This window comes from Dermochelys coriacea, chromosome 9, assembly GCF_009764565.3.
Source record: "Dermochelys coriacea isolate rDerCor1 chromosome 9, rDerCor1.pri.v4, whole genome shotgun sequence".
NCBI lineage: Eukaryota > Metazoa > Chordata > Testudines > Dermochelyidae > Dermochelys > Dermochelys coriacea.
This window is the reverse complement of record NC_050076.1, coordinates 67,644,733-68,794,199: the sequence shown is the minus strand read 5'-3', so window position 1 is coordinate 68,794,199 and position 1,149,467 is coordinate 67,644,733. Positions and strand designations below refer to the sequence as shown.

The 1,149,467-nt window shown below is 40.0% G+C and overlaps 1 protein-coding gene, 6 long non-coding RNA genes and 2 pseudogenes across 17 annotated transcripts; 6 read left to right on the top strand and 3 right to left on the bottom strand.

The window, feature by feature from the left end:
* The first annotated feature begins 108,651 nt into the window (after window positions 1–108,651).
* Window positions 108,652–108,784, top strand: LOC119861964 (annotated as a pseudogene).
* A 21,605-nt stretch (window positions 108,785–130,389) lies between these two features.
* Window positions 130,390–158,988, top strand: LOC122455720. Its single transcript, XR_006274152.1, has 3 exons — window positions 130,390–130,401; window positions 148,613–148,619; window positions 158,682–158,988. It is a non-coding gene; the product is annotated as an uncharacterized LOC122455720 (long non-coding RNA).
* Window positions 158,989–168,261: 9,273 nt separating this feature from the next.
* Window positions 168,262–168,420, bottom strand: LOC119861966 (annotated as a pseudogene).
* Window positions 168,421–254,350: 85,930 nt separating this feature from the next.
* On the top strand, window positions 254,351–1,089,749 carry DIAPH2 (diaphanous related formin 2). 9 transcript variants are annotated; one of them, XM_038415147.2, is made up of 28 exons: window positions 254,351–254,734; window positions 291,805–291,837; window positions 294,686–294,859; window positions 313,524–313,628; window positions 321,264–321,284; window positions 361,781–361,920; window positions 399,219–399,293; window positions 399,378–399,447; window positions 401,339–401,475; window positions 403,527–403,635; window positions 412,044–412,154; window positions 434,509–434,627; window positions 440,276–440,392; window positions 444,976–445,094; window positions 449,639–449,703; window positions 454,413–454,517; window positions 458,167–458,454; window positions 471,303–471,417; window positions 565,273–565,374; window positions 574,317–574,411; window positions 615,767–615,868; window positions 641,037–641,276; window positions 678,756–678,885; window positions 789,103–789,227; window positions 876,492–876,656; window positions 903,472–903,607; window positions 928,155–928,250; window positions 1,089,517–1,089,749. In XM_038415147.2, the coding sequence occupies exons 1-28, from the start codon at window positions 254,606–254,608 to the stop codon at window positions 1,089,579–1,089,581; spliced, it is 3,288 nt and encodes a 1,095-aa protein (XP_038271075.1). In that variant the 5' UTR covers window positions 254,351–254,605; the 3' UTR covers window positions 1,089,582–1,089,749. The 9 variants fall into 9 exon arrangements, with proteins under 9 accessions (XP_038271075.1, XP_043348624.1, XP_038271074.1 ...); XM_043492689.1 differs by lacking the exon at window positions 1,089,517–1,089,749 and adding an exon at window positions 933,287–933,339; XM_038415146.2 differs by lacking the exon at window positions 1,089,517–1,089,749 and adding an exon at window positions 928,799–929,409.
* Window positions 678,906–689,866, top strand: LOC122455878. The gene is made up of 4 exons (XR_006274383.1): window positions 678,906–682,176; window positions 684,446–684,450; window positions 684,702–688,007; window positions 689,194–689,866. It is a non-coding gene; the product is annotated as an uncharacterized LOC122455878 (long non-coding RNA).
* LOC122455876 lies at window positions 789,236–831,927 on the top strand. Of its 3 annotated transcripts, XR_006274380.1 has the most exons (4): window positions 789,236–790,007; window positions 790,111–790,179; window positions 792,122–792,181; window positions 792,847–793,951. It is a non-coding gene; the product is annotated as an uncharacterized LOC122455876 (long non-coding RNA). The 3 variants fall into 3 exon arrangements; XR_006274381.1 differs by adding an exon at window positions 831,334–831,927 and having other exon boundaries at window positions 789,236–792,181; window positions 792,847–792,934; XR_006274379.1 differs by having other exon boundaries at window positions 789,236–790,179.
* Window positions 799,124–808,308, bottom strand: LOC122455877. The gene is made up of 4 exons (XR_006274382.1): window positions 808,163–808,308; window positions 807,770–807,874; window positions 804,547–804,629; window positions 799,124–800,286 (listed from the first exon to the last, which is right to left on the bottom strand). It is a non-coding gene; the product is annotated as an uncharacterized LOC122455877 (long non-coding RNA).
* Window positions 871,704–892,977, bottom strand: LOC122455879. Its single transcript, XR_006274384.1, has 3 exons — window positions 892,967–892,977; window positions 888,623–888,625; window positions 871,704–872,010 (listed from the first exon to the last, which is right to left on the bottom strand). It is a non-coding gene; the product is annotated as an uncharacterized LOC122455879 (long non-coding RNA).
* An 11,121-nt stretch (window positions 1,089,750–1,100,870) lies between the features above and the next one.
* On the top strand, window positions 1,100,871–1,112,014 carry LOC122455820. The gene is made up of 2 exons (XR_006274310.1): window positions 1,100,871–1,101,307; window positions 1,111,960–1,112,014. It is a non-coding gene; the product is annotated as an uncharacterized LOC122455820 (long non-coding RNA).
* The last annotated feature ends 37,453 nt before the right edge of the window (window positions 1,112,015–1,149,467 follow it).

The following is a 1,149,467-nucleotide window of genomic DNA, read 5'->3' as shown; positions in this document are numbered from 1 at the left end:
ATCTTTATTGGAGCTATCCTGATCCATAGCAGCTAAGAACCTGATCCCTAACTGGCTCTTCGCAGAATACTTCTCTATAGTGATCGTTAAAATTTGATACTGTTGCTTACAATCCACTTGTACTCTGCAAAGTGACTAAACATGGCATGGTATGTTTCCATGTTTTTGTCATGTGCATTTTCATGACTTGAGTCAGCATAGCTCCATCAAACCAGCTGATGATCTCACTGTTGACAAACCCAGGCATTCAGGAGCCATGAATCAGGCCCCCAAAAATCATGAGATAGTCTAGTCATGAGATCTGAAAACTTCTGAGGTTTTTATTTGCCTTCTGGTTTTCAAGCCTTTAACATATCCATTTTCAAGTTTTTCTTCATGCTACAAGGGGCTATACACCTTTAAAAATTAAAACAGAGATTCTCACATATTCCAACAGCTAAGTGTTTATGGAAATACCAACCACCACAAGATGAAGCTTTAAGAGTTGGCTACATATGGCCATGTTCCCCTACATGTCCATGTCCTGTCTCCTTATTTTCTTCTCTATCATTGCTGACATGTGTGCAACATATTTCCTCTTCATATTAAGGCTGTTTCTGTCCCACATTTACTCTGCAATATCAATCAGATACTTAAGAGATGGGTGGCAAATATTGGAGTGTAACTCCACTGGGTGAGTCAAGCAACAGGAACAGACTTTTCAGTATCAAGACAGCTCCTTTAACCAGCAGTACATGGATTCAGGGTGCACTGCAATGAAAAGGTACAAATACATTACAATTAAACAATGTTTAGGCAGAATACTTCTTTATGTCAAGTTAGCCACCGTGGCGGAGGGAGGGGTCACTCCTATAGTTACTTTGATTATTAGCTGTAGTTTTAGTGTTTGTAATTTGGAGGAAACAATTGCCTGTACACAAACTTGGCACTCAATTCCCTCAAGCAGAGAACATTGACAAATTTTAAACGCAAATCAGTTCAGCTATATGGTACAAAATAACCATCTATTGTTTGTACCACATATTGTGTTTCATGAGTAAACCTTTATTAACATTTTAATTTCTATAATATTCATTCACATGTTACTAAGTATCAAAAGAAAAAATTAGCATTTGCAGCATTATTGCCAAGGCAATCTTTGTATCAAGAACATTACTTCAAGTAGCACTATGCAAATATACACGCACAAAATCCTTCTATATTTTTTTCCTGCATCTGTTTCTGAAAAAAATTGATTATATTTGCATGTTTTCAAACAAGTGCTTTAGTAATGCTCTCTTCTCAAATAGGGAATGCATCCACGGAGCCTTTGGGAAGAAAACTTCCACAAGCCAACCAAAGTTAATGAAATTGAGTAACAAGAGAGATTCCAGTTGTTATGCTTATAAGAAGCATATGGAATCTTTTTAAAGGGGATAAGGCAATACGCTGCATTTATTGAAAGTACAATTTAAGCATTAAAATCAGCATATGCTTCCATTCACACATACATACAGACATACATACACACCCTCATATTATATATATATATATATATATATACACACACACACACACTCACACCAAAAGGTTCTGCAGCAGGATCTTATAGTTACCAGTCCTTGGTGTTGCTTGGTCAGTTCCAGTGGCCAGCTGAAACTGCACACGAAGGAGGGGAGCTGGGTCTCTGTTGAATGCACTCGAAGCTCCGATGTTGATGCAGAATGAACCCAAAGCCCCTGGCAATACATCCTTCTTTATAGTAATAAGTTCCCATACAAGTCTGTCAAGGTTCCTTCTCCACTCTGAACTCTAGGATACAGATGTGGGGATCTGCATGAAAGACTCCCTATGCTTATTCTTACCAGCTTAGGTTAAAAACTTCCCCAAGATACAAACTTTGCCTCATTCTTGAACCCTATGCTGCCACCACCAAGCGTTTTAAACAAAGAACTGGGAAAGAGCCCACTTGGAGACGTCTTCCCCCAAAATACCCCTGCCCCCAAGTCCTACACCCCCTTTCCTGGGGAAGGCTTGATAATAATCCTCACCAGTTGGTACAGTGAACACAGACCCAAACCCTTGGATCTTAAGAACAATGAAAAAGCAATCAGGTTCTTAAAAGAAGAATTTTAATTAAAGAAAAGGTAAAAGAATCACCTCTGTAAAATCAGGATGGTAAATACTGTGACGGGGCAAGGCCAGATGGCTATAGAAAAGTAGTGGGAGATAGATATATTAGCTCCAGGCTAAACAAATCCCTGGTACCAGGATAAGTGAAATGGCAACTGCTCCAGATCAATTAAGACACTTGGGGCCAATTAAGAACTTTCCAGAAGGCAGGGAGAATGCTAGTTAGTCAGGTGGATGTGCATGTCAGGAGCTGTGGGAGGAAGTTGTGCTGTTGGAGAAACTGAGTAGTACACACCATATCAAGCACAAGGAAGGAGGCCCTGAGGTAAGGGTGAAGTGGAGCTTGAGGAAGTGAGGGCTGCTTGGGAGAAGTAGCCCAAGGAATTGTACATGTCATGTTTCTAAAAGGTCAGCTACCATAGATGATACTATTAGGGTCCCTTGGCTGGAGCCAGGAGTAGAGGGTGGGCCCGGGCTCCCCCGCCCCCTTTGCCCCTGATTAATCACTGAGACTGGGAGACAACAGAGATTGTGCAAGGAAGGATAACTTCTCCTCACCTCCCTCGCTGGCTTATGATGAAAATGGCTCAGTAGACTGTGACCCTTGTCTCTAGAGAGAGAAGGGTTACGTGGAGGGTCACAGTGAGCCTCTGAGACTAGCGAAATCCGCTAGGAAACATGGGACCCATGGAGGCAAGGACAGAGCTTTGTCACAATACCTTACAAGGTAATCAGATTCAAAACATAGAGAATCTCTCTAGGCAAAACCTTAAGTTACAAAAAGACACAAAAACAGGAATATACATTCCCTCCAGTACAGCTTATTTTACAAGACATTAAACAAAAGAAAATCTAATGCATTTTCTAGCTAGATTAGTTACTAACTTTACAGGAGTTGTAAGGCTTGCATTCCGCATCTGTTCCAGGCAAAAGCATCAGAGACCAAACCCTTTGTTCCTCCCCCCTCCAGATCTGAAAGAATCTTGTCCCCTCAATGGCCACTTTGGATCAGGTGCCAGTGGGGTTACCTTAGCTTCTTAACCCTTTATAGGTGAAAGGATTTTGCCTCTGGCCAGGAGGGATTTTATAGTACTGTATACAGAAAGGTGGTTAGCCTTCCCTTTATATTTATGACAAAGTCTATGGACCTTGCTGTGTCACACTGGAGCAGTTAATCACGAGGTATTCGAGGTTGCTCTTAATCAGCATTATTTTGAGTTGTTACCGGAAGGATCCAGTTTCTTATCTCATCCCTCTGGCTGAACTCCTTATCTTGCCCTTGGGGTGTATGCTTTTGCTTTAGGGTTATCAATCTGCCATCTGGGTGATTCTGATAATAAAGTTGGTGCCTCTCGACTCCTCCACTCCCCTCTCGACCATCCGGCTCATCAGTACTGGCACCTCCTGTCTCTTCTCTGTTAATCATCACATCATACATTCTTCACTCACACACCAAACAATAAATAATTTCAGAGGCAAGAATTACAGCGATAAAACTTCTATCCTTCTAAGAACAATCATTAACACAATCAGCAAAGAATAAGCCCAGAATAATTTCTTTTTACTAATTCAAAGCTAGCAAAATGGAGTATAAAGCAAAATAAGCAAATTGGAATACAATTTACTTGAGACAATTTTTTCCCATTAGGCTTTTGGCCTACACAGTTTCAAGCAATTGCTAAAGCTGGCTGAATTATGCATTGTGAATAAGTCAGACAAATTTAGCTCTTTTTATAGCTAATGAACAACTTGAACCAATCCAGATTTCTGCCTATGCATTCATTCTTCATAACTATGCTGTGAGTATTTTCAAATGATTTTCAGCTTTACAGGTTTGTTTGCTCACTATTATATGGTTTATGATTGGTTATTCAAATCACGTGTTAATTATTTTTACCCTTTTATTGATGACTAAGAATTCTACCATTAAAATAGTTTAAAGGCAAATTATAAGGAAAACTCTGGTTTATGCACAGATACGATAGAAAAACAGTTGCCTGAACAGTAGTGAAAGCCCTAAACTGTTGGTGCAAAGATCAGATCTGCAAACCGAAAAGGGCATAGACATGGCTGAAGCAAGAAACTGAAGTGAAACAACATTTAATTTGCATGACAGAATGTATGTTCTTTTACACAAGATAGGCCCACATGAAAATTCCAGGTCTAGAGGAAAGGGGTCTAACATAGCACACTCTGTCACTGTTATTCAATGTATCATTAACATTAAGGGGTCTTTTATACTGGGGATATTTGAAACTACTTGGGTTCATCAGTGCAATCCCCAATGTAAATGCATTTTCCCTACAATGTAAAATCGGAGTTATGCCAGTGTAGTTTACCCCCATTTCAAACTGGGCAAGCCCCATATTACACCACTGTAATTCATCTACATTAGACATTTGCACCGGTATAATTACAGTAAAACAATGAGGAGCCCTTCTGGCACCTTACAGACTAACAAATTTATTTGGGCAAAAGCTTTCATGGGCTAAAACTCACTTCATCAGATGCATGGCGTGAAAAATACAGTAGGCAGGTATAAATATACAGCACATGAAAATATGTATATGCTAGTGTGATACATGCCATAATGTGCCAGCAATGTCCCTCTGCCATGTACATTGGTCAAACCGGACAGTCTCTATGCAAAAGAATAAATGAACACAAATCAGACATCAAGAATTGTAACATTAAAAAACCAGTAGGAGAGCACTTCAATCTCCCTGGACACTCAATAACAGACTTAAAAGTGGCAATTCTTCACCAAAAACCTTCAGAAACAGACTAAAAAGAAACTGCAGAACTGGAATTAATTTGCAAACTGGACACCATCAAATTAGTCCTGAATAAAGACTGGGAGTGGATGGGTCACTACAAAAAATAATTTTCCCTCTATTGAAACTCACACCGTCTTGTCAACTGTTGGAATGGGCGACATCCACCTTTATTGCATTGGCCTCGTTAGCACTACAAAAGTAATTTTCCCTGTGCTGATATTCACCCCTTCTTTTCAACTGTTGAGAATAGGCCACTTCCACCTTAATTGATTTGGCCTTATTAGTACTGACCCCCCACTTGGTAAGGCAACTCCCATCTTTTCATGTGCTGTGATATATATACTGCTTAGTGTATTTTTCATTCCATGCATCTGATGAAGTGGGTTTTAGTCCACAAAAGCTTATGCCAAATTAAATTTGTTAGTCTCTAAGATGCCACAAGGAATCCTCGTTGTTTTCACTTTTAAGTCTGTTATTGAGAGTCCAGGGATATTTAAGTGCTCTCCTATTGGTTTTTTAATGTTACAATTCTTGATGTCTGATTTGTGTCAATTTATTCTTTTGAATAGAGACTGTCCATTTTGGCCAATGTACATGGCAGAGGGGCATTGCTGGCACGTGATAGGATATATCACACTGGTAGATGTGCAGGTGAACGAGCCCCGATGGTGTGGCTGATGTGGTTAGGTCCTATGATGGAGTCCCTTGAATAGATATGTGGACACAGTTGGCAATGAGGTTTGTTGCAGGGATTGGATCCTAGGTTAGTGTTTCTGTTGTGTGTTGTGTAGTTGCTGGTGAGTATTTGCTTCAGGTTGGGAGGGCTGTCTGTAAGCAAGGACTGGCCTGTCTCCCAATGTCTGAGAGAGTGAGGGATTGTCCTCTATGATAGATTGCAGATCCTTGATGATGGGCTGGAGAGGTTTTAGTTGGGGGCTAAAGGTGATGGCTAGTGATGTTCTCTTACTTTTTTATTGGGCCTATCCTGTAGTAGTTGACTTCTGGATAACCTTCTGGTTCTGTCAATCTGTTCCTTCATTTCCCCAGGTGGGTACTGTAGTTTTAAGAATGCTTGATAGAGATCCTGTAGGTTCGTCTCTGTCTGAGGGACTGGAGCAAATGCAGTTATATCGTAGTGCTTGGCTGTAGAAAATGGATCTTGTGATGTGGTCTGGATGAGAGCTGGAGGCATGTAGCTAAGTATAGTGGTCAGTATGTTTCCAGTATAGGGTGGTGTTTATGTGACCATCACTTATTTGCACTATAGTGTCCAGGAAGTGGATCTCTTGTGTGGACTAGTCCAGGCTGAGGTTGATGGTGAGATGGAAATTGTTGAAATCCCGGCGGAATTCCTCAAGGACTTCCTTCCAATGGGTCCAGATGATGAAAATGCCATCAATGTAGCACAAGTAGAGTGGGGCGCTAGGGTACAAAAGCTGAGGAAGCATTGTTCTAAGTCAGCCATAAAAATGTTGGCATACTGTGGGGTCATGCGGGTACTCATAGCAGTGCCACTGACTTGAAAGTATAAATTGTCCCCAAATCTGAAATAGTTGTGGGCGAGGACAAAATCACAAAGCTCAACCACCAGGTCTGCAGTGACATTATCAGGGATACTGTTCCTGATGGCTTGTAGTCCATCTTTATGTGGAATGTTGGTGTAGGAAGCTTCTACATCCATAGTGGCTAGAATGGTGTTTTCTGGAAGATCACCAATGGACTGTAGTTTCCTTAGGACGTCAGTGGTGTCTCAAAGATAGCTGGGAGTGCTGGGAGTGTAGGGCCTGAGGAAAGAATCCACATAGCCAGACAATTCTGCTGTCAGGGTGACAATGCCTGAGATGATGGGGCTACCTTGATGTAGTTTCATGGATATCCATAGTAGAGACAGTATTATGGACTGGGATGTAGGTGATCTGGCCTAGTAGTCAGAGTGGGAGTCAGGTCTAGTGGGTGGAGAAGGCATCCAGGTTGGGGAATGAAGCTGAAGGTCAGCACCAAAGTAAGCTGTTGAGTCAAAGTCAGGAGTATGGGGACAGGGTCACACCCAGGACTGGGAAATGATGATTGGAAACAACATGTAAAGACAGGAACCAGAGGAGAAGCAAGGATCAGGCACGGAGTAGGACCACCGTAGGAACAGGAAGCAGGGTCCAATGCAGCCACAACAGGAAATCACCTGGCTGCTCAGACAATTTCCAGTGCCTTCTTCTGACTTAAATAATGTGGTTGAACCCAGTGCTTAGTTTGTGCTGGGGCCTAACATAGCTGAGCCCAAGCACCTCAAGGCTTGGCAATTCATAGCCCTGGCCCCTCTGGGCTTGCCATGTCAGTTATGAAAGTAAAAAAATTGCTTGAGCCCCGGCACATCTTTCATTACAAATTAAGCACTGGTTGAACCAATCGGTGCAGTCAAGCAATCTTTCACTCAGGGCTCCAGTGGGTGGTGCCTTGGTTGAGGCTGTAATATTACTAGCTTCTCAGCCAGTCAGACTTGGGCAGACATTGGGTGGAGGCCAGGATGTGATGGCTGTCTGGGATCGCAAAGGCCTGGGTTCAAGCTCTGGTACATTACAGGCAGGCTCTTTGGCTCAGAAATCAAGATCTCAAAAGTTATGGGTCTATTCCAACTTGCTAAGATTTCCCGTTTTCTTGTTAAAATAACACCTGAACCTACTGTCAAAATTTAACCTTAACCATGCATTGTGTGTAATGCAGCTAAGTTAATATGGCAGTAACTAATTATTATTAATTTGAATGCTTGATGCATCATTTAAGTTGCAATGAAGTTGCATTTTATTTTAAAATGATTGCAGAGAAGAGATTTTATAGGGACAGAATACAATCTAATACATTTTCCATTTTTAAGTGCTATAATTCTGTATAATGCAATATGAGACAGTGCTGCAAAAGGGTAATTGTGCATGGGTTTTTTTACCTGGTTTGTTCTCCTGTTCCTTTACTTGTTGTCACATGCCCATCTGTGATACCAAGCCTACATCTTCCTGGGTTTCTTTTTAATACGCAACCACGTAGATGCTTCTGACGTAATAGTTGGCACTTCACAGGTGTATCAACCTCTGTTTAGAACTGAATGAAGCAACTTAGCTCTGCAGTACACAGTTCCATTTTCTAAAAGACTGTAACATTTTCTCCTTACCACCACCATGCAGATGCAAATTCTTTTTCACCTCAGCTTCCAATTTGGCATTAATTTGTTCAGGTCTTGAATCATGTCCTTACCATTGTTACAGAGGAGGCCTGAATGGAGCTTTCAAATTGAAATACAGCTCATAGTAGTCCTCTGTAACACACATTCTGTCCACAGAGCGGATAGGACTTCAAGCAAATAATGCTGTATCTTAATCTAAGCAGAAGATCACTCAGGCACTTCATTCAACCTAATGCACTTTTGTTCTCACACATGGTTTCTCATGATCATCTGGAGGTGCAAGGTCAGAAATTTAGGCATCACTTTTCCTTTTGTTTAACGCTGTACTTCTGCTTTGTCTTTTCATTTCAGAATTAAGACACTCCAGGGTGTAATGAGTTTGTGACTAACAATCATAATGTATTATATAGTTATAGGGATAAAATCCAACTTTGCAACTGATCCTTCAACATTTAGAATCTTATTAAACAGACATTATTTACTTGACCATTCACCACTCTTTTTGGAGTCTTATTGCTTCATTAGAATTGAATTATACTACTGTATGGGAATGTTATGCAATAAAGAACATGGTTATGACCTTTTCCCTTGTTCCTTCTCTGCAATTTCCATTTTCAGATAGCTGTAAGTCACAATGTAATTCTAGAGATCTCTATGTAATTCCCACAACTAGAGTCACTCCAGCTTTGACCTTGGACTATGCACCATGCTGGAGGTATGCAATAACTCAGAAATAAACCGCCAGCCATATTTATTTTGTTTAAATGTCAGAATCTGAATGCATTCAAATCAGTAAACAGCATCCAGAACATAATTTTTAAAAACTAATTCTCCACTCCTCCAATTCTAATACATTGCATAGCCAGGAGACAGAGAAAGTCTGGTATCGAGCATGTTTGTTTTATTTATTTCATCTGATTTCAACGATAATGGTAGGTACGTGTTCCCAAATTATTAATATAGTCCCAAAGGGAAAATAACCTTTTTCCCCATTGTTTGAGGAATTTGAGAAACCTACATGGTTCCTTGCAGTGACAGTTGCTTGCACCCTGATTTTCAGTTCTGCTGATCTACTGTAGAAGTTACTACAAGTATTCAGCACCTTTGAAATTTATGCCACAGATCTTGGATTGCACATCAACTGGAAATCCTCTGGTGTATTAAGTGAGTGCCTGATGATGCTTTTCCACTAAATGCTTACCATTGACTTTACAGAAGCAATTGAAAAGCAGCAGTTATTGACTTCTGCTTAAATCCATATTTAGTATTTCATTATATACTGTTGTAATAAGCCTTGTCACAGCATGCTTTAATACTGGAAAAAGCAGTAATCCATTTTCAGACAAACATCATTTATTTTAATTTATATAACACGACAACATTTCCCTCAGTCATCTAGTAGTTTATGCTTCGCTTCTTGAAGTGAAGAATTATACATGAGTGGTCTTTGTGCTCTGGGCCTCTTCAGACACACAAACTAATCCCTGGAATTGAAGGCAAGACCCATTTCCTGTGGGGGTTCATATAATTCTAGAATTTTATCGTGTTCTCTTAGCTCAGACTGTTGACAGCCCACAGCAGGGATCAGTCTCCATTCCAGCAACTGATCAAAAACAAAGGTTGTCCCAGTGGTGGGGTACCACCAGTGAAAGTCTGGAATGATTCTATCAACGTATCTGAAAAACTCATTTTATGGTATACTATTCTAAAAGTAAAAATAACTGACAGTAGCATATTGTTCTGATTTAATTGAACACAACTGATCATCTTAAAGACACTGATGTTTAGAATTTGCCATGAGGCATTGGATTAGAAATTCAAGTTGAAAGAACAGAGATGATATAATATCAGTTTAGACATAGATGTTATAAAATGCAAAGACTAACTTGCATTGTATGGCATACCTTAAGTAACAACCAGTGCTGGCAAAAATAAACAAGAATGTTAAGTCAAGAGTAGCATTATTATGCAGACATTTATGAACCATTAAGCATATCCACATGAAAGGCAACAGCTTTCTGTTTGCAGGAGATAACCACTTCAAACTCTATACTTAATATATTCAATACAATGAGGACTATGAGAATGTTTGCATGACAAATAGAATGAAATGCAGCATCCAGTTTTCTCAATACAGTATGAATAGATGAAGAATAAATAATGTTTACTATTGGTAGACTCAATAATAAAAGAAAGATTTGAGTAAAAACTTTCTGACAAAAATCAAAATTTGTAACTGCATGATTTGTTTCTACAAACTCCTTTATCTACAGTTTATTTCCAGTATAGGTTCACTAACATGGACTTAAACACTATTGGATCAAATCATCATGCTCCATATCCCATATCTCCCACGGACTATTCTGGCTGTTCTCGCACTCAGTAATGACAGGGTATGATTCCTAGTGCAACAACTGCTGTACCAAATTTTATAATCAACGGACATCCAAAAATTGGATGAGAAAATATCTTGTTTGACCAATTTTTTTAAAGTTGGATTTCACTACACATTTGGATTGTTAACACAGGATGGAATTTATTGATGCATTTATGTGGAATTTATTGATGCATTAATACCAGGGGATCTTGATTCTTAATTGGAGCCTCTAGGTGCTGCTTTAGCAGAAATTACAAGTAATTTTATTATGCTGTGAGCCAATCCCCAAAAATACTATCCCCCAAGGCTAAGAGGACATGTATGACAACTAGTATCCCATGAAAAATGAAGCGCATATGCACTTCATTGTCCAGACAAGGTACACTGAAGATATGAAATAGGGCATGAGAGAATTTGAGCTTTTTAAAAACAAAACAAAAGCCTTAGTTGCTGAAAAGCATTGGGTTCCAATTGATATGTAGGGCTTTATGTCTATGGGAGCTCGTCAGTCTCATTTATTCAGTTATTGGGGTAGAAACCGCTGAGAAAATTGTTAAGAATTCCATGTAAACAGCTGTGTACACACAAGCCATTGCAGTGCACAATATCCACTCGTGTTGTTCATGCAAAATCCAGCTACATCTTCTAGAGAATCACCTACTGTCATCTGATCTATTAACCATTTACATACATCTCATTTATACAGCACTCCTGTATCAATATTTTATCAACATGTTTTGGAGATGGAGTGCATGGTTATTCTTTACTCTATTATCAATATCCATAGGTTGAGAAATGTGTATTAGACAAGTCATTGGTAAAAAGTGCAACTTGACTCATCATTAATAGTCAAAATCCGGAAATTCAGAGGTTAGATGTTGCTCCTCTGCTGAGGGGTAATAGATTTCAGGGCTTTGCATGTCAACTTCCCATAGGAAGAGAAAGCAATGTGGAGTTTGTGTATATGCTTAGTGTAATTTGTTCTATTTATACTATGCACACCTGACCTTGAATAGGAGGTGATTAAACAGCATGTATGCAAGCCTATCTCTCAGGAATCATAGCCCGTTTCCCAAGCAGCAGTCCTGTTTAAGAAGTGACTCTAGTTAGAAAGATTAAGACAGAGATCTCCACTCTTCCTTTCCACGGCTCCCCCCAAAAAGAAACTATATCACAAAAAATAGTGTAACCACTTCTTCTGTTGCTCAGAGCTTCCACACTACAAGAAAAAATTAAGACTAATGGTGTCATCTCCTGCCGTAATATCTTTAAATAATTTGCATAGCCTGAATAGTCCCCCAAATTTTGACTACAGGGGTATGAAACACACATTGTGGTCAGTGTGAGCTGAACAGGCATATTTGAGGGCAAAACTGGACCCCTTGGACAATTAACAGAATGACTAACAATCAGAACATTGGACTACATAGAAATTCCGTAGTACAGAACAGGGCTAGGTATGTGATATGTGCCCATTCTCTGAGCCTGACACCATTCTGCCATTCTGCCTTCCTAACCAATAACTGCCACTGGCCAATTGGAGACAGTGGCGCAAAACTTTGTATTGGCTTCCCTGCATTTTTCTGGTAGCTGCATGCAGAGAGGACATTTCTGGATCCAGAAGAGTCACTGTTGCCATGGAGCAGCAGCAACAGAAGTTGCTGCCATAGCCCAATTCTTTCCCAAACTCTGAGAGTGAGAATCATAGGAGGATGCAGCGAGAGAGAGGAATGGGATGAGAATCTCCCCGAAGGGAGAAAAGGGAAAATGGGGCAATAGGTAAGTAAAAGTCAGAAGAAGGTGAGAACAAGGCCGGTGACTTATCTTGAGGAAAATGCATAGAGGGCTAATTTAGTGAATATGGAGGTTTTCGAAATGCATTTGTTACTAAATCTGTAATTGTCTTTAAATTTGGTATTTAGCTTAATGTTCCAAAACAAGCCTTTTTTCCTCAGATCTTTGAAGCCTTCTTTATACAGCCTGAAAGGCACAATGTCTTTATCATGTCTTATATTTACATTCAGAATACAAATATTTCTCAGTTGTGTTCCCTGCAGCATTACAATAGACAAAAAAGACACATCACTGTGCCTGGAGTAGAGAAACATGGGAAATACTTTTATTATTTGATGTTAATTCAAGTATCAAAGGAAGAGACCTTAGGTTGAATCCAGATATTCATTTCCTCCACAGCAAGCAATGCCAGGTGCACAAGACTCCTGACAAATAACAAAAAAAAAATCATTCAACTTTAGGTCTTTGGTTAAGAAAATTTAAAGAATAGATGGAATGCTTCCAGAAGAGAGTTATCATTCAAATTGGACTGCTGGCTCCTCGCTTCCTGGCAACAGAACTACTTTCAATATTTGATAAGAGCACAGTAAAATGAGGATTATGGATGTGCATTAGTGTGCACAAAGTAAATCTCATTACCATGGAGAAAAGATACATTACCAGGAAAAAATCTGTGCTCACCAAAGAAGGAAATGAAGACCTGAACAAAAGTACTTGAAATAATAGAGAATAAAAACTTTATGAAAGAAAAGATATTTGGTTGCTATAAATTCTGCAACTCTATCTACAGTGGCAAGCAGCTTTTATTTTGATAAAAAATAAGGTAAGGCCAGTGATTTTTGGGAGGTAATCTGAGATAAATGTAGTTGTGTAAGGTGTGCAGAACCTATGACCTTATGCTGTACTAACAATAAATCCAAGAGCCTGGCCCATAGTGACCAGTTTTCAGTAATGAATGAAGATCTAGTATTTAATTTATACAGAAGATGGTTTTGTGTTTATGGGTTTATTTTAGCGTAACGGCCCATGAGACCTGCAAGTGCTCAATTCTTCTAAAAATCAACTTATATTTACATGCCTAAAGAGGATGTGTGTGATGATCTTTGGCACCCTATAGCGAACGCTGACTCACCAGCGCAGCTCCTCCTGTTGGTCGTCCGGGAATTAGCTCTTTTTAGCGTTGGAGTGCTTCCTGCTGGCTGGTATCTCCCCACCGGTCTGCTTCCTCATCTCCACCACCTCTGGACCCCGATGACCCTTATCTTGGGGTGCTGGCCCCACAGCAGTGCCCCCGCACTCTGGGTCTCCCCTCTTAGGGGAACCCCCCTTTCCCTATGCCTTAGTGCCTACTGTCTCAGTGCCTACTACCAGTCATCATCTAGCCCCCTTTCTCTGGGATAAACTACCATCTGTAATGGCCACTCCTCATTGGCAAGGGGGTTGGACCTGCTGCCTTTTTAGCCCAGCTGTCTCTCTGCAGCCCCAGTACCTCCTCAGGCCTTCCAGCCAGGCCTCAGCCTGAGACGTAGCCAGGCCTGAGCTCCCCAGCTCAGTCTGCCCCTTCCCCAGCACTGCTCTGTCGAAGGTACCCTGTCTCCCACAGGAAGCTAGGTCCTTCTCACTCCAGGGCTGGAGTGGTACTCACATGGCTCCTTACTCACAGCCCTCTTATCAGAACCAGCTGTGCCCTGATTGAGATGGCCACAGCTGTTTGATTTACCACAAAGGCAATTGAGCCTTCTGAACCAGTTTCATACCTGACATGAAATTTGTGCTGCAGTGTAATTTTAGAGGCAGTCCACTATGTCAATGTGTGCACCGACAAACCATGACATATATTGTTGAGGATTGCAAAATGGCTCCTGGAGGTCTTCATGCCTTGAACATCATTGACAAGAATGCTATGGCTTGTCTTGACCAGATTGTATATGCCAAATAAATAAAGACCATAGTGAGTTTGGTGTAGTGGGTATGTCAGTCTGACAAGAATTGCTGAGAGAGAGAGAGAGAGTAATGAACCACAACTGGTCCTCTGTGTCACACGTTCCCAATGGAAACGCTGTCAAAACTGGCACACTCCTGAGAAACTTTTCAGTTTTGGCAAAACAGCATTTTCTGATGGAAAAATGTTTCATTGAAAATTTTTCAACCAGCTTTACTTGGAAGGTTTGGTGAGGAGAGGCTGGGAGGAAATAGTCCACTTAATATTGTAAGGAAGAGAGAATACAACTGTATGATTTCATTTTCACTGGAAAAAGAACAGTCCTGTGACAACAGAGAAATTCTGCTAGTCTGTCATTGGATTTCTCTTTGAGACATGTACCTCATTTGTCAGCAGTATGAAGATAAGTTATCTTGATGGCTATAAAATGGATGGCAATTAGAGCAAGGGATTTACTAGGGTGTTCCCAAGGCAAATGAATCACAAGGGATGGAACAAATGGTATAGTCCCTGCTCCCTCTCCTCATGTCAACACTGGCATTGGAGGAGGAAAAAATAATTGAACATGGAATGAGTTTTTATAGTAAGCTAAAACTAGATGCAATAGCTTGGGTAAGTTTAGTAGCAAAAAAATTCTCAACATTGCCTTTTTGCAAGAAATATTAATTCATCTCACCTGTGATCTCTGGTGTCCTACTTGATATTTAAAAATAATAATAAAATATTAAGTGTAAATGCCCAGTGCAGAAGCAATTCAACCATAGTATTATGGGAAAGTCTACCATATTTCTTGGCATAAATTGACCAAAATCTGAAGCAGAATTAACTGACTTTGAAAAGCAAATAAATCTATTGATCCTTTGGATTAAAAAAAATAGAAGTGATAATTTTTTCTAAAGTTATATTTCTTGTGTAACAGTAAAGAAAGCAAACATCCACAGAAAACATCTTATTGCATGGAAAGAGTAAGAGGCTTTCAGTGCAACTTGTAATAAATGTCATTTTCAAACTACTTAAGGAAAAAAGGAGACAAGACAAAAACTGAAAGTCAGCTAAACTAAGCCTCAGTGGAACTACTTATGTGCTTAATATTAATCACATGCTGAAGTGCTGAGCTGGACCAGGACCATAGTTCACATTTGTCATATTTAAAACTTAGGATGGAAACCAATCACAGAACTCTGCTTTGGATCCTAAACTTAACCCATTTTTCGTGGTTCGATCCATGGCTTTGGTTCAAGCAAATCATCCAGGTTATTACTAGGAAGGTAAATTTCTCTGAAAATATACACCGCTTTATGGCTTTAAAAATGCTTCCAAAGATTAGCTTTTGTCCAAATACATGCATGGTACTGTAGTTTAAAGTTCATTTTGCTAAAAGGCATCGGGGTTCAAGTTTCCTTCATATGTCTATAACAATATATCTAGTGTGGCCACTGCTCCCTATATTCATTATACAGGATGCAATTACTTAGCTAATCACGAGTACATTTATAAAAATTATGATGTGCAGAGGAATGAGCCATGCATAGTACAGAAAATTTGCTATAGATAAATATACTAGAACTATGGCTGGTCAAAACTTCTCAGTCAAAACTGTTTTTTAAATAGGGAACTGATTTTTCAACTAAACTAAGTTGTTCATAAAAGGTATCTGCTTTCTATAGAAAACTTTAATTTTTCATAAAAAAACTGGATGCCTGAAAATAAAATATTTTTATTTGGAACTGGTGCCACAGTGTCTGACTTGCTACCCATGTCTCAAGTCAGCTATATGGGCTAGACTACCTAGCCAGGCACTCCCATGGCGCACAAACTCCCCTCTTCAATAGTTGAGACAATGAAGCATTATGGCAGACATAGTCTGACCAAGGAAGCTGACTGCTAGAGGAGAACAAGAGCTTGAGGCACTAGTCCTATAAAGCATTGGAGCAGCATTTTTAAGTCAACATTTTTCTGTATTTAAAATTTCTGTCAAATTCTAAATTTTCCAAAGAAAAACCCATGTTTTTGACCAGCTCTAACTGGAACCTCATTATTCCTCAAATTGAAAACACTGAGTGCTCCATCTTACAAATACTGTGCTTATGCATAAAGTCAAGCAATTTTTTCCCGGTTTTGGAAGAACTCTCCCTCAATTTCTACCATGCTTGGTTCTGAAAGAAAAATGCCACTCATTATTTTCATATAACACGTATGAAGTGTTAAGTGAGCTTACTATATTACAAAATGGCACTAGATCACTCACATGTAGTAATGAGTTTTAAATAAATGATGTATAATAGGAAATGGATCGTAAGCCCTTCACTTTTTGTTTTTGGAAATATCGGAAATTGACTTGCTGATTGGATCAATATCAAAAGAAATCAAAGTTAGAATCAGATTTTTGAATGAACACATATACAACAAAAGTTCTACCTGGAGTTTTGATTTAGCCCAACAGCCTCACACTTGCCAGCATGAACTCCATCTCTAGTATCTAATTATCCATCTCCATTCAAGAAGAAGATATGCTGTGATTTTCAAAGTACATACACCACAAAGAATATAGTAAAGTTGTCTGCAAGCTGTTGTCTTTGTCTTTTAAGTAATTGTAGCATGACTGAAAGATCAAATACTACATCATAAAGGGAACAAATAAATGTGTAACAAAACCAAGGTTAACTTTTGAAAAGAGATGAGCAGGTTGAATTTACACGCAGTATAAAGAGCCACACTACATTCTTCCCTCTATTGATGAATGCATAATTCGTATTCAGACATACAGAGGGTGGAATAGATCTTCTTTGTTTGTGTAGAAATAGGTAGCTGTTCCACAGTTTTCGTTCTAGCTTCTCCATTAAGTGCAATTCTGAAAATAACTCATTCCATCATGTATTTCCTCTATGTTCTCACAATATAAAAATGATGGTGCAAAATAAGTTTCCCTGCTATTTATGGGTTGCACAGAGCATCACAGATGATTCTAAGGAGACGTGGGGAAGTTATTTAAATTTATTGATTTATTATTTTTGCTAAATTTTCCAGTTTTTAACACGAGTTTGGTATGAAATATAAACCCTGCAGTGGTGTGTCCCTTTAAGGCCATGCTGTTCTTTTAAACTCATGAAGCCAGCTAGTGATTCAGTGCAGACCAATCCAGAAGTTTTTGGAGACTGTTGGGGACAACTTCCTGGTACAAGTGCTGGAGGAACCAACTTGGGGTCGCGCTCTTCTTAACTTGCTGCTTACAAACAGGGAAGAATTGGTAGGGGAAGTAGAAGTGGGTGGCAACCTAGGCAGCAGTGACCATGAGATGGTTGAGTTCAGGATGCTGAAGAAAAGAGAGTAGCAAAATACAGACCCTGGACTTCAGAAAAGCAGACTTAGACACCCTTAGGGAACTGATGGGCAGGATCCCCTGGGAGGCTAATATGAGGGGGCAAGTAGTCCAGGAGAGCTGGCTGTATTTTAAAGAAGCCTTATTGAGGGCACAGGAACAAACCATCCTGAAGTGCAGAAAGAATAGCAAACATGGCAGGCGACCAGCTTGGCTTAACAGCTAAATCTTCGGTGAGCTTAAACTCAAAAAGGAAGCTTACAAGAAGTAGAAATTTGGACAGATGTCTAGGGAAGAGTACAAAAATATTGCTAGAGCATGCAGGGGTGTAATCAGGAAGGCCAAAGCACAATTGGAGTTGCAGCTAGCAGGGTTCATCCATGTGAAGGATAACAAGAAGGCTTTCTACAGGTATGTTAGCAACAAGAAGAAGGGTCAGGGAAAGTGTGGGACCCTTATTGAATGGGGGAGGCTACATAGCGACAGATGATGTGGAAAAAGCAGAAGTACTCAATGCTTTTTTTGCATTGGTCTTCACAGACAAGGGCAGCTCACAGACCACTGCACTGGGCAACATAGCATGGGGAGTAGGTGAGCAGACCTCAGTGGTGAAAGAACAGATTAAGGACTATTTAGAAAAGCTGGACATGCACAAGTCCATGGGTCCAGATCTAATGCATCCAAGGGTGCTGAGGGAGTTGGTTGATGTGATTGCAGAGCCATTGGCCATTATTTTTGAAAATTTGTGGCGATCGGGGGAGGTCCTGGGCAACTGGAAAAAGGCAAATATTTTAAAAAGGGAAGAGAGAGAACCTGGGGAACTACAGACTGGTCAGCCTCACTTCAGTCCCTGGAAAAATCATGGAGCAGGTCCTCAAGGAATCCATTTTGAAGCACTTGGAGGAGAGGAAGGCGATCAGGAACAGTCAACATGGATTCAACAAGGGCAAGTCATGCCTGACCAACCTGATTGCCTTCTAGGATGAGATAAATGGCTCTGTGGATACGGGGAAAGCGGTGGATGTGATAAATCTTAACAAAGCTTTTGATATGGTCTCCCACAGTATTCTTGCCAGCAAGTTAAAAAAGTATGGATTGGATGAATGAACTATAAGGTGGATAGAAAGCTGGGTAGATTGTCGGACTCAACGGGTAGTGATCAATGGCTTGATGTCTAGTTGGCAGCCAGTATCAAGTGGAGTGCCCCAGCGGTTGGTCCTGGGGCCGGTTTTGTTCAACATCTTTATTAATGATCTGGATGATGGGATGAATTGCACACTCAAGAAGTTCGCAGATGACATGAAGCTGTGGGGAGAGGTAGATACACTGGACGGTAGGGATAGGGTCTAAGGTGACCTAGACAAACTGGAGGATGGGGCCAAAAGAAATTCGATGTGGTTCAACAAGGACAAGTGCAGAGTTCTGCACTTAGGAAGGAATAATTCCATGCACCGCTACAGGCTGGGGACCGACTGGCTAAGCAGCAGTTCTGCAGAAAAGGACTTGGGGATTACAGTGGACAAGAAACTGGATATGAGTCAGCAGTGTGCCCTTGTTGCCAAGAAAGCCAATGGCATATTGGACAGTATTAGTAGGAGAATTGCCAGCAGATCGAGGGAAGTGATTATTCCCCTCTATTCAGCACTGGTGAGGCCACATCTGGACTATTGCGTCCAATTTTGGTCCCCTCACTACAGAAGGGATGTGGACAAATTGGAGAGAGTCCAGCGGAGGGCAACAAAAATGATTCGGAGGCTGGGGAACATGACTTATGAGGAGAGGCTGAGGGAACTGGGGTTATTTATTCTGCAGAAGAGAAGAGTGAGGGGGGATTTGATAGCAGCCTTCAATTACACTTAAAAAAATAGTGTCTCTGGTCCTACACTGCTACCAACATATGTCTAATATGGTTCTGATGGTGCTACTCAAATAGATTTGCTCTTTTGGAAAGCTGTGCCAGGATACACAAGAGTAGAATGTATTTTAGAGACATTTCAAGAAGCAGCTGGAGATTTCATCATTCAGTGGGAACAGGATACAGCAATCTGCATGAACAGCATCAGTACAATGGCAGTTAATTATAGGCTGGTCACAAGGGTCCCAAATATTGCACCTAATGCCTCATGGCTACACTGTTTCATATGCTGCTAAGCTCTTGTTACTATGAAAAAGTCCTGAAAGCTTGTTCCAGGCTCTTCATGAAATTGTCAAAGGGATGGACTTCATTAAGGGCTGTCCAATGAGTTGGATGTTGCAATTCTCTGTGGTAACATGGGCTCTGTTTTCCATTAATTCCTTTCACCTTCCTTTGAGTTGGCTTTCACAAGTAATATGCTAACCCAGGTCATTGAATTATAAAGCAGAAGAAGGGCAGGTGTTCTTCCATAAGCAGCCACTTCCCCTTCCTGACTTCTTAAAGAATTCATCCAGGGTGGAATGCTTTGCCTCATCACCTCAGGGAGTCTAAATCAACCCAACTCTTGTCTTAAGAGGCAGAATATGATTTTGTCTAACTACAGGATAGTAGCTGCTCACAGACAACTTGAAAATTGGATTTCACACACACAGCAATGCAATTAGGAGTCATTTCCTCACTTCAAACTGAGGAACCAGTCACAAATAATCAGTAACACCTCAGTGGGTGATGGAACTTCAGCCCACATATAGGACTGTTTTTTGCTGACCCACAGAGTGGGGAGAAGAAAAGTGTTGATAAACTGCTCCCTTCGTCCACATTGCTGTTAATTTGGCAGCTCTGACAGGGTCATAGCAACACAGATTGACAGACCCTGCATTTGACTTCCAGCCCTGAAATCAAATTTTGATCATCTCTGAAGAAAGAAGCATGGAAAAATATAAGGCCTCTGCTCTATCTAGGATAGTAGCAATAAGAATGAATCATCACAATTGCTTGTCAATTTAAAATGGCTTAATACTGTTTATGCCCCAAACACTCCTTATGCGAAATTTCTTTCATCAGTTACAAAAAAAAAAAGAAGATCATCCATAGAGTCCCCCAAATCCACGGATAGCCATGGACCATTTTTGCGCATCACAGATCTAATTCAGGTACAAATTTTGTATCCATGCAGGACTCTAGTCATCCAGCACCTTGAACTCTGAGACTATTTCTTACATGGTTTACAACGAATTAGTTCTTCAGAACTTTTTAATGCAGTATTTCCATTATGTTTGTAGTTAAAAATCCATTGGTTCATACTTAATATGGAAGTCTTGAAGGAGAGAAATCACAAAATACTTTAGTCTAATGGGGTCTTGAACTCTGAAACACTAATATAAACTATCACAATACCATATAACTTTAACAATAATATTTTGTGACCTGTTTGTGTTGTTAGGCTTCTAAATCTGCAGAAAATATTTTATGACTTTAAATACCAGTTTCTTGTGAATTGAGGCCATAATTATGTATATTAAAAAGAACCATAGGACTGTAAACTGCTTGTACAATGGTATGATTATACTTCATTAATTTAATTTTTTCCCTAAATGATTTAATTATTGTAAGTGGTCTTACTCTAATCATTAGCTGACAAATGTTTCAAGTGATTCCGGTTGTTCAGTGATTATTGTGAAGTTAGAGAAATGATTTTACAGTATCACATCACTTATTCTTTAAACTACAACTGGAGCTATGTGTGTATGAAACCAGAAATCCAATTGATACCATTTTGGGGTTCATCTCAAATTAGCAAACTTTCCTTCCTTGCATCTATGTTATACCAGCTCCTGATCCCTGCTGACCTATTTGCTGACAGGAAATGATGGTTCTTGAATTTTTAACTCTGCATAACATAGTGGCAAGCCCAAGGGTGGATAGCAGGAGCAGCAAGAAAGCTAAATGTAACATGCACATGCCTGCATTTCCTAGTCTAACGATCCATTCATTTCTTGACAAAGGAGCAGTCATGCGATCCTGATGCCAACTTTGTAGTTGCTGCTCTACACACCCAAGCTGTCTTGTGTGCCAGTATAACTAAATCTGCATGTTTTATTGGGTTACAGCCACTTATACATGCCAGTCATGCTGCAGAAGGAAGTAAATTACAAAAAGCCAATAGAATTGGCTGTTGTGTAGTGAGAAACTGGCTCCACAATAGGATTGTTTTCCTTATTCAGTTATCATCCTTTGGGATTCAGAATTGACGTTCAGTTACAGCCTGAAAGTAGACTACTGAAAGTAAAGAAGAGAATCAGAAACCAGTTAGACACTGAAGCAAAACAACTGTGTTTGAAATGTCGACTGAGATTTTTTTTAACTGTCGTTGAAACCCTCCATCATTAGCTTTCAAGATCATAGGACAGAGGCCATGATCATTGAATGCCACCACGAAAATAACCATTAAACCATTTCCATCATAATGTAGCCACGAGGGAGGTAGGGGGGAAGCTACAGCTACTATACAGCCATCCTGCCTGACTGCTTCAGAACAATCTAATGGAAAAGCCTACCACGCATGGTACCACTATTATCATTAAGCGATGCAGTTTTGTATTCCCTGACACAGAGGCTGCTGAACTAAGAGCAAGCAAAACCACACCCCATAGGAAACATGGCTTTTCCAAATTCTCATTCCATTTATATAAGCCAAACACCAAGACAGCAACTGTACAATCATAAGACAATAATGTAACATTTACACAGTCATACTATGTGGATTTGTAACACTGTTCTGTAGTATGCTGATGATCCACAATACATCCCCTCTATCTCAATTTCTTTTTAATAGGTAGAAGTTCTTATTACTGAATAAAAGTGAGGTCTGTGCTTATATTCGTTTTGATTCACTTGGCTGATCTTTCAGTGAAACTGGGTATGATTCTGGGAAGTAGTGAACACCAGTTCATGCAAGATTCCACATTGCAAGTACTCAAACACCTCAAAGATACCAAGTGGCAGATGCTGAGCAGCTCTCAGGAACACAATTATCTGAAGCAGCACTGACATCTTCCACATAGAATATTTCTCGAGAGAAAGAGACTCTATATATTGACAGACAAGTGTTTATCTAGTGAGCTGTCACATTCCCTACTGGTGTGCAACTCGGATAGAAAAAGGAGGCTTTGATAAAGCTGGCATATCAGGGTTAACTAAGTTTTCTTGGGTTCTGTGGGTTCAAATCTAATGCTTTGTATTATTTAAATACAAGGAGGACTGCTTAATGTGAGGAGTTCTACCAGTGAAAATCAAGACTATACACCAGAGAAAGTGATACACGAGCTATGTAGTAATCCTATAGAACATAGAATAAGTTTTTGTTTAGCACCTTTATGATTAAGTTATTAAAAGCAGTGACAGGTTTCAGAGTAGCAGCCATGTTAGTCTGTATTCGCAAAAAGAAAAGGAGTACTTGTGGCACCCTAGAGGCTAACAAATTTATTTGAGCATAAGCTTTTGTGAGCTACAGCTCACTTCATCGGATGCATCCGATGAAGTGAGCTGTAGCTCACGAAAGCTTATGCTCAAATAAATTTGTTAGTCTCTAAGGTGCCACAAGTACTCCTTTTCTAAAAGCAGTGAGAACACTATTAATCATGAAGGATATACAGTAATAATAATCTGACAAGAGTTCAAGCACTGCATTTTATTATAGGGATTGTTTTATCACAGTAAAGAATGTTGACCAGGTGAACAATATACTTTAAAGGTGAGTAGAGGATTTTCAGAATCCATGTCAACATTACTACAATTAGGAAGAAGGGAAATAAAATTAACTCTTTCATTGAAGAAAACCTTTCTCTAAAAATGCACTGCAGTATGAGCCCAAGTCCTGGAATAGTATCACCCGCACAGAATGCCTTGTTCAGTGGTTCAGATGTATACATCTGACTGCGGTTACAATAAGGTTGTCATGGTTTTATTTGCTTATTTGGAAGCTAGCAGATCTTTCTGGAAATCACTTTTTTTTCTTTAAAAAAAAAGTAAATATTCAAGTAGTATTGTTACTTATTCTTATCTACTTGTTATCCATAAGGCCCAAGTTAAAGCTTCAATAGAGAGTATAAACTCAGACATGATTACTATGCTTGTTTGATATTTACCAGTACTAACTGGAACAGCTGCATGGAAGGTAATTTAAAGGACCACCACTTTAGTCACTGACATGCAATGGAGTTGTGATTCTATACATAGGTTACAAAGTACGTTTTTAGGGCCTAATGTTCCTTCATTTCATATGATGCAGAGGGGGAAATGAAGCCAAGAAGACCCAAAACTCATGTGAGGCAAGCGAGTCTCTGAAGCAAGTTCCCCATCACCTGAATAGACAAAACTTGCTGCATGTGCAGTGTTATATGGGCTATCCAGTTCTAAAGGGTGTAATAGATGACATGCAGAGAATCCCCACTGCACAGCATAGTCCCTCTAGCTCAGGGGTGGGTAGACTACAGCCTGGGGGCTGCATCCGGTCCTCCAGATGTTTTAATCCAGCCCTCGAGCTCCTGCCAAGTAGCGAAGTTCAGGACTTGCCCTGCTCCAGCCGAGGAGCGGGGTCAGGGGCTTGCCCCACTCTGTGCAGCTCCTGGAAGCAGTGGCTTGTCCCCGCTCTGGCTCCTATGCATAGGGGCAGCCAGGGGACTCTGCACGCTGCCCCATCCCAAGCACCACCCCCACAGCTCCCATTGGCCAGGAACTGCAGCCAATGGGAGCTGCAGGGGCAGCACCTGCGGATGGGGCAGCGCGTAGAGCTGCCTGGCTGCGCCTCCACATAGAAGCTGGATGGGGAACATACCGCTGCTTCTGGGAGCTGCTTGAGGTAAGCGCCGCCCAGAGCCTGCACCGCTAACCCTCTCCTGTGCCCAAACCCGTTGCCCCAGTCCTAATCCCCCTCCCACCCTCTGAACCTCTCAGTCCCAGCCCACAGTACCCTCCTGCATCCACAACTCCTCATCCCCAGCTCCACCCCAGAGCCCCCCCCAGCTGGAGCCCTCACCCCCTCCTGCACCTCAACCCCCAATTTTGTGAGCATTCCTGGCCCGCCATACAATTTCCATACCGAGATGTGGACCTCGGGCCAAAACATTTGCCCTAGCTGCTATACAAATGACTGGGAGATTTCTTGGTAGCTTTCTTTATGGCAGTTAATGGGGGTCTAACCATCATTAACAGCCCTCTCTATTCATTGTACTTGTGGAGTGGGATAGGGCACAGATGAGAGAAGACAGCATTCTCTTCCCCCTGCTAGTCAAAAATTTCCTGGCTTTATGGACTCTGGATTTCCTAAATCCCTTTTACCTTGAAGGGAGCAGGGAGAGAATGAACAATAGAAAGACTTTCCATCTGATAATTTATATAAGGAGCCTTCTAGCAATAATTTTGGTTCCTCTTGGCCTGTCAATGAACAGTGTTTCTATGACACGTACAGTATGAAATGTACTAGGAGCGTTGGAAACCTTGACAGTTTCTAAGGGGAAGGGAGAAGGGGCATAAAGGATTAGTAAGGACAAGAGGAGTTAATGAGTTTTGAACTCTAGTTTGTTAACTACTTCCTGGAAAAATGGCTGCCTTCCAGTGACAAGCATAAACTTTGTCAACTGGATGGAGTGACTATACATCTGAACAAGAGTGTCCTGCCAAACATGTAAATACTTGATTATTTTTACTTTTGATTTCTTCAAAGGTTACAGTGTTCACTAATCAAAGAGCCTTCTTCCTGTAATGTGTAAAGTTACCAGGCTGATTATAAATTACAATTCTATAACAATATCTGCTTAGCTTTACAGCTCCACTATGCTTAAAACAAAATATAATACAACGGGTTCCATTTTTATGCAGCATTTGAAAGTAACCTGTCAAATCTTGCTAGTGTGGGACTATTGTTTTGAAGGTTTATATCATCTCCAACCTTCCCCATTATGTTTTGTATTTTTCCTAGGAGATTTATTGTCTTGTCTTTGCCCAGTTTTCCTTTATGATGATTTTAAAATACCAATACCCGAGGTGTTGGTATATGCATTTAACAAAAACATCCCCCTGGCTGCAACAAGCCTGAGACATTTTGCAGCAATTATTTTAAAACAAACATGTTTTCCATGAAGCTGAGAGGTGGAGCTATTAGCTTTGAATACTGCTTAGTTAAAACATTTGTTCTTCCTAAGTTTATCTTTAATTTTAAAACTAACTGAGGCTGTTACAATCATTTAGATGTATTTATAGAGAACAACAGGTTTTCCTATTTTCTATAAGTTCCTTCCTTCCCTCCCACCATGAAAATCATGTTTATATTAATGCCTTGCAAAATACCCATTTTTTTCCACACTTCTTCATGCTTGGAGCAATATGAAATGCAGAAGATATATACATCAAATCAAAGACAGCTTTATGGGGTGGGGAAGAGAGGGAAGCTTTTTAAATCTCTACACATGTCTCAATTTTGTTAAAAAATGTATTAGTGCTTTATTTCAAGTTCCTGTAACAAGCCAGCTGTAGCCTCCTATTCTTCTAATACCTCTCCACTGCTGTCTCTGTACTTGCTATCCATTTGTTTGTTTTTAATGCTAGGTTTGTGAGTTTGTTTGTGGGATCCACATACCTATAGCTATAAGGGACCAGGGCATAGGTGGTCTGGCCTAGCAGTCACAGATTCAAAGATACTAAGGTCAGAAGGGACCATTCTGATCATCTAGTCCGATCTCCTGCACAACGCAGGCCACAGAATCTCACCCACCCACTCCTACGAAAAACCTCACCTATATCTGAGCTATTGAAGTCCTCAAATCATGGTTTAAAGACTTCAAGGAGCAGAGAATCCTCCCTCAAATGACCCATGCCCCATGCTACAGAGGAAGGTGAAAAACCTCCAGGGCCTCTTCCAATCTGCCCTGGAGGAAAATTCCTTCCCAACCCCAAATATGGCAATCAGCAAAACCCTGAGCATATGGGCAAGATTGACCAGCCAGATACTACAGAAAATTCTTTCCTGGGTAACTCAGATCCCATCCATCTAATATCCATCTCAGGGGATTCAGCCTATTTACCCTGAATATTTAAAGATCAATTACTTACCAAAAATCACATTCTCCCATCATACCATCTCCTCCATAAACTTATCGAGTAGAATCTTAAAGCCAGATAGATCTTTTGCCCCCACTGCTTCCCTTGGAAGGCTATTCCAAAACTTCACTCCTCTGATGGTTAGAAACCTTCGTCTAATTTCAAGTCTAAACTTGCTGGTGGCCAGTTTATACCCATTTGTTCTTGTGTCCACATTGGTGCTGAGCTTAAATAATTCCTCTCCCTCTCCTGTATTTATCCCTCTGATATATTTCTAGAGAGCAATCATATCTCCCCTCAACCTTCTTTTAGTTAGGCTAAACAAGCCAAGCTCCTTAAGTCTCCTTTCATAAGACAAGTTTTCCATTCCACGGATCATCCTAGTAGCCCTTCTCTGTACCTGCTCCAGTTTGAATTCATCCTTTTTAAACATGGGGGACCAGAACTGCACACAGTATTCTAGGCGAGGTCTCACCAGTGCCTTGTATAATGGTACTAAAACCTCCTTATCCCTACTGGAAATGCCTCTCCTGATGCATTCCAAAACCGCATTAGCTTTTTTCACAGCCATATCACATTGGCAGCTCATAGTCATCCTATGATCAACCAATATTCCAAGGTCCTTCTCCTCTTCCGTTACTTCTAATTGATGCGTCCCCAACTTATAATTAAAATTCTTATTAATCCCTAAATGCATAACCTTACACTTCTCACTATTAAATTTCATCCTATTACTATTACTCCAGTTTACAAGGTCATCCAGATCCTCCTGTATAATATCCCGATCCTTCTCTGAATTGGCAATACCTCCCAGCTTTGTATCATCTGCAAACTTTATTAGCACACTCCCACTTTTTGTGCCAAGGTCAGTAATAAAAAGATTAAATAAGACTGGTCCCAAAACCGATCCCTGAGGAACTCCACTGGTAACCTCCCTCCAGCCTGACAGTTCGCCTTTCAGTAGGACCCTTGCAGTCTCCCTTTTAACCAATTCCTTATCCACCTTTTGATATTCATGTTGATCCCCATCTTCTCCAATTTAACTAATAATTCCCCATGTGGCACGGTATCAAATACCTTACTGAAATCGAGGTAAATTAGATCCACTGCATTTCCTTTATCTAAATAATCTGTTACTTTTTCAAAAAAAGGAGATTAAGTTGGTTTGGCACGATCTACCTTTTGTAAAACCATGTTCTATTTTGCCCCATTTACCATTGAGTTCAATGTCCTTAACTCATTTCTCCTTCAAAATTTTTTCCAGGACCTTGCATACTACAGATGTCAAACTAACTGGCCTGTAGTTACCTGGATCACTTTTTTTTCCTTTTTTAAAAATAGGAACTATATTAGCAATTCTCCAATCATTTGGTACAACTCCTGAGTTTACAGATTCATTACAAATTCTTGCTAATGGGCTTGCAATTTCAGGTGCCAATTCCTTTAATATTCTTGGATGAAGATTATCTGGGCCCCGATTTAGTCCCATTAAGCTGTTTGAGTTTCGCTTCTACCTCAGATATGGTAATATCTACCTCCATATCCTCCTTCCCATTTGTCATGCTACCATTATCCCCAAGATCCTCTTTAGCCTTATTAAAGACTGAGGCAAAGTATTTGTTTAGATATTGGGCCATGCCTAGATTATCTTTAATCTCCACTCCATCCTCAGTGTTAAGCGGCCCCACTTCTTCTTTCTTAGTTTTCTTCTTATTTATATGGCTATAGAACCTTTTACTATTGGTTTTAATTCCCTTTGCAAGGTCCAACTCTACTCGACTTTTAGCCTGTCTCACTTTATCCCTACTGTTCTGACTTCAATAAGGTAGCTTTCCTTGCTGATCCCTCCCATCTTCCACTCCCTGTATGCTTTCTGCTTCTTCTTAATCACCTCTCTAAGATGCTTGCTCATCCAGCTTGGTCTACAACTCCTTCCTATGAATTTTTTCCCCTTTCTTGGGATACAGGCTTCCGATAGCTTCTGCAGTTTTGATTTAAAGTAATCCCAGGCCTCCTCTACCTTTAGATCCATAAATTATTCAATCCAATCCACTTCCCTAACTAATTTCCTTAATTTTTGAAAGTCAGCACTTTTGAAATAAAAAATCCTAGTTGCAGATTTATTTTTGTTAATCCTTCCATTCAGTTTGAACTGAATTAGTTCATGATCACTTGAGCCAAGATTATCCCCTACAATCATTTCTTCTATGAGGTCCTTGCTACTCACCAAAATTAAATCTAAAATGACATCCCCTCTAGTCGGTTCAGCAACTACTTGATGAAGGAATCCATCAGCTAACGCATCTAGGAAAATCTGAGCCCTATTATTATTACTAGCACTGGTCCTACAGTCTATATCTGGGAAGTTAAAGTCTCCCATGATCACGCAGTTTCCATTAGTATTTACTTTATTAAAGACATTAAAAAGGGCTGTATCCATATCCAAATTAGATCCCGGAGGTCTATAGCACACCCCAAGCACTATCGTAGGAGAGGCTTTACTAGTTTTCTTCCCCAATGTAATTTTTGCCCAGACGGACTCTGTCTTATCCATTGCATCGCTTCTTATTTCTTTACATTCTACCTCATCATTGATATACAATGCTACTCCACCCCCTTTACCTTTGTTTCTGTCTTTCCTAAAGAGCACATACCCTTCAATACCTGTAGTCCAGTCATGACTACTATTCCACCATGTTTCTGTTATCCCTATAATATCTGGTTTCACTTCCTGCACCAGTAGCTCTAGTTCCTCCATTTTGTTACCTAGGCTCCTCGCATTGGTGTACAAACATCTTAATTTTTGCTGTTTGGCCTTGCTCACATTTTGTACCCTATTAGGCACAGTCATTCTACAGCCAGTATAACCTATTAGACTAGTATCCACACTGCCCTTGCTCCTTATGGGCCAGGATCCACATGTCAAGGGAGTCAGAGAGCAGGGACAGAGGAATCACTAGAACCAAGTTCAATAAGCAAGAGTCAGGCCAGAGACAGAGACCAGAAATGAGAGGTAACACCAGGCTGGCGTCAGGATCAGTCAGCCTAAGGTCAGAGACTGGAGATCAGAAGGCGAGGTGAGGTCTGGAATTGCAGCAGGACAGAAGTTTGTGTGGTTGCCTAGATAACTTCCTGGGACACCCTTCAGGGTTAAATAGTGCACTTGGCCAATCAGAGGGCTGCAAGGTACTGTCACTCTACGTCCTTCGGTTGGTACTTCCTGCAGTGTCTACTCTACACAGTGCTCCCTGACTGTAGCTCTGCATGGCTTCCTGGTGATGCTGTAGGAACATCAGCCATCCCAGGCTCTGCATCCTTACAGCAGCTACAAACTACTATATAATGTGTCTGAGGGTACGTCTTCATTACCCGCCAGATTGGCTGGCAGCAATCGATCCAGCGGGGTTAGATTTATCATGTCTAGTCTCGACGTGATAAATCAACCCCCGAGCGCTCTCTCGTCGACTCCTGTACTCCAGTGCTGCGAAAGACCCAAGCAAAGTCGACGGGGGAGAGGCAGCCGTCAACTCACCGTGGTGGAGACTTAGCATGGTGGTGCTAAGCGTGGTGGAGACACCACGGTAAGTCAATCTAAGTACATCGACTTCAGCTACATTATTCACATAGCTGAAGTTCCGTAACTTAGATCAATCCCCACCCAGTATAGACCACGGCTGAGTCAGCAACCCCTGATCAGAAGATATGTGAAACTAAAATAGCTAAGGCCCTGAAGTTCAAAACTGTGTATTGGCAGGGCAGGAACTCCCACAGCATTTGTCCACATAAACTGTCAATGGTATTGTAATCCAATCTTTTGAGGCATTAATTTCCATCTTTAAGCATAGAATTAAGTTTTCTCCAAGTAACTATCTTTTTCTAGTAAAATGTTACTGGCATACAACTTCTGCATTTATACCTCTTAGTTCCATCTTTGAATAGCATAGCTAAGTATTTCTATTATCAGAAAAGGAATTAGGGTTTATATTTGCTATTGCAAGTAATTGCTCACTTATATTCACACATTAATAGGAGTGCAAAACTCAAACAGCTACCTCAGTGAAAGATATTTTTATCCACAAAATTTGTCCAAGCACAAAAGAGTTAAAAAAACAAGCAAACAGTAAGGTAATCATTAAATATCGAAGAGATACAACCTGAAGTCTGGTAACTTCACTGCAATTCAGTAAACAGTCTCATGAACCTGAAGTCTACTACTACACATATATGATTAATGTTCAAAGATTGTCCAGGGGGTAGCTTCAAATAACAGCATCTCAGATTTCAGAAGAATGTTATTAACCTCGAGGACAGGGCGGGAGAATAGGCACTGCAAGAAATACCATCCAAAGGACCTGGAGTGACAGTACCTTGCGGCTCTCTGATTGGCCAAGTGCACTATTTAACCCTGGAGGATGCCCCAGGATGTTGTCTAGGCAACCACACAGATTTCCGGCTTGCTGCAACTCCAGACCTCACCTCATCTTCTGATCTCCAGTCGCTGACCTCCGGCTGACTCTGATCCTGACTCCAGCCTGGTGTTATCTCTGATTTCTAGACTCTGAGTGCGGCCTGACTCTTACCTTGTTTCCTGAGGAATGGAACTGTCTTATTCAGGGACAGAGTAAGAGGCAAATTTGTCCATGAAAGATACAACAATCATTCAAGTACATAGATGGACCTTCAGGCCTTGATCAGATGCAAAGCCACTGAAGGAGTTTTCACTTTTTTTTAAATTAAACAATAAAACAAACAATGATGAAGTTAAGGATTGAAAGATAGCACACCTTGACCAAGTACTTCCCTCACCTTAATCTCCATTTACAAGAACATTTTCAATTATTCCCTTTGCTCTTCCTTTACACAGATAGCTACAGGGACAGGTCTCATCCTGGATCCTGTTTAATCAATTCAGAACTTGTTTCCAGCATTTTGTTTGAACCATTATTTTCATCTGAACATTACACTGCTGATTGACCATTTGCACAAGTACAGGATGTGTATATGAATGTACTGTAGAAATAGAGTATTAGAGCTCCTGTATTGTTTACTGAAACTTACTGAAACAGTCATTAAAAGTCATAGCAACAGGTGCTAAGCATAATTCAAAAGTGTTTTTCTATTCTTAAATTATTTTGCAAGAGTAATTCATTTCAGTATTTCTTTAATGAAAAGCTTGATATAGTTTTCATAGCCCATTTATAAGCTCCATTTATCTGTTTGTTGTTGTTATTTATTTTACTTCATTGGGCAATTCCTTAGCTATGTACATCTGCTCATTCAACCTTAAGTTTCAATGGACAAACATTAAGCAGCATGTAGAATATGATGGAAATGATTAATCAAACACTGCATGGGAGTAAGAATTTGGCATATAGTATTTGGCTTGTGCTCAGATTTTGCATTTTGCCAGAAATAAGAAGCTTTCACTTGTAATGTTTTCAAAGTACAGAGTGCTGTTAAGTTCCTGGTATTGTAAAAAGATGGATGTGCAGAGTCCCATGTATTTTAACAGAGAAATTTTAATGCCTAACACTACACTTCAAGTGACTGCAACTTCCAGGATGAAAGCAAAAGTACTAAAAGATGTACCACAGTGTGCTTACGCAGAGAAAAATGAGCCTGCTGAGTTTTTCCTGACAGCCTCAATGCCCTCATTAAGTCACAAATCTAGCGAAAAGATATAATGTATCTGGCAGTGCCGTCATCTTACTACGCTATCAGTGATGTTTAATGAATTAGCCAACAAGGAATAAAAAAAATTAACTCCACCTAAAAACCAATGTACTCTGTTATAATGTACCATTGTAGGAGTTTCAGGAACGCCAAAATTACTCCTAAACCCAGATGTCCTGGAAGGCATTGTAGGCTTTTTACAACATGCCTGCAGGCTCATCAAAACAACATTGAAATAAAATGTTATCAGCTGGCAGATATGTGGTTGCCTTTGAGCTGTCCCAGCCAGAGTGGGGGATGGGGATTTATGCTTTTGTATTTCAGACAGCTTGATGGTTCACTGTTATCAATGATTCAACAGAATATGAACTACTTTACATGACACAAATGAATGAGACAGAAGCGTCTAATATTTACTTACTGGATGCTTACCATCTGATAGTATCCTCCTATGCACCAGGTCTGTCCTAAATATAAGGCAATGTAGACCTGTTTTCTGTGGCACTAGACACTTGAGGTGATAGCTGGAAAGGGCAGGAGGCACTTGTTATACCTATTGTGAACCTACACAGAGAAGCTCAAAAATCTTACCACTCCACAGGGATGAAGGTAGAGCCTTAAGAATGCCAGCAACACTACAAAAACTGAATGGGGTAATGCAGAACCGTATAGTTCTGTCTTGGGAAAATAGGAACTGCAGCCCTGATCTATATTTCAAAAAGCAAACAAAATCCTTAGTTGCCCATTCCCTCTTTGCCAGAATGCAAACCCAGTATAGGAAGCAAACCAATTCAAAGCAAGGCTTATATTTACATGTGTCAAGCAACAACCACCAGATTTTAATACAGACAAATTCCAGTGAACTAACAGACTAGCTGAATATTCCACATACATTTTAAGAGAATGTGAGAAGCTGACAGATGGGTTAAAGTACAGCTTGGCTTGACTAGAATGGAAAAAAGGCACTAAAGTAGTTCAGGAATCTTATCTTAGAAGAGAGTTGCGATAATAATAATAAAGGTACTGAATATGGATGCTTAACTTTGTGCTAGGAACTACTTTTCAGCAAGAAGGAAGATTTATATGAATGCCTACAATGCAGCTTTTTTAAACTATTTTGAAAATTAAATGGAAAATTAATGAGCCATATTTGCTTAGCAATAGACCACCTCAGAGTGTTTATTAGCTGGCTGTTGGTCATCTTAGGAGACCAGACTGCACCTAGAAGTGTGAATCAAGCAACTTACTTATTCACACACTATCATGGCTTATTATTATAACGATATAGAAAGATAGCATACAGTTGTGACTTGCAAACTTCTTGAAACTTTGCTTTTTTTCCAAAAAGTTTGGTGGGTCCATTAACCTTAAGGACCCTGGAAGCTGGATGGTTCTGATGATTGAAAACGTAACACAAACCTTTCATTTATAGACTAATAGTTTAAAAAAAAAAGCACACTCCGGCTGACAGTGACGGGAAGTTATTACCAAGCAAGGACATTCCACTAACCTATGTGAAACACAATGGTGGTCTCAGCCTAGCACCTAACGTCACAAATTACGCTAATTGACATCCTTTTTGGCAGATTCAAATAGATAAAGGATTAAATAAGCATGGAGAATGAACTAAACTCCACTTATTTTATAGGTAGATAATTCAAGTTTGAGGGCCATCAACCTGAGAACTTCTGCAAACTTTAAATTAAGAAAAAACCTGCAAAACCTAGAGTTGATAACTTATACAAATGCTTAATAATGTTTTTCTAGAAAGTGAGTTTGCTTGACATTCAGCTGCGGCAACAACTGAAGTCAGAAGACCAAGCTCACAAAAAAAGCGCCAATGAGTTATCATTATCTTGCGTCCTTTGGTCTGTAAGAGTGATAAAAATCATGAGGGCAAGTGTCAAGGCTGAATCCCCACTCTGGCACCTCGAGTGCAAGAAGTGGGGGCCCGCAAGGATTTTAAAAATTAATACTTGCCACTTCAGGCTTGTATTAAACTCCCAAGTTACAGCTTCTCTCTGACCTTGGCTTGGTAAACACTGCCACCACCCAAATACAAAAACCCCCTTTGAACCCAGGAAGGAGCACTTGGGAATTCCTCCCTGTGGGGTACTCTCAAGCCCCTTCATCCCTACCCGCCTCTCCCCCACCTCCAGAGAAGAGTTGAGAAAGAAGACAAAGGAAATTAGCTGTGGCTATCAGCTAATCAAACAATATGCACAAACCCGTAAGGACACCAAAAATCCAATCCTGTTCTTAAAAAAGGTAAATTTTATTTAAAAAAGGGGGGGGGGAAATACATCTGGAACTTAGGCTTTTTGCTAGACCTTAAAAGAAACAATTACAAAAATTAAGCACCCAAAATAGCTGTCTTGGGGGTTCAGCTTAAAGGTTACAAGCAAACAAAAGCATCTAGGGTTAGCACAGAAGTAATCCACAAGCCAAAATAAGAAATAAACCTGATAGCATCTAACTAAACATTCCCTATCCAAATTATTTCTTCTAGGTATGAAAGATGAATTTTTATACTTGGTTTAAGCCTTACACAGCATTCCTGCTGCCCTTTATTCCCCTATTTCCCGGAGAGACACACACACACAAACAAAGGGAAGGTTTTTTTCCCCCACATTTTAAAAAGTTCTAGCCCTCCCATTGGCTTTTTTGGTCAGGTGCCCACTCCTTTTTCTTAACCTGGAGAATTTTGTTAACCCTTTACAGGTAAAGCAAGCAGAGAATAGCCACCAAAAGGGATTTTATAACTAACTGGCTCGCTGGGTGTCTATAAAAGGAAATTACCTCCCCCTTCATTTATCACATGCCCCCAAATCACAGAAGGTGCTGGCCAGCCTGGGTTAGGTCAGGTCCACACCGGCTGGAATTTCTTCCTGGAGATTTGGGAAACAGAGTTAATAAGTTACATGCACCTTTAATTTTATTAATAATTACATGAAGAACTAAACAGTACATTTTACATTTTAAGGACTACAATGACTTAGAATGCAGGGACATTTTTACCCACTAATTTTGGGAAACCTTCCCAGGTGAAGTGAGCTGTAGCTCACGAAAGCTTATGTTCAGATAAATTTGTCACAAGGTGACACAAGTCCTCCTTTTCTTCTTCCCAGGAGAGTGCATTAACCACTTTGTTAGAGGCTTCTGAAATGTGTTGTATTTTAAGATTAAAGTTTTGAAGAGCTAAACTTCACTGAAGAAGTTTTTAGTTAGTTTTTTTGACTGCATGAAGCCACTTTAGTGTAGCATGGTTAGTTTGCAGGTGGAACCAATGTCACCAAATATATAGGTGTAGCTTCTCCAGAGCACACACAATGGTGTAACATTTTTTTTTCCTGACACTGACCAGTGGCTTTCCCTCTTAGAAAGTTTTTTGCCGAGAAACACGACAGGATGGAATTGTTGATTTGGTCCTTCCTGCATTAAAACTGCTTTTACACCTCGCTTGGATGCATCTGTGATTATGACTAGCGGGTGGTTGAATTCCTGGGCCCTTAGTACAGGGTTATATGTATGGACCATCTTAAGCTGGTTAAAGGCTGTCTGACACTTCTTAGCCTACTGAATGGCATTTGGCTGTTTTTTCCTGGTTAGGTTTGTTAGTGGGGTGGCAATTTGGCTGTAGTGTGGTACAAATCGTCGGTAATACCCAGCCAAGCCCAAGAAGGATTGGACCTGCTTCTTTGACTTAGGGACAGGCCAATTTTGGATAGCATTTACCTTAGCCTGTAGGGTGTTGATAGTACCTTGACCCACCTGGTGCCCAATGTATGTTACCCTATTTAGGCCTATTTGACACTTTTTGGCCTTGATCCTGCCTCCCTTATGCAGTGGAAGACAGCTTGGAGGTGTTCCAGGTGTTTTGCCCATGAATCTGAGAATATAGCCACATTGTCGAGGTAGGCGACTGCAAATTCCCCAAATTCAGTCAGAAGGTAATCTACCAATTTTTGAAAGGTGCATTTCGCAGTCCAAAAGGGAGAACATTAAATGTATACAGCCCTACGTGGGTGATGAAAGCTGACTTTTCCTTGGCTGGGTCATCTAGCGGCACTTGCCAGCACCCTTTAGATAAGTCTAAAGTGGAGATGATCTGGGCACATCCCACTTTCTCCAATAGCTCATCTGTTCATGGCATTGGATAGTTTTCTGAGCAAGTTACAGCATTTAATTTACCGTAGTTCACACAAAAGCAGATTTCCCCATCTGGTTTGGGAACCAGAACCACTGGAGAGGCCCATGTACTCTCAGAGGTGCAGATTACACCCATCTGTAATATGTCCTTGATCTCCCTCTCTATTGTGGTTTTGGCTTGAGGAGCCATCTGGTAGGCTGGGCTCTAATTGGTTGAGCATCACCTGTGTCAATGGAGTGGTACGCCTGTTCTGTCCATCCTGAGGTGTCTGAAAACATTGGTGCAAAGCTGGTGCACAGCTCCTGGATTTGCTGTCGCTGCTTACGCCCAAGAGTCATGGAAAGGCTCACCTCTTCCATGCCACCATTTCTTTTTCTGCCATAGTAGACTTTTTTAGGCCACTTAGCATCGTTTTTCTCCTGGGCTATAAACTGGAGAATCTTGATTTCTCGGGAATAAACGGGCTTTAGAGAATTAACATGGTATACTTGAAGTTTTAGGGTAGGGTCTGGGAATGCTATGAGGTAATTAACAGCTCCCAGACATTTTCGGACCATAAATGGCCCCTCCCACAATGCTTCCATCTTATTGGCCTGGAGCACTTTCAGGACCATGAGCTGGTCACCTACTCTGAAGGAACGCTTTTTGGCATGTTTATTATACCACACCTTTTTCTCTTGTTAAGCATCCTTTAGGTTTTCTCAAGCCAGGGCTAGAGAGTCCTTGAGGGTGTTTTGCAGGTCGGTTACAAAGTCCAAAATGTTAGTTCCTGGAGAAGATGTAACCCCCTCCCATTGCTGCTTTACCAACTGTAATGGCCCCTTAACTTCATGACCATAAATGAGTTCAAAGGGTGAAAATCCCAAACTGGGATGTGGTACATCCTTGTAGGCAAAGAGCGACTGCTGCAACACTAGGTCCCAATCATTGGAGTGCTCATTCACAAATATACGTATAATGGCCCCCAAAGTCCCATTAAACTTCTCCATTTGGCCATTCGTTTGATGGTAGTAAGGGGTCGCAACCAAGCCATTCACCCCATGAGCTTCCCAAAGACCTTTCATGTCCCTGCCAGGAAGTTAGTTCCCAAATCTGTAAGGATGTCGGAGGGCCAACCTACCCTGGCAAAAACGTCTGTTAAGCCTAGCTCAAGCTTTTAGCCCTGGTGTTGCTTAGAGCTACTGCTTCTGGCCATCAGGTGGAAAAATTCATGAAAGTCAGTTGTCAAGGTTTCTGAACTCTGGAGTACAGATGTGGGGACCCGCATGAAATACCCCCTAAGCTTATATTCTCCCAACTTCAGTTAAAACTTCCCCAAGGCACAAATTTCTCTCCTTATCCTTGGATGGTATTGCTGCCACCACGAAGTGTTTTACACAAAAATTCAGGGAAGGGTCACTTGGAATCCCTATCCCCCCAAAATATCCCCCCAAGCCTCTTCACCCACTTTCCTGGGGAGGCTTGAATAATATACCAACTAATTGGCTAGCAATGTGAGCACAGACCTTTGTCTTCAGGACACTGAAAATCAATCAGGTTCTTAAAAGAAAAACTTTATTTATAAAAAAAAAGTAAAAGAATCACACCTGCAAAATCAGGATGAAAGGTAACTTTACAGGGTAAATAAAAAGATTTAAAACACAGAGGATTCCCCTCTGGCTCCGCTTCACAGTTACAAACACAGGAATAAAACTACCTTTGTAGCACAGGAAAATTCACAAGCTATAAACAAAAGATAACCTAATGCATTTCCTTGCCTTACTTACAATTTCTGTGATTTTAGATGGAAAATTCTAGGTATATTTTCAAGAGATGTTGTACCTGCTTGGCTTCTCTCTCTGTCCAGAGAGGGAACAACAAAGAGAGAGCACAAACAAAACCTTTCCCCCCTTTCCCAGGTTTGAAAGTATCTTCTTTCCTCATTGGTCCTTCTGGTCAGGTGCCAACTAGGTTATTTGACTACTTAACCCCTTACAGGTAAGACAATTCAGAACAGCTGCCAAGGAAGGATTTTATGCTACCCTTCTCTCTATATTTATGACATCAGTATGTACAAATTTTCTCTGGGTGTATTCTTAGGGAAAGGACCCAGAATACCACAACTACACTCTGAAATGGAACCTCAATTATGGGGAGTGGCTGGAGAGGGTCCTTGACCTGGTTCTGGGACTTTCCCACCCTCAAAAGACCAGACATAGGCACACCTCAAAAGACCAGACATAGGTCGAAACGTCCTTACCCATCCCCTCCCAGTGGAAAGACTTCCCCAAATGGTCCTTGGTCCTGTTCACCCCAGCATGGCCACTAGGGTGATTGTGGGCTAAGCTCAAGAGTTTTTTCCTATACTTAGTTGGAACTATCAACTATCTGACTGTAGAGATAGAGGTGGTTAGGGACTATTTAGAAAAGCTGGACGTGCACAAGTCCATGGGGCCGGACGAATTGCATCCGAGAGTGCTGAAGGAATTGGCGGCTGTGATTGCAGAGCCCTTGGCCATTATCTTTGAAAACTCGTAGCGAACGGGGGAAGTCCCGGATGACTGGAAAAAGGCTAATGTAGTGCCCATCTTTAAAAAAGGGAAGAAGGAGGATCCTGGGAACTACAGGCCGGTCAGCCTCACCTCAGTCCCTGGAAAAATCATGGAGCAGGTCCTCAAAGAATCAATCCTGAAGCACTTAGAGGAGAGGAAAGTGATCAGGAACAGTCAGCATGGATTCACCAAGGGAAGGTCATGCCTGACTAATCTAATCGCCTTTTATGATGAGATTACTGGTTCTGTGGATGAAGGGAAAGCAGTGGATGTATTGTTTCTTGACTTTAGCAAAGCTTTTGACACGGTCTCCCACAGCATTCTTGTCAGCAAGTTAAGGAAGTATGGGCTGGATGAATGCACTATAAGGTGGGTAGAAAGCTGGCTAGATTGTCGGGCTCAACGGGTAGTGATCAATGGCTCCATGTCTAGTTGGCAGCCGGTGTCAAGCGGAGTGCCCCAGGGGTCGGTCCTGGGGCCCGTTTTGTTCAATATCTTCATAAATGATCTGGAGGATGGTGTGGATTGCACTCTCAGCAAATTTGCGGATGATACTAAACTGGGAGGAGTGGTAGATACGCTGGAGGGGAGGGATAGGATACAGAAGGACCTAGACAAATTGGAGGATTGGGCCAAAAGAAATCTAATGAGGTTCAATAAGGATAAATGCAGGGTCCTGCACTTAGGATGGAAGAATCCAATGCACCGCTACAGACTAGGGACCGAATGGCTCGGCAGCAGTTCTGCGGAAAAGGACCTAGGGGTGACAGTGGACGAGAAGCTGGATATGAGTCAGCAGTGTGCCCTTGTTGCCAAGAAGGCCAATGGCATTTTGGGTTGTATAAGTAGGGGCATAGCGAGCAGATCGAGGGACGTGATCGTTCCCCTCTATTCGACACTGGTGAGGCCTCATCTGGAGTACTGTGTCCAGTTTTGGGCCCCACACTACAAGAAGGATGTGGATAAATTGGAAAGAGTACAGCGAAGGGCAACAAAAATGATTAGGGGTCTAGAGCACATGACTTATGAGGAGAGGCTGAGGGAGCTGGGATTGTTTAGTCTGCAGAAGAGAAGAATGAGGGGGGATTTGATAGCTGCTTTCAACTACCTGAAAGGGGGTTTCAAAGAGGATGGCTCTAGACTGTTCTCAATGGTAGCAGATGACAGAACGAGGAGTAATGGTCTCAAGTTGCAATGGGGGAGGTTTAGATTGGATATTAGGAAAAACTTTTTCACTAAGAGGGTGGTGAAACACTGGAATGCGTTACCTAGGGAGGTGGTAGAATCTCCTTCCTTAGAGGTTTTTAAGGTCAGGCTTGACAAAGCCCTGGCTGGGATGATTTAACTGGGACTTGGTCCTGCTTTGAGCAGGGGGTTGGACTAGATGACCTTCTGGGGTCCCTTCCAACCCTGATATTCTACGATTCTATGATTCTATGATCTTAGAGGATGCTAGTCCTCCTTGTGCCTACCAGAAAGGGTCTCCTTGTATAAGAGTCCTCCTTTTATAACAAACCTGGACCTATCAGAAGAGCTGAGAGGCGGTGGGTTGCTCCGTGCTGCCATCCAAGCTCCCTTGAGTCTTACAGCCACTTCCTGCTCTGCATGGAACTGCTCCCTTGATGCTGGAGACATTAGTTCCTCCCTGGATTGTGGACTTGGACTTGGTCCCACTGGAAGTGATGCAAGTGATGGGTTGTTTCCATTGACTGTGAACTGCTCTTCACTGATGCACTAGGTGATATTTCAGGCTCCGGTTGAGCCTCTTGCACCAGTTTAGCTGCTGCTGCAGGTGTAGACTCTGTGGTACCCTTTGGTGCTGGTTCCCCGACTCTGGTGGGGTTGCAAGCACGGGCTCTGGTGCTGAATGCTCCACCAGTTTTGATTTTGGGGATGGTTCTGGCTGGGTTTTAGGAATTGGATCTACAACTGCTGCATAGACTGTGGGTTGGGGTCAGGTTCCACCACCTCTGGCTGGGTCCCTGTAGGAGGCTCAGGAATGGAGTTAGGAGTGGAGGCCTGTTTTTCCATCCCCACCCTTTTTGTTAGCTTCACATAGTTGGCTAAGTCTTCTCCCAGTATCATGGGAATGGGATAATTGTCATAGACTGCAAAAGTCCATATTTCTGAATAGCCCTTGTGCTGGACAGGCAACCTCACTGTAGGCAAGTTAAAAGAGTTGGCCTTAAAGGGTTGCACCATCACTTGGGCCTCTTTATAGATGAATTTGGGATCCACCAGGGATTGGTGGATAGCTGACACCTGTGTTCCAGTGTCTCTCTATGCAGTAATCTTCCTCCTGCCCACACTCATAGTTTCCCTTTGCTCTGGGGGTATTTGCAAGACATCTGGGCCTGAAGGCTCTTGATGGGACTCCAGGGTGTTGAGTTGTAGTTGGTTGGTGCTCTTTGGGCAGTTGGCCTTCACATGCCCCAGCTCATTACATTTAAAACATCACCCAGCTGACTGTGGACTGGGGCGAGGCGGGGGGTTGGAGAGTAGGGTGGTGGGGTGAGATGGCTTCTGGGATTTCCTTGTCTGTGTGGAGGGCTCCTCCTTGCAAGGTGGTGCTTTGGCTGACCCCGATGGTGGGGTGTCATCTCGGGTTGCCCCTTCTGGTATCTGCTCCAATTGCGACTAGCTTTTTTCTTCTCTGCCACCTCCACTCATTTGGTTCCAATCTCCCCCGTCTCAATTATGGTTTTGGGCTTTCCATCTAGGATGTACCTTTTTATTTCCTGAGGAACACCCTCTAAGAACTGCTTCATTTGCAGAGACAGATCTTCCCAAGATTTAACACTTGCTCCTGATATCCAGGCATCCCAATTTTTTACAATGTGGTAGGTGTGTTGGGAAAATGCCACGTCTGGTTTCCACCTTAGGGCTCTGAACTGCCGACGGACTTGCTCGGGTGTTAGCTCCATTCTAATGATGGCCTTTTGTTTAAAAAGGTTGTACTCGTTAATGTGTTCTTTAGGCATTTCAGCTGCCACCTCTGCTAAGGGTCCACTGAGCTGCGGCCTCAGCTCCACCTGATCTATAGGGGTGTTGTATACTGGTCTATAGGGCTGTTGTACCCAAGGCAGGCCCTTTCGAAATTTTCTAAGAAGGCCTCTGTATCATTGCCTACCTTGTATGTGGGGAATTTCTTGGAATGGGGAATGGTACCTGGAGAAGGACTGTTAGGGTTACGTGCTGGACACAGCTTAGCCCTTTCCAGCTCTAAGCACTTCAGCTTTAACTCTGCCTTCAAGTGTTTCGCCTCTCTTCTTTCCTCCGCTTCTGACTCCAAGCACTTCGCCTGCATTTATCAAAGCAAGGAAAAAGCAGTTTGTATTTCAGAAAAACAAAGAAAGAATTTTCCACTTTTTGATTGTATTGCTAGAAAGAGGAGAAGAGCAAATTCAAAGCAGTTATTTTCTTGAACTCAAGAAGGCTAAAGATAATGAGGTTTTACTTTATTTTGTCTAGGGTCATGTTTTACCATCCTTATTCAGATTGAGTAACACCTTTCTCCTTCTGTTCTGAGCTTTGCCACTGATGCATTGTTTGGCCTTAGTCAATTAAAGCATCTTTTGTTCACCTTAATTTACCACCTGTGTAATGTGTGTATAGCAGTACTTTCATGGCTTCATTGATTAACAAAGTACATGAAATGCTTTGAGATCTTCATATATAAAGGACTAGGTTTGTACAAAGATTTATATATTATTATTTCTATAGGACTACTTAGAGCATAAAGCAACAACCAACTTGAGTGGAAGTGGTACAATCTGAGCCTTAATATATGTGCCAGGGAAGAGGAAATGCATTTGTTTTAGCAATATAGCCTTTTATATATTGCACGTGTTTTCCATATGGTCTCACGGAATCACCATTTCCTCCTTTGGTTTTGTAATGAGCAGTGTAACCATTAAAAAAAATTAGTTTATGTATGCATTGTTTGTGATATACTTTCTCTTATGTAGTGCTTCACAGCCAACTATCTCAAAGTATTTAGTAATAGTAATTAACTGATCACCCCATTAAGGTAGATATACCAATTATTCAGATGGGTCACAGCAAAAAATACACAGGTTCTACTCAATGGTATAGCTGAGAATAGAAACCAAGTATTATGGATCCTAATCTCCTGCTCTAACCAATTCCTTTTATTTCTCTAAAGAGAGGTTTATGTGTAACTCATTTTACACATACACCATACTCATTGTTGCTGTATACTCAATATGTATGTTATGTACAAAAAGTGTAACTGATGCCTAACTTGCTTATTGCACTCTGTTGCTTCAGAGTCTAAAAAAATACACACACACACAAACACACACACACACCACAATAATAAAATCATGAACTTGCCACTCAAGAGAAACTTTTGCCTATTCCACAAGGCTTTGCTTGATTTCTTTATCTAAATTGTAAAAGACACTTGCAAAAACAAACAAACAAACAAAATGCAGTGTGAAGATAAAAGAAAAGGAGTACTTGTGGCACCTCAGAGACTAACAAATTTATTTGAGCATAAGCTTTCGTGAGCTACAGCTCAATTCATCGGATGCATTTGGTGGAAAATACAGTGGGGAGATTTATATACACACACACAGAGAACATGAAACAATGGGTTTTATCATACACACTGTAAGGAGAGTGATCACTTAAGATGAGCCATCACCAGCAGCTGGGGGGGGGGGAAGGAGGAAAACCTTTCATGGTGACAGGCAAGGTAGGCCATTTCCAGCAGTTAACAAGAACATCTGAGGAACAGTGGGTGGTGGGGAGAAATAACATGGGGAAATAGTTTTACATTGTATAATGAGTCATCCATTCCCAGTCTCTATTCAAGCCTAAGTTAATTGTATCCAGTTTGCAAATTAATTCCAATTCAGCAGTCTCTCGTTGGAGTCTGTTTTTGAAGCTTTTTTGTTGAAGGATAGCCACTCTCAGGTCTGTAATCGAGTGACCGGAAAGATTGAAGTGTTCTCCGACTGGTTTTTGAATGTTATAATTCTTGACGTCTGATTTTTGTCCATTTATCTTTTTATGTAGAGACTGTCCAGTTTGACCAATGTACATGGCAGAGGGGCATTGCTGGCACATGATGGCATATATCACATTGGTAGATGCACAGGTGAACGAGCCTCTGATAGTGTGGCTGATGTGATTAGGCCCTATGATGGTGTCCACTGAATAGATATGTGGACAGAGTTGGTAACGGGCTTTGTTGCAAGGATAGGTTCCTGGGTTAGTGGTTCTGTTGTGTGGTTGCTGGTGAGTATTTGCTTCAGATTGCGGGGCTGTCTGTAAGCAAGGACTGGCCTGTCTCCCAAGATCTGTGAGAGTAATGGGTCATCCTTCAGGATAGGTTGTAGATCCTTGATGATGCGTTGACGTGATATAATAGTTTGTCCTCACCCATAACTGTCAGCATAGTCTGTGTGGTATGTAGATTGTAATGGATTTTTTACCTTCAGTCCTTTTGGTATGATGTCCATCTGTTATGCATTCCTACAACTACAATACCCACCTGCTGAAGTGAAGAAACAGATTGACAGAGCCAGAAGAGTACCCAGAAGTCACCTCCTATAGGACAGGGCCAACAAAGAAAATAACAGAACGCCACTAGCCATCACCTTCAGCCCTCAACTAAAACCTCTCCAACGCATCATCAAGGATCTACAACCTATCCTGAAGGACGACCCATCACTCTCACAGATCTTGGGAGACAGGCCAGTCCTTGCTTACAGACAGCCCCCCAATCTGAAGCAAATACTCACCAGCAGCCACACACCACACAACAGAACCACTAACCCAGGAACCTATCCTTGCAACAAAGCCCGTTGCCAACTCTGTCCACATATCTATTCAGAGGACACCATCATAGGGCCTAATCACATCATCCACACTATCAGAGGCTCATTCACCTGCGCATCTACCAATGTGATATATGCCATCATGTGCCAGCAATGCCCCTCTGCCAGGTACATTGGTCAAACTGGACAGTCTCTAAGTTAAAGGATATATGGACACAAATCAAATGTCAAGAATTATAACATTCAAAAACCAGTTGGAGAACACTTCAATCTCTCTGGTCACTCGATCACAGACCTAAGAGTGGCTATACTTCAACAAAAAAGCTTCAAAAACAGACTCCAAGGAGAGACTGCTGAATTGGAATTAATTTGCAAACTGGATACAATTAACTTAGGCTTGAATAGAGACTGGGAATGGATGAGTCATTACACAAAGTAAAACTATTTCCCCATGTTATTTCTCCCCGCCACCCCACCCCACACTGTTCCTCAGATGTTCTTGTTAACTGCTGGAAATGGCCTACCTTGCTTGTCACCATGAAATGTTTTCCTCCTTTCCCCCCCTGCTGCTGGTGATGGCTCATCTTAAGTGATCACTCTCCTTATAGTGTGTATGATAAAACCCATTGTTTCATGTTCTCTGTGTGTGTGTATATAAATCTCCCCACTGTATTTTCCACCAAATGCATCCGATGAATTGAGCTGTAGCTCACGAAAGCTTATGCTCAAATAAATTTGTTAGTCTCTAAGGTGCCACAAGTACTCCTTTTCTTTTTGCGAATACAGACTAACACGGCTGCTACTCTGAAACCTGTCAGTGTGAAGATAGTGACAAAAATGGGAAATTGGCAACCAAAGCAGTTTTAGGTCTAAGATAAAATTGAAGAGCTTCATTGGGAAAGCACTGATATCCTTCCTTATCAATAAAGTAATCTGTCTTTTTCTAATCTTGTGTCAATTTAACTTCAAAGGATGGTTGTGGCATTTAGTATAGGGAACATGCAAAGGAATTTGCAGAATTTCCAGAGATTCCATTCTCATTTTTTCCAATTAGACTGTTGGAAATTGTGCTCCATAGCTCACCGCTTGGAATGGAGAAAAACAACACGTAACACTAAAGGAAGACATTAAAGCACACAAGTTCTCTGTGTAATCCATATGGATAATTTTATACTAACTTGTGTACCAAAGAGTGCACTGACAGAAATGGAGTCTAGCCCTCCTCTTCCTTGTAATTGGTTTAACTATTATGAGTCTCTATATCCAACATGATTAGATTTTATACTAGTAATTAAAGTTTCCATTTTTAATTTCTAAATAAATATTTATAAGAAAGGAAAAAAATATGAAAATCTGAAACCATTTCAACAATCAATCATTAAGGCAACAATTAATTTCCACCTAAATATCATTTAAAAATCTTCTTGCCTACAAACAAGGCTTAGTGTATGTTACTGCCCAGGACAGAGTCAAGTTAACAGAGGGTCTTATAGTGGAAATGAGACATCCCTGGAATTACATTGGCATGCACGTTCTTCTATAATACCTAACTGTTCTTTTGGATTGTAGTTTTTCTTAGTAAATCTTATTCCAAAGTCAGCTTTCCTTTGTTTTTATCACCTTGATTTTCACTGGTATTATTCTAACTCCCTCCTCCTCCTCTATCATTTTTATATTGCTTTTCCTTTTCAGTCACTCTTATTCTGGAAGATGATTTCCATTTTTTTCCTACTCTTTGTAGTTTTACATCAGTCTGATTACAAAAAAAACCTCTCCCTTAGCGATCTTTCTAGTTTCCATTATAACAAACTCATGTTTATCCTATTAATGTGCTGGTTTCTTATATCAAGACAGGAAATTTCAGAACAGAAGGGAGCTAGAAAACGTATCTAAGTCTATCTCCAACTTTGAAAAAGCATTTGTACAATGTATATTTCTCCAAGCTTTGTATGTTTTATAAAGATAATTTATCCTACTTATCCCTGAAATTGTGTTTGATAGTTTATACCACGTTGTATTAGCCATGTGTGTGTGAAGAAATTCATTTTCAATTCCCTTGTCACCTGACCCTCTTCTTACCTTCACCTGGTGCCCTTAGTTCTTGTATTTGACACAGGCTCTTAAGGCTTGCAGCCTCTGTCCTCTATTCCCTTCAGAGTTTAGCATACTTCAAATAAAGTTCCCTCTTAATCTTCTTTTCTGAAGAACACAGACATAGTGTCTCTTATCTTTTTGAATAAGTAAGACCCTTTAGTCAATGTATCATTCCAGCTGCTCTTTGCTTTACCTTCTCCATTTCTATAATATCCTTTAATAATAAGTTGACCTAAACTGAGTACATTATTCAGAACATGGCCTCACTATTCCCTTATATAGGACTAGAATAATTCCCTTTGACTGATATTCAATACTCTATTCATACATCTGAAGACTGATTGTTTGCTTTTCTTTAAGCTGCTGCTAAGCACTCCTCCAAAAGTTTTACAGCTTTATCTGCCATCAAGCAAGTTCTATCACAAGTATTTTTCAGGTTTCAGAGGAGTAAATCTCCCCCCTGTATTTTCCACTGCATGCATTCGATGAAGTGAGCTGTAGCTCACGAAAGCTTATGCTCAAATAAATTTGTTAGTCTCTAAGGTGCCACAAGTCCTCTCTTTCTTTTTTTAAGTATTTTTCAGTGTATGGCCTAGAAAATATATTTCATTCTCTTCAAGATGTGGAGAGGGGGTTGGGGGTGAATATCATTTCCACTGCAGAGTAGGCTGAGATGGAGTCTTGCCACCTCCAGGTCACACTGTAAGTTTCATCTTTTCCAGCAGCCTTTCAAGAACTGAGTTGTGGAATAGCCTGTGCAATCTGTTCCCAGAGGCAAGCCACCCAAACTAGACTTGTCATAAATAAGTATTACTAATTCCAAGGAGATGAAGTGGACCTCTTGCTTGCTTATTGAGAAAATGTCTGTACCTCAAAATGGCACCCAGATGTTTCTGTGATGGCAAACTTACAATACTAAATGGAAATTTAATTGTTAAGTTAAAACAAAATTCTGTTAATCTAAGAGCAGAAACCTCACTCTACAGGTAAACAGTTTAGTGACCCAAGGTTTGGGGTCCTTTGGTCTTGTTGCTGAGCCTTGCTATTACTATTTGTTGAAGAAAAATCAAGTAAGCTCTTTGTCTTGGTCAGTGGAATGGGTAATTGACAAGAATGGCTAAGACCATATCAACAATCTTGGAGGCTAGGGCAGGGGGGCACTGAGAACATCTGACTCAGACCTGTTAAATTTTAACATAGCCCTGAAAATGTGCATTTTATCTTAATGTCACATCAGAAGTCCTGACTACCCTGTAGTACAGCAGCAGCAATGGCTCCTTCCATCCACTTACCCACATACACTCAGATTTTTAATAAGTTTCCATTACAATTATTGTTTGTACTATGATAGTGGGGACAGTCTCTCCCCCCAAAAGCTTAAAATCTAAATAGACAGACAGTGGGAACAACAGAAGCACCGAGAGGTGAAGTGACTTGCCCAAGGTCATGCACCACATCAGCAGCAGAACCAGAAATAGAATTCATTTCTCCCAACTCCTGGTGGAGTGACCATTAGGTAACAGCTTGCTCAAGAAGGACAGGCAGGGAAAAAAGGGAGGAGGTGTTCCTTATATATTAAAAATGTATACACTTGGACTGAGGTTGAGATAGAAATAAGATACAGACTTGTTGAAAGTCTCTGGGTAAGGATAAAAGGGGTAAGAAACAAGGGTGATGTCACGGTAGGGGCCTCCTACAGACCACCAAACCAGGAAGAAGAGGTGAATGAGGCTTTTTTTAAACAACTAACAAAATCATCCAAAGCACAAGACTTGGTGGTGATGGGGGACTTCAACTACCCTGACATCAGTCAGGAAAATAACAAAGCAGGGCACAGATTATCCAACAAGTTCTTGGAATGTATTGGAGACAATTTTTTATTTCAGAAGGTGGAGAAACAGGGGAGGCTGTTTCTAGATTTATTTTGACAAATCGGGAGGAACTGGTTGAGAATTTGAAAGTGGAAGGCAACTTGGGTGAAAGTGATCATGAAATGGTAGAGTTCATGATTCTAAGGAATGGTAGGAGGAAGAACAGAACAATAAAGTCCATGGATTTCAAGAAGGCATAATTGAGCAAACTCGGGGAGTTGGTTGACAAAATCCCATGGGAAACAAGTCTAAGGGGAAAAATAACTGAAGACAGTTGGCAGTTTTTCGAAGAGACATTATTAAGGGCACAAGAGCAAACTATCACACTGCGTAGGAAAGATAGGAAGTATGGCAAGAGATCACACTGGCTTAACCAGGTGATCTTCATTGACCTAAAACTCAAAAAAGAGTCCTACAAAAAGTGGAAACTCAGTCAAATTACAAAGGATGAATATAAACAAATAACACAAGTATGTAGGGACAAAATTAGAAAAGCCAACACATAAAACTAGATCAAACTAGCTAGGGAAGTGGAAGCCAGTACGTCCCTCGGCCCGCACCGCTTCCAGGAGCTCCCATTGGCCTGGAGCAGTGAACCGCGGCCGCTGGGAGCCGTGATCGGCCTAACTTGTACACACGGCAGGTAAACAAATCGGCCCGGCCTGCCAGGGGCTTTCCTTGCACAAGCGGCAGAACAAGTTTGGGAACCACTGAATTAAGCAATCAATTTGCAAGCACTTAGAAGATAAGGTGATAAATAACAGTCAGTGTGGATTTGTCAAGAACAAATCGTGTCAAACCAACCTGATAGCTTTCTTTGACAGGGTAACAAGCCTTCTGGATAGGGGGAAAAGTGGTGTGGTATGAATTTTGACTTTAGTAAAGCTTTTGATACGGTCTCGCATGATTTTCCCATAAACAAACTAGGGAAATACAACCTAGATGGAGCTACTATAATGTGGGTGCATAACTGGAAAATTGTTCCCAGAGAGCAGTTATCAGTGGTTCACAGTCATGCTGGAAGGGCATAATGAGTGGGCTCCTGCAGGGATCGGTTCTGGGTCCAGTTCTGGTTAACCAATGATTTAGATAATGGCATAGAAAGTACACTTATAAAGTTTGCAGATGATACCAAGCTGAGAGGGATTGCAAGTGCTTTGGACAATAGGATTAAAATTCAAAATGATCTGGACAAACTGGAGAAATGGTCTGAAGTAAATAGGATGAAATTCAATACGGACAAATGCAAAGTACTCCACGTAGGAAGGAACAATCAGTTGCACACATACAAAAGAGGAAATGACTGCCTAAGAAGGAGTACTTTGAAAAGGGATCTCAAGGTTATAGTGAACCACAAACTTAATATGAGTCAACAGTGTAACGCTGTTGAAAAAAAGCAAATATCATTCTGGGATGTATTAGCAGGAGTAAGCAAGACACAAGAAGTAATTCTTCCGCTCTACTCCGTGCTGATTAGGCCTCAGCTGGAGTATTGTGTCCAGTTCTGGATGCCACATTTCAGGAAAGATGTGGACAAATTGAAGGAAGTCCAGAGAACAGCAACAAAAATGATTAAAGGTCTAGAAAACATGACCTATGAGGGAAGATTGAAAACATTGGGTGTGTTTAGCCTGGAGAAAAGAAGACTGAGAAGGGACATGATAACAGTTTCCAAGTACATAAAAGGTTGTTACAAAGAGGAGGGGTGGGGGAAATTTCTTCTTAACCTCTCTGGATAGGACAAGAAGCAATGAGCTTAAATTGAAGCAAGAGCACTTTAGATTGGACATTAGGAAAAACTTCCTAACTGTGAGAGTGGTTAAGCACTAGAATAAATTACCTATGGAGGTTGTGGAATCTCCATCATTGGGGATTTTTAAGAGCAGGTTGGACAAACACCTGTCAGGGATGGTCTCTAGATAATACTTAGTCCTGCCTTGAGTGCTGGGGACTGACTAGATGACCTCTCGAGGTCCCTCCCAGTTCTATGATTCTATGATTTTATGAACATTGCCTTAATGATTATTTCAGTTTGGTTGTGTAAACCTCTCCCCATTTAACAAATGTCTTATCCCTCACTATTGAAGTCTAAACTGGCTGCTGTAGTCTTTATGTCCTACTTACTGTACATCAGAAAACAACTGCTCTAACTATTTATGGCCTCCTCAATACAATTATTTCTAAACTTCTGTATGTCTAAAATCTGATAAACTTGCATTCTGGTCAATTATCGCAAAAGGCAACATATCACTCCATATATATTCAGTACGTTCTGGGCACTTGGATTCTTGGATTCTTGCTTCAGCTTAAATTATCCACTAAGTCTTAATTTTAACTGTTCAGTTAATAAGGGCTTCTCTATGCAGAGATAGTGTGCAACAAGCAAGGGTGTGAAAGTACAATACGATAGCCTGTCACATACTGATTTGCCATATAGACCCTGCAACCACACACTAAACGCTCAATAATTTTGAAACAGCAGTATGCCAAAGAGTACTATGGACCTTCCAGTCTATGACAGCAGGGTGCATGCAGACAGACAGTGCATTCACAGGCCAACTTGCTGCACTCTAAGGGAATGTCTACACTGCAATAAAAAAATCTGCGGCTGGCCCATGCCAGCTGACTCAAGTTCACAGGACTCAAGCTAAGGGGCTGTTTAGTTGTGATGTAGGTGTTTGGGCTCAGACTGAAGCCTGGGTTTTAGGGTCCTGTGACGTGGTAGGGTCCTAGAAGCCAGGCTCAAACCCCAACATCTACATCACAATTAAACAGCCGCTTAGCCTGAGCCTTGTAAACCCAAGTCAACTGGCACAGGCCAGACACAGATGTCTGATTACAGTGTAGACATTCCCTAACTCTATGTAGACAAGCCCTAAAAGCAGAGATGGGCCATGGAAAAAAAACAAATACAGATAATCTACAAGCTTGTAGAAGTTCAAATCCAAATGCCTCCTGTTCACTATCCTTGAAATTTCTTGGTAAATGATTTCTCTCCCCTCACCACCTACACTCCCCCACAATCAGATATGCTTGAGTCATGTTCCTTTCAAAATTAAAAACATAAGACTTGAGAACCTTGGGTTGTTCCCCTCCTTCTGAACGAATGATTATGATGTCCCATGGATAACTTTGCCATAAGTTTAGATAATTTCTTCCTCCCATTTCATCCATTTCACGTAACATTGCAGCACAGTCCAACAGACCATCTATCTTACAATCATTGCCAGCTTCACAACTCTCTCCTCCCAGCAACGATCATCTTTCTCTTCTTCTCATTCTGGATGCACACCCACCAGCCTGCCTTACAACACTGCTCCAAACATCCATTGATGTATTTAACTACCATACCTGAATGGACAGCAGTACACCAAAAAAGACATTTTGTCATATGCAAGTTCTAATCAGAAACACTCTGTGTTGTCTATCGCTCCTTTGTCACATACTGTGGAAACAAGTAGCTCCTTTGCTTACCTAGAGGGCACTAATGTGTAAATTGCTCTGTTTGAATTTGGTTACATCTGTAGAACTCCCTGCTGTTGATTCCAATAGTTCTCATGCTGTTTCTTAGAGATATTTACCCCAAAAACCTAATATTGAGACAATTTCTGCTATAAATTCAAGTTCTGAATCTGCCAGTATTCTCAATGCTCAGGACCCTAACTGCAAATAGCAGCAATATTTATTTAAAAAAACAACCTTAAAGACAGTTTTCTTCTTGATTCTTTTTTTTTTTTTGTATTAACTCGAATATATTTCCATAATAGGCAAAAACTCATTCTTATACAGCCTTCTGAATGGAAAGCAAGAATGATCAGTTTGGCACATGAGGTCCATAGGTAGGAAACATTGTTTTCAGATCTTACGACACTCATCAAGGCTCTGTGGGCACCCTGTAGACTGTGGGTTTGTCTACACTCTTCAGCTTTTAGCGACAAGGCTTTGTCAACACAGTTTTGTCACTAAAAGTCAGCATGTGTGAACGCTCTGTCGGTATTTTGTCAGCACTTTTGCCGACAAAATACTTCCAGCCCCGCAAGCAGCATTAGCTTTGTCAGCAGGAGAGTGCTCCTGACAACAAAGCCATGTTCACACTGCCACTTGACTCGGCAAAACTTTTGTCTTTCGCGGGGGGGGCTTTTTTAAGTTTTGCCAACAACGTCGCAGTATAGACAAGCCCTTAGATAGTCCACATGAGAGATTGTGAAGCATAGGGATTAAGAGAGCAGCAGACACTGTAGGATAACAGAGAGAAGTAGGCCTGGTCTACACTAGAAAATTAGGTCATTGGTCAGGGGTGTTAAAAATACATACCCCTGAGCAGTGTAGGTAAGCCAATTTAAGTCACTGTGTAGATTACACTAGGTTGACAGAAGAATTCTTCCATTGACCTAGCTACCACCTCTCTGGGAGGTAGATTACCTATGCTGACAGGAGAACCCCTCCCATTGGTGTAGGCAGCGTCTACATTTAAGTGCTACAGCAGCGCCACTGTGCCACTGTAGTGTTTTAAGTATAAACAAGCCCACAGATGAAGATTTGTCCACTTTTGAAACATTAGGAAGTTTACATTCAGTCTGAAGGACAAACTTGTTCTGTTTATTTCCCACCAGGATTTTGCACTCATCTTCCTTGACTCCTCAATTTTTGGCATTCCCTTATATATCCCGATTCTCCCAGCACTATTTCTCCTTCCATCACCTGCCTGTCTTATTTGTCCCCCCATATGCCTCCTCCGAATCTCCCCATTTCAAGACACATGAGCACAGCTGTATGCCATTTTATCCACATTCCTCTCAGTCCACTCCTCCACAATTCCCATCCCTCTCTGCAAATGATGCCAGTTAGTAGCAGGTCAGTTTGTATTTATCAGCTTTACATGTACGTTTTAAATGTTACTTCGTGTATATACTTGAGAACAGAACTCTGTCCAAGCATGGTCTATGCCTAGGCTTAGGGAAATGTGAGAAAGGGGAAGGAAAGGGAGAAAACAACCAGTACTGCATCATGCCTCCTGTTGGCAAACTTACCACTTTTTCCATAGCATTTTTAATTAATGTTTTCATACTAGAACAAGTTTCAGAGTGGTAGCCGTGTCAGTCTGTATCAGCAAAAAAACTGAGGAGTACTTGTGAGTACACTTTAGATACTAACAAATTAATTTGGGTATAAGCTTTCATGGGCTAAAGCCCACTTCATTAGATGCATGCAGTGGAAAATACAGTAGGAAGATATATATACACACAGAGAACATGAAAAAATGGGTGTTTCCATACCCACTGTAATGAGACTAATCAATTAAGGTGGGCTATTATCAGCAGAAGGAAAAAAAAACTTTTGTAGTGATAATCAGGATGGCACATTTCCAACAGTTGACAAGAAGGTGTGAGTAACAGTAGGGGAAAAATTTGCATGGGGAAATAGTTTTACTTTGTGTAATGACCCATCCACTCCCAGTCTTTATTCAAGCCTAATTTAATGGTGTTCAGTTTGCAAATTAATTCCAATTCTGCAGTTTCTCATTGGAGTCCGTTTTTGAAGTTTTTTTGTTGGAGAATTGCAACTTTTAGGTCTGAAATTGAGTGACCAGGGAGGTTGCAGTGTTCTCCAACTGGTTTTTGAATGTTATAATTCTTGGCGTCTGATTTGTGTCCATTTAGTCTTTTGCATAGAGATTGTCCGGTTTGGCCAATGTACCTGGCAGAGGGGCATTGCTGGCACATGATGGGATACATCACATTGGTAGATGTGCAGGTGAACGAGCCTCTGATGGTGTAGCTGATGTGATTAGGTCCTATGATAGCGTCCCCTGAATAGATATGTGGACAGAGTTGGCAACGGGCTTTGTTGCAAGGATAGGTTCCTGGGTTAGTGGTTCTGTTGTGTGGTGCGTGGTTGCTGGTGAGTATTTGCTTCAGGTTGGAGAGCTGTCTGTAAGCGAGGACTGGCCTGTCTCCCAAGATCTGTGAGAGTGAGGGATCGTCCTTCAGGATAGGTTGCAGATCCTTGATGATGCACTAGAGAGGGTTTAGTTTGGGGCTAAATGTGACGGCTAGTGGCGTTCTGTTACTTTCTTTGTTGGGACTGTCCTGGAGCAGATGACTTCTGGGTATTCTTCTGGCTCTGTCAATCTGTTTCTTCACTTCAGCAGGTGAGTATTGCAGTTTTAGGAATGCTTGATAGAGATCTTGTAGGTGTTTGTCTCTGTCTGAGGGATTGGAGAACAAGAAACTCAAAGACAATATTGTAATGTGATATTTCTAAAGATAAAGTATCAACTTTTCATTTGTAGCTGTTAGGACTAAATTCTTTAGTAGGTGCTGGCTGCTTTATCCCTGTCTAGAGCAGCACAAAGCACAAGAACAAATCCGCACAGACACACCCCTAGAACCCTGACCTGGGGTATTCTATCTGCTACCCAAGATCCATAAACCTGGAAATCCTGGACACCCCATCATCTCAGGCACTGGCACCCTGACAGCAGGATTGTCTGGCTATGTAGACTCCCTCCTCAGGCCCTACGTTACCAGCACTCCCAGCTATCTTCGAGACACCACTGACTTCCTGAGGAAACTACAATCCATTGGTGACCTTCCTAAAAACACCATCCTAGCCACTATGGATGTAGAAGCCCTCTACACCAACATTCCACACAAAGATGGACTACAAGCCGTCAGGAACAGTATCCCCGATAATATCATGGCTAACCTGGTGGCTGAACGTTGTGACTTTGTCCTCACCCATAACTATTTCACATTTGGGGACAATGTATACCTTCAAATCAGCGGCACTGAGATGGGTACCTGCATGGCCCCACAGTATGCCAACATTTTTATGGCTGACTTAGAACAACACTTCCTCAGCTCTCGTCCCCTAATGCCCCTACTCTACTTGCGCTACATTGATGACATCTTCATCATCTGGACCCATGGAAAAGAAGCCCTTGAGGAATTCCACCATGATTTCAACAATTTCCATCCCACCATCAACCTCAGCCTGGACCAGTCCACACAAGAGATCCACTTCCTGGACACTACGGAGCTAATAAGCGATGGTCACATAAACACCACCCTATAGCGGAAACCTACTGACCGCTAGTCCTACCTACATGCCTCTAGCTTTCATCCAGATCATACCACAAGCTCCATTGTCTACGGCCAAGCTCTACGATATAACCGCATTTGCTCCAACCCCTCAGACAGAGACAAACACCTACAAGATCTCTATCATGCATTCCTACAACTACAATACCCACCTGCTGAAGTGAAGAAGCAGAATGACAGAGCCAGAAGAGTACCCAGAAGTCACCTACTACAGGACAGGCCCAACAAAGAAAATAACAGAACGCCACTAGCCATCACCTTCAGTCCCCAACGAAAACCTCTCCAACACATCATCAAGGATCTACAACCTATCCTGAAGGACGACCCATCACTCTCACAGATCTTGGGAGACAGGCCAGTCCTTGCTTACAGACAGCCCCCCAATCTGAAGCAAATACTCACCAGCAACCACACACCACACAACAGAACCACTAACCCAGGAACCTATCCTTGCAACAAAGCCCGTTGCCAACTCTGTCCACATATCTATTCAGGGGACACCATCATAGGGCCTAATCACATCAGCCACACTATCAGAGGCTCGTTCACCTGCGCATCTACCAATGTGATGTATGCCATCATGTGCCAGCAATGCCCCTCTGCCATGTACATTGGTCAAACTGGACAGTCTCTACGTAAAAGAATAAATGGACACAAATCAGACGTCAAGAATTATAACATTCAAAAACCAGTTGGAGAACACTTCAATCTCTCTGGTCACTCGACAGACAGACCTAAGAGTGGCTATCCTTCAACAAAAAAGCTTCAAAACCAGACTCCAACGAGAGACTGCTGAATTGGAATTAATTTGCAAACTGGATACAATTAACTTAGGCTTGAATAGAGACTGGGAGTGGATGAGTCATTACACAAAGTAAAACTATTTCCCCATGTTATTTCTCCCCCCCCACCCCACCCCACCCTCCACTGTTCCTCAGATGTTCTTGTTAACTGCTGGAAATAGCCTACCTTGCTTGTCACCATGAAAGGTTTTCCTCCCTCCCCCCCCCAGCTGCTGGTGATGGCTCATCTTAAGTGATCACTCTCCTTACAGTGTGTATGATAAAACCCATTGTTTCATGTTCTCTGTGTGTGTGTATATAAATCTCCCCTCTGTATTTTCCACCAAATGCATCCGATGAATTGAGCTGTAGCTCATGAAAGCTTATGCTCAAATAAATTTGTTAGTCTCTAAGGTGCCACAAGTACTCCTTTTCTTTTTTCAAAGCAGTTAAACATTGCTGGCCAGTTATGCCCTTGCTTCTGCTCTTCACATTCCCCTTCACAGCTCATCACCATGCATTTATCCCTCCTCCCACACCTGCTAAGTAGATTTGGTACAGCAGGATGTGTTCAGAGTGGTTTTTAGGGTTAAATGTCATTTTACTATTCTTCATTCTAACTGCAAGTTTCTTCTACAGCAGGGTCTGAAAATAATTTCCTACAGAAAAATTCAAAAGAATTTTCCCATGCCAAAATGTCTGCTATCTCCTATTGTTCCTTGCACAGTTCAGGGCAATTGCACTTGTATTTCCCCTCTATGGTTCAACAAGGGCACCCATATTCAGGCTTCCGGCTTCCTAGCTGTTGCCTTTCTTGGATGGAGACCCATGTCTCTCTCTTTCCAATCTCCAGGCTGAAAGGCACTCTGCTTTCACTGTGTTAATCCCAGCAAAATACAGTCTGTCTAAGCAGGCCTGCTTCACTTCTCAGAAACAGTACATAGTGTAATTGCCACAGGTAGAAATTGCTACATGGCTCTTTCTTAATAAGCACTGTTTATTCTTAAGGTAGAAGTAATATAAAGAAAACATTAAAAGCAATGGAAGAACCTACATGCATGCTAATAAATTTACCAGAATTTACCCCCTCACTCCTACAAGTGTTCTAGTTGGTGATTAGTCTTTCAACCCCCACAAAAGAGTTTTTCCTGTAGTCTCAGTTCATCACAGCTTCAGCTCAAAACAAGCTCCCTCATGGTGCTGTGAGTCACTCATTCATCCAGTTTGGCTCTCTGAAGAGACCATGAATACATAGGTTTCAGAGTAGCAGCCGTGTTAGTCTGTATTCGCAAAAAGAAAAGGAGTACTTGTGGCACCTTAGAGACTAACAAATTTATTAGAGCATAAGCTTTCGTGAGCTGAAGTGAGCTGTAGCTCACGAAAGCTTATGCTCTAATAAATTTGTTAGTCTCTAAGGTGCCACAAGTACTCCTTTTCTTTTCATGAATACATAATCAGCCAGACAATGGGTCCCCTCTCCAGGACAAAGCATTCCAATGGCTGATAATGGGAGGAACTCCATTAGCATACCCCCTCCACTTAGGGCTGTACTGGAAAACTCACTTAAATTCAAAAGTTTACATAATTTCAAAAAGTTCTGTGAAGTTGCTAACATTTCCTAAGGTTTACTTTAGTCACATATCCTTGATAAATCACATATAATCCCCAGAAATAACACAAACAACTGCAGTTTTAATGCAAGGGGCCCCAAAGGCATTGAACTTAATTCCATAAGGTTTATCTTAATTCCATACACTAGGATAGTGCAGGATCTTGTCATATAGGTCATAATGCCCAACAGAAATGAAGCTACCAGGCAGTTCTTTCTAACCATCTGCCACTACCCTTGGTTCACAAGAGAATGAAGCCAAGGTGCCTTAGGGGATGATGATGGCCCCCTACTGTCTATCATATTCTTCAGTGCAGCATTGTTTCACTCCCATTGGGAAGAATAGAAGAAGAGCAGTCTTTTCAAAATAGGGCAGTTGTTTTTGGAATTCTGTCAATGTTTTAAGATCCTGCTGGAAAAGGAACTTTCTACCATTATTTCTAAAAACATTTATTTAAATGTTGTCCATGTAGGATCTTCCAGGGAGCTTTGGGAAGTTTTAATGAGTCTGTATTATGATGTTAAAACCATTCAGGAGAAAAACAAGTGTCCAACACAGAATGCAGAAGTTTCTAAAGGAAATTTTTTTAAAAAGTTTAAGCTTACCCGCTTTTACTTTTATCAGACAGTTCATTCTGTACTCAGAATCAGTGCTGGAAGATTTGAGGGAAAAGATGCTCTATTTTTCATATGTAAAATGGATTAATTAATGACAAAGTTGTTGAATCCCTGCTTTAAGTGCAAAATTAAATGGAACATTAACTGTGGAACCAAAACTGATACTCATATAATATATGTTTGAAAATTTAAGCTTTTATAAATGTTGTAATATATCCTTATGCACTGATAGCATATGGACCCAACAGAAGATCATGTTTGTACTGAAATGTATAAAAAGAAGAGATTTTTATACCTCAATATGTCTGTAGATTCACCAGGAACAGGATCTGAAGGATTTAGATTGATCCTTTGAATTGGTAGATATTTTAAATAGGTTTTAGGTGCTCAACACAAGGAATATACTTCCTTTTTACTGTGAGGAAACAGATTCTTAAAGTGTTCTCAAGGGATATCATTTATGCACATCTCTATCTCTGATCTCCAAAGTAGTGTTTTCAGTTTGTATCTTTTCTCCGTATGAAATCCTTGCTTACAGACAGCCCCCCAATCTGAAGCAAATACTCACCAGCAACCACACACCACACAACAGAACCACTAACCCAGGAACCTATCCTTGCAACAAAGCCCGTTGCCAACTCTGTCCACATATCTATTCAGGGGATACCATCATAGGGCCTAATCACATCAGCCACACTATCAGAGGCTTGTTCACCTGCGCATCTACCAATGTGATATATGCCATCATGTGCCAGCAATGCCCCTCTGCCATGTACATTGGCCAAACTGGACAGTCTCTATGTAAAAGAATGAATGGACACAAATCAGACGTCAAGAATTATAACATTCAAAAACCAAAAAGAAAAGGAGTACTTGTGGCACCTTAGAGACTAACAAATTTATTAGAGCATAAGCTTTCGTGAGCTACAGCTCACTTCATCGGATGCATTTGGTGGAAAAAACAGAGGAGAGATTTATATACACACACACAGAGAACATGAAACAATGGGTTTATCATACACACTGTAAGGAGAGTGATCACTTAAGATAAGCCATCACCCACAGCGGGGGGGGGGGGGGGGGGAAGGAGGAAAACCTTCCATGGTGACAAGCAGGTAGGCTAATTCCAGCAGTTAACAAGAATATAAGAGGAACAGTGGGGGGTGGGGTGGGGGGGAGAAATACCGTGGGGAAATAGTTTTACTTTGTGTAATGATAATGTAATTTGTGTAATATGTTCTCTGTGTGTGTGTATATAAATCTCTCCTCTGTTTTTTCCACCAAATGCATCCGATGAAGTGAGCTGTAGCTCACGAAAGCTTATGCTCTAATAAATTTGTTAGTCTCTAAGGTGCCACAAGTACTCCTTTTCTTTTTGCGAATACAGACTAACACGGCTGCTACTCTGAAACCATTCAAAAACCAGTTGGAGAACACTTCAATCTCTCTGGTCACTCGATCACAGACCTAAGAGTGGCTATACTTCAACAAAAAAGCTTCAAAAACAGACTCCAACGAGAGACTGCTGAATTGGAATTAATTTGCAAACTGGATACAATTAACTTAGGCTTGAATAGAGACTGGGAATGGATGAGTCATTACACAAAGTAAAACTATTTCCCCATGGTATTTCTCCCTCCCACCCCACCCCCCACTGTTCCTCTGATATTCTTGTTAACTGCTGGAATTAGCCTACCTGCTTGTCACCATGAAAGGTTTTCCTCCTTTCCCCCCCCTCCCCCCACTGTTGGTGATGGCTTATCTTAAGTGATCACTCTCCTTACAGTGTGTATGATAAACCCATTGTTTCATGTTCTCTGTGTGTGTGTATATAAATCTCTCCTCTGTTTTTTCCACCAAATGCATCCGATGAAGTGAGCTGTAGCTCACGAAAGCTTATGCTCTAATAAATTTGTTAGTCTCTAAGGTGCCACAAGTACTCCTTTTCTTTTCATCAAGTACCTTAGACTCTCATTTTACTTCTGTAGTTGGGTCTCATTAAAACTCTAAGAAATTATTAGTAATGACAATTAGTTATTGGTGTTAGTTATTAAGTAACTATTAAATTATGCAATTTCTTAAATTTGCATATATTTTTGACCTAAAGCAAATTAGCTACTGTGGCAAGGTATCTCCTTTGCCTCACCAGGCTTGGCATATCCCCCTCTGGCAACCTGAGTAAATAGGTCCAAAGAGTTTTTATTCCTCACTCAGGTTTTATTCTTCAATATTTACAAGATGGGCCTCAGGATAGGCCCAAGGAGCATTCTTCAGCAAAATAAATAAATAAATAAACAAGCTCATATCACAAAGAGGAATACCTCTCCCAGCCCCCTCTTTGGGGTTGCCTTGTTATGCTGGCCTCCTTCCCCGGTCAGTTAGCTTCGTTGCTTCCTCTATAGGGAGGAGAGCAGCCTTCCACCCAGGACAGGAGCAGCCTTTTCTCCCTGCTGCAGCTTGTCTCTCATTTCTCCTCCTCCTCTCTCACCAGAAGAGGGGGGTTTTAAAGGTCACAGGCAACCCTTAATTGGACTTAGGTGTCCCTAGTTAATCTGAGGTAACCTCTTTCCTGCTTATGGGGGAAAAGAGCCTTTACACCTGATACACCTGCCTTCCACCACTCTCTGGTAGCTGTCCAGTCTGACTTTGTCACACTACCATAACCATGTTTGCTGCAATGTGTATAGCATTCCATTGTCTTTGGTGGAAAAAGCTTGTTTCCATCATCTCCATAACCTAGTATAACTTTCGCAAAAAGAAAAGGAGTACCGGTGGCACCTTAGAGACTAACAAATTTATTAGAGCATAAGCTTTCGTGAGCTACAGCTGAAGTGAGCTGTAGCTCACGAAAGCTTATGCTCTAATAAATTTGTTAGTCTCTAAGGTGCCACCGGTACTCCTTTTCTTTTTGCGAATACAGACTAACACGGCTGCTACTCTAAAACTAGTATAACTTTGTCTGACATCTCTATGACTTGCCAAACAGTCACACTGAGGTCCTGATGGATGGATGAAAACATGACCCACATCATGGATTTTGATGCCAAAACAGCAGATGGTGCAAGGTTTTTGTTTCCAGTTTTCATGAAAAGCTATCTTTTTACCATCCTGAACTAATATTCATGGACATAGCCATGACTGCCTAAGTGTAGGCCTCCAGCAGCAGCATTCCCATTTCTTCCTTAAGGACTGCCATGCAGCAATATGGTGCACAAAAGGCAAAAGGACAGTAGCAGAACTTCCTTTAAGGTAAGGTATCTCTCCCCTTGTATGATCAGCAGAGGACATCAGTGCTGGCTTTGCCTTCTGAGCTGGTTATAAACTATAAAAACTAATGGCAAAATTCTACTTTACTTCTAGTATTTCTGAAGCTCAGGTTTCCAAGTTTTATTTCTTGTTTCCCTTGTGGATCACACAGCTGTTGATTATATCATCATTCTGTCATTAAACCACAGAAAGAAACAGTACAATTACACAAAGCAGTTCCATCTAAAGCTTGGTATCGATTCATTACAGAAGGTTTGCAGGATGCTATGGTAAATGCTGAGTAATACATACGTTGTCTCTGGCTTTCATCATAACTTATCGAAGAGCAGTTCTGCGAGTCAACTGCTCTGGAAAAAATTCATAAGTGATGCTCACAGCCATGGACAAGTGAGGTCTACAGTGAGTTTTGTGATTCATTGCCATTAAAAATAAAAATATTCCAGGTTTCATAGCAAGGTGGATTTTTGCAAGATATCCTGCCCAAAACACCTTCACTTGTCCAATGTGCAACTACATTAAAATTATAAAAAATAACCCTGATTAGTCTATCACTGAATGATTTCTTTAGAGTAATGTAATCAGATACTTCAGGGAGCTCCAAAATGCAGACTAGGAGAGCTTTGCAGGGAGGTCTGCTTTATTTTTGGTTGGCTAAAATAATAAAGTATAGCATTTTTTTAAATGATACCCAGTTTATAAGAAGGAAAGGTCCAAGATCCATGCACTTAAACTTTCTTTATGTAGAACTGGAATTCATCTTTCAGGGCTCATTAAAAGAGCTGAATTGTCACCAAAAATAATTCTATGCAAGGATCAGTAATTGACATACCTAGTCAGCTTTCTTCCTCTGCAAATAAAGAAACCTGGCAGGGAAAATAGAGACTTTTTACTCCACCCTGCCCCATAGGCACTTCAATATGATCTATTAAATAGAATTAAGTATTACCATTAGAACTAATTAAATTGCATTTGCATGTGCATCAGTAAGTGGAGTTTATATCTCTAAACAGAGCCATGGTGAATCGGGGCAAGCACCCCAGGCCCTGAGTTTTGGGGGGCTCCATGCTTGGATAAAATCGTGAGGAAGTGGCTGGGGAGATGAGGTGTGCAGGTGAGCAGGCGAATGGGGAGATGAGCGGCAGGTGTGATAGAGGTGAGGAGGCAGGCGGGCAGGTGGACAGTGAGGAGGAGAGCAGCCGTTGGGCGGGCTGGGGAGGTGAGGAGGCAGGTGGGAGAGCAGACAGTGAGGAGGAGAGTGGCAGACAGGCAGGCGGGGGTGGGGTGAGGAGGCGAGCGGTAGCCACTGGCAGCCCCCTTACCAGAACCTTCCCCTCCCCCCTGTGCCTCCTGTCCACCAATCAGCAGCTCTCCCTCCCTCTCAGCACCTCCCATCTGCCGTGGATCAGATGTTTCGCCCACAGCGTCAGGAGGCACTGGAGGGCTGGGGAAGGGCACAGCGCATTCAGGGGAGGGGGCAGAAGTGGTGGGGAAGAGGCGAGGCAGAGCTTGTGCAGAGGCAGAAAGAAGCAGGGCAGGGGTGAGGCCTTGGGGGAAGAGGTGGATTGGGGGCGGGGTCTGGGCGGAGCCAGGGGGAGGACCTGTGGCTGATTAGAAAATCGGTACCTATGTCCCAGGCCTCCCACCCCCAGGGATGGCCCTGTCTCCAAACACATATACAATAGTTTGGCCACAATCATTTTGCACACATTTCAAAACCACATGAATTAATAGTTAAGATACCAGTATATCCTATTCTGTCTGCTTCCTCATGGAATGCAATCTTGTCAGAGGGGATTTGCCTTCACAAAGCTGGTGGAAAGAGCTGGAAGTTGACTCTTTCTCTGTCTCTCCAGTGGGCATGCACCAGGACCCCAACTATGCCATTGATTGGTTGTTTTAAAATAATATATTTTCACAATATATTTCTGTTAAATTTAGTCCTGTCTACCTTAATGTATCTGTGTAAAGGTGACTAGCCCCCGTTAAATCCTGGAATATGATAATTTGGCAACTGTTGCAGCTAGAGTCAGGGAGTGAACCCAAGAACCAAATGGGCCTGGATCCAGTTTATAGGTAAGGACCTACTCATTGCGTTAGTTTGAGTTATTTTTGATTTTACTAATTTCCTTGCTGTTCAAATACAGTTGAAGTCACTCATGAATTAAAAAGGCATTTGGATTTCAGGAGATGTGATTCTGGCAATAGAAAGTATTAAAACTGGTTTTCATTCAGATGATTGCAGTTTTCTCTCCTTTTCAAGACCAACTAGTGGTAGTATTGGTAGTTGTGTTAGACCCAGACATGCTTTACTGCTGCCATCTTCCTTAAGCTTCATTCTCTTAGCCATAATACCAAAGGAAATTTACACAAGTACTCTGTGAACAAGATTCTACTCAAAAATGAGATGACCATATACAATGCTATGCACATATTCACTGTATCACGGCTTGCAAACTGAAGGAACCCCTAACTCTGTTTCCTCCATATCTTCCCAAGTGGCGAATGGAATGCCAGCTCTTCCCCACTTCTCCTCCTCTCAATGCCCATGAAAGTATGTGTAGGGTACAGAACCCCATGATGGATGTCCCCGTGAATATTCTCAGGAAAGCCATGCTGAAGTTAAGTACTCCTTCTCAGCTTCCTGGGCTGTTACTTTGCCTGTGGCAATAGGGACCCCTCAGGAATACCCACTATAGTTTGCTTCCTCTACTCCCCACTACCACTGTGTCCCCTGCCCCATTGCTGATTCTGTAACAATCAATAACAGGAATCTGAGTTAACTCTCTTCATGGGGTTACTGCTTGTCTGACCAGCAGTAGTTGCTGGACTTTCTGCCTTGAATTGCACCCAGACTCAGGAGGATTATGCTCTGGGGAATAGCTGCATCCTTCTCTGCCCATTTGGAAGGCCAATGAATTTCAAAGTGTGCATACCAAAGAATGCCACCATGTGGCCAGCGATCATGTGGGCACCAAAAACTTCAAGGCACAATAAGGAATATGCCAGTGAGGAATATAAACTGAATATCCAGCCGGCCCATCCTATGAACCTAGCCAAAGACTGATCTGGGTGGCACTTGATCTGCAAGGCCACATCCTTCCCTCTCAATCTCCTCCCATTCTGGAACCTGAGATGCATGGTTGGGCTTCCTGGGTCAGATGGTTGGCAGGGAGGAATCCAGTTGAAACACTGCTCTTACTTTTCTTCAGTTTTGAGATTCTGCACAGTGCAGTAGATGTAGCTTGTGGCCTGTAGTGTGAAAGCAGCTTGACCAGGGGCATGCACAAGAGGAGGCAAGCACAGACAAGCCCCCTCGCCACGCCAATATTCATCCCTAAATATATATATTTCTGCTGAACAATTAATTACTTTCTATCACTTTTTGTGCTTTCTATCACTGGCACTCACAAACTTTAAAAAAGGGAAGAAGGAGGATCCTGGGAACTACAGGCCGGTCAGCCTCACCTCAGTCCCTGGAAAAATCATGGAGCAGGTCCTCAAAGAATCAATCCTGAAGCACTTAGAGGAGAGGAAAGTGATCAGGAACAGTCAGCATGGATTCACCAAGGGAAGGTCATGCCTGACTAATCTAATCGCCTTTTATGATGAGATTACTGGTTCTGTGGATGAAGGGAAAGCAGTGGATGTATTGTTTCTTGACTTTAGCAAAGCTTTTGACACGGTCTCCCACAGCATTCTTGTCAGCAAGTTAAGGAAGTATGGGCTGGATGAATGCACTATAAGGTGGGTAGAAAGCTGGCTAGATTGTCGGGCTCAACGGGTAGTGATCAATGGCTCCATGTCTAGTTGGCAGCCGGTGTCAAGCGGAGTGCCCCAGGGGTCGGTCCTGGGGCCCGTTTTGTTCAATATCTTCATAAATGATCTGGAGGATGGTGTGGATTGCACTCTCAGCAAATTTGCGGATGATACTAAACTGGGAGGAGTGGTAGATACGCTGGAGGGGAGGGATAGGATACAGAAGGACCTAGACAAATTGGAAGATTGGGCCAAAAGAAATCTAATGAGGTTCAATAAGGATAAGTGCAGGGTCCTGCACTTAGGATGGAAGAATCCAATGCACCGCTACAGACTAGGGACCGAATGGCTCGGCAGCAGTTCTGCGGAAAAGGACCTAGGGGTGACAGTGGACGAGAAGCTGGATATGAGTCAGCAGTGTGCCCTTGTTGCCAAGAAGGCCAATGGCATTTTGGGATGTATAAGTAGGGGCATAGCGAGCGGATCGAGGGACGTGATCGTTCCCCTCTATTCGACACTGGTGAGGCCTCATCTGGAGTACTGTGTCCAGTTTTGGGCCCCACACTACAAGAAGGATGTGGATAAATTGGAAAGAGTACAGCGAAGGGCAACAAAAATGATTAGGGGTCTAGAGCACATGACTTACGAGGAGAGGCTGAGGGAGCTGGGATTGTTTAGTCTGCAGAAGAGAAGAATGAGGGGGGATTTGATAGCTGCTTTCAACTACCTGAAAGGGGGTTTCAAAGAGGATGGCTCTAGACTGTTCTCAATGGTAGCAGATGACAGAACGAGGAGTAATGGTCTCAAGTTGCAATGGGGGAGGTTTAGATTGGATATTAGGAAAAACTTTTTCACTAAGAGGGTGGTGAAACACTGGAATGCGTTACCTAGGGAGGTGGTAGAATCTCCTTCCTTAGAGGTTTTTAAGGTCAGGCTTGACAAAGCCCTGGCTAGGATGATTTAACTGGGACTTGGTCCTGCTTTGAGCAGGGGGTTGGACTAGATGACCTTCTGGGGTCCCTTCCAACCCTGATATTCTATGATTCTATGATTCTATGAAACTGAAGTAAACATATTTCCTCATAACATGCAGTTATGAGCACGTGCAAACTCAGTTAGGTCGAACATGTACTCCCAAAATGTGAGATTATGGATGTGCGTATACTTATTTTGCGCATGTTCCCCACCATAACGTTAAGTATGCATGCGTATTTGAAGTGGAATAACAGTAGAATTCAGATGTAGTGCTAGAATAGGAAGAAAAATAGCCGTTTTTACATGATGGATATAAGAAAACTCTTTAAAAACATGTTACCAAGATCTGACGTTCAGCCATCTGATTATCAAGAGTCTGAATCTTTCTCAGCTTCCGAAGAAAATCAAGACCTACACACACATTTCAGGGGAAGGTAGTTCTTCAAACTAGCAGCTTCATTGAAAGAATTGAATGATTGAAATGACATTAATTAAAGGAGCTGAAAGCTTCTCTTAAGGTGAGTATTCTAGTAATTCTCATCATGGGCTGCCCTTTTCGTATAATGAAACAGAACTTGTACACGTTGTAAAGCAAGGGCCACATCAATCAGTGCTGAACAGGTACCCCCAACAAATGTTTGGAAATAGATTATGCTTGCTTAATGCAGCATGGCATAAAATACCAGAAGCAACTTCTTGACTTGAATATTCCGGAAAAAAATGACAATGTTTTGTTTCACATGTAGATTGTTTTCATGAAAAACAAGCAAACATGACTCAGATTGGATATCACCTGGCTGTTGCAACTGGAAAAGGGGACCTGATAAAATGCAAGGGCAGGCAAAAACTAGCCAGCAGCTGAACGTATCAGCCATTTTAAACATGAAAAGTTACATGTGGATTTCATGTTAAGCGAAGCAATGCAAGCATGGCACCAAAAAGGGGGGGGGGGGGGAAATGGAAAATGAGGGGGAAAGGGAGTATATTACATATCTGTTAGATCTGTGTCATACATTGGGCAAGCTTGGCTTACCAGTACAGGGACATGATGAACATGCAACTTTGGAGAATAGGGGCCTTTTCTTTTGGAGATAGTTGATTATCTTAATTGCTGGGATCCCTTTATGCAAGAAAGAATGACTCGTGCAGAAAAATGCCACCTACTTATCAAACCATTCTCTAAATGACATGATATCTGCTTTAGCCACTATTATACAGAATAAGATCAGAAATGAATTAGCCACTGCCAGATTTTTCAGTGTGATACTCGACAAAACTCGCAATTTTGCTAGTAGGGAGCCGGTAGCAGTTGAATTTCAGTATGTAAGGGATAGTGACTATGAAATTATTGAGAGGATCGTAAATCTGCAGGATACAGCACATACAACCGCTGAAGAACTTTTTCATATTTTAGAGAATATGCTTATTAAAATGAACCTGTCTCTTTTGACAAGGTAAGAGAACAGTGCTATGATGGGGCAAAAAACATAAGTGGTCATGGATCAGGGTCACAAACTCTTGTGCAGAAAAAAATAACCAATTGCTGTTTACACACATATTGCTATGCAAATTGTCTAAATTTAGTAATGGTTGATACTGTGAGCACCAATACCATTTCAAAGATTTTTTTTGGACTTATTCAGAACCTGGATACATTCATCCATGCTAGCAGTCACCACAGCACCGTCTGTAAAAAATACAGGACACAGACAGAAGGGATGTCAAGTGTCCGTGGCAATGAATATAGTGATCGAGAGACACATCTTCAGGCTCTTCATGAAGTGTGCTGGTATTTATGCTGCCGAGCTTTGCAGGCCATAGATGAACAGTTTTCTGTTATTAGAAAATCAATATTCTGTTATTAGAGAGTCAATATTCAGCAGAATGCCACTAAACCATGTGTATCAGCAGAAGCAAGGGGGCTTATGATACAGGTGGATTTCAAATTCACAATCTTGCATTTCGTATTTTTGAATGTGTTAAACTGTGCACTTTATTCTATCACTTTCTTGCAGCTGGAAAAGATAGATTTTGCCAGTGCAGTAAAAGCAATAGATAGACTTGTTTAAAAGTTTTGCGCAACCTGAGAATGGATAAAAAGTTCCATGAATGCTTCATAAAAGCTGAACATCGGGCTACTGAACTGAATTTGCAAATGCCAACTTACAGAAAAAGGCAACTGGCAAAAACTCTGAATCATTTTATTGGGAGTCACAGAGAATTGTACCTTTTTGAATCTTTAGAAGAGAAATATAAAGTCCATTTCTTTTTCCCTGTACTCAATGACAGCTGATTTAATCAGAAAATTACAGTAATACTCTATGCCATGTCCTATCTCGCAGCAAAAAACCTGAAAACTTAATATACTAAAAGAAAAAGAAGCACTTGTGAAACTGAGAGCATGTCTACACTACTGCGCTAGAGTGACACAATTGCACCTCTTCGCTCTCCCGTCAGTGTAATTACTCCACCTCCATGAGAAGCGGAAGCTATGTAGACGGAAGAGTATCTCCCTCCTCAGAGAACGATGTGGACAGCATTTTAAGTCACTGAAACTTATGTCATTCAAGGGGGTGTTGATTTCATACCCCTGAGTGACGTAAGTTACATCAACTTAAGCAGACCGTATGGCAGACCAGCCCTGAATGAAGAATTTCAGTGCAGAGTTCCTGAAATGCAGTACAAATGATTTCTACGCCACACTGGGCCTGTTTTAAATGTTCAGGGATCAGACAGTGCAATATCTTTTCCAGAACTTATGAAGGTCTGTAAAGAACATGACCTGGAACGCCCAAATCCTGATGTATTTGACCTATTGGTGCTTTTGACATCTCTACCTGTTGCAGTTTAAACTGCAGAAAGACGTTTTAGTGCTAAAAAGCACATCCTTAGTAGACTTTGCAACAGCCTGACAGAAGCTGGTCTTCAGCAACTGTTAATTCTTGCTGTAGAGACTTAACTAACGGTGTTAATGTAAGGGGACTGTTGTCCCCTTACTAAAACTCCATGGGGGTGTTTTAGTTGGTTAACTTCCAGTACCAAAAGAAAGGGAAAGGGCGGATGGGAAATCAGGACCCAGAGACTGACAGTCCCCAGAAATAATGGGGAGACGCCAATGCTCCAGGTCAGCCTGATTGACAGGGGAGCAAGATAATCAGGGAGTCAGGAGGCCAGGGGGGTCCCGTCCTCCATGTGAACCAGAATTGCCTGGGTCAGACAGAGTGGGGCCGAGGTAGGGAGAGAGCAGGGGCCCAAGCTGAGCTTGTGAGAAGAGCTGTGCCAGATCCAGAGGGGCCAGAACAGCAGCCCAGGAAGCAGATCAGTGCTGCGAGCAGAGTAACAGAAGCAGCCCACAGAGCAAACCTGTCCTGGGAGGGGAGCTGCAGCAACCAGAGACAGGGCAGCCAGAGAAGCAGCCAAGGGAGCTGGAGCCAGAGCAGCAGCCATGCTGAGGCAGAGTGGAGCTGGGAGACTGAGTGGTGGAGCTGGAGCTGGGGCTGGAGCAGTCCAGAGCCAGGTGCAGCTGGGGAGAGTGAGGGGGACCCTGGGGAGTGAGCCCAGCGCAGGGAGACACCCCCAGCCAAGACGCCTTGCTGGCCAGACTTGGAGGGGGATTGTAACCCTGATGGGGGCGGGGGCGATGCTGGAAAGAAGGGTCCTGCCACCTTGAGCCTGAGGGTGTGTGGCCACCGCCAGAGCAAGTGTCCAACCCGCGGCATCCCTGCAGCACAGCCAGGGCCTCAGAAGGGGCCTGGGACTTGTGAGGAACAGACTGAACTTCCCTTACATTCCAGAGACACTGGTTGTGATGTCCCCATGCCACAGAGCGGGTTGACATGTTTTCCTTTAACCTTTCCCATTTTTTCCCTATTTTTTAAAATTGATTGCTGTTTAATAGATTGTATTTGCTTTGAATGATCAGTGGGTCAGGGAAGTGTCTAGTGCAGAGAGACCACCCTGGAGTGGGGACACCCTAGCCCCTGCCCTAAGTGACCATGACAATGTTGGGGTCCAGCCCCCCCAGGAATCCTGGGCCAAGCCTTGTTGGGGTTACGAGGATTCTGCCACCCAGGAGAGTGGAAGGGGCGCCCTGGAGGTCAGGCAGGCCTCTGGGTAAAGGAAGTGGGAGTGAGGACTCAGATCCTTTCACTAACCCACTTCGCCGGGGTAATGTATAAGCCAGGAAAGTTCCTCACAATAGCGGAACCATTCCCCCACTTAAATTAACATAGAAGAGGCTATGGATACATTTATTCAGATTGCTCCTTGGTGCATGGATTTTCATTGAAATGGTGAGCATACTGCTGTTTATTTCTATGCACATGATGAATGTGTGTGTTTAATGAGCCCCTGCAAAAGTGATCAAATTGAAAATCCTGTGCATGCTCCTGATCTTGACAGTATTGTACACAATGTGTTTTTGAAATAGTTTGCTTACTTGTTGAACAGGAGTCTTAATTCCATTAGGGTCCCATGGGAAGATTGCTTAGTTACATTTTTTAGTAACTTTAATATAAGCTATCACATAGGATTGGGGCTTTAGCTTTGCAAAATGAAAGCAACAACGATTTTTAAGACAAGTCCTGCTATCCCCTCTGAGTCTCATTTCCACATTATCCTGGGACTTACTGTGGAGGTACAGGATATCAGTGTAAATGTTTAGAAACTTGTTCTCATTCTTTTCGTTTCACAGAGGTAAGACTTGTTTAAAATCTCAGTCATCAGAGTTTAGTTTAATTAAATGCAAACACAAATTAATGAGGATTTCTAAACTAAGATAAATGTAATATATTCTTTTATTTCATTTAAACTCAATTCTATTTTATTATAATATTAAATAGAAATGATTAAACACAATCAAGGAGCATTTTATCACTGTACATCCTCTAAGCCCTCTAAAAGTAGCAGGAATTCCCAGAATCCACATGGCCAAATCTCTTCTCAGTAAAGAGGCAACAAAAAGGAGCTTTGTTATTATGGTCACAAGGAGGACAATTCCACTTAGGGAACAACAGTGAGATTGGCCTGTAACATACAGTCTTTCTGTAGAAACCATATTAAAGGGTGGATATTGTCTTTTACATGGGGATACACAGGAACGCTACCTCAGCATGACCTGCTGGAAGCAATGCACCTGAAGAAGATATACCAGAGTAGAAAGAAAAGGAGTACTTGAGGCACCTTAGAGACTAACAAATTTATTAGAGCATAAGCTTTCGTGAGCTACAGCTCACTTCATCGGATGCATTTGGTGGAAAAAACAGAGGGGAGATTTATATACACACACAGAGAACATGAAACAATGGGTTTATCATACACACTGTAAGGAGAGTGATCACTTAAGATAAGCCATCACCAGCAGCGGGGGGGCGGGGTAAGGAGGAAAACCTTTCATGGTGACAATTACCTTGCTTGTCACCATGAAAGGTTTTCCTCCTTTCCCCCCCCTGCTGCTGGTGATGGCTTATATTAAGTGATCACTCTCCTTACAGTGTGTATGATAAACCCATTGTTTCATGTTCTCTGTGTGTGTGTGTGTGTGTGTGTATAAATCTCTCCTCTGCTTTTTCCACCAAATGCATCCGATGAAGTGAGCTGTAGCTCACGAAAGCTTATGCTCTAATAAATTTGTTAGTCTCTAAGGTGCCACAAGTACTCCTTTTCTTTTTACGAATACAGACTAACACGGCTGCTACTCTGAAACATACCAGAGTAGGATCACAACATCCTTTTACAGGCTGCAGCATGTTCCCCTCCCACAAGCTACCATTAAAAACTGCTCATTGGATTGAAAGTGGGGCTCCATCCTGCTCCTAAGTAATACCACATTTAGGATTCGCTGCATTCAAGGAAGAGGATTTTCAGTGGCCTCTCTACAATGAGAGGGTGACATTAGGCGAGAGGCACATTGTGACTGAGGATCACAAAGGGAAGAATCATTCACCTGTAAATAGGTAATGAAAGTTACCTGTCACTGGGAGAAATCTATCTGTATCATACCCAGCTGCTGATTTTCTAACCACAGCCACCTATGTGGACAGGCAAAATACTCTGACTTGTTTAAATGTTGCGCTGGTGAGCAGGTTCACATTGGCAAGGAGCAATTCCAAAAGAGTGGACAGCGACAGCTCCCCCTCCCACTTCTTCCCATTTACAAGTGAAACGTATGCTAAACACAAACTGATGCTTTGGATTAAGCACTTCCTCTTTATTCCTTTCTGCACTGTTGTTTATGTTAGTGGGTTTCAGATTCATTAAACACAAGCACTAAACTCAAAAAACACATTTTAAACTGCTATCCTGAAGAGCTGCACCCACATTGGATCATCTTTATTGATGGAGATTAAGGAATCACAGAAAAGAAGATTAACTCATACAAACAATGAACTTCTTCTGTTTGTCAATAAAACCTGCCAGTTTGGTTATAATTGCAATGCTAAAGGGTTACAAGATCAAGGAAGATATAGATATTAATCACCTTTGATGCTCCAACACCTGAGAAGAAAAGAGAGCAGAGGAATTTAAAAATGGCTGTCAAAGTACTATGAAACAGTGGGGACAAATGCATTCAGTGATGTGAAAGAGAGCAAGTGCTCCAGTGTAGCTTTTTGGCTGCACTCTGCAGCTTACTTCAGTGCCACTGGCTGATGGATGGGAGACTGAATTTTATGAATGAATGCAACAGTTCCACAATCATTTTCATTTAACAATTCAAATAGAAGCGAAGGAGTCAAGCATGACAGCTTTAATATAGTGTGAAGCATTGCACTTCCCTGCATGAGAGCTGGACATCTTCACAATGATCCAGTGCTGACCACAGAGTGCAAAACAGCAGGAGCATAATTTAGCAGCAATATGCCGGTACGTGACCACATACATACTGAGCTGTCCAAGGAAACATGGAGAAAACAGCTCTGGAATTTGGAGCAACAATCAGACAAGATTTATTCCCTACTCCAGCTGGCTCACCAAAAGCAAATTATCCTAATGCTGTCAAGAAGGTAACAGTGAAAATGAGAATTTAACTGATGGGGGGAACCTGCCTTCTTCCTAATGCTGTCTAAAGATCCTTATATCCTGCAATTTTTAAAAATATATTCTAGACAAAGCTGTCAATGTCACTTATAGTTAAGATTGCTCAATACTTACTAATGCAAGACCCTGTTTTCAATTGCTTGTAAATTGGCCAACTTTAACCTTGCAAGCTGCAATTTTCCTAAGCCAACTCTCTACTGAAGAATTTTGTGAATTTTCAGCAAAAATCTTTCAGCCATTTGAAAACTTTGTTCTGGATATTAAATAATTGCTATCTGTTTTGCAGACTAGCTCAAGTGCTTCCTGTCCACTAAGTAATGCATGAGGCATGTTGACAAAACATTGTTATGTAATTAACAACTATCTAATGTGTACGCACAAAGGGGCAGAATTAAGGTTTCACAGGGACACTTGTTTCTGGTATAGCCTTGCTTTCAAGTGCTTGACTTTTCAACCTTAACATTTTTATAAAGTAGATTTGTTGTTTATATTGTGTTTAAAATGGAAAAATGGAGTTAGCTCCAGCATAATCAAGAATATCCTTAAGTCTTACACACTTCCATCTAACCCAAGACAAGCAGACAACATTTGAAGCAGTTGGCTAATGTAAGCCAGTAAAGGGGCTGGACATGATCCAAGCAAATGTTCTGGTTAAGATTGGTACCTTTATTATGAGGAAATTATTGGACTGGAGGAGAAAAACCACATTTTAAGCAATTGCAGAAACAGTTATGAGAGAAGGAAGACAAGGTAATGGGATTTGACAACATGTTCACTCTGAAGGCAGAGATGGAGAAGAAATGGTAGAATAGATGGGAAGAACCAAGATGTCTGGAGATTGGGAAGGTGCTTATTTGTTTGAAGAAGGAGAGAAAAGTGCTTGCTGAGAGACTGTAGTTGAGGATGTGGAAGAGGGCTGCAGTAAGAAAGAGCAAGTGTCAGTGAATTTAAGTAAGGGAGACATCTGTGGTGAAGACTGGGCTAACAGAGGAAAGGATTGCTGTGGGGACAACTGACACTACCTCCTCAATGTTCTCTTCAAGCACCTTGGCAAGATTCTGGGTTTGAACAAACAGGGGAAAAATGGGGCTAGATAAGATTTTAAGGTGGAGAAGAGATGGTAGGGGTTGTAGGAACAGGATTCAGAACTGTTTGCCAGCAAGATGGCTGACCCGAATGAGAAGAAGGCAAGTTTGCAGTTCAACAAAACCATGTTTTCCCTAGCTTCCTACACTTCTTCCCTGATAAGCACTCAGCAGCATGTTCTAGTAGTTATTGTCACATTATGGTTCCAGTGCTGCTGTGACTGAAGCATATCATTGAGTAAAAAGACACTTAAAAATCAAGCTCCCAGTTGGTACAGGCAACACATGCTCAGTTCTGCTTCCAAAATGAAATGATCATGTCTGTCACTAGTCTGAGATGCCATTACAATTATCAATTCAGTTCCCATGAGGATGCTGTGATGTCACTTCATTTCCACACAAGTAAAACTCTACTCCAAAAGGAAAAACTAAATATAGTACTATTTTGTGCTTTAAAACATTTAAATAATTTATAAAGCACGATTACACAGAAGCTCTATTTGTACTTTGCATAGCTCGTCACAGTGAGGTCAAGAACTGACCAAGGTGGGGTACATATAAATCTCTAGTACATAGATGGAGAAACTGAGGCACAGAGAACTGATCAATGTCACATAAGAAGTGAGTGACAGTTAGGATGAGCATCCAAGTCTGACTCCCAGTCTGGATGCTCTTACTAGTGGACTATGTTGCCTTTGACATACTCACCAGCAATCACACACCACACAACAAAAACACTAACCCAGGAACCTATCCTTGCAACAAAGCCCGTTGCCAACAGTGTCCACATATCTATTCAGGGGACACCATCATACGTCCTAATCACATCAGCCACACTATCAGAGGCTTGTTCACCTGCACATCTACCAATGTGATATATGCCATCATGTGCCAGCAATGCCCCTCTGCCATGTGCATTGGCCAAACCGGACAGTCTCTACATAAAAGACTAAATGGACACAAATCAGACATCAAGAATAACATTCAAAAACCAGTCAGAGAACACTTCAGTCTCTCTGGTCATTCAATTTCAGACCTAAAAGTCGCAATTTTTCAACAAAAAAACTTCAAAAACAGACTCCAACAGAGACTGCTGAATTGGAATTAATTTGCAAACTGTACACCATTAAATTAGGCTTGAAAAAGACTGGGAGTTGATGGGTCATTACACAAAGTAAAACTATTTCTCCATGTTTATTCCCCACCCCCCACTGTTCCTCACACGATCTTGTCAACTGCTGGAAATGGCCCACCTTGATTATGAGTACAAAAGGTTTTTTTTCTCTCCTGCTGATAATAGATCAGCTTAGCTGATCACTCTCGTTACAGTGTGTATTGTAACACTCATTGTTTCATGTTCTCTGTGTATATAAAATCTCCCCACTGTATTTTCCACTGCATTCATCCGATGAAGTGAGCTGTAGCTCACGAAAGCTTATGCTCAAATAAATGTGTTAGTCTCTAAGGTGCCACAAGTACTCCTTTTCTTTTTGCGGATACAGAGTAACACGGCTGCTACTCTGAAACCTGACATTTTTGGTGTTTCCTCCAAGCAAAGCATCAAATAGTGTACCTGAAATTGGTATGATAATTTATAGTGTCACCTTGTTAGCATATGGCAGTGTCAAATCCTTATGACCTGAGAAGGCTAGGTGGGAAGTTAATGCTATTACTTACATTTACGCATCTGACTTCCAACCTTCATTACTGCATTACTTTAACATTCTTGATTAAGGATTCCACTGGAATGTAAGGAAGTACCCAGTACCCTGGGCAACAAGTACATTTTCTGACATATTTTAATCAGTAACAACACAATTGAGGGAGGTAATGAGTTTATCATGTTAAGAAGTGTTCATCACCATAACACCTTGTGATGGCCCTGTAAACATTTGAATGAGATGGTTGCCAGTCTACTTTAGTGCTATTTGTACCTATACATTCCATGCTAAGAAAATTTCCTTCTTTTCTATCCAGTATGTGGCAGAAGAAAAAACATAAAACTCAATGCCCAAAAGAGAGAGAAACCTTTGCTTTGACTCATTAGGCAATCTCCAAACAAGTTGTCAGCTTGTTTCAATAAAAAGGCAAGTTAGCATAGATAATCACTCTTCAGCATCAGAGTTGGTACTTGACCTCTCTTCCTCTGCAACTTCTCGTTCATGATTACAGGGAATGGTAAAATGCTTAAGCAAGTTAAAAATAAAGCTGGCGGAGTACAGTGTCTCCCCCACTAAATCGTACTGTAACTGAGAATTGTGGTAACGCTGGCAAGAAAAAAGGAGTCTGTCTTTTGTGGGACTGCCAACTTCATATGATATTTGAAGTGCTTTTTAATGTACCTGTGGACCCTACATTCAGTCAATGGTAGCTTGAATCAAGTCTCTTCTCTCTCCATTTTCATAAAACATCAGTTGATATGCAATGGATCCCCTTCATTCTGCAGTTTTCCTTAATGAATTAACAAAAGTTAACACTAGGTGGCTGGTGAACTCCTGTACATTGCCTGTAGTGTTTTAAATCCTGGAATGTTACCTGAGTTCCACACTGTTCATTTTAAGCAGTTATAATTTATTAGGAACTCCCTTACGTGACTTGTCTAATGACACCACAGAAAAGGGCTGTACGCATTCCATTTGTAAGATATCTGATAGCAGAATTACTCACCTTCATGTTTGTATCATTTGAAGATAGCCCCATCATCTCACAAAGGTCATCATTTCTCCAAAAGGCTTTTCATTCATCCAAGCACCAGCCAACCCTGACATTTTAGTCACTTTATCTGAACTGTTAAATATTCTATTAAAACTTCCAGTTTTGTCACACAGTAAAAATTACTAGCATCAGCCTCCATAAATACTGATATTAATCATGAACAGAGTAATTCACTGTCATTTTACCTTTCCAAGTTCAAGTCTATATACTGTTCGGACTTTAACAAGAGAGGGTCCAGGGGAAAGTTACCAAGTTTGTTGGAAAGGCAGGGAGTGGAGGAGAGATCAGTCCTATCCCTACCCCTCTCAGACACCAAACACGGAGGGCCAAGAGAGAAAAGAGCAAATGCCTTAATCCATCCTGTTAAAATACAAAACAGCCACTGGGGAGGACAGATGAGCACACATTCTTGGGAGCCTCTGAGAGGAGCTCAGTACTCTGGTCCAGCTTCATCCTCATCAGTTCAGTGAGCAATGAGCCACTGCCCCTAACTCAGCTGTCTGCCATCTTTGCAGGAAACTTTCCATCCCCTTCCCTCCAGCTTCTCAGAAGGAGGTGCACAGTCTTTAATGTTTGTGTGGGGTGTGTTTTATGATTTGTGCTTCATGCAGACATTCAATTCATGTTGCTTACAGAAGAAGTATGATAAGTCTTTTATATAACTTTCATATTTGTGCCCTGGTCTCCATGATCATCCCATCACCCTCTCTAAAAATTGTCATAAATATATTGTCTCAGTGGTTTGTTTTCAATCCCAAGCTGCATTACTTCCTGCAGAAAGAGAGTTTGCTGGCGTGTATGTGGAAATTTCAGGACAGAAGAACATCAATCCACATGATCCAATAAGCATACTATCAATTTGTCCACAACCTCAGGGACTAGAAAAAACATTCATTACTTACTATCTGAAATTTCACTGTGTGTCCATGAACACTCCTAAAGTAGAAAATATTATCTACTATGCATTGAGAATTCCAGTAGCCAAATGATCCATTTGCTTTTAATCTCTTTTTTAATCTTCAGCCATTAAAATATGATTAAGATAGATTCCACTGACCAGGACTTTAAGGTGCTCCTAAAGCAAGGCAATATGCATCACCTAGAGCTGGCTGCCTCTTTCACTTTCAAATTTACTTCTTACGGGAAGCAGATGAATCCTTTATTTGACAGGGATTTGGATAATTTGTCAAGCAAAGGTCTCAATTAACACCACCACAGCATACGTTTCCATGGGCAAAAGAGGACATGAGATATGTATCAAATAATGACTCATTTGGGGAAATCTGAAGCAGTGTGAAATCTGAAGCAAAATTTTAAAATGGTGGAAGTAAATATGTCATTTACACCTAACCTTACCATAATTAATCCATGTAACTGACTCCATAAGCTATCATTTAAGGCAAGAGCTTAATAGAGTCACATCAACTTATTACAACTGGCAATTAAATAAAGTTAGCCTATTTAGTGTAAAAAGAAAATAGGATAAAGGTCATGTTATGCCATTACATTAGGAAGGAAGAAACTTTTGGGAAATTTGTTCAATAATTGTTAGAGTTTCTTGCACCTTCCTATGAAATATTGGTAGTTGAACTGCATTGCCATTTGTCAGACACAGGATACCAAACTAAATAGACTTGATATGATCCAGTATGGCAAAGCCTATGACTGTTTATTTTGTGAGGGAGGGTGAGAGATTAAGATAGAAAAGTCCATTCTGTATTGGCCTGTGGGGAATGAGATTGCTTCAAGAAAGAGCAGCTTTGTGTTTTACCCAAGACACTTCTTTACTTCTTAAAAAAATATTAACTATAGCGGTCTAATGCACCAACACACAAATGGCAGTTTAAAGACTTCTCTTTCTTTATGACAGTGTCTGAAATGGAACTGAAATTTTCCAATGAAATCTACCAGTCAGGTTTTAATTTAACTCCTCCTTCCCTTCAGGATTCCCTGTCACCTGTTATGCATTTTAGGAGAAATTGTCCAGTGTTCACTAGCTTCTCATCATGCTTAAGACAAATATTTAATTGAGCTTTTGGTTTAAACAATCCAAGGTTACACATTACTTCCTTTAATTTGATTTCTTTTCTCTGCTACAAGTAATGTTCTAACCTTATGGTACCTTCATTGTTCAAGGGAACATTACAGAACTTGTTCTTTCCACGGTCAAGCAAGACAGATTTATTCCAATGATTATTTGTCATCACGAATGATGGGCTAGAAAATGAGTCATCACACTACTTGAATTAAGTATCCTAAGTGTCCTTGAACTTGCAACATCTAGTAGCACCAAGTAGTTTATTACAGTTGGTGAATGAATACACTTACTGTTTCCACTCTATGCCACCAAGCACAATAGCCACATCAGGCTTAGCCTCAGTCGATTTCCGCATTTGCTCAACCTAATTGCCACAATATTGGTAATGAGCCACTAGATATCACTAAATATAGTACAGTACTTACTATAAAGAGACATTCTTCTTGACCATTGGATTGCCACTCCATTTTTGCTTTTTGAAGTCCACAAACCTACTTTTAGAAAATATAGCTATGGACAAACACAGAAGTGTTCAAGGAGATCAAGTTGAATTTCACAGTTGGGTGTATTTCAGTAATCAGAATGCTGAGAAGCACTTCATACTCACAGATTTAAGCACTCTCGTTTGATTGTCTCAGGAAACCAAAGATAACAAGAGCAACTTAGCATAATAATTGATGTATCTAAACACATCTATAATTGGAGAAACTGTAAAGGTGCAGGACCAAATGCTTCTACTGATCTGCATTATGTTTCATTACAACTAACAAGTAATGAGATTGACAGTTGAATCATAGTGTGCGTGGATATGCAAATTGGACGTTAGAAACTCAGATCCGTTGACGAGGCACTGTAACTGATGTTCAAAATATCTTCACATATCAGGTATGACATTAGAAGAATGTTAAGGACTGTAACAAAATAAAAGCAACAAAAAAAATCCGTTATATTGAGATGTACCATATGTCCTACCCCACTAAGCACAATGAGGTATATTAAGGAATTCATTCAAGTGGTGGCCCATTTTATCTCTGTGTTGGAAAACATATGATAGATTTATTCCACAACTGAATTTCCTTGTTAAAGAATCTTGCCCTGGATTCTTCCCATGCTAAAAACATATCATTAGTAAATCTCAGCCACATATGATTTTTTCCAAGTTTACTTGATACTCTGATCAATCCGACGGCAACATAGCTGTATAGAGGGCATTATCACTATACTCAGCATTCAAGACAGGTTCCCTATCCCAGTTAATTTACAGTTTGAGGGTACAAAATAGGTCCCTTACCGGAGAGCTATATGGACAGTAACTGTGAATTTTTCAGAATAGGAAGGATAATTTAGTGTGATCATTAATGAAATTCTGATTGATTTAGATTCCCAACACTACCATGTCTGAAAGAAAGGGAGGAGGAACAAAAAGGCAAGAAACTTGCAATACTTGTTGCAAGTGAGGGACCTAGGGCTGAAAAGGGTTTTGAGGGCCAATTGAAAAGTAAAAGTAATATTTAGAAGACCAACCCAGGCCATCTGTCTGGTTATGTGGCATGAGGGCTAGACTATTCATTGTTGCTTTGGGATAGAAAACAGAATAAATCAATCTGGGAATAAGTTTTCCTTCTCTGCAAAGGGTACTAAATTGATATATCATTTGTCAACAAGTTTTTTAAGGAGCCGAAAAGTACTGTTTAAACATTTGATCTGTTCCCATTGTAGGAAGAGTTGCATGCTTTTTTAAAAAAAAAAAACTTTTTCCTCTATATAATAGGTTAGCCCAACTGAATAAAAGCAATGAAAATTCAAGACTATTTCTATTGACTAACCTTGCTCTATCACAAATGCTATCAAACTATTTTATAATGTCAAAGGAATAAAGACACCCATTAAGAAAGTGAAGGTGCTGGTTTCTCAAGCTATAAATTAGAACGGGATGGGAAACTTTTTGCTGACCCCACAAATATTTTGAAGTTTATTTTTTTTTCAACATTGAATCAGGATGCAAATTGAAAATCGTAAAAAATACTAAGAAAAACTTTCATTTTGGAGCAAACTGTTATATTTCAATAATTTTGAAATGTTCAGTTTCTATTTTGCCCCATTTTTAAGAAACTTTTTCTAATTAGCTTAAATATCTAAGCAAAAACCATTTTGAAATGAAAAACAATTTGTCATTTTGAAAATGCTGAAATGTTTTGACAATTTTGAAACTTTTCTTTTCCACATTTTTTCAAATTAGGAAATTTGTCATACCTGACCCTGTTTTGAGAACAGTTTCAGTTGTGATTAATCAGCATTTTAACAAAAATGAGTCTAAAATTCCTAACCACCTCTACTGTAAATACTGTATCAGAAAGATACCAGCCTTTATGCACGTACTTCTTGACAATAACGAGAGAAAGGCAGCTGGGAGACTATGGGCTTTAGCCAGCTGAGTTCACCAGTGCAGGAAGGGATGGAGATAAGGTTCTCTCTCTTCTCTCCCGCCTCCACTTTCCCACATTGCTTTGCTGCTGGAGCTCACAGCCTGGGATACTCACAGCCAGCCTAAAAGCATGCAGACTGCACCCTGAGGGTCTGTGTACTAGACAGTCCTGTAGCCTCCAAACCCTCTTCCCAAGGAGTGAGTGCCCTTTACCGGCAGCAGCCCCCATCTGTTCCCAGCTTCCTGGCTTTATAGGCCCCACCTGTTCCTGCCCAGCTAAACTTGCTTGCAATCAGTTCCCTGCTCCCTGACTCTTCCTCCAGCTGCAGCCCATGGAGTTAAAAAACCTACCTGGCCACCTTAACCCTTTCCAGTCCTCTCTGATGTGGACATCGCATCACAAGAACATGTATTCTATAAATAAATTAGAAGCAAGAGAAAAATGAAGGAAAGCATAGGTCCCTTAACTTAGGGCTGGTCTGCACTATACAGTTAGATCAAAGTAAGGCAGCTTAAGTCAACCTAATTACGTCAGTGTCTACACTACAGCCTTCCTCCCACCAGTGTAAGTACCCAACTACACCAACATAATAACTCCACCTCCACGAGTCCATGTAGTTAGGGTGATGCAGTGTCTGTGTAGACACTGTGTTACTTAGACTCATACACTCATAGATATTAAGGTCAGACCATTATGATCATCTAGTCTGACCTCCTGCACAATGCAGGCCACAGAATCTTACCCACCCACTCCTGCAATAACCCTCTCACCTATCTCTGAACTATTGAAGTCCTCAAATCTGGTTTAAAGACTTGAAGGTGCAGAGAATCCTCCAGCAAGTGACCCATGCACCATGCTACAGAGGAAGGCGAAAAATCCCAGGGCCTCTTCCAGTCTGCCCTGGAGGAAAATTCCTTCCCAACCCCAAATCAGCTGAATCCTGAGCATGTGAGCAAGATTCACCAGTCAGATACCCAGGAAAGAATTCTCTGTAGTAACTCAGATCCCACTTACATCAGCTGTTGGCTGTCTTGTCCCCAGCAGGGAACAGGGATCGGCAGAGCTTCCAGAGGACTAGAAAAAAGGCAAATATAATGCCAATATATAAAAAGGGGAATAAGGATAGCCCAGGGAATTACTGACCAGTCATCTTAACTTCAGTGCCCAGAAAAATAATAGAGCAAATAATTAAGCAATTTGCAGACACCTAGAAGATAATAACGTGAGAAGTAACGATCAGCATGGATTTGTCAAGAACAAATCATGTCAGACCAACCTAATAGCTTTCTTTGACAGGGTAACAAGACTTGTGGATAGGTGAGAAGCAGTAGATGTGGTATATCTTGACTTTCATTTTGATACTGTCTCCCATGACCTTCTCATAAACAAACTAGGGAAATACAACCTAGATGGAGCTACTATAAAAAGTGTATGCATAACTGGTTGAAAAACTATTCCCAGAGAGTAATCACCAGTGGTTCACAGTCAAGCTGGAAGGGTATATCAAATGGGGTTCCACAGGGATCAGTTCTGGGTCTGATTCTGTTCAATATCACTGTCAATTATTTAGATAAAAACATAGGGAGTATATTTATAAATTTTGTGGACGATACCAAGCTGAGAGGGGTTGCAAGTGCTTTAGAAGATAGGATTAAAATTCAAAATGCTCTGGATAAACTGGAGAAAGTCCAGAGAAAAGCAACAAAAATGATTAGAGGCCTAGAAAACATGACCTATGAGGGAAGATTGAAAAAATTGGGTTTGTTTAGTCTGGAGAAGAGAAGACTGAAGAGGGACATGATATCAGTTTTCAAGTACATAAAAGGTTGTTACAAGGAGGAGGGAGAAAAATTGTTCTCCTTAATCTCTGAGGATAGGACAAGAAGCAATTGTCTTAAATTGCAGCAAGGGTGGTTTAGGTTGGATATTAGGAAAAGCTTCCTAACTGTTGTTGAAATGGATCTTTAATGGCCCACAGGTGGGCAAATTGTTACCGGTACCAGTGAAAATTCAGAAACAATATGCTTAATGCACAGTAATTTATTTGAGAAAGAATCACACAAGCAGTAAAGGTTACATAATACACATCTCTCTAATAAGCCTCAATTCCCCAAGCATAAACTCTCAGTAACTATGTTGGCCTTACATTGTATCCTGATTGGCAAACAAAGCAAGTATAGCTACTAGTTCTTTTGGAGCCTTCTTTTACCTTCTCAGGTACTTGGTCTGTCAAATGTCCCTCGCAGCAGTCTCTTGATTACCCCGAGGCCTTCTGTCTCACAGCATCTCTTCAGATGTTCATTGTCGAACTAACTAATTAACTAACTTTGTTTAGCATTTGTACCTTTTGTTCTCTGTCCCAGAAATATGCCCTGTGGGCATTTCATTACTGGTTTTTCTAATTAATATTTTGGAAGGCCGTGCAAAACAGACACAGACCGAAGCTCAAATCAACATTTACCCTCTCATCAATCATTCACTTCAGCTCTTAGTGTGATGCCATCCAAAGGGGTCATTTTGACCAGGGTCAGCCTGTACCAGCTCACCGATCACGTGTTTTTACATTTTTTTGTCCCCCAGCTGATACATTCCAAAGTTCAATGTCAAAACATACATGAAAATAGAGCTTTCATTAACAATCCAAGTGCCATTTCAGCACTTTCAGTAAATTTCCATACTATTCCATGTCTAATCTAAGAGATTCCTGCTCCCAGAATCCTTTAGCTAATTCACACATCGCAACCCACACCAAACTCATGCTTACCACATTCATTCATATCAGTCACATTAATTCAAAATAATTTGACAACAACTGTCAGGGTGGTTAAACACTAGAATAAATTGTCTAGGGAGGTATGGAATTTCCATCATTGGAGATTTTTTAAGAGTAGGTTAGTCCTACCTTGAGTGCAGGCGACTGGACTAGAAGACCTCTTGAGGTCCCTTCCAGTCCTATAATTCTGTGCACTTTGGGTAAGCCCCTATAAAAGCCGTAATGATCATGTGCAACATGGAGTAGAAGTACCCCTGCACACAGCTATTTCTGAACTGGGGCACCAGCCGTATCAGATGTAAGATCGTCCAGGCTTTACTGACCCTCACGTAACTGCATTGGGTATCTTATGTATGTTACTGAGTCTGTTTGACTCAGTTCTAGCCAAAAAGATAATAAAGGTCATCAGTCAGTGTATGATGAACCTAAAAGTTTTGGTTTTCCCCAGAGAAAATCTGAAGAACTGATTGCTCAAACTAGCAGGATAGGCACATACAAAAGAAGAAGTTTGAAGTGTGTTTCTCAATGAAATATACAGGAGTGAACTTTCAATCTACTTTAAGACTCAGGAACAGCTGCATAGCCCCAGGAGTGGGGGATGAAAGGTGGCTTTAAGCCTTATTTCCTCCCTTCCCTTCTCCGCCAATCTACACAAAGCAAACCAAGGACAAACCTGAGGATCTGGCCCATTAGATCTACAAATATATACCTAGGTCAAATTCTGCTTTGATTTACACCCATTCATCCCCATTTAAATCAGGGTTTAATTTAACCCAGTGACTTCAGTGAGTTGATTCACTTTGTAAAAAAAAAAAAAAACAAAAACAAAAAAAAAACAGGAAGTTATGAGATTCAAATTCCAAAAATAGATTATTATTGAAACAGGTGAAACTTCATTTAGCAGTTGGGAACCACTAACATAGTTTAGCACTTTTGATGTAGCTTGTCTATAACCAGAGGCTAGTTAACTACACATCTGTTGGCTTGGGATTCATGTGGTAAAAATATTGCGAGCGTAGCCAATTCAGATTATGACCCCAGATTCCATAAACTTGACTATTTCACTGTGAAAGATCCTGAGGTTCATACTTAAAGGGCTGACCACAATTTGCTGCTAACATAGTAAATTCTCAATTGATGGTGGAATTTAAATATCCAATGGCACTTTTTTTTTTTTTGAAGAGGCTCATAGAAAAAACTGTAAAATCTGCATTTGCTGTTCCATTTAAAAATTTTGGACTGTCTCATGGTATAGTTAAGTAGCATTTGAATACATTATTGCTGTTGCTTTTATCTAACTAATCATGTTATATTTAATCATGTTATATTTAATGTATTTCTTCATATACCAATTTGCAACATCGTAAGAATTCTGCATCACTGGAAATTTTTAAGCAAAATTGGATGCATTTCTAGAAGATATGCTGTAGCTTCAAATCCAATAGCTCTGCCTGAACAAGATTAAATACAGTGAAATCTTATGCCCTGTGTTATACGGGAGGTCAGACTAGACTAACCCAATGGTTTATTATGGCCTTAAAATCTACATCTCTATGAAAGAATAGATGACATTATAGACAGTTAAGTGGTATCTTACATACCCCAAATTCTGAGTCCCTCCTATTTTCTACTAAACATAGGTATAGTGAATAACATGCCAATTCTTACCCAACTCAGTCAAACAGGTATAAAATAATGACACAATATGTAAAGGGTTTACAATTTAGAGATGTGAAATGCTATTAACTTAATTTGTAATCTAATATCTCAGTTAACTAAAATCCTTATGCATCCTAAACTTACAGAAATTGCACTTGGTGAAGGTTGATGCTAATATGCACACTGTGTGAGACTGCAGAATTATAATTTCATCCTTGGAAATTTATATGTAGCTGTGCTACTAAATAAAACCCAGGGATCAGAAGGCAGCTGTTGTGCCTTTGACATTTTTAGTGTTAATTACAGAAAAATCCAGGAAATAGATGTGTATTAACTTCTATATAGATAATGCAGTTTCATCTGTGTCGACTCTTAAGAAATATAGAGAAGATATATGTTAAGATCCCATGCAGTAGGCTCAGTAAATCATTAAATAGATATAATCTATAAAATCTTTATCCTAATGTAGTACTAAGAAAAAATAAAACTTGTGTGTGTTAAATTACTGAACACAACTCATACTGCTCATCCATTTCCCTTTAATTTGGCTTTAGAGCTCCCAAAAGAATAAATGATAAAGATTATATGATTGGCAACTAAAATACACCATTTCATATCTCTCTATATCTGCTTACTATATAACTTACTACCAACTTTAAAACTAGCCTACTGGCTAAGTTTTTACCAGTAGATATTGTGACACAGTCAGGCTGGGCAGCTGTAAGAGGGTGGTCCTGTTGGATTACGGGAAGTGGGTGGGCACAAACCCACCCACAGCTAAAGGACCCTTCCCCAACCTATGGGACACACCTAAGTATGGGGGGGGACAACAGAAAAAATAATGACAGGTGTGAGGGTCAAAATGTGAAAAATAGAGAACCTGAAGGGGACACCAAGCAGAGAACCCCACACAGTGCCCACTGCTCCTTGAAATCGTCAAGGGAGCCAGTGGATGTCACCCAGAAGAACTCTGCTCGGATACATGAGAGGAGAGTGGAACAGAAATAGGCCCCACAGCCACAAAGAACCCTCTCAGCCAACATCCTCTCCCTGGTGTTATAGATGGCCACTTTGGCCATAGCTAAGAGAAAGTTGATGAGGAGGTCGACAACTTTGTGGTGCCATGGACAGGGTGTGCATATATAAGAAGGTGGGGGGAGAAGTGAAGCCAAAAATGCAGGAGGTGGTCCAGGAGGAGCTAGAATAGGGGCTGCAACCTGGCACACTCTAGTTAGGTATGTGCCAGGGTCACCCTCACGCTGCAAAAGGGACAGGCATCAGGAACAAGGGTGAACCATGCCAGGTACACACCCGTGTTCACAGCTCCATGATGGAGCCAACAATTAATATCTCCACCGAGCCATGAGACCAAGGTGCAATATAGACTGGCCCACCAGTGTTCCTCACTCTTATTTAGTGTTTGGACGGGACACGAGGGTGAACAAATAGATCGTATGGAGCACAAGTGCGTGGATATGTGCCCTTAGTGCGGTTCAGAAGCAAACCGGCTGCATGTCACACAGCTGGCTTGGGGTGTTCAGGGAGGACAGTAGGAGGGGCTCCCGGGGCAGAGGTCTGATGAAAACGTCTGGAAGGCCCAGGGCATAGGGTGGGCAGGAAGCACCCTCCCGCAGGATCCACTCAAGGTAAACCTGAGAGATGGACAATAAGGCTGCCCTCACCTCCTGAAGTACACGCCAGGGAGTTTGAAGGGTGGAGACTCCATGCACCGAGCAAGCACCAGGAGATCCACCCAGTCTCTCCAGTCATAGTCCAGGAGGCCTCCAATTTGGTGACCACTGCAAGGACCAACCTCTGGTGCACCCAGGGAGACTCCACAACCTGCACACTCATTAGGGGATTGTGTAGCAGGGGCTCTGCGAGGAGATGTGCCTCCTCACAGCCGCCACCGACCTGGTTGTCAAAACTAGCTTCCTGGCCCGGAGGAGGTCCTGGTAGAACACCAGCAACTCATAGAGGTCTCTCTGAAGACCTCTCAGTTAGAGCTAAAGGAGCTACTGGTGATATCGGAGTCCTCAGAAGCGACACAGGATGGTGTGCACCAGTGTACTTCACACCGGACTACTTGCTCTATAAAGAAGTCTTTGCAGTGCCTGTAGGCAAAAGACATGGACCTGGGTGCACTGGCAAATCAGACCCTGTTCTCCCTCCTCCAGGGGGAGACTCGAGACCCCTGCAGAGACCCAGTACAGTCCTAGTCAAAAGAACTCTAGAACTAATTACTGGGGATGGGCCAGGAAACCCAGGGCAAAGATCAGGGTATTGAGCTGGTGCCAGATCATGGACAGCACTAGTTGAATGAGCACCAGTGCCCTCCCTCGCAGGGAAAGCACAGGAGCAGTCCTCTCCATCTCGGCCACCCTGCCTTCCAAGCCTTTCCAGTTTTCCGGCAGAGAAGGATACGTGGCGGAAAGGTAAATGCTGAGATAGAGCAGCGGACCCACGCTCCACCGAATGGCCTGAAGTAGAGGTGGGAGGGAACTCGTCTGCCACCTGTCCCCGATCACCAGGCCAGAGCGCTTCACCCAGTTGACCCAGGCAAAGCAGGCTGCCGCGTAAATGGCCTGGAAAGCCTCCACCCACACCAGGTTGCCTGGGTCCTGGACCACGAGGAGCACATCATTGGCATACACTCACGGGACCAGCCACAACTCCAGCTCACGGAGCACTGGCCCTGTTAACCTCCCACGGAGGAGACAGAGGAAGGGCTCGATGCCCGGAGTGTACAGCTGGCCTGACAGCAGACAGTCTTGATACACCCCTTGCCCGAAGCAGACCAGATCGGCCAGGGTCCAGTTGAGCTTTACCAAACACTCCGTGGAGGTGTACAACACCTGGAGAAAACCCACAAACTGGGTCCCAAAGCTGAACACCCACAGAGTGCCCAGGTGATACCCGTGTTTCACCCTGTTGAATGCCTTCTCCTGGTCTAGGGACAGGAGGGCAAATGATAGACCATCCCTACACCCGCACTCTAAGAGATCCCGGACCAAATACAAGTTGTCAAAGATGCTACAGCCCAGGACGGTGTAGGTCCGGTTGGGGTGGACCACATCCACCAGCACGGACCTCAGCCGCAGCGAGATGGCCTTTGCTATATCCTTGTAGTCCGTGCTGAGGAGTGAGACAGGATGCCAGTTCTGAAGGTCATGGATGCCCCCTTCTTCAGAAGCAAGGTGAGCATAGCCTGCCTGCATGACAGAGAGAAGACCCTGCTCCCAAAGGACTCGGCCTAGACAGAGAAAAGAACTACATGGTCAGCCCATCCATGCCTGGAGATTTATTAGTGGGCATGAGATGGAGGGTTTCTGAGAGTGAGCGGTAGCTCCAGACGATCCTGGTCGCCTGTGCTAACCATCCCAGAGCACTCAGCAGGCATCGGCGTCAGTCGGATCCTGAGAGAAAAGAATGGCATAGAAGGCCCTGGCTCTTCCATGCATCTCCTCCAGATCCCGTGAGGGGGGGTGCTGTCCTCTTCCAAAAGACAGGTGAGATGCTTCTTATCCCCCTCCTTTTCTACAGGACAGAGAAGAAGCAGGAGTTGCACTCCATCTCCCAAAGGAGACGGATGCAATATCGAACAAACGTGCTCCGAGCCGATGGTCCTCAAGGGCTCAGAGCTCCTTCCTCTTATCCTGGCACACTCCGCAGTGGGATGGAACCCCAGGGCTGGTGGCCAGATGCCTCTCGAGCTCCAAGACCTCCCACTCCAGCTGCTCTATCACCACATCCCTTCTCCAGCTGGTGCCCCAGGACAGAAGACCCAGGTCTTCACCTTCCCTACATCCCACCACTTCTGCACCAAGGGAAAAGTGCACCTCTGCCCTCACCAGGCCAGCCAGAACTCTCGGAAGGATGCCATAAAGCCCACATCCTCCTGCAGACTATTGTCAAAGTGCCAATATGCCAGCCCTGGCCTCTCCGCAGTCAGAGGGGCTGTCATGGCCACCAGATGATGATCTGAAAATGGGGCTGGCCAGATGCTGAAGGAGTGGGCCCATGAAAGATGATGACAAGATAACTAAATGTGATCGAACCAGAAGTGGCACAACCGGTCTGCCTCCATAAGTAAAAGTAGACTAATCATCCATGTGGTGGTCACACCAGATGTCCACCAGGGAATGATCGTCTACCATCTCCCAGATGACATCAGCAGTGGCCAGGCACTGCTTGGTTCCTGAGCAGTCTCGCTTTTCCAGGGTGGTGTTGATGTCCCCGCCCAGTACCAGGTATATGCGAGAATCCAAACAGCCGAGGAAGGTGGACACCTGCCAAAAAAAATGCACCCACTCTGGGCCCAATGTCAGGGAAAAGACATTGACAAGGGTCAATGCCAGCCCTTCCACGCAAGCCCAGAGGTGCAGCAGGCGGCCCAGCACAACTTCAGCAACCCAGTACCTTGGGCCACAGGTTGGGGAGAAGAGGGTGACCATTCCAGCTACATTAACTGTGAAATGCCTAAAATACACCTTGTCTCCCCACTCCAGCTGCCAGCTAGCCTTGGCAGCTTGATCCATATAGGTCTCCTGCAGGAAGTTCACAGACTACCCCCCGGTTCTGAAGCAAGAAGAGCACCTGGTGTGATGGGTTGGACCCCCTTTTCGAGGTACCACCTGATGTAGTGGGGTCCCACTGAGCCCACACGTTCCACCAGCCTGTGGTCCTTCACCCTGTCCTGATGCGCGTGCACACACATACACACGCACATACACACAGAGAGCTGTAGAATCACATAGAGTCTGCAATCAGCTGTGTGTGGGAAGACTCAGTTTGGGGAATTGCCCAGCACTCAGGTGCACACACCTGCTGGAGTGTAAACCCAAAATTATATTCTCTTGCACTGTATAGAGATCTGTACAGCATAAACTCATCAAATTCACTCCCTCCCTCCCTCAATGTGGAGAAAGATATGCAAAGCTTCCCACTCCCCTACCCCCCATTATGAATTGCACTAACTAGGTTTTAGAATAAACAAAAAACAAGTTAATTAACTACAAAAGGTAGATTTTTAAATGGTCATAAGGGTTATCAAACAGAACAAAGCAGATTACTGAGCAAAGAAAAACAAACACGCAAACTAGGCTTAATACATTAAAGAAATTGGCTACGAAAAGTAATTTCTCACTCTAAATGTTGTTGTACGTAGGCTGCAGAGTTTCTTAAAGGTAAACTGCACTGCTTGCAGCTTAAATCTCCAGGTATACCCTTCACAGGCTTACCTTTCTTCCCTGGGCTCAGACCCTGCCCCCCTCCCTCCTTTAGCTTAGTTCCTTTGTTTCTTCAGGTGTTCCAGCAATCTTCCTTCATGGGTGGGGTGGCAGTCGAGAAGAGCCAAGATTAAATGACTTCCCAGTCTTAAATAGAATTCGCATATGTCGGTAATTCTGTTTCTCAGCCCTGATCTACACTACGAGGTTAGGTCACATTTAGCTGTGTTAGGTTGATTTTATAAGCAATGCATCTACACAACCAACACCATTCCATTGACCTAAAGGGCTCTTAAAATCAACTGCTGTATTCCTCCCCAGCGAGGGGAGTAGCGCTAAAATCAACCTTGCTGGGTCGTATTTGGGGTAGTGCAGATGCAATTTGACAGAATTGGCATCCTGGAGCTATCCCAGAGTGCTCCAATGTGACCGCTCTGGACAGCACTTTCAACTCCGATTCACAAGCCAGGTACACAGGAAAAGCCCTGGGAAATTTTGAATTTCATTTCCTGTTTGGTCAGTGTGGTGAAATCAGCAGCACAGGTGACCATGCAGTCCCAGAATCGCAAACAAGCTCCAACATGGACCGAATTGGAGACACTGGATCAGATTGCTGTATGGGGAGAAGAATCTGTGCAGGCTGAACTCTGATAAAAAAAAAAAGAAATGCTAATATATATGCCAAAATCGCACAGGGCATGGTGAAGAGAGGCTACAACAGGGACACACAGCAGTGCCATGTGAAAGTTAAGGAACTCAGGCAAGCCTACCAAAAGACAAAGGAAGCAAACATTCGCTCCAGGTCAGAGCCTCATACATGCCACTTTTATGATGAGCTGCATGGCATTCTAGGGGAGGACCCTACCACTACCCCACCACTGTCTATAGACACCTGCAAGGGGGGAATCTCACGCAACAAGGAGGAGGATTTTGTGGATGAGGAAGAGGAGGAGTAGGAGAATGTACAGCAGGCAAGCGGAGAATCCATTCTCCTCGGCAGCCAGGACCTTTTCATCACCTGGAGCCAATACCCTCTTAAGGCAGGTTCCCGGACCCTGAAGCCGGAGAAGGCACCTCTGGTGAGTGCACATTTGTAACTACAGTACAGGGTTTAAAAGCAATTGTGTTTAATGTTTGATTTGCCCTGAAGAATTGGGATGCATTCGCGGCCAGTACAACTACTGGAAAAGTCTGTTAACATGTCTGGGGATGGAGCGGGAATCCTCCAGGGACATCACCATGAAGCTCTCCTGGAAGTACTCTGAAAGTCTTTGCAGAAGGTTTCTGGGGAGGGCTGCCTTATTTTGCCCTCCACGGTAGGACACTTCACCACGCCAAGCCAGTAGCAAGTAGTCTGGAATCATTGCAGCACAAAGAATGGCAGAGAATGGTCCTGGGTTTTGGTTGCATTCAAGCAACGTTTGGTCATAATCTTTCTGTGTTAGCCTCAGGAGTGTGATATCATTCATGGTTGAAATAGGGGAATTTTTGTAAGGGAACAGTAAAAGGACCCTGTTCATTCTGGGCTGTTTGCGCTTGGCTAAAAGGGATCTTCCTGAGAATAGCCACATGGTGCGGTGGAAGGGGTGAAGGGATCATCCCAGAGAATAGCCACGTGGTGAGGGAGGGGAGGGGTGTGCTGCAGATCCACCCCAAAACTGCAGCCCCTCCTTTTAAATGGCAAAGCCAACCAGCATTGCTTGCTATGGGAAAGGAGGGCGCTGTAGTTTGAAACCATGCCCACATGTTATGAAGGCGGAAAAAGCCAACCCTGCATACGAAAAGGCTTACCATGACTGCCTGGAAACTGAATTCTGTTGCCCAGCCGTGTATGATTTGTCACCATACCGGCAGGCGCTCAATAAAAAAGGTAAAATGCGACCTTGTACCTAAAGCACACGTGCTGTCTGCTGTGAATTGCTTGATTCACTGTGAAAGATCTCCCTTTTGTTCTCAGAAATGTATCATCTTAAATTTTCCTCTCCCTTTTTATCCGCCCACAGGTGCAAATTTTCTATGCTCTCCCTGTCATCTCCGTCCCTGAGGTTATCACAGATTAGAAGGCAAAAAAAAATGCACTCGCAATGACACATTTTCAGAGCTCATGCAATCCTCCCACACTGATAGGGCACAGCTGAATGCATGGGGGAATTCAGTGACACAGGCCAGGAAAGCATTAACTGAGCACGATCAGAAGATGCAGGAGGCAATGCTGAGGCTAACAGAGGAGCAAACCGAAATGATGAGGTGTCTGGTGGAGCAGCAGGAAAGGCAACAAGAGCACAGACCACCGCTGCATCCACTGTATAACCGCCTGCCCTTCTCCCCAAGTTCCATATCCTTCTCACCCAGATGCCCAAGAATGTGGGGGGAGAAAGGCTCCGGGCACCCAGCCACTCCACTACAGAGGATGGCCCAAGCAACAGAAGGCTGTCATTCAAACGGTTTTGATTTGTAGTGTGACTACAATAAGCAATGTGGCCTTGTCCTTCCCTCCTCCACCCACCCAGGCTACCTTGTCAGTTATCTCACTTTTTTTTTAATTAATAAAGAAAGAATGCATGGTTTCAAAACAATAGTGACTTTATTTTCTTTGCCAGCTGTGATCGAAGGTGGGAGGATGGTTGGCTTACAGGGAATTAAAATCAACCAAGGGGGCGGGTCTGCAGCAAGGAGAAACACACACAACTCTCACATCATAGCCTGGCCAGTCATGAAACTGTTTTTCAAAGCCTCTCCGATGCGCAGCGCACCTAGCAGTGCTCTTCTAATCGCTCTGGTGTCTGACTGGTCAAAATTGGCCACCAGGCGATTTGCCTCAACCTCCCACCCTGCCATAAACGTCTCCCTCTTACTCTCACAAATATTATGGAGCACACAGAAAGCAGCAATAACAACGGGAATATTGGTTGCACTGAAGTATAACCTAGTCAGCAAACAGCACCAGCGAGCTTTTAAACGTCCAAAGGCACATTCTACCACCATTCTGCACTTGCTTAGCCTGTAGTTGAACTATTCCCTACTACTGTCCAGGCTGCCTGTGTATGGCTTCATGAGCCATGGGAGCAAAGGATAGGCTGGGTCCCCAAGGATAACTATTGGCATTCAACATCCCCAACAGTAATTTTCTGGTCTGGGAAGTAAGTCCCTTCTTGCAGCTGCTCGAACAGCCCAGAGTTCCTAAAGATGCAAGCATTATGCACCTTTCCCAGCCATCCCATGTTGATGTCGGTGAAACATCCCTTGTGATCCACCAGTGCTTGCAGCACCATTGAGAAGTACCCCTGACCGTTTACGTACTGGTTGGCAAGGTAGTCCGGTGCCAAGATAGGGATATGCATTCCGTCTATTGCCCCACCACAGTTAGGGAACCCCATTGCAGCAAAGCCCTCCACTATGACCTGCACATTTCCCAGAGTCACTACCCTTGTTAGCAGAAGGTCAGTGATTGCATTGGCTACTTCAATCACAGCAGTCCCCACAGTAGATTTGCCCACACCAAATTGATTCCTGACTGACCGGTAGCAGTCAGGCATTGCAAGCTTCCACAGGGCTATCGCCAGTCGCTTCTCAACTGTCAGGGTAGCTCTCATCTTGGTATTCCTGCGCTTCAGGGCGGGGGGAAAGCAACTCACAAAGTTCCAGGAAAGTGGCCTTTCGCATGCAGAAGTTTTGCAGCTTTGGAGACTTGGAATCATCCCATTCTTGCAACACTATGCTGTCTCACCAGTCTGTGCTTGTTTGCCGGGCCCAGAATCGGCATTCCACTGTATCAACTTGCCCCACTGCAGCCATGATGTCCCAATTTCCACATCCCATGCCTTCAGGAATGTCTGTGTCCATGTCCTCCTCACAATCGTCCTCGTGCTGGCATCTCCTAGCCAGGTTCTGCACATACTGCAGGATAACACGCGAGGTGTTTACAATGCTCTCAAGAGCAGCGTTGAGCTGAACAGGCTCCATGCTTGCTGTGCTATGGTGTCTGCACAGGTAACCCAGGAAAAAAGGCACCAAATGATTGTCTGCCGTTGCTTTCACAGAGGGAGGGAGAGAGGGAGAGGAGATTGATGACATGTACCCAAAACCACCCACAACAACGTTTTTGCCCCATCAGGCATTGGGAGCTTAACCCAGAATTCCAATAGGCAGCGGATATTGCAGGGACCATGGGATAGCTACCCACAGTGCACCACTCCGTGAGTCGATGCTAGCCATGGTACTGAAGACACACTCCGCCAACTTAATGCGCTTAGTGGGGACATATACAATTGACTGTATAAAATCGCTTTCTAAAGATTGACTTCTATAAAATCGACCTAATTTTGTAGTGTAGACACTATACCCATAGTGTAGACATACCTGTTGACATACATACATAGTGTAGACATACCTGACATCTTAATGGAAAAACACTAGATGTCCAAGATGGGGTCTAGTACCAGGTGACATGATCACCTGACCCTGCAGTGTCCAAGCAGCATCCCAGGCAACTTCCCAGGAAGGAGGGAGATTAGTATCTTCAAAGGTGCTGAGCCCATGCCTTCCACTTGCCCCGCTTTCCCTAGTCAAGGATCCAGCCCTCCAAGGTGTTAGTGGAGGGCCAGCCAGCAGGGCAATGCTGGGGGCAAAGGCGATGATAGCAAAGTCGGGGAGGTAATGGGGAGCAGTGTGAGGAATGGAAATCTCACCCTGGGGCGGGCCCTCTGCCATGCCCGGCAGTAGCTCTGCTGCCCTCTCCTCTGCGAGCCGCACTGAACTACACACGATGAGGGTGGGGCCCGCCCACTTGTCTGAGTGCAACAGGGGGGCTATCTCTGGGCCCAAGCAGAGGTGGTGGCAGGCGAGGGAGGAGGAGGGATGACTACCTGTGCCAGGCAACCAGGGTCGCCAGCAGTGACAGAGCCAGCACCGTCCCAGGCATCCCTCTGTGCCGGGCCAGGAGGCAGTCCCTCTGGATGTGCCCCATCACCCAGCAGAGATAAAACCTCCTCCCAAAAGTAGTACACTCATTACCAGGCCCAAAAAGGACCCCTTGAATGCCTCTTTGTCACATGCCACTGGCTGCAGTTGAATCTGCAGCTGCGTCAGAACACGAGGACATGATGGAGGACAGGAGAGGGCTGATCACTGACAGGGGCTTCCCCAGGGTAGAAAGGAAAGGGGAAAGGGCAGCATTGGGAAGGAAGACATTGGGACAGAGGTGAAAACCACCTGTACGCCCAGGTCCTCCAAGGGCTCAAGGGGGATGTACACCCCACACACACACACAGCCAGGGGCTTCTCCACTGTCTCCTGGGTGGTGACCTCTGATTCCAGGAAGAAAACCATCTTCCTATACATCTTTGAGGCCACCAGTATGGCCATGGGCCCCACCATCCTTGTCAATGCCCGCACGTTGATCTCAATGTGGGGAGAGGTGGGCACCAGGAGGCACTGGACACTGCTTCCTGGTCAGGGTGGAAAAGGGTCCCTGGCCACCAGAGATGGAACTGGAGGCAGTGACCAGGGTAGATGACAAAGCGGTGGGCAGACAGGCCACAGCCACCTAGGCGTACTCTCTGGGTGGCTGGGGAAGAATGCCTCCAGAGCTGGGGGAAGGAGTGGCAAGGGATGGGCAGCAGGGGCCGTGGCCAACGGCAAGGCTGCAGAAGAGGGGGCAGTCCCAACCACAGGGGGCTTGGCCTTCTGGGCAGGGCTTTTGCTCTTTTTCTTCCCCTGGCCTTTTCTGCCAGCTGTGGGGGCTCTGCCTAGGGCAGAGGAGACAGGAGGCATGGCAGCAATGGAGTCCATACCCATGCCCGCCATTGCCAGTGCCCCAGCGAGGGCGATGGCTAGCGGTCCAGCAGAAGTGATGGAGAGGGCAGCCAGGATAACCCAGGGGGGTCCCACCCACCATTTCTCCTGCCATTCGCAGAGAGGACAGGGGTGAGCACTGGAGGCAGGTGGAGGAAAGGGAGGGGGAAAGGGAAGGGAAAAGGCCAAACATTCCACCCTGCTAGGCTGTAGGCAGGGGAGGAGGTCACCAAGAAGCAATAAGGTGAGACAAGCAGCCAGGTCCAGGAGTGGAGAGTAGTCCCAGACAGTGAGTGGTGGTAGTGGGAAGGAAGACATTGGAATGGCCGGAGGTACACAGACTAGGGGGAGGGCTCTACACCGCTCCCCCCTTTTCCACAACAACAGTAATTACCACCACAGGAGAAGGATGTTATAGTCACTTAGTCTGGCAACAAACCTCCTCCACAATGGTCTACAGTAACTCCAGATGGTCCAAGTTGTGCAGCTCCTCTCCCTTCTCCTCACAAACAGCAAGCTCCTCCACAGCAGCAGCCAGTTAGGAGAGACCCCGCAGTTGGTAACAAAGTCAGTGGTGGAGTCCCTCACTTCCCCTCTGGGGAGCAGGCCAGCAGAGTAAACGAAGCAGCAGCAAAAACCAGGGAGACAACCAGCCGGCGAGGTAGCAGGGAGGGCTCTGGCCCCGGCAAAAGCTGAGGCAAGTGCTCTGGGCCCAGCAGCAGTAACTCCACATCCACAAGAGAGTGGTGGAAGACAGGGATATCAGGTCTAGAATGGTAAAGGCCCTTTTCCCCATAAGCTGAAAAGGACTTACCTCAGGTCAGTTAGGGACACCTGAATCCAATTAAGGGCTGCCTGAGACTTTTAAAAACTCCTCCTTGGGGGCAGGTGTGGAGAAACAAGCTGTTGCAAAGTTACTGACAGTAGGGAGAAGGGCTGCTCCAGGGTGGAAAGCTGCTTTCCTCCCTATAGAAAAAGCTACAAAACAGACTGCCTGTTTAGGGGAAGGACTGGCACCCCAGGGCCAATAACAAGGCTACCCACCCTTCCAGTGAGGATAGGGAAAGATATTCCCCTTGGTTTTCAGTCTTGGTTTCCCTTTTTTTCCCCTTGTGTTGGGCAGAGGGGTACTCTCTCCATCCTGCTCCAGCCTTGTCTGGAGAATACTGGGAAGTAAACCCCCAAGTGGGAGAATAAACATTGTCCAGAGTGGGGGCTGATTACTCTAGGCCCCTACCGCCAGAGCGGTATTATATCTCCGAGTTATATCTCCACGTGGTGCCTTGGCACCAGCAATATTCAGAGCCCAGGGGCCCACCTCACCCCGCCCCCATGCTTCCCCCAAGTGTCCCCCGGCCCCCACTTGCTGCCCCCACGACCTCCCCGGACCCCAGCGCAGAGCATCCCTAGCAGCATCCCTGGCTACCTCTTCTGAGCAGCTCCATGGTGCCTCCCTGCAGCAACTCCTGCCACAGCGTCCTAGTGCCCCACATCTCAACTGCCAGGGCAGGCTGACTGAGCTTGCCCTTCCACCTCAGACCCTTCCCTTTTCTGGCAGGATCCTCCACCAGCATAGGGCCCCCCCCCCGCCCGCAGTCACCGGTCCTGCCCCATGCTGGGCAAAGGGCAGCCCCATCCCTCACCCCCAATGAGGCTACAGTGAGGGGCAGCAGAAAGGGAAGAGGTGCACGCAGCACCCTCCAGCATGCGGGAGGTGAAGGAGATTCCTGGACCTGAGAGGGGCCCTAGGACCACATGCAGTGACCGTGGTGGGGGTGAGTGTGCTGCTCGGGGGGGTGGGAAAGGGCTGGGGGAGTCCTCCTCTCTGGTCCCTGTCCTGGAGCAGCCTGCCTGCACCCCAAACTCATCCCCAGCCCTGCCCCACCCCAGAGCCCACACCCCTAGCCAGAGCTTTCACCCACCCACACACACCCTCAAGCCTCTACCCTAACCCTGAGTCCTCCAACACCCCGAACACTTTATCCCCAGTCCCAGACAGAGCCCTCATCCTCCTGCACCCTAACCCTCTGCCTGAGCCCTGAGCTCCTCCAGCACCTCAAACACCTTATCCCCAGTCCAAGTCAAAGCCCTCATCCCCCTGCACTCCAACCCTCTGCCCCAGGTGTGAGCCCCTCTAACACCCCAAACCCCCCAGCCCTAGACAGAGCCCTTACCCCCCACACTCCTACTCTCACCCTGAGCCCCTCCCACACCCCAGACCCCTCATCTGCAGCCACACCCCAACAGCCCTCACCCCTGTACCCCCTCCCATCCCTAAACTCCCTCCCAGAGCCTGCACCCTGCATCCCAATCCCAATCCCCGCCCCAGCCTAGGGCCTGCACCCCAGACCTCCTCCCCCACCCAAACTCCCTCCCAGAGCCTTGGGCAGAGTTTGGGCAGGGGCAGGTTCTGGGCACCACCAAAAATTATACAAACCTGCCTCTCCTGAGAGCAGGAGGCACTGAGCCTGCTCTTTTGGCCTACTCAGATTACAGCTGACCTTTTCAAATGTAAAATAACTCATTTTGCTTTGTTTCTTCCTCCCCAGAAAAAAACAAATAAAAATACCGTTACCAAATAGCAGTTCAATTCTTCTGAGCTGAATTCAGTGCATTTTGGGTGGGGGAGGAAGACAGAGATTTGATATTATAAACACTTTCTCCCCTCTCTGTATACCTGCCCCCCAAATCCTAGAGCCCATCTTATCCCTGACATGAAGTATAGCTGTTCTGGGGCTGTTTCAGACAGTGGAAGTAGCTCCCTTGCTGATTCAATTGTCCCAGGATCACCAGAACTTTGCATTGTGCTCTGACCCTGGCCCTAACATCCCATTTTGAATATGCATTCATTTGAGGGAATCCCCATCTAACTGTTTAACGCATTTTTAAGTCCCCTCTGTTCCACTGTTTGTCACAAAGACTGGGCGGGGGAAATGAAGGGAAGAACTAACTTTCCCTTTCCTAAAACCTCTTCAAAGTGCAGTTGTAGGGAGTAGTTTCTGCTAGAAATTTTAAATACAGACAGGACAGTGGGGAAAAGAGAGCTACCAATAAACTTTAATACGCAATGCTTGATTTCTCAAGAAAAAATTTCCCATGATCTTGCATAATAAAAGACACTTAATCACTCAGAATCACTCTAGCAACAGCAATTTAAACAGAGTTTTCATTTCTTGTTGGTGTTTACAGAAGCACCAGAACAGCTGCTTTTATTCTAGTATTAGAGATATTAGTATTTGCTGTACATCAGCCTGTGAAGAATCAAGAAATAAAGCTGAGGTCAAGGGAATCTGAATTACTTTTGTATGTTGATGGCATTTTGTTCACTATACAAATTTCTTCCTTCAATTTATCTGTTCAGTCTTTAACAGATCATTTTGGCAGCATCCCTGGATATAAAATTAATTGGTCCAAGACAGCATTATTTCCCATTTCACAGGGTGACTGGCATTTCTATCTTGTTCTGTCTTTAAGATTGCTTTGGATTAGATTAAGTATCCAGAAATATGGTTAACCCCAGGGTTGAAATATTTAGTTCAGAGAAACTTTGATCTCTTAATTATTCACATCAGATTGAACACTGGGAGAAATTGCATTTTGCATTGCTCAGGGAAATTAATCTGGTGAAAGCAGCCCCTGATGCACAATTTGATTATCTTTTGTGTAGTAGTCCCCTTGATGTTCCCAACATCCATTTTGAAAACCAGATGAAGATGTCTGTGTGAAAGTTCTTCAGAACTTATACTATCACAGTCATGAAACCAAGTTAGTCAACTTCAGAAATGTACTATTAGGCCACTACTCTGAGACATGATCCCTTGCTGATTTGGGTTGGGTGGGGTTTTTTTTGTTTTGTTTTTTTAATGATGGGGGAGGGGAGGGTGAAACAGGTCTCAGTGCTAGAACTGGGTAAGACACTTGAAAAAACTTGGTTTCTTGTCTGACCATTTGCACCTCCAAGCTGAGTAAGTTAAGCAGCCACTACCATGAGCCTGCCCTATTAGTGTTTGGACTCTGTCATATTCTAAATTGTATAGAAAAATCTATCTGATCAAGAGGCTGAGAGTAGGGAAATTGACGAAGCCAGGTGGCTAGTCTAATTACAACTAGAGACATATTTGTGACATCTAGGTTTGATTATTTCAATTCATACCTAGGAATAAAGCCACACCCCTAAAAAGCTTCAACTGGTATAAAAACATAACACATGTCACTCAAAGCTGTGCTTCCAGCACTGACTACCCTTTGAATATTTAGTCTGGTTCCCAGACTGCCAAACACATTCAAATATCTCCATTAGACTGGCCCAAGCTATCTGAGAGTGTCTTTCCTTCCACAACATTAAGTTTCATAGATTCATACATACTAAAGGTCAGAAGAGACCATTCTGATCATCTAGTCTGACCTCCTGCACAACGCAGGCCACAGAATCTCACCCACCTACTCCTACGAAAAACCTCACCTATGTCTGAGCTATTGAAGTCCTTGAATTGTGGTTTAAAGACTTCAAGGAGCAGAGAATCCTCCCTCAAATGACCCATGCCCCATGCTACAGAGAAAGGCGAAAAACCTCCAGGGCCTCTTCCAATCTGCCCTGGCGGAAAATTCCTTCCTGACCCCAAATATGGCGATCAGCTAAACCCTGAGCATATGGGCAAGATTCACCAGATACTACAGAAAATTCTTTCCTGGGTAACTCAGATCCCATCCATCTAATATCCATCTCAGGGGATTCAGCCTATTTACCCTGAATATTTAAAGATCAATTAATTACCAAAATCACATTATCCAATCATACCATCTCCTCCATAAACTTATCGAGTAGATAAGTTATTTTTTAACTGGAACATAACCTTATAAGTAAGGGGTTGGAGTTTGAGCAACTAAAATTTTACAGGAACTGGACCTAGAGTGTCAAACTCACTCATTATTGTTACTGACCATGAACCTTATCATAGTCAGAGAAATTCATTACTTTTGCTTGTTTCCCTCAGTAAATTGTTCTCACACAAAAAGTCAAAAGGTAATATATAAGCCAATCAAGCTATTTTTTCTACAGGCTCAAAATCAAAGAAGGTGTGATTGGGAGGCACTCAAAGCACATCAGTGTAAGCTGTGTAAAAGGGAATGATTTGTTGCCATGACTGGTGTATAGAGGACTGTGTTGGAATTGCAAATAATTGTGTTAAGAGCAGGAGGGAGGGGAGCTTCCTAGGCCCTCCATGCAGGCTAGAAGGCTTTGCAGTGAAGTATGCAAGCTCAATCAGTGTGCAGAGAGACAGTCCACCATAAGGTGGCGGTGTGCCCCGCTGTTTTAGGAAGCAGCCCACTTTGTCGCTCTCTGCTTTTGCGTTCTTGTGTGTTATCATTCTGAATTCTAAAAAAATAAGTGTTATGTTGCACCTTCCAGCCCAAGTATTTATGTTTTTATCTAGCTTCTCTTTGTGTATGCCGGAAAAATAACAATGAATCCCAACCTCCAGAGAATTCACTGTTACCAGTTAAGGAGAAAAGTTTACATTTTATGTATTTCATTCCTAAAATTATTTCCTTCTGTGTTTGCCTACCATGTATCAGGAGCTACCACAATCAAATCATGAATTAACTTAACAGTGTTTGGAGAAGAAAGATAATTATTGAAGCTGGCACATAACTATCTTTTACCATATTTTTGAGAATGGCACCTCTGGAGTAGCAATTGAAAGTGCTTCCTCCCCTCTTGTCAGAGGAGCATTGACCCTACCATCCACCCCCAGTATGGAAAACTTGTTGGAATGTTTTCTGAGTGGAGAATTAAGTGCTGTTTTTGAAGTGTTTCTATTTTGCATCATGGTGATGAAGTTCTCCATCTAATTTAGTACTTCAACAGAAGAATACAATGTCCAGCTGTAACTGCAATTTATTCTATACACTACGTGTATAAGTGGTGCTTACTCTGTAGACACTATGTAACAACATATACTGTAAATCATTTCCCTGAATTTACACTTCAGATCCCAAAGAGTGCCTCCAGCACCATGTGTGTGCAGGGAACTACATGTTATTGCTGCTGCTGAAATGTCAACAGCGTCTAATTTCTTCCTTCACGGAAATTTGTCTTTAAAACATAAAATCTTGAGGCCACGACTAAGTTGACACCAGTTTCAAGTAATTACATTTTTTGTAGCTCTTACCATTAGACAGTAGCAAGCAGTTACACGGGCAGCCTATCCTTACCCCATCAAAATTACCACTACAAGTCAAACTGGCGTTGTAAACATTGCAAGGAGGTGTTTCATCTTCATTCTGATTGACACCACAACACATCAGTACCAAATACATTAATTTAACATGTTTGGAAATAAGATTTTCCCATTTGAAAATCCAGACTCAAAATACCCTAAACTTGGATATTAGTTTTATCTTGGCTGTAGTCAGACAGCATATACAATAGCTACAAAGTCTAATCTTTGCAGTTTCAGTAGAGCAAGGGCTATAGCTTGTACAGAAACAAATGACCTTGAAGTATTCTGATCCCCTTTCCTTAGGGCTAGGGCTCAAGATTCCTTGGCTAAAATTAATTAGCAATTTGTGTCAAGAAATCCCAGCTGCAGACATAAAGGGTTTAAAACTCTGTAGATCACTTCAATGCTCAATACTATCTTTAGGCAGAGTAACAAATTTAAGACCACCTAGAAACATCCTCGGTCCAAACACTGGCATTTCCTTGACTATGTTATAGTCAGAACCCGAGACTATACCGATGTCCGTATAACATGAGCTATGAGAGGTACTAATCATTGTTGGACAGATCATCGATTAGTAAGATCATTCATGTACCTGCAGCTCACTCCACCACACCACGAAAATACCCAAAGATTAAGCAAAAGCAGAACAACGTCAAAGCACTTCAGGACCAAGCCAGCTGCAAGACGTTCCAGCAACATCTGTTGGAGAAACTCTCTAGCCTGCCTGACAACATCACTGACATTCAAGAGCACTGGGATCAACTTAAAAACATTATTCCCAATGCATGTGCTGAAACCATAGAATATTCCACTCATTAGCACTGTCATAAATATAAAGGGAAGGGTAACCATCTTTCTGTATACAGTGCTATAAAATCCCTCTTGGCCATAGGCAAAATCCTTTCACCTGTAAAGGGTTAAGAAGCTAAGGTAACCTCGCTGGCACCTGACTCAAAATGGCCAATGAGGGGACAAGATTCTTTCAAATCTGGAGGGGGGGGGAAAGGCTTTTGTCTGTCTGTCGGTGTAATACCTTTGCCAGAAACAGATCAAGGATGCAAGCCTTCCAACTCCTGTAAAGTTAGTAAGTAATCTAGCTAGAAAATGCATTAGATTTGCTTCTGTTTTTTTGGCTTGTGAACTTCACTGTGCTGGAGGGAATGTGTATTCCTGTTTTTGTGTCTTTTTGTAACTTAAGGTTTTGCCTAGAGGGACTCTCTATGTTGTGAATCTGATTACCCTGTTAAATATTTACCATCCTGATTTTACAGAGGTGATTCTTTTACCTTTTCTTTAAATAAAATTCTTCTTCTAAGAACATGATTGATTTTTCATTGTTCTTAAGATCCAAGGGTTTGGGTCTGTGTTCACCTCTACCAATTGATGAGGATATCATTATCAAGCCTTCCCCAGGAAAGGGGGCGTAGGGCTTGGGGGGGATATTTTGGGGGAAGACGTCTCCAAGTGGCCTCTTTCCCTGATCTTTGTTTAAATCGTTTGGTAGTGGCAGCGTATGGTTTTTAACCTAAGCTGGTTCCCAAGGCAAGAAAGAAATCTGTGCCTTGGGGAAGTTTTAACCTAAGCTGGTAAGAATAAGCTTAGGAGGTTTTCATGCAGGTCCCCACATCTGTACCGTAGAGTTCAGAGTGAAGAAGGAACCTTGACAGGCACCAAGATGGTTTGACAAAAACAACGAGGAAATCCTAGCATTAATTCAACAGAAAAGAAATGCATTTTGTAACTGGAAAAATGATTCCTTTAACAAACAAAACAAACAAAAACATGAGGCCTATCACCTGCTGAAAGCCAAAGTCCAAAGGCAGCTACGTGACAACAGAAACAAGTGGTGGCAAAAGAAGGCCTCTGAGATCCAGGGTTTCATAGACCAGGATGACATGAGAGGCTTCTTTCAAGCAATAAACGCTATATATGGGCCAAGCTTCAAAGGCCCAACCCCCTTACATTCTCAGGATAGCTCTACCCTCCTCAAGGACAATACATCCATTAACAACACTGGAAGGAGCACTTTGAGAGCCTACTAAACCACGAATCTATCAAGTTTATTCTACAATGCTCAGCAATGGAACACCTTGCTGATCTCCCATCTTCTGAGAAAGTTCAGCATGCCATCACTCAGACAAAAAAATCACAAGGCACAAGGCCCAGACGACATCCCAGCTGAGGTTTTTAAAGCTGGTGGAACAATGCTCCAGCACAGACTTTGCCAACTCCTTGACAAAACCTGAACCTGCACAGAAATTCAACCTGACTTTAAGAACGCCAACATTGTTACAATATTCAAGAAAGGGGACAAATCTTTGTGCGGGAACTACAGACGTATTGCTCTCCTTCCATCGCAGGGAAGATTCTTTCCTGGATCCTACTAAACTACCCCTTCCCCCTTGCCAAAGAACTCCTCCCAGAATCATAGTGTGGCTTCAGGCCATCCTGAGGCACAACCGACATGATCTTCGTGGCATGACACATTCAGGAGAAGTGCAGAGAGCAACACCAGGAACTGTTCGTGGCATTCATCAACCTAATCAAAGCCTTTGACTCAATCAATCGTGATGCCCTATGGAAGGTTCTGTGTAGGTTTCGCTGTCCACAGAAATTCATCATCAGACTACTCCATGATGGGATGACTGCCACCATTTTGTGCAACGGCTCAGAGATGGAACCATTCACCATTCGCACTGGTGTCAAGCAGGGCTGTGTCATTGTTCCAACACTCTTCTCCATTTACATTGCCATGACTCTGATTCTCATTCGTGACCACCTTCCTGACGGAATCGGGATTGAGTATCGTATGGATGGTCAACTCCTCAATCTTCGATATCTCCAAACAAAATCTAAGATCTCGAGAATTGGCATCACAGACCTTCAGTATGCAGATGACTGTGTCATTCTTGCACGCACAGAGGCCAACCTGCAAAGCACCCTAAATCTTTTCGCAGATGCCTATCACAGCCTGGGTCTCTCTCTCAATATAGAGAAAACCAAGGTACCCTATCAGCCCTCACCTGCACAAACTACTCTTCGTACTTCACAAATCACCATCAGAGGAGAACCCCTGGAAAATGTGGACCATTTTCTGTACCTTGGCAGCCATCTTTCCCAAACAGCCAGCTTTGACACAGAAATTGAATACAGGATCCACTGTGCCAGTGCATCTTTTGGAAGACTACTCAAACGAGTCTTCAGGGATAGGGATCTACAAACAGGTACTAAGATCTTAATTTACAAGGCAGTTGTCATCCTCACCCTTCTATATGAGTGTGAAACCTGTGTAACCTACAGAGGACATCTCAAGTGGCTGGAGTGGTTTCAGCAGCACTCCTCAGGAAGATTCTCAGGATCAGCTGGGAAGACCAATGCCCTAACATCAGCAATATAGAAGCACAAGTCACGAAATACCAACTCCACTGGGCTGTTCCCTGTGTACGTTTGCCTGACACTCGCTTCCCGAAGCGAGTATTCTTCTCTTAGGGTGACCAGATAGTAACTGTGAAAAATCAGGACAGGGGGTGGGTGGTAGTAGGAGCCCTTATAAAAAAAAGCCCCAAATATCAGGTACCTATAATATCAGGACATCTGGTCAACCTATCTTCTCTCAGTTAAATTAGGGAAGAAGGGCTCGAAAAAGTGTTTCAAAGATGTACTGAAAGTATAACTTAAAAAGGGAGGCATCAACCCAACAAACTGGGACGACTTGGCACGGAACAGAACACAGTGGTGCCACACCATACACCAAGCGCCACAGCTCATTTTGAGAACAGATGTGCTCATGAGACAGAGAAGAGACAAAGGAGGAAAGAAAGGGCACAACACTCCAGCCAACAAATATGCCTCCTCCAAGATTACACCTGTCACTTCTGTGGGAAAATCTGCAGGGCAAGAATTGGGCTCCTCGGCCACTTAAAAACTCACCAATGAACCCTCTTGGAAAACATCAACCTCTCATGGAGGGATAGCCAAAGAAAAAAGATGCTGGATTTATGGTGTATTGCAATAATCTATAACTATTAACCCTCTTGTCCTACAACTGCAGAAGTGTTAACACCCCACTTCACTTTGAATGGTCTCTTACAACATGTTCATTCCCATCTTGTTCCACCTTTTATTTAGCTTTGACATTCTGAGTACCTTTGCCAGTCCTGAAGAATGGTTCCGTATAAGCTCAAAAAGCTGGTTTCTTTCACCAGCAGAATTTAATCCAATAAAAGATATTACCTTCCCACCTTGCCTCTCTGATTTTAAGACTGTCAACTAAGACAATGCATAAGAGATAGAACAGAAGAGGTGAATAAAGGGGGATGGGAGAAGCAAGGAAAAATAAGGGTTACATTTAATCTTTTTATAATCAATTCTGATTTTACTGGTTCAGCTTGCTCTGAAATTTGCTGCAGATTTCAGAGCTAAAGTCATGCTTTGCATGCTTCTCCACTAGTTTCCCTTCCTACCTTAGGTTTGTCTGCGTAAGCATTCTGGAGGCATCATCACTGTTGCAACCTGATAGTACAACTGTAGAACACCAGGTTTCAGAGTAGCAGCCGTGTTAGTCTGTATCTGCAAAAAGAAAAGGAGTGCTTGTGGCACCTTAGAAACTAACACATTTATTTGAGCATAAGCTTTCATGAGCTACAGCTCACTTCATCGGATAACAAATTTATTTGACCATAAGCTTTTGTGAGCTACATCCGATGCATCCGATGAAGTGAGCTGTAGCTCACGAAAGCTTATGCTCAAATAAATTTATTAGTCTCTAAGGTGCCACAAGTACTCCTTTTCTTTTTGTAGAACATCACACATCTACACAGCAAGCTTTCTCAGCACTTGCTCTGAGAAAAGCTAAGCATTAGGATGCACTTTCCCATTTAGTGGTCTCTCTTGTCCAACTACTGCACTTTAATGCCATTGGGATTGCCTAGTGTTAACCTGCCTGGGGAGATACTATGATCACGAAGGTGGTTTTCCCAGGGCAATTCATCCATTGCATTGTGGGTATGCTGACCCCTGTGATTTCCCCAAATGTGGGAAACTTGACTGCATAATTTGTTAACTCTCATGGAAGTCAGTGCCAAACGAAGCCAATTTAAGTTAAGAACCTAATTAGGTTGTTTTCCCTTCTAAATGCATGTAAACCTTGTAAACTGGGCTGAAATTCCATTCCTCCCTCCCAGAAAAATACACATTTGGGTCAACTGAAACATTTTACAACTTCATGACAATTCCACAGAATGGTTTTGATGGGGGAGATTCCCATGAAGTCAAAATATTTCATTTTTTTATTTGACTTCTTTCAAAATTTCTTTTTAGTTTTATTTAAATAGCATTTTAAAAACTCAAAAACAAAACAAAATATTTTGACCCCGGGGTTTTTTGTTGTTTTTGTTGTTTTTTTTTTTAAGAACTGTTTGTGAACCAAAAAAAAAATTAAAAAATCAGTTATTCACTCATCAATAGTGGGTTGTTTTTTTTACCCCAGATGTCTACTCCCATTAGGATATTGCTCTACAGTTAACAGGTCAAGTTAGAGATCTAAAACTCCTTGGCGCTGCATGGAAAATATTGCCTCTTGAGTATGGAAGAACAAACCTTTCCTCCTAAACATTGAAGTACAAAGCTTGTTTTTTCCCGAACTTGAAGCCAAAGTATTCTGGAGGAAACCATCTATCAAGCATCCATTGGTCAGATGTTTCCTCTGATGCATGTAACTAACTACCCTTCATTATGTTCATGGCATGCACACAGAGACGTTATATAAAAACAAATTCTGTTCCTGGAAGGTTGCAACGTAACACATCTATATTTTTTTAGAATTCAAAATAATTACACAATAACTCAAAAAAAAAAGAGAGCCACAAAGCAGGCTGCTCCCTAAAACAGAGGCAGAACTCACCCTGCCTTATTTTAGGCTGGCTCTCTGCTCCCCGACTCTGATTTCACACTTCCCTACAAAGCCCTGTAGCCTACAAGCAGGACCAGGAAACCCCTTATAAATTAAGAGGCTGTAATTTTAACAGTTTCTGACACTTTTCACCAGGTTCCCTGTGAGGATGGGGTTGACAACTAAAGCCTTAATCAAAGTAGGAGTAGTGTATTTGTTCAGAAAGAACACAAGTACATTCACTCCAGTGTTTAGAACAAAATCAGTACTCCTGGTTACATTTTTTTCTGACCGTGCATCTTGGTCAAGTCAGAGCTTCTAATTATCTAAAGAACCACTGTTCACTATTAATGCGCCATTTCTGAAAACTGGTAAATTAAGATTTGTTTTGCCAGGTTGATTCTCTACATGCTCTGTACCTAGAGATCCCATTTGCAAGAATCCAGTGTTTTAAGCTTCAAGATCCTCAGAAGAGGAGTCTTCATGAAATTCAAGATTGAAGTTAAGATTCTGTATAGCTCCTTTCATTGCCCTCAGAACCACCACTCTGAAAATTTGGGTAATGGAGAGAATTTTTTATTGCAAACATGCTATAGTATGAAGTAGGCTGAAGGATGAACAGAGGAAGGTATTGTGAAGACTAAAACAAGCCTTAAAAATAGGTTTGCAATTACTCTCACAGTTTTGTTTTTCCTCTCAACATTCTCTACATGCTAGGGCTTTGTGGGGCTTTGTCTGGGGTTAATTTGACTACTAATAGGGTAGTTCATTAGTTACTGTCCTGTAACAAAAGTGGCATGTAGATTCTACATGTGCTGGATTGGCAAGAATTCCTTATAACTTACGTCCTTAACGTTTTTGCTTGCTGTGGCAATTCCACAAAGCCAGTAGGCTTCAAGCAGCTGATGAGAAAAAGCTTGGCTAATTGTAAACATTCTAAATTGGTTTAGAGTTGGGTACATTGGGCAGCAGAATAGACTATTTTTACCACTAATTCCCTTCTTTTCCACTCCTCCCTCCTATTGCACTGCACTCAAAATACAGCAGCTTACGTGGACATTAATGAATGAAAAAGCATGCAAGTTCTATACTTCAGCACATTCAACACTATTGGCTCCATTTTCAAGTGGGAATTTTTAAAGAGAAAAATCCAGATGCCATGCCAGTTTCCATGGGTATGGGCTTAAGGGGCATAGTACCAGGCCTTGAGTTGAATAGTCCTCCAGCCCAGGAGCGGATTTACCATGAAACACACAGTGCCCTGGCACGGGGCTTCCCAACAACAGGGGGCCCCAGGGCCTGGCACTTGGGCAGCTCAGCACCGATGCATCTGCTGCAGGGGGGGCTGCTCCACGGGAAAGGGCTGGGGGGTAGAAGTTGTGGGGAGCAGGGAGGGAGGCTCACCTGCAGCCTCAGGGGAGCAGGCGGGAGGTGCAGGTGGCGGGAGTGCTGCGAACACAGGGCAGCCGCGCAAGCGGCCAGAGAGAAGCAGCACTTTGAAGGGGAAACTGCCACTTCTGTCCAGCTGCTCCAGAGCACACTCTGCTCCTCCTGAGTCCTCCAGCCCATGCTCCCAGGGCCAGATTCAGAAAGGGGGCGGGGCGTTAGGGGCTGGAGCCCAGGGCTCTCAGGCCCATTTAGCCATGGGCTGCAGTCCCTAAAGCCCTTGCATTCCAGCGCTGCCTGGAGGGGAGTGGGAGGCGGCTCTGAGAATCATGGCCAATGGGAGCTGCGGGAGGTAGTGCCTGCAGGGCAAGCACAGGGCGGCGCGGAGCCACCTGAACTCCCTGCACCTTCACCCCCAGCACCAAACTGGAGCTGTCCCAGGTAAGTGCTCTACACCCCAACCCCTGTCCCAGCCCTGAGCCCCTACACCCCAGCCCCCCTCCAGACCCTGCACCCTTACTCCTGCACCCTAACTCCCTCCCAGATCCTGCACTCCCAGCCCTGAGCCCCAGGAGGAGAATGCAGAAAAAAAATGAAAAACGGGGGAGGGAGGAGATAAGAGAGTATGCTCTCCCTGAGCAGGGGGGGCAGGGGGAGTGTCAGCCAAAAATGAAGCTGAGCACAGGGCCCCACTAACTCTAAATCCGCCACTGCTCCAGCTCCATTCCCAAATGCACTAAACCCTTTTCTTCCTGAAAAAGAATATTCTGTTAGCCCCATGTTTTATACTGATCCAACATTTCTCCATTTTCGTTATATAGCATTAACAGAAAAGTCTTATCCTTTAATAAGGCTACCTAGAAAATTGTTACTGTAGTTTCTAGAACAAGCACACAACCAACAAAGTTGGAGGAGTTCTAAATCCATCACCACAAGTATTAATGACAACTGCAGCTTTGCACTCTCTTTCATCTCTCTATCTTGATGTGTTTTTTAACCCCACTACTCAAGGTAGCAAGCTACAGCAAAATCTCACCTTAAGACATAGCCAACAGTCAGAAAGATAATCACAGCCACTTCAATAGGTTCTGGTTTCAAAATTGCTTTTAGCTAAGCCACACCTGAGTAAGAGGATCTTGTTAACATCCTGTGACAGGGTCCTTTTCCAAACAAAGGAAACATGCTTCAAAACCACACAAAATTAACTTAGACAGCAAAGAAACCAACAAGTGATTCTACAGAGCAACATTCAGAATGCCTGTTTCTTCCTTCTCCCCTTAGAAACTTTTGAATGGATCATTACCGCTCTTTGGTGCCCACGCCGTCATTTGAATTTAGATCTTAAGTAACTAATGGCCAGATTTTTAAATGTATTTAGACTTTGGTGCACCAAATGTTGCAAGGCCTTACTGATTTAGAAGCCTAAATTCCATTTTCAAAAGGGATTTAGACACTGAAGAGCCAAAATGCCACTTAACAGTCAGTGGGATATAGACTTCTAAATCCCTTTTGAAAATGAGATTTCGGCGTCTAAATCAGGAAGGCCTTGCAATGCTGAGCACACTAAAGGCTAAACTCCTTCAAAAATCTGGGCCTAAATCAAAGTAAAGAATTCAATAATAACCACAAGCAAGAAGTGACATTACCATTTGTCACTCTTGCACAGCACTTGACATGTAAGACCATTATTATAATTATAAGCCAATAGACAAGTGGTGAATGACTTCACATACCTGGTGTCCACTATCGCAGTCAACGTCTCACTTGAAATGGAACTCACCTTCTGCATCAGAAAAGCCGCCAAAATAATATCTAAACTGAGCGAGAGGGTATGGCAAAACAACAAACTGACAGAACAAAGATGTATGTATCGTGTATGTGTTATCAACATACTTTTGTATGGAGGTGAGACATAGACCTTATACTCTCATCAGGAAAAGAGGCTCAACCGCTTTCATATGTGTTGCCTTGGTTGAATCTGGAGCCTCCTGTGCGGACAGAGTCACCAATACTGAAGTGCTCAAGTAAGCCAGTATACCCAGCATGAAAACACTCCTCAAACAGAGACGCCTCTTCTGACTTCAGCATGTGTGCCAAATGAACGATGGGCACATCCCAAAGAATGTCCTCAACGGTGAATTAGCATCTGCAAAAAGACTCAAAGAATGCCCGAAATTGCATTTCAAGGATGTGTGCAAGTGAGACCTCAAAGAAATGCACATGGATGTGGATAACTGGGAAGATCACACTCAGGAATGCCACCTTTGGAAACAAGGGCTTAACAAAGGTCTCCGGAGTTATGAGAGGAAGCAATCCAGTTTAGCAAAGGAGAAAAGAGCTCGCAGAAAGCAGAGCCCAAAGGGTCAAAACATCACCTTTAAACATGACAGACGCAGCAGAGGTCTTTTTTGTGTGGGTCTCTTCAGCCACAGCTACCATAAAACCAATTGAGTAAATTCTTTACTTCTCGGGGTGCATACCCATGGTCTCTCAAGACTACTAGACAAGGGGTAAAATATTCAAAATCTCCAGGGGATTTAAGCCAAGGGCCAGATTTTTAAGGTATTTAGGCACCTTAAGATGCAGATAGGCACCTACTCAGAATTTCAAAAGCACCTTGATCCATAACTCCCAATGGGTACAAATTCCATACGTAAGCACATTCAGCACAATAGATGCTAGTGGGTGTTAGGCACCTAGAATGCAAAATCCCACTATGCACATCTTTAGGTTCCCAAATACTTTAAAAATCTGGCCCCAAATGATTCATCTACTGTTGGAAATGGAATGTAGGAGCCTTTTAAAATTTTACCATAAGCTCTTTATATTAAAAACGTAACTACAGCCATGACTCTCCACAAACTCAGTGCTACAGTATGGACACCAGCTAGGAAGAAAATGCAAGTTAGCAGATTCACAGGATAGATACACACAACTGTATCATTTGTTCCTGCTGATACACCGCCAATGCACTAGTCATAGCAGCTGATTTACCTAGAGTAGATACAAACTGGATTTCATTAAGTAGATTTCTACATCACATCACTTTTAAGCAACATCTTAGAGTTCATCGTTTATAGTTTATAATTTCAGGGCCTTGCTGGATCAACATCTGTGTGTGCAAAAGATCAAGTAACAACATTGGTCAAGAAAGCTATTTTAGCATCTATACCTGGCCAGAAGGACACAGCTTATCTTTGGGCTGTAGAACATTACCATCATCTACACTTTTGTTGCTTCCAGTAGTGTGGGGGATTGGTTGGTTATTTTTTTCTGAGGGTGGGAGGGAGTATGTTATTTTGTTTTTGTTATAAGTCAATAGGAAATAAAGTTCTTTTCAATGTTCCTTTCTTTTTGTTTCTGTATTAATCAGAAGTGGCGCAGAATGCACAAAAACAGTGCTGTCACAAGTTGTCATTTTTGGATGCTGAAATGAGTTTAAATACTAGATGGCCTTGTTGCTATATTATCCACAAGTAGAAACCCAAATTGGCTTATTTCAGCTAGACACGTGATTTTTCACCTCTACCTTGAAGACCCCAGGAAGGAAGCCCCCCTCCCCACAGACCAACCTGAGATGGACCCAATCCACAGCAGGAACCAGAAGTCTAGGCTGGTAAATTACAGTGGACTCCCCCACACCTTCCTCACCAATATCCCTCTTGCTCTGGTGCTACATGCCTGATTTTAAGATCTAGAGTATTTTAAAAACTGTGCACTGACGTTTTCTCCCTGGATAATATACCATGCATTGTGAGTTTGAGCTGCCGTGCTGAAGCTATGGCATTGTCATGTCCCATCCCCTTTCCAGACTCCTCCAGCTTCCCTCCCTCCTCCATCCAGCATCCACTCTGCTCCACCCTGCAACAGTCATCAAGCAAGACACAGCTATAAATCAATGATGTTATTGATTTCTGTAGAATCACTATTATTTATTGGCTAAACCTAGACCTTAAAAACAGATTATTAATGAAAAATCATTGTGCCCCTGTGTCTGTGTATTTATCACCCAGCCATCAGATAGCAATGTTCCCAGGGCCACATGAACTGGGGGAAAGCAGGAGGCGGTTAGAAAGGACTTGGCTGGGGATGAAACAGTTGTAGAAACTGCGTAGAAACAGTTGTAGAAACTGTCGGTCCTTCATCAGTTGAGACTGAGCTGATCACAACACATCTTCCAGTCTTCTCTTGCTCTGGCCATCCTTCGCCATGCTTGTCCATTTCTCCTTGTAAGGAAATCATCCCACCTCTTTGGAGGCCGACCGTGTGGCCATTTCTGTTCTCGCAGATACCACTCAGATATAGCTGCAGTCCATCTGTTGTCGCTGAGTCGGGCCAGATGTCCCACCCACCACATTTTGCTGAGCCTGCTTTCAACAACAACATCTCACACTCCAGACTACTGCCTAATTATTTCATTGGGGATGTGATCGTGGAGCGAAATGCCCAAAAATGTTCGTTCCATCGCCCTCTATGTGACAGACAGTTGATGTTCTTCAATCTTTGTCAGCAACCATGCTTTCGCTGCCATATAACATCACTGGAAGCACAGTCAAGTTAAAAAGATTTGCACAAGTTGTTTTGCTGATCTTTCCTTGGACGGTGTCCTTAATGTCATTGAATGGGCACCATCCAGCTTTTTTTCTATGCGACAGTTCCCCTTTGTGATCGTGGCACATGTGAACTTCCTGGCCCAAATAAATATATTTATCAACCTCTTGGATCTGCTCTCCTCCAAGAGTTATTTGGGTTCTTGGCAGAACATCTGATCTCATATATTTCATTTTCGACTGGTTCATTTTTAATCCTACTTGACTACTTTTTGCATTCAGTTCTTTAAGCATTCTCTCAAGCTGGGCTATATTTTCTGCTTTCAGCACTATATCATCTGCAAATCTGAGATGGTTTAGCAGCTCGCTGTTGATATTAATCCCGCCTTTCAAGTCTGCTCGTCGAAAAAACCAATTAAAGACAGGCTGTGAATAATTTTGGTGAAACTGTATCTCCTTGTTTCACAGCTTTCTCGATTGGGATTCGGAGGGGAGTATCAAACAGCGATATGTCCGTGCTGCAGCTAGAGTTCACTTCCTTTAGTAGTGTGATATATTTTGCACTGATGCCCTATTCTGAAAGAGCTTCAAGAACAGCATGAGTCTCTATGCTGTCAAACGCCTTCTGGTAGTCCACGAAGGCAATGCACAAAGGGAACTTGTATTTTCTTGAATGCTCTAGTAGTTGGTTTAGAGTGAAGATGTTGTCTATCATGCTGTAATTCCTTCGAAAACCTGCCTGCTCTCTAGGTTGCTGTTCATCCAGGTTTCGCGACAGTCAATTTGTGAACAACTTATTTTAGTGAACAACTTATAGATATGCGAAAGCAGGCAGATTGGGCGATAATTCTTTAGATTTTCTCGATCGCCTTTCTTATGTGGCAAGATGGTATTTCCAACTGGACGGTATCTTCTGGATTTCCAGGTAGCGGCTGAACCTTTGGGAGAGAGCTTTCCAAAGTTCCTGACCTCCCACCTTAAGCACTTCTGCTGTCAGACTGTCCTTGCCTGGAGCCTCCCTCTTTCATTTGATGGACTGCATGACGGACTTCGCTGATGAGAACCAGGAGTATGTGTTCATTGGTTTCTTGAAGTGATGGCATTGGGACGTCTAATACGGGATGCAAACAGCTGGGTATAGAAATCCCTGCAGATTGCCTCCATCTCTGTTTGATCGGTTACTGATTCTCCATCCCTGTTCTTCAAAGCCAATAATGATGACCTGTACAACGCGAGTTCCCATTTGCATTTTTTGAGACTTTTACAATCTCAGCAGCCTTTAGGAGCTTTTCAAAATTTCTCGAAGTCTTCCTTCAACTTCATTTGTATGAGCTTGCAGAGAAGGAAGTACTCAAGCCTGTCACTGCCATTTATTTTCATTTTCCTCCTCTTTGCCAATAAAGTCTTTGTATTCTCCAAGATTCTTCTGCTAGCTCTTCTTGATCTTTCACACTCAGCTGATTTAACACACTGTTTCAGTCTCTTACTGAAGTTCTCATAATCGTCTTTGCAGTCATCCAGGAGGCTCCAAACTTCCCTAGAAATGTTTTTCTTCAGGATTCCCTCGTCGAAAGCTAATGGTTGGTGCCTTCTGTTCACCATACACAGTGCCTTTTTCTCCACCTTCAAAGTGAACGCGAGTCTGGCTCTCAGTAGGCAATGATCGCTACCAATATTGAATGATGGCACTACTGAAATATCCTGCACAATGCATCGTCTATCAATCAGAAAGTAATCGATTTCATTTTTTGTCTTCACGTTTGGTATGATCCAGGTCCATCTTCTGTTGGCCTTCTTTTGGAACCAGGTGTTACCAATAAACATTCTCCTTATTTCTGCCAATATAGCTAGTCGTTCTCCGATACCGTACCTTCCTATAGACTTTTTGCCCTCTCTCCCTCTTCCAACTTTGCATTAAAGTCTCCCATCACAATCATATATGTAGAACTCTGAGCGAGGGTTTTCTCCAGTTCCTGAGCACATCGCAGGCTGTTTTTGTCTTTTCCTCCATGAGATGGTTTATCGATTCCTCCCTCGTCAGTGTTCTGCAGTTATAGGTGCACACTGAGAGAGTTGTCCGGTTTCCTTTTGGCGACCTGGCAACTGAGATTCTCTGCAGCCTCTAGTCATTCGAATGCCTCACTGCCTCTGAAGTGGGGATCGAGGAACGTGCAGAGAACTGAGACTTGGTTTTCCATGTTGTTTTAGCCATTGTTTTCAGCCACCCGCTGGCTGGGCTGTCAGTGGCACGTGTACCTCCTCAACTTAGCTAGCTAACAGCCTTAGAAAGAGGGATTATACTCCCCTCAACAGAGGAAGCAACCCCCTCGCTGAGCTGACAGTCTGACACCTTGATATCTTGGTTAGACCTGCCAGAGAATACACTCCACTACCATCACTGTTGAACAGCCGGGTCACCGCTGCGCCCCTGTCAAGGTTCCTTCCCCACTCTGAACTCTAGAGTACAGATGTGGGGACCTGCATGAAAACCTCCTAAACTTACTTTTACCAGCTTAGGTTAAAACTTCCCCAAGGTACAAACTGTTTTACTCTTTGTCCTTGGACTTCCACTGCCACCAGCAAACGTTTGACTGGGTTTACTGGGAAAGCGTTGTTTGGAAACATCTTTCCCCCCAAAATCCTCACCAAAACCTTGCACCCCCCTGTCTGGGGAAGGCTTGTTAAAAATCCTCACCAATTTGCATAGGTGACCACAGACCCAAACCCTTGGATCTTAAGAACAATGAAAAAAACATTCAGTTTCTTACAAGAAGAATTTTAATATAAGAAAAGGTAAAAAGAATCACCTCTGTAAAATCAGAATGGTAAATACCTTATACGGTAATTAGATTCAAAACATAGAGAATCCCTCTAGGCAAAACCTTAAGTTATAAAAAGACACAAAGACAGGAATATTCATTCTATTCAGCACAGCTTAATTTTTCTCAGCCATTTAAAGAAATCATAATCTAACGCATATCTAGCTAGATTACCTGGGGTATTCTATCTGCTACCCAAGATCCATAAACCTGGAAATCCTGGACGCCCCATCATCTCAGGCATTCACACCCTGACAGCAGGATTGTCTGGCTATGTAGACTCCCTCCTCAGGCCCTTCGTTACCAGCACTCCCAGCTATCTTCGAGACAACACCGATTTCCTGAGGAAACTACAGTCCATTGGTGATCTTCCTAAAAACACCATCCTAGCCACTATGGATGTAGAAGCCCTCTACACCAACATTCCACACAAAGATGGACTACAAGCCATCAGGAACAGTATCCCCGATACTGTCACGGCTAACCTGGTGGCAGAACTTTGTGACTTTGTCCTGACCCATAACTATTTCACATTTGGTGACAATGTATACCTTCAAATCAGCGGCACTCCGATGGGTATCCGCATGGCCCCACAGTATGCCAACATTTTTATGGCTGACTTAGAACAACGCTTCCTCAGCTCTCGTCCCCTAATGCCCCTACTCTACTTGCGCTACATTGATGACATCTTCATCATCTGGACCCATGGAAAAGAAGCTCTTGAGGAATTCCACCATGATTTCAACAATTTCCATCCCACCATCAACCTCAGCCTGGACCAGTCCACACAAGAGATCCACTTCCTGGACACTACGGTGCTAATAAGCGATGGTCACATAAACACCACCCTATAGCGGAAACCTACTGACCGCTATTCCTACCTACATGCCTCTAGCTTTCATCCAGATCATACCACTCGATCCATTGTCTACAGCCAAGCTCTACGATATAACCGCATTTGCTCCAACCCCTCAGACAGAGACAAACACCTACAAGATCTCTATCATGCATTCCTACAACTACAATACCCACCTGCTGAAGTGAAGAAACAGATTGACAGAGCCAGAAGAGTACCCAGAAGTCACCTACTACAGGACAGGCCCAACAAAGAAAACAACAGAACGCCACTAGCCATCACCTTCAGCCCCCAACTAAAACCTTTCCAACACATCATCAAGGATCTACAACCTATCCTGAAGGACGAGCCATCACTCTCTCAGATCTTGGGAGACAGACCAGTCCTTGCTTACAGACAGCCCCCCAATCTGAAGCAAATACTCACCACCAGCCACACACCACACAACAGAACCACTAACCCAGGAACCTATCCTTGCAACAAAGCCCGTTGCCAACTCTGTCCACATATCTATTCAGGGGATACCATCATAGGGCCTAATCACATCAGCCACACTATCAGAGGCTCGTTCACCTGCGCATCTACCAATGTGATATATGCCATCATGTGCCAGCAATGCCCCTCTGCCATGTACATTGGCCAAACTGGACAGTCTCTACGTAAAAGAATGAATGGACACAAATCAGACGTCAAGAATTATAACATTCAAAAACCAGTTGGAGAACACTTCAATCTCTCTGGTCACTCGATCACAGACCTAAGAGTGGCTATACTTCAACAAAAAAGCTTCAAAAACAGACTCCAACGAGAGACTGCTGAATTGGAATTAATTTGCAAACTGGATACAATTAACTTAGGCTTGAATAGAGACTGGGAATGGATGAGTCATTATACAATGTAAAACTATTTCCCCATGGTATTTCTCCCTCCCACCCCACCCCCCACTGTTCCTCTGATATTCTTGTTAACTGCTGGAATTAGCCTACCTGCTTGTCACCATGAAAGGTTTTCCTCCTTCCCCCCCCCCCCCCCCCGCTGTTGGTGATGGCTTATCTTAAGTGATCACTCTCCTTACAGTGTGTATGATAAACCCATTGTTTCATGTTCTGTGTATGTGTATATAAATCTCTCCTCTGTTTTTTCCACCAAATGCATCCGATGAAGTGAGCTGTAGCTCACGAAAGCTTATGCTCTAATAAATTTGTTAGTCTCTAAGGTGCCACAAGTACTCCTTTTCTTTTTGCGAATACAGACTAACACGGCTGCTACTCTGAAACCTGTTTCTAAGTTCTAAGACTCCATTCCTGTTCTGTCCCTGGCAAAAGCATCACACAGAGAGAGACCCTTTGTTTCTCCCCCCCTCCAGCTTTGAAAGTATCTTGTCTCCTCACTGGTCATTTTGGTCAGGTGCCAGCGAGGTTATCCTAGCTTCTTAATCCTTTATAGGTGAAAGGATTTTTCCTCTTGCCAGGAGGGATTTTAAAGGTGTTTACCCTTCCCTTTATATTTATGACACACACACCCCAAATCACAGCTATGGTGAAACGCTGGCTGGAATTTCCTCCTGGATCTCTAGGAAAAAACAGAGTTAATGAGACACATGCACCTCTAAATATACTACCAAGTATATAAAGACTAATAATATTTTCCACATCTCAAGTACAATTTTGATCAGTTGATTCTGGGAAACTTTCATGGGAGAGTGCATCAGCTACTTTGTTAGATGCTCCTGAGATGTGTTGGATGTCAAAATCAAAATCTTGGAGAGCTAAACTCCACCGAATAAGTTTTTTGTTATTTCTCGTGGTGGTATGAAGCCACCAGAGCACAGCATGGTCGGTTTGCTGGTGGAAACGCCATCCCCAAACATATGGGTGTAGCTTTTCCAGAGTGTAGACAATGGCGTAACATTCTTTTTCACTGACTGACGAGTTGCTTTCCCTCTCAGACAGTTTTTTGCTGAGAAACACTACAGGGTGGAATTCTTGATCCGGTCCTTCCTGCATTAAAACTGCTCCCACACCATGCTCGGATGCATCGGTGGTTACTAGGAACGGTTTGTCAAAGTCTGGGTCCCTTAGTACAGGGTCAGACATGAGTGTCGCTTTAAGTTGGTGAAAGGCTTTCTGACACTCTTCGGTCCACTGAACTGCATTTGGCTTTTTCTTTTCGGTTAGGTCTGTCAGTGGGGCAGCGATTTGGCTGTATTGTGGTACAAATTGTCTGTAATAACCGGCCAAGCCTAAGAAGGATTGAACCTGTTTCTTTGACTTTGGGACAGGCCACTTTTGGATAGCATCCACTTTGGCTTGTAGGGGGTTGATAGTTCCTTGACCCACCTGGTGTCCAAGGTAAATCACTCTGTTTAGGACTATTTGACACTTCTTAGCCTTAACAGTTAGTCCTGCCTCCCTTATGTGCTGTAAGACTTTTTGTAGATGTTCCAGGTGTTCTGCCCAGGAATCCGAAAATCTGGCCACATCGTCAAGATAGGCGACTGCATATTCTCCTAATCCGGCTAGAAGACCATCTACAAGTCTTTGAAAGATGACGGGTGCATTCTGCAGTCTGAAAGGGAGTACGTTAAATTCATACAGCCCGACGTGTGGTGAGGGCTGATCTTTCCTTGGCGGATTCATCTAGCGGTACTTGCTAATACCCCTTGGTTAAGTCCAAGGTAGAGATGAACTGGGCCCATCCCAGTTTCTCTAATAGTTCATCTGTGCGTAGCATTGGATAGTTGTCTGGGCGAGTTACAGCATTTAGCTTACGGTAGTCCACGCAAAAACTTATCTCCCCATCTGGTTTGGGAACTAGAACCACTGGAGATGCCCATGCACTGCCAGAGGGGCGGATTACACCCATCTGTAACATATCCTGGATCTCCCGTTCTATGGCAGTTTTAGCTTGAGGAGACACCTGGTAAGGTTGGACTTTAATTGGGTGAGCATTACCTGTGTCAATGGAGTGGTATGCCTGTTCAGTCAGTCCTGGGGTGGCTGAGAAAGTTGGCGCATAGCTAGTGCACAGCTCCTGGATCTGCTGTCGCTGCATATGCCCGAGGGTCATGGAGAGGTTCACCTCTTCCACGCCACCAGCACTTTTCCCTTCATAGTAGACACCTTCAGGCCACTCAGCATCATCTCCTCCCTGAGCTGTAAACTGACAAACTTTTAATTCTCTGGAATAAAAGGGCTTTAGAGAATTAATATGGTATACCTTAGGCTTTCGGTTGGAGGTGGGGAATGCTATGAGGTAATTAACAGCTCCCAGGCGCTCCTGGACCGTGAATGGCCCTTCCCACGATGCTTCCATTTTATGGGTCTGGAGCGCCTTTAAGACCATGACCTGGTCTCTTACTTTGAAGGAAGGCTCTCTGGCATGTTTATCATACCAGGCTTTTTGCTCTTTTTGAGCATCCTGTAGGTTTTCTTTCGCAAGGGCTAGAGAGGTTCGGAGGGTGTTTTGTAGGTTGGTTACAAAGTCCAGAATGTTAGTTCCTGGAGAAGGTGTAAATCCCTCCCATTGCTGCTTCACCAACTGTAATGGCCACTTAGCCTCATGGCCATATACAAGTTCAAATGGTGAAAACCCTAAACTGGGATGTGGTACAGCTCTGTAGGCAAAAAGCAACTGCTGCTACACTAGGTCCCAATCATTGGAGTGCTCATTTACGAATTTACATATCATGGCCCCCAAAGTTCTATTAAACTTCTCCACCATGCCATTTGTTTGATGGGGATAAGGAGTGGCAACCAAGTGATTTACCCCATGAGTTCCCCAAAGGCTTTCCATAGTTCCTGCCAGGAAATTAGTTCCTGCATCTGTGAGGATGTCAGAGGGCCAACCTACCCTGGCAAAAATGTCTGCTAGTGCCTAGCACACACTTTTAGCCCTGGTGTTGCTTAGAGCTACTGCTTACGGCCATCGGGTGGCAAAATCCATGAAAGTCAGTATGTACTGCTTTCCTCCGGGTGTCTTTTTCGGAAAAGGACCCAGAATATCCACAGCTACTCGCTGAAATGAAACTTCAATAACGGGGAGTGACTGGAGAGGGGCTTTGACCTGTTTTGGGGTTTTCGCACTCTTTGGCATTCCTCACAAGACCGGACATAGGTAGAAACATCCTTGCCCATTCCCTCCCAGTGGAATGACCTCCCCAACCAGTCTTTGGTCCTGTTCACCCCAGCATGGCCACTAGGATGATCGTGGGCTAAGCTCAAGAGCTTGACCCGGTACTTAGTTGGAACTACCAACTGTTTCTGAGGATGCCAGAAAGAGTTTCCTTGTATAAAAGTCCTCTTTCTACAACAAACCTGGATTGATTAGAAGAGCTGAGAGGCGGTGGGTTGCTCCGTGCCACCGTCCAAGCTCTCTGGAGGCTTTCATCTACTTCCTGTTCAGCCTGGAACTGTTCTCTTGATGCTAGAGTTCCTCATTGGATTGTGGACCTATGCTTGGTCCCTCTGGAAGCGATGCAGGTGATGGAGCTGTTTCCGTTGATTGTGAACCGCTCTCCGCTGGTGCACTAGGTTGGGGTTCAGGCTCCAGCTGAGCCTCTTCTGTAGGGTTATCAGCTGCTGCCGGTTCAGGTTCGGTGGGGCCCTCTGGTGTTAGGATTGCAAGTACTGGATTCAGTGCTGGCATTGGGTCTGGTGCTGGTTGTTCTTCCGGTTCCGGTTCTGGGACTGGTTCTGTCTGGGTCTCTGGGACTGGATCCACTGCTGCTGTTGCAGACATTGGCCTGGGGTCCGGGTCCATCACCTCTGACCGGGTCCTGGTAGAAGTTTCCAGAACAGCGCTAGGCATGACGGCTGGTTTAGTCTGGCTGCGAGTGACCATTCCCACCCTCTTGGCTGACTTCACATGATTGGCCAAGTCTTCCCCCAACAGCATGGGGATGGGATAATCATCATAGACTGCAAAAGTCCACGTTCCTGACCAGCCCTTGTACTGGACAGGCAACTTGGCTGTAGGCAAATTGAAAGAGTTGAACTTGAAGGGTTGAATAGTCACTTGGATCTCTGGGTTGATTAAATTGGGGTACACTAAGGAAGCATGAATAGCCGACTCTTGTGCTCTGGTGTCCCTCCACGCGGTGACCTTCTTCCTGCCCACACTCATAGTTTCCCTCTGCTCCAAGGATATCTGGGAGGTATCTGGGCCTGAGGACCTCTGGTGTGATTCCGGTGCAATGAACTGTAATCTGTTGGGGTTCTTGGGGCAGTTGGCCTTTACATGCCCCGGCTCGTTACATTTAAAACATCGTCCAGCTGATGGGTCACTGGGGCGAGGTGGGTTGCTGGAAAACGGGGTGGCATGACGATAAGGTGTCTGGAGGGTTCCTTGGGGGATAGGTGGGGCCTTGGGCGGCCCCCGGTAATAGGGTGTGGTCTGAGGTGGTCCCTTCTGGTATCCGCTACAACTGCGACCAGTTTTTTTCTTTTCTACCACCTCCACCCATTTGGCTCCAATCTCCCCTGCCTCAATTACAGTTTTGGGCTTCCCATCTAGGATGTATCTTTCTATTTCCTCAGGAACACCCTCTAAGAACTGTTCCATTTGCATTAGGAAGGGCAAATCTGCTGGAGATTTGATATCCAGGCATCCCAATGTTTCACAATGTGGTAGGCATGTTGGGTAAATGACACATCTGGTTTCCACCTTTGGGCTCTGAACCGCAATGGGAATGCTTGGGTGTTAGCCCCATTCTGACTCTCACCTTGGTTTTAAACAGTTCATACTTGTTCATGTGTTCCTTAGGCATTTCAGCCGCCACCCCAGCTAAGGATCCACTGAGCTGCGGCCTCAGCTCTACCATGTATTGGTCTGTAGAGATGCTGTACCCAAGGCAGGCCCTTTCGAAGTTTTCTAAGAAGGCCTCAGTATCATCACCTGCCTTGTAAGTGGGGAACTTTCTGGGATGGGAAGTGGTACCTGGAGAAGGATTGCTAGGGTTTGTTGGTATGTTCTTCTGAGCCTTTGCCTTCTCCATCTCCAGGGCATGCTTCCTCTCTTTTTCCTTCTCCTCCAGTTCTTTGGCCCTTGCCTCCATTTCTTTGTCCTTGGCCTCCATTGCTCTCCTATGGGCAGCTGCTTGGTGTTGTTCTGCCTCTTTTGCTGCCTCCCTTTCTTTGTCCTTTGCCTCCGTTTCTCTCCTGTGGGCAGCTTCTTGGGCTTTTTCTGCTTCTTTCACTGCCTCCAGTTTGGTTAACTCCAATTTGTGTAGTGGTTTCTGTCATCTTTACCTCTCTGTTTTTAACTAACTTTACATCCGAGGGTTAGAAATAAAACAAACAAAACTTGGCTTGTAAAATTTTGCTATGCTGTAATAGGATACCTATATTCACTGATAGTGATTGTCAGCCTACAGAAAAATCCAAAAAAAAAAAAAAACTCCTAACACCTTTGACTCCAGGCAAATAGGCAGAAAACCCCTCTAGTTGCTCTTAGGAAAAAAAACTCTTCAGGTATGTGAAGACTGGTGAATTTCCCTGCAGGAGGTTAACTATCCTGCCTTTAGGTAGAGAAAACTCCAGCTCACAAAAGACAATTCCCTTTTGTCTCTGCTATGGCCCCAAAGCAAAAAAACTAGCTGCTTTCGCCAAAACCCTACTTTTCAGCAGCCTAAAAGGAAAAAAAAATATTTCCTTTTCACATCTGTGCTTCTGGTTCCAAAAATCTCAAAATGATTTCAAGTTGATCCCACCACTCTGCCACCATGTCAGCCCTTTACAGGTGAAAGGATTTTTCCTCTGACCAGGAGGGATTTTAAAGGTGTTTACCCTTCCCTTTATATTTATGACAGCCACATTGAGGCATCGAGGTAGGATTTGCAGCAGTGTAGAAACTGGTAGGTTTTTTTTCTCTCAAGTTAGTAACAGCTGTCTTTTGTCCCTTGGAAGAGAACACAGTTTCATTGCTTCTCTCACCTCCACCCCACATCTTATCATCCCCTTAAAAACAGGAACCTCAGAGAACAGGAGGGAGAGAGGTTGAGTAGGGGTGGGGGGTGGGATAGGTCCAGGATGGAGGAAGGGGAACAGTTGTAGAACACATTGGTTGACTGAAGAGAAAGTCACAGCAGTCCTTTCTCCCTTGGATGATTACAAAATTTTTACCTACCCAGTGTCTGGCCTCTCCCCACATCAAGCCATTCTGCACAAGCCAGTGGAAATGAAGGTGGGAGAAGCATCCGGTCTGGTGGCTTGATAAACACAGTGAAGTGTCCATGTGCAGCAGACAGGCATGGGACTTGGGGTACCAAATGATGTTGCAGTCTCTCTCTTTCCTTGTCCACTTCTCCACTGTTACGCAGGCACAGGGACAGGATTTTCTGGTGATGCTCAGGCTGTGGTGTGGGACCATGTTTGTGACTTGCATCTCCCTTTGCATGGAAACTTTGTATGCCTATATTCCCAACTAGCAATTTCCAGTCAAATTGCCTTCTAAGCCTTGAAAGCATATTTCAGCAAATATCTGGTGTAGCAGAAACTCCAGCTATGTCTTGAGGTTCTACAACAGTGCCAGTCTGTTTTGTCCACCTTCACAGCCGACCAAACCCCTCCAATTAAGCAATTTGTAGAGGGGTAACCATTAGGAGAAACAACTCTATGGCATAGACTGCTGGATCTCCTCCACAGGACTGGAAAATCACATCTCTTTTCCATACCGTTACCTTTAAACTCCTATGTTCTCCAAATGCTGGCCAGTCTTTAAAGAAGAAATTGTAAATTTATAACATATCCCCAAGAAGCAACTGCCACCCCCTTCCTTGTGACACTATGAATATTTATGTTCTTTTAAAAATTTAGTGCATTTTTCCTATTAGTAGCCTCTGCTCCTTCCTCAGGGGCTGCAAAAGTTGTCTGAGAATCAAGGATTCTAACAGTTCCATTGCTGGAACACTTACACTTTTCAAAATTGTGACCCTTCGACAGCAAAGTTATGTTATGTGGGGGGATTTTTCAGCTTCTTTCAAAGGAAAAAAAGAAACACTATCCTTGTCTTTGCATTGCTAGGACCTTCAGCTTCAGAGAGGAAAACATTCCAGCAGAAGTAAATCTCCAGGAGTGAAGGAACAGTACCCTCTGAGATAGCAAAGGCAGACAGAGAAGGATCCTAGAAGAGATGCTCATAGGGATTGTCAGAAGAAACCAGGAGCATGTTTGAATTCCTCAGGACATAGCAGGATTGGGTTCTTCAGCAGGAAGAGATTTTGATGAAGTGGTTCGTGGAACAGGACACATGGCATAGGGAAAGGGAACATTCCCTAATGGAGAAGCTCCTACAACTGGTGGCCAAACAAGTTTGGAGTCTGCCTTCTGCTGGGGTCCCTGCACCTGTCAATGAACGACCACCATCAGCTGCTCCTCTGGATGCTGTCCAGCATGCTGCTGAGATGGATGACCTTCTTTCAAGAACCACACCAACTGACCGGGGGAGAACCTGACTCCTGGGACAACACTCTCCATGAGTTTCCAAAACTCCTTGCCAAGGTACTCCCTGAGCATCCAGAAGAGGAATGACGAGCTTGCAGGAGTCCTGGAATCCCACCAAATGACAACTGTACAAATGGCATTTGCCACATTGGCATCCAGATATTGCATAGGCAATATCAACAAGATTTCAGCTTACTAAGTGGACACCATGACCATTCTACAGCTACTGTAACTGAATTGCATTTTTCCATTTATGTCAGGGTCTGGTTTCACAAGCCAAGTTAGGAGCAGGTCCACGGGGTCCTGGAAAGCAACAGTTGGCAGAGACACACCATACAGAACAATAGTGTTTCTGGGAAATAAAACCTGTTCTTTCCTTTTCAGGTACAATCCTGATCTGCTCAGCATGCTGGCATCATGAATCTTTCCAGTGTTTCTCATATTTGTATTCATGAATCTGCTTCTGTGATCCACCAAGACTTGTGAACAAGTGAAGAGTGATTGTTTTTTGGTTCACATACACACTTGCCCTCTATTGAGGGGAAAATATTGAGATACGAGAGCCATCAATGGCCCTGGGAAACCTCATCCTCTCAAATCTAGCTACCACACTCTGCTGGGTTTTCTTGCACCAGAAGCAACAGTCAACCAAGATCTGTTCCATGTGAGCTGAATGAATGGTCTTTGACCCTCAGGGTCAGCTGCTTTTGAAATGTCAAAGTTCTGCCCAAATTCCATCCAGGATCTCCCCAATCACCAACTCCACTGCATAACCATTTTCCCCCACAATAAGGAGCAAAAGCAGATCATCATCCCAACATGCCATGTCTTCCACCCACTGTGGCAGGGAATAACAGTAAAGCGTGATGTGATCAGGAACTGCCATCAGCAAATGTGTGTAGGCAGTTGACAGTATCAACACCACACACAGCAAAGTACAGTACTTCCTGGAGTGCCTCACTGTGATTCTCAAAACTCTGGGATACTGCCCTGAAATGGTAACGCTTACCTCACATAAAGCAGCATTACACCCATGTTTAGCACAGTACATGAGGACTCTCAGCATGGGTATGAGAACCATGCACAGGCATATAAACTGTCCAGTAATGGGGTATGCATGCCAGTGCAGAGAGTCAAAAAGTATGCTTGCTGAGGGGTAGTATAGCATTCATGAGCAGAGTAGCAAGGCTAAACAAATCCACTTGAGTTATACTTGTTTGTTTTTTCTGCTCCTGATGCATTCTACCCATTATTTTATATTTAGCTAAGTTACTTCATGGCATATAGATTTGAAACCCTAAAATCCTTTAAAATAACTTTTGCTTGTTTTTAGCTTTCTGCGTAAGGTCAAAGCTGAGGACTGGAAAAGTAGCACAATGGTGACTTCAAAAGAGCGAATAGTGAAATGCCAGCATATGAAGCAGTTTAATCGTGTTGTTTCAAACCACTACTTCTGTGAGGGTTCTAATAAGTCTATTAGTTTAGTGAGCTGGAATTTTGAATGAAAGAAACTTTAAGGATTTCACACACTTTTCTCAGTAAAGCATTAGAGCATTTGTTTTGTAAGCTCCAATATCTCCCAATGACCCTTCATTTAAGAGCCAGGAAAAACAGACTTGAATTTCTGACAAAAAAATTTTAAAAAGGGAAAACTTAAAATTATATATATACAGAGAGAGAGAGAGAGAGAGAGAGAGATGCCAAATTTTCAAATACCTTTTTTCAGGTTACCTTTAACGTGCATCTTTTAGAGAAACTGAGGTGATTAAGTTAATGTTTTGAGCTACTTGCAGTTGCAGCTAGGAAATTAAAGCAGAGATTCACTGAGTTTGGTATTCTGATATTGCAAACAATGCTAATATATCTCTAATAAGCTCACTTTTACCCTTTTAGGACACACTGCAATGTGTGTTCCTTTCTATTGGCTAAGAGGTAGCTGGGTTCTTGAATTCGTGATGGGGCCACAAAGGTGTGGGTTTGCATGTGGGAGGTCGATACTTTCCATTTAATTCAATTTTCCTTAAGTCTGCTGTGAAAATTTCATCAGGCCATTAGTATCTTATAGTGCTTTGTACAGTATGTTAGCAGTTTAAAACAGCTTTATTCCAAGAGACCTTTGAGGAATAGCTCCTGTTAAAATGGTGACATTTCCTTTTTGGATATTAATCATTCCTATGGCAATAGTAAGGCACAAGAAACCAGGACAGACATTGGGCTTGTTTTGCAATACTTCATTAAATTTGGCTGTCCAAACTATGATGAACCTTTCTCAGAACTCAATTAAGTAGTGTTTAATCTAGTAGTTCAAGAGTTTTGTCTCATACAAAGACGTAATTCCAAAGCATTACAGGAAATTTAGATATTTGTTTTTCTTCCTGCTCTTGTGCAGTCATCTTTTTATTATTTTTGGGTGGGAAGGGATGCCATATAAATCATAAGCAACATAACCAGATTTATCATTAAGAGGGAAAGGATTAAGCACATTGGTTGTTAATTTATTCTCCCTTTCTGAAAATTGCTTAATCTGAACATTTCAGTAAAACCTTTTTTTATTGCTGTATTTTTTGTGGCACTCACCAAGCATGTCACGCACTGGTTCAGAGACCTCAAAAGCAGAGATGATTCTTCTCTCTGTAAATAGAAAGTTTCACAATCCTTATCTTCTGAACCTGCTGAACAATATTCCTAATCTGGACAAATTAAGAATGCTCCTAATGCTTCAGGAGCACACACATACAGTACAATAATCCTAAACCTAAACAGCAGAACCATTTTCAAAAGGGTAAGCCATTCATAGAATCATAGAAGATGAGGTATCTTCCAACCCTAAGAGGTCATCTAGTCCAATCCCCTGCTCAAAGCAGAACCAACACCAACTAAATCATCCCAGCCAGGGCTTTGTCACACCAGGCCTTAAAAACCTCTAACGATGAAGATTCCACCAGCTCCTAGGTAATCTATTCCAGTGCTTCACCACCCTCCTAGTGAAATAGTTTTTCCTAATACCCAACCTAGATCTCCCCCACAGCAACTTGAGACCATTGTTCCTTGTTCTGTCATCTGCCACCACTGAGAATAGCCTAGCTTCATCCTCTTTGGAACCCCCATTCAGGTAATTAAAAGCTGCTATCAAATCCCCCCTTACTCTTCTCTTCTGCAGACTAAATAAGCCCAGTTCCCTCAGCCTCTCCTCATAAGTCATGTACCCCAACCCCCTCATCATTTTCATTGCCCTCTGCTGGACTCTCTCCAGTTTATCCACATCCTTTCTATAGTGAGGGGGGCTCAAAACTGGACACAGTACTCCAAATGTGGCTTCACCAGTGCCAAATAGAGGGGAATAATCTAGGGTGACCAGATGTCCCGATTTTATAGGGACAGTCCCGATATTTGGAGCTTTTTCTTATATAGGCTCCTATTACCCCCCACCCCCATCCTGATTTTTCACACTTGCTGTCTGGTCACCCTAGAATAATCACTTCCCTCGATCTGCTGGCAATGCTCCTACTAATGCAGTCCAATATACCGTTAGCCTTCTTGGCAACAAGGGCACACTGCTGAATCATATCCAGCTTCTCATCCACTGTAATCCCCAGGTTCTTTTCTGCAGATCTGCTGCTTAGCCAGTCAGTCCCCAGCCTACAGAGGTGCATGGGATTATTCCATCTTAAGTGCAGGACTCTGCACTTGTCCTTGTTGAACCTCAGAGTTCTTTTGGCCCAATCCTCCAATTTGTCTAGGTCACACTGGACCCTATACCTACCCTCCAGCATATCTACCTCTCCCCATCTTAGTGTCATCCACGAACTTGCTGAGGGTGCAATCCATCCCATCATCCAGATCATTGATAAAGATGTTGAAAAAAACTGGCCCCCAGACCGACTCCTGGGGCACTCCACTTGATACCGGCTGCCAATGAGACATCAAGCCATTGATCACTACCCGTTGAGCCCGATGATCTAGCCAACTTTCTATCCACCTTATAGTCCATTCATCCAATCCATACTTTTTTTTACTTGCTGGCAAGAATATTGTGGGAGACCATATCAAAAGCTTTGCTAAAGTCAAAATATATCACATCCACCTCTTTCCCCATATCCACAGAGCCAGTTATCTCACCATAGAAGGCAATCAGGTTGGTGAGGCATGACTTGCTCTTGGTGAATCCATGTTGACTGTTCCTGATAACCTTCCATTCCTCCAAGTGTTTCAAAATGGATTTCTTGAGGACCTGCTCCATGATTTTTCCAGGTTTCAGAGTAGCAGCCATGTTAGCTGACTAGTCTGAAGTTCCCCTTCTCCTTCTTCCCTTTTTTAAAGATGGGCACTATATTTGCCTTTTTCCAATCATCCGGGACCTCCCCCAGTCACCACGAATTTTCAAATATAATGGCCAATGGCTCCGCAATCACATCAGCCAACTCCCTCAGCACCCTCGGATACATTAGATCTGGACCCATGGATTTGTGCATGTCCAGCTTTTCTAAATAGTCCTTAACCTGTTCTTTCAGCACTGAGGGCTGCTCACCTCCTCCTCATACTGTGCTGCCCAGTGCAGCAGTCTGGGAGCTGACCTTGTCTGTGAAGACCAAGGCAAAAAAATCATTGAGTACTTCAGCTTTTTCCACATCAACAGTCACTAGGTTGCCTTCCCCCATTCAGTAACGGTCCCATTGTTGTCCTCTGCCATCTAGTTTCCCGAACTGAAGGCTACAAGGTTTTTCCAAGGATGATACTTAAAATACTTTGACTACAGTTGAATTTGGACACTAGTTGACTAGAGTGCCTGAAGGTAATATATTTGCATTGCTGTTGTAGCCATATTGGTCCCAGGATATTAAAGAGACCAAGTAGCTGAGGTAAGATCTTTTAATAGATCAACTTCTGTTGGTGAAAGAGACAAGCTTTAGAGCTGCACCAAGCTCTTCTTCAGATCCTGAAGATATCATCTCACCCATCTTATGTACATGGAATATGGTAGTTGTATGCAAGTACTATACATTTATTTGTTAGTGTCATTTCTCATGAAGATAGTATAGTGTACCAACCAGCACTGAAATACATAGCATTTTGTGGTAACTCAGCAAAGTCTGGATGATCAATTGTAATTTATTTACTTCAAACGAAGTTTTCAAGTAAGCCAAGAGTGCACCATTAGTGGGGAGCAGAATTTTTTTAAATACAGCCCATACACACTACCCACACACCCCTATCTTATCTGAAGTCCTACCATCCTGTCATGGTGACCTCTCCCGGCCTACCTGCTCTAGACACCCTCAGTGAGTTCCTGTATCTTGGTCTGGTTTCAGTCTTGTTCCTCCACCTCCACCTTGTGTTCTCTGAGGGTATGCTTACACTGCCATTTGGAGATGTGATTTTAGCATGTGTAGACATAACCAAAATTAGCTGTGATCTAATTAGATCAAATGCTAGTTTGAGTAGCAATAGCAGTGAAGCCACAGCAACATGGTCAGTAGCTGATGGAATATGCACCCAGAGATCTGGAAGGGAAAGGCGAGTGAGATCAAAGCTAGCTCAGCTATTTCTATACATGCTGTAAATGCACCTCCTGACTGCAGTGTAGACATACAAGAGTGTCTTTTTAAACACTGCCTGGTTCTTTGTTCTGTGTTTCACAGGCCTTGCACACAAAATCAGAGCTAACCATTCTATCTTTATCCCTAAACAACTCTGAAGTGTTTGTTGAGAGGGGCTATCTTCAGCCATTCTTCTCCTTCATGACTGTAATTCCACTGAGTTACACCAAGAATCAGATTAACATACGTAAGATAATTAACATACTTGTCATAAAGTGAAAGCACTAAAATGGCTTACACAGGCAGCTGCAGCAGCTATATCACCAATTAATGTTGTCCAAATTCAAGCTTCTTCCTTGAGTTTCCTTTAAGTTTCCAAAGCTTTCACTCCAAACTGTGTATGTAGTGATATAAATCTTACACCTCAAGCTCCATCCTCTGAGAAGGCAGATAAAATATATCCATGAAGGACTTAGAACTTCCCTTCATCTGCACTGACTTGATGACAGATGGCCTTTTTCATCCTCATGGCACTAATGGTATCCGTCAGGTCTGGCTGCAAAGCTGAATAAAAAATCTCTGTTTTTCCTTATATGGTCTTGCTGTCTGACAGCTCATTTGACATGTTCAAAAAAGCAATGCCATGATCAAGATGCAGCATGTTTTTGTCAACCTCGCCTGACTGCCTACTAGCGTAAATACTAGAGACATTTGTAGCTTGAATCTTATATGTGGATGGGCCATAATTAATTTGGGAATATTCATTAGAAAAATAAGATTTCATTGGCACTGTACTAGTAACTAGTCTTCTCTATATTCAAGGCAACAAGTGTGCTTTGGGACAAGACAAGCTCTTTTGAAATCAACTTTGAAATTATAAAAGTCTCACCTGATTCCTGTGTATTTCTAAAGGCACAACTCATTAAACCTCACAACAAGGGGTAATACAAAATATTCACTTATGCCATCCACTCCTGATGTTCAAGTTGAAAAAAAAAAGGCAGAGGCAATGGGCTGCAAAAATAGATGCAGATTACCAGTCAAAGGGAGTAACTGATATTACACAGTAAGCTACCAATTACATTTTAATTTCTTCCTTAAGAAGTAGAGATTCTGAGGGTTTTAGATTCTGGCTAGAATTTTCAAATAAGTTTAGTGGAGTATGGTTCTTGGGAATTAAACACAGAACTCTCTGGGACTCCTTTGATAATCACAACATTCTCGCTTTAACACCTTTAGTTTCAGGCCACTTTGAATGCAGTGGAAACACCTCAACCAACCTTTGGCACATGATGGCACATACCAATATAACTAACCTGTTTCAGTTCAACAACACAAAGTTCTAGGGAGCCTAACAAAATAGTAATAGGGAAAAGAAATGTTTTTCTAAGAAAAGTGTCAAGATCAAGATGAAAACCTTATCTTGTATACTAAAATGATGTTTTTGTCTGTAGTAAAGTACTAAATTTGGTTTATTTAAACTCCCAGAAACTCCACCCTACAGATAACAGCTGTCAATATGCTGGGGGTATACATGAAGTTGCAGGAATGGTTAGGCTAGGTGTATTTCTGTAGAAGGCCTTAGCTGTGTGGAAACGTGTAGCACAATTAAACTTAGCTTGCAAGGTAGAGTCAATAGTGAAGAATAAGAGTACAATAAAAAATAATAATAATGTAGCAGAACCACTCAACCAGAAACAGAAAACTGAATCAGGAGAAAGGAAATGTGAATACAATGAAATCCATAAAGGGGCAGTGAAACTAGATGCTATACTCCTACTGATAGCTGAAAACGCAAAGTGATACTGCCTTTAGAGTAAATAATCCCAGTTTGTCGCAATTTAATTATTTTTGGAGAAGCATTAGAAGATACTAGGATCTCTCAAAAATAATACATGCATAAACTAAATGGAATGTGCTGCAGCACTGTAACTAAGGGCAGAAGTTTGACCAGTGCATTTAGTTTTAACTTATAGTCAGCAGACCTATATTTATATATATATGCGCATGAATGAAGGGTAGGCATTGTTTGCTCCCAGTAAAATATGTAATGTACCACAACTCCCATTTGCTTAGAAGAGAGTCTTGTTCATTTTAGTTGAGCGCTTGTTTGGACATTAAGAGGGGATGCTGGCTGTGGACTTCTAGAGGACTGCCAATGTTTTTCATTTCTCCAAAATACTTATACAATTTCGGACTTTTCAGAGACTGAAGGACGCTGAATTCATGTTTCAAATGCTAATGGAAGCAATACTTCAAACTTGAGCATGCGACTGCTTCAACCATAGTGACGGTCATCTGTTTCAAATGTCTAAAACAGTAGTTGATAGCTGTTGGAATTTGGATTGGATACGTTTTTCTGCTTGTACATCTCTAAATAAAATATGTGATTTTTTTTTACATTAAAATTCCACAACCCTTAAGTATAATGAGATGGGGAATGAGAAATATTCACCCTTGAAAGTATCTAAGTTTATTGCTTAGACACTATAGAAGCTTTTTATTTCTTCAACTCTAGAAAAGATATGTATGATTTTTGAAAAGGATCAATAAGGTAAAGTGTTTCTTCAGGGAAGTCCAGTGACATTAACATATCAAAAATTTCTCCAGCTATGTTCTGTGAATCCCTTGAAGGTTTTCAGAAAGCTGGGTTTCCTTATTTCCCACTCCTACACAGCACTTCAAAAGGCCACCACTGAAAATACATGTCCTATATTAGTTAACCATGTTCATATTTGCTGTAGTTGTCAGCTCATTTGATCATGGGTAATACAGGGTGTGGTTCAATCCTAAATTAACAGAGAGGTGGGCCACAAAACCCATTAAAGTGTGACTCGGAACCTCTCTACTTTAGCCTTTGCACAGTTCAACATCTTGGGAAAAACACAAGCAGCCAAAGGCAACACACCTAGAACTAAAAATCATTTATATCATTTTAAAAAAATACACTCGGGTTTCAATTTATTTTTCCAACTATTGAGTCAAAAGGCTATAAAGAACTAATGAAAGGAAAAAAATCTGAAAAATCCTGAGTAGAGATCTAAAACATTCATGTCTATAATAAACTATTGACAGATTTCTCAATATTCACACATTGTCTCTTCTCTAAAGGCTTGTAGCTTTTTTAAACATTCCTGAAACCTCTATCCTACTGTGTTAATTTTCCATAAAGCCCAATTTCCCTACTCCTACCATACTTTATACATCTCTTTTAAAGAAGCTTCTAGCATCTGCAGCTGTGTCTGGAAGAAACAGATGATCTCATCTTCTGAGAAAATTCACTCATTTCCCAAATTATATTTTTATTTAACACCACACATAACTATAAACTAAGATCACTGCTGTGAGGTATATACATACTGAAAGTTAATCAGTGTATGGTTTTAAAGCCTCAGAATCCTATGAAATCATTTACATGACCTCCATATCAAGCCTTTTGTTACACTTTTAGATGAGTAGGCTTTGCTTCCCAGATTATCAGCAGTGAATAAATTCCTGGAATGTGGACAAACAACATCTATCCTATTCATTGATGATTAAAATCCCTAATCTAAAGGACCCAAATGATGTTTTATTGTGTTTCTATTAAGAGGCAAGCATTGGTAGTTTCACTATGATGAGGTCATGCCACTTGAATTCCACATTTCGAGACTCTGTTATAGCATTCTGAATAATTTAATACTACCTAGATTTTATGCCTCAGAAAAGCTTTAAATGATATAGACCTCTTCCTGGCTCCTCCTCCATAAAGATGAGACTCATATTTAATTCAGAGTTTTATCAGAAGCTTTATTTCCCATTCCCTTAGACTGACATCCTGACTGCTGAATGTCTTGATTCTCATTTACATGGACAAGTAGGAATTGTGCTCAATTTTCAGGTTGTATATGGTTGATGGATGAGGATACACTCCCAGTGCACAGATCAGTAAAAAATATGAATAACCTTGGATGATTTTGAGCAATTTTGTTTATGTAGACTGCACAGGCAATTTCTGAACCTCATCCCAATTATATTGCCTTGAAAGTTCGTCCTAAATCCTCTATGTTGTCTAACCACACCTATATTACATTTTGTTGCAATGGATAAGCATGCTTTTAGAGGGAATCCAGCACAACTGTTCTAGCGATTGTACTAAGCTACAGATATTGTAAAGAACAGTGCCACAGACAGTTTATAGAAGGCCTGGTCAGACAATTAAAAGTGGTCATAACTTGCAAAGTCTTCCATACATTTTCACAAAAATGAAAGTGGTAACCGGAATCTTATGTCCCTTCATACTCAAGAAAATTTAGTGTTCAATTCTCAGTAATTAATGTTCTTGAATATTGAATAATAAAAGTAATTACTTTGTCTCTGGTAATATGCAACAAAATAGGAAATATCTATAATTACAAGAAAGGCTTTATTATGACATTCAAAATGCAAGCCCATAGCTTACGAGTAAAATCTAATTAAAAGTAATGGGGGAGGAGCATACTTCAAACTCTAACACTTTTTTTTATGTGAAGGCTCAAAAGTACAGTTGTCAAACTCAGAATCTGAGTCATGAGAAATTTCAATATTTAAAGATTTGTTGTCATTCAGAATTGGAATGGAACAATATTTTCAAAGTTCCTATGAAATGGAAATTCCCCCAAAAATTCCATTTAAAAAAAATTCTTTTCTGAAAAAATTCAAACTTTCTTTTCAAAATATATTTTATGGTTATACTTATTGTTTATACATTATTTCATACATAGTAGTAATAATGCATAATGTGACATTTCATGTTATAGAGACTAGGTGAGTGAGGTAATGTCTTTTACAACACTGGAAACATGTCATTATGACATAATGCAATGGTTAAAATATTAAGGGCAGCAGCTACTTAGTACAAATGGAAACATCCTATTTTCTTGATCAAACTTCCTTCTGTTTGTGTTAGAATGAAATAGTTTGATATTTTATGCCCTTAAATTTTTTTATAAATAAAAAATAGAATGTCTATTATTATTTCATAATGGCATGCCATATTATGTACAACTTCTAACATGTTATGAAATAACGTACAAATAAAAAAATATTGCAATATTTCCAAAACTTTTTTTTTTAATTTCAGGAGAATTGGTTTTTGTGGGACATTTTCTTCTAAACTGACAGGCTTTCATGAAAAAAAAGAGTTTTAAAGAAATATTTTCCAATGGAAACCTGTTGCAACAAAAATTTTGCCAACCAGCTATACTCAGAAGTGTCTCAAAACATCTTTCTCAGTCCAGAAAACCCAATACTTGTTAATACTATTCCACCTTCTCCTTTATAGGATTTGAATGCTCAGCTTTTAACTCTGTCTTTGCTATCATTATATTTGTATCCATTTACAGCATAGGTCACTTCTTTACTCCATCCTAAGTTAGTGTACTGGTTGTCACTTCTGCAAATGACTTCTCAACAAAAGTTCTATTCTCAAGTTTGACATTTGACAGCCTGTACTAACCTCAGTGGACCCAAGAATCCCTAGCAGCCTTCAAGTATTTATCACAATCTAGTCTGAGTAAATTCATTACCAAGCACTACATCTCAACTATGGGAGTTCAGTAAGCTAGGGTTTGTCACCTCAGTTTTAATTGCCTGCCCCCCCGCCTTTTTTTTTTTTGCCACTTAGCAGGAACTTCCAAGTCTTCAGCAACCTTCTACAAATCACTTCCAATTGAATCCAAAATGTCGAGCTCAGCCCCAGTACCCTTTCTGATGGAAAATATGACCTTTTTTTTTTTCAAGCAAGAAACGCTGAAGTCTGGCTTCTACCGTGAACTCAGTTGCAATATTAAGTATGGAGTAGCTAACAGTACAACATGTTACAATATATTTATTAATCTAGCTGTGCACACATTTGTAATTTGGCAAAGAATTGATGAAGAAAAGCTATGCTGGAAGTGGCTCAGTAGATGGAATAATTCTGACAAAGCACAGTGCATACGGTCACTGGAAAGGTTATGTTTCCTTGGCAGCTATCAAATGCATTGTTAATGTCCCCCAGGAAGTTTTAGTCAATAATGACTCAAGTAATTTAAAGCCTATTTTTAAACTAACTTTTTGGTTAGTTTCATCCTATTTCCAAATTGTATGTTTAATTGATTAATGGGACGTGGCTGAACATTTTTATGAAGGAAGGGTTTTGATCTATAGCTAATTTTTCCTTTACAGATTTAGAACAGCAAACCTGAAGAGACTTAAGCATGTCTTAAAGAGAAGAAACAGCTCACAAGTTGCCTACCCAAAATTGTATGACAGATGCCTGGAAATCAAATTGAATTAAACTGCACACTGTGCTGCTTTATTTTAAATAGTTGCACAACATGAATTCACATATTAAACTGATCATGAAACTTGAAATCCAAGTCATTCCTAAGAGCACTGAAGAGTATTGGGTAAAAATCACAAGCTTTTATATGTCACTTAGGCTTTTAAGTCCCATTGAAAGTTAATAAGGCTTAAACTGTCAAGTCACTTAACATTTTGAGACTTTGACCCATTATACTCATTACAGTAGCATGCAGAAGCTTCAATCCTGTCTGTGCCCCACTAAGTTAAACACTGTATTAAACACTATGAAAGCAGGGTCCCTGCCCTGGTTGAAGGAGGTGGAGAGAACCATGAAGGGCAGAAGACAAAACTAATATAGCTACAATTATTTGTTTTTATTTTTAATTAAATGCCAGTTTCCATTGTTCTCAACCTACCCATTAGTGAGGTGTTTTGTTACTCATCCTTAAGTGTTGTGTTAGAGATTTGAAGGAAAAGACGGTGAAGCAAAAATTTATTTTCATTATTCATATGAAATGTGCAGATGACTATCCCAGCTTTTAACATTTTTACCCCATGATTAGTTCCGTTTTTCTGTTTTGTCCATCCTCCTTGCCTTTTTATGGCGCTGTTATCCACTAGTCACAGGAGGTGCTTATGTTACAGACATCAAACGACCATAATCCCAGAAAGATAGCATCTCTTAGCTCATCACTTGTTAGCCACCCAGTTCCCTATCCGTAATACCATGTCATTGAAGTACTATGGAGATCCAGGATGTATTGGAAATGCTAATGAAAGAGTTAAGTTGGATGGCAGTTCAAGCGATCAAGATAGTTAAGTATAAAACAATACTAGTTCAGCAAAAAAACTCACAACTTGCCTGAGGGAAACTTACCTCACCTTTAAAAACAATCCAACTACACAACCGGCCCTCACTTTCCATTACAATGACCAACAGCCATGTCCTCTGGAGGCCAGTTCAGATCCAAAAGTTGTATTATCTCTGCATCCCATCCCACCCATGCAGCCCAGCCCCTGGGTTAACAAGCTAGCCCAAACTGATAAGAGGATTGCTAAATTTGTTAGGGCACAAAGGGACAGTCAGCATTTGTAATACATTATCCAGTTCCTCTTGAGTACCTTTCATCGTCTCGGGTCTGCATCTGAGGGGGTTTGCGGGTTTTTGTTTGTTTGTTCTTGTTATCAGAAATATTGCAAATCATGGAAAGGTTTGAGGATACTGTCTCTGTCAGTTGGCTGGAAAGTGGCTACTGGGTCATGACAACATTGTGGAATCAGACACTGAACTCTGAAAGGAAAAGGACCAAATAATCAGAATGCTAGACCCCATGAAAAGTAGCTCTGTTTTATTTAGGTGTTTTACTTAAGACATTTTCTCTCTGATACAAGGGATAAAGTTTTAAAAAGCAGCTACAACCTGTTTTCAAAAGCAATTTAGGCACTGAAGAGCTTAAGCCTCAATGTAAGACAATGGGATTTAGACTTTTAAGTGCCTACGTCACTCTTGAAAATGGAACTTAGCTGCTTTTTAGAACTTTACCCAAAACATATATTTCATAAGAAATGGTTGAGAGGGAGGGAGGGTACTGGACAACAGCAATTTTTTAAATAGTAGATTAAGGCACAGGAATCCAGTAAGTATGCAGTCTTTTTCCCACCACAGACCATAGCTGGCTTCCAAAACTAAGCCTACTTCCAATTTTTGTGTTGGGTTTATACTTTAAGCACAGTTGTGAAAGAGCAAAAATAAAGACAAATTTTACTGACATCCAGCATGCCCACTCCTTCTGTGTGTCATTAGTACCTTTTAATAGCAATAAGTTTCCACTGATGACCATCCTGTAGCTTTACAAGCGGAAGTTGGTTTCTCTGACTTCTTTATCAGCTCAAGTCTCAACTAAATTTCAGTGGCAGAACGTATTCCTAATGAAGTTTTAAGAGCCAGAGAAGTTACAATGTTGTTTTCAAATCTTTAGACTAGTAAACAAAGCTTAATCTGATATGTAAATCATAAAGGGGGGCCACAGTTAGAAACCCAAGAGGTTAATTTTAATAATTGACATGAATGTCATTTGAAGTCAGGCAACAGGATTAAATTTCAAGTTAACACAAATTGCACATTCCTCTTAAAATGTTTATGATGTGGCACAGAGGCCCCACTCTGGCAACAAGAAGATTACTGAGAGCCCGTGGACACGGTAGCCCCCATTCCACTAGACCTGCAGCAAATGTCAAAAATGGAGAGGGGAGTTAAAGGGAGGATACCAAGCACAATTCAGGGCTGACCAGCAAGGAGAGAAGCCTGATTGTAGCCCAGAGACGGAGCTAGCTTACCAGCTGGACAAATACCCGCTAGAAAAGATAACCAGACCCTGACTGATCAACAGAAGAACTGACTGCTTGGAGATAAGCTCTGATAGAAGTCCAGGGTTCTACTGAAGGTTTGTCAGATGACCTTCTTTTGAGTTGTGGTTTTTTTTGTTTCCAAAGTTCTTAGGGATCTTACCACCCTAGAGGGTTAGAAATTAAGCGTGCATTGCCCAAAGAGCCAAAGCACTACTACCTCAGCCCTCAGAGACAATGACCTACCCACAGAGAGTTGCCCAGAGGGTCCAAAACAGGCAACCCAGACACAGCACCAGAACTGTCTGGTGAAGGCAGCTGAAAGAAAACAGACAAATGTATTTCAAGTCACATAGGTGCAAAGGGCTGAAATGAAATTACTGGTGTGCTAGAATATGGATAAATTATACTTTTTGCTGTTGATTTCAGCAAACACTAGATCAAGCTTGTAGGTGGGGCAGATTCGTGTTACCATGTTCACTCACAGATTTTCTTTAATAGAAAAACCTATTATAGAGCTCTATGAAGCTGTGCAGACAAAAGTTATGCATGGCCTCTGGAAACCTGAGCGGCATCACATTCTGTGTTGTAGACCAGTGGTCAGACACTTAATTAATGTCCATCACAGCAGAAAAGATGGTTTTCCATTCTGAGTTCTCTCTTAAGCTGCCCTACCACCACAACACAAACAGCACAGAAAATGTATAGAACTGTGCAGCATTCGAGGTTCTGAAAACCACTATGCTGCAGTCAAAGTACTCCAAAAATAGTATGAAAAATGTGAATGATATGCAAGATATATGAGGTACAGTTACCAATGTGGCATAACAGTATTTACCTCCTGTTGTGAATGGACTTAATATTTTTGTGACTTTTTTTAAATGTTGGTAGGATAAGGACGTTGAAGAAAAAAACCTAACCCACCCCAACACAAAAAAAACCCTAACCCATCCCCAGTCTCATTAAGTTACTACTTAATTGCAATTATAACTCTCTTAAGATTTTGTGTCTGAGGACTCCTGAAATGGCAGAAAGTTTTAATTTCAGGAAAAGCCAAACTAGCTACTCTGCTTGCATTACTGCACTGGAAAATTATGGACATGTTTACATAGTGATCAAATAAAAATGGTTGCTCCTCCTTCCCCCCATAAAAAAAAAACACTGTAAGGATTTTCTTATCACTTCCTCTGCCTCCCCTATTTCATGTACAGGCAGAGTTTGTTTTACTCTATTGCAATTGGTTTGAAATATTGCAGTAACATTTGAGAGAATAATGGCAGGGAGCCAAGCAAAATACCATAATGGCAAGAAAGGGTTTCAAACTAACTTATGGACTATACTGACTATTTGTAAATTATGTAGGGACCAGTATGGTAGTTTTGATCTAAAGCAGTCATAAATCCAACAGCAACACCTGATTAATCAACAGGTTTCTCTCCCCTCTACCCCATCATGGGTGGCTACCCCTGTATAATACCAACCCCTCATCTACAGTTCCAGAAGGTTCATTTCTCTCTCTCTCTTCCTTCAATTCTCACTACCATTTTTAATCAGATTGATATACAATTATACTATTTTTATACATTTAATGACTCCTCCTTGTCCTCATGCCACTTATCTTGACCAATTGCCTTAAATTTCCAGGGCTGAAGAGTCTCTGGACACAAGGAGATTTAAGCTGAAATCTATATATCCTCTACTTCTCAAGAGCTTAGCCTCCTCAAAACCTTAGTGTTAATTTGCTATAGATCTCTTTCTACAGCTTCCTGCCACCGTCTATGCAAAACTGGCCTTGAGTACCATTGCCATCTCTGTTTATATTTAACCTTTCATCCATGACTATTACATCTCAATTTAGGTCATGCTCCATCAAAATAGCAGCTTTCCTTTCTTCAGCATCTGTACAAAGCTGATGTTCATCTTCTCACCATAGACATAGTGTGACATTGAACTCAATATGTTTTATGGAAGTATGCTAATGAGTGTGATATAATGTAACTGGAATATGCTTCATGCAAAAGGTCTCTTGTAAGGTATCATTACAAAGCTTATAATCTACTGAGTCTGTTCATCCTGTTTGTTTGCATGTATTATTTCTGTGTCTGGAGTTAGGAGAATAAGATAAACTTGTATTACTAATGTAAACACGTTAAGTGGAAGCCATTAAGGGTACTTCAGAATCAATGAACTGTGAATAGGTTGGGAATGGATGAGTCATTACACAAAGTAAAACTATTTCCCCATGGTATTTCTCCCTCCCACCCCACCCCCCACTGTTCCTCTGATATTCTTGTTAACTGCTGGAATTAGCCTACCTGCTTGTCACCATGAAAGGTTTTCCTCCTTCCCCCCCCTGCTGTTGGTGATGGCTTATCTTAAGTGATCACTCTCCTTACAGTGTGTATGATAAACCCATTGTTTCATGTTCTCTGTGTGTGTGTATATAAATCTCTCCTCTGTTTTTTCCACCAAATGCATCCGATGAAGTGAGCTGTAGCTCACGAAAGCTTATGCTCTAATAAATTTGTTAGTCTCTAAGGTGCCACAAGTACTCCTTTTCTTTTTGCGAATACAGACTAACACGGCTGCTACTCTGAAACCTGTGAATAGGTTTGTTTACCTGCAGGCCTTCCTGTGTAGTTGTCTTCCAGCTACTAGATAATGAAGAAGGATGACTTACAGTGATGTGATCATGTCATGTCATGTCATTTAAACCTGGTGCTTTTCCATTTAGAAGGAGGGATGAGACAAAAGAGACAAAAGACTCCCGCTTTGTGCCAAAGCTATACAAGGGGGTGGAACAGAATAAAAGGGGCTGCCAGTCATGAGAAATCACCTAGTTACCATCTGAGCTGAAACTAACAAGGACTGTACCAGGGGAAAGGATTGGGCCCAGACTAGGAAGGAATCTAGTCTGTGAAAGAAGCTTACTGGAACATCTCTGAGGGTGAGATTTACCTGTATTCAGTTTCTTAATGTGTGTTTTGTTTTATTTTGCTTGGTAACTTACTTTGTTCTGTCTCTTGTTACTTGAAATCATTTAAATCCTACTTTTGATACTTAATAAAATCACTTTTGTTTATTAGTAAACCCAGAGTAAGTGATTAATACCTGGGGGAGCAAACAGCTGTGCATATCTCTCTATCAGTGTTATAGAGGGCAGACAATTCATGAGTTTACCCTGTATAAGTTGTATACAGAGTAAAATGGATTTATTTGGGGTTTGGATCTGATTGGGAACTTGGTGTCTGGGTGCTGGAGATAGGTGACCAGCTGAGCAGTTTTTGGTTTAAGTCTGCAACTTTGGGTGCGTTGACCAGACCTGGGTCTGTGTTGCAGCAGACTAGCATGTCTGGCTCAACAAAGCAGGGTTCTGGAGTCCCAAGCTGGCAGGGAAAACAGGCTCAGAGGTAATCTCAGCACGTCAGGTGACAGTCCCAAGGGGGTTTCTGTGACTGAACCCATCACAGATGGAAACATGATCTTATTACCCTTCCACTCTCTCATTTATCATTTCAGGGTTTATTTCACAATTACTCATCTTGTTATAAGATGTGGTTTTAATCAACTTCTCCACCAGTTGCTTTCCTCCAGCTCCCTAGCCTTCTCTGTTTCTTTGCAGGAAATTGCTTCTGTTTATGCAATTGCCTTCCATACAACACTTGAAAATAAAAGTGTTCATATGCTCCATGCTGTAAGTGACACCAAGTCCTCTTCTATCTGAAGTCTTTCGATCACAGCAACATCTTAAACAATAGCAAAAGAAGAAATATTATGCTCTATAGCTATTTAATTGTGTAGCTTTTGGGATATAGTTTGTATGGAAAACACATACTACATTTTATTTCTACTCAGCAAGTGGTTGCAACAGGGGGGCAAGTTGTAGGACCCTGCATAAGTATGCAGGTCACTTCTATAAATCATCCAGATTTCAGGATCCAACCCTGCAAAATCATTTCTCAATGCTGATTTTAGCAGAAGGATTTGATTTACCCCAACCAGGATGTAGGGTTGATTTCAATGTCTAAGGCAAAGGGCACTAAAAGCTGGAACACAGGATGTGCTAGAGGGAAGAAAAAACTGGGTAGATAAACATGGGGGAGGGGGAGCTAAGGTTGTGTTTAATTTTTTGTTAATTAGCTTTAACTGAAGATGAGCCTCAGGAAGGAAGGAAGTGGAGTATCTGTACTATGTGTATCCTCTGTTCAGAGTACAGTGAAAAGGATACCTGCATACAATGGTTAAATATTTTTAATTAGATAACTATAGTGATAACACAAAATGTGACTGTTCTCAACTATGTTAAAAATATTTCATATCTGAGACAGCCCTCTGCAATGAGGTAATCAAAATAGTAACAAAGGACAAATGTACTCAAGTTGCTATGACAACCTGGACATTTAGATTGCAATTTATGCAAACCGTGTGACTGTATTTACTAATTAACACCATCCAAATATTGTTTTATTCTTATAACCTTCTCCATTTTCTGGTACGAATTTTGCAGGAAGTTGCTATTTTTTCTGGTTACATTCAAAAACTCATTCAAATTACCTTCCTGGCATATGGTAACTGAGAATTACATACAGCAATATTTCATTCAACAAGTCTGTTTTTCATCAAGTTTCTTGAATATGTTTACTAAGAGGTGACTTTCTTAGAAGAAAAGTCCAAGGGGTTTAAAAAACTCAGTGGAATGAAGGTACAAAAGGTACAGGCTCAAAAGGGGCAGGCACTCAGGTTAAGAATTTATAATAAAAGGAAGATCTGAGCTACCAGTAATGCACATGCAAAATTCAATCATACGGAAAAAGGCCAGAGGGCAAGAGGTCCTTCTTTGCTATGGATTTTAAGACCATTGCACACAGGCAGATCTAGAAGGATTTGCCTTTGTGTATATCAAAATGCACATATTATTTAAACATTTAAAATTCTGAATACTAAACAATGTTTTGGCTCAGGTATTAAAACTTGGCTTTATCTGACTGTCACACCACAATTGTACAAAAAGCTAGGCTCTCTATAAAAGTGATCTATGATCAGTAAGGCCACTAGAAGGCAGTCCAGTTATTTTCTTCAGAGAGGTATTTTTTTCTACAAGCTAACGCTTTGTTGTTAAAGAATTTCAGCCAAAAAATAGTTTATGGGGAAAGGAAGCCAATTGGTTTTGTAAGCTATAACGGTTAAAATATTTCTGTGAAATATTCCCCTTGGAAGCCTTAGAAGCAACACTTTTCTACAAAATTGTATGACAGCTGGTATAGCAAGAAAGCATATGCTTTTTTTATATCTCCTAAATAAAAATGACTAATTTGACTTGTTAACACTGATTCTCTGGAGACAAAGCTAAGAGAGTTTCCTGCAGCTTTATCTAGTTCTTATTATACCTTAACTATGCCTGCTTTACATGAGAAATGATTATCCTAGCCATCTGTCTGCCAATACCAGTTAAAGAATTTACAACTGCACTCTACAGCATATTGGCTTTTTGGGAAACAATTTTTCCAGAGATTGTGAGATATGAATGACTCCTTTTCTGAAACTTTTGAGACTACGGAAGTAAACAGATAAGTAGTATGGTGTATTTAGAAGTCATACCTGTAATCATCTGTCTTTGAAATCTAATATGTTAGGTTACTATTTCTATTTTGAAGGGAAACTTTGAATTTAATCTTCAGTGTATCGTGTTTATGACTGCAGGTAAGGTCCCAGAGGACCATATATAGAATCTACTCTTCAAAACACCTAAGAAGCAAAAAGGAGATTAAGAAAGCTAAAGATATGTATAAGAAATAGACAAATACAAATAAGTCTAACAAATTCAGTACTTAAGACACTGGCCAAATCCACAGATTACTTCAAGGACTAGATAGTTAAATATTGGCTGGCCTGGTTGTCACTGTAGCAGAAGGAAGAACAATATCTAATAAACTAGAATCTTTACCAAAATGAAAAACCCCCACATCTCCTGGCCTTCTTTCCACCACTCCTGGCGCCCTCATTTAGATCTGTGCAAATAACTGGTGTCTGTTTGCTGGCAATTGCAAAAAATTGGAAAACTCTGTTTCAGGCTGAACTGAAAATGAAAATTTTCAGAGTTTTTAGCAAATCAAAAAGTAAAAAAAAAAAACCCCTTTTGTATCAAAACATCCCATTCAATATGAATAAAAAACGTTGTCTGTATATTTCCAGCACTTTTAATGGATTTTGCACTTTAAAAAAAATTGAAGGGTATTTAAAATCAGAGTAATTTTGAACTGCAAAATCAAACTGCTGCACTGTAAAAATGTCCAAACGAGGAAGTTTTGCCGAGACAGAGATTTTTTCTTTTTTTTTTTAAACACAACTTTGCAAAACCAAACAAGTTAACAACATGTTTTGTCATCAGCAAATCTGATTTTTTTGCTAAAAAAGTTTTGGCCAAAAACTTTCACCCTGCTCTGCTCTTATTCAGGCAAGTAATGGCAGCTATAAGAGAATATAGTCAGTGGGGATGTCTAGGTTAGCATCCGATGAAGTGAGCTGTACCTCATGAAAGCTTATGCTCAAATAAATTTATTAGTCTTTAAGGTGCCACAAGTACTCCTTTTCTTTTTGTGAATACAGACTAACACGGCTGCTACTCTGAAACCAGTAGATACACTGACATCTCTGCAGTCTGAAGTGAGGTTAGCAGGCAGCGTGCATGACTTCTTCCAGAGCTTAACGTTAAGTAGGGTTAATGAAGTGTGATTTTAGAGGTTATACATTTGGTGGTCAGCACAGAGGTGAAAGCTGTAAAATAACTATCTTGAACTTACTGTTTAGAGGAAACGAAAGCAAGACAACTGTATCCTTTACAGTGAAACAAAAGATGGAAGTCAAAAAAACTAACCTTCAGTGTGATTTCAGGACCGGATGACATGCATAAAAGAGCATTGAATAGACCAATTAGTTGAGCTACTCAAAGAATATAATACATCATTGAATCCAGCTACTTATGCTGAAAGACTGGAGAGTAGCCAACTGTGTGTGCAACTTCTTTTTAAAAGGGAGCTAAAGTTCATATGAGAAATTACAGAATGATCAACCTTGCAAGTAAAACAAATAGGTATTTAAATATATTGCAACAGAAACACCTTGAAAGTTATAAACTTGGTTTTCCTTCTTAATTTTGTAATTGTAAATGTCTGTAGAATACCTGGGAAAATTTAGCAAAACAGCAGACAAAGGAGAAGCAATACATATGCATTTAGATTTTTCAACTAGGATTTTCAAATGAGCCCAAGGGAGTGCAGTGCCCAAATCCCACTGGATAACCGCTGCACATACAAGGTCCTTAGGCTCTTTCAGAATTCTGTCTTAAAAGGTTTTGATTAAGCCACTTAACACAAAAAACTCCTTAGGGAATCTGCTAATCAAGAGTGTTTGCTGAACTCCTGTCATGAATTGAAGAGTGGACACTGAGCTGGGGAAGCATTACATTTACCGTAAAATAAAGTTAAATAAAAAACAGAGACGAATTATTGAATCACTTTTGGCCACAGAGCATCTTTCCGGCTCTCGGGAAAATGGAGAAGAGTTAATTATTTTTTTCTTATACTTTAGAAAAGAAAACAAGGTTTTACTCAGCCAAAGGCATTAGAAAGCCACTAGATACTGTCAAATTAGAGGCCTGTTATTTTTTCATTTTGTACCAATTTCATATAGAAAATACAACATTGTGTGGCTTGCATTTATTTATTTATTATACTTTCCACATACATTTTTCATTAGTAAATTAGATATTTTTCAACTTAAATTTAAGATTTGTCATTTCATATGCTTTAGACACTGGCAGATAGGACTGCAGCTGCTATAACAAGTTATTGGAAACTGGTATCTTTGAAATTAATTATATTTAACCTCTTCTCTTTGAAGTAAAAAAAAAATGTGAGGTATGTAATTGTAGCTAAGACCAGTTGATTGAATGGCAGGAAAAAGCAATTCCTTTTGCTGAGAATTGGTCAATCTATTAAGGTTTTATTTACATACACCCAACACCACTACATCTTTGGTTAGATGTACATACAAAGCTATGCCGCAAGCGTCTATTGTGGATGATAGGGGGCCAAATGAGAATGGATGCAATTAAAACTTAGTCTTTAGCCAAGTGATTGTAGCTTTATGACAGTAGGAACCGCTACTTTATGAAGTAATTGGATTGAGAAGATAATAAATACCAGAGTTAATAAAGCTGAACACCTAAAAAATGACAGCAGATACAGTGCACAAGTTTATTAACTATTCAGTGATAGTGTATCTAACAAGTAGTAACAAGTGTATACAGTGTGCCTGATTTCTTTTCTGTTACAGAAAACTGCATATCACATTTGCTGACATCTCTCTCAGTCTTTTCAAATTTTGGCTGAAGATTTGAAGTCACATTTAGCAGCAGAAAGATGACTTTGGCAGCAGAAAAATGCTTCATCTAACCTGCTATTTTTAAGATCGATATTCATAACAATCAGGGATATACTATTTAATTTTAAACTGTAATTCCTCTACAGCAAACTCGCCCAGCAACAGTAAGACCGAGAGCAATATCAATCACAAGTTGCCACTGGACTTCCCTCTGTTGATGTTGAAGTTCCAAGTAACTTCATTTGTTGCTCTCTTAACCAGTTTACTTAACACCAAGGCTAATGAGCCGCATCATGCCAAGTCCTGCAGCCCTGTCTATGCTGTATGGGGAAATCTCCAAACCTCAGCATGAGAGATTACAATTCCTTGTTCATCCATTTCCTTTTGTTACTGAAGGTAGGCTGATGTTTAACATACCCCAACTCCCAACCTCTAGGCAAGATTGCCTCAGTGGGGGGTGATAAATCAATCAAGCTCCTGATACCCAGGGCAACTGCTCAAAGTTACAATCCATAAATCACGTATGTAACCTAAGCTGATTCAGCAAGTAGACTACCTAGTTATCCATGCAATGTGAAGCCTCATAACTTCTTTATAATCCAGATACATAATGCAGACCCATGAGCACACTCAGTCAAATCCAGGGGAACATGTCTGTGCATAACATACAAACTGAGCAAGAAGGAAAATGACAGATTTGCACACAGCTCAATGACAACCTCTGTCTAACATGCAGTGCTGGTGACAAAGGCCAACAAAAATGTTATGAGGTAGAAGAAATTAACTGGAAGATATTTTAAATGGCATGCCTTCCTCTGTAGCATGGGGCACGGGTCACTTGCTGGAGGATTCTCTGCACCTTGAAGTCTTTAAACCATGATTTGAGGACTTTGATAGCTCAGACACAGGTGAGAGGTTTATTGCAGGAGTGGGTGGGCGAGATTCTGTGGCCTGCATTGTGCAGGAGGTCAGATTAGATGATCATAATGGTCCCTTCTGACCTTAATACCTATGAGTAAATAGATGGTAAGACTAAAAGGGACCATTAGGCCATCTAGTCTGACAGAAGTCACTACATTTCACCCAATTAGCCCTGTATTGAGCCAAATATCTAGTATTGTTCTAAAAAGCATACCTTCTAGAAAGGCATCCAGTCTTGATTTGAAGACATCAAGAGATGGAAACTCTACCACCTCCCTTGGTAGTTTGTTCCAATGGTCAACCACCTTCACTGTTGAATTTGTGCCTTATTTCTAATTCTGATTTTGTAAGGTTTCAGCTTCCAGACATTGGTTCTTACTATGCTTTCTATGCTAGGTTAAAGAGCTTTTTAGTATGTTTTTTCCCTCCCCATCAATATACTTATATACTGTAATGAGGACACTTCTTGATCTTCCTTGTGATCGTCTGAACAGATTGAGTTCCTTCAGTCTCTTCCTCGAAGGCACTCTCTCCAGCTCACAAATCATATTTTTATGGCTCTTTTGTGCACCCTTTCCAGTTTTTCCAACATCCTTTAAAAATGTGAACAAGAGCCTGTTACATGCAATGTGTGTCTCAGCTGGTATGGAAGTTCAAAGTGTCAAAATTTTAAACTTGAAACACATTGGGTTGAAATATAGAAAGTAAAAATTGTATTCTCAGTGTAAGAAAAATCTTATTTCAGATTAAAAGAAACAAAGAGAACCTGAATTACTTTCACCATTACCATTTGTTACTTTAAGTTCACGGTCCATCCTACTCAACTCTTTACTCAGTAGTTTGAAAATTTTCACCATCTTCTTATGCAAATTGTTCCATGTTTCCACCTCTGAACCCTACATCTTGGTTATATGATTTTTGATAGTGCCCTGAAGCAAAAAGTGTATTGTAGGTGATGGTGTCAGGACACAAAGAAGCTATCCCTTGAGAATGGGGGTGTTTCTAGTGGGGTTCTGTAGGGAGCTGTATGAGGACTGAGGCTATTGAACATTTCTATCAAGAATTGAGGTGTCCAGTGCAAAAAACAAGTGCTGATAAATTTGCAGAGGACACAAAGATTGGTGAAATAGTAAACAACAACAAGGAAGGGGAAAATTACAGAGCCATCTGGATGGTTTGGTAAGCTAGGCCTTTTCAAACACAATGTGTTTAATACAGACAATTAGCCTAGAATCATAGAATATTAGGATTGGAAAAGACCTCAGGAGGCCATCTAGTCCAATCCCCTGCTCAAACAGGACCAACACTAACTAAATCACCCCAGCCAGTGTTCTGTCAAGCCGGGCCTTAAAAACCTCTAAGGATGGAGTTTCCACCTCCTCCTTAGGTGACTCATTCCAGTGCTTCACCACCCTCCTAGTGAAATAGTGTTTCTTAATATCCAACCTAGACCTCCCCCACTGCAAATTGCAAATGTAGACATCTATAAACAAGTTGATCTAAACTAATCCAAAGTTAGAACTTTGAGCACTGAAAAAAGTTTGTTTTTCTACTACTTGATTTCAAACAGCACTATAAAAGTCTAAGTACCCAGTTACTACTGGCATTTAATTTCCTCCTTGGCTGAAGACAAGGAAGACATAAGAACATAAAAACAGCCATAATGAGTCAAACCAATGGTCTATCTAGTGGCCAGTGCCAGATATTTCAGAGGCAATGAATAGAATAGATAATCAAGTGATCCATCCCCTGTTGCCCATTCCCAGCTTCTGGAAAACAGAGGCTAGGGACACCATCCCTGTCCATCTTGGCTAATAGCTATTGATGGACCTATCCTCCATGAATTTATCTCATTCTTTTTTGAAGGCTGTTATAGTCTTGGCCTTCACAACATCCTCTGGCAAAGAGTTCCACAGGTTGACTGTGCTTTGTGTGAAGAAATACTTCCTTTGTTTGTTTTAAACCTGCTCCTTATTAATTGCATTTGGTGACCCTTAGTTCTTGTGTTATGAGAAGCAGTAAATAACACTTTCTTATTTACTTTCTCCACACCAGTCACGATTGTATAGACCTCAGTCATATCCCCTCAAGACTCAGCTTGCAAGAAAACCTGCTGTCCAGACTCCAATGGCCAGAATACAAAGTGTGTGTGTGTTTGAAGCTTCAGCTTGAGCTTTCTGTCATTTCATCATCAGTTGCAATACTAACCATACCTTTGTCAGGCACCTCCCAACGAGCTGGACTCAGCAGTCCTGAATCCTGGAATCTGCCACAGTACAAACAGGCACACCAGAGCTCCCTACCGGTTAATCCACTCATCACCATTCATTTGACTTGCTGAGAAACATTCACACAACCACACTGCTAGGAACTCTGTGCCAACTCAAACTGCAGGAGTGTGACGAAGATGTAGAGCAAGGTGGTAAAAAGTAACAATGAGAAAATTGAAATAGCAAAATATAATGAACTAATCCATATTTCTAAGAAATACTCCTGAGGATAGCAAGTCTGCTCCAGCTTCAGGTATCCTGTCAACCATAACATGCTAAGACAGCTCTTTAATCTTATAGCCTATCCATACTAACCTATTGAGGGTCTACAGAGCCCAAAGGAACACAATTTCACATTCCTTTCTATCCGTCTTCCCATGGGCAATATTCAATGTTAATGTGTTAAACAAGCAATTCACGCTCAGTGTAATACAACTAGAGACAAGCTTATTTTTCTTACTACTGTCCTTTCTTGAGGAACTCAGGAGGTTTTGGTCATATTCTGAAAGTCAAATGTTAGAAAGAATCAGGACTTCTTATTCAAAGTGAGATTGTAGCCACAAGCTTGGATACTTAGCTAGATGAATGGATGTAAGTATTTCAGTTCTTTGGTTATCCTAGCATTTATAAGCTCAGACTCACTGACTTTTTTTTTTATCTGTGAGCAGATAAAAAGTTTTGATATACTATAAAAGTTTGCAATTACCATATATTATTGATGTGGAGGTACTCACTCCATCATTAGTAACATTGTGCCCTAGGATCTGCTTGATGCTGACAATGTTACAAATGTAAACTAGGAAAATAACATATTTCACAGTGATATAGTCAAGTCACTTTACCTTAATTTGTTCAGCACAATGAGGCTATTAAATTACCTCATACTACCAAATAAAATCATGTAACAAAAGTGTCATGCCCTGAGCAGACTGCTTAAGGAGAAATTCGCACTCTTTTGGCTGAGTTCTGGTAATCAAATGCCAAGCACAATCTGTAACTTCCCACCTTCCTGACCCTTCCTTGTGAACAGAATTTGAATAGGAGTTCTAGTACAGGCAGCGTCTACTGAATATTGGCTACTTGGCCGTTTGTTAAGTTTCAGTTCCCATATCATGTCAGAAGGCCATCCTTGTATCAGTCTGCTGTTCCTAGGTATTTTGACTGTCTCTACATTCCTAGTTTTATCTACTGTAGACCCAACCCTGCAGTCATTTAGCAACCATAATACCTACTTATGTTAGTTTTGCCTGCAGGAAGCTACAGATTGAGCACCTATATGAGATGAAGTGTTTAACCGTCAGGTTTAAGTGATAGCAGAGTTTCAATTTAAACACAGTTTATTGGAGTAGATAAACAAATAGGTTCTTAATATTGTAGTTTTCTTGAGTGAAATCAATTTCTTTACAGAAGATTATATTTTTAAATTGCATGATGCAATATTTAAGTAACAGAACAAAGGTTTAACAAGAAACATTTTAGGAACCATTATAAAAGAGTAAATATAAATATGCTCCACATATTAGGTCTATGGATACACACAAAACTTCACCAACTGTGTGTGTGCTTAAGTAATCATAACACGTATTAGCAGAGGACAACAAAAGCAGTGGGTAAGTATTGTCTGTGTGATTTACAATTGTTCGTGCAAGCAGGATAGTTTTCCCCTTTTAGAAATATCTGTTATGTAACAAGTGTATAAAGGTTTATCAAGATCTGCCATATTTCCATGTGTATGTAGGAAGTACTTCTATATTGTCCTCTGTCAAATTCCAGGTAATGTAGCTGAGATGTTAATGGCAAGTAGAACTGAGCAACATTTTTCAAACAAAAACTTATTTTGATAGTGAAAAAGTCTAGAGTGGTCAACCAAAGCATTTTGCAAATTCATGTAAGATTTCTGCAAATTTTCATTTCAGTTGAAACAAAAGAGAAGTTTAAGAAATGTCAAACTGTTCAAATGTTACCAAAATCAAACATTTCAGTATTTTAGGATAGAATCAGAAGAGGATTTAGGCACCATTCACAAAGTAGATGGTGGTACCATCTCATAACTTTTAGTCCAGAGGTTAGGGCTCTCACATGGGCTCTGGAGCGGGGACTTGAACCAGGGTCTCTCCCCTTCCAGTTGAGGCTATTCCAGTGTGGATATCTCAAAATCTGCTATTGAAGATATTCCCTCTCTCTCGGGCTCCATGCAAACCTGATTGTTAGTTTATTTCCACGACAAGGGGAATACCTGGGTTCCAGTCCCTGCTCCAGAGCAGGATTTGCACTTGTTTTCCCAAATCCCAGTGAATGCCCTAATTCCGGCTAAAAGTCATAAGGCAAGCAGTAGCACCACTATCTCCTCCCCATTAGTCCTCAAGCACTGGAAAAAAAATGCTGCACTACTACAGTTTGCAACCTTCATTTACCCATTCTCAGTTTGACTCCCCAGTCATGAGGACAACTATTGTCCTCGTGGTAGCATATAGCACATTCTCACATTGTTAGAACAGCCATGTAGGAGAAGTCCTGAATTTTGTAGGATGGACTCTCAGAACAACTAATGATTGCACAGCATGAGGCAACTGTTCTTGAAGATTTAGATAAATCACTGAGCTTGTTTTAATCTACAATCATGCCATATAGGCTAGGTAACAGAAAAATCTTAAGAGGACCTATCCATCTGTTCTTATGTTGACCATAAGGAAACTACAGGGACACATGCATTGTGTACCTTGTTATCACAGGACACTACTAGAGCGGCTTGGATATTTTTCAGATAAAATGGTCTCTTGCCTGCAACAAAATGACATTTTCCTCAAAACCAAAACTTTTTAAGACGAAATTTTTGTAAAAATTGCCCATAAAATATTTCAAAATAAAAAAGTTTCATTTTGAAGATTTGCGAAGCTTGTTTGGAAATTACAAAACTTTATTTTTAATTTTATTTAGGAGGAGCTCCTAATATGCTTTATGATTACTAACGTGTCATAATATAATAGCTGAAATATTCTGTTTTTATTTTTTAAATTTCGAGCAGCTGCAATTTTGTACCTGTTGAAATATCTTATCTATTCTCAAAGTGTTTGTGTTGTGAATTAAACAATTTGACACTAAGTGGAAACTGGTATGATCGCTTAAGAATCAGAGCCTTGGAGTATAATATTCATTAGCTACTCATCTTTAACAGTTTATTTTCCCTCTCCCTCCAATATTGGTTATTTCAAATCTGCGAGTTGCAACCTAAATCCCTTCCAGACTTTTCCTCTGTGGTCATAAGGGAATACAAATAATGGATTATACTGACTGATAAGTATCCTTTGATAGTCCAGACCTAGTCTCATTCCTGCCTATAGCAGTAAAGCAGTTTAGAGTAGCATCATGATATGTTGGAAGAAGATTACTGCATTAAACCCTTCATGCAGCTATATGTCATGATTTCCAGATTATGTGACCTAGGCAAACTACTGGAGGACCTGACTACTGTAGTTTTTTCACAGTTGTGAGGAAGGGAGCTGCAGCCCATAAACTTCAGTTTAACTTATTGGTAGGACCCAACTTAATCTACAGAACAAATTTAAAAACAGGACATCAAGTTTGGCCAGTTTTATCACCACACCTTCATTTTGATACACCTTTTAAAAAATCTGTTGCTCTACAAATACGGGAAGCCATATGAAGACACAGTGAAATGGCAACATACTCTATATTCCATTTTATACAGAAACTGAAAATAGACTTTTTTCCCCCACAGTTTAGTTGTAAACATCCTAATTGCAAAGTGCAAGGCCGTTAAATATAACACATCCAGACAAGTGTGACTTGTGTAGATGTCTTTCCTCTTACACAGGTTTAGGGTTTAAAGTGACAGCTTTTTAAGGTGAGACAAGTAAAGAAGCTTTACTCAGATTCCCAAAACAGAACTACATTAAAATGAAGCTAAGGTTAAGTACATATCAGTATTTTAGAATTCCTTTCACTATGTTCCTGTAAATTATTTTGATCTTAGTACCAAGCAACATAGGCACAGCAAGGTGTTCAGAAGCAAGGTTAAAGTTAAGTGACTGAACATATTCAAATATGGAAATGTACAGTTAGAGCGTTCAAATGGTTCTGCCACATAGTGACATCATGCATTGACCACAATTATAATTAAGACATTTCAGCCAGGGCTGCAAGTTGTATGGGCCCGTGGTGCCCAGGCTCCAGCAATATGCAGGGCCCGGGGACCCAGCTCCACCAATGTTCGGGGATGGGTCTCTCCCGCAGCCCTGCCTGCCGCCCCTGCGCACCTCGCCCAAGTGTCCCCCAGCCCACACTTGCTGCCCCGGCGTGCAGAGCATCCCTGTCTCTCCCCTGCAGCTCCATGCTGCCTCCTGTATCAACTGCCACCATAGGGTCCCAGTGCTCCCCATTCACTACTGCCAGGACAGGCTGACCCTGACCCTGCCCTTCCCCCTCAGACCCATTCATTTTCCCTCCACCAGCACAGGGGGCCCCCATCCACAGTCACTGCTCCTACCCCACGCTGGGCAAGGGGCAGCCCCATCCCCAGTGAAGCTACAGTGAAGCACATGTGATGGCAGTCCCCTCTCCTTCCCACGGCACCCACCACAGGAGAGGTGAGGGGGCTTCCTGTATCTGAGAGGAGCCCTAGGAGCACATGCAGTGACAGTGGTGCAAGGTAAGTGTGGTGCAGGGGTGAAGTGGGGGCCCCTCCGCAGCGCTTGCTGCTGCCTGCAGGAAATCCTCCTCTCTGGCCCTTGCCCCGGGGCAGCCTGTCTGCACCCCAAACTCCTCATTCCCAGCTCTGTCCCACCCCAGAGCCTGCACCCCCCAGCCAGAGAGCTCACCCCCTGCACTCCAACCTTCTGCCCCAGCCCTGAAACCTCCCACATTCCAAACCCCTCATTCCCAGCCCCACCCCACCCCAGAGCCCTCATCCCCACACCCCAACCCTAGCCCTGAGCCCCCTCCCATACCCCACAGCTCTCACCCCTGCACCCCAGCCCTCTGCCTTAGCCCCCTCACAGCCCCAAACCCCTCGTCACCAGCCCCACCCCAGAGCCCTCACATTTTTACATTATTTTAAAAAATATACAGTAACTCCTTGCTTAACATTGTAGCTCTGTTCCTGAAAAATGCTATTTTAAGTGAAATGATGTTAAGTGAATCCAATTTCCCCATAAGAATTAATGTAAATAGGGGGTTAGGTTCCAGGGAATTTTTTTTTGCCAGACAAAAGACTATATTTTATATATGTATACACAGTATAAATTTTAAACAAACAATTTAATACTGTACACAGCAACGATGATTGTGACTCTTGGTTGAGGCGGTGGAGTCAGAGCGTGGGATATTTCCCAGGGAATGCCTTACTGCTAAATGATGAACTAGCACTCGGCTGAGCCCCTAAGGGTTAATGCATTGTTGTTAATGCAGCCTCACACTCTATAAGACAGCACGAATGGGGGGGGAGGGGAGATAAGACAGCATGGTAGAGAGAGACATAGAGACACACCCTGTGTGTGAGAGAGAGACTTTGAGACAGCAGCTGCTGCCAGCAAGCTCCCTCCATTCTGAGCCCTGTCGTGTCCCCGTGTGCTCTGTGGAGATGGGGGGGGGGCAGGAATGGGGGAGGGGGACACCCTGACATCAGCACCCCTCTTCCCCCTCCCCCCTGCACAGCAAGCAGGAGGTTCATGGGAGCAGCTCCAAGGCAGTGGTGGGGAGGGACACCTGAACTGCCTAGCAATTGATAGTCTGCTGGGTGGCAGCCACACAGGGAAATTAGGGGAGCTGATGGGGGGGACTGTCGGCCCAGCCTGGTTCCAAGCCCCCGCCACTAGCACTTCAACGGGCTGCTCTTTCTGCAAGGAGTGGACAAAGCAAGCAGTGGCCAAACAACACTGTATAGCGCAACTTCAAATGAGCATGTTCTCTAATTCAAGGGTTTTCAAACTGTGGTCCATGAGCTCCATTCAGGTGGTTCGCGGATAGTCCCATCTAAGGTGCATGCCTGGGCAGCCGCACATGAGAGAATGAAGCCAGCCATCTAATTAGTGGAGCTGTGCAGGCCTGGCTCCACTAATTAGGCGCCTGGAGAAGATGCACATGTAAGGTGAGGTGGTGGCATTGGGGGGGAATAGGGGGAAGGTAGGAGGGGGCAGTGGTGTGAGAAGAGGGGATGGGGGGAATTTGGGATGTGCAGGGCTATGGCGGCCAGAGAAAAAGGTTCCAGGGCTGCGGCTGCTGGGGAGAGACCCACTTCCGTCCCAGCTTCAGCTCTGTGGCTGTTGTGACAGGGGAGAGACTCCCCCCCGCCCCGTCCGTTCCAGCCCGAGCTCAGAGGCTGCTGCAGTGGGGGAGAAAGGGAGAGAACCCCCCTTCTTCCCAGCTTGGGGGCTGCTGTGGTGGGAGGAGAAGGCACATCCATCGCATTAGAAAGGTTAAGACTACTGATATTAAAATATGAGTTGTATGCTTTTATGTGTAGAACAAAAAAAGTTTATTATTATTAAGGGTTTTTTTTATATAGCACTTTTTTCCAAAGCACTTTACAATAGTTAGCTAACGGTACAAACAACATTTGGAAAGATCATTAAGTGGTCCAAGACCCTCAGCAATTTTCAAGTGGCCGGCGGAAAAAAAAGTTTGAGAGCCACTGCTCTAATTGATCAGCAACGTAACAACAAAACAACGTTAACCGGAACAACTTTAAGTGAGGAGTTACTATATATTGGCTTACAAGGTGGGGGAGGAGGGAACTTGGACCTGTTCTGGGCACCACCAAAAATTATACAACCTGCTGCCCCTGCATTTCAGTATTTGTGAATCAATGCTCTATTAAATTTTTAATGACATGAGACTCTCCCCACACCCATACCATCACTATGGTGCAGAATTAAGGTTGTTTGGGTGCTGGAACTGTACATTTCCATACTTTAAGAATATTTAATTTCCGTTTTAACTTTAATAATTGCTACTGGGTTAATTTCATATTGACGGGAATGCTTTTTACCCTAGACTACGATACATACTCTCAACATTAATTCCACCTTAATGTAGTTTTTGTCTGCCTGTTTCCTTATTTTATTAAAAGGATAATACATTTACACTCAACAAGTAATTCCAGAAAAAAAATATTTTTCATAGTTTGTATCTTTGTAGTATCTATTGAAATCTTTCTTTTATTTTCAAGCCCCAATCCACTGGCTATTTTATTTCACCCTGTGGCAACCCAAAGCAACCAGAGCACAGCAGTCACTTAAACTGTGTTTACAGCTAATGTGCATCTTAAGATCAGCACAAAACACCCAGAGCCTACTCCATAATTCCCCTGTTTCTCCTGCCCCTCATGCTCCTCTGAAGACATGCCCCCTTCCCAAAAAAACTCTTCTACCTTCACAAAGTTTATTCCCCAGCAAAGACACCACTCATTTCTCCCGTCCTTGTTGAATAACTGGTGTAGTCAGGGTTTTTGCTGTCATTTTCCACAACTGATGTTTCCTGAAGAAGAAATTCATGCATCATTCTCTGGCAAAGAATATGAAGTAGAATTTCCCTCTTTCAAAATGGTCACTACCTTCCTTGGTGCTCAGCTGAAGTGGAAACACAATTAAAGGCAAGCTGGTGGCCCCTTACATACTGTCAGAAAGTGCAGAGCAGCAGGTGAGTGGATACAGTGTTTTTCACTGTAGCATCAGTCCCATGGAACCATAGGAGATGGCCATTTTGAAAGAAGAGTTCTTCAAGCAGTTCTCTCAATAAGATCATTCTTCAGTATCTGCTGAAGAAGAAACTTTTGGTTATGATTAACAGGAAACACATGTATAGTCTATATAGAATATGACAGCTAAAATTCTTAACAGACCCATTTTTAAATAATTGAAATTCCTAAATTACTTCAATGATACTCATTCTATCCTGCACAAAGAAGATTACATGCTTTGATTTTGAAAAGTATGTGTTATATTTTTCCATATGCAAGAGGTTGAATCCTTGAGTAAGTACCTAACTCACCTTGGTTTCAGCAACAAATCTGCAGCTGATGCCCCATAATGTTGTAATATGGAATCTAGTTTCACTTTAGCTTGACACTACATGGTATATTTAATCCATTATATAGAATAGTATACAACTGGTTAGTGAGCAAGGAATAGAAGGGAAGGGGGGTGGAAATCATATGGTCCTTCCCATTCACAGACAGAATGATTTATAAAGAGTAAGAATTAGTGGAATGTGTTGGAATCTTTGATGATAGATAATTGGGACACTAATTATTTCCACTGTTTTCTTTAAGCCTACACTTAACAGACATTCTATATGAGGGTTTATATTTATCTTCTCATTAAAAAAAAACTATGCTCTAACTTTTGATTTCACGTAGGTAGTAAACCCAGATTTCAGTGAAGTTGGTGTCTCAAAGCACTATCCATAAAAACAGAACACCACAGTCCCTATATTAAAAAGCACACCATCTAAAAATGAAAAATTGTAACTGACCACTGTTAGGATACAGATATTCAGGCCTGTCTGTAAAGGCCTATACTCTAAGAATTTAGGTGTATTCTTATCACTTGGCTAGTTATAGAGGTATAAAAGAGAATCAAAATCACTGTCTGCCAGCGTAAGGGCCTTCTCTTACTGTGACAGTCTGAGGCCCTGTGCTTAAGCCAAATCTTTGGCTAAGCAGCAGAGGCAGCCATAAGCTGGGAAGCGAACGGTCACATCCTCACATTCCAACCTAGTCACATTGAAATAAGGTGCTATTGGGCTGTTACGAATACAATCCTGTCCTGATCATGCCTATCGCCTCCAGAGAAAGGGAAGTGCCTAGAAGATGTAAACGGAAACTTAGTTTGATAGCATCCTGTCTGGCAAGAACTCACTTATCAATAGCTGGGATGTGAAATCCTTACTTCTGTATTGTTTTGTCATTATAGTTCCCACTTTGCTATTGTTTATTTGCATGGTCTCTGTCTGGTTCTGTGATTGTTTCTGTCTGCTGTATAATTAATTTTGCTGGGTGTAAACTAATTAAGGTGGTGGGTTAAATAATAAATAATTGGTTAAATAATCATGTTACAATATGTTAGGATTGGTTAGTTAAATTTCAGTAAAATGATTGGTTAAGGGATAGCTAAGCAGAACTCAAGTTTTACTATATAGTCTGCAGTCAATCAGGAAGTGAGTGGGTAGGGGGAAGAAATTAGAATCATGTTTAGCTAAAGGCAGGAATGGGAACAGGGACACAGGTAAGGCTCTGTGGTGTCAGAGCTGGGAAGGGGGACACTAAGGAAGGAAATTGGAATCATGCTTGCTGGAAGTTCACCCCAATAAACATCGAATTGTTTGCACCTTTGGACTTCGGGTATTGTTGCTCTCTGTTCATGCGAGAAGGACCAGGGAAGTAAGTGGGTGAAGGAATAAGCCTCCTAACAACAGCATTGAAAAATAGAAGGGTAGAATAACCAATCCCCCACATGCGCACACTCTGAAAATGGTCCTTAGCACTGCGGTATGAACCTCGCACATGTTCCTAAAAAACTGCTTCCCAATGCATAGATAATATAGGTTTCTTAATTTATAGGGAGCGGCATGGTGAGATGTGGGATTTTGTGTGAAGAACTGAGAAACTTGAGTCAAATAAGTGAGTCATTTCACTGCAGTTGTGGTGCGGCCGTTCACTGAGTTCTAGAATTTAAGAACACCTATTTTATAAGCTGTGTCCTGCATTCATAAACCTTCTCTCATACTTATTGATAGCTTAATTAGTCCAGTAGAAAGTAGCAGTTGTGCGAGGTCATGGAGGAAAATCTGTCCAATAATTAGAGCCAAACTCTAGGGCCAGGCTTTTGAGTATCAGGACACAGATCCTGAAAAAGCAGGCCACCAGTGTTCAGTTACAGCTGGTCTAATTTCAGGGGCTTCACAAAAAATCTTAAATGGAAACATGTTAATTGGAAATTTCTTTCCACTCCTCACCCCCCAATTTTTGATGAAAAATTTTAGTTTTGTTTTAAAAAGTTTATGTATTTATTTATTTTCCCCTCTTTCTATTGGAAAGATGGGGAGAGTTTTAGAAATTTTATAATGGTAGAAAAATTAGCTCACTTTTTCAAATAACTTATTTCACACTTCCCCAGTGGAAGGAAGAGACTGGTTTCTCACTTCTTTTACTTCACCTTTGATCTTATTCTTCCAGGGTTGCTATGTTTTGGGGGGGGGGCAGGGAAGGGGAAGGGGGAAGAAGAGACTATGCTCAAAATAACCTCTCCACCGCATCCCACCACAGCCACTGTGTTTTGCAAACCAGGGATAGACCAAAACACTCCTTGCTCTGGTGCAGTTGCGGTTCAGGTGCACAATAAAATGTAATATTTCTCTACAGTGTAACTTGCAACAGAATACACAGTGCATGTTCCAAACCCCTTCTTGAGGATGCATTTGCTGTCACACTACATAGACTGCTTTGTTTACCACCAATACCTTTCTCTTCATAATGAGAACTTTCAGTTGTATAAACTGACAACCATTGCTGCAGAAAATTCTTGCATAGCAAAATGGTTTTCAAATAGGCTGCATTAGATCTGATGGGCTAGATAGGTACTGAAATATTCCTAGCCATTTTCATGATGCTCAGGACACAAAACAAGAAAAGCAAAGCAAATATCTTCTGAGCCAAAGCCTACAACATGCATACCATCTGGGATAGTCTTCATACAAGAATGCTTTGTAAAATATGCAGTATGTCCTTATAATACATGAGACTAAACATTTCAATAATAAGCAGTGAAAATCCATTTATAGTTCAGCAAACAAGTGGATAGCATAGCACAACCCTCTGAAATATTTTTCAAAAGAATTTTAAACACTAACCTGAAGGTTTTTAGATTCTCAACATTACATGTCAATATTCAATTTTTGTTTTATGGCCTCTATTAAAAGCTTACATTATAAAGGGGAAGCACAGTTAGAGTAGAAGTCATCATGACTGCTGGGTTCTACTCTCATCTGTGACACTGACTTCAGTGCCCTTGATCATTTTAAAGGGTCTGAGTACCCACAGCTCATCTTGTGTAGTTACTCAGAACCTTTGCACTAATATCTGTACCCATGTTTTTCCCTGCTATTAAGTAGGGATAGCAATAATTCAGGATTGATTGTTTCCCTCTCTGAAATCCTGTGACTAGTACGAAATGCAAAGTAATTGTTCATGAAGCAATGATGGCATAGATGTATTGCTCTAAGACTCAAACTAGAGCAATGTTTAGACGAGTGCCTCCATTAGAATTGCCGTACAAGACAGAGCCTGATATTTACACTGTCGTATGGGCGTGTCACAAATCTTCTAAAGCTTCCAGTTTAGATGTGGCAGTCAATGAGCTCTACAGCAGATTCAGTAAGCAGTAGCTCACATTAAGCTTCCACAGCTTTTGATGTCTTTTTGTAGACTTAATTATTACACGGTCTTTTAAACCCCATACGGGTAATTCCTATTGATTATTTTGTTGCCTACTGCTGAGAGCAAAGCGGATCCACAGCACATTTCTGTGCTTTTAATCTTTGCAAGCATGCTGCTCATGTCTAACAATGGTTTTGCATTTTTAGGTGAAAGGAAAAACGGACAACCTTTCCAGGAGGGTCCTACATTTGGCACTAAGCTCAGCTGAGGGGATGAACATCGCTTTTCACTGAAAGCTGCAGAATAGTGATTTGAAAGGATCTTTTCTGCAACTATAGTTCCAAGCTCATAATTGCAATACCTGAAAATATTTCCTATAGAATTGGATGTGGTAAAAACCCAAGTAACTTTCAATCCACCAAGAGCTAAGCTGTCTGGGTAAAAATCCCCTTCTCATCCCCCCCACTGAAACTCAACTTTTATACATATCCCTTTGAGTAGAAGTGCACAAGTGGCTCCAACAGCAAGCACACCAGTATTTTCTCATGAATACCCAAGTCACTCCTCGTCCGTACTATACTTAACAGATTAAATTCACAAAGAATATGCAAACTTCATTAAACCTTTCTCTGTTGAAGTTCAATGGTTACTTTTTAGTTGGGAACACATTTGGGTTTATAACTCAGAACGAAGTCTTAAATCATTCTGTTATCTCTTATTTACAAGCTGAATATTGTTTAAGGGAATGTCTCTGTCCCCAACACATCTTTCCGTCACATTTTGACGCCACTGTGAAGCAAGTAATATTTAATTGTATTATTTCCTTATATGACCATAGTTTATTGCCAGGGACACCAGGCAAACAATTCTGATGTCATTGCAGACTCCAATTCAAGGCAAAGTATTTGAGGGAGAAAATGCAGTTATTCAGACTCATCTACTGTTAATTACACCTAAACTGTTCCATTCGTACAGCTATCACAAAGAGCCTAACAAATAACGATGCATGAACTCCCCTGAGAATCAAATATTGTCCCTATTACATGGACAGGAAAGCTGCAAGTTTGAATCATTTGCCCAAGGTCAGTGCTGCAGTAGGAAATAAAGCCTCTGTGTCACCATGCCCACTTTCGGCTGTTATCACTAAAATAGTGAGAACACAGAACAGGATAGCCAATGAAATTCTCCAGTTATACATTCTTATCTTCTGTGAGCTGAACTATACAGTTGTGAAAACTCCTTGACGCTGTCAACTGCATACTGTATCTGACAAGGCAGAAACAGCATCTTCATACACATGTTTTGTCATTCCCTATCAGTATGGTGAGGTTGCTATCTCTCTCTCAGAAACTGTCAGCCCTCAGGAGGAACTGTGATTTAATTAGCTTAGGTTACACTCCAAAAGGCACACAACTTGAACGCAAAATACAACAGAATACTGAGAAGCAAATTGCTGTATCTGCTGAGTGTCTAGATGCTAGTAGGTTTCTTTCAAGGTTCTTTCTTATTTTTAAGGTAATTGGGTGATCTCATTGGACCCATTCCGTTTAAAAATAAGTGTCTAAACTAAGTTTAGTCTGACTTCAGGCGAGCCTGGGGGATACCATGGAGCAGTTTCTGTACCTTCCACATTTAGCAAGACCCTTAAACAAATGCCTAAAAGCAAAGATAATTTTCCTCTCTTCTTACAATCCTGGCATTACAAAATCAGTAGTATTCATAAAAACTATAGGAATGCCTGCTCACAAAATAGCAATAATATTAAGTGATAAGATTACTTCTGCAGAGCGAGGCCATTAAATATAGCACATATTTAAAATTTTTGAATATACTCCTTATTTACCTAAAGGAAAAGGGCTGATGTCTGGATGTCTAGTTAGTCAATATTAACACAAGTGCCTTTATTTATTTTGTGACTTTCTTAGTTACCTGTAATGCTGACTTTCTGCTAATGCAAGCAGGCAAAAAAAAAAAAAACAACCAGTTTTGCAAATACATCAATTTCAAAGTCATTGTTTCAAAAGAGTAACATTTGTTTAAAATGTTCATGAAATATTCTAAAACATATGGAGGGTTCACTTTTGTCCTCCCCTGAGTGCACCCTTTATCACACCACTAAATGCAAGAGAATCAATGATATCCCGGCGTTTTCATCTCTCCTTCTCCCTTAAAGAAAAGGAGTACTTGTGGCACCTTAGAGACTAACAAATTTATTAGAGCATAAGCTTTCGTGAGCTACAGCTCACTTCATCGGATGCATTTGGTGGAAAAAAAAGTTTTTTCCACCAAATGCATCCGATGAAGTGAGCTGTAGCTCACGAAAGCTTATGCTCTAATAAATTTGTTAGTCTCTAAGGTGCCACAAGTACTCCTTTTCTTTTTGCGAATACAGACTAACACGGCTGCTACTCTGAAACCTTCTCCCTTAGCTTTTCAAATGCAACAATGACAGGAAGAAAAAGTGGAAAGAAAAAACTTAAAAAGTGAAAATACCATGGGAAAAAAAGGCAAGGGGAAAAAAACCAAAAAGCAAAATTCCCAGGTTATTCCTTTTCATATGCAAACAGAGACTTTTTGCAAGAGTATGCAGGTGCAAAGAAAAAAATTAATGAAAAATAGATTAAAGAATTTTAATCAGCTCTTATCACAACCAATTAGTCAATGCACAAATCTTGGCAAGAAGTGCATGTTTTCCAGTTCCAAAAACAACAAGTTAGTCTACAGGTGCATAAGAGCAGTTTATGCAGGCCACACTAAGTGGCCATATATGCTGCTTTTGGCCCATGCAGGCAACTCTAGTTAACTAGAGTTAGCCAGGAGGCATTAGAAACAGATTCTCGCAGAGACCTCTGCCCCTTGCTCCCGCTGCTTTTATAAGGCTATCTTCATGGCTGCAAGTGGCAGGAGCCAATTGCCCTTTTTCAGGATGGTCAGCTTCCCTCAGGCATACTGCTACTGAGTTTTTGGAGCCACTCCAGATTATGGCATAGTCTTGGCAGGCTGCCTAAATTTGAAAGCAGAGCCAGGATTACTTTTTTTTTTTTTTTTTTTTAACGGTGGAGGCCATGTCAGCTCCTGGAGCAATCCAGAATCTTGAAGATGCAAAGGTATCAAAGCTAGCTTTGAACCACAGGCACTGGAGGGGGGGCAGGATAAGGGTGAGCAATGGAAGGAGGGGGTGGAGAGGAGCAAGCAGGGGGAAGACTCTGGGGCAGGGGGGAAGAGGCAGCACAGGAACAGGTCCTCATAGAAAGGGGTAGCATGAGGGTGGGCGTTCAGTGGAAAGGGTGGTGCAGGGATGGAGCCTCAGGGCATCATGGCATGGGGGCGGAGCCACCATTCAGGCACCTGTGCCCCCTCCCCACTTTTAGAGCACTTCTGCTGCTCCTGCTTTGAGCATCCCCTCCCCCATCCATTTCCCCTGGGCTGCACTTCCTGGAACATCATTTTTGTCCGGTTCCTGGAGGCACTGCAATACCAGGTCGATGCATGGGGTGGACAGAGCTAGCTCCTATTCCATCCCCCTGTTCCAAAAATCAATTTAATATACAGTCCTTGAATAAAGGACATATCAGATATTAAACTGATAAGATTATAAGGCAGCAACCTCTTTCATCTCATCAAAATTCAGCTTTTCTTCCTCTGGCATTAGGGGGGCCTGGAGGAAATCAGTCCTGTTCTGCAAGTTTAATTCTTAACACTGGTTTATTTACAGGATAGGTTGGCCAGAGAGGTTTCTTTAAACAACAGAAATACATACTCTGATTCCCACTGGAGTACTAACTCTTGTTATGTTGGCTAACAGTTACCAGCCACCTTTTCTAACCCTCTCTGGACCCAGCTATGCTGGAAACCAAGGCCCCGACCCAAATCAGAAATAAACACAATATTTCCCTTACAAAAGAAAAAAAGCCCTATACCTAGAAGAAGCCTTTTTCCTCTTCTGCAGCCTGTTTCTCTTTCCTCCTCTTTCTCATTTGAAGAGAATTTAAGGAAAAAAAGAGAGCACAGGTTGCCCTTAATTGTACTCAGGTGTCCATAATTAACCTGAGGTAACGACTTTCAGTTCATAGGAAAAAGGACTTTAACCATTCTAAGACTGATGTACCTGCATTCAACCACTCTTTTAGGACTGTTAGATCTGATTTTGTTACAATAGCAGTTTAAGTCTACTACAGAACACTACTAGAGCTCCATGAGCTTTGTCTAAAAAAGTTTAACCCAGTTCAATTCATGTTCCCCATATTATCAAAATTAACATTTCTTACCGGTTCCATGGTACTTGTGATAGTCAATAATTACAGATGGCTTCCATTTTTTACTGCCTCCATATGCAATGCACCACTACAAAAAAGCCTCTTGTCTACATGCTAGGTCCTACCTTACAAGTGTACTTTGCCCATTTTCTTCTATTCAGCTTAAACATGTACATGCACTAAACCACTGTCATTGTTATGGTTTTCCATATGGTTTTATACTTTGAAACAAAAAATCGAATTCTAACAATTCACTCATCTTTGAACACAAAATAAAAAGAAAAATATGAGCAAATCTGTACAAAGCTATTTCCCAGAACTCGCTCATCAGTACTCCTGAAATAAACAAGATTTATGAAACAGAATTCTATTTGATGATGGGAGACTTTATGTTTGGGCTACTGTGATTATTTTGGTTTAAGTATATTCTTCAGCCTATGTTTTATTAGGTACAAATGAAGTCACTTTTCAGTCTCATATGACTAGTTTATGGTGGTTTTATTGTAATGCTTTTCTCAAGTATTAGCAATTCTTGCCTTTCAATGGACTGACAAGTAAGCTGAACTGTAGTCAGGGTTACTCAGTTATTAGGGAATAGCAGTCAAACTAGAGAAACCTTCTGTCTACATCCCACATCCAAGGGGTTAATTGAAGAGCTCAAGAAGATTTTGTTTGCCAAGAACTCTGAATCATCATATCAAAGAGATAAGTAGCTGAATTTTCATAACAGAAGCAGAACTTCACCCAGTTATACCATATCCCCTTCCTAAAAGAATAATTTGGCACCTAATGCACTAATCTAACCGGAAATCAGCAGATCACACTATTAAAAAGTAGTTTGTTTATGTATCTGAATATATAGAAGCTCAACAAGAACTTATTGCCAGTTGTGATTCACTTTTAGAGATTCGCCCTATTTCCATTCAATTTTATTTAATGTACATTTAAGAAAATAAAGAATTACATGGTGCTAAAATATTACACACACAGACCAGCTCACATTCCTCTGTACACATCCCTCCTCCAGATGTAAAGCTGCCAAATGCTGAAGGCCCTTCGTTCCCAGCATCATTAGAGGATAATATAACTGATGGCAGCAGGTGCTAGCCTTATGTCACAGTTCGGACTTGCCACCAGGAGTAGTTGTCTCGCTGATGATCACTGGATGCCATCTTTGAACCCAACAATAGAAAAAAAAGAAAGTTAATAAACTGAGTGTGGTAAAACAATTTGTTTGGCATATAAAGACTGAGGTGATGAGAAATTTTCTAGCATGAAAGTGTCTTATCTATGAGACCTGGCACTTCCAAGTTAAGCCCAGTTTATATGTATGTAGCAGATGTTAGTCTACAATTTAAGTATGTTTAGCTAATTACTGTGAAATTGCAGGATGATTTACTGTACAGTTTTAAATTTTTATACTGACATTAGCATTTCTTCTGAGGGCTCCTTGCACGCATCTCATAGAATTGACTACCACCCTATCCCCCCATACACTTATGCTTCCCTGACCTTCTGTTTCTGCCAGTGGGAGAGAATGGTAGAACCACTTTCAGAGCCCCACAACATTGCCTGTCTTTAATACACACTCTTAGGGTCCCTGGCCGTCAGAACAATATAGGGACGGGAACTAGAAAAGTTACGCTCGAGTCCCTCACATGGCATTATGAAACAAGCCACCGGGCTTATTTCGCATTTCAGCACTGCCCTTTCTTTTTCATGTTAACATGTTTTCAGCTCTCATCCTTCCTGCCAATCAGCATATCCAACATCAATAGTTACACAAGGGATCTGACTGAACTTGCAGGACAAAAACATTAAGCTCTGGAATATATTCTTCCAGCTGTGTGTTGCTAGCTGCTTTCACGGCTGTTTCTAGTAATTGCTCTCATGAGACCACTGAATTTAACCATCTTGCAATTAGGCTGTTGCCAAGTTGCTTGCCTTACTTGTTATCCAGAGTATACCATTTGTGACTCACATTTTCAGGGTGATAAGCATATCAGGGACCAAATTCTCATTCTCTCCCACCTCCCATTCCATCCCCTAGAAATTTAAGGCAAGGCCCCTTAAATAATGGTGCTGAATGGCAATGATAGTTACATCTTACATCTGCCTTCTCGTGATGTTGAGACTGAACTCTCATTCAAAATAAAAAATGTCAGCCCTTTTTTGAAGTTCACAAGAAACATAGGAGGATATTACAATACTAGCAGCACACACTGCTTTTTTACAGGAGACATATTAGTGGCAATGTGGACTCACGCTAAGAAAGTGATTGTGCTACAGCATTTCAGGAGCACTGTAATGAGAAATCTGCCTCAAAAGAAATAACTAGTCCCTTTTTCTCTTTGAAGAGTTTATCTGCTTCTGACAAGCACACCATCAAGCAATAAAAAAATAAAAAAAACAAAGAGTACAGCCTGTACTTTAGGAGTTTCTCAGTGTACACAGTAGGCTTTGATAGAACTGCTGTGACATCAGATCAACTTGTAAGCTGGATCAGTTTATAGGACAGAATAACTGCAAAAGCCTGATTTACACAAGAAATACTAGATGGAAGCTTTAATAGGGGATGTCATAAACATCATTAAAACATATACTCCAAGACCTCAGTTCTAAGTTTCACCTTAGGCAGTTATCTGAATTCTGTGTATCCTAGAGCAGTGGTTCTCAAACTAGGGCCGCCGCTTGTTCAGGGAAAGCCTCTGGTGGGCCGGGCCAGTTTGTTTACCTGCTGCATCTGCAGGTTCGGCTGATTGCAGTTCCCACTGACCACGGTTCGCCACTCCAGGCCAATGGGGGCTGCGGGAAGAGGCGCGGGCCAAGGGATGTTCTGGTCGCCCTTCCTGCAGCCCCCATTGGCCTGGGAGCGGCGAACCGTGGCAGGTGGGAGACGCAATCGGCCAAACCTGCGACACGGCAGGCAAAGAAACTGGCCCGGCCAACCAGGGACTTTCCCTGAATAAACAGCGACCCTAGTTTGAGAGCCACTGTCCTGGAGAAGCGAGGATTTGGTTTACTGAAGAGTAGTTTCACAGAGTATTTGACTGCCGGGTAATTACAGTGGCTGTCACTGAACTTTTCAGAGTAGCAGCCGTGTTAGTCTGTATTCGCAAAAAGAAAAGGAGTACTTGTGGCACCTTAGAGACTAACAAATGTATTAGAGCATAAGCTTTCGTGAGCTACAGCTCACTTCATCGGATGCATCCGATGAAGTGAGCTGTAGCTCACGAAAGCTTATGCTCTAATACATTTGTTAGTCTCTAAGGTGCCACAAGTACTCCTTTTCTTTTTGTCACTGAAGTGTCAGCATTTACCAATCATTACCATATGATGCTGAGATTCTGCAGTTATGTTTTGAATTCTAAATGAGATATTAATTACATCAGCCCCATCCCAATGTTAACCAATATTGATTTCTTGATGGCAACCACTGCACATCTGACTGTTCTCAAAGTCGCTTTAGATGATTTAGTTGGCTTTCTGTGTCCACACACGCCATTCAGCTGTTCTCAAGCACAGAAATTTTGGGGGGAAGAAAAGTCAATCTGTGTTGCTATATAAGGTCTTATACATTTGAACTCTATAGTATAGTGTCAGAAAGACTAACAAATTTCAGCTTTCTCATCCATTCCGCCCCCCCCCCCCCTGCCCTGCCCCATGTTTTACCATAATTTACTGTTGGTTTCAATTTAGTTATTGTGATAGTACTCAGTTCCTGACTGATGAATGAGATAACCAGGACTTGATCATTTTTAAGTTAAGTTGCAGTGCTGTTAAAAGAGTGGCATTAATAAAATGGACTAGTTCACACCATAGCATCTCACCCCTTCAACCTACTCTACATATAAGTTTAATATCTCTGAAAAAACTCGAGACTGCAAGAGCCATTGAAATTCCATGTGATATACACCGTGATTATAGTCACTCAGTATGGATACGATTTCTATAGCGATTTGAAAACAGAGTTTATGGTGCCCAATACATCGTCTAAAGTTTAGCAATTTCTACCTACCACTTGCTACTACTACCTCTTAACAGTCTTCTAATGTGCCTTCAGCCCTCATCTCTGGATATATTACATTTTGGACATAGGAAAAATATCTGGGGCCAAATTTTGAGTCCTCTGAGTATAACAGAAGTTGCTGAATACAGAGCACTTGTGAAGATGTGACCACTTTAGGTACCTAAATGAGAGCCATGGGATGCTGCACTCATGAAAATCCAGTCCCTGGTTTCTCCTTGCAGCATGCTTGCCTGTCATTTGACAATAACTCTACCTTTCTGCTAACCTCTGCATCAACACCTGTGTGTTACCTGCCAAACAGTCACTACACTTGTTGAGACCTATCCTTGGTTTTGTTTATATTCCACTAACACCTTCAAGGGCCCAGCCAGGCCAGGGCCCCATTATTCTCAGCTCCATACACACGGAATGTAAGAATCCATTTTCTACATTGCTTATAGTTTAAAAGACAAGTAGTTCGCTTAACTTGTCATTCAACCAGCAATGGAATAGGACCTGAATTTTTCACCCTAATACAGCCTTTTTCTGTATGCAGCCAGAATGATTTGCACACATGATCAGGGGCTAAGCTGTTCCTCCATTATGAAATCATTACCTTGGCCTTCAAACTGCTATTCTGGCTTGAGTTTAAGATATTTTTACATTTCTCCATTCATTAACTTGGGGTATGTTTACACTACGAAATTAGGTCAATTTTATAGAAGTCAATTTTTAGAAATCAATTTTATACAGCCGATTGTGTATGTCCTCACTAAGCATATTAAGTTGGCAGAGTGTGTCCTCAATATCGTGGCTAGCATCGACTTATAGAGTGGTGCACTGTGGATAGCTATCCCACACTTCCTGCAGTCTCCGCTGCCCACTGAAATTCTGGGTTAAGCACCCAATGCCTGATGGGCCAAAAACATTGTCGAGAGTATCGTCAGTTGCCTCTCCCTCCCTCCCTCCGTGAAAGCAATGGCAGACAATCATTTGGTGCCTTTTTTCCTGGGTTACCCGTGCAGACAACATACCACGGCAAGCATGGAGCCCTCTCAGCTCACCACTGCTGTTGTGAGAATTGTAAACACCTCACGCATTATCCTGGAGTATATGAAGAATGGGGCTAAGAGATGCGAGCACAAGGACGATTGTGAGGAGAACATGGACACAGACATTCCTGAAAGCATGGGATGTGCCAATTGGGACATCATGGTGGCAGTGGGGCTGGTTGATAGAATGGAACGCCAATTCTGGGCCCAGCAAACAAGCACGGACTGGTGGGACCGCATAGTATTGCAAGTATGGGATAAGTCACAGTGGCTGTGAAACTTTCGCATGTGAAAGGCCACTTTCCTGGAACTTTGTGAGTTGCTTTCCCCCTGAAGTGCGGGAATACCAAGATGAAAGCTGCCTTGACAGTTGAGAAGCGACTGGCGATAGCCCTGTGGAAGCTTGCAATGCCTGACTGCAATTTGGAGTGGGCAAGTCTACTGTGGGGACTACTGTAATCCAAGTAGCCAATGCAATTACTGACATTCTGCTATCAAAGGTAGTGACTCTGGGAAATGTGCAGGTCATAGTGAAGGGCTTTGCTGCAATAGGGTTCCCTAACTGTGGTGGGGCGGTAGACAGAATGCATATCTCTATCTTGGCACCAGACCACCTTGCCAACCAGTACATAAACTGCAAGGGGTACTTCTCAATGGTGCTGCAATCACTGGTGGATCACAAGGGACATTTCACTGACATCAGTGTGGGATGGCTGGGAAAGGTGTATGACGCTCTCATCTTTAGGAACTCCGGGCTGTTCGAGCAGTTGCAAGAAGGGACTTACTTCCCAGACCAGAAAATTGCCACTGGGGGTGTTGAAATGCTAATAGCTATCCTTGGGGACCCAGCCTACCCCTTGCTCCCATGCCTCATGAAGCCGTACACACGCAGCCTGGACAGTAGTAAGGAGCAGTTCAATTATAGGCTGAGCAAGTGCAGAATGGTGGTAGAATGTGCCTTTGGATGTTTAAAAGCTCGCTGGCGCTCTTTGCTGACTAGGTTAGACCTCAGCACAACCAGTATTCCCATTGTTATTGCTGCTTTCCGTGTGCTCCATAATATCTGTGAGAATAAGAGGGAGATGTTTATGGCAGGGTGGGAAGTTGAGGCAAATCGTCTGGTGACTGATTTGAGCAACCAGACACCAGGGCGATTAGAAGAGCACAGCTAGGTGCTCTGTGCATCAGAGAGGCTTTGAAACCCAGTTTCATGACTGGCCAGTTTACGATGTGACAGTTGTGTGTGTTTCTCCTTGCTGCAAACCCGCCCCCTTTGTTGATTTTAATTCCCTGTAAGCCAAACACCCTCCCCTCTTCGATCACAGCTGCCAAAGGAAATAAAGTCACTATTGTTTTGAAACCATGCATTTTTTCTTATTAATTAGAAAAAAAGTGAGATAACTGACAAGGTAGCCTGGGTGGGGTGGGTGGCGGGAGGAGAGAAGGACAAGGCCACATTGCTTATTGTAGTCACACTACAAATCAAAACTGTTTGAATGACTGCCTTCTGTTGCTTGGCCATCCTCTGTAGTCAAGTGCCTGGGTGCCCAGAGCCTCACCACCCCACATTCTTGGGGATCTGGGTGAGGAGGATATGGAACTTGGGGAGGAGGGCAGGCAGTTATACAATGGATGCAGCAGGGGTCTGTGCTCTTGCTGCCTTTCCTGCTGCTCCACCAGACACCTCATCAGGTCCGTTTGCTCCTCTATTAGCCTCAGCATTGCCTCCTGCATCTTCTGATCATGCTCACTTAATGCTTTCCTGGCCTGTGTCACTGAATGCCCCCATGCATTCAGCTGTGCCCTATCAGTGTGGGAGGATTGCATGAGCTCGGAAAACATGTCATTGCGAGTGCATTTTTTTTGCCTTCTAATCTGCGATAACCTCAGGGACGGAGATGATAGGGGAGCATAGAAACATTTGCACCTGTGGGTGGATAAAAAGGGAGAGGAAAATTTAAGATGATACATTTCTGAGAACAAAAGGGAGACTCTTTCACAGTGAATCAAGCAATTCACAGCAGACAGCACGTGTGCTTTAGGTACAAGGTCGCAGTTTGCCTTTTATACTGAGCGTCTGCTGGTATGGTGCCACATCACAAACGACTGAGCAACAGAATTCGGTCTTCAGGCAGCCATGGTAAACCTTTTGGTACACAGGGTTGGTTTCTTCCGCCTTCATAACATGTGGGCATGGTTTCAAACTACAGCGCCATCCTTTCCCCATAGCAAGCAATGAAAGTTGGGTTTCACATTTAAAAGGAGGGGCTGCGGTTTTCGGGTGGATGTGCAGCACACACCTCCCCTCACCCTGCCGCATGGCAATTCTCTGGGATGATCCCTTTTAGCCAAGCGCAAACAGCCCAGCATGAATAGGGTCCTTTTACTGTTCCCTTACAAAAATTCCCCTATTTCAACCAGGTGACTATGAATGATATCACTCTCCTGAGGCTGACACAGAAAGACCAAATGTTGCTTGAATGTGACCAAAACCCAGGACCATTCTCTGCCATGCTTTGTACTGCAATGATTCCAGACTACTTGCTACTGGCTTGGTGTGGTAAAGTGTCCTACCATGGAGGACGAAATAAGGCAGCCTTCCCCAGAAACCTTCTGCAAAGGCTTTCAGAGTACCTCCAGGAGAGCTTCATGGAGATGTCCCTGGAGGATTCCCGCTCCATCCCCAGACATGTTAACAGACTTTTCTAGTAGTTGTACTGGCCGTGAGTGCGTCCCAATTCTTCAGGGCAAATCAAACATTTAACACTATTGCTTTTAAACCCTGTACTGTAGTTACAAATGTGCACTTACCATAGCTGCCTTCTCTGGCTTCAGGGTCAGGGATCCCGCCTTGGGAAGGTATTGGCTCCAGGGTGATGAAAAGGTCCTAGCTGCCAGGGAGAACGGATTCTCCACTTGCCTGCTGCACATTCTCCTCCTCCTCAAAATCCTCCTCCCTGTTACATGAGACTCCCCCCTTGCAGGTGTCCATGGACAGTGGTGGGTAGTGGTAGGGTCCCCCCCTAGAATGCCATGCAGCTGATCATAGAAGCAGCATGTATGGGGCTCTGACCCAGAATGAACGTTTGCTTCCTTTGTCTTTTGGTAGGCTTGCCTGAGTTCCTTAACTTTCACATGGCACTGCTATGTGTCCCTGTTGTAGCCTCTCTCCACCATGGCCTGTACAATTTTGGCATATATATTAGCATTTCTTCTTTTTGATCGGAGTTCGGCCTGCACAGATTCTTCTTACCATACAGCCATCAGATCCAGTGTCTTCCTTTTGTTTCATTTTAAAATCGACCTAATGCAGCTAAATTCGACCTAACCCCATAGTGTAGACCAGGGCTTGCTTTACAACATAAAACTGATGTACAGTTTACCTTGCATGTAGTGCAAGTTGAATTACTTGCCTCATCCTGAACAGCATGCTGTTGAGGGGGAGGTTTAAAAGTAAATTAACACTACTAAAAATAACCATGATAAAAACCACATTCTTTCCCTGTACTCAGAATGTACTCTATCCTTTTATAGTAAAATATTTTAGCTATGTATTTAAATATTAATTCCCAGTCATGATTTCTGATATAAAAAAAGAGTTTAAGAAAGTGTATTTTAACTGCTTTTTTGGTTTGTGTAATATTGAATATTAATGCTGAATATTGAAGCTTTACTGCCTAGCTACAAAAGAAAGTGTATTCCAAAGGAGAACGAGGCTCAAGTTATCTAAAGTCTGTTATAATGCAGCATTCTCAGCACAAGTACTACCCAAATGTTTCTACAAAACCTTTAACTCAGCCACCTAACTAGCTCACAAGCTTGTTGACTTAGTAAGGTAGAGCCTCTCCACTTTCAAAAGCTTGGGTACATCACTGACACATGTATCTAACTGGCACTAATTTTCCTTTATATATTTATGTTAACACACTCAGCTTGGCCTGTAAATTATGTACTTTACCATAGAATAATAGAAATGTATATCAGAATCACTTCTTGATCAGCTACTTGCTGAGAAGGCACCCGCTTTCACATTACAGTAAAAATAGTTGCAACAACACATAGGTTTACTTCATACATCTTGGTTTCTCCTTTCTTGATCACTGTGGACAACACCATCATCTTGTCTGTCACTCAGACCCTTAACTTGGGCATCACCTTTGACTCAAACTGCTCTCTAGGTACCCACATCTAAGCTATGCCTAAATCTTGCAGATTGCTTCTTCATAACGTTTCTAAGGGATGGCCTTTCCTAACTATTCACACAGCTAACTCTTATGCAGACTGTTCAGAATGCTGATGCAAAGATCAGCTTACTGACCCGTCAACTTGGCCATGTTAACCATCTGCTGGTTCCCCCTTCTCTATCACATCAGACATAAACTACTTGTATTTCTTTATAGGGGCCTGCATAGCCTACCCCAATCCTACCCATAATCTTGCATTTATTATAGGGAGGTTGACTGCTGCCTCCCTTAGACCAGTCTCTATCACCCACTTGTTACATTTTCAAGTATCTTATTGCTTTCTCCATGCTGCCCCTCATGCTCCCATAAAGACCTGCAAAGCCACCTCATTATCCTACTTCATATGCCTCCTCAAAATGCTCCTTTGCTGCGACCCCTACCAATCATCTGACTGCTTATGCCGCTGGTGTGCCGAGACGACCGTCTTTCATGTTGACCAATACTGTCTTATTTTTTCCTTGTACTCCCCATATGTCTGTATCCATCTGTCTCCTGTTTAATATTAAGATTATAAGCTCTTTGGGGCAGGGGCCATCTTTTTGTTCTGTGTTTACACATGCCTAACACAGTGGGGTCCTGATCCATGACTAGGGCTCTATGGTAGTATAAATAATAAACCACAGTATTTAAGCATGCACTTATCATGGTAAAAAATAGAGCCAGCTAAGGACAGCATGCAAAATGACAGCAAGAGTATACAAACTATCACACAATATAATTGCATGGGAAATATGATCAAAGTTGGCAAAAGTCCAAGCCAGCTAGATGATGTGTTTGTCCAATAGTTTTCATTCCTGATTTAAGGAGGAAGGGAATTTATTTTTAGTGTGTGGGAGTGAATGTCTTGAAAAATACTTATTTGTGAACATTTAACTCAAGTGGAGAGTTTAAAGGTTGTTTGTTCCACCAGATAGGATTTTAAATAACTAGCAAAACATTGAAGTGGATAGTGTCAGACTCAAAAGGAAGAAAAAAAAAAACTTTAAACGGAAGGCATCCAAAGATGTTTCCAAACAGTCCCTTGCCCCACAGCTGTCAGTCAGTAAAGTAGGATTGACTGGGAGTTTATGCTGCAGTGGCTGCTCAGTTTCAGGTTAACTCTGTACATTGACCTTTGAGGATTTCTCTCTCTCTCAAGTAAATATTGGCTAGAGACTTAGCTGGGAAGAGGTTTGAACTAGACCAAGAGTTGCATTACTCCCTTGGGACTCTAGAATTTACATTGCCCATGAAAGCAGGTTCAACTAAAACTAATCTGGTGTTTACCCAGCACCCAAGCAGATGTTCACCATATAGGCCTGGAAAACTTGGAACTTTCAGCAATGAATGAAGGATGAGTTGAGTTATTTATCATTAAGAAATGGTTAATATAACAGGTGTAGATCATCATTTAAACATCCCTCATCAAGTCTGATCTTCCATTACTGAAACTTGTTTCCTCTGAAGAATTTAACTAAGACACATGCTTTACTATGTTTATTGCTATTACATGAAGGCAGTGAGACACTCTAAAAGATGATTTTCTGTCCTTAGCTGTCCATATTTCATGTTGACAATTCTGTGCACCTAATAAATAAATGGAAACTAGCCACAGAGACACGGATGCTCCTGGCAATTTCCCATAAAGTAAGATTTTTAGATGTACACACATGGCTGGCTCTATCAGAAGAAATGAATCTTCCTCTTGCTGCTGTGGATATAACTCAGCAAGTAGAGAGGAAAAGAGCTCAAACTTTTTACATTTGTCCAGTACACTTACATGATGGATCAAAGACAAAACACAAAATAGCACTGTTTAAGATTAAGGGAATAGCCTGTGAGTTAAATACAAGTTAAGCTTTTCACTACTTCAAAGAAAGCCTGGCGTAAATGGGTTCTTTGCAACTTGGGCCAAGTTTTTACATTAACACTTTTAACGGTCAAAGTTATGATTACAGGAACCTCTGCTTTGAAAGTAACTGGACAATTCAAGTTACTCTTGATCTCAAGAATTAAGAGGAAAATCAGCTTTCTATCAACTATCACCCAGTGATCTATCTTTCCTCGATTCTATTCTGGGTATAACCCTCCTTACAAAGCCCGGGATACTTTGCTACATATTTCATTTCCCTGATACTTCGATAAAAATATTAGTTTTGTTAATAGTAGAAATAGAGTGGCTTAATAGATAAACACCCACACTTCTCTTCCCTAAAACTAATCACGTTATTTCATCAACCACTCTACAAAACAAACATCAAGAGAAATTAGTGACAACTTGTAACTAGTCTGTGCTGTAAATAAAAGACCCAGTTATTAAGTATTTCATAGATACAAAGCTATAATTAGAGAACCCTGGCCCTTCAGCTCTGTACATAGGCCTCAAACATCCACATTACAAGAAAGCTCCTTTATCTGGGAACAGGCCTTTATTCTCTGTGGGCCAGTCACCAGAGGGCAACATCACATGCACAAATATAGTGTGGTACAAGCTTTCTGCATTTCCCATCATGTGTTTGTATCTTACACAAGCAACTCAAGAAATAAAGAGCTTCCCAAGCAGCTTTTTTAAAGTGAAGTCATGAGCTAAATTATTTGGAACCATTTGCAAGCCGAATCTAGCAAAGAATCATGCCAGCTACTCATTAAGTGAAGTGTATACTGGGAACACATTAAAAATCAGTCATCCATTAAAATCAGTCAGAAGGAGGGATGACAGGCAGATGCTGGCAGGCATTCTCTACAAAAGCCCTTGGAACTCACCCCACCCTTGCTTGGTCTGTCCAAGCCCAGAAATGCTAGTCTTCCAAGAACTCTGCAAGACCCGTTTCTTTCTTCTCTTTATGTTGAGTGTTGATGAGGGTGTATGCTGAAATATGTGTATGCCAGTATTTAAATGTTTTTTATTTTCTCTCTTCATTCTTAGGATATGTTCCTGGTGCACTCTACCAGTGGCTCTTAACTTTTCCAAACTACTGTACCCTTTTCAGGAGTCCGATTTGTCTTGTGTACCCCAAGTTTTATCTCACTTAAAACTACTTGTTACAAAAGCAGACATAAAAATACCAAAGTGTCACAGCACACAATTACTGAAAAATTGCTTACTTTCCCATTTTTATCGTACAATTTATAAAATAAATACATTGGAACATAAATATTGAATTTACATTTCAGTGTACAGTATATAGAGCAGTATAAACAAATCATTGTATGAAATTGTAATTTGTACGAACTTCACTAGTGCTTTTTATGTAGCCTGTTGCAAAACTAGACAAGTACCCCCTGGAAGACCTCTGTGTACCCCTGCACTATATGGATGCATAGAGGATTTTAAATAAATAAATAAATACAATTAAATAAAGAGCTGACAAATTGGCTGCATGAGTTGGTAAAACTTGCTGGGACAATGTTAGCTACTAACATCACAGGACACTTCACAGTGTTGTTTTGCTGGGTTTCATGCAAATATTCTTTGTTTTTTTCAATATCTGGGTTTGTAGCCAGAGATGTTCACTTATAATTTCAGATTCAAATTAAGGTAAAACAAAGTAGCTAAATTATACCAAATTGGGCAATGAAAGCAGGAGACACTTTGAAATTCACAAGATTTCCATTGGTCCATACCTCACTGAATATGTCCTTTTATTAACTCTGTCCTGACCTTGATCTGTGTTTTTGTCTAACAGTGCTCACTTTGTTTATATTGCTCACTAGAAATAAATACCTATCCTGGCTGCTAGGTACCTTTGGCATATTAGAAATGCTTCCTTAGAGATAAACATTCAACACTACCCTAGCATACCTTTATATGACCTTATGACCCTCTCCCATAGTTAATGGTAAAAGATGGGTCTTGCAGCATGTCAAAAAGATAAATACATTCAGGCTTTTTTGGAAGGGGAAGGGAGGGAAATAAACTCCCAATAAACTTGAAACCCAACTGGGTAACCAGTGCAGAGCCTAGAAAAACGATTCTGGCTAAGCACACAATGTACCAGCTGCATTCCACACTGGCCTCCATTTCTAGCTTGATTTAAGGCATGGCTCATATAAAGCACATTGCAGTCATTTCTAACTGACTGAGGCCCGACTACTGTAGCAAGTTTTACCTGTAAAAGAAATGGTCACTATCCAGGTCAGATATAGAAAAAAGGATTCTGCTGCTGCTGCTGTACAACTATACAGCAACAGGCAGAGACTTAATATACCCCTCAACTGCTAATTCTAGTTACAACTGGCAGACACCTTTACAGGGGCAGATACAACACAGGTCCTAACTTCTTACGCATATCCTAATTTACCACCACAAGTTTCTATGCAATTTGAAGTATGGTCATTCCCTGTTGTACACTGCATAATGCTGGGGTCGTTTGCCTTAATGTGCTTCAGACTGGACGAATGAACTAAGACAAATGTCTTGAAGAGACTTGACATCATTTTAGTTTTCCATCCTATAAAATCTTCCACCAAAGTTAATTTGCTCTTCCAACCTGGGGAAACCAGTCATAAAACCCAAATGCAAAGGATGTGTGTTCCACAGCGCTTTTGCACTAATTGGCTGTTACTAGAGACTTAACCATTGCTTTAACATTCAGCTTTAAGAAGAATTCACCCAACTGTATGCATATCACCAGTTTCCCTGGGAAGCTAGTGAACTGAAGGGAAAGCAAAATTAGTAGATGGAACAAGTGTCAGTGCCTTGAGTGTTTTATCTTGAGGGCATGAGAAAATGACTTTATATGACCTAGCATCCTTGCTTGGCTGCATGGAACACAGAGAAGTCTTTCCAACATTCAAATACAACGACATAAAACCTTGTTTGTGCCATTAAGCCATGATTCTTCTGGGAGATTTAATAAGAGTAAGAAAAATCAAAAATAGGGTGCAATAATGCCCTACTTTTTAACCATGGAAGTTTTAGATAAATCTAGAGCCAGCTACACAATCCTGCTGGAAAAAGAAAAAGAATGATGTTGTGATAAAAGCCTCTGTTATCCTAAGTGATTTGATCCAAAATGTGCATTTAAACGGCTTTTCATTTTTTGTTGTACCAATTTTCCAAGTGTTTTCATGGGATATGCTTTGTATCCAAGTTCCACATGAAGGAAAAAAAAGCTGTATTCCATAACACAAGTGGGCAAACATCTTTAAAGGTATTCTTTTCTCTAGTGATGTAGTTAGGAACAATAATGCATTTATTAATTTAGTTTTCTGAATTACTAAAGGTACAAAAACAATACTTAAGTATTACAAGAGTATCTTTATTTCCCAGCTATGGTCAACAGTCTCAAAATTCTTCTCAGGGATTCTTCTTTTTGCCTGGTTAAAAGGAACAGAAACCCACAGTTTTTAAAAAAATGAGTTTGTATTCATCAGAAAAAAAAGATTGTTTTCCTTTTTCAAATATAGATCTAAAGTAGGAACAAACCCAGACACTTGAATTTCTCACATCTAAGAGTGAGAATATTTTCAATAAAACCCTCTGCCTGCTACCAGTAACTCTGGTTCCATAAGTTACTTAACCCCATATTTACATAATTAGTTGTGATTGTATCCACAGTAGTTGATTCAAGAGGCTGCATGACAGCCTCCAGTACGTGATCTGACCCCTCTGTGGTCCAGAACTGTTATAAATGGCAAGCCATAGGAAGTGTGGTGCTTCCCTCATTATTCCTAATTCATGAAAATTTTCTTTTAATGCACTTCTGTGAAATTTTGTCTTTCAGGTGAATGTTTATATAGATTGCAGTGATGATTGCTAGTTAAATATCTTCAGTACCTTCTGTGTATGACATTCTAGCTTATGTAGTTACAATGTTAGCAATGATGATTGATATATATGAGCCATCTCTTTCTAAGATATTCTTCTGAGATCTGAACACATTCAAATTTTCAATATGTACCACACTACTTTGAAGGCAATCGTCTAATACCTTTTGCCTTGAACATCTGTTCTCAGCTTTTTCCTTGATGATGATTATGTACAGCACTAGTAGGAAAAAGAAACGGATCAAGCTTCCAAGGTCAGAATGGTGTGAAATTAGTAAGTCAAACCACTAATGACAATGATCTAGACAATTGATACTGAGAAAGAAAATTATTTGACTAAAGAGGATTTCAGTGTGTACAGCTAGTCCTCTACAGCCACATAGTTCAAAACAATCTACCTTTCTTACCCTTCCTTACACACATTGAAGAGTAAAGCAGACAAACTTATTTTTCTGGCCAGAGGCTTAAACATTCTGCAGGAACTTAATGCTTGTGACTGCCTACATGAAGCTAGCCATTTCAACCCAATTCCAACATATGCTGCTGTGTAGACAGAAGGAAACTTATTTTGCTAACAGACCAAGGTGGTCCTTCTAGAGTACATATATTACACTCAAATCAGAGTTGTACTGAATTTTGAATATTTTCGGTAACAGGCTGCCATGCTAATCCTTTATTCCATATACAGTATGCAGCTACTCCATAATTAAGGCTGTGTTATGTCTGTCATTTTTGGTATTACAGTTGCATGAAGAGACTAAATTCAGGGAAAGGGCTCTGTTGGGTAGGCACTATACTAACTATATTAAAAGCATTCCTTTCCCCATAGTTTTTATGTGGCCAAGAAAGGGATGTAGTACTGTCAATAGTACCTGCCATACTGCAAAAGTTTCTCAAACAGTACTTCTGGGGAATCTACTTCGGGATAGCTTATGTAGCTGTACAGAAGATAACTGCCATAATAGTCAAGCATTGATAATAGACAGCAGCATCCTGTGGTGATCTGACAGATATTAGATCACTCCAACCTTTAACTCTCCTGGAGATCAGCTGAAGTGCCTACATGGCCCAAGTCCTCAAGGTTGTCCCACCTCCCTTAGATAGGACTTCTGCTGTTAATAGTCTCTCACCATCTGTATGATATTTTAACTAGGGACTCCCACAAAGTGTTCTTTAGCATTGGCTAAAGCCCAGATGCCTGTAAAGGAGGGCAGTCAATGACAAAAAACCATGTGGGGTGTTTGCGGGTCTTTTAATTAACAGTTTACAGGTGGGATAAAACAGACTGGGTCAATAGCACAGTTGCCAACTTTCACGCAGTAAATAAGCACCCCGACTTTCACAATAAGCCAAAAATCAAGCTAATCCCATTTCAAAACAAGGAAAAAACTAGCTAATCCCCGAGAACTCCAACATTCTATGTGACTAGATCCTCCCAGCATGCAGTCTGGAACTGTGGTGGGCTCGCTGTGCACCCCTAACTCTCTCCTCCCCTTGCCCCTACTTTTTGATCAAAAAAAAAAAGAAGCAACAAGCTCCAACAAAACAAGCTACAAGCCAAAAACTTGCCAACAAGCAACTCAAAAGCCAATTAAGCCAAAATTTCTGTGTTTTTTCTGTGGGGTTGGTGTGTCTGGTCAATAGCTTGTCAGGGCCATCTCAGGTGTTTATCTATTAATTCAACAGTATTTTGATCACAGGTCTTAGTTTCATAGTCAGGTGTACTCTGATGCACACTATTCCAGAATGTGCTGTTCTTCAGCCTTTAATAATCAGCTAAGCTTGGCACATCATTTCTGGTTCCTAGCTGACACTGTGCAGTGGCAGCAGCCATCTTGTAAAAGTCCTCAATGGGTGGCTTCCCAGAGATGAGGTTCTCAGAATTTTGCAGCCATTTCCATGTTTAACCAGCTACTGACAGACAGTTGCCAGATAAGGATGGAAGAGAGATGGCTACTGCTTGGAGAACAAATGTTTGCAGGCATAGAACAGCTGCCAGGGAGTGCCACAGTTCTTTCCAGACTGCTCCACCCAGCCAGCAGCAGTAGGCAGAGTAGAGCACCTGCTGAAAAGCAAACCGCAAAATCATGACTTTGGAAATACCTGACACTGTGGTAATCTTCTCAGAAGAAACACCTTGTCATTGGTCTTCTCAAGATAAACTGTCCTCTCCATCAGCCTTGTCAACTTACTTGTGAGAACCTGTGTGCCAGCTGTGGGAAAGTGGGACCTCCTTCCCTTTTAATTACATGTAAGCCACTACTTTGTGTCTGTGTAAACAGAGAAAATTGAAAGTAATGTGTGTTATAAATACTGTTGTGTCTTCATCCCTGCCTTAGCAGGAACCATTTGACATTTTTTATGTAGAAACCACTAACACAGCAAGCAGAATCCTCGTCTGATGTAGTTGGAAAAAAACAAACACACATTATGTTCCCTACAATGTCCCCAGGTCTGCTAATCTCCTCCTGCCTGTCCCTTAACTACTCCAACACTCTAAGTAATTGATATATCCAGTGACTTATGCAATCTTTTTTAATTTTCATGGAAACCATCAGCAGCCAAAGAAGATAATGAGACTTAGGTGACCAATCAGTACACTAGCAGTATTAGATTAAAAGTACACCAACAATCCATAGTTTAGACATTGGAATTTGGCCAGAGTGGACTAAATTCATTGGAAATGATTTTTCATAAACAATTTAATAAGTCAAAGAAAGGCTGACATTTGACAAGTAGCTTGCTACTAAAAAGTCTGCCGAGCTCTACTCAATATCTCTATTAAGAGTAATGAAATACCTTTACTGGAGTTACTACTCCATAGTCATGCAGTTAGACTTAGGTGTTAACACAAGTTCTGTAAGGGCTTGTGTATATGGGGAATTCCAAAATAAGAGCACCTTATTCTGAAACAAAAATGTCTATTCGTTAAGTTTCAGAAATAGTAGCCCTAAAGCTGATGGCAACACTCACAAATTATAAAGATTCTTCATTCAACACTAGACCATAGCCATCTGACTGTTACCCAGTTTGTATGTCTCCATATGTGTTTTACGAAGGTCATGATGAATCCAACAACCGTCCAAACTGAATACTGTTATGTGATGTGATCTGGAAGGCACATTAGAATAAGGAGTTAATGCACCAGCTTTAAGTTTCTGGACACCTGGGCTTTAATCGCAGCGTATGTAGGGAGATTTATTACCTATCTACATACATCTCAAACCTCCTCATAACTCTGCTTAGAGAACAAATGGGACTTAGAGAACTCTACTCAACCAGAATTGAGGTAGAATGGTAGAGCTATTGCCAAGTTCGTATTGTATTTGCCTTCTCTCTGGACCTTTCATGAATACTCTGGCTTTGTTTTCAAGTATTTTTACTTCAAGTGAGGTTTCAGTCCTTGTGGTTGGAGAGAGCTCAGGTTATTCACTCCTGTAAAAAGGGAAGGGTGAGGAGGACAGAATATAATCACATTTATCTTTCAACAATTACCAGTGTTACCAGTGTGACATCAAAATAGACAATGCTCAGTCTTCAGCTTTGCCTGTATACTTCAATGTGACTCCGTGGGTCATATCCTGCCACAGTGGGATAGGCTGTCCTGTCACACATTGTTCAATTGAATAATGGAGCTAGAAAGTAAAGCTTTTCATCTGAGGATGCAAACTGAGATGGGTTACATTATGTATTGAGCATTACTGTGATGCATATATGAGTGTATGCAGTACTTTTGCAGGGGAACTGAGAATTGATGTTTATTTCTTACAGTCATCAGCAACTTTATCTTATCCAGTAGTCAGCTTTATCATATTAAAGGGCAGCTACTGTCTTGTGAATTGAGAACAAAGGCTGAGACTTGACTCTATGTAACCTTGGGCAACTCACTTAGCCCCTCTAAAGACATGATGCTTATATACCTTTGTAAGCTTTTTTGAAATGATCAGATAAACAAAACCATCAAGTATGTACTTTTGGTAGCCATTTAAAAAGATGTATGCAACATCTTTTGAGTAGGCTTGAAATCCCTTAGAGTCTGGACTTGAAGGAGTACTTTGATCATGATTATGTACATGCTTTTGTACAGTCCTATTCGGTCCTGTATTAAACACTCGAACAGTGGTTTTCAACCTGTGGTCCACAGACCCCTGAGAGGTTCACAGATTATATATAACATTTCCAAAGAGATCTGCACTCCCATTTGAAATTTTTTAGGGGTCCATAAATGAAAAGAAGGCTGAAAACCACTATTCTAACAGCCTGATCCTGGAAATGCTCTGATGCCAGTAGTAGTTTTGAACTTGCATGTGTAAATGTTAGTAAGATACAAATGCTTTTATAGTATGTGACTACATTATTGCCCTTTTACTAACATTCAGTAGATCCCTACGAACAGCTGACATTATTGCAACTATCTCTGCATTTAGACCTAGCTCTGTCATCTTTGCCTTTGAAGATTTGCTGGATTGAAGACTTGGACTCTAATTCTAGGGTAAAAGCCCTGTTTAAGCCAAAATATTGTTTTTCTTGTCAGCACCTGTGAGTTCATTTTCCCCTCTCCCTAGTTCTCATATGTTCAGAGTAGAAGTAAGATTTATATCAATTAAAGTGACTTGCCTCATTATCAGCCATCCAGCTATTCACAATAATAGCATTAATATGTTTCACATACAGAAGTATACTGTAATGTCCTTAGTAGGTTCTCTCTCTTCTGTATTTAATTACTTGTGTATGCATTTTTGCCTGGCTTCCTCTTTTCACTGCCTCTTCCGCTTTCAAAGCCACAAGAACATAAATCGTGATATTATTCATGAATCGTTATTAGCTGTAATGTCTCTTTTCCTCTCTCAGGAAACTGTGCTGTGGTTAGATGTTGCTGTTACTACTACTGGCATAGGGAGACTCACACTAAGTATTGCTGCAATTAGAGACTTAAGAATAATTTCTCATTATCTAATTGTATAATCAAAAACGGGGAGAAAACATTACAATATTAATTACCAGCTTCTAGGTATGCAAAATGATCTTAGGTTATTTGTACAACAAATGTGTGTCTCAGAGAAAAAAACTCTTCTGCTGTCATTTAAACCTGTGCTACTCTACTGATTTCAATACGATTGCCTGGGTGTAAGTAAGGTCAAGATTCTGGCCATTAGCTTTTAAGAGAAAGGGTTGTTATGTACCAGAAAAAAGCATTCTGTTGTAATTCCTCAATTTCTTATCACTTTCTCGTAAACACGGAATCCCTCAACCTGTCACCTTGTACAGCACACTCCGCACTGGAGTCAAATTTGGGTCAGCTGCAAAGAGGCCCAGATAGACTTTCCAGATTAGTAATCAGCACTTTTAGAAGGCCAGTCAAGTGATGAATTTATGAAAGAAGTCCCTAGCCAAAACATAGGAATAGCTAAATGGGAGGTTGGGAGGGAAGCAGATGAAGTGCAAAATAAATGAAATGTGTCAAGTGATTTTCCAGTTTATAACCACTCATGAGTAACATGAAAAGGAGTACTTGTGGCACCTTAGAGACTAACGAATTTATTAGAGCATAAGCTTCCGTGAGCTACAGCTCACTTCATCAGATGCATTTGGTGGAAAAAACAGAGGGGAGATTGATATACACACACAGAGAACATGAAACAATGGGTTTATCATACACACTGAAAGGAGAGTGATCACTTAAGATAAGCCATCACCAGCAGCAGCGGGGGAAAGGAGGAAAACCTTTCATGGTGACAAGCAAGGTAGGCTATTTCCAGTAGTTAAAAAGAATATCTGAGGAACAGTGGGGGGTGGGCTGGGGTGGGGTGGGAGGGAGAAATAACATGGGGAAATAGTTTTACTTTGTGTAATAACTCATCCATTCCCAATCTCTATTCAAGCCTAAGTTAATTGTATCCAGTTTGCAAATTAATTCCAATTCAGCAGTCACTCCTTGGAGTCTGTTTTTGAAGCTTTTTTGTTGAAGGATAGCCACTCTTAGGTCAGTAATCGAGTGACCAGAGAGATTGAAGTGTTCTCCAACTGGTTTTTGAATGTTATAATTCTTGACGTCTGATTTGTGTCCATTCATTCTTTTACATAGAGACTGTCCAGTTTGGCCAACGTACATGGCAGAGGGGCATTGCTAGCACATGATGGCATATATCACATTGGCAGGTGCGCAGGTGAACGAGCCTCTGATAGTGTGGCTGATGTGATTAGGCCCTATGATGGTATCCCCTGAATAGATATGTGGACAGAGTTGGCAACGGGCTTTGTTGCAAGGATAGGTTCCTGGGTTAGTGGTTCTGTTGTGTGGTGTGTGGTTGCTGGTGAGTATGTGCTTCAGATTGGGGGGCTGTCTGTAAGCAAGGACTGGCCTGTCTCCCAAGATCTGTGAGAGTGATGGGTCGTCCTTCAGGATAGGTTGTAGATCCTTGATGATGCGTTGGAGAGGTTTTAGTTGGGGGCTGAAGGTGATGGCTAGTGGCGTTCTGTTATTTTCTTTGTTGGGCCTGTCCTGTAGTAGGTGACTTCTGGGTACTCTTCTGGCTCTGTCAATCTGTTTCTTCACTTCAGCAGGTGGGTATTGTAGTTTGTAGGAATGCATGATAGAGATCTTGTAGGCGTTTGTCTCTGTCTGAGGGGTTGGAGCAAATGCGGTTATATCGTAGAGCTTGGCTGTAGACAATGAATCGTGTGGTATGATCTGGATGAAAGCTAGAGGCATGTAGGTAGGAATAGCGGTCAGTAGGTTTCCGATATAGGGTGGTGTTTATGTGACCATCGCTTATTAGCACCGTAGTGTCCAGGAAGTGGATCTCTTGTGTGGACTGGTCCAGGCTGAGGTTGATGGTGGGATAGAAATTGTTGAAATCATGGTGGAATTCCTCAAGGGCTTCTTTTCCATGGGTCCAGATGATGAAGATGTCATCAATGTAGCGCAAGTAGAGTAGGGGCATTAGGGGACGAGAGCTGAGGAAGCGTTGTTCTAAGTCAGCCATAAAAATGTTGGCATACTGTGGGGCCATGCAGGTACCCATCGCAGTGCCGCTGATTTGAAGGTATACATTGTCCCCAAATGTGAAATAGTTATGAGTGAGGACAAAGTCACAAAGTGCAGCCACCAGGTTAGCCGTGACATTATCGGGGATACTGTTCCTGACGGCTTGTAGTCCATCTTTGTGTGGAATGTTGGTGTAGAGGGCTTCTACATCCATAGTGGCTAGGATGGTGTTTTTAGGAAGATCACCAATGGACTGTAGTTTCCTCAGGAAGTCATAGATTCATAGATACTAAGGTCAGAAGGGACCATTCTGATCATCTAGTCCGACCTCCTGCACAGCGCAGGCCACAGAATCTCACCCACCCACTCCTATGAAAAACCTCACCCATGTCTGAGCTATTAAAATCCTTAAATCATGGTTCAAAGACTTCAAGGAGCAGAGAAGCCTCCCTCAAGTCAACCATGCCCCATGCTACAGAGGAAGGCGAAAAACCTCCAGGGCCTCTCCAATCTGCCCTGGAGGAAAATTCCTTCCCGACCCCAAATATGGCAATCAGCTAAACCCTGAGCATATGGGCAAGATTCACCAGCCAGATACCCAGGAAAGAATTTTCTATAGTAACTCAGATCCCATCCATCTAATATCCCATCTCAGGGGATTTGGCCTATTTACCCTGAATATTTAAAGATCAATTACTTACCAAAATCCCATTATCCCATCATACCATCTCCTCCATAAACTTATCGAGTAGAATCTTAAAGCCAGATAGATCTTTTGTCCCCACTGCTTCCCTTGGAAGGCTATTCCAAAATTTCACTCCTCTGATGGTTAAAAACCTTTGTCTGATTTCAAGTCTAAACTTCCTGGTGGCCAGTTTATACCCATTTGTTCTTGTGTCCACATTGGTGCTGAGCTTAAATAATTCCTCTCCCTCTCCTGTATTTATCCCTCTGATATATTTATAGAGAGCAATCATATCTCCCCTCAACCTTCTCAGTCAGTGGTGTCTCGAAGATAGCTGGGAGTGCTGGTAACATAGGGCCTGAGGAGGGAGTCTACGTAGCCTAAGACTGGCTATCCTTCAACAAAAAAGCTTCAAAAACAGACTCCAACGAGAGACTGCTGAATTGGAATTAATTTGCAAACTGGATACAATTAACTTAGGCTTGAATAGAGACTGGGAATGGATGAGTCATTACACAAAGTAAAACTATTTCCCCATGGCATTTCTCCCCCCCACTCCACCCCACCCCCCACTGTTCCTCAGATATTCTTGTTAACTGCTGGAAATAGCCTACCTTGCTTGTCACCATGAAAGGTTTTCCTCCTTTCCCCCCCTGCTGCTGGTGATGGCTTATCTTAAGTGATCACTCTCCTTACAGTGTGTATGATAAACCCATTGTTTCATGTTCTCTGTGTGTGTATATAAATCTCCCCTCTGTTTTTTCCACCAAATGCATCCGATGAAGTGAGCTGTAGCTCACGAAAGCTTATGCTCTAATAAATTTGTTAGTCTCTAAGGTGCCACAAGTACTCCTTTTCTTTTTGCGAATACAGACTAACACGGCTGCTACTCTGAAACCTGTCATTATGCAAGGCACTGAATTTAGCCGTATAGAATGGAAATCTGTCAACTTCATGAAAAAACTCGTACAGATACAGACAGACATCATCTTCCTCTCCAAATGCAAACAGATGGACATCATACCGAAAGGACTGAAGGTAAAAAATCCATTACAATCTACATACCACACAGACTATGCTGACAGCTTGTGCCACACACTCTCAAAGAAACTGCGGAACCACCTGATCAACATCCTCTACAGCAAACAGGGAAAGATTAAAAATGAGCTCTCAAAACTGGATACTCTCATAAAGAACCAACCTTCCACACAAACTTCCTCATGGCTGGACTTTACAAAAACTAGACAAGCCATTTACAACACACACTTTGCCTCTCTACAAAAGAAAAAGGACACTAAGCTATCTAAACTACTACATGCCACAAGGGGCCACAACAGTGGTTCCCGTAACCCACCCAGCAATATTGTTAATCTATCCAACTATACTCTCAGCCCAGCAGAAGAATCTATCCTATCTCGGGGCCTCTCCTTTTGCCCCTCCACCCCCACGAACATGATACAGTTCTGTGGTGACCTAGAATCCTATTTTCGACGTCTCCGACTCAAGGAATATTTCCAACACACCTCTGACCAACATATTAACCCACAGAGACCTTCCTACCAACACTACAAAAAGAAGGATTCTGGGTGGACTCCTCCTGAAGGTTGAAACAGCAGCCTGGACTTCTACATAGAGTGCTTCCGCCGACGTGCACGAGCTGAAATTGTGGAAAAGCAGCATTGCTTGCCCCATAACCTCAGCCATGCAGAACACAGTGCCATCCACAGCCTCAGAAACAACTCTGACATCATAATCAAAAAGGCTGACAAAGGAGGTGCTATCGTCATCATGAATAGGTCGGAGTATGAACAAGAGGCTACTAGGCAGCTCTCCAATACCACTTTCTACAAGCCATTACCCTCTGATCCACTGAGAGTTAACAAAAGAAACTACAGCATTTGCTCAAGAAACTCCCTGAAAAAGCACAAGAACAAATCCGCACAGACACACCCCTAGAATCCCGACCTGGGGTATTCTATCTGCTACCCAAGATCCATAAACCTGGAAATCCTGGACGCCCCATCATCTCAGGCATTGGCACCCTGACAGCAGGATTGTCTGGCTATGTAGACTCCCTCCTCAGGCCCTACGTTACCAGCACTCCCAGCTATCTTCGAGACACCACTGACTTCCTGAGGAAACTACAGTCCATTGGTGATCTTCCTAAAAACACCATCCTAGCCACTATGGATGTAGAAGCCCTCTACACCAACATTCCACACAAAGATGGACTACAAGCCGTCAGGAATAGTATCCCCGATAATGTCACGGCTAACCTGGTGGCTGCACTTTGTGACTTTGTCCTCACCCATAACTATTTCAGATTTGGGGACAATGTATACCTTCAAATCAGCGGCACTGCGATGGGTACCCGCATGGCCCCACAGTACGCCAACATTTTTATGGCTGACTTAGAACAACGTTTCCTCAGCTCTCGTCCCCTAATGCCCCTGCTCTACTTGTGCTACATTGACGACATCTTCATCATCTGGACCCATGGAAAAGAAGCCCTTGAGGAATTCCACCATGATTTCAACAATTTCCATCCCACCATCAACCTCAGCCTGGACCAGTCCACACAAGAGATCCACTTCCTGGACACTACGGTGCTAATAAGCGATGGTCACATAAACACCACCCTATATCGGAAACCTACTGACCGCTATTCCTACCTACATGCCTCTAGCTTTCATCCAGATCATACCACATGATTCATTGTCTACAGCCAAGCTCTACGATATAACCGCATTTGCTCCAACCCCTCAGACAGAGACAAACACCTACAAGATCTCTATCATGCATTCCTACAACTACAATACCCACCTGCTGAAGTGAAGAAACAGATTGACAGAGCCAGAAGAGTATCCAGAAGTCACCTACTACAGGACAGGCCCAACAAAGAAAATAACAGAACGCCCCTAGCCATCACCTTCAGCCCCCAACTAAAACCTCTCCAACGCATCATCAAGGATCTACAACCTATCCTGAAGGACGACCCATCACTCTCACAGATCTTGGGAGACAGGCCAGTCCTTGCTTACAGACAGCCCCCCAATCTGAAGCACATACTCACCAGCAACCACACACCGCACAACAGAACCACTAACCCAGGAACCTATCCTTGCAACAAAGCCCGTTGCCAACTCTGTCCACATATCTATTCAGGGGATACCATCATAGGGCCTAATCACATCAGCCACACTATCAGAGGCTCCTTCACCTGCACATCTACCAATGTGATTTATGCCATCATGTGCCAGCAATGCCCCTCTGCCATGTACATTGGCCAAACTGGACAGTCTCTATGTAAAAGAATGAATGGACACAAATCAGACGTCAAGAATTATAACATTCAAAAACCAGTTGGAGAACAGGGGTCTTAGGTTCGATCCTGCCCACTGACGACCATGGTCTGTTGGTGTTACACAAGGATTCAACATTCAGTAGCTTTTGGGGAGGGAGGGATAGCTCAGTGGTTTGAGCATTAGCTTGCTAAACCCAGGGTTGTGAGTTCAATCCCTGAGGGGGCCATTTGGGGCAAAAATTGGGGATTGGTCCTGCTTTGAGCAGGGGGTTGGACTAGATGATCTCCTGAGGTCCCTTCCAACCCTGATATTCTATGATTCTATGAACACTTCAATCTCTCTGGTCACTCGATTACAGACCTAAGAGTGGCTATCCTTCAACAAAAAAGCTTCAAAAACAGACTCCAACGAGAGACTGCTGAATTGGAATTAATTTGCAAACTGGATACAATTAACTTAGGCTTGAATAGAGACTGGGAATGGATGAGTCATTACACAAAGTAAAACTATTTCCCCATGGTATTTCTCCTCCCCACTCCACCCCACCCCCCACTGTTCCTCGGATATTCTTGTTAACTGCTGGAAATAGCCTACCTTGCTTGTCACCATGAAAGGTTTTCCTCCTTTCCCCCCCTGCTGCTGGTGATGGCTTATCTTAAGTGATCACTCTCCTTACAGTGTGTATGATAAACCCATTGTTTCATGTTCTCTGTGTGTGTATATAAATCTCCCCTCTGTTTTTTCCACCAAATGCATCCGATGAAGTGAGCTGTAGCTCACGAAAGCTTATGCTCTAATAAATTTGTTAGTCTCTAAGGTGCCACAAGTACTCCTTTTCTTTTTGCGAATACAGACTAACACGGCTGCTACTCTGAAACCTGTCATGAGTAACATGACTATCAAAGTCAAGCAGATAAAATTTTTAGACTATGCTATCATGTGTTCCTAGGAGTAGTAACACACTCATCCAAAGTCTGTAATGGCACCTGATGGAATGGTATCTCAACGTATATGCATTTACTAAAGTGGACTCACAAGCATCTCTCCTTCTTTAGTTTTCTAATTGGATTGTTTGAGGGAGGGGGGGAAGGGTAATTGAGGAAAGACTAGATTGAGAAAAGATTTTTACATATCTTTCCAAAGGTACCAAGGTTGATGCCTTCAACTTCCCTAATAAAGCCACACATCTTGATCCTGTTCTCAAATTTGGGCCAGATTTCCATCTGGAGTATAAGCCACAATACTATATCCTTTTTCTAGAAGATTTAGTAACTGGGATATCCAATGCTGTATTTAAGATTATGATCCAATTCCCACAACTTTGTTTTCACTTGCGGGGCGGGGGACGGGGAAGAGTGTTAGGACTGAAGCATTACCTTCATAATCTCAGCAATGAAGCAAGTATTTTCAATTGTAAGAAAACCTCTTCATCCATTTAACTTACAAAAATGATTCCAACCATGCATAATGAGTTACCAATTTGGTTAGAATATCATCTTCAAGTAAAAATATTGTGCCTCCATATTAATCCAGCTATGTAGAAAGATGGCTTTCAACAAGCTGCAGCCACCAAGTAGTGAGCTACCCATCTCTCCCCACTCACAGGCAGAACCATCCCACAGACTGGGGCAACCACCGGAGGCCCCTCACTCTGGGACATGGGCTGCAGGGCGGCCTGCGGGGGGGTCAGCAGGAGGCCTGGCGTCACTCGGGGGAAGGGGTGGAATGGGAGCAGAGCAGGGGCGGGAAGAGACGAGTTGGGGTGGGAGCCTGGGGGAAGGGGTGGAGTGGGGGCAGGGCTTTGGCCAAAGGTGGGGGTTGTCCCAGGTCCCTGACCCCCTAAGGGCGGCCATGCTCACAGGTGGTGTATACATTTCGTCCTAGAAACCATTTTGCTCATGGACATATGAATGTCACAAGTTCGTAGCTATTCAACTGTAAGAAAAAAGCAAAAATACCTAGATTTTGGAAAAAATAGAGGCATTACCACAACTCTATGGTACTTGTTCTAACTCTAAAGTTAGTCACTATCCTTTAAAAACACCAAGTACCACTGAAAACTCAGATACCTAACTTTCTTCTACTGAGTACTTAATACACAAGACATTACAATAAATCCTAAAAGAGAGCAAACAAACGTCAAGTTTTAAAATAGATTCACTGCAACTAAAATTGTGTCTGATTGACAGTGTAATTGTTACTAAGATAAACTTTAGTTTATTTAAATGTGTTTCTGAAGTTATATTAATCCTATTCTTTCTGGACTTAAGAGTTACCTTGCATACACTAATCTGTAAAGCAAGTATTCACTTACTAAAACAAGTGCTAGGAACTATAAAGAAATCCAATATGCGATGAACAAATATTGGTTTTAAAAATTGATTACTACTTGCTACAGAATTTAAAGGGTAAGTTTCACAATAAACTTATTTTTTTTAGTCCGATATTTGTGTTTGGCAACAAGCACGCAGGGGCAGAAGTCAAACTTGCCAACAGAGTGATCTTACGAAATTATATAAAATTAGGTTTGCCAATAATAGAGCTGGACATATACTAATGAAAGAACACACTAGGGTTCAGGGGAAACTTTAAAAACCCTTCCAAGAGCTTCTGGACAGCTCTGCTAACAAGAGGAAAGAGGCAGGAAGAAGGCTTAAGAAACAGTGAGAGAGCTGCCAGAAACAAACCCAAGGATTGGAATAGTCAAGACGCTATACTTAACCTACCTTTCCTTGAAGTGTTTCCAAAGCTAAACAAAATCCCAGCAAGACCTTGATTCATGATATAGTTGCAGATGGACCCAGTTTGGCAATTGCCATACCCCCATTTTTGTTGCATGCTGCAAATGTTTAATAGTTTTACACCAATCTTGATTGGCCACCTTGTGTAAGTGGTAACTTCCAACCGTCCCCCTCACCGCTTCCCCCACTACCTGAATGACTGGCTGATGTGTCAACATTTAGACTGAAATTTAGTTTATATATTTCTTTGGCTCTATTTACTAAAATGAAGTTGATAATAGAGCTGCCCAGACAACAAAAAATCCATTTCTCACAAAGATCTGCGGTTTCATCATTTTATTTTGTTCTGCATTGGGACAAAACTGATTTTTTGAAATTTTCATGAAAAACTGGAGTGTATGCCTTCAGAATAACTGATACCACAATAGTTAGGGCACTCAGGTTTAGTTCCTGATTAAATCTGGAGGAGTGGGGACTTGAACCTACATCTCCCCTACCCCAATAAGTGCCCAAACCACTGGCCTGCAGGCTATTTACAATGAAGTCGCCCACTGCCCAATTAAATGTTAGTGAAAACATATGTTTCAACAAAAAGTTTTGGTATGAATTAATCAACATTTTCCAAAAAGAAAATGTTTAATTGATTTCCCACCTCTAGCTGCTAACCGTCCATGAGCCCAGGTCTGCCTGACATGAAATGCTCTCAAGAGCCAATGACACATACTAGCTGGCTCCCCACTTCCTGCTATTTTAGAGTGCAGGATGCTGAATATTTTGGAGATGCTGCTACAGCACTACGGATAATGTTAGAGTCTGTAAAGTACCATGTGCTTTATGCCATGAAGCAAATCAGGAAAGTAATCCAGCAGGAACACAGAAGTACTCTTATCCTCCAAAGAATTTGAGGAGAATTTTCCAGTGCTTATTGTTTCACTGAAACATAAGTAAAAGTGTTTACTCACCTCTAAAAGCCATCCATCACCTCTGATGAGCTGAAGGGCAAGCTAGATGGACTGATGGGGAACTAACAGAAAACATAACTCATATATACTTCACCTTTTTTCCCAAATCCTTTACTTTTCACACAGTAATATAATATTTTAAATTAGAGACCTCCTGGAGTGATTCTGAAATTTTAAACTTCTTTAACATTAATTGCAAAAACAACAAGATATCTGCCATCACCCTTTCTTATGACTACTTGCTTCTTAGTGCTCTGAGCTTTAGATTTTTTAAAGTTTTAACAAAAATGGGGCTTTTAACCTTCAGGTTCCAGATTAGTTGAAATAAGGGAAGCAAGTGCCCTAAAGCAGAAAGAATGATGGGCAAGTGTACAGGTGCTGAAGCACATGAATATGTTATTCATCTTCTTCTACTAGCATTTCCCCCTCAAGCTGAACATCAGCTTGTCAAGTTATTTTGAAGTCAAATAACATGGATCAAGTTTGTCCTTTCCTCCTTATTTGTACTTTAACTGAACAAATTTATCTTGACCCTAGTATGGAAAACTCACTATCCATGAACACCCAAGTCCTGACATAACCCTTATAAAGCCTAAAACTCCTGAAAGCAAGACTACATGCAGTCCAGACTAGAATTGGATATTTTACAACACCGTATTGCTTCATATGTTTTCCGCCCAGACCTCCAAGTGAATTTTCAGTGTCATACAGCAACTTCCAGCCCTATGTAGAAGAGTGAGTCACCAGTCAGTACATACCCTCATGGCTAGGCAACACACAGCAGGCTCTCTAGCATCCCCTGGCCAGGTCACATTCAGTTCCACCCCACCATAAACAGTGACCTCACACCAGGTCTTTGGTCCTTGACTCTGGGACAAGTGCTCCTTATATCTTTGAACTCCAGGTTTTCATAGGTATCACACGCTTGTGTCAGGGGGTTTCACACCACCTTCCTTGGTGGCTGGTAGAAGAACCTAGGCCCTCCCTCTACTCTGTATTCCAGTCTAGGGACCCTGTAGTAGCGAGCAGCTAATATCCGCTTCCTCAGACTTCTTGTCATTTCCTTGGACTACTTTTTACCTTGGTCTTGTCTCTAGGCCCTTTTCCCCAGCATCTTTCAGGACTTTGCAATTTCTCCCTGGCTCTGGTAGAGAGCAATGCTTCACAGGTCTAGTTCTTGCCCTACTATCAAGGGTCACTGAAGAAGTTAGCTCCAACCCTGTGGCTTCTCAGTCTCTCTCCTGGCCTTTTGCCAGAGTACCCTTCTCAGGGGAGACCACCACCAAGGCTTACTCTCCCCGCAGCCTCCTGTCTTCTTCCGGCATGAAGTTATTTTATATTACCCACAGAGCTCCTCCCAGGTGGATCTCACCCCTAACCTAGTGACACGTGTTGTTGCTACCAGGTGACTTAATTGTGCTCTCCAGCTCCCTTTCACTCTTCCGAAGTGTGATGGGGTATATATCACACCCTGATTATTCTTTTCCAGCAATTATTGCAATGTATGGGAAAGGAATGCAATTGGTTATCCCCAACTTTGTTTGAGAAGATCTGAAATATATCCTTGATACCTGTCAGAACTGGTCTTTGATAGTACAGCATACTATAGGGAAAAGTTAAGTTTTCACTAAAGACATTAACAGCACCAGGCTTCAGACACTTTTGCTATCTTGTTCACTCGATAAGGTCGCCTCCCATAAGTGACCGTATTAGTTTGCCAAAGCACAGATCAAGTTTTTGTTACACTCTCAAAGAGATGTCTTAGATTACCACCTTTAAACGCAGCAATGAGACTAAAAATCATTTGTCTTCTAAGGATCAAAATATTTCTGTATGGCCTTCTAGGTTTGCATTAAAAGCTTTTATTAAAATGAAAGAGCCGCATGACTGATCACTGATGAGAAAAGCTATAGCATTATTAGAGCAATAAAAGAGTATTTTTAAGATCCAGTTTTTATGTTAATTTATGCCTCGGGGCATTGATGCCACTAATATTTCTTTTTATGAGCCCAATTATTTAGTGCTGTCAAACCAGAGTTCTGTACAATAGTGAAGTGTTTAACACCTAACAGGCCCCTGTGGCATAAAGGCACAGTAACCTACAAATCAGCAATATAAACTCTTTACAGTTCCAAGCATAGTGTAATTTCATAACCAAATTGTTACACAGAATAGGTTTTTTGAGGGCGGTAATATTGTGTAGGATAATAAACCAGGATATTGTTCCAAGCACAGCACCGAGTAGTATGGAAGAAAGTATGAAGTCCTGAACAGATGACAGAAGGCAAGGAAGGAACATAGGTATAATATGGTGAGGAAGAAGAAGGGAAAGGTATGGGAAAGTTCTGGACAGATTTTAATTCATGTTTCAGCTAGTTATTTCACTTCCAGAAGTTGAACTGAACCGTGTTCTTACCCTGTGTAGTGGCAACAATTAGATGCCACTATACAAATTAACATTTTCATTCTTTTGATTGTAAGTAGATAATAAACTTATCCTGACACAGAACATCTACAAGACAGAAGAAAAATGTGCTTCAGTCAAATAAGCTAGAATACTACTAATTCATTCTTCATTTTAAGCAAGTGTTACAGTATATATTTCTCTTACTGCTGTAATATTAGAAAACATGTATCCCATTATTCAAAGTTTTATCTGCCTTACAATTGGCATTTTCTATTTTTACGAGTGTTATGACTTTCATAGTAGAGCATGTCCACTTGAGTTTCAGAAGACTAGGTTCATGAGTGAGGGTTCATTCTGGATGTTTTGCAAGAGATTCCTCCAAGATCATATCTCAGAAACTTATAAAAAATTACTGAAAGTCAGTCTCAAGTTACTTATTGGAATCATTTCACCTTGGTAAGATACATTTAGATTATATGGAGAGAATGTTAACTTTGTCTCCCTGGTGCTCCATTTGTGACAATCATACAAGTACAGCATTTGAGATTTAGCGGAATTGCATCTTGCAAGTCAATTCTCATCTGTTGTTGATTTTACATATCTGACCAGTTATCAAACCACACAACACTTCCGTTAGCTTCAGCCTGGCCATTGTATAAAGCTGCAATGTTTTGAATAAATCAAGTAGTTAGTCTCTTTTGTAAAGGTTACAGAATATAGAAGGTTATGTGAACAGCAGATGTCTCTAAAAGCAGGTGATAGCTGCTAGTTTTAATACTAAAACCGAGTAATAATTTGGATTTGAAGCATAAGTCTCCATGTTCATCTAAACTAGCTAGCATCTTGAGCCACAGAGTGATTTGAACATGTACACAAAAGGAAAACTAACAAACTTAGTCTAAAAGTTATTCCCCTTTACATTATACATTACAAAGCAAATTTGTTAGATTTTTCTGCTTTCAATCTGTTAACAAGTATGTCTATTTAAGAGTTATTTTAGTTAAATGTTAACATAGGTTATGTTAAATGTTATCCTATATTTGTTAAGAGATTTGGATTCTCAGATGTGAACTTATACCATCAGATGCAGTTTTTCACGTTATTGCAGATACAGTGGGATTTCAAATTTCCTATTTATTCTGTTCTGCAAGGATATCTTTGATTCTCAGTGCTTAAATTCATATTTACTTACATTTTAGAATATCAGATTATTTCAGATGCAACTCAATGATTTAGATTCCAGGCTTTGTAACTGTTGTGGTTAGCCTCTATCCTAGTGGCTAGAAAGATCATAGGTGTTATTCCCAGTCCTCTCTGTGCTTAAGAAAATTCCAGGCACTTAAATACTGGCAAAGTTAAGTAATCAACACTGCAGAACTGCATAGGAATCAATTTTACTACTAGTACGAGTAGGACTTAAAGTTGTTTTACAGGAGAGATTTGAGAGGATTTAATTATGTCTGCTTACATTTAATTGATTACACTGTGTCACCTGCCTCAGTGGATAACAGCCGAGGATGCCAAATTCAGGACAGACTGCTGAGAAATAGGGCAGATTCACCCCAAACTGGTGGTTATTCTATCATTAGATTTTACCAAGCTAGTAACAAAAGCGAACTTCGGCATCACCCCACTAGTTAACAAGAAGTCAAAAATGAAGTCTCCTTAGGCATTCCAGCCCTTGGCTCTCCACTCAGATCCTAGACTTTATGATGAGTGGTTACTGAAAACCAATTTAATCAGTTCTTGATTCTTCCAATCCCAAGGCACCAGCCACTTAGCAAGGTCAATATATAACTCAGATTTTACCCAATAATCACGCAGATAACAATCCTTTAGTAACTAAAAATTAAAGGTTTAATAATAAAAGAAAAGAAGAAGAGAGTTGTAAATAGTTAATAGATCATATACATACAAATGCAGAGTCCTTATACCAGGTGTGAAGCAGTGATGGGATAAACTGCTACCTTGCAAAAGTCTATCTGGAATTACCCAAACAGATTGGGTATTCAAAACTTATTCAAAGCTTCCTTGTTAGAAATCCAGTCCAGAGAAATTAAGCAGGAAATGAAGACAAAATGGAGATGTCTCAGACGCTTCTTTACATTCTCTGCCATGTATAGAATTTTACTGTCCCAAACCAAGGCCACATCCCAGGTGCATGGAAAATTACTGACCCAAGATAGAGTCACGTGAGCATATCATACACCCTTACATGCTTTGATGACTCACAGAGGAGCCATTGCCCATATTCTTTCTAACGTGTCTAATATGTCCTTCTAATGCTTATTGGGCAGGATGAATTTCTTTAATTGTGAGCTGAGTGAACTTAATGGGTCATCAACATAAAGCTGTCTGGCTCTAGTGTAAATTCTATCTGTGGGATGTTACTCAGGAATACAATACATGTTCAAGATACCAATACATAGCCAATATTAATAACGTCAGATAAAAAGATGATACATGCATATAAACAGCATAATCACACTGAGAAAATCATAACTTTTCCATTGACATCTTACATGATATACTTGTACAAGATATGTTGCAATTGTAGAACAGTGTTGAAATCAAGAATGTACATCAAGGAAATCATATGGCATCACATACTGCGTCTGGGGATCCTTACTTCTTGCAAACTGAATTTGTAGTCGAGAGATTTCCTCTCCACACACATACACCTCCAACAAATCACAGAACCTGAAACAAAAATTTCCTAATCTGAATCTAAAACGCACTATTACATAAATGTAGACCAACTCACATATAGTCTATGTTGGAGATCTGATGAGTGCAAACATAAGTGTTAATACTTGCAGTTTTCCCCTTTTTATTTCATTCAATCATTTTCTCCCAACTATAGACATAGAAATTCAAATTAACATTTGTATGTATTTCAGCACTTTGGGTGGAAACAACTTCAGTTTTAAAACACACCGAGGCAGCAAGTGCAACAAATCATTTACACTGATGTCATATTTTATCTGGTTTCTGTCAATGGTAATGGCTCATGTTTAGAATAGTCAATTGAAAAGGTAATTTTATCAGATGTCTCACTTTTAAAACTCCTCTGAAACTGCTGCCTACAACTGATATTAATCACTACTCTGCTAGGCACATGAAATAACCAAACTATCAAGCTATTGCAAGGTATTTGCTGTTCAAGATGGAAAGTAGTTAAAATGAAGCATCCATGCACAGCATCTGTACCTCCCCAAATTTTTGATTGAATTAATTGCCCAGGTATACATTATCATCACAATACTGCAATCTATCAATGCAGTTAGAATTTTATGCAGTCTTCAGAATTTTTGCTGTTATGAATAAACTGTGGTTCTCTATCACCACCCCACTGGTTTAGTTTTTTTAAAAAGGAAGACCTCATTTTGTGGTATGGTAAAGGATTTATTTATTTGTCAAATTTGCGTCGGTATATTATATTTCTTTCAGTCAAATATGCACATTTGTATTCTATTCAGCATAATATGACCTAATGAGTAAAGCTGACTTTACTTCCAGAACACTTGTCTACTATCAAGTGTTTTTTCCCCAAGGAATAACAGACTAGATTACCGAATTTGGTACACCCACACTCCCACTGGCATAGTCCCTGAGAGCTTTATATTCTGACAATTACAAGCAGCAAACAAGCATCTCTTCTTCATTTTCTATTTCAAATCTGCTTTCAAATTAACTCCCCCAATACATTAGGGCACCTTTTCGATAAAACAGTGTACGCACATTGTAGTGTGAAAACCCATACTTCAAATAAATACTTAGGAAAAGCAATTCAATAGTTTTGACTCCAGGAATTAAAGAAAAATTATCCATGAAAAATAATATTGAGATTATAGTTACCAAATGTATATATATATTTGAAGTATTTTAAGGTTTAAATGAAACTTTTTAACACAAGTTAAACTTGGACATGAGAGAACATGTAAAAGATTCTGGTGGCACATCAATCCTAAAAACCTAAATAGTTCAAGTCCAAAAAATATATAATGTCAGTCGTGGAACGGACAACCATTAACAACTTCATATTCTTATGAAGCATGATTCAGACAATATTCTGATGCCTATGAAAAGAAAATCTTGGAAAGATGTTAAAGGTCTGGCCAAGTGTTACTTAAAGGAATTGCTTCTACCCACTGTAATAGTTCTCATATTCAGATGTTAGTAACTTTTCAATCAGTATATGAGTACGAGTCCAAACTATACTTTGAAATATGAAATAATGGTGACCCATCCCACTTAATGCATTTACATGAACCTGGTGGCATATTCAGATTCTGCTAGATAGAGGTTCTAATTTTAAACACTAATCACAGTTGCCAAGTTCACCAATATGAAGCTACTGTAAATGAGGTACTGTCATCTTACCTTGTCTGTAGACAAGATAAACATATGAACACTCCTGGATCATTTATTTCCCTGCAGTAGGGACCAAGACCTAATGATGATCTATTCTAAGTCTTCATTAACCACTTCACTGCTTATTTTAGATGTTTGGATGGGGGTGGGAAGTCAATGAGGTGCAAGTGCAAAATGAGATTGGAATTGGGAGTTGCTGCAGGAAAGGAAATGCAGAGGTAAGAAAGGAGACTAACAGAAAAGTGAGAAAACAACAAGGAATAATGAAGAGCATGCACAGCAGTGGTTTTAGTGGTCGGCATGTTTTCCTTACTCTATGATGCTGAATCTGACAGTTAAGCATTCAGATCACAATTGAAACTAGGTTTGGTTGCTATATATTACTATTTTCTACACTCAAATTTGACTCATCTGAAACCAGATCTTCACTTCCTGGGATCTACTTCACCATATATATGTTAACACTCAAAACTTTCAGTTGCATCATAACTCTAGCATGATTCAGAAGTGAGGATGCTACTTCTTTCAATAGATGAGTCCTGAATATTTTGGATTCCATCTGCTTGTTCCAGTCATCAGGTTATAGTTTGCCTACGTTTTTACACCTAGTTACCTCAAACAACCCACAGCTAGGACAGTGGAAGAGCTAGCTTTTTTTCTCATTAATGCAAGATAGGGTAAGGCATGTTGAGGCAATATCATGTGTAACCAGACCCCAATCCATTGCCCTCATCTATGCCACAGGCAGGAGAGATGAGAGGAGGGGAGCCCCATGCTGCGCAAGTTAAGAGGGCCTATTCCATCACTGTGCAATGTTGTGCTTGAAGCCTGTGCCCAAGCAGCCCATCATGTTACATGGCCCTCACATCACACCATTTCTTAACCCACCTATTGCACTCGAACCTGTAATAGGGGATAACAGCAATCGGCTTAGACAGACACACCCTTCCTATTGGACATCTAGAAAATCATCTACCTATTGTCTGAAGTCCTCCAAGAAAATACCTGATCCCATGACTGGTGATGTATTCTATGCTCTCTAAATAGCGCTGAGGAGGTTTCCTCCATTTATAAATGGTAAGTCACTGTCTATTTCCTTACTGCAGCAATATACTTAAGTTTCCTCGTTCACTTCCTTCCTTATTCAGTTGATCTTGCAAGTCTGGTGATTGATCATTATATCTTTGAAGCACCTCCAACCAGACCAACATAATACCAGGGAAAGGGCAGAAATCTGGCTGCCATTCCTCTTTATCCTAATGGTTAAATCAGCCTCTTTTGCTATGCCTAAATCATTCTCCCCCAAGGAAATAATGATCACCCGCAGATAACAGGAACGATCTGCCATAGAATGAATAAGAAAAGTCAGCTAGTCCCACACCATGTCCCCACTTCCCTGCTATGACAAGAGGGTTGGCCCAATTGTGGAAGTTTCACCCAGGGCCCCTAGGTTTGCTAGATGCCCTTTTCTGGGTCCAGTGAACAATACTATTTCCATATATCCAGATCTCCATAGATAGGGCCTTCCTGCTCAATCCTGAAACAACAGACCATGTACATAATCCAGAAATTTTAGCTTGGAAAATTGTCCCTTGACAGTGGCCAAACGTTGGTTATAAAACACCCCAATTGCCAAAGCGCAATAGATCATATCTCATCAGCTCCTATGACTAACATTGCAGCAAAGATAGCCTCCCCTACTCTAAATGAAAGGGAGCCAAAAATCCTCTGATGACAAACTAAGAAATTCTACTCCTTTCAATGCTGCCGTAAACTGAAACCTGGTTTTAAAAAAAAGCTTATCTTCATGGATGACCAGTGGACCGGACATATCGGCTGAATTGCGATGAATGCTCTTAATTCCTGCCCCAGGCAAAGACCTGCTTCCCCACTCTTATTCACGATGATCTTTGTGCCATGACTGAAATGATCTGTTTTTAACTGATGTAAGTTTCAAAACAAACTTTCCTTGTTCCCACTGTAGGTAACACCTGGCCTGACTTATGCTTTGATCCAGAAAGCAACTCAAAAGGCCAGCAGGAAGGCTACCTTAGCAGCATTGCCACTGCTACAAAAGTTAGGGAGTGTAAGAACTAAATCTCTCCACATCCAGATAATGACCATATTTCTGGAATCTATGCGGGACTCCTTTGAACTTTCTAGTTCAAGCTTTCTAGTAACTTATGAACTACAAAACCTTGCAAGGATGAGTGAATTCCACTGCCTTTGGGGGTCCAGCTGGCTTTTTCTCCCTGGAGAAGGATCCTCACATGCCCCTTCACATTTCCTCTGGAGCTTCCTGACTCCTAGCCACCAATCCCACAGGTTTCAGGCATTTTGGCAGCTGCTGACATAGTGCAGACTAGAGGCTCCAGGCCAGTCTCTGCGTTCATAATCTTTATTGCTTCTCCGAATGCAATATTGGGGTCACCCAGGGGAAAGGGGTCACCCAGGAGAAAGAGGTCACCCCCGCTGCCCAAAGCAAGTGCCTTCCCCTGACTTTGCTATGGCTGCTACCCCACTTACTGCATTTGGCAGGCATTCTGTCATGAAGCTGAGTGTCTGGAAGCATGCTAGCAGCTGGCATTGGAGGCTAGGATGCTGTGCTAAAACAAAACTAAATCCCCACAAGCCAGCAGTGGACAGAAACAAGCTCTGAATGTGGGATCCAGTTCATCTGACCTGTCCCCAGTTGTCCACTGGCAGCAGGAGCAGATGATACACGCTCAGACCTCAGGCCTCATTAAAGCCAACCCACAGCCAATTGGCAGGAGGGCTCCTGCTGGCCATTCCCAAGTCCTGTTCACTCCTCCCCAACCTGAGATGGAGAAAAGAGGGTGGCACTCAAGTTCTCATCAATTCCAGGTCCACTCGTCACAACCCCTGCTTAGCAGATGACCAATGCATACAGAAGTTTATTTACAAATATTGTAAATAGTCTTAGAAATACTATGAATAACTTTTAAAGGAAAACTGCTAGGCAGTAAGTCCATTGGTATTACTTAAACAGACTTCCTCGCTTAATTGTTGTTACATATATTCAAGTATAACATTCTAACATAACATTTAGACATCTACTGTACACACATTCCCCTCTTAACTTTCAGAAATGATTTCTCAGTCTTTATATAGGGTGCATCATCCGGACTTTTCAGAGCTTGAGAACATCTTAGTCCTTTCAAACACTTCAGAAACCTGTCCGCATATAACAGAAGTTAGTCCAGTAAAAGATATTGTTTCACTCACCTTGTCTCAGCAAACAAACAGCCTGGGGAGCTCCACAGCTAGCAGCATTCCAGTCCCTGGGTTAGCAGACTGCTCCTCAGTTGCTGGTGAAACAGAAATCTGTTGCCTTGTATCCAAAGTGGTGCAGTTATTGGGATCAGCATTGAAGGTATCCATTCCTTAGGTCTTGATAAGGGCTGTCACTCTTCAAAGCACTGTCTTTTCCCCATAAAAGCAACTAAGGTCAGATAAGAATTTACAAGCCTTTCAGGCTCTGCCCATTCGCTCTTTAACAGAGATTTTAAAAAGACAGCTTAGAGCAGTTAACTAGCAGCTAAATCTGAGTTCCACAGGATGTACAGCCCCCTAGGGTGTGTCTACACTGCAGCTGGTAGAGAACCTGCATAGAAAGACTCACCCTAGTGCACTAAAAATAGCAGTGTGGATGTTGCAGCACAGGCACAAGCTTGGGCAAAGCACCCAAGCTCAGATCAAGATGGTCAGGCAGGGTTGGACTCAAGTGAGTAGCCCAAGCCACGATGCACAGCACAGCATCCACACTGCTATCTTTAGTGAGTTAATTTGAGCAGAGCCAGTATATGTCTGTCTATCCAGGCTAGGATGATCACTTCCAGTTACAGTGCAGATATATCCCTAGAGGTAACCATTCCTCCCCTTCAAGTTCTTCCTCTATGTCTATCAAACCATGCTGGACCAGATATCCTCATGGAGAGCTTCCCAAGCAAATAATTCAGCAATTATTCACCTGTAACAAAGCAGTACAAATATTGGGACCCCACCCTTACAGCAACACTCTCACACACTCCTATGTTTAACAGTCACTAAATCCATACAGTTGTTTTTAACTCCTATTTAAAATCTTCCCCACCCAAAAGTCCGGTTGGGTCAGCTCTCAGAAGGTAATCGGGTTTGGCCTGTGAAGTGGTTTGCTCACAATTAAAATTTCCTATATAGCTTCAGAAACCACAACTCAGCATGTACAGTAACTGGTCTGATCCCCACAGTTTGGGGGCTCTTCTAGCTGATTTGCCCTGCCCCCTCCTTTTGTGCAGAGATAGAGTGTACCAGCTAAAATTCTTGTCTTCTGCCCCTTGCTTTCTCCCATTCTTTAGATCAAAGTCAAATGTGGTAATATTTATTATGTGGGTCTCCTACACACACATAAGAATTGTAGGCTTCTTTAAAAAGGAATTTTCAGGTACTGGCAGTTATGCACTATGCAGAAATAACACTGTTAGACTTTCAGATCCCTTCTTAATTACTGGCCAAAGAAACCAGTCTGTACTTGTAAGCTGAACAAGTTTGATAGAGAATTCATTGAAAGAATATGGAACCTTCCTGATGCCTTTTTTGACAGTCTTTGTGGAGAATACTGAAGTTACAGTAAGCACGCAGAGAAAAGCAGCAATCTTGATCTACAATTCTACCTAACTGGCTTAATTGAGCAAATGGATCAGAGCAGTCTTAAGTACCTGCCTTCCTCAGTCAAGGTGGAAACTGTCTGTAATTGTAAAGCACCGCAGGCTTTCTGCCTCACTCTATTTAAAGCAATTAATCCTTTCAAGTAATCCTCATTTACCTCAGAGTTATGTAATATGTAGGGAAAGCATTTTTGTTACCTTATTTTTAAGAGCTGCAAATGAAGCTTAACATTGGTTTTTATTTTTTTCTATGAGCACAAAAGAGTCAATCTCGCTAGAGTTTGGTACCCATTCCTTTTTGGGTTCTTCAGCTCTGTTTCCCAAAAGAAAGCTTCCAGCTGGGAGCCTTTTACCTTTGTCTGATCTTTATTACTCATCACAGTCTCATACCTAGGGAGCTGGGTACCTCTGTGGCTTCACCATAGCCCAGGAATTGGTAGATTACTTGTCTTTCCAGGATCTCCAATCTCTATACAAATAATAGTTTTACATTTGATGTACTGATCCTTTGCGTACATCATAGTATGGTTCAGGTTCTGGTAACTGACAATAAGTTACCTTGAAATGCCCAGAAGAACGCCCACTAATATCCTTTTGTACTCAAGTGTTAACATTCATTTTTTCAGCTATGTAAGTTATGGTCTACTATCCATTACCTTATTAAAGTGTTCTTAAGAATAAATAAAGTTTTGATATTGAACAGAAGGTATTGTGGAGAGTTATAATTCCACATTGAACAGCCAACACATTTAAAACATTTTAATTGTGTTACCCTTGCTTATATACAGAGCTTTGTGAAGTCATTAAAAACATGGCAAAACAAGTTGCATGCTTTCTCTAATAACATAAGCCAACTTGTCTTTGTAGGAAAGACAAAGTAGGAACTAACATCTTTTCATTTGTGTTCATCTCTGTATTTGTCCCCAAACCATTCACTGGATTTCAATTTTTTTTTAATTTTTTTTTATCTCCAGTATTTTGTGTCAGCTGAAATGCTTCAGCAAATCAAAGTTAAATAATACAGATCACAGTTGTAATTGTCTCCCATGTTTATACACTGCATATTGTTAAGGCCTCCAGTTTTTAGAAGTTAAATACTATATGGCATTTCTAGGAGGTTTGGAGAAGAGATTTTGCCTAGTTAACTACAATTAGTATTTCCATTCCAAGTTTAATTTATTTGGCCACATAGTTTCATATGCCCGCTTCATCATTTGATCAAGTTTGAACGTTGAGGTTAGTGAAACAAATTCTATCTAGTTATCAGACATAAAAAGCTTTTCTTTATAATTGACATTGAAACAAGTTATTAGCATGCTGGAGTTCTTGCCAAGCCTTTTCATATGCATTAATTATTCAGAATTAATTCTTTGAAAATTCAGAAAGACAATGATTAGTGCCAAGGATGTAATTATTCCACATTACATAATGTTCATAATTTATCATTTATTTACATCAAGTCCTTACTTCTATACACTTCATGCTGAAAATACTTTTTAAAAAAGGAGTAAGATTTCCTTTGTGGTAAAGATGCAAAAATATCACTAAAGTATTAGCATTTATAACATATTTATATCACACACACAGTACATTTCCCAGAAACTATATTACACCTTCCTGTTTTGTTATTTTTTGAGTTTGTTGAAAATTTCACATATTTTTATATCCTTTTTTGTCTTCTCTTTCTAAGCTTATCTTCAGAACAGCAATGAGAGTTGGCTTACTGTGGAAACATTTGACGTTACTCAATCACAAGTATGTAGAACATATTGAACAATTACAGCAGAACCCTGTTTATCCCATCTAATTGGAAATGGGGGCCAGATCGGATAATCAAAAATTCAGATAATCTGGAGAATGGGAAAGTGCAAGGTTGCAGCACCATCTAGCAGCCAGAGGAGAGATCACCCACTTCTGGACCTCTGTGCGCTGTTCGGTTAATATGGAGAGCGGGATAATGGAAAGTCAGATAAACAGGGTTCTATTGTATTCTCTTCTGAGGTTATAGGGGACCAAATTTTGGTGAAATAAGCATCTTCACACTGAAGAATCAGTTTATCAGTGGAAAAAGAAGTCAGTGAGGTGGTAAATTTGCAGATGATACAAAATTCCTCAAGTTACTTAAGTCCGAAGCCAACTATGAAGAGTTACAAAGGGATCTCACTAAACTGGGTGACTGGGCAATAAAATGGCAGATGAAATTCAATGCTGATAAATGCAAAGTAATGCATATTGGAAAAATAATCCCAACTATAAATACAAAATCATGGAGTCTAAATTAGCTGTTACCAACTCAAGAAAGAGATCTAGAAGTCATTGTGGATAGTGTGCAGAAAACAAATGTTCAATGTGCAGTGGAAGTCAAAAAAGCTAACAGAATGTTAGGAACACTTTTCACAAAATGATTACCCCATATCTGACCTCTTAGTACTCGTCCTCAGAGAAAACCTTCACAATACCTTCAAAAGATGTGCCTGGAAGCTTAAATTCATAACTTTGCTAGTCACTAACAATCAAAGACTCTATAAAAACACTGAATGTATGCCTCATTACCACAAACTGTAACCCACAAACCCTCCCTGAGATGTTAACTGCCCACTTCACCTTGAATGGTCTCCTGCAACATGCCTTAACTCTTTTGTTTAACAATTTGTTCCACCTCGCATTTAGCTGTGATGCTCTGAGTACCTGAGACCTGAAGAAGAGCTCTGTGTAAGCTCGAAAACTGGTCTCCCTCATCAACAGAAGTTAGTCCACTAAAAGATATTACCTCACTCACTTTGTCTCTCTCACCTTTAATGTCAACATTTCTATCTTTTTCAAACATGGGTTTTCAGAGGACTTTTGCTCAAAGTTCTATCATCTTGCTTGTAAATTATTAAAAAGTCTTGTTCAAAATGATTGAGTCCATTTAAATTACATGAAGGCTTACAAAAGTTATTGAGGTGCCATAGTGCTGCTATATACCCATTTTAGTCTGCAAAACTCAGAGAACTGCATCATAATCATTTATGCCTTTTTAGCATCATATTCCCTGGTCCTGCAACAAATCATGTGTCTCAGATAAAATGCAACTCAGTGCATCTATCTGTGCCCATCAAAATCATCCCCAAAAGCCCACTGCATGCTGAAATTCTGATGTTTGTAGAAATGCTTTTTAAGATATTAAATCATTTCTAGTAGTCACTGTGCAAATACATACAACACAGTCAAGTACCTGTGAGTTGGGGGGAAACTTGTACAATCTCAGCTACTCAGACTGGAGAAAAACAAATGGACACAAGCCAATGTGCAACAGATGGCACCTTCTAGAGCAGACAAGTCCAATGAGTAATTTTGGAAAATATCACTATGTATCATCCCCTGAAAAGGGAAGTGCAGCAAAAAAGGCGGTTTCCTAGTTTCAACAACTGCGTGGCCGCATTGTTCACAATATGTCCAAACACCACAATGATCAGTTTAGGTCTTCCCACTGACACAGTACCTTCTGCTTTCAGATGTTCAGACTTTTTAGAAGGTACAGATTTAAAATAAAATGATTTTTAGTTAGGGTGTTAGTAAAATGTTAAGAGTCTATACCTGACTGACTGACTTTTGACATTCTGAAGACAAGAAGAAACTGATCAAATTAGCAGACTCCCCATTTGTCTCCCCTTACAGAGATGTTTTTAGTAGTAGGGCAATAGTCACATTTATTTGCTATGCTCATTATGTAAAGTCTCCATGCTGTCACTGCCTGTTCATTTCCTGCTTATCCCAACAGATACATCTTTTACATATTATACCTCATATTATGCTGTTACTTTCACCCCCAATCCTCAAAACCTGACTAAGAAGGATCAACTCTGTTCAGCAACTCCTCACATTAAAAGAACATCCAAAAACAAGAAGTATGTTTCACACTAATAGATTGGTGCAACCTGAAACTATAATATATATATTTATATATATGTATATATGTATATATAATATATATAAAAATATATATATTATAGTGATCATATAATGATCAGTCAGTTATGATATATGATCAGTCAGTTAATTCAAATTTTTCATAGTGACTTAACAAACCTGAAGCATCTTTGTATTTAGGGATAATTCAACAGATTCTTCCTTTGTACCACCCAAGAAACAATTGTGATTTACTAGGACAAGGTATCATCATATTTAATTATTGGACTATTGATTCCAGCATGCCATCCTCACACTGAAAAGAAGGCATTTAAGTTCTTACCATCTGTACAAGACTGGGCCAATTGATAGGAACAAGCTGACGACTCACAGACTGAATGAGAAATGTTATGAATTTTCAGCAAGTAAAATCCTTAACAGAACCTGTCACTATCTTCAGCTCTAATGCTCAAGAAATAATTTAAGGCATTTTATAACAATGCCATTGCCTTGCTTCAGAGATGGTTTGATTTCAGGGATTACAATTGTCTGAGATACATGGGACCATTTGCCTTGCAGAAGCTATTTAGATAGACTTCTCCTTCACAGCACAGAAACTTCATCTTATACAAGCTCCAGACATAGGCTGATTGATCACTGTTGCTGCACTGCTCCATCATTAAAAGAAGTTTGTTCTGACAAATGCTTCATTCAGCAGAAGAGCAGCATTCTAAACAGCAGTGAGAAGTGAGGGAGTGGGAATGGAAGTACTTGAGGGAGAAGGTTTTTTTAGAGACAGAGGGAAGCCCTAAACAAAGAGAGGGAAGGTGTGAGTAAGCACTTCTCCCGACCTACTCTGCATACAGTCCACAACGTTTAAATTCAGACTCAAAATTTCACTATTAAAGAATTGAAACAGCAGCCTTCTTCACAGCCTTGGTTTCTCCTAGGGTTCCTCATTTATGACTGCTCAGACCACCTCCTATACCTCTCTCCTTCAAAGCCACTTCCATCTTAAATCCAGATGGGTTATGAGATGCCTGATCCAATGTGTCTAACATTTTCCCAGCAGGATTGACACCAGCTAAAGAGATAGGCTTTTTCAGGCAAACAATGTTAGAGGGAATAGGGAAATAAGCAGATCAGAAAAAAACTTGAGTTTGTAGTTAATTTCTAGATATAGGAGGAAAGGGAAAATAAGTGAATTATTTTGCCTTTCTTTCATAGAATCATAGAATCATAGAATATCAGGGTTGGAAGGGACCCCAGAAGGTCATCTAGTCCAACCCCCTGCTCAAAGCAGGACCAAGTCCCAGTTAAATCATCCTAGCCAGGGCTTTGTCAAGCCTGACCTTAAAAACCTCTAAGGAAGGAGATTCTACCACCTCCCTAGGTAACGCATTCCAGTGTTTCACCACCCTCTTAGTGAAAAAGTTTTTCCTAATATCCAATCTAAACCTCCCCCATTGCAACTTGAGACCATTACTCCTCGTTCTGTCATCTGCTACCATTGAGAACAGTCTAGAGCCATCCTCTTTGAAACCCCCTTTCAGGTAGTTGAAAGCAGCTATCAAATCCCCCCTCATTCTTCTCTTCTGCAGACTAAACAATCCCAGCTCCCTCAGCCTCTCCTCATAAGTCATGTGCTCTAGACCCCTAATCATTTTTGTTGCCCTTCGCTGTACTCTTTCCAATTTATCCACATCCTTCTTGTAGTGTGGGGCCCAAAACTGGACACAGTACTCCAGATGAGGCCTCACCAGTGTCGAATAGAGGGGAACGATCACGTCCCTCGATCTGCTCGCTATGCCCCTACTTATACATCCCAAAATGCCATTGGCCTTCTTGGCAACAAGGGCACACTGCTGACTCATATCCAGCTTCTCGTCCACTGTCACCCCTAGCTCCTTTTCCGCAGAACTGCTGCCGAGCCATTCGGTCCCTAGTCTGTAGCGGTGCATTGGATTCTTCCATCCTAAGTGCAGGACCCTGCACTTATCCTTATTGAACCTCATTAGATTTCTTTTGGCCCAATCTTCCAATTTGTCTAGGTCCTTCTGTATCCTATCCCTCCCCTCCAGCGTATCTACCACTCCTCCCAGTTTAGTATCATCCGCAAATTTGCTGAGAGTGCAATCCACACCATCCTCCAGATCATTTATGAAGATATTGAACAAAACGGGCCCCAGGACCGACCCCTGGGGCACTCCACTTGACACCGGCTGCCAACTAGACATGGAGCCATTGATCACTACCCGTTGAGCCCGACAATCTAGCCAGCTTTCTACCCACCTTATAGTGCATTCATCCAGCCCATACTTCCTTAACTTGCTGACAAGAATGCTGTGGGAGACCGTGTCAAAAGCTTTGCTAAAGTCAAGAAACAATACATCCACTGCTTTCCCTTCATCCACAGAACCAGTAATCTCATCATAAAAGGCGATTAGATTAGTCAGGCATGACCTTCCCTTGGTGAATCCATGCTGACTGTTCCTGATCACTTTCCTCTCCTCTAAGTGCTTCAGGATTGATTCTTTGAGGACCTGCTCCATGATTTTTCCAGGGACTGAGGTGAGGCTGACCGGCCTGTAGTTCCCAGGATCCTCCTTCTTCCCTTTTTTAAAGATGGGCACTACATTAGCCTTTTTCCAGTCATCCGGGACTTCCCCCGTTCGCCACGAGTTTTCAAAGATAATGGCCAAGGGCTCTGCAATCACAGCCGCCAATTCCCTCAGCACTCTCGGATGCAATTCGTCCGGCCCCATGGACTTGTGCACGTCCAGCTTTTCTAAATAGTCCCTAACCACCTCTATCTCTACAGAGGGCTGGCCATCTCTTCCCCATAGACTTTCAAGACTAATTGCATCATAAAGGGTTCTAATGCCAGTCGAGGAGTCACAAGTAAAGGCTTTACCTTTTTGCAAAAGCCACTTAGTAATGTTACAATGCTATTCCCATAGATAACAATGACAATAATGTGGTCATGTTACACATTGGCCAATGTATATAAAAATATTTAAATGGTTCTCACTTAAATTTTTGTATAGGAGCCAAAAATAAGGACTGTGAAACTATTTTTCTCTGGTGTAGTTCTAAAACCAGTGTTTAACGTAGTGGGAATAAATACACAGGAAGATAACTTGAATGTTTTTAGTACTAGGTAAAGAAAAGATTCTTAACTCATTTGCTAAAGAGTATCCTTGTATGTATGTATTAGCAATATTTATATCAGGCTTCTTTAAAAGTCTGGGATTATGCATTACTATCAATAGTACCATAAATCTGTTAGTCTCTAAGGTACCACAAGTACTCCTTTTCTTTTTGCGAATACAGACTAACACGGCTGCTACTCTGAAACCTATCAATAGTACTGATGCCATGACTTCAGTATTCCTAATAATATTATGTCCAAAACATTCATTATTAGTTATACTTAGATACAAGAGCTAAAGAAAGAGTAAATATAGTATTCATGCATATCAGGATTTCAACACTGCTTTTCTTGAGGTTTCATATAGTTTTGTACATCAAATCCATTCTATCCTGCTTCACTAGCAATACCATCGCTCTTCAAAAGATCCTGATAAAATTTGAAAACTGAGTAATTCTAACAGGTTTAGAAGCTGTGAGTTCTCTTGTGGTTATCTACTGATCTATCTCTGGGCTAATATCTCAATAACTACCAAAACTCTGCGCCAGCTCTTTTCCCATCATTATTTATATTATAGTTTCATTCAGATGCCTTAACCAGGATTGAACTAAGAATGTACATACACATAATAAGGTGTGTGCTTATAAAAACTTACTCTTTAAAGAGAGAAGACTAACGGCTGGAGAAGAAACAAGCAGAGGTGATATGGTTTGCAACACATCACACAGCAAGTTAGTGGCAGAGTCAAGAATACATCTTTGATCTCCTGTGTCCACTGAGTTCTTCCAGTTTCTATGCACAAAATGTCTGAAACTATGACACTAGCATGATGAACCCACAATGGATTTCCAATTAGGCACTGTAGGTATGTGCCTAGGGGTGCCAGCATTCTCGGAGCGCCTAAAAGTTAAAGATGGGTTAAAATTTTCATTTTAATGGAAAACATGGTCAGCTGTAGGCATGGGGGGCACTGATGATGCTGTGCCTTGGGACACATACGGTGTAAATCTGGCCTTGGGTGAAACCAGGACAGTTGTAGGATTAATCACAATCTGTGACATGCTACAAAGTCCTCCAGATAACAGGAAAGGATCCTGCAAAAGATATTCTGGTGAGGAGAGTTAATGCCAGGGATTAGATGCAAGATAGCCCATTTCCTCTTACCACAGGAAATAGCTATCTGATGGGCCTGCCGTTTCCACAAAGAACAAAGAGCCCCAATTATTGAGCTTCCTGTCAGCTGTAAGCAATTTAATCAATGTTATATCTTTGGTACAGGATAGACATTTATCATTTTCAGACACCGGTAACCTGGAGTGTAACTGCATTTGATAATGTACAATCTTCTTATATGGGTTAGCATTATGCTTTTTCCTTCAGTTGTTTTTGCTTCTAGTAACTTGATTTTGATGTTTCCTGCATCCCTTAATAAGTCCTAACCCCCATTGGTTTGAATGGGATTTTTGCCTGTTTAGGTTCATTAAAGATTGCAGCTACTAAGAGTGTTAGTTGGAAGAGGAATGCTTTCTTTTATGGCCATGTATACTGCCTGTTCTCATTTCCTTGCTAAGCTATTTATATAACTCCACAGTAACTTATTTATAACTTCATTAAGCCGCTAAACTTCATATGCAAAGTCTTAGCCAGGGGATTTTGGTTTGGTTTGGTTTTTGTACTATTGTGAAGTAGTTGTAATTTTTTTATGTGTGCAGAATACATTAAGGTTGAAAGGCAGATCTTCTGAAGAACAATCAAGGGACTTTGTCCTTAATTCAAACTTCAGTTATTAAGAGAGGAATCCAATAGCCATTTTCTCTGGTCTAATTTAATATAAGGGGGCTTCTGGAATGCCCAGATCCACAAAGGTACTAAGGCATCTAACCCCAGACTTAGATGTCCAACCCCAGACTTAGGCCCCACTGTGATCCACAAAACTCCTTCCCAACACTGTAGGTGTGTAAGCTCACTCAGTGCCTATGTTTTTAAATTACAAGTTCCCTAGGTACCTCCCTCAAGGCATTCAGATGTTATCTCCCGCTTAAGCCCCAGAGTGATTCATAAACCAAGGGAAGATGATGTTCATCTGCCTAAATCACTTGAGGGGCCCAATCTGGTAGACTTTCTCAAAGGCTGCCTACCAGATCAGGTCCCATTCAAAATCTTGCCACCAGAGAAGATGGTGGTGCTGATGCTCACTTCTAGTCCAGTGGTATAATTTGATACATAGGCTGAGGAAAAGGTAAATATAGCTGTTTGTAAATATTATTTAGCCTGCCCAGTAGTAGGTTATCTACACTCCATCACACTGGAACTGGGACTTTAGATGCTACTAAATTATAGAAACCCATGACATTCAAAATAGCATGAACAATCCTGCAAAGAGATTAAATTTATGACAGGGACATCATCCTCTTCCCCTTTATGTCCAGCCACTTAACAGACATCAACGGATAAATTGTGCAGCCTTCAAGCCCCAAAGATTCACGGCCTCCAAGGTGTTAACACTTCTTCGTACTGTCTGCTGCACTGTGTTAACAAAAGCAGCAATGTCAAACTTCTGAGTTTAAGAGGTCCTACCTCAAAGAGTTATTCGTTCTCTGAAATATTCACACTATTTTTAAAACCTTAGAATTTCTGGTTTACTATAGACTTTTGTGCCCTCGTACAGTAGTTGAGAGATTGTGAGGCTTTTGGAACCTGAGCTTTGCAGATGAAGGGGTATTGCTCTGTGATCCTACATTTATGGAACATTTTTCCTTCTCATTTCAAAAGGAAGTCAGAACTCTCCCCTTTTCACACTTGTTGTGTTCTCAAAATGATAGGGACAGTATTGATTTCAAATGTATACTCTTTATACTTCTGTCCCTTTGCTCATTTTTAATTGAGGGTGGCTAAAGCACTGATTAATATTTGCCTAGGAATAAAATCTTTTTCTATTTGCATCAGCTGCACTAAGATCAGTAAAGGGTATCAAGAGATGGGGTCAAAAAACAGCTCTGAATACTAACTACTTTTAAAAGCAATTTAAAGCCTCATGCATAACTGGGCAGCTGCTCTGTCTATTAGCTTATCAGATGTTCTGGACACTATAAGACAAAAGAGATACACAAGAGATATATATGCTTGTGTGTCTGGAAGTCATTGCTTTTTTGGAAGTTATGTCAGTTGAGTGGAACAAATACATGTCAGATGTTAAGCTGCCATTGCATAAGTTGCTTAGTTTTATTAACAACAGCCATAGATGTCAAGTATCAGGGGACAGCCTTATTAGTCTGTATCCACAAAAACAACAAGGAGTCCGGTGACACCTTAAAGACAAACAGATTTATTTGGGCATAAGCTTTCATGGATAAAAAACCACTTCTTCAGATGCATGGAGTGAAAATTACAGATGCAGGCATTATTACACTGACACATGAAGAGAAGGGAGTTACCTCACAAGTGGAGAACCAGTGCTGACAGGGCCAAATAGATCAGGGTGGATGTAGTCCACTCCCAGTAATAGATGAGGAGGTGTCAATTCCAGGAGAGGCAAAGCTGCTTTTCTAATGAGCCAGCCACTCCCAGTCCCTATTCAGGCCCAAATTAATGGTGTTAAATTTGCAAATGAATTTTAGTTCTGCAGTTTCTCTTTGAAGTTTGTTTCTGAAGTTTTTTTGTTCAAGTATAGCTCCTTTTAAATCGGTCATAGAATGTCCAGGAAGATTGAAGTGTTCTCCTACTGGCTTTTGTATGTTACCATTCCTGATGTCCGATTTGTGTCCATTTATTCTTTCACGTAGGGACTGTCTGGTTTGGCCAATGTACATAGCAGAGCGGCATTGCTAGCACATGATGGCATATATAACATTAGTAGACATGCAGGTAAATGAGCCTCTGATGGTCTGGCTAATGTGGTTCAGTCCTCTGATGGTGTCACTAGAGTAGATATGGGGACAGAAAAGACAACGAAGTTTGCTACAGGGATTGGTTCCTGGGTTTGTGTTTCTGTTATATATGCCATCATGTGCAGGCAATGCCCCTCTGCCATGTACATTGGTCAAGATGGTCAGTGATGCTATCTCATGCTCTGGGTGTCCCTAGGCCTCTGACTGCCAGATGCTGGGATTGGATGACAGGTGATGAATCACTTCATAATTGCTCTGTTCTGTTCATTCCCTTTGAATCATCTGGCATTAGCCACTGTCAGAAGACAGAATACTAAGCTACATGGATCATTGGTCTGACCCAGTATGACCATTCTTATGTTATTATGAGGCATTTCTAGAACAAATAACAGAAATATCCAAAACACAAAACCTGGTAATAGTGGGTGACTAACTTCCCAGCCATCTGCTGGAAAAGTAACATGACAAAACACAAAAACTCTAATAAAGTCTTTGAATGTACTGGGGACAAATGTCTTGTTTCAAAAGATGTAGGAACCTGGGGGACAGACATGTTATACTTGATTCTGTCCAACAGGGGGGAATTGGTTGCAAATTTGAAGGTGGAAAGCAATTTGGGTTGAAATGATCAGGAAATTAAATTACTATAAAGTGGGACAAAACTCGTTGAAACACCATATACAACTGGTAGCTATCAACAGTACACTGTCAATCTGGGGAATCCCTCTAGTGTGGGGGTCTGTTCTGAGTCCGGTAGTAGTCAATATTTTCATTAATGAATGTAACTTGGATAGTGGAGTGCATTGCTTATAAAATTTGCAGATGACAGCAAGCTGAGAGGGTTGCTAACACTTTGGAGAACTTGATTAGAATTCAAAACGACCTTGACAAATTGGAAAATTGGTCTGAAATCAAGATGAAATTCAATAAATACAAGTGCAAAGTACTACACTGAGGAAGGAAAAATTAAATGTACAACTATGAAATGGGAAATAACTGGTTTCGCATTAGTATTGCAGAAAAGGATAGCAAATTGAATATGAGGCAACAATGTGATGCAGTTGCAAAAAAGGCTAATAAAATCAGTGTCAGTGTGGACACTGCATTGATTGCATTGACTGTTGCTGTCTTTCAGAAGCTGTCCCACAATGTCCCACACTGACAGTTAAATCGGTGCAAGCACTCTTGGTGAGAATGTGCACTGCCAACACAAGGAGCACAGTGTGGACATGCAAAAGTGATTTAATTACTGCAGTGGCTGTATGTCAACATACTTTAAGTCAACTTAATATTGTAGTGTAGACTTGCCTTAACACACAGGAGATATAGTTGCCCTGAGTAGTTTCTTTAATAATGGATTTTAATGGTGCAGTTTGAGTAGTTCACAAAGTAGTTATTCTTGAATATATTTTTTGAAAACAATTTCTGTACTGGTGGGTCAACTTTTAAGTCAAACTAACTTGCAACACATAAGGAAAACAGGCAATATCTTGGAGTTCCAATTTAATACAAACTGTCAACCTTCTTAAATATTAATAGCTTTTATAAATGCTGCTTGCTTTAAAATTGGGATCCTCTTTCCTTTTATGGGGTAACCTTCAGAGACGTACCTAATGCATGAGTTTTAACTCATGGATTTTCCTCTGAGTATTTTAACGGGAGGTGGGATCAAGGCTTTACACACTTGAAGAGAGTGGCTAGAGATGTGGGAATGGGAGGTTGTAATATCTCCTTCCATTGACAAGTTCCCTTGAAAGCAGGTTACATTTTAATCTCTCTATCCCTGTTGCTTGCAGACTTGCTTTTTTATCATCTAAGGTCTCCAGCAGCCACTTGAGGCTATATAGTGAGATCACTGGAGCCAATGTGCTGTCACAACATTACACACTCTTTTGAAATTGCAGTTTAAAGAGATTTTTGTCCTGGGCACTAGATTTCTAGAGTAGCTCAGTAAGCTAACTTCTTTCCTCTTCTTTCTGCACTTTCTTGTCTGCAATGAGAATTGCAGAATTTCTTATCTGCAAGAAAGTTGTGGGGTTTTTGGATTACAGACACCTAAATTAAATTTAAGATTATGTTGTGCAATTGACACAACAATTCTCTACTAAGCTTCTACTTCTGTCACAGACTTACCTATCATTTGACAATGTGTCTGTGTGGGTTTTTAGAGGGCTTACATGCAAATATATTTCTAACCTTAGCTATGGAACAACAGTAAGGTGACCATATTTCCCTAAACTGAAAACAGGATACGTGGGGCTGGTCCGAGCCACCTGGTGTCGTCGCTCACCCTTCTCCCATAAATGGGAATGGGTATGGGCTGGGATCTGGGCAGCAAAGCAAGATGTGAGTGTGCGAGTATGTGTACTTTTGGGCTCAGAGCCAGAAGGTGAAGCTATTGGACTAAGATCTGACGAGTGGTACGATACCCCTTTGGGAACTGGGACAGCAGAGGGACAGGAAAGAGGTTCTTGGTAGCAGGAGGGACCAAGGAGAGTCCAGATAGCAGCCCTACGAGGGTGGGGGGAGGCTGTGATGTGGCAGAAGTGGGCGACTGGAAGTGGATGGCGTAGGGAAAGAGGCTGGCTGGGAGGAACTGGTGAGGGCTTCAGGGATTGACCCCGAAGGACAAGGGGTGTGGAGGACATGAGGCCAGAGTAGGGGCTCCGGGAACCACTCTGGGGCAGGAGGGCACGAGGCTGGGCTGGGAAACTCTGGGGATGACTAAGGGGCAGGAGGAATAAGGAATAAGGCTGGGGTAGGGGGCTCCAGGAACCACTCGGTGGGGAGGAGACACGAGGCTGGAGTGGGGTATAGGGAGGATGGGCTGTGCCCTATGCCCTGGCAGATGCAGATGCTACGAGACCCAGCTGGACACTTACCAGCCAGACTCTCTGGTAGGGCCTGGGCACAGCTCCATGGCCCGGCTGGCCCCACCATCTCCATGGAAACCAGAGAAGAGTTTGAATTAGGGCCCACAGCACTGCCCTCTGATTGGGTTGCATAGTGAGCATGTGACACTGCATTGCATAGCCGGGACACATCAGTCAGGCACCTTGCAGCCTCCCGGTGGGGGGGGGGTTACTGCCACGATGTGGAGATGTCCCCCCCACAAACATTGCCGCTCACCCCCCCAAAGTCCCTCTGCACCCCACAGTTTGAAAACTGGGCATTTGTGCTGTTTGCTCATCCAGGACAGTGCTTAAAAAGGGGACTGTCCCAGCCAAAACAGGATGTATAGTCACCTTAAACAACAGTCATCCTATTACAGGGAACAAAGAACAGGAAAAGGACCACTTGAAGTTCCCATTTCCCCAAAATATCTCCCCAAGCCCTTTCACCCCCTTTCCTGGGGAGGCTTGAGAATAAACAAGATGAGCACAAACCCCTTGGATTTTTAAGACCCCAAAACCCCAATCAGATTCTTAAAAATCAGAACTTTTATTAGAAGAACGAAAAAAAGGATAAGAGAACAACTCTGTAAATTCAGAATGGAAGAAAATCTTACAGGCAGTCAGATTCAAAACAGAGAATCCCTCAGGCAAAATCTTAAGTAACAAAAAGACACAAAAACAGGAATACACATTTCCTCCAGCACAGCAAATTTCAGAAGCCAAAACAATGAAAACCTAATGCATTTTCTAGCTAGATTACTTACTAACTTTACAGGAGCTTATGCTCAAATAAATTTGTTAGTCTCTAAGGTGCCACAAGTACTCCTTTTCTTTTTGTGGATACAGACTAACACGGCTGCTACTCTGAAACTTTACAGGAGTTGGAGAGCTTGCATCCTTGATCTGTTCCTGGCAAGACTTTTCCCCCCCTCCAGATTTGAAAGTATCTTGATCCCTCATTGGTCATTTTGGGTCAGGTGCCAGCCAGTTTACCTGAATTTCTTAACCCTTTACAGGTAAAAGGACTTTGCCTCTGGTCAGGAGGGATTTTATAGCACTGTAAGCAGAAAGGTGGTTACCCTTCCCTTTATATTTATGACAGCTCCTATTACCCCCCCACCCTGTCTCAATTTTTCACACTTGCTGTCTGGTCACCCTAGTCTCCTCCTAAAAGAACTTGGCCAAAGTTCCCAACAGTGATGCACAAGGATCCCCTCCCCCTGTTCATTTCCCCATGTTTATTCCCCCCTCCCCCGCACCACCATCACTGTTCCTCACACGTTCTTGTCAACTGCTGGAAATGGCCCACCTTGATTATCACTACAAAAAGTTTTTTTTCTCTCTTGCTGGTAATAGCTCACCTTACCTGATCACTCTCATCACAGTGTGTATGGTAACACCCATTGTTTCATGTTCTCTGTGTATATAAAATCGCCCTACTGTATTTCCATTGCATGCATTTGATGAAGCGAGCTGTAGCTCACGAAAACTTATGCTCAAATACATTTGTTAGTTTCTAAAGTGCCACAAGTACTCCTTTTCTTTTTGCAAAAACAGACTAACATGGCTGCTACTCTGAAACCTATTACAGGGGTTCTCAGACTGCGGGTCGGGACCCCACAGGGGGTCACAAGGTTATTACATGGGGGGTCATGAGCTCCTCCACCCCAAGCCCCACTTTGCCTCAAGCATTTATAATGGTATTAAATATATTAAAAAGTGTTTTAATTTATAGGGGGGGGTCACACTCAGAGGCTTGCTACATGAAAGGGGTCACCAGTATAAAAGTTTGAGAACCACTGTCCTATTATAACACAGTAGTGAACCCTTGAAACTTGTCAATGCAAAAGTTTGGTGTAGTTACTTTTGGTTACCATTGCAACAGACCTTTGGCACAGAAAAAAATTACATCATACACACAAACAATACGATAATCAATTGCATTGACCAATTATTCTTCTGAATTATTTCTGTGATAAAGCTCTGTGAACAATTAATTTTATGATTTACTGCTTGAATTGGGGGAAAAAACACTGAAGAAAAATTTCCTTTATTAACGCTAAATGAGAAGTTTTTGGATTTCTCAGAAAAACAATAAATGAATGCATGTGTGTTGGGTCCAATGAAACATTTTATTTGACCCAGAAAACAATGTTTAATTTTGATTTGAATAGTCTAACTGCATTTTTATTAAAAGCAGAGGCTATTTGGAAATACCATTAACAAAATGGGTGGTGGTTATGCCCTTTTACCAGGGGTCTCAAATATATGGCCCGTGGGCCGCATGCAGCCCATGGAGCTATTTGCTGCAGCCCGCCAAGCTCCCTCCGCCTCCCCCAAGTTATTTCCTACGGTTGCCAAGCTCCCCACCCTCCCCGCCAGCGTGCTGCGTCCTCACGCCTCTGCCTATCTCCAGGCGCTTCCTGCCGCCAAACAGCTGTTTGGCAGTGCTTAGCACTTTCTAGGGGGGAGGAGCGGGGAGAAGTGCTCCCAGGGGAGGAGGCGAAGAAGAGGCAGGGCAGGGGTGGGGATTTGGGGAAGGGGTTGGAATGGGGGTAGGGAAGGGTAAGAGGCGGGCAGGGGCAGGGCCTCATGGAAAGGGAGGAGTGGGGGCGGGGCCGGGGGCAGCGTGGGGGGGGTGTCAGCGATGCAACCCTTGGCCCAATGTACTAGTCCTCCTGTGGCCCTCATGGTAATTTGAGTTTGAGATCCCTGCCTTATACCCTATAGGCCCATGGTTAGAGTGCTCCTTGGGGAGACCTGAGATCAAATCCCTACTCTGCCTTATGTGGAGCAGGGAGTTAAACCTTGATTTTCCACATTGCAGATTAAGTGTCCTAATCACTGGACTATAGCGTATTTTGGAACAAGTTTCTCAGTCTCTCCTGTTGAAGTTGTTCCCCTTTATACAAATAATTCATTGGTCCATTGTTGGCATATCAAAGAAGGCCTGTATTAAAATCACAAGGGAGTTTGATTCCCCATAGTTAAATTCCAGGGTATTACTAATTAAGAGGTCTCTTGTTTTTCTTTTGGGTCTTTTGTTTTTACTGTTTCTCTCCCACTCTGTGTGAGACTTGCAAGATGCTAATTGTGTCTGTCCTCAAAGTGATACTTTGTAACTGCCCTTCGAAACAGTACACAGAGACTCCCACCCTCTGTAGTTTTTATCTGACTTTGTTATGTTTCTGACACCCCGAGAGTTGTTAAAGTCGGGAGAGACAGCAAAATAAATTGTGATTAAAATAGAGATAGAGGATGTATGTGGATGGATGATTGGTTTAGATAATAAATGAATGATCAGGGAAGTGCCAGCCTAAGAATTCAGTATCGATCGGCTGAAGAATGCGCAGAGTGGAGATAACCGGATGACCTCTTGAGGGCAAAACTGGAATCCACCCAACCATCCCAAGGATGAGAAAACTGAAGAACCAGATAAACACCTGATAGCCATCATGGAGCCATCATGACAACAGCATGATGAAGCAATTCCCATAGACAGGCATAGGAACAAATTCCTATAAAAACTGACTCTAAAAACTGAGAACTTTTGAGTCTGGTTCTGCCACCACCCTCCAGGAGCATCGGATGCGCATCTAACAAAGTCTCGGCTCCACCCTCGTGTACAGGCTACCTGGCCAGTACTCTGTCACGAGCAACCTCTAGACTGGTAACTATAACAACTATGCAGAACTTGTATGAATGAATGTATGAAAGGATATGTGGATAAATAAGGAATAGTAGCAATATAGAATTGTATAATCTGATCTTTTTATTATATTTACAATAAATGTGGCATTTTGCCTTATCCCCTTTACAAGATCCTATTGGTCTTATTTTTATGATATAACACCATAGAGAGGAACCTAGGTGTTCTCCATCCTAAGTAAGTCCCCTAACCATCTGGGTATAGAGTCATTTCCATTCATGCTCTCTCTCTAGCCAAATGAATAGTTAAGCACTTATGAAAAGTGTAACAGCTTCAACAAGAAAGATTCTGAGAAAGACCTGACTAAGAGTACCGTATTGCCTTGTGGGTGGGACACTCACTTGCAACTTGGGAAACCTGAATTCACATGCCTAGGTCCACGTCAGCAGAGTGGAGACTTGAACTCAGATTACCTATAATGTAGGTTATTGGTTTGGCCTGTGCACAGCAGGCAGCAGTAGCACTGTGAGCTTCTTCTCATGTGGTTTTGTGAATGGCACCTATGTCCCCTTGTAAATCTAGGCTGAAAGCGCTTCTTTTGGCTGAAACTATGCAGCAAAATGTGTCAAATTCACCAATAGTTTTGTTAACCTGAAACTGCATTTTTCAGCAAATAAACTATTCACAAAATTTCACCTAACTCTATTCTGCGGTAAAATATGAGTTATTTAAGTGCTGTCTCTCAGATGTTGACATTAGGTTTGCTTGGAACATGATTATTTACATGGTGTTATTTAAGTCTCTGTATGAATAAAAACTGCATGTGCTGTGCAAAGTGGAGGGAGAATGTGTTCCATGCAGATGTTAATTCGTTTTATGTAAGAATTAGACTCAGTTTCTATCTAACTGTGACTAGATTTTAGTAATCAAGCTCCTTTATTCCCTTTTCAACTGGAAGGCTATTTAAGTCCAAAAAAGTAGCTCCAATATTCTCCTACTCATGCCACTAAAACTAGATGAGCGCACATCCTGCCTGCTGTGCATCATTTTAAGTGAATTCCTCATTAATTTCCAAACAAGATAAAAGTGTTTAATCCCATGTATTAATATTAATGGGATTATGGGAATGCAATATACTACTGACTCCTTTGTTAATTCCACTATATTTCTAACATTTAATTACAAAATATAGTATATGAAAATGATGACAAAGGCCATTATAACTACCTAAGTCATGCAGCCGTTAAGGTAATGAATAGTCGAATTTTGCAGTGTCATAAATAACAAGGTTACATAAATCCTGATCTCTTGCTTAAGGCTGGTGGGGGAAGTAGTGCATACACAACACACTCCCCAGCTAGCAGAAAGGCAAAGGACAGAAAGTGCTCTACTCAGCAGTAACCTCTTTAAATGCTAGCTAATTTATCAGCACTGCTGACAGTCTATGAAGCAAGTTACCATCAATAGTCTGAGGCTGGAAGAATAGTTTACAAGACATAGTGATACAAGAATGGAATGAGAGGGGAAATATGGGTTGTCGCAGGGCTGTGATAAGGATATTAATCCTTTAAAAAAGAAATTTACAAGTATCCAGAAATATAAATTAAATACACTGGAGGAAATTCATTGGTGCTAGTGCATTTTAATCACCATTATTCTTATAAAGTTACTTAACACTTAGTATGTTTCACCTTAAAGGCTTTGTAAAAACATTTATTGTGAAGTTGTTTTATACTCATTTTAATGAAAAAAAAAAGTGATGGAGAGGTTGTGTCCAAACTTAAGTGAAAATCTTTGTCAAATCTAGGGGTTTTAATAGTCTGACTCAAATTCTTGCTCAACATCTCTCCATCTAGTGGTTTAGGGACAGTTTTTGATGAGTGATAGGAGTAGCCAATTTATCTTCTCTATATATCCGCTCAGGAGGATGTGGAATAGAATTGAAAAGGCAGTAGAATTACAACTGAAATATCCCCACCCCTAGCAAAATACATGCACACAAAAATTGAGTAGTTAATCTGTGGAGCACGTTGCTGAAACACATCACTGAGGCCAAGAGTGTAGTAAGTTTTAAATTGGATCATGACAACATACTGTTACATTAGGTATAAAAAGTCCATAGAGTTTATTTCCCTTCATAAAGCAATCCATTAATGATGTTAGGAAGAAATTTCCTTTGATAGCAGTACTCCATAACTGGTCACTATGTAATTTCTTGCATCTTTCTTTTAGTTATCTGCCTGTGACATTATTGACATAATCTGGGACTGTATAGGTCATTGTTGCAACCAAAGTCCTATAGTGGCACCAAATCTTATATAAAGGGGGTCAAATGAGGTGTCTAAGACAAGGTTATGGTTTGCTGATTATGATTGTGCTGTCTCTATATGTGTATCATTTTTGTAGTTGAAGATATAAATATTGGCTCTATGCTGTCTGTAGTTCAAACTTGTGCTATGCTTCTGGGTGACACCTCAGATAAGTTGGTGTCAGCTCTCCCTAGCCTGCTTGATGGCCCATTAAGGACCATCAGCTATACAATTGACCCATTGAGAGAAGGCAGACACGCCTTGGGACTCAGCAAGGTATGCAGGGACATGCCTATGGGCAGAACTCTGAGATGTTTCCATGCCATGTGATGGACAGCTTGTCTTTGGAACAAAGAAAGGTTTCAGAGTAGCAGCCGTGTTAGTCTGTATTCGCAAAAAGAAAAGGAGTACTTGTGGCACCTTAGAGACTAACAAATTTATTAGAGCATAAGCTTTCGTGAGCTACAGCTCACTTCATCGGAACCGATGAAGTGAGCTGTAGCTCACGAAAGCTTATGCTCTAATAAATTTGTTAGTCTCTAAGGTGCCACAAGTACTCCTTTTCTTTTTGGAACAAAGAAAGAAAGACCACATGGCAAGAGAATATAAAAAGCTGCTGCAGCTCCTCCATCTTGTCTTCAATCCTGCTTCTTACCTCTGGAGGGACTTTGCTACACTGAAGCTTTGAACCAAGGACTGAAAGACCCATCCCAGCTGTGGATGTACTCCAGACACTTGATTTGAACCTGTGGTTTTTCTATCACTGCTGCAAACCTGAACCAAGAACTTTGCCATTACTGTATGTAATTGATTCCATTTAACCAATTCTAGCTCTCATCTATATCTTATTCCTTTTACAAATAAACCTTTAGATTTTAGATTCTAAAGGATTGGCAATAGCGTGATTAGTGGGTAAGATTTGATTCATATATTGACCTGGGTCTGGGGCTTGGTCTTTGGGATCGAGAACCTTTTTTCTTTTACTGGGGTATTGGTTCTCATAACCATTTGTCCCCATAATGAGGGGCACTGGTGGTGATATTGGGAAACTGGAGTGTCTAAGGGAATTGCTTGTGTGACTTGTGGTTAGCCAGTGGGGTAAAACCAAAGTCTTCTCTGTTTGGCTGGTTTGATTTGCCTTGGTGTGCATAGAAACCCCAGCCTTGGGCTGTAACTGCCCTGCTTTAAGCAATTTGTCCTGAATTGGCACTCTCAGTTGGGTCCCGCCAGAACCAGCATCGTTACACTGCCACTGGCCACTATAAGACACTGACAGGTTTCAGAGTAGCAGCACTGCACTAGATGGTCCAATGATCTGATAGGGCAATTCCTATGCTTGTAGCTCATATTAAACATGACCTTTATAGCAATGAAAAACTAGAAATTAAACAAAACTGAACTGTTTACTTGTGCTTTAAGCACATCTAACACTTCACAATTTCGGTTTTGCCCATTATTTGGGCAGCAGCACAAAATACTGTAGCATGAGATGAAGTAATAACTGACATGCAAATAATCAAAATGTTAATTTTCCCTAAACTACTGCCATAAAGGGAAATTACTTGCACAACCTCTATAGAGAGCATAATTAATATTCATGTGTAGATATACTTTTATTTACCAATATAAATGAGTTTACAGTGTACTTTATTCTAAACTACTGCTATAAAATGGAAATCACTTTCATAAATGCTATAAAGAGTATCATTAATAATCAGATGTAGATACAGTTTTAGCTCCAGATAGTGAGTTTATCTAGTAATTTGCACTTAACTACTGCTCTGTATGGAAATTAGTTTCATGAACACTTGAAAGCTTAATTACTAATCAAGCATAGATTCAGCAGCACATTTCCACGTTCACTCTGTATTGTTATACTCCAGAATGACTGCACTCCAAAGAGTGTTTTTTCCAATCCTTTAAAACAAAAGCTTATTACAGAGTTCACTTAAATACTGTTTGCTAAAATATCGACTTCATACAAATGTTACAAAATTTATTAGGATACAGACATTGGTGTTTGTCCATACAAATAATGTGGAAGCTAGTCAATAACATTCCCATTTGTATAAAAAGCAGAAGTATCTGCCAAAGTCATGACTCATAAGCTGCTTGTTGGCTGTATTTAACAGCAGAGGAGCCTACAGTTGATTAGCTCTGCTCAAAGAATAAATAACATATCACTGCAGTCTAAACAAATTACTGACTAGTGTTTCAGGGAACATAGCATAATTCATGTGGACCAAGAAAGACTCCAAAATCCCAACTAACAGAAGAAGTCTTGTTAAGAGATTGAAACTAATGGTTCAGTTATCAAAAGTTTAGAGCAGTTATCAATTATGCACTGTTTATCTTTAAAGTCATGGTCAACTATCTATGGCTAAATTTTTACTTCAGTCTACCCAAGAACAAACAAGTGGCTATGTAATTATATTAATTGGTTCAGTGACTCATCTTCCTTGGATGACTAGCTAATTTTTTGCCTACAAATATTGCAGCAGAGAAGTGGGGATAGTGTGTTTGAGGACATGAGTTTTCATGAAGCATAAACATAAATTACAATGATCAAAGAATTGTGGTTACAACAATTAAACTATTTCTCATGTAATTCTTGACAACTGTCTAGGATATGAAGTGAGACTCCAATAGAAGCAGAATGAAAATACCTACTGGTAACCCCACATTCTGAGTTTGCGCTGCCTGGGCATACCTAAATAGTGAAGATGACCACATGATCCCAGATTACATCCACAACGCAGTCCTGAGTTTGATCAATATAATATAATTGACACTAATGCTATGCTGAGTAACAGTGTTTCCAGCGATGATAAAGACAATGCTCCATAACTTGCCAAGTTCTGAGGTAAGTCATGCACCAAAATAACTGACCTATCCTTACCCTTCTGAGCACGCACAATGCCAGCACTTGGTTTAACTCATCTGTTAGTAGTCTTTTCATAAAAAGAAAAGGAGTACTTGTGGAACCTTAGAGACTAACAAAATTATTTGAGCATAAACTTTCGTGAGCTAGATCATCAAGGACCTTCAACCTATCCTGAAGGACGACCCATCACTCTCACAGATCTTGGGAAACAGGCCAGTCCTTGCTTACAGACAGCCCCCCAATCTGAAGCAAATACTCACCAGCAACCACACACCACACAACAGAACCACTAACCCAGGAACCTATCCTTGCAACAAAGCCCGTTGCCAACTGTGTCCACATAACTATTCAAGGGACACCATCATAGGGCCTAATCACATCAGCCACACTATCAGAGGCTCGTTCACCTGCGCATCTACCAATGTGATATATGCCATCATGTGCCAGCAATGCCCCTCTACCTTGTACATTGGTCAAACTGGACAGTCTCTACGTGAAAGAATAAATGGACACAAATCAGACGTCAAGAATTACAACATTCAAAAACCAATTGGAGAACACTTCAATCTCTCTGGTCACTCGATTACAGACCCGAGGGTGGCTATCCTTCAACAAAAAAACTCAAAAACAGACTCCAAGGAGAGACTGCTGAATTGGAATTAATTTGCAAACTGGATACAATTAACTTAGGCTTGAATAGAGACTGGGAATGGCTGAGTCATTACACAAAGTAAAACTATTTCCCCATGTTATTTCTCCCCCCCACCCAACCCCCCACTGTTCCTCAGATGTTCTTGTTAACTGCTGGAAATAGCCTACCTTGCTTGTCACCATGAAAGGTTTTCCGCCCTCCCCCCCCCCCCCCCCCGCTGCTGGTGATGGCTCATCTTAAGTGATCACTCTCCTTACAGTTTTCAGAGTAGCAGCCGTGTTAGTCTGTATTCGCAAAAAGAAAAGGAGTACTTGTGGCACCTTAGAGACTAACAAATTTATTAGAGCATAAGCTTTCGTGAGCTACAGCTCACTTCATGCATCCGATGAAAATGCATCCGATGAAGTGAGCTGTAGCTCACGAAAGCTTATGCTCTAATAAAATTGTTAGTCTCTAAGGTGCCACAAGTACTCCTTTTCTTTTTGCGAATACAGACTAACACGGCTGCTACTCTGAAACTAGTCTTTTCATGTTCTTTATTACTAATTTTTTTCATACCATAGCATGTGCTTCCACCAAATGGGAAGTAATAGCTCCTAGGGAGCGAATGAATTAAACTAAGCAAAGAATTAATTATTTTTACAAAGAGATTTTTAAACATGAATATTAAATAGTAATCATTTTAATTAGTTGAAAATCTAAGAAGCATTTTGTTTTACAAAAAATTGTAAAGAGAAAGTTATGTGGTAATAGTAGCCTAAATATAAGGTAGAGGAAAACTTTCATACAGAGCAGACAATTTCAGTTCTTAGGATCTCGTCTAACACATCCACCAAATCAGCTGCACAGTTACATCAATACATGCAACTTGCGATTGAGAAGCTGAGCCACCCCTACCTAGGTTAGAACCCAGGTCTAGTTGGCATGACACAATGATGGAATTTTCCATCAGTAGAGGTTAGAACCACTTTGGTGGTCTTCCTTTCTGTTTTAAAGAGTGCTTCTCTATCATAATAAGACAGGGTAATCTGTAAAATGAAGATGCTGCCCCACCGCAATGATAGTGTATTCAAATTGTTTCGGGACATAGTCTGAACATGGTAAAAGGGCTTGAACTGAATTTAGCTGTGAATTATAACTTAAGTATAGGAAGCAAAAACAGAATTAATGGCTAATTTCCAATCCTTAAAGAGGTTAATAGTGAGGTTCCCTACACATAGACTTTATCTTGGGATGTATTTTTTTTTACTATTGACTTAGAAAGGGATGTTCATTTTGAGATGGCTGAATCTTTTAACCATCATTAAGCTTCATCAAGCTATGAAGTAAGGAACTCCTAAAAGAACCCACAGAATTGACTATCAATGATCAGTGAAATTCTGACTAGTGTAAGCTACTAGAATGCAAATAAGAAAGTATTGTTCAGTTATGATGGATCTGATATGTTATCAATTAGTCATAAGCTGCCAGAAAAGAGATCTAGGCTTTTGTGTTTTTTTTGTGGTTAGCTTGGGGAAGGGAGCTCATTGTTCATTAGTAACCAAAATAACCAGACATACTCTAGGTTCTATCATGAAGAGAAAAGATCACTGGATGACAGGGGAACATTATTTCACCCTAAAATACTGTGTTCAGTTTGGGTCACCTATCAAAAAAGGAATAGGAATAGAGAAAGTTTTGGGAACCACACCATAATTATAAGTAAAGCGGTTTCCCTAGGAGCAACTATCACCAAAATATAACTTATATATATAAATTGTGACTCATTTACAGCTGCCTGTAAATAATTTATAAATACTGTATCTTGATCAGGTTATTGTGATGTTTACTGTATGCCTATATTGAGTTAATTCAATAGCAGAATTGTCAGGAAATGCACTCAGGAAAGGGGAGTATACACACCTCTCAGTACAGAATAGCTATATTCATTGAGCCATTTTGTAGGATAGGATATCCTGTTAAATGGATCATTACTCAATTCTGATCTGGTAATTCTTTGTCACAATAAAATTGATAATCTTTTATTTCTCTTCATGAAACTTTGGTCATCTAAGAAATAAGTATTTTAATGGACAGTTCTAGAAATAAAGTGAACCCTGATCGTGCATAACCATATGGGTCTGAGTAGTCCAACTGAAGTTCCATAATTCCATTCCATTCTACCTGGGTTCTTATACCAGGCTTATCACAGTAGCAGCTGAGTGCTTTCCACTAATGCATTAAGCAACATAACTAACATTTGTCATAAGAAAAGGAGTACTTGTGGCACCTTAGAGACTAACAAATTTATTACAGCATAAGCTTTCGTGAGCTACAGCTCACTTCATCGGATTGATGAAGTGAGCTGTAGCTCACGAAAGCTTATGATCTAATAAATTTGTTAGTCTCTAAGGTGCCACAAGTACTCCTTTTCTTTTTGTGAATACAGACTAACATGGCTGCTACTCTGAAACCTAACATTTGTCATGTATTTCTATTCATTTTCTCCCCAGAGGGAGAAGTATGTGCTACGGAGTGTTTTGTTTTGGAATTTAGGGTATGTCTAGACTACAAACCTAAGTCGACCTATATTAGGTTGATTTACAGCTACGGCAGTAATTACTGCGGTGGTACACGTCCACACTACCCTCCTGCTCTGAAATTGACAAAAAAAAGGTGATATAAGGGTCACAGGATCAACACAGACACTGCTTTGCCCTAACTACACCAACTCCATCTCTCATGGAGGTGGAGTTATTATGTCGGTGTAATAGGGCACTTACATTGGTGGGAGGAAGGCTGTAGTGTAGACGCTGACATAATTTGATTGACATAAGCTGCCTTATGTCGATCTAACTGTATAGTGTAGACCAGACCTTACTCTCTCTTGCTCTAACGTATACACCTAGGTATACATTAATGTTTGAGAAGGCAAGATCAAAGAATTATGCCTTGCATTTGGAGCTGAAGGGGGTTAGGTTTAGTAATGGTACCTTGTGCCTGGCAAATTCTTTCCACAGGTTTGGGCCAGCCTCTGAGAAAGCTCTGTCTCCTAAAGCTTGTGTGCTTAAAGTTAAGTATGTTTTGGATTGCAGGATCAGACTGAGGACCAACTTAACAATAGTTCAAATAAATGTTCTTATTTTACCAAGATATACCCTTATCCATTTACAAAGATGCCCAACCTCACATGCAAACAATTTTGAGTACTTAAGCCTGAAGCTTACATTCTTCAAATAACTTTGCTGTGAGCAATATTTAAGGAATTGTTGTCTGACATAGCAAAGAGAAAGCATTCCAATCTGAGAGTAAACAAAATAGAAGAGTAGAGGGGAAGAGATATTTTACTTCTGTGAATTTCATGTAATATTGGTTTGATAAAAATCGGCTCGCAGGTTGCAAAACACTAGATTAGACTTAGTTTCCCATCTGGAAGCTGGACATGCCTATTACTATGGTAGTGACTAATAGCAACTTAAGTAAAACCTGCTAATGCAATGTAGTTACCAATTCAACACAAAGCCATTATATCAAGCAGTCTACCAAAATGACTGATCTATGTAATTAGCTTATTTCATTTAAGAGGAGGTAGGTTAAAATCATTCCTAATTTAATTCCATTGTCCTGAGGAGTTTAACTTTAAAGTTTTGGACTTTACCATTTTATTGACCTGAATCTATATTTACTGAAAATCCCTTTTAAAAAAGTGAACAGTTAAGCATAAAACAAATAACCAAAACACTTTTTAAAAAACTTTCTGGAATGTATCAGATGTGTCAAGTCCTCTCAAATTCCCCTATGAATCTCTAGAATACTAATAAAGATCCCTCACACTGAGACAGGGAAGTAAATAAAGTTGTGAATAAGGGAGAAGACCTATCCTGAGTAAACCTGCCATTCAGGAATATTCCATCACATGGGCTCATTAGAGCAGGCAGACTAGATAGGAGTGAAGACATCTATAAGCACAAAGTGTAAGTGCTTTCTCTAGCTGAAAGAAACCCCATCTTGATTTCTGCATGTTAAGTGAGGGCAAAGGAAAGCTCTGGTGAAATATGTAGGCCTTGAAGCACCCATCTACTTTTAACATTTTTGTTAAACTTTCTTGTACCTTTCTGTAGTATGGCATTTGGCCCCATTTTATGTACCTTTCAGCAGTAAAAGATACAGTCTACTTTCTACACTGAGAGTTTTCATCCTGATTTCTATCAGTGAAACCTATTCAACTCAGACATTTCTGTCACTTTTCATCTCCTGATTTGAACTATGTAATGGTAAAAAGAAAAGGAGTACTTGTGGCACCTTAGAGACTAACAAATATATTTGAGCATAAGCTTTCGTGAGCTACAGCTCACTAGTTTATCTGGTCTGACATCAGATCACACATCCTTCTGTTTCCTTTCCTTTTAGATATTTGGGTTCTTCAATGAGTTGGTGATATTTGTGCTTCTTATCCTCCAATGAATGCCAACAATCTCTTTCAGAATAATCTAATCCAAAACAAAGTAACACCTCTTCCTAGAGTGAATGTTTTTCACTTGATTGCAGGAGAGTAAATGAGAGTAACGGATTTTCTGTTTCCTCAAAAACCCACTCCTGGAAGTCTCTAGAAAAAGAACACTTGCCTATAATAGACCTCAAGCCTCTGCACATGACCTGTCCTAAAATGATTTTTTTTCTAACTCTCTTTAAATATAACTTTTCTTATAATACAACAACACTCTCATCTTTGGTTTAAGACTCTCTCATCTTTGATTTAAGGACTCAGTCATTTATTTTGAGCCTCTACTGATATCATAATTCGGGGAATCTGTCTATGAACAACTTATGAATTGTCTGAAATAATGTGTATATACAAACTTCATTGTAAGGATGCTGAGTCTTCTCTGTTTTTTGTTTGTTTTTGTTCTGTTCTGTTCTGTTTTGTTTTATTTTTTAAAAAACTCTCCATCATGGACTGAAATTCTATGCTCTCTTAATACAGGCATGGGGTAATTAAACCTTGATGGTCTTCTATTCAAATGCAGGCACTCTAGGACAATGAGTTGGCTGGTATCCAGAAGTACCAATCTGCACAGGTGGGCTGGTAACCAAACAACTGATCACCTGATATGGCGTTTGAGGTGGCAAGACAGATTATCTGACATAGGGAATGGAAGTTACAAAAGGAAGGTTCTCTCACCTGCCATTTTAGAGATAGAAAAGAGACCAGAAATAGAAGATAGTATAATGGTGGAATGACAGCACACTCCATGATCCTAGAAGAAACCATGAGGTACAGGAGGGAGGTCCAGGAGTGGTGACTGGAACCCTGAGAGAACACTGACCCAGCTCCCAAAGAATGCTCACAAGTGGTGAGGAAACTTAGGTAGAGGATCAGAGGGGTAGCCATGTTAGTCTGGATCTGTAAAAGCGGCAAAGAGTCCTGTGGCACCTTATAGTCTAACAGATGTATTGGAGCATAAGCTTTCGTGGTGAATACCCACTTTGTCGGATGCATGTAGTGGAAATTTCCAGAGGCAGGTATAAATATGCAAGCAAGAATCAGGCTAGGGATAACGAGGTTAGTTCAATCAGGGAGGATGAGGCCCTCTTCTAGCAGTTGAGGTACACTAGAATCCCTAGCCTGATTCTTGCTTGCATATTTATACCTGCCTCTGGAAATTTCCACTACATGCATCTGATGAAGTGAGTATTCACCGCTTATACTCCAATACATCTGTTAGTCTATAAGGTGCCACCGGACTCTTTGCCACTTAGGTAGAGGATATGTCCTTGAAGGGGTAAATTGTAAACCAGAGTGCCCACCACCTGGGTGATGCCCAGGAAAAGGGTGTATTTAAGCTATTGTAGTGTACTGGTGGTGTCAGCAACAGTTTTGGGGAGCTGGAGTAACTGGGCCATGGGGTCTCCCTTGTATGGAAGATATCAAATGGATGGTCTGTGCTCAGGAAGTGTACTAGAGTGACTAAAGAAAGATAGTGCTGTAGTTTACTCTGAGCAAGGGACGCTGAGGAGCATATTGGTTCAGTGTTGGTATCCAAATACAGAAGCCTGGTGATTGTCCAAGGGGAGCTTGACAACCACACTTTCTCTGATTTATTAGTCTAAACATAAACCCCTACTTAACATTATTTTCTCTACCCTTTTACTGTCTCTCAGACTTTTCCCCTAGAGCACTGAAGAAAAACATAGTACTCCAAATAATTTGCTCCTCTTTGTCTATCTATTATCTGAACCAGGAGCAACTTCTTTATAATCCTGCTGCATTGACCCTCAGTCACATGACCTACAAGCAATTCTTCTATAATCTTGCTATCATATGACTCTGTCATGTCCTTAAAGGGCCAGAACATGGAACAAAGAGAAGCTGGACCCAGGCCAGTCCTTAAAGGGACAGCATGCATGGTAGCATTCCAGCTATCACAGCAACTAAGGGAAATTATACCTGTCTTTGTGACGCCTATCTTTGAAAATAATATCTGTAGCTATGTTTTCCCTTCACCCTACCCCCTCAAAAGGGGGAACTTCTGCTAAAGCTGCTATTTGTTGGGTACATAAAGACAAAAATCTATTTCTGTTGTCTTGCCTTCAAAAGTGTCTTATGAAATAGATCACACTTGAGAATTGAATCACTCATCCTCTTGGGAACTTAGGTTCTCTTCCAAAAGTAAATTTGAGAATATATTGTGCCTGGGAGGAAATATTGTTCTGCAGAGGTGTTGTAATATTTTGGAGCTTTCATTAGTTTTGTCAAAGATACTCTCTCTACATGTCCCTGGGAGATGAATATATCACATAAGAGAGATGTTGCATAACTAACTGCAACATTGCCTTAGTTTTAGTCATTTTGAATGTTAAGGATTCTTACTTTCAGCTCCATGTAATTAATGTGGGAAAAAGATGCCAGCTAAGGGCACATGCCTCCTTGGTAGACATTTATTCACTAGATTATCTTGTATAATAAATTTCAATCTGTCTCCAAAATTCGATCTAGAGCATTAACATTTCTTGAGGGTTTTTCTACTTTTTCATCTGAAGCAACCATCAATTTATTTCCTCTCTTTGTGAACCAACTTTCTTTGTCATGCCACTTGCCAGATCTAACTTCCTGTCATGAATCTTAGAGACTCTCCATGAAAGTCTCGAGAAAATAGAAGCCTGAAGGCAATAAGACCAGTTATGGACACAGTGTGCTAGGAAAGAACTAAAAGTGGCTTCTGTGATTTTTAAATGACTCCATCTTTTCTGACTCGCTGACTGTAAGTTTTTCATCTTGCTGAATTAGTCTGACAGTATCAAGAAGCAAAGAAAGGGCGTCTGGATGTGATGCATTACTGTGTTGTAAAAGCTGCATACAGTATCCATTGAAGACTCATTCTTCTAATTTACGTAAAATTTCCCCTTTCTGTGTGACATTTCCAAATGTAGCTTTTTTGGGGGTGGGGGGAGAGTTTATGCAAAATGGTTCTGACTTTTTGGAGTACAAACATAATTTTTCCATTCCAAAGAAATAGAACTTTTAAAAAATCTCTCAAACTGTTCAGAACCCATTTCAAATTGTTATTGGCTATTTGACCAGAACTGTTAACCAGTGTTTGGGGATATGCAGGATATTTTCTGTTGGGAGAAGTGGCTGAATATGAGTCGGGCATATTCCTGCATGAAATCCTGTTTATTTACAAAAATGTACTAAAAAATCCTGTTTGCCTGCACATTGCAGAAATAAGCAACAGCAGGCAATTTCCTTGATCGCATTGCCTACATCTGCTCCTCCAGTCAGTTCTGTGCCCCAAGGAGCTTTGTTTATCTGTTCCCTCTTCAGGTCACTTTCATGACTACTTCTCTAAGTGTTTGCCACCTTTTTATTGGCTTTCACTTCTACCACACACAGACAATCCAACCCAAAACTCAGCCTGCCTTTACAATCAGGGAAACACCTGTTAACCTATTTGGGTTGTTCAGGCTTTGCAATGTGGCTGACTGGCTTGGGCAGCAGCCTCCAATTGTGACAACTAGCATGTGACAGTCATCTCAGAACCCATAGATGTGAGTTCATAGAGCTGTGGACCCTTACATCAATAAAAATATCTTCAGAAAGAAGGGTGCTTAGCACTTCTATTAGCTTTAAACCAGTGTATAGATCAAAGACCCACTTGATGACAGCTGTAAACACCTTCTAGTGTGATGTGATTTTAAAGAAATGTGCATGCTCCTATAAAAGAGTTCTTCTTTCATTCATCCCCACCAGAATGCTATCAACTGAAAGCTGGGTTGCCATTTTCTAAGCTAGTCCATTTAATGAGTGTCAATTGTCAACACTGTATGACTCTTACTTTCTGAGGTCTCATCACTCCTGTAAGAGATATTTCTTCTTCTGCAGATGGAGTAACTGAAGCACAGATGCTACCAGATTTGGTTATGGGCACATGAGATGTCTGGCGGAAATGGGAACAAATTGCAGCACCAGTATTGCAGAATAGAAAATGCTGCACAATGCAGAAACATCCCTCTCTCTCTCTTACTATGTTCCACAGAAATGAAGAGGAGTGGGAGAATGTATTCCTTTTGGAAAAAACAACATATAAAATTAATGTTCAGACTCAGGATATCTTTTCTGTTTTGCAGACAGATATTTATCTTTACTTTTAGTACATATATGCTGAAAAAATCCAAACCTTAGAGAAAGCATAAGATTAAAAGGGGTAAAAATAGAAACTGTAACAGCCAAATCCTGGAAGTTGCTCAGCTTTTTCAGTGTCCATTAAATTTTAACAGCTTTTGGGATTTGGCTCTAGGTCAGTAAAGGTACTTGAGACCATTATGACAAAATTTAAAAAATGGAATATGCATTACAACATAGTATCTGTGCATGTATCTAATGATGTAGAAAAAACACAAGAGAAAAAGTGTTTAGTTGTGATACTCTCTCCACGTATATAATGAAAAGATTAGATCAACTCCTGTAGAAAAATGTATCTTGTTGAAACAAAAGTTATGTATTGCAAACTAAGAGGCATTGCTGTCCCATATTCAGAGAAGGCAGTCATGTCTTGTTGTAACATAGTGTTACTCAAAATTAGAATATTAACCTAGGCTCTCAATAATACCATCAGTGAAGGGAGGGACATTCTGTGGAAAGCTAAAAGGGAAAGCAGGAAAATTGCTTGTCAAGGACGTTGGAGCAATCCCTACTGTGCACAAGTAATTGCATAATAAATATTAATAGAACCAAATTCTGTATCAAGTAGTACAACAACAGATAAAGGCTTTTGCAAAATTAGTAGGTGGCACAAACAAGGAGATAATTAATTTAGCTGCATCTTTATGCAGGACATGAACTATAAAACATCTTGACCCCATTAATCTTGAAGATCATGAAAACTTGTACATTGTTTTGTCTATCTCTTTTAAATATCTTGGGACCATCTAGTTTAGCTAGTCCATGAAAGCTATGCTTAGTCATTGTATTGCATTGATGGTTCCTCAGTTAAGCTAGAGTGGAAAAAGATGATGACTCAGTAGTCATATTTGCAGGCAGAGTAGAAAATATCCATTTTAATATCTGAATTTCTGAAAGTATAATAGCTCATAATTAGGGAGAACAAACCCACACCAGGCTAGGGCAAGGAAGAGTTAATGGTCCATCCATTTGGGTTTGAATTCACAGCTCCTGCCACAGTACCAAACCTGCAGGGAAGGCCATTCAGTTGGAGCAAAAATGAAGTCTTTAAGGGCTTTTGCATTCGAGGGAAGATGGCAGCTTAGAAATATTGAAGTAAGAAATCTATTTGGAAAATGGCTTGTAGTTAAATCAGTTTTTCTATTTTTATTTTTGTTAATGTAGTTAAGTTTCAGTAGGTAGCTGAATTTCAGTTCTGTATACTTTGTGTATTCTCACTTCCAGCTATTGCTCAATCATGTAGTTAAAGAGAAGCTAGCTTGTAGTTTGTGGAAGTTTTATTATTGTGTGATAGAAAAATCTGCATGTAAACAGTGTAGTTCTCTGGACTGGAGCCAATGTGTATGTTGAATTGGGAGGCATAGGACCCCACCGAACTACAGTCAACTAAATATTTAGCCTTCTGTTGGGTAAACAAAATTTGCAACGAAAAATCCTTTGTAAAAAGAAAAACAAGTTGGAAATTTTTGTTTTTAGAAACAAACAAAAAATCAGTATGTTTCCTTCAGGTCTTTGCTATCCTTTTGCAACAAACTTCTCATAATACTATCACTTTTTAGAAAAGTTGAATGGCTCACAAATATTGACTTATACTACTGACAATCTGATAACCTCATGTGAATTTTCTCTTGCTATGAAAATATGCAAAGGAAAAATTGGGGGAGTGTGGGAAGGAGAGCAGAAATTCAGTCATGATCTAAAATAGAAGGGTAAACGGTCCAAAATATGGTAGTTGCTGGCAAAATGGTGCATCTTCCTCTAACTTTGCATTCAGTGGGTATGCACAATTAATCTTGATTGTGTCAAAGAGTTAGAAATTGCTTGTAGCAAGAAAAGCAACTAATTGGAGGGAGTAATAGAGACATACTAAATAGCTATATCAAGTCCTGGTTTCAAAACACTGGATAAATAACTTCACACTTAAATTGAACTATCCTGCAATTAACACTCCCACTAGAACCCGCATAGAGTATATTCCTTGGTTTACATCCATTTCTTAACAGAGGAAGTGACCCAACAGAGGCTGACATTTTCTTTTAAAGATACTATTTAGGACCCATGGAAAAGAAGCCTTTGAGGAATTCCACCATGATTTCAACAATTTCCATCCCACCATCAACCTCAGCCTGGACCAGTCCACACAAGAGATCCACTTCCGGGACACTACGGTGCTAATAAGCGATGGTCACATAAACACCACCCAATACCAGAAACCTACTGACTGCTATTCTTACCTACATGCCTCCAGCTTTCACCCAGATCACACCACACGATCCATTGTCTACAGCCAAGCTCTACGATACAACCACATTTGCTCCAACCCCTCAGACAGAGACAGACACCTACAAGATCTCTATCAAGCATTCTTACAACTACAATACCCACCTGCTGAAGTGAAGAAGCAGAATGACAGGGCCAGAAGAGTACCCAGAAGTCACCTACTACAGGACAGGCCCAACAAAGAAAATAACAGAATGCCACTAACCATCACCTTCAGCCCCCAACTGAAATCTCTCTAATGCATCATCAAGGATCTACAACCTATCCTGAAGGATGACCCATCACTCTCACAGATCTTGGGAGACAGGCCAGTCCTTGCTTACAGACAGCCCCCCAATCTGAAGCAAATACTCACCAGCAACCACACACCACACAACAGAACCACTAACCCAGGAACCTATCCTTGCAACAAAGCCCGTTGCCAACTCTGTCCATATGTCTATTCAGCGGACACCATCATAGGGCCTAATCACATCAGTCACACTATCAGAGGCTTGTTCACCTGCGCACCTACCAATGTGATATATGCCATCATGTGCCAGCAATGCCCCTCTGCCATGTACATTGGTCAAACTGGACAGTCTCTACGTAAAAGAATAAATGGACACAAATCAAACATCAAGAATTATAACATTCAAAAACCAGTCAGAGAACACTTCAATCTCTCTGGTCACTTGATTACAGACCTAGGAGTGGCTATTCTTCAACAAAAAAGCTTCAAAAACAGACTCCAAGGAGAGACTGCTGAATTGGAATTAATTTGCAAACTGGATACAATTAACTTAGGCTTGAATAGAGACTGGGAGTGGAGGGTCATTACACAAAGTAAAACTATTTCCCCATGTTATTTCCCCACACCCCCACCGTTCCTCAGACCTTCTTGTCAACTGCTGGAAATGGCCCACCTTGATTATCACCACAAAAGGTTTTCTTCCTCCTTCCCCCTCCCCCCTGCTGGTAATAGCTCATCTTAAGTGATCACTCTCCTTACAGTGTGTATGATAAAACACATTGTTTCATGTTCTCTGTGTGTGTATATAACTCTCCCCACTGTATTTTCCACTGAATGCATCCGATGAAGTGAGCTGTAGCTCACAAAAGCTTATGCTCAAATAAATTTGTTAGTCTCTAAGGTGCCACAAGTACTCCTTTTCTTTTTGCAAATACAGACTAACACGGCTGCTACTCTGAAACCTATATTTAGGACTATGATTCTTTGCCCAACTCCAATCCATTGGCAGTTTGTTATGCCTAGCCATAGCAAATAAAATTCAACTGCAAATGTGCTGTGACTTTTCACATGACTTATTACTCCATTCCCACCCCATCTGCAGTATGTAACCTTTTTTTATACAATGGGTTGCATTTGTCAGCTTCCTCTTGCAATTAAGTATAAGAGGGAAATAAGTGGGGACTGACTAAATCAGTGACTCAACAGTTTTGCCATTTTAGCTCAAAACTGACCAATTGAGTGCCTAATCACTGTATGTTATGACTGCTCCCCAGCCACCTCCTAGCTGGCTAAAAGCAAAACAGTAGTTATGACCACAGAAAATAAAGCCCACTGAGTTGGCTGTAAGGAAGCTGCCTGCATTTGTTTCCTTCTTCCCTTTTAGAAATGACCAGGACTACTTATGTGTTTAATGAATTTCTTATAGCTCTAATAGTAAGAATAGCTTTATTTTTATAACTGTTTATTAAGAAGTCTTCAGGAGTTTACAAATCATTAACCCACCGTTACCAGAAATAAAATACTAACCCCTAAGAAAAGTAGCTTGTCACTTAATTTGGACTAGAGAGAGATTATGCAATTTATAATTATCACACTTTTCTATTGGGCAGGGTATTACTATGGTGGAGAAGAAACCTGCTTATGCCATCCAGAGGCATGAACGTTTAGGAGGACTACCTTAACTACCTTAACATTGAGTGAATTCTGTTTTCATTATGGCTAACTTAGTCTAAATAAAAACTAAATAATAAAAACTTGTCAAAATGCAATTTTTGGCAGTTTAGGTCATTTTCTCAAATATTGAATAAAGGGTAACCAAATAGCTAAGTAGCTGTTCATACACAAATACTACTTTATGTCATTTCAGGTTGGCTAATACTTAGGGCATGTCTACACTTACCTCTGGAGTGATCGATCCAGCAGGGGGTCGATTTATCACATCTAGTGAAGACATGATAAATCGACCACCGAGCACTCTCCCATTGACTCCGGTATTCCACCAGAGCGAGAAGCATAGTCGGAGTCCAGGGGGGAGTGTCAGCAGTCAACCTACCACATTGAAGACACCGTGGTAAGTAGATCTAAGTATGTTGACTTCAGCTACGTTATTCAAATAAAGCAAAGATATATTAAGTTCAGACAACCTAATGTACATGCCTTTTCAGCACCCTTTTCCCCAAACTTGAATGTGTGATTTTTCTAGAACTGTACAGAAAAACTGGGGTGCAAAGGAAAAAATATGGGCTATTTGTGGTGATGCTGTTGGCGGGGGGGAAAACAAGAATGCTTGAGGAAGGGGGAACTGGAAGCTGGCATCCCTGGGGTACAGTTATAGTTGCGGTATGCTCTCTGTGGTAGAGGGCTGTTGTGCTAATGCTGAGTAGTTTGTGGATGAAGAAGCAGAGGTTGTTGACAAACTTGATTTTGCATTTCCTGTTAGTGGTTAAGTTAAATATAATGTGTTCTCTTTGCTCCAACAGTACTGTGCAACACAGCAACTTTCTCTCTGCTAAAAGAAAAGGAGTACTTGTGGCACCTTAGAGCCTAACAAATTTATTTGAGCATAAGCTTTTGTGAGCTACAGCTCACTTCATCGGATGCATTCGGTAGAAAATACAGTGGGGAGATTTATATACACACACAGAGAACATGAAACAATGGGTTTTATCATACACACTGTAAGGAAAGTGATCACTTAAGATGAGCCATCACCAGCGGGGGGGGGGAGGGGATGGAAAAGGAGGAAAACCTTTCATGGTGACAAGCAAGGTGGGCCATTTCCAGCAGTTAACAAGAACATCTGAGGAACAGTGTGTGTGGGGGGGAGAAATAACATGGGAAAATAGGTTTAAATGCCTCATTCAGTGAATTCACTGAATGCGTCTGATGAAGTGAGCTGTAGCTCACGAAAGTTTATGCTCAAATAAATTTGTTAGTCCCTAAGGTGCCACAAGTACTCCTTTTCTGTTTGCGAATACAGACTAACAGAGCTGCTACTCTGAAACCTGTCACTACACTACAGTATCTTTCTGTCAAACTTTCCATCTTACTTAGTTCTAAAAAACCTGAATGACTTTCATATATTTACTTCTACTAGTGACAATCACAACCATTCTTACAGATTATAATGCGCATAGTAGGTGACTGTAAACAAAGGATACTTTAAAAGCAGAATGGTGGGGAGCATTGTCTATTGATTTAAGGAGAGCATTAGGAAAAATGTTTTCTTGTGAAGAAATATGTGGGAGTGCCAAGGAGGTGGGAAAATGCTGCAGAATGAAGCTCGCTCAGTTTTTCTTAAGATTATCTGCAGACTTCAACATTTAACAAGTTTTTTCTTGGTTTGAATTTGAAATGTTTGCCTCACAATGATACCGATTGAAGAATGTTTTGATGAAAGGAGGATATTCTGGAGCACGATTAAAAATATTATCAAAAAGGGTGTTGTGTGACCTTTAACACAGATCTTAATCACATTTCAGACAACAATAGTGCATTGTGCACTTCATGCATCCGATGAAGTGAGCTGTAGCTCATGAAAGCTTATGCTCAAATAAATTTGTTAGTCTCTAAGGTGCCACAAGTACTCCTTTTCTTTTTGCGAATACAGACTAACACGGCTGCTACTCTGAAATAGTTCCCTGACCTTCTCCAACTTGTTTTCATGTCAAATCCTTCAAATGAGGCATTTAAACCTCCTTGCCCAAAGCCACTGTCACCAACCTCCCGCACACACCATATGGCCCCTTCTGTTTTCAGAAAGGCATAGCTAGCAGGCAGCAAAGTGGCTTGGCAACTGAAAATTTCTGCCCAAAATCTTGGGATTGTGCATGTGCTTATATAATTTGGGCATGTTTTTGTTTAGCCTAACATTCAGCCTGTTTGCATGCATCCATACCATTATGAAAATGTCATTCTGGGCATGTTAAGAAGTTCTGTCCTACAAAAGATGCTTGGTACATGCGATAAGACTATTCAAAATGCTTTTCTCTGACTTAAACAGAAAAAAAATCGATTATATATAGGTTCTTATATTGGATATAGTATGAGCTAGAACTGGGTGAAAATGTTTTCGTGAATAGTAAATTAACTGAAAAATACACTTCTATATTTAGACGGTTTTTAGAGCACTAAAAATATCTGCAAAAAGAAAAGGAGTACTTGTGGCACCTTAGAGACTAACGAATTTATTTGAGCATAAGCTTTCGTGAGCTACAGCTCCTTTATCGAGTGAGCTGTAGCTCACGAAAGCTTATGCTCAAATAAATTTGTTAGTCTCTAAGGTGCCACAAGTACTCCTTTTCTTTTTGTGAATACAGACTAACATGGCTGCTACTCTGAAACCTAAAAATATTTGTAAACTTGGGCTGAATTTGAGTAGTTTCAGACAAAAAAGGGGAAATAATCCAAATATGTCAAAATGGTTTGGTTTGACCATCTTGAAACTAAATATCTCAACCTTTTGTTTCAAAATATTGTGGTTTGAAATTTAGCTAATTTTTTTTAAAAAGCGAGGGCAAATAACATCCAAAAATGACATTGGAAGAAATGACAATGAAAGAAAACATTGACATTTTTTGTTGAGGGTTGAATGAAACCAAACCAATTTCTTTTTTTGGGGGAGGTGGTGGCAGAATTTGTCAGTTCCTCCCCTAAATAAAAAAAATCAATCATTAATTCAGCTCTAGTAAGAGCATCTTCTCATAGTACATTACATGATGTGATTAACATCTGTCAGGTGTGTTTTTTGTTTTTTTTTTAAACTCATCCTTCCCCTGCATTAGAAATGTGTGCAGTAGAATATCTTGTCTTGTTTTTGGTAGAGATTTTTAAACACAACCTCACTCACACGCACACACACACACACACATACACGTTTGAGAAGACAACTTCAAAGAAATGCACCTTGCACCTGGAATGGAAGCTGAGGTTTGTGATGGTGCTTTGTTCCTGGGGGAGTACATTCCAAAGTCTTAGACCAGCCCCCAAGAAAGTTCTGTCTCTCACAGACTAGCTTTACTCTTATTATAAATAATTCTATAGTGCCAGATAATTTAAAAAGAAATTAAAAACTATACTGGAGTAAACTTTCAGTATCTCTAAACTTGATTTAAGGTTTTTTTCCCCTCCATATAAACAAACTATACTGATAGTAAATTGATGTTTCACTTCATTTAAAAGTTAATTCGCTGAACTGAAATCCGAAATGTACCTTCTTCTAGAGCTTTTATTAGCCTCCCTATGTATGGTGGTTTCATTCAATCCCTTCCTTGGATCTTTATTTATACCTTCTCTGCTGGTCTATATCTTAGGGATATGAATCCAATATAAACATTCAATTGGGCAAGAGAAGGTTTCCGTAATACCACAGGACTAGTTCTGTGGCAAATGTAAAGCCTGTGTGTGGTGAAATGAAGTTCCAGAGCACTTGAAATTGTGTTGGATACATAAAATGCTCCACTCCACAGAATGCTTCAGGAGCACTTAAGATCTGGACATAGGAATTTAGGACAGCTAGGAAGTAATCCCTCTAAACTGGACTCTCGGGTGACTGCACTTTGTGTTTTGTGTTAAGTTATGGGCACCTTGTTACTAAAAATACAGGTTATGTCTTCATTGCACAGTTAACCAAGGCTTTTATTGGATTTTAGCCCAAATGCCTTACCATCCACACAGAAAATCCTCTGATCTGGGGTTGGAGGTGCTTTAAGCCTGGGTTAAGATAGTTGGCTGGGGGTTTGGCTTGTAGTCTGAGCTCTGGTTTAACTCTGAATGAAACCCACCCAATTTGCAGTGGGAATGCAGGAAAAATCTTTCTAGCACTTATAGTCCTGAAATGTCCTTTAAGAATTTCACCCCTCCATCTCCAGAAGGACAGCCAAGTTCTCTCACAATTGACAATATGACTGGAAAGTAGAAGCATTGCCAGCAGATCAAAAGAAGTATTATTTCCCTCTATTCAGCACTGGTGAGGCCACATCTGGAGTATTGCATCCAGTTTTGCACTCCCCCTCCTCCTTCCCCCCCACGAAATGATGTGGACAAATTGGAGAGAATCCAGCGGAGGGCAATGAAAATGATCAGGGGGCTGGGGCACATGACTTACAAGGAGAGGCTGAGGGAACTGGGCTTGTTTAGTCTGCAGAAGAGAAGAGTCGGGGGGATTTGATAGCAGCCTTCAACTACTGAAGGGGGGTTTCAAAGAGGATGGAGCTTGGCTATTCTCAGTGGTGGCGAATGACAGAACAATGAGCAGTGGTCTCAAGTTGCAGTGGGGAAGGTCTAAGTTGGAATTAGGAAAAACTATTTCACTAGGAGGGTGGTGAAGCACTGGAATGGATTACCTAGCAAGGTGATGGAATCTCCATCCTGAGAGGTTTTTAAGGCTCGGCTTCACAAAGCCATGGCTGAGATGATTTAAGTTGGTGTTGGTCTGGCTTTGAGCAGGGGTTTGGACTAGATGACCTCCTGAGGTCTCTTCCAATCCTAATCTTCTCTGATTCTATGAAAGACTCTTTAGACCATCTCAGCAAAGAATCTCCTGGGATATGCCCACAGACACACCCAGATGAGTGCAGAAACACTGAGTGTACAATAAAGAGCGTAGGGTTTTGCTGTGCAAATGCTTGCACTCGGCCTAAACTACCCAGGTTCTGATCGCCTGTGGTTAAGACAAACCTAAATAGACAAACTGTTGAGCAAAAATGGTGTGTGCGGGGAGGAAGGTGACTGACTGACCAAAGAGAAGAGTTGTTGATTTTAATTGTATCTGACAACACTTTTTTAAACTGTCTTCATGCTCCAGTCCAGCCTAATTTGGAAAGTGCTGCTGTTTGCATATTGTTAAAAATGATTGCTGGAAATTATTTCACACTGTTTGCAAACTGGTAATAAAATTCAAAATTCTTTATAAAATTACTAATTCTAAAGTACATGGAGCTTGCCTTGATAACTTAAAGTGGAACAATATCCTTGAAGTAACAGAAGAAAAAGTTACATGAAGTAATACAAAGGGGCTATGCCTAGAATACATGGGATAAATAGGTAGACTTTAGATAAAAATTAGGAGAAATGTCCCATATAAAATAGGTTAGACATGGGGTGTCAGCCTTCAGCCTGGAAATGGCCTGTTTCAGGGCTTGCATGGTATTACCAAATTGTGCAGAATCTGAAACTCCAGTTTTAAGAATGGGATTCTAGCTTTCATGGTTGTGGAAATCTCGCCAGTCACAGTGTAAACTAAGTTTCAGAGTAGCAGCCGTGTTAGTCTGTATTCGCAAAAAGAAAAGGAGTACTTGTGGCACCTTAGAGACTAACAAATTTATTTGAGCATAAGTTTTCGTGAGCTACAGCTCACTTCATTTTTATCTTCCTGAGTCTGCAAACAGCCTGAAAAAATAATCAAGTAAACTTCCCACAGCCTTCTAATCTCATTGGAATGTTACCGCTAAAGCTGAATGATGACACTTTAAAAGTATTTAGTTAAATGGTTAGCAGATAGAAAGGGAAAAGAAGTAAAATTGAAAAGCCTGGGGAAGAGTGGGAATTGTGGGATGCATGACAAGAGTGGTGAGTGTATGTGTGTGAGAGAGAGAGAGAGAATGGGACATAAACAGGAAAGAAGAAAAGGAGTACTTGTGGCACCTTAGAGACTAACAAATTTATTAGAGCATAAGTTTTCGTGAGCTACAGCTCACTTCATCGGATGCTACATTTGTTAGTCTCTAAGGTGCCACAAGTACTCCTTTTCTTTTTGAGAATACAGACTAACAGGGCTGCTACTCTGAAACAGGAAAGAGGGAGAGGTACAGAAAAAGGAGGCTGGCGAAAGAAACACTAAGGGCAGAAATAACAGTAGTCCTAATGTTGAACATATTCTTCTACTGAGTGACGCTAAATCCAGAATTTGCAAAATTAAAATGTTGATATACTACATAAATGCCACATTAAAAATCTGTGTAAGCCTCTCATTGATATCTGTGAGAGGACTAAGTGTGTGTCATACTAAATGTATAGCCAGCTACACTGAGGATAATTAAAACCAGCACTTAGGCTCTATGCAGAAGGAGTTTGAAAATCCCCTATCAGACTGTTCAACAGTCTTATAGGAGAAAAGGTGAAATCCCCACAATTTAAAATGGCAGGTTTCAGAGTAGCAGCCGTGTTAGTCTGTATCCGCAAAAAGAAAAGGAGTACATGTGGCGCTTTAGAGACTAACAAATTTATTTGAGCATAAGCTTTTGTGAGCTACAGCTCACTTCATCTTATGCATTGAGCTTGCTCGTCTCTAAGGTGCCACACATACTCCTTTTCTTTTTACAATTTAAAATGTTTAAGATGGTACTAGAAAATGTTTACCGTAGAGGATGAAGCTAGAACCTGCATTGATTGGAACACATACAGGATGTCTTAAAAGCTAAATATTTGTGCTAATGTCACTTTCCAGTAACTAGGTCAATTTAACATATTTCAAAGGAAATACAGCGTTTTCACTAAGAAGGAAGCATACTGGGGGAGGGGAAGGATTGCCAACTGTACCACTGAATAAGTGCATGCTAGACAGAAAACTTCAGTCAAAATATTTAGGAGAGAAACCTCAGATAAAGGGATGCCCTAATTTTAAACATAACTGAAGAAGTACTTTGAATCGTACTCATAAATTAAAACTCGGGTTTAGGAACCTAATCTACTATTAATTACACACTTATAGCATGATTCTCAGGTTCGACAACAAAGAAAATATTTTACCATTTGAAGTCCAGTGGAGTCAGGTACCCCTGCAGTTTTAGTGTAAATGTTTTGACTGCAAACCCTTGAGAGGAAATAATTGTTTACAGTATACTTCCATAACAAAATGGAACAAGGACATTGAAGTGTAGGGTTAGTTTATTCCGAATTTGTTTATATTTATATTGGGGAGCAATGTTAATTGCTTGTTTCTCTTTAGAACTTTGCAAAAAGAAAAGGAGTACTTGTGGCACCTTAGAGACTAACAAATTTATTAGAGCATAAGCTTTCGTGAGCTACAGCTCACTTCATCGGATGCATTTAGAACTTTGTTGTTTCACTGAAATTAAAGTAATACGGCACTTGAGAACACATGCTAGGTGAGAGGAACTGCTCCTTGACTAGGAAGTCTCCGAAGTTATATGGGGAGGGTATTTAGGCCCTCGATTAAGGCTGGATTCTGGAGCTGAGAGAATTAGATTTATTTTGTCCATGTGTTTCGGGCGGGGGGCGGTGTACCTGATGTCGCCTGGTGTGAGATTGTGGCCGTGGTGTGGTTACACTGGGGAAAGCTGGAAAGCACTTTCCCATCTTGGGAAGCATGCCCTGGCAGAAAAGTCGTTTGCAGCGAAGCAGAGCTGACGCTCCTGGGCTGTCTAAGCGGGGCTGGTGTTTCGCTGTCTCCGGGTGACTCTGGAGCAGCCATCAGCGGCAAAAACGCGGGCTCCCTACGCGCCCTCGGTCAGCAGCTGTGACCCGCACGCTCCGGATCAACTAGACGCCCGCCCCGCGCTGGCGCATCTGTTGCTCGCCGCCCCTCCCCCTCCCGTTCTGCTACGGAACTTCAGGGAAAGGGAGTCTCAGAGCAGCTCGAGGTAAGGGCGGCAGCTTCGCCGTGGCTTCACTTTCGTAAGGGGCATGCGCAGGGAGCTGGTCGCATGCTTACTAGGCCGGCGTTCAGGGTAGCGCGTGCGCAGAAGGCTCTCTCCTCCTGGCCGAGCGGGGGGGGGAGAAGGAGGCGACAGCAGCCGGGAGCCGCCCGTCTGCCCTGCGGCGTGTGAAGCGCCTATGGGGCCCTGAGGAAGCCGCTGGCAGCGCAGAAGGCCGTCGCTCAAGGGCGCGGGGCTGGAGGATGGAGAACCAGGCGGCCCCGGCCCCGGGCGCGGGGGGCGCGGGCGAGGACACCCCGGGCTCCGGCAGGGCGAACCTCAAGCGCAGCGGGCGCGCCGCGGAGGAGGAGAGCAGGAACAAGCCCAAGCTGGTGAGGGAGCGGAGGGCACCGCGGGAGCGGGCACGTGCCGGGCACGGTGGGAAGAGGCTGGAGGGCGTGTGGCGGGGGTGGGAGGCTGGCGTGGGGCAGGAGTCACGCGCCGCGGGTGCGGGTCCAGGTGTCGTGCTGCCGCCGCCCCGGCGGTTGGTCTTCCGGTTTGGGAGCCGGGCGGGTCCTGCGGAGCGGTTTGCGTGTCCCCCAAGCCGTGGGTATTGTGCATGGAAAAGCCCTGCCGGTCTCTGAGACAGCTGTTGCATGCTAACCCTAGCGCCCGGTTGCAACCCGAGAGGAGGCGCGGGGACGGCTCTGGGCTTGTGAGATTGAGCTAATGATGCTGTCTTTAAAATACGGCTCCTTCAGGAACGGTTCCCCCCGCGAGACAAGACCCGTGACTCATAGCAACAAGTACGGGTTTTGCCCAGAATCCGCCTGTAAACCTTGTTTGGGCTGCCTCTTTGCAAGGGGCTCTGAATTCAGCCCTGGTGTGGCAGTTTAAGCGATTTCAAGTGCTCACACCAGGGCTAAACTAAGTAATCACTGGGGTTACCTTTACACTGCTACACCTGTTCTGGGATCAAGAGTCTCGCTACTGATTCTTCGATAATCAACGCACCAAGAAATAGATATAAGCAGTCAATGCACTTCATAAAGTGCCTTCTAAATGTGAAAATAATTAATAATTTTAAAGTCACCATTGGGGTTCAGTGGCTAACCTGAAGACTCAGAATGTATTAAAATTTTCAGCCACTAAGCATTTTTAAGTCTTGTTAATCTTGCACAGTGGAATTTAAGCGGTTTCTTAAAGTAGCTGCGTTTACTTATTTCAGTCATTATCTCTGTGCTTTTGTGTTTCAATTCCCAATGAAGAGATGGAACTGGCACTTATAAAAAGCTAAATTTTACCAGATCCCTACACTGTCAACTAGGAGACTGCTAGATGAATTTACCAATTTGTCTTCTCACTTGTTAGTGATAAGGGGGCTGCACTGCTCAATTCTCCTTATTTTTTTTTAAAAGCATAAACATAAGGCAATATATGTTGAAATTCAATGCCAACAGGTGTTATGGGAGTCCAGAACTAGGAAATAGTGGTTAGCTTCACTAGGAGGGAGAAATTTAAATAAGTTTTAGGAACATTACTTTGTGATGGAGATATGGGTATTTCAGTGTTGCTTGGTCCCTGTAGCTTGTCTAATCTGCATGACTATTCCCAGACTCAGATTTGTGTGGAGAAAATCCCAGGTATTTGCCTGTGGTAGGTACACTTACTTCCATGAAACAAGACATACTTTTTCAGAGGCACCGTTCTCTCATTCTCTTTCACTCCTTTGCCAGTGAGAACCATGTGTTTGTGTTAGGCCCTTTGCACTCAGTGGAACTGCTCAATGCCTGAAATTACTCGGGTTTGCAGGATCAGGTACTAAACCTTGTTCTTATAAAACTAGTAATATAAAAAAATGCATATTGGCTTTCAACTTTTGCAGCTTTGTTTGGGAATTAGCATCCTGTTGTTGCAGGGGTGGTGGTGGGGGTACAGAATGCTTGATTCAGAGTAACAGCTGTGTTAGTCTGTATTCGCACCTTAGAGACTAACAAATTTATTTGAGCATAAGCTTTTGTAAGCTACAGCTCACTTCATTGGATGCTTGATATACACCAAGCTCGGGGGAGTAGTAAAGAGGAAGGGGTGTAGGGTAAAAAGACAACTTGCCACAAGTGGCTGTTGTGGTGGCTCAGAACTTCCAAGGGGACATTAGGCTGCGCTCAGCTGGAGAGTTGCTCCTTACTTTAGATGAGTAAACTTGTTAAATTTTGTTGGTTTAAACTGTAGCTGAGAGGAGCTGCTTGCCTCAGTGGATTCAGTCCCCTGAGCTTCAAATGAGTTGTTTCTCATGCACCTAAGCTTAACTTCCTTATCTTTGTACAGGTAATAAAGGTCAGGGAATATTTCAAACATGGGAGGGGAATTCCACTGTACTTCTACTTATGATTGTTGAGTTGTCTGAAATTAAATTGTGTGTTTTCATGATAGTTTGGTATAGTTGTTTTCTTGGCATAATTGGGTTACTCAGGATCTGCCAAGTTGAGTAAGTTATGCAAGTCATCCCAAACTAATGTCAATAAAGACTCACTGTGCCTCAGCATCTTACAACGTATTTTGTATATGGCGATACTTTATAGAAAAACTGTTTACCTCCACAATGCCATTCTATAAAACTTGAAGTTTGACTTAAATCTGTAAGTCTAGGCTTCTGTATTACAGGACCCTGAGCTCAACAGTACTTTGTTATGAGGGAGAGAAAGTATGCACTGAAGGCAGCAGGGGAAACTCTAAAGGTGATCTGAATAACCTTCCATATAACAACTGTATTAAAGAGTAACATCCCTGCACTTCACAGGCATGGAAGAGAACTGTGTTGCATGTCAAATGCTGGAGTGTGCACTTGGCAATTGTACAAAACTCCTCTTCTTAGCTCTCATCAGAATTTATCATATGTGTCAGGCCAGTGCCACCATCTCCAAGGTTAGTAGAGAGTTTTACCTTTAGGGAAGAATTAAAAGCTTTATGGGAGCTGCTTTCAAAAATTAATTGGGCGTGGATGTTAGACATGGTCCCAGATGAGGTGGACTACCCAGCAACAAATCTGAGGTAATTTAATCTGTGTGACTGACATATCAAACTGCTATGAAATTCACCCTTGGAATTTCACTGTTGTGCATGTAGGTATATTGGTTTATGGCTCTGTTTTGTTTATGTGACTATGATTTAGAGCAGTGGTCTCCAAACTTTTTTGGTTGTGTCTCCCCTTACTTTGTCTATGCTCCCTGGGGGCTGGTAGCCAATGCTACAGGTGGGATTTTGGTCGGGAGCTGGGAGCAGAGCCATGCCGAGAGCGGAGCTGGGGCCACGGCCAGGAGCCAGTGGCTGTGGCCTGAGTGGAACTGGGGGCAGAGCGGGGCTGGGTGGCGCTCCCTTCCCGCTCTTCGTGGAGGCTGACCTGTGCCCCACAGTTGGAGACTGCTGATTTTGAGGCATAGCTGAGTCTAAGCAAGGGTGGTGGATGTTGCTTGTTGATTGGCTACACCACATTGCTGTGAGCATCCCAGTGGTGCTCAGATATGTGTTCACACACTTCTATTCACCACAGTTAGCCATATAAAGTCTGTGGAGTCTATCCAGCTCATCTTTCTAAAGAGGCACAGTCAAATAAAATTGAAGGTCTGACTCTTAGCTAAGCTTGTGAGTTAAAACAACCAAAAAACCCAAACCAAAACAAACCCCAAAACAACAACAAAAAACCCTGTGTGAAACTATTTTGTCTGTAGTTTCCTTGGTTGTATATAGTCAGTTTCCTCTTCATTTGGTTCTCTCAGAAACAGAGAAACTCAGAAAGAATATGCAAATTGACCCCTTAGTTGAAGCAAGGTAGATTACTTGAGTATAACATAATTTCATATGTTGTATTGTGAAACTTAACAATAGAAGCATCCAAGTATACATACATTGGCACTAAAAAAAGGCTTTTCACTTTCTGACCTGTCTACATTTAAAATAGTATAGCTTATTGTTTAAAAATAAGTAGTGTTAAACAGATTTGTTATTCATAATGTTTACTTCACAGTTGAGTAATGCTATGATGCAACTACAAAAATAGGATTTTTTACATCTGGCATCTGGATCATGGTAAAGTACACTCTTTTGAGATAGGTTTCAGAGTAGCAGCCGTGTTAGTCTGTATTCGCAAAAAGAAAAGGAGTACTTGTGGCACCTTAGAGACTAACAAATTTATTAGAGCATAAGCTTCCGATGAAGTGAGCTGTAGCTCACGAAAGCTTATGCTCTAATAAATTTGTTAGTCTCTAAGGTGCCACAAGTACTCCTTTTCTTCTTTTGAGATAAGCAACTATTGACTAAAATATCCAAGGGTGACTGCGGCTATCCAAATGTTTACTGTTTGAATGTGAGTTACAGGCATATTCGAGAGCGCTGTGTCTTGACACAATAAATTATATTATGAAAAAGAAATCTAGATCACTATCTCAATTGACTAACTTCACTTAAACAAGTAGAATTAAAGCCTTTGTAGTGGATGCACAAAGATATTGTCTACAGAGCAAACATAAAACCATACGTCAGCAACAGGATTATAAGCAACTGTAGTTGACGTAGCGCAGGTATGTCTTAACACCGTAAATGTTAACTTACTCAAATGTTTTGACCCTCTCAGCAGGAGCAGTTTAGCACTGGTGCACCTGAGGCCTCTTAGGGGGTGTCTACACAGCGACTAGACATGCATGTCTGGCGCATGCGAGCCGACTTGAGCTCACAGTGCTTGGGGCTGTGGGACCCTGTGGGGCGGGAGGGTCCCAGGGTTTGGGCTCCTGCCTGAGCCTGGAAGTCTACACAGAAATTGAACCACTAGCCAGAGTCGACCAGCACAGGCCAAATATGGGTTTTTCTTTGCTGTATAGACTAAAGCAGACCTGGATGGATTATATTATTGGCCAGTTTCTGACAAAGTTGATTGAAGCTAGGTATGTAGAGCAGCATGAACTGCATGGGCATCAACTAGAAAGATATAATATGTCCTGAAGTGTTGATGTAGGTAGGTTTTTGTAGTATGTATCATTCCAGGAGAAATATTAAAATGGGAGAACATCTGATGCACACGTGACCTTCACTGTAAATCTTCCTGCATGAGTTCATGAAGTTTACTGGTACGTTGTAACTGCTGAGGATTACTTTACTGATGAGACTCAGGCTTTTACTAGCTGGTGACAGACAAGGTACTGGACTACATAATCCAAAAGTTCATACTGGAGTAATTTCACTCATGATTCTCTCTCATCTCTTTAGTCATGTTTTAGTTTCCCTTCCTGTTTACTCCACACTGTTCCTTTGATGAGAGAGTGCTCTCTCTGCATGCTCTCCTGGGTCTTGCTTAACAAGTGGTAGTTCTGTTGTTAGCAAGTATAAGAAGTCTTCAAAGCAGAAATGGATCAGTGTAGGACAGAGGGAGAGGAGCAGAGATGTTAGCGAGTTGCTCTTGAAGATTTTGCAAGAGAAAGTAGTGGGTTGCTAATGGGCGCTTTTTCAGGACATTTTAAGTAGATTGAGCAGTATAAAACAAAATAAACTGTCTCTGATACTGTTTCACAAGGCCTGTAGCCATACCCTTTCAAACTTGGCTCTCTTTTGATGACAAAAGGTGAGCAGGGTTGGATATATATATATGAAAGATACACCTTTTAAGGTAATTCCCCCTTGTCCCTAAGATGTTACATGTAGCAATGGTGGTGGTAGACAAGCAACAATGCCCCAACTTTAGTTCAAGAACTAAGCTGGCATTTAGAGTTAGACGAGATGCACAACCATGGCCCTGGCCACCTGTAGTAATTTAACTTCTTTGTAGTACTCTTCATAAGAGCAAACAGTGAAGTTTCACTGTTTGATTTATGCTGTTGTTCTGCCTACCTAACTTGCTGTGCAGATTCAGTTGGATAACTCTTTCTCCTTGTCCAAAGAGAAATCATTTGACGACTATTTTGTTGCAGCTTAAATGTGAAACCCTGTGTACAGGATCCAGTTAAGCACTACAATCCTGTAGGCAGTATTTAGATGTAGTATAGTGCTTTGAGACTTCATAGATCTTGTTATAACGGTTCATGTTTTCACAGAGCTTGTATAATATCCCATTACTTAATGCATTTATGTATGTTGATAGGAAAGAGTAGCAAATGTAGACAATGGATAGGCTGAAGTGAAAAGGAGACTTGGGTTAAAAGATAAATGTAGAATATTACGTATTAGTAGCTACAACATAAGATATTGAGGACATAAATATTGGTGTTTTGGTGGTGCCTCGGAGCCTCCCCATGGACAAGACTCCTTTATATTCAGCACCGTATTACAGATAACAAAAAGATGGCCCTTGCCTGAAAATACTTGGTTTGTAAGGTAACTTTATGAAATGTACATAGTATGTGACACTTAATTGAGTAAAAATTCAGTGAAGAGTAAAATTTTTCAGTCTTGACTATCATAAGACTGTTGATGGACAAAGTGTAAATCCTCCCACAGAAGTTCTTAATGAGGGGAGAAATCATGAACCTGTTGAGTTTTGTAAAGCATCTTGCATCTAAATCAAAATTTATAGTTCTAAAGCAGTGGCTCTCAACCTTTCCACACTACTGTACCCCTTTCAGGAGTCTGATTTGTCTTGCGTACCCCCAGTTTTCACCCCACTTAAAAACTACTTGCTTAAAAATCAAAAAGTGTCACAGCACATTACTGAAAATTTGCTTATAAAAAAAACAATTGGAATATAAATATTGTACTTAAATGTTAGTGTATATAGAGCAGTATAAACAAGGTATTGTCTGTGTAAAAATTTTACAATACTTGTTTCAAATACTGTAATAAGTGCCATAGCTATTGCCAAATCTTACCATCTTTTCAGTGGGATCTGGTGATCCTTCTATACAGTGACTTTATAATACACTCCTCCTGTTTCTGGTTCCAGCACTCAAATAAAACACCAGACTTGTTTGCTTGGAAAATGTCATGTTCAGTCAGATTGCAAAAGCTGTTAGTGTGCATCCTTTGAAATATTTAACCGTTTTTGAAGGAAAGTTAACACACTCGCTGTACTTGCCTTGCTATTTATCTACTGTAACTAATTTTTCAAAAGAATAGTTTAAACTAACTGCACCTTTTAAAACAATATACTAATAAAACAAACGATCAGCACATTAAAACACTTATTCAGAAGGCTTTGAAGCCTATTTATGGCTGAAACAAGTAGATGCTAGGTGTGTGTTTTCAAACAGTTTCCTAAAGTTTGACATGCAGTTATATTTTTGTTTCTAGTTTGGTATGTGAAAAGCCATTGAGAAATTGGTCAGTCTTTGCAATCTTAGGGGGATCTGATGGTGCAGTGGCAATGATAAAAATGGTGCGAATAGTTGAAACACCAGTGTTTACAACTTGTAAGGAGTATAGCTAATTGTTAAAACTCAATATTTTGAAGCGTGTTGCTATACTTTGACTCAAGCATCATATATCTAGAACCAAAACTACAGTCAAACCTGGCAATCCATCTTCATGGCTTTAACATGCCCATTCACAATGTATAGATGTGTAGCACTGAGACGCACATAATCAGTTAAAACAGACAAAGCTGCACGTGCTCTGTGACTCTGAAAAGGGAATGCTAGTTTTTACTAAGTTACTGAATAGTCTGCTTTTCTCATGTGCAGCTGACAAGTTTTCACTTGATTATTCATCATTATTCTTCAGATTTCCAACCACAAGCTGCTTGACAGTTATAAGATGAGTAAAATGAATGAGTGCTTTCTTGCATGTATTCTATGCAAGTTCTGTTTAAGTTGAGAGTATATCTAGGCATTTTCCTCTTGATGACTTTTCTTCAGACAGCAGATACTCATCATTTGGAGCATGTTTTAGGGAAATCTGGAGAATCTGATTATCTTCAGAATCTTATTTTCCTGTGAAAGTTGGCAATCAAGAAATTTTTTTAGTGTTTGTGTAACAATTGCTAACATTGCAGATAGACTTGTAATCAAACTTTGGATCAACTTAAACTTGTGTACGACATTGGAATCAAATCTTCTGTTCCTGTTTATCTGCATGAAATAAAATAGCAGAATGTGCAAATTTCTTCAGATTCTTTCTTCATTTGCAGTCTTCTAATAAATAGATAAACCTTAACCTTATTTTGCTGCTCAGAAACTTTGTGCAGCTTTAGTGCAGTGGTTGGTTGCTAACCTTTTATGTAACTTGACATTTCAGGAGGTTGCACACACTTTCAGAAAGTTAACCTCCATCCTCTAAAAAATCAGGCCCCTCCGAGAGAGAAATCTTGAGTCGACAACCCCCAATTGCTAGTCAAATTGGATAATCTTGGATAAAATTGGATAATCAACATTAATAGGACACATTGATATATACATTTACTTGGGCTAAATTACATTGCTACACCTTTCACTGGGTTTTTTATTTTCAACTTTAAAAACAATGATACCTTCAGTGCCAAGGAAGGCTTTGAGATGAACAGACGGTTGCAGTGTGTGCAGAAAATGTATGGACTTTTTTTTTTTTATTTTTTTTCCTTCTGTCCTCTTTATCAATTTGTGCATAAGTAATTTTTTTTAGAGGATGGAAAAGTCTGAAGTTGCATTGAATTAGTATTGTGCTTTCACAACTGTAGCGTGAAGGTATTGGGGAACTGTGAAACTATAGGCAACTATAATATTATCACAACATCCAAGTGAATCCACTTAAATCAGCTGTACATGAAAGCTTATGCTCAAATAAATTTGTTAGTCTCTAAGGTGCCACAAGTACTCCTTTTCTTTTTTAAATCAGTTGGTGACTTTGAATAGGGGCCTCAAGGGGTGGGGGAAAGAGAGTTGGTCTTCAAGTTGTATAAGGGAAGCAAAATGAAAAAAGTATAACCCCGTAGTTCATAATATTCTGTTTTTTGGTAACTATTTAAAAAGTGTGTCTTGTTAAATGAGTTGTCCAGCTTTGTGTTTACATTAGGACACGTAGCGAGACAACTGGGAATAGTTATAAAAAAAAAACAAAACCCCAATACTTTAACAAAACCACATTAGTTTCATACATGTTGAATGCAGTTGAGAAATAGGAAGATTTTAAAAGTAGGGCTGTCAAGTGATTAAAAAAAATTAATCACACTGTTAATAATAGAATACCATTTATTTAAATATTTTTGTATGTTCCACATTTTCAAATATATTGATTTCAATTACAACACAGAATACAAGGTGTACAGTGCTCACTTTGTTTTTATTACAAATATTTGCACTGTAAAAAACAAAAGAAATAGTATTTTTCAATTCATGTAATACAAGTACTATAGTGCAATCTCTTTATTCTAAAATGTAGAATTATGTGCAAAAATAACTGCACTGAAAAACAAAATAATGCAAAACTTTAGAGCCTACAAGTCCACTCAGTCCTACTTCTCATGCAGCCACTCTACACTGCCACTTTACAGTGCTGAAACTTTCTTGCTCAGGGGTGTAAAAGAACACCCCATCTGCTCTCCGAGTGCTGCAACTTTCAGCACTGTAAAGTGAAGGCGGGGACATGCATCCATGCTGATGATGGGTTCTTCTCAATAACATCCAAAGCAGTGCAGATGGGCACATGTTCATTTTCATCAACTGAGTCAAATGCCACCAGCTGAAGGTTGATATTCTTTTTTGGTGGTTTGGGCCTGTAGTTTCTGCATTGGAGTGTTGCTCTTTTAAGACTTCTGAAAGCATGCTTCACATCTCATCCCTCTCAGATTTTGGAAGGCACTTCAGATTTTTAAACCTTGTGTTGAGTGCTGTAGCTATCTTTAGAAATCTGACATTGGTACTTTCTTTGCATTTTGTCAGATCTGCAGCGAAAGTGTTCTTAAAATGAACAACATGTGCTGAGTCCTCATCCTAGACTATAAACACATGAAATATATGGCAGAATGTGGGTAAAATAGAGCTGGAGACGTACAGTTCTCCCTAAGGAGTTCAGTCACAAATTTAATTAATGCATTATTGTTTTAACGAGCGTCATCAGCATGGAAGCACATCTCTGGAATGGTGGCCAAAGCATGAAGGGGCCTATGAATGTTTAGCGTATCTGGCACGTAGATACCTTGCAAAGCTGGTGACAAAAGTCCCATGCAAATGTCTGTTCCCACTTTCTGGTGACATTGTAAATAAGAAGTGGGCAGAATTATCTCCTGTAAATGTAAACAAAGTTGTTTGTCTTAGTGATTGGCTGTGCCAGAAGTAGGACTGAGTGTTTTTGTAGGCACTAAAATTTTGCATTATTTTGTTTTTGAGTGCAGTTATGTAACAAAAAAACTCCCTACATTTGTAAGTTGCACTTTCACATAAAGAGATTGCACTACAGTACTTGTATGAAGTGAATTGAAAAATAGTGTTTCTTTTGTTTATCATTTTTACATTGCAAATATTTGTAATAAAAAATATAAAGTGAGTTGTGTATATACTGTATATATAAAGTGAGGTTTGTATTCTGTGTTTTAACTGAAATCAACATATTTGAAAATGACGACGAAAATCCAAAAATATGTAATAAATTTTAATTGGTATTCTGTTTAACAGTGCAACTAAAAGCTTACTCATGCATAACTTAAAGTAGACACACTTCTTTAACACTAAACTTGCTGTCCTGACTGAGAACTTAAATAGAAATACTATACGACATGTGTAAAATTAGGGCTGCCCACTTTATTAAGATAAGTAGCTGCAGTCTCTTCAGGTGGCTTTTATCCTCAAATTTCTTTCTTTGTTAAAATGACGTTGTGATGACTCGCCTGTCTAACAGTAAATGTCTCCAGAGGAGTTTCTATAAACAGTTGCGTAGGTGATACCTCAATTTAAGTCCAGGTTTTAATCAACTCTTTGGATTCTAGCTTTAACCCATGGTAGTTCTGTCTACACTTGGGCTCCTGCAGGAGCTAGCACTTGCTGGAATATAATTTTAAACCCTAGAGTAAAGGACATGGTTTTACAAACTTTGCCTCTCCAGTCTCTCAGTAGAGTGCTCTCAATTAAAACTGCTTAAATATTTTTTAAAATTAAACAAAAATCCAGACAAAGGAAGAAGAGACATGACTTGAGTAAGTTGACTTTTTGGATGAGCTCTAGTCTTAAATGTCTTGGTGGTTGTTAGTATCTTGCAACGTTAAAGATGAGTCTTGGTATTCAGTGAACTTTAACGGATGAGGAAGCGCATTTTATTTTTGTGTGGGAGAGTGAGATTATCATAAATTGTTTTGTGGAACTCTACTCCTTCCACAGTGCTGTAGAAGTATTCTGGGCAAGAGAGCTGGCTTGAGGACCTGTACAGTGGAGGAGGAGAAGAGGCAGAAGTATAAACTGAATTGATAGCTGTGAAACTGAAATTGTCTCCCTCAAATATTGGGATGCCCCTAAGGAGGAGAAAACATGATATTGTGTTGCTTGTTTGTTTTGTTGTTGCTGCAGCAGGCACTGGATGTCTGACTGGCTTTGAAAATGACAATTATGAATGCTTCAGACAAGTATGTGACAATTTGAATATATTTTCATATTTTATTGCTCATTCGTTTCATATGGTAGTTGACTTTCCTGAGATAGCATATGGTACTACAGCAACAATCTATTTCACTTTGCAGCAATATTCAGCAGTGCAAGTGCTCAAAGTACATGAGTAATAAAATCACTGTTCCTTCTATACTTCTTTTCCAGGTTAAGTAGATAAATGAGAATACACAAAAAATTAATGGTTCCAGATGTAACATCTATAGAATGTACAATAGTTTAGTACTTTCCTTGGATTTACACTGAAGATGAAAACTGACCAGCTGCCATCAGTGCATGCTTTCATGGTTACATTTTGTTAGAAAATTTATCTTTTTCAAAGTAAGATGGGAAAATCAGTGACATACTTGTTAGTCTCTGCAGACATGGGTTGATTAGAAAACATGAATATAAAAACTCTGTCTTGCAAGTCTCTTTGGTAAGAGTAAATTAAAAGTGCATCCTGATGGTCTGAAAACCAATTTGAGATGCCTACTTAGTTTACCTTAAGTGAATTTAGTGCTTGTGAAAGGTGCCAGATGGGCAATACTGGAGAGAGGGGAAGCCATCTGTCCATATAATTGGTTTGGCACTGGCATTGGAAGAAAGTTTGCTCTAACTACGGTGATGAAAACTGGGGTGAAAGACTAATTTACTCCATTTCCTTTTGCAGTCCAGGAAATGGATTGAGAACTTGTTATAAAATGGTCCCTAAATAGCCTTTCGATCAATTCCCAGTACTTAAATAAAGGTGAAAATGTAGCCTATACATAACTGAACAATCCAGTTGCCAAATGTCATGTCTTAATTATGGGGCTAGCTGCATCTCTGTCCATGTACCTGTCTCGAAGAAGTTGTGCCTTTGCCCATACTTGTCTTATGGTGGAATTTCATTGTTCTTCTGCTTACATTAAGACTTAAGCACGCGATTCTAAGCTTACCGTGGCATGTGACCATGCAGGTCTGACAATGTTTTTGGTGCTTGCCTCACCTCCCTTCAGACAGTGATTTTCACCAGCGCTCTTAAGTATTTTTATTTAGCAGGTAAATGCAATTTGAGAAAAAACATGAAAACCCTTTATACGTACATTTAATCTCATCTAACTTCAAGGTTGATCATTTAACCAATCTCCAGAATAATTGTTCAAACATTTTAAAGCACTAATTTATTAGAATGATAACAGAGTAAGATGTTATGGTCTTCAGTGGGCCTAGCCTTCAGTATTTAGGTCTAATTTAAAAAGAAATTACTTAACTGAGATATATTAATTCAAATATGAAGGGCTGAGTCGTAAAAAAAACCTTTACTCTTTTTTTTAACCACGTTAATCTAGCATTGAAGTGTGATGGTTATTGAAGACTGAACAACTACAAAAGCAAGAGAAATTAAAAACAATAAAATGTACTAACAATGTCATTTTAAATGGATTTATACTAAGTAGGCAGCCGGCCAACTCTTCATGCAGTTTAATGGCTGTGCATCTTTTCTCTGGGGGAGGAAGTTTAATGAATGTGAACCTTCTCCCCTCCTCCTGTCCCCCCCCCCCCCCCCGCAATCTGTTTGGAGTTATTCTGTACGTTTGTCAGTTTAGATTTGTAAGCTCTTTGGGGAAGGATCCATATCTCAACTTGGTTTACAAGTCACATTAAACACCATGTACATTGATGGCCTAGTACACAAAGGAAGAAATATAAACATACATAAAATGTTTGGTTGGAGTCTTTTTAGAACAATCAAGGTGCTCACCTTTTCCCCAACAGGTGACATTAACTTACAATAAAATGCATGATCAAGACATTTAAGTAGGCGTTTAACAGATGGTACTATGATGCAATCAAAAAGGTAAGCTGATGCCTATATCCTGGCATTCTTGCTGGAATATTTGAAAATATTTATCCAGTCAGTTCACTGGCTTGCCAAGCCGATCTTACTTATGTTGCCTGATTTTAGGAAGTCAATATTATTAACTTGGGTAATATGGGTTATAGGCTTGCCAATTAATTTGATTAGAAGATAAGCTTTTTGTTTCATAATTAGGCTACATAGTGTTTGCAAGGCCTCGGGGGTATGACCAGCACACTTACACTGAGACAAATGTGTAAAGACTTAAAGACTTTTGAGATAAATGGAATAGTACTCAAATAGTAATTGGTAAAATAATTAGTTACAAATGCAATAATATTGTTTTAGAGATACATGTGATATTATGTAGTGTAAAGCTTTTGATTGATAACCTGGTGGTAAGAGACAGAGGACCAGCCTTGCCTCTGGCATGCCAAAAGAGTTCAGATTCAGGTTTTAGTTCCTCAGTTTTTGAGTGGGAGGTGCAGAGCTTAGAAGAAGCTTAAGAGCTATCGAAGCTAACTTAGAGTTTTACTTAACTAATAGACTAGTACACTTAGAAACTTTGGAACTCAGAAGCTTAGCAAAACTGGAACTTAAAACTCAGAAGCTTCCTTGGCATGGTGGGTCACCCCTCTTAGAGCTTGAACACTCAGGCCCTCCTTCTATGTTCAACTTGATTTTCTCATCCACAAAATGTGATTACATGTACTTCATAGGCTAGCATGTTTGTACGTACTGATGACATATTAATGGCATTACATCATTGTTAGATCAGTTATTTTTGTCCTACCCGTTTTTTTTTTCTTGTGGTGGACCTGTTTGAGTTTAAAAAATACGAACTTAAGAAGCTCCCTATGCCAACCCGCTTCCATGCATCCTTTATCTATTTATTTTTAAAGGTCACAGCCATATATGTGTGCTAACTTTGCCTTAGCTCAACATACAGGATGTGTCCTGTAGGTCCCTTGCATTACAGCCAATATTCTTTAATATAAATCCATAAATCTATTGTAATAAAACAAATATTCAAAACTATAAGAATGAGAAATCCGTTAGAAAAAAAATATAGGTAAGCAAGCAGGCTAGCCTTCTGGCTACACTTAAGCTTTAATGCAAGCTGTTAAAAGGGCGTTGTAGGATTTACAGTAACTGAACAGAACCAGTTACGTGATAATTACAAACTAAGATTTTCTTTTGCATCTTGGGCTCTCTAGTCTTCCTTTCCCCTAAAATGTCTACGTAACCACACCTTTTTTTCTTCTAGCAATTTCTTCTTAAGGATAGTTAGCAGACTGTTAGGTTAAGGAGGAGGAGTTCCTTTCCAGGCGGATAGAACCGCTAGGACCAATGGTCATATATGATACAGAAACAACCATGTTAATGGGGCTGATTCATTTAAATCCACAATTTAAATCATCAAGTGAGAAGTGTCAGTGTAAATAATTGATTTTAATCAAGTTTCCATTTATACTCTCCAAAAAAAGTGTTCAATGTGTTCTCATTGGTTTACATAATCATTAAAACATGTCATTTACAACTACACAGTCTTTACACTAGATATGGTGCACTTTTTGCTATCGAGGAAGGAACACAATTGCGGTAGTCATTATTTAAACAATTCTATAGCTTAATATTTTCAGATTCTTAATTGTTCATTTTTAGTACATTAGGAAATGATGAATAATATATTTTTGTTAATGATTTGTCAAGCTGCAGTAGGATGTTAACTGGAATTTAAGTACACAACAGTATATAAAATGTATTTTTATTAAACTAAACTTTAAATGTTTGGGATATACAAACTTCTTGACAAAACGTGTTTCACATTTACAATTAAATGATTTATTAAACAGGCTTTTGGTGTAGTCAGTGATTATTTCAGGGCAGCCTGGGAAAATTTTCTAATGTGCCTAAGTGGAGTAGAAATGTAGGTCTACACTAGAAACACTACATCGGCAGCTGTGATGCTATAGCATGGACTTGTGGTTCAGTGATGTAAGGGGTTCTTCTGTCACTGTGGTAAACCTAATTCTTGGAGAGGCGGTAGCTAAGATAATGGAAGAGTTCTTTCGTAGATTAAGTGCTGTCTATACTGTGGCTCAGGTTAACTTACCTATGTCTTTCAGGTGTGAATTTTTTTATACCCCGAGCGATGTAGCTAGGTTGACTGAGCCCTGGTCTACATTACCGAGTTGGGTCGACATAAGGCAGCTTACATTGACATAACTCTGTAAGCATCTAAACCAGTGGTTCTCAACCTGTTTACCATTTTGGGCTGCATATGCAACTCTCCGTTTTGTGGGCTGCATCCGCACAATATATATATATACACTACATGTATGGCCCTGAGGATGTCACATGGGCTGCAGCTGTGTGCTGATTGGGCCGAAAGTGCCTGGGGGCTGTAATTTGAGAACCACTGATCTACACTAAAATAGGGCTCCTAGTGATAGGGCTCCTCACCTCAATGAGAGGCATAATGCTTAAGTTAATGTAGTTAGGTCGGTTTAATTTCAGTGTAGATACTGCATTACTTATGTGAACTGTTACTGCCTTTCAGAAGCTGTCTCACAATGTTCCATGCTGACAGTTAAATTGGTGTAAGCGCTGCTGGTGAGGAAACGCACTGCTGATCCAAGGAGCGCAGAGTGAACATGCAAAGCAGTTTAATTATTGTGGTGACTGTAGGTTGACGTAACTTAGGTTGACTTAATTTTGTAGTGTAGACTTGCCATAACTATGTTTAGGTGTAAACCAGGTCGTAGTCTCCTGATAATGAGACAAGTCTTCTAAGTTAGTCTGTCATTCAGACTTTAAAAACTAGTAGATCTCATCCCCTCCCTCCTCATTTTTATTCATAGAATGGAAAAGAGAGACAAGTTTTCCTACTTTTCATGAATTAGTCCAGGAAAAAATACTTCCTTCATTTGTATCTGCAGAAGAGGCTATCACTTCAGAGTTAGCACTTAAATAAAGTCTGCTTCCTGATGCTTAGCTAGTGACTTCTACCATTTCAGTGGCATGACTTTGTTTGAAACATCAGGAAATATGTTTTGCTTATATGGTTCATATCCAGTCCTGAAATTTACTATGGTTGGCATTATTTATGGGTGATAATTAGATGCCCATGCCTAATTGCTAAAAAAGATGCTGGTATGGCATCTACCCTGGCAAGAATATGATCATCTTCTTTGCTGCCTGCAATTTAACTTTGTTGTTGGGTGTTTGTTTCTTCTGTGTCTCAAAGTTGTTTCCAAACTTCATTAGCAATATAACAGGAATCTTTCTGCAGTTTGTCCAAAGCTATGGTTATATGCTGAATACACTGAAACCTATCTTGTACATTTCTCTCTACTCCTATGTTGACTACTTAGGCTGTGATAGTTCTATCTTGTCATAATTTTCATCACATTGTGATCAGAATAGGCCAATTCTTAATAAATAGCTGAAATCAGTCAGTGGCTGAATTCAGTTGTACATCTTGGGGGAGAATTAGTTTGGATCCTCCTGGCCTTTTCAGTGAACCTGAAAGCAAAATGACTGTTACTAAAGTATTTTGCAATTTCAGCAGCACTTTCCTTTATTCCTGGAGCGGTACTTGTGTCTCTGGCTAAAAGATCATTAAGTGACCACTGTAATCATATGCTGTAAGTTGTATTAATTATCTTCTAGATTTCTTCATATCTTTGCTACTTTGGCAGCCTTGTCTGTGAGAAATCTACCCACTTGAATGTTTGTTGTCAGTTTGTAATTGCTTATACTGCTTCTGTAAGGGTGTTCCTTGTGTATCGTTTGTTCCCGTAAGATAGACAGCCCCATCTTCTGTTGTCACACAAACACACATTACTAGATCATTGAGTGCATTGCACCACCCATCAAGATACATTTTAAAATACTTCCCGTCAGCATTTTTGCACAGTGTTCAATTTCCTTCTCATACACTGTATTTAGCAATCTTGTATACGAGCAGCTGTACTGGGTCAGACCAATGGTCCATATAGCCCAGTATTCTGTCTTCTGACAGTGGACAGTACCAGATGCTTCAGATGGAATGAATAGGACAGAACAATTTGAGTGATCCATACCCTGTTATCCAGTCCCCGCTTCTGAAGGTTTAGGAATACCTGGAACATGGGGTTGTGTCCCTGACCATTGTGGTTAATAGCCGTTGATAGTCCTGTCCTCCATGAATTTATCTAATGCTTTCTTGAACCAAGGTATACTTTTGGCCTTCCCAACATCTCTTGACAAGTTTTACATGTTGACTGTATATTGTGTGAAGAAGTACTTCCGTTTGTTTTTGTATCGCTGCTTATTAATTTCATTGGGTGACCCAGGTTTGTTTTTTATGTGAAGCAGTAAATAACACTTTCTCCACACCACTTTAAAATAAATAAATAATCTCTATCATGTTCCCCCCTCAGTTGACACTCTTCCAACTAAAAAGTCTCCTCACATGAAAGCTGCTCCATACTGTTAATAGTTTTTTGTTGCCCTTTTCTATACCTTTTCCAATTCTAATGCAGGATATCTCGTTTGAGATGAGTCAACCAGAACTGCATGCAGTATTTAAGGTTTGGGTGTACCCTTGATTGATATTGTGGCATTATATTTTGTTTTGTTATCTATCCATTTCCCAAGTTAGCCTTTTTTGACTGCCACTGAATATTGAGCACTCGTTTCCAGAAAATTGAGTCCAAGATCTTTCTTGAGTGGTAACAGTTAATTTGAACCCCATCATTTTGTTAGGATTACATTTTCAGATGTGCATTACCTGGCTCTTATCAGGATTGAATTTCATCTGCCATTTTGTTGTACAGGTGCCCAATTTTGAGAAAGACCTTGGTAACTCTTCTCAGTCAGTTTTGGACTGAATAAGAATTACTCAAGATGCCTGCGAATTTTGCCACCTCATTGCCTTCCAGGAATGGCTGCCCTGCTTGGTGGAGAGGGCCTGCTTATAATGATTGAACCATGTGAATTTGTTGGTCCTGATTACAAACTCATTGATGACTTTGCTGGATGATGAAGTAAGTCCTTTGGTGCATGTTTTAATTACAGCACTGATGGTGGTACCAGCTGATGAGACTGAAGTTTTGGACATTGCAGATGATGGACATTCATGACCCATTAGGTCTAAGCTGGATTCTGAGACAAAATAGTGGTAATCTCTCAGAATATTATTCAGTGCACTGCCTTAAAAAAATTGTAAATGAAATAATACTCCTGCAGCTGTTTGTACCAGTGTTTAAATTGTATAATCTAAACCCAGTTTTGTAGGGAAAATAATAAATCTTAAGGGTTATCTAAATCTATTTAAACCTTTATTTGTAGCAACAACTTGGAGAGAAAAAAGTTAAAATTCCTAAATGCCTAAACGTTACTTTTTAAACAGGAAATCTTCACCTAGGATGTTTGATTATCATAGAATCATGGGACTGGAAGGAGCCTCGAGAAGCCGTCTAGTCCCGTCTCCTGCACTCATGGCAGGACTAAATATTATCTAGACCATCCCTGACAGGTGTTTGTCCAACCCGCTCTTAAAAATCTCCAATGATGGAGATTTCACAACCTCCCTAGGCAATTTATTCCAGTGCATAACCACCCTGACAAAGTTTTACCTAATGTCCAATCTAAACCTCCCTTGCTGCATTTAAGCACATTGCTTCTTGTCCTGTCCTCAGAGGTTAAGAATAATTTTTCTTCCTCCTCCTTGTAACAACCTTTTATATACTTGAAAACTGTTGTCATGACCCCTCTCAATCTTCTCTTTTCCAGACTAAACAATCCCAATTTTTTGAATCTTCCCCCATAGGTCATGTTTTCTAGACCTTTAATCACTTTTGTTGCTCTCCTCTGGACTTTCTCCAATTTGTCTGCATCTTTCCTGCAATGTGGCTGGATACAGTACTCCAGTTGAGGCCTACTCAGCGCAGAGTAGAGTGGAAGAATTACTTCTCCTGTTTGCTTACAACATTCCTGCTAATACATCCCAGAATGATGTTTGCTTTTTTGCAACAGTGTTACACTGTTAACTCATATTTAGCTTGTGGTTCACTATAACCCTGAGATCCTTTTCCGAAGTGCTCCTTCTTAGGCAGTTATTTCCCATTGTGTATGTGTGCAACAGATTGACTAAGCAGGCAGAGAAGGCTCACCTGGTGAAGTTTCTTTTCATCTGTTTGCCAGGCAGCGAATGTTGACCGCTGTTGACTTCATAGGAAAGTTCCAGTAATACTAAGGCCTTGTCTACACTTACAAAACAGTGGAGGTCTACACGTTAAAATGCTCCTCCTGCAAAAGTAATACCCTACTATGCCAACATAATAAAAGCACATCAATGAGAGGCATAGGCCTTATGTCAGTGTAGTTAGGACAACACGGTTTCAATGTAGACACGTTCCATTGGCTGTTGGGTTGTCATTCTTACCCATTTCATGGCTCTGGAGGTATGAAATTGACAAAAAAGCCAGCTCCTGGACTGTCTGGTCTCCACTCTTAGTAGGCTGCCACCCAAGGCTCTTGGCTTGGGCTGCCACCTGGGCTCCCTACTCCCTATTGGAAGCCTTGCTGCCCTCCAGGGTGCCAGCTCCCGGCCGGGAGCAGGGCAGCCAACTGGACACCTGGCATGGATCTTCCAGCTGAGAGCATGAAGGCGAGAAGCCCCAGGGGGCAGCTGTGGGGAGCTGAGAGCCCTTATCTCAGTCCCTCACGCTGCCCCTCTTCAGTTAATGCAAGTGCTCCTGGTGAGGCCATGCACCACTGATAGAAGGAGGGTAGTGTGGACATCAGCCATTGCAGTATTTAATGTGATGGCTGTAAGTTGACCTAATGTAGGCCATCTTATTGTTCTAGTACCCAGAGCCAGGGAGTTAAACTGTACACACTGTAAACTTGTCTGGCATATGCTTTCTGTTTGGGCTAAAAGGCTGTCAAGGTTTATTTACCCATTCTGGTACTTTGAGTGCAGAAGGTGGGGTCCTGCAAGGATTCTAAAAATTAATACTGGCCCTCCCGGCTTGTATTAAACTCAAAAGCTGTAAACTTGGTTCTGACCTTGGATGGATAGATGCTGCCACCACCCAAACGCAAAAACCCCTTTGAGAACCTAGGAAGGCACACTTGGGAATTTCTTCCTGTGGGGTACCCTCAAGCCCTTTTATCCCCCTCCCTTTGGGGAAGAGCTGAGAAAGAAAACCAAGGAAATCGGCTGTTGCCATTACCTAATTAAACAATGTGTGCACAAACCTCTTGGGACACAAAATCCAATCCTGTTATTTAAAAAGATAAATTTTATTAAAAACAAAAAGAAAGAAAATACATTTGAAACTCATGCTATTGCTAGATTTATAAAACCCACTTACAAAATTTCAGCATCAAGAATAACCTTCTTGAGGTCCAGCTTAAAGGTTACAAGCAAAACAAAAGCATTTGGGGTTAGCACAGAGGAGTCCACAAGCCATAAAGAAATAAACAGAGAGAAACCTAATTGCATCTTCCTAGATAGTTCCTGATCTACTTACGTATCTGGAGTTTTAAATGAGTAATTTCTAGATGATTTTTCGTACCTGGCCCAAGCTCTTACAGCATAGCTTCTCTGTGCCTTCTCTCTGGGAGAACACGCCAGACAGTCAAAGGGGAAGTTTTTCCCCAATTTTAAGAAGTTCTAGCCTTCCCATTGGCTCTTTTGGTGAGATGCCCATTCCCTTCCGTTTACTTATGCAAGGAGACTTTTTAACTCTTTACAGGTAAAGCAAGTAGAGAACAGCTACTAACAGGGGTTTTATAGCTAACTGGCTGGTTGAGTCCATAAAAGGGAGCTTACCTCCCTATTTCATTTATCTCAGAGGTTGTCAAGCACTGTAGTAAAATGTTAATACCCAGACGCAAACATTACATTTAGATGGATCAAAGACTGCATTGATGGACAGAGAGTGGTTGGTTGGGTTCCTTCATGTGTTTCCGTACTGTCACCCACTCACATATCCTCTCTGGTCTTCTGATTTCACCCAAGTATTTGTTTACCAGTCCTTGGTGAGATGTTAATGAGAGGGGATACCTCTGTACATGCTTTGCCTTAGCGAGACTGAGTGGGGGATGAGGTCCAGCCTTTCATCATCTTCACCTCTCTCTAGTTCGAGAATATTGTTCTTTCATGGCACTGAGTGAAGCTTCCCAGCCATTTCTCCTTGAGGAGGGAGAACAACCTTTCTAGGTGGACAGGCTTTGTTAAAAGAAGCAAAACAAGTGACTTGCAAAAGCATATGTGATGTGAATTCTGAATAAAGTCTGGTGAGGAGTGAAGTGTCCTTAATGGGCCATCACCACATAATGTCTGGCTCTAATATAAATTTATAAATAAAATATAAATGTAGGACTACAACACACATATATGATGCCAGTACATAGCCAATATTAAAAACTACAAAAAACAAAATGACACATGTAAAAAAACAGGATAATCATAGTTAGCAAATCGTAACCATTGACGCCTTACATGACACACTTTGGATATGACCTTTTTTATATCCTGAATATTGCCATGGTTAAACTGCAACAAATGTACAATCAGACAGCATCATAGTAGGCTCCCTTTCTCAGAAAGGAAAATTTCTGATCTCCAGAAGGTATGTTCCTTCTGATGGTCCAACAGGCAGCCAGAATAGCCTTTTACTTGCTTTGTAGAGATTTACTTTGGCCCCATTGCATCTGCTTAACTTCTGCCAATTAGGGCATCTCCCAGGGGCTGTGCATCATGATCTAAAAAGTTGCCTAATTAGTGGTGGTTTTTTTTTTGTTTTTTGTTTTTTAAGATAAATTCACAGTTGAGTTGGAAAGTGTTTGCATTCCCACATGCTCTGGAAAATGGCATACTCTGGGGAAGAAGGTTCTGTAATGATGTGAAATAGCAGCTTGTTAAATGTTTGACTACCTGGCTCAAGTACTGCAATTAATAGATTAAGCAGGATACAAGTAGACAGAATATCAGGATTTCCCATATAGCAGAATGGAATTGGCTTGAAGTATATCACTATCACACATGTCCTTTATTCAGAAATGTAAATGGGCCAGACGCTCTGTGGCAAATGCTTTAACATATTTCAGACCTTAAGTTTAACCTTAGCTCTGAATTTCTGGGTTCGTAATGCTTATTTTTGGGATAAAAACTTTTTTTTAAAAAATGTTTTACCCTAAAGCATCTTTGAATTTGGACTCCATCTAAGTATAGCCTTCTTGAGAAACTTCCTTTTTGTCAGCCAACATTTCATATATGGATGCAAAACCCTTCTATCGTATTGATATCTAATAAATTGAGTATAAAAAATATTGTTCCTCTCGGTGGTGCCAGAATTCTGGTGCCTTGTAAATTCCTTTCCTAGTGAAGGATAAATCAGTGACATGAAGTCTAAGTATGTTTGAAATAGTACTTGATGTAATTATGTACACTACAGTCCTGGATCAAGTGGTCACAATCAGAATGCAGACAGTCCCTTCATGGGACAGCCTGGTTCCTGGTACCAATAATGTACAAAATCAGTTTTAGCAGAACGCAAACCCTATTGCTGTTTCTAACAGCTTCATCTAAGTCAGGAGTACTTGTGGCACCTTAGAGACTAACACATTTATTTGAGCATAAGCTTTTGTGAGCTACAGCAGGGTTTCCCAAAGGGGGAGGCTTGGATAATCCCAGGTGGTCTTCCCTGGATGTAGTTTTGTAGGGAATAGCATGGGGGCTTGCTTCCCTTCCCCCCTCCCCCTGCCCCCAAACAGTATATGTTGGCAGAGTGGCAGACTGCAATGGATCCCGCTCAGGGCTGGAGGAGCCCAGCCCTGGAGAGTGATGGGGGTGAAGCGGAACTGGTGGGTGGGAGAGAAGGGGCTGGCCCCGAGGGACAGTGGCTGGAGGAGACTGGAGGGTTTACTGTTTTTCCCGCTCCAAGCTGCTTCACGCTGTAATCCGTGGCAGTCGGGAGTGGGAGGGTGAGTGTGGCTGATCCCAGGACTGGAGCCGTTGGCCAGCTGGGTAGGGGGTGGGCAATGCTTCCTGGAGCTGGCAGGGAGGCTCAGGCAGCAGGGCTTGCCCCTGCTGAGCCAATGGGCCAGCCCCTTCGCCACCCCTTCCTGTGGCCGTGGTGCTCAGAGGGTGTATCTTTAGGGTGAGCCCCTGGAGTCAGAAGCTCCTCCCTGTGCATCCGATCTTGGACACCCAGCCAGAAGCTGCTGCTCTCTGGCTGCTGTTGTCAAGAGGCAGAGTGGGCTGGGCCTGGGGTGAGAGGCCATGGAAAGGAGCTTGGGGTAATGGGGGAGGGAGGAGGCGGGGGGCTAGGGAGGGATGGCTGGGGGATGCAGCGGGGGCCCAGTGGGCCTCAGGGAAAAATTTTTGGAACGCTTGATCTAAATGGAAATTTACATAACTGAAATATCCAGAAAAGCACTTTCAACACTACTTGCTAACAGACACAAGTTGTAAAATTATGTAATGCTGCCAACTGGTGACTGTGCCAAAGGTCGATTTGGGAAGTAAGAGGAAGAATAGCTTCTTACTTCAGAGAAAGTAAATTACCTTTCAGAACATAGCAGCTGTTTCCCACTGCTGTGAATGGGACTGAGGCAAAAGGCTGCCCACAGGAAAGCAGCACTGTGTGCAGTAGGTGAGTGGAGGAGTGACTGTCTTTGTCTACTCAACAAGGTGAAGGAGGTAATATTTTTTTATTGGACCCATTTCTGTTGAAAGAGACAAGCTTTCGAGCTATATAGAACTCTTCTGTCTTTGCCTGTGGTACTCTGTGGCCTCTCTCTCTTGAGAATAGGGAAACATCCATTTTCAAAGATGACAATTGCTCATGAAATTATTTGAAAGCAGTTCTGTTGCTGAAGATGAAGTTAAAAACAATTGCACCAAAAAGACCATTAATTATCACATTGAAATGTACATTGAGCTCATGTTGTCAATGTGCTGACAATATGGGAACTGAAGACTGTGTTGTTCCATATAAGATATTTTGGGCAAAGATTTGACAAACTGCTAAACTTAGAGGACATACTTTTACAAACTAATTTACAAACTGATGGGTTTACTTCTAAAATTACAGAACTCATTTAAAACTTAAACTAAATGCCATAAATCTGTGGAGGATCTACAGGATTTTTAACAAATAATTCTATCCAAGTAAAACTCAGCTCACTCATAACTATGGAGACATGTTCAATGATTTGAGTGCAGAGTGCCCTGAGTGTTAAGTGTTGCATGGATGCAGAGGGCATGAGTTGCAGATTATCTGACAGTGATCCCAGTCAGGATCCTCAGCTAAGGCATAGAAAGGCCTGGTATACCCCTAATAGCTACATTACTCAGAGCTGTGAAAAATGTCTCAGCCTGCTCGGCATAGTTAGGTTCACCTAATCCCCACTGTAATTGCAATTAGGTTGATAGAAGAATTCTTCTATCTACCTAGTTGCTGCCTTTTTAAGAAGTGGTTTACTACCTACATTGATGGAATAATCCCTTCTGTTAATGTAGCATAGATGCTTCCCTACAGCTGTAAAGCTGCAATGCTGTAGCTGTGCTACTGTAGTGCCTGGTGTAGACATATCCTAAGTCTCATTATCTCATGACAAGGCATTCTTAAGAGAGCTTGGATAGTACCAGGGATTGTTATTCTAACTGTGTACTTCACTTGCTCAAGAAATATCTTTCCAGTATTACAGAAAATGTTCCATATTTTGTTTTGTAATGCTAGGACACTAATTTTAAAGTGAGATAAATCTGACCTCTCTCTAGGAAGGGTGTGACAAGCTCTGTAAAACTAAAGAAATAGATTCTTCAAGCCTGTCCTCTGCAGATATTGAGGCAGTGTGATCAAGGTTTTAATATCTTCTTGGATCAGGAGAAGGCATTCGACAGGGTGGATCATGGGTATCTCCTGAGCACTCTGCAAGCGTTTGGCTTCGGACCCCAGTTTGTGGGTTTTCTCTGGGCGCTGTACGCCTCCGCAGAGTGTCTGGTCAGGCTCAACTGGACCCTGACTGAACCGGTCAGCTACGGGCAAGGGGTACAGCAGGGGTGCTCCCTCTCGGGCCAGCTGTACGCTCTGGCGATCGAGCCCTTCCCCTGTCTCCTCCAAAGGAGGTTGACAGGGTTGGTGCTGCGGGAGCTGGAGCTGTGGCTGGTCCTGTCGGCGTACGCTGATGACGTGCTCCTCGTGGTCCAGGACCCGGGTGACTTAGTGCGGATGGAGACTTGCCAGGCCATCTATTCGGCAGCCTCCTCCGCATGGGTCAACTGGGTCAAGAGCTCTGGCTTGGTGGTAGGGGACTGGTGGCAGGCGAGCTTCCTCCCACCTGCGCTTCAGGCCATCCGGTGGAGCATGGGTCCGCTGCTCTATCTCGGTGTTTACCTTTCCACCACGCATCCCTCTCTGCCAGAGAACTGGCAGAATTTAGAGGGTGGGGTGATAGAGCAGCTCCGGAAATGGACAGGACTACTCCGGTGCCTCTCCCTTCGAGGGAGAGCACTGGTGCTTAATCAACTAGTCCTGTCCATGCTCTCGTACTGGCTCAACACCCTGGTCCCGGCCCCGGGTTTCCTGGCCAACCTCCGGACATCGATTCTGGAGTTCTTTTGGTCAGGACTGCACTGGGTCCCTGTAGGGGTTCTCCATCTACCTCTGGAGAAGGGAGGGCAGGGCCTAAAATGTCTGCTCACTCAAGTCCATGTCTTCCGCCTCCAGTTCCTGCAGAGGCTCCTTTATGGTGCAGGTAGTCCAGCGTGGAGCATACTGGCGCATGCCTTCCTGCGCCGCTTCAGAGGGCTCCGATACGACCGGCAGCTCCTTTATTTCCATCCGAGAGATTTTCCGTGAGACCTCTCCGGGCTGCCGGTCTTCTACCAGGACCTCCTCCGGACCTGGAAACTGTTTTCAACGACCAGGTCCGTGGCAGCCACCGAGGGGGCAGATCTCCTCGTGGAGCCTCTGCTACGCAACCCCCAGCTCCGTGTGCAGGTGGCGGAGTCCCGCTTGGTGCGCCAAAGGTTGGTCCTGGCAGAAGTCATAAGAGTTGGAGACCTCCTGGACTATGACCGAGGAGACTGGCTGGATCCCCTGACGCTCGTTCAGCGCATGGGGCTCTCCAGACTTTGTACTTCGCGGTGCATACTTCAGGAGGTGAAGGCCGCTTTGCCGCCCGCTGCTCGGGTTTATCTCGACCAGGTCCTGCATGAGGGCACGCCCCGCCCACCCTCTATCCCAGGCCCGCCAGACCTTTTAATTGGACCCCTGCCCCATGGACCCAACAGACCCCCTCACCCCTTCACTGTAAGCCGGCTGCACGAGATGCAACTGGTCTGCTTTCAAACTGCGCCAAGAAAACATCTCTACACGCTCGTGCTCCACACCCTTCATGCCCGCATCCTCATGTCCCGCCCCGATACAAAACGGCGGGACCTCCTGCCACCTTTGGAGGGTGAGGAGCCCCGGTGGGCCAGCCTATATTCCACCTTAGTCCCGAGGCCTGCCGGGGATGTCAGTTGGTGGCTCCTTCACGGAGCCATGAGCACAGGCGTGTTCTTGGCATGGTTCACCTCAATCCCAGACACCTGCCCCTTTTGCGGCATGAGAGAATCCCTGGCGCACACATACCTGGAGTGTGCCAGGCTGCGGCCCCTATTCCGACTCCTCACCAATATTTTATTACGTTTTTTGGCTGCACTTTTCCCCTCACCTTCTTATTTATGCACTCCCTATCCGTGGCCCCATAAAGTCATGGCATCTCCTGGTCAACCTCCTCCTGGCCCTAGCTAAAATGGCCATCTATAAAACCAGAGTGAGGAGGTTGGCTGATGCAGTCTCCTGTGACTGTGGGGCCTATTTCCGATCCTTGGTCCATTCACGTATCCGGGCAGAGTTCCTTTGGGCGGCGTCCTCTGACTCCCTTGACGCCTTTGAGGATCAGTGGGCGCTATCGGGGGTTCTCTGCTTGGTGTCCCCGTCCAGTTCCCTTGGTTTGACCCTTTGACCACACTCCTGTCCCAGTTATTTCATTAGTTGTCCCCTGGAATTACTTGGTATCTTGGTCCTGTGGATCCCCTTTTTAGGCTCGGGGGGGGGGGGGGGAGATCCTTTAGCAGTGGACGGGTTTCACCTGCCCACTTCCTGGATCCCAATAGGATTAGATCTTGATAGGTTGAAGGTATTGAGTTCAAACCCATAGCCATCAGTTCTGGTTTATTGATCATAAATGTTGTGCTTTGCTTCTTAGAAAGTAGGTGACCCATGTGTCCCATTTCATTCCCAGCTGTTAGCTTTCATGCACAAAACTTGTTCCTAAGATTTTCCTATTGCCATTTGAACCAAGCTATGCACTGACTAGTCCAATAAAACATATTACCTCACCCACCTGGTCTCTATAAAATGGACGTTAGTCAAGTTCTCATCAAAGTATATGCCTAAAATTCCTTTATTTACTATATATTTAGCTGATGATGTTTCACTATGGTCAAACTAATGAGAGTTAGTTGTGGTACTTAAAGCCCTGGAAAGTTCAGCCACAAAAATCTGCCTGAAAAATTTATTGGGGAAACCATCGTTCTTCTGATCGGGAAAACTATTCAGAATAGAAATAAGCAGCAAATTTTTAACATTGGTAATTAACAGTTGGAACAGTTTATCTCGGGGATGTGATGAAAAATCCATCATTTGGTCTTTAAATCAAGATCAGATGTCTTTATAAAAGGCAGTATGTAGCATTACAGCTCAGCCAGGAGTTACAGCCTTGATGCAGGAACTATTTGAAATTCGGTGGCTTGTGGTATGAAGCAAACTAGACAGAACGATAATGGTACGTCTGGCATTAAAATCGGTGCATCAATAGTTTGTCTTGCCAACTTGCAGTCAGGTGGTGTTTGTGTTGGAAGCAATCATGTTATGGGGTGCTTCTGGAATGGTAATGCAAGTCCCTTATGATGAGCCTTATGTACTCAGCTCCCTTTAATGAGCCTTATGTACTCAGATTATGCTAACAGCTTCACTCATGCCCTACACCACTATAAGGGGGGAGTCAATGGAACAGTCCTCTCCTGGACACACCACAATCCTTGGTTAGCTTAAGTAATTTTGTGGATGAATATTGAAGAGAGCTTGTTTTTTCTAGTCTTTGATTTAAATTCGGTGCGTTTCCAATGTAGGAAACTGCTTCAAGGGTCTAATGCTTGATGTTAGGGTGTACCTCTATGTTAAATCAGATTAAGTCAACCATGAAAATTTAATATTTAGAGGATAAGGTTGTACAAAATCAGTTGTATTGTCTAATGGAAGGTAGCTGAAAATTTCAGGCTTAATTTACTATCTTTTTGTACCTGTTAATATATTTATTTCTATCTGCTTGATTTTTCTTGGCTTTTAACACACACTGTATGGAACTGTCTTTATACATGTGTACAATCTTTGTCATTATCATAACACTTCATGCCTTAAAGAAAGTAAAAGTTAAGATCGAGTACTGATGTGGTGTGCATCAAAAAAAAAAAAAAAGTACATGGAATGCCAATTAGTGATTGTACAGAAGCCTTGCCCCATTCACTGTAGGGACTTTCACTAGGCACTTCAATTAGCCATGCCCATATGTGCAGTTGATCTACACTTTTTTCAATATTAGTAAAAATCAAGGCCTTATTTAGTATGGTAGCTATATAAACACAGAATTAATGTTTGAAAAGTAAGGACCAAATATAAGCTTAAACAGTAGTGCACCCAAGTTGAAATTACACTCACATTAGGCTTCAGAGCTACATCAGATTAATGATGAAAAGGATAGTATATAAAATGAGCAGCAACTATTGGAAAAAAAAATCTCATCTGTAAATACCCTAAAATACAAAGGCAGATCTAAGGGTATGGTGCAATGGGCAGCCACTAGTAGTTGCTACTGTGTCATGAGTAATTCTATTTATCTTTACAAATTTAGACTCTTTATGACAATAGTGGGGAGTGTAATAGAAAGCATCTCCACCCGAGTACCAAAACTCCATAAATTGCTTCATATGTTCCAAAAACAGAAGCCATCTTCCTGATTTGGCAGCACAAAGCTGTCTTTAACTAACGCACTGATCAGCTTCTTCATGGTTCTCTTTCATGCTCTTCATACTGTATCTCCATGTGCCTTTAATCTTGTAAACTATTTCAGATAGGGAAACTTCTGTCTGTGCAGTTGGTTGAAGCTGCGTACAGATTGTTGGAATTTCTGGCAGTAAACGTATAAAACACATTAATATGCTTCCATCAGCAAACTTAAATCTAGCAAAGTAGTGGGTTCACGTGTGCCAGAGCTGGCGGATAGCAATCCTTTTTAAGATGAAGTGCATGCTGTTTGTGGCATATATAAATTCAGTACTATGGAAACTTATTTTTACCGCGTAAATTGAAAAAAAAATATTTGTTTGTATCTGTTGATAGATAGTATAGTGGTCATTTTAAAAGAACCAGATGGCCATTTCCCGCCAATCTTTATTTGTTTTATGGTATCACTGACACCACACACCCCGCCCCCCCGATCAGAATTAGGGCTCCATTCTGTGAGACACTGGAAAAACTCCTTTGAAGATAGAGACCCTGAGTGGAACAGTGTGCAATGTTATTGGGTTAATGAGGCAAAAAATGGTATTACCAGTGGTTGCCCCTGAACTGTGCTGGTAACCACTGCTGTGAGAATATGCTCTGGTAGACAACTGCTAAATTAAAATGCTCTCCCCAATCAATGTGTTAAAGACAAGAGGGTGGAGAGAACCTATTTTTAGCTTTTAAAATGGATTATGCCTCTAGTTATACTACAAATAGTAAATTAGGTGATCTGTCTATACAAAACACGGCATGGACACAGGAATTTTTAAAAGGTTCATTAGTTTTCATTCATAATTCTTTAATGCATAATTGATTTAGTCATTGGGATCCCTAATCTATTTCGTAGACTGTCTATTGTTTAATGTGAGGCTTCATTTTTTTAATTTAATTTTTGGAGCCATTATTGAAACTTTTTTTATATTAGAAATACAATTTTTTTTGCCTTAATTATGAAGGAATTATTACTTAAAGGCTACAGTTTGGTAAAGAATACCACAGTAATGCTCATTTGTTGTGGCACTACTCTTGTGATAACTTTTTTTGTATAATTTTTAACAAAATGTGGTTTGTAACCTTAAGCTTCAAGTATTCAGTCTTCATTATTGGTTGCATTAAAAATGTGTTCAGATAACTTGGCTGTAAGAAGTGAATAGCCACTTGTTTTGGACAGTGCCTTATAGCTTTTGTTAAAATATTTGTTTTTTTTGGAAAGGTTTGGTCCATTTTACTGTGTGATGGCAAAGGAAAAAATAAGACTTAATCATTACTGATTTATGACATACTTAAAGGAAATAAACCAAAAATTAGTATGCCCATACCTCTAAAAGACGTTCTCCTCTCCCCCTCCCCCATTGTTGGAGTTTACTCTGAAATCCAGCTTTCCGGATGCATTATGCTTTACTGAATCTTCTATCGCTAGAATTGCTTACAACAGAATATACAAAATTTCACTGGTATCTTTTTCCCATTTAGTTAAATCCTTTTATTGTTTTCCCAAGTAATGACCCTAAATGTTTGGAGAATGTGGCACTGATGCAATTATTAAAACAAAGGGGGGGGCTGTATAGGGGAAAAATACTAAGTGGACAGCCTCGTGAGTGACACTTTAGTTCTGTGGTGATTGTCTCAGACTTGAGAATTTTTCATGGAGGTAAAAATGAAAAGCAATTTCTTGCTAAATATTTACATCATTACACATGAACAAAGAAGCCAGAGGTGTGGAGGTGATGAAGCATAACAAAACAAGATGCGGGGCACAAGGTTGGTAGAGAGTGACCTTTAGCTGAAGTCAGTGGCCTGCCTTTTGAGTGATCCGCTCTCTTGAGTGGCATGTAGACAAGCATGAAGAAAATAGAGCAGAGAAGAAATTGAGAGAAAACACTTGAATATGAGGGGGGAAAAAAGTGCTGTCGACTTGCTTAAACATCCTCGAGATACTCCAGTTGAATAAAGAAACTCCAAAGATCTAGAAAGCAGTTAAAAACTTCTAATTACATGCTGGGATTTCTGGTACCTTTTTAAAATATTGTTTGGTTGATAATAGCCAAAATATCAAGGAAATTTGGTGGTGTTCCCAGTACTGGTCATTTGCCTTCTATGAAAAATGGCTTTCTCAGTAAAATATTAGCTTAACCGTGAGCAGAACCAGTATTACTTGAAAACAAACAAACAATTCCCCCCCGCCTCCCCCAAATGTAGTAAAAAGTAGGATACAACTGTGGGCTTAATAAGGCAAAACTAATGTCAGTTATAACCTATTAAATCTCAGAGATGTTATTGATGTGGTAGAGTGCTACATTAAATTCTATTACAAAATTAATTAGACTAAAACTTGGCACAGAGTGTAAGCAGAGTAATAAGTTACTTGTACTTTTTATGACTGGTAAAGGGGTGCTGCATAGTTCTTTTGGTCTCATTATGGTCCTTATTGGTATGGAAAAGAAGAAAGTGTATTAATACAGATAAAAATTCAGAACCCCGTGAGACCTCCAGGGGACCTAGAGGAGAAGAAAAAATTGGACTGAAGAAAACGAGGAATTATGGCAAAGTAAGCTAATTCTTCAGGAATTATGGCGAAAAATGGGAAACTGTATTATGGGATGTGATAAATGAAGGGAGCTGGGTAGCTCTCATTTATGGACACCCAGCTAGTCAGTAAGCTATAAAATCCCTGTTAGTAGCTGTTTTCTCCTTGCTTTACCTGTAAATGATTAAAAAGTCCATGGGTGAAAGGGAGGGAGTGGGCACCTGACCAAAAGAGCCAATGGGAAGGCAAGAATTCCTTAAAATTGGGGAAAAAAAACCTTCCCCATTGTCGGTCTGTGGTGTTACCCTGGAGAGGAGGGGCAGAGCAGCTATGCTTTTAAGAGCTTGGGCCAGGTGGGAAACATCATCCGATCATACCTAGAAACTACTCATTTGAAACACACAGATGTAAATAGACCAGGAAATGTCTAGGAAGACGCAGATTTATTTCTTTGTGGTTCGTGCATTCCTCTGTGCTAACCCTAATGCTTTTGTTTTGCTTGTAACCTTTAAGCTGGACCTCAAGAAAGTTATTCTTGATTCTTAAATTTTGTATTTGCTTTTTTAAAATCTAGCCATAGCCTAAATTTCCAGATGCATCGTCTTTCTTTTTTTATTCTTAATAAAATTTACCTTTTTTAAGAATAGGATTGAATCTTTGCGTCCTAAGAGGTTTGTGTACATGTTGTTTAATTAGCTGGTGGCAATAGCTGATTTCCTTGGTTTTCTTTCTCTGCTCTTCCCGGGGTGTGTGTGTGTGTATGAGAGAGAGAGCGCACCACAGGAAGAAATTCCCAAATGCGCTTTCCTGGGTTCTCAAAGTGGTTTTGCCCTTGGGTGGTGGCAGCATCTACCCATCCAAGGTCAGAGAAAAGCTGTAACCTTTGGATTTTAATACAAGCTTGGAATTGCCAGTATTAATTTTTAGAATCCTTGCGGGCCCCCCCTCCCCCCCACCTTCTGCACTCGAAGGACCAGAGTGGGGATTCAGCCTTCACATGGGAGGAGGATGCTTTTTATCACTATTGTTTATCACCTTTCTAAGCAAGGTTAGAAAATTGTGAAAGACTTCAGGTACATAAATTGAAGCCCACAAGCTAGCTGCTGTGGAGGCAAAGAAAAGCCAATGCTGTTGAACTTTATTCACAGACTTTAATGACCAAACAGGAGACAGTAATTCAGTATTTAATATTAAACAGAGTTTAAGAATTGGTGTTCAAGGAGAAGGTAATAAACAGTATGTGTGAATCTTGGCTAAAAATTGGGATGGTTAAATAAAAATACAGTAACTCCTCACTTAAAGTCTTCCCGGTTAACATAGTTTCATTATGTTACTGATCAATTAGGGAACATGCTCATTTAAAGTTGTGCAATGCTCCCTTATAACGTTGTTTGGCAGCCGCCTGCTTTGTCCGCTGCTTGCAGAAAGAGCAGCCCTTTGCAGCTAGCTGGTGGGGGCTTGGAACCAGGGTGGACTGGTAGCTCCCCAAGCTCCCTGTGTAGCAGCAGCCCAGGAGACTATCAACTGCGAGCAATTCAGCTGTCCCTCTCCCAACTGCCATGTGCTGCTCCTGCCCTCTGCCTTGGAACTGCTCTCGGGAGCCTCCTCTTGCTGTGTGGGGCTGGCGGTGGGGGGGAAGAGGGAGGCTAATATCGGGGTCTCCCCTTCCCCCTTGCCATTTGCTTACCCTAGCTCCATAAAGCGGGGGAGGGGGAGAGGGGGACATGACAGGGCTTAGGACAGAGGGAGCTTGCATGCAGGAGCTGCTGTCTCAGCTTCCTGATCTAAAAAGGCAGTGTACTTAGAGTACATCTCTCTCCCCCACACATAGGGTGTGTGTCTCTCTCTCTGTCTGCCATGCTGTTTCCCCTCCCTCCATTTGTGAGGCTACATGAACAACTATGTGTTAACCCTTGGGGACTCAGCTGATTACTAGTTCATCATTTAGCAGTAAGGCATTCCCTGGGAAATATCCCATCTTCGTCCACCCTCCAACTTCACCACCTCAACCAAGCTTCACAATCATCATTGCCGTATACAATATTAAACTGTTTAAAACTTGTATTGTGTTTGTATGTGTATATATATATAGTCTTTTGTCTGGTGAAATTTTTTTCCCTGGAACCTGACCCCCGCCCCCCATTTACATTAGTTCTTATGGGAAAATTGGATTTGCTTAACATCATTTTGCTTAATGTCGCATTTTTCAGGAACATAACTACAACGTTAAGCGCGGAGTTACTATATATTTCAAGTTTCTGTTTAGGGTGGTGGAAGGGTTGTTCAGGGTTGATCACACAGATGCTGGAATGAAAGTGGGTTACATGAAGCAATTTTGCTTAAATTTAACTTTTTAAAAAAGAAGTCTTTGAAAAAGGGTGGAATGTATTTGTGCGGAAACACCAGTTAATGCCACATACCTAAGCAGGTTCTGTGGATCAATCATGCACAAATGGAGTGACCTCATGACTCTTCAGATTATGGTTAGTCACGCATTTCAAGCCCAGTGGAAATGGAGCTAAAGGGTAAATGATCGAGCCTTTTTCATGATAAAACATATGAAATATTAAGAATAAATAACTGGTTACTAACAGGCTTACAAGCTGCCATAGACCATGAATTACACTTTGATTTGATAACTTTGGTTTAACCATGCACGTGTTCTGGACTACTAAAATGCATGGAAGCAGATCGATCAATTTTTTATGACTTCAGCTACTAAGGACAACTATTACTGTCACATAAGGCGTTAGAGTTAACCTTTCTAAGGCCAAAGTTGACAAATTTAAAATTAAAGCCCACATTTAGATACCTAAATGGAACTGGCCTCTTTCAGAAGTGCAGAACAATAATTTCCTAGTGGGCACACCTGTGGAAATCAGTTAAAATTAAAACTTTGAGATTGTAGCTTTACTGTTCTGAAATATTTCAAAAATAATAATTGCTAAGTAAAAATATCCCCTTTAAGGTATGAGTTAATGGAAATTTTGGGCTTGTAATTTGAATTTTCAAAATACTAAATGTGTAGTGTAGTATTCACTATTTTTGCTGAGGTATTATTTAAATATCTAAGTGTGAGCTTCGTCCATTCTGAGTTGCAGGGCCAAGAGGAGGGAGAATTGAAAAGTTACTTATAATTGCTCTAAACAACTCACTTTAGTGTTAAGAAACCATTATAAACTTCATGAATAAAATGAATTCCCATTTCAAACTGTTTTTACTGTCATTAGTTAATAAAATTAATTTTTCTAATGTCTTTGAGCAAAGCCACATAAGAATTAAATTCTATGGTTAAAAACAGGTAAATAATTTTAGGTTTTGGGAGGTTTTCCATAGCTTTCTCAGAAGCATTGTACAATTTAAATCTGTAGGTCATATTTGAGAACTTGCAGAATGAAAGCCCTGCCCCCTAGCCTGAAGCACTGGGGACTCCAGCAGGGATTCCCCCATTTTTTGGAATTATGGGCACCTCAGCCTGTTACCTCCTATGTGGGCAGCAGGTCTGTGGTTGCAGGCAAGATTGTGGTGCTGCTGCCAGGTAAGGAAGCATAGGGCTTTGCTGAGGGCCAGCAACAGGCATGTTTTGCAGGGCTGCAGCCAAGAAAGACCTGTCCTGGTGCTTCCTCTCCTGGCTGCAAATCTGCCTGTGGTCTGGTCTCCTTTTCCCCCCCACCCCCCTCAAATGAATAAGCAGCAGGCCTGTTGCCAATATCCAAATACCATTAACGTCAAAGTCAGTTGGATGGTTTGGTTCCTGGCAAAAGTTGCTATAAACATGAAGTTCGTTAATATCAGGTTGCAATTAAGGAGCATCCACTGAAACTCAAGGTGAGCTGTATGAGCCAGTAACGGGGCAGTCTCCAAATACTTGAGTAAAACTTTGGCTGCTACTTTGAGAGTACAGTATATGCAAAACTGGAGAGTGTAAGGGAGCTTGTCTGTCAAACTGGTAAGCCCTGCTGGGAGCATAAGGAGCACAATAGCAAGTGGTAGGACTGGTAACTAAAGGGCTACTTTGTGAGTGGTAGAAGCGTTAACTACACTGGTTGAGCTATCACAAGTGCTGCTGTCTTTGAAGCTCCCCTTAGTTTCCAGAAGCTAATGCTTTATTTTCCACAGTATGCATTACTGATGGCACAATATTTGGTGGCTTCAGAGTTTTAGTCCTTGTCAATTTGATGATTGACCCGGGTATAGAATGTAGGGCAGCGTCAGTGGATGATCTGGCAATAAAGAAAGATGAAATACTCACAATAAAGCAATGTCCACAGCCTTTTGATACCATAGACAGTGAAGGAGTAGTGACTGAGTTGCAAACCATAGCAAGTGGATGATCGGGTAGATTTTGGGTCGCTCCCCTACCCTGGTGAATATTCTCTAAAAGCGTTGTGCAATTTCTCCTCCCAGAGGAAATTTATCAGTTTTTCAGGGCTCCCATCTTGTCAAGGCTCTTGTTCCTAATGTAGGAGAGGCTGTTAACAGTGCAGCGTAACTATGTGGGTTGCAGTGGCGATAGTATGCTGATGATGCACAACTTTTTACTTAGCCATATCTGAGCTAGCTGAAGTTGTAATTCACGCTACTGAGTATCTGCAGGAGACTGATACATGAAAGAAAGCTAGCTGTGTGAGTAAAATATAGTCCCTATAAAATTATATGGCTTTGATTGTCTGGATGTGGAAAGCAACTAGAATAAATGGGAAGGGCTCAGTTTAGATACTCCATCATTGAGATATGGGATCTTTAATGGAGGGACCATACTATAGCTAATTTTCTGCCATGTTGGCAAATAACTATCAATTGATGGTTTTGAATAGCTCATGTAACTCAGTGACATTTTTCTCTAGAACTCTGGAATGGTTCCTGCTCAAACTACCAAAGCCATTATTAACTCATTGGTTCTTAAGTAGTATGTGGTGACAGTTTCCTGAAATATACATTACTTTGTAATATGAGAACAAAATAAAGCTTTTAAAGAAATGAAACATTGACACTGCTAGATGTGTCTAGATTGAGTCTTCTGGCAAAATTGAGAGAAGGGTGCTCCTACTGGAAATAACTTCCTCCACACAAACCTTAAATCATCAAATTTTCAAGTTGTAAAACTAAGTAAACTCGGACTTGGATATAAATTCTTGCACTGGTTACTAGTATCCCAGAAGGAGTTAGATGAAAAGTGTTTAAGTTTGATGCTGTATGGTATGTCGAAATTAATAACTTAACATCCTACAACTCATCTTTCTGGGTGGAGGGAAAGTAGTGCTCTGTAAGGGGTTATAATTGTCTCTCTTGCTAGCTTAAACCCATTAATAAATCTCAATTTGTTTCTATTAAATCAGCTAAAGGAGGATTTTAGTTACTGTTTCCACATTAATGTATAAGAGCTTAATTTTTTCTTTGTTTCACACAAAGGTAACTTGCTTTTTCTTTTTTCTTTGGTTTTTAATAGAACATTCAAATAAAAACTTTGGCAGATGATGTGGTAAGGTCTTCATGGCAACTTTTCTCTACAGTGCATGCTATCTTACTCAAAAGGTTGTGGACAATGTAGCTTGTATTTAAAGGATATTAAATGTTTCACTCATTGGGTTCTACAAATGTTTGCAGTAATTGGGGGTGGTAAAAAAAAAACCTGTAAATTAATTTATAGGTAAAAATACCAATCTGTCGCAGCTATTCTTAAATCCAGTATTTTGAAAGATTGTCACCTATCCACAAATGCTTCATTTAGGTCAAAAATACATTAAGCAAAAGGGGTGCAGCTTAAATAGGGTTACCTGTTTCAAGTTTTGATAAAGTAAGTCTTACAGTACTAACATTCCTTGTTCCCCCTTCTCCATTTCGTGAAAAGTCAAGTGGAATTGAAAACCAAATTTGAGTCTTGAATAAGTTGCAAGTGTTAATTGTAGACATCCAAACTTATAACCTATTGATTTGTTACTTAACAATAAGTAAAACAGTTTAACTTAATCACTTTTATGAAAAAAATTCTACAAAAAATACACCTGTAACCTGATAAAAGCTGCTTAAGCCTGTTGCAAATGGGTGGCGAGTTATATTCTCTCATGGTGCCCCGGGCTCCAGCAATATTCAGGGCCCAGGTGCCCGGCTCCACCACTGCTTGGGGCTGGGTCTCCCCCTGGCCCCACCTGCTGCCCCCCTGCGCTTCCCTCGAGTGTCCTCCGGCCTCCCCTTGTTGTCCCTGTGCACTTCCCTGGGTCCGGGAGCAGAGCGTCCCTGCCTCTCCCCTGCAGCTCCATGCTGCCTCCCGGCATCAACTGCTGCCGCAGGGTCCTAGTGCTCCCCAACCACTAGTGGCAGGGCAGGCTGACCCTGCCCCTGCCCTTCCCCCTCAGACCTTTTCATTTTCCAGCAGGACCCTCCACCAGTACAGCCTTCCCCCCCTCCCCCACCTGTACTCACCACTCCTGCCCCACGCTGGGCAAGGGGCAGCCCTATCGACCACTCCCAGTGAGGCTACAGTGAGGGCAACAGCAGGGGACAAGGCGTATGCAGCCCCCGCCCTGGCACCCACCACAGGGGAGGCGAGGGAGATTCCTGGACCTAAATGGGACCCTAGGAGCACACGCAGTGATAGTGGTGGGGATGAGTGTGCTGCCAGGGGAAGAGGGGGGGCGCTCTCCCCCAGAGCTTGTTGCTGCCAACGGGGAAAGGGCTGGGGGGAGTCCTCCGCCTTTCTGGCCCCAGCTTGCCTGCACCCCAAACTCCTCCCCAGCCCTGCCCCACCCCAACCATTTGCCCTAGCCCTGAGCCTCTCCAATACCCCAATCCCCTCATCTCCAGCCCCAGCCAGAGCCCTCGCCCCCTCCTGCATCTTGAACCCCTCATCTCCAGCCCCAGCCCTGAGCCCCCTCCTGCATCTTGAACCCCTCATCTCCAGCCCTGAGCCCCCTCCTGCATTTTGAACCCCTCATCTCCAGCCCCAGCCCTGAGCCCCCTCCTGCATCTTGAACCCCTCATCTCCAGCCCCAGCCCTGAGCCCCCTCCTACATGCCAAATGCTCATCCCCACCCCTGCACCCCCATACTGCCCCAAACTCCCTCTCAGAGCCTGCACCCCTACTGCACTCCAATCCCCTGCTCCAGCCCAGGGCCTGCACCTCAAACCACCTCCCCCACCCAAACTCCCTCCCGGAGCCTTGGGCAGGTGGGAGGCGGAGCTTAGGGAGTGGAGTTTGGGCAGGGACGGGTTCTGGGCACCACCAAAATTTCTGCAAACCTGCCACCCCTGGTTGCAAATGGACTGTTTTACTGAATTCTCTTCTTAAGGCTGTTCGATTCCATAAAATGTACATCAATAATGAGATTTGTTAAATGGTTTGTTTGCATTGATGTTAAAGCAGACATAACAAGTATTTCATTCTTCAGTTGGTGGTATAAGATAACAGGTTTTCTGACTAACAGCTATCCGGGTAGAATTGTGTATTAATTAATATGGTAACAAACAGCCTTAGAATGAAGGATCACAAGATCACTCTAACTGGTGGAATGATTCTTTCTCCTCTTGTCATAATAAACTAACTGCATGCACTTCTAAAGGGGGGAAAAGGAATACAACCCATTCAATTTTAGTTAAGAACCTTCTTTGCAGATCACATGATATGCTTTTACTAATGTCTGTCAAGTGTATTTAACTGTGAATGGCTGTTTCTATGCAGTAAAAAGATGAACTGATTTGTGACACTACATGCTAATTATAAGAGACTGTACTCAACACCTAATAGAAAAGTCGGTGACAAAACCTTGAGATACTTTTGTATTCTTCTGGAAAATTTCTTTGTGGCAATATTGTGTACACCTGATGAAGCCATGACTATCCCCCAAATTTTGCCGTTACAGCTAGCCTCCAAAAACCTACCACCATTCTTCAGGTAAAAGAGGATTGGTAAATTGTCCTCAAATTTATCAATGTTCATTAGAAGTTGGCTAACTGGACTGTTATCAGTTGATGTGCAGCATACCCTTCTCCCCATTCCAACTATCTTGCAAGATTTTTCAGACCCTAATGTATTGGTGTGTAGGTGAATCTGAGAATGGGAATTAAATGTGGTGATGTAGGCTATACTTCAGTGCCACTACTGTGGATAAAACTTAATTCTGAATGGGGGGAAAAAAATTGTATGAGAACAAGGAGTTTTATGAATTTATAAATAGTACAGTCTCTGATTTTTTGGCCTTGCTACTTAAAATAACCCTTGGTATGTTTATTGCATCATGAGCATGCGATTTGATCGATAAAGATTTATGCTGCTTTCTCATATTGTGCATATATATATAGGAATTTTTAAAATATATCTCTTTTGTTTTCAGCGTGATAGATTAACAAGTTTTAGAAAATCAGCTGTAAAAAAAGAGAAACCTCTCATTCAGCACCCTGATTCTCAAGCCTCTATGAGTGAATTTCCAGTTGCTCAACCATTGTTTGATGAACGTTGTATGAATTTATCAGAAAAAGAAGTTATGGATCTCTTTGAAAAAATGATGGTAAGCAGTTTGCTAAGTTTTTTCTTATATTTTCATGTGTATCAACAGTTTTGAAATGTGAGATGTCAATGAATAGTTCTTCCACCTTACTTTGAGACTTGAAACTTTGGCTGCGGAGCTAGGTTCTATTGTGAAACACCAAGACATACCCTATGCGCTTTAAAAAAGGACAGATGTTTAATTTTATGAGCTACATAATCTGTCAATTGACTGAATAATCAGAAAAGCTTGCCTGAGAGTATGGCATGCTCAAGAGTTGCCTAATTCAGGTCTACAGAGAACAACAAAGGACTTGACAAAAATAGAACAAATTTAAGATTGCTATCCTTGACAGGTTTCAGAGTAACATTCCTTGAAAAATAACTATTTTTAAACAATCTTCAAATAGCACAATTACAGCAATACTAGAAGTTTATTACTGCTTATGTGAATGTTGTGAAAGGATTATGTGATCTCTGAAGAAGACTGAAGGGCTTACTAATACAAAAAGACCTTTTTATATACAAATAACACTACATTTTCTTCAGGGTCTTAAGGTTTCATGTATAAACATTAATGTGTTAGGGCCTATGATAACAGTGACATTTATGGCAAAATTACTACAATCATGCTTCTTCTTCAGTAATGTGGAAACCTGCTCTTAAAAAAGTAAGTGTGTATAGCTTATATACATCAGAGGTAATAGTATGCATACATAATTTGCTGCAAAAGACCATGGTTTTTCTTTGTTTCATAGCTTTTTCTCAGTTCCAATTTAACTCATAGATTCATAGATACTAAGGTCAGAAGGGACCATTCTGATCATCTAGTCCGACCTCCTGCACAGCGCAGGCCACAGAATCTCACCCACCCGCTCCTATGAAAAACCTCACCCATGTCTGAGCTATTGAAGTCCTTAAATCATGGTTCAAAGACTTCAAGGAGCAGAGAAGCCTCCCTCAAGTCAACCATGCCCCATGCTACAGAGGAAGATGAAAAACCTCCAGGGCCTCTCCAATCTGCCCTGGAGGAAAATTCCTTCCCGACCCCAAATATGGCAATCAGCTAAACCCTGAGCATATGGGCAAGATTCACCAGACAGATACCCAGGAAAGAATTTTCTATAGTAACTCAGATCCCATCCATCTAATATCCCATCTCAGGGGATTTGGCCTATTTACCCTGAATATTTAAAGATCAATTACTTACCAAAATCCCATTATCCCATCATACCATCTCCTCCATAAACTTATCGAGTAGAATCTTAAAGCCAGATAGATCTTTTGCCCCCGCTGCTTCCCTTGGAAGGCTATTCCAAAACTTCACTCCTCTGATGGTTAAAAACCTTCGTCTGATTTCAAGTCTAAACTTCCTGGTGGCCAGTTTATACCTATTTGTTCTTGTGTCCACATTGGTGCTGAGCTTAAATAATTCCTCTCCCTCTCCTGTATTTATCCCTCTGATATATTTATAGAGAGCAATCATATCTCCCCTCAACCTTCTTTTAGTTAGGCTAAACAAGCCAAGCTCCTTAAGTCTCCTTTCATAAGACAAGTTTTCCATTCCTCGGATCATCCTAGTAGCCCTTCTCTGTACCTGCTCCAGTTTGAATTCATCCTTTTTAAACATGGGAGACCAGAACTGCACACGGTATTCTAGGTGAGGTCTCACCAGTGCCTTGTATAACGGTACTAAACCCTCCTTATCCCTACTGGAAATGCCTCTCCTGATGCATCCCAAAACCGCATTAGCTTTTTTCACAGCCATATCACATTGGCAGCTCATAGTCATCCTATGATCAACCAATATTCCAAGGTCCTTCTCCTCTTCCGTTACTTCTAATTGATGTGTCCCCAACTTATAATTAAAATTCTTGTTATTAATCCCTAAATGCATAACCTTACACTTCTCACTATTAAATTATCCTATTACTATTACTCCAGTTTACAAGGTCATCCAGATCCTCCTGTATAATATCCTGATCTTTCTCCGAATTGGCAATACCTCCCAGCTTTGTATCATCTGCAAACTTTATTAGCACACTCCCACTTTTTGTGCCAAGGTCAGTAATAAAAAGATTCAATAAGATTGGTCCCAAAACCGATCCCTGAGGAACTCCACTGGTAACCTCCCTCCAACCTGACAGTTCGCCTTTCAGTAGGACCCATTGCAGTCTCCCCTTTAACCAATTCTTATCCACCTTTTGATGTTCATATTGATCCCCATCTTCTCCAATTTAACTAATAATTCCCCATGTGGGACGGTATCAAATGCCTTACTGAAATCTAGGTAAATTAGATCCACTGCATTTCCTTTATCTAAAAAATCTGTTACTTTTTCAAAAAAGGAGATTAGGTTGGTTTGGCACGATCTACCTTTTGTAAAACCATGTTGTATTTTGTCCCATTTACCATTGACTGCAATGTCCTTAACTAATTGCTCCTTCAAAATTTTTTCCAGGACCTTGCATACTACAGATGTCAAACTAACTGGCCTGTAGTTACCCGGATCACTTTTTTTTCCTTTCTTCTTAAAAATAGGAACTATATTAGCAATTCTCCAATCGTTCGGTACTATTCCTGAGTTTACAGATTCATTAAAAATGCTTGCTAATGGGCTTGCAATTTCAGGTGCCAATTCCTTTAATATTCTTGGATGAAGATTATCTGGGCCCCCTGATTTAGTCCCATTAAGCTGTTTCAGTTTCGCTTCTACCTCTGGTATGGTAATATCTATCTCTATATCCTCCTTCCCATTTGTCATGCTACCATTATCCCCAAGGTCCTCTTAAGCCTTATTAAAGACTGAGGCAAAGTATTTGTTTAGATATTGGGCCATGCCTAGATTATCTTTAACCTCCACTCCATCCTCAGTGTTAAGGGGCGCACTTCTTCCTTTTTAGTTTTCTTCTTATTTATATGGCTATAGAACCTTTTACTATTGGTTTTAATTCCCTTTGCAAGGTCCAACTCTACTCGACTTTTAGCCTGTCTCACTTGATCCCTACATGTTCTGACCTCAATTACGTAGCTTTCCTTGCTGATCCCTCCCATCTTCCACTCCCTGTATGCTTTCTGCTTCTTCTTAATCACCTCTCTAAGATGCTTGCTCATCCAGCTTGGTCTACAACTCCTTCCTATGAATTTTTTCCCCTTTCTTGGGATACAGGCTTCTGATAGCTTCTGCAGTTTTGATTTAAAGTAATCCCAGGCCTCCTCTACCTTTAGATCCATAAGTTCTTCAGTCCAATCCACTTCCCTAACTAATTTCCTTAATTTTTGAAAGTCAGCCCTTTTGAAATCAAAAACTCTAGTTGCAGATTTATTTTTGTTAATCCTTCCATTTAGTTTGAACTGAATTAGCTCATGATCACTTGAGCCAAGATTGTCCCCTACAACCATTTCTTCTATGAGGTCCTCGCTACTCACCAAAATTAAATCTAAAATGGCATCCCCTCTAGTTGGTTCAGCAACTACTTGATGAAGGAATCCATCAGCTATCGCATCTAGGAAAATCTGAGCCCTATTATTATTACTAGCACTGGTCCTCCAGTCTATATCTGGGAAGTTAGTCTCCCATGATCACGCAGTTTCCATTAGTATTTACTTTATTAAAGACATTAAAAAGGGCTTTATCCATATCCAAATTAGATCCCGGAGGTTTATAGCACACCCCAAGCACTATCGTAGGAGAGGCTTTACTAGTTTTCTTCCCCAATGTAATTTTTGCCCAGACGGACTCTGTCTTATCCATTGCATCGCTTCTTATTTCTTTACATTCTACCTCATCATTGATATACAATGCTACTCCACCCCCTTTACCTTTGTTTCTGTCTTCCCTAAAGAGCACATACCCTTCAATACCTGTAGTCCAGTCATGACTACTATTCCACCATGTTTCTGTTATCCCTATAATATCTGGTTTCACTTCCTGCACCAGTAGCTCTAGTTCCTCCATTTTGTTACCTAGACTCCTCGCATTGGTGTACAAACATCTTAATTTTTGCTGTTTGGCCTCGCTCACATTTTGTACCCTATTAGGCACAGTCATTCTACATCCAGTATAACCTATTAGACTAGTATCCACACCGCCCTCACTTCTTATATACATTCTCCTACCCACGGCTGTATCCATTCTTACTTCATCTTCTTCCCTCTCAATGCTAAAATCTGGCGTGGAGATTTTCTGGACATCTCCCATCCATCTCCCCCCAATTCCTAGTTTAAAGCTCTCTTTATCAGTTGTGCCAGCCTCGATCCTAGAAGTCTATTTCCTTCCCTACTCAGATGAAGTCCATCCCGAGAGAACTGACCTCTGTCCGTGAATGCCTCCCAGTGGCCATACATCCCAAAGCCCTCCTTATAGCACCACTGCCTAAGCCATCTGTTGACAGTCATAATCTTGTCAGACCTTTGTTGCCCTTCTCTAGGAACAGGAAGGATCCCGCTAAAGATCACCTGAGCCTCAATTTCCTTAAGCGTCTTCCCCAGCCTAGCATAGTCTCCCTTAATACTTTCCAGCGAGAATCTAGCCGTATCATTTGTTCCCACATGAAGGATAATTAGGGGATTCTTTCCCGCTCCCTTTAGGATCCTTTTCAACCTCAGGTCTACATCCCGTATCTTAGCACCCGGAAGACAGCACACCCTTCTATTCTCAGGATCAGCTCTAGTTACAGGCCTGTCTATTCTTCTCAATAAAGAGTCCCCGATCACATAGACCTGCCTTTTCCTGGTGACAGTGCTATTCTCCAGTGTTTCCCCTGTTCTCTCTGGCTGCAAGTTCTTTCCATTCCTATTTTCCCTTACAATCTTCTTCAACCCATCCTGTATCCTCCTGGGGCTCATATTTGGTGTAGTCTCACTTGACTCTTCCCCTTTTTCTATAGGGCTAGCCTCTCTTCTCTTCTTCCTTACCCTTCCACCTTCAGCGACTACCTGCTGAGCCCCTTCTTCATTTTCCAACTCTGCAAACCTGTTCCTAAGCTCTATTTCTCCTTCACTAGCCCGTCTTTTTCTCTGCCTGGTTCTTTGAGTCACATGTTTCCACTGACCACTTTCCTCATCCAGTCTCCCCTCAAAATTCCCCAGCCCTGCTTCCATCCGTGAGTCTGAGCTTTTCCCTTCAGATACCTCATATCTTTGCTCCATCATCTGCTCAAACCCCTTCCTAAACTCAACCAGACTTTCCACCTGCATCTCCAAACCTCGGATTTTTTCCTCCATCAGCTCTATCGGACGGCATTTCATGCAGACAAAACTCTTACCGGTTCCCCCCTCCAGGATCATGTATATACCACAGCTTCCACATCCAGTCATCCTCAATGTGTCTTTCACTGCAGGAGTCACTCCCACAGCTGCCTCTGTATCTGTCACTCCTTCCCACCTAAATCCTGTTAATCTGGGAAACACAAGACACACCAAAAAGACCACCCTCCCCCAGCAAAAGCAAACCCCAAACAAGCACCACAAGCCAAACTCCCCTTTCAAACTCCCACTCAAACTCCCCTCTTTAGAGCTCTGTTTGCTAGCTCCTGTGCCGCTGCAGCTGTCTGTCCAACTCATATTTTCTTGGAGCTACTGTACGACTGTCAATGTACAGTTTCTGTGTGAGTGTTAGATGACTGAGGATTTGTAATGCTTCTGAGCATGTATGTTGAATTAGGCAATCTAATTCCTTTCCTTAGAACTGACTATTCTTTCAGAAAGCTAGCAAGTGGCAGAGTACTATTGGAACAAATAAGTAGCAAAGGGTCTTAATTGTTAATACACTACTGCTTTGATACCTAAATTGGAGGAGAATCTATGTGGGAGGATTTCAGATTTTCCAGATCAATCCAATCGACCCCAGTAAATGAAAATGTGCATGAAAGAATCAGATTTAATGATTTAAATGACTAAGCACTTTGTTCTAAAGAGGCATTGAGAGGAACAGGCTCTTTGTGATGGCTCATTTTGGTGTGCAGATTCAATTAACTGACTTAAACGAGTTGTATTTTAAGAGCTCTCAGTTGAAGTTGAAAACATAAAAAAAAAAACACTAACAGTTTGCTACTACCATGAGTCATGGATAATTATTACCTACTGGAGGCTCTTAATTTGTCAACTGAGCACAAACAAGATCCTAAAATGTGATAACATTTCAAGGGAGCATAATAGAAAGTTAAGATACTTTTTGAGAATATTAAGCAATACTAGCACATAGAAGCTTGAATCCGTAGTATGCCAGTATAGATTAAACAGGAGCAACATATATTCATGTTAGGAAGGTGAAAATATTTTTTTTTAACCTTTGAGTGTATTATCATTCCAAAGTCTAAATAGAGTGTTTGATTTCATCTGAATTTTTATTCAGGTTATTCCCTTTTCAGAAAAGGTTATGCTTACCTTCATGGCATCACGTCTATATAACTGGAGCTGCCATGACTTTGAGTGCCTTCTCCTGTGATCCAAAACACATTCATATCCAGGTGTGAACATAAATTAGGCTTGCTTTATTACAGAGCAATTGTTAATGCAATCAACTATAGACTAAACTAAGTACTTAAAGCATGAATAAGAAAGTAAATCCATTTGTTCATGTCTGAGTATCACTGATGACATAGCAGAATTTTTGGTATCAGTTGCTAACTTTGAGCATTGAGCAACTGACCTTTCAGTGATCTGCCATACATCATCCTTTCATCTCCTTGGCGGCCATCTCCTAGCATGATATCCTCCATCTTTCCTTCCACAATAATTTTTCCAAGGTTATCTCCATCTCTGAGCCTAATGTGACCAAAGTACATACATTTGCATCTGATTTCTAAAATCAGTGTCTGCTTTTCTCTAATAATATAACTTAAGCAACAGGTCAGTTGTGAAATACGTTAGCCATTAATGGCTATTACTCATGGTAATCAGGGATGCAACTCAATGATTTGGGGGTTCCTAGACCTCTGACTTCCAGAAGTTGGGACTTGGTGATGGGAGATGGATCATGCAATAATTGCCCTGTTAGCTTAATTTGCTCTGATGCATCTGCGGGTCCTAGAGCTCAGGCTCCAACCCAGCCTGAAAGTCTACACAGCAGTGGAACAACCCTGTAGCCTAAGCCCAAGTCAGCTGGACAGGCCAGCCACAGGTTTTTTTTTTTTTTTTGCTGTGTAGATTTGTCCTGTAATACCAGGGTACAAAATATATAAGAATGACAAAATAGGTCATGCTGGTGGGGGAATGGTACTATCTGGGGGGCGGGGAGGAAGGGGAAAAACATAGTCAAATATAGTTAAATTTTAAATGAATCAAACAGTACCATAGGATCTCTGGGGATAGATATTCCATGCTTGAATAAGAGTATAGCAGTAGGCATATACTACTGAACACTTGACCAGGGTGGTGATTGTGAAATGCTCGGGGAGATTAGAGAGGCTATAAAAAGAGAAAACTCAATAATAATGAGGGATTTCTATTCCATTATGGACAGCCTCAGGAAGGGATGCAGCGATAAAATTTCTAGGCAACATTAATGACTGCTTCTTGGAGTAGCTAGTCCTGGAAATCAAGGGGAGAGGTAATTCTTGATTTATTTCCAAAGAGGAGCACAAGATGTGGTCCAAGAAGTGAATGTAGCTAAACGGCTCACAATATAATTAAGTTTTACATCCTTGTTGGGGTGGGAAAAGTCTTAAAAGACGCCCACCACAGTAACATTTAACTTGAGAAAGGGGAACTACACAAAAATAAGGAAGCTAGTTAAACAGAAATTAAAAGGAACAGTCACAAGAGTGAAATGCCTAAAAACTGCAGGGAAACTTTTAATAAACAGCATAATAGAAGCTCAAATTAGGTGTATACAACAAACTAAAAGAATAGAAGACTGAAAAATACCACCAGGGCTAAACAGCAGTGTGAAAGACTCGGAGGCAAAAAGGCATCCTTTAAAAATGGGACGTCAGATCCTATGGAGGAAAATTGAAAGGAGCATAAACTCTGGCAAGTCCAAATGTAAAAGTATAATTTGGCAGGCCAAAAAAGAATTTGAAGAGTAACTAGCCAGAGACTCAAAAACTAACAGCAAAAAATTTCACTACATCAGAGCCAAAAGCCTACCAAACAATCGGTGACACCACTGGATGACTGAGGTTCTAAAGGAGTGCTCAAGGTAGATAATGTCATTTTGGAGAAGATAGATAATTCTTTGCATGGGTATTCACTGCGGAGGACTTGAGGGAGATTTCTACACCAAGCCATTCTTTTTAGGTGATGCATCTGGGGAACTGTCCCATATTGAAGGATCAGTAGAGGAGGTTTTGGAACAAATAGATAAAATAAACCGTAATAAGTTGCTGGGACCAGATGATATTCACCCAAGGGTTCTGAAGGAACTCAGATAAGTAATTGCTGAACTAATAGTTTAACCTATAACTTAAATCATTTTCTGTACCAGGTGACTGGAGGAAAGCTTATGTGCCATGGATTTTTAAAAAAAGCTCCAGAGTCAATCTTGGCAATTAAGACTGGTAAGCCCAACTTCAGTACTAGGAAAAGTATAAAGAACAAAATTATCACACATTGATGAAAATATGTTGGGAAAGAGTCAGTTTGGCTCTTGTAAAGGGAAATCATGCCTCACCAATCTATTAGACTTCTTGGAGGGGGTCAACACATCTGGACAAAGGTGGTCCAGAGGATATAGTGTACTTGAACTTTGACAAAGCCTTTGACAAGGTCCCTCACCAAAGGCTCTTAAGCAGAGTCACCAGTGATGGAATCGGAGGGAAGGTCCTCTCATAGATCAATAAATGGTTAAAAGACAGGAAACAAAAGTTAGGAATAAATGGGCAGTTTTCAGAATGGAGAGAGAGAAATAGGGATTTATACTGGGACTAATGCTGTTCAACATGTTCATAAATGATCTGGAAAAAGGGGCAAATAGTCAGGTGGCACATTTACACATGATACAAAATTACTCAAGGTACTTAAGTCAAAAGCTGACTACAAGGAGTTACAAAGGAATCTCACCAAACTTGGTGTCTGAGCAACAAAATTGTAGATGAAATTCAATATAGGTAATTGCAAAGTAATGCACATGGAAAACATAATCCCAATTATACATACAAAATGTTGGGGTCTAAATTAGCTGCTATCCGTCAAAAAGAGATCATGGATAGTTGTCTGAAAACATCTGCTCAATCTGCATCATCAGTCAAAAAGGCAAAGAGTGTTATTAACCATTTAGAAAAGGGAGCGATAAGACTGTAAACATGATAATGCCACTCTATTAAATCCATGGTACTCCCACACCTGGGATGCTGTATGGAGTTCTGGTCACTCTATCTCAAAAAAGATGCATTAGAAATGGACAAAGTACAGGGAAGGGCAACAAATGATTAAGGGTATGGAATGGTTTCCATTTGAGGAGAGATTAAGAAGACTGGGACTAGTGTGATGGGATCCCCCCGGGATGCAGCCTGGGACTGTGCCCCTTGAACTCTCCACAGCCTGGGCTGTCTCTCAAATGCCTTGTTAGTGACAAGCAGCAACCCCCAGGAATATACTGTCTTGCACTGCTCAAGCTGGGCAGTGCAAATTTATTAATTGGTTCACCACTTCAACAATGGAAAGTGGACATACACCAGCCTTTGCAAACCTGCGCGGATTTGCCCCACGCTTCATGCTAAGGATGTATGGATGTGAGGAATCATTTAAAAAAAGGGATAGAGAAAAAGACGGAGAATATTTTAATGCCCTTATATAAGTCCATGGTACGCCAATATCTTGAATACTGCATACAGATGTGGTCCCCGCATCTCAAGAAAGATATACTGGCATTAGAAAAGGTTCAGAAAAGGGCGACTAAAATGATTAGGGGTTTGGAAGGAGTCCCATTTGAGGAGAGATTAAAGATGCTAGGACTTTTCAGCTTGGAAAAGAGGAGACAAAGGGGAGAATATGAGAGAGGTATATAAAATCATGAGTGGTGTGGAGAAAGTGAATAAGGAAAAGATATTTACTTGTTCCCATAATACAAGAACTAGAGGCCACCAAATGAAATTAATGGGCACCAGGTTTAAAACAAATATAAGTGTCAACCTGTGGAACTCCTTGCCTGAGGCGTTTGTGAAGGCTAGGACTATAACAGGGTTTAAAAGAGAACTGGATAAATTCATGGAGGTTAAATCCATTAATGGCTATTAGCCAAGATGGGTAAGGAATGGTGTCCCTAGCCTCTGTTTGTCAGAGGGTGGAAATAGATGGTAGGAGAGAGAGATCACTTGATCATTACCTTTTAGGTTCACTCCCTCTGGGGCACCAGTCATTAGTCACTGTAAGTAGACAGGACATTGGGCTGGATGGACCTTTGGTCTGACCCAGTATGGCCATTCTTATGTTCAAACTCACTGGTAAAGATAAACAAATGTATTGACTATAAAAGGTAGATTTTAAGTGATGGGCAAAAATTCAGAATGGTTACCAAAATAAAATAAAATATATAAGCACGCAGTCTAAACTCTCAACCCTATTAGACTGGGCAACATCTAGATTAACCAGTTTTTCTCACCCCACTAGATACTGCAGTTATTAATATACAGGTTTGTTCCTTAAACCTGAGCCAATTTCCTCTGTTGGAGTCTTGTCATCTTCTCAGTGTCTTAGCGAAGGTGGGGGCAGGAGAAGAGCCCAGTATGTGTTCACTCTGTCTGTTTTATACCCTCATGTGCTTGGGGAGCACAAGTCCAGGCATGTCTGGGGGGCATTGCTGAGTCTCTCCAAGTAATGTTGAGCAATTCTCCTGGTGTGGCCTCATGCAGGTGAGTCATTGCATTGTAGATCTCTTGCTGGACAATGGCTACTGATGGGTTCTTTGACACCTCACCTGGGCATTGGTTACTTTCTCTGCTGTTGCATTTGGGGAGCTAATGTCTGGCTGATTCCTCAACTTACAGTATGTTTTAGTGACTACCATATAACACAATTCTCATAACTTTATATTCATTAATGATACACATATGGATAGAGAAATGACTTTTAGCAGATCATAACCTTTCCCCTGATACCTTACAAGGCATGCTTTATATGTAAGATCACGATTATATGAAATGAGGACTATGGGGGTACAGTACACTCCCAAGGTATAGAATATGACAACTAGAAAAGGAGTACTTGTGGCACCTTAGAGACTAACAAATTTATTAGAGCATAAGCTTTCGTGAGCTACAGCTCACTTCATCGGATGCATTTGGTGGAAAAAACAGAGGAGAGATTTACACACACACACACACACACACACACACACACACACACACACACAGAACATGAAACAATGGGTTTATCATACACACTGTAAGGAGAGTGATCACTTAAGATAAGCCATCACCAGCAGCAGCGGGGGCGGGGGGGAAGGAGGAAAACCTTTCATGGTGACAAGCAAGGTATTTCCAGCAGTTAACAAGAATATCTGAGGAACAGTGGGGGGTGGGGTGGGATGGGGGGGAGAAATAACATGGGGAAATAGTTTTACTTTGTGTAATGACTCATCCATTCCCAGTCTCTATTCAAGCCTAAGTTAATTGTATCCAGTTTGCAAATGAATTCCAGTTCAGCAGTCTCTCGTTGGAGTGTGTTTTTGAAGCTTTTTTGTTGAAGGATAGCCACTCTTAGGTCTGTGATCGAGTGACCAGAGAGGTTGAAGTGTTCTCCAACTGGTTTTTGAATGTTATAATTCTTGACGTCTGATTTGTGTCCATTCATTCTTTTACGTAGAGACTGTCCCGTTTGGCCAATGTACATGGCAGGGGGGCATTGCTGGCGCATGATGGCATGTCACATTGGTAGATGCGCAGGTGAAGGAGCCTCTGATAGTGTGGCTGATGTGATTAGGCCCTATGACAGTATCCCCTGAATAGATATGTGGACAGAGTTGGCAACGGGCTTTGTTGCAAGGATAGGTTCCTGGGTTAGTGGTTCTGTGGTGTTGTGTGTGGTTGCTGGTGAGTATTTGCTTCAGATTGGGGGGCTGTCTGTAAGCAAGGACTGGCCTGTCGCCCAAGATCTGTGAGAGTAATGGGTCGTCCTTCAGGATAGGTTGTAGATCCTTGATGATGCGTTGGAGAGGTTTTAGTTGGGGCTGAAGGTGATGGCGAGTGGCGTTGTGTTATTTTCTTTGTTGGGCCTGTCCTGGAGTAGGTGACTTCTGGGTACTCTTCTGGCTCTGTCAATCTGTTTCTTCACTTCAGCAGGTGGGTATTGTAATTGTAAGAATGCATGATAGAGATCTTGTAGGTGTTCGTCTCTGTCTGAGGGGTTGGAGCAAATGCGGTTATATCGTAGAGCTTGGCTGTAGACAATGGATCGAGTGGTATGATCTGGATGAAAGCTAGAGGCATGTAGGTAGGAATAGCGGTCAGTAGGTTTTCGATATAGGGTGGTGTTTATGTGACCATCGCTTATTAGCACCGTAGTGTCCAGGACATGGATCTCTTGTGTGGACTGGTCCAGGCTAAGGTTGATGGTGGGATGGAAATTGTTGAAATCATGGTGGAATTCCTCAAGAGCTTCTTTTCCATGGGTCCAGATGATGAAGATGTCATCAATGTAGCGCAAGTAGAGTAGGGGCATTAGGGGACGAGAGCCGAGGAAGCGTTGTTCTAAGTCAGCCATAAAAATGTTGGCATACTGTGGGGCCATGCGGGTACCCATCGCAGTGCCGCTGATTTGAAGGTATACATTGTCCCCAAATGTGAAATCGTTATGGGTGAGGACAAAGTCACAAAGTTCAGCCACCAGGTTAGCTGTGACAGTATCGGGGATACTGTTCCTGACGGCTTGTAGCCCATCTTTGTGTGGAATGTTGGTGTAGAGGGCTTCTACATCCATAGTGGCTAGGATGGTGTTTTTAGGAAGATCACCAATGGACTGTAGTTTCTTCATGAAGTCAGTGGTGTCTCGAAGATAGCTGGGAGTGCTGGTGATGAAGGGCCTGAGGAGGGAGTCTACATAGCCAGACAATCCTGCTGTCAGGGTGCCAATGCCTGAGATGATGGGGCGTCCAGGATTTCCAGGTTTATGGATCTTGGGTAGCAGATAGAATAGCCCAGGTCAAGGTTCTAGGGGTGTGTCTGTGCGGATTTGTTCTTGTGCTTTTTCAGGGAGTTTCTTGAGCAAATGCTGTAGTTTCTTTTGGTAACTCTCAGTGGGATCAGAGGGTAATGGCTTGTAGAAAGTGGTGTTGGAGAGCTGCCTAGTAGCCTCTTGTTCATACTCTGACCTATTCATGATGACGACAGCACCTCCTTTGTCAGCCTTTTAAACCTCTCCAACACATCATCAAGGATCTACAACCTATCCTGAAGGACGACCCATTACTCTCACAGAGCTTGTCACCATGAAAGGTTTTCCTCCTCCTCCCTCCCCCCGCCGCTGCTGGTGATGGCTTATCTTAAGTGATCACTCTCCTTACAGTGTGTATGATAAACCCATTGTTTCATGTTCTCTGTGTGTGTGTATATAAATCTCTCCTCTGTTTTTTCCACGAAATGCATCCGATGAAGTGAGCTGTAGCTCACGAAAGCTTATGCTCAAATAAATTTGTTGGTCTTTAAGGTGCCACAAGTACTCCTTTTCTTTTTGCCAATACAGACTAACACGGCTGCTGCTCTGAAATATGACAACTAGTCAGCTTGGAAAAGTGACAGCTAAGGTGGGGTATAATAGAAGTCTATAAAATCATGATGGATGTGAAGAAAGTCAATAGGAAAGTGCTTACCCTTTCACACAACATATGAACTAGAGGGTGTAATGGAATTACTACACAGCAGATTTAAAATAAGGAAAAGGAAGTACTTCTTGACACGATGCACAGTCAATCTTTGGCACTTGCTGACTGGGATTGTTGTGAAGGCCAAAACTATAACTGGATTCATAAAAGTATTAAGTTCACAAAGAATAGGTCCATTAATGGCTATTACTCAGGACAATCAGTGATGCTACCCTATGCTCTGGGTGTCCCTAGGCCTCTGACTGCCAGAATCAGGGATTTGAGGATGGGGATAATTGCCCTGTTGAGTTCATGCCCTCGGAAGCATCTAGCATTAGCCATTGTTGGAAGACAGGATACTGGACCATTGGTCTGATCAAATATGGCCGTTCTTATGTTTTGCAAGTTGGCAAATGATAGATCTAGTCACTACAAAGGACAACGGGTAATATCTGTTCTTCTCTGAGGGCCTCAGTCTGGCCTCCCTGATGAACACCTTCCACTTGAGCTGGCAGTTGACTCTCCTATATGCTTTTCCTCCAATTCTGATAAATTCACAGATGATGCTTCAGTTGAAACTGGGTCAGGCCAAACTCATTGTCCTTGCCCATGCAAGGTGAAGCAGTGTTGGTTTCCCAACCTCCTTGTGCTGTCAGTTCAGCCTCCCGTACACCTTCCTATCCATCCTGACTTGCTCAGGATGGAATCATGGTTGCACCTTGCATCCTGTGCTCAGCTTCTTGCATTTCGGGGTGTGGCTGCTCTGTATTTTAAAGAGGAGGAAGAGCATTGTTCAGTGGCTATTCAGCAGGTTGTATTCAGGAGTAGAAAACTTTCCACCAGAATGGCCTGTTCAGCAAAATGGAAGTGGTTTTGTCCTGTGGAGTTCAGCCAGCTGTGACTTGTATCCAGAACATCTTGGAGTATTTGCTGCTTATTCAGTCATTGAGCCTTATGCTTAGTTCATTGAGGGCGTAACTAGTGGTTATCTCAGCCTTTCATATTCCCATTCATAGAAGATCAGTATTTTTCTAGTGCTATGGTAGTGAGATTCTTAAAAGGAATTTATCTCCATCTGCTGGTGTGGAAAAATGTTCCCTTGTGAGACCTTAACTCAATCTTGGCAGCTTTGATGGGACCTCTGTTCAAGCCTCTTGTATCCTATCCCTTTCCTCTCTTGTGTCAAAAACTACATTCCTCATGACAATAACACATGCAAGTAGAGTGTGAGAGTTGCAGGCTTTGATAGTGGAACTTCCTTACACATGATTCTCCAAGGATAGTGACTTTGTGGATGCACCCAAAATTGGTGTCTAAAGTGTTCTCTGTTTCGTTTGTACCAGACCTATGTCTTTTCCTAAGCCACATTCATACCTGGAGGAGCAGTGCCTTCATATGTTAGATATCGGATGACATCTGTCCTTCTACCTTGGCAGGACTAAACCCTTTTGAGCTTTTACTTCATCTGTTGGTGTCGTATGCAGATTATATAAAGGAACAGGTAATCTTCTCTCAGATCATCTCTAAATGGATAACTTGTTGCATCAAGACAATATCCAAAACAGCTTCAGCTATGCCCCCTAAATGGGTGTGAAACCATTCTGTGAGAGCGCAGGATAAGTCAATGGTGTTTTTGAGTGACATTGTCAATATTGGAGATTCGTGGGGCTGCCATGAAGTCAGCGATATGTAAATTTCTGAACCATTATGCCATTATCACTGCGTCGAGCAGATGCAAACTTAGGGAAGGCAATCCTTGTTCAAATAGACTCTGCTTGTGAGTCACCTAAGTGGAATACATGGCTGCATCTACTCAAAGAACATATGGTTACTTCCTGTAACTGTACTTTTTTTTTTTGAGATGTGATGCAGACTTGTATTCCACTCGATCCCCTCTATTTTGAAGTCTAGTCTCTGAGCATAAGATGCGAAGAAACTCAGGGTAGTCCTGGAATTGCTGCCTCATATAGCTGGGGAAGGGCTAGGGCCATGAGGCGCAAGCACTACTCCCACCGCATGGGTATTAGGCAACATTTTCTGGCTCCAGTGTGCTGGGCATGCACCACACCAGTGGAACTTTGACAGACCGTTAGTTGAGAATACAATAAGAGCTTGCAGCTCTGACAAAGGAGAAATGAATTTGAGGAATCACCTATTTGAACATACTAGGTCTGTTAGTCCAGGGCTTCCTGTGCCTCAGTATAGGAGATTCAGGAGGATAAGAGGTGTCTGGATGGATGGGGAAGCACAGACTAGGCTAGGATGAAGGGATTACCAAGGCTTGGAGGAAGAATGACCTAAGATGAGGAAGCCAGGAGTGCAGTATGTGCAGGGGCTTGATGTTGGATTTGTAAGTTGGTTTCCCTCCCATTTGTCTTAGAGCCAGCCAGACCATCTAGTACCGGTTCTCAGCTTGGATCTTTATTTTAGTAGCTTTTCCATACCCCTTATCCTCAAGCTATTCTACATGGAAACACTTTATATTTTGTGATGGCAGCAAAAAAAAAAAAAAACCACTTTGTTTTTGGTTTGTGCAGTACCAAGTGCAATGTGGTATATGACTAGGGCTCCTAGATGTTACAGTAATACAAATACTATTTTTGGTTCAGAGTTCTGTTTTTATGAATGTTGTGACTCAAAAGGACATTATGATTTCTTAGTTTCTTGTAAGTCTCAAGTTAATGTATTGTGAAGTCAATTATTCTGAGTTTTTAGTCGGCTGAGATCACAATGTGGCCATTACCTCTAAATACAGGATAATCTACCTGGACTTACCAACTGAAATTCTTGAATAATTCACTGATTGATTACAGCAAGTATGGATGCTATCAAACTTCATGTTTGTTCTCCAACTAGTGAGAGTAAATACTAGGAGTAAGTGCAGATCTCGTAGGTTTCAGTTCTAGTCTACTAAATGACAAAAGCTATCTTAGATTTAATTTCTGTATTTTCTGTAACCTTCGTTTTGAAACAAAAACCCTAGTATGTAGTCAGAAGTAGAAACTTGTGCTTTTTTCACATCTCAAGCATGTGTGGTAAGCCTTTTTTATTTTTTATTTTATTTTTATTTTATTTTATTTTATTTTATTTTATTTTATTTTATTTTATTTTATTTTATTTTATTTTTTAGATTGATTGATTGAGACCCCTTCATTAAACTGACATTGGTGTCCTCAAATACACATATGTATTAAGACTTTTTCTCTGGAATCCAGATGTCAGTGCAGTAATAGAATTAGGAATTAGGTTTTTTTTTTCCTTGTAATGATTATAATGGGATATTAAAATGCTGCTTCGGTTTGACAGTAAAAACTTCTGTTAAACAACAAAATGGCCTAGACTACCTGTTCCTGAACAGGAACATAAGCTAACCTCATTAATTTGAATAACTGTGGATTTAACTTGAATGTTAATTCTTCATTAACTAATTTGCCAGTCTTAAGACAGCTTCATGAATGGTTTCTTTTAAGTAACTGAATTAAAATACTTCCTTTGGTTTAATAAAACATAGACAATTTCTGCCATTCTAGTGTACAATTGCAGCGTTAATCAGCTTCAGATGAAGCAACTTATCATTGCAGGGTCTGTGTACTTAATGCACACTAAACTACGTACATTCTTGTGATGCCTAGATGTACGTGTAAAGAAAAACTTAGTGGTGTAAAGTTGAGTTGGCTCTGCCCAATCTACTGGGCACAATTACAAAAACAAGAAAATAAGTTCAACAATCATACTACTTTTACTGTACCCACCTTGCAGCTACCAAAATATTAAACATCAAAAATGGTGAACCAAAATTCCATTTGATGCCGCGAAGGTAGAGTAAAAAAAATAAATAAATAAAATGGACCTCAGGTGATAAACCTGATAACATTGGAGGAGGGCAGAATGAGAACCACCAATAGGAATGGAAATAGTGGATAGCGTTAGAGAAAAAAGATCAAATAATCTGGACAGAAATGTCAAATTGGTTTCTGCTAAGGCAAGCATTAGTGTGGGGTTTGGGGGTTTCTGTCATTGCTTTCTGAGGAGGATTTAAGCCAATGGGCTTCAGGATGGAAAATGTAGTTTAACAAAAGATTTATGTAAATAATACTTTACCTTCTGTAAGGCCTTTATATTCTTTCCTTTTTGTAAACTGAATGCTAATGTGCACGCTAGAATTGAGATTTTTACATATATATTTCCCTAAAGTTTCATAGTTAAAACACTCATCTGCACTGGAAAAGAAGTTCAGCTCTTCATTAACATCCAGATTGTGAGAATGGCACCAACTCATAGCAAGCAAATAGCTAGTGTAAATAAGCACCTTCCAATATCAGAACTTCGACAAGTCAGGGAAACACGAGTATTCTGATGAGACTGTATTCCTCGATCAGGGAATATGGCTTGATCAGTGGGATTGTACTGTCCCTAAATCAGTTAGGGATAATGTGTCAAATGTCTAAAAATCTCGTTAATACTGGAGCAATTTTTTTCAAAGTGACAAGTTTTTATGCCACTAAAATGTTTTTTATAAAAAACATAGCTTTGGACACGGATAATAAAAAATATTTATGCATGTGGTCAACTTAACATCTGAATTGGATCAATTTAGCATCTTACTTTTCTTGTTTCTTTTTACTGGAAACATACTTCTTTGTCAGTTGTGTTGAACATAATGCTCATTGTTGTGGGGTATTATGGAAAATTGTAAAATGAAAATTCATAATGTATAGTTAAAGGTATAGAATAAAAATTAAATATTGAGATAATTCAGAGGACAATGTAAGGGAATAATTGACTGGATTACCACAGATATTTCAAGTAGGTACACAGTAACTCAGTCACTGTTAATTTTCAAATATGAAGCAGTTTTTATTTGTAAAGGGGCATCAGTACTAGTCAAGATAAATGAAAAATGAAATAAATATTATCATGTCATTTTATGTTGTCTGCTCATTTACAGGAAGACATGAACTTAAATGAAGAACGTAAAGCTCCTTTACGAAATAAGGACTTGACCACGAAACGTGAGATGGTTGGCCAGTACATTTCTGCAACTGCTAAATCTGTAAGTTAACTTTTCCAAGATAGACCAGAATAATAAGCTTGGCTTCATGTACTTTATGCTTTTCGAGATGAAATAGTCTGATTGCTGCCTCAGTTTATCCTTAGAAAGCCATTGTGCATAATGCATTTTAAAATGCCATCAATTGTAGATAAATTGTTTGAGGTGTACTACATTTTAATTAATCTGAAACATGACCCTCACTTCACTGTAAACTAGTCAGACTTCAAAATCTACAGCTCTAGGATAATAGGTAGGACTTGATGAAAACATGGAATTGTCAAATTTATAAAGTAATAAAATTGATGTTGGACAAGGTCTCAATTTGTTAAATTAGTTAAGTAGTGTAGCTGGCTTGGTGGGGTACAAGGTGCTCTAGTGCTGGTGAGAATCATTCTGTAGTAAGATGAAATACCACCATTCTTAAGGAGAACCTTACGGAGCTGTCAGTCTTCAGTGTTGAAGAATTTCCATGCTCCTCGCTGTGCTCATAAATACCTATGTAATAGATCCACAAATCACCACTTTGTTATGCCATAAAGGTGATCAGTTACTTACAAGTATATGGTTGCATGCAAAGTCCCTAGAGGGGGAGATTTTTTTTCAGGTAAAATGGCCACAAGTTTATCCATCTCCAGTTTGCCAATAGAAAAGGAGTACTTGTGGCACCTCACTTCATCTGATGAAGTGAGCTGTAGCTCACGAAAGCTTATGCTCAAATAAATTTTAGTCTCTAAGGTGCCACAAGTACTCCTTTTCTTTTTGCGAATACAGACTAACACAGCTGCTACTCTGAAACCTGTCAGTTTTCCAATGTTCAGTTAAGGTTGATTGCAGTGAAAGATGGTAACTTATTCTTGGACATCTGTTTGAGTGGGAGAGATGCAGTACAGTCTCAAATGGTTGAAATCTCATTTATATTTCTTAGTTGTAGTAAAAATTAATACCACTTAATAACGCAGGTTATTAAATAGAATTATAATTCTTTTTATGTTACAAAAGCTTAATACTGATAAATGATTTCCTTTTGATGTATAAAAAGAGGTTACAAAACTATTTTAATGTTATATGAAACATCTGTAGTAATTCCACTGTAAATTACCAATGTGTTTTGCCCTCTCTTGTATTTGCTGTATATTGTACTTTAAGCAAGCTGATTTCTGAATGTTAAACAACGCATTGCAGCACTGCCAGAGCAGAGTAACAGCATTTTTTAAAATTTAGCTTTTGGTATCCAAGAACAGACATATGTTTCAAGTGATAAGTGAAATTTGCCATTAGCATAATTTTCAATAGAATTGGGTGATACATAGAGTTTTACTTGGAAATTCGGACATTTTTTCTCCCATTTTGCATTCAGTTATTTGTAGCAAAATGCTTTGGGAAACGCAAGCTTTATATTCAGTGTAATACCTAAAGGCAGAAATTTTAGTAATTTTATGCAATTAAGTCTGAGTGCAAAATACAGATAACTATACATAGATAATCATGTGTTTTTTATTTTGAAAATGAACTGGAAAATAAGATTTAGTTTCTTCCTAATGATAAGCATAGGACTGAAAGTGAGGTAAGTGACTTGAGCTTCTGAGGTATTTTTTTTTTTTAAAACAGATTTTCATCAGTACACTTACTGTATGAAGTTATGACTTCAAATTTCTTCGCAACACTAGAACTCCATATAACTGAATGAATGAATTTTTGGAAGAAGTTACATGATTATTCTTTTCACTGAATGAGGGGAGTTGATTGGTGTAATGTGTAAATAGAGATATTGAAAGAAAGTCGCATCTGTCTTATCTTTATTAAACCGATAGATATGAAAGCTTAAAGCTTGTCTTTCAAAGAATGAAAAATCCAGAGTGTAAAGCATTACATGTTTCTAAACATACCACAGTCATCTAATACACAAGCTGTAATAACATTCCACTATTATGAAAATGATTTGCTAATATTTTTATGTGAACTAACTTTGGGTTTATTGAGATATTTTTGATTAGGGTGCTTTAAAGCTGCTTTTTCTCCATTTGATGATATTAAAAAATCAAATGTAGGATCAGTCCAAGCAAGAGGAAAACTAATTACATGTTACTAAAACTTCCTTGCTGCAGAAGGAATGGAAAAAGTGGCTACTGGGAATATTTAAAGCAATACTCTTTTCAAAAATATTTTCTGAAAGTGGCTTTTCCCCTAAAGATGTTAAGATGTAATTTAGGAATTTTATAATAAAGCATGGCTAAGGTTGCATGCCTACCGCTTTTGTTTGCATTTTAAGAAACTTTAACCTTACCACAATATGTAATACAGTGTAGAGAGGTGTAGCATAAACTTGGGAGTTAATTTTAAATACAATACTAAGTATAGTTTGTTTTTTTCCAAAAGAACCTTCAGAGAAATCTTCATTTTAAAACGTTGTTCAGCCTTCAGTTTGGATGTTTCATCGATGTCTACAAAGTTTTCCTTTTAAAATATTGTACTCCAGCTCACATGTAGACTTTAAAATAGGTAATTTAGGTGCATGTCAATTGATTTTAGAACTTGAATGGAATTTATAAATAAACCAGAAGTGTAGATGTATGTTCGTAATTTTTTCTCTGTAACATTATTATTCTCATGGCCCTAACTTTTCTTTTGGCTTAAATCTAATGAAAGATTTATGTAGGCAAAATAACTAAACTTAGGAGTTAATGATTTTAATGACGTGACCCTCCTATTAAGTGTCCTTAAGATTCAGCTATGTTTGATAATTGCATCTATGTTTGATGATCTTTCTGTGGCAACTACAGCAGTTGATTAAAAGGAAAAAAAATTCAACAGTTGACTCAAATGCAATGTAATTTTATTAAGTACTATTTTCATCAGTCTGCTTTGTTCACTTGATGGTCATCCTCCGCTGGACGTGCTTCCTTCCCACTTAGTTGACTGCTTCTGTGGATATTATCTCTTGCTGGACATTCCCATGAGTAACTTGGTTTCAATGCAGATGATTTGCCAAGTGGCCAGCCTTCTGCAAGTCAAGTTGATGGGTGACTGTTAGAAGAATTTGGCAGCAAAGGTCACATTCTACGAATTTTAACACTTGCCATTTTTAGATGTTAAATGTAAATCTTCAATTAGACCTTTCTTTCTGTTTTTACTAGTTAATTCTAAATTAGGGTTCCAATGAGCAGGAAAGAGATATTTTCTCTAATGTGGGTTTCTGTGATAAAATCCTAGTGACTTTCATCTTCTGATGTTTTAATAGAAATATAGGCAGGTCATATTAGGAAAATAGGTCCTGTTAGAGGGCTAGGTTAGAGTATTTGGGCATTTGTCCTTAATTTAATGAATTAATTTATTTTTTATTAATTTATACCTCATGTCAAATGGGAAACATTGCTTTGGAGTTTTAGTGGAGGCCTAACTGAAATTGTTTGCAGCTAGCTGAAGTTGCCTGAAGAGCATGTGATCTATGTCATTCAAGCCTTTTGGGAGTCCATATAAGCTGCTGGGCGTTCTCACTACCCCATGTACCAAACAACACTCTCTCTTCAGGTTTGGGATTCTACTGTTTTTCCTTCAGAGCTTCAGCTTAATTTCTTCAAAATAAGACAAGTTCATCATATTGATCATGTCCTTTCCCCCCTGATTAGGGACCTAGCTATTCTATATGAGATTATTCTCTGTAGGCTGTATTCTTGTATCTAGTCAGTTTCTCTCTCTTTGTCCTCTATAGCTTTTACACTTAAGAATTGCACTCTGCAGGCCATCTGTCTGAGCTGTATAATATGGGTCCTTTCTACTCACCCAGCAGCAGCAGTCTAGCTCAGTTGATTTATTTTGTTAGCTTTTATGAGGACCTGGTGATCTTCCTGCTATTGCCTTGATCCCTTGCCAGGCAGCTGATTAATCACAGATAGGACTGGGCCTCATCTCCCTTTCAAGGACCTAACACCCTAATAAGTCACCATTAATCACTAAGGGTTTTTTTTCCCTGGCAAGTAAAGCGTAAATCTGCTTATCTTGCCCTATAGCTTTCATTCAAAACTGGGGTGGGAATTGAAAAAGCCTTTCTACTAGGTACATAAGAATGTCTGTGCTGGGTCAGACCAATGATCAGTCTAGCTCAATATCAGGTCTTGAGACAGTGGCTGATACCGGAACAGGGCAATGGCTGAGTTATCTATCCAGTTCCCAGCTGCTAGCGTTTGGAGGTTTAGGGACACTGAGAGAGCATGGGGTTGCATCCCTGACCATCTTGGCTAATCACCATTTATGGACCTATCCTCCATAAATGTATGTCATTATTTTTGGAACCCAGTTATACTTCTGGCCTTCACAGCATCCCCTGGCAACAAGTTCCACAGGTTTACTGTGTGTTGTGGGAAGATAGGCAGCAGGTTTAAAACAAACAAAAGGAAGTATTTCTTCATGCAATACACTGTCAATCTGTGCAACTCTGCCAGAGGATGTTGTTAAGGCCAAGACTATAACAGGGTACAAAAAACAACTAGATAAATTCATGGAGGAGAGGTACATCAATGGCTATTAGTCAGGATGGGCAGGGATGGTGTTCCTAGCCTCCGTTTGCCAGAAGCTGGAGATGAGTGACAGGGAACGGATCACTTGATGATGATCGTTCCTTGTGGGGCAGGTGGCATTGGCCACGGTTGGAAGACAGAGTACTGGGCTAGATGGTCCTTTGGTCTGACCCAGGAGGGCTGTTCTAACGTTATTATGAAGTACTTGGATATATTTCTTTTAAGTCTACTGCTTAGGTGATTCTTGGTTCTTATGTTATGTGAAGGGGTAAATAACACTTCCTTATTCACTTTTTCTACATCATTTATGATGTGTAGAGATCTCTGTCAGCTCCCCCACTTTGTCATCTTTTCTAAGATGAACATAGTCAGTTTCTTTAATCTCACCTCCAAGTTGTTCCATATCCCTCATTGTTTTTTTGCCTTTCTTTGTACCTTTTCCTATTCCAGCTCATATTTTTTGAGATGAGCCGACCAGCACTGCGTTCAGTATTCCAGGTCTTGGAGTACTATTGATTTATACAGCAGCATGGTGATATTTTCTGTCTTATTTTCTATCCCTTTTCTAATGGTTTCTAACATTCGGATAGCTTTTTTGACTGCCGTTGCATGTTGAGCGGATGTTTTCAGATAACTGTCCACAATGACTCTAAGATCTTTCTTGAGTGATAACAGATACTTAGACCCCATCATTTTTATGTATGGTTAGGATTATATTTTGTAATGTGGATTACTTTGCTCTTATCAGTATTGAATTTCATTTGCCATTTTGTTGCCCAGTCACTCAGTTTTGCCAGATACCTTTGTAACTCTTCAGTCAGCTTTGGAATTAACTGTCTTGAGTAACTTGGTTTTGTCTGCAAACTTTGCCACCTCATTGTTTATCCCCTTTTCCAGATGACTTGTGAACATGTTGAACAGCACCAGTCGACAGTACAGAGACAGGGGCTCCTACTATTACATCTTCACTGTGAAAACTATTTATTCATACCCTTTGTTTCCTATCTTTTAATCAGTTTGTGATTCTTGAGAAGACCTTCGCTCTGGTCCCATGAAGGAGCTTTTGGGGATGGACCTTTTTGAAGGCTTTGTCCAAGTACATTATATCCACTCGATCACGCTTGTTCACATGGGTGTTTGACCACCTTCAAAGAGTTGTAATAGATTAGTGAGGCATGATTTATTTTCACAAAAGCAGTATTGGCACATAGTATTATCTCTGAGGGAATTCTGCGTGAAAAATTAAAAATCTGCACAATATTTTAAAATTCTGCGTATTTTATTTGTCAAAATAACACACAATAATCATGCCAGTTTCATTTATTTTGGTAATTTATTTCAAATACCTGTCAGCATATATGTCTGTAACAATACAGACACAAAAAAATTCTCCCAGGAGTAAAGAGTAAAAGAAACGCCTACAACAACCCAATTCCTGTTTCTCTGCCCCCTCATTCCTAGAATACAGCTGTGCCCCTCCCCCCCCATCCCAGATACCCATACCCCCTACTCCCCAGAGCCCAGGGATCCAGAGAGAGAAACAGCCTTATGCTGGGGCCTGAACTTGTATGGAGTTTTCTGCATGCCACCTCCTTCCTTCAGAGCAAGCTGGGAATTGCAGGTGCTTGGACCCCCCCCTTTCTCCCCCCCTCCGGACAATATCTTCTGTTTGTGAGCTGGACTCTGCTGGGACCAGTGGCCTTTAGTGGTGGCCAGAAGCTCTGCAGCCCATTTCTGTGGGCAGGAGGAAAGGAAATTCTACTCTTAGAACATTCATTTCTGCATCAATTCTGCATTGCACAGTGGCACAGAATTCTCACAGGAGTAATTGTGTACATTTGTCTGATAATTCTGGTCTTTACTGTAGTTTCAACCAATCTGTCTAGTATTGAAGTTTGGCTTACTGGCCTGTAATTGCCAGGATCAAGGCACAGCAGAGAGAAGACAGCCAGATTTGAGTGGTCAGAGGTAATTGCATTCAAGAGATCAAAAATATTTACTGTTGCTCCCTGGTGAGGCTGAAAAGATCTTACCTTGCTTAGTTTACAATAAGACTAAATCTAGAGAAGTTGAGTAAACAGTTTGTCGTTTTAATTCAATTTGCTGTCTATCCATAGTCTTTCAACACTATAGTTGTGTAGTTAACTTGAGGGAGATTTAAGACAAAATCCAGTAATCTGTAAGGGGCAGAACAAAATGGTAAGGCGTTTCTGGACCATACACCCTTGACCACTTGGGTCTCGGTCAATGGGCATAGACAAAGGGTCCTTTCCCAGGAAGTTGGATTGCTTATCATGCTGCAGCTGGTGAGGAGAAAAGTTGGGGTCTGTTGATTCTAAGAGCAAAACCATTTGGTGGTAATGAACCAAGCAGATATACATGTTTTTTTTCTGTGGATTAAGTGTTATGTGCAAATCCAGCTACCTGTTAATCTAGGTGCACACTTCCTATTAAATGCAGTGATGGCACAATGAAAAAGGATGGCTTCTAAAAACACAAATTCTGGATTATATGGTTTTGTCACGGTTGGAAAAACATCCATACTGAATATTTGAACAAAAATGTTATGTGAGGACTTCATGAAAATACTAAAATGAGACTTTCAGCCAGAAGCTACATTAGTGAGCTTATGAAAATTGAATTAAAAAAATGTTCCCTCTTAAATACAGTAAAAGCCCCATTCAGGTAAAAAAACATTTGCTATAATACAAAGGTAAAATGTAAATTAATATGCTATTAAAGGAGTATTCACTTTGTAGTTGAAATCTTCTCTACATCTGTTAAAATGTCTAGTGCCTGATACCTTAACACATTTTTCAGTCTTTTAATACTTGATGTGAAGATATCAAACTAGACTGCTCTTCAGCTGGTAATGAAATATATAAAATATTGGTAATTGAACATGAGTAACCATCTCAACTATTTTTCCACGACAGAATGAGAATATGCTAGTTGTGATGTGTTAATTCTTAGACTTTTTGATAAATTAAGTATTAAGAGTTTAATTATTTACTAATAAACTTTTGACTACTTCTGTGAAATGCTACAGCCTACTAATAACTTTGCTGTGTTTTTTTTTTTTTTCACACTATAACCATTCTTCGCTGACCACTGCATGCAGATAGTTGGAAGTAAAGTTGTGGTGAGTACAAATGTGGTGGTGGTTTTCCTAAGTACATGTTTATATTGTAGAATTTAGGCTTAAAATTGAGTTATTTCATCATATTTTATGCACCTTAACACATGCCAGATGGTGCTTGTTTTATCAGCTTAATAGTTTATGGGAAAAGTTGTAAGAAATTATTAAATTTACTGTAAACTCTCAAGAATCTGATTCAAAGCCTGTTGAATTCATTGGGAGTCTGTTAACAACAGACTTTGAATCAGGCCTTCTATATGCAGTTGAGGCAGGTTTTACTTTTTACAGCAAAAGTAATACTTGATTCATAGTTAAGAAATTCAGTTGGTCTTGAGCTTATTGTGTCTCATGTAGACTTTTGTATTCACCAGTGGCGCATAGTCCAGTACAAACAAATCTGCTTCAGAATATCACTTCGAGCTATGAGAAACTTAGAGTATAGGATCTGGAACCGTAGGTAATCATGGAGACTTCAAGCATGACATGAGGCCTTCCAGGAACTATGGTTTTAATGTTTCTCTGGGAGTGTCTTCTGTTTTGACTTTTGTCAAAACAAGAAGTTCACTTTTGTCACTTTGTGTGTTAACACCTCACTGCTTTGCCAAAAAAGTCATTCTATATCTGAAGTCTGTTGTGACTGGATCTTGCTGTTGCAGAAGGCAGGACAAAACTGCCTTTGAGTTCAATGGCAGAAGGTTTGGGCTTGTGAACAAATGTCACGTACTATGAAACGTGGTATTTGCTCAAGCATTAGTGAGGTCAAAAGTATTGGGGAAGAGAAGAAAGCAAATCTAATGTTGAACTCAAATTTACGTGTAAAATTGAGAAGTAGTGATGACATAATATGGATTTTTGTAGAAAAAGTAAAGTCTGAGATTGAATCGGTGTCATTGACCCTACATGCACAGTCAGCACCTCTATATGGTTTACTAAACAAATACATTATTTTGTTGTGGGAATAGACTCAGGAAGTGAGGATAGTTTTGCAAAAGAGGTTTTTTAAATTTTTTTAAGTATGGTGTAATTAAAAATGTACGTTTTAAATGACAGCCTGGAGTAAGGATATCTCTTGATGTAACCATGGTACAGTATCATTTCAAGAAGACATTAAACCAAACACTCATCTGAAAAGTAATTCAGAAGTCTATTGCAGTGTTTTTTTCTGTTTGAATCACTTCAGTGATTCCTTTGCTGTGTAGTCTTTTGTGTTATGAACCATAAATTTTAATTTTTTTTTATAATGTCTTATAATTGGTTCATCAGCATTTTACATGTTCAAAGCCCATTTGGGATATGTAAGTGTTATAAATGACACGGCTGCTGGTTTGGCTTATTCAGAATAGAAGCTAAAAAGTCTGTCTACTGGCTGTGCTCTTTGGCTTGTAAATAGCGTTATTTCAAATGCTTCTTCGGATGTGATATCAGAGTAGTGATATAGCAGCCTGTGTATTATAAGGGATTTCCATTCTGGGGAAAATGAGTGAAATGGCCAATCCTATTTAATTTTTCTGTTTATACTGTGGAACAGGGATGGGCAAACTGCAGCCCAGCCCTAGCCCGTCAGGGCTTTGGGTTGGGCCTGCGGGATTGCCCTCCCGTAGTGCTGCAGGCCCCGTACTGCTCTCAGAAGCGTCCGGCACCATGTCGCTGGGATCCAGGGGGAGGGCGCACAGGGCTCAGTGCGTTGCCCTTGCCTCCAGGCACTGCCCCCTGCAGCTCACATTGACTGGGAACTGGGAACCATGGCCAATGGGAGCTTCGGGGGAGGTACTTGGAAGCATGGCAAGGGGAGCACATGGTGGCCTGTGCCCCCTACTCCCTCCAGAGGCCACGCAGGGACTTGGATCTTGCCGCTTCCCAGAGCGGAGTGGCTTGGGGCTGGGGCAGGCAGGCAGGGAGCCTGCCTTGGCCCCGGTGTGCGCCGCTGCCACCCCGGAGCCGCTTTGGGAAAGCGGCGCCAGGCCAGAGCCCAAACTCGTCCTGACCCTGCTCCCCAACTCCCTGCCCTGAGCCCCCTGCCTGCACCTCGCACCCCTGCCCTGAGCCCTGTCCTACGCTCTGCACCCCTCTTGCACCCCAACCCCCTTCCCTGAGCCCCCTCATACATCCCACAACCTTCCTCTGCCCCAGTCCCTTGCCCTGAGTCTGTTCCTGCACACCACACTCCCTCCCGCATCCCTGCCCTGGCCCTGCATACAATTTCTCCACCCAGATGTGGCCCTCAGCCCAAAAAGTTTGCCCACCCCTGCTATAGAAACTGGGAAAGGGGACAACACAAACAAATGAATTCACACATGGGAAAGAATCTAAAAGCAGTCCTGAGAGAATATAATTTAAGTAAGGGAAACTGGTAGCATTCCTAATAAAAATGAAGAAAATCCCGAGGATTCTAGGAAGTCGCTTTGAAGATTGTATAACAAATACGTTGAGCCTTGGAAGAGGAGGAGAATTGCTAAAAGACAGCTGTCCCCTGAAGCGCGCAAACCAAACCATTGCACGTTTTTCTTCTCTTGATTGTTTCTTGAAGGTTACAACAATGCACTTTTGTTTAGAGTAAAGTTGTTAAATAATACAATCCTCAGCTCTCTCTTGAACAGGATGTAATCATGCTAGAGTGAGCATCTTTTCACTACTCATGATATCTTTTTGGTGACTTTAAGTTGAGTGACATCTGTGATTACACATGTAACAAACAAACATATCTCTCAAATATCTTTAAATCAAAACGGTGGGCAGATGTGCTGAGTCTTTAGCAGGTGAGTGTACTTCGATATTAATGGAATGGTAATCAGATTTCTAAATATCTATTTGTCCTTGACTATTTTGCTGAGCACATAATTGGTCCATTAATTTTTCCCTAACAGCTCCCCATATTATCAGACTATAAACTTTTTAATGAAATTTTGGTATAAAATAGTTTGGTTCTCAACGCTTTATAAAACCGCTTTCTGCCCCATGTTGGTCACACTCCAACAGGTGATAATGTCAGGAGCTGCCTGGGTGATATTGGATCTGTTAAAAAGCCCATTATTCTCTCATGAAGTAGGAACCTACACATACATATGTAATCTTTTCAGAAAAGATTACAATACAGTAGTGTTAAAATTTGAAGGGCTACAGTTTGTAAGAGAAATCATGCTTTGCTGTACTGAACGATTTCAGCATTTAGGAAATGTTGGTTAGTAGTAAATTTTCTTTTAATATAGGCAATGTCAGATACGAGAGAAAATAATTGAACTAGTATACAAACTTGAGGTTCTGTAATAAACTAATTTTATATTAGGTAGCACATTGTAAACTTTACTGCTTGTCTTGATTTGTATGGCAGTATTTTCTTATACTTTAGTTGTTGAAAGCAGAGTATTATAGCCTTTCCTTTAGAATATTTCATTTTTTTCTATTAATACTGCAATAAAACAGCAAAGCAGGAGGAACTATATGTGCTGCTTGCCTTTTTTGTGTGTGTGTGTATAAGCACGAGTACCAATTTCTTAAAGCATTGCTGTTCATATCATGAATTTAGAAATATAAAACATAGATGTCATGCTGGTGAATTCAACTTACAAGCCATGAGGTAGAACTCTTGAAAAGAGGTTATTAGTTGCAGGTAATTTAAATCTCAGTAGTTACCAAGAAATGGTTTTGGGACTAATATTTTTTTTGAAACCTTCAAAGTTAGTATGATTTTTAGTTGATGGGAATGATCTGTATAAAGAAGTTTTAATGTTTCAGGTGAGGAGATGAAAATGTAAAGAATCGTTTATTGAAACTTATGAAAAAAACCCTTAAATTTATTGACAACTTTTATCTGATGAAAAAGTTAAACTTGAGTAATAAAAAAGGGAAAAATATCCAGCAGATGTGGAGGAAAGCAGATTTGGAGGAAAACCCATTTCCTGCTATAAATGTAAAGGGGGGAAAAAAACTCAGAGCCTGAAGATTTTGACAGTCAACTGAACACACAACTTCCAAGCATGGTGCCACATTGAATTGTACTGTTCTTGAATTTAGGAAGCTTAAAAGTAGCTTTGAAAATACCTGTAACCAACCCTTTGCTTTCAAATGATAATCACTTGAATAAATAAAATCTCTGAAATAATTCAATATGTATTTTAACTTTTGTTTGGATGCTAATCAACTTTCAAAGGTTTTGCCTATCTTATTATTTTTCAGTTTATATATATATATATATATGACTCATTTGTTTTCTCATTGTTTATGTGAGTCCAGTAAAAATGAACAATATTTTTGGAACAAACAGAACTGAAGAAACAAAAATAAAAAAAAAAAAACCCTTGTCCTGCTGTCAGGAATCTAAATGGGTTAAGATCAGATCAGATCTTTGATCAAATATTTTAGACAGAAGTTTAATCAAGAATTAATACAGTAAAATTAATTGAAACTGCTGTTTTTCATAATTGAATTAAAGTTTACCTGTGAAAAAAGTAATGTCTGAAAGAGATAGTATTCTTTACCTTTTTGTTACCTGAGTAATTGGCTGCAGATTGATTTGATAGGGTGTTCTCAGACGATATCAAATAGTTGGAAATAAGACTTCATAGACTTATAGTTTTAAATCTCGAGATGAAGTCACATGCAGTTCAATGGGGAGTGAGTTTGGAAAGATCATAATGACCCCAGTCAATTTTCTGACTTAAGAGTAATTTTAAAGTTGCATAGTAAAGCTATAAGTAACCACACTAAGAGTTGAAAGGTTGGATGAAAATATTCTTGAAAGTTGACAAGACTTCTGTATGGTGTGACAGGGTCAGGCCAGATGGCTACAGGAGCGTAATAGATAGCAGATATATTAGCCCCAGGTTAAGTAGGTCCCTTTTCCCTGGGTAAAGTAATGGGGAAGGTTCCAGAACAATCAGGAACTTTCTGGAAAAAAATTAAGGCAGATAGGCTGATTAGAACACCTGCAGCCAATCAAGAATCTGCCAGAATCAATTAAGACAGGCAGGCAAATCAGGGCATATGGGTTTAAAAAAGGAGCTCACTTCAGTTCGTGGTGTGCATGCGAGGAGCTGGGAGCAAGAGGCGCAAGAAGCTGAGAGTGAGAAGGCATACTACTGGAAAACAGAAAAGTACAAGCAGTATCAGACATCAGGAGGAAGGTCCTGTGGTGAGAATAAAGGTGTTGGGGGGGAGGCAATGGAGAAGTAGCCCGGGGAGTTGTAGCTGTCATGCAGCTGTTACAGGAGCCACTGTAGACAGCTGCAATCCACAGGGCCCTGGGCTGGAACCTAGAGTAGAGGGTGGGCCTGGGTTCCCCTGTCCCTCCAACTCCTGACTTGATACCAGAAGACTTGAACTGGACTGTGGGTTCCACCAGAGGGGAAGGTCTCTGGCCTGTTCCCCGATCCACTAGGTGGATCAGCAGAGGCTGTGGGGATTGTTCTTCTTCCTTTTTCCCATGCTGGCCAGTAATGAGGCTAACTGAGCGAACAGCAGATTGAGCCACAAAAGTGGCCAAACTGAGGGCTGCAATGAACCTCTGAGGCAAGCAAATCTGCCAATAAGCGTAGGACCCATCAAGGCAGAGGAGGAACTTTGTCACAACTGGTGTTAGCAGTGGGATCTGGTGTGCACAGCATGGCAGAAGGAGGGTGTTTGGGGAAAGAAAAATAAAGATGGGGGAGTGGGTTTATTTTTTTTCACCACAATGGAAGACGTGGTGCAGGTACTGATACAAGCCACGGCTGCCCAGCAGGAGGCTACCCATGTTCAGGCAGCCGCCCAACAGGAGTCAGTGTGGCTGCAGTAGAAGACCAGTCGCCTGTTGGTGGACCAGGTTGCTCAATACTATACTATGTTGCGGGAACTGGTAAATCAAGTGAATGCCCTTACGGAGATAAAACCACAGCCATGATGGGATGAGGATCATATGGGTCAACAATTGCCTGCAGAAAATGATGGGGGAGGATGACATAGAGGCCTATCTTCTGGCCTTTGAGAGGACAGCCTTACGGGAGGCCTGGTCTCAAGATCAGTGGTCTGGCATCCTCGCCCCATTCCTGGGTGGGGAGGCCCAGAAGGTCTACTATGATCTGCCTGAAGAAGCTACAGCAGACTACCCCCAGCTGAAAGCAGAGATCCTGGCCAGATCTGGGGTAATGACTGCAGTGTGGGCCCAGCAGTATCACGAGTGGAAGTACCAGGAAAACAAAACCCCGCGGTCCCAATTGTTTGACCTCATCCATCTCGCACGAAAGTGGTTGTGAACTGAGTCCTGGAGTCTGGAGGAGAATACTAGAGGTTCTGGTCATCGACTGGTACATTAGGGGACTAACACCAGATCTTGGCGCATGGAGAAGTAGCCCGGGGAGTTGTAGCTGTCATGTCAAGGGCCAGAACAAACCTTCCACCTATGACGAGGTTGTTGCACTGGTAGAGAGGTGAAGGACGGCAAGGGAGCGGACCCGACCAATTAAGGAAGAGGTACCCGGTTAAACTAGCCCTATGGCTCGGGTGACTGGGCCACCAGGAGAGCCCAGGTGGAAAAAGAGAGGGGCTGAAGGCCCACTGGAAGCCACAAAGAGTTGGAGCACTGAGGGGGAAGAGGATTGTGATTTTTAGAAGGCCCAAACCAAGAGACCGGGGAATGCCTAGGCTCCATACAGATGGTATGCCTGCGGGGAGTGGGGACACATAGCTGCACGGTGTTACACTGCATAGGCTCCTCGGCATTGTAACGTGGGGAACTGGGCAGACCCATGCTCCCTAATCCACCTTGTTGGGGGGGGTCTCACTAACCCCACATAGGTACACTGGACCAGTGAAACTAAATGGGGTAGAGACCATGGCACTAGTTGATTTGGGGAGTGCTATCACGCTTATCTCGGGGAAGCTCGTGAAGCGTAGTCAGCTGCTGCGGGCTGAACGTACGGGGAAAAAGTGCATCCATGGGACAGTTAGTTACTACCCCACCATCCTAGTAAAAACTGAAATCCAGGGGAACACTACAGAGGTAGCAGCAGGTGTAGTCCCTAAACTCCCATACGTAGTGCTCATAGGAAGGGACTTCCCAGGGTTTGGAGACTCTCCAATCCTCCTACTAGGAGTAAGGGGGGAACCCTGAAATTAGTGGGTGCCTCACTCTTCTCTGAAATATCCCCAGATTTGATCTCCACTCCCAGACAGGGTAGAAAGATGAAAAGGGAAAGGAGGACAGCTAAGGCCTTGGGAATCCAAATACTGGCCCAAAGCCAGAGGGTCGCTCTCGTAGGTAGGCGGACCCGAGCAGCTGAATGGGAGGCCACTCAGGAGAGAGAAGCACTCTATCTAACCCCCACCCTAATGCTTCTGAACCAGTAGTGGCAACAGATACTGGCCCCCCTAGAACTCGGGCAGATTAGCCCCGGAGAGGAAATTTTGGACGGGACCAGGCTGAAGACCCAAGGTACGACAACATTAGGAAGGAGGTGATAGAAATAAATTAGGTTCCCATAGAAGGGAAAACCCAGGGACAAGGACCCTACTTCATAATGAAGAAGGATCTCTTATATCGAGTTGCACCAGTACAGGGACAGAAGATACAGAAGATCCTAGTACCTCAAAAATACTAGAATGCTGTATTAAGTCTTGCCCATAGTCCTCTTTTGGGGGGCATTTGCGGGTAGAGAAGACCCTGGCACGGGTCCTACGACGGTTTTTCTGGCCTGGAGTACATGAAGTATGGAGGTACTCTGCGTCCTGCTCAGAGCGTCAGCTGCACAATCCCTGTCCCCACTTGAGGGCACCTTTAGTACCCCTCCGATCATAAAATTCGAGCGAATAGCCATGGACCTCATGGGACCCCTGGAGAAGACAGTGTGGGGCACCAATACATACTTGTTGTTTGGACTATGCTACTAGCTACCCAGAAGCTGTTCCCCTGCGGAACACGGCCTCTAAAATGATAGCCAAAGAGCTGGTGGGGATTTTTGCCCGAGTGAGGCTGGAGATATTAACAGACCAAGGAACCCCGTTTATGTCGAAGCTAATGAAGGATCTCTGTACACTGCTCCATATACATACCCTGAGGACTTTGGTTTATCATCCACAGACCAATGGGCTTGTAGAAAGGTTTAACCGAACCCTCAAGGCTACGATAAGGAAGGTGGTAAGTCAGGATGGGAAGGATTGGGACACCCTACTACCTTACCTTATGTTCACCATCCGGGAGGTACCTCAGGCCTCAACTGGGTTTTTTGAGTTATTATACGGGCGCCACCCCCCGTGGCATACTAGATATCTCCAAAGATATCGGGGAAGAGGAGCCCAATGAGGGGAGAAATATAATTGACCATGTGTTGCAGATGCGAGACCGGATAGCTTGGGTCACCCCTATTGTATGGGAACATTTGGAAAAGGCGCAGGAGGCCCAGCGAATCCATTACAATCGCTAGGCAAAAGTCCGACAGTTTCAACCAGGGGATCGGGTGATGTTGTTGATACCCACGGCAGAAAGCAAGCTTTTGGCCCAATGGCGGGGCCCTATGAGGTGGTTGAATCCATGGGGGAAGTAACCTACAAGGTGCGGCAGCCAGGACACCGAAAACAAGAACCGATTTATCACATTAACCTCTTGAAACCTTGGCAACAGCAAGAGGCATGTGTAGTGGCCCAAGAGGCCCCAATCTGGGGAAATAGCCCGATCTGCTCATGAAGGTTATCTCCTGATCTGATACCGAACCAGAATAAGGAGGTAACTGAGATGATCAGCCGATACCAGGATGTGTTTTCAACCAAACCAGGCCAGACCACCGAAGCGTATCTCCATATTGTCACAGACCCTGGGGCAAAGGTAACTTTAAGGCCCTACCAGGTCCCTTTGGCAAAAAGGGAGGAGATCAAGGCGCAGGTAAAAAGAATGTTGGAACTGGGAGTCATAGAAGAGTCCCACAGTCAATGGTCGAGCCCAGTTTGTGTTGGTGCCCAAATCCGATGGCACCACTAGGTTTTGTAATGACTTTTGCCAGCTAAACGAGATATCCAATTTGATGCATACCCTGTATTGATGAGTTAGTTGACCACCTCGGCAGTGCCTGATTTTTGACCATCATTGATTTAACAAAACAAGTTTTTACTACTGGAAATTCTGCTGAACACTAAGTAATTCTTCATCTCCTAAGGATGGAAAAAACCAGTAACTAATTTGTTTTAAAACAACAATGCATATTTGTTAAACGCTTGCTTCACTATCTTTAAAGAGACTTTTTTTCAGTAAACATTTACTTTGCAAATCCTGAGGTCCACTTCTGAAAAAGGAATATGTCTACTGTTCATATATTTCTTATTTTGGTGAGCTAACAGATGTATTTCTTCCCAGCTTTTTCAAGTTGAATATTACATTTTCTGTTGCATTTTAACACAACCTGGTGATGTGTAACTTTTTTGTCCTAACATCTGTCTCACTATCTTAACAAATTTTTAGCTATCAAAACATGTTATAACTATTGTAATGCACCCTCTATGGGTGGAATGTCAGCTGTGCCATTCTGCATCAGCAATTTTGTATAACAGATTGTGGCAGATCAGAGCATTTCTCCCCCTGAGAATGCAAGGATGTGTTTAGGTAAGCAGAACACAAAAAAGTTTTAAAAACTTGCCAGGACACTTGGTTTGCATGGATTGTGAAAAGTGGGGCTTTGGATTGTAACTTTCATATATTGGGCGAATGAGGGATTGTAGTAGTTTGGCTCTCTAAAATCTTACTTGGGCACTCTTACTGTGTGCTTGGAGGAAAGAGACACCTACTGAACCACGACTACCATCACTTCATGCTTGGGTTGCCAATTTTGGTTGGATGTATTCCTGGAGGTTTCATCACATGACATAATTCTTAGTTAAAGATTAATCTTTAATTCATTGAGACTCCAGGATAACCCTGGAGGATTGGTAACCCTACTTCATGCTGAATCAGGATCTTCCTTTGATTGCTGATAAATGTATAGACCCAGGCCCTGTTTAGCTTCACTTTAAAAAAAAAAAAAAAAAAAAAAAAAATCCATTCTTTCCATATTACCACTGATCAGTTGGCAATGAGTGGTAATATAGGACTGATAATATAGGTAATATAGGACTGTTAAAGCAGGGAAAGTACTTTAATTTTTAAGATGACTATGCTTTTAGGAAGTTTCTTAACACTTCAAAGACTTCTTTCAAGTTCTAATATTCCATTCAGGGGTAGAATATTGATTACGACCTGAGCTGCCCTGGCTAGCTTTCGAGCTTCCAAGATGATGGTGTTGACCTCCTGGAAATGCTAAATAGCTTGGGTCATGGTTACCCAAGAGTCCACCTTAGTTTGTGTCATGGTACTTCAACTGAGATGAGCAGAAGCTCCTAAAGCAGAGCTTCCTTGTAAATGTGTTTGGGGCTGTTGCCAGGGTGTTCAGTTTGAAAGCCCCTTGGCTTTGGATCTTGTTTCACCTAGATTAACCTTCCAGATATGCTGCAGAGGTCTAGCTTTACTTAAAGCATTTGGGTGATATTTGAGGGATTTAAGGTTTTTTTTTTTTTTTTTTTTTTTTTTTTTTTTTTGTTTTTTGTTTTAAAAATTTTTGGTGGTTAGTAATAGTGCAGCTTAGTGTGAGCGGTTTAATTGTCAGAATGATGATGAAACTAAGTTAAACTGTTATGTCACCCAGAGTGTAGAGTAGTTGAATATGGGACATACTCCACAAATCTAAACAAATAAAATAGACTGCAAAACAAGGAGTTTGAATGTAATTAATTTGGCAAATTAACGGCTCCTATTCTGAAACCACTCTTTATTCAGAAAATCACTTCACTCTTTTTAAAATGTTCAGTGATTATTTGTGAGCATTGTATCTTCAAGTTGGAGGATTTGAGTAAACAATGGAATAAGATAAGAAATAAGTCACACCAGGATTGCCTTTGTCATCCCTTGTATCATGCCATATATATTCACGCCAATTAAATAACGAAAGCGTAGAACTTGATAATTTCATTTGGTAGCAAACCCAGTACAACCAAATAGTTAATAACTATGTGGGGGAAAGGGGAATTTTTCATGGAGGTAAACATTTTTAAATTAAGGTAACGAAGTATTTTTGTTGTCTGCACTCGCTGTGACATATGCAGTGAAAACAACCATTCTGAAAGGCAATATGGAAATGAATGAAGCAAAAAATTGTAGCTGAACAGCCTAATATAACATTTTGATGCAAACCAAAAGCCACAACTTAAAACTGATGTACATATGTAATAGTTTTGTATAGGTAAACTAATTGCTGTTTAAATAGTACCAATCAGTAGGCATTCCTGATGCTTTAGATATAAGGAAACAACCATTTTGCTGTGAATGGTGAACAATGACAGGAGGGGGTTTTTTGTTTTGTTTTTGAAGGTTCAAATGGCTGCAACTTTAGTGTACCTTTATATACCGCCTTGAAGCATCTGTCCTGGCTGCTGTGAAGGGATGGCAATTTAATTTCAGAGCTACCACATGAGCCAACTCCTAGGTCACATACAAGTGCTTAGGTTTCCATGAAATCCAAGTGTTTGATGAAATCCAAGTGTTGGCTAATTAGCACAGCTGGTCTTTGATGTCTGGAGTAGCTCCCCCCCTTTAGTTTTATCAGACTGGCAATGTCTGTCATATGTTGCCTGGACCAGCTGCCACAGAGGGTGCTAGCCTCAAACTTAACTGGCATACCAAGCACAGTAGTGTCATCTTGCTACAGGCATCATGTTCCTAACTAATAGTCAAAACTGTTTTTCAGATTTCTTTAGGCTAGCAGGAGCTTTTCAGTTTTGCCTCTTCTATGTTCCTCTCCACTATAGACCTTCTAATTTGAGGTGCTAAAGCCTGATGCTTTTTCTTTTAAATCATTACTCTGACTTTGGGAATACGAAAGATAATTCTGATGCCATTTTATTCTTCGGTTGGTTATCTTTAATGATGTGTAAAGAAGTGGGTAGAAAAGTACACATTTCATATAAAAAGCAGCATATATGTGTAATGTACAGATTATTAGTGTTTTGTTAAAGGTATCCTGTTCCAACATTTCAGTACTTGTTTTTAAATGTGGTATTGTGCATGAAAGAGAATTCACCCTTTCCCCCAAGGTAAGAGCATTGCTTATTTGTCAGGAGGTTGATTTTCATACTTTCCACAACTGGCATGCTGAAGAATCAACATGCCTTGTTTCTAGACACCTATCTTTCATCTTCATACCTATATCAGTTATGCCTATAGCAACTCCATGCTAATGCTCCATGCTTGTGCTCTGCTGACCCAGGGAGTGTGAAAGAGATCCAGACTATCTCATGAACATGCAGTTTTTGCACTACTATATTTTGCATCAGTACCGCAAAATGTCTAGGTCAAGTGCAGCTATTTATTTAAAAACAGAATCATTTCATTTTGACAAGTTATATCCTGTTAAAAGTAGTAAGTATGGCTGATAACGAGAGTTAAAATGAAACAAAAATAGAAATTTCATAATTTCTTTTAAAAGTACGAAAAAGGATTTATAGCAGGGGGTGCAGTCCCTGACACAATACCCAATTCATCCTAAATCCTATTAGATATAAGTCATGGGTGAAATGGGAATATGAAAAATGCTTAACCTATCTTTATTAGTCTGTTAGACAGAGACTGTACAAAGCTAAGGAGCTTTAGGAGCTACATATTAATCAGAACCAGTCTTCTATGATAAACCTATTTCTTGTAACTTATCAAAGCTGTACAGAAGATTAGTCATTCCCCTTGATAGAGGAACATTTTGCATATTGTTCTGGGTTTTGAACACCATAGCTTTAAAAACTGATTAACAGATACTTTAGTTCTAAAATATCTCCTTGAATTATACAGCTTACACAGCTATTTTCCTGTAATGCCATCTCAACAGGGGGGTGGCTTCTTTGCCAAAACCTCTATATCATTATTTTGTTGCATAGAGAATAAGATATTCTAGGGAGCATTACTAGAGGCCAGACAAAAGAATCTTGCAGTATCAAGCAATCATTGAATCATAAAGAAATATATCTTTATCAAATCTTTACTTTAAGCAACAGTTGGTGGATTCCAGCTCCTGTTTAAAGTCATTTTCAATTGCTCAACTCCTTTATCTCGGAGGGAAAAAGAATTAGCTTAAGGGGCTGCATAAGTAGCTTCATGTTAATGCTCATCATTACTAAAGATGTGAGACGTATAACAGGAGTAATCTGGCAAAGCTCATTCTGATGCTTTAGCCTTAAAGAACTTATACATGTTTATGGTAATTCTGATAAAGTACAATGGAACAGGTGTTAAAAGCTTCTTATTGTCATCTGATGGTGATGGGATTCATAGTGCTTTGAAATATTAGAAGTGCTGGGCTGCCCCACTTTGTGCTTCTGGAATTTGGATCCTGAGTTTTCGCTTTGATTCCTGACCTGTTCCTTTGGGAAGGCTTTAAAGTGCCTGGGTGCATAGCCCTGGGTGTGTGGGGAAGGACAGCTCTACTTTCAACTTCATTAAATCCCCTGGGGATACCAGCCATTTGGTTTGTGGTGATTACTACTTAATGGTGTCTAGCTCTTCTCTAATGAAGAGGCGATAACTACGAAATAAAGAATTGTAGAGTGTTGGCGGTTGGAAATAGGACATCGATAAATAAGGGATCCTGAGTTATCGGTCTCTTTCCCCCAAATGAAGTCTTCAGTGTTGAATTATTTTTTTCCAACACAAATGTTAAATGTTAACAGTATAGCTACACAAATGAATAAATATATTTGTCTCTATGATTTGGTATGATCTGTCCTCACTAATTGTAATATGTGAGCCTGCCACAAAAACATGAATGGTGTAATAATATACAGAAGGTAGAATGGAGGAATGAACTTGCACTCAGATGTTTGACTAGTTAGGTAACTTGCAACAACTACCCACTTTCTCCTCATACTTGACTAATTACTCGGATGCTTTAGCACTGGTGCTTTCAAAGTAAGTAAAAAGGACAGGATCTCTGCCATAAAATTGACACCTTAAATTAGACTGAAAACAAAACTATGTCAAGAAATGATCCATGAGATGTATAAAAATGGAAGGGGAGAGTTTCTGCTGGGGAACACGACTCTTCTGCACAAAAAGCTTGTGTGAACTTTAGCTTTTCTGTATTTTTGTTTTTAGTGGTACAATATGGAAAGCTTTGAGAAATTCATGGGACTGTTAATGGTAGGCCTATGCTTAGAGCTAGGGGTGGAAGTGATTTCCAGCTTAAGACGACGTACTAATGCTAGCTCTGGTTGAGCTTGTGTACTAAAAATAGAACATAGCCTCTGCAGTGGGTGTTGCCCCAAGTATGTGCCTGTGGTATTGGATGGGTACATAGTCGGGGTAGCTAACTTCTCCCACTGCTGTTGCTACACTCTATTTTTAGTGCACTAGCTCAGTCACAGCTAGCATGAGTGTTTCTCTTCAGTGCATCCGATGAAGTGACCTGTAGCTCACAAAAGCTTATGCTCAAATAAATTTGTTAGTCTCTAAGGTGCCACAAGTACTCCTTTTCTTTTTGTGAATACAGACTAACATGGCTGCTACTCTGAAACATCTCTTCAAGATGGAAATTTCAACACGAGCTCAAGGTGTAGCCATACTCAAGTGTCTCACTGGACACTCTTACTACTTTGATTTAATTGTTAGCAGTGAAGAGAGAACAGTGTACCTTGTAAAAGAAATCTTGGAAGAAGTGCATAGTACACTGCTGATAATTTGTAAATAGCTAGATATACAAATGAAACAATACTTGGTGCATGAAGTATGCTTGAAAAGTTTTAGAGCAGATATTAGCATCAAATCTTCAGTTCTTTCAGCATGTCCAACTTTGGAGCATGGTGCTAACTTTATTTCTGATTCTGCACCTTTATGGAAGATGGGTTGCTTGTCATTAGTTTGTGAAGAAGAAAATAAAACTGTATTGTTTACAAAGGAGAGACATCTATTTTTCAAATAGGACATTTACTTATTGCCCAGAGGTAGCTGAGAATTTTAAATCATGGCATGTTAGTGTGAAAAAGCTGTTTTTAGAATGGGGTTTAATTTTTTTTCTCATTTAATCTTGTGTACTTGGGTTCATGCTAATTGAGTCACCTGGCTGAGTCTTGAGTTTCTAATCTCCTGTTTTCAGTGCTTCATGTTTGCAGTATTTAGGACCTTAAACTTATTGCTGGCTCAGGATGATTTTTTTCTGCACTTCTGTACAATAGGTTTCAGATAAAATTTCACATCAGGGAAGATAATTCTTGTGACCATTTGTCTGTGGAAAAAGCTTCCTTAGCTGTTCAGGGGCATGCCATGTTAAAAATAGTTAGAGGCAGTGGATTACTGATCAGAAGCAGCCTAATCAGGTACTACAATACCAGAGGAAAGGAGATGTGGCCCACCCAAAGTGCACCCCCTCTCCCCAAAGCTTGTGATATCCAGAACTCTGTGTGGGTGAAAACACCTCTTTCTGACTGATTCAGTGCTCCCTATCTTCCTGAGCCATGTGACCTGGCTATAGAAGAAATTCCAGGGAGGAACCAACCTTGGGGTCAGAGAAACTGAAGCTGTCAATAACAAATGCAGAAGCAGCCTACACAGAGGAGTCATTTGACACCTGAAGTCTGGCTGCTTTCTTCAGTTTAAATTAAGGCCTGTCTCTTTGGTCACTTGACCTTCATGGTCTTTTCTCCTTTGCCCCATCTTCTCTGCTTTCTTCTTCTCCCCTCGCTAATCCACTTCTAACAAAACCTGACCCAAAGGGTCGAAAAGAATTATCCAACTAATGATGTTTGGGTCCATAGTTTGGGTGGCTCTGCTTGTAAGTTGTATTCCTTTCCTTTTCCCTTTGTCTAATTTAGTTAGAGAGCAGTAGTTTGGGACAGGGTTATGGTGGTTATTGTTTCTACTGTGCCTAGCACAATAGCACCCCATTCTTGGTTGACCGTAAGAATAAATTCTATATAATATGTGGTTCATTGCATGGATAGAATTGCCATGTATGTATACGTTCACTTAGTATTTCAAACATGACTAAATATTATTTAGATCCAGGAAACATTCTTAAAATAATGGTACTCCATTTGGTACCTTCAGGATTTAAGATATAAAATGTTATGATTGAAGTTTCAAATATGTCACATTGCCAAGTCAAATATAAAGTTCCTAATGAAGAAAAAATTTATTTTCTGGACCAAAAATATCACCAGCCATAAATTAGACTGAAAACTTACTAGATGTCCCTTATTTATTAGCAGTAAACAGTCTGTTCTGTCATATCCTTGTGCTTTCTCTTTTTATTGTACGCTAAATGCTCCCTCTCTTGCTCAGAAAATTCTAATTGACTTTTTTTTGGAGTGGTGTACTGAGTTTGGGCTTCAGGATTTGGCCCTTGGAAAATGGGACATCTCCCTCCCCCCCCCCCCCCAACCCAGTGCCTCTTAAAGAATTTGCAGTACATTTTCCCACAAGTAATACTTCGAGCTGAGAAATGTAAAATATGCATATGCAATGTACAACAACACAGCATTATTAAAAGTATCACTGTAAATGATGTGAGGAATTCTGTGATCCATTACAAAGTAGAAAAAATATAAGGTTGAAGTGACCAATATAAAATGTGCTAAATACTTGTAAAGCTACGTGTTCTTCAAGTGGCTCTGCGTATTCCCAATAATGGGGTACTGCACCCCCTGGTGGTGCCTAATGGTAGAAGCTCCTACAAGCAATGCTTGCTGTAGTGTGTGTGTGTGTGTGTGTGTGTGGCCCCCTCTCGCCTCGGTGTCTTTGGATATTCTGAGGGCAAAGGTATATAAGAGGGTATATATATCCTCTATTGCTTGAGTCAGACAGAAGTGAATTGCTCTGGTCGTTTGGATCTCCGATTTTCTCCATTTTAGCATCTTGTGGGTTTTAGAGTTATATTTTATACTTTTGTTCTTCGTATAGCTTTAGTTTAGGATAGTTTTCAGTATAGATTTGAAGGACGCTTATATTCATATTGCAATCTAATACAGTCATCAAAAATACCTGCAGTTCATGGTGGAGGGGTGCCATTTCCAATCCAAGATTTTCCCATTTGGCCTCTCAACAGCACTTTTTTCAAAGTTCCTTTCCTTGGTAGCAGCACATCTGAAAAAGTCTTTTTGTTGACCCATATTTGGATGATTGACTGCTGAAAGCTGCTACACCTGAGGTGCTGTTGCAGTACACCATGGTTAGTCTCCTTTGATTCTGGGTCTGCTTCTTAATGTCAAGAAATCAATCTATGCCCATCTCAGAGAATTCCCTTTTTTTTAGGTTCTATACTGGACTCAAACATGAAAAGCTTTTCTTCTGGATGACAGGTTTAAAAAATAGAAGAAATGATTTTTTGCAAATTCAAGCCTGTCAGTACCCAGGAGGTGATCATCTTTCTGGTTCTCATGGGCCTGATGGCAGCTATAGCTTATGTAACCCCCCTTGCTCATCTCAGAATGTGTCCAATGTACCATTAGATGTCTCAAGTTTACACACACAGCTGAGACCGTTTTCGTGTGTTTGTCATCATGCTTCAGGGTATTGTGGCTTCACTGAGGTGGTGGATGAACTGATAAAATGTTCCGAGTTGTTCTGCTCAATCCCCCTTTGCCATTGGTGACGATAACATGAGATTCTTTCAACGAAGGATGGGATGTCCATTTAGCTTACTTCACAATCCAGGGTCACTGGGTTTTGCAAGCAAAGAGCTTTCAATTCAGTGTGGTAGAATTTAGGTCAATTCATTTGGCTCTTGTGTCATTCATATGTAAGGGAAGGTGGGACATTGCAGTTGACAGTAAAACTAATGTGTTAAATGAACAAACAAGGGGGAGCTCACGCATTCCAATCTTGTGCTGAAGCGGTCGGGTTATGAGATAGGTTCATTCTTCATATCTATTTGGTGGCACTGCATTTGGCAGGGGAAAGCAATATGCTAGCAGGTCGTCTCATCGGGGACAGTTCTCAGATTTACAAGTGGTTCCAAAAGGTTCAAGTATCAATATCTTTTCCCATTGGGTCAGCCCAAGGTAGACCTGTTTTGAGACAGAAAATCAGCAAGAAAAGTCTCCCATTCTATTGAAGAGCAGGGAGGAACTGTCAATCCCTGCTCGATGCCTACTTTCCAAAATTCCATTTCAGTTAATTCAGGAGGTGGTGAAGATTAGTCAGGGCAAAAAAGTTGATTGCTCCTGCTTGGCCGAGACAGCAGTGGTTCAGACGGACAATATGTGAGTCTTCCTCTGTCTCCAGATAGGTTGTCACAGCAACAAGGCAGGCTTTATACATACATGTGTACAATTACTTTCTGTAATGGCTATACCAATATCCTTAATACATAAAAAAGGATTTGTTTTACGTTGGAGTGGACCACTGGTGTAAGGTATCCTGTTTCTGAAGTATACAATATTGAACATTTCAGAGGGAAGTGATCATTGCCTTACCCTAAATAGTGTATCTGGCAAAACATGACGTGGTATGTAATGAGAAGATGCTTATTCCTGATGCCAGCTGGTTAGCAATTTATGCCTCATAGTATTAAGGTCAATGATCTAATTAACTTATTGCTAGTTTATCTGCCAACATGCTTGTTTATCTAATGCCCTTTTAGACCTTTTCCAAATTCTTCGCTTCTTTGCTAGCCTGCAACTTGAATGTGGTGCTCTCTAATTTCTTTGGCTTCCTCCTGTTTTATAGCATTAAGACAGAAGGACAAGTTGGTAATGGTTCTTGTATTTCCCTTAATGTCTTGAATAGCTTTTTTTGTAGATACTGCTTTTGTCTGCTACTAAAACTTTGTGTTGTATTGAAAGTAAACTCTGTAGCACTAAATCTCCATAAGCAATTCCAAGAAAAGCAGTGACCATTTCTTTATTTTAGAATAACACACTTCACTGAGCTTAATAGGTTTATTCAGGAACATGCTTAAGATGGCCACACTTGACACTTGAGGTAGCAAATAGAGTACACTTAATATCTGCTTTTTTGTTTTTCTGAGGCTCGGTTGTGAGTATATATGACCTATTCGTTGTTCAAACAGTTAAGCATTCCAAACAGAATTCAAGTGAGCTGAACAGTGTTCTTTTAATACAAAGTTACTGCTATGAGATGACTTCTAAAAGTCTTTGTTTTTGCGCCTCTCTCCTTAATTTTATCCATATTAACAGCAGTGTTTTGTTTAAATATTGATTACATGAAAGAGAATTGTTTCTGTTTACTGGCATGGAAAAAACAGATTTGTGGTTTGATGTTGAGACATTCAGGTCATCCATCACTAGTTTAAAAAAATAGTACTAAAAAATCGGGAATTGGACATCTTTCGTTTTGTGATAAATTGGTAGTTCCGTGATATGCTTTACTAAGATGTTGTATTCTTTGAAAAGAATTCTAACCATGTAATTGGTATTCTCTGTGAATAATTAAAGCCTGCATTAGTAAGATTATGATCATGAAATTGGAATTAATTTCTTATCTGTTTAAAAGTAGATATTTTATGTAAAAAAAAAGTTTCTACATTCTTGAAGTTTTTTTTTTTTGTTTTTGTTTTTGTCGTGAAGACAGGCATTTATAGAAAAGTTTTGTTATAATATATTATAGTGGTGGGCAACCTGCGGCCCGTCAGGGTACTCTGCTGGCAGGCCCCGAGACAGTGTTTACATTGAACGTCCACAGGCATGGTTGCCCGCAGCTCCCAGTGGCCACGGTTTGCATGGGACTGGAGAGCGGTGGCTGCTGGCTGGGAGCCCGGCTCTGAAGACAGAGATGCCACCATCAGCAGTGCAGAAGTAAGGATGAGATGGCATGGCATGGTATGGGTATTGCCGCCACTCCTTCTGCGCTGCTGCTGGCAGGATGCCTCCTTCAGAGCTGAGCGTCTCGCCAACAGTCACCACTCTCTGGCCGCCCAGTTCTGAAGGCAGCGTAGAAGGAAGGGTGACTATTCTGTGGATAAATGTACTTTGGTTCACTTACCTTAAATGTTTAACATTAATGTCACCTAAACTTGCTTACACACTGAAGTAATTCTGTGTGGAGAAGTATTATTTTTCATGCAGTTTGTGCAAACATTTTGTTCAGGTTTATCTAGCAGATTAGGGCGTAAGAAGCAATTACACTTCCAGTTACAAAAAACATTTCAAACTGAAATATTTAAACGTAAATCATACAGTTCTAGACTAGATTTGATTCTCATTTAAGTAGTTGACAAAAACCCACTAAAATCAATTCGTAAAATTATAATTTTTCTTACCAGAAAGTATGATTAAAGCAAACAGGGGCAGCTAAACAGGACTTGCTGAAGTTCTGACAAAGGAGTTTGTAATCGTGTCTCGTACAGAAAAGGTTAGGCAGAGTTTTGCATGTCACTTGAAATGGGTATAATTTACAGTAGAAATACACTTGTACCATATATATATTTATCCTTCACACATTACAAATGTATAGCCGCTTGATTTCAGGTTCCTCTACATATTACCATTATGGAATATTCACGTTTTATTTTTCCTAAAAGCAAACTTGGTTAATTAATCCTACCTGCCACTTCTATATATGCAAGAAATCATTCCTTCTTGCTGAAGAGTGGGAAATCAATAAAAACTTATTTCAGCTGTTGACTCATGACTTTGAATAGGAACCCTCTTCACGACCTTGTCAAAGAAAGACAACCACAATTTAAGTGCTAGTGAATTTTTTGATGATAGTGTTTGAAAATAGTCCTTTCTTTGTACTATATGCATCTGGAACTTTGGCTTTTAAAGTAATACATTAGACAGCATCAATGGTCTTACAAAATGCTGTTTGGGTTTTTTTGCAGTATTGAATGGTTGACATGTAGGTGTTTTGAAGCATAAAGTCTCACTATCTTTCCATTGCTTGAACTTGAACATGTCATGCAAATCTGACAAATTACATATATCCGGCATGGTGGAACTCTCCCTGTGGATGCTCAACCTACACTTGGAGTCCCACATGCTCTTTGCTTGTTGGGTCTGAATAGAGTTTAAGCACGGTCTTGATAACTACAGGCCTCTATATACACACTCGAGGTGCAGACCCTACGTGATAGCTCTCTTGGCAGTGGGAACCCCGCAGTCCAATTGCATAGGCCCTTAAATTTAGCATCTGCTCTCCCAAGCCCCTCCCCCCCATAGCTGTTGCATGCTCTTAAGGATTCCATGAAGCTGTGACTCCTTCAGTTTAGTTTCCCTCTTTGGGGAGTACCTAACAGTGTAAACAAGCTACACACAGATTCTACACAGGGATTTCTAAACATGCACACACTTGACTCGTGTAGAAAACATAAGAGTCTTACAGATCCCTGCAAACAAAATAAACATTGTGCATGCAGAACCTTCCCTCTGGGGTACTGACCACTCCAAGAGCCCTTTTCAGGGTCCCAACAGAGAAAAAGTGAGAGAGAGCTTTACTTTGTCCTTTAATAACTTCCAGTCCCTACTGTCATGTGACCCGCAGCTTCAGTCTCCCTCAGGTGATCCAGATTGCCCATCCGGTGATCCGTTGCTTGGTTATCACCCATCTGAAGTCCAGACTAGAAAAAACTACTTTCTTGCGGCATGACCATCCTTTGGCAACAAAGCCTCTTGGAATTCCAGTGCCAGATACAGGCAAAAAGGCAACAGGAATTGACATTACGTTCTCAGAACCAAAATAATGATCACAAAGCAAAGTGACACATACAGGCACACATACTATGTGGTCTCCTCTATTTGCTGAATACATTTACTATTCACATGTAATGCCCTAGACTTCAAATTCTCTATTTAGGCATCCATAATGCTATGGAATAGAATATACCATCTGTACTTATTATCCCCTTTTAGAAAGTGCTTATTCAGGATTAATCATTCTGAAGTCACTTGTTTTAGTGGCACATTAGGCATTGTGTGTGTATGTATGTGTCATAACAGCAAATATTCTTCTAAACCCCATGTTGTGTAGCATTGCTATCATTTGTTTAGAAATGAGGGTAGGTTTTGCTGGCTTGCATATTTCCCCCTCAAACATACCAAGAATCTCACCCAAAAACAGAACAGCCTTTTCAAAATAAAACAAGGACAGTAAAAGCTTTGTTGTTTGGCATGTTAGGGTAATGGGGGGGAGGGGCGGGGTGCTGGTTAGTCAAATAATTCGGTTAACTAAGTTATACTTTCCAATGGAATACCAATTTTCAAAGAATTGGAATACAATAAAATGAATAGTGTAAAATAGTATACAGGTACTCAGCAATTGGGTAGTAGTACTGCACTGCAGAGTGGTTGCTTTCTTGAAGCACTTAAGTGAATACAGGTAAAGTTTTCTGTATAGTAGGTTATCTTATGACACTATATATTACTATGGGCACTGCATGACATACACCCAGATCACTAAAAATATACTTAACACTAAAACTATACTGAACATAATTTAATCTTTCTTGGTTCAAAAGGCACTTAAGAATCTTGTATCTCAGTGTCGTCATCAACATGAATTATCATTGTAGATGTAAAAGGCATAGGAGATTGGGCTGAATCTGTAATGGCCCTATGACACACCCTAGAAATTGCTTTTTGAATAAATCCCTAATCAGCTTGTTTACTTGTCTTCTGCCTCTTTTGCATAAAAGTAGAGTGCAGAATGTGCAATGGCATAATGTCCTGGGCAGTATACTAGTCTCTGTTACTAGATTGAAGATTTGTATTGCGAGAGATCAGAAATGCTGGATAATAGAGCTCTCTGGTTGATAAAGTACCAGATACCACAGCTTTTACTGTATATTGATAGAGCAATAGAAATGCAGGGCTGGAAGGGAACTCAGGAGGTCATTAGCTCATTCCCCCCACAATGAGGCAGGACCAAGAATACCCAGACCATAGGTTTTTGTCTAATCTTACCTGTTCTTAAAAGCTTCTAGTGACCAGGATTCAACAGCAAAACCTAACCTATTCCTAACCTTGGTCTACTACAAGATAGTTTCCTTAATTTATCACCCAAATCTCCCTTGCTGTAGATAAAACTGATTATTAATGGAGACTATCTCAACAATATTGTTAGCAGTGTTACTAGCATGATTATTTTGATCAGTATAGACTATTTTTTTTATAGATCGTCATGTTGCAAAATGGTGATAAAGATTACCTAGAAGGGCACTATACTATCTAGGTGGGCTAGCTTGGTTCTTAGATGCCAGGCTGATCAGATAAATCATTATGTACAACTGGAAAAAAATTTTTTTGTTGACATGATTACTAAGTTCAGTTTATGAAGTAGCTTTCAGTGGGAGAAATTATTTGGGCATTTTATTAAGTCAAGCTCTGGAAAGAGGAAGTGTGAAGAGGAATAAAAAATATAGCTGCTTATTTCTTTTGATAAGTACAATAGAACCTCAGAGTTACAAACACCTCGGGAACGGAGGTTGTTCGTAACTCTGAAATGTTCATAACTCTAAACAAAACGTTATGGCTGTTCTTTCAAAATTTACAACTGAACATTGACTTAATACAGCTTTGAAATTTCACTATGCAGAAGAAAAATGCTGCTTTCCCTTCATGTTTTTTAGTAGCTTACATTTAACACAGTACTGTACTTTATTTGCTCTTTTTTGGGTCTCTGCTGCTGCCTGATTGTGTACTTCAGGTTCCAAATGAGGTATGTAGTTGACTGGTCAGTTTGTAAGTCTTGGAGTTTCTTACTCTGAGGTTCAAATGTAGTTGTGACCCCAGTATTAAAATAATACTCTAGTTGCTACTGTGCTCTGGATTCTCCCTGTCATACCGTATGAGGAATATCAGCCTTCAAGGGGCCAAAACAGACTTCAGTTCAGAGGTCCAGCACAAGGTATCCTGTACCACTTAAACTTTTCACATACGGTTTAAGAAGTGCATGATATGCAGTCTGCACTAGGATAAAACTCCATCCTAAATTGATGAATATCTTCATCCAGATAGTCAATCCTGTGTATTAGTACAAATGACTGTTACTTGATTTATTTCATCTTAAGTTTACAGAGAAGCAATAACCTAGGTACATATACTAAACACACCTTGTGTTGTCTGAATCAAATTGCAAGGTGCTAACTAAAAGAAACAGAAATCAGAATGAGGTGAAGTGGCATTAAGGCACAATGGAAACAGGTGTAGAACAATGTCTTTGTAGACTCTCTTAAAATGCTTCTGTTTCAGAATATCATCAGAAGTAATCTGATATTCATTTTGTACCCTAAAGCACTTATGAATTTCAGAATAAGAAATAAAGTAGAGATTTTATATGAAGTGCACAGTGGGTGCTCTACCTTGGAAGTACAGTATACGCTAACCTAAACCCTTGCTAAGTGCCATGAATTGCCCTATTTCATTTTATTTTTTTAAGTAATAACGTGTCCTGATTATAATAGCACTCAGTTATTGAGCTGGACTGTTTACATGAGATATCAATGTGTTTACTTGTGTGGTACTCAAATCACAGTTTCCCTCTCTGAGGAAAGAGTGTTGCTTACAGACAGCTTGACAGTAATCTTGAAGAATGATCAAATTACCTTTTCTAATGTTATGCTGCTATATTTCTTGTCAGATTATAACAATATAATTTATATAGCACTAAGTAGCTAGAATGTTAAAATAAATGTATAAAATATTTTTTTAATACAAGCAGAGAGATGAATATTCATATCTAATAATTGCATCAAATATATTGCATATATCTGGCAGGCAGACATCACTTGTGATCCCTTAAACAGGTACCCCTGTACTGCCTTGGTGGTGGTGTAATCTCAGTGGAGTACTCACTTAATGCCAATTTAGGAGTGTCTTGTCAAATTTGGATGGCAAAGGAAAATGACTAAAATGTATCGGTGGGAGGAAGCCTTAGTCTTGTTGCTAAGCCACAGGGCTGTTGCTACGGAAACCTGTCTAGTGTTTTTGGTTTGGCCATAGATAGCCAAGAACACAGAGAAGTTATTGTGCCTTAGTTGACCCGTTTGAAAAATGGCATAATGCTTGGCTAACTCACAGGCATGTTAGGTCAAATTAGTTGGAGATCCACAGATAAAATGATATATAATTTGACTGTGACATTGCTGTTTTCACTAATAATAGTAGAGTTCACTGTAGTTGTTTACTTGATAAAACACCTAAAAGTATGAATAATAAAGAATGGACAACTAAATGTGCCTTGTATTGTCATTAGGTATGGCTGTGTATGGTCTGAAATATTACACAAAGAAAAATGAAATTCTACCTTTCCTGTAGGGAATTAATCATCTGTGCTCTTAGTACTAATGAGAAGAAGACATTAAAGCAGAGATTAATAGGCTTTCAAAGGTGTCAATAGGAAATTTCGCTGTTGGCTGCCATAACACAGCTTGCCACTTTTCTCCTGAAACAGATGTGCTTGACCAGCCAGTGTATCCAGCTTTGTTACAAAGTCATTCAAAATGTAGCTGAAGCCTCCATTATCTTAGCAGAAGATACCCTCACCCTACACATAGGCCTGAAAATGGTGAACCGAGTCACAGGGAGCAGATCCTTTAATATAAGCAAAAGGTACCAGCCACGTCTGTCACCTGCCCACTGAGAAATCTCGTGTGAAAGGTTGGATGCAGGCCTCCACAGCCTAATGGCAGGTTTATCTAAATAATCAATCCATCTCTTGAAATGAGAAGCACCGAAACCCTTTCCTTGGAGTGAGAAGGAAGCAACTATAAAACCAAATGGTTTTGGTTAGTGATATGGTTCCTTTTGGGTGATGGGGTGGGGAATTTACTTTGTTTGATGAATCATGCAATATTCACAAATGCTTGAGGACCACTCCCATGTGTATAAACAGTGTGCATGGGCAGTTTGAGGCATTCAGCCCCTGTTGGAGCTTGGCTCATATCTGACCAGGCAGTTCTATGGGTTGATAACAATTGAAGAGCATGAAGTACTCTTTAGAAGGAATAACAAAGCCTCTCTTCTAAAGAAATAATTCATCAGCTCAGTGTCTAAGTAATCAAACTGTAGGACATAGATCACGAGTATTCAATAGATGCATCCTCTATGAAAATACATATTTGCCATTCTTTGTTTCACTGAGTAGGTTTGCATATATTTTCCTAATTACAGTATTGTCTTCTGAACCTTTTAAAACTGTTTCTTTTGAAAAGCAGATATTTCTTTTTCACTTCTATGGAGTTGTTCTAGTGCAAAGTATTAAATGTGACTCCTTTTTTAAAACGTGTTTTATGTGGTAAATTCTGGTATGTTAAAAAAAATAAGACCATTCAGATGTTACTTTGAAGGAATCTATGTTGATCATGAAATACATACTGTACATTACAAAAAATTATTTTAGCATGCCTCACTAATTGGAACAGCAGAGGAAAGCTGTCCCATAAGACCAGTGACCAAAATACACCAAAAGGAATCTTAAGCCTCAAGAAAGTAAGATGACTTCAGTGACAGTGCAGACCATATCTACCAACATGAGCATGCATGCGCGCATATATATATATAATGAAAGTGTGCGTGTGTATATATAATTCACTACTTTCCAAGCGTATAAAAATACTGTGTGTGTATATATACATATATAATTTAGAATGCCTAGCACATAAATTTGTTAATGCAATATAAATCTCTTCATATGTACACGTTGTACAGCATGGTTGGCATCATCCTCTTAATATTTATGAAAAAAGAAATCATGTGAAAGACAAAATTAGGTTGTGTTTAGAGAGAGTGATCTAACAAAAATGTGTTATCTGAACAGTTAACCATGTCCTTGAAAGGAAGCAACATGGATGTTTTATCTGAGTGCAAAGTAAAAGTGTTCATCAAATGTACTCAATATTAAAATTTCTACCTCAATAGATTCTACCAAGCTCAGTAACATTCTTCCATGCTAAAATGTCCCCCAGGTTGCTAGCTGCAATTAGTGTTGCAAAGCTACCTGAATAGGTCATAGAACTACAGTCAAATGTCCAGCTACTTATTGTGTTGTAACCATGCAAACAAAATTAAAATGAATCAATTTTCACTAGTGTTATATAATTTACTTTTTCTAAGTTGCAGTTGTCAAGGCTGATTCCCCACTCTGGCACTTTGAGAGTAGAAGTTGGGGGCCTGCAAGGATTCTAAAAATTAATTCTGACCACTGCAGGCTGGTATTAAATTTCCAGGGTTACAGCTTTTCTCTGACCTTGGGATGGGTAGACGCTGCCACCACCCAAGTGCAGACACCCCCACTTCCCCTTTTGAGAACCCAGGAAGGAGCATTTGGCAATTCCTTCCTGTGGGATACTCTCAAGCCCTTTCAGCCACCCTCTGGGGAAGAGCTGAGAGAGAAAACAAAGGAAGTCAGCTGTTGCCACCAGCTAATTAAACAACATATGCATAAACCTCTTAGGACACACAAAACCCAATTGTGTTCTTAAAGTAGGTAAATTTTTACCAAAAACAAGAAAGAAAGAAAATACATCTGGAACTTAGGCTTTTTACTAGATCTTAAAAAAATAATTAAGAAAATTAAGCATGAAGATAGCTCTCTTGAGGTTCAGCTTAAAGGTTACAAGCAAAATAAAATGATTTGGGGGTTAGCATAGAGGAGTCCACAAGCTAATAAGAAAAAAAAAAAAAGCTAAACCTAATCACATCTTCCTAGACTTTCCCTGATCTACTTACATATTGGGAGGTTTCAAATAAGTAGTCTTTAGGTATGATCTGATGATTTTTCATATCTGGCTTAAAGCTTCCTAGAGCATAGTTCAGCCCTGTTCCTGCTCTGCATCTCCTCTCTCTGGAGAACAACAACAGAATAAGAAAGGGAAGTTTTTTCCCCAATTTTAAGAAGTTCTAGCCTTCCCATTGACTCTTTTGGTCAGCTGTCCACTCACTTCCCTTTACCTATGCATGCAGTCAGAGTTATTAACCTTTACAGGTAAAGCAAGTAGAGAACAACTACTACAAGAAGGATTCTATAGCTAACTCGCTGGCTGGGTGTCCACAAAAGGGAGCTACCCCCTCCCATTTATCACAGCAGTTTAGTCAAGAATTGCATGGTTTAATTGGATTTTTTCCCCTATGGATTACTGCACATAATCTTTTCCTTCAGTAAAGGAAGGACAATATGATAAAGATAAAGTAATCATTGTGTGGGGAATGGAGACAGTCATCAAAGATGGTAGTACCTGATAGACTGAGCTTGGAAAGAAAGGTTGAAGTAATCAGTGTTTCTCATGTTGAGAGATCAGTTGTGAAGGAGTTGATGATGATTCGTGAAACGCAAGAATCCTTGTTTAGAATCAATGTCAGTAGGCAGACATAAACCAGTATGTGAAATGCCAATGGTGGTCTATCCAGTCTTCCTAACTTCACTAGAACCCGTAGCCTCTAAATGAGTTGAATTGACACTTCTTTGTTAAACCACAGTGTTCTTAGTGAGTGAGTCCAGCTCCTATGTCCTATGTCCAATTTAGGGATAAACAGGGTGAAAGATACTATTAGCACTTCTTTTAGGTTTGGAGGCTCTAGGAGCACACAGAGAACGAAGACAATGCCCACTAACATAGTTACAAGGAAGACATCTTGTTTGTATTATAAGTTTTACTAAGCAGATGATTAAGGTTAATAAGTACAAATGCTGAGAAATTCCATGCAATAGACAATGCTGTATTCATACTCAGGTACCCAAAGAGATCAGAGTCTCGTGGATCTTCAACAGGTGGTCATTGATAGAGCGGTGATGTCTGCTGGAGTCTTCCCAATGGGGTATCCCTTTTTATCCTTTATTATGACCACATGCACCACCTTATCTGTAGGACTGTTCCACCCTCCTCTTCCTTACTTGTACATCCCATGAATTTTGGGGTGCCGTGCTTCTCATATACTGTTCAAAGTTTCCTTTATTCTCATTTATACCTCATTAACATGGACATAAACATGCTCCCATTATAACTTGCGGTAAGAGCAAAACTTGGCATGATGCTACAATCAGATATCTCGCAGTCTAGGCGGTACATTTGCGACATATTTTTCTGAACATCACCTATTGGCACATTGTTTACAGTAAGCTTGTAACTTTACAGGCACCTATACATGTCAAGCCTCCTTAAGACTGAGACCTAGTATGACTGAGCTGAAATCTTACATTCCATAGCATGTAGGCCTTGTATTATAGCCTTATTTTACTTATCTAATACACCCTCATTACACCTAAATACTTGTCAAATCTATACTCTTATAATCCTATCCTACTTGTATCTATGCATATACATACAATTTTAAATCTGGTCATCACACATAGATTATATATGAAAACATATGAGTTACTTACAATGATAGATAACACAATTAAATGATAAAATGAACTAATTGGCTGCAGACCAGAGGAACTTATGAATACGATAGCAATGTAAGAATTCTCTAAATAACCTTCATGCATCATGAAAATACAGCTAAGACCATAGATGAGATAACTAGCTAAATAGGAAACATGAATGCTTTCTTGCTCATATCTGTTCCCATAGCAAGTTCCATTACAGTCTGTTAAAATACAGTTTTATAGAAGAGAAAAGTCTCTTAAAATATAACTTCTACATGACAGAAACTAAATTTAAGTAATTTTTCAAAAGGTGCCAGCACGAATAATAAAGTTCATACAGTACTTTTTATGTCCACCTTTTACTAATATTCAGTATTCTTTCTCATAAAAACTGATGTCAGAAATGCTTTTGTCTCAATGAACAAATTTTTTATTATCTGCTGGATGTCTTGTATATATTAAAAGTATGACACAATATAATGTGATATTGAATCTACATGATGCATTTAGTGATATAACTGTCAAATAGGAAATTCTTAAGTGGAACCCTGTAGTTGAGCTGGAACCATGTCTTGACTTGGAGAAATGCTCCTACTGTTTAATATAAGGCCATTAATATGATGACAAGCAGAAGACATACTTCAAAGAAATATATTGAATTGCATTTGCTGGCATGAGTCCCATAACAAAATATTGTTTGCAAAATTAAATCTCCTGTATTATTTGTTTGAGCTCCTGTAATATGTCCTACAATGTGGGAGTAAGAAGGGAGAAATGGTCATTAACAGAGTTTTTGACAACTGTGTGTGTGTGGGGGGCATTACAAAAAAACATTCTTAAAAATAGCTGTTCATTTATGTATTAAAGTATTATGGCAAAGTATTCTGGAATGGTGGCTGAAACATGAAGGGGCATACGAATGTTTAGCATATCTGGCATGTAAAGACCTTGCAATGCAGGTTACAAAAGTGCAATGCCTTTTCTCACTTTCGGGTGACAAGTGGGCAGCATTATCCCCCATAAATGAAAATAAACTTGTTTGCCTTAGCGATTGGCTGCAGAAGAAGTAGGACTGAGTGGATTTATAGGCTCTAAAGTTTTACATTGTTTTGTTTTTGAATGCAGTTATAAAACGAAAACATGTACATTTGTAAGTTGCACTTTCACAGTGAAGAGATTGCATTTCAGTACTTGTATGAGGTGAAGTGAACACTGTCTACTTAGTATGCTGTGTTGTGTTGTAAGTGAAACAAATACATCTGAAAATGTAGAAAAACATTCAAAATATTTAATAAATTTCAATAGGTATTCTATTGTTTAACAGGGCAAGTAAAACTGTGATTAATCATGATTAATTTTTTAAATCGCATGAGTTAACTGCGATTGACCTCCTTATTTCCACCAATGCTAGTATTCATTTATCTTTGATCCTTATTTCCACCTATTGAAGAAAACCATATATATTTTTTAAAGCAACAGCAACTAATGAAAATATTAAAATCTATAATATGTTGAGGCTTCTGGAAAACATTACCTGAGGGCAGAAGTTTATTTAAATAGTGTGTTTGAAGGAGGTGTCCATCAGCTTAACAATATAGGGGTTCGTGTGTGTGTGCATGCGGGCGTGCTAGTAACAGCACCAGTACCCACTTCTATTTTTATCCATGAACTACAGGCAGATTTGGCCATTCATATATGCATCACCACACACTGATTACTTTGCACCTCTACCAGAAATGCTGGTTAAGGAAATGTTAACCGTAAGGCTCAAAAACTTAACAGCAAACTAAAAATACAAATTGGACTTTTCTTTTTTAAAAAATATATTTTTAAGGCACTGGTGGTTTTTTTTTTTTTTTTTTTGTTTTTTTTTGAGCATGTGAGTTTGTCAACACTGGCACTGGAAGAAAAGTCAGAATGACGTTAAGTCTCTCTTACTGTGCATTTGCTCGTGAGTTTAGAGGGATTTAAGTCTGAGTTTTCAGCATTAGTGATTTCTTGTAGAAAAAATAAAGCTACAGCTTCATGAAGAATTACTTTGTTAGCTACTATGTTAAGCCTTGAAGTACTTTCCAAATGGTACTGGCAATTTTGTAATATGTAGCATAGTTGTCAAGTGCCGCTTTTAGTGTAATCTTTAAATGTATTTTTTGTGTGTGCTGTAAGTTAGTTTTACTTTACCAGAGAAGAGTAGCTATGTTTCTTAGATGATTAACAATAAAAGTTCAATTTTTTTTTTGTAATTAGTACTTTTTGCTTTTTTTTTGTTAATATATAATAATGACAGTTAAAATGTTGAACATTTATGATAACTTGGCTGGGGCTGAGACTTGTGCTCATGTCCAAAGTGATGGTTTTTCTTTGAAAAATAATTAATTAATGTGCAAATCAATAGCTTTGATAGGTAGAAAATACATTTCTTTCAGGAGGGAAAAACTGCCTTCTAAAATATTTTTGGACTGGTCAATTTTTAAGCACTTAATGTATTTGAGAAATGCTAGACCTAATAACTAGCAAAGTGCATGGTTTGTCTACTTGGGAAGTTATTTAAACATTAAATACAACTAATTAATTGTATTTCCATACATTAAACATATTTGAGTAATTACATTAATTGCAATTACATTTTAGGCATTGGATCATGCTTAATAGATTATAAGAGAGGTTGCTTTTTCAATCGGTAGGTGGTAACAACTGTATACATGTTAAATATTGAGAATTCCGCTTCTCTAGGCTTTAAATTGCCTAAAAAAAGAGGTTTTTACCACCTGAGTGACTCTAAACTGTCAGATAAAATAGAACATATAAAATGGTGACTTTTCCACATGCTATTCTCCAGTTACAACTTGGATCTGTATTCATTTTTTCTTTGGCTGTTCCACAGTAAATGCAGAAGTGGTAGCTGCAGTAGATGCAGCTATTCCTTCAAAGATATTTGATGTAACCAAACAGAATTCCTGTAACTGGAGTGATTCGACCAACGTCCAACTTGAATGGGGATTTCAGTTTTAATTAAACAAAGGAATAACTGAAATCTTAGTGACAGGTTTCAGAGTAGCAGCTGTGTTAATGTGTATTTACAAAAAGAAAAGGAGTACTTGTGGCACCTTAGAGACTCTCAAATTTATTTGAACATAAGCTTTCGTGAGCTACAGCTCACTTCATCGGATGCATCACATCAATGAAGTGAACTGTAGCTCACGAAAGCTTCTGCTCAAATAAATTTGAGTCTCTAAGGTGCCACAAGTACTCCTTTTCTTTTTGAAATCTTAGTATAGTCTGTTTTGTATAATAGTTCTAAGCAAAAACAATATCACTGGATATTTAATTTACCAAATTGAACATTAGTTCAGTTTCTCATAATGGGGGGGGGGAGGGGAGAGTGGGTGATAAAGGCACTATAAAGACTGTATTTTGGTCCCTGCAGCACTGAAGATGCAGAGTATTTTACCAGGCACAAATAGTGCACTGTCACATCTTGAGAGAATCCTAATCTCTGGTGCTACTCGGTGAAGCAGTGTCTAACTGAATAAGGCTTACGCTGATGGAAGCATTAAAGATTGTTCCATATCTCAGTAGCATAATGTCTGTGGAGCACTGTTCAAATCCTTGCTGTATAGCGTATGGAGTGGAGAGCATAATGTTGGTTCCTGTTCCCATTTTCAGTGTACATTAGCAGTTTTCTTTATTACACAGTTTACTATTGAACAGAAATAATAATGTTCTTGTGATGCTTGAAGGAATGTTTAAGCGCTAACTGTAAGTATGTGATTACAGTAATGTTCATTGTGCTAGGCACTTCCCATCAACACAGAGTTTATAATCTAAGTATACTGGATTAACCAAGGTGGGGCAGAGAGGTATAACACATAAACAGGTTGAACAATATGATGGTAGTATGTCATGTTAAATTCCACAATCTTTTTGGGGGTGGGGGTTGGAGTTAGTGAGGAGGGGATAAACTAAACATCAGGATAAGACAAGGGAGGGGAAAGGGGATGTTGAAGGGAGAAGGGTAAGGGGGAAAGGGCAGTGGAGGAAGGAGGGAAGAGTATGAAGGGCAGGTGTGAATGGCACTGAGGTATAGAGACTAAGGGAGAGGGCTGGAGAAACAGCAAATGAGCACTGCAGCATTGCACCTTAAGGCTTAAGTCACCCATTTACTGTGACAGACTGCCTACACACCCTCTTGCTTGCAACAGAACCCTACTGTTGCTGCACATGTGCATTTCACTCTGCTTGGAGTGTTAGTTTATCTTGAGCCAGGTTGGAATTCCAAACATAACTATTGATAACTTCTGAAATAATTCTTCCTCAAAGGAGCGGGATTGGAGTGACAGTTGAGGCCCAGGTGTGCTCAAAAACAGTTAAAAGAACCAGATGATTTTGTAAACAACTTTTTTGTGGGGGAGGAAGGTGTGGATTTTTCTTAAGATCTGCTTGCTGAATTGACCCAAAATTTGGACCACTAACCTTATCCCACACGTCTGTGACAATCTGAGCAAATTTTGAGACTGTCTCCGGGTTTTAGAGAAATTAGATTCCCAGTGAGTGAGTGACTCTCAACTATAACTATAGGAGAGCTGCTGCTCTGCTATAATGTATTACTCCTGGGGAAGTTCTGCACCACTGTGCATGCGTAGAATTTGTCTCCCACAGATTTCTTTGCTTTACCGCAGAAAAATGACTTTCTGATGGGGAAGCGAAGGGAAGCCACAAGAGTGGTCATGCAATTCTCCTCAGCAGTATGTTTTGGGTGCCCAGGGCAGCTGACAGAGAGGTAAATCACTGTGGGGTAGGGGGCTCCTACCCTGCGCTGGGTTCAGCTGCTAGTCCTGGCTGGGCTGGATGGAACTTCCTCTTCCCCTGCATGGCATTTGGGGCTGTGTCAGACCCATCCCCAGATTTTTCTCCTGGCTGTAGGAAGCTCTGCAACTCCCCTCCCGCCCACATGCTCTCTGCACCCCATTTGCTCTGCCCCTGTGTATCCAGAACCCCCCGGACAAGCCCCACTCCCCCTGCACCTGGACTACCCCAATGAGCTTCCTACACCCGGATCCCCACTGTCCCGAGCCCCACTCCCCCAGCATCTGGACCCTACCACTGAGCCCCCTGCAATCCTGAGATAAGCTCTATCCCCCCCACACCAGACCCTCCCCCCTGCTGAGCCCCAACCACCTTCACCTGGACCCCCTGCAGAGTCCTATTACTGTTGCACCCAGAACCCCCCACCCCCCAAACAAGCCCTTGTGCATGCAGATCCCCACCACATGCACCTAGATTACCCCACACAGAACCTTCTCAATCCACAACTGAATCTCCCCACATCAAGCCCCTCCATAGTTGGATCGTGCCTTGATGAGCCTGCTTGCCCACACCTGGTGCACTTTGCATGGAGGGGCATGGCCCTGGGGTGTTTCTGGGGCAGGCCTGGTCCTTTGTGCTCTGTAAGGGTTGGTTGCAGCCTCATTGCTGAGTCAATGTCCTGGGGAGAAGCTGCTCAGTGATCTCCCATCTCTATGCAGTCAGTGGTCTGTGCTTCCCAATGCCATGCTGGAGCCTTCACATTGATTTGACAAATAAAATGTGTAGAATTTTAAAATATCGTGTGCAGAATTTTTATTTTTTAGTGCACATTATTTAATTTTTTGGTGCAGAATGCCCTCAGGAGTAAATGTATTTAAAAGGCATGATTGTGTTCAGCCAGTAGAGGAAGATTCTGAGAATTAAGCTATCTTGTACCAGGAAATTTATACCAGGACTCTTAACTTGTAAGAAATTTAACCGTCCACCTGAAAATTTAAAAAGTACGTAAATACTTGTTTGTCTGTGGTCCTTAAAATTCACATTTGGATATCTCTGAAACATTGAAGTAAAAATAACAAGGAGTCTGGTGGCACCTTAAAGACTAACAGATTGATTTAAGTATAAGCTTTTGTGGGTAAAAACCCTGAAGAAGTGAGGTTTTTACCCATGAAAGCTTATGCTCAAATAAATCTGTTAGTCTTTAAGGTGCCACTGGACTCCTTATTGTTTTTGTGGATACAGACTACATGGCTACCCCCTGATTTTTGAAGTAAACTTTCATTAATTGTTTTGATTGCCGGTTGTGAATTGATCCTCAAGTTAATTGTAAGTAAGTCTCCACTTAAGTTAGAGTAAAAATACTTAGGGACAACTTCAGTCAGGATGAGTTTGGCCCATGGTGCTAAATGAAAATGTGTAAAAGATACCCCATCTCAGATTAAAGAAGTTAGTTTGTGTAAGACTGCTTTTTACTTGTGCTAAATTCTGCTACAAGCACTGCGAGCTCAGTATAATAGCTGACCCACAGTTCTCCTCCCCATTCCCACCATTTTGGTACTGCATACATGTTTGTGGGGTGGGGTGGGGAGAGAAAGGAGGGTTAGTCAAGATGCAACAATTCCCTCCTAATCGATTTCAAATTAAGGAATAAAGCTTTTTGTTCCCCTACTTTTCGTACAGTGTGACGCACGCTAATTGCTAGCTTTTGTCTCTGCATTGTGTTTTAAAGATCAAAGGGTATACAAGTAACTTTCATTAATCTCATACAGAGCAGCTAATTAAAATTTGTATTATCCATCCACTTTCTACTTGTTTCCTATGTTCTATATAGAACAGGATTTCATTAATCCACATATTGCAATAAAACTCTTAAATAATTAGAGCTACACTTAAATCACTGTTCATAAATAGGTTTTACAGTACAATGCATATTTTCAGAAGAGGTTTCACTGATTTGACATGTTGATCCTTAAAGTGACTGAAGTTGAGAAGCTGGAATAATTGGGGGGGGGAGAGAGAGAAGACTCCCTTCTTAAATCATTTAAATTTTTAAATCCAGTTTTCCCCTATGCATAGCCCCAAAGAACGTGTTGATAGCTGCAGATAAATATCTTATCAGATAGATGGAAAACTGCTTGGCTGAGTCATTGAAAGTTTTGCATAACAGGGATTATGAAGGCTCCTGGTAGCATCTCCAATGTTAGTGTTCTATTCTAAATGGATTTACAATGGAGCAGAAGTTGCTGGCTTACTCTAAAAACAAGTGTTCAGTGTGGAATTTGTTCTTACTCTGAATTTTCTAACTAGTGTGGTTTTTTTTTGTCTTTTGTTTTTCCTTCCCCTGAACATTTTATTATTAGGAAGTTATTGAAATTGGGCTCTGGATGAAAATTTGGCCATGATACTCCTGCTTCACATCAGTGACTGAAACATGGTTTTTGAAGGCTATTTATATAAAAATCAGAGGTGCATTCTGAAAGATAACATGCAGTCGATACAGTTTTTATACTTAGGGTCCTGTTTTGCAACTATTAACATTATAGCTGAAAGTCTGTCACACACCCAAAGCTCATTGATGAGCTTGTACATGAAATCTTATGCAATACAGAACCTTCTCCAGTAGAAGCTACATTTTTTTTCTCCTTTTTTAATTCTGGTATTGGAGCTTACATTGGAGTTGCACATAGCTGCTTACATAAGAAGTCATAAACAGTTTCACTTGTAATCCTCCCTTTCATTCAAATCCCATCCTCAGTTATGGTAATTAAAAAACAAAAACAAAAAACATGTTTGTTTTGTTGCACTTAGGTTTGCCATATGTAAGAAACCGGACAAAAAAGCAGGGCAATAATCATTCAAATAAAGTCACGTGACATCACATACCTTCTTTAGCACGAGCACAAACTTCACCATTACCGCAGCTACCATACCCCACAGACCAGGCACCAGAGCCTTAACTCTAGAGATCTGTCATCCAAAACAGCTTTTAGCCATCTCTTTTCCACAAAAATAAATAAATAAAAATAAAATAAAAATATCCTAATGTAGCCAAGTACTACATCAATTGTCCATAAGTAACAGGGTTGGAAGGGAAAATAATCACAGGTGCATGCATAACTGATTAGATTGCAGGGGATATTGGGCTGTGGTATACGGTCTTTGGTGCATGTGGTGATAATTTGTGTATTTGTGGGTGTATGAATAGAGAGGCATGTGTTGTTGAGTGGCTTAAATTTTAATTTAGTTACCTTTCTTTTGTCTGTGTGTGTGTGTGTGTGTATTTATTTAATTAAAATATTTATTTTAAAAGAGATTAAAATTGTTAATGTAGTAAAGTCAAGCACGTGTGTTAGGTAATGCATGTGCTGCCTTTTTGGCATTAAGATAGTCTGACATATCTGCCCTATTCCATCAGCAGGATGGAACTTGCTTAAGCAATAAATCAGAGTTGTATAGTGAAGGCAACTCTCTTCTGTAGGATCAGTTGCATTTGTTGCAGATATATTTAGGGAATGAGGCAGGGAACTACAGGAAGAGGCAGGCCCAGTTAAGGTTCTAGAACTGTGAAGAGGCATGAAGGCAGGGATTTGAGTAGTTGGAGATGGTTCGACTTTTGTGTGTCCAGGTCAGAAATAATTTAATATGCCAACTTTGAAGCTGTAATGCTGGTGAAAAACCAAAACTTCTCTTTATTACTTATTTATCTACTTAATTGATTAACTTAACACTTTAGGAGCTTTTTGTAACTGTTACTTGAAACCTGTGCTTGAAAATCTCAGCAAATGGTCAGCAGCTGAAATGAATGTGAAAATTGTGTTTCTGCATGCAGTTCCCATAAAATTGGATAGATAAGCCAAGGAATAAACTGATAAATTTCACTCTTCCCTGAATTTATTTCTTCCAATACTAGCTCAATTTCCATGGAAGATGGGGACTAGAGCCCATGAGCTAAAACTCATCAGAGCTTCCAGTTGCATGGAGACAACCAAATTTCAATTCTTACTACTATTTATGTAATAGTACCAAAGCTATTAGTAACTCCTGGAACCCAAGCTTCTTGATATCTAATCACTAGACAATCATAAAGCTTCAACTCTGCTGAACTTGATATGAAATCAAGAATGTAGGCAAACTGATATGCATCTCCAGTGGTGGATTTGAGGTTAATGGGGCCTTGTGTTCAGCTTCATTTTTGGGGCCCCAAGAAAGAGAATATTCGCTCTTATTTCTCCCATCCCTGTTTTTCATTCTTTTCTCCTTCATCCTCCTCCTATATTACAAGTAATAGGAAGTAAATGAAAATAAAGTGAGGTACCTTAATTGTTTTTGTAGTCTTTTTTTTTTTTTTTTTCTCTCACAGACCACTTGAAAGTTGCTAAGGATCAAGGCAGGCCACTTATATGATCTTTCCAAATATTGTTTGTACTGTTAGCTAACTATTGTAAAGTGCTTTGGATAAGAGCACTTTACTTTTTTTTTTTTAATTATTATATAAAAAAACATTGGGGTGCAGGGTCTGGGCAGGAGTTAGGATGTGGGAGGGGGCTCAGGGTTGGCATGTGGTGTCTGGGAGGGAGTTAAGGTGGAGGAGTGGGCTGGGTGTGGGGTCTGGCCAGGAGTTAGGATGTGGGAGGGGGTTCAAGGTTGGGGTGTGGGGGTTGGGTGTTGGGGTGCAGGGTCTGGCCAGGAGTTAGGGTGTGGGGGAGGGGGCTCCGAGCTGGGCCAGAGCGTTGGGGTATGGAGTGCTTACCTGGGGAAGCTTCTGTTTGATGCGAGGGATGCAGGTGGGGATGGGGGAGTGCAGGAGCTCCCGTTTGGTGCTCAGGGCAGGGGTGGGGATGGGGGGTGCAGGAGTAGGGCAGGGGTGTGGGGGGGCTGGTGTGGGGAGTGCAGGAGTCAGGGCTGAGGTTGTGGCGGGGAGCAGGAGTGAGGGCAGGGGGCTGGGCCGGATGTGTGTGGCCAGCCCACTGCCCTGAGCCGCTCAGGGCTGTGTGTGTGTAGGGGGCGGAGTGGGGAGGAAGAGCTTGGGCATGGGGCAGTCCCAGTCGCGGTCACTGGGTTACCTTACCTGGCTGGCTGGTGGATGTGTCCCTGCCCCGCTGCTGCTCCTGTTCACTGCCAAAGGGAGCTGCAGTGGCAGCAGCACGTGAGAGCTGAGACCTCTTGGCCTACCACTCCCTTTCCCTGGCTTTTTTCCAGGGGCCGCCAGCAGCAGTGCACACCAGGGACTGCACCTGTGCTGCTTGGCGTCCAGAGGAGCAGGGCAGTAGGACAGATGCGGACGCACGCCGCACCAGGGGAACGCACACGCTTCCCCTACAGCATGCCCCCCGCCGGCCGTTCACCTGGCTGCCTGCTGTGGTGCGTGGGGATGCCAGTGCCAGCCTGCAGCATGAGTCCCAGGAGCCAGCAGGAGCCCGGCTCGCCTGCTGGGAGAGCGCACTGCATGTCATGCCTCCAGCGTGGCTCTTAAATGGCTCCCTGCTCTGCCTCACAGCTTCCCCCCTGCCCGGGGTGTGCTGGGCTGCCTGGCCCAGGGGCCCTGTGCCAGGGCACTGTGTTTTTTCAATGTAAATCCGCCTCTGTGCATCTCCCCTCATTTGTAGAAAAAGTCCCCACAATTCTCTCCCAGAAGTGATGTCCTGAGACAATTGTTTTCCTTTCGCCTAGCTTCATTGTGTTACTATAACAGATTACGAAGTGCAGGATGGGTGCAGAAAGCTGTAGAGTTATGCAATATTGATGGGATATCCCTCAGATACCAAACTATGTACCAAGGTTCATCTGCCTGAGAGTTATTTCCTTTCCTTAAATAAGATGTTAGGTGGATTTTCCCATATTTCCATATGATGTGTGGAAATCTATACATTAAAATCTATCTCTTATTTGTATGTTTCATAATGTTAAATATTTTTTTTAAATAGTCAATCCTTGTATAATTTGAGTAAATCCTTTTTTTCTCAGTTTTGGTTACTTTTAAAAATGAGTTACTTTCAAATCCATGGATAAAATCTTAAAATGATGTACACTATTTTCTTCAAACATTATGTCACAGATTAATTTTATCTCCTAGGGAATTTTATTTAAGCCTTAATATATCATGTGCTATACATCACTATTAGCTGCTACTTGGGTGGTAAGTTTTTTAAATTTCTTCTCTGGAGGTTGGAAGAAAATTTTTTATGTGCACCGGTCTTCTTGCTAGCCATACAAGGAATGTTACTGTATACAACCTTGTTTCCCCTTGTAAGTCAGGAGTTTGGATGCAGTACTCTTGCCAGATAGAATGACGATTCTAGATGTGAAATTTCACATCTGTATTTGCTTAAATATATTTGACTAATTAATGTAATTTGGATTCTGCTATGTTAAAATTTCATCTGTTTTTTTTTTCCTTTTACAGGGAGGATTGAAAAATAGCAAGCATGAGTGCACACTATCTTCACAAGAATATGTCCATGAATTGCGATCTGGTATCACAGAAGAAAAACTTCTTAACTGCCTAGAGTCTCTCAGAGTGTCTTTAACCAGCAATCCAGTCAGGTAGGAGATATGTTTTACTTTATAATAACAGAGATGTAATGGTGTTAATTGTACATAATAAACTGCTGTGCCACATGTAGGACCCCTGTGTGAAACATGTTATAAAATCAGTTAATTTCTTGGATTTCAGTACCAAGATTGAAGTCTAAAAGTACTGTGAAAAGATAAATGATCATAATGGTTAAGTGTGTAAACCTTCTATTGAAAGGCATAGGCTTTAAGTTAAGCACTGTTAAGAGGGAAGTGTCTAAAAGCAGAGCAGGAATTCTTACAGTTTCAGACTCTGCTTAACAATGTTTCTTAATGGAAGCTTTAGAAACCAGAAGATTTGCTGCTACTGTTTAAAAAGCACATAGCTTTTGAAATTGCTGAAACAATTGTTTTGGTTGAAGGAAGGGAAATCGTTTGACATCAGGGGTGACTGGTAAATAAAGTTGTTTACCTCTAGTGTCAAATGAGACACTGGTGCGAACAATGAAATCTGCTGACTAGTAAGCTATGAATGGTTTTATGTATATTACCATATGGCACATTTGCTAATAGATGTGCCCCAGCGGATTCAGTATGTCTCCTCCTCTGTGCACAGCTTTAGAGTGAGAATGCACAAAGGATTGACAACTGGGTTGACTTTGAATTTGTATCCATGTTTATGTGAGGAATATTGGCTGACTTTCCATACTCCTTGTGAGGCTGATAACCTGCTGAGTCCCTGAAGCTGTAACATTTGTCCTGGCTGTTCATAATCTTTTTATACAGTCACTAAACATCCCTGAAGGAGCGGGGGGGTATGTGACCAGTGCACACTTTCTAAGATGTACAATAATGGAGCTCCTTTAGCGCTGATGGTGGAATGTCCTGAAATGAAGGAGGGGAGGGGCCATTTGTTTCATCCAATATGCACTTCAGTACCACAGCCGTTCTTTCATAACAAAACTTAATTAGCCCTGGCTCAACACAGCTTTTACTTACCATATTTGAAAAGAAAAAAATCTAATGTGAAATATGCTGTACATGCACAACAACTTGTTTTCAAAGCATCATAAATTGATCAAGTAACCAAAGTTTGCCTGAAAGCTCAAACGTGTTTTCCTAGTGCAGGAGTATTCCCTCACATATTTAAGCTTTATGCTGGCAGCAATTTTCGTATACGTTCTACTAGTCAAAACAAATAAACTACAATACTCATATTTCAAAGTGTGGCAAGTGGTGTTTGTTTATTTATTTATTTTAAGCTTTTCAGATATGTTGTATAAAAGTCTTGAGTAGTATTTTAGGTAATGAATCATTTTGTAATCTTCAATGAGAAAACAAAGTGTAGACTGGAATTTTATTTTTTTTTAATGGTACGTTCCTGACAGGCCAAATCTATCTTTCCTTAACTTTTTTGTTTAACTGTAAATCCCTGTTTTAGAGCCTGTAGTTTTGGAGTAAGGTTAAATAGGTATGTGTGATACAGTGTGCAAGTCTTTAAACACTTGGGTAGGAGCAACCTAAGAAGAGTTAGACCAAAATATCTTCAGTTTCCTGTGCCAGCTGCTACTGAGTTTGTGGGCCAGGAATTCAAGGGATAAGAATCTGAGAAGTAAACTGGAGCTCACAGGCAACCAGGCATAATGACTATATTTTAGGTTTGGTGCAGCCAGGGGCTACAGGAGTTTGGGAGGCTGTACCGTACACAAAAGAAACAGGCTACAGATCAGAGTTAGAAGGAAAAAGTCTGTGTGCAGTTTCTGGTCTCTTTCTGTACAATAGAAATCTATTTTGGCAATATTTCCCCATACCCTCCTCCGCATGAGTGCTGACCAGGTGTTGGGTAAAGAAGAGCCCACTGTGTCCTCTGTGCACCTCTGTAAACAGATTTATTGTAATCTCCTTCTTCGAGTGGTTGCTCATGTGTATTCCACAATAGGTGTGCACCGGTGCTGGAAGTTTTTCCCTTAACAGTACCTGTAGGGGGGAGCCCCCCCCCGCGACCCCTGGAGTGGCGCCTGCCTGGCGTGGTATAAGGGGAGCTGTGCGCTTCCCCCACCTTCAGTTCCTTTTTGCCGTCAGTGAAGGTACATCAGAATTGCTCTGCTCTAGCTTTCCTGTGGCTCGTCCCCAGAACCGTTTGTTCATTCAGCGTTAGTACCTCTAGTTAGTTAGCTGTTTAGTTAGTCAGTGAGCCTGGGCCGGAGCATGGCCACCGCCCTGGGGTTTAAGTCGTGGGGCTCTTGTAGGCATTTTATGCCAAGAAGTGACCCATATGCAGACTGTTTGCACTGCTTATCAGCGAAAGGTGCAAGATTTGCAAGTAGTTTAAGCCTCAAACCAAAAGAGAAAGGGACATTAGGCTTTGGGCCATCCTGATGGAGTCAGCACTGACCCCAACTGCTGCACGCTGCTCCAAACTGGCACCGCGGCATCAGTACGTGGCAATGCTCTGGTGCCATCAACCAGTCAGCACTGCTCCCCACCCACAGGGCATGCCAAGAGGGCCAGGAAGACTTCCTCTTTGCAGCGGCACCGAGGGAGGTTTGGGACAGAGGCTAGGCCCATGTTGGGCAGTCCTCGATCCCCACTGGGCCGCAGGCCTCCGACTCAGGTTGAGTGGAGTAGCCTGGCCCCTTCAGAACAGGACAGTCTGGATGCCATCCACGCCTGAAGCCCTCCAGGTGGCCTGGAACATAATGTCCATGCCAGTGCCTGGAGTGCTGCCAATGTTGGCCCCCGCACTCCAGAGGCAAGCTGCTGCTGGGATCTCTGCTGTCACCTCCGGCCTGGTACCGGTCTCTGTCAAGGGAAGGTTCCTGATGCCGATCAACGCCCAGCGACCGCTCGGGGCAGAGTCCAGGTGGATTGCCCTCGACACTGACCAGAGTGTCTGGCTGGGTTCCGTCCAGCCGGGACTCGCAGCACTGCTTGTCCTCAAGGAACAAATATTGGTGGGACCGTGGCGGGCATCACCATTGGTCCTTGTCTCGGAGAGGGTACTGCAATCGATCATGGCACGGTCGTCGATGCCGTTCCCTCTCAGACTCCCACTGCAAGTCTCCACCAAGACATCACAGCCCTGGGCATCGATCACCAGCGTTTCACCATCGCGGATCCACCTGCCGAGGCCATTCTGGAGCAGCTGTTACCACCGGTACCGGTTCTACGTGTTGAGATCGTGGTCCCGTGGCTGTCGTAGATCCCGGCACTGCCGGTCCTCCCAGTCCAGAGACAACAGCAGATCTTACGCCAGCCCAGTCTCCATTCGTAGCTGTCCTTTGTTGGGCCAGGCCAGCCAATCTGAACAGCCGATCCCGCCGGTGCCACAGCAGGTGCAGTGGCACCGAGGGTCGTGGCTGGCCCAGTGGTACCAGTGGGCACTGTGACCTCTGTTGCAGCCCCTGGTGGGAGCTCGCTCAGTGGCCTGAGCTTCGGAGGCACAGTTGGCCTCCCTCTCCAGACTCCCAAGCAAGGAGGTGGTGGGACGTGTCTCCTCGGCACCGTGCCCAGAATCTGACCAGGTGGTGGACTCTCCGGTGCTGGCCGACACCCAGAGCCTCTTTGCCCCGCCCAGAGGAGGTGACTTATTGCCCATCCCCCTCCGTCCCACAGGAGAATTTCAGAGCCCACCAAGAACTCTTAAAGAAGATGGCAGCAAGTTCCCACCTCCAGGCAGAGGAGATGGAGGAACCCTCAGAATCCCTGTTTAACGTGTTGTCCCCATCGGCACTGGGTAGAGTGGCCTTGCCTCTCCATTAAGAGGTGGCTAAGATTTCATATGTCCCATGACAAACACTGGCCTCGTTGGCCCCCATCTCTAAAAAGGCAGAACGCAAGTACTTTGTACCCGCTAAGGGGCATGAGTACTTGTATACTCACCCGGCAGCCAACTCCCTGGTGGTCGAGTCGGTCAACCACAGGGAATGGCAGGGTCAGCCAGCCCTGATCCCAAAAGAACAAAAACTCTTGGAGACTGGACTCTTTCAGAAGGAAAGTTTTATTGATCTTCAAGCTTCCAGTTACAAGTGGCAAACCATCAGGCTCTCCTGGACCGGTACGAATTCAATCTGGGGGCTACCTACCCAAGTTTGAGGACTCCCTCTAGGAGCGCGATAGAAAGGAGTTCAAGGTGCTAGTGGAGGAAGGGGCAGCTGCCAGTAGGTCATCCCTGCAGGCAGCCTCAGATGCTGCGGACAAGGCCTCACGATCAATGGCCTCCGGTGTTCATGAGACTGGCATCATGGCTCCTGCTCTCTGGGCTGTACAGCGAGTCAGTCTTCCATGCAGGATCTCCCATTTGATGGGAAAGCTCTGTTTGCAGAGGAAACAGATACAAGGTTGCATGGCATGAAAGACCCCCCCACACGACCCTCCAGACTCTGGGCCTCTATGTCCCAGCTCTGGCAAAACCTAAGTTCAAGCCACAGCAGACTTCCACCCAGGCCGCCCTCCCAAAGTACGAGGCCACCAATAAGAAGCAGTGGGACTATAAGAGATGCTCTCAGAGGCAGTGTTGGCCTGCCCCCCAGCCTGGGTCCTCCAAGGGCAAGCAAGTGGGGAAAAGACGTTTTTGATGTGACGCTTGGGGGCACCCCACCAGTCCTCATCAGGGATCCACCCCCAATAAAGCTTCCTTTTTCCAACCGGTTGTGTCCTCCTGGAATGGTCGCAGCTAACCTCGGACCGATGAGTCCTCAACACCATCTCGTGGGGTTACACCCTCCAGTTTACTTCCTCCCCACCCAACCACCCCCTGCCCCCATCCCCCTTGGAGGACCCCTCACACGAAGCTTTACTCAAGCAGTAGGTGGGGTGGCTCGTAGGTCTAGGAGCAGTAGAGGCGGTGCCCGAGGAATTTATGGGCAAGGGGTATTACTCCTGTTGTTTCTTTATCCCAGAGGCCAAAGGGGGGTAAGGCCCATCCTGGACCTCTGAGGTCTGATCCAGGACATGATGAAGCTCAAGTTCCGCATCGTCTCCCTGGCCTCCATCATCCCCTCTCTGGATCCTGGGGACTGGTACGCTGCCCTTAATTTACAGGATGCGTACTTCCACATCCACATATTCAAGGGGCACAGGAGCTTCCTCTGTTTCGTGGTGGGACAGAATCATTACCAATTTGCGGTCCTCCCGTTTGGTCTGTCCACTGCTCCGCAGGGTGTTTACAAAATGCATGTTGGTGGTAGAGGCCTACCTCAGGCGGAGGGGGGTCCAGATATTATCCCTATTGACTTGTCAAGGGCACCTCCTGATCACAGGTGATGGATCACATGGCTCTCTTCCTGTCCACTTGCACCGCCTTGGGCCTGTTGGTAAACAACACCAAGTCCACGTTGGTCCCGGTCCAACACATAGAGTTTATCGGGGTGCTCCTGGACACAGTGTTGGCCAGGGCCTCTCTCCTGTCAGACAGATTTGAGACCCTAAAAGGTCTCATCGACTCGGTCACAAGATTCCTGGTAACAGCCAGGGTTTGCGTACAACTCTTGGGTCACATGTCGGCATTCACATACGTGGTCTGTTACGCCAGGCTCAGGATGAAGCCCCTCCAGCTCTGGTTGGCCTCGAAGTTCTCCCAGGCTACAGACAGGATGGACAAGGTCCTCACCGTGCCGGACTCTGTGACCACCTCCTTACGGTGGTGGTCCGCCCCAAACAACATGCTCCCAGGGGTCCCATTCGGGGATAGGGCTCCATTGTTGGAGCTGGTGTCCCATGTGTTGGACCTGGGTTGGGGGGCCTATGTGGGGAACTTTCAGACCCAAGACCTGACCTTGCATATAAACGTCAAGGAGCACAGGGCGATACGGCTGGCATGTATGACCTTCCGCTTGCACCTGGAGGGCAAGGTAGTCAGGGTCCTCATGAACAACATGGCCTCAATGTTCTATATCAACAGGCAAGGTGGGGCCTGATCCTCTGCCACGAAGCTCTCAGGCTGTGGGACTTCAGGTGGATTTCATGGGCTATACAGAAGGCCTTCCACCTACCGGGTGTGTGAAATGAGAAGGTGAATCGCTTGAGCAGGGACTTTTCCTCTCAACAAGAGTGGTCCCTCCACCTGAAAGTGGCCCACCGGCTCTTCCGAAGGTGGGGAACTCCCCAGGTGGACCTGTTCGCGACTCGCCAGAACTGGCGATGCTCCCGGGGGGGGGCGCTAACTCTGATGCCTTTCTCTTGTCCTGGTCAGGCTGGCTTCTCTGCCTTTCCCCTGTTCCCTCTAATCAGCAAGTCCTTGCAACTGTTCGTTGCCTAAGCTGAGCGCGCAAGGGGCCAGCCGATTTTCCACTCAGCGGCTTTCCAATCAGATCATTTTGTGCATCCGTTCCTCTTATGAGCTGGCGGATGTCCTCCCCCCCCCCCCCCATTGTGAGGGCACGCTTGACTTGGGCTCAGGCCTTGTTGGCTGCCTTCGTGGCCCATGTCCACATCAAGGACGTTTGTAGGGCCGCCATCTGGTCTTTGGTTCACACATTCACCTCGCACTATGCGATTGTCCCCCAAACTAGGGATGATGCCCGGTTCGGCAGGACTGTCCTCTGTCCTGGGAACTTGTGAACTCCTACCCATCTCCAACAGATATCACTTGGAATTCACCTCCAAGAAGAAAAGACAGTTATCTTTTCCGTAACTGGTGTTCTGGTGTTCTTCGAAATATTGCTCATGTCTATTCCACATCCCACCCTCCTTCCCCTCTGGCGGAGTTGTCTGGCAAGAAGGAACTGAGGGTGGGAGCACGCAGCTCCCCTTATACTGCGCCAGGCATGCGCCACTCCAGAGGTCGTGGGGGGCGATCCCCCCCAGGGGTACTGCTGGGGAAAAACTTCTGGCACTGATGCAGGCGGCGAGCACACACACCTAAGGTGGAATAGACATAGAATCATAGAATCATAGAATATCAGGGTTGGAAGGGACCCCAGAAGGTCATCTAGTCCAACCCCCTGCTCAAAGCAGGACCAAGTCCCAGTTAAATCATCCCAGCTAGGGCTTTGTCAAGCCTGACCTTAAAAACCTCTAAGGAAGGAGATTCTACCACCTCCCTAGGTAACGCATTCCAGTGTTTCACCACCCTCTTAGTGAAAAAGTTTTTCCTAATATCCAATCTAAACCTTCCCCATTGCAACTTGAGACCATTACTCCTCGTTCTGTCATCTGCTACCATTGAGAACAGTCTAGAGCCATCCTCTTTGAAACCCCCTTTCAGGTAGTTGAAAGCAGCTATCAAATCCCCCCTCATTCTTCTCTTCTGCAGACTAAACAATCCCAGCTCCCTCAGCCTCTCCTCATAAGTCATGTGCTCTAGACCCCTAATCATTTTCGTTGCCCTTCGTTGTACTCTTTCCAATTTATCCACATCCTTCCTGTAGTGTGGGGCCCAAAACTGGACACAGTACTCCAGATGAGGCCTCACCAGTGTCGAATAGAGGGGAACGATCACGTCCCTCGATCTGCTCGCTATGCCCCTACTTATACAACCCAAAATGCCATTGGCCTTCTTGGCAACAAGGGCACACTGCTGACTCATATCCAGCTTCTCGTCCACTGTCACCCCTAGGTCCTTTTCCGCAGAACTGCTGCCGAGCCATTCGGTCCCTAGTCTGTAGCGGTGCATTGGATTCTTCCATCCTAAGTGCAGGACCCTGCATTTATCCTTATTGAACCTCATTAGATTTCTTTTGGCCCAATCCTCCAATTTGTCTAGGTCCTTCTGTATCCTATCCCTCCCCTCCAGCGTATCTACCACTCCTCCCAGTTTGGTATCATCCGCAAATTTGCTGAGAGTGCAATCCACACCATCCTCCAGATCATTTATGAAGATATTGAACAAAACGGGCCCCAGGACCGACCCCTGGGGCACTCCACTTGACACCGGCTGCCAACTAGACATGGAGCCATTGATCACTACCCGTTGAGCCCGACAATCTAGCCAGCTTTCTACCCACCTTATAGTGCATTCATCCAGCCCATACTTCCTTAACTTGCTGACAAGAATGCTGTGGGAGACCGTGTCAAAAGCTTTGCTAAAGTCAAGAAACAATACATCCACTGCTTTCCCTTCATCCACAGAACCAGTAATCTCATCATAAAAGGCGATTAGATTAGTCAGGCATGACCTTCCCTTGGTGAATCCATGCTGACTGTTCCTGATCACTTTCCTCTCCTCTAAGTGCTTCAGGATTGATTCTTTGAGGACCTGCTCCATGATTTTTCCAGGGACTGAGGTTAGGCTGACCGGCCTGTAGTTCCCAGGATCCTCCTTCTTCCCTTTTTTAAAGATGGGCACTACATTAGCCTTTTTCCAGTCATCCGGGACTTCCCCCGTTCGCCACGAGTTTTCAAAGATAATGGCCAAGGGCTCTGCAATCACAGCCGCCAATTCCTTCAGCACTCTCGGATGCAATTCGTCCGGCCCCATGGACTTGTGCACGTCCAGCTTTTCTAAATAGTCCCTAACCACCTCTATCTCTACAGAGGGCTGGCCATCTCTTCCCCATTTTGTGTTGCCCAGCACAGCAGTCTGGGAGCTGACCTTGTTAGTGAAAACAGAGGCAAAAAAAGCATTGAGTACATTAGCTTTTTCCACATCCTCTGTCACTAGCTTGCCTCCCTCATTCAGTAAGGGGCCCACACTTTCCTTGGCTTTCTTCTTGTTGCCAACATACCTGAAGAAACCCTTCTTGTTACTCTTGACATCTCTTGCTAGCTGCAGCTCCAGGTGCGATTTGGCCCTCCTGATATCTTTCCTACATGCCCGAGCAATATTTTTATACTCTTCCCTGGTCATATGTCCAAGCTTCCACTTCTTGTAAGCTTCTTTTTTATGTTTAAGATCCGCTAGGATTTCACCATTAAGCCAAGCTGGTCGCCTGCCATATTTACTATTCTTTCGAGTCATCGGGATGGTTTGTCCCTGTAACCTCAACAGGGATTCCTTGAAATACAGCCAGCTCTCCTGGACTCCCTTCCCTTTCATGTTAGTCCCCCAGGGGATCCTGGCCATCTGTTCCCTGAGGGAGTCAAAGTCTGCTTTCCTGAAGTCCAGGGTCCGTATCCTGCTGCTTACCTTTCTTCCCTGCGTCAGGATCCTGAACTCAACCAACTCATGGTCACTGCCTCCCAGATTCCCATCCACTTTTGCTTCCCCCACTAATTCTACCCGGTTTGTGAGCAGCAGGTCAAGAAAAGCGCTCCCCCTAGTTGGCTCCCCTAGCACTTGCACCAGGAAATTGTCCCCTACGCTTTCCAAAAACTTCCTGGATTGTCTATGCACCGCTGTATTGCTCTCCCAGCAGATATCAGGAAAATTAAAGTCACCCATGAGAATCAGGGCATGCGATCTAGTAGCTTCCGTGAGTTGCCGGAAGAAAGCCTCATCCACCTCATCCCCCTGGTCCGGTGGTCTATAGCAGACTCCCACCATGACATCACTCTTGTTGCACACACTTCTAAACTTAATCCAGAGACACTCAGGTTTTTCCACAGTTTCGTACCGGAGCTCTGAGCAGTCATACTGCTCCCTTACATACAGTGCTACTCCCCCACCTTTTCTGCCCTGCCTGTCCTTCCTGAACAGTTTATAACCATCCATGACTGTACTCCAGTCATGTGAGTTATCCCACCAAGTCTCTGTTATTCCAATCACGTCATAATTCCTTGACATCACCAGGACCTCCAGTTCTCCCTGCTTGTTTCCAAGGCTTTGTGCATTTGTATATAAGCACTTGAGATAACCTGTTGATCGCCCCTCATTCCCAGTATGAGGCAGGAGCCCTCCCCTCACAGACCTTCCTGCCTGTGCTTCCTCCCGGTATCCCGCTTTCCCACTTACCTCAGGGCTTTGGTCTCCTTCCCCCGGTGAACCTAGTTTAAAGCCCTCCTCACTAGGTTAGCCAGCCTGCTGGCAAAGATGTTCTTCCCTCTCTTCGTAAGATGGAGCCCGTCTCTGCCCAGCACTCCTCCTTCATGGAACACCATCCCATGGTCAAAGAATCCAAAGCCTTCTCTCCGACACCACCTGCGTAGCCATTCGTTGACCTCCACGATTCGACGGTCCCTACCCAGGCCTTTTCCTTCCACGGGGAGGATGGACGAGAACACCACTTGCGCCTCCAACTCCTTTATCCTTCTTCCCAGAGCCACGTAGTCCGCAGTGATCCGCTCAAGGTCATTCTTGGCAGTATCATTGGTGCCCACGTGGAGAAGCAGGAAGGGGTAGCGATCCGAGGGCTTGATGAGTCTCGGCAGTCTCTCCGTCACATCACGAATCTTAGCCCCTGGCAAGCAGCAGACTTCTCGGTTTTCCCGGTCAGGGCGGCAGATAGATGACTCAGTCCCCCGGAGGAGAGAGTCCCCGACCACCACCACCCGCCTTCTCCTCTTGGGAGTGGTGGTCGTGGAACCCCCAACCTCAGGACATGGCATCTCATGCCTCCCAACCAGCGGAGTCTCCTTCCGCTTTCTCCCCCCAGACATATCATCTGGTCCACTCTCCGCATTGGTACCTGTGGAGAGAACATGAAAGCGGTTAGTTACCTGTGTCTGTGTTACTGGAACCCGGACATTCCGCTTACCTCTTCTGGAGGTCACATGTTGCCAAGCTTCTTCACTGGCCTCTTGGCTCCTCTGTGCAACCTGCTCTACATCTTTAGAGCTTTGTGCCCCTAGAAGGCTATCCTGAGTTTGGTCCAGAAAATCCTCAGTCTCTCGTATACAACGCAGGGTCGTTACCTGTTGCTCCAGACCTTCAATCTTCTCTTCCAATATGGAGACCAGCTTGCACTTCGTACAGACAAAGTCGCTTCTGTCCTGTGGAAGAAAGACAAACATGGCACATCCAGTGCAGGTCACAACAGCTGAATTCCCCCCTTCCATATCACCTACCTACTACGGAGCTTCCTCAGAGACGTTGGCAAGATGTAAGCCTCACTGGGCTCACTCCAGGCGAACTCCCAGGCAAACTCCTGCTGTGAGCTGCTCTGCTGTCCCCGCTGCTCCGCTGCTCCGCTGCCGCTCAGCTGGTTCGCGAGGCTCCGGCTATTTTTAAACAGCCAGGCTTCCCTGATGCAAACACACAGACACCCTAATGCCCGCCCCCTGCAGGCTAGCAGCCAATCAGACACTCACTCAGGCTCCCTCCCAGCAAACACACGCTCGGATACTTCCTCAGCAAGCAAACACACACACTCGGATACTTACCAGTCCCAGGCAAACTCCTGCTGTGAGCTGCTCTGCTGTCCCCGCTGCTCCGCTGGTTCGCTGCCGCTCAGCTGGTTCGCGAGGCTCCGGCTATTTTTAAACAGCCAGGCTTCCCTGACGCAAACACACAGACACCCTAATGCCCGCCCCCTGCAGGCTAGCAGCCAATCAGACACTCACTCAGGCTCCCTCCCAGCAAACACACGCTCGGATACTTCCTCAGCAAGCAAACACACACACTCGGATACTTACCAGTCCCAGGCAAACTCCTGCTGTGAGCTGCTCTGCTGTCCCCGCTGCTCCACTGGTTCGCTGCCGCTCAGCTGGTTCGCGAGGCTCCGGCTATTTTTAAACAGCCAGGCTTCCCTGACGCAAACACACAGACACCCTAATGCCCGCCCCCTGCAGGCTAGCAGCCAATCAGACACTCACTCAGGCTCCCTCCCAGCAAACACACGCTCGGATACTTCCTCAGCAAGCAAACACACACACTCGGATACTTACCAGTCCCAGGCAAACTCCTGCTGTGAGCTGCTCTGCTGTCCCCGCTGCTCCGCTGGTTCGCTGCCGCTCAGCTGGTTCGCGAGGCTCCGGCTATTTTTAAACAGCCAGGCTTCCCTGACGCAAACACACAGACACCCTAATGCCCGCCCCCTGCAGGCTAGCAGCCAATCAGACACTCACTCAGGCTCCCTCCCAGCAAACACACGCTCGGATACTTCCTCAGCAAGCAAACACACACACTCGGATACTTACCAGTCCCAGGCAAACTCCTGCTGTGAGCTGCTCTGCTGTCCCCGCTGCTCCGCTGGTTCGCTGCCGCTCAGCTGGTTCGCGAGGCTCCGGCTATTTTTAAACAGCCAGGCTTCCCTGACGCAAACATGAGCAACACATCTTGAACACCAGTTACGGAAAAGTTAACTGTCTCTTCTGGTACTGTGAAAAGTGCCTCTACAATATGCTTCTCTTCCTATGATCAGGTACAGTATAATATATGGGCTGAAAAAATATGAATAAAATGTAAACTATATATACATGTTACTTGAATCAGTACCTTTTAAAAGCTCTTTTTAAATAAGGGGCTTTAAATAAGTTCTCACCTGAAAAAACCTTTCTGATTTACTTTCTTTAACTGCGTTAGAGGTCAGAACCAAGTTCTAAAAGTGTCATGGCTACCTTCATTTTTGAAATGTCACTGAAGAGCCTAAATATTTTTAGTGGGGGTTTGGTGTTTTTCGATAGTGTAAAACTCTTTTTTGTCATATTATCACTCCTTCTGCTTGACTTTTTTTATGCCTTTGGACTGTAAATCTTGTTCCTGGGGGTTTAAAATTCCTGTTCTTCTAGCTAACTTCTATCAGAGGTGGTGGTAGCATATTCTACATAACTCTGAAAACATATAACTTTCCGAGTTGCAGGAAAAAGTGTGCATCAAGTTGAAAACTGCAAAATCTTGCAATAAAGTCAGATAAACTGTGGAGATCAGGAGGAGGTGAAATCCTACTGGAAATAAAAGGAAAACCTTTATTGATTATGAGTTGAACTCATTGAATTCAGCAGTGATGGACATATCTGTAGTGAATACATCTAGTTCATGAAATGAGGATAACCAAGCAGACTTTTTGGAAGTCAATAAGTAATTCTTATATTAAAAATGTGTTTTCTTCAGGGGCTTCTCCTTATAGCATATATTTGGGCTGATCAGTGCCAGCACTTACGCCAGTAATCATAGGCACAAGAACATAAATCACCCAGCAACTCTTGCGGGGCACATGTTGAAGGGCCTGGGAGAGCAGGGTAAATCTTTATTCTTGTATAATTCTGCTGATGTCTCTCTTTTTGTTGCAGTGTGGGGAGGAGGTTGAGAGTGGGTTAAACATTCTTAGTATGGACATTCAGTGATAGTGGGCAACTAAGAAATGTGACAGGTGACTTCACATAATGTTTTTGTTAAATACACAGAGTCACCTGAGCTTGAGACAGTGCTGAGCAGCCACACAGTCATACTATCCTTCTCAAATGATTTAAAAAAAAAAGATTTTTTATTTGGCATAAAATATGATCTCTATAAGTGTCTATAGGTTGATACTCAGCCTTGTTGTCAGTAAATAAATAATTTGGCATAAGGGTGGAGCTGTACTCGGTTGTTGAAAATATGTGGCTAATCCCCATCTGAAGTTTGAGTTATGTCACAATTTAAGGGCTATATCATAACTTGAAGGTATGTCCTGGTTAAGGTCAGCGTGGAGGCATACAAACTCGAGGAAGCATTGTGTCTCAGAAGGGTCCATTCCCCTATGGAGGCCAGGATGTACAGCAGACCTCTGCTTTTGAACCACCCTTGAAGAAGATGAAGTATTCATTCCCTTCTGCAACTGGGTGCTTTGCCATAATTTCTCAGTTACTACCGAAAAGGTAGTGCTGATGGTAGCATTAGCCTTGGAATAGTTGAATTTTGATTTCAAGGCTAAATTTATTACATTGCCTTCAAGGAGTTCCTTGCCCAACTCCTCTGTTGGAGGGCACTATCTTGTCATAATATTTTAATTCTGGGAGGCTGATTTACCTATTCAGTTCTGCTACTGAGGAAGTAAAATCAAAGAAAAAACAATGAAAAACAAAACTTTTGTATTAGATTGGACATCTTGAATCTGAAAGAAGCTTTCTCTGAACATAATAAAGATGTTCCATGAAAACTGGTCAGCAAAACTCTGGGAAATTCAGAGGCATGTCTGTGTACAGTTCGTGCTCTGCTCGTATGTTCCCACTTCGTACTCTTTCTTTTTCACTTTTAATTTTCTCTGTAGTGTGTGTTCAGAGGATAATTTAAATGTTGAAGCTCATCCTCTAATCCTGGAGTCTGCGCAGAGGTGGGGGATTAGGGAAGGGACAGAACAGTTGCCTGGATGAAGAGGCAAATACTTACCTAAAGGTTTTGCCATAGGGATTATTTAGGAGAATTTTAGCACCGTTTTTCATTACTTGAGTGAAGTCAATGTCAGTCTCAACAGGTATCTCTTGAGTTGTATTGTTAAATTGGAATGCAGTCTCTGCATGATAGAATTTGTCTTATGGTGAAATACACCCCTCCTGCATACACCTGAGCTCTAGCAGACCATTCTGTTTCACATGCCTTACATGGATGCTAGGATAATTGCAACCTATGTCCCATCTCCAGCTTGCTGCCCTGATTTCTTCTTCTAGTGGAATTGAGCATGCAGGAGGTCCATTCTCAGACCTGCTCTGCATATAGTTTTTGTATAACTGTTTCGGGTGGGAATACAATTTGTTTGTAAACTGAAATCGTTAAAAGCAGTACTACCCCTAGTCTGAATGCAGTTATACCAGCATAAGCCTTCTTACACCAGTATAACTGCATCCATACTAGGAAATTGCAGTGTTTTAACTATATTGGGTATAATTCAATCAGTACAACTTGTTTGTGTAGACATGGCCATATAGTTTACTGCTGATAGTGTCCTGTACTCTTTATGGCAGTCAGAAGTAGAAAAGGTCACTTCTGCAAGGTTGCGTATATACTAGACATACTGGGGAGATTCAGAGAATTATGCTAATGTAGTGATTTAAAAAAATTAGTTCAGTGAAGGGTGGGTGGCAATAACTCATATTCAGCACTTTTATTGGCAGAGTTTAGAATTTATGGATTTTGTGGGAAATAACTCTAGCAGAATTGGTTTTCAAATTGTTCATTATCCTTTGTCTGCTTATTAACTCATAGAATATTTCCAAGGAAGCAGTAATACCATTGTAACTAATTTGGGCAGGGACTTCTTTTCTGTTGGCTTTCGTGTGAAGCTGCTGAAGGCAAACTTCTGGGCGCTATAACATATAATTTCAAGTATACTTTTTAACATGTTAGTGTAGATGACTGCATTAATGGGGAAGTTAACAATTTACTGACTCTACTATATGCACAAAAGGATGAACAAGAAATAAGTTAATTCAGTGTTTTGTTTATGAAAGTATCAGTTATTCATGATATAAGCCTTTATTAAGCTATCTGTGAATTTCATGCATGTATAGTAGCCTAGCATTTTCAAACAGCTCATATAAAAATATTGTTTACCAAGTTTGCATATCTTTTGCATACAGCCTACTTCAATACTTGTCCTGGAGCTCCATTCATAATTTCTTTCATTTAGGAAATAATTAATAATTTTATCCAAATAAGTAGATGATAGTTGACTAGCACTTGAGAAAATAGGTTAACAACATCGAGTTTATTGTATGCTAAATATTCTCTGTAAATGTGACATCCTTGTGATAACAAAAAACCCAAAATATTTAATAAGATGAAAACTTAAAATATAAAAGTTGTGATTTTGTTGTGCATTTAGTTATTTTCTCTTCCATGTAGTCATTTTGTACTAATAAAATGGAAATAGTATTGGAAATAAATACAATTTGCTAGGTTGCTCATGTGATATGAAATGACCTTCAAATAAACATGCAGCATTTTTATATTTAAGGCCATTATGTACCACGTTGCATAACCTGATCATAAGAAAATGAAATTGACTCTTACAAAAAGCCCAGTGATGACAAACTGAGTATCACGGTGAAGCTGGTACACTGTACAAGTTTGATATAATTTGACACACTAATAATGGAACAAAAATATAAAGAAATGTATCATTTGTATCAAATGTATCATTACTGTAGCATTTGTGCCAGCATACAGCTAATGACATTGCTGTAGCAAGTGCACATTTGGCTTTTTTTTTTTTTTTTCCCCTGGTGCATCATGTCCTCTCAGCGAGAGGCTTTATCAACAAAAGACAACCGGAACTGTGGGTAGGCATTCCAATGTCTCCTGTGCTATCTTGTGTGCTGCTTTGTCGGTCATTTTTGCAGGCGTTATGGGATACCAGCATTCCTCTCATGGAATTGTGGGATCTTGGAGTCAGATTTTCGCTATTCCCTTGGTTCCATCCCATAATCTGCTTTTCCTTGTACTGCTTTTCTATCTCTCCATTATCTTGCTGTCAGGAGCAGAGATGCTTAACAGATAAGTGGAGTTCTTGTCTGTTTTAGTGACAGGGCACCTGATAATTCTATGTTTGCAGAACTTCAGCTACTACAGTGGCCAGTTTGAATTGGAGCAAAACTCATCTAGGTGGTCTCATTTCTGTGGAAAATGACAAAAATTCTCCTCAGTCAGTGGTGAATTAGCTACTGGGCCAATGGGCCTCGGCCAATGCAGGGGGTGGGGGAATGAGTGCCCCTGTGCCTCGACCCACTCTATCTGCCCGCCACTCCTGCTGGGGAGCAGGTTTGGGGCTCAGGCGCTTGACTTGCTGTCCCTGCTCCGAGTAGAGCCTGGGTGGGCAAGCCCCCGCGCCTTGACTACATTTCCCTGGCAGGAGCACAGGTGGGAGGGAACTGTAGGTGGAAGAGGTGGGGTGGGGCCCCCACTTGCTCTGGCCCAGGGGCCCCCACGAAACTCAAATCCACCCCTGTCCTCAGAATGTCTATATTAATTTCTGTGTATTTAATTTCTAATGCCATTTCTCTGGCCAGATAGGTACCTTCTAACTTGGATTTGGGAGCAAGAAATTCAAAGATAGGACAGCTGTGTGACTTTGGGCAAGTTATTTAACCTCTATGTCCGTTTCCCAGAAAAATTGGAATAATACGCTACATCACAAGAGTTTTGTGAGCATTAGATAATGGTTCTGAAGCAGTTGGAAGATATGAAACCCTATATACGTTGTTGTTACTATTAGCGAAGATAACAGTGTAAGTGACATAGTAGGATGATAAAATGTCAGGAGGTGCTGAGATACTATGAAGAGGATTCTGATAAGAGTGTGTGCTCAGGTAAGATCTCAATTATGGATTCCATAATTGGGAACCATATTAAACTGACAAAAAAGTAAATGCACCAATATCTTTTTCAAATGTTTGATTTAGTCACCCCTGGGCCACCACTCATTCTCTGAAACACTTTTAAAAAAAAAAAATCCCTTTATTGCCTTATCACAAGATCTTTCCTAACGGAGGGAAAAAACATTCTATAAAGGAAACGTGTTCTTTTTCTAATCACAGTGTATCTATTGCTTAATTGATCACAGTTCATCAATACGGAGGTAATTGTGATGGCACAAACACTGTATTTGGCGTCCCTGTTACAATCCAGCAAGTAAGGACAGACAGATCAGGAAGCAGACACCTTATTACAGCATGTATAAATGCTCTAGTAATTAGTTGGAGTGGTGAAACAAATGGAGGAGAAAGTAGTGATGATTAACAGTAATTTTTCTTTAAAAGAAAGAAAGTATCAATACTCTGTTTATACAGGAGAAGTGTCAAATGCATGTGTCATGGATAGTTCAAAAAGCATACAAAGATAGAAACACACCAACTCTGAAGCCTCCTTTCCAGTTTGGATTGTCTTCCTAGGGGAGTTATTACCCCCCCCCACGCAAAAAGTGTTTTATTAAAAATGTGTATTCTTTTTAGTCAATTTTATTTATATCCTTAGGTTCTAAATTTTGTATTTGTTGGTTGCAACAGGTTTGGCAAATAAGTTAAGTAAAGAAACATCAGGTGTCAGGTATATTTTGTTTATTTTCACTTAACTTTTCATGAGAACTCTAAACACGCAGAACTCCTTGGTTTTAGGGTTAGTAAGAAAATTGTATTCCCATGGAATATTTTAAAAATAGAAGTTGACTTAAATGTCTGGTTTGCTTAATTGTTTTGTCTGAACTGCACATTTCCTATATTGGTTTAAACTTTATCCATTAAATAAGATAGTGAAAATATCAAGGTTTCAAAGGCATTGCAAACCTACTTAGGTTTTTCATTTAAAGTAGCTGTTGTGCAATGTGTATTTGGCTGTCATATTTGTCCCCAGAGGTTTCATTTATCAAGTGCTTTGGCTTCTTTTGAAATTAATTACGCTATCTTAATGAGGAAAAAAAAGTAGTATTAAATTTGCCATATCATCCTAACAGCTCAATACTCACATAGGTCACCATAAGAATTGTTCCACACTTTAACTTCATTTAGAATACCTACAACCCATCAGAAGTGGAAGAAGGCAAACCAGCGTGGGGAGGAATAAGTGGATATGTGAAGCAAAGACAGCCTGTTTAAAAAAGCAGAACAGATCTAAATTTTGTTTGGTTTACTGTAGCATGGTTCAGGTGCTCAGATGCTAATGTAAATTTGGAGTATCTAGAGCTGGTAGATACTGTGTTGATGGCTTGCTTGGTTGTTACTGATGTTTTTAGTCAGTTTTAGTGAGCATGTTTAAAGTTTAGTGTAAACGTTTGGCTTTTCCTCAATAGCTATACACTGTTAATTTCAAATACATTTAAGAGCAAGAAAATATTAAAAAATTGGAAAAGGGGGGAAAAAAACAAACCCCAAAAGATTTGTCATTTTTATTCGTGGGGACAGAGAACACACAATGGGAGAAAACTACATTAATCTTTAAAACAAAACAAACAAAAATACAGAAACTGTCTCAAACATCCATGGTGAATAATTCATATACTCTTAGCTATGTATTTTTACTTAACTATGATTTTTTAAATCTTTGAAACATTTTGCAGTAATTCTTATGAAAAACTATAAAAACGTGTAGTTTTTGCCAGAACATATTGAAAAGTAGTTCCATGACCTCAAATCAGTACTAAAGTAGAAAGAAACCTTATAATTTTAGCCAGATACAATTGATTTTCAGTGCACAGACAGGCTTTTTTTTTTTTTTAAATTCTAATATAAATGGAGACAATATATAGAAGAGCTTCTTTTAAAGCTGGCATTGTTGCCACTGAACAGCTACATTGTATGAAGTGGGGGAGGAATAAAGAAGAGCAAGTGGAGTCGTATTCTTAGCAAGTGGTAGAGGACATCCCTGCTGCATGCCACCCATCCATTTTAAAGCATGCGGCTGGTAAAGAACCTTCTATACCACTTTCTAGCCAGCTGGTTGCATGAGTATTACAGGGATACTACACCATCTTCTGTATGTGTATTCCCCAATGAAATTTCTCCAAACTGCATGGGTGCTGTTAAACTGATCCACTACAGTAGATTTCAGGGAAAATCTTAAACATTATTCTCATCTTTGCTCGCACTGTTTAATCATTGGTGGGCATGTTTCTCCTTTAGTTGAATGTCCTGACATTGACCATTCGATAGGTTACTACTTCAACAGCATTGTTATTTTTTCTGTACACCCTTCTTGAGAGAGACTCACTTTCCATATGAAAGGATATAATTGATCTTCTCTTTCAATTACATAATCAGAGGATTTGGAAAGCAACTGTAACTGTGATGCTTTTAAAAACTGCTTCAGAGTGTAAGATCCAGTTCAGTTGTGGAAACATCCGCCTGCTGTTAAGTTAGTTTTGCTTGGACTTGGGAAGGATGTCACTATGTGTCGTGCGGGAGGGAGGGTGGGGAGAATGGCACTATATGTGAAAGAAAATGTAGAATCAAATAAAATAAAAATCTTAAATGAATTCACATGTTCCATAGAATCTCTATGGATACCAATTCCATGCTCTAATCAGAATATAACAGTAGGAATCTATTACTGACCACTTGACCAGTATAGTGATAGTGACGATGAAATGCAATCAAAATAAAGAACTCAATACTAGTGCGGGATTTCAGTTATCCCCATATTGACTGGATACATGTCACCTTAGGACAAAATGCAGAGACAAAATTTCTCAATATTTTAAATGACAGCTTCTTGGAGCAGCTGGTACAGGAACCCACAAGGCGAGAGGCAACTCTGGATCTAGTCCTGAGTGGAGCGCAGGATCTGGTCCAAAAAGGTAACTATAACAGGACCGCTTGGAAATAGTGACCACAATACAATAACATTTAACATTCCAGTGGTGGGAAGAACAACTCAACAGCCCAACACTAAGGCATTTAATTTCAGAAAGGGAACTATGCAAAAATGAGGTTAGTTAAACAGAAATTAAAAGTTCAGTGACTAGAGTGAAATCTCTGCAAGCTGCATGGACATTTTTTCAAAGACACCATAATAGAGGCTCAACTTAAATGTATACCCTGAATTAAAAAAGAGGCACTGTGGCTTAACAACCATATTAAAAAAACAGTGAGAGATAAAAAGGCATCTTTTTAAAAGTGGAAGTCAAAACCTAGTGAGGTAAATAGAAAGGAGCATAAACACGGAGAAATTCAATCTAAAAATATAATAAGAGCCAAAAAGGAGTTTGAAGAACAGCTAGCCAAAATCTCAAAAGGTAATAACAAAATGTTTAAGTACATCAGAATCAGGAAGCCTGCTAAACAACCAGTGGGACCCCTGGACGATCGAGATACAAAAGGAGCACTTAAAGACGATAAAGTCATCGCAGAAAAACTAAATGAATTCTTTGCTTCAGTCTTCAAAGCTGAGGATGTTAGACCTGAGCCGTCTTTCGTAGGTGACAAATCTGAGGTGTCACTAGAGGAGGTTTTGGAATTATTTGAGAAACTTAACAGTAACAAGTCACCGGGACCAGATGTCATTCACCCAAGAGTTCTGAAAGAACTACAATGTGAAATTGCGGAACTATTAACTATGGTTTGTATCCCATCCTTTAAATCAGCTACTGTACCCAATGACTGGAAGATAGCTAATGTAACGCCAATATTTAAGAAGGGCTCTAGAGGTGATCCTGGCAATTAGACGGGTAAGTCTAATGTCAGCACCGGGCAAATTAGTTGAAACAATAGTAAAGAATAAAATTGTCAGACACATAGAAGAACATAAATTGTTGCACAAAAGTCAACGTGGTTTCTGTAATGGGAGATCATGTTTTACTAATCTATTTGCGGGGTTCAACAAACATATGGACAAGGGGGATCCAGAGTACTTAGATTTCCAGAAAGCCTTTGACAAGATCCCTCACCAAAGGCTCTTATGTAAATTAAGTTGTCATGGGATAAGAGGGATGATCCTTTCATGGATTGAGAACTGGTTAAAAGATGGGAAAAAAGGGTAGGAATAAATGGTAAATGTTCAGAATGGAGAGGGGTAACTAGTGGTGATCCCCAAGGGCCAGTCCTAAGACCAATCCTATTCAACTTATTCATAAATGATCTGGAGAAAGGGGTAAACAGTAGGTGGCAAAGTTTGCTGATGACACTAAACTGCTCAAGATAGTCAAGACCAAAGCAGACTGTGAAGAACTTCAAAAAGATCTCACAAAACGAAGTGATTGGCAACAAAATGGCAAATGAAATTTAATGTGGATAAATGTAAAGTAATGCACATTGGGGAAAAAAGAAACCCAACTATACATACAATGTGATGGGGGCTAATTTAGCTACAACTAATCAGGAGAAAGATCGTGGAGTCATCATGGATAGTTCTCTGAAGATGTCCACGCAGTGATGGATTCTCCTAAACAAAATAAGTCAATGCAGCTATTTAATTATTATTACCATACTGCTCATTTAGTATTATTCATTGCATTCACTGACACTCAGTACTACTTTAAAGGTAAAATTGTAAAAGGAAGATCTGCCTATTTCAGCTATTTGTTTTTTGTATCACAACTGCATCTAAAATGATAGTACCATAGAGTAACAACTATATTTTTTTGCTCAAACATGAGAATTCAAGAATAGTCCAGAAGGGAATACAGGCAGTCCTCAATAAAGTAGTATGAAATAAAAAAGTTTACCAACCTGAAGATCTTGTATGTTCAGACATGATCCCTTCATCATCTTCAATGCAGCTTCTTCCTGAGAAGCAACACTTTTCATGATGATGTTTCATTTGGGCATCCAGAGCTTGCATTTCTTTGTTGCACTTTTGCATTTTGCACTCATGCCTGTCTTACCCACAGGTAGAGGAACATTATTAAAATATTCCCAAACTGGGTCTCTCTTATAGCCTGCTGCTATTATAAGTTTTCCCTTCTAGTGAGAGAATGGTATGGTCGATCTGAAATCAATGAAGGCTATATTCAGAAAGACCTCAAGACTTCTGGAATATGCTGCTCAAACAGTTTCACTTTTGTTTCTCCTGCCTGTCCCTCCCTTTTTCACATTTATCTCCAGACTTCTTCTCCTTGTCCAGATCTATTCCGCCCCCAACAATCTTCTATTCATTGAACTTTTTGAAGCTTTGCCTTTTTAGAGAGAGGTAAGGGATTAACTCTGTGTACACACGTTTGCAGAGGGATAATAGGGTTGAGGTCTATTATTTCTCTCCTCTCTCTCTCTATTTATTTATTTTTTTATTTAAAACCATTTATGCTGTTACCAAGCATGTTATCTCTGGAGACACAAATTGACAGTTGGAGAAATGCAAAATTAAGCCCCTCTGATGGTATCTTCTAGACTGAGCACTGAGTCCCACTGTGTAGATAGAAAGATTAACCTAAATAATCTATAGAGAAGCTCCTGAAACCCTGTAAAATTGGGTCCTTAATCCATGAACCATTAGAACTCATTTACAAAACTTTCCTTGTACATTACATGAATCGATTGTCCATACCATAGAATTAGAATTTATAATCCCTATTCTACAATGAGATATAATGTATTTTAATTAAAACTATCTTTAAATAGGTTTTCCTCAAAAATCATTTTATAAAAAAAATCTGATTTAAATAAAATCAGTTTTTTTTATTTTTTTTAAACTCATTGATTTTTATTCACCCTACTTTAGAGGGATCATAATTGCTTAAAAAACCAAAAAAACAAAAAAAACCAGTGTTTGAGGTACATAAGCCCACACGAGTAAGACATTTTTAACAGCTTGTTAAGTACAACAGAAAATTTAATTGGCAAGTCATGCTACAGTGGTGAGTTTGCCAGTATAAGGGGGTAACCATGTTAGTAATTTTCACTCCATGCATCTGAAGACGTGGGGTTTTTACCCACGAAAGCTTATTTGCAAATAAATCTTTTAGTCTTTAAGATGCCACCAGACTCCTTGTTGTTTTGTAGTCTGTCAGTGTGGTCATGGCGGGGTCTATATATTTGGAATGTGAAGAATTCTGTTGTTAGTTTCTCCTGTCTATAAAAATAGTGTAATACTAAAAATGGAAGGGAATATAGCTTATAAATTGAAGACAGGAGAAAGTGCACCAGTAAATGTAACACTTGATTTCTTTATCACAAACATCATAAAACTACATTATAGAATATCTCAAAATGGCAAAGGTTGACCGCTCAGATTTTAGAGGTGAAAAAATACATCATAGCGGGAAGCCTGGAGCCCAAAGGCAGCAGGGCTTCTGGTGGGGAGTTTGGCCAGCAGACTGGCTTGAAGCAGGGAGTTCTCCACCTGGTGTGGGGTGACAGCCAAGCTTTGAAAGAGGTCTAGGGTTCATAACAAGGAGCCCACCAGCCTTTCTTGTCTATTTCTTAGCTCCAGCAGGGACTTGTGAAAGACAGCCAACAGCCAATTAAGTAGTGTTTACATGGACACTGCATTGTCCTAACTGAACCAACATAAGCCCTATGCTTATGTCATTATGTTGGTCTAGTAGGGCACTTACCATCGGCAGAACGAGGCTGTAGTGTAGACACTGACATAATTAGGTCGATGTAAGCTGCCTTACGTCGACCTAACTCTGTAGTGTAGAAGCCTGTCAAGTTGAAAACTTTTATACTACCTACTGTAGTAAATAATAAAGAATGACTATAAATCCTCCTTTGATGCATACAAATGGAAGTATGTAGCTTTTAAATATCTGTGTAATAGATTGTTGCCGGTTCTAGAAAAGGAGGTGCGTGAGAGAGATATGTGACAAGATACTAGTCATTCTCTTGCACTGTCAAACAGTTGCTCAGTCTTTCTGCTTTAAGTAACTTAGAGCCTTATATTATTGATGTGTGACACTGTAAAATGTTTTATGGTCTACTTCTGTTTGCGTCATGTAGTTACTATTCCCATTGATTTAAGGGGATGTTTGATTGAGTCTGGAGAGCAATATTTACTCCTTAAATGATAGTTTCTAGTTATTTGGAATGGATGTTGATAATGTTTTGTATGTAAAGTAAACATATAGGTTTTGGAGCCTGCCTAACTTGGTATTTTTACGTTCATGCCAATCTTAGTTTGTTTACTTAGTGTTGTATTCTCAAAAAGTTGGTCTGTCTCCTTTTTTTAATGCAGACTTTAGCTCAACAATTGCATGTGTTGTACCAAACAGTACCTGTTCATACTAAAAACAGAAACAAGATGGTTATTTAATGGCCTTGGATGCTTTTTTACTAATAGACGTTATAACATTTTCTCCACCAGGAAGATCAAGTACAAAAGTAAAACACAAATTACATAAGATTACTGAAGTGCTGCAGCCTCCAAAGATATCAGCAACCACTTCAAGAAAATTTTTTTGAAAAAATACGGAAAATCCACTCAAAATTAGAACAAATTAGCATTGTGCTTTGTAAACCTCTGGTATACCAAGGGGAGCAAATGGGAAATGTGCACTGAGAGAGCCTAGCTGCCTGTCCTAAAAAATTCAGTCCCAAGAATAAATAGTACAGCCATCCTAGCTGCTGAGACTGACTGTATTATGAGGGAAGAAAATAAATTGCTATGACACAGCATTGTGAAAATATAATTAGTACATAGATGAGAACACAATGCTATGACTCTCTCTTTATTGTTAGAAATCACAAACTTCTCACTAGTGCTGCTGTAGCATGAGGAAAGAAGTGCTGCATAATGCCAGTTGGGAGAAGACATGGTTGGCAAGAGTGGCCTGGCTGCTATTTATGGCATTGGAGAGGCCAGCCCAAGCCCACCACTGTTAAGATTTTGGAATACTGTTTAAAAACTGTTTCACAGCTGCTTTCTGGTTTTGCTTCTTTCAGTATATTTTGTTTACTCATTCCCTAAACAAGATGAATAGGCATTAGCAAGAACTAATATTTCCCCCCCACTTTGTTTCATCTGTGTGCTTCTAATTTATCAGCCTGTTATCCTGATCCCATCTTCTCCCAACTTCTGTCCAGTCTCACTCCTATGATTGTTACAACCTTCTACATATAGATTTTGTCACCTCTTTTAGGGGAAGAAGCTTGTCTTTGATCACACCAGCCTGTCCACTACTTAATTCACTTTTCTGCCTCCTCTAGACTTTGCAGCCCAGTCTTCCATTCCTGATTATGTAAATATTGTTTCTTGCCCTACTCACCCCTCAAACCATCTGACACAGGTGTCCTTTTTCCCATCCAATTCAAAAGATTGCCTTTTTCTCCTGACCATGTTCTCATACTTTTGGCGATTAAACAATCCACTTCCGCCACTTTCTGTCCTCCTGTGGGTTCTACCACTATAGGCTCTTCCCGTTCTCCTTCAGTATCACCTTTGGCTCTTCTTCCTCTTTTCCCCATATCTGTTGTCATCTCTGATTTATACTCTTGGACGTCTCCTCTTCTGTTAACTCTCCTCAGTTCATCTGCTCATTTGCTTTCAGCTGCTATCCTCATAGAAATGAGTCCCAGAACTTGCCTTCTGTGCATTCTAATCTCCTCCTGGATGTGCTGGTGTCATTTGAGTTTGTCTCTGGAATAAAGCTTCATAATTTATCTGGGAATCCTCTTGTGCTTCACTAAGCCCTTTTCAGAACACACTAAACTCTGTCTCACGTCTTCCCTGCATATGCCCTCTGTCTTGTGACTTATTCCTTTTCAAGATCTCTTCAGTTAAATAATATTTTTAGTATCTTCACTTCTAAACATCTTGGCTTCCTCTCAGTTATCTCCTATCTTTGTTGCTGAAACCTTTATCTCTGACCTCTTGTCAGCTCTTCTTTTCCACCCTCCAATCTATCGAAAACACAATTGATAGTCATAAATCATTTCTCTTTCCTGTTGCATTGAATTAAGCTTAATAGAAATGAGTCCTTTCATTAGCTTCCTGTCACTGAATCAAATTCCATCCCCTGCATAATCTTAGAGTCTTTGAAATCTTACCACCAGTTCAGTATGTCTCTAGGATGTGTATTCTGCAATGTCAGTCCTCTAAGGCCTTGTTGAACCTAGGTAGCTCTGCAGGGCCATCTAGTGACAGTGGTTCATATGTAGAATTAAACTTTAAAGCCTTCAAATTCTTAAAATGTTGGAAAAAAATTTTTAAACAAAATTCTAGCAGGATAGGAATTAAGTTGCTATTTTACTTGTTAGTCTTTGACTTCAGCAAGTCATGTTACTAGAGTTGCCACCTCCAAGATAGAACCTGGCCAATGACCTCACCAACAATTGAGGTCCTAGTGCTGACCATAGCTGATAACTCGTACGTTTGAGAACCGTTTTTACATACACATAGAATATAAAATGTATATTTGTTACTTTATCAATTTTTCTTACTGTATACTAACATGACATCACTATCCAAAGGTGTGAATTATTGAGCACTCTAGCATGTCTGAAGTGTGTGTGTGGGGAACTCAGTGTTAAATATTTTAACCATCTAGGCTGGTTAAAAACCCTACACGTTACTAAAATACATGTTCAAAGGGTATACACTTTAAGCAGGAAATGAAAAAGTAGCGTGCAGTGAGTTCTTGGGTATGAGTGTTTTTTTTTCTTGAAATCTGTACTATTCACCTATCTACTTACTCTTCACAGATTTAGGTTCCATGGTGCTACTTCATTTATGGTGTAACTGCTAATGTTCAAATACATCTTGACATATAAAACATACCATTCATTTCTTTAATGCATGTTTAACATTTAAAGGATACAGTGGCAAAAGTTGCGTGGGAACATTTTAAAGACACCATAATAGAGGCTCAACTTAAGTGTATAACCCAAATTAAAAAACATAGTAAGAGAACCAAAAAAAGAGCCACTGTGGCTAAACAACAAAGTAAAAAAAGCATTGAGAGGCAAGAAGACATCCTTTAAAAAGTGGAAGTTAAATCATAGTGACAAAAATAGAAAGGAGCATAAACACTGGCAGATTAAATGTAAAAATACAATTAGGAAGGCCAAAAAAGAAATTGAGGAACAGTGATCCAAAGACTCAAAGTAATTTTATTTTTATATATATATATAATATTAGAAGTAGGAACCCTGCTAAACAACCAGTGGGGCCACTGGATGATCGAGGTGCTAAAGGAGCACTCAAGGACAATAAGGCCATTGCAGAGAAACTAAATGAATTCTTTGCATCGGTCTTCACAGCTGAGGATGTGAAGGAGATTCCCAAACCTGAGCCATTCTTTTTAGGTGACAGATCTGAGGAACTGTCCCAGATTTAGGTATCATTAGAAGAGGTTTTGGAACAAATTGATAAATTTAGCAGCAATAAGTCACCAGGATCCGATGGTATTCACCCCCAACTCCTTCACCTTCACTCCCAGATCCCTTAGTAACTTCTGAACTGCCTGCCTTGCAGTATCATTAGTGCCCACATGGATGAGCTGCAGTGGTTGTAGTCAGAGGGCCAGATGATTCTCCTCGTACCTTTCTTGTATATGGGCCTCTGGCAGGGAGCATGTCTCCTGGGATCCCAGGTCAGGCCAGCAGATGGATGTCTCTGACCCGCTTAGAAGGCAGTCACCAATCACTGCCATGCTTTATTTTCTCTTGCAAGTGGTGGCTGCAGTCCTCCAAGCCTTGGGGATAATGGCTTCTTCTCCACCTTTGGGGAAGATTGCCCTTCTCTGGTTGCCAAGGCAGCATTCTGTATTGATCTCTGTGAACAGTGGGTTGGAAGCGGGAAGAACATTGTCTGCTGCCAGAAGTAACTAGCAGCCAGCTTCCTCCCTCTGAAGGAGCCATTTCCTCTTCTCTTTATTGTGCTGCTGCATTTCCTCCGTCTGGATTGCTTTCTCAGCTTTTGGAGGTCTCCAAATGCATGTTTTCAGCGAATTCCTCATGTCACCGAGGCTACCTCTTCCTGTAGCTCTCCCACCTGCTTCTTGAGATTTGCTACTAGTAGACCCGTCACAAAGGATGGTCTCCCAAGCTTAGCTTATATAACAAGGAAATGCCAGCCACAGTATTGGCAAATTCACCTTTAGATCTGGGTAGAGGCATCCCCGATCAGGTTCTCTGTGTAGTCATGGGGGCAGGTGAGGTGGTAGTCAGGAGCAGTGTTAGTACTAGAGACGTGGCCTTTCTGAACCATGATTTTATTTTTACTCCCTCTGAATCAAGCTTAACATTTGAACGTTGAACAGAGGCTTCTCTTGTACTATACTTCTTGAATGGTTCTGTCCTCTTTTGTAGCCTAGTTTATGGCTGTGCCTCTGAATTGCAGAACTGAGACCATATATAACGGTAATGTCATTTTTGTCTTCCTATTTCCAAGCTTTTCAGCTATTTATACCTAGAGTGATGGAGGTTTTTTGGTTAATTGTATGTGCTAGATTTATTCTATTATTCTATACATTTATTTAATCCAAGGTAATTTGGATTGTAATCCTTTAGGGGCAGCACTCTTTTGTTTTTGTCATGGGTGTGTGCTTACCACAATAGGCTCTACCTTAATTAAAACAAGATTGAATTTAGTGATTTAAATTTTTAGTCTTTGGATTTTTAGGTGAGATATGCACCAGAAAGCTGCTGCTTTTTCTTAATTTGATGTCACTTGTTTATGTTCCTGGAAGCTTGAGACCTGTTGAAAAAGTGGAAAGGGAGAAGTTAAAAATAATTTGAAGCCTTTTGAGCTGTGTTGATCTGGCAATAAAAGCCTACACCATGTCCACTGACATATAAAGTACTTTTGGAACAACCTTATTGAATGTTATAAATTGATTTTGATTTAAACATAGGAGTGGCCTATCCATGGTTCTGGGCACTTTTCTGTATATTATAAAAATGCAAGTATAGGAAGACTAATACTAATGAAAATAAATGTAGTTACTTTGCTATAGCAAAGAAGTGGAAAAACAAAACAATCACGGCACAGATTGTAGCATTAAGCATAAATCTTGCTTTCCAAAAGCTCAGAAGTAAAGGTGAATATTGCAAAGGGCTCTTAAGGTCAACAGCTTAAAGCTATTTCAATTCAAGATTGGGACTGAATTCTGAAGCTCAGGCTCCTTGTCAGCAATTCCCTCTCATTCAAAGTGACATATCTTCAGCTTTTACTTGTGGCATTTGTGACAATATATTGTGGGGGGAAAAGATTTCTTAGAAGTACAACGCCAAATTGTTCGTTCTTCAGCAAAGCCAATGTAATCTCAATAAATAATAATAATAATAATACAACACATTTCAATACTACCTTCCGTATAAATGTATTTAAGAGGCTGCTGATTGAAACTTCGCAAACACTGGGTGGGGAATGCAAAGAAACTCTACCTCATTCCCCTACCCAGATTTCTTTGAGGGGGGGAAAATCTGCAGTGGAATTGGGATGAGACTGTTGAATCAATTTCAGTCTAGATGTCTTCCCTTAATTTTGTGCATTTGCTAAGTAAATCATGGTGACTTTATGGAGAGAGAGCCTGGAAAGAGGATGCCGAGGAGCCACTTCATTGATAGTTGAAGATATTTTTGAGCAGTTCTGCCAAGCCACAGATCAGGACTGAACAAAAATATTCTCCTTTCAGGAAGTTTCCCATGTTCTCCTAATGCTGGACCGTTAACACTGGTTCTTCAGTTGAACTGGAGAGGTGCTGTGCTTTCTCGGTTTGCAGGTTGTTAAAAGGCCAAAATTCAGTTGTTCCTGCCAAAATAAATCAAATGCCAGATCAAAAGTGTGACCAGGTAAGGCATAAACAAGCTGGGCTATTCAGTGGTGGTTATTGTGACTTTTGAATCCTGAGCGCTCTGTGAATAGGAGACACAAATGTGGTTTCTAAAAGTCAGAGTACTGTCATTTAATACCAGTTCAGCACTAGTACCAGTCCCCTTTTAGCATCATACTGGGACTTGTACTCTAGGTATATGCTGTATATATTCCTTGTCTGAGTAGGAAGGGGACCTTTTACATTCCCAAGGTGGATGTAAGCAGGAGAACACGTCATCACCCAGTTGACCTCTGGCTGAAGCCTAGTAATAACCAGTTTAGCAGCATAAGCCTAAACAGGGTTCAGTAGTGTATGTGAAGTTGGGGGCTTTGTTACTGAACAGATCATGATTATTAGACAAGCTACGCACAACTTGGAATTGGTCAGCATCAGCTGAAGACTCTCCTACAACATACTATCTTTCTGAGTGATCAAAATTAGAAACCTTGATTTCAGCTTTTGTTATAACCGTGGGCTATGTCTACTGTCAGGGTTCCCTCCCCACTCTGAACTCTAGGGTACAGATGGGGAGACCCGCATGAAAGACCCCTAAGCTTATTCCTACCAGCTTAGCGTAAAACTTCCCCAAGGAACAAACTTGGAAAGCTGCCACCACCAAGTGATTTAACAAAGAATCAGGGAAAGGACCACTTAGAGTTCCTATTCCCCCAAAATATTCCCCCAAGCCTTACATCCCCTTTCCTGGGGGGGCTTGAGAATAATATCCTAACCAATCGGTTACAAAGTAATCCAAATCCCTGGATCTTAGGATCATAGAGAAATCCATCAGGCTCTTAAAAGAAACCACTTTATTAGAAAGAAAAAAGGGAAAAGAAGCACCTCTGAAATTAGAATGGAAGATAATCTCACAGGCAGTCTGATACAAAACATATAGAATCCCTCTAGGCAAAACCTTAAGTTACAAAAAGACACAAAAACAGGAATACACGTTCTCTCCAGCACAGCGAATTTCACAAGTCAAACCAAAAGCAAAATCTAATGCACTTTCTAGCTAGATTATTTACTAACTCTATAGGAGTTGAATTGCTTGCTTTCTTGATCTGTCCCCAGGCAGAGGCATCACACAGACGTACAAAGAAAGCCTTTCTTCCACCTCAGATTTGAAAGTATCTTGTTCCCTATTGGTCAGGTGCTAGCTAGGTTACTTGAGCTTCTTAACCCTTTACAGGTAAGAGGATTTACATCACTGTATACAGAGAGGTGGTTACACTTCCCTTTATATTTATGACATCTACCATAACTAGAGAGCTGGTACCTCTAATCTTTCTTTCCATGATATGCAGGATTTTAAGCAATAACAAAGCATAGTTTTGACACTGATTGTCAATGTAATTGCCAGTAAAACATTTCAGTATTGTAAAATTCTACTAAGTTTTCAAATTAAGATATGTATTGCAGGACTCCATATATATTTATAACACAACAAGCTTATGTCAGATGTTTTGTATTGACAAACTCTCTCTAAGGTAAATTTTCAGTCTAGTGTACTATTTAAACTCTGAACACAAATGATTGTTAATGTGTTATGCAATGAAATGGTCTTTGCTGCCTCTAAATCCATTGTCCTGATCATAGTAATGTGAACATATTTTTCAGCTGCTCATTTTTTCATACTAATACTATGAATTCCTTAGAGAAAATACTTCATTGGAGTGATAATTATATTCCTTTCTGATTTATCATTGTTTGTAACTAGTTGTCATTACCATTCATTGTTGATTTCTGTTCCTTTTAACTATAGAATTCTAACTTGCAAATTTGTGTTTAAAGCTCATGAGCTTTTTTGAGTCAACTTTCTGTGACATTGGTATTTTGCTTTTAAAGTTGTTTTGGGACTGTTAAGTGTCTGAGTTGCCACGTTTACTGATGAATAATTTTCCCATCTTCTGTCAATGAATGAAATTGCTTTTGGGTTGACTGTAAATACCAGGAATAGCGTATGGATTTTTTTGGCTTAATATCAGTCTCAGAACTGGTAAACAACTTCCTTATGCTGTTTAAATAGAAAAGGAATGGTGACAAAAGTTATCAATTGTAGATAGGAAACCTATATGGGAGGCTTTGAAACTTGACAGTCAATCCCTATTTAAGTGAATTTGGTTTAAACAAAGGTTTACAATGGCCTTCCAGGTTTGTTTTCTGCATACTTCTAAGTTTTTTCTTTCTAAAACAGAAAATGAAATAATTGGACAGGATGGAAAATCACAACCAACACATTTAGATACTACTTCACCAGCTACAGATTGTGGCATGGTGGGTTAGGAAAAAGGTTGGAGTTTCCTTCTTGAGATCATTACTTCTAATGGATTTGTCAGCTCTTCAATATTTGAAGATAGTGTCTACTACTTGATTTTTAGCACTAAGTATTTCGCAGGTTTGCTTTTACATTGGACAGTATTTCTCAGGTAAGGACACTTAACTAAGTTATTAACCAAAAGTTTATTAATGGTCCCGGAGTCACAGAAGTATACAATCAAATTTCATTCATTAAATATGGATATAACAGATGTTCTAGGGCAAAAAACACATGCAGTCTTCTAAGCAATTAACATAGATCAGAAAAGCGGCCCAGTAGCTATGCCAAAGACCAGAACAAGATTTCTAGTTGCATAGACTTAGTCATCAATTTTCAATTACCCTCCCTGCCCCAATTGTTCCCCTTCCCCAAATTCCCACCCCAGCCCCGCCTCCTCTCCTGAGCGCGCCTCGTTCCCGCCCTTTCCCTCTCCTTTGCAAAGCTGTTTCACGCACAACCACTGGCAGGGAGCAGGGAGAAGCAGGACCCGGCGGCGCGCTCAGGGGATGAGGTGGAGCAGAGGTAAGCTGCGAGGGTAGCGGCGGCAATTATTTCTGGGCCTACAGGCGGCAAAATCAATCTGCCGCTGACTGGAAGACTCCTTATCAAGTGGTGCTGCTTTCCTTTCCTAGGGAATGTGTGCTTCAATTTCAGCTTTCAGGGGACAAGATACTTTCAAATATTGGGTGGGGGGAGAAAGGATTTGTTTTTCTGTTGTGTGTCTGTCTGTCCTATGTGCTTGCTGGAGACAGATCAAAAGAAGCAGGCACTCCAACTCCATTAGAATTAGTAAGTACTAGCAAGGGAATGTGTTAGCTTATCTTTGTTTTTGTTTTGGCTTGTGTTCTTCTCTGTGCTGAGAGGGAAGGTGTATTCCTGGTTTGCTTTTTAGTAACTTTAAAGTTTTTCCCAGAGGGAAATCCTCTGTGTTCTTGAATCTGGGTACCCTGTAAAATATTTTCCATCCTGATTTTACCGAGATGATTTTTACCTTTCTTTTTTAAATAAAATCTGTCTTTTAAGAACCTGACTGATTTTTCCATTGTTCCAAGACCCAGGGGTTTGGGTCTTTTGATCATTTTGTAACCAGTTGGTTAGGATATTATTCTCAAGCCTCCCCCGGAATGGGGGTGGAAGGGTTTTGGGGGGGGGGGGATTTTCTGGGAAGAGGAAGTCCAAATGGTCTGATTTCCCTGATTCTTTGTCTAAATCATTAGGTGGTGGCAGCATACTGTTCAAGGACAAGGTGGTATTTGTGCCTTGGGAAACTTTTTAACCTAAGCTGGTAAAAATAAGCTTAGGGAGTCTTGCATGTGAGTTCCCACATCTGTACTCCAGAGTTCAGAGTGGGGAGAGAACCCTGACAGTAGCGCAAACTCTTAGCAGGTTTTTCGAAGGGTCTTTTCCGAGACTTGTTCTCCTGCACTTTCAAATATAGCTGAAGGACTATGGGTGGGGGTGGAGTGAGGGGAGAATGGGACAAGGATGAATGAACAGGGAATAATCTTGCCATTGGCATCTAACCCTGCTCCCACTGATTCACTGAGAGACAGAGCCACTACTTTCCTCACCATGCCATGTACTCCTCAGCTCTGTAGAGGGGGGCTACTGGGGGTGCCTGATACTGTGGGACCAAGGTGGTCATGGGGTGCCCAGCACTTACAGAGAGCAGAGGGCAAGAGGGGTGCCCCATGGTAGGGAGTGGTGCCTGGCACTTAGGACGACAGAACCACAAGAACTTAGGGGGCTGATACCACCCTCTTCCCTGGTCTGCGAACACTGTGTGTTAGGGAAATGGAAAGGTGCCCCTTCTTAGCTCCAGAACTCCTGGAGGGCAGGGAGAAGGGGTTCATGTCTTTTGCATGGACATGGTGCCTGGTACTAATGGGGGTGCCCCTGATGAGGGTTTCTCTCATGTGGAAGTGGTATCTGGTACTTATGCGGGGGTCGTAGGCAGAGGGTGCCCCATGAGGAGAGGGTACTTGGCACTCTTGTGGGAGGAGTGGATGTGGCTCTGTGGCCTCACTGAAGGAGAGGGGAAGCAGATGGGAATCAGTACTCACCGGGGCGCAGGCTTCCGCTCTCTTTGGCGTGTGTCAGTTGCTGGGACGAGACTCCCTGCCTGTCTTGCCCTACTGTGCCATCTGCAGCAGCAACCAACTGGTAGTTACCCTCTTGGCTTCCCCTTGGAACAGGTGCGTAGTTCTGCACCACGTGGAGAGGACTCTGTGGGAGGGAAGCTTGGTCCAAGGAGTTACAGCACTTGAAAAATTTGTGTTTAAACTGGTAAAACTAGAACTCTCATTTTTTCCTGGTGGTGTTAGTTTTATTATTAAAAAAAAAAAAGAGAGAGAGAAGAAAAAGCTCTAAAAGGAAGGGTCTTTGCCTACGCTGCATCCTTGGCCATGTCTGATGTGTCATTTAGGGCTAGATTGTCAAAAGTATTGTGCATATACACCTCTATCCCAATATAATGCGGTCCTTGGGAGACAAAAAAAAAAAATCTCACTGTTATAGGTGGGACAGTGTTGTATCGAACTTGCTTTGGCCTCCCCGTTTCTTGTTCCCTGACGGCCCCCTCCAGAGACCCCCATCCCTCATCATCCCCAGGACGCCACCCCCTTGCTCCCTATTCCCTGACTGCTCTTGCCCCGACAGGTACTCAGCGGCAGCAACGGGAAGTGGAGTAACGTGGCCCCAGCCCGCTCCACTCTGCCACCTCCCAGCTGTGGCGCTCCTCTTCCCGCTGCTGGTGAGTGTGGGGAGGTTGGGGAAAGGACGCCTGCCCGTACTCACTGGCAGCGGGAAGCGGAGCGATGTGGCCCTCCCCCCCGGTTTCCTTGCCCTGGCCCCAGCTGTGTCACTGGCAGGGTGGGAGGTTGGGGAAAGGTCCTGCATTTAGCTGTGGGGGGAAGTGGAGCGCTGGGAGCTGGCGGAGCGGAGTGGGCTGGGGCCGGGCTGCTCCACTTCTGCTGCTGCCTGTGAGTGTGGGGGGGATCCCTTCCCCCGACTGACATGGCTGGGGCCAGGGCGAGTGAAGCAGAACAGGCTGCTTCCAGGCCCCCGCTAATCCCCTGGGCCACTCTGGGACTGTGGGGCCCCCCCCAGCTTCTCCCTCCCAGACCCTGGTGTGGGGGGAGCCCCTGACTGCCCCGAGACCCTCTGCCCCTTATCCAACCGCCCGGCCCCCTTAACACGCTGCTTAGAGCAGCATGTTGGAGCTTTACCACATGGTATGTGAACCCACATTATATCGGGTTGCATTATATCGGGGTAGAGGTGTAGTTTACTTTTGTAAGATTTATGGCCAAATTTTTGTAAGAGTTCAGCACCCAATGTGTACAACTATTTTTTAAATCTGGTCACTTAATTTGGTGCCTAAATAGGAGCTGAGCTCTTTGGAAAATCTGATGCCTGTTGTAGGTGCCGAGCCCTTGTGGAAACTCTGTCCTCAGTGACAAGACGGAGGCTATGTCTAAACTGGCAACTGAACGACTAAACTTTTGTCTTTCAGCCGCGTTAAAAACACCTCCCACACCTCAAAGACACAATTTTTGCCGATGGCAAATGCTAGTGTGAACAGCTGTTTGATGGCAGGAGCGCCCTCCTGCTAACGTCGCTAACGCCGCTCATTGAGGGTGGAAGTGTGTTGTTGGCAGGAGAGCCGAAAAACAGTGGCTACACTGCGCACCTTTTAGCGACACAGCTGTAGTGACACATCCCTATTGCTAAAAGCTGTGTAGTGTAGAAATGGCCTGAGATAGGAAGCACAAACCAGTGCAGTTTTTGTCATGGTGTTTTAGAATGATAGAAACGGAGGACTGGAATAAGCGATCATGAGGGGTCATCTAGTCCAGTCCTCTGCACTAAAGCAGGACCTTCCCTTAATCCCCTTCAAGGGGAGAGTCCACAACCATCCTTGGTAACCTGTTCCAGTATTTAACTGTCCTTATGGGTAGAAAGTTTTCCCTAATAGCTATCCTATGTATCTTTTGTTGCACATTAAACTGATCACTTATGGTCCTACCGCTGGTGGACCTGGAGAACAATCGATCAGCATCTTTTATTACAGCACTTAATGGGTCCCCACTCAGTCGTCTTCTCTCAAGGTAAAACTTGCTCAGTATTTTTAATCTTTTCTTTTAAGTCAGGTTTTTAAATGTTGTATCATTTTTGTGGTTCTCCTCTGAACTGCCCTTCAGTTTGTCCCATCTTTCCTAAAGTGCAACTCCCACAGGGGGACACAGTGCTCCAGTTGAGGCCTCACCGGTGTAAAGTAGACCGGGGCAATTACCTCATTTCTTTACATATGACATTCTTGCTACTACACCCAAAAATGATATTAGACTTTTTTGCATTTACATTGTTGGCTCTTACTCAGCTTGTGAACCACAATAATCCCCAGATCCATTTTCAACATTACAGTACTACACCGTACTAGTTACTCTCCATTTTGTAGTTATGCATGTCTTTTCCTTCCTAACAGCAGTATTTTTGTTTTTATCTTTCTTGTATTTCATTTTATTAATTTTTGACCAATTTTCTAATTTGTCAAAGGTTATTTTGAATTCTAATCCTGTTTTCCAAAGTGCTAGAATCCCCTCCCAGTTTAACATCCATCTGCAAATTTTATAAGCATAATGAGTTGGATAATGGAGTGGAGAACAATGAAAATATCGTATAGGACCAGACCCAAGACAGATCCCTGTGGGACCCAACTAGATACATTGTCCAAGTTTGACAGTGAACCACTGATAACTGAACCTGTTGCTGCACCCACCTTATACTAATTTAATCTAAACCACATTTCCCTAGTTTGTTGTGCTGTTAAATATGTGAAGCAATTTCCCAAATGTCAGGACTGAATTTGTATTCTATAACTGGAGAAATTTTATTTGTCAGGCTCAAAGCTAGCCAGAGTCAATGACCCAAATTCAGGGGTTAGATATCAATACTTTAAAACGGATTTGAACTAATGTCTTGGTCATTTATAAAATATATTGGGAACATGGGACAAATCATATTGGAGAGTAGTTGCACAATTGGTCACATGAAATAAGAATGAATAAATTAACATGTATATTTTACTCTTCCCACAGCTGGGTCAACAATTTTGGACATGAAGGTCTTGGGCTTCTGTTGGATGTACTGGAAAGGCTTCTGGACAAGAAACAGTAAGAACCCAAAACATTGGGGTGGGAGATGGAAACTGTTATTAAGTTTTGACCTTAGTTAAATCTGTTGGTTTTTCTTTCAAGGCAAGAAAGTATTGACAAGAAGAATCAGCATAAGCTTATTCAGTGCCTCAAAGCATTTATGAATAATAAGGTAAGAAATGTTTTTTAGTTTTAGGTGCTTTGATCACGCCTGCATGTTTGATAAAGAGCTAAGTGCAATAAAGAAGTTTAACATTATTGCATCTATTAGTGATATTTTCACTTCTTTTGTTTTAGTCATGCTTCTTTGTCAAAAGTGAGAAATTCAGAGTAAATGATATTTAAGTCCTGCATTAGTGAATCGGGGATAAGGATGCAGTACAGACTTGAGTGTCCAGTTAATGTATCTTCAATGAGTTAAAATGTTTGTCACAATTATGTTGAATTGTATTGAATGCACCAGTGGAGGTAGAAGTATAAATTTGCAAGTACCATGGTATGCTATGAACCAAATTTAATTTGCTTGTTAGGGAATTATTCATAATGCTTCTGTAGAATGAAAATAATAATAAAAAAGTTCTCTCCCAATTTTTTCTTCCTAGTATGTGGAGTTTAACAGGAACGTGGTGCCTCAAGGCTATTCTTTTTTTCTAGCCTGTTAAGAGATGGATGAAGGGGGAGGCAGAACTATGATAGGGAGTATTTACAGGGAGTTAAAATTAATGATGCCATTATTTCTAAGATACTGTAATCTTGAAGTAATGGGCAGAGTTGGTTTGTTTTTAAGATATTATGAAGTCTTGGATGTGTGCTCTGTTGGTGTGGAGTAGTAGAAATCAAAATACATAGTTCATGGGATCAGCTTTTTTCTTGGACTAAAATGTTTAATTTTAATATATTAAAAAAAACACCATGAATTTGGGAGTGACAATGAACATTATATTTTTTTCTGTAAGAAATGTCAATGCTACCTTTGTTGAGCAGATTGTAGGGAACTTCGTGATATTCTTTGAACTGTAGAAATAGAAGACCAGAACTATGTGAAAGAGAGTAGAGAAATGTTTAATATTCATAAGACAGATGATATAGTCATTCAACCATTATATTCAGACATGGATGTCCAAATTTAATCACCTAGTTCTGTGCTTAGCAAGACACATGTTTAGGTTTTCAGAGGAGCTGAACTCGCAGCCCCCATTGACCACAAAACAAGTTCTGGATGCTCTGCATCTTGAGGAAAAACAAGTTTTTTTTTTTTTTTTTTTTTTAAACCTGTTTTGAGATTTCACATTCTGGTAAACACAATGATTTAAGCTGTTAATTTTAGATACAGCTTGTTTGTACATGCAGATGAAGTTGGACTACACTCAGATATTGTCTTCAATCACAGACATAAATTATACCTATTACCTCTTAATATGAGGTAATGTATGTGTGTAATTGAAGTTTCTAGTAGTTGCTATTTCCAAACTTAAAAATAGGTACTACATTTAAGGGAATACACTGGAATTATGTTCCCAGATGTTAAAGTGGAATCTAACCAAAGTTTGTTTCAAAGATTCATGTCCATGAAGAGTTTTACTTGTGTGATCTGTTTTTTGAAAGTTGCATTATTAGATGATTTGTGACTTTTAATCTCTCATAACAGACTGCAAAGTATTCCGTTACTGGTGTTCACCTTGGCAGTGCCAAATGTAGCAATTTTATTGTTAATTAGCTTTATTGTCGTTACGTAGCTGAATGTATTGATGAAAGATTGTCATTGGATGTAGATGAGGGGAAAAAAAGTGACGGAACCTCTTTGTTGAGATACCTATTATACTTCAGCATATCTGAATTGGTAAGATTTGTCTTTTTCCGGAAGAAGATTATAGTTTAAAGGATGAATTTGGTCCACAAGCAATAAAGCTGATAGTATGCTGAAGCAAGTTTTCATTTTTTAAGTGAAAATACTTGAAAAAAAATACTATTTATGCCCCATTTGGATACCCAGGCTTCATGAATCTGAGGGGGAGGAATAACCTTTTCATGAAGAACTCATTGTTGTCTCTCTCTTTTTAAAGTACGGATTGCAAAGGATTCTGGGAGATGAAAGAAGTCTTTTGTTACTAGCAAGAGCAATTGATCCAAAGCAACCAAACATGATGACGGAAACAGTAAAAATACTTTCTGCCATTTGTATTGTTGGAGAGGAAAATATGTAAGTAATATGTTGAAGAGATACTTATTGTATGTAGGGCTTTGAGAAAATAATTACCTTGAGTCCCATTCCCTTTCATCTATTCCTGCATTGTTTTGGCATGAGAAGATGATAGCAAATGTTCAGATTAGTTTTACATGTTGTAGGTTATTTTGTTACTATCTACTTTCTTCGGGAGTAGTATAACATGGGGTAAACTCATGGCCGGTTTTAAGTCATTTATCTTAAAAATGTCTTCAGTAACCAGCAACTACATACCACACCACAGAAACACTAACCCAGAAACCAATTCTTGTAGCAAGCCTCATTGCCTACTCTGTCCCCATATCTACTCTAGTGACACCATCAGAGGACCCAGCCACATCAGCCACACCATCAAGGGCTCATTCACCTTCATGTCTACTAATGTTATATATGCCATCATATGCCAGCAATGCCCTTCCGCCATGTACATTGGCCAAACCGGACAGTCCTTATGTAAAAGAATAAATGGACACATCAGACATAAGGAATGGTAACATACAAAAGCCAGTAGGAGAACACTTCAATCTTCCTGGACATTCTATAACAGATTTACAAGTAGCTATACTTGAACAAAAACACTTCGGAAATGGACTTCAAAGAGAAACTGCAGAACTAAAATTCATTTGCAAACTTAACACCATTAATTTGGGCTTGAATAGGGACTGGGAGTGGCTGGCTCATTAGAAAATCAGCTTTGCTTCCCCTGGAATTGACACCTCCTCATCAGTTATTGGGGGTGGACTACATCCACCCTGATCGAATTGGCCCTGTCAACACTGGTTCTACACTTGTGAGGTAACTTCCTTGTCTGCATGTGTCAGTAATGCCTGCATCTGTAATTTTCACTCCATGCATTTGAAGAAGTGGTTTTTTACTCACGAAAGCTTATGTTCAAATAAATCTGTTAGTCTTTAAGGTGCCATCGGACTCCTTGTTGTTTTTGTGGATACAGACTATCACGGCTACCCCCTGATACTTTTCCTCTTCTGTTATACTGTTTTTAGTTGAGGTGAAAAGAAATGCATTACCTACTTAAATGGACAGAATCAATATTTTGATACGTATATTGGAATTATATCCTTCATACTAAAATATTGACACTGACCCCGTTTACTGAGGTGGTCAAAGTGATTTTTGGGTAAAATAGATTTTCAGTCCATGGTTCTTTATAAACGGTATTTGAGTTTATCCGGATCATGACATGTTCGAGCTGTTGAATAGTTTGCTTGTATTGCAATATACAGCATGTCATGTGTTAGTGAAAACCATGGAAAGTCCCTATGTGCTGCAAAACTTAAAATTGCCATGATAGAGACACAGAGTTATTGGCTGGTAAGCCAGTTCTCAGTTCCAGAGAAATTGACAGGCAATGTAAGAATAGAGTAGAAGAACTCCTGCGTACATATGGGTCAAACCATTATGGTTTGTATGGCAGTAAATTATAACTTTTTAACCTGTTAGAATACTTCCAAAAATTAATGAGAGAGTAGATAAAGGTGACCAAATGGATCCAATACTTTGCTCTTAATTTTTAAAATGCCTTTGATAAGGTCCCTTATCCAATAATTATATGGGAAGGGCCTGAGTCTCATAAATAAAAACGTATCTTGGTTTAGATGAATCATAGTGAACAGCTAAATAACAAGCAACATATATACATATCCAATGTTGTTGCTGGCGTCCAGTCAAAAGTGACACTACTACTAAAGTGGCAAAGGATGCAAAATAAGTTTTTCTCTGAACTTGTATGATTGACTTTTAACCAAGAAGACTAATTAAAAAACAAAATAAAACTCTTAACAGATTTCCCAGTTGTTGTGATTGAATTTTCATTTTGAAGTAGCCTAGGCATTCTGAAGTCATTTGAAGCTTTTATTTTAATTCCCAATGTGGAATATCTAATGTACAATTTATTACATTCTTGTGTGGTTTGCAAGTGATTAGATGGATATTGAAAGGGAAAGACTGAAAGTAGGTAAGCTCTGTGGTAAACTGTCTGAATTCCCCCCCCCCCCTCTCTCTCTCAGTCTAGACAAACTTTTAGGAGCTATAACGACTGCATCTGAGAGAAATAACAGAGAACGTTTTTCTCCAGTTGTGGAAGGATTGGAGAACCATGAAGCTTTGCAGTTGCAGGTGGGTTTGCTGTATCTTGAACATGATCTAATTGTCAGATGTCTAAATATAATCAAAAACGGCAACAAAACGAAATCAGCTCAATGGTTTTAGCATCTTTTAATTGTTTTGCTATGTAAATTTGTGCCTTTATATATTTCAATAAAAGAAAAATTTATTGTTGGGGTAATTAGGTAGACAAACTCAGTGGAAATGGTTTTCCAGCAGTTAGAATCTATGAATAGAAAATCAAGAAGACTTCAATTCAGTAGAAATATTTGAAGAGCCTTGCAGACATACAATAATTAATTGGTTATGTTAGACATTGCTTTATTAACATTCTCAGTAATAAAGGCAGTCTTGGAAAATTCTGGGGAATGTTGACCCTAGTATTACTGGCTGTTTTTGGATTTTGACATGGTGCATCTCCTATCTACCAATAGATATGCTGAAAACAATTTTTTGTTTGCATGTTTAAAAATAAAATAACTTCAAAAGAAATTTTAGATGATTAGCTAGAATGAATGCTAGTGGTTCACTTGTGTTTAGAAATATGAGTCTCCTTTTTTATATAGAGAGAGTTAATTGAAGTCAATGGGTATATTGGCGAAGTAAAGACTTCAAGATCTGAGCACCATATAAAGTCAAAGAATATTTTTTGTGTGTGAAATGTGGTTCTAGTTCTTTAATGCTTAGAATAATACTTTTTATATAACACTTCTCATCAGTAGATCTCAAAGCACTTTAAAAAGGAGGTGCAGCTCCTTCTCCCCATATTACAGATGGGGAATCTGAGGCACAGACATGTGAAGTTACTTATCAGGAGGCCAGTGGCTGAGCCAGGAATAGAATCAAGGTCTCCAGAGTGGCTGTCCAATGCCTTATCCAGTATGCCACAGACATAGTTGTATAAACGTTTTCTTTCTTTAGAGATTATAGAAAAAAATTAAGAGGCATTTTAAACCTCTAGACTCTAGTATGGATCAACACACATTACAGATTTGGGGAAAGAAAATCCCAGAACCTTGGACTTGTTCACCTCTTTCATGTACTAATTTAATCTGGAAAAAGGAAAAACAGTTGTGCCCTTTTTACTCTTCATTGTGAATAAATGATGCCTATCTGTCCCTGTCCCTCCCATCTGCTTACTTGTTTCTTACATGAGAAATTCATTTCTTGTTTAAATTTGTAAAATGTTCATCTAGTCATAATTAAGGCTGCGTGTCTGTCATGGAAGTCACTGATTCCATGACTTTCCATGACCTCTGTGACTTCTGCAGCGGTCGGTGTGGTTCCAGGGCTGCTCCGAGCAGCTCAGAGCCAGCTGCATCGGCTGCCATTGGGGCAGTTTGGGTGTTTGAGAGGGCTCAGGGCTGGGGCAGGGAGTTGGGGTGCATGGTGGTGTTTACCTCAGGGGGGCTTCCCGGAAGTGGCAGGTATGTCCTTGCAGCTCCTAGGTGGGGAGTGGCCTGGGGGATCTGAGCACTGCCCCGCCCACAGATACCAGTCCTGCAGTTACTATTGGCTGCAGTTCCCAGACAATGGGAGCTGTGGAGCTGGAGCTCGTGGCGGGAGCAAGTGCGTGGAACCCCTTTGGCCTTACCTCCCCCTAGGAACTGCAGGAACATGCAGAGCTGGGTAGGGAGCCTGCCAACCCCACCATCCCCCCCCGCCACCCCGCAGCACCAGTGGGGGTCCCAGGCTGATTCCCGGACCCCTCCTCCGAATATCAGCAAGGGTCCCAGGGCACATGCCGCTGCCTGCCTCCCTGCCCCCAGCACCCGCTGTGACCCCGGACCACAACCCCAGAGCACTCATGGCCTTCTGGTCCAAGTTTTAGTTAGGGGTAGATAGTACAAGTCATAGACAGGTCACGGGCCGTGAATATTGGTTTACTGCCTGTGACCTGTCCATGACTTTTACTAAAAATACCCATGACTAAAGTGTAGCCTTAGTCATAATTGGAAGGGCGGTGGTAGATCCATAATAGATCATGTATTCCCTGGCCATTCCTTTACTGCTATAGTTGTGTTCATGCTGGCTTGCTGGACACAGTGGTTTAAGTCCATTAGGGGAGAGAGCTTTCCATTAAAAATTATGGTCTACTCTGTTTTTCAAGGACCAACTAGTTCCCTGAACAACCCTCAAGTAACAACTAAATTTTAGAAGTTACAGTGAATTACATGCCTGCCATATGTGAAAAGTCTATTTCCATTTTGCATTACGTGTTTGACGTTCTATTAATCACACTTCTCGCTTTCTTTATCCATAGAAAATACAAATACATTTGTTAGTCTCTAAGGTGCCACAAGTACTCCTTTTCATTTTGCGGATACAGACTAACATAGCTGCTACTCTGAAACCTTTTAGCACTCTGTCACAATTTCTAGGCTAAGTGCACCTCTGACCTCTTCTTGTGTCTACATTTGTACTGCCAGTTAGGTTTCAGGCCTTGAGTACTCCTCTCTCTTACGGTGGAATGGTGTAATTCTCCAATTCTTAGACCAGGCCTTGCACAGTTAGCTCTCAGCATTGGCAAAACAAATCTTGCACCTCCATTGAAGACAGGATGTAGGATCCTTGAAACTAATAGCTTACCCCATTTTCTTTTTATTGCCAAAATGTTTTTTTGGGAGGCTGCTTATTTAGTCGTGTTGCTTTCCTGTTGATTTCTCCAACAGCCCCCTGTTAAGCTAGACAAATAAGTTGGTGCAGCGAAGCCCCAGTATCCCAATGTATGGTGGTTATCTCACTGACCAGGTCACATGCAGTATTGAGAAAATTATAGATCAGTATTTCTAAATTATTACATAGCAGATTCATGTCTGTCACAACTACTGCTTTAGATACTGTGCTAAGTATTATACAGTACCATAAGATGGGTTTTAGGATTAAATATATGTAGAAGCTGAAAGCATTTCATCAACTCCTGATCCCATAGACTTGCAGGATGGTTTTCTACAGGATACCATATTCTTCCACCATTCAACTCCATGTCGAGTTCATCTGCTCAGTGTTAGCCATTGCTAATATAGCTAATTGCTACTTTATATGCAGACTTGCTCTTCGACCCAAGACATGCAATACTGGTTTCGGAATTTTTTCAAGTCTTTGAAATACAGGGCATGGAAATATAAAAACAGCTGGTTCATAGTTCAGCAATTTTGTCTAAAGTGCTGGATTGGGATTTCAGAGCAAATGCCTAAAAAGAAAATAAGATATATGAAAAATATGAAGTGATTTCAGTGCAGCCACTGTTGAAGAGAACAGGCTGGGGTTGTGCTCAAACAGGTTTGAAGAATTTAGCGTCTGTTGTGACTTTTTAGCCTTAACTAAAAGAAAATCCTTGGAATGGGTATCTGGATTGCTCACTTAACAAGAACTTTACCTGACCTCTTACGAATATTCAGAAAGGTGCTAATGGCAAGATGCCTTCAACGTTCCTCCCTGAAAACTATCAAACCACATTTTCGCTGCTTCAGGATTGTCAAGTATACGGTATCATGTACGATGGACATATTCACTGAGTAGAATGAGCCAATTTATAAATAGCAACTTATGTCAAAATGTTTTGTGCCTTTATAGGATGATGAATATGTAGTTAATTTTGGAAAATCTTACCAGTGCTTAGGTGCTATGATGTTTTGAATTTTGATAGTAATCAATAGATTCGTTTGTATTGAACCATCCAAATAAATTAGTAATTAAAAATGACGGTTGAAAGCCAAGAGTTTCCTTAGTTATTTTGAAAGCAGTGTTAGGTATGCAAGTGCCATCTACTTTTGTGATAAAGCTTTTCTTCTGTATATGTATACGCATAACACAGAAGGTCAATGGCATTTGTATAGCTGTGGTATAAACCATTATTGATATTTGTCAGCCCAGTTTGTGATTATGAAGAAAAATACCAGTTTAGTAACTGAATAACCTTTGGCGATGTATAGATTAAAAATCAAAATCTCCGGAGTGGTCCATCTAGTGTATCTGTTGAGAGGGGGATTTTGCTCACATTGTGTGTTAGCTCTGAATCATAACAGAAGGATGAAGTCAAGTCCTATAATATCTTTTGTGAGTAAGATAATGATTGATTGCGTGACCTTTCCACCGAAAGGCTAAGGCCCTATGACAAAGATAACTTTTGTAATCTTTACATAACAGGGTGAATAGCTAGTTCTACAGTAGTAAGAAAGTAAGATTATGATCTTTAAAGGTCAAGGTCATGCTGCAAGGCCATCCTGTTTCCTTGCTGAGTAAAAGAATACTAGCGGCTCTCAAAACCGTAACATTAATTATTGTTGTGTTTTTTTAATAGATTTTGCATATTGATATCCCCGATGATTTTGTTGTTAAAAGAAGTTAAAATATGCATTTTTAAAAGTAATGTAACTTATTTTTACATGAGAAGAATATTAATATGTTCAGAATCATGCAAGAGAATTCATTTAAACATTTTAAGGTCACATGTAAGCAGAATAAAATGTTACATTGACTCTGTTACGTTCATGTATTGGGGGCTTAGTGTCTAATGTGAACTTCGTTATTTTGATTTGTTTCTCCTGGTACCTTAATGTGCATTTAACTTTTTATTAAAATTTAAGACACTGAAATTTTAACATTAATGTATGTGTTAGGACAAATACACAGAATGGAGCATATTCCTCTATTCAGTTGTTCTATCCAGTCCATTTATAGGTATAATTACGCGTAGATATGTACTGTGACGGGGTCGGGCCAGATGGCTATAGGAGAATAATAGAAGGCAGATGTATTAGCCCCAGGTTAAGTAGGTCCCTTTTCCCTGAGTAAGGTAACAGGGAAGGTTCCAGAAGGATCAGGAACCTTCTGGAGACAATTAAGACAGGCTGATTAGAACACCTGCAGCCAATCAAGAAGCTGCTAGAATCAATTAAGGCAGGCTAATCAGGGCACCTGGGTTTTAAAAAGGAACTCACTTCAGTTTGTGGTGTGTGTGTGAGGAGCTGGGAGCAAGAGGCACTAGGAGCTGAGAGTGAGAATGGGGAATGTTGGAGGACTGAGGTGTACAAGCATAATCAGACACCAGGAGGAAGGTCCTATGGTGAGGATAAAGAAGGTGTTGGGAGGAGGCCATGGGGAAATAGCTCAGGGAGTTTCAGCTGTCGCACAGCTGTTTCAGGAGGCACTCTAGACAGCTGCATTTCACAGGGCCCTGGGCTGGAACTTGGAGTAGAGGGCGGGCCTGAGTTCCCCCCCAAATCCTCCCAACTCCTGGTCAGACATGGGAGGAGTCGACCTGGACGGTGGGTTCAGAAAAATGGGCCAAGCTGAGGGCTGCCGTGAAGCTCCAAGGCGAGCAAATCCGCCAAGACCCACCAAGGTAGAGCAGGAACTTTGTCACAGTACTTAAGGCTATGTTCCTGCCAATACTGCCAAACATGAACATAGTGTATGCAGTGGCAAGTGTCCAGATATGCTACAAGGTTTATCTGGTGTCTGGGAGATACTGCCACCATTAGACAGGATGCCCCATGTCAGGCCACCCCCATGCTGCATTGCACTTTTTACTACTGTTACCAAGAGCAACATGCTCACTCTAACGGTTGCTGGCTAGCACTTGCTGCTTAGTCAGCATCTATTCTCATCAGCTACTCATGCCTCATTAGGTTTTGGTTTTCACCCCAGTGGGATAGGTGGATTTCTGTGCCAAAAGCACTTTGTGTGCAATGGCAAGATGCCACCTGGCTGTCCACATTGTATACACCACTGTGTGGGTGCCACTTTATAGCGTCTTTCCCCTCTTCATGCACCTGGACACCCAGGGGCAGTGTTTTATAACTCAGAATTAAAAAAAAAAATTAAAAAATGTATGACTCTTAAAAGCTATTTTTATAAAGACAAAGTGGATGCAAAGTACTATGAATCAAATGTTTTGTTTTGTTTTTCCTTTCTACAACTCAAATGTAGTTAATTTAACTTAAATTTTACTGGGGGGAAAAATGTCCATGGGTTGAAAACCCATGTGCCAAAGTAGAATTTGTGGGGTTGGGAGGGAAAGAAGTTACTTATTGATGTTTTTTTAAATTTGGGAAACACAAAAATCTTCATTTGACTGGAGTCCATTCAGATTGGCGTTTTTACATCCATCTTTTACCATGAAGCTAAATTGTAAAACAGGAAGAAAAGTCTTGCAGCCATCTTTTGCTTGCGCTCTCATGATAACTAAATATTTATGTATATGATCTCTACCTTTATGATGGTTTCGTGGTAGACTATAGGTAAGATAATTCAGTTTAGATATCAGTTTGTCATTTATTGGTGGCCATATCTGAGAACATAAAACCACCTAAATGAAAATTGTTAAATCAGTACTTCCTCTCTACACTTATTCTTTCAATGGTTAACTCTCACAATATCCCCAGGTATGTGTTTTATTATTTATTATAAAAATTTTTATTTTGCCAGCTGGAGAAACTCACCTAGTTTCATTACTTGAATGTTCTGTAATGCATTGTCTATCAAATGATTATCTTCTATCATAGAATATTATCATCCTTGTACTACAGTCAATCATACAGATGTTACAAAGAAGCCGATTTTATAGGTTTTTACCCATTTTTATTGCCTCCTTGATCCAAATATATACACTTGAGCAAAGGTATAACTGCAAGACTCATTAACTTGTTTCTGACAAAAATGTTCTTTACTTGTAAAGTACTAACACAAGCCATTAAGCCAGAATTTCTTCTGGCAGAAACAATCATAGCAGATGGCACCTTTTCTCTCTATTAATTTCCGATTGGACATGTACTTTGGCTTGTTCAGTCATGTCATAGTTGTAACATAACAAGGATCACTCAAGCAAACACAATGATGATGTAGTTATGAGCTTGTACAGTATCCACAGCCTCTACCAACTTTCTACAGCTATATAGAAGGTTGCATTGCTACAACCTTTTCTGTGCTTTTCAGTACAAATTTAACCCATTAAGGTGTTTGATTAAAACTAAATGGTGAAAGTAATTAAAATTGAAAGGGTATTTTTAATCTGTTGCTTATTTTTTTCCCTGGCTACTGTTGATTTTTATGTTGCTTCTGCTTTTACTTGCAGTTAACATCTTTCACCAAACCTGGAATTTCCCAGGAGTCCCCTTGCAGACTTAATGTGTATTAGTATTTTTGGCATTACATTATTGTCTGCCTTTTTAAAAAATAAATCTATTAAAATGCACAGCTGTTCAATTAAACGATAAGTCAGTAGCCTGAGACTTCAGGCATTTTCCAAAATGCTATGCAGGAGTAATGCAAAAGACACCTGGCAATTACCTTTTTGTTGATTATCTTCTAATCTCCAGTTATCACAAAAATACTGGGAAGATGAAGCAAGTCCTCCAGCATGGACGGCATTATCAGAAACAAAACTTGGACCCTTCATTAGCAATATAATTCTTTATAGTCCCCATAGTTCTTAATGTAAGCATATGGAACAATATTTGCTATTGCATGTATCTGTTGGTTAAACAACTATGCTCATTATAATATGAATGAAACATAATGAATCTGCTTATAAACATCAGTGAATTATCTATATATGAAGAACATGTTTAGGGGTAGCCTAAAGTGTTGCAATAGGACCATCACACTTGCTTTTAATAGGATGAATTTTTTGCTCTTCTGAATTTCATTTATAGATGTAAAAATGGCTATCGTATTTAGTTAAAAGTAAATGAAACAAAACACCATATCCAGTGAACAAAATGTTTGTATATTTGGCTACATTATGGATACTGCATGTAGATCAGGAGAAAAGGTAGAGGGTTATTTGTTGTCTTTTTGTGTAAAATTTCATTAAACTTATTTATAGAAGTGTCATTAAATTATAGTAAATGACAAATTTCTTCTAAATTTTAGCAGATATAATTCATATTATGCACTGTAATATTTATATGTGAACCTCTAGTATAAATTGAAATCTTGTTGAAGTGTTCACTAAATACATCACAGAGAGAACTTCTTTCAAAAACAATAGGTATTCACTGGGGAAAAAGCCAAATCTCATTATATTTATCAAGGAATTAATTAAAAATCATACAGGCATGCAAACAAAAAATAAAAACCATGTGAACTTTTCCTCAAAGATTCATGGAAGCATTAAGCTTAAAATCAGATGAACCTTTCAATGATTCAGTGCTGTTCAAATGGCAGTCCATGTACATTTGTTACACTTACAAACAAAATTATTTCAATCATTGTAAAATTATTAGATGATAATGGATTTTAACTGTTCCAGACTGTTGCTGAACAATACGATGAGAAACGTCTTTGTTGTTGTTTGCTATATTGCATTAGTAAGTTTTTAAATATTTAAAGGCAGAAAGGATTTATTTGCTTGTATGTAAACTGTGTGTGTGCGGAGAGAGATGTTTTTAGTAAGTTAATATTTCTAATTACAGGTGGCCTGCATGCAGTTTATAAATGCCCTTGTCACTTCCCCAGAAGATCTTGATTTTAGAATACACTTGAGAAATGAATTCCTACGCTGTGGACTGAAGAAAATATTGCCAGTAAGTTGTTTCCACATGTTCACTACAGAAATTAAAATAATTATTAACCTCAAGACAGTGTTATAAAACAAAAGTAATGCTGTCTGAGGCAGCCAGGTTGAATGTTAATGTTTCATTCAAATCTCAGATAAAGGAAAAGGTGAGTGAGAAATCACACCACCAATAATGACTCATACCACCAATAATGACCCATCCTGTCAAATCCATTTTCATTCTATTTCCTGCCTAATATTTTAGGTATTCTTTACTTGTATTTAGGATCTGGTAATATTTTAGTAGTTCTTAATAATTTTATTCTGAACACAAGAGATTATGCAAAAAAAAAAGCTGTTAAGAGTTGCTTTAGGATTCTTTCTTTCTTGCTTTTGCATATCAGCATAACACAATCAGAAATGAATTGGTCAGTTACTGTGACAGTCCTAACGGACTTAGTTTTTTCATTATGCACCATTTGTCAAATGAACTTCAATATATATAACTTTGAGAGCAGATAGTAATAGATCTGCTTTCCATTTAAAATTATTTCTACAATTCTGTAAAATCCCAGCTCTCCTGCTTGACTTGACCCCTTTCCAATTCTATTAATTTTTTTAAAAATCAGATGACAAAATCAGTAAGCCATTTAAACACTTTCTTTCTTGGAGAGGACAAATATTACAATGCAAATATTCCTAGTATGAAGATGCAAATTGTTTTTAACAGTAGGGCATCATAGCATACATGTGTCTGCTTTCTTGCTGCACTGTTTTCTATAAGTAATGGAATACTGTGTGAAGATGAGATACCTTTATCTAAAAATCCTCTATTTTTTTTTATTATTGTACTTTATGAACTTTAATCTCTTGGTATGCTTCAGCTGGCTCAGGTGTTGCATTACGATGGAGCACAGTACTACTTCACTGTATCAGAAAATGGGAGAGAATGTGTCAGGTGCCCTCTACCACATAAGAATTTCGTTCTATATGGTGTTCCAGAAACTGACAGCCAGGATACATTTGGTTAATGCTGAATATAATCATAAGTACCTTCATTTGGATACATGTGGTCTTGGAATGCTGAATTAGGGTTTGACCCTTACAGCTGCCAGTCGGGAAACAATGGCTACCTTTAAAAAAAAAAAAAAAAAAAAAAAAAAAAGAGGGGCAAACAAAAGTTTTACTCGTTGGGGTGGGAATGAGCCCAGCCATGTGGGTGTTAGGTCTGTCATGCATAGGATTTCTGTTTCTATTACTTTTGGAAGTGGAGCCTGTGCGGTGTTAGTGGATATAGGTGCAGTGTCCTGCTGCTTCTAACATTGTCAGCAGGACTTGATGTAGCTACATTACTGATCCTCTTGCCACAGTGCTAATCAAGTACCTTCATTACTCTGAGCACCAGTAACGGCATGTAGATTTAAAAGTTTTGAGGTTTTGGATCACTGTTCACTTTTCACTCTTGGTTTAATCAAGAACTTTGATCTGCAGCTTCTGTTATCACACTCAAGTTGAAGATATCTCATTTTTATGCCTCTAATTTTTAATTTTTTTTGTTCAGGTGGATAACTGAAGGAGGCCACTCAGTTTTTCTAGTTAAAAAATATTAAATGTACTCCGTTTTTTTGTTCTTTAGCTGCTCCACTGAAGAAGTTTGAGGACATTTTGCTTTTTCTAGCCATACTGTGAAGAGGCTTAAATATATATATATTTTTTTAAATTTTGACAGACAGTTTCCTAATGAATTTTAAAACTGTATCAGCCCCATATAATGATTTCTCATAGTTTCCTCTGCACGTGAGAAATACGCAAATCACGGTGACTGAGTCTTTGAGATGGAAGGGAATAGCTTCTGGCAAAATGAAGGTTATGTCTCTGAACTTAGTTACTATGTCGGTAGTGATGAGTTCAGTAAGACCCTGGGACTTCATACTATCTTTAATAAGAGTAAATGCCTTTGATGGAAGAAGAGGTCAGTACCTTGACCAACTCCTGTCCTACCAGCATTACTTGAATCTTGAGTCTATTATGGCTAGATGCTTTTTTGGTGGCTCATCTCATGCAGATTTGATGCCATTTGCTGAAAGACAGCTTGGTGTCATTGGTATGTTTCTAGTCATGGAGCTTGTGGGGTATCTCTGCTTCTCCAAGATTTCTCGTAGAGTAGGGAAGAAGATAAGAGTACTATAGTGACTGCGTGTTGCAGTCCTATGATCCTGTTGAAGATAAATGATGGAATTCCTTGTTGTAATATCCACTAGCATCTTGTAAGTGCATCAGCTGCACCATGTCATTGACTACCAATGTTGTTGGTAAATGCTAAGTCTTGGATTCTGCATATGTGGTGATACAGTTTGAGTAGGAAATGTAGGAGGGACACAAGGTGGCACAGGAGATTGTCCACATTTAATGTTGCTTTTTCTGAGAACCAGCTGGAATATTGCTTTCTTTGGAGAATTTAGTAAATAGTTCTTTGATGGTGACATTCCATGTTTCGTATACAGTGTGTCTAGTTTCTCTCCACTAGCTTGCTACAAAGTGAGAAAGGATAGTGATAAGTTTAAGAGGTAGTGGTCCAGTCATTCAAGTTTTCAGTGGCTTTGTGTGTGTTTCATGATTATTCCCGTCCAGCTGAAGGCAGGAATCCAAAATCTCAGATGTGGTGACATAAGATTGGAAGGTTCATGTGAACCAAAGAAGCTAAGTAAACAAGCCCAGATGCTCTTACATGCCACCAAGTGAGATCTAGTCTGTTGGATGAAAGTGGTTCAGCAGTGTCTGCTGTATTCAAATACTGTTATTCACAGGAAGGAGAAATATCAAGGAAAAGACTTTGAGGAAGGCTGTTTGACGTTGAAAAGAAATTACTCTTCCGAAGAACTGTGGGCAATGTAATCTCTATATATTTCACCACAGCCATCATGGGGTGGTTAATTGTACACCATGACCTTAGTGGCCAGCATAAGCTTAAATGGGTCAAGGTAGGAACTACACTGCACAAAGCTTTTCTGTCAGAAGTCTTTTGTCACAGACAGTTTCCTTTATGCTGTGTGAATTCTGTCAAAGCTGTGACTTGCAACACTGTTTCCAAGTCCCATGTGTGGCTGAGTTCCAGTACAAGCAGCAATTGATTACTTCCAAAACGTTGGGTGAAGATTTATTTGGGGAACAAGTAGCTGGAGTGGAAGCACTCTTCATCTGGCAAACTAGCAATCTCTATTCAAGCAGGCAGTTGGAGAGAATAGCACTGGGTGAAATTTAATGTCCTGTTGTCCTGAGAGAAATTTAGTGGCCTGTGGTATACAGGAGTTCAGACTAGAAAAATATATTCCTTCTGGCCTTAGAAACATGTATTATTTTATACAAACACCTTCCTTTTACAGAAGGAAGCAGTCTTTTCAGGCCTCTGTGGCAAACAATTACAGCAGAAGTGAGGACCAGTGCCCTACAAGAAGATTTAATAGTTCTGGTGACCCTGAGGAGAATTTGACCAGAGATCTATGACTGCTCCATCTATGTTAATCACCAAACCATTCAAACGGAATGGAATACAGACTTGTTTCCTTTCTATGGCTTTAATGCAGAGGAACCATATGAAGGAAGCAACCTTGGCCCTCATTTGAATTTAAAAGTTTAGTTTGAAAATGGAGACTCTTAAATGCACCTCTAAAGGTGTCTTCCAGGTTTTAGTAGTATCATCTATAAATCTCAAGGAGGCTTAATTTCACTTTGCAGTTGAGCCAACAGAGAGAAAGATCTTTCATTCTTAATATGAATGTTTGTAACAATATAAGATCCCACACTGTAATACTTGCCATAGTCATAATCAAGATGCTTATAGTTCTGTTAGCATCCTTCAGGGAAGGAGAATCCAATAGAAAAACCCACGAAGATGTCATTCCACTCCTCCATCTATCCGTACAAGTTACAGAACTCTTAAAGAAAATCAAATAACTAGGGCTGTCGATTAATAGCAGTTAACTCACACGATTAACTCATAAAAATTAATTGTGATTAATCGCACTGTTAAACAATAGAATACCAATTGAAATTTATTAAATATTTTTGAGTGTTTCCTACATTTTCAAACATATTGTATTCTGTGTTGTAACTGAAATCCAAGTGTACAGTGCTCATTTTATATTTTTTATTGCAAATATTTGCACTGTAAAAAACAAAAGAAATAGTAATTTTCAGTTCACCTAATACAAGTACTGTAGTGCAATCTCTTTATCATGAAAGTGCAACTTACAAATGTAGAATAATGTACCAAAAAAACCTGCATTCAAAAATAAAACAATGTAAAACTTTAGAGCTTAAAAGTCCACTCAGCCATACTTCAGCCAATCGCTCAGACAAACAAGTTGGGTTAAAATTTTCAGGAGATAATGCTGCCTGCTTCTTGTTTACAGTGTCACCCGAAAGTGAGAACAGGCATTCACATGGCACTTTTGTAGCCTGCATTGCAAGGTATTTACCTGTCAGATATGCTAAACCTTAGTATACCCCTTCATTCTTTGGCCACCATTCCAGAGGATATGCTTCCATGCTGCTGATGCTCATTAAAAAAAAAATGTGCTAATTACATTTGTGACTGACCTCCTTTGAGGAGAATTGCATGTCTCTTGTTCTGTTTTACCTGCGTTCTGCCATATATTTCATGTCATAGCAGTCTTGGATGAGGACCCAGCACACGTTCGTTTTAAGAACATTTTCACAGCAGATTTGACAAAATGCAAAGAAGGTACCAATGTGAGATTTCTAAAAATAGCTTCAGCACTTGACCCATGGTTTAATAATCTGAATGCCTTCCAAAATCTGAGAGGGACGAGGTGTTTCAGAAGTCTTTAGAAGAGCAACACTCAGATATGGAAACTACAGAACCTGAACCACCAAAAAAAAAAAAAAATCAATTTGGTGGCATCTCACTTGGATGATGAAAATGAACATGGGTCAGTCTGCTCTGCTTTGGATTGTATCCAGCAGAATCCATCATCAGCATGGACACATGTCCCCTGGAATGGTGGTTAAAGCATGAAGCGACATATGAGTCTTTAGCGCATCTGGCATGTAGATATCTTCTGGTGACAGTTACAAAAGTGTCATGTGAATGCCTGTTCTCACTTTCAGGTGACATTGTAAACAAGGAACAGATAGCATTATCTCCTGCAAATTTTAACCAAACTTATTTCTCTGAGCGATTGGCTGAAGTAGGACTAAGTGGACTTGCAGGCACTAAAATTTCATAGAATAATAGAACTGGAAGGGACCTCAAGAGGTCATCTAGTCCAGTCCCTTGCACTCAGAGCAGGACTAAGTATTATCTAGACCATCCCTCACAGGTGTTTGTCCAACCTGCTCTTAAAAATCCCCAATGATGGAGATTCTACAACTCTCTAGGCAATTTATTCCAGTGCTTAACTACCCTGACAGGAAGTTTTTCCTAATGTCTAACCGAAATTGCCCTTGATGCAATTTAATCTCAGTGCTTCTTGTCCTATCCTCAGAGGTTAAAAAGAAAATTTTTTCTCCCTTGTCCTTGTAACAAGCTTTTATGTACTTGAAAACTATTATGTCCCCTCTCAGTCTTCTCTTTTCCAGCCTAAACAAACCCATTTTTTTCAATCTTCCCTCATAGGTCATGTTTTCTAGACCTTTAATAATTTTTGTTGCTCTTCTCTGGACTTCCTTCAATTTTTCCACATCTTTCCTGAAATGTGGCACCCAGAGCTGGACACAATACTCCAGTTGAGGCCTAATCAGTGGGGAGTAGAGCAGAAGAATTACTTCTCGTGTCTTGATTACAATACTCCTGCTAATACATCCCGGAATGATGTTTGCTTTTTTGCAACAGCATAACACTGTTGACTTGTATTTAGCTTGTGATTCACTATGACTCTCAGATCACTTTCTGCGGTACTCCTTCCTAGACAGTCATTTCCCATTTGTGTGTGTGCGCAACTGATTGTTCCTTCCTAAGTGGAGTACTTTGCATTTGTCCTTATTGAATGTATTCCGATTTACTTCAGACCATTTCTCCAGTTGGTTCAGATCCTTTTGAATTTTAATCCTATGCTCGAAATCACTTGCAACCCCTCCCATCTTGGTATCATCCGCAAACTTTAGAGGAGAATTCTTGTTTTAGTCAGATATTTAGTCCTTCAGAAGTACTCAAAAGAAGTAGGAGCTAAAAATACTGGACTTTTTAGAAGTTATTCATCAGCTATCCTTCAGCTTCACAGAGTGAACTATCAGGCCCTTCTAATATGTTACAATATTCTTACGTGGAGCAATGTTACTCAAAGGAATTTAAATCTTTGTCTGTACAAGATAAATTAATGGCTAAATCTCCTTACAAGCCTCCACTGTTGCTGCTGAATGCTCAAGCTTGATGGCAGCCCACAAATACTATGCAGTGTGCAACATAACTCCAGTTTTGTGGGTTGCCAGTAGAGGTTCAAACTATTCTGGAAGGACCTCCCCTTTGTAGCGAGAATATTGATACAGAGCAGAAAGCAGTCTGCGAGGACAAGTGATTTTGAAAAAATGGAAGCATTTGTCACCCTTGGCTTACCAACATCACCTTTCCCCATAAGAGACTTAAATCTCTCATATCCTTTAGTATCTTGATAGATAAGCTTAGCAACAAACCACATGTTTTTAAGGTTATCACACGTTCATTAGACTATTTTTGCACATCCACCAATTCAATACCATAGAGGTTTTTCTCACCCTTCAGTCAAAAAGTTTGTTAAAGGTCTTCTGAGAGTTTTTCTCTGATAGACAGCCTCCTTCCACCCCCCCACCCCCCCCAAACCTTGGGATCTAATGTTATACCTACCAGTCTGATTGGACCTCCATTTGCACTATTAGCTTCATGCTTGTTACTCCATTGTTATGAAGATGGCCACCACCTTCTTCTTTCCCTTATCCCATCAACTGCAGTTGGGTCATCTTTCAAGCATCTGCCATCATCTATCAGAGACATCTCTAAGATCCAGTTGCTTATCACTTTGATGCAGTCTATCCATCTCTTCCTCTGTTCTGCTTGGGCATCTTTACTACCATCCTCTCCTGCTGTGCTAGCTTCACCAGGTTGCCTCATTTATATCTGCATGTGCCTGAACCAGTGAAGTGGTGCTTCCTGAATTTGGTCAGGCACCTCATGGATTTTGACTTCCATTTTTAATTTTGAAATCTGTCTCTTCATGTAACTCCTCATGGTGTGAAGACATTTTAAGCATCTCTGTATTGAACCTGCAGTCTCTTTATTGCCCATGTTTCTGTATGATACAACATTGTTTTACACAGTTGGGCTTTTAGTCTCAGTGGCGTATGCTTGTCATACACTGCCCCTGAGATGTTGTTTCATGCTTTTCCAGTGCTTCCGTAACTGGATTGTATTTCATGTTCAGTCTTGCCATTTGCCATGACCCCGCAGTCAAGGAACTTGAACTGGTAAGTATGATTTAGTCTTACTCCACTAATGTCTGTGCCCAGGTTCCCTGTGGTACTTCTGTTTACCCACGTGACCTCAGTCTTAGTCGTGCTCATTTCCCAGATCAGTGTAGCTGGTCATACCACTGGTTAACCTTTTCCTTTTGAGGATGCCTTTATTGCTATTTTGTCTGCATATAGCATCATCTTGCCTTTTCCCACTATGTCAGTAGGCAGATACCAGTCTGTCAATATAATAAACAGCACACCTCTGGTGTGGTCTGACTTTCCGTTCAGAGACTTGTCATTCCAAAATGTGTTCAAATCTCTGTTTTGGGTGATATATAGAGGCAGTCACCATAGTTTTTAGATTCTCAGGCATGCCGCGTTTCCTTGGCACTGATGCGACGATCCTTCTGTCCGCTTGATCATATTTCTTTTTAGGCCTATGTAAGCCCAGAAGCTATCTTGTTGGTATCTTTACCGGATTAGACATGGTATCTGTAGTTCCTCATTGTTTCCTAAAACTGAACTGCTCTTGTTCACTGAGGGGTTCCACCATTCTCCTAAGTCTAGGGTCTAGAATATGTTCTAGTATCTTTATACCATGTTAAAATAGTTTTATTCCTCAGTAGTTATTCTTATGTATGGGAACCAGGAGAGACAAGCACCAATTTTCAGAAATTTTCTTGTCTTGCCACATGGCTTTAACCAATTGGCTTATCCATTTTATGCCTCTTTCATCCAAAACTTTCACCAGATTTGCCATCACTTCATCCGGTCCTGCTGCCTTACCATTCTTTATTTCCTAAACTGCATTTCTCTTCTCCTCCATTACATCAAGACTAAGCTCACTTGTTGACAGCTCATTTTAGGCATTCTGAAAGTATTGTTTCCACCTCTCCTTCAGTTGTTCAGGTGTTACTAGCAGTCTCTCCCATCATCATTTACAAATGGCATTACCTTTCAGCAATTCTGTACATCTTTTTGCCAGCCAGCTGTGGGTCATTTAAAAGCTCGACATATGAATTGTTGAGGGCATTCTCTTTGGCCTTCACTACCCGTTTGTTAGCTCATTTAGCTTTTTATATTTATTTTCATTTATGCTCTATGGATGAAGATGGCATTCATCATTGCAATTACATCGGCAAGCAGGGTCTGTGAATTGCAAGCTCTCATGAAGGAACCCTTGTACGTGATTTTTCACAAGGATAAATTCACACTTCACTCACATCCTAAACATCTTCCCAAAATCTCAGATTTTAATTTAAATCAGTCCATTCACTTGTCCATGTTTCCCTCCAGAGACTGATTGAACTAAGGATAAGGCTGTTGCACATACTCTGCATGTCCTCTGATCTCTGTTGCTTTATTTGTCTAGAACAAAGCCATTCAGGCAGTCCCCTAGGCTATTTATTTCTATTGTTAAGAGATCCAAGAGTCAGGCAGTTTCAACTTTGAGGATCTCTAATTGAGTGTCACATTACATAACGCTACATTATGACGGGGCCAATTTAGAATTCCCAGGTCATGTTAGGTCACATTCTTGCAGAGCACAGGCCACGTTTTCAGCCTCTCTTAGGCCTTGTCTACATTACAGGGAAAAGTCTATCTAAGCTATGCAATTTGGGTTACATGAATAGTGTAACCCAAGTCGATGTAGCTTAGACCTACTTAGAGAGGGTTCCAGACTATGCGATGTCAACAGCAGATGCTTGTCCATCGACTCCCCTTACTCTTCTTGATCTGGTGGAGTACAGGAGTTGACGGGAGAGCGATCTGTGGTCGGTTTAGCAGGTCTTCATTAGACACGCTAAATCAACCACCAATGCATCGATCGTCATGCGGCGATCCCCGGTAAGTGTAGACAAGCCCTTAGGGGAATGCCCATAGCTGATAAATGTAGGCCTTCTACTTGGAATAACATGTATAGTTCGACTAGCCATTACTCTTCAGTTCAGGAATCTTTTTCAGCTACCCAAATTTGGAGGGCTGCTTAGCAATCTTCGGTTAGACTTGTGGTATCTCCTCTGTCTATTAGATGGCGCTTGGGAGTCACAAAAGTGGAGCATGTGAACAAGTACTTGAAGAAAAGAGGAAAGTTGCTTGCCTTTAGTAACTGGAGTTCTTCCAGATGTGTTCCACAACCTGATCTCTCTCCTTTACTACTATCAAGTATAATATTCTGATTTGGTAGAGGGGTAGGAACTGAGGATTGCTTGGTTGCCCTGCCTCCTTTATATCCCTGAGGTGCTTCAGGTTATCAGGGAGTTGGTGTGACCAACGGACACTTGCTGGCTAAAGTGTTACTACCTCCAGTGCACAGGGCATACTCACTCTTGGATGTGGGACACATCTCAGAGAATTCCAGTTATGAAGGGTAAGTGACTTCCCTTTACAAAACTAGATAAAAAGTTGCCAGAAACAATAGGATTAATTATTTTAAGAATATCTCAAATCAGCATCATTACTTGAAAACTGTTGTGCTGATTAACTATTTTCTTGCATGATAAGTAACAACAATTCTTATCAACCATTTTTACATAGAAATTATCCAATGGATCACTGAGGGAACAGAAAAATAAGTATCTTTCTCGAACATACAATAGAACTTCCTTTCTATAATTTGATTCAATGTCATCTGAGTGTAGGTAATAGACCATTTTTTTTTTTAGTGAAAAATCTTGCTGTCGCAACACAGTGTAACTTTTTATCTTAAGATCAAAGCTTGGAGTTCTAGGCAGAAAGGACAGATGATTTTGATGCAATTTTTCATGTTTCTTGTTTACTGATCTTGTGATGGATCAAACTTGTTCCTAGCATAGTAAGCTACAGTTATGATATTCAGTTACCTTGAAATAGCTTAATGTATGCCAATGTCATAAGAAAGATATTACCATAAGAGCATTTCTAGGCTAAAACCAGTGTTGAATATGAAGGTGCTTGTTCATACTTCAGTCAAGTTGGATTGATGTGGGTTCATTATTAACTGTTTTCCCACTAAGCTTCTGAAATTAACTCCAGTTTCTGTAGAACTTGATAAAAAGGGATGTCATTAGGACTTAAGCCCCCCATCACTTTTCACCAGACCTGAAAGAGCCCCTTGGACTCCAGATTAAATAATATTTTAACTTTAAAGCATCATTAATTATTCATAGATTCATAGATACTAAGGTCAGAAGGGACCATTCTGATCATCTAGGCCGACCTCCTGCACAGCGCAGGCCACAGAATCTCACCCACCCACTCCTATGAAAAACCTCACCCATGTCTGAGCTATTGAAGTCCTTAAATCATGGTTCAAAGACTTCAAGGAGCAGAGAAGCCTCCCTCAAGTCAACCATGCCCCATGCTACAGAGGAAGGCGAAAAACCTCCAGGGCCTCTCCAATCTGCCCTGGAGGAAAATTCCTTCCCGACCCCAAATATGGCAATCAGCTAAACCCTGAGCATATGGGAAAGATTGACCAGCCAGATACTACAGAAAATTCTTTCCTGGGTAACTCAGATCCCATCCATCTAATATCCCATCTCAGGGGATTAGTCCTATTTACCCTGAATATTTAAAGATCAATTACTTACCAAAATTCCATTATCCCATCATACCATCTCCATAAACTTATCAAGTAGAATCTTGAAACCAGATAGATCTTTTGCCCCCACTGCTTCCCTTGGAAGGCTATTCCAAAACTTCACTCCTCTGATGGTTAAAAACCTTCGTCTGATTTCAAGTCTAAACTTCTTGGTGGCCAGTTTATACCCATTTGTTCTTGTGTCCACATTGGTGCTGAGCTTAAATAATTCCTCTCCCTCTCCTGTATTTATCCCTCTGATATATTTCTAGAGAGCAATCATATCTCCCCTCAACCTTCTTTTAGTTAGGCTAAACAAGCCAAGCTCCTTAAGTCTCCTTTCATAAGACAAGTTTTCCATTCCTCGGATCATCCTAGTAGCCCTTCTCTGTACCTGCTCCAGTTTGAATTCATCCTTTTTAAACATGGGAGACCAGAACTGCACACAGTATTCTAGGTGAGGTCTCACCAGTGCCTTGTATAACGGTACTAAAACCTCCTTATCCCTACTGGAAATGCCTCTCCTGATGCATCCCAAAACCACATTAGCTTTTTTCACAGCCATATCACATTGGTAGGTCATAGTCATCCTATGATCAACCAATATTCCAAGGTCCTTCTCCTCTTCTGTTACTTCTAATTGATGCGTCCCCAACTTATAACTAAAATTCTTGTTGTTAATCCCTAAATGCATAACCTTACACTTCTCACTATTAAATTTCATCTTATTACTATTACTCCAGTTTACAAGGTCATCCAGATCCTCCTGTATAATATCCCGATCCTTCTCCGAATTGGCAATACCTCCCAGCTTTGTATCATCTGCAAACTTTATTAGCACACTCCCACTTTTTGTGCAAGGTCAGTAATAAAAAGATTAAATAAGATTGGTCCCAAAACCGATCCATGAGGAACTCCATTGGTAACCTCCCTCCAACCTGACAGTTTGCCTTTCAGTCGGACCCATTGCAGTCTCCCCTTTAACCAATTCCTTATCCACCTTTTGATGTTCATATTGATCCCCTTCTTCTCCAATTTAACTAATAATTCCCCATATGGCACGGTATCAAATGCCTTACTGAAATCTAGGTAAATTAGATCCACTGCATTTCCTTTATCTAAAAAATCTGTTACTTTTTCAAAAAAGGAGATTAGGTTGGTTTGGCACGATCTACCTTTTGTAAAACCATGTTGTATTTTGTCCCATTTACCATTGACTTCAATGTCCTTAACTAATTTCTCCTTCAAAATTTTTTCCAGGACCTTGCATACTACAGATGTCAAACTAACTGGCCTGTAGTTACCCGGATCACTTTTTTTTCCTTTCTTCTTAAAAATAGGAACTATATTAGCAATTCTCCAATCATTCGGTACTACTCCTGAGTTTACAGATACATTAAAAATTCTTGCTAATGGGCTTGCAATTTCAGGTGCCAATTCCTTTAATATTCTTGGATGAAGATTATCTGGGCCCCCCTGATTTAGTCCCATTAAGCTGTTTCAGTTTCGCTTCTACCTCAGATATGGTAATATCTACCTCTATATCCTCATTCCCATTTGTCATGCTACCATTATCCCCAAGATCCTCTTTAGCCTTATTAAAGACTGAGGCAAAGTATTTGTTTAGATCTTGGGCCATGCCTAGATTATCTTTAACCTCCACTCCATCCTCAGTATTAATCGGCCCCACTTCTTCTTTCTTAGTTTTCTTCTTATTTAAATGGCTATAGAACCTTTTACTATTGGTTTTAATTCCCTTTGCAAGGTCCAACTCTACTCGACTTTTAGCCTGTCTCACTTGATCCCTACATGTTCTGACCTCAATTAGGTAGCTTTACTTGCTGATCCCTCCCATCTTCCACTCCCTGTATGCTTTCTGCTTCTTCTTAATCACCTCTCTAAGATGCTTGCTCATCCAGCTTGGTCTACAACTCCTTCCTATGAATTTTTTCCTCTTTCTTGGGATACAGGCTTCCGATAGCTTCTGCAGCTTCGATTTAAAGTAATCCCAGGCCTCCTCTACCTTTAGATCCATAAGTTTTTCAGTCCAATCCACTTCCCTAACTAATTTCCTTAATTTTTGAAAGTCAGCCCTTTTGAAATCAAAAACTCTAGTTACAGATTTATTTTTGTTAATCCTTCCATTTAGTTTGAACTGAATTAGCTGAATTAGAATGATCACTTGAGCCAAGATTGTCCCCTACAACCATTTCTTCTATGAGGTGCTTGCTACTCAACAAAATTAAATCTGAAATGGCATCCCCTCTAGTCGGTTCAGCAACTACTTGATGAAGGAATCACATCAGCTATCACATCTAGGAAAATGTGAGCCCTATTATTATTACTAGCACTGGTCCTCCAGTCTGTATCTGGGAAGTTAGTCTCCATGATCACGCAGTTTCCATTAGTATTTCCTTTATTAAAGACATTAAAAAGGGCTCTATCCATATCCAAATTAGATCCCAGAGGTCTATAGCACACCCCAAGCACTATCGTAGGAGAGGCTTTACTAGTTTTCTTCCCGAATGTAATTTTTGCCCAGACAGACTCTGTCTTATCCATTGCATCGCTTCTTATTTCTTTACATTCTACCTCATCATTGATATACAATGCTACTCCACCCCCTTTACCTTTGTTTCTGTCTTTCCTAAAGAGCACATACCCTTCAATACCTGTAGTCCAGTAATGACTACTATTCCACCATGTTTCTGTTATCCCTATACTATCTGGTTTCACTTCCTGCACCAGTAGCTCTAGTTCCTCCATTTTGTTTCCTAGTCTCCTCGCATTGGTGTATAAACATCTTAATTTTTGCTGTTTGGCCTCGCTCACATTTTGTACCCTATTAGGCACAGTCATTCTACAGCCAGTATAACCTATTAGACTAGTATCCACACTGCCTTCGCTCCTTATATACATTCTCCTACCCACGGCTGTATTCTTTCTTACTTCGTCTTCTTCCCTCTCAATGCTAAAATCTGGCGTGGAGATTTCCTGGACATCTCCCATCCATCTCCCCCTAATTCCTAGTTTAAAGCTCTCTTTATCAGTTGTGCCAGCCTCGATCCTAGAAGTCTATTTCCTTCCCTACTCAGATGAAGTCCATCCCGAGAGAACTGTCCTCTGTCCGTGAATGCCTCCCAGTGGCCATACATCCCAAAGCCCTCCTTATAGCACCACTGCCTAAGCCATCTGTTGACAGTCATAATCTTGTCAGACCTTTGTTGCCCTTCTCTAGGAACAGGAAGGATCCCGCTAAAGATCACCTGAGCCTCAATTTCCTTAAGCGTCTTCCCCAGCCTAGCATAGTCTCCCTTAATACTTTCCAGCGAGAATCTAGCCGTATCATTTGTTCCCACGTGAAGGATAATTAGGGGATTCTTTCCCACTCCCTTTAGGATCCTTTTCAACCTCAGGTCTACATCCCGTATCTTAGCACCCGGAAGACAGCACACCCTTCTAGTCTCAGGATCAGCTCTAGTTACAGGCCTGTCTATTCTTCTCAATAAAGAGTCCCCGATCACATAGACCTGCCTTTTCCTGGTGACGGTGCTATTCTCCAGTCTTTCCCCTGTTCTCTCTGGCTGCAAGTTCTTTCCATTCCTATTTTCCCTTACAATCTTCTTCAACCCATCCTGTATCCTCCTGGGGCTCATATTTGGTGTAGTCTCCCTTGACTCTTCCGCTTTTCCTATAGGACTAGCCTCTCTTCTCTTCTTCCTTACCCTTCCACCTTCAACAAGTACCTGCTGAGCCCCTTCTTCATTTTCCAACTCTGCAAACCTATTCCTAAGCTCTATTTCTCCTTCACTAGCCCGTCTTTTCCTCTGCCTGGTTCTTTTAGTCACATGTTTCCACTGACCACTTTCCTCACCCAATCTCGCCTCAAAATTCCCCAGCCCTGCTTCCATTTGTGAGTCTGAGCTTTTCCCTTCAGATACCTCATATCTTTTCTCCATCATCTGCTCAAACCCCTTCCTAAACTCAACGAGACTTTCCACCTGCATCTCCAAACCTCTGATCTTTTCCTCCGTCAGCTCTCTCAGACAGCATTTCGTGCAGAAAAAACTCTTACCGGTTCCCCTCTCCAGGATCATGTACATACCACAGCTTCCACATTCAGTCATCCTTAATGTGTCTTCCACTACAGGAGTCACTCCCACAGCTGCCTCTGTATCTGTCATCGCTTTCCCACCTAAATCCTGTTAATCTGGGAAACACAAGCCACACCAAAAAGACCCCCCCCCAGCAAAAGCAAACTCCAAACAAGCACCACAATCTAAACTACCTTTTCAAACTCCCCTGTTTAGAGCTCTGTTTGCTAGCTCCTGTGCCGCTGCAGCTGTCTGTTGGTATACAAATTATGTTGGTATACAAATGTGGAATGACTTTTAATTGAGTAGTTAAGGTTGACCTCTACACTCAGCTGTGATTATATTTGTGGAAAATATCAGGATCAGATGGCATCTTCTGCTGCCAAGTCCTGCACATGCATTTCTCTCTTGTGGAATTTCTTGACTCCACCATTCAGATGTGTGGGAAGTGGGCACGCTTTTAAATCAAGCTTTAATTTATTATCATTGCTTGGACTTCTATTTGTTTTTAGGGATTTGACATTGTATTGCTCCACGGTAAATGTGTCTGATGGTACAAAGGCCACTATATATAAAGCAGATTTGTGGGTAGATTATGACCATAATTTTATTTTACACAATTAACTACAAGTATTACTGGCTTCTCAGCCCTTCCAAGGCAGTTTAATAGTGCATAAGTCCTTCCAAAGGTATTGATGGAGAGCCATAGTAATAAATCAGTCCCCCGCCAATGTCTGTCTTCTGCTTTCATCTCAGTTGAAACATGACATAAACTGGATCTGTTCCCTTGGAAGTTTCTTTCCATTTAGAATAGCTATAATTTTTTTTTCTTTTGACACCACCTGATGAAATGATTCTATTTCCAAAGGAACAATATTGAAATAACTTGTTTCCTGCATTTCTGTGTGTTTATTCCTTTGGACTGATGCTTGAGGCACAAATTAAAGCTCATTCAACCAGAGCTGAGGCAGGGACAGTAGCCAGCCTTGGGTCAAATTTCACCAGCTGAGATTGGCATGGGAGCTTCATGGAGTTCATTGCACGTTCGCCAGGAAGATTATTGCCTTTGAACTGTGTTCAGAAGATATTTTAATTTAGGTTCAGCATCATATATAGACAGTTTCTGAAATTAGAATCTTATGGGTATCTTTGTGCCTATTTATATTATATTTTTTCTGTATCTGGCACTCTGGATTTCTCCGATAAACAGGAAACACCTGCTTATTTTTTAAAATTTGTATTTTCACTAGTTTCTTACTCTTGTTCTTGTAGATTTTATCTTAAGTCTCAGATTTATAAAAATGTCTGAAGCTTTGTTTCTCAAAAGAAGATCTTCATGGAGAATACAGTATTTGTATTGAAAGAAATGAAAACTGCCATGTATAATTTACTGGGAGAAAATCTACCTAGGTCCTTATCCACCAGTTACTCTCCGGGTGCGACCCTTTTTTAAGTTACTGTAGTTACAGTAGGTCAAAAACTGGGGGGGAGGGGGAGTTACAGCGTTCTGCTTATATTAAATAATCCCCTTATGTTGGTCCCAAAGCATAAAATATTGTATGACAATGCTGATACTGAAAAATAGGAATACTATGTGTCACAAGTGCACTTTGAATGTGTACAGCTTAATGTAATTGTAAAACCCAATTAAAATGCACCAGCAGTGTAACAAATGTCCATAGTTTTTGTAACCACACACGTTCCCTTCTTTTTAAAGAAAAACGTAAAGTGTATTTATTTGATTTCTGTGTGGATTTTTAATACGTTAACATCTCCGGGTTTAATTTTTGCAACAGGTATGCAGAAACTATTTACATATGCACTAAGAAATTAATAATTTAATGTAATATATAAATGTTTCCCAACAAAACCCTGAGGATCTATTTTACATATGAGATTTGACAGCTGACTGACAGCTGAAGTGAAATGTGATATTACATTTCATATGCAAAAGAAATTGAGGTCTGGATAAATTTGTAGTTGTGCATTAAGTGGTTTGGGTGTGATAAACTGTGTATTAATGGTGATCTGACAATTTTTATTTTAATTTTTTTCTTGTTATATGGGGATGTTCTGCATTAAGTAGAAGTTAAACCTTAACAATATCAAGTCAATGACTATCTGAAAAGTGCTTTTTTGGGGTAATCTGATATACTACTTCACCAGGGTTAGTTTATGCTTGCCATAATTTTGATTTTAAAATGTGTTGAGCTGAGCAATCAAATTCTCCAAGCAACAGTAGTGTGAAAGTTGTTAGTGTAGACAGGCACTAGCCTCTCCATTTAATAAAATGAGGAATGCCTATGTGAGAGACGATAATAGAGCATTTGTTTCTGGCCTTCAGAGGACCAATGTCCAGTCAAACCTGTAGTATTTGCTTCATACTACACTATATTACCCAAAAATGAAAACACCACTTTGAGATTAAAGGGAATTTATAATTACCAGGCTCAATACCTGCCAGAAATCTAAAAAATTATTTGAAAACAAATGCTAATGAAAATACGATATACCCTATATATTCCCTGGAAGTAAAACTCATGGGAAAAAGTATTGATATCTCAGTACAACATGATAGCCTCACCAAACAACATGGGACAAATACTATTCTCTGAGATGTTTGGGAGGCAATAGATAAAGCAGTGTGTGCAAAGTTAAAACATAATAGGTCAGTGATGATTGAGGCTCAGGAGCCGCAAGTGGCTTTTAATATGTCTCCTGTGGCTCTTTGCAGCACATGATATTAAAACATGGTGTGATTTAATTATTAATCACATGAGTCTGTCTAGATGTCTTGAGAGATCCACAACTATTTTTAATGTTAGTTGTAGTTCAGTATTGTCATGAAATGCTATATAAATATCATTGTTGCCATAAATTATGCAAAAATTACCTCATTGCACGTTAAGCGGTGTAACAGCTGTTATCTGGCCGTTTGGAAAAAGTGTGCGTTCCTTTAAGGGAGAGGGAGCCAGGAAATGACTTTCTGCTGTAGACCAGGTTAGTCTGGGACATAATTAAGAATGACCATACTGGGTGAGACCAAGGATCCATCCAGCCCAGTATCCTTTCTATGGACAGTGGCTAATGCCAGGTGCCCCAGAGGGAGTGAACCTAACAGATAATGATCAAGTGATCTTTCTCCTGCCATCCATCTCCACCCTGTGACAGAGGCTAGGGACACCATTCCTTACCCATCCTGGCTAATAGCCATTAGTGGACTTGACCTCCATGAATTTATTCAGTTCTCTTTTAAACCCTGTTATAGTCCTAGCCCACAACCTCTTCAGGGAAGGAGTTCCACAGGTTTATTGTGCGCTGAGTGAAAAAGAACTTCCTTTTATTTGTTTTAAACCTTCTGCCTATTAATTTCATTAATGGGAACATGTAAATAACTTTTCCTTATTCACTTTCTCCATACCACTCATGATTTTATATACCTCTGTCATATTCTCCCCTTTGTCTCTTCTTTTCCAAGCTGAAAAGTCCTAGCCTCTTTAATCTCTCTTCATATGGGACCCCTTCCAAACCCCTAATCATTTTAGTTGCCCTTTTCAGAACCTTTTCTAATGCCAGCATATCTTTTTTGAGATGAGGGGACCACATCAGTATTAAAGATGTGGGCATACCATGGATTTATACAAGGGCAATAAGATATTCTCAGTCTTATTCTCTATCCCTTTTTTAATGATTCCTAACATTCCATTTGCATTTTTGACTGCCGCTGCACGCTGAGTAGACGTCTTCAGAGAACTATCCACGATGACTCCAAGATCTTTCTCCTGATTAGTTGTAGCTAAATTAGCCCCCATCGTATTGTATGTATAGTTGGGGTTCTTTTTTCCAATGTGCATTACTTTACATTTATCCACATTAAATTTCATTTGCCATTTTGTTGCCAATCACTTCGTTTTGTGAGATCTTTTTGAAGTTCTTCACAGTCTGCTTTGGTCTTGACTATCTTGAGCAGTTTAGTGTCATCAGCAAACTTTGCCACCTACTGTTTACCCCTTTCTCCAGATCATTTATGAATAAGTTGAATAGGATTGGTCTTAGGACTGGCCCTTGGGGATCACCACTAGTTACCCCTCTCCATTCTGAACATTTACCATTTATTCCTACCCTTTTTTCCCATCTTTTAACCAGTTCTCAATCCATGAAAGGATCATCCCTCTTATCCCATGACAACTTAATTTACATAAGAGCCTTTGGTGAGGGATCTTGTCAAAGGCTTTCTGGAAATCTAAGTACTCTGGATCCCCCTTGTCCATATGTTTGTTGAACCCCGCAAATAGATTAGTAAAACATGATCTCCCATTACAGAAACCACGTTGACTTTTGTGCAACAATTTATGTTCTTCTATGTGTCTGACAATTTTATTCTTTACTATTGTTTCAACTAATTTGCCCGGTGCTGACATTAGACTTACCCGTCTGTAATTGCCAGGATCACCTCTAGAGCCCTTCTTAAATATTGGCGTTACATTAGCTATCTTCCAGTCATTGGGTACAGTAGCTGATTTAAAGGATGGGATACAAACCATAGTTAATAGTTCTCCAGTGTGAAATTGTGGTTCTTTCAGAACTCTTGGGTGAATGCCATCTGGTCCTGATGGCTTGTTACTGTTAAGTTTCTCAATTAATTCCAAAACCCCCTCTCGTGACACTTCAACCTGTGACAGTTCCTCAGATTTGTCACCTACAAAAGACAGCTGAGATTTGGGAATCTCCCTAACATCTTAAGCTGTGAAGACTGAAGCAAAGACTTCATTTAGTTTCTCTGCGATGACTTTGTTTTTAAGTGCCCCTTCTGTATCTCGATAGTCCAGGGATCCCACTGGTTGTTTAGCAGGCTTCCTGCTTCTGATGTACTTAAAAAAACATTTGGTTGTTACCTTTTGAGTTTTTGGCTAGCTGTTCTTCAAAACTCCTTTTTGGTTTTTATTACATTTTTACATTGAATTTGGCAGTGTTTATGCTCCTTTCTATTTACCTCACTAGGATTTGACTTCCACTTTTTAAAAGATGCCTTTTTATCTCTCACTGCTTCTTTTATATGGTTAAGCCACGGTGGCTCTTTTTTAATTTTTACTGTATTTTTAAATTTGGAGTCTGCATTTATACCCCAAACTGACCCATTCCCACTGGAAGGCATGGAGGACAGTATAGTTCATGTCAGTGCAGGAATACCCATCTTTTCCATGGACCAGGCAAAGGATTTAAGAGGTATTCCTTTAAAGGAGTGGAAATGGGGAGTTCGGCTGCAATGACTGTTATGGCTGGAAGCCAGCCCCGCCTCTTTATAACGCCTGCCGTGTTAATGCTCATTTGAGAGGGAGGATGGTGTGGTTCCAGCAGCAGGGTGTCCAGGATGTGTAAGGGGGAGGGCTGATGGAAGGCTAGTCAGGTATATGTTGAAATGATTATGAAAATATCTGCACAGTATGCTTTTATCTGCCAGGTACTACCAGACATTTAAGAATAAAGTTGCAGCCTAATTAAACCACAGCCAGCATCTCCTGTCCTCCTTCCAGCATAGACAACATAGAAACAGATAACTGAGCATGTGGACACAATTGATACTATTTTCTCAAATAATAGGCAAGTCCTATTTAAGACCTTAATGTAGTGACTGAAAAGGAAAAAAATTTGAGATTAACAAGTCTTCTCCTTTCATCATGCAAGACTTAGCCTGGTTTGAAGATGGTCATTGCTGTGAGTCAGGTTATGAACCTTGAAAGAATAGTTATGCAATACAATTTTATCGAAATTACGGGATTGGCAGGAGTTTGATAGCATTTCTGAGAATTCCAGTGGTAATTGATAAACCATTATCATAGCAGTATATAATCATAAAAAATTCTTCATTGATGTGAAGAGTTGTCCAGTATTTATTTGAGATATCGGACAAATAAAATTGTGTAACAATTGCAAATGTTATATCTTCAACAAATGAATTAAATATGTATTTTCTGGGAGTGGCTAGGTAGTAATAAAGATAAGCCTGGATAACCATTCTGATCATCTAGGCCGACCTCCTGCACAGCGCAGGCCACAGAATCTCACTCACCCACCCACTCCTATGAAAAACCTCACCTATGTCTGAGCTACTGAAGTCCTTAAATCATGGTTTAAAGACTTCAAGGAGCAGAGAAGCCTCCCTCAAGTCAACCATGCCCCATGCTACAGAGGAAGGCGAAAAACCTCCAGGGCCTCTCCTAATCAAAGCCTTGAACTTCCTATATAATATCCGTGGTAGCAACAGAAGTATCACTAGGTCCAGGTCTCGGTCAGGTCTGTTTCATCTAACTACAGACTCCATATTGCTGACATTTTCCTTTTAGACTCCATGCCTAGTCATCTTACTCTTAGTCAATTTCACCATCTTTGAATATTCCCCATGTGTGATTACTGAATGGCTTTTGAAAACTGCAACTTGAATGGAGACATAGTAACAGACAATCAAGGTGATATATTAATCTCAACAATCTCTAGCTTGGCATGCTGTGAGAATGTTGAGTCACGAAGAAAAAAAGTTACATATTTGTGGTGCATGTGCATTAATGTAATGTACAAAAAAAAATCAATGACTGAGTTTTTAGGTAGTAATTAAACATCAGTTTGAGGGGAAAACTATTGTATGGGCTTCAAGAAGTACCCTGCAGGAAATCAAGCTACATAGTTTTGGAACAGTAAAGCGTAAAACACACGCACAACCCCCGCCTCCCTTTTTTAATGATACTTTTTTGGTAATCCTACAGCAATAAGGTTGTATACAAAAACAAAAATAAAATAAAAAGTTCCTGCCATACTTGGGACTGCTGTTCTTGAATATATCAGTATGTTTTTCTCTATTAATGTTGGTGGTTCTTATCAGTATTTGTCAAACGGACATACACAATTGTCTTAACCACATGCTTCCTTTGGATGTCATGTAATACTGTTTCCTTGCTTGAACTAGTGTGTTAAAAATGAAAGTATTAGCAATTAGTTTACAGTATTGATCTCCTGAAACCTGTAGGTAAAGAAAATCTCCTGTCTAAAACACACATAAGAGTAGAAAGCTAGAAGCAGTATTCTTGCCGTAAAATCTTCCCTTCAGAATCAGACAATGAGCTGTAACCTGTTAAGTTGTGTGGTTTTGTTTTTTTTTTTTTTTAAACAAAGTTGAATTGGTCTTCTGGTCAGTTCTATCTTGTACTAATGTATTTACTGAAGGAAAAAATTCTGCTTAAAAAGGATAAAAAACGTGGTTTTGAAATGTGCCTTTTGAAAACTAGGACCTAAAAGAGAAAGAAAATGAAGAACTAGATATTCAGTTGAAAGTGTTTGATGAAAACAAAGAAGAAGACTTAATTGAATTGTCACATCGTCTCAATGACATCAAAGCTGAAATGGAATATCCTTTTAAAAACTCGCTAATTTATTTTAATTTTTATGTATATTCTCTGTAAATATGTAATAAAATATTTTAGATTAAATAGATTGGTTGGCATGGTTAAATTATGGTCTCTAGGCTCTGTATGTTTCAGGTAGATTTATGTTCAGGTAGCTTTAATTTGAAAAAGTGTTATATAATGTATCAATACACATAAATGCATGTTATCGTATATACTCGATCATAAACTGGTTCGTTTATAAGCCAAGCCCCACAAGATGGATAAGTAAAAATGGAAACTTTTTATGACCCATTCATAAGCCGACCCTGTAATTCAGGGGTCAGCAAACTTTGGCTCCTGGGCTATCAGTATAAGCCGCTGGGCGGGCTGAGATGGTTTACCTTGAGTGTCCGCAGGCACGGCGCTAAACCTAAGTAAACAAAGTGTCCCGGCATGCCAGCTGCTTACCCCGATGGGCCGGTACAGCAACTGGTGGAGAAATTTTTTGGGGGGGAGAAGCTGGGGGTCAGAGGAGTAACCCCTGTGAGCACTCCCCACATGACTCCACCCCTAGTCAGGGATCTCCACACTCATCCCATCCCATCCCATCCCTTCCCTCCTTATTTGTCTCTGGCTGGAGCTGCTCCAGCAGACTCGGCAGCATGGTCTCAGCCTGCTCTGGTGGGCCAGGCCGGGCAGCATGGCATCAGCATGTTCCAGGGTGTTGGGCCGGGCGGCATGGCCGCAGCGTGCTCTGGCAGGCCAGTTGGCATGGCTGTAGCCTGCGAACCCTGGAGCTGCAGCTGCTTCGGAGGCTGGGGAGAGAGCATCGTGGCCAGAAGCTGAGAGATTCTGGCCCCGCCTCTTCCCTTCTGGCTGTGCTGCTTCTCCTTGCTCCCTCTTTTGTGAGGAGGGGCTGTGTCCCACCTCTCCCTCTCTATACCTATTCATAAGTTGACCCCCTTCTCTGATGGTTTCCTTTTTTACTAAAAAAAAATTCGGCTTACGAACAAGTATTTACGGTAGTTTACAAGTTTTGGAGGGAAAGTAATCTTTCTTGAAAAAGGACCTTTCATTAAACCAGTAATTTTGCTGGTAATGATTCTTATAAATTAAGAAAATATACAATTAGGAAAAAATTATGCAATTCAGTTCATGAAGCCAAACGCTTAATTTTTTTGTGGTATTCAAGGGGTGTTTTGTGTACACAATAGGCTACTCTTTTATTAGATAATGAATTCATTTTTATAAAAGCAAAATTCTTTAGTGGGTTTAATAACATGGTATGCACTCCTGAATGTCAGGCATGTCCTTTAACATTTACACACAGATCTTATCTAACTTTCACTGGTATAATATATAATAGACAGGTTGTGATATGGGGACATTCTTAACCTTGCGTTCCAAAGTGCCAACCGTATTCTTGCCCCTTTCTAGCTGATGCCAGTAAACTCATCACATGTGTATGTGCGTAAAGACTCTGGGTGTGATTTTCAACTGCACTTAGGTAAATCAGTTGAAGATATACCTATATAAAACTGGTGTGAAATCAGAAGTAAACATTTAGTTTGCAGCTTTATGGAAAATTTCAGTTTCATTTGGAATGAAAAAAGTTAACTCAAATCCAGAAGTTCTTCTTTGAGTGCTTGTTCACATCCATTCCACATTAGGTGTGTGTGCACTACGTGCACGAGTGTTGGAAACTTTTCTCCTTAGTGGCTCCCATCAGGCTGGCGGGCCTCACGAGCGATATCACTGCGCTGTGTATATATACCCCTGCCGCCCCGACGCCCTCCAGTTCCTTCTTACCGTCCGTGGTGGCATTGGAACAACCTCTCTCTCTCTCTCTCTCTCTCTCTCTCTCTCTCTCTCTCATGTAGGAGAGCAGTCCCTTAGCCTTTAGAGTAGCTGTTATCAGTTAGTTTACATACAGATTGTGGACACTTAAGTCATTAGGTGCTTGGAGGCCAAAGACGCGTCTCGCTTGCCAGATTTTTCATGCCACTCTGAGTGGTCACAGCGTGACAGTTCTGATGGATAACGCTACTGCCATGTTTTATATAAACAAGCAGGGCGGGGCTCATTCCTCGCTACTCTGTCGTGAGGCTCTCCACCTTTGGGACCTTTGCATAGGACGCCTCGAGATGAATTGCATGGACTATCTCCCAGGGGTGCAGAGCTGGCGGACTCCCTCAGCAGGTCATACCGCATGCAGTGCGGACGTTGTGCTTTCGCTCTTCCATAGGTGGGGGTTTACCTGGGTAGATCTGTTTGCCACCAGGGCCAACGCCCAGTGCCTGTGGTTCCACTTGTTCCAGGGCCGCGGCCTGGGCTCACTCGCGGACGCGTTTGCGATCCTATAGAGAGGGGGCTTGATGTATGCCTTCCCCCCACTTCCCTTGGTGCACAAGGTGCGCAGGGACAGGGTGGGGGTGATCCTCATCGCCCCAGCCTGGGCCCGCCAACAGTGGTACACATCGCTCTTAGAGCTATCGGTGGAGGCCCCAGTAGTCCTGTCCGTACACTGGGACCTCATTACCCAGGACAGTGGGCAGCTTCTCCACCCTGACCTGCAGTCACTGCGCCTGATGGCATGGAGGCTTTGTGGCTAAACGCCCTGGAGAACCAGTGCTCCCTTCCTGTGCAGCAGATTCTGCTTGGCAGTAGGAAGCCCTCTACCAGGGCGGCCTACATGGCCAAGTGGAAAAGGTTCTTGTGTTGGTGTGAACTCCGACAGGTGCGGCCCGGCCAGGCCCCGGTGCAGGCCATTCTGGAGTATCTCCTGCACCTCAAGCAGCAAGGGCTAGCCCTGTCCTCACTCAGAGTGCACCTGGCGGCCATCTTCGCCTTCCATCTGGGGGGCTCGGTGTTTTCCCACCCAATTGTGGGATGGTTCCTTAAGGGGTTGGAGAGGGTGTTCCCGTACTCCCCCCCTCCCCCAGTCCCTCCATGGAACGTTAACCTGGTCCTTTCTAAACTCATGGGACCCCCTTTCCAGACCCTCGCTATATGATCTCTTCACCTTTCCTGGAAGGTGGCATTTCTGGTTGCCATTACCTCGGCCCGAAAGGTGTCTGAACTGAGGGCCCTGGCCTCTGATACACCGTACACAGTATTTCACAAGGATAAAGTGCAGCTCCGGCCGTACCCCAAGTTCCTCCCTAAGGTGGTCTCCCAATTCCATCTGGGCCAGGACATTTGTCTGTCAGTGTTCTTCCCGAAACCCTATACGCACCCGAGTCACCTCAGTTTGCACACCCTGGGTGTGCGTCAAGCGCTGGCGTTCTATTTGGAGCGCACCAAGCTCTTTTGCAAATCCATGCAGCTGTTTGTGGCTGTAGTGGAGAGGATAAAAGGCCTCCCATTGTCGGTGCAGCGGATTTCGTCTACAAGCTACATCCCGGGCATGCTATGAGCTCGCAGGTGTTCCGGCCCTGGTGCTCACGGCCCACTCGACCAGGGCACAGGTGACTTCCACGGCGTTCCTGTCACAGGTCCCGATCCAGGAGATCTGCAGAGCAGCCACCTGGTCCTCGGTGCACACCTTCACGACCCACTATGCGGTCAACCAGCAGGCCAGAGAGGACACGGCAGTTGGCAGAGCGGTCCTCCGAGCAGTTGTTCCGTGATTCCTACCATCCTCCAGAGGTAAGCTTGTACTTCACCTAATGTAGAATGGACGTGAAGAAGCACTTGAAGAAACGGTAACTTACTTTCTCGTAACTGTTCTTCGAGATGTGGTGTTCATGTCCATTCCACCTCCTACCCCTCTGTTGGAATCACCGGCAAGAAGGAACTGTGGGGGGTCGGGCCGGCAGGGGTATATACGAATGGCGCAGTGGTGCCACTTGGGAAGGCCCGCCAGCCTGCCAGGAGCTGCTAAGGGAAAAAGTTTCCAACGTTCCAATTAGCGTGCACACCTAATCTGGAATGGACGTAAACAACATTTACTTACAACAATGTAAGTAACTGTTTTTTACCAGCAATTCCTAGGCCTAATTACTGCCATGCCAAGCTGCTTCATACATAGTTCTAAAAATGAAGCTTGACCCCCAACACTAATGTGACAAATATCTGAGCAAGTTCCTCCACCCCCTCCATTCCTTCTCTAAACATGGGAAATGGGATATTGGCTTACTTACCTCATTTACGATTAGAGATGCTGTCTGCTACAGAGGCAGCCACACGCATCTGTATAACTCCAACATTCAGGCTAACAAAGCTGAGCATTGGATATCACTATCTGGCCCTAAATAAGGGAAGTGCTCCCAGTTATTTCCCTATTCATGCCCATAGAAATTAACCCACAGAAGTCACCATGTCATGAGGCTTCCATTGTCGACAAACATTGATGTGAGCTCATACCCCCATATTTCAAATACAATTTAATGGCAAACATGTACCATAGTGTCATTAAATTCCAGCTTTGAACTTTGCTTGTATTTCAGTCCTACTGTTTATACAGATCCAAATGTTCACATGGGAGTCTGAATTATGTATTGTAAATAAAAAAAGAAAAAATAGCTAATTGACTGACTGAGAGAGACCTGCAACTAAACAACCTTTCTTACTTGTGTTGTCCTTAATTGTGAGTCTAAGTCCCATCTTAGCCCCCCCCGGACTTGCTGGTTAGCTTGAGTGTACCAATTGCAGAACTAGTCATGGCAGCATTGATTGAAAATAAATGGTCACGGTCGGTCCAGTGCCAAACAGAAACAAATCCATCCTGTGTACCATAATTCTGTTACACCTTTCCAACATGTGCCAGACGGGATTGGTATGGTGAACTGGCACCCCTTGAATTACTGTGGTGTTCTTTAGAATCTCAGCCCTTTTTTAAGCTGTTAAGATGGCGAAGAAAACTTCACAAATGTATAATGAGTGTAACCAATGCCAGGAAGACTACTTGAGTCTGCAGAAAGCTGAGAAGAATGCCTTCAAGATGTGAACTGTCCCATTCATTTTAGTGGATATTAACTTAGTAACAGCTTTGTTATCAGTTAAATCTTTCACGTTGTCATACCTGTACATTAACTAGTATTTTGTTAGTCAACTTTCAGGCCCACCACGAGATGAAAAGTTGATAGAAACAAATCTCTAGATTCCTTGGATATAATGAGTAGACAAAATAAGTATAATATTCCCAAACAGACATGAAACATGTAATCAATATTTATAATATATGTAATCTAATTTTGTTCCACTCTCTTAAATTAAAATGCCAAATTAATTTGTTGTATGAATTAATCACAGAACCTCAACTCTTAATGATTTCAGAATGTTTGCACCATTATTTATCTTGGTTCATGTAAAAGTATAATGTGTTAATAGGTGAGAAAATGGAAAATACCTCGGGCCCTGGTCCTGTAACAAATAGTACAGGTATATTGCTGAGCCTGTATGCAGCTCATTGAGTTCATTTGGGCTGTATGTGGGCCTATCAGTCCCCATGAACACTGAGTTGAAGGATTAGAGTCTTATTTGGCAGATCTTGTGATGAGCACAGTAAAATAATTTTGGTTAGTTGTAGCTGGAAAAAAAGGAAATGTTTTAATGAGGGGGATTGTTTAGAAGGCAATAGAATTTAATTAGAACAATGCAAGTGAATTCCTTACAATATGAACATGTTCATTTCAGTCATTTGGCGTTTCCTTAACAATCTTTGCACTGATATGAATGAAGTATACCATCTGCTTTATAACATGCTGAAGGACACAGCTTCTGCAAACTATTTCCTCTCAATATTGCAACACTTACTACTGGTCAGGAATGATTATTACGTCAGGTAAGAGTCAGCTCTAGCTGTTCTTTTTTGCTTTTAATATCAGGTGTCCAAGTTGTAAGGTAATGCAAGCTGAAATATTAACACAGTGGATCTCAAACATATGGTTATTTTATAATCTAGGGTGAACTGCTGAACACAAGTTGTCTTTGTACACTTATTTAAAGGGAAGAGTTTCATTATAGTAGACAAAAGGATGGTTTTATTTTTGAGTTCCTTGTGGTTTTTCTTCTTCTGTATCTCTTAACTCATTGAATTTATCCTCACTTTTCTAGCTACAGGGCAGAAAGGTTCTTGTCTTCAGAAAAACTACAATACGTGTTTGTTCATGGTTTTTATTTCAAAACATCTCCATTCCCTTTCAACTGTATATTGTGTCCTTAGAGTGTAAGGTGTTATTACTTATGTCAAGTGCCTAGCATAATACTGAATCAGGCAGGAGAATTGGTGTTTTCATATTGTTAAATCATACAACTACAAGTAAATGTCAGTTATTCCAGGTAACGGGCTTTTCTAGTTTGTAGAGAAAATACAGGGAATTAGTTGGAAGGGATGAGAAAGAGATAAGTTATTGGAAGAGGTTTTTTTTATATTTCCCTATACTATTTTTCTTTTGACTAGTGTGACAGCTCCATTTTGTTTTCTTTTTGCAGTATTTCCTTCAGTTAGACTTGAGATGATTTTTCTGGTTCAACAAAATGGAGTGTGAACTTGAGGTGTAACATTTGTTGCTGATAAACAAGTTTAAATTTTTAAATACAGGGTTTGTCAGCACAGAGAGATTAGAGAACTGTGTGTGCTCACAGTACAGTTCCTGAGAAATGAACATGTTGTAACTGATCAAATACTTGTACTATTGCTAATAAAGGCTGATAACCAGTCACAGCAAATGGTGATCCTTAAAAACTTATTAGTTTTACCGTAGATGATGATAGTGTAATAAATATAAAGGGAAGGGTAACCACCTTTCTGTATACAGTGCTATAAAATCTCTCCTGGCCAGAGGTAAAACCCTTTCACCTGTAAAGAGTTAAGAAGCTAAGGTAACCTCGCTGGCACTTGACCCAAAATGACCAATGAGGGGATGCTTTCAAATCTGGAGGGGCAGGGGGAGGCTTTTGTCTCTCTGTGATGTACCTTTGCTAGGAACAGATCAAGATACATGCCCTTCAACTCCTGTAAAGTTAGTAAGTAATCTAGCTAGAAAATGTGTTAGGTTTTCTTTGTTTTGGCTTGTAAATTCGTTGTGCTGGAGGGAATGTGTATTCCTGTTTTTGTGTCTTTTTGTAATTTAAGGTTTTGCCTAAAGGTTTTGAATCTGATTATCCTGAAAAGTATTTACCATCCTGGTTTTACAGAGGTGATACTTTTACCTTTTCTATAAATAAAATTCTTCTTTTAAGAACCTGATGGATTTTTAATTGTTTTTAAGATCCAAGGGTTTGAGTCTGTGTTCACCTCTACCAATTGGTGAGGATTATCATCAAGCCTTCCCCAGGAAAGGGGGTGTAGGGTTTGGGGGCATATTTTTTGCGAATAGGACTCAAAGTAGTCCTTTCCCTGTCCTTTGTCTAAATCACTTGGTAGTGGCAGCATACTGTTCAAGGACGAGGCAAAGTTTGTACCTTGGGGAAGTTTTTAACCTAAGCTGGTAAAAATGAGCGTAGGGGGACTTTCATGCAGGTCCCCACATCTGTACCCTAGAGTTCAGAGTGGGGAGGGAACCCTGGCAGTTAGTAATCTGCATTTTCAAAATTATGAGCCCGTTTCCAGTTGCTCATAAATTTTGCAAAACTTCCACTGTTCAAGCTGAAATTTTCTAAATAGCAAAACTATTTAGCTACTTCTGGGAATCAGGTTAGGGGAAAAAAATAGGTTGTTTTGGAAACCAATGTTAAAACCAAACAAACCAAAAGGAACAATGTTTCTTTGAGAAGCTTTAATGTGTTTTTAATTTGGAAGAGAGTTGTGGCCCTTGGGACAGGAACAGACTCTTTGCTGTCCCCATGAAAATCCTTTTAGAATAGGCCAAGTTATCAGATTCTGGAGGTAGCCACTTGCATGTGCTCCATCGCTCTTTGCTGGAGGCTTGCTGTTAAAATCACTAACATTCCATCTTTGCTGAGTATGCTCCAATCCTAGGGAGTTTCTACATGCCAGCTAGATTGATCATGCTCCCAAGCCCTGCTCAGCTTCCTATTTGGAGGGCACAGAGCAAGACCTCCAGACAGGACATAGAGTGAAAGCAGCAGTGCTGTTTCCTTTAGATTTGAGGAAGGTGTGCCTGGCTGGGATCCAGAAGGATACCTTCCACTGACTGGTGTCAATGATTGTGTTCACTTCAGAAGCCCCTATTTTTGAGCAAGACCTCATATCCCCTTAACTAGGGCACAGGCACATATATTCCCCCTATTTAAAGATAGGTTGACTTAGAGGTTGCATACAGTCACATCTGGTGGAACTGCAATAGAACTTGGTCTACAATATGACTGTCCCAGGTCTAATCCTTTTAGCCACACTGCCTTGCAGGTGGAATTTACCAAACATGTATGCCTAGCTATGCTAAAGTTGTATAGTTACTTAGGTGTAACTACTGAACCTGAACTTGGGTTCAGAATCTGCTCATGACCCACACAGAGTTGCATATGGTTCCACAAGGTGTTTTAAATACTGGGAAATTATACAGAAAAAAAAACCTGTTAAAAAAAACCAAAGCATTAAAGTCGATCACTCAAATTAGAAAATAGCAGAATTAAGATCGCTTCTTTAATCTTAATTTGACCTTCTTGAGCATATGCATTAGTCTTGAATTGCATTATGAAGTGGTTGTTTTTTCTCAGCTAGGCTGAAAAAGTTCTATTTCATTGTAATCCTACTAATAATTTACAGGTTAAATTCAAATTATTCAAGGACTGTCAGTCTAAAACAACTGCAGTAATTTTCCCCTAAATGCCCTAAATTTTAAACAATAGTTTGATGGCAATAGTTTAATGTACAGAGTATAACTAATATGAACTTAATGTCATAGGACACTTGAAATTCAAATCAGATTTTTAATTCAGTATGAGTAGCATGTGGGGGGGCATGACCATGTTTCAGATAATCGAGGTTGGATAACTGAGGTTGTACTAAGAAAAGGAGTACTTGTGGCACCTTAGAGACTAACAAATTTATTTGAGCATAAGCTTTCGTGAGCTACCTTCATCGATGAAGTGAGCTGTAGCTCACGAAAGCTTATGCTCAAATAAATTTGTTAGTCTCTAAGGTGCCACAAGTACTCCTTTTCTTTTTGCGAATACAGACTAACACGGCTGCTACTCTGAAACCTGAGGTTGTACTGTATCTGGAACAACTCTAACAACACTTAAGTAGTGAAGGGCTGACTATCTTAGAAATGTTAGTGTAATGGGCATATGTTACAATGGTTCTATTAGGTCCATTAGAATGGCTATTAAGTTTAATTTAAAATGGTGTTTTTAAACATATGGCTCATAAATACATGGTTACAAGAAAAAAAGAAAATAAAGCTGCTAATACTTAAGAAGTAAGTCTGTCCTCCAAACAGAATTTAGAAATTCCACGAGTAAAGAAGCAGTACACTGCTGCATATGGTGTATAGATGAGGGAAGAGAAGTGAAACACTGCAAATCTCCACATTCAGCTGGTGTCATATTGAAACAACTCACTCTTATTAGCGTAAGGAAATAAGACATGTACACAATGAGAGTTGAGAACATAAGAATGTACATACAGGGTCAGACCAAAGGTTCCTCTAGCCCAGTATCCTGTCTCCCGACTGTGGCCAATGCCAGGTGCTTCGGAGTAGCTGTAGACTGGTCAGTTGTTTTGGTTGCCTAAACGTGGATTGAGGGAGCCAAACTCCATTTTTTAAAATCTTGTCTAAACTTGTATTGAAAAATAATTTTAAGAAATAAAAGTGCTTTGGTCAGAAATCACATATAATCAGTTTTCTTGGATTCAGAAATACAAGTTCTAAAAAGGTAATGTCCAAACATAAACCTTGAAAATCTTTTCAAATTTAACTTCTCTTTTGACCTATATTTTTGTCAGTCTGAAAAAATGTGTTCTTGTACAGCTACTACAGATTGAGTCAGTATATAGGTCCATCCTTCATTTGGAGTCACTTAAACGGTGTGTGGATTTCAAATAATTTGTTTGTTTTTAGCTCCTTAATGTGACATCATATCTTAGACTTCTTTAAGGAATTGAAGTAGTTTAAAAATTAACCCCATAAAATTACTTAATACCCAATCTTTTTCATATTTGGTAGCTGACAACATTTTTAGATTAGTATTTAGAAATGTTAGAAATAAGCATTAGGGGTGGGTGTGGATTTTTATTTCATATTTCATTTTTCATTCATATTTCATTCTCTTTATGAGAATGACGGTAACAATTGAATAGACAATGTTTAAACACTGCCTTTTATTTTCAGTCTTGTCTTCTGTTGAATTTATAATTCAGGTATTAGAAGTTATAATTAACTTTTTTTCTCTGTTCCATAAATTATATGCACTGTTTCTATTATATTAAAACTACATTGATGTGTACTCTTCTATCATCAGAACTCAGTATTACAAGATAATAGAAGAATGCATTTCACAGATAGTACTGCACTGCAGTGGTATCGACCCGGATTTTAAATGTAGAGGAAGATTGGATGTAGATTTTACCCACCTTATTGGTATGTAAAGTAACTTGTCTCCTTTGGTTTCTTTGTATTTTAGAAAAATAAATATTTTTATTGGTAAGTGTTCTCTTCATACTCCAAAAACAGAACTCCGTAACTTTTAATATGTGGTTTTGGGAATGAACTCAAATTTTCTAGAAGTTGAGAGCTCCACTGTATAGCTTGTAATCCTATTCTTCTAGAACAGCAAAATATTTTACAATGAAAGTATATTACATAGACTGCTCAAGTAGATATGCCTGGAAAGTTAACTATGTTTTATTGAGAACAATGGTCAAAGCGCCACCTAGATTATAATTAGGACTGGCTGGAAAATAGAAAATCTGTTTTGTGAAAATTTTTGAGGTTTTGGCGTTTGTTTTCATTCTGCATCAGTAAGAAACCAAGATGTTTCAACAGTTTTCACAAGAAAAGAAATAAAGAAAAAACAAACAAACAAAAAACCCTCAATCATGATGGGGATAGAGCTCACTCAAGAATAGCTGCTAATCCAGTTGTTAGGACACTCACCTGGATGTGGGAGACTCACGATTGTCCTTATTCTCCCTGATTGGGAGCAGGGACTTGAATCTGGGTCTACCAGATTCCAAGTGCATGTCCTAACCACCAGGCTAATAGCTATTCTGGGATGCATTCCCCAAATTGATACTGTTCCACTTAGTATCAATAACTAGTTAAATATTTATTGATCCAGGGAGACTGACTTGATTGCAGGGCTGTGTGGCATGTGTGCAATTGCTGCTACTTATCAGGAACTGAAACGGAGACCAGGACAACAATCTCACCTGCGTTCTCCATATACACCTGGTGACATCCAGATGGAATGGAGGTAAAGGAACTAGCCTGACTAGAATCCAAAATGCAGAAGGGTGAGGAATTTGGCATGGGGGACAGGAGCTGGGTATAGAATAGGATAGAAAACAGGTTGGAAGGAAAAAGGGTAAAAAGGAGTCGCATTTGAGGCACGTAGGGGTGAAAGGGTGTGTAACCACTAGAGAACACTCCCCTTTAGAACCTGGAATTAAATCCAGGATTCTTGAGTGTCAGCACTCCTGTGTGACCTAGCAAATAATTGTAAAAAGCAATGGCAAAATGTCTGTCTCCTTTCAGTGGTAGGTGCTCATGGAAGATGTGAACTACTACTGGTGTCAGTTACTCTGTCAGCTCAAATGGCAGACACCTGTGCTTTTGCTTTAAGGGTTCGAAACATGATTGTGACCTGTGTGGGCATCTTGATGGTTCCACATGATGGACTTTGTCTTTCAGTTTACTTTTAAAAACCTTTGAAATTTAATAAAAGTTTAAAGAATATTTTTAAGGTTGCCAAGTCAAGCACTCAAATTAGAAAATGTCAGAATAAAGGTTCCCTGTGCTATTTAATTTGCCCCTCCTCTGTGTGTGCATTATGATTAGGCTGGGCAGAAATCAATTTTTATTTTTTGATAATTTTGACAGGTAGTAATGATTATTTTGAACCTTTTTTTTTTTTAAGAGTTTTATGGATTCAAATTTTCAGTTTCACAGGAAATTGAGGGAAGGGGGCTTAGACCATGTGCGGCAGTCAGACAATTATGTAATGACAATAGATATTGAGATTCAATCTGTTAAAGCATTGTAACTGTTAAAACACAAATTGGCAAAGTAAACAAAGTAAATATCTTTAAGTCAAACTCTAAGTTCTCAAGCAATATTTTTCTTTTTTTGCCTACTTGTAAATTTTGATTATTATCAATAGAAATATTTTTTTTCATTGGTTTGTGTGTATGGTGACATCAACTTTACCAATAAAAATCTAATCCTCCCAAGACTAGTTATGACAGTGTTCAGTTGACCACATTTGATTTGCATTGTTCACATTAGCATAAAAATGAACACACTTTTGTTATATTATGTAAGAATAGTTCCAAACTTCAGATTTTAAATTCACAAATCAGTAGTGGAGTTGAAATGTACATGTAATGGAATGTTGTTCATGTGCCCCATATGAAGTTTCTAAGTTGGTTATACCAGCAATGGGCCTAATCATACTTCAAGTATCTGCCATAATCACTGTGGGTGCTTCACTTCAGATGCGCCTGTGCCCTTGATTAGAGATTTTTGGTAGCAGTGCCCTTTCAGCTTGCATATGCTGCCAGCACGCTTCAGCACGAGGATTATATGGGGCTGCATGGGCAAACTGCCCTCAGTTCTTTCTCAGCTGCCTTCAAACTGAGACAGAGTCTGTGTTCTTGTCCTCTCTCGTACTTCAGCAATTGGTTAGTTAGTTAGCCTATAGTTAGTTGCCTGACAGTGTTTATAGTTGTTGGAACAGTTGTTCCCTTTGTTTTTTTCCGGTCTCCTTTCTTCTACTACTACTAATAAAGTAGACTTAGATATAGTTAGTTAAGAGCTTCACATTCTGCATTTATTTTTCATTAATTTACTTGGGAATGTCAGCCTCCCTGGGATTCTCATGCCTTGAGGCTATTTCTGTCAATGACAGGCATTCCCAGTGCCTCCGCTGTTTGGGTGATGCTCATGTCCCCAGTAAGTGGAGCACATGCTTGGGCTGACTGGGCACTACCAAAAATCTCGATCAAAAGGGCAGAACACAAGTGTACCTAAGGTGGAGCACCCACAGGGACACACTTCTTGAAGAACTCTTGTTGTAACTGGAGTTCTCACAAAGTAGAGCCCTGGATTCATGTGCTACTATTCTGTGGTGAAAAATGCACAGAACGGGAAAACATGCATTCAAAAATATAGTTGTTAACACTTGCAAAGTTAGTCCTGTCATTTTGAGAAAGGTGATATGCAGTGCAGAAGGTGATAGGGAGTGTTGTCTTTGAGCAAAACTATGGACAGCTCTCTTCCACCTGACTGCTCTATTTTCCCTAGCGCCTGCACCCTATTGCAGGGTTGTCAGAAGTTCTGTTAGAGCAGATTACTGTGCAGAAATTTACTAGTTCTCAGAAACCAAAACCCTTGTTTTCCTCCTCCCACTTTCTCCAAAGCCATGGAGCCTCAACTGTATGTTGTGGAAGAATGCAACAGACTTGCTGCTCTTTTTTTCATTGTGCAGTGGAGAACCTGTGACCCATGGGGAGCCAATATTTCCTCACTCTTAACATCAACAGATGCTAGAAATTAATCTGAATGGAAATAACCTGTAGACTTAAATATTTAAGAGGCTAGACAGGGGATATGGGAAGCTACTTAAAAGTGGTTTTCTTCCCACTGTGATCATCTATAGAGTCACAACCTAAATAAACTTTCTTGTAACTATATGAAATATTTTTTTTCTGTTTATCAGTAAGTTGAGCTAGCAAATGAGTGCTAGGCACTTTACAGAAAAATAATCAAAGGTGACAGTTTTCCTCTTGTATCTCTTGTAGTTTTAAAATCTATTCAGCGTAGCTAATGCACTTACTTGATTTTTTCTGTTGACCTACTGAATTAAAAATCAAACTTTCATTTTGAACCTGAAGCAGTTACACTATTCGCAAATATGAGAACGTTGGTTCCTCAGTCATGTAATTAAAAAGTACATGATTTTTAAGAACCTCTCATATTTTGGGAGTCTGTTTACCAGTGCTATGTGGGGGGAGGGGGGATTATTTTGTTATACTATATCTTAATTTGAGAAATAATTCTCCTTTCTAATACTAGAAAGTAAGGAAGTTTGAGGGATTTTTTTTAAATAAAACAATAATTTTTAAAATTAAATCAAGGGAAAGATTTAATTGGAAATTAACATTAAGCCATAATGGAGGTAGGCAGTGGGCTTTGTGGAAAGGCACTGGATCAGGACTCGGGACCCTGGCTTGCTGGGTGACTATAGGCAAGTCACTTCACCTCCCCGTGCCTCAGCTTCTGTGTCTGTAAAATGGGGATAATGATAGTGATTTGCTTTGTATAGTGGTTTGAGATCTACTGAAAAGTATTATGCAACAGCTAGGGATTAATCATAAAATATCTGTTGTAATTTGCTTTTTAAAGCCTTCAAGGTAATCTTTACTTAAAAGAACATAACACGTAACTCTCATATGTTAAAGGGGTGTTCTCAAGCCTAATTCCAGAAAGGGATGGCTGTACTAATGTTGAAAACTTGATTAAAGGGGAGAATTACCATATTGATTTACATTTTAAATCAAATGAAAATGAGAAGGGCAAAAAATACCTTGTATAAAATCTAGTGTGTTAAAGACTGAGTGAGAAAAAGAACAAAGCCTGTGGCCCATGCTGTACTTTATATCAGAATGTTACAACTTAAGTAACTATTGGAAAGTAAATGCACTTTTCTGAGCAACAGGTAAAACATTTAGAATTAACATCATATTTCTAAGAAATTTTATAGCTCTGGGTCTATTCAAGAGGCATAGGGAAAGGAGGAAGGGTTCAAGGAAGATTTAGTCCTCTGGAAGACTAAAAATGCTGAGGTGAAACTGTGGAATTTGGTTCTATAGCAATTCATTGCACTTTGAAAATATGTGTATTTGTTTATTACTTAGTAGCACTTACTGTCTTAACCAATTTTGTCTTGGTAATTGTCCTTTTAGATGCATGTGTGGACAAAGCAAAAGTAGAAGAAAGTGAACAAAAAGCAGCAGAATTTTCCAAAAAGGTAAGATCATAAATCATTATCATTTAAGATACAGACAACTGGAAATCTCAGATTAAAACATGCATCAAAAACCTTTTCCCACCTTTCAGCTTAGATAGAGAAACTGATTTGCTGTTGTGATCAATATTTGGCGCATTACTACATAAGTTGTATCCTTATTGCAGAAGTGACTTGATATATCAAGTCTACTGTTCTTAGCTGCTAGTGTACATTAGCTTCAGACAACGATAGGAAAAAAAATCTTGTATTCTAGATCTTATCCTGTACTTGTTTTTTCTTGGGAGTATTGTCAAGTATATTATCTGTGTATACAGAAAGAATAGAGATGGGTAATTGTTATTCAGCATGTGTTGTTTATTTCAAATATGTAATATATACTATACTTCGATATAAGTAGTGGAAAAGATTGCCTTGCTTTATTTCCTTCTGCTCTTGTTTAATGTACTAGAAGGTTCCTTGGAGTTTTGAGAGGTGTTTAAGTGGATATACTAATTTTAGTCTTCAGTTAGTTCCCTTGGTATAAAGGAAATGATGGAACTTTCAATCTTATTTCTCATGAAAGTTAGACTGTGATTAGCTGAAGCTCTTTTCTCTCTTTTCCCTTCCCTTAGTCTTTCTGGATTAAATACAATGGAGTTCTTTCTGGAGAATGAACCTCTCAGATGAACATGAGTTGCACTAAATTCAGATAATTTTTTCAGGTTTTCCTGTAGTTAACTCTCTTCAGAATACAAAGAGTCTAGCGATTAATTCGTTGCTCTCTCTTAAGGATGTGTCTAGATCCATATCTTTCTACTTCAGCAAGGTAAAGTTAAATCAATTTCAGTAGGAAACTGACTACAACTTAGTATCCTTTACTGATATTGACTGTGTGGATGGTCAGTACATATCTTTATAATGGCAACAAAATGCCTACATTCCTTCAGTAGTAATAAACAGCCAGGAGAGCATTCCAGTTCAGTCCTCAAAGTAGTCTTACACTGTTATCTCAAAAAGAAAAGGAGTACTTGTGGCACCTTAGAGACTAACAAATTTATTAGAGCATAAGCTTTCGTGAGCTACAGCTCACTTCATCGGATGCATTTGGTGGAAAAAACAGAGGAGAGATTTATATACACACACACAGAGAACATGAAACAATGGGTTTATCATACACACTGTAAGGAGAGTGATCACTTAAGATAAGCCATCACCAACAGCAGGGGGGGGAAAAGGAGGAAAACCTTTCATGGTGACAAGCAGGTAGGCTAATTCCAGCAGTTAACAAGAATATCAGAGGAACAGTGGGGGGTGGGGTGGGAGGGAGAAATACCATGGGGAAATAGTTTTACTTTGTGTAATGACTCATCCATTCCCAGTCTCTATTCAAGCCTAAGTTAATTGTATCCAGTTTGCAAATTAATTCCAATTCAGCAGTCTCTCGTTGGAGTCTGTTTTTGAAGCTTTTTTGTTGAAGTATAGCCACTCTTAGGTCTGTGATCGAGTGACCAGAGAGATTGAAGTGTTCTCCAACTGGTTTTTGAATGTTATAATTCTTGACGTCTGATTTGTGTCCAACCCCTCAGACAGAGACAAACACCTACAAGATCTCTATCATGCATTCCTACAACTACAGTACCCACCTGCTGAAGTGAAGAAACAGATTGACAGAGCCAGAAGAGTACCCAGAAGTCACCTACTACAGGACAGGCCCAACAAAGAAAACAACAGAACGCCACTAGCCATCACCTTCAGCCCCCAACTAAAACCCCTCCAACGCATCATCAAGGATCTACAACCTATCCTGAAGGACGAGCCATCGCTCTCTCAGATCTTGGGAGACAGACCAGTCCTTGCTTACAGACAGCCCCCCAATCTGAAGCAAATACTCACCAGCAACCACACACCACACAACAGAACCACTAACCCAGGAACCTATCCTTGCAACAAAGCCCGTTGCCAACTCTGTCCACATATCTATTCAGGGGATACCATCATAGGGCCTAATCACATCAGCCACACTATCAGAGGCTCGTTCACCTGCGCATCTACCAATGTGATATATGCCATCATGTGCCAGCAATGCCCCTCTGCCATGTACATTGGCCAAACTGGACAGTCTCTACGTAAAAGAATGAATGGACACAAATCAGACGTCAAGAATTATAACATTCAAAAACCAGTTGGAGAACACTTCAATCTCTCTGGTCACTCGATCACAGACCTAAGAGTGGCTATACTTCAACAAAAAAGCTTCAAAAACAGACTCCAACGAGAGACTGCTGAATTGGAATTAATTTGCAAACTGGATACAATTAACTTAGGCTTGAATAGAGACTGGGAATGGATGAGTCATTACACAAAGTAAAACTATTTCCCCATGGTATTTCTCCCTCCCACCCCACCCCCCACTGTTCCTCTGATATTCTTGTTAACTGCTGGAATTAGCCTACCTGCTTGTCACCATGAAAGGTTTTCCTCCTTTTCCCCCCCCTGCTGTTGGTGATGGCTTATCTTAAGTGATCACTCTCCTTACAGTGTGTATGATAAACCCATTGTTTCATGTTCTCTGTGTGTGTGTATATAAATCTCTCCTCTGTTTTTTCCACCAAATGCATCCGATGAAGTGAGCTGTAGCTCACGAAAGCTTATGCTCTAATAAATTTGTTAGTCTCTAAGGTGCCACAAGTACTCCTTTTCTTTTTGCGAATACAGACTAACACGGCTGCTACTCTGAAAACTGTTATCTCAGAACAAGTATTTCTTAAATGTTAATCTCTGTGATTTAATATATTTTTAAAGATCTTAATTAAGTTATAAAAAAGACCTAATAGAAATGATTTTGTCCTTCTTTTCATTATTAGGAGTAGATTATCAGGCCATAAAATTATTTCCATGTAAAGCATTTCACTAGGGTGGGTTGGTTGGTTGTCTTTAGAACATTTAGTAGTCCTTTTAGTAATTTGCTTTCTCAGAGTTGGTACCAATGTCTTTGTTTTGCCACATGACATTCCACTTTCAGAGTATCCTTTGAATAACTGAGAAGCTGCTTCTCTTACATCAAACACTGATAACAAATGCATTATGATTGCTCTATAAAGTTTCCAGCCATCATGTCTTTCTGGGTCCTGTGAGAAAATACTAAGTGCTGGACGTAAAATAGACCAGAGCAACGTTGATAGATGGACCTGGCCTCAGAATCCTTCTAATTTGAAATGCAACATATTCTGGAATGTATTGGACACATGAACTTAAAACTGAAGCGGAGTCTTGGGTCTTCTCATTCACTTATCAGTGCTCTTAATATTACTTAAATATTGAGTTAAAACACAGCAGTATTGGTGTCGGAACCCTCAAAGTAACAAATGATTTGGATGCTTGTCTGTGCACAGCATTTCTTTACTACTATTTGAGAGTTGTAGAATGTTTTCCTGAGCTATGTCTTTCCATTCTCCTTTTTAAAGGAGAAAGCTTTACAGAATTGCTCCTAAGGAATTTTGATGATCATTTAAAAAAGTTTACTAAAGGAAGCCAAAATAAAAACTTCCATTAGAGTAGAAATAGTTTCAGTACCAAATTTAGAAAATGGTAATATTTCAGACTGGGCTTTACATGCATCCTGGCATGTCGGGGCCAAAAATCATGTCCATCTGGAACATGACCTGTATTAAATTTTGGGGGAAACATTACATCATGAACTGCAGACCAGTATCTTCACTATATATTAACTGTGTATTCAGCAAAAGTGTGCTAATGCTTGGACATAGTTGCAAATCTGCAAAGTGGCCTCGTATGTCAGATTAGACATGGAAGAATTTATTGAAGATCTCCATTTCTTTTTTCTTTGTATTCAGATGTCCTGAATCTCCTGAGATGTAGGTCTGTCTTTATTTATCTTGAGAACCCAACTCTTCTAACATACATGCAGCTCTACACCATTTACTTCTGTCAATGAGTTTTAAGTTTTATAAATATAAAAGTATAGGACTGCAAGTCACTCCTTTTAAACTATGCCATCTGCAGCAGTGATTGCAGTTTGAAGCAATATTCTTAATCTTCAACAATGAGAAACTATACTTACCTTCAGATATATTATTTTAATTCTAACCTATAATGTGTTTTGTTTCTGCTGTGGGGCAAATTAAAGTGACCATCCAAGTGCACCTTGTAGTAATTTAATATTTGCATTAACACAAAATGTGGTCATAGATTCTAGGAGCATTACGTTGTGTATGTGAGAACAACAGTCAGATTGCTTTTTTTAAAAAAAAGAAAAACAAAAACTTCATGGAACGTAAGTCCCCCTTAGAATTGTTACACCTGTTGATAAGCAGGATTGGTTACCCATAGGCCATATTTAACATGATTTGTAATGACATTCCAGAATACTCAAGTTACTTTTAATATTTCAGCTTCATGTCATTTCAGAGGCAACCAAAGTATTCAAAAGGTGTTAAAAAAGTTACAACTTGGAAAGTGCTGGGGGAAAAATTGCTTTTCTGAAATTTATAGCGGGAATTTGTTGTGTAGCTGGATCTATACACATTGTTGTGAATTCTTAATGACCAGAAGAATTGTGTTTTCTGTAGTTTTCCAATCGGTCATGCAATATAATGAGCCGCAAATGCTTCTGTTGCTCTACTCACACTATTGTTTAAAGCCTTTCTGAAACTACAATATTTAGTGTGAGCATAGATGGATGAATGAGTTTATGATGGTAATCATTGCAGTTTGATGAAGAATTCACGGCTCGACAGGAGGCACAGGCTGAACTTCAGAAACGAGAGGAGAAAATCAAAGAGCTTGAAACAGAAATCCAGCAGCTACGAACCCAGGTAATGAAATGAAATATAGACTTTGTCATGTCACAGTAGAAAATTATAGTTAGAATGAAAGAAAAATTACCACCAAGAGAACTGTCTTCTGACAATTCGAAAATTTCTTTTCAATAATTCAGATTGATTTTAAAAGTAGAGTACACAGTGTGTTACTTGACAAATGTGTATGAGTTGGTTCTACAAGAGCATGCAGGATAGAGTCAGACTTCAAGGCCAGGAGGGATTGTTGTGCTCATATAGTCTGACCCCCTGCACATTGCAGACCATGGAACCTCACCCACCAACTCCTGTAATAGACCCACAACCTCCGACTGAGTTACTGAAGTCCTCAAATCAAGATTTAAAGATTTCAAGTTATAGAGAATCCATCGTTTACAGTTGTTTAAACCTGCAGGTGACCTATTCCAAATGCTGTAGAGGAAAGCAAAAAAAGCCCCAGGATGTCTACCAATCTGACCTAGGGGAAAATTCCTTCCCGACCCCAGATATGGCAATCAGATGGTCTCTGAGCATGTTGGCAAGATTAATTAAAATAATATATTTTCTCAAATGCAAGTGTATGAAAAACCTGTCATAGCTGGCTTGCTTATTGAGGCTAAAATGTCATGAGGTTTTGAGAAATTTGAACTCATGACAATTTTTTTCTTCCAATTATATCAAAAAAAATCACTAATTTAAATTTTAATATAAACTTTAATATGTATTTTACAGAAGTTCCTACCGTGGTTCTGAAATCTCGCATTTCATGGTTGTCAAATGTATGAATAATCTATGATAAAACTATTTTGTGAATGCTAAAATGTAGATTCTAGCTGAGATTTCCCCACCCCCCTGTGAGTGAATAAGCACACTTTTCCATGGGACATTATATCAAGCAGACCTTCCTGTTGGATCAGAAAATTAAAACAAAAAACAGATGTACACAAACTAATCATGGTGGGTGATTTGATCAGTTTATCTTGCAATATATTTCATTTATTTTTAACCTTGATTTTGGTTTGTTTACTTATTTAATGACACAAAGTTAAATTTACATTCTACATGCATTTCGTTTGGTGGTTGTGCTCTGTCAGATTGCAAATGCATGTTGACTTGGATTTCCATGTTTGGTTCCTTCTAGTGTGTAGTATTAAGTATATTCTTCGTGGATTCCCTGTACTTAATCAGCCTTAAATGATAACTTGAGGGTGCTTCTTGTTTCAGATTGTAAACTCGCTGTGGTATAAAACTAAATTCATAGTCACTCACTGAGATATGAGTAATGGTATATCATCTCTGGGATTAGATGCGATCCGACTAATTGGGACAATACCCTTTAGGTAAAATTAATGCTGTTAGTCTGTACTAATATTCTGCTATACAGTAACTTGAGGTTTTCACTGACAATATATTTTGTATGTCATAAAGATAACATTTTTATCGCTTGCTGGATGATAGTTTATATTTAGTTATAATCTGGAATAATTCCTTTTATTTACTAAACAGATGATTGAGTCATTTAAACTTAATTTACCTAGTCTTGGTTCTGCAGAAATGTTATGGATCCATTTCTGTACACCAAAGGCATGTTTTATACATTGGAACATGTTTTTTCATTTGTAACTTTAGAGTGGAATTTTGAAAAGCAGAATGTAATTACCCAAATTGAATATAGACAACATAATTGGTTGAACTTCTCTTCCTTTTCACAAGTGTCATGGGACCTTTAATCACAGATAGTGGTCAAGATCTCTGTGCTATGTTTCTTCTGAAAGAAAATACTTATTACAGTATATTCATACACAGCACATATATCATCTTGTCAGAATTAAAGTATACATACTTTTATTCTTGTATTAGTATGTGTCATAACTTGATTTATTATGTTCATGGAACCATAAAAGTAGTATATTTGCAATAAGTCAAGTTAACAGAGAAGATTTCATGCTAAAGCATAGTATTACACAGATTTCATTCATAGACCTGCCTCACAAATTGCCACATCAAATCTTGATTAAAGCAAATGGTTTGCTCTACAGATAAGAGTCTCACTCAGGTGCTGATAATCCTGAGTACATTTTTTCTGTCATTTCAATTTTATTGCATGTATACATGGCTTTCCAAATATTGACATATTAGACTTTAGGTTTCAGGAGAATCAACTGTGATCATCAGTATTGCACAGAAATGTTTTATGCAGTGCTTAAAAACCAGAGTTCAAGATAAAACTTTGCTTGCACCTTAACACATGCTAGATCAGATGAAAACATTACATTACTGATAACTTACGGATCAGAATTTTAGTACAGAACCACTTCCTGGATTACTAGCATTTTAAAAATATCTGAGTGGATACTCTAATCACTTGCAGATGTTTAGAGTGTTAAAATACTTGACATCTCACTAGAGAGTGTAAACTCAGCAAGATAATCCACAGTTGCTTACATTAAAGAAGGGGAAATATGTCTGAAATGAAATCTCACCACTTTGTGTTATCTTCTTAATCCTGGGATGGGGGCAAGTGCTTTCCACACGACTGGTGACACTTGTGATTCTTCAGCTTCTTGTTGCCTTGAGTGCTGGGGATGGACTAGATAACGTCTCGAGGTCCCTTCCAGTTCTATGAACTCTTCTGAGCACATGGTGCATTCAGTTTATATACCCTAGTTTCAGGGCTTGTAGGAGAGGGCCACCCTCTTATTCCTATTGGACACATGTCAAGTGAGTGTTTAGTTTTTATCTTTGTTTCTTGCTAATTCCATTGGTATCCAGTGGATGATGGCATATAACAAGTTTCTTCAATAGTTTTCTTATTGGAGACTTTAAAGTTTGATTCATTTCAAGGACTGCATTTCATTATTTGCCACTATTGACAATTGGGATCCCCTCCTTTTAAACAATTTCTCTTAATATCCCAAAGTTATACCCACTATGAAAAAGTTGGGGAATAGTGGTCTGTTGGTAACCATGTGTTTCTGAATTTTAAGTTTGACACTCCTACTGACTTGCTACCTGATCCTGGACAAATGCAAAATTGGAGGGGAAAAAATGCCTAAGGATTAAGAGGCACATTTTAAATGGGAATGTGGTGCCTTTGTCTTTGAAAATCTCCCCTTACCTGGTTAGTGTTAGTAAATATTAATGTTGATTTTTGCTTATTTGGCATCCTCGAATGCCTAGATTCTCTGATTTAGGAGGGAAATATTTATGTAATCATGATGATTGTGAAGATGCTAAGATACTCATTTAAATGTTAGCTACAAGGACTGTTTCACTGCAAGCAAGCTGTAGTGGTGTAATATGCAGCAACTGTTAAGTTAGCTAACCTAGCATTTTTATTGATATAGCAGAAGCCAATTAATGTCATTATTTGCCAATGATTCATGCAAAACCCTGGTAAGTGTAGGGAGAAAATAAGATGATCTTAGACACCAGTAGGGCTGTGAAATGTTTATACTTTAAAGTACAACCTGTAAAAATTACTTGTCCTAAATACGGTCGGTTTTAAAAACATTTTTTTTCTGAGTACTTGTAGATATCTGAGAAATGCTGTGTTTATTGAAGTAGAGAGAGAGATGACATAGAAATAGACTAGTCAGTTAAAGTCATTTATCAAAGCTTTTTTGCAAAATTAAAAAAAAATAACTTCATCCTGCTTAAATTTCAGAGTCCATTACTTCCAACTGGTCAGCCTACATCAGGGTCTCCTCCTCTACTACCACCACCACCACCACCTCCCTTACCTGGTGGAATCCCACCTCCCCCTCCCCCTCCTCCTCCTTTGCCTGGAGGAAGTGTACCTCCGCCACCGCCTCTGTTTGGTGGCCCTCCACTACCACCGCCTCTCGGGGGCATACCACCTCCTCTAGGAGCTCCGGCATCCCTGCCTTATGGAATGAAGGAGAAGAAAAAGTATCAACCTGAGGTCTCTATGAAGAGAATCAACTGGTCAAAGGTACCTAAGTATTTTTCTCCTTATTGGGGGAAAAAAACATCTTTGAGAGGAAAAAAAGGGTGAAATTTGTGGAGACAATACAAAAAACTCCCACCAACAACAAACCCTCTGAGAATTCCATCTGTTCATGCTGTGACCAGGGGTTAGAACAAGACTGTCTGTGGGAAGCATGGTTTGGGGATGATGCAGTTTTGGGCAAGTGGATTGTAGCTCCAGCACATTGTGGGTTAATCCTTCCCTTTTCCAGATGATAGTGTAAATACTTGGTTGCTTTGGCTGTGTGCTGTTTTCCAGGGTTTGTCTTTTAATAATCTGACAGCATAAGTAGCTTTAAATCATTCATCTTTTTAAAAAGTTTTCTTGGGAGTTTTTTTTTTTTGAAATTTAAAATAAACAACCTTTAATATTTAATATGAGAAGAAACCGCCTTTAATATTTTTTGTGTCAATGATATATACAAGTTTATATTATCATTATTTTCTATCTCAAGGACAGGTTTTTTAAACAATCTCACTTCAGGGAATCTGTCATGGGGTGTAGTTGCCCTGTAGTGGCATCCTGTCTTTCCATCCTCCCCGTTGGTTGAGTGTGGTGTGGCTGGCCTTCCCTACCTCAGTTTCCCTCCTGAGGTTACTCTCCTCAGTTTTCCAGACACCAGCCTGTCCTGTTACTGGGGCCAGGTTCTAAACCTCTTTCGGGATAGCAAAACTACAAGTAAAATGTCCCAAACAAACAAAAGAGTGGTTCTGCTCTTCAAGGCTTCTGTTCAGCCTGTCCTTTGGGCCTTGTTCCCAGCCCCTTACTGAGCTACTTTGAAAGTCCTCTCTCTGCTCTGATACAGCGCACTTGGCCCTCAGGTTTGTTCCCCTGGCTTATCGTTCTCAGCCCCTTGCTGGATCTGTGCTTTTGTCTTTCCCTGTTTTGGTTCAGAGCCCTGTTTCTGGGCTTTCCACAGGAGCCTATGCAGTCCCTATGGGTTCCTGCTCCAGATGGACCTCATTCAGTCCATTTGTAAGGTCCAGATGTCCTTTAATCTATCACCTTACCCTCCTTAGTCCTGATACTTCAGGTTGGGAAGCAGATAACTAAATAAGATACAGGTGTGACTGGCCCCATCTCTCTTAAAGGGGCGAGTCACCCTGTAACAGTATAATTTTAAAATCAACTTCTTGTCATTTAAGTGGAAACTTCATGAATGCTCTGTGGCTTTATTATGCGTTAAGATATGTGTTGTTAAAGCAAATTAACAGAGTTGTATTCTATTTTTAGGTTGCTTATATGTTTGTGCCACACGTTGTGAATGTGGTGGAATACTTGGCTAAAATTTGATTTTCATAACTTTTTATTGTGTTGCCTGTGGTCAGTTGCACAGAAGACCCTTTAACAACACCTGTCCCATATCTGTCCTGGTGAAACATAAACCATTTCTCTTAAAAAAAAAAACAAAAAAAAAAACAAAAAAAAACATTTACCTTACTTCTGTCAGTTGCAAAGTTTATCAAATATGTTTTAAAAGCCAGCGTGTTAGAAAACATCTGTTCTTTGTTTGCGGAGCCACCAAAATTGCAATGGACGCCTACTATTGCGGGATCTGCAATTTCTGTGATATTGCAAATTAAGTAGGGCCTTCAGTATAATACAAATCACTTCAATTTTAGATATAGTTATAATGTTTACATAAATAAAATCTTTTGTATTTTGTTTGGATGGTAGACCATGTAAGAACAACTTGTTCATTTTATCTACACATTAAATCATTACCTAATAACGTAGATATGTAACTAACCTTCATTATAAGTATAATCAAGAAGAGGAAGTAAGAAACAAACAAACAGGGAAAGAATGGTTGTGTAAACCTTTTAGAGCAGATGTGATCGATTCTGTGGACTTCTAAGAAAACAATGCTTGAATGCTTTTAGCATACTTGTTAGGTCTACAGAGTGCTTAGAGACAGGTTTCAGAGTAGCAGCCATCTTGGCCTGTATTCGCAAAAAGAAAAGGAGTACTTGTGGCACCTTAGAGACTAACAAATTTATTTGAGCATAAGCTTTCGTGAACTACAGCTCACTTCATCAGACAGCTGCAGCGGCACAGGAGCTAGCAAACAGAGCTCTAAACGGGAGTTTGAGTGGGAGTTCTGTTGGAGGAGAAGGTAGTTGTACTTGGTTTTGTATTTTTAGTATTTGTATTTGTGTGTGTGTGTGTGTGTGTGTGTGTGTAGGGGTTTTGTGCTGGGAAAGCAGCTGAGCCTGATTAGGGGGTGGGGCTTTGTGCTGAGAGAGCAGCTGAGCCCTGCCTAGGGGGTGGGGCTTCTGACTAGGGGCCCTATAAAGGTAGCCAGCCAGGCAGGCAGCGGCACAGACAGCTGCAGCGGCACAGGAGCTAGCAAACAGAGCTCTAAAGAGGGGAGTTTGAGTGGGAGTTTGGCTTGTGGTGCTTGTTTGGGGTTTGCTTTTGCTGGGGGGTTGTGGTCTTTTTGGTGTGGCTTGTGTTTCCCAGATTAACAGGATTTAGGTGGGAAGGAGATGACAGATACAGAGGCAGCTGTGGGAGTGACGCCTGCAGTGAAAGACACATTGAGGATGACTGGATGTGGAAGCTGTGGTATGTACATGATCCTGGAGGGGGGAACCGATAAGAGTTTTGTCTGCATGAAATGCTGTCCGATAGAGCTGATGGATGAAAAGATCCGAGGTTTGGAGATGCAGGTGGAAAGTCTGGTTGAGTTTAGGAAGGGGTTTGAGCAGATGATGGAGCAAAGATATGAGGTATCTGAAGGAAAAAGCTCAGACTCACGGATGGAAGCAGGGCTGGGGAATTTTGAGGGGAGACTGGATGAGGAAAGTGGTCAGTGGAAACATGTGACTCAAAGAACCAGGCAGAGAAAAAGACGGGCTAGTGAAGGAGAAATAGAGCTTAGGAACAGGTTTGCAGAGTTGGAAAATGAAGAAGGGGCTCAGCAGGTAGTCGCTGAAGGTGGAAGGGTAAGGAAGAAGAGAAGAGAGGCTAGCCCTATAGAAAAAGGGGAAGAGTCAAGGGAGACCACACCAAATATGAGCCCCAGGTGGATACAGGATGGGTTGAAGAAGATTGTAAGGGAAAATAAGAATGGAAAGAACTTGCAGCCAGAGAGAACAGGGGAGACACTGGAGAATAGCACTGTCACCAGGAAAAGGCAGGTCTATGTGATCGGGGACTCTTTATTGAGAAGAATAGACAGGCCTGTAACTAGAGCTGATCCTGAGAATAGAAGGGTGTGCTGTCTTCCGGGTGCTAAGATACGGGATGTAGACCTGAGGTTGAAAAGGATCCTAAAGGGAGCGGGAAAGAATCCCCTAATTATCCTTCATGTGGGAACAAATGATACGGCTAGATTCTCGCTGGAAAGTATTAAGGGAGACTATGCTAGGCTGGGGAAGAGGCTTAAGGAAATTGAGGCTCAGGTGATCTTTAGCGGGATCCTTCCTGTTCCTAGAGAAGGGCAACAAAGGTCTGACAAGATTATGACTGTCAACAGATGGCTTAGGCAGTGGTGCTATAAGGAGGGCTTTGGGATGTATGGCCACTGGGAGGCATTCACGGACAGAGGACAGTTCTCTCGGGATGGACTTCATCTGAGTAGGGAAGGAAATAGACTTCTAGGATCGAGGCTGGCACAACTGATAAAGAGAGCTTTAAACTAGGAATTGGGGGGAGATGGATGGGAGATGTCCAGAAAATCTCCACGCCAGATTTTAGCATTGAGAGGGAAGAAGATGAAGTAAGAATGGATACAGCCGTGGGTAGGAGAATGTATATAAGGAGTGAGGGCGGTGTGGATGCTAGTCTAATAGGTTATACTGGATGTAGAATGACTGTGCCTAATAGGGTACAAAATGTGAGCGAGGCCAAACAGCAAAAATTAAGATGTTTGTACACCAATGCGAGGAGTCTAGGTAACAAAATGGAGGAACTAGAGCTACTGGTGCAGGAAGTGAAACCAGATATTATAGGGATAACAGAAACATGGTGGAATAGTAGTCATGACTGGACTACAGGTATTGAAGGGTATGTGCTCTTTAGGAAAGACAGAAACAAAGGTAAAGGGGGTGGAGTAGCATTGTATATCAATGATGAGGTAGAATGTAAAGAAATAAGAAGCGATGCAATGGATAAGACAGAGTCTGTCTGGGCAAAAATTACATTGGGGAAGAAAACTAGTAAAGCCTCTCCTACGATAGTGCTTGGGGTGTGCTATAGACCTCCGGGATCTAATTTGGATATGGATAGAGCCCTTTTTAATGTCTTCAATAAAGTAAATACTAATGGAAACTGCGTGATCATGGGAGACTTTAACTTCCCAGATATAGACTGGAGGACCAGTGCTAGTAATAATAATAGGGCTCAGATTTTCCTAGATGCGATAGCTGATGGATTCCTTCATCAAGTAGTTGCTGAACCGACTAGAGGGCATGCCATTTTAGATTTAATTTTGTTGAGTAGCGAGGACCTCATAGAAGAAATGGTTGTAGGGGACAATCTTGGCTCAAGTGATCATGAGCTAATTCAGTTCAAACTAAATGGAAGGATTAACAAAAATAAATCTGCAACTAGGGTTTTTGATTTCAAAAGGGCTGACTTTCAAAAATTAAGGAAATTAGTTAGGGAAGTGGATTGGACTGAAGAACTTATGGATCTAAAGGTAGAGGAGGCCTGGGATTACTTTAAATCAAAACGGCAGAAGCTATCAGAAGCCTGTATCCCAAGAAAGGGGAAAAAATTCATAGGAAGGAGTTGTAGACCAAGCTGGATGAGCAAGCATCTTAGAGAGGTGATTAAGAAGAAGCAGAAAGCATACAGGGAGTGGAAGATGGGAGGGATCAGCAAGGAAAGCTACCTAATTGAGGTCAGAACATGTAGGGATCAAGTGAGACAGGCTAAAAGTCGAGTAGAGTTGGACCTTGCAAAGGGAATTAAAACCAATAGTAAAAGGTTCTATAGCCATATAAATAAGAAGAAAACTAAAAAGGAAGAAGTGGGGCCGCTTAACACTGAGGATGGAGTGGAGGTTAAAGATAATCTAGGCATGGCCCAATATCTAAACAAATACTTTGCCTCAGTCTTTGATAAGGCTAAAGAGGATCTTGGGGATAATGGTAGCATGACAAATGGGAAGGAGGATATAGAGGTAGATATTACCATATCAGAGGTAGAAGCGAAACTCAAACAGCTTAATGGGACTGAATCAGGGGGCCCAGATAATCTTCATCCAAGAATATTAAAGGAATTGGCACCTGAAATTGCAAGCCCATTAGCAAGAATTTTTAATGAATCTGTAAACTCAGGAATAGTACCGAATGATTGGAGAATTGCTAATATAGTTCCTATTTTTAAGAAAGGAAAAAAAAGTGATCCGGGTAACTACAGGCCAGTTAGTTTGACATCTGTAGTATGCAAGGTCCTGGAAAAAATTTTGAAGGAGAAATTAGTTAAGGACATTGCAGTCAATGGTAAATGGGACAAAATACAACACGGTTTTACAAAAGGTAGATCGTGCCAAACCAACCTAATCTCCTTTTTTGAAAAAGTAACAGACTTTTAGATAAAGGAAATGCAGTGGATCTAATTTACCTAGATTTCAGTAAGGCGTTTGATACCGTGCCACATGGGGAATTATTAGTTAAATTGGAGAAGATGGGGATCAATATGAACATCAAAAGGTGGATAAGGAATTGGTTAAAGGGGAGACTGCAACGGGTCCTACTGAAAGGCGAACTGTCAGGTTGGAGGGAGGTTACCAGTGGAGTTCCTCAGGGATCGGTTTTGGGACCAATCTTATTGAATCTTTTTATTACTGACCTTGGCACAAAAAGTGGGAGTGTGCTAATAAAGTTTGCAGATTATACAAAGCTGGGAGGTATTGCCAATTCGGAGAAGGATCGGGATATTCTACAGGAGGATCTGGATGACCTTGTAAACTGGAGTAATAGTAATAGGATGAAATTTAATAGTGAGAAGTGTAAGGTTATGCATTTAGGGATTAATAACAAGAATTTTAGCTATAAGTTGGGGACGCATCAATTAGAAGTAACGGAAGAGGAGAAGGACCTTGGAGTATTGGTTGATCATAGGATGACTATGAGCTGCCAATGTGATATGGCGGTGAAAAAAGCTAATGCGGTTTTGAGATGCATCAGGAGAGGTATTTCCAGTAGGGATAAGGAGGTTTTAGTACCGTTATACAAGGCACTGGTGAGACCTCACCTAGAATACTGTGTGCAGTTCTGGTCTCCCATGTATAAAAAGGATGAATTCAAACTGGAGCAGGTACAGAAAAGGGCTACTATGATGATCCGAGGAATGGAAAACTTGTCTTATGAAAGGAGACTTAAAGAGCTTGGCTTGTTTAGCCTAACTAAAAGAAGGTTGAGGGGAGATATGATTGCTCTCTAGAAATATATCAGAGGGATAAATACAGGAGAGGGAGAGGAATTATTTAAGCTCAGCACCAATGTGGACACAAGAACAAATGGGTATAAACTGGCCACCAGGAAGTTTAGACTTGAAATCAGACGAAGGTTTTTAACCATCAGAGGAGTGAAGTTTTGGAATAGCCTTCCAAGGGAAGCAGTGGGGGCAAAAGATCTATCTGGCTTTAAGATTCTACTCGATAAGTTTATGGAGGAGATGGTATGATGGGATAATGGGATTTTGGTAAGTAATTGATCTTTAAATATTCAGGGTAAATTGGCCAAATCCCCTGAGATGGGATATTAGATGGATGGGATCTGAGTTACTATAGAAAATTCCTTCCTGGGTATCTGGCTGGTGAATCTTGCCCATATGCTCAGGGTTTAGCTGATTGCCATATTTGGGGTCGGGAAGGAATTTTCCTCCAGGGCAGATTGGAGAGGCCCTGGAGGTTTTTCGCCTTCCTCTGTAGCATGGGGCATGGTTGACTTGAGGGAGGCTTCTCTGCTCCTTGAAGTCTTTGAACCATGATTTAAGGACTTCAATAGCTCAGACATGGGTGAGGTTTTTCATAGGAGTGGGTGGGTGAGATTCTGTGACCTGCGCTGTGCAGGAGGTCGGCCTAGATGATCAGAATGGTCCCTTCTGACCTTAGTATCTATGAATCTATGAAGTGAGCTGTATCTCACGAAAGCTTATGATGAAGTGAGCTGTAGCTCACGAAAGCTTATGCTCAGATAAATTTGTTAGTCTCTAAGGTGCCACAAGTACTCCTTTTCAGAGTGCTTAGAGTATGTTCATAAAATCTCATGTAGTTTTGTTTACTGGGAATGCTGTCATAGGCTCCATAATGATACTCACAAAATTACACCCGTTTCCACACATGGAGTTAATCGGTTGAATGCATGATCTCAAGAATGTTTGAGTACAAAGTAAGATTAACTTTCACTTCACTGGAAATCTGGGATGTTGGGAAATGACATTACTTCCTTCTTCTGAAAGGAGGATCAAATTGGGTCCATTGTAGCACTATCTTCTTCTTGGCAGATAATTGTGAAACTTTCAGGTCTGTGGCAAGTTCCGTTAAGATTTAAAAAACAAAAAGGTCCAGTAGGCGGATATAGCTATATAGTACTTTAGAACTTCTGAGTGGAAATGTATATATATTGTGAATTTATATAATTTACCATGAGAATAAATTTATATTATTTACCATTGTCAGTGTTTTGCCAGAAGACATAGAATGCTTGGAGCTGTTAAAAGAAATTCTGAATTATATGTAGCATTAACAAAATTAAAAAAAGCAGAGTTAAGAAACTGACCTTTAAACTAAAATATTAAAAGCTCTAACTAAAAAGTTAAGCATTCTTTTCAATTTTGTTTTTGTTACTCAGTGACCATCTTGAAATACATTTGGACCTTTCTTACAGTGTTCCTTTTCTTACCCCTTCTGTACTTTTATGTTTAAATAAATTAATGTCTGTGTGAAAGCATAAATGGTTATGTGGTCATTCCCTTTACTACAAGAAGGTGCATTCTGGATTCCTCTTATTCACCACTTTATTCTTCCTCTTTAAGCTTCTTAATTGAGTTAGCTAATATCACTGTTGCAGATAGATCTATTCTCTCAATTTACAGAGTGCCAAATCATCCAGATGTCTTGTTATATTTTACTCGCGGGTTTTTATAATTCGTGGGCTGGCTGTATGAAGTTACTAAAGAGAGTTATGCAACACTTTCCCAGGAGCTCACTAATTTAGCAATGCTCTTATTCCAGGAAATTCAGAATTAAGTTTAGTACTTGAATCCTGTCCCTTCCATGCTGTGCTGTCATTAGACTTCTTTACTTTCCCTCACATCACATGATTGTTTTAATTAAACTTGTACTAGACACAAAAATGAGTTGAATCAAAGATTTGTAGCCTGCATCTGGTAATTTAAAATGCATTTAATCTTAAATTACATTTAATTTAGAAATCCTGATGCCTGTGTTCTCCCAAATGATTACTCCTTTTGCTAATAAAAAATGCACTGTAAACTTGCGTGGTATTGTGTGATTACCACTGTTTGTTTTACTGGGGAGACAATTGCAGTCTGAACTCCACTTTTTGGTGGTAATTAAAGTAAAGTGTCTGAAATTCAGATTATTGCTAAGAACTGGCAGTGATGTCACTGGGGCAAGCAATATAGTTCTCTCCTGCTTCATCTCAGCTATGTGAAATAAAAGCAATAATTCCTGTTGCTGATGCCAAAGTAGTGACTGTGTCAGTGTTTGATAGTCTGTCGTAGAGAACTGGAGAGCTAGATTGCTGCTGTTATAAACTCAGAGAAAATATAGGCGTTTTATGTCCGTATTAAATTCTAAGTATATGGTTTTCAAAACCAGAGGTTTTTCATGAAGTTATCATTAACCAGTTACACAAATTATCTTTTAGAACATCTCTCACTCCTCCTCAATAGCTATTGTTAATGCTAAATGCTATTCTTATAAATATACAAATGTCTAATTTATTTTGGCTGAGCTCTGTCTTATTCATAGCATGAATTCCTGTGGGTAGCCTTTATGCTGTTTAAGAAATGCATTGTATGTTATCTGTTTTTAAGTTGTGGACTTAGCGTTGAGTTGCCCGCTTGTTCTTGTATTATTACAAAGGACAAATAGTGCAGTATTGCCATTTTTTTATACTTCTAAATTATTTTGTGCACCGGTACCAGATAGTTTTCTTTTCTGGTACCAAGTATCAGAGGGGTAATCATGTTAGTCTGTATCCACAAAAACAATGAGTCCGGTGGCACCTTAAAGACTAAGAAATTTATTTGGGCATAAGTTTTCGTGGGTAAAAACCCCACTTCTTCAGATGTATGGAGTGAAAATTACAGATACAGGAATAAATATACATTGGCACATGAAGAGAAGGGAGTTACCTTACAAGTGGAAAACCAGTATTGAAGGCCAATTCAGTCAGGGTGGATGTGATCCATTCCCAATAATTGATGAGGAGTATCAATACCAAGAGAGGGAAAATTGCTTTTGTAGTGAGTCAGCCACTCCCAATCCCCATTCAAGCCCAAATTGATGGTGTTAAAATTGCAAAATAATTGTAGCTTTGCAGTTTCTCTTTGAAGAAGTTTCTTTTCTGGTGTGACAGCTCCTGCATTCCTGTTTCCTTGTTATCATAATCTAGTCAAGCAATTGATTAAGACATGGGGCAGAGCCGTTGGGAAGGCTGAAAGAAAACAAGTGTCAAATTGATATGATGGCTCATCTTAAAGCTATGCATTCAAGGTACAGCTCAGTCCTGAACCAAAACAGAAAATGTCCAAGAAAGACTAATATTTTCTTTTTAAGAGATCTGTGTGAGTAGAGGGCAAACAGATTAAGACTTAAACCAATAGTGCATTTATCTCACTGTTTAGCCTGGCTCAGAGATAGCATTTTGCTGATCATTTTGTCCAGATTATCCAGGCTTCCCCTATAGGCAGCCTAGAATTTTTTTCCAGATACCTACCCCATACAAATTAATTAGACCCTTATTCACACTAATACTGTAGCAGTGCAACATTCTAATTCTAGAAAGTCTTTCAGCATTGCAAATATTACATATAGAATCATGACAGGTTTCAGAGTAGCAGCCGTGTTAGTCTGTATTCGCAAAAAGAAAAGGAGTACTTGTGGCACCTTAGAGACTAACAAATTTATTAGACATAAGCTTTCGTGAGCTTCAGCTCACTTCATCGGATGCATATAGAATCATAGAAATGTAGGGCTATCCAGTCCCCTGTGCTGAGGCAGGACCACTCCTAGACCATCCCTGACAGATTTGTGTAATCTGTTCCTTAAAAGCCTACAATGATGGGGACTCCACAGTCTATCTGGGAAGCTGGTTTCAGTGCTTAATTATCTTTATGGTGAGAGAGCTTTTCCTTTAATATTTGACCTATATCTTCCTTGCAGCAGATTGTTTTTTTTTTTTTTTTTTTTTTGTCCTGCCTTCAGTGGACATAGAGCAGATTAAGCTTTTTGTCCTGTCTTCAGTGGACATTGAGCTAAGTTGGTCACAGTTCTCTTTATCTTTACATGTTTGAAGACTAGCAGTTTCCCACACCCCATCATTCTTCTTTTTTCAAGACTAAACATACCCATATTTTTAAACCATTCCTTATATATCATGTTTTTTAAGCTTTTTATCGTTTTTGTTCTCTGGACTCTGTCCAGTTTGTCCCTATATTGCTTAGTGTGCCATCCAAAAGTTTACTCCATCTGAGTCTTCACCAATACCGAGTAGAGAGGACAGTTACCTCTCTTGTCTTACATATGCCACTCCTGTAAGTACACCCCAGACTTTTAAACTTTTTTGCTATGGGGAGTGCATATTTTTTGTCCAGTAATAGGGAAAAATGGAATTGGTAAATATGTGGGAACCCAGTGGGGTCCGTATGGAGGAAGCCAAGCTAATTTCTAGCACCATTTTATAGCCGATATCCACCCCAAGTTCTTGTTATGGAATGGGGATGGTGATCACATAAAATGAATAGGAATGGGATTTAGAGGAAAGCCTCATTTATGGAAGCTAGGAAAGAAGGGTTCAGAGCTGCTAATGTCTGGTACAGTGGGGAACCAATCCCCTTCCTTTTCTGCCCCCTTTGTGCTTACATGAGGGGAGGATGGCAGCCTTCCCTTACCCCCCCCCTAGTAGTGTGAAAAATTAAGGAAACAATGACTTGCACTGTATAATTAATTGGTGGATACTCCCAGATATTTTAGGTGAATGAAGTTGCAGCCTAATTAAACCACATCCATTGCCTCTTGTCTTTCTTTTGGCATGGTTGGACAAAGGTGCAGCTCTGTTTACTGCAACAAAGTTGTGCTCAATAAAGTCAGCGATGAAATTCCTATCAGTGTCTCCTTACATTTGTCAGTGTATGCACTCAGTAATCAAAATAGAGCGGAACGGAGGACCTGTAGATCCTGTAAACTACCAACTTCTTTTTGCGCGCTTGTTTTTAATCCAAGGGGTAGGTCAAGGGTTGAGAGTTGATAAATTATTTGCCTGGATAGTGGAAAATTCTTGATGCTAGTCACAAAAAAATAAAAAAAGTTATTCGTGTAGCTTCTGTTGTCTGTTCCTAATAGCAAAGTATGAATGCTGAGCTATCCTTTTTTTTTTTTTTTTTTAAATTAACAATGCCTTCAAAGCGGGAGTGACACACTGTAAGGAGGGTTTGAGAAAGCTTTTTGTATTTCTATGGATCTTTATTTTCTGGACAATTTCTAGTTTTGAGGTTCTTTTTTAGCAGTTCCAATGTAATTAATCATCCACTACTGATAGGTACCCAAATCCCTTTGAGAGAAAGTGGGCGGGTTCGGTTGTTTTTGGTGTTTAACATTGAAGAAGTTAAGACAATTCACTTGGAAAAAATATATAAGTATGCTTAAGTGGACAGTTAGGAGGAGTGTTTTAAAAATAAGTTTTGTTGAGATAGTTGATGCTGAAAATAAGCTGTAATTAAATATCATTATGTCCTTTGCTGTTAGGAACAGACAATGGAAGTGCTGCAGATGATTTTTTTAGGGGGGGGAGTGTCAAGAACATACCACTGTCCAGACAAATAATTTATCATGTCTTAACCCTTTAACTACTCCTGAAATTAAAAACAAGCACACAAAAAACATTGGATAATTTATAGTGACTAGGTGAGTGGTGTCACACTGATTTCCCTTCATGAAATCGGAAGATTTATTCATAATTTTTTTTAAAAAAGTGTTAGAATTTAAATGTTTCTTGTTTATAATGTGGAAAATAGTTCAAACACTAGGTAAAAAGACATTGAATTTAAAGGTGAGTTTAAAAAAATTATTTCAAATATATATTGCGTCTCTTAAGGTAAAGGATATCAGTCCGTGAAAATATTAAGCAAGTTTGTATGTAGGCAAGGCCTTATTCTTGTCTTCTGTCCTAGGGCTTGTCTTCACTGTGTCAGTGCACACCAGTTGGGTGTACATTCTAGTCCGCACCAGTGTGTTTCACACTAACTGGCCTGTGTGACCCTGCAGGACTTGACACCCAACTGCTGTTTGCTGACACACTGTGAAGACAAGCCCTTAGTTTGCAATTCTAAGGTGCTTAATACCTTTATTTCCCATTGATTTCAGTGGTGCCCAGCACTTCTGAAAAGCAGACCCCTTGTTCAGGTTCATATAAATGGTGTTAAGTGTCAGGGGTGCGGCATACGTTTGAAAATTGTGACCATTTTTTCACTTGCTGGAATGCTTTTTAAATATCTACTAAGTTTAAACCAAATCCTACATTTGGAAAATCACCCATTGACTGAAAATGAATATTTGAAGTCTGAGTAATCATTAACTTGAAGAATGAATATTTCGCTTTTTATTTCAGATTGAACACCAGGATATATTGGAAAACTGCTTTTGGTTAAAAGTTAGAGAGGATAAATTTGAAAATCCAGATCTGTTTGCAAAACTGGCGCTTACCTTTGGTACACAGATGAAAGGTAAATATACTTGTTCCTTAATTTGAAACTCTCATATGTGTGACTTGGTTTTAATTAATCTCTGTGGTATAAGAAAATATTTTCAATGGAAAAAAATAGTACTGCAATTCATTTTATAGATAGGAAATGTTAAAGATTCAGGTTATAGGCTGTCACCATAGTAACATAAAATAAATATTTAAAACGTATTAAATATTTAAAGTTTTATTAGTTATGTAGAGCATGGATTGCTTTACTGCATTATTGTTGGAGTTAATTTTTTTTTTTTTTTGCATTTAGAAACATTACAATGTACACAATGTTCTCTGAGGGGGTCAAAAAACATGTGGACAAGCAGGATCCAGTGGACATAGTGTACTTAGATTTCCAGAAAGCCTTTGACAAGGTCCCTCACCAAAGGTTCTTACGTAAATTAAGTTGTCATTGGATAAGAGGGAAGATCCTTTTGTGGATCTTGAACTGGTTAAAAGACAGGGAAAAAAGGGTAGGAATAAATGGTAAATGTTCAGAATGGAGAGGGTAACTAATGGTGTTCCCCAAAGGTCAGTCCTAGGACCAATCCTATTCAACTTATTCATAAATGATCTAGAGAAAACGGTAAGCAGTGAGATGGCAGAGTTTCAGATGATACTAAACTGCTCAAGATAATCAAGACCAAAGCAGACTGTGAAGAACTTCAAGAAGATCCCACAAAACGAAGTGTTTGGGCAACAAAATGGCAAATGAAATTTAATGTGGATAAATGTAAAGTAATGCACATTGGAAAAAAGAGCCCCAACTATACATACAATATGATAGGGGCTAATTTTAGCTACAACTAATCAGGAGAAAGTTCTTGGAGTCATGGTGGATAGTTCTCTGAAGATGTCCACGCAGTGTGCAGCGGTAATCAAAAAAGCAAATGGGATGTTAGAAATCATTAAAAAAAAAAAAAAGGGATAGAGAATAAGATTGACAATATTTTATTGCCCTTATGTAAATCCATGGTACGCCCAAATCTTGAATACTGTATACAGATGTGGTCCCCTCATCTCAAAAAAGATATACTGACATTAGAAAAGGTTCAGAAAAGGGCAACTAAAATGATTAGGGGTTTGGAAGGGGTCCCATATGAGGAGAGATTAAAGAGGCTAGGACTTTTCAGCTTGGAAAAGAGGAGACTGGGAGGGGATATGATAGACACATAAAATCATGAGTGGCGTGGAGAAAGTGAATAAGGAAAAGTTATTTACTTGTTCCCCTAATATAAGAAATAGGGGCCACCAAATGAAATTAATGGGCAGCAGGTATAAAACAAATAAAAGAAAGTTCTTCTTCACTCACCGCACAGTCAACCTGTGAAACTCCTTGCCTGAAGAGGTTGTGAAGGCTAGGACTATAACAGGGTTTAAAAGAGAACTGGATAAATTCATGGAGATTAAATCCATTAATGGCTATTAGCCAGGATGGGAGAGGAATAGTGTCCCTAGCCTCTGTTTGTCAGAGGGTGGAGATGGGTGGCAGAGAGAGAATACTTGATCATTATGTGTTAGGTTCACTCCCTCTGGGGCACCTGGCATTGGCCACTGTCGGTAGACAGGATACTGGGCTGGGTGGACCTTTGGTCTGACCCAGTATGATCATTCTTATGTTATATTCACTACTTAGCACATGAATCGTCGTCATTCATTGTTTTCAAAATTGTGATATATTTGCATTTTTTAATACATACCAATATAGGAAATGTTCTAATAGAAACAAGATGTGTTTAAGTTTATTTTTAACTAAGAACTCACTATCCTGAAATTTTGAAAATACTGAGTTCAGCTTTTTATATTGTTGAAATTTTCATGACGTACAATTTTAGAATAATCTGCCAACATTACAAGATCTGTAAAATTAGAGGGAAACTATTATTTATTATTTTATCAGCCATTTAAACAAAACAGAATCTAAGGCATATCTAACTAGATTGCTTACTAACTCTTTACAGGAGTTCTGACCTGCATTCCTGCTCTGGTCCCGGCAAAAGCATCACACAGACAGAGAGGACCTTTTGTCTCCCCCTTCCCCCCCAGCTTTGAAAGTCATGTCTCCTCATTGATCATTTTGGTCAGATGCCAGCGAAGTTGTCTTAGCTTCTTAACTCTTTATACGTGAAAGGGTTTTTCCTCTGGCCAGGAGGGATTTAAAGGTGGTTAGCCTTCCCTTTATATTTATGACAACTAGAAACCGTAATAGGAATGTAGTTAAATAATTACAGTTACAATCATCAATATTAACTGCTTGAAGTAACAGCATCAAATATATAATAACTGTAATGACTAATACAAACTTCTAGGGTTCTCCAGGGGCTTGATGAGATGCAAAAGATGCATAGTTGGTGAAAATTGGTTGGATTTAACCCTGACAAGAGAAGATGTTTTCCAGTAATTGAAGAGATGAAAAGGTGTCAAGTGAGATAATCAATACATTAGTATAATTGTGTGGGTGAAATTAAGTATTGCAGAATCAAAACCGAAATTACAGAATTCAAATTACAAGTTAATTGAAGTGAAGGCTCTTTTTCTAATTTTTTTAGACTGGCAACTATTTTTCTAGGAGAGTTAGTCATTGTATGTTGGATAATTGCAGACACAAGAAAAATATTCTAGGTGGAAAGATGAAAAAGCAAAGACTGGTTACTTCAGCTCTGTTGGTAATACAGACTTTCCCTCTTGATAATTGGAAACAATGAGATGACAGTAGCAGTGGAAAGCATGTTCATGAGTTAAGTTTTGATAGTAGTGAGGAGAAAATGTCTTTGTCATCATAATTGGCACAACATAGACAATTTCTGAATGGAACCTATTTTACAGAGCAAATTTTTTTATTCTCAATACTTTATCTAGATTCTTATAAATGCAGCATGTGCTATGTACCTTGCAGTTCTCAAACTTCAGAACTCAGTTAGCCCTAAAAGGAGGCTCTCATATCGGTATGACAGGTTTTAGTTTATGAAATAAGTGTTTAGTCTCATGTCTTCCATGTCCCTGCTCTTTTTCTGTTGGTCATTGGATCTCAGAATCATTTGTTTCTGACTAAATATTTTCCATATTTTTTCCTTTAAAATTTCTAACAGGAAAGTCTTATTAAGCAATTTTTATTTTAATATTTTGTTTTTATTAGCTAGCAAAAGTATACTTTTATTTTCTGAGACATTTTCATCAATGATGGTGATAAAAGGGAAGAAGTCTGTCTTTTAAAATAAGTTCTTCATGTGAATGTAAGATGGCATTAACAAATCATAAAGGGATTTGTACTTTATGTGCCATGGGAAAAGATATTTCTCTAGAGGCTGTTCTACTTGTTTCACAATAGCAGCCATGTTAGTTTGTATCCGCAAAAAGAAAGGAGTATTTGTGGCACCTTAGAGACTACAAATTTATTTGAGCATAAGCTTTCGTGAGCTACAGCTCACTTCATCGGATGCATTCGGTGGCTGACGAAAAGCTCACGTTGCTCACGAAAGCTTATGCTCAAATAAATTTGTTAGTCTTTAAGGTGCCACAAGTACTCCTTTTCTTTTTTTGTGTTCTACTTGTGAATCTTATGGTGAAAGAGAATGATAGCGAGAACTCCCAAGTTTTCTTGGGGAAGTGGCTTTATTTTTCCAGCCCACGGCACTGGCTGCTGGGCTCTTAGGTCTGTTGTTTACTTCTTGAATTAGAAATTGCTTATCAGCATAAGGTAAAATAAACTGGAAATTTCTGTGTCTGTAGTGAAAGTTGGAAAATTATAGAGGGCCCTTACCAACTATGCATAAAGAAAATTAAACAGAAAGCTGTTCTGGCACAGTCAATGGAGGTTTAATGTACTTTTTAACCATCCCTTTACCAGTATTGTTTTTTATGAGATGCCACCTTCCGGTTGGAGTGACCTGAACACACTTCTTTCAGAGAGCCAAAGTGCTTTATATGTTATCCGTTTTTTCTGTGGAAGTCTAAGAGCTAAGGTATTTGCTCCATATTTAATCTTCGGTGCTGAACAGGCTCCTAAGGGTTAGCGAAGTTGCATGGTGATCTTGACAGTCATATTCTTTCCTTACTTTAGGATTGTTCCTGTATTTTTAACCTTCAAAGTGCTTGCCTCAATGTCTTGATAATAGCTACTGAAAAATTATTTGCAGTTACACCTGAGAAACCCATTTTCAGGATCAAAATGCCTGGCCTTTAAGTGTTCATGTGCTTTACTGTAATGACAGTTTGGATTTTTTTCCAAGTGTTCCTCCCACTGCTTTTGTAGATGTGAAATTGGTCCTCTTTAGGCTTGGCTGATGAGTTAATATTTTCCTATATCTGACAATCTAAGTAAGACGGATTTGCCCAGAAGCATGGAAAATTCAAAACTCAGTCTGCGGAACTCAATGAGATCAGGTAACATGTACAGAGCTCACCATTTTAACAAGTCATTAGTAGTTGCTGCATGGTGTTGGACAATACTGCACCTTTTTTTAATCTTACAGATAATAGGACAAGATTTCAATGGTAAGTATACTTTGACAGTGCTGGTAATGTTTGACAAACGTCAACATTTTAATAGAGGAACAACTTGGCTTAACATTAAACTTTAAGCAACTTGAGTGTAATGTAAATCAACCTTAATTATAGGCCAAATCTTGAAGGGTAAAATTTTCAAAAGTGCCTAAGTGACTTAGGCCCTAACTCGCATTGAAAGTCCATTAGGATTTCAGCTTACATGGAACTGAGGTGCTTTTGAAAGTTTTAACTAAAGTCTCTGTTGACTTGTTACTTGGTCCTTGATCAGACACATCTCCCATTTACTTCATTAAGAGCTTTGCTTGAGTCAGGTATGAGTGAAGAATTGAGGTTTCGTCCTTTATATAAAAATTGAATTTCAGCTACGTATTACTTTACCTATGCAATTGTTAGTGCATTTTTTTCTGTAGTGTGTGTGTGATAAGTAACTAGTTATGGCAAATCCTAGAACACAATGTAACAAATTACTGGGGAGTATGAAATCCATTATAATATAAGTGAGGCAGTTTGGCAATGCTCAAAGTGGATTATTAAAAATGAACGTGAAAGTAAATTAAAAATAATAGTGGCAATGCTACAGTCAGTAACAAAAATATTTTGTTTTTTTCAATTAAAAATAAGGTGGATAGTTGTACAGTATACTTTGCTGTCCATAACAGGGTGCTAAAATTTGTACAAACAGCTCTGGTTTGTGAACAGACAGTTATTGTACTTGTATTGTAATGGTGTATTAAAGAATTATTGTGAACTAATCTTCATAATACTCTCCTGATCATAAAAGGGTAGTACACAGAGTAGTTTGGACTTCAGAAAATCAGCCAGTTTTTTATTATTTTTTGAGAGTTGCTCTTTATATTTTCTCCCCGCCAGAGCTGGGCAGGAAACATTTTTCCACCAAGCAAAAATTGAGATTTCAAATAATTTTCTTTTCTATATCAGAATAAAACTGAGACCCTCTGAATTATTTTGTTGAAAAAAAAATTTGGTGAGGGTGGGGGGAGGAAGGAGACAATCACTTCAATGCAGAATAATCCCACCTGGGCTATTCAAGACCAAGTTTCAAATCCCTGCTCAGTCTGATTCAGACCAGGGACTTGGTCTCAGTTTCCCATATACCAAGTGGGTGCCCTAACCCCCAGGCTATTTGCTATGCTGGCATAAGTCTCTTCCAATGTAAACTTAATTGAAACTGGGAAGTTTCCATGACCAGTTTTAGTTTCAGTGATCTGGCATTTTCTGGAGAAAATCATTTAGTTGGAAAACTCTCAACCAACTCTATTCCACAAAGGCTTTAGTAATGTCTGCAGATGGTTTTGTTTAAATTTGTATTAGGCTTATTGTAAAAGCTAAATATAATTTACAATTTGAAACCAAATTATTTTGCCTTGAGGCTTGCTCTTTTTGAATAATATTCTGCTGATTTTAAACTTCACTTCTGAGTAGCTATAGTATGGTTACCATATACTTACTACCGGTTCTACAGAAACTGCATAAAATAGATTTGTAGGGCCTAACTCAGGAGAAGTGTAGTAGCATAAACAGTTTTTTGGAGTGCAAATTATATTTCATAAGATGTAAGAGACAGATTGGGCATCTAATACTGTGGAGTAGGCCTACACCATAGAAGTAGCAGTATGCAGCTGGTCCCTTAGATGGTGTTTGCAGTTGTAGATGCTCCTCCCAAAAGAACTGCATATTGGCTCACAGAACAGGTTCAGTTCAAGACTTCTGTAAGTGTATCTGGATGTGCTGGCCATGGATGTTTATTTCACCTTCTGAAGCAGTTTTCACCTTCTGCTTCATGTAGACAGGGTTTTATTTCAACCATTGTACACATGCCATGGTTGATTTTGTATGCAGCAGTATGGGATATCTTTTTCTGAATAGTCATCTTTTCCTAAATAAATTTAGTTAATCAGTCTGTGCTGAAGATGTCATTGGCCAGCATCTGTGTTTCTGGCCAGTGGCTGTAATTACACTTTTTACCTAAAAAGAAAAGGAGTACTTGTGGTACCTTAGAGACTAACACATTTATTAGAGCATAAGCTTTCGTGAGCTACAGCTCACTTCATCGGATGCATTTGGAGGAAAAAAAAAGAGGGGAGATTGATATACACACAGAGAGAACATGAAACAATGGGTTTATCATACACACTGTAAGGAGAGTGATCACTTAAGATAAGCCATCACCAGCAGTGGGGGGGGGGGGACGAGGAAAACCTTTCATGGTGACAAACAAGGTAAGCTATTTCAAGCAGTTACCAAGAATATCTGAGGAACAGTGGGGGGTGGGGTGGGGTGCGGGGGAGAAATACCATGGGGAAATAGTTTTACTTTGTGTAATGACTCATCCATTCCCAGTCTCTATTCAAGCCTAAGTTAATTGTATCCAGTTTGCAAATTAATTCCAATTCAGCAGTCTCTTGTTGGAGTCTGTTTTTGAAGCTTTTTTGCTGAAGGATAGCCACTCTTAGGTCTGTAATCGAGTGACCAGAGAGATTGAAGTGTTCTCCAACTGGTTTTTGAATGTTATAATTCTTGACGTCTGATTTGTGTCCATTCATTCTTTTACGTAGAGACTGTCCAGTTTGGCCAATGTACATGGCAGAGGGGCATTGCTGGCACATGATGGCATATATCACATTGGTAGATGCGCAGGTGAAGGAGCCTCTGATAGTGTGGCTGATGTGATTAGGCCCTATGATGGTGTCCCCTGAATAGATATGTGGACAGAGTTGGCAACGGGCTTTGTTGCAAGGATAGGCTCCTGGGTTAGTGGTTCTGTTGTGTGGTTGCTGGTGAGTATTTGCTTCAGATTGGGGGGCTGTCTGTAAGCAAGGACTGGCCTGTCTCCCAAGATCTGTGAGAGTGATGGGTCGTCCTTCAGGATAGGTTGTAGATCCTTGATGATGCGTTGGAGAGGTTTTAGTTGGGGGCTGAAGGTGATGGCTAGTGGCGTTCTGTTATTTTCTTTGTTGAGCCTGTCCTGTAGTAGGTGACTTTTGGGTACTCTTCTGGCTCTGACAATCTGTTTCTTCACTTCAGCAGGTGGGTATTGTAGTTGTAGGAATGCATGATAGAGATCTTGTAGGTGTTTGTCTCTGTCTGAGGGGTTGGAGCAAATGCGGTTATATCGTAGAGCTTGGCTGTAGACAATGGATCGAGTGGTATGATCTGGATGAAAGCTAGAGGCATGTAGGTAGGACTAGCGGTCAGTAGGTTTCCGCTATAGGGTGGTGTTTATGTGACCATCGCTTATTAGCACCGTAGTGTCCAGGAAGTGGATCTCTTGTGTGGACTGGTCCAGGCTGAGGTTGATGGTGGGATGGAAATTGTTGAAATCATGGTGGAATTCCTCAAGAGCTTCTTTTGCATGGGTCCAGATGATGAAGATGTCATCAATGTAGCGCAAGTAGAGTAGGGGCATTAGGGGACCTAGTTTACCTTATTCTGCATCTCTCAAGTTAAACTAGCTTGTGAATTGTATTAGTTTTATGATGAGGTTTTGATATGAAGAATTGCATACCTCTTTGGAGTTTTGAGAATAATGGATTTTTCTGTTCACTGGCAATACTGAAAGATTGAAACAAAATTTAACTGAAAATTAATTTTCTAAACTTTCAGCAAACCACAGTCTGAAATATCTTTTGGGTGTTTTCTGAAACGTTTTGTTAGACTCTATGCAAAACATTTCTATTTGAAGTTAGGCATTTTTTATTGTTTTAAAGCATTTTTAAAACAAAAAATCACAGCTTTCTGTTTCAAAAAATATTTTTTTCAGAATTTTGACACTTTTTTTTTTTCCTGAAAGATTTGGCAAAAATGACACAAATTCACAATGTTTCACTCTGCTGTCGTGCTTTTTCTTTTAGGAATTTTTGCCATTTTGTTCCAAAAGGATAAATTATATATACATTTTATTGTAAAATTTTCTAGTGAAAAGTCTGAGGCCATAACTTTCTTAAAATGCTGCTGATAGGGTGACAAATGGTGAGATTGAAACATATTCAACTTCTCTCTGGAGAAGTGAGGTGAATTACCTGAGTTACTTGGAAAAGCATTATTGCATCATGTATTTGAATATTTACATGAGTATGGGAATAAGATGTAGAAGAACATAAATATTCCTAGTTCTATTCTGACTTATCAACAAATCTCGTGTTAACAGTTCAGCCATTTGTATGTTGAGAATCTGTATTGTGACAATGTCAGGCTTGATGGCTGCAAGTGGGTACTGTTGGGTTAGCACCCACCCATGGCTAAAGGACCCTCCCCCAGTTGATGGGGAGGATCCAGTGACCTTGGGAAATAATTACGGGGGACAACAGAAAAAACAATGGTAGGTGTGAAGATCAGTGGGTCAAAAGTAGGGATCCAGATGGGGATGCAAGTGGGTAGTGGAAGGCAGATTTGTTATCCCTAGAATATTAAAGGCCCTATAATCTGAGAAGGGGTTACCTCAGGTCAATTAGGGACACCTGAATCCAATTGATGGCTGCTTAAGACCGTTTAAAAACCTCTCCTTGGGTTGGGGGTAGAAGGGGGGCGGGAGGAGAAGGAGACAAGCTGCTGCCACCCTAATGGCAGCAGAGAAATAAGCTGCTTCTTCTGCACCCCTTCCCATAGGGGAAATGGCCAAAACTGAGTGTCTGCTAGGGGAAGAACTGACACCCCAGGGAAAACAACAGGACAACAGCTTGCCCCAGTGAGGGAGTAGGAAAAGATATCTGCCTTTGTTTTGTGTTTTGTGAGACTGTTTCCTTTTTGTTTGGTGAAGGATCACCCCTTAGGCTGACCCTGAGGCCTACTTTGAAAATACGGACAAATAAGCACAGGGTCAGGAGGGGGAGACAAATACTGCCCAGAGTGGAGCTGATCCCCCCCCTCTCCCCACATACACACACTTCCAGAGGGGGAAGTGCTAAGTCTGGTGAGACAAAGAAGTGCCACAGTATTTTGAGGACTTCTGGAACTTCACAGAATTGACTTTTCTCTGTTTGCTTAAAGATGTGAAAACCTAACTAAGCATGCTTATTTCATTTACTTAAGTGAATTTATTGGGCCCCTGTGAAGACATTCCTGTCCTGGGGACAGGTAAAATTTTAAGGACTGTGCTCATAGTTCACAGTTAATGCATAGGTATCTTCAAACAAACTGATAACCTATATTTGAGACTTTCTTGACCTCTGAGTGTTCGTATTTCTGTGACGCGTCAGGGCCCTTGTTGAAAAAGCTTCGAATTCTACCCTAGAAGACAGCCATATTGTTGCCCTCTATCTTACTGTTAAGTTAACTGAAAAGTTGCACAGAGTCAAACTAGAAGACCTGACCTGCGAATAGAACACAAGTCACCAATATACTGGACCAGTGGTGGATTAATGATTTTGCCGCCCCTAGGCCTGGAAATAATTGCCCCCCACAGCTCGCCTCTGCTCCGCCTCCTCCCCTGAGCACGCTGCCAGGTCCTGCTTCTCCCTGCTCCCTGCCAGTGCTTGTGCGTGAGGGGAAGGGAGGGAATACGGTGTGCTCAGGAGAGGAGGCGGGGCTGGGGTGGGGATTTGGGAAAGGGGACCAATAGGGACCGGGAGGGGGTGGAGAAGGGGTGGAGTTGGGGCGGGGGCGGGGCAGAGGGTGCAAACCAGCACTGGGGGAAGCAGCCTCTGCTGCTATTATAAATTTGCCATCCCTACAAATTTGCCATCCTAGGCCTAGGCTTTGTTGGCCTAGGTGTTAATACGCTGCTGTGCTGGACCCAAGTGTTATCCACTGAGCCATGCTGTCTTAAAATGGGTGCTCAGAAATGGGTGTGGTTATCCTGTCCTAACCACTATCCGCCAAACACTCTTTCCAGATGACGGAATAGTCCCTAAAGTCTTGATCTTCAACTTTCTATTGCTGTCCAGGAAATAGTTGTATAAACCACTGGCAAGGTGTGTGCTAAGTCCCCTTCTAGTAGCTGGTCCACAGAAGATACCTTACTCCTCTTGGCAAAATGGTAGAGGTCTGTGCTTGGGATCTAAGGGTTCAGGGTACAAACCCTGTCGATAACCTAGCAGATCATTATGATTGCATGTAATGGAATTTGTTTAGTCCTACTTGTTTAAACTGTTTAATTCATTCAGGTAGAGAACTTCCTTCAACACAGGTTTTATAGTTAAAAAGACCATTATTTGTCAATTATACCACATTATGTGACAAAACACAGGTGTTGCACACTTTGGTCTTGTGTCACACAGTTGGATTGCATGTGTGTCATGCTTCGAGATTTGAAGGAGGAAAGGTATGAAGATGTATTCATTTGTATAGTTAGGGTGACCAGATAGCAAATGTGAAAAATCGGGACGGGGGTGGGGTGTAATAGGAGCCTATGTAAGAAAAAGACCCCAAAATCGGGACATCTGGTCACCCTAGCTATAGTATGTAAATTCTAATGCAAGAATGGCTTTGGGTAGGAAGTAGAAAGGTATAATGAGGGGAAGTGAAATTTGTTTGTTACATGGGATTGAAGGGAACATGGAAAAGAAATGCCAAAGTTTTCCCCCTTGTTTCAAGTAGTATGGCCCAGTCTAGAAAGCCCCCTTTCTGAATACTCTATTGGCAATAATTGCTAATGTCCATTTGGCAGAGCAAGTTTTGTTTTTCTGTTTAGATGAATACTTTATCATGACTATCCTTGCATTTGCCACTTAAAGACTGTACTCCTGCAGTGTGCTACTGGACATTGCACTGAGTGCAGCATGTGCCAGGCCACTTAAGTGTTGGTTTCCACTGGGAGTACTTGTGCTGTGGGAGCTGCTCTGGCAACTTGTTTTATTCTGGGTGAAGAATAGTGCTCGATTTGTCCTATTTAGCTGTATGTGGTTTGGATCTCTGAATGACCTCTCTTCTCCTCATGTGATACTGCTGCAGTTGTAATTGATGAACTTGCTGAAGCGTAACTAACAGACTGAAACAAAAGAGATTTTTTTGGTGATGACATGTATCCTTCATTGATCCAGCAGAGTTTGGATTTGGTTAACTTCAGGACACACTGGCCAGGTGGTCATTTTCTGAAATATTTCTGATGGGAATCTGGTTTGCGATTAGTTAAGGTGGGGTTTGAGTAGTGTATTGGTATGACTTTAAATCTGGTTTTAACAGTTCTAATGTACTTGGTGTCTAGTGCAGGGGTCGGCAACCTTTCAGAAGTGGTGTGCCGAGTCTTCATTTATTCACTCTAATTTAAGGTTTCGCATGCCAGTAATACATTTTAACGTTTTTAGAAGGTCTCTTTCTCTACGTCTTTAATATATAACTAAACTATTATTGTATGTAAAGTAAATAAGTTTTTTAAAATGTTTAAGAAGCTTCATTTAAAATTAAATTAAAATGCAGAGCCCCCCCGGACTGGTGGCCAGGACCCGGGCAGTGTGAGTGCCACTGAAAATCAGCTCCTGTGCCACCTTTGGCACGTGTGCCATAGGTTGCCTACCCCTGGTCTAGTGAATGCAACTGAAAGCAGCCTTTAGGGCTCCTCCAGTTCCCCATTGCAGCATGTCTGCCACAAACCACCTTTCTAGTAGTAGAGGATGGTCAACTTAAACACCTAAAAGTTTGCTGGAGATAATGTCACATGGAATAAGTCACTTGCATCTCTTTTCCCTCAGAAAATGGTCTTGCAGAAGAACCAACAACACAGTTGTCACAGAGGGGCTTCTGAAGTATTTGTGAGAGAGAAGATGATTAAGTTTAAATTAACTTCCCTTCCTTCCATCAGATTTAACAAATATTTTACTACTTGCATCCCTCTGCAGGAGATGTGAGAATGGATCATGTGATCCAAATGATTTGGGGGCCCTCAACTTATTCTATGTAATTACAGGATGTCTGAATGCCACTTTGTTAAATGTTATGCCATATTTGCACTAGTCATTTTGCTTGGTTACTATGATCAGCCACCAGAGTACATGCACTTTGCAAATCCCTAGTGTAGATAGGCAAAACTGCTACAAACTGCAGTTTGCACTCTTGAGTTGCCCTAGTTTCAGCCAGGAATAAGATGTCCAGTTCAAATACAGGTCTTAAGTTCTGCTTGTCTATGCTGTGGGTGTATAGGGTGCAGCTGCACAGGTGGCTGGCCACAAATGGCAGAAATCCACAAGGTAGACATTTCTGTCATCTGAGGTAATGTGCAACCAGTGCGCCATCAATCTGTCTCTGGAGTTTGAGGTATATATTAGCTTTAATATTGGAAAAAAGCTTTCAGTGGTGTTCTTTACAGAGCAATTTACAGACACCCTACTCTAATTTAATTACTGAAGTTTATCATCCTTCCATCCTTCTTGCAGAAAGATAAATTGAAAAGGTTGGGTCAATATGACTTAAATTATCTAAAAGTAAAGGTCTTTTTGGTCTCCAGAAAAGTAAACTAAAGTACCTTTTTATGTAAGTTGTAGAAGTTCTGTCTGAATCATGAACATTACAGGGGGCTTGTTGCAGCTCTACTTAGAAAAGTTGCTAATAATGCTGGCAGTCACAATAGGGCTCCATTGCCTGATCTGTCTATGGATCTGCAAACTACAATTCACCTTTAAAAATAATGGAAGACATTTTTGTTCTGGACCAGCGATGATAATAGCTTTAAGGGCATTCTGTCTATTGGAGGTTGAATTTTGTAGCACTTCTGGAAAAATGGGTGGCAGATTCCTGTTGTAAGCGAGTGACAGCAATGCATGAAGCAAATAAATATTGGCAGATGAAAAAGGGAAGTTTCACTCAAAATTTTTATTATTGATATGGGTGTATTTATATTTCCTAGAACCCCACTTCTATAAGGTACTTTGATATGTCTGGCCTTTCAGCATTTGAGGAGTCCCTTTTAAGTTAATGGGGATATTTGCATGCCGACAGTTAAATACTAAATGCTTGAATTATTTTCTGAATCAGGGCTGTGGAGAGAAAACAAGTTTATATCTCTGCAGCTGACTTAATTCTTCAAAATCAGCAACACTTGCAAATTTATCCTGGAGCTCACTATTTTCTGCTTAAAGTCTATATATTGGTCCCTCCTTAATTCTTTTAACCTTCCTTATCTGAGCATAAGCCACCTACATTATTTCTGGAGGCTGATCTCAGTACACTTTCTATAGAGCTAAACCTTTTTTTTATGTCTTGAGGTGTATGTTACTGTACGCATAAGAATTGAGACTAAATCACGTATCAAGAGATCTAATAGTGACTCCGCACAAATTGTGAAACGTGTAAGGTATTGCTATGACTAATTGACTTTTTCAGCATTGGAGCATGGCAGGATTATATTTCTAAAAAGATCTGCTTATTCATACATTATATGCAAAAATAATTCTGATGTCTGCTGGGTTGTAAAGAAATATGCAGTGAACAAATGTATTGAAACAAAAATAGAAATGGGTTTTATAATTGTTCTATAGCTATAGTTATGCAACTTGAAAAATCTACTTAGTACATTTTCTTGTTTAGTAGCTGTTTAAAGATATATAATAAAAGCCACATATCCGAAAAATGTTTTGTAATTTTACATGAACCTAAATTAAATCCAACAAGTTTAAAATAAATGAGCAATTTCTTTTGGTTAATTTCATGTGTGTTCACAGTACTACATGCAGTATGTTCTGTTTTTTCTCATGTAATACATGATCTAAATATCATATACTGAAGAGGATAGCGTGTGAATGAGTAATTTCTACAAAAAAAGTCAAATTGCAGAAGAGGTTAGTCAATTAAATTGTAACCTATTTCTGTATCTTCCTGACGATTGAGAAAATATTTCAAGTGCTGTTAAAAAGGGGGGGCAAGTCTTAATATTCATAGAAGTTGCCAGGTGGACACTGTTACTATTGACCTAGTCTGGATTTGAATCAGAAACCTAGATATAAAAGGCTTGGCCTCCTTTTCAGTCCCACACAACAGTTGCCTGTCTTGGGAGGGGATAGGGGGTTGTTTAAGTTTGTGACATTTTTTTCTAAATTTATTTTTTTGTAACAGACCCAAGAATAATTGGAGTTAATAAATTGTAAACAATTTGGGCCTAGTGTTGCAAGCTTAGTCATGAATAGTCTCACTGGACTCAATAAGATTATTCATTTGAGTAGTGAAACAGTAGGATCTTTTTAATGGATTTATAAATTACAGTGGAGTAAATGTAAAGGGGTGCTGTTGTTTGTTCCTGTTATCAAAAGGAAATCTTTAAATTAACAAACACAGATAAATACGTGAGAGAAAATTGTCATTATCTTTTCTGTGTGATAGCATCCAACAGGTCAGAGTTAAAGAAACTCTTCCAGTTTTTTAAGACACATTTTCTACAAACCTAATTTTCTTACCTATATAGTTATAATAACTTGGATTATGAAAATTAAAAATAAATAAAAAGAGAACCCCATCAGTTTTTAACTTCCTGTTCTTTTTGAATGTCTTTTTCAGGTACATATGCTTTAGCATGTCACATCTCAAGTGTCTGAACAGTGGAACTGAAAATTCCTTGGGGTCCATTTAGATACCTATAGTAACTCACACTCTGGTTTAATGCCTAAAATGGTCTATGGAAATGCATTTTTTTCAGTTCTGAGGTCTCTCTTCATCCGACTGTGTGCTCTTAGTTTTGTTGGCCTCTATACCCTTCTGGCAGAAATTTATTGGTAACTCTCATTCATCTCTGAAGACAGTCTGCCCTATTTATTATTTTTATCAATTTAAAGAGCTCAGGGTTTTGATGCTACTTCAGTCCTTGGCTGTGTGTTAAATCAATAATAGTGTACTCGTTCAACAGATTCCCCAGTGTCCTCCAATTTAGAATTTTTCTTAAGCAAATTTCCATATTCACCTCATTCAAAGATGTCTTCTCTTGCAGTGGATAAATGCATCAGTTACCCCCTCTGCCAATCAAAATAGAGGTTGATGTAAAAGTATATTCTCTAAAAAGGGGAGTGTATAACAAAGAAAAAGGAGTGGACAGTGCCAGCTCCAATTTCCAGTGTCGTATGGTGGTCAAGCCTACTTCATGATCAGAATCCATGAAGTCAAATGTGAGTGAGCGTACATTACGTAAGATACTAATACAGTTCAGTACCATTTCACTTACTTCTACCTTTCATACAAACTGTGTCTCAAAATGAAAGCTAATTTAACTAATGCACATGGAGATGCTTTTAGCTAGCTCTCTGACTCATGTATTCCTCCTGGGCCTCCCTGAATTGTTGTTTAATAATTATATCACAATAGCACATTTTTCTTGGGAATATTTCTGAACCCTTCTGTTTCAGAAGAAGGGCCAGAATTGTCATTAAGACCTATATTCACATCTCACAATAAATCTTGGCATTTGCTTTGATACAGACATTGTAAAGTGAGGTACAGGCAGTTCTTTTGAAAGCTGGCAGGCTGGCTACCAAAAAGACACATACTTGATCACACAGATTTAGTGTCCAATTCCTTGTCTGATATTTTCTCTCTTTTGGAAAGAAAAAAAAGAATCAGAACTAACTTTTGCTAAGACTAAAGTCAATCTGGCAGCTTATGTTCCTCTTTGTTTATTCATCATATGTTTCTTAAAGTGTGCCTCTGTTCTGAAAAGTGCCACTTTTGGAATCTTACTGCTGATCAAATGTGCTCTGAGTCGTATCTGTTGATTTCACGGAGAACACCAGCTTTATGCTACTTCTTTTTTTCCTGTTAGACCTGCAAAGCTAATGAAAGTCACAGAATGAGTTGGTTTCTATTCCTTTTGTGCTCCATAGACATAATTGTTTTCTAATTTCCAACTGTAGAGCCAATCAGTCACATCTGGCAAGACGCACTGAATGTAATTTGTTTGCATAGGTGTTGCTGAAGCCATAATCTGAAGACAATGAGGTTGTATACGTATAACTGTTAACATGATTAAACTTGCTGTAACTTTATTACAAGTGATCTTTTTAATGATAAATTGAGCATATTAGATCTCAAAAATAATTGAGCAAAAAGGAAATAATACAGTACTTACACTGTATAAAATGTTGTTGATACTTAAAGTAAAAGTATGTTTAAAAAGCCTAGTTTAGGTAAATTTTTCTGTGCTGAACTCTAAACTAAATGGTGAATATAGTACTGGCAGGGCTTCAGGAGCCTCCCTTCAATTCCTGTAATACGCTGATAATGAATGAGATTTAGGCATAGATATTTAACTCTATGGATAACAGAGAAAGGAGTGAGTGCTATTTCATCACCATCCTATTTTTTCCCCCTACAATGTTAGCTAAATTCCTTATATTGCAGTCTACCAATATCCCTGTCTTCTCCATAAAACCTCATTATTTACTGTGAGAAGCTAGTCTGTGTGTGTAAAATAAATATTAATGTAAAGGATACAGGACTCCTAAGAGTTTGTAGAATTTGACAAATGCAAGAGAGAACCATTTCCTCCCTCTCTCTAAGAAGTCCGAATGGATTTGATACCAGGTGGTGCTGTTGGGGCAAGGTGTGTTTAAAATATAGCAAGTACCCCCATTCTTGTAAGTCAGCAGCCTTACATGCTCCATGAATGTAGTATTCTTTTAAATCTGTTAAACTGACATATGGAAGTCAAATATGGAGCTTCTTTTGGAGAGTGTTTATTCATCTTTCTGGGATTGTTACAAATTGGTCAGTCTCCCAAGAGTGGAGAAATAATTAATGGAGAAAGCTAGATTAATCGTCGGTAACTGGAGTTTTTGTAGTAATTTGTGACTCTCAGAAATACTTTTTTGCTACCTCTTTATAGTCCTTAGATAGTATTTTGAATCTGTGTAAGGGAACCAAGGAGTATTGGTCCTGTTGATTCCTTAATGCTCTTAGCTAGACTGTTCAGGTCTCCAGGAGGGCATGTAAATGGTGCAACAGTGGTATGATATGCATCAAATAATTTACTTTTTTTTTATTTTGTGCTGAACACTTCAAAATCTGCCTGAGGGAAGCAGATTATAATGCATTCCAGACAGATTCTTTGCCTGGGAAAAGTGTTTGATACCTATTTGGAGGAGTATCACTGAGAAGCAATCAATATAGCCGTTGGGGGGCAATGACTTTTATTGTGTCTCAACTTCTGTGCCACCCCCATGCAACAATAGGTTTTCTACATTGTAGAGCCTGTAAAGGTGAAGGGACAAGCACGATAAGTGTTGCACATGGCACAAGAGAAGATGTAATCAAGAGTGGGTGCTGCTCTGTGCAGGTGGATGAACACTGTCGCATGTAAGCAGGGCAAAGAGGAGAGAAAGGGGCTGAGGGGCTCTTCCCAGCCTGAAATGCTGAAAGACCTTGGACTTGACGAAAGTGTGAGATAAGACTAGTGTCTCAGGACTAGGGTGACCAGATGTCCCGATTTTATAGGGATAGTCCCAATACTTGGGTCTTTTTCTTATATAGGCACCTATTACCCACTACCCCCCATCCTGAGTTTTTGCACTTGCTAACTGGTCACCCTACTCAGGACTTTTGTTGTTTTTTCAAAAATCTGTAACTCTTGAGTATTTTTAAGAACAACGTGACTAATTAAGAAATCCACTTTGCTAAGTCTGCGTTCCTTGCTTTCCTGCCAAGTTGTGCCAGTTTAAAGGAGTTAAACAGGAGGCCCAGAGCATCCACAGCTTCAGTAGAGTAACTTGCGGGAGTTAGGGATGTCTAAGGCACTGATTTGTTTCAGGAATTAGGGTGACTGGACTGTAGTACCCCACATCTCAAGGAATGGCATTAGATGAGTGGTCTGAGCCAAGGAAGTGCCCTATAGACCCAGAACAAGAAACAATATCTCTATCCTACCCAGATCCAGTTGGCTTAGAAGCACGTAGAACCTAGGAATTGGATCCACTCTCAACTGATTGGGGAAAGTCTATCGTGTTACATGAGCAGGTGGTAACACATGGCCCTAACACTTACTGCCTTCTAGGTGGTTTTGGGCCTTGCAGAGGAATGTTCTGATGTATGTCTTTGCAGAGGCAATATATGTGGTAGACTGCAGTTATCTATGAAGTGTCTTCCTTTTCTTTACATTTTCATAATTCTGAGAAATGTTGATGCTGGTAAGAAAATTCTGAACTGTCTTGACCTTATTAATTTTAGTTGTATAGGGCTTAATAAAAGCAACATTAGTGACTTCACAAGCTGTAACATCCTTTATCCTTTTATGCTTTTGAATAATGACCTTGTGAAATGTCAGATTCAGTAGTGTTCTGTTTGAAAAAGAATGGACTGATACTTAATGATTTGTGCTTCATGTATTTAAGCTCTTCAGTGAAGGTCAGTAATTCTATTAGGGCATTTTTTGTCAGTAAAATGTTGACAGAAATTAACTAGGTAGTTAAATTTTAGCTGACAATGTCACTTTTTCTTTTTTTCTTTGAGGAGTTGTCTAATAAGGCCAAATTGTACTTGGTGTTTTTTTAACATTATGAATATCTCATTTATGTGAAGAATTAAAAATGTTGTTTAATTAAAATCTGTGCTAAATAGTAATACAAAATCAGGTCTCTTTGTCATGGATGGATTATCTCGATAGTTTCACCTCATAAAACATTTTATTGTATAATTACTGTATTTGTATTTGATTTTTATTTCATACTTTGTTCTGAGTTGTTGTCCCTGTTCAGTGGAAAAGGTATATGTTTTCTCTTCATTCCTACCTATCCCTCCTCTCTTTCTCTCTTCCCCACCCCAGAGCAAGGTAGGTCACAGTCACAGTTCCTGTGCTGAATGGAGCAAATGGACTATACCTTTCTACTATCTCCAGGTTTTCAAACCACCAAAGAGAGGAGTAAGTAAAGCTGTTTTTCTGCTTGTCCATCTATGCAGTAGCAACTGAAGCTGACTATTGTAGCATAGAGGGAGCAGGATTCAGTGCGTTTACTCCCCCACATGCTGGAGGAGTCAGAGTCCTGGCATAATGCTCTCTCCTTGCCATAGTGTAGTTTTGTGGGTTCTTGTGAAAAAACTCCCGATCTGGCCCTCTGAATATATGCAGAATGTGAAATATACCCAAGTGTATAGCACTCTACAGTGCAAGCCCCTGAACACCCCTTGGAGGATTGGGGGAGAGATGTGGCCAAATAGTGATCTGCTGCACTTATAGTATATCTAGAAATGGATCTGTGTGCTGTCCCTAATAGCCAGCCACTTTAGAAGTGATGCAGGCAATGCTGAAGGAAAGTGTGCTGGAGCTGTCTTTGAGTACAGTAGGATCCTGTTAATCTGACCCTCCATTATCCAGCTCTCCCTGTTAACTGGGTAAGCAGTGTGCACTGGTCCAGAAGGGGGTGATCTCTTCTGTGTCCGCTAGATGGCGATGCAGCATTGCACTTTCCCAGTCTCTGGTTTAACCAGGTTTTTGATTATCCGATCTGGCCCTGGTCCCAATTATATCGGATAAATGGGGTTCTGGTGTAGTTAGACAAAGGGGAGAAATACATGTAGGCCTTCTAGGCTCTGTTCTAGCCTGTAGACCAGAACGAATAGCTGGGGAGGGGTTCTGTTGCCACCATGGCCTGCATTCAGACTAGTAGTTACAGATTTTATCCCATGCAACTCCCTCAGAATTCCCAATGGAATTGTGGCTATGTATTTCATTGAAAGAGAGTAACATACTAGTGGAAGCGGATTTATTTAAGTGTAATAGGTGTTTGTTCTTATTACACCATGGCAGGACAATTTTGTGCACAGAGTTGTAAATTACAACTCTTCTACTTGCATGAAATTAAAATTTATTGCTAGCTGTTCCTGTTAATCAGTTTGAATCTCTGAAGAATTTAGTAAAAATATAGCATTAAATGGTTAACATTAGGTTCATCATTAAGAACCTAATTAGATACCCATCTATCAAGAGGATTCAAGTAAGCAATTTACTTATTGTTATTGCTTTAGTTTACCTCGGGTTTAAAAAAATATTTAGTGCAAATATTTAATATGCTCATAAATTATTTTTATTATGCCTAATTAGCAAATAAGACAGGATGTCTATTTCTGTACAGGTGGTATATGTAAGGGCAGTATTATGTCTTTAATGTGCTTCCTAAAATTGGAAATCTCTCAGTAATCCTTAATACTGTGAATACTGTGTTTTTGTCATGCTACACTGTAATAAAATAGAGAATCTCATGTTTAGAAAACAGACAAGATTCTAAGAGTGTCATCATGGATAAGCAGCTCCAGTATATAGTTCTTCCCAAATAGCATTTGTGTTACTATGTCATAATATTAAATAAGGTTGGCTATTTGTTATCAAACTCAGTGACTTTTTACTATGATTCACAGTCCAATTATAAAGCTTTATAAAACAAGTTAATGTCTTCTCCCTAAAGGTTCATGTTAATTTCTGGCTCTTGTAATTTAGGTTGTGTATTTTGCCAGTCAAGAATCAAAGTGATACTCTGAAGAAATTAATTATGTGTACTGTAGATCTGTAAAGGTAGTAATTAGTACATAATAGTATTTAACTACTGGGATTGTTCTAGTACAGAATACATTACCCATTCAACCTATCTCAAGAAAAAATATAAAATTTGTTTCATCAGTCTGACTTATATCTGCCTTTGTTTATTAGATTTGTAATTCAGCTGTCATTTTGATTTGTTTGTTTTAATGACTGAAACAGGCTTTTAATAGTAATATTATATTTTGCCATTCTGAAATCTATGTTGGGGTGTGTATGTGTGCTAACTTTGAAGAATATTGTATGATTTCTTAGGAGCAAGCTCAGAATCATGAGGTGACTGAAGACACTTTCTAATTAATACGATCTTAAGGCAATAGTTCTTTTTATCACAAGCTTCTTCCCGAGTTTTTAGTGTGACCAAAGAGTTAATTATATGTTGCTGATCATTTTTAAATCAAAATAGGGAGTTTTATCTAACTATTAAAAATGTGCAATTTTAGATAAGATTTTGTTTTAGCTCCAGTTTTGACATTGACTCACTCTGGATCATAGGCAAGTCACTTGAACTTTCTGTGACTCAGTTTCCATATTTGTAAATCAGGAATATTATTGACCTCAAATGGCTGTTAAAGCACTTCAGCATCTTTAGATAAAAGCAGGAGGGGTTAATATTTGTAATATTTGTGGGAGTGTGCTCAATTGGATTGGTTGTTTTGATTTTTTTATTATTTTCATTAGGGATTCATTAGTTGAAATTACAAGTCTTGGTTTAAATTTGAAGTATATATTCAAAATTAAAGTATAAAATTGTAAGTGTTTCACCTAATACTTAGTTAAGACTTATCAGAAGTCTTTTTATGGCAGAACCATGCCTGCAGATAAATATGATATATAAAAGATACATTATCAAGTCTATCATCTCATCTTCATAGCATGAAAACTATGAACATGTAATCTTTGTTTAAAGACCAACTTAACATTTTAATTTAGAAACTTCACTTTTTTTTTAACTTTAGCACTGTAACACTTCTTAAATACAGTCATTCTAATAGTATTGTTCCTGCTTTACTGGAATCATGAGGTATATGTAATACTTTCCTTAGAATAGCTTTCTCAGCAAAGAAATGTGACTACATCTTTGGAGTGCAGTTATTGGCGGATGGCATTATAAAGTAAATGGTTAATAAATCAAACATTGCATTGGGTTAATGGACACCAGTGTCAAAGCTTAAAATTTTTACTTGGATATGCCATGTGTTCATGATAAAAGCAATACAACATAATTTATGGTTTCAGAGTAGCAGCCGTGTTAGTCTGTATTCGCAAAAAGAAAAAGAGTACTTGTGGCACCTTAGAGACTAACAAATTTATTAGAGCATAAGCTTTCGTGAGCTACAGCTCACGTCATCGGATGCATTTGGTGGAAAAAACAGAGGAGAGATTTATATACACACACAGAGAACATGAAACAATGGGTTTATCATACACACTGTAAGGAGAAAAGAAGTACTTGTGGCACCTTAGAGACTAACAAATTTATTAGTTTATTATGCTCTAATAAATTTGTTAGTCTCTAAGGTGCCACAAGTACTCCTTTTCTTTTTGCGAATACAGACTAACAGGGCTGCTACTCTGAAACTGTAAGGAGAGTGATCACTTAAGATAAGCCATCACCAGCAGCGGGGGGGGAAAGGAGGAAAACCTTTCATGGTGACAAGCAAGGTAGGCTAATTCCAGCAGTTAACAAGAATATCAGAGCAACAGTGGGGGTTGGGGTGGGGGGGAGAAATACCATGGGGAAATAGGTTTCAGAGTAGCAGCCGTGTTAGTCTGTATTCGCAAAAAGAAAAGGAGTACTTGTGGCACCTTAGAGACTAACAAATTTATTTGAGCATAAGCTTTCGTGAGCTACAGCTCACTTCATCGGATGCATCCGATGAAGTGAGCTGTAGCTCACGAAAGCTTATGCTCTAATAAATTTGTTAGTCTCTAAGGTGCCACAAGTACTCCTTTTCTTCATGGGGAAATAGTTTTACTTTGTGTAATGACTCATCCATTCCCAGTCTCTATTCAAGGGGATTGGTCCTGCTTTGAGCAGGGAGTTGGACTAGATGACCACCTGAGGTCCCTTCCAACCCTGAGATTCTATGATTCTATCTCCTTATCAGACAGAGCTGCTCAGCGGGCACATCTGCAGAAGCTAAAGAAACAATATAGAGAGGTACTATTGTGAGTGCACTCACAAATTTGATTCATACAAGTTAGATACACCTCTTTTCACTTTCCCTTGGCAGACACACAGTGTGAATGGCGAGTTCGGCCGGGGTGGGGAAAGGGAAGGGCAAGATGGGACAAAGGTTGGGCGTTTTCAGAGGGGAATCTCTACAATAGGGAACACTAAAATAGGGACACTATTCTGAAAACTGTCTGGCACTGTTTGCCATAGGCAGGGATAATAGCAGCTGATATCTCGTTATTGATAAAATAGGATAAAAAGTTCTGCCCCACAATATTAAAATTATTAACCGAAGAGTTGAAAAGACACTGAAATGAAAATAGAAAAGGAGTACTTGTGGCACCTTAGAGACTAACAAATTTATTAGAGCATAAGCTTTCGTGAGCTACAGCTCACTTCATCGGATGCATCCGATGAAGTGAGCTGTAGCTCACGAAAGCTTATGCTCTAATAAATTTGTTAGTCTCTAAGGTGCCACAAGTACTCCTTTTCTTTTTGCGAATACAGACTAACACGGCTGCTACTCTGAAATGAAAATGACTTCTTAAAAACAAAAGGCACCTTAGATGTCCTACCATACAGTTTCAGGAGGAAAATAATATATAGGCCTTGGAATGTGTGGGCTATTTTGAACTGGGGATTCAAAAGTACTATATAAAGTAGCTTTAAAAATAACTGAAACACTAACAAATGGATTGTACTTTGATACAATAGACCACCTTGATAATACTCTTAACCAACCACCATCTTTTGGGCACAGGTTAGTCTTTGTTTTACAATGCTTGTCTCTCTATGTCGGATATAATCCATATCAAATGTTTTAGCTGCTAATGTACAGGTTGGCTTAACTCTGTTTATTTAAGCATTATGTATTTGTTTGAAACATTGGGCTGTTAACACATCCCTTTTCAGTTGAACTGAAAAAAAATCTTCTGCTTGTAGAATAACTTTACTTAGAATGATTTGAAGTTTGCAGAATTGTCAAGACTTTATTATGCCAGGCTTTAGATTTAGCATATTGAGCATATGAAATTTAAACTGAAACAAAAATATGCTTCCGCCCTGTACTGAAAGCAGGGGGGCTGTTGTCCAGGCTTGCCAGAGGAAGACAGTAGTGTTTTATGACAGGGCAGAGAGGGGAACAAGGTCAGAAACTGCTGCAAAAAGGTGGTGTTGGTCAGCTTTGCAGCACTGACTCAACCCCTTGGAATGTAAGGGTGGAAGGCTTTAAAGATGTGAGCCCTGCCATTGGAAACCCCTTTATCCATGCAGCAGGCAAGGCAGCACCCAACCTCCCGCCCCTTGAGGTGTGATTATCAGCTGGGTTTGAACCTGCCGTGGGCATTGTGCTAGTCCATCCTTTTTAGGGGGGTTAGGAATGAATTTTTTCTCACTACCATATTGACTTTGGAGTGGGGTTTTTTCGTCTTCCCCACAGCGGGTATTAGGGAACACCTATTAGGGTGAGTACAAAAGGTGTGGTAGTCTATATGTTGCAACTTATTTGGTAAGTGTGGTACAGATGTTCAGTACACTTCAGGAGTACAGGCATTCCATAGGGAAGGTATCCAGTGACCAGATAAATGGCCTGGTAATGGACTTAAAAAGGAAGTGTTGGTTAAAGGAATGGAACGGCGTGTGGTTTGGAGTTCCTATGGTTGGAACAGCAGGGAGACAACCCTTCTTTCTTATAGCCCACCTTTCCCCTCCTACAAGGCGGGGGGCTAGGGGGAGAGGAGATGGTAAGGTCCCGGCATGGATTGCTGGAAGGACCTAGATGGAAAAAGAGGGGGAGCTGGTGGAAGTCTCCTCCCTGGGTAATTACAGAATAAATGGGGGTTACTTGTACTGTACACTTGTATCTGCTGGGTAGTCCCAGATATCTAATAATAAAGTTGTGGCCTGATTAAATCCATATCAAGTGTCTCCTGTCTTTCTTTCTTTCGGAATAGCTGGACAATAATGATGGCCAAACTTGCACACTTCTGACAGACAACACTTAGTTAAATCCAGGTGACTTATCTGGAGATTTTTAGTGCAGCAGAGAGATGCTGAAATTTTAACACATTAGTAACACATTTGTTGATGGTGGGGGGGGGGGGGGGTCTCCAAAACACTAGTTGCTATAAAACTTCTACAGTTTCTCTACCATGAAAATCTGGGCATTGGTCCTCATGTAAAATATTTTCTTTAGTTAATACTGTCAGTGTCTTCCTAAGTTTTTGGTTTTCCCTGCCAGTGATCTCAGTTGTGCATCACCAGTATGGATGATGGAAGAGTTGTGCCTCCTCAGCATATTAAAATCTTAGCTAAGACTCTGTTTTCTTACAACATAAAGCAGTTAACAAATGGTGAAACCAAAAACTGTTCAGTATCTGTTAGTTACATACACAACCCATTCATACAAAACTTTAAAAACATGGTTAAAAGAAAAGATTTCTACATTCCTTCACATTTTAATTCATATTACCTACAACGTTTTTATAACACTCAATACAGTTTTCGCTTTCACCTCCAGCAGATAAGAAAAAAAACCTTATGCACCCAGCTTCCCAAATGTGTACTCTAATGCAAAACATTAAGTGAGTTCAGCAGTGTTAAGGCAAAATAACTTCTGAAATGCATGAATTGTGTGACCCACTCAGATGTGCCATACTGTTCATAAAATTGATATGAACATATGTGGTCACTTAGTTTTATGTTCAAGTGAACATTTGAAGTTGGGGTGCGTATTGCTTTTGGAATCTATTGGAGCTGGAAATGCCAATTGTCTTGTGTGGTATTGACAGGATTTATTATTGACTTCTGGACCTTACATATATGTGCATGCTTCCCACAACCCTATCCTTTTGCAGTTCCACACCAGTGTGTGCTGCCTCTGTGGTGGCTTTTAATTGCCAATACACAGAATTTTTGCTAACCATATGCATACTTGGCTATTTCTTATCAAACTAGCAGGAGTATAGATAGTAGTCTAGCTGGGGTAGTACAGGTAGTGGCAACAGAGGCATGGCTTAGCCAGGCCAAGTACATATGAGTATGCACTAGGCATAGCTAAGCCATGCCACTGCTGTTGCTTTCCATGCTACCGCGGCTACTGCTATTTATGCTCACTCTAGCTTGATGAGAAATAGTGAGAGTATGTTTATGTGAGCCGTGCAATCACACCTTTAGCTCATAGTATAGACATAGCCTCAGAGAGGCACAGAAGTTTGATTGTTTCAAGCTGCTTCAGGCAGTGTAGGCTTCTTTCTCATCTGGTAACAGAAGCTGGATCAGTGTTCTGGCTCAGTTTAATCACTGTTCTCAATTAGCAGGAGGTGTTAAGCTTGAGATAAAGAAATGGTAGATGTATTAAATAGATTATTGGATTCTTTCATTAGATCTGCCCAAACCACTGATAATATTCCCTGCACGATAGCAGAGTTAGTGTGTGGATAACTGTGTTTAAGAGGATATTTGGCAGATTCTTTAAAGATACCAGTGTTGTGGCAGACAAGCGAAATGTAATAGTGTTAGTGAGGTACCTTTAGAAAAACTAAAGATTTAAATAGATTAATAGGGATTTTTGAAGATGGCTTAGGTAGACTCTTAACTCCCATTCAAGTTCATTCAGAGTTCGGCACCTAACTCCTGTTGGCTCCTTTTGAAAATTCCAGCGTTTAAATAATGAATATTGAGAAGCCATTACGTCAGACGGAAAGTGGCGTGCTAGTTAGAAAACCCACTGAAGATGTTACGAAAACTATTACACGTTATTTTTTTTAAATTCCCATTTAAAATACAAAATAAGTCCTCAAAACCAGGAAGCTGAAATAAATAAATAAATAAATAAAAAGAGATAATTCTGGTAAATACAGCTAGAACATGGACAATACAGTTGAACATAAATAGAAGTGTGTAAAAAAGTCTAGAGGCAATGAAAATAAAATAGATGGTAGACAGTCATTAGATGGAAATAAATGATCATGCACGGAGTATTGGCCTAGAAAGGGAATGAGGAGGTAATTGCAGACTAATGTATTTATGACAGCAGTGAAAAAAAAGAAATAGACTAGTGGAATGAAAAAAAAATGATGATGTTACTGTACAGATCACCTATAAGCATCAACCAGAAAAGAATTGTTTCGGTCACCTTTATAAAAAATACAATTGTATTGTTCCTATTTCTGTAACATTTGAGATATAGCTAAAGATGAGCTTCATATCATTGTGAAATAGTAAAAACTGTAGGGTCACAGTATAGAAATATTGGCAATTATAAAAGAGTTAGAAGAAATTGAACAAGATGTACTTGTTTACGCTGCAAAGAGGCTCAAAATGAAGGCATCATGGAAAAACGTAGAAAGTAAATAGAAAATTTAAATTTAAGTCAATATATTTTATTTAGTTATGAAAATATGAAATGGTAGTGAATAGGCATTTTGCTTACGAAGCCCATGATGAATGAACTAAGAGTTGGGTAGAGGGAAAAATAACATGATTGCTGAAGGGAAATACCTTCCTTGCCCCAATCCTCCTTTATATACTTCCTAAACAAACTACCTGAAGAGGTCAGTCATTACAACCAATCATTCCAAGGCACAGATAGCCTGTGTGACACTTGCTGACACTGCCCTCCTACCTCTGTTACATTTAAGATGTGTAGGCCCAGCAAACTATGACACTTGCGGAAGTGGGCCTAGTTTATAAAGCTAATTTTTATTTTTACTTCATCAAGAGTTCAAGATAATAAATGCTGTTGGCGGGTAGGGAAAATAGGGTTTAGTTAAGTTGCAGACTTTCACCTAAAAAAATAACATAATTCTCTGAGCTACAGTGACTTGGCTCATAGCCTTGGGATGGACTGCAGAGAGAACAAAGGGATTGTTCTTCGTGTTTTTAGGATATAATTGATAACATTTGTTTTGTTTTGAACATTTTACGAAGAAACTGTAGCTTTGTTTTCATAGGTTATCAACTGGGGAGAGCTAAGTAGAGATGCACCAAAAAAATCAGATTGCTGTTGATTGACAATTTGCTTGAAGAATATAATAAAGCAAACACACACACACAAAATTGGGGTGGGGGTAGTCAATCAGGAAAAGTGTAAAAAGAAAACTGCCTGAGAAACATCTTCCACAAAGCAGACTCTTACCTTGAAGTTTTGAAGGAAACCAACTCTTTAGTCTAGTGAAGTTTACTGCAACATCGTACTATCTCATGACTTGATTGCTATACATTTGAATCATACTGAAATATGATGACAAAAGAGGCTATTTTTATCCCCTCCATCATACCTCCTCTTAATGTACAAATTTACAGAAAGTTAAAAACTTCTGGGAATTCCGGCATTTGCTTGGGACAGTTTATTCCCAGACATACCACAGTCAAAATAGTGCTGAATGAAATAGGCCTTTAGTCTGTCAGGAAGTTGGCCCATTATAGCATGAAGCATTGTAATTTTCTTTGGGCCTGTTCCTTAGTTTTTCTTCAAGGGAGAGGTGGATAGGTGCAAGGTTTCATCAATGTTGTACAAAGAAATTTGTCAAATGAACATATTAAAAAAACTAGTCAATCACTTTTTTTTTATAGGCCTACTCTTATGCATCTGTTCTTCCCTCTTCATTTTAGAATGAACTCACCATCCTCTTGCTGAGGATTCAGCATTTCATGGTATAAAATTAATGTGCCAGATCTTGGAATTGGCATTTAGATTGTATTGTATTTAGGGGGATTGATTGTATTTGAGACTAGCCAAAACCAACATTTTTCTCAAGTTGGTGAATCTTGATTATACATGTTGAAGTCTCAGTTCAGGTGGGTTAATTCTGGAATCAAGGGTTGTTTGTTTGTTTTAAATCACTCTAATCAGTAACTCCACATGGAGCAGTTAAAAAAAAATCTTTAAAACGGAACAGAAAAGATGGCATTCTAAGTTTGCAGTGATATTGCTATTAATTTTTGTTTACAACTTCCTTACTATTTTACCAGAAGCCTGTGCTGAGGCAGCTTTCCTGTCAACATGTTGATTAATTTAGCACAGTTTGCTCTCGGATCAGTAGGTGGATCAGCTGACCAAGTGTGATATCGACATTAAGCCTGCCTTTTGATGAACTTCGAAACCACTGGGGGGTGGCTAATTCAAAGAAAAAAAAGATTCTACAAAGTTGTGTGTCTGTAATCTTAAAATAAAATAAAACAGTTGTATCTTGCTATGAGATATGCCATATAAATTGCAGGTTATTACATTACATTGCATATGCTTAATATGCCATATAAATTGCAGGTTATTACATTGTTCTACATACAGTCAAGTTTTGGAAGAGAATTTGCAAATAGAATATCTCATCCTAATTTTTCCTATCTGGCTACAACCAGAAATACCAAAGAACCGAGCTCAGTAATACATAGAGCATAAACTCATGATAAACATTTGTCTTGAATTTATTCCAGACCAGCAGACTTAGAGTTGAAAAAATCATGGAATAACAGTGCATCTTTGAGAATCTCTTTGATTTTTATAGATGAAAGAGATTACTTCAGGACTATTATTACTTTATATTTGTATTTGAGTGTATATCCTTTATTCAGAAGAAAAAATGAAATTTTGCTTATCACTGATTTTTTTATAATAGAAGAAAGTACTAGAGTTAGCTAGTCTATAACTGATATGTCAGTGTATAATTTTATAAATTGCTCTTTTGTCTTAGCAGAACCTTGTTGAGCATCAACTAATTATGGTAGGGAGAATATTGATGAGATCCTTTTAAGACCATGGAGTTAAACAAACATAGATAATAGGTTAGTGAAATTTCAGTTTCGAATTACTGATCGCTAATGCGAAGTAGATACTTAGGCACAGACTATTTTTTGTTTACTTTAAGTATTTTTTTTCTTCTCATTCAAAAGTCCATGTTTAAAAATGCATTAATAGCCTGTTAATCTTCAGTGTTTTTTCTTTTTCTTGTAAAGAAGTTGTGGATTAGGATAGGAATACAGTTAGGTTTCTAATGTTTTAAGTCTTCTGAAAAACATACCACTTGCATTTTGGTGCTCAGCTACTGTAGTCATGGGGTCATATAAATACTGTAAATAAAATTTTATGAATATGATATACACCCCACTAGAAAAACCCCAATTCCATGATGATTCTCCATTGACAACCATTTTTGAGGTTTGTTAGCCCCATTCTTAATCCATTTAGTGTATGTTTTGCTAACATTTGTATATTCCTCTTTTAACAAGGAATATTGAGTAGTCTTATGTCAGATGCCTTACAAAAGTATATTACAACTATACAGTTACCTTTATCAATCAAACTTGTAATTTCATCAAAAGATGTAGGCACCCCTCTCACTGAAGTCTTTAGGGTTCTGTGAACATGAAGGTTCTGGGCTTTAATTCAGTTTACCAATATCTTCCATTATTACAAATCCTTAAGCAAAAAGGAAGATGGCACTTTTCTGGAGACAGAATCGACCTAAAATGTAACATAAATTATTATTTATGTTGATACAGGAACAAAATGTCTAATTCACTCATTACCTCTTGAAGGATGATGTATGTTGCTGCCAGGTTCTGTGTGCATCTAGAATAATTCACAGCCTTAAGTGAAGTGGCACTGAGCATTATATTACAGTATGCCACATTAACACTCAGAACAGGTGCTAATTTCAGGTAACTAAACATCAGAAATACAATGTGTGGGGAGGGAATCATTTTCTTTTTCTGTCCTTTATTACTTTTCTTTTTACCTCCTTTGACAAGGACCCTAGGAAACTGACAGACATGCCTTTGTAATACGCTGTCTTTGGCAACAAAGGGCTAAGCAAGAGATTTCTTAATGTGCCCGGGTTGTGATAACCTCTAGGAATGGTTAACAGAAATAGGGCCATGCTCTATGCTGACAATCAACCGTGAGTCAGTGGGTATAAATCAGTGCAGAATTTGCTAGGAACTTTAATATTAAGCTCTATAAAAATTGAAGGCATCAGCTTTGTTGTGAATGTTCATGTAAAATAGGTCATTGGCAAATATTTGTGAAATTCACATTCCATGTGTATATATGATGATAGTGGGGTCTGTCAGACTTAAATTATGTAGGATGCAATAAAAATAAATAGCAACTCCCCTGCCCCCCATAATTTTTTAATCGTCTGGGTGAACAAAATGTTGGCCTTCACCCCCAGGGTCCATCTTGGGTGGTTTACATCTCTTTGATCAACAGTTGGAAAGCTCATGCTGTCAGCTTCAGAAGAACAGTGTTGAATAGCTTCACAATGATGCTTCATTTGGTGTGTCGGCTAGTGAGTGGAAAGAAGTCACTGAAAAAGATCTGAATGGCCCTAGGTAGAGCAGTGGGGTGTAGACAGGCTCAGGAATTTAGATTTCTTAATTGAGATTTTTATGATCCCCCTTTTGAGGGCTTTACCTCTTTCACCTTCCTTTTTGAACTTCTTTTCTGGTAGGTATTGTATGGTCATTATGCCAGTTGATTGGTTGTGTGTGCGCATGTCTGTAGAGATATATAGACATATACATAACATTTTTTGTTTCTGACTTTTTAGTTAGTATATTTGGAATGATCACGATTGAAATGACTCCTGTGAGTCAGAAGCATTGATGTAGTCTCAATTTTCAGATTATAGTTTTTCATTAATTGCTACAAATTGGTGAATAACAGAATTATTTCTGTGATATATTTTCTATATTTTCATCCTCACTTTTTTCCCCACTATAAACTTCTTGACCAATTATTTTGAATTGAATGTGTTCTCACAATCTGTCTATAATCTGTTTGTAATTATTTATACATACCTAATTAGCTATGGGGTGCACTAGCAAATAAATTTGCATAAGATAATTTTTCTCACTTTTTCCTTCATATGTGAGTACATAGCTAATTCATTCATTTTTACATAAATAGTTGCTCCAGCATGGTACCCTTCCCCAACAGTGGTCATTATAGGTAATTCAGAGGCAGATGTAACACCCCCAAAATGCACAAATGTTATGAATCATCAAAATTAGAGGAAATTTCTTCCTAATCCCAAGCAATCAGAGTGCACTTTATGCCGTGAAACAAGAATTTTGATTCATGTACATTTATTCTATCTAATGTAGCTGGATATTTTCATTCATGTATGTTCATCTGATAAATACTAAACTTTTTGCCTCAGCAATAACATGTGACAATGAGTTTCATAGGTTAATTGTTTTGCATTAAACAACTTTTTATCATTATATATGTATTCTTTTTAATTATATGTTCTTGTATTATGAGAGTCAGTAAGTACAAGTGTCCAGCTGGCTTCTATAACATTAATTATTCTATGGGCTTCTGTTATGGTCTTCCATATTTTTCTCTTCTCTAAGATAATTAGACCCAATATTTTTAATCTGTCTTCATATGGCAGCTTTCCACTCCTCAAACAATTTCTCTTGCTCTTCTGTAGACATTGTCTGTTTTAGTCAGTCTTTTTTTGTATGGGAATGACCAGAATTGAAAATAGCATTTAAAGTGTTAAAGTACAGGGGCTTGCTTCTGCACTGCTACATCAGTGCTTTTTACCACTACTCCCTACTGAAAGGAGTCTTCATTAAGTTGTTTTTTTAAAAGCTAAGTATACATTTTTAAGTCTATGCCATTAATTTAGAACCTATTTTTTGTGTACGATAGTTCAAATTATGCATTCCAGTGTGCATAGCCTTCCACTCCATGCATCCGATGAAGTGAGCTGTAGCTCACGAAAGCTTATGCTCAAATAAATTTGTTAGTAAATGCATCCGATGAAGTGAGCTATAGCTCACGAAAGCTTATGCTCAAATAAACTTGTTAGTCTCTAAAGTGCCACAAGTACTCCTTTTCTTTTTTGCGAATACAGACTAACACAGCTGCTACTCTGAAACCACTCGTACAGAGAATTTCATTTGCCATTGTGTTAAGCAGCCATCTTGATTGGTTAAATCTTCTGGGTGTGAAATAAGGTTTGCTAATCTAAAAATCTTAGAATCGCTCCTTAAACCATTCTTAAAAGACAAATATGAAATAAGATTTTAGAAATCGGTGCAGAAATTTATTCTTGTCAGACCAATTTTAGATTCCTAACAAATGGCCTGATTTTCAGAGATGTTGAAAATCCATGTTGACTTCAGTAGTGGGTACTCAGTACTTCTGAAAATGACTTTGATTTTTTGGGGCCTAACTTCAGGAGTCTAATCTTGAAATTCTCAGTTAAATACAATGTTGGCTACTTTCCAGTAGTCACTTTTAATGGTGATGACATATTTCCTTTGTTCTCAGCTACCTAATAAACCTGTGTGACTGCAGTCTGATCCAAGTGGATTGTTAATTTTATCAGTTTTAACACCACCTCTTTTGGCACCATAATCTATGATTAGTGCCTCATCTTTGTTAACAGAAATAGTAAGTCTGTGTTAGATGTCTGCTCAATGTAATGGCCCTTGACTTGCAATAGACAATATGTAGGTGGGCAGCTGTGCTTTTTACCCCCGCCACTGTTTGTTCCTTTCACCTAAAACTGAATTTAGAAGGATACTTCATTGGCTTGAATAAACTTTTGTATTTTGTTCTGTCTACTGGGGTGTACCAGAATAATATATTTGGACTAGATAGGTATTTCAGTGCTTAGAAATGGAGCTGTCATAAAGGAAAGGTCACACTGTGCACCTGTGACAGAAAATGTATACATCTTTATATTTTGTTTATCACTTACTTTATCTGTATAAACTAATAGCTTAGGCACCATAGCTTCATTGACCGCAACATCATTTTATGGTGGGAACATTTCAATTCAAATAATTTTATATAAAAATAACAAATATTGACAAATCTGTTTTAGCATAGCCCAAAGAAAACAAATTCTGTATATGGAATGTATGTCTAGCCAAGAGACAGAATATTCTTTATTATGTACTTATTTGCCTTTGAGGGGGAGGGAGCCTTTTAAAACTACATTTGTATTATTCCCTGAAGGCCTTATCAATATAGTCATTGCAAATCTTGTAACAATCCATTGTCCTGTAAATAAACATACTATCTTCTTATTAAGAAAAGGAGTACTTGTGGCACCTTAGAGACTAACAAATTTATTAGAGCATAAGCTTTCGTGAGCTACAGCTCACTTCATCGGATGCATCGGATGCATCCGATGAAGTGAGCTGTAGCTCACGAAAGCTTATGCTCTAATAAATTTGTTAGTCTCTAAGGTGCCACAAGTACTCCTTTTCTTTTTGCGAATACAGACTAACACGGCTGCTACTCTGAAACCTATCTTCTTATTGTACCAATTAACTTCAGATAGCTCTAGTTGTAAAGAACACTAATGACATGAACCTGCCATCTACTAGCCAGAATGGCAAAGCTGTAATGAGATTAGTTAGTAGTTTCCTTTTGCTATTGGCTGAGCTAGTAGATGTATTTAGTACAGGATTGTGTGTTTAGAGCCCAAGGTCTCTGCTAAGTAGATCTACTAGCTCAGCAAATAGCAAAAGAAAACTACAAACTCATCTCCACAGCTAATTTTCTTTGTCCTTAAACACCTTTATAGAGGGAGATTTCTCCCAGCATGCCTTTCCCTGGACAGAGCTTCAGAGCACCATCTTTTGTTTTGGCTTCTGGATTCATATCTGATTAAATTTGGCACTCAGATCCACTTTGAACTGCTTCTACAAAGCATCATTGTGTCTATTCTTTCCGCACCAAAACCTCCTGGTTGCTGTGACAGGGAAGGAAAGATGTTTTCTATTATTCTTCCTCTCCCTCGGAGATGCATAGTTTCTGCAAATAATGGTGGCTTTTTCTTTTCCTTACCCCACCCCTTTGCCAGGGCTTTTGAAGAAGGGGTACGTGGGAATTTCAGTTGATAGGTGGTAATGGGTTTAGAGGATACTAACTCCTGTCATGTGAACATGGCTATTTTCCTTCAGAGCCCTGCCAAATTCATATGACTGAGGCCAGGAAATACCTGGTGCTTCGTTTGTATGTTGGACCCTTATTTTATCCATTACTCTACCCCTTAGCGCTCAGTCCTGCAGGATGCTGAGTGAACTTGCCCTCATGCAGCAGAACACTTAAACACATGCTTAACACTAAGTGTGTGTGCAGACCCAGTTAAATCAATGGGGGACACGTGCTTAAATGCTTTTCCTGGGTTGAGCATAGGGTGCTCAGCACTTTGCAGGATAGAAATTCCAGCATCTATTTTTATAATCCTCCTTTGTGAATAACAGAACCTGTGTCAACTCCTGCTCTTAATTTTCCAAAGTAGGTTAATAGTATGAAACACATGATGGTTGACCAGCTTCCTCGCTGCCTTTAAGGTTCTGAAGAGCATTGGTGAACCTGACGAGAACCCTGTTTGTTTCACTTTGCTACTGCTCCAAAAGAATGGAAGCTGGGTCAGCCTGTAGCTAACACATCATTCACTTACATTTGGAAAGTTGGCATTGCAAGTAAAAGGGTTAGAACCTTCTTTTACAATGGATATGGATTCTTCAGATATTGGTGACTTAGGCCCAAACACTCACCACAGAAAGTGTTCATTGACAGCTGGGTGACAGTTTAAATGGATATATGACTCTTACTTAAACTCTGAAGTACCATAGCAATGGAAACACTGGACCCAATTATGCCGTCTAAAATGCAGTAACTTAAATGAGAGTTGTAGGAGTGTACGTCTGTGAGCAGCACTGGCCCTTAAGGTCTAAATGAATATTAATCACAGGTGTGCTGTGCTTGCTGTGATCCAGACATAGTCTTGGGAACAAAGAATCCCTGATGATGAAGTAAATAGAACAACCCAACTATTAACTTACTTGCTTCTGAATTTCAAACTGTAGATGGCTCTCTTGCTCTTCCAGTTGGTTCAGATGGAGTATTGTTCCCTGTATTTTCTTCTCATCCCTGAGATACCCAGGAATGCCAACCAAAAGATATTGCTTTGCAATATAAACTCTCTGCTTTTCATATGAGCTCCTTCTTGATAAACTGCACAATGGCCTAGTTAGTCTTAGCATCTCCATGATTATCAGAGGTGAGAGAAGGGAGTGAAGTAGATCAGCTTACTCGCATCTTCTGGGTATTCTGATGGAGGTTGCTCTTCTTCCATAACAAGATGAGTCAGAGAAGCAAGATGGGGGAAGATCAGAATGTACAAATTCATCAAAACATGTCTTCATCCTTCTTATCACTTGCTCGATGAGGCGAGTCCAGCTATGGGATGCCAGACTCAATTATGGCGAAAGTTGGGCATTGTGTGCTTAACCTCTGGCTTCTGCTTCTGTTATTACTTAGTGTTGTTACCACCTTAGGATCTTGGGTCCCAGAAATTCAAACCACTCAGTTGCCAAGGTGGCAGTGCAAAGCATTTATTTACTTAAAAAAGAGTGATACTCAAAGGAGTGGAATTGTTAAGAATAGCTGATTGGCTAATCAGACCCATAACCTATTACGTACATGTGTTTTGAAGTTGAATTCAAAACAAAATGTCATGCATTCACTTTAAAGTATTATAAAGCATTTATCTAACTTCAAATTGGCAATTGGTTAAAATACATTTGTAGTTGTTTAGTATTCCAAGTGGATGTCTTTGTTATAATTATTTATCACTTTATAATTTTATAAGAAGAAAATCTGTTTTCCCCCTTTTTCATAGTAAATTATCTGCAAATGCTTTTTTCCTTGAATAGTAGACTGGGCTAGAATATCAGGGCTAATAGGGAAGCTGTTTATAGAAGTGGTGCTCTCTGCAATCTTTTATTGTGTTAAAACTATAAGTACTAATAGCAAAAACAATGTCTGTAATCAAGAACACATGCTAACACTTTCATAAAGTAATGAGATTTAACCCTAAATGTTGAGTCCCACTAGATGTGGTTTATAAATACACATGCAATAGTTATACAGAGTAGCATGGCTTCCAAATCGACCTTAAGAATGATATATGTAGTACTGCTGCAGCTGGGCTATTGTTTAGGAGATTCACGAGGCCTCTCGGGAGTTATTTGTATGTTGTTTTTTGTGCAACGTTTTTGTCTGGGAAGCCACAGTGCAAACAGTAGCCATTTGATAGCACCTGCTTCTATTGAAGGAAGCGTGTGAGCTTTTTATTTAGAGAGCATCAGTAGCCATTTCATTCATTGCTTCACAAAGGATTAGGCCTTCCTATGTTCTTTTTTTCATTTGTCCTACAATTACATCTGGACTTAGTTTTTGAAAATAAAACAGCCATCTTCAGAATACAAATGTATTGTATGACATTGACTAATGAAAAATGCTTTGGGCTTTTAAAAATTGAATAGCTTTTAAAATGCAATGCCATATTTCAGATTGGCTTTACTAATACTTACACTAATTTTAATAGTATTATTTCTGAATAAAATAAAATCTTCTGACATCTTCCAGAAGATGTTTCTCTCACATGTTCATACCATTACTTTATATATAACTATTCTTTTTTCTAACCAGTAAGCAATTGCTCTTCAAGCTGGTTCAGTTAATATGACCTGGGTTATGCCTATATGCAGTACATTTTATCACTGTGTATATTCCTAAACCCGTAGAATATGAAATGTATGGGACAGCAAGAAGGGCAAAGATCATGAAGAGAAAACACACACATTTTTGTCTTGAATTCTGCTATTGGCAAAGCTTCATTTTAATTTTGTTTCCTAACTGCTTGCATGTTAGTCTTCAAAGTTGGTAGGAATGTGTACCTTAATACTGTCAGCATGCCAATTATATTCAAGTTTAATTAGCCTTGATGTAGTGTGCATAAAGTTCTTGCATTTTCTTGAATAAGGTTTGAATTCATTTTATGAACAGAAAATGTGTTCTCCTTTTGTAAGATCAGTTTAATAGGAGTGTGGAAATAAATTCTAGGTATTAGTGATTATTACTTTAACGCATTGGCCATGGTAAGTTAACTGTGTCTTGCTTAGATCAGAAGCGAGGAGAGGGACTGTTGATTTACAGTATTTCAGCTCTGTTATCTGAAGATCTCAAAGTGCTTTATATATAAATGCAGTGGTTCTCAATAAGGGATACGTATACCCCTGTGGGAACACAGAGGGATTCTGGGAGTGGAGGAAACTTGAACTCATCTAGATATTTGTCTAGTTTTACAATAGGCTAAATGGCACTAGTGCCAACTAAAATTTCATACAGATAGTAACTTGTTTATATTGTTCTATATACTATACACTGAAATGTAAGTATATTTTTATTTCAATTGATTTATTTTATAATTATATGGTAAAAATGAGAAAGTAAGCAATTTTGAAGTACTAGTGTGCCGTGACACTTTTTTGTATTTTTATGTCTGATTTTGTAAGCAAGTAGTTTTTAAAGTGAGGTGAAACTGGTTTGTCTTGTGGGGTACATTAGTCTGCAAGAGTTGAGAGCCGTTGATGAACTTAAAGGGGGCACACTGCTAGGTCTTGTCTGTGTATTAAAAATGGGTAAAATGAACTGCTACATAAGAACTAGAATAGAACACAAAAGTTGATTACTAGTTAGTTGGTCTAACAAGTAAACTACTTTTCCTGTCGCTATATGTATGGAACCTAGTGCTTTGATCCACTGCCACAATAAGATGGGATGGTGAAGTACTATCTCAGCAGAACAGCCGTAGGGTCATCTACTATAGATTTCTAAAGTTTGTGCTTTGCCCCGAACCAGCTCTGGAGCTCTGACTGCTATATGGAGTGGGAACTAGTCTATGGCTATCCCTGAGCCCAGAGGAACTCTGTCATAGTGAAATAACCTTGTTTGTGCCTATTGCTGTTTTTTGGCATTGCAGTATCGCTCCTTAAAATATTTATGCTTGCTAAATATCTAGCACATGCAACCTTCTGGAAGTTGCATGTACAGGTATGTAAGCAGTATATTCTTCATACTGCAGAGATTTTGTTTTACTTTTCATTTGGAAATTTACCTTTTACTCTCTCAAAATTTTGTTAGCAATTCATTGTTAAAAACAAAATACTACAACAAATTCACTTATTAGATCAATGAAACTTTCCAGAAAGCAAGTGTACAGAACCTTACTTTTTTTGATAATTTATCTACTTACTTATTCCAAGGAAAATTAGTCATGGACTGGTAAATTGATTAAGTATTTTTCAGCAAGCCTGGTGGATAAAATCAAAAGATTGTCTGTAGAGATGATTAAAGAGAGTGTTTATTTTGTGTGTGTGAGCTAGAGTAGCAAAGAATTATATTAGTTTATTTACATATCTAGCATAATATTTTAGTGGTAAAAGTTCAAAAAGCTGCTGTTTGTGAATTCCAATATGAGTACTACCATACTGTTACCATCATTGTAACTTGTTTTTAGCCTGTGCTAGATTACATAATTTGAAATAACATTAGCATGAGGATTACAGTGCAGATTTATTTAAGTATCCTTGGTGTGCTTAACTGAGCATTTGCTTTTTCTATATGTCTGTTCTTCCATATGATGATGAGTCGTATGCTTAGAAGAATGGACATTTTTTTTCAGTGCAAAGTGCAGTTTGCACTTCAAGTTCATAAATTCACAGTTTTAATGTGAATTCTCTTTTCTTGTTAGTGGAAGGTGTGATCACAACTTAATGCATATATAATCAGGGAATAGTTTGCCTTTGCCTGTGCACATGCTCATATTGGCCCCTATTCAGCAAAAGCATTTAAGCATGTGCTTAACTTTAAGCAAGTGAGCAATCCCACTAAAGTCAATGTTAACTTTCCCCCTTTTCAGGTAACCAGAAATTCTGTTCAGTTGAAGGTTTGCCCTCAGAAGTGTCTATGGGGGGTTTAGTATTCTGCCCACTAGTTCCATCTCTGATGATAGGGATTGATGCTAGTGAATGTTCACATAGGTTATTTAATGAGGCATGGCTTTAAGAAACAGAGAGATCATGCTTTGTGTAAATATCTTGGAGTGGGGGTGTGTGAAAGGGGGCAAGTAGCTTCACTGTGTTGGACGCCTATTTAGTATAAAAAAATTACTAAACATATGTTGAGAAAGAAGAAATGGTAGGCCATCTTTTACTAATTGGTTCTCTTACTGCCAATGCAGGGTGCATCTCCCACTGTTTAGCCACAGGAGTTCTTTGGCATACTTCTGGGAAACTCTGATCAAGACAAACCAAAATAATCACAATTATTAGCCATGGCTACTTTATTATTAAGGAAAGGAAAACATTAAGCAACACAAATGACTGAATACAAATGACAAACTGGTTTCTTCTATCACGATCTCTTCTGTCTCTCACTGTGGAGAGATTTTAACAGAGATTACACTCCTAAGGTTTTTAGGGCAACTGGACCTGATGGTTATTAATAAATAACCAGCCACTTCATAGTTGGCAAAGTAGTAATAAATACAAATTTATAAATGATATAAATAGTAAATACAAAGTTTTTAATAAATAACCAGCCTGTTTATAGTTGGCAAAATAAGCAATCTAAACTACATCCTCTGAAGCTGAAGAGAATATTTAAATAAGTTACTTAGAAGAAGCCATTTAAGGATCTGTCTTGAGAGAGGCCAATTAACCAATATTAAGAGTCTAAATCCAATTAAATCCCAGAGTTTCTCTGTTTACCATTGTTTAGCCACATCTTCTCTCCACGAATACAGGTTTAACCAGTTGGTGATTAACAGGAGAAACTGTTAGTCTTTTAAGTTACAACTGTATTTCAATGTGACATCAAAATCATTACAAGAGTTTTAAATCTAATCTCTAGGCACTGTTCTAGTTTAACTTCCTTCTTAGGTTGAAGTCTTTGGGAGGTTTCCTGGGTTGGTTTCTTATTCAGTCTTTGTTTTTCTTACCTTTTTTGTTGCAGGTTGTTTGTAGAGATGGGCATGGTAAGTTATGGAGTGCTTGCTGTCTGAGCAGGGGATGCTCACTTCTTTCTTGCTTGTTTAGATTTGGATTGGTTGCTATAACTCTTTCCTTGGCACCATGCATTTTTGGATTGATTCAATTCTTGAATATACGAAACATGGGACATTTCTTTAATTGCCTTTTGTTCTTCTTCTAGCAGGAAAGAACCAGATAACTTTTAAAGTTAGTTTTAATTCTTTCTTTTTATTCAGTCCATTTTCTGAGGTAACTTTTTACTTTTATTAGTGTTTGACAGGAAATGAAATTTTGTTTTCAGAAAGTCCAGATACTCTTCTTCTTTATAGAAGAGATTAGTTCTTAGAACGGTCTTTTCAATTACTCTTAGAAAGCAGTTAGCCTAAGTTGTTGAATTTACATGACAGTTTTTGAAACAATGATTTTCTTTTTTTCCTGCATAGGGTGTGTGTTTGCTTCCACACTGCCAGTAATTAATTTATTAGTTGCCCATTAATATAAATACTTTCTACTTTAATGGCTTCTTACATTAACAATTAGTCTAGCATCAAGTGACGTTGCTATATTTGTCCATAAAACATCTTACTATTCATATAGCAATGATATCAGGAAGTTGTTGTATGACAGCTTGCGTTTAGAACAAGAACATTGTGGTATACCAGGAGAGGTCAGATTGCACATTTGGGATGTAAAGGGGTGATTATGACCCAAGGACCTCTTGATGCCAACTGGCAAAGAGCACAAGTGCACACAGGAATATGAGATCCCCTGGGTTCACCAAAAGAATGTCATGCATGGTCTCTAATGAAAACCTGTGTCACACTTGTCATAACCATTGTGAGGTGTGTAAAGAACATAGTGAGGTGTTGTGTATATGTGCTGAAAGTCATGTTCTCTGGGCCTTGTAATTAAAGGTAGGCCACTCAAAGGTAGTGTGTCTTGAGACAAACTTCCCCAGCCATGACATGGGAGACGCTTAACCTCCGTGGTGTACAAATGTCCGTTGTGTGTCTTACAATGGAAATCTATTAGCATATGGAAGCCAAATGCTAATAAAGCGCTAGTGGGGACTTTGGAAGGAAATGAACAGGAAGAAATAAATAGTGGAAAGGACCCTGTTTTCAGTTGAAGATCAAAGGTCTGGTATGGTATATTGGAGGGCGCAGAGGCACACTGGTATCCTTCAATCTGTAAAGACAAGCTGACAGTGGGCTTGATCTTATGAAGGGGAATCTGAGCCATCCTGGCTGAAAATACTGGGAAAAGGATTTGGGGTAAACTATCCTGTAGGAGATAGGGGAATGTCTTGTGAGTTAAGCTTAGGTTCTGGAAAGCACATAATGATTTTGTTTTATTTCCAATATTCATAATTTCGTAATTTCTGTCACTTCAATCTCTGTTCCTTTATGCTAAACTTTTATTCTTGTTTTCGCTATGAATATATGTAAGTGCTGTGTGGTAAGTGGAGTGGTGATCCTGAGTTGAATCTAATCTGCTGGTATGTTCTGTTGCTTTGGAAGTAGTGGATCTGAGAGCTCTGTGTGTTCAGTGGATCGGGGCTGAACACACTAGAGGGACTCTCTGAGGACTCAGGGTTTAATTGGTGCCTGTGAAGAGAGAGAGAGGCCCGTGGAAACCTGCAAGTCAGTGCTTGTATTGACAGAGGGTGGTGGAGTCAGGGAGTTGATACATAGCAGGCAGAGGCAAGACTGCCTCAACAATAAGGGCAGATCAGAGTGAGGGTCATCACTACCTTGGGTACCTGTGGGAAGTGTCACAGCAATCAGTTACTACCTTGGTAGAACAAGATACATTAGGAAATCTGCAAGATGTATAGCTTTTGGAAACCCTTTTCTTTGATTAGCTATTTCATTTAAGGCAGTCTGTGTGGCTTAACATTGTGTTCAGATTTGTTGTGACTTGGACAAGAGCTTAAGGTCTATTCTACTTGAGTTCTGCTAGCTTTTGCATCTTGATTTTGTTGTCTCTCTTCAGGTAATTCACCAGAACTCATCTTATGTTCAGTTCACACTTACAAAACAGCTTTCTTTTGATTCAGAACAGATGCCCCACTGCACCAGTCTCATTTTAATTAGTGCTCCTTCACTGTCTTGCTATGGATTGTCACTGCAGGTTAGTCTGCTGCATTGGGAATTTTCAGAAACAGTGTTGCAAAAGATGAAAACTGGCTTACTACTAACTGTTCTCTGCTTGTATTGCACCTGCAGATCCATACTCACCCTCCCTTCCCCCTTTCTTCAGAGTTCAATGCGTTCTCTTGAGGTAAAGAGGAACTGAGATATGGTTAGGATGTAAGATTTAGAATAGTGGTATCAAGCTACTTGTCTGTACACTACCACGGCACTGTTACTGCTTTTATTACCTCTGTTTTCTTATGACTGGACGTGAATAAATAAGGTATGAATTTGCAGAAGGAATACATTGAGGATCTGAAGCAACTGACAAGTAGCCTTTTTTCCCCTTAGGGAGAGAAGAGCATGTGAGTGAGATGTGTTGGAGGCCAGAATTGAGGTAAAAGGAAATGATGCATGACGGGGAAACTGAGCTGTTCCCTGAGCACTTTGTACACATTTGCTCAAAACTTGCAGGACTTGACTGTGATTGTGAGCAGTGAGAGTTAAACACACACAATAATGTTGAAATATAGTTGGACTAAAAAAGTTGATGCACAAGAATTATTACTAAGACAGTTTTTTCCCATGTCATTTGTGTATTGAATAGGCTTGTATTAACCATAAGAGGCACTGCTAAACCACATTTGAGAGTTTTTCCAACTAGGGTTAGTGCACAGAACAAAAACCTTTTTATACCTACATATTTTAAAAGTTCACGTTTCAAATAGTAACTTCAGGAAGGGGCATCATGAGGTGATGGGCTAATTTTGATTCCTTCGGAGCTCCAGAGACAGAGCTTGGAGGCAGAAGGCAGCAGCAGTGTGGGAGAGTGTTCCCTTACAGAATTGCCTTCTTACAGCCTGGGAGGAGAGGGAAGGAACAGCTTCTTATTCTACTCTACTGCATTTCTCCCAAAGCCCTTGATCTTCTCAGTTACACCAAAATTAACTATGACAACAACAAATAGTAATCTTTTTGGTTTCTTGATTTGAAACAACCTAAAGGAATTTGATTTTTTTCAATGCTGAGCGGCAGTGCTGAGCGATCACCTTGTGGAATTCGGGAGCCTTTTTGGTGTATCAAGGAGGGTACCCAAAAACGCTTCTGAAAATCTTGACCTAGTGCTGTAGCCATCACACCTACATATACACCCGTTGATCAAACTATTTCACCTGTCGAATAAGTAGTAATAGAGTTTATTTCTAGTTGGAAAGTGTGGAAATGGTATACTGATGTGATCTAGATTATAGAATGTTCCCTATCCAGCCTGTCCTCATTCATACACATTCCAGCACCCACCTACAACCTGAAAGGGGAGATTGCAGGAAGCTTGATGGATTGAGATCAGAGGAGGATTCACCTTCTTCTCTCTCACTTTTGAATTGCATCTCTTTCCTTTGAAGCTTATCGGGGTCAGCCTCCAACCAACTTGAGCCATATTGGGCTTGTTAGTCTCTGTTAACAGTATGGTGGCTTGTTGGCTTTATGGGTCATCCGAGGCTAAAAACTTTTCATGAGTGAGCCCATGTACCAACCAATAATTCAAGTGCTATTAGACACCCTCTTGCCCCCCATGAAGCCAGCTGTAAACCAGTGCTCTGCAGTGCACATTTTCAATACTGTAGCTGCAAGGTGTATAAATACAATGACTTTTCAAATGCAAACCTTACAGTCTGTCTTCAAGTCCTTAAAAAGTGTCCTTGGTTTAAAAAAAAACAAACAAAAACCCACACAATACAAATAAAAATCTTGCAAAGTAGCAATTAAGGGAACAAAGAGGGGAATATTGGAAGTTGAGATTCCTAAAAGTGGGGAAAAGGAGAAGATGAATAGAGGCAGGGATAAGGTAGTTTGAGTATATTAACTGTGAAATTTCTTGCATTGAAATGTTTGAGTTTGTATGGAAATAGTAAATGTAACTTGGAATTCCCTTACTTTTCTTTTTCTTGGAAACCTCTATCTTCTTGTAAGGATCTATATCCTGTAATGACTGATACATACTTTTGACCTTAACTTAAACCTCAGGGTTTTTAAGAGAATTTAAAAGGTTGAGTCTGAGGGTTTTACTGTGACAATTGCTTATCAAATGACTGTTGCTTAGAAGTTACAGATATCTTTGTAGTGACTACTTTATCCAGAAGCTTTTAAAGTATGGTCCATCAGAATAAAATAGCTGGAACAAAACAAAGTTGATGTTGCAGTGTTCAGGCCAGAGTAAAGAGACTTTTAAAATTAGCACTAGGGCCAGTAGAAATGGTTTTGAAAACTTCTTAATGCTTAATTGAACTGTCCTGGTACTCAAGTGAAAATTCAGGTAAATGCATAAAGAATTATTTAAAATTATTAATATCAAAGGTTTCAGTGATTTAGTGCGAAGATCCCTCCTCCTTAAAAGTTTCTGATTTAAGAACTCTGCTGTACAAGAGAAGAATTTTAACAATGTATGATGTTTGTCTGAGGTTCAAAAAATAGAAAAGTCAAAATCAATGTGGGATTCTCAAGCCTGCATAAGATCTTACCTTGGGACTGTGGAACCTGGATCTGAAGCAAGAGTCAAAATCTTTATCCTCCAGCAGTGTTATTTCATACCATAGGATAGGGAGAAAAAGACCAAAATGAAATCATAGGCATGTCCTGATTTAAAAAATTAATCCGTACCTAAGACCTCTGCTTCTGCTAAGACCTCTGTTACTTTAACATAACCACTTTCTGTTGTTTTGAAGGACTAGATTCTGAATGATACCATTTAGACAGAAGTATGGGTAGTTACTGCAGTTATTACCTCTATTAATTAAAAAGTGAGAATATTAAATAGAGAAAGAAGGGTTGTGAGTAAATGTTGGCTCTAGAGTAGTCTAAGAAGTCTCAGTATAAGCATAAGCATTGTATTTTTCTAGATATGGTGGGTCTCAAAGGTCCCCATTAAAAAGAATAAGGATTGCTACTTCTCAGAACTTGTCAGACACAGGGCATATTACGTGCATGTACTATTGAAGCACTGAGGACACCACTCTAGCTTTGTATAACCTTGTTTATACACTTACAGAGCACATTGACTACTGTAAGCATTATTTCTACAACCGTACCAGAGCTTTCCTTGTAAAGATTTTGTAAGAAATACACACGAGGAAGGAAGCAGAGGCTTTGGATTCTAAAATGTCTAATTCAGTCTCAGTGATACAGTGCTCAAATGAACTATAGCAGATTTAATGAGCGATTTGAGGACAGAGACACATGTACTGGACACACTAGGGAAAGAGATTATGTGTACAGAGTCTAATTAGCATGAAATATGAATACATTCATATAAGTAGTCTTGATCTATGGGACTCTTTTTTATATTATAGAGAATGATTTTTGCATGAGTTTAATGAAGAGAAATTTAGAAGTTGGAATGTACAAAGAATTTTAAAATAGTACTTTAACTTTTTGATTCCAGGAAATCTAAATTCCTGGAGCAAAAAGTATTCATTCTGAACAGGCAAGAAGATGAAACAAAGAGGGAGCTCTATTTTTTTGTAATCCCAAAATAGTCTTTCAGTATATCCTACTTCACATCAGAGATATCCAAGATATCAAAATAGTGGTCGTAAAGGAAAATTCACATAAATTCTTTGAAATCTTGACTGCATCAGACCCGGACAGGATTGTTTTCTCACTCAGTGAGGGAATGCCAGAGCTTGCTAAGGAGCTCTGTCAAACTCCAGACACTATTTAACCCATGTCTAAACCAGGGTAGATGGGGTCTTGGGCGGCCCCCGGTAATAGCGTGTGTTCTGAGGTGGTCCCTTCTGGTATCCGCTCCAACTGCGACCAGTTTTTTTCTTTTCTGCCACCTCCACCCATTTGGCTCCAATCTCCCCTGCCTCGATTACAGTTTTGGGCTTCCCATCTAGGATGTATCTTTCTATTTCCTCAGGAACACCCTCTAAGAACTGTTCCATTTGCATTAGGAAGGGCAAATCTGGTGGAGATTTAACACTTGCTCCTGATATCCAGGCATCCCAGTGTTTCACAATGTGGTAGGCATGTCGGGTAAATGACATGTCTGGTTTCCACCTTAAGGCTCTGAACTGCCGATAGGAATGCTTGGGTGTTAGCCCCATTCTGACTCTCACCTTGGTTTTAAACAGTTCATACTTGTTCATGCGTTCCTTAGGCATTTCAGCCTCCAGCTCAGCTAAGGGGTCCACTGAGCTGCGGTCTCAGCTCTACCATGTATTGGTCTGTAGAGGTGCTGTACCCAAGACAGGCCCTTTCGAAGTTTTTTAAGAAGGCCTCGGTATCATTGCCTGCCTTGTAGATGGGGAACTTTCTGGGATGGGAAGTGGTACCTGGAGAAGGATTGCTAGGGTTTCTTGGTATATTCTGCTGAGCCTTTGCCTTCTCCATCCCGAGTGCATGCTTCCTCTCTTTTTCCTTCTCCTCCTCCACATGCTTCCTCTCTTTTTTCCTTCTCCTCCAGTTCTTTGTCCTTGGCCTCCATTGCTCTCCTGTGGGCAGCTGCTTGGTGGTGTTCTGCCTCTTTTGCTGCCTCCCTTTCTTTGTCCTTTGCTTCCATTTTTCTCCTGTGAGCAGCCTCTCGGTGTCGTTGTGCCTCTTTCTCTGCCTTCATTCTGGTGAACTCCAATTTGTGTAGTGTCTTGGTTTCTGTCATCTTTACCTCTGTTTTTTAATAACTTTACACCCGAGGGTTAGAAATAAAACAAACAAAACTTGGCTTGTAAAATTTTGCTGTGCTGTAATAGGATACCTATATTCTCTGATAGTGATTGTCAGCCTACAGAAAAATCCAAAAAACCCACAAAAACCTAACACCTTTGGCTCCAGGCAAATAGGCAGAAAACCCCTCTAGTTGCTCTTAGGGGAAAAAAACAACTTCAGGTCTGTGAAGACTTGTGAATTTCCCTGCAGGAGGTTAACTATCCTGCCTTTAGAGAGAGAAAACTCCAGGTCACAAAAGACAATTCCCTTTTGTCTCTGCTCTGGCCCCAAAGCAGAGAGAGAGACTCCAACTACTTCCAGTTGGAAACCTGCTTTCCAGCAGCCCAAAGGAAAAAAAAAATCCCTTTTAAAATCTGTTTCTGGTTCAAAAAATCTCAAATTGATCTCAAAATGACTGCTCTGCCACCATGTCAAGGTTCCTTCCCCACTCTGAACTCTAGCGTACAGATGTGGGGACCTGCATGAAAACCTCCTAAACTTACTTTTACCAGCTTAGGTTAAAACTTCCCCAAGGTACAAACTATTTTACCCTTTGCCCTTGGACTTCCACTGGCACCACCAAAAGTTTGACTGGTTACTGGGAAAGCCTTGTTTGGAGACATCTTTTTCCCCCAAAATCCTCACCAAAACCTTGCACCCCCCTGCCTGGGGAAGGCTTGATAAAAATCATCACCAATTTGCATAGGTGAACACAGACCTAAACCCTTGGATTTTAAGAACAATGAAAAAAGCATTCAGTTTCTTACAAGAAGAATTTTAATATAAGGAAAGGTAAAAAGAATCACCTCTGTAAAATCAGGTTGGTAAATACCTTACAGGGTAATTCGATTCAAAACATAGAGAATCTCTCCCTAGCAAAACCTTAAGTTACAAAAAAGACACACAGACAGGAATATCCATTCTATTCAGCACAACTTAATTTTCTCAGCCATTTAAAGAAATCATAATCTAACGCATATCTAGCTAGATTACTTATTAAGTTCTAAGACTCCATTCCTTTTCTGTCCCTGGCAAAAGCATCACACAGACAGGCACAGACCCTTTGTTTCTCCCACCCCACCCTCCAGCTTTGAAAGTATCTTGTCTCCTCATTGGTCATTGTGGTCAGGTGCCAGCGAGGTTATCCTAGCTTCTTAACCCTTTACAGGTGAAAGGGTTTTTCCTCTTGCCAGGAGGGATTTTAAACGTGTTTACCCTTCCCTTTATTTTTATGACATACCTTATCTTGAAGAAGAGGTCTCTGTGATAGACCAGAAGAGAGTGAATAAATATCTGTGCTGCCTCAGATTCAGGATGGTATCCCTTGCCTCCATCATTCTATAGCTTCGGGCTCAAGACAGTTTTATGATTCTCGTTTTCCAAGATACGTATTCCATGTAGCTGGTCATCTTGCCCATTGGCAGCATTTGAGATTCATGGTTGGATCAGATCAAGATACTGTCATTCAGACTCTACAAAGCTTTGAGGATATTTATGAAATGCCCAGTACTGGTAATGGCCCACCTGAAAAAGCAAGGCATTGATGTTTACCATACTTGGATGACTGGCTGATCAGAAGCTGATGACAGTGGGAGATATTAGTGAGCCTGAAGTGTGTTCTTCATGTGCCTGGGCCTCCTAGAGCACTATGAATAATCATCACTGATGCAGTCTCAGAAGATATGAGTTCTCAGCAGCTGTAATGAACGCCACATCAGAACGGACATATTTGACCAAAGTCAACTTGCAGTTTGCATCAGAATATACTATGAAAGAATGGAGTTCTCACAGTGTTAAGTCAAATGTCATTGTCCATGCACATTATACTTGTACAGACTTTACTTGCAGCTGGTCCAACTCTGGCTCAGGTCACTTATGGAGGAAAGTCTGAGTGCCACATCATATCATTGCAGAACTAAGTTAGTGTCTAGATCCAGAAAACTCATAGAAAAGGTACCCTTCTCTGTCTCTTCCCTGCCAAAGATATTGATCACAGATGTATCAGGGACAAGTTGGGGAGCTCATTTTGACCAATTAAAAATTCACATGGGGTTATTCATAAACAACTTAGAGCTCAGAACAACTAGACTGGCCTGTATTTCATTCCTATCTGTTCTTTGAAACTTGGTAGTGCAAATCTTTAGACTGCATGCCAGCTGTGCACTACGTTAACAAATAACGAAGTGCTCACTCTTTGACCCTCTGTCTAGAGAGAGAAGGGGAACTCTGGAACAAATGGAGAGGAATGAAGGCACAATAAACCTTGGTTGTGGGGAGAGTTAGGTGACTCTGGTAGCGGGTAAGGGGAGGCATGCAGAAATTGTGGTGGTGGGAGATGGAAGGGAGTTGGAGGGAGTTCTTGAAATGGAAATGGATAGAAGGTGGCACTCGAGCTGGTAAGGTGGAATGGAGGAATGCCAGGAGCTCCTTGTGTATGCTCTAAGCTCAGCGCACAGAAACTATGAAGTATGTTTTGGGTATTTGTATTTGTTCTGGGAAATCACCAGAATCAAGAGACAAAGCGGTGATCCTTCTCATTGTTCCATGTTGGTTGGGATAGTTGTGGCTGACAGATCTCTTTCAGATATCCATTAACCCTCTAGTCAACCTCCCGGGACTGATCTCACAGCCCCAGGGTCAGAGGCTCAATTCAATCTTGGAGACACTGCAAATGAATTAGAGCTCTTGGCTGGTTGTGTACTGTGGATATAGACTGCTCCCTGCAGGTCCAGGAAATTTTCTTTTTCAGAACAGGAAAATATCTACCAGAAGGAGTTGCTCATCTAAGTGGAAGAGGTTCTTGATACACTTGATCCAGCCCAGTTTTGACCTGGCCCAGGCCTCACTGTAGTCAGAACCGTGACTATTTCTTGCACTTGGAACAGGTCGGCCTTACGTTCAGGTCTAATAAGGTGTTCCTTACAGCAGTCTCAGTTTGCCATCTATCAGAGTTCAGGGCAACTGCATCTGGATTCTTCCTCTATTGTCCACGAAGGGCACCCATTCTTAGGCTTTTAGCTCCCCAGCCTTCATCTCTCTTGGACAGAGGCACACATCTCTTTTTCTTCTGAACAGATGTATTTCCAGTCTGCACAGCCCCTGGTTTACATTGAGAAGTCCCTAGCAAAGTCAGACTGCTTAAGCCGTCCTGCCTTACTTTTCTTCTTAAAGAGACTGAAAAGTGTATTTGCCACTGTTAAGTTACCACACAGCTCTTTCTAAGCAAGCCAGTTTATTTTGAAGGTAAAAGCATTACAGTGAGAACATATTAAACAAAAGAACCTACGTGCAGGCCAATAAGCTTGCCAGAGATCACCCCTACTCCAGCAAGGACTCTGGCAGTTGAACAATCCTTTAGACCACATGAGATTTTTTTCTGATGTTGCATGTTCATAACATCTGGGCTCAGAAGAAGCACCCACATGAATCTGACAGTCGCTCTTTTATCCAGTTTGGGGTCTTTGAAGAGACCACAAATTGGTGATCAAGCAGACAATTGGTCTCTCTCCAAGGCTCAGCTTCAGGATGATGGATCTGGAGATAAGTAATTCCCAGGTATTTCCTAGAATCCCTACTTTGTCTAGCACATTGTTTCAAAGAGTCCTTTGAAGCATGCAACACTACGGTATATCTTAGACATGTCTCCTCCTTAAAGAAGTTATGTATCATTCAGCAATAATAAACATTTGTATTCTTAATACAATGAATGCCTAAAATGCTTAAACTTAATTCAGTAAGGTGTGCCCAGTATATTGCAGTAAATCGTGACATGAGTATGCAGATACCGAACAGGCAAAGGCTATATAGATCCTTCCTAGCACGAGTTCAAGAACAGTACTGAAAAACTTTATGAGAGAAGGATCCTTGTACTGTGAATTGAAATAGAGGTTATGTGAAGATAATACTTTAAAGCTTGTAACAGATTTGTACAGACCCCAAGGATTAATTCCAGTTATATTTCGTGTTGGTATGAATTCAATGGCTAGTTTTTTGGGTGTCATGACTGTGTGTGTTGTAACTTTGGCCTCTGCCTGATACTCTGCAACTAATTAGATCTAAAAGTAGACTTCAATACCTGTTAGAATTGATAACAGGTCAGGTAATTTATAATAGGATTTACATTTTTTCAGGTCTGTTTTCAGACCCACAAGCTGGTGCCAATATCTTTCAACATATCAAAAATAAGATGATGGTAGTTATCAGCCAAAGGATGTCAAGCCTTGGGAGGGAATGTTTCCATTTCTTACCCACAACTGGGAACCTATCCAACTGTATTTATTTAGTTGATTAGAAATGTCCAAAAAACACATTAAACTTAAATTTTCAAAAAGCTGTGGAAAGCAAGATTTCTAATGAAAGACAATTACTTTCTCCACATTTTCTTCTGTTGCTCCTCATTCACCACTTGTATTTTATTTTCCTCTGTTCTTTTTCTCTCTGCTGGGTATTTTTTCATCCTTTAAGTATCTTTCATTTTATTTTCTCCGACCATTTTCTGATATGATCTTTTCTTTCCTTCCTCTATTGTTACCTTTATTAATATTTTGATTTCTCCAGTCCTCCCTGCAGATAGTTTGATTCTCTTAAGACAAGGAGGTCTCAATTTTGGTTCCTATGTAACCAAGAAATGTTGGTGATAAAGTTTTCAAGGATGAACAGGTGACAGTGGAAAAAACAAAAACCTGAGAGTTGCCCTCCAAATTGATGACAGTTGGATGCCCTGAATATCAAAGGCTCCATTCCAGTAAATTGAGTAAACATTGTGGGTTTTTTTTTTTTTTTTTTTGCTGAATTAGGGGTAGATTTGAGTAAGTGTTTGAGAGGGAATGGAAACTTAATTGCTACTAGACTTTGAATGCTGTGTTAAAATTTAGTTTTTTTAGAACTTTTTTTTACTTAGTTTGTCTAATAGGAATGGTGTGTGTGTGTGTGTGTGTGTGTGTGTGTGTGTGTGTGTTTCAAAGCCTTCCTTTCCCTTCCTTTCTTTCGTTAAAAGATGAGATGCTATCAGAGAAGATAACTTCCCTGTTAATGTGGTAAATACATATTTGTGGGTATAGGCTTGAATAAATATTTTTTGTTCTCCAATGTCTTTTTTGGCTAATGATGTGTAGATAGTCTGCTTCTGCTAAGGCATGAGGAAATCCATGTCCATTTCCTCTTTTGTAGCAAAAATTCAAGATAAATGATGATTGGATTTTTATGTGCATGTAAAGATTTCTTCTGACTTTGCTTTGGATAAAAAAAGTCTTATGGTTTCTTGTCTCTCTTCATATAAAAGTTTCCCACTTTTAAAAACACACATAGAATACAAAGATTAAATATGATAGGAAAAATAATCCCAGATACAGTAGAACCTCTGTGTTACGGACACCAGCATTACAAACTGACTGGTCAACCACACATATCGTTTGGAAGTACCCAATCAAGTAGCAGAGACCAAAAAAAACCCCCAAAAAACAAATACAATACAGAACTATGTTAAATGTAAACTACTACTAAAAAAAAAAGGCTAGGTAAGGAAACTATTTCTGTGCTTGTTTCATTTAAATTAAGATGGATAAAATCAGCATTTTTCTTCTGCCTTAATACAGCTTTGAAACTTCACTATGCAATGTTTAGTTGTAAACTTTTGAAAGTTTACATAATGTTTTGCTCAGAGTTACGAACAATCTCCATTCCCATGGTGTTCATAACTCTGAGGTCCTACTGTATCTCACCTTCTACATTGTTGCTTTTCTTGGACTAAAAAATGGATCTGTTTTCTGTAACAGTTACATTATGTACTTTAGTACTGCAACTGGCAATGGAATGTTTAATTGTTTTTTCCTTTTTTTATTGAGGGTAAAAATTACTGACAAAATAGTGTAAATCAAGGAGAGGCCTTTGCATGGAAGAAACTGGAAATAAGGAAAGCTACATGAAACAAATCTGGAAGAACAGCTCAATACATTTTAGGATTTGGGTATTTTGCCATATGAAAATGCTGTGTTTTTTAATGATAAATCAAATAACTGTTGCAGTGAATTTTTAAGGAATACAATAGGCAAAGTGTCATTAAAGTCAGGCAATAACACAAGGTTAAATATCAAGTTGTAGAGAATGGGACCATATTTTGTGAACAATTCTTTGCTTTTTATATGTTGAACAGTATATAACTAAATCTTATAAGTACAAACTAATCACATCTATATATCAAACTAAAAAAAGGTGCTGGTTGTGGTGATGAATTAGTCTTGACTACTTGAGATGAGTGTATGAATTATTAACATAGTGGCTGAGTAAGTCTGTAATTTGATTGAAGTGCAATCTAAAATAAGGCAAAATAAGACTAAATTCGTTTTTTCTTCGTAGTTTTACTTAAGAATTGTGAATCCTGGTCTTGTGTACCTTTATAGAAATTAAAACAAATTATTTACTAATTTATTATTTTAGAGATAAAAAACCAAAAACACAGGACAATTGTGTTGTTTTGTTTTAAATAACCATTATATCTGGTGCACTTTCTGCACATGGTTCTAGATATATATTTTGAGGTCCAAAATTGTTCTGCTTCTTAACTTTAATCAGGAAGATTATTGGGGGAAAAAGGAGGTCACTGCCAAATTTACAATCTTAGTGGTGAAAAGGCATAGAAAATTACTTACTTTTTAATGAAAGATTGTGTTGGCCTTGGTATTTATCATGTCCCAAGGGCTATGAGTGTTTTTGTGGCTTGGAGCTCCAAACGCCAGCTTTGATTAATAATGTATAATTTGTAAGTTTCTAAATATGTCATAAGAGACCTAATTTCTTTCTTTAACTTTTCGTATATATGGAAAACTAAATTAGAGACTCATGGGAAATGCACTTAATTATTTTGAAACAAAACTAGTGGCCAGAGTAGTAAATTGAGATGACTAGTAAGGGTTCAAATCTGTTGCTTGGCAGATGCAACTTTTCACATCCATTATATTGCTTTAACTTTTTCCTTTTCTGCATACATGTTATCACAGTCTAAATTGTTAAACTTTGTGCTAAACAGTTTCAGCACATAATTACCCTTAACTCAATGTAAAATTAAACATCTGCCCCTTTCCCACCTCCATTCACAACATGGTAGAACCTGAAATATGCCACACAACTTTATAAAGATATTTCTTTTAAAGAATCAGACTTCTACACTTCACGTGACTTTGTGGGCGGCGATCAATCCATCAGGGATCGATTTATTGCATCTAGTCTAGAGTGCTCTCCCATTGACTCCTGTACTCCAGCGCCACAAGAGGCGCAGGCAGAGTTGACAGGGGAGCGGCAGCCGTCGACTCACCGTGGTGAAGATGCCATGGTAAGTCAACCTAAGTACGTCTACTTCAGCGACGTTATTCAAGTAGCTGAAGTTGCGTAACTTAGATGGACTTCCCTCCCACCCCCCGTGTAGAACAGGGCTAAGAAGTGGTACAGAGACTCATCTTAAGAGCTGTTGTGCTTTATTTTATTATTGTGTTGATTTCTGTGCCAATATAGGAAGATTGTGCCTTCAGTTCCAGTATGAACCTTTTGCCCCACCAGGAATTAAAATACAGACGTAATTTGTTTTTGGTTGAAACTTGGTGGGTGGTTTTAGGTTAGCGGAAGAGAGTACATGTCAGCTCAAAAAACCTCCTTTTTAAAGATATTTGTTTAGCTTGTATTGAAAATTTTGATACATAATGCAAACATAGGACAGATGAATATTCAGAAAAAAGTGGCCGTCTTACATCCAGTATACAATACTTTTAAGAGCAGTGTAGAGATTGCTATCATGTATGTTTCTTACATAATATACTCTGTGTATATTGACATACTAGATGTTGGCAGCTGTTCAAATTCATTACACTGTCATCTCAGTGGTTGTCAAGGTTTCTTCCCCACTCTGAACTCTAGGGTACAGATGTGGGGACCTGCATGAAAACCCCCTAAGCTTATTTTTACCAGCTTAGGTTGAAACTTCCCCAAGGTACAAACTATTTTACCTTTTGCCCTGGGACTTTATTGCTGGCACCACCAAGCGTCTAACAAATATATAACAGGGAAAGAGCCCACTTGGAAACGTCTTTCCCCCCCCAAATCCTCCCCAAACCCTACATCCCTTTTCCTGGGGAAGGCTTGATAAAAATCCTCACCAATTTGCATGGGTGAACACAGACCCAAACCCTTGGATCTTAAGAACAGTGAAAAAGCAATTAGGTTCTTAAAAGAAGAATTTTAATTAAAAAGTAAAAGAATCACCTCTGTAAAATCAGGATGATAAATACCTTACAGGGTAATCAGATTCAAAACATAGAGAATCCCTCTAGGCAAAACCTTAAATTACAAAAAGACACAAAAACAGGAATATACATTCCATTCAGCACAGCTTATTTTATCAGCCATTTAAACAAAACAGAATGTAACTCATATCTAGCTAGATTACTTACTAAATTCTAAGACTCCATTCCTTTTATGTTCCTGGCAAAAGTCAACACACGGACAAAGAGAAGCTTTGTTTCTCCCCACCCCCCCCCAGCTTTGAAAGTATCTTGTCTCCTCATTGGTCATTTTGGTCAGGTGCCAGTGAGGTTATCCTAGCTTCTTAACCCTTTACAGGTGAAAGGGTTTTTCCTCTGGCCAGGAGGGATTTTAAGTGTTTACCCTTCCCTTTATATTTATGACAGTGGTCAATGACAAACCAAGAATTCAAACAATCAGCATGATGGCTTTAGTACATGCGATGAAAGACCTCTATGGCCAACATCATGCCAGTTGAATTAAGTGAGTCTGAAATATGAGGTCTGGATGGTTTATTGGATGAATCATTGAAACAGATTTAAAATAATCTGAAAGTACTTTTATGGGAAATGATCAGGGAGAAGTAAATTTTATCTCTAGTAATTGGGAGTTACTAATTAACTATACATAATATGACGTATGAGTTAATTTGTTAGTTAGTTAGTTTTGGACAGAGCTGGGGAATAGATTGGACTACTTGTGCCTGGAATGGGCATTACTTTGTTAGAGGGAAAGAAAGTCTGCACACTCTCCATGGTTTAACTCACTACTTTTACTCTTTTAAAGAATAACAACTTTCGGTTTCCTTTTCTTCTAACCTCTCTATTTTTATAAATATAGTCTTAGAAACTACATTAAGAGGTAGAGATATTTACCTAATATATTTAGACCTATTTGCTTGTATGAATTAATATTACGTGTTTTAAAATCAGTGGCCATAATTTAATAGTAAGTATGTGTGTGTAATATGAAAAGTACACTAATCATCTTTTTAATTTGCATTTATATAAAAAAAAGTTAAAACAGTAATTGCCACCCCTCTGAATTATTGACAGAATTTTGGCCAGTGGAGCCATAGACTGTAGATGCAACTTGCTTGTGCCCAAGTGTGTGACTGTCTCCTATAGCCTACTTAGACCTTGGAGAAAGTAGCAAGCCTATTACACTGGCCAGAGAAACACGCAACAAAATGATAGTTCTTGGGGAATGGTAAAGAACTTCAGGTCCTGATTTTAAAAAAAAAAAAAAGATACAGTATTCCTAGACTCCAGACTCCTAGAGTTTAAGGTCAGAAGAGACCATCATGATCATCTAATCTGACCTCCTGCACGTTGCAGGCCACAGAACCTCACCCACCCACTCCTGTGCATGTTCTAGAACACTTTTGGTAGGGGTGTGAACATATGCTGTCATATAGTCCCACTACACCCCTTGCCCTCCCACTGAGGCAGGACCAAGTTTATGCAGATGTTCTTGACAGGCATTTGTCTAACTTGTTAAAAAATTTCCAATGATGGAGATTCTGCATCTTCCCAAGGAACCCCATTCTAGTGCTTAACTATCCTTATAGTTAGAAAACTTTTCCTAATACCAAACCGAATTCACCCTTTCTGCAGACTAATTATTTCTTATGCTACCTGCTGTGGCCATGGAGAAAAAATTTAATACCATGCTCTTCAGTCCTTAATGTATTTGAAGACTGTTATCAGCTTTCGCCTCAGTCTTATTTTCTCAAGACAAAACATCCAGTTTTTTAAACCTTTCCCCATAAGTCAGCTTTTCTTAATTTTTCATAATTTTTGTTGCTCTTCTCTGAACTGCTCTCCAATTTGTCCCCATCTTCTTTAAAATGTGGCACCCAAAACTGGACATAGTACTTGAGCTGAGGCCTCACCAGTACTGAGCAAAATGGGACAGTTATTTACTGTGTCTTACATATAACACTCCTGTTAGTACATCCCAAGATACATGCATCCCTTTTGCAGAGCTGATCCTTTACTGCAGTACTACCATGTAGCCAGTTATTCCCCTTTTGTATTTGTGCATTTCATGTTTTCCTTTCTAAACAAACCTTTCATCTCATTGACTTCATACCAGTTCTCCAATTTATCAATGCCATTCTGAATTCTAATCCTGTCCTCCCAAAGTGCTTGCAACATCTACCATCTTGCTGTCATCTGCGGATTTTCTAAGGTATCTTTTATTCCATTATCCAAGTCATTTATGGAACTGTTGAATAGTTCCAGACCCTGAACAGATCCCTACAAGACCTCACAAGCCCCTCCCAATTTGATAGGAAACTATTGGTATTTACTCTCTGAGTAAATAATATTTTCCTAGTTTGCTTATGCTTATGAGACTGTTGTGTGGGCTGTGTCAAAAGTTTTCCTTAAAATCAAGATGTCTCATCCAATCGTAAGGGACCTGTCCTGTCTCTTTCATGAATTTTCAAAGATAATCACAAACGTTTCCGAGACTGATTTAGCTGGTTCCTTAAGTACCCTAGGGTGAATTTTGTCAGGCTCTGCCAACTTGACTATATCTAACTTACCTAAATATTCCTTAACCTGTTCTTCTCTGCTTTGGCTTGCGTTCCTTCCCTCTTGGTAATATCAGTTGTGCTAAGCATCTGGTCACAATTAAACTTGTTTCTGAAGATTGACACAAACTAGGCATTAAATACCTCTGCTTTCTTGGTATTGTCCATTATTAGCTCTCCTTCCCTGCTGAATAGTGGAGCTACACTTTCCTTTGTTTTTTTTCCTCTGAATGTATTATAGAACCTCTTGTTATTGACTTATGACCTTGGCTAAGTGTAACTAATTCTGTGCCTTAGCCTTTCTGTCTTTGTCTCTATATGCTTGTGCTATTATTCTGTATTCATCCTGGAAAATTTGTCCACGTTTTCACTTGTTATCGGATTCCTTTTTCATTTTCAGGTAATGAAAGAGCTCTCTGTGGAGCCATATTGCCCTCTATTTTTCCTGTCTTTCCTTCACAACAGGATAGTCTGATGTTTTGCTTTTAATACTGTCTGCTTGTAAAAACTGCCAGATTTCCAGAACTCCTTTTCCCCTTAGATTTTTCTTCCCATGGGACCTTACCTATCAGTTCTCTGTGTTTGTTAGTCTGCTTTTTTTTTTAAAGTCTGTTTCCTCATTCTGCTGTTCTCACCCCTTCCTTTCTTTAATATCATGAAATATATTTCATGATCATTCCCACCTTCAGATTCACAATCAATTCCTTCCTGTTAATCTGAATCAAGTCTAAAACTGTACTCCCCTTGGTGTCTTCTTCAGTCTTCTGAAACAAGCATGTCCCCAGTACATTCCAAGAACTTATTAGTGATTTTATTTTGGCACATTACTACTGAGATATCTGTTGGAAAAGTAAAGTCCCCCATTACTACCAGGTCTTGTGTTTGGATATTTCTGTTCGTTCTATAAATGCCTCATCCATCTCCTCTTCCTGATTTGGTGGTTTGTAGTAGACCCCGACCAAGACATCACCCATTCTCCTCCCCTTTGCCTCTTTATCCTCACCTAGAGGCTTTCAACTGGTCTATCTCTCACCTCCTTCTGGACCTCAAAACAAGTGTATATATTTTTGTTGTATAATGCGATGTCTCCTCCCTCTTTCCCTGTCTGTCCTTTCTGAATAAGCTGTTATCCCTCTAATAGTATCCCAGTCATGAGATTTATCCCACCAATTCTCTGTGATACAGATTGTCATAATTTAGCTTGTTTACTAATATTTCCAGTTTTTCCTGTTAATTCCTCATGCCCCTTACATTTTCCAGAAGAGAACTATAGTCAGTTTTACACCTGCGTAGGTGAATAAATGATTTCTCTGGGGCCACTGTCCAATGGGTTTGTGAAACACAGTAGTACCTATTAGACAATAGTACCTATTAGATCCTTATTAAATAAATAGCAATTGAAGGAACGAATCTCCTGAAGATCAATACAACTTGACATTGTTGTTTAAAACCCCCCTAAAACCCTGCAAAGGTTGTGTACAAACCATGACCATACTGTTTGTATTAATGCAATAGTGGCCTCTTAAATGAATCATTATAAAAGAATAAATATCTATCTACATTGACAGGATGTTGATAATTGCTGGTATCCACAATTTTTATTTTGTGCTAAAGGTTGTTCGAAGGCTAAAATATTTGTTAGTTAATTAGAGCTGACTAGGAGTAAAAGATCACATCATTTAGACCATTTTTATTGTTCTGATGGGCAGTTCACAGATACAAATGTAGTCTAAAATATATCTTAATAAAGTGTAGTCAGCTATGTCCTAATTTTGCTACTGGTCATTTGCTCACTAATGTGCATACTTAAAGTAGTCATCTTTTGCAGGTTACCTGATGCAGTCTACTCCACTTAAAATGGACATGGCTGTCTCAGAGAGAGGATTTAAATGAATATAACTTAGCAACCCCAAGCTGCTTATAAGTGATACTTTAATTCTATCATTTTGCTCTGATAGTATTTAACAGTCAGTGTTTCTCCTTTGCTATCATTTCATTTTGCAATTTGATGAATAAGGCTCCCCTGTTGTGTCTTTTTTCCTCCCTTGCCTATCTTGATAGGCATGTAGGTATTAATTGTTCAAACAGTGAATAGTCTGGTTGGGTTTAACTGACCATAAAGAAAAAGGAAGAGATTTTAAGAGCAGTATCCCCTGTCCCTCCCCTAAGGGTGCAAACAGGTACTATTAATAAAAAGCCTAGGTAATGGTTGGTGCACTGATATGGGAGGCTCCACCTGAATTTCTGAAATAAGATTTGAGGTGTTCAGAGGATAAAGAGTAGGTGCAATCGGCACAAAAGGAATGTGTGATTTAATTGTAATAATCATTCTTGTTTTAATAAAAAGCTGTTGTATAGGACGATTACGTTTTAATCCACTGACTTTGGTTATCTGCATATATCAAGCAATTGAATAGTCTGACCTACTGCATATTGCGTTACTAGATCCAAGTGTGTGTGAGAGAGAGAGGGAAATATGTCAACTTTACAACTGTCTGTTTTCTCACTTTCTATCATCTAGCTTGAAAATTATTGTAAGGCCTGCTACTATTGAGAGCTAATGAAAAGCTCATTTAGCTGAAGTAGTAGCTAAAACTTGAATGTTTTCTCTAAATATTCTAAATATTACTCACCATGCCCTATGCACATAGTTGTGAACTATAGTAGCTACAAATTCCTGCTTCTGGGTTGATTTTTACAGCAAATTTTCCCTCCACGTTTCCAGGAGTACATAGTTCTCGACAACTGAACATTAAGTTCTAAATGTTTTGAATTTAAAAAAAAAACAAAAAACAAAAACAAAAAAACCCAAAAAACCCAAATTAAAAAAAAACAAACACCTTTTTTCCAGGAAGGTTTAGATGGGTTTTTTTAAGTTTCAAAAACAATGGTGGGAAACTAGCATTTCTCTTTCCAAGTTCTATAAATAATATCATCACCTTAATCTTCACATGGTTTTTAAAAGCTGCGCAAATCCATAGTGTCCACTAGCAGGCTGTCAAGCATCCTCCCCCTTAAATTAATAAAATTGAAATAAAATAACACTATATATAATTGCTTGAACTGTTCTTGATTTAGAAGGACTTCCTTGTTTTTCAGGAAGTATTTTTTAAAAGAATCTTACCTATTTTCATGCATGTGAATTTGCTTGCACTACTTGGCTTGCAAACAACTTAACACTATTTAGTTTTAAATATTGTAATAAAAAGAAAAGGAGTACTTGTGGCACCTTAGAGACTAACAAATTTATTTGAGCATAAGCTTTCATGAGCTACAGCTCACTTCATCGGATGCATCATGAAAGCTTATGCTCAAATACATTTGTTAGTCTCTAAGGTGCCACAAGTACTCCTTTTCTTTTTGCGAATATAGACTAACACGGCTGCTACTCTGAAACCTGAAATATTTTAATGTTTTTTTTTAAAATGACTATTTCATTAGTATTAGGTAGTATGAAACCTTTCATTTTAATAAAACCTAAATTTCCCCCTAAAATACCAGAACAGTGTCTGCTTAACTTGACCATTAATATGACTTACCCTTTCCTATCTTTAAAATAGAAATCACATTTTTATAACTAGCCCTTGTTTAATACAAGATTTGGATCAGACACACAGAACTAGAATGGAGTGAATTCACTTCTATTGGTACTTGTATGAAAATGTAGCTTTACTTTCCACAGACTCTTCAGCCAGGAGGTGTAGCAATTGAAATATTTTGCATAACAGACCAGCCATATAGTAAGAGAAGAGGTGACTAGAATACCTTGTCATTTACCCAGAGCAGTGATTCTCAAACGTATTTGATAATGCACCCCTTCTTTGTATCTGTAGTGTTTTACGCCCTGCCTCCCGCCACACAAGTACATATATGAATTAAAACAAAACAAAACAAAACATGGAACTCTCACTAAATATTAAAATCAGTAAGGCATTGATTCAAACAGAGCAAAACAGATTCATTGTAATAAGAGCAAAAGCAAAACTGCAATTGTGGTTGATGCTTCAATTAAATGTGCACATTGTGTCATAGCAAACGGATTAATGTACACATGGTGGTGACTTCGAATAATACTATGCAAGATTAACAGAAATCTACCATAATGCACATCTAGGTCCCATATAGAGTCAAATGCACAGCGCCATCTGAGGACCTGATATGTCTGGAGGAATCAGCTTTACTAGTTATTCATTACTGTGGGTAAAATGTGCACAGTAAGTTTTTTCCTGAAGCTTCTCAGCCCCCCTCCCCAGAATACATTCCATGACCAGCACCCAGTTTGAGAAGCTATGACCCAGAGCAAAGCTTGATCAAATTCTGTTTCTTCTGCTACATTTCATTCTAGCCGTTAATTTTTTTTGCTGTCTTTGAGTCTATCTAATTCCAACTTTTGTTAGATTTTTTTAACAGCTTAAATCAGATCTATGTGCATTTTTATTGACTTGTTTTACCAGATCAATTCAGCTTTGACAGTTCAGCAAAGATAATATAAGTGAAACAATTACTGTCTGTAAAATGAAGGAACTCTTGCTTTTTATAGTGGATTTTCATGGTTTTTTTTTAACTGTTCCAATCCAAATTGAAGGAGGACTCACCCAGTTTATACTGAATAAGTAAATTGTAGAAATTTTAGAAGTGTAGCTGGTTTTGGGAAATTTTTTACATAGACAGTCATGTAAAATAGATTTGTTCAGAATTTCTGAATCCTTTTTTTCTGTTGTCCGAGCTTCCTATTTGATTTTATTTTAAGCATTTGAGTTGTTAGAAAGAATTTCGATTTGAAACATGGAATATGCTATTTACATAAATACATAAGTTCTTCAAGATCCAGTAGAGCTTTGCCTAGAACAGTTCAAGTTACCCTGGTAAACCTGAGTTCCAAGAAGTGAAACAGTATTTCACTGGAAAGAGGAGTTGTTAATCAAGGTTAAGCTTCTCAGATGCAGAAAATTTCCTATGTTGTCCATGATATGTTCACGGATTTTAAAGAATGTTATGTTGTAATGCAGGGGTCAGTAACCTTTTAGAAGTGGTGTGCCGAGTCTTCATTTATTCACTTTAAGGTTTTGCGTCCCAATAATACATTTTAACAGTTTTTAGACGGTCTTTCTCTATAAGTTTATATATTATATAACTAAACTATTGTCATATGTAAACAAGGTTTTCAAAATGTTTAAGAAGCTTCATTTAAAATTAAATTAAAATGCTGATCTTACACCACCGGCCCACTCAGCCTGCTGCTGGCCTGGGGTTCCGTTTGTCAGCTCCTGCCATCCTGGGTTCCAGCTGCCGGCCCCACTCAGCCCGCTGCTGGTCTGTGGTCCCGGCCCTGTCCACATAGAGTAGGTACCTACCTTCTCCCTGGTTCTAGCCATTCTCTTCCTCTCTTTCTGCCCTGAAATAAGGGTGGGAGTGCGCTGAGCACAGGGCTGGGAGTGAAGGAGCAGGCTGGGGGTTGGGGTGCAGGGTCTGGCCAGGAGCTAGAATGAGGAAGGGGGCTCAGGGTCGGGGCAGGAGCTTTGGGTATGGAGCTCTTACCTGGACAGCTCCCATTTGGTGCGAGGGGTGCAGGTGGGAATGTGTGTGCGCGTGTGCGCGTGCACAGAAGCTCCCGTTTGGTGCGAGGGGTGGGGATGTGGGGGGTGCAAGAGTCAGGGTGTGGGGTGTATGTGAGGAGGGTGCAGGAGTCAGGGCAGGGGTTGTGGGCGGATGCAGGGGTCAGGGCAAGGTGCTGGGGTGTGTGGGGGGTGCAGGGGTCAGGGCAGAGGACTGGGAGTGTGGGCTGGGGTAGTAGGGGTGCTCCCAGCCCTCTGCCCTGAGTGGCTCACGGCAGGGGGCTGGAGGGGATACGCTGATTCCACTCCCTTCCCCAGGTCCCCGCTCCGCTTTTCCCTCTTCCCCTTTGTAGCAAGGCTCGTCAGCCGATCGGGCCGCAGGGTGGGAGAAGAGGAAGGGCAGGAACCCAGTATGCTGGGGGAAGAGGCGGGGGGAGGGGGAAACTTCCCTGCCCAGCAAGGAAAGAGCCGGGGATGGAGAAGAGCGGGCTGGGCTGGGCAGGATTTTTAATGGCACGCTGCTGTAGACAGCAGCGTGCCCTTAAAAATTGACTCGCGTGCCATCGGTTGCCAACTCCTGTTGTAATGCATTCTTCTCTGATGGTTGGTTGTGTTTATGAACAGTGATTATTACTACTTGTGATTTTGGAATATATTAAGGATTAATTGGTACACAATATGGTGAACTCAGTAGCATCAGTCTGGCATGTACAAAAGCAAGAAATGTGCAGTACTTAAGAGAATGGTGGCAGTAAGATTGTTTCTGCTATAGACAAATTATTATAACACCAAATCAGTGCAATCGCTCTACAATGATTTTTGTGTTTGTATTTAGAGACTTTTAAATAAAAGGGCAAAATGGAGGACAGCATGTCACTCAGTATTTCCCCGCCATCTTTTATCGTGACCTGAACAGCTGTTTTTCCCCTAGAAATGGGCATTGATCTATAACCATCTTTATTTGGTTCCTAGGTACTGTGGAGGTTTCATAAGTAAGGACTAGAGTTCTGGGACTTAAGAGGTGCCTGTCTATTTGTGACATTGTGACAGCTGAGATCGAGGGAGGCATTTATGTTCATGTAGTAGTAGATTTATGGTGACCTAAATATGGGGAAAATATTACGAAATGGAGGGTTGCTTAGAAAATTTATTACTATGTAATGGTGCGTGTGTTTCTAGTGTTATGACATGTCTCTATTCAAAGATGTTTCTTACAGAAACTTAGCCTTAGTCTATTTAGACCACTTACATTTGTAGTTAGATAAATGGAAGAGTTAAATTCCTCAATTTTATTTTGTGACTTTTAAAGGGAGGATCCTTTCTTAGAAGGATGGTTTCATTCTGGGAAGCTTTTGTTAATTACATTCTTCTTAGTTCATACTACTCTCTCTATCCACACACAAACAGCAGATGGATGAAGGCAACGATTTCCGTCACATTTTGCATTGTTATTTTTTCCTCAGAGATTTGAGACCTTGTGTTTATGTTCAATGGGGACATTTTCAAGGATGATACTATTAAAAATAAAATGAAGATGTAGATTGTAAAGAAGGATAATAATCTCTGTATGACACCAGAATGTGATAAATAGTACCAGTATCATTTGTATGTTATTTTAAAGGAATCAAATAATTCGGGTAGGATAAGTATGTATCTTTGTTTAAGGAATCGGAGGCCTCTGCTAAGCTGCTTGCAATTTGCATACCTGCGGAAGACCAAAAAAAAAGTGTTCTATGTATATACAGATGACATCTGCAAATGCCATGTAATCAAAGATAACTTTTTAAAATCCTGATGGCTAATTCCAGTGTATTGCTTAGATGTCACATTTTTATAAACCGTGTACTAATTGCAGCAATTCAGAAGTGAGGAATTGTATTTGTAGACTTTTAAGTTTGACTGACATTAGACGATTCTTAGGCACAGGTGAATACTGCATAATATTTAAGACAGACTAACTCAATGCAATTGGCCAAGATAAGGTTGTTTAACTAAACATAGTTTAGCTTTGTTGCCATGTTCTAGTAAGCAGTATTTGGTTTCCCAAACTGATGATCATATAACATTGTCACAGCCAACTGAATTACATTTTTTTTTTAATTGGAACCTTCCTTTCCACTCCCTGGATAACCACCTGGCTTCCCTCAGTACGAGGCTTCTAGCCTTCTAACCCAGTTGCCAGTTGGTATCCTTCCATACTTAACAAGGTGAAAAAAGGTTAGTGCCTTATGAACCATTCCAAATAATACCTGATGTGGGAGTTTAAAAAAAGAAAAAAAAAGAAAAAAAAAAGAGCTATTTATTGTTGGGAGGAGTAGGGACTGGAGAATGAATGTAGTGCAACAAATAAATGGAATCCACAAAAATCTAGATAACCAAAGTATTTTTTTCTTCGAGTGATTGCTCATGTGTATTCCACAATAGGTATGCATGTTCGCCATGTGCACCGGTGCTGACAGTTTTTCCCCTAGCAGTACCCATAGGGGGAGCACCCCAGTGACCCCTGGAGTGGCGCCTCCATGGTGTGGTATAAGGGGAGCTCCGTGCTCCCGCCACCGTCAGTTTCTTCTTGCCGTCAGCGAAGGTGCATTGGAACTGTTCTGCTCCAGCTTTGCTGTGGCTTGTCCCCAGAGCTTTTCGTTCATTCAGTGCTAGTACCTGTAGTAAGTTAGCTGTTAGTTAGTTCATTTAGTTAGAGTACCCAGGCTGGGGCATGCCTCGCGCCCTGGGTTTTAAGGTGTGCAGCACTTGTAGATGATCTATGCCAAGGAGTGATTCACACACAGACAGTCTACGCTGTTTGGGTGAGACCCATATCAGTGATCGTTGCAAAATCTGCAAGTTGTTTAAACTAAAGAGACATACAGCTCCGGGCCAGTCTCATGAAGTCAGCACTGACCCTGGCTCCGGTGCGCTGCTCCGAGTTGGCACAAGGCACCGTGGCATTGGTGCTCAGTGACTTCCCGGTGCCTTCAACTAGTTGGCACCGCTCCCCGTCTATGGGGCATCAGAAAGCTAAGAAAGTGCACCGAGGTAAATCAGGTGCAGAGACTACACTCATGTCGGGCAGTCCTCGATCCTCTCCGGTCTTTAGGCCTCCGACTTAGGTTGAGCAGAATAGCCCGGCTGCATTTGACTAGGCTTCCCCGGATGTCCGGATGATGTCCATGTCAGGCATGGAGGCCCTGCAGGCAGCCAGAGATGTCATTACTATGCTGGTACCAGGAACGCCGCCAGTGTCTGAGCCCCCGCTCCAGAGGCAAGCCACTGTTGGGTTCTCCACAGTTGCCCCAGCGTGGCACCTGTCTCAGTCGCTGGAGCGTTCCCAACGCTGTTCTCCGCACAGCGATCGTTTGGGACGCAGTCCACGTGGCTCGTCCTCGACTCCCACCAGACTGTCTGGCTGGGTACCATCTGACTGGGACTGCTGGCACCGCTCCATGCCACAGAGCCATTACCGACAGGACTGAGGCAGATGTCGGCAGAGGTCCTCATCTCGCAGCGGTTACCGCAGCCGGTAGTGGCACGGACGTCGTCGCCGTTCCTGCTCAGAATCTCGCTCCAAGTCTCCGCCACGGCACCGTCTCTACAGCCCAGGGTGTAGATCGCCGGCACCCGCGCTGTTGCGGGTCCGCACGTTGGAGCAGATCGCGAAGCAGTCGCTACAGGTGGTATCAGTCCTCTGCATCGAGATCGTGGTCCCGTGAGCGATGCCGCTTCCGGCACCGCTGTTACTCCTGGTCCCTTGACAGTGGCAGGTCGACCAGGTGGTGGACCCTCCTGTGCTGGCGGATACCCAGAGCACTGTACCGAGTTCCTCACCCTCCCCGGATGAGGCGATAGCGGCTCCGCCCCCTCCGTCCTGCAGGAGGACTTTAGGGCCCATCAAGAACTTTTAAAACAGGTGGCATCGAGCCTTCACCTAGAGGCAGAGGAGCTGGAGGAGCCTTCAGACTCCCTGTTTAATATATTTTCATCTTCGGCACCGGTCAGGGTGGTTTTGTCCCTCCATGAGTGTGTGGCAAGGATTTAAAATGCTCTGTGGCAAACGCCGGCTTCCCTGGCTCCCATCTCAAAGGAGACAGAACGCAAGTACTTTGTACCCACCAAGGGGCACGAGTATTTCTAAACCCACCCGACGCCCAACTCCCTGGTTGTCCAGTCGGTCAACCACATGGAGTGGCAGAGCCCACCAGCCCTCACTCCAAAAAATATAGACTCAAGGAGGCTGGACTCTTTTGGCAGAAAGGTTTATTCATCCTCGAGTTTCCAGTTGCAGGTGGCAAACCACCAGGCTCTCCTGGGCAGATACGAATTCAACTTGTCTGGTTAGCTGCCTAAATTCGAGGACTCCTTCCAGGAGCACGATAAAAAAGAGTTCTAAGTGCTGATGGAGGAGGATGCAGCTCTTGCCAGGGTGTCCCTGCAGGTGGCATCAGATGTGGCGGACACTGCAGCTCGATCCATGGCCTTGGTGGTGTCCATGAGAAGGGCGTCATGGCTCTTGTGTTCAGGCTGTCCAGTGAGGCGCAGTCAGTCATGCAGGATCTCCCATTTGACAGCAAGGCTCTATTTGCGGAACAAATGGTTACAAAGCTGCATGGCATGAAGGATTACCGCACGACCCTGCAGACCCTGGGTCTTTATGTTCTGGCTCTGGCCAAAACTAAGTTTAAGCCTCAGCAGGCCCCTGCTCCGGCTGCCCAGGCGGAAAAAGGCACTTTTGATGGGATGCCGGGGGGCACCCTGACAGTTCCTGAATGGGATCCCCCCTCAATAAAGCTTCCCTTCTGCAATCAGTTGTGTGCTTTCCTCCCGGAGTGGTTGCGACTAATCTCGACTGCTGGGTCCTCAATACGGTCTCCTGGGGCTACACCTTGCAATTTGTTTCGCCCCCGTCCAACCATCCACCATCCCCGTTCCTTCTGGGGGATCCTTCGCATGAGCAGGAGGAGGGGCGGCTCCTAGACTTGGGAGTGGTGGAAATGGTCCCCGGGGAATTCAGAGGCAAGGGGTTCTACTCCCGCTATTTCCTTATCCCGAAGGCCAAAGGGGGACTCGGCCCATCCTGGACCTGCGGGATCTGGACAAGCTTATGGTCAAACTCAAGTTCCGCATGGTCTCCTTGACCTTCATCATCGCCTCCCTGGATCTGCAGGACGCTTATTTCCACATCCACATATTCAAGGGGCACGGACGCTTCCTCCGTTTCCTGGTAGGACAGAATCGCTACCAATTTACGGTCCTCCCGTTTGATCTATCCACTGCCCCAAAGGTGCTCACAAAATCTATGTCGGTGGCAGTGGCCTACCTTGGGCGCCGAGGGGTCCAGATCTTTCCCTATCTGGACAATTGGCTGGTCAAGGGCAGCTCCCGGTCACAGGTGCGGGATCATGTGACGCTTCTACTGTCACGTGTGCTACCTTGGGCCTGTTAGTAAACGACACCAAGTCCACGTTAGTCCCAGTCTAGCGCATAGGGTTTATTAGGATGATCCTGAACGCCTCGTCAGCCAAGGCCTCCCTCTCACCGGACAGATTCGAGACCCTGAAGGGGCTCATTGACACAGGCACAAAGTTCCCTGTGACAATGGCCAGAGCATGCCTCCAGCTCCTGTCACATGTCGGCGTGCACGTATGTGGTCCGCCACGCCAGGCTCCAAATGAGGCCCCTCCAGCTTTGGCTGGCCTCGGAGTTGTCCCAGGCCCATGACAGGATGGACAAGGTCCTCACTGTGCCTGATTGCCTCCCTTTGGTGGTGGTCCATCCCAAACAACATGCTCCAAGGGCTCCCTTTCAGAGACAGGGCCCCGTCATTGGAGCTGGTGTCCGATGCGTGGCAACCCCCTCCCCCACCAATGTGGGGACCGTTCAGACCCAAGGGCTGTGGTCAGCCCCGTAGTTATAAATGTCAAGGAACTCAGGGCGGTGTGTATGGCGTGCGTGGCCTTCTGCTCGCACTTACAGGGCAAGATAGTCAGGATCCTCACGGACAATACGGCCACGATGTTCTATATCAACAGGCAAGGCAGGATCCTATCTTCTGCCCTCTGCCACGAAGCCATCAGGTGTGGGACTTCTACATAGCCCACGACATCTCTGAGGGCCTTCTACCTGCCAGGCTCCTGCAACATGCGGGCGGATCGCTTGAGTAGAGACTTCTTCTCCCAACACGAGTGGTCTCTCCACCCAGAAGTGGCTCACCAGCTCTTCTGAGTGTGGGGAACTCCGCAGGTGGACCTGTTCACAACAAGACTGAACCGGCGCTGCCCCCGCTTCTGTTCTGGGGCGGGGGTCTGGGAAAGGGCGCTATCCTCGATGGCTTCCTCCTGTCGTGGTCAGACCAGTTTCTCTATGCCTTCCCCCCGTTCCCTCTCATCAGCAGGGTCCTGGAGAAAGTAAAAATGGACAAGGCACGGGTTTTCCTGATTGCCCTGCCAGCACTGGTACGGGACCCTCATGGGCCTGCCAATGGCTCCCCTGCAGCCATTGCTGCTCTGCCCAGACCTGCTCTCCCAGGACTGAGGTTGCCTCCTCCATCCCAACCTAGCAGCTCTCCACCTCACTATGTGGCTGCTCAATGGCGAGGTGGGGAGGAGTGGATGTGTTTGGAGGGGGTCCAGCATGTACTCCTGGAAAGTAGGCATCCGTCCATATACCGCGCCTACTTGGCGAAGTGGTCCCGGTTCTCCAGATGGGCCGCCAAGCAGGGTGTTTCCCCGGTGTCACCCCGATCCAGTTTATCCTGGACTACCTCCTTCACCTTAGAGCCCAGGCCTGGTGCCCTCATTGGTCAAGGTGCACCTGGCAGCCATATCAGCCTTCCATCTGCCGGTGCAGGGACACATGGTGTTCTCCCATGCTATGACTAAATGATTCCTTAAGGGGTTGGACCATCTTTTTCCATAGGCTAGGCCCTCTGTCCTGCCGTGGGACCCGAACTTGGTTTTATCCCGTCTCATGGGGCCCCTGTTTGAACCTCTGGCCACATGTTCCTGGTCTCACCTCTCGTGGAAGGTGGCCTTCCTGGTTGCTATCATGTAGGCCAGGCGGGTTTCGGAGCTCAGGGCCCTGACCTCCGAACCCCTGTACACAGTTTTTCATAAGGATAAGGTTCAGCTCCGCCCACACCCCGGGTTCCTCCCTAAGCTTGTCTCCGCCTATCACTTGGGCCAGGACATTTTCCTGCCTGTCCTCTGCCCCACGTGTCCAGTGAGGAACGCCGCCTCAACAAGCTTAATGTGCTTAGGACACTGGGCTTCTATCTGGAATGGACTAACACATTCAGGAAGCCTCTCAATTGTTTGTTGCCTCAATTGAACGCATGCAGGGTCAGTCGATTTTCACCCAGCGCCTCTCCCACTGGATCACCTCGTGCATTCCCACCTGTTATGATCTGGCGGGTGTTCGCTTGCCACCAATTGTAAAGGCACACTTGACTCAGGTCCAGGCCTCGTCGGCTGCCTTTGTGGCCCATGTCCCTATCCAGGATATTTGTAGGTCCGCCACTTGGTCTTTGGTTCACACGTTTACCTCGCACTATGCGATTGTCTCCCAAACCAGGGATGACACCGGGTTTGGCAGGGCCATACTCTGTCCTAGGGATCTGTGAACTCCTCCCAGCTCAACAGATATAACTTGGAATTACCTATTGTGGAATACACATGAGCAATCACTTGAAGAAGAGAAGAAGAAAGAGTTACCTTTTCCGTAACTGGTGTTCTTTGAGATGTGTTGCTCATGTCTATTCCGCATCCTGCCCTCCTCCTCCTCTGTCGGAGTTGTCTGGCAAGAAGGGACTGAGGATGGGGGAGCACACAGCTTTCCTTATACTGCGCCATGGAGGCTCCACTCCAAGGGTTGCTGGGGTACTACCCCTATGGGCACTGATAGGTTACCAGAATATTTTCCCCAGTGCAGTATTTGGAATGTAACTTCTCCGTAATGTCCACTTTCCATTCTAATGTTGGTGAATCACATCAAGTATCAAAAATCCTATGTACAACATTGATGGATTTTCATCATGATGATATCAGTGATAATTTTTCTTTGGGCATAGATTTTTATATATACACAAACCTATATAAAATAAATGGCTGTCTGGGTGTTAATTGGAACAATTTCCACTTTAAAATGCATACCATGAAGAAGCATATGTCAAAAATTTGCATATGTATTTCAAGGTTTAACTTTCTTTGCTTGTGGACTTGGAACCAAAATAGGTGTCTTGATTTGTACAGGCAAAATACATTTGTTAATCTTATATCTAATGTTGTTTAAGCTGTTTATGACATTTGTAAAGCACTCATCACCATAATGTTTAGGCAGCTACCAAACTTGTCCAGTTTCCACCAACTGTCTCCCACTTAGGGCTGCCAATTTTGGTTGGATGTATTCCTGGAGATTTCATCACATGACATAATCTTTAAAGATTAATCTTTAATTCCTGGAGACACCAGGCCAATCCTGGTGGGTTGGCAACCCTACTCCCACTGCATATTGAATAGTAATGTTGGAGGGCAGCTCACGGTTGGAACTTCCATGTCCCAGAAGTTGAAGTTGAGGCAGGTTGGGCAGGGGGAGAGGAGAGCATGGAGGAAGATAGGCAGAAAGTGTGAGACTTGTTCCCCTACTTCAGTATGTGGAGAAGAATAGTAAGGAGGAGAAAAGAAGGGAGAAATAGGTGACGAATTTACTTTGTTCCAGATTCTTACGTGACATTTGACAAAGCAGCTATTCTTGTCTGTGAGGATGCTGTTCATAAAAGGGATACAGTTAATTGAAGCATTTGTCTGAATTTTTTTGCTCACTAGTTTTAGTGATATTACATATTACTTTAAAGGTCAACAGGAAATATTGGAGTTTCTTTTCCCCTCAGCATTATACTTTGTGTATTTCCAAGTAATTTCTGTTTAGTCTGTTTTACTATAATCAGCATCCATGCTATTTTGATCCTTTACATGACAATATGAACAAAAGTAAAACAAAGCAGCAACTTAAAAAGGATTTTGTTTTTGTAAAACCACTATAAAATGGCTGGATGAATTGAGGAGCAAATTTAGTATTAAAAACTACATGAGCTAGCACTCGCGCTTGTGCTCAAAACAAACAAACAAACCCCCCACCCCCCCAAAAAACAAAGAACCCAAAACATTAGGTTTCAGGTTGGAACTGTTAACTTAAGCAGGAAATAAACTCCTATATGGAGCAGTTAATGAAACGTTTAACGATTGACAACGATTATTTGAAGACCACAATGTGCCATGATGTTCCATACTACTACTGTGAGTCCCACAATTGATGTTGACTAGATTAAGTAACATTAGTGTTTTTTCTTAGACCCCCTTTCCCCCCTGCCCCCCCCAAAAAATTAATAGTGCAAAAGGCTTTTGGTCTTTTCTTTGAGTGTTATGGTAAATTAGAACACTAACTGTGGACCCTAGATCCTGCATGGTTTTTTTTTTTTTAGTTGTTACCATTATTTGTTGCATTTTATTTTTTTCGCCCCTTCTCTTGATTCTGATACAGCTCACTGATCTTTCTTTCTATATTTATAAAACATTTATAAATTAATGTAATTTCCTTCAACATGATGACATTGGTTAAGCAAAATCAGGTGGCACTGCACATTTGTTTTTTTTGTTTTATTATTTTGTGAACAGACTTTAAACTTAAAATAAAATGCACCTTCAGATCAATTATTCTTTTTATTTTTAATGGGATTTTTGTTTTCTGCAAGCTTTGATACAGTAACTTTTGATTTTAGTGATATCAAAGACTGATAACACACCTGTGACGAACATAGTGTCTTTCTTGATTTCTGTTCTTTCCTTTCCTTTTATAACACCTTGTCAAGGTTGTTAGCTGTTATGAATACCGGGAGGATAGAAATGTAGCAGAGGCACTTTATTTATTTTCACATCAAGAGTGGATAGCTGTACAATTTGCATTTCTACCAGGTGGCATTGGGAGTATGTGGTTAGATCACACAGCTGCTGAATTAATTGGCAAGTGGGTGTGGCTAGCAGATGCTTGGCATACCTGGATTTAAAAGAATTTTCAGGTCCACCTCTAGATGGATGGATAAATAGTTTATATTCTCAATCCTGAGACTAGAAAATCATGACTTTAGATTCTTTTGCACTTTTATTTGTGTTTCCTGGTGCTCGGTCATATTGAATTGTATATAGGTTATGTAAAATTCAGATTTTTATAAATTTGATGGATGTGTTAATTTTAAGCATTTTTTTAAATTAGGCTTGTTGCAAATGGATTAGCAAATGAATACTAAAACAGGTCTGATTTGTTGATTTAAGAATATTTACTTAGTATATTTTGATGTGATGTTGACAAGTAGTTTTAACCGTTCACAAAGCCGTACTTTTTGAATCTCAAAGTCTACTATTAAATAATTGTCTGATTGTGCTTCTTAATTTTCTACAACTATGAACATTTAAATTAGTAAAAATAGGAAAAAAAAATACTGAAACTCACATTGTATAACTGAAAATTTGAATCTATTAAAAAAAAATTAAATCTAAATCACTGGTTTTTAAATACAGTTCTCGAGCGGTATTTTTCTGACTTTGCCTGTGCATGCACTTTGATTTTTTATATATGAAATATTTTTTCTTCTGTTTGTGTACTGTGAAATCGACATTTAACAACTTTTACTGAAAAGAATCAATCTTTCTAAGCCTAATTTTGTGTGTGTCTGTGTGTATGTGTACATATATAGTGTACTACTGGAGCTGTAGTCTTCCTCTCTCTCACTTGTATTCTTTTTTCTTGACATGTAATTTAATTCTTCTGTGTTTATAGGAAAAAAGTTTTATTTATTATGCTTATTTATGAAGTGCTGCTGCAATACAAGACTACTGCAAGTGATCCAGAATCTTCCAGTTAGCACATTAATAAGTAAATGTGATGATATAGAGTATAAAACTGAACTACAACATTGGAAGACAGGTTAGAATGACTTCCTTGCTTCTGATGAGGTTGCACCATTTACGTGTCAGAGCCGAGAGAATTATCTGTCTCTCATAAAATATCTCTGAAGACCAAATGTTTAGATAACCATTTGAAACAATCTAATCTATTCTGTTACCCCCAAAAATACATGATGGGAGATGAGACCTAAGGAGAGAGAGAGAGAAATACTTCTTTTGAAACTGTAGGAGAAACAACGAGGAGTCCTTGTGGCACCTTAGAGACTAACAAATGTATTTGGGCATAAGCTTTCATGGGCTATAACCCACTTCATCAGATGCATCGGACTCATCATTGTTTTTACTGATACAGACTAACACAGCTTCCCCTCTGAAATCTGAAGGAGAAATGTTATTTAAGGCAGAATGTAATGATTTGAATTAGAATATGGCCAGGAACCTGGATCTATTGCCTTTTTTACTACCATATAGGTCTTTAAGGACAGATAGGACATAATTTCATTGCCAAGTGAAAAATGCCAAATAGCTAATACCGCTTCCATGGAGGTTCAGAACTGACTAGGTTATGGGAGGGTCTTTGCTATTCAGTTTATTACACACCAATGCTGAATGTAACACTGGGGAATTCTTCTGAGAGACTGTCTGCTGGTAGCTTTCCTAAAAAAGAGACTCTGATGCCAAGTTGCTTAAATTCCTTGTTTAAAAAGTGGATTTGAGGGGGTAGGGAGAGGAAAGAGATTTAATAAGAAACTAGTCTTACAATTTTCATCCCACTTGTGAATTTTAGTGGAAGGTAACTTATTGAAGTGCTAGGTTTTAGACTGATATTTCTCTACTGTTGGAATGGAAAGGATTTATATGGCTTGATGGTTTTAAACAGTATTTTAACTTTAAGTAGAATAATTCTTTCAAACTTTTAATGCACATAATCCTGAAATTAACAAAGTTTTGAGAGAAAATGAATGACTTGGTATTCTAGTAACCTGATGCAGAAGTGCTTCTACAGTGTTGTACATGTTTGCTTTAGAATGCAAAAGGCATAATAACTTTTATCCAAGCGTGCATTTAACTGCTGCTCTTTATTACCAAGGTTGATCGTAAAAATGAATAGCAAAGTGGAATAATTAGAGGGCAATCTATTTCCTATTCATATTTTTCTTCATAATATGGATACCTTTGAATACATTATTTGTTTGTCTGATTTTTAGTTAAATTGCTTTCTGTGGACATTTAACATTTTAAAAAATATTGCTAAGAGAAAAGTATTGCTAATAAAGTCTGACTCTGCCCAGTTTTTCATTGTTAAATCCTTTGTTTAATAACTGTGGAACATCAGTGCATTTTATATAGTTAAATTTTCATACTTTGTCTCTCTGTGTGCTTTATTTTACCAAGTTCAGTCTCATTCAGAAGGATTATTATGAAAATTAGTTTTCATTTTTAAAGCTATACTGTGTTGTGTTCTCTGCATAACATATAGTATGCTATATATAACATTCAGTAGAGAAAGAGAAATTGTGAATTCTTTCCCTCAGTCACACTAGAATTCTTTGTTAATCATGAAGGTAAAATGATGCACAATATTTCAGTTTTAGAAGTTGTACTTTCCGTATCCTTGAAAGGGCTTTTTGGAGATTTTTCAACCACAATTCAGTAATTACACATACGCTTGGGAAATAGTTGCTGAATTGCATCATGCATTATCTGTAAGGTCCAATGTCTCAATTGATATCCACACTAATTCATCCACTTTCTGTGTGACCAAAAGCTTCCCTTTTCTAATCCCTGTTTTCCCAATACGAGTCCATATGTAATCTGATATTTTTCTGCTGATTTGTCTGAATTAATGTTGTACTGCAGTCAGACATTGTGAGATTTCAGTATGGTGTAAGTATCATACATTAAGATGGTTTTAGAGTTGGAGACTTTTCACGCAAGCCTAAGTGATTAAGAAGTTTAAATTGGTGATCCAGTAGTTGACAATCTTCCCTTACTGTGCCTGCTGTTACAGCCTTCCAGATGACTTGTAAAACAGGTCCTCATCACTTCCACACGACAGGATCTTGTTCAAAGCATATCTGAAATTCCCTGTGATTTTAATCTAAATTGTTATAGTTAATGATGTATACTTTTAAATTGGCACACTATTCTTCTGCTCCACAAATATCCTCTTTCTAAGTGATATCCACTTTTTAGAAGGGGAGTTAGTTTTTTTATGATGGAGTATAATTAATTACTTGAAAGAAGCCATAATTCTATGATCCAGAACTCTGGAGTAGTGTTGTATCCATTAGAAATGCTACCCAAATTGTGGGGGTATAATTACATTGGTAGAACTAGCAGTCAACTAGCAGTCATTGTTAATACTATGGTCTCTACACAGCTAATTCATCCCAGCATGGAATGCTCATCAGGTTAATTTGTTCAGGATAAGCTCCTTGTAAATCGTTTTATAACTGGAGATCTTGTCAACAGAGTAAATATTCTAAAAACTTTAAAAACGATATTGTGATCATAATTACTAATTGTGTTCCAAGAGTGGAGAAAAAGTTGTGTGGAAACTCCCAGAGATGATGAGCTAGTTCAACAATGAAAGGCCCTCAGTCAGTTTTCCTCCTCATGAATTTATTCTTCAGTTTTAGAATACACTGATTTATAATGTGATGGGGAAAGAGAAAAGTTCAATACCTGCTCCTTCCCGCAGACATTGAAAAAAGAAATGGGGCAGGGGCGTGATTTTTCACCCTTACAGTTGAAATATACAATTAAACAACTTGATGGATAATGTGAGTTATTTTATGTAGTTCTTCGAACTAGCTACCTTCAGAGGGTAGTGACAGTCACAGTCTACTGAAACCATCAATTACGTTTTCAAGTTTGGGAACAGGTTTGAGAGGTTTGTTTTACCATTGGCTTTTGCAGAGCTGTTAGCATCAGGTGGCTCGCCTCTCATTTCCACTTGCTGATTGGATGCAAGTTTTAAAAAAGTGCTCATATGAAAAGTCGTGACGAGCACTTTAAGGGTGATCTGTAGCAATTTCCACACTTCTGAATGCAACTGGCAGTGTTTGAAGATGGCTGTATAGATAAAGTGTCTATACTCTTTTTATCTCCTCCATTGATGCACGAATGATTTTGACTTGCAATCTCAAAAGTAGTTTATGTGAACTATAAAAGTGTGAAAAATCTTGGGTTTCTTGAAATCCATGGAATGTGAGCAATCTTTGACTAATGCATACATTCCAATAACTGTAGATTGTCCATAAAATGCCTATTGAACTAGGAAATTAAATAGTCAAAAACCACACAATAAGTCTTTTGAAATCTATCATAGAGACTTGTCTCATCAATATTACTTTTCCCAATAGTACTGGTTGACAGATAATCAACGAGAAACTTGGAAACTTTGAGTTGTTTTGGGGCATTTTAGACAATTCAGCTGTCCTAAAATCCAGTTTAGTACCAATACCAACAGCAAATTCTTTGTGTTTTCCACTGTTTCCCCCCATGCTGCATCAGATCTTGCTGATTCTTGTTCTTTTTGAATTCCTTTGATCAAGTGTGTAGTATGTAGTAAAACAAGTCCACTTTATTGAAGTTGCTCTGGTAATGCATTTGTTACACTAATTATTCTTTTCAAGATAAGCATATACAATAAGAAAGGTGACTTTATCTTAGCTTGGAATCCAGTTGGCTCGGCTAAAACTTTTGAATGATATGTGCTGACTCAGATACAGTGAGAATGGCTTCGTAGTGCAATTTTATCCAATAAAACCACCTGGTAGCTGTCACTTACTCTAGCTGAATAATTTTCTGCTGGAGCGTTCTCTGAGCTTGAACAAATAACTTGTGTCTGGTATTGCTTTTGACCACAAAGTGACACAACACTTGTACAATGATAAAGAATTCTGTAACTTTGGGCATATCTGAGATATTGTTGACTAAAGCAAAGTTTTGCTTATGGGCGTGGCAGTGAATGTACCCACATGGGGAGCCTTCTCTTTTATTCTTGCTTGAACTCCGTTAGTCCACCCATTCATGATGTTTGCACTGTCATAGCATTTTCCCACACAAAACTTCAAGTGGAGTCTCGGTACTGCATACTTTGTCATAGATAAAGTTTGCTAAGGAATCGGTACAAATTTTTCACATCTGATAATTATCAATAGCTCTTTCTTTTACATGAAGGTATTGGATAGTTAGAGTAAGGTGATCCTTCTTAGAAATGTCTTTAATCTCATCAAGGGAAACAGGAGAAAACAATGGTTTCTTGATCTTGAATGTCAGCTGTTGTTGTTCTCTCTCTGTTCACCAGAAACTCAAATTAGATCATTCTGATATTTGTGAGATAAGTAACGACCATTCCAACATTCCCTTTTTGAACATAGGTTTGTATCTGTCTCCGTTATCTCAAGAAACTTAGCAAAGTTTACTTGATTGTCTAAAGCAGTGGTCCCCAACATGGTGCCCGCGGGCACCTTGGCGCCTGCCGGGACATTTATGTGCATCTGCTGTCAGGGCCGGCACTAAGGAGTGAAGAGGAGAGGAGCGCATCCGCTAGAGAACCTGCCACCGAAATGCCGCCGAGAAGTGTCACTGCCTGCCACACTCTTCTGAAGGCATGAATGTACTCTTGGCCACAGAAAGGTTGGGGACGACTGGTCTAATGCTTGACATTCAAGAAAATGTTGCTTGGATGTCAGCTTCTCCTCATCTCCTAAACTTCTTTCAATCTCATTGTTGAAATATTTGAAACAATAGGTCTTTTTTTGTCTAGAATCACAAAAATTTCAATGCAAAAGACAATTATTTGTGGCATACGCTTTCTACATGCTGTTGAAACAGATCACTCATGTCTTTCCACTTTGAAAATCTATAATCAGTAAATGCTCGTTTCCCAGCCTTTTCACCCTTTTGTAAGGAATTACTATCAAAGTGTTGGCAAGCGAAGCAGTAAATTATATCTTCATTAAAAGAGTACTCGATCCATTCGTTGAACTCTGTAGTAGTTCTCTGACAAAGTCGCCCATTTTTTTATCATCAGGATTAAGTAGCTTTAACAGGATGATCACTTTTTGTTTGTAACCCCCTGTGAAGCTTACCTTGGTTTCTGGTGTCTGTGTTAGTAACTCAGGGAGAAGTGACTGTTCCTGGGAGGCAGAGGGGCCAAGGAAAGACTTGGAGTCCCAGTTGCAAGGCAAGTGAGAGGGAGAGAGGACAGAGTCTATTTTGAATTATAGGGACCCCTGTTGGCTCAGGGGTGTTACAGCAGTTATTCCTGGATGGCACATTTTCTCAGAGGATGAGCAGTATCTGAGGAAAGGGGAGGGATTTGAGTTGAAATTTATTGGCAGGAAAAAGTACAGGAAAATAGAGCTAGCCTGACCAATAAGGAAGGTCCTTTGTGAGATGCCTGCTGCTGGGAACACTGTGCGAGTCTGGAGCCAGCCACTGAAAGAGTAGCACTTGCTGTTGGTGAGCTTATAAGTCCCATGCCTGCCTACTGGGTTCCCCTAAGAACTGTCTTCTAGGTATCGGGAAACCGTATCCTAAATGTATTCCTTTCCTGTTTAAGGAAACTCATAGTTTATAGAACTGTTTTGGGAAAACTTCCTGCCCAGTCAGGCTGGGTTAGTCCTTTAGCTCCCTAGATAAACCAGTTACCACCTGGTAAGTACTACACTTGCTGCATGGTTGCCTGCCTGCTGTGATTGCATCTGCCCTCAAGGGTAGGCGATTAAGAGTTGGGATTTTTATGTTAGTTGTTATAAACTGCATTTGATCTCTTTTTGGTGAGGGGGGAGTCTTGGAAACAGAAGAAACCTGATTTCCTGCACGAAGAGAATGCCTGCCAACTGAGATTGTCAGCCCTTTTGCAGTTGCTGAGGAGTTCAGATTCAGATCTGAAATTTAGGATCATTTGTGGAGTTGAGTGCACCATCTTTTAGTTAGACGATGAGGGAAATTGTTTTGGAGATCCTGTTTCCCAAACTGTTCCCAAGAGTGTTTGCTGCTGTTGATAAACATAGAATAAACTTTCTGCGTCCTGTGCAAAAAAGAAGAGGACTACACAGGATTAAACATGAAATGACATTTTAATTGAATTCACTGAGATTTGACAAGAAGTTTCCATAGAATTCTGCTAAATTCTTTGGCAATGCCATTAACTTCTGGCAAAATTCACCCTTTTTCTGTTTGTCACAAAACCAGCATGAACTTAATTGTGAATAAATGAATATGAACAGTTAAGTAATTAAGGGAGGGATAGCTCAGTGGTTTGAGCATTGGCCTGCTAAACCCAGGGTTGAGTTCAATCCTTGAGGGGGCCATTTGGGATCTGGAGCAAAAATTGGGGATTGGTCCTGCTTTGAGCAGGGGGTTGGACTAGATGACCTCCTGAGGTCCCTTCCAACCCCGATATTCTATGATTCTAAGCACATAATATTCTGGAACTTTGAGCTAGTGCAAAAACCCATGGTGTTGTGTTTGCTCCCCTCCCTCCAATTGGTGCCACTGTCCCACTCTACTTAATAGATACAATTCAGAGTTACAACCTTGACATTACTGGGAGTATATCTTTTTTATTTAAAAGAGGTCTTTTCCTTTGACTAGTAAGTGGCTGTTTTGTCTGATAGTTTGGTTGTGTCTACCATCTTTGCTGCAAGACTACAAATTGTATACATGTGAAGTCTACACAGAGTTAAATCCTTGCTTACTTGAAACCTGGTTTGGTTTCTGGCCCCCATGACACAATAATATTTTACCCATTGGTGGAGTTGCTTTTAAACTCCTGAAAGTAAGGACATTTAGAGTTAACTCTCACAAATATGCCAAAGCATACTGTTACAGGGTCGGGCCAGATGGCTACAGGAGAGTGATAGAAGACAGCTGTATTAGCCCCAGGTTAAGTAGGTCCCTTTTCCCTGGGTGAGGTAACAGGGAAGGTTCCAGAACACTCAGGAACTTTCTGGAAACAATTAAGGCAGAAAGAAAAGGAGTACTTGTGGCACCTTAGAGACTAACAAATTTATTTGAGCGTAAGCTCTCGTGAGCTACAGCTGACTTCATCGGATGCATGTAGCTCACGAAAGCTTATGCTCTAATAAATTGGCTAGTCTCTAAGGTGCCACAAGTACGCCTTTGCTTTTTGCGAATACAGATTAACATGGCTGCTACTCTGAAACCTGCAATTAAGGCAGACAGGCTGATTAGAACACCTGCAGCCAATCAAGAAGCTGCTAGAATCAATTAAGGCAGGCTAATCAGGGCACCTGGGTTTAAAAAGGAGCTCACTTCAGTTTGTGGTGTGTGTGTGAAGAGCTGGAAGCAAGAGGCACAAGGAGCTGAGTGTAAGAAGGCATACTGCTGGAGAGCTGAGGAGTACAAGCATTATCAAACACCAGGAGGAAGGTCCTTCGGTGAGGATAAAGAAGGTGTTGGGAGGAGGCCATGGGGAAGTAGCCCAGGGAGTTTTATCTGTCACACAGCTGTTCCAGGAGGCACTCTAGACAGCTGCATTCCACAGGGCCCTGGGCTGGAACACGGAGTAGAGGGCAGGCCCGGATTCCCCGCAAACCTCCCAAATCCTGATCAGACACAGGAGGAGTTGACCTGGACTGTGGGTTCACGAAACTGAGGGCTGCCATGAAACTCCGAGGCGAGCAAATCCACCAATAAGAGCAAGACCCACCAAGGTAGAGGAGGAACTTTCTCACAATACATTATGAAATCAAGGCAGTGCAGCTTTAATAGACTGTAGCTTCTAATACACTGAGTATGGTGCTCTTAATAAACAGATATTCCTCAGTCCAGTTAGTGAGTGGAAACCTGTAATCTGAATCTGAATTCATTCTAGTTCTGGACAGCCATTTCATGTTTCAGTGCAGTTCCTTTTTTTTTTCTTTTTAGTTCCTCTGTAAACATAAGATACATCAGCCACATGATTACTATGCATAATATATCAAGATAATTTTCCTGCATATTATTTAAAGCATAAAAATTGAAATCCAGGATAGAAATGTCATTCTTTTCAATAAGGTTTTATAATATAATAGCATATTTTGTAACTAATGTACTGTAACTTTACTGTCAAAACTGCTGATAGTGATGCTTTTTACGTAAGAAGAACAGACATCTGCATTACTCTTCTTACTCAGTATCTCCTTATGTAAAATAGCTGCACATGGTATGGTTGCCACACAGTGTTCTGTTTAAATTGCACTGTGCAACACTTCTGTTTTTCTAATAGATATTTTTATAACAAAAAGCAGATGACCATACTGGCAAAACTTTAACAGTCAAGATGTTCAGCCATCATTTTGCTGTGGCGGAATACAGGGCCAGGGCATTTTTCAAGTGATTGTCCACATAGATTTCATTCTTGGTGCACATGCATAATGGTGTGCAAGATCTCATTGTCTGGCTATGCCGAAGGAATGACAGGAGACATTAGATATGGTTTTAATCAGGCCGCAACTTTATTATTAGATGTCTGGGACTAACATGCAGTGCAGGTGAAAACCCCCACAATTCAGCGGGGGGGAGAGGGGAGAAGAGTGTTTTCTTCAGCCCACCCCCACCCCATACCTTTCCATTCATATCCCTCCAACAGATCCACTGCCGGGAACCTACAATTCCAGCCAATTCCAAGGGTGCAGGGGGGCTTCCACCCCTTTTCATCCGGTCCCCCAGCAATTCCCTTGCTGGGACCTTACCGACCTTGTAGGAGGGGTTAAGGTGGACTATAATAATGGGGGATTGGTTCCCTGCTGTACCAATCAGAGGAGTCCCCAACTGTCTCCGGCTTGCTCAATTCTTTTCCCAAGCCATTTATCCGTTCTTTTGTGCCTTAATTTATGCAATACCTGCACTGAAGATCCGCTATACTCTTAGAGTTGTGACATACAGCCTACCACCCGTCATGCTATGCATGAACAGAGCCCACCTGAACCTGCTGCGAGGACGGCGAAGAAACATCCACTGCACCTGGCCAATAGGGTGCTAAGGGAAAAATTCTTACCCAGGACCCCCCCTTTCGGGGCGGCTAGCGTAATGCTCACAGCAGATATAGCTAAACATCCGGCATATTTCTGTCCTAAATAGGAAGGGTGGGTGGGTGCTGCTGAGTCAGTTCTGAGTGATGAGGGGAGGGCCCAGGCCCAGGCTGACCTTATTAAACTCAGGTTTCAGAGTAGCAGCCGTGTTAGTCTGTATTTGCAAAAAGAAAAGGAGTACTTGTGGCACCTTAGAGACTAACACATTTATTTGAGCATAAGCTTTCGTGAGCTACAGCTCACTTCATCGGATGCATTTGGTGGAAAAAACAGAGGGGAGATTGATATACACACACAGAGAATATGAAACAATGGGTTTATCATATACACTGTAAGGAGAGTGATCACTTAAGATAAGCCATCACCAGCTGCAGGGGGGGGAAAGGAGGAAAACCTTTCATGGTGACAAGCAAGGTAGGCTATTTCAGCAGTTAACAAGAACATCTGAGGAACAGTGGGGGGTGGGGTGGGGTGGGGGGGAGAAATAACATGGGGAAATAGTTTTACTTTGTATAATGACTCATCCATTCCCAGTCTCTATTCAAGCCTAAGTTAATTGTATCCAGTTTGCAAATTAATTCCAATTCAGCAGTCTCTCGTTGGAGTCTGTTTTTGAAGCTTTTTTGTTGAAGGATAGCCACTCTTAGGTTTGTAATCGAGTGACCGGAGAGATTGAAGTGTTCTCCAACTGGTTTTTGAATGTTATAATTCTTGACGTCTGATTTGTGTCCATTCATTCTTTTACATAGAGACTGTCCAGTTTGACCAATGTACATGGCAGAGGGGCATTGCTGGCACATGATGGCATATATCACATTGGTAGATGCGCAGGTGAACGAGCCTCTGATAGTGTGGCTGATGTGATTAGGCCCTATGATGGTGTCCCCCGAATAGATATGTGGACAGAGTTGGCAACGGGCTTTGTTGCAAGGATAGGTTCCTGGGTTAGTGGTTCTGTTGTGTGGTGTGTGGTTGCTGGTGAGTATTTGCTTCAGACTGGGGGGCTGTCTGTAAGCAAGGACTGGCCTGTCTCCCAAGATCTGAGAGTGATGGGTCGTCCTTCAGGATAGGTTGTAGATCCTTGATGATGCGTTGGAGAGGTTTTAGTTGGGGGCGGGCTGAAGGTGATGGCTAGTGGCGTTGTGTTATTTTCTTGGTTGGGCCTGTCCTGGAGTAGGTGACTTCTGGGTACTCTTCTGGCTCTGTCAATCTGTTTCTTCACTTCAGCAGGTGGGTATTGTAGTTGTAGGAATTCATGATAGAGATCTTGTAGGTGTTTGTCTCTGTCTGAGGGGTTGGAGCAAATGCGGTTATATCGTAGAGCTTGGCTGTAGACAATGAATCGTGTGGTATACTCTGGATGAAAGCTAGAGGCATGTAGGTAGGAATAGCCGTCAGTAGGTTTCCGATATAGGGTGGTGTTTATGTGACCATCGCTTATTAGTACTGCAGTGTCCAGGAAATGGATCTCTTGTGTGGACTGAGGTTGATGGTGGGATGGAAATTGTTGAAATCCTGGTGGAATTCCTCAAGGGCTTCTTTTCCATGGGTCCAGATGATGAAGATGTCATCAATGTCACGCAAGTAGAGTAGGGGCATTAAGGGACGAGAGCTGAGGAAGCATTGTTCTAAGTCAGCCATAAAAACATTGGCATACTGTGGGGCCATGCGGGTACCCATCGCAGTGCCGCTGACTTGAAGGTATACATTGTCCCCAAATGTGAAATAGTTATGTGTGAGGACAAAGTCACAAAGTTCAGCCACCAGGTTAGCTGTGACATTATCAGGGAATACTATTCCTGACGGCTTGTAGCCCATCTTTGTGTGGAATGTTGGTGTAGAGGGCTTCTACATCCATAGTGGCTAGGATGGTGTTTTTAGGAAGATCACCAATGGACTGCAGTTTCCTCAGGAAGTCAGTGGTGCCTCGAAGATAGCTGGGAGTGCTGGTAACATAGGGCCTGAGGAGGGAGTCTACATAGCCAGAGAATCCTGCTGTCAGGGTGCCAATGCCTGAGATGATGGGGCGTCCAGGATTTCCAGGTTTATGGATCTTGGGTAGCAGGCAGAATACCCCAGGTCGGGGTGCCAGGTGCTGGAACTGTATGACGAGATGGATCACTTGATGATCGTTTTGTTCTGTTCATTCCGTTTGAAGCATCTGGCATTGTGCACTGTCAGAAGACAGGATACTGGGCTGGATAGACCATTGGTCTGACCTAGTATGGCTATTTTTGTGTTCTTAAAAGGTAGACTGCAGCTGCATCTTTTAGAAACATCAGACAGACATTTTTTGATCCTAGTAAGCAATTGGAGAGACCTCCACCTAGTCAGTCACACTTCTCTCATGCCCCGGTGATCTCTCATGTCACCCAGAGCTCATAGCACACTCAGAGGTCCCACTCTTTTGCTCTGATGTTGACTCAAAAAGTGGCTGTAAAAATCACCACTTCAAGAACCGGGGTAGATACAAATCTCCCTCCCCTGTGAGGAGATAAAAATCCTCCCCCAATGCTCCAACATTCCAAATCCTCAAGGCAGAGCTACAGAAATTGGCACTTCACATAGTAAACACTGTGCCACCTTCTTCCCTTCCCCTTTAGTAGGACTCAGTCGGCATACCTCTTTTTGGCACTGAGTGTCCTGGTGCCGATAAGTTTGTACCTTCGTGACTGCACTGAGAATGCCTACACTGAGCACATCAGCACTAGCAACTGGACTCATGGGTATGGATGAAAGATAGCACCAAGACTGTTCTCAGCACAGGCTGATTCAGCCGGGGACTGGTACTGGCATCTTTAGCCTTGGACAGATGAAGAGAGGTAATAAGTAACTATAGCCCTTAATAGGCAGAGGACACTGGTCCAAATCACTCCCTCTGAAGAAGCTGAAGAAGATTCTTCTTTCATAGAACAGAGCATATCTGCTAGACTCTGACCCATCTTGACCATGGATAACCCTGGAAATGGGGCAGACAATTTAGCAAGAATCCCTAAGAGGAACTCTCAAGTCTTCTGGGTCTGGCCTCTAGACCAGATGCAAGTTTCGGTACAGTGGTCTATAGGTTGATCTTCAAGTAGGATTCCTTTTTACTCATCTTGAGGCATTGTATACTGCCCGCTAATCACCAAAAGTGGAATTTGTGTATTCTATTGTTCAAAGAAACAACTCTTACTTATCTTACAGAAATTGTTGTTGTTCAAAATGTGTTGTCCAAATGGATCCCACAACCTGCTAATTTTTAATCCTTCCATATTCATTCTTCATTGGTGAAGGAAGTAAGAAGTGGTTGAGGCCACTCTGACCCTTATCCCTTCAACTTCATTGGTTGTGAATGGTCCCAGGGCACACTGAACACTGCTATTCAAAAATCTGATTTTGTGTGCCTGGGGCACATGCACATCAAGAGTGAAATCTGTGTGGACAGTACACCTCCAAGAACCACAATTACTGTAATGTAAGTAACTGTTCTTTTTTAAAAACTATCTTCTTTTATATTGGGATTACAAACACTTATGCATCAATCAATCAAACTGTTATGCTGATGTGGTCTCAACTTTAATGCCATCTTAACATAGTGTTTGTCTGAAAAGTTGAAGGGATGCTCCCTGTGCTGAAAGTTGTTTTAGGCTGCACTCCGAGTCCCTTTTATAAACTCTAAAACAAACTAATTAAAGAAAAAGAGACAATGTCAACTCAAAGGGTAAAATATAAAATCTTATTTAATGCTGTTAGGGCTGCTAAACATATTGTGGTGGTAACATTTAATGGTGTTCTGTAATTGAGTGAATGAACAGGTGTACAAGTATATTAGTTAACATGCAACTGCTAATTTCCAGAAGCCATGTGTGCTTACAGATTTTTGTACCAACTACTAGAGTAACCTCCTTTCCTCCTTTTAATTAGGTCTCTGAACCATTACAACATGTTTGTGTATGTTCCTTGTGATTAGTACCATTAATCTTGTTTCATATATTTTGAACTTCTGGAACATTTTGACTCATGTCATTGTTAAGTCTTCATATGCTAGACAGGTGTAAAATTGAAATATTTCTTTCTGTAGGATACATTAGTTAGTTCACAGCTGTAGGTATCACTGAAGACGTGCTTTACAGCTGTACATGCAGTACATAACATATAAGAATGGAATGGAAAACAATCTCTTACAGCAGGTTGCATCAGCTTTTTTTCCTCCAACTTGGATAAACAAATACATTATTACTCATAAGATAAACATAACACCAAATGAAAACAAAATCTTGATTGCTTTCCAACATGTTTAATTTAGACTCTCTTTTTGTTCTGGAAAGAGTTGTTGCTGGCCTTTCCCGACACCTGAACCTTTTAATTTTCCTTGATTTAAGTCACATTATCTTTCCCTTTCTGGTTGAGGCAGAGTGTGAAGAGAAGCAAAGAATAAAAAAGTGAAATCGTATATGTGTAGACATTGAGACACTGATGTGCAGAAGTTAAGATATGATTCTTTTTGTCTTTTAGTGAATAATTAAGTGAATTAATTTAGTGAATTAATTAAGAAAGGTTCCACTCATCCCAATTTAGGGAAATCTATCTTTAAAGCAGACTAAACAACAACAAAAAAGTATTGTTTTCCATTTAAGATTAATCTCATGCTATCCATTTCATTATGTGTTGTTGTTTTTTTTTTTCTTGAGAACCAAGTATTTTGAATACAGGAGTTTGCCAGTGAAGAATAATTAATGTATAAATCAGCAGTCAACCAAGTAAAACAATGAAACAATGAATGCTTGTTTACTCTAACTTGCTTTTGTTTTAATAACACTCAGAATGAGGCTAATTTCTTAATTACCCTGATTTTCAACATATCTATGAATATTTTGTTTTTGTTGAAATATGTTTTCTGAACAAATGCTTCCCAGTGATGTGCTTCCTCTCCCCCCCCCCGCCCCTTTTGTTCAATTTTTGATTAATAGGTTTCAGGTTAAGTAAAAATTATATTCACTTCCTTCAATGCAGTATCCCTTTTGGGGGAGATATTTGTAAATTACAAAAACAACAGGTAGTATAAAATTATAACACAAATACTGTTTCAGAATGAATTTAGGATTCTAAATAACACAAACATTTAATGTACTGGAAACCCTGAGATAAGGGTCTGACACAGAATTTATAAATCATTTCCTCTTTCTCTTTTAACATATTAATCAGTACTCTATATGACTATGAATAATAAATCAAAATTTGTATAGCAACCTTTTCTCTGACACAAGAAATTTGATTTCAGACTTTAGTGGGGGTGTGTGTGTGTGTGTGTGTGTGTGTGTAAATATATCTCTGCACTGCAACTCATTGAGTCTAAAGACATCTTCCTTCCTAAGTATTTTATTTTAACATTTGTATACACATTTTATATATATTTCAACTATTGTGTTTATGTGCGTACACAAGCACACATGTAAAGATTTCAGTAAAGTAATGGCTGTTGCAGAAAACATTGTCAAAAGATTCACTATGCTCAAACTATGGAAATTGCAAGGCAAAAATAAAATTGCCTTTGTTGAAATGTCTGACCTTGTTCTTGTTTCATTAATTCTGTTTATTTCAGATACATGTTTGTTTACACATTGCATATGTGGTCCACAACAAGTACTGTATTAAGCTGAAGTAAACAATGCATGTTAGTGTAACATCTGACACAGACATTTCTTAATCACAAAGTTAAAAAAAAATAAAAGTAATGTATCCATGATCAAAGTGAAGGTTCCTACATGATTGTATTCATACTTATCAGAGTATATGGATGGGATTTCAAGAGCTTGCTTATTATGTGATCGCTCCTTTTTTCCATCAAAAGGAAGCTAGATATACACTACTTCTCTAATATTATCTTCCATTTATGCAAATGCTGTAGTTTCCATGGGGATGTTGTAAAAAGAACGAAAGAGAAAAGTGGTCCACACTACTGAATGGGAGAGATGTCTGAGAAACTGTATTAGGGCAGAGTCTACACTGTGAAAAAGTTTGATTAATCTCGGAATTTTACTGTCATCCATTTGTAGATTTCTTTAACTTTTAAATTAAATGTGAGATGTCAAGATGCCATGGTAAAGAGTATTCAATAGCATTTAAAATTAAAATTATGCTCATTTGCTTTGCAGTTCAGCTTGAATAGAGAATAATTTGTTTATATTTTCCCCGTTAATTTACATCCTCATTTAAGGTCACTGACATAAATCTATCCTATGTATTTTACTGCGGATGCAAATATGGTTATTCTACTTAAACTCATTTAGCACACACTTACTGGTGTATAATTCAACATATATGTTAAGGTTGCCATGGCAACTTGAGCAACTCTTAATCATTGTAACTAGTAATGAAATATAATTAATTCCCTGAGGGACACATCCTATTAATGCACAATATATTGCTTCAGTGAAGGGAGAGGAGGGGGAGAGAATGCAAAAAGCAATGGCAGCAGAGGACTTTACAATATCCTTACCTCCAGTAGCGCACGCGTGTGTGTGTGTGTGTGTGTGTGTGTGTATACACCTACACACTCATTCAAATAAATGTGTGGTTTTTTTAAACCTACAGATTTCTTTCAAATATAAGGCATGATGGTATAAATAATAGAGATGAATGGAAATACTACCGAGTTGCAATCTCTAGGTTTTTGATTAATGTTTAGCTGTTACTGTATTAATCATTCAATGTTACTTTGTTAATCTTGGTTACATATAGCAGCTAAACAACTTGTCGTGTTGCATGTACCTACTGGGATATAAATTAATAGGGGAGTGCTGAAATCACAAACATTACAAAAGGACAGTTTTACTAAACTAGACTAGGGAAAGGATCATAACCAAGTTTAGTTTATTTATGCTGATATCCACGCATCAGTGCAAAACTAATGAATTTTTAACACAATATTATATACAATATTTGACTTGTAAGAAATAAGAAAATGTAGTGAAAATATGTTGTTTAGTAAAGTAATTACTACTACTTACCTGAGTTGTTTGTTTTAATAATTATTGAAAATTTGGAATGACTGCCTTACCACAGTACTTTTATTAGCCACAGATCTATGCTACTGTGTAAACGTTAAAAGTTGCATGGATATTAACTATTAAATTACTGTCTGAGGAGTAAATATTTATTACTTTCCCAAGAGAGCTCTCCCAACATCACCTGTGCAAAATGTCCAATTCTATATAATAAATAGGAGCAAATGCAGTGGCAGAGTAGACCCTCTGATGACAATTTACAAATATTGATCAAGACGTAGGAAAATGAACGACAAAATCGATTTAAACAGCTGGCAGTAACTTTCTTAATTTAACAATAGATGAGGGGTGCTTTATGCTAACCCCTTCTCTTGCACCATCATTTAATTGGATCTTGTGTGGAGTTACAGGGCTCCAACGATTCAGGGCAGACTCTTTTCAGCCTATCTCTAGGACTCAGCTCACTTCTGAATACTCTAGCCCTCCATCTATGAGGGAGGTAGCCAGGGGAACCTCTGTCTGTGAAAAGTTAAGGTTTACCCTTCTTCCTACAGACAAAAGATTTACCAGCCAAATCCCGGATTTCATTTAACTCTGGGATCTGACCCTTTTTATTTTCACTGGACAATGGCTGCAAATTACGATGAAGAAAACATTTATACATTATCTCTTAATATTAAAATTCTCGTTCTTTTTCCTTTTAATCTAACTGCTCCACAATGTTGCAAGGAATGCGCGCACACACACACACACACAACCAAACCTCCACTCCCCCCGTCCCCCCTACAAAAAAAAAAAATCAAACGTATCATAACACACCCCACCAGATCTTCACCAATTTGGCCCGACTGGAAAAAAATACCTTCCTGATTCTGAAAAGTTAACTATGACATTTTGGAAATGCAGGTCCATATAACTTCACTACAGGAAGGGAAGCAGTGGGAAGTGGGGCAGTTATTGGGACAATATTGTCCCCCAGACACTGGGGAAGACTTTCAATTGAATGGAGAGGGATGTGATAGCCAATAAAAGTCTATTGGTGACTGATAGTTGTAAAATTTAATCCTGCTTTTGATATCATTATGTACTAATTGAATTGTTGATTCTGCAGGTATGAATACTTGAGTAACTTTAAGCATGGGAGTAGGCCATTGCTACTGCGCTCAATGGACCTACTCTGTTGTGTAAAGTTTCTTATGTGTAGAAGTGTTTGCAGGATCAGATCCTAGGTGACAGTTTCTCATTCTTGATTTGTATCCTTCAGTTATGTCTCAGAAGGCATTAAAGTTCTAATCTCAAATGGACAAATATTTCTATCATTTTTAAAGATGACCTGGAAAAGGGTACAAGCTAGGTTGAATAATTTTTTGCAGTTATGTCCTGGTTTTCCTGAAAGTGTTTTGTTTTGTTATTTTTTTTGGGTAGAGGGCTCTTGGAAGAAGTGTGGTGTTTACTCCCATATTACAGTTGAAGGAGGTGAAGTGTTGCATTTTTGATAGAAACCTCGTTTCTTCCAAACGTTCATTGGTCACTGAAAATTACACTGAAAAGTGTAAACAAACAAAGAACAAGTTGTACACAGAACAACTAAATGTGCCTTCTCTTTTCCGTTGCTCAGCTGTCATCCTTGTGTGTTTTTGTGATAAGATAATTTCATTAGTTTGGCATTCATTATTGTCTTCCAGAATAATAAAAATATGAATATCCTAAAGTTGAAAAACAAACAACGAACTTTTACCTTTAAGCATCTTAAAAAGCAAATCTACAAACCCTTTTTTCCCTTTCTGTATTACCTCTAAGGACTTTCAGATATAAAGAAAGCCATGTGTGCATTTGCTTTATAGAATTTAAGATGAATTTAATTGGTACCTGTGAAATTTGCATGAAAAATATTTGTCCAGTTATGCAAAAAAGTGTTCGTATGTATGTGTTTAAAATATAAAGGGTGTGTGTTAATATATATCATTTTATAAGTTCCAAATATAAAACTTTCAATAAGATAAGCAAATGTATTAATCCAAAACCTAGAATATTCAATATATTATAAAAAATAGTTCTGAGTTGATTTTATGCATTACAACAATGGTATTCATAATTTTGATTACATTATTAAAAATGTAAGAGATGCCTACAGTTTTGAGAGTATAGTCATTAGATCTCATAAACAAAACTGGTCTGTGACGAGTTCTTGGAAGGGAAATTCAGGAAGGTACAGGAAATGGTGGTGCTTCAGCAGATAGCTCTCATCTTCTTTGACCTGTATTGAATCACTGGAGAGTTTATTGTTGAATGTGTTGGATTTTGAAATTAAGAAAAACTGAGAAAACAACCAGTTTCTGTGATTTTAGTATTTTTGCAAGAGCAGAAGTATACATCCCAGTGTCCTATCAAATTTCAGTTTGTAAATTCTGTATGGCCCTTCTACTGCTTTATAATTTTGTTTTACTTGCCATTGTGTTTGAGAAGATCTTATTGTGAGCTAACATGCTTCTTTTCCCTTGAACTGAACTGAAGAAAAATTGAGAAGTTATTTTTTTCCCTCTAAGATAGCATTAGTGTCTTAAATAAAGTTGTATCTGTTAAAAATTTAAAATTATTATTGATGAATTAGAAATTCATATGTACACATTTATTTTACAGCTAAAAAGGCAGTAGATGATACAGAAGAAAAGAAAGTAGTTCTGCCAAAGAAACGAGTTAAAGAATTAAGAATCTTGGATGGAAAAACAGCACAGAATCTGTGTAAGTAGTATTAAATCATTTATCCGATAAGCAGAAAAATGAGCTTGCAAACCAGCTTTAACTGGTTGTTGTGTTAATTCCCTTTCCCCCTCTTACCTTGTCATTTTCAGTCTACAAAGCAAAATAATAAAAGGAAATAAACATTTATTTTCCTCATGATGCTGCAGCTGTTCTGCAGAACCCAGTTCCTTATTCATCTGCTTGTTGCTGAGCTCTGGACAAATAACGCATTATATTGTGTGAAACGCAGTGTAGCAAAATGGTTTTGATGATTCCCCAGACTCATGCAGTGGGGAAGTAGGATCACAACTGCATTCTCTCAACAAGCCTGCAGTCACTTCTGAAGCACTTCTGTGGCATAGGTTCTTAGGAGGAAAAAGAGATTCGAAGTAGCTACTTCAAATGACTTTCTCTTCAGGTCTAGGCACATTTCCATCAAAACTCACTCAAGATTTACTGCTCTTTACCATCAGTAAACCCTGTTCTTTAAGTGACTGTATTCCACCGAGGGTTATGCATGCACACAATGCACCCTGATCTTTTGAAAGTAATGCTGTTTGGCAGTCCGCATATGCACCCTGTGCCACCTCACGGTTTTACCCAAGGCAATAAAGGGTGTGGCAGGTTGCCGGTGTCTCCAGTTCCTTCTCACTGCCACATAGTCTGAGTTGGAGTTTCTACTCCAAAAGTTTATAAAAATATCCAGACTGTTCATAGTTTAGATTTATTGTTTGTTCTGTATTTTTTTTGTTCGATTCCCCCTTTTTTTTATAGCAGACTTAGAAATTAGGACGCCACTTAAATGGTGTTTTCTGCCAAACTACTCCCTGCCCCCCAGTACCTGGGATTGGGTACTGGATTATGCCAGAGATGCCGGGGTTCAAAACCTGTACTGCCTGCTCCCGCTCATTTTTCATCAGTGATGAGCACCAGCACTTTTTTGTACTGCTTGGGGAAAACCCATATCATAGCCATGTGCAGTATCTGCCTCTCCTTTCCTGCCCATACTCAAGAGAACCAGACTCTTTACCTCAGGAGGATGCCATGGGACCGGCATCAGATCATGGCTAGGGAACCCCTCCTGTACATCAGCCTGAATAGGTGAAGAATGCTCCCCCTACTGCAGAACCCCCATAGTGTTCCGCCAGTACCAATGCTAATGACTTCACGCCGGGGCATAGCCATGAACTAAGGAAGCGTGCGCATATTAAGCATGGCAGTAAGTTTTCCTCCAAGTCTATGAAGGATTTGGCACTGTCCATGAGTTCTGGTCATATTCCATGTCTCATGAGACCGAGAAATGGATGGTATCAATCACAGATCCTGCCACTCCATCTCCTCCAGCTCCACTGGTGTCCCGGGAACTGTCAGTCTTCAGATAGATGCAGTTCTCTCCAGAAAGGATATCATTGACTCCTGGGAGATTGGGAAGAGCCCTGGGTGCTCATGAGTTGTTTGCACTGAAGGGACTGCCGTCTCCATGAGCCCCGATCTTATCACCAGTTTGAAGGGACCCTTTGACAGCTATGTTCCTGCTGCCTTCTATTCCAGTAATTCCGACAGTACCACCATTTGGTGAGAATTCTGACTCCTTTGATTCAGTCGATACAGATGTCTGACACTGTGTCCATATCTCTCATTCTGGAAGCATGACTATTGGAATGTTCCATTGGCACCATGGTAGTTCCCCACCTTACCATATCCACATAGTTGGTATCTGGCACTGTGATCCCAGGCTATGCAATAGCAGGTCGACTGGGTTGTAGCCCCAATATTCATGCTCTGAAAGATCCCACTAGGTTCAGGAGAATTTCTCCACATGGCCACCACAACCCTCGTCAGGTAGGTGATCTGACAAAGTGTTGGTTGACGCACTGGTTAGCCCGATTTCACCAGTATCCCTCATCTTCTCCAGACGCAGCCACTTCTTCAATCCCCTCCTCTCTGTTGGACAACTATCACAAGTTCCAAGAATTGCTGTGGAGAATAGCCAATGTCCTATAGATCCCCTTAGAGGAGGTACAAGACAGTCAGCACCAGCTGCTTGACATCTTATACAGTTTGATACCATTGAGTGTGGTCCTACCAACCAGTGGTTCCTCCTCCAGTTGGCATGCACTGGTATACCCCCTCCACACATCTGAAAGGGGCTGAGAAGTAATACTGTGTCCCTACCAAAGGGTCAGTGTTCCTGTTCTCTCATTCTCTACGGAACTCATTGGTCATCCAGGTGACTTCAGAGTATTCCAAGCTACAACACTCCCGCTCCACCCTCGTGACTCTGCAATCGCGGACATCTTTGACTGATGAGGAACTCCAGTGAGGGATCTTCTCGCATCCCACAACAACACCAGATGCACCCAATATTGTTAAAGCGGAGAAATCCAAGTCCAGTCTCTATGGGATGCCCTAATCATGAATTGGTCGGACTGCACACGCTATGCTTCCCCTTGCCCCCACCTGGCTCCTCCTATCACGAGTAGTCCACAAGGTCAGATGAGAGAAAGCAGCAACTCCTGATCACCCCCTGCTGGCCTTACCAATTCTGACTTGTCCTCTGAATGTTGAAGCACCTTCCACTCATGCTTTGGCTGTCCCCAGAGCTAATCAACACAACAGCAGACTCAGACACCCCAACTTGCACACCCGTCGATCGATGGCTTGGTTTTTGGATGGCTATATCCACTAGCTCAGGAGTACTCTCTGCCAGTGCAAGGTGTCCTTTGAAGTAGCAGGAAAGACTCCACAAGGTGCTCATATTAAGCCAAATGGATGCATTTCACTTCCTGGGCTACACGACAGGGCCTTGTCCCCAAAGCGATGGGCATCCCACTACCCTTGGGGTATTTCCTCTTTCTGAAGGACTCTGGACTGGCACTCAGTCCCATAAAGCTGGGGGAGTGAAAGCGCTTGAGGCTACCCCACAGGAAGGAATTCCCAAGTGCGCCTTCCTGGGTTATCAAAAGGTTTTTTTTTTTTGTTTGTTTTTTTTTGCATTTGGGTGGTGGCAGCATCTACCCATCCAAGGTCAGAGAGAAGCTGTAGCCTTGGGAGTTTAATACAAGCCTGGAGTGGCCAGTATTAATTTTTAGAATCCTTGTGGGCCCTCACCTTCTGCACTCGAAGTGCCAGAGTGGGGAATCAGCCTTGACACCTCCCAATGGGACCTCGCCTCATTAACAACCACTCCCTTCGAATGTATGGCCTCCTGCTTGCTATTTCTCCTTTCCATGAAAGTTGCTTTCCTCATATCTATTACATCAGCTACTAGGGTTGGGAGACATGGTAGCTAACCCTCCTCCCCCTTCACCACTTTCTATAAAGACAAGGTCTCTTTACGTCTTCACCCTAAGTTCCTACCCAAGGTGGTTTCGCAGTTCCACTTCAGTCAAGTCATACATTTACATACCTTCTTCCCCAAGCCTCACACCTCTAATGGAAAAAGGAGGTCTCACTTGTTAGATGTTTGGAGAGCTTTGGCTTTTCATCTTGATTAGACAAAGCCCTTTCAGAAATCTCCTTGGCTTTTGTAGCCATAGCAGAGAGATTCAAAGGCAAGCCATTTGTACCCAGAGAATCTCCAAGTAGGACTCAGGGTGCATTATGCACTGCTATCAATTATTGGGACAATCCTCCCGAAGAGATTTGGGCCCATTCTACTAGAGCACAAGCATCAACTAAAGCTGCACTCCACAACGTGCCCCTTGCAGACATATGCAAGGTAGCCATGTGGTGTTCGATACACATTTTTTTCCACACACACTGCTCTAGTGCATGATTCTTCCATGGGTGCTTCATTTGGAGCAGCAGTTCTCCATTCCACAGTCTCCTTACACTATCTTCCCACATAGGTAGTACTGGTTACTCACCCTTGGTGGACTACAATAGGGATTATCCCTCAAAGAAGAAAATGAATTTACTTACCTGTAACTGGAGGTTCTTTGAGATGTGTGGTCTCTATCAATATTCCAAACCCACCATACTTTCCCTGTGGATCCCACAGATCTGTGGTAGAGAAAGAACTGGAGATGCCAGTGGCCTGCTGCATCCTTTATCACCTCAGGCTTAACCATGAGGCAGCACAGGATGCTTGTGCGGACTCTCGAATACTAAAAGCTCCAGCTCCCGGCACATGTGCATAACTGTCAGCGGAATACAGGTAGGGGCCATGCATCTCAAAGAACCTCCAGTTACAGGTAAGTAACTTCATTTTCTGTTGCACCCCATCTCTCTCCAGGGAAATTTCTTAGGAGCTGCTGTTTGGGACTCTGTGATAGCATGACTCATGAAAAAGCTTGGACTGGTCTCTCAATAGCTGTGCCCCTCTAGCCATCTAAAGCACATCCCATTTTGACTTATTGCTATTGTACCAGAGAACTAATTCAGACTAATGACTGTGACCTGTCATTTAAAAGAGCACAAGAGCAAGTGAGAGTAGGCAAGCTAGTAATCACAAAATGGATTTCATTTAGATAAGTTCATTTGTACTAATTGTTTAACATTTCATAGTATATATGTACTTCTAAATGTAATGTTGCGTGTCTTGGAAATACAATGAAATCTTAGTAATGCAAGGTCTTACTGCCATTAAACCTTTCTGTGAAGGATGAAATAATTGTTGAGAATTACTTGTATTGTGAATTTGCAAAATTATATAAAGCTAGAGGTATGTACATGGTTGCAGTGATTCATTTAATGTGTGGAATAGGAAATGTTAAAACAAATAAATGAACATTTTAAAATAAAAAGCTTTACCCTTTGAATCTAACACATGGAGAAGCTTTGAAGTATTTCACACATTTGTGTTTGGAAGTCAACCGTTAATATCTGTGCAGGCTGCAAGTCCTATCCTAAACTGGGAAATCTTTAATATTTAAATAGGTTAACAAAAACATTTAGTAATTATCATTTTGTCTGTTCTTTACCATTATTTTCACTAAACAAGCATAATTTACTCTGAAAGCAAGGGCAGATACTTCTGCCCAATACAATTCTGTTAATTTTTGGAATAAAGAATCTATTACTGCCACCTATGATAAGGCTAGTATATGCCTGCCTCATTGTCCACGTGCTTTCAAGAATAGCCTTGCAATCTGACCCTATATAATTCATTCTACTTAATGAGGATTTTTGGAAAGTATTTTAAAAATGTAGCAACAAAATATGTGCAGGCTTACAAAAAAAATGTTAATTAGTACTGCTGAGAAACATGTAGGTTCTCATTTTCCAACTATCATGGGCTAAGAGCTCAGTCAGGCCAAAACTTTGACTTGGTCACCTAAAGTTAGCCATATAACACAGAACCAATTGACCTAAACAGTTGGTCTTATCTCTGTCTCCGCCCCCCCTGCTCCCCATCCCATTGAATTTAGTGGTAGCTAGAGGTGGTCACTACCTGTGAAAACCAAGCTACTTTTATTTCGGTTTTGAGCTTTAAGGTACAGCTGTGGCCTCAGTACTTAGTGGCAGGATGACATTGTGTTGCTCTGCATTGATTCTTAAAGGCAGCTTTGATAAATTCCTTAAGGAGCAAGTCTCCTTCATATTCCCTGGCCAAATGTTGGTCGTGGAGGTGGTGGTGGGGAATTGCACAACCATACCACTATCTGCCTGGCCCATCTACCCACATATGGAATGAAAACACAATGGAAAAGTAACAATGATTCTCCACCTGGGGTGTCTCATACATTCTGTAAGCTTCAGAATGGTAATGCCTGATTGCCTGAATGCTCTAGCTCCCATACTCAGCTGGGCTACTGCTGTTGCTGCCCCAATCCTGAATGAGAGGGAACCATATTCATGTGTCGGGAGCCCCAGCCTTAGCAGTCCCTGTATTAAAACTGTAATAAACTGATATGTTGTGAGGGGACACCCCATCACCATGAATAAAGAGGGGCCCATCCTCCCTGGTCTTATTGCCATGTATGCCCTTGCAGCCTCCACAGGGAAGATCCCAGGCTTGCCACCTTCCTGTAGAATAATGGATTCACTCTCGCCCCCTTGATCCATTTTTGACGACTTCCAGGTGAATATAACCTATCACCTCTTCCAATGTATATACCTCACTTACAAAGACCTGCCAGAAGAATTCTTACAGGATCCAGCTACTATCTCACTGATCTTAAAAGCTCCAAAAAAGGCTGCCACAAATGCCAGCCTGAATAAGGCCATCTCCTGTCCACAGCCTCACATATGGATTTCAGGATCTACATCAGATCCTTAAGTGTGCTAACAGTGATGGAATGACGTGTATCCTCACTGAGGCTGGTGCTTCCAGACCACCCCTCTCTAAACCTTCGAACTAAAACACTGAGGAACAGCTTAGCCTATTGACAGATGTAAGGGCTGATAGGTGAGTAGAGATGGTTGAAGATGCCAGTTGTTGGATTGCTAACAACACCATGCACTGCAGCACATATTTCTCTGCAATGGGCCATATTGGTGACAGGCCTTGGAATTGCACAGAATTTAACTCTGCAATGTTTGCGGAGATACCGATCTCTGCGCTACACTGACAACCATCATATGCCAAGATTCCATAGTTAGTGGTATTTGTTTGGGTTTCTTGTTGGCTCCTTGTGCCAGATCCCAAAATCTGTCCATCAGAATACGAGACAATGCATGTGCTATGCTATTATCAACCCCGGGCACATGCTTGGAAGAGAAATAGATGTTAAAGCTTAAACATGGTAGTACAAACGCCCTTACCAATCACATAACTCTGTGTGATCTGGAGGCCTGGTGATGGATAACGTATACCGGCTATGTTGTCACACCAGAAACATGCCCTTTTATTTGCTAACTCCATTCCCCAAATAACCACTGGAACCAAAACAGGAAAAATTCCAGCAATGTTATATTCTGCACTATCCCTGTTATCATCCAGGTGGAGAACCATTTCTGGATGTACTATCTGCTTTGGTAAAATATCCCAAAACCCATGCCTTCCAAAGCATCTGAATAGATCTTAAAATCAACCTCCATTATTCATTCCTCCCTCCAGAATGACACACCATGAAAATTGCTCAGAAATTGTCCCCATGCCCTGAAATCCTCCTTCGTCTTTCTAATAACTCTTTTAAAATGGTGAGGTCTTTCTATGCTTGCAGTGGTCACCACCAGCCTGGCACAGAATGCCAACCCCAGGGCTACCACCGAGCAGGGAAAGTTGTGACTAGACTGCAGTTCACAGAGAACACCACATGATGCTGTGACGATATTGTCAGATGGGATGGAGAGCCATATCATGGCCAGAGTATTTGTTAGCACAGACATGGCTTGACACAACTGTGCCAAGGCATGGTTAATGTTGAAGTCTACATGGAGCCACTATTGAAAATGATGGCACAGAAACCAACCTCAGAAATTTTGGCCACATTGGGTCTCTGGTAGAAACTGATCTGAAACACTCTTCTCTGACAAGCTGATTTGATACACCTTCAAGTTATTGCAGCTCAGATGGTTGCAACTGTGGTAGCCTATCTACGTCAGGACTACTTGGTGACTTTTAAGTCCAAAATCCATTTGGAAGAGTATAGATTAGCACAGAGACTACACAGTAGTGGGGCTTCCATGAGATATTTCGGCTAACTCATATTAAATTTCTTTGAGAGCCTCAGAGCTGTGTTAGGCTTTAAAAGCATACAGCATGTGCTCCCCTCAGTACTGGCCCTGCTACTACCCCAGTAGAGATGGGGAGGAGGGCCACGTGTCTTTTCCCACATCATGTTTATCCCTTTGGGAAGTGTTGTACTGCTGTTGATGTTGCATTTTTTCAGCAATTGCTCTCACGCAGTGCCATAGAGTACCACATTGGGTCTCTGGTAGAAACTGATCTGAAACACACTTCTCTGACAAGCTGATTTGATACCCCTTCAAGTTAGTGCAGCTCAGATGGTTGCAACTGTGGTAGCCTATCTACGTCAGGACTACTTGGTGACTTTTAAGTCCAAAATCCATTTGGAAGAGTATAGATTAGCACAGAGACCACACAGTAGTGGGGCTTCCATGAGATATTTCGGCTAACTCATATTAAATTTCTTTGAGAGCCTCAGAGCTGTGTTAGGCTTTAAAAGCATACAGCATGTGCTCCCCTTAGTACTGGCCCTGCTACTACCCCAGTAGAGGTGGGGAGGAGGGCCACGTGTCTTTTCCCACATCATGTTTATCCCTTTGGGAAGTGTTGTACTGCTGTTGATGTTGCATTTTTTCAGCAATTGCTCTCACGCAGTGCCATAGAGTACCAGATCCCAATGATGAGTAGCAATCTCAAGTGCACAATTTACACATACATGCGAGTGTTTTTTGTGAAAGGGCAGGATTGAAATCACGAGATTGAAATCTTCTATTCACAGCATACGTCCAGTAGGTACAATAGCAGTGCAAACATTTCACCCTTCATAGAAAATTGCTTCACTGTTTGTGAGGGTGTGTGTTACAGTATGAGAGAGTAGAATCATAGGACAGGAAGAGACCTCAAGGGGTCATAAAGTGACCAGCTAGCAAATATGAAAAATCAGGGCAGGATGTGGGGAGCAATAGGTGCCTAGATTTAAAAAAAAAAAAAAAAAAAAAGCCCCAAATATCAGGACTGTCCATATAAAATCAGGGCATCTAGTCACTCTAGGTCATCTAGTCCAGTTCCCTGCATTTATTTCAGTCTTTAGCCTATCAGTTCAAATCATCAAGGAGGGAAAATATAATTGCCTTCTTATTTTTTAAGAATGTGGATGTTTGTCATTAAAAATTGTCATGAGACAACTGACTTATTTTGCTAAAAACCTTATGTAGTCTTCTATATAAATCCATTTTTTCCTGTAGATAATCTGACCTATAATTAACCTATTTCTGAATGTTTTTTGCATTAAAAATATTACTTAAAATATGATGTTGCTTCATACTTTTGACTTATTTGTTTTTAATAACTTCCTATTTAATTTCAGCAATCTTTCTGGGATCTTTCCGAATGCCTTATGAAGAAATAAAAAATATTATTTTAGAGGTGGATGAAAAGAAGCTGAGTGAATCCTTGATTCAGGTAAGTCGTAATGTCATCTGTTTCAGCAAAACAGTTTTCCTCATAACAATCTCTTCAAAGAAATGAGCTTTAACTCAAGAAGAAGAATAAGGAACGATTCAAAATTGTGCTAAACGCATGCTATAAACTCCTCACTTTATCTTCTTTAATACCTATGCATTGTGTCTCCTCTTTCAGTTTTATTTTTGGATACGAAGAATACAGACAAAGTAATTCTTATATAAAGAAATTGTTGACAAAAGGGTACATTTGTTTGCCATAGTCTGGCTCCTTTTTGTTTTCACGTTAATTTTCTTGTGCATACAGAAAACACTAAGATAATAATGAGTAAATACTCAAACTGGTCATTAAGCTATCTTCTACTGATGACGTGTGGGGATGTCCCCGCATCCCCATTCATGTCTGGGAATACAAGAGCCATGTTGGACATCAGATACATGAATTTAATATGGGGTAATATTTACTGCTTGTTAATTACAATATTTTGCAAGTTCGTGCTTCATCATGATGACATATATATTATATTTTTTTTTGTAGTCAGTGGCAGAGGACATAGTACAATTTTATTATTGACACCTTTTATTTAATATATGCCAGGGTATCGTGCTGCTTCATGCAATTCCCCCTTAAGTCAATGAGTTTTGCCTCCGTGGTGACTGTATTGTCAGGCACCATGTACTTAACAATCAGTCATGTTTCCTTTTGTCACTGTGAACATAAATATTGCCTGCAATCATGAAGTATGGAATTTATTCTCTTCTCTTCTCTCATATACTTGCCTCGTGATAGACGGAAGTAAGTACAGTATCTGATTCTGCAGGCCTCATGGTTACAAAACTACTCGTAACTTGAACTGATTTGATTAGGAGTTGAGGCCTCAATATATTATCAGTGACCAAATACATTTATGCAGAATCCTTCACAAAAGTCCTGGACACTATTATTAGGAGGCTTATGTGATGTACAGCAGAGAAAGCATAAAAATGATACTAATGTATTGCGCAAGACCAGTTACACCATGTGAAATACGTATTGGGAAAACAAGCTGTCAAGGTTCCTTTCCCACTCTGAACTCTAGGGTACAGATATGGGGACCTGCATGAAAGACCCCCTAAGCTCATTCTTACCAGCTTAGGTTAAAAACTTCCCCAGTGTACAAACTTTGCCTTGTCCTTGAACCCTATGCTGCCACCACCAAGCGTGTTAACAAAGAACAGGGAAAGAGCCCACTTGGAGTCCTATTCCCCCCCCAAAAAATATCCCCCCAAGCCCTACACCCCCTTTCCTGGAGAAGGCTTGATAAAAATCCTCACCAATTTGTACAGGTGAACACAGACCCAAACCCTTGGATCTTAAAAACAATGAAAAATCAATCAGGTTCTTAAAAGAAGAATTTTAATTAAAGAAAAGATAAAAGAATCATCTCTGTAAAATCAGGATGGTAAATACCTTAGAGAGTAATCAGATTCAAAACGTAGAGAATCCCTCTAGGCAAAACCTTAAGTTACAAAAAGACACAAAAACAGGAATATACATTCCATTCAGCACATCTTATTTTACCAGCCATGAAACGAAAGGAAATCTAACACATTTCTAGCTAGATTACTTACTAACAAACAGTTGTAAGGCTGCATTCCTGATCTGTTCCCAGCAAAAGCATCACACAGACAGACAGATCCTTTGTTCCCGCCCCCTTCAGCTTTGAAAGTATCTTGTCTCCTCATTGGTCATTTTGGTCAGGTGCCAGCGAGCTTATTTTAGCTTCTTAACCCTTTATAGGTGAAAGGGTTTTGCCTCTGGCCAGAAGGGATTTTATACAGTTACCCTTCCCTTTATGTTTATGACACAAGCTATATAATATAAGTCTGACCTTATTCAAACTCTTCTGAAAAAAATCTTCCATTCGAATCTAATCCTCCAGATAGGTGAGATTGTCATTTTTTACTAATATAACATTTACAGTAATACCAATTGCCCCATTACTTGTGGAGGTTGTTTGTTTAATCATTTAATACATTTTAGATCTTCTAAAAATTTGTATACAAAAACTTAGTTATGCATCTTACATATCACAGGAGTTAAAGCTAAATTGGTATTATATAGTTGTACATATTGAAAATCCTACCTTTCTAATTTATTGTGTTTTAGAAGATATTACTTCCATCTTGTAATTACCAGAAATAATTGGATTATTACTTATATTGAATACAGAGGAAAATTAATACCATGGTGCTAGTTGCTAGAGAAAAAACTCGCTGGGAAAGAGCAGTGTGTTGTCACCAGAGTCCTTTTTTTGTGCAACTTGTTCCCCAGACACTGTCACAGGTCAAATTTGGGAAACTTCAGGGCATGGTGAAAGTCAGGTGTTTGGTTATAATGTCCAGGATTTAAAAAAATAAAAATAAAAAATTGCCATTGCAAAGACTGCAGCTTGCTCTAATGAGTGGGAAGGGCAGCGGTGCATTTTATAATTATCTGGTCATTTTCAGTGTGCAATGTTCTGAGCAGCAGAGAAACTCACCAGCTTCTCTAGTAAGGCTTCATTGAACTGCTTTTCTGAAAGGGACAGTACAGGCGTAGTCAATGCTGAGCTGCAGGGGGTGTTTGTGTGTGTGTGGGGGGGTGGTTCTTGAAAGTGTGGGAAAGAAAAGTCTATCTTTGCTTCTCTTGTCCGCAGAAATGATTTCTTGCCTTTTCTGTGACCTAAGAGCAACCAACTTGATTACTCTCTTCACTTAGAATATAGGCAGTATCCATGAAACTGTTGGAAGATAAATTGTGATTTACCCCTTAAAATAGCTGTGAGCTGCAAAAGAATGGGGAGGTAGGCATAGTGGTGGGAATCCTGAGCGCGTATTAAAGAAAGGAGAAGAGAATGAAAAGCACATTCCTCTTCTCTCTTCCAGGTGACAGGAAAGTCAGATCAGGGCAGAGACCTCTTTTCCTAGAAGTTGGTTAGCTTCTCTGGGAAACCTTTAGCAGAATTTCCCAGCCTGGGATTTAGAGGTGGATCATGCCCTTTGGGATCACAAAGCTAGTTCAGAATGAAGTAGGGCAGAGGAGTTTGAATGTTGTTGAATTGAATTAGTCATGGAAAGCCATATGACTCTGGATCATCTTGGCTTCACGTTATACTTGAGCTGCTGTGTTGAAACTGGACAACTTTTTGAAATCCAGGAGGAGTCTCTAGTATAGCTGGTCAAAAGAGCGAATATACAGTTTGCAAAGATTACCTTTCCTTGGATATGATATATCAATAAATGTATGGCTGATCCAACCACCTTTTGAATTCCAGTGATTGTATGTTGTTTTTACCTTACCCACTGCAAGTGTTATGTTGAATTATTTATTATAATCCTTTTTATATAGTAGCAAATCCATATGGTTGTATTTTGTAATTAATCTTTACCTCAGAGATAGCTTTTAGGAATTGCTTAGAAGTGGAGTAAGATTAAAAAAAAAGACTCTTGTGTAGGGTGCAGAGGGTATGGAGGGTTGTGAGAATTTGATCCGAAGATTAATAAATTATGAAGTTGTAATTTATTGCGTGTTAGAAGAGTTTAGAACTGTTTTATTATGACAAAACAAGAACAATATACTGCATTACAACACTTGTCTGTGGAAAAAGGAATATTTTCAATTGGCTTCAGATTTCTTAAAATCATATTGATCTTTCAGAAATGCTGGCATGTATATGGTGGTCATGCAACAAAAAATTGTGTGTAACTAGCAGTATACATGATAAATCACGGTGAAGTGTTAAGTAAATGGATTTTTGTCAGGTTTTGACTCTCAGCTGTGTAGTAAAATTAGAGGTCTTTCATTTACATGTTTATATGACCTCCTTTACTAAAAATGAGTACATACACCCTTAGGCCTGTTCTTTTCATCAACAGCTATCATATTTACATAAGGCATTGATGAATGCTAAATTATGCTAGCTTCTGAGATGAGTGGAAAAAACTAAATTAACCTTTAACCATTAAACAAAAAAAGAGTGAAAATTTTTGCCAATTCTGTTTCTCCTCTTGTAAATTTGGTACTTTATTGCTTTCAACTCAGCATAATCCTTCATTGCTTATTCTTGTCTAGTAGAGGGAAACTCAAGTGTGTGTGAAGGTACAAATTTAATATTGTTTAATTATCAGAGCTACAGTCAACAGATTGTGTGTTCTAACAATTCCTGAGCTATCCGTCAATGCTGGGTTTGCCAGGTTACAACAGTGTATGTAAATGATGGTGGTCTTAAGAGAGTTTGCCATTTCAGTGCTAAGAACCATCAAACTGTTAAGCTAGAAGTAGTGATCATGTTAAAGCAAAATGTGTGCTGAAGTGTGAGAGCCAGCTCATCCAGATGTAATGGAAAAAAACAAAAACCCAGCACTTGGATAACTATTAAATATAAATGATTCTCTTGATTCTGCCTCTGTTAAACTTGATGGCAAAACTCTGTTTGATGTTGAAGCTTGGGCTCAGTGTTCGGAATGTTTAAGATGAGAATAGCAGCTAACAAGGGAGAGGGGTCCTACAGGCAAGAGTCTCTTTTGCTGTACAACCCTGGTTGATCCCCAGAGCAGGTCCATCTTGAGCACTGAACGAGGCAAGAATCCAACAGCAAAAAATATGTGATCATGTAAGTAGATTGTATCATAATGCATTCACACAAGGGAGCTGAATTAAGATGCATACGTTAACTTACTTCTGGCATTTTCTTATTTTTGAGTGCTTGATTTGACATTGTAGCCATAATAATGATCTTTTAATATACTTTTGTATGCAACTTCCTAGGCTTTAAAAAAAATGAAAAAAAATCCATCATGTGGCATCATATTGACGCCCACAGTAGGGCTGGAAGTTTTAGAGCGATCCCAGATCTCTTTCATTGAGCTAAAAAAGTAACTGACAGTATTCTTTGTGTGCCAGCACTAGAGCGGGATGGGACTTGTAGCCAGTATATTTCACAGATATTTGCTGAGCAAAGGAATGATGAGAGCGAGAAATCCTGGGTTTCATTCCCTTTACAAAGAAATAGCAAATCACTAATTTTGGGTGGAAGGGGGGTAGATTTGGATTTATACCCCCATCCTTTTACATCAGTCTCAATACTTAGTGCAAAAAACCCAAACCAAAATAAAACAAAACCACCACCAAAAAGTAAAACAACCACATATTGGAATAAATCCTGCATGGTAAAGTCCTCCTATTGAGAAGAAAAATACATTCCCCCTTTTGCATATTAGTGCTTAGCTTAATTTCATGCTATAGTCTTCCGTCAGGGCCTGTACTGAAATTCCAGTGAGCTTAATTTTAGCAGAATCAGGCTGTTGTGTCCTTCAACTATGAGCCCAACAAGCAGCCTAGTAGTATGTTTCTAATAGGTTATTAAGTTTAATTATTTGGAAGCTGGTAATGATGTAGAGTGGTAATTTCTGTAGCATATTGTAGAAAAGGATAGATAAATGAAAAAATATAGAAAAACTGAATACATGATGTATTGTTTTACTATCTGCTTTCCTTTTTTTCGCCACTAATCAATGTTTCTTTAATACACCGTTGTTTGTGCATTTTTATTTGGGGTATTGAGTCCATACATATTGGAATACAGGTGCAATTCAGGGCAAATGCGTCTGCATGCCCCCTTTGTGGAACAGTAGGTGTACCTACACTCAGTCGTCTCGCTCCCCTGGCCATCACCTCTCTTGGATGGAGAGATACACTGGGTCAGATGGGACAAAGATGTATCTCCAGGCTGAATAGTTCCTTGCCTTCCCTGTGTTATTCCTAGTAAGAGACTCTGCTTAAGTAGAGTCTAACAGGGTAATTTCCCACAGTTATAAGGTACCACACAGCATTTCCTATGCAAGCCTATTTTATTTTTAAGTAAAAGCACTACACAACAAAAGATACTAAACCAAGTAAAAAACCTACACTAGGCAGTCAATTCATGTGGTTTTAAGCCAGACAGTCTTGCATTTCTAAGGTTTTTCTCCCGCCTAGTACTGAGACAAAACTGGATGTGTTTAGTCCAGTATTGGATGGTGGGCACCATTTTAAATAGTATTCCCTGCCTTCACTGATGTGATGACATGCTCTTCAAAATGGTGGCCTTCTTGCAGCATGACCATGCACACTGCATTCAAGGTCTCGCTGGTGGGGGTGAGCCCCCTTTGTTCCCAGAATTATCAGAAGGTCCACTATTCTGAAGAAGTGTGAGTGGTCACCCTAAGCTACCTGTATGCTAATAAACTTACCAGAAATCTTTCTAACCTAAGATGGATTTTCTTTTTTACACTCTTTCATTATACAAAAGGGAGAAGAGGGAGGGAGTTATGCAAACAATCCAGTAGAGCACTGTTTTTTAATTATTAATTTTTATTTTCCTTTTATATTTCTGGTTAGAAATTTGCAGAAGTTAGTAAGAGTTCAATACATATTTTGTTGTGCTTATGTATTTGTTATAAACTGTCTGAAGTGATGAAAGCTTAGATGGTTGTAAATGTGATCAGTATGGGAAGCATGACATTGATAAGACTACAAAAATCTGTTTACATGCTATTGTTGTTTTCCCTAGAATTTTAAATAAGAACTCAGATTGAGCAACCAACTCTTGATAGAAAACTATCATCTATTAAATTATAGAAGTCACTGTCAAGTATTGTTTCAAGTCCTGCACACTGATTTTATAAAACCAACAATAAGACTTTCTAGTTTTGTCTGTCCTGTCACTGCAACTTGTTTTTATTAGACACAAAATCCTAGGGTCATAGAGGAATTCATTGATATTTACAGCCCGAGATAGAAATTTTTCTATTTCTTTTGTTGAAGTTGGTTTATTTTTTTCTCTATCCTGATATAGTAGACACTGCTCTTTGTGGGGAAAAGTGCCAGCAGCAGGATTAGGTAGCTGATCTGTACTGCACCCTACTAAGTACATGGATGGAGGGGCTTTTTACTACCTCCTTCCTCAGATACCATCTAAGATTCTAATGAGGCAGAGACTATGTCTAGCAATATCCCCAAAACACCAGAAAGGAAATAGACTTCAAGTAATTGACTAGATATAGGACTTAAGTTAATGTTCTTTCTCTGATTTTGAATGGTAATGCATAGCGTGGACTTGGTGTAGTCCATCATAGATTCAAATACTTAAGGAAAATATTTAAACTCAAAGCATTGAGGCTCCTACATTACTCTGCAGTTTGGACATAGTGAGACTGGTTTACAGTGTATTTTCATAGGCACAGTAGTTTGAATTCAGTAAGGTTTCTCTGTGTGCTTTGAAATGTACTTTTTATGTCAATTTGCAGATTTTTAGAGTCGGTGGTTTTTTTGGGTATGCAGTGCTGAGAAGCAGTTTGGGGGTGTGTTGCTGCACCATAACAATTGCACTAACATTAAAAAAAAACAGTTATGCCCTTCTTCAAGCTTAAACTTGCTTCTTTCATCGTGGCCAAAATTCTTATTTAGTGTCACGTTTCATCAGTTGACAAGTGCAAATCCCCAGGCAGGGTTGAGAAGTGAAGCCAGAGTAGTTATGGTCATTTAAATCTGATGTAGCTTGCATCTCTGTTAGTTGTACAGTATATTATATGAGTATGTATGAATGACTTTCTCTCTTATTACTATTGTGGTCCTATTTTTTTGGGGATGATAACATACAAAGGTGGAATAGACAGATACTGAAACTTTTTTAAGAGAATATTCTTAAAACCCAAATTCTCAATAAACTGCTTCAAAATATCCCTGAACATACTGAATCCATTCTCCCGTTCCCCCTTTCGAGACCTTCTCCATAAAGCAACCTACTTCTTTTTCCCCATTTAATAGAGGTGTAAGAAATGGAGAGGGAGGAAGGCGTTGTAAAATAATTTTCTATATATAGTTATTCATGCTACCAGCTGTAGCTGGTCAAGAATCAGAGAAAATCAGAGTGGTACATAAACCAAAATGACATTGAAACTCAAAATTCAATTTATTTGATTGAAAAATGTCTCCCTAAAGTCCTTCAGATAGATGTATTATATCTAAAGTGTTGCTTCAGGACCCCTATAAAAAGAAAATTTGAATGATGAGCAGAATAAAGTCTATCATTCAAGGACTTTTGGACCTTGAGGATAAACACAACATTTTCAAAGAGTTGAATAAGACTTAGCCACTTAAGGCTAAGGATCAACTTTACTGATTGTTGAATCTTAGGCATATTCAGTATCTATTAAAATAAAGTAGTGGTGAATTCATTCTGAAAACAATGGAATTTTTTTTAATAGGCTGAAATGTTCATTTGTAACATGTAAAATAATGGAATATTAATCTATTGGATATTTTATTTCACTATGATGATTTATTGTTTCAATTTTAGTTAATTTGGGCTGACACATTGCATTCCATATAATGTTATAAAATATGATAATGAATGTGAATATAATGTAACTGTAATATGCTTCATGAACAAGGTCTCTTGTAAGGCATCATTACAAATCTTATAATCTACTGAGTATGGTCATCCTATTTGTATAAATGTATCATTCTTGTATATGAAGCTAGAAATATGAAGTGTTACTCTTAACTCCTATTATAACTATGTGAAGTGTGAGCCATTAATGGTGGCTTGGAATCTTGATGGCTCCCATCAACTAGGACAGTTGATTGTAATGGCTCTGTTTACTTGCAAGCTTTCCTGTGAGTCAGGCCAGGAAGAATGAAGTCTTAGGGTGTCTCAGGACATGTGACCATGTTACCTGGTACTGGAATACATCTTAAACCTGGTGCTTTTCCATTTAGAAGGAGGAGTGGGGACCCAGAGAGACACAAGTGCCAAAGCTATATAAGGGGGTGGAACAGAACAAAGTGGGCTGCAGTCATGAGAAATCCCCTACCTACTTGAGCTGGAACAAGGACTGTACCAGGGGAAAATACTGGGACTAGAATGGAGTCTAGTCTGTGAAAGAAGCTTATAGGAACATCTCTGAGGGTGAGATTTTTATCTGCAATCAGTTTCTTAATGCATTAGTCTTAGACTTACGTGTTTCGGTTAATTTTGCTTGGTAACTTACTTTGTTCTGTCTGTTATTACTTGGAACCACTTAAATTCTACTTTTTATATTTAATAAAATCACTTTTTTGCTTATTACTGAACCCAGAATTAGTGACAAATACCTGGGGAGAAAACAGCTGTGCATATCTCTCTATCAGTGTTATAGAGGGCGGACAATTTATAAGATTACGCTGTATAAACTTTATACATAGTAAAATGGATTTATTTGGGGTTTGGATCCCATTGGGAACTGGCTATCTGGGTGCTAGAGACAGGAGCACTTCTTAAGCTGTTTTCTGTTAAGTCTGCAACTTTTGGTGGGGCGTGGTTCAGACCTGGGTCTGTGTTTGCTGCTGGCTAGCATGTCTGGCTCAACCAAACAGGGTTCTGAAGTCCCGAGCTGGCAGGGAAAACGGGCTCAGAGGCAGTTTCAGCACATCATGTTGCAATCCCAAGGGGGTTTCTGTGACGCAACCTATCACGTGTTCAATTAATATAACAGATGCTATCTACCATTCTGTTTTTTGCACCTTTGATGAATAATAAAATTGGTATGTAAATGGTGGAATTGTCATTTTAGCTGAATATGTAATAGATTTGTTAGGTATCTAAAGAGTACTTAACCTCAAATTAAAAATTTGAGTAAAACAAAGCGGTGGTTTAAAAATTTAGTTGTAGGCAAAATTTGGAGATAATGAAAATATATAATTTTGGATAGATTCTTAACTTTCGTGTATGAATTCAAGTGGTTTCCAATTTTTTAAATCTTGTTTTATTTACTTATGTTAAACAGTATGAGAATGGACATGTAATTGCCTATGTACATGAGAGAGATTATATTATATACAGAATAGGTCCTGCAATAATTACAGTTACATCTCCCAGATATTTTTTAATGGAGTTAAGCATGGTCAACTTGGCAATATTTTTTGGAGGGCGAGGGGAAATCAAATTTATTAAAAATGTATCATAAAGAGCAATCCTTAATTTGTGTTGGATATTCACAGATAAAATCAAATGCCTAATTTATTGAAACCTAGTCAATTTTGTTTTTTTTTTTTGAGAATTCATTTGTCTCTTCCCCCATTATGCTTATCATATTTTCTTATATGGAGTGTCATCTTATTCCTTGTCATTATTGAGGCATACTGATTTTTTTCTCTACATTATGTGGTAAGAAAATGCCATTTAGCCATTAAAGTAGAGATAATACTCTATATTTAATGTTTTTAGTTCATATGAAAGGAATCTTAAAGATGGTGCTAGAAACTCTAGACAGTTTATTCAAAGTAGTACTATAGTTTGTGCAGATGACAGTACAAGCTGTGCTTTGTTAATTTGCTAGTATCTTGTAATTTGTACTTGTCCTCTAGTGCATGTATTTGGCTGCTGTGTAGTATGGTTCACATTATTATTTTTTTTAAGCCCTGTCCTTCCATTCCCCTCCTTTGTCTGTCTTTGTGTTCTGTATCTGTCTAATTTAGATGGGAATATTTTTGTGGTGGGGAATTTTAGAGTATTTATTAGTGATAATAAGCCCCAGGCACGTACCTTTCCCAGCAGCAGTGGGATGGACTCGAACTGTTAATAAGGTCTAGAATGGCAAGTCCTATGTCTGTATGCTATTCTAACTTCATGCTTTTAATGCAATTTATTTTAACTAAAACTGTGTAGTTTATTACCTGCAATTGCATTATCACTCTTTTCATGATCCCCAAAACATTGCCAGAAGACTCGTATCTAAAACATTTTGCTCACTACATACAACTCCAAATATGCTGAGCAGCTTTGCAGAAAGACTTCAGAAAAACTGAGAAATCATCTTCTGTACCTTACATATTCCCGAAGGGGCCACTTCAAACAAGAACACAGGCAGGAAGAAAATCATGAAACCTACCTGGAGGTCATGCAAGAAACGCCAGACTGCTATATTTAAAATAAATAAATAAAAAAACCACCAAAACAAAACCAACTCCCCCCCGCCCCCCCAAACATTAAACAAAAATTACAATAACTCCACAAGTCACAGAACACCACCTCTGGAAAAATGACACCAGGACCCTCCACGTGGACAGTACACGACAACCCAAAATCATCAATTTATCAAGACTGCCCGTACCAGAGCTGAATTATCAGGGGACTAAGGGACTGAAATTCTGCCTCATGTCAGAACCCGATGCCATGCAAAATGTTTGGAGAACCAACTCCGACTTAAAGAATTATTTCACAATAATGATGACATGACCCACAACTGTCCACCTACAGTTTTAAGTAAAAAGAATCATCTGACTGGTCAGCCAACTGTGGATGAAATCACACACTTGTTCATTACATGGATTTTTTCAGGAAAAAAAAATAAATTGTGGAATCCTTAACAAAAAAGACATCCGTTACAGTCCCTGAAATCCAACCACTAGATAATGATCAAACCAGCAGACAAAGGGGATACCATCATAATTCTCAAGCCAGGTTGGCTACCTTGAGGACAACTGACAACTCTCTGGCACCATCTACTGTAAAGAACACAAAGAAGACCCATTTCACAATTCACCAAGGAATTTTAGAAGGATCAAATCCTTCCCCAAACTCCAAAAGAAACTCTGCAACTTTATGCCTCATGAACTCATCCCAGGAACCTTCTACATGCTTCCCAACATACGCAAACAAGGGAACCTATGCAGACCCATTATATCTGGCCACAGCACTCTTACTGAAGGGATAATCATAATACATAGAAACTATCTTCAAACCATTTACCACACAAAAGACTGGAGGCAGTGAAAGAGGCAGAAAAAACCCTAGAGGCTGCCCACAGGAGAGAAATGGAGGTAAAGGAAAAAGAATGGAAGCATGCTGAGGAGGAAAAAGAGGCTGTCCCCAGGAGAGAAATGGAGGCAAAGGAAAAAGAGAGGAAACATGCACTGGAGATGGAGAAGGCAAAGGCTCAGCAGAATATACTAACAAACGCTAGCAATCCTTCTCCAGGTACCACTGCCCATCCCAGAAAGTTCCCCAGCTACAAGGCAGGCAATGATACCGAGGCCTTCCTAGAAAACTTCGAAAGGGCCTGCCTTGGGTACAGCATCTCTACAGACCAATACATAGTAGGGCTGAGGCCGCAGCTCAGTGGACCCCTTAGCTGAGCTGGAGGCTGAAATGCCTAAGGAACACATGAACAAGTATGAACTGTTTAAAACCAAGGTGAGAGTCAGAATGGGGCTAACACCTAAGCATTCTCATTGGCGGTTCAGAGCCCAAAGGTGGAAACCAGACGTGTCATTTAACCGACATGCCTACCACATTGTGAAACATTGGGATGCCTGGATATCAGGAGCAAGTATTAAATCTCTAGCAGATTTGCCCTTCCTAATGCAAATGGAACAGTTCTTAGAGGGTGTTCCTGAGGAAATAGAAAGATACATCCTAGATGGGAAGTCCACAAGGCGGGGGTGATTGTAGCCAAATGGATGGAGGTGGCAGAAAAGAAAAAAACTAACAGTAACAGTTGGGGCGAAGGTCAGAAGGGGCAAACCGGAACAAAACGGGTGGAGGGAGGAGAGAGGAACAATCCTGGTCACCCTTGGAGTGGAGACCAGAAAGGAGAACCTCCAACCTCACCCTACAACCGGGGACAGCCCAAGGCCCCTGCTACACACTAAGGAACACTCCAGACATCTTATCCTGCCACACCATTCTCCAGCAACCCAACTCACCCCAGTTACCCGTCAGCTGGGCGATGTTTTAAATGTAAGGAGCCGGGGCATGTAAAGGCCAACTGCCCCAAGAACCCCAAAGGATTACAGTTAATTGCACCGGAATCACACCAGAGGTCCTCAGGCCCAGATGCCTCCCAGATACCCTCGGAGTGGAGGGAAACTGTGAGTGCGGGCGGGAAGCAAGTCACCGCGTGGAGGGACACTGGAGCACAAATGTCGGCTATCCATGCTTCCTTAGTGGACCTCAATCCAAGTGATGATTTAACCCTTCGAGTCAAAATGTTTTGACTTGCCTACAGCCAAGTTGCCTGTCCAGTACAAGGGCTGGTCAGGAATGTGGACTTTTGCAATCTATGATGATTACCCCATCCCCATGCTGTTGGGGGAAGACTTGGTCAATCATGTGAATCTAGCCAAGAGGGTGGGAATGGTCACCCGCAGCCAGGCTAAGCAAGCTGTCACACTGAGCTCTATTCCAGAAACTTCTACCAGGACCCGGTCAGAGGTGATGGAACTGGACCGCATACCAACGTCAGCAACAGCAGTAGCGGATCCAGTCCCAGAGACCCAGACAGAGCCAGTCCCTGAACCAGAACCGGCGGAACAACCAGCACCAGAACGAGTGCCAGCACTAAATGCAGTGCTGGCAACCCCAACACCAGAGGGCCCCACCGAACCTGCACCAGCATCAGCCGATAACCCTACACAACAGGCTCAGTCGGAGCCTGAACCCCAACATAGTGCACTAGCGGAGAGCGGTTCACAGTCAACAGAAACAGCCCCATCACCTGCATTGCTTCCAAGGGACCAAGCCTGGGTCCACAATCCAATGAGGAACTGATGTCTCCAGCATCAAGGGAACAGTTCCAGACTGAACAGGAAGCAGATGAAAACCTCCAGAGAGCTTGGACGGTGGCACGGAGCAACCCACTGCCTCTCAGCTCTTCTAATCGATCCAGGTTTGTTGTAGAAAGAAGAAGGAAACTCTACAAGGAAACTCTTTTTTTGTCATGGACACCAGGAAGACTGGCATCCTCAGAGACAGTTGGTAGTTTCAACTATGTATCGGGTAAAGCTCTTGAGCTTAACCTATGGTCATCCTATTGGCCATGCTGGGGTGAACAGGACCAAAGACCGGTTGGGTAGGTCATTCCAATGGGAGGGAATGGGCAAGAAGGTTTCTACCTATGTCCGGTCTTGTGAGGAATGCCAAAGAGTGCGAAAACCCCAAAACAGGTCAAAGCCCCTCTCCAGTCACTCCCTGTTATTGAAGTTTCATTTCAGTGAGTAGCTGTGGATATTCTAGGTCCCTTTCCGAAAAAGACACCCAGAGGAAAGCAGTACATACTGACTTTCATGGATTTTGCCACCCAATGGCCGGAAGCAGTAGCTCTAAGCAAAACCAGCACTAAAAGTGTGTGCCAGGCACTTACAGACATTTTTGCCAGGGTAGGTTGGCGCTCTGACATCCTCACTGATGCAGGAACTAATTTCCTGGCAGGAACTATGGAAAGCCTTTGGGAAGCTCATGGGATGCCACCCGTTACCATCATCAAACAAATGGCCTGGTGGAGAAGTTTAATGGGACTTTGGGGTGCATGATATTTGTAAATTCGTAAATGAGCACTCCAATGATTGGGACCTAGTGTAGCAGCAGTTGCTCTTTGCCTACAGAGCTGTACCACATCCCAGTTTAGGGTTTTCACCATTTGAACTTGTATATGGCGAGGTTAAGAGGCCATTACAGTTGGTGAAGCAGCAATGGGAGGGGTTTACATCTTCTCCAGGAACTAACATTCTGGACTTTGTAATCAACCTACAAAACATCCTTTGAACCTCTTTAGCCCTTGCGAAAGAAAACCTACAGGATGCTCAAAAAGAACAAAAAGCCTCATATGATAAACATGCCAGAGAACGTTTCTTGAAAGTAGGGGACCAGGTCATGGTCTTAAAGGCGCTCCAGGCCCATAAAATGGAAGCATCGTGGGAAGGGCCATTCACGGTCCAAGAGCACCTGGGAGCTGTTAATTATCTCATAGCATTCCTCATCTCCAACTGAAAGCCTAAGGTATACCATATTAATTCTCTAAGTCCCTTTTATTCCAGAGAATTAAAGGTTTGTCAGTTTACAGCCCAGAGATGAGATGACACTGAGTGGCCTGAAGGTGTCTACTACGAAGGGAAAAGTGCTGGTGGTGTGGAAGAGGTGAACCTCTCCATGACCCGTGGGCATATACAGTGACAGCAGATCAAGTAGCTGTGCACTAGCTATGCACTGATGTTCTCAGCCAACCCAGGACTGACTCAACGGGCATACCATCTATTGACACAGGTAATGCTCACCCAATTAAAGTCCAACCTTACCGGGTATCTCCTCAAGCTAAATCTGCTATAGAAGAGGATATTCAAGATATGCTACAGATGGATGTAATCTGCCTCTCTGGCAGTGCATGGGCATCTCCAGTAGTTCTAGTTCCCAAACCAGATGGGGAGATACATTTTTGCGTGGACTACCGTAAGCTAAATGCTGTAACTCACCCAGAGAACTATCCAAGATGAAGTACTGGAGAAACTGGGACAGGCCCTGTTCATCTCTACCTTGGACTTAACCAAGGAGTACTGGCAGGTACTGCTAGATGAATCCGCCAAGGAAAGGTCAGCCTTCACCACACATGTCGGGCTGTATGAATTTAACGTACTCCCTTTCAGGCTGCGGAAAGCATCCACCACCTTCCAAAGACTTGTAGATGATCTCCTAGCGGGATTTGGAGAATATTCCGTCGCCTACATTGACAGTGTGGCCATATTTTCAGATTCCTGGGCAGAACACCTGGAACATCTTCAAAAAGTCTTCGAGCACATAAGGGAGGCAGGACTAACTGTTAAGGCTAAGAAGTGTCAAACAGACCTAAACAGAGTGTCTTACCTTGGACATCAGGTGGGTCAAGGAACTACCAACCCCCTACAGGCCAAAGTGGATGCTATGCAAAAGTGGCCTGTCCGAAAGTCAAAGAAACAGGTCCAATCATTTCTTAGGCTTGGCCGGATATTACAGACGATTTGTACCGCAATAAAGCCAAATCGCCACCCCACTGACAGACCTAACCAAAAAGAAACAGCCAAATGCTGTTCAGTGGACTGAAGAGTGTCAGAAGGCCTTTAACCAGCTTAAAGCGACACTCATGTCTGACCCTTTGCTAAGGGCCCCAGACTTAGACAAACTGTTCCTAGTAACCACAGATGCATCCGAGTGTGGCGTGGGAGCAGTCTTAATGCTGGAAGGACTGGATCAAGAATTCCATCCTGTAGTGTTTCTTAGCAAGAGGCTGTCTGAGAGAGAAAGCAACTGGTCAGTCAGTGAAAAAGAATGTTACGTCATTGTCTACGCTGTGGAAAAGCTATGCCCATATGTTTGGGGGCGGCATTTCCAACTGCAAACCGACCATGCTGCACTACGGTGGCTTCATACTGCCACGGGAAATAACAAAAAGTGTACTTTGTGGAGTTTAGCTCTCCAAGATTTTGATTTTGACATCCAACACATCTCAGGAACTTCTAACAAAGTGGCTGATGCACTCTCCCATGAAAGTTTCCCAGAATCAACTGGTTAAAATCGTCCTTGAGATGTTGAAAATATTGTTAGTCTTTATATACTTGGTAGTATATTTAGAGGTGCATGTGTCTTATTAACTGTTTTTTCCTAGAGCTTCATGAGGAAATCCCAGCCAGCGTTTCTCCCTAGCTGTGATTTGGGGGTCGTGTCATAAAAATAAAGGGAAGGGTAAACACCTTTAAAATCCCTCCTGGCCAGAGGAAAAACGCTTTCACCTGTAAAGGGTTAAGAAGCTAAGCTAACCTGCTGGCACCTGACCAAAATGATCAATGAGGAGACAAGTTACTTTCAAAGCTGGGGGGGGGGGGCAAAGGGTATTTCTGTCAGTGTGATGCTTTTGCCGGGAACAGATCAGCCTTACAACTGTTTGTTAGTAAGTAATCTAGCTAAAAATGCATTAGTTTTCCTTTCGTTTAATGGCTGGTAAAATAAGATGTGCTGAATGGAATGTATATTCCTGCTTTTGTGTCTTTTTGTAACTTAAGGTTTTGCCTAGAGGGATTCTCTGTTTTGAATCTGATTACCCTGTAAGTTATTTACCATTCTGATTTTACAGAGGTGATTCTTTTACCTTTCCTTTAATTAAAATTGTTCCTTTAAGAACCTGATTGATTTTTCATTGTTCTTAAGATCCAAGGGTTTGGGTCTGTGTTCACCTGTACATATTGGTGCGGATTTTTATCAAGCCTTCCCCAGGAAAGGGGGTATAGGGCTTGGGGGGGATATTTTGGGGGAAGACGTCTCCAACTGGGCTTTTTCCCTGGTCTTTGTGTAAGATGCTTGGTGGTGGCAGCGTACGGTTCAAGGAAAAGGCAATGTTTGTACCTTGGGGAAGTTTTTAACTTAAACTGTTAAGAATAAGCTTGGGGGGTCTTTCATGCAGGTCCACACATCTGTACCGTAGAGTTCAGAGTGGGAAAGGAACCTTGATATACACATATTTCCTTAACCAAGTTTAGCTAACTTGAATTCTTTAATTTTATACTTATCCCACTCACACCATTATTGACACTCTTTTTTCTTGGTTTCTCTGGTAATTTTTCCTCTCCCATACTCATAATTGATGACTCTGGCAGCCTGTTGTTGGCCCTGTCTCCTCTTCGCTCTAAACTCTGTACCTGGGCAACTCTTCCCCAGGAAGAGTATGATCTATATATTTCTGACTCCAAGATCTAACTTTCCACCCCAACTTCCCTCATTAGACCTGCCCGCCTTTGACTACCTCTGTCACTTTTTCTGTAAAGGTATACTGACAACTCAAGCTCAACACATCAAAAACGGAAAAATATTTTTTCTCCAAGATGTTTTCCTTCAACTCTTTTCTTTATTACCATTGACCTCACCCGTATGTTTCGTGTCCCATTGGCTTGTAAACTGAATGTCATTGTTTACTCTTCTTCACACATGGATTCTTTAGTCATGTTGGATCTCCAGCAAATGGCTATCATCAGTCCATAGACTTCAGAGTCCTCAACAAGTCTCTCATACCTCTCTGCTCTTATCTCAGTTTGCTGCTGAGGTTAGACTGTTAATCTCTATTCCCTTCATGTCAGTCTCCTTTGCTTGCCTCCACATATCCTCCTGTATGGTCCCGTATGCCTGAACCAGCTCTTCAGCCACAAATGTTATGCTTTCAATTTCAAACTCCACTTGAAAAACACACTTTTTCAAGGCTGCATATGTACCAGTGACTAAAATCTGCGTGTGTGTGTGTGTGTGTGTGTGTGTGTGTGTGTGTATATATATATATATATATATATATATATATATATATATATATATATATATATATAAATGCACATAAATATAGGTTAAAAAGTAAATTATTTTTTTTTAAAATGTTCATACATACATCGCTACCTATCATTTACCTGGTTCCCCCACACACAACTCTTTTTGTTGTTCGTTACTTTCTCTTGTTCTTGCAAGCTCAATGGCTGTTTTTAGAAGCCTGATGAAATTGGGAAAATACATAAAATCTCTGCAACTTGAACTTTTATTAAAATAAACGTTCATTGAAATTCATCAATTTTTGTACCAGTACGAGACTACATGCCAAAGAATGATTTAATTTTTCTTAATACAGTGTAAAGAGCCGAGCTCTTTACTCAGCTTTAATAAGCAACAGTTTAACAGAATTAATGTGTAGTTCAGAGTCTAAAAAGCTAGCAATTTATTGTATTATATTGAAAGGGTTAAGATGTATTGAACACGTAATAAAATAAAATTCAATTTTATTGACAATGCAGAAAAATAAAACAAATGGGCAGTTAAGCTTTGGTCTGTATTTTAGTTCTTGAAAACCTATGCAACTGAAAGTGTTAAAAGCTGCTTCTAATGAGAAGTATGCATGATCTCAAGTTTTTTCTCCTTGTGTGCAATCACTTACTCTCATTTTCTGCTAATGTAGTTGCAGCTACTTCTAATGGCTTCTCCCCCTTTACATTTTTTATTTTTTTTGGGGGGGGGGGAACTCTTCCTTCACTTATAGCCCTGTAGTCCACATCAGTTTCAGATGAATTACAAAGCTGTAAATGAAAGTGGAATTTGGCCTCAATATTTATCCTGGCTCTGTTACTTAGTTCTTAAATTAGTCAATAAGCTGTCACTTATCTGTGATTGGAATTCTAACTGTTCTGGTAGGAGAGACCTACTGTTAACTAATTTTTTCTCCATTTGTTCAATAACGTGTTCAAGTAAATTGAAAACAAATTCACTTCTGCTCATGAGCTACCATCATAGCAATTTAGAACTAATTGTACAGTATTTTTTCTTGACGAGGATTTTTCCTCCCAAAGAAATCTCTATTGATACAGATTGTATTGAATTGTATTGAAAAGTAACAGTAACACTTAAGTGTGTGGCATACCAAGAATTATTACTTCAACTTTTAGGTTAATGTGTACAACACTTTTTAACAGTTAAAATGAATTGACAAAGTTGGATTCTTTGTTGTGAAAAGTAGACTGAAGTTGCAAGTGAACACTATATAATGTAGATTTTTTTTTTAAAAAAAAGCTACTGAAACAATTTTCTTAAGTTTAATTTCTTGAACAGTGAATGCAAGGCTCTTCCAGACTTATGGAACAAATAAAAGATGGCATAGGTTGAGGATTTGGTGTGAAGGAAAGCTGAACACAGGTTTAGTTAGTGGGAGGTATCGTGTAGGATGAAAGACACCTTCAGACGCTTACTTTACTGGTATTATTCTGTATAGCTCCAATGTGTTAATACTTTTAATAAATGTTTTCTCTAAATTTTTTTCATTGTTGGTTTTCTTCATATCTAAGATCTTGATCTGATTTCCCCTCACACTATATTGTTTACTTTATATCTTACCTCCCTCTCTCCATGTCTTGACTATCCTATTTCCAGCACACTCCCCTTAGGGCCATCTTTAACTAGGAAGGCAAGGATGTTGCTGAGAAGCTAAAAGATTTACTTGTATATATTTTTCACAAGAGGATTTTGGGGAGAAGATGCCTGCCCATTCTGGCATCCAGTAATAAAGATGACATTCCCTCAGAAGAAGAGGTGCTGGAACAAAAGTGCATAGATAGATGTACATCTAAGAGTCCTGAAGGAACTGAGACCTGGTCTACACTGCCAGGGAGGGGGATCAATCTAAGTTACACAGCTTCAGCCACGTGACTAACGTAGCTGAAGTCGATGTACTTAAATCTACTTACCACGGTGTCTTCACTGTGGTAAGTTGATGGCTGATGTTCCCCCGTTGACTCCGCTTCCGCTTCTCACTTCAGTAGAGTACCGGAGTCAACAGGAGAGCGCTCGGTGGTCAATTTATCGATTTAGACTAGATACAATAAATTGACCCCCGCTGGGTCGATCGCTGCCCGTCTATCCGGTGGGTAATGTAGACCAGCCCTTAGTTATAAAATGGCTGAGCTGCTAAAAAGAAATGTGCACTCTCTCATTAAAAATAGGTACTGTTCTAGGGATTGGAGGGTAGTAAATGTTGTACTGTTGGTTAAAAAGCCTATAGAAAGTATATGGGGAATTACAGGCCCATAAGCCATACTACCTGGCAAATTATTTATAAAAATAATTAAAAAATAAAATAATAAAACAACTTGAGGATTTTAAAATTACAGGGTCTAACAAGCATGGTTTCTACAAAGGAAAACTTTGTATCTCTAACCTTACAGTTCTTTGCAAACGTTAATTTGAGTAGCAGAAAAAGGAGAATAGGAGACCTTATCTAGAGTTAAAAGAAAAGGAGTACTTGTGGCACCTTAGAGACTAACAAATTTATTAGAGCATAAGCTTTCGTGAGCTACAGCTCACTTCATCGGATGCATTTGGTGGAAAAAACAGAGGAGAGATTTATATATACACACACACAGAGAACATGAAACAATGGGTTTATCATACACACTGTAAGGAGAGTGATCACTTAAGATAAGCCATCACCAGCAGCAGGGGCGGGAAAGGAGAAAAACCTTTCATGGTGACAAGCAAGGTAGGCTAATTCCAGCAGTTAACAAGAATATCAGAGGAACAGTGGGGGGTGGGGTGGGAGGGAGAAATACCATGGGGAAATAGTTTTACTTTGTGTAATGACTCATCCATTCCCAGTCTCTATTCAAGCCTAAGTTAATTGTATCCAGTTTGCAAATTAATTCCAATTCAGCAGTCTCTCGTTGGAGTCTGTTTTTGAAGCTTTTTTGTTGAAGGATAGCCACTCTAAGATCTGTAATCGAGTGACCGGAGAGATTGAAGTGTTCTCCAACTGGTTTTTGAATGTTATAATTCTTGACGTCTGATTTGTGTCCATTTACTCTTTTACATAGAGACAGTCCAGTTTGGCCAATATACATGGCAGAGGGGCATTGCTGGCACATGATGGCATATATCACATTGGTAGATGCGCAGGTGAACGAGCCTCTGATAGTGTGGCTGATGTGATTAGGCCCTATGATGGTGTCCCCCGAATAGATATGTGGACAGAGTTGGCAACGGGCTTTGTTGCAAGGATAGGTTCCTGGGTTAGTGGTTCTGTTGTGTGGTGTGTGGTTGCTGGTGAGTATTTGCTTCAGATTGGGGGGCTGTCTGTAAGCAAGGACTGGTCTGTCTCCCAAGATCTGTGAGAGTGATGGGTCGTCCTTCAGGATAGGTTGTAGATCCTTGATGATGCGTTGGAGAGGTTTTAGTTGGGGGCTGAAGGTGATGGCTAATGGCGTTCTGTTGTTTTCTTTGTTGGGCCTGTCCTGTAGTAGGTGACTTCTGGGTACTCTTCTGGCTCTGTCAATCTGTTTCTTCACTTCAGCAGGTGGGTATTGTAGTTGTAGGAATGCATGATAGAGATCTTGTAGGTGTTTGTCTCTGTCTGAGGGGTTGGAGCAAATGCGGTTATATCGTAGCACTTGGCTGTAGACAATGGATCGAATGGTATGATCTGGATGAAAGCTAGAGGCATGTAGGTAGGAATAGCGGTCAGTAGGTTTCCGTTATAGGGTGGTGTTTATGTGACCATCGCTTATTAGCAACGTAGTGTCCAGGAAGTGGATCTCTTGTGTGGACTGATCCAGGCTGAGGTTGATGGTGGGATGGAAATTGTTGAAATCATGGTGGAATTCCTCAAGAACTTATTTTCCATGGGTCCAGATGATGAAGATGTCATCAATGTAGCGCAAGTAGAGTAGGGGCATTAGGGGACGAGAGCTGAGGAAGCGTTGTTCTAAGTCAGCCATAAAAATGTTGGAATACTGTGGGGCCATGCGGGTACCCATCGCAGTGCCGCTGATTTGAAGGTATACATTGTCACCAAATGTGAAATAGTTATGGGTGAGGACAAAGTCACAAAGTTCAGCCAACAGGTTGGCTGTGACATTATCGGGGATACTGTTCCTGACAGCTTGTAGCCCATCTTTGTGTGGAATGTTGGTGTAGAGGGCTTCTACATCCATAGTGGCTAGGATGGTGTTTTTAGGAAGATCACCAATGGACTGTAGTTTCCTCAGGAAGTCAGTGGTATCTCGAAGATAGCTGGGAGTGCTGGTAACGAAGGGCCTGAGGAGGGAGTCTACATAGCCAGACAATCCTGCTGTCAGGGTGCCAATGCCTGAGATGATGGGGCGTCCAGGATTTCCAGGTTTATGGATCTTGGGTAGCAGATAGAATACCCCAGGACGGGGTTCCAGGGGTGTGTCTGTGCAGATTTGTTCTTGTGCTTTTTCAGGGAGTTTCTTGAGCAAATGCTGTAGTTTCTTTTGGTAACTCTCAGTGGGATCAGAGGGTAATGGCTTGTAGAAAGTGGTGTTGGAGAGCTGCCTAGTAGCCTCTTCTTCATACTCCGACCTATTCATGATGACGACAGCACCTCCTTTGTCAGCCTTTTTGATTATGATGTCAGAGTTGTTTCTGAGGCTGTGGATGGCCCTGTGTTCTGCATGGCTGAGGTTATGGGGTAAGCAAAAACCAGTTGGAGAACACTTCAATCTCTCTGGTCACTCGATCACAGACCTAAGAGTGGCTATACTTCAACAAAAAAAGCTTCAAAAACAGACTCCAATGAGAGACTGCTGAATTGGAATTAATTTGAAACTGGATACAATTAACTTAGGCTTGAATAGAGACTGGGAATGGATGAGTCATTACACAAAGTAAAACTATTTCCCCATGGTATTTCTCCCTCCCACCCCACCCCCCACTGTTCCTCTGATATTCTTGTTAACTGCTGGAATTAGCCTACCTTGCTTGTCACCATGAAAGGTTTTCCTCCTTTTCCCCCCCCTGCTGCTGGTGATGGCTTATCTTAAGTGATCACTCTCCTTACAGTGTGTATGATAAACCCATTGTTTCATGTTCTCTGTGTGTGTGTATATAAATCTCTCCTCTGTTTTTTCCACCAAATGCATCCGATGAAGTGAGCTGTAGCTCACGAAAGCTTATGCTCAAATAAATTTTAGTCTCTAAGGTGCCACAAGTACTCCTTTTCTTTTTGCGAATACAGACTAACACGGCTGCTTCTCTGAAACCTATCTAGAGTTAGAGAAGGTCTTTGACAGGTCCCTCAGAAGAGACTAGTAAAGAAATTAAGTAGTCATGGAGCAAAGGCAAAGTATTGTCATGGATCAAAAACTGGTTAGGAAATCAAATTGGGAACAAGTAGGATGAAATGGTCAGTTTTTATTATGGCAAAAGGTTAACAGTAGAGGGCCTCAAAATTCAGTACTTGGTTGAGTGTTGTTTAACATATTCACTAATGAACTGTGAAAGGAGTGGTGGTGGTAAGCAGTGACACAGCCAAATTTGCCAATGACACAAACTTATTTAGGTTAGTAAAGACCATAAAGGACTGAGGAATTTTGTAGAAAACTAACCCAGGTTGGTGAATGGGCAGTACAATAGTACGTGATATGTTGATAAATGCTAAGTAATGTGCAATAGAAGGGGGAAAATGCTACTCGTACTTCCTTACAAAATTCTAATGAAACTATCACCTTAAGAAAGCATCTATAGTGCTTACTCCTGGGATAATTCTGCGCCATTGCACATGCACAGAATTCATATCCCCCGCAGATTTCTTTGCTTCCCTGCAGAAAAATGACTTTCTGACTGGGAAGCAAAGGGAAGCCACAAGAGCGGTCTTATGACCCTCCCCAGCAGTATGTTTCAGGTGCCAGGGCAGCAGCAGAGAGGTAAATCAAAGTAGGGTATGGAGCAGGACTGAGAGAGACCCAGATGGGTTGGGGAGGACGGGACTTCCTCTTCCCCTGCATGGCATGTGGGGCTGTGTCAGACCCACCCCCAGATTCTTCTCCCCCCCACAACTGTAGTAAGATTTGTAAAGTGCTCCCCCCCCATGCTTCCTGCACCCACTTCTCCTCAGCTGCACGGGGAGGGATTACTGTACAGGTAGCTGCTCCCCCATCCGCCCAATCCCCATGCAAGTCCAGATGTATGCAAGTCCAGACCCACCTCATACCCAGACCCTCCACTGAGTCTCACCCCCCCAACCTCTGGCGAACCCCACTCCCCCTGTACCTGGACCACCCCAACAAGCCACCCTCATCTGGATCCCCACCCTTACGATTCCCAACCAACTGCACCTGGATCCACCCCCCCACTGAGCCCCACTCCCCCTGCATCTGGACCCCCCCACGAGCTCCCCACTCCCAGACCCTCTGCCGACCTCAATCTTCCTCCCCACACCTAGACCTCCCTCACGGAGCCCCAACCGCATTCACCTGGACCCCCCACAGAGTCCCATTACTGTTGTACCCAGAACCCCTAACAAATCCCTACGCATCCAGAACCTCCCTGCACCAGATCCCCCACTCAGCCACCTGCACCCAGATTGCCCCCCACAGGACTCTTTCAACCCACACCTAGATCTCCCCACACTAAGCCCTTCCACACTTGGATCTTGCCTTGCTGAGCCTGCCTGCCCACACCTGGTGTACCTGGCATGGAGGGACAGAGCCCTGGGGTGTTTCTGGGGCAGGCCCAGTCCTTGTGCTGTGTCTGGGTTGGGTGCAGCTTCATCACTAAGTCTGTGTCCTGGCGGGGTGGAACTGCACGGTGATCTCCCACCTCTGTGCATCCAGTGGCCTCTGCTCTCCAGTGCCATGCTGGAGCTTCCACACTTATTTGACAAATAAAATTTGCAGAATTTCAAAATACTTTGTGCAGAATTTTTAATTTTTTGGCATAGAATACCCTCAGGAGTAAGTACTGTGTGGCGTTATTGGTCACCCTGTCTTGAAAAGGATATTGTAGAATTGGGGCATGGGGGAGTTAGAGAAGGGTGAAGAGTGATTAGAAGCATGCAAACATTCTCATGTAAAGGGAGATGTCTCATGTAAAGAAAAAAAATTGGCGTCTTCAAGAACAAAAGGTCTAGAGAAGGTAGATCAGAAGCGTCATTCTCCCTGTCTCATAACACAGTGACTAGGAGATATTGATTGAAATTAGATGGCACTTGCAAAAGTGATGGATTTTTTGTTTGTTTTTTTTTAAATACAGCACATAATTAGAATGTGGAACTCCTTGCCATAGGATTTTGTTGAGACCATAAACTTAGTATGATTCAGAAAAGGATTGGACATTTATATAATTAGCAAGAATATCCAAAGTTGCTGTAGTTAGTGCTAGCAAATTTTGAGCAACTCTTGGTTCAGGTTTTAAGATCATTTACTAGAGAGGAAGATGAAATCCAATGTGGGCAAGGTGGAAATTATTCCACATCTGTCCACTTCAGGGTACTTGAATCTTCCTCTGAATTGTATTGTGTTGGCCTCTGTCAGATACTGGAGTAAATGGTTCTCGATTCTGAGGGCTTGTCCACTATCAGCCTGATCGATGGGCAGTGATTGATGCAGCAGGGGTCTACTTATGTGTAGTATAGAAGTGATAAATCGACTGCCAGTTGCTCTAGTGTTGACTCTGTTACACCACCTTAAGTAGATCTAAGTACGTTGACTTCAGCTACGTTATTCACGTAGCCGAAGTTGCGTACATTAGATCGATTCTCCCCCCACAGACACACCCATAGTGTAAACCAGCCCTGAGTCAGTAACTGAGGCAGTTTCCATGTTCCTATAGCCTAGTTGTTGTGTGTTGAAATACTTTGCACATATAATAGATCTTTCATCCAGTAATTTCAAAGTGCTTTATGACCATTGCTTACTGGAGCCTGAATGCTTTATTGGATTTTAATAAGCACTTGTACTGCTAATTCTTCATCAGTGGCATTTATTCCAAAACATATGGACCATGTCCTATCGTCTTCATGATTGGATATTTCAAATGGGAACTATTAAAATATTCACAGTGGACAAAATCCAGTCCCTTTCCAATGAACAGTGAGAACAAAATTTCGAAATCCATAGTAAGGTTGAGACTTATTGATTTATATTATAAATAGGGCTGTCAAATGATTAAAAAAATTAATCGCCATGAATCATGCGATTAAAAAAATTGTGATTAGTTGCACTGTTAAACAATAGAATCCCATTTATTTAAATATTTTTGAATGTTTTCTACATTTTCAAACATTGATTCCAATTACAACACAGAATACAAAGTGTACAGTGTTCACTTTATATTTATTTCTGATTACAGATATTTGCACTGTAAAAAACAAAGGAAATAGTATTTTTCAATTCAGCTAATACAAGTACTGTACTGCAATCTCTTCATCATGAAAGTGGAACTTACAATTGTAGAATTATGTACAAAAATAACTGAATTCAAAAATAAAACAATGTAAATCTTTACAGCCTTCTAGTCTACTCAGTCCTATTTCTTGTTCAGCCAATCACTTGACAAACAAGTTTGTTTACATTTGCGGAAGAAAATGTTGCCGGCTTCTTGTTCACAGTGACACCTGAAAGTGAGAATAGGCATTCTCATGGCACTGTTGCAGCCCGGCGTCACAGATATTTACGTGCCAGATGTGCTAAAGATTCATATGTCCCTTCATGCTTCAACCACCGTTCCAAGGGACGTATGCCCATGCCGATGACAGATTCTGCTTGATAAGAATCCAAAGCAGTGAGGACCGATGCATATTCATTTTCATCCTCTGACTCAGATGCCACCAGCAGAAGATTGATTTAGTTTTTTTGGTGGTTCAGCTTCTGTAGTTTCCGCGTTGGAATGTTGCTCTCTTAAGACTTCTGAAAGCATGCTCCACACCTCATCCCTCTCAGTTTTTGGAAGGCACTTCAGATTCTTAAACCTTGGGTCGAGTGCTGTAGCTATCTTTAGAAATCTCACTTTGGTACCTTCTTTATGTTTTGTCAAATCTGCAATGGAAGTGTTCTTAAAATGAACAACATGTGCTGGGTCATCATCTAAGACTATTATGACATGGAATATATGGCATAATGTGGGTAAAATAGAGCTGGAGATGTACAATTCTCCCGCCAAGAGTTCAGTCGCAAATTTAATTAACACATTATTTTTTTAATGAGCATCAGCATGGAAGCATGTCCTCTGGAATGGTGGCTGAAGCATAACGGGCATAGGAATGTTCAGTAAATCTGGCACGTAAATACCTTGCAATGCTGGCTACAAAAGTCCCATGCAGATGCTTGCTCTCACTTTCTGGTGATATTGTAAGTAAGATGTGGGCAGCATTATCTCCCATAAATTTAAACAAACATGTTTGTCTTAGTGATTGTTTGAACAAAACGTAGGATTGAATGGACTTGTAGGCTCTAAAGTGTTGTGTTTTTTTTGAGTGCTGTTATGTAACCAAAAAAATTGACATTTGTAAGTTGCACTTTCACGATGGAGATTGCACTACAGTACTTGTATGAGGTGAATTGAAAAATACTATTTCTTTTATCATTTTACAGTGCATATATTTGTAATAAAAATAATATAAAGTAAGCACTGTACACTTTCTATTCTGTGTTGTAATAGAAATCAATATATGTGAAAATGTAGAAAAAAAATCCAAAATATTTAATGTATTTCAGTTAGTATTCTATTTAAGTGCGATTAATCACGATTAATTTTTAAAATCACGATTAGTTTTTTTGATTTAATTGCCTGAGTTAACTGCGATTAATCGACAGACCTAATTATTAACATGATATTCTCCTCACCTTTCAATCCTCATGGGGGGCAGGAGTAGATAAGTTGTGTTTTATTTAAGATTTTGCAAGTGTGCCCAGTCACAAAAATGTCAACAATAATAATTTTACCCAAATTTAATGTTATTTTGACAAGATACCTGCAAGAGATCTGTTTAAAAAAATATATTGGTAATGTTTTGAAAATTCTTCTAACAGTGTTTTGCTCCATCAAAGCTTCAAAACAACTAATTCTAGACATTGCAAATTAATTTTACTTTAAAATACTTTGGCAAAATCTAGTGCATGGGACAGTGAAAGTTATTTCCTCATGGAACATGCATAGCAGAATGGCACATATGCTCCACTGGCTTTAAAACTTGCCAGTGGAGTTCAAAAGTGGTTTTTTTGTTTGTTTGTTTGTTTGTTTTTTAAGGAAGAAAAGTCTTTTAGCCCTTTCATTTGTGTACTGACAGGGCAGGGATCGGCAACCTTTGGCACGCAGCCCGCCAGGGTAAGCCCCCTAGCAGGCCGGGCTGGTTTGTTTACCTGCTGCGTCTACAGGCTCGGCTGGTCGTGGCTCCCACTGGCTGCGGTTCGCTGCTCCAGGCCAATGTGGGCTACGGGAAGCGGCGTGAGCCGAGGGATGTCTACACTGCAATTAAAAACCTGTATCTGGCCCGTGCCAGCTGACTCTTATTGGCTGGGATTGGGGTAAAAGGTTGTTCAATTGTAGTGGAGAGGTTTAGGATTGGTCTGGAGCCCAGGCTCTAGGACCCTTTGGGATGGGAGGATCTGAGAGCTCAGGCTGCATCCTGAGTCCGAACATCTACATGCAATTAAACAGCTCTTTAGCCTGAGCCCTTAGTTCCAGTCAGCTAGCATGGGTCAGCTGTGGGTTTTTAATGAGTGTAGACATACCTATAGAGGTCACATCATGTCTCTTGCACTTCCCTCTCAGTCTTGGTACAAAATAGAGGAAGCTGCTGTAACTCTTAGAGGATTTTATCCATCTCTGAAATTCTTTAATCTCATTACTGACCAAAACCAGGAGAAAGCCTTACCGATTGTTTTTGTATAATTAGTATATGCTTCTAAAGTTCAGTACCCTTCAGTTCCTATACTCTCAACCCTAACTCCAATATAACAAAAGTCTGGTTTGGTTTTTTGTTTTGTTTTGGTTTTTTTGGTTATCTGAATTTATTTTATTAAGGTGGAACTGTAGCATAATAAGCAGTATGCTCCCAAGAGTGAAATGATTGCTCAGGCTGACCTGTTTCTTGTGACTCAAGGAAGTGTGTGTGGGTTTTATTTTTAATGTCAGTTTTGTTTTGCGATAAAAATATTGAAAAGTTACCAGTCTTCAGTGAATGATTGTCCATCCTGGAGCCAAAGGAATAGTTGTTCTCTCAGTATTGTGAGCTGGCAATCTGTAAGAGGGTTCAGCTTTGTGTTGCCATATAACAAGTGTGATGAAGTCAGGAGTTATTGCAGAGACTGATTAATATATGACCGTGTAAGGCATCAGTCCCCAGTTATGTTAACTTCTATGAATTTGCATATTTTTTTTCAAAATACATTCATATTTTTCTAGTTTATGCTGCTTTATTGGATCATATTATTTGAACAAATTTCTTTCCGAACTGTTACATATATAACTAAAATTAGGATAGTAAAGATTCATTTAATATGTCCATGGAACACTCTTTATCTTGCTCATTTTCACTTTTCTTTGTGTTTGTATGAGACTACCTTCCTTTTTTTTGTTCAGTTATATTTTATTACGGAGGTATTGGTAACAACTATATATTTAAGGTTCCACTGAGACTTGCAGTTGTGATTGGGGTTAATTATCTTTATATAGTACAAATGTACACCAGCATCAATCCTGTGACACTTATACTTATGGTAAAGACTCTCCAACACCTTTCCTCTCCTGGCAGGCAAATTTGACTTTACTCTATTCAGCTGCTTAGGAGTTACAGGCAGTTAGAATAACTCTTCTTTGACATGTAGCTGTGCAGCCTGTTTCTTTCAGATCCTTCTAGCTAAAAAATACCTTGGTTATAACATCCTATGCTTACTATGTAGGTGGAGTTAAACTAAATGTAAGACTTATGGCAGTGTTTTATTAAATACTTTTGTTATTAATTTTGTTTGTCATAACTGTTATTTATGCCAAGGGATGCTGCTGCTGCCTTCATAAAACCACCAGTCTACTACCACTTTCCTTACCCCCTTAGTCTTCTGCAACCCCATTGGGGTTCGACAAAAGGAATCCTTTTCTTAGGGGCCTGGCAAGAATTGCCATATCCAGGTTGCTCTCTGGCATATCCCAGTAAGTCTGCCAGCTGGACAGTATTCCCCGTTAGTACAGGTATATGAAGGGATTCTTAGTTTGCTTTTACAGCAAACCTCTTCCTCTCCCTGCTCTCTCTCTGGTGTTGGGATGTGGCGATAGGGAAGGGGGGACTTGCAGCAAAACTTGTTTAGGAAGCAAAATTGTCTCTCCATTGAGAGGCAATTTCTGTGTCCGACTAGCTTTCCCAGGTCACTTTTTTGGCCTCCCTAGCATTTGGTAATCACTAAAACACCGTGAGCGCCTCATCCTGATTCTCTCCACTGTAGTCAGAATGCTGTCCCCATGTCTTCCATCCATTTTAAAAAAGTAATACCTTTAAGATATAAAAATGTCCAGTTTTAACCTTTATTATCAAACATATAACTTTCAACTAAATATCCTCCTTCAAGAATGTATCAGCATGGCTCCTGTGCTAGGTCTGCATGCTCCATTGCCCACCTTGTGTTCCCATGCAAAAGCATTAAAGGCAGGGCAACCACATTTTCCCCTCAGTTTATTCTTAGAGCATGTGGCAGCGAAAGGGAACCTGGCAAGTGTTTTACCTGCTGGTCATCCTTGTTATTCTGGTGAAGATCTCTCTCTCTCTCATACAATATCTGAAATAAAAGAACTAACAAAAGAAGAAGGAAAAAGGATAGAGGAGATAGTTGTACATACCCCCTTCTATACCCCGTTCAGTGGAGAATCATCATGGTGAACTGTAAGCTTTCAAGGTTTAGGGCTATGCCCAGCCTGCAGCAGAATTATTCCTCTTGTCAACAGGCATAGCCAATGTAAATGTTCTGTTCAAGGAAGTTCTTTTCTGTCTGAGGAAGACGCACCTTTCTGATAAATGTGCAGTGTGTAAATCATTCACACAGAGGACTTTCAAGTCAAGGGAGAAACAGTCCAATTTCATCTGCTCCAGCAGTTTTATGCATTTTCTCCAGCTCAGAGCAGGGAATCCTCCCGACTAGTTTTCACAGATGACTTCAGAGCAAGTGCAGGAGACCCTGCTACAGAGCACTGATCCAGCACAAGCATGACAGGACACAAGTAGGAGGGTACCCAATTTATGTGTCATGGTGGCTCGACATCATTGCACGTGTCCCATAGATAGTTCACTTTGTACAGATCCAGAAAGAGGAAGAGATCAGTCTTTTCAGTGCTTATCACTGCCTAGAACACTGACAATGGGGATAGAGCAGCCAGACTCTTAATTATTTCAAGACAGAGCTGTCCAACCAGCCCCAGTGGCTGATGATTTCATGACGACCTAGGAGAGAGGGCCTGCAGGTCGCATCCGGCCTGCGGGACCGTCCTGCCCAGACCCTGAGCTCCAGGCCGGGGAAGCTAATCCCCGGCCCCTTTCCTGCTGTTCTCCCTCCCCAGCAGTTTCAGTGCACTGCGCCGCAAGCCCTCTGGCCTGCCATTCCTGCCGGGTAGTGTGGCAGCATGGTAAGGGGGCAGGGAGTGGGGGGGTTCCGGGGGGCAGTCAGGGGACAGGGAGGAGGGGACGGTTGAATGGTTGGGGGCTGGATAGACATGGGAGTCCCGGGGGGCCTGTTAAGGCGTGGGGGTGTGGATAGGGGTCTGGGAAGTCAGGGAACAGGGGGTGTTGGATAGGCGTGGGAGTCCCACGGGGCCTGTCAGTGGGCGGGGTCAGGGCAGATGGGACAGGGAGAAGGGGCAGTTGGATAGGGGGTGGGGTTCTGGGAAGGGGTTACTCAGGGGACAAGGAGCAGAGGGCATTGGATGGATTGGGGAAGTCAGTGGGCAGAAAATGGAAGGGGGAGGATAGGGGCTGGGGGCCAGGCTGTTTGGGGAGACACAGCCTTCCCTACCCGGCCCTCCATATAGTTTTGCAACCCTGATGTGGCCCTCCAGCCAAAAAGTTTGCCCACCCCGACCTAGGATCTCCTAATTCATATTTCCAAAGACTCTGGATATTTGGATGGTGGTTGTCTGTGAATAGTCACACAAACTGTGATATCTTGACTGCATCAGTCCCCTGCCAGCATTGATTTCCCCATTAGCCAAGGCAAACTGGAATTGGCCAAAGCCCTTTAGCAAACTCCATCCACTGTTCAGCTGACCTCCAGCATGGCCGAGAAACATTACCAAGAGCCCCAGATAAATTCAGAACACTTCTCTTCCCACCCAGTGCCTCAGGTCATTACTAGTCACAATGGTACAAGAGAAACCTAGTCAGTGAAAGGTACATGTACACCCAGGGACAAAGGACCCCAAAAGTTGAATCTCTTTGGGGGCAAAGCTTATTAATTGGCGTCATTGCAACTATAGGTGGCAAATTATCAAGCATTATTTACCAAGTAAAATGTCCTGGCAAGGAGGAGGTCAACTTACTTTTTGTCCAAGTTGCCTGATGATGGTAGGGAGGAGATAAAGGAAATTATATTCATGGCCAGATGGTTGCCAGAGCAGCCTAGCACATGATTGTAAGGTTGATGGCTGTGACCATGTAATCCTGAGATGAGCCTACCAGAGGCGCAACTCATCAAAGAGATGGAGCTTTTCAGTTTGAAGGCTGACAAAGCACTTCACCCTCTTGAAGAACATGAGGGCCATTCTGAGATCCATTGAGGGACTGACACACCATCCCCTACTGAAAGCCTTACAAGTATCAGCCTTGACCGGGGCAACGGGCTCATGCTGACTCTCAGGGCAGACATAATCAAAATAGTCATGGTGCCAAAGGAGACAATCATCCTCTGCTTCCCTTGTCACCTGGGTCAGCCAGACAGCAAATTTGGTGGTAATGTCAGGAGCCACATCAGAGCTGATCATCACAGCCACAGCTATTACCATATGAACATACCTTGCAGTAGTAGGCCACGTGCTGGCATTCATTTGTGTGAAGCTGCTTGTCAAACTTTGCCTTCAAACTCTCCAGCTCGGGCTAAGGAATGTCTGTTCTTCACTGAAAATGTGATAAGAAACAAAGGTCATACTACCATGTCATGTTACCACAGAAACCTGATCCCCAAACAACATGGGATTACACACGACCATTCTAGAGTCCAGAACCACTGGGGTAGCTTGTACAATATTCCTGCCTGTCCTCCAATGGAATGCTCATCCTTTTGCCTGGAGGACATCAACTTCTGGAAATAGTGTGATGTGATTGGCCCTTTACTTTCCAGGAATCAACAAGAGAGCAGATTTCCTGAGCACATGGTCCCTGTACACATCCTTCATGGAAATGATATTCTATCATTGGGGTACATGGAAGACTACTTTGTCAGAAAGGACAATGCAAAATGTTAAAACTTTTGCTCAAGAGGGTCCATGGTTGCTACTGGATGACTCTCTTACAATGGAACAAAGACTTCGTATACATCTTTCCTCTGATTACCAGGGTTATTTCTGAATTCAAATAACAAAGCTATGATCATTCTGGTATCTCTATAGTGGCTGAGGCAGTTCGGGCTGAAAGATCTGCTTTAGATGTCCATTTAACCTCTGATCCAGCCCCCACACTTTCTGGATGTGATCTCATAACATCACAGCCAGAAACTCCATCTAGCCCTGAAGTCACTGCACCCGACAATGTGGCTGCTATTTGGCTAAGAACAGTGGACAGACTGCTCCTGTCAGGTCCAGGAAATTGCAATATGTCCCTCATTACCCAGGGTCTTGAAAATGTCTGCAGAAAGGGAGGCCCACTCATGTACACTTTGTAAGGTCTTTTGGAGTAAGATTTCCCTCCCATAGATGTAGGCCAAATAGAGTTAAAGTTTTGGTGCTAAATAATACTGGGAAACTGCCATTGAAAAGCTTTAACTTGGAGTTGAAGTGTCTCAGCTGTATTTCCACACCACTCAAATGGTTTAAAAAAACGCACACAAATCTTAAGTTAAAGCAACATGAACATAATAGAGCGTGAATCTTCATTGCCATGCTCAGCCACACCAGCATATGAATTATGTGTCTATCGCATTTCCAATTAAACAATGTCCTTATTCTCATCATACACATACAAGAAATGAAAATCACATTGCAATGGACAGCCTTAACTATAACCTGTTAATCATCCTATTATGAAGAACATGCTATCTCTGTGTATGTGAAAGTGAATATGATGATATTTGTGTGATTTTGTTAGCAATAGAGTTGGTACATTTTTAAATGTTAAATTTTAGCCATTTTTTCATTGCATTCAAATTTTGATATGGAAATACCCCTGAGAATTTCAATGAGCGTGACTGTGCACAATGTTTTTGTTACTTTTGCATTTCCTGTTTTTGATCAGTTTTAGTTAAGGACAATCACATTTAACATCACATTGTCCAGTTGTGATTAACCCTTTGAATCACAGCTATTCAAAGTCATGTTCTAACATAAACTGATTTTCTAATGAATGCATAGGCTTAAGTGTATCTCCTTTTAGCAATGCTTTTACTTTGCAACTTTTCTTGGGACCTCCTGAAAAGCAATATGTACAACTTCTGCAGTATAGCTAAGCAGAAATATACATTCAGATAACTTCAGTTTCTGGTAAATAATCGTTCTTTTTGTCATCTTAATAGCCACAGCATTGGACTCTTACTCTGTGATGTATTTTTTTTTTAATTTAAAATATCACAGTTTGCCAGTGATTCTCTCTGTCTCTCATAGATTAATTAGAATTATCAAGGGAATGTGTATTTGATTGTATTTATTTATTTGGGTTAGTTAATTCTTCTGGGTAGCTGCAAAATAAACAGATTTAAACATATCCACATGTACTGCTACCTTCAGAGGTTTAAGTAATATAACAGGATTATCATTGACATTAGATCAGTATTAAACTTTATGCCTCAGGTGTGGAATGGTATTCTGTGTTAGCATAGTGAGGAATCTGAAGATTATTTCTAGGACTGAATTAAAGACAAAAAGACTATGACTTGTAAAGATGCTTCGCATATTAATGTCTTTCATTCTGTGAGATTATGTTTGAGGTTTTTAGAGATGTGTGATTTACATTGTTGCCAACTTTCATTTTATAACAAGTACTTTTGAAAACCTTTTTTTGTATGTATCAGCATATGCCAACATTTCCCTGTTGTTCTATCTTCAGAACATATATTAGACACATTATATTGATAGGAGAGATTGTCAAAAGAAATCTATTTTTTAAATAATTTATATATGTTATGAGCTTCAGGTATATAATATAATTGGAAATACAGTTTCATCTTCTGTTATATTATGGTTCTGTTCGAGGATGTGACATTAAAATATAACCTTTTATATAGTTTTGTTTTATATATTATTGTTTGATTATTAAGATAGACTCTGCATATTTCTCAGAAAATTACCTCTACTTTCATGAACTCCTTGGGCTTCAGAACTGCAAGAGATGTAACTTCTTCTGAGAAGGAATTATCCATCTAATGTAGGATTAGATGTTCGTTCTCTCTCCCCCTTCCAGGGGTAAAGTATCTTAGTCCTCAGGAACCATATATGATTAATTAGTGTATTTTGGAATGATCTGTTAAACATACTCAATGAATCCCCATTACTGCAATGCAGTTTGTTCTCCAGGCTGCCGGAGCGTTAATTAACTGGAAAGATGTAAAGGGTGCAGGCCTGACATTATTCAAACTTCTCCATGGGGAACATTTCAGATGTCAATAAGAGACTTGAAGAAAAAGACGATGTAGCTCAAAAATTATCTTGTTACCGCTCTCAAAATTTGTATGCAGGCAAAACTGGGAATCAGGATGGTGCAGATTGTCTGGTTGGAGATTAAACTCCAAGCCAGGAGGTCTCTGTACCCGGACTTGTATAGGATGTTTATTCCAGCCCCAAAGGGTAGTCCCATAAAATGAGAGCTATTAATACAATACTCCCATAGCTCCATAAATACCTGTATCTGATGTATGTGCACACGCGCATGGAACCTTCCCAGCTTCCATAGCTCCATAAATACTGGTATTTGTGTGTTTGTGTGCAGGCGTGCATAGCTCCATAAATACCTGTATCTGTGTGTGTGTGTGTGCGCGCGCGCACGTGCACACATGCATAGCTCCGTAAATACCTGTATTTGGGGTGAGTTTTAGTTATCCTGTAGAGGAGCCTTGGCTTTCTGTAGTTGTTGCTGACTCAAAATGATGCAGATATTTTAAATTGAAAATGGGTCTTAATAATAAATGAGCAATTGTGCTGTAGTCTGAATGTATGCAAACAGAGGTATAATAAACAGCAGAAATAATTTTATTATCACACATCTGCTATTTGTTCTAAATGTAATCCCAGCAGGATTACTCTTTTGCTTGTTCAGTCTGTTTGATTCTAACACCATTTTTGCTGTCTGCAGATGGTTTATCATTTTACTTCTAAAGTGCAAATTGAACCAGCAACAAAAAAAGAGAAGATAATTAGTACCAAAGTTTATGTAATTTTCATAAGTAGATGTAGTTAATCATAAATCTGAGTAAAAATAATTTGGAAATGAATACACTTTACTGGGGAATAAAAACATGATTATTACACAAGATAAATAGAAATATAACAATTTTATTTGAAGAGGCTTTTTCTTTTATTAGTACAATAGCAAATTTAACTTTGTACCTCAGTTAATAGCTTTAATATCTTTTAAACAGTTAACTTGGATTGGGGAGGGATGAACACAAAAAAACTTACTGATGATTAGATGAGACTACGTTTGGTTATAGTGTATCTTATTAAAACAGTTCTGGATATTTTAGAAAAGATGTTCAAACAAAAGTAGTAGTGTCTTTCATGGGTATGTGATATTAGTTGCCAGATTGTAGACTTGATCTTAATCTGAGGTAAAGGAGTGAAGAAAATTAATGAAACCTCCTTCATTTGAGCTTCATTGGGCATCCGATCATCTTTCACTAGTCCTTGTAAAATAGTTTTTACAAGGAAAACTGACCACTTCAACCCTTTTTTTTTCCCCCATGATTGCCCCTTCTCCATCACAACTAAACTTTTCATCTTCACCTTTGAAGCTCTATATATCCTTGCCCCTCCTTACTCAACCTTCTCTCTTGTTTTGTTGTTCCCTGTCCTCTTCCTTCAGTCAGTGATCTACTTGTCCCACAAGTGTCTTTCATTCTGCTCTTCACTCAAGGAACACCTTTCCTGAGCTACTCTGCGCTGAAGGATTTAAATGAAGATTCACTTCTGCTATGATGTCTATCCCTGAGTTTAGATAACTAACTTTGCAACTCAAATATAATCGAGAAATAGGTAGCTGTCTTGTTCGTTCTGTGTTCCTGCTGTCACCCTGGACACTCTGCTTGTATGTTGTGTTCCTTTCTCCATCTTTCTTTCTATATATTCCTTTCTATAATGAGATCTCTGTGCATGATTTGTCTGTATAGGACTTAACTCTGCTATATTATTAATACACTGTAATACATTTTATTAGCTGCAGTGGCATTCCAGACCATTTGGAAACATACATGATTAAAAATTTTAAAATTAAATATTATAATAAAATATTCCTAAATTACTTTTTATACATATTTCATAAATAAGTAGACACACAAGTAGCAAAACACAGATTTCTACAACCTTTAGTTTTAAAACAAAAACAAAATTCTTGGTTGGGTAAACTTTAAAAAAAAAAAAAAAAAAAGTTGTGAGCCTGCTTGTTTTCAACACATTTTAACATTATTGCAGTTGAAGCACAGTTAGTTACCTTGTTAATGCATTTGTGACTGTTATAATCAGCTTTGAAACAACAACCACAAGACTTCCCCTGTGGAGAAATAATGTGTGCATGTGTCTGTGTATGAAGCAACTTCAGTGCATTTATGTCTGCTTATTTTGTTCCCTGCAGCTCTTTTTAAATATAGTATTTTCCATGTTACATTGGATTATGCAAGTAAAACAGAAGAACTTGAAATGCATATTTACTAAACTACATTAACTGTGTCAGTGCTTTGTTTTTGAAAAGGGAAATTAATTATGGAGGAGCATTTTGACAGTTGCAACCATTAAAAGACATTGACTGAAAGATTCTGAGACACTTTCAGTTCCCTGAAATGCTGTGTAAATTAAATTCAAGTTGTATCCTCTCTTAAAGGGAAAATGAAAGTAATAATGGGCAAAATGACTTTTCCCCAAAGTCACAAAAGTTAAATTTCTTTGTGCTTCCTTAGATATTTAATTGGTGAGAATTTATTATAGAGAAAAAACAAATAGAGATAATTATTACTTAAGCATCAAATAGAGCAAGCGCTTCATGACAATGTGCCAGGGCAAATTTCCATTTTCACTTTTATTTCATGGGAATGTGTATCTTGATCGATGTGCGCATTCAATTCAAGTGCATTTTTTCCTATGAAAAAATAAGGAAAAGACAAAGATTTGTTCTTCAGAACTGTGAAAACTAGACTGGAACTGGTCACATAATATTATATTTATTTCTATTTTTTTCTTACAGCACTGACACTTTACCAGCTCTGCTTTTAATTCATGTAAGCTTCTAACTGGTATTGAAGGGGTTGTACTATATAATCAATACAAAACTTTCTTAGTATTCTATCCAAACTCAGTGAGTGTGAAGTTTTTCGTCATTTGAGTCACAACTGCCAACTATTCATTCTGTATCTGAAGGTTTTAGGCATTGTGTTCACATGTATAAAACAAATATCTTAGCAAAATAATGTTTTTTGAAAACTATGTACAGTATGCTTTTAGAATCTGTGATTAACAGGTATGTTGCAGATCTTGGAGCTAGAATAAAGAGCAGGTGTGGTATTGTGTCTAGTCTTTGCCAGGGCTTTCCTTAAAAAAGAAATCAAGCGTGTTTCTCCTTAATAAAGTCTATGGACAGAGCCAGCATGAGAAAAAGAAATCATAATGTTAAAAAGAAAAGAAAACATAAGAACACTACTTAATTCTAGATGGCATAGGCACAGTGATGGTTATGCCATTCTAAAATGAGTTTGACTAAATAAACTAGGGTCTTTTGCAGTTTAAACACAATTTATGTACAATATGATGGACTTAATCATGGAGAGCCCAAATCTGTTCTACTACAAGTAGCATGACTCAATGAGTTGATATGAGATGGAAAAGAACATTTAGGTTTTGGTAAGAAAGTAAGGACATTATAGTTCAATACCTTCACTTAACTAACCTTTAAGTGTGCAATTAACATTTAAGGAAAATAAAGTTTGGGGAATGCTGTAGGAAAATTGCCAAAATGTGGAAAGTAGTTAAGTTCTCCGTTCTATGAACAGGAATAATTTTACAACCCACTTCTGGGATACCATAAAGTGAAAGATATGATGCATGAAAGATTGTAGTCTACTGTTACAGTGGTGTCACAGACTCATCTATACCGAAGTTTTCCATTTAAAAACCTTTAGTTGTAGCAGTCTTACAAAATTACAGTAGGCTGAAACATGAGTAGTGAGTTACCAGTCAGAGATACAATTTTTGTAATTTGAATTCCAACATGTATTCAATGATGAAAGTGATTTTTTTAACATAAACATATGGAAATGCATGTCGACAACAGTTTGGGTCAGCAAGCAACTGATGTTGGTTAACCGTGATGGAGACTGTAATAAGTCCTATCAGTTTTAGCAAGGACATTTGACCTGTGTCCACTGCCCAGAGGAGTTTGTACATCAGTAAGATAGTGTAATGTTAGCTTGTGAGAATGGCTTGCATTTAGTTAGGGTATGCATTACTTTTATCCCTTTCTGCTTCGGCTTCCCTTCTGTAGGTCTGGAAAGCAGCCTTAAATGTATTCAGCCTTTTTTTGCAATGTAGTCTATTAGATAGCAGATTCTGGAACTCAGCAAAGGCAGTCCAGGTGGACTAGATTGTATGTATGCTATCTGAAACAGCTTTGTAAAGGTGCAGGGGGGGGGGAAGGGTCCTTAAGCATTCATCACAAGGGATCCTATAAAATCCTTAAGCTACTCTAGAGCTGATTCAGATATTATCTTCTGCCATCAGTGCTCCAGTTTTCTGTCTTCCCAGTTTGTCTACCATAAGTCATTGGTGAACAATGCTGATCTGTGGTGGCAAGGCAAAGGAAAGGACAGCCACTAGGAACTAGTGTATTGATGAGTGTGTACAATAGTAGTACAGATGTTTTATCAGCCTGGCAACATTCTGATCCAGCGGGACACCTGTGTTTAACAGGAAACCTATAAGATCCATGAATCTCTAAGAGCAGATAAGTATATCCTGCTCAATTAAAAAAAAAAAAAAGCTAGTCTTTTCTTCTTACATATGACAAAGAAAAAACTGTGCAAGAATAAATTTTAAATATATTGATTTAACTATAAAATTAGGGATTTCTGTACACCTGTACTACCCAAATTATATTTATTCAAAATAAAGCAATGAAGAGGGGCATGCAAAATAGGCCTGTCCTTTTGCCAGAGTTCAATTGGTCATATGATACATGCAGCATTTTCTTTGTGTATAGTGAGATGAGCTTATGAACCAATTTTAATTCTTGCTTAGCATTATCAGAGGAGAAGAGGTTGAAAAGGTTATGCTTAATAGCTAAAGCCCCAGAGACTTATACAATTTTGGAATGGTTTCCATTTCTGTGTAAATGTCTTTTAAGTGATGACTGCAGACTGCTTTTATGGATAAGGCTCAGAGTTATTTTGGGAAGTAAAATTTTGCTTTGTATGTGGGTGGGAAGGAGATAATACTCCTTATTTATAACTTAATGAGGAAGATAAAACCACAGGGGCAAAAAAAAAAAAAAAAAAGTTGGCAGCCCATGACTTGAATAATACTTGAATGTGTTGGTGCCAGTGGTTCAGAGATCACAGCACTAACTCCTTAACACTGGAAAATCATGATTCCTGTCACAGAGGCTGTTTAGTGGAGATGCTGACATCTGTATAAACCCATCTAACTTACTGATTTATTGTGTTACTTGTATGTTAAGAGATCAATGTTTGCATGCATTGGAAATATCTAAATGGGGAAAAAATAGGGGGTCTCAGAATATTCCCTTAATTACCAAGTCATCTAACAAACTACGAACATCGTATAATATAAAATGTTTAACAAATGCTCATTAAAATCACAACAATTAGCAGAATATGAAGGTAATGTAATATGCGTTTTTATTTCTTTGGTTCCAGAATTTGGTGAAGAATCTTCCTGAACAGAAAGAACTCAGTGCCTTAGCCCAGTTAAAGCATGAATATGATGATCTCTGTGAGCCAGAACAGTTTGGAGTTGTGGTATGTACTAGACTAATATTTAGCCAGGGTTTGTCATTTATAAGATACATTAAAAAGAAAAACATTTAAATAGTGTATTGATTTTTTTTCATTACTGTTAATGCATGTTTTTCAGACTGCACAGATTGTGGACCTCTCTCTCTCTCTCTCATTCATTTATTTAGCACAATATTGTCAAAATCAGGAAATTAAGTTTCTTATGGAATAGAATCCCTACAGGTACTTGACAGAGTCTACTCTATACTATACCACTGAAAGGAACAGTGATGTATAATTAACGGCCACTTTCTATAAAAGTCATTTCTATGACAAATCAAATCTATCTGCTGATTGACAATGGAGTGCTGTTGATAAATAATAGAGCAGAAGAGGTATATTTTAGGACTTCTTAAGGATTCATTTATGCAGAGTCATCAACTGATTTTTTTTTTGCCCATTTGTTGTTTGTACTTAATATCTAAGAGACTGTATTGGCAATTGAAAGAGTTAGCCTGTGTTTTATTTCTTAGTTCAGATATTCCTCCCTCACCTTGCAATAAAATATTAGGCTATTCATGCTCATATATTTGTAACATATATCATTTTGCTACTAAAAGGAGTGGAACTTGAGCAAAGATGCAAGATTTCTTATTAAGAAGAATCAATAAATTTTGAGTTTATAATAAACTTTGTTTATTCAGATAAAGTGTGGACCTGACTGCAAAACCTAGTAAAACCTCTGCATTTGGGAAAATTTCAGATCTGGATCCAAATTCTGCGCTAGATTCTGATGATACTTACGTTGAGTAGCAGCACTTGTCTCCAAAAAGTAGTCGCTAATGGGAGACTAAGTATGACCAAAATAAGAGAATCAAAATGTATCCATTTGTGACCAGGACTCATCTCTAAATCAAATGTTCCAATATAGCATAAGTTGCGTAGTAAAGTCTAAGTTCCAAAAGTACTATCCAGAAGTGTTTTGTAAAAAGTGTGTAGTTCAATTGCTATATATGCAGTAAATCAGATTGTCACAAAAATAACTGCAATTTTGTCTACAGATCATAGTCTCTCCTGGGAAAAAGGTTATAAGCATTAGAACAGGGGTTCTTAAATTTCATTAAACTGCGACCCCTCTTCTGACAATAAAGTTACTACATGACCCCTGGAGGAGGGGCGGGGGCCTGGAGCCCAAGCCCTGCCACCCCAGGTTGTGGGTGAGAGGGGGCTGCAGCCTAAGCACCATTGCCCCAGGTAGGGCTGGAGCTCAGGCTTCAGCTTCAGACCTGAGTCCCGGCAAATCTAATGCTGGCCCTGGCGACCCATTCAAATGGGGTCGCAACCCACTTTGGGGTCCTGACCCACAGTTTGGAAACCGCTGCATTAGAAGTTCAGTTTGGGCACCCACTTTGACTGCACAAAATATAAGTAAATGAGTCCTTACAACATTTCTCAGATGTTGAAGCAAAGGAAAAACATTTGGCCTGATATCTTTTGAATATAGGAACTGGAAAATGAAAGATTTAATGTCTTTTCATATATTTTCTAGCTTTTTAATGAATGGCCTAGTTCTACAATGTCATTCCTTTTGGAGAGACCAATTTATACAGGAGCAACTTCAAAGGTAATCTGGGGAGGGGGGTTCAGGAGGACCCTGTGGTTGGAGGAGAGGAGAAGAGAGGTAAAGGTAACAGAGAATAACACACAACCTCAAGAAAAGGATTAGTTCAGGTTGATTCTGTTGTTGAGGTAGTTTATTCTATTTATCAGTGTCTGAAGGCATACTTTAAAAAAAAATAGATCAATTGTTTTGAGACACACCTTAATATAGCTGAGTAGTTTGCTAGGGTTTTTTTACAGGTTAAAAAAGAAAAGGCCCTGGTTGCTCCTTTTCTGTGCAAAAGTATATAAAAGGGAACTATTTAATGCAAAACCTTTAAGTTCCATTGGCAACACAGAAGAAGTCCTCCAACAGTTTCCATGAAGTCTTCTCTAAGGATCTTCTGTCTCTCCTAAATTATTTTCAGTTTGTAAGCCACACGTTCCACCTTGATATGTTTAATGTGTTAAAGCTCCCATACTTTCACCTCAGGAGGATGTAGGCTCCCTTTGGAGTCACTGTCATTTGTGTGTGTGTTTGTGTGTGTATTGTTTTTTTTTAATCAACCCAGGGTTATCATAGAGGTAGATTCTGTTTAAAATCAGAAACATTCTTCCCTCAGAAGCTGTGTTCTTGAGTCTGTTTTATTCCAGGCCATGCTGGTCCTGGGGTGAGTCATAAATAAGGCTATGTTTTAGTCATGGGTATATTTAGTAAACGTTATGGACAGGTCATGGGCAGTAAATAAAGTTTCATGGCCTCTGACCTGTCCATGACTTGTACTGTATAACCCTAACTAAAACTTGGTCCTGGGGACTGCAGGTGCTCTTCTGGGGCAGGCGGGTGGTGGTGGGCGGCCCAGGACTCATGCTGGTGAGGGGTGGGGGCATGGTTCAGGCAGCGGTGCGTGGCCCGGGACCTCTGCTGGTGCTGGCGGGGTGGGGAGGGTTGGCGGAACTGGCAGGCTCCCTACCCAGCTTCGCGTGTCCCTTCAGCTCCTAGGGGGAGGGAAGGTTGGGGGGATCCGCATGCTGCCCTCGCCAGGAGTTCTGGCTCTGCAGCTGCGGTTCCCGGCTGATGGGAGCTGCAGGGGCAGAGCGCAGAGCTCCCTGGCCCCTCCGCCTAGAAGCTGCATGGACATGCTGGCCGCTTCCAGGGAGAGCCTTCCTCCCCACCCCCTCACTAGGTATTGGAATAACATTAGTTAAAACTATGTTTCGCTTTCCTGGCCAATCAGCAAAATAAAGGGAAAAAATTGTTTGATTTCACTAATAATATTTAGAATTTACATTCGGTGTAGTAACTTTCATTGGTCAAAATGAAAATGGAAAAAAATAATGTTGATATGATCACAAAGGCCACAAAGTGTTTGAAGACTCAGATTACTTTTCAGATCCAGTAGTTGGTTTACCTTTTAAAACCAGATAGGTAGATTAATATTGACACACGCAAGTAAAACTATAAATATGGTACTGAAAATGAAGTTAAATGCATTGCTAGTGTATTAGTGACATGTATATCATGGATCTGAAAAATTGGTTGTAACGTATTAGAGGTTGTATTAATTGATGCAACCTATTTTTAATTACATGCTCTTTTTTGTTATTTTTACATAATAACATGCTATATATTCATCCTGTCTTGGATGATGTTAGTCACGACCTTGACAGATTGCATAAAGATAACATAGCTTTTATATTCTGTATCTTGATACAGTGCATCTTGACTGGTATGAAATTTATTGTTTACAAATTGGACTGGATTGCCAGCATAAATGACAATGTAACACGCAGTATTTTTTGTTCTAAAAAGCAGCAATTAGGTTAGTTCTCAGGCTTACATTTTTTATTAGGTTTGATAATGTCATCAGATATTTAAGTAACCCAATGACAGGCACTGTGATGCTGTCATGCTAAACTGTCCTTCGTGAATTGTTAATGTTCTTGTACTGAGAGGAAAGTTTACTTACTCTTATGGCTACATCCAAGTTAGAAGAGCATCCTAGAGTAACATTATTTTAATTCATAGTTGTCAGTTATTAGTATTTGCTGTTTGTGTATTCATGAGGTGTTTAGCTGCTGTTGTAGTGCGTTTGATGAATGCCATTTCTGCAAAGATGTACTTGGAATAGTTATCTTATTTTGTCATGATGTAATCAGAAAAAAGTTAAGGGTGTTGCTAAGATTATTGACATATAAAGTGATGTTTTGGGTGAGAGGATTTCCCAAACAATATGCCATTGATATAAACGGATACAAATTCAGCTGTTATACTTGGGTCAATCTGGAGCAAATCAATGGGGATTATGGGAGTTGCTGTGAATTTACACCATTGCGAAAGCAGAATTTAGCTTCCGGCTTTTATGAATTGTATGCTGTCTGAAATTTCACTTATTATTTCCAAAAATCATTCTCATGCCCCTTGTTGTTTTTTTTTTTTTTGGTATAACAGTGTGGTCAGTTTACCTTTGACTCAATCTATCAACAGTTCATTCAGATAATCTTAACTGTTAGTAATTTCTTGCACATAAAATCCTACTTACCCCTCAGTGCTATTGGAAAAAACTCTACCCACCTCATTCTGGTTGTCTTTACATAGCTGTGTTTCTGCGTTTGTCTCCAGACCTTTAATATCAAGACATTACAGTTAAACTTTCTAGTATCTTTTTCTTCATTAAAATAAAAAAAAAGTCCAAACTTTGTTCTGTTGTTCACCATACATTTTAGTAGTGTAAATACTACTACAATTCTGTTTTCATATCTGTGTGAATCCCAGTGTAGGTGCACAAGATCAAATTCTTTTGACCAAGAGCGTCCATTAGGGCTGTGTATCCTGTTTCTTTATGCTCCCCAATGAGGACATAAAGGGTAGGGTGGCCATGACCCATCCTCATCTCTCACTTATGGCAGCAAATTGGAACCTGTGTCCAATATGATTAGATTCTAACATTTGCAAACTCTTCAAAAAAAAAAAAAAAAAAAAAAAAAAAAAAACCAAAAAAAAACCCAAACCCCCACACCTCCTTGAATCTTCTGAAAACCTTCAGGACAATCCGAAGTTTTGAATAAAGCAGTACCTGAAACTGATTTAAATGGCTGTTTGATCGAGATCTTTGAAGAGAACTCCCTGTACAAGACCACCTCCTGAGAGCTGCAGGCATAAGCTGCACTGGAGCAATCTTTGACACCAAGATGTCCATGGTGCCAGCACAGACTTCGGCACCAAAAGTATCCTACCCATTGGTGGCACCCATGGAGGATGTGTACTCCTCCTTACTATCATCTTTTTCCCAGTGTCTAACAGAATAAGATCTGACAGTGCTGTGGAGACAACCGAGTATAGGCCTGGCTTGATATGACAAGGGTGAGGCCTCATTTCTTGGGAGAAAGAATTAGGAAATTAAATGAATTAGCGAGTTGGAAACAGGATGTCTGTACTAGCTAAGATGGGGGGGAGGGCACACCCAGGGAACCATTTTCAATGGACAAAATAACAATGGCTAAAATAATTCTGGAACGTAAAATGAGGTTGACACCCTAACACCCCCTTATTCACCACTATCATATAATTAGGATATGTTTTGCACAAAGTATCCCTTGTCGGGTATCATTCTAAAAATCTTGATCTGCTAGACATTAATATTTCTTTGGATTGTATGTGCTGTCATCGTATGTGAAGTTATGAAGTTTGGCTCTGCATGTGTTACTGAAACATGTTGTGAGGTTGAAAACACCCACAAGCAGCCTTTCAGGTACAACAGTAAAAAGATCAACGTTAATGGCTTATTGAGGCAATGCGCACAAAGATCACCCCAGGAACTGTGTACAATAGAAACCTCTCAGGGATAGCACTAGACAGAGGGAACTGTTTGACCCAGGTCAGAATAAAAGAGCTTTCCAGCAAGTGGGAAGAAGATATAAAAGCAGGGAATGACATCATGATGGTATCTCACTCTTCCTACAACAACATACCTGTAAACACCTGAGGAACAAAGACTGAACTGGAGGAAGTGATGGTCCCAGGCTAAAGGGATTTCTAGCCTGCGTATGAAAACCTGCGAAACCCAAGCTGCAAAGGAAAGACAACATGGGCCTTAAGAATCTGCCAGCCTGTTTATCACTCAGAGTGAGAATTTGCTAATTCATATCATACCTATCTAATATGTTAAACTCAGTTTGCAGTTGTGTTTATTTACTAGCTAATTTGCTTTGATCTGTTAGCTGTCACTTATAATCACTTAAAATCTATCTTTTGTAGTTATTAAACTTATTTTATGTTTTAATTCAAACAAGTGTGTGTTTGACTGAGGTGTCTGGGGAAAATCTCAGCTTGGTTACCACAAGCGTGCATGGTGCTCTTCACATTGAGGGAGAGATGGACTGGGTATTAAAACCATATACCTAGCCAGATTTGATTAGAGCAGGACAGTACTGCTCTGGGGTCCTAGGATGGGAGGCTGGTGATTAGAGATCCTGCATTTAACTGCAGCTGTGTGTGTCTCCATCAGTGAGAATGCTGGTGAAAGTGCAAGCTTGGAGGACCTTGCAACTTGTCCCAGCCACACAGTGTGAGAGGGGAGCCCAGGCTGGTGGGTCAGAGGGCTCAGTGGTATCCCAGTTCCAGATTACACTTCGGGGGTAAGAGTGAATCATGCATGGACAATGGGGTACAGAGATTGGTTCCTACAATGTGACCAATCCCCCAAACGTGATGCAACATATAGTAGATGCAATGTCATGTGAAGCTGTATATAAAGGAAGAAGTTTGTTCTGTAACTTTGGATGTGTGGTACGCCCGTACTCCTCCACACTCTTTGTGTCTTATTAACTCAGCATAGCTTTGCTGTATGCCAGATTAAGGAACCTGAGTGACAAGACTGGAGCTGGACTGAATTCTTAAGGAACCTAGTTGAAGAGGCCTTGGGGACACCCCAAATTTGAGAACCTCCACAGAGCCCTCTGGCTTATCAAGATTGGCATAGTCCAGTTTGAAATGCACCAGCCATATGCATACAGGATGCCACCTTGGCCCTACTGAAGTATTTGGGTCCACACATTCAGGTGTCAAGGAGCTGATTCTCGTCATTAAGGAAAAGGAAATGGTGTCCCTCCTCAGTGGCTTCCTTGGAATATGAGGAAGAGTGGGACCCAGAAGTGTAGCCACATCATTCTGCTCCCTCACCTACCAAGGACCTCTTATAATGGTCACCAGATGAAATGGTGACCTCATCAATGATTCTGGGAGATTTCAGTGCATTTTGAGAGTTCTTCGTGCAGTTGGATGATAGTGTGGAGGCGCTGAGACTTGAATCATCTTAAAAAAAAATTCCTCCACTCTTTCTGCTGTTCTCCCTGCTAGAATTGTCTTCTCCATAAATGAGGGACTATTCATCTTTGTAAGAGCTTTGTGGCAGACGCTGGCCACTATTGTCAACATTGAGAACATTTACCAGGTGCCCCTTTTGGAGTTTGGCAGTTGGAGTACTTTTATAAGCATCCAAACTTGAATCATTGATTGTCTCAGCTGTCCAAGAAAAAAAAAAAAGCTTAGACAAGAATACACCAAAGAACAAAATGTTTTTAGACCTGTTTGAGAGAAAATCATACTTGTCAGAATCACTCTGATTGCAAATGGCAAACTACCAAGCCCTGCTGACTTTATAACATACGACAAAGAAACACCCTTGTTAATAACTTCTAATCAGAACAAAGAGGAGCCCAAAGACATTAAAAAAAGGCCAGCTGCTGGCAAAAAAAAAAAATTCAATGATTTTTGGACTTTACAGCCAGTAAATGGGAACTGGACTTACAACGCTTGTGGCTATACCGTCCAGTTACTTTCTCCAATCTTTACTAACATCTTTTCCCCTCCTTCAGGGCATTCTCACAAGATCTTGTTGCAAACAGAAGTGACCTGGTTGTTCCATCTAAGAGCCTTGGAGGTGGTCTTCTAGGAACACAGGAGAAGAGGGAGGGTTGCAGCTCCAACCCCTCAGACAGAGACAAACAACTACAAGATCTCTATCAAGAGTTCTTACAACTACAATACCCACCTGCTGAAGTGAAGAAACAGATTGACAGAGCCAGAAGAGTACCCAGAAGTCACCTACTACAGGACAGGCCCAGCAAAGAAAATAACAGAACGCCACTAATCATCACCTTCAGCCCCCAACTAAAACCTCTCCAACGCATCATCAAGGATCTACAACCTATCCTGAAGGACGACCCATCACTCTCACAGATCTTGGGAGACAGGCCAGTCCTTGCTTACAGACAGCCCCCCAATCTGAAGCAAATACTCACCAGCAACCACACAACAAAACGACTATCCCAGGAACTATCCTTGCAACAAAGCCCGTTGCCAACTGTGTTGACATATCTATTCAGAGGACACCATCATAGGGCCTAATCACATCAGCCACACTATCAGAGGCTCGTTCTTCTGCACATCTACCAATGTGATATATGCCATCATGTGCCAGCAGTGCCCCTATGCCATGTATATTGGTCAAACTGGACAGTGTCTACGTAAAAGAATAAATGGACACAAATCAGACGTCAAGAATTATAATATTCAGAAACCAGTTGGAGAACACTTCAATCTCTCTGGTCAATCGATTACAGAGCTAAGAGTGGCAATTCTTCAACAAAAAAACTTCAAAAACAGACTCCAACGAGAGACTGCTGAATTGGAATTAATTTGCAAACTGGATACAATTAATTTAGGCTTGAATAGAGACTGGGAGTGGATGAGTCGTTACACAAAGTAAAACTATTTCCCCATGTTATTTCCCCCCGCCCCACACTCCCCACTACTCCTCAGACGTTCTTGTCAACTGCTGGAAATGGCCCACCTTGATTATCACTACGAAAGGTTTTCTTCCTCTCCCCCCCCTTGCTGGTAATAGCTCATCTTAAGTGATCACTCTCCTTACAGTGTGTCTGATAACACCCATTGTTTCATGTTCTCTGTGTATATAAATCTCCCCACTGTATTTTCCACTGAATGCATCCGATGAAGTGAGCTGTAGCTCACGAAAGCTTATGCTCAAATAAATGTGTTAGTGTCTAAGATGCCACAAAAGGTACTCCTTTTCTTTTTGCGAATACAGACTAACACGGCTGCTACTCTGAAAGCCCCACCTTTATGGCCTTGAGCTGGGTCATGAGGAGGCTCAGGGCTCATATGTGGCCCTGATGGACTCTACTGGTCAAAATAATCAGGTCTCATGCGCACGAGGTTTATGTAAATGTACAGTGTCTCAAAGACCCAAAGTTAGTGTAGGATAGTTGTTTTCTTTATGTTCACTGCTGCACCTTTGTTCTAGAGAATATGTTCAAAGAATGCCAGAGAGAATTAAAAAGGCACAGCACAACAGCTTAGTAGCAAAAATATTTTTTTACTTATAATGTTCCTAGTATTGATTATGCATTGATGTAATGTAATAGTTTATATTTCCGAACACTGAAATTCTGAAACTTCAAATAGGAAATGCATCAAAATGTGTTAAAGTGAAGAATTTTATCATCTGTAATCAGATAGGGAGGTTCCTTTTTAGGGTGTTTTATTTTCCCATTGGATTAGTGACCTGAATGGACAGATTAGACTCCAGGGAGTCTTAGATTAATTATAATTTGAATGCTGTTGTTAGGAAGAACATGTTAAAAAGTAAATACAGGAGGATAGACAAGCTAAAATAAAGATAGGTATACATATTTTTAAAAAAAGAAAAGGAGTACTTGTGGCACCTTAGAGACTAACAAATTTATTAGAGCATAAGCTTTCGTGAGCTACAGCTCACTTCATCGGATGCATTTGGTGGAAAAAACAGAGGAGAGATTTATATACACACACACACAGAGAACATGAAACAATGGGTTTATCATACACACTGTAAGGAGAGTGATCACTTAAGATAAGCCATCACCCACAGCAGGGGGGGGAAAAGGAGGAAAACCTTCCATGGTGACAAGCAGGTAGGCTAATTCCAGCAGTTAACAAGAATATCAGAGGAACAGTGGGGGGTGGGGTGGGAGGGAGAAAGACCATGGGGAAATAGTTTTACTTTGTGTAATGACTCATCCATTCCCAGTCTCTATTCAAGCCTAAGTTAATTGTATCCAGTTTGCAAATTAATTCCAATTCAGCAGTCTCTCGTTGGAGTCTGTTTTTGAAGCTTTTTTGTTGAAGTATAGCCACTCTTAGGTCTGTGATCGAGTGAGCAGAGAGATTGAAGTGTTCTCCAACTGGTTTTTGAATGTTATAATTCTTGACGTCTGATTTGTGTCCATTCATTCTTTTACGTAGAGACTGTCCAGTTTGGCCAATGTACATGGCAGAGGGGCATTGCTGGCACATGATGGCATATATCACATTGGTAGATGCGCAGGTGAACGAGCCTCTGATAGTGTGGCTGATGTGATTAGGCCCTATGATGGTATCCCCTGAATAGATATGTGGACAGAGTTGGCAACGGGCTTTGTTGCAAGGATAGGTTCCTGGGTTAGTGGTTCTGTTGTGTGGTGTGTGGTTGCTGGTGAGTATTTGCTTCAGATTGGGGGGCTGTCTGTAAGCAAGGACTGGTCTGTCTCCCAAGATCTGTGAGAGTGATGGGTCGTCCTTCAGGATAGGTTGTAGATCCTTGATGATGCGTTGGAGAGGTTTTAGTTGGGGGCTGAAGGTGATGGCTAGTGGCGTTCTGTTGTTTTCTTCGTTGGGCCTGTCCTGTAGTAGGTGACTTCTGGGTACTCTTCTGGCTCTGTCAATCTGTTTCTTCACTTCAGCAGGTGGGTACTGTAGTTGTAGGAATGCATGATAGAGATCTTGTAGGTGTTTGTCTCTGTCTGAGGGGTTGGAGCAAATGCGGTTATATCGTAGCGCTTGGCTGTAGACAATGGATCGAGTGGTATGATCTGGATGAAAGCTAGAGGCATGAAGGTAGGAATAGCGGTCAGTAGGTTTCCGATATAGGGTGGTGTTTATGTGACCATCGCTTATTAGCACCGTAGTGTCCAGGAAGTGGATCTCTTGTGTGGACTGGTCCAGGCTGAGGTTGATGGTGGGATGGAAATTGTTGAAATCATGGTGGAATTCCTCAAGAGCTTCTTTTCCATGGGTCCAGATGATGAAGATGTCATCAATGTAGCGCAAGTAGAGTAGGGGCATTAGGGGACGAGAGCTGAGGAAGCGTTGTTCTAAGTCAGCCATAAAAATGTTGGCATACTGTGGGGCCATGTGGGTACCCATCGCAGTGCCGCTGATTTGAAGGTATACATTGTCACCAAATGTGAAATAGTTATGGGTCAGGACAAAGTCACAAAGTTCTGCCACCAGGTTAGCCGTGACAGTATCGGGGATACTGTTCCTGACGGCTTGTAGTCCATCTTTGTGTGGAATGTTGGTGTAGAGGGCTTCTACATCCATAGTGGCTAGGATGGCTATCCTTGCAACAAAGCCCGTTGCCAACTCTGTCCACATATCTATTCAGGGGATACCATCATAGGGCCTAATCACATCAGCCACACTATCAGAGGCTCGTTCACCTGCGCATCTACCAATGTGATATATGCCATCATGTGCCAGCAATGCCCCTCTGCCATGTACATTGGCCAAACTGGACAGTCTCTACGTAAAAGAATGAATGGACACAAATCAGACGTCAAGAATTATAACATTCAAAAACCAGTTGGAGAACACTTCAATCTCTCTGCTCACTCGATCACAGACCTAAGAGTGGCTATACTTCAACAAAAAAGCTTCAAAAACAGACTCCAACGAGAGACTGCTGAATTGGAATTAATTTGCAAACTGGATACAATTAACTTAGGCTTGAATAGAGACTGGGAATGGATGAGTCATTACACAAAGTAAAACTATTTCCCCATGGTATTTCTCCCTCCCACCCCACCCCCCACTGTTCCTCTGATATTCTTGTTAACTGCTGGAATTAGCCTACCTGCTTGTCACCATGGAAGGTTTTCCTCCTTTTCCCCCCCCTGCTGTGGGTGATGGCTTATCTTAAGTGATCACTCTCCTTACAGTGTGTATGATAAACCCATTGTTTCATGTTCTCTGTGTGTGTGTGTATATAAATCTCTCCTCTGTTTTTTCCACCAAATGCATCCGATGAAGTGAGCTGTAGCTCACGAAAGCTTATGCTCTAATAAATTTGTTAGTCTCTAAGGTGCCACAAGTACTCCTTTTCTTTTTGCGAATACAGACTAACACGGCTGCTACTCTGAAACCCATATTTTTAAAAAATCTGTTTCTATATACAAATTAGGTATGTTAATTATCAATAAGGTTTTTATTTACTAATCAATATACCCATCAAACTTAATAAAGGTCAGAATTAAATGTTTAAAATTCATTTAGAAAAGGAATATTTTGTAATTAGGCTACTTATTATAACAGACTAATAAGCTTAATATTAATCTTCTTTGTGAATGGAAATGTGATGCTCCAATTTTCATTTAGATGAAGTATTACGATCATATTCATATATTCATACGATATATATTCAAATTAAGTATCTGGACAGTTTTGAAGTTATATCCCTGGACTAAATAGTTTCACATTTAATAGGAATCAACTTAATGACGTTCAAGTACAATGGGGAAAATATATTTGTTGGCCCAACTCTATTACATATTGAGAAAAAAGTTGTGTCCCTTAATAAGCAGAGCATCATTTTCTCTGGCATGGGTGGCATGCCCCACTAAAAGCGGGAGGGTTGGAGCTAGTCAGCTCTGGTCAATCATCAGACTGTGATACAGCATGGTTAGAGGGCAGCAGGAGAGTGATGGAGGGGAAATATGTAAGCCCCAGGATGATAGCCTTATTCCCTGTAGAGGGAAGAGAGGTTGCTATACATTAGAGCACCTGAAGCAAATTAGGGTACCTGAAGCCAGTCACCTGATAAAAACCCTCTGCTTCAATCAGATGGGGAGGAGTTGAAGCAGAGTGGTTTGGTGTTGGAGCAGAGGAGAGTTTGGAGAAGTGCTGTGGCGGGCTAGAACACCAAGACCCTAGGTAAGGGAAACCTGGCTTGTGCAGAGAGAGGGCAGAAAGCCCCATTAGCTGAAGGACCGGAGAGGGAAGTAGCCCAGGGAAAGGAATCGCTAGTTCAAGTGGTTTGCTGCTATCTCTAGGGCCCCTGGACCCGGAGTAGAGGGCGGGACTGGGTCCCTCCTTCTCCACTCCCCTTCTCTGGGATATTAGTGGGACAGTTGATACCCCAGATGAGGGGCAAGAAACAGCACCCTGACCCCCCCCCCCCAAGAAGAGAAAGCATGGGACCCATCATAGTAGTGCCGGTTATTTGCCACACGTGATGTTGGGGATGGGATTACCGCGCTGTGGACTTAAAACAGGGTTAGCCAAAACCATTCCATCCCTAAAATGGACGACGTGGTCAAGGCCCTAATACAAGCCACCGCGGCCCAGCAGGAGGCGACCCGGGTCCAAACAACTGCCCAAAAGGAGGCGACTTGGGTGCAGCAGGAGACTAGTTGTCTGTTGATGAGTCAGGCTTCCCAGGATTGAGCCTTGTTGCAGGAGCTGATGAACCAGATGAAGGCCCTTATGGAGCTGAACCATAACTGTGATGGGACCCGGACCATACGGGCTAGCCACTGCCTACAGAAAATGACACGGGAGGATGATTCGGAGGAATACCTTCTGGCTTTTGAGAGAGCAGCCCTGCGGGGGGCCTGGCTCCAAGATCAGTGGTCAGGTATCCTCGCCCTGTTCCTGTGTGAGGAGGCCCAGAAGCTCTAATACAATAGGGCGCAGCAGATTACCTCCAGCTGAAGGCAGAGATCCTGGCCAGATCTGGAGTAATGATGGCATTGCAAGCCCAGAGGTTCCATGAGTGGCAGTATACAGAGGACAAGGCACCTTGATCGCAATTGTTTGACCTGATCCACCTGACTCGGAAATGGCTGCACCCTGAGGTCCTCAGTTCTGAGAAAATGATGGATCTCCTGGTGCTGAATCGTATATAAGGGGACTACCACCAGGCCTCTGGGCTTGGGTTGGCCAGAATGACTCCTCCAATTATGAACTTATGAACAGATTGCTGCGACCCCATGCCAAGTATGCCATCTCCTATTTAGACGACATAGTCATCCATAGCCCTGACTGGGAAACAACCTAGGAAAAGTAGAAGCACTGCTAGATGCTGTGCAGAAGGCCGGCCTCGCTGCCAACTCCCTCAAGTGCATGATGGGCTAGCTGAGGCCAGATACCTCAGGTATGTAGTAGGGAGAGGCTTGGTGAAACCCCAGTAGAACAAAGTGGAGGCAATACAGGGGTGGCCTTGACCGGTCCGCAAAAAGCAGGTTTCTAGGGACAGTAGGATGCTATCGGAGATTCATCCCTCTTTTCATCATGAGAGCAGGCCTGTTGATGGACCTGATAAAGTCCCCGAGATAGTAAAGTGGACTGATATGGCGGAAGGAGTATTTGCAGATTTAAGGACAGCCCTTGGCTGTCATCCAGTACTCACAGCCCCAGACTTTGAGACGGAATTCATCCTACAAACAGATGCCTTGGAGGTAGGGCTAGGAGCCGTCCTTTCAGAGATGGTAAGGGAGGAGGAACACCCGATCCTATACCTCAGCTGGAAACTCCTCCCCAGGGAATAAAAGTATGCTGTCATTGAAAAGTAAAATGGGCCATGGAGACTCTCCGTTACTACCTACTGGGGCGGCAATTTACCCTCGTGACAGACCACGCCGTGCTCCAGTGGATGCACTGAAACAAGGAGAACGCAAGAGTGACTAGATGGTTCCTATCCCTGCAACCCTTTCATTTCCAGGTACAGCATAGGGCCAGAAGCCAATATGGCAACGCTGATGGCCTGTTATAACAGCACTGCCTCTCGTCCCAAGTAGCCCAACCCCATGGTGTTGAGCTGGAGGCATCCGGGGGTAGGGTGGATACAGTATGGCCAGAGGGCAGCAGGAGAGTGGTAGAGGGGAGATATGTAAGCCCCAGGATGATGAGAGCCTTATTCCCTGTAGAGAGATTTATTGGAGCACCTGAAGCCAATTAAAGCACCTGAAGCCAGTCACCTTATTAACCCCCCCCCCCCCGCTTGAATCAGAGAGAGGGAGGAGTTGAAGCTGAGTGGTTTGGTATTGGAGCAGAGGAGAGTTTGGAGAAGTGCTGTGGCAGGTTAGAAGACCAAGACCCTAGGTAAAGGGAAACCCATCTTGCGCAGAGAGAGGGCACAGAGCCCCAGAAGCTGAAGGGCTGGAGAGGAAAGTAGCCCAGGGGAAGGAATCACTAGTTCAAGTGGTTTGTTGCTATCCCTAGGGCCCCTGAGCTGGGACCTGTAGTAGAGGGTGGGCCCGGGCAGGGACGGCTCTACAGTTTTAGCCACCCCAACCAGTGAAAAAAACTGCCGCCACTGCCAGCAGAAGGGAGAAGCTGCCGCCGATTTGCCGCTGTGGCTGGCGGAACAGAGAAACGGCCACCAAATTGCCGGGCGGGACAGAGGGCCTGCTGCTGAATTGCCGCCGCGGCAAAAATACTGCCGCCCCTTTCTAACTGCTGCCCCAAGCACCTGGTTGGAACACTGGTGCTTGGAGCCAGCCCTGGGCCCAGGTCCCTCCCTCTCCACTCCCGTTCTCTGGGATAATAGTGGGACAGCTGATAACCCAGATCAGGGCAAGAAATGGCACCCTGAACCCCATCCGCAAGAAGGGAAAGCACGGGACCCATCATAGTGCTGGCAATTTGCCAAAAAGACCTAGCTGGGAAAGTAGTGAGTGATCATAAATAAACAATGATTGGATTAATTGAGAGGTGACTGCAGGAAGAAGCTGAAGGAAGACTCCAGGTGGTCAGCCCTTCCTGTCATGGCTGGATAGAAAGCACCAGCTAGAAGCTTTGTTTGCCTTTTGTGAGTTTGTGGTCATTTTGGACAATGAATGAAGCCAAGAAAGAGGGACTAAAGAGGGACTAAGGTGTGGCTGCTATCTCTCCAGGCTGGTGAGGAAGCAGTGTTTTATACAAAGTACAATGTGCAAATTTAAGATATTTTAACTTTTTAATTGATTCGGGTGTGACTGAATCCAAAGGACTGACACTGGTGTCTCATATATTACTAGTTTAAGGATACTGGTACTACCAAGGTTACTATCTGTTTCTTTTTGTTTTTGTTTGGTAGGGCGCCGGGGAGATTTATCAGAATGTTAAAGTAGCTCTTGGTGTTGAAAGTTAGGCCACATTTTAGGTATGAGGAATATAGTTATAGCACCATAGCTACACTAGCATAACCCTGTAGTGTACAGCAATGGATGGGTTTTTTGTGGCTGCAGGAATAACAGCTCTATGAGTGAAGGTAGCTAGGTTGACAGAAGTATTCTTCAGTGATTTGGCTGCATCTACACTGGGGCTTAGATCAAAATATCTATGGTGCTCAGAGGTGTGGATTTTTATATCCCTAAACTCTGTAGCTATATCAAACTAAATTTTCAGTGTAGATCGGGTTATGTGCACATGGATAGCTACCAGCAATGGTATGTTTCATCCCCTGTATGTGGCCCACCCTTGTCTTGCAGAGCTTTAATGCATCCCATTTATTCCACAGATCCACCTTTCTCCCAGCCCCTGGGAGAGTTGCATTCCTCTCCCATGTGCTCCTGTAGAGTCCCATTGTCCTCTTCATGCTGTTCGTGCAGGCATAATCTGTATATTGTTCCCAGGGTCTCCCATCATCTTACTATTATATATACACACACACACACTCAGCAAACATTGTCCAGCTATGCCAGAAGGTCAGGAGACACTGCATGGGTGGTTTAATTAGGTTGCAACTTCATTCCTAAACATCTGGGAGTATCCAGCAGATAAAAGTGTACAGTTCTGGTGATTCCCTAATTATTTACATATGACTGGGAGAGGGGCTGCTCTCAGCCCTTCCCCTTTATTCATCCTTGTCCCCAGCCAACCCGCTGCTGGGAACCTTTGTCACCAGGGGCAGATTAAGATTTTGTAGGATCCATGGACCAGAGCAAGTGGGGAGCCCTCCACATACCTTCCGCTTACAGTCCCCTCCATCCCTCCACTCCTGCCGGGGAAATGGGGTTGGGACATGGGGGCTTGCCCCGTTCCACCTGGCGCTCCTTCTGGGGAGTGGGGTCAGGTCGCGGGGGCTTCGTCTGCTCTGCCCACCCACCCAGTGCTTTGCCCACCCAGCAAGTACCTGCTCCCACTCCCTGGCTGGAGCACTGGGGGGATGGAATGGAGCAAGCCCCTCCACCTCAACCCTGTGCCCCAGCTGGAACGCTGGGCAGACAGAGTGGTTCGGAGTACTCAGACGCTCTTTTTTTCCGGGGCCCCCAATTGGCTGGGAACCCTGGGCATGGGCCCCATTGGCCAAGTGGCTAATTCGCCACTGTCTTTCACGCTGTCTGGAGTCACTCATGACCATGAGTGCCTCAGAGCACATTGTCAAAAACAGAGCAGACATCCCAAACTGGAGGTGTGTTCTGTAATTAGATTACACCAGTGTAGAACCAAATGTAAATTCCCAAAATGCTACAAGAGCCTTATATTGGAGTCACAGAGAGTTCGCTTAGACTCTCCAGTCTATCTTGCCACCCAGACAACCAGATAGATTTAGTGATAAATGGCCATTTATACCAAAAATCACAAATATTTCAATTACTCCCATTCCCAAGAGACCAGTCATTCACCCACGTCAAGTTGCATTCTAGATCTCATACCAAAGACAACGCTGGTAGCCAATTTTATAGTAAACTAAATATAGTTTAACAACTTTGAAAAAGAAATGAGTTATTGGGAAATTAAAGTGATGTCACAGTCTATAATTTCAAATAGTGGCGGAGTTGTAGTAATCTGTTAGTTTCCCAAAAGTCTCCCAGGGCTACCCAGAATAATTCTGGGATCTCTGTCTTGGGGGGAGGGATAGCTCAATGGTTTGAGCATTGGCCTGTTAAACCGAGGGTTGTAAATTCAATCCTCAAGGGGGCCATTTAGGGATTGGCCCTGCTTTGAGCAGGGGGTTGGACTAGATGATCTCCTGAGGTCCCTTCCAACCCTGATATTCTATGATTCTTGTTGCATTATTCTGCCCTCTTAGAATCCAAACAGTCCAGACACGGATGACTTTTCCCTGAATCCATACTGATAGCTTCTTCTCACAGAAAACAAGCTGACAGGGTCACCACCTATGCTGGCTCTTTCTTTGATGGCTGGAGAGAGAGGAGCACATTTAGAGTCTTTGATTATCACACACAAATACCCCTTTTCTTCAGATGTGCACAAGTTAGCATTTTCCTGCTGAAGTTTTTCATTTGCATTACACAAGGCTTCTTTCTCGGTTGATGGGTTATTTAGTTACAGGGGTATATGCAATGTAAATGTTTGCTATTACATTATAACAGGATACAGATAAGTGAAAACAATGCGTGTAAGTTTAACACCAAATACATTCTTATACATATAACAAATCATTTTGATCTATTCTAATACACAGGTGAATTGGCCTGGAGCTTTGGCATGAGCTGGCACTTGGTCTGCCAGCATCACACCCTTGAATGAGGGTTAAGGGGGACTGTAAAGGAGGTGGGTTGATTCTCTGCCATACCAGTTATAGGTGCCACGAATCCCTGCTCCCTGTCTTCCCTGTTTCTGATCCTGTAAGGAATACCTCCTTTAAATCCTTTACCAATCCATTTTACATGGTCACCATATCCATTCCCTATGGAATACCTGGACATTCACCACAAGGAGGTGTCAGTAATTAGCTGAGCTGGCTCCCCGCCCTCTTCTCCCTCCTAATATCTAGCAGTGGTCCCAGACACCTACTAATGCCTTCTTTGATGTCTGCCAAAAACATGACAGCTCCAAGTCTGACAAATTATCCTACCTGAATAGTTCTGGTGCTGTGGCCACATGAGAATTTGCTGATGCCCCTCTGCTGCCTATAAATATGTCCACCTCCCTTTTACATACATCCTAGCCTCGTCCATCTGAGAGGCTTCACAGTTGTCCGCCACACCCTGCATTGCAACATGTTCGACCTAATAATTTTTACTCCTGGGGAAAAAAAGTTCCAGGATCTGCCAGAAGTCCTCTTACTCGCCTACCATATTCATCTCAAGTGGAGTGTGTGTGTGTGTGTGTGTGTGTGTGTGTGTGTGGTGACAAAATGAGAGAGATTTGGAAGAAATGCTCTTTGCCATTCTTATAAGTGAGAGGTGGGCAAACTACGGCCTGCGGGCCAGATTCGGCCCCTCAGGGCTTTGGATCCGGCCCGCGGGATTGCCGGCCCTGCGCCGCTTCCAGAAGTGGCCAGCACCATGTCCCTGGGAAGGGGGGAGAGAATAGGGGGGCTCCACGCGCTGCCCTTGCCTGTGGGTACCTCCCAAGAAGCTCCCATTGGCTGGGAACAGGGAACTGCGGCCAATGGGAGCTTTGGGGGAGGTTTGACTCTAGGTACCTTCCCCGAAACTCCCATTGCTCGGGAATGAGAAACCATGGCCAATGATAGCTTTGGGGGAGGTATCCACAGGCAAGGACAGTGCACAGAGCCCTCTGTCCCCTCACCTCACTTCCCGAAGCGGCTTGGGGCCAGGGCAGGTAGGTAAGCGGCGCTGGGCCAGAGCCCGAATCCCTCCTGCTCCCCGCCCTCCAACTCCCTGCCCTGAGCCCCCTCCCACACTTCACTCTCCCTGCATCACTGCCCTGAGCCCCTTCCGGAACCCAACCCCCTTCCCTGAGGCCCCTCATACACCCCGCATCCCCTTGCCCCGTGCCCCTTCCTGCACCCCTACTCCTTGCCCCAGCCCTACATTCATGGCCCTGCAAGCAATTTCCCTACCCAGATGTGGCCCTTGGGCCAAAAAGTTTGCTAACCCCTGTTATAGGTAGTGAAATGTAAAGAACATAATACATAAGCAAAAGCATCCCTAACTCTGTGCATCCCTAAGCATCCCTAAGCACTCCCAAACCTTTTGTAACTGCTCTCACTAAAGCCATCACGACATATTTTAGATATAGTATAGATCAACTAAAGAAATGAGCATCTTTTGATGGTATTTTGATAGACAACGACCTCATAACAGTGTAATACAAATTCACAGTGTAATACAATATCATGATCAATGGTCCCACGCTATTTTATGGAATGAATTATAAAAACAAAGAATTCAAGTCAGCTAAAATGCTGCAATGAATCATTCTTGACAAATGTTGCTCATTTCAATCAAACTCATCTCACTATAGTGCTGTTTTGTGATCTGTAGCTTTTAATCATTTTATCTTTGTATGCTATTATTCTTATACACCAAATAATACATATCTTCTAAATAATCCAAGACTGGCTATAGAAATAGTTTTAAAAAAATCTTTGTAATGAATATTTAATTTCCATTATTTCTCAGCTAAAACATGTACTTTTGAAGGAAAGACATTTCAGATACGGCATTTGTGAAATTAGCAATGATTATAGAAAGAATGTGTCCTGAGCTTGTTTGGTGGCTTAGTGTCTGCTTTGGTGATTTAATGTTAAGGTGAAATAAAGTGCAGCCTTGAGACATGGTGGTTATGTCACAGTGGGAATATACTCATTCCTGTTTGATGAGCTGAATTTGTATGGGCCATTTGGAAGCAAGATTTAAAATAAACTATTTAAAAGTACAAAGGATATTTAGAACTTCAGCATAATGAGTTTAAATTAAAAAGGCAGACTTTTAATCTGCATTATATTATCTTTGCAATAGTTTATTAGAAACAGAAAACAAAAAAACACTTTGGACTAGACATGTCCACTATGGATTGTTTCCAATTTTATGTCATTAACATAATTTCTTTAAGAATGTGTGCCTATTATATGTCTATGTCTGCCACTACACCTATGTTTCTTTTGTTTTTCCCCCATGGCTCTTTTATTAGGTGTTCCATGCAAATTTCATCTTAAATTTTTGGACTTTGCATTTTCTTAAATAGGAAGGAAGTTTGATCCTTGTGCATTTTACCAAATTTAAAAATATGGCCCTAGCATACCTTTGCCCACTTTTTTCTATATATGACGGATACTACCCTGTTATAGCTGATGCTATGCTCAGACTCTTGTTCTTGTAATCCATGTTTGTCTCTACTTATTGTTTGTCCCCATCATATTCCCCAAGCAACCTAGCAGACTTTTAGGTGGAAATTAATTTTGTTTGTTCCAGGAACAAAACTCTCCACAGCTGCTACCAAGCTATGGGTAGGAATGCCATGCAGTCATTCAGAAAGAACTTAACGAAAGCACAGCTTCTTAGTGGGCCACTGAAAGGGTGTCATAGTCTCTGGGCCACCAGCTAAGACAGGACATGGAACAAGCTGCCAGTCTGTTGAAACTACTGGCAACAGAAATGTCTGAGGCCAGCTCGTGATATTGAGCAGTCGAGAGAGACTGCTTCCCTTAGGCACTTATATACCTACCTCTGGATCATATGGGTGGGTCCTTGCCTGTGGATTAGCTGGACCTTAGTTGCATGGTATGGAACCCATCACAAGATCCGCTGGTAATTCCTTCTGATGATCAAGCTCTCTGGCTCAGGGATAGCTCATCAGCCTTATGCAGTATTGTTGTATCTGTGTCTTCAGACTCAGGCTACCAGGTAACTGAGGGATGACTCATCAGGTTTAAAGAGGATCTGAGGTAACTCCAGGTTAGGTAGGCTCAGAGGTATCACACAGGTGTAAGAGAGAGTGGGAGGAATTGTTCAGAGGCTTTCTGTGTCGATGCCCCAAGATCCAGACTTTCCATATCCACTTTAAGTAGCAACCAAACCTTCCTTTCAGGTGAAAGAATGTAGTGGAAAGTCGCAGGTTTAAACTTTGAGTTTTATGAGGATGATGACTTCTTCTATGGACTATTCCACAGCAAGGATTTGTATCCTACTATAACAAACATATATTATTGGTAGCAATGTTGTAACCCATATACCTTCTGGATGTAGTGTTCTGCCCTAGTGACATCGAGACCACTTAGAGAGTCATTGTTGAGTCTGCTCTGCAGCCTTAGCTAAATTTGCTTTTAGCTCATGCAGTAGATGCTCATGCTCTAAGCTCCAGAGGTCCCAGGTTCGATCCTGCCCATTGAGGACCAGGGTCTGTTGGCATTATAATGTCATTGAGTACTTAACATTAGGAATTATAATGTATTAATTAAATTCTGCCAGTTATAAATGATCTAAAGTTCTTGCTAACCTCTCAGCATATGATTGTTGGATTACACTCAGAAGCATAACTCTTCTAATAACGTTTTTTTTGTTTTTTTAAATCCTTGCTATTGCTACTCTGGATATTCTTGTTACTCATATAAACGTCCAAAAAGCTGTTGGCCTCAATTTTGTGACAATTAATTCCACATGTTAATGTCTCTAATACAGAGGTCCCCAAACTGAGAGCACTCCCCTCTAGGGGGTGTGGAGATACATCGGGGGAGGGCGGGGAGGCTTGGGCCAGTCCCATGTGGGCAGGGATTGAGTGCCACTCAGCCTCTCAATGCCCCGGGCTCTGCTCCGGTCCCTCCCCCAGCTGCATTCCCAGCTTCTGGCCCTGCACTTGGCCCTGTCCCCAGCCTCAGTGTGGCTCTACTCCTGGCCCTGTACCATGCCCCAGCCTTTGCTGCTGGCTGCAGCTCCGTTCCCAGCCTGGGTGGGAGTGTAGCCACACTTGGCTGCTCTACTCCCAGCTTCAGCCCCCTTACTCCCGGCTGTGTCCCCCCTCAGTCGCAGTCCCGCTCCTGGTCCTGGCTCAGGGGAGGAGGTGGAAGGGGAGCACAGATGGACATTGGGGGGGGAACACAACCCTGAAAAGTTTGGGCACCGCTGCTCTAATATGTCTCACGATTAAGATATCTCTAAAAAAAAATTTTGCAGTAACTCTCTCAATCAGTCAATAGTTATTTAAAACAACTTTTTTATGTGTTTTGCTATTTTAATCACAATTTACGCTAATGTTTTAATAGTCCATTTGGAAGGTAAGAGAAAGTGTTAGATTATTTGTGATGGATAAGAAAGGCAAGAACATTTTTTGGCAGTGAGCCGTAAATCTAGTAAAATTGATCAGGGGGGAACTTAAGTTATTGAATCACTAACGAGTATATTCCTGAAGGTGTAGTGCATGACTGATTCCTTCCTGACTAGCTGCAGTGTTTGGAAGTATTATGAATGATTGCTTTGCAAAATAAACAACTGTAGCTATTGAGAAATATCCAAAGTGTAAAGATGATGGTATCTTAGTTAACTATTTTTTTAAAGAAATGCATCAAAAGGACAACAGACTGAAATCCAAATGTTTAATTGTATACCACTTGTATCCAAGTATTTAGGGGAATAGAAAGAATGGAGCTAGTCTGTGTCCTGGTTGGATATTTCTGTGAAGTTTTTTTGCACAAATCTTAACTCTTGCTTCAAAAGTCTCAAAGTACCAGAATTTTGTGTAACTCTCGTCAGGAGAGTAGGCAACATAATCTGAGGCCAGTTCACAGGGAGTTATATATTTCATCATAGACTAAAGCAGAAAGTTCCGCCCTTCCTCTGCCAATTTTTATCATCATTTGCTGTGATACACTGATTACGTAGCTCTTTCTGGAGCATTTTATGGTGGGGGTAAGTTTGAAAGATCCCAGCAAGAAGAGTACCACCTATTAGATTCTGGGGGCAAATTATTCTTGGTAGTCACTCTTCGATAGTATCAGTGAGGCCCAAATTGTCATGCATAGTTAGTAACTATTAAGACCACAACTCAAGGCAGTATTGCCTACAGTTGTTAGGGGAAATGACAAGTAATCCATATTAGATCTCAGTTTATTAAAAACAAAAAATCCCAATCAAAACAAACACACACACACCTCATATGTAGCACAAGATATCATATCTTGGCTCCAGGGAGAAGGCCCACTTGTGCAACTGAGACCTCAACTGAGAGAAGATATCAGGGAAAAAAAAAAAACCACACACAAATCTGTGAATGTGATGGATATAGCTCTTCTTCAGCTAATACAAAAATCATATACAAATGAGCTGCTGTTCCATCACTGTTCATCTTGCTTCATGATTAATTTACTTTTTTAACTTCTGTTAGTATACATTTTAGACGTTTGAGATTTAGTCTAGGTAAGACAAGAGTATATGACTGTGCCTGACTGACCAGGGCAGATAGTTTCAGTAGAGACTTATGGGGACTGATGAACATTTTGAAGAACTTCCTGTTCAGTTATTAGTCACATTATTGCTGCAGGAAGAAAGAGGGAGAAATTAATTTTCATCTGAAGAGGCAACTTAAGAATAACCCAACCAAGTATTAATTGAAAAAAAATATTAAGGGAATTTTACATTCACATGTGGAATTCTTTGCCCCAAGATTGAAGCCAACAGTTTACTTTTTTTAAATCCTGTATTGGACATTTATGTGGCTAACAAGAATATCCAGAGTAGTTATAGTGAGGATTTTTTTTTAAAATAACTTTTTAGAAGAGTTACGCTTCTGGGCATAAACCAACATGTGAATGTTGGGAGGTTAGCAAGAACTTTTCTTATTGCATGTTATTCCATAATCACCTTTTGCTGTGTGATCCTTGCATATTTTTCTGAACCATTTGGTATTGAAGTCAAGGACAGGATACTTTACTAAGCTAACCACTGGTCTGATGAAAGTATGGCAATATTTATGTTCAATTGGCATGCAAAATTATCTGAATCTAATGGGAGTTTACTAGCTGCAGACTCTTTCTCAGTGTTTGCTTCACATTGTGTTTAAGTGGCTAAATGCTGGTTTTATGTACAGCGTTGGAGTTTTTTATCACAGGAAATAGAACTAATGAGCACTATATAAATAGCTATTGGAAATATACAGTGTAAAACCAAACTTGATGATTAACACAAGAAGCACTGTTGAAGAGAAATCTGTATGCAGTGCTTTAAAATGTGTGCAGTACATAAAAGTGAGCTCGTATGACTTTATTATAACATAATTACTTAACATGAACATTTTAAAAGGTATTTGAAACTTTTTATATACAATATTTCATCTGTGTTATAAAATGCAAGATAATTTTCTAGTGTTGTTTTAAAATGTAACAAGTGCAAAAGTAAGAGGTAGTTTTAGAATGTTAAGTACCATAATAATAGGTAATTTCTTTGGAACTGTGACGTCAATGACAGAATGTTAGTGACAGTGACAGTCTTATTTAATCTGTAGTTTTTAGCATTCCATGTATCTGGTTTTCATCTACTTCACCTTGAGGAAGTATTTTGGCAGAATGCACAAGGCTGGTTGCCAATGATTTTTGCAATTTACCTAAATAAAACTCTTTAATTCTAGAAAATGTTTTATTAATATTAAATAGGTTGCTGCAATTCATTAAACTGAAATTCACATTGTTCTGGGAAAAGCTCTTATATTTGGAGATACACATTACTTGAAACAATGAGAATGCAGTTGTACTGTATGACTTTATGTTGGAAAGAGACAATATTATTTATAAAATTGAAGTACACTGGATGAAAAGCTTTTTGTTCTGTTCGTCTGTATTCTCACTTAGCATTCTTCATCTTGCAGATGAGCTCAGTGAAAATGTTATGGCCTCGCCTCAATGGCATCCTTTTCAAGCTTATGTTTGAGGAACATGTAAACAACATCAGACCTGGCATGATGGCAGTAACACTAGCCTGTGAGGAGTTGAAGAAGAGTGAGAGCTTTAATAGGTGGTTAGAGCTAGTGTTGTTGGTTGGAAACTACATGAATTCCGGCTCAAGAAATGCCCAATCGCTGGGGTTTAACATCAGCTTTCTTTGCAAGGTAAGGTTAAACTATAACAACTTTTATTATTTTATAAGTGCAGAGTTGGGGCCAGATTCTGTGCAATGCTGCTTTAAACAAACAACTGAGAGTGCACCACCATGTGAGAATTCCCAGCTGGTACTCCGCCAATGTAGCCAACTCAATATTACCCCATTTATGATAAGGGGTCTGTGTGCCCAAAGGCTAAAGGAAGGGATATTGCTGGAGATTTCCTGTCTCCTGCTGATCTTTAATCAGTGTAACCACTCCTTGGAGGATGTTACAAAATTATATACATTAGAACAGAGCTAAACCTGTTCTGATACTTACTAGAGGTTTCTTACAAGCTCCAGGGCCCCAAAGATTTAGGTAAAACAAATGCATTGTACAGTTGGTTGGGCTCAGGGATCACTCCAGAATGTTATCTACAAAGGCCTATAGGGGTGGGAGGAATAAAAGCATGGCTGTTATCATCTGGGTATATCACATGTAATCAGTTCTCTGCCAGTTATAGATTTCAAGGCCAGAAAGGACTCTGTAGTATAGCCCATAGAATTTTCCCAAAATAATTCCTAATACTTCGGTTCAAATTCAGTTGTGAGGTTTATTGTGCCAGTGCTGGGTGATACTGCTGACCTATGATACATTGGAGGTCAGGCCAGGGATATGTGTAGACCTGGGGGTATGCAGAAGTCTTTAAGGAGATAATCAAATCATCTAGATCATTGTTTCTCAACCTGGTGGATGCAGCCGCGGGATCACAAGTGGAGGATCAGCATTAGGGGGTGGCAAGCAGGGCAATTGCCCAGGTCCCATGCCACCGGGGGCCACGGAAAGCTAAGTTACATGTCGCCTGGGGCTCAGGCTTCAGACAAAGCTCACAAGTGACAAACAGGCTCAAGTAGCACACTGAAATGTAAGTACAATATTTATATTCCAATTGATTTATTTTATAATTCTATGGTAAAAATGAGAAAGTAAGCAATTTTTCAGTCCTAGTGTGCTGCGACACTTTTGCATTTTTGTCTGATTTTATAAGCAAGTAATTTTAAGTGAGGTGAAATTTGGGGTACACAGGGCAAATCAGACTCCTGAACGGGGTACAATAGTCTGGAAAGGTGGAAACCACTGGGCAAGATGATCTGTGTGGTCCCTTCTGCCTTTAAATTCTGACTCTGTTTTAGAGAAAAATCAGCAGAAATATTAAATAGTTCCAGTGTAAAAAGGGAACATACATCAGTCTTCTTTGAGTGTACCGAAAAATGTTTGATTACAGATGGGTTCCTTATGCTTCAATCTGTAACCATCTTATATTTAACTAAGATTGTGTGACTGAAAAACTGCAGGCACAAAGAAACCTTCAAAAGGTATAGTTTTAATATAATTGAATTTGGTTATGTCCAGAATAAGTACATGCCAGACATAGTTAATCTGAATCACTTTGCAAGATCCAGTTTTATGTTTTAAAACAGGGCAAAAATGGCAAATTATTAAATCACTGATAAATACATGTTTTAAAACTGGTTACCACTTAAATCTTGTATATGCACAGTCATGCAGATGGATGAAGTACGGATTAACCTGGTTTAACTAAGTACATAATATACATTGCAGTAAATTTGGAACATGGGTAATTGGGCACAGGACTCCTGTTACTGTTACCAAGTGTTCCACACCTAGTTTCCTTAGCACTGTTCTGATTTTTTTTCACTTTTTTGCAGTTCTGCTTCCTCCTCACCATCACAAATAAGTAGAAGATGTAATACTTTTAACTTGTAACACTTTTAAGTTTGTTTGGTCTTCTCTGCAGTTCTTGGCTGACAGTTGGCTTATGCATGAAACTATGCTTGCTGTTGCATGCTTTGGCTGCAGCAGTTGAATGCTTTAATATGCATTGGAATGTGTGGCATTTTGCTTACATATGCGAAAACGCTGTAATTGATTTTGGGGAGCGATGTAGCAGAAACAGTATACATTAGGACATGCCAGGCAACACATTGTGGCTCTTATTAAATGGAGGGGTTGTCATGATGCAGAAGAAAAGGATACAACTTTTGCATGACAGGGAGATGCAGAGTGGTTTAAGGGGTGTGGTGCTCATGCAACTGAGGTTGCCATCTACCAAGTCAAGAGCTGCCTCTCTGAGCTTGTGAGGAAGCTGTTGTTTTTGAGGGTGTGTTCTACTCTTGTGGTGACCCTCATGAGAGGATAAGAGAAACTAATTTTGACTAGACTTAAATTCCTCAGATTAGACATCAACAATCAAAGAGTGTGTGTGTGTCTGTGTGTGTGTGTGTGTGTAAGTAAATTGCTTTTCTTACCACCTTATTATTTGTCACCATCATGGCTGTCAAATTTTCCCCAGATCATAGGTGACTCTTGAGCTTTTGGAGGAAAATAATAGGGGGAAGGATTTGATGTACGTGTTTTTATACTACCGCTGTAATGGAACTGTCTCATACCCGCCCCTTCCCCCCTCCCCTGTTAATGTCTTTGGTCAATGCTGCCCCTTTAAAATATTTCCCTGCCTGGTTGAGTGTCAATCAAGGAAGATTTCCTCTTCCATCTTGTCCTTGTTTTAGGATGACAGGTTCAAGCTCGTTCTTAAGCAAACTCATATTATTTAAACCAGGGTCGATACCAAGGGTGAAGTACTTCTTTGAAACAGAGAACAGCCTTCATAATTGCACAGGCAAGTAGGCCTGCAGGTCTTCAGTGTGCATGCAGATATGTTTCAGAGTAGCAGGCGTGTTAGTCTGTATTTGCAAAAAGAAAAGGAGTACTTGTGGCACCTTAGAGACTAACAAATTTATCTGAGCATAAGCTTTCGTGAGCTACAGCTCACTTCATCGGATGCATTTGGTGGAAAGTACAAAGGGGAGATTGATATACACACACAGAGAACATGAAACAATGGGTTTATCATACACACTGTAAGGAGAGTGATCACTTAAGTTAAGCCATCACCAGCAGCAGGGGGGGAAAGGAGGAAAACCTTTCATGGTGACAAGCAAAGTAGGCTATTTCCAGCAGTTAACAAGAATATCTGAGGAACAGTGGGGGGCGGGGTGGGGGGGGGAGAGAAATACCATGGGGAAATAGTTTTACTTTGTGTAATGACTCATCCATTCCCAGTCTCTATTCAAGCCTAAGTTAATTGTATCCAGTTTGCAAATTAATTCCAATTCAGCAGTCTCTCCTTGGAGTCTGTTTTTGAAGCTTTTTTGTTGAAGGATAGCCACCCTGAGGTCTATAATCGAGTGACGGGAGAGATTGAAGTGTTCTCCAACTGGTTTTTGAATGTTATAATTCTTGACGTCTATATATCACATTGGTAGATGCGCAGGTGAACGAGCCTCTGATAGTGTGGCTGATGTGATTAGGCCCTATGATGGTGTCCCCTGAATAGATATGTGGACAGAGTTGACAACGGGCTTTGTTGCAAGGATAGGTTCCTGGGTTAGTGGTTCTGTTGTGTGGTGTGATATATGCCATCATGTGCCAGCAATGCCCCTCTGCCATGTACATTGGTCAAACTGGACAGTCTCTACATAAAAGAGTAAATGGACACAAATCAGACGTCAAGAATTATAACATTCAAAAACCAGTTGGAGAACACTTCAATTTCTCTGCTCACTCGATTACAGACCTGAGGGTGGCTATTCTTCAACAAAAAAGCTTCAAAAACAGACTCCAACGAGAGACTGCTGAATTGGAATTAATTTGCAAACTGGATACAATTAACTTAGGCTTGAATAGAGACTGGGAATGGATGAGTCATTACACAAAGTAAAACTATTTCCCCGTTATTTCTCCCCCCCCTTCCCGCCTCCCACTGTTCCTCAGATATTCTTGTTAACTGCTGGAAATAGCCTACCTTGCTTGTCACCATGAAAGGTTTCCTCCTCCCCCCCCCCCCGCCGCTGCTGGCGATGGCTTATCTTAAGTGATCACTCTCCTTACAGTGTGTATGATAAACCCATTGTTGCATGTTCTCTGTGTGTGTATATAAATCTCCCCTCTGTATTTTCCACCAAATGCATCCGATGAAGTGAGCTGTAGCTCACGAAAGCTTATGCTCATGCAGATATGGAGGCTGCTTTATGGTAAGGAGAGGGTCCTTAGTTAATATTTAACAGGGATGACCAGCATTCTTCCTGTAGGAGTTCTTGTTCTAATGACTTACAGTATTACCTAACAGTGCAAACTGGTTATATGAATATAAACAAGCAACCTCAAGTCTTGAGATCTGTTAATTTTCCAAAGTCTGGATAATGCCAAAGTATGACTTTATCAGATTGTTTTAAAGTTAAAAGCTTTCAGTTCTGAACCTTCCCTCACCCCCCCCCAAAAAAAACAAATTAAAACAGGAATAATTTCAACTTGATTTTTAAAAAAAAAAAAAAAAAGTTTGGCATCTTATTTTTTTCTTTTGTGTGTTATGCTAATTTAGACATCCAGTGTGTCTTGATATGAAGTTGTTAATCTTTTACTATATATTTTTTTAGTTAAAATCTTTTCTCCTGTACTGTACCTTGCTTATTTATGTAAATTGACTCCTTTGGAATAAAAGGGAATAAATAATCTGTAAAAAGATTAAAAGGATTAACATTAATCTCACAGAAGACTTATAGCAACTTCATATGTTTTGCTGATAGCCTTTCTGTCGTCTACCTGTCAAATAAAAGTTTTGCCACACAACACTGATCTGACATCTTTCACTAGAGGTAGACTCAAAGGATTCAGCACAAAGATTTTGCCAACTTCAGGTAAAATAAAAACAATCTGCTGGGAAATACTATCATGTAGTAATAGCAGTTTTAAAGAGAGAGAGAAGACTGAAGGTTTTTAAATCAAATACTGCTTTCACTTTTCAGTAGAATTTTCATCTACTCAGAAATTCATGCTTTAAGCAGGAAACGACTTGTCCTTAATATGTGAGGAAGACTATGCATGCACAGTATTCCTGCACAATGTAGATACAGAAAGGTAATTCTTAGAGTTCAGGTAATATGTTTATGAATAGCTGTCAGCATAAATCTCTCAGATGCTGACATAGCACATGTAAATTGAATAATGTTGTAAATTGTATTCTAATGAATTAAATAACTGTTGAAGCATAGCTAATTACGGTTGCAGCTAAATTCCAGTTACTATATCTGAGGCATAAATTGCTTCTTCTTTTAGTTGGACTGTTCCATACTAAACTTTTTTTTTTTTAGGACTGCTATTTCCATTTAAATTATTTGAACACTAATTTTCTCTTTGGTAGATTTGGAAAGAAAGTAATAAACTGTTCTGTGTAATAATCTAGGTTGTAATAAGGTGTTTACTGTGGTGGTGGATGCAGAGTATGTCAAATGTCCTTTATCGGGTGATGTCAAAAAATAAACTAGTTAGCATACACAGTCATTGGAATAAAAACCCGAGAGATGGCTAAACCAAAAATGTTAATTATACCAAAGGTGTCATTAATGCATAGCTATAAGTATTACTTTCACCGTAGAATATTAATTGAGAGCAGTACATTTTCACTATGTGATACACCAAACTAGCATATGCTTAACTGAAAGAAAATTAATGGAAGTGAAGATGAGTTTTCCGTGAGAGAGTATACTCTATGGATGTCTGTTAGTTATTATAGAAATAACAGATGGTGATGCTAGAGATAAGGGTCATTGTGCCATTTCCATTATATACCCCTTTTTTCAGCACTTTACATCTTAGTCGTTCTAATTTACATTGGGTAAAAAAAAATCATAGAGTAGTCAGACAAAAAATATTTTTCCTTTTAAAATATCGTTGAATTGTGGTGGTGTTAGTAATTTTTGATTCCTTAAGATATTTTTTGACTGAAACTTTTATGTTACCTGTACTTTAGTAATCCTCAGATACTTGATTCTTAGTATTAACTCGGTCTCATTTACTTCCTTTTAAAAATGAGATATTTATGTTTGAGAAATGCCTTTTTGCAGTACTTTAAGTTCATAATTTTGTTTTGTTCCCTAGATAACTTTGTTTTATTGCAAGTTATTAACAGTAATAATGGCTACACTTGGTTTGCTAAAAATCCAGTTTCTGGTAGATAACAATGAAAGTCTCCTAATCAATTTGTACCTAAATTTCACTGATACTGTATCGGTTGATATGGAGGGATTGTAAACACAATACAAAATTAATGGATTTTACTTACACCTCCTCCCCCCCACCCCGCCCCCAGGTGCATGTTTGTAACAGAAGTACTTTTTATCCATAGTGGTTCATGACACAAACTATGCTGCTTTGCCCTCATGGTTCATATAAGACCTATTCTGGGGTGGCTTCTCTCAGATTTTACAGGATACTTCAGTCTTCATGCCCAGTGTCCTTGATCTTCATTTTGATTTTGGCAACCTCTGGGCCAGTTGTTTTTTCCCACTTCATTGTGTATAATACATTTGCATTTCTGTTGTAATGGCTCCAAAGTGATCTAAGAAATTGAACAATGTCAGCTGGTGACTTTTTCTTTTATAAAAACACATTAAATATGATACCTGGCTTTAAATGTAAAATTTAGTTTATCAACCTTATTACAACAGACTAGGCAAGTTCATGTTTTAAGGTTACCAGCCAATATTTGTCTCATGTTGAAATGTAGTTAATTACAACTCAAGACCCCTACAATTCCTAAGCACAATGAGTATGCGCTGGATGTATTTGATTTGTTCAGTGTGTGTGATGCTTGACCTTCATTTTAATTTTTTTTTATTCCAGTTAATAGAATCTTCTTATTCCTAAGACATTCAATAATTCACTCTACTATTAGAAGAATGTGTCTCAAATGAAATACCTCACTAGTCCTTTCTTGTTACATATGAATTTATTAGTTTCATCTGATTTTGTTTTTTCTCCCTATTTCTTGTTTTTATTGTTATGGAAAAACACAACACAGGTAAACTAATATCTATAATCAGTAATCACAAGTTATTATTTTAGTTACTATTAGCCAGTATTATGTGGCCTTCAGTTTTGTTTCATGCCATCCAGAGGTATACAGGAGCCAGCAATTCCATAGAAAGCAACTTAAATATGTGACAGGTTTCAGAGTAGCAGCCGTGTTAGTCTGTATTCGCAAAAAAAAGAGTACTTGTGGCACCTTAGAGACTAACAAATTTATTAGAGCATAAGCTTTCGTGAGCAACAGCTGATGAAGTGAGCTGTAGCTCACGAAAGCTTATGCTCTAATAAATTGGTTAGTCTCTAAGGTGCCACACGTACTCCTTTAAATATGTGAAATACAGAAGCCGGCAATTCCATAGAAAGCAACTTAAATATGTGAAATGTCTTGTGTCACTATGATTTGCTTGGATTCCTTGAGTCTGCTGGTACTTTCCTCCTTTGAGAACTCCAGGGGAATCTTTGCTTTCTCTTTATAAGGAACTTGACCATATTTCACTTTCCGAGTTTCACTGGAAGAAACTGTTAGTCTTTTTTTCAATTGGGTAGAGTGCACATATTATATAATGAGTAAGTTTTAAACTTTATAACTGCTCCATGTAGTTAGTTATTTAAAAACACCTTTTTAAAAAATGGTGGATGATCATCAATGGTATGAGTCACAATCTGTAAATGGCATTTGCATGAGCTCTGTTGCAGGGTTAGATTAGAAGTAGGCTGTGATAATTTACAGCCAATGTAAGAAACACATTTCTTCCATTATTAATTTTTTTTTAAGCACTGCAAGCTGGAAAACTGACAACTTTCACCAGCTTTAAAATAAATAAATACAGAAATGAATATACTTTTTTTACATTTGTTTTCTCAGAGCCTATTTACTTTTGTTTAGATATTATATCATGACACATCAAGATTTAATTATAAATCTCAGTTTATAGTGTAATATATTTTCTACAGAACAATGATTTATTAATTTTATCACCTTTTGGCTATTAGATTTACGTACACATGCACACACACGTTATTAAAATAAATGTTGAGAAAAGAAAGATAATCAAGCAATACTCACAGTAAGTTTGATTTCTTCCTTTTGAAAAATTTCTCTTTAAAATAAGGGCATTTGCACTCTGGATTGGGAGGGGGGAAAGCTATAAAATACTGAGATAGAGGCCCATTTGCTAGCGAATCTATTTAGTGTGTGTGTGTATATAAAAACTGACATGGGCGAGCTACTTCCTATAAAGAGCTATCAGTGTAGTGAATGGAGAACGGGAGGGTGGGAGGGGACAAAGTCCCTTGTTCCAGCTAAGGGGAACATCGACATGCTGGGAGCTAGGCAGTGAATTAGAGTTTTGGCTGTTACCAGCTTTCTGAATAGGGCGCTGATGCCACAAAGTTTGTTTGCATCATACTGATTAATTGTTTTATTAGTCACTACGAAGGTTACACTGGGGAGAGTTTATTTTTAGTACAATTGCAGATATTCCCATTTTCATATGAAGGGATACATTTTGACTGTTGGTTTAACTGGACTTCTGTTTTAATTCCCGTCGTTTGAAAGACGGCCATATAGCGACTGTGCTTTAGGTTAATTTTATTTCTTTTTTTGGTTTATGGATTATACGAAAATAAAAAGAGTTACATGAACTATGCCTGCATTACATAAATATACAGTAGATGTAGACATGTATTGTCCTAAACAAGAAAAAAAGATCTAAAGAAACCTTCCTTTTTTGGTAAAACCGCTGACAGGAAGTGATGAGTCTCTGGTTTGCAAGAAAAGAACAGATGTTGATGAGTCCCCATATATCATAGGTGGCAATAAATAATTTCAATATTGGAACAGATGAAGAAAAATATGGTTCATGGGTATAGCTGTAAGCTTTACTTGGCTCACCACAAAGGCTCTTGCCATAGAGAATTTGAGATCAAATTAACCCAGTTGGTTTAGTATTCTGTCGTCTCGTGTATTCATTTTCTCAGTCTAATCTATGCCTGATTTTATGATTCTCAAAGTATGGGAAAGCTGAAAAGATAAAAAACCTTTAGTGTATATAATTAGTAACTTAGAAAACATTTTTTTTTATTCTCTAAGAGCTCTCATCTGGCGAGACTTTGGCCTTTTGTGAATGGAATTTAGAAAGAATCTAACAGTGTGACCTTTTCACCTAGTTTTTATACTATATTTTCCCCCAATATAGAGATGTTGCCGTGGATCAGCCTTCAGATCTGACAAAAGGCAATGGACACAAATACAAAGCTAGTGGGAAGTGTAGGAAAGCAGGAGGAACCATGCAAGCATATTAAGTTGAAAATGTAGGCTATGTTTAAAAAGGTATGAATGTCTTAATGGTTGGACAGTAATTCAAGCCATCACTTACTAGATAAGCCTCCACACATGGTAAGAGAGTCTGAAGGTAATAGCCTTAGAAAAAATAAATTGTTTTAAAATTTATTCAGCATATTTCTTTAATTATGTAGAAAATTTACCAGACTTACAAAGGGGAATTAGGTGTCGAATGAAAATCATTGTTATCTGATAACCTAACTCTCACTTGTGGTTTGGAAAAACAGTCTGGCAAGTGTGTTAAGTAGTCATGAAGAGAAGAGATGTAGAAGATGGAAGTACAGTGGTTTGGATTGCTTCAGCTGTATATTTCCACTATTTCCAACTGTGGATGTGTAATCTTTGCCATAGGTTTCTAGACCTTCAAACTGTAGGTTTTATTTTTAAACTACAATATTATTTTAAGGTGCATTCCAAAATGGTTTTGTGTATGTGGGCTCAATCATAGCACCATTTTCAATTAGATTTTTACTGGACTACAGGATTTTTGCCAGAAAAGTTTTCCTCTTTCTATCTGAGTTTCTACAGATACTTAATTTGATAGTGAATGTCTCTGGTATGTCTTATTGTCTATTGATTACACAAATATTTTTTTCAGATATTGGCAAGCAATGGAGCTTTTCCTTTTAGTCCACGGTTTGATGATATGCAGTAAAACAAGAAACAGCAGCAATGTTGTAGGGGTTAAGAGTTCAAGTCATTACACTTTTTTTTTTTTAAATTGTGGCATGTGTTGTGTGTAGTAAGTTGTGGTATGTGTTCAACTGAATTAGATGGAAGGTTTATACAGAATGCTAAACAAACGTTAAGAGCTTGATTTCTTTATGCAGGTATAAAACTCTGACTGGTTGAATTTCATGAAGTAGTTACATAATTGACATGTATATGTCTATACAAAGTTCCTTAGATCCCACCTGCAGGTTTCTGAAGGATGGGTTCTCAGAACTTGCTTCCATAAATGTTTTGCATATATTCCATTAGTCTTACCACTTGATTTTATTGGAAAAAAAATCATCGATGTTGTGTGTGTGTGTGTGTGTGTGTGTGTGTATAAACTGAGAAAAATATGGTGTAAATATTCAAAGTAATAGTACAGAATTTAAATTTAAACATTCAGCATGAAGAAACCATACATTTAGAGGTTGGAATATTAAATAGGAGCCGGTTAAATCATGGATAAGAATCTGTGATGTATTATCTAAATGGATATGATTTAGGGAAAGTTAACTGATTTCCCTGTAAGTCTGCTGAGGAAGTTGGATAACTTAGTTAAGTGGGACTTCATGTCTCTATATTGAATAAAGATGAAAAAAAAAAACTTTAGATTTGTCTGTCAGTCTGTTAAAGAGCTGTAAATATAGAACAATGCAGTTTGTGTTTTTGTAAAGTACATATATGTGGTGGGCCAAAATTTCTGTGACTGTATGGACAAATGCATGACTTGCAGTAGGATATAACATACAGATGTATAAAAGAACATTTAGCTTAATGCTGGATAATGACTGGGTATCGTATTTAATAGACAAATCTTGCAATAAAACATCATTCTTCTTCAAGAGCTGTCCCTGTGGGTGCTCCACTCTAGGTGTTGGTGCGGCCCTGCGCCTTCGCTTGGAGATTTTTACAACAGTACTAGTATAGATTGCGCACGCGCAGAGCTCGCCCCCCCATTCTGAGTGTACCTTCATAGTAAGCGAAACAACTTTAAAGACACCGGTGCAGAAGAACTTTTCATTGCAGCAGATTCCTCTCGCAAAGCCCTCACCACACAGAGGAGCTTCAGCACCCCAATTTATGCAGTTAAATGACCTGCTTGTGTCACCCTTTCTGCAGTCACCCTTACTGAATGCCTACTTTTCGCCAAATGCTCAGCCAGGGTCCGAACAGCCTTCCTCCAGTGAGGAGGAAGCTGGTTTCCAGGAGGATTTTTCACCATATGAAGTCTCTCATCCTCAGACCCCAATTAATAGAGGTCATAGAAACAGCACCTTGTCCTACTCTCAGGATCCTGCCCTGTGGTGTGTAAACCTGTGGATGGCACCACCTATGCCCTTCCCACCACAGTGGCAATATTGGGCCCTGTGGGCATCCTATCCTCGAGGTCACACTCGCTATGCTACCTCAACCAGGCCCAACACCAGCCCGGCACCACAAGCTCACAAACCTGCCACTGATGCCAGTTACCAGACAGCACCATCACAAGTGCAGACCCAGGCACGACCTGTCTCTAACCCAGCAGACCCAGTTATGCCTGACGAAGACCTGCTTCCTCCTCCCCCCATCATCTTCAGATGACTTCAAAAATTTAAGACCTTTTCAAAAGAGTGGCCAGTGAATTAAGAATTAATCTGGAGGAGGTTCCTGAACAGCAGCATGAATTAACGGACATCCTGTAGCCGCCGCCTTCTTCCAGGATTGCATTGCCAATCAACCCAGTCCTTCTGGAATCTGCCAAAGCCATCTGGCAGACTCCTGCTGCCAGCTTTACCTACCGGCAAACGAGCGGACCTCAAGTACTTCATCCCTTCCAAGGGCTCTGAATTTCTTTTCACTCATCCAGCACCTAATTCACTGGTAGTTGATGCAGTCAACCAAAAGTACAAGCACCGGTATCTCTGCTCCACCCCAGACAATAAAGAGAGTAAGCATTTAGATCTGCTTGGACATAAAATATACTTATCTTCCACCCTACAATTTTGAATTGCTAATTATACGGCCATTCTGGCAAAATATGATCACAAAAATATGGTTACCCTCGCCACCATAATCCCAGTGCTGGAGCAGGGCAATTGTTTTTTAGCCCTGGACCTACAGGACACCTATTTTCATGTGACAATACATCCAGCCCACAGACGCTTCCTTCATTTCACCCTCAGCTCGACACATATTCAATACAGGGTACTACCGTTCGGCCTATCCGCTGTCCCTCGTGTTTTTCCAAGCTCCTAGATGTAGTTACTGGCCACCTCAGGAAGCAAGGAGTCATAAAATTTCCTTACCTCAAAAATTGTCATAGCAGCACACCTTGATTACTGGACGGGATTAGCATCTCTCTCGTCCAATTGCTTCAACACCATAAAACTACTGGCCACAAAACTTTGCAACAAGTCACTGCTCTAGACTGTCTACGACTATTGGGTCACATGGCCTCCTGGACTTCCGTGGTCAAAAATGCACAACTATACATGAGGTGCTTCCAAGTTTAGTTGGCCACGGTTTACAGACTGAATGTATATGCTCTAAACAAGCTTCTATCCATACCTTTCAGAGTCAAAGACTCTCTCCTACGGTGGACAGTTCCCTCCAACCTCTGCTCTGGAGTCCCCTTTCTTCGGGTTGCTCCATCCCTCATAATGACTACTGATGCATCCCTCACAGGGTGGGGTGCGCACACGTCCCATCATGTAGCCCATCATGTAGCTATGGTCTCCAACCGAAACCTCCCTACACATAAACATCCTAGAACTTCGAGCCATCTGCAACACCTGCCGTCACTTCCTCCCATTGATCCGGAACCAGCATGTACGAATCATGAGAGACAACATTGCCTGCATGTTCTATGTGAACAGACAGAGAGGAGTTCACTCTCACTTGCTTTGCACAGAAGCTATGAAACTCTGGAACTGGTGCCTTGTGAACAATATCTGGATATCAGCCGCCTACCTTCCTGGGGCTATGAAAACCACAGTGGATGAATTAAGCAGACCCTTTCCCTAGGACCACGGGAGACCCTTTCCCTGGGAGATAAACGAAACGATCATCACTAACATATTCCGCATTTGGGGCCACCCAACCATAAACCCTTTGCAGCTGTGAAAAACATGAAATGTCCTGAATTTTGCTTTAGGGTGGGCCTGGGCAAACATTCCCTGGGAGATACATTCATGATATCATGGGACCAGGACTTAGTATATGCATTTCCCCCCGATACCTGTTCTCCACAGAGTTCTGACAAAGATATGAACAGATCGTTCCACGGTAATTCTGATTGCCCCTTGTGGCCTAGACAACTCTGGTTTCTGTTGCTCAACAGAATGTCAATTCCCCCACCAATTACGTTGCCCCTCACTCCAAACCTCCTTTCCCAGCAACACGGCTGATTTCTTCATCCCAACCTGTCCATGCTTCACCGCAAAGCTTTGTTCCTACATGGTTCTCCCAAAACGAACTAGCATGCTCTGACAAAGTTCAAAGAGTGCTTGTACATAGGAGAACACAATCTACTCGCACCACCTATCTCTGAAAGTGGAAGCGATTCACACAATGGTGCTCAACTAAACAACATCCTCCTATTTCTGCACCTCTTCTGCTCATACTTGACTACCTATTAGACTCAAGTACTCGGGCCTTTCTTTCAGCTCCATCAGAGTCCACCTAGCTGCTATTACAACTTTTCATGACAAGATCGAAGATACCTCTGTTTTTGCTCATCCATTCACCAAGCGTTTTCTCAACGGGCTCCAATCCCCATACCCGGACATTAAACCTCCTACCCCTCCGTGGGACCTTCACTTACTATTATCTTGCTTAACTCAACAACCATTCGAGCCCCTAGCTACTTGCTCCCTCTTACACCTTTCTATGAAAACAGCATTCTTAGTGGCAATCACTTCTGTCAGACGGGCAGAAGAAATAGCAGCTCTCATGGCAGACCCACTGTATACCCTATTTTTTAAGGACAAAGTTACCCTTCAGTTACACCCCAAATTTCTTCCAAAGGTCCATTCGTCATTCCACATCAATGAACCGATACACCTACTGACCTTCTTTCCTAAACCACATGTGAACTCTTTTGAATCCACAATGCATATATTAGATGTACGCAGGACTTTATCCTAATATTTGGATAGAACCGAGCCCTTTAGGAATTCTTCTAGACTCTGTCTCCATCATGGAGCGATCCAGAGGGACACCTGTTATGACCCAGAGAGTTTCAAAATGGATTTCTGACTGTATCCGTTTCTGTTACCAAATACGGAAAGTTATGCCTTCAGCAGACATCAGAACTCTCTCCACTAGATCGATGGCTACCTCCGTGACTTTTCTACGCAAAGCTCCCCTGACTGACATCTGTAAAGCAGCCACTTGGTCTTCTGAACACACGTTTTTTAAGCGCTATGCCCTTACTCAGGGCCCCCTCTCGGATACATGATTAGGCAGAGCTGTTTTATCTACTGCATTTCTATCCAATTGGAAGTCCCTACCTCCTTGAGAGACACCCCTTTTAAGTCACGTAGAGTATTCACAGGGACAGCTCTCGAAGAAGAGGAGGAGGTTACTCTCTGTAGTAACTGATGTTCTTGGAGACGAGTGTCCCTGTGGGTGCTCCACTACCCACTCTCCTCCCCTCTTCTTCGGAGTTGGGGTAGCCTCCGTTGTAGAAAAGGAACTGAGGAGACCAGTCGCGCACTCATACTATTAAGGTACTCTCAGAGCGGGGTGGGGGGCAAGCTCTAAGTGTGCGCGACCGGTACGAGTACTACTGTAAAAATCTCCAAGCGAAGGTGCAAGGATGCACCAACACCTAGAGTGGAGCACCCACAGGGACACTCATCTCGAAGAACGTCAGTTACTGCACAGGGTGAGTAACCTCCTCCTATGCATTCTTAAGTATACATTCTTAACATAAATTAATATTCAGGTGTAGTACTCATCAGTTGTTGGAGTTTTTTTCAACGGTAATAAGATTTAGAAAAACTGCAAGAACAGGCCTCCAAGAGGAAGACATCTTCCTACTATAAATTACATTTTGTTGAATTAGAGTCAGTCCCAGTCATGGAGAATCTGGAAAAACATTTTTGATGACAGATTTAGAAGTAAACCCAGAAAAGCATGTATTAAACCTGTCTGGTCGTAGCTACAAAGCTAATGTCTTTACGGTAATTACAAATCCTTAAAAATACATTATCTTTCTGGATGTTATATTTCAATGTGTGGTGTTATTGAAGAAAGCAATGATTTGTAAACAACCCTTGGCAGAGAGCACAGAATTTAATTTTGTTTAAATAAAGGAGACCAGCATTAGAATGCATGTGCTGTAGCAAGACTGGCAAGCAATAGTAGCTGTTTTGATCTATGCACTGGAGTGTTCATGGCTGCTTAAGTATTAACTGTTCTGTGGATATACAAATATGATAGAGAAAGAAGCAATGAGTAGAGAAAAGAAGATAATGCACTTGAATAACTAAAGGTGAAACTTCTGAATATGTTAGTGTGTTTGACAATTCTGCTCCAATAAACCAAGGACTACTCTTTATCATGTTGCACTAAATGTTAACATTTTGCTCGGACAAGAAGACACTTAGGGTTGTGCAAAGTTGCCATGGTAAAAATCTATTTCATTGAAGAGGGGGGGGGGGAAGGAGGGTTATTTTTAGGGTTGCACAAAGTTCAGATTCTGTTGTTGTTCTGCTCTGAATCAGTGGAGTGAGGCACAGCAGGAATCATTCCGTCTGTAACAGAGCTTTCTTAGTCAGTGCTTCCTTAACCTCGGCTGCTTACTGCGTTCACTCTATATGGCAGATGTTAGTTGTTACATTATTGTATATTATAGATGATGCAAAGCCACAGTGTTTGTATCCAGCTCCAGAACACTTCTTAATTTTGGACCAAAACTGTATTGTACATAAAATATCTATAAAACATACTAGTAAACATTTAAGGCAGGATTTTCAAAATTGCCTAAATGGTTTAGGAGTATAAATCTTGTAAATCAGTGGGACCTGTGTTTGTAATTCATAGGTGGATTGAAACTCCCACCCTGAGAAAATGCTAATTTTAAGCAATAAACACATTATAGAGGGGTCTTGAATTTTAATATTTTTAAAAGGCTATTTTGTCAGTTTAAAAAGACAGTCCCACACCTCCAAAGGAACTGTGTCTCTGCTTTGTGAACCAATCCTCAGAAAATGGGGGTTTAATGATCTCTTGCATCAACTACGTTTGAGAGCTCTACTTGTAGGGTCAAAGTGAAGGAAACAACTGCCAATACTCTCCGCTACCTGCCCATTCCATACCATCTCTCCACTCTCATCATTTCACATCTCTTCCTCAATTTTCTTCTACTTTTAGTCTGTATGCTTTTCTGTTTTTATCTTCTGTCCCCTCTTCCACTTATCTGTTCCCTTCTTGCTTTCCTTTCCCCTCTGTTCTTCTCTTCCCCTCATTCTGTTTTTTTATCTACCTTGTGAACTTACAGCTTCCCACCCTGCAAAATTTAAGGTGTGTAAGAGCTTCCTGGATATCTTTCCAGACTGTTGCATCTTGCAATACCTTTAATTAGTGCTACACTTTTTGGTATGCCTGATGTAACATATTTCTGGCAGAGCTGGGGATAGGTGTTGGAGTCGTAGCATTGGTGATGTTGGAACACCATGAATAAAACTTCCCAGCATGTGATTAAGACCTCTTTTGAAGGGTAGGGGAAAGATAGACTTCGAGTAGTGTAGTCTCTTTAGAATTAAGTATTAGAGGGCTTCGTTATAGCTTTGGTACCTAACATCTTTGTAGTATGCGGTGGTATAAAAACAAGTGTGTGTGTGTGTGTGTGTGGGGGGGGGGGGGGGTAGGGAATGAGAGGAAACTGTTATATTTGGCAAGACTGTGGTCCCCCTTAGTCAAATTGGTGAGCAGTTACTCACAAGTAGTACCGTTACATTGATCACTGATATGAGTAAAGAGTTCATAATTGGGTCCCTCCTTAAGTAATAAGCCTGCTTTGTGCACTACATAAAGCATTAATTTGTACTTTATACCAAGTTCCTGAGTCTCTCATATTGATTTTGTTCACACTATAATTAGATTTCTCTTAGGTTCCCCCCCCCAGAAAACTGCAGGCAAGTTTATCATTTTCTTATCTCTCTTTATAAGAAAGCAAATTTTTTTCTTTGAATACTTAAAAAACATTTTAAATGGGAAATCTCATTCTGTTACTACTTTGAGTTTTTCAGTGCAATTTACACATTTCTGCATATAAAGACATACTTAATTGGCAGTTTTGTACTTAATATGTTACCTAAAGATGTCAAATGTATTTTTTTCCTGTCTGCACTATGTATTTTTGTTGAATACAAACTGAAAAGCACATGAGTGACAAGTTAGTTCTGCCAGAGCAATTATGCAGTATTTAAAACAATTCTGAATCTTGACTTATTGTATATTTATTCATATTGCAAATGCAGAAATATAAAGTGCAAAGTACAGTTTCTATTCTAGTTTTAAAAAACATGGGATAAAATATCTTAAGCCACTGGACAGACAATTTTATAACTGCACTGTGGAATCTTTGGAATTAGAGATAAAAACAATCCATGTGGTCATCTAGAGTCCTTAACAGTGCAGAATTGTTTCCTAAAGTATGTTTCTTCATAATAACTTGTCTAGCACACTTCTAGATGACTAAACCCATGGGACATCCACCACTCTCCTTGCAAGAACATTTTTACCATTTAATGTAAGAAGTGCCTGCGTTTCAAATCAGTTATAGATAGATATCTACAAAGAATAAGGGGAAAATTGTGTGTGTGTGTGTGTGTGTGTATGCACACATATGCATGCTGTGGTTAGATGAACAATACAGATGGTTTGTCTTTTCTTTTCTTTTTGAAAACTGAGAAAACTTCTACAGAACTTCACAAAGCAAAATAAGTATAAATCAACACTCCTCCACTGAAGATTACTTTAAGTCTTACCCTTATCAACAGATGGCAATAAAGTGGAATGAAGGAACTAAAGGCCTTTATTGTTAATTCTTTTGAGAAAAAGTCTTAGCCCATAATCAGTTTTCCAACTACCACAACCAGTCAATGCAGACTGTATAAAGCCTAAGGAAGGTGTTGAGCTATCCTGGTCTGGTGGTTATTGATAATGCAGACTTCACACATCTCTTGGTAAGTAGCCTATAAAACCTTTGGTAATTATCCAATAAAACTATCTGACACAACTGACCATCAGTTTTACCTCTTGTAGGCAACTGTTAAAGTCACGTATCTAAAAAGTGGAAGGTTTAGCTGTCATCTCCATTGTCAAGTGATTATTCTTCAGTGGGAATGAGGCATGAGAAATGGGACTCATCCTCTGGCAATATAATTAAACCATACCCACAAACTACTAGTCAACAAACAAAGTATCTGTACTTCAGTGCATACGCCTGTCATCTGTTGATCACTGCCATTCTCTTAAGGGGGAAACAAAAAAAAAGGCATTGCTAGAGGAACATAGTTGAAGACCAGATGGTGAACCTTCCCTGGAGTGCCTAGTCAGGTCTCTGATCTTCAGCTGTTGCCTGTCTCTTTGTAAGGATCCTTGACTCAATCCTTTCTGACTGGGGTTTAAAGGCGTACAGTTCTCCCTCCCTCCACCATACATTGTGATATGCACAGCAAGACAGTATGCCTAACAACCAGCACCTGTGCTTGCTTGCTTTCTGAGGATAATGTCAGTATTTTTACCAGTAATCTCACAGGTTTTACAAAGCAAGCACATTTATTCTTAGGGCAAAGGCATTACAGAGAAAACATTTAAAAAGTTATAAATGACCCTAATGCACAGTAAAAGCTTACAGTTGGTCACCCCTACCTCCAACATCAAGCTCTGGTAGGTGTCAGTCTTTCAGAACCCCCAAGCTACCTTGGATACTAATTCTTGTCAGATTTCAGATCAAGAATAAGACCCATTTGGGATAATCCAGCCTTTTTTTTTTGGGTCTGGTCTCCTATAACAGATTATCACAAATCAATGGCCTTCTTCTCTGTCTGAAGCTTCAAAAGGCTGTGTTTTTGCATAACCAGTGTTGGGAAATTTGCATTTATTAGCTCCTGGTGATTCTAGATTTCTTAGGACCCCCCTCCCACAGTGAACCAGGAACACCATCACCTGTTTTGATCTAAAGGTGGATAAATATTCTATTGCTCATACTGTCGGGTCCCTGTCAATATATTGCTTTTGGGTTTTTTTTTTGTGTTAAACATAAAATACAATATGGTTCCAAAACGTGCTGCATGCAGTTGCAATGTGTGTCACAGTTCCTTTCTCCTGTATTGGGATAACAGTCCTATAGAGAACACTTAGAGACAGAGCGAAACACAGTGTGTTGATGAAGATCGGAATGGTTATGGTAACATCTCCAGTTAATGATAAATGCACCTGACCATCGTGGCTACAACTGAAAATTGATTGGCACTTGAGGCTAACCATATAAGTTCAATAGTAGTAGTGATGGAGTTTGTTTAGTGAGGGTTTGGATGACAATAGATGGTTTGGGGACAGTTATGGTGAGTTTCTCTACTTGATTCATGGCTCCAATATCTAGATGAATAGTATCTTGAGAAGTGGGGAGAGGACGTAGATTCTTGAGCTCTCAGCATGCAGTATTTAAAGGTTAAAACAAAAGGGAAATGTGAGAAATATTTTTGAATAGCATTACCTCAGAAAATGGCACCTTTTTCTTTATTATTGACCCATATATTAATATGTACTTTTGTAAATCTTAAATTACATACAACCCTGATTTAGGATATTAATGCAATAATCTTACTCTGTTTTATTGAATAGAAAAAGGTTTTGATTTGTTAGTGCTTAAATATTGCCCTGTGGTTACACTTAAGTAGTTGTTTCTCTAACCTCCTTCGCCAGGTGCCCATTTTTATTTTATGTATCTATATGTACATAACGGTCACATTTTTCTTCTGTAATGTTCAGGAATTATTCTTCCTTGTTTTTTCAATCATCCTTTTTGGGTAGGGTTGCCAATTTTGTTTGCACATATTCCTGGAGATTTCATCACATGACATAATGTTTAATTGAAGATTAATCTTTAATTCTTCTTCGTGAGGTGTCCCTGTGGGTGCTCCACTCCAGGTGTTGGTGTGTCCCTGTGTCTTCGCTTGGAGATTTTTACAGCAGTACTCGTAGCGGTTGCGGACATGCAGAGCCTGCCCCTGTGCTCTGAGCGTACCTTAATAGTACGCATGTGCGGTCTCCTCAGTTCCTTCTCTGACATCCATGGCCTGAGACAGAGCTCAGCAGACTCACAAGAGACTTTCTCTCCCTTCATTTTTATACCTTCCCTGTTAGTTTGTTTGTTACCAGTAGTACTTAGATACCACTTTTCCTGTCTTTCTCTCTAAAACTAAAAAAATAAAAATTTCTTTGTTCCTGTCAGTAGCAGCTGCTTCTGATATGCCTGGCTCCCCAGGCTTTAAGTGCTGCTCTAACTGCAATGATGCCATCCCTATTGCAGATGGCCATTCAAAATGTATAAAATGTTTGATGGAGTCCCATATCCCCCCAAAATGTGCCCACTGCAGCAAGCTTAAATCCAGGGCATATAGGGACAGGGAGCTGAGATTAAAGCTGCTCCTTCTTCAGAAATCTTTAGGGTCAGCTTCAGACCCAGTTGACGACTCCACAGCTGCCCCGCCTCAAAGAAAGACAAAAAAACTTTAAAAAAAAAACCCAAACAAACAAACCCGGCACCGTCTCTCACCCACAAAGAGTTCTTTGTGGGTAAGACTTCTCCGGGCAGGTCTACAGCCTCCCTCCCTGCGCTTCCCCGGCTGAGCACTTTTGATGTGCCAGGCTCCTACAGCGCCACATGAAACCTTCCTGAGCTGCCGCGGTAGCACAAAGCTCCAGTGACAAGGCTTCAGGCTTCCAGTTGCCTGCCTCTCTCATGGCATCGTTTGGCACCATGACGGAAGCGGTGCTGACACATGTTGATGTGCCTGACAACACCCCCCCCTTCCCCCCAGGAGGCTCTTCTTGCTTTCCCAGCACTGTCTTCCGCTGAGCTGCCTGGCAGTGAAACAATGCTCAGGACACCGGTGCAGAGGAACCTTTCTTCACAGCAGATTCCTCTCACACAGCCCTCACCTCACAGAGGAGCTCCAACACCCAAATTTACACAGTTAAGGGACCTGCTGGTGTCACCGATCCTGCAGTCACCCCGGCTTAATGCCTACTTCTCTCTAAATGCTTAGTCAGGGTCTGGACAGCCTTCCTCCAATGATGAGGAAGCTGGACTTCAGGGGGAGTTTTCAAATCATATCGCATGATTTCATATCAAATCTCCCATCCTCAGATCCCAATCAATAGAGGTCATAGAAAAATTACCTTGTCCTACTCTCAGGATCCTGCCCTGTGGTGTGTAAACCCCTGGATGGCACCACCTATGCCCTTCCCACCACAATGGCAATATTGGACTCCATGGGCATCTTATCCTTGAGACCACACTCGTTATGTCACCACAGCCAGGAGTGACACCTGCCCACCACCACCAGCTGACGAACCTGCCACTGATGCAACAGACCAGGCAGCACCGTCACAACTGAAGGATCAGTCACGACCTGCTCGAACCCAGCAGACCCAGTTGTTAGGCCTGATGAAGCCCGTCTTCCTCTTCCTCCATCATCTTTGGACAACTTCTCAAAATTTTGAGACCTTTTCAAAAGAGTTACAGTGAGTTAAGAATTAGCTTGGAGAAGGCTCCTGAACAGCAGCATGAGTTAACGGACATCCTGCAGCCCTCTTCTTCTAGGATTGCATTACCAATCAACCCAGCCTTTTTGAAACCTGCTAAGACCATCTGGAATACTCCCACTGCAAGCCTATCTACCTGTATGTGAACGGACCACAAGTACTTCATTTCTTCCAAGGGGTCTGAATTCCTTTTCACTCACCCAGTGCCAAACTCTGTGGCAGTAGACACTGTCAACCAAAAGCACAAGCATCAGTTTCCCCACTCCACCCTATCCAACAAGGACAGCAAGCAATTAGATCTGCTCGGACGTAAAATATACGTATCTTCTATGTTACAATTTCGCATTGCTAATTATACTACCTTTCTGGCAAAATATGACCACAAAAATTACAACAAATTCATGGACTTTATTGATGACATTCTGGAAGAAAAGAAACAATAATTTACAGCTCTAGGTTCTGAGGGACAAATCATCTCACGTATCGCTCTTCAAGCAGCCCTTGATGCAGCCAATACTGCAGTAAGATCTACTGCTACAGCAGTTGTCATGTGCCAAGGTTCATAGCTCTTCTCTTCCTTTCCTTGAGAGGTCCAGAGTACCATTTTAAGATCTTCCCTTCAACGGTGACAAACTCTTTGCCTCCATGATGAATGACATACTTCATTCAATGAAGAACTCAAGGGTAACTATCCGGTCCCTAGGATTCAAACCCCTACAACTAGAAGGTGACGATATAGAAATGAACCTTACCAACGCCCACACTACTCCACATACACCCAGCTATTCCATAGGTCACATGAGCAACAAGAAACAGCAATACCAGAGACCCAGATACCAGGATCGCTGCCCCAATTCCTTGGCAGCATCTCAACCCCCTCCAACTAATAAGCAGATTTGAAGCCTTAGTTGGATGTATAGAAAACAGCGTTCCCACTTCAGTGCTTACACCCCATGTCCCTATTTTTGGACACCACCTATGGCCATTCGCCCATCAATGGCAAAACATTACCACTGACAAGTGGGTTATAGAGCTCATCACAGTTGACTATTCCATCCCTTTCATATCCTTGCCTCCTACCCATCCGCCCTCCCCATCCCTCTTCAGGGATCCCTCTCACTAGCAACTGCTCGTCCAAGAAGTACAACACCTTCTTCTATTGGGAGCAGTGGAACTTGTGCCCAAAGAGCACAGAGGGAAAGGGTTTTATTCCCATTATTTCTTAACCGAAAAGAAAACCGTGGGATGGCGACCAGTCCTCGACATCAAGCAGCTCAACAAATTTATTAAAAAAACAAAAGTTGAAAATGGCTATCCTCACCACCATAATCCCAGTGCTGGAGCAGGGTGATTGGTTTTCAGCTCTCAACCTACAGGATGCCTATTTTCATGTGACTATACATTCGGCCCACAGACATTTCCTTCATTTTACCCATGGCTCAACACATTTTTAATACAGGGTGCTACCCTTTGGCCTATCCTGCACCCCCCTTGCGCAGGAGACAAGGGGTCATAATATTTCCTTACCTCAACAATTGTCTTTTCAAAGCCGCAACGCTTGATGAAGCGCTTCGATTCATGCAGCTCACCATCGCTTGCTTCCTATCTCTCGGCCTACAAATAGATTTGTTTTTGTTTGTTATCTCTGAGCACACAGGGATTAGCATCTCTCCTGCCCAACCGCTTCAACACCATGAAACTACTGGCCACAAAACTTGCAACTTTGTCTACGACTATTGGGTCACATGGCCTCCTGGACTTCCGTGGTCAAAAATGCACAACTATACATGAGGTGCTTCCAAGTTTGGTTGGCCATGGTTTACAGACTGAATGTATATGCTCTAAACAAGCTTCTATCCATATCTTTCAGAGTCAAAGACTCTCCTATGGTGGACAGTTCCCTCCAACCTCTGCTCTGGAGTCCCCTTTCTTCGGGTTGCTCCATCCCTCATAATGACTACTGATGCATCCCTCACAGGGTGGGGTGCGCACACGTCCCATCATGTAGCCCATCATGTAGCTATGGTCTCCAACCGAAACCTCCCTACACATAAACATCCTAGAACTTCGAGCCATCTGCAACACCTGCCGTCACTTCCTCCCATTGATCCGGAACCAGCATGTACGAATCATGAGAGACAACATTGCCTGCATGTTCTGTGTGAACAGACAGAGAGGAGTTCACTCTCACTTGCTTTGCACAGAAGCTATGAAACTCTGGAACTGGTGCCTTGCAAACAATATCTCAGCCACCTACCTTCCTGGGGCTATGAATACCACAGCAGATGAATTAAGCAGACCCTTTCCCTGGGACCACGAATGGGAGATAAACGAAACGATCATCACTAACATATTCCGCATTTGGGGCCACCCAACCATAAACCCTTTGCAGCTGTGAAAAACATGAAATGTCCTGAATTTTGCTTTAGGGTGGGCCTGGGCAAACATTCCCTGGGAGATACATTCATGATATCATGGGACCAGGACTTAGTATATGCATTTCCCCCCGATACCTGTTCTCCACAGAGTTCTGACAAAGATATGAACAGATCGTTCCACGGTAATTCTGATTGCCCCTTGTGGCCTAGACAACTCTGGTTTCTGTTGCTCAACAGAATGTCAATTCCCCCACCAATTACGTTGCCCCTCACTCCAAACCTCCTTTCCCAGCAACACGGCTGATTTCTTCATCCCAACCTGTCCATGCTTCACCGCAAAGCTTTGTTCCTACATGGTTCTCCCAAAACGAACTAGCATGCTCTGACAAAGTTCAAAGAGTGCTTGTACATAGGAGAACACAATCTACTCGCACCACCTATCTCTGAAAGTGGAAGCGATTCACACAATGGTGCTCAACTAAACAACATCCTCCTACTTCTGCACCTCTTCTGCTCATACTTGACTACCTATTAGACTCAAGCACTCGGTCCTTTCTTTCAGCTCCATCAAAGTCCACCTAGCTGCTATTACAACTTTTCATGACAAGATCGAAGATACCTCTGTTTTTGCTCATCCAATCACCAAGCATTTTCTCAACGGGCTCCAATCCCTATACCCGGACATTAAACCTCCTACCCCTCCGTGGGACCTTCACTTACTATTATCTTGCTTAACTCAACAACCATTCAAGCCCCTAGCTACTTTCTCCCTCTTGCACCTCTCTATGAAAACAGCATTCTTAGTGGCAATCACTTCCGCCAGATGGGCATGAGAAATAGCAGCTCTCATGGCAGACCCACCTTATACGCTGTTTTTGAAGGACAAGGTTACCCTCCGACTACACTCCAAGTTTCTTCCAAAGGTGCTTTCATCATTCCGTATCAACGAGCCAAAACACCTACCAACTTTTTTCTTAAACCACATGCAAACTCTTTTGAATCCACAATGCATACATTAGATGTACGCAGGACTTTGTCCTTCTATTTGGATTGAACCAAGCCCTTTAGGAACTCTTCTAGACACTTTGCCTCCATTGTGGAGTGCTCCAAAGGTTCAACTATTTCTACCGAGAGACTTTCAAAATGGATTTCTGACTGTATCCGATTCTGTTACCAGATACAGAAAGTTACGCCTCCAGTAGACATCAGAACTCACTCCACTAGATCGATGGCTGGCTCCGTGGCTTTTCTATGCAAAGTTCCCCTGACTGACATCTGTAAAGCAGCCACTTGGTCTTCTGAACACACATTTGTTAAGCACTATGTCCTTACTCAAGGCCCCATCTCGGATACACGATTAGGCAGAGCTGTTTTATCTACTGCATTTCTATCCAATTGGAAGTCCCTAACTCATCGAGATACACCCCCTTTTAAATCATCTAGAGTGGAGCAGCACAGGGACAGCTCTCGAAGAAGAGAAGGAGGTTACTCACCCTGTGCAGTAACAGATGTTCTTGGAGACGAATGTCCTTGTGGGTGCTCCGCTTGTCCTTGTGGGGTAGCCTCCGTTGCAGAGAAGGAACTGAGGAGACCAGTTGCGCACGCGTACTATTAAGGTATGCTCAGACTTGGGGGGGACGGGGCGGGGCAAGCTCTGCACGTGCACGACTGATATGAGTACTGCTGTAAAAATCTGAGTGAAGGTGTAGGGACTCACCAACATCTAGAGTGGAGCACCCACAGGGACTCACCTCGAAGAATGTCAGTTACTGCACAGGGTGAGTAACTGCCTCTTTCTTCAGACTCCAGGACAATCCGGGAGGGTTGGCAACCATAATTTTGGTCCCTGATTTTATTATATTTGTCATCTAATCCAAAACAATGCACACAATCATAACTAGTTTTGTACAAGTTTAAACTGCTGGAGATTTGACTGAGAAGGCTAGGGGGCTCTCATCCTGCAAACACTTAGGCATGTGCATATCTTTAGTAATGCAAGTAGTTCCATAGAGTCAGTGAAATTAGTCATGGAAATAAATTTATACATACAAATAGTTGCAGAATTGAAGGCCTACATTATTTAAGAGTTAGTTTAAAGGTAAACTACAAAGCTTCAACAATATCTCTCCTAAACTCAGAAATAGCTTTTGGTGTGTTTTTTTAATCCTTTCCTACCTCTACAGAAAAATTCTATGTAACTCGTATGTAACTCGTCCTCAGGCAGTTGTCTGTAATTGTAAATGGTGTTAACTCTTCTCTTTTGTCTACAGCTCTTGCATAGACTCTTCATTACAAATTTTGCAAGAATTTAGATTTCTGTAAAAGCAGCTAAAAATTAGGAAAACCAAGCCTTAACAGCCTCTACTGGGGCCACTGCTACATAGTAGGAAGAGAAAAAAATAGAATCTTCTTCAAAGAGGTGCACGTCATCACCAGAGTAGTAGTACTTTGTGTCTTGGAGAGCAGGAAGAGAAGTTACCAGCGTATCTAGCCGGTAGGGAAGAAATCAAGATGCAGGGAAGCATTAGGAGGGGAGGAGTGGGGAATGTGATGGAGAAAGAAATGAAGAGCAAACTTTTCAATTTGTTTTGAATATCATAGGAGTTTGCTCTGCATTTCCTTCTCTCTGTCACATTTCCTCCTCTTCCCCTGCAAATGATGCCCTGCCTGAAAGGCTGGGTTAACCTGCCTCCTTATATATCAGGAGAGCTACAGGCCTAATTGGAAATAAAGCCCAGCTGGGGGAGAGCAGGGCTTGTTTCCCTAAAGAATTGGGTAAGCCTCTGTAGAGGAAAAACAAAAAATGGAGGAGAGGATATGGGGAGTTACCTCTGTCTCTGAGAAGCAGCCTGAAGGAAGGCTTGAGAATGAGGAAGGAGATAAGAGTAGAAATGCTTTCCTGGGGCAAGCTGGAGGAGAAGCTGTAATGATGCTGTTCTGGTGGGTCCCAGTTGAGAGTGTCAATTCAGGACAAATTGCTTAATGCAGGGCAGTTACAGCCCAAGGCTGGGGTTCCTTTGCTGTTAAGGCACACAAAACCAGCCAAACAGAGAGGACTTCGGTTTTACCCCACTGGCTAACCACAAGTCACACAAGCAATTCCCTTAGATACTCCAGTTTCCCAGTATCACCTCCAATGCTACTTGTTATGGGAATGAATAGTTATGAAAACCTACACCCCAGTAAAAGAAAAAAAGGTTCTCTTGATCCCAAAGGACCAAACCCCAGACCTAGGTCAATATACAAATCAGATCTTACCCACAAATCACGCTGTTTCCGGTTCTCTAGAATCTGAAATTTAAAGGTTTATTTATAAAAGGAAAAAGATATAGATGAGAGCTAGAATTGGTTAAATGGAATCAATTACATTCAGTAATAGCAAAGTTCTTGGTTCAGACTTGTAGCAGTGTTAGAATAAACTGCAGATTCAAATCAAGTCTCTGGAGTTCATCCACAGCTGGGATGAAGCTTCAGTGTAGCAAAGTTCCTCCAGAGGTATGAAGCCAGATTGAAGACAAGGTGGAGATGAGGCAGCTGCCTTTTATAGTCTCCTCCAGGTGTAAGAACACCTCTTTGTTTTTACTGTGGAAAATTACCACAAAATGGACTTTGGAGTCACATGACTACAGATGGTAGCCATTGCCCATATGCTATATTGATTGTCTTCAGGAAGACTTCTTCTGTGGATTGGAGTCTCCCAAGGTCTATTGTCAGTTAAGTGCTTCTTGACTGGGCACTTAACTTTAAATTCCTTTTTCAAGAATCTGACCAAATGCTTTACTAAGGCTACTTTAGAATTAAAACACATTGATATACAAGTACATAGCCAATATTCAGCACTTCAGCTACAAAAAATGATACACACACACAGATAGCATAATCATAATTAGCAAATCATGACCTTTTCCATAGACACCTTACATGACAACCTTTGTACAATATTTGCTGCAAATATATAACTGTGGTTGCACCAATGATCTGTACAGTTGCTGATTACGTCAGTAATGTCACACAAGCTGAATGTATGAGGAGTAGTGGGCCTGTCCCTGAATTGTTGTGTGGCTTGAGGAACAGAAGGACAGTCTAAAGCACCAGAGGCATGCTTCTGACAAGATGGTTGCCAGCTGTGAGACCATTTGGGTTGAAGGTGTGGCTGTGCTTTTATTTATGTTGGATTTTTGGTAAAAGATTCTGAGGCCACAGAAGGGGCTGAACACTGTATAGTCGTCTGGCTAGAGGGTAAAGTCACTCTTATGTTCAGCAAAGTCCAAAAGAATGTGGGGGAAACTGATATAAAAGGTGCTTCAATGATGCATCCAACCAGAAGGCGGCATGTTGAGTTGACAACTTTGCTACAAGTTGTGTAGAAAAAATTCTATATAACACATTTGTTTTCATCCCTATTCAATTGATAGTCTCTCTCGCCATCCTCCACCCCCACCCACCTGTCCCTATCGGGCATTTAGGATAGAGATGTTTTAAGTTACTTGACTTTTAGAACGTTATTTTTCTCTTCTGTTAAATCCTATGACAGCTCTCGGTTTACTAAAGACATTTCAGAAAGCTCATTTTACATAAACATTTACATAAACACTGATAGTAGAAGTGGCATGCAAACCATGTACTTATCTCCCAGTCTCCCATATTTATGGAGTTGGATGAAGAATGGACATTTAGTAGCAAAGAATATTTGAAAAACTAAGTTAATTTAAAGAGATCCAGCCAACTAGAAATCTAGTCAATTAAATATATAGATATAGATCTGCGTGAGTGTGAATACACACTCTCTCTCTCTCTCTCTCTCTCTCTCTCTCTTTCTGGTGCTGAACTTGCCGTTTTGGGTATTTTTGAAATCATAGTTCCGTAATGTTTTTTTTTTTTTACCTCCCCCTTGCTGATATGTAGAAGACCCACATAAATGTATGGGAAAGTGACTGACCATCTAGGGGAAACAATGAAACTTACTATTCATAAGTGCTGTCAAAGACACAAAGTAAGAATATCTTGGGCTTCGGATAGTTTATCTTCAGTCTTTCAGTTAGAGTATTTTTAGATATCATTTGTAACAATGGTAGGTAAAAAATTTTCAGAATGAAGTTAGCTTTTCAAGTTTACATTTACTTCAATCTATATGCTCCTAAATAGCCAAACTAAAAAGCAGATCCTCTAAAGCTTTCTACAAATGGCTGTGGCATGATGTATGGCTTCAAAACTCAACCAGAATGTTACACATAAAGGAAGATTTATCTCTTTCTGAGGCATATACCTGAAAATTGGAAAGTTCAGAAACTAGATGACTGGTATGTCCATGCCACAAGTTTTATGTTCTGTATGTATAAGATTTTAAATCATTTAAATCATTGACGTTTTTAACAATGTATTTATTACTATTGATTTTCCAATTTTATGCTTTGCCGTTCAACTGAAAGTTGTTCTTAATAAATTCCTATTGAGCATTGTGTTGCTCTATTGAAATGTATCAATTATACTATGCACACAGAGATCTCTCTCATAAATCTGAGCAAATTTAGAAAAAAAAATCACTGTATTATGAAAAATAACTTTGTCATAAAAATCAGTTATCCATATTTAAACTTGATAGCACTTAACCAGCAACTTCTTCTTTAGCTATAAATGAACTGGGAAAAACTGAACCAAACTAGAACTGCATTAAATTAGTAAAGTGCATTGCAAGCCCTGTATACACAAGGCTGCTGTGTTAAGATTTTAATACTCTTGCACCATTTCATAAAGTTATTAAAGATGAGGGAGATAGCATTGATTTTATTACACTCGGAGATCAGTTACTTACTGGCCAAATTAAAATTACAATTAAAATTGCAATATGTTATATTAATTGGTGGTATATTAGCAGTTCTGATAGTGTAGTATTATCACTTCCGTTCTTCAATTATTTTATAATTTAATTATTCAGACTGACACATTTGCATAACTTTAAAAAAATATTTCCAAACTGTAAAACTGTATTTAGTTAAATGCATATTGAACTTAGTCTCACTTTTATTTCTTTCAATTAAATACATTTGAAACAACACTTACATTGTAAGCATTTCTGCCAAATTGCATGCTAATGAGGGAGAAAGAGAGACTGGAATGACCAATCCTGATGGTGTTTGAGCATGAAGCAGAGTGGATTTGAATAGGATTCTTGCTTACTGCCTGGTGTCTAGGTATGGAGCTGTTTGGAAAACAAGGACCTTATGTAAATGAATCTTCCCCTCTCCTGCGCACACAATGAAGGCTTCCAGGATTTCTCTTTATCCCTGGATTTTGCCCCTGGGGGGCAGTATGTGATATTTTTATCATGAAATAATGAAAGACTTAGGAAATTGCATACAAAGAAGTACATTAAAAGATAATGTTATGGCTGCAAGATAGAAAATGCCTGAATTAAAGCTAAATGTGTTACCTTAATTTGATCTCCTTGGGAATACAATTTATTACAGGTTTAATTACACGATCATATATTATTTATTCTACAAGATTTCTGTGCTCTATTTAGTGCATAGTCTAATGATGACTAAAGTAGAAGGTTTCAAGAACAGAAAGGATGTTTTCTTGTGTTAAAGACACTGAGCTGGAACACAACAGAGGCATGTTCTATTCTTGGCTTTGCCACAGACCACCTATGAGACAGTGGGCAACACTATTGTAATGCACCTATGCAACAAGGATAAAATAAAGTTGCCAGGGCAACCTTAGTTCTGGCTTTCACTTGCTTTTGAGTGTTTGACTTAGGAACCTTCACTTTCTGTTAAGTCAGTTTTGCATGCAATTTCCTACATCTCTCGAAAAAGGAATTAAAAAACAAACCCCAAAACTATAATTACCCCTATGTGGGCTATCAGCAGAGTTGGAAACCAAAATGTTTAGGCTAAAGATGTAATTGGTAGCAGGTACTGTGGTTTTACTCTCTGTAGATGATGAAGTTTAAGGCCAGAAGGGACTGCCAGATTATCTAGTCTGACCTCCTGTATATCACAGGCCCCCAACACCACCCGCACACTAAACCCAACTACTAAAATTAGACTAAAGTATTACAGCCCACAGGTGACTAGGCTATTTAGAGAACAGGAGACACTGAGGAGCTCCAGTGCCCAAAGTAGAGTTGCCAACTTTCTACTCTCAAAAAATCGAACACATTTGCCCTGCCCCACCCCTCCTCTGAGGCCCCGCCCTCCATTTACTCAATCCCCTCCTCCCTCTGTTGCTCGCTTTCCCCACCTTCACTGACTCTCTCATTTTCACCTGGCTGGCTCAGGGGTTTGGGGTGTGGGAGGGGATGAGGGCTCCAGCTTGGGGTGCAGGCTCTGGGGTGGGGCTGGGGATGAGGGGTTTGGGATGCAGGAGGGTTTCCGGGCTGGGATCAAGTGGTGCGGAGGGCAGGAGGGGCATCAGGGCTGTGGCAGGGGGTTGGGGCACAGGAAGGGTCAGGGGTGCAGGCTCTGGGCGGCTCTTACCTCAGGCGGCTCCTGGAAGCAGCAGCGTGTCCCCTCTCCGTCTCCTAGGCGGACGGGCTACAGTTCCCGGCCAATGGGAGCTGCAGAACCAGTGCTTGGTGCAGGTGCAGCATGTGGAACCCTCTGGCTGCCCCTACACATAGGAGCCAAATGGGGGACGTGCCGCTGCTTTCGGGGGCTTCACAGAGCAAGAGCAGGCAGGGAGCCTGCCTTAGCCTCACAGTGCTGCCGACCAGACTTTTAATGGCCCTGTCAGCAGTGGTGACGGAACCACCAGGGTCCCTTTTCAACTGGACATTTTGGCCATAAACTGGACAACTGGCAACCCTAGCACAGAAGCAGCCCTTATAAGGGATGCAACACACTTTGCCAGTTTTGTGCTCAGCTTTTTTTATGCAGCATCAGTATTTTGAGAATTGGCTATCCTGATTTTCCTTCCTGGCTATGGAAGGGAGTGTTTTTTAATGTTTAAAGATAGCACAGCCTTGCACATGCTTTCAGAAAGGGAAAGGAGTAATTAGGGGGCTCCCCTTTATGAAGTGCAGCATACCACCATTATCCTGTTTGATGAGCAAATTCTGCCAGCTAATGCTTTGTCTACTACTCATCTGTTTTCTCCCATGTTCCCATTTTGCATCTCTTGCGTTTCCAGAAATGTTTGGAGTCAAAACCTGGAGGACACTAATGAGGGCTCTGATAGTGAAGGGACGGTTCTTACTCCCGCCAACTCCACTGCATGGCCACATAAGCCCTAGGAACAATTTGGCCCTAATAATGTGTTACTAAAGTGTGCGTTCATATGTTTGGTTTTGGTTTTTTTTTTACTTCCCTTGAAATAAGATCAACTTTACTGACTATATTTCAATAGGTATTTGTTCTAATGTTAATGTATTGTAAATCTGCCTCGAAGTAGTTCTCTACAGTGAGAAGTGAAAAGAGAATGAGAAAAAAGTAATCTTCTCTTCTGCCACTATTTTCCTTGTCTGTCATCTTTAAAAAAATCAATATTATATTTCAGAATTAGTTTTTATCTTATAGCCCAAATAAGACATTTCTCAGTTTGAGAAGACAGAGACTAAATCTCAGCTGTCCATGGTTTTTCAACAAATACCCAGATGCTCACAAAAACACTTATATTGATTCTTGAAAAAAGAAAAGGAGTACTTGTGGCATCTTAGAGACTAACAAATTTAGTAGAGCATAAGCTTTCGTGAGCTACAGCTCACTGCATCGGAATGCATCCGATGAAGTGAGCTGTAGCTCACGAAAGCTTATGCTCAGATAAATTTGTTAATCTCTAAGGTGCCACAAGTACTCCTTTTCTTTTTGCGAATACAGACTAACATGGCTGCTACTCTAAAACCATTGATTCTTGACTTACACAGTCTTTTCTCCATTCATGGGCCACTTAACATAATGCGGCATATATGTATGGCTCATTTTTAAAACATATTTGTTCATCTAAAACTTGCACCCTGGCGAGCCCTACCTTATTCAGTGTGCAGTTCATCACTGTGCAAAAGGCCATCCCAAGATTGTGGAATGTCAGGGAGTGGACTTAATTTGTGATTAGGACTTGTATCTTTATTGTTTGCAATGATTTAATTTCACCCTCAGAGCACTCGTAGTATGTCCAAAGAATCAGGCATGCTCATTCTGTGTTTGTGTGTGTATGCGGCCAGGTGCATGGCACGCAACCTGTGTTAAATCTGAATCTTGGTAGGAGTACCAAAAGTAAGTGTTGTGAATCTCAAAGCATGATAACATGGCCAAATCAAAACCAGTTTTTACTGGAACATTCAAAAAGTATCTATCATCCATGATGATCTGTTCCCAGCCAAATTCCTACTTTGACTTTAAAACCATATATTACTAACATTGCACTAGAGCAGTGGGATGTGGAGGTCATAGATTTTATTTTATTTAAACTCAACTCAAAAATGGCTGTACTATTTGTTTCAGATCGGGGTCAAAAATCACTCTCTGACAAAGACAAGACTGAAAATTTCAGCCAAAGAGATTAAAAATTCTGAGAGACTGAAAACAGACATTAGAATGGAAACTATTAGGAAACTTCATGTTACTAATGTCCCAGTCATACTGATAATTACTTGTTTAGAAAATGCTTGATTGTCACTGAATGTAAAGGACTGGTTTTTGTCTTTTGCTTGCCTGTTGCTGGTAACCAGTCGGATTACCTGTAGTTAAGGCTATGGTTTAGTTATGGAGGTTGTGGAAGTCATAGAATCAGTGACTTCCAGCGATCTCCCGGACTTCAGCCTGCGGTGGTTGGGTGCTGCAGGGTCCCTACAGCTTGCAGGGAGAGGGAGCTATGGGGTACCCCCAGTGTCTCTGGCAGCCCCCCAGAGCACCAAGCTGCCATGGGTGGTGGGGTACCCCATAGCTCCCGGTTGCCATGGGTGGTGGGGGAACCCCGAGCGCCCAGCTCCTAGCGCTCCGTGTGGCGGGGGTACCCAGCAGCAGCGAGGAACCCCCGGAGCTGCAGATGGCAGGGGTACCCCGCAGCCCCCAGCTGCTGCAGGCAGGTCCTAGCCCCTGCATAGCTGCCCCTCGTCAGGCAGTATGAGGATCTACACATCCCTATTTTGTTAGGGATATTTTTAGTAAAAGTCACGGACAGGTCATGGCTTCCATGACTTTTTCTTTTTTCCCGTAACCTGTCTTTGACTTTTACTAAATATCCAAGACAAAATCTTAACTGTACCTCTGAAGCATAAAACATAACACTAAAGATAATGGAGACAATGGCATAAATGTACCCATTGTGGAACATCTGTCAGTCAAGTTCCACTGGGGATTAATTCAGCCTAGTTAGATGTTTTTCCTATGTAGGACTTCAGGACTGAGTTTCATTTTCTTTTATTTTGTGGGTCTTAACTTGTTAAATAATAACAATTATAACAAAACCCACCTGAAAATATTTGTTTGATATGTTCTTAGCTCTATATCCTAACTGTTATAAATACCTTGAAGAACGTGCGTTAAATAAACATATTATTTAGTGAGCCCATTATACAGTGGAAAAGGCAAAGATTAACTTCATTAAATCAGTCTTCTCACTGTTTCCATCTGAGCAGCAGGAGTGCCTAGACAAGTATATTTCACTGCATGCTTTCTCTTTTGTTGTCATTGACAATCCTTAAACTATATTTGGTCACCCCAATAACACTTAACAGAATTCAGTTGATCAGCTTTGTGACGCACAGTACCGTTTAAGATTTTTAACGGTATGAGAATATACTAAGGTGTTTAATGACAGGTTTCAGAGTAGCTACCGTGTTAGTCTGTATTCGCTGTAGCTCACGAAAGCTTATGTTCAAATAAATTTGTTAGTCTCTAAGGTGCCACAAGTACTTCTTCTCTTAAGGTGTTTAAGTAGTCCAGTAAAATACCATACAGACTTAGTATAGTATTTTTATTCGTGCCACAGAACATAGCTCTGAAGAGAAGATAAATTGTTGGCCATTTGAATTAACTCAATTTTACCTACTCTGTGATGTTGCAACACAGAAAAATAAACCTTTCTTTTCTTGTTAAATCCTTTGAAGAAATAATTCAACTTAGTTTACTTTTTAAATTTAGTGGCTAAGGAACTGAATTTAGGTGGTGGTGGTTTTTTTTTCTTTTTTTTTTTTAAAGAAATTGGGTGGGGGGGTACTTTTGTGGAGATCGCACAGTAATACATTAAGACCTGATTTATACTGCGTACCATTACTGAACATTTTTTGGTCTTTAGTAACCAAATCAGTATGAATTAAATTGCTTTCTAATTGCCTAAATATCCTATATTTTTAAAAGCCTGTTTATGGAGTGTACTCATTCTTAACAGGGTAAATCCTTAAAGCTGAAAGGCCTGCGTTAAAATGAATATCAGTGGGGCAAGCCTGTCATCTGAGGATTATAGAATTATAACTTCTAACAATTTACAGAATGAGACAACAAACTGGAGATTTTGTGCACATATTTATGTATTCTTTTAAAATAAATCCTTGATTTCATTTGCAGGATATGCTGTAGCTTAGTCTGTATTAGACAAAGCACTAGATGTCAAGGTGGGTTAAAAAGCATTTACAAATTCATCTGTGATAGTAATGCTCATCTATGAAAAAGTCTCTGAAAGTAATTATGTGCATTCTGTATCTGCATTATTCTGTGCTGTTAGTATCCTTGCAAGCAAGTAATAATTACATCCTCTACATCGGCCAAATCTAAAATGAATACACACAAACACTTTTGAATTATACCTGCGTGGGTGGGATACGAAGAGACGAGGTAGGTGACACAATCTTTCATTGGACCAACTTCTGGTGGTGAGAGACACAAACTTTCAAGCTTACACAGAGCTCTTATTCAGGTCTGAGAAGTGTACTTAGTGTGTCACAACTAAATAGAAGGTGGAACAGACGGTGTAGCATAAGTATTTGTAGTTGTATGTAGTGGTCAGAGGGTTATAGATTGTGAGACTTCTGGATGATTTGTTTTGTTTTGTTGCATTTTTAGAGGAAGTAGATGCCACTGTTACATTTTGCTTCCCTTTTCTTCACATTGTGGAGTTAACCAAATTTTGCCATCTGAAATAGAATCCTTCATTGTTGGGTGGGATACAGAAACTCTGAGCTGAGACTCAAATGCGTCATCTGATGATTCCCTTTGATCCATAGGGTTCTTCATTAGACATCCAAACACATAGACATGGGAATTAGCATGGGGGTTGGCCCCAAAATCAGTGGTTATCTGGAAATTTGTCAGAACCCATGTATCTTAACAGTTCCACAACTTTCTCATGATTCTTGCTGTCCATAAGTTTCTTTCAATGGGGGGGGGGGGGTGATTCAGACCATGCAAGGAGCCCCTATGTGGTTGGTGGTGGAACAGTGCAATGGAGAGAGTCCATGTCCCCATTTGTTCTCATTGAGTCTGAAGAATCCCCAGTAAACTCTTGTAGAGACATTTCCATGGGAGAGCAGAAAGCATGATGAGATATTGACACTGACACTACTCCCTCTCTCATTCTCCTGCTAGCCAGCCAGTCTGGATCTCCTGGGCTTTTCACCTCTCTTTTTGAAGAAGAGGGTGGGGGCATTGGGAGGGGGCCGTTTAGTTCTTAATTTCAAATGTTCTGTGAAAGACCAACCAAATAGGTTATGAAACACTAATATAATTCCACCTTGATTGATTGATTTTTAAATATATATTGGATTTTGCTTAAATGAGTAATTGGTATTTATGATGGGAAGAAGCTCCATTAACCTCTCCCTTGAGAGCTTAAAAAAGCAAACATAGATTAGCGGGCACTGTATCCCAGAATACATGCAGCAGAGGTTGGAATTGATTTAGAAAGATGAATTGAATAACTTGTTGTTCAATTTCTAACAATATTTTAAGTTGGAATTGATTTAGAAAGATGAATTGAATAACTTGTTGTTCAATTTCTAACAATATTTTAACTTCTAGACTAACAATGTTTCAACATTCAGTCCACCCCTTAGTGTGGACCATCTCTGCACTTCATACTGAGCATAACTGACACTGAAACAGATGTGCAGAACCACGCATCTCTGTATTCTAAAAAAAATAAAATAAAGATTTATGGAGTTTGGATTTTTCAAATATTTCAGATATTTTATATGATTAACATTGTTTTAGAAACCACACTAAGGTTAATTTAAAAAGAAATGATTTTGAGGATCATAGCAATTTTTAATTTCATTCACAAATTGGAAATGTAGATAACTTTCACTAAAATCTGTAATTAAGTGAATTAAAATAAATCTGAAAGTAGATTTAAGAAAAGAGTTTCATAAAGCTAAATAATACATTCTTTCCTTATGTCTTTACTCTGCTGTCATCTTTGCAGATTAGAGATACTAAATCATCAAATCAAAAAACAACACTCTTGCATTTTCTGGCTGAAATCTGTGAAGAGAATTATCAGGACATCTTAAAATTCACAGATGAACTGGAACACGTTGAGAGTGCAAGCAAAGGTAAGCATGTAGATAATATATCTAGAGTAGTTTTTATCTGTATTGGTACGGAATGCTCTCAGAACATTTAATTTTAGATTGTAGAATTATGTAACCTCTAAGCATAAATAATCCTCATGGATTTTTCTTCTTCTAGTTGTTTATTGACCTGGGAAAAGGTACAGGGAGTGGTTGCTTTGAAGTGGAGTGAGGTAACACAGCACATTACAGTGAAGTACTTTGAACTTCACACAAGGAGTTTTATAAAATCAGCATCCCGATAATGTTCAGCTCCCCATTAATGGTTTTAAAGACCTGCTTTATTGTTCATATATATAATCACAACATATACAATAATATAGTCAAATCTCCTTAAATCATTATTATCTAATTCAAATTGCAAGGAAACCAAGTCCTCAGAAGTATAAAAATTCCTTAAATTAGTAGTCATTGGACATTTTGAAGGATTTTTCCAGGACTGTTTGGATATATGATAAGTGGGGGTTTGAAACCAAAATGCGGTTTTACTGGTCAGGTCTTTACCCATGTATTCATTCACATTGTCAGGTTTGTAGTGTCTTGTGTTTTTTATTCAGACAAATACTGCCTACGTTTTTGAATACTAATTTTATTGATCAACAAGTAACAGCAAAACACTTCAGTCTCTGTTCAGAGGTAACTACTGTAAGTGGTGTTACACATTTACAGATATTTGTTCCATATTACAAGCCTGTGATTGTTGATGCTATAATCAAAGAAACAATAGACTTAGTACAGAGTAATTTTTTTCTTGTATTTTGCATTGTTCAGAATTATCAAATGAATAAGAAACTGCTTCAAAAAGGTACCAGAATAAAAAAAGGTTGAGGTTATGCTCTCTATAATTTTCCCAGTAAAACAGATAAAAATAGAGCCACTTGTCATTCATACAATTTATTTAATTAAAAAACAATTTCTACTGGAACTAAATAAAAAAAGCTCATATTTAGTCCAGTGTCTTTAAACAGTTTATCTTTACAAAACCTAAATGTTAGGTCACTTGACTGGTTTTTAAATGGCAAAGTCTTCCTGAAAGATATCTTTCACCCTTTAAATACTGGGTTAAATTCAGAGGTGCTGTAATCAGTGGAAGTTTGCTTGAGAAAAAAATGAGTCAGGAACTCAGAGCTTGACCCTTACTGAATCTGTCTTGTATGTTAATACCCAACATTATCATAATTTAACATGAAAACTATACCAACTGTTAATTAAGGAGCATTTAAAACTGTAACCTGCCACTGTGAAGCCCAATTTTGCAAACCTTTCTGCATTTATGTAATGTAACTCATATCTGTCGGTGCTGGTAAGAGTGGACCATAATGTTTTGCTAAAAACAAATATTCAAGAAATCTTCACGAGGCCAAGTCTCAATGAATGTCATTTAAGATTTTAAGTTACTTTTGGAAATTTTACCCTTTATCCCAATTTTTGGCACAGAATAAAAGCCACCTCTAATTCTTTTTCACACAGTAGGTATTATACTGCCATCACTTAATATTATTTTAAAGTTGCTTACAGTGGTATCACAAGTTTGATCTGCTTAAAGTGTGGAGAATGAATGAGTTTTTTTTTTTCTTATTTCAAATATCAGTGTGGTAAATGTGGGTAAACAGTGATGTATTAATGGTGACAATTTGTGAGCATATATCTTTCTAGGCACAGTACTTCTACACAAAATTAAAGATCCCAATTCAAATACTGATGTCACAGTCATAGGGTCAGCTGTGCTTTAGGCCTTTTTTAGTTCCTGTCAAGTACACAGGTTTTGCTACTCTCCCCCCTTACTGCCTTACAGTGGTAGCCTGGATCTTTGGGCTGCAGCTTTTCTGTTTACCAGCTATGTTAACCCAACAGGCCCAACTCTCTTCACAGTGGTGTTCTGGCACCACTGCAGCACTGTGCTACACACACACTAGCTCGAGGGCAGAGTTAGCGGGCTGATTATAGTGACTCAAAAACAGCATCTTCAAACAAAGTATGATTTATTCGTGGAAAGATACACAGTATGCAGAGTAAAGGTACACAACCAATAAAGGTTTATGCTCATATTTCTCTTTGCCTAAACCTTAATCTTTCCTTGCAAGCTTTGGTACATTCTGTTCAGTGCAACTACCTCCATCTCAGGGCTGGTGATAGAGATCCTGTTTGCTGCAGTTTCTGTGTATCTTCCTCAGTGTGTCTCTGTCAGCCCCTAAGACAGCCGCTGACAACCCACTCAAGTTCCCCACCCCATCCCCTCACGCTTCTTATCTAGACCAGCATCATTACGATTTTAGTAACTGCTTGGATCCAAGGTTTCTGGAAAGAGAACTTGCCAGCCTGGTTGGAGTCAGGGAGGGTCATTCCCTAATTTATAGCTTCTGTATTGTTTCCTTAAGGTTCCTTGGTATCCTCTATACTCTACCTTATCTTTGCCAATATTTTGTTCCCTTCCTAACAGCCTTTTGTGATTGAACTCCTTGCAGTCAGGCAGAATAATAGCAAACTGGTAAAGTGAAGTGCCTAAAATATTTATTAAAAAAATACACATAATTCCCTCATTTGCCACAATAAGCAAAATAAAGCTAAACATAAAACAGTTTACCATGCCAAAAGTCCTCTGAAGTGTAAATGATCTGATCAAGTACACTCACAATAATAGTGCTTCTTCCATCTTTATTCTGTTCTTTTGTTTACTTAAATTGGGTCTTGCACTGGTTAGTCTCAACATGTCCCTCCTCTCCTCCACAGTAAAATTATTTGTTCTTGCATGCATGTGTTAAATTTCAAGAAAAAAATATTTCCTTTGTCTGTATGTTCACATTGTCATATTAATAATTTGCTTCCTTTCATTGTTATGGATGTGTGAACTTTGATTCTTTCTTATATCTTATTAGTGCTGCCTGTTAACTCTTAGTTAACTTAGAGTTTTATTATTGGCCATTCTGTCACTTTTTAATATTTTTTGCCCTTAATTCTTGGCTGTTCAATTTATCATACAAAGCTTCTTTAAAACCTGCATGAAACCAGATTTGCAGTCTCACTTTAAGTACAATCTCTACTGCACTTGGAAATTGCCAAGTAGTTATTGATATCCATAGATTTCCAGTACCGATCTTGCCATGCAATCACTGTATATGTTCTGCACTTAAAGGAAATAAGTAGTTAGTGAGTGTCAAGAGTTTGTTAAAGAGATGTATTTTTTTTTATTCCCCCCTTTTGTTTTGGAAACAACTTCCCGAGTTCTTTCTGGAGATATCATATTTGTGCTGATTTTTGTTTGTTTCTAAATATGTGGCTGTTTATGTAAGAACTTGGCAACAGGTTTCTCCAAATATGTCACGTGTAAACCCCAAATTGTTAAATTTTCATTAGTGATTGTGTCTTACAAAAGTCTTAGCATTTTGTAAAGTATTGAAGGGTTATTATAAAAAAAAATGTACCCTGGCCCTAAATATTAGTTTCTGGTTTAAGTATTTAACTAAACATGAGTTAGATCAGGAGAGAACTTGATCCTTTACTCTATCTTACGCATTTGAGAAAACCCCACCGAACAAATAATACATGAAATGGGCATGGTCAAATAGTATAAATTCCCAATTTGATTTACTTTAAAATTACTATATTCTGATAATGAAAATTACTTTTTGAGAAATTATATATATATACACACACAACGGAGTCAATAGCAACATCATCTATACGCCCGTATATAATTTGGCTGTGCTGCTGCACAATCTGCCTGCCATAATTCTGTTAATCCATCCACCAAAAATGTTAAAAGTTAATTAAATCTTTACAACATTAGTGGTTCTCATGACAAACAATGTGGAGATGTGAAATAATGTTGGCTTGATTTGCATAAGAAATACTGTTTTCAATAAGAAATAAAAATTAAAAGCTGAAAACTTAGATGACCCTGTATTTTAAAAGCCCCTTTTGTTTTATTGCCACTCACTGTGACCTTTATAATGGATTTGGTCTATCTGTCTCTTTAGCTATTTATTATATGTATTATAGTTAAACTTAATATACTTCACAAAAATTAATTTAGAGCTAATACAATGTCTGGTTTGAGAGCCCTGATTGTGTAAGTTTTCCAATACCACTGTATTCAAATATATTAACCCTGGCCCATATGGACCATCCTTAGGGCTTTTATCGATTATAGAGTGATTCATTCTCCATATTTCATATAAACCTTGACATCTAATGACTATACTGGAAGAATTCCAGTTATTCACAAGTCGGTTGTGGGCATGTGTTAGGAAATGTAGTGGAACCCAAAATTCACTAATTAATAAATGTACATAGGGACACAGGAATTACCATACTGGATCAGAACTGGTCTGTTTGGTCTATGATCTTGTCTCTGACCATGGCCAGCACTCGATGCTTTAGAGGGCCGCCACCTCCCCCCCTCACACTCACTCACACTCTCTCTCTCTCACTCACTTTAGAACTCATCTTAATCTTTAATAGCTAAAGATTGGCTAAAACCAGGGGTTCTCAAAATGGGGGTCGGGACCCCTTAGGGGGTCATGAGGTTATTACGTGGGGGGATCGCGAGCTGTCAGCCTCCACTCCAAACCCCGCTTTGCCTCCAGTATTTATAATGGTGTTAAATATGTAAAAAAGTGTTTTTAATTCATAAGGTGGGGTCACACTCAGAGGATTGCTATGTGAAAGGGGTCACCAGTACAAAAGTTTGAGAGCCACTGGCTTATACCTTGCAGCATGAGGGTCAATATTCCTTCCAGAATTTGTTAGCATTAACTATAGAAACTCTGGATATTCTTGTTATCCAATCGCTTATTGAATTTTGCTAAACTTTTGGTCCCAACACCATTCTGCTTCCCATGGTAATGAATTTCATAGTCGTGTTTTATGAAAATATATTTCCTTGTATCAGTTTTTAAATTGCCACCTTTTCTATTCATTAAATGTCCCCTTGTTTTTGCATTATGGGACACGGAGATCAGAATTTCTTGATCTACCTTCTCTATTTATTCTATATTTTATTCATTATTAATTCATTCATTATTTTATCATATCCTCTGTTATTTGAGTCCTAAACAATCACTATCTTTTTTTCTTTCCATATGAGAGTTTATACTCCTAATAATTCTGGCCACTTTAATTTTGCAATACAATATGTCAAGTATTCTTAAACAGTTATCTTAGTCTTACAGAATCAAAAGCTCGTGTCATTGTGAGTTTTGAATTAAATACTTTTTGGCCATTCGGATATTTTAACTGACATCTGCCAAAGGCAATGTCTCCTGTATACTAAACTTTTAGAATCCATAATAAATATGTTCCATACTCTTGGAAGATCAGGAATTTGTCGTAAAAATTAGTCACAGTAAATAGCAATATCATGAAAACTGCCTAATGGGTTGTATTCATATTGCTTCAGAGGAAATATTGCATACATTTCTTTACTTCAGTAGTGTGCAAGCTAATAGCCCAGAAAGCTTCCAACTAAACTTGTCACTGTCCATATTAACTCTCCTATTAAAGAAAACACACACACTCACTCACTTTCCACAATCCTGGATAGGCAAAGTGATTTATAAACAAATACAGTAGGCAGTGTTCTACGTACTAACACAACCTAGCCAGTAGAATCATAGAATATCAGGGTTAGAAGGGACCTCTGGAGGTCATCTAGTCCAACCCTCTGCTCAAAGCAGGACCAATCCCCAACTAAATCAGCCCAGCCAGGGCTTTGTCAAGCCTGATCTTAAAAACCTCAAAGGAAGGAGATTCCACCACCTCCCTAGGTAACGCATTCCAGTGCTTCACCACCCTCCTAGTGAAAAAGTTGTTAAGGAAGGTGGCTAAGGGAGTCTTATCTATAACCAGTAGCACATTTAATATGCTGTATATGCATTTCACTTACTAATATTAGTCATGTTATGTAACAATTACACATTAGATTGACTAAGAATAGCCACCTCTTTCAAAATTCATTGTGTTTGATGCAAAAACATATTTTATTCATAAATGATCATTTTGTTTTCTTCCTTCTGCATGTGCCTATATTGAGACAACAATTTTCTGTGAGGAGTTCTGCTTAAAACTCTTGGCCCAGTGTATCCCTCCTTGATCTGTTCGGTACTAAGTGTGGTTTAGAAGAAAAAAATATGGTTACAGTGTATAGTGTATTTTAGTTAAGTACATTTGATTATGTGTTTAGTGCTAGTTGTTGGAAAAGTAGAAGAACTACAGCTTTTGTCTGTTTGAGAAAGCTAATTAAGGGCATACTGGGAAGAGCACCCACTCTGTGAGGTTCAAACAATATGTTTGTGCATCAGTTTCTGTTCAGCTTTCATCTTCATGTATACATCACACCTCTGCACAGCACTGATCCCCTGAGGTGCACAAATGCAGATGAAATAGAAGCAAGAACAGGTCCATGATTCATCTTCGTCTGCATACCATGCACAGTCTGTGGGCACAATAATATGAAAAAGTGAAAGAGAAGACTTTCTGTAGTCAGGGTGGTGGGACAACATTTTTGGAAGGTGATGGGTACTAACGGTATTTCAACATTATTAAAACTGTTCTCTCAAATTTGTGAAACAATGTTATTCTGATTTTTATTTATTTTTTTTAAGTATGAAAGTCACAAACAAATGCTTATAAAAGACTTTTTTGAAAAGGTGCTTGAAAAATTCCACGTCCACTGGAATTCTCTTGTTTCTTCCAGTAGCTCCTGAAACCTTCTGATGTTTCTTGATTGTTCTTATCATCCTATGGTGATTTATCTGCATTCTCTCATATCCCACTGACAGTGTTTCAGATCATTATTGAAATACAGCTTCTTATCCTGTGCCTGCATTCCTTAGGACAGGATCTATGTCAGTGTACTCGAGGGTCAACAAGCACAGGTAGTTTATAATGCTTTTTGCCCAGTATGTTCCGAGTTTTGTGGACAAAATTTTAACTTCTTACCAATTGCCTGTGGTGATTTTTGAGGGGATTTCCTTAAGGTATTGGCAGAGGACATGAAAAGGCTTTTTTGATGTACAGTAGAACCTCAGAGTTCTTAATGATAGCGGTTCTTAATGATAACATCATTTTCTCAAGCTTGGACATCTTGAGAGGTCACTCTTGGCATATTCTATTTAAAATATGGTTATATAGGGCTCTGCTGGGCTCCTCAGGCTTGTCTCCTTCTAACTAGGGTTTGGATATATCCATTGTGGTACTTTGTGGGGTTAACTGGAGTGTGTGGGGTTAATCGCTATCACCTACTTATAGCGTGAAGGAGTCTTGTCTTTGCCCGCTGGGGGTACTTCTCCCGGAGCTACTGGCTGCAGGCGACACAAGCTCTGGGTTACTATAAGCCCCTCTCTCACCCTCTGCAGGCTAGCAATTTACACACCCTACTTTGTTACACTTGAGTGCCCAATCCCTTTTCTTCTGGTTACCTGCAATGCATGCCAATCCACTGTTTCCCTGGAAGCACCACACCCTAGTTTACCAGCCTCCCTTCAATTCAGCACTCTTTGACACAAGCACTTGATTGTGTCTGTAGTAAAAACCAAATACAAGTATATTTAACACAGCTTAAGATAAAGATCCAAAATAGTTGAAGGTGAAAGGATTGGAAAACAAAGTTACAGATAAAAGAAAAAAATATAAAAATCAATCTATAGCCTGGACTTATTGACAAATTCCTTCCCAGTCCAGTACAGAGCTCACCCAAAGGTCAATCCTTAGAGCATATGTCCAGTCCAGACAACATTCTGTGAGATGCTCGTGCTGATAGACCATCACCTCCATAATGGATACTGCTGTCCCCTTTTTTCTTCTCTTAGACAGTCCAAGACTTTTGTCTCATTTTATAATAAGAGCATTAGATTAACTTCAGCTGAGCCCTGAATAGCGTCTCCTATTCAGAGAGTTTCCTTGGGGTTCTTTTATCTTCATAAATACTCAGGCTTGCATGGTATGTAATGCAATATAATGATGGCTAACTGAGTTTTCATAGAGCTTTGAACAATAGCTTTAGGAATCTTGATGAAGAACCAAGAACACCCAGTGGTAATAATTAAAAAGTTAACATTGTTAACTATTACACTTTTGACAAATAATGTGAAAAAAGCGAGGAGAGAAATAACCTTCTTAAGGCATGTACAATTTACTGTGAAGGATAGTTCAGAGCATTGCCATGAATGGGTGGCATTTAGTAGATATTACCACTTTTCTGATACTATAGTTAGAATTTGATACTATAGTATTTCTGATTTCTGTAGTAAAGAACAGAATTATTAGAGACATAGATGAACATGATATGTTGGGAAGAGTCAAAACTGCTTTTGTAAAGGGAAACCCTGTCTCATCAACCTATTAGAATTCTTTGGGAGAGGAGGGTCAGCAAACACTGGACAAGGGTGATCGAGTGGATATAGTTTACTTGGACTTTCTGAAAGCTTTTGACAGTGTCCCTCATCAAAGACTTTTAAGCAAAGTAAAGCAAAGTCATGGGATTAGAGGGGCGGTCCTCTCATGGATCAGTGATCAGTTAAAAGATAAGAATAAACCTTTTTCACAGTTGAGAGAAGTAAATAGTGAATAGATTAAGAACACATAGCTTAACAACAAGAAGATTAAGACTAGCATAAGAACACAGGAATATGTAATAAATTAAAGGACAGTACATTTAGGACAAATAAATGAACTACTAATTACACTGTGTATAGTAAATCTTTGCAGTTGTCTGCCACAGGAGGTAATTCAGACCCATGCTGTAGCTGGATTTTCAAAAGGATAGGATAATTCCATGACCACTAAAACATGTAGCCATGCAAGGTGAGACAACGGGGGTTGTCAAATCTCAGAACATATACTGATTATCTGCCAGGAACAGGGATTGATGATTTGCATTTTATGAATTTTGAGATTGGGAAGCTTTTCAGATTTTGCATCAGGGATGTGAAGCCCAAAGCTTGTGCAGCACAAAGCTTAGAGGACCTCTATGCAAATCTAGCTTTCTAAAATATTTGTAATGTTGTTGTAATGTTATGTTTAATTGTCCAATCACAAGAATAAAAATTACCACATTTACAGTAATAGATACTATATGTTATAAATATTAGAGTAGATATAGATGTGTATTGTTTTAGAAAGAGAATTAATAATTAATCTAGCGCTGAAATTGAGCTGCCTCTGGAATGGAACACCACGGTCATTCTATTCCACCAGTATTATACAACTGTTTTTAGGAGGGGAAACTACACAGTAAAATTTTAAGTATGAAGAATTTAATTACCGGAAATCAAATTTTTCTGTTACACTTGGTTAAAAATAAAATACTTGTGAAACGACTTAAGCTATTCTAGTAACCACAAATGTTTCAGACTTCATCTAACGTGATATCTTTAGCAGCATAGCGCTACCTAACTTTCTAATTACTGACTGAGGGAAGAATGCTACCTATAAAAGAAACTCATCTGAGGTAACATCTGGGAATTCCTTGGAGGAATCACATTCTGCTTCTAACCAGGCCTGAGCTTTGCTTTACTTATATCTGAAGAGATCATAGCCTAAGATGGAGTGGCTGCAAACTATTTCTGCATAAAAGCAAAATGATCTATTTAATATTTGTACTTGGTAGTTTATAGAAATATAAATGTACCTTAGATAATGGATTACCAATTTACTAGCCAACAATAGGTCACTTGCTTTGCAGAGGAGTTTTCTATATGTGTGCTGCTCTAAAATGGTGGCATTTCAAACAATTTCCTTTGATCTGATTGTGTAACCTTATATATGTGTGTTGAAGTATAAAAAATAGATTATTAATTTTGGTGAATTTTAGACCTTGTAAAAGTGAAGTACTGATTGAATTTTTTATGTGTATTTGGGACAGGCACTGAGCTAAATATAAAAAGTGTATTAACCCCCCCCCCCCCGCAATGTACCCAGTTTTTTGGTAATTCTAGAACTGTCATTTGTTCCAGAAGTTGTCACTGGTATTCTGAGATTAATAAGAACTGAGACCAGACTGTCTTCAGGTGAATGGAATCTTTCTATTGTGACCTATTTCACCAATGAAGAATAAATATTTTTAATCCTTTTTAAAAATTAAAAAAGTGAGACTTGGTTCTTTGTCACCCAGAAGATATCTTATCAGAATTTTCTTACCCTGTTGACTATGCTTATCTCCTCCCCTCCCCCCCAACAAAAAACAAAACAAAAAACCTCACTTTGCTCACCCTCGCAGTTGTATAATTAAGGAACAACATTTCTTACCATGAATAGTTAGTTTATTTTTCTGAACCAACTAATGGTGTGGAGAGTCCTATTAGCAAGGGATGTCAATTATGATTCTAGCGGCATACTCAAAATTGCTTCTGTAGAGGTGAAATGATTCCTCTCTCCCAGGCCCCTTTCTTGTTCTGGCATGAGTATGGAAAGGGTAAAATTAACTCTTGCCCAGAAGAGCTTATGCCAACACTATATGTCACTTAATTTCCATAGAGGGAGTTGTTCAAAACAACCCTGTGTATCGTTTTTACCCCATAGGAGGGATTTGGACTCATTCCAAATACACCATCATTGAAGTAGTTTTGAGGCTGGCCAGGCTAGAAGAATGACCATGTAAAAAGTTGGGGTATCAGTTTAGAGCATTTTTTTTTAACTTGGCTTTGTTTCAAATTAGACCATAACCAAAGTTTTCAAAATTTCCCTCAGAGCCTTGCCTGTGATTTGATGCAAGTTCATTAAACACAAGATGTTTTGTGTGACTCTGCATTTTCTGATTAAACAGAATTTTGTAGGACCAATTCTGACCAGCTCTATAGGGCCATGAGATTCATGACTGTATGGATACAGTGTCTCAAAACCCCTGAATTGGGGCAGTAAATCTGTAGGCTGGAGTATCTAGGAGAAGGCTGCATAGCAACCCCATTACCAAGCAGAGCTGAAATGCAGCTCTGTGCACAAAGATTGATGGTTTGGGATTCGTGTAGATAGGACAAGATGATTAATTTCACCTTTAATTAATAATGAAAAAAATCTAACAGTGTGTTGTGTGTGGCAGCCACATATATATTAGCTACATGATGATAGCCTCTGACTGCTATCAGTTTTACAATTATGATGACCTATAATGCATTGGCATTATAAACATTTTTGAGAAAAACTCCAAAATATCTCTTACAACCTTTTTTAATTAGTTAAACTGTAGAATAAAATAACAGTTAAATGATGGCGTTATTGGACAATTAAACCATTGATAACTACCTTAAATTAATCTTTCTCTTTTGCACTAATATCTAAAATTATCACCTCAAAAGAAGTATACATTGAGGGATGTCTTTTCAGAGTTAGCCTTTAAAGCATGGCAATTACCTTCTAAAATAATTAGTAATTTATCTCATTATTGTTGTTGTTGTTCAGAATCTACAATCTTCCCATGTACTTCCTTGCATGTAACGAAGGAAATTCTTTGGTCATTGCAAATGCATGTGTTATCTAACTACAAATGCTTAGTCATCTAAGTCCCCATGTTTCAATCAACTCCAGATGATTGACCTCTGTACCCGACCTCAGTGAGGCTTCATGTGGGTACAGGGATTTTCTCCACACAACATTTGCTGTGGCATCAAGGCTTAAAGTGATTTTGGTTTTTAAGGGCTGTCTTGTGTGTGGTTTTCATATTTGTATGTATGTGTACAGGTATATGCTAAAATAATGTGTGGCTGGTGGCATTTATTCATGTTCTGTTGTTTGTGATGTATAAAGAGCATACTCCAGGTTGCCATTTTTAGTAGGAAGAGATTTCACTATTCACCATAATTGATTGCCTTTTTAATTCCTGTATTATCAGGATATTTGTGATGGCCTTTTGTAGAGGTACACCGTTGTCTGTAGTAATATGTGTTTTGTGTGTTTTTATATCTAAGCAGATCCATTGATAGCCACAAACTTCCTGGGAACTACAAGTGTAGACAGTACTCTCACTTTCATTCTACCTAGTAAAAGTATTAGCCCTCTGGTCATCTTTTCCATTTGGCAATTCCTTATCAAAACCTCAATTTCTATTCATATACAGTATATTTAGGGTTGAATTTTAAGATTAAAACAAGTGTTTCGCTGTAGTTTATTATCTTTTATGTTGTAAATGTTTTTGATACACCCGTGTAATTTATTTTCTAGAGATTAATTTTAAAAATTAATCTATCTTTTCTTTATAAAAATTCTCTTTACAAAGCTTTACTGGTTTACTAGACATGTTTGATAAATCCTGTATTGGTTTTCTCCTGTGGCTAACACTTTTACTTGCAGCTTTGAGGATTTTTACAGTTTGATTTAAAACCTCTAGTGTTTTATAGGTCGGCTTGAGGGATTAAACCAAAAAGGGTTAGTAAAGATTAATTAAAACCATTGCATCTGATAGAAAAAAGCATATTAATGGATGTGAAGTCACCATTAATCTGAAGGTTTTGCATAAATCTGAAATGGGTTTCACTTCAGTTAAATTTGTTCCATTCTACAAGATAAAAGCTGGTTAAGTTTGCTATAAACAGCATAAATTATTGTAAATTTTCATGACCAAAACACATTTGAGCTGTTCTATACTTTGACTTGCAAAGCAGATTTTTTTTTTTTGGCAGAATGAATGGTATTTATACAACTTGCTTCAGCAATTGCCTGCTGTAATTTTTGTTTAAACATAATTGGTCATCTGTTCCATCATGTGTGACTTTTCATTGTCCCAGTCTAGTTAGCATGATTTGTGTGCAGGAGGATACCTTTGCACTCTCCCCAAAAATCCTGGCTATGGTGTGATCTTTTTGTAATTTAATGGGCTTTTTTTTGTTTGTTTTTATCATTTAGTGAGATTCTGAGTTATAGAATGACTTCAAATATAAAATCATTCGGATCACTCATGTATGACGAATGTATACATACATACATGTATCACACATGTACTAATTAGAGGAATGGAACTTATACTTGTGTGAATTTCAAATAAGAGCTAAGGGATCATCTTTTTGATGATGTAAAACAGCAGTAGTAGTCATGGCCTAATACTTTAGATTTGTCCTTGCTGTTTTTAGATGGTAACCATGCCACAGATTGAGCTACACATAAAACCTAACTGCATAAAAATATGTATAGGATTTCCTATGTTTGGCTTTCTTCCTTGCTAATCACAAGTGGATGTGGTATATTTTTCTCTGTCCTAAGCAAAATAAAAGAAATAAGGCTCAACTGTTTTAATAGCACAGAAATAATTTTCATTCAGAAGAGAGAAATCAAGATTAGGAAAAAAAATAAACAGAATTCACTTATTTAAAGACTAAATTAACAATAAAACATGAGTTGAACAGAAATTAGATTTTTAATATGAAAAAGGTCAGCAGGATTAGGAGAGCAAGTCATGCATTTCCTAAAATCTCCAGTAATCTGCTGTTAGCTGGTAGCAAAATTCTTGATCTTTTTAAAGTTGGAAAACCTACCTCAAGATTTTTGAAAAACAAAAACAAATTAAAAAGCAGTTTTATGCACCTTTTCTGGGAAATATAAACAGGAGTCAAAGTAACTAATCACTGAGAGATTATTGAATATGTGGTGTTTGAGCAGGAAACCGGACTTCATAGAAACATATGCATATCATTTTGCATTTTTTGGAGACAAGATATGTCACGTGGTAAGAAATTATAGGCCAGTGACAAGCTGGATGCTTTTCCTGTTCAGTTCCAGAAATGGACAATTAAGTTTTTGAAAAGATAGTTTTTTGTACTAAAAAAATATTTTAGAGCCAGATGGCTTGCATCATACACACTTTCAACTTTAACTCTTTATTTAACTTTCTATTTCTTAAAATGAACATCAAAAATTTAAATTATGTTGGTGTATGAGGACTACAGCAAGGAGCCTTGATCTGGATGAACCTAGATCTTTGGGGATGTCATAGTGAGATTTCTCTGCTGTGGCTTTGAACAAATCTATTGGAAATGTAGAGGGGTGAATGTTATGTCTGTTGGGATATGAGAGTAGTAAATGGTGCAGAGCGCTTTATCTTCATATAAAACTTTGAGCATTTAAAATGTAGATTCAAATTTTTAAATGTTTTAAAGCTTAATGTGAAAAAAATAGATTCATGCTCCTCCTCCTCCACATCTGCTGTTCCTTTTTCCTTTTAGCTGCTTCCAAGTTCTCTCTCTTGCCCCTGTGCCATGTCCTCGCTGTAACCCGTTCCAAGATCAGACCCCGTATTCTCATCCACTCCACTACCCTCATTCCATTATCCCCTTACTATGTTCCTTCCTAAACTCCTTTTCCTTCACATTTTCTCCTTCTTAATATTTGTAAGTTATCGTAAGGTAAAAACACAGTGAAGACCAGACACTTCAGTTTTAAAACCCTCTTTGGAGGGTTTAAAAACCCCTTCAGAGGGCTGTTTACCTTGTGGTTTACTTGGCAATGAAGCGAATGTGCCTGGTCTTCACGTTTACCTAAGGGTGTATCATGCAAGGTAGTTTTCATGAGGTCACTTTCTAGCAGTGAAGACAAGTCCTGATTTACACAAGAGACTTACAGATCTATGGAAAAAACACGCCTGAATGCAGTTTCCTCCGGGAGAGTCCTCACCAGTGATTGGCGCCTTTTGGTCAGAGTCCTTTGGCAGGAGGTGGGCATTGGGTTTGGAGCGGCAAGTAGGTCGTTCCACTCCTCCTGCTCCACTTTCTGCTTCTGGTCATGATCTGCCTCATTGCTCGGAAAGCATGTCTGTCTTTTTTTCCCCTTCTTTCTTTTTAAGAAAGTCTGTAACACCTCTCCTTCCCCTGGGGGTTGACAGAGAGTCATTACAAGTTAGTGGCTCTGCCAGTATCTATCATTGTGCCACAAGGATAGAGCTGCTGAAGACACCTTGATGGCCTGGTTACACGTATCGAGACATAGTACATTTGCTACATTCAAGGACCTTGCTAACAAATTGATGTTCTAATTAACAAGAAATGTTAAAAATCTTAAATAGTATTATGCAAAACAAAAAATTTCGCAAGTTTACATGGACAGATTCTCTAAACTGTCAAAATATACAGATGAGTTAATTTGGATTAATGGGCGCTAACTACTTCTGCCAAGAGAAGGCAAATAGTTTTGTTTTCTGCATCTCCAAGTGTATTTCTCTTTTGGCATGTTAGATTCCAGGAAAACTTTTACCTTTCTGAAATGGTCATAATGGAAGAATTCTAAACATTTCTAGTGAAAACCTAAAGGTATATTAAGTAATAAATGGATTTCTTGGTTTGGTGAGTATCGTGATGAATCGGGTGTTTGGCGACTAAATCTTGACCTGAAGTCTATGTAACTCTTTTGGTGCAAGGGCAGTCTCTTGTCTCTTGTGCATGGACAGCACCTAGCAGAATGGGTCCTGACCAATAATTGGAATTCTTAGGCATTATTGCAATACAAATAACAATAATAATGTTTTCTGTAGCTCAGTGACAACTTTACAATAGGTTATCTGTTCCCCTTTAGCTTTTTGTTTAGCAAAAGGACAAAATGATTTTATTTATTTATTTATTTATCTTATTATTTTACGTTTATGATGATTTTCTTGTCAAGACTTAATGGTAAGCATTTGATAGTCATAGTTCTTTGATTGTCTTTGAATAGTAGAAAAGTGAGAAACTGCATACCACAACGTATGTCTCAATGGAACATTCTGAATAACTGAAGAGTAATCAAGGATACATTGTCAAGGTAGTGATGCTATGAATTCCTGGAGTAAACGTTAGTGGTCTTCATTGCATCTTTGTTTATAAATGTGAGCAAAGCAGTGCTATGGTAGGTTATTCATAAATTTATGATTTCACAGTATTGGAATCAAAGTGCAGATGCCTGATCCCCAGCAGTTCTCAAACTGTGGGTCAGGACCCCAAAGTGCTTCAGCCCTGGGTGTCTGGACTCAGGTTACAGGCCCACGGCCTGGGGCCAATGCCCTTGGGCTTCCGCTTTGCCTCCCCCCCTGCCAGCCCAGGCTCGGGCTGGCTCAGGCTTCAGTCCCCCATCCTGGGGTCACATAGTCATTTTTATTCTCCAAAGGGGGTCGCGGTGCAATGAAGTTTGAGAATCCCTGAGATAAACTAATCAAGATCTATGACTTTAAATTTAACCTTCCTTAGGAAAAACTCATTTTCTGTAGGCTAACTGGTTTCCAGTGAAATCTGTTTTTTTACAGCTTACAATAAAAACTACAGCACATGCATACAAGTTTAGTGGGTTTTGTTTTGTTTGTAGTATCAAAAGAAATAATGTTCATATTTCTATTTTGATTTCCCTATTGTCTTTATTTATATTGTTGTTGAAATGCAAAAAAATGACACATCCAATGAAGAAAAAAACACTGTTCAGAAATGCAGTTCTTGCAAAGTTATTACTTAGACTGTGTAGAAAATGACTGCACTACAACTAAACGGGGGCAGAATTTGTCTGGGCTTACCCAAAGAAGGGCAGCTCTGCTTTGTGGTTGCGGGGGAGAAGAAGAAGGTCAGAAACTGCTGTAAAAGGTGCTTGCTGGTCAGCATTGCAGCAGTGACTCAACCCCATCCCCACGAACGTGCATAAAGGCACAAAACCTGAGTGGGGCAAGTCTCTAAGCATGGATTTGCCTGCACTGTACACTTGATCTGCTGGGTAGTCCCAGACATCTATATAATAAAGTTGTGGCATGATTAAACCCCATAATAAGTCTCCTGTCCTTCTTGCAGTATACCCAGACAATGAGGGAAGTTTATCTTTTTCCTATGAGGATTTAGAGTGTATTTCTTCACACACACATATCTTCCATCTTCTCCCCTCCCTGTGTTTTCAATTAGTAAATATCTGAATTTGTGTCTCTTTGGTTGTGATGCTTTAGGGTTCAACCCAGACCAGTAAGAGGTTGTCACCTCCTGCTCTGCAACTTTTTGGGTACCTTAAATGCTATGCTGCTGTGGCTCAGCAGCTAGCCACACAAGTATTCAGATCACAGCCTGGCTTTCACCAGCCAGTTACTTTTTGCAGAATGACCCCAAAGCCCTCCCAGTCCCAAATTTTGCCAAAACTATTTACTGATGTGACAATAGGCTGAGGTTCCAGAATTGAGAGTTAATGCATTACTCTCTCAGGCCCAGCAAGTGAGAGTTTTGCAACTGCTAAGCTGTGTGACAAACTTCCTGACGCAACAGCTTATCTGCCTTGCTAGCAAACTCTTCAAGAGATGTCTGTCTGCAGTGTCCACCCCTCTCCTGGAACACTCACAGAAATTATTCAGTTTTATTGCTCCTTTAAAGAGGCAATACGCTGTAGCTCATTAATTTAGTTGCTCTTATTTTAATCATAACCTTAAATTGGTTTACAGTAAAAGTAAAGCAAGTGTATTTAACAAAAGGACATAGCATTAAGTGATACCAAGTATAAGGAATAAAGATAAAAAGGGTTACAAGCAAACAAAAGTAAAAATATATTTCTCAGACTAAAATTTAATTTCTGCCATTTATAATCTTTGTCTCAGCAGATTTCTCATCTAAATTCAGTTCCGAGAGACTTCAATCCCCTTTGGTTGAAGGATCTAACATTCTGTGATTTCTTGATCTCTGAACCCTTTAATCTACAAGTAATGGATAACTCTGGCGTTCTCTCCCCTTTCTTTTTTAGTCCAGTAAACCTTTGAAATTTATTCTTTGAAAAGTAAGCCTGGCCCAAGCTTCTCTCTCAGCAAATGTTTTTAACGGAGGCTATCTGTGCCAATCCTGCAAAGACATGCTGTTTAGTACTGTATTATGTTCCAAAGACTTATGTGGGGCTACTCATGATAGTAAGCGCTGCAGCTGTTAATTCCAAATTGGGCTATTAGAGTGAATTTCACTATGTGCTGAGTTACAGCACAAGGTCTAAGTCTTCAAAACAGTGCTTAATTGTGACTTAAGTGGTTCACACACCTAATGCTGGTACTCTGCACAGACATGAATTTCACCCTTTAACTATTCTAACTGTGATAATCCAGCCCCAAAGTACTTGCATACAAAGTGTATTTTTACTCAGCTAAGCAAAGAAAGTCCACATCTTGTTCTTTGTCACAATTTCTGGAAAATTATTATCTATCTTACCTATAATTTTATATGATCTAAAATGCATAGTATCTTCATAAGACTTTTGTAGAATAGCTGAATCTCTTTCTCAGGTATTTCTAAGCTGGGTTGCACATTGTTTTTCAGAATTGTATATGTAATACATTTTAACAAAGGAAAAAGAAGACTGTATCAAATTCTTCTGCTTCCTATGCAGTTACTTTCTATCTCAAAACATGAGTACTTGGAACTATGTCATTACTAGTATCCATCATTGGAGTTATGGCAATTTATACCAGCTGAAGATCTGCCCTTTAAGGACATTGTAAATTGGAGGGTATTTTAAACTTCAGGAAAGCATGCAATTCTTAAGATATTTATTCAAGTATAAATGTTATGATTGCAGTGTGCTGTTTTGTTTGTTTTTGCATACTATGAAAATAAGGATATATGGATAGTACTAAGGTTGAGTTGTTAAATAATTTAAAAAACTGCTTTGATCATCATGTTTGGATAGTGCACTGCATTATGTAATACAATGTAGTGTAGTAGGAGGAATTTTCATGGCAATTGCTTAACTACTACAGAAAATACCTGGCTCATTACTGTTAATGAGAACACTGTAAAAAATTTTATTGAATTTGCAAACATTTTTTCCTTGCTCTATTACCATTTTAACAGTATGCAGAACACAAAAGTGTGAAGGTATAAGGAAGTTGTGCAATTACTTTGTACATGAGTGCTGGAACAATTTTTATAGTGGGGGTGCTGAGAGCCAGTGAACCAAACTATAAACCCTGTATATGATGGAAACCACTTCAAGCCAGGGGGAGCAGCAGCACCCCAAGTTCCAGCTCCTATAACTTTTTATGATTGATCTTTTGCCATCTCACTCAACATGCAAAATAATTATCCTGGTTTGCGATACAGATACACTTAACTGTGTTTCTAGTGAGTTAGTTTTGTTTAATAAGCTATTGGGAGACTATGGTGGTTCAAGGGCACAGTGGTTTTCTGCTTCTTTAAACTACAGATTTTTTAACCTACTCTCAAAAACAGCTATGAAATTTGTAGAGTCTTAAATATCCACACTATTAAAAAAATCTTACGTCAGACCCACTGGACTAAATTTAATTTTGGCATAATTCAATTGACGTTATCAAAATCTTGGTCCTTGGAAGTTATATTGTCATAGCTACATAGGTCAGGGTGTGTGTGGTTCTCCAAGCACTTTTACAAATAATTCTTAAGGCAAACTTTGTCATGTTGCTCTTTGAAACCAGAGAGTCTTCTGTGTTAGGGATTTGAAACACTTTAAAGTAGATCCAGTTCTTGCCACAGATTTTTTCCCCATCTTGAGAAGGGGTCTACGATTATACTCTTCGTTACTGTAACATGCATTACTGCAAATTCCTACCTTCTTTTACAGTCCTGGGCTTTTGGAGAGGACTGAAAGGCAGGGAGAGTCTGTGTTTCTTAAGGGAGCACTGTTATATGGTCTGCTTCAAGCTTTATTTATTTCATTAATTTTGTGTGGGCTCTGTATGTAAAATTAACACCTAGTACTTGGAATAGCTAAATGTCTATATTAACATGTAATATGGGTAGAGATTGTGGTTTTTGTGTTTGTGTAAAAATTATAATGATTAAACATGTTGCATAGCTGTAGTAAAGATACGCTGTTTTGAAGTAAATATATAGAATCAAATATTCTAGCTCTTCCTTGTCATGCAAGACATTCAGCATTCATTGCATCCTTGCATAAAATGAAGGGCAAGAATCTATGGAAGAATGTGATATGAAGCCTATGCGAAATGTTCTGTGTGATATGGACCTGAGCTGCTTAACTGTCAGGACATTTTGGTAGGGGGAGCTGGAGTAACATGGCTTGTACACATATACGCTGCTCCAATGGCCCAAACCCACATATAAGAAGCAACAGCATGGTGCATGAACTCCTTCTTCCCAAACTTCTGGAGTAGTAGCACAGTGTCCCCATACCTATTAAGGCAGGTTACATCTTGAGGATTCCATTCCTTAAGCTCCACACCAGTTTCGCTGAGTGTTGATTTAGACAGACTATTTCTATACAATGATTTGGTACTTTCTTACAAAATGATGAATGCTTGAGAGAGATCTTGTCAGGGGCTATTGAAAGGTAGAGAAGGTTATTAGGCTAAGATGCTTGTTTTGAGAAGTTGTGGGTATCTGTGTACAGTGGCAGCTTGGGAAATCAGCTATATTATTTGCCCTCCAGTACCCTACCCCTCCGCAGCTTACAGTTATTCACTTTTCCAGTCAAGTAAATCTTTACATTGAAAAGGAATGGTGTTACTAATTTGTAATTCTCAAATCTTTGTTGGGAAAAGCATCCTTGTGTTACAGGAATAACATTTAATTTTCAAAAAAAGAAAAGGAGTACTTGTGGCATCTTAGAGACTAACTAACAAATTTATTTGAGCATAAGCTTTCATGAGCTACAGCTGTAGCTCATGAGTAGCTCATGAAACCTTATGCTCAAATAAATTTGTTAGTCTCTAAGGTGCTACAAGTACTCCTTTTCTTTTTGGGAATACAGACTAACACGGCTGCTACTCTGAAACCTGACATTTAATTTTCACTGTGGGGTCTTCTGAGATTTTTACAGCTGTCAGTTAAAATTGTCTAAGCAGACACAGGGGTTACTAAGGTATTTCCACCTCTCTTTCTAAAAATGTACGAATGTAATATACTTATTTCAAAACACTTAGATCTGCACATATAACACATTAAACTTTTACTTTTTTGTATTTGTTTGGCCATGGGAGATAGAGTTCAGTTCATTATTGATTTAAAAGTAGTTATGTATGGGATGTTTGTCTCACGGGTAATAATTTGGAGGCCTCAGCCTATTCCTAGTGGATAACTATTCCCATTAAAAATAAAATAAAATAAAATTCAAATAATAAACATCCCCTTGCTAGCGGAAGTAAAGTCAAAAAAAAAAAAGCAAAGGATTTAATTTTCATTGAGACCAAATTTTCCTATTACACCCAGAAGTAATCCTTCCATTCAAAGGGGGTGAGGGCGCATATTGATGGTACAGTGTAAGGAAGCTATTGTTCATGCTGCACTTATTTGTGGATAAGTAGAAAAGAGTTCATTTTTCTGGGTTGTCATTATGTCAACTTTCATTAGAGCAGGTAGTCAGCGATTTAAAATGCTCCATATTTTTGTTTACTTACTCTGGTTGTCTCACTGACATCTACTGTTGTAAATTGTGGCAGCTCTGTTTTAAGTCATTGAAGCTGTAACGACTGCCTATTGTGCTGATCAATATTGTCTCATTGTTTCCTTGTACTCTCTCTCTAAATCTGTCTGTATCTCTGTTGTGTTTTGTCTTATGCTTAGATTGTAAAGTCCTTTTGGATAGGGACCATCTTTTTGACCTGTGTTTGTACAGTACCTAACACAATGAGGTCCTGGTCTGTGAATGGAGCTCCTTGGCACTCTGATTAAATAAAAAAAAAAACTAATAATCATCTAACCTTTTTATACCGGCAGAAAATTTGGACCATATTAACCAACGTAAGTTCCCCCTTTGTGACATAATACAAAATCTGATTGAGTCTTGTGATATTTCAGGGTGGATGGTGAAAGTCTGAGAAGATCAGGCGTTTTGTTTTTGTTTTTGTTTTTGTTTTGTTTTAAATTGTCCCCTCAAAGGGGAAAAAATAACCTTAAGAATACAAAGATATTAAAGTTCTTGAAAAACCCCATTTCACCATTAAGGACGCTAATGATATACACTATATACTATATGAATCTTTGAATATGATTGGAACCAATGAGGGATGTTTTCACATGCTTATTGTGTGTACTTATTTAGTCTTCAACTAAAAATTTCCAGGTACTTATTTTGATAGGGCAATTTCCTGCAATATCTTTCAAAGATCTTATTTGAATTAAACTTATGCATTATTCTGGGATGGGATAGCATGTAGCCCCTCTAAGGACAAGATGTGACAGACCTGATACTTGGGACTTCAGAGGACTATAATGAAGATGTGACAGACAACTATGGAGTTTTGGGATAAGTAAAATCCTGGGAAAATTTCCCAACTCTGGTTATGCAAAACCCTAACCTTTTGAAGCTACACCTTGAGGAGAGGGTCATTGTCTCCTTGTTACAGAAGGCCAACATCAAAGACCCATGCTATATAATAACACAGCTGATTGCCCAGCCTTTTGATCTGGTTCTGGAGCTAAGATGGGTAAACTTGTAACCCTCTGGGAAAACTCAGTTTGGGGTTTTGAAGGTCTAAAACCCACCAGAGCTCTAAGTTGGGAGTAGGGGGTAATTTCTAGTAATCTTTTTAACATGGTGTAGTTTTTTATTATGTTAATGTTTTTTCTGCAGTGCTTTGAGCTTAAGAGTAAATTAATTTGCTTAGAAGGAATTGTGGAGTAAATAACTGTGAGAAACATGCCGGTAACAGTCATCAGAGATCATCCGATGAAGTGAGCTGTAGCTCACGAAAGCTTATGCTCAAATAAATTTTGTTAGTCTCTAAGGTGCCACACGTACTCCTTTTCTTTTAGTCATCAGAGAGAAAGCAAAGCGCAGGCGCTGGGCCTGATTAGTCTGGCTTGCTGGAGATATAACAGTGTAAGGTAGGGAGCTCTGCAGTCTTAAAAATCCCTCGTCAGGAGGATTTTTGATGGCTGGAAACCAGCAGCCTAAAGTGGGTGCCCTTGGTGGAACATAGATCGGCAATACTGGTGCAGTTGCCATGAAACTGTTGCATTTAGTATTGTAGGTTTCAGAGTAGCAGCCGTGTTAGTCTGTATTCGCAAAAAGAAAAGGAGTACTTGTGGCACCTTATAGACTAACAAATGCATCCGATGAAGTGAGCTGTAGCTCACGAAAGCTTATGCTCTAATAAATTTGTTAGTCTCTAAGGTGCCACAAGTACTCCTTTTCTATTTAGTATTGTATAATGAATTATATTCACTTGATTATTTCTGAACTCATATACATTCATTTTTCTTTTTAATTGTGTGTGTATAGTGAAGGCAAAGTTATTATAACCACTTAGAATTAACACTTTTGCAGAAGTGATAGTCTTGCAAAACAGGAAATGAGAATTGAATCTATGGCTGTCTGCATTCAGTAGTTAATTGTGTAGACAGCTACACTGCATCTCATTCCCACTATGCAGGTGAAAAGCAGTGGCTGTGAATTTAGTACTGGTAGAATTATGCAATCCTTTGCAAATATAAATTAAATAATAATTATAACCCTTGTGGATTATATATTCTTATCACATTTTGTCAGCTGGCAAAACTGAGACAGAGAGAGGTTAAATCACTAGCTCAAGGCCACACAGAAAAGGAGCACTAGAGCACATATTAAACATCAGAGTACTAGGACAGACAACACACCTCATATAACCATGACAAATCTTTAAAGACTAAGAGATTCTTGATAAGAATTCTGAAACATTAGGAGAAGTGCTAATTCTAGCTTTAATACTGGTGGGAGTTCAGCATCCCAGTTCTAGAATTCAGGCTGAGGAGAAAAAGCCACTGTAGGAGAAAATATGCTACTTAAGCCTATTCAGATGTAGTCGGATAGGTACAGTTACAGTAGAAAATAACCACTCATTTGGACACACTGATTCTTATAAATACTAATATTAATTCTAAGTCCATAGCTGGCAGCTGTAATTCCAGTTTTAGCAATGGGCAGGAATGCTTTCAAAACAAAACAAAACTCCCCCGCACCTTTTACTTCAAAAGTCCTCCTTTAGCTTTGCCTGTAGATCAAGAATGGCAGCTGAAAATAATCTCAGTTCTACACTTACACCATCTATAATGTATTGATTCTGGGACAGTGTGGAGGGAGAGGGATTGTGATCCCTTAATACCAATGAGGCATGTTTTGCTTGTGGTAACTAAGGAATTCAGGTGTAGAGAGGCTAATAAACATTGCCAGTAGCAATCTAGAAACTTCACCACCATGTTTATGCTCAAATCTGAATGTTTGTGTTTAAGTAACAAAAGACGTATCCAAAATGTAAGCTCCAATTGTGAATATGGATGAAGGTTAACAATCCTCTGGATGAAGTGAGACTTACTCTGAGAGAGGTTCTTTTTGAAAGAGAGTTTTGTCCTATATAGCTGAAGCAGATTCCTAGGAACAGGAAAAGTGTTTGCTGACTCCTTTATGGAATTTAACTGGGAAGACCCAGATGTCCATCCTGATAAAGACAGGTCTATGAAAGGAGTCATAGGACCTTTTCCAAAAGAGATCAGTCAAGGACCAACTGGGATGAGGAGAAAGAGTTCAGATAGGAGAAGCATTGCATTGAGAAGTTGCTAGTAACAAGCTACTGTTGTTAAACAACTAGGATTTCTGGGTTTGGATTGGGTTATGGTGACTCTTTAGACCAGGGGTCTCAAAGTCTCAGCCCGGGGGCCATCTATGGTCTGAGAACCTCCCCAGTGCGGCCCATGGAAACTTTTTAAAGAAGTTCTTTCATCCGGCACTCATGGCTGCTGGCTGGGGGAGAAGAGGTGGGAGAGTGGGCAGGAGAGATTCACATGCCCCTTCCCACAATGTTGCTCCATCCTGCTGCTCCTGGGACCTTCCCAAGGGTTGCACTTGGCAATGTGTCATTCACCTCGGGCGCTCCGCTCCCTGCAAGCGATTCCCTATCCCTGCTGTTACCGGTGGAGTGACCCAGGCAGCCACACTGTTGGTTGTCTACTACAGGAGCCGAACCCTGCAGCTCCCATTGGCTGGGGGAGAGGGACAGAGATACCATCACTAGTTGCTGGGCAGAGTCAGCCATGGAGGCAGCATCACTAGTCGCCGGGCAGAGTCAGCCAGGGCGGCATGAGGCCAAGGGAGTGAGGGAAAAGGGTGGGAAACCGTCTGGGAGGTGGTGTGAACACCATCTTCAGTGACCTTATTGGCCCGCTGGGAGGATTTGAGGACTGCCATTGGCCCAAAGGTAAATTGAGTTTGAGACCCCTGCTTTAGACCAGTGGTGTCACCTCCAACTATAAGTTAAAAAACCTCAAGAGACCATCATCAGAACTGGAGCAGAATCTTTGACCTGCTCAAGCAGCGCATGCACTTTTGCATGAGTAGGAATCAAACGAGTATTCCACTTACCATAATCCAGTACACTGTCTCAGAGTGACCAGTACTTCATGTTTCAGAGAGAGGTGCCAGAAATCCCAAAGTTGACAATTATGAAATAGCTTTCCCATAATGGATTTTTCTTTTTAATTCTGCTAGATAGGTTAATGCTGAAAACACAAGAGTGCATGGCTTTCTCTCTCTCTCTTTTTTCCCCCTAAATCAGATCTAAAGTAATTGTTAATGCTCTCATTAGCTATATAAAAGTCTAATCTTACTGTGAATCATTTAATAATCCTCGTCTTAACATCTAGCAGCAATACATTCCACGGGCTTCTTATGTATTGTATGTCCTTCTATCAATTTTAAACGTGCTGCCTTTCAAACAATTTCAGTCTGTCCTTGAATTGTGAGGTTAAACAAAAAATTCTCATTTAACTTGTCTATGCCATTGTTTGTTACATGTTCCCTCTAAACAGTCCCAACTCTCTTCAGTCTTTCTTCATACAGAAGTCTCTCCATGACTATAATAATTTTGTGTTTCCCCGCTCTTTTTCTGCGGCATGTTTTAGATAAGGTAACTAGAACAGGACACAATATTCCAGTACTCCTCTGTGGGAGTACCACAGATGTGTGCAGAAGTGGCAAACTTCACCCATAGAGAATGGGGATTTAGGGAGCTATAGCATGGATGTTTTACAACAGCACTGTTATTGTTGGGACAATATTTTACTGTTCTGCTCTTCCTCCACTCCCTCTGTATAGGATCTCTGAGGCATGTATTAGAGTAGGTAACCTTAATTGACCTGTTCTCGCTGGTTCATGTGTATGTAAAACGTATTTATTAGTTTGAGAGAGTAATAACCCTTCTAGTAGAAAGATTTAGCTTTGTTTTGAATCTATAGTTTTGTTGATTAATTTTGCTGTGTATAGCTGTTTTATTGACTGTTTACTGTCCTGCTGTACTCATATTAAACACTCCACACAATGTTAGTGGAAAAAAGAAAAGTCAAATAAAGAACTTCTACAAATAAAAGTTCAGCTATCAATCAAAAATAGAAGAAGAAATACATTTAAGAAAATGTGTTAGAAATGTAGTTTTACAGAGATCTAGATACCTTATATGCCAGGAATTTTAATGATATGATGCACACATTTCTAAGGAGCCTCTCAGCATGGTATCACTAACACTGATCATTTTGAAAAAATCCTGACTTAAAGGCTTGTGATGGAAGGAGCAAGGAGACTCTCCTCAACCAAAACAATACTTATTGAGATATATATATATATATATATATATATTAAAAAAAGCACGGCAGAAGACAATAAGCGAAAAGCAAAATAAAGAGGCGAGTCTTTATACTTCCTTACATGTAGGAGGTAAAATTTGGACTCGTTTAGATTTCAGAGATCGCCAAAGAGAGCAAACTCCACAACCAAGGGCCATACACAGGAAATGCCTTATCCTTATCAATGTAAATAAAGGTCTGGAAATCCATATTTAAATGTTGCTGTTTAGCACACATTAGTATGCCCATAAATAAAAATAGCTCTGTTTATGGTGACACCACCAATTTGATCATCTCTTAAGCATGAGAAATCCTTTTACTTTACCCCATCACCATTGATGAGCTATACCAAGATAACTGTCACATACACACTAAGTGAATGTGATTTAAAAAAATAATTAATACACTTACATTTACTCAGCAATGAGTTTTCTAAAAGGCAAAACAAAATAAAAAATACCCAGAGTATTCCTTATTTTTTGCTACACACAATGCCTGAAAAAGGAGTTTTCCACACTACCAATTAACAATTCCTGCTCTAAATGAAATCAATGGAAGTGTTGCCATTTAACATCAGTATGCAATAGATTAGACCCTAAATGGCAGTATTTCAATTTTTTTTAAAAGTATAGATGGCATTGCAGAGTATTAAAGGCTAAAACAATGAACTTCTGCCCTCAGGTGCATGTGTGCAAGTGAATGCATCATTTGGCCCTCTAGGATTTAGAGGAACAGAAGGGCAGAAAAATGCGTTTAAAAATATTTTTCTAAAACGCTTTTTATAATTCAAAGAGATTTAAATGATTTTCTAGATTCACGGAGAAGGGCTGCAGGGTCCATTGGTTTATGAATTCTATGCCTAGTTACCACCCTGAAATAATTTTAACAGCTGAGTAATGAACCCCCTGAAAAGAGGGTTTAATAACAAGAATTCTTGCAAGTTTAACTAGAAGAGCTTGAATGGCATCACTATAATAATATCCTTTGTTGTTGTTGTTGTCTAAATCATAAAAAGTGAGAGCCAAAAGCGATGAGTAGCTCAGTATATTTAAGCTGTTTTCTCCACATTCCAAATCTTTATTACTTTTTTTATTCCTTTCAAACTAATGCCTGATAACTTTTCAGAGAGTTATATTTTACACAAAAACACAGTATATATTAATCTCTCTAAGGACTCCTTACAAAACAGGATTCCCCCCCGGACTCCCTTCAGCTTGTGAAACTGCTGATGAAACTTCCATGAAATAAATGTTATTTTTGTATGACCATGTTTTGCATTTTCTAGATCCCTGGGAATGGACTTGTTCAATGAATTAGGAGAAATAATGAGAGTCCCAGTGAATTCTGATTAGAAAGCCTGTAGAATTGAATCTGCATTAAAATTGTCAGTATAAAACTAAAGAGAATAATATTGTTCCACAACAGTTTAATTAGCACTTGAGTTTTTCTGAACTTCTGAGTGTTTTTTTTTCCCTTTCGATGAAAATCATAACGAAACAGAGGGAACAGAAGAACACTTGAATTTAAAAAGCCCCAGCATAAGCAACAGTGACAGCACCACATTTTTCTTTTTTTTCATGAAGATATTACAATGCTCAGCCACTCAGAGTGAGTGAGGCACACAGCAGTGCATCGGAGTGGTCGGCAATGAGCGCGGCAGTGAAGAATAAAGCCAACAAACAGTGAAATTACTTTGTCTGCTTAGATGTTTCCCTCCAGTTAAGGTTGTGTGTGTATATATTTGCAATCCCATTATCTGAAGGAAAATTGGTTGAAACCAATTTAGTTAAACAAAAGTCAACTTGGAGTTGAATCCTCCATGCTTCTTGAAAAAAGTATTGCCATCTTTACAAGGTTCAAAGTTTAAAAATAAGAGAGATTAAGCCATATACCTGGATTCAGTGAAAGTACTATGGTTTAAGACTGGTAGCTTTACCTGGAAAAATGAAATTCTGAAGGGAATAATTTCTAAGGTTCTTTTCTTTACCTTTCTTTGCTTTACTTGTGTTTCTGTGTGTGTGTGTGTGTGTGTGTGTGTGTGTGTGTGTGTATTTAAAGTTATTAAAAATACTTAGGTTGGAAGAAGTGTTGAACTACTATGGAATCCACCATGAACAGCACTTTGCAGACCTAACTAACCTGTTCAGTATCCATGGTGATAAACACTATGGGAGGGAGGGAGAGGGGGAAATAGAGAAAGGAAGAGACAGTTGGCTTTCCATTTCCAGTTTTCAAAACAAATAAAACTTTCTGAAGAGAAAGCTGATAGATACATTTAACACTTATATTGTCCTTTAATATTTCCCATTATTAGTCTGATACATAGACCAACATCATGTAAGTATGCATATAAATAAAGAACTTATTGGTAGATGAATAGGGGATGGGAGGAATGAAAGATCAAAACTATTTATTTTGTAGCTTTTCCTCTCCTCAAGGGAGGAATAATGCTTTTTAGTAATATATATTGTAGAAATACTTCAGTATCACCCAAAGAAAAAAATGTTTCAGATAAAGACAGGACTTATTATATTTACTGCTTGCTTCATTAAAATCAGTTGCTGCATTTTGAAGGTGGGAGAAGTTTTATATCAGCTTTACAAACCTGTCAAAGATTAATAGCCCAGGCTGAAAAATCCACTAACTTTCTCCTTACCATGATCACAGAACTTTTTAAAGTCTGATTTACATAGATATTTTATGGGGTGTGTGTGTGTGTTCTAACTCTGATCTTTATAAGAGGATGTATGGCCTGATTTTCACAAGAGGTGAACAAATGTGGGTCTGATGTAAATCAATTGAGGTTTGGGTGTTCATTACTTTTGAAAGCCACGTTATAAGATTAGTGCTTTATGATCAAAGTAGGAGAAGCAAGGAAAATGAAAACATGGGGGTAGGGAAAAAAACCCCAACAAACCAAGTTCAAAGGTGTAGATAAGAATTTTCAGCCAGTTGTTTTCTGTATAAATTACTGCTACTAGATTTAATAAACCCAACAGCCAATACCCTTAACTCCACCCTCAAACAAATAACCATGAATTTCCCAACTTCCCAGTGGTACTGACTGAATATACTGCTACAATACGGAAGTCAACTTGGAGTTGAATCCTCCAGGCTTCTTGAAAAATGTATTGCCATTTTTTACCATTTTAATTTCTCCATACATGATCCTGGTCCTCTCTTCAACAACCAAAGCCTAATCTCTGCCTCGGCTCATGCCTCCGCTCCTCCCTGCCCCATTGGATGCTTCCCCAAATCCCTGCTCTTGCCCCACCTTCTCCCCCAAGCGCGCTGCGTTCCCCGCCCTCCCTACCAGGCTTGCTGCGCTAAACAGCTGTTTCACGGAGCAAGCGCTGGGAGGGAGCGGGGAGAAGCAGGACCCAGCGGTGTGCTCAGGGGAGGGGGAGGAGGCGGAGGCAGAGGTGAACTGGGATGGGGTGGTGAGCTGCTGGTGGGATTTTTCCCCATGGGTGCTCCAGCTTTGGTAGACGTTTAAAGTTTAACATTTACAACTAAAAGTTTTCTGTAGTAAAACAGATAAGAAAATCTGTTCAAGTTTTCTTTATTTATAAAATCAACGCATAAACCGCCAAACACAGAATATATTGTAATCGTGTATTAGTTTGAATTGACAAGACATTTCTACAGGCATAAAATTGTGTGTGGGGAAAAAAAATGTAAATACAAGTTAATTCAAATACTTCCATTCAAAAAAATCTATGCCCTACACATTAATATGCATATATATATGGTGAGAGATTGTCCAATCTGTTACACCAGTTTTATGTTGGTATGACAGCACTGAAATCAGTGGCATTACACCATCAAAACTGGTGTAATGGAGTGGGGAACCAGGCCCTTACCGTTTAAAATGTGTGTTGAATACAACACACACAGACTACCCTTTTCCAATATTCAGTTTCATGATCAGCTCTTGTCTTCTTTTACACAGAATTCTGGTATGTAAGTTTTCTGATGAACTTCAGGGATGTGGATGTGCACAAATATATTATTAAGAAAGGTATAGTTATATTAAAAAGAATGCTAAGATTTCAGGTATACAAGCCATGAGCTTGAGGGGAAGACGTAGTCAAATTCTTTTTTTTAATTTAAATGAGAATTCATTTTTTTTCCTTCTTGCTAGTTGGTTGTAACTATTCTTAACATTTTGAAAATATATTTTTTTTATCAATTTTGAACTTTTTACCATTTTGCAGACAGTTTTCTCTGTATGTGCCTTGTGGAAGTATAAGTAAACATAGCTCAGCTCTTTTTACTTCTGTTTGTGTTCTAAGAAATTGAATGTCAAGAGGGCTCTTAGACTAGAATTTCCAATTAAGTTGCGCTCCTTTTGCTGGTTGGCTGCTTGACTGGCTGTCTGTGCAAGCAGAAGAGCCTATAGTAGTATAGATCAGAAGTGGGCAAACTACAGCCCGTGGGACCATCCTGCCCAACCCCTGAGCTCCTGGCTGGGGAGGCTAGCTTCCGGCCCCTCCCCTGCTGTCACCCCTCCCCCCGCAGCCAAGCTGGCGGCACAGCTGGTTCCATCCTGGCGGTGTGGCTTCCAGTCCTGCCTCTGAGTGGCATGGTAAGCGGGTGGGGAGGCTGGATAAGGGGCAGAGGGTCCTGGGGGGCAGTCAGGGGACAAGGAGCAGGGGGTGGTTGGATGGGGCAGAGGGTCCTCGGGGGTGGTGGTCAGGGGATGGGGAGCAGGGTGGGGTGATTAGGCGTGGGTGTCCCTGGGGGCCTGTCAGGGGGCAGGGGTGTGGATAGGGGACAGCGAGCAGGGTGTTGGATAGGGGGTGGGGTCCTGGGGGGACGGTTAGGGGCAGAGGGTCCTGCGAGGGGACAGTCAGGGGACAGGTAGTGAGGGGCGGGGGTTGGATGAGGGTGGGGTCCCGGGAGAGGGCAGTCGGGAAAAGGAGCAGGGAGCGGCGGGGCTGAGGGGGGGATTGGGTGGGTCAGGGGTTCTGAGGGGGGTGGATAGGGGGCGGGAGACCAGGCTGTTTGGGGGGCACAGCCTTCCCTACCCGGTGCTCCATACAGTTTTGAAGCCCCCCATGTGGCCCTCAAGCCAAAAACTTTGCCCACCACTTGTATAGATTATATATAAACAAGGTAACAGTTTGCATCTAAGTTACTTAGTAGCGTCCCTTTAAGCTTTTCAGTTGCAGGACTATGAAAATAACTGCTAAATTAAAGTTTGAGTTGCTGTAACCTATGGATTATATTTTAGGGCCCCATGTTCATCCTTTTGTTGTTCAAGCACAAATGATTAGTGGCAAAAGGAATAATGTATGGTGTAAATAAGGTTCTTGTTGTGCTATTTGTTGTGCTAATAGCACAATGCACTTTATATACTATTACTACGGATAAAGTAAATATAATACAATAGATATGGCCAAAGTTCTTGGAAAGTCCAAAAACAAAATTATTTTTTGGTGTTTGCATGTAGAAACTTCTTGTTGCCCAGCTAATAGTGGGAGTTGTTGGTTTGGTTAATTGTTTTGATAAATCTTTCCTTTTAAAGCTTCTAGTAATTTTCAGTAATTATTTGGGCCAGGAAGTCAACATGCGCCACAATCAGAAAGGCGATGTTATATGGCAGCGAAACATGGCCGCTGATGAACATCAACTGCCTGTCACACAGATGGCGATGGAACGAACATTTTGGGGCATTTCGCTCCTCGATCACATCCCCAATGAAATAATTAGGCAGCAGTCTGGAGTGGGAGACGTTGCTGTTGAAAGCAGGCTCAGCAAAATGCGGAGGGCGGGATATGTGGCCCGACTCAGTGACAACAGATAGACCGCAGCTCTATCCGAGTGGTATCTGTGAGAACAGAAACGGCCATGCGGTCGGCCTCCAAAGAGGTGGGATGATTTCCTAACAAGGAGATATGGACAAGCATGGCGAAGGATGGCCAGAACGAGAGAAGATTGGAAGACGTGTTGTGATCGTCTGAGTCTCAACTGATGAAGAACTAACAGTCTATGCAGTAATTTTCAGCTTGCCAGTGGTTTTTTTTTTAAAAAAAAAAAAAGGCTGTCTACATATTGTTCATTTCAGTTGTATTACCTTAATCCAACTTGGATCTGGATAGAATGATGCGAGTTACTGGAGGGAGGTGTGTTTCAGGTTAAAAACAGCTGCTGAATAAAATTGCATTGAGGCTTTACTTAGATTTGTTTGTATTATATCATGTTGTTTGAGCCATATGAACACTATGGCAAAGAGTATTATGCACTCTGGATCTTAATTTTATTGAAAAGCTTACAAAGTAGAGCAAGTTTCTTAAAACATAGGGGTTTTTTTTTAAGTTTTCCTTGCTGTCTTCACTATATGGTATCATAATCTGGAGTCTGTAAATCTGATCAAAATAATTACAATATTTCAGTCCTTACTGCAAGAAGTTCAGACATGATTTTTAAATTCTAGGCAGTCTGTAATGATGGATGATTTTAAAATGTTTCATACAGGTGCATTTTGATCTATATCTGCATACTGCTGCCCTGGTTCATCCAAAAGTGTTTATTGATTTCTGGAGGAGTTTTTTGGGAATTTAGGTTGAGAGAGTAAGGAACCTAGTGAATGTTTAAAAAAAAAAAAAGAAATAAAACCCCTGAATTAAAATGACTGCAGTACTTCATTGGGTTTGTTTGTTTTTTGTTTTGTTTTGTTTTTGGTGCTATAGAATTAAGTAATAGTCCTAAATGAGTCAAAAAGAAAAGGAAGACTTGTGACACCTTTAGAGACTAACAAATTTATTTGAGCATAAGGTTTTGTGAGCTACAGCTCTCCATCAGCTGCATTCAGTGGAAAATACAGTGGGGAGATTTATATACACACACAGAGAACATGAAACAATGGGTGTTACCATACATACTGTAAGGAGAGTGATCAGGTGAGGTGAGCTATTACCAGCATGGGGGGAACCTTTTGTAGTGATAATCAAGGTGGGCCATTTCCAGCAGTTGACAAGAAAGTCTGAGGAACAGCAGGGTTAGGCGGGGGGGGGGGGGGCGGGGAATAAACATGGGGAAATAGTCTTACTTTGTGTAATAACCCATCCACTCCCAGTCTTTATTCAAGCCTAAGATAATTGTATCCAGTTTGCAAATTAATTCCAATTCAGCAGTCTCTTGTTGGAGTCTGGTTTTGAAGTTTTTTTGTTGAAGAATTGCCACTTTTAGGTCTAATCAAGTGACCAAAGAGATTGAAATGTTCTCCGACTGGTTTTTGAATGTTATAATTTTTGATGTCTGATTTCTGTCCATTTATTCTTTTACATAGAGACTGTCCAATTTGGCCAACGTACATGGCAGAGGTGTATTGCTGGCACATGATGGCATATATCACATTGGTAGATATGCAGGTGAACAAGCCTCTGATAGTGTGGCTGATGTGATTAGGCCCTCTGGTGTCCCCTGAATAGATATGTGGACAGAGTTGACAACGGGCTTTGTTGCAAGGATAGGTTCCTGGGTTAGTGGTTCTGTTGTGTGGTGTGTGGTTGCTGGTGAGTATTTGCTTCAGGTTGGGGGCTGTCTGTAATCAAGGACTGGCCTGTCTCCCACGATCTGTGAGAGTGATGGGTCGTCCTTCAGGATAGGTTGTACATCCTTGATGATGCGTTGGTGAGGTTTTAGTTGGGGGCTAAAGGTGATGGCTAGTGGCGTTCTGTCGTTATCTTTGTTGGGCCTGTCCTGTAGTAGGTAACTTCTTCTGGCTCTGTCAATCTGTTTCTTCACTTCAGCAGGTGGGTATTGTAGTTGTAGGAATGCTTGATAGAGATCTTGTAGGTGTTTGTCTCTGTCTGAGGGGTTGGAGCAAATGCAGTTGTATCATAGAGCTTGGCTGTAGACAATGGATTGTGTGGTGTGGTCTGGATGAAAGCTGGAGGCATGTAGGTAGGCATAGCGGTCAATAGATTTCCGTTTCGGGGGTGTTGATGTGACTGAGGTTGATGGTGGGATGGAAATGTTGAAATCATGGTGGAATTACTCAAGGGCTTCTTTTCCATGGGTCCAGATGATGAAGATGTCATCAATGTAGCGTAAGTAGAGTAGGGGCATTAGGGGAAAAGAGCTGAGGAAGCATCGTTCGAACATAAACATAAAAATGTTGGCACACTGTGGGGCCATGCAGTACCCATAGCAGTGCCGCTGATTTGAAGGTATACATTGTCCCCATCAGGGACAGTATCCCCGATAATGTTACGGCAAATCTGGTGGCTGAACTTTGACTTTACCAAAAAGAAACTACACCATTTGCTCAAGAAACTCCCTGAAAAAGCACAAGAACAAATCCGCACAGACACACCCCTGGAACCCCGACCAGGGATATTCTATCTGCTACCCAAGATCCATAAACCTAGAAATCCTGGACGCCCCATCATCTCAGGCATTGGCACCCTGACGGCAGGATTTCTGGCTATGTAGACTCCCTCCTCAGGCCCTTCACTACCAGCACACCCAGCTATCTTCGAGACACCACTGACTTACTGAGGAAACTACAATCCATCGGTGATCTTCCTGAAAACACCATCCTAGCCACTATGGATGTCGAAGCCCCCTACACCAACATTCCACACAAAGATGGACTACAAGCCGTCAAGAACAATATCTCCGATAATGTCACGGCAAACCTGGTGCCTGAACTTTGTGACTTTGTCCTCACCCATAACTATTTCACATTTGGGGACAATGTCCCTGCAGATTTGACAAAATGCAAAGAAAGTACCATTGTGAGATTTTTAAGGATAGCTACAGCACTCGACCCAATGTTTAAGAATCTGAAGTGCCTTCCAAAATCTTAGAAGGATGAGGTGTGGAGCATGCTTTTAGAAATCTTAAAAGAGCAACACTCTGATGTGGAAACTACAGAACCCGAATCAGAAAAAAATATCAACCTTCTGCTGGGGGCATCTGACTTGGATGATGAAAATAAATATGTGTCGGTCCGCACTGCTTTGGATTTTTATAGAGCAAAACCCATCATCAGCATGAACGTGTGGTTGTTGAAGCATGAAGGGACATGAATCTTTAGCACATCTGGCATGTAAATATCTTGTGATACTGGCTACAACAGTGCCACATGTATGCCTGTTCTCACTTTCAGGTGACATTGTAAACAAGAAGCTGGCAGCATTATCTCATGCAAATGTAAACAAACTTGTTTGAGTGATTGGCTGACCAAGAAGTAGGACTGAGTGGACTCATAGGCTCTTAAGTTTTCCATTGTTTTATTTTTAATGCAGTTATTTTGTACATAATTTTACATTTGTTATTTCAACTTTCATGATAGATTGCACTACAGTACCTATATTAGGTGAATTGAAAAATACTTTTTTTGTTTTTTACAGTGCACATATTTGTAATAAAAATAAAGTGAGCAACTGTACACTATATTTGAAAATGTAGAAAATATCCAAAATATTTAAATAAAACATATTCTGTAATTGTTTAATAGTATAATTAATTGCACAATTAATCACGATTATTTTTAATCACGTGATTAATTGCACAGTTAATCACGATTATTTTTAATCACTTGACAGCCATAGCTTTATTACTTTAAAATTTTAGCCTTTATGTTGCATTAGCATAGTTCTTTGGTTTTAATAGATATCCCTTTTTAATATAACTTTTTTTTTTTTGGCTGAGGCTAAACATGAAGAAGGATTGTGCATTAATAATGCATGAGATATAACAAGGAAGATATTTATTCCTTTTTAACGAATCTCAGCTGGAATGGCAGAGGCTTTTTTATGGTTTGTGGGTGAGAAACACTAATTCTTTCTAACCAAAAAATGAATTTCCTTTAAGTTGCCTTAGGTAAATTTAAGATTGTCAGTTCCTAGCCAAAGCAGTGAATTGAATTTATAAGTGTGACTCCCTTTCCTAATAGTTTGCTTGAGGATTTTAGACAAATTCACTTTACTTGTCAGATAATGCTTGCTACTTATCTTCTCATTCTAGGGGAAAAAATACTCTTTATCTATACTTGGCTGTTCTCTCTTTTCCTCCCTGCTAATGGTTTTGTATGTTCAGGTCTGAAAAAAATGGTTTTCTTATACTTGTAACAGTATCTCTGCCTTTCACATTATACATTATAAATAGTTTATTTCTGTTTTATGGAGACTCTGACATACCAGAAGTATATTGAAGACCCAGTATACTCTGTGATAAACTGGAAACTTGGCTAAACTATGTAGCAAAAAAGAAAAGGAGTACTTGTGGCACCTTAGCGACTAACAAATTTATTTGAGCATTTTAGTTAGTCTCTAAGGTGCCAGAAGTACTCCTTTTCTTTTCTGAGAATACAGACTAACACGGCTGCTACTCTGAAACCTGTAAACTATGTAGGAAGCCCTCCTAGATTTTGCAGTAGAGTAGAAATTCTCGCAGCTCAGGTAAACTCAGAAATTGACATTTTTACTAAACTGAATTTGAAAATTCATAACACTGTCAAAGCAGAATATTTTTTCAGTGAGTTTATTCATCTAAATTAAATTAATTTTATTTTGTCACTATTTGTATGAAGAAAAAGAGCACTTGTGGCACCTTAGAGACTAACAAATTTGTTAGTCTCTAAGGTGCCACAAGTGCTCCTTTTCTTTTTGCGAATGCAGACTAATACGGCTGCTACTTTGAAACCTGTCACTATTTGTATTGACAGCCTACAAATGTGCTGTGGAAGTTGTCAGGAGGAAAATGTGGAGTGTTCGGCTTCTGCTTGGGACAGGTGATTCTGTTGGTGCTAGACAAACCATGGGAGATGATTTGACATTTAAATTGTTATTGTTAGGGTTGTGGGGTTTTTGTTTGTTTGTTTGACATTACACTCCATTGGGATGAGCAGCTCAATCTTCCATTGGTTGATATTAAAGACTTAATTGGTTACACCTGATTTATTTTCTTAAATCTTTCCTCATAGTCATATGTTGTCATTCTAACTGAAATCTTAGGTGCAGAAGAACATTGTTGTTATACCCATAATCCATAAAAAATTCTTGATCCTATCTATATAGAAATACAATTGGTGATGTTAAGATACTGTTTTCAAGAACCAGTCCTACAAATGGCTTTAGTTTAGATAGTACAATTGTGCTGGCTCTGATGGCTGGATCATATATTTTTAAATAAGGTGTTGAAAAACATGCTTCAAATGTTAGTGTTGACAGCCATTTCAAACAGTGATACCCCAGCCATTGTGTTGCACATTTTCAACATTATGTTCTTGAAAATAGTTAACCTGGCACATTTTGTAGTATACACGGGGCGTTATTTATACAATAGGAATACACAGTCCATTATTACAAAAATGAGTCATTATGGTGCTGCGTAGAGACTTCATAGTTAAACTTAGGTTTCAGAGTAGCAGCCGTGTTAGTCTGTATTCGCAAAAAGAAAAGGAGTATTTGTGGCACCTTAGAGACTAACAAATTTATTGGAGCATAAGCTTTCGTGAGCTACAGCTCACTTCATCGGATGCATTTGGTGGAAAAAACAGAGGAGAGATTTATATACACACACACACACACAGAGAACATGAAACAATGGGTTTATCATACACACTGTAAGGAGAGTGATCACTTAAGATAAGCCATCACCAGCAGCGGGGGGGGGGAGGAGGAAAACCTTTCATGGTGACAAGCAAGGTAGGCTAATTCCAGCAGTTAACAAGAATATCAGAGGAACAGTGGGGGGTGGGGTGGGAGGGAGAAATACCATGGGAAAATAGTTTTACTTTGTGTAATGACTCATCCATTCCCAGTCTCTATTCAAGCCTAAGTTAATTGTATCCAGTTTGCAAATTAATTCCAATTCAGCAGTCTCTCGTTGGAGTCTGTTTTTGAAGCTTTTTTGTTGAAGTATAGCCACACTTAGGTCTTTGATCGAGTGACCAGAGAGATTGAAGTGTTCTCCAACTGGTTTTTGAATGTTATAATTCTTGACGTCTGATTTATGTCCATTCATTCTTTTACATAGAGACTGTCCAGTTTGGCCAATGTACATGGCAGAGGGGCATTGCTGGCACATGATGGCATATATCACATTGGTAGATGCGCAGGTGAACGAGCCTCTGATAGTGTGGCTGATGTGATTAGACCCTATGATGGTATCCCCTGAATAGATATGTGGACAGAGTTGGCAACGGGCTTTGTTGCAAGGATAGGTTCCTGGGTTAGTGGTTCTGTTGTGTGGTGTGTGGTTGCTGGTGAGTATTTGCTTCAGATTGGGGGGCTGTCTGTAAGCAAGGACTGGTCTGTCTCCCAAGATCTGTGAGAGTGATGGGTCGTCCTTCAGGATAGGTTGTAGATCCTTGATGATGCGTTGGAGAGGTTTTAGTTGGGGGCTGAAGGTGATGGCTAGTGGCGTTCGGTTGTTTTCTTTGTTGGGCCTGTCCTGTAGTAGATGACTTCTGGGTACTCTTCTGGCTCTGTCAATCTGTTTCTTCACTTCAGCAGGTGGGTATTGTAGTTGTAGGAATGCATGATAGAGATCTTGTAGGTGTTTGTCTCTGTCTGAGGGGTTGGAGCAAATGCGGTTATATCGTAGCGCTTGGCTGTAGACAATGGATCGAGTGGTATGATCTGGATGAAAGCTAGAGGCATGTAGGTAGGAATAGCGGTCAGTAGGTTTCCGATATAGGGTGGTGTTTATGTGACCATCGCTTATTAGCACCGTAGTGTCCAGGAAGTGGATCTCTTGTGTGGACTGGTCCAGGCTGAGGTTGATGGTGGGATGGAAATTGTTGAAATCATGGTGGAATTCCTCAAGAGCTTCTTTTCCATGGGTCCAGATGATGATGATGTCATCAATGTAGCGCAAGTAGAGTAGGGGCATTAGGGGACGAGAGCTGAGGAAGTGTTGTTCTAAGTCAGCCATAAAAATGTTGGCATACTGTGGGGCCATGTGGGTACCCATCGCAGTGCCGCTGATTTGAAGGTATACATTGTCCCCAAATGTGAAATAGTTATGGGTGAGGACAAAGTCACAAAGTTCAGCCACCAGGTTAGCCGTGATAGTATCGGGGATACTGTTCCTGACGGCTTGTAGTCCATCTTTGTGTGGAATGTTGGTGTAGAGGGCTTCTACATCCATAGTGGCTAGGACAGGCCCAACAAAGAAAACAGATTATTTAAATATTAATTTAAAAATTTAAAAATTAAATATATAAATTTAACAAATTTATTAGAGCATAAGCTTTCGTGAGCTACAGCTCACTTCATCGGATGCATTTTCGTATTTCCCCATGGTATTTCTCCCCCCCCCCCCTTCCTCTGATATTCTTGTTAACTGCTGGAATTAGCCTACCTTGCTTGTCACCATGAAAGGTTTACCTCCTTCCCCCCCCCCCCCCCCCCCCCCCCCGCTGCTGGTGATGGCTTATCTTAAGTAATCACTCTCCTTACAGTGTGTATGATAAACCCATTGTTTCATGTTCTCTGTGTGTGTGTGTGTGTATATAAATCTCTCCTCTGTTTTTTCCACCAAATGCATCCGATGAAGTGAACTGTAGCTCACGAAAGCTTATGCTCTAATAAATTTGTTAGTCTCTAAGGTGCCACAAGTACTCCTTTTCTTTTATAGTTAAACTTGTAAACCTTTAAAAGCCTGGCCCCCTCCTTTTGGTTTTTAGCATTTATTCCTTTAATCTAGTCAAATTTCCTTACCATTTACCTAGCACTATCCAATTTGTTGCTGCATTTTTTTCATTTCCATTTTCCCCTGTCCCCTGGTGGTTGTTTGTTTTAAATAGGAAAGTGGTAGTTTTGTTCATTTTCTAGGCAATGGCATTTCCCCCCCCCTTCTCTAAATCCAACCCAGAGCAGCACAATAGGGAAAACTTCCTTTACATTTATTTTGTGGCTCACCAAGTAAGATTTCCCCAGCAGTAAATGGAGAATAAATATTGTTTAAGATGGCAGAGCTAAGCTCAGTGATGGGGCAGTAACTATTTCCAGGCTCTCTGGTGTACTCTAAATATCTTTAAAGGGAAAACATCTTTTAAAACATATCAGTACAGTGTTTTAATTGGCTAACTTTCATTTGATTTTTAAAAATATCTATAACATTATTTTTAAATGGTAGCATAAGAATGGCCATACTGGATCAGACCAAAGGTCCATCCAGCCCAGTATCCTGTCTACCAACAGTGGCCAATGCCAGGTGCCCCAGAGGGAGTGAACCTAACAGGTAATGATTAAGTGATCTCTCTCTCCTGCCATCCATCTCCACTCTCCACAAATAGAGGCTAGGGACACCATTCCTTTCCCATCCTGGCTAATAGCCATTAATGGACTTAACCTCCATGAATTTATCCAGTTATCTTAAATCCTGTTATAGTCCTAGCCTTTACGACCTCCTCAGGCAAGGAGTTCCACAGGTTGACTGTGCACTGAGTGAAGAAGAACTTTCTTTTATTTGTTTTAAACCTTCTGCCCATTAATTTCATTTGGTGGCCCCTAGTTCTTATATTATGGGAACAAGTAAATACATTTTCTTTATTCACTTTCTCCACACCACTCATGACTTTATATAACTATCATATCCCCCCTTAGTCTCCTCTTTTCCAAGCTGAAAAGTCCTAGCCTTTTTAATCTCTCTTCATATGGGACCCCTTCCAAGCCCCTAATCATTTTAGTTGCCTTTTTCTGAACCTTTTCTAATGCCAGTATATCTTTTTGAGATGAGGGGACCACATCTGTACTCGAGATATGGGCGTACCCTGGATTTTTATAAGGGCAAAAAGATATTCTCACTCTTATTCTCTATCCCTTTTTTAATGATTCCTAACATCCCGTTTGCTTTTTTGACTGCCACTGCACACTGCGTGGACGTCTTTCAGAGAACTATGCATGATGACTCCAACATCTTTCTCCTGATTAATTGTACCTAAATTAGCCCCCATCGTATTGTATGTATAATTGGGGCTCTTTTTTCCAATGTGCATTACTTTACATTTATCCACATTAAATTCATTTGCCATTTTGTTGCCCAATCACTTCATTTTGTGATATCTTTTTGAACTTCTTCACAGTCTGCTTTGGTTTTGACTATCTTGAGTAGTTTATCATCTGCAAACTTTGCCACCTCGCTGTTTACCCCTTTCTCCAGATCATTTATGAATAAGTTGAATAGGATTGGTCTTAGGACTGGCCCTTGGGGATCACCATTAGTTACTCCTCTCCATTCTGAAAATTAACCATTTATTCCTACCCTTTGTTCCCTGTCTTTTAACCGGTTCTCAATCTATGAAAGGATCATCCCTCTTGTCCCATGAAAACTTAATTTACATAAGAGCCTTTGGTGAGGGACCTTGCCAAAGGCTTTCTGGAAATCTAAATACACTATGTCCACTGGCTCCCTCTTGTCCACATGTTTGTTGACCTCCTCAAAGATCTCTAATAGATTAAGATATGATCTCCCTTTACAGAAACCATGTTGATGTTTGTGCAACAATTTATATTCTCCTATGTGTCTGACAATTTTATTCTTTACTATTCTTTCAACTGATTTGCCCAGTACTGATGATAGATTTACCGGTCTGTAATTGCAAGGATCATCTCTAGAGCCCTTCTTAAATATTGACGTTACATTATTTATCTTCCAGTCATTGGATACAGTAGCTGATTTAAAGGAAGGATACAAACCATAGTTAATAGTTCCGCAGTTTCACATTGGAGTTTTCAGAACTCTTGGGTGAATGATATCTGGTCCCAGTGACTTGTTACTTTTAAATTTCTCAATTAGTTCCAAAACCTCCTCTAGTGACGCTTCAATCTGTGACAATTCCTCAAATTTGTCACCTACAAAAGACGGCTCAGGTTTGGGAATCTCCCTAACATCCTCAGCCTCGAAGACTGAAGCAAAGAATTAATTTAGTTTATCTGCGATGACTTTATCGTCTTTAAGTGCTCCTTTTGTATCTCGATCGTCCAGGGGCTCCAGTGGTTGTTTCGCAGGCTTCCTGCTTCTGATGTACTTGTTACCTTTTGAATTTTTGGCTACCTGTTCTTCAAACTCCTTTTTGGCTTTCCTTATTACATTTAATTTGGCAGTGTTTACGTTCCTTTCTATTTACCTCACTAGGATTTGGCATCCACTTTTTAAAAGATGCCTTTTTATCTCACACTACTTCTTTTACATGGTTGTGAAGCCATGGTGGCTCTTTTTTAGTTTAGTTATCTATCTGTTTACAAACTTAATTTTATCTGAGAGTATGGTAGAAAAACAAAACAGGGAAAGAGAAAAATTGTGGGAGTGAATATCATTGTCATGATATACTATTATATAGTTAAATAAAGCAAAATCAGTAACTTTGAAATGGAGTATCATATAAATGTCTGTGAAAAGTGCTTTATCTTAGACATACCCTATAGTTCAAATGGCATTGGATATCGCTACCGAAAAAAAGAACATAATGAGATATGCATGTTTCTAGCTGTACGTCACACTATTGCTTATTAATGCAATACCTACCAATCAAGTGATTCTATGATTTATACTGACTCATTATACAATGTTTGTTTATGGTAGTATTCAGATGAGCAAAACAATTGAGAATAGTTAATCAACAAGGAAAGTGGCTTCAAGCAACCTAATGATTTTTTTTTTGAAATTCCTGGAAAAGAGAAGCCATAATCATCTCTAAAATGTATGTTAAGGTAAATAATGTTTCAGAACATACATGCAGAGTGTTTGGGTATTGAACTTGAAGTAATACATAGATGCAGACAGAGAATACAGAGAGCAATTGCAATAATATCTTGCATTAATACAACATGGGAAGGGGGAAATGTAGGGAGCATTTCCTCCATTTTATGCCCCACTTAAAAGACAGTTATAAAGATTGCTTCCTTCGTATGTACCATTGGTGAGGAGTGGAATGTTTCACTACCTTAGAGGACAGTGTAACTTGTGCACTGACCCTTTTGTATCAGAGAATTCATTTAGGGATTTACATGTGTGAGGTACAAATTCCTTCTGGAGCTCCTCTTGTGGTGTTGTGCCTTTAAACACATCTACAAATGGATAAGCTATAAGCAGGCAGAGTGCCAAATGTTTCATCTGGTATGTCTTCCTCATGCTATGAATAATCAAGTAAAATACTAATGTAAATTCCAAAATATTAGATTATTTTTGCAGAACTTTTAGGTAATCATTTAGTGCTAGCATAAAAGTGAGATCTCTAAAAAGATAAACAGGCCATACTTAAAGGTTGATTCCAGATAATTTTCACTTCTTCAGCACCTTCCATTGGAGTACATCAAAGCATTTTACTGGTACTAATAAATTGAGCTGCACTACTGCTCCATTAATTAGTTTATTATTTCAGAAGGGGTAACTGAAACAGAGAGGCTAAAGGTGACCTGTAAAGGACATAAAAATGGCATGGTTCTTCTCCCCTCCCCTTTATAATGTATATGAATAAGTCCTGAAAATATTTCCCCTCACTTTAAATCTTGGAAAATTAAAAGTAAACAATATCAAGTTTTATCTTTTCTGCTTTTGCTGGAGTAATGTAATGAGATTTTTCTTGGACTTTAATAGTTGAGTCTGAATGTTTCACAAACAGATGTTTTCTCTCTGCATTTGTTAGGCATTGAGTTAAAGATATTTCAAAAGCAAGAAAAGAAACATATTTTTAATAGTTTGAATAGAAGCCTCTTCCCCTTTAAGCTTCCTTGGTATTGCACTTGATGTTGTTGTTCTACTTGCTGTACCATTATTATTTATATTACCTTTTAAGAAAAAATGTGTAGGCTAGACCCGGAATTCTAATTTGTAGAAAGAAGAGGGGAAAAGGTTACTTTAAGACTTCCTTATACATTAAAAAAAGAAATAAAATAAGGTACAGCCCTTTTTTCCTCCTTGTCAGGAGACTTGTCTGAGGACATATGGAAAGTCAATGTTAGAGCCAAGAAAATATTACACATCTCCAACTCTCTGAATATTTACAAAATGCCTTTAAATACTATGCCTAAGAAATGTAGCATCATTTTTCTCCTCAAGAACAGCAAATGCTGGCTTTTCTTTTCGTACATGATGCTAGCTAAGAATAGTAATGTGTTGATGGCCGACTGACAAATGACATTATTTGTAACACTGATGTCAGGGCACTGGCCCAAGTGACTACTAATTAACATCCTTGGATTAAAATGCTGCTCCTTTGGCATTAGAATTGTCAGTTTATTTTGATATTTCCACCAGTGATTTCCACAGTATCCAAGTGATGCAGCCAAGGAATTGGAGACAACTGCTTATGATTAGGACAGCCAGTTGTTAGAGGCTTCTCTAGATAGTGCATTGTAAGCATTTGACAGGATTGAGAAGATTAGATCCATATGAACTAAAAATAATCTTAGACTGTAATTAAGGTATGCTTAAAGGGTAGCTACTTTTGGGGGTGCATAATGCAGATGTATATTACCTGACAAAATGTTCTGGTTGGGGCTTATTTGGAAACCATTCTTCTACTATATAGAGAAGACTTGGTTCAACCATCCATCACCGAACTATTCCGAAAATGTCACAGTCTGCACTGCAAACAGCAAGTTTGTGCATATTCTTTTGCTGATTTACAAATAGCTTTCTTATCCCTGTAGCTATGAATGGATAAAAGTTAGTTGCTCATGTGATTACATTCTTCTGTCATACTGCAGTGAAACATTCTTTGTGAATCCTTGCTGTTTGTTGCATAGGAGTACTTCAGGGTATGGCTAGTGCAAAACTGTAATGCACAATGAAGAGTTACAAACCAAGGCTACCTACTGTGGTGGCTGGTGCTCTGTGTGCCCTAGGTAGCATGGTCCATCTAGAGGGGTTGTCTTGATAGCTAGTGCGTACATTGCATGTAGCACGACATTCTAGCCAGAAGTTGCTTTATGCTGTGCTTTTTGAGATCAACACCAAAATGTGCCCAAAGACAATGACAACACTACTCCAGTACTCAGTCTCCATCTTCCTTAATTAAAGGGTGCACATTGAGGAGGAGAAATTAGAAGATTGACATTAGAGAGGATGTAGGGGCAGAAAGAGAGATGGAATCTCTGATTAACATCTGAATGACTGCAAGAGTGTTGGTTGAGGAGGGAAATGTAAATAACATTTATCTGCACCAGATTAGCAAAATTTTGCCCAGTGTGTGTAAATAACTGATTGGACGCTACATAAAGTCTAGGATACATTAATATAATTCATGACATGAAGCACAGCGTAGTTGCTACTGTTTATATTGCATATAAATGTTTTAAGCCACTACAGTGTGGAGGAGATGGGAGTATGGAGAAAGAGAGTGAATTAGAATCAAGCGGCCTCATTCTCAGAGCACCCACAGCTCTCTCACACTTAGTAAGAGCTGTTGATTCTCACCATCTTTGAAAATTAGGCCACATTTATTAAGTGCCTAACTATGGATTTTGGTGCATAATTTCAGGTGGCCAAGTTTGAAGATGTTAGTCTATTGAAAGCCACATTGACATTACCCCAGAAATTCATTTTTTCCTTATGAAAAGAGCTTCATTTTTCTGGGGAATTAACATGTCATGTAAGAATCAGCTATTCGGTTTCCTGGAGATAAACATTCAATGATGTTTATTTCACTTCTTTTGGGAAAAAATACTGTTAATTCCCTATGCATAAGTTGATCATATTAAAGGATCTAATATCCTGATGCTAATTAGGAAAAATGTGCATACATATGCAATCCTTGTGCATGGTACAATCCTGAGATCACAGGTCAAACTCGAAGAGAGCAGATTCCATATTTAATGTTCATGGTCTGAAATGTAACATCAGGACTTCATTCTCTCCTCAATCCACAGTGGATCTCTCTCTGATATCAGTGGGAGATTTGCACAGAGATCAAGGGGAGAACACAGCCTACATATAGTAACTAGATGTTTGTGAATTATTTAATAAATACCTTATTTTCCTATTCAGTAAGGAAATCTGCTCCTGTTAGTCATCTGCTGATTCTGCCTTTTGTTTTTCTTTCTTTCCTATCTTCCTCTCACTCTTCTCTTTTCTTGCATATATCTTGTTTTCCCTTCTGCTTTTCTTTCCCTGAAACAACTGCTAATCTGTTTACACTCTGTTCATGTTTGGAAAGTAAACTTGCAGCCATGAAGGCTAGAAATTTCATTTTTAAATGAAAGCTTAGATTCTGCTCCATCTGTCTGTCTTGTAGGCTGCATAAATAGATCCAGTGGGGTGGATTTGGCACACGAGCAGCATATTTGACACCATGCATGAAAACTTGAGCAGCTTAGTGCAGGAACTGTCGTTGAATTTCACACACAGTGGGCAGTGCCACAAAATAATGTTTAGATGGTTCTCTTCAATTCAGGGACTGTCTTGTGTGTTTGCACAGTGTCTAGCACAGTGGGGTCCTGATCCATGATCAGAGTCTCTAGGCATTACTTCAGTATAAATAACAGTAATAATATATTTAAAATAAGAACATCTTGAATGTGGATTGTGGATGTGAATTTCTGATGATGGATTTTCTTAACAAAGATCAGTATTGTACGAAATAATGTGATAGTTTATCGTATTGTAGCAGATTTTGAAAACATTATTTTAAAAATGGAACTGAGGTGCTGGAGACAGATTTCTTTTAATACTGTTTCTGTGACAGACGACTTTAAAGCTGGATATTACTGATTATTGTGAAATGCAAATGGTGCTATTTTGTTTTACAGCTATCATTAAAAAAAGTCTTGTATTCATTAAGATAAATATGTATGTGCTGCATGGGCAACAAAATTGAGAGAGAGAGAATGGAATTGTGTACAATAAAAGTTCAACCCAGCAGAAATTAGTGAATGTATCTTTTCACTCACAGGGCAAAAAAAGTTACTGTTCTCAGATATTTTTCTGCATGTGTAAAATTTTAAAATGCCTTGATTTAACATTTAATTTAGTGGTCCATATTGTGGTCTAATCAATTAGGTAATTTGAATAGAAAATGGAAATGTCCAAAATTGTTAAACTTTGAGTGGCAACTGTGAATAAGTGACTTGAGTCAAGGTAATCTCAGAGATTTCTTTTATTCAAGGATGCATTTACAAATAAAGTATTACTGTTTCACGTATTAGAACACCATTTTAATATATATATTTGATTATAATATAGTGTCTAGTAAGGTATTTGTCTTCAAGGAAGTATAATTTACTTGTGTCTTCAGCTCTATGATCACGTTAGTAACTTTCAATCACACATGTACAGATGCAAATTGTATTTTATTTATTTTTCCTGTACTTGCTTTTTTTCCTCTGAAAGTTTCCTTTCTCTTTTAATGCATGTGGGCAATATAGCTATATAAATTGGAGCAAATTGATTTTAAGGGAGCAAGGAATGTTCTTCCATGTTCCTATTACACCTCTAACTCGATATAACAAAACACAAATTTGGATATAACGCAAATTGCACTGTTCTGTTGAAAACCTACTTCAGAGAGATGGAGAACTAGAAAAACATTTCTGTTTTGATTAAACATTTTGTGGGTTGATTAAGATTATACAGAAGCAATTTGAGTTAAATTGGTACCTATCTATTTACAAACAATGGGTAAAGGAAGACGTACAGCCAGGAAAATGTACATTCAGATTCTAAAACTCTATGCCTATTCTTCTTCATTGTGCCCCACTGAAGGTATTGTAAAGATCTCTGAAAAGTGTATAATCTTCTTTGGTACATGTCCTCCAGTAAAATATGTAGTCAGAAGGGAATGCGTCATGACAGGTTACCACTTTAGTTCTGAATTTTCTGTGTCTTAATGGTGGTTTATTGTTCATATAATTGTCTTCACAACTGAGTGTTGGATACATTAGAAGAGAAAACAGGAACTTGTTGTTTGCTACATTTTGATTCTTCACTGGAAAAATACCAAAGACGCTGTGGTGCTAGGCATAGCATATAAACCTCTTGAGAATGATAGCTCTTGTGTGTTTTTGCATCAGAGCTAAAAAGAGAATGAAAGCCACTAATGAAGTGGAAGCCTAATATTTTCGTTGAGCTTCTGTGACTGAATGTAGGAGTCTCAACTATTAAGGAAAGAGAGAGAGAATGTTCAGAAAAAGCTAATCAGTATGTTTCTGGAATTGCACTGGGATGGGGGAAATCAGGGAGCCAAGGAAGCATAATACCACTATTATAGTAAATGCTACCTGCTAACTTCCTCTATCATAGTTCCCCTTATCTTAACGTGTATCTATCAGCTTCAGAAATAGTCTGTCAAGACAAGTATTGCACTTACAGCTTAAAGAACAATCTTCTAATTTATAACTCACATTAAAAGTGTCAGCTTTTTTCTTTTTAATTTTTGCCAATGTGAGTGTTCCAAACGATGCTGTGCCTGAGCAGTACATGCTTGCCTTCATTATACAGTTAAATTAGGTTGTCAACCTGCTTTTAATTATTGGTTTGTCTCTTGCTTTAGTAAAGTAAATTAAAGGTGCATTTGCTTGACAGAAAGCTATGGCCTTGTATTTTTCTTGTGTTTTCACTAAGTTGTCCTACTTACAAGCAGTATCATTTAATAAAGTGATTGATTGCATTCCATTTGGCCGCCTTTACTGTACTGCTGGAGTGGTCATTTACTTAGCTACTTGTGTTGTACTGGCACAAAGTGAATGGAATAGGCATTGGCTTGATTAATTTAATAGTCCTTTGTTGTGCAGTATGTTGTAATTACAAACCTTTAAAGGTTTAATTTGAAGGAAGGTGCTGGGTTTTCACAAGTGTATAATTTGACATTAAACAATCTGGTTATAGCAGTTTATAAAAATTCCCTATTTTGACGGCAGATTGTAAGGATGTAGTTAATGTCCTTTAGCACCCCCAAAAAATCCTAAAGTACAAGATTGTTAAGCTTTTACTTTTCCATGCTTAAAAAAAATAAAGAAATAAGTGTTTCAGTGTAATAGACTAATCTACTTTATTAGACTGTTACCACTTATCAGTAGGCTTACAATGAAATTTATGTTGCAGTATGTTGTTTTATTCCATTATGGATAGGTAGAGTTTAATCCTACAACCTTGATTGTGAATCTTCTAATTGAAAAAGCAAAGCAAATGAAGGGCTAGATTTACAAAACAGAGGAAGAGATGGTATTGTCGCCCCTCATTAGTCAATAGCCCAGTAGTTAGGGCACTCATCTGGGATGTGGGAGACTGTGACAGTTCTCAAGGCACCCAAACCTGAGTCATCTTGTTACCCCCTGTCTCCAGCAAAAGGGAGACTTGCTTGTGGTAACTGTTTATTTCCCTAATATCACCAGCCTTCAGCCATTCAAGCACTCTCCTTTGGGTTATGCCAGCCCTAACTTTGCCTTGTAAATTAACAAAAGGTTAACCCCAAGATCCTTTGAATTGTTCTCCTGTGATATCCAGACTCTGAGTACTCGCAGAAATTCCAGATCCTTTTCACACAGTGGTGCCATGTACCCCACTTTAAATCGTTGCTCCTGTAAACCACACAGCACTTGTGAGTGCTAATTATAAAACAAAAATAGGTTTATTTAAGACGGAATAAAGATTTAACTAGAGATGAGAGTGCAGTGGCAGTAAATGGTTATAACAGAACCATAAAATGTGAACTTGGGTCTGCACTTATCAATAGTTACTCTATAAAGTAGTTTTTCCCCACAAAGTCCAGTCTGCTGCAGAGCTGGCTGGTTTCACAAGAACCGGGATTTAAATGTTCATGAAAGCCCCATGCTCCTGAAGGGGTTTCCTCAGTGAATGAATACAGAGTGCATATACATACACTTTGTTATATTGAAACAGTGTTTTGTCCCATCTTTATAGCCAGGGCAATCTCCTCCTGGCTCTTACGTTCATTTTCACCTCCAAATGGTTTTGATCATTTGCAGTTGTCTTTGATTATTTTCTATAGACTGTTCTGGATTGTGGTCAATGTAGACAACAGAACCTTGCATAACCTCGTCAGCTGACTAGGGAGGGGTTACAGCTCCCATTTGATTGAATGGGTTATCACCAAGACACATTACACCTGGTCACTATTTTTTATTCAAAGTCCATAAAGCATATTTTCACTATAAATACATGTCTGTATATATGTCTTGCAATGATGGACTCTTTACAAATTATGACCTTTCTGTAAATACCTTGCATGTAACTCTATGAAAAAATATCCTGTAAGACGTGTTTGGTGCAGTGAGTTTGTCAGGTCTGTAGTGAGAGTTGTTTGCAAGGAACAGGGAACCCTTTGAAAAGGAACCTCTGAATATGTCAATACAGCATTGTAAGCCTGCGGTTAATGGGACTCATGTCAGGAAACCCTGGGCTTGAGTGTTTACACTGCATTTTTACCTTAGGTTAAGGATTTTCTGTCCAGTGCTCAAACCTAGCGCTCTGGTGTCCACACTGCAGTGCATAGACCTGAGTCAAAGTAACCCTATCCTGGAGTGCCTAGTTTATCCACGCCCAGTGTTGACAGTCTATTCTTAGAAATGTGTTGCACTGTGGGAAAACTCTACTGCTCACCCTGTTTCCTAACTGTGACTGTGTTATTGATGGGACTCAGGTGCCCAAAAGGAGTACATGAGTACATAAACTGCATGATTAGCTCCTTTGGTGGCTGTCTCAGTTGAATGACTGCAGTTTGAGAAGGCTTTATACTGAACTACCATCTAATCTGCAAATTGGGTTCTCCACCTCTAGGCTGAGTCACATTGGCAGGAAAATGCCCATGTGCACCTGTACTGAGGATAATTAGCACATCAGTTTCCAGGGCTGTCAAACTATTACAATGAAACTTTGCAATTCTTAACTTTTAAATGGGATGTTCAGTGAGGGGTTTTTGTTTGTTTGGCTTTTTTATTTATTTAATTTTGTCTTTTTTTTTTTTCAGAGGAAAAACGCGCGCGCGCACACACACACGCGCGCCCTGGTTGCTGCTGACTGTGGAGCAGTGAAGTGCCTCCCCAGGGTTTGGGGGTGCAGTGTGCAGCAGCACCTCGCTGGGATTCCTTATCCCTGCCACACCCCAGGAGGCAGGGATAAGGGATCCCTAGGAGGCTATGGGAAAGTTTTGGGGCTGGCTCCCACTCACTGCCTTCACAGTGCATGCTACCCAGGCACCTCCACGCACACAACCCCAGGGAGGGCAATGGGGACAAGAGAGTGGAGCAGGGACCAAGCGGATGCCCTGTAGGGAGGGGGAGCAGCCAGGATATTGGGGGATCATCTCTCCCCAAGCCATGCTGAGCTGGGAGCTCTGACACTTACCTTCCCCGCAGGGCAGCTGCGTAGTCCCCACTGTGCTCTTTGACCCTTGCTCCCGGGGTCCTCTTCCCATCTTGGGCTTGCATGTGCTCTCTTTGCAAAAAAGCTTCCTCTAGTCTGTCTCCAATGATAACCCTGCAGGCTGTGTGATAGTGTGCTTGAAGACTGGTATTCAGCAGACAATAAGTTAACACTGATCTGAACTGCTGCCGTTTGCAAAGGGAGGTGTCACTTCCATTTGCATTAGATTGCACTACAGACTGTTGGCAGAAAGAGGACGAGGACTAAGGAACTCTGGGATACATCTGGAGGACTTCTCGACCCAAGCCAAGCTCGGGCTGTGTGCACACAAAAAAGCCATAGGGCTCGGACCCTACATCCCAGCTTATCCCCGGCTCAGATCCTCCAATCCTGCAGGGTCCTGGGATCCTAAACTCAAGCTCTAGGTTAACACAACTGATGTGTAGACAGAAGGGTGGTTGGGCTTGAGCCCAGGCTTGCATTTTTGTGTAGATGTACCCTCTGTGTCACAAAGACCCGGGCTGAATCCCTGTTCTGGCGCAAGGACTTGAACCCAGGTCTCTCACATCAGAGGAGAGTGTCCTAGCCACCAAGCTATAGGGTATTCTGGGGTGGGTTCCTCACTTCCTTATGGTAATAGACTCAAAGGTCCAATCTATTTCACTTAACAAAGAGAAGGTGGAGGAGTGTCTTGATTACAGTCTATAATTATATTTAAGAATGGGCTCTTCAATCTAGCACAGAAAGACATGTTACAGTCCAATGGCTGAAAGTTGAAACTAGACAAATTCAGATGGGAAATAAGGCATAAATTTATAACCGAGAAATTTAACCACTGGAACAATTTGCCAGCGGTCATGGTGGATTCTCCATCTTGGACCATTTTTAAATCAAGACTGGATGTATTTCCAACAGATCTGCTCTATGAATTATTTTGGGGAAGTTCTATGGCCTATGTTATCCAGGAGGTGAGACAAGATGAGACAATAGCCCATTCTGGCCTTGGAATCTGTGGATCTCTCCTTTTGAAGGCATTCCACCTTATGTAAATAAATATTAAATATTCATTGGATCAGTGAGAGCGAACATGACTACAGATTGGTGGTTAGTTCACTCACCTGGGAGGAGTGGAGACTATGGGTATATCTATACGGCAGCAGGGAGTGAGCCTCCCAGCCCAGATAGACAGATTTGTGGTAGTACCCTAAAAAGAGCCTTGTGGCTGTTACAACACTGGCTGAAGCTCAGATTATCTGAGCTCATATCCATTCTACCCCGTGGTCCGAGTTTGAGTAGCTAGCCTGCATGTCTGCCAGTGCTGCAACATCTACACATGTATTTTTAGCGTACTAGCTAGTGTGAGCCCCGCTACCACAAACCAGCCTACTAATGATGGGAAACTCAGTCCCAGCTGCAGTAGAGACATGCCCCAATTTTCTAGTTGAAGGAACATGTTGTTATTTATACAAAGTGGAACAGATGAGATTAAGAGATACCCATCACAGAATACCCTTTAGGGTGGTTATGACAATCACCTACATTGTGGGAGACCCATGTTCAAATTCTTGCTCTGAATAAGCATGTCCTGGAAGAGTGCCCTAACTACTGGGTATAAAGTCAGTACTGCCACCACCTGCTCCTCGAGAATGGTGGCTGAGTCCTCTTGTGGATCTATCAACTTCACCCCTCTCCTCCTCCCCCCAAAAAAAACAAAAATGCCAAACAACTATTTGGTGAATTCAGCTTGAATTCACAAATAAGCTTCAGGTAACCTGAAGCTGCATGGTAAACAAATCAGCAATTATCGACTACCACCAAGCATTTATTTTACTCTTATCAACTCAGACATCAGCATCCAGTTACGTTAATCATGGCTACCTATTTTCTGTTCAACCACAGTGTATGTGCTTTCCCTTACTACTTTATAAATATAACATCTTAGAAAATCTTAGCTCACTGGTGTAGCTTAAGAAATCAACATCACAGTAATATAAATCCTGATCCCACGTGATAGCGCATGTGTTTTTTTTGGCTTCATGTTATTCAACAAGACCTTTAAAAAATACATTGATCTGCTGTCCTTATCACCCCTTCTAATCATCTTAATTACGTGTTGTAGCTATTGATGATAACTCTAACTTCTATGCCAAAATATAATTGTACACCATGAAAAGCTTCTCAAAAGCAACACCTCCTAGTTAAGGGAGTATTGTAGTATTGATGAAGTAGTATAAGGATCTACCCAAAGGAATAACAAATTTAGAATATTTACAGGAGATTGGAGCCTGTCCATTATGGGACATTATATAGCTGTAAACTGCTTGCAGTGTTCACTTGAAACATCTCATCCTATTAGCAAATGATGATCCTTCTGGAAAAGGATTATGTAAATTCTGTTGACTTATTGGGGGTATATGGATATAGGGAATGTGGCTGTTGGATGAAAGAGAACCTAAGGTGTGGATTAAGCAGTCCTAAGGTACGATTCTTGGCAACAGCTAAGCCTGAGGAGAATGCTGAACAAAAGATACCCCAGGAGAGGGGTGAGTTTTTATTGATATGCAGTTTGCAGGCTTTATTATGTTAGGTACAAACACACGAATACACAGTAAATCTTGTAAAAATATTATTATGGTTCAGTTGTTGGACCAGAAATGTAAGTAAGAAAGAAGTGTGTCTCTGGACAAAATCCAGGTGGAAGATTGAGCTGAAGGAGTTATTTCTGCCTGCATGAATGTTTAGAACCTACTCTAAACATGACCATAAACTCTTCCTTATCCCATATGGAAGCAAGCATCAACATCTGTTGTGCAACAGGCTACCTGAAGAACTAGCTCAACAGGTGACTTTTAGCTGTTCCATACTTATTTATCCTAAAGACCACATTGAGTGCAGTTCCAACATTCTGAATGAAATCACAGTTCCCAGGACAAGTCTTTAGCTGTCTCCCATTTTGTTAGCAGTTTTACTGCCCCATAAGTTCCTATGACTCTCAGCCGCCTCATACTGGTTTATTCCAGTTTAGAGACTTTGGTAGCTGAACTGGCCAAAATAAACAGTGTGACTGAAGTTGCAACATTCCTATTTTCTCCCAGCCATTCCTTGTTATTTCTTTGTTTTATGAGACCAACAAAACAGTGACACAGCTGTGATTCTTTGGCTCTTTACTAATGCCCCTGCATTTAGATGTCCTACCTCATATCCATCTTTTTTCAAGATTTGTTTAAACCAATGTTTCCCAGTCTTGAAAATCCCCCTGCCCTCCATCCCCCTCCACCCACATTTCAAGAAAAAGAAACTAAATGCACAAGACCTTTGCCCCTACCCCCTGCTACTCAACAATCTGTTGTTTAAGGTCAATCTGTATTAACGTATACATCTTCCACACACCCCATCTTGTCTTTGGCACCCTCCTCACCAGTTTGGAAGATGGTGGTACCCAAGGGAGACAGTGTGACCTAGTGGACAGAGCACTGGATTGAGACCTTGGTTCTATTTCCAGCTCCATCACTGGTCTGCAGCATGACCTTGGGGAAGTCACTTCACCTCCCTTTTCCTCAGTTTTTGCATCTCTAATGAGATCTAATGATGAAAAGTGCTATATTTTATTATATTATATTATTATTTTATTTATTAATGTATTAATTATATCTTCGTACAATATTTCCTTTCTGTTCTTACATGCTTGGATGAGCAGTGAAATAGGTAATGATATTGAAATTTGAAATATCATTGACAGCTGACTGAGCACCCATTGAAGTGAATGGGGCAGGTCTCACCAGAGACCTATCCTTTTAGGCATTCTGTGAACATATGCAGATCTCTGTACTGGGTTACACTTCATATTTTGAAGGTTTTCTTCATAACCGTAATAGCCAGAGACCTCTGAAGAATCTGTAAGTGAGATGTGTGAGCCCCTAGGGGCCTACCAATTTCACATTCCATTTTGGTCAATTTCATAGTCATAGGATTTTAAAAATGGTAAAATGGTGTTGTAACTGTAGGAGTCCTGACCCAAAAGGAGGTGGTGAGGATGGGGGTCATAAGGTTATTGTAGAGGGGTTGTGGTATTGCCACCCTTATTTCTGTGCTGCTGCTGGTGGCAGTACTGCCTTCAGGGCTGAGTGGCTGGAGAGCGGTAGATGTTGGCCAGGAGCCCAGCTTTGAAGGCAGTGCTGCTACCAGCAGTAGCGCAGAAGTAAGGATGGCATGGTATGGTATTGCCATCCTTACTTCTCTGCTGTTGCCTTCAGAGCTGGGCCTTCAGCTAGCAGCTGCCACTCTGTGTGCCCAGCTCTGAAGGGAACAATGCAGAAGTAAGGGTGGCATGGTATAGCATTGTCACCCTTACTTCTGTGCTGCTACTGGCAGGGTGCTGCCTTCAGAGCTGGGTTCCTGGCCAACAGCTCTGGCAGTGCAGAAGTAAGGTTGGCAATACCGTGACACCCCCCCATAACCTTGCAGCTCCCCCAATACCCGTTTTTGTATTGGGACCCCAAGTTTGAGAAATGCTGGTCTTCCCCATGAAATCTGTATAGTAGAGGAGTAGAAGTACACAAAAGACCACATTTCATGGGGGAGACCAGATTTCATGGTCCCTGACATGTTTTTTGTGGCTGTGAATAACCATAACCACATACTTTCTATTTGGGAAACACTGATTTTTAGCCACTTTAGCACAAGCTATGGCAAAAATGAATCGTAATGAGCAGTATACAATATCTGCTACCTTGAGAATATAATTGATTTATCCTTTTGTCATTTCCATCACAAAATATATTTATACACTTCATAGGGTTTTTTGTGTGGTTTTTTTTTTATTTTCTATTACTATTGGTAGCTGATAAAAGATTCATACTGGTGTAGACGTATTAATGATTTTTTTTATTTCTTTGTATTCTGCAGTCACACACTTGAGCAGGGAAGACGTATGCACCCAAATATAGTATATTACTACTATACAAGTAGATTTCTTTTTGCCATATATAATAATATTGTGAGAAACAAAACAACAAGTGGTTTAAGTACTTAAGTGTACAGGCTTTAGGAATGTGCTTTAGGTAAGATGATAATTTTATATTATAGCACAGTTCATAATAAAATGCTTTAGATGCATCATCTATCATTGTCTTATGTATTTGTTCATTTGCAAGTGTAAAGATTTAAAATATTCTTGAGAGGAGTTAGTGTAATCCGATTTTCTCATCATCATCATCCTACTCCCAACCAAATGAAAAAGTCCCTAAATATTGAAGTGGGTGAAACTGTTCTTTGTACAAAGAAAAGCTGCAGTGTTTTCCACCCCATACAGTTTAAATTGCTGAAGAAGATTTTACCAAACCTGGCACATTGGTGGAAATGAAATAGATTATGCTTTCTGGCATGTTAAATTTAGTGCCTGCATCTATGAGTGTTCTTTCCATAATAGCATCTGAACGTTGGTATTTTGCATCATATTCAAAAGCTAACATCATACTGTACAGCGACTTCCATCGTTCTTTCAGGTTTCAGAGTTGTAGCCGTGTTAGTCTGAATCAGCAAAAACAATGAGGAGTACTTGTGGCACCTTAGAGACTAACAAATTTATTTGGTTTATAAGAGTGGGTTTTAGCCCACGAAAGCTTATGCCCAAATAAATTTGTTAGTCTCTAAGGTGCCACAAGTACTCCTTGCATAATGACAGGTTTCAGAGTAGCAGCCGTGTTAGTCTGTATTCGCAAAAAGAAAAGGAGTACTTGTGGCACCTTAGAGACTAACAAATTTATTAGAGCATAAGCTTTCGTGAGCTACAGCTCACTTCATCGGATGCATTTGGTGGAAAAAACAGAGGAGAGATTTATATACACACACACAGAGAACATGAAACAATGGGTTTATCATACACACTGTAAGGAGAGTGATCACTTAAGATAAGCCATCACCCACAGCAGGGGGGGGAAAGGAGGAAAACCTTCCATGGTGACAAGCAGGTAGGCTAATTCCAGCAGTTAACAAGAATATCAGAGGAACAGTGGGGGGTGGGGGGGGGGGGGAGAAATACCATGGGGAAATAGTTTTACTTTGTGAAATGACTCATCCATTTCCCAGTCTCTATTCAAGCCTAAGTTAATTGTATCCAGTTTGCAAATTAATTCCAATTCAGCAGTCTCTCGTTGGAGTCTGTTTTTGAAGCTTTTTTGTTGAAGTATAGCCACTCTTAGGTCTGTGATCGAGTGACCAGAGAGATTGAAGTGTTCTCCAACTGGTTTTTGAATGTTATAATTCTTGACGTCTGATTTGTGTCCATTCATTCTTTTACGTAGAGACTGTCCAGTTTGGCCAATGTACATGGCAGAGGGGCATTGCTGGCACATGATGGCATATATCACATTGGTAGATGCGCAGGTGAACGAGCCTCTGATAGTGTGGCTGATGTGATTAGGCCCTATGATGGTATCCCCTGAATAGATATGTGGACAGAGTTGGCAACGGGCTCAAAAACCAGTTGGAGAACACTTCAATCTCTCTGGTCACTCGATCACAGACCTAAGAGTGGCTATACTTCAACAAAAAAGCTTCAAAAACAGACTCCAACGAGAGACTGCTGAATTGAATTAATTTGCAAACTGGATACAATTAACTTAGGCTTGAATAGAGACTGGGAATGGATGAGTCATTACACAAAGTAAAACCCTATTTCCCCATCGGTATTTCTCCCCCCCACCACCACCCCCCACTGTTCCTCTGATATTCTGTTAACTGCTGGTCATTTAGCCTACTCTGCTTGTCACCCTGGAAGTTTTCCTCCCTGTTTTCCCCCCCCTGCTGTGGGTGATGGCTTATCTTAAGTGATCACTCTCCTTACAGGTGTGTTATGATAAACCATTGGTTTCATAGGTTTCAGAGTAGCAGCCGTGTTAGTCTGTATTCGCAAAAAAGAAAAGGAGTACTTGTGGCACCTTAGAGGACTAACAAATTTATTAGAGCATCAAGATTTCGTGAGATACACGCTCACTTCCTCGGATGCATTTGGTGGAAAAAACCGAGAGAGACTTTAATATTACACACAACACCAGAGAACATGAACAATGGGTTTATCATACCACCACTGTACGGAGCGTGATCCCTTAAGATAAGCCATCACCAACAGCAGGGGGGGAAGGAGGAAAACCTTTCATGGTGACAAGCAGGTAGGCTAATTCCAGCAGTTAACAAGAATATCAGAGGAACAGTGGGGGGTGGGGTGGGAGGGAGAAATACCATGGGGAAATAGTTTTACTTTGTGTAATGACTCATCCATTCCCAGTCTCTATTCAAGCCTAAGTTAATTGTATCCAGTTTGCAAATTAATTCCAATTCAGCAGTCTCTCGTTGGAGTCTGTTTTTGAAGCTTTTTTGTTGAAGTATAGCCACTCTTAGGTCTGTGATCGAGTGACCAGAGAGATTGAAGTGTTCTCCAACTGGTTTTTGAATGTTATAATTCTTGACGTCTGATTTGTGTCCATTCATTCTTTTACGTAGAGACTGTCCAGTTTGGCCAATGTACATGCAGAGGGGCATGCTGGCACATGATGGCATATATCACATTGGTAGATGCACAGGTGAACGAGCCTCTGATGGTGTGGCTGATGTGATTAGGCCCTATGATGGTATCCCCTGAATAGCTATGTGGACAGAGTTGGCAACGGGCTTTGTTGCAAGGATAGGTCCTGGGTTAGTGGTTCTGTTGTGTGGTGTGGGGGTTGCTGGTGAGTATTTGCTTCAGATTGGGGGGCTGTCTGTAAGCAAGGACTGGTCTGTCTCCCAAGATCTGAGAGAGCGATGGCTCGTCCTTCAGGATAGGTTGTAGATCCTTGATGATGCGTTGGAGGGGTTTTAGTTGGGGGCTGAAGGTGATGGCTAGTGGCGTTCTGTTGTTTTCTTTGTTGGGCCTGTCCTGTAGTAGGTGACTTCTGGGTACTCTTCTGGCTCTGTCAATCTGTTTCTTCACTTCAGCAGGTGGGTACTGTAGTTGTAGGAATGCATGATAGAGATCTTGTAGGTGTTTGTCTCTGTCTGAGGGGTTTGGAGCAAATGCGGTTATATCGTAGCGCTTGGCTGTAGACAATGGATCGAGTGGTATGATCTGGATGAAAGCTAGAGGCATGTAGGTAGGAATAGCGGTCAGTAGGTTTCCCGATATAGGGTGGTGTTTATGTGACCATCGCTTATTAGCACCGTAGTGTCCAGGAAGTGGATCTCTTGTGTGGACTGGTCCAGGCTGAGGTTGATGGTGGGATGGAAATTGTTGAAATCATGGTGGAATTCCTCAAGAGCTTCTTTTCCATGGGTCCAGATGATGAAGATGTCATCAATGTAGCGCAAGTAGAGTAGGGGCATTAGGGGACGAGAGCTGAGGAAGCGTTGTTCTAAGTCAGCCATAAAAATGTGGCATACTGTGGGGCCATGCGGGTACCCATCGCAGTGCCGCTGATTTGAAGGTATACATTGTCACCAAATGTGAAATAGTTATGGGTCAGGACAAAGTCACAAAGTTCTGCCACCAGGTTAGCCGTGACAGTATCGGGGATACTGTTCCTGACGGCTTGTAGTCCATCTTTGTGTGGAATGTTGGTGTAGAGGGCTTCTACATCCATAGTGGCTAGGATGGTGTTTTTAGGAAGATCACCAATGGACTGTAGTTTCCTCAGGAAATCGGTGGTGTCTCGAAGATAGCTGGGAGTGCTGGTAACGAAGGGCCTGAGGAGGGAGTCTACATAGCCAGACAATCCTGCTGTCAGGGTGCCAATGCCTGAGATGATGGGGCGTCCAGGATTTCCAGGTTTATGGATCTTGGGTAGCAGATAGAATACCCCAGGTCCTGGCTCCAGGGGTGTGTCTGTGCGGATTTGTTCTTGTGCTTTTTCAGGGAGTTTCTTGAGCAAATGCTGTAGTTTCTTTTGGTAACTCTCAGTGGGATCAGAGGGTAATGGCTTGTAGAAAGTGGTGTTGGAGAGCTGCCTAGTAGCCTCTTGTTCATACTCTGACCTATTCATGATGACGACAGCACCTCCTTTGTCAGCCTTTTTGATTATGATGTCAGAGTTGTTTCTGAGGCTGTGGATGGCACTGTGTTCTGCATGGCTGAGGTTATGGGGTAAGCGATGCTGCTTTTCCACAATTTCAGCTCGTGCACGTCGGCGGAAGCAGTCTATGTAGAAATCCAGGCTGCTGTTTCGACCTTCAGGAGGAGTCCACCTAGAATCCTTCTTTTTGTAGTGTTGGCAGGAAGGTCTCTGTGGGTTAATATGTTGGTCAGAGGTGTGTTGGAAATATTCCTTGAGTCTGAGACGTCGAAAATAGGATTCTAGGGTCACCACAGAACTGTATCATGTTCGTGGGGGTGGAGGGGCAAAAGGAGAGGCCCCGAGATAGGACAGATTCTTCCGCTGGGCTAAGAGTATAGTTGGATAGATTAACAATATTGCTGGGTGGGTTACGGGAAACCATTGTTGTGGCCCCTTGTGGCATATAGTAGTTTAGATAGCTTAGTGTCCTTTTTCTTTTGTAGAGAATCAAAGTGTGTTTTGTAAATGGCTTGTCTAGTTTTTGTAAAGTCCAGCCACGAGGAAGTTTGTGTGGAAGGTTGGTTCTTTATGAGAGTATCCAGTTTTGAGAGCTCATTCTTAATCTTTCCCTGTTTGCTGTAGAGGATGTTGATCAGGTGGTTCCGCAGTTTCCTTGAGAGTGTGTGGCACAAGCTGTCAGCATAGTCTGTGTGGTATGTAGATTGTAATGGATTTTTTTACCTTCAGTCCTTTCGGTATGATGTCCATCTGTTTGCATTTGGAGAGGAAGATGATGTCTGTCCTGTATCTGTGCGAGTTTTTTCATGAAGTTGACAGATTTCCACTCTATACGGCTAAATTCAGTGCCTTGCATAATCACAGGTTTCAGAGTAGCAGCCGTGTTAGTCTGTATTCGCAAAAGAAAAGGAGTACTTGTGGCACCTTAGAGACTAACAAATTTATTAGAGCATAAGCTTCGTGAGCTACAGCTCACTTCATCGGATGCATTTGGTGGAAAAAACAGAGGAGAGATTTATATACACACACCACAGAGAACATGAAACAATGGGTTATCATACACACTGTAAGGAGAGTGATCACTTAAGATAAGCCATCACCACAGCAGGGGGGGAAGGAGGAAAACCTTTCATGGTGACAAGCAGGTAGGCTAATTCCAGCAGTTAACAAGAATATCAGAGGAACAGTGGGGGGTGGGGTGGGAGGGAGAAATACCATGGGGAAATAGTTTTACTTTGTGTAATGACTCATCCATTCCCAGTCTCTATTCAAGCCTAAGTTAATTGTATCCAGTTGAGGCTCGTTCACCTGTGCATCTACCAATGTGATATATGCCATCATGTGCCAGCAATGCCCCTCTGCCATGTACATTGGCCAAACTGGACAGTCTCTACGTAAAAGAATGAATGGACACAAATCAGACGTCAAGAATTATAACATTCAAAAACCAGTTGGAGAACACTTCAATCTCTCTGGTCACTCGATCACAGACCTAAGAGTGGCTATACTTCAACAAAAAAGCTTCAAAAACAGACTCCAACGAGAGACTGCTGAATTGGAATTAATTTGCAAACTGGATACAATTAACTTAGGCTTGAATAGAGACTGGGAATGGATGAGTCATTACACAAAGTAAAACTATTTCCCCCATGGTATTTCTCCCTCCCACCCCACCCCCCACTGTTCCTCTGATATTCTTGTTAACTGCTGGAATTAGCCTACCTGCTTGTCACCATGAAAGGTTTTCCTCCTTCCCCCCCTGCTGTTGGTGATGGCTTATCTTAAGTGATCACTCTCCTTACAGTGTGTATGATAAACCCATTGTTTCATGTTCTCTGTGTGTGTGTGTATATAAATCTCTCCTCTGTTTTTTCCACCAAATGCATCCGATGAAGTGAGCTGTAGCTCACGAAAGCTTATGCTCTAATAAATTTGTTAGTCTCTAAGGTGCCACAAGTACTCCTTTTCTTTTTGCGAATACAGACTAACACGGCTGCTACTCTGAAACCTGTGATTATGCAAGGCACTGAATTTAGCCGTATAGAGTGGAAATCTGTCAACTTCATGAAAAAACTCGCACAGATACAGACAGACATCATCTTCCTCTCCAAATGCAAACAGATGGACATCATACCGAAAGGACTGAAGGTAAAAAATCCATTACAATCTACATACCACACAGACTATGCTGACAGCTTGTGCCACACACTCTCAAGGAAACTGCGGAACCACCTGATCAACATCCTCTACAGCAAACAGGGAAAGATTAAGAATGAGCTCTCAAAACTGGATACTCTCATAAAGAACCAACCTTCCACACAAACTTCCTCGTGGCTGGACTTTACAAAAACTAGACAAGCCATTTACAAAAACACACTTTGATTCTCTACAAAAGAAAAAGGACACTAAGCTATCTAAACTACTATATGCCACAAGGGGCCACAACAATGGTTCCCGTAACCCACCCAGCAATATTGTTAATCTATCCAACTATACTCTTAGCCCAGCGGAAGAATCTGTCCTATCTCGGGGCCTCTCCTTTTGCCCCTCCACCCCCACGAACATGATACAGTTCTGTGGTGACCTAGAATCCTATTTTCGACGTCTCAGACTCAAGGAATATTTCCAACACACCCTGACCAACATATTAACCCACAGAGACCTTCCTGCCAACACTACAAAAAGAAGGATTCTAGGTGGACTCCTCCTGAAGGTCGAAACAGCAGCCTGGATTTCTACATAGACTGCTTCCGCCGACGTGCACGAGCTGAAATTGTGGAAAAGCAGCATCGCTTACCCCATAACCTCAGCCATGCAGAACACAGTGCCATCCACAGCCTCAGAAACAACTCTGACATCATAATCAAAAAGGCTGACAAAGGAGGTGCTGTCGTCATCATGAATAGGTCAGAGTATGAACAAGAGGCTACTAGGCAGCTCTCCAACACCACTTTCTACAAGCCATTACCCTCTGATCCCACTGAGAGTTACCAAAAGAAACTACAGCATTTGCTCAAGAAACTCCCTGAAAAAGCACAAGAACAAATCCGCACAGACACACCCCTGGAGCCAGGACCTGGGGTATTCTATCTGCTACCCAAGATCCATAAACCTGGAAATCCTGGACGCCCCATCATCTCAGGCATTGGCACCCTGACAGCAGGATTGTCTGGCTATGTAGACTCCCTCCTCAGGCCCTTCGTTACCAGCACTCCCAGCTATCTTCGAGACACCACCGATTTCCTGAGGAAACTACAGTCCATTGGTGATCTTCCTAAAAACACCATCCTAGCCACTATGGATGTAGAAGCCCTCTACACCAACATTCCACACAAAGATGGACTACAAGCCGTCAGGAACAGTATCCCCGATACTGTCACGGCTAACCTGGTGGCAGAACTTTGTGACTTTGTCCTGACCCATAACTATTTCACATTTGGTGACAATGTATACCTTCAAATCAGCGGCACTGCGATGGGTACCCGCATGGCCCCACAGTATGCCAACATTTTTATGGCTGACTTAGAACAACGCTTCCTCAGCTCTCGTTCCCTAATGCCCCTACTCTACTTGCGCTACATTGATGACATCTTCATCATCTGGACCCATGGAAAAGAAGCTCTTGAGGAATTCCACCATGATTTCAACAATTTCCATCCCACCATCAACCTCAGCCTGGACCAGTCCACACAAGAGATCCACTTCCTGGACACTACGGTGCTAATAAGCGATGGTCACATAAACACCACCCTATATCGGAAACCTACTGACCGCTATTCCTACCTACATGCCTCTAGCTTTCATCCAGATCATACCACTCGATCCATTGTCTACAGCCAAGCGCTACGATATAACCGCATTTGCTCCAACCCCTCAGACAGAGACAAACACCTACAAGATCTCTATCATGCATTCCTACAACTACAGTACCCACCTGCTGAAGTGAAGAAACAGATTGACAGAGCCAGAAGAGTACCCAGAAGTCACCTACTACAGGACAGGCCCAACAAAGAAAACAACAGAACGCCACTAGCCATCACCTTCAGCCCCCAACTAAAACCCCTCCAACGCATCATCAAGGATCTACAACCTATCCTGAAGGACGAGCCATCGCTCTCTCAGATCTTGGGAGACAGACCAGTCCTTGCTTACAGACAGCCCCCCAATCTGAAGCAAATACTCACCAGCAACCACACACCACACAACAGAACCACTACCCAGGAACCTATCCTTGCAACAAAGCCCGTTGCCAACTCTGTCCACATATCTATTCAGGGGATACCATCATAGGGCCTAATCACATCAGCCACACCATCAGAGGCTCGTTCACCTGTGCATCTACCAATGTGATATATGCCATCATGTGCCAGCAATGCCCCTCTGCCATGTACATTGGCCAAACTGGACAGTCTCTACGTAAAAGAATGAATGGACACAAATCAGACGTCAAGAATTATAACATTCAAAAACCAGTTGGAGAACACTTCAATCTCTCTGGTCACTCGATCACAGACCTAAGAGTGGCTATACTTCAACAAAAAAGCTTCAAAAACAGACTCCAACGAGAGACTGCTGAATTGGAATTAATTGCAAACTGGATACAATTAACTTAGGCTTGAATAGAGACTGGGAATGGATGAGTCATTACACAAGTAAAACTATTCCCCATAGTATTTCTCCCTCCCACCCCACCCCCCACTGTTCCTCTGATATTCTTGTTAACTGCTGGAATTAGCCTACCTGCTTGTCACCATGAAAGGTTTTCCTCCTTCCCCCCTGCTGTTGGTGATGGCTTATCTTAAGTGATCACTCTCCTTACAGTGTGTATGATAAACCCATTGTTTCATGTTCTCTGTGTGTGTGTGTATATAAATCTCTCCTCTGTTTTTTCCACCAAATGCATCCGATGAAGTGAGCTGTAGCTCACGAAAGCTTATGCTCTAATAAATTTGTTAGTCTCTAAGGTGCCACAAGTACTCCTTTTCTTTTTGCCATTGTTTCATGTTCTCTGTGTGTGTGTATATAAATCTCTCCTCTGTTTTTTTCCACCAAATGCATCCGATGAAGTGAGCTGTAGCTCACGAAAGCTTATGCTCTAATAAATTTTAGTCTCTAAGGTGCCACAAGTACTCCTTTTCTTTTTACAAGTACTCCTTGTTGTTTTTATCATTCTTTCAGTTTCCACAACTTGTAATGTTGAAATTTCTGAAACTACCTTAATGCCCTTGTGAATACCTTAAACACAAGAACATTAGGCAGGGCCAGATTCAAGAATTTTGGGGCACTGTGCACTCCAACAATTGCCCCACTCCCCACCTTCCATAACTTGGGGATGGGAGGTAGGTAGGAAGTCCTTGGGATTGGAAAGTGAGCCCATGCTGCAACTCACCCCGCAGCAGCGCCTGTCCTTCAGGGCTGCCCCAGCTCCTCCCTCCGGCCCATTGACTGGCCACAGTATTCAGGCTGTGCAATTTCCCACTCCATCCCTTCCTAGACCTGGGTTGGAGGTTTTTTTATTTGCTGGAGGAGGAGCTTTGTAGTCTCTCCCCCCCCCCCAAGTTGGGGGCCCTGTGCAAGTGCACCTAGTGCAGTCCACATTGGATATTCCAGGCCTGGCATTAGGTAACTACATTTTTTGAGTAACGCTTATAAACAATGTACATGCATAACCACATTGACAGCTGCTCATGCCCCATTCAGATCAGCAATTCATGGTGTCTTTTCCCTCACACACACACACCCCATCAAAATGTCTGTTACTGTTCTGCCGTCTTAATTAGGGGACAGTGGAGAAGAAAGTTGGGGAGAATTTCAGTCTATGAAAGCAAATTTTCATTCATATTTTGTTGTTGGCAAATTCCAAAATAGAATTGCTAAGATACAGCAAACAAACAGCTTTTGATATAGATTGATTGGTCTAATATTCTTGAGGACTAAATTTTATTATATATGACTTTATGGAATCTAGACTGTGCTCAGCACAACTGTTTTGCAGTGTTATCATTAACTAATCTTTATACTGAGATCTTTAAAAAGATGTCAAATATTTAAGCGATATTAAAGGATAAAAATGCTTTATTAAGAGACCCTTGAATCTTTAGCTATACTTAATAGAAATCACATTGTTTCACTAATTTCTCTGTTTGTAATCCACGTTGCACAATGGGGTGCAGGTTCATGAATGGGAGTTCTAGGTACTATGACAATACAAATAATAATAATTAATAATCAACATAGCAATATTTGGTAGTTATCACTTTACTTTGGTCTCTCTCTTTCTCTCTCTCTCTTGTTAAAAGCTGTCATGAGACAGCTAATTCGTGAGTCAGCTGAGAAACACAGTTTGGTATGAAAGAAATACATTTGATATCATCCCTGCTAAATTATAGATCTATTTCATACAGTATTGAATTTTTATCACCTAAACAAGTCCTGAGATCCTGAGTCAGCTGCAAAATGCAGTAGTTCTGCTTGGCTTTGCAATGTGTTTCTGGTTTTCATTAAGGTAGTTATAAAGAGGTACTATATTCCACTATAAAATATACAATGGATGGTATATCTGTGCTTCAGTGGTACTCTGTGTTATGTGCAACATGCTGAATGATGTTACAAATCAGGCTGCTGTCACTGGATACAGTTGTGTTCATATTTGAAGTATGGAATGTACAATATAATGTTCAGTGATTGTGATCTTACTGTAACACCGATCGACCCCAGTCATTGGCGGGCGGGATCAAGCCTGGGACCTCGAGCTTAGTGCATGAGCCTCTACTGCATGAGCTAAAAACCAACTGCTTGTTAGCTAAGGCTGTAGAACAGACTCCGTCTCTCTCTCTAAGTGGTCTCAGTGCCACTAAATGGGACAGAACACCACACCCAGGAGGTGTGTGCATTATATTAGCTTCTTGTGTAACTATGATAATTGTTTCTTACCCAAAAAGAAAAGGAGTACTTGTGGCACCTTAGAGACTAACAAATTTATTAGAGCATAAGCTTTCGTGAGCTACAGCTCACTTCACGAAAGCTTATGCTCTAATAAATTTGTTAGTCTCTAAGGTGCCACAAGTACTCCTTTTCTTTTTGAGAATACAGACTAACACGGCTGCTACTCTGAAACCTGTTTCTTACCCATATCTCTCACTCATCTGAAGAGCAAATGGCCAGCTAGCTTGCTGTCTTGTACTGGCTGGGTAATGGATTAGGTGGCCTGTTTGTTTATCTTCAATTTTTTTCTTTATACATTCATTTTAAACATATAATTAACAGAATAAATAAGTTCTTTTTCATCTCAGCTACTTTTCATTTTCAGTCACTAAAAGCAATATTATTTATAATGGTAAAATAGTTTTTGTGCATTATGAATTTTAATATAACACATGAGCAACTATTGACAATTTCTTCATATTTAAACTAAGTCTAAATTATTTCTTTGTTTATAGCTTAATATTAAAGTAATGAATGTGGGTCAGAGAGCAAAATATTCTTTTTTTTAAAGAGACCTGTTCTGACAGTTGTACAAATCGTGTAAATTATTTTGTTTTTGTTTCCCATTCTTTGTTTTTTTTTCTTGTTTTCCAGTCCTGACTGTCTTCTAATTTGTGTGAAATGTTAGGTGATCTAAAGGCTATTCAGAATTTTGAAGCAAGCCAATTATGTCTGCATCACTTAGATGGCTTTATAGCAATGAGCTATGGTGAGAGTGTCAGGTTTATGTGAATCATCTGAAGAACATTTCTTTCTCTGAAAAGACAATGGAGATTATTGTATATGGTATGAATGTTGAGTATCTCACTGCAGTATAAGGATCATAGGATGGAGCTGGAGGGCAATCTAGGTGGCCTTGATGTGCTTCTGTTCAGCTAGGAAATACAAGATTGAGGCAGCTAAACCAACTCACGTAGCAATAGAAGTCTAAACCAGTTTTCAACTCCCTTAATCCCTTGGGCTAATAGAGTTCTTTAAAAACAGAGTTAGGAGGAAACACCAATGTGAAAACGCTGTATAACAGCCCCTTCTCCTTCTCTTGAATGCTGGCTTTAAATGATTCTGAAAGGTTGTCTACGATTCTTTACACCTCTGGGAGTATGGTTCTCACTTCAGCAAATTGAAAAGACCAGAAAGCTGTTACCTTTCAAAAAGCATAGAAATTCTGAAACCATGAGAGAAGTAGCACATTGGAAGCTTGCCCGTATATATACGTGTTTTTCTTTCTCTGTGTATAGTGTGCGGTTGTATAAATACACAGAAACATACGTGTGTATGTGTATATATATAAATTTATTGTAATGTGTATGTAGTATATATACACATAGTATGTGTTCCTCTACACAGGGACGGAGACAAATCACAATAGCAGAATGACTCTGTAGGGAGTGGGTTTTAGCCACAGAGAAGGGGTGCAGAGAAAATGGAGACGGAGCTGGTTGGTTGCAGAGAAGAGCACTTCAATGGCAGGTGAAAGTATCCGGTATCCTCTGTAAAAAAGAAAAGGAGTACTTGTGGCACCTTAGAGACTAACGAATTTATTTGAGGCACCTTAGAGACTAACAAATTTATTTGAGCATAAGCTTTCGTGAAACTTATGCTCAATAAATTTGTTAGTCTCTAAGGTGCCACGAGTACTCCTTTTCTTTTTGTGAATACAGACTAACACGGCTGCTACTCTGAAACCTGTCATTATGCAAGGCACTGAATTTAGCCGTATGGAGTGGAAATCTATCAACTTCATGAAAAAACTCGTGCATCTGATGAAGTGAGCTGTAGCTCACAAATCTTATGCTCAAATAAATTTTTTAGTCTCTAAGGTGCCACAAGTACTCCTTTTCTTTTTGTGAATACAGACTAACACGGCTGCTACTCTAAAATTTATTTGAGCATAAGGTTTCATGAGGTACAGCTCACTTAATCAGATGCATGCAGTAGAAAATACAGTGTGCAGAAGAGTTGCAGCAGACAGGTCTCAAGCTCCTGCCGAAGTGGGGGTTGGAGGTGAGGGTGTGCAATGTTTAAAGTCAAAATGCAGTAGTGTCTGAAAGACGGACTATAGCCATAAGCAGTACGAAGTTCCATTTTTCTAACAAGGTGGTTCTGAAATGAGCTATCACCAAATTGTCATTATTTTATTTTAAAATACAAGAAACAGAATTCATACCTGTAGAGTAGATTTACGCATGAACAACACATGATCATGGATATTTTATTTCCAAAATAGAAGACCTGACATGTCTCCTTAATAAGCAATTCCAGCTCATTTATTCAGTCATAAAACAAATTAGAAGGATTTTTTTCAGTTCACTGTTGTATTAAAGAATGAACTTTTTTTTGTAGATTTTGTAGTATTGCAGATTTCATCATGGTATGATGTAAATCTATTAAAAAGCAGGGTGCTTAAAAAATCTGTCTCAACTACAGTGTGGTTATTACTGTCTCTTTACTAATCTTTCATGAAATTTACTGAAGTGATGTTGCTTTTACTTTTAGCCTAGCTACCCAGGACATATAATGATAAAATTTCTATCTTGTGAAGGACTTTCACTCAGAGATCATTGAGAAAAATGTACCTATTCAACTCTATATTGTTTTTTGAGTGAACCTTGGTCTTGTGAAAGAGACATTTTGAGAGCCATGCATATGGAAACTTCTATTAATCTACAGATTAGAGGTAAAGCATGATGGAACAGTGTAAACATATTTCCCTATTAAAGTGTCTCAACTGTTTTGGAGGGATCACCAGGTGTAACACAGATACCATGGTTAGGTCTCTGTGCCCTCTTACTCTATCCATCCCCCTACTAATGCTGCTAACAAAGATGACTATTGCCTTGATCAGTTGTGATCTCATTTTGTGGGTTTTGGTGGGTTTTCCCCCCCTGTATGAGTAGGTTTTCTGGGGCTAGACTGAGGTATAGACTATCAACATTTTGTCTTTTTGTCATACTTATTTGGCAGGTTTGAATTTTGGACTTGTTGGTGAATAATTCTGTGTCTCATTGGTCCATTTGGCTAACCAGTTCTGCATACAACACTTTCTTTTAATAAATCATAAATATACATTTAAATCAATTTTATATTTTTGAAAAAGGAACTAGGTTTTCAAATTGTCAAAATACCTGAATTTGAGGATGGAAGAAAGCTGCTAGTAAGCATAAATTCCTTTTCAACATAAAGTCCATGAAAGTGTGTGTTGTTGAGGATGGGTTCCCCCATGTAAGTTTTAAATAAAGACTTAGGTCCCATGTAGATTGTGATTTTTCCTTCACTGTTCATACCACTAAACATAGAATGTGTCAGTTTCTTCAGTAGCAATTTTACATGAAAGCATGTTGGTGTTCATTTGCAATTATACAAACCTATGCAAGTCTGGTGTTAGCAAATATCCAGTGAAAGTGTGTGGCAAATATGTCAAGATAAAAGTAGTTGAAATGCTATTTAATTGTATCAAAATATATTTAGCTTTAATAAAACCACACAGATCAAGAAATTAGGATTCTGTCACACTTCTAAATCAGCCCTGAGCCAAAATATTGTGCCTCTTTTTGAAAGACATAAGGTTATAGCTAAATAGTGAGCTAAGTTAATTGTCTCTGTAACCTAGTCCCAGCCTAGAACATGTGTATGGTTCCTTAATTCTTGGACCATTCCCAGGATGTAATTTTCCAGTATGTAATAGGCAAGGAGACCTATTCTGTGAAACCACTGTAAATGATGGTCTTAAGTACAATTATTTTCACATATTTCTATTTCACTTACATTAACACATTGACTTGGTTTTAGGAGATTAGGTGTTAATGTGTCTCCGTGAGCTCAAGAAAGGCTAAGATTGATGCTTATAGTACATGTTTTGCCACTGTTTGTAATGTCTTGTCCTTCAGACCAAGTGGGCAGTGGTTTCATTTCACTACATCATACGCTAATGATACACCCTTTTCAATGCAATTTGTCACAAGTTTTTGGTGCATGATATTTAAGTGAAATCTCCCTATCCTACTCTGCAATCACCATAATTTGTGTGAAATTAAAAAAAAATCATAGTTCTTGTCATGGGTTGTTCTTTGTTTTGTTTTTCTTTTAATTCAGGCTTTTCCTGTTTCTAGATTTTGAAAGTATTGTATCTGCCTTGTTACAGTTTTCCAGTTTAGGTTTTTGTTTGCTTGTTTTTTTGTTTTAATCTGTACGTATTTTCGAAATCTGTATAAAAATACTATATTATTCAGATAGCAATAAGACAATGATACATGAAATTAGCCTTAGCCTTTGTAAGATGTGTAAGCATTTGTGGTGTCAAGAAGACTAGAAGCTCGTTCTGGGTCATGATTGAGATCATGAGTTTCCAAGGTTCAACAGTTTCTATTCCACAGGGTGCCATTTTGTCCCAGATGATTGATAAAAGTCTCCTGCCTTATTCTGCATAGATTATAAAAAGGCTATCACTATCAAGAGCTTCCACAGATACCCGCTTCATTAAACATGATCCCAGATTGTCAGTTAATTTATTTCTTAGATTGAATGTTTCATTAAACTCTGATGAGGCTAGGAGCTGCTCAGAGTTGGACTTGTTATGAAGCACTCTTATCTTAAAATTGTGCTCTGTCCCTGCTGACAAAGTGAACAGACAGAACAGTGAAATCAATGCATAGTTCATTTTATCTTTGACAAACTGAAATATTGTTTTGCTGCAGTAGTCCCATGGGGTCGAGAGATTAAAATCTCTCACACAGTGGATCAGCATAAAAAAGTATCTGTGTTTTACAAAGCCCTTTGTGTTTTTGTTTGCTTTTTGCTTTGTTTTCCATTTCTCCTTTCTACCTACAGAAGTAATTATTGTTTTTTTAGCTTTGGGGGATAACCCATAACTGCTTAACTTAATAGTACTATAATCAGTAGTACTTGCCATCCTATTTTTAAGCTACATTTTTCTTTGTACTCAATGTATTGGGTAAGAAATCATGTAAAAACACCAAAGTCTGATGTATTTAATATCTTGGTTTTAGAAAGGCTTAAAAAGCAAATGAAGTGGTAAAGAGAGTTCAAAAGACAATCTATTACTTGATTCTGCCTTTTTGAAATTACAGTTAAAAGCACTAGTTGTCGTATTTTTCAGTAGCAGTTTTTGTATTGGTGCATTTTGACAACAAGAAATCTAGATTCTAAAAGCTTTAAAGAAAAATAATTAAAAATCAGACAGATATGGCCTTTCTCCTTTGTTTCCCAGATGTGGCTTGCAGTGGTAAAAATGGTGCATATTATCATTGTCAAAATAATAAGATGGCTTTTATAATACTACTTAGAATTTACACAAATGAAATGACTGATGTATAATATTGACAGGAGATGATTTTTCTGGAAGAAAAAATGAACTTGGGTCAGGTATTGAAAATGAGTCACTTTTGTCAACAAGTTAACAAAAAAGGATGAGTAATAAAATTAGGTGGGGATGTTAGTTCAGTCGCTGATGGCTTCTCTACACAGATATACTTAGGAAAGTTGAGACAAATCAACTCAAGTTGTGAAGTAAGCCTGATCTATGCTTAAAATTTAGGTTAATTTAGCTCAGGGGTGTGAGAACCCCACACCCCTGTCACCATAGCTGTGCTGACCTAACCCGGAGTATAGACATAGCTAGTCCACAGAAGAAACGTGTTGACGTAGCTATCGTCACTCTGGGAGTTGGTGTTCTGAGAGTGACAGAAGAGCCCCTTCCATCTCTGGAGGCTGTCTATACCTTGCAGTTATGCCAGCGTAGCTATGGTATCGTACCTTTGCCCTTATAGTCCCCATAGTGTAGATGTGGCCTTAAGTGTGTTAAAACTCAGTGTGTATGTTCTCATTCAGAAGTAAATTGACATTAGTTGACTGTAGTTTAATCTTCCTCCAAGGAGGATATAATATAAAAATCCTAGGAGCTGTTGTAGATCAATTAAAAGTCCAGAAGAGCTCATCTGGAATATAAAACCTGAAGCCATGCCCTATGCTTGTACACTTCAACTCTGCTATTAGTGATTCTGCTAAAGCAACAAATACCTTTACCAGAATCTCAGGTGGATGAGTTTGTCTGGTTTCACTTTGATTAAGGCTTGAAAACATCTGTAGGTCAACCAGCTGTAATATTTTCTATGGAGTTACATAGATATCATGCTTACTACTGACCTTATATGTGGATATTAGTTATAATCTCACTCAAGTCTGACCTTTTCATGAGTTGAATGAATAAATCTAAAAAGTTCCCAGTTTTTATAAAGTTTACCTTTTCCAAAAACCTTGGTGTTTGCCTCAAGGCAGGAAGGAATATGATGTACTATTTCTGCTGAGGGCACACCTGTTTGCTTCAGTTTGGCACTGGGATATACAAGAATAATTACAGGATATTAAATGGAAATATGTTAAACAGCAGCAGTTTTTCAGAATCCAAACTTTAGTAGTGCAGATCAAATTTGCATTCCTACAAACTGAGGGGTTTTTTTTGTTTTGTTTTGTTTTTTTCCCCTGAGCTGTTCATCAAGCTCTTTTAAGAAGACTTCTATTTTTTACTTTCCCTAAGGGTTAAGAAGTAAATTACCATTAAAATATTCTCAGTGCATGGAGTTAGTCTCAATACCATCCAGACTTACAACTAAGCTAATTCACTCATTTTACATCAATTTGCCTTTACTTATCAAAGCCATCTAAATACTGTTATTAGCTCTCATACTTCAGAATCTTTGCTTTGCATCAACTAATATGGCACTCAGGCATGACAAACTTTGCTTTTCATTAAAAACAGGAAAGTTTACAGAGCTTTTGAATTTTTATTGTGTAAAAGAAAATGTATCTAGTCAGAATGTCTACATTCACCCTCTGTTAGAAAAAAATTCTTGGTCTGATGTGATTTTTCTTAGACAAAATTATTAGCATGTCCCTGGATTCAATGACAAACTTGCTAATAATGGGACTGTATTGCAGTGGATATAGTGTGTAACGGAATGCTCAGGCTGGCTTACTTTCAAACACTTTCCCACTCTGGCTGGCACTTGACATTAACATGAAATTAACTGTTTCTAGCATTTATGAAGATTAAAGTAGCCTGCTAAACATTTATTGAACCTTTGTTCACACATACTCTGAATCACTGTTTTCTTCAAATTAAATAAGTGATAAGGATTTCTAATGACAAGGGAAGAAATAATATAGGTAGAATAGTCAAAAGAGGGGAAAAAAGAGATCACCTTCCAAGTTGAAATGATACCATGCATCATGTTAAGTGACTGCAGATCTCTATTTGTAATAAATAATAAACAAAATCATCATTTCATTAGTTACAAATTTAATTATGTATGATGAACAGAGCATTGACTTTTTGCGATAGTCTCTGTATAAAGGGAATACTAATCAAACAAGATGATTATACCATTACTCCCTATCATGGAAAACCATGTGCCATTGCCCCCTCCCCTTCCCCCCCCCACATATAACAAAACTTACTTACAGATATTTACTCTTCTTTAAAAGACCTTAGCCTGGGAGAGATTTTGTTTTTGGAACAGAACTTAATCTCTCCGCCTCATAAATACCATCAGTTATAGGTAGACTTGGAAGGATTAGATTTTTATTGATAAATGTCAGTAATTGTTGATCTCACCATACATACAGAAACTGATGAAAAAAATTTCCCTCTACGATAATCAAAATTTATAGAGTAAGAAAAATTCTGCTTGAGCACTTACTAGAGTTTGATTTAAAGTTATTTACTGTGTATGTTTTGACACCTTATGTTGATGGCCTCATAATTTTGTTCAACTGTGAAAATATAAATAAAAAAAATAAAAATGGTTAATTAAAGCCTCATAATTTTACATATCTGTGAAATTTAAATCAATCAATAATAATCTTAAAAAATTCTAGTTATAAAAATAGAAAATTGAATTCTGCCAAGCCTAGTTATACGACTCCAAACACAGACACATGCATGCAAGACACTGTAGTTTACTCAACCTGAGGACACAAAAGGTGCATGTATCTCAACCGCCCAGCCTTCTCATATTGCTAAATGGGAGGGTGATCCCCACTATTCTGGAACAGGAAGCCTTGGTTGGTCACAATATGGAAGAAGATTGAGAACTAATTTAATAAAGCTGTCTGGAGTTAGATATGTTTTTGTCATATAATCATATAAGTTAGAGATAGAAAACATCACTATTTACACTAAGCTTGGGGGAGAGGTAGATATGCTGGAGGGTAGGGATAGGGTCCAGAATGACCTAGACAAACTGGAGGATTGGGCCAAAATAAATCCGATGGGGTTCAACAAGGACAAGTGCAGAGACCTGCACTTAGGAAGGAAGAATCCCATGTACCGCGACAGGCTGGAAACCAACTAGCTAAGCAGCTGTTCTGCAGAAAAGGACCTGGGGGTTACAGTGGACGAGAAGCTGGATATGAGTCAGCAGTGTGCCCTCGTTGCCAAGAAAGGCCAACAGCATATTGGGCTGTATTAGTAGGAGCATTGCCAGCAGATCAAGGGAAGTGATTATTCCCCTCTATTCAGCATTGGTGAAGCCACACCTGGAGTATTGTGTCCAGTTTTGATCCCCCCACTACAAAAGGGATGTGGACAAATTGTAGAGAGTCCAGCGGAGGGCAAAAATATGATTATGGGGCTGGGGCACATGACTACTTACGAGGAGAGGCTGAGGGAACTGGGGTTATTTAGTCTGCAGAAGAGAAGAGTGAGGGGGATTTGATAGCAGTCTTCAAATAGCTGATGCGGGGTTTCAAAGAGGATAGAGCTAGGCTGTTCTCAGTGGTGGCAGATGACAGAACAAGAAGCAATGGTCTCAAGTTGCAGTGGGGGAGGTCTAGGTTGGATATTAGGAAAAACTATTTCACTAGGAGGGTAGTGAAGCACTGGAATGGGTTACCTAGGGAGGTGGTGGAATCTCCATCCTTAGAGGTTTTAGACCCAGCTTGACAAAGCCTTGGCTGGGATGATTTAGTTGGTGTTAGTCCTGCTTTGAGCAGGGGTTTGGACTAGATGACCTCCTGAGGTCTCTTCCAACCCTAATCGTCTATGATTCTGTGACCATTTAGGTGTGTACGTTAGTGATTTGTCTGGTACAATTTCAATAATTCAAGTAGTGGGGCTTCTTTCATCTGTTTTGGGGGTCTATTCCATGGTTTATCTGATTTCACTATTCAGATTTTCTTTTCTTTTTTTCATCTTATTTTTCAATATGGTTTTTATTCTTGAATATTGGCTGTATTTTTTTTAAATTGAACACAGTTACTGGCTATTGATAATGTACTCTAATATTTCTCATTGGATATGTTTTTACTAAGTTTTATGGTTATAATATGTTACAATAGAAAAAGCAATATAGTTAGTGCTATTGTTTCAATATAAAGTTGAACTTATGGAAATATCAGCCTTTTTTTTAAAAGTAAGTTTCTAGACATCATGGGTTGCAGAGAAAAGCTTGCAAACATGACCCAAGTACACATTAAAAGCTCAGATACCAGAAAGAAAAGACAAAGACCTGTGAAAACTTTGAGAACTCATTGTCCAGGGGTGTGGTGGGGTCAGGGATCTGGGTGCCCCCCCGTTCCCGCACAGCAGGATGGTCTCTCTCTCTCAGATGGCTTCCTACTTCCATTGAAAAAAGAAAAGGAGTACTTGTGGCACCTTAGAGACTAAAAAATTTATTAGAGCATAAGCTTTCCTGAGCTACAGCTCACTTCATCGGATGCATTTGGTGGAAAAAACAGAGGGGAGATTTATATACACACACAGAGAACATGAAACAATGGGTTTATCATACACACTGTAAGGAGAGTGATCACTTAAGATAAGCCATCACCAGCAGCAGGCAGCGGGGGGGTGAAGGAGGAAAACCTTTCATGGTGACAAGCAAGGTAGGCTAATTCCAGCAGTTAACAAGAATATCTGAGCAACAGTGGGGGGTGGGGTTGGGGGGAGAAATAACATGGGGAAATAGTATTACTATTTATATATACTATACTATTTATACATATATATAAATAGTAATACTATAGTATAGGTTTATGACCTTCCACATATTCCAGGCACTCACAAGAATAAATAAGTCACTAAACAATCATCTGTTTAAAAAGTAAGGTAGTTATGAATTATTTGTGCATGTATGACATAAAGAAGAGAAAATTATATTGTGACAAGAATACTTAATCTTTGTAATCAACAGTGCCAATAAGTGAAGTACTAAAATAATGCATAGGTATTTCTGCTGTTGTCTCCATGAAGTTATTTTTCAGTAAGAAAATATTAATATCAGTATATGACCACTCTGTTTCCAATGTGTTTGGCTATTTATAGCACAGTTTTTCCTCCTAGTGTTCATCATTGTGTTTGATTCATTAATGAAGTAGCTGATGGCTGTGGGATCTTTTGGGAAAAATCCTTTGTTCTATGATCAGTCTTGAGAAAAATAGAGATCATTAAGCAAGTGTGGGTTAGTAGTATGTGGCAAGTGTGACTTTATATTTCACATGATCTTTTCACTGAATTGTTGTCTTGCTGCTGTGAGGCCAAAGAAAACTACTGAAAATTACACTAAACTATGTGAGAATTCTTGCAGACAGCAGGAATTCTGCAGAGGCTTTCCCGGCTTCTTCCTCTGTTATGAACGTACCACTTACCATGTTAAATATGTAAACAGTAGAAGAACTACAACACAGTTTACATGGAGTAAAACAACCGAAGAAATGGAGGAAGTGCACAAAATGAACAGACAACACAACCAAATAAAAATAACAATGAAAAACCAGAAAAAAATTGGAGTCAACAAACAAGACAGAATATGCTGTAACAGAACCATGACTAAGACCCAAAACTTCAATCTTCACAATGTTATAAATAAAAGAGGGTTCATGGGAAGAAATTTTCTACATGTACCATTTGAAAATAAAAATGTGTATGTTAAGAGAGACAAGAGTGTGACAATATCTGCTTCTTCTGCCATGTGATTGGCTTACTCCCTGTACGGGTGGTGGTTAATTAGAAATTAAAGATGAGGAAATTGTCCTTTGAGCACAGTAAGCTATCTTCTAGAGCCACACACTTAATTCATTTAGGGTGGCTGTCACCATCGTTTCCTGATAGCAACTCTCCACGATATGGGGCCGAATTGTTACAGCTCTTGGTTGTAATGCAAGAAACTGAAAGATTCTTGCTAGTGTTGTTTCATTTAAATTTTTGACCATGGCAGTTGGAAAGTGTTTAGCACAATCCATGTTATTCCTCCTTTCATTTTTGTCTTGTGCTGCAGCTTCCTTTTTATTGCTGCTTCTTTCTGTGTCAGTTCTCAATACTTTGCTTTATCATCTTCCTCTCCATCTCTCCCACTCTGTTTTTGGAAATTAACAAGATGTGGTCCTTCAGTGTGTGTATGTCAGGCTAGTTTGTCCATCAGTTAGGCCTGCCTGCTATGTACCCACATGTGTATAATATGATCTTATATATAAAATATAGTAAAAATTAAGCACCAGGTTTTAAAAATCAACATTTTTTTTGTGGGGAAGCAACTCCACTCCCAGTCTTAGTAAAGTGTGTTTGTTAGGTGTGCCAGCCCACTCTCAGTTGTTACTAGTCTTCATTCTCTAACATTGTCATTTCCTTGGGGCACTCTCTACAAAAGGCATGAGGAAATAAAAATGCAAGATGAAAGAAACGTGCATTGTCTTGAGAGAGAGAGAGAGAGAGAGAGAGAGAGAAGCAGTTTGGCTTTGTTTTGCAATGATCACAAAATTTAGTTTGGATTTTAAAGGAGAAAAAGAGATATATAGCCCATTCCTCTTCTCTGCTAAAAATATGATTCTGTGCAACTGCATGGGTCACTAGATAGTGGGGAAAAATAAAGCCTTTGACCTGTAGGTAGCCAGTTCTAATCTATTTGAGGTTAATAGTAATGGAAAGCTCTTAGCTTTTCTTGGTGATTTGATGGTTATGTTAAACAACCTGGAGGTCTGAGTTTGGTTCCTTGAAGACAGGTGTCTACTTTGCAAAAATCATTTTCACAGTTGGCACCATTCTTTGCAGACTTTGTATAGAAACCAGGTATTGAAGGGACATTTAGACTGAATGTTTGTGGAGCCTTAGCATTTATCCCTCAAGAACAAGGTTGAGGCATATTATCAGGGGGGCTAAACTTATTTGGCTGCTATCCATTCCTTCTCTGTGGGTAGAGAATAAGTTAGTAGCTTTAACCACTAATTTTGAATCACATGTTCTTTCACATCAGCATGTGGTACATAATTCTAAGACTATTAAATGCTGATGTAAGCATTATAAATAAATATAAAGAGGAGGAAGTAATTGTTAACTGTATCAAAGAATATTCATACATCCTTGAGCTGAAGACTTATTGTAACACAGAAGACAGAATGTTTACATTTCAGCATTAATTTTTTTCATTTAATTCACCAATGATTAAATTAATAGTCTGAAAAAAATCATTGAAAATTACAGAGCACGTAAAAAATTACAAAGGACACAATAAAACTGAAAATAGCGGTCTTGGTAGCTTGGTAGTAAAATCACTGTTGTGATTGTGTGTAGTGGGGAGGTGGTTTCAGGCGCAGATGGGAAAAAGCATACACTTTTTTCATCCTTTCATTGAAGAACGAACACTGGATGTAGGATACACATGTTCTTTGTCAAGGCACATTTGTAATGCAGAGGAATTATTCCTCCCTGACAAAACCCAACTGGATTCTCAGTATACCATTGTTCAAGGAATTATTTCCTCTTCTGTGGGTGTTCAGAGAAGTACCATTCAGGCCTTATTCTTTGACTTCTTTTTTCTCTCTCTTACTCTCAGATCAGGAAGTCAAGGTGCATTTATACCTTTCAGTCATCCAGGATTCAGAAAAAGTTCACTCTGATAACGTTTCTCATTTTTGAAGTGAATCATTATCAGGAGGCAGTGAATTTCAAATAGAAAAAAAGACAATTGCTGTCTTTTTTCGTAGTATTCAGTCCAGGTCTTGAAGGTCATAAATAATGCAATACCTTTGGGGAAAGTTGTCTATGTACACGTAAGTTCTGTGTTTCCATTTGCTCCATTAGCAGACCTATAACAAAACTACATTGTGAAGGTTTCAGAGTGTAGTATGACCAAAGCTTCCCTCCTCCTTCTCCACACACACGCGCATACACACACACACATGCGTGTACTCCAGAAAGACCCCCGATGATCCCAGGTTGTATGTGTATATAGATGGATACTCTACTTCACTAAAAGAAAAGAAGTACTTGTGGCACCTTATAGACTAACAAATTTATTTGAGCATAAGCTTTTGTGAGCTACAGCTCACTTCATTGGATGCATTTAGTGGAAAATACAGTGTGGGGATGATTTATATAAACAGAGAACATGAAATAATGGGTGTTATCATACACACTGTAAGGAGAGTGATCACTTAACATGAGCTATTAGCAGCGGGGGGGGGGGAGAGGAGGGACAAAACCTTTTAGTGATAATCAAGGTAGGCCATTTCCAGCAGTTGACAAGAACGTCTGAGGAACACTGTGTGTTTGTGTGTGGGGGGGGGAATAACATGGGGAAATAGTTTTCCTTTGTATAATGACCCATCCACTCCCAGTCTCTATTCAAGCCTAAATTAATTGTATCCAGTTTGCAAATTAATTCCAATTCAGCAATCTCTTGTTGGAGTCTGTTTTTGAAGTTTTTTTGTTGAAGAATAGCCACTCTTAGGTCTGTAATCGAGTGACCAGAGAGATTGCAGTGTTCTCCGACTGGTTTTTGAATGTTATAATTCTTGACGTCTGATTTGTGTCCATTTATTCTTTTACGTAGAGACTGTCCAGTTTGACCAATGTACATGGCAGAGGGGCATTGCTGGCACATGATGGCATATATCACATTGGTAGATGCGCAGGTGAATGAGCCTCTGATAGTGTGGCTGATGTGATTAGGCCCTATGATGGTGTCCCCTGAATAGATATGTGGACACAGTTGACAACGGGCTTTGTTGCAAGGATAGGTTCCTAGGTTAGTGGTTCTGTTGTGTGGTTGCTGGTGAGTATTTGCTTCAGGTTGGGGGGCTGTCTGTAAGCAAGGACTGGCCTGTCTCCCATGATCTGTGAGAGTGATGGGTCATCTTTCAGGATAGGTTGTAGATCCTTGATGATGCATTGGAGAGGTTTTAGTTGGGGGCTGAAGGTGATGACTAGTGGCATTCTGTTGTTTTCTTTGTTGGGCCTGTAGTAGGTGACTTCTGGATACTCTTCTGGCTCTGACAGTCTGTTTCTTCACTTCAGCAGGTGGGTATTGTAGTTGTAAGAATTCTTGATAGAGATCTTGTAGGTGTTTGTCTCTGTCTACTTCACTAGACAGACTTGGATTGGCAGTGCCTATAGTGTAAGGATATATGTTAGTTCTGATGCTCTCTCCAAGGTATTGTGCCTTATTTATGCTATTCCAAATGAATTTAGCGCCTTGCTTTTTGCAAACCTAGGCCAAAGAAAAGGAGTACTCGTGGCACCTTAGAGACTAACAAATTTATTAGAGCATAAGCCCTCGCGAGCCACAGCTCAAGGTTCTAAGCTTTAGAGTTTCTAAGCAAACCTTCCAAATGTGAACAGATTGAGTGTTGTCTTCCCAAGCCTGAAAACAGAGAGACTAAAAGAATGGGTACAATTTTGCTATCACTTACACGGAAGTAACTCTGGAATAATTTAGATGAAGTCCTAGAAGTTATTCTAGAATTCTCTTCAGTGTGAGAGCAGAGTGTGACCCAGTAGTTTTAAGAGGTGTGACTTGTTTACTTCAATGGGATATTAACGGAGGCTTAGTGATGATTTAAACGTCAACATTGTTGATCATGTCCCTTCCAATCATTTGAGCAGAAACTCTCTGAAAGTGCAGCTACAGTTATTGCTGGATGCAGTGGTGGATACTGGCACAAGGGTCAGCTGGTTACTGTTAAGTCACTCTGAAGATGGGATCTAAGTTAAACCTAATCCCAAAATATCTCATCACTTCTTTTCTTTCTCCCCATAAGATAGAAGAAAATAGGAACTTCTCTCTGTGTCTCGTTCCCAAAGCATCAGCTGCCTCCTAAGAGTTAAATACTTAAGCAGCCTCTCAAGCTTTCCTGGGTGTTTACAAAACAAACAAACCACCCACCATTGGTCCAAAAACCAGTTGCCAAAACTTCTAGCTTTTTTTCCCTTTCCAAACATTCCCATGTGATTATGCAATGTCAGCAGAAATGTTTGTTATACAAAATTAATGAATAATGCATTGATTATACTTTGATATTTAATTCAGTATAAACAGTTCAAGGGGTTTTTTTAACTTGAAGCTGCCACTTTGCTGCAGAATTTGATAGTGCTATAGAAAAAAGGAGTTGCTGTGAAATTACGTCCATTTTGCTTCAGATTATGTTGGCCATTGTGCAAGCATGTGGAGCAAGGGGATCCAGTGGATTTAGCGTTCTTAGATTTTCAGAAAGCCTTTGACAAGGCTCTTACACTCTTGTGATGGGATAAGAGGGAAGGTGCTCTCATGGATTGGTAACTGGTTAAAAGATAGGAAACAAAGGGTAGGAATAAATGGTCAGTTCTCAGAATGGAGAGAGGTAAATAGTGGTGTCCCCCAGGAGTCTGTACTGGGCCCAGTCCTATTCAACATATTCATAAATGATCTGGAAAAAGGGGTAAACAGTGAGGTGGCAAAATTTGCAGATGATACAAAACTACTCAAGATAGTTAAGTCCCAGGCAGACTGCAAAGAGCTACAAAAGGATCTCTCAAAACTGGGTGACTGGGCAACAAAATGGCAGATTAAATGTAATGTTCATAAATGCAAAGTAATGCACATTGGAAAGCATAATCCCAACTATACATAACAAATGATGGGGTCTAAATTAGCTGTTACCACTCAAGAAAGAAATCTTGGAGTCATTGTGGATAGTTCTCTGAAAACATCCACTCAATGTGCAGGTTTCATAGTAGCAGCTGTGTTAGTCTGTATTCGCAAAAAGAAAAGGAGTACTTGTGGCACCTTAGAGACTAACAAATTTATTAGAGCATAAGCTTTCGTGAGCTACAGCTCACTTCATCGGACTCAATGTGCAGAGGCAGTCGAAAAAGCGAACAGAATGCTGTGAATAATTAAGAAAGGGATAGATAATAGGACAGAAAATATCATATTGCCTCTATAGAAATCCATGGTACGCCCACATTTTGAATACTGTGTGCAGATGTGTTCGCCCCATCTCAAAAAAAAATATTGGAATTGGAAACATTTCAGAAAAGGGCAACAAAAATGATTAGGGGTATGGAACGGCTTCTGTATGAGGAGAGATTAATAAGACTGGGACTTTTCAGCTTGAAAAGAGACGGCTCAGGGGAGATACGACTGAGTCTATAAAATCTTGACTGGTGTAGAGAAACTCCTTCTCATAACACAAGAACTAGGGATAACCAAATGAAATTAATAGACAGCGGGTTTAAAACAAACAAAAGGAAGTATTTCTTCACACAACGCACTGTCAACCTGTGGCACTCCTTGCCAGAGGATGTTATGAAGGCCACGACCATAACAGTGTTCAAAAAAGAACTAGATAAATTCATGGAGGATAGGTCCATCAATGGCTATTAGCCAGGATTTGCAGGAATGGTGTCCCTAGTCTCTGTTTGCCAGAAGCTGGGAATGAGCAACAGGGGATGGATCACTTGATGATTACCTGTTTAATTCATTCCCTCTGGGGCACCTGGCATTGGCCACTTTCGGAAGACGGGATACTGGGCTAGATGGACCTTTGGTCTGATCCAGTAGGGCTGTTCTTATGTATGTTGTTAATATAAAATTACACAGAACACACACATGTTGCTGCATCTCTTCCCCCCTTCCTTTGTTATTGCCTGATTGTAATCTTTGTGGTAGAGACCTTATTGTTTTGTTTGTAAAGTGCAGTAAACTATTCCTCTGGAAATGTTCTTGCGTGGCTTACAGCTAGTGGCAGTATAATAATGATACTGTGAATAATGAAAGCACACTTCCTCTTAATATTCTCCTTCTCTGCTGACCCAAACTTTTCTCAAATCCTGGTTGGTAGTGTGCTAGAGTACTGTCCTATCTCTCAGGCCACTGATCTGACTGATCGAGGAATGACAGAAGTTAGAGGTGGAGAGGACCTATCAGATCATCCTGTCCATCTTCTTGCAAATACATATCTCACGGCCTGAATGTAGATATAAAGCAACATGTTTGTTTAATCATTTGGTGCAGGGATTTTTATAGAAAGCTCATTCTTAGTAGAATTGCTTCTAAGAAGAAATAGACATACTAGTAGCTGGGCATTTTATGAAGTCGTCCAGAATCAGTCTTTCTCTAACAGTCATGTTGTTGTCATAAATGTATGAACTACTCTAATTCAGCAAATTTGAACATGGCCTGTTCACCTGTGTATGTTTCTATGTGTTTGGGGGATTCTCTCAAAAAGTAAGGGTTAAAATATTAAAAATTAGCAGTTTCTGTTTGTTCTAGCATTTTGATAAATATTTTTCAAGAAAGAAAACGGTCTACTTTTTGTTGTAATTTTACTGTATGTCTTTAAACTAAAGTTCTGTTCCCGTAAAAACAAACAAAAAACATCCCCCACACTCCTCCCCAAAAAAAAGATTGTGTTGTTCAGTTGCTGCATGCAAAGAATCTTCAGAGGATGTACAGAGTCAGTTAATTTGATGTTTCCAGCCATCTGGCTCTGTTACTTAAGGATATTACGAGGAAATATATGATGGGGTATTATGAAAGTTTTATTGGCAGGCTTTGGAGGTAGCCACATAACTCACAAATAGAGAAGCCACAAGTGATTAATGCACATAATCTCCAGTGAGTGGCAGCAAAACTTTTTTATGCCACACCAGACCACCATTCATTTGGTAGAGGTAGCATGTTTTGCAGAAAAAAGGCATGTTTTATATTTTAAAATGATCTTTACGTATTTGTATTTGAAATGTTTTTAATCTCTTTCTGGCTAAATCAAGCTACCATAAATCCAGCTGTCCAGGCCACACAGAGAAAAAAATAACTGATCAATTTCAGAAACCTCTAAAAATAACCTACAATAAAGTTTTCTCTTTTATATTGTAAATTTACTTTTATATCTCCTATCTGCTGTACCAAGGGTAGCAACAGGACTCCTGGAATGTGGGATTTGGGGTTTTGCTCATGATGTAAAACTACAATTTCCGTCCTTTATGGGCTGTGAAATGTCAGAACTTACCTAAGATTGTTCCAGACTCATCTGTTTAAAAAAAACAAAACACACACTGTAATTCTGAGAGGAAATTCCATATTGGGAGGAAGAGAAACTTTGTATGGCTATTTGTGTATTTGGGTGAGAGACAGTTACTAGATATCAGAAAAAATTCCAGCATTTCTCCTGTCTCGTTCTCCCCTCCCCATGTTTCTATCATGGTAATCTCAAAACCATAGTACTGTCAGAGAAGAGAGAGATTCTTTGACCATGGGAAATTTTCTCAATATGGAAGATGACGTTACTTTTCCTAGTAGTGGATCATATTCATCAGGCTACTATATTACTCGTGACATCATGGAAGCTGGGAATTTTTTGATAGATGCATTTTAGAATAGGACTGCACTGTTTCATTTGGTCTTCCTGTGTGTATTTCAGCAGGATCTGTTGGACTCAGTGCAAAAGAGCCAGCACCCTATTTAGCATGGGTTTGTTACTGTCTTGCTAGTGATATGCATGTGGTGGCGTGGCATCTTGTATAACCCTTTAAGGGACAATCTGGAGTTGGCAGCCAACAGAGCCTGGGTGAGCCTTGAGTCTGCTTTCTCTCTGAGGGCTATGAACACTATATTGCCAGCAGTTACAAGTTATCAACACAGCTCTTCCTCATCAAGCATATTCCTCATCAAGCATAACAAGTATTACAGAGAAAACATACAAAAACATTAAATGTTCATGTATGCATGTTGAAAGTTTACCAAGTCTTTCCAACCCTTCTGCAAGGATTGGGAGCCTTCTCTTGGATAGAAGGTTCTGTTTGTTTGCTTGTTCAGGAAGAAGAACCTCAAGTCCATTAAAATTCAGGCTGTTTTTATTTAAAAGTCCTTTCTTTGTCCGTTTATCACTGGAGATCCAGTTTGTACTAATATATATGAGCCTCCCCAGGCAGAGATATGTCCCTGGGGTGTGAGGTGGAGGATTAAACTTTCCGATTTGCCTTAATGTTTTTAGTTCCTGTAGGAGCTGTGATGTAGAACACAGTCAGATATGAACCATTCACTTAAAACAATGGACCCCAAAGATACTGAGATTACAATATCTGTCACACTATATAGCAAAAAGAAAAGGAAAGGATGTGTGTATATATAAATCTCCCCTCTGTATTTTCCACCAAATGCATCCGATGAAGTGAGCTGTAGCTCACGAAAGCTTATGCTCAAATAAATTTTTTAGTCTCTAAGGTGCCACAAGTACTCCTTTTCTTTTTGCGAATACAGACTAACACGGCTGCTACTCTGAAAACTATATAGCAAACTAATTATGTGTCAAAGTTCAGCTGAGCTCACCTAGTTGCCTACTGATTGGGCTCTGTGCTGACTTGTGGAAGATCCATGTGAAGTATAGGCTCTGGTTGATGCTTGCAGTAGCTTAGGAGTACTGTGGAGACAGGTGGCCTATCTGCTTGTGTAGTAAAGTTGAGGATTCCCCACATACAGTGGCCCTCTAGCTTATGCTCTGGGAGGTAGTCCCACCCAGTTCTCCTTGGATAGAAATATGGTGTCCACAACATTTGGGAAAATTCATATCACTACAAAGTATTGTGATATGAATCCCTTTTTTGTCAGTCTTGCTAGTTATTAATGACTAATGTAGGTAAAATTATAAGATTTATTTTAAAAAAATTGCATGTCACTCACTAGCAGTTCAAATGATATCTTTACACTTGAATTAACCCCAAGGCAAGATTGAGATCATTAGTACATATCTAACTATAATTTAGTTCAAAGATTTAGCACATTAAGGAAAGGATCAGATTAGAAAGGATTTGAATAGTTTGGACTGAACAATGAAGGGATATCTGTAAAATGCAGTCTGGTTCTAATGATGCTACTATTACTTTATAATTGTGTGCAAGCAGAGTAAGCCACTTTACCTCCATATTTCCTTTTTCTTTAGCGAAGTTGAAATTGCTACTGTGATTTTCTGCCCCCCAGTCCACACCACTCTGGTCATGTCCCATAATTAAGTTTTAAATCACAACAGTCTACACTATCATAAGGAAGAAGTTACACATTCCATTCACAAATGTTTGTGTGCTGTTATCACAATTAAGCAGTCTGTATTTAACCACAGCCTACAGTATCTCCTGTGAAGAATCCGGTGTTGCTGGTGTGGTGCACAATAGCAGCACATACTATATACTTGGATTACATATCAGTTAATAGTATCAGATAAACTGCTTTTTGAGTATATATATATCAGCTTTGGGCAGTTACGTTACAGAATCTTTGTCAGCAACCATAACACGGGCTTAATTTGTCTGCTTTTGCAAAGTGACTATGGGTGAATTCTTTGATGATTTTTAATATTTTTGCCCACATGGGGGGGGGGGGGGGAATGTGAATGGCAGGAGCTACAGGCAAAATTGGAATCTTTCGGACAGGTAGTAATAGTTTTATTGGATCTTTAACTTTAAGACAAGTTGTCACTGTTCTGGAAGCTGTGAAAGTAGGGAAGGAAGCAGCTGCCCTGAGCTGTCATTGGCCCTTCCCCTTTTCAGTGTTCAAATGCCAAGCATCCTATTCCAAAATCTGCAGACCCATGCAGACTACTACATGGGTAGCCACCAAAGCTTCACAGGACAGTTTAGTTCTCCCTGCAGCTATAACAATTTCTGCACTAAGAGTGAGGCGATGTCAGATTTTTAGGGAGAGGATAACCAGTTACCAGACCCACATTAATTTTATATTTGCCAAGGGTAACATAACACCTGCTTCTAGAACCAACCGCAGAGAGAGGATTTTTAGCACTTGTCCTTACTTAGGATAAAACATTTATTGTAAATAAATGAGTAAGCTTTCACTTAGCCATTAAAATGGACTATACTATTGAAATGGGTTGTTGATCCATAATCTTTTTTCTCATTAACTTAACATCTGTTTAATTTCCTTTTCTCATTCTGGGTTATGCTATGGTATTAAAATGGGACTGGGATTGAGAATTCAATCAATGAAAAATATTGGCAAATTTCCTTGTTTTTTGTTTCTATTTGTTTTTACACAGTTAGGACACTGAGGCCTGATGTACACAACACAGTTATTCAGGCATAGCTGTGTCAGCCAAGAGTATAAAAACAATCACCCCCCCTAGTTGACACAGCTAAAATGACAACAGAAAAACAACAAAACAGTGTCTGTCCGTCTGTCTGTCTCTCTCTCTCGCGCACACACACAACTGAAGAGTTATTCTGTCGATTTAGCTAATGTCTCTTGGGAAGGAGATATTGCTCTGCCAGCAGAAGGATGTCTCCTGTCTGCATATGCAGCATCTATACTAGGGGGCTACACTGACATTAGACACTGTAGTCTAGATATGGCTTAAGTAAATAGTAATAATAATGTTCTATTAGAAAGAAGGGCTCTTAAAACAGTGATTTGGTAGTAGGTTACAGTTGGTTTTCAGAAAAATAATTCTGTGGATACTCTGTTAATCTCCTAAGGATTTCTATCTATTGTATATATCCATTGTACTTGATATAAAAAAACACTTGTGAATAAAACCAAATGGTTTGGTTATTAGATGAAGTTGGGAATGCTTTTAAGCTGTTCTATTTTAATAGATTTCAGTGTTAGCAATTATCATTTGTGACGGGGCAAGGCCAGATGGCTATGGAAGAGTAGTCTTATTGGGATCTGGGAAGTGGGCGGGCAAAGCCCGTCCACCGCTAAAGGATCCCCCCCATCCTAAAAGGGGGATCCACAGGACCTAGATACCAAAAAAATTCTGGGGGACAACTAATGAAATAACAGGGACAGGAGTGCGGTCAAAGGGTCAAACGAAGGGAACCAGATGGGGACACCGAGCAAAGAACCCCGGACAGCACCCTCCTCAAAGGCGTCAAGGGAGTCAGAGGACGCCGCCCAGAGGAACTCTGCACAGATACGTGAAGGGACCGAGGATCGGAAATAGGCCCCACAGTCACAGGAGACTCCATCGGCCAACCTCCTCACTCTGGTTTTGTAGATGGCCATTTTAGCTAGGGCCAGGAGGAGGTTGGCCAGGAGATCCCGTAACTTTGTGGGGCCACGGATAGGGAGTGCATAAATGAGAAGATGAGGGGAGAAGTGTAACCAAAAACGTAATAAAATATTGGTGAGGAGCCGGAAGAGGGACTGCAGCCTGGCACACTCCAGGTATACATGTGCCAGGGTATCCCTCACGCCGCAAAAGGGGCAGGTGTCTGGGATTGAAGTGAACCGCGCCAAGTACACGCCCGTGCTCACGTCTCTGTGAAGGAGCCACCAACTGACATCCCCGGCGGGCCTTGGGACTAAGGTGGAAAACAGGCTGGCCCACCGGGGCTCCTCATTCTTCAAAGGTGGCAGGAGATCCCGCCATTTTGTATCGGGGCGGGACACGAGGGTGCGGGCGTGAAGGGTGTGGAGCACGAGCGTGTAGAGATGTTTTCTTGGTGCGGTTTGAAAGCAGACCGGCTGCATCTCGTGCAGCCGGCTTCCGGTGAAGGGGTCGGTTGGGTCCACGGGGCAGGGGTCCAATTAAAAGGTCTGGCGGGCCTGGGGTAAGGGGTGGGCGGGGCGTGCCCTCGTGCAGGACCCGGTCGAGATGAACCCGAGCAACGGGCAGCAAAGCGGCCTTCACCTCCTGAAGTATGCGCCGGGGAGTACAAGGTCTGGAAAGCCCCATGCGCTTAGCGAGCGTCAGGGGATCCAGCCAGTCTCCCCGGTCATAGTCCAGGAGGTCTCCGACTCTTGTGACCTCTGCCAGGACCAACCTCTGGCGCACCAAGCGGGACTCCACCACCTGCATACGGAGCTGGGGGTTGTGTAGCAGGGGCTCTGCGAGGAGATCTGCCCCCTCGCTGGCCGCCACGGATCTAGTCATTGAAAAGAGTTTCCACGTCCAGAGGAGGTCCTGGTAGAAGACCGGCAGCCCGGAGAGGTCTCGCGGAAGTCCTCTTGGATGGAGATAAAGGAGCTGCCGGTGGTATCGGAGCCCTCGGAAGCGGCGCAGAAAGGCATGCGCCAGTATGCTCCACGTCGGACTACCTGCACCATAAAGGAGCCTCTGCAGGGTCTGGAGGCGGAAGACATGGACTTGAGTGAGCAGACATTTTAGGCCCTGCCCTCCCTTCTCCAGAGGTAGATGGAGAACCCCTGCAGGGACCCAGTGCAGTCCTGACCAAAAGAACTCCAGAATCGATGTCTGGAGGTTGGCCAGGAAAGCCGGGGCCGGGACTAGAGTGTTGAGCCGGTACCAGAGCATGGACAGGACTAGTTGATTAAGCACTAGCGCTCTCCCTCGAAGGGAGAGGCACCGGAGTAGTCCTGTCCATTTCCGGAGCCGCTCTATCACCTCGCCCTCTAAATTCTGCCAGTTCTCCGGCGGAGGGGGATGCGTGGCAGAAAGGTAAATGCCCAGATATTGCAGTGGACCCGTGCTCCACCGGATGGCCTGAAGCGCGGGTGGGAGGGAGCTCGCCTGCCACCAGTCCCCTACCACCAAGCCAGAGCTCTTGACCCAATTGACCCGCGCGGAGGAGGCTGCCGAATAGATGGCCTGGCAAGCCTACACCCGCGCCAAGTCACCCAGGTCCTGGACCACGAGGAGCACGTCATCAGCGTACGCCGACAGGACCAGCCACAGCTCCAGCTCCCGCAGCACCAACCCTGTCAACCTCCTTTGGAGGAGACAGAGGAAGGGCTCGATCGCCAGAGCATACAGCTGGCCCGAGAGGGGGCACCCCTGCCATACTCCTCGCCCGAAGCTGACCGGTCCGGTCAGGGTCCAGTTGAGCCTGACTAAACACTCTGCGGAGGCGTACAGCACCCGGAGAAAACTCACAAACCTGGGTCCGAAGCCAAACGCTTGCAGAGTGCTCAGGAGATACCCGTGATCCACCCTGTCGAATGCCTTCTCCTGATCTAAGGACAGGAGGGCGAATGACAGACCATCCCTACACCCAAGTTCCAATAGGTCCCGGACCAGATATAGGTTGTTGAAGATGCTGTGGCCCGGGACGGTGTAGGTCTGGTCTGGGTGGACCACGTCCGCCAGCACGGACCCTAGGCGCAGCGAGATGGCTTTTGCCACGACTTTGTAGTCCGTGCTGAGGAGCGAGGCGGGACGCCAATTTCGTAAATCGCGGAGGTCCCCCTTCTTCAGCAATAAGGCCAGCACGGCTCTCTTGCACAAAAGAGGGAGGACCCCGCTCTGCAAAGACTCGGCCCAGACGGTGACTAGGTCTGGGCTGAGGACGTCCCAGAAGACGCAGTAGAACTCCACGGTCAGCCCGTCCGTGCTCGGAGATTTTTTGGTGGGCATGCGACGGAGGGCTTCCGAGAACACGGCCAGAGTGAGAGGCAGCTCTAGCCAGTCTCTGTCGCCCCCGCTGTCCTTCGGGAGCTCCTCCCAGAGCTCTCTGCAAGCATTAGGATCCGTTGGATCCAGGGAGAAAAGGCTTGTGTAGAAGGCTTTCGCCCTCCTGCACATCTCCACCGGATCCATGAGGGGGGTAACATCTTCTGCCAGTAGGCAGATGACATGTTGTTTAGCCCCCCCTCTTTTTCTCCAGGGCGTAGGAGAAGCGGGAGCCGCGATCCATCTCCCGAAGGAGACGGATGCGGGATCGAACAAAGGCACCCCGGGCCCGATGGTCCTCGAGGGTCCGGAGCTCCTCCCGCTTCTCCCAGCACGCTCCACAGAGGGGTGGATCCTCGGGGCTGGCAGCCAGACGCCTCTCCAGCTCTACGAACTCCCGTTCCAACTGCTCTATCGCCGCATTCCTCGGTCGGCTGGCGCCCCGGGTGTAGTCACGGCAAAAGAGCCGGGCGCGCACCTTCCCTAGGTCCCACCACTGCCACGCCGAGGGAAAGGCACGCCGCTGCCCTCCCCAGGCCAGCCAGAACTCCCGGAAGGACACCACGAAGCCCGCATCCTCCAGCAAGGTGTTGTTAAAATGCCAATAGGCCGGCTCTGGCCTCTCCGCGCAGAGGGAGGCTGTCACGGTGGCTATATGATGGTCAGAAAATGGGGCCGGCCGGATGCTGGAGGACTGGGCTCGTGAAAGATGAAACCGTGATAAATAAATGTGGTCCAACCGGGAGTGGCGCGACCGATGGGCCTCCACCCGGACAAAGGTGAACGTGGAAGTGTCATCCGGGTGGTGGTCGCGCCAGACGTCCACCAGGGAGTGGTGTTCAACTATCTCCTGGAGGACGGCGACGGCGGCCGGGCTCTGCTTGGTCCCCGAGCGGTCCTGCTCTTTGAGGGTGATGTTAAAGTCCACTCCCAGGACCAGGCACTCATGAGGATCCAAGGTGCTGAGGAAGGCGGAAGCCTGCTGATAGAATTTCAGCCGCTCCGGGCTCGCTGCTGGGGCATAGATGTTGACGAGGTTGACTACCAGCCCCTCCATGCGGACCCGGAGGTGCAGCAGGCGGCCTGGCACAGCCTCGGCGACCCCCAGCACCTCGGGCCGTAGGTCGGGGGAGAACAGGCTCGCCACTCTAGCCGTACGAACTGTGAGGTGGCTAAAGTAGACCTTGTCCCCCGAATCCAGCCACCAGCTGTCTTCAGCGGTCGGATCCGTATGGGTCTCCTGCAGGAAAACCACAGAGTTACCTCCCCGCCCGAAGGAAGGAGAGCACCTGGGACCTGCGGAGACGCATCCTACAGCCGCGGGTGTTCAATGTTGCGATGGTAAAAGGTGCCATGAGGAGGGCTGGGGGGGATCCTCGCCGGCAGGGACGCTCGTGGCTCCTGGCGGGCCGCGCAGCAGTCCGTGACCCACCCCGTAGGTGAGTAAGGAGTCACGGAAGAGGCGGACCCACTGGTAGGCCGTGGCGCCCTGCCTCCCGGTCCTTTTACCCTCCCCCATGAGGGCTCTTGCGGCCCGGAGGATTTGATTAAAGTCCCCCCATCGCTGGAGGGCAAGCTGGACTTTGTTGCAGGAGCCACGGACGTCTTCTAGGAACTCGCGCAACTCCTCTCGCAGCGCATGGGGGGCTGGGGTAACGGTATCCTGATTACTCCCCGACGGGGCCCTTGGTACAGCCCCATGGCCCACCGAGATGGGCAGACAGGGTGCGGACTCCCGCGAGGGCTCCTGATAAGTTGGCTTAAATGCTGGGGCGATAGGGGGCGGCGGAGGGAAGATAGCAGCCCCTGGTAGGTCGGGACGGGGAAACACAAAGGCCGCTCCCTGGGGGTCATCTGTTGGCAAGGGGAAGGAGACAGCCCAGGGGTGGCAATAACATCTCGGGAGGTGGACGGGATAGGGACAGGGGCAGGGGTAGAGAGTCTGGGCGGGGAGAGGGCGCTCAGTGAGGCCGGGCACAAGCTCTCCGGTGGATTTGGCAGCCACGGCATCAGGAGGTGCACTCTCTTCTGTAGGGCCCTCTCCCAGGAAGGAGGTCGAATGCTCCTCACCAACCAGGGGTGCCCCTGGTGGCTCAGGTTCCAGCTGCGTGGCACTGGCCGTCGCCTCAACAGGCTCGGCGGCTCTCAGGGGGGTGCCCTCTGCAGCTGGGTTGATGGAGGAGTCCAGGGGCTCCTCGGAAGTGGGAGCAGAAGCAACGGTTAGGTGGAGGGAACATGGGGAAAGGGGGACTGGAGTGAAGTCGCCCATATCGAGGCCCGCTGGCATAGGATCGTCCTCCCCCTGGGTGACCGGGGTCAGACCCAGGGCCTCGATCTCCTCATATATAGACGGGAAATCGTTTTCCGCTACCCTGGGATTCTCCCCGCCGGCACCTGACGCGACAATTGCTTCGGGGCACACTGGGGTTTCAGATGGTGCCTCGGGGGTCTTGGAGGGGGAGGGACTCCCGTGGAGGGGAGATACTGCCTTCCAGTACTGCCACGTCTTCCCCAGCCGGCTCTGGTGGATGGAACACACCCATGGGGAGAGCGGAAGGCTCGGCATCAGTGCCCCCCTTCCTGGTCTTCCAGGGGGCCTCCGCGTCAGAGGGGAGGAGCGGAGCTCGAGCCTTCCGCTTGCCCCACTTCCCTTGGACTAGGGCCCAGCCCTCCATGGCATCATCTGGGGGCTGGCTAGCAGGGGTTGTGTCAGGGGGCAGAAGCGATGGCTCAGGGACTCAAGGGAGTAACGGTGGAGTAGCAGAAGGGAGGGAAGATTCCCCTTGGGGCGGGCCCTCTCCCATGCCCGGCGGTGTCCCTGCCGCACCCTCCTCCACAGGCCCTGCCAGATTGCAAACAGTGGGGGCGGGGCTCTCCCACTCCTCTGGGCATAGTTGGGGAGGTGCCCCTTGGGCCCGAGCGGGAGCAATGGTGGACTGGGAAGGAGGAGGGGTGGTTTCGGGCGCCGGGCAGCCAGGGGCGCCGGGCCTCAGGGATCCCGGATGCCCCTCCTTGCCGGGCCAAGGGGCAGTCACTCCAGACGTGCCCCATCGCCCGGCAGAGGTAGCACTGGGCTTCCCCCGTGGAATAATGCACCCGGTAATGTGCCCCCTGGTAGGGGACTAGGAAGGACCCCTCCAGTGCCTCTCCGTCACGCGCCGTTGGCGGCAGTTGAAGCTGCACTTGCCGGCGGAACGAGAGGACGTGACGGAGGGCGGGGTCTTTGCAGCCCAACGGGAGAGGGCTGATGACAGAGATGGGCTTCCCCAGGGTAGAGAGGGCGGGTAACAGGGCGGCATTGGGGAGAAAGGGAGAGACGGAGGTCAGGACCAGGCGGACGCCCAGGTCCTCTAGCGGCTCTAAGAGGACGAACACGCCCCCAACTGCCAGACCCTGCTCCACCGCCTCTTGGGTGGCGGCCTCCGATGTTAAGAAGAAGTCGACCTTGCCATACATTTTGGAGGCCGCCACAATGGCCATGGGCCCCACCACCCTTGCCAACGCCCGCACATAGGTCTCCACGTGGGGCGAGGTGAGCACCAGGAGGCAACGGACGCCGTGCTTCCTGGTCATGGTGGGAAAGGGGCCACGGCCGCTATAGATGGTAGCGGAGGGGGTGGGCTGGAGAAATGACGTAGTGGGAGGCGGGGGGGCTGCCGCCACGTGGGCGTATGCTCTGGGGGCCGGGGGAGGGACACCTGCAGAGCTGGTGGAGGGAACAGCGGGGAGGGGCGCCCCAGCTGGAGATGGGGCCGGGGCATTGGGGGCAGCCCCTGCCATGGAGGGCCTGGTCTTTATAGCGGGGCCCTTCCCCTTCTTCCCCTGGCCCTTCCCGCCAGCTGGGGAGACTCCCCCCGAATCTGAGGGGGTGAGAGACGTGGCAGCAGTGGAGGTCACCCCGGTGCCCGTCGCTGCTGGTGCCCCAGCGGGGGTGATGGCAGATGGTTCGGCAGCGGAGGTAGAAGCTTGGGGAGGTGACAGAGGAGTAGACGGGGGAAGGGGAGCTCGGGTTGCTGGAGGGGTCCCACCCGTCTCATCCCCCGCCATCATGAGCAAGGAGGAAAGGGAGGACACCAAAAGGAGGAGGGGAGAGGGGAAGCAGGTCGACCACTGCTCCCAGCTAGGCTGCAGGCAGGGGAGGAGGTCGCCAAAAGGGGTGGGCTGGACGGGGGGCAATCAGGGGTTAGGGGTCAATCACCGACACAAGGTGGAATTCCGGCTCCTCTTCGTGCACTGGGGAGGGGGGGATACAAAAACATTGGGGGTGTAGTGAAGAGGGTAGTAACTGAAATGGGGAATTGCACAAGCGCATGGGAGGGGGCATGTGCACACGGAGCGAGGGGCTAAGCGGTCTGGAGGTAGAACAGGGAAACCAAGGGGCTAGTTTCACAGGCTGGGGCGGGGCAAACAAACAAAGGCTGCAGAAGGAAATGGGCGGGGCAGGCAAACAAACTGAAGCTAGTAAGGGGGTCTGGGACAAAAGGGAGGGCAAAGCTACAAGCGGCAAATGGGGCAGGTAGTAAAGGGCAAAGCTGGGGGGTAGGCAGTCCGGGGGGGCACATGCACCCACGTGCACTTGCACAAGTCTTTTTAAGCTGGCTGCTGCTTCTGGCCCAAAGGGTGGAAATAGGGCGTGGTAAGCCAAGCAAGCAGCTGAGTCCAGAGGCAGGAGCTGAGGCAGATGGTATACAGCCAGTGGGGGTGGTGGAGGGGGCAGCGGTGGTGTTAGTAGTGGTGGGGATTGGGGGGGACACACAGATGGATCGGGGGCAGCTCCACGCCACACCCCCTGTGTCCCTACAAGCACAGTCAAGACCCCCACCACAAGAGCACTGTTTGAAAATTACTCAGTCTTAGGGCCCCCTCCACGGTGGTGGTGCAGAGTCTCTAGGTGTTCCCCACTGGTAGATGATCCTCTTCTTCTCCTCCTCGGGCTTCAGCAGCTCCAGGCAGCGGCCTCTGCAGCAGCAGCAGCTCTAGGAACTCCAGGTGGTAGTCCAGGCAGGCAGAATGGACCCCTCTCAGGTGGTGGTGGTGGTGGTGGTATCCACAACAGCAGTGGCTGGGGTCCCTCACTCCTCCTCTTTGGGGAGTGGGCTAGCAGCCCCTCCACTCCGGGGCTGCAGTTGGAGCAGTAGTAGCACCCAAGAGTGGGGGGTCCAGCAGCCAAGTAGCAGAGAATGGGGGGTGTCTGGCCCAGCCAGGGAAGCAGCTGGAGCAGCAGGGAGAGCTCAGGGCCCAGCAGCAGGAGTAGCAGCTTCCCACCTCCCTTCAAGCTAGAAGGCTATGGGAGAGCAGTGGGAGGGAGAGAGATTTTCTCCAGGCTAAACAAATCCCTGGTACCAGGATAAATTAAATGGCAGCTGCTCCAGGTCAGTTAAGACACCTGGGGCCAATTAAGAACTTTCCAGAAGGCAGGGAGAAGGCTAGGTTGATTGGGATACCTGAAGCCAATCAGGGGCTGGCTGAAACTAGTTGAAAGCCTCTCAGTCAGTCAGGTGGGTGTGCATGTCAGGAGCTGTGGAAAGAAGTTGCGCAGTTGGAGAGGCTGAGTAGTACACACCATATCAGGTACAAGGAAGGAGGCCCTGAGGTAAAGGTGAAGTGGAGCTTGAGGAAGTGAGGGCTGCTGTGGGAGAAGTAGCCCAGGGAATTGTACATGTCATGTTTCTAAAAGGTCAGCTACCATAGCTGATACTATTAGGGTCCCTGGGCTGGAGCCCGGATAGAGGGTGGGCCCGGACTCCCTCCCCCCCCCACCTTTGCCCCAATTAATGACTGAGACTGGGAGACAACAGAGAGTGAGCAAGGAAGGATAACTTCTCCTCACCTTCCTCACTGGCTCATGAAAATGGCTCAGTAGACTGTGACCCTTGTCTCTAGAGAGAGAAGGGTTACGTGGAGGGTCACAGTGAGCCTCTGAGGCTAGCGAAATCCGCCAGGAAACGCGGGACCGACGGAGGCAAGGACAGAGCTCTGTCACACGTTGATCTTGGCTTAATAGTTTATGGTTTTTCACATCAGCTTATTTGTTGGTATAGTATCAAATACTAGGGTTATTTTAAATAAATATTGTCAGAAACTAATGCAATCAACTCTATTGTTGGTTTACATTTAAAAAATCACATTCACCACCCGAATCAGAATTACAGTATCGTAATTTGAAAGAGAAATAGAAAGTAAATGTAATAAAATGTCACTAAAGATGTAGGTGTTTGTTAAGATGCATGATGTAGAACTTAGGAGATCTATCTTTTTTGTTCCTAATATACTTCAAAATTTTCTCTTTATTGTCCTTAACTCTACCAGTCATAAATTTTTTTCCCTTGTGTCCCTTTGCTTGCCTTATCGTTTTTCTACAATTCCTAGCTTCTAGTTTGTATTCATTACTATCTACTTCCTCTTTCTTCCATTTGTTATGCATTAGAGAGAGGGAGGGAGAGAGGGTGCGTGCTGCCTTCACATACTCTCTAAACAAGTTGGGTTTTTAACCAATGCAACCTTCTTCCTTGATTGTGGTTTTTGGGAATCTTGTAAAGTGTTCTTTAACAATTCCTAATTATCATTTAAATTTGTTCTGATTAATTTTTTCCTCCCAGCTGATTTAGCATAATTGTTTTCATCTTTGTGATATTGGCCCTTTTAAAGCCCGCTTAAAGCTGTGTTCCTTGATGATTAGAAACCCTAATTTTGACATCCTATATTGAGAATTCCAGTGTCAGGAGGTTAATATATGGAAATGATCATAATTGGAAATGATGCACTACCTAATGCCCAAGCATTGGGACAAATATGTAGATATTTCAATAGGAATTGGGATGTTGATTTTGTATTTGTTGGATGCTGTTTGTGATTACATTTTTAAACACACTCCTTAAAAATTACGTAGATTTATGGTGAGTTTGCAGATCCACTAATAGAATTTAACTAATATATGCATAAAAATAACATTTTGAAAACTTTTTTTAGTTTAATCAGCATTTACCTTGACCATATTAGTCAATATATTGTTGCTTATTTCAGCTCATATTTTTATTAGGCAGCAATAGTATACTAGTGGAGAAAATAAAATTTGCTGTTTGCAGGTAGGCACATAGGAAGTCCTTGTTATTTTGATAACAGCATTTGTTTTTATTTTATGAATAAAATCTTAAAATTAGAATGTGTTCAGATAGACACTTTAAATGATCCTAATGATTAATAAATTAAAAAAACATTAAACAAATATGAAAGAAAACAGATTTATCTTGGTAAAACTGAGTTTTCCTTCAATATGCAGGGTAGATAATGTACTACAGAACTTGGAGCTTGTGAAATCAAGGAGTGATACGGTGTACGCAAAATCTGACTGGCAGACTGAAAGAAGAACTAAAGTTGTTTTTTTTTCTTTGCAAGTGGCCACTTTGGGGAGGAAGCAGTGACAGAATACTGGTTCAGTACTCACATATTTATGGCAAGGGCCACCTGTTCAAAGAAGTTGCATTTTGCTGCATGTACACAGTATTGTGCCTCTTTATTATTAACAAGCTTACTGACCCAAAACCTCCAAAGACTCTTACCAAATGTCCATGACCCATTATAAAGCCAATGAAAACATCATCTTATTTGTCATCTTTCATAATACTTAAGTAGTAAATCCTTCACAATAATTTACTGATGAGTGAAAACAAGGAAAATGTGCATGTGCAGCATTATATATGTAAATATACATTTAACATGTATTAATTTAAAATAAGGACTCGAATGTCCTTCCTAAACAGCAAGGGGTGGGTGGGTGCAAGTACATATTTACGCACATAATGAGAGAGCACGCACACGGGAGCTGAACTCCGATGAGACAGTGTTTTGTCAGAAAATGCCAGTTCATTGCATCTGAAATATTTCATGAAAAAGTATTGGATTTGACAAGGGCACTGTCCCTGTTACTTGGCAGACTTGTGAGGACCCCACGGTTTCAGGGTCCAGCTCTGAGGCAGATTACTGAATTTCTTAATGACATTCTCATTAAAAGTTCTTTCTGGGAAATGCTGTTTTGTTTTCATTAGCAGAACTATCTGAATTAATAATGAATAAGTTCACTTGGAAGTTATTTACATAAAGTACTGTTCTCATGTCACTGCCACAGACAGCTTCTCCTATTAGGGGTGAGAGAGAGCATCCTGCGACTGAATTTGTAGAGTGTTCAGTTTAATGCAACACTACATGCCATGTGATAGCCTGCTAGAAATCCAGCCCAGCACGCAAGCTAGTACAGCACCATTGTGGATGCAGTTACATTGGTCTTGCATAGATAGGGTTTTGCTCTGGGGATGCTCCACCCATGTTAGCCCAGACTAACTGCATTGAAGATATGCTCACAAAGATTGGGGAATGACCTTCTTGGCTACTGATGCTTTGAGAGCATTCAGAATCACCAAGCAATCAATAAGTACCTAAGGGTTGCTTACTTCATAAACAAAAGGCAGACATACTCCCCCACATAAAAGGAGAAGATCTCACCTCTGACATTTCTTTCTGTTTTTAAAAATGTCATTGAATGATGCTGGTTTGGCTTGTCAAGGGACATTTTACAGATTATCTAGAAAATAGTCTTTTGTCCTGTGTGTCAAAAACTAAAATACTTCAGAGTAGCAGCCATGTTAGTCTGTATTCGCAAAAAGAAAAGGAGTACTTGTGGCACCTTAGAGACTAATAAATTTATTAGAGCATAAGCTTTCATGAACTACAGCTCACTTCATCGGATGCATTTGGTGGAAAAAACAGAGGGGGATTGATATACACACACAGAGAACATGAAACAATGGGTTTATTATACACACTGTAAGGAGAGTGATCACTTAAGATAAGTCATCACCAGCAGCGGGGGGGCGGGGAAGGGGGAAAACCCTTCATGGTGACAAGCAAGGTAGACTAATTCCAGCAGTTATCTTCATCATCTGGACCTATGGAAAAGAAGCCCTTGAGGAATTCCACCATGATTTCAACAATTTCCATCCCACCATCAACCTCAGCCTGGACCAGTCCACACAAGAGATCCACTTCCTGGACACTACGGTGCTAATAAGCGATGGTCACATAAACACCACCCTATATCGGAAACCTACTGACCGCTATTCCTACCTACGTGCCTCTAGCTTTCATCCAGATCATAGCACATGCTCCATTGTCTACAGCCAAGCTCTACGATATAACCGCATTTGCTCCAACCCCTCAGACAGAGACAAACACCTACAAGATCTCTATCATGCATTCCTACAACTACAATACCCACCTGCTGAAGTGAAGAAACAGATTGACAGAGCCAGAAGAGTACCCAGAAGTCACCTACTACAGGACAGGCCCAACAAAGAAAATAACAGAACGCCACTAGCCATCACCTTCAACCCCCAACTAAATCCTCTCCAACGCATCATCAAGGATCTACAACTTATCCTGAAGGATGACCCATCACTCTCACAGATCTTGGGAGACAGGCCAGTCCTTGCTTACAGACAGCCCCCCCCCCCCCCCATCTGAAGCAAATACTCACCAGCAACCACACAACAGAATCACCAACCCAGGAACCTATCCTTGCAACAAAGCCCGTTGCCAACTCTGTCCACATATCTATTCAGGGGATACCATCATAGGGCCTAATCTCATCAGTCACACTATCAGAGGCTCGTTCACCTGCGCATCTACCAATGTGATATATGCCATCATGTGCCAGCAATGCCCCTCTGCCATGTACATTGGTCAGACTGGACAGTCTCTACGTAAAAGAATGAATGGACACAAATCAGATGTCAAGAATTATAACATTCAAAAACCAGTTGGAGAACACTTCAATCTCTCTGGTCACTCGATCACAGACCTAAGAGTGGCTATCCTTCAACAAAAAAGCTTCAAAAACAGACTCCAACGAGAGACTGCTGAATTGGAATTAATTTGCAAACTGGATACAATTAACTTAGGCTTGAATAGAGACTGGGAATGGATGAGTCATTACACAAAGTAAAAGTATTTCCCCATGTTATTTCTCCCCCCCACCCCACCCCATCCCCCACTGTTCCTCAGATATTCTTGTTAACTGCTGGAAATAGCCTACCTTGCTTGTCACCATGAAAGGTTTTCCTCCCCTTCCCCCCCCCCCCCCCGCTGGAGATGGCTTATCTTAAGTGATCACTCTCCTTACAGTGTGTATGATAAACCCATTGTTTCATGTTCTCTGTGTGTGTTTATCAATCTCCCCTCTGTTTTTTCCACCAAATGCATCCGATGAAGTGAGCTGTAACTCACGAAAGCTTATGCTCTAATAAATTTGTTAGTCTCTAAGATGCCACAAGTACTCCGTTTTCTTTTTTTAAAATACTTTAGTAAACGTAAAGAGTAAGTCTTTGCCCTTGTACTTTTATCTTAGTTAAAACATTTAGTTGAATAACGCAAGTGCTTTTGAATTTCGCTGTTACCTCTATCCATGAGCTGAGGCTTAAAATGTTGTCAGTTGAAGAAACAAAATTCAATTTGTTAGGATCTTAGGTATCAAAATATAACGTTTTATCAAAAGAACGCAGTTTCCATGCTTATGTGCTCGTAAGATACAAGTTTCTACAAACCTCTGGCAGTGTTTCCACTGTTTGCCGGTATTTTTAGAAATATCCATTCATTTGATTGTGACTTTTTCTTTAAATTCTAGCTGCTTGGAAGCTGTGATGATGTCATTGATTCATTTACAAACACTTCCAAGGAAATCAGTCTGCCTTTGGGATTTTGTGCAGAACCTACACATGCTAATTCAAATATGTTGTATTCTATTTCCACCCATAATTAGCGGTGCTGTTAATGAAAGTTAGGCACTTATCAATGGAGGAGTACAACTCTTTCATGTATAATGCATCCCTCAGACTTCCTGTCTAAAGATCCATTAGTACTGATGATCATCTTGGCCTCAGACTTGAATCTGAATTGTTTTCTGAATTTTGTTTTTTAAAACCACTGAAAATTCTTCCCTTGTTCTGTATAACCTCCTAATGTTTTGGGGCCTATCTGACCCCAATGTGTGCAAAAATGTAAATGCAAATTGTCATGCCAAATCTGTGCTGCTTAAATATTCTAAAACTATGATGCAGTTCAGTCTTTCCTCAGTGGTTCTATCATCCTACCTGTTGTGGTTTCTGTGTAGTGGTTAAAAAAATCATTAAAAAGGTAATGGAGTCAGTTAGACCCTTCAATGTCCATGGTAAAAATGAAATATTACACTTATTAGATCTTTGGAGTCTCCTGGACCCCAAACACGTATCAAAATCTAAATAAAACATGAGAGGCAAACCACTGCCTCTTCTTTCTTTACATATTCTCAAACTATGATGAGAACAATCTGTTATAATTGATTTAATCCGAATACCAGTTGTGGCTTTAGTGTAGTAAAAAAAAGTCATTCCAATTTTATTGGGGTCAGTTTGACCCCCCACTTTAATTATGAAGGTATTTTAGCATCAGATTGTTTTAATTTTGAGGCAGCAGTTATGATATGATTATATTAATATTTCAGAATTGTTATTATCTTCATCATTTCAGTGGTTTTTGTTTTTCAAAAAAAATGCACCAAAAGAGTCTGGAGCAGTTTTTGAGACCCCAGATAGCATTTGCCACATGTATCATCACAATTGTCCAGCTAGTTGAGTTTCTTCTAACATAATACTCTCAACTTGATTTTCTGGGAAGCCTACACTTGCTTGGAAGGGTTTTTAGGGAAGCCACAGTTGTCAGATCCATTTTCTGGCAAACACTCATTGTTATGTAGAAAAGACTCTTGTTTGCTGGGAAAAAGTCTCACTGTTTCATTGCACATGCACGTGTCTGAATGAATATATTGTTTGAATTTTGTTGAATTGCACATGGCATCAAAAATCTCTGAGTAAGAGATGAATATTTCTCAGGGACGTAGATACAGAAATGGTGAAACTACTGTGTAAAAAGAATGACAAGTACTTGTGGCACCATAGAGACTAACAAATTGATTTGGGCATAAGCTTTTGTGGGCTAAAACCCACTTCATCAGATGCATGGAGTGGAAAAAACAGTGGGCAGGTATAAATACACAGTACATGAAAAGATTAGTTTTTGTAGTGACCCATCCACTCCCAGTCTTTATTTGTCCAGTTTGCAAATTAATTCCAGTTCTTCAGTTTGTCGTTGGAGAAGTTTTTTTGAAGTTTTTTGTTGTTGAAGAATTGCCGCTTTTAAGTCCTGTTATTGAGTATCCAGGGAGATTGAAGTGTTCTCCGAATGGTTTGTGAATGTTATAATTCTTGACACCTGATTTGTATCCATTTATTCTCTTGTATAGAGACTGTCCAGTTTGGCCAATGTACATGGCAGAGGGGCATTGCTGGCACATGATGGCATTTATCACATTGGTAGATGTGCAGGTGAACAAGCCCTGATGGTGTGGCTGACTGCTATGATGGAGTCCCTTGAATAGATATGCAGACATAGTTGGCAACTACAAGTACTGCGTAGTGTGCTTCTGAATCCAGGGAAGTTTTAACTTGTTCTTAGTTCACATAAAGTCACTTTTAAATGCATCCCGTGTGGGTTCCCCCCCCTCCAATTTCAACATACTAAGATTTCCAAGACCCAGTAAGGAAGTAGTTGGGTGATTTTTCATCTAATATGAGGATTAATTAAGCACAGAAACTTGTTATACTTTTTTGTTGTTAATTGGTTTTGTCTTGATATTCTTAAATTTCAAATACAAAGGAAAAGGACTATTTATGCTAGGCAATTATGCACTTAAATATTTTCAGAGTGTTGAATGCAGTTAAACTTTGTTTTCTGTTATGGTGCCAGTTTATTTACCAGCTCCTTTTTTCTTTACCAACAAAATAACCATTTCCATCTTTCTAATTTATTTTTCAGTTCCAGCACATTTTTACTTCTGTGCTGTTTTCTCTGTATCCAAATATATCATGTTGCTGATAAAACCTATTACTGTTGTAATTCAAACAAGTTCTTCACTTACAACACAAATATCACTGTTTCTCTTCAGGCTCACCAAAAATTAATAAACTAATAAACTATTTGCATTGGGTGCAAAGGTCAGCCTGCATGGGTCATGTTTGCAAGACCTGGGCCTTACTTCGTTGGCTGTGCTATTGCATCTTCTGCTCATCTAGTATCTCACTCTCCCCCCTCAATTAAAATAATCAATAAAAGAAGATAGATGTAGTATATTGGAATTTGATACTTATGACTTTGTTGACACTTTAAATTGGCAGTAAGTACACTAAGTTCCATGAAGTTACACCAATGTGAAATGGGTTCAGATGAGAACAGAGTCAGTTTAACAGATTTTTGCTGTGTGTAGTGGATTTACATCTGCATCATTTTTTTCGCTATCTATGCCTCCACTGTGTGTGTGTGTGTGTGTGTGACTTTCCTATCTTTTAGTTTAAAACCTTTTGATTTATTGTTTTTTTAATTGCACCGTTTTATTTTAAGTACAAAAATAAAAGGAAAAAGATAAATCTATTCATAGTAAGTGTTCTGGGTGAGTCACTTGTGAAACGGCAAAACTTACCAATTTAATAAAAAAATGAAAACCTGTGAAAAGGTGTCTAGTGTATTACACCTATAGATCAACTGAGTACCCTTATTAAAAGAACTCTGGAAGCACAATCAGATAAACTGCAGGAAAGAACTACATAACTGTAGTTTTAAATGTCTTGGTACTGCATCTTGTATACGGTGATATGGTATAAGACATAAAATATTCAACAAAGACACCTAGTAATCAATCAGTAGATATCTGCCTTAGAGTGAGACTACTCATCTATAAAGCTGTCTCCATTGTCATTAAAAGCCTGCTAGTTTGTGTCAAAGACATTTCCTGTCAAATAAAAGCGGCAAAATTCTAGACACTCAGAAAGTAATGCTGAGGAAGGATCTGGCTGTGAAACAGCACACTAATATTAAAGGGCTAACCTTGGAAAATATGCTATTGTGATTTCTTGTCCAACCTCAGGGACTGATTTTTGTGAGCTCCACAGCAATATGTGGTGCACATCAGATGGCAGAATATGGTTCAAAAATGCATATTTTACTTGTAGAGATAGCACATACATATTTGTATTAAAGCAAACCTAACTGTTTTGTATGATCAGAGAGGGAATTAAAGGAGGAAGTCAGTACTTCAGGATTTTTTAAATACAAATAGCAACCTGCTTTGTCAGTATTTTCTTCCTATATTGAATACATTTGGGTTTGCTAAGAGCATTCTCCCTTATAACCCTGCTTCACCTTCCATGTTTGTCCTCCCGCTGATACAATGGAAATAATTGTGATGTGGAATGTTCTAACCATATCAAATGGGGGGATGAGGGAGAATGTGAAGGAGACACCTCTTGTGGAATCACATCTCTTCAGTTAACAGATCTTCTAAAATAAATTACCAAAAAAAAAAAAAGTTGAATTGGTTAAAGTTTAAAAAAAAATTTCTAAGCTTCCTCAGTATGAAAGTATCTCTTAACAGTTGTCCCTGCCAGTTTCTGGGCATCCTTAATTCCCAGTGAAGACAATAGTAGTTGAAGCTCATTTCACAGGATTAGTCCCTAAGAAAAGCAACAAGTGCCAAGATATTGGTGGTGTGTTTTTTGTTGGTTTGGTTTGGTTTTTAAACAAGACAAATCTTCTTTAAACTCCTCCAATGAAAGATCAGTTACTGGCCTGCCACCTCAAAAAAAAAAAAGTGATACTCAACTGTGCGTGTTGAACATCAATTAATTTCTTAAATTCCTATATTTGGTGTTTGATTCTTTCACCACCCCCTTTTCTCTCTTTCCCCCTACAATATCTGACATTTCTATGTATATTTTCTGGCAATTTCTCTACTCTGAGTTATGAAAGGACTCATTCATTGTAGCAAGAGTACTTTGCTATCACAGTAGTATCATTCTACTGCTGAAATTCTGCCAAGAATTTGATTTTGCATATTCCATTCTAAAAGCAATACAGCTGTGAAAGATTTAAAATTGCCAGCTAATACTGTAGTTCTGTCCTTTTTTTTTTTTTTTCTTTTCTTTCTCTGTTGGGGACAGGGTGGATTTGATTTAAATTGATTTCAAACATGATTTAAATCACTAGTCTGGAAGACTCAGTTTAATCATGGATTTTCATAAAAGTGCATTCTTGTTGGTTGTTATAACCTTAATATATATTCTTCACAACTCAGAGATAGATGTAGGCTTCATTTTTAGAAAGTACACACTATATACATTTTTAAAGTGATTTGTTTTGAAAACTTTTCAGATTAGTTTTACAGCTATATCAGAAGATGAATGATTGTTTGGTTATTTCATTTACCAAAGGTAATTGAAGCAGATATTTATGAAGTCATTGGGAGGTAAACAATCTCCAATTCATATAGGAATTAATGATTAATATTTGAAGGATTTTCTTGCCATTCTGTATTAGGAGAACATCACCAGACAGATATTTTAAATATTTTTATTTAACTAAAACAACAAAGTTATGTATTCTGGATTTTTTCTTCAACAGCAAACATATAATATTTTAACAAAACAAGCAGAGGAATTTTTAAATTTAGTTAAACATTCAAGTTTTTAAAATAAGTTTGTTTTTGTTAACATTGTATTTAACTAAAATAATTACATGAAATTAAAAAAAAAATTAAATCGACTATGCCAGCCAGGTCAACATGAGAAACTTAAAATATTGGCTTCTGCTGCTAACTCAGTCGTCTTCAACTTCATTTTCGTGTTTGTTCATAATCTGAAAAAGAAAAACAAGCTTTCCTGCTTTTTCAGGTCCCAAATGATTTCTCAGTTTGGAATAAATTAGTCCAAAGGAAGAAAATATTCTTTCTACACCGACAGAAGAAGCTCCTGCTGTTAAAAGTGAGATTATCACTTCAACAGTCTCTAAATCCAAGTGCTTAAGTGACTTCCACCAGTTCACTAGTGTGACTTTCTTTAAAATATCATCAGCAAATATATTTCTTGAATGGTTCTTATTCCCAAACTGGGTCTCTTTTATGGCCTGCTGTCATTATAGGTTTTCCCTTCTAGTATGGTAGATCTCAAATCAATGGAAGACTACACTCAGAAAGACCTCAACACTTCGGGAATATGCTGCTCAAACAGTTTCACTTTTGTTTCTACTGCCCGTCCCTCCCTTCTCACATTTATCTCCAGACTACTTCTCCTTCTATTCTGCCCACAGCAGTCTTCTATTCATTGAACTTTTTTGAAACTTTGCACTTTTAGAGAGAGGTAAGGGATTGACTCTGTGTACACAAATCTGCAGAGGGACAATAGGGTTGTGGTCTGTTATTTCTCACCTCTCTATATTATTTATTTATTTATTTATTTTAAAACATTTTTGCTGTTAACAAGCATATTATCTCTGGAGACACAAATCCACTGTTTGAGAACTGCAAAACTAAGCATCTCTGATGTTCTCTTCTAGACTGAGCACTGAGTCTCATTTGGTAGATAGAAAGATTAACGTAAATAATCTATACAGAAGCCCCATGAGATTGGGTCCCTAATCCATGAACTATTGGAACTCATTTACAAAACTGTCTTTAAACATTACATGAATCTATTGTCTTATACCATAGAATTAGAATTTATAATCCCTATTCATGATGAGATATCTTTGAGCTATAATGTATCTTAATTAAAACTATCTTTAGATATGCTTTTTGAGGAAAAAACTTTTATAAAAATCTGATTTAAATTAAAAAAATTGTTGTTTTTTATTTCATTTTTTTTAAATCATTTATTTTTATTCACCCAGGTTGAGGAATGTGCTTTATTTCACATGGAAGCATATTACAACCCACAGTTTAGAAGCCCTGGTGCTACAACTACTCTACTTAGTGTCATAGCCATCCAAATTAGGAAAAAGTTAGTTTTTTAGATCATTGTCAGATGATATTCTTCATAGATGCTGGTAGGAGTAGGAAAGTATAGAGCATATAGCAAGTGAAAGGTAGAAAAGAATCCTGTAAGAACCAGGCTGGAGAAGGTGTAAAATGAATATGCAATACTAGCATATTTTTAATAGGGTACTTGAGATAAGTCTTCTAGAAGGACAGGAAAAAAGGTGCAAAGAATTTCAAGGATAATAAAACCATAATTAATACAGTGTTTGAGGGTACATTGAGATATTACAGAATATTTTATTTTAAAAATAATATATTGCTGTTTCACCATATGTTCTTATTGTATTTGTGTAAAGTGTCAATAGCTCCTAGTATCCAAATCTTTGTCTGTAGGTGTTAAAGTATTGAGGGCTTCCACAGATGTTGGTTTACAGAAATCAGTGTATTTCAATAAAAAGAAAAATATTTGATCTTTTCTATAATTTTCCCTTAAATCATTTATATAGCCAAGTACATGCATTAATAAGATAAAATCTCTTTGAACCTTAGTTTCTCTTTAATCTTCAAATTAGATTTAAAAGAATGAAATATTAGAATTTCCATCAATAAATTTAAATAGAAATAGATCCATTTGAACTAATGGCTGAATAAAATGGTGACATTCCCACATTTAACATGATGATTTGGTATATTATGTTACACATTCTCACTTATTTTATGAAGGGTAGAATTTTTATGAGCAGTAATTCAGAAAAATGAGAACCTGCTTAGTGGAATTATTCTCTTTACCTCAAGAATACTTCTACCGACATTGCTTTTCTTTAACATTTTTTCTTTAAATCAGAATTCCAGAAGTTTTTCTAATTCATTGTCATATTTTTTTTCTAAGTTTCAGCTCAAAATCTCAAGAGCAACCTTGATTCAATGGAACTTCAGATCCAGCATCTAGAAAATGACATAACGATGTTCCCTAAATCAGAAGATGCACATGATAAATTTGTGGAAAAGATGACCATATCCTTTTTGCACTTCTGGTTTGATAATCTTAGGTTTTTTGTCTGTCTTATTAAATATTTACAATATTTAAAAGTAACAGTTAGAAGTGTCTGTTGTTTCATGTTTATTGTTTTGCACAGGGAAGAGCATATCAGAAAATTTGGAGTGTTTCTTCTCTGTGGCTAGCTTGTAGCATTTATAATCAGACTTAAAAAGAAAGATGACACCACTCAAGGCTTCCTACTGAAGGAGCTGAATACCCAGGATCCTGTCATAAACTGGAGAGAGTATATCTTCATATGATCCAAGAACAAACTTTTAGATAGTGGTTGCATCACTTCAGGCTGAAAGAATATGGAAAGAAGGGTAGAAAATGGAAAATATTTAGTGAGAAGTTTTGGCAGCAAAATTTTGGTTCATCCAGAAAACTTTAGTTTAAAGTATTAGAAGTTGCTGATAGTCATTGTCTGTTTTGATTTTTTTGAAAATTTAGGAGAAAAGTGCCAGCTCTGGTAAGTCTGATTAAATAGTCTGAACTGAAGATTGACTTATCATTTTATCTCTCTAGGGAATAAATACTGTGAATTCTTTATCTAAAAGTAACTAAAATCGACAGCTGTATGTCCATCACTGTCTCAAGATTTAACTTCTGGTTGTTCCACCCTTCTGCTCTTTCAAAAATTTTCACTTATGAAAACTTTTGATCAAGAGTAAAAAAATGTAAGTGCAAGAAGCTGACTATCAAATTTATGTGGAACTGACTACATTTCCACTGTGCTTAAAGGAAATTTTAAGTCAGTAATTTAATATAGAAATCCACATATTTCTTTAAATGAGAAAATGTTTAATGTGTTTGCGCCTGTTCCTGACTCATGAGGTTTGTATATGTATTTATTTACAGAAGCTTGAGGGGCCGATAGAATGTAGCATGAGTATTCAACTTCCTCCATAGGAGAGGCAGTACACTTAGGTATGTTTGCCAGGGGGCTCACCTTAATGCATCTGGGGAAATCTGTTGAGCATTATCAGTGGACTAATGTAAAGGGGAGCGATCCTGCCAACTGGCATACTATCTGTAAGGGAGTTAGAGAAAAGTCATTGTTCAGCCATGCTGGAAGAAGGATAGGAGACACTGGATTTAATTAGGCCACTACTTTATCCTTAAATATCTTGGAATACCCAGCAGATAAAACAATACAGTACAAGTAACTGCATAATCATTTCAATATATTCCCGAGGGGCTTCTGGCAGCCCTCCCCCTTACTCATCGTGCTGCTGGGACTTCACCATCCCCCCTCTTGAATGAAGGTTTGGAGGGAGGGGAGTTTGGCTCCCTGCCATACCAGTGGTAGGAGTCCTAAGCCCCCCTCCTCCCACCCTCTGGTTTCCACTCTTAAAGAATACATCCTTTAAATCCTTTACCAATCTATTTTCTCTGATTGGTGCTGCATCCCTTCCCTACAGAATACCTGCACTGGACATCTGCCCCACATTTACATAATGAGTTTCAACGTTATAGCCTAACTCCCATTTCAAGTTTGCTCCAACAAAGCCCCCAAACCTGCTGAAGGGAAGGCAAAAAAAACCCCAGAAACCCCACTTACCACCATCTTGTGGTAAGGAAAAAATTCCTCCCCAGTCCCCCGAGAAAAAAGCAGCTAGCACAGTGCTGCCCACAGCTGATCCTTACAGAACACAGTATTTCACTACATTCATGGGTTGAAGGATTGGTGCTGCTCCACTTGGTCCAAGTAAAAGACTTTTCATGCACCAGCATGGACCTATATAATCCCTCGCCCCTTTTCTGGTCACCTACAGTGGGGACCTGGTTTGAAGCTGCACCAGTCATTTCCTGGCTCAATAGCCCTTAAAGCAAGTGGTACACACTTTTTCCAACAAGCCAGATTACAGCCCACACTGCGATGAGGTCCAGTGAGAGAGTGTCTGTCTTCCCTACATGGACCTGTTTGTTAACAGTTTCTGGCTGGACCACAGGAAAGTAGTTCAGGGCTAATTTATATCAAAAACTTTCCTCTTGCTTTATGCATTCCCTTCCATCCCATTTGCTTCAGGGTTTCATAAGAAAACAGTCCTGAATATGGCCAGAATAATCTGTGTTCCCAGAATATTTTGCATAACAGTTCTAAAGCTCCATCCTCCTATTTCATCTACTCTCCCAGGCTCCCTTCCTTAAGCACAATCCAATCTGCTCATTCAGTCAACTTGTTTTGTGAACAGAGCATCTTTCAGGAGCTAGATCCACATTTAGTTTTGTTCACACTTGAGGAAAAAAAGAGTACCTTCTCTGCCTATTATAGGGAATCACTTCCAGTGTTTTAAGTCCTATTCTAAAGGCTTTGGACAAAGAGCTCACCCCTGGGTTCCTCAGGGTGCCGGTTGCAGTTGTAGCTGCACTTAGGATGTCAGAGTTTTCACGTAAATTCTAATCTTAGTTTCTCATTTCCTAGCAGCTTCTTGCATTTGACCACCTGTCAGATCCCCATGACCTATTATTTAGGGCTCCTCTCTTTTATTTGGGATGGTTTTCTTGATTTTGAGGGTTTTCTTGATTTTCAAGGTGGTTGAAGGAGTTTCCTTCACCATCCTCAAGTTCAATATGTGGGGGAGAGCCAGTCAGATCTAATCCATTTGCAATGGTGAGATTTAGGCTGGAAAGAGTGTAATTTCTTACCTAGTAATTCCATTGATACACATGAGTTAAACCATTGCAGGACCATCCCTTCAGTTCTCTGAGAAAATGTTGATGCTCTTGTTCTGTATGTATGTTTATAGTGCAGATCAGTTACTTAAATCTTTGAAATAGCTCACATACGGTAAGTATGAGTGACAATGGTGGCTGGATGATATGAAAATGCTAAAATTCTGTTGCTTCCTTCCTGATTTTTTTAAAGAAATGGGACTCCTTCATCTGACTGCATTGGTAGAACCAGACTGCACAGAGGAATTAAAAGGTAAGAAAAATTTCATTTTAATAGATCGCTGCTAACTTTTTCATGCTGCCCAAAATTCTGGGGCCTGACCAGTTTTCTATGGAAATTAAGGCTGGAGCTGTGAAACTGAACTAACGAAACTGCTTCACTTCATTGCACATGACCACACCTCTGATATGACAGCGAGATGCCATCCTTGGCTCTTGGTAATTAAAAGAGGCATGTTAGGCAGGTGTAGATGCCTGACTGCTTTATCATACTGTAACATTGAACAAATTTGATGACTTGACAAAATAGATATGGCTGTAAGAAAAAAAATTGTTTCTGTCTAAGGATTTTTGTTTTCATAATTAATTGATGACTTGATAAATGGTTGATTTTTATTTTTAGAAAGGCAGTTCCAATAAATTAAATTGTAGTACATGATCAAAATTGCTATTTCTTATCACCATTAAATATACCCTTTTATTTTATACTCAAATACTTTTTTTTTAGACTCAGGAACAACACTGCTGCTTAAAAGAGAAAAAAAGGTCTTTCTGCTTCCCTTGTGTGTTTCTTCTATTTATTTCTGTCAGCCCAGTGTAGAATTGTTTGGTTGCTGATGACACACAGTGAAATTAGAAAACTGTGGAATTTCAGGGAGAGTGAGCTCAATGTGCTTTATAACTGCTTGCACTTTTCAGAAAAGGGATGACAAAAATGTCAGAACATTAATCATTCTCAGCAGAAGGAGCTCTGGGATGCACTTCCATGTATACATCGTAATTAAAGGTATTGTTTCCCTTTCCCTGTACACCAATAAATAGAGGCTACTCAGTATCAATTGTAGCTGGAGCTGTCTTCAGTGAATATTAAATAAATATTGCATGATGCCGTACTAAGATAAGAGGTCAGTTAATAGAGCACCCTATTCCCAACAGTGAAGCAAATGTTATGATGAGAAAATATTGACCCAGTTTTCATGTGCTTTAAAAAAAGAGAGAGAGGGAGAGAGGAAGAGAAGAAGAGAAGAGAAGTAAGGTATTGATTAGGCTTTAACTGATCAAGAATGAATGTAAAGCTTACTTACAAAATTGAAATATGTATTCTTGCTTTTCTTGTTCCCCCTTTAAACTATTTAATTTGTAATTTAATATAACCTGTTTTTTTCTCTCTTTCTCTGTATGTTATGACTTCAGTGAGTAGTATTTCATGTACTGTAATCTGTAACTATCAGAGCGATTATCTCATAAAGTTGCATTCATATTTACACAAAGATACGGAATAAGAGAGCAGTGATACAGTATTCAACAAATTGTTCAAAGCAAAAACATTGCCAAGAATTTTATTCAGATAAACATGGTAGGCTGATTAAAACGTTAAATTAAAACTTTTTAATTTTAATGTATGTAGTTATTTTGTCTGTAGTCTAACTTTATATAAAATTTGAACAGTTATTTTAACACATTTTATTGACTAAAAATGTGAGGAATCATGGGGTCATATCTATCTGAATAGCAGATTTAGTGGAGAAGTTGCTGCAACTAAATGAAAAGAGAGCCTTTGATAGTAAAATTAGATTTGGTTTTATTTTAGATTTTCTTTAGAACCCTGCACAGACTTGTTTTTAGATTGGTTTTCCTAGAAAAATCAATGCAGCTCCATGTTCAGGAGGATATATATTTTCCCTGTATAATTGTTCAGAAATTTCAGTTTAAAATGATAATAAAAGCACTCCAGGCAGTATAATTGTCAAGGTTCCTTCCCCACTCTGAACTCTAGAGTACAGATCTGGGGATCTGCATGAAAGACCCCTAAGCTTATTCTTACCAGCTTTGGTTAAAAACTTCCCCAAGGTACAAACTTTGCCTTGTCCTTGAACCCTACGCTGCCACCACCAACCGTGTTAACAAAGAACAGGAAAAGAGCCCACTTGGAGACGTCTTCCCCCAAAATATCCCCCCAAGCTTTACACCCCCTTTCCTGGAGAAGGCTTGATAAAAATCCTCACCAATTTGTACAGGTGAACACAAACCCAAACCCTTGGATCTTAAGAACAATGAAAAAGCAATCAGGTTCTTAGAAGAAGAATTTTAATTAAAGAAAAGGTAAAAGAATCACCTCTGTAAAATCAGGATGGTAAATACCTTACAGGGTAATCGGATTCAAAACATAGAGAATCCCTGGAAGCTAAACCTTAAGTTACAAAAAGACACAGAAACAGGAATATACATTCCATTCAGCACAGCTTATTTTACCAGCCATTTAACAAAAGGAAATCTAATGCATTTCTAGCTAGATTACTTACTAACTTAACAGAAGTTCTGAAGAGCATTCCTGTTCTGGTCCCGGCAAAAGCATCACACAGACAGACAGACCATTTGTTCCCCCACCCCACCCCCCTCCAGCTTTGAAAGTATCTTGTCTCCTCATTGGTCATTTTGGGTCAGGTGCCAGCGAGGTTATCTTAGCTTCTTAACCCTTTACAGGTGAAAGGGTTTTGCCTCTGGTCAGGAGGGATTTTATAGCACGGTATACAGAAAGGTGGTTAACCTTCCCTTTATTTTTATGACAGTAATTTTAGGGGTTTATTACCTTTCTCAAGTGGTTAATCATTGTTCTTTTGCCTTAATATGCATAGCAGACAGTATTGTTAGAAATAATGAGGTCTGAGTTGGATCTGTAATGGTTATAAGGAGTAGAAGCAGACAGACTCTAAGCTATTACTACTTCCACCTTGAGCAGTTTAGATTTCTAGATTTTAAGGCCAGAAAGGGACTATTATGAACATCTAGTCTGTTCTCCTGCATAGTACATGCCAAAGAATGTCAACCAATCAATTCAGCATCAAATCCATAACTTCTGTTTGAGCAATAGCATATCTTTTTGAAAAGTCTTGATTAAAAGGTGTCAAGTAATGGAGAATCCACCATGTCCCTGGGTAATTTGTTCTAAGGATTAATTACCTTCGCTGTTAAAAAATTGAATCTTATTTCTAGTCTGAATTTGTCTAACTTCAGCTTCCAGCCATAGGATCTCATTATGCCTTTTTCTGCTAGAATAAAGATCTGTGTGCTGTCAGAAATGACTTCCCCATGTTGATACCTGTAGACCATGATGAAGTCTCCTTCTAACCTTCTCTTGGATAAACTACATAGATTAAATTTCTGTAGTCTGTACTGTGTTTTCTCGGTCTTGAATCATTTTTGTAACTCTTTTTTGAACCTTTCCAATATGTCAACATTCTTTTTGAAGTGTGGAGTTTAGAACTCAACACATTATCCCAGTAATCACTAATGCCATGTACAGAGGCCTAATACCACAGCTCTACTTGTACTTGATATTCCTGTGTTTATACATCTGAGGGTCTCATTTGCCCTATTAGTTACAGCATCATATTCAGTTAGCTACCATGACCTTAAGTCTTTTTCAGAGTCACCGCTTTCCAAGATACAGTCCCATCTTATAAGTGAGACCTCCAGTTTTTGGTCTTAGATTTATGGAACTTCTTTTCCTTTCTTTTTCCCAGAGAGTCCTTTGCTTAACATAATGTTTATAGAAACCAAATACTGCGCCATTTATTAGCAGCCTGCTATCATATAGCTACTATATAGCTCACATCTCCTCAAGCAGGGAGAAGGCTGCAGCCATTGCACAGTCCCTCTGGCCTTCTTCATTTTTGATAGTTAATCTTCCCAACATTTTGAGAGCCAAGTATTGCTTGCTACAATATCTCCATATGCAATAATGGATCAAATTCAAGGTCCTTCACTGATTAACTGGGCCCTCAATGAGATGGTCTAGGCTACTCTCATAGATTGACACTTCCCCTTGCTCTCATTTTACAAGCATGACAGCTTTATTTATCATGAACCAATGAACTGCCCACAGTATAAATGAAACTAGTGGGATCCAGGCATACAGCATTTCTAGCATTGAGAACACAAATGTAGAATTCCTCCTGAGAGAGATTAGAGCTACTGATATCACCACCTTCAGGAATCCTTTCAAGACATCTCTTTGCAATATAATTCCCATAATTACAAGCTTCCTCTGGCAATATTAATAAAAACTAGATCTGTAATCACTTGTAGGCAGGACAGAGACAACTGAAAGGCAGCACCAAAACTTTGTGATTTGTGTATGTGACAATGTTTTTTGTCTAATGTTCAGTTAATACTGTGACAGATGCAGTATCGGTGACTAAAAATATAGAAACCACCCACAGATAAAACAAGAAAGTCTTCATTTATTTAAAAATACGTAAATTAAAAGAGAGCCGCATTCTCTATACATCTCATTAGGTTCATTACTTACAATATAACTAGATTTTTTAAGAAATAAAATTCTCTTCTCATTAGTGCATACCACATACACTGTTATATACTACATATCACCACATACAATTCTTCAAAAGTATAAAAAATGTGGCATAATGACTTAAATGCATGAACCTTTCAACTCAAATCCTAGCAAGTAGGTTGTCAGTGCAAATGAGGTTGATTATTTCAACCGAGTCTTCATTTGTGTACATCACAAAACCACCACACAGTATCAAAATGTACTGTCTCCACTCAAGATAGGTCCACAGCTGAAGCAACTACCACTAAGTTAGTTGTAAGTCAGGACAGAGGTGCAGTAACACAGCTGTTAGGAGGCAGTTAGGTACTTCTATGACCCCCATTTCTAAAGTTGTTTATTTTAAACTTGAATTTCTGATATGGAGGCACCCCTTAGTACCTGGAGGTGGATGGGATAACTGAAATAGCTCCAATTCTAGGTGTTTTTTATAAGTTAATGACAAAAGGATTATACATGAGCTTTTAGTTTATAGTATTTATCCAAAGATCTTTCCAGTAGCAGTCTACAAAAGTGACATTTTAAAATATTTTGATTGAAAAGCACAGTTCTGATCTAAAATGTGTATTTGGGAAAATCGCTGCTAGTTATCCAGAGAGAAACATTCTCTTTATAGCGCCCAATGAAAAGAGAATTTCTTATTGACGTTCATATGGGTTGTGTGAGTCTAATTGCCTGTGAACAAAACTGAAAAATACCCTGCAACAGATCTTCAGTGGAAAGGTTGAAAATCTTCATAATTATAGAATTTTTTTCAGACCTATAGTTCTAAAACCTAGTTCTCTCATTTTAAAAAAATGAAACAAATAGCTTTTAGAATTCCCTTAAGTAGGGAGCAAAATTCTAATGGAAGTTTAAAAGTAGCTACTCACTGTTACCATGTACACTTCAAAGTTCTGTGGCGATTAACACTGCAACAGAAAAGAGTGGCTTGTAGACGTAACACTGGTGTCTTGTTATTCTGGTATAAATCCAGTGGTTTGGTTTTGTTTGTTTTTTTAAAGAGAGAGAGAGGAGAGAGACCCACTCAATATGTTTCATATGTTATTCCTTTAGTGTTGGGCTTTGATTTAAAATGCTGGTATTGAGACCTTTCTCTTGACAAATTCTGCTTACATCTAGAAAGCAGAGATACAGCCTCCAAGAAGCCTATGTATTAGGATCTGTTACATCAGGGAATTAAGTCTTTTTCAGAGAGGTTTGCCAGTGCATGGAAGGAAAGTGATACAGGATTGATGCATTTTAAATTTAGCCTAGGAGATCACAGAATATGAGCTGTCCTTTGTAAGAGTTACTTAAGAAATTGATACTCAATTAAATAAATTAGTCAAACAATGCTGTTAAGTGTTCTCTTGCCATTAGTCACAATGAAAAGTAGGTTTCAGAGTAGCAGCTGTGTTAGTCTGTATTCGCAAAAAGAAAAGGAGTACTTGTGGCACCTTAGAGACTAACAAATTTATTAGAGCATAAGCTTTCGTGAGCTACAGCTCACTTCATCGGATGCATTTGGTGGGAAAAAAAAAAAAAACTTTTTTTCTCACCAAATGCATCTGATGAAGTGAGCTGTAGCTCACGAAAGCTTATACTCTAATAAATTTGTTAGTCTCTAAGGTGCCACAAGTACTCCTTTTCTTTTTAATGAAAAGTAGGACTTTCTTGCCATGCCAGTATAGGGAAAACTAAACAAGTAATGCTACTAATGTCACATATTGTCGATATTGCATGGAAATTAAAAAGAATTTAACATCAACCGGGGTTGAAAATTGCCATTTTTCCTAAAAGGGGAAAGTAATGTGGGCCAAATTCTGCCCTCTGTGAAGCCCCATACAAGTGCATTAAAGTCAGTGACTCCTGTGATCTCTTGATTTCAGTGGATTTTATAGGATTTAAATGATGGTAGAATTTGGCCCAGAATAAGGAATGCCACCTTTGAAAAAATTTCGAAGTTGTTGAAACTATCCTAAAGAAATGATGAACACTGTCACCACACTATAATTAGTATTTATTAGGAGTGTTGGTAGTGCAGCATTTAAGGAGGATGTTCTTTTTGATACTGTGGTTCTGGGCTAAGCATTAATTTTGTATCTTTTTTTTTTTTTTTTTTATAATAGCTTAGTATGAGTTCAGTTCTCTGTACTGAATAAAATGTTCTATTTAGTTTGGATGCCTCTTGAGAATAACTTATATAAAAGTCGATTAATAGAAAGTAATTATATTGTTTTCCAAATTTCTGTGGTATGTAATGAGGCTGGAGGAAAGTTTGACCCCTTTAACTAAGGTCAACAGGCAAATACAGAAAAATCAGCCTGCATATGCTGCTGAAACTTTATTATGTCATAATATTTCACTGCTATGGAAAAGCTTGCAATAAAACTCATATTAATTTTGTAATATAGTCTTTCCATGTTCTCATTTTTTTCTCTTGTTTATCCTGCTTTTGAAGTTTCTAACGGCAGGGAAAGGAAGTTGACCAGGTTTATAGAAAGGAAGTCTTGTTCACAGCTCCTTAGCCTCTTTGCTTCCTGGTAGGTGAAGACTTGATGACTGTCTTTCTCACAGGATGGGAGAAGAGGGAAATAAAAAGTTACTCATTGGTCATTCTGTTTGCTGTATGTCCCTCTTCTTCCATTCTGAGAGAAAGACAGTCATCAAGTCTTGATCACATATCATTGAAAATTCTTTCTTGACATCTTCCCACCGAAACAGATAACAGGAAAGGAAAACATTTAATAGCAACAACGAAAAATATGGCATTACTATTAGGACTTTGCCAATATGTTTCTTGGCCCTATCTCCTCAGGCTAGCTATTTAATTTCATTATCCTAATCCTATAAGAGAGGAGCAGAGCAGGTGGAGATTGGATGTAAATTTAATTAGCTCTGAAGTTCTTGCTACTCTCATGCTTCACCTCTGGTTAGATTAATTTAGTTGTTCTGCTCTGCTGATTAGGTGACTGGAGTAACAAAAGAGGATATAGGTAGGGAATCACAGATTGGGAAGTGTAGCAGCCAGGAGTTAGGAGTGTGGTTGGGTGAGAATGAGAAGCAACCAGGAGACCTGGTGGGGACAAAGATATGCTGTTAGAGGGAGTCAGTCACGGAACAGGGGGGGGGTTGAAGAAAGAAAAACAAACAAAAAGCTCAAGTATGAATGAATGAGAATGAAGAAACCAAACAAGACAGATTAAATAGGAAAGTGCAGGAGAGGGAAAGATGTGTGTGACAGGAAAAAGACTCAAAACACAATAGAGGAAACAGTATGGACAAAAGAAGTGACCAATGCCAGAGAAGCTTATGACAAGTGTGCTTAGGAGAAGGGTAGGAGATGTGATGTGGGAAAGGGCATATTTGGTACGATGAGGGGATACACAGAGAAGCACAAGGCTTTAGCATCCTTCCCAACATATTTTGATATTGTCTTTCTATATTTTCTAGTAATCTGATATGGCCAGGACAGCGCGGGGTGGAGGGAATAGTTACAGAATTCATTTGTAACTCGATATAAATGACAAAGTGTGCAATAAAAAACTATACTGAAAGATACCAATCATAAAAATTCTTCTTTTTCGACTGAAGTCCCTTTGTGTATTCCACATGTGGGATACACATGCACACCATGCACCTGAGCCTGGAATTTTTTGCAAGCAATGTACATTGACCCACACATGTGCCATAGCTGTCCACATGCTTTCAACTGAGGGCCATTGCCTCTCTAGTTGCTTCTTATCACCACATGGTCTATGTCGGAATCTTTTATGTCCTCAGCTCCTTTTACTGCATCATTCCTGTAAGAATTGTACATAATAAGTTTTTAGTAGTTTTAAATAGTATAGTGTAGCATAGATTATTAGATAGCTTTTTTGTTTTCCACCATCTGGGGACTTTTTCCCTGAGATGCCTGGGAAATGTCCAGGGGCCCTGCATTCAAAAACTGTGTTTTCTGCCCTTATTCCTTTTCTGTGGGTGACCAATATCAACACTGTCTGGGTGAGGCTACCGTTTCTGCCAAGTGCAGCATCTTCCACTTCTTCCACCCCTCTGAACTCATGGGGATCAGGAACTGAAACTCAGAAAACAGCTCATGAAGAAGACAATGGAAGCCCCAATCAGGCCTGGGCCCCCCAGACATCAGCCTTGAAAAGTGGACAGCACCCCTCAAAGCACAATCTTGGGAACAGAGGCTAATTCTGTTAAGCCTAAAGAGAAGGCTTTGCAGTGCAGTAAGAAGCACTCTCATAGACATAAGGACAAATTATCTATGTGTACAGCACTCCCCAAAAGAAGGGAAGAGTCAGCACACCCGGGTACTAAAGTCTAAGGCTGACTAAATTTTCGCAGATCCGATGTGAAACACCAACACCAGTTCCAGTGGTGAAGATGTGAGAAAGACAGCTCCTATGGGTACTTGCATCCACTTTGGGAACCAGGGCAGTACCCATAGTGACACCAGTGGACTCTACTTGTGCTTTGGGAATGTGAGACGTGTCTTCCCACAAGACATTTTTGCTCTTCCCATCCGCATTGACTGCTCTTATTGGGTCTGTCTATATTCCAGTAGGTTGTAACACCGGAGGAAGAGTCTATCAGAGATGAAGTCATTCCCCCATTGCACCCACTTGCCTCAAAAGACAACCATTGGTACCATCAGTACTACTGGTTATCAGAGATCTATCTGCCTTCTCTTCTGATGAGCTGGAGGCACCGCAGGATTCTGCGACACTCAGGAAAGGTGACCTCAGACATAAGCCCTAGAAAGTCAGGGATTCCAGCCAGACATGACTGGCCAATGGACAGGCGGTACCCTATGCCGTGGGCTTCCCTCTGCTGGTGGATCCAACATATTGGCAATATTGGAAACGGTGAGAGCTCTGTGCCAGACCGCCCCTGATCCGCGCATTCATTCTACTTGCCATTGCCCAGCCATATACAACTGGCCCTGTTGGAGTATTCAGAGGAAGAAGGTGAACTGGTTGTGATGGTTCTCACAGTTTTGGGAGCAATCTCGTCACTCAAGGAGGTGGTCACTCCATCTTTTTCATGTCTGCCAGATTACTTTAAATAATGCCAAGAGCTCATGCACAAGGAAGTGGCAGAGCTAAAAATCGAGCTGGAGGAAAAGTTGCCCTCTCCATCAACAACCCAGCAAAGGTGGTATTTGGCACACGCCTGCTTGTTGTGCTTCTGCCCCTGAGATGGCCAAGAAGTGCTACTTTGTCCCATCCTAGAGGAGGAAAATTCTTGCATCTCATCCTTTGCCAAACTCTGCCAAACTCCCTGGTAGTGCAGGCAACTACAGAGCAGTCCAAGGAACAGAACCCAAAGGCTACTCCATCTGATAAGGGACACAAGAGGCTTGATCTGAGAAGAAAGGTTGCTCTTCCCCCTCCCTGTAGTTCAGGATCTCTAATTATTAGGCTCTCTGGGCCAAATAAGATTCCATCCGTTCTAGAGTTTAAGGACAAGCTCCCTAAAGAGGATAGAACCTGCTTCCATGCCTTGTGGATGAGGGCACATTGGTGGCCGAAACTTCACTCCAAGCCATAGCTCTGGCTATTGGGAGATGGCTGTGGCCATTTTCATGAGGAGACTCTTGTGGTTGCAAACCTCAGGTTTCCCTAGAGAGGTGCAGAGTACCATCCAAGATCTACCCTTTGATACTATCAATACATTCCATGAGACAATGGAGGAGTTTCTCCACTCCTCAAAGACTTAATAACAACTCTTCGTTTGCTGGACATTTATACCTTGTCCCCAAGAAGAAGCATTGTAGACAGGGATATAGAGGAAGATCACCACCTCAGTCCTTTTATCATCAACATCCTGAGGAGCCACCACACGAGAGAGGGTGTACAGACCCAGGAACCCAGCCTCTGCAACATTCATTCATACTGTAATCCCCAAGTGAAGTTTATTTTCATGAGGCTGTTGAGACCCACATACCTTTATTGGTGCCTTTTCATTCCCCTAATCAGATGTTTGGAGGCTGTCTTATCCAATTTGTCAAAGAAAGGAGGGCCCTAACTACAGACAAATGAATATTAGAGGTTTTGACAGCTATCTGAGTTTCTGACAACTCCTTCCTGCGAATCCCCTTCCCAATTTGTATTCAGGGACCACTCTCATGAGGAGATTTTATGACAGGCAGTGAACTTGCTGATCCTCAGAGGAGCCATAGAAAAGGTTCCAACTCAGCACTCTAGGGATTCTATTCTCCTTATTTTTTGATCCCCAGATGGAGGCCAATTCTCAAGCTATGTCAGTTAAACAAGTTTATCAAAAAATTAAAATTCTGCATGATATCCTTGGCATCAATAATTCCCTCATTAGAGTGAGGCACATGGTTTGTGCCTCTTGACATGAAAGATGCATATTTTCATATAGATATCCATCCAGCCCACAGGAGTTTCCTCAGGTTCCTCTTCAACCAAGACCATTACCAATTCAGAGGCCTTCCCTTTGGTCTGGCCACAGCACCCAGGGTGTTTACAGATTTTTTTTTTTTCTTCAGTGGTGTCTATTGCATGACGAGACAACTGGCTTCTCCTAGAAATACCTGCAAGGCGTTTCATAGGGCAACTCAGGTTCTGTTCAGCCTTTTACCTTCCCTAGGTTACTGCGTCAATAACAAAAAAAATCCACGTTGACCCCCACTAGGGTGTGTGATATGAGATCGACTGCAGCAACAGCAGCATATCTACCTCTCAAAAGGTTTCAGGCCATAAGCGTAATCATACGCCAGGTCACTATCAGAGCCAGGATGTCAGTGAGAACTTGCCTTTCCCTCCTTGGCAGCTATGTTGGTGGGAGAAGCTCTCCTGCTGACATAGCGCTGTCCACACCAGCCCTTTTGTTAATGTAACTTATGTCACGGGGGGGGAGGGGGGGCGTTCACACTCCTGAGTGACAAAAGTTGTACTGACAAAAGTGGTAGAGTAGACAAGCCCTTAGATAAACAAGCAAGGGGGAATAACCTCTCTCTCTTTGTGTTTAGAAGCAGTCACCCTCTGGAATTGGTGTATCAAATATCACATAACCCTATCAGCAGCATACTTACCAAAATTGTCTAGCAGATACTTTTGCACTAATCACAAGAGGGAGATTAATGATTCAGTTCTCACCGACATCTTCATTTAGTGAGAATTGCCAGCCTTTCTCCTTAAAAGCAAACAGGAAGCTTCCTTTGTACTGTACCAGAGAAGCTCTGGGCAGATTGGGAGATACTCTCCTGATGTTGTGAAAGGTTGCCTGGGATATGCTTTCTCTCCAGTTCCTTTGATAGTACAGGTTCAATGGAAGATTTGCCAAGACAGAGCTTGACTCATCCTCATCGCACCCAACTGATTGAGGCTGTTCTGCTTCACAGATCTGCAGAAGATCTCAGTGCAACCATCCATGAACATCCCCACTTGCCGGACCTTCTGAAGCAACACAGGAGCATGGATTCAAATTCCAATTCGGGACCGCTGCAAATAAGAGCCTGGTTTTTGGAGGGCATCGGAGATAGAGTGCTCATGTTCCAACAGGATGCAAATTATAAAAGATTCTACAAGAAGATGTTTCTCAGTTAAATGGAAGTGTATCTCCACTTGGGCTCATCAACACAATTTGTCTCTGGACTCCACTGGAATCCCTGATATCTTGCATTATCTATGTACCCTTAAGTCTTTAGGTCTTGTATTCAGTTCCCTGCAGCTACATTTAGCAGCAATCAGCACTTTGCATCCTCCAGTGGATAACCATACCATCTTCACGCATCCTGTCCCAACTAGATGTTTGAAGGGGATTCTGAGATCCTTTTTGTTTGTGATGGTGATTGCACCTCAGTGGGACCTTTATTTTGTTCTATGGTATCTAAGACTCCCTTTTGAGCTGCTGGCCAAAGGCTCTATTACTCATCTGTCCATGAAGCTATAATGTTGGCCAGAAGAATCAGTGAACTGGCAGTGCTTAAAGTGGGCCCGCCATACAAAGGTCTGACTATACTTCCTCCCCAGATTCATACCCAAGGTAGCTTCTGAGTTTCATGAGTCAGGTCATCCGCTTACCTGTATTTTTTCCTAAACCACATGCCTCAGAAGAGGAAAGAAGACTGCATTTTCTGGACATCAGGAAGGCTTTGGCCTTTTATCTGCCAAGAATAAAAATTTTTAGACTCCTAAATTGTTTTTCTATGAGAGTGATCAAGAGTTCAACTTATGTTGGTGCAGAGACTTCTGAACTGGATCTCGGATTATATTATCCTTTGTTACCAACAATGTGGCATCCCCACATTGATCTACAGAGCATGTGTGGGCCAAACAGTACTGCTTGCAAAAAAATTCCAGACTTAGATATGTGCACATCCATATCCCATGCGTGGAATATAGATAGGCGTCACACATCTCAAAGAACCTCCAATTATGGATAAATAACCACCATTAACATACACTTTTTTCTATGCATTACTTGATACAGAATTTCCTATTAATGTATTGTGCCATATCTATCATATGTGGGAGTAGCTGACAAAGCACCAAGGTAATTGAACTCTACCAGGGCTGTGCTAAAGTTCCTCCACACTCCCATGTGACTGGCTAAAATAACATGTATTTAAAATGCAGATAAATTATGAAAGACAGATTGAGATTTCATTGTCAAATATAGAGTGGGAGTATCATTCTGTTTGGGCATTGCCTTTTATCATGTGCTGGAGAGCATAGCAGTTCTCCACATACAATCCCATATTTTATTTAATATATCTGATCAATCTCTGATTTTGTAAATTATAATTTCTAGATTCTATTTTATAATTGTGGACGTTTTGTCTTTGTTGAAGTAGTACATTGCTATTCATGATTCTGCCACTAAAAGAATCTGCTGTGAAACATGTCCAATATATTGCCTAGATGCTATGGAGATAGTTTCTTTAGAAATGGTTAAAAATAACTATGTAATAACAAATAATGCAAATATTAATTTTATGGCTCGGAGAGATCATTTCCAAGGCCATGCAGAACTCCAGCTGGTATAGAAATCAATTACAGATTATTGTTTTAAAATATTGTAAATATGCCAATCCGAGAACATTCAGAATAGCATTGTTTTCTAAAGCAATATTGTCGCACAAAGAAATTACTGTAGGGTTTCTTAATAGTTCAGTAATAACCTTTCTGAAATCCTCTTAATTCTCATCTCCTGCTTGGTTAAATAGGAGACGTTTATAATTTATACACCAGATGTACTTTAAAACATAACTAGACAAAAAATATAGAGATAATACAGAAGTGGAACACAAAGTAGTTCCAGATCTACAAAAAAGCCATATGTGCATTTAAAACATATATATATAAAAGGATGGCATTCCAGTTTTTTTAAATGCTGTAAACTACTGTGAACAGTGGGTAACTGGGTATTTTAAATCAAGATGAAGACAAATCATTCAAATTAATTTATTTGTTGATCAATTAAATATAAGAATCTATAAAATTGTAATAGCTTGTGGTGCCCTGATTTTTATACATTTATATGTATATTTTGCTTTTTGTTTATGCTAATGTAGTTGCAAATTGAATTCCTTACGAAAATGAAACTTCAGCTAGAAGTGTTACAGGTCATGTGACAGTGCCTAAGAACACAGATATAAACCTCATTTGTTACAGAAGAAAAAGATAAAGAAAATATTGATATCTTTTTCCGTCTTTCTCTTCTCATTTTTCAATCAACCCAACCAAATCCCTTAAAGTTCTATCTTGCCTATGGATGTTTTTCTTTATATATGTTATAAAATGGGTTAGAAGAACTCTCATATTCAGAATGTCAGAGAACGATTCCATCTTTTAATAAGAGACAACAGATGTCAGACCTCACTAATTAACCCCATTTTGCTCCCCTAATCAGTGAGCCCATGGTAAAGGTTTTTTCCCATGTCATTTTAATTTGTGTATTACCTCATTTAAAAATAAAAAAGCACTGAAGTTGCTTGGAACTGGAGGACACAAAAACATTTAGTTGCATATAAAAGTAGCACATTTTATTTCAGTATCAGTTCAGTCACAGTATATCTGCTTTTGAAATGCAATTGTGGTATGATGATCCTCTGAAAAGACAATTGTTTGTGTGTGTATATGTTATATGTGTATATGAATGTACATGATGAATTATAGGTAACAAACAATAATGTTGAAGTTGAGTGTTCCATCTTACACTGGTATGTGAAAAATGGCAATAAGCTAATTGCCAGTTGAGCCCCACATAAAACATATGTTTAACAGTAGTTGTTTAAGACCATTTGTTAAAGTTGGTATTTTTCCATAACCATGTTCTAGCATGATATAGTGTGTTTTGTTGACAGGCTTGGGGCCAGGACTTAATCCTGTTACAACCATATTCAAAACCATCTACTTGTCTAGACTTCCAGGTAGGGTAAAAACACAGAATAAGAGCCTCATCTTTGCTCCAGCCTCTTCATGTTGCTGTAATTTAAGCCACCTTGTCTGCCTAAGTTACACTGGGGCTCTCTCCAGCCCCTGGACAGCCCAGTATCAGGATGGCATAAAGCCACCTTAGCCCCTTGCTTCCTTTGGTGGCAAGTTCTGTGCTGCAGCTCTTGGCGGCACAGCATTGAATCTCATCCATCTCTCCCTGTAACCACACAAGTTACAGACATGGGTAGGCAAAACGTTTTTAAAAATATGTTGTAACTGCAGTGTAGATGCGGCTTTAGTCTAGAATTTGGAGCTTGAGAGAGAACGGTATGTAATGCCACAAAGAAAAAGCCAAGTCTCTGGTAACAATGCAGTATTGAGATTCCCTGAAAACTCCATGCACAAATAAATAAAATAAAATACCCATCTCATGATGAGTGAATAGGAAGCAGAGTATATGAGGACATAAGTGATAGATAAAAGATTCCAGACAGTAACAGAAACTGAAAGAGTTGCAATCCAGGAAATCAATATGCTTAAAATAGTTCCTGAGACACAGCACATACCTGCTTGAAAAGCTGTTTGTCAGGAAGAACCACCACAGTGATTCAGTGAATTTAAAATTATTCAAGTTTAGAAAAAGTAAACGACACTGCTAACCCACATTCTTTGGGTGAAGCATGTCTGAGAGGAGATCCTATTGTCCAATAGGAGGCACGTGGAAATAAGCTGGGGAGAGAGGAAAAGCAATGGAAAGTTTTGGTGATGTGAGATAAATTCTCACATTTCTTCCAAGAAAAGAAAGACTGTCAGTTTGAGATCTAATCAATTTAAATAGAAGTGTCATGTTCTGTATTACACCCACCCGTTCCTCAAGTCCCCTGCCAATTTTTATAGTTTTATAAACACATTCCTCCTCACCCCTCTGCCTTACTGTTGCTTGAGGAAGACCTTCAATAGGGGGACCTGACTAACTATACAAGGGAAACAATGAAACTGGCAATATAGAAAGCATAGAGTAAACCATGACACTTCAGAATAAACTGTAATTTTTAAGTTGGTGTCGTCTTAAAGCTTTTAAATAGTCCAAAAGGAACATACTAGAGCAGTGTAACAGGGTCCTCTGCCTGCCCCTCTTCCTGGGGCCTGCTGACTGCCCCAATAAAGCTCAGAGAAGTTTCCTGTTATGCAGTATCTGTAGCTTTATTCACACACACTGTTCTCCCATCACCAGTATTGAGCTATTTACAAGGCTTACGGGGTTAGTTCCCTCTTTGGCTAGCAGTCAGCCTGCAGCCAGGAGACTGTCCAATCTCCTGGCAGCCCCCCTTCATACTGGCTCCCAGCCCTTATAACTGCTGGCTTGTCAGGCCCACAGGTGGAGCCAGTCGCCAGGCCAGGCATCATGCCTGTAACACCAGCCCCAATCTATTTCTCTTGATTGGAGCTGGCTGAGCAGGGGCTAATTAGGTGCTTTTGCAGCAGTTACAAGCAGTAATCATAGAAATGTAGGGCTGGTAAGGACCCCAAGAAGCCATTAAGTCCAGCCCCTTACATTGAGGCAGGACCAAGTAAATCTAGACCATCCCTGACAAGTGTTTATCCAATCTCCTCTTAAAAATTTCCTTTGAGGGGATTTTGCAGCCTCCCTGGAAAGTCCATTCCAGAGATTAACTGTATAGGATAGATTTATCTAACCTAAACCTCCCTTGCTGCAGATTCAGCCCATTACTTCTTATCCTATCTTCAGTGAACATGGAGAACAATTGATCAGTGTCCTTTTTATAACAGGTTTCATAGTAGCAGCCGTGTTAGTCTGTATTCGCAAAAAGAAAAGGAGTACTTGTGGCACCTTAGAGGCTAACAAATTTATTAGAGCATAAGCTTTCGTGAGCTACAGCAGACTGGGAATGGATGAGTCATTACACAAAGTAAAACTATTTCCCCATGTCATTTCTCCCCCCCACCCCTCCCCCCACTGTTCCTCAGATATTCTTGTTAACTGCTGGAAATAGCCTACTTTGCTTGTCACCATGAAAGGTTTTCCTCCTTCCCCCCACCTGCTGCTGGTGATGGCTTATCTTAAATGATCACTCTCCTTACAGTGTGTATGAAAAACCCATTGTTTCATGTTCTCTGTGTGTGTATATCAATCTCCCCTCTGTTTTTCCACCAAATGCATCCAATGAAGTGAGCTGTAGCTCACGAAAGCTTATGCTCTAATAAATTTGTTAGTCTCTAAGGTGCCACAAGTACGCCTTTTCTTTTTATAACAGTCCTTAACATATTTGAAGACTGATCAGGTCCCTCCTCAGTCTTCTTTTCTCAAGACTAAACATAACCATATTTTTTTTATTCTTTTCTTATAGGTCAGGTTTTCTAAACCTTTTATCTTTTTTGTTGCTCTCCTCTGGACTCTTTCCAGTTTATCCATATCTTTCCTGAAGTGTGTGGTGCCCAGAACTGCAGACAGTATCCAGCTGAAACCTCACCAATACTAAGTAGAACAGGACATTTATCTCCCATTGCTTACATGCAACACTCCTTTTAATACATCCCAGAATGATATTAGCCTTTTTAGCAACTTCATCACATTGTTGACTCGTATTTTGAATTTGAATCCTGTTCTCCCAAGATACTTGGGAGACACCCCTTCCTGGATTAGTGTCATCTGCAAATTTTGTACGCATACTTTTTATTCCATAATCCAAGTCAATAATGAATATATAGAATGGTACCAGACCCAGGACTGGTTCCTGTAGAACCTCAATAAGTACACCCTCCCAGTTGGGCAGTGAACCCTTGATAACTATTCTTCCAACCACTTGTGCCTTCACCTTATAGTAATTGCATCTAGACCACATGTTCCTAGTTTGCTAGAATGTCATGTAGTACTGTCAAAAGCAAGATATATATCTCATCTACTACTTGCCACCACCACCACTATCCCATAGTTCAGTTACCCTGTCAAAGAAGAACATTGGGTTGGTTTGGTATGATTTGTACATGACAAATTCATGTTGGCTATTCCTTATAACCACCTTATCCTTTAGGTCAGTGGTTTTCAAACATTTTTTCTGGTAACCCAGTTGAAGAAAATTGTTGCGACCCAGTGGAGCTGGGGCAGAGGGTTGAGATGCGGGTGTGAGGCCGGAGATGAGGGTTTGGGGGTTCCGGGTTTTGGTGGGCTATGGGCTGTGGCAAGGGGTTTGGGTGCAGGAGGAGGTCAAGGCTCCAGGCTGGGGGAGCAGGCTCTGGGGTGGGGTTGGGGATGAGCGGCTTGGGGTGCAGGAGGAGGCTCCAAGTTTGGGGGGGGCTCAGGTCTGGGGCAGGGGATTGGGGTGTGGGAGGGGGTTAGGGCTCTGGGCTGGGGTCAGGGATGAGAGGTTTGGAGTGCAGGAAGGGGCTCCCAGTTTGGGAGGGGCTCAGGGCTGGGGCATAGGATTGGGGTGCAGGCTTACCTCCGGTGGCTCCCAGTCAGCGGCACAGAGTGGGTGCTAAGGCAGGCCTTAGCCGGGCAGCACCGCCGACGGGACTTTTAACAGCGGTGCTGACCAGAGCCACCATGACCCAGTGCCTGACATGCCGTGACCCAGTACTAGGTTGTGACCCGCAGTTTGAAAACCACTGCTTTAGGTGCTTACAAACTCATTGTTTAGTAATTATTCCAGCATCTTTCCAGGTAAATTAGGCTGACTTGTCTATAATTCCTCAGGTCTTCTTTGTTCCTGCTTTTAAAGATAGGTACTATGTTTGCCCTTCTCAAGTCCTCTGGAACCTTACCAGTCCTCCATGAGTTCTCAAAGATAATTGCTAATGATTGCAAGATTGTGTCAGCTAGTTCCTTAAGTAACCTGGCCCTGCTGACTTGAATACATCTAACTTATCTAAATGTTCTTTAACCTGTTCTTTCTCTGTTTGGGCTTGCTCCTTCCCTCTTATTATTTAATATTAGTTGTATTGAGTATCTGGTAACCATTAACTTTTTCAGTGAAGAGTGAATCAAAATAAGCATTAAATACTTCAGTTTTCTTGATATAATAAGTTATTAGCTCTCCTTTGCTGCTAAATAGAGGACCTCCACTTTTCTTCACCTTTCTCTTGCTCCTAATGTGAACCTCTTCCTATTGCCTTTTATGTCCCTGGATAGGTGTAACTCATTTTGTGCCTTAGCCTTTCTAATTTTGTCCCTAAATTCTTGTGCTATTTGTAGTCCTGGTTTGATGTGAGTAATTTGATTTGAGGGAAGCTTCACTTCTTGGGAGAGAGAATTAGGGAGGTAAATGGGTCAGCTGGCTGGAAAAGAATGTCTGTACTAGCTAAGATAAGGGGGAACCACTAAGAAACCATTTCCAATTGGAAAAAGAATAATACATAAGATAAGTTGTGGACATAAAGGTGTACATGAACAGTGCGTGAACTGAGCATGCTCTACAGATACTGGTTTCTACAAAACGTGATGCAATGAATAGTAAATGCCAGGTAATGTGTAAATGTATATAAAGGAAGACATTACTGTGTAACTTTGATGTGTGGTATAAGAACATTTATACAAAGTCAGACTAAAGGTCCATCTAGCCCAGTATCCTGTCTTCCGACAGTGGCCAGTGCGAGGTGCCCCAGAAAGAATGAACTGAACAGGTAATCATCAAGTGATCCATCCCCTGTCACTCATTCCCAGCTTCTGGCAAACAGAGGCTAGGAACACCATTCCTGCCCATCCTGGCTAATAGCCATTGATGGACCTATCCTCCATGAATTTATCTCATTCTTTTTTTAACCCTGTTATAGTCTTGGCATTCACAACATCCTCTGGCAAAGAGTTCCACAGACGGCATTGTGTGAAGAAATACTTCCTTTTGTTTGCTTTAAACCTTCTGCCTATTAATTTCATTTGGTGACCCCTAGTTCTTGTGTTTTGAGAAGGAGTAAATAACACTTCCTTATTTACTTTCTCCACACCAGTCATGATTTTATAGACCTCTGTCATATCCCCCATTAATCATCTCTTTTCCAAGCTGAAAAGTCCCAGTCTTACTAATCTCTCCTCATAGGGCAACTGTTCCATACACCTAATCATTTTTTTTATCCCTTTCCAAATCCAATATATCTTTTTTGAGACAAGGTGACCACATCTGCACACAGTATTCAACATGTGGATGCATCATGGATTTATACAGAGGCAATATATTTTCTGTCCTATTATCTATCCCTTTCTTAATGATGCCCAACATTCTGTTAGCTTTTTTGACTGCCGCTGCACATTGAGTGGATGTTTTCAGAGAACTATCCACAATGACTCCAGTATCTCTTTCTTGAGTGGTAACAGCTAATTTAGACCCCATCATTTGATATGTATAGTTGGGATTATGTTTTCCAGTGTGCATTACTTTGAATTTATCAACACTGAATTTCATCTGCCATTTTGTTGTCCCAGTCACCCAGTTTTGAGAGCTCCTTTTGTAGCTCTTCACAGTCTGCCTGGGTCTTAGCTATCTTGAGTACTTTTGTATCATCTGCAAATTTTGCCACCTCACTGTTTACCCCTTTTTCTAGATCATTTATGAATATGTTGAATAGGACTGGTCCCAAAACAGACCCCTAGGGGACACCACTATTTACCTCTCTCCATTCTGAAAACTGACCATTTATTCCTACTTTTTTTTCCTATCTTTTAACCAGTTACCAATCCATGAGAGCACCTTCTCTCATCCTAAGACTGCTTATTTTGCTTTTGGTGAGGGATCTTGTCAAAGACTTTCTGAAAAATCTAAAAAAGAAAAGGAGTACTTGTTGCACCGTAGGGACTAACAAATTTATTTGAGCATAAGCTTACATGAGCTACAGCTCACTTCCTCGGATGCATTCGATGGAAAATACAGTGGGGAGATTCCACCGAATGCATCCGATGAAGTGAGCTGTAGCTCACGAAAACGTATGCTCAAAAAATTTGTTAGTCTCTAAGGTGCCACAAGTACTCCTTTTCTTTTTGCGAACACAGACTAACACGGCTGCTACTCTGAAACCTGAAAAATCTAAGTACTCTATATCCACTGGATCCCCCTTGTCCACATGTTCATTAACCTCCTCGATTCTAGTAGATTGGTGAGGCATGATTTACCTTTACAAAAACCATGTTGATTCTTCCCCAATAAATTATGTTCATCTATGTGTCTGACAGTTTTGTTCTTTACTATAGTTTCAACCAGTTTGCCCGGCACTGAAATCAGGCTTACCGGCCTGTGATTGCCAGGATCACCTCTGGAGCCCCTTTTAAAAATTGGTGTCACATTAGCTATCCTCCAATCATTTGCTACAGAATCTGATTAAAATGATAGCTTACAGACTACTGTTAATAGTTCTGCAATTTCACATTTGAGTTCCTTCAGAACTCTTTGATAAATTCTATCTGGTCCTGGTGACTTATTACTGTTTAGTTTATCAGTTTGTTCCACAACCTCCTCTAATGACACCTCAGTTTGGGACAGTTCCTCAGATTTGTCACCTAAAAAGAAGGCTTAGGTTTGGGAATCTCCCTCACATCCTCAGCCTTGAAGACTTGCAAAACTCCCGTTAGCTAGCTCCTCTGGTATGCATTGTGTCCACCCCTTGCACTTAATCATAATCAATTCAAGTGTAGTTTGATTATATGCCAATAAAGACACCTCAGTGTCAAGTTTGGAGGCTAGCTGATTTCTTAGAAACCAGGTGAATAAGGTCTCAGAAGGTGCCCCAGTATACGGATAAGTGGATAAGGTTTCAAAAGGTATACCAACATACTGGTGCCATGATTCGGATGCACTCATCTGGAGCAGGTAACATATATATCACTTAATGTGAGGATCACAATATAGCATTAAGGGAAATGACATTGGAAATGTTAAAGGAATTAAATGAAGAAATTAGTACCATGCTGGAGAAGTAGGTTAAATCTAAAGATGGACTCCCCAGAGAAGTATTAGGGGGAAACTGGGACCAGGTGAAAAAGGAACTCCAGAGAGTGGGGGAGGGAAAGAATGCTTCGAGAGCACAGCAGAGGTCTGTTGAAGGACTCTTAAATTTTCAAAAAATAGAACCCATTGGCCTCCATGGAAAAAGTAGTATCTAGTTGTTGTGCCCCCCCTCCCTCGGACTCTCCCAAGCAGAGAGAGCCCAAATCAAGGGAGCAGTTTCTCAAGGATTATTTTTGATTGCTAAAACATCACAACAAAATGTGCAACCTTGAGAGGTGAATATAAAAACAATAAAAAGCAAATAAAAGTTGTAGGAGAGGAAACAAACTAAATGGAAAAAATTCCTGGAAGTTCAGGGAGAAACCAACGTCTGTTAACTATTTGTGAAAATTCAAAGTAAAAAGCAGTCATCCATCAAGGACTGTATTTGGAGAGTACAGCTTTGCAGGCAAAGTATACTAAGTTAAGAAATAAGTGAAAATAAATAGCTTAAACCTACCGAAAGGATTCGGCTGAAAAATGTCACTTTGGGATAAAAGCAAGCAATTTAAGCGGAGGGGAAAAAAGATCTTAAAAGCAGCTTTTGCACATATTAACACTGCAGATTTCAGCAGGAATTAACAGCTGAGGGCTATGGAAATGTTTAACAGTGAAAGTGTTAAAAAGAATGTTCAAGTATCAAAGAAGAGAATGACAGGTTTCAGAGTAGCAGCCGTGTTAGTCTGTATTCGCAAAAAGAAAAGGAGTACTTGTGGCACCTTAGAGACTAACAAATTTATTAGAGCATAAGCTTTCGTGAGTTACAGCTCACTTCATCAGATGCTTGCTTTGATAATGAAACAGAGTTATGTCAGCATATCTCAGTGCTTTAACACCCGTGAAACCCTCAGGAAAAAAAAATCAAATTATGCAAAGGGGAAGTCAGGTGATAACTACCACCACTACATGCTTCCCCCACTCCCCCACTTTGCAGCCATTCTAAGAGAAATGGACCCTTCCCAATGTATGTGTCTGCACAAGATCAATTGTGCTGGCTTATGCAGGCAGAGTAACAATCTGATTTGAATTACTGGACTATGAATAATTTAGTCAAAATCACTAAAAAGAAAATAGGGATTTTTGTATGGTTTAGCTGTTTCCAGGTATACTAATGGATGTAACCTGTGTACAGTTGTGTAGAAAAATAATTAAAACAACAAATTGCTAAAAGGGGGTGTGGGAAGAGGGGGAGGAGATGACACCTAGTAAGTTGAAAAAGAACTACTGCCTGTCCAAAAAAAAAAAAAAAAAGTAAGGTGTATCAATCTTTTACTAAAGCCTCAAATAACAAAGATGCAAAACACAAGGGAGTGAAAACAGCAGTAAAACAAAATGTTGCTAAAATACATCAGATATTAGGCCAAAAAAGTCATCTTGCCTGTAAATAACTTATTTAAAGGTTAAATATAAAAATAAAATTTGCAGTTTAGAAATATAAGCAACTTAAATGTCATCTGCTCATAACTTAAATTTAAAAAAAAAATTTTTAAGCACTCCTTCCGTTGGCAGATTTACCGTACATTTTGGTAATTCTCATGTAATGACTGACTGAAACTAGTAACTACTGACAGTCTGATGAGAGTCTTGTCTTGTGAATTATCCAGCAAAACTTCTCTACCAAAAAGTTTCTCACAAACTTTGGGTTCTTATTCAAATCAAATCTTCAAACACTTTGTTTTCTACCCCTCACTTGTTTATGTAGATCTCCACTGCCGTGTCACACATTTACTTTTTTATTTAAACAGTTTTAATCAAAAGTTGTAAAAAAGCTGCATCAAGCTTTTCAAATCAAAATTAAATGAAGCCACTATGGGTTACTGTGTTGGAAGGAACTCTGTTGCCTGCAGGCATTTTAGATATTAAACTTCTAAAAACAACCAACCAACCAAACAAACAAACAAACAAACAAAAAAACCCTAGCAAACAATGTAATTTTTTTTATTGTATGTTCAGACCATTGAATTACAAGTTTCTAAAATTGTGGTAATTTCATTGATTTGTGCTGCTTTGCTCTGTGTGCCTGCATGTGTGTGTGTTGCAACTAAACTCACTTTTAATCTTGGACAATTAAGCACCCAAGTTATGAAATGAGAAAGTAACATCTGAGAGATTGATTTTTGATTTTCTAACAATAGATTTTCTTCATATTTTTACTGATATAAGATCAGCATCATGCCCAGAATGCACAATATTAACTGTACACACTTACACGTTGTGATACGTTATTTAATTATAAAGCTATATGCTATTTCTCAAATAATGCAATATAAGTTTTCTCTATAATGCTGGATAATCCCTGATAGGCTGTCCCTGATAGTTTTGTTCCAAGAATGAGCATAAAGGATGGAGTAAACAAATACTGTTTTTTGAATCCTTGCTCTACTGCTTGTTTAATATTAACATTGGCCAAGACTCTTCATCTCTCCTCTGCAGTTTTCCATCTGTATAATAGGGATAATGATTATTATTTCCTGTTTAGAGCTGTCAAGAGGATTAATTAATAAAGAGGTGACCTGTAAAGGGGGAAAATAAGACTTCTGTTTTTACTTTTTTATAATTCATAATGAGGCATGAAAGTTTGAGAGTGTTGAGAGGTAGGGGGATGGTAATCGTTTCCTTTTTCCCCAAGAAATATTATGAACATCTTCCCTCATTTTTCTGGAGTACTCTTTTGAGAATTGGAGTGGAAGGTTTCTCTGACTACAGTAGAAAGGTCAAGGGTGTTAGAATATTTAACAGAGACATTTTTCTCTCAAGTGTTTGCCTGAGTTTGAATTAAATAAGTGTCATCATAAATCAGCAAAAACAAAGTTTAAACACTGACAACAACAAAAAACAAAAGAACAACAAAAACATTTCTTGCTCATATGTTTTTGCTTCTGTCAAGTCTCCTTGTTTTTTGTGATGTCATATTCCCCCTATTTCTGTATTCCTCCAGCAGAAATAGAGAATTCAAGAACTGATATGTCTAGTGTGTTTTATTTTGGGAGTGGAGGTATCAAGAAAAATATGTTTTGGTCTTTAATCCACCCATACACATAAACACCTTTTCATTTCTCTGCAGGTCATTTTTTAATGTTTTTCATCAAGCAATAGGTATTAAGTATAAGTACTATTTGTGCTGTGTGATCCTAGTTTTATGTTTAATTCTGATTTTTCTTGTCTTTGTGCGTGTAAGTTTGACAGTAAATTAAAATATTTTAAAATATTGTGTTTAAATAATTGAACATTTGACATTGAGTAGGCTTCAAGTACTATAGATTGTGTTCTTGCTGGATTGTACATTGCAATTTATTGGAACATAAATGAAGTAATAGTGGGGAAATTTGAGGAGGAGGAGAATAACTTATGAATGAGAGCAGACCAGGAGAAATTTACCAAATTCTCTTATTTAACATAATTCTACATTTTTTGTACAACATTTTATTCAAAGTGCCACAAGATGGTGTGTAACCAGCTTCTAGAGCCATTTTTAAAGTATAATATATTTTTAAACAAATATAGGTGTTACAAATGAAATTGATTTTTTGTTTTGCCTCTAAAATAAAATATCTTGATTTCGGTGCATTTGGCAGAAATTTTGGAAGAATTCATTTGGCCAAAACAATGTACATTGGAAAATCAGAGATTAAATTTAAAGTACAACACGTGTTTATTACGGTGTAAGATCCTATGGCATAATAAAGAGTTGGCTGTTTGGAGGTTGAAATGTACAGCTAATTTTCCAGAGTAAGCTTTTAAAATGTTACTTATCAATCCAGCAAGTGATGTGGGTCACTGGACTAGGTGAACCACTGGTCTGCCCCAGTTTGGCAGTTATGTTCTTATGAAAAATGCACATGTAAAATAATTGATTATGCTACACAGGAAACTGACACTAGGACTCTTCCTAGAGTTGAGTTGTAACATAAATTAACTAGTCAATTATTGACTGTTCCATTTGACTTTGTATGCCTTAAGAATCTGAAAAGATTTCAGTGTTGTCAGAAACAAGTACTGTCCAGGGATTTTAATGGGTTCATCAGCTGGGTCCTAGTTAGAACTTTCAGTAAATGTTGCTCAGCTGTGCCATCTACCATGTATGCCTTCTGCATAGCATTTTAATCCAGTAAAGTTTCTTTTTATTAACCTGTTTATGCAGTATTTAAAATCTGCATATGAACACCTGATCCCTGCAGTAACCAGAGCCTTTATCATTTATATCTGTGAATAATGACAGCCCGAAGAAAATAGGGTATGTTCTTCATTCTGTTAGTGAACAGTAAGTTTCTTTAACTCGTACAAACACTTAATTTGGACTCCGAAGAATTGTTTCTGAAAGCTAAGTTAAGGTGTAACAGTAAAAGGTAAATGTGCTTTGTGCACTCTTTATGTAGTTTTGGCAAGGTACTATAACTAAGGGCAAGTCTACACACAAAATTGCACTGGTTTAATTTAAAGTGTTTAAACCAGTTTATTTCAACTGATGTAACTTTGTGTGTGGACACTCAAATAGGTTTTTAACCTGGCTAGTACCAATTTAGCTAGTGCGACAAGTAAACAGACATGAGCCAGATTTAAACTGATATGAGCATCTATACACAAAGTTACACTGTTTTTTAGCAAATCGCTATAAAAAATGATGTGGATTATATTGATAAAACTTTGCACATAAACCAGGTTTTAAGGTGTTTCACATAGTATAAACAGTACATGCAAAGTGAACGTCAAGGTCAAATTCCTCAATTTCTGTTCAGTTTTTTTTAATTACCAGCCTTAATTATCTTAAAGTATGAACAAATTGTTGGCTAAATTGAAGTGATTTTTAGCATTTTGGGAATCATCTCAAATTGTTTGAAGAAAAGATATTCTATCACTAGCAGCAAATATGTAACTATATAATATTTTTAAAGTAGAATAAGTATTTAAGAATACATATATGTGTGTGTGTGTGTGTGTGTATATATACTTTTAACTTTTTTTCATTGTACAATTTGATATTTTTATTTTCTTTTTTTTTAATACATTAAATGGAGTGCTAGGATAAACTTAGTAAATTCTACAACATAATATGTGCATAGAATTGGCATATTGTTTGATTGCAGTAAAGTGGTTAAAATATATGCATTGGGCCATATATTCAGGGTCATTGTTCTTAACTGTATAATTTTGCATCCACAATCCATTGGGTCCAAACTTTTGCACCCGCAAATATGCAGAGCCTACCATTACAGTAGAATAAAGACAATGGATTTCAAGAAGGTAGATTTAGCATACTCAGAGAATTGGGAAGTAAGATGCCTTGGGGAAACAAGTGTAAGTGAAAATGGAATTCAGGAGAGTTGACAGTTTTTTTAAAAGAAACATTATTAAGGGCACAAGAGCAAACTATCCTAATGCCATACCAAAGATAAATAGTATGTTAAGAGAATACCTGGCTTAACAAGGAGATGTTAGAGTCATATAAAAAGTTGAGATGGGTCAAATTACAAGTGTGGATATGAAAAAACAATGCAAGCATGTAGGGACAAAATTAAAAAGGCCAAGGCAAAAAATGAGATTAAACTAGCTAGGGATATAAAGTGAAACATGAAAAGATATTAAAAATACATGAGAAGCAAGAGGAAGACCAAGAATAGGATAGGTCCATTACTCAATGGGAGGCAGAGGGGAAGAGACGACAGCAGAAAACATAGCAATGGGTAAAGTGCTAACTGTCTTTTTTGTTTCTATTTTCACCAAAAAAGTTAGTCGTGATTGTGTAAATGAGTGGGAGTGGATCTGTTACTAAAATAGGAAAAGAACAAAGTTAAGAATTACTTAGACAAGTTAGGTGTCTTCAGGTTGGCAAGGCCTGATGAAATAACTATAGAATACTTAAGGAACTGGCTAAAGATATCTGTGAGCCATTAGCAGTTATCTTTGAGAAGTCATGGAGGATGGGAGAGATGCCCGAGGACTGGAAAAGGGCAAATATAGTACCTATCTATGAAAAGGAGAATAAGGACTACCCAGGAATTATAGACAAGTCATCTTAACTTCGGTATCCGGAAAGTTAATGGAGCAAACAATCAATTTGTAAGCACCCAGAAGATTATAAAGTGACAAGTAACAGTCAGCATGGATTTGTCAAGAACAAAATATGTCAGACCAATTTACAATCCTTCTTTGACAGGGTAACAAGCTTTGTGGATAGCAGGGAAGCAGTAGATGTGATATAGCTCAACTGTAGTAAGGCTTTTGATATCGTGTCACATGAACATCTCATAAACAAATGAGAGAAATATATCCTAGACAACCCTCCTCTAAGGTGGGTGCACAACTAGTTGGAAAACCACGCTCAGAGAGTAGTTATCAATGTTTCATAATCAAGCTAAAAGGGCTTATTGAATGTGGTCTTGCAGGGATCCGTCCTGCGTTCGGTTCTGTTAAATATCTTCATAAATGATTTGGATAATGGCATACAGAGTAAACTTATAATTACAGATGATACCAAGCTGGAGGAGTTGCATGCACTTTGGAGGACAGGATTAGAACTCAAAATGATCTTGACAAACTGGAGAAATGGTCTGAAATAAATAGGATGAAATTCAAAATGAGGACAAATTCCAAGTATTGCACTTAGGAAGGAATAATCAATTGCACAAATACAAAATGGGAAATGACTGCCTAGGAAGGAGTACTGAAGAAAGGGGTTTTATAATGTATCACAAACTAAATATGAGTAAATAATGTAATATTCTTGCAAAAAAAGCAAACATCATTCTGGGATGTATTAGCAGGAGTAATGTGAGCAAGACACAAGAAGTGATTCTTCCACTCTATTCAGCACTGATAAGGCCTCAGCTGGAGGATAGTGTCCAGTTCTGGGCACCACACTTTGGGGAAAGACAAGGACAAATGAGAGAAAGGAGAGCAACAAAAGTGATTAAAGGTCTAGAAAGCATGACCTAGAAGGAAACATTGAAAAAAATGGTTTTTTTTTAGTCTGGAGAAGAGAAGGCAAAGGGGGCGTATTATAAGTCTTCAAGTATGTAAATGGTTGTTATAAAGAAGAGAGTGATACATTGTTCTCCTTAACCACCAAGGACAGGACAAGAAGTAATGGGCTTAAAATACAGGAAGGGAGATTTAGGTTAGATAATAGGTAAAACTTCCAAACTGTAAGGGTAGTTAAGCACAGGACTATATTATGTAGGGAGGTTGTGGAATCCCTGTCACTGGAGGTTTTTAAGAACAGGTTATACAAACACTTGTCAGGAATGGTCTCAATAATACTTAGTCCTGCCTCAGTCCAGGGGACTGGACTATATGACCTATCAAGGTCCCTTCCAGTCCTACATTTCTCTGATTCTATGATTTGAACACCTGATTTAAGAATGCAGTCAACTGCTTAGATGTGTAAGTGGTCGAACACACACCATAAATTGTAGCTATAACAATGTAAGACAAGTCAAGGTTCATTTAAAATAAAAGATTGCCGTTAGTTAGTGTATTTTTAAAACTAAGAACAAACCCCATTTTTATATTTTCTAAAAGGCTGGGTTTTAAAACCCTTCTCTCCAAACACTCACATTTTTCCCCTCCCCAATTTTTGCTCCAAAACTGTCCCCTGCTTTTGAAGATTTAGGGCATGATCCAACAGAAACAGTGGCAAAATTACACTGTCAACAGTCAATCCTTCTGTCACTTTTCTTTCCACGCCTGTATTCCAATTCTAGTGAGCACTGTCTTTTCATCTTACAGTTGCAGAATGCTTTTATTTTCTGTGTAGAGAGATAATGGGAGCCCTTTAGTTTAACAGTGGATAACTACTGTGACCTTTACAAAAGAATATTCTCTGTAATTCTTGTTCTGATGGTAGTTGAGTACTGCCACACCCACCAATCCCCCCGTCCACAGAATTGGAATACAGATATTAGTCTACCCTTACAAATTGTTCTTTATTATTATTATAATTTGTTTGTTTGTTTTGTGAGAAAGGGACTAACCTCTAAGGTTCTGGAATTGCCATATCCCCTTGCATTGGCAAGTATAACCCTACCCTTCACAGCACAAAACTAATGTGCATATTGTTCCCGTCCAGTAAGCCATCCCTCTGTGACAGGGGTGGGCAAACTTTTTAGACCTAGGGCCACATCTGATACAGAAATTATATGGAGTGCAGGGTAGGGGAGGCTGGGGAAGGCTATGCCTCCCAAAACAGAAAGGTATGGCCTGGCCCCGCCCCCATTCCTGCCCCCCAGAACTCCCACCCTCATCCAACCCCTCCTGCTCCCCACCCCTGGCTGTCCCCGGGATTCCTGCATCCTATCCAAACACCCCTGTCCCCTGACCATCCCCCCGGGACGACAATCCCCTATCCAACCCTCCCTGCTCTTCCCGTCCCATGTTACCTGTGGGGTGGGGGAAAGGGGGGCTCGGTCCTTTCTGTGTGCGTTTCCCCTTCTCGTTTGGCTGCTCTCCCTGGCAGTCGAGCAGGCTTTGCTCCCTGTCTGGGCTTGGCTGCTGGGGATGGGCCAAGCATGCTGGAGGTGGAGGGAAGCCCTGGCTTGCTCTGCCTCTGTCCCCGGCAGCAGGGCCCAGGCTCCTTGACCGCCTCCCCCTGGGGCACCAGGCCTAGTGGCACAATAGCCGTGCCACCTGGCCGGAGCTGCAGCCATGCTGCCCAGGTGCTGGGGGAACTGTGACTGCTCGGGAGAGAAGGGAGCAGAAGGGGAGGGGCCAGAGGCTAGCCTCTGCCTCACTCACCGCGCTGCTTGCTCCTCTGCAAGCCTGTCCTGATCCCGCTCCCTGGCAGGAGCCCGGGAGCCAGACATGGCCTGCTGGCCGTAGTTTGCCCCCCTCTTCTCTATGATCAGATAGGAGAAAAATCCATTGAAATTAGCACATCAAGGTCTTCATTTTTCCTTTATCCTCTGCCTCAGTTTTTTGGATATGTGTTCCATAGAGGATGTGTTGGGAACATAGTTGGAAGTGATGGTCAGTCTCTTCTGTACATTAAACATCACTCCTGGTTTAGTAGTTTAGGGAAGCAGGGCCCTTAGGAGTATAGCATGGAGCCCGTTGAGTACTGCAGATGCACTGGGCCTCTGATTAATGTCCCAGTCATTGGCATGTGTCGGAAGATATGTGATATTGCGCTATGAATCTCAAGATACCTGTATGTGTGTTTAGTTCTTATCTCCCTGTCTGTTACGTGGAGTTGTGTGAGTGAACTGCACTCTCCAGTCTTTCCTCCCAACAGACGGGCAAGCTGAAGCTCATGAAGTTTCCTGGCCTCTGTCCATTTCCCCCCCCAAAAAGAAATATAATCCTTACCTAGGTATTTCCTCCTCTTATATGCAGAAATCATAGAACCAAGATTGAGAATCTGCTGTGACTGCACACCATCAAATAACAAGAATTTCTTATCAGTAGTATTGTGTTAGCTGTTTAACTTGTTACATTCTACATAGTTTTCAGTGAAGCAGTGAAGGTAACTTGGTAACAAAACAAGTCAGACATATCTGAAATTTTGAATGTTATGTTTTTATCCTAATTTGAATTAATCTTAATTAAATACTAATTCACTGCGTTCTTGTTTCGTTTCTTATTAACATCCCACTTTGCTTTTCATTTTTCTCTTTGTTACTATCCCTATAGTTTTTTTCCTCATTTCTGTTCATTGCTTGAGTTCATGTTCCTTGATTAAAGGAAGGAAAGCCTTTATGAACGAAATGCAATAGATGTACACCAACAGAGAGAGTTATCAGTAGGGCACTGGTGCTCTGCTTCACCAAGTATATGAAAAAATTAAATTTGTGTGGATGCGATGCCTGCCTTATGAACGACAAACTGCCTTAAGGGCATAAACAAAGGATAGTGATAAATAGGAATACATTTAGCAGGGTAATGTGTTTAACGGGGTGCTTCGGGGGTTGATGTAAGGTCCAGGTCAGAAGGGACCATTCTGATCATCTAGTCCGACCTCCTGCACAACGCAGGCCACAGAATCTCACCCACTCACTCCTATGAAAAACCTCACCTGTGTCTGAGCTATTGAAGTCCTCAAATCATGGTTTAAAGACTTCAAGGAGCAGAGAATCCTCCAGCAGTGACCCATGCCAAGTGACCTGTGCCCCATGCTACAGAGGAAGGCGAAAAACCTCCAGGGCCTCTTCCAATCTGCCCTGGAGGAAAATTCCTTCCCGACCCCAAATATGGCGATCACCTAAACCCTGAACATATGGGCAAGATTCACCAGCCAGATACTACAGAAAATTCTTTCCTGGGTAACTCAGTCACACTCTTACAGATTTGTTTATGGGTAGTCAGAAGAATGTTTACAATTGTTTAAAAATCATAAATTAAAGCTCACCTGTTATTCACTGTAGGCTGTGAAGTGGCATCTTCATGTGCTGGCCCAGCTGCGGGTGGGAAGGGCATGTGTGGGTGGGTAGAAGGTGGAGTTGGAAGGGAATGTGCAGGGACATATGCCATGTTGAATGTAAAGTAGACCAGAAAGTACATTGGGGATATGGAATATGGATTTGGGTGAGTGTATGTGGGAACATAGGAATCTGGGGGAAGCAGGATTTGAGGTATAGAGGAAGAGCAATCACAAACTGGCAGGGCATGGAGAGGAAATGTAGGTATTGCCAGAAAGAGTTGGTGGTGCATGCAGGGAGAGAGGCTACAGGGAAAGGCAGGGAGATGAATGTGGGGCTTATAGGGAGAAGGGGAGTATAGGGTTTAGCAGGAAGGTAGAGTGGTCTATCAATTAGCAGGTAGGCAGGTATGGGGATCAGGGAAGGAGGGTATGGGGGAAGATGGGGAGATGGATGTGGGGCATGCAGGGATGAGTGGTAGGGAGGAAAGGCAGTCATTTATCAAGGTTGAATTTTAAGATCTCCTACTTATGCAATATTGTAGGGCTTACTTTTCAGTGAGGATAAGAGTTTTTGTGTTAATCCTGTTAGTATATGTCTATCCAAGACCCACATTGATGTAACGTTCAGTGGAATTATATTTGTTCTCTGTGCATTTAATTACTACACATTTAATAAACTACACAGAAATGTACATCCAACAATACCTTCCCAGTAAGCGAACAAAATCAGAGGTCAAAGTGAAGGGTAGGTGAGTGATATAGTTTTGGGTTGGTGGTTTACTTTTTTTGTTTATTTTTTTGGTGAGACTATGAGATACACCACATGAGGGAGCCCCTTTCTATTTGTTAATGCAGACTGCATCTGGAAAAGTGCTTCATTTCTGGTATTTCTGTACAAGAAAGATACAGGAAAATTTAAATAAATTCATATAAGAAAAAGATGACATTATCACACTGGTAGATGTGCAGGTGAACGAGCTCCTGATGGCGTGGCTAATGTGATTAGGCCCTATGATGGTGTTCCCTGAATAGATATGTGGACACAGTTGGCAACAACAAACCCTGTTGTCACATATTTATTCAGGGAACACCATCATAGGGCCTAATCACATTATCCACGCCATCAGGACCTCGTTCACTTGCACATCTACCAATGTGATATGTGCCAGCAATGCCCCTCTGCCATGTACATTGGCCAAACTGGACAGTCTCTACGTAAAATAATAAATGGACACAAATCAGACATCACGAATTATAACATTCAAAAACCAGTCAGAGAACACTTCAGTCTCTCTAGTCACTCCATTACAGACCTAAAAGTCGCGATTCTTCAACAAAAAAAACTTCAAAAACAGACTCCAACGAGAGACTGCTGAATTGGAATTAATTTGAAAACTGGATACCATTAACTTCGGCTTGAATAAAGACTAGGTGTGGATGTGTCATTACAAAAAGTAAAACTATTTCCCCATGTTTATTTCCCCCCCTACTGTTCCTCACACATTCTTGTCAACTGCTGGAAATGGCCCATCTTGATTATCACTACAAAAGATTTTTTTTTCCCTCTCCTGCTGGTAATAGCTCACCTTAACTCTCGTTATAGTGTGCATGATAACACCCATTGTTTCATGTTCTGTGTGTGTGTGTGTGCGTGTGCGCGCATATATATATATATATATATATAATATCTCTTCCTACTGTATTTTCCACTGCATGGATCCGAAGAAGTGGGTTTTAGCCCAAAAAGCTTATGATCAAATAAATTTGTTCGTCTCTAAGGTGCCACAAATACTCTTGTTCTTTTTGTGGATACAGACTAACATGGCTACTACTCTGAAACCTACACTTGTTCTGTCTCTTCTTATTTCCTAAACAATACAAAGCTGACAAATTGCAACATTTCTCATTCTTTCAATCAGCTCCTTTTGATTTAATTAGCGGATTCTGCATGATACAGTGCGGATTTTACTTTTTTAATAGTTTGACAAGGAGATTGCAACAAACAAGGCAATTGGAAGCCTGCTAGGGTTCCAGGAGCTTCATAAATATGCAATGTGCTTCTCTTTATTTCCCCTGGCCCCTAAAGAAGAGAGATGCTGAATAAAATTAAAACCACGAGAACTTTAGAGTTATTACTAATTTAAAATGAGCACTGGCCATTTTACAGGTTTATCTAGATTTGAAGTCAAAGAAGTAAAATTAATGAGTGATATAATATTCATTTTATAATACTGTATTGCTTCTTTTTACTATTTACTGCTTACCTTTAAACTAAATATCTTTAGGTAAAACTAGTTTCCCTCTTGGATTATTCTTTCTCATTTAACAGCTTTATTGAGTTTTATGTTCTAGCTCACTATGCAGATAAAGCATTTTTTGTAGTAAAATGTAGTTTTCATGAGAATGAACATTAGTGTAATGTTACATTCAGATACCTGTTGTATCTCTCTGCAATCATGTAGTCATAACTTTGTCAAAAAATCCTTTCTTGGGTTGAAACTTTGTTTGTTTTTCCTGTCAGGGTGGAATTGTTTTAGTATTTGTATTTATTTATTTTAAAAATTTTAGGAAAATACCTGCAGTGCTTTGAGTTCTGGGACAGTGGGATACATTATCTTCAGCTTAATTTAAAAAAAAAGGAATTATTTTTAGTCCCAGTATATCAAAAAAGGATGAAAATGAAATTAATCTGCAAACTAATCCTTTGGCTCCACAAGGAAGTGTGCTAAATTTGGAGGGTAAACAACAAGTGACTCTCAAACTGCTTCATTGCATGTTCATTCATGGCATCTAGGATTTTAGTGGAGTCTTATGAAAACTACATATGCTGTTTATCTGGTTTGACCAGGCACCGGGCTGTTAATGGAACAGTTTGCACAAAGGAGATTGTGGAAACTATGGTTGAGTGGTTAAGGTGCTAACATGAAATTTGGGAGACACTGGATATGTTCCCAGCTCTACTGTAGGTTTCCTGTGTGAATCTGGGAAAGTCACTGTCTTCGTGCTTCAGTTTTCCATCTCTAAAGTGGTATCCCTATCTCGTAAGGTGGTTGTTAGGTGCTCCAATATTATAGTGGTGGGGGCATGTAAGTATGAAAGATAGTGTAGTAAGTTTCTAGCTAAAACATGTACTAAACCTATTTAATTAAACTCCAATAACAAACAGGATAGGAGAAAATAATGTTTTGTTTTGTTTTCTTATGGGAAGGTAGAATAGTCATAACGTAAATTGATAGTACTATTAAAGGTGAACTTTAAAGAGAAAAACTTGTTTTTTTTCTGCTTCTCTGATGTGTAAAGGTATTCTGAATTCTTTCTTCACAACTCCACTCTTGGTTTTTGTTGTTGTTGTTTTCTCTTTTGTTTTGTTAGCATGGTCCATTACAAATAGAGGAAACTCAGAATCTTGTGTTTTTAGTTTCATTACTCTTTCAAGCATTGAGAAATGGGAGGGTGACAAACCAGAAGAGAAGAAACGTGGGAATTTCACCCCTTTTATTCCAAGTGAGGTGAAAACTCCAAAAATGAATAGGTACAATTTAAATTATTAACCAAATATTGGTCAATTAACCAAAGACAGTTTTCTTTTCTTTTATAGTTTAAAAAATGCATTAAATGCAGAGAGGGGGGATGGTCTTGTGTTTAAGGCACTGGACCTGGGCCTAGGAGACGTGGATTCAGATCCTGACTCTGTTACAGCCTTTCTCTGCTTCTGTGTAAGGCCCTGATCCTTATACACATGGTTAGCCATAAGCACATGCATAAGTTGTTGAAGGATGGGGCCTAAATTTGTGAGAATTTTTAATTTCTCCCACGTTTTGTCTGTCCTGTGTATTTAGATTGTAAATTCTGGGGCAGGGGCAGCCTCTCAGCTATTGTGTAGAACAATAGGTTCCTAATCTGGGAAAATATTTATTCTATGTAATAAACTGTTAAGGTTACAGTCTTAAGTACTGAAAGTCAGGAATGGAAAAAAGTTCTCAGCCATACTGCACACACTGTATAGTATGATAAGCATTTAACAGGACAATTAGTTAGAGAATATTGTTTAGTCACATCAGGTTGGTCGCATTGTGCCTATCGGAATCTTAACATTTTCATACTCTGACTCTTGTGCATTTGAATATGTGGGCACTAAATTATCAATACATTATGGTGGTACTTTGCATTAAATATATTTGTTACTTTCTGCATGAATTCTCTTTATATACTACATGTGCTCTCCTGACCTAGGCATTCATTTTTCATACTTGGTTTCAGATGTACTAAACCTTGAAATCTTATATACTTCAAAAACTAATTCTAGAACTTTAAGAACGGATAAGAATAAGGGACTTACTAATGTTTCTGCTTTTAAAAGAACCTTGGAAAGGGATTAGAAGTGAACCCCATAGAAGTGTATTTCTCTCGTGGAAGTGTCTATCAGGTCTCCTGATTCAGCTCGTTAAAGTAGGGTACACCTGACAACTCAGTTAAATCCCAGCTAATTAAATCCAAACGAAGCAGGGAGACTGCATGAGCAAAAGAGGAGCTAAAATGGTTGCAATTTATATGAAAGATTTAGGGCAAACAAAGTTGTTAATGTTATAAGCTACTTTGTATCACTGTACATTTCCAAGCTAATATAACTTGTCCAGTAGTCGCAAAAAGAAAAGGAGTACTTGTGGCACCTTAGAGACTAACAAATTTATTAGAGCATAAGCTTTCGTGCATCCGATGAAGTGAGCTGTAGCTCACGAAAGCTTATGCTCTAATAAATTTGTTAGTCTCTAAGGTGCCACAAGTACTCCTTTTCTTTTTGCGAATACAGACTAACACGGCTGCTACTCTGAAACTTGTCCAGTAGTGGCAACCTTATAACGTGTTGTTCAGTTTGGTGCCAGACTTCTACTTTTTATTGTTCATAGCACATCCTGTGACAGTGCCTTAGTTATTTGAAATGATCATGTTTAATTAATACGAAAATAATATACAAAATGAGTTTTACAAAATCATAACATAAATATTTAATTTCTTTGCAATACCTGCATTTCAATTGTTTTCTTTAACTTTTCTTTATTCATCTAAACAGATTTTACCTAGTTACTCTCCGGGGAAGGTACTCTAGAGATTCATTACTCTTACAATATTTTCTGTTTGATGTATTCTTGACTATCATGTCTTTTGTGTTGCTTCCTAATTTGTGTATCAATAGTGATTACCGTTAATTGTGGTGACCACTAAAAGTGAGTGAAATTTGAATTTCAAAGCTGTATAAAACAAGTTTGCTTCTTAGTATTGTGTCAAAGAATCTAAATCAAAGTATTTTTAAATGAGAATTATAATAAAACAAGATGAGTATCCTTTGTAACAGGTGTTATATAAACCTTGATTAAAATTCATAGTTAAAAATATAGTCAATTGTCTTCTGATCTTTAAACATTTGATTTCTGGTGAACTTGAAAGACTGGCGTAGACAGGCATGCAAGCAGAGCTTCTCCAATTTATGAGTATATAAATGGTATAGAAAAATAATTTAATATCAGCAATACAAGCAGCATTATGAAATGTTGAAAAGGAAAGCTGCAAACTGCCTTTACATTTTTTATATCAAGCTGGCTTAATATTTATTTTTCTCCAAAGATTGTTTTTTTTAAATATACTTCTTATAATTAAGCAAACACTTCAAAGATTTTGACATATTTTAAGATGTCAAGACTAACACACGCACATTTTCTAAACATGAGGTTCGTTTTCTTATATATTGAAGAGGACGGAAAATTTGAATAGCATCACAGAAAGGCACCTAAAGTTTCATTCAAATTAATTGTGGCGTACTGTGTAAGTATTTAGAGACAGGAAGATGTCAAATACTTATGCCACCTGGAATTAAAATGCCATAAGGATGGTACTATGTATAGTTTGAGTTACAAAATAAATATATTATTTTCCACAGGAATTTAAATATATTCCATACCTCTAGATTTATTATTATTTACTTTCTTATTATTACAATATGTTTCATTAAATCCCTTGGGAGCAGAATTTGCTTAAATCTTATACCCGTCAAAATTAAGCAAATAAATTATTCTATGAAATCTATAAAATATTTATTCTGAATTTATGAATTCAGAAACATCTTTACTCTTGGAATGGGTGGCAACAATATTATTCCAAAAATAAATTAAATCCAAGTTCTAAAATTGATCTTTATCCTCTGACTTCCCTGTGATAATAGCAAGAAGGTCATCAACCTTTTAAATTAAAACATTTCATACTGATTCAAACGTGCATACTCTAGATACTGAAGTTATATTTCATTGTTTAAACTGAACATGTTTAAACTCTTAAGGCTCTTTTTCCATCTCTTTTCATTACCTATGAGTGACATAAAGTATGACTGGTATTTTGTCTCGTCATCTTTTAATATTCCTCATTGTGTCCTATCATGAACTGAGAATGAAGACAGACAACTTGGGTTTGAACAGAATTTTGGTCGCTTTTTAGGCCCCGGGTCCTCTTACTGCCTCTGGTGACGTATCACACACGGAGGGGTCTGCTTCCCCTAGTCATCAGGCTAAATGTTCTCAGACTACTTTAAATCTCCCCTCTTTTCATGTCCCTGAAAACATATACATGAGAGCATTGTACTGCAGGTCTGGAGAAAATTGAAGAACATTGGGGGAAGAGTGAAAAGGACTGCCAATATATTGTACCCTTAATGGCTATGTTTACTTAGTTATCAATTAGACGGCTGTAGTCCTGTTCTTTTCCATTGCTCTGTTCCAAAACATATGTGGCCAAAGTGGGTGGAAATGACCATCTATCACACTACTCTTATTAACTTTGTGAGCTTGACATATCCGTTACTCTTTAAAAGTGTGGCACACTTTTCATTCCTGTGGGAACCATGAAAACCCCTTCAGACCAGCTTTACAGCTTCTATTGGTGATTTGTACTGTCAGAGGAGCACACATGCATATGGTTACTTTAAAAAGTTATAAAGTTCCGTTTCCTGTTAAAAAATGGAGCATTGTATGTTTTCAACTAGGCATTTGCAATAGAAAACAAATCTTCAGAAATGATCTGTTGGGATTTCTTCTTCAGATGGAGTAATTCAGAAGCCCTTATTTATCTGCCCCTGCCTAGAGACTCCATGAAGATATGAAGCACTGAACTGCATTTCTTGATCAACAGAGATACAAGTCAGAAAGACGGCACCGGAGATTTGCTGATATACAGTTCTATCACTTAAATAACAGACTACTTTATATTTATGTAGGGGGAAAGGGCCCAGCAGATTGTCTTCAGTAATTATTCTGTAATTTCCTTTGAAATTTGACCTCATGAAAGTGATAGATTAATATAATTGCCTAGAGCCAGGAATATTATGGATAGACACTGAAGCTTCCCAAACAGCTCTCCCAGTTTATATTAAGATGAAAATAATTTTGCTTTTCTCCTGCTTCCCCTGCAAATCAGACAGGACTTGCCTTCATTAGAAAATTAGGTATTGTTTGAATACATCATTCAGATTTTGTGTTAAATGTGTCTTTCCAGTTTGTGAAGATAGGGACTGTCATAAAGGGAAGGGTAACCACCTTTCTGCTTACAGTGCTATAAAATCCCTCTTGGACAGAGGCAAAGTCCTTTTACCTGTAAAGGGTTAAGAAGTTCAGGTAACCTGGCTGGCACCTGACCCAAAATGACCAATGAGGGGACAAGATATTGGAGGAGGGTGGGGGAAAGGCTTTTGTCTGTCTGTGTGATAACTTTGCCGGGAACAGATCAAGATTGTAAGCCCTGCAACTCCTGTAAAGTTAGTAAGTAATCTAGCTAGAAAATGTGTTAGGTTTTCTTTGTTTTGGCTTGTGAAATTCGCTGTGCTGGAGGAAATGTGCATTCCTGTTTTTGTGTTTCTTTTGTAACTTAAGGTTTTGCCTAGAGGGATTCTCTGTTTGAATCTGACTGCCTGTAAGATTATCTTCTATTCTCATCTTACAGAGTTGTTCTCTTATCTTTTTTTGTTCTTGTAATAAAGTTCTGTTTTTTAAGAATCTGATTGGGCTTTTTGGGTCTTAAAAATCCAAGGCTGGTTTGTGCTTATCTTGATTATTCTCAAGCCTCTCCAGGAAAGGGGGTGTAAGGGCTTGGGGGGATATTTTGGGGAAATAGGAACTCCAAGTAGTCCTTTCCCAGATTGTTTGTTAAATCACTTGGTGGTGGCAGCGTTTACCTGATCCAAGGGCAAAGACTTTATGCCTTGGGGAAGTTTTAACCTAAAAATAAGCTTGGGGGTCTTTCATGTGGGTCCCACATCTGTACCCTAGAGTTCAGAGTGGGGAAGGAGCCCTGAAAAGGACAAATTCTGTTTAACATTGTTTCAGACTGTTCTGGTTAACCTTGTGATTCTGGCAGGGTTTAAAAACAAATGATTGTCAGAATGTTTACAAAGCAATCCCTGTCTATATAGGCTGCACATTTGTGTTAAATATTTTTAATTAACATTATTCCTGAAGTTCTCATACTACATAATTTTCTAGGTTTCAGAATAACAGCCGAGTTAGTCTGTATTTGCAAAAAGAAAAGGAGTACTTGTGGCACCTTAGAGACTAACAAATTTATTTGAGCATAAGCTTTCATGAGCTACAGCTCACTTCATCGGATGCATTTGGTGGAAAATACAGTGGGGAGATTTATATACACACACAGAGAGCGTGAAACAATGGGTTTTATCATACACACTGTAAGGAGAGTGATCACTTAAGATGATCCATCACCAGCAGCGGCGGGGGAAAAGGAGGAAAACCTTTCATGGTGACAAGCAAGGTAGACCATTTCCAGCAGTTAACAAGAACATCTGAGGAACAGTGGGAGATGGGGTGGGGTGGGGGGGAGAAATAACATGGGGAAATAGTTTTACTTTGTGTAATGACTCATCCATTCCCAGTCTCTATTCAAGCCTAAGTTAATTGTATCCAGTTTGCAAATTAATTCCAATTCAGCAGTCTCTCGTTGGAGTCTGTTTTTCAAGTTTTTTTGTTGAAGGATAGCCACCCTGAGGTCTATAATCGAGTGACCGGAGAGATTGAAGTGTTCTCCAACTGGTTTTTGAATGTTATAATTCTTGATGTCTGATTTGTATCCATGTATTCTTTTATGTAGAGACTGTCCAGTCTGACCAATGTACATGGCAGAGGGGCATTGCTGGCACATGATGGCATATATCACATTGGTAGATGCGCAGGTGAAAGAGCCTCTGATAGTGTGGCTGATGTGATTAGACCCTATGATGGTGTCCCCTGAATAGATATGTGGACAGAGTTGGCAACGGGCTTTGTTGCAAGGATAGGTTCCTGGGTTGGTGGTTCTGTTGTGTGGTGTGTGGTTGCTGGTGAGTATTTGCTTCAGATTGGGGGGCTGTCTGTAAGCAAGGACTGGCCTGTCTCCCAAGATCTGTGAGAGTGATGGGTCATCCTTCAGGATAGGTTGTAGATCCTTGATGATGCGTTGGAGAGGTTTTAGTTGGGGGCTGAAGGTGATGGCTAGTGGCGTTGTGTTATTTTCTTGGTTGGGCCTGTCCTGTAGTAGGTGACTTCTTGGTACTCTTCTGGCCCTGTCATTCTGCTTCTTCACTTCAGCAGGTGGGTATTGTAGTTGTACGAATGCATGATAGAGATCTTGTAGGTGTTTGTCTTTGTCTGAGGGGTTGGAGCAAATGCGGTTATATCGTAGAGCTTGGCTGTAGACAATGGATCGTGTGGTATGATCTGAATGAAAGCTAGAGGCGTGTAGGTAGGAATAGCGGTCAGTATGTTTCCGATATAGGGTGGTGTTTATGTGACCATCGCTTATTAGCACCGTAGTGTCCAGGAAGTAGATCTCTTGTGTGGACTGGTTCAGGCTGAGGTTGATGGTGGGATGGAAATTGTTGAAATCATGCTGGAATTCCTCAAGGGCTTCTTTTGCATGGGTCCAGATGATGAAGATATCATCAATGTAGCACAAGTAGAGTAGGGGCATTAGGGGACGAGAGCCGAGGAAGCGTTGTTTTAAGTCAGCCATAAAAATGTTGGCATACTGTGGGGCCATGCGGGTACCCATGGCAGTGCCGCTGATTTGAAGGTATACATTGTCCCCAAATGTGAAATAGTTATGGGTGAGGACAAAGTCACAAAGTTCAGCCACCAGGTTAGCCGTGACACTATCGGGGATACTGTTCCTGATGGCTTGTAGTCCATCTTTGTATGGAATGTTGGTGTAGAGGGCTTCTACATCCATAGTGGCCAGGATGGTGTTTTTAGAAAGCTCACCGATGGATTGTAGTTTCCTCAGGAAGTCAGTGGTGTCTCGAAGATAGCTGGGAGTGCTGGTAACGTAGGGCCTGAGGCGGGAATCTACATAGCCGGACAATCCTGCTATCAGGGTGCCAGTGCCTGAGATGATGGGGCATCCAGGATTTCCAGGTTTATGGATCTTGGGTAACAGATAGAATACCCCAGGTCGGGGTTCTAGGGGTGAGTCTGTGCGGATTTGTTTTTGTGCTTTTTCAGGGAGTTTCTTGAGCAAATGGTGTAGTTTCTTTTGGTAACCCTCAGTGGGATCAGAGGGTAATGGCTTGTAGAAAGTGGGGTTGAAGAGCTGCCTAGTAGCCTCTTGTTCATGTTCCGACCTATTCATGATGGCGACAGCATCTCCTTTGTCAGCCTTTTTGATTATGATGTCAGAGTTGTTTCTGAGGCTGTGGATGGCATTGTGTTCTGCACGGCTGAGGTTATGGGGAAAGTGATGCTGCTTTTACACAATTTCAGCCCGTGCACGTCGGCGGAAGCACTCTATGTAGAAGTCCAGTCTGCTGTTTCGACCTTCAGTAGGAGTCCACCCAGAATCCTTCTTTTTGTAGTGTTAGTAGGAATATGTGGGCTAATATGTTGGTCAGAGGTGTGTTGGAAATATTCCTTGAGTCGGAGTCATCGAAAATAGGATTCTGGGTCACCACAGAACTGTATCATGTTTGTGGGGGTGGAGGGGCAAAAGGAGAGGCCCCAAGATAGGACAGATTCTTCTGCTGGGTTAATAGGGCCTAATCACATCAGCCACACTATCAGAGGCTTGTTCACCTGCGCATCTACCAATGTAATATATGCCATCATGTGCCAGTAATGCCCCTCTGCATGTACATTGGTCAGACTGGACAGTCTCTATGTAAAAGAATAAATGGACACAAATCAGACGTCAAGAATTATAACATTCAAAAACCAGTTGGAGAACACTTCAATCTCTCTGGTCACTCGACAGACAGACCTAAGAGTGGCTATCCTTCAACAAAAAAGCTTCAAAACCAGACTCCAACGAGAGACTGCTGAATTGGAATTAATTTGCAAACTGGATACAATTAACTTAGGCTTGAATAGAGACTGGGAATGGATGAGTCATTACACAAAGTAAAACTATTTCCCCATGTTATTTCTCCCCCCACCCCACCCTCCACTGTTCCTCAGATGTTCTTGTTAACTGCTGGAAATGGCCTACCTTGCTTGTCACCATGGAAGGTTTTCCTCCTTCCCCTCCCCTCCCGCTACTGGTGATGGCTCATCTTAAGTGATCACTCTCCTTACAGTGTGTATGATAAAACCCATTGTTTCATGCTCTCTGTGTGTGTAGATAAATCTCCCCACTTTATTTTCCACCAAATGCATCCGATGAAGTGAGCTGTAGCTCACAAAAGCTTATGCTCAAAGAAATTTGTTAGTCTCTAAGGTGCCTACCACTACTCCTTATAATTTTCTAGTGAAGAACAAACCTTTCGTGCACCTCTAACCTGACTCGCTGCTGAATTGTTAGAAAGTTATCTAGTTTTATTATATAGACAAACATCCAATAATATTTTTTTGCAGTCACAAAGAACTTTTCACTTATATGATAGTGCATTTCATCAAAGCTTTCCGCCAGGACATGATTTTGTATGAACAGACACCGTATTTTGTCTAATCAAAGACCTATAGAGGAAAAGTGTTATGTAAGAGCAAAATACTGTAATGTATTCTCTTTCAAATGCTTCTATCACTGTAGTATCTAGCTATTGTGTCATCTTTCAATGATGGGTTATCATTTTGGTTTCCTTATTAGCATAACTGGATTACAGTAAGAGTTCAGTATGAAAAAATGACTTTTCAAATCAAAAAGTATTGAAAGTGGTTTTATGTCAATTTAACAATAAATGACATGCAGACAATTTAAATTAACTGATCAAAATAACTGGTATTCCCTTCTTTAAGTGAAAATTATAACTAATTGTCCATCTAATTGTCTGTCCTTCCAACTGTCTGTCTATCTTTAGGCCAGATTTGGCAGAGTTTATACAGACCAAATCAGCTTCTGCATCTAAAATTCCTCACTAATCATAACAGTTCTTCTTTTTTATCCACTTTTAAAATGCCAAAGGATTGAGTGATGGTAGAATTGAGAAGATTTACAGACTGTGGCTTTTTGCTCTGCTCTGCAGTTTCTAAGAAGGTCAGCATGTTAGTAATAATTTCCTGTTTCTATCGCTGGTCACTAACATTATTTATTATAGAGCCGTAACATCCATCTTCATTATGTATCTAAAACAATATTACAATGAACATAAAATTATTGTTGATAGCTGCCGACACTGATGTTTGTTCTATTTGTGCTTTCTTTTAAATCTTACTGTCTGAATGAACTGTTAATAATTGCTGTACTTGAGACAGCTGAATTTCTTCTGTGTTTCCCACAACCCTTTGGGCAGAGCCAAAACATTCCAGTGAAGATTTCTGCATTATTATGCAGAACGGACAGGTTTTCTGCAGGAAGAAATAACTACATAGATGTCTTCATTACAACTCAGATTAATGAGTGTATGCTATATGAGCCTTGTACTAAATGCTCTCTATAGCTATATAGATATACCAAATGTATATAGATATATATAGATATACCAGATGCCTTCCACTGCAGCATAGATCACTTGCAGGATTAAAGTAGTGTAAGTGTGAATTCTCCGGGTGTAATGCGTCCGATGAAGTGAACTGTAGCTCACGAAAGCTTATGCTCTAATAAATTTGTTAGTCTCTAAGGTGCCACAAGTACTCCTTTTCTTTTTGTGAATTCTCTGTAACTTGAAATCTTTAAACCATAATTTGAGGACTTCAGTAACTCAGTCACAGGATGGGGTCTATTTCAGGACTGGGTATATGAGTTTCTGTGGCCTGCAACATTCAGAAGGTCAGATTAGATGATCACAACGATCCCTTCTGACCTTAAAGTCTATGAGTATAAGTCTATCAAGATGTAGAGGTACATACAATAAATAGGTTACACGGTAATTAGATATGAGAATGCAACTACATAAAACCTACATTTCTGAAGGTCATTCCTTTGGTATTTGGGTAGAAGAGTTTATAGTTAGTTGTCTGTATGCGAGTTAGAGGACCACTATGTATTTAAAAATACTTAATTTGTAAAAAATCTGTTCTAGCAAGTTCTAAACGCAGTCTTCAAGGTGCAATGTGCCATTTGATCTTGTTTCTATTTATATTTTATAGTAGCACCTTTATTGAAACAGCACTATGGCTCATGTAAGTGTCAGCTAATATTTATTTAGGAAACTAGCATAATAGGCATCCATGCTCTTGTCAACATGTCTATGTATATTCCATTTAATGTTAGTAGGAATTGTGTACCCTGAGAACAAAATGTGCTTCACTCTATAAACATGATGCAGCAATAGGGATAGCCTGCTGTGCTGATCATTGCTGTGTGCTGTTGCAGCTGAAGAATGTGAAGTGATTACATTCTGTCTCATGGTTTGTGTTGGAGGTCCTTTGCATCACTCCAAAGTACATTTTTTGTGAAGTCAATAAAAGAGTGAGTAGGTGTAAGTACGGATCAGAAAATAAACAAAAAACAACGCAAATTGTACCAGATGAAAAAATTGGAAAAATAGTCATTTTACAATATGCATTATATTCTTTCTAAATAAGTAGATGTATAGATTCCAAGGCCAGAAGTCCCATTAGGATCATCTAGTCTGATATCCCGCATAACACAGGCCATAGAACTTCCCCAAAATAAATCCTAGTGCAGATCTTTTAGAAAGACAGCCAATCTTGATTTTAAAATCCATAGTGATGGGGAATCCACCATGATCCTTGGTGAATTGTTGCAATGGTTAATTACCCTCCCTGTTGAAAGTGTACATCATATTTCTGGTCTGAATTTGTCTAGCTTCAGTTTCCAGCCACTGGATTAAGAACATAAGAACGGCTATACTGGGTCAGACCAAAGGTCCATCAAGCCCAGTATCCTGTCCTCTGACAGTGGCCAATGGCAGGTATCCCAAAGGGAATGAACAGACAAGTTATCATCAAGTGATCCATGCCATGTCATCCAATCCCAGCTTCTGGCAAACAGAGGCTAGGAACACCATTCCTGTCCATCCTGGCTAATAGCCATTGATGGACCTATCCTCCATGAATTTATCTCATTCTTTTTTTAACCCTGTTATAGTCTTGGCCTTCACAACATCCTCTGGCAAAGAGTTCCACAGACGGCATTGTGTAAAGAAATACTTCCTCTTTTTTTTGTTTTAAAACCTGCTGCCTATTAATTTAATTTGGTTACCCCTAGTTCTTGTGTTATGAGAAGGAGTAAATAATACTTCCTTATTTACTTTCTCCACACCAGTCATGATTTTATAGACCTCTATCATATGCCCCATTAATTGTCTCTTTTCCAAGCTGAAAAGTCCCAGTCTTATTAATCTTTCCTCACAGGGCAACTGTTCCGTACACCTAATCATTTTTGTTGCCTTTTTTTATCCTTTTCCAATTCCAATATATCTTTTTTGAGACGGGGTGACCACATCTGCACACAGTATTCAACATGTGGGCGTACCGTGGATTTATACAGAGGCAACATGATATTTTCTGTCCTATTATCTATCCCTTTCTTAATGATGCCCAACATTCTGTTAGCTTTTTTGACTGCTGCTGCACATTGAGTGGATGTTTTCAGAGAATTGTCCACAATGACTCCAAGATCTCTTTCTTGAGTGGTAAGAGCTAATTTAGACCTCATCATTTGATACGTATGGTTGGGATTATGTTTTCCAATGTACATTACTTTGCATTTATCAACATTGAATTTCATCTGCCATTTTGTTGTCCCAGTCACCCAGTTTTGAGAGATCCTTTTGTAGCTCTTCGCAGTCTGCCTGGGTCTTAACTATCTTGAGTAGTTTTGTATCATCTGCAAATTTTGCTATCTCACTGTTTATCCCTTTTTCTGGATCATTTAAGCAGTTACCAATCCATGAGAGCACGTTCCCTCTTTTCCCATGACTGCTTATTTTGCTTTTGGTGAGGGACCTTGCCAAAGGTCTAAAATCTAAGTACTTGAAAATCTAAGTACACTATATCCAATGGATCCCCCTTGTCCACATGCTTGTTGACCCCCTCGAAGAATTCTAGTAGATTGGTGAGGCATGATTTCCCCATACAAAAAACATGTTGACTGTTTCCCAACCAATGATGTTCATTTATGTGTCTGACAATTTTATTCTTTACGATAGTTTCAACTAATTTTCCTGGTACTGAAGTGAGGCTTACTGGCCTGTAGTTGCCCTTTTTAGTGGGTCACCTCTGGAGCCCTTTTTAAAAATTGGCATCACGTTAGCTATCCTCCAGTCATTTGGTACAGAAGCTGATTTAAATGATAGGTTACAGATGCCAGTTAGTAGTCCTGCAATTTCACATTTGAGTTCCTTCAGAACTCTTGGGTGAATACTATCAGGTCCTGGAGACTTATTACTGTTTAGTTTATCAATTTGTTCCAAAACTTCTTCTAATGACACCTCAATTTGGGACAGTTCCTCAGTCATGTCACCCAAAAAGAATGTCTCGGGTTTGGGAATCTCCCTCACATCCGCTGCAGTAAAAAATTAATTTAGTTTCTCTGCAATGGCCTTATCATCTTTGAGTGCTCCTTTAGCATCTCGATCATCCAGTGGTCCCCCTGGTTGTTTAGCAGGCTTTCTGCTTCTGATGTACGTATAAAAAAATTTCTATTACTTTTGGAGTTTTTGGCTAGCTGTTCTTCAAATTCTTTTTTGGTCTTTCTAATTATTTTTTTACGCTTCATTTGCCAGAGTTTATGCTCTTTTCTATTTTCCTCATTTCCTCTATCTTCCACTTTTTAAAGGATGCCTTTTTCCTCTCACTGCTTATTTTATTTTGTTGTTTAACCATGGTGGCTGTTTTGTGGTTCTCTTATGATGTTTTTTAAATTGAGGTATACATTTAAGTTGAGCCTTTATTATGGTGTCTTTAAAAAGTTTCCACGCAGCTTGCAGGGATTTTACTTTTGGTACTGTACCTTTTAATTTGTTTCACTAATCTTCTCATTTTTTGTGTGGTTCCCCTTTCTGAAATTAAATGCTACAGTGTTGGGCTGTTTTGGAGTTTTCCCCACCACAGGGATGTTAAATTTAATTATATTATGGTCACTATTACCAAGCGGTCCAGTTATATTCACTTCTTGGACCTGATCCTGTGCTCCACTTAGGACTAAATCAAGAATTCCCTCTCCTCTTGTGGGTTCCAGGATCAGCTGCTCCAAGAAGCAGTCACTTACATGACCCTTGGGGTAAGTTTGTTGTCTGTAGTGTTTGTGGTGTGCTTGCTGCTTGACTGAAATATACCATGTGGTCTGTTTGTTTGGGAGACCTCGTGCTGACCATGTGTGCTGTGTACCATGTGTGTGCTGAGCCTATATTTGATACATGTAAGTTCTTATAGACTATAATCAAGTCACCCCTTTACCTGCTCTTTGTAAAGCTTAAATAGATTGAGTTCCTTGAGTCTGTCATGCCTTATCATGTTTTTTATATTTAAATCTTTCTCGTGGGAGTTCTCTGAACCTTTTCCAGTTAATCAACATCCTTCTTGAACTGTGGACACCAGACCTGGACACAGGTATTCCATCCCCAGTCACATGAGTATGAACATAGAGGAAAAATAACTTTTCTTCTTCTACTAGATATTCCCCTGTCTCTACATCCAAGAATCTCATTAGCCCTTTTGGCCCAGTATCTCACTGAGAGCTTATGTTCTGTTGATTATCTACCATTATCTACAAATCTTTTTCAGAGTCTCTGCTTCCCAGGATAGAGTCCCCCATCCTGTAAATATGGCCTACATTCTTTGTTCCTAGATGTATACATTTTACATTTAGCTAGATTTAGTTTGCTTGCGCCCAGCATATCAAGTGCATCAGTGACCTGTCCTCTTGATTACTTACCAGTCCCACAATTTTGTCATCTGCAAACTTTCAGTGATCATTTCATGTTTTCTTCTATCTCATTGATAAACTTGTTAAATGTTAATGTTAAATTGTTGCATAGTCTGTGAAACTAAGTGTAGTAATCAAAGACCTAGCTTTCTTTAGTGAAGAAACTTATTTTAATAATTAAAAACTTTTCATGCATTGGAACCATTAACTTTTCAGCAATGTTATTTTGTCCTGAAATGTGGACATATATCGTCTGTTGCAGTGGGAATTGCAGCCATTCTTTCCTAGTGTACTGTACTTCTGTTCTGCAACTGTTCTAATGCCCTGGTTTTGCCTTATACATACTTGAAGGAAAAAACTCCAACTTAGTCAAAATACAGCATATATGCATTCAAAATTTCAAATGTTTGAAGTTTATTAATGTGTTATCTTTCAGCCTGCATTTGGTATGTAGCTGGACTATATGCTAAGTTCAAAAGGTTAAAAAGTCATCCATTTAAAAGATGGGCAGTTTATTTAAGAAGAGAATAATAAGAAACATGTCTTGTCCGTTTTAGGGTCAAACAGAATACAATTCAAAGTAAACGGTACAAATCAGGGCTTACTTCAGCCTTCATGGACATAGAGGGCCAGCTGTCTCTGTTGTAACTATTTTCCTTGGTACAGTGGGGAGAGTTTATATACACAGAGAACATGAAACAATGTGTGTTACCATACACACTGTAACGAGAGTGATCAGGTAAGGTGAGACATCAAGAATTATAACATTCAAAAACCAGTCGGAGAACACTTCAACCTCCCTGGTCACTCGATTACAGACCTAAAAGTCATGATTCTTCAACAAAAAACTTCAAAAACAGACTCCAACGAGAGACTGCTGAATTGGAATTAATTTGAAAACTGGACACCATTAACTTAGCCTTGAATATAGACTGGGAGTGGATGTGTCATTACACAAAGTAAAACTATTTCCCCATGTTTATTGCCCCCCCACACTCTGTTCCTCACATGTTCTCGTCAACTGCTTGAAATTGCCCACCTTGATTATCACGACAAAAGGTTTTTTCTCTCCTGCTGGTAATAGCTCACTTTACCTGATCACTCTTGTTACAGTGTGTATGGTAACACCCATTGTTTCATGTTCTCTGTGTATATAAAATCTCCCCACTGTATTTTCCACTGCATGCATCTGATGAAGTGAGCTGTAGCTCATGAAAGCTTATGGTCAAATAAATTTTTTAGGTTTCAGAGTAGCAGCCGTGTTAGTCTGTATTCGCAAAAAGAAAAGGAGTACTTGTGGCACCTTAGAGACTAACAAATTTATTAGAGCATAAGCTTTCGTGAGCTACAGCTCACTTCATCGGATGCATTTGGTGGGAAAAAAAAAAAAAAAGGTTTTGTTTTTTTTTCCACCAAATGCATCCGATGAAGTGAGCTGTAGCTCACGAAAGCTTATGCTCTAATAAATTTGTTAGTCTCTAAGGTGCCACAAGTACTCCTTTTCTTTTTGCGGATACAGACTAACATGGCAGCTACTCTGAAACCTATCAGAATGTAAAGACACTCCCATGCAAGTTTCCTAGAATGTTGTATCTCTTTTGAAAAAGATATCCAGAGAAAGCAGTTATCTCAGATTTGTGGACTTAAAACACAGCATCAGAAAATCCCGAAAGGGAGAATACTTATTGTATGCATCTCCAAAATGCTGCCCGTTTCACAAAATTGGGTTGGATTTTTGATGTGTGTGTTGACAGTGCAATCATACTGTTGCTATTATTAAAGCTTATTGTTGCTGTTTCTTTTCTAATACAAAATGTTGTAACACACTGATGCTATCTTTTTAGAAGTATCATTCTATGTGTTGCCATAGATATACAAGAGCACAAAGTGACTGCTTTTCTAGCAACAGTGGGAGAAAAAAAATTGCAATATGTGGATTAGTCTAATTTTGAACTATTGTTAATTAGACCAATTACAGGCCCTGTATCACTTGTGTGATAAGGAGCGCCTGGCACAGGGAGCATGGCCAAGATGCCCCAATGCCCTCATGATCCCCAACTCCATAGGGCTATTTGCAAATAGTGAAAGTGGCTGCTCTAATTTGTGTTGCTGATCAGTTCAGTATCAGAGCTTGAGTCTAACAGCTTGATTGTAGCTGAGGATCTGGGCAATCTGATGTGTACCTGGTATTTCCCTTTTATAATTTACACATAAGAACAGTTGCACATATAGTAATGTGGATGCAAGTCACATCTAAAGATGTAGTGGAATTTCCTAGATTAAACACAACTTTAAATGATTAACCAGTCTTTTTCTCTGTATATTGGTAAAATAGAAATGTACAGTGTAAAGCAAAAAAAGTAGAATTAATGTACATTAGTAAATGTAATCTGCTTGCTAATGTTATCGTGAATTGTCACATATCCACTGTATTTAGGAAAATTCAGTCTTGATGTATGCTGCTTTGCTTTGCATGCAGGGAAAGGAATTAGTTTGTGCCTTTGTTTAGTGTGTTCAGAAATGCAATGAAAGGCAATCATGTTTTTTAAAAGTTTAATTTCTGATTCTGTGTATTTATATAAAACGTGAACATATTTTATTTCTCCATCTATTTCACCATAAACTCAAAGGCATAGTTGTGGCCTAGGGTGAATTGGTCCCATAATATGGTGCCCACAGTTCATAAGGTAAGTGCTGCATTGCTGGCACAAAACAAAGGGAACAAGTCATGATGGGTGGAAAATTGCAACTGCAACCGTGGAGACAAGGTTTGAAAATCAAGTCCAAGGTGGTGTGATGATATAGTAATAAATAATAATCATAATGATCAGCAGATAACATTTTCATTTTAACCTTTTTGAAGGAGAAATACTGAATGACATGTATGTCTAACTTAATTATAGTATTTCTCCCTTCCTTTTTTTGCTAGTCAGATTCTGCCCAATGTCTGTGCTGGTGTGGCTCTCTGACCATAGTGTTTTGGACACAGTATGAAAAAATTTCTCTTATCCATACGTTATATATACAATGGATATAATTTATTCGTGAACTTTAGCGGGGATGAATTGGACTCAGCAAGTTTCAAGGGAGTTTCACATAACCAGTTTAAAAAAATACACATTTTTCTATAGATTCCTTTCTACTCAACTTTGGGGTGGACTGGAGTGAATTTAGGCCCTAGTGTGAAAGTTTCTTTTTATGGACACAACAGTGTGCATACATAACTTGCTAGACATGGAACTTAGATATTTAACTCCTGCTATAATTCTATTTAATTTACTGATTCCCAGTTTTGTTTGGCTATCATTAAGTTGGTTCACTATAAATGCAAACTCTAAAGAATGAGGGAGATTCAATATGAAAATCTGTTTCTTTCTCAGCATTTTAAGTTGGCTTCTGTGGCCCAGCTATACCGTCTGCAAGGATAAGCCCTTAAAAGGTGTTACACAGATGAATTTGGCCTATTGTAATTTTGTTCTAAAAGTAATTATGTTGTTTTTAATGTCATTTACATATAAATTGGGACAAAACATAAAAACCCCTGTTTTTCTTCAAGTTAAAATGCATCTGTAAATCAGTTGTATTTTAAAACACATAATTAAGTTGAGGTAGGTAATCTACAACTAGAAGAGAGATCTTTTTTCAGAAAGTCAACTTGCTATTGGAAAACTGCGAATAGTTGAGATTTGCAGTCTTTTAGATCTCACTACTCTAGAGTGAGTTTTTACTTTTGAGAAATTCTTAAATTGTTTTTAAAATTGGCATGATTCATAGAAACAGCAGCAAAATTGTTATGCGGCAGACTGGATCGAATTCCTTTCCTGATCAATTGTGTAGCGTTTAGCACAATTGACAGCGGTTGGTTAGTTAGTTTAATATATTTTCTCTTCCTATTTGGCATTGGGGAGGAAATGAAAGTTCCCAACAGTGAAAAGCAAACTGGGAGCTCTCCAATATGGGACAGCTGTAATTCTGCACCTGGTTCAAATGTTGAACTGTTTATCTGTAGAACTAAGACTTCTGTGGGCTGTTGCTATGTTCGGGACGTACTACCTTTATTGTAATTTTATATGCTCGGCATTGGATTTAAGTACTGGAGGCCTGTAAAGCAAGAGTGAAAGAGTTATTTCTTCAAAAGAAATTTGACTTACTTTTGGTTAAAGATGTGTCTTAACTTCCAACCTAAGCTTCATATCCACTCCATCGTGTAAAGAAGAAAAGAAAACTTAGAGAAGTTCTTTAGCACTTGAAAAATGTCTTATTAGCATTCTTTACTGCTTCCAGGCTTTTTTCGTGTGGTCAGTGTTAACGTTGTGGGTTTTTTTGGTTTTTTTTTAGTTGTGGCTAGACTTATATAGACTTTATTTTATTTATTTATTTATTTATTTATATTGCACTTATGCAGTAATGAATAAGAAGTTATGGTTAATTTTTGTTCAGATAAAAACAGATTTTAATTTGTACATTAAATGAAATTCCTTCTTCATTTTGTTTACTTGACTAAAACTAAACTTTGAAATAATTTGATGAATTTGGATTTTCTATTTTTGTTTAATGTATTACAAAGTAAGTTGTGCACATGATGTAGTTTCACATGTTGCTGCTTTTGACCATTCAAAACAATGACTGCTGTGTTATGAAGTGTGCTTGTTGCTTAGGGTTGTTTGAACTGTCGACATTTTCTAATGGTGTTTGTAATGTTGAATGTATAGTTTGGGGAGCATCTTATGGAAAAAGTACTTTGGGGCTTCTAGCTCCAACCACATAGTCCAGTCATGTTGCAGATTTGGTCATATCAAATGAACTGTCCTAGCAATTATATTAGTTAATTAATTAGGGCCTAATTCTGCTCATGTTTGCCATTAATTGGAAGCAATATCTTCCTTGCACCCTTTTTTGTAAAAACTACTTATTTCCCTCTCTAGCATTCTTTATTACCTTTTGCTTCTGCACTTTGACCCATTCCATTTACTTTCCTGTCTGCTATTCTCCCCTTTTAATTTTTTTCTTTCTTTAGCCCCTATGCTGCTCTTCTGCTTCTTGACTTTAATTTTTTGTTTCTTTCCTAACTGCTGCTTCCTCTTTAAAAAAAAAAACAGGGATTTGGTGGAGGTCATACTAGGTTGGGGTCGGGGGGGGGAGGGTTGGCACATTAAGGTATATTTTATTATTTATATTGGCAAAGGTGTATTGAGTAGGCTACAGTCTTTGCCGTCATGGTGTTTGCCACTAGCTAGTAATCATATATATTAAAAGTGTGCATGCATGTATTTTCAATTTCATGAGTAGAAAAAGGCACAACATAAAAAAGTGTAATGGCTCAATTGTTTCTGTGCAAATATAGGCAGTATATAAGGCATCTGCAACCAAGTTGGAATAGTTCCACCATGGCTCATTGGTGGTGATAGAATCTAATATCTCTGCAACTCAGTTGGTAGCAGTAGTAGTCTGTTATGGTCTATGTGGATCAGCTGGAGGCTGTATATTTTTCCAGTATTCTTTTCTGGCCCAGAGTAGAGGAGGAAGATATGTAGCCTGCTTACTCTTTCCCTTGGTCTGCCCAGTCTTCATTGTGGGAGCTGCAGTGTGTCCCTCAGGAGAACAAGACAATAGTGAAATGGAGACAGCTGAATCTTCCCTCTTGAAACACTTTTTTGTGGAAGCGGGTGGAAACGATGCATGTGAATCTCTGCAAAGTGAATCTTGAGTGGATAATCTTAGTCAAAGTCTGCATGTTCCATGGGTACAATCTTCTTGGTCAGATCACTATTATCTTGTCCTGGAGGATATACTGTATCTCCCACAATGAAGACTGTGCAAACCAAGGGAAAGAGTGAGCAGGCTACATATCTACATGATTGGACATAATGAGACCCTATACCTGGATGAAACTTAGTATTTAGAGGAAGCATGCATAAACATGTGAAAATGCAGAGTTGCTCTGCTAGTCATGTTTGGAAAGCATTTATAGTTAGTGTATGGTTTTCTTTAGATTTTCCACACTTGAGTTATGGCGTGGATCTTATCAATTGAGAATGTATACAGTTGCAAACTTGTATGTGAAAAGAAAAAAAAAAGCAAGCAAGTGCAAAGTACCATGTTCATAATAAATTTGAGCATAAGTGGGGCATGGGAAACAATATAACTGACCATACAACATGGTCAAAATAGTTAGGAAAGGCATATTTATAAATAAAGTAAATTTAGTCATTTGTTAGTCTCTAAGGTGCCACAAGTACTCCTTTTCTTTTAGTCATCTCAATGTCAGCAATAAAGATTATACCAATAACAAATGGCAAACACAACTTTTTAAGGGAAAATATGTTTTCAACAACAAAGAAAAATAAAAAACTTCAGAGATTTTTCTGTTTACTGTAATGCGTGGGTGCACACACACACACATACAATGGTGGAAAGTGCAGAAACTTGGATGATTTGAAATATTGTCTTTGTAAGTTAGCTAAATGTCCTGTAATGCAAAAATTGCAATGAAATGTACTGTGATGGGGCAAGGCCAGATGGCTACAGTAAAATAGTGGGGGACAGATATATTAGCCACAGGCTAAACAAATCCCTGTTACCAGGATAAGTAAGTAGCAGCTGCTCCAGGTCAATTAAGACACTTGGGGCCAATTAAGATCTTTCCAGAAGGCAGGGAAGACAACTAGGTTGATTGGGACACCTGAAGCCAGTCAGGGGCTGGCTGAAACTAGTTAAAAGCCTCCCAGTTAGTCAGGTGGGTGCATGTGTCAGGAGCTGTAGGAGGAAGCTGTGCTGTTGGATAAACTGAGCAGTACAAACCAAAACAGGCAGAAGGAAGGAGGCCCTGAGGTAAGGGTGAAGGAGATATTTAGGAAGTAGGGGGCTGCTGTGAGGAAGTGGCCCAGGGAATTGTACATGTCCTGTTTCCAAAAGGTCAGCTACCGTAGCTGATACTATTAGGGTCCCAGGGTCCCCCCCCCCCCGAATTACTGTAATAGTGAGACTGGGAGACAACAGAGACTGTGCAAGGGAGAGTAGCCTCTCCTCACCTCCTTTGCTGACTTATGATGAAAATGGCTCAGTAGTTGTCTCTAGAGAGAGAAGGGCTATGTGGAGGGTCACAGTGAGCCTCTGAGGCTAGCGAAATCCGCCAGGAAGCGCGGAACCCACGGAGATGAGGACAGAGCTTCATCACAGTATGTAGTGCAGAAAATAGTGAAATAACCTGCATAATTCATTGGTATGCCAATGATATTCCTCACAGTACAGGACCAGTTTTGAGATAATGCTACTGTACTTTTCCAGAAGAATTGTTATGTAGCCATCTCCATTCACTTACCTGCAGATTCCAGTCAGTCCCACTTCAGATATTTAGGTGGATGTGATCAGTCACATGAAGTGTGAGATTTGACACATGGAACAGGCTTAAATACAATATAATAAATAAAACATGGATCAACATGAATAAGTCTTGATAAGAAATTTAGTTGCACATGATTGTGATTTTCCCTTCATCTTAAGATAATGTTAAAGGTGTTAAAAGTATCCTGACACCTCTGCACTAAATAAAGCTTCAATTGTAAACATAGTTCTGTGGTTGATGATGGCCAATCATATGATAACCCATCAGACAGAAGGTAAATAATGAAGGAGGAATAATTTTCCCCCTTAACTTTAAAATACTCGTAAGAACCAGTGACTTTATTTGCAATTACTTTAAAGTAGTGTCTTTCTTTCTGCTTGTCATGGCATCACTTTATGGACTGTTACCTTTGAGATGGAGAATTGCTCTTCAAGAGAATTTTAAATAGCATTGCAAAGAGGCATAACAACGTTACCAACAAAGGTTACTAGCCAAGAAAACACTGTGGGGAGAGCTGCTTTTTGGAAAATATTGTATCAAGGGTGTTGTATTTCTTAGAAATGTTATTTAAAATCCTTTCAGAGACCAGCCTCCCGGTTTTAAAAAAATATTTAAGTTGATGATCATATTGCAGTTTGTGGGTGTGGACTTTTGTTGTTTGTCATGCCTCCAGGCGGAATTCTCACATGTGGATTCCTTACTTGCCACATCTGATGTCTCTTGTAAAGAACTGATGTCAGATATCATGGAATTATACTGTCCAGCTTGTTCTGATCAAAATACTGCCTCAGTGACATTTTGGAAAGCACTTGTGCTAATTTCAGGCTGCAGAATGCCAGAAGTACATAAATTATGCCATTCATCTTTGTCTGAAAAAATGTAATACTAAAATTGTTAGACAGTTGTTACTGTAACAGGCTGGGTGTGTTTGCCTGAAGTATCCCACCCTCTTAGCAGGTTTTAATCCTTTTGGAGAAAAGGCTAAATGGATTAGGCTGACTCACCAAGGCAGGTTTCTCATTATCTTATCCAGATATGAGAGAGAGAGAGGTGGGTATCTACAGAGAGGAGGTGGTGATAAGTCCTGAGAGAGGTATCCCAACATTACGCAAATTGGGCTGAAAGCTGGAGCAGAGCTCTATGTTGCTAATTTCTTTGTCAATAAAACTAAACCGCAGGCTGATGCTGAATTTTATTTTCACTACCCAGCTTGTGGACAATATGTGGGCACCCGTTTACAGTTTCTTGTGAGCAAGACAAATTTCCCATTTGGATTTGTCCTGTATTTGTTTTTGGTGATCATATGCACTCTGTGAATAAAAACCCCCAAGAAGCTAATGAAAATGGGAGAGTAATGTTTGTGTTGGTATATCTTTAAAAAGCCACATACAGACTAAGCCATGATAGGGAAAAATAATGTTAGGGACGTCCATTCAGGGCTTCTGGGGAAGATGAAGTCAAGTTGAGACAAAATATGAATTGTTTGCTGCTGTGGTAGGGTAGATGTGCATGAACAGAATAGTATGGTGAACATCTTCAGGGTGTATTTTTTTCTAAACAAGGTGTGAGCAGCCAGCCTTTGTTCAAATTATCATCAAAGATAAGATCATCATGATAAGAAGAAGGGACACTTGAGGAGCACAATGTAAGCAGGCCAACAGTATTGCCCAAATCCATATGTTGTAGAAAAATTGACAGACTAACCTCCAATGTTCATACAAGAGCAGATAATATTTCCATGCTGTATATAGAAGCAAACAGTAAAATAGTCTCCAGAATTGTCAAAATATGCATGGGAACATAAAACTGGTAAATGAGCCAGCTTTGCAGAATAGCTTTCAAAGCATTTCATAATGCAGCCACTGGCACAGCCAAAACCCACGTGGGAGCTCACAGTGAATTGCAGCCTGTCCAGAAGCCTCTACAAAGTAAATATCAAATAAAATTCATCTGATAGTCTGAGAAACAGGCCAAGATTCATTTTAATTTGAAAAACTTGATATCAATCACCAGTGAGGGGGGGAGACTTGAAAATTATAAAATATTACATTAAAATTTTTGATAAAGTTTCCTAGATTCAGAATTAATTGGAAAGGGGAAAAATGAAAACTCTGATTTTAGCAAAACATGGCCACCCAAGTCAATATTTTTTTCACAATTTACAATGTAAGAAAAGCAAAAAGAATATAGATCAATAGAAAAGGTTCTTCCAATAGAAGAAATGCTAATGTATAGGTAATAGGGCTTGTTTTTTTCTAGAAATGAAGTTTGTTCTTTCTTTAACTGCCACTGTTCAGATATATTTTCCAGCACAATAGTGTTTTAGCTTTTTTTTTTTTTTTGATAGAAATGAAAGTGGTTCTGATACACAGCAGTATTGAAAAAAAATACTTGATTTGGTCTTTTTCATATATGAAATCTTACAACCTGCTGAAAGATTTTTTTTCCCAAAGGAGCATTTGATTTTTTTATCAACTTAATACCAGTTATAATTGGTGTTAGTTTTCATGATGAATTATTGAAAAGATAGGGCAGACTTGTTTGTGCGCATGTGCACATATATATGCAAGGAGATTCAACATACTGAATTATTTAGTGTGACGGGGATCCCAGGGGAGCTGCACTGAGTTAGGGTGAACTGCAAACGGTGTTTAGGGTGTTATTAAGTTAGGGTGAACTGCAAAGAATGGGGCAGACAATCCCCAAAGCTGGTGGATATTCCAATACTTAGATTTACCAAAACAGCACAAAACAGCTTCTATAATACCTTTCTGGTTACCCAGAAACCAACAACACAGTTCCCTTAAAGCAACCCAGTCTCTTGCCTCCACCCAGACACCCAAGTCAAATATGATGAGGACTGCTGAAAATCTTATTCATCATATAAGAAAGTTCTACCAATCCCAAAGGGTCGGACATGTTACCTTCCAGGTTAATGAACATTCCAGATCTTACCCAAATACACGCTTACAGCCAATTTTTATCAACTAAATTAAAATTTATTAGAAAAGAGAGTGAATATTGGTTAAAAAATCAATATACATACAGACCTGAGTAGGGTTCTGAGATCAGGTTCATAGTAGGGATGGTGAGTTTTGTAGTTGCAGAGAGTTCTTTCAGAATTAGTCCATAGGTTTTAGTCCAATATCCATATTCAGGGTGATCCAGATAGGACTGGAGATCTCAGTCTTATGACTTAAGCTTCCTCTTCATGAAGCATCAAGCAGATCTGAGGTAAAAAGGATCAGGACTCAAGGGGTTTTTATACAGTTCCAAGCCGTCTTTTGACAGTTCGGAGTCCTTAGGCAAACAATAGGCAATCATAGAGACTTTGAAGTAGACCTATTTCCTAAGCATCACCGTTAATTAGCTACAGGGATTAACATAAGGTAATTTATCCATTAAGCAGTTTATCACAAACTTTAAAGATGCATATAGACAATGACACTATTTCACCCAAGATTAATATTCCCTTTTGATCTCTGAATCTATTGCTATAATGACAGACAGGAACTGCCTGTTTACATGGCTAACATCTAACAAGATATAAGTAAACACACACAACTAGTATCACCTCCAATTTTATTTAGTTGGGGATTGGTCCTGCTTTGAGCAAGGGGTTGGACTAGATGACCACCTGAGGTCCCTTCCAACCCTGATATTCTATGATTCTCTAACAATACAGATTTGCATTTCAAAGTTCTAGCCTATCTAACATGGAACGGCCCTAATTACCATTCACATACTTTGCTAACATGTCTAAAGGTTGACTCTGGGTCATTTAGCCTGCAAGCCACTTAACCCTTCCTATTGACACCTTACTTGACTCACTTTATATAAGATTCATTGCAATTATATAACAGTGGTAGCAACAATGATTTGCATGGTCATATTCTAATCAGATAACGTCACAATGCTCCAAATCGTCCCTTTCACACTTTTGGGGAAAAAAGATTGCTGTAAATATGATGCGGCCATCAGTCTGTTTATGGTAAGGAGTACAGTCTCACGGAGTTCTGACACTTACCCGGCCCAGTTCCCCTAATAATGTTGAGTTGCAGCACCTAGATACACCTCTACCTTGATATAACACAATCCTATATAACACAAATTCAGATACAACACAGTAAAGCATTTCCTCTCCTCCCCCATCCCTCCCAGGCTTGCACAAGCCTGGGAGGGAGGGGGGAGAAGCAGAGCAGCGGCACGCTCCGGGGAGGAGGCAGAGCGGAGGTGAGCTGGGGCAGGACGGGGTGCATGGAGGGCTGTAGCAAGTAACTGAGGGGGGTGGAGGGTGCAGAGGAACTGCTCCCTGCCCCAGCTCACCTCCGATCTGCCTCCTCCGCTGAGAGCGCTGCCACTCCGCTTCTTCCTCCTCCCTCCCTCCCAGGCTTGCCGTGCCAAACAGCTGATTCGTGGCATGCCTGGGAGGGAAAGAGGGATGGGGGAGAAGTGGAGCGGCGGCAGCATGCTCAGGGGAGGAGACAGAGCGGAGGTGAGTGTGGGCGGGGCGGGGAGCTACTCAATTTTTCTCCATGGGTGTTCCAGCCCCGAAGTCGGTGCCTATGGCAGCGGCGTGTTAAGGGGGCCGGGGCCAGGGGGGTTGGATAAGGAGCAGAGGGTCTTGGGGGATGTCGGGACTGGGAGTAGGGTGGATTGGATGGGTAGGGGGTTCTGAGGGGTCAATCGGGGCAGGAAGTAGGTGGGGGTCAGATAGGGGGCGGGGCCAGGCTGTTTTGGGAGGCATAGCCTTCCCTACCCGGTCCTCCATAGCAAGTTTGGTATAACGTGGTTTCACCTATAACGCGGTAACATTTTTTGGCTCCCGAGGACCACGTTATATTGGGGTAGAAGTGTATTGGGAAAAGGGAAAACTAGGATCAAGGAGAGTTCCTTGCATATTCTCTCAAGTTGAGAGGCAATACCTGAATCCCTTTGGGAGTCTGACTCACTAAATAATGACAGGTTTCAGAGTAGCAGCCGTGTTAGTCTGTATCCGCAAAAAGAAAAGGAGTACTTGTGGCACCTTAGAGACTAACAAATTTATTAGAGCATAAGCTTTCGTGAGCTGTAGCTTATGCTGAAAGCTTATGCTCTAATAAATTTGTTAGTCTCTAAGGTGCCACAAGTACTCCTTTTCTTTTTGACTCACTAAAGGGAGCTGTGGTGCCTTATTGATGAGAGTGCAGTCTTTACGAAAACAAGGCTTCTAGCGAGAACGTCTCAAGACTTCTCCCTTAGGCAGAGTGAGAAATCAAGCATCAGTACTGAACACTGTTGTAGAATTTGATTCCAATCCAGCAGCTATCAGGACTCACACTAGCGTGCCAAAAATAGCTATGTGGATGTTATCACCAGTAGAGGTTCAGACTAGTCACCTGAGCTCAGACCCAGGGGACTGTGGGAGGATAAGGGGAGCTCTGGTGGCTAGCATGAGCCTCCACCAGGCTGCAGCATCCACACAGCTGAGTTTAGCACTCGAGTGCAAGCCCTTCTAATGCAAGTCTGTCTGCTTAGGCTGGGAGCCTCACTCCCAGCTGCAGCGTAGACATACCCCTGGAACCTCTACCCCACAATACTGACAATATTGTTCTATTAGTCATGTTACAGTAGCAGAATTCATGCTGAAACAATCAGGATCAGCGTATGGGCAGTTTATCATGTTATGTACTATTCTGTGGAGTGCATATGACGTAGGGCAGAGCAAAGGAATAGATGTCTTTTTTTAGTTAATTCACACCCAATACAAACCAACATAGGTTGCCAGTGTTTGTCCCCTGGGAGCTGCATGGAGTATAGCCACTTTTCTCTTTTTTCCCACACACCATAATGTACGGTGAAGAAGAGCATATGACATCTTTGAGTGTGTATTCAGACATGTCAAACCCATGAAAAAAAATCAGAAATTGGGCTTGTTTTTGCTTAATTGGTTTATGAGCTCTTCGTTGGCTAGTTTTTTGCTTGTTGTAGCCTGTTGCTTCTTTTTTTTTTTTTTTTGGTCAGCTGCCGGCAAGGGGGGTGGGGGCAAGCAGGGTAACGGGTGGGAGAGAATCAGGGTGCACAGTGCGCCCGCCACAGTCCCAGACTGCACGCCAGGGAGATCTAGTCACATAGAGCTTTGGGATTCTTAGGGACTGGCTTGTTTTGGCCTTGCTTTGACATGGGATTCGCTTGTTTTTTGACGCAATGTGAAAGTTGGGGTGTTTATTTACCATGTGAAAGTTAATAATATGTGTTGTACATGTGCATGTGAAAGTGGCGTATATATGCATGTCTGTATCTGAATACATGTATACACTACCCATATGCTCCTAGAGCACCACTGTTAAAAGTTTCTCTCTACTAACATTTTTCAGTGCTCTTCTGCACTAATAAAGTAGGATTTGGCAATATTCAGGCCAACTGGTCGGGAATGCATGGTTTATTCCTCCTGTTGAACAATTTTTTTTTTCATACTATGTTTATAAACATATTTGTTTTATGGTTGACAAGGATATCGGTCCTTCCTCATGAGTTTTCCAGGTATCTGATTGCTGGCCATTTATGTGCAGTATTGTTAATCAGTGTGCAGATACACAAATGCTTTCTACAGTTGGTGGATTTACATTCAGGAGATGTTGACTGTTCAGTGAGTATGCATGCATCTTTGCTTGTGCCTAAGAGCACAAATGTTTCCCACAATCAGCATCTGCAATTTAAGTCAGTTTCACTGCAGCAAGACTGATTTTTCCCAAGCTCAAACTTCTTTCCTCTTCATTCATTTGCATCCTGGATTCATTCAAACGGATTCTTTATCAGAAAAGGAATCAAGTGTAGGTTATTTCCATAAAATAGATGTAAGGTATTTCAGAATAATTGTTTATTATGAGATATAGTTCCTTTAGGAATTTTAATGCACAACATCTTAGCCCAGTGAAAATAAGGAACATTTGTATCCTAAAATGTAGCTCTGCCCAACTATAGTTGAGCTCTTTGTTTAAAGACATAACATTGATTTTTAATGGTTAGAATCTGATGAGTAGAGTAATAATCTCTCTCTTCACTGGGATTTTAGAACAACCATAAAAAGTTAATAGGAAAAATTTGTTTGAAATGTAATCTACATAGTTTTTTTCCATTTCTGCATCATCGTGACCTTGATGAGCTGTCTTTCACATAGCTACTTTGTGGTATGCATGTCCCTTTTTAAAACCTGCAGAGCCACACTGCTTAATTAAGACTATAATTAGGTGTTTTCATTAAGTGGTTATTCATTAATGAAGTTGGTGGACCCAGTAGGTCATTACATATATTTGAACTTTATGATTACTTTTAAAAAATAGATACCATTCAATGGATGGAAATGAATAAAGGGATTATGATAATACAAACAGACATACAACAAAAATATTGGAATTTGACCATTTGTATGTTGACATGTTTTCAAACCTTTAATTGCCATGGTATTTAAAGTCTCATCATAGAGGCCAAGGATCAGATGGCACAGAGACTTAATTACCTACACATTCTTAGAAAGTTGTCCTCCAAAATATAGAGGCACGTCGGTTGATCAAATGACATGTCTTGTTCCTTGTCCTTGCTGTTACATGGATGTGTGAAGAAGGGTGTTGCTACCCAAGCTAAATCTGTGGTAAGAAATAAAGATATGAATCTAGCACGTCTCTCAAACACTAACAGTATGTTAAATACATTTTATTAAAAAAACACTCCCCCCTTCTCCTTGCAATTTCATGTCATTATTCTCCTCCCATTATCATCCAGAGCTTACACAATAGCTTGCTTTAGAAATAAAACAGCATCTTTTATTATGAAAACTTGTTTTCTAAATAAGTTCTCGTTGCTTCTTTTTATAAAAAAAAAAAAACAGGGAAAGCCCCACACAATAGGATGTACATGCAGTTTAAGAATGTGTGAGAGCTGAAACATTGTGTATAGTGCTGCAGTTTGGAGTTAGTTTTTACAGTTAATTTACAAACATTTAAACATGAATGCTTATAATGGATACCCCAACAGATCTGTTAGGACTTCTGTGCTGGTGGCTGCCTCTGTAATTGTTCATCTACGTTTTTGACCATCAAAATAAATGATGAACAGGATGAATAAAATAACGACATTTCATATGGTTTCCATGTGTGCTTGATTTTTAAGTATGCGCTGAAGTTTGTTCCACAGAAGTTAAATATAAGGCCTCTATAACAATCTCAAGTATTGGCTAGTCCTTACTATGTTCAGTACTGTTAGTAAATCTTTTAGAAGGGAGAATTGAGTGTACTTTTTCGAATGTCCTTATCAATGCTCCGCTTCAGGTGCACTTTCAAATGGAGATTTTCATTAGCAGTGTCTGTTCAGCCCTTGCATGCACTGTTAATATCTTGGCGCCCCTCACTGAGGCTATTTCACGCTGCGTGGGTGACCCACCTTCAGTTCCTTCTCAGCTACCTTGGCCAGAGATGCAGCTTCATGTATGTGCATTTCATGTGCCTCTGATACTTGCTGACTTTGGTCTAGCTTAGTGTATTTGAGTTTTTAGTTAGTGAGTATGTTTAGTTATTTGGAAGACTATTTTATTTCTTCCTGGGAGGTCCTCCCTGAGAGGTGCATGCCCAGTTCACCAGAGTTAAAACACTGCCTCACGTGTAGCGAGGTCCTAAGAGGAGGAGCTCCATCTCAAAAAGATCTTGCTCTCTGAGCAAGAGAACAATTTCAGAGACTTCAAATTGAGAAATGGTACTGCAGAAGCAAAGCACTCCTCTGGTACCAGAGTCAGATGGGAAAATCTCATAGCTCTTTTAAAAGTAAGCATGGCTCTGAAAAGGCCCTGGTACTTTCTGGCAGAGATGGTCAGAGCAAACACAGAAGACCAGTGTGGTTTGACTTAGCCCCTCTCCTGGAACCCCTATAGGGTTCTTCGGTATCATGTAAGAGACAGCCTCCGTCTATGTCAGTGCCTTCTGTGAAGTACTCAGAACCCTCAGTTGTGTCCCGCAGTGACAGGCATACCATTCTATCTGTCATACCATATAACTCCACTAGGTGCCACAACTCCACTCAGTACCTCAAGACTTTAAGTATCCGAAGGACTTATTGGTGACTGCTGAGTCAGTCTCCATTGCTTGCAAATACCCAGCATCTCTAGGTACTGAGAAACACTCAATCTCAACCCCCTTATACATCTCCAGTACTGTCTGATTCACCTCACTTTTTGGGCATAGCTACCCCATTAGAGGAAGAAGAGGTCAGTGATGGAGACTTTTCTTCAGTATTATTAATCTTTGTCCAGGATTCTACTATGTACCCATTTACAAACCCACCTTTCTTGAAGAGACTGGGAGGATTTCTGAGGAGCTCATCATTCTTGGTGGGAACAACCCTGGATGTCACCCTTTCCCTCAGATGGTTCTCAATAGCCATAATGGAACCCCTAGGTAGCTTATCACCAGCTGTTCTCCAGGACCCTGCCCCTCTCCCATTGAGATGATAGGGAGACTCAGGCTTCTCCTTCCTGGCACATCACTCAACTGGAGGATACATCTGAGGATCAGGAGGCTAGAGCAGACAAATAAGCTGCCCCGCAGACCACCATCTTGTCCTCCTCACCGGATGAGGCGATAATGTCTTCTTTATCACCAGTGATTTTTGGCAATTTCAAGACCTCATTAAATAGGTGGCAAACTCTCTGTAGATACCTCTCATGGAGGCAAAAGAAGCACTACACGAACTGTTTGATATTCTCCACTCTGTAACATCTTCCTATCAGTGAGGCTCTGCTGGAACGTGCAAAAACCGCTTGGCAAACCGTAATACCTATGTGTAAGAGAGATGATTAAAAAACATTATGTTCCCATCAAGAACTCTGAGTTCCTATTTTCCCACACTGCACCCAGCTGTCTGGTAGTTGATTCAGAGAGTGAATGGAGTAAAAATAAGTAAGTCTGATGTAAGTCCACTCTGTGCGAAAGAGATCAGAAGCATCTGGATCTTCTAGAGGGAAAAAAATCTTTCTCATCTGCAGCTTTATAATTCCACATCACAAATTACCAGGCACTAATAGCCAAATATAACTTTACAAATTGTGTAAAACTGGTTCTTTTATTGAACCCTTTTCTCAAGACCAAAGGGAACAATTTCAGGGTACCATTGCTGCAGGACAGTTACTGGCCAGGAGGCTTTGGAAGCTGCAAATACCACAGCCCATTCCATCTCCACAGCAGTGATGATGCACAGGGCATCCTGGCTCTGATTGTCAGATTTCCCCAGAGAAGGCCAGAATATAATAGAGGATCTCCTATTTGATGGACTGAAGTTTTGTGGAGAATACTAAGTCATTACATTCTCCTAAAGACTTCAGGGTCATATGTTCATTATGCATCTGCACTCCTGGAAGCAAAAGAAAGTTCAGTAGACTGCAAATGGCCCCAAATTCTTTGGGTTTCAGGGACCAATGGAACTTCAAGAAAGAGACATATGCTCCAAAGAGAGGTTTCAGAGAAGTAGTCTGTATTCGCAAAAAGAAAAGGAATACTTGTGGCACCTTAGAGACTAACAAATTTATTTGAGCATAAGCTTTCGTGAGCTACAGCTCACTTCATCGGCTTCACCAAAGAGAGAGATTCTAACCCACCCAACACAATTTCACAGCCAACTTCGTCTTTGAAGCACCATTTTTGATTAGAAGTTGGCTGTTTGCCTGACTCTTCCATTTCTGATAAGCATGGGAGTGTATCACCTCGGACAAGTGGATGCTGAGAATAATATCAGTGGGCTACCCGTTTTATTTTACCTCCCTTCCTTCTCATCATTCCTCTTCCTTGGCCCTTTCCAGGGACCCCTTTCAAGAGCTCTTACTAAGACAGGAAATAAACTCCCTTCTTTGTATCAGAGTGATAGAGCCAGTTTCCACTTAGTATAAGGGACAGGACTTCTATGACTTCCTTGTGCCAAAAAAAAACCTTCAGTCAGAAATAGTCTTCAACTTCTAGGTCACTTGGCATCTTGCACTTTTGTCACAGAACATGTGAGGTTACACCTTCACAGTTTCCAGGGATGGCTCGGATCAGTTTACTTGCCAAACAGACACAGCCTAGACAAACCAGTGTCAGTTCTTCAATAGGTAAAACCCTCACTAAACTAGTGGAAGCACATAGCTGCGGGAATTCCCTCCCTTCAACCAATGCCAATGTTAACTGTAACCACGGATGCATCTCCGCTAATATGCTCTCATGGTTCAGGGCAGATGATTACCCCAAGAAACCACTCTCCACCACAACCAACTGGAGTTCCTCCATTGGCCGTTTCCTCCAACCCCTCTGATCCTCAGAGTGGTGAACAAAATCAGACAGGACAAGGGCAGAGTTATCATAATAGTCCCGATGTGGTTGAAGCGAGTGTGGTATTCTTACCCATTTCACCCAGCTCTTTTGTCCATCGATAAATCTTCTAACCACTCCTCAGTTTTTCTCCTAGGATGCTGGTCAGCTGCTGCATCCTAATTCAAGAATTCTCTACCTCATGGCTCCCTGATGGTCCACTTGGGTAAAATTAGCCTGTTCTACAGGAGTATAACAGATATTACTTCATAGTAGGAAAGAGTCTATCAGAAATACTTAATTTCAAAAGTGAAGACTTGGTCACTGGTGCAAACTCCAGAAAGTAGTTCCTGAATCTGCCTTGCTTCTCCTTGTTGTGAATTACCTGCTAGAGCTGCTAAAAAAAAAAAAAATGGGGGGGATATTGTTAGTTATCTCAAGGTTCATTTGGCTGCTTTAACAGCTTTTAATTTCACAATTGAGGTGTTCTTGCTGTTTGCTCACTCTACAACTGTAAGGTTCATGAAAGGATTGGAAAATATTTTGATCCCAGTTTGGGATCTTAATTCAGTTCTTACAAGTCATATGAAACCTTCTTTTGAACTGACTGTGACCTGGTCCTTACTGAATTTGTCTGTGAATAAAGCCTTCTTAGTGCCTGTTATATCCGCCCATCAATGCTGAGAAATTGGGTCCTTAATGGCAAACCCTCCTTTCATGATATTCTACCAGAACGGCCACACCCCAAGTTCCGTCCTAAAGTGTCATCTGAGTTTCATCTGAATCAGATAATTTACCTACCAGTTTTCTTTCCAAAACCACCTAATTCCAATTAGATAGGACTAAATTATTTCAAAAATCTCCCACAGTAACTCCTCGCTTAAAGTCGTCCCGGTTCATGTTGTTACATTGCTGATCAGTTAGGGAACATGCTCGTTTAAAGTTGCGCAATTCTCCCTTATAACGTTGCTTGGCAGCTGCCTGCTTTGTCCACTGCTTGCAGAAACAGCAGCTCGTTGGAGCTAGCTGATGGGGGCTTGGAACCGGAAGCCCGCCATCAGCTCCCTGCTCCCCTAAGTTCCCTGTGCAGCTGCCGCCCAGCAGGCTACCAATTGCCAGGCAATTCAGCTGTCCCTCCCCTCACTGCCATGTGCTGCTCCTGCCCTCTGCCTTGGAGCCTCCTGCTTGCTGAGCAAGTGGAGGAGGAGAACAGGGGTGCTAATGTCAGGGTGTTTCCCTCCACCCCACTCCTACTTCTGTACCCCTTCTCCACAGAGCAGGGGGGAAGGGGATGATAGATGACAGGGCTCAGGAGCTTGCTGGCAGCAGCTGCTGTCTCAACTTGCTGACCTACTTAAAAAGGCATTGTACTTAGAGTGGGGTCAGTATACTTAAAGGGGCAATGTGCACCTCCACACACACACACACACAGAGTCTCTGTCTCTCCCTGCCATGCTGTCTCCCCTCCCTCCATTCCTACTGCCTTGTAGATCGTGAGGCTACATTAACAACAATGTGTTAAACCTTGAGGGCTCAGCCATCATTTAGCAGTCTGACTTCACCTCAACCAAGCTTCACAATCATCTTTGCTGTGTACGGTATTAAATTATTTGTTTAAATTGTATCCTGTGTATATGTGTGTGTGTATCTATCTATCAAATATAGTCTCTTGTCTGGTGAAAAAAAATTCCCTGGAACCTAACCCCTCCCCTATTTACATTAATTCTTATGGGGAAATTGGATTCACTTAATATTGTTTCGCTTATAGTAGCATTTTTCATGAACATAACTACATTAAATGAGGAGTTACTGTACTCTCTTTGGTTAATATGTAGACCGATCTAAAGGTTCTGCTGTTTTTACCCAAAGGTTATTGAAATGGATTTTTGGTTGTATTATTGCTTCTTACAGTGCTGCCAGCATTGCACCTTCTTCTGGTGGGCCTGCTCATTTTGAAAGATCACAATTGACAGCTATGGCTCTACTTAAAAATGTCCCAGTTTCTGAGATCTGCAGAACTGGTACATGGTTCTCAGTACAGTGCTTTTCCAAGCATTATGACCTAGTCGATGCCTCTAGATCTGATGTGACAGTTGGCAAAGCAGTCTTCTCAGTTCTGGACTTGATTCCAAAGCTCCCTCATCATTATGGCCGATACTGCTTGGGAATCACCTGAAGTGGAGCTTAGGGACACGACTTAGAGAATTTATTCACTGTGAAGGGTGTTCACCCCACACAGGAGTAGAAGGAGTTAATGGAGACCTCATGGGTCTGCCACACCCCAGAAAGAAGCAGTGGCCTAGAGAGGTGGCACAGAGAGCAGCCAATCAGGGCCCAGTGGACTATTACAAAAGGAGCTGCAGGGCACAGCAGGGTCAGTTGCTGCAGGGAGCCCAAGGAGTGAGGACTGCGTTCCTAGCAGGCTATAACAAGGGTACCACTTTGGCCAAAGATGTTGCTGGCTGGGACTAGGGAAACAAGAGGGAGCTCCTGGCTGGCTGCTGGGACTTGCTGACAGAATGCCTTGAGAACCGGTAGACAAAGGTGCTGGGGCCATGGGGAAGTGGCCCACAGAATTGAAGCAACATTGAACGAAGTTAAGGAGATGCAGCAAGAGGCTGCCATCTACGGGGTCCCTGGGTTGGGACCAAGAGTAGTGGGTGGGTGTGGTTCCATTCTATTCGCCACTGGGAAGTGGCTTGAGAGGAGGACAGTGAACCCCACACCCTGGAAGGAGGAAATGCATATGATGACATGACTAGAGAGCCAACTCAGGAAAAAGATGTGTTTTTGGAGTGACACAGGTCTGCAAGCAGAGACGACGACAAGAGGAGCACCACCAAAAGAGGGTGCACTGGCTGGCAGGCCTAATCCCCAGGACAACCAGCAGGAGGTGCCACCATGGGGAGTGAAATCTGTCACACTCACCCTGTGCAATGCCTGAAGTTCTTGGAGATGTGTCCCCCTATGGATACTCCACTACCTTCCCTCCTTCCCCTCTGCTTTTGAGTTTCCTCCTGAGTGGAGAAGAAACTATGGGTGGCTTGCCCACACAGCCTGATGTAGCCTTGGAGCAGGAAACGAGCATATTGACAGTTCATGTGTGGGCCAGATGGACGCTGCTGAGGAAAATCTCTGATTGAAGGCATGTGGGGTGCACCTGAAGTGGAGTGAGCAACCATGGGGGACATATCTTGAAGAACTACAGTTACTGCAGAGGGTGAGTGTAAATCCTCTCTTTAAAAATGAATAGTTGAGAGTTTCCCTTGAGGACAGGAGCTGGTTTTCTCAGTTGGTCTTTGAGTGTAGAGTACTTTACTTTTCTCATGCTTTCTGGGAGCAGGGCTCAAACTGAGCTTCTTTTATATTTTGAAGTGGTGAAGTCTTTTTTGTGCATTAAGCTGTAGTGGTGCACCAAAGGTGATTTTACTCTATAGTGTATATACAGTGCAAAAGTAGTTCCATTACTTGCATGGATAAACTGCTATCAACAACTCATTTTAAACCAGAACACAAAACAGAGATGGCATATTAACTTCAAGATGTGCAAAGTGGCAGATCTATTTAAACCAAGAAAAAATTATTTATATTGGAAACTGCAGTTATGTCACAATTTAGAAATTATCCTTTGTTATGATGCAGAATAAAACTTTCTGAAAAACAGATTTTTTTTCTGCACCTAGAGACAACACAACTGGTTAATCCATTACAGTTTTGGAGGCATAAACTTTGTAATGTGATCAAATATAAAAATTCCATGCTGAGTTCAGATTTTGATGATCAGCAGGTGGTATTGATAAGTTCATGGTAATCCTTTAGTGGACCTACTAGACCCATACATTTTGCAGGGGGAAAGAGTCTTAACACTTGAATAGCAAAAGTGTTGCTGGTCATGTTTAAAATTAATTACATGATGCACAAAAGGGGCTTTGTATAGCAGTTGGTTTTCAGTAATATTCATTCTTCTCTAAAATCTAAATAGTTCATTATATGTTCTTTTTCTGGCTTTCTCTCTATTTGTTTTATTGTCACTAATTATTCTGCTTACATGTTGTAGCTCATATTAGTAAAAGAGAACCTGTGAAACCATAAAAATATTTAAATAGCTGCAAAGGAGTGATATAAAAACTCCAGAGCAAAGCTACTAGGAGTTCAGGCTGAAACTCTAATCTAACATTGTGCACTGTCACACTTCTGAAACTTTTGTAATACTATATCATTACAAAATAGATCAAAAAGTAATGAATTTTTAGCTTGCCTTTTTGTTTCTGCGATTGTGATTTTCATGAGCCAAACATTCACAGCTCTTGTTGAAGTCAATGAGAGATGTGGGGACTCGGAACTTCTGGAAATCAGGCCTTACATTTATGTACATTACAAAAATTGCTCCCCAATAAACGTTCTATATTCTCTAGTTCAGCTGAAAACAGACTTCTACAATCAAATTGGAAAGCTTTGAAAAACAGACTTTATCTTGGAAATGTTGATAGTGTGCTATAATTAAACTTCATTATCTGAGATTTTGAATGTCCTGAGAGAGGGTACCATTGTCGATACAATGAGGATATCATTCAATTAAGAGTATAGAATACCTAATTGAATAATAGGTTTAGCTATTACAAACTATGAAATCATTGCATAAAAATGACAGAGGCAGGTAGATAAATAGTGACCTGCATATTTTCTCTCTTGCAGCCTTTAGCATTAAGGCAGAAAATGATGGGGTGCTTCATCATTACATTGTTATATAGTTCATAGACGTATTTTGCTCAACCTTCACCTGATTATGATTTAGCAATCTACAGGTATAAAGAAAACTATTTCCTCACTCTGTTCCTAAGCTATACAATTTTAAAGTATATTTTAGAAATAGCCAGTGGGTCATCAGATATTCAAACCCGGCAACAACTCTCAAAGCTGTTTCATTATTAGGTTTCCTTAGGGAAAATGAAGTGTAATGACACACTTATTTTCCAGCATGGGGGGTAGTCACTTTTGAGTTGTATAGCATTGTTTGTCATCAAACAGTGATAATGAAACAAATTGACAAAACGCCGCCAAATGCAAAGTGGGGAGCTTAATATTTTTCACTTACTAACAGCACTGACATTGTATATGCTTCCTTTCCTAACTTGGCAGGGGAGGGGCAGGAGGAACGATGCCCAACCAGTCCCTGTACTGAGTTGTTTTCTTTATTTCCCCTCACCACAAAGCAGACGTTTGAGCAAGTACAGGTCTTTAGTAGATCCATAAAGGCAGGTTTGCACAAAATCGCGAGAAACCCTCTGAAGATTTATAACAAAAAGTAGTATTTTCCATATTTAATAATGGTTCCATGTTTTCGTACGACAATTCCAAAATATGTTTAAGGCGTATATATTCTGTACCATGACAAGCCTTGAAACAGCAAGTACATTCTGAACATAATGAATGGGAAAATAGTGAATAAAAAATCAGAATTCTTCATTTTTGCCAGTGCTGCTTAGGAATCCCACACTGACTGTTGCTTACCTCTTCATCTCAGTGCCAGTTTATTTACTCCGGTTAGCTCTTTGATTCTTTGTTTCCCAGGCAATAGAGCAAGAAGCTTGCCACAGCAGATATTTTAGGAGCAGGATGTCTTGCACCTTACTTCCTCACAGACCTCAGTTTACCTCCACAATGGTGCCTTGCTTTTCACTGAGAATTGCATAGTCATCTGTAGTATAATGCCTCCTGCCCACATCTGTTAAGATGCACGTATTCATATCTTCTTATAACCACAAACTTCAAAAAAACAAGTGTGAAAAGGAAAATCTCCCAATGGAATATGTCTCTAACTTCATTCTTTTATTTCAGAGTCTCCTATAACAAGTTGCTGTGAGGAGCTATCAGAGTAACTTTGTTTTTAATTGTTATTGCAGGGGTGGGGTCTTCCGGGGCCTCTGCTGGGCTTCTTTTTCCCCTTCTCCTATTGCATTGGCTGGTCAGAGGGGGAAGGAAAGATGCTAGTACTCTGATCTCTGTTCGTTGCACCACTTCACACTCCCAGCCAATGTGACCAAAATTCTGATTGATCTTTCCATCCCACCTCTAATCTGTGGTGGAGAGAGGCAGATTACCAGATTTTTGTTTTGCTTAATTGCTGAGACAGATCTAGGGCATTGCAAATAGTCTTATGTTTAGGTTTGAAATTGGTGAGATTCCGGATATCTTCAGGAAGGTAGTTCTGTGAACACGGATAGGCTACTGGGAAAACTCTGTCTCCAGTTCTTGCCAATCTTTTACTTGCTTTGATTATCCCTATCATTCTTTCAAATATGCAGTTTCAGGGTTACTGAAGATGTGGCAGCTCAGACCCAAATTGCAGAGAGATTTAGAAAGCTAGGAACATGATCTTGAACTTGAAGTAAGCCTCCCCTCAAAGCTGGACCTTCAATTTTTGTTCTTTGAGCTTGACTTCCCTATCCCCATTTCTGATTTATGTATTATATGAAAGAAACCAGTAGATCCCAAGGCAGCAGAGGTGATTTTCCTACCACAGGCATATAGAGATTCAAAATCACACTTTGTGCTCACTGGTTGATAACTATTTTCTTATGTTTGACATTGTGCAATAGTGCGGCATGTATATCCATCAGTTGCTTAATTTAGTGAGCTTCTTCGGGCCTTTGGTAAAATGCCAGCAAATGGTAGTCATTTTGTAGCTTTCCAAGTATAAAGCTCATTGACCAAATGACTGAATGTTTCTTTTCACCAAATATTACTAGTTTTATAGAATGACATATTCTTAATACTGAGGATTCCTCACCACACTTTCCAACACATACTCTTCTTAAATTTAATTTGTTCCTCGCAACTCCTTATATATAAGGCTAAGATTTTGTCATAGATATTTTTAGTAAAAATCGTGGACGTGTCCTGGGCAATAAATAAAAATTCACAGAAGCCATGACCTGTCTGTGACTTTTGCTGCTGCAGCTCCATGGTTTCCCCTGCCTCCGTGGTGGCTGGGAGCTGTGGGGTTCCCCCGCGGAAGCTGGAAGTTCGCAGGGACCCCTCTTCCCATGGTGGCAGGGAGCTGCAGAGTGACCATATTTCCCAAAGAGAAAATGGGACACTCCCAGTCACTTGGCCGAGGTGACCCTCCCGCCGCCTGCCGCCTCCTGTTGCCTGTCATTGGAACCCTTGGAAGGGCCCCCTCAGGAGTCTGTCACCTGTCGCTGGAACCTTGCAGGGAGCCCCCATCACTGCTGTCGCCTGTCTCTGGAATCCTTCCAGAGTCCCGCAGCCCCTGGAGCTGAAGCAGAGAATGTCATGGCGGTCTCTGGAAGTCACAGATTCCGTGACTTCAGTGACCTCCGTGACATAAACGTAGCCTTACTTATATATCTTTCTATGTCTAAACACTGACTTGTTTGCCTGCATGTTGGTCTTCCATGTCCAAGTAAGAAGAGAATCAGACAGTACTTTTAATATGGCAGCTCAACTGATTAAAAATGAGCAGTTTCTCCAGAGGGAAAGCACTAATGTAGCAGGCACATGACATTTTAAAGTAAAAGGTCCTAGTCAGCTGAATAATCTGTTAATGGAAGCTCCACTTGCCTACCTCTTAGGGCTTTGAGAGAGAACATTCTTCTTGTATGGCTTGTTTAACTAAATGCTTATATTTGAGGTTACTTTAGAGTAATTTGCGGAGAAGTCATGCAATGAGTAATACTATATTATCTAATAACATGCATTGTTTTTTTTCATTTCAATTACTGAACCTTTTATTTTACTTTCTGTCTGAAGGTTAAGTGTAGTTGAAAATTAGAAGGAAACAGATGGCTTTTTAAATCATCTCTTTTATTGTTGTTGTTGTTTGTTATTATTCTAGACTAAAATAATGCCACTTCAAACATTCTAATTTGGTGCTCAAAAATTCTCAAACTCTGATTTAAAATCAGTTGCTATCTGTAGTAAGATGAAAATGAGAAAAGGAGGGGTATATAAAATGCATATACTAAGCTCTTTTTCTGTGACCTAATAAAATAAAGTTTTCAAAGCTTTACTGTGGATAATGTATGGAATGTTACATAGATGGTGATCAGATACTGTTGTGTTATTAGCTTGGTGGAGTATTTTCTAGCCTAAGAAATGAAACCACTAATGAAACAAATACCCTTTTTCCCCACATGCCCCAAAATAGAAATCATGTTCCTGTGGAACATGGGGAATTTGTCTAGAAACCTAGCAAAATCAAGGCTGAAAATTAAGCAGAGACCGCAGCAAAGACAGCAAAACATCCATCAGCGGGGTAACGGTGTTAGTCTGTATCCACAAAAACAATGAGGAGTCTGGTGGCACCTTAAAGACTAACAGATTTATTTGGGCATAAGCTTTTGTATGTAAAAAAATCCACTTCATGGACCCATAACATTCATGGAAGTAGTCATTTTACAGTTTGCTTAGAGCTGTAAAAGTCCTTAGCCCAGATGTTTAAAGAGGTAGCTAGGTATGCCACTTCTCTGACATGATACTAAACATGATGTTGCAGTTGTAGGTAGGTGTATTTAACATCCTTAAACCTTACTGGAACCAGACAAAATGGATGACTGGTTGTCGTTAGTTATCATCCTTGCGCTTAAGGAGACGGCGTATAAACCCTACAAGGGTCCTCTACAACAGAGCAATAACTCAAGTTTCCATTGCTGTCTTCCTACAGGAACACTATGCTTAATGCTCATGCATATTTCTAGAAAGAAGATGCTTAACCTCAGTCAGTGTTCTATCATGGAAAAGTAGCATAGAGTGGAAAAGGGCACCACCCAAAAGAATTTGTGGTATAGACAAGCAGAGACACTTGCAAATAAAATTCCCTTCACTTGTTGCTAGACCAATCATCTTCAAAATATATAATCTTAACAGTCAATTAGGCAAAACTTGAAAGTCAATGGCAAAAGGCAGTACATTGAAGTCAATGGCAAAACTTCCATTGACTTCAGTGGAGTCAGGTTTTAACCTCAAGGCTGTATTAGGAAAAAGAGTTTGTTGAGTTACCATAACAATACTGTTATCTATAGCTTTGTATTTTCAGATTTTGCATCTCAGTTCCTTATTCTTCAGATGATGCATGCAAGTTCACTTTTTTGGTGATAACATTTTTTTATTGGTTTGAAGTATTTTGGGGTAATTTATGCTTGTTGCTAATAAAACACTAATTTTTGAGGGAATATAACAATGTATGTAACTTTGTAGTTCCTCACATCTTTAATATGTTGCTTTATTTTATGTAAGGTGATAAGTTAATTCATGGTAAAAATATGCCCTTGAAATTCCATTACAGCAACACAATGGCCAAAACATAGAGTGAGTGCTGTAGTTCCACTGCACACTTTTGGGTAGGCAGATTAAAAAAAAAAAAAAAAAAGGCCATGAATGGGAACTCATTCTTGTGCAAAGAGTCAAACTTCATGGCAGGCGGTTCCATGGACCATGGCTGCTACTGAAGCCCAAGGGCGGCTGTTGTTGCTGCAGAAGTGTCCCTTTTCCTGCCCACTGCATTGGAGGAAGAAGAATTCCATTCCCACATTACTCACATAGCTTATTTTCTTAAGGGGAGAATAGACGGAACTTGTAAAATTGTGTAGGTTAACGTATATTTTGTTTCCAAGAGAAGTTTGCTGAGTAGGTTGTTCAGGACAGTGGCTCGCAAACACTAATGTGTGTATCAGCAAAGGTAATTCAGGCTTTAATAAGAAATTCTCTAGGCTGTGTGAAACCCTCAATCCAGGAATGTGCCATTGCTGCCCACAAATGTGCTAGGCCCCGATGCATCAGAAATGACAGCCTCTTATTCATTTGTATATATCCTAATTTTCAGTGGAGACAGAACTACTCCAAACCATGGTCCTATGTAAAATGAGAAAAAAGAAAAGCAGTACTTGTGGCACCTTAGAGACTAACAAATTTATTAGAGCATAAGCTTTCGTGAGCTACAGCTCACTTCATCGGATGCATTTGGTGGAAAAAACAGAGGAGAGATTTATATACACACACAGAGAACATGAAACAATGGGTTTATCATACACACTGTAAGGAGAGTGATCACTTAAGATAAGCCATCACCAGCAGCAGGGGAGGGAAAGGAGGAAAACCTTTCATGGTGACAAGCAAGGTAGGCTAATTCCAGCAGTTAACAAGAATATCAGAGGAACAGTGGGGGGTGGGGGGGAGAAATACCATCGGGAAATAGTTTTACTTTGTGTAATGACTCATCCATTCCCAGTCTCTATTCAAGCCTAAGTTAATTGTATCCAGTTTGCAAATTAATTCCAATTCAGTAGTCTCTCGTTGGAGTCTGTTTTTGAAGCTTTTTTGTTGAAGGATAGCCACTCTTAGGTCTGTAATCGAGTGACCAGAGAGATTGAAGTGTTCTCCGACTGGTTTTTGAATGTTATAATTCTTGACGTCTGATTTGTGTCCATTCATTCTTTTACATAGAGACTGTCCAGTTTGGCCAATGTACATGGCAGAGGGGCATTGCTGGTACATGATGGCATATATCACATTGGTAGATGCGCAGGTGAAGTCACCTACTGCAGGACAGGCCCAACAAAGAAAATAACAGAACGCCACTAGCCATCACCTTCAGGCCCCAACTAAAACCTCTCCAACGCATCATCAAGGATCTACAACCTATCCTGAAGGACGACCCATCACTCTCACAGATCTTGGGAGACAGGCCAGTCCTTGCTTACAGACACCCCCCAATCTGAAGCAAATACTCACCAGCAACCACACACCACACAACAGAACCACTAACCCAGGAACAAAGAAAAGGAGTACTTGTGGCACCTTAGAGACTAACAAATTTATTATAGCATAAGCTTTCGTGAGCTACAGCTCACTTCATCGAAATGCATCCGATGAAGTGAGCTGTAGCTCACGAAAGCTTATGCTATAATAAATTTGTTAGTCTCTAAGGTGCCACAAGTACTCCTTTTCTTTTTGCGAATACAGACTAACACGGCTGCTACTTTGTAACCCAGGAACCTATCCTTGCAACAAAGCCCGTTGCCAACTCTGTCCACATATCTATTCAGGGGATACCATCATAGGGCCTAATCACATCAGCCACACTATCAGAGGCTCCTTCACCTGCGCATCTACCAATGTGATATATGCCATCATGTGCCAGCAATGCCCCTCTGCCATGTACATTGGCCAAACTGGACAGTCTCTACGTAAAAGAATGAATGGACACAAATCAGACGTCAAGAATTATAACATTCAAAAACCAGTTGGAGAACATTTCAATCTCTCTGGTCACTCGATTACAGACCTAAGAGTGGCTATCCTTCAGCAAAAAAGCTTCAAAAACAGACTCCAATGAGAGACTGCTGAATTGGAATTAATTTGCAAACTGGATACAATTAACTCTAGGCTTGATTAGAGACTGGGAATGGATGAGTCATTACACAAAGTAAAACTATTTCCCCATGTTATTTCTCCCCCCCACCCCACCCCCCACTGTTCCTCTAATATTCTTCGAACAGGGAAGAGCCCAGCGCCGAATCCCCGTCCCGCAGTGGGGCGCGGGAAATGTGGCGTACAGAAGACCCACTCCCCGGTGCCGCTCTCGGGGGCCCAAGTCCTTCTGATCGAGGCACAGCCTGTGGACGGTGTGAGGCCGGTAGCGGCCCCCGGCGCGCCGGGACCAGGTCTTCTTGGAGTCGGGTTGCTTGGGAATGCAGCCCAAAGCTGGTGGTAAACTCCATCTAAGGTTAAATACTGGCACGAGACCGATAGTCAACAAGTACCGTAAGGGAAAGTTGAAAAGAACTTTGAAGAGAGAGTCTAATATTCTTGTTAACTGCTGGAATTAGCCTACCTTGCTTCAGAGTTGCAGCCGAGTTAGTCTGTATTCGCAAAAAGAAAAGGAGTACTTGTGGCACCTTAGAGACTAACAAATTTATTAGAGCATAAGCTTTCGTGAGCTACAGCTCACTTCATCGGATGCATTTGGTGGAAAAAACAGAGGAGAGATTTATATACACACACACACACAGAGAACATGAAACAATGGGTTTATCATACACACTGTAAGGAGAGTGATCACTTAAGATAAGCCATCACCAGCAGCAGGTGGGGGGAAGGAGGAAAACCTTTCATGGTGACAAGCAAGGTAGGCCAATTCCATATCATATTCTGGAAATATCATATTCTTGTTAGCTGCTGGAATTAGCCTACCTTGCTTGTCACCATGAAAGGTTTTCCTCCTTTCCCCCCGCTGCTGCTGGTGATGGCTTATCTTAAGTGATCACTCTCCTTACAGTGTGTATGATAAACCCATTGTTTCATGTTCTCTGTGTGTGTATATAAATCTCTCCTCTGTTTTTTCCACCAAATGCATCCGATGAAGTGAGCTGTAGCTCACGAAAGCTTATGCTCTAATAAATTGGTTAGTCTCTAAGGTGCCACAAGTACTCCTTTTTTTTTGCGAATACAGACTAACACGGCTGCTACTCTGAAGCAAGGTAGGCTAATTCCAGCAGTTAACAAGAATATTAGAGGAACAGTGGGGGGTGGGGTGGAGGGGAGAAATAACATGGGGAAATAGTTTTACTTTGTGTAATGACTCATCCATTCCCAGTCTCTATTCAAGCCTAAGTTAATTGTATCCAGTTTGCAAATTAATTCCAATTCAGCAGTCTCTCGTTGGAGTCTGTTTTTGAAGCTTTTTGTTGAAGGATAGCCACTCTTAGGTCTGTAATCGAGTGACCAGAGAGATTGAAGTGTTCTCCGACTGGTTTTTGAATGTTATAATTCTTGACGTCTGATTTGTGTCCATTCATTCTTTTACGTAGAGACTGTCCAGTTTGGCCAATGTACATGGCAGAGGGGCATTGCTGGCACATGATGGCATATATCACATTGGTAGATGCGCAGGTGAAGGAGCCTCTGATAGTGTGGCTGATGTGATTAGGCCCTATGATGGTATCCCCTGAATAGATATGTGGACAGAGTTGGCAACGGGCTTTGTTGCAAGGATAGGTTCCTGGGTTAGTGGTTCTGTTGTGTGGTGTGTGGTTGCTGGTGAGTATTTGCTTCAGATTGGGGGGCTGTCTCTAAGCAAGGACTGGCCTGTCTCCCAAGATCTGTGAGAGTGATGGGTCGTCCTTCAGGATAGGTTGTCACCTTGCTTGTCACCATGAAAGGTTTTCCTCCTTTCCCTCCCCTGCTGCTGGTGATGGCTTATCTTAAGTGATCACTCTCCTTACAGTGTGTATGATAAACCCATTGTTTCATGTTCTCTGTGTGTGTATATAAATCTCTCCTCTGTTTTTTCCACCAAATGCATCCGATGAAGTGAGCTGTAGCTCACGAAAGCTTATGCTCTAGTAAATTTGTTAGTCTCTAAGGTGCCACAAGTACTGCTTTTCTTTTTGTGAATACAGACTAACACGGCTGCTACTCTGAAATCTGTAAAATGAGTTTGTAACCATCCAAGCTCCACTGTGGGTAGATTGTGGACAACTGAATTGGAAAGCAGTAGGCATTGCTGATATACATGTACCTAAAAAATGCTCACAACCTCTAGTTTAGGGTTAGCATGGAAGTTTTTCCTATTTTTAAATTGTGATTAGTTTACACTACATTAAGATGTACCTTTTCCCCTATCTTACTGATTATATTTTTTTATGTCAATGGATGTTAGAAGCTAGCAGGTAAAAACATTATCTAGCACTCCACAAAACACAAAGAGCAACCTGAACATTTCAAGACCTTATAAAGAAAATCTTGGGTAGTTTAAGTTGTCTTAGTCATTTTTTCCTGATAAAAATTATACATAAATGTATAGGCAGGGCACGGTGGAACGTAAGCACCAGAAGCAAAAAACTCACCATAGATATCCCATTTGCTTCTTCGATGTTTTGTTTTTTATGCCCAGATTTCTGTTGTAAATGAACTTTGTGAGTATGTCTCATCACCTTGTAATCTAACCAATTTTCCTCTCTTTTTTGCTTTGTTTTGTTTTGTAGATAATAGTGATTTTATTTTTGGTTTGTTTTGATAAGGAAACGTGCATTCTAGCATTTTGATATACTGCTTATACCTCTAAAATATCTTGTCAGTGATGGAAAAAGAGGTTATGTTTCTGTTTGTACATTTGTGGAATTATTTTCTTCTGTAATACTTTATATACTGCATAACACTCAGGATTTTGAAGATTAAAAATGTAGAAATTCCCAGGATTAGACCAAAAGAGTGTAGGTGCTCCAAATTGGACACAGTTTATCAATAAATCCAGTACTTATTTCAAACCTGTGAGTGTCGTACTCATTAAGTTGTAGCAGTAATGTACAGACGGCAGGAAAACATATCTTTGATGTACCAGCAAGCTTTGTAGGGAATAAACCTTCCTTGGTTATTTCCCCTCATTCCAAAAAATATTTGCATATGATTTACAGTAAAATTTGTCTTAAAAGCCACGGAAAGTCTTCAAAGAAATATGAAACAGAATTGATATGTTTGAGATGATTTGGAAAAATAGGTTGCCTAGAAAGAGGTGGTCTCTCTTGCATGGACTTCTCCATGTTGTTCTTAGAATACTTTATTTAAGTTTGATTCCCTCACTTAGTCACAAACAAGGAAAATTCAATCAAAATATTAGAACTGTTTTCGATAGAGCATCTTTACACTTTGGTATTGCATTGCATAAGACTTCTAAGATTGCATAGGCTTTTGAGGTATCACCCATACCTAAGTATAATGGAAATGTTAAGAATAGAATTTCAGCCTGGATTCTCTTACCGTTATTTATGGGTGTCACAACTTGATTACTTCTCTGTCGGATTGTTTGGTTTGTGGATTGGTTGTTTTTTTGTTTTGTTTTGTTTTACGTACAGCACAGCAATTTCATCAACTGAAGTTCTGGATCAGAGGAACTTGTTTAACCATGGGCTAACAGTTTTAAATGTAGTGTGTGCCTGATCTTAAAACAAACAACAAAAGAGAGAAGTGTATTGAAGCTGTTAATAACCTTTGAAACAATGGGGGAACTCTCTCAATTCTTCCCTTAATAACGTGTGTTAACAGTTAAATATTCTCAGATATGTTTTTCTGAAGAGAGATTATTTTGTGTTTACATATAAAATGACTTCCTTTCATGTGAAGTGATAGTTGTACCAAATTTCTAATGAAAACTATTGCGAAGGTCAAGTGGATCGCTACTTGATTTCTAGCCCCTCTTCAGTTATTAATAAGTATATGCAGCATACTTGAGCGTACAACAGACTTGTGACATTTTAAACGACGGGCAGATACTGTGCATTCTTGAGTCCTATATACATCCCTACCATTTCATTCCTAATCTGCTTTTGAGGAGAGATTGACAATTTACATTTCATGTTTAATTCTTTGTTGTTTATATCACTCATGTTTTCTACCACATCCAGGGACAGTGTGTGTGTTTGTTTTTTGAATCTCTAACTTCAAATGAATGAGAGTGTCTTATTGACAGCTTAAGGGTTAATTTAAAGTATCAATTTTCACTAGCTATTTTTATGTTCATTGTTGTAAATATTGCCCATTTCAAGTAGTGATTCTCAAATGCGGTCCAGCAAGCCACTTCTGCCACAGTTGTAAAGCATCTAGTCTTTCTTTAGGCAGTAATGCTTGTCTTGTTATGCTTGATGCTTCCTGCTAGTCCAGAACTCTTAGGAGTTCAAGAAGTTTTTTTTTAAATCAATTAATCTTTAAAAGAAAAAAAAGTGAAAAATCCTTACCTCTCTGCACCCTAAATTGCTACTTTGTCTTTAATTTGGGGGTATTTGGTATAAATTCATCAATGTTCAAAATAGGAGCTATATTAAACACATAGAAGGATGTAATCAAACTGCAAAGTGAGAGATTAGTTCCATAGGTGGATATGGGCAATTAGATGCAATTCAGTGCAAATGGATATAAAATCCTACACCCATGGAGAGCACATAAACATTATAGAGGAAAAATGGGGCTCAGGAGTCATTGCATTATGGCAGGATTGTTTCATCTTGTCTTTAATACTGTCTGGTATTACTTTTTTCAGGTAACTAAGCAGGAGGATTTTCACCATTAAATGAGAGGCCATAACAAGGGGAAGTTTGCAAACCAATGATGAAATGTTCCTGACTACATATAATTCTCCCCCACCCCCATAAAATCAGTAAATATCAGGTTGGATTATAGAGCAATATTGATTAAATGAGAATATATTTTAACTTTTGTGTTATTTTGTTGTTTGCTTTAACACTGAGATGGTTATATTTACATGATCTTCCTTAACACAAACTTACAGCTTTGCTAAGAGTGCCCGAGACCAGTATGAAAAGTTGTCCAACATACATAACAACATGACCAAGTTATATGAGAATTTGGGAGAGTACTTTATCTTTGATCCCAAAGCAACAACTATAGAGGAATTTTTTGGTGATCTGAGCAACTTCCGAACTATGTTCTTGGTAAGTAAAGACTAACAAAACAGTGATACAACATTATTGTTTTTTGCTTCAATCTTTTCAGTGTTGTTTTTCCCCCAAGTGCTCATTGATAAAATAGACTGTGTGTTTTGATCCTATAACAGAGAATGACAGGTAAATCGACAGTTTAGAAACAGATTGAATTATTTTCTCATCGAGAGCTATTGATTTGCAGTCCCTTGTTCCAACCTGTTAGTTCACAATTCTTATAAAATCACATTTGGATTGATTGTTATTTAGGTATGCATATAAAATGTTCTTCTCCCTGTTTAAAAAACAAACTGAGGAAGAAAAAAAACACCCACATTTTACACATGCGCAAAAAAACTACATGAAATTGGGCAGGTCCATGTTTGAAAAATATTAAAATAAAAAACTTGTATGGTTGTCACTGGTGATGCCAAAGTTTGCATCATTCTGAAATCTAGAGACTAAGCTTTTTAGTAGAATATTGCAGTTTAGCAGACAAGAAGCTAGAAACTTTCAAAATAAGCTTTGTATCTCTGATTAAAGGAATCCCCCAAATCTCCTTTGGGTCCTAAATTGTATTATTACCAGCCAGCCAATGTTTCTGACTTGTAATTTTTTTTTTTTTTAAGAAATTTTGTTTTTTCAAAATAACATGTAAGTAGAGAAGCAGGTAGGGAGAAGAGATGGACAGAACATCACACTGTGCCTCCAGGGAATAATCAAATTGCCTTGACTTATCAGTACTACTTAGCCATTTACCACACAGCTAAAGCAAATAGATCCATATTGCCAGAAACAAGCTTTAATTCTTTAATTATCAGGATTTGCTGTATAGTAGATGCAAACTGCTCTTAAAGCATAACTTTATTACATAACTTAATTTTTTTAAACTTTAACTACAGCACATTTTAATTATTTGTAGAATATTTAATTATTTAATATTTAATTATTTGTAGAATAATACAGAATAAGTTAAAATTGTTCATTTTCCTAAGTCATTTATGCAATGCTACTATAATAAGACATTACCACTAGCACATCAGTATAAAGATTGGTCATGGACAACAGCAAGTGTAATGAGATATATCCGTGCATCTATTTTTCCTGAAATCCCATGCTAAAATTTTCAAATGTGGCAGCTTAAATTTGGGCAACTGAAATAAGTAATTCTACCCAAATAATACAATAGCTAGGGAAAAATTAGCTGATCTGTCGATTGTATTCAGATGAACAAGATTAAGCATTATGGCCAAAATCTGTCCTCAGATGTGTGTATGTAACTCCCATGAAAGTATATAGGACTTCACTGGATATTTGCCCTTGCATTTCCTAGAAGTCACATTACAGTGGGAAATCCCATTTTTATTTTGTTTAAACCCTACTACTTAATCTTCCTTCAGACTTGCTGGATATTTAGACATAGAATATCTTTTTACTCTTCAGTGCTTAGCGGTGAATTTCTGGAAAATACATTATAACTGGTTTGGACTTTTATTCTTCAGATGTTTTAAACCAAGTGGCTAGTTTTACAAAAGCATGTGGCTTTTGAGGGGACTCTACCACTAGTGGGAAGAAAAATTTGTGATATTTGTGTTTTCAGTTGGGAGAAGAGAGAACTTAAATAAGATATTCTAAGCTCTGCCAAGAATAAAAATGTAAAAAATTGTGACCTTTCCAACTGAACTGAATATATAAAAAGAACTATTCTATAGCTTCACTAATCCTGGAGGAGCTGAAAATGTCATTAATTCATGTATAAAATGTGGTTCTTCTCTGAAGAGTAATTCTGTAAGAATCTTATTTTAGGGTTCCATGTTTTTCTCACTGATATCAAAGGTGTTCATTTTGCAAGAAAAAAGATATCTCAAATATAACCCCTATAAACTCCCCCCGTGATCATAGAGTTGAGCTGGGGTCTTTCCTTCTCAGTCATCATTTCTAATAATAAAGACTCGGCAAGCCTCAGACTTGGCCTTCATTTACACTCGTGCTATCTCACTTCTCAAATTATGAATCCTCCTGCCTCCCCCCATAACACCTGTGGGAAACATATTTTCTTCAGTAATTTTGCATGGATGTAACTGATTTGATGATGTTGATAATAAATGGAATAGAGTCCAGCTCACTCCATCTTGGCAACACTGGCTGTAAAATGCTAATATGGTAAGAAGCAATAATAAAAGGCACTTTTGTTCCTGAAATCAGCAGATCTGTCTGTAAATGTACCCATGTGCAGGAAGCAGATCTATTTAGTGTAAAGGTGCATTTGTACACATCCATTTTTCAGAGTAATATGGCACTTTATAAAAAGAAATGACTGCAAAACTTTTGTGTCTTTAGTTGTTAATTTTTATCCAGTACATTTTTTCTTTTCCTGTTTTGCCAGTCTGCATTAACTTAACACCATTACTAATAATGTTGCATTTATTAATGAATAATTAAAATACAGTATATGTGTATTATAACTACTGTAAACAAATTTGAGAACAAGCAAAAAAAGTTACATTTATATCTAAGGAAAGAGAGAGACTACATAACTCATGACAAAGGTGTAAAATGAAGGGAAAGACCTCATTTTTTTTAAAAAAGACATAGTGAGTGATCATTTCTGTGTGGAAGTCACTTTAAAAGGGAATAATGAAGAGTGAAGAGACAAAAATACCAACTGAAAATAAGTATTTGTTTCATTCAGGTTAATGACAAAGCTACTATTGACTTGATTGCGGGCTGAATTTCACCCCTAGTGCCACATCATGCATTCTCTGCTCACCCAAAACTCCCATTGATTCTAAATGCAGGATTTAGCTTATTTTAGAACAGCATTTTAGATATTTTGTAGTCTTAACCACATAGAAAATATGTATTCTGTCTTGTTATTGAAATAAGTGTATATTATTTTTATTACAAATATTTGCACTGTAAAAATGATAAAAGAAATAGTATTTGTCAATTCATCTCATTCAAGTACTGAAGTGCAATCTTTGTCGTAAAAGTGCAACTTACAAATGTAGATATATTTTGTTTTATAACTCAAAAACAAAACAATATAAAACTTCAGAGCCTACAAGTCCACTCAGTCCTACTTCTTGTTCAGCCAGTCACTAAGACAAACAGTTTGTATACGTTTATAGGAGATAATGCTGCTCTCTTCTTATTTACAATGTCACCAGAAAGTGAGAACAGGCGTTCACGTGGCACTTTTGTAGCCAGCATTGCAAGGTATTTACATGCCAGATTTACTGAACATTCGTATGCCCCTTCATGCTTCGGCCACCATTCCAAAAGACATGCTTCCATGCTGATGATGCTCGTTAAAAAAAAAATGTGTTAATTACATTTGTGACTGAACTCCTTGGGGGAGAATTGTATGTCTCTGTTTCACCCACATTCTGCCATATATTTCATGTTATAGCAGTCTCATGGTGACCCAGCACATGTTGGTCATTTTAAGAAAACTTTCCCTGCAGATTTCACAAAACGCAAAGAAGGTAACAATGTGAGAGTTCTAAAGATAACTACAGCACCACCTGATTCAAGGTTTAAGAATCTGAAGTGCCTTCCAAAATCTCAGAGGGACGAGGTATGGAGCATGCTTTCAGAAATCTTAAAAAAGCAACACTCCATTGCAGAAACTACAGAACCCTAAAAAAAGAAACTCAACCTTCTGCTGGTGGCATCTTACCCAGATAATGAAAATGAACATGCATCGCTTTGCAGTGCTTTGGATTGTTATTGAGCAGAACCCGTCATCAGCATGGATGCATGTTCCCTGGAATGGTGGTTGAAGCTGAAGCGATATATGAATCTTTAGTGCATCTGGCTTGTAAATATCTTGCAACGCTGGCTACAAAGTGCCATGGGAACGCCTGTTCTCACTTTCAGGTGACATTGCAAACAAGAAGCAGGCAGCATTATCTCCTGCAAATGTAAACAAACTTGTTTGTATGAGCATTTTGCTGAACAAGAAGTAGGACTGAGTGGACTTGCAGGCTCTAAAATTTTACATTGGTTTATTTTTGAATGCAGTTTTTGTACATAATTCTGCATTTGTAAGTTCACGACAGAGATTGCACTATAGTACTTGTATTCAGTAAATTGAAAAACATGATTTCTTTTATTTTTTTTACAGTGCAAATACTTGTAATCAAAAATAAATATAAAGTGAGCACTGTACACTTTCTATTCTGTGACATAATTTAAATCAATATATTTGAAAATATAGAAAACATCCAAAAATATTTAAACGGTATTCTATTATTATTTAACAGTGTGGTTAATTTTTTTAATCTCTTGACAGCCCTATTTATTTATTTTATCCCAATTTCAGTATAATTCTTTGATTGATGTTATATACATTTGTATAATTCACACATTTGCAAATGTTTCTCCTTGAATACAAAAAATAAAAACTGTGCAGACTATTTTAATCACTTACATTGTCAGACATTTTATACTTGCTCTATATGCGTATGTTCCCTTTAAACATGATTCTGCCCTAAAATTTGTGCACACAAATCTTTGTGAGTATTTCTAAGGCACTATTTGACCTTAACAATTTACCATAAATATAAACCTCACCTGTTTCATAATTTTATTAAATGTCCAGTGTAAAAACCAACAGTATTATATTAGAATACTAAAGTCACATTTTATGGATTTTTCCTTTAAATATAATAATAAATAAAGTGAATAATAAATAAAAACTAAAGCAATACCTACAGGCCAACCAAGAACAGGACACTTTTGTGCTGGGCACTATACGAACATGAAGTAATAGACAATACCTGCCCCAGTGAGCTTAGGGCACTATTTTTAAAGGGAATTAGACACCTAATGGGAGTTAAGTGCATATTCTATGTAAAAATCTGGTCCTTTAAGGATTGTCTAGAAAGACGTTTAGTCTGTAGCAAATTGGGGTAAAGTTTCCATCTGGATGCTGTTGCTTTGCACTAACAGTTCCTTAGTGTACTTTTATCTACCCTGCTTTGAAATGGAAGTAGATTGAAGTGTACTAAGGAACTGTAGTGTGGGGCATGGGTCTCTTGAAGCTTTAAACTAGAGTAAATGGTGGATTCTCTGTACCTTGAAGTCTTTAAATCATTATTTGAGACTTCATTAATACAACCAGAGGTTAGGGATCCAGTACAGGAGTGAGTAGGGGAGGTTCTGTGGCCTACAATGTGAAGGAGTTCAGACTAGATCAGGGATCGCCAACATTTGGCACGCGCCCCACCAGGAAAAGCTGCTGGTGGGCCTGGACAGTTTGTTTATCTGCAGCGTCCGCAGTTCGGCCAATCGCAGCTCCCACTGGCCATGGATCACCATCCCAGGTCGATGTCGGCTGCAGGAAGCAGCGCGAGCCAAGGGATGTGCTGGCCACCTTCCCGCAGCCCCGTTGGCCAGAGCCCCGCTGCCAGTGGGAGCTGCAATTGGCCGAACCTGCAGAAGCTGCAGGTAAACAAATTGTCCCAGCCCGTCAGCTGATTTCCCTGGTGGGTCGCATGCCAAAGGTTGCCGATCCCTGGACTAGATGATCATGATGATCCCTTCTGACTTTAAAGTCTACGAGTCTATAAACTGTGTGTAGCAGCAGAGTCCAGATGGACGCTTAGTGTGCAGCATGCTAATACAGGATAGATTTACACCCCAATTTGCTGAAAACTGTGTATGTCTCTGTAGACAAGCCCTAAGTCTAAAGAGAGAAGAGAGATGAAGATTAGGGAGGAAAGGATGTAACACAAGCAAAATTAACATTGATAGTTAACTAACATCATGTTAGTTTCATGATTTTTTGGGGTGTGGGGCTTGGAGAGCTTCTTGTTTAAATCCTTTGGTGGGATTGTATTGGAAGAGAATTAGCTAAATGGAAAGAAAAAGAAAAAGAGAGGGGACGTAAAAGGGAGGGAGGATAGGGCAAATGAGAGAAGGCAAGGACGGGAGCATGGAGAGAGGTGGAGCAAGGCTGATGTGAAGAGACTGGATGGAAGGGAGTTGAAGTAAACAGCCAATCTGCACAGGAGAGAGAATCACAGAAATGCATGGCTGGAAGGGACCTCAAGGTCATCTAGTCCGTCCCCCGTGCTGAGGCAGGATTAAGAATACCTAAACCATCTCTGACAGGCATTTGTGTAACCTTTTCTTAAAAACCTGTAATGACAGCAATTTCACCACTCCCTTAATATCCTGTTTTAATTCTTAACTATTTTTATAGTTAGATTTTTTTTCCTGATATCTACCCTAAATCTCCCTGGCTGCAAACCTAGCTGATTTCTTCTTGTCCTACCCTCATTGTGCATGGAGAACAATTGATCACCATCCTCTTTATAACAATATTTTACATATTTGAAGTCTGTTACTATTCCCCCTCAGCTTTCTCCTCTAGACTAAACATACCCAGTTCTTTCAACGTTTCCTTATGTGTAATACTTTCTAAACCTCTTTTGTTGTTGTTGTTGTTCTTGGTTTCCTCTGGGTTCTTTCCAGGTTATTCACATCTTTCCTAAAGTAAAGAGTCTGAAACTGGACACGGTACAACATCTGAGGCTTCACTAGTGCATGTCAAGCAAAAAATTAGTTCTTGTCCCTTACATGCAATACTTCTGTTAGTACATCCCAGAATGACATTTGTTCTTTTTTGCAACAGCATAATGTTGTTGACTTATATTCAATTCGTGTCCCTCCCCACTCTGAACTCTAGGATACAGATGTGGGGACCTGCATGAAAGAACCCCTAAACTTATTTCTACTATCTTAGGTTAAAAACTTCCCCAAGGCACAAATCCTTCCTTGTCCTTGATGGGTAATGCTGCCACCACCAAGTAAGTAAGACAGAGATTCGGGAAAAAGACCACTTGGAGTTCCTGTTCCCTAAAATATCCCCCCAAACCCTTTCACCCCCTTTCCTGGGGAGGCTTGAAAATAATATACCAACCAAATAGGTAAACCAGATTCTTAAAAAACAGAACTTTATTATAAAGAAAAAAAGTAAAAGAAGCACCTCTGTAAAATCAGGATGGAAGGTAACTTTACAGGGTAATTAGATTCAAAACACAGAAGATTCCCCTCTAGGCAAAACTTTAAAGTTACAAGAAACTGTGATAAACCTCACTCTAAGCATAGGGAAAATTCACAACCTAAAAACAAAAGATAATCTAATGCACCTTGCCTTACTTACTTACTTTTTTTGCAATATTGAGACTCATTTTAGGATGATTTTAGGAGGAGGAGTTTTCTGACCTGATGCTTCTCTGCTTCCCCAGAGAACACACACAACAAAAAACTCAAACAAAGCCTTTCTTCCCTCCCCCAGATTTGAAAGTATCTTCTTTCCCATTGGTCCTTTTTGTCAGGGTCTAACCAGTTTATGTGAGCTTCTTAACCCCTTACAGGTAAGGAGGAATTCTAGGCTACCCTTAGCTGTATGGTTATGACAATTTGTGATCCATTATAGTACCTAGATCCTTTTCTGCTGGACTGCTGCCTAGGCAGTTATTCCCCATTTCGTAGTTGTGCATTTGATTTGTTGAATTTATTGAATTTCATCATCTTGATTTCTGATCAATTCTCCAATTTATCAAGATCATTTTGAATTGTAATCTTGTCCTCCAAAGTGCATGTAACCTCTCCCAGCTTTGTGTCATCTCCTCTCCATTATTCAAGTTGTTATAAGAACAGTCAGGGTCAAAACTGTACAAAGCAATCTGATGATATCAGTGACAGACAACCCTGGCTTAAACTGTACACAGCACTCTGATGTCATCATCGGTGTCAGACAACTGCTGCTTAAACTGCTTTTTCATCTGCTCCTGCCAGTTCAAGTCTCTGGCTGCCTCCTGTCTTCAGTTTCTTCCCTTCTTTTCTCAAGACCATATATGGGGAGTTAAAGGAAGTTGCTTCATGGATCCTATTGCCCCCAGAAAAGGGAGAAGGGTTCTCCAGAGTTCTGGATCTGCAAGGCACTTCAATTTGTAGATATATTGCACAACATGTCCTGCTAGTGTTCTCTGTTTGTTTAGAGATCTGGATATCTATATCTTTTCTTAAACACTCAAAAATATATATATTTATATGTAGACTTTGTTGCAGTGTGGGGGGAGGGTAGTGAATTGAGAATTTACTTTAAATCAAAGTTTCCCAGACTCATCTCAGATTTATAAACTTCAGATTGCACCATTAATCTTTCACTTTTAAGTGAAGTGTCATTTGGCTAAAGGATAAAGCTATGGAAATACCAAAACCCCATGCCTCAACTCCAATGCATCCAAAGCCGCAATCAGCACACAGTGGCATGGCACTGGTGCAGACAGTGACTAACTCTTCGACCCCCTCACTGCGCACTCAGTGCACACACCAGCACAGCTTATGGTGCTGACATATACACCACGGTTCCCAGTACTGACTATCATGCAGCCTCCAGTATAGATGATACCACAGCAGTTCCTATGGCACAAAGAACTCTTAATCCAGTTCTACACGTGACTCTCCCATTCTCTTCACCGACGTGTCCCGGCACATTCGGCACAGAGTCTTCTTACAACTCCATCACGTTCTGCTCCACCTTTTTTGAGCGATGAGGAGGAGGATGAAGAAGGGAAAATAGACTCCCCTCGAAAATCTCCTGCCCACCATGAGACATCCAAAATGGGATCCCCTCAGGGGGTGTATTATACTGATCCCAGACATTCACAATGGTACAGCCAACCCTGGGGCTCACCTATGTCCCTTTCACCCCAATGAGCATACTGGAATCTGTGGGCGACATACCCCACACAACAGGGATTGCCTACAACATCCAGACTAAGTACACACCAATTACCTGCACCTTTGGTACCTGGATCTTTGGAACCAGCAGGGTAAGGAGATGAAGAGGAGGAAGAACCCTGAGACCAGGGCACTATATACTCACCCGTCGTCATCCTCCCCAGATGACACCGTCATGCTGCCTCCTCCCCCTAATATCAGGGCTGATTTCAGACAATTCCAGGAACTATTTAAAAGGGTGGCGAGTTCTCTGGACATCTCTGTGGAAGAGGTAAAGATTCAGGGGTCAAAGTAACTTAAAGGACTTACCGGTACACCAGAGTCCTGAGCGGGGGGGCAGGGCCTCAACCGGAAGAGGCAGGGCCTTTAAATCCCCAGGCCCTTTAAATCTGCTCAGGACTCCGGCGTACCGGCCCCCCCAGGCCTGCGATTTAAAGGGCCTGGGGTTCCCGGCCCTTTAAATTGCCGCCAGAGCCCTGCTGCCAGAGCCCCGGTGCTCAGGCTGCGATGTAAAGCCCCAGGCCCTTTAAATCGCCACCCCAGGGCTTTAAATCACCGGCCTGGGGAATCCGGTAGAGTCAGACTGGACCAGCTTACTTTCACCTCTGTCCAGGGGACAAAGCACAAACTAGTGGACATTTGGAATCCATCCTCTTCTTCCTAAATCTATTTACCTATGAACTATACTATAATGGAACCTGTCAAAACTATTTGGCAGATCTCTGCAACTGCTCCTCCAACCCGCAAGAGGTCTGACAAAAAATATTTTGTGCCAGCCTAGGACACAGAGTTTCTCTTCTCCCATCCAACACCCAATTCACTGATGGTCAACACAGACCATGAATGTGGCAGACAACAGCAGCCCAAGAAAACACCTTATGATAAGGACTGGAAAAGGCTCGATCTTTTTGGGCACCAGGCTTACATCTTTGGATAGCCAATTCTGAGGCCTTTCTGGCAAAATATGATTACAATAATTACACAAAGTTTTTTTCCAAATGTATTGACTTTATTTATGAAGTTATAAAAGAAGAATTGACAGCAATTGTATCAGAGGGACAGCTCATCTCTAGAACAACTCTCCAAGCTGCACTGGACTCTATGGATACAGCTGCAAAATCAGTGGCGACCGCAGTGGTGATGAGAAGGGCCTCGTGGCTCCATCTCTCCGACTTCCTTAGGGAAATGCAATCCACGGTCAAAGACTGACAATTCTCTCCATATGCTCAAAGATTCACAGGCAACACTCTGATCTCTAGATCCAAGAAAAGACAGTGGAGTTACTATGCCCCTCAACGCTACCGCCACGCTACATATTCACAACAACAATGGCAGTATGAGTTACAGGATCGCAAATAGAGGCTATCAAGGAGAGGACAGCCTACTCCTCCAGCAGCTGCATTGCAGCCATCGACAGGGGGACAACAAATTTGAAGCCTTGGTCGAGGGCCGAACAACCCCATGCCTTTTTGTGCTGAAGATGTCTTCTCTTTCCCGACCATTCAGAGATTGCCTAGTTCCATTTTATCCAATCTGGAAAACCATCACATCCACCAGATGCATGCTAGAGATGCATACAAACTAGTTACACCATCTGTTTTCTTTTCAAACCCCCTACCCACACTCCCTCCCTGTCTCTCTTCAGGGATCCCTCTCACAAACATCTACTGTGTCGGGAGATTATCCACCTCATACATCTAGGAGCAGTAGAACTCGTTCCAACAAGACACAAATGGAGGGTATTTTATTTCCACTATTTTCTCACAAAGAAAAAGTCGGGCAGGTGGAGACCATACTCGATCAGGACCATGAGTGAGAGCTCAACAACAACTACGCAACTACACATATTCCAAGAGTGGGGTTTCCCAACAATAGACCTCTCTGCAACTGTGCGAAATACCAAATGCCCCAGGTTTTGCTCCATGGCAGGTCTTAGTACACATTCTCTAGGCGAAGTCTTTCTCATCGAGTGGAATGCTCTCCTCTTATATGCCTTCCCTCCTACCCTCCTCCTGGCTCAAGTGATCCACAAGATCAGACAGGGCAGAGCCACAGTAATCCTAATAGCCCCCACATGGCCCTGACAAATCTAGTATCCTTACCTTCTCCCCCTGGCAGTGCATCCACCACACATGCTCCCAGTTCTGCCTCATCCGCTGTCCCAGGGTGCAGGTCACATCCTGCATCCGTATCCTCAAAGATTCCACCTGAGAAAATGGCTCCTCCATGGCTCAAGGGATCTGAGTTGACCTGCTCAGAAGATGTACAAAACATATTATTAAATAGTAGTAGAGCAACTACCTGCCACACAGATCTACACAAGTGCCAGCAATTCAGTGCCTGGTGCCAACAAAAACAGATGGTATCCATTTCAGCCTCCTTACCCTTAATATTAGACTACTTCTTAGATCTTAAAATGGCAGGCCTTTCCATGAGTTCAATAAGAGTATACGTCTCCGCTATCACGGCATTTCACCACAAAGTGGATCAACTCTGTCTTTGCTCGCCCACTCACCAAACATTTCCTCAAAGGCCTCACCAACATGTACCCAGAACTACCTGATCCTACTACACCATGGGACCTCAGCCTAGTCCTTCAGGCCCTCACCAGTTCCCCATTCGAACTCATGGCTACATGCTCAATATTATACGAAGGTGGCATTTCTAGTGACAATTACATCTGTCAGCAGTGTAGGAGAGTTGTGTGCTCTCATGGCAGATCCCCTCATACGCTATCTATTTTAAAAGATAAAGTATCCCTGAGAACGCACCCCAAGTTTTTACCAAAAGTCATCTCAGCCTTCCATCTGAACCAATCCATTCACCTACTGACATGCTATCCCAAGCCTCTTAAGTCCACACTTCATATTCTCGATGTATGGCAGGCAATGGCTTTTTGCATAGACAGAACAAGACCATTTTGTAAATCACCCAAACTGTATGTTTCCATCACTAAACACTCCAAAGGGAGTGCCATATCCAAACAGAGGCTCTCCAAGCGGATATCTGCTTGCATAAAACAATGCTGTCATCAATGTGACCGACAACCTCCTATGGGGATTCGCACACTTCCACCAGAGCCCTATCAACCTCCATTGCTTTCCTTAACAACGTACCCATCATGGACATCTGTAGCGCTACAAACTGGACCTCAGCCCATATCTTTACACAGCATTATGCATTAGAGCAACAGGCAACATCTGATGCTTCTTTTGGACTCACTGTCTTCTGCCATGACTTCAACTCCAAAGTCCCCTCCTTCTACCGGAGGGCACTGCTTTGAAGTCACCTAAAGGGGAGCACTCACAAGGACAGCACTCAGAGAATAGAAAGTTACTCACCTTGTGCAGTAACATAGGTTCTTCAAGATGTGTCCCTCTGTGGGTGCTCCACTTCGAGATGTGTCCCTCTGTGGGTCCTCCTCCCTTCTACTTCGGAGTTTATCGCTTAGTCTCTCCAATAGAGAAGAAATAAAGGTGGGATTAGTCGCACAGCACAAGTTAACTGCCTGAAGTGGTGCAAGATGGGGGCTGAAAGTGCTAACAGGCATTCTCATGGCACTTTTGTAGATGGCATTGCAAGGTATTTAAGTGCCAGATATGCTAAACATTTGTATGCTCCTTCATGCTTCAGCCACCATTTCAGAGGACATGCTTCCATGCTGATGACGATTGTTTAAAAAAAGTTCATTATTTAAATTTGTGACTGAACTCCTTGGGGGAGAATTGTATGTCTCCTTCTCTGTTTTACCCGCAATCTGCCATATATTTCATGTAACAGCAGTCTCGGATTATGACCTAGCACATGTTGTTTGATTTACCAACACTGTCACTGCAGATTTGACAAAATGCAAAGATTTGCAAAGTGTGAGATTTCTAAAAATAGCCTCCACACTTGACCCAAGGTTTAAGAATCTGAAGTACCATCCAAAATCTGAGAGGGATGAGGTATGGAGCATGCTTTCAGAAGTCTTAAAAGAGCAACACTCAGATGCGAAAACTACAGAACCCAAACCACCACTTCTGCTGGTGGCATCTGACTCGGATGAAAATGAACATGCATCGGTCCACGTTACTTTGGATCTTTATCAAGCAGAACCCATCATCAGCATGGATGCATATCCACGGGAATGGTGCTTGAAGCATGAAGGGACATATGAATCTTTAGCGCATCTGGCACATAAATATCCTGCGATGCTGGTTACAACAGTGCCGTGCAAACATTAAATGCTCTCACTTTCAGGTGACATTGTAAACAAGAAGCAGGCAGCATTATCTCCTGCAAATGTAAACAAACTTGTTTGTCTGAGCGATTTGCTGGAGTATGACTGAGCGGACTTGTAGGCTCTAGAGTTTTACATTGTTTTATTTTTGAATGCAGTGATTTTTTTTGTTCAAAATTCGACGTTTGTAAGTTCAACTTTCATGATAAAGAGATTGCATTACAGTACCTGTATTAGATGAATTGAAAATACAATTTCTTTTGTTTTTTACAATGCAAATATTGTAATAAAAAGTAAATATAAAAGCACTCTACACTTTGTATTCTGTGTTGTAATTGAAATCAATATAATGAAAATGTAGAAAAATCCAAAAATATTTAAATAAATGGTATTCTGTTATTTAACAGTGCGATTAATCGTGATTATTTTTTTTAATCGCTTGACAGCCCTAAACGAGACTATATACAGATCTACTGGAAAGGGTAAAACCCCTCATGTTCCAGGACATAAGCCGAACAATAAACAATGCAGTTGATGTAACAGGGCCTCCTTGATCCCACATCTGTCTCGGTCTACAAACCATGCAGAGACCCTCGTGCTGGTTCAACACCCTGTGCAGTTTGTTTATTATTGAGTCCCACTACCTTCACAGAATACCTAGCGTCTTTACAAGCAGGGGGAGAGCAATCTCTCTCTCTCTTACTGCCTGCTTTCCCCCTTTTCATTTCTTTCCTGTGTCTATTTGTGGGCTCTGGCTAATGGCTTAATTAGCCTTTTTGCCCTACCCCACCCACAAATTAGGCACAGGTCTGCCTCGGAAGCTCCAATCTGCTATGAACAGAGAACTGGCTCAGGGTTTCCTACCTAGCGCTCTGTTACAGTTGGGAAGAAACTGCCTGATAAGTTATTACATAAGTTATATAAGTTATTACATAATTGTCCACCTACAGGGTTTTTTTTCTCCCTTTCTGCTACAATATCTTTCTCTGTCAGAAACAGGATACTGCAGTAAATAGACTAGTGATCTTTGGTATAGCCAGTTGTATGTTTCTGTGTTCTGGTTCACAGCCACTGATAACTCCCTTCTAACTTTACAGTATTCCAGGGTTTCATGGCTCATTTAGTAAGTTTCCAAGCTGGCTAAACAAATAGCCCATCAGGATGTTCTTAAGGATGGAGTGAAAAGAAAAGTCAAAATTAAATGAAGTTAAAGATATGTTCTAAATGCCTCCTGTGAACATTCCATATAAATATCGAGTGACTGACTTCAACATAATTTACACAAAAATAACACAACTGAAGTCAAGTTACTTTAATGTTACTAAGATATTTAGTCTCACGGGCAAACTCATGTTGTTCTCTTCAGAGAAGTGTAGAGTGAATGGTTTCAATGAGTACTTAAAAAAGAATAATTAGATTATTAGTTTCTGAGTGAAAAATAGTCACCAACCCTTGTTTGCTATTTTAAGCAGATTATGGTTACTTTGGGTCAGAAGCAAATGTACATATTTTTTCTTCTCTAATTGTTATCTTCATCAAAAGTTAAACATATATTGCTGAGAACAGAAAAATAATATTTAATAGGAATTTAGAATAAAACTAGTTTAAACAAGATATATGTGTCAATTAGTTTTAATAAGACATAAGCTTCCACAGTGCATTTAAAAAGGGCCTAAATGGATAAATTAATCTTTAACAACATTTTGGGGATGTTGCTTTTTTTGTCTCATCTAAAAATGAATGTGTCCAAAAAAATGACTTCTTTTCCTAGTGGGATTTGTTCTAGGTTTTCAGAAGTTATGACAATAAATGACAAGATATCACAGAGCTTTTTAAAATCCCAAGCAGTCAATGTTAGGCCAAAAACTAACTTTCATTGTCGTGATCAAAGCATATCAGTGACTGCAAAATAAGAGAAAATTCCCTTGAGTCTTGCAGTTCATCTTCACATATGATTTTTTCAGCAAAATGTTCCCTATGAATAAGTTATTATTGCATTATCCCTTAGCATCAGGAAGAAAGAAAGTTATAAGGGAGGCAATATGTGATGGTGCAGTGGCTGACCTTTCTCAGTTGCTTTGTGAACAGCTACAGATATTGATTACTATCAAAATGTTTTCCATGCTTTGGAAAAGGGCACTTAGCCCAACAAGCCTGCCTTGTTTGTTTCTTTGTTTTTCTCTTCTCCCCTGATTTCCAACTTTATTTTTGAATCACTTCTCCTCCTCCACATACCAAGTTGCCATTAAAATGTCTAATTGTTTCTCTTACATAGTTTTTACCACTACATGATTAGCTTTGTGCTTTAAAGGTAGTGATGTGATGATTTTTGGTGATGTGATGATTATAACAGCAGAAAATACACTGTAGAGTTAGTCATAAGGGCCTTCAGTCAAGGGACTGCTTTAAATCTGGAAGGCTGTCAGCCATATGACTGCAACTAGTCAAATACAATTGACAGCAATCCTGGCTAGTAATCTAGTCAACTATAGATTTCAGAGTAGCAGCCGTGTTAGTCTGTATTCGCAAAAAGAAAAGGAGTACTTGTGTACTAGAGACTAAGGTGCCACAAGTACTCCTTTTCTTTTTGTTCCCTATAGGTCATGATGGTACACTAAGCTATTATGGTTCCATCTAGAGATGCAGGAACTAGAAAGAGAACCGTCCATTATTCTGATTTACAAAAGCTATGCCTGCACCTCCTTCTCCTTATCTTTTTTTTTTTTTTTCTGTCCTTGCTGGAAGCATAGAGCAGGCAGGTCAGTCATCTTTACCAGGCCTTCCCTTTTCTGATTCTTCTGCATGGAAGAAGGAAGAAAATAATAAATCGAGGAGGCAAAACAGCCTTTACCTCAGGATGCTCAGGACCACCCTTCCATCCCTGCATCCCTTTTGGTCTCTCCTTCGCTTGCAGTCTCTCTTGGATTAGACTGGTTCCCTGTCCTCACAATGGCTGTGTTGGCAATTCTACGTAAACAGGACTAAATGATTAGAGAGTAGTTCTGTTGAGTAAGACGGTGCCATTTTTACACAGATGTTTTACAGAAGAGACATTAATTTCTTGTATCATTGATTTAGTCTTTTCTCTAATGAGGGTAAACTCAATCTCCTTTATTCTTGGTTTATAACTGAATCATAGATCAGGGTAAGTACCATTGGGCAGGTACACTGCCTTTTATGCTCTGTTTAGTGCAGCTTGGGGTACTTAACAAATGTTAATAGTGATTCAGGTTGTTAAGCAAGATACCATTTTACTCCATTTTACTATGGATCCTTACTTTAGCCAACCAAATTCTTATCAAATGCTCTGTGACATTGTCTTGGACATGCAGGAAGAAACAGAGGACGTGATTCAATTAGGTCACAACTTGATTAACTTGACTTATCTGAGAACTACCAGCAATAATTCATACGGTGCAGGTCATGATTCCTTTCTTAATTGTTTCCATTTGGTAGAGAGCTGCCATTAGATCCCCACTCCTCCAACCAGGTCCCAGGCTATTGCTGGGACTCTTCCACCCTCCCTTCTTATGAAGGTTAAGAGGTTGAGGAAGGGCGGTTGTCTCCTCACTGTGCCAAATATTAAGAGCCCCAACTCCACTCCCCAGCATCTTTAGGGGATGCCTTTCCCTAAGTCTACTTTAAATTCTGCTTTATCAGGGAACAGGACATTGATGTGTGGAACAAGTACCTGCAATGGATACCTGCTCGGTCATGACAGTTTGAACCTAACCTCCTGATCTACATCTCTGGGTCCCTGAGCTGCTGTGGAAAAGGCAAAAAAAAAACCACACCACCGTGGCCACTTCGGTGCTGAGGGAAAAATTCCTTCCCAGTTCTCAGAAAGGTCACTAGCGCAATGCCAATAGCAAAAATCCCAGCCTGTATTAATCCAACAGGTAGAAAGGTGGGAGCTGTAAATTCAGGCATGAGAGGAGGCTCAGGGTGGAGGAACAGGGCTTTTGTGACCTACCCCAGAGGCACAGGACCAGTGGCTTGCTGTGGCTCAACAAGCACCCAGCTGATGCCTTCCCCCACTTCCTGCCACCTCCTCTCAACCCCTGAGGAAGGGGAGGAAAGACCCACAACTCTTTTTTTCTCATCATTTCAGGCAAAATCACCTTTGAGGTTGAGTGGGTTGCATTCTAAATACCTAACATTCGTTTTGTTTTAATTTGTCGTTCTTGGCATTTCCTTAACTAATTCACTGAAATTCTTTAAGAAAAACTCTTCTCTTACGAAGATGTGATGGCTGTTTTCAGTCAAATTAACTCTTCAAGGTATTCCTTCAGAAACCCCCACAAAACTGTATTGTATCTTATTTACCTAGGCATTTAGAGAAGGACTCCCCAAATAAGGAGGGTGACTCACAAGATTTATTATCTGCAGGCTCTGCCTTTTATGCAGATACATTTACAAGCACATATTGACAGGTCTAAAACTAATATTTGAAAACAGAATGTCTGCCAGAAAAAAAGTTGGACTCAATTGGAAAAGGTGATCACAAGTATTTAATGGCCTGGCTGTCACAAGTTACAGATAAGCTTTTTTCTTATTCTTTTTCCACATGAGCAAATTATGTCTGATAGTTTGTGTCTCAACAATAACTCTGCTTTCCTGAACCCAAGTATCCCTGCTTGTGCTTGAGTAAGAGATGGTCTTTAAATTAGATTGTGAAGACATGAAGCACAGTTTATAGTCCAAAGTGAGTAAACATTTAAGCATATATGGGCAGTTTATCAGTTGATAGTGTAGATGAATGGGTTCCTGTAAAAGAAAAAAACAAACTCAGCTGTAGTTTTGTATCAACAATGACCATTGATTGTCAATCAGTCAGCATATGGAGGATGCACTTTGAGGTTACTCAGTGGTACAAAAGCTGTTCTTTGTGCTCCAGCAAAATGTAAAGCATGATTAACTGTTAATGAATTGACAGCCAGCATTAGCCCACACGTATCCCAAGTGTTTCTAGATTTCATAAAGCTAGTTGTCTCTTGTCCACTTTAAAATGGAGAGAACTGAGCATTTGTTTTACTTCCTTCACAAGAAAAATGTTTTTTTCACCATGGTAGTTTTCAGTGTGTTTTAGCACGAATGCCATTTCAGTTAACCTTGTAATCCTTCCTTCCAGTTTGTTGCATTTGCTTGCTATACATTGCTTAAATGAAATTGCAAGCTGTTCAGCACAGAGACCATTTCTTCCTGGATTATTTACCAGACCCTCTATGAATGGGTACAATTCTCAGTGGGTCCATAATAATAATTAATAATAAATGATGGTCTGTGTTTGTACATTGTCTAGCACAACGGAGTCCTGATCCATGACTGGGGATCCCAGGTGCTATGGTAATACTACTATGGTATGGTAATACCACAGCTACTAATAGATTCATAGATTATAAAGCCTGAAGGGACTATGTGATCAGCTAGTCTGACCTCCTGCACAATACAGACCATAGAACTTCCATGAATTTATTCTTGTTTACATTGGAGCATATTTATTTTAGAAAAACATCCAATCTTAATCTTAAAATTGTCAATGATGGAAAGGCTACCACAGCCCTGGGTAAATTGTTCCAATGATTAATTAACCTCATTTCCAGTCAGATTTATCGCGCTTCGACACCGAGCCCCCACATTTTGTCATACCTGTGTCTGCTAGATTGAAGAGTCCATTTTGGTTCCCCATGTAGGAACTTATAACATGTTCTCAAGTCATCCCTTTACCTTAGTAAACAAAGTTGACCAAACTGAAATCTTATTGTATGTCTTGAATGCCTGGCAAATTGAATAAATAAATTGAGACCAAACTGAGATGTAGAGATCTGCCCACCAGCTTACTATGGTATGGTTAAATATCCGTATTCAGAATGCTTAGAAAGTAACGGGTCCATGGAATAGTCTTAAAGATGCCTGTACAGGGGTAGCAGAAAGGTATGGAAAAATAAACAGTAGAAGTTCCAAATTTTTGCTGGCAAAGCCTTAGGCTAAGAAGGACTCATTCAACATAAAATTTGGATCCAAAGATCTTCTGAATGGAATCCCATTATGAGGTCTTTCAATGTACTTATTAATCAAAGTGGCTCCTGCTGGGTTCATATCGAGAGACAAAGCAATTTTATGATTCTGCACACCACCTAAACTACATAGCTCTACACCAGTGACTAAACATGTACAGTGGTAGAGTAAGCCCAAATAGACACTGGATTTAATCTTACCTAATAGCTCCCACCTGGCTCCTTGTCCCTACCAGTCCCGTGTTCATACTTACAGTGCTGTGTACTAGATCCTTTCTACACTTAAGTACATGAAGTACTAAAAGAACATGGAGCTAAAAAGTGATAAAGATTGTAACACAGCTGATCATAACTGAAATACAATGGAAAATTAATCTGACCAATGTTATGCTACATTAAAAACATCATCATGAAATTATAAAAAGGAACATTGCAGTCTCCACACCAGTACCTTCAGACCTTTTATCAATTCCCTTCTGAATGGAGGCTGCTATATCATCCTTTACTCTCTGCAGCGTTACCTAGGCATTAATTAACTTACATCAATCCTGCACAATCTTCTTTGCAACTCTTGGCAGGTCTCGCATTCTCCATTAACTCTCCCAAAGGTTTTTCAACGGAGAACTTTCTTCCTGGGAGTAATTTTTAATGCACAATATCAAGGTCAGAGTGTGCCAAGGTTTCTGAGTCTTTGCACTTGAGCTGCTCACTCTAGAGAATGATCTTACAGTATTATTTTACCTTGATTTTAAATGAATACAGTGCTGGCAAGCTCTGTTAAGTTCTCTCTACACATGCAGAGCGAACATGCAATGATCAAAGCTTTTGCATACTGCTCTACCAATGAGCTTCCACCCTGACCCAGAAGGACCACTTTCTGAGATGAGAGAGTAGTTCAGTAGCTACAGTCCTTTCAGGCTGTGCTGAGATTTTATGCTATGGATCTCTGTCCAGTAGAATCTAAACTAAGGCCACCAATTCATTTCATTAACATCAGAGAATAGCTACTTTTGATCACTACATTCAGAGGCCAGATTTAAAACAGCTACCTGAGTGCCTCTGTATTCCTTTATTTTTCTCCATTTTTTATTTGTTTTATTTGTATTCACCTGGCTTGATCGTTGTGGCTGAGTATTGTATTGTGACAAAAAAACTAAATAAATGAAATTATAACAACTAATGGTTAATTAGAAAACTTCATGAAAGTTGCATATCTTTAGCTTAAAGTGGAAAAGAACTAAAAATCTGTGTGTAGCCAGTTTCTGTCATTTTGCTTTTAATGATGTGTACATTTTGTTGAAGTGTAACTACTCATTTCAAATCTTCCGTTAATTATCTGAATGATGGCTTTCCATGTCAATTATGAAGTCAAGATTTTGATTTTTATCAAATATTTTAAATATTTGGGTGGAAGTAGCAATTAAGACTGTAGTCTAAAATCTATTCTCCTAAAATCTATTTTTTCAAATGTACAGCACATAAATGTATTATATAAAGTTAAAGGACATACAGCATGGTTGGCTTTTTGTTACTAGCCCTGATCTTTAACCACTCTCATCTCATTACACATGGAAAACCACTGTTGCATTAATCTACTATATTGTCATCTTCAGAAGTTATGCTGTGGTGTTAAGATGGTTAGCAAAGCCCATCTCCCCACTGAATATACCACAGTAGCAGTGTTTGCCAGGAGTCATAATCTCTAATGAGATCACTCAGAAGTTCCATTTCAGACATGATGCCTCTGATGCATGAACCACAAGATTAAATCACGAGTGCAATCATGATTTTTACTCTTATTGTTTCATATTCACCCACTGGAAATCACAAGGTTTGCCTGCTACTTTTTATACTACCTTGGTTCGTCATGTTTCAGGGTTCCTTTCCTTTGTTATTAGGTTAACATTTTATTTGAGTTTGTCATTCATCCTAAAGAGGTAATGGAATACTCAGATATTTAATGAGAAAAAAAACATTTAGTATGGCAACACTTAAGTGAACAACCTGCTGGACTTAAAAAATCTTTGCAGTCCTGTAGCTTATAGATTCATTTCCAGTTAATCAAAGTTCACTATTCTAATGAGCTGTGACGAGAAAGACGTTTTTTTCTTACAATTTCAGGTTGTGTTTTTTGCAGTTGTAAGGCAAATTTAAAGGAAGGCCTTAGGGATCAGAGCCAGCCTTTATTATCAGTGCATGACTGCTTTGTAACTAACTGCATCTTTAATATCCAAGGAGATTTGCACACTACAATCTATTTCTTTGTTCTTCTTTTTAATAATTTATCTTTGTGATGCTATTCACAACTGTGTTAGTGTGCAAAGATCAGTTTGTCCCTCAAACCTCAAGATATGTACAGCATGTAAGAGATGCATTAATTTTTTATTTGGTTCTTAAGGAAGCTGAGCAGTAAGCTGGCTGTGCTGAAAACAAGAGGCTTACTTCAGTGAATCCTAACAAACACAAGGGGGAACATGTACTCACATTTTTCTTCAACTTGCTTCCTAAACAACAGATAATTTTCCTCAAAGAATGTATTTCTCTGCCCAGAAGGAGTCATTTGTACAATTAAGCTCAAATGAACTTTTCATCTGATCTTCAATGCGGTAGTGAGGAAAAAAAAATATTAACCTGAAAGCTGTCTGGTACTCTACACCAACAAATATACTTAGGATTGTGTTTGTCCATGATATTTAGTCCCCCAAATAGCTCATAATTAAGGTTTTAGCTAAATTCAAGAGGGTCATTTGTTTATAATATTTATACTTTACTGGAAATCTGAAATTAGTGTTCCCATCTGCACTTTTCCTTCCCCAAATATTATGCCAGATTTCAGAGAATACAAAATATGTAGAGAATTAAATATGTTTTCCATCGTTTTTTAATGTCACATTTATCCTGATCATTAAATAGACTCTTTCTCTTAATATCTGGTATAACAAAGATACAGGATTAATATGCCTGGGGAAATAAGTACAGCATTCTTTATGAGAACTTTATATAAAAAAGTGATATTTTCCCTCTAAGTGCTTTTTTCCTTTTTCAATCCTTTAGTCCCCGCTATGGTAGCATCTCACTGTTTTCTAAATTACACAAATATTTTGGCCCCAACAACACTGAAGAGTAAACCTTTGTATGCATTCATGATTCTTTCTGCATGAAAAAGCATTTCCTAACATCTGCTCGAAAGTTGTTCTTTCTGTTATTTTCACTTGTACCTCTTTGTTCTAGCATCCTGGGTAAAAAATGGAAACTTCATTTAAAGATTTTTATGCACTTTAATCAAATCCGCTTTTAACATAATCCCAAAGAAGACAACTGCCACATGAAACATGATCACTGAGCCCGTCTCTTATACCTACCACTTTCCACTGTAAGATGTAATCCTTATTTTTCTTTTATATTACAGTGATCATTTTGCCAAAGAAAAGTGGATGACAAAACCTCCTTGTAGAACAAAATAATTCTGAACCTTTTCATTAAAGACCGAAAATGTATCTCTTTGAATAAAAGTACAATTCATATTGATGAGAGATTTTATATGTACTTATGCATATTTTGAGAGGGAAATATTATATGATGTGCTGCAGGTGCCCACGGCAAGACTTTTATTTGTAACTTTGAATTTTCTTTTGTTTTGCAACACTTAAATGTGATGTGTAACTATTAACTTAATATGTAGTGTTTTGTGTTATAAGAGAAATGCATAGTTGTGTAGTACAACTGGCAATTGGTGGTATATGGTTTGAGTTATTATTGACCTATATTGTAGTAACACAAAAGTATAAAACGTTGCCAGTATTGAAGCAGTTTTTCACCTCTGGTAATTAGGTAACCTGACCTACAATCTGCCCAAAAAAAAGGGCATGGCTCGTGTTCAATACCCAAATAAAAGATAACCTGAAATTGCACCATGGCGTGTCATAAGCTAAGAGCTTTAGCGCAGTAGTATGAAGGAGAATGTAAACAGAATAAAGGCCAGCAGAAGAAAGGAGAAATTAAAAAGTGTGAAGATTTAAAAGTTTTAAAATCTGTTTTGGCCCTTTTATTGTTTCTTTCCCTAGCTGATCTCCTTGTAATCCTCTGCCAGGAAGAAATCTTTGCCATATCCGTGCAATTTTTATCACTGAACTCTAAAAGGCAAATTTTGCCGGTGAAAATTGACTGTCCAGTTTTCAAAACTTATGAACTTCTTCCAAAGCTTATGAAGGCCTTGCAGAAGCCCAAATATAGCATGGCCAGATGAGAAAGATTTGTCCTTTAAACAAAGTCTATTTATACTACAATTGATACCATTTTCTCCTGAGCTGAGGTATATAAGATTCTAACTCAATCTTGAGCACAGGAGACTCCCTCTAACAGTGAACTACAGAAAGGGCAGGTACTAGACATAGTGGAAGTTTGAGGTCCCTTTATTAACTTTCCTCAGGCCAGCATCTGGCATAGCTATTCTGCCAGATGGGAAGATGCCTCTCACAAACAATTTTGCCATTTTCACAATGGCAAAATTTTTCAAAATGAACACAGAAAAATATGAAAAAAATTCATAGGGCTCCTTTTCCCACCCACCTATGGTTAAGCTCTTGGCATGCAGAGTTTTCTATAGATGAATCAGAAGGAGAATGCATGTGTTTTATATATAGCTGGCAAAGATTCATTTAAAGTTAGCCAGAAAGATGGACAGACACAAGTGTGTGCGTCCGCGCGTACGCAGTGTTGGTCCAAGGAGATTAGCTAGACAAGGTGAGGTAATATCTTTTGTTGGACCAACTTCTATTGGTGAAAGAGACACACTTTCAAGCTTACACAGAACTTTTCCTCAGATCTGGGAATGGTACTTAGTGTCACAGCGAAATGCAAGATGAAACAGAAAAAGAGTTAGCAGATGTTGCAAGAGACCATTCTAGGTGAAATGGGTGATTAACATCTCTACAGTCATAGAACAAGGAGGTTGAGTGGGTTACAGATTATTGTAATGAGCCATAAATCCAGTGCCTTAATTAAGTCCATGGTTTTTGGTGTCTACCAGAGTTATGGAATTTAATTTCCCAGGCTCATCTTTCGATGGTGTTGTGCCGTTTCCTCTGAGCATGAGAACTGAGAGGTCAGATATGGAGTGATCGTTTTTTGAAAACTTTTTGCCCACAAATAATAGTGGTGGTTTTATCTTGTATTATTTTTCCGTTTGAGTTCATTCGAGAGCATAGCTATTCTTGTTTCACCCACATAGATGATGTTGGGGCATTTAGTGCACTGGATGAAGTACATCACATGTTATGGCTAGTCTTAGTACTAGGTGTTTTTTCTGGATTGTATTTGTCTGGGTACACCACAAGAAGGATAGGAGATGCTTGTTATGGATTTTAATCAGTCCACAACTTTATTATATAGATGTCTGGTACTATCCAGCAGATAAAGTGAACAGTGCTGGCACATCCATGCTTATTCAAATCAGTGTCAATGGCTACTGGGCTACTAGTTTGTTAATCTGTGCCATTTCTTATTTGTTTTTTTCTTAGGGTTATGGGGATTTACTTTCATTGCAGTTTGTGAAGTTGCAATGAAATGAAGTGTCTGCCAGTTGTGATCAAATGTTCAGAGACAGAACTGTCCAAAAAAAGAAGGGATAAAATATTGTTTTCTTCTCTTTTTTTTCTTTCTCTCAAAATATTGTTGCTTTTTAACAGTGTACTTGGTTCAGTAAATGCCATTTTTAAGGTCTAATTTTCAGAGATGCTCTGAACCTTGAATTCCCTTGACATCAGTGGGAGTTGTAGGTACCTAGCACCTCTGGGGGAAAAACAGGTCATTAGCTACTAAATAGGATGCCATATGGGGTGGGTTCTTTCAGAGTACGTATACATAGGGATAAAAGACCCACAACACGGCCCTGGCTGTCCTGGGTCAGCTGACTGGGATTTCCAGGGCTCTGGCCAGAGGGCTGAAAATGGCTGTGTAAACATCTGGGCTCAGAATGGAGCCAGAGTCTTGGGACCCTTCACGGTCTCAGGCTCCAGCACGAGCCCAAGCATCTACACTATTTTCAGCCTATCAAGCCTGAGTCAATGGATCGGGCCTGCCATGGCTTTTTTTTTTTTTTTTAAATCCGTGTAAACACACCAGAATAGCCCAGTGGCTAGGGCACTCTACTACAATGTGAGAGACCAAAATTCAAATTTCTTCGCCATAGCAGGCGAAGAGGGGAATTGAACCTGGGACTCCCACATTCTAGGTGAGTGCCCTAACCACTGGGCTAAAAGTTTTAAGGGGACTACCAGCCTCATCACCACCACCACCTTCTCCTCCTTATCAAGAGGTTTTGTGACTCCAGCCCAAAATACCAGAATATTACAAAAATATTAAAAACAATGATTTTGATTTAACAGTTGAAGTTATTCAGCAAATTCGACATAAATTCATAAATAATTTTGCTTTAACCAAAACTGCAATTTCCACCAGATAAACTACTAGCCAAAAATATTTAGCCCAGCTCTACCATTAAAAAGATGTCTTCATGAGGTCCTTAAATGTACAGAAAGTAAGCTGAGCCTAAAATGGCCCGGTTATTCCATGTGTAAGGGGCAGCAGGGAACAACGCATCATGATGGGCTCTTTTGACCTTAAATATGTTCCTTCTTCTTTGTAGGTTTGAATTACGTCATTTGCGTGATTTGGGCTGACATAGAGGCTGAAATTTTTAGAATTTAAGAAATTCAGACAGATCGCTTCCCTTAGTGTCAATGCAGGATGTATATCAAAATCACCTATACCAGGGATTCTGAAACTGGGGGGTCGGGATCCCTCAGGGGGTCGCAAGGTTATTACATTGGCTCTCAGCTTCCACCCCAAACCCTGCTTTGCCTCCAGCATCTGTAATGGTGTTAAATATATTTTAAAGTGTTTTTAATTCATAAGAGGGGGTCGTACTCAGAGACTTGCTATGTGAAAGGGGTCACCAGTACAAAAGTTTGAGAACCACTGACCTAGACTGCTTTGAAAATCTCAACCAGATTTTAGAAAGCATAAATTAAACTGCAGTAGAAACCAATAGAACTGTAGTAACTTGTATTTAAAGTGCCCTCACATGGGGGACTTGCCTTTCTTCCAGCTTGCCACTTGCCATCCTCAAGGTTTTTGTCTGAGACAGTCTGATGTAGGTCCATTATCTTGCCTACGTAAGCCCAGAGGATTGCTATAGAATAATTTCATACATTTCATCTCCTCATAGGCGTTACCTGCTGTTCTAGTTGTGAAGAACTATTTCAGTATTTCTAATCATCTTCTCTATCTCTCTCAAATCTATTAGTATTTCATGTTGCACTCTCTTCAAGGGTTGTATAGATAGCTACATGTTCAGGATCATTAAGTACTAACTCTTTTTCCTTTTCCCTTATTGGATACCTGATAAAATAGTAGATTAACACCTCATTTCATTACTGGTCTAGTAGGCACTGTGTATTTCAAAACCTCCCTTTTAAGTGTATCTAATCTAGGTAAAAATCTGCTTCACTTGTGCAAAATATCATCCTTCAGTAATTTTTTAACACAGATGGTTCTTTAATTTCCCACTTCCCCAAGCTGTTATGTTCTGGCTTGATTTGTACCTGATTTTTTTTTCTTACAGAAAAAGAAACAGGAGGTTTTGACTAAATAAAGTTATTTACTCAATGCTATCAAAAGCACATGAATCTCTCTTCAGGAAGGAATAGTGTAGCCCCAGTATGGACAAAGTCTACACACAACCAATTTTTTTTCAATTAAATTACCAGTTCCCAATTTACAGTGCATAAATAATGGAAAAATCCTATTTTCAACACTTCTTATGCAGGAGGCACTGAAGGAAAACAACAAGAGAAGAGAAATGGAGGAGAAGAGCAAAAGAGCCAAGCTGGCAAAAGAGAAAGCTGAACGAGAGAGACTAGAGCGGCAGCAGAAGAAGAAGCAGCTGATTGATATGAACAAAGGTAAGGCAACATTTTCAGTAGAGGAATTTGTAAATGGAACAACAGATATTCTAGTTAAGACTCCTCCAGGTTAGTATGAAAAGTCCTTAATTGCTATGTTGAAAGTGCAGAAACCAAGTTAACTTTTCTAATGTCAATTTTCTATGTTGGTTCGGCATACCTGATATTCATGTTATTCTGCATCTGTCATTCACTATATGCAATGTCTCCTCCAACGCGTTTTGTGGTGAATTATTGACTTGTTTTCATTTGTTGTCGTTAATTGATTTCTTTTTATATGGATTTCCTCCCAAGAAAAAAATTTTCTTGTTTTGTTGTTAATTTTATTCTGTAAACATCTCCATAATCAAGATATTGTGGCAATTAACATCTTTCTTTTTGAGCTTGGAGGCTCCATGTTATAAATGGGATGTTCTCCCAATAGTACTGTTATGAGCTGAAAAATCTGGTTCAGCTGTGAGCCTAAATACAGAGTGACATTTCAGCATGATAAAAAGTAATGTGTTGAGCTTACTGGTTAGTTAGAATGACATTATGTAGTTCATGAGGGCATTCTATGAGAGAGCCCCAGAGGGAGAGGAAGGAGAAATCAATTGGCTCCTAATATCTATTTTTTTGCAAAGTTCCAGAAGACTGCAAAATGCAGGCTTTACTTTCCATCCCTTTGGACCCCATAACTGAGGGGAGAAGACACAAATATGAATTAGATTGAACAAGAGATTACTTTAGACTTCAGTTGCTGTTCTCCTTCTGTGATCATTTTTGTGCTGTTGTGAGACCGAACTAATCCTTCTCAATCATAAAACATATAACAATGCTCAGTATGTGACTACAACTTCTCTTTTCAACCCAGTGAACAAATCTGACAGATTCCCTTCAAGCAAAAGAATAGATTTTTTTTCTTTGACAAATCTTATGTAAGGTGCCAAGTTTTTTACTAGAATGATGTTACAATAAACTTATAATTAGAGTGAATTGAGGTAGCACTAAACTGGAGATCAATCAATTACAGAGAAGGGTTTGAAATAAAAACATTATATTTTAAGTGTGTATATACAGTATTTGTAGTGAAAGGTAGTTTATTCAGGGATGCTTTACACTTCAGAAATATTAGGACAAAACTTTCAAAAGTGATCAATGATTTTGTGAGCCTTTATTTTTGGGTGTCCAGCTGGAGAGGCCTTTGGCCTTATTTCCGGATATGTTGAGCACCCACAGCTCTCACTGAACCACAGTTCAGTTTTGAAATCAGGCCCAAGATATCCTAAAAAATGGAGTTCCCATAATAACTGGCCTTCATTTTCTATGAAAACTGCTTTGCCAATATACTTTTAACACAGTTTGATTAAAATGTCTCCTAGTGAGTTTAACTGGGGACTTCCACACTATAGCAAGCTTGAAAAAAAATATGGCTACAATTTTCAAATGTGACCAGTGACTTTGGGTTCCTCAATTTTTGGTGGCAGAACTTGAGACATCTTAAAAGGGCCAGCATATCAAAGGGTGGGTGCTTGGCGCTCTCTGAAAATGAGGCCACTTTAAAGTGTCTCAAACTGAGCACTCAAAAATTGAGGATCTCCAGGTTACTGGGACTTTTGAAAATGTTAGCTACATAATATTGGGGGTTTTTTTCATGTTTGCTATACTGTGTAAGTCCTTGTCAGTCTTTTAATATAATTAACTTGTCTAGCAATATTCTGTGTTCCCTTTTGCAGTTATTTCATATCTTCTCACTTTTTAGAAAAGAGTGGTCTACTTCTCAGCCTAGATTCTTTTTGCTGCCTTTCCAGTGAAATCATAATTCCAGCACTATGTCTGTGAAATCACATGCTTAATTGCAATGTAAATGGGAAATAAATGGGGCAGGGGTAGGGAAATAAGAACAACCCCAGGGACGGACTAGTCAGCTTAACTTCAGTACCCAGAAAGATAATGAAGCAAATAATTAAGCAATCTATTTACAATTACCTAGAAAATAATAAGTAACAGTCAGCATGGATTTGTAAAGAACAAATCATGTCAAACCAACCTAATAACTTTCTTTGACAGGATAACACGTGTATGTGTTTGTGTATGTGAGGGAGAAAGTGGTAGATGTGGTATATCTTGACTTTTAGTAAGACTTTTGATATTGTATGGGGTCCTGTCAAGCATCAGTTCTGGGTACGGAACTCTTGAATATCTTCATCAATGATTTCAAAATAGTATACAGCAATGGCGGGCAACTTGCGGCCTGTCAAGGTAATCCGCTGGTGGGCCGCCAGACCGTTTGTTTACATTTTCACAGCTGCCCACAGCTCTCAATGTCCACAGTTCACCGTTCCTGGCCAGTGGGAGCTCTGGGAAGCAGCATCCAGCCCGTGCTGCTTCCCACAGCTCCCATTGGCCAGGAATGGCAAATAGCGGCCACTGGGAGCTGCAGGCGGCCATGCAAATGTAAACAAATGGTCTGGCAGCCTACCAGCAGATTACCCTGATGGGCTGCGTGTGGCCCACAGGCCACAGGATGCCCATCACTAGTATAGAGAATACACTTATAAAGTTTGCAGACGATATCAAGCTGGGAAAGATTGCAAGTGCTTTGGAGGATAGGATTAAAATTCAAAATGATCTGGAGAAATGGTCTGAAGTAAATAGGATGATATTCAATAAGGACTAATGCATAGTACTCCACTTAGGAAGAACAATCAGTTGCACACATACAAAATGGGAAATGACTGCCTAGGAAGGAGTACTGCAGAAAGGGATCTGGGGGTCATAGTGAGTCACAAGACAAATATGAATCGACAGTGAAACACTGTTGCAGAAAAAATAAGCATCCTTCTAGGATGTATTAGCAGGAGTTTTGTAAGCAAGACACGAGAACTATTTCTTCCGCTCTACTCTGCACTGATTAGGCCTCAACAGGCATATTCTGTCCAGTTCTGGGTGCCACATTTCAGGAAAGATGTGGACAAATTAGAGAAAGTCCAGAGAAGTGCAACAAAAATAATTAAAGGTCTAGAAAACATGACCTATGAGGGAAGATTAAAAAAAATTAGATCTATTTAGTCTGGAGAATAGAAAAATTATAACAGTTTTCAAGTACATAAAGGTTGTTAGAAGTTTTCTTTTTAGGGGGAAAGGGAAATTCTTAAATAACGTTGTAAAAAAATCAGGAAAAAACTAGGACAACCTACTTTCTGAACATGAATAGATAGATTCCTGGCTAGTTTTCCAGAACATGGATGATTTAACTGGGACTTGGTCCTGCTTTGAGCAGGGGGTTGGACTAGATGACCTTCTGGGGTCCCTTCCAACCCTGATATTCTATGATTCTATGATTCTATGATTCTAACATGTTGTTGCAGTGACCTTTTTCATGAATATGTGAAGTCATCTCACTGGAGAGATTTCATGAAATGTTCTTATATATGTAACTAAAGCCATAAAACCATGGGTGGGAAAATTCATGCATTGTCATTTTGTTTAATGAACAGTATACAAGCCAGATAGTTGGCTGTGTCAACCAGTTGAGATGTGATTTCAGTATTGCACCACCATTATGGAGGTCTATGAAAGTGATTGAAAAGCGAAAATAACATCAGTATGTTGTAAAGGTTTAAAAACTGTAAGAAGAATTTGACTTCATTTTTTTTCATATTTCCTCTTAAGATTGTTACACTAGTACAGAAACTAGTACAGATTGACTCTAGTTGCAATTATTTGTATTTTGATCCCATATGCCCAGTTCTCTCCAGTAATTGAAACAAATTGCAATGGGAAAAAAGCACAAAGAGCCTCATCCAGCTACTGTTGAGGTCAGTGAGATACTCCCATTGACTTCAACAGGGGCTAGATCAAACTCAGAAACTCTGCCAGGCCTCTCGTGCAGTTTCTTCTTGTGGAGGGCAGTCAGTCTTGTTGGCTAGTTGAGATAAGGCGTTTAAAACCCACAGAACTTGATGATCATCAAGGAAATTCTGTTGATTGTAGGGCTTTAGTATAGATTGCCATCCACTTCAATGATGCTGTCCAACTTCACCTTCCCACCTGGCAGCCAGGCTCCCTTAGGAGCTGTGTTCTATGTCTCTGCACATCCTCACTTTGAACAGTGTATGTACAGAGTGGAACCTGTATAGAAATATATTAGGGTCTTGTGGGTAGTGTGGTATAGAATACAATTTCTTCCTTGCTGCTGTATGTAGAGACTAACCAATTTATTTGAGCATAAGCTTTCGTGAACTACAGCTCACTTCATCGGATGCATTTGGTGGAAAAAAAAAAGAGGGGAGATTGATATACACACACAGAGAACATGAAACAATGGGTTTATCATACACACTGTAAGGAAAGGAAAGGAGTACTTGTGGCACCTTAGAGACTAACAAATTTATTAGAGCATAAGCTTTCGTGAGCTACAGCTCACTTCATCGGATGGAAAGTGATCACTTAAGATGACCCATCACCAGCAGCGGGGGGGGGGGAGGAGGAAAACCTTTCATGGTGACAAGCAAGGTAGGCTATTTCCAGCAGTTAACAAGAATATCTGAGAAACAGTGGGGGGTGGGGTGGGGTGGAGAAATAACATGGGGAAATAGTTTTACTTTGTGTAATGACTCATCCATTCCCAGTCTCTATTCAAGCCTAAGATAATTGTATCCAGTTTGCAAATTAATTCCAATTCAGCAGTCTCTCATTGGAGTCTGTTTTTGAAGCTTTTTTGTTGAAGGATAGCCACTCATAGGTCTGTAATCGAGTGACCGGAGAGATTGAAGTGTTCTCCAACTGGTTTTTGAATGTTATAATTCTTGACGTCTGATTTGTGTCCATTCATTCTTTTACGTAGAGACTGTCCAGTTTGGCCAATGTACATGGCAGAGAGGCATTGCTGGCACATGATGACATATGTCACATTGGTAGATGCGCAGGTGAACGAGCCTCTGATAGTGTGGCTGATGTGATTAGGCCCTATGATGGTGTCCCCTGAATAGATAATGGTGTGTGGTTGCTGGTGAGTATTTGCTTCAGATTGGGGGGGCTGTCTGTAAGCAAGGACTGGCCTGTCTCCCAAGATCTGTGAGAGTGATGGGTCATCCTTCAGGATAGGTTGTAGATCCTTGATGATGCGTTGGAGAGGTTTTAGTTGGGGGCTGAAGGTGATGGCTAGTGGCGTTGTGTTATTTTCTTGGTTGGACCTGTCCTGTAAGAGGTGACTTCTGGGTTCTCTTCTGGCTCTGTCAATCTGTTTCTTCACTTCAGCAAGTGGGTATTGTAGTTGAATGCTTCCGCCGCATGAGCTGAAATTGTGGAAAAGCAGCATCGCTTGCCCCATAACCTCAGCCATGCAGAACACAATGCCATCCACAGCCTCAGAAACAACTCTGACATCATAATCAAAAAGGCTGACAAAGGAGGTGCTGTCATCGTCATGAATAGGTCGGAGTATGAACAAGAGGCTACTAGGCAGCTCTCCAACACCACTTTCTACAAGCCATTACCCTCTGATCCCACTGAGAGTTACCAAAAGAAACTACAGCATTTGCTCAAGAAACTCCCTGAAAAAGCACAAGAACAAATCCGCACAGACACACCCCTAGAACCCCGACCTGGGGTATTCTATCTGCTACCCAAGATCCATAAACCTGGAAATCCTGGACGCCCCATCATCTCAGGCATTGGCACCCTGACAGCAGGATTGTCTGGCTATGTAGACTCCCTCCTCAGGCCCTACGTTACCAGCACTCGCAGCTATCTTCGAGACACCACTGACTTCCTGAGGAAAGTACAGTCCATTGGTGATCTTCCTAAAAACACCATCCTGGCCACTGTGGATGTAGAAGCCCTCTACATCAACATTCCACACAAAGATGGGCTACAATCCGTCAGGAACAGTATCCCCGATAATGTCACGGCTCACCTGGTGGCTGAACTTTGTGACTTTGTCCCCATAACTATTTCACATTTGGGGACAATGTATACCTTCAAATCAGCGGCACTGCGATGGGTACCCGCATGGCCCCACAGTATGCCAACATTTTTATGGCTGACTTAGAACAACGCTTCCTCAGCTCTCGTCTCCTAATGCCCCTACTCTACTTGCGCTACATTGATGACATCTTCATCATCTGGACCCATGAAAAAGAAGCCCTTGAGGAATTCCACCATGATTTCAACAATTTCTATCCCACCATCAACCTCAGCCTGGACCAGTCCACACAAGAAATCCACTTCCTGGACACTATGGTGCTAATAAGCGATGGTCACATAAACACCACCCTATATCGGAAACCTACTGACCGCTATTCCTACCTACATGCCTCTAGCTTTCATCCAGATCATACCACATGCTCCATTGTCTACAGCCAAGCTCTACGATATAACCGCATTTGCTCCAACCCCTCTGACAGAGACAAACACCTACAAGATCTCTATCATGCATTCCTACAACTACAATACCCACCTGCTGAAGTGAAGAAACAGATTGACAGAGCCAGAAGAGTACCCAGAAGTCACCTACTCCAGTACAGGCCCAACCAAGAAAATAACAGAACGCCACTAGCCATCACCTTCAGCCCCCAACTAAAACCTCTCCAACGCATCATCAAGGATCTACAACCTATCCTGAAGGACGACCCATCACTCTCACAGATCTTGGGCGACAGGCCAGTCCTTGCTTACAGACAGCCCCCCAATCTGAAGCAAATACTCACCAGCAACCACACACCACACAACAGAACCACCAACCCAGGAACCTATCCTTGCAACAAAGCCCGTTGCCAACTCTATCCATATATCTATTCAGGGGACACCATCATAGGGCCTAATCACATCAGCCACACTATCAGAGGCTCATTCACCTGTGCATCTACCAATGTGATATATGCCATCATGTGCCAGCAATGCCCCTCTGCCATGTACATTGGCCAAACTGGACAGTCTCTACGTAAAAGAATGAATGGACACAAATCAGACGTCAAGAATTATAACATTCAAAAACCAGTTGGAGAACACTTCAATCTCTCTGGTCACTCGATTACAGACTTGAGAGTGGCTATCCTTCAACAAAAAAGCTTCAAAAACAGACTCCAGCGAGAGACTGCTGAATTGGAATTAATTTGCAAACTGGATACAATTAACTTAGGCTTGATTAGAGACTGGGAATGGATGAGTCATTACATAAAGTAAAACTACTTCCCCATGTTATTTCTCCACCCCACCCCACCCCCCACTGTTCCTCAGATATTCTTGTTAACTGCTGGAAATAGCCTACCTTGCTTGTCACCATGAAAGGTTTTCCTCCTCCCCCCTGACCCCCCGCTGCTGGTGATGGCTTATCTTAAGTGATCACTCTCCTTACAGTGTGTATGATAAACCCATTGTTTCATGTTCTCTGTGTGTGTATATCAATCTCCCCTCTTTTTTTTTCCACCAAATGCATCCGATGAAGTGAGCTGTAGCTCACGAAAGCTTATGCTCAAATAAATTGGTTAGTCTCTAAGGTGCCACAAGTACTCCTTTTCTTTATTACTCCTCCAATGGTTAGAAACCTTCATCTAATCCTACCTCTTTTCATCGTATGTTGTGACAGGTGGTTTTGTTCCACGACACACATGATAAAAGGTGTAGCAATCCTTAAAAAAGGCTGTGAATATGTTCACTGGCAAGTTAGGTTCAGATAGCAATAGTCTATCAGTCAAAACTTGGGATCATTTGAGCATTTCCCAAAACTTTAATACAACTAATCATTTATAATTTCTCAAGAGCTTGAAGAGCTTGAAAAATGTGGTTGGAGGGTTCTGGGGAAGAGGAGATACCAAAGCATAAAGTCTGGAATAAAAATATGATGAGATTATTGGGTGGTAAATGCACTTGGGGAATACAGAACAGAAATAACTGAGCCAAAGGGTAAGAAGCTCAAGTTATAAAAAGGTGACAATAAAGACAGCCAATGAGGATCATCCTGGGGTCAATAAACTCATTTTATTTACATTTTAGAAAAATATTTCCTGGAGAAAATAAAATGGTAATGTATAAAAGTGTTTTGTAAAAGAGTTATCAGCACTTACTATGAAAAAACCATGGCACTTCTTCAAAAAGTAGGATTACCAAATTGTTGGCTGAACTGACCAAGTTCCAAGATAATTGCCTATATAATTCCCACATCCTGTCATGTCATTTGGACAAACTATTCTTATCCAAACTGTTATGCAGTAGTGTTGAATATGAGAGCTGTGCTGCATCCCAGAGGTGGACATACTTTTCAGTGTAATTGTTCAGTAAAATGATGCTTATACATACTATACTTGATGGGTGTTAGATAAATAGTAATAAGAATTTCTGAAATAAATAATTTAGTTGGTCAGCTAGCAGCCTCTTTACTGAAGGGTTAGCCAGTAGTCAAAGAACAGGAAGGAGATTTGCACTTTAAATATAGAACTGTCATAAAATGGAAGCTGTATCTGTATGCAACTGAAGGGTGGGAGGAAGAATGGGTTGCTTGTTGAATTTTGTATCAGTGGAATGTTGTTTTTGTAGCTGCAGCATATAGTTTCACAAGTTTGTAGAGATGTTTTTCTCCCAAGGGGCTTTCTACCACAGTATGTTGAGACAGAGACAAATTAATCATGTTGATAAGTTTTGTATCTACTGTACCATGGTGTTAAACAGCTCTGAAGAAATATACTACTGAAACTTTTCAAAACTAGCTCAATTAGAAGTGATTTGAATCAATTAACTTTCATTCTCCATCAGCTAATACCATAATACACCTTACTTTTTAATATTGTTTCTACTAAAACATGCTGAGTTACTAAGGGTTGGAAGGTTCTTTTAGATATTAGCCTAATACAGCACTCCTATACATTGCACGTTATTATTAAAAACATTTACACATTACATTCAATTTAAGAGCAAATTGTGATGATTCAACACCGCATACAGCACTTTTCTTCAAGAGAGTAAGTCCACTAGGTATAACAAAGAACCCTTGTTTAATATCAGAAGTCTACCTGTCTTTTTTTTTTTTCCTCATATGCAGACATCTAATTAAATGAATTGAACCTTTCTTTCATTGATTTAAGTGGAACTTTGTCAGGATCAGATTCTAGTAATCAAATATGCAGCTTCAAATTGCATGTCATTGGTGAGATGTGTAATCTGTTGTGCGAGGAAAGTGATTAAAAAAGAAAATATCTATAAACTAACACTGTGTTTAAGATTGAGTATGTGATGCCTCATCTTTTCAAATTGAAGTAGAAGCAACATGTGATCATTCCTAAAGTTTAAGGCAGTAAAACTAGAGACACGAGGTGGATGAGGTAATATCACTGGTAGCTACAAATTTGTGTTCAGTGTACAGTACATGTCTGCTGCCTGCCACAGTGTGACTTGTCCATTTAAGGAGAGATGGGACCATATATATAGCTTGTGCCATAATAAATTAGCTGCTTCCCGGGCTGAGGGAACAGGACTAAAGTGAGTCATATGATAGCTTAATGGACATTCGGACCTTATAAAAGGGCTGAGGGAGATCAGTCTGGGGTAACAGGCTGGTCTGGGCTGGAAGGCAGTGAGTCAGGGTATGCTGGACAAGGTAATCCAGAAGAACCAGCTTTTGGGGCGCAGAGCAGGGAAGGATGCAAGGAAGAGAGAACAGTAATGTCGAATCATCACAATTTGTTCTTAAATTGAATGTAATGTGTAAATGTTTTTAATAATAATGTGCAATGTATAGGAGTGCTGTATACATTCAATTTAAGAGCAAATTGTGATGATTCGACACCTCATACAGCACTTTTCTTCAAGAGAGTAAGTCCACTAGGTACAACAAAGGAGCTGAGTGTTCTATCCCTGAGCCTTAGAGACTCTCAAAGGTAACCCAGAAAGGGGCTGGAATAGGACCCAGAGAGCAGGCTGAAGAGAAGTCCGCAAAAGGGAGAAAAACGTTTTTGTACTGGGGGCAATTTTTCATTGGACTTTTGCTATGCTGGAAGGAGTTAAATTTTGTTTGTGACTTGGCTGTAGAACTAAGCCACATCTCCAGCACAGTCTGGTGTTTGGAAAGCCAAGGAGACCAACCTCAGGAAGGGAAATTGAGGCAGAGAGTGCAAGCTGATTATTTTTATTTAACTTTATCTTGCAGAAGACCATTCTAAGATATGAGATAAAGGCTGAAAACAATCTAAATAGGTCTGTACTAAAGGAAGTGCCATAATAGCACCCTTGTGCTGCCTAATCATTCATTAGAAACTTATTTTAGTTTAATATTTCAATATTATATTTTTAACCGAAGTGTCAAATGAACAGCTGCTGTTCACCAATATAGCAATTAAATTAGTTGTGTTCTCAGTCAAGTGTATTTACATTCAAGTCAATAGTTCTTGCTGACAGATTTATAGTAACAACTGAGAGCACTCAGCCCAAACAAAGAATATCCAATTAATGGATTTCATAAACCGACATGGAATGTATAGGTTCTTGGCCTATATTTGAATGAGTACAGAGAACCTAAGTCTCAGTGTTCAACAGCAGATTATTATTGCACCACCCATTTGATAGTGTTTGTCAGCATTTTATAGTGTGCAGTGGTGACACATTACATTCTGGGCGTTAACACCTCATTCTACTTCTATTCAGTAACTCTAGGTGTTTAACTCTCCTACAACTGTCTTTCTATTGCAAAAGAATTGAGAGAGATCACTTTTAAGCAGAAAGTGGTCAAGAAAATTAACAGTACACAATTGAAATCAAAAGAGTACTTAAAGAAATTCCACCTTAAGGTAAGGAACAGATTTGAGGTACCGCTAGGGGCAGAGGAAGAGAGAAAGACTGGACCTGAAGAAAAACAGGCAGGGCTCAGAGACAATGTGATTCAGGCAATAGCAGTGACAGTTGGATATCAACATAGAGCAAGAAAAGGATAAGCTGATATGAGGTCTCAGTGAGAACAGAAAAATACTGAAAGGAAAACTCCTGAATGCTAAAACCAAGGAAATATTGGGGAGAAAAGGGGGGGAAAAGGAGTGCAAGAAAGCAAACAAAGACATGAAAAGCAAAGCAAGGAAAGATAAAAGCAGAGATGTTGAAGACCTAGCTGCTGAAGCTTGTGCTGTAATGGGAAACCACAGAGTCATTTACCAAGTGACTAAAACCCTGTGTGGAAATCTCAAAACAGGAAACGGACCAATAAAAAACAAAGATGGAAAAATGCTCACAATTGAGGTAGAACAGAAAAATGGTTAGAGCATTTCAAAGTACTCAGCAATCCCAGACCCACTTCACCAGATTTTGATGAAAAGCGAACCTGATCAACTTGACATTAACATTAACTCAGTTGAGATGGTAGAAGTACAGGCTGAAGTTAAGAAGCTGAAACATAACAGAATGGCAGGCAATGATCAAACTACAACAGAAATGGTAAACACACTTGAAACCAATTAAACTGACAGCTGTTCAATTAAGTTTTGGGAAAAGAGACCCTTCCTGACCAGTGGAAACATGCATTCATTGTCAGAATACCCCAGAAGGATGATCTTACTGACTGACAACTGGAGAGGAGTACTTGTGGCACTGGGTTTTGTTTTGTTTTTGGGGTTTTTTTGCGGATACAGACTAACACAGCTGCTACTCTGAAAACTGGAGAGGAGTTGCACTACTCCCTGTTGTAGGGAGTCTTCTGCAGTGTGATACTATGTAGCAGTGGTTCTCAAACTTTTGTATTGGTGACCCCTTTCACGTAGTAAGCCTCTGAGTGAGACCCCCCCCTATAAATTAAAAACACATTTTTATACATTTAACATCATTATAAATGCTGAAGGCAAAGAAGGGTTTGGGGTGGAGACTGACAGCTTGCGACTTCCCATGTAATAACCTCACAACCCCCTGAGGTGTCCGGACCCCCAGTTTGAGAACTCCTGCGATGAAAGAGGCAATGGATGCAAAGCTTGGAGAAGAATATGTTGAATTCAGACCTAAGAGATCCTCTGTAGATCAAGTATTCACATTAGGTAGCATCATAGAAGTGTATATTTAGATTGTCAAGGTCCCCTCATCATCAATTTCATTGATTTTTCAAAAAGTATTTGGCAGCCTGTACACACATACATTGAGGAATATTCTTCAGTCCTTCAGAATCCCAGCTAAATCTGTCAGCATCTCTAAGGCCACATACAGAAGATGCTAAATGCTCTGTAAGGGTGAACAACCAGACAACAGAGTGATTCACTGTGAACATGGGCATGAAACAGGGCTGCATTTTATCTCTGCTTTTGTTTGGCATTGCCATAGACTACTAGATAATGAAAAAGTGAATTAGAAACAAACACTGGTATATGGGTAGATATCAGATGTCTAGAATACTTAGACTTTACTGATGGTATTGCACTATTGAGCAACACCTCTGAAAAGTTACAACCAAAAACAGGCCACCTTGCAAAAACAGTAGGCCAAACAGGGCTCAATTTAGTTATGCTAAAACGAATATCCTTTCAACCCAGACATCAAACAGTAACTTCATATGACAAGATAAAAATATCAAGAACAAACCACATTTCACTTAGCTGGGCAGCACCATAATGGCTATCTCAAGAAGAAAGTGACATCAAGGATAAGGAAGGACATCTGCAGCTTTTACCAAACTCAGCAATGTATGGAAATCAGATATACAGCACTATACAGAATGAAACTGAGCATTTTAAACACAAACATAATGTCTGTTAATAAGAGCAGGAGATCTACCAAAAAGTAGGAAAACTAAGTGCCTATAAAAGATTCTGAAGTTGGTTGGAAAGACTTTATCACCAATGACAAGATCTGAGATATTACCAACCAGCAGCTTGTTTCCACTAGAATCAGAAGGAAAATCTGGACATAGTTGGGGAATATCCTCCAGATGCCAACTCCTGCATGAAGCTGTCAAGTGGAAACCAAAGGCGCCCAACAGAAACTTTAAGAAAGCTCCTACTCAAATTCTATCACTGGGACTATAATAGCAAATTCAGATTCTTTCGATCTACTGAAGCTGTGATTTTCAATTGAGCTTAAAGGAGTTAGGAACCCAGGTGCCATTGCAATCCAATTTTGTGTGCCTAAATAAATAGCATGCCCTATATAAGAGTATATAATACAAATTCATCGGACTAGTGGGATTAATACTTGTTGTGCAGTGACAATATGTACGTGTACACACACACATATTTGTTTTGGAATGCAGCTATTTTTGACAATATGACTTCGCTATTTTTCCCTTTGTGTCTGTGTAGTTTGTTTCCCAAACTTTAACTTTAGAGCAAAATGTGTTTGTGATAGGGCATGGCTTCTCTCCCATCTTCTCTCAGCAGAAACTGTACAGACTCCAGTGTTCGTGCCTTCACTATATTCTTTTATTTTAAGTTCCCTCCACCAGGTCCACCAACAAACCCTGTGCAACTGTCTATTGATAGTGCCAACCGCACTTTTGACCCTTTGCCCAGGACATGAGGGAAATAGAGGGATCAGCTGAGCTCAACTAGCCCTCGTCCGTGCCCCCCCCCCCATCCTTGGCACTTCCTTCCTGCCTTTTTATCCACCTTGCACTGATGAAGTAATTGATTCCGTAAACCATACAGCCAGCCTGACTGCCTAATTACCCCGATCAGCTTTCTCAAGGGAACTAATTAACATCTGAGTGATCAGAGTGCAGGCTCACCAGTTTGCACCCTGCTTCTCACCGTGGGGTTTCAGAGTAGCAGCCATATTAGTCTGTATTCGCAAAAAGAAAATGCATCCGATGAAGTGAGCTGTAGTTGGAAATTAAAATTGAACCGTGAATTCTGGATTCAGGGTTTCTCTTACTGGGAATCAAGTGTGTGATGAAAGCCAAGTTATATTTAGCAGTGTGTGCCTCCTGTCTGACTTAAATTGTTTAGATCTCATAGTAGGCCGACCCTGAGCTCAGTGTGTGTGTGTCTGTCTTCCCACAATCCCTGGCCAGTCTTAAAAGTGGGATCTCAGAGATCTGTTTTAAGTATTTTCCTACCCTGTTGGAAAATGTGCTCATCATTTGTTCTACATGGAAGACAGCCAACTATAGATAAGCCACCAGATAGTCTGTTTGAACAGCATAGTTTTAGCATTTCTGGGTATTTCTTCATTTCAGCGTTAACATGGATGTTGTCCTCAACATCCCTTCCTGATGAACAGAAAGAATCTAACTCAGGAGCTTGGGTTTTCCTTCTGCCTGGGCTGGCAACCTACCGATTTTGAAGTGACAATGCAAATTAATCAAGCCTGGGTGCTGGTAGTCCTCCAGTCTTATCCCATAATTACACATGCTGCAGTGTGCTTTCATCCCATATTAGCCTACTTTGTTTGTGTGGCACTTCAACAGCATTTGAACAGAGAAATCCTTCTCCTGTGCTGCCAGCGGTCCAGAAATTGACACCAGTCTTTGGTAAAGCCACAGTGTAATATCAGTAAGTCCCAAGAGCCCAGGAAGGACAGACAAGTTTTTTCCCACAATACACTGTAAATGAATCCTTAGACTGGCCTGGATAACTACAAAGAAAATGTATTAGCAGCAGCACAAATGTGGAACAGTGGTTTTGGTGTAATGTAATGCTGCCCCAGGCTATGCACATCAGTTGCTAACATCTTTGGGGATGTAAGACACTTATAGGCTATAAAGTTTCAGTGGCTCCTCACCTAGCAGATAAGCTTTGACCTGGGTCACTGTTTCCTACTATCTCTCACAGGGAGTCAGTATCTGGTCTGTTGGAAATAATGCTATGAGTTTTTAGAATCCAGATAATTCTGTGACCTTGACAGCTTTGGGCCTGCCAGGGGTTTTTCCCCCAGAAGAAATCATAACTTTGAAAGTTCTCCATTTATGCACACCCTACAGTATTCATAATTCAGAAAATAGCTATACAAGTAAAAACCATAGGTACAGATACAATCATTATTGTTTCAGAGTAGCAGCCGTGTTAGTCTGTATTCGGAAAAAGAAAAGGAGTACTTGTGGCACCTTAGAGACTAACAAATTTATTAGAGCATAAGCTTTCGTGAGCTACAGCTCACTTCATCGGATGCATTTGCATCCGATGAAGTGAGCTGTAGCTCACGAAAGCTTATGCTCTAATAAATTTGTTAGTCTCTAAGGTGCCACAAGTACTCCTTTTCTTTTTGCGAATCATTATTGTGTGGTTAAGATTAGGTAGCTGTCACAATTTTACATAATGTTCATCACTATAAAGAGACAAAATGGTTGATGGTTTCATAATGATGGTAGACATCCTCCCACCCCAACAACCCCCCATTTTACAGAGACCTCAGTGGCATTAGCAACTTTAGCAAAATCTACCATTCAGATAAATAGATTTCAAGCTCTGTTTGAGTCTTGACAATAGAGGACAATTAAATTTAGAATAACCTGAATTTCAGACAGTCAGTGTTTGGGAAATCGGGGTTTAATTTTATAGTGAGGGAACTGGCATAACATAGTCTGTTCATTCAGGCTGCCACATTTGATCGTTTTAAAACTGCTGTTGCCTCTGTGTGCTCCTCCTGAGTGAAGCAAGAAAGACCTAGCCAGCACTCTGAATCGGCAGAAATCAATATTAGAAAAAAATCAATCCCACAGCCCAAAAGACAAAATAATTGGTGAAGATCACTTGAACACTCTTGTGGTGCTGTAGTCTCAAAGAAGGATGCCACATTAAAAGACTCATGCATGGAACACGATAGTGTCCTCTGTCAGTATCTTGAAAAATTGTAAGAGGGACCTCGTGGAACTCGCATGTAAACAGAATGAAAATATCCTGTCTTGAATCACGTAAAATATGTTAAAGAAGTCATGTGCAAAAAAGAAACATGAGAGCCCAGTGTGAGTGATAAAAACCTTTCTTTTCCTAAAAAACAGGATAAGTTGTTAAAAAAAAAAAAAAAAAAGTAACCTTTAAAGGAAGATGACTCCATTAATGCTAGAAGGATTCAAGACCTTGGATTATATGATGCTTATACGTAGGTGCCAATCGCAAAACTTTAAAGTTGCTCCAGTTATTTGACTTCTGATCATAACATTTGGAAAGTAATTGAACTTGTATATTACTTTGGGTACAATACTTCTCGTATTGCCTCATTTTCTGTCACTTTAGCAGTTTTGTGGCCCCCATGTTCGAGGTTTGTGTCTATTTGTTACTGAGCATTCCACATTCATTCTTATTTTTCTAAGTTTCATGAAAATCAACCTTGCAAAGTCCATAAATCCATTCAGAATAAGGCACCTGGGACAATGCTGATGCATTTTAGTTTAATACATTCCTGCTAAAATAGACCTTGACTAGTGTGATATTTTCTGAAAATGGAAAATATGTAATTCTAGAAATCTTTTTTATAGCTTGCCAGTACAACTAAGCATAGCTTTGTCATTTTATTAACCTGATCTCAGGCTTATGTAAAGTTATCACAAACAATGAGTTGAAATGTTATTTATCCAAGGCCTTGTCTTGTTTTGTAGACTGACGTGAGATATGGATTCTCTTATCATTCACACTTCCCTAGCCTGTTCTTCTTTTAATTAGAAGTTGAAAATATTCACAGAATTTTACTCTGGTAGAAAATGCTGAGGAAAACTGATTCTCAAGGGCATTTTTACTCTGTACACAAAATGAATTTAGAAAACAAAAATTGAAAACAAGTGCTATCAAGAGAACAAAATTAAAAAACTTCCAAGGAAAAAAACTGACCCTCATACACTATGTTGTGACCAAATATTTAATGATATAATAATTATTTATATTAGTTTATTATACTAAGCCCTTTCTACTAGTGAGCAGTCTGTATATACAGTGACTATGATTACATAAACTAGCAAAAGCTGTGAAACTCTTTAACCCTTTCACTTTTAAAATGCAGCCAGTTTTGGAATGTGGCAGGTATTAAAGCCCACAGCAGTGCAGTATAGGACGAGAAGTGCAGAGGGAAAGTATAGCAGTTTAAAACTCCATGAGCAATGAAGATGGACTGAATGTAATTATCCAAAGTGGAATTTGCCCAGGATGTGGAAGTATGACCTCTAGCTCCTGGAGAACTTCCTTGGGATCTTTAATGACTGTAAGCTGTTCAGGCCTTGCTTTTGTTTTTTATTCTTATTTTGTGTAAATCTTTAGATGCTATGCAAACACGTTGAGACATTTTCCTTGCTTGCCCTAAGAAACTTAGTCAAAGATAGACAAATTATACTACAATAATTCTTGAAAGGAAGGGTATACGGAATACTGGTGAAGAGAAAAACATAGGAAAGATTTAGGAAATAATTAGATTTCAATGAATGACTGGAATAGAGATTTGCTTCCATGGCAAACAAAAAGCATATTTCACACTAAACGAGGAGTTTAGGAACAATAGAAAACAAGGGTTGTAATGAAAACTGTTTTTCCGTCTCAACTGTAGTGGTCACTGCTACTCTGGCTATACTAAATGAAGAAAAAGGTTTTCTTGTATTGATTTGTCAACTGTAATCCACATCCTGATGATATGAGTTTTATAAATGGGAAAGCAAATACCTTTCTATTAAATGTAGATGGGCTTATCTAAGGTTTAGCGTATGAAATTTTTCAGGGAAGAGATAAAAGAACACTGTGGGCGCTAAATCTTAGCTAAGGAACACCTAGTCCCACATTGAGAACAAAATCAAGAAAACATTTTATTCTTCATTTCCATGTTTCCTCACTTTTTGATGAGAACTAGAAATCAATATTTGATAAGATAGATTTCCATTGAAAAGAGAGAATGGATTCATAAATGTGTGAAGGATTGTAGTTGCTCGTGGAAAATGTACTAAATAAACATATTCTTTATCATCCTCAATTTCATCAGCCTTGTGATTTCCACCTTTACAACACATTAATCTAGGTTAATTTAGCAGTATATGGACTATGCTAAAATATATTGCTTTCTAAGTTGTAGAATCCTAGCCTCTACAAATACTTCAGATACATCCACAATATAATGCAAGTGCCACCTGTTCCAATAAATTATTATAAAAAAAGAAGATACTTTAATCCCTTTGCTCTGTCTCTGTGCTGGTTTAAATGTCAGATTCATATGGTTATTCATGTAAGTTTAGAAACCTGGTGTGCTTGATGAGCACAACTTCTGATCTACATTAATTTCTTGCACTGTTCTTATCCAAATTATGATAACCTAGAAATGACTATCACACATGTGGTGGAACAAAATGTTTTGCATCTTTACACCTGCTGTGTTGCATAGCTGTGAACTGGAAAATGCCACATTAGGAAGATATTTAAAATATTGAAACAGTAGATTGGTATGTTTAGCCTTAGTGAGAAGAGCTCAGAGGAGGTAGTTATACATACCGAGAGAGAGATCCCTTAGCAGTAACACAACATTTATATAAAAGTGTTTTAAACATTTAGCCTTTCATTTGTATTTCTGTTGATTTTTACATTTAAAAAAGAAAGATTTAAGTAGTGATATGCAAGAGCAATCTCTTCACTGTTGATATGATCAGTATAAAAGCAAAATTAAATAAACATTATTTTTTTAATTTAAACAGTAAAAAAAATAAAACCAGGATTAAATGTTGTCCTTGATTTCCAGCTACCATTGGTAAGGAGCAAAATATAAGGAACAACAGTCTAAGTTTGAGGACAGATTATCTGGCATTAGGATGGTAATGATTTCTCTATATATTTAAACGCTTCCAGAAAGACATGCTTCCGTTTAGTTTAGTTTAGTTTTGTTTCCATCTGATCTGCTTCACTCGCTGACTTACCATATTATATTAGCTGTAGCTGTAGGTTGCTACATAGTTGGACAACAGTTTAATGGATTCATTGTAATGTTTCAGATCCAGTTGTTATATGAAGAAAATGTAAGATCATCCCTCACGCGCACCATCAGATAGTTTCTTAAAGGATATTTGGTTTGATAAGTATAATGAACAAGCAGCTATGTTCCCTTTATAAGAAAGTATATAACTGTTATATGTTCACGTTTGTAGAAGAAAGTATTAAAAAAGTTTATTCAATGGAAAACTTAAGCCTCCTTTTCCATTATGTGTTCAAGAATCACAGAAATAGACTGCTTTCTATAATGTATGCAACAACTTAAGTTGAGGAAAACAATTGGTTTGGTAACTCATTGGGTTTTTTCTCCCAGCCCAATTCATCCTTTTGTTGCATACTAATCACAAACTTCCTGGAACATTTTTGGTGAATTCTACCCTCTGAAACAATTCTTATCAAGCAAATTCTAGCATCTCAGGTGAAAACTGCTGGTTGAGGTATCTTGAGCATAGCCTCTATTCACAACAGATTTTTCCCAGTTTTGTGATGGACTGTTTAATAACTGGTTTTGGTATCAGTCCTAATGGTTGAGTCAACTGGATGGATTTCTCTTATTCGTGCTGTCTCTGTGCTCCTTCACACTCCTGTCCAACCTCTTTTTTTTTTTTCATTCTGGTCATAGGTTGTGTGCTCTACAAAATCTTTGCTCCAATGTCTGGTTCCTCTCAAATTGTGGCTTAGTTGCTTTGCAGTTCTACCTTCTGTATATGTGTTTGCTTCTGTAATATGCAGCGGAATTTTGTACAAGTTTTAATGGACCTGATATAGGAAGCTATTTACACATGTGCCTTACTTTCAACATGTTGAGTACAATGGGAAAACTCCTATGCTTAAAGTTAGTCATGTACTTAAGTAACTTTACTTCCTGAATCATGGCCTGTAGGTATTTGTTAAAAGTAAAACTGAATTTCCATGAAGATATATGGGCACTAAGGGTTACTCTCTCGATTCCGTAATTTACACTGTCCAGATTAATCTAATCATTTATTTCAGGTTCAAAACTATATCTTTTCTTTTCTTTTTTTCTTTTACTGGATAGGAGCAAATCAGCAAAGATTCATTCCAAAACACTTTCTTCCTTCATGATAGCAGAGAGCTCTATTCACCTCTCTCTGAATGGCTGTCATAATCTTTTCCACAGACTTCTTTTTCAGAGAAACTGTACTTGTCTGGTAGTGCGATTTCTAACTCCACTGATTTTAAGGCTGCAATATTCTTCATTTGGCAAGTAAATCATTAAGTAATGATTCAACAGCTCAGGTGGCTTGGCTGTTGGACCATGTGAGCTGAGTTTCTGAAAGCTCCAGGTAATCCACTCTGCCCTCTGCCAATACCACGCAATACTTTGAGAATTCAGAATTTATTTCATTGTAATAATTGATACCATGTTTGATATATTGGTTAAATATTGAGTCATCATGACTTAATTATGTACTTATATAATACTGCCTACATAACCTGTCTTTGTCAAAATAGTATGTAAAGCCGTGCATTTGAGAACTTTGAATTGCATATTATTTACTGAATAATCAACTCCTACTGCAATACTGATGTGACTACTCAGCTGGCTCTGCCAGTCAGATGACACAAATTTGAGCAGCCTAGAGAAACTAACCGAATGTATCCATTGGAGCAGATTTGTGAGTGGTGGTGTGCTGGATCTATGTGGTTCGAAGGCATTAAAAAAGTTATGACCTATTTCTTGATACCATGCAACAAGCAGGGAGCTATTGGATTATAATGTGGAGTTCTTGTATTGTTTGAGTATAATTAAATACTAGTTACTAATACTGTATATTGCATTTACTGGCAGCTTCAGTTGGTGGATAGCATCTGCCTGCTGGAGGGTTTTATTGATTTTGAAATTGTCACTTCTGTTTGAGGGCATGTGCTGTTTGAATTATAAGACATAATTAATTTCTTCAAAATACAAAATATTTATTCAGTTCACCTGCACTCCATGTAAGCGTAGACATACAACACCTGCTCATTACTAAAATTGATTATTTTTACTAAAAACAAATATGTGATTAAAATATTAGAAATTATTACTGACCAAGTGGACATGCTTTGAGCTGTCTTGGTTTGGGCATAGCAACACTGAAGTACTTCCTTGTGCAAGAAGATCTGTGTCTTTAATATCCCCTTCAGTCTCATGTCTGACTGTACAAAGGCATTTTGACCACAAATGAGATTACACAGACTACAGATGACCCAGTTATTGTAGTTTTGTGTATTATTTACCATAATGCTACATATGTTTGCGCTAACGTTATACTACATGCACGCCCTTTTTTGTAATGGGGCTGTAATGATAAAATAATCAAATGCATATATGTCTTCTGCAGTAAACCTTTTATTTGTATTCTTGAAGTTGGGTTACACATAAAAATAACGGCAGCCAAGTTTTGAAATACATCATTTTTATTAAACTGTGGCTAAAAAAACCTGAATGTAAAATCTGCTAAGAGTAGAGGTGGGCATGAATCAAAACTCCTGTTCTGAACAGCCCCAAGCTTTAGTCTCTAAGGTGCCACAAGTGCTGCTGTTCTTTTTGCGGATACAGACTAACACGGCTGCTACTCTAGAACTTGTGGTGTATATCTAAACTTAGCAGACCAACCTCTGTGCTACTTCAGCATATCTGTAAACAATGACATTTGCAAAGTGATTTTGTCCTTAACACTTGTGGAATAAGACACAGGACAGTGACGTGGTTTAAATAAGGTTGCAACTTTATTAGCTTTAAATAACCAATTAGCATCAGAATGGGACAGATCACTCCCAAGCTACTTAGCAGGTGCAAGTCCTATCCAGTTCAGTTTTCCAGTATTGGATAACTCAACAGTTGTGGGCCCCACAAAGCAATCATTCGGCTGTTAGGGGAACAGACAAAATGTGGCTTTCAGGTGTGAACCATTTCCCTGCTCTAATTATACCAACTCCTCACACTCCCTGCAACAGTTAGGCAATTGCAGGGCAGTATAGACATGCTTTTTATCTTCATTGCCCAGGACCAATCAGGATCCTCACAACAAGTAATCAATGGGATCTAAAAGGCCAGAAAACAGGGACCCCTCAGATTCTAGCTCTTCCCAGCATGATGTTGCAGGGAGAGAAGTTTCACACACATGTTCTCTAATACCCCCTTCCCTCCTGGTTCCAGATCTTCACCAAGAAAGAAATGGTAAACTGAGAAGCTGCTGCCTCATTCCTTAAGGCCAGGTCAAATTCCCACCCCATTAATGTTCTTGCCATTTGGGAAGAAAGAAATGAAATAATTATTTTTGTTTCTTATAAAATACCTGCACTAGATAGTGGTTTTTCAACTTCATTAAACTTGAGATTTTCCTTTTACAAGTTTCTGTGCCTTTGCGGGTGGTGTAGAACAAATTAAATATATTACCAAAGATCTTTTTATTTTTTTACCTGGTACATAAGCAAAAGCTGCTAGGGAGGTCTGAAATTCCATTCTAACCATCCTCATCACTTTTAGATGAAGATCAACCCGAAGTGGAGCTTCCTATCCAATTCCCTGTTAGTCACTTGAGAACTTCTGGTTCAGATAAAATTTAATTAAGATCTGAACCCAACCCAAGGTCTGCTTTTGCAAAACTAAAATGTGATTGACAAAATTCTGAAAAACATAGCCTCTGTAGTCGATGTCTAGTGTTATATAGTTGTTTACTTTGATATTCCGTATTTTTTTTTTGTTTTTAGCTGCCACCTTTAGTCCTAAAGGTAGGACAGTGGCACCCACTGTAAAGTAGTGGAAGTTTGTATAAAGGTATGTGAGATGTTAAAGGTGTTATTAGATTGTTTCTGTACTTTTTTATTTTTATTTTTTTTAACTGGAAACAGTAGATTTTTTTCCAAAATGCATATTGATAACCACTGTGTTTATTAATTTTTGAACATAAGGTCTATAATAGAACAGCTAAATTTACATAAGAAGTGACCATATTCAGTCTGTGTTTGAAACTTGTACTGTATATTTTTGGTTCCATACTTTGATAAGCATGTGAGGCTAAATGTTTGCCATAATAGTTCATTCTCATTTTAATTTCTCTGAAATCTTTCTCTTTTGAACATAAATTCAATGCAGGAAAAACAACTAACAAAATCATGTAAGCAAAAACAACCACTTCCCCTTCACACACATACTTCTGATCTAAGTGGCACAAGGAGTAGTTCCATTGACATCAAGGGTTAAAGATTCACAAGGATAAAATAAGATCAGAATCTGGCCTGCTATTTTAGAGGCTTCTGTAGTTGCTTTTCTGGCTATGCTGCCTTCTGCATCCCGCCACACATAACTTACAAGTTTTCCACACCTACTGAATGCTAAATGTTTTCTATCACTTTGATTTACAATTTCAGTATACCATTTAACTTGCACTAATGTTTGTTGTCTACAAATATGAAAAAAGGACTGTTATGGGATTGGCATATTCTAACTTCGGGTCTGAATGTGGCCCAATTAATCTATATGTAGTAGTGAACCAAATTGAAGAACCATATGTAGCGGAAGAGTGCTATAAAACTAATGAGGGGGTGGGGGAGACAGAGATAATGTATCTTCTGACTGTGTCTTTCAGCATCCTATCATTTCTACATGATTCACAGACTAGAAATATTTACAAAGACACAAATCTCTCATGTAAACTAATTGTCTTCCTACAGTCCAGTGAGGTACTTAATATTCAGTTGTCAACAAAAAGTCCCAGAGATCCTAATAAAAATTCAACATCGCATTACTCTACCTGTTTACTCAGTCTAGTCAGCTTTTGAGATTTAGATCTTAACATATACACATGAACAAAACAAGAGACATGGTTCATTGATGCAGTTACAACTTATGGCAATCCTTGACCTGTTTTTCTTGCATTATTACATGCCACCATGGGCCCTTAATAACAGAACTAATTGAAACATGAAGAAATTTAAACACTCAAATGAATAACATAAAAATAAATTAATCATTTTTAGCCAATCTCCCATAATGCTCCGGGAACCAGGCAATTTAAGGCCTAATGGCTTGCCTCCCTGAATACGAACAAATGGGAGCAAGAAAGAAATGGCATTCTGTGTACTGAGTTCAGATACATGTCTAGCAATGAAGGCGTTTTTTTTATTCCTTCTCAAAGCTACCTGCTTGAAAGACCAAGGAGATCCCATGTGCAATTAGTGGGATTAGTGCAGTATAAATAGAATGAATAAATAAATAAATGGTAAGAAATGTGTTTATTTTATAGATCTCTGAGATAGAAGCAGACTGTTTTAAATGTTTGCAATATTAATACAATTGGTACTTATCCTCAAGTCACTATTTTTTATCAAACCTCTCCACATGCATTTATTCCATTAAATAGGGTCACTAGATTCTTGCTCAGGAATATCTTATAAGGTTCTTAACCATCAAGTAGCAGTCACGGATCAGCATTTATTTATTTGCATACTGAACATGTCATCAATAATACACAGGACAAGGTCTTTAAATTAAATTGAAAGAACAGTGAGGTTGTCATCAGTATTGCTTAATAGAGCATCATAAGCAAACTAGTCAGGAGTCTGTATGAAGTGTTCATTATGTTATACTATATATGAATTTAATTTAGAGGTTTTATGTAAATCTGACGTCAGTTTTGCTTTCTTTTTTTCATGCAATCTCACTTTAATTGCACTGAGATTAATTTTACTTTTTCCCCTGTTCACAGAGGGTGATGAGACAGGAGTGATGGATAATCTGCTCGAGGCCCTGCAGTCAGGGGCAGCCTTCCGGGATCGCAGGAAACGAACACCAAGAATTCAGGGTGAGTAAGACATTTTCTAGTAGATTTCTGGTTATGGAGAGAGGGGAATCTAGTGTTCCAAATAAGGGTATGAGGGGAAAAGTCTTTCCAAGGCTTTTAAGAGCTTTCATTGAAAGTTGGTCTTTCACTTCTAGTGTGAAATCTCAGCAGGTTTATAGCTGTGTGATCACAATTTTAAACTTGGTAACTAATTATCTTCAGATAATTGTACACTCTGCAGAAAACTAGAACAAAGGTTCCCACTGTGTTTAATTTCACATTTTAAAAAATCATTGTTTTTTTAAAAGAGCATATGTGTATTTTATATCATTTAAACCCATCAGTATAATTAAACTATTTGTTGTAATTGGCACTAAGAAAGTCACAGTAACTTCTTACAGTAGTGGAGTGATGCATATGGCCGCTAGCTTTTCTCAGGTTCATGCTTATTGGGCTAGAAGCTGTAACCTTTATGGAGAGTAAAACTCAATTTATTATTAAAGCAGCTTCATTCTGTTGATTTACTAACATTCTGAAGGGATGTTTTTGAATGATTGTCCTCTGTACAGGTATTGGTTTTGAAGTGACTCAAGGAAGAGTGGAGCAAACCCATAACTTTTCAAACACACAAAATATATAAATTATTGTTACTTTGAATCTATCTCTTATTAAAATTTATGGCAACATACATTGTATTTTGTAATTTTCTAGTTTTATCTTGTCTTATAGCAAAAATAGTATTTTAATAAATCAGATTGTTTAAAATGACTTCTTTACGCACGGCAAAATCAAGCTCTTATGAGTCAGATCCATGCGGAGATTTTGGAAAAGAGGTATTAGTGGCAAATTGGGGAATACATCTTACCACTCCATGGTAAAAGAGTAAAATGAGCCCACGCTCACCCCATTAGTTCTGATCCTGCAGTTAGAGCCTATAGACAGACTTCTTGGGACTTACTTTTACATCCATACGTAATATATAACTTTTGGGGCTATCTGAGTGCAAGAATGCATTTTATCTCAAAGGAAGAGGTAGCCAGGAATATTACCACTGTTTTCTTCACATCCTATTCCTGACTGCCCACATAGGGCTTAGGACTTCAAATTACCACTACTGTTCTATTTTGCTCTGAACTATCAGTGCAAAACCATCATTGTCATTTTAGACTCAGCATAGTCTCCATGCAACTGAGTTAATAAGGCACAATGTGCCAACGTCTATCTGGTAGCAGTAAAAGTAATGGAATACAATAGTGATTTATTATTGTTTATAATTTGTCATAAACCTGATCTTAAAAAAAAGAATAAGAGTGAAATACTTGATGCACACACTATTCGCAAACTGTGCTACATTTTCAAAATCATCCATCCATCTGAGCAATATTTCTGTTCTCCCAATTAAAAGAAATAATATGAGCATGCCTGAGTAATTAATTTGTTATTTTTAAAATGGAAACAGGACAAAGTATGTTTCTGTTGTCTTTGATCTGAAAGCTTATAAATACAATGTGGTGCATGTCTGCAGTAAACTTGGTCAGAGTAGGCAATCTTAACGTAGTCTGTCAGATTTTTTTCTTTTTTGCTAACATTGGCTTTCCTTTCGTCTGTGATAGTCATAAGACTAGATGTAGAAATCTTGATTGATTCTGCCATCAGTGGTGAAAATTAATATATTAAATCCTGCCCACAGTAAAGTCTGTTGAACAATCAGGGAATCTTACAACCCGGCTACATAAATGAACACCGAATTTTCATAAGTGCATACTGTATTTTCTAATGGCACAGTGACGGGACAGTGCTTTTAGTTAAGGGTCCATATAAACTCCTCTGTTCAATAGCTCAGAACTTCCTCTAAAATATTCGCCTGTGGCTGAAATTTATGATGCCTCATTATTCTTTTTCTTTCTTAGAAAGTCTGTGTGTCAGATATGAAGCAGACATATAATAATATTATGAGTACTGCTACGTAATAGTTTTATGAACATGGTATGTGACCTGGTCAGTGAGGTCAAGTTATTGTATATTGGGGGTAATGGAATGTTTATTGTATATTTATAATGGCTGAATTCAACTGCTTGTGTATATGAAGGTGACACACTGGCTTCTCAGATAAGAACACTGAAGAGTACACTTATAGAATCATAGAAATGACTAGTTTCAGTCATGCTGTCTTCACTCTAATAAGTTGTTATTTTGGCAAAGCTTGGCACTTGAAAATGAAAAGAATGCTAAAGTGTTAGAGCCCTTCTCGAGGGAAAAGGGGGAAGGGGTGTCACTTGCCAAAAACTGTCTAGGGAGACAGGCTAACACAAAGAGAGATACTCTGTGAAGAGTGTCTAATGATTTGGGCTATTCCAGAGCCATGAAATGGTAAGCCTGAAGGAAAAGCTAAATATGCATACAGTCTGTTGTTGTTTTGAAGTTGTTTTCTCTGAAACACTTTTGTTCCAAATAAATAATACTTTGCTTTAAGGAAGCTGTTTGATTACTGTGTCACTGCCCCAGAGAGAACAGAATGGATATGTGAGATCTACTGAGGTAAATCATGGTTGATAGACAGGGAGGGGATTGCAACTCAGGGCCCAGTCTGAGAGAGTGAGAATTGCATGATTCCACTCTGAGAGACAGGTGACAGCTTGAGACCTAAAGGGGGCGGGGTGCATGTGGAGAGAACAGGAGGGGGATTAGAAATTCAGTTAGCCCAATAACTGGGGAAGTTTGTGCAAAATTGCTTCAGCCACTGTTTTTCAATCAGTCCCGCTCCTGCTATTCACAACCTATCCTGCACTCTCCCACTATTAGGCCAATTCCTCTGCCTTGTTTGAGGAAGTAAGCAAGGGTTTGAAGTTCTCAACCTTCATCCTGGAGACACATATGTGACTATGACTGTAATTTGTGACACAATGGCAGCACAAATTTATTTTTAAAAGATAGGGAGCCCTATTTGAGTGGAGGAGAGAAGTGAAAGCTCGGGAGATATAAAGACTCCCAATTATGGAGAGGTGTGAGAGAAGGATATAGCACTGGTGCAGAGAGATGAGAGCAGAATTTACCCAGCTCACTTCCCCTAACATAGACTCTTCTGTGTAGTTACCCCTCACTCCACCAGCAAACATAATCTTAGAGGTGCTGCTAGCCAATTGTGGGCTCTAAGAAGGAGTATTTTACACACACACACACACACACACAAGCAAGTAGGGGGCCCCCTTGAGCCGCTCAGGGCCCGAAGCAATTGCTTAGTCTGCTTATGCCTAGCACCAACTCCAATCTTGTCTTTAGTCTATCGGCTGTTTATCATTAAGTAGCTGTAGTGCCACTGTGGATGGAATATTGTGGGCTGCACTGTTCAGAAAGGATGTAGAAAAAAATAGGGAAAATACAAAAAGAGAACCAAATCTGGAAGAAATGTTAGAAGAGACAAAGGGAGCTTTTATAGTTTAAAAAGGAGAATATATGAAGATAGATACACGGGGACATCTTCAAGGAGTATAAATGAAGGAAGAGAATTAATCATAGACTCAAAGTTGATAGAACATTGAGCAATGACCTGAAAGGAGGGAAGTGTGGATAATAGGGAAAAGTTCTCAACAGCAAGAGCAATTGGTCAATGGAACAGGTACTCAAGAATAGATTCAGAATAAAATGTTAGTGGAATTGATGTTTCAAGCAGTTCAGCAAAATGCAAAGAATGAAACTGAATGAATCAAGTCTTCCTTTCTGGCATCTACTTTCCATGGTTATATTAGGAGTTTAACAAACTATTTACGCATACAATACTGGTGCAGCTCTGCATATGATGGTAGTCATCAGAAGTGGTTGCCAACTAATAACAGTTCAATAGCCTATGTAAAAGAACAAGCTGATCTTATTTCAGTCCCTAATAAACATTATATCATAAAATCAACTCACTGTTTGGCACCCTTGTCACTCTGTGCAGAAAGGCCAAGAACTGAATTACCCTTTTTCCCTAGAGTAAGTCTTTCCATAACAGTTTTCAGGCACAACAGCATAGCAGTGTGAAGGTGCATGCACTGGAACTGTCCCTACTGTACTTGCTGTATTGATAAAGAAAGTCCTTTATTTATCAAAGTTTTTAAGCTAGTACCTTTCGTGGCCAGTAAATTCACTTCTAGAAAAAGAGAGAGACAGAAAGGAATGGTGAAATTAACCTAAATCATCAGGTTCTTGAATTAAAACCCAATATGGTGTATAAAAGAATAAATAGCAGATGGGAAAGATACAGCACAATTTATTTTCACACATAAAGTAATTACATTGGCCATTCAGTACTCACTTTGAGATATTTCTAAGACAAAATACCATGTTTAGTTTCCAGTATAGCCCTCTTAAAGCTAATGCATTTGTTTCACTGTTCTTAAACTCACACCAGACCAATTCTATCAATTTCTTTGACCTCCAGATCACTTCTTTATAGCAGCCTTCATTTCCTTCTGATCTTCAAATTATCCCATAGATCTTACATAAAAATAATTTCAGTCTATGGTCAAGTATCGTTCAGATGCAGCACATCGACTAGAGATTTTACCCACTTACGAGTGAAGGTTTTTCATTATAAATTCTGTGTTCTGCTTCTGCATGGATTACTTCCCAGACATTAATAGTTTCTCATGTCAGGACCACTGACAATGGTCCTTGGCCTCTGACTCATTTTGCAGCTCCTCGAAGAACTGCTTTCCTATTTCTATATTAGCTCCTGGATCTTTTCAAAACTAATCTCAGAACTTATTTGCTTGATACTGATTTTTAATTTGCTTTCTTATTTCATTTATTAAGGGCAATGAGATTCTCATTTTGGGTGGCTCTACATAAGCACAGTGATTCACTGATTGATTAATCAGATCTAGGTTTGCATTACAAGAAGATAGAAGTTTAGGAATGCAATATACAGTGGAGTTGATGACATTTTTTGTCAACAACTGGAGAACAAATTGACTACAGACCGTTTTATGCCCTATTTATATGCAAAATGGTTCTAAGCAAGAACTGATGTTCTCTATAGAAATTTCAATCACTTCTTCTTGTCCCTTTTCCAACAGAATATAATCAGCTCTCGTGCATATTTCGTCAGCGATGATCTCTGCAGGACAGTGAGATATAGGGTCAATTCCATTTGACTGTTGTAAAGCATGAATTTAGCAGGCTGATTTTTGATATAAGAAATGGTGTAAAGATTAGCATAAGGAAAGAATATTCTGCAAGAAACTTCCTTTTGTGATGCCTATTTTCATGACAGAAATTCAGACATACTATTTGGCAACAAGCCAATATTCCCCTTTGACAAACCTACGGTTTAACAGTGATGGCGTAGATGTACCAATCCTTGCATATATGCCAGAAATATGATGAATAACCACATGTGACTGACATTCTTAGAACATTTGATGGTTCTTCTGACCAGAATCAATAGAGCATTCAACAGAATTTTATAATCCATTTTAATCTTGGTCTCTTGTGAGTCAAAAAAAAAATTCAGCTTTATTAGAAAATAATTAGTTACGACATTTTACATTCATTTTTATACATACATCATATATATAAGTAATATAGCAGGACATAACTGTCCTGGAATATGGCATTTCATCTTGTGGGTCTGAGTACCGTAGGCTGAATAGGTACAGTCCATATCCACAAATAGTTATTTGTTCAAATCAACTCTGTCTTTAAAATTCTCTTGCTTTTAAATCCATTTATTGTTGAGCTATTGCCACCTTTAATTTCATGCTGTGTTAAATTGAGCCAGCCTTGAAAAATTAAAAAATGTGCTCTGGGTATTATTTTGGGTAAATTCTATGGCCTGTGATATACCGGAAGTCAGACTAGATTATCACAATGGTTCTTTCTGGCCTTGGACTTTATGAATCTTTCAATAATAGGCTTTAAGACCTAAATTTTAGAAGATGATTAGTGATTTTGCATGACTCTGTTTTTTAGGGAGCCCCCAATTTGAAATTCCTTACAGGGGCATGGTTTCTCAGGAAGTGTTGAGCAGTACAGACCCTCTAAAAATCAGGAGGTATTAAGGTGTGTAAAATTGGCGTCCAAAAATGAAGGCACCCTAAATCATTAGTCACTTTTTAACATTTAGATCTAGATGTTCATTTTTAATATGATAAGGAAGGGGTCTCTCAAGTGTAGTCAACAAAAAGCTGAACTATATTAGGCTTGGAGGTGTCAATAATCTGATACTGTTAAGGACCTTATGAGATTCACAAACTAGTTTTTTTAATTGCTCCAGCACAGATTAGTTCCTTGAAAGTTATATGGAACAGCTATGCTTCTTTCTTTACAGTAACACTGATCTGTGTGTCAATTTTAGCTAAAACTAAAGATGGGCGTAACCATTTTTATGGGGAGCCTTTGAGTAAGTACAATGCCACCAAATAAGGAGAAACTATTTTACAAATGAAATAATAATAAAATTATTGGAGGACTCTTTTGTTCTGTACCCTTGGCTAGTACATTGTATCCTTTTTGTCCATCATTTGTTTGTAAGTTTATTGGGACAAGGAATAATGTCATCGTTTTTGTTTTCCAGCACCTAGCACAATAGGACCCTTGTCATTATTTGGGTCTTTGGGCAGTAACTCAACAAACAGTTTAATAATAAGCACTTTTACTGGAAGAATATAAAAACAAACATGTTGCATCACAACATCTTTTCATTGTATCATCATGTTGTATCACAGTACCATCAAACCACAAATATGTTTGAACAAGTAACAAGTAAGATTGACATGTCAAAATGAGGACTAACCCTTAAAGTAGTTCAGATTGTAGATGACAAACTCTAGCACCATCTAATATTTGAGTACCTAATTGAAACAGCAATTTAAAAGTAAACACCCTCTCATTTGCCTTGGAAGCCACTCCCTCTCTGTTATAAGAAAAGGAGTACTTGTGGCACCTTAGAGACTAACAAATTTATTTGAGCATAAGCTTTCGTGAGCTACAGCTCACTTCATCGGATGCATTTGGTGGAAAATACAGAGGGGAGATTGATATACACACACAGAGAACATGAAACAATGGGTTTATCATACACACTGTAAGGAGAGTGATCACTTTAGATAAGCCATCACCAGCAGCAGGGGGGGGGGAAGGAGGAAAACCTTTCATGGTGACAAGCAAGGTAGGCTATTTCCAGCAGTTAACAAGAATATCTGAGGAACAGTGGGGGCAGGGTGGGGGGGGAGAAATAACATGGGGAAATAGTTTTACTTTGTGTAATGACTCTTCCATTCCCAGTCTCTATTCAAGCCTAAGTTAATTGTATCCAGTTTGCAAATTAATTCCAATTCAGCAGTCTCTCGTTGGAATCTGTTTTTGAAGTTTTTTTTGTTGAAGAATATCCACCCTCAGGTCTGTAATCGAGTGACCGGAGAGATTGAAGTGTTCTCCAACTGGTTTTTGAATGTTATAATATAATTATGTAACTCTCCAATATATTCAAACAGCTGGAAGACGCTTGTAGATGAGACTTACAACCAATATCTAGATGGGAGCTAGATGGGAAAATTTTACCAACTTTTAAAACTCACTATAAACTTCTAAAGAGAATGTTATTTAGTTTCCTTTTTAGTATTCTGGATGGATTTTGATGTTGGGGGCTTGGAGTTTTCATGAGTGAGGATCTTCTTTAGACAAGAGCTAAGTGAGTGCCTCTGGGGTTTTAGCAGGAGGAAACAAAAAAAAATATTTTATTTTGTTTTAATTTCCTGAGGGAGAAGTAGGGTAGGTCTTGGGATTTCTTAGCTTGCTGTGCTGTTTGGTTGTGTTTGGCTAGCATGTAGCATATAGCTAGCTGTCTGTACTTTCTCTGTGCAGTAAGCAGGAATTTTTCATTTCATACATTATTCATAACTTGCTGCAGTGCTTCCAGAAAGTCAGCATCTATCCTTAACTCAAAGAAAAGAAGAAAGAGGGAAATATATTTTTGCTGTTGTTTTGAAAGTTAGGGCAAAGATTTCATCTTCAAGTGGTCTTGGTAGCAGTATTCCATCCTTAATCAAAAGCAAATAAGAGAGAGAAACATTAATGTTATATTTCTTTCTGTTCTCTGGCAACATTGGACATAGGTTTTATTTCACTGCTGCATCTTGAGCTATTCTGACTGCACATAACATAATTCTTAACAAAAACCAAGTGAAAGAAATATTTTGTAGGTTGTTACTGTTGCAATTGTGGTATATTTCCCTTAAGTACATGATAACAAGCAAACTCAACAACATGATAAAAATACCCCAGCAATATGGTCATTTCACACATTTTCTTTTTCATGCATGTGTTCTGTATCTCAGTGAAGTTTTATATCATAAGCCTGTTGCCAAAACCAATACATAATGAAAATGAAAACAACATGAGAAAGAGAGAGATAATAACTGCAACCGCTAGTCTGTACATAAAAAGTGGATCTTTCATTTGGTGTATTTGCTTCTTATGGTTTTATCAAGAAGATCTAAGATAGAGGCACAAACCTGAACGTGATGGTACTGATATTCTGATCAACTTGATTGATAAAAATATCATTTATCAAAAGAACAACCTCTGAAGAGGCAAATTATCAGTGGTGGCTGCTAACATGTAAAAAACAATTTTACTTCTAAACACCACCAATGGTAATCTTTTCCTTCTTTTTGGTCTTTGAAAGAACTGTGAAAGGACCAAGATGGGCTCCCTAACAAGAGCAAAAACTTTCATAACAGGAACGGGGAAGTACGCTTAACAAATAACAGGAGCTGTCCTGGTGGCAGAGTTGAGTACTAAAGTGTACTGTAAATTCCAAAAGAACTTAAGTTAAGACACAAAGACCAATGTGGAGCCACCCCATCTCAGGGGTTACTCCTAAAGGCATTATGCTCCATGGGTATACAATGACTCCCACAGTACTTGGTTTGTTGGAGCTCATTGGACTTAGCTGGGGTTGAAGGAGAGGATATATCCCTTCCTCTTTCCCATTTACAGGTATGCTGGTCCTTGTGCTTGAGGGAGTGTAGGAAAAGGGCAAAGAGGCTCTTTGTTCTGCCTTTCCACCTTGCATAACCACATCTTGGCTGGCTAATATCTGACCTTAAATCTGAGAGGTACAATCTGGAATTGGAGATACTGATGATGAAAGTTTTAATTGTTAATAAAAGAAGAAAGAATGCATGATTGAGTTTTAAAAGTAAGCTTTACAATGGTAAAGGAAAGTGAAAGTATTTTTTCTGGTTTATAGAAAAGGGCCCTTATTGTTTGTGCTATGTTAATATCTGATAATGCAGAAAGGGGTATTGCATCTGTATTTGGGCCGCAGATGGAATTATCATTATAAATATTTGACATATACCACAAATGCAGCATCAAAGAAGAGAAAGTGGAAAGAGAAAGAAGTTATCCTTCTTGATCATATCAAGGAAGGGGTTTACACATGCAAATAATGGTGGTGCAATTGAGGAAGTTCCTGAAAATGTAACCCAGTAATGTATGTATTAAAATAAATCTATAGTTTTGATATGAAAATGTTACAATATAAGTATAAATGTGTTTGCTTTCAAGGATCAGGAAGTTTGGTTATATTGGGGGGGGGAGTTTGGGATACAATACAAGACCCATTGTACCTGTTTGTGAAGCATAGAATAAACTGCTTTAGTAAGGAAGTGGGGCATTTTAAGAGTGGCCTACAATGACTTTATGTAATGTCCTTCATGGTAGAAAAGTAGGAGTTTTGACTGTCCTGGGTAAAAAGAAGATTCTTCATTGCTGCTACAAATCACAAACAAGACTCCACTAACTAATCACACCTTATGCCATCTAGCATCTTTGCCCAGGGACTTCCCAAGGCCTCCTGGCTACCCTAGAGTATAGATTTGGGTAAGAAATGGCAATGTTGATGAAAGTGAAAGATTTATCTTTTATTTTTTTTAACAATTGTGCAATTGCTACAACCCAGACACCCCAGATATGGATGCTAAGAAGGATGAATGGATTTTGATGTTGATGTTTTGCGTATGGTAGATGGAAAATATGTTAGGGGGTCTCTGTAGCTTTTGTGGCTCCAGACTTAGTTGTCATCCATTTCTAAGTCAGAAGAGTTAAGGGCTTATTACAAATGTTCAGCACTGCAAGATTCAACAGACTGGAAAGATGCAAAGGTTGCCCTTGAAAGATGCAAAGGCCTCTGGTGCCTATGAAGTTTTTATTTTACTTTTTCTTGGACCCAAAGCTATAAGGCCTGTGAAGTACAGATGTAACATATTGTATATTTTCCACTAGACAGAAATGGTTTTTTTTCTTACCTGATGGTATTTTGTGTGTGTGTGTGTGTGTGGTATTTTGAACAAATGGCAAGTATGGCAAAACCAGAACTGTTGACTGGGTTTGTTAGTGGTGTAAAATCTTGTGCACCGTGCCAGTTAGCATTGTAATTTTTCTAGAAGATTATACCGAACAGGACAGTAATAGTTCAAAAGTGACTGAAAAAGAAATAGCACCTTTCTTTGAGATAATTCATTCAGACTTTTGCCCATTCAGATAGCCATAGTAAAAAACTCCAAGGTTTTTTTTTTTTTTTTTTAAGCTTTGGGACGAAAGATTGTTTTTTAACAAAGCTGTTACCAGGAGATTTGACAACAGCCAAATCTCATGTTGGAGTTTTGCCTGAAGAAAGACTTCAGGATTTAGCCCTGTATGGGAATCATTTTCTTAATGATCCTTTTAAACATTAGTGTATGCAGCCTTAAAATACTTAATTTTATTCTATTGTGAGAGAAATTCACTGTAGAAGCATTTGTTTTAAAACTTGAAAAATAACACTATTTATTTTCTCAATGATAGCAACCCTGAGTGGAGATATATTTGATATAGAAATATTTATCTCTCTCTCTCTGTTCATTTATATACACCTAGATAAATGTGTCTGGGTAAAATCCACAGGCAAATAAATAAATTATAGGTTTGGAAAAGTACATCTAGTTTTGTGTATGAAACTGTTGTTTTTTTCCTGTCTCCTGTTTTGCAAATCTTGCAAATGAACAGGTAGATTTTAATATAATACATTATAATTAATTAAACACTGTTTCAATAAAATCTCTTCCTCATCAGGCTGTGAAAATAAAAAAGACTACATTTCATTGCGTTCCTACATATTAATTGATACGTTGAGTTTTCAAATGCACGATAATTAATGACACACACTGCATGCTCTATCTTCTTAAACTTGTTTTATTATTGTACATGACTACAGGATTTAACTGCAAATCTTGTACCTTCACTAGGTTTCTTGTCTTTAGAGGCTATACTCTAAACATTAAAAATTGCATATTTTCAATGTAGTATTGTTTCCTTTTAGAAAAATATTCTTGCTCTTTTACAACTTTACCAATGTCTTGACATGCTAAAACTGAAAAAGGGAATAGCCTCAGGGTACGAGATTATTAGAGAAATCTGATTCTGAAATATTTTCCTTCTAATGTTTGTTTAAGCAAATTTCTTTGCAGACCTAATTGTTCTATCTAGTTTTTTTTCTTACCATTAAACAGCTAAATCTTTTCTATGGAATTAAACTTAAAGTTTCCAGAAATGTTAATAGCTAGTGTCCTTTTTTTTGAGTGTCCTACTTCAGAAATATTGCAGCTGCAATGGCATTATGTGCCATCACTTTTCCACTTTCTCATTGCAGGGGAGTTACAGCTTTAAGGTACATGTATGCTCTTTGTGCTTTAGATCTGAGTGTGGAATATAGTAATAGAATATGTACTGAAGTCTGTGCTGAAACGCAATTTTTGGATAATTTTTGAATACTATACATCAATATCATGTCAGCCTGCAGCACATCAATGAAATGCACACTGGGCATAATTTAAGAATTGTCTTGTGAACTTGATTTATTTGAGGAAACTTGTTATATTGTCATTACCATTTCCATTTTAGCAGTATGCATGAAAGAGAAAAAATTAAAACAAACCTGCCTTATTCAACTTTGACACCTAATTTGAATCTTTTATGCGAGCTATCTGGAAAACTGCCACCACTTGTTAAACTTCAATAGGATAAAATGAAACTGAGACAGTAGAACATTACTGCTTTTTAATGGCTTTAGATAATTTTCAGATTACATAAAGACACTTTTTAATTAAACAAAAATTCAATGCACGCTTTTAAAAAATTACCCAGATCTATGTATTATGTCTGAATCCATCAGAATTCTCCAACCCAGAAAAGAACAGAAATTATATTTTACTGTAAATTTGAAACTTTTGATGATGAGCATCCTGAAGGTTAGAATTAACACAACTTTCACATTTATCCTTCTATTATACCAAATAAAATCATGTTAGACAGTTAGGTTTCTCGATGGCTGCTCTTATTTGTTAAAACACAGTAATATAAAATTTCACACAGCTAGAAGCCAATCCATTTAAAAGAATGTATTGAAAATGGTACTTTTATGAGTAAATTGATTTCTGATATACATGTTTGTTGTCTGAGCTAATAAGAATGTTTATTGTTATTTATATAGCTCTCAAAGTGTGCTAGATGCTTTTTTGACAAACCAGAAGCTAAACCTATCCATAATAGTGTTGTGGAGTCATTTTGCTGCCTTGTTAATCAAACAGAATGACATCACCTGGGCTTTGCATACAAGACAAAAAAATTATTGCAACAGACTACCTACAATTAAATGTCTCCCATGCTTTGAAAATAAATTTCTCAATGTTACTTTCAACAAATATCTGGTCTTCATCTTAGAGATCCTATAGTACTAAGGCACTAGTATCCTTTGATTTTGTTATACTCCACTGACAGTATTTCTGTAATTTGTTTATTTTTTCACAATATGTAGAAACATTTTTCATATCTCATTTTTAGATGGAGGATTTTTGCTTACAATAGAAGAGTCATGGACTAATGAGACTTATTCATATCATTTAAGTACCTCAGAGTTACCCCAAATGTAATGGCAAAAGATAAAGAAGGGATCACAGATAATAAATTTGTCCAGCTTTCTCCACCAAGACATTATTGCAAGTTTTAAGTCTGCTTTTATTGGTAAATATAAATATGGGTTATATAAGAAAAGACCATTTATAATGGCATTCAGATCTATTTTTAGTAATTGCTTTAGTCCAGAGAGCTCCATAAACAGTCCCAAGACAATTTAAAAACAGGTATTTGTTGTATAATCAGTTTTTACTACATATGCATTTTATTTTATGATTTTGGTAGTTAAAGTAATACAACTAAATAATATATCCTAGTAGACTAGCATGTAAACCACAGTCATGGCATGTCGATGTGTTACTTTGCATATGGAATGAATGTCATTTGCAAAGAGAAGGGAATTAAAAAAAACAAAATACTGAAGCAATGTTAACCCCTAAGCTTCCTAAACCAGACTGCCCTCGGTTTTAGCCAAGAACTTCCATTATAAACTGTGGGAGTTACATAGGTATGAAACATTTCACAACTTGGAGTATTTAGGAATATGAATACAGACAAATATACAAAAAGCAGAACTGTGTGAATTAGGATAAGCACAGTGTCCTTACCTGGGTCTCATTGTATCTAGGCATAACTGTATTGATTATCCTCCACTGAAGAATGCTATGTCTTGGTGAAGGGTTGTTTTTTATGTTAATCTCAGATCCTATTGCAACTGATTCGCAAAATACCAGACAATCCAGATATGTATAGACCATATCTGTGCAAGAAGTATTTTCCCAAGTGTGTAAAATCATCATCTTTCTCTGATAAAAAATGCTAATGCTTGTGTGCTGTAATTGGCAGACATAGCAATATATGGCACTGTTAACTCCAAACGTTATATATATTGTTGTGTTGCTTGTACACTTGTATACTGCTTTAAATTAAATTTGTGTTAATTTCCTTCATTTTTTTTAATGCAAGCTAAAGGGTAATACTTGAATCTGTGTAAATGAAAATATGCAATGGAGATTGATATCCTTTCTGAATAATGTCATTCAAAAGTATGGTGCTAAGGATAAATGTTTATTATAAATTACTTCTGAGTTTACATAATTAACCCAAAGTTCAGGTATTAATTACCAGATTTATAAATAGTGAAAAAGAGCTACCTGCCTTTATTAGTATAAATTATAAGAAAATACAGCCTGAAAATATTATCTGTAATGTTATACTGCAAAGTATCTGAATACATTTATAAGCATATTTTAAAAGTTTAAATATCTGCACTATATTTATTCTCTTACTTCCTTAAGAACCAAAGATATAAGTTCTCCTGTTACAATCTACAGATATATTAGTATGTGTCCTTTTGAATTAAATATATAATGTCCATTAATGATAAACATGACACAAGAGTAATGAAAGAACTGTATGGTACCATGGTATCTGCAAAACATCTTATGTAACATAATTGCTTACAATGCCTCAGACATATAGGGTAAGTCCAGGGTACCATGCTAATTACTTCTGGTGTCAAATTTGACTATTATTACTCTTATTTTTAGAGGCCCTTTCGAACTAAGCATATGATTTTGCAGGTTCCTAGGAAAGCTACACAATCCGGCTGTTGTTATGGTCTGAGTTGCCACAGCCAATTATGAAGCTCCTAAAGCTTTGTTTTCAATTCCAAAAGCCTATTTAAATGTTAGGTGTGGTGAAGTAAGCTTTTAGAACTGAAAAATAAGCTTTTATGAGACTCAGAAAAGGATGTGGCAACCTGTCTCTCACAAAGAGTAATCCAAACACTAGCTGCAAGTTAGTATGGTGGGATTTTATATGAGTGGCAAGTACACCATCATTTACATTTTTGGCATCTCAGTGCAACTTAAAACTGTGCTGCTCTGATGAGGAATGTTCATTAGATTTTAAGGGCAAAAGTTTGAAAGGTTGATATCTAAATTGTGTATACAAAGTTAGCATGCACATCCATTGAGTTAACAGAAAACATACCCATTCAGAAATTATTTTTATACATTCAGATACTGATTTTTTTATGCAAAAATGAAGGATATACAAGTTTACCATAGATATCAAATCACATTTTGGAACTGACATGTTTTCGTTAATAATCAGAAACTGAGTTATCTTGAAATGGGTTTAACCCCCCACCACCAACTTGCTGCTTGAAAAATTCCCTTTCTGCAATATTTTTGCATTTCTGTAGTGGCAGCATGCATTTTCCAGGGGATCCCAAAAAAACTGTGCATAAACTAAGGAACTGTTTATGGCACAATGGCCATGACTTTTTTTAATAAACATAATGTAAAGTAATGAAGGAGGAGTATGAACATAGTCTTTGCAGCAAAGTGGATCTCATAGCTGCGCAGCCTGACTTGCAGATCCTAAGATCAAAACTGCTACACAGCCATTATACTGTTCAGCTTATCCTATCTAGACGTGCACATTAGACCACAAGCCACACTATATCCCCCACCATCACCACCTCCCGAGAAGGTTAGGTGCACCACTGAGACACTTCCAGGCAGTCTCTGCCAGTAAGTGTGTCTGTCCCAGCCACACATTGAATCTCACAATTCTTGGAGATAAGTACCTCTTCCTACCTATCGTGTCAGCCTAAGCAGCCAAATATGTTTATTCCCTACAAAGAATGTCTATCCGCACAGTTTTGACATAATATTCTGAGACATGGAAACCTGAATGAGAGTCTACCTAGACTCAAACAGAAAAGAAAATGCAATGCTTAGTCAATGTAACAACAACAACACATTTAGCAACTGAATGCCAATATGATACCTTAAGAATAAGGACAGATAATAGCCCTGAATCACACTCCAGCGGCATGGGTGTGTGGAAAATCCTTGCTATAGGTAGAGAATGTGAATGGTCCATTGTTCCTTCCCTGCTAGCCTAAGCAGGGAGCAGCTCCTGAAGAGAGCGCCTTAGAGCCAAAGGGAATGTCTGTTGGCACAGTCCAATGCAAAACCAGGCTATAATTGGTCAGGAGAGGGAAGTATCCATTGGCATCCATCTAGAGAAACCTCTGGCAAAAAAGTACCAGCTAGCTACCATGCCACTGTCCTGAGAATCTATTTGTAGAGCTAAGGGAAGGGCAGCTGATCTTGTCTCTGAATTATAAACACAATATAAACATAATTTTCTCAGGTGTCTCCCAAATTAGCAGGTCAGCTTTAGTGTTGTTTTTAATAAAAGATGCTTGGCCTTATGGCCAGTTTCAGGAAATAGGTCTCAGAACGCTTCTATTCACATTTAAGTGGGCAACGGTATGTTGTGATTCTCCTTTTATTTTCTTCCAAGCAAATTATTGGTAGGATAAAGATATTTTTAAGTCATAGAAAAAAATAACATCCATAAAATAGATTGATTCACACTGTTCAGATGTCATCTTATGAGATTTAAACATATTGCATAAAGACAATAAATGTCATCCTAAAAGTTTAGCAATCAGCTGGACACGTGTCTATTAAGTTTGATTACAATAATAAACCTGAGTGGTGTTAATTTGTAGAAATGTTAAATTTATTATTGCTTTTATATTACCTGAATAAATGGCTGATTCACTCCTTCCACAAATGTTCATATGACTTGAAAAATATTTTCTGAAGTATAGATACTATATAACATTTTTATATGTAATTCTTCTTATGAAGTATCCATAAAACACTTCACAAAAGAGGCTGAAACAGACAGAGAGGGTCTTCAAAATTAGATCCTGGGCAGTGATTATCATAAAAGTAGAAAAGGAAAAACTGCAGGAAGGTGGACTAGAGCCAAAGACAAAATTTAATAATGGTAAAAATGCAAGTATTATTACAGACTACAGAAGCTACAATGAAGGGAGAATGTAAGGATGCAATAACTTATGAGGAGAAGATAACATTATTCATTTGATTTGAGGAAAGGAATATTAAAAATAAATGGGAGGCAGTTCAAGAGAGAAAACAACTCAAATATCCACACAATGAAAAGAGTCTGGAAGCCAGGAGTATGTGAGTTGGGTACGGCTGTGAATTTAAAAGTCAGAGTAGAACAAGAATCCATGTAAGTTTCAAAAACCAGGAACACAAGATACATAGCTTGATGGAAAGTCAGTAAAGGTTATAGAAAACGAATGTTCTGGTCCTGCTTCCTGGATCAAATGAGCAGTGTGGGCACAAAGTCTGACTGACCTGAGATTTAGAGAGAAGGGATTTAGGAAGATCAGAAAGGGGATTTGCAATACCTGATGGGAAGTAATTAAGGCGTGAATAAGTACTTTTGTAGACATGGTGTCTAAGGGTAAGGATGAATTGTGGTGTTGGATTTACAGGTAGATGGTTGTGTTAAAGCACGGTGAGTTAGAGAATGAGTCAGAAACATGAAAAAAGAAGGATTTTTCATTGGCACGGAGATTATTTTAGTAGAAATTTAAGTTGTACCAAGGAGCAGCAGGAAACTGGTGGTAGAGAATTCAGAGTGTGAAACAAAGGCGTATAGTTTATATTGTGTCAGCTGCATATGTGATTGTCAAGACTGAAGCTATATCATCACATGAGGGGACAGATTCTTAGCTGCATGCATTGAAATTGTCATAGTTCCATTGAACTCGGTTGATCTATGACAATTTAGGCAAGTTAAGCATTTGACTCAAGATATCCAAAAGTAAGAAGGCACATAAAACACACACTTTGGAGCACTTCACAGTGGAAAGAGAAAAAGATGATGTGAAGCCTCTGTTAGAAATGGAAAAGTTGTGGCTGGAGGGACCAGAAAAAACCCACTGTAGGGATATGATTAAACAATCCACCCCAACATTCCTCCCTTTTTTCTTTCTTTTACCATTATTCTTAAAATCCCTAATTCTTTCAAAATAAAGCAAGGTGTCTTGAACTCATTTATAGTCTTTATTACAACCTCTTTCCACAGTAACTTATTCCATATATTTTATACCCTTTTTTCTGGAGAACCTTTGCCCAAGTACCTTACTTTCTCCAGGTGTCTATTTTTAAATTATAGTAGGTCTCATGCATTTTAAACCTCTTACTTCTGAGGGAATGATGTAGCATTGTTGATGACAGCAATTTAGAGTAAAACACTGAATAATCTTGTGAAGACAAGTAGTGATGAAGCTGATAGATTGGGCAAGGGTGAAGATGCTATTAGTCTGTCTTTATGGGCCAGTCTACAATGAAAACTTACATCAGCATAGCTAAGTGTCTTAGGGGTGTGAAAAATCCACACTCTTGAGAGATGTAGCTTGTCAGCCTATCCGCCTGGTGTAGACAGTGCTAGGTCAATGGAAGAATTATTCTGTTGACCTAGCTACCATCTCTCAGGGGGGTGGATTAACTACAGTAGTGATGGGAGAGCCTCATCTGTCACTGTAGTGAGTGTCTACACTGAAGTGCTACATCAGCATAGCTGTAGCGCCACAACTGCATCGCTTCAGCATTTTAAGTGTAGACCATAGGTCTCTTTATCCAAAGATCTCAAAGTGCTTTACAGAACTGTTTATTCGCCTCCATTTTACAGATAAAGAAACAAATGTACAGAGAAGTTAAGGCCTGGGTTAACCCAGGCCTGGGTTTCAGAAGAGCTTAGTACCTGCAGATCCCATTGAAATCAAAGGGAGCTGCATGTTCCCAGCCTATCTGGAAATCCAAGTGCTTTGTAATCTACCCAGGGTCATACAATTGGTCAGTGAATCAGTGGCAGAGTCAGGAGTAGAATCCAAGTGTGTTGGCTCCCAGAACTCTGCTGAATCCACTAGACAATCAGTGCTGTGGATTAATACATTGGGGACAGGACAGAACAACTGATCCTAGAAGTTTCACTGAGGTAGATCTTTTGTTCATGCTGCAGATTGTATTCCGGTTGATTTACAGGCAGTAGAAGAAATGGGAGGGTGTTGCATTGCTGGTGGTTCTAGCGAATAAATTGTGAAGTATAAAGCAGTTTGCTACTTTATTGAGTTTTATTAAGAATACTGAAGTGATATCTGCAGGTTAATTTCCTCTTTCATGCTTGGAGAAGAATGATGTATGATGAGAGCAGCATAAGTAGGGATATGTGTCTACAGTACTCCTAGATTTATTTAAACTGTATTTGTAGATACAGAAATATCTGAAAAGAAAAATGTCGAGAGACTGAAATGTGATAGAATTGTCACTTTTTGTTACCCAGGGATACATTCAAACCATTGGTAGTGCCACCAACATTTCCATGGGGAAAGAATCATAGAATCATAGAATATCAGGGTTGGAAGGGACCTCATCTAGTCCAACCCCTGCTCAAAGCAGGACCAATCCCCAATTTTTGCCCCAGATCCCTAAATCCCTAAACCCCCTAAAGGATTGAATTCACAACCCTGGGTTTAGCAGGCCAATGCTCAAACCACTGAGCTATTCACCAAGATTCACCAGCCAGATGCCCAAGAATTCTCTGTAGTAACTCAGATCCCACCCCATCTAACATCCCATCACAGGCCACTGGACCTATTTACCATGAATAGTTAAAAAATCAATTAATTGCCAAATTCATGTTATCCTATCATACCATCTCCTCCATAAATTTATCGAGCTTAATCTTGAAGCCAGATAAGTCTTTTGCCCCCACTGCTTCCCTTGGAAGGCTGTTCTAGAACTTCACTCCTCCGGTGGTTAGAAACCTTCATCTAATTTCAAGTCTAAACTTCCGGATGGCCAGTTTATATTAATTTGTTCCTGTGTCCACATTGGTACTAAGCTTAAATAATTCCTCTCCCTCCCTGGTATTTATCCCTCTGATATATTTATAGAGAGCAATCATATCTCCCCTCAGCCTTCTTTTGGTTAGGCTAAACAAGCCAAGCTCCTTGAGTCTCCTTTCATAAGACAGGTTTTTAATTCCTCAGATCATTCTCGTAGCCCTTCTCTGTACCTGTTCCAGTTTGAATTCATCCTTCTTAAACATGGGACACCAGAACTGCACACAGTATTCCAGATGAGGTGTCACCGGTGCCTTGTATAACGGTATTAACACCTCCTTATCTCTACTGGAAATACCTCGCCTGATGCATCCTAGGACCACATTAGCTTTTTTCATGGCCATATCACATTGGCGCCTCATAGTAATCCTGTGATCAACCAATAGTCTGAAGTTGTCGTCCTCCTCTGTGACTTCCAAGTGATGCGTCCCCAGTTTATAACAAAACTTCTTGTTATTAATCCCTAAATGCATGACCTTGCACATTTCACTATTAAATTTCATCCTATTACTCTTACTTCAGTTTACAAGGTTATCCAGATCTTCCTGTATGATATCCTGGTCCTTCTCTGAATTGGCAATACCTCCCAGCTTTGGGTCATCCACAAACTTTATTACCACACTCCCACTTTTTGTGCCAACGTCAATAATAAAAAGATTAAATAAGATTTGTCCCAAAACCGATCCTTAGTACTCCACTGGTAACCTCCCTCCAGCCTTGACAGTTCCTTTCAGTATGACCCACTATAGTCTCCCCTTTAATCAATTCCTTATCCATCTTTCACTTTTCATATTGATCCCCATCTTTTCCAATTTAACTAATAATTCCCCATGTGGCACCATATCAGATGCCTTATTGAAATCAAGGTAAATTAGATCCACTGTGTTTCCTTTGTCTAAAGAAGAAGATCAGGTTGGTTTGGCATAATCTACCTTTTGTAAAACCATGTTGTATTTTGTCCCATTTACCATTGACCTCAATGTCCTTAACTACTTTCTCCTTCAAAATTTTTTCCAAGACCTTGCATACTACAGATGTCAAACTAACAGGCCTGTAGTTACCCGATCGTTTTTTTTTCCTTCCTTAAAAATTGGAACTGTGTTAGTAATTCTACAGTCATATGGTACAACCCCTGAGTTTACAGATTGATTAAAAATTCTTGCTAATGGGCTTGTAATTTCATGTTCCAATTCTTTTAATATTCTTGGATAAAGATTATCTGGGCCTCCCGATTTAGTCCCATTAAGCTGTTTGAGTTTCGCTTCTACCTCGGATGTGGTAATATCTACCTTCATATCCTCATTCCCATTTGTCATGCTACCATTATCCGTAAGATCCTTGTTCGCCTCATTAAAGACTGAGGCAAACTATTTGTTTAAATATTGGGCCATGCGTAGATTATCCTTAACCTCCACTCCATCCTCAGTGTGTAGCAGTCCTACTTATTCTTTCTTTGTTTTCTTCTTATTTATATGGCTATAGAACCTTTTACTGTTGATTTTAATTCCCTTTGCAAGGTCCAATTCTACTTGACTTTTAGCCTTTCTCACTTTATCCGTACATGTTTTGACCTCAATAAGGTAGCTTTCCTTTCTGATCCCTCCCATCTTCCACTCCCTGTATGCTTTCTGCTTTTTCCTAATCACCTCTCTGAGATGCTTGCTCATCCAGCTTGGTCTACAACTCCTGCCTATGAATTTTTTCCCCTTTCTTGGGATGCAGGCTTCCGATAGCTTCTGCAGCTTTGACTTGAAGTAATCCCAGGCCTCCTCTGCCTTTAGATCCATAAATTCTTTAGTCCAATCCACTTCCCTAACTAATATTCTTAATTTTTGAAAGTCAGCCCTTTTGAAATCAAAAACCCTAGTCACAGGTCTGTTTTGTTTATCCTTCCATTTAGTTTGAACTGAATTAGCTCATGATCGCACGAACCAAGGTTGTCCCCTACAACCATTTCTTCTATGAGGTCCTCACTACTCACCAAAACCAAATCTTAAAATCGCATCCCCTCTTGTTGGTTCAACAACTACTTGATGAAGAAATCCATCAGCTATCGCATGTAGGAAAATCTGAGCCATTCTTAAATATGGCATCACTTTAACTGTCAATATAGTATTTAAAAGAAAATGAACTTTCCAGGAATCTTTCAGTGGTGCTTCTGCTTGGGTTTTTGATTTACAAAATCATGTAGAATTATTGTTCACAATTGGAAAAAAATTGAGCTAATTAATTTGGCTAAATCCAAACAATACGTGAGTGTAAGAGGATATGTGATAGTAACGTGGATGTGAAATGGTTACTTCTGTGTATGACAGCTTTGTGATAGGCCTGTCAGTTCTGAGAAATGTTAGAGCTTATTGGGGTAAATAAGCTTCCACCTCCCTGGGCAGTTCTTCATGAAACCTAATTTTTTTTGTCTTTCTCTGAGGCAGAAATAGTTGCCGTAGTCTAGGGCTTAAGTTACCTCCCACAGGGCTCCTACAGACAAAAGAAAAAAGTCAAGTGTGGCTTCCTCTGAATGTTCATAGAATCATAGCCTATTAGGGTTGGAAGAGACTTCAGGAGATCGTCGAATCCAATCCCCTGCTCAAAGCAGGATGAACACCAACTAAATCATCCCATCCAGGGCTTTGTCAAGCCAGGCCTTAAAAACCTCTAAGGATGGAGATTCTACCACCTCCCTAGATAACCCATTCCAGTGCTTCACCACCCTCCTAGTGAAATAGTGTTTCCTAATATCCAACCTAGGCCTCCCCCACTGCAACTGGAGACCATTGCTTCTTGTTCTGTCATCTGCCACCACTGAGAACAGAGAATGTTGTTTTGTTTCTTATAATATTTCTTTTTGTGTAGTTGATTGTGGTTTGTGTCTCCTTTGACCTTGTGATGGCAATGCAGTGGTCAAAAGGGAGAGGGGCTGGTGGACCCAACTGCAATAGCTAATTGAATGGCCTATTTTAGAGAAGTCAGCCAAGGATAATTTTTAGGCTGGCCCATTCTCTTTCTTTACCCAGTTATGTCATAGCCAGGTAGGACTTCAGAGAGACATAACTGTCTCGAGGTCATCCCTTTTTGACTTCCCTAATGGCAAGAAACATGGACATAATGCAAGCGTTGCGTGCGCATATATGCACTGCACACTCATCAATTGGGTGGGAGCACTGTCAGGATTCATGGATTTGCTCATTACCTTGAAAATGGGGTGGGAAAATGGCCTGTGCTGCCCAGTAGGATCAGGATTTGGCTCTTCAGCACATTCCTACCTTTTTTTGAACTCTGCCTCCTTTTCTGTCTCTTGGTGTTCACTTTTTTATGGCTCCCTATGCCTCAAGTGAACATAATCTGTTCTTGTTTTTGTTTGTTTGTCCCACTGCCCTTTCTACATTTTCTCTGCAGATGCTACACATGAAAACAGAAAGGATGACAGAAGAGTTTACAGGGTAGCAGTGTGTTCATGAAATACAGTATAAAGTAAAGGAAGTTGTGCTCATTCTCTTTTAAAGGCAGGCCTAAATATGGGGAGCTGTTTATAAATAATTTTGAAAACCTACAGCTAGTGCATTCAAATGGCTCCTAATAGCATAATGGCATGGTCATACCTTTCAGAAATAAAAGGCTCCACTGTTACTTTTTGTCAGAGAAATTGGTCTTGCAAACAAAAGTGAAATCCTTTTTTTTTCTTTTTTAATCATGTAGTGCTGCTTTTATGGAAGCTGTAAACATGTTTATATCCAGTGCTCATTTCTTATATCAATCTCAGTGGTGGTAATGCTAAGATATTAAATAAAATTGTTGAAGCAGCTATATGCAGTGTACATGACAAATAACCGAATCTGCTTTTTGAATTATAATTATTTTGTGTGTGCCTGGTACTTTACTGTAGTCAAGTAAGCATTCACCCCATGCCTCCATTTTAGAGTTTAAGATTAGAGCATTGGGGCAGATGATGGAAGTAGTGCATGTGTGAGTTCAAGTCAACTCATTTTTTGTCCCCTGAAGTAAAAAGAATGTGGTGAAGGAGCAATATAGCAACATTAAATTTAACCAACAAAAGGACAGGGATTTTTAGGCAATATGACATTTTCCTTTTCTAACATGATTTACATTGTGAAGTGTTTATCAATCTTCTTGCTTTTTTTGTTGTCGTTTCCCTCTCTCTCACACACACACACACGCTGTTGGTTAATGTGTTTTGCACTTAGAGGCTCATTATTGGCAATGTAAATGTTTACGTAATGCTCAGCATCTGCACCATAATGTGCTTAAATGAAAACAACATAACCCCAAACCAATCAAACATTAGTAAGACACTTCTCTGAGTTTTTCTTGGGAGGACTGCATTCCATTCATGACCCTTTGCAATCAAACCAGTTTACAAAAGCTTTAACCAATTTACTACTAAGGCCTGGATGCAAACCAATATTACGACCAGTGGGTCTAATTCTGCAAAGATTTTCACCCCTTTCAATACCCTGAAAGTCTTTGTATGGTTTTATCATGACATTACATATCACTTCCAGGATGAGTTCATTTGGATTGCACAAGGAGTAGATCAGGATAGAAATTTTCCCTTGGGTTCTTTTCTGGCTTTTCAGTGCAACCTTGAGCCAGACAAATCAGATTTAAAAAAAATGACTTAGTATTTGATTTGTGGCTAAGCTTTACTACTACAGTAAATAATGGGAGTGATGAAATTCCTTTTGGCTGAGGAGCTTCAAACAGTCACTTTTCTATATGAAAGCAGACCCTGGGAAAAAATCATAATGGTAACATTACATTTTTGATAGATTGAATCTTCAAATATCTAAATCGTAAGTGGACTGAAAAAAGTAGTATCTCTTTTGTTAAAATATAAACTAATAGTCAAGTGTTTCTAGGAAATGAGACTTGATTGTGACACTAATGCTATTTCCATAGCAATTTTTATACTGTTATTCTAATGCAAGGGCCCATTACTGCTGACAAATAGTATTTGGGAGCCATAAAATTGGAGTGTCCGCAACTATCTCAGCTCTGTCAGGAGCAACAACATGAAATTAATATTTTAGGTTTCCATTTGAGTTTGTGAAACATATAATCACAAGCTATCAGTGTCCTGTAGCTGTCTGGAATTGACAAATTCTCAATATACTTTAAAAGTGTGATTCTGTGCTTTCATGCTGAGATCTGAAGTTTTGGTCATGACGACAACTGATTTTAGATGGATTCTTATTTCGACTGGTACAGTTATTTGTAGGTTGTTTTTTTTAATAAAACCACAATTTGAAAGAAGCGAAGATACAGAAGAGGATGTATTCAGTATGAAGAGAATAATGATTCTGTGGAATCTGACTCAATTTCCCTGAAAATTTTTCTTCTTTGTGGTAATTGCAGTGCTACTACATAGTATGATAGTAAAGTAAACATTTACCATTTATGATGGTGCAAATATAGAAAGTCAGATTACAGATTTTTCTTTTCTACATTTATTTTCACCATGTAGTCCATTTTGTTTGATAGTTATAATAATTGTTTGTTAGTCCTGGGGTTTTAAAAACTGTGAGTATCTTTTGCTGATGGCTGAGGTGATGATGATGATGACTTGCCATACATTACCTACTCATTTTTATTCTTGATGTTAATTTTGTTAGTTTTCTCCTGTGAAAACTGTTTCCGCCTCCTCTTTTTACTCCTCATATTCAGTACTCGCCTACCAATGCAGAGACTCTTCTGTGCAAATCCTACCCACCAAAACCACAGAAACTATCTTATATTGGAATTGGAAGACATTTTTCCTGATGCCAAAAGTGATGGCACAATAAAGTGAAACCATTATTAGAATTTCTCAAATATGCATTGACATAGTGATTAACATTGGATGCTTGGCAGAGCACTGCTTTTCCATTAGTATGGCAAAAGTTCCCATCAATTAAATGGTGAAGTATTTGGTAGCATGTGCCAGTCTAGAAATCACAAATTAAGTATAAATATTTGACACCACAACAGATGGTATGGCCTAGATCACATGTAAGGTATCATGTTTTCTTCTGTGACACCTCTTTCTCCACCCACCCCCCATTCACCCAGTCAACTGACTGTAAACTACACGTTTTGCTTACTAAAGGGTAGAGTTCTTGGAACCATTAAGTCATTTTAGTTTCAAAACCACAGCTTTGGCTGAATAGAATTTCTGGCAATTAAACTCACCAATGTGCAACAGACATTTCATAAGCCTGAGTAATGTCCTTGGACTTCTCTACATAACATCTGATCTGGTGTACATTACCTACTATAACTATGATGGTAAAGTAGAGAAATTTGAGAGCACTACAACACACATACCAAAAATCTGACTTTTGTTTCCCGCAGAAAACTTTTAATCCTAAACATTTCATTACCTCTGCTGCTGACCCTTTACATCAACTAATCTTCTAAGTAAGGGACACTGATCTTTCTGATGTGCCTCTATCTTTATGAGGGATATTCCTTTCTCCTTGGTAAGAGGGAAATTGACCTGCAAAGAGGTTGAGACGGTTGAGATGGTGAAGGTCCTGGGCAATCTAAGACCGGAATGACGGGCCTCAACAGCCCAGTATCCCAGCACTCCTATTGAACTTCCCTCCCCCGTCCCCTCTCAGAACCTTACATCATAGTGTAGGTCTTTGAATGAGTGGCTGGGGAGGTGAATTAAATGCAACGAATGGATGAGTGGCTGAGGTCGGTTAGACCAGACCAGAGCAGAGTAGAGGGGAGCAGGACTCGGGCAGTGGGTGGCTGGGATGAGAACCTAGATGTAATCATGTTGCAAATCATTGTTAGTTGATGACCAAATTTGTTTAACGTATTTGTTATCTTTTCTTGTTGAGGCTGGCAATATTTTTTAATGAAACAAGTAATTGTGTGGACATTCCACTATCATGTACTTAAATCAAACTCATAAGAGTCAAAGGCTGATACAATAAAATTTTGTGCAAAGCAAAGTTCCAGAATGACAGGACAGAAGATTAGTCTTCCATAAGACTGGGGTGGGGAAGGTAGAGGTGCTTTGATACTGCAAATGCATCAGCTGTGCATTTTGAGGACAAAAATATTTTATATACCTGCTGTGTCCAATAAGAAGCAAAGCAAGGAAGCAAACACCCTACACTCAACTTTTGTGTTCTTCACAGTAATTGGGTGTGAGCTCTAGCTCTCTCTCTTTCTTCTGCCTTTTCCCCTGCACACCTGAGATTAATCACCACAAACTCCCTTGCTAGGAACCTACTCAAACCAGATGCCATCTATAGGGCCTAATTAATTAATTAACTTCAAGGGTGTGCTGATCAAGCACAGATGGATGGGCCCTATGTTACACATAAGAGCTAGTTATCTTGTGACAGTTCCTTACACCATGAACTTACATTAGTGCAAATGCTTAAGTAAAAGGCAGACATAGTGACAATACTTCAAAACAGCTTTAAAAATAATCAAACCTGGCTACATTCAGAAGTTATTTAAGTACATGGAACATTGTTTGTTATGATCAGACAGCTGAAAAGTTCTTGGAAGCAATGCGAGTTTTTAACCCCCTTCAAGGCTTCTTATGCTACACTGATACATAGAGAGGATCATATCTCTTCCAGCATACTAGCCCTTAGGGTAAAACCCATTATGCCAGAACTTAAGTAAATTGAGATTGATAGATTGAAAGCAGTAACATCATTCTATTTTGGGTGTCTAGCGCAAAATATCTTTCAGATCTGATTGATTTTGCAGTTGTTTTTCTCTGGGTGAAAGTGCTGAAGATTCATTGCATGTAATCTTGCACTGTTAAATTATAAACATGGGAGCACAAAAAAAGAGATTTTGTATCTAGCATGTTGCCAGAATGAGCTCCTCTGAGGAAGCTAAAGTCACTATGGCCCAATGTTTCTCAAATGTGGCCACCAGGGGGCTTTTCTTGTGGCCACAGCCTCCTCGGCTGGGATAAGGGGATGGGGGGAAATATATTGGCCCTCCCCTCCCTGTTGCTCCTGAATGCACCACCTTGGTGTTGATTACTGCTGTTGCCAGCAGGAGTTTGTGCCCTACCACTCTCTGGAGATACCTGGGACACAACCCTGGAGGAACCGGTGGCCAGTGAATTCCCCACTTTCCCAGGGGCAATGGGGCTCAGGCTTTGGGCTTCAGCCCCAAGATTGCAGGGCGACAGGCTCTGGCTGAGGGGCTTTGGACTCCAGCCCCAGGTGCCAGCTGTGTTGTGGCAGGCCCCAGGGCTTTGGGCTCCACCTTCCTGCTGCCTCCCCTGACCAGGGCTTAATTTGTCCACAGGCTAGGCAGGCCTGGATAAGTCTGCTGTGAAAATTGATATTTGTATGTTTATTAATATCACTTTTAACAACAGACTTAGTAGCTAACAATAAGTTACAATGATCTGGATAGGTATATGTGCATATTTCTTTGTTTTTCCTAAAGCTAATTCAATATTGTAGCAAAAAGTGTGAGAGCAGCTACCAGCAAGAATTGTTGGCCGCACTCTGAGGCCACCAAAAATTTGTCCTGAGAACCTCTGACTGTTCCAGAACTTTTGTTGCAGTTGATTTTATGAAGTGTTATTTTTGAACCAGTTATCCACAAGCTATCATTTGATTGTGCACCTTTATCTTGAATAATCAGAAAAATGAATGGAAAGTCTTTACATTCTTGAGGTGTCAAAACTTCTAGCAGCTTAGCAAAGAGCAGTGTTGGTTGAAAATGGTCATAGAAATGTTTGAGTGTATATATGATACGTAAATTTAATATTATCCCTTGAAATTTGCTACTTGCTCCCTGAAAACCACAGACTCCAGATTAGTACTATTAGGAAGATTGAATGGAAGCCAAGTTTGCTGCTTTTCAAACACTAACATCTGTTTTGCAGTGCATAGAAAGAAACATCATAACCATTGCATATAGTTATTTAAATTCACAAGGAAACACATTAATGTTAATTTTGGCATGTACACTGAATACTGACATTTGTATACATTTTCTTCAGGAAAAATGTAAATTATTTCAGATGAGAGTTATGTGCTGATTTTTAAGTGAGGATGTCTCTGGGTTTTTTTCTGTATAAATACCGCATTCACATAAGAGTTCAATTTTTCTTCAGCTGCGAACAGTAGTGTTGACTATTTGATATATGTTCCATTTGTCTGATGTAAAAATTGCAGAAGAAAGTTAATTATGAAAATTTTGAGGCTTTCATCACTTTCAAACTTTAATGAAATTTTAAAATATAGTGAGATGTATATTGTTGCTGTTGGTAATAGTTCAGTGTGTCTTGATACTTATGTCAAGTGCCACTCAGAAAGGTGGTGTCAGGATATAGACAGGAAGAGATTAATGCCATACCATAGGCTAAGAAGCCCACGCCCCCTCACCCGGCATGCTCCAGCTGGAACCACTGTATAAAAGGGAGCAGCTCAGCATAGTCTGAGTTGACCATGGAGGAGAGAGGATGTACATTGATGGCTCCTGCCTGAGAGCTATCAGAGCCCCAAACCGCAGAAGCCAGGCACACCAAGACCCAGGCCACTATCCAGCTGTCTGTGGACACCCACAAGGGAAAGGAGTCTCAGGGAACTTAACCTGCTGACCACCCCGAAGAACTAGAGGACCTGTGGATTATGGAGCAGGAAGATAGGGTGGGAAGTAGCCCAGGGGAACCAGACATTGATCCAGTTGTGGAATTGGGAATGGAATTAGTGTTTCAAAGAGATCTCTGCTGACTCAGTGGCAGATACACTCGTCACTGATAGGGCCCTGGGCTGGCACCTAGTGGAGTAGGGAGGTCCTGGGTTTTCCTACCCAGGCTGCCAACCAACCCCGGTTGGTGGCTCACCCCCTTTTTGGCCACTAAGCCATGCTGTCTGGCACAGAAGGACGGTCCTATTGACTTTGGCCATTAGGTCATGCTGCCCTGAGCAAAAGGGCAGCCCTATTAGCCCTGGACACTTGTCTATGATGCACTGCACAGAAGGGCAGCCCTATTGACTCCAGCAACTAGGTCACGCTGCCCTGCACAGTGCACAGAAGGGCAGCCCTATTGACCCTGGACACTAGGCCATGCTGCCCAGCGTAGAAGGGTAGCCCCATTCACTCTGGCCTCTAAGCTGTACCTCCCTGCGTTGAAGGGCGGTCCTGTTGGCTCCGGCCTCTAGGCCATACTGCCCAGACTCTAAGGACAGGTCACTGACACTGGCCATTGTGCCATATTGTCCTGAGCTATAGGGCTCCCCTAACAGACTTAGGCCACTCAGCCAGGCTGCCCTGAATTTAAGAGCAGCCTCCACCAACCCCCCCTCCCCCTGATTCGAACCATTAGGTTATACCCTCCTGAGAAGAGGTGCAGTTGTTTGGACTTGGTCACAGTGCCAAAACACCCTAAAGAGGTGACAGGGTATACCTACCCTGTGACAGAAGTATTAAGGATTACATTATGGCTTTGTTATTGGTGCTAGTATTGCCATTAAAGGCTGATGCACCAAAAAAGGAGGTTCAGTCATTGAGTATAATAATCTTAAAAGGACACGCAAAAAAAAAACCATTGCTATCACTTATTCAGATGTTTAGGAGAAATGTAGCAAGGAATCAATTCTGAAGCACTTAGAGGAGAGGAAAGTGATCAGGACCAGTCAGCATGGATTCACCAAAGGCAAGTCATGCCTGACTAATCTAATTGCCTTCCATGACTAGATAACTGGTGCTGTGGATGAGGGGAAAGCATTGGACGTGTTATTCCTTGACTTTAGCAAAGCTTTTGATACGGTCTCCCACAGTATTCTTGCCAGCAAGTTAAAGTATGGGCTGGATGAATGGACTATAAGGTGGATAGAAAGCTGCTTAGATCGTCGGGCTCAGTAGTGATAGGGTAGTGATCAATGGCTCCATGTCTAGTTGGAAGCCGGTATCAAGCTGAGTGCCCCAAGGGTCGGTCATGGGGTTGGTTTTGTTCAATATCTTCATTAATGATCTGGAGGATGCACCTTCAGCAAGTTTGTAGATGACCCTAAACCGGGAGGAGTGGTAGATATGCTGGAGAGTAGGGATAGGATACAGAGGAACCTAGACAAATTAGAGGATTGGGCCAAAAGAAATCTGATGAGGTTCAACTAGGACAAGTGCAGAGTCCTGCACTTAAAACGGAAGAATCTCATGCACCGCTACAGACTAGGGACCGAATGGCTTGGCAGCAGTTCTGCAGAAAAGGACCTAGGGGTTACAGTGGATGAGAAGCTGGATATGAGTCAACAGTGTGCCCTTGTTGCCAAGAAGGCTAACAACATTTGGGGCTGTATAAATAGGGGCATTGCCAGCAGATCGAGGGACATGATCATTCCCCTCTATTCGACATTGGTGAGACTTAATGTGTAGTACTGAGTCCAGTTTTGGGCCCCACACTATAAGAAGAATGTGGAAAAATTGGAAAGCGTCCAGCGGAGAGCAACAAAAATGATTAAGGACTGGAACACATGACTTATGAGGAGAGGCTGAGGGAACTGGTCTGCAGAAAAGAAGAATGAGGGGGGATTTGATAGCTGCTTTCAACTGCCTGAAAGGGGGTTCCAGAGAGGATGGATCTAGACTGTTCTCAGGGGTACCAGATGATAGAACAAGGAGTAATGGTCTCAAGTTGCAGTGGGGGAGATTCAGGTTGGATATTAGGAAAAGCTTTTTCTCTAGAAAGGTGATAAAGCACTGGAATGCATTACCTAGGGAGGTGGTGGAATCTCCTTCCTTTGAGGTTTTTAAGGTCAAGCTTGACAAAGCCCTGGCTGGGATGATTTAGATGGGTATTGGTCCTTCTTTGAGTAGGGGGTTGGGCTAGGTGACCTTCTGAGGTCCCTTCCAACCATAATATTCTATGATTCTATAAAAAATATTTCCTATGAATGAAATAATGGCTCTGGGTTCAGTTCAGGAACACCCATTATTATTTTAAACCTTTGGATTTTGTTACAATTTGAAACATTGACACAGGTGTGCATTCACTCATATGCCTGTGTGAAAATATGTAGTTGGCCAAATCATACAGCCCTTGCTTGGTAGGAGTTTTGGTTCAATAAACACAAATTCTGTAGTCCTTCCTGACAGTAGGAGTTTTACCAGAATATGGTATTTGGCCATTTGTTATCTATATAAATATAAGCTTTAAACAAGCAGATCACCCAGTACCCAAAATATGAATACCTTTTGGCCCTTGCAGGAAAGAACCAGGCTCCTGATTACACTTGTGAACAATCTTGGCAGTGTACAGACAAATGAATCTCAAGTGTTCTTCAATTTTCTCTCTCCTTCTTACCCCTCTGTAGTACTTCACTTTCATATTTGACTTGTGCAGATTGCATGTGCAGTTCTGTTATTGCCAGCATATGTCAACAGCAGTGTCAATGAAAGTATCCTGCCCTTCATTCCACAGTCAGACAGTTCTTCCCTACATTAGTCCCAGATCCTGCAAAGTGACATTGCATATATACTCCTTCCATCCAGTGGACAGCAAGGAAGTAATGATGTGTAATTATTATTTTTTCTGTACATTTGCATCTATCTCAGGAAAGGTGTGATCCCATAAGTTGTCTGGTTTGTTTGGTGGTTTTTACTCCGAGGCTTGTAGCTTTCAGTATTACTCACGCATTCTGGATTTTAAAAAAAGACATTTTATTTTTCTTTTGGTGGGAGCTGGAGAGAGAAGGGAAAGGGGAGATGATTGCAATTATAGCTGTTATTTCTAACTTATTAACCTTTTTAATAACTCAGAGGGAGAACTGATAATTCTGTGCTGCAAATACTGTGTCAGTTGTTTCATGAATATTTTTGGACCTGGTCCTGCAGTCTATATATACACAAGTATTCTCACGGAACTCATATTCCTTGTGTGTAAGGGTTGTAGTATCATGCCCTATATCATCACTTTTGCTGTAGTTAAAAGACATGGCAATATTTTAGGGAGGGTTAAGAGACTGGTGAGGTAGACACTGTGACAAGAAATGCATCAATACTGGCTCCTCTAGAGCAGTTAAAACTGATATGACTTGCTATTACAATAGCAGCTAAAAGATGATAATGGTCTTTGAAAATTAAAAAGCTCTAAGGCAGAAATGTCGTACTGTATATCAAGTGTGTGGAGGAATCAATTACAAACGTTGCTTTGCTCTTCCCTTCAAAAGACACAAGTCATGCCATTATATTTATTTTAATGCTTTTATTAGTAAGATAAAATATCTGGGACTGGGTGGCATCAGGAAAACTTTGGTATGAATGTAGACCAGGGTACTTTTTTATTTTTGGCTTTGTGGCCTCTCTTAGACTGACCTGAGGGGACTGTGTGTCTGTTTGACATCTCATTCTAAAGTATATAAAATCATAAAAATAATTTTAAGATCCGTGACAGCGTCATTCATCTCAATAATTGTCATTAGTCCTATCAAAACAAGAAGCACATAATAACAATGCCTTGATAATGTATTTGCCTAGTTTTAAGTAGCAGAAGACACAGATTTACAGAAAGCAAATTCCTTGCAGCCATGCCACAATAGCACTGCAGCTGTATTATAGGCAAGTGTGCTAAATTGGCTAACTGGCTGGCATGAATTATGCTGTTACAAAACTGGTTAATTCATAATTTAGAGAAGGTTGGTTTCAAAGCTACCTTATTGACATGCCTGAAGAAAGTGGATGGAACTAATTAACATTCAGCGTTATATAATAGGAAGAATTAAATAAAGCAGCTTCAATGTTAAACTCAGACCCCTATGAAGATATTCCCTTTAGTTATGGGGATTTTGGAATGATAGACAGGCTAAACCAAAACTCATAATCCTATTAGTCTCCTATACCCATATAATAAGCTTAAAGGGCTGGGGTTGTTTTGGTTTTTGGGTTGGTTTTTTTTTTTAACAGTCTATGATATTGCCTTTTCCCTATAGTTTTTCCTGATAATATATTCTTTATTGTACACATTGAACATCTTGTTGTTTAAAATGTTTGTAAAATGTTGATATATTTTAACCGTAATTATGCTATTGGCTTCTAGGGATTTCAAAGTACATTTTTACTAAAGGTATTCTGTTATGAGGAACATAAATATGATAATTATAACTGAACCTTTACAAGGGTGATATATATGGAAATATCAAACCCATAGGGGTATTATGAACTACAGAGTGCAAACAAGTGATGTTTGAACTGTATTATGTACTCTAGTGCTTCTGTTCCTGCAGAGTTATTATTGTATCTCAGATTACTCACACCTCCTGAAGTAGCTTTCTTCCCCCCACCACTTCTACCCCCACTAAACAATTATTGTGAGAGACAATACACATGTTCTGATGGCTGAAAGAAGATGAAGCTGGTGGTTTAGACTAGTGAATCAATTTTCAGCTGAGCTATGTGGTTTATATGAATTAATTGACCCTTTAAGAGCATTTGTCTGACTATTAAACTTCTCATTCAGTTCAATGAGTTTTGTAATTATCATTTAACTTAAATTTTGCAAAATACTGTTTATATCAATACATTAAGAATGATGTGTGGAATAATTTTTTGGCTGCAAATCGTGACATTATTCACAATTTGAAAGTTTGATGTATACATTATGCTTTCTGTGCTCAGGTTGCAATTTTTATCAATGTCAATCAACTGGAGTGAATTAGCATCTTATTGAACAGGAATAATGCTTATCTATAACAAGTCAAAGAATAAATAGATGATACAAATCTCAACTGTTAATTGCTGACACTTTTGTCCGAAGTTCTATCTGAGTTCTAATTCAAAATGAGTTTACCAATGCCAGCACCAATGTTGTGTGCACCAACCCACACAACAGAAATATCTTGCTTATTTATTCATGTAAAAAACAAAACAAAAAACCCACACCTTTTTGGGCCATATTTTTTCGGGACTTATATGGGGGTCAATCAGGGAAGGAACCTGTCCTTACACTTCACACTAAGAAAATTAGCTTAAAGATCATTTTATCCTTAATTATATAACGTCTAGATTAACATGATATGGTGGGACAAACAAAGCAGGGCTTCCAAAAAGAAAAGATATTCCTCTCTAATCTAGTTGAATTTATTGTGTGTGTCAGCAAAATAGTACATAAAAGAGAACCAAATGATGTAATTTATTAGGACCTTCAAAACAGACTTTTAAGCACACATACTATGTAGTCATGAACAAGAAGTAAAGCATTGAAATAGCTTCAAAACTGGCTATGAATCTGCAAGCAAGGGTAGGAATAAATGGTCAATTTTCATCACGTTTAAATGTGTCTCGGGGGATTCTCTGCAGTTCCTTACCTATTTTAATATATATTTATAATCTGTAAAATGAGATAAACCTGGAGGTGATAAATGTTCAGATAATTCAAAACTATTTAATTTAAGTAAGTGTATAGAAGACTGTGGTTAATTCTGAGGACACTAATAAAACTAGATAAATTGGCAATATGTGGCAGATAAAATTCACTCTGGCAAATGAAAAGTAATGCATGTTGAAAGGAATACTTTTATCTACATATACATGTACTTTTATCTACATATATGTAGATAAAAGTGTGTGTGTGTATTATATATGTATTATATATGTATATATATATATGTATTACTGGGTTCAAAATTAACTTTTTTTACACAGGACAAATAGTATTATTGTGGAGAGCTAAATGCAAATCTGTTCTTGATGGGCAGCCGCAGTCAAAAAATAAACTGGGTTGTATAAAGAACTGAATAAAATACTAGTTGTATTTCAAAAAATATTTATAGCAGCAACAGAAGAGGTTCAGAACTAAACAAGCAAAATTATTTAAAGCCTGGAAAGTTTTCATGTGAAGAGGTTGAAAAGATCAGCACTGTTTAGTTTAGAGAGGGGACAAATAAACAGAGGCTTCATTAAAGGGATACAAAATTATAAATAGTATAAGTAAATAAGACCAGGTTTACATTGCAAACTTTAGTGTAGTATTCTTGGTTAAGTGTGTGATTTTATGGGGGGAGGTTTAAGACATTTCTATACAGGCAAAGCCCTAATGCAATTCAGTTATGTTGGCAAAAAACTGCTTTTCCCAGCATAACTTATTTTGTTTTGGGGAGCTGGTATAAGCTATGCCAGCAGAAGAACTTTTTTGCCTTGGATGTTTGTTTTTACCCTTTCTCATGATACAAAAACAAGCTGACATTTAATTAAATTGAAAGGCAATAAATGTAAAACGGATAATTTTTACACAATGTATAATTAACTTGTGGAACTCACTGCCATAAAATATCATTGAAGCAAAGGGTTTAGTATGATTTTTTTTTAAAAAAAAAGGTTAGACATTTACATGTACTATTAAAATCCTCAGTCACATTAGATCCCAATCACATTCACAGTTACATTAGGTCCCAGTTCAGTAAAGTATCCTTATTTCAGAGGGCTGCTTACATATCTACTTCACTCCCATTGAAGTTAATTGGAATTAGCGTGCTTAAGTACTCTCCTGAATTAGGGCCTTACACAGGATAAAAATGTGGACATAAATCTGTATGCTTCAGGGCATAAGACATTGATCAGGTTAGGCAGAAATTGTGCCTACTAGCAGATTACTGCATAATTGTCCAGCATGAGAAGGTTTGCACCTTCCTTTAAGTATCTGTTATTGGCCATCAGACACAAGTACTGGATTTGAAAGACCACTGGACTGAACTTGAATGGTTATCTTTGTTTAATGGTGTCCTGGACCCTCACTGTTATGCACTAGGATTGTTGAACCCTTGAAAGGGCTAGGTCAAGACCCTGCCATCAGAGCTTCTATAGTGTAATTTCATATCAGTATCTCCATCAAAATTTGCAAAGATGAAACACCGAATTCTCATATTTGTATGTGTTATTGTGTCAACATAATGCCGCTGAGATGCTCGAAGTTTGGAGTAGATGCAGTTCAGAAATTGTTCCCAAAATGAGTTCACATTTCTTCCCACCAACCTTGGATGTTAAGGTGTTCATACTGTGTACGTTTGTCCCTTTTGTGTTCTGTGTATACATCTAGTATAACTACTTAAAACAACTTAGTTCTCTTTGTGTCTCACACACATACACACACTCACATACAAATGTAATTAAAAGAATCCTGTGTCTTCCCAGGTGGTTTAGATAGGATGAGTTTTCTTTATGATATTGGTAGAGGTAGGATGTTGATATATTTATTAATAATAGTAGCAGTGTTAATAGCAACATAAAATAGTTTATTATTTCTGTAATGCCAGAGTTTTGAATGGCATTTGACAGAGATATACAAGAGGACATGGTCTGTCCTCTGAGGAACTTAGATGAAGCTTAGTGCTGTTTAGATTATGTTGTGAAGGATGTTCTCTGGTACGTTTTGTTTTATTTATATTAATCTGTATAAAGAGTTCTTTCTACCTGGCATTTCCAATATTCATAGACAGTATATTTTAGTGAGAGAAGAATTACTAACCTGTAGGTAGGATTCTGTGAGACTAGTATAATCAATATACACACTATCCCATCCTCTCCCACCTCCCCCAGGGAAGATTTATACCATAATTTTAAATTGCTATCTTTAAATCAGAATATAGAATTTACTGTATGATTTAAAAAATTAACTGTCTTTGAATATGTCTTTGGATGCCATGCACTAGATGCCTCACATTCAGGAGTGTGAATCCATTTTACAGCTCAATAGTGCTTTTCGAGAAATTTGCTTATAGGTACTAATTGTCCTTTTGATTAAAGCAATTGCAAAATATTCACATAAAATTGTACAGAAATGGCTGTATGCTTGTAAATCAATGAAGATATTAAGAGAATGGTTTGCCAAGCTTTCGATTTTTTCCCTAGAAAGTAATAATAGAGAAGGTAAAGAAAAAACACTGCACAATTGAAATAGGATAAAATATCAGATTATGTTAAATTTGTTGCATATTTAAGTAAAGAAACTATTGATTGAGCAGATTTCCAAATAATCTTTGGAAAAAAAAATCCAAAAAAATCCCCCAAAATGAACTCAACAGCATTCCTGCAGACTGAAACATCTATTGGAGGAAAGTGAAGGAAAAAAACCACCACATTGATACTGGGAAGACGTGGTACACTGTACAACGACACATATGGCTGAATCTGTAGTAAGAGGCCTATGGGAATGTGTAGCCAACCTTGTCATTTGATATTAAGGCCACACATTTTCAGATGGCACCTGTGTACTTAAATATACACTGAAACATTTATCTTTTGCCATATGGGGGTGGAATGATGTGAATGTGCAGATTTTTTTGCTAGTAAGTTAAAGCTACTCTGAGCAACTTTACTTTTATAATTTATTTCCTGTAGCAGCCTACTTTGTTCTCCAGGATAGCATATGTGTTATTTTTGTCTTTGTCCTGACTCCCACCAAGTTACTTCTGACTGTGCCCACTTTTTTAATGTTTAGAGATCTTTTAGTAATCTTTTATGTAGTTGTTTGTTTGTTTGTTTGTTGGGGTTTTTTTTGCACTGTGGCCCTACCTTAGGAAAATGTCTGTATTAGATCATCTTTCACTGTACTTTTGGCTTGAAGGCAGGCACTAAACTACCTATGAGCCGTTTTTCCTATGTCTGTGTGCTAAATATTAGAGTAACCTTCAGAAGTGCCACCTATGTTATGGAGAAAGCACTCTAGAAACTCCTGTAAATAAATACAATACAAAACCTGAGTATGCCCAAACCATAACCACCTATTTAATACTGTATTACTGATTGTACAATGTACTACTAACATAAACCAGAAACATTATCCCATGCAGCAGGTGCACAGAAGAGCTGCAAATACTGGTTAAGTATAATATGGGTGCAATCGGAGTATTATCAATGCACTGCAGAAGTTATTCTCTCGGGAAAAAGTATGTTTCTGCAGAATGCTGGTAGCCAAGGTATTGCCACAGTGACAAGAACTGTCTTGCTATTGGCAGAAATTTGCAACTATTTGTAAAGCTTTAAATATATCAGTATAAAAAAATATAAATTATATACCACCCTCTGAAAACAGGGTGCATATATGGCCTAAAAGGGACTCAGAAAAGTTCACTGCATATTAGAATACAACTGACTCCTAAAATCTGATTGTCAGAACTTGGAGAACTGAAGTTCAAAAAAGGTATGGTGGCCAGGGGGAGAGTACTAGCAAAGTTTGAGAGAAACAGATTTTTTTTTTTACTAAGAGAAATAGTTCTTCACTGAGCAGTGTGAAGAGCAGGTATGATAGATCCTAATCAGGAAATTACAAAACCTATCTATGAAAGAGCGATAGACTTAGGTCATATTCTGTCTTCAGATGCCTGTGTACAGCTCTCATCAATTTCATTGAGAGCTTCACGCCAGCATCGAAAGACAGAAGTTAGCTGTTATTTAGAAATACAGCTACTGCTTCAGAAATGTTTTCTGGGTTCCATCATCCTATTCAATAAAATAAGATGATGACAAAGTTCCTGAAATTTCTTGTTGAAACACAAGACCTTTGCTCTTGCTTGTGGCTTTGCTTGAAAGGCAATTTAGTAGCGCTCTGGAGAGTCTGTTCCTGGAAAGGAAAAACCTTAAAATACACAGATTAAAAACTTTATTTGTATATCACAAATATGTTGTCAGTATTTTGATTTTTAATGTGTGGAAGTGTTTTGAAATAGCTAAGATATTAAACTTGAAATAATTATCGAACCCAAATTGTCATTGAGATGAGGCTAAACAATGGAGGTTCTCTTTTAAGAAAATTCCAGTCTCCTTAGCTGCAAATAAAATTAACAGATGGTATTCCACAAAGATGACATCAGAAACTGAAATACTGAGAGCACTGGTTTAATTAAGTCAAAATCGGAGAATGAGCTTATCAACTTTAGTGAATATATGTCACTGCATACACTCATATGGTGTGGTAAAGTGACATGACATCATCTTGAGTGATGGTACATGGCACAGGAGGAAAATGGGGACAAGGGACTACAGATGTCTGAAAGGAGTAAATAGCTGCAAGCAAGCAGAATGTGGTCCTCTGTAGTGGAGTAAATCCTGTGCTCCCAACAACCTCCCCCAATCCCATGTCACTCACACACACTTATGGAGTGCCAGGAGAAGAGAGAAGGAACTGAAAGTCATTCTATTTCTCCTTGGTTTTAGTGGAGACTCCCTTTTCTTCTGAAGGGCGGGGGAGCTGAAGGCAGTAGGCTCTTTCTCGTTCTCTCCTTGACCCCTTGAGAGAAAGGGAAAAAAATCTTCCTATAGAGGAAAGGAGGCAGAGGGGTCCTAGATAAGACAATTGTTTTTCTCCTATCAGGTTCCCTCTGTGCTCAGTCTATTGGCAGAAAGGGATTTGGAGCTTCATCTGCCCAGCCAGAAACCAGCTCCTCTTGCTGCTTCTATTTCATATTCTTCTATCTGATGAGTGCTTCTTTCACAAGCCAGGAAAGAGAAGGTGGGTTTTAGGGAAAGCTCATGAGAGGAAAAAAAGGAACAATTATCCCTCTATTTTAGCAAAGAAAGAGAATTTGTGCTCCCCATAAAAACTCTTTACTCTGTGTGTTTGAGAGAGAGAGAGAGAACATGCCCACCTTTTGTCTTACTATGTCAATAAGGAAAAAGAATGAGGAGTACTTGTGGCACTTAGAGACTAACAAATTCATTTGAGCATAAGCTTTCCTGGGCTAAAGCCCACTTTATCAGATGCATGCAATGGAAAATACAGTAGGAATATATATATATATACAGAGAACATAAAAAAGGGGGGTTGCCATACCAACTCTAAAATGGCAACCCCCATTTTTTCATGTTCTCTGTGTGTGTGTGTGTGTGTGTGTGTGTGTGTGTGTGTGTGTAGATATACTTATATATCTTCCTACTGTATTTTCCACTGCATGCATCTGATGAAGTGGGCTTTAGCCCACAAAAGCTTATGCTCAAATACATTTGTTAGTCTCTAAGTGCCACAAGTAATCTCGTTCTTTTTGCTGATACAGACTAACATGGCTACCACTCTGAAATATGTTAATAAGGGGCATTATATGCCAGTTGTTTCTCACGCACATTACCTGTTAGCATCAATAAGAGATCTGTGTGTGAGAGCATCTGGCCCTACATATCAATCTAAATGAAGAAACCCGCTATTTTAAATTGAAGATACATTTAAAAATGAAATATGTCTTTCTATTTTTGTTTTTAAATCACTAAAATATATCGTGATAAATTGCTGTTTTCATGCTTCTAGGAGGGAAAACCTTTGAAATAATGAAGCAAGCTGTTATTTTTTTAATATAAATCCTTAAAGTTTAGAGTTAGGATATATAATATACACTCCAATAATTTAATCTGTTAAAAACATTCAGTAAGAAGTTATTTTAATTGTGGGCTAATTAATTATAGTTTAGTGAGTTGAGCTAAATATAGTGGTTTGTTTTAGAGATACAAATCAGTGGTTTGTCATCTTTTCCAGGCATAATCCTAGTTTCAACATTATCTGACGGTAGTCAGCCCATCAGGCCTGAAGATGTGCTCTGAAGCATCACATCTTTTCACTCATGACTAGTTATTTATCTTATGAAGCATAATTCACAACTGGCATAACGAAAGTGGGCAGGGCTGAAGAAAACATTCCAAAAGGTTCCCTTTATTGTTTTTTTTTCCTTCATTCATATAATAGGCAATTGTCAGTGAATTATAAATGCTGCTGCAACCTGCATCTCCATGTGTGGTTTTATTTCCATGGCAAAAAATAGCACCCAAACATAACAAATTTAATTAATGTAAATTAGTCTCTTCTGGCTGTATATTCAAGAATATGTAAATTTAACCTTGCTCCATAAAAGTAACTCACTGCTAGTAGCTTCTGAGACAAATAAGTCCTGCTATATAACACACTGCATTTTCATAATACTGCATAATGCAAAGGACAGTCTAAGAAACTGCCTTCATAAGACAGGAATTTGCACTTTTTTAACTGAATATGGTTTCCTTAATTCCATTTTAATCAGGGCATCTGTGGATATTGTTTTTATTTGAAAAGAAAGGGATGAGTTGTTTCTAAATGCGTGTTGTTGCTCCGGGCATGCAAAAGAATGAGTTTAAATCAATCAGTTGTTTACAAAAAGACTGTCTTAGTGTCAGTGCCAGTTGATGGATGTTAGGAGTTGAAACCAGGATTTGTGCTCTTCAGTCACTGAGCTGACAGGGGAAGCATGCTTGCTCGGGTGAAACTCTCTGTTTCTCCAAGAAAGAGGGTATCAAGGTGCCCTGTTTAAGGCCATTCTTCCTCCAAGCCATACTGTTGTTCTCAGCCAGAGGGGGGTATTACTCATCACCCATGGAGGGAAACTGAACAGCATAAATAATTAGTATTATTAGTGGTTGCATTGAATAGCACTTTGGATAGATAGAGCCCTGCATGCATACAAAATTTGTGTCCACATCCCATCCACAAAAAAGATCCCCGCATATAAAGCAGATATCTGTGGATTTACAGGGCTCTATGGATAGACATAAGATGAACGTTAAAATTCAGTGTAGAAATGAGGAGATCCATTTTTAATACATACATAATGGTAAGGTAAAACGGTGCTTTAATAAAAGCACCAGAATTGATAATGAGCTTGGTCCAATTCTAGTATCCAGTAGATGTTAATGTCAAAGTTAGAGAATAAAGCCACATTATGTTTTGTGCATGAGTTATAACCTTACTCTCTAAATAATACCAAGTGGACAGAAGCGCACACCAAAACAGCAACTAGAGAACTATATAAATGGAGATTACCTTTCCCTCTTCAGGGATTTTTTTTTCACCTGATGCTTGCGTTGGCTAGCCATGGAGAATGTCCTCCATTCCACAATACTGAGATACTTTATTTGCTACCAGTTCTATTTGCATCATGGATTTTTTTCCTGCATGGAGGAGTCTGCATTTGCATACCTGAACTCCATCTGCTGGCAAAAAGTCAACTATGGAAACTCTTGCTGAGGATCTGAAAGTACAACTGTGCTTTTGCTGTCATAATTTATACCAGCTCCCTAGTGTGAAACAGGCTATACCAACAAAAGCTCAGTTTTACTGTTACAGTTGCATCCACATTAAGAGATTTTGCTGGCACAGCTATTTCAGTCACAAATCACATCCCTGACCAACACAGCTATGCCAGCAAAAGTTGTAGTTTTGACCTGGCTTCAGACTACTTCTGCTTTTCCAGACATATGTCTGCAGAACATTCTGCTAGATAGTCTCCATAGAAATGCTTCTTATTAGGGACAGTGGACACTGCATCACTTGGGGAATCTACTTTACTACTCCTTCATGAGACGATCTATTACAAGGGCCTCTACACCTGCAGACCCTCCACTTCTTACCTGGAAAATTCCAACTTTCAGGCCCTCTTGGGTGATCTCACATACAGAGCAGTCTTCTCCTAATCTTTGTCAAATCTGTCCCAAGCTTGCCTCCAGCAAGCGTGGTACAACTCCAGTTTCAGCACTCTATAGAGCAGGAGTGGACAAACTTTTTGGCCCAAGGGCCACATCGGAGTTGCAAAATGGTATGGAGGGCCAGGTAGGGAAGGCTGTACCTCCCCAAACAGCCTGGCCCCCGCCCCCATCCCCCACCTCCCATGTCCTGCCCCCCTTAGAAACCCCACCCCATCCACCCTCCCCTGCTCCTTGTCCTCCCCCTCCCAGGGACCCCCACCCCTAACCGCCTCCCCCGGGACCCCACCCCCTATCCAACCCTTCCTGCTCTGACTCCCCTGATCCCTATCCACACCCCCGCCCCCTGACAGCCCAAATCTCCGCCCCATCCAACCGCCCCCTGCCCCTGACTGCCCCCCGGGATCTCCTGCCCCTTATCGAACCCACCCACCGCCCTTACCATGCCATTCAGAGCGGCAGGACAGGCTTATTGGAAAGCCTGGGAGTTGGGCGGGCCGGAGCACTGCCTACGCAATGGTGTGGCTGCGGGGGACGGGAGACAGTGGGTAGAGGCCAGGGTCTAGTCTCCCTGGCCAGCAGCTCAGGGGCGGAGCAGAATGATCCCATGGGCCGGATGTGGCCCGCGGGCCGTAGTTTGCCCACCTCTGCTATAGAGGCTCCATGATCTTCCAGTTGCTCCCAGAGGTGTGAACAGTGGAATGACCCACTCATCTAAGCTCTCTCTCACAGAACAGAAAATTATCTGTAGAGTGTTTGGCTTAGGTAGTATATTTATTCATTAGGGGTATTGTCAAATCTTTCTTTTACAGCACAAATTAGGCTTTGATTCAGTACTAAATGAACTGGCAAGAGTTCTGTCTTTCACTCCCCAGCCTTTCATTTTGCACAATCACATGTTTGAATATCATGAGGGGGAGGAAACCAGTACTGAATTTTGAGTAAAGGCCTGAGTCCAATGAAAAGTTAACATATTTATGGTGCTTGTAATGTGGCTGCTGAGTTTTTGTTTGGGGCTAATTTCAACACCTGTTAAACAGAAGACAGTTTCTGAAGCCCTGCTCAGAAGTCAAGTTCTCTCATTTATGCAATATATGCTAAATGTTACTGCTAATGGAAAGGCAGGAATATTGCCTTATTACTGGTGCATAACTGGACTTCATGCTACAGCTGACTGGACAGATTGAGTGCTAACATGAGGTATGGCCTTGCCCAGTTTGGTCATACATCAAACAGTTGAAAACCAGATGGGACATACTAAATCTGTTGCCAGAGTAGTTTATATACCATCCCAGAAAACTAAATAAATAATCCAGGCAGTTTCTAGGTATAGGCCCAGAAGAGGTAGTTCTTGAGAACTATACTCCACCTCTTTCCAGGATAATGTTGTTCCATTCATTTCCATGGCTCATCACTTGTCTTTTCCTGGGTGGTACAATGCTAGGTGCTTGGAGCTAATCTCATATATTGGGGGTTAGTCCCACTCTGCCTAGCTGATCACCTCCCTGTTGTGAGGTGAAGCTGAATGTTGCAGCACAAATTGTGAGCATAGTTTTATATCTGCATAATTCATAACCACAGTCTGTGTACATATTTCATAATGACCATCACGTTCAGAACATGAGTAGCTTTTATAAAATACCTTACTTGACATATTTTATACACAATAACATTGTATACAACCTGTTGATTCAGTTGCTTATTCTTTGGTCAGACCCCCTGTTCTCCCCTTGTGGTGCCTGGATTCTGAGTGTTACAGATGACATATGTGAAAAGTTTCTTGAGATGTAGAATTCCCTGTTTTAAAATCTGAGGTAATCTCTCTTTACATGAAAAGATTACAATACTATGCAGTGTGAGCATGACTGGCAGCCTCTGCTCCAGGGAGAGACAGTATAAAATAACAAATCAGGATTAAAGTGCATTTATTATCAGAACTATATGGGGGAAGCTTGCACAGCGCTTGCTGTATTATGCCTAGCTCTAGTGGTACCATTAGTCTCTTGTGTCAGAACACTAAAATTCACCTGCAATGCAAGAACATGAAAAGAACAGACAGCTGCAGCAGCACAGGAGCCAGCAAACAGAGCTGTAAACAGGGGAGTTTTGAGTGGGAGTTTGTAAGGGGAGTTTGGGAGAAGACTAAGGGAGCCAGGCAAAGGAACAGACAGGCTAGTGAAAGGAGTGAGTGGTGGTCTGGCAGTGTTTTCGTGCTCGTTGGGGGTTTCTTTTGCTGTGGGTGGTGGTGTTTGGGTTTGGTTTGTGTTTCCCAGACTAACGGGACTTAGGTGAGAAGGTGATGACAGACACAGAGGCAGCAGTGGTAGTGACCCAACTAGTGGAAGACACAATGAAGATGACAAGATGTAAAAGTTGCAGCATGTACATCATCCTGGAGGGGGTACCTGAAAAGAGTTTCGTCTGCATGAAGTGCCACCTGATAGAGCTGATGGAAGAAAAGAGCCGAGTATTGGAGATGCAGGTGGAGACTCTGGTTGAGTTTAGAAGGGGTGTTTGAGCGGATGATGGAGCAAAGACATGAGGAGGCCGAAGGGAAAAGCTCAGACTTTCAGATGGAAGCAGAACCCAAGGAACTCTGAAGGGAGACTGCTGGGTGAGGAAAGTGGACAGTGGAAGCATGTGACTAAGAGAACCAGACAGAGGAAAAGATGGGCTAGTGAAAGAGAAACAGAGCTCAGGAACAGGTTTGTGGAGTTGGAAAATGAAGAAGGGGCACAGCAGGTGGTCACTGAAGGTGAGAGGGCAAGGAAGAAGAGAAGAGCAGCTAGTCCTATAGGAAGAGGGCAAGAGTCTATGGAGATAACACCAAATATGAGCCCCAAGAGGATACTGGATGGGTTGCAGAGAATTGCAAGGGACAATAGGAATCGAGAGGACTTGCGGCCAGAGGGAACAGGGGATAGACTGGAGAATCACACCATTATCAGGAAAAGAACAGAAGGGTGTGCTGTCTGCCAGGTGCTAAGATATGGGATGTGGACCTGAGGCTGAAGAGGATCCTAACAGGAGCGGGAAAGAATCCACTGATTGTCCTTCATGTGGGAACAAATGATATGGCTAGATTCTCGCTGGAATGTATCAAGGGAGACTATGCCAGGCTGGGGAAGACGCTGAAGGAAATTGGGGCTCAGGTGATCTTCAGTGGGATTCTGCCTGTTCCTAGGAAGGGCAACAAAGGTGTGACAAGATTATGATGCTCAACAGATGGCTCAGGCACTGGTGTTATAAGGAGGGCTTTGGGGTGTATGGCTACTGGGAAGCATTCATGGACAGAGGACAGTTCTCTCAGGATGGACTTCACCTGAGTAAGGAAGAAAATGGACATCTAGGATGGAGGATGGCACAACTGATCAAGAGAGCTTTAAACTAGGAATCTGGGGGAGATGTTTGGGAGATGTCCAGGTAATCTCCACACCGGATTTTCTCTTTGAGAGGGAAGAAAACGAAGTAAGAGAGGATACAGCCGTGAGTAGGAGAATGGACATCAGTAGGAAGAGTAGTGTACATACCAGTCTAATAGGTGATACTGGTGGTAGAATATCTGTACCTAATTGGGTAAAGAATGTGAGTGAGGCCAAACAGCAAAAATTAAGATGTTTGTACACCAATGCGAGGAGTCTAGGTAACAAAATTGAGGAACTAGAGCTACTGGTGCAGGAAATGAAACCAGATTTTATAGGAATAACAGAAACATGGTGGAATAGTAGTCATGACTGGACTACAGGTATTGAAGGGTATGTGCTCTTTAGGAAAGACAAAAATGAAGGCAAAGGTGGTGGAATAGCATTGTATATCAATGATGAGGTAGACTGTAAAGATATAAGAAGTGATGGAATGGATAAGACAGAGTCTGTCTGGGCAAAAATCTCATTGAGAAAGAAAGCTACTAGAGCCTCCCCTGGGATAGTGCTTGGGATGTGCTGTAGGCCGTCGGGATCCAATTTGGATATGGATAGAGACCTCTTGAATGTTTTTAATGAAGTAAATTCTAACGGGAATTGTGTGATCATGGGAGACTTTAACTTCCCAGATACAGACTGGAGGACAAGTGCTAGTAATAGTAATAGGGCCCAGACTTTCCTGGATGCAATAGCTGATGGATTCCTTCACCAAGTAGAAAAGGAGTACTTGTGGCACCTTAGAGACTAACAAATTTACTAGAGCATAAGCTTTCGTGAGCTACAGCTCACTTCATCGGATGCGTTTATCCGATGAAGTGAGCTGTAGCTCACGAAAGCTTATGCTCTAATAAATTTGTTAGTCTCTAAGGTGCCACAAGTACTCCTTTTCTTTTTGCGAATACAGACTAACACGGCTGCTACTCTTCACCAAGTAGTTGCTGAACCGACAAGATGGGATGCCATTTTAGATATGGTTTTGGTGAGTAGTGAGGACGTCATAGAAGAAATGGTTGTAGGGAACAACCTTGGTTCGCGCGATCATGAGCTAATTCAGTTCAAACTAAATGGAAGGATAAACAAAAACAGATCTGTGACTAGGGTTTTTGATTTCAAAAGGGCTAACTTTAAAAAATTAAGGAAATTAGTTAGGGAAGTAGATTGTACTGAAGGAGTTGTAGACCAAGCTGGATGAGCAAGCATCTCAGAGAGGTGATTAAGAAGAAGCAGAAAGCCTACAAGGAGTGGAAGATGAGAGGGATTAGCAAGGAAGGCTATTTTATTGAGATCAGAACATGTATGGATAAAGTGAGAAAGGCCAGAAGCTGTGTAGAGTTGGACCTTGCAAAGGGAATTAAAACCAATAGTAAAAGGTTCTATTTCCGTATAAATAAGAAGAAAACAAAGAAAGAAGAAGTGGGACCGCTGAACACTGAGGATGGAGTGGAGGTTAAGGATAATCTAGGCATGGCCCAATATCTAAACAAATACTTTGCCTCAGTCTTTAATGAGGCTAATGAGGATCTCAGGGATAATGGTAGGACGACAAATGGGAATGAGGATATGGAGGTATATATTGCCACATCCGAGGTAGAAGCCAAACTTGAACAGCTTAATGGGACTAAATTGGGGGGCCCAGATAATCTTCATCCAAGAATATTAAACGAACTGGCACATGAAATTGCAAGCCCATTTGCAAAAAATTGTAATGAATCTGTAAATTCAGGGGTTGTACTGTATGATTGGAGAAATGCTAACATAGTTCCTATTTTTAAGAAAGGGAAAAAAAATGTGATCCGGGTAACTATAGGCCTGGTAGTTTGACATCTGTAGTATGCAAGATCTTGGGAAAAAAATTTGAAGGAGAAAGTAGTTAAGGACATTGAGGTCAATGGTAATTGGGACAAAATACAACATGGTTTTACAAAAGGTAGATCCTGTCAAACCAACCTGATCTCCTTTTTTGAGAATATAACAGATTTTTTAGACAAAGGAAACGCAGTGGGTCTAATTTATCTCTATTTCAGTAAGTCATTTGGTACGGTTCCACAGGGGGAATCATTAGCTAACTTGGAAAAGATGGGGATTAATATGAAAATTGAAAGATGGATAAGGAACTGGTTAAAGGGGAGACTACAGTGGGTCACACTGAAAGGTCAACTGTCAGGCTGGAGGGAGCTTGCTAGTGGAGTTCCTCAGGGATCAGTTTTGGGACCAATCTTATTTAATCTTTTTATTACTGACCTTGGGACAAAAAGTGGGAATGTGCTAATAAAGTTTGCGGATGACACAAATCTGGGAGGTATTGCCAATACAGAGAAGGACTGGGATATCATACAGGAAGATCTGGATGACCTTGTAAACTGGAGTAATAATAATAGGATGAAATTTAATAGTGAGAAGTGTAAGGTTATGCATTTAGGGATTAATAACAAGAAGTTTTTTTATAAACTGGGAACACATCACTTGGAAGTAACAGAGGAGAAGGACCTCGGAGTATTGGTCGATCACAGGATGACTACGAGGCGCCAATGTGATATGGCCATGAAAAAAGCTAATGTGGTCTTGGGATGCATCAGGCGAGGTATTTCCAGTAACGTTAAGGAGGTGTTACTACCATTATACAAGGCACTGATGAGACCTCATCTGGAATACTGTGTGCAGTTCTGGTGTCCCATGTTTAAGAAGGATGAATTCAAACTGGAACAGGTACAGAGAAGGGCTACGGATGGTCCAAGGAATGGAAAACTTGTCTTATGAAAGGAGACTCAAGGAGCTTGGCTTGTTTAACCTAGCCAAAAGAAGGCTGAGAGGAGATGTGATTGCTCTCTATAGATATATCAGAGGGATAAATACCACAGAGGAAGAATAATTTATTTAAGCTCAGTATCAGTGTGGACAAAAGAACAAATGGATATAAACTGACCATCAGGAAGTTTAGATTTGAAATTAGACAAAGGTTTCTAACCATCAGAGGAGTGAAGTTCTAGAAAAGCCTTCCAAGGGAAGCAGTGGGGGCAAAAGACATATCTGGCTTCAAGACTAAACTTGATAAGTTTATGGAAGGGCTGATATGATAGGATAGCCCAATTTTGGCAATTAATTGATCTTTAGCTATTTGCAGTAGATATGCCCAATGGCCTATGATGGGATGTTAGATGGGGTGGGATCTGAGTTACTACAGAGAATTCTTTCCTAGGTGTCTGGCTGGTGAGTCTTGCCCACGTGCTCAGGGTTTAGCTAATCATCATATTTGGGGTTGGGAAGGAATATTCCTCCAGGGCAGATTGGCAGAGGCCCTGGGGTTTTTTCGCCTTCCTCTACAGCGTGGGGCACGGGTCACTTGCTGGAGGATTCTCTGCACCTTGAAGTCTTTAAACCACGATTTGAGGACTTCAGTAGCTCAGACATAGGTTAAGGGTTTGTTACAGGAGTGGGTGGGTGAGATTCTGTGGCCTGTATTGTGTAGGAGGTCAGACTAGATGATCATAATGGTTCCTTCTGACCTTAAAGTCTATGATTCAATGACATATGTAAAGAATTTGTATTCTCAGCCATGCTCACAGAAACAAATTACTAGCTGTAGAGTTAGAATTATTTCAGCGCAGCACAACCTTTCCTGTATGGTCACCAGATTACATATTTTGGCATCAATCATATAACAGAATTTGATTAAATCAATTAACATAAGGTTTCAGAATGTGTCTCCCGGTTGATTATTTGGAAACACTCCATTCATATTGCTGTATAATGGTATAAAATAAGGAGAACATCAAAAGATGTTTTAGAAGGAAATTTTCTAATTTTTACTCTTACACTATATAGTCAAAACAGTAGTCTGTCTAAGATAATAATAATCAATGTATCTTTGGTGGACAATTTTGATTTCAGCACATAATTTGATGGCAGATGGGAAAGTGACGAGATCTCTTACTGATTTTAGTTGGTTCCGTTACCAGCTTTGCCTGCAGTGACTTGCATTTGAGTTCTAATACATGCGTACTTTATACCAGAATTAATCTTTTTGCATCGTCACAACTCATTGCTAATTCCAACTGAAATTATGTAGCACATTCATTTTAATAAATTCAGTTTGCACTGTGGCTTGTATTGGCCAACATTTGATATTTTAAACCAGCAGTTCATGTACATTTACTGTATGAGGTCCAAACACTGTTTGTCAAACAGTATCATTTTTAAAGAGAGGAAAATAAAACATGACAGACTGCACTATGTCTTTGAATGTGTGATTATGTAAATTTGTTTGTTAATCTCCGATACATTACCTAGCATTAGCTCTCTTTCCTTTATCTAGCTGACGCTAAAGCTTGTGTTAATTTACAGCAGACATATAGGTATGTTTGAAATCACCTAATTTGAAATTGTAGTTCTTAGACGGAAGAAATAAGAAATCTGATTATGTAAAGAGTATTTTGAATAAAATATTGCATAAATGAGTAGAAACATAGATAATTTTCAAATGCAACCAAAAGTAGCAGTCTTTCAAAGTAGTGGTTTGTCATCATAACATTAAGCCATTTCATTCTCTTTAAATGAATATGCATATTCTACTATGCCAGAGTGAAGAAGTCTACTGTTTTCATTTTGATAGTATTTCTCACAACTTGCTGTGAGATTTCTGATGAGAAACTAAGTCTCTAAAGTATCATTAGATTTACCCTAGAACCCCGACCTGGGATATTCTATCTGCTACCCAAGATCCATAAACCTGGAAATCCTGGACGCCCCATCATCTCAGGCATTGGCACCCTGACAGCAGGATTGTCTGGCTATGTAGACTCCCTCCTCAGGCCCTTCGTTACCAGCACTCCCAGCTATCTTCGAGACACCACCGATTTCCTGAGGAAACTACAGTCCATTGGTGATCTTCCTAAAAACACCATCCTAGCCACTATGGATGTAGAAGCCCTCTACACCAACATTCCACACAAAGATGGACTACAAGCCGTCAGGAACAGTATCCCCGATACTGTCACGGCTAACCTGGTGGCAGAACTTTGTGACTTTGTCCTCACCCATAACTATTTCACATTTGGTGACAATGTATACCTTCAAATCAGCGGCACTGCGATGGGTACCCGCATGGCCCCACAGTATGCCAACATTTTTATGGCTGACTTAGAACAACGCTTCCTCAGCTCTCGTCCCCTAATGCCCCTACTCTACTTGCGCTACATTGATGACATCTTCATCATCTGGACCCATGGAAAAGAAGCTCTTGAGGAATTCCACCATGATTTCAACAATTTCCATCCCACCATCAACCTCAGCCTGGACCAGTCCACACAAGAGATCCACTTCCTGGACACTACGGTGCTAATAAGCGATGGTCACATAAACACCACCCTATATCGGAAACCTACTGACCGCTATTCCTACCTACATGCCTCTAGCTTTCATCCAGATCATACCACTCGATCCATTGTCTACAGCCAAGCGCTACGATATAACCGCATTTGCTCCAACCCCTCAGACAGAGACAAACACCTACAAGATCTCTATCATGCATTCCTACAACTACAATACCCACCTGCTGAAGTGAAGAAACAGATTGACAGAGCCAGAAGTCACCTACTACAGGACAGGCCCAACAAAGAAAACAACAGAACGCCACTAGCCATCACCTTCAGCCCCCAACTAAAACCTCTCCAACGCATCATCAAGGATCTACAACCTATCCTGAAGGATGAGCCATCGCTCTCTCAGATCTTGGGAGACAGACCAGTCCTTGCTTACAGACAGCCCCCCAATCTGAAGCAAATACTCACCAGCAAGCACACACCACACAACAGAACCACTAACCCAGGAACCTATCCTTGCAACAAAGCCCGTTGCCAACTCTGTCCACATATCTATTCAGGGGATACCATCATAGGGCCTAATCACATCAGCCACACTATCAGAGGCTCATTCACCTGCGCATCTACCAATGTGATATATGCCATCATGTGCCAGCAATGCCCCTCTGCCATGTACATTGGCCAAACTGGACAGTCTCTACGTAAAAGAATGAATGGACACAAATCAGACGTCAAGAATTATAACATTCAAAAACCAGTTGGAGAACACTTCAATCTCTCTGGTCACTCGATCACAGACCTAAGAGTGGCTATACTTCAACAAAAAAGCTTCAAAAACAGACTCCAACGAGAGACTGCTGAATTGGAATTAATTTGCAAACTGGATACAATTAACTTAGGCTTGAATAGAGACTGGGAATGGATGAGTCATTACACAAAGTAAAACTAACAGGGCTGCTACTCTGAAACCTGTTATTTCCCCATGGTATTTCTCCCTCCCACCCCACCCCCCACTGTTCCTCTGATATTCTTGTTAACTGCTGGAATTAGCCTACCTGCTTGTCACCATGAAAGGTTTTCCTCCTTTCCCCCCCCCCGCTGTTGGTGATGGCTTATCTTAAGTGATCACTCTCCTTACAGTGTGTATGATAAACCCATTGTTTCATGTTCTCTGTGTGTGTGTATATAAATCTCTCCTCTGTTTTTTCCACCAAATGCATCCGATGAAGTGAGCTGTAGCTCACGAAAGCTTATGCTCTAATAAATTTGTTAGTCTCTAAGGTGCCACAAGTACTCCTTTTCTTTTTGCGAATACAGACTAACACGGCTGCTACTCTGAAACCTAGATTTACCCATGACTTTCTCTTTTTAAAAGCATCTTCTCTTCTACTCATGAGACTACAAGTTTAAGATCCTTCTTAAAAAAAAAATAATAAGCCCCACACCATGCTGCACTTTATTTAAGATGGCAAATTTACCACTGCTGTCAATATGTCCTTATTTTCATTAATGTGAACACTCTTTGTACAAATAATGAAGTTTGCTTTTTAAAATATTGTTAAACACAATAGACCAACTCCTGTTTTCCTTACTTAAGCAAAAGTACCTTTTTTACTTTTTTTGTGAGTTTTGCCTAGATAAAGACTACAGGATATGGTCCGATACTCAAATGAAAATAAAATATAAAAATCCATTTTTATGTAAGATACATTTTATGTAAGTAACATTCAGCTTATTCGTGTATTCTATTTTATATACCTATATGGTAAAATTACTTTTTTAAACAGGAAGTTAGATTGAGATATTGACTGAGCAAGCTCTGCCATAGAAAAGCACTCTTATGTGCAATAGGCAGCAAATAGGAATGATCAGGGTCTGCAACTCTGCCACTTGGTTCAGTTTTTACAGAATGTGGGAACTAGCATGACAGTTCTCATTTCCTATTCCAACTAAATTTGCACTATTAGAACATGAGAAACAACAAATGTAAAGAACTAAAGTAATCTGCCTGTAGAAAAAAAAATGTTCAAAGAACTCCATGGATAGGCACATTGAAATAAGATTTTATTTGCACACTGTGATTGTGATTTTGCAGATTTCAGAGTAGCAGCCGTGTTAGTCTGTATTCGCAAAAAGAAAAGGGGTACTTTTGGCACCTTAGAGACTTTCAAATTTATTTGTGCATAAGCTGAGATTCCCCTCTCCTCTCCCAGATGATGATTATTGAGCAATTAGAGTACTGTATCTCTATCAATAAAGTGCCTACAAATAATAACCCCATTAGGACACCATTGCAACATTAATAGTAGCATATGTTACTCCTTGTGAATTTGTTAAACTGATACTTGTGGAGTTCCCACACACAATAGATTGTTTAGTGCACATAAATAGTATTATGAGAGCTAGATACAGTTTGCCCAAGGCGGTATGATTCATTGTGTCAGTCACTATCTGATTCAAGCACCTAGGACATTTCTAAAATTAAACTATTACACATAACCAGGAACTTGATGTGAAAAGATCAACATTAAGCCCAAAAAATTGAGGCTTCTAATACTGAAGCTAAGAATTTTAAGTAGTGCAAATTAATGTTTGCTGTGCTGTAGTGGTTCTTCAGATGTAATAATGATTGGGATAAGAGGTCAATAGGGCCTCTTGGTCAGTCTTGTCAGATTTTATAGCAATAATGGTTCCCTGCACTGTTTTTCTCTTGTATCTTTGGCCTAGCAAAGGCAAAGCTTTTTATCAGAGGATCTGACACAATGCAGCTGCAAACAGCAGGGGGAGAGTTTGGCCAAATTGCCAGCCTCTAACAAACATCTATAAAACAAAACAAAATTTACATTACCAATGACAAATCAAAGCTGAAAGTTCGCCTTGCCTGTTGTCATTCATTGCCATTCATATTTAGGAAGCAGACTGCTGTGATAATTGATTTGATGGTCCAGCTTGAGTGGAAGCACTTCTGGGCATAGCAGGCCTCAGAGATGCCAAAAAAGAAGAAAAGGTGGGAATGAAATAATGCACTACTTTCTCCTCAGAGGCATGTGGCCCAGTTTTTGAGAACAGAAAAACATGCTTTAGAAAAAAAACAAACCTTAAGAACTCAGTAATAAATACAAAAATGACCATATAGCCTCAGTCAGATTAAAAATAGGCATTCAGACAGAGACAATGAGCGTACATATTTTACTGGCAGGTGAATAATAGGCGAGCACTGTGGAAATAATCTGATTTTTAACGGACTCTGTCCATGGGAGTACCTTTTTTGCTGCTCTTTTGTGTAAGGACAAAAGTGGTTCCCTTTCTAAAAAGTCTTTTAATTTTTTGAAGCTGTTCAAAGTGGAATTGATGGTTCAGAAGAAGAAAACGAAAACAGTAATTGAGTTTGAAAGGCAATATATATGCCTGGATTATCCGAACTCCTATTGAGTTTATTTACTTCAACCAGTAGGTGATAATGAAGCTTGTCTCTATATTTGTGACTGGAGGGTGGTGTTCACCCATAGCCGCCTGCTGATATGAATAACTTAGGAGACTAAAGTGCTGTTTGAGAAAAATAGATAAAAAAGGTACTCAATTCAGTGCCTGACCTCTTAATCACAACTCCCAGCTCAACTGTGTGCCCTGCCCTGTCATCAATTTAAAGAACCAAACAAAACCAGATAAAAGACGTGAGCTGTCAAAACACAAATTTTAAGCAGAACCTGTTTGTCTTCTGAGAGAAAGGTACTTATTTACTTGCAGAAGCTGTGTAGTACTTTAACTTTGCTGAACTGTTTGTATTCATATTCTGGGTTTGGGATTGTGGGTTTGTGTGTGTGTGTGTGTTTTTGGCAACTATAAAGAAAGCAGGCATGGTTCAAGTTTGACAGCAGAGAGTTTTAAAAAGAGACGGGGTGGGGAGAGCTGATGAACTAGACAGAAACAAGTTTATAAATATGCTGCCCCAGTTCAAATGTAAATCTCGCTACCTCTGATTTTCAATTTTTTATCAGTATTTTCTCAGCTGCAACAAGATAATAGGCATTGTAAGCCTATTGTCCATTCAATACATACATTGACAATAGACAAAAGCAACTCAACTGTACAAAAGAAGTTCTGTAAAAGACTAATGTATTAACTACTTATGAAAACACTTGGTATTTTTCTTTTTATCCATTATAATTTTTTAATGCTTCTTTTGGTATGTTAGAAGCACAGACTCAGAGTTTAAGATAGTACGTTAAGCATCCAAAAGTGGGATAACTGGAGTCTCTCGCATATTATATCCCTTTATTATCTTTACTAATGTATATGACACCTTTTTGCAAGGATCAAGGCACTTGACAGAATTATAAACAAGAAACCCTTTCACTCATCACCACTGGTGTGGAATGTAGTGAATACAATAAAAGTTCTTTAGGAGAGGAAGTGAAAAAAATGTTTACCGTCTTATCAAGACACTCAGGAAAACACAACACAGATACAGGGTTGGATTGCAGAAGACTACAACTTTATTAGCTTTACACTTTTATCTTTATTTGGGGGAGAGGGCTAACCTGCCCCAAAAAAGACTATCCATTTTTTTCATTCTAGTGCATTATTACTCACCTCCATGCCAAACATACAATATTCAAGGATGGGCCCCTTATGCCTAACCCCTAGGATTCAACATCTCTCTGAATTCTTTCCCCTCATCTTCCTCTGTGTGAAGAGGGATGAGGATACTTGTGAAGGATACTTCAGTCTATGAAGATTTAAGACTTCTTCATCTAGGGTAATCGGGTCCACCTATTATCTCCCAGGGCTCATGTTTTATCTCTGTGAGCTGGCCCATTTGAGCGTCTCCTGCACGTTGGCCATGGAGGGTGCCAGCAACAGATTGGCTACAGCCTCCTCCCCAGTGCCTGGTATCTGCCTCCCATCAGTCCAATCTCTTAAATCCTCCCAACCACATATCTGTCCCTGTGTCTGATAATTCCCACCTTCCCTGTAAAGTCCCAGAGCATATTATCTGATTTCCCTGTGTTTGATCACCGGGCTACCAGTGTCTCCAGAAAAGACTCTAGTGACCTTTCAGTTCCTACTTTTTTTTTCATTCATAGATTCATAGATACTAAGGTCAGAAGGGACCATTCTGATCATCTAGTCTGACCTCCTGCACAACGCAGGCCACAGAATCTCATCCACCCACTCCTACAAAAAACCTCACCTATGTCTGAGCTATTGAAGTCCTCAAATCGTGGTTTAAAGACTTCAAGGAGCAGAGAATCCTCCAACAAGTGACCCGTGCCCCATGCTATAGAGGAAGATGAAAAACCTCCAGGGCCTCTTCCAATCTGCCCTGGAGGAAAATTCCTTCCCGACTCCAAATATGGGATCAGCTAAACCCTGAGCATATGGGCAAGATTCACCAGCCAGTTACTACAGAAAATTCTTTCCTGGGTAACTCAGATCCCATCCATCTAATAGCCCATCTCAGGGGATTAGGCCTATTTACCATGAATATTTAAAGATCAATTAATTACCAAAATCACATTCTCCCATCATACCATCTCCTCCATAAACTTATCGAGTAGAATCTTAAAGCCAGATAGATATTTTACCCCCACTCCTTCCCTTGGAAGGCTATTCCAAAACTTCACTCCTCTGATTGTTAGAAACCTTCATCTAATTTCAAGTCTAAACTTCCTGGTGGCCAGTTTATACCCATTTGTTCTTGTGTCCACATTGGTGCTGAGCTTAAATAATTACTCTCCCTCTCTGGTATTTATCCCTCTGATATATTTATAGAGAGCAATCATATCTCCCCTCAGCCTTCTTCTAGTTAGGCTAAACAAGCCAAGCTCCTTAAGTCTCCTTTCATAAGACAAGTTTTCCATTCCTCGGATCATCCTAGTAGCCCTTCTCTGTATCTGCTCCAGTTTAAATTCATCCTTTTTAATAATGGGAGACCAGAACTGCACACAGTATTCCAGGTGCGGTCTCACTAGTGCCTTGTATAATGGTACTAAAACCTCCTTATCCCTACTGGAAATACCTCTCCTGATGCATCCCAAAACCGCATTAGCTTTTTTCACAGCCATATCACATTGGCAGCTCATAGTCATCCGATGATCAACCAATATTCCAAGGTCCTTCTCCTCTTCCGTTACTTCTAATTGACCCATCCCCAGCTTATAACTTCTTCAGGCCTGATCCATATCAGCACAGTTGACATTTCTCTATCATGCATTTCAGACCAAACCACATTCGGTGTCAGCCACAGCCAGGTAGTCCAATCCAAATTCCTGCTAAATCCTGACTCTCAAATTCCTCAGTTACATTCCCTTCCCTCACATTCTGGCCACAGACAGACAGACGCACACACAGGCATAATCTTCACATGCATTTTGGGAGGAGAGGAGGCCCTAGAGTAGCCAAGCCTGAACTTGCTTTCCTCTACTCCTCTCGGAATTCCCAGGATTGTTCTTCCTCTGTTTGTCTATTCAAATAGTGTCCCCACTGAGATAGGGATGGTGGGGGGGCAGTGAAGTTACCAGGTAATTTAGATAGGCAAAGATCAAATCTGGTTATGACATTGGGATTTAACCCCTGCTCAAATGTGTCATAGATTTTCAGTGACCATAAATGGTCAGAAACCCACAGTTGTGTGTGTTGTGACATTGGATATGTCTTCATTGAACAGTTAACTCAGGCAACTGGCAATTGATTCTGAGCACCTACTTTAGCTTAGCCGACATGCGAGTGTCCCCACAACAAAGCTCTACTTACGTAACAGTGTCCTCACTGTTTTTGCACTTGCCCCTGTGTGTCTAGGGGCATGTTTCATAGTTCTTTGTGCTGAGAGATGCTTGAAAATTCTTTCCCTGTTAATTATGGGGAACTTGTCTGCCCTTTGGGGAGGGGATGTGGGAAAGACATTGAAAAGCTATCAGCACTCGCATGATTTTTGCCTGCATCCTCACGGCAAAGTTAAAGTGGAATCTGGGTTCTAATCTATACCCCCCAGCTGTGTAAGTAGCTGAGGCATCCAGCACCCCCAAATCCAGATTAGAGGCTTCTGTGTGGATAGTGGGCAAATTGGGCTAAAAGCCATATAAGAGATTGGTTAACTGTAGAGTGAAGGCGATACCCATTATATAATGCTACAACATGAGGTTGTCTCAGGTTTTCCTGCAAGTCCCAATCATTTAAATGAGAGACGGTTCTGGTTCCAAATTGCAAGATGTATGCATTTTAACAAGTTTTCTATTCACGACATTGTGTATTCTTTTATATTAAATTACTGGGTCTTTTTAATGTATTAAATTTGTTATTGAGATATCCTGGTGGTTTTCACCCTGCAGGTACTTATTTAAATAGAGTATAGATACATTCCAGTGCCTTACCCTTTGACACAATATTGGAGAAGAATCCTCATCACAAGGCACTGTGCTTATACATACATATAGAATCACACATACAGAGTTTGTGTTGGTTTGGTGTGGCCATAAAGGCTTTATAAACATTACTCATAAATGGTAAAGCCAGGAGTGAGTTACACAAAATATCCATTCATTCATGCCAATAACATCTTTATACTACCCCACACTGCCACACATTTTGTACCTACCATGAAAGTTACAGAAAAACTATTTTAGGAATATGTTAGAGAGGCTTTAATAATTCTGGGTTATTTCTAATATTTCTTCCTCTGTAAAGCCAGGTGCCTTAGGTACTTGTCTTAAGGCAAGATGCCCTGAAGTACCTCAAGAGCCTGAGTACCAGCCTCAGGGAAGACTGTTAAGAACCAGGGCACAAACTGGTTGTGAGTTCTATACTTAGCCTTCACCAACCAATTATCAAGTTTAAACTCCTCAAGCACTATAACAGCGTTAACATGGAGTCAAAGACGGTCCTCTTGGGTACTCTGATCTATCTTGCCACCCAGGTGAGCTTACCTTTATAAAAATAGATACACCAAGAATCACAGCATTATTCAGGTTACTCCCAGTCCCAAAGGAGCAGTCACTTACCCCAGGTCATTTGCATTAGATCACACCTAAAAAAATGCTTGTAGCCAATCCTATAATAAACTATCTACAGATTTATTAAAAGGAAACTAGTTATTTACAAGGTTAAAAGCAGGTGAACATATATACACACATATCAATTACAAACTTAAGTTGCAAAAGGTAATAGAAGCTTCTATAACAAGCAAGCTTTTTATGTTCTTCAGGGTTAACCCAGGCTAAATAGCTGAAGATCCCTTGCTTATGCCTAGAAACCTTTACCCCCAGAGTCCAAGCAGCATAGAGATTCCCTTCCTTTTTGTTAAAGTTTTTCCCTTCTTCCCATGTGCTATGGCTGCAACCTCAGCTGATGGGAGGAATCCACTTGCATTACTCATCTTAATGGTGAGGAAGAGCAGAGCAGCAGAATCTTTTGTCCTCTTTAATGTTCCACAGTAGTCCGTCTGGGATGGACCTTCCTTGTTGGCCAGGACGTAACACCTTCTGTTGGAGAGCTGCACTAGTTAATGTCTCTCTCGTGTGGTGATTTACACAGTCATAGAGGCTCACAATGTAAATGATCAAGTATTACCTTACATTATGGGATAGGATGTTAAAAGTGAAATTAATGCATGCAGCAACTCATAAGCATTCCATAAGCACATTCTTATAATTCTAGTATCTATTTCAACAATGCTGACACACAGGTGAGCCAGACTGGTTCTAGCTATGCATTTATCAGTGTTCAGGAGAGACATGGGACTTTGGCATGAGATGGTGCCTGGTCTGCTAGCATCGCAACTTATTTACCATTAATCCAGCTGTGCAGGAATGTGAAGGAAAAAAAATCAAATAATTAATGTAATATCTTGTAAAATTATCTAAAATAGCATTTCGAACTCTAAAAATCATTAATTCAAAGCCTAGTGTTTCAGGAACTTTCCAGGGAAGCTGCACATGCTGGGGACTAGTTAGTGTGTGAGAATCTGTGACATCCTTCTGCCTAGGGGGACAAACTCCCATTTCTAGTCTGAAGGGTTGCAAAATATTGCATTTCAAAGCCATGATATTTTTTGAAGATGCTCAGGATTTTGAAATGTTAGAGTAAGTCTGATTATCTAGATTTGTGAGTAGAGAGAAGCTGATACAGCCATAGGGATATGATACATTTAATTGTCACATGCATGTCTAATTTATGACATGAATATTGCCTAAATGATGATCGGGGAGAGGGTGTATTTTCTCACATCTGATTTCTTCAGCTTAAAATTGGGAAGAGTTGTGCATAATACACAGAAGTCTGATTCCATGACCTCAAGAAAAAAAAAGTAATGAGAATTATATTTGCACAAATAAATGCTGTTTTCCTGCATTATTTTATTTTTTTTTTACCAAATGCAAACAATTCTAACATATGCACACCCTATTTTCATGTTGGTCTGTTCAAGGAGTGAAGAAAATATAACAGTTTAGGATTTTTATGTTGGTATTCTGCAACATTCCTTGGAGAAAATGTATTTGCAGTTGATTATTTTTGGATTAAGAGAAAAAATAAGTGAGAAAATACAGTAATACACACACACACAGACACACACACACAAAAAGTATGTTATACACATAGTATATAATATGTGATTAGTTAAGTTCAAAATGATGTTATCTTCACTGCTGAGAACTATTGATAGCTTTACAGTCATATAATCACACCTGACTTATCTATTGCACTCATGAGGATAAATAACATATTTACATTTAAGTCATCACATATCCTGTACAATATGGAGTCATTAAATGGAAATTGCATTCTGTGTATTCTGGCGCACATTCACCAAATTCATTTTAAAATATTACTTTTAGTTTTATTGTTGTTTCCAGAGAAACCCTATTGAAAGCTAGAGATGAGGATTCATGAAGTAAGCATGTCTGGTGTATTTCTGTTTGAGATAACTGTGCTCCCTTACTGGACCTTTTCACATCTCTGATTGTATGCAGCCTAGTGTATTATCTCCTTTGTCAAATAACTTTCAGCTTTGGATCTGCAATCCCTTGAGCAAAGCCTTAGCATAACACTTAAGCATTGCACCTTAATCAGTGGGCTTTAGCATATTTATACATTAAGTCAAATCATTAGTACTGCCCCAGTTTCTTGAGGGACTGATAAAGGTTGGATTTGGATGAATTGGCAGAGGAAAGTCATCCCTAGGGTCTTGGTTGGATTGCCCCCTTCTTGACAGCCTTGTGCATGAGCAGGGCTTGGCCAGATGAGGCTGGGGTAGGACACTTTGTTCCAGTTTCTGTGTCTTGATTGGTCCATGGATGGGCACTTCTTTGGCCTGATGGGATCCCCACACTCCTGGGGGGGCAGGGTCAGCTTGCATAGCTCTTCTTGGACTTTCTTCCAACCCACCCACCCTTTCCTTAGGTTTTTGTTTTTGTTTTGTTTTGTTCTGCTGCTCTGGGTTGTGGTCAGTGCCCCATACTAAGAAGGAAAGGGGAAATCTGAGGCCTTTTCTGATGCAGATGAATTTCATAGGAAAAGGACTGATGATGACAACTTCTTAAGGATTGTCCAGCCTTTACAGTAGCTTGTTTATGAACCACATTGAACATACCCCATTGGGTAATTGGTCTGGGTAGGAGCTTCCCAGATATTCTCCCACTACTTGTGTTATGTCGTAGCTAATAAAAGCTCTGGCTTTCATTTTAACTATCTGGATGACCTTGTAAACTGGAGTAATAGTAATAGGATGAAATTTAATAGTTAGAAGTTTAAGGTCATACATTTAGGTATTAATAAAAAGAATTTCTGTTATAAACTGGGGACACATTACTTGGAGAATAATACAACAGAGGAGAAGAAGGACCTTGGAGTATTGGTTGATCACAGGATGACCATGAGGCGCCAATGTGATGTGGCCGTGAAAAAAGCTAATGCAGTCTTAGGATGCATCAGGCGAGGTATTTCCAGTAGCAATAAGGAGGTGTTAGTACCATTATACAAGGTACTGGTGAGACCTCATCTGGAATACTATGTGCAGTTCTGGTGTCCCATGTTTAAGAAGGATGAATTCAAACTGGAACAGGTACAGGGAAGGGCTACTAAGATGATCCGAGGAATGGAAAATTTGTCTTATGAAAGGAGACTCAAGGAGCTTGGCTTGTTTAGCCTAACCAAAAGAAGGCTGAGGGGAGATATGATTGCTCTCTATAAATATATCAGAGGGATAAATACCAGGGAGGAAGAGGAATTATTTAAGCTCAGTACCAATGTGGGCACAAGAACAAATGGATATAAACTGGCCATCAGGAAGTTTAGGCTTGAAATTAGACAAAGGTTTTTAACCATCAGAGGAGTGAAGTTATGGAATAGCCTTCCAAGGGAAGCAGTGGGGGCAAAAGACCTATCTGGCTTCAAGATTAAACTCGATAAGTTTATGGAGGAGATGGTATGATGGGATAACATGATTTTGGCAATTAATTGATCTTTAAATATTCATGGTAAATTGGCCCAAAGGCCTGTGATAGGATGTTAGATGTGATAGTATCTGAGTTACTACAGAGAATTCTTTCCTGGGTATCTGGCTGGTGAGTCTTGCCCATATGTTCAGCTGATCGCCGTATTTGGGGTCGGGAAGGAATTTTTCTCCAGGGCAGATTTTCACCTTCCTCTGTAGCATGGGGCATGAGTCACTTGTTGGAGGATTCTCTGCACCTTGAAACCTTTAAACCATGATTTGAGGACTTCAGTAGCTCAGACATAAGTGAGAGGTTTATTGCAGGATTGGGTGGATGAGATTCTGTGGCCTGTGTTGTGCAAGAGGTCGGACTAGATGATCATGATGGTCCCTTCTGACCTTCATATCGATGAATCTATGAAACCAAGCTCTCTGTGGGCAGTCTTATTTACTGTAGTGTGTTGGTCAATGATCTGTGGGCATCTCATCTTTATCATTTCTTATACTATCTTTGAAATGACCAGGACATTTACCTGAAATTAATGTAAGATGTAGCAAGAGTGCTCTGTAGAATTAAAGAGATTAGATAAATAACTATAGACACAGTGTTGACATACAAAAGCTAAAAATGAGTATAGCCTATTTTCATATTTGAAGTGACTCTTTTTCTAATGTTTTGGTTTCTGCAGTCAGTATGTAGTAGATAGGATGCACGTTTTCCTGTATAGTTTTGGCCTAGACTGTTTAATGAGAACGTGAGACAATTAATTTTGGCGTAGTACTCAGTTTTCCATTTGATTACCAGATTTTAAAATTCTCTGCCACCTCCCCAAAATGTAGCTTCCCCCAAAAAGTGGAAATATGTTTCCACTACATTGCCCAGGAATTTATCCACATGACTCTCATTAATATTCATTGCAATTGCACTGATAAATTCCCAGGCAACCCTTTGAAAATTTATCTCAGTAGGCTCGGAGCTGTCTTCCAATGGATAGTACAAAAAGGAGTGTACTGTTTTAGGGTTGCCAACCCTCCAGGATTGTCCTGGAGTCTCCAGGAAATAAAGATTCCTAATTTAATCTGAAATTAAAGATTATGTCATGTGATGAAAGCTTCAGGAATATATCTAACCACAAATTGGCAACCCTAACTGTTTTGGAAATATTAGATGTAGAATCTTCATTCACAGGCTAGTACTCACTCAATTATTTTTTGTTACCTATGTTAGTAAGAGCCATTATGATGCTCAGACATGATAAAATTCTCCATAATATTTTAGGAAAGAACCAAACATTTTGCAACAGGATTTAAAGTTGTAACATTTTATTTTACACTGCTACTCCATTTTTTAAAAAACGGCAAGGAAAAACTCACAGTAATATGGAGATGCCAAATTGTTACAAACAAAGCCTTTCTCAAAGCACAAGAGAGAAGCACAAAAGCGCCTCGCTTAAAAAGCAAGAAAGATATTGGAAGGTGACAGCTGGTATTCAGATGCCTGATCTGAGTCATTAAAACTTTTCTAAGAACTAGGAGAAGCAAGTTGGACTTGAGGTAGTTTTAGGAGTTAATTAGGCAGGTCTTTTTGAATATTAGGAACTCTTTTGAAGGATAAAGTTACTGAAAACTAGTTCAGGGCTTTCACACAGCATAAATTAAGCCAAAACTTTTTATAGATCATTTGAATGCAGACAGAATTGTTCTTTTGAGCCCTTCTATTTCCTTCTACCTAAAAATATAAATCAGCAAACATTCTCTTTCAATACTGATGATATCATTTCTGTCTTCCTAAAGATTTATTGATATTTTATAGTACAGTGGAGGTTTATTTGAAAGCAATATGCTTGTATAGATTATAAATAGTTTAGAACTGTTGAAAATAAGAATGTCAGTAAGAGTTAAAAGGTACAACTACAGTATATGTTAAAAAAAATCTGCATTTCTTCATGGACCTGATAATATATTAGCACTATTAAAGACTGGAATTTCCATTTCAAATCAAACATTGATCGCCTGGAAATTATTTAAAATAGATAAGTATTATTTAATCTTAGTGGTCTCAGCCTGGGTTTCCTTTTCTAACTAAATATTGGATGGGATTGTCAAGAAAAAGACCCTTATACATTGGTACAACTGATACTGAAAAACAAGTATATAAATCTGTCTGCTTAAAGTTTTATCTAGATATTTTTTGTAAATTTGCTATGAAATAAAACTTTAAATTTTAACTATACTGAAACTGGGAGCCCATCTCTTAAATAATGAAAAAGACATGAAGCAGGTGGGTTCATTGTCTCCAGCTTTTATATGCTTCTTGAGCTCTGACTTTGACATTGAGTATAGAAATAGCTGAAGAATAAGTTTTCTCTCAGTGGGTATTGGAAGATGGGCGAAGTTTAGGAGATGGTGCATTTTTTTTCTCGTTGAAAGCAATTTGGAGTATGGGGAAGAAAGAACCTCTTCATTTTTAGTTACTATTTATTGTCAAGCGTGTGCTCAGTGCTTTAAAAACATAGAACAAAATACAGCCCCGCTCCAAAGAGTTTACAGTGTAAATTAATCTGAATTAGAGAGTACAGTCTAAACATATTACACATAAAAACAGAGGACCAAATTCTTTACAGATAAACTCCATGGAAGTGAATGCAATTACTAAAGATAAGAATTGACACTATAAAAGGTATATTTTATATATATATAAACTCATACCAGATATATAAATTGATTCTTATAGCACAATCCACTGACAGTCACATGAGTTGTCCTGTTGTCTTCATAGCAGTAGACCAGTTGGTTTAGTAAGAGTTTGAAACATGGGACCTTCGAGTAGCACCTTAGGATACTACATCACAGTTTTCATTTTCTGTTTGCATACATTGGAAAGGATAGGTGATGTTTTATTTCCTTTTTCTACCTTTTAAAAACTCTAGCAACTTTTTAAAACTATTTTTTTAATTTCATTTTGCCACTTCAAAAAAATTTTTTCTCTTTACTATGTTTGTTTAAATGCCTGTTTTAAAAATAACTCATAACAGACTTTAACTTTGTATACAAATAAATGAATCAATTCAGTTGCTTTAATGGAGAGCCACCTAAAAGTAGTAAACATAAATATTTCTTGTTGCTGAAAAATAATTGAGAATATCACACAGAGGAAGTCATGATTTAAAGACTTCATATCACATTTAAAACTCAAGTATCCTGTTTAGTACAATAATATATTGATGAACTCTGAGACAATTATGTTGTTTCACATCAATTACAAATGCATCAGTTTCATTATCATTTTCCATATGTCCCTTACAATTCATCACCATTAAATATTAGAATTATGATACAAATTGAGATACGTACAATGTATGTTTTTTCTAAACAGTGACATGAACCAACTTCATTAATTTAATTTAAAATGCATACTTGTAATGCACCTTCATTATTTACTTACAGGATGAAATTCACCTATTGCAAAATGCTCAGGCTGGGTCCTCTATGCCACAAAATACCTATATTTCAAAACAAGTCCTAGGCAAAGTTGGATGGTTTCCTGCTGTGTGCTGGGAGGGTAGTCTCCATGGCAGTTCCCAATATGTGGGCATGAAGGGGGTACTGGTGCTGTGCTATTGCAGACAGTGTTTGGAAATCACTGAATTAGTCATAGTCAAGGAGCAGTGGCTGCATAATTAACTTGTAGACTGCTGAACCCTCAGGAAAGCAGTGCTGCAGTTCCACAAATATGTATTCCATTTCCACGTAAGCCTTCCACTCAAACAACATAGCCTATATGTGACCCTTGAGGATTTCACTCTTGATGTACATAATGTGGGTGTTAAAAGTTCTGATCAAAAACCTTACAGATTCCAAATTTCTTATGGGGACATAGACACAGTCAACTTCTTTCCAAGTTATTTTTTAGGTGAATTTCAGTAGTAGACATTTGGAAATATGGCATAAATATCATTTTCTTATGCAGTTGATTTTCCAAATCTGAAGTTTCCAAAAAAGTTACCATGCTGCTTCACTTCTTGGTACTGAGAGTCAGGATTTCCCAACATGAATTGCCTCCCTGGCAGTAGGCAGACAGTAATTGGAGGTTGGTACATAAGGTTTTAGTATTGGTCTCCAGTGAATTATTTAAGAATGTAATGCTTAATTCCCTTATGAATCAGTACATACTTTATCATTCTAAAAATAGATGCTGTCCCATTAATCCTGGAATTTTGTACATGACGCACTACCTAAAAGTAAGATATTCTATTCCTAAAAAAAACAGATAGTTAGTTGGCAATCTTTACTAAACAGAAGCATGAAAACTGTAAACCTGGCAATGTGTTATAAAACTGCCTCAGAAAGTACATATAAATCACATTTACAGTAGTGTCAAAATGGATAAAAGCTTTGTTTTGGTCTTACAAATCAGTTGCCTGAATGTGTGGATTTATTACTACAAACGTATACAAGGAATTATAGTTGTGATCATTAAATCCGTTTTCTCTCGTGATCTCAGCTACACTTGCACATGTCTTCAGAGATGAAAAGCTAAGCATATTCACCCACCATGACAACTGGATCTCCAATACTATTTAAACTATAGCTGTTAAAACATACCACTATGATCAATATAGGTCAGAATTTCAGCTCATAAACCATAGATGTGCTGAAGGTCTTTTGGAAATTATTTTATTTAAATGAACTTTCTATACAAATTGAGAAATCTACAGTGGCAAATATAAACCGGAAACCCGGAAACAAATCAGTTCAACTGTTTGTTTCACACAATGTGAAATGCTACAGTAATGCAAAAAACCTCACTACTAATCCTCTGAAATGAATGTGGTGTTTTTTCTGTATTGTAATCCAGTTGCATTGTTCAGGAGCTACTGCTATTCTTTCTCTCTGTACTATATCTACTTCAAAAACATCATTGGGGGTCGTATGGGGGTGGGTGACACTAGTCATATTGTGTCAGGATGCTGAAAACACTGGCTTTCCACAGGGAGCAGCAAATGGGCATCATTCATGTAATATATACAAAAGAAGCTCAAACCATATAAATCAACTTAGCAGAGAAACCTGTGTGCAGGATACTCTATGAGCAGAATCACAGATATTTAGGAACATACATTTTATACAGCCTGTATGCCTAACTATTTTAAAAGTCTAATGGGTCTAAAAACTCTTGAGTAACCACTTTTCTATAAAGAATATCCTGGGTTTTGTAATAAAGTATATAATACCTTTGTATCATTTTGAATACATTTGGATGTCATGCAAAGAATGAGCATATGCAGGACTTAATAAAAAAATGTCAGTTCTGCTATAGTGATCACTGAAGCATAATGCAGTAAATGAGGTATTTTTTTAAACTGCTCTGTCCCAGAACAGTCAAACATATATATTCAGGAAGCTGCAAAATGTTATACTTGATACATCTGCTGAACCCTGAGCCAACAGCAGTTTAAAGCTGACTTTACACCTATATCAACATACTGCAAATGTCAAATAATTTGTGGGAAAATGCTGATATGCAATTTTGACTTGCAATAGATCTGGTTTGCCAGTGCACTTTCTTTTCTGTTATGATCCACATTTTTGTTATGATTTTGAGTTTGTGTCCCCATTTATCTCCCATTTACTGATGTTTTGAAGAAAATAATAATTAAATTGCAGGATAATTATTTTCTTAACTCCAAGCATTGATACAATTTGTCTTGCCCAGATTGCTTTTTTTTCTGCGCACACAATGCCTTGTTGTTTTTGTTATAAAATGTAGTAAACACATCAATTTATTCTGCAAATTGTTTTTTCTCTTAAGGTTTAATTCATTAATACAGACCTCTTGCATTCCTTTTGGTAATGGTACATTTCTCAGGCAGCAACCTAGAGAAAAGTGAAACTATAACTTTTTTCCTGTACAATCTATAGTACCTTCTATAACACCAGCCTGTCATTGCTTTTAAAAAAAAAAAAAAAGTGGTTTCTCAGGAGACGTTGAGACTTTTTTTTTCACAATACTGTTTTTAAAATGACTCTCTTATCCTGCTTTTTCAGTAAATTCTCTCTAAAGCAAACAGGGTGTATTTCACTCCAGCTAGAAATGGGAGGCTCATTTATCTGTGGATCACTGTGTGTTGCACATCAGTATCACAGGACATTGGAGATAAAATTTATACACAGCAAAAAAGAAAATGTATTTTTCATTTAAGAAGTCAATCTCTTGCTCTGTTACAGAAAGCAACTCAGACTGACTTGTGTCTGTATTCAGTACTAATGCTAAAACAGAGTTGCAGCTCTGTGCTCTATTCCATATTTAATAAGCTAGAGAGTATAAATAAATGAGTGAGCAAAAGTCAAATGCTGTGCATAACTGACATCTGTCTACTTTTAATTTATTGTCCGTCTCAGTGGGGCAGTATGCAGAACTTTGCCTTCCCACCTTCCTATATCGCTAATTCTAATTCCGTTTTTCCCAATACTGTCCCTGCAGCACTTCTGGCTGATCAAATGTGTTGAATTACTTGCCAAACTCACTCCATTTGTTAGGTGCTTGAGGATTAACGTGTGTTTGCTTCCATTGTCAATCTATTTCTTTAAAGATTAAACTAGAGAGAGCCTAGTCTGGTGAATAAGATCATGTGGGAAAGGGGAAATTTTCCAAATTCAGGTTTTTACATCCAGACAGGCTTCATTAAAATTACCCGTTTATTTTATTCTGAAGGGGAGAAGGTATTTTTTTTAGTTTTATGAGTTTTCACAAAATAGTGTATATATTCTCCTGCTATACATATGTTTTAGTGTTTGATGGTCTACGTGCTAGATAGATTTTTATGAGAAATTTTTCAGGGTGGTTAGAAAGAGACCAAGTAATTCACTGGCTTTAATAATTTTCCTTTTTTTTTTAACTCATTTAATTAATTTACTAATTGATTTTCCAGACTCATTCTTCTGGCTTAAGACAGGCTTCACTCCCAAGTTTTTTTGCCTTTTTCCACAACAGAGAATTCAAGTGAGCGGAGATTTGTGGCTACACTTAGGTGGGCACTGAAGTTACTACTTGGCTACAAGTTCTGAAGTTTGTAGTTCTGCAAGAGTCTTTTAATTGTTCATATAGTGGAGAAGGGAAAGGGTAATGATTCAGTAGTATCTCTTGAATTTCTCATATTGTCAGTCAGATCTGGGCATATACCACAGATATGCCGTTTCTAGACGACACCTGAGGGCATGTGTGTAAATACTGCAAATCTTATTAATATTGCAAAGATAGCAAATATCTTTGGAAACAGCAGCTGTGTCAACATGGGAAAAAATCGGCATGTCAGATGTTGTCTGGGAGAAGAGGCACCAAGCACTTTATGATAGGTTTTTTTGTTTGGTTGTTGGTTTTTAGTTGTGCTATTATTAGTGTGTTATTTAAGAAGTTTTTAGTAAGGTGTTGGGGGTTTTTTTATGGGTTCTTCCTAGCAAAGAGTCTGGTTTGTGTTCTAGAACTTTCCAAGCTAATCAACATCAGTGATAAACTTTATTATTAATAAATATTTATTAATAAATCATTATTTGACTTCAGTTCAAACACCTTTTTTCCCTGCTCTTTCCCTGACTATTTTATATTTAGTAGAACAAAATAAATCTTCAAGAAACGGTGCTCTTGGTCAGCTTTTTAAATGCCAAGAAAGGCTGTTTCTCTCATTTGTGTTTGCTTATTGGACACATTTTAATATCTAAAAATTCTTAAATATAGCTGGTTATGGAGATGGCAGGGGGATACTTTTTAAGATTTGGCTGTGAAGCAATTTTCTGCTGGCTTGATTTTGTAATTGTGAGCTCCCTATTTCCTTTATCCTTTAGGTATGCTCTTTCTTTTGGTCTTAATGGGCATATTCAGATTCATAATAAAGGAAAAGTTTTTTGGGTGAAAAGCAGGCAGCTTCCAGGGTTGAGCACCTTGTTTGCCACTTTGCTATGCACTTCATAGTTCATAGTAGTTGCTCTGTCATGTTGTTAGATCTCACAAGTTTAGCAGGTTAGGACTGACTTGGTAAATGTGTGGGAGATCCCGTCACTGCTCCTAGGTGCACTTCTGAATTCCCCTCTGGTGTCAGAGGATGTATTCTTCACTTTCCATTCTAAACTATTGTGATTCTTGTGCCCTGCTAAATTTACTTACGTTTGAAAATGTGTAACCTAATATATAAGTATTTTTGAAGGGATAAAATTGTTCACAGATTTGACTTGTATTTAATTATTTACCCATATGAACAACTGGCTCTAAGTCCAGTTGCTAGTCCAGTTGACGCAGGACCGGCAGGGAGTTAGGGCATTGGGGGGGGTGAGGGTGCAGAACATGATCTTGGAACAGGGCTTGGGACACAAGAGGAGGTGTGGGGTGCCGGATCCAGGCAGCGCTCACCTCGGGCAGTTCCCCGCAAGTGGTAACCTGTCACGGCTGATCCTAGGCAGTGGCATAACAGGCGGCTCTACACACTGCCTCTGCCCGCAGGCGCTGCCCTCACAGGTCCCATTAGCTGCTGTTCCCGGCCAATGGGAGCTGCGGAGCCAGCCCTCGGGGCGGGCAGCAGCAGCGCACAGAGCCATCTACCCCACCTCTGCCTATGAGAAGCCGGGACATGTCACCACTTGCAGGGACCCACCCAAGGTGAGTACCTGCCCAAGATGAGTACACTCTGGATCCAGCCCCACATCCAACCTCCCTCCCAGAGCCTGTGGCCCCCACTCCCTCCCAAACTTCCTCCTCCTTAGTTAAACGGCATTTTTCACTTACCAGCACCCCCCATTTTGCCAACATGCTGACTAAAGCAGCTTTTGCTGTGTATAAATGTAAGTTGTTGTTAGTGTAAATGGAACAGGTGTCCATTGCTGCTCTTTGCTTCTGCTAGACCAATGCTTGGACACTAAAGTAGAAAACACATGTTGGGCCCTATGGTTAAGGTTGTACTAGTGATGTTGTGAACAACATTTTTTTCCAAGGGATTTTATAACTTAACAATAATAACAACTAGTCCTACATAGTTTATGCACTTGTGGTAAAGTTGGCCTTCTGTCATAACACATACAGATTCCTTAATTTCCAATTAATTTAAAAAGTACCTTGGACTTCTGACTTTTTGAAATTTAGATGGCTATAAAGGTAGGTGGATGTGTCATTGTGGATGGATAAGTCATTGAATAAACCTCTCTGAGATCCTTGAAGGAAGTTAGGCTCTGCAGTGCCCAGAAAGCTCAGGCTAATATAGAGCAGAATAGTACTAATGTTTAAAATTGGAAAGGGAAATGAACATTTGAACCACTTCCAAGTTAAGAACATTTAGTTAGGGCCTATCTCTTGCAGTTCCATTATGGTTTTCATCTGAGGATCTCAAAGTACTTTAACAAATAATTTAGCCCCAAAACACCTTTGTGAGGGTAGATAAATATTGTGCCAATAAACAGTAGTGACTAATGGTTCTTAAAACTACCTAAATACACATTTATGTCATCTACATTTTAAAAGTTTTTATTAATATGGCATGTTAGAGGTAGTTAGACAGTCTTTCATGTCAACTCTCACTTGTTAGAGCAAATGTATTATAACTTTTTAAAAAATTAACCCCTTCACTGCCCAATCATTGCTTAGTGAACATCTAGCAAAGCAGTATGTACCTCTATGGCACCATGGACATAGCACCATCATCAACATGTCCTGTTGAGTTTTTGGATATGAAGAAAACAAGAAAAGGAACACCAAAAACACGTGTGTACTGTTAGGATTGTGATGCAAACCAACAAGAGCAAGATAATTCACTGTTAAGAATGGTGTTTCATCTGTAATTCATTCCATTCCACATAGGTATTGCAGGTACTATAGAAGGAAGCATGATCTTACATCCTATATGATATGCAATACTTAAGCACAGTAGAAAGATTTAAGAAAAAGTGGCAGCTTATAGTTCAATATCATTTTTTGTTGGTCTCTGTCTTACAGCTTTAATTTTAAACAGTTTTTTATTGCAAATTTTTTAATATTTTTAAAAAAATCTATGTTATGCCTGTTCATATTTCATTCATTAAATCAGAAACTTTAACTCCCCCCGCCTGTGGAAATCAGTCAAGACAGCATGATGTAATTTATTACTTTAATCTTTGCTATTCTTGGACTTTTCAAAAAAGAATTAAAAATATAAAGCCTTGCTGTTGAGATAAAAAGGATTTTTGATGTATCTGGAGACTTAAAAAAACAGAAACTCTAAAAATTTTACAGCTTCAAAGTGTTTCTCAGATGTTGCATTTTCAAGGACATTTTATTTATGTGTATCTTTTCCCAAGCTTCTGTCTTTCCTTGTTGCTCTGTCCAACTTAGTGGTATCTTAATGATTCTGGGTGAAATTCTGGCCCATTTAAAGTGAACGGCAAAACTCTCATTAATTCAAATGACTCCAAGATTTCAGCTGCTGTGCCTGAAATCCCCCAGAGGTATTTACAGGTTTGAGTTTTCTGTGCTCTAATGTAGTTTTTGTCAACATTTCCACTATAAACTCCTTGTTTTCAGGATTTTGCAACTCTGTTACTATAATCCATAGTTGGATCACTGCAGTAAAATTTTGTCCCTTGGGCCAGATTTGTTAGATGGTGAATTACAGTAGATTTCCTTCTGCAGCTCCAAAGTTACTTCTCTTTCCCCTTAACTTTCTCAGTGGCCTGTTTTAGATGTCATACACATGGTTCTTTCCATCTTTAATTGTGATTTTTTTTATTTAAATTGTTCAGTGTCATAATCCTTATCCACATTTGTCATTTTAAACATAGAATATATGTTGTTTTGGAGTTTATTTTGGTATTTAGTAGCTTCTTTTGCTCAATAGCCCCAGTAATACATAGGTATCAAATGTGCTACACTACCTAAATTAAGCATGACAAGGTATCAAAATACAGTTTGATATTACTTTAAAGAGTTTGTAAATACTCAGGTTTCAGAGTAGCAGCCGTGTTAGTCTGTATTCGCAAAAAGAAAAGGAGGACTTGTGGCATCTTAGAGACTAACAAATTTATTTGAGCATAAGCTTTCGTGAGCTACAGCTCACTTCATTGGATGCATAGACATCCCCAAGAATCTATGTCTACCTGCAGTTCGTAACCACTGTGTTCTAATCATAACTGAACTGGTCTGTACAACAATTCAGATGTTAAGTAGAAACTGCAATGGCTCAGATCCTTCTACTCTATGTTCTGAGGCCAGCCTGGTAAAACAATAATATTGAGTGATTGCTGTTAGCAGTACTTTAGTTGATAGGACTGAATTTTCTTGTGAGATGCTAGGTGATAAGTGAGGATCAGACATTTGCTCTGATTGGATGAGGATGTGCAGAAGGAACATCTTCAAGGTGATCAGACCTTTGCCTTTCCCCCTGTGAGTTAATATCAATTGTTCATACCCCCACACACTTTTTTTTTTTTTTTACAAGCAGCAAGAAACATCTTTATCACACAATCAGGATCCTTAACAAGAATTCAGTAAATATACATGGGACCAAGTATATTTTTACCCCTGTAAAATAATTTACTACTTTTAAAAGAAATTGCTCTTATCACCATTTGGAAATAATTTTGTTTCAATTTCATACAACTTTATAAAGATGTTTAATACTAATATTTTATATTTCTATAGAACCTTTCATGCTGAAGGATGGACGAACATTTAAAATTCAGTTTCTGCTCCAATTCCATTATTGGCAAGATAAAAGAGACGAGTTGCCACCATGCAACACGTATCTGTGCATAGCATGGATTTTCACGGTGGCAACCCCTATTTTCTCTAAGTACCTGAAGTGTCTGTGTATTCAATTAAAATAGTCTGCAATATTTTAATATTTTTCTTATTTATACTCCTTCCTCAATATTTTATTTTCACAAAATTTTGCTGACTAGTTATTCAAATACATTAACTTCTGATAAACAGCAAAATTGTGGATAACAAACTTTTATTGGAGTATAGTATTAATATAATAGTTGATGTCCAGACCTAGGCAGTTGGACAGAATGTAGCATTGCCTGTTTTGGCACAGCAGAAACCTTAATCTAGAGGGAGAGAGATTCCATATCCTAGGTGCCAAAAGGCCCAGAATTTATAATGTCATAAGATGAAAATGTTTAGAAAATTATTTAGGCTTTATCCACACTAAAAAGGGTTTGCTAGTTCAGTTGTATGGTATAGCTATACCAGGAGGAGGGAGCTGGTCACGGGGGAGGTGCTCTGCGACTGAAGGAACTATTTCCCATCCCTCCTGAAGTCACGCCTTGGCTGAGTCCACTGGCTCCCTGGGGTCCTCTGTTCGATGTTCTCTACTGGATCCCTGATTTTATCCCTCTGACCATCACTTCCATCCCTGTTTTTTCATTTGTTGTCCCCCCGATCAGTTGATGCCTGGGTCCAGTGACGACTCCACTTAAGCCAAGGGGTGGGTGGCCTACACCCACCCATTTCCAGAGCTTTAATAGGTATATGGTATCGCTATAGCAGCAAATCCTTCCAGTGGAGTTGCCCCTTAATGTCAGCAAAAAGGTGCTTTTGATAATATAGTTTATACTTTTGAATAAAATAAGCTGCACTGGCATGAAGGCTGTGGTGGCATAACTATGTTTGTTTCTTTTTCACACACCTAACCAACACAGCTATGTTAGCAAAGCTTTTCAATGTATTCCAGGCTGCAGAATTTTTGTAGCTCTTGTAAGGAGAATATCAACTCCCACCCACTGTCTGTCTAATATCACTATTACAGGGAATAAGTCTAGAAATCTCTATGATGGCTATCTAAAGTCCTTCATTTATACTCTCACACACTAGTCTCTTGACTTTAACATATAGATCTGATGCTCTCTCTGTGAAGGTTGTCTTGCAAGCCATGTGTAATCCTAATTGCTCAGCTCCCTTACCTGAGGGTTGTGCTTCTTACTCAACTTCCACAAACAGAAACTATGTAGAGTTATACATACTACAGGTTCTACATTTAGAATTCTAGGGTTTACAGAAAGGAACTGCCACTTTTAGGAGGACAGCATAGCCTTTTTATAACCTCACCTCCTGATACTCAGTGTTTTGAAAGAGCTTACACAGTTCCTATTGTATATTGCTTTCTAGAAAATCCATAAAGCTCAGCTGTGCTGGGGTGCCCATTGCACAAGTGTGAATATGCAAAGGCTATTCTCTCAAAGAACTACCATAACTGGTGATTAATCTTTCATTAAAAGGCTTAACAGTAGTGGAAATTCAGGCACGACTGATCTGAGGCTGCCCGCAAAGAAGTGAGGAATCTCCAGGTAACTCCATCATCAACATTTGTGATAGGAGAATCCTAAAATCCTAACCAAAATAGTAAATTAGATTATACTGTGAGAAAAAGAGGATTTCTGTTTTAAGGCAATACTGGCCTTACCTTGCACTTCTAGATCTGCAAATGTATGGTTAGGGAGTTATCTGGTTATAATTATGCTTTGAAGAATTAGATTTGTATTGGTAAACGTGATTTCACTGTACACACAAAAACAGACGAACGCTTTCCATTGCTAATAACTGAAATGTTCAGACAGGTAAAGTAAGAAAAATGCTGCTTAAGAACTTAAAGAAAGAAGTACCTCAAAGTATGACTAAATTAAGACACACTTGACATCTAATTTCATTTAATTTTATCACTTGTCAGATTTATGGGATGAACAAAATTGTTACATTTTTCTTTTAGTTGCTTTAAAGTACCATGGTTGTGAGCGTAGTGGAATGGAAATTCCAATTACAGAATGTGGTAAGGGAGTATTTTGGGGAACACATGTGAGTGAAAATTAGACATGTTATATGCAATATTTTTTGGGGAGGGTGTTGTGACATAGAGAGTGCTGCTTGCCATAAACTAGCAGGATGGTGGTATGGTGTAGGTACTTTAGCACATATAGCCAAAACCACATATGTGTCTGACACTTGCTGAAACCCCTGCTGTGTGATGTTGCAATCCAGACTAGGTAGTGTGGTGGGAAATTAACCACATGTTGTGTTTGAATCAGAATCCGCCTTTATTCAAGCATACGTATACAGGGAGAGTCAGCCATAGCTGTTCTGTGTAAGCAGAAAATACAGGAGTTTATATAGCTGAAAACCACAATTTGTTAAGCACACTTCCTTTAACAGCATTTTTCCTTATTTGGCATATAGTGCAAGTTCTAACAGTAGCTTTCCTTATTTGGGATATGGCAAAACAAGCTTTTCCTGTTATTGACAGGTTGTTCTTTGCGGTTAATGGGTCTTTCCTAATTTCTAACTGTTAGGTTTACATTTCTTAAGCTGTTCTGTTGCAACTGCCCCACAATGGAATTTTCGTCAGCTTCTCCTAATGCTTTTACACACACAGTTAGCTTGACCAAAGTTTTAGGCCTACTTGGGAAGTTTAGGCCTACTGGATTTTTCGTTCACAGTAGAAATATGGTGAGATTCTGCTCTTTTAGCAGAAACATAAATGTGCTTGAGAAAATGATATTCCCAGTTAGGAATTATCAGTGTACCATCAAGAAAGAAAATTATAGGAATGAGGCACCTTGAATTAACAAAAACTGATTAAATTTATCTTTAGCTGTAGAACCAGTAATTTAAAATAGTTGTGATTCAGAAAGGTATGCTCCTAATATGTGATCCATATGTGTGTATCTCCCAAACAGAACCTTAAATTAGTTCTGTTGTTGGCTGAAGCATTCAAATTATTCTCAAGAGTCTTCAGCATAAATCCACAAAAAGAATAGGAGTACTTGTGGCACCTTAGAGATTAACAAATTTATTAGAACATAAGCTTTCGTGGACTACAGCCCACTTCATTGGATGCATAGAATGGAACATATAGTAAGAAGATATATATATACACATACATACAGAGAAGGCGGAAGTTGCCATATAAACTGTAAGAGGCTAATTCATTAATATGAGCTATTATTGCAGGAGAAAAAAACTTTTGTAGTGATAATCAAGATGGCTCATTTAGACAGTTGACAAGAAGGTGTGAGGATACTTAACATGGGGGAATAGATTCAATATGTGTAATGACCCAGCCACTCTCAGTCTCTATTCAAACCCAAGTTAATGGTATCTAGTTTGCATATTAATTCAAGCTCAGCAGTTTCTCCTTGGAATTTGTTTTTGAAGCTTTTCTGTTGCAGAATTGCCACTCTTATGTCTTTTACTGATTGGCCAGAGAGGTTGAAGTGTTCTCATACCAGTTTTGGAATGTTATGATTCCTGATGTCAGATTTGTGTCCATTTATTCTTTTGTGTAGAGACTATCCGGTTTGGCCAATGTACATGGCAGAGGGGCATTGCTGGCACATGATGCCATATATCACATTGGCAGATGTGCAGGTGACCGAGCCCCTGAAAGTGTGACTAATATGATTACGTACTATGATGGTGTCACTTGAATAAATATGTGGACAGAGTTGGCATCGGCTTTATTGCAAGGAGAGGATCCTGGGTTAGTGTTTTTGTTGTGTGGTGTGTGGTTGCTGGTGAGTATTTGCTTCAGGTTGAGGGGCTGTCTGTAAGCGAGGACTCGTCTGTCTTCCAAGATCTGTGAGAATGAGGGATCATTTTTCATAAACCCAGGTTTGCACATCTTCTGTATTTTTAATGTTGGCCATCTCTGCTTATTTGCGACACTGTAGGCTAAAAAGGTTACTTATTTGTGATCAGAGGTTATGAACCTAGCACACAACACTCACAGTTTCTGTTTTTACCATATATACGAGCACAGGTAAATTAATATAGTTATACTGGTATAAACCCCACTGGGGACATTCTTATTCCAGTAAAAGTGGTTTTTTCCCCCAATTTGACTTAAATCCTTTCCTAAGCAGCGTAAGTTAAACTGAGAGAAATAAAAAAGGGGAGGGGGTTTATTAGAATGAGTGTGTTCACATGGGGTTTAATGCCAGTGTAACTATATCAGTTTCTATCCCCACCTTATCTTATGCTGGTATAACTTTCCTGTTGTAGGCAATCCCTTAGTCTTGGTCACAAGGGCACAGACCAAGGATTCTTTCCCCTGGTGAGTTCTGTGGCAATGAGGATACAATTGGCACACAAAATGGAGAAGTCTAAGGACACAAAGAAAAGACATGAGTTGAGCTGATGGGCAGAGTGGTGATATTGAGCTTGAAATCTTACATCACTGAAACTCCCAGTGCTGCTTCCATGTATTTCATACTACTGGAGGCAGGAAACAGTGGCATTAATCATGAGGCTCTCAAAGAAGAATTTTGCTCTTAATACTGAATTTCCCTTTGTATTATAGTAAGAGTTATAGACACATTGTACAGTGAGGGTTAAATGAAAGCCCCATCATGACCGATTATAAAGAACGAAAACATATTTGTCATATAGGAGTTGCCTTGTTATAACTTCCATAAATCTTAATTCCAATACCTGGGTGAGTTCAGTCATTTATGAAATGGTAGAACATACACGCAAATATAAAGCTTAGGGCAGAGAGTGAATCACATGTTGATATACACTTGTTCTTTTTAGTGTAGGTCAAATACTTATTTCTACTTGCCTTACTTTTTTTTTTTCATTTTATTTATTCTAATACAATTATTGGAAGGAAAATTACTATATTTTGTTGGTTCATCATCATTGAAACTGTGGCTGTTCTGATGTAATTAACCATCCAAAGTAATGAATTCTAAATTGCATTTTCAATTACTAAAATTATCTTGAACTAAAAAAATTCATTTTGTCCCATAGAAAGCTTCATTGCTTTATCACTGTTGTTGTATTAGAGCTTTAGATTAGGGTAACTTAGTTTTTAAATTAAATGTCAAATATAATTTGCCAGTGGAAACATGAAGTGTATGACTGTACTCTGAGGGGAAAAAGTCAGCTCAGCATCCTTTAATATTGATATATACATAAAATCAACTTTCCACCCAATTAGATCATGTCTGGCAGAATGTGAAATGTAATTTTACATATACATGCATACTTACACTGCTGTAAATAGAAAGAATAAACAGTACCTAAGGCTAAAGTTTTGTCATAGCTGTCAGAGAAATATTAGATTCCATAATTTTAATTTTTATTAAATATTAATGACTTTTGGCATTGATATTTTTGCTATGATATATGAAACTTTGGGATGTTTGTGTGTGCGTGAGTGGGTGTATGATTGGCTTTGTAATGGTAAACAGCTGAACAAACTTAACTGAAAGCCTCGGAGAGCACCAATTTGAACCCCAGGCAGTATGGAAGGCTAATAAAGAGCAAGAGGTCAGGGATAATGCTGTGAGTAACATAAAGGATCAAATCCATGGACTCCCAATGACAGCTGAAATTCTTCAAAAGATCCATGGGCCAATCCATGCTTTCCCATGATTAGTTAACCCCCCAAAAATAAAGATTTTTGGTAGAGAAGAACACAGATACGTTTTGCTAACCGGAGTCATAGCATTTACCCTTGAGGTACAGATTTAATTTCGAGAAAGTTAGAAGTAAATCATTAAAATAGTTTTGGAGTTGCAAGGAATTAAGCATTTTAAATAAAAATTCCTAGCACTGGTGTCTCGTGGGTTGTTAGCGGGTTTTTTTGGACCACTATGATATAAAAAGTTTACGTAGATGTAGAGCTAAAGAAAATCTCATGCATACAGTGTCTTTAAAAAACAAGAACAAAGTTATTAGCATCATTTGTTGTTCATGCTTCTGTCTGGTGCATCGAAGCCAGCAAATAAAACAATTCATCAAATGCCAGTGTTTATAATTTTCCATGTGATAACTCTGGCACTTAAAATTGAAAGACAAAATGAATGTGCTTACCTTCTAATAGGTTGAACATGAGATGCTAGCTACTTGGCACTACAGAAAAGTTACAGTGCATAAAGACTTGTGATCAAACACCCTAAGAAGATGGAAAACCATAGAAAACTTTAGGCACCTTTCACATAAAGTTTTCTATCTAGCTTCCTTCAAGAGCATATAGGTCTGTGCACAAAACTCTTTATGCACTGAAGTTCACATGAAGTTTTATAATATCAATATTTATTAACTGTATTTACATTGTTCATTTTATTCACATGAAATTTTATATCATCAATATTTATGAAGTCTCTTTACATTTCAAATACTGTATAATATTGCACATTTTAAAATAGGCAATTTGTGGGCAAAAACAATCATTAGCTAAAAGTTAAGATGGTTATGGTAAATATTAAACTATGCAATCAGTTTAAAGAAATAAAAGTTTAGCCATGTGTCTTTCAACATAAATATTAACATATTTTCCGTAGTTGAAGACATTCATATTAATTCTCTATATATTGAAGTAGTTCAAAGTATGTCTTTTGTGTCATAGTAAAAATTTTTCTGAATACATTTCAAGCAAAATTGTTTGTGCTTATCTTGTAAATCACTGAACATAGGCGATATAAGACAAAGGAATACTTACGTAAATTGCCTTCTATCGTGACTTTCATACTTTTAATATTTGAATTATTTAACTGTTATTGTTTGAGAGGAAGGGTAGTCCAATGGTTAGGGTTCTATCCTGGGATTCTAGAGACCTGGGTTCCATTCCTTGCCTTATCACAGACTTCCTATGCAACCCTGGGCAATTACCATAATGTGTCTGTTCCCTTAATCCCTCATCTCCAAAATGGGGATAACTGTAATTCCCTACCCCACAAAAGTGTTGTGAGGAAAAATATATTAAAGATTGTTAAGCATTCAAATATAGTGGTATGGGGGACAAGATAGATAGATAAGATTAGGTTATTTACTACAGAAACTTGATCTTTCAGTGAACAAAGTATTTTTTGATTGGGAAGTGGGAAGTACATTTATTTGACAAATCTTATATGCTCTCTTGAGTAAGTAGAGATATGATATCTCTATGACTTAACTATTTTCCATCCTAGTCGGTTTGATTATTTCTACATTCATTTTAAGAATTAAAAGAAAAATATACTTAGTCATATTACACAGGCTAATAAGAGCCAACAGTTTTAGTATAGCATGTCTGCATGACACAGGTATGTCATTAAGCATTGGAAAAACTACTGAGTTGAAGTCCCAGATATGCAAATTGCACTTCTTTATGCATAAAGCCACTTGTCTGAGTTTTTTTTCTTTCTCAATTTGTATTAATTTTTCCTCTCTTTCTTTTTAAAAGAAATTCGGTAAATTCATATCTTTTTGGTGGTTGACAATTTATTGTTTAGACATCTTACACTATGTACTGTGTGAAACCACAGGTTTCTATTTGGAATAGTAAAATGAATAAATAGAGAATAACTTTTGCAAAAATGGGATTATGATTAGAATTGATAATCAAAATAGAATAGACTCTTCTCATACCCCTTAGCTTCTTAGGCCTTGTTTCATGAGTTAGCAGGTTAAGGTAAAGACTTGGGGGACCCTAGGTTTTACCTTGACCTACTAACTCACATGTAAACAATGAACTGCTGTGTCTGTAATGGATTTTACCTTCCATTAGTTAATTTGAGTTAATTAGCTTGAGTTAAGAACACACCTTTTTCCTATTGAAGGTTTATCCTTAAAAGAATCTTATTTTATCTTCTGTCCAACCTGTGCATCCTATGGCTGTCAAACAAAAAAAGCCAAAAAAACCCAGCAAGCCAATGATATGCTTACCCAGCCAATCAGAATTTAATGGTATCAGTAAAGTGTGGGAGCAATGCACATAAATTGTGTGGATTTCCACAAGAACTGTTTGGACAAAGTTGCTTCTTGTTGAGCCAAAACTACATATTTTTAATCTAAAATTAATGAATCCCTTTCTTTTCCCAGTTTACCCTTTAATATGACCTCACCAATAAGGGCTTCTTTACACTAAGTGTTATAACACGATGTCACATCTTCAGTAATATCAGATTAAACACATTAGCACTCAGTGTAGACAAGGACTGTTGTAATAAAGTTTAAAGCTAGAAGGGACCACCAGGTGATACAGAGATCACCTGCTGTGTTTAAAATTCTGAAAATTGGTCATGGTTAACCTATAGTACCTTGAAATTTAATGCTTTTAATAATAAATCAGTTGTTGGAGGATTCTCTGCTCCTTGAAGTCTTTAAACCACAATTTGAATACTTCAATAGCTCAGACATAGGTGAGAGGTTTTTCGCAGGAGTGGGTGGGTGAGATTCTGTGGCCTGCGTTGTACAGGAGGTCGGACTAGATGATCATAATGGTCCCTTCTGACCTTAGTATCTATGAAATCATTTAACACCTGACTATGACTATTTTTAAATTTTAAATACAAAAGTTTTTGTCGGCGCAGAGAGAAAACACATTTAACATTATGTTGATTAACATATTATTACCCAGTGCTGCTTCCCACTGTAAAGAAACCCTGAAAATAATTTTTCTTTCCTCTGCTTATTCAGTTTAATGTGCATTCCCTTACAGTCTGTCCAATCATATTTATTTTAAAAGAGTTGAAAGTGAAAGATTGGTGTTTCAAGAGAGATTTAAATTAGTGTTTTACTGTCTAATCCACGACAGGAAAAATAAGCCCTGCTATCACTGAATAAGAAATATTAGAATTCTGTTTCCATATCTGAATGCTGAATTTTGAGTCCTTGGTGCACAGAAGTGATGCCTGAGCATTGCCATAGAATCACAAAGTATGTTTCATCCTCTTAGGGAAATATTTACATTTTTCTATCCCATCACTTTTACTCCTTCTGACCTATATATTTTCTCATCCTTTTCCCACTATTTCTCACTTGCTGTCTCCCTTTTTCTACTCTCTTCTTTGCTTCTTTCTTCTCTTCATCTCTGCATACTCATTTTTTCTTTACTTGTTCATTTTTCAACTCTTGTTTACTTCCTGTTCCCTTCTCACAGTCAGTCCTTCATTCTGAGTGTTCAAAACTACCACTTGACCAGTTAATGTTCCTCAGTAAGAGGTGTCAAGACACTTAGTTTTTTGTTATAAACTATTTGCAGAGAAGCTCAATAAATCAATTTTTTTTAGAAAAATATTTCACAATAGGAAACCTCCTTTTACAGTAACAGCTGTCTGCATCCTTACTCGTCAGCATTGTCCATCAAAAATTAAAAGTTTTATTTTTTAGGAAAAAAAGCCTTGACAACGATCATCTTCTCCTACTGCTCAGTGATATGGAGTTGCAGGCAGGGCTCAGAGCAAATTAATCACTATGTGTTTCTTTATACTGTGAACAGAGCATCCGGGACCCCTCCTGAGGTAGGCCTGCAACAGCCAGTTTATTTGCCTCAATTTTCCCTTTTGTGCCAAATCTAGAGTTTCCCAGCACAGTCCAAACCGTACTTTCACTCATCCAGGTCCCAATGGTTCATCAGCTCACCATGTACACTCCAGGGTCTCTTGCCACATCCCAGCTCTGCCTTTTGACTCCAGTGTCTGTCACCACATCCCAGCTCTCTAGAGGAGTTTCAGCATCTCTCTCCACACATTCCAGCCCCTCCAGCTGGGGTGCTTCTCTGCCCCATTTCATCCTCAGGTCTGGTTCTAGCTATCACCCAGAAACATTAGCAGGCTTACACTTCTATCATTCCTCAGTCTTTCCTAGCCCTCTGGCTTCAGTTCTCCAGCTCAGAGAGCAGTTGGCATCTCCCACTGCTGCTGTCAGCCTTCAGACCTGTCTGGCTATGCCTCTCTAGACTAGAAAAGTTTGTAGAGGATCCTCTGACTGTCTTCCTGTCTTCTGCTTTCACCAGCCTGATGTTGCTTCGCTGCTTAACTAGGGAACTCTCACTGCTCCCTCCTTCAGGGGCATCCCCTTCCTGAAGCCTTCAGCCCAGCTCTGCTCTTCTCCTGAACTCTGGGTTGTGAACTCTCTGGGTTCTCTGTCTCTGGCTTCTAATTTCTAAACTTTCTCTTGTCTTTGGCTGTCTGTCATTTATGATTCTCAGGGACAGCCCCACCGTCCTAATTACATTAAACTAGGGCACACCTGGACTGAACATTTAAGGTGCCAGCTACCTTATTACTATTACCTTCCAGACAAGTTTAAGAGAAGTTAGGTGAGTTGGACAATGTATCATAAGTGTGCATTGAATTTGAAATCAGGCAGAAATATTTTTAAATCAGGGAAGCCAGTCCTGTTAATGTAAGAAATTACATGAAAAACATCACAGAATCTTAAATCTGCTGTAGGTTTTTCCAGTGACCCGGACCTGACAGCACTGTTTTAAGATACAAAAAACAGTGAGCCACACTTAAACAAAAAGGCTGCACACTTACTTGTTTCTGTAAGCTGAGCTCATTTCACACTGTGTTCCTCCATTCTGCCTTACTCCTGCCCCACAAACTCAATTTCCCTCAGTTTCAAAGAGACTGGGCAACCACCTTTCGCCAGGGGCTCTGTGTGCCCCTTCCTCTTCCTTTCCCCTTCCTGAATGTGGAATTACAAATGATAACTTTAACCAGCACTTATTTCAACCTCTGTATGTAATGTTAAATTTTCCTTAACAGGAACTGATAAGAGATCTGTACTAGACAGCTGTTAGTAGAATGTGCATTCGAATCTCTCAAACATCCTATGGGAGGTCACGTTCAAACAAAACATTCCGGAGATGGAGAAATTTTAGGAAAGAGCAACTAGAACTTAAAATATTTGGCAATGTGAGCGAGCAACTTCATGGCTAAAAAAACTATAGTTACTTTTTCTAAAATCCACCATATGGCGCAAACATTGACACTTTAGTATTATATGGAGAAAGAAAGAGCACTCTCTTCAAGAGTGCCCTTAGAAGTGAGCTTTATTTTCCCTGACCCAGATGTGTCCAAGTTATGATAAAAGAAAGAAATCAGCTATCTCAATTGATGTTACTGATCTTTAGAGTACATATACATATGCCCACAAAAGTCCTCTAAAAAGATTACCTTCAGCATAGTCTTTTAATGGCTTTGTCAAACTGTCATACTGAAATGTTTTGTGTTTGTCAATTAATGCTTTGATATGAAAGTTTTTGCAGGAATTCCATGGAAAAAATCTTACCTGTGTCCTTGGGAGGTTTCCTCTTTCTTCAGTATCCCTTGAAATGCCATTCTCCATTTCAGGATGTTCAGTTTTTCTCAAAAAACTCTAGTGATTGGTGGTTATACCTCAGATAGGTAAATAAATATATATTAGAATTTAATGATATTTTCCACTATTCGCACAGGGCATCATTCTCCTTTTGCTTACACCCGTTGCACTCCAACCTAGAGTCATTTGACATAACAGCAATTGCTGAACATATGTTGCAATATATTTCTTTTTTTTCCCCCAAGTGTTACCCCCATACTTCTAGAATATTAAAAACAGCTTTGATAAATGGTGGCTTCTAAAGGGAGAACAAGTTTACTGCTACTTTTGCATCAATGGTTACCAAGATGGAATCTTATTGGATTGTTATTTATAGCTAAAAAACGTAATTACTTTGGTTATTGACTCTTTTTTGTAGTTACTGTGGTTTACTCGTAAACTGTTGGGGGGGGTTGTTTGTTTGTTTTTGGTTTTTTGCCTTTGATAATTAGATAATATCACCTCAGAATTCATGAATACTGTTAATAGTTTGGCAACTTTATCTAGTTACCAAAGGCAGAGCTGGATGGAAGATATGGTGATTAGGATATCTCTTACATTGTATCAGATTTTTATTTTAAATAACTAAGCCTTTCATTGCAGAGATCAATTACATAATGTGTCTCTCCTTCCCAAGACGCAGAGTTGAGAATCACTACTTTAAGGACTCTTTGTGTCTGCAATAATGAACAAAACTACTGAAAAATAATTAAAGAACTTGATAATCAGTTCATTAATCAAGTATATCTGCTGTACGTTATACAGAGACAAATAGAGAAGGACACTGTGATAGCCAGAAATCCTCTCTCAAATAAAATCAAAAGTAAAGATAAATACAATTGAATTTCCCTTTGATTTCTATCTCACTGCATTCATCTATAAACCATCTATCGAGGCAAGCTACCCACTATTAGTTGATTCAGAGCTGGTTTTGAAAGCTGGATCTGAACCTCCCTTGATATTTGCCTGATAACCACCTAAAATCTGCCTGTTGCTTTTAAAAGCTGCATTTAATCATCCAGTCTTTAATTTTCTTCCCTCAATGAAACCCACATATCACTGCACTGTAACTTAGCAAATGTACACTGAGAAAAAGAAGTAGGTGCTCCCTATTGCAAGGTTTCTGAATTCCAGTTATATTAGAAGTGAAACATGATCATTCTCAAAAAGAAAAGGAGTACTTGTGGCACCTTAGAGACTAACAAATTTATTAGAGCATAAGCTTTCGTGAGCTACAGCTCACTTCATCGGATGCATCCGATGAAGTGAGCTGTAGCTCACGAAAGCTTATGCTCAAATAAATTTTTAGTCTCTAAGGTGCCACAAGTACTCCTTTTCTTTTTGCGAATACAGACTAACACGGCTGCTACTCTGAAATGATCATTCTCAGATATTAGTGACATAGTTATGTATTTTTCTCCTCTCCTTCCTCCCTCCATTCTTGTTCTGCTGTTAACCCCTGGTTAGATAAAAACATGTCATAAAAGCCTCCCTTCGTTTAATCTATTTATAGACACAGTTGTATCTTACTCAGCAGTGCCCAGAGTGCCATGGGGAAGCATATTTTATTCAAGACATACTCAGTAATGCAATACAAGTTTACTTTGCATAGTATGACAAGAGGATAAGGTAATATCATTTATTGGACCAACTTCTGTTGGTGAGAGAGACAAGCTTTCAAGCTTACACAGAGCTCTTCTTCAAGTCTTCTTCAGATCTGTGTAAGCTTGAAAGCTTCTCTTTCTCACGCTATGCAAAGAAAAAGCTACCTTTTATCTTTAATTTCTTGGGACCAACAACACTGCATACAATTTTGCATGGTGTATTTTGTACAAATAGTGTAATAGTGTATTTCGTACCAGGGTAATAGAGTTAAAGAAAAAACAATTAGAGAATTAAATAGCTGCAGTATTTATCACAGACAGTTATAAAGTCCACTCCCAGCTGCTTTATATGAGACAGATTAAAACTCAAAGGTTTTCCAGTTTTTATCCTTTAAGTGCAGTTTCCCCAGCTCATAAGGGTGTGGTGGATAAAGGACTGTGGGATAAATTCCAAACATTCTCACTGTCTGCTCCTCCTAACAATGCAGCCATAGCTTCCTTTACATCCTCAACCCAGAACCCAGCCTGAAGATAATGTGGGAACAAGGTAAATGCCTGTGATGGGGTTTGGGGCTGTCTCCCAACAAGCTCATGGAGATGCTGCAGAGCCATTTGTTGGAGACAACTTCAGACTTGTGGTCAAAGTAAACTATGAGCATCCCAGCCTGATGTTGCTGGGAGGATCCATGTAGTGGTGGACCCTTTGACTCTACCCTTAATGTGCACTACCTTTAAGTAGCACCCCTTTGAGACACTTTTCTTCGAGTGTATATCAAAAAATACAAAGCAACCAAAGAGTCCCTAACTTGTACAGCTGATTATACCATTCCAAGGCGAAATCATAAAACTAAACATGAAATTACAAGTTGTTCATATTTCAACTTTTTTCCTAAAGCATCGTCCAGCTTGATTTCTCACTTTTCAGTCTATTTACTTAGGTTTCAGAATCCACTGTTTATGCACGTCCTGGTGCAGATTTAATTGTAGAAAGGAATGGTGTTAGTACATTGTGTGTTTTTCTTTGGGGTGTGGGATTTTGGTCTACAGTTGATACAATAGGTGTGTTAACAGAGGCCTGCTCTCTGAAAGCTATTTTTTTTAGCATGATATAAAATCAGAAGCCTTTCAAATATAAAAATATGGAACACTTTCTGCAATTTTCTACAGGAACAAAAACAAAATCCTGTAAATTTCATTAGAATTTTAACTTCACAGAGGGCTATAGTGTTTCATTCTGACATTACATATCGATGGCAAGTGAGACATCTTCATCTGTACTAATAAGGCTAAAGTTCATAATTCACAGGGAACAAATGTTCCCTACTCTGTCCACGTTGTTTAGGAACAGTATTTATATTCCACTAAATTTAGTAATATTTAGTTGTTTAATCAGAGTAAATGAGATGTGTAATGATGTAAGATCTGTTCTAAATTAATGACAACTCTGATAAAAAATTATATACCAATTTTGGTCTCTGCAAAAAGTCATGAAGGAGTCACAAATCAAAAGGAACCTAAGTGAAGAAATATTCTATAGAGATCATTAGGAGAATGTTCATTATTCAGGTGTAGTCTGTAGGCTACTTTGCCTTTTGGAATCCTTTGTAATTGAGCTCTCTTTCTTTGTTCTTTTTTTTTATTCTTTAATTTGGCATCCTGTGAAATGAAACATTAATTTCTCTTAGGGCCAAACGTTCATCCCAGTGTCTAGCTTCAGTGGCTGGGCTGGATCCTGAGGAGATGCCCTCCCCCGCAATGCCTCGGTCTGTAGAGGTTTTAGTTTAGTTGGTTTTAGTACCGTTATACAAGGCACTGGTGAGACCTCACCTAGAATACTGTGTGCAGTTCTGGTCTCCCATGTTTAAAAAGGATGAATTCAAACTGGAGCAGGTACAGAGAAGGGCTACTAGGATGATCCGAGGAATGGAAAACTTGTCTTATGAAAGGAGACTTAAGGAGCTTGGCTTGTTTAGCCTAACTAAAAGAAGGTTGAGGGGAGATATGATTGCTCTCTATAAATATATCAGAGGGATAAATATAGGAGAGGGAGAGGAATTATTTAAGCTCAGCACCAATGTGGACACAAGAACAAATGGGTATAAACTGGCCACCAGGAAGTTTAGACTTGAAATCAGACAAAGGTTTTTAACCATCAGAGGAGTGAAGTTTTGGAATAACCTTCCAAGGGAAGCAGTGGGGGCAAAAGATCTATCTGGTTTTAAGATTCTACTCGATAAGTTTATGGAGGAGATGGTATGATGGGATAATGGGATTTTGGTAAGTAATTGATCTTTAAATATTCAGGGTAAATAGGCCAAATCCCCTGAGATGGGATATTAGATGGATGGGATCTGAGTTACTATAGAAAATTCTTTCCTGGGTATCTGGCTGGTGAATCTTGCCCATGTGCTCAGGGTTTGGCTGATTGCCATGTTTGGGGTCGGGAGGGAGTTTTCCTCCAGGGCAGATTGGAGAGGCCCTGGAGGTTTTTTTGCCTTCCTCTGTAGCATGGGGCATGGTTGACTGGAGGGAGGCTTCTCTGCTCCTTGAAGTTTTGAACCATGATTTGAGGACTTCAATAGCTCAGACATGGGTGAGGTTTTTCATAGGAGTGGTGGGTGACATTCTGTGGCCTGCGCTGTGCAGGAGGTCGGACTAGATGATCAGAGTGGTCCCTTCTGACCTTAGTATCTATGAATCTATGTAGAGTTGCTTCAGTGGAAACTTATTAAATACATGTAGTATGTTATTCCAAAAATGAATTGGTCTTCAAACAAAGAGAGAGACAAAATCACTGTCCCAAAAAGCTTTCAATCCATGTGTGCCTTTTGCTCTTCTGATCCTGTCTTTAGTCTGTCCGCAGTCTGGGAGCCCCCCATAAAGATGGGCTTTGTACCATAATGAGGTACACACCCCTTTTACAGCTCCTGTAAATCCAGCTGCACATGCCCTTGCACAGGGGCCTTAATTCAGAGTGACAGAACATAATTTATAAGAATGTCTGTTTAGGACATATGTACTCTTACATAATGCATTTCTTTAGCTAGATTGGGTTACTGTTTAATCTTATAGCAGATCCTGCCTCAGATATTTTCTTGGAGGAGTTTAATTTGATATTCATTTATTCAATGTAAACTTTTGTACTGATACTTTGTGTACTTCAAAGCTCACAACCGCCTCTCTAGTAGATTATGGCTGTTACTCTACTCCTGTACTGCCTTTATCCTCAGTTTCCCTTGCTGGAAATTGCTGCCAGAGCAGCACTTTTCTTCCTCTTGGGGTGGTATAATTCCAGAACTATCAGAACTGTTCCAAAACTATCATCAGTGGAGCTGCATGGTTAGGATTTTGCCAAGTGAACTTCAGGTCACATATTCTTCGTGAAGGTCCAGAGAGGATGAGCCATCTGTTCGTCCATTTCTACCTGTTTAATAAGCAAGAAATTTTAATACATTTGTTATTAATCACTCTGTAATATGGATTACATAGTCACCTTTTGCAGCTTAATTTAGAGCATGTTTTTGTCTAACAAAATAATACTAAATCAATCACTGAGAAATTTTGGGATTTCAACTGGATATTTGTATCTGGGAGATACTCTCACCCCTTTCTTTGGAACCTTAAAATAAATGATATTTTGGTCAACCATGTTGAAAATACATATCTCACAAGCTTTCTAGAACATTAGGCATGTGTTTGGGATTTTCAAGGTCACTCCTTAACTCCTAGAACCAGGAGTTATCTGTCCGGCTGATGTTACAATAATGATTCACTTTTGAGACATTACTAAGTGTATCTCGTAGGGCAGCTGGTTTGTTATTTATTTGCTCTTTGTTTTTTAAAGACAGTTTTTTAGTTTTGCCCTTCTGTCCTACCAAAGTTGGAATGTTCAGGAGTAGAATCCCCTCCCAATATCAAGTCACTGAGACAAGAAAACTACATCCTTTATCTTTTTACACGATTCTGGGAAAATTTCTAATGGTTCTTAACTGTATATTCTTCCTTTACCTAGTATTGATTTTAGGGCTGACAAGCAATTAAAAAAATTAATTGTGCAATTATAAAAACTAATAGTGATTAATCGCGCAATTAATTGCATTGTAAAACAATAATAGAATACCATTTATTTAATATTTTGGGATGTTTTCTACATTTTCAAATACATTGATTTCAATTATAACACAGAATACAAAGTGTACAGTGCTCACATATTTATTTTTGTATACAAATATTTGCACTGTAAAAACAAACGAAATAGTATTTTTCAATTAATCTGATACAAGTACTGTAGCATAATCTCTTTATCATGAAAGTTGAACTTACAAATGTAGAATTATGTACAAAAATATAACTACATTCAAAAATAAAACAATGTAAAACGTGAGAGCCTACAAGACCACTCAGTCCTACTTCTTGGTCAGCTAATCACTCAGACAAACAAGTTTGTTTATATTTGCAGGAGATAATGCTGCCCGCTTCTTGTTTACAATGTCACCTAAAAATGAGAACGGCTGTTCTCATGGCACAGTTGTTGTCAGCATCGCAAGTTATTTACATGCCACATGCGCTAAAGACTCATATGTCCCTTTATGCTTCAACCACCATTCCAGAGGACATGTGTCCATACTGATGACAGGTTCTGCTTGATAAAAATCCAAAGCAGAGTGGACCGATCCATGTTCATTTTCATCATCTGAGACAGATGCCATCAACAGAAGGTTGATTTTCTTTTTTGGTGGTTCGAGTTCCACAGTTTCCGCATCAGAGTGTGGCTTTTTTAAGACTTCTGAAAGCATGCTCCACACCTCGTCCCTCTCAGAGTTTGGAAGGCACTTCAGATTCTTCAATCTTGGGTCGAGTGCTGTAGCTATTTTAGAAATCTCACATTGGTACGTACCTTCTTTGCATTTTGTCAGATCTGCAGCAAAAGTGTTCTTAAAATGAACATGTACTGAGTCATCATCCGAGACTATTATAACGTGAAATATATGGTAGAATGCAGGTAAAATAGAACTGGAGACATACAATTCTCCCCCCAAGGAGTTGAGTCACAAATTTAATTAACAAGAATCATCAGCATGGAAGCATGTCCTCTGGAATGGTGGCCAAAGCCTGAAGGAGCATATGAATGTTTAGCATATCTGTCATGTAAATACCTTGCAATGCTGTCTACAAATGTCCCATGTGAACGCCTGTTCTCACTTTCTGGTGACATTGTAAATAATAAGTGGGCAGCATTATCTCCTGTGAATGTAAACACACTTGTTTGTTTTAGCGATTGGCTGAACAAGAAGTAGAACTCAGTGGACTTGTAGGCTCTAAAGTTTTGCGTTCTTTTGTTTTTGAGTGCAGTTATATAACAAAAAAAGGTCTTCATTTGTAAGTTGCACTTTCATGATAAAGAGCTTGCACTATAGAACTTGTACAAAGAGAATTGAAAATTACTGTTTCTTTTGTTTATCATTTTTACAGTACAAATATTTAATCAAAAATAATATAAAGTAAGTAGTGTACACTTTGTATTCCGTGTTGTAATTGAAATCAATATATTTGAAAATGTAGAAAAACATCAAAAATATTTAATACATTTCAATTGGTATTCTATTGTTTAACAATGTGATTAAAACTGTGATTAATTTGTTTGAGTTAATCGCATGAGTTAACTGCGATTAACAATATCTTCAGTTACAATATCTTCAGTTACATTCCCTGATAATTAATGCCCAGCTGAGGTTAACTGAGGTAGCAGTTGCCTTTATCACGGTTTTAGTCCACTTGTTTATCTTATTTTTAATTGTATTTTCTTTAGAATAAAAATTGAATAAACACATTACATTTAAGGACGTCAAAAACAAAGTAAAGATGCTTCTTACTTACATAATACCAGCAAGAAATACATAACTATAGGAATATTCCCCATTACACAGCTGTGTAAGAAAGGGCAAAATACCAATGTCTCTGGGTCTCAAATTGCACATATTACAGAACGTTAAAGTTGAGAATAGCATCTCAGAAGACAAGTACTTAACTAATAATAGTTAGCTATAAAGGCAGCCTATAAGCAATGCAATGGATTTTAACAGCCTTATTGGGAACTGCCTCCAGAAATGGAGAGGTTGTGTCCTTCATAGGGCCTTTGATATTCATCAGCTATAGACCCTTTAAATTTCGTGGGGTTTTTTAACATTTCTTTTCCTTTTTCATGAATTCTTCCAGCTGATCATATCATTACTTTGACCGTATGTTAATATGTCTGTCAGTGTTTCTTTCTTAAATTAGCAAGCTCATAATGTTGCTGCAGGAATGATAACAACTGAGATGAGAAAAATAAAACACCTTTTTTTGTCACTGATACAAAAAGTAAAATTATATGATTAATAATTAATTATTATCAACACAACTCCCTAATTGTCCATGCCACTTCAGTACCAAATTTGTAATGTTGCATTGGGTATAGAAGAAAGAGAAGAGAAAAATACTGAGTCAAGGCAAGAGAAAGAGAAGTGAGTTAATTACTTTCCACAAGAGTACCAATCCGTTTATATACATCCTAGAATACTCAGCACTTTTTATTGTGGCATTTAAATTTACCACATTTAAAATTTGATCAGATAGGTTTTACAGAAGCTAATGAGATAATTGCCTGGCTATACCAAAGGAAGGACAGTAGACATTTGATATGGGTTTAATCAGGCCGCAACTTTATTATTAGATGTCTGGGAGTACCCGGCAATAAAAGTGTATAGTGCAGGTAACCTCATCTTTATTCCATAGTTACCTGGGGGGCTTTGACCAACTCTCCCTCATTTTTCATCCAGGTTCCTCCAGCAAATCCATTGCTGGGCCCTTACCATCCACGCCTCCCGCCTTGTAGGAGGGTTAAGATGAACTATCATGGGGGGTTGGCTCCATGCCGTACCAATCATAGGAGTTCCCCACCACCCTCCATTCGTTCCTTTAATGAACATCTCTTTTTAAGTCCTTTTCCAAGCCATTTATCTGGTCACTATAGACCTTTCAAGTGGAGTACCTGCACTGGACATCCACCACAAGGAGGCACCAGCAATTAACTTGGCTGCCTCCTCCCCACACCCAATCGGGTTCCCAGACATCTCTTACAGCCCCCATTTTATATCATCCAAAACAAATGGGCTCCAAAGCTTTACAGGGGAACCCCATCCTCCCTGAATAATTTGGTGCCCCAGGATGCCCAAATTGCTGAACCTTTTATGACCCCAAGGGATTTGACCACCCCCATGTTAGCATCTGTTGTGCCTTGTACCCCCAGGTGGTGCTGCATGGCTTCCAACCAGACCCTGTGTTAAGGTATGTCTGACAACACAAATCTGCATCAAGTCCTTTCTTGTTCTGGGCAGGAATTTAACCCTTTTATACATTCCCAAATAGTGTTTTCCAGTGTGTGCCACATCATGTCAGTGACTGCTGACAGGCCCCTATAGCGCACAGCACTGACACCAGCCAGTCCAATAATATGCTTCTCCTTCCATGCTAATGCAGACTCGCCCCATCACTAGACCCCAGTTGCCAACCCTCAAGAAAACTGAGAACTACTAGAGAAAATGAAAAGGCAGTGATAAACTGCATGAATGAAAATAGGAGGTGACAGAAGTGATCATAGAATATTATAGTAACATATGGGCTCTTTGTCAATGTCAATAACAAAAAGTTCACTTAAACGGGAAATTACTACCACTTACATAAAATACATGACAGGAAACAAAAGCACTAGTAAGAAAAGGCTACTTTAAGGCAAGTATAAAGGTTTCACTCCTGTCTTCTTCATGCTACCAAGAACAGGCCTTGGGATTTTGGGGAGGGACAGAAACATGATTCCTTAGAGGAATGTCCAAGTTAACTGATTGTAAGAAAGGGTAGAGGGTCTTTGACATGGGGGCTTTAAAAATACTCTTATTAGTGCTAGGTTATATTTAGGCTGTACTCTGTCTCTGTCACTTATTATCTTTACTGTGCAGCGTAGCTAGCAATATTAATATCCCATACAGTGGTTTGCATTGCAAAAATCAGCTTTTCCCAGTATCGGATATATCTAAGTTATTTTCTATTCTAAGTGTAAGGTGGTGGTGCGGAGCAGAGAGGGAAGCAGAGAAATATTTTCATCCCAAATATCACTGTGTTATATATTGTGACGGGGCAAGGCCAGATGGCTATAGAAAAGTAGTGGGAGATACATGTATTAGCTCCAGGCTAAACAAATCCCTGATACTGGGTTAAGTGAAATGGAAGCTGCTCCAGGTCAATTCAGACATCTGGGGCCAATTAAGAACTTTCCAGAAGGCAGGGAGAAGGCTAGGTTGATTGGGACACCTGAAGCCAATCAGGGGCTGGCTGAAACTAGTTAAAAGCCTCCCAGTCAGTCAGGTGGGGGTGCATGTCAGGAGCTGTGGGAGGAAGTTGCGCTGTTGGAGAGACTGAGTAGTACACACCATATCAGGTACAAGGAAGGAGGCCCTGAGGTAAGGGTGAAGTGGAGCTTGAGGAAGTGAGGGCTGCTGTGGGGAAGTAGCCCAGGGAATTGTATATGTCATGTTTCTAAAAGGTCAGCTACCATAGCTGATACAATTAGGGTCCCTGGGCTGGAGCCCGGAGTAGAGGGTGGACCCGGGCTCCCCCCCCTGCACCTTTGCCCCCTGATTAATGACTGAGACTGGGAGACAACAGAGACTGTGCAAGGAAGGATGACTTCTCCTCACCTCCCTCGCTGGCTTATGATGAAAATGGCTCAGTAGACTGTGACCCTTGTCTCTAGAGAAAGAAGGGTTACGTGGAGGGTCACAGTGAGCCTCTGAGGCTAGCGAAATCCGCCAGGAAACAACGGACCGAAGGAAGCAAGGACAGAGCTTTGTCACAATATACTATTTTCAACAACCAGAGAATCAGCTGTGAACATGTTGTTATTTTTAATTGTTTTATAAAATAACCAGTGTTAAAATTACATAGTATTATAAGCAACAAAATGAGCAATGTAATATATAAATGCATTGCTAGTGGCTTGCTTAGTTTGTTGTAAAATATTTCTTCAAGCAGAGAGAAGGCAAGGGGGGAATAAATCAATGCACAACTTGTAGAGTTTCTGCATCTTCATTTTTCCACATCAATTTTAGTTTTGATGTTATTTCCCTATGGAGCCTATCTAAAAACTTATGTAAAAATCACTTAGTCCATGTCACTTTTACAGACTAGAAGTCAGTTTTCCTGTAAAATGTACAAAAAGACATTACTTTAACTGTTTTGGTTCAAGGGGCACCTTGCTGTACAGGCTGACTGCCTGATCTTGAACAGTGACGTTCTCCTAAACTGGGCTCTAATATATTTGACTGATTCATTGGGTTAAAATTATGTTCATGTTTTCTTCTTACTGAAGTACTTTAAGGGTGGTTTGTTTGGGGTGTTTTTTTTGGGGGGGGAGGTTTGCTAAGATGGGGAGAAGGTTCAGCAAATAACAGAATAAATCCTTTCATGTTTGTAGCCTCTTTTTGCTGAACATTTTGAAACACGTTTTTTGTCCTGCATTTCATCTGCATTTACAGATAAAAAATTTGTCACTCATGCCAAAAGAAATGTCTAAACTAACATTTGCTATTCATTCATTATTTTTCATAATGTTTTTCTTATATATGTAAAAGCACTTTATTTTGTCCGAACTATCATCTACTTTGTAATTCCTAAGGGTTGTCAGATGTTCATTAAATCTTGATTTTCTGTCAAGAGGAATTAATAATCTTGCTTTTGAGGGAATTTAGAAGCAATGAGGGATTGAGCTCAAATATTTGAATACCGTCTCAGTGTTAAATTGGTGGTTCAATTTTCAACTTAGTTTTAACTGGTGGGTGTGGAATAAATTAAGTTCATATATCCTTATCTCCATTTTAATATTTGCCTTTTTCCATAACTATGTTACAGTAGACATGTATAGTAGCTTCTCTTAATTTACCAAAAAAATCTCTCTTCATTCGTTTAGAGTACCTTCTAAAATAAGAATAAGAACTAATAATGATGAACTATATGGTATATAATGTGATCCTTAGGAAATCAAAGTAAATTCAACAGAATACTACAGACATTGATTTGTAGGACAGTTGATCACCTTTCTTCTAAAATCAAGCTAAAAAACTATTCATTTTCCAGTACTGTTGCACTGCAAACTGCCAGTTACATATCTAGGAACACAAGCTCTAAAGTCTTTACCTGTTATTGTGTTGTTATATTTACTTTTAACGGCTATGTTATTAGTTTGCTTCATTCTCATTTGCTCATCACAGTTATAGTGTCCTTTGATAGAAAATCAATTAAAACAGCTAAGGATTTGGAGATGTTTACAGTCTGGTTCACATGCTATCTATCTTTTTCTAATCTGTGTTGTATCAGCCAAGATAGAGCCATCATGTCTCCACACCTTGTGCTGTCAAACAGTGACAAGGCAGGCTGCTCTTGTTGACACAGTATGCTCATCCACCATGTAGTGTGGCATTAGGTTTACATTCGCCTGCACTTCTGAAACAAAATATGGGTGATGGAGCTTATTTTTCCCCTCTCTTTAGTCCCTTGCTATATGAATTTGTGTATGTTATTTACATGTGCTGCCATATAATGACCAATCTGAAGTTGTGCAAATATTACACTATCCTGAGCTGCAGTGCTTTTCAGGACCTCTCTATTTAGCTTCATTTCTCCCCCTCCTTGTGTAACAGATTTCTGACCAGATTTCCCAAGTCCCATGTATATTGACACAGTTTCCCAATCCTCTTCCAAGTTCATATTTTCTTCTTTTGATATTTTTAGATGTGGAGTCTCTACAGTAGTTTGAACCCATATGCCATCCCGTCTGTCCCTTAAATAAATAAATGAATAAATAGAATTGCTTGCCTGTATTTTGTTGGCATTTATCTTGCCCTTCAATGGGTAGGGCTGAGCTTTGGAGACAATATCCAGCCCTCAGTGGCCCAGAGCTCAAAAAATCTAAATCACTTTTTCATTTCTGAGGCAGAACAGTATGCTGCAGGCAAAACACTGTTGCAGTTCAGTTGGAGTAAATGCTTTAAATTCTAGAACTAATGATAATGGATGATGTAGGAAATTATCTTTTTCAAGAAGCAGTGCAGAGTTACTGTATAGCATCCAGTCAGAAGACTTAAATGGTTACATTTTTTCCTATTATAGTAATTACGTTATGTATCTGATTGCTTGTTTGCTTTCCTGTTGACAGTGCCTGACTTTTTTGCCCTTTTGGAAAGTGCTTCTTGTGGTAACTGTTTTTTAACCTTGAGGTTTGTCCTTTTCCTTTATTTTGTACTATTTTCTGGGACAGATTTTCCCAATAGGCAGGCTACTCCTCTGTGAGGGCAGGAAAATTCAGCAAGTTTCCACTTGAGAAGCTTCCCTGGAATTCCTCCATCAGAGAGATGGAGTTTGTCCCATTCCCAATGGAACCAATGATGGTTCTACCTCCTAAACCTAAGATTTATGAAGTTACAGGGCCAGCCACACACACTGGCTCTTTGCAGCTTTGTTGACTCTCTGCCCTCTTCAGCTCCAGTTGGACCCAGAACCTACTACAAGGCGGGGTTCCACAGGGCAGAGGGGAAAAATGGGTAGTATGATAAATTCAGCATTAATATTTTTTTCCACAAATCTTGAGATTGGTAGGAGAACAATCCCACCAGCCTTGTTCCACCCCTCCCTCAACACATACTCCAGACCACTTAAGGTCAAGGCATGATAATGTGGAGGCAGCAATACTCCTTCTGTTCTCTTTCCTTTGCAACAGGGATCTTCAAAATGAGTGAATCTGGCCATGGTGGAGGTTAAGAAGCCTTCATATTGGAGTAGAATGGGCAAATATGTGGCTTGTAAAACCAGAGAGTACAATAAGCTACTTACCTGGGCATTTTATTTCAACATGAAGCCCTCCTAACCTCTGTAGCAGCCTGGCTCCACAGCTACTTTGCATCCATTAGCAATGCTGTCTTCCTCCACTCAAAGTGATGCAGGGCAAGTTCTGACTTTTCTTCACTTGAATAATAATATTCTACAGGTAATAGAATTCTGTAAGGACATAAAACTTTCACAAGATTTCATGCAATTCAGTATAAGCTGTGCCGTCTCAGCGGACAGACCACTGGAATTTGCAAATGCTCCAAGAAACACTGATCTTTTCAGCAATGTCAGGGCTGCAGAATAGCAATGCTTTTCATCTGAGCCAAGTTTGGGGAAAATATATTTTTTTTTAAAAGCTGCATGCAGTTGAGGGGAAATGCCATGTTTCCAGATTTTCAGCATTTGTGAAAGGTGCAAGCATTGCAAGTGGTGTCAGCTTCAGAAGTGGGAATACTAAGTTTACATAGTGCAGACCGAAGTGGCAAAATTTTTGTGAAGGAAGCTGCATGTTTTTAGGATTTTACCAGTGCCCTAAAACTCGAGGTGTGTTCATAGTCACTTCATTTTGACTGCATATAAAACAAACAGGGAACATATTGTGTAGTAGGGGAAAGATCTTAAGGATGATATAGGTAGAAGTATTTCTATGGCTAAAAAAGTTGCTCATCAGGCGATATTTTTCCTGTATTATAGTAATTTTTCCTGTTTTAAAATGTTTTATATGAAGAACACTGTATTCCAGGATGTAAATCCCAAGTTCAAATTAAAATAATACATGTAATAGTATAAGTTTATTTACAAGACATAGGATTTTCTTAGGTCCTGGAAGCTGTTGCCCTTCAGATGGAGCCTCATACTTTATCCCTTTATATATTGCATTATTTCACTGCACCACGTTCTTAACCATGCATTGTAAAACTAACTCAAAATTAATTCCATTAGTTAACTTTTGCAAGACACATGGATAATCTTTTAGTGATAAAACTTGTGATTGAGTACTTAGTATTTACCACTAGGAAAACCAACCAGATGTGGATAGCTCCTTCATCTCACAAGATTTATGGTGCGTGCGAGAGCAACATCCATCTTTTTCTGCACAAAGGCACAGTCTGATATTTGCCTCCTCTTGAATTGTTTTTGTGAGGCATAAAAACACCCCCTGAAATACAACTGATCCCAAACCATTAAATGTACCTTAAAAAGCATTTTGCACATTGTGTTTGCATGATTATTCTTTTATAAATTTCATATTAGTTGCTTTATTTAGAAAAAAAACGAAAGAAAATTGTTTAATTTTCTATTCTAGAAAAAGCATTTATCAGACCAAAAACAGACAAGGCATCAAAAGCTCATCTGTCTTATGGGCTTTGTGTTAAATAAGAGGCTATGAATTCCAAATAACCATAGCCCCCCAGCTGATATTCACTATTGCATTGTGACAAATAATATTACCTCTATAGAGCCAGACAAATAAACCAGCAAACCAAGCTGTTTTTGTTTAACTTCAGAAGTGTTTGTACATATATGATTACATAAATTTTGCGTGTGTGCTAGGAGAAATCAGAACTGCTTTTGGCACAGTTTATTTTAGCTAAACCTCTCCTCTCAAGCCCTGTTAGTTAGCTTGAGTAAAATTCTTTCTTGGTCCAGTCTGTCCACTCGGAAGCTCTTTATGTCCTGTCCATTGGTTGCTCTGCAAAACAGGTTGTCTCAGGTCTCCCACAGGACTGTTAATCAAAACCTTTCCTTTCATTCTGCACATGTTTCAATTAATTTGATTTGCCACCATGATTTAAGGTTTAATTTGTATGATTATACACAGATTGACATTTAAAGCCACAATAATATCCTTCTGTCATCTCTGCAATGTCTCTCTTTACCAGTGGCCAGGTTTGGATGTGTAAAAACTCAACAGATGTAACTAGCACTGGCCCATTGCTTGTAGGATTTACAAACAACATCACCCACCTCTTTCAGTCTTGTATAGCCACCTTCTCTGGTTTGAAATTTGCAAAAATGTCTGGATCCTGCACTAGAAATTGAATTGCATCTCTCTCATTTGGCGAAATCTCCCACCTTCTATGAACACTATCTAATTACGTTCTCTTCCCTTATCAAAGGGATTTCCTTTAGATTTGTTTCCTTGCAAAAATATATACAGCAATTAGCACAAACGGTTACACCTCAATTACGAATGGCACCAAAGATATCAAAGACAATTGTAGCTTGGTTAAAGTAGATCCTTCTCTAAAGCTCTTCAGAATCACGGTCTGTTGTATTTTACATGGTCACCAGTTACATTCCCCAGAAAATAAAGCTGAAGTTTTCTACATGATACTTGAATTCTGAGCATGCCACCTTGGGTATCTGTTTCTCTGACCATCCTGGTCTTTATAATGCCCTCCATCCCTGGTACTATCCAAGCCCATACCAAGATGTACTTCCAAAATTCACAACAATAAGCCAAGAGTCTCGTTTTCTCCTTAGTTCCTTGAGGCAGCCAATGGTATGACTGTGTATTTGTTTTCCCCCTTAATTTTGTTTAATTCTTTATTATATATAGCAAAACCTGTCAGTCAACTACTGTCTTTTTGATGTAGTCCTTTCATGTGTGTTTTCTAGAGGTGTGCAAATAACAGATTTTTCAGTTTGCTAGCAATTCCAAAAATATCAAAAATAAAAATGGTTTCAGGTCAAATTGAAATAGTTTGAAATTTTTTTATGCATCAAAAAGTTGAAAAAATCAATCTGGGTTGAGCAAATTATTTCATTTTGACAAATCAAAACCTTTTCTTTCAATTACAACAAACTATTTTAATTTTTTTAAATGAAATTAAAGGAAACATTGAAACAAAAAGTTGTTTTAAGCCAAATATCCAAATATCATTTTGAAATGTTGAATGTTACACTCAGAATTTTCTTAAGGTAGTGGGGTTTTTTTGGTTTTTTGCTTTTTCACAAAAACAATTTGGCAAAACCGGCACAAATTTGTAAATTGATTTGGTGTTACCGAAACTACATTTTTGCAGGAGGGAAATTAGGCCAAAAAATTTAACTTAGTTCTAGTCTTAGCATAGATAATAGAGCAGTTAGAATTGACCCTTTTCGGTTTCCCGCGTTCTTCCTCATTCCCTCAACTTCCCACTCTCTCCCTTCCACAGAGGTTGCACATCCGCCTTTTAGCTAAAGATGGCAGGACAATTTACTCTAGAACTTTTGAACATTACTTCCATATCAGCCAATGGGTTTGTTCGTCGTCTACAAGGCTGTTGGAAACTGCATTAATGTATTGTACCTGCACAATATCCATAGCAGCATCTCCTAAGTGCCTGTCCTAAAGCTTGAAGCAGATTTATGTCTGTAATATGTGAACATTAACATTTTACAGGTTCTTTGTTCCCTATTTTTACTGGTATTTTATGGGTAAAGAGCCCAGTTGCCAAAGTACTGCTGAAATCCTAGCTCTAACACATCTCTGCTGCCATTGAGTTCTCTGATAATGATGTAGATCCATAGTAGCAGCACTGAAACTAAACTGCCTTTGTTGTTTTCTTCTAATAAATCTTTCAGAGTAAAGGCGCACAATTATAAATAGCTAAAGAACTTGTTTGTTAAAAATAAATGGTAATTTATCTTCACTGGCTTACAGAAACAAAGTAAATTAAGAACAGTAACTACAGAATTAAGTTTTAAGCTGTGAATAGAATATAGGACTCAACAATAGAAATCTTGCAAGGTAAAAAATCCCACCACAGTAGACCATGACCAAAAATGCCAGTATTTAGAACCACACATGCTATGAATGCAGATAGTAATTACAAACCAAAAGTAGTTGTTAAGCATTGACAATATATTTGCCACTGTACAAGACAGAAATTAAGGACTGGCCTTACCCCAAATAGCTTACGTCTAAACGAAAAAACTAGGCAGGCCCATTAGGCCCATTAGGCCCAAAAGCAGAGGCATTTGTTAGATTTCTTTTTGGTTTTGGTCAGAAATAGGTACGGTTAGGATGTAGAGCGCATATAACGTGGATCAGATTTTGTGGGATTTGTGCAAGAGCTTAATTTTCATAGAAATTTGAATGAAGATAAATTATGGGTCTGAAATGAGCTGAACAATTTTGAATATGCTGTAATTTGAGTATGATCCATACTAGCAAAACAGGTTATTACTATAACTGGAATAGGGCATGTACCATGCTTTTAGTTGCACAGTCAGGGAGTAGGCAGAGATTGAGATATTTATAGATCAAAACTGACTTGACTCTGACTTGACTGTGAAGTCAGTATCAGAACAGAAAAAGAAAAGATGGTCTTGTGGTTAAAGTACTGGACTGGGAGTTACTGGTTGATTTTTGGCTCTGCCGCAGACTTCCTCTGTAACCTTGGGCAGGTTCATAGAGCGCCGGATTTTTGAAGATATTTAGGTGCTTAAAGAGCTGATAGATTCTGACAGAGGTTTTCAAAAGCACCTTGTTGCTTATAATCCATTGATTTCAATGCCAATAGTGGCATCAGTTGCATCTGTTTCATGACCAATTTACCTTATACCTTAGTATAACTTGTATTAATTTGACATTATTTGGATGTGCAAAATTGGCATAGCTTTCATTTTAAGGAGCAAAGTTGTTCTTCATATTGATGTATGCCAGGTTTGTAGCTGTTGGAAAGGGAGAAGGGGGAGCTAGAAGCTGAAATAAACCCAAACAAGTAGTTACAACTAGAAAGGAAGTTGGAAGTCTTCAGGACCCGATCTGGCAAGTCTTCAGACAGAGCATGTTGAAGATAGGGTAAACTTATGATCTGGTGATTTGGAGGCCTTTGACTCAGAAAGAAAGGATGAGTAAAAATAATTTTGCAACATTTTTTATTTACATTGTAAATCAACACTTTTTTACAGCCAAATACAGCAGGGGCACATGGTCAACTGTAAAATCATATTGTTGCATTTCCCCTCAATAGCGATATTTAAACAGAGGAAGATTACACAGAAAGATTTGACGTACTTGACCTGGCTTTAAATGGTCTTTTTATATTATTGTTACAGTGACTTATGTCCACTATTTTGCTAATTCCAGAATCAAAACAGATACTTACCCTGGAACAAAAAGGAGCTTTTTCATTTTTTTCATTCTTTCTTTCTGGTTGCTTTGCACATACTTACAATTCTGCAATGGCCTTTTCATACTAGTGTACTTTCTTAAATACATTTGTGTATATAAAAATGAATGTTTCTATTGTCCAGCCAAAAATCTATGGCAGTCAGATGTAATTTAGACTTTCTCTGTACTTCATGGTTCAATGTAGCGATGCAGCTTTGTATTGTTATACCTGCCTTGTAAAAGTCCACCCTGCATGCAGTAAGAATTTGGAGAAAAATCATTAAAAATATGTGACAGGACTGGGCACGAGGTGTGATGCAGTATAGTCATATGCTTCATTATCCAAGATAAAAATGTTAAGTGTGATTTCACACATGATATATATTCACATATTTGAATCTGTTGCAAAGTAACCTAAAATTGTCCCTAGTACTATAGACTGAGTTCTGCTCCTTTATCCATTATTTACATTCCTGTTGTTGTTATACTGTTGTCTAAAACATGACTAAAATTTAACTAGGACTCAATTTAAAATAGCAGAGGACCACAGTCTGTACTCACGTGTGTGCACTATCACAACTCCAGTTTTGCACGTACCTAGAAAGATATCTGTGCAACCAAGTGCACAAGCAAAAATCAGGAGGCGATTTGCACGGATATTTTCATGTACACACACAAAAGTAGGTGTACTTATGTACCAGCATGCAAGAGTTTAATCGTTTTCTAATCACTATTAGAAAGTGAGGCCCACACAAGACAAACTGTGTAGCAAATTTTCTTAAAATGTTTACCAAGAATATATTTCACCATTTTTAAGATATACAATTGACCTGTTTCAGCTATTTGCTAACATGAAATACTTCTGTTTGGATTTCTTGTATCCTAAGTATCAGCACTGTTCTAAAAATTATTAGTTCATGGTATAGATTTGATCTTTTGATATTTAAAATAAAAAACAGTTCAACAGCTCTTTTTCTTTCTTTAGTGGCCTATGATTGAAACAGCACAGCAATCTTTGATCCTTCTTCCATTAAATTCCACTAACTAGCTTCTGCAGGTGCTTGTGTTTGTTGCGGATGTTGTATACATGTGGGCATATGTTGGACAGGAATGGAAGGAGGAAATAGAAGAAAAAATGTTGGTGGCTATTCATGCTGCATATCTCTGCATTAAAACGATACAAGGCTATAAAATGAGTAATATGAAACTATTTCAGAAAAAAGTGTCTGGGGACTTTCAAGGAACCAGTGTGATCCACTTTCTTAAAAATTATGTCTAACAATATCTATATGTGGGTTGTAGGTTTCATTTTTATAAATACAGTCACGCAATAGGTGGTCCTAAGTAATACTCACATGGCTATTATCAAACCTTCCACATGTCCATAAGATGTTAGGGTGGTTGTTTTTTTTTTAAATTCTCTTTTTATAATATGTGTATAAAGGAGCAAAGAAAATAAAATAAAAAAACTTCTGTTTTGCCAAAAAGTAAAATAATATTATAATCAAATATTTTATATATATATTTAGCTAGTACAATTGCCTATAATACAGGCAGGTTCAAATTCTAGACCCAGTCTTCTGCTCAGCTCCTGCATGTTTGTTCTGGGGATGGAGCATTAACCTCTTGTTGTGCCTTTTATGCATCCATCTGTCAGATGATCAGAAGTAGCATTAACAGATCTTTACTTACTGTATTGTGGTGGTTTCATACATTACAATGAGTGGATTGAAAGAAAGCCAAGTTTTATGGCTGCCTAGAAGAAGCATGTAAGAGCTTATGAAAATGCATTAAGAATGTGGAATGTATTTCTTCACAACACATTTTAATTAAGATAATTAAGTATTCACAACAGTTTCATAGTGTTATAAGAATTTAGAGATATGAATTTTATTAATTGTTAAGTATCAAAGAATCCTTAATATTGTTCCAATATCACATCATCCAATAAGCCAAGGATTTTTACAGTACACAAATCTAATAGGATGTTTATGCACCTCAACTACAATTTATTGCTGTTAACTTTGAAGTTTTTATTATTAATTATGCACAAAATAATTTTACTAACATGCATTATTATTTGTATTACCATAACACCTAGGAACTCTAGTCATTAACCAGGGCCCCATTGTTATTCTTTCCTTTTTAAACTGAGGATATTGAGCCAAATGTTATAGTCAGGCTTGTATGAAGTTACCCTGGTTATATTTGCATTATAGTAACTAAGACCAGAACTTATGTTTTGTTTGCTTGTATGTACATAACTTGTAGGCAGCAGCAGTACACCAGGAAAGCTAATTCAGTCAGAGACTAACTAAGGCAGAATAGAGGGTTTTATGCTGGTGATATAGTCATCCTTTAAAAAAGAGAATCACAACTCTTGATAAACATTTTCCCAAGATCTAATTCCTATCCTGTATTCAGATAAACAAAATTTGTAACTCTAATAGTATCATCTGGTGACTTTCAGTAATGTTACAAATCTGGCCAATTAGATATATAATATAATTTTTATGTTTTGGTTTAAAGACAGAAATCTGCCTTCTGATGTATAGAATTTGCCATTGTTTAGATACAAGTTAGCAGATTGTGATATTTAAGCAAACTTTCATTGTTCTTCTCCTCTTGAATTTTAAAGTTTTAATATTAATTATGAAATAAGGATCACACAAAAATCTAAAGCTACCTGCACATTTCTGAGAAATGAGGTAAGAAATGTTGAAACTTATACAAAGCCTAATAATAAATGTGTTGAAATTGTGTATCCTTTAAATACTATTTAAGTCAAGACATATGTGGTTTTAGTCTCATTCCTCTTTTCTGTTCTTATAATATATATAAGTTAAATGACAGGAGCTACGCAGCAGGCCAGAGAGAGAAATGATTAATCAAATCTTTTCCCTATGCCAAATCTATGCACCCAATTTCTTGCCTTCATCTCATCTCTGTGTCTCTTTGGATCTAAACCTGTCATCCCTCATCTGTGTCATTTTGGACCCAAACCTGTCACTATGGGAAAGACAAATAGTTGCCACTGACTGCTATTACTTCTCTGTGGGAATAAGTTCAGTACCAACAAAGAAATAGTCACATGCACATTGGCTACAAATGAGAGCTGCATTCATCAGAAAAGAAGCTGTCATGGCAACCTTTAGAAAAAAAAGTCTTCCTTTTTTCAAAAGTTTTTTGTTTTTATAATTTTTAAATGGAGACGAGGAGAGAGAAAAAGATAGTTAGCTGGTAAGGTGAGAGTTGAGATATTTTAGAAGAAAGACATTGCTCAAGTCAGTTGTCTAATGGAATGCAATGGTAAATAAGGAAAGTGGAAAAAAGACTAAGACAATTGACAGCAGGAGAGTGTGGGGGAGAGATCTGTGGTACAAAAATAAGGATTAGGAAAAACAATGAAGGAATTAGCAAAAAATCCCCAAGAAAATTAAATACTCTAAGCAATAGAACCCACGTTTGTGCATATTTATATAAAAGACTTCAGTATTTACAGAAAAGCTGGAGAAGGTGCTGTCCTATAGATAAACCATAGTCCCATTTGACCAATCATGCTGGAGGTTCAGGACATAAATAATCCTGCCAAGATATCTCCCGAGCAACCGGCCAGAAGCATCCATCTCAAGCCATTCTCACATAGGTTAAATATTACAATGCTACAAGAGTTCACAGCATGCCTGGCTATACTGAAAGAAGGACAGGAGAGATTTAACATGGGTTTAATCAGGCTGCAACTTATTATCAGGTGTCTGGGACTGCCCAGCAGATAAAAGTGCAGGTAACCCCCATGTTTATTCTATGGTTACCTGGGGTACTTTTACCAGCTCCCCCTCTTTTTCCATCCAGGTCCCTGCAGCAAATCCATTGCTGGGACCTTTCTATCCACTGCTCCCCCCCCCCCCCCGGTAGGAGGGTTAAGGTGTGCTATAAGAATGGGAAGTTGGCTCCCTGCTGTACCAATCATAGGAGTGCCCAACCAGTTCATTCCTTTAACAAACACCTTTTTAAGTCCTTTTCCAAGCCATTTATTGGGTCACTATATACCTTTTCTGTGGAGTACTTGCACTGGACATCCGCCCTACGCTTAAATAATGAGTTGCAACATATAGCCTACCGCCTTTCATGCCATGCATGATCAGAGCCCTTCCTGAACCTGCTGTGGGGAAGGCGGGAAAAACCACAACTGCACCCAAGCCAATATGGAGGTAAGGGAAAAATTCCTACCCTCCCCCCCCCGAAAAGGGGTGGCTAGCGTAATGCCCACAGCAGGCCTTGACCAAACCTGGTATTTTACCACCTAAAGGGGAAGGAGGGTGGGCCCTGCTTCAGCCTGCTCCATGTAAAAGGGAGGCTTTAGGTGCAGAGCTGCCCCCTTTAAAGCCTGTATTCCTAGGAGATGAGTCAGCAACCACACTGACCCTTTTGCATCAGTTTTCATCTCTCTTCCTCCCCAGCCATAAAGCACTGTTCCCTTCATTCAGCCAGCCAGCCAAATACCACCAGCACCACGCCCCTTCCCTCCCACCTCCCCCCACCCCCCGCTTAAAGGTGCAGGATGGTCATTATATAGAAAGCAGAAAAGTGCTCCAAATTTACCAAGAACTGTCTATATCTGCATGGTACATAAATTGCACCACACTAAATGGACATGGCATATGCACATCAGAGGCATTTTTACAGCAAGGGTCTCTTTGTTCAGGTTTTCTGCCCACTGCATGTTTTGAATCCCTTGGCACTTAGGGTTGCAGGTGCCGCATATACAGAACTCCATTTGGGAGTCCCACATAAGTATAAAGAAAAGGAGTACTTGTGGCACCTTAGAGACTAACAAATTTATTAGAGCATAAGCTTTCGTGAGCTACAGCTCACTTCATAACTCACGAAAGCTTATGCTCTAATAAATTTGTTAGTCTCTAAGGTGCCACAAGTACTCCTTTTCTTTTTGCGAATACAGACTAACACGGCTGCTACTATGAAACCACATAAGTATGTGCTGGATCAGGTTCTTAATGTACCTGCTGCTGTTTGCTGTCTTGCGTTCTTTCTGTTATGTTGCATTGCTGGCTATGGAAAACAGACTGATATAAAACAATATTTTTTCCCCAAAGTAGTGAGCATACACTTCCAGACCCATGTAAAGTGTGCCACACCTATTCCTTCCTTTTTTGTCTTGCTTTCCAGGCTGCATTTTCTCCTGCCTCTGCCCCACTTCTATTATACTTAACAGCTTCTTGCTTTTGATCCATTTTGATGCAGATCACTTCCCTCCCATGTTATTCCTGACTTTCTTGCTGACTAAGTCCCATGTTGTTGTTGCTCCTCCTCTTTCTGCTCAGGGACTACCTTATCACTTGATGTTCCTCCCCATACTACTATTTTTTTAATTCATCGCCTTCCACCAAAACATAAAAGAAGTAAAAACAATTATTTTGCTGGCTTTTGATCACGCTTGTCATCTCTCATGCCTTTTTGCATAGTTAAGTGTTGCTGACTCTTCCTGCGGTTGGAAAAGATTCTGCACCAGTTTTGTTATTTAAGAAGTTTGTTATAATATTTTGCACTTTTCAAGTGCTAGAGAGCTCTATTCATTTGAGGAGAAAACTAACATGCAGAGAAAATAATGGTTTGATTTTGAAACGTCACTGAGAACCAGCAATGGCTCTTGATTCCAGTTGGAGTTTCTAGTGATTAGCCTTTCTAAACATCAGACCAAAAGTGATCTCCCAATAGACAGAATCCCAGCCAGTAGAAAAAGCAGGAATGCAGTCCAGGTCGCTTGACTGTCAGCCCTGAATTCCTGGCACTAGACCACAGCTGCCCAATTGTACATCTGTCACCATTAAAAAAATCAACAAGTACTAATAGTTTACCACACAGTGGCATCAGAAATGCCACAGACTTTTTCCTGTGCTTATATAAGGGAAACTCACACCTGTGGCTCCTCAGATACTGTGGTGCTATAACAGCTGGTAAATATTGACTTTTTAATGGCAATCACTGTACTTTACCAAGGAGGCAAAAGGATGCTTCCCTATGCACCCCAACTTCTGAAAACAAACCTATATAGCTCCCTTTTCTTCCCCAAAATAGTGCATTATGTCGTGTTGCTTATTTTGTTTGTCTTGGTGACATGATAAATAAACTGAAATTTTCTACTTTATTATCAGTGTGCTTCATACTCACTGCTTTGGAGATCACTTGTAGCTCAGCATGTTTCACCCATCCATTTTTTTTACATGAATTTACACCTGTTTGCCTTCCTTGTTTGGAACGGACAGATCGTATTGATATATAGCATAGCTGGAAATGTAGAGTGCAGAAGATTTCAAAATATTTCTCCTCTCTAAATTAATTCCCATATAAACTAAAGCTTTATTTATAAAAGCAGAATACCTTTATGTATCTGTCAGTGATCCAAAATGTTATATTTTGGAGGAATTTACTTTGTTGTTAGAGAAGATAGTTTCATATGACACATAATGCTGAATATAATACATTTCTTTGTGGTAACAGAGCTTCCATTCTGAAGAAGTAAAGTTATTCCTCTGAATATATAATATGAGTGACCAAACTTAAAATGTTGCCAACTAACAAAAATTTGCAGTGTACTCTGACATCAGAGAATTGGATTCTTACCCAGGAATAAGTTGTTTGCATAACACAATTTATTATGCAAAAGTCTTTTTGAGGTTTAGCTTTATCAAGATTTGAGATTTAGCTTTATCAATTGGCCCTTGGCAAAATTGTAGACTGAAATCCAATCAGGTATCCCCATCCACAAGAAAGATAAACAGAGAACTCGCTAGTGGTAACTGTCATTACATTTTTGCTTTTGTAAAATTTCTAAAGCTTCAAATCTCATCTCATTGTTCTGCTTTAGAAAAAAGGGGATTTGTAGCTTATGAATAGATTTAACCTTTTGAAAATTTACTGTCTAAGAGGACAATTGTATTGTAATCAAGAAATGAAAATATAATAATGTGATTAGAGGCAACCCTAACAGTGAACCTAGTAGCATAATAAAAGATCAAGAGTGTTTGGGTAGAATTTTGTTTGGATTTATACAATATTTCAGAATGCTAGTAACCACTTGTAAAAGTATAGGAGAGATCTAGCAAAGCCAAATGAAAACAAAACAAAAATCCATTCAAAACCCTTCTGCCATTGCAACTTATACTGTGATTGTGTCAGATCTCATAATTAGCGTTTGAGCAAAGTCAGTTCTTGGGGTGAAAGACATCCAAGGAATTACATAATAACTATTCAGAAGCTATTCTCTCACTTCAGAGGTAGAAGTGTTAACGAATCACTGACATCAGAGTTTCATTAACATTTTTACATCTGAAGTGGGAGAATTAATACTGAATAGAACTGATTGGGAATTTTTCAACTAAGCTTTTTTAACTTTTTTTGGCAGAAAATTCTGATTAATAAAAACTGAAACTGTTCGCAGGAAAGAGTCAGTTTCAACAGAAATGAAATATTTCAAAATTACCAAAATGAAACATTTCAGTTAACCTCAACAAAAAAAAATTCACATTTTCAGTTTGTGAAAATTTGAGATTTCCACTTTTTGTCCCAATTCAGAACAGCAACCATTTTTTAAAATCTCAAATTCTCATAGGATGGAAAAATCTTTTCCCACCCAGCTTTACTATTGAACTATGCCTCATCATGCTGTTGAAGAGGACAGTGCACTGCTAGTGTTTTCATCTTTCAGAGAAGGCATAAAATCAATATCAGTTCAATAATAATTTGCACTTAAGTCTTTCATCTGAGGAACTCAGTACTTTACAAACATTAATTAATCCTCACAGCACCACCTGTGAAATCTGTTAGGTGTGATAAGAATAATAATACCCATTTTATAGAAAGATAACCTGAAGCATAGAAAAATTAAATGAATTTTCAGAGATCATACAGATAGTAGGTATCAGTATTACAAATTAAATTTAGGAGTCCCGAGACTCAGAGTCTTGGTCTAATCACTAGAAAATTCCCTCCCATGGTACTTTGCGCGAGAGAAGGGATGTTAACTCCTGAGTTTTGGCCATAATCTAGCTCAAGAAATTACATCTACCTAAAATTGTCCCTGTAGTTTTAGTTGGTGTTCTTCACTTTTCTGCATTAGGGTCTGATCTGAAGCCTGTTGAAGTCAATGGAAAGATTCTCTATGACTGCAGTTGGTGTTATAAAATTAGATCCCTGAAGTGCTGACTGTGTACTCCACTTATATTTCACCCCAGCGGTAGCTGCATTTCAGTGGTGGGTGAGTGGTCTTTACATATGGTACGATTTGTATTTCTACTTGTAAAGATCTTTGGGATGACAGTGGCTATATAATATAGCAATTACTTTTAAAACATGTAACCTCAATTGTGCAGGCCTTTCCCTGTTAGATACAGTTAGTTTTATCCCCTTTGTTTTGGCAGTCACTATAACGTTCATACAACTTCTGACAGGGAAGATGGTGAATTATTGTGTCTCATACTTTCACCTTCAAGATGTTCCTTTTGCCACATATCTGGAACCAAAAGGGATCTGAACCCATTGTTTTGATTTTCACCACTACATGATGGAATAGTCTTCATGGATATCGACATATGCTTTCTATTTTAAATCTGAATGACATTTTCTTTTTAACTTTGATGATATTTAGAGGATTCCAGCCATAAACACACTTGGTGAAAGTAATTACTTCCAGTTGCCCTGTATGTATACACAATCTACAGAGAGAGGGAGGTGAGATAGATATTTATATTAGTATAAACAGAAAGAAAGGGAGAGTTGTTTTTGAGAAGCAACAGATGGCTCAAAGAGTCTATTTTAATATTTCCTTTGCTGAATTATTATATGATTGTATCATTGTATCAAACAGCTGCAAGTGAACGTAAACTGATCACAATGCTAAGTGACCTTTTAGTTTCTCATCATTAAACTTAAGTTAGTTGACCTTTCTCCCTCATGCAGGCTTTCTCCAAAGCACCCTGCTGTACCTTTGGTACTAAACTCTTGAATCATTATCTGTCTTAAAGATTTGCTGTGCCTCGAAGGTACTATGACATTTGCTAAGACTCTCCATTGAACTTTCCAGGCATTTCTGAATCATGATAGTGTCATTTGATATGTTGGATTTAAAGTACATGACTTGTTTTTATAGAATAATTCAAACCAAACTAAAGGAATCAAATCAGAATTAGCACTTTAACTCTTTGTTGGTACTGTGTGTATGCAGGCAGATATGGGAAATGTTTAAATATATTCTTATTGCAATAAATGATAAAAGGTTGAGAAATGCTTTTGAGGTTTTAGAGTGTGTCTTTTCCTCTTTTTTAATAGTCCTGCAAATTCTATTTCCAATCCTTTTACAACTCTACATTTCTAAGAAAATAACTGATATTCCGAACTTGTAGTTTAAAGCATTTCTTAGGCTATATAGTCAGTAGACTACATAGGATATAACTGATGTCATTTACATAATTTATGAGAGAAGTCGTGTAATGGATCCTGTATGACAACTTTTGAAAATTCTTTAGCTGCAGTTTACTGTTTTTTGTTTTCACTGAGTCTGACATGCTAAAGTAATAGACTTGAATTTCAGACAAAAAAAAATATTACATTTAGAAGCAACATACCAAAGTCAAGTTAATATAGTTTACTGTTGCAAGTCAAGTGTATCATGCCAAAATTCAGCCTCTCTACAGATAATACAGTTAATTATTTTTATTTGTTGATGTTTTTTGTTGTTGGTTTCTTTTGAACTATTAGGTCAGAGGGAAAATGATAATTCTGCTAATTGATTTTTGTGTTTTATTCACAATAAGCAGCCCCCAAAATACTTGAAATGTCTTAGAAAGAAATAGAGAGCTATTTTATTTACCTTAAAAACAAAAATAAAATATTATTAAAGTTAATAAGGCAGCAGATAATATTTACCAACACTTTCTATTTTTTACTTTAACATTATTTAAACATGCAAGAAATAAGAAGCAAACAAAATAGCAGAAATATGCCACTGCGGGACAGGAGTGGAAACTTAGTGTCTGAACAGGTTCAGAGGTTCTCAAACTGTGGTCCGCGAGCTCCATTCAGATAGTGCATGGATAGTTCCCTCTAAGGTGCACGCCTGGGCTGCCATACATGAAAAAATGAAGGGCCATCCACCTAATTAGTGGAGCCATAGCTCCACTAATTAAGTGCCTGGACCCTGGAGAAGGTGCACATGTAAGGTGAGGTAGTGATCATGGGGGGGATAGGAGGTAGGTGGGAGGGGGGCAGTGGGGTGAGAAGAGGGAGTGGGGGAATTTGGGCTGTGCAGGGCTGCAGCGGCCAGAGAAAGAAGTGACTTTCCGCAGCTCCAGGGCTGCGGCTGCTGGGGAGAGACGGCCCTTCTTCCCAGCCTCAGCTGTGTGGCTGCTGTGACGGGAGAGAGAGGGCACATCCATCTGATTAGTAAGGTAAGATTACTGATATTAAAATATGAGTTGTGTGCTTTTATATATAGAACAAAAAAAGTTAATTATTAATTTTTTTATATATAATGCTTTTATCCAAAGCTCTTTACAATAGTTAGCTAGCAGTACAAACAGCATTTGGAAAGATCATTACTTGGTCTGCTGAGACCCTCAGCAATTTTCAAGTGGTCTGCGGAAAAAAAAGTTTGAGAACCACTGGGTTAGATGATCTGAAGTGAAATATTCTTGTTGGTGATCACAATTGACTCTGGGCCCTGGTCTCTGGGCTGTTTAGTCCCTTACGGGTATGTGTTTAAAATAAATGGAAGGTGGCAACCCAGTTTACATTTTCTTTGTAATAATAAGGAAGAGATGTAGAAAATGTTTTTATCATTGTGCTAGAGAAGAAAATTAAATGTGCTGTCTTGAGTATATTACCTGTCTATCTATCTATCTATCTATTTATTTATTTGCTGGCTGACCGGTGTATGTAATGAAGTACCTAGGCACTGACCAAGTACTATTAACAACATTCAGCAATCAACGCTAATTCACAGTCCTGCCTGTCATGAAAACTGCTGGCCTTAAACATCCAATTAATCAGAACAGAAACAAAAATAGTATCTCTTTTAGTCATAAGCCTGACTGAATAAAAAAATCCTTGCACTGTATGCTCTTAAGCCTGACGCATTGTAATTCTGGTGAACAGTGGGAAAGCAGGATATTAGCTATTTTCTGAGGTTTAGGTTCATCAACAGAGTACTCTATGGCAGATGTCTTCGAAAAAAAGAGTTCAAAGCATGATGCCCTTATTTAGCAGTTAGCCTGAATGTCCAAATGCACACATGGATGGTGGTTTAAGGGTCATAAAGCATCTCAAGGACAAGCAAGAGCTCACTACAATGTTATGTTTAGGGGGGATTCTGATTTAGAGGCTGTCATAAAAATAAAGGGAAGGGTAACCACCTTTCTGTATACAGAACTATAAAGTCCCTCCTGGCCAGAGGCAGAACCCTTTCACCTGTAAAGGGTTAAGAAGCTAAGATAACCTCGCTTGACACCTGACCAAAATGACCAATGAGGAGACAAAATATTTTCAAAGCTGCAGGTGGGGGAAACAAAGGGTCTGTCTGTCTGTGTGATGCTTTTGCCAGGAACAGATCAGGAATGCAGTCTCAGAAACTCTGTTCAGTTAGTAAATAATCTAGCTAGAAATGCGTTAGATTTCCTTTTGTTTAATGGCTGGTAAAATACGCTGTGCTGAATGGAATGTATATTCCTGTTTTTGTGTCTTTTTGTAACTTAAGGTTTTGCCTAGAGGGATTCTCTATGTTTTGAGTCTGATTACCCTGTATGGTATTTACTATCTTGATTTTACATAGGTGATTCTTTTACCTTTTCTTTAATTAAAATTCTTCTTTTAAGAACGTGATGGATTTTTCATTGTTCTTAAGATCCAAGGGTTTGGATCTGTGTTCACCTGTACAAATTGGTGAGAATTTTTATCAAGCCTTCTCCAGGAAAGGGGGTGTAGGGCTTGGGGGAATATTTTGGGGGGAAGACGAATCCAAGTGGGCTCTTTCCCTGTTCTTTGTTAACATGGTTGGTGGTGGCAGCATACGGATCAAGGACAAGGCAAAGTTTGTACCTTGGGGAAGTTTTTAACCTAAACTGGTAAGAATAAGCTTAGGGGGTCTTTCATGCAGGTCCCCACATCTGTACCCTCGAGTTCAGAGTGGGGAAGGAACCTTGACAGAGGCATTCAGTCATAATCCCATGGATGGTAGCTTCACTCCACTGGCTCCTCACCCAAAAGTCTGAACCTGTAGCTCATCTCATACTGAGCAGGATTACTATTGCAACAACATGTCATCAGCGTGAAACTAACCTCTCTTATGACGGTCTCAAAAAGGCACAGACTGTTAGTCGCTATGACCTAATACTTGAAAAGACACAATTCATTTTTTCATATAGAACATTCTCCATAATAAGATTAAGGAATCATGCAGTTAAAATATTTAAAGTTGACAAAACCACATTAACCACATCCTCAAATCCCAAAGGAAGTAGGCAGCTTTGAGCAAAGATGGTACCTGATGGAATAGGACAGTTTTAGAGGGTGACTAGTGTAGTTCACAGTTTTAAAACAGGATCAAAGACGAACTGCAGGAAACTCAGATATTCAAGAATCTAATCTCCATTGTGGCAATTGGGAAGACACTGGAGACAACTGATGAAGGGTTTGATTATAATGTCAATTTAGACATTTTTCAAACAACTAGATCCATAAAATGAGAATTAGAAGGGCAATGTGAGTGAACAGCTGACATTTATCTAAATTACAGGAAAATGTATGTTGTTCTGTGGTACATAACAAATTGATTTTACAAGGGTAGAAAGCATGTTATAGGATTTGCCATTGGTAGGTGGTTAACATCATAGTCTTAGACTTGGAAGTTCTAGGCTGAAGTTTTGTTTCGTGAAATGGTCTCAGACTATTCTCTGAGAACCACATTACCAACTCAAGATATCTGTGTTCAGGAGAACCTGAGGATCAGGACTGTAATGTCACTAGCAAAAGTGCATGGTAAAGTTTATATATCCCCGTTTATTTTGGGGTGCGTCAGCTGATATTTGGATATCAGTTATGCCTGGGAAATTGAATCTGAATGTTCTACATTTGTTTTTAGATCTGTGACTATAAATCACATGGTGTCTCAGAATCTCCATGTTCTCTTCCTGTAGCCTCTTTGCTAGTTGGATTCTCCCCGATCTGCAGAGCCCAACCCCTGGTCTCTTGTCAGCCCTGAATTGTTTCCTTATTTTTGTATTCTCACTAGTGGCCTGTTCCACACCCTTTTCCTTCTTGCTGCTCGGAGCATTTGGCCAGCTTGCTCTTGCCCTGTCATTCCCCTCCCTTACCTTATTTTCAGCCATGAGGGAAGATGTGAAGAGAAGACTTCATCTTCCCAAAAATCTTCCTAGGTATCTTTGTGTTTGGGGATGACATTTCTGCTCCCCAGCCTACACCTGTTTCTACTGCATTGGCATGGAAGCACTATGCAGTATCTCTCAGTTTTGAATTAAAGGACCAGTGAAGCTGGATGAGAGAGCTGGATGGTCCCACTGCTGCAGGGGAGATGAAAGGAGCAGAGCGACTGTCCACTCCTCTCAAGATACCCAGGTGATTTGGGTACAGTTCACCCTGGCTTTTCACAGAAGGATGTGGCATGCATGGGGCCAGCCATATCGCCACGCTCCGAAGACACCAACAGAGGAATGGAGTTAAAATGTCATTGGTCATCGGCAAAAAGAAAGATAAAGAGAGGAATGGGGTGGCTCCTTTGTAGGAGAGGACTTTCCAAGAGACCTGCAAAAGAATCTGAGCAGTCTGAATAGTGGATGTATTTCATTTCCCATCTGTGGTAAGAAGGCCAGGAAATGGGAGATGAGGTTCAGGTATTTTATTTTCCTGCCTCACTTCAGTGACTAGAAGGAGGGTAAATGAGATTGGAGTTTTTTTTAAAAAAAATATTCCCTATTGAGGAGCCCAGGGAAGCAGGCTGAAATTGAGGTACTCTATCTCCCTTCTGCCACCCTTATCTCTAAAGAGGCCAGCATAGTGCAACCATAGGATGATTCTTCTCTCCATGTGTCCTCAGATGGAAGGATGTGTTTAGCTGTTGCCATCTCTGCTGCACTGACTACTGCTAATGGCAGTGGAGACAGGTGACCCAAATATCAGGCCAACGAATAATACTCAAATGTAATCTGCCAACTAGCACAAATATCTGTGCTATCTATGAATGTAAGATTCTCTTTGGCTATCCCTACTACCCAGTGCTGTAGTCTCTTGTTTATGAAAAAAGAAAAGGAGTACTTGTGGCACCTTAGAGACTAACAAATTTGTTTGAGCATAAACTTTCATGAGCTACAGCTCACTTCATCGGATGCATTCAGTGGCTTGTTTATGTAAGCATTAACAACATTAGAGAAAATTGTCTCTTCCCAAATCCACATTGTGGATCTTATTCTTAGGTATACGTGCAGCTCACCCATGGATGTCACTGGAGGAGCTGGAGCACAATATCTCAGTTGTGACCTGAGGGGAGAATTTTATCCTGAGATGAAATAGGGTTAGTGTGTCAGGGAAGAATAGTAGAAAGATAAGTTATTAAAGAAATTAAAAACTGACATAGGAGCCAGGAGCACAGAGGGTGTGAGCTACTGCAATACTTGGAAACAATTATGCAATGCTCTTCTCCCTGCAGTGTGGAAGCAAGCCCATGAGAATTAAAAGTGGTGGAAGTCCTGGGAGGGTGAGAGCAGCAGGTTTTCCCTGTGACATGAAGCTTGTGGAAGGCCCTTTATAAGCAGAGTACGGTTGGAAGTTCCTGGGTCCTGCAATGGACTGGAGGGGAGTGAAGTTGTGTAGCAGCCATACTGCATGACAAGCTGTCCTGGCAAATTAACATCGTGTGATGATCAACATAGAAGGCGAGGCACTCCATGAAGATGCCATGTATTCATGGGGTAGGGCTTGTTTTCACCAGAGATCCTTGACCTCAGAGGGGTAAGGATCTGAAGCTCCTGCCCACTCCACTAGATTTTGAGGAGCCTCCATATTGGAAGAATGATTCAGCCCTTGGTTTCAGCTTTAACTGTAAAAAGAAAAGGAGTATTTGTGGCACCTTAGAGAGTAACATATTTATTTGAGCATAAGCTTTCGTGAGCTACAGCTTGCTTCCTCGGATGCATTTCATTGGAAGCTTTAACTGTGAAGCTTCTTGCTTCTATTAGTTTGTGTCACCACTATGACTCATTAGTTTCCACTATTTTTACTGTAGCTTCTATGGGCATTTGTGTGTGGGTTTTGTTTTTTGGTGTTTTTTTGTTTGTTTGTTCATTTAATAGAAAGCTCAAGAAAAATCCATCTAGTCTGCGTTTTAATTTGATTTAGATAAAATTAAGCTTCTCAGTTGATAACTCTTTCATGCTGTTTAATGTAGAGATAGATGTGCATGATAATGAACATAGGATCAAAATTATCAAAAGAAATCTATTGTTTACAAGATAGCACAGTGTAAAATGTAGACAAGGAAACAGGCACGGGAGTGAGAATGGTAACATAACATAGCAGCAGTAGCCACACACACAAAAAAGACAATAATTATATAGATAATATAGAAAGGTCTGTAGTCGATACTGGCACATGGTTTCTAGCACTTACTCAGCATTATTAAGACCACATTTGGAATACGGTGCGCAGCTATGGTCACCCAAATGTACTATAGCAAAAATATTGTTGAGTTTGAAAAGGTGCAGTGGAGGGTAAGTTACGTTTTTGAGGGTATGTATCATAAAGCAAGATTAGCTAGCTAGACTAGCCTGTTTAGCGTGGAGGAAAAAAGACTGAGGAGATCTGAGACATACGAGATTTTGAGGAGAAAGGACTACATAGATGCCAATAAACTGTTTGGGAGAATAAGTAATTCAAAAGCAAAGAGATCATGGACTGAAGTTAAGGAGGAATGGCTAACATCTTATGGCACAGTTAGCAAATATCCAATGTTAAGCCTTATTAGCATGCATATGGTGAAGGTATTTTTTTATTCATGTTCTGAATGGCTCTGTTGACATGCATACATAGTTAATTGGGAGTCAAAGAATAAATGAAAAATTGTGAATTTAACTCATTTAACTCATTCATCTGTCACCTGGCTGTGAATTGTATTATATTGTAAATCAACTTAAATTAAAATTCAAGGTTGATGGGTGAAAAAAATTTCAAGCATCCACTAGAATATTAAAAAACAAAAACTATGTTTAAATAACGTTAGGGTTATGACATAACCTGACAAAGGCAATGACAGTCAAAGCTAACCTTGGCACTGACCTTCCTTCCATTAGAGGTAATGCATTTTATAAGAGTTTACAGTGTCAGAAATCTGGAGTTGTGGTATCAAGGGGTTTAAGGCTGCCACTGAGTTCTCAGTTCATCTCGTTTTGCCTAGGCATTGCAACACTTATGGCTTGTAATACAGTATCGTGCATTAGTTGAAAACCCCAGCAATACCTTTGATAGGAACTATGGGACAAGCAAAGGATAGTATGTCCTAGCTCCAGTCACTTTTGGTCAGTCATAATTGTATTCAGATATAGGGAGTTGGGAAGTATTTTATTTTCTTTTATTTTAACTGTAGATTGTTTTTGCTTCAAAGACAAAAAAGAAATCCTTCATTAAAGTCTGTGAGATTGACATGACAGATTCTATGGCTGTATGTCTTTCTGCCAAATGGCACGTATTTATGGCATCTGTCTATTATTGAAATCTGTTCTTGATTTTTATTTAGTACAGATGATAGATTTAAAAAATAAGGCCTTTTAATAATGCAGAATATCGGCTCCCAGCATTCACAATGCATTACATAGAGCAATAAGGGTTCATTGTTCTAATATTCATTTGGAAAGTTTAGAAAAGGCTGACCCTGCACAGAGTCCATTGTAATATATAATGTAAACAAGACTAAAAAGAAAAGTTTCTGGAGCAATTGGTACAGTTGTCTAAATAAGTATATTAAAAATGTCCAAAATGCATATAATTCACCCAAAAGCTCACACTGGCTCATTTGGAACTAATGTATATGTACTGGTATGTACAAGAGGAAGACGCTTGTGAAATATCTCAAAAATGCTCAGTTTAAATAAACCTGTGATTTGTTGAAATATTGTTATCTTTATTATCTCCTCTGTCCCTGCTCCTTTATGCCACTCCGGTGGTCTAAAGCAGCTGTACAGCCACTGGAATCAGCCACCAATTGATACTCCCTCCAGACAGGAGTTCCTCAGATGGCATAGAGCTGCTCTTCCCCCACGCATGGCTTTAGCATAGGATGGTGTGGGAAGGGTTGCTACAGCTGGATATTTATACTCTGGATGTTAGGCAGGCCCTTTCCAGGATGGAAAATAGGAACCGTGCAAAGCTGGCTTAGAAGCCACTTTTGCCCTCTATTCTTCTATTGAAATGGAGGATCTGGACCTACATTTATTTATATTTTTTTACATGGAAAGGTGAATTATGGACTAATTATCTGCTAAATTTGGTTTCCAAATAATCCAGTACATTTGATTTTTGGTACTGCATCATCCACATAAGAGTATCACATAGGGTGACCAGATAGCAAGTGTGAAAAATCAGGACGGGGGTAGGGGATAATAGGAGCCTATATAAGAAAAAGACCCAAAAATCGGGACTGTCCCTAGTATCTGGTCACCCTAGTATCACATTAGGCTTCAAGGATGTTGTCATTACATACAAATACCATTAAATTATAGCTGTTCTGATCTCCAAAACACACACACAACAGAACATTGATTATCTTCAGAACATTAATTGTTCTTAGAATTTTTAAATGACAAAAGTGATTTTTTTTAATTTTTATTTTTACTAGCAAAAACTGTGCAATTTGTTCTACACTTTAGGGGTTTGACTCTGCTCCCATAGAAGTTGTTGGCAAAATTCTCATTGATTTCAGTGGGAATAAGATCAGATGCTTTATAAACCTGTAGAGAATTTTAGTGGCAAAGGTATTCTATATTGTTGACACAACTGTCATTCTGCTGCTGGATGCACCATCAGGTATAGCTATAATACATAAAGAAACCAGCATTAAGGGCCAAATTCTGCCCTTGAATACACACTTAGTCTCCTGTGAATTCAATGGGAGCTGCTTGGGCTCAGCCAAGAGAGAAATTTGGCTATAAGGGTTGTTTTTATATTTCATCTCACAATTTGAAATGTGTTTGTCTTGCACTCTGAATTGCCTTTTGTATAAATCCTTTTAATAAGGAGTAGCTTCACATTTCATAACATGTACATGCCTTTGTTGCAAATAATTTATAGTTAAAGACACATACAAAATTTAGTAATTCACAGTGGGTGGGCTTAGAGAAGTAACAGGTAGTAATGAGATCATCTTGCCACGCTCGAACAGGAGCTTTTCTTTAATGCTATATAATGAAGGCAGTGGCCTGGCATTAATGATTACAGCTTGCACCAGCCACTCAGACAGGAAAGATGCAGTTTTAAGTTTTCTCATAGCATATTCAATTCCATTTAAATATTGCAAACTAGTGAATTGCAAATGCTAACATAGGCATAAATAAAAAATGTTGATATTTTATTTAATCTAAAAATAATAATTATGGATAGGCTGCCTTTATTGTATTATTTAAAATATCTCATTTTACATGTGGACTACAAGCTATTGAAGAGTTGTCACTATTTTTTTTATAAAGAGAATTTGTTGCTGTTGCATTAAAAATACAGGAGGACTGCTGTAGGTTTTAGGGAAGAGTGGGCACTGTCAGCAATTGTGGGTTAGGAAGAAAACTATGGTAGCCAGTTTATGTGAAACACTAGGAAAGCCAGTGCTCAGAAGAATGTTGTCCAGCTCCCATTATAAAAGAATTCCTTTTCAGAAAAGAGAGAGTTTTCCACTTTCTTTTCCATCTTTGAATTCATAGCTTTCATATTGTATGCAAAGAATAAAGCATCTGTGCATGGGAGACTGTAATTTCTGGTATTTAAACTGCCAACTGCTAAAACTGATTGAGTTGAACCAGAAGAAGGAAAAAATGTCCTGCTGAGGCAAATGCATTCTTACACCCCTCTTTAATAAAATATTGTAAGGAACAGCTAGAAAGCTTCCCCTTGGACTTTCATTTGGCAGTTTTTGATTGTAGCCTTGTGAAGGAATCACTATTGACTCCTGTCAGGCAGTTTTGGAGAGGAGGTGAAGAGCCTTCTCTCATGACTTTCTGTGTGTTTTGTCAAATCTAGTGCTTTCAGTTGAAGTGCGATATGAAGGCTGATGTCAGGAAATGCCTCAAAGCGCGAGCTGGTGCTGGTCTCCCACGATTTACTTTTTTTAAAGAATCAGATTGGTTTGTAAAATGATGGCAATCTGACTGGACATAAACACCGTTTATTGCAGGCTCAGCAGCTGTTACATATCATTAGTGAAAGGAGGCAAGGGGACCACTTTGATGTCAGCTTCATTCTTTTTAAGGACAAATGCATTCAGATGGGAAGATACTAACTTTATGACTACTTGTTTACTTAAAGTTCGGAACCCATTACTGCCTTTATTTTTTCTTCCTATTTTCTGGCCTTTAAGTCAAACTTACTTTCAGTGCTAATGCAAATTGAAAGAGTAAGAGGGAGAATAGGGGAGCTGGGGGTAGTAATAAAAATTGGAAGCCATTTTAAGTTATATTGTTTATGATTAGCATAGTTTATTAGCATCAGATCAAGTCTGTTTAAAATGTGCACATTCTGGTTTTTTTCACCACATGCTGTACTATTTTCCTTAATAATAAGTCTCGGTGCCAGTTAAACTAGTGAAACACATTTTTATATCAGCACATTTGTTCTAGCTGACATAAGATGCCTTTTTTATTAGTGAATATAATTTTACTTTAGTACAGCCACTAAAAGGGTATTTGCTTTGCATGTTAGCCCTGAAGGGACAAGGTAAGATGTTTACTAGACAACTCTGTCCCTGTGTTGTTGTTTTTTTCATTGCCAAAGCAGACATGTAATTTGTTTGCTCTTTGAAATGCTTTTTGCACTTTTGAATATTTGACATGTTAGGAAACTGAAGATGTAGGGATAAATGTTTAGCACTATGCATGGGATTTCTAGTAACACTAATGGTAGCCCTGCAGGTCAGTCCCAACGATCCAGCAGAAAGGTTGCACATTAGGGGTTTGCTTTGGAGCAAGTTTCAGTGTAGACAGAAGAGGAATATAAATACAGTATAGTATGGAATCTGTATGATACTATAAGGCATATATCTTGGATCTGACCTGCTTTCCAAGCTCTGACACATAATAGAATTCATCCTTCTTTTGTGTAATTTTTTTTTAATGAAGCACTTTCAGTTGTCCCATTTGGTTTAAAACAAATCAGAAATTCATGTCCTAAATGTTTCACTAGTCAGAATAATTAAGTTGATCAGGTCTGGGAGCAGTGGAAGGAAAATAATGGGGTCATTGAAGCATTCAAGCTCTAATGGGAACCTGAATTCATTCAGATATCAAATCTAATAATTGCTTTACACCTGTATACACAGTCCCATTGAGCAAATTCACATTCAAGGTTTAGTAGCACAGTTTCAATACTGTGCTCCAAGGGGACTTGATACTGTTTTTAAAGACACTGTTATTTTTCAACAACTTTCTTTGTATGGCCGGTTGTATTTTAGCTGAATATGCAGCCTTCATTTATCGGCTTGGAAAATATTTTCATGCATGACTTTGTTGCTCGGAGTAACTGTATATCAGACCGGATAAAAAGCTAAGAAAAAGGTGAAGAATATCATGTGGTTTTCAAGGTTTTCACTTTCGGGAGACCAGTTGTTTTGGCCCAAAGCACTAGAGTGATGAGTAGCAGAGATTACTGTACTCAAGTGTGGCATTTGAGAGCAGTTTGTCTCCATTTTATACAACATGGTAGAAGGGAGGAGATAGCTTACCCACTGGCACAAGCGCTGTTTGGAAGAGGAAACTGCACATAGATGAGGTAGTAAGGAGTCAGCATAGATTAGTGAACTTTCAATAATGCCACTCGTAGCTCCTGAACCTGCTAACACTGAAGTTAGTTGCAAAACTTCCATGGTCTTCATGGGGTCAAAGTTTACCCCTGCAGTGTTATAACATTATTGATTTTTTTTATTTTCTCTCTCTCTCACACATGCGTGCACACACACACACTCTCCCTCCCCCCGCTGCTCCCTCCTTCCCACTGGTATGAAAGTGAAAGCTAATGGAGGTAGCTGTTGTTAAATTCCAAAGCCAAATAATGCTTAGAGTACTGCTTTTTCCAACCCGATGCAGTAGTTCTTCTTCACCCTTCTTTTATTCTTTCCACTCTCCCCTCAGCCGGGAATTCAATCTCCAAATGAGACAGAATGGATGTATATGGCTCTGCATGCACTGGCACAGAGGCCTATTTTCGTGTGTGTTTTTTAAAGGCCAATTACCCTTGGAGGGAAGGAGAAAATAGATTGATTTGTCTTGTAACCCTTGAGGCAGGCATGTGTTGTTTCAAAATAAGGCTTTCTGTAGTCACCAGTCACGGAAGAGCTTTCAGTTCTTTCACTGAGGTGTCCCCCAGGTGCTGGCGTTACCAAAGGAAGCAAAATGGAATTTAAATATTAAATAGAAATTTCAAAGGTTAAAGGAATTTTAACTTGATGGATACTTTCCTTTCATAGAGATGTGAGGCAGTATACATCACTGGAGTCACTACTAATAAAAAGCATGCCCAGATAAATTTTAGTCTTTAAGGTGCCACTGGACTCCTTGTTGTTTTTACTAATAAAAAGCTGTCTTAATGAAATAAATTGAATGTAAGGCTTGAGAATAATCCTGTCCTTTTCCTGAATTAACATTATATGATGTTTAAATTTATTGGATTTTGTGAGCTCAGAATAGGAAAAATATTTCTTTACTGGATGGGATCAAGATACAAATAGACTCTCAGATTTTGGTGACAAAAACACTCTGTTATATTTTCCTCATGAATTGAATGTGGTCACAGCTGGATTGCAGTGCACTAGTAAATGTCATCCCGCTTACCATTAAACATTCTAACGTGCACATTATCCATTTTAAAGCATTTTTGTGTGTAAGACACAGAGTATAAACAGTTTATAGTCACTATGAGCCACATTTTTACACGAATCAGACAAGGACTGCAATTAACAGAACATATAATATCATGTGTCACAGTTACAGGGCTAGCTGCACCTCTGTCCCCTTTTGGTCTCTCTGAATTCCCCCCTCTCCAGTCAGGTTTTAGGCCTTGTGTGTATATATTTTACTGCTTAAAATATACTGTTGGATGAGAAGATGTACATGAGAAATGTAAATAATCATGTGAGCTTTCTATTACACTTTTTTCCTCCGGTCACCAATTCCCAGCCTCTGCATTCTGAGGGTCAGTGCAAGCATAACATAGGGAAGATTAATTAAACTGGTTATTGACATTCTGCTTTTCCTCTACAAGATACTAGATCAGCTGCTTACCATCTCTTGTCAGGTTCATGCCACCAAACACCAGGGGCCCAACAAACTGGGCCTTGATATATCCTTCAAAATACGTGAAAATTGTAGGCAGGTTCTTATCACAGTAGTTGGGTATGCAGGTTGTAGAAATGGCTTTGAACTTCCTGGCAAGTACACTCAAATGCTGATTTATTAAGGTACAGAGGGGAATTCTGTTAAAAGAAAACAGATAAAAAGAAGAGCTAAGAGACAGAATATCAAGAGTAGTCCCTTCCACATGGAAAGTTAGAAGTACCAACCTATTTAACAGTATTTATGGAAATACAAATGTATAAAACAATGTATAGATATTACTACAGTGCCCATCACTCCAGTATACATGTAAGTTTAAAGCCATTAGAGTCATTTGTTACAGTAGTTGAATTAAGATTTCCCACTCTTATTATAGAACAAATTTAGTTTACAAGATGCCATTTCTGTGATTAGTGCATGCTAAAAAGTAGACACAAGGTGGAGAGAAATAACAGCTTTTTAAAGAAAAGAATGAAACTTTTATTTGTATTGTTAAATGAACAAAATATTGTGTGCTGTGAAGAGCTGATTAATTTAAATTACACGAAAGACAATGAACAAGCAAGTTTTTAGAATCATTTCTATAACACACAGATTTATTTCTAAAAGTAGGGATAACTTCCTTGGAAAGCTACTTTATAATGTCAGTGGGGTTGAGTACCTTGCTCACCCAAATTTTGTGCAGAAGAGAAGATGGGCCACATAGAACTCCATTGGGTAGGTAAGGAAGCTGGTGATCTCGAGTGCATAGCCTCAAGTGCTTTTATACAGAAAAAGATTAAGTCTGCCTCCAAAAGCTCTCTGTAGTGAAGTTTCAGTAGACTGTGGTCGTAAGCAATAAGCGTAAGGAGTGTGGTTTTCCTTAATTTTAACTGGTGGAATTCTGAAATTAATTCTTTAATGTCCATAACACAGTTATTCACTTGTGTAACGGTATTAGCATTGTTCACTAATAGCATCTGAAAATGCTAAGTGTTTAAAAACAGCTTACTTATCCTTGTTTGAAAAGATGCAGAATTACCCATATACCCTTGCCAGCTTTGGTAACTTCTTGAACATAATCCTATCCTGAAATCTCCAGAATTTCCCCAAATTTGTTCTTTAATTGAGTTGCTTTCCATTCTGCTATCCATATAACAAGGAGGGGAACGATGGGAGAAGAGAAATCAAACGAACAGATACACTTGTATAACAGAGCAATGATTAGACAATCAAAGTTACGGGTTTTGAAGCCTAGTCTGCAGAGATGAATTATAAAGGTCTCTAAGCACCAGGGTAGTGAAGGAGAGTTTACATAGTTTTGCATTTAAATATAAGAGCAGTCTAAAATTGATTAATGTTTGTATCATAGTTAAAGTCACAATATTCAGCTTCGGACATTGTGCATAAAAATATATTTTGTCCCTGAGATAGAGGTAAGTAGTTAAAAATACTTAAGGATGAGCTCTCCACTATCCTGCACCTTGAGCAGTCATTTATAGCTATACAAAATAATACCAAATAAGAAAGACAGAGTTTTTATACTTCCACACTAAACAGATATAAATGACTGCTCAAGGAAAAACATGGTAGAGATTCAGACCCAAAAGCTCTTTTCCTCAGTTTCATTAAGGCCAAAATTTTTAGACGTCTCCAATAAGTTAGGTGCTGTACCCAAAATCTGATCTGCAGAGTCTCTTTGCACCCATTGACTTTAACTTGGGTTATGCATTAAGAGTACCTATGAAAAATTGAACCCTAAATAGGGTATCCAAGATGTAGACCCAAGTGGCTTAGTTAAGGATACTAAGAAGTCTTTCAGACCAGGATACAAACCCCAGGTCTTCCAGCTCCCTGTCTTGGGCCTTATTAAGGACATCCTTCCTCGCCTTCTCTTCAGGAAAATGGAATTCCAGTTGCATTGTATTAGAGTGTAAAGAGGTAACCAACATAGTTTCATTTAGACAATTCTGCAAACTGCTTTTCACCTGTACATTTTGATAGCTTGCTCATCTTCCTCATTAAACTCATCTTCATTTTCTTCTAGCTCCTCCAAAGTCATGTCTTCATATGTTTTCACTGGAAGGGGAGAAATATACGATTAGCAATATTCCACAAGAGAAGGAAGATTAACCTGTGCAAGTTTGTAATCCCACATCATGCATTTTTCCTCTTGAGAAAATGCATGTTATTTTCTGCTGTTTTTCTAAGCTATTGAACACGATAACACAATAAGACCACTTAAAATGATCGGAGAAGGGAGTTGAGAAACCCTCAAACTCAGCCCTTTGAGCGAGAAGAGGGATGATCAGAGCTTTATCAGCACTCCTCTCCACAGATTTACTATTGTAAATATCTGGGATGTAACTGCAAATACTTGATCAAAGTTACTAAAGTGAAACTTTTCCCTTCTAAGCATCAGTTCATGTTGATTATCCTATGATCCCAATGAACAAACGTGTACTGCATTATAAATAAGGTTCTAACAATTTAAACAAGTCACGAAAATCAGGATTACAGTCACCAGCCTCACACCATCATCAGCTCTGTTCCCTTGCCTCTATCCCAGTGTTAGAACTATGAGCCACATTTTTACATGAATCAGACAAGGACTGCAATTAACAGAACATATAATATCATGTGTCACAGTTACAGGGCTAGCTGCACCTCTGTTCCCTTTCTGGTCTCTCTGAATGCCCCCTCTCCAGTCAGGTTTTAGGCCTTGTGTCTTTACTTAGTTTGGGCCCAGCAGTACCCTATGTATCAACCATTCTTACCCATCCAATTCAAGTGGGTTCCTCCTTTAGGAAGTCTGTGACCAATGGTAGATAGTGGTCAAGTCAGTCTGCTTAAAAACCAATAATTGTTTATTCTAGCAATAGGAACAAAGCTTTTAGAGAAAAGGGATTTAAAAACAATAGTCTACTCACATGTCTGACTTACCTAAAGGCCTTAATGGCAGCCTAATGTCTGCAAACACCCCAGTGTGTGCCTGTCTCTCAGTCTGGTTCCACCAATCAACTACCCCTGGCTCTTGAGAGAGTATTTATTTTGAAATCTGCCACAGTTCTTTTGCTCTCCTGTGTTCACGTGCCTTTCCCTGTCCTGACGTTTTTTCTTAATAACTTTCAAGTGATTGCTGAGAAGCAGCTTATGTTGAGCCATTTTTTCCTTTCCAGTTTGTTTTTTTCTGACAGGCCCTATTAAACTAAACCAGTATGGTCATACAGTAAACTTACTAGTAGCCAGGTCAGCATACGGTATCGTACAATGTTACAGAACAGATCCAAATCCATTACATAATGAACCTATAAAAGGAATGGGAACAGGGAGTACATGCAGTGGGTCAATTAGTAGTCACACAAGTTACTCAGTTCAGTCTTTGTATAACTTTCAGGAGACCCAGGGTAATGTACCCAACTCTGTTATGGAGTAACAGCATTGTGACATTGCCCAAGGTACAATCTGGACAGATGGACAGCTGTGTCCCCTCAATTCTTCAATCTGGAGTACCTCTTACACTGCATCACTGAGAGTCACCAATCCTGGTCTGCTTCAGCATGTAAATCATTCCCAGCTAGATTGTATGAGTGCTATTGCCAGCCACACATGAATTACATTGTAGGGTGACACCAGCAAACTCCCAGTCCCAGATTTTCCCCTAGAAATGTGCATCTTGTACTGCTCAGCACTCTCCTGGACAATATAAAGCCCATATACAAGTCCATCATTTCATTAATAGAAAATGATATGCACAAATCTTATCTTAAATGGAGTTTCCCAAACACTTCAGTCCAAGCACACTAATTTAGATAAAACAATAAAACAAGTTTATTAACTCCAGAAAGATTTTAAGTGATTACAAGTAATGAGGCATAAAAGTCAGAATTGCTTACAAAGAATAAAAAGTAAAACACACTATATCTAGCTTAGGAAGCTAAATTAATTCAAAGCGAAGGTTTCTCTCACCACATGCTTACAGCAGTCTGGCTGGATTCCTTTCAACCAGGACCCTTCCCCCAGTTCAGTGTTACTTCCTTGTCTTTCAGATGTTGTTGAAGCGGTGAGCAGAGAGAAAGAGAGGAGTATTTGGGGGCATCTGTTCCCGTTTTCCTATAGTTCTCTTTTTTCTTTGAAAACCATCTCCAGCTGGGGTTCAGGAGACAGAAGGTCTATGGGGACAGGAAACTCTAGCGGTTCCTTTGCCAAAATATAGATTTCTCGCTCGCACCTTTTTTCCTGCCAAAAAGTGGCCACTTAACTAGATTATAGTTTATTTGATTTTGATTTTGTTGACACCTGGCTGAGGCATCAGTGTGCCTTTTGTCTGTGAGGAACTGGTTTGTGCCTGCTTTTCTAACTTGGAACATGTCTCAGTGGCATTATAGAGTAGAATGTTATGACTTTCCGTACAATATTGCCATAAACATTACTGGCAGGACAGTAATGATCAGCAAATTGAGTTTTCAAATGATACCTCACAAGGCATACTTGTACAAAATCCATCATAGCCTTGTAAAAAAGGTGAACATAGGAATGCAAACTGTCACAAGAATCTAAGAGACAGTCCCAGTACCTGTCAAAATTAAAAAGTGTGCCCCATAAAAAGATACATACTTACTCAGAGAAACTTTGCAATCTAACCATTACAAAAGGATTAATTTATTTAGCTTATGTTTGATCCTTATTTGGTTTTTCAAAGTTTTCTATAATTTATGTTTTTAATAGTATAAGTAAGCATCTGTCTGATATGGAGATCAGTGCTTCCTATGGGCCAAATTGTGCTCCTGTCTCTTCAGTCTACAGGACTCTTAACCCTCAACTCAGAACCTAGACCCCACCCAGACAGTTTCTGTCTGGTGCTCAACCGGGCTCTGTTCCATAGGTGACCCCTGAGCTTCAGCCTCCAGGAGAAGGTTGAGCTGGGAAATCCAGAACTATTGACATGCACTAGCCATTTTCTCCTCTGCAGTAGCTCTGCGGTCTGGGGAAAGGATTCTTTTCTCCTCTGCTTCACATCCTATATATCTTCTGTACAGTGCTGGGCCTCACGCATTTTGTGCACTGGAGTTCAGGATTTCAGTAAAATAAGTAAATGACTTCCCCAAACATGACTTTTGAATATACTGCTGTGTCAATTGCTCGAAAACTCACACTTTTACTAAAGGGTTGAAATTAGGGCTGTCAAGCGATTAAAAAAATTAATCACGATGAATTGCATTGTTAAACAATAATGAGATGACATTTATTTAAATATTTTTGATGTTTTCTACATTTTCAAATATATTAATTTCAATTACAACTCTGCATGCATAGTGTACAGTGCTTGCTTTATATTTATTTTTATTACAAATATTTGCACTGTAAAAAAAGAAATAGTATTTTTCAATTCACCTAATATAAGTGCTGTAGTGCAATCTCTTTACCATGAAAGTTGAACTTACAAATGTAGAATTATGTACAAAAAATAACTGCATTGAAAAATAAAACAATGTAAAACTTTGGAGCCTACAAGTCCACTCAGTCCTACTTCAACCAATTGCTCAGACAAACAACTTGGTTACAATTTGCAGGAGATAATGCTGCCCGCTTCTTGTTTACAATGTCACCTGAAAGTGAGAACAGGTGTTTGCATGGCACTGTTGTAGCCGGCATCGCAAGATATTTGCGTGCCAGATGCACTAAAGACTCTTATGTTCCTTCATCTTCAACCACCATCCCAGAGGATATATGTTCAGGCTGATGATGGGTTCTGCTCGATAACGATCCAAAGCAGAGCGGACCAATGCATGTTCATTTTCATCATCTGAGTCAGATGCCACCAGCAGAAGCTTGATTTTCTTTTTTGGTGGTTTGGGTTCTGTAGTTTCCGCATCTGAGTGTTGCTCTTTTAAGACTTCTGAAAGCATGCTCCACACCTCCCCCCTCTCAGTTTTTGGAAGACACTTCAGATTCTTAAACCTTGAGTGCTGTAGCTTCTTTGTGTTTTGTCAAATCTGCTGTGAAAGTGTTCTTAAAACAAACGTGTTGAGTCATCATCCAAGTCTGCTATAACATGAAATATATGGCAGAATGCAGGTAAAATAGAGCCGGAGACATACAGTTCTCCTCAAGGAGTTCAGTCACAAATTCAATTAACACATTATTTTTTAACAAGCATCATCAGCATAGAAGCATGTCCTCTGGAATTGTGGCCAAAGCATGAAGAGGCATACGAATGTTTAATGTATCTGGTGCATAAATACCTTGCAACACCAGCTAAAAAAGTGCTTGTGAATGCCTGTTCTCACTTTCAGATGACATTGTAAATAAGAAACAGGCAGCAGCATCTCCTGTAAATGTAAACAAACTTGTTTGTCTTAGCGATTGACTGAACAAGAAGTAGGACTGAGTGGACTTGTAGGCTCTATAGTTTTACATTGTTTTGTTTTTGAGAGCAGTTATGTAAAAAAAAATCCACATTTGTAAATTGCACTGTCATGATAAAGGGATTGCACTACAGTGCTTGTATGAGATTAATTGAAAAATACTATTGCTTTTGTTTATAATTTTTACAGTGCACATATTTGTAATAAAAATAATAATATAAAGTGAGCACTGTATGCTTTGTATTCTGTGTTGTAATAGAAATCAATATATTTGAAAATGTAGAAAAATATCCAAAATATTTAATAAATTTCCATTGGTATTCTATTGTTTAACAGTGCGATTAATCATGATTAATTTTTGTGTTAATTCTGTGAGTTAACTGCAATTAATTGACTCCCTAGTTGAAATAGATCATAATATAGCCATTTTAATTGTCAGTTAGATTTTCTGAGTGACAAAGATTTGACTCAGAGGCTTAGTAGTCAAATGAATACAGGGACACTGTATCATTTTATCTTTTCAGGTTTCAGGTTACAAAAAAGACTAATCCCAATACATTTAAAATGTCACCTTAAATTGGTTCTGAAAGGTCAAGTTCAGATTTATTTCACCACGCATGTTTAAGATGCCTATTGAAGCGCTCTTTTTAAAAGTTTGAGTTTAAAATATTAATTAACAAAAATAAAACATACCAACTACTCAGCCTCCAATAACACAGAAGGTAACTGCATTCAAAAATCTGTTTTCAGAATCAAAGGATGTTAGAAATTTAATAAATCAGCCAGATAAAACTCTGGGTTCTGTTGTATTGATCTGCAACATCAGAGGAGATGATGAAAAAAGTGGTTGCTAATCCGAATGATGGAGTAAGGATTACTTGTCCTAGAGCAGTGGTTTTCAAGCTGTCCAAGATTTCCAAGGGGATCTGCACCTCCATTTGAAATTTTTTAGGGGTTTGCAAATGAAAAAAGTTGAAAACCACTGTTGTGGAGTACTTTCTGAGCTCAATTTACACATGGGTTGTTTTAAGACTAGCCAATGAGTCAGTTGACTAGACCCCAATTTAGAGAAGCATCTGTTGCTGACTTTCTCAAAGGGTAGTTATTTTAAAAGCTGGAATATGAAGTGAGATCTTAAAGTATATTTGGCGATAAAATCAAAAAGATGTTCAGAATTTTTTTTCATACTTGCCTTGTTTGTGAAGTGCAGGTGAAAAGAAGTCAAGAGAAAACATTGACAGAACAAAGGGTGTGACATGATTAATTTATTAAGTACCTAAAATATAATTAAATACCAGTGGCTATCAGAAACCTGTAAATGGACTAGTGCAACCTATTACGATATGGCAGACGTCTGTCTGTGTTTCATTAGCTTGCTTTATTTATCTGTAGTGGTACCATCTCCTGAAAGATCTTTATTTCAGGCCAGTTCTAGCCCTGTGCCAAGTAAACTCTTGGACACACCATTCTGCTAGTATTCAATCCCACCATACACACCTACATCCTCACCTTGCTGTGCTTTTACATGTACCCACACCTTGAAAGATTAATTTGTTTGTTTCAACACAGAGTCATAACAACAGTGGGGTTAGGATGGCCATGTATTCAAACCCAAATATATCACCATTTTTCCTAGTACTGCCCTTTCCTTAATATATATTTTACTTTGTTCCTTAGAGAGACTTGTTTCTATAAACTGGACAGAGTTCTCAGGCTCTTAATTTTCTTATCTAGTTCTCATTATTGACTAGAATAAATTGGCATAATCACTCCAAGGAACAACTGTAGGCAATACCTGAAAGAGAATACAGTGTTCAGCCACTAGCACTTAGAAAAGATTGGACAATGATGAGCTTCCTGGCTACCTTCTGCATTCTCCAATGTCACCAACAATTGCCAAAGGAATTTAACCTACCAAGGAAGAAGGTTCAAGTGTTTTATGGGGAAAAGTAATAAGTAGGTTAATAGTCACCCTTAGTTGCTGTTTACAGCTACTGACAATATGCTGTGTTACAGCAAACTGCCTTGAAACTTACCTTTAATGTTCCTTATCTATGGGTGGCCCAATGCAGTCTGCTGAAGACATGATAACATTACAGACAGAGACTGTGCAGGATGTAGCAAGCCAAATTCACCATGACCCAGCTTCAGTGAAAGAAAAAACAGTTCTAAGCAGTTACTGGAACTTCCATTCTTTCATTGAGGTCAGGTGGTATGTTCAGTCTTAACATGAACATCACAGCTGTACAACTTGCTCATTGGAATTAAGTATTGTGGCAGTGATTTAGGGTTCTTCATCTGCAGACAGTGTGGTGGCCTGTTTACTAATTTTTAGTGCAATCACTCTAAATACTTATTGTAATTAAGAGGTTGAAAGGATAGACCACTTCACAATTCATCAGCTCTGTCATACTAAGCAGAGTTCAATGTTTAATTCCTTACAGTGCTAGAAAGATTGTGTAGTAGTTTACTGGGCAGGAGCTTGTTTTGTTTTAACAGATATTGATTGTAATGTACCTACAGCCCAAACTAACTGGGAATTGCTGATCCAAACAGCGGAAAACCGTTACAATGGTTGCCATTAAAAAGTTTTCCTTTATACTTAGACCTGGCAAATGTTGACTTTTTTTATTGGCAGGCATTTGTATGTTTTCCACAGAAAGAGACATCCAAGATTTTTGGTTTTACGAATTATTTTCAAATGAAATTCACCATAGTCTGCCATTTTATATTGTTTATTGTTTGTTATAGTAAAGTACACTAGAATTATATGAATATTGTCCCCTGGGTCTCTTAAGAAAATGAGATGTGTATCTCATTAGGCTTTCCCAAGGAGAAAAATTTAAAATGAATGAATGAATATTTGATTCAAATGCTTTCTTTGCGTCCCAAAGGCATAGGCCTTACAAATGCCCATATAGGGTGCATTTCCCCATCTTCTGTGCTGCTTCAACCAAAATTACTCTGATAAAATGGAACTTTCTGTGTTCTTTCCACTGCTAAATTGATCTTAGTTCGTTTTTTGAGTGGTCATTTTCAAGTTTACTCAGCCAGGTTATATTTTTAACATGAAGTACTGTTCTGTTTTATTTTGATTGCTCTGGAAAAGGTCATTCTTTCACTTTTGGGAAGTTTAAAATAACAGATATATTGATTTTGGACACTTAACTTAATAATGTTAACTTTTAAATATACCAACATCATCGTCTCACTCTTAGGTCTCATGCCTCCTGCACAAAACTTCCTGGCTACAAATTCCTCAAGCCAGAGCATTTAGCACAAATACTACTCCTTGCCCTACATACCAGCAACATTTTGACACTGGTTCTAATGCATACTACTGTGACCTGTCGTCCATAACATTTATTAGATGGGTATTTTACTCTTCAGTTGTGAAAGCATGGTCACAGGATTACTTTTCAGGGGCGAGGGGGAAATAATTCCAATTGTACTGCTGCTTCTCTGAAGATACCATCTCCCACTACCAACTTCCCCATAGCATTTGAGGGTTTTGCTTTTACTGCTGCATATAAGTGAATGTTTCATCCTTTTGTCTGAAAAAGGATCAGAAAGTTCAGGGCACAGGGTCAAAATGTTTCTAGCTGCTCTTATGTAGGGGATTCTGTAGCCACCCAAAACTCTGTAGCTTTGGGATTTCAATCCAGATTCATGTGGCAGGCTTGATACCCAAGAGAGGGAATGATATCTTCAAAGAAGTATAATTACAAGGTAAGCAATTTTCCCTTACAGGTATAAAACCCAGTACATAGAGATGAACCCTTTAGTCTTGATGACTGTTGGCTACTATAAGAAAAACAGCAATCATCGCTGACATATCTTGCAAATGAATGAAGGCAGTTGCATTATATTTTATTACAATATAGAAATGAGCTTTAACTTGATTTTACAATTAAAATGAAATTCCAGATTCTATTTGTCATATCTTTTGCTGTGTGCTCTTTTCTGCAGACTTTAAAAACCTCAGGTTTCAGAAATATGTTGCAAATTATGCATGAATACAATTGAAGTAATTACACATGCAGTGGCAATAGTTGACTGCACAGTTGTTTGCTCATTTTTCTGAAAGTTTAAGCTACAATTCTTTTCGGGGGAAGAGCGAGGACACTATTTTCATATTTGAATAACTGAATAATTTTCCACTTGAGAATTATTAGATTTTTTTAAACTATTCACTTCTGAAAATTAAGGAGAAAGTAATGTTTATAAACCACAAGAACTACACCTGGGATATGTGCAACTTATGTTACTAGTTTAGTTGAACAACAAAATTTGCAACGATTTAATTTCAGTTGTCATATTTAACCTGTTGCCTAGATGCTACTATTTCCCCATCTCTCCTTGGAGGAATTGTTCTATGTTTGAATAATGAAGTACAAGTGGTAATAATTTCCTCTTTCTGAGCATTCATTATTTCTTTACCTTGTCACACAAAGTTGTCACTTTTGAACTCTTAGGATTTAAAATCAGACAAGTTTCTTTACTGTGTTCTCATTTGGAGGTAACTTGCAAAAGAGGTAAAGTTGGGTTATCTTTTTTTATTTATAAGGTGTAACTGTAGTACCTAGAAGTCTTTAGAATGCACATGTAACTATAGACGAGGGGTGCGCAAACTTTTTGGCCCGAGGGCCACATCGGGGAATAGAAATTGGATGGCAGGCCATGAATGCTCACAAAATTGGGGTTGGACTGTGGGAGAGGGTGCGGGCTCTGGAATGCGGCTAGGGATGAGGAGTTTGGGGTGTAGCAGGGTACTCTGGACTGGGACCTAGCGGAAGGGATGCAGGTTCCGGCTGGGGGTGCAGGCTCTGGGGTGGGGTTGGGGATAAGGAGTTTGGGGTGCAGGAGGGTGCTCCAGACTGGGATTGAGGGAGTTGGAGAGCAGAAGGCGGATCAGGGCTGGGGCATGGGAAGAGGCTCAGGGGTGCAGGCTCCGAGCGGCGCTTACCTCAAGCAGCTCCTGGAAGAAGTGACATATCCCTTCTCCGGTTCCTACGGGGAGGTGAGGCCTGGTGGCTCTGCACACTGCCCCATCTGCAGGCACCAACCTTGCAGCTCCCATTGGAGCGCGTAGGAGCTGGAGCGGGCCATCCTACGGATTCCGGGAGCTGCATGGAGCAGCCCTGCTTAGAGCACCTGAGCAGAGCCAAGCGGCTGGTGCTGTCCCCAACCCAGCACCCCGGACAGAGTGGGGCCAAGCTGCTGGTACGGCCCCCGACCCAGTGCCCCAGCCAGAGTTCTGGAGTGGAGCCGAGTCATGTGGTGCAGTCCCCAACCCTGCTCCCTAGCTGGAGCTCACGGGCCAACTTAAAATGGCTCACGAGCCAGATCCGGCCCGCAGGCCATAGTTTGCCCACCTGTGCTATAGACAAGGTTTTACTGCTTTTGTCAGCCATACATATGCTATTAAATACTCGCAAAAAGAAAAGGAGTACTTGTGGCACCTTAGAGACTAACAAATTTATTAGAGCATAAGCTTTCGTGAGCTACAGCTCACTTCATCGGATGCATTTGGTGGAAAAAACAGAGGAGAGATTTATATATACACACACACACACAGAGAACATGAAACAATGGGTTTATCATACACACTGTAAGGAGAGTGATCACTTAAGATAAGCCATCACCAACAGCGGGGGGGGGAAGGAGGAAAACCTTTCATGGTGACAAGCAGGTAGGCTAATTCCAGCAGTTAACAAGAATATCAGAGGAACAGTGGGGGGTGGGGTGGGAGGGAGAAATACCATGGGGAAATAGTTTTACTTTGTGTAATGACTCATCCATTCCCAGTCTCTATTCAAGCCTAAGTTAATTGTATCCAGTTTGCAAATTAATTCCAATTCAGCAGTCTCTCGTTGGAGTCTGTTTTTGAAGCTTTTTTGTTGAAGTATAGCCACTCTTAGGTCTGTGATCGAGTGACCAGAGAGATTGAAGTGTTCTCCAACTGGTTTTTGAATGTTATAATTCTTGACGTCTGATTTGTGTCCATTCATTCTTTTACGTAGAGACTGTCCAGTTTGGCCAATGTACATGGCAGAGGGGCATTGCTGGCACATGATGGCATATATCACATTGGTAGATGCACAGGTGAACGAGCCTCTGATAGTGTGGCTGATGTGATTAGGCCCTATGATGGTATCCCCTGAATAGATATGTGGACAGAGTTGGCAACGGGCTTTGTTGCAAGGATAGGTTCCTGGGTTAGTGGTTCTGTTGTGTGGTGTGTGGTTGCTGGTGAGTATTTGCTTCAGATTGGGGGGCTGTCTGTAAGCAAGGACTGGTCTGTCTCCCAAGATCTGAGAGAGCGATGGCTCGTCCTTCAGGATAGGTTGTAGATCCTTGATGATGCGTTGGAGGGGTTTTAGTTGGGGGCTGAAGGTGATGGCTAGTGGCGTTCTGTTGTTTTCTTTGTTGGGCCTGTCCTGTAGTAGGTGACTTCTGGGTACTCTTCTGGCTCTGTCAATCTGTTTCTTCACTTCAGCAGGTGGGTACTGTAGTTGTAGGAATGCATGATAGAGATCTTGTAGGTGTTTGTCTCTGTCTGAGGGGTTGGAGCAAATGCGGTTATATCGTAGCGCTTGGCTGTAGACAATGGATCGAGTGTTATGATCTGGATGAAAGCTAGAGGCATGTAGGTAGGAATAGCGGTCAGTACGTTTCCGATATAGGGTGGTGTTTATGTGACCATCGCTTATTAGCACCGTAGTGTCCAGGAAGTGGATCTCTTGTGTGGACTGGTCCAGGCTGAGGTTGATGGTGGGATGGAAATTGTTGAAATCATGGTGGAATTCCTCAAGAGCTTCTTTTCCATGGGTCCAGATGATGAAGATGTCATCAATGTAGCGCAAGTAGAGTAGGGGCATTAGGGAACGAGAGCTGAGGAAGCGTTGTTCTAAGTCAGCCATAAAAATGTTGGCATACTGTGGGGCCATGCGGGTACCCATCGCAGTGCCGCTGATTTGAAGGTATACATTGTCCCCAAATGTGAAATAGTTATGGGTCAGGACAAAGTCACAAAGTTCTGCCACCAGGTTAGCCGTGACAGTATCGGGGATACTGTTCCTGACGGCTTGTAGTCCATCTTTGTGTGGAATGTTGGTGTAGAGGGCTTCTACATCCATAGTGGCTAGGATGGTGTTTTTAGGAAGATCACCAATGGACTGTAGTTTCCTCAGGAAATCGGTGGTGTCTCGAAGATAGCTGGGAGTGCTGGTAACGAAGGGCCTGAGGAGGGAGTCTACATAGCCAGACAATCCTGCTGTCAGGGTGCCAATGCCTGAGATGATGGGGCGTCCAGGATTTCCAGGTTTATGGATCTTGGGTAGCAGATAGAATACCCCAGGTCCTGGCTCCAGGGGTGTGTCTGTGCGGATTTGTTCTTGTGCTTTTTCAGGGAGTTTCTTGAGCAAATGCTGTAGTTTCTTTTGGTAACTCTCAGTGGGATCAGAGGGTAATGGCTTGTAGAAAGTGGTGTTGGAGAGCTGCCTAGTAGCCTCTTGTTCATACTCCGACCTATTCATGATGACGACAGCACCTCCTTTGTCAGCCTTTTTGATTATGATGTCAGAGTTGTTTCTGAGGCTGTGGATGGCACTGTGTTCTGCATGGCTGAGGTTATGGGGTAAGCGATGCTGCTTTTCCACAATTTCAGCTCGTGCACGTCGGCGGAAGCAGTCTATGTAGAAATCCAGGCTGCTGTTTCGACCTTCAGGAGGAGTCCACCTAGAATCCTTCTTTTTGTAGTGTTGGCAGGAAGGTCTCTGTGGGTTAATATGTTGGTCAGAGGTGTGTTGGAAATATTCCTTGAGTCTGAGACGTCGAAAATAGGATTCTAGGTCAGCACAGAACTGTATCATGTTCGTGGGGGTGGAGGGGCAAAAGGAGAGGCCCCGAGATAGGACAGATTCTTCCGCTGGGCTAAGAGTATAGTTGGATAGATTAACAATATTGCTGGGTGGGTTACGGGAACCATTGTTGTGGCCCCTTGTGGCATATAGTAGTTTAGATAGCTTAGTGTCCTTTTTCTTTTGTAGAGAATCAAAGTGTGTTTTGTAAATGGCTTGTCTAGTTTTTGTAACGTCCAGCCACGAGGAAGTTTGTGTGGAAGGTTGGTTCTTTATGAGAGTATCCAGTTTTGAGAGCTCATTCTTAATCTTTCCCTGTTTGCTGTAGAGGATGTTGATCAGGTGGTTCCGCAGTTTCCTTGAGAGTGTGTGGCACAAGCTGTCAGCATAGTCTGTGTGGTATGTAGATTGTAATGGATTTTTTACCTTCAGTCCTTTCGGTATGATGTCCATCTGTTTGCATTTGAAACAATGGGTTTATCATACACACTGTAAGGAGAGTGATCACTTAAGATAAGCCATCACCAACAGCGGGGGGGGGGGGAAGGAGGAAAACCTTTCATGGTGATGATCATCGGATGCATTTGGTGGAAAAAACAGAGGAGAGATTTATATATACACACACACACACACAGAGAACATGAAACAATGGGTTTATCATCACCATGAAAGGTTTTCCTCCTTCCCCCCCCCCCGCTGTTGGTGATGGCTTATCTTAAGTGATCACTCTCCTTACAGTGTGTATGATAAACCCATTGTTTCAAATGCAAACAGATGGACATCATACCGAAAGGACTGAAGGTAAAAAATCCATTACAATCTACATACCACACAGACTATGCTGACAGCTTGTGCCACACACTCTCAAGGAAACTGCGGAACCACCTGATCAACATCCTCTACAGCAAACAGGGAAAGATTAAGAATGAGCTCTCAAAACTGGATACTCTCATAAAGAACCAACCTTCCACACAAACTTCCTCGTGGCTGGACTTTACAAAAACTAGACAAGCCATTTACAAAACACACTTTGATTCTCTACAAAAGAAAAAGGACACTAAGCTATCTAAACTACTATATGCCACAAGGGGCCACAACAATGGTTCCCGTAACCCACCCAGCAATATTGTTAATCTATCCAACTATACTCTTAGCCCAGCGGAAGAATCTGTCCTATCTCGGGGCCTCTCCTTTTGCCCCTCCACCCCCACGAACATGATACAGTTCTGTGCTGACCTAGAATCCTATTTTCGACGTCTCAGACTCAAGGAATATTTCCAACACACCTCTGACCAACATATTAACCCACAGAGACCTTCCTGCCAACACTACAAAAAGAAGGATTCTAGGTGGACTCCTCCTGAAGGTCGAAACAGCAGCCTGGATTTCTACATAGACTGCTTCCGCCGACGTGCACGAGCTGAAATTGTGGAAAAGCAGCATCGCTTACCCCATAACCTCAGCCATGCAGAACACAGTGCCATCCACAGCCTCAGAAACAACTCTGACATCATAATCAAAAAGGCTGACAAAGGAGGTGCTGTCGTCATCATGAATAGGTCGGAGTATGAACAAGAGGCTACTAGGCAGCTCTCCAACACCACTTTCTACAAGCCATTACCCTCTGATCCCACTGAGAGTTACCAAAAGAAACTACAGCATTTGCTCAAGAAACTCCCTGAAAAAGCACAAGAACAAATCCGCACAGACACACCCCTGGAGCCAGGACCTGGGGTATTCTATCTGCTACCCAAGATCCATAAACCTGGAAATCCTGGACGCCCCATCATCTCAGGCATTGGCACCCTGACAGCAGGATTGTCTGGCTATGTAGACTCCCTCCTCAGGCCCTTCGTTACCAGCACTCCCAGCTATCTTCGAGACACCACCGATTTCCTGAGGAAACTACAGTCCATTGGTGATCTTCCTAAAAACACCATCCTAGCCACTATGGATGTAGAAGCCCTCTACACCAACATTCCACACAAAGATGGACTACAAGCCGTCAGGAACAGTATCCCCGATACTGTCACGGCTAACCTGGTGGCAGAACTTTGTGACTTTGTCCTGACCCATAACTATTTCACATTTGGTGACAATGTATACCTTCAAATCAGCGGCACTGCGATGGGTACCCGCATGGCCCCACAGTATGCCAACATTTTTATGGCTGACTTAGAACAACGCTTCCTCAGCTCTCGTTCCCTAATGCCCCTACTCTACTTGCGCTACATTGATGACATCTTCATCATCTGGACCCATGGAAAAGAAGCTCTTGAGGAATTCCACCATGATTTCAACAATTTCCATCCCACCATCAACCTCAGCCTGGACCAGTCCACACAAGAGATCCACTTCCTGGACACTACGGTGCTAATAAGCGATGGTCACATAAACACCACCCTATATCGGAAACCTACTGACCGCTATTCCTACCTACATGCCTCTAGCTTTCATCCAGATCATACCACTCGATCCATTGTCTACAGCCAAGCGCTACGATATAACCGCATTTGCTCCAACCCCTCAGACAGAGACAAACACCTACAAGATCTCTATCATGCATTCCTACAACTACAGTACCCACCTGCTGAAGTGAAGAAACAGATTGACAGAGCCAGAAGAGTACCCAGAAGTCACCTACTACAGGACAGGCCCAACAAAGAAAACAACAGAACGCCACTAGCCATCACCTTCAGCCCCCAACTAAAACCCCTCCAACGCATCATCAAGGATCTACAACCTATCCTGAAGGACGAGCCATCGCTCTCTCAGATCTTGGGAGACAGACCAGTCCTTGCTTACAGACAGCCCCCCAATCTGAAGCAAATACTCACCAGCAACCACACACCACACAACAGAACCACTAACCCAGGAACCTATCCTTGCAACAAAGCCCGTTGCCAACTCTGTCCACATATCTATTCAGGGGATACCATCATAGGGCCTAATCACATCAGCCACACTATCAGAGGCTCGTTCACCTGTGCATCTACCAATGTGATATATGCCATCATGTGCCAGCAATGCCCCTCTGCCATGTACATTGGCCAAACTGGACAGTCTCTACGTAAAAGAATGAATGGACACAAATCAGACGTCAAGAATTATAACATTCAAAAACCAGTTGGAGAACACTTCAATCTCTCTGGTCACTCGATCACAGACCTAAGAGTGGCTATACTTCAACAAAAAAGCTTCAAAAACAGACTCCAACGAGAGACTGCTGAATTGGAATTAATTTGCAAACTGGATACAATTAACTTAGGCTTGAATAGAGACTGGGAATGGATGAGTCATTACACAAAGTAAAACTATTTCCCCATGGTATTTCTCCCTCCCACCCCACCCCCCACTGTTCCTCTGATATTCTTGTTAACTGCTGGAATTAGCCTACCTGCTTGTCACCATGAAAGGTTTTCCTCCTTCCCCCCCCCCCCCCCGCTGTTGGTGATGGCTTATCTTAAGTGATCACTCTCCTTACAGTGTGTATGATAAACCCATTGTTTCATGTTCTCTGTGTGTGTGTGTGTGTGTGTGTGTATATATAAATCTCTCCTCTGTTTTTTCCACCAAATGCATCCGATGAAGTGAGCTGTAGCTCACGAAAGCTTATGCTCTAATAAATTTGTTAGTCTCTAAGGTGCCACAAGTCCTCCTTTTCTTTTTGCGAATACAGACTAACACGGCTGCTACTCTGAAACCTATTAAATACTCATGTGCTCATGGATCTTATTCGAAGCTATTCGCAAAATGATGGTCAGAGAGGCATTTGTGTACAAAGGGTGGGTGTTAAATGACAGAGGTTGTGAAACCACTGAGCTTATCTGTATGACTCCTTCCTCGTTCATTACAAATAGTGGAAAGAGTGTAGTGAATGAGACAAAATGTTCCAAGTGGTGACTGCATGTAAGCTCTTCCCTTTCTCTTTGACCAGCATGAGATAACCTGGCCCTGATTTTCAGAAGTGCTGAGTATTCGTAACTCTGAACTCAGTGAAGCTGCAGGTGCTCACTACCTCTGAAAAATAAATTATCTCAAGATGAGCACTCAGGCCATCTTTACACTAGCACTTATGTCAGCAAAACTTTTGTCACTCAGGGTTGTGAAAAAACACCTCCCTGAGTGACATAAGTTTTGCCAGCACAAGCGCTGGTGTTCACAGAGCTGTGTTGGTGGGAGACACTTTCCTGCAGACATACCTACCGCAGCTTGTAATAAAACGAGCTCAACGACAACGGGAGAGCTCTCTCCCATTGGCATAATGTGGCTACACCAGCGTTCTTCCAGTGACACAGTTGTATCAATACAGCTGTGCTTCTGTAAACTTGTAAGTATAGACATGGCTTCAATCACTGAAGCATCCAATTTAGTGGACACTGCAAATTTTAGACTCAGTTTTTCTCTGTTCCTCATCTGTAAAATGGAGTGCTTTCCTGACTCACAGGGGTGTTTTGAAGATAAATTAATTCATGTTTGTGAGGTATTTGGCTATTATGCTGATAAGCACTGTAGAAAAGTTCATAAGGAAATAAGATTTCACACACTTAGTAAAGTGTCTGGATGGTGGACAGTAAACAAGGCTTGGAGCCACATAGTTAGTGGGGAGGATTAAGAAATATCGAATGGGTCTCATTTTACTGAGCATTGTCTATCCTGTACATGGAATGTGGCCGCTGCCCTGAGGAAAAAAAATATATATGGTCATGTTAAAGATTGTATCACAATTAGAGCTATGCGAAAAATTGATTTTTTTCAATTTGCTGGCAGATTTGAGAAATAAAAAAAATGTTTTGGGTTGTTTTTAAAAAAAAATGTGGCAAACCAATTTAAAAAAAATTGATCAAACAAAGCATTTAGTTTTAATATTTTTACAGAAAATTAAAGAAAGTTTCTAAATGAAAAGTAGTTTTGAAATCTAAAAATAAAACCTTGAGTTTCAAATGGAACATTTTGGGGATTTTTGTTTTTTCAACTATGACAATTCAGCAAATTCAATATGAATTCAATATGAATTTGCTAAATGGTTTGGTTGATTTGAGTCTACAATATTTGCTGAAATATATTTGGTCAAAAATTTTGTTCAGTTCCAGTCACAATGCAAACTAAGGTTATCTGCACAACCATAATTTTAACATTTCCTAACTTTTGAGTTCTTTACACTTTGGAGCCTTATCCATATTTTTAACTGTAGAGTTATTTAACAGAATTTAGTATCAAAAATACTATCACAGATGTGGACCTTAACTTGCCAATAACCTTAACTATATGTTTTTATTAGATACCTTGAATGTGCAAATAGAGTTGTTTCCTATGATAAGTATAAGAAAGCACAAAGGGATACTGTAGATATTGAAATAATCTTCAGTAAGCTTAAATTGGTTTGTTTAAGGGCTATCACTTTATAGAATTCATTATTTCATTGATGCTTTTGTGCATTCAATTTATTGTCTAGTCTCACATAGGCTCTCAGCATCTGAATTTAACTTTGTAAGTGCATACCATATTTGTCATAGAACATAACTAACATTGACAGGTTTCAGAGTAGCAGCCGTGTTAGTCTGTATTCGCAAAAAGAAAAGGAGTACTTGTGGCACCTTAGAGACTAACGAATTTATTAGAGCATAAGCTTTCGTGAGCTGAAGTGAGCTGTAGCTCACGAAAGCTTATGCTCTAATAAATTCGTTAGTCTCTAAGGTGCCACAAGTACTCCTTTTCTTTTTATAACTAACATTGAAGCTCAATTAGCAAAGGAAAGCCTTATACAAAAACTGAAATGCACAAACCCAGTAACCCTTTTCAGAAAAGGTCTTTTTAATGAGCTTTGACATTTTGCCCACAGAAGATCATTGATGCTGTTTCTATGCAGTTCAAATGTTAAGCTGAATAACTGTTTTTGACTGATACTTGGACTGATTCATAAGATTTGACTTTACTCCAGTGAATTAGTCAGCTTATTAAGTATGTAAATATTAGTCATTAAGAGCCTAAGAGAATGGTTTTATACACTTGTAGTTTTAATGGTAGGCATGTCAAAGTAAACACTTCTGTACCCATTATAGCATAATACAGATTTAGTTTTGTGTTCCTTGAAGCTATAGTTAGTACACTGTGGATTTTTCTGCTATCAAGTATTTCAGTTTCACCAAAGTTGCTATAATTGAGTTTATTTGATCATGTAACCTCTATATTGCTACTAGAGATGATATTTTCCAAAAAGAAAGGTTCATAATAAGAGAGAGAGCACCGACTTTTAATACCTGAACGGGGGTGGGGGGTAAGAAAGTGGAATACAGAAAAGTGATTTAATCTTAGTAGTGCAGTTCTGTAAAATATAATTTGGTTTTTTTCCTCTAACACAGCAGAGTTTCATGCTGATAACAAGCTACTGAATTAATAAATCCATTGCAACTATTGAGAGGTTTTTTTTAATAACATAAGTACTGTTGAGCACTAAGAAAAGCAGACTACCTTTCACAGATGTTTTTTTCCCTACCGGATTGTAATTCCTCATACATAAAGAATGTAGGGCAAAATTATACATTTGAAATTTCATATCAAGTCAAAGGATATATTTAGAATATTTTGCCTAAGAAATAATTATTCAGAACTTTTCCCCCCATTCATCTCATGGCACAAAACTGACAGGCAGGTGGGCATCTCTTTTCATCTTTACTCGTGGGTAATTTTGCATTACAGTTAATGAGAGGTAGGTGTATGTATCCGCAGCAGAGTTGACTGAATATTATTTATTTCCATCACAAAACTAAACTGAGATGATATAGAAGCAGTTTGATAGGTCATTTCGTGGTGCTTCATTTGTCTGAACCTTTCTTTGTTGGACACTCAAGCAGAGTCAATGAGTGAACAAAAAACTCCCTCTTGAATTTTTCTTCCAAACTTCCCCATCATTTCATCTCTGCCCTCATAAAGAAACTGTCTCTTCTTCTGATTAATACAGGCTTTACTCCTACATTTTTCCATTTCTTTGGCAGCAGTGATGGCATCTTCAAATTAATTGTCTCTGCAGGCCACAACAAAATCAAGGCAGTTTCTCATCAAAGTAGTAGTGGTCATGCTGTCCGTTAACTGAGTTTGTAATACCTTGCTTACAAAGTTCACTTTGAACAGGATATCGTGCCAAACCACAGTTGAGACCAGAAATTTGAATTCAGTGATCTGGTTTGTCAGGCTTTTTGCCTCATGTCATATTCCGACCTTGGCATTAATCAACTGTGCCAGTTCCATCAGGGAGTTGTAAACCACAGTCACTTGGTACCTTGCTGGCCTTTCGCTGTCAATGCAGCTCTCCCAGTGAACATTACTTACTGCCTTCACAATCAGATCTGTAACATTGTCCATGAGGATCTTCCACGTGATAGTTGATACTGAAAATAGGACTTTATATCATTTGCAGTACTCCAAAGAGAGATATTAAATCTAAAGAAGATGATGCTGCATCTGACACAGTCAGGTTGAGGGAATGGCAGCCACAAGGCATGAAGGAAGCTCTTGGATTCAGCATAAGGATCCTTGCTTAGATGCTACTGTTTCTTCCCTTCATGTTCATGCCATTCTTATAACCTTGGCCGTTCTGAAGCTTTATTTTATTCTCATTCAAATCTTTTATAAACAGTTCTGTTAAGCCTTTTCCAGTAGAGTCATCCACAGACTAGAAACAAATAAAGTGTTTCTTTACTTGGATATAGCCATCCTCGTTGTCAACAAGTCTTACTGTAAATGACATCTTTTCACTGTGACTAATGTAGGGAGTGTAGTCCATTATTACAACATGCTACTTTGCTTTGACGAACCGCATCAATGTTATGAAGCACCTTCCTTGCCATAAGGTCAATAAATTAATTTTGAATTGTTTTGCTGCAGTAATGGCCCATAGCTGCTTTACAAACTACTCCATGTAGGTGCTCATTCATGACATTGTCATATTTCCCAAGGAGCTCTACCAACCCTGGAAATTACCATTATGTTCAGTGAACGTCGTATCCAACAAGCTCCAGGAAGCCAAATTATTCTTTGCAAGAAAGAGGGTAATTGAGATCAGATGCTTGAGCACATTCCTCCAGTGCTGTGTTTCCATGGTACTTACACACTTCAAATCTTAAAGTGCATTGTACACTTCCAAAATTACACAATAAAACAAGGTTCACAATATCGCAGCTGGACTCTCGTTCTTATATCTTACTGTCGATGCCCCCCACCTTGTATACCTGCGAGGGCATGGCTGACAAGATTCTAAGAGGTTCAAGGAAAATGTAGTTCTCAGAAAGTCTGGAAGGTTGCACTACATTCTCCAGAACATTCTAGGAGGTTAGTGAAAATGAATCCACATACAAAATACTGGAAACATTTTACTTCAAACGTTCTATTTTCCCTTTTCTCACTAACAACAAAAATGGCACCCCAGACAGTCACTGGGTCACCTGCTCCTAAATCTGACCATGAGGCACTGATACAAACATTAAGTATGTGAAGTCTAGCTATTTCTAAAGACCGAACAAATAACATTGTGTTCTGCATTTAACGGCCAGTCTTATAGTAATTAAGCAGATACAGGACAAGCTTGGTTGTGGGATCAAGGACTACTACAGAGAATCCACAAGCAGGTAGTAAATTCTTTGGGATTATTTTAAAATTCATATATACACATCCAAGAATGACCATCACTTCTGCACTAAGTGATTACAGCTTGTCACTCTTCCTGGGTGGCTTATTATTACAATAGTTCTCCTGACAATATAGACATTTTTTTGTAATTACTGACCACCTTCTGCAGACCTAAACTACACATATATAAACAAATCTTGTCCATCAGCTAGATATGTATGCTGGGATGGATGAATAATGGTCATAGAAATTTCATCATTCACCATGATTTTTACTTGCTCCTGCAGTGTACATCTATGCCTTCTTGATATTTGCTTTCAACTGTAATGTTGGATGCTATCAAGTTAAAGCTAAAGTCTTGTATCTTTGTTTTTTCCCCATGCTTTTTGTGGACATTTTCCCTGCATTTAAATGGTGAGAGTTGGATTTTTTTGTAATAATAGCTTTACATACACACAAAAAACTTGTTTTACCCAATGTTCAATATGGCTCCTATAAAGCAAAAGAGAAAATATAGCCACTGTGGATAGCTGAAGGTACACTTCTGTGGAGTTATTTCATTCAAGTAATTATTTTACTTGACATTTTAGAGCTACTCACACTTTATTTAATCGATTTGGTCCACATTGCAGTCTCCGTTGTGAAATCTCCTGCTTTAGCGCTGTGTCAGTCAATGTTGGATGAGCTATAAAGCTTCAAGTTTATGCTCCGCTGAACCAGCTTTGACACGTTTGTCTGCTGACTGGATGTGGAGTGAATACTTTTGTATAAAGCTTATCACTCTACGCTATAGCAATAACTATTCTGTGTCCTTCATTTAAATTTCTTAATACTTGAATTTGTGCCTATGGAAGGTTTGTATTGAGTTTTGGTTATTTACTGCTTGCTTGATCTATAAGCTCATCCACCCTTCCAGCCCAAATACCACTAAGGGTTCATATATAATTTGGTTTTCTGGCTTTGGGGGGAAGTTTCTTTGTCTGCAGATCACTGCATTAACTTTGTTTTTGGCCTTATCATTTCTATATGAGCTGAGATCAGAGGCTGCTAATAAGAGAGCTCAGAGGTAGTGGGACTAGTGGTGAGGGGTCCGTGGGTTCATTGTTGGACTTTTTGTTTGTTCTTTTTGTATGGACTGTGTAGCTGGGTCCTGGGCCCCTGAGTAAACAGCTGAGACAGGACTGTTTGTTAGTGCCATAGTAAGGGCCTCATGGTTCTGATTCTTGGAGCGTTGATCAGCCCCACTTTTGAAGTCACAGTGGTTAATCGCTTAGAGACTGGTGATGAGATGTGGAGGTGACCTGAGCTAAGCAGCAAGACTTGTACTAAAAGGTCACTTGTCACACAAACTCAAGAACTGCAAATAGAGGCAGCTAACAGGAAAGTTTCAGAGGGACCATGAATGACTTTCATTCCTGGTTCAGCTCTATATGTGATTTCAAAATGGCCAGCAGTAGAATAGTGGTGATGACCTACAGTAACTGTGCTATGTTTGCTTTCCTGCCTGAAGCCAGAAGGTGCTTCTTGTGCATGAAGTGCAAGTTGATGACTGCTGGAAGAAAAGATTCTTGGATTGGAGAGGCAAGTAGAACTGTTACTGAAAATTAGAGAAGCTGTGGAGTTCCTAGATAGCCAGGTTCAGGAAACTTCAGTCCCTCACATTCAAGAAAGAAAGGAGCTGGCCACCAAGAAGACAGAGAGAGAGGACACCAGAGAGAAGGATGGCAGTTTGTAACCACCAGAAACAAGCAGTCATCTCAATGTTCTACACAGCTCGAGATAGACAAGAATGGGCAGGCTGTGGCCGCCAGAGAGAAGAGTACGAGGAGAAATTCCACACAGCTAGAAGTTTCCAGTTGATACCACGTCCTCAGCATGGGAACTGTGGAATATAATTGTCAAGATCCAGCTAGTCCAAAAGAACAGTGTGTTGTACTAGACACACCTGTCAATGTCAGCCTGGCCCAACCTGTAAGACAGGATTGCCCACAAAGTGTTCTTCAGCCATCCAAGGAAGACAGACGATCCTTGTTGAGAATTAAATACCCAGAAGAATTGAAAGGACATTCTGCATGTAGCAGGCAGATAACAGAATGATGTGCTGCCATCCCAGAGTCAAGACACAAGACATCACTCTAAAATTGGATAGGCTTCTGAAGTGAATGTGAAAGAATCATTTGGTGATGATTCTTATTGCCACCACCGATGGTATGTTTTGGTCTGTCTCACATATAATAGATCACTTCAGGGAACTCAGAAGCATGCAGAAGAAGCAGAATGTCCCAAGTGAAGATGGAATGCAGTAGATTCTGGAAGTGAACTGCTGGCTCAATAAGTGGAGGATTTTGGTTTTGTGGAACATTCATCCACCTTCTATGGGGAAAGGAGACTGTATAGTTTGGAGGGCCTGCACCTCAGGAGAAAAGAAACCAATCTTCTCAGGGACTAGCAGACTAGAGTAGTCAGGAGAGCATTAAACTAATAACAAAAGAGGGAAGATATGAGCATTCAGTTAACACAAAAATTGAGGTGTTGAAAACAAAATTAATCAAGGAACCAATGAACCTGAAAAGAAGAAAATATTTATTTGCTTAAGAGAAAAGGAGTACTTGTGGCACCTTAAAGACTAATACAAACTTAATACACCAATGCTAGGAGCCTGGGTAACAAACAAGAGGAATTAGAATTGCTTACTTATGATCATAAACTCAATCTAGTTGGTGTTCCTGAAATCTGGTGGATGAGTCACATGATTGGAATGTTAAAATCCATGGATTTTAGGAAGGATTGAATGGGCAAAAGGGGAGAGGGAGTTGCACTCTCTGCCAAAAAAAAAAAATGGCACTACCTGTTTCCAAGTCACTGATAACTTGGAAGAGATGGTCTTCAGTGCTTATAGATCAATATACTAACAGATAAAGCGCAAGATGAGGTGTTAGTTGTTGTCTGCTATAGACCTCCAAATCACACTAGGGAACAGGATGACCAGCACCTTACACACCTATCTATATAATGTGTAAGAAAAATGCTGGGTGATCATGGGGGACTTCAGTTTGAGTGACATCTGCTGAAGATCTTATGCTGCTAGTAATAAAACATCTTGGAATTTCTAAATATTACAGATGACAATTTCCTAACTCAAGAAGTGTTGAAGCCAACACAGTGGAATTATTTATTTAGACCTTTTTTTAACAGATAAAGAGGAATACAGAAATAAAAATTAATGGTAGCTTAGGTACAAGCGGTCATGACTTGATCACATTTATAATGTGCAAACAGAATAACGTCTAGACCAGTAATATATATATATATTTGGTGCTTTAAAATTTCACAGCACTAAAAACAATTATGAGCCAAATTAGTGGGGAAGAAGAATTTAATCAGAAAAATGAGAATGATAATTGCAAATCATAAAAGAAAACTGTAGCAGATGTACCAAAAGCCACAATTGAGGAAGAAGGCCATATTGGTCATAACACAGACCTGCTTTACAAGGAAAGTGAAGATAAGCCATAAAAATATATAACAAATGAAAGAAAGAGGAATTTTATAGTAATGAATATAAATCACAATCTAGGAATTGCAGAAAATTGATAAGGGAATCAAAGGGTCAGAAGGAAATCTTTGGTCAGCAAAGTTAAGGACAATAAGGAGTTTAAGTATATTAGTAATAAAAAGAATTCCAACAATAGTATTGGTCCATTAGTAGTTGGAAGTGGTAGAATTATCAATAATAATGCACAAAAAAGAAGTGTTCAATAAGTATTTTTGTTCTTTATATGGGGAAAAAAACAGATGAGGTAGTTATATCATATAACACTATTTCTACTCCACTAGTATCTCAGGAAGATGCTAACCAGCAGCTATTAAAGTGAGGCATTCTGAAATCAGCAGGTCCAGATAACTTGTGTCTATGAATTTTAAAAGAGGTGGCTGAGGAGCTTACTGGACCACTAATGCTGATTTTCAAGAAGTCTTGGAACTCTGGGGAAGTTCCAGAAAACAGTTGTTGTGCTAATATTCAAAAAGGATACATGGGATTGCCTGGGTTACACAGGCATGTCAGTCTGTCATCAATCCTGGGCAAGATAATGGAGTGGCTGGTCCAGGACTCGATTACTAAAGAATTATAGGCAGGTAATATAATTAATGTTAATCAGCATGGGTTTATGGAAAATACATTGTGTCAGACTAACTTGATAGGTTTGACAAGATTACAGTTTTGATTGATAAAGGTAACAGTGTTGATGTAATATACGTAAAACTTCTGCAAGGCATTTGATTTGATATCACACACATTTTGATTAAAAAACTCGAATTATATAAAATTAACATGGCATACCTTAAATGGATTTAGAAGCTGACTAACTGATAGAACTTAGCATATAATTTTAAATGGGCAATCTCATTGAGCAGGTATGTTTCCAGTGGGGTCATTTCTAGTATGGTCCCTCAAAGATCGGTTCTTGGCCCTACGCTGTTTAACATTTTTATCAATCACATAGAAGAAAATAAAATCATCACTGATAAATTTTGCAGATGGCTCAAAAATTGGAGGAATGGAAAATAACGAAGAGGACGGATCACTGATTCAGAGTGATCTAGATCAGTGCTTCTCAAGCCATCTGATGTGGGGGACCGGCAATTTTTTTTCCAATGTGCGCGCAGAGCAGCAGCCGATGGCTCACAGATCGGCACCAGTCCGTGGACCACCACTTTGAGTAGCACTCATATAGATCATTTGATAAGCTGGGTGCAAGCAAACAATATGCATTTTAATATGGCTACATTTAAATGTGTACATCTAGGAACAAAGAATGCAAGACATGCATACGGGATGAGGGACTCTGAGAAGCAGTGATCCTGAAAAAGATTTGGGGGTCCTGATGGATAATCACCTTAACATGAGTTCTCAGTGTGACATTGTGGCCAAAAAGGTTAATGTGATCCTTAGATGCATAAACAGGTGAATCTTAAGTCAGGTTATTTTACCACTGTATTTGGTACCGATGCAGCTGCTGCTGGAATAGTGTGTCCAGTTCTAGTGTCAACAGTTCAAGAAGGAATTGGAGAGGGTTCAGAGAAGAGCCACAGCAATGATTAAAGGATTAGAAAACATGCCTTAGAATCCTTATCGTTAAAGACTCCAATGAGCTCAATTTGTTTAGCTTTACAAAGAGGAGGTTAAGGGGTGTGTTACAGTTTAATAGTACCTAACTGGAGAACTATTGGCTCTTCAATCTAGCAGAGAAAGTTATAACACAATCCAGTGGCTGAAAGTTGAAGCTAGACAAATTCAGACTGGAACGAGGGCATAAATATTTAACAGTGAGAGTAAATAACCACTGGAACAATTTACCATGGGTTGCGGTAAATTCTCCATCACTGGCCACTTTTAAATCAAGATTGGATGTTTTTCTAAAAGATCTGCACTAGGAATTATTTTTGGGAAGTTTTCTGGTCGTTATATAGGAGGTCAAACTAGATGATCACTATGTTCCCTTCTGGTCTTGTAATCTATATACAGAAAAACAAAAACTCTGCTCCTTCTGCTTGCTTCTTACCTCTTTTTCCTGCTTAGCCACTCTGAACAGCTGTTGGCAAAAACAAATAAAACTATATTTGTTGGATAGGTCTGTTCTAAGGAGCTTGTTCTATATTTGTTTACTGAAGCGAGTGTTCTGCTGTGTCCCCATGGTATATGACCTAAAGACAGTACAAATTAGCAGAGCCATCAAGAGAATTTCTTTGCCCTGGAGAATTTTATATACATTCTGCCCCTAATCTCCCAGCATTGTTGTGGGAATGGAAGCAACAATAGTTAAGGTTGCAGAATGGTTCCATTCTCATCCCCACTACCATTTTCCATCACTTTTTGGAGAGAAGAGAGCTAAAACTTCCTTCTCTTGATGTGTGGGCCCCTTTTTATTTACTTAAAAAATTGAGAGAACTTTTGATTGACTTAGATATGAGCTTTTGAAAATCATATACTGTTAATTCACACTTGAATGCTTGCTCTCACTAAAGTCGTTCAGTGTGCATTGTAGAGAGGATGTGGTACATTTTCTTATGTCCATGGACTGAGGCAAGGCTGTGTGGTTATCTTTCAATTTGCCCCTTTCTAAGGTTTGCAGAAGCCAGGAGCCAATGATGCCCTTGTTTCCTATCCCTGCTGATCAAGATGGGAGGCAGTCATTAAGTGGATCACACTGGACGTTACTAAGGTGTTTGACACAGTCTCTCAGTCTCATAAGCAAATTAGGATAATAATGTCTAGATTAAATTACTATAAAGTTGGTGCACAACTGGTTGAAAGATAGTAGTCAAAGAATAGTTTGTTATATGTAGAAATTGTAACTGTTTCACGTTACTCGGCACTGGGAAGGCTTCAAACAAATTGGAAAGTGCAGAAAAGAGCAACAAAATTGATAAGTTGTTGGAAACATGACCTATGAGGAAAGGTTGAAAGATTGGACATGTTCAGAGAAGAGAAGCTGAAGGGGGACATAAGTCTTCAGATATGTAAAAGGATGTTGATTAGTTGTTCTCCATATCACCCATGGGGAGGACAAGAAGTAATGTGCTTAGCTTGCACCAAGGGGGAGTTAGGTTGAATATTAAGAAAAACTTTCTAAATATAAGGATAGTTAAGCACTGGAGGGAAGTTGTTTTCCATCATGGGAGGTTTTTAAGAACAGGTTAGGCAGACACCTGTCAGGGGTGGTTTAGGTATACTTAATCCTGCCTCAACAAAGATGGATGGATTAAATGACCTCTTGCAGTCCCCTCCAGCCCTACATTTCTATGGTATTATATATGACAGCAAATTTTAACATAAACTGTTCAAAACTAAATGGATTGTGTTTTCAAAAACACCTATGGTACAAAAGTCCCACACTATGTACTACACTGTCTCAGTAAAATCTACTGTGTACATTCTGTCATAAATGGCTGTTATTGATTCTGGTATACACTGTACTACAACATGTTCCACAAATGTTTTAGAAAGAATTGTAAGATACTGTATTTGAGAAATAGTGTCTTAGATATAGGGTTGCCAACCCTCCAGGATTGTCCTGGAGTCTCCAGGAATTAAAATTAATCTTTAATTAATAATTGTCATGTGATGAAAGCTCCAGGAATATGTCCAATCAAAATTGGCAACCCTACTTAGATAAATAAAGACTATCACACTGCATGTGCATATCTCCACTTTAGTACTGAACTGTGCAGGCATTTTTTCATAACACATTTGCACACAGATGACTATATATCTGGCTGTGTGCGAGAATAGGATGAGGTTGAATTTAGTATATATTATGGAACTTGTTGTAATACAAGGTTTTCATAACAATTAACTGTGAGCTTATTTTTGTACCCTCATTCTTGTATCCAGTGTTTGTATCTTTTATTTGCCTTTTCCTACCACTACATTTTATGTTCTTCAGAAAGGTAAACATATATACATTCTAAAATATACAATGATGATCAAATTGACAGACAGAATTACACAATAAATATTACTGAGATTAAAAATTGGCTCAGTGGATGTAACATTTCCTTTACTACGGCTGTGAGATCTATGGATAAAAAAGAGCTATAGATATACTATGAATCACTGGTAAGGCCTAATCACATTTTCAGCAGATCTGATTATTACAGTGCATAAACCAGTTTTAATTTGCACTAAAAGAGATTCCCAGATGAAGTCTATCCCCATAAAGATCTTAATATGAAACTCTTTGTTTTAGATTAAGGTGTGTGTATATACACACTAATACTTCATTTCCTCTGTAAACCCTACGAACACAAATGGAAATTTTGATCACAGCTAAACAGGTGATTACACTAATACAATCTCAAAATACAATAACGCTTTTACATAGCTACTAACAGCTAAATCTAATCCATCCCTATTTTTAGTGTGGCACAAAGGTAGGACCAGAGTATAATTTGCATTCTGCTTCCCTTCCCGACAGTAAAAGTTGCAAGAAAGTTCTCTTGTTGAGCACTGCAGAAAAATCTCTTTAAGTGTTAATATCATGTCTTAGTGAGAATAACTGGATCATTGCCCTCTCCTATGGAGTTGTCCAGAACTTTCTCCCAGCTGCCACCACCAGCTAACTCTCCAGTTTAAGATCTGTGTCCTTACCATCCTTAGTAAATGTAAATCCTTTCTTACAGTTGCAAATAATTTAGAAAAACCAATTCAGGTTACTGCTAATGACTAGAAATTAAATTAGCTTGATTTGAGGTCATCTTGGGAAGGAAAGTGCAGTGTTGCCAACTGCTGGAAGTTTGATGTTTTTCTTAAGACCCCAGCTCCTGGACTCGCGTAATTAGAAGAGAATCTTAACTTTCATTTGAGAAAAAAAAAATTTCTGCCTTCTTCACTGTTGAGAAAACATGAACTCTAAAGAGACAAAAACCATAAAGCAAATAAAAAGAAACCAACATTTACTATCGTTCATAAATCTCATGATTTTTTGCACATTTAGAGTTAGTAATATGGAAAATCTATCAGCTAAATAGCTCAGCAGATGACAGTACTTGGGCACCTCTCTCTACTGGTATTAAAATTTGCTAGATACTTACTGCTCACTGTTGTATTAGAAGCATGTCGCATGTTTGGGTCAATACTCCCCTTCCTGGATTTTTCCTGCTTAGGCAGCAGTGCACTGAGCTTTAACTTCCAGTAACTGCTGACCTTATCATTGGCAGGTGAGGTATATTCCCTCACAAGAGGGGTAGCGTAGATGCATTATCTTAACCATGCAAGGATGGAAGTGGGGAAAGGGAAGGCTGTGAAAACACCAACAAGAGCTACAAAAATACTATCATGCATTCCTACAACTACAATACCCACCTGCTGAAGTGAAGAAACAGATTGACAGAGCCAGAAGAATACCCAGAAGACACCTACTACAGGACAGGCCCAACAAAGAAAATAACAGAACGCCACTAGCCATCACCTTCAGCCCCCAACTAAAACCTCTCCAGTGCATCATCAAGGATCTACAACCTATCCTGAAGGACGACCCATCACTCTCACAGATCTTGGGAGACAGGCCAGTCCTTGCTTACGACAGCCCCCCAACCTGAAGCAAATACTCACCAGCAACCACACACCACAGCATAGAACCACCAACCCAGGAACCTATCCTTGCAACAAAGCCCGTTGCCAACTCTGTCCACATATCTATTCAGGGGACACCATCATAGGGCCTAATCACATCAGCCACACTATCAGAGGCTTGTTCACCTGCGCATCTACCAATGTGATATATGCCATCATGTGCCAGCAATGCCCCTCTGCCATGTACATTGGTCAAACTGGACAGTCTCTACGTAAAAGAATGAATGGACACAAATCAGACGTCAAGAATTATAACATTCAAAAACCAGTTGGAGAACACTTCAATTTCTCTGGTCACTCGATTACAGACCTAAGAGTGGCTATCCTTCAACAAAAAAGCTTCAAAACCAGACTCCAACGAGAGACTGCTGAATTGGAATTAATTTGCAAACTGGATACAATTAACTTAGGCTTGAATAGAGGCTGGGAATGGATGAGTCATTACACAAAGTAAAACTATTTCCCCATGTTATTTCTCCCCTCCCCCAACTGTTCCTCAGATATTCTTGTTAACTGCTGGAAATAGCCTACCTTGCTTGTCACCATGAAAGGTTTTCCTCCTTTCCCCCCCCTGCTGCTGGTGATGGCTTATCTTAAGTGATCACTCTCCTTCATCATCAGTGTGTATGATAAACCCATTGTTTCATGTTCTCTGTGTGTGTATATCAATCTCCCCTCTGTTTTTTCCACCAAATGCATCCGATGAAGTGAGCTGTAGCTTACGAAAGCTTATGCTCTAATAAATTTGTTAGTCTCTAAGGTGCCACAAGTACTCCTTTTTTTTTTTTTTACAAAAATACTGTGGAGGAGTTTCCATTGGATTGGGCAAGGGATCTACACCATATTCTTTCCCTCCTCTAGGCAGTCAACCAGTTTCTGTCTTTGTTGGTTGAGGACTTACGCAATCAATAGAACACTTTTGTCAAACAAGAATTTTATCCATATCAGTTGCATTTTATGCAGCAGACTAGCTGCATCTGAAATCCACAGAAACAAATCCATTCTTGTTTCGAAAAAGAAAAGTCTGTCTTCTGCCACATTCCTGGCTTTTAAAACTACTTTGAAAGCATTTAGCTTTAGCCCATGATTATTTCTTCCTGTGACGGGGATATATTCATTATTCATTGCAATAATTACTCTGTAATATTTCATACTGAAAGTTGTTAACACCACACAGTCAGGAAATGCTTAGGAAGTGGCTGATTTAACTGTTCTATTTCTATAAGTATGTGTACCCAATTAGAGTGAACAATCTTACAACCTTACATTTTTTGCGTATCTTGTTCTATCTGAGAGGTATATTTTCACCACATTTGTACTGAACGCTCAGTGGAAATTTGAATTGCCTTTCCTCCAAAGTCACTGTATATAGATACTTTGTAGAATAACACTTACCAATAACCAATAACTTTCCAACTAATAACACTTTTACCCAGCATTTTAGTTGTCATCTGCTATTTCCAAGGGGAGTATGCTTCAGGATTCTTCTAATGCTTTTATCACCCTGCTTCTCTGATCAAGTAAGTAATTTATTGCTGATTGCAGAACTCTTGAACTCAGCCTGGCAGCTGCAGTGTAAAACCTCTCTGATCCAGTTTTCTAGTTACTTATTTACATATTTATTTGAAATAGTTTTCAGGACTGTTTGAAAACCTCTTGACATTGCAATATCCATGTTTCAAATCTTATGGTGTGTTGTTTTTTCTCTCTTTATATTACAGATAACAGACGAGTAACTTTGGAAAGGTCACGTTCTCGCCACAATGGAACTATCACAGCTATATGATTCCCCTGAAGCCAAAGAATTGGAGAATTGTTTTACTTACTTTAAAATGCAGACCCATTGAAAAAAGTTATACATACAGACACCAGCAATGATCAGAAATGAAATTTAAATGAATTCTAGTGAAGAACAGACCAGAAGATAAATACACATTATGTACTTTTAAGAACTTAAAAAAAATCCACTTACTGTACTTTAGTAACACAATTATCAGAATTTGTAAACAGTGTTAAACTATAAGGTTCTATGTTATCTTGTTAGCTAATGTGTTACTTGCCATTTTTAAGGTGGCAACTATCTTGAAGGGAGTTGAGACTTCTAGGAAATGTTCTATAAGGAGCAGAATTAGAAAATAGAAACTTGCTGAAAAAATGCAGCAATGAACAAGATCAAGTCACAGAAGGGAGGCATGATTCCAATTTGGACATTAAAGGAAAAATGAACAAAAATTTGCATATTAATGAATTCACATATGAGCTGATATTGCACACATCATAGGAGACCTATTTTGTAAGCATGAGAAAGAGTGTATAGCCCCAAACAAGTTACTTACAATCTTATCTCAAGTTAAAGCTTGATGGATTTAGCTACTTTGGTTGCAGTTAAACTTACCATAAATCTACAGTTTCCATGGTTTGATGATATATAACTACTTATTGCTAAAAACAAAACGAAAGCATAGGATTGTACCAAAATTAAACTGTATCAATTGCATAATATGTTTTAACTATATTTAAAGAGGTATTTTCTAATTATGCACTTATAAAATATATACTTTATGCAGATATTTTTAAGGAAAAATAATTATCGTATTGTAATTATTCTAAAATGCCTTTGTTTAGCTTTTAGAGACAAACTACATTATGCAGCTGTTCAGGACTGCCTCTTTCTAAGTTTTCCCTTTGTTTCTCAGGTAAAATACCCTCCTTTACAGTTGAATCTTCTTGCTGGAGAGTAAGCAGATAAAAAATTGTGTTTTTTACCCTTCAGCACTAAGCAGCAGTGACCACAATCATTATAGCAGCCTGACCTTCCAAGGAGGTGCCTCCTATTCTAATTTAAATACAAGTCCCTACACTTAAGCACCTCCGGTGAGCTTAGTAGCTGACACTGCTTACGTTCTACCATTTAATGGGAAACTGCAGTACAACTACCCTTACATCCCCAGCCTGAACCTGAACATGCAGCCTTGCTGAGAGTTTACTTTAACCTCTACCAAGGACTCAAGGGTTATTGTTTTTATGTCATCATGAATGGAAGTGAGCATGGAATGTGGACATTCCACATAACAGGAAATGATATAAAAAAGTAGATATATGCTCTGCAATTGATTCAGTTTTGCCACCACGTGGGTTATATTTTTATGGAAATTATTATTCCCTGAGGATATTGGACACATTTTTTCTATGTTATAAACAGTGTTTGAAAAGTAGGGTAGGCACTTTACTTTCTGTGCACCAGTTGTTAATCACAGAAAAAGTGGAGCAGTCATATTTGGAAGCAGTATAACTTTGCAGTACTCTTTTAAACCAAAAGTCTTTATACAGTAGCTTCTTTGTGCTTTGCTGGCTTAAAGACTTTCAAGATTACCTGACTGGTCTGGGCTAAATTCTTACAGTATTGAATTTCATTACAAGAAAACGCATTGAGCTTCTAAATATGCAGGAATGAATAGGATCAGCCCTGCTGATATATCACATAAGTCATAAAATAACCTAGTAAATTTTGCATCCATAGTAAGGAAAAGAAATACCGAGGGGGAGTTAAAGCCACTGGTTTATTTGATGGCATAAATTGCAGGCTTTTATTTTAGGTTCTCATTGAAGTCTAATGGGAAAATTCCCATAGAGTTAAAAGGGAGCAGGATTTTTACACATTATTACATTTCTCAACACAAACATGACTCAAACCTAGTGAAATGTATGCTGTAAAATAATACGACTGTATCTAGTTTTCTTCTGGTAACAAAGTAAAGAGTTGTGTATTTTAGAAAAAAATATAAAACATAATTGTCTCCACTGTTTCAGTAAGAGGCAGTAAGAATTACATTCCATTTTGCATAAGCAAACACTGGCTTTGTATTGATGAGTCTAAATTTTTTAAAATTTTAAAGTATTAAATTCACAATTGTAAAAAGGTGCTCAATGTAAAATAGTCAAAATGTAAAGAAATTAAGTCTGTAATGGCTATATATTCTAATTTATACCATCGTGAAACAATGTACTGAAGCTCAAAAGTAAGATAAACAATTTACTAGGATTTAAAGTCAGATGTTGAAAATAATCATTAGAACACATGTGAACTTAACCTAATAACCCACAATGGAATCGTTATACTGTAGCACTAATTGTTACAAGTACAAAGTTTTTCATTTCCTGGCATTGTGTTTTTGAAAAAGCTATGTAGTAACAGACTGCAGATATTTAAAAACCAAATCCTAGCAAAAAGCAAATCCAAAAAAGTAACATTATCTGATATTTCTATTTTGCTACACAGTCCTTTTTTCCTGTTTAAAACATTTATATAATTTAACGGACATATCTGTGAGAAACAAAAGTGTGTTTCAAAAGAAAACTAGTTTAGAAGATAATTTATGTAAATACAGGGTGCTTGTATTTATGAAGTCTAAAAATATTTTCTGAAATTAATGCTGGGTCACTTTGTCTTTTGATCGCTTTTCAGTCTATATGAAATTGCAGCTATTTTGAATATTTTTATTATTGATAATTTTCATAGTTGCCACATGTTTATCTAGTGACCTAGAAGGTATGTTTAGCCCAGAAGTGCAGCACCTTTTTCAGAAATGGATTTGCCTTATTTTCTAATATTAAAAAATAAAAATAAAAAAATATTTCAGTTAAATTATATTTGCACTCAGAGTAATCCCAGAAAATAAATCACCAGAGCTTTTTGCACACATTAAAAACCATTTAGGGAATATTACATAAAGTTCCTACTAATTATATTTTATTACAAGTCCCTTAAGATATTACATTACACCTATCACAACACATTGGTTTGCATTCACATTTTAAAATTTAAAAGTAACAAAGGAAAAAAACATTTTATGATGTTATTCTGTTTACATTTCTTAGAGGTTTTTTAAAGAGGAAATTATTTGTGACTTTAAAATGAATGAAACTACATTTGTAAGTTGATATGGAAATTTAATATTAAAGTAAAATTTGTATATGCACATATCTATTGCTTAAAACTACTGACAGTATGGGTCAGACTCATAAAAGCACTAGGCATTATTTACACAAGGTTTACGCGGTTAGCTCAGAAAAAAGTGCAACACACCATGTAATGTATCAAGTCTGTGATTCTGCAAATGTCCTTTCCCTGCACATAAGTGACATTTGTTTTAAATGTTAACCACACCTTTGACTGGTGCTCAAGCGAAAACAAATATAATGCCTCCTAGGTCATTAAGAAGCATTCCCAAAAATACTGTTGCATAGGTTTGATCTGGTTTTGGACATTATTGGCCCATATGGCAGCAATCTACATACATTTGACTGTTCTTATTTAAAAATGCAAACTTTACCATACGTTCCCTTTTATCAGACACACATCTGATATGGTATGCACACACTGTATATGTTAATATGTACTATGTGTGAAATCCACTGAAACCACTGGGTTTTTCATGGTTTCCATCCAAACCACTGTTCAGCACAGGCTTACTTAAAACTCATCCCACAGTTGAAGAAGGATTGCAAAACTTGAAGAGAACCTGTAAAATTTCAGGTTGATATCCAAAGGTTTGATTGGCTGCAGATTTCATAAGGAAGTTTTGTATAGCTCTACTTGTACAGCTCTCAGCCACAAAGGACCAAGCTTATACTGGGTACTTCCCCAATAGAATTGCTAGTTTAAAAAACTGTGGTACGTACAATAGGGTCAAAAGTTGTCTTACCCTAAATTGCTAAATGTAGATCTGTGTAATTTTTAAGAGCCACAGTCTGGCAGAACTTGCACATGTTGTGCTGTTCATTCTATTCTTGAGAAAGGAATACTGTACTTGACACTGCATCTTGCACATTAAACAAGGACTTGCTTGAATTGTGCTTAGCTCTTTCCATGTTTAAACTTCTGAAAGTTCAGGCATTCTCCCACCTGTTAATATATCAGCTCACTGTTTAAGAAAGGAAGCAGTAGAGATATAATCCCACCTTTTGTGTGCCATATTGCTTTTGTGCATCTTACATACTCAAATGAGTATTCCTGAGCCACATCTCTTCTACTACACACATATTCCTTCTACTGTATGATGAAAAAACAAATTTCTCAAAAATACTTTGTGTTTGTATACTCAAAAACATGTATTCTGTGCGCAGAAAGCGGTGTTATGCATGCTTGCTGGTAAATTCTATTGAGAGAGTGAGTCTGTCTGGGTGCAACTCAATCCTCATTGAAGTCAATGGAAAGACTTCATTGGAGTGAGATCAGGCCCTCAATACACATAACTTCATTAGTACCCTTTTATACATATGCCACAAAATATGAACATATTCTTTTACAATTTACCTTAATTCCACACACTTACCATGTACCACTCTGTGTGATTTCTGTTTGGAGTCAGACATGTAGGGTAATGTGTCTCCAGATGCCAAAACAATACAAATGAGAAATAAACCAAAACTCATGCACTTGTATTTTTTAATCAGTGAATAATGCCCAACTATGTGTTTGTATATTATCTTTAAAATATTTTTGGTGAAATCAGAGCCTGTTTTTTAATGAATTTATTCTGAACACTGTAGCAAACTTGTATGTTTAAGATGATTTTGTTAAGTTCTCTAATGTTTACCTGTTTAATCCAATTGACCAATGTCAAGCTGAAGCATATCTATATTACGTGACATAACGGGGTATGAAAGTTATTTCCTATTTTAGGGTTGTTGTTTTTTTTACTCTGAGGTGTCAAGTATGTTTGTTTGAATTATGGGGAATGATGTCTTCTTTTATGTACGACTTTAAAAATACAACTGAAAAAGATTGTATACTGTTTATTGGTGATGCCATTTTAGTTAAAAAGTAACAATAAAATGCAATCATTGAACACATAAAATGGGTCCATATTAAACAGATTAAATATCTTGAGTCAACCAGAGACATTTCATGATACAGATATTATAAATCAGCTAGCCAGCCATTGCTGGTATTTTCCAAGTCGTTTACTTCACTGTCACAAAACGGCCATATTGGAATAGAAGCTTGACAGGATTTTTACATTAAAAATACTCTATTGTGCATTATGCAACTTAATTATACTGCCATAGCAGACTGAAATGACTTAACAGAATAAAGAGAGGAGATTGCCCTGAATTTCTCAAGTATCTTGCTGCAGCTTCTAAATATGCAGGAATGAATAGGATCAGCCCTGCTGATATTTCACATAAGTCATAAAATAACCTAGCAAATTTTGCATCCATAGTAGGGAAAAGAAATAATGAGGGTTAGTTAAAGCCACTGGTTTATTTGATGGCATAAATTGCTGGATTTTATTTTATTATAGTGCAATTGTAATTATTGTAAAAGAGAAAAAACTACCCATGTTTACTGGGTTAGAGATTTAACACATTAAATTAAAACAACTCAATGCCTGTTGTAAATCTAAAGTCTAGGATTGTTTCAGTTTTGCACTATTGGTTCTTCGCTTCCTAGCACAAGACAAGTCTGAATTGCAGTCACTCTCAGATATTTTGGCCTTTGTCTCAGAATGAGGCTGAACCTATCTGTGTCTCAGACTGCCAGCACCACATTGTCTTCCTCAACTCCAGTTACTTTCCACTGTACTCAGTTAAGAAGCTCACTGTGAGAACTGCAGCATCACAACCAGTTTTGTTTTTTTGTCCCCCCCTACAGATATTAGCTTACATGTGCATATCCTTTGTGTAGCCTTTAATTTTCCCTCCTTCCCTTCCCTCTTCCCCAAAGCTGCTCCTCACAGTACCGTTTGCACAATTTAAATGTGGAGTCACTATGTTGGCTCTCTAACTTAATTTAAAATTTGCTCAGATCACTGGCCTCAAAAGTACTTGATAAAGCAAAGTAGACGTTATCTGGAGAAGATTATAATAAACAATACCAGACAAAACATTTCAGAAATTCTTTAACTGTTGCAATATTGAAATGGGAAGAGAATTGGTACTTTGGAAATAAAACAGAGGGTAATCTGGTACTACACACTAAACATATACTGCCCTTAGTGTAGTATATACTGTATTTAAAAAAAAAAAGAAAGAAAGAAACTGATCGGTCAACCAATTAGCTGGATTGTGCAATGAATGGAAAAACCATCCAGATAAAACAATTCCAACATAATTTTACATATAATGTATAGTTTCTGCTGCACAGAAGATGGCACCATATGATACAGTATGTAATATTTCCATAATCAATGATGGGCAGAAACAATTTCCATGCATATGCACTAAATCAATGTTTAGATCAATACATAGCATTAAGCCAGAAGCTTATTGCAGTTCAAACATAATTTATATGCATAGTTCATAGTAATAAGGAATCTTAAGTATTTTTAATAGCTTAAAGAAATTAATATTAATTAATTAATATGCACCATAGTTCTCATCATGTGATGCAATTTCTAGGAACCTGGAAAATCCTTTAACATGCTGAAAGATCCAAAACACAGAGTTTAGTAGGTTTGTATTATGGCTGTGTTTAAAATAAACTTAGCCCTGCTCTAAGTTGTTTGACTTCAAAACAGTTACACAAGTTAAGAATTTGGCTCAGCATATTACAAAAGAGGAGTTAGTTATACTACAAATTAAACTGAACAGATATGCCTACAACCACAGAAAGAAACACAATCCTATTTCCAAGTAACTCAGGAACAGTGTTGGTGGGGTCTAAAGTAAGCTGTGTTCCACCCTCTGCACCCAGAAGATGACCAGAACAACATGGTACTAAATGCAATAGGCAGAATTTCCCAGGAGGACTGATGAAGTGGGGAGAAATAATTGTAAATAAGATAAAATGAAAGTTTTAAATTGAAGAAATACAATTATTCTGTACTAGGCTTTGATTCTGAACCCATTGAAGTGAATGGCTGCCTTTGATCTAAATGTTTCCCAAAGAGTAGCAGAATTCTTAGCTAAATGGAGAGGCCCAATCCAGATCTCATGGAAGTCAATGAGAATTTAACCACTGACTTCAGAGGGAGTGGGCGGAAAGATGGAAAAGAACTGTGAACCTGGAAAGAAACCTTGTATTATGTGTAACGGAATATTCCTAAAACTAAATCAAACCTACAGGGAGGTACATCTGCCAACAACATATTGCTGATGCAGTTAAGCAATAGTCCTTGGAAACTGAATTTATTAATTTAATGCTGTCCATATACCTGTGAGGATTGTGTTTTGGATTTTGAAAATCGCTGATGAGGTAGAATAGCCAGGGTAAAATCCTGCCTGCAGCAATGCTTCAAAATTCTGTTATGCCAGAGAAAATGAAATTTAAAAACAGACATTTTCACGTAAAGATTTTTATAAATTACCTGAAATTGAAATGAATCTATAGATTTAGGATGTTTCTGTTTGCACTGGACAATTGTTTGTGAAAGACTGAATGAATCTCAGCTGGGTTTGAAAGTAGTGAAAATAGCAAAATAATTTGCATTACATAACACAGATAATTCTGTGATCAGGGGTCCATTAGCAAGACAGGCATAGTGCCCTTCCTCTAAAGAACAGAAAGCACTTTACAACCATTAATGACATTAGTCTAACAGCCCCATATGAGTTAGGATAATTAATCCTTTTTTTGCAAATGGGGAAACTGAGGCAAAAAGTTTAAATTACTTGCCTGAGGTCACAAGCCAAGTTAGTGCCTGAACTAGGAATAGACCGTGTAGATCACCAGTTCCAGTCATGTGCTGTAACTATGTGTATGTATATTCTAAAATCAGAATTTGTCTCTTGCTGCACAGCTTCAGTCCAAAATCTTAGCTTTCTTTCTTTTCCTTTTTTTTAAAAATTGGTTGTAGCTCTTATGGTTGCAGAGAGAACATAAATCTGAACTGAGGGTAAACTGATGCAATGAGTCTGAGTCTGCAGATCCTGAAACAATAGCTCAGAGGGATGAAGTGCCCCGTGCATCTCAGTCAGGGCCCTCTGATTCCCCAGCCACAGAGTTTGGCCTTTATTTTTTCAGGAAGCCATGGGAATTTACTTTTCTCCCACCCCCTGTCTCCCTGCCCTACTGGGATCCTGCCTATAGCTGCCACTTGTTCTCTGTCTTTCCCTTCAAGAGGGTATCAGTCAGATTATAACACATGCCAGGCAGCCGCAGGTCCCAGAAGTATAGACTGACGAGTAGGGCTGCAGGGACATACAGTGTAGCAGCAGAGGTCCAGGCATATTAGCGGCTGTGGCCACTTACAAGCTCTCCCTTTTTTTCCCCACACACTGGAGAAATGTGGTTCTGAACTGGGCCACCTGAACAACACTATGGGAATCAAGGTCTGGGGGCTGGAACTAGGCAGCCTGGAGAGCATAATAAAAAATATATATATATATTGAAAATAATCAATGATGAATTGTTCGTGATTTGCATCTAGGAACCATAGTTGGTGTGGGGCGAGGGATATTTAATTGTGACAGAATGGATTAATGTTGCTGTACAATATAAGGATCATTGCTGAAGAATTTGGTCCCAGTCTGCTGTGATGTATACACAGATCTCCCTTGCATAATGACAGGTTTCAGAGTAGCAGCCGTGTTAGTCTGTATTCGCAAAAAGAAAAGGAGTACTTGTGGCACCTTAGAGACTAACAAATTTATTTGAGCATAAGCTTTCGTGAGCTACAGCTCAATTCATCGGATGCATTTGGTGGAAAATACAGTGGGGAGATTTAGATACACACACAGAGAACTTGAAACAATGGGTTTTATCATACACACTGTAAGGAGAGGTTTCTGAGTAGCAGCCGTGTTAGTCTGTATTCACAAAAAGAAAAGGAGTACTTGTGGCACCTTAGAGACTAACAAATTTATTAGAGCATAAGCTTTCGTGAGCTACAGCTCACTTCATCGGATAAACGCATCCAATGAAGTGAGCTGTAGCTCACGAAAGCTTATGCTCTAGTAAATTTGTTAGTCTCTAAGGTGCCACAAGTACTCCTTTTCTTTTTACTGTAAGGAGAGTGATCACTTAAGATGAGCCATCACCAGCAGCAGGGGCGGGGGGAGGAGGAAAACCTTTCATGGTGACAAGCAAGGTAGGTCATTTCCAGCAGTTAACAAGAACATCTGAGGAACAGTGGGGTGGGGGGGAGAAATAACATGGGGAAATAGTTTTACTTTGTGTAGTGACTCATCCATTCCCAGTCTCTATTCAAGCCTCAGTTAATTGTATCCAGTTTGCAAATTAATACCAATTCAGCAGTCTCTCGTTGGAGTCTGGTTTTGAAGTTTTTTGTTGAAGGATAGCCACTCTCAGGTCTGTAATCGAGTGACCGGAGAGATTGAAGTGTTCTCCGACTGGTTTTTGAATGTTATAATTCTTGACGTCTGATTTTTGTCCATTTATTCTTTTACATAGAGACTGTCCAGTTTGACCAATGTACATGGCAGAGGGGCATTGCTGGCACATGATGGCATATATCACATTGGTAGATGCGCAGGTGAACAAGCCTCTGATAGCCTGGCTGATGTGATTAGGCCCTATGATGGTGTCCCCTGAATAGATATGTGGACAGAGTTGGCAACGGGCTTTGTTGCAAGGAAAAGTTCCTGGGTTAGTGGTTCTGTGCTGTGGTGTGTGGTTGCTGGTGAATATTTGCTTCAGGTTGGGGGGCTGTCTGTAAGCAAGGACTGGCCTGTCTCCTAAGATCTGTGAGAGTGATGGGTCGTATGTATGATAAAACCCATTGTTTCATGTTCTCTGTGTGTGTATATAAATCTCCTCACTGTATTTTCCACCAAATGCATCCGATGAAGTGTGCTGTCGCTCACGAAAGCTTATGCTCAAATAAATTTGTTAGTATCTAAGGTGCCACAAGTATTCCTTTTCTTTTTACAGATCTCCCTGTAACACGTCCTCCTTCACTCAACCCAATGTTACTGTACAATTAGTGTTTCTCAACTATTGTAGTTGAATGTCTGCATTGCTGATTGGATTTTCTGCCTCACAAGGACAGATGTGACGGCAAAATGTTTGCTTCAATAATTGTATCTTTAAAAAAATTAAAAGAACATAACTCAAACTGAGAGTCATTTCAAATTGTATCTGATTGCTTTCTAAGAAGAGATGGCATCACCATTATCACAGAAATTGCTCAATCCCAGCAGGTTCCACTTTCCAAATCCATGCTTTGTATGTGTGTGTGTGCAGAATGCCGCTATGAGTAACTGAGTTATATTACTAATACTTATAATAAGTCTAATTACTAATTGAAGCAGTGTCCTGGGATGAGTATAACATACCAAAATTAACTATTAATCTAACATGTTAAAACTGCCTATCAGCTTGAAAATTGCAACCTCAATAATTACCAGCTTGTTTCCATGTTCAAAGAGATTGGCAAAGAGACTGTTCTTTGGGCTAGTTGGTTGTAGCAGTCCAAGGTCTTTTTGTTCTCACTCTCATGAGTAACATATTGGCATCCATAGTTAGGCAGTCTGCAAAATTATTTCAATTCTTCCAACACTGTCAATTTGAGCACAATTCCAAACGCTCAAATAAAATGGAGTGTGAAACACTGGAAACAGAAATATATTCAGGCGAAATATATAAAAAAAATTTTAAAGCTTTTTTAAAAATAAAAAGCTTTATTGCTGTGATTTCCATGTGCTATTTGAAACAAAAATACATTGAAGGATCCCATTACTGTATTAATTCACTTTTTAGATGTGTAAATTCCTCAGAGACACAATCACAGCCCTAATTATATGCAAGGGTCTTTGTTGCACATATGATACTCTGTATATTGATTGACTCAGATCCTTATTCCTTCTAAGCAGCAGCAAATCTTAAAGGCCTGGAGCAGCTGCTGGAATATGATTCCTGTATGATGGAATGAAGCTTATTCAGCAATCTTGTAATGATTAAGGCAATAAGGGTAATTTATAGCCTCTTATGTCTTAGCAATACCTCAGGCCAAAACACAGAACTGATGATAAGGGAAACAAGAGCCTGCTAAAAGACTTGTGGACACTGAACCACACCAATTCTGTTAGGTACTGACAAGCAAGGAAATCATGATGTAGATGATGTATAATTTATAGGAAAGTTTTAATTAGTTCATAGCTGGGGCTTAAATGTCTGGTTAATATTCCAAGCTAGACATCTAAAAGGCTCTTGATTTTAGAATTATTGGAGCAATTATCTAATGAAAGATCTATACTTACTGCAGTCGTTCACTTGGATGCTGCTGTGTAGCCGGTAAATATTCAAATTTTCAAGATTACAACCCAACTTTAATGTTTTTAAACTTAATATCTCCTAAGTGCTTGATTCAAAGCTCACTGAAGTCAACAGGAGCAATGCCATGGACTTTAATTGTCTTTGGATAATGCCACAACAGCATATTATATGACCTTTGTTACAGCTCTCACTTGTAGTATAAATCAAGTTCTTCAACAGCAACAAAACCTAACTAGTGCCCAACTTTATTAGACAACTTACTGATTTAAAAGACTGCCCTAAAGTATCCTGATGAGCAGTTCTGTTCCAGCTTTATTAGAAAGTCACCTCTGGTAAGCAACTGGTTTTTATTGGTCTTATGAGTAGTTGTTTTCAACAGGTTACTGTGCATTTATGTGGTCATGTTTGTGGATATAAGAGACTTGTGTAGCAGTTGAAAGGCTAAAGGAATAACTTATGGGGCTGGAATGAGGAATTCTTATGTCCTGATGCCAGTTCCACCCACTGTAGTGTCTTGATCAAGTTATTTAACCTCTGTGTCTGAACTTTTTTCAGAGTAGCAGCCATGTTAGTCTGTATTCGCAAAAAGAAAAGGAGTACTTGTGAGCACCTTAGCGACTAACAAATTTATTTGAGCATAAGCTTTCGTGAGCTACAGCTCACTAGTTGTTTCCCCCTAAAGTAGCCTATCATTGCTACTCCTGGGGCAGTGCCATCATTGTTTTAGCCACAAAGTTGTCTAAATCCACAGAGTTTTCTCTACACCAGTGCTCCCACCAGTGCAGTTGCAACAGTGGAAAATCTTAGGAGAGAAAAGCTAGAATAAATAAGGCTACTGTGCCATTCTGTGCACTTTCTATCTTATTTCACAGGAATGTGATGAAATTTCATTAGTAGGGCTGGTTGAGTTTTTTCACTGAAAATTATTTTTGACGAAAAGAGGTTTTTTTTAAAAAACAAAAACAAAAAAATTTGTCAAATTTTTGTTTCTATTTTTTAAAAAATGTTTTTAAACAGAATGAAACAAAACCAGAATCACTATTTGTTTAATTTTAAATCAAAATTTTTGTTTTGGGTCAGCTTTAGAAAACAAACAAAAAAGTTCAGGTTTTGCTTTTTCATTAAATTCCCTGACACCCTCCACTCCCTGCCACTAACAAAAAAAAAACCCAGAATATTTTTGGGGAAAGATTTTTTTTAAAAATTTCCTGGAGAAAAAAAATCTTTTTTTTTTTTTTGCTAGTCCTATAAATTACATAGTGTTTGGACAGTCTGTGAAGATTAAAAGTTTTATATAAATGCTAATTCTTACTAGATTTTCAGTCTTGGAGCATTTCTTCATTTTTATTTTTTAAAACATTTGAATTATAAAATGCCATTTTATCACTGTCAGAGGTTTTCTCTGTGAAAGCCTAGAATTTAAGTGGTTTTATTAAATGAAATATTAAACCACATTAGTGATTAATCTGTTCAGATACATCTGTATATCCCTGCTCTGGGATTTTTTTTTTCTAAACTCAAATGTTGTATCAGTTTAGTAATATTTGATCCATACTCTACCACAGAACTCACCCAGTCCTTAACGGGAAAAGAATTCAATGATCTAATACATCTTATCAAATTTCCTTTTTTTGTACTATGTGCTAAAGTACAAACACATGGGATGACGGAAGTTTAATCATACATAGTTTGCTCAGTACAGTTACTTTGCAAAAAATAATGCTGATCTTATTCTTGATAACATATGGCCCCATTATGTAGTACTCAGCTATTAACTGTACTTTGTAAGTGCTGCCTTACAGAATACTTACCCCACCTGGGTATTCACTAAACAATTTGGAATGCAGAAGCTATTCCAGCAGCATCTTTGTTGCGGTTCATATGTGTATAAGAACCCTGATTATCTTTCTTATCAATACCAAGTACCAAGAAATTGAATAGTCACTGACAATACTTAAGGTCTGATTTAGGTTTGCACAAAAATCAATTAAAAATTTCCATACCTAATAATAATAGAAATAATAGTGTTTTTCTTTTTAAAATGTCAATAAAATGTTTTTGTTCAGATATACATATTCCCCTGTAGAATCAACAACCCAAATATTGCAATTGTATGGGTCTTTTAAGGCAATTCAATGTTTGGTTAAAGTTCCATACAATATTTAAACCATTTTTCCTACAAAAAGCATTGATTTATCACTTTCAAAGGCATCAGTAGCTGATGGGCCTTTCTATGGATCACAGAAGGCATCGGTATACAGAAATGGGCAGGAACAATGCTCTCTGCTAATGGATTTGGGAAAGTTGGAGGGACTTTGAAGGCAATATGGAGAAGTATAGTGCTGCTATTTAAACCACATCTGTGTATAGCAGTACTGTTCAGAATTACTTCCAGCTACAGCACAGATTGGAGTGCCAGGTCCATCACACCACAATGGAGGTAATTTGGAAGTGCAGGTAATATCCATAGCTGGCTGGGTGACAAGGAAGAAAAAAGGAGGCTATTGAAGCAAAATGAAGAGTGGAGGGGCAGGGATTAGAAATATAGAGGAGGAGGAGTGGGGAAAAAAGAGAAGATAATGTAGGAGCAAGACAGAGAGGGAAGATGGTAGAGGGAAGAGAGAGGCAGATTTTAGAAGAGGAGTGGTTGAGAGATCTCTCTCTCACCATATTAATGATGAGGGACAGATAAAATAGCAAAGTGGAAGTGTGATAATTAGATGACCATCTTTGCTTTCAATCATTCCAGTATAAATCCCCTAAGGAGTTTCTACAGATTTAGAGTGGTGTAACAGCAAAATTTGGCAGAAAGTATATCAGAAAGAGAGCAGGAGGGGAATTAGAAGGGAGAAAAAACCCAAAAGAAAGGCAGACTCCAGGGGAATGAAGGGTTTGGAAAAGAATAATTGGTCTTGGAGTAAAAAGAGAAACTTCTGAGGAAAAATGCAAACAATGGAGAGAGCAAGCCTCCTGCTATGTAAAGTTATCTCCATGCCTGCTAGGAGGGAGTTACATTCATCAGAAGATACTATCAGAATGCCATGAGCATGTTGTCATCAAAGACTGATTAGAAAAGGGTTTTTTTCCAATGTCATTAGAACTATGTTAAAATACATTCAGTAGGAAATATCTTTTTAACATATTAATTGTGTATAAAGATCTCATTTTTTAAAATAGGGTGCAAAAAAGAAACCACTTTGCCACCCTAGAATAGATTAAAGTCAGGCATCTGAAATCATGGTTGTATTATACATATTGAAATGAGATAGCTGGTAAAATAAATTGGAATACTTAGTCCTTTCTTAAACTGGAATTCTTCCAAAACATCATAATCCTAATATTAATCATACACTTGAGTAGACACAAGTTACAGAAAGGGTCAGAGAAGAGATATGCTAAGTGATTCTGAAAAAAATTCAGGTGCTTTCCAACCTCTTTGAGTCTGCCCTCACGCTCTCTGCCTAAATCATCTCTTCTCTAAAGCATTATTTATACAGCAGCAACCACTTAAAGGAATACCAAATCATAGGAAGTATAATCCCTCTTACATAACAAAACTCAGAAGGATAAACTTTCCCATTTCAGTGGTTTTCAGCCAACTTTGTGAGGAAAGCCTCTTCAGTTTTATTCTTTTCCTGTTCATTAGCCTGACATCACTAAGGGTATGTCAACACTGCAGCTGGAAATGAGCCCCTCAGCCCAGGTAGGCAGATTTGTGCTAACGTTACTCTAGCTAGTACACAAAAAACAGAAATGTGGACATTGTGGCTTTGGCTGGAGCTCAGGCTCTCAACTCAAGCCTAGATGGGGTGGGCTTGAGAGCCCAAGTCGCAACCTCTACACTGCTATTTTTAGTCTGTCTACCTGGACTGGCAGGCTTGCTCCTAGACATATCTGAAGAGCTCTGTCCTGCAAAATACCAAGTGCTCTTAACTGCTCTGTTTGCAAGTCTATCTTTCTTGACCTTACTAATCCCAGTAATAACTCAACAAGTGATTGAGACTTGTCGTCCTTTATCTATGAACTATATAGGATCTAACTCATAGGTCAAAATTAATTTCCTGTGGAGGAAAAAGTATAATACTGGACTTAAAAATAGAAAAAGAAAAGAAAAACATGAAAAGCTCAGTAAAATATGGAATCATAGGCATTCTGCTTTAACACAATTTAATATGGAGTTGAGTGAGGCTGACCTGTTAAAGCATGTATAAAAGGGATCCTTTTCTTTGCATCAAAGTAAAGACACATTAATGTAAATGATTAAAGTACCTGGTAGAAGTCTTCTAGCAAGACTTTTCTCAGATATTACAAAATGGATTGTTCCACACAACCAAAAAAAAGTAAAATTTCACCAAACCAGGCCTATCCTTTTGTCAGCTTCTTTCACTATTTACTGATTTTCAGTTTAGAGGTGTATAATTGATTGAACTACACCTAGTTACATGATTTTATCAGAAACTGAGATACTGTGTTAGGCCATGTCACAACTGCTTTCATTTGTTGTGTGGGAGTTTTCATTGACTGATTTACTGTCAACAAGAATCAGATACAGGTGAATAAGCCTAAACAGATACTGGAGTAAAAGATCAGGTAGGATCTGCTTTGCTTGATTCAAACACTGGAATATTTTGTTGAATTTATGACAATTTTTCTGATTCTCAGATAATTGTAAGATATGCAAAATGAATTGGTGTCAACTCGCATGAAATATATTATACAAAAGTGCTAGTGTATCTACCTCAGAATAATTTCAACCACCACCAACACGCAGCCCTGAGAACTGTGGAACATAGACCCTGTTTATCAGTGCACAGCAACACTAGACAAATTTTACTCTAGGAAACAAAGATTACCACAATATCTAACAGTAACTGTGGAGGAATTTACGGAAGAAAACTGCCGTCTTTAACAGTAGATGTAAACAAGATCTCATCCAGAGAGCCAATTAGATGAAAATGAACATTTCAACCATACTTCACACCCCTTTTATGCTTTGGAAACAAGCTGATTTTCAGGTGGATGTTACCTGGTTACTGGCTGATTTCAAAGGTTTGGGTGGCCAGTGAAGGGAAGGTTATCAGCCACTGAAACATGGGAGTAGGTGAGTTTAGGGTGATGGAAATCCCATCTTACATGTACCTCCCTTACCATGAGCCTCCACACTTCTCCGACCTGGCGTATTTCCTTCCCCCAGTTCTCAACCACATTGTCAAGCTGGGAGTCAACAAGACAGAGGTGGACATAGCTATAGCTGGGAAGAATGAACATGAGGCCATGACCATCTGTAAGAAGGATCAGCATGTGAAAACGGGGAAAGTGAGGTACTCATCTCATTGGTGGAGAGTTTTGGTGATAGGGTGCTAGACAAAGAGGACTTTCACTGCATTTTGTGGGAGGGAGAGAGCTACAGCTGGATTGGGGGGTAAGTGTATATATGTATGTAGTATCTCAGTGGAGAATGATGAAAGGGTTAAAGAAGCAAAGTGTTTATATTTCTCATAAGGGCTGCTTACTCAGGCAAAATGTAAATGTACCAATCCAATAGCGTGTTATATGAATAAATGTTTGGGCCTGAATTAATAGCGGATATAACTTCATCAACTTCAGTGGAATTAGAACAGTGATTAATCTGGTTTTCTTTCCCCTTAGAAGAAGGCTATCCCTCTTTGGCTCAGTGCCCTATACTGAAAGCTTTCACAGTAGGAAGCAAATCTCGTCCTGAACGTACCAACATGAGCTGTATTTGAAAACAGTATTTTATTTTAAAACTGGTATTTTTAAGGCTTATGCTTTTTATCTCCAAACGTACGTGTTTTGAGTTTGTAACACACTGTGAAGTTTCACTAATATAGGAAAATTCCTTGAGCAAAAAAAATTACAGCAAACAACAGCACTTAAGCAAAGAGGATTTTGCATCCAAAATATGTAAAAATGTGTATTTTGATACAAAAATTGATTTAATCAAAACTGCAAATAAAACCCAAACAAAGGGGGGGAGAGGAGAAAATCCAATGAAACTGTAAAATGTTCCCTATGAAATTCTGAAAAACAAAGAAAAATTTTTGCATTTCTCTAGTTGCAACTAAACCAATTTAACCACAAATGAACTGTACAGCGGAAGCATTATTGCTACTGTGAATAGTGCTTTCTACTTCTATATCAACATAAAGAAAAGGAGTACTTGTGGCACCTTAGAGACTAACAAATTTATTTGAGCATAAGTTTTCATGAGCTACAGCTCACTTCATCAGATGCTTATGCTCAAATAAATTTGTTAGTCTCTAAGGTGCCACAAGTGCTCCTTTTCTTTTTGCGGATACAGACTAACACGGCTGTTACTCTGAAGCCTGAAATATATCAACATAGGATTTCCTGGACGTTAATGAATAAAGCCTCACAATGCATAGGTGAGTATTTATTCCCCTTTCATAAATGGGAAAACTAAGGCACAGAGAGGCGAAGGCCCACATTTTTCAAAGTGACTTAATTTTAGGCATCTACATTTTTGGTACCGAATTTTAGGAACTTAAGACCCAATTTTTAGAGGTGCTCAGCACACACAATTCCCACTGAAGTCCATGGGAGCCATAGAAAGCAAACACCTATGGAAATCAGGTCCAAGGTGTTTCAGGTTTGGCACTCAAACATGGAGACACCTAAATTAGAGGACATTTTTCAAATTTTGGGCCTTTCTTACTTACCCAAAGTTTTACAGAGTCAGTACTAGGGTTAGAAACTGAACCCAGAGTTCTCGACATCAAATGCTCTAACCACTTGAGGACCTGTACTATACTAGAAGTCAGACTAGATGATCACAGTGATGCATTCTGACCTAGAAGTTTATGAAATACTCCTTTCCATTCAGCAACATGTGAATGGGTTACATTCTCTGACATTTGAGAATTATTGTGACTAATTTTCCCAGAGCTGGACAAATACCTGGAAATCACAGAGACCTTCGTCTCAAAGCTGCTGGTTCTAATCCAGCCCAGGATGGTAGTGACCAAAAGTTATTTCTATTGGATGATCATTTGGCAATGTATTGTATGTACAATTGGTTTGGGTTGTTGGTCCATTTCTTAGTGGACGTCTGTCTACAATGCAAAAACTACTATCAAAATTGGCACTACTTCACCCTCTTGTTAGTAGTCTAAATATTAAATCGGTAGATTGAACAGTCCTTTCATATCACATCTCTAGCTCAGGAGTGAATTACAGTTGCGGGATAACTTGCACTACTACTTCCTATGTTGAAATAATTCTATGGATAACAGAAGTCATGACTATCCAATGTTGTCTGACTCCTTCCACTTGTCCAAAATTTACACCAGCAGGAATACACCATAACAGATTTTCCCTTTAAATTTGTTAAGCAAAACATCTCTTCTGGACTGAAAATGTGCATTGCCAAATTTGAGATGGCAATGAGGACAAAATTGCAGTAGCTGAAAATAGAAGTTTATTCTGAAAACACTGAGGTGAGGGGTAGGTGGTTTTTTTTTTTTCTTTTTTCTTTAGCACTGATACAATAAGAAATGGAGTAAGCTTGATAAATGGATCAGGGAAGAATCTCTCTCCTCCTGCTTTTAATAAACTTCTTAAATATAAGGTTTAAGGCATTCTGTAATTATTTTAATTATGCTAATAGCATTTGTGCATAAAACTCATGAATCTAGGAACTACCTTTCTAAACAATGTAATACGTGTAAATAGTGAAGCTCAGTCAAAGCTTGTGCTGCACAATTACTACAAGAGACACAGGAACACTGTGCTTCATATAACCATTGCAGATATTGCTAAAGCTACTGATCTAAATGGACCTCCTAAGTTATGAGAGATATATCTACACTGGAAGAATTCAGAGCTGTAATTCTCCAGTTCAGTTACAGCAACAGTGGAAGCTGTAGGGTAGACAGGACTCAGGGATTTGAAACTCTTTACTGTTTCACTCTTCAGGAGCCCAAGTGATGATGACTTCTAAATCTCCCCAGGCAAGTTTGTCCATTCTTATCATACAATTATAAATTGTTTTCCAAGGTAAATAGGTTGCTCAGAAAATTGGTAAAACATTATTTGCAAATTAAGACAGGATCCCTTGAGCTCTAGGGTCTAGCTCCCAAATTTGGAAATGGCTTCTAAATTTGGCAACATGAAGCAAATAGTTTGAATGATCATTCATCCATAGTGGGGAAGCAACATCTGATTACATGAGTCTGTCTGCTTAAGTGCTAAACTCACTGTCTCTGTTAGACAGCTGGCTTAGGGGATGGAACACTAGATCAGCAGGCTCAGCCCATAGATGATGATGGAGCTGCTGGGCCTTTTTTCTGCTTATGGGGGAAGCTACAGAAGGGGATCCTAATATTTGATGGATTCATGTCTGATTTAACCTTAATCTGCTCCCAAATGGCTTATCAAGCTTTTATCTTTAGCTGACTGGCTCGATACTGGGACAATTCACCAACAGCAAATATACCTTTGGTGGCTTATATGCCATGAACGGGTGGGCAGATTCCAGGTTTTAGCAGACAGATGTCCGCAATCCAAATTACCCTCAGGATGGTTTCCCTATTGTCAGTTTCAGTAGAGAGCTTAAGGATCAAGTGTGCCATTAAATCTGATTTGTCATATCACCATCTGATGTGGTCCCTCCAGATTAAGGATCAGACATATTAGCAGAGCAGCAGTGGGTAGGGTGGGCAGCCCATTCTGAACTTGTTTTATATATAAAACAGACTTCTGTTTCTGCAGCTGTCAATCTGACACCTTCCATGAGCGCTAGACTCCCCTGAGAAACATTTCTTCATATTTAGCTTAAGGTGCAAGGTGAGCTGCAAAAGTCAGCCTCAAGATTCCATTGACATCAGTAATATGTGCAGGATATTCCTTTTGGGCTGGAGGGGTCAATCACACTCCAACCAAAGGCTGATTCTTTTCTCACATTGGTATTGAAGCTGTGTAACTCTATTGACAGTGGAATTACTCCTGATTTACATATGTGTACATGACAGCAGAATCAGGATAATCCTTTTTACAATTTCCTTCAGGTCCCCCTACAGTCATGGTGGCAAATTGCAACAAGCCAAAAGGCTCCGTGGAATTCCATGGCAGCAGGAAACATTCTGGGGCATCATTGTGACAGCCACTGTGAAAAATAATGACGATATTTTAAGGTAGTAATTTATTGAATGCCCCTTTAGCTGGAAGGGAGCCTTCAGCACATAAGGGAGTTTTGAGATGATAGATGTAGTTCACATTGAATAAATATTTCCTGTTACATTATTTTCTCCCAGTGTAGTTTGTCTACAGTTACCAAATCCTCTCTTGGAGCCTGATCTTGCAAGGTTCTCATTGGTGGGCATGATCTGAGCCCCCAGAATCAGACCCTCAGTTGTCTTTTCTTCTGGATGTACATTGAAGATCAAAATTGCAACCACATAATTCTAGAAAGCATTACAAATATTTACATCTAGAGGAGCATCATGAGTCTTTTCTCAAATATACAGGCTGATCTACAATTTAGACTGAGCTTCAATAAGGACTAGAGACATTGACCTTGTAAAAGATTAAGTTCAAATTGGAACCCAGAAGAGGTTTTGATGGGTCAATATTAGTTTTCAAAAGTGTCTGTCTGTGAGAAAGAGAGAGCATAACCTTAAAGACCATGCATCATGTTTATAAATCTGACAGGTCACAGTGCTTTTATACATGATGAACATTCCTCACCACCCAACTTGTCTGATTTGAACAAGTCCTTTTATTTAAAAACAACACCATACACAACAAATTGCTATGGACAGTAGAAAATTGCAAGTCTAGTCAGGGAAAAAGCAGAGATCCCACAAGTTTAGTTTCTCCCTGTAATTTGTCTGCTATTTTCTACAGCCTCCCATTCCTTCATTTGAAAACAATAACTACATCAAGCTATAGTCTTATATGAAGATGGCCCTCCAAATGAACTGCTAACCTGTTAATCCAGCCTTAAAGACCAGACAACAGCAGCAAGCGGGAGCCATTAACCAGCAAACTAGTGTGAAAACACATACACATTCACACCCTCTCAGGATGAATCTACACCAGCAAATGTAGTGCCTGTTTTTCAGCACAAATGAAGCTACAGAGAGCTAGCAATGGTATAAGTGATAGCATAGAGAAAGCACAGGGGTTTTGTCTCAGCACTGCATACACGAGGTTTACAATAGTATCCATTTTTCAGCACCTAGTGTTAGCAATAAGGCCCTGATGCTGCAATTTGTTCCACATGACGACACTATGTTCTCACATAGCCCTGTGCAGGTGCAGAGGTCTGCCTGTGTGGAACAAAATGCAGAATCAAGGCTTGAATTTGCTAGTCCAATTGGCTGTGTCTTTTCTAGACTTCTTAGTTGTGTTTGACACCTGCTGATAATACTGCTCCTCCAGATTTGTCTCAATTGGCCTTAAACTCTGTTGTCCCACTAAATGGACATAGGGTCAGCCAAGCGTTGTTTAAAATTACCCCTATTTTAAACAGTTTGTTGGCTCCAGCTGAACCTTGTCTACACGATGCATATTTGGCATGCCAACCACTATGTAGTCCACCTTGCATGCTGTAACATATACCTGACTCCACATCTGGGTACTCTAACAGTGCTAAGATGTTACAATCCTTTTCGTATTAGATTTGCATCAAGCAAGGCTGACCACATTATGGTCCTCCCACATGCTATTCTCATCAGAGAAGTGCTCATGTGGACATAAATGCCTGGTGAAATAGCCCTAAGGATGCAGATTGTCCTTGCACTGCCACCCCACACTGGGCACTATTCAGATGGCCTGATTGGGTTTCCATTTGTACTCCAATGCACAGCAGTCAAGTTGGTCACAATCCACATAATTGCACAAGTCATGCTGCACACACCTTGGAGCACAGCTGCATGCTATTTGCACAGTGTAGAGCTACGACTACTGTTACTAATATTGTATAACCCTATTCTACTGTCAGCAGGTCTCAGAGAAGTGCAACATAAGAGAATGTCTTAAAGCAGACATCCAACTGGATCCAGCAAAACTTGGTAATACACGATACTTTAATTGTGTATGTCAGGGTGTCTCACCATGATGGGCAAATGAAGGCAAGAAGACAAAGGATCGCTTATGGAGCCATTGCATGGATTTCAATAATTATGGCACCAACAGGAATCCAAAGAGATTATTCTGAAAACCTATTGAATGTAATAGAGAATGAGGCCATTTCAACCATTCTGGAGCAATCTATAGCAAATACCCATTCTATAGAATTTACAGATGATTATTTATCATTTTCTGTTAAACCACATGGGACTTTTCCATAAGGAGTTGTTTAAATCTTGGCATAATTAAACATACATGTCTAACTGTCTGCATATTGTTTAGCCACAGCTGACAGAAAATCTACTCCAGCAGCTCTACTGATTCATGTATTAAAACATAAATATATTATCTACTGCATACAAAGTCTACATCTGTTTTTGGTTCACACCCCCACCCCCCGCCATGTATCTTCAGTGTAGTGTGTAACAGCTACTTCATTCTGTCAGAACATATAGTCATCCTAGGTTTATTCTGAACTTTCCCTCTTCCTCCCAGCTCTACCCTTTTACCTCCATTGCTTCCTTTGTTTTGGGTCACTGGGCCAGGCATGCTCTCTTGTTACCAGAGTTTCACAGTTCACAGTTTGAAACCCCGCCAGTTCTTAAAACAGATGTTGCAGACAAGAGATATTTAACCACTAGTGTTGCATTTGTAAACAGAGCCATTGTGGCAGAAGGTGAAGAACTGCATTCAGAAATAGAAAGGCTATGGTAAGACATTTTGCTAAGACTTATCTTACAATTATTTGACATTTAGAAAAACTACATAGTAACGCTTCATCTTTTGCCTTCAGTTATCTCTGTTTCACATGGGATTTCAATCCCAGTGCTTCTTGGAGGCACTGTCCAGATGCAGCAGATGCCTAATATTGATCCAAATGCCTGGAACGCTGTATCCAACAATAAATATCTAATTCTATAGGTGGGTGTGTATATAAGGCTCTGAACATATAGAATGGATTTGAACTAGAATATTGGCTCCAAAAACCTTTGAAGTTTGGGGGATTTCAAATCCATACTGCTCCTGAACCATGAGGCTTGGCTTCATCTGTAGAAGGTGATTCCATACCTCAGCACCAGATCTAAAGCCCTTTGAATTTTGGGGGGAGTCTGAATCCAAAACCAGCCATCTCTAATATAGACTTTTGAAAACTAACTTTAACAGACACCAAGCCCATTGTTTCTACATACATAAATATAAAGCCATTAGAGCAAAGCAATGATGGGCCAGCATGAACTATAACTGAGGGTTTCTGTGGTAAGCCATGTCCTTCCATCCTCATACAAACCAATGCCACTGAACCTAATAGTCTCTTTCTCTTTTTCTTCATTGGAAACAGCAGCATCTGGAAGAGGCCTTTACGGCTCCCAGACATCAAGACAGCTGTGAAAGTGCCAGTTTGGAATCTTATCTGCTGTGTTACCAATGGTTGTGTTCCCCCATCATCACACCCCTCTCCTGCAATTTCTACCCCTCACATTCCAAACTTATATACTTGGCATACTTTTTTCTTCCTCCCTCTTATTTCACCCATTCACCTCCTATTTCCACATTCCTCTCCCCACTTCAGCCCTGAGTGATGGTTGCTATCTATCATCATCACCACTAAGTCTGGCCCTATGCTTGTGTTTTGTATCACTTTCTCCCGCCCGTGAGCAGTTTGCCTTTTTTAGATTGCATGGCAAAGGCTGTTCCACATATATATTTCTACAGCACCCTCCATAGTAGGATCCTCATTGAAGCCTATGGGCACTAGCACAAAACAAATAGACATCTTAAAAAGTAATAAGGAGCATTCAGCATTGACTTTCCCTGATGGCAAAACGTAGTTATTCATAAGCTTCTGGAGAGTAAACACAAATGTTAAAAAAGAAAATGATAGATGAGAAACAGGTGTAGCATCTGGGGAGCACTATACTCTTGAGTTACTGCAAGCTGTTTGACATGCTCCTTACATCTACATTTCACAGAAGAGGGGAAATTATTACTTACCTTGGCAAATTGGATGTGAGAAGTAATTAGAAGACTATCCCCTTGAAATTTCAGGAGATTATGCAAAGAGCAACAGAGTCCCTTATGTTTCCAGGGCATGGATTCAAATCTAGCTCAGACTAGTCATTGCCATGTCAGTGGTCTAGATTATATAAAAGGGGTAGTCGCAGCCCAACTCTGTCCTGAATACTACTATTGCTCATTATATCAGCTGAGTACCTAACTGGCTTCTGCTCCCCACAGGCTGTTGCTGGATGGAAGGATGATCCAGTAGTTAGGGCACCAGCCTGGCATTCAGGAGTTCATTTACCTCCTCTGCCCCTGTGACTTTGGGCACGTTACTTAGGGTATGTCTACATTATGAAAATAGGTCGATTTTATAGAAGTCGAATTTTAGAAAGGATTTTATACAGTCGATTGTGTATTTCCCCAGTAAGCTCATTAAGTCTGTGGAGTGCATCCTCAATACTGTGGGTAGCTATCCCGCAGTCTCCACTGCCCATTGGAATTCTGGGTTAAGCTTCCCATGCCTGATGGAGCAAAAACATTGTCACAGGTGGTTTTGGGTACAATCGTTTTGTGCCTTTTTTCCTGGGTCATCCATGCAGAAACCATAGCATGTGTCAAGGTTCCTTCCCCACCCTGAACTCTAGGGTACGGATGTGGGAACCTGCATGAAAACCTCCTAAGCTTACTTTTACCAGCTTAGGTTAAAACTTCCCCAAGGTACCAACTATTTTACCTTTTGCCCTGGGACTTTCGCTGCCACCACCAAACATCTATCCAGGTTTTTTTATTAGGAAAGAGCCATTTGGAAACATGTTTCCCTCCAAAATCCTCACCAAAACCTTGCACCCCTCACCAATTTGCATAGGTGACCACAGACCCAAACCCTTGGATCTTAAGAACAATGAAAAAGCATTCAGTTTTCTTAAAAGAAGAATTTTAATAGAAGAGACAGTAAAAAGAATCACCTCTGTAAAATCAGGATGGTAAATACCTTACAGGGTAATTAGATTCAAAACATAGGGAATCCCGCTAGGCAAAACCTTAAGTTACAAAAAGACACAAAAACAGGAATATCCATTCTATTCAGCACAGCTTGTTTTCTCAGCCATTTCAAGAAATCATAATCTAACGCATATCTAGCTAGATTACTTACTAAATTCTAAGACTCTATTCCTGTTCTGTCCCTGGCAAAAGCATCACCCAGACAGTCACAGACCCTTTGTTTCTCCCCCCTCCAGCTTTGAAAGTATCTGGTCTCCTCATTGGTCATTGTGGTCAGGTGACAGCAAGGTTATCATAGCTTCTTAACCCTTTACAGATGAAAGGGTTTTTACCTCTGGCCAGGAGGGATTTTAAAGGTGTTTGCCCTTCCCTTTATATTTATGACAGCATGGCAAGCATGGAGCCTGCTCAGCTCAGTGCTGCTGTTGAAAGCATTGTAAACACCACATGCATTATCCTGCAGTATGTGCAGAACCTGGCTAGGAGACGCCAGCATGAGGACGATTGTGAGGAGAACATGTACACAGACATTCCTGAAAGCATGGGATGTGCCAGTTGGGACATCATGGTGGCAGTGGGGCAGGTTGATACAGCGGAAGGCCGATTCTGGGCCTGGCTAACAAGCATAGACTGGTGGGACCGCAAACTGTTGCAGCTATGGGATGATTCCCAGTGGCTGCAAAAATTTTGCATGCCTAAGGCCAATTTCCTGGAACTTTTCAGTTGCTTTCCCTGGCCATGAAGTGCATGTTGCATGAGACTCCCTCCTTGCAGACAGTGCTGAGATAGTGGTAGGGTCCCCCCCACAAAATGACACGCAGCTGATCATAGAAGTGGCATTACTGGGGCTCTGACCATTTGCCTCCTTTGTATTTTGGTAGGCTTGTCTGAGCTCCTTAACTTTCAGGTGGCACTGCTGTGTGTCCCTGGTGTAGCCTCTCTCCACCATGCCCTGTGCGATTTTGGCATACATATTAGCATTTCTTCTTTTTAATTGGAGTTCTGCCTGCACAGATTCTTCTCCCCATGCAGGAATCAGATCCAGTGTCTCCCGTTCGATCCATGCTGAAGCTCGTTTGCGATTCTGGGACTGCATGGGCACCTGTGCTGCTGAGATTGCCACGCTGACCAAACAGGAAATGAAATTCAAAAGTTCCCGGGGCTTTTCCTGTGTACCTGGCTAGTGCATCGGACTTGAATGTTCTCTCCAGAGCGATCACATTGAGCACTCTGGGATAGCTCCCAGAGGCCAATTCTGTTGAATTGCACAATGCTGCATCTGCACTACCCCAAATTTGACCCAGCAAGGTTGATTTTAGGGCTACTCCCCTTACTTGGGAGGAGTACAGCAGTTGATATTAAGAGCCCTTTAGGTCGATGGAACAGGGTTGGTTGTGTAGCCGCATTGCTTATAAAATTGACCTAACTTGGCTAAATTTAACCTAACCTCATAGTGTAGATCAGAGCTCAGTCTCTGAAGGCCTCAATTCCGCATCTGTAAAATGGGGACAACAGAACTGCTCTAGTCCACTGGGATGTTATAAGGAGAAATACATTAGAGATTTTGAGCCATTCAGTTACAGTGGTGATGGGGGCATATGGGTTCCTAAAATAGATTTCGATCATGGTCGTGATACTTTGTTAGGGTTAGTGTGGAGGAAGCTTGCACTGTTTATTCCAGTGCTACTCCAGTTCTGTGGATGACATCAAGCTCTAGCTCTAGATCTTTCAGCCTGGCACTTTCAGTGCTGACTAGAGAGAATAAAACTTGAAATCTAGTTACGGTTTCTAACTGGATAGTAGAAACTGACATAGTCTTTTCTTTGGTTCCTTATCCTCTCTGCATTTCTGGTTTTCATTACAACATATTTAGAAAAAGGATGGGGAGGATTGGTGGGTGAGGAAGAGGATACAGCCCTTTACAATTTGTTGCTTCCAAAATGACAACTTTTGCCCCCTTCCTGTTTTCCAATTCCATGTCTATTGTTACATTAAATCTTTTGTGCTAAAGCTATGCATGCCTATCTGCTTGATTAATTATACGCTATCTTCCTTCATCTTCAAAGTTAAACTGACAGTAATTGCCCAAAATTGAATGAATGACCTCTAAGTCTCTGCCCTGTTTAGTGTACCACAGAGGGATTTGGTTACACTCTCTAATCTGCTGTCATTGAAGTATACAGAGATTTACTCCCCAACTCTGAGACAATGTTTCACATCAGAATAAAAAAGTGCTGATAATCACCATTCATCACCTGCAATACAAACCAGAGTCCTCTCTATCTGATACACTGGCATGCAAAGTAACTACTGCCTAGGGAGTTAAAGGTGTTGGCCCCATTGACTAATGCAGGGTCAAACTAAGACCAGGATGGGTATCACTGCTCCTCTTAAAGTTAATCACTCATAAGGAAAAAATTGCCTTTTTTTTTTCAACAATTAAAAATAATTTGCTTACTTAATTTCACTTGTTATTGGTAATTAAGCATTGCTAAGTAACCTCCATCAAAACATATTTACTCGTGTTTACTATTTTATTTAAAATCTAAAAATATTTATTGCAAACTACTGTGTTTTAAAAACAAATGCAAATATTTATGCACAAAACAACAAGACTCAATTTCAGAAATCGCCCTCCTCTTCTATGAGCATAGGGGATTGAGAGTGTGTTGAATGGATCTGGGGGCACCATAAGATATGTCATCTCTGTGGAATCATCCCATCCTCCACTGAGAACCTACAGAGGCCCCATGCTGCATCTCTGCAAGGATCAGGTTCTACTGAAGTTTGAGGGTCATGGTGGTTAGGAAGAGGAGCTGCTGCTCTCATGGCTGAACTCTTATTGGCTGAACCTGCAGATATTCGCAAAGGAATCAGGCTACTCCAAGCAACCCTCAGACAAATACACTCAAACTTTTGGTCCTGTTGAAACTCAAGCTAATAGACTGCTAATATGATTGTAAATTCTAGCATTGATGCTCCACAGACGTGTTCAAGGAGGTTTAAAAGTGTCTCCCTTCGCTTTTACAAATGTCTGTGATTGTCTACACTAGAATTTACAATTGTGGTAGCTAATTTGAATTAACTGACAATCGATTAGCTCAAATAGCTCAACTGAAGGTTGTGTCAATACATCTGTAAGAAGCCATGCTGCCATGAGTAGGGAAACTAGCCAAGTAGCATGGAGCAGTCGGCCCTCTAAGTGGCCGTCTCCTACTCCTGCCTATCTGGGGATTGCCTTTCCCATGGATCCCCATGATCTGCAGGGGTTGAAAACTCCAAACCCTATCCACTTTGTAACCTCTTGAACTCCTTGCCCACCCTGCTGTCCACTTGATAGGGGTAGTTTACTGGAAATTCAGTGATCCCCATGGGTTACTTTGTGAAAGAGGATGCTAAAGCCCTTAATAAACTCTCTTTTTTCTCCCAATGATTTTATATTACAAAGAAACTGTCTGGATTAAGCACTGGTTGACACTTGTGTTCTCCAGAAGTGCTGAAGAACTTTTGAAGGCAGCTGAAGTATCCAACTGACAAAGAACTATCGAAGTGGCCAGCTTCCTTATGACAGTCATTACCTTCTGTTCCATGGGGAATGGTGCTCTCATTTCAATACTCTGGCATTACATTGCTTGGGCTAGCTCATCAAGAAGGTAGAGAAAGGTCTCCTTCCATATGCTGATGTGCTGCTTATCCTAGATCTGAAGAACAACTTGGTCTTACCAATGTGAAGTCATGATCTAGACCTCCCAACAATGCTGTACCTCATAAGCATCGTCCTCAAGCACTGCATAGATCTGACTGCTCTGAGCTGGGCATAGGTGTGCACAACCATTGCAGCAAACCCCCCATTTGTTGCTGTTCTTGGTCTATGTGTCTCTGAAAATACTACTGGAATACCACATAGCTATGCCTCTCAGTGACTTTTCAAGAGCTCTAACGGAAACCTTTTTGGCCAAGCAAGGAGCAAGATCCTGGTCTCCATTTTGAGGAAAGGATGAGGAAATGTCAATAGCCTCAGGGGCTCATGGTTGTTTAACTACTTCTCCAACAACTTCCCAAAATATCCCAGAAAAAAAACTGCCTCAGGGATCTGTCCCAGGAACTGTTGGAGAGGTATCCAGAGTGACTGTAACATGGTCACAGAATGTAGTTCAATGCTAGCATGGATGCAGGGTAAACTACAACTAACCTCCAGCAAAAATGGTATGTCCAGTGTGGACACTGCATTGCTGATATTTCACACTGAGGATATCCCACCAGTTCAAAATTCTGTACTGGGGACAACGCCTATATGACGAACATTTCCAAATATAGATGAGCCATAAGCTCTGGTACAGCAGAGTACTAACAGGAAAAGGTAGATGCAGCTCAGAGAAAGGCCAGGCAATTTGACAGGAGAGAAGGGAGAATGAGACTATAAAGTCAGGCTCTGCGTCCACTGGCCAGGGAAACGGTATTTGCACCTTTCTAGCAAGCTGATCTTTAACATGGTTCTTGATGGAAAGATGCTAATACCTTGTCCCTGGCCAGTAGAGATGAGCCTTACTTGTTTGTCAGGTGTCTTGGTTCTACTTGTTTATCTCACAGGACAGTTGCTAAGATAGTGAAGAGCAGAATTTACACTTTTCCTGATGCTCCTGCTTTTGCTGGACACAGTTTTCTGTGAGGTTAGGCAAAGAGGGGAAAACCACATTAGTTTTCGTTGGCTACAATCTTTGCAAAAAATGGATAGAAATATAATTCATAGCTTCAATATGAAAGCTCAACCTCTGAGGCAAACAAGAGATGCACTGAACTCAATTTTTGGTTCAGATCAAGCTATGCTTAGTGCAGGACTGGAGCAGAAATGGGTGGACTATATTATATCATTGTGCATCTCTTCTCTGAACCTTGAGCTACTTCATCCCTAGCCCAAATTAGAGCAGCCTCAAGGCAATTCTAATTTGCTCCTGGCTGCAACAGCCACCAAAGGGCTCTTAGAGCAGCCAAAATCAGCAGAGTACAATAGCACTCTCCGTATGCCTCCTTCCCACTACATCCTTTCACCAGGGATGACACAGAACTGGCTAAACTGGACTCACACACAGGGGAATCTGAGTACTGAGCAGAGGAGTACAGGATCTGGCCTAGTAATCATAAGTCCACGCTTTCTTTATACTCATGATACTGCACCTCTTCATTACTTGTGCAAAGGCTTTCAGATGAAGTATCTGGAGTATGAAAGGGTCTATTATATTATATTTTCTGCTTCCTCTATTCCTGCAATTCTGCCTTTAAATTGTGGCTTGATCAGAGCTGAGAAATACAAAACTCCTGTTCTTACAACTACCCAGCAGGAGAAAGGACCAATGCAACTTCTTCTATAGTGAAAGTCTACTTAAGTGACTATATAACATTAACAATAGGAGAAGACCTCCTAGTAAATTCAGAGACAAGAATCTAAAGATCCATCTTGACTCTAACTGCTGTCAAGTTTTAAAGGAGAAATTTTTATACTGGGGGAACATAGATTCAGAAATTAAATCCATTTACTTTTTGTTTGTTTTCCATTACTAATTTTCATATTTGTAATTACCAAAGCTACATGTGTTTAGATAAAAGGTTTAACTGCACATAACCCAATTACTCATCTTATCTGATCATGTTAAAGTAGCATAATATTGGGGCTGTGACAATGGCATTTCACTGTAAACCTGAGTTTCCTATTTTTCCACTTCCTTTTAAAGTGAGGTTGTTAAGACAGAACTGAAACAAACACTGGATCAAATATTTCCTTCCCTGTATTTACTGGAATGTGTATTTTTAAAAGTTATTGCAAGTATGGGGTTAACAGTAGCTGAAACTAAAGTATTTGGTTCACCTGTAGAACAGGTACATCACAGACAGAAACAGTGCTTCCAACCAAATCACCAGTCTCCCTCAAACCTGTTCTTAAGAGGTCACCTCTAGAGGTAAAAATGTTCCATGCTGATTTAAACCACAACCTAACTTTTCCAAGACTATCAACAAGGGTTCTCTTAATGACTTCGGTGGACTCCTGGCCTAAAGGACCTGAAGGAAGAGAGTGGAGAAGATTTCAACAAGAGAAAGTCAGCAGAGGAGAAAGAGGAAGGGATTGGCTAGCAGCTGAGTGAGGTTGAAGGGATGAGTTGATGATTGAGAGATGGAACTCCACTACTGAGAGATCAAAGAAGGAGCATTGTTTAGTGAAAGCAAAGTTGAGTGGATGGCCAATTTTGTGAGTGGGGAAGCTGGTGTGGTCACATGAAGAACTGAAGGAGTTGGGAGGTTAAGGGGCCAGACTGCATATCAATAAGGAATTTGAAGTTGCTGAGGATTATGGTAGGATATTATGGGGGAAGAACAGTATTTGCAGATGGGAGGAGCTTTTGGTGGGGGGGAAATCTGACATGATGGAGGAGAGGAGAATAGAGAGTCTGATGCTGAGATTTTAGTATGGTTAGAACTAAACAAAGATTCCTCAAGTGTGATTTCATATATGTTGGATAGAGTTCTCTGCAGATATGTACGGATGTCTGCTGCTACCAGTGATGATAAACACTATGGAAGTAGGAGAGTCATGCTGCTTTGTGTGTGTTATTCAGGTTTATGTTCAACATTAATGTATATCTCTCAGTGAAAGCACTGTCAGCTGTGCTTCGTGTCTTCCTGCCCCTCACACTGTTAGGAGTTAGTTAACTAAGTTTTGGAACCATCTTTCCACCGCAGTCTATAATTGTGGGTCTTCCATTCTCCCTTTCCCTATAATCTGAGGTTTGTTTTGAAAGTGAATGTTGTGATCATGAATCTGTGAGACTACTATCCATACTATGAGCGGAGATTGGAGCAGACAGGTATGCTGTGCATGCAGACTGCGGGCCTTACAAGAGCTCTGTGGACGGGCAGTCACCTGTTTGTTGGAAAAGCAACTGCATGTAAAACTAACAATTACACTGAATTCTCAGCCCCAGGCTTGTCAACCTTTCTGCCCACAATGGGAGTCTGCTGCATTAAATCAGACATCTGAGAAGAGATTTGAAGTAGTGTGGAGATCCTCATCTCCAGAGCATGGGCTGCAGGAAAAAGGTTGCCATTTAGCTGACCATAAGAATCTCCCTCTTTGGGACTGTTATAATCCCAGAGGTGATACCTGAAGTGTGAATGTTTCCACCAATGCCAAGGGGCATGTAAGCTTTCCCCTGTCAGCATCTCCCACTCCTGATCTGTATCAGCTCCCAGGATTTCAGTCCTGGACCTTTGCTGAGCAGAGGTTGTCATTCATGCCGGAGTGTGATTTGGTTTTGAGACGTGTACAAGTGGGCACTAAGATAAAACCTCCTAACTTATTACTACAGGATTGAACTCTATCATTTCTGAAGCACAAATGTCCTTTGCCCACATCATAAACTGAGCAGATCTCATGTCTGATACAGCATCCTCACATTCTGAAAAGCCTGCTTTTTTGTACAGTGACAGACCTCTGAACAGGGAATCAAATCAGGCAAAGATTTAAAAGACGTACAAGAAACCCGATCAAATCACTGCAGGAGATGAAACTCAGGGGGATCGGATACAAAATGCTCTCACTTTTTATTAGTTTAACTTGTCCACAGAAAAAATAAACATGGCCTTGCCATGTTTGTGGCAGAACACAAGTGAAAAACAGATTGAAAAGGTGATTTTTAATTTAGAATGATAAGATTACTGACTCCATTTCCTGAAGTGCTTGCTGTTCTCAGTCTTGGGGCTACTGTTTTTTAATGCATTCCAAATGTAAACAGGAAAAAAGCCATTTCTCATTCCAAGCTCTTGCTTTCTGTCACTCTTTATCTGAAAACATATTGAAAATCTGGATGTATGCACTCATCCTAACTATGGCCCTGATTCAATAAGGTATTTAACTATGTGCCTAACTTGAAGCACATGACTAGCTCCATTGAGTTTGACACCAAATAGCAGCAATAAATTAAAATTAGCTACCCAGGGTAGAACTTATTACATATAGAAGCTGTCTTTCAACTTCTCCCCCTCCCTCCTCCACGCCACCCTCTTTATCAGCATAGGGGCTTTGCTGCCTGAATTATACAGAAGGGTTGATGGCAGATGTGCAGAAGTTGAGGTAGCTAACATACTACAGTTTGAAGTACAGTTCCACATGATTTTTGTCAATCTACTTTCCACTATTACCTTAAAGGAAAGGGAGCGTATGGGCCATTATATATAGGAATTACTTCTCACTACTGAAATGCAGCTACCTGTGAAAGGGAACAAAGCAGCTCTTTGAAAATATACAACAGCTTAGAAAAGGAAATGAAAAACACTCTCCCCAGACCTAAGAACATCAGTATCTCTTGCAGCTGTCTAGTGGCCCTTTAAGTTTCTGCAGAAGAAAAGGTTTCATTTTAAACATGTGATGTTTCTAACCCTCCTGGTGTGAAGAAATTCTTCAGAATGTGGCCCAATACAGCATTTTCTTTAATTTATAAAAAAGCCAGTCTGAAACTATATTTCTAAGGTGTGAACTGATCCATTATCTTACCGGAATGTTATCTCTGAAGCCTAATGACATCAAGCTACACATAATTGGGAAAGATTCTATACTCAGTTACAAAAGTCAAGGAACTGACATCAAAATCAGACATTGTGAAATCTCCCACCTGCGTTATTTTGGCAGATATGTCCAGCTAATGGGCTTATCCAGCATGACTGGGCATCAGCGAAATTGGAGATGGAAGAGAGCTGTTGGATTAGTGGTGTACAACCTGCAGCTGAAGACTGCTCCTGACACTATAGATTTCTTGAAGAATAAAGTACAAGTGAGAACAGTTGGTGAAACAGAGTAGAAATCTTCTGGTTGTGTTAGGAGGTTTCAGCAGCAGCTAGCCAACCTCATCCTGCGCCACTCTTTGCAATGATCAGTGAAGACTGCTACAGGAGCAGAGGTCTTTGCTTGCAGCTGTAAGGTTTTTTATGGAGAGCTTCAGCAAATTGACCTTTGCCAACACATTCTCAGGAAACAGGAGTATGATATCCATCCCTGTATTGAACTGATCAAGGAGCTTTAAGGTTTGATCAGCAGTTCAGAGACTACAAAAGGGTGCAAGCTGCTCCCATTTTCAGCTGAATCTTAAAAAGCTGAGGCCAAAGGTCTGGTAGAACTGATTGACTTAAAAATTATCTTAACCAAGTTAAGTGAAACAAATGTATTGAATTTTTTGAAAGCCTGCTGAATGAGAGACATGCAAATTTACAGAAGGGGGCTGCTGTTTCCATATGTTTTTGTCAGTATGTATATTTGTGAACAGACTTATTTATAATGAAGCTGAAGAAACCCAGCACAACAATCACCTATGAGATCCCATAGTGCTAGCTGATCTAAGAGACATAGCTAGATATCAAGGCAATGATTTCAGAGAAGTAGTCAAAGTCTTCTCATTGCTGTAACTACAGGCTTGAAATACCAAACAAAGCAAGGAGTTAGAGATCTTAGGTTCCCATGGTAATTAATAGGACTGCTTTGTGCTTATGCATTATAGGCTTGATCCCATGAGGAAGTGAGCACCCTCAACTCCTTTTATTGCCTTCTGTTGTATGATCTTTCATATAAATAAGTGCATAACATTTGGAAACATGACATAATACTTGATAGACATGTAGTTTAAGAATACAGTGGGCCATATATAGCCCTGGATTATGTTCACTACCCATATAGAAAGCATTGTACCTCATGAGCTTATTAGGAGGTGTATGCCTCTCACTCTTAAAGGGGTACAAGTTATGCTCCCCTATGTAGCTGGCCAGTTCACCTAGCCTATCCAGAAGGTGGGCAAGAATATAGCCCCACCTCCTCTTCAATACAGCCTACCACAGAGGTTCTCAAAGTGTGGTCCATGGACTACCAGTGGTCCACAAGCTCCATTCAGGTGGTCCATGGATAGTTCCCTCTAAGGTGTGCACCTGGGCAGCTGCACACAAAAAGAAGGAAGGGCCACCCAACTTATTAGTGGAACTGCACAGTGTGGCTTCACTAATTAGGTACCTGGATCCTGGAGAAGATGTACATGTAAGGTGAGGTGGTGGCCTTTGGGGGAATGGGAGTAGGTGGGAGGGGGTAGTGGGGTGAGAAGAGGGGATGGGGGGGAATTTGGGACATGCTGGGCTGCGACGGCCAGAGAAAGAGATAACGTTCCCCAGCTCCAGGGCTGCGGCTGCTGGGGAGAGACCCCCTCCTTCCCAGCCCCAGCTCGCGGGCTGCTGTGGCAAAGGAGGGAGGGCACATCCATCGCATTAGAAAGGTAAGACTACTGATATTAAAATATGAGTTGTGTGCTTTTATTTGTAGAACATAAAATGTTAATAATTAAGAGTTTTTTATATAGTGCTTTACAATAGTTAGCTAACAGTACAAACAACATTTGGAAGGATCATTGAGTGGTCCGCCAAACCCCTCAGCAATTTAAGTGGTCTGCAGAAAAACAAGTTTGAGAACCACTGGCCTACCATATTTGTGGTGGCTAGCACCCCAGAGTTCACAAGCAGAAAACAGTGTCTGCTCCAATAAGCAACAGGGTGTGCAGTTATTTTTGTTAAACATTTGTATTACAATAGGGCCAAGAAGCACCAGTCAGGATCAGAACCGTATGTTGAGGCAATGTCCAAGCCCTGAAGTGATTGCTGTCTAATTTAAGGTATAATAAAATAGCAAAAAGTAGGAGAGAAAAGAAGGAAAAGAGTAACATCAATAATAATTCATGAGTAATAATAATAATTCAATAACAATAATAATAATTCATATATAGGCTAGCTACTTAGCACACAACTGGTTGGTTACAATTTCATATGCCTGTGTTATGTGACAGTCCATGATCACCATCTGTGTCTAATTGTACATCTCTGAAATGGACAGTTGTGTCATTTTTTTCTAATGTGTCTGTGGTGGCAATATTTACCTGCAGAGAAAATACAAACTTTAAGATAGCACAGAAAAGTTCATTTTGAGCAAGTTAATTAACGCAAACCAAAATTCCAATAGTTGTTGCTGCTTTATGAATAAAGATACTTAAGTATATAAATATTAAATAGAAATATTTTAATAGACATTTAAATATTTAATATGCCATTACGTCTTATTAATGTCATGTTTTTGTTTTTCAGATTAAAAATTCACAAACTTTCTCATCTCTTTCCTCCTGATAAGGTAATGTATTTATCATAATTATTTGTTAGATATTGTTATAAACATTGTGAATATTTTATATTTAAAATAAAATAGATATATTTTCCCCTTTCTATTATGGCTGTGTGGAGATAACATTAGTATTTAAGTAGGTATTTTATGTACTAGTTAATCAAATTTTGCTACATTGACCAAATATAGTTAATTACTGATTGTATGGAAACTTGGTTGTACACACTTTGGTAACTCTATAGCAGTTTTTATATGGGGATCTCAAAGCACTTTACAAGCATTAATAACTTGTGCTATAAGAACTGTGAGTTAACTCAAAACTGGTTTCATTTTGCAGATAGCTAAACTGAGTTTTAGGGCAAGATCTTGAAAACGGAGTGAGCAAATGTTTTAAGATGAAGCTTGTAAAGTAGGAACTCTAGAGTGTTTAAATTAGAAGTAGAATCCAGTGGTTCTACAAGTATAATTTATATTGGAAGTACAGTAGTTTTCACTGGGTGTGTGTGGCTAGCTAGCAAGGTTGAAAGGAAAGATAGTTCATACAGGAGTTTCAAGAGACAGCAGAATGCATGCAGTACCACACAATTTAAAGAAACAGGCTATATCTGCAATACCATCAGATGAGCACGCTCTTGAATTTTCCAAACATGCCTGGACTCTGATGCAACTTTCTTGCCTACAGGTAGCTGGCCACCTAACGGATGCCATGTGTTGTGGCTTCATTCATGCAACTAGCCTTCTGATTTTAGCCTATTCCCTCACAGTCAAATAGACATGGCAGTGTAATGTGTGGCTCTGCCCTTGACTGCTTCCTTGTAGGGACTGGCTATTTTCTTTCTTCTGCAGTTTGCACATGTGGGCTGCTCCATGGTCATGACCTTCAATGTTATTTTCCAGGTGATTAACTTCAGCCCTTGCCCATGTTTCATGTGCAGTATACAGCACTATATAAATGATGAAACTACACCTATGTAGTATTATTCTTTGCTGCTTAGATGTGTGTGTTCTTTATTTCAAGACCCAATTGCAATACATATAGCAGGTAGAGATACAGATACTGTGGGAACTTGAACTCTACAGTGTCCTGATGTCTGTGTGAATATATGTGGTTTTTAAACACTATAATTTATTGAATGTCATTCTCCTGACCAGCTTCATGCGCACACACACGTTCTCGTTCTCTCTCTCTCTCTCGGGAAGATGCTCACCTGCTATAGTTATTGGCATCGTATAAAGAACCTGAATAAAGTAGGATAGATAGAATGGTGTGCAATTACAGTATCACATTTCCCATTCCCATAATTTTTGCACCAAATGGTCAGGTTATTTTCTTGTATTAAAAGAAAAATGGTAAAATATTTAAAATATTGTGAAAAACAAGAGACAGATGTAATTGAAACCCCCCCCCACTCTTTGGAAATAGAAAGATATTACAGCTAAACCAAGGGGGCTTGATATCTATATTTTTCCCATGACATGTTGTTAAGCAGCATTTTTTTAAAGTTAAATGGAATGCCTTAAATGTTCATCTTGCCACCAACACTAGAGTTTATTAATGTATAAAGGTTACATTAAAAATAAATACAAACTAATGCACAAACTCATTCTAGCAAGAATACATCGACATTGTAATGTCAAATGTTAACAGGGCACATGCAGGAAAGCAACCGAGTGAGTAAACATTGATTGAAAAATTATCCTTATTTGTGAGAAATTTAAGGCAACTTATTGAGCTAAAGGAGAATTTGCTTTAACTGCAAGTTAAATACTACTAAAAAAGAAAAGGAGTACTTGTGGCACCTAAGAGACTAACAAATTTATTTGAGCATAACAAAAGCTTATGCTCAAATAAATTTGTTAGTTTCTAAGGTGCCACAAGTACTCCTTTTTTTTTTAAATACAGACTAGCACGGCTGCTACTCTGAAACCTGTTAAATACTACTGATTTTCTCCTCCAAGCATTCAGTCATTGTCCTTGAAATTATAGCATGCAGCTCCTGTAGCTTTTTCATCCCAAAGAACCCTTACTCCTCTGCTATACCATTAGCTGAATTGATTTTACTATTTGTTCTCCAAACTGTCATCCTGGGATTGATCCAAAGCCCCATGAAGTCCTGAGTGGAAGCTCAGAACTGTTGAGATGGTTCAAAATTTGCTTTTTTGGTGGCCTTAAGAGTTCTGCATCTCTTCCATCCCTTCTGTTTTTGAATAACTGGTTGTTCAAATAAACACACAGAAAGGTGTCAAAATAAATGCTCATCCATATGTCTCTAGAGGAAAGAGACTAAGGTTTTAGACATGCTCAATGTGCTATTTTCAAGACTCCAGAAGTTTGGTATTTCTAAGTGCTCATGTTCCTTATTCAGTGCTATGGATGAAATGCATGCCAATCATGGAGGTTTTTTTTTTAAACTTGTTACTTCCAGAATGCATATATGCACTGTTTATTTAATACTAACTTTATGCTTGGGTTCTCAGTTGAAGAATCCATTCCTGCTCCCTCTGAAGCCAGTGGAAGTAGAATTTGAGTCAGAAAAGTTAAGAATTTTATTGCAACTGGGCATGAAGGTGAACAGTGTTTGCCAATAAGATTTCCAAACTATCAATTGTGTATATTCTTTTGGAATGGTTTAAAGGTTTCTCCTTTCATCAAGTGTAAAGTCTCTTTTCAGTATTCATTTATGTGTACAGAGTACAACGTTTCCCTCCATTCACATACATATACAATGCCAGAGAAGTAGTTTGATGTCCTTCGCAAGAACCAGATTTGATCCACAATGTCTGGAATGTTATTAAAATAGCCACTATGAGAATGTTATTTACGGAAGTGCACATTGGTATGAAAACGAGATTTTAAAGACACTTTAGAGACCCAAACCTATTCCCATAGGAATTTTGTCATTGACTTCAATGGGATAAGGATCAGGCATTATTTATTATAAAACTGTTAACTAGAGCTGGTCTTTTTTTTTTGTGGATGAAACAGCTTTTTATTGGAATATGTAATTTCATTGAAATGTTTTACAGGAATATGTCAATTTTTACTAAATTTTCAATGGGACAATGTTAAAATGAATTGTTTCAGCTTTCTTGTTTTCTTTCAACGTTGTAACATTTCATTTTACTAAAGTAAAAAATTGTTTTTTTCTAATTTTGACTGGTTAATTTAGATTTTACAATACTTTAAATCTTATATGATATTGTATTTAACATTATAATATTTTACATTATTAAAAAAAAAAACATTTTTCTCTTATCAAAATGAAATATTTTGACATTATCAAAACAAAATATTATTAAGTTTCTGAATAAAAGTATTTGAGAATTTCCATTTCACAGAAAAATTTGCCATTTCAACTTTATTTTCCAATTCAGAATGGAAACATTTCAAAATGTCAGAATTTCCCATGGAAAAGAAATTTTGTTTTACAATCAGCCTGCTTGTGCTTTGTTGTTTCATTTTTTTTATTATTGGATAGGGTGGTCTACCTATCAGTATGCAGTTTGTTTTTCTTTTTAGACAAAATGACTTTTGCTCACAGAATAAAAACATGACAGATTTCAAGCTTGAAAAATGTAACTGACTTTTGATGAGGGCAAAAAAGGCCATTAAATCCAACAGGTTTTTCCCTTTCTCTTTCCAATTAAAATATATTTAACCAACTTGATAAAAAATACTTTAAGATCAACATAAGACAGGGATTTTGTCAAGCTGAATAGAATATTGTTAAATTTACAGCTTTGTGAGGACATTGGTTTTGTATGGAAATTCCATTGTAAGCAGACAATGTCACTGACATTCTATATCTCATACATGATCAGATTCATTCACAGCAAACCCACTGCAATCAGTGGAGTTACTCAGGACTCATTAGTGTAAATGAGATGAAAATTTAGTCACTGTAGATAGCCTAAGTATAAATAGAGATTAGAAAGTTGATCTGCCAAGTGGTAGTCATTGGGCCAAATACTGAAGTCCTTATTCATATAAAACTACAGTTGATTGCAATTAATTTTACCAGAATAAAAAGTGAATTAATACTAAAATATATATCTTCAGGATCCAGCCTATTGTAACTACATCCTTTTCATGGCTTGAGATGGCAAGTCTGAATTAAGCACTAGGACACATTTTCCTGATCAGATATTAAAAACCACCATCTGGAAAGTGTTTGGGAGCCTTACTGGGAGGCATGAATTTGAACATAAGGCAATTTGTTTGCTGCAAAATGAGAAATCATAATGTTCTTGCTACTTAACCAAGCTTATTTCACAGCCTGATTTACTACGGCACAGAGTTGATGATCAGTTTGATGCAGAAAGCAAACATAAAAGAAGAAGAAAACATGAGACAGTGAGTCACCAAAGTGAGTAAATCTTGTGAGAAAGTTTTAGCACAGCAGTTAATTTAAAAAATGTGCCTAAACTTTTGCTATGTTAAACATATTTTATGCTTATTATAGTACCTGCTATCATTCAAATCCAATCTTGGTTTTCTTTTATTTATTGATTCATGATGGAATTTAAAAAGTACGATCTGCAACACACAAGCCTTGGAAGAGAGGAGAGTACAGAGAGGATAAACCTTTCTCCAAGATGTTCAGAAAATGTGTAAGATCCCTAACTCAGCTTCTCCTAAAAACAAAAATCTCCAAACAGATGGTTGAAGAATTGGTAGCTGACAAGACTGTTGGACAAGCAACAATAGAAACTAATTACCATATAATCCTACTAATGGTACCTAAGCAGGTACTTTTAGACACAACATAAGTTCTTTGACTGGCTAAGTATCTTCTCTTCAGTGAGCAAAGTTAAAAGGGATAATTAGTAAACTACTTCAAGAAGAACACATCAAATCACTTCAAAAGAGGCTGTTTTAAGAATAGTTATCTGACAACTTCCAAAGTTAACTTTGTTGGCAAAAGGAAAAGTAGCATTCCAAAAAGTTCTCTCTGTTGACAAAGTATCAAGTGGCCATAGAGACTAGGGAATAAATCACATCTGCCTCTAAAAAATCTGCAAGAGGGATTGAGTAAAATAACTTTTCTGCTGAATTCTCCCATCAGAAGTGAGGCTGACATTCCTTCCTGGCCGCAGGGCATGAGCCTCCAATTCCAGCTTGGTCAGGGCAGGCTTTCCCTTTTCAGACTGAAGACACACATTGTTAACAATGAGGATAATCAACAACTGGAGCAATTTATCAAGGGTGGTGGTGGATTCTCCATAACTGGAAATTTTAAAATAAAAAATGGATGTTTTTCTAAAAGATATGCTCAAGTTCAAACAGGAATTATTTTGGGGAAATTCTATGGCCTGTGATATACAGAAGGTCAGACTAAATGATCACAGTGGTCCCTTCTGACCTTGGAATCTATGAACTTCACAGATGTTCCAAATTCTACAATATTTTCATATCTTTGAACATTCTCTTGAACCATGACTGTACCAAAATGGCATAGCTTCCCAGTGGCTTCTAGGCCAAAACCCCTTTCCCAGAGGTGGGGGCTTTACAGCATAGAGAGGGAATTTTTTACAGTCATAGTGGGTGGCAGGGCTAGTGAGAAAATTCTCCTGGATTTTCCAGGAAATGTTACTGTGGAGAATGGCTCTTCTCAATTTCTCCTCACTCCTTGACCAACCACAAGCCTGAAAACACATCGTATGGAGTTAGAAGGGCATCACAGTTGCTCCCACTGCTAGAATTTTGGCCAATAGAATGGATTTTCTACATTCATTTCATCCACAGCAAAAAAGAGAAAGGATGACATAGATCTCAAAGTCATTTGCAAGATGTGTGACTTTTAAGGTGGTTTTCTGGGAAGTGCTAGTAATTTTGCTTCTTTAAGAGTCCAAAATTAATATATTACAGAAAAAAATCAGATTTAATTAAACTGTAACTTGAGATTTGTAATCTTTTATATTTGTAAGGCAAATTACGTACTTTATCAATCTTTGTACTACAATATAAATTGTAGCCCATACAAATAGTTTGTATAGATGTGAGTGAAATACTGAAATTAGTTTTTGCTTTATTAGATGGTACAAATATGAGTGATTGATTTTTTTAAATCAGTATTTGTATTTTGACAAGTCAGAGAATATGAACAAAACTTTTCAATTGGGTTATTGTGGTGTCACTCACATAATCAATAAAATGTTGTGTTTTACTTAGATATTTATTATGGACAACATATTTTTAGTTAGTTTTTGTTTCATGGAAGAGAAAAAAGCAAACAGAGATGGTTCATTTTCTTCTGCTTCAATGGGTACAGTAGAAATAGAACCTGCTGTAGAATGTTAATTATGGCACAAGAATCCCACTTGCTAGAAAAACCTTTGTTTCTTACTGAGATTTTTAGAAGGCTGCCAGAGACCCATCATGTTCTAGTGACTGGAGGAACATTTTTACTTGATTACAGTATTTAAAGCAATGAAGTAGATGATATTTTGTGTTTATTTCACCCTTTGCACCTGAACAAAAGAATCTGACTATATTAAAGTAGCAAGAACACTACTTAGATTTGCAGAAGCAGCATGCAGTTATTGAATAGTCCGGGTCTAAAAGGTAATGGTTTCAAGAGACACTTTTACTTTCTGCTGCTAACAGATTCACCTGCAGTACTGCAAATCAAAATGTTCACATGTAGCACAGCAAATCACAATATGAAACTGGCATGGTGAGAAGCGTATTGCTGAAACAGTTCCCAGGAATGAGAAAAGAGTAAAGGGGGGAAATTCACTATTTACATTTTTTAAAAATTTGCAACTTTCATGATGTAAATTAAAAGCAGTACACAAAGGATCTGATCCTGAGAGCTGCTGAACCCCCAAAACTTGCATTAAACTCCTTTGGTCTGGATCAGGCTGCTGTACATTTTACAGTTCCTTAGTTAATTGTTGATCAGCCTAGATGTGGGCAATAATCATAACTGATTCCATGCTCGTCTGCACTGCAGAACCCTAGGAATTATATACCGTATGGGTGGGGTGATCAAAACCCTTCACCATTAACCTAGCTCTGCTCTGACTGAAGTCAGTTAACAGAGTTAGGCTAAGGGTGAGTGCTTTTGAAAATCCCATTTTACCTCTCCCCATTGCCAACTACTGAAATCCTAAAGAATAATGCTGAATACCTGGTTTGTTTAATTTTAACTGGCATGGGGAATGAAGGAGGACAGACTCTCAAATGGTTGGTCCCTGTAATCCTTTCAGTTTATGATGAAAAGTAATCAACTGAAAAGGCACAAATTTGTCAGCCCTGATACTTATCCTTTTCTCCATTTTCTGAACATACTGCTTTTTAAAAATCCATTTTCTTCCTTTGCTGGAGATTTAAGATTGCTGAAATAATAATAATTTGAGCCTAACAGCATCCTCGTCAATAAATGCTTTGTGAAGGAATAGCCATTATCAAGTTCAAAAGAATGACATGGTTTTACTGGGCAATGTTGTTTTATTTGCTTTCAGAATATCTGGTGGTTTAATTATTACAGGTGTGATCAACTGCTATTTATATTTACACCCATTCTAGAATAAGTCTGTATGATCTGTCAGTTTGGCATAACCTCTTGTGCACTTGACAGGGGCTAATAAGGTTTCATTAAGTGGGTGTCATTCACAGTGAGGCTTGCAATTTTGTATATCTCAGGCCAGAATTTGTCTGCCTTTTCTATTGACAAGCAGATCCCTCACTCATGCTTTAAAACTGACAGATTTTTGGAAGGAAGAAATATAGAGCAGAGTTTGGAATTTAAACCTTTACTACCCTCTGTAGTTTAAAATATTCACTATCAATAATAAGTGAAGATTTAAGAAAAACATATATAATTTGGCATCTGAAGTGGAAAACACAGCTTTGGGAATTGTATGACCCTGCTGGTGCTTATGCTTATGCTGCATGTCAAATAAATTAAAACTGAATCAATATTTATTGAATGCTATGTATTTGCTAGGGGAAAAATATCATACTTGTGAGCTGACAAGTATCAGTGGAAGAGTTAACATTCAACTTCATTTTAGTTGAAATAAGCTAGTTTACTTCTATAAAATGAGAAATGGAAAAATTTTCCATGCAGGTTATTAACAATATGCACTTGGTACTTGTGCCCCCTGACACCAACAATAAGGTGTGTGTGTGTAGTATAGGAACTAGCTGATAGCTCATAAAATACATAAACTCTTTAGTTGTTTGAGTTTTATAGGTCCATGACCTATTGCCCTATCATGTGTCACTGGACACATGGACACTAATACAAAACACCTGAAGTTTCTAGGCAAAGCTAAACATTTCTCTATAAAGCAAGGGGAGGTTTTTATTTTTATAACAAATGATGATGTAGATATATTCTTTTCCATATAATCAATGTTGTTGCCATAAAGTGACAACTGATCATCTCACAGCACACTGCATTTTGAGTCCTTTAGACCAGAAAGCTGTTGGGTTCTGTGTCAAGTCAGGGACTGGTTTATCTATAAGGAGTATACAGTTTTAAAGATATAAGACAGATTTCTCACAGGTTGAAGTTGTTTGTTGTTTTTTCTAAAGAAAGGCTGACTAAATATCAGCAATTCAGTGGGTAGGCTGACACAGATTCTATTTGGTAGAATAGCAAAGGAATTATCTTTGGATGAATTTTCTTTGTTCCTCAGATTTGATGATGGAGAAGACACTGTAAAGACGAATGCCTGGAAATATAAGTACTCTGATAAGGAATGCAAGATGCTGGACTTTTTCCTGCAGTGAAGAACACACCTCACGGAACACAGAGTGAAGCTAGATAATCTGATTGGTGAGGTTTAGGAGAGAGCCTCCAAATGTTTCAGAGGTGTCCAGAGCTTAATCACTTAAGATGCTTTCCCCCTCCTCCAATCACTTGTGTATTCTCATGTAGTGAATTCTAATCACTACATCTGCTTCATTCCTGAATCCCACATTATTACTGATCGAATAAAATCAACCTCTTTATACTAAGACAGCCCCAAAGGGGGCCATTAGTACAGCGTTACTGCACAGAAAAGGATAAGCTGTTTTGGTTCTATGCGTAAAAAGCTGGGCTTAAAGACAGAATACAAATCACCATCTCATCAAAGTTACAAGCTAGAAACTCGATTAGTCATATGACTGGCTTTGATTTCTTTCTTAATTATTATTATTGTCTTCAACAGTGTATTAGACCCCGTCATGACTAGAGGAAATAGCAAGTAAGTTCAGGGATCTGCCACAGACATACTGGATAATTAATGGAGAATCAAAGGCACCAGTAAAGTTTACAAGGATATTTGTGAGGCCTCAGAAATCAGCTACAAGAAAAATCTTCCAACCTTTCCGAGGGAAAGATGGAACTCATGTCAAGAATCCTACACAAGTACATACAAAATGACAAGTTTCTGTTAAAAATACCACTGAAAACTGTCCCCAATATTTTAGCAGAGGCAACTGATTTACAGCTAAGTTGAAATGCAGTATCTATTTTAAATTACTTGTAACAAATTCCTTTTTAATTGAAGTTGCGTATGCTAGGTCTCAGTCCAGGGGTGGAAAATTTTGCAAAGTTTCAGAAAAATCTCTCCAGCCATTTTTGTGTTCTCTGTGTGGATGCTAAATATACTTGCATCTTTGGTCAAGATATGATCTCACATTCAGTGGTGTTCATACAAGACTTTGAGGCTTACGATGGTGACATGATCAAGGGTACGTAGGCGGAACAAGGGAGTGACATTTACATTTGGAGCTAGTAAAATAATTTCAGTTGAACAGTTTTCCATTGGAAAATGCTGAGTAGACAGAATTGCATGGATGCAATGGGAATATATGGATTCCGTCAACACTTTCAGTGTAATCATAGAAGGCTGGTCTGCCTGCCTAGTTTCCTGCCAGCTCATCTGCCAGGCTGCCCACCTGCAGATGGACAGGCAGGCAGGTAGCCTAGCTGGCCTGCTGCCCTCTCCTCTCTTGCCTGACTGGTTTGCTACTTTCCAGCTCCCTCCCTCCTTTCTTGTTGGGTCACTGGCTTCATAGCAAGATACCTAGCTTGCCATTGGACTGCTCCCTGGCTGCCTGAACAGCTTGCCGGCTGGCAGGCAGGTTACCCTGCTGCCTGGTCACCCGGCTGCCTAGCTGCCCAGCTATCTTGCTGCTGACCAGCTTCCCAGTTGTCCAGCTAGCTGATGGTCAGGCAGCCTGCCTGGCTGTCTGGCCAGAGGGCATCAAATTGGATTGTTTTATTTCACTGAAAATTTTGCAGTGATCCTGATTCATTATGATGCAACAACCTAAAATTTCCCTTGAAAAGGAAGTTCGCTTTTCTGGCCAGCTCTGTGTTATACACTTTAGAACTGCTTTTTCCTTGCATTTATTTAATTTTCATACTGTCCATGTTGCCTGCACTTTTGAATCTTACTGTCTTCATAACTCTCTAGGAACATGAGGAGCAGTGCAATGTGAGTAGGCAACTTTGAATAGCAGCCCATTCCCTCCTGCTGGGAAGCACTTACTTTGCCTATCCACAGGCTTTCCAGATCAGCTGTTCCAAGTGTGTTCTTGCTCCCATTACCTTTTGCAACATAGCAGGAGCTCACGCAGCAACAGTGACTTGTCCACAGCTGGACTAATCATAAAATAATCACTGTCAATTTGTGCATTTTTAACATTGCTAGAAACAGCAAAACTCAGAGTATGTCAAATTCTGCCACCTATTAAATGATGGAAGCTGCTGGTGTTGTCCCCAATGTTGTTGTCCTTTGATCATATCCTATTATCCTTGTAATTAAATTCAAAATATTCAGGGTTATGGTTTTCAGAGGAAGGACGGATCCCTCCCCCTCCTGCCCCCGCTAAATACAAGGGTCCTGACCATTCTCTCCTCCTCAACCCTCAGACCACAATCTCCTCCTCCTGCCTAGTAAATCCTCTCAAATAATGAGAAATTTGCCAGTTCTCAACTGGATAAAAATTCCCCAAGACTGGCCAGTGTGGTAGGGGGTATTTAAAAAATAGATGCTGAAGTAACCACTGGAACCACAAACTTAAAGGACAAGCTTGGAGGCAGACATTGAACCACTATAGCATCCTAGTCCTGCAGGAAAATAAGGTTCCTCTGTGGGTTATTCCTAATTTTGGTGCAAAACATGGGTAAGTAGTAAGAAAATGTACAACTCTAGAATGTGCCTTTCACAGAAAGTAATTTATCCTCCACAAGAAATCTAAGGTACAAGTGGGGTGAGCTTTTCCTATTTGTGTTAATGACTAATGTCTTTTGCTTTGTTGAAACACCTTTTCCTTTTATGTGGCTTGCAATACAAACACACAGGGCTCAGTCCTAGTCCTTACTGCAGGTAGCTGGTGCAGTGGGGAGGTATTGACATGTTGCTTGTCAAACATCCAGTACCAGAGGCATCCTGCTATCGCAAGGCAGTGCTGCTTGTAGCAGGATACTTCTAGAATACACTGCTAAGTGCAATTTACTGATCCTCTGGCTAGGACCAGTTGGTACTATTGCATTCTAGCACATACTGGTACTGGTATCAGACACATTGGCTATCCTGGGACCTAGTCTCCAATTCTTGCAAACTATCCATCTGCATCCTGGTGTGTTATATTGTATAGATACCTGTATACCTTTCCTCTATGACATTTTACCTTCTTGTGCAGGCTTCTTTTTTTTGTCTCCACACATACACATCTCCAAGTTCCATCTTCCAACTTGTGACTTACTATGCTAAGGAACAACAGTAATTGTGGGAAAAAAAAAAAGAACCACCACAACTCCTGAACTTCCACCACTGAAAAATGGTGCATTTGGTACTGCAGATAATAGGTTTTGTTCTGAAATAAAGAACAAAAGATCAAACTCAAGCTCTAGCGGTTCTGTTCTCTGGCAAGGAGAGGGAAGGATCAATTTAAATCTCACTTTTCCCAACTAGAGGATTAGAACTAGTTTCTCTTCTTAAAGTTTCCACGTTAACCTGTCTGTTTCCATTTGTGGGTTACTTGGAAGCGGTTCAACACTTTGCTGTAGATTTGCTGTATGTAGATTCAGCTGAGTATGGCCATCTCCAAACCTTTTTAATGGCAATTCTGAAGAATTTCATATTTTTCCAAGCAAGAAGAGGTGAAGAATAAGGATCTCACCAACATTAAATTGCTTGCAAAGTTCAGCTAGTGGAAAAGGGACACTATGGAGATTGATAGGTATAAAATGTTGATACCTTCCCAGTTAGTCATCTGTTTGCTAAGTCAACATAATGCTTACAATGTACAATTTTCTCTCTGTGTGCCCACAGGATATAGAGAGATGCTTGTTAAATTTCATTTTCAGTCATGAACTATTTCATTCCAGATTCCAAGTGGTTATATTTAGTTTAAAATAAATTAACCAAAATATTTTTTGAACTGTGAAAACACCTTGACAGTGCATCTGTCTTAAACTTTTCTGATAGTATGATTTTAGAGTAGCCAAGTCGACTGTTGTTTTGAATGTTGCAAGCTTCATTTTCACATCTTGCTTACAGCTCCACACCCAGATTAACTGAAACTAGTGTAGAAAGGATTATTTTACATTTCCTTGCACCAGTCTTCCCTTGTATTGTTGGCAGGATTGTGGGAGAGGGGAGGATTTCACTCTGTGGGAGGCAATCAGTGTTGTTGCCTCCCTTCTCTCAGAGTTTTCAAATTTCCATCATCCTGGACGTTGCAGCTTGCTAAAGTGATTTGTTGAATCAACACATCCCTTTAACTGTCTTAGTCATGCCCCCTATGGTTTGGCACCAATCAGTTTTTGAGCTGTGATGATCCCCTGGAATTTACTCTTGGCAGCCTTTGTGCTATGGGCGTCTATGGCTTTATACCAAGTGTCTCTGCACATTGAACACCATGTGGACCCAGAACTGGATTTCACCTACAGTTTTGCCTGGGAACCCTGACTGACTACTTTCCTAAATATTTACTGCAGGCAGTACTGCAACAACACACACAAAGCAGGATTTGATGAACTCTGAATTTCTATAAGGTTGGTGCGCTTAAATTAGTCAAGCGTCTCGGGTTTATTCATAATAAAAAACCTGATTTGTGGAGTTTTAGTAGCAGGGTGTGCAGAGGAACAGCTTGCTGGAATTCACTACATGTTTTTGGTGGATTCCATTAGAAAAAGGTGAAGGAATGATAAAAAAAATGTAACTCTCACATTTCCTTTAAGAATTTGACATTGATTTAAATTCAGAATCTATCCCATCCCTAAACAGTGTTTTTAATGGGATTAGCCATGGGGTAATACCGATTGTTAATGGGCACTAGCCCAGAAGCCTAGGTACATTTGCACCTCAGAGTTACAAATACTCATTTGTAACAACATCAATGTTGAGTTCTGAACTTACCAGTCAGCTACACACCTCATTTGGAACGGGAAGTACACAATCAGGCAGAAGTGGAGACCAAAAAAAAAAAACACGCATATGTAAACTACTAAAAAAAAAAAAGGAAAGTTTCAAAAAAAGATTTGATAAGGCAAGGAAACTTTATGTGCTTGTTTCATTTAAATTAAGATGGTTAAAAGCAGCATTTTTCTTCTGCATAGTGTGGCAGAGATTCAACCTTGTCTCAGTGGCTCCCACGCTTCCTGGTGGATTATGCTAGCCTCAGAGGTTCACTGTGACCCTCTATGTAGCCCTTCTCCCTCTAGAGTCAAGGGTCATAGTCTATTGAGCCATTTTCATCATAAGCCAGCAAGGAGGTTGGTGAGAGAACTCCCACAGTCTCTATGGGCTTATTCCAGAACAGTTTAGCCTCCTGTCCTGACAAGGGCCTGTCTTCCCCTCCCAGGAGGTGTTTCTGTAGTGGCAGGTTGGGGGGAACCTGGGCCCACCCTCTACTCTGGGTTCTGGCCCATCAGATGTTGGCAACCGACCTTTCACTACCAGAGTTGCTACATTTCCCTGTGCCATTTCCCCACAGCTCTCTCTCAACACTTCCTTCTCTCAACCCTTACCTTAGGGCTCCCTTTCTAGTGGCTTGAGGGTGTTTTCATTGCCCTACGACCACACTTCCTCTCCCCAGGTTCTCCTTGACCTGACTGGAGTGAGCCCTTTTATAGTATCAGGGGGCCTTAATTAGAGTCAGGTATTCACATTAGCTTAATGGCCTCACCTGACTCTTTTCAGGTTAATTGGAGTCAGGTGTTCTCATTAGCCTAATGGCTTCAACTAACTCTTTGCAGGCTAATTGGAGTCATGTGTCCACCCTAGCCTGGAGCAGCCCCTGCTCTGGTCAGTCAGGGAACACAAAACTGCTTATCCAGTGGCCAGTATATCTGCCTTCTACTACTCTGTTGTACCCGGTGAGCCAGCCTATATTCCACCTTAGTCCCGAGGCCCGCCGGGGATGTCAGTTGGTGGCTCCTTCACGGAGCCGTGAGCATGGGCGTGTTCTTGGCATGGTTCACCTCAATCCCAGACACCTACCCCTTTTGCGAGGTGAGGGATACTCTGGCACATATATACTTGGAGTGTGCCAGGCTGCAGCTCCTATTCCGGCTCCTCACCAATATTTTCTTACGTTTTTAGTTGCACTTTTCCCCTCACCTTCTTATTTATGCACTCCCTGTCTGTGGCCCCACAAAGTCACGGGATCTCCTGTTCAACCTCCTCCTGGCCCTAGCAAAAATGGCCATCTATAAAACCAGAGTGAGGAGGTTGGCCGATGGAGTCTCCTGTGACTGTGGGGCCTATTTCTGATCCTCGGTCAGTTCACGCATCCAGACAGAGTTCCTCTGGGAGGCTTCCTCTGACTCCCTTGAAGCCTTTGAGGAGCAGTGGGCGCTATCTGGGATTCTTTGCTTGGTGTTCCCATCCAGTTCCCTTCATTTGACCCTTTGACCACACTCCTGTCCCTGTTATTTTATTAGTTGTCCCCTGGAATTATTTGGTATCTAGGTCCTGTGGATACCCTTTTTAGGGTGGGGGGGGATCCTTTAGCAGAGAACGGGCTTCACCCGCCCACTTCCTGGATCCCAATAGGACTACTCTTTTGTACCCAACTGGCCTGGGTCTCTCACAATAGTTAAGTTTCAAAGTTGTATTACATCAATGTTCAGTTGTAAACCTTTGAAAGAACAACCATAACATTTTGTTCAGAGTTACAAACATTTCAGAGTTATGAACAACCTCAATTCCAGAGGTGTTTGTAACTGTAGACTTCAATGGGAGATCAAGCCCCTTTCACATAAGGGTTGCAGGATTGACCCCTTGGCTGTTATTGTCATGCCACTTTTTCCTCTTCCCCCATGCCCTGTTTTTAAGAAGTCTCCTTGTCTTTAGAACAATGTAAAAACCAAATACAAACTGAAGAAAAACAATGAGGAGTCCGATGGCACCTTAAAGACTAATAAATTTATTTGGGCATAAGCTTTCATGAGTAAAAACCCCACTTCTTCAGATGCATGGAGTGAAAGTTAAAGATACAGGCATATATTTAAATTATTTATGCCTGTATCTGTAATTTTCACTCCGTGCATCTGAAGAAGTGAGTTTTTTACCCACAAAAACGTATGCCCAAATAAATCTGTTAGTCTTTCATAGAACACACAGGAGATCTATTTCAGGGACTGGGGAGAATGAACACTGTGAAAGAAAGTGTACTGACCATGCTCTTGAAGCCTACTCTCCCTAACAATACAGCCCAGCCAGTCTTCAAAATACTCTTCTTCATTACTATAGCTTCCACTAGAGACACTAAAAATTTTGCTCTAAATGTGTTCCATGTTGATATTGCATGGGGAAGACACAAAAAAACCAAATATGGCTTCAGAATGAGAAGTCAAGATTTATTTATTTTCATAGATACTAAGGTCAGAAGGGACCATTCTGATCATCTAGTCCGACCTCCTGCACAGCGCAGGCCACAGAACGTCACCCACCCACTCCTATGAAAAACCTTAAGGTGCCACTGGACTCCTCATTGTTTTCGTGAATACAGACTAACACGGCTACCCCTCTAAAACTGAAGAAAGTACAACAAAGCCAAAATACCATTACCCAGCTCTTATGATATTTTCCTATATTGCTTCTGCAGTAGCATGTTATTTTCAGTGCCTCTTTCATCAGTTGTGCTTCCTACATTGTCTCCTCCAATATTTTATCAGCTTTTTTCAATATCCTGTAACTCACCCTCCTTTTTATCTGTATCCTCATTTCTCTCAGAATTTCATTGCCCATCTTCCTTTGGTCCTAATGCAATAATCGGGTTTGTGATGCTGGTAAGCCAAGTGCCAGTTCTGGTCAAGGTCACAGGCATCAGCTAAGAACTGACAAACACAGAGGTGAAAGCCAGACCTGCTCACTTGCGTTAATGTAGTTCAAAGTAGATGTTAAAATGTATAAGAATGTATTTAGTGTTTAAACTCCATGAAAAACTGGTGGGATGTTGGAGGCATTGTTTTCACTTATCTGTAGCTGTTATAATATAAAAGCAAACATTTCCATTGTATATACTTGTGTAACTAAGTAACCCATCAAACAAGAAAGAAGCCTTGTGTAATGCAAATGAAGAATTTTAACAGGAAAGTGCTAATTTCTGCACATGGAAAGCTAATGGTCATTGTGTAAGAGATCAAAGTTCAAAGTCTGTAAATGCATTCTTCTCTCCCCACCATAAAAGAAAGGACGTGAGGACTGTCTGGTCAACTTAGTTTCTGTGAGAAGAAGCTATAAATATGGACACAAGGAAAAATGCTTAATCTGTGGACTGTGTGGAGTCTAGCACAGCAGAATAACCAAAAAAGAAAATGGAGATCCCCAAATTTACTCTGGATAGCCCTAAAAGACTTTTTGGAAGACTGGCAGATAACTGCACCTCTGCTACCTTTTGAAATTATAGTCTGTGACTCACCTGTACATATATTTTTACCTGTTTTAACCTCTCAATAGCTCTCATTCCTTTTTCTTAGCTAATAAGTTAGTATACTTATTTAGTTTCTTAGTTTAACTTCTTTAGTTAGTTTACTATGGAATTCGCTACCAGCATTGTCTTTGGTGAGACATGTAGGTTGCAAATCCACCTGGATAGTGTGTGACTGGTCTCTTGGGACTGGGTGTAACCTGAATATTTTGTGATTTTTGGTGTAAGTGGCCACTTATCACATAGTCCAGCTTGCCTGGGTGGCAAGATAGACTGGAGTGTCTAAGGGGACTGTCTGTGACTCCATTATAAGGCTATTGTAGTACTTTGGTAGTTCACATCTGTTACTGGATTAGTGAAACCTAATTATAGAACATACCACCAGTTGGAGTGTCTGCTATGAGGTTGGAAGTCTTGGTTCTGAGCCAGTCCAGACAGTGTGACAGGGTTATGCATTCTTCAATCCATTTTCAAACACTCCCTGTCATCTTATTTCTATTTTTGATCACACCACTCGTCTCCTCCTGTATTTTCACTCTACAATAAAACTTCTGTGTCACAGTGTCCTTTCTCTTCCAGCATCTATACTATCAAATTTCTCCAAACATATTTGCCCCCTGACTTTTCACCTGAACTGCACATTGCCCTCTCCCCACCTCCCTGTGTTACATTGCTGTATGGTCCCTCAATCATAATGTTCTAGCTCCTTTTCTGAAAATTGTCTTTTCCAAGCTCCATAGATTGATGCTTTTTGGCCCCTCTTTGCTCTCCACGCTTTCCCCCAATACTGTCTTTTGCTAGAGATGACATTATCCTATTGCTTTCCCCTGTTAATCTATTTCACATGTTCTCTGGAGTGTCTCTTTTTTCAGCTTCAGCTGTCTCCTAATTACATTTTCTAACACTTTCTGCGCTAAGTACTGTACAACACATTATAATTCTACTACACCTTTGCACATTCTGCTCTGTACATCTCCACTTCTCCTCCCCATTGTCAGATCCTCATGGATACCATCTTGATGAATAAATTATCAAGATTGTTCTACAAGAAATCTGCCATGTGGCATATGACCTCTTTTAAATCTGAGAGTTAGTTATGAATCCCATATTAGAACGACATGAGCTGTTCTTGTACAGTTGTGTATCAAGCTATTGTAGATCTGCTATTCATCTGAATATGCACCATCTTTCTTTTGTTTTCTTTCCCCTCTTTTCTTCATCACTTTTAGGACAAAATAAACTAAGAATAGGAGGTATGCAAAAAATAAAAATTGATCCAAACCTTCACTCAAAACTCAAACTGAACCACAGCAAGACTTCTTTGAGATACAAAATTAAATATATTTATATAGATGTATATCTTTTTTTCTTCTATTCCTCTGCTGTCTTGAGTTTGGTCAAGAATCAGAGAGATACATGTGTCAGTAGGAGGGTTAATCACGTTTGCTGGCCCAAGTAGAAAGAAGGGAGTACTGGAAATCTCACAAGATTCTCTCATAAGAAACTTATACCAGTTTTACTAGTTATTACAGATCAAATAAGCATCCACACTTCTCGGTTCTTATCAAAACTGAACTGTAAGACTTCCTGAGATGCATCCATCAACAGCTAAACAGAAACCCTAATTCTAGTATAGTGAACATTCAAGGTAAACATTGTTTAGTGCCTTTCTTTTACATTGTTATGGCCTTAGTGCAATCTCATACTTCTAAAATGTACCTTAACAGTAAGAAGCATTAACAAGTGACAAAGAATGAAAGCAGAGTGGAGATGAGAATAGGGGGGAAATAGCCCTTTTCTGCTATCTAGCTTCTCAGACCTGCTGTACAGCCAGGAACTTATTTCTAAGGCTATTAAAGGGAGTGGAGAAAGGAAAAAGAAACCATACAGCAAAAAATTTGTGGCATAGCTTTCCCTAATCTCTATAGAGAAAGGACACCTCTTGCTGTTATTTCAGTCGGTATGTGTGAAATCTACCCCTGACAAAGTGAAATCCTGAGAGAGACAAGGTGAGTGAAGTAATTGGACCAACTTCCATTGATGAAAGAGATAAGCTTTTGAGAGCCACAGATCTGTCCCAAAGAAGAGCTCTGTGGTGCTCAAAAGCTGGATTTTTTTAAAAAAAATAAAAGAACATCTGTAACATTGCTATATCATGTGTGTGTGTGTGTATGGTAATGTAATGAACATGAAAGGGTTTAGTGCTTTCAAAGATGAAAGAATCTTATCAATAACTGTTCAATCTCTTTCTAATTCACCAGCACCCCATTCATTAAGACATATTGTCACACCCCAATGGCCCCCTCCCTCAAGGGGTCACCTGGGGAAGGTAGATTAGCATTGTATATTGCTAATGCTGTTGCAAGCATTGCAGGATATTTTGGGAAGGGTCAAAGGTGTAAGTAAGTGTGAAATGGAGGATTCCTTTGCAGTTTGCGAGAGGCCCGGGATGGGGTTGGAGGGGGAGACGGAAAAGAGCAAAAAGGAGTGGGTTAACTCCACACTCCTGCTAGGCCCAAAGATAAGACACTGACTTCAGACAATTCAAGGCACACAACACATCTAATTCTCAGCTGCCTGCCAAGAAAGAGGGGGGCTCGGAATCCACCGGCAAGCTGTGAGAAAGGGAGATCAACTGAACAAACCCGCAGAGCCAGCCCATAACAAGAGAGGAAAGTGAAGGCCCACATGGAGAAAAACAAAGAGGACAACAAAGTCTAACTGGTGTGTTTTGGAAAAGTCAAGGAGACCACAGAAAACTGGTGTAGACTGGCACAAAGAGCACCAGGAACAGAGGTCGTGGAATGAAATACCCACAACGGAGCCCAGAACTTAAAACCCTCCTAAAAGCTGGAGCAATTCAGAAATCACAGCAAACCCCAGACCACCTGGGCCCAGAACAGAACTCCCATCCACCCTTCCCCCTCTTCCTCTTACGTTACATCCAGGCTTGGCCAGCCTTGGGCAGAGCGTGTGTAAGTATAAAAGTGGGTTAGGGCTAGGGGCACTAACGCTTTCTTCCTTCCTCTAAATGATGTGGGGAGCACCCATCACTCTTCGCTATTATTTTATCAATAAAGCTTTAAAATTTAAACACTTGGTGTGTTACTTCATCTCCTCCCTTAACAATCCTGTGGCCTCAGCCTGATCAACTAATGCCTCAGGCAAATTGGTAACAAAAATCTGTCACAGTATACTGCTCTATAATCACAATCAAGGCAGTCTAAGCAAACTTCATAAAAACAATTTTACTTTACTTGTCACAGGATTGTACGTAATTTTACATAATCACAGATTATGTACCACTGATCAAATTTAGAAGGCACCCAGAATAAGGGGATCTGCTATGTCCTTTAAAGCATCTCTTTTAAGTCCCCTAAGTCATTTTCCATTTTATATTTCCCGTAACACCATCACATGGGTCCAATCAACCCTGCCATAAGTAATTAATTAGAACAATGCTATTGTCTCTAATGGCAAGTAAGGTAAGAAGCAGTGGCCCCCTTAAATTCAAGATCATATTTTAAAGAGCCACTAAGTAATTTTGCATAGCACTTTTACGATGGCAGTTTATTCATCAATTACCAAAGCAACACACTTTCTTGCCATGAGAACATATCAATCTAAAATTCAGATTTATGCAAAGTGAGGTGGGATGAGGGGAGGTCTCCTCAATTGTCATAGCCACAAATTGTTGAGAACTCAAGCTGTAGGCATACTACAGTATTTTCATTTCCAGTTTTAACACAGTACATATCTACCGGTCCCATAATGCACAGTACTACATCTGAAACTTGATACAACACCCTGTGTTCTCTCTCAAGATTAAAATGCTTAATACAAAGATTTCTGTTCATGTCTGTAGATCAGACACAGCTCTCCAGTAGATTGATGACCTGAAGAGGGTACCTTTGAGCTTTGGCTACAAACAAGGGTGAACCAATTAGTGCAACCTAAGAGAACACAAGCATTTGACTCTGAAATGATTTAGGCAGTGTGAAATGTTTCCAAAATGAATACACACCTGACCCAGTCTTTGTCTCATCACCCAAATGGGGAATCATGGGCCTATGGGCTCCATCTGCTAGGGCGTTCATGGTGCCTATGTACTATCGTAATAGACCAATTATAAAATGAATAGATGGCTATATATTATTCCAAGGTCATAGAAGCCTTAAGTTGGAAATGCACAATTACTTTAACCCAAATACCTATAACTGTACCCCTGCCCCAATAGTAATCTCTCTGTATTAGCCATATTACCAAGGTCATGCAGCATCAACTGATCAGTGTTCTCTAGAATTAACATCACCTCTCTCTCTGTCTCAATGTTGTAACAATTCCACACTATAGTATTATTAAACTAAATTTGATTCATGCATACATTACCAACTCCCAGGACTTCTGCCTGCCTTTTTATGATCATACACAGATCACAGAAAAGGGTTGTCCATAAATTATATAACACACTTTTTGGTGATTTTCAAGACCCACCCACCCACTTGTAGCACTTTGTAATACTCCAGCCAACACTCTGTCATGCAAAAAGACCGCCCCCCACAATGTGTTACATAATTTATCAACAGCCCCAAAGAGATGCATGCATTTTATCTCCTCAATGAAATCAAGCATGTTAAGGAAAGCCAGTCCCCACTCTCCCCAAAAGGTACAGTACATGTCACCATAGCTAGTCCATCAACAGATGCAAATCTCCAAGTCTGAAATTCTTAAATTATGGGATATATATGGTAAAAGCACAGGTTAGTGTGGTGACTAAGGATCCTACTCCATATGAGACAAAGGGATGTACAAAAATGTTTTGTAGTTCAGATTTACTATGTTCTATACACCGATAGAACAAATACAAGCTTTTCCCGAATGTAAAATGTTGCCTTCATAGCTATGGAAGTTTAAAGTCCTATGGAAATGTAACTGAACTAATTCAGGGAAAGTACTCATAAGACCACATCTTACAAAATAAGGAAGGCAGGGTGTAATATGGCAGACTGGCAGTTGTATGGGGGTAATGCTAAGGTTGTTTGCATGACCTTAATCATGTATTTTCACATGGCAAAGTCCATCCTTTCTGTTTGTCTTTTAGAAGCAGAGGGTGGGATTTTGACATTGGTGAGTGGTTGGAGACTGGGGATGGCAAATTCTTATGTCTTTTTTTTCCCTGGCCATCATTAATTAGGGATGTTACATGGCAAAGATGGAGTTGTAATAGTAATTGATGTTATAAATCATTGTATTTTTAAATATTGCCAATATGTGTACAGCTACTGATCAGAACTCTTATCTTTTACAATATAAAGGACAATGAATAAGTAATATCTAAATAAAATATTTGGAAATATATATATAATTAATTTAGTGGATCCAAAGTGAATTTCCATACTTCTAAAACAGAAAAAAATCACAAACCTGTTCCCAAAACCCTGAGCTGTGATTTCTTAAAAGATCATTTTTCTTTTCCCCAAAATGTTGCTGCTACATCTACACAACTTTAACTGCATAGGTTCTAAAAAATGTTCCAGCGGCTATTTTAAGGCACTGGGATCCAGATACTCAAAGGTATTTAAGTGCTTAATTGCCACTGAAGTCAATGGAAGTTAGATGTCTAAATACTTTTGAGGATCTGGTCCTGGGACATTGAAATGACAGGCCTCAGAAGCTAAATGCATACAAGGACTCAGGCAGAACTCCCAAACTGTGCAGAGAGGAATCCCCGTTCTTTTTTTCATTTTGGCTCCCACCTCCACATGTGGATTCTCTCTTCCTATCTCCAGATCAATATTGCTTTAAGAGGCCATGGGGCCTATATTAAAAAAAGAAATCTACACCAGAACATGCAGAATTCTATCTGCTCATGCATGCTTTATGTGCACATTAGCCAGGTGTGCTTTATGTATAGTAATACAACTAATTATCTCAATACCTCTCTAAAATTAGTAAGAGACTCTACTCATCAACTCCAGATAGAGTAAAGCAAATTGGGCATATCTAGGCCAAGTCATTTTGAAGTTAGAAAACTCTGCCCAAAATAAAGCCCTATCTTAACTTTCAGGGAGTAGCCGTGTTAGTCTGTATCCACAAAAACAACAAGGAATCCGGTTGTGGCAGCTTAAAGACTAACAGATTTATTTGGGCATAAGCTTTCATGGATAAAAAACCCACTTCTTCAGATGCATGCCACTGGACTCCTTGTTATCTTAACTTTGATGGCCATACCTCCTATACCTCTTGTCTGATTTTCCCCAGACTTTGTAGGAAAATGTTATCCTTGTATACCAAGGAT

What these genes read in the sequence shown, in the direction of transcription:
- DIAPH2 (XM_038415146.2), top strand. Translation starts at nt 254,606, where the DNA reads ATGGAGAACCAGGCGGCCCCGGCCCCGGGCGCGGGGGGCGCGGGCGAG. An exon ending in AAAAACAGCACAGAATCTGT is followed by an intron (nt 565,375 to 574,316) that starts GTAAGTAGTATT and finishes ATTTAATTTCAG; the next exon opens with CAATCTTTCTGGGATCTTTC. An exon ending in CAGAACAGTTTGGAGTTGTG is followed by an intron (nt 615,869 to 641,036) that starts GTATGTACTAGA and finishes TTCATCTTGCAG; the next exon opens with ATGAGCTCAGTGAAAATGTT.